At 37.6% G+C, this 1,153,433-nt stretch overlaps 1 protein-coding gene and 2 pseudogenes across 3 annotated transcripts; 2 read left to right on the top strand and 1 right to left on the bottom strand.

The window, feature by feature from the left end:
• Positions 1-426,207: 426,207 nt before the first annotated feature.
• On the top strand, positions 426,208-430,002 carry LOC112913776 (hsc70-interacting protein-like; annotated as a pseudogene).
• Positions 430,003-445,889: 15,887 nt separating this feature from the next.
• Positions 445,890-449,858, bottom strand: LOC112913700 (small ubiquitin-related modifier 2-like; annotated as a pseudogene).
• A 28,189-nt stretch (positions 449,859-478,047) lies between these two features.
• On the top strand, positions 478,048-1,117,882 carry LSAMP (limbic system associated membrane protein). 3 transcript variants are annotated; one of them, XM_025990101.2, is made up of 9 exons: positions 478,049-478,415; positions 814,663-814,895; positions 889,380-889,505; positions 1,071,180-1,071,314; positions 1,080,906-1,081,026; positions 1,081,491-1,081,639; positions 1,088,745-1,088,780; positions 1,107,831-1,107,863; positions 1,113,709-1,117,882. In XM_025990101.2, the coding sequence occupies exons 1-9, from the start codon at positions 478,261-478,263 to the stop codon at positions 1,113,804-1,113,806; spliced, it is 1,086 nt and encodes a 361-aa protein (XP_025845886.1). In that variant the 5' UTR covers positions 478,049-478,260; the 3' UTR covers positions 1,113,807-1,117,882. The 3 variants fall into 3 exon arrangements, with proteins under 3 accessions (XP_072580186.1, XP_025845886.1, XP_025845887.1); XM_072724085.1 differs by lacking the exons at positions 1,107,831-1,107,863; positions 1,113,709-1,117,882 and adding an exon at positions 1,090,558-1,090,715 and having other exon boundaries at positions 478,048-478,415; XM_025990102.2 differs by lacking the exons at positions 1,088,745-1,088,780; positions 1,107,831-1,107,863.
• Positions 1,117,883-1,153,433: the final 35,551 nt, after the last annotated feature.

Raw genomic sequence — 1,153,433 nt, 5'->3', positions numbered from 1 at the left:
CTGCCTCTCTCTTTCTGTGTCTCTCATGAATAAATAAATAAAATCTTTAAAAGAAACATATATTCTTCTCATAAAAATTCTAACATTTGTAAAAGAAGACAAGGCATTAAACTATTTTGTGAAGTCCAATGCCCTGATGAATTCAGAAAATCCACATTTTAGAAATATGTTGAGCTTGTAGTAAAAGTAAAGTAAAGTAAAGTAAAATATACTTCAGTAAATGAATATCTTAGATTTGGAAAGACAATTTACTATAAGTTATTTGGATCAATGCTAATTGACTTTGTGCCAAGTATGTATCAGGTGACAAAACTATTTTTACTGTTCATAGTAATTTACAGAAATATAATATGTGAAATGAAAATAGAACTCTAGTGGGAGTCAGAAGGCCTTGGTTCTAGCCATAGGCCATATCACTAACTGTGTGATGTTAAACAAGTTACTCAGGTCTTTATTTCATATATAACTTGCAAAAGTTGAAATAAATAATATCTAAGGCCTTTTTTAGACATTAGGAGATGAAATTCCCAAGCTGTATTCTACAGGACATAAGTTAGATGAGATATTAGAATTTGTTTTTCAAAAAGTTAATGCTCCAACAAATCCAAGGAACACTGTACAGTATCACCTTCCTTAGATAATTCACAATCCATAGTGATATATTAAAGGCTCTGAAATGTCCTGTACTAAAGTCATTCTGATTAACAACTCTAGAAATAATTAGAGTTATCATTAATTCATTAAGGTCAGCATTCCCTGATCTATTTGAGCCATAGAACTTCTTTTGGGGGATGGCAGGATTATGGGTAAGAACTGCAAAAAAAGTAATCTTTCAGAGAGTAGTTATCAGTAGGACAGATAGCCTACTATTTAAAGAATATTGACTTTTATAATTTTCCCGAGTTTTCTTTTTGTTTTTTAAAGATTTTACTTATTCATGAAAGACACACAGAGAGAGAAAGGCAGAGACTCTCATAGGCAGAGAAAGAAGCAGGCTCCAGGCAGGAAGCCTGATGTGAGACTTGATCCTGAGGCTGTAGGATCACGCCCTGAGCCAGGGGCAGGCGCTCAACCGCTGAGCCACCCAGACATCCTTTTCCCGAGTTTTCTAAAAGCAAAACCGCACTTTGAAATATAATGAAAATATAAGCTTGTTTATGTAGAAAAATTCACCCAAGTGGGCTTAACTATATGCACATGTGTAGATTTGGGCTTCCATTTCTCCTAGTCTCCTACTCCTCAGTCAAGAGAATTCTGAAATTATTTGGAAGGATGAGTAAGTACTTCTTAAATCCGACACAATCTGCTTCAAAGAATTTCTTCATTTACAGTAGTGGATAACTTGGATAATGGAGCAGACTTTGGCTGAGGACATTTAGCCTTGAGTCATGTCTGTCCTTTGATCCTTTGTAATCTTCGGCAAGTTGCTTCTTGGAGTGTATATTCCCTCATCTATAAAATGGAGATATAATTACCTATCTCACAGATTCATTGTGGGTGTTAATTGAGTATGGAATTTAAAAAATAAACTTATAAAAGCATAAATGGAAATGGAAAAAGTTATTAATATAGTCTGTGTTCAATATATCTCTAAAAATACTAAATATATTTTGTAGAGTAACAAGCCTGAGAAAACAAGAATTGCCAGAGAATTATAGGACTGGAAGGACAACAGTCGATTATCCCCATGGCTTAAGTTTTCAACTAAAATATGGAGGCACAGGGACGCCCGGGTGGTTCAGTGGTTGAGCATCTGCCTTTGGCTCAGGGTGTGGTCCCGCGATCCTGGGATCGAGTCCCACATTGGGCTCCTGCATGGAACCTGCTTCTCCCTCTGCCTCTGTCTCTGTCTCTGCCTCTCTCTCTCTCTCTCTCTGTCTCTTTCTCTATGAGTGTTTCTCATGAATAAATAAATAATATTTTTTTAAAAAAGTATGGAGACACAGAGAAACTGAGTGTCCTCATGCCACCCAGCTGAGAGAGAACCATTGCTCTGGCTGATTCCTCTGAGTTCCTTTCTTCCCAGTACAAACATATTAGCTCAGTATACCTTCCCTTTCATTATGCTCATATTGAGTCAAATAATTCAACTCTTAAAAAAAATCTGTATTCTAAGAAAGTCAAACCAATTATTGCTCTTGAAATTTACTGCTTTATTTTATTTTAAAATTTAGTTTTCTTGTCTTTGTTATTAAATAATTTTTTCTCATTTATATCATTTCCTTTAGAAAAAAAAAAATCTTGACCAGCTCTTTCTTTTATTTTCTGTTATTTCTCTACTCTTTTTGGTGCTAAGCTATGATTTTATACTCTGCACATGTTTATTTATTACATTTTTTTTTCAATTTATGATAAAGCCAGAATGTGATGGCCTCTGAAACTAGAATCTATCTGGGCTATTTATCAGCTGTGCATATTGTGTTTTCCTAATCTAGTTAGCTCTTTGGAATATAAGATGAACAACTTGTAGCCAGTAGATAATTTGGTTATAAATAAGTCATATAGAATTTCCATTTTGTAACTATAATTCAAAGAATGCACTGATAATGTCTCAGGATTATTCTGGACCACTACAAAGAATAGAAGATGTTGCAATGAACATAAATTGAATCTCAAAAGAGTTGGGGTGATTTTAGGATATTTACCTGATGGTGAGGCTGTGATATTGAAATATGTTAGTATCAGAAATTCTTTCTTCTAGAATCTAAATAAAAAGTCTTCTTGATTTTTTGAAATATTTTTATTTCCATGGAAATTTGGAATCAGAAGGGTTCTCCCATCTTTTTTTTTTTTTTTGACCTATTTAAAGTGGATTTGAAGATGAATCCTTCCATTTCTCTTACCCAGCAAAAATTAACCAAATTACAGCTCTCCTTTTCCCGTGTGGAAATATGAGCATCATATAATGCTATTCTGAGAAACACACAGTATTTTAGCAAATAGTTTTTTAGAAATAGGTGGGATATCCCCATTAAAGTGATCTATTTTATTTAGACTTTAATAGGTTTCAAAGACTTGGAAGGGTAACATATTAATAGAAAGAAACACTGTACTAAATATTGCTAGATCCATTTTCTGATTGCTTCTTCAGCGCTAACCTAGCTATACAGTTTAAGCAAGGCAACTAATCTCTTTCAATTTCACATTTATAATGTACAAAATGAGGCATTATCACTTGCTTGAAGCACTCTGGTAGGCTATACGTGTATGTGGGGTCCATACTAAGACCTAATTCTATGACTTTCTAAGTCATGACAGAGACAATGAGTCACTTCAATAGAATGTAAATAAAATCATTTCTGTCTTCAAATTATTGCTAACCCACCCTTGAGCAAAAAGAAAAATTCTTATTTTAAGAAAGAAGTAATACTATTTTACTGAATTTTCAGATGTGGAAAAAATAACCACTGATATTCATGTTCTCTTCTGAAGGTAATTACTTTCATCAAAGGGGAAGTCCTAGACCTTATCACCTACCTTAGATTGAATTACCTGGGAAACAGACTATGAGACAGTAAATTGTTTGCAGGAGTTTTATTGGACAGCATCATCTCTGAGGGATGAGGAAAATAGGATTGGGCAGAGGGAGAAGCTAAATTATAAAGTAGTTCAGCCCATTCTGTAGGGAGCTCAGGAGCTGAGAGGGCACTTCAAGCTTATCCCAACTGAGGCAAAAGGTAGAAAAGGCCCACTGTAACCAAATTCTACCAAGTGACCTGTTGCTGTCTTTGAGGCACGGTGACATCTCACCAACTCAGCATTGGTGTCTCTGGCTGGTAGTCTGGACATTCGGCAGTAACAATATCTGGATCTGACTTGGTGAGTGATCCAGATATTGGACTTGGACTCCTAGATAACCTCCATTTCTGCCACCATGGCAACTCCATTCATGTATGCATTGTGATGATGACAGAGGGTAGCAGATGTCAAATGACGGCCTTAATCTCTCTGTTTGATTTTTATTGGTGCCTCTTCCTTGGTAATTGCCCTTCAGGTAGTGTCAATATGTGTTTCAAAGCTCTTAAATTTCATCAACTTCCAGAAGCCCATCCTCAAGCTTCTTTTCTATATACCCTTTAACACAGTCTCTCATTAATTTTCCTTGTGGGTCCTTGGACAACCAGCTAAGGCATTCCCTGGTGTCTTTGTATCCCAATGTATTTTCATCTCAGGATAGGTATAGTTTGCAAAAAATACATATGATCAAGCATACCACTCACATCTCTGCCCAGTGAGAGAATTTTCCCTCAGCACTTGAATGGGACCGTAAGGGAGCAGCAGTCCCTCTTTAGCTTCTTTACGTGTATTGCAGTGTCCTCTCCATGAGCCAAACTGAGGCCTTTTCCTTCTCTGTCAGCTGGTTATAAGACTCTCCTTCTGCCCTATCCCCCACAGATCAGATTTATCCATAGGTATAAACTGAGGAAGAAGTGCTGACGCAACATATTAGATGGCGTGAGGCCTGAACTCCCTGTTCATGCAGCCTCTTTGTACTCCTGGCCTTGTTTATGTCTGATCCTAGATTTCTCACATCTAGCTTATGATGAGGTACCTCTGTCTTATGACCTAGTGGTTCAGACAGACCTCAACTTACCATGGCATTGTGGTCATTTGATTTTTCTAGCAGATTAGAAGTTCTTTTTTCACATGGTGTGTAATTCTTTGCAGTAGACATCGTGGGTTTGCTTTACAACCCTAGGTGTCTATTTTCTACTCCTATTGGGCTTGTCATAACTGCAGAAGCTCTTTTCTCATGACCAATCCCTGTGATAGCATAGAGTCTGTGAGTCACATGGTCCAAGTGGCAGAGCCGCAAGGACTATAGCCTAGACCTGCTACAGAGCTCTTTCTTACTCCAGGCTCCTCTCGTAGCTGTCAGCTTTCCATATCATTCAGTAAATGGGACAGAACAAACTTTTCAAGTGTAAAATATTCTTCTGCCTGAAACCAAAGAGGCTAAGCTGGCATTATGCCTCATGGCAAGGGATTTAAGATGCTAAAATGTCTCTTTTCCTTTGGAGGGCATGTCCTGGCATGGTCAACATGATAGGACCCCTAAAAAGTCACTGATACGGCACTTTCCTGAAATTTTATAGCTCACGTGTTTTGCCAAATCTTCTTAACAATTTTTGTTTATTGAGAGTCCATTTTAAATAATGTTCTCAAAATAGGGGACAAATGTGATCCATGAAATGTCTCAACAATCCAAATCCTTTTGGAGTATATTATGATGAAGGGTATAAGATTTAACCAGCCCTTTGGAAGGTTATAATACTCTATTTTTTCCTAAGTGAATGTGAACTACTTCTGGTTCTCCTTCCTGGTAGAGATGAAAAAGAACACATATACTAGGCCAATGTCTATGTATCATGTACCTGAGACTATATTAATGCGTTCTAATGAAGATACCACATCTGGCCCAATAGCTGCAATTGGGTATCACTAGGTTGTTTTGATGATTCACTGTCATACTTCAGAATCCTTCTGGTTTGGGGGGTGGGGACTGGGAAATAAATGAAGATATGATGGCAACCATCACCTCTCTGTACTTTTGGAGGGGCTCTAAGTCTACCATTCTTCCATGAATGGCACGCCCGCACTATTATAGCTCCTAACTTTAGGTCAGGAACCTATATGGAGATGTTGTCAGCTACCAAGTATGTACATTTCAAACATGCAGTGAGTGAACCCAACACAGGTTGACCTGGATCAGGACTCTCATTGATATCTAGCTCACATGTGTCCTCCATTCTACTGTGAGGACCACTATGAAATATTACGTCAATGGGTAGTATTGCCAACTTGAATCTTTGTCCAAAAAGCCTTAAAATCTCTGTGTATCCTCATTTCCTAAGGCTATGATTATTTAAATTAATGACTATGAGCCATAGACAGGACCAAGGCTGCAGGATCCTTCCAACCTCTTCTTTTTTAGTCAGAGAGCTCCAGGTCTGAGAACGAGGTAAAATCTGAAATTTGGACTTGAGATAGGGACTTTTATTTAAGCATTTGCTCTCAGACTCTTGATCATAGATCCTTGGTTTGTTTTTTGGGTTTTGCTTTTTGGCTGTATAAATTTATTGACTACCCATTTATGTTGATCATGGAAAAATTATATTCTATTAACTATTTTCATAACTTTCTATGGGTTAGTCCCACTTGCCTCCCATGCCACCATCTCCTGGTTTGGCTGCTACTCTGACAATGGCATTCATTACAAAAATTGCACATACTACTTTGCTCCTAATGCTTAAGTACTTCTATATGCCTCTATTATTCTGGAATCCAAACATCTTTATTGCTGTTGGAATGATGAGTTCTTTAATATCATCTTTCACTATCAGCCTGGCCTTCAGAAAATGGCCACCACTGTGATTATTGGGTCTAGCGCCTTTCTTACCAAAAAACTCCATATTACTTTAGTTAAAGAAACTATCTTCCATGGAATAGAGGCATCTGGTAGACTTTATGACTTCTGGTAGGATATCCACTCTAGTACTATGCCCATTTCTCTGAGCCTTTCCATCATTTTCTGTGAAAGATTTAACACTGCTACTCAGTTGTTATGGGCCATCACTTTATTCAGGCTTCCAGAGTTGTCCTGAGAGCATTATCTCCCAGTGTCCTTTCTAGAGTGTTAAGTCTTGTATCATGGGAGAATACTGATGTATTAATAAACTCTTTCTTATATAACTTCATATTTCTTTGCTATTGATCTGTTTCCTTAGGATCCAGTTCCATATATATTATTTCATAGGATCCAGGCCCATATATACAAGCCCAGCTCTTGGCAGTTCATGTTAGTTAGATCCTGAAGCTCCTTCATAGTATTATCTCTTTGTTTCCTTTAATAGGTTCAATACTTCTCTGGCCAGGTTATATTAAAACTTGATCATAGTTACTTGGCTAATATCTAGAAGGAGAAGTGATGCTGAGTCTCAGAAGGCTCGTTGTCTTGCGATATAGACTCCTCTGTGTTATCTTCAAAGAAAGAGCACTACCTTTTCGCAGGTAAAAAGAAGGATTCTTTTGCAGTCTGAGAGTGCTTAGGGGATCCTGCAGGTTCATAATATTTGAGACTTCAATGCAGATGTCCCCATTCTCAGTTTCTGGGTCCCACTTTTGATCTTGGTAATCAACTTGCTAGGGTTGGAAATTTGACTCTCTGTGGAGCTCTACTCTTATAATTTAAGTCCTGGGTCTGATCTTCAGGGGGTTTTGCCCTCTGCCTGTTAGAGAAGAGAGTCTACATGTTGTCAAGAAAGTCTTCTGGAACTTACACTTTGCCTATGCTGGTGATTAATCACCTTTAGCCTTTTTTTTTTTGTCTTTATTCAAGGCATTAATGTTCCCCAGCAATAGTTAGCAGATTCTGCAGCCATTATTATTTCCCCCAGACTTCTTGAACATTTGAGATATCGCATCTGCACTGATACAAGTTATGATAATTATGCTACAACCACATTTCTGGAGCTATCAGTACTCCACCTGTCACTAGAGATGCCAGCAGCAAGCTGGTAAGTAATATAGCTCAGTATACTATTTTAAAGTCATCCATAGGCTCATTTCTGGTATCAACACTCTTAGATCGGCTTCTTGAGAAAGAGACTCTGGGACAGAGAATCACTTACAGGGGTTTTGGGGAGCACTCTTAGAAGCATCACCTGTGAGGAGTAGGGACACAGGATTGGGCAGATGATAAAGTTGAATGGCAAAGCAGTTACAACAAGGGCCTCAGGCAATACTATAGAGAGCTCTGGAGCCAGGAGAACCCCCACATCCCAACTGAAGCAAGAGGACCAGGCCTTTGTATCACCACATTGATAAGATATTGGATGCAGGTTGTCACCAGAAAAAGAATGTGACCTTAGATGAAGCACGTTAGCTAACTGCAGTTATTGGCAAGGGACCTAGCTACAAGCCATGGGCAGCCAAAACTCCAGACAACCGGGTAATGAGTGACGGAAGGGTCATGTAGAAAATGTATTGCAGTGTCCCTTACATCATACCCTATATGTTACTTTATGTATTTTTATCTGCTATGAATGTATTTTTATATATGTTTCATAATACCTAATTAGTAACCAAGCCAAGGAACTACTAAAAATAGACACATTTCTAAATAAAACCACTCATTCTGCCCTGCCCAACACATATGTGTGTACTTTTTTTTTTTAACCTATTACAGCTTTTCAGTCATTTCCCTAGCGTTTTGACATTACCCAAATAACAGTCTCCAGGAATTAAACAGCGTGGCTCAAAGAGAATGAATGTAGTTGTGCACTGTAGGAATTTTGCTGGCTTGCAGCTCCCTGATGGTTCAGAAGTGCTTTAGTGCACTACTGCGCTACAAAATATTGACTCTAAAACACCTCTGTCCTGGAATAGATCCACCCAGGAAAAAGCTTTTGAATTTGTTCTTCCTTAACAACTGAACAGATGTTATACTATTAAGAGTTTTTGTTTTGTTGATTGTGTTTGTTGGGGTGCATTCAAGGAGGTGATGCATAGGAGTAATATTTAAGGAGAAAATAAAATACTTTCAGAATGAAGGAAAATTCGATAGAAAAAGCATTTCTCTAATATTCAATTGGTAAAAGTATGAAACTATTGTAAGGAATATTTGTAGGAATCCTGGGGTGCCTGGATGGCTCAGTTGGTTAAGCAGCTCTTGTTTCTAGCTCAGGTCATGATTTCAAGGTCCTGGGATTGAGCTCTGTGTTGGGCTTTGCACTGAGTGTGGAGTCTGCTTGAAGATTCTCTCTCTCTCCCTGTGCCTTTGCTCCTTCCCTACTCACACACTCGCTCTCTCTCAAATAAATAAATGAATCTTAAAAAAAAAAAAAAAGAAATGTTTGTAGGAAACCTGCTTTATCACATAACATTATGTGGAAATGGAAATGGTATCACGTTAATCAGCAATTTTTAGATTCTAGTCAAAATTTCCTTCTTCTCATATGGACCAGGTAACACAAACAAACAAATCCCCACATACTCAATTCTAAGGGTTTAGTCTGAAATGGACAGTGAGTTCTCTTTTCTGATGTCTCTACATTTTTGTGCATAATTTATTAAAGTTATTAACAGAAAATATGGGTCAACTTTTCTAATTGGAGTCCCCTTGCTCTAATCTCCCTTACCACTCAACAATTAATTGAACAAACCAGGTCCAAGCCTTCAGTATTTGTTCATTTGCTATAGATTACCATCTAAATCCTCAGAGCTAAAATGAAGGAGCCTAAAAGTCACACTCAGAACTTGGTGTTTGCCTCTGGTTCATGTTCCCTCTAGACTTTTTCTTCCTTCACTATGCTAGATGACTATTCCTCATAAACAGTATATCATGACTCTTGAATACGTGTAAAGAATGTTCTGCTGTTATAATCAAATACTATAACATACGTAATATGAAATTTTCAAATATAATGAGTTATTGTTCTGCAAAATTATGTTTTTACACTTTTTATCTGTCATTCTGAAGTTAACATTGGTGTGAAAATTATCCAGTGCCATGTGTGATTTATTATATACACATTAAATGACCGAGGAACTGAATGATATTCTAAACATTTAGGGTTTGCAGACCTTCCCCTCTCCTCTCCTCTCCACACTATGCTGTTTGGCCGAAGTCCACTCTCTTCCTTGATATCCATTCACATGCTATTTTTTTCATCCCTTGTCTCCCTACTTTCCCCTCATTCATGCTGACTTATCTAAGAACAAGGTCCTTAACAATGACTTCTTGTCCTGTCCTCCACGATGAGGTATCCTGGAATCTGGAGGCTTGAGCTAATTCAGTCTTCTAATTTGCCAACTGTAAATAAGAGCCTAGAGATCCTGTCATTCCCTTGCAGGAGTAGAAGGAGCAGTGTGAGGGAGAGTGGTGCAGAGAAAGGATAGCGTGATGGGAATGATTCCCAAATTAGAAATAGTAAGGTCATGCTTTTATGTACCCTTTTACTCCAAAAACACAGCATTATCAGACAGATATGACACAAATAACATACTTGCGCCTAAAAATTAGATAAATATTTCTGGAGGGAAAATTCAGAAAGTAAAGCAGTATAACAGATGAAGTTCCTGAGCACAGGTAGAGTGTATCTAAGAGAGCTTCACCTGAGGTTAGGGAGTCATATCTTGACACAGGGTTGGGCTCCTGGACTTGCCAAAGAAGGAAGTAGGAGCTAACTATTGCATGAAGACACGAAGACATGGTTCATCTAAAACTGCTTGCGCAGGGGGCCAAGAGAACATAGGAAATCTCTCAACACCTAAATGAGGGTCTTTACCAAAGAAGTGCAAAAATCATACTGAAACTTGAGAAACATTTTCTTTAAAACGATGAAAAGAATGAAGCTACACACTATTTGCCACTTTTATTCAGCATGGTTCCAGAGGTTAGTTAGACAGTAAGGCGAGAAAAAAAAAAAAAATAGAAGCTCTAAAAATTGCAGGGTTAATTTAATACAACAAAACAAAAAACTCTGACATTTTGCGTGCACCTATATGGAAAAAAATAGAATTGGTAAGAAAGTTCAGTAAGTGTCCTAAATAGAAAAATCAATATAAAAAAATCAACAGCATTCCTGTACAGACACAGAAAATGCAATGATTTTTAAGGCAATATTTATAATAAGTGTAAAATATAAATTACCTGGAGAAAAAAATCAGACAAAGGTTGTGTAAACCGTTATGGAAAAAAATTTTAATTTAAAAAAAAATCCTAAATACTTGTTGAAAGGCAGGAGAGAAGCATAAATAAATGGAGCTGTACAGTGTATCCATTAATAGAAAGACTGAATAATATAAATATGATGAACTAAGATCAATACAATCCCTATCAAATCCCGAGGTTTTTACAATATTTAAAAATATATATATTTCTAAAATGTATTTTAAAGTCCAAAGGTCCAAGAATCACTGATACAATTTTGAAAAAGAGTAAAATGACATTTTGGGGGAGAGAGTTTGCTTTTCCAAATGTCAAGGTTTATTATAAAGTTGTAGTTATTACGATAGAGTGGCAATGCCTCAGTGGTACACAAATAGGTGACTGGATTAGTATTTTTAAGACATACTCAACTGTATGTAGAAATTTAGTAGATAAGGTGGTATTTAGTAGATTAGGTAGCAATCAGAGAAGTAATGAGGATTTTAATAAATGGTGTGGAAACAATTGGCTACATAGAAAATGGTAAAATTAGACCTTTCTGTATCATACAGTAAAATAAATTCCAGATGGTTAAAGGACAAGATCTAAAAGGCTATATTTAAAAGCTTTTAGAAAAAAAATGTGTATTTTTATTCTGATATAAGAAAAGATTTCTGAAACGGGACACACCAATTCCAAACCATAAAGATATTTTTTATTACATTTTATTATCCTCAGTTTAGAAATACCATTCACAAAGTTAAATTACAAGTCACAACCTTCGAGATTTTTATAGTTGCGCATAATTTACAAAAGATTGATTGCCAGAGTATATAAACAAATCAGACAAATTAGAAAACAAACAAAAGAATGCTAAATGAATCCAACTAAAAATGAGCAACTGTTATAATTAGACAGTGTTGGGGCAAGAAGCTGGAATGTTTAATAAACATGAGAAGTTGGTCAAACTTAAACATAATCAGAGAAATTCAAGGTAAATATTGAGATATGTATCATTTCGTATCCATCATATTAGAAAAATCACTTAAAAGTCTAATACTACTGAGTCTTGATGAGGATGTAAAGAAGCAGAAACAATAATTGCAGAGAGGAGGGTTTTTGGTTACAGTCACCTTGGATCTTGATTTGACAAGATCTGAAACTATGGAAGTTAGCTTCTCCTATCAAACAGAGGAATTTATTTCTAGTTAGAGCTGTATAGGTAGAGCAACACTCTCAGGTGTGCTCAAGGAAACGTGTAGATCATGTTCATTTCAAACATTGCTTACTTTAGCAGAGATTTGAGCCTGATAAAAATATCCACCAGAAAGGGAGTGGATAAATCAGTTGTGTCACAAGAACGCAATGGAATCCTGTGCATCTGTTAAAATAAGTGAACTAGATAAACATTTATCAACATAGGGAAAAAAGAAATGAAGGTGGTCATATTAGTGTGCCAGGATGATCATATCAAAGTGCCGGAGTTCAGGTGACTTAACAACAGACATTTACTTTCCCACAGTTGTGGAGGAAGTCCAGGATCAAAGTGTTGGCAGGTTTGGTTTCTTCTGAGGCCTCCCTCCTTGGCTTACAGAAGGCCACTTTCTCTGTGTCCTCATCTGATTTTTTTCTCAGTTTACTTCCCTGGTACTTCCCTTTTCTTACAGGATCATCAGTCAGATTGGATTAAGGCACATCATAATAGTCTCTTGATTTTAATCACCTCTAAGTGCCCTGTCTTCAAGCATAGTCACATTAGAAGGTCCTGGGAATTAGCTTCCACATAGGACTTGGGGTGAGACTGGAGGGCACAATTTAGCTCATAACAGGAGTAATATCACTTATAAAATTAAAAACGTGAAAAAATCAGCTACAGGTTACTTACTAGTAAAAGCACTTTACCAATAGTAAAACTTTCCTGCCTTAGGATGGAGGAGAAGAAATACCACCTGTACCCGTAACATTTTCTTTCTTCAAAGAAAAAAAGATCAGGAGCTAATGTGGCAAAACATTAAGATAAGTAAAACCACACGAAACCTGATGTATTTCTAATGCTATTATCTGTGTTTTTGTAGCTTTATTTTTTTTCATTAAGAAACTAAAAGTGACCAGTGAGATCCCCAGATTAAAATAATGGAGTTATGGCTGAAAGGAGAAAGGGGAAAAAAAATCCAGTTAGACCCCTCACTGACTTCCTGATGCTACTCTCCAGTGCCTGTGTGCAGTTCCAGACATCAGTAAAGCAATTTTGCAGTGAGGGTCTGCAGGCAGCCTCTTGGGGACAAGTGGCAACATTTCTTCACTTTCTCCCATCTTGAATCCCCATCTTCCAACGAAAGTGGGATGGTGATTTGAGCAAGATCTTAATCTAGTGAACTTCTAGTGTTCTGAACCTTATAAAACAGAAAAAAAAATACATTAAAATTTTCTTATTTTTAATGAGAAATAAAAATATTTCCTATCCCCCCCCCTTTTTTTAAAGGAGGTGTAGACATGTCGATACATAAGATTTAAACTCTAATGTGATGGAAAGTTGCTCCAAGTTTAAAAGTTGAAATCGGTGTTTTTGTATTATGATCAGGTGAGGGAGGACATTGAAAACCAGGAAGGCATGTTGTGTCTATCGGTAAACAAGATTGAAAGTGTTGCACGTGGAAAGAGGGACAAAAAGGGAAGACTGGAGACATTGAAGTTAAACGATCCACTTGGCAAGAATTGCCAGTTTCTCTGTTTATATGAACCTGTACCTGGGAAAATAGATGCTGTGTGCAAATGTATTTTATGTCCAGCACAGTTACATAAGCAAATATCTTCTAGGGGAACCTGACTCAGGGCTGACCTGAACCCTTGACAAACTGTGCCCTCTGGCCGGCTACCACAGAGAGTACTCTTCAAGGTCATCCTGGGCCCGTCCTGAGCCCTGGGGAAAACCCCAGGCTGGCACAGTTAATTACACTAACAGCCAAGGTAATTATATTGGCCCACTGTGGCCTAGTAAGATGAATATTTCTCTTCCTTAGTCACAGGGGGACGTTAATGGTATTTTTATTAACTTGTGACCTGTTGAGTGCTATTAGAATATAGATTGTGTGCATAAACCAGGTCGGATATTACAGATGCGATTATGGAACAATTACGTGGCTCCTAATCAGTGTTGGCAAAGAGAATTTGCAAGACCTGAAACTGCTTTTTGGAGTTCTACAAGAAGAAACACTTGGGGTCAGAGTTTATATTGTCTCTTTGTGTCTTCTTGAAATTGCAATTTGTCATTTTGATGATGAGACTGCAAACAAAGGCAGACTTTAAAAGAAGAAAACTAGAAAGGATAGACAGTAATTAGAGTAATCTTAGATTTTGGAAGCTCAAGGTTGCATACTTTCTTTGCTGAAATCGTTTTCATTGAAAAATACGTGCAGTTTGCTAGCAACTATATTTGTGCAGGTATTCCCTGATAATCGTGACCAGATTGTATTCCGATCTATTATTTTAGTGATGTGAAAATTCACTTCTGTAGTTTTGTGCCATGTGATGAAACACAGCGTTAAGTACCTTAGTCATCCTCTTTAGAGTCACATACTAATGGTGATGCCATCAAGGTTGCCAAAATGTCTTCAGAGTCGATATCTAAGGATGCTGATTTATATTCCGCAAAGTGCATTATTTATTCTGCAAAGTGCATTATTTATTCTGCAAAGTGCATTATTTATAATCACAAACCTCCCCCCCCCCGCCCCGCCTTCATTGGAGCAGAGTTTATGCAACCCCTTTTAAACTGCTGCCTCTGCATGTGGAGTGAGATCAGAAGGGACAAATGGTACCATTAACACGGCAAATTACAGTATTAACTGACTGGACTGGAAGTAGAAAATACTATATCTAAAATCTCACCATCGTAATTTAGAAGTCATAAGTGGTTTCGATAAAAAAGAAAAAATAATAATAATAATATGCCCTTCCAGGTTCTTAGCTCAACTAAATGTTTGAACTCTCTGAGCTAGAGTCAGCTCTACGTGAACTTTCGACAGTCTGCTTTCAACAGGACTATTCAGGAGCAGAGAGAAAGGAGGCATTGAAAGCAGAATGGGATTGCAGTCGAGTCCCTGGGGTTCTGGGCAAGGAGAACTCACAATGCATACAATTGATCTTCTGTCCCAGGAATGACACTTCCCCTGATCTCTCCATGATCACCATTGTAACCTTTCCTCTTCTGTACACTGCATTTGAAACAGCATCATCTCAGAGATAAAGCCACTTATTTGGAGTAGTTTGCATTAGAAATGAAGCTAAATTCTTTTAGTAGCATCTTGCCAGGGTCAACTTTTTCAAGTTTTTACAATAAAATATTGATTTTAGTTTCAGGAAAGTTTATTTTCATGACAGCATAAAATACAACACAAAAATATGGAATAATGTCGGGTAATAATGCACATACATTTTGCAGTTAAGTGTATGGGCGACCTCATGGGCTTTTGAATCAGAAGCCAGGTTACTGTTCTAACTTTGCTACCTATTAACAACACGGGGTGCATTATTTAACCTTTCTGAGGCTCAGTAAAAAGTATCCTTCTCCTAGAAAATTATCCTGAACATTAAATAAATGATACCTTACATAGAACCCACCTGTTATAGTTTCTAGGACACAGGATACCCTCAACTGTGTAAATATTCTTTCCCTTCCCTCTTGCTAAACTTTAAAGCTTTAGGTGCATAGGATGGCACATTTTAAGTGACTACTGCAGGTTAGAATGAGGTCAAATGGATTTTGGCAGGATTTTTCAGATGCAGTAGAAAAACACATTTGCAGGTTAGAAACAATAATTCAAGTTTAACTCTTTAACACCATCTTTTTCTAGCTGATTATTTTCTCCTTTCTCTAATTTCACCACAGAAAGTTATTCCCATCTCTTGAACTTTTCTTATAATAGGGACAGAGATAGTGCAGGTACCTGACTGCACTATTTTAAAAAAAAATCCTAATATTTGAATAAATATTTTCTTGACTGCTCTGGCTTCACTTCCTTTACTTCACTTTGGTGCCTACTATCAAGCAAAATGCATGGTCATAAAGAAGAGGCCAGCCTGGGTGGCTGAGTCAGTTAAAGTTCTGACTTTTGATTTCAGCTCAGATCATGATCTCAGGGTCATCAGATCGAGTCCTTTGTTGGGCTCCACGCTAAGCATGGAGCCTGCTTGGGAATCACTTCCCACTTGCTCCCTTACTCTCTCTCTCAAAAGAAGAAGGAAAAGGAGAAGAAGGAGAAGGTGAAGAAGAAGAGGAGGAGAAGGAGGAGGAGGAGGAAGAGGAGGAGGAGGAGGAGGAGGAAGAAGAAGAAGAAGAAGAAGAAGAAGAAGAAGAAGAAGAAGAAGAAGAAGAAGAAGAAGAAAAGAAGAAGAAGAAAAAGAAAAAGAAAAAAAGAAAGAAAAGAAAAAGAAAAAGAAAAAGAAAAAGAAAAAAAAGAAGAAAGAAAGAAAGAAGAAGAAGAAGCCGCTGCCAGAGGACATACAGCCCTCTAATATACAGATTCCAGGAAGCCCTAGAAGAGGGAAGTAAATTTTATACCAAAATTGTGGCATGAATAGGAACAGTCATCTCATAATTATTTTAGAGTCTCTATTAACATAGTTAAGTAGGATATGATACCATTTACAGACACAATTTACTCTCTCATGCTTCTTTTTATTTACCCAGCTTGTCTACAGCCCTGCAGGAAGCCTCTTAAAACAAAACAGTCAATTAATTCCCTCAGTATTGGGAAGGTGAAAATTAGGAGGGCTCGCACATCTCTGGTAGGTTTTCTTCATCAAACTGGGAAGGGATACAAATGAGATTAAAGAATTAGCAAGGATGTGATTGGGCAAAGAATCCAATTTGTTTCAGCTTTCATAGGGCAGATCTTTCTTCAGGGGTTGTGTTTTGTGCGTTATGTTTATATTATGTTAGCAAAATATCAAACATACCAAAATTCTAAATATATCAATGTGTTCTATGACTTGGGGTTTGTCTATGCCTTTACTCCCTTCTGTCAGTGTGGACATCTGCATTGAAATGCACATTGTATTGAATTGAACATATCACGAGTTGGCTAGTGATTCGTAGTAAGGGACCCTTCTGATTCAGCAGAAATCGCTTTCCCATTCCAGAAAAAAATAGATTAGTGCCATAGCACTTTAATCATACCCTGGATGTCAAGCCTGTTGTATTAATGGTTTTTGCATTTAAATAGTCAAAGTGGATTCAATATAGGGAAAATGAGTAGCAGCTAACCCAGAAGAATGGCATCTTCTATCCACAATGAAGGTGTGACATTCCCTGGAGTGAAAACTTGCTGCAAGTCTGTCCTTTCAGTCTTGAAGGACCTGCCTTTGAGGGAGTTATCCATTGTAACAAGAAGAAACTTAATTCCTTTTTCTGACTGTTAGTCTTTGGTTTCTGCTGAAAATTCAGATACACTGATGCATGTAAAGGGCAATCTATTTGGACTCATCTCTCAGACCCTGTCCACCAAAAATCAGCTCAAGGGTGACAGTTCATTAGCATCGATTCCAAATAGTCTGCAAATAACAAATCAGAGCCAAGGCTAAAGAAAAATAATGAATCTGTAGTTCAATTTAAAGCTCTAATATTTCATTGTGATTCAAACTGCTCCTATGTCTGTCAAATTTTATTAAAATTTTTAGTTTTATTCCTTTCACCTTTACTTATTAAATACGTTTACCCCTTGATCATTATCATGTGAATGCAGTTATACTTGACATATAAAACAAGGCCTGACTGGACTTCAGGGCTCTGACTCGTCAACTATCCAGCAAGGCTTATGTAGATTGTTTTAATAACCAAATTAATAACCATTATGTTTATCTGTAATGAAAATGACAATAGCATAACATGACAGCACATAGTTTAACGAAGCAAATGTTTGGAATGTTTGCCATCAGACTATTGGTTTCTTTGTCCCTCTTTGAGACCCCCACCTCAGAGAAAGACATAACAAAAACAAAAACTTGCTGAAATAGCTAGGAAAACTAATTCGATGCATGATGTTCATGCTGTTACAAATTACCCCATAAGAAAATGTATGTGAGAGAGAGCAGAAGGTAATTCTACATTTCTTATTCATCCTATCCGTCTTCCCGAGTGATTTCTGGTTCTCATAAGGTTGAAGTGCCAGATGTTTGGCCACACCACACTATCCTAAATGAGATAGAGACCTTTAAACATCTTGAAGGCTTCACTTCCGGTTTACATCTGCATCATCTGTACTTGTCTGTATCCCATTTCCCACTTTTTTTTTTTTAACTTGGCAAACCTTTTTGTTAAAGTATAAAAATAGGAAAGTGTACAAATCACAAGTGGACACCGTGATGAATTTTCACAAGAGTATCCCCATGTGACTACCACTCAGACCAAGACAAATTACTCACAGCATTTCAGGAACCTTTGCTTGACCTTCAAATTATCACCACTCATCCTCCCCACAAACTACTACTATTCTGGTTTCTGACACACTAGATTAGTTTGGCCTGTTTTTTATCTTTATTTGACTAGAATAATATGTAGTGTGTTCTTTTGTGTCCAGCTTCTTTTGGTTAGTGTTGTGTGTAGTGGCAGTTCATTCACATCCATTGCTCTATAGTATTCCATTATGGAGTATACCACAACCTATTTATCCGTTTTCTTATTTTTGCCCAATTGTGTTACATGAAAACAATGAAACATAAGTGCTGTGAACACTCTAATATCATGTTTTCACTTTAGGTATAGATTTGGAGGGGGCGCATACCAAGGAGAGATGTTGTTGGGTATAAGTATATTCGGATTTATTAGGTAACCAGTTTTCAGAATGGTGTTACCAACTTATACCTCCACAGTCAATGTTTGAAAATTCTAGTTTCTCACCCAAAATTGGCACAAATCATTTGCAGGCCATTTTTTCCTTTCTTCTTAATAAATAAAAGCAAATGCAAGTTCACCTGGCTGGTTCATTCCGTTAAGCATCTGTCTCCTGATTTCAGCTCACGCCCTGAACTCAGGGCCGTGGGATCGAGTGTGGAGTCTAGCATTGGGCTCTTCCCTTAGTGCAAAGTCAGCTTGGGAATGTCTCTCTCCCACTCCCTTTTTCCTCCCCACACTCACTGTGTCTCTCTCACTCTCTAAAATAAGTAAGTAAATAAACAGATCTTTAAAAAATGTCGATTTGTTCAGTTTCCACTGTAACATAGTAGTTCCACAGATTACTATATAGAAACACCTACTGTCTCTCAGCAGCATGGTCCCTTCATTTCATGCTGTTGATATTTCGTAATCTCCAACTTTTTCTCCTCACTTACTGTCTTTTCCCCTCTAATCCAAATAACTACACATTTTCACCCAATTTTTATTTCTAACATGCATTTCTCAACATACTAATCTCTTCTTCAAAATCCTTAAGGTTTCCAGTTATCTTCAAATAATAACGCTATGATATTACCAACTCCGTCCCACACCTCGCAAGCGTGCCAAAAACTTTCCCATAGCCAATTGTATGTACTATCAATCTTTTTATCGAGTCCTTTCCTTTCCCCAATTCCCATTTTACCTCAAATGCCACTTCTTTCAGAAAATAGACGTGCTTTCTTTCCTTCATGTAATCCTTCTGGCATTGTGTCCTGATGCCACTTATTTCACCCTCTTTCAAGTTATCTTTCTTTAATTATTAAGTTCTGAGGCTGTCCTATTAGATTGTAGGTAGCTTCATTCCTGGAAGAAAGAGGCAAAACTTAGCACAATGCTTTGCATTTAGAAGAAGCCTGCTAATATTTGTATAATTGAAATGAGCATGCAAAGTGTATATATATATATTTTTTTTTTTAACTGAAATTCACGGATTGTTGGAACATACATTAATTTGGTTGAAGAGTGCCAGATTTTTCTGAGCCAAATAATGACAGCAGTCTCTGGGTGTGAGAGATGAAACAAAGTTCGCCAAAGAATCTGTTCAAAATCTGTTTAAGCGACACAATCCACTCTGTCCCAGATTGCTGCTGCTTATTGCACCTAAGGGATTCATATTTTCTATGTAAGTTGGTTTCTGCAAGGAGGGAGAAGGATTTGGATCAATTTACCAATTTGTATTCATCTAAAATAATACTGATTTATGTTGGATTATCTTGAAAATTCCCTTGGCACAAATAGTCTTCATCAGACAATGTCAACCAAATGACTATTACTATACTTAGGAGCCCTATAGTTTTAGGGAGTAAGTGCAGTGTGATTGGTCAGACTCTGAGGCATTGTTAGGGGCAGTGTGGTGTAGTAGGAGTAGGAGTTTAAGAATCTGATAGACATGGATTGAAATATTAATTATGCCTCATATTAGCAGTTTAAACTAATTACTTCATCTTTCTAACTCTCAGTTTTATCACCTACAAAATGGGGGTAATAGTACATAATTGTCAAAACTGATGTGAGAATAAAATAAGATCATATGCCCAAAGTAGTTAACAAATCCATGAGAGAGACTCATGGATTCCAGAGACTCTTCCCTAACCTTCCAAATGTGTTAGGCCCCCCTATATTCTGCTTTCATGTATTTTTACTGTATTTTTTTTTGTATTTTTACTTCAATACCTTTATTGTAGTTAGTTTATACAGTCGTTGTTGTAATCGTTTGTTCTCCATAAGTGTGAGAGTGCTCTCGTGGTAAACAACCATCCGCTATATTTTCATATAAATCAACCATCCGCTATATTTTGCATATTTTCATATGCATATACCATAATGCATGACACACAGCTCATGATCCAAAAATATTTATCAAAAATGAATATATTAGCAAGTGAATGGCGCTTTCCTTTCTTTCACCTGTATACACCATGAGAATATAAGGTAGCATGGCTGAGTCTTTCTTTTTTAAAACACAAAACAAAATTTATATATTCTAATGAGTTCTACCCTTTCAAGGAAGTTATGTTTGGAAGCTCTATACATATTTCTATGGTTTTGAAATAGCTCAAACAATTGGTAAACAGTCTCTTAGGGTCATACCATAGCACCACAATCCCCATTAAACCCATACCGTCAAAAGTGGTAAATCTTTCTTCTAGGAGTTTCCTTTTTGAGAACAGTTAAGTATCATTTGAAATCGACTGTGATAAATTATAGAGTTTGTTTTGTTTTTCACCGGAAACAAAGTTTGATGAAGCATTAATAAAACTGCTTTTCTTCTGTGACCATAAACTTAAAGACTCATTCCAAAAAATCACTTTCACAGATGAGGAAGGAAAGACTCTGTGATTTCTCAAAATGTATGTTGAGAAGGGAAATGTTCATTAAAATGAGTATTCGGTTTATTTGTGAAATATGCACACACACAGATAAATACACAGTTAGTCAAGCACACACACAAACAGACACACACAACAACAATGCTTCTGCCTCCTCTGAAAATTACATTTCTTTAAAGTCATGCCTGATATAAATTCCATTTAAAACTCATTTCCCACAGGTTCTTCTAAGGAGTATGACGAGAATAGTAAACATCTCCCACTGAATAAGGCACAATACACATTTAATAACATTATAGTTAGCATCGCCCACCCTCCTGCTGGTCCTATGTAGCTTCCCGAAGAAGTGAATTTTCCACAATATTGTTATTATAGGGATTTTATGTTAGAAATGATCTAAACAGCCTTTAGCCTCAAATTAATTCTGTTTAAGCATATAATAAGAAAAAGGAAATACTAGGGAAAATCATCTAACCAATACCAATATAAATATAATTTTTATAGTCTCTAACAGTGAATTCCTGTGATACTGTGTTATTAGGACTATAATTTATATTTTGAAGATGGCTGCCATAAATTGAAAGTCAAAGAAATGTCAACAGTATATCTGGAACCTCTTGAGTATTTTTTGTTTTGTATGTCGATTAGGAACGTTTCTGTGGTACAAATGCACTATGTTCTCAGTTCAGTTGCTTCACTGACTACAAAGGTACCAACTCTGAACAAAACAAAGTGTGCTAAAAGGGTGAGATCAAAGACAAAGAAAGTGGAAGAAAGAAGCTGGCAATTGGGGCTAATGGGAGAATTGTGTGCAGCCTGACATAAAGTTCTTTATTCTTCTCAAATAAGCCTATTTACTTGATAAAGACATTGTCAACACCTGGGAGTATTGGGTTTTATTTGAAAAGTGACTTCCAAGTAATTGAGTGTCCCACCCAGTTGAACGTCTTGGCAACTGGAGTTAGGGTGAGGGCTGAACTATTACTTGTGGTAGTCAATCCTCAAAAGAAGAAATCACTGAAAAAGGTAATTTGTGCATTTGAGCAGTTAACCGCGATCCTTGAAAGAACCATAAGTTTCGCCTATGCTTCCTCCACCAGGTGAAGTCTGGAGAAAAATTGCATTCTACTTGGTTTTCTTTCTTTTTTGTTTACCTGAACTTATTTATTTAACTTTTTTTTTTAAGAGACTGCATTGGCTGAGACATTTGAAATACAAAATGGTAATTAAGAGTTTTTGAGGCAGCTCCAGCTGGCTTTGGAATAGCTCCCAATAGGTAGGCTGACATTTCCACCCTCTAAGAATCCCTGCTTGGATGCAGTTTAGAGCAGCCAACCTTGATTCCACCCACCATTTGATTAAACAACAGAGAAACTGCAAATAGGAAAAGTCACTTCTCTGGGGCCAGCTTAAAGTGACAGAAAATGCAAGAAAAGAGAGTGATGGAAAAGGAGATTATGAGTTAGTATCAAATGTCACTCTTCAAAGTGAGCATCTAATTGGTCAATGAGCCTTCTAAATGTAGACATAGCATCAGCAACTCCATAGCAGAGTATCTTCTGGACTATTTGAAACAGTTTAATTTTCATTTAGAATCACACCCAGCTCAGGATTGAGATAAACAGCTACTGTCTGTCAAGCTTTGGGTAGGACAGTTTACATGGTGACTGCAAGCCTGTGAGGTTGATGTGGCAAGATGACAAAAATCTATGTAAGACATAGTTCCTGTCCCCAAGGAGCTTATAGGTATTTAAGGAGACAAAAGTTGTTCTCCTGGAACAACCAGGTAAAAATGCCAGGTGATGTATGATTAAATATCAAAACATATAATATGTATCAAAATGAGTACACATACACAAACACACATGCCATCGCATATCAGTGTTGGGAAATGAGAGGAATTGGATCATAATCGGGGGAGAAATATTTTGTTAATTTTGCCATTAGTCAGCAAAGTGTAGGACAAATAGCAACTTCCAGAATCTGGTTTTTTTTTTTTTTTTTTTTTTTTCTATTTGGTGATTGGTTGGCTTGTTCTGTGAGTCATCAGGTCCATTTCAGGTCTTCTACTTTATGTTAACAGGCATGTGAACCATTACATTTGGGGTTGAGAGGTTGTTAGTGAATTTGAAGAGGTCATTGGGAAAGTGTGTAGATTGTATGGGGTAAAGGAGAGTGATCTCTACTGGGTATTTACCTTGGATTAGGCATCAAGAGTCCTGAGATTTATCTCCAGTTTTCCATCAAGATGGTCTAATGACGATAGAATATCATTTTCCCTCTCTGGATTTCAGTTTCCCATTTGAAAAGTGTGGGTGTTCGTTGGACTAGGCAATCTCTTACATGTGTTCCATTTTCCAGGAGGCTTTGACTATGCATCAGTTCCCATTTATGGCATCTGCACACCCTCCAATACAGAGGAAGACTCTAGCAGGGACTGCTGTTCACTAGATTTGACCAGGATAACACCAGTTTCAGGGACCTTTATCGCACAGGAGGTTTTTCAGGCATCAAGAGCCAATCTTGTCCATTCCTCGTTACCTAGTGATTTATCACCTGTCCTCTATTTCCCATTGCCAACACTTATCTTTCCTTCTTGTTATTTCTCTATAATTAATCTCATCTCCGTTAGACCTATTTTTCTTACATACTATTTTTTACCTCTAAAATATTCCCAAGGGACTAAACGATATACAAAAATATTTTAAAATATTAATTAGAAGGCTCTGTAATGATAGTAACTTCTTTTTCATCTTTTTTTTTCATTTTGGAAAATATCTTAATGTGCATTGCTGAATGCTGTACATTAGATGTAAACTACTAGAAAAATATTCCCCCATACCCATGAACAACCTTTCTAACTGTGCCAAGCAAAGGTCAATATTTAAAAATACTACATGGTATTTAATTAACTTGTATTTGAAATTGGCACATTCCATAAAAACTTGGCTATCTTGGAACAGACGCTTAGGGAGGTTTGTGCTAGTTATATTGCATACTTATGAAGGCTAAAGTGACTGAAAACTTTGCCTTTACATTTAATATCCTTCCTTTGTTACATGATAATTATACTCTAATTATGTAGAAAATTAAGTTTGGTCTTACTGTTCTTTCCATTGTGGAGAGGAACTTAACCATTTTAGGTTAAACTATAACTTTTATGTTGGCAGTTCCCAAATCCTCATTTTAATCCTTGGGTCTTCCCTTCTCCAGAAGATGTAATTACTGAGAAGCTTCTCTAGTTTTTAAATCTTAACATGCCTTAAACCATTTTTTCACATTTTAAGAAATTAATCAGGTACTGATTGCACAATATTTTTTAAAAAAGGATTTGAGATGGTTTTCAGAAACATATGCAATACCATTGTAGTTGCCTTTGGGAGCATAAATTGGTCAACCTGAAAGGAAAGTAATTTGGTAATATCTATCAAAACAGCAAAACCAGCAAGTGTACATGTCTATCAGTCATAAATACCACTTCTAGGAATCTGTTCTATGACTATATTTGCACACATGCTAAATGATGTAGGAATAAATGCACTCATTGTGGTATTGTTTATAATTGACATTGTTTTGTTTATAATTACAAACATTGAAAACATACATTAGAAGGGGATTGGTTATACTTTTTTTTTCATTAAAAATGAAGTTCTGAGGCACCTGAGTGGCTCAATGGTTGAACATCTGCCTTTGGCTCAGGTCGTGATCCTGGGGTCCTGGGATCGAGTCCCGCATCAGGCTCCCCACAGGGAGCCTGCTTCTCCCTTTGCCTATGTTTCTGCCTCCCTCTCTGTGTCTATCATGAATAAATAAATAAAATCTTTAGAAAACAATGAAGTTATCAGTCAGCCATAGGAAATATTGAATAAGCCATATACTGATATGGAATAGCCTTCTACATAGATTAAGTGAATATATAATCATATATAATCAGTAGTTTTGGAGAAGGTGAAAATGGCTACCTGATTAGGTAGATATATCATAAATAATTTTAAGATATAAGAGTTTACCTTTATGTATCCTGAGATATCATAAATCTCTGTAAGCATACACAGGAGAATTATTATATTGGTTGATTCCAAAAAGGGGGCCTGGATGGCTGCAAGGCAGAGATGAGAGGGAGACTTTTTACTATACACCCTCTGAACCTGTTAGATTTTGAACCATGAAGATACAGCATCTCTTCAAAACTAACATGAAAAAATAAATGAATTACCTATGATACAATGGAAATAAAATAAGGAAAAAATTGGGACAAAAGAAAATAAGTCAATAAAAAATATTAAGATAAAAGCAGTGGAAAAAAAAAGATAAAAGCAGTGGAAAGGCCAATACACAAAATGTCTACCTTTTTTCTTATTTTTGCTTTATTATCTCTTAGGAAGGTTAGATATTTTTATTTTGATGTCTTGTGCAATCCATAGTTTCTGTTAAAGAGAAAGAACAAGTAAGGTTTAGACATACAAGTCCTCTTATAATTGAGCCCTCAAAGAATCCCTCAAACTCTCAAAAAATGCCTACAATTCTAAATTTCACAAGGCTGATTCTAATAAAGCCTCTCAAAGTAGTCCAAAAGCATAATGCCTACGTTCAATTCAATAAAAACAAATCTTTGAGATGCAGACAGTAGGATACAGACTCACAACTCTGTAATAGTCTTGATTAGCCCAAGGAGAAATCTGGAAATGTTTTTGAAACTGTGGATTGACACCCATTAGTGAGTCATAAAGTCAATTTAGTGAGTCACAACCAGCATTAAAAAAAAAAAGAAAGAAAGAAAGAAACAGGAGAGAATACAATGTAAGAGAATATCAGTTTTTATGGCATTTAATAAGGGTTATTTTCATGAAATGTGTGTACGTACATGTGCACATACATGATCGTTTCATATGGTTATTTTTCATTGTGAGCTACAAAATCATTTGAAAGTGACTGAATTCTCAGAAGGAAGTGTAGATGGTGTATTTTCCAGGCTTTTATATATAGAAGGAATAGAGAATTTGAGGTTAGGTATGCCAATAATAGCTGACATTTATTAAACACACATTATCTTAATCAGGCCTTATGTTATGCATTTTATATGCAATATCTGATTTAATTTTTACAACAGTATGATGGAATAAGAAACTATTAATGATAACAGCTATTTTCCAGTTAGACAACTCAGGATAAGACAAGCTCAGTAACTTGCTAAAGATCTTACAGTTTACACTTGTAAAGGTAAAAACTCAAGCCTCGGTAAACTGACTTCTGAACCTGTGTTTTTACCTATTATACTCCAAAATTTTTAGCTCAAACATATTCTGTACGTTGGGATAAGGACCAGTTTATAAGCTTTAACTGTTGCCTACCCTACTGATTTCTGCCCTGCAATGCTCAGATCTCCCCTTCCAACACAATTCAGAACTCTCATGTAATGTTTAAGCTACCAGAACATCCTTTTCTCAAGCCTCTCTCTTTTTAATCTAGCCCAGTTTGACAACAGAGTGTCTTCCTCTAGAGTCATTGTAATGTTGTCATTCTGTGGTAATAGCATTGAACTGCCTCCTTTATCAAATCAAAGTGCCATGGGAAAGTTACTTAATTTCCCTGAATGCAGTCTGCTCATCTATAAATAAGGATACCACTATATCACAGTGGTGAAATGGTCAAAAGAGATAATATATGCAAAACACCACACTGCCCAGGAGGTGGTATTGACCCAGTAAACAGGAACTGGTTTTACACAGAATCAAATAGAATGTATATTTAATAATAGTTTATTCAACAAGTATTTTGAATACCCATTATGAGTGATTTATTAGCAGAATTAAGCTTCAAGGCAAGCCCTCTACTAATTTCTCCTTCTTTTTACCTCTTTTGGTTTTCATTGCCAAATCTATGAGTTGATCCCCAAATCTGTCATTCTTGACTTTGACCTTTGACAAGTCTAATTCCTCCAGTTTGGTATGTTCTCTTCACTGTGGCATGCTCAACCTTCACAAAAACTTCGTAGTTAATAACAATTTCTCCAATAATTTTAGTAATTCTACTGCATCTGGACTTAGGTCTCATTATATCCCCATATGCATGAAAAATATTTTATATGGTATAAAATCAGCCTAAAGTGTGTCCAGGTCCTATGGTAGATTTGAAGTTCCCTGATAAATGGTTATGTTAATTAGTTAGTTATACCTTTCATGAGATTCTATCCAATTTTGTGAACATTAGAGCTATCCCTCCTAATCTTAAGCCCTTTGGTATTTTTGTAGTGTTCCTTCTTGAGAAGGATATAACTGGTATCATAAAAATCCCATATATCTTAACGGCCACCAACAAAGACTCTGATTTCATTCTTAGCGTTTTCTTATATTCTTCCTTGAACTCCTTTCTCTCTTTACCATCCTAAAAATCATGCTCATGTCCCCTTCTTCAGCAAGGTAATGATGTATAAAATGGCATGGCATTTTCATCGATTGTGTTGATATTATCGATTGCATGGTCTTATTTCATTATTAGGTATTTTGTGATTATTTTAAGAAGCCGTGTCAACAGGTAGTATGGGTAGCATGAATCTCAAGTGTTTTAGTAATATTATCTTGGCTCAGAAATAATATCATGTTTATTGACTATCTCTCTAAGCAATAGAAGCTCTTTATTGAATACTAAGTACTATCAATGTTGCATTTCATGTTTATAGGATTAAAAAGGTTATATGCAAAATAAATCTGGCAATATCAGCTTGGTTAGGTCCCATTCCATAAACCTCAGCTCATGTAAAGCTACAAGATTGATTTCTCAATATTCAATTTCTTAGTGGAGCAAATAGTCAAGACACACATTAGACTCTGCTCTTTTTTAAAAAGGCATCAGCATTTGCTCCTTCATGCATAATGATATTGGTAGGATCCTCAATTTGCTTTGGATTTTTCCCCATCTTTTCCATGTCCTGCATGATCTCCAAAGTCAGTGAGAGTTTAGTGCATGGAAGAGTCACAGTGGTCTAGAACAGAACACAAATGTATTTGATTAAAAAAAAAAAAGAAGAAGTCCAAGGCACTTTATAAAATATGAGGCTTAATTTTACCACCTTCCTCAGGCAACACTCCCATTGAGATCGGTGGGAGGCTGGCTCAATTGGAGAGAGTAAAATCCAATGTAACCAGCATCTAGAAATAACTTTACCTGTAATCCCTGCACTAACACTGAAATCTAGCTACTTCTGACTTGGACGAAGACACATACCAATACGGCACAACAGGTGAAGGGAGAAACAAAACAAAACAAAACAAAACAAAACAAAACACAATACTATTTTCAGTGGTTTTCCGGTATGTTTTGTACTTTGGGCTATAAAGTGCCCAGAGAGGTTTGTTCTGTCTCCACACAGTATAAAATCAGAAATAAACACGTCAGAATGCAATTTGCTAAAGGCAAAATGCACTGTTAGAACACATTATTCTAGTATTATCATTTATATGTAGCTTAAATGTAATACCTTCAGCTATTTTAGGTACAGCTTATTTGCACATTTAAGTTCAAAAGCAATCATTGTTCTCTGTTAAAGATTAAGAAACTGGGCATTTTGGGCATTAACTACTGATGACTTCACTATTTTTGTATATTTGTATTTATATATATATACATGTATATTTGTATTTATATTTTAAAGGGGCTGTGGCCTAACAGTGAGAGAACACCCCAGCAGGCAGGAAGGATCCAGTGATCACAGCTGTCTTGTCGCTCCTCTAGGGGTTTCACCTCTGTCTGTTTCAGCCTCTGCTTCATCAGCTGCCAGGGAAGGAGAAGGAGGGGAGGGGATGTTATCCAGCTGAGATGGCAGCTGCCACCACCTCGCCTGTGCCCTCCAGCTTTCTCATCACAAGGTGGAAAATTTTCAAGGAGAAGTTTACTAGAAAAGTAAAAGGAAAACAAAACAAAGCCTCCAGTGAAAGAAACAAACATAACAAAGCAGCTACATTTCCAGAGAATGGCTCTTTTAAGTCTTGAAATCTGTCCCCAGTCTGGCACTGCTGGCAGTGATCTGGGTGCTGCAACCTCCACTGGCTTAGGCACCAAAGCTTCTATCTGACCAAGCTAGATGGCCCTTAGCTTTGAATCCATTTGTTTTGGCCTCAGTATTTAGTCTGGAATTATTTTCGGCACCTTCCTTATTTTATGCTCCCTGCCCCCTACTCCTACACAGGGACTTGGACTGTTCTCCCCTAACACAGAGAATCATTGCTCTACTTAAATTTGTTTTCACGTTCTATTTAGACTTCCACACTTTTCTGGGTCCTGGCCCAGAAAGGGGAGAGAGTGGCCCCGTCTAGCCTACAGTGTGTTCTTTCTAGGCCCTGGAACTGAGTGTGGCACCAACCTTTATTTTGCCAGATAATCTCAAAGTGTCTAAAATCCCTGTTCTGTTTTTGACCCATTTAGGATTTCCTGTCCAGTTCTTCTTTTTTTTTTTTTATATATAAGTTTATTTTTTATTGGTGTTCAATTTGCCAACATATAGAATAACACCCAGTGCTCATCCCGTCAAGTGCCCCCGTCAGTGCCCGTCACCCAGTCACCCCCAGCCCCCGCCCACCTCCCCTTCCACCACCCCTAGTTCATTTCCCATAGTTAGGAGACTCTCATGTTCTGTCTCCCTTTCTGATATTTCCCACTCATTTTTTCTCCTTTCCCTTTTATTCCCTGTCACTATTTTTTATATTCCCCAAATGAATGAGACCATATAATGTCTGTCCTTCTCCAATTGACTTATTTTCTTACTTCACTCAGCATAATACCCTCCAGTTCCATCCACATCGAAGCAATTGGTGGGTATTTGTCGTTTCTAATGGCTGAGGAATATTCCATTGTATACATAAACCACATCTTCTTTATCCATTCATCTTTCGATGGACACCGAGGCTCCTTCCACAGTTTGGCTATTGTCTGTCCAGTTCTTCTGAAGCAAATTAATAATCCAGTAGGCAAACTCGGTTAGATTATAGCTTAGATTGGCCTTCTTCATCTGGACTTGTTAGCAGTCACCCGGACTTGTCAGAAATCACATTCCCAGCTTCTACAATAGCTTCTCCCTGTATCAGATTTTGTACCAAATGTTGGACCATCAATGAAGGTCTTTATTCTCGCCTGAGAAAAGCTTCTAACTGTGACCATTTCTGCATGTTCTCTCAGGTGACCCATTTATGCCTCTCTACTATATTTGACTTACCATAATTCCATAATTCATAGCTTTGAAAAAATAATGAAAATTCTCCCCCTCAAAATCATTTTCTCTTTTCAGATTTAATTGTAACCTGGTGGGACATGAGATTTAGAAAGTAGAACACTCGGGACACCTGGGTGGCTCAGCGGTTAAGCCTCTGCCTTTGGCTCAGGGTGTGATCCTGGGGACCTGGGATCAAGTCCCTCATTGGGCTCCCTGCATGGAGTCTGCTTCTCTCTCTACCTGTGTCTCTGCCCCTCTCTCTGTGTGTGTCTCTCATGATTAAATAAATAAAATTTAAAAAAAAAAGTAGAACACTCAACGCAAGTGCAAACTCGTTAAGATTTCATAACAGAATTAGTTACAGACAGAGACAAATTTTAATTTAGGATAGAATTTCACCTTTAGTATATGGATCCTTCATCTGTAAGACTGATTCATTGTTTTACTTCTAGAATGAGTCCTTGTCTCAACTCCTTATTTTTGTCCACATATAAAGTTGGGCAGAAGTTAGACTTGACCTGGGAATGATATTTGAATTAATCCAGTTCTTCATAATCTATATCCAATCACTCATGAATTTTTTATTATCATGTTGACATCATCATCATCATCATCATCATTATCATTATTCTTCTTAAAGTCTTTCTTTATTGGGATGCCTGGGTGGCTCAGTTGGTTAAGTGTCTGCCTTCGGCTCAGGTCATGATCTCAGGGTCCTAGGATTGTCCCCTCATGGGGCTCCCTGCTTGGCAGAAGTCTGCTTCACCCCATCTCCCTCTCCTTCTCCCTCCCACTTGTGTCCTCTCTCTCTCTCTCAACTAAATACATAAAAATCTTTAAAAAATTCTTCCTTTTTCAATCCTTTTAACTTCAGTCCACCTACCATGACATCATTCCTAGTGTTCCTGGATGCTGCCTGGACATTTGTCCTGACTTCACTTTATCCCTCATTTTATTCCTTACAAGTCTCTAGTGAAAGCTTTAAAATCACCATTTTTGTATTGTTTCTTTAGTTATCTTCATACCATAAAGAATTGTTTCCCAATTATTATTACTGAATTTCACCTTCTATTCCTTGCTTTCATTATGTTTCTCAATATACAACATAATGTCCACGTATTGGTGTCTGTGACTACACACAACCTCAAACCAAATACCTTTCCAATTTTATTTCCTAGGTTTCTTTCATCAGATACCTTCTATATTTCTTTCCACAATCACCATTCCTCATTCATACTATGAATTTTTCTACTTTTGCTACCACTTTTCCTCCTAAGATAAATGTCATCCCCATTCTCAGCATACATAAATCCTACCCCAGCTAAAAGTAAACTCTTTATCTTCAGATGGTAAGGATAAAGACTTGTTTTACTCTTTGTATTCCAAATGCTTACCAGAGTGTATACATATGACAGATTTTCAGAATGAGAGTAAAAGAACGCATGAACAAACAAATTCATATGAGTATTATGCTGGTTCCTTAACTGATCCCTGAAAATACCACTTTTGTCCCTCGATCTTTTCTCAGTTTCTCATTTTACTCCCTAAAAGCGGAACCTCCCTTTTCCTCTGTTAACCTTAAAGGTTAACTCAAGACCCATTACTTTATAAAGCTTTTCCTCACTGTGGGTCATCATAGTCTTTCCCTGCTTTGTCAAACTGACTGAGCCATATCACACAGTCTGGCCCTTGATTATGTACTGCCTTTTATGGTTCTTTAACTGTTTCCAAGTACGTAAATCTCATCTTCCCAAATTGACAACTCTATACCTTCTCAAGGCCAAAGACTGTGTCTCCTGTATGCCACACAAATCTATCACAGTACTAGGGCTTCAGAGGCAAACAGTTGTTGAGATGACCCTCCAGCTGAATGAAGTCAACCTTCACAACTTTTAAAAATAGAATGTTGACCTTGCCAACTGAGAGCGTGGTAGCCAAGGCATATGGATCCTCCTCTCCTCAGCAAGAGAAGAGCAGCACTTCAGGCTCTAGTGAGAGTGTGTCCTTGAAGTGACTGCTGTTTGCCACATTCCAAAACTCAACTATAGTTGAGTGATATCATACTCAGAGAAGAAAGTCTAAGGAAACTGTTCCCTGCTTTGGACTTTATCCTAGCTATATCAAATCACTTGGAGAACCTTTTAAATGCAAATTCCATGCCTGTATTGGCTCATGAGCAAGTTTCTCACCATGACCTCTGATTCCTGGACACCAGACTTTCCTGAATTACTTCTTAAATGGACTTCCCTAGGTTTTTATTGCTGGACCAGTAGTGGCACAGTTGTATGATGGTCAAGAGTGTTGCCTCTGGATACCCACCACCTTTCAGCTTTCATTTCCTTCACTTAATAACTGTATTCCTTTGGTCGAATTACCAAACTATTAAGCTTGTGTGTGTGAAGGGGATATTGAGAGCCTCTTTGTTGTGTAGATACAATTTAGAAAAACACTTAACACTGCCTGGCTCGTGGTGAGACTTAAATACATATTAGCTACTTTGATTCCCTAAAATGGGCAAATGGCTATTTTAGGTAGTCAGAATAGCTTAATATATATTTAATATGGGCTGTGCCCCTGCATATTCTGTAGAATGATTGCTGAAATTATTACAGGATAATTTTTCAAAGACAAAGAAGGGCCTTCTTAAAATTTTATCAAAATAATGTTTCCATCTCTAGAAAATATAGTGGTAGAGTATCAAATTGTAGTAGAGCACGAAAAATATGATAGGCTGTGCTTTACCAGATGGTAAGAATTGCATAACTTGATTTTTTTCACTTTTTATTTGATTACTTGAAAATTCAGAATTTAATTCATGATTGCTCACTTTATCCACATTTACTGGACAGGTTGATATATTTAACTTCTTATCCACCTACATGGATTTATGGTTTTATTATTTTTAATATAACAATCTTACTGTTTTCAAGCTTTTTAAAAAAGAAATAGGCTTAAATTAGCAAAAAGGAAATAGTTGTTGAATCTTTTCAGCTTATCAGAAACTGCTCATTTAATTAATTTTTCACATTTATTTTTGAAAAAGTGATCAGCGGTTACAGATCCATGTGATTACACAAAATTAAAGTAATACAATAAAATAAGTTCCTCTCCATCCCTGTCCTACTTGCCCAGTTGTTCTTACCCAATCACATACAATTTCTATTAGTTTGTGTATATATGTACAATTTTAAATGATCTTTACGTATACAAAATAAACATGAATGCATATTATTTTATTTGATAAATTTGCATATTTGATAAATGCATGTTTATTTATTTGATAAATTTTACATAAAAAATAGAATATTCTACTCTTCTGTATAATAATTTCCATTTTGCTTTTTTATCTAAAAGATTTTCTAGAGATCAATGCATGTAAGGCTATAGCCTTCATCTTTACAGCTACATATTACTTATTATTTCATATAGCTATATGGATTTCCATAGTTTACTTGGCCAGTCCATTTAGGTTGTTAACAGTTTTGTGTTATTTTGAACAAAAATATAGTGAATAATCTCATAGATAAGCATTTTTGTATCACATGAATATAGGATAAATCCTCTCAATTAGGATTGCTGTATCAAAGAATATATTCTTCTATAATTTTGATAAGTACTATCAAGGAGTCCTCAATGGAAGAACATACAAGAATGTATGAGAATGTCTATTTACATAGCCCCACCAGCCCCACCAAGGTACCACTATTAAACTTTTGGATTTTGCCAATTTGAGAGTCTTCTTAAAAAGTGAGGTTTGGCATCTTTTTATATTTAAATGTGATTTATACTTCCTTTTTTTATGTGTATGTGGCCTTTGCCCATTTTTCTCTTGGGTTGTGAGCTTTTTTTTGACATTGTCTTGGGGCCTTTTATTATTAGAGAGCTTAACCTTTTGTGATGAATTTCAGTTATTTTTTTTCCTCTGGTTTGTCATTTGTCTTTGGAGAAATGTTTATTTTAAAAAGTTTTGAAAGTTTGGTTTTCTTGGCTACCATACACGTAGGAATTGTTCAAATAAATTTAGTTAAAGGCAGTATATTCGGTAGCAGCAAATGTTTATGTAAGTTGTGTGAAGCCTCAGGGTTCGACAAGGCATGTCTATGGAGCTTCTTGAAATAAGTATGATAATGGCTTAAATGTCAAACACATATGCATTCCATCTCCATCAGGCCTTGCCACAAAGCTATATATCTTAGTGGTGGAATATCAAGACATAAAGATGTATAGATATTTACATTAGTTGAAAAACCATCAATCTTGTAAATAAACCTCTGAACTACTGGAAGAAAGATTTCAGATTTGTTTCATTTCAAATCCTCTACTTCTGTATTTGAATATTCCTCTAGAACAGGAGTGAGCTTGCTTGCTTGCTTGCTTGCTTTCTTTCTTTCCTTCTTTCTTCTTTCTTTCTTTTTTTTTTATTTGAGCTTTTTTATTCCGTAATGGGAAATCTATGCAGAGCCCTAAAGGGGAGCTAAAGGGATTCAAAGCAGGATATAAGGCAACAGTAGGCTCTAACTTCTCTGCTTCCCCCTTATGCATACTCTTTCTCTTTTCCCTCATCTTCCCATGCCTAGCAGCAACTGACTCACTCAGAAGGACCCTAGGATGCCACTGATGCAGTTTCAAAGTCAAGGCTCAATCTATCTCATAATCCTAATAAAAATAATGTAATGACAACTGTTTTTTTTTAAGTATCAAGAACTTTTTTTGCTTGCAAATCCATAAGCCTGTCTATTCTTGCTTAATGGAAGTATAACCTAAATCACACATTCTCTATAATTATCTTTTTTTTTCCAGGAATGTAAATGATATCTTTATAGTAATCAGATTCATAGCATTTCTGGAGGTTTAGTGGTCAGAAGAATCTCTAAGACCACCATGTAAATATCCCATCAAATGGGGACGCCTGGGTGACTCTGTGCTTGAGTGTCTGCCTTTGGTTCAGAGTATGGTCCCGTGATCTTGGGATTGAGTCCCACATCGGACTCTCTGCACGGAGCCTACTTCTCCCTCCTCTGCCTATGTCTCTGCCTCTCTCTGTGTCTCTCATGAATAAATAAATAAAATCTTAAAAAAAAAAGATCCCACCAAATGGAGGAACAGTCACATAGTCTAATCATATAGAATTAGTTGCCCCACAAGTAGCTGTTTCCATTTTGCCCACATTATTATTGTTGGAAAGTTTCTTTTCATATTGAATTCTTGTTCCTTCCGCTCATTAATATACCATTGGTTCTCTGCAGCTACACATGATAAGATCTAACTTTATTCAATAAAGACAAATATTTAAAGACAGTTATCATATCTCCTTTTCTATCCTATTCTCCAACTTTCTGTTCCCTAAAATTAAGTTGTGTTATTACTTCCCCTATATTTCAAATTGGGAAGACTCTCACATTCTTGGTTACTGGCTCACTTCAAGGTCCTTTACAAAGCAGCAGTGCCTGGGGTGCCTGGGTTGTTCAGTCAGTTAATCCTCCAACTCTTGGTTTTGGCTCAGGCCATGATCTTCAGTCATAAGGGCAAGCCAAGCCCCCTGTTGGAGTCTGCATTCAGCATGCAGTCAGCTTGAGATTGCCTCCCTCTGCCCCTCCCCCTGCTTGTCGTGTGTGTGTGTGTGTGTGTGTGTGTGTGTGTGTGTGTGTGTGTGTCTCTCTCTCTCTCTCTCTCTCTCTCTCTCTTTAAAATAAAAATTAAAAAGAACACGAAAAAGAAGCAGTGCCTAAGGAACACAATTCTGTATGTGGGGACTAGCCAGTGCAGAGATCATGTGGTCTAGATAGTACTTTTTTTGTTCTTTGCTGTTTCATCCTTTCTGAATCTTTAATTTGCCTTGAAATCTGAATCCTCTAAATTTATCAAAGAGCAGTATGTATGTGCTTATGTATACATAAAGTTTAGTCCATATGGCCTTAAGGCTTCCCAGCCTTTGAAACTAGAAGGGCACCTAGTGATCATTTTGTCCAACTGGTTCACTTTACAGATGGAGGAAAAGGTTGAGAGGACATATATAGTAGTAGAGCTTCCTGAAAAGTTCAGATCTTCCTTAATGGCTACATAATGGAGCTTTCAGAAGACCTACAGCCATGTGTTTTAACAGTATCTGTAATAGGCCAGTCATCCAATGCCATATGCGGTAGGTAGAATAATGACCTCCTAAAGGTGTCTACGTCCTGAATTTTAGAATTTGTCAATATGTTACTTTACATGGCAAAAGGGACTTTACAGATGTAAGTGAAGTTCAAAATTTTGAGACAGATCGCTTATCCTAGATTATCCAGGTGTGCCCAGTCTAACCACATGAGTCACTAAAAGGGGAGAACCTTTCCTGGCTGCAGTCAGAGAACAAAAGAAGCATCAGAGTTCTACAACATTGTTTGCTCTGAAGGTGCAGCAAGGGGACCAGGAGCCAAGGAATGAGGACTAACATCTAGAGGTTAAAAAAAAGGCAAGGAAATAGATTTTCCCTGGAGTTCCCATTAAGGTATGCAGCCCTATGAACAACTTCATCTTAACCCAGTCAGACCCATGTTAAACTTCTGACTTACAGAACCCCAAGGTAATAAATGCTTGTTGTACTAAGCCACCAAGTTTGCAATAATTCGTTACAGCAATAATAGAAAACTAATATACCAGAAAAGCCCAAATACTAAGCCAAATGCATTCACAGTTTTTTAAGCCCCAAGCATTAAAGACACGCAGTATGTGCAAAGTATTATGAAGCCAAATTTGCTTTGTTTGATAGCCATATTCTCATAACGAGCTAGGCCTTTTTAGAAATTGCATTAATAACTCAGGGTACCATTTAGTCATTATTGCTTCACTGTGTTAGCCGTTATCCTTTTGATGAGAGCCTAAATCTCCTGAGTCACAGGGAATGGCTCCTGTACTGGGAAAAGTACCAGTGTAGATGAATCTTTCATATTATCATTTTTAGAAGCATGTTTGTAGGGTATTTGGGAGCTCTGTCCTGTTTTACACCTGGGTTCACATGGCATTCACTTCCATAATGAAGGCCAACTTATACTAAGTAAATACGTTTCTACACCAAGTTAGAATTCTGTTAATTTAGTAAATGCTTGGAGAGAGCATGATTTTTTTCTGAGAAGTTGAGAACAATGAAGACTGCTTTGGGGCCTTTTGTTAAACACTTGGCTTCAGAAATGCACTGCCACCTGAGTACTCACTCCTCCATGAGCAGGGATGTGGTTATATTTCATGACCTTGAGGTACCTTTCAAAGAAGAAAATACTTCTTAGCACATATTGCATAATTATTTTCTACTAGGTAATGGGCTGGTCTCATCCTTCCACATTCTTTAGAACATGGTGGGAATTCAGCAAAGTTTATTGAATGGATAGATGCATGAATTAGTAAATTCCTAAAGCACAGAAAGAAACAATCAAAAAAAAAAAAAACACAAACTTGTGCTTAGATCTTCACAACAGCATCTGGGAAAGTTGGGGTTTAAGTGGAATCATTATGAAGATCAAATCAAACTAAAGGAGAACTAAAGCAACACCCCCTCAAACTTTATGTAATACATATATTTTTTTTGCGTGTAGTTTTTAATACCTAAATTTTACCCTGTCTTCTCAAGTCCTGTAAACACACATGCATGTGCATACACACATAGCAATCTGTTTTAAAGTGCCGTGTATTCCTCTGTAAGATGGCCAGTTCTTTGTATTGTATGTATTCTGTTCAGAATACATAAATAAGAAGTTTCCTACAACAAGACAGAGAAAATCTGTGCTATAGAATGGATAGGATTTAGCATTGACTTTGGAGTAGTCCTTGACACAATGCTGAAACATTAAGCTGCTGTAAATTTTGTGTGACAGGTAAGCTTTGGAAATGTTAAAGAAAAAAGTCCCTGGACTGAACTTCCTTAATGCTACGGTTTTCAAAATGTTTATTTCTTTGACTGATTTCTATTAGCAGAAAACTCTTCTTTTTAGACAGTCTATTCAGATTATATTCTATATAACCTACTTATATAAAATGGATAAAAGAGGAGGAACTGCTTTGAATGAAGTGCAGATGAGGGACACAGGCCTCCCATGCTCAATTCCAATGCCCAAGTCACCCCTACTGAAGTCTGAGTCCTATGAAAATTCTAATGTAAAACTGCTATACTAAGAATTTCATTCTTTTGCAAAGTTCTTCCAACTGCAGTGAATAGTTAGAAAGTATTGGGCAGAATTTGCTATAGCCTAGCTTTTATAATTAGAATTGTATAAATGTACATATATTGTACTAGGATTGATGTTTGATATTTCTAATGTTTATTTTATTAAAATATATACATTGTTTTTTTTTTTTCTGGGCATCCCAGGAATCAAAGTAAGATTGGCTGCTCACAAGTAGCTGCATTCTAGTACACACGGAGAGTTTTAGAATTGAGTTCTCTTCTTTATGTAGTATGTCTAATGCTTGGAACGGGTGAGCACACAGGAGAAGGGATCCTATCAGTTTGTCTCATAAGCAGGAAGTTCTCATTGCCGATTTGTTGGATGGATGGTTGAAGTTAGACTCATTTTCATTGTAGAATGAAAAACATCAAGAATCAAGGTCCATAGTGAGTAAATGTCTTTTTAAGAAATTATAATTAACATGGTTTTCCACCCCCTTCATTATTTGTTCAATATTGCAATAAAATGATAGGGTTTAAGGTAGATTTTTAGCTATAGCTTTTAGGGATATTGGCTGAATACTAAAAATATGAGACAGCTTTTAGGTAATTTCAAATACTATTTATTGAGCAGTTCCTAAATGTCAAAGAACCATGCAAAGGCTTATTAGGCATTGTATCACTTGGGCGTCACAATAACCTTCATAGGAATCATAATCATCATTCCTATTTAGAAAAGAGAAAAGAGACTAAGAAGTTAAGTAACATATCCAAAGTCACCAAGTTTATAAATGTTGAGGCTGGGATTTGAGGTCAATTCTTCTTGGCTCTGGAACCTTATGTTCTACAGCTTCCCTGCTGAGTTAATGAATAATTTGTAAAGAATTCAGTGTTCTATTTTGACTTGAGCCTGCTTGGAATTACAATTATGCCAAACAACAGTGAAAGCAAACTCCAGTCAGCTCAAAGAATTCATCTAGTCCTTTGTTACAATGCAAACTTTTTCTGCATTTTTCCAACCATGGGGAAAGACCTACATCTCGGTAAGCCAATTGCTCTTACCTTTTCTCTCTCTGACATTACACATTCTTTCTAGAACCCAGAACTATTTCCACTGGATTTTAATGCAAATTCTGATGCTTCTTTATGACCTCAAAATTAGACTACTTAACAAAGGAGATGGTTTGAAAACCTAGATCTATCACTTGGGTTCACTTCCATTTATTTAATCCCATCGCAGGTAGGAAATCTATGACATGTTTTTAGCAGTCTTCCTGCTGTTTCCATGATGAAACTGCCCCCAAATTGTGCAGAAACACAGAAAACTCTGTAACTACTGTTGCAGCAGGACTATGATGGCAGTGGAGCGCACTTTCAGGAGACGGTTGTGTGTGCAGAAGAGAAATGGCAGCACTACAAAAGAGGTCCCTAAAGTGGCAGCTGCCTGTTGTGCTCTGTGATGCCTGCATCGAAGGTCAGGGGAACATTATTTAAACAAGCGAACTCAGGAGACTAGTACATTCCCACTGCCTTACATCATTGTGGAAGTAAACTGTGCCCGCTGGAGCCAAACAAAGCCAGATAAAGCCTTTCAGATTTCATGTTGATACTTAATACCGTGAAATTGGGGCAAAGTTTATCAAGCTAATCGAATAATGAGAACGGTGCCGTTCACATTATTTAAAACTATCACACTCACAGAGCCATCAAACAAAGGAAAGAGAAACCGTACATGTGTACAAGCTAATCCCAGTAAGCATGGCCTTCTTATTTTTCCCTCCTCTTCACCTCTGCAAGAGTCACCACATTTCTCTCCTCTGCCTTCATGTATTGAAGAAAGCGTGGGTGGTGAGCAATCTGTTGTGGTGCCCAAGGACTGAAGCTCCATCAGATCGGACCATGAGAGTAGTGGGAAGAGGCCACAATTGGAGATGTGGCAGGAGCATTTCATAGGCCGTTTGAAGTCTCGAGCTTTTATTGTCCTTTGCAAAAAGAATGAAAGGTTTCATCTCTGCAGGCATCTTGAGCTGTTCTCACATAAAATCTAAATCCAAGTTTGAAGGCAAACTCTCCTTGTCTCTCTCCTGCCCCAACCTATCCTCCGTTTTATTTTGCCACGCTTTATAAAATCTCTTGTTCATCTTGTTTTATAGACTTCCTCCTAACCACAGACATTGAACCAAACAAGTATTTCCAGTGCTTCACCAATTCAGTCGCCTGGCCTGGCTCTGAGCAGCACAAACACTGCCTGTAGCTATTGTAAGCTTCCTGGATCCCTGGCTTCTCACTCATGCCAGGATGAAGAGACAGGGTAGAAAGAGCTCCTTTTAAATAAAAATTATTTATTCGAGATGGAGAAAGACAAAGCATGAGCAGGGGCAGGGGCAGGGGCAGACAGAGAAGGAGAACAACCCCCAAGCAGACTCACTGAGTGTGGAGTCTGATGTGGGGATGGATCCCATGACCCTGAGATCATGACGTGAACTGAAATCAAGAGTCAGACACTTAAGCAACTGAGCCACTCAGGTACCCCAGAAAGAGTTCCTTTAACTGAGAAACCCGCCAGGCTAAAAATAAAGCAACTAATATGTACTGACATTCTCCACGGAGATCTGCAACAGGCTGATGATGGACAGCCTGTTTTCATGTTATTTTCTTTTAACTTTGTGTTTTCCAATCCCTGAAATTGTTGCACCTTTTGAAAATTAGTCTATACTCTGTCCTTGCTAGGGCCAAGCAGACGTGTTGCTTGAGGCCCTGGAGTTATATGGAATCACATTTTCAACATGTTTTTAAAAAGAAAATGAAACAGAAGACAAAGGAGAGATAAACTCTCTTAAGATACAATGCATGCTTTGGTTCTTTAGAAAAATCACTTTAGCAATGATTAGGACAGAAATTACTAGAATAACATGAATAGCAAGCAAGAGGCACTTACCTATTTTGGGATTCATGAAAACAAAACAGAACAAAACAAAACAAAAAACATCATGGAAACACCTGTCCTGGCATATCCTTTTAAGAAGCCTCATTTTAAATGTAGCTTTATAAGTAACTATGAAATTCCTCACAGAATCAATTCTTTAATAATTATTAAGATGTGGACATTGGCATAGAGACTCTATAGAAAACAGCTGTGTTTTTGAAGCAGACCATCTTAAATCACAAAAAGAAGAGGCCAAGAAAATAGAACCATGGCAAGAATTGAAAAGAGCCCACTTTTTGTTTTTGCCAGAGATATCCAGAGAGTAAAAAAAGAAAACAAAAACAACCCCCTCATAAAAACCAAAAAAAAAAAAAGAAAAAAAAAAGAAAAAAAAAACAAAAAACAAACAAAAAAAGCAAAACATTAACAAACAATAAAGTAAGTAGAACAAACAAAAACACTAGAAGAGGCAAAGATAATGGACAAAGATAGTGGATCCTTCTTCTACTACTTTTGCTTGTTCCAACACTAAAATAACATCAGATAGCTGGTAGAAGGAGACAGCTCTACTGAGACATGGTGATGTAACAAAGGTAGTTTATTGCTTTGACTGGATGCACTTACAGTGTTGGATTGGTGAAGTGTCTTTTTAAATTATTTTAATTTAATAATCATTTAATTTATAATTAGTTAAGATCATTCTTATACTCTTTTCAGTTTCCTGAATCTTTCAGATTTGGGGACCTACCTGTTTTTGAAGGGAAGAAAAGGATTATGTGAAGAGAATAATGATGACCCAGTCTTTCCCTCTGCAGAGAAAAGTCCAGGTTCCCTGCAATATGATATTAAGGGACAGCTTGTTGGCAAAAAGAGGAATTAGACACCGGTGCAGGTGACTGATGAAGGCAATCATGGGACCTTTCTCCATGGAGTTCGTTACCAATAGGAACAAGAAGAAAACTGCTAGGACACCCGATGATGTCAGCTCCCTGCTGACTAGAGCACCTTTGACTCTCAGGCCGGGTGCTGGTCAGGTGTTCTCTTGGTGGGGTGGACTGACCAGAGGTCCCTCCTCTTGTGTACTGATTGAACATCCGATTGAAGATCTTCAAAGAGAAAATATTTCTGGAACTATCGTGTGTCCTTTATAGTTCTATTTTTGCTTTTCTTCAGTAAAGGAGAGTGAATTTCTGGGCCACCATTATTTACCTGGTAACTTTGCATATCTTTGCTAAAGGGGAGCTGGGAAAGGCTGGCTTTCTGAAGGGCTTTCAATCAACCATTGAATGGATGCATTCTGCTACTGTGTATCCCCTCTAGCACTTGGCTTTTAATTTTTACATCTGAATTATGAAATGATACCTCTACCAGCTACTGCCAGGAGCTGGGAGCATTAATATCGATGTCCAGAAAGGTTGGAAGCACAGCCACAAGATGGTTTATAGATGAGAATTATCAGAAATAGTATCAGAGTAAATAAATCCACTATCCAATGTGCCTACCTTTTCACCCCAAATTTTGAAAGGGGTTATTTTTTAAAGGAGAAAAAATCAACATATGATCTGAGCCTACTAAGTCTAACATAGAAATGTTTCCCTCTTCTCTTCCCACCCACACTCATCTCTCATTATAAACATGGTGATTGGCCCGGGGCTGACCGCAGCAAGGTGTGTCTTGGAGCAGCAACTGATAGAAAATATAGAGGAAAGAGAGAGGGAGGGAAGGGCAGATTTGGACAGTAAGTGAATTCCCTTGCAGTTTTGTACTCCGTTATAACCACATCAATGTACAGAAGGCAAACTGATGCCTGTGATGTTTGGGAACCATCTGCTGAGCCTAAGGCAAATTTCACATTAAAACCCAATTTCAGTTGTGACCTAAAAATGAGGAGAAACGCTATGGTTCTGAGTGAATTCCACTTTGAAAGTCTCATCTCTACTCCTAGCACTGTGAAGCGAAACTCATAAGGTGAGAACCTAAATGAAACAAAGGCCTTGGGAAGCGAACACTGAGCTCCTAGTCCCCCGCTGCCGCTCCAGGATTTACACAGCTGTGGTCATGTCCACAAACCAGGCTCAAGTGCTGATGTGAGGAGTGATTATTTTCTTTCAGGAGCAAAGGTTAGGAATCTTCATGCAATTATGGGAAATCCAAGAATACTCCCCCCACCCCGAGAAAACAAAAACAAACACCAAGAAATGAGGGCCAATGTGCACTTGGTTCTAAATTCTCTTTTAATCCTTATTTTTCTTTAGGCCACCTCTCTTCTCCTTTCTGGACAAAATAAAGGTAGATTGCAATGTTCCTGACTTGGAAGCATTTTATCATGTCAAGGAGATAAACACAAAGCAATGGAAACTATATAAACATACTGTAACATTATAGCTTGAATTGGTGCTTAGATGTAAACATGCAAAAGTCTTGTAAACAGGTTGAATCAGGAATACCTTCCTAGAGAAGATGGGCATTTTGTTGTTGTTGTTTTCTTTGTGGGGGAGGGGCAAAGGGAGAGGGAAACAGAGAATCTTAAGCAGGCTCCGTGCCCAGTGCAGAGCCTGATGCAGGGCTTGATCTCACAACCCTGAGATCATGACCTGAGCCAAAATCAGAGAGCAAGACACTTAGCTTCCTGAGCCACCCAGGCACCCCAAGAAAGTGAGCATCTTAAAGAACGCAATGGACATGATTTAATGACACATAATGGGATACTTGATTGTCATGTGTGAATCTACCATCCTTACCAAAACTTCTTGACACTTGGATCATGGCAGTGCATGAAAGAAGGTTACAGAGCCCTAGCTCAGTCTCCTTCACCTAGATTGCAGACCAGCAGCAGCAGCAGCAAAATCAGGTGGTTGAAATGATTGTAGATCTTCCTGTTAGTAGCTCATTGCAATCTACTTTAGTACCTGCAGGAAGAAGCTTGCCAGATCCCCCTGTAAATCATCACTTTCCAAACTTGACTGACTGCAAATCATGGGGGAATCATGTTAAAAAGCAGCTTCTAATTCAATAAATTTGGGGTAGCAGCTGAGCATCTGTATTTCCAATAAGCTGCCAGGTGATACTGATACTGCTGGTCTATAGACCACACTTTGAAAAGCAAAAGTATAGAACAGTGAACCCTTTTTGATAGCTCTGAAAATTTCCACATCAAAGTGAGGTGTGTTCTGTGTGTTTGTGTGCACACGCATGTGTATATGCATGTGTTAAGCGGGTGACGGTGATGGGAGTATTAAAACTGTTGAGCCAGATGTCTTCTGAAAATATGATCTGGCTTGAGAGCACTGTACATAGAGTCTATAGCATTTGGCATCCCACTTCCCCTATTAAACAATGTCATTTCATTTTGGTCAAAGCCTAGAAGTCTTCGATAGGGGTATCTGTGACACTTTCATTATTATTTCCCCCTAAAATCTCAGTAGAGAAAAGCTGGGATTGCATGATTAGATGAATTATGACTAAGAATTCTATTTCCTCTTCTGTAGCAATAAAAATGTGTTCAAAACCCCTTCAGAATTCACGGCTGTGTGTTTGGTGTGGTTTCCACAAAGTTACTTCAGGCCTAATCGCAAGGGATTCTATTTTAACAGCTCTTTCAGTCTGGCTGCTAAGCTTTTATAGTTTATTTCACGTATAGCATTTTTGTTGCTTTTCTACTGGTTCAGCATTCCGAGGTCAAACAAGACTTTTTGAACACCTATTTTGTGCAAAAAAGCTCCTAGGGACTAGAAAGATGCGTAAAACCTCGTCAGGCAACCCCAGGTTCACATTCCAGCTCAATCATGTACAAACCACGTGAGTTTGGACGCATTAATAGAGCCTAAGCCTCAATGGCCTCATCTGTAAAGTGGGGATAATAATGCTGATTTTGAATGGAGGTTGCATTAAATAGGAGATGGAGATTAAATAAAGAGCGCACTTGTGATGAGCACAGAGTAATGTCCAGAACTGTTGACTTCCGGTATTGTACACCTGAAACTAATATAACTGTTAACTAATTGGATTTAAGAACTTCAAAAAAGAAAAAAAATAATGATGCCTATTTATTTATAAGAATCACACATGATAATTTATATTAAGTCTTTAGCATGGGATCTGTAAGAACTAAAAAACAAAAATAGTGGTAATAACAATGATGTTATGTACCCACACTGAAGAATATCAAAAACCTAGCACTAGATCCTGAATTCTATGTGTTCTCATTGTATAAAACATATTCTGAGATGTAAATAATCTGCTTCATAGAGTGTATGTGTGTGTGTTTTCTATGGTCTATAGAAACTGAGTCATCGGGTTACAACTTTGGTTAATATGCAGAATAATTTACTTCAGAAGAAAAAGGATGGGAAAGAATCAGGCTTAGATTTAGGAAATAATGTGCTTAAAGGAGCTTCTAGAAACTTGGAACACAAATTACTGTAGTCTTACGTCATTCTTTTTTTTTTTTTCATTCTATAACCAGACCAAAAAAAAAATAATGTTGATATTCAAGTAGTAAATATTTATTTTGGTCTTATTAACTTAAACTAATTAAAGGAAAGCAAATTCCCAAGGTGAGGTGTGAAACCCAGTGAACCAGCCTAAAAGAACAGGGACCGTGTTGTTTGTTCAGCCTTATTATCCCTAACATCTAGCATATGGCGCCAGAACCGTATTTATTGAAATGAGTTAAACTAGATTTTTCGCTCATGGTTAAAACATTTATTTTATGTGTGTGTGTGGAGGAGAGAGGGGGTGCCTGTATTTCTCCATATAACCTTCAAAATGATTTAAAGCTTGAATAAATCTTAAGACCCAGTTGAGAAAGCTTACTTGGGCTTTATGACATACCAGCATGTTTTCCAAGGGAGAGATGGATTAAAATGGGGCAAATGAGTGGACCAGGGCTGTTTGAAACTGCTTTTTATGATTACAGCATGAAAGAACATTTGTGCACTAAATGAGCACGGTCAGAAACTGCTTATGAGACAAAAGCAATAATATAGTCTTCTAGAAATGCTCCTCCACTGGATGGGTGCACTGGGACAAACTAGTTCACCTTTGCAGCCTTCAGTTTTTCTACATATTAAATGAGAGGATTGTACTAAAATATATACAATTTGGGGCACCAGGGTGACTCAGTTGAGCATCTGATTCTTGATTTTGGCTTAGGTCATGATCTCAGAGTCGTGAGATGGAGCCCTGATTTGGGCTCCACATCGAGTGGGAAGTCTGCTTGAGATTCTCGCTTCCCCTCTCCCTCTCCCTCCACAACAAATAATGAAATAAAGAATATGCAATTTAATTCTATCTCTACCATTATCTCCTATCGAGCAAGGCAATTTGATGTTTAAAATTTCTGTCCTTAATATCAGAAAGGGAGACAGAACATGAGAGACCCTAACTCTGGGAAACGAACTAGGGGTGGTGGAAGGGGAGGTGGGCAGGGGGTGGGGGTGACTGGGTGACGGGCACTGAGGGGGGGCACTTGACGGGATGAGCACTGGGTGTTATTCTATATGTTGGCAAATTGAACACCAATAAAAAATAAATTTATAAAAATTAAAAAATAAAATTTCTGTCCTTGAACTATTTTTTTGAACCGTCAATGTAATACCTGTTAAAGATAGTTAAGGACACGTGTGGATACTATTATTTTTTTAAAAAATTTTGCAGAGGAGGAAACACAAATAGATAAGGTAAATTGTCCAAGATCATATATGTATAAAGAGATGAAGTCAAACTTTGAAAGCTTTAGACACTATGCTTTGAATCTGTGTGCAGGGTTACCTTCTAAGTTTTTCATGGTGATGAGTGGACAAGCCAAGACATGAAAACATGCTTTAATCCAATGTGTTCCACAGATGCCAAGTAGATCCGTTTGGTCTCCATGCAATAGAGGTATTAGGACATAAGAAGCAACGGTAGAGTGATGCCAAAGAGAATGACAACTACTGGAGTGGGAACATGATGGAAAGAGTCAAAGTTTATCATGAGGCAGAACTGAGGTCTAAATACTAGCTTTGCTCCTTCCCAGATGTTGGGTCTTGCAATGGTCATTTAACTGCATCTCACTTCTTATTCTGTAAGATAATCAGAATATTATAAACTTCTCAGGATTCTCACGAGGGTTAAATGAGATTTTAGACATGTAGTGTCTAGTGCCTCTACACTGGGGACAGAGAGAGGTCATGGGAGAATCATGAAAATTCATGAGGGTAGAAATTAGATGTTCGAAATAGTTATTACCACAGTATCTTGGAACACATTTGTTGTTGTTATTCTTTGGATGCGTGACCTAAGAGAGCTCCCTCTCCCCATCTTTATTATAAATCTCTTGAAGACAAAGGCAGGTCTTTCATGGTCTGTATCCCCACAAGAGCCAGGTGGTACCAGGTGCGAGGGAGCAAGAACTTCATGAATGCTTCGTGAGTGATATTTGGAGGGTATCCTCATAGCTCTGTGTATCAGAATAGAATGGAGAGAGAGTGGGAAAAGGGAGATTAGCTGGGAGGCTGCTGGGAACGAAAGAAACATTTCCATTTTAAACCTACCAAGTCAGCAGTTCGCAGTGTGTATTGATCTGCTTTTTAAAAAAGAATATTAACTTCCCTTTTAAAATGTGGGTGAAAGACTAAACAAATTGGGCCTTGGATTTATTTACTAAGATGCAGTCCCTGATTATTCTTCCCTTTAAATCATCCTACTGCCATACTGCAGGCCCTCCAAACATTAATATTAATGTTGCCTTGCTTCTGGTAGAGGCTGGCAAATGTGGCATTTCATAATTCAGAGGTAGAAGTGAAAAGGTTCTCTCACAACTTCAACTCCAGTGTCTGCACTGTGCCAAGAGAAGGAAAGGAAAATTGGAATATACAACAAGGATTTGAAAATTAATGTTTTTAAGATGATTAATCTCCTGTGAGAATGTTCTAGATTTCTACCTGTCAAAAGGATGCTCAATGCTCAGTTTCAGTTCTGATCACACTTGTGTTACGTGTGGGCTTACCAGTTTTGGTTGAATGTATCCTTTTGTTCATTCATTCAACAAATATTTATTGAGTGCCTGGTATTTACCAAACTGATGATAGTCATGAACCCCTGTCCTCGGGGACAATTTGGAATCTGTTTCTCGAAGTCCCATAGATACCAGCAATACAAGGTCAAACTGTAATTAATTCATCCAACTAATGATCGTTGAGCATCGACATATATCAGTTACCATGCTGAGTGCCGGAATTATCTGCCAATGAACGACACTGGATCTGTCTGAGGGACCTATCAGTCTCATGGAGTCTCATGGAGACTCATGGAGATACACAGAAAAACAGAGAGGGTGACAAAGAGTGTACTGGAGAGGATCAGCAGTTAGCTAGGGCAATGGAAGGGAAGAGTGGGAAAGGGAAGGGCTGATGGGAGAGGAAAGAGAGTGTGGAGCCAACAGAATGAAGATAGAAATGATTGTAGGAGTCTGAGAGTGGAATGTGAAAGCCAAAGACAAATGATGCAGGAGGTTGGAAAGATGAGCAAGATTCTGGAATGTGCAAACCTGGTATGCCACATCAAGAGATTTGGTCTTGATCCCTAACTGCACGATGAGGTCCTCCTTGAGTGCAAATGGAGGGGTCAAGCTCATCCTGCTTTCTTTCTGTACCCTCAGTGCCCAGTGGAGACTAAATAAGTACTCAGGGAGGGAATGGATAAGCTGGCTTGGGAGGGAGTGGGATGGTGAGGACCTGAGCTGGTTTTTCATTCAGAAAAAGTACTCTGTCTGGCTCATAGGGAACAAGGCTGGGGCCAGTGAGCTTGTTAGTGGACCAGGGCATTAATCCCAACAAGAAAATATGGTGGTGTGAGCTAGAATGCTGGCAGTGAAAATGGGATTTTCTGCCAGTTGGGAAGAGGAAAACTTTTTTTGTAAGCTTCTGTGTAGTTCTCATATTTTTAGATTTTTTTAGTTTTGATTTTTGTTTGCTTGTTGGTTGGTTGGTCTTTTGTATTTCTTTTTTTTTTCTCCTTTCTCCACAAAGAGCTCCCCCACCTCCAAAATGTACTTGCTCGGTCCCAATATTGATGCCAGGCACCCAGTGTACAAGTTGAGTTTTAGTAATTGAGCATTATCTTGAAGTGTTTACTATTCAATTCCACAGACATTCCCCTCTTAATGTATCTCGTTTAGGTAATCACTATTAGCTCGATATTGAGTGTGTTTCAGAAGTACTTGCTAACACTACGATCTTTAAGTCCCAAATCTATATGAGCAAAACTCTTCATTAGGCCCTGCTTTTCTCCGATATGGTCTGTTTCCTAGCTGCAGAACCAATTGAGTGGCAGGACACCTCCCTACATTCCTAATGTCCTGCCTCTGTCTGCTTTTGTTGACTTATTTCCCATCAATAAAATCAGGGATCCCTGGGTGGCGCAGTGGTTTAGCGCCTGCCTTTGGCCCAGGGCGCGATCCTGGAGACCCGGGATCGAATCCCACGTTGGGCTCCCGATGCATGGAGCCTGCTTCTCCCTCTGCCTATGTCTCTGCCTCTCTCTCTCTCTGTGACTATCATAAATAAATAAAAAAAAAAAATCAGGATTCTTGATACTCTCAAGTAACGACAGGGGAGTTTCAAACCCCTTGCAATGGGAAGTATTTCCAAGCTGACAAACGATTTCAACATCTCAGATCACCATGAAGTTTCCTATGTGAACCTATTACAAAATGTTCCTAGGGGCACCTGCGTGGCTCAGTAGGTTAAGCTTCTGCCTTAGGCTCAGGTCATGATCTCAGGGTCCTGAGATGGAGCCCTACTTCTGGCTTCCTGCTCAGAGGGGAGTCTGCTTCTCCCTCTCCCTCTCCCTCTTCTCTGCCCCTCCTTGTGCTCTCTCTCTCCCTCACTCTCACTCTCACTCTCGCTCTCTTTCTCTCAAATAATTAAAAAAAAATTTCTTGGAGGCAGTTGAAGCAAACTATTAGTGCCATAAAGGGGGAAAAAATTCTATAGGGGCTTAAAGGAGAGTCTTAAAGTATCTCCCTCAAATAACTTTTAATCTCTCCCCAAAATGAAATGTTTATGCAGATGTGTCTCTAATGAGAGCATGGTAATTCGGGCTGTGAGCTTATAAGTGTTCTTTAGCATGGAGAGAGGTCTTAAGACACCACAAAGTAGTGTTTCTTTCTTCCCTCGGCAGTTGCTCTAGAGGTCTGACCAATTCCCTCTCCCCCTGTCATCGGATGGCTTCCCAAGATGAAAGGCCAGGTCTGTGTCTGGGTTATAGGCAGGAGGAGGGCGGAAGAAATGGGAAAGACCGAGGATGAGAGCAGGACCAGTGAGCAGTGCCACTCAGCCTATTGAGATGCCATCCACCTTGTCACTGGGTGGCAGAGGCCAACAATTTGCACCACATGATTAGTACAAGAAAGCAAATTAAGCAGTTATTAAAGGGAGGCAATGAATTGGTACCTGGCAGTAGGCTGTGAGAAGATCTGTCAGTCTTCCTTATTAATTGAAAAAAATGCCTTCAGGGAAGCCCTTTCCAAGCATGTTTACTTAGTTACACTGAAGGCCCAGTGTCTTAGCAAACAACCTATCATTATTATTAGTGGTAACTTAATAATAAGATTAATAGCAAATATTATTTTCTCTGGAATGGTAAATCTTGGAAGGTATTATTATTATTACTGTTATTGCTATTAGTGGGAGAAATGTGTCTCTCTCAGGCTAGGCTCTAATTACCATTTTTATGAGTACTATATATTCTTATACATAGGCAAACAGGTTTGTTTATGAAGGGCCTTTCTCCCTCCCTGCATCACTACTCCAAAGCTTAACCGTTTATGAGGCAAGCACACCAGACTGAGAAGAAGGTGACACATGTCATCAGTGGAGTTTTACTTTCTCAAATAATGAGCAAGGTAGCTGCAATGTCACTGAATGCTCAGTAGCACGTAAGCATGGACTTTGAGTTTTCTTTCATGGATTTCATCCAAGCATAAGCTGGACAGTGATTAGCTGTATAGTGGCAGGCATGTCAGTGTCAGGTAAGAAAATGGACTGTCCTGTGTGGTTCCTTCTAGTCCTGAAAAGTCAACAATTCTGTTGGATGATGCCACATGAAGGATGCCCAAACGATCAAGAGAAACAGATGCCACTTCTGGAAAAATGGCACTGCTGGATTCCAGCTTCAAATAATTATAAGGAGAACTTCTTTTACTGAGCTTCGTGACCCTTGGTCAGTGAGGGCAGTATCAGGAACACTTTATCAAGCCTAATGTTTAGGTTAATGAAAGTTAAGGATTATTTTCTTGCTGCTTAGGACATTCTGGGATTATTCCAGGTAGAATATAGACATGAGATATGCCCATTAGTCAACTAAGAGTAACTCCTAGCAGCTGAGGTCCAGAGTGGACTGAAAAGTCAGGGTTGTTCCTTGTGTCTGTCTTTTTATATCATCTCCTTTTTCTCTTTTATGCGCATGCAGATGTCTTTCTTTTCTATGCTTTTCTCCCTGTTTGTTCCCAAGGGAGAGTCTCTTGACCCCCTAATTTGTACACCACTTCCTTTGTTGCCCTTTGTCAATAGAAGGAAGCATCTACAAGGCCATTGCTTCTCAGTTTTATTTCAACATTAGTGTGTCTGTGAATCGCTGGGGGTTTTGCTAAAATGCAGGTTCTAATGCAATACATCTTGAGTGGGACTTGACATTGTGAATTTCTAGCAAACCCTTAGGTGATGGAGATGTTGTATCAGTGGAGCGCGTTTGGAGTAGGAATGCTCTAAACCAGCCTACTTGTATTGTTTACTTTGTCCTTTCTAAAAAGTGACTAAGGAATAACATAATCTTTTTCCTCTCTCTCCTGGCCTCCACCAGAAGTGGAGTAAGAGGAGCAGCTACATGGGTGAGTATAAATGATGCACAACGGACCAAGGCAACAGCGAACCAGGGCACCGTCTCTCTTCTCTTGCCCGAGAGGTTCACGGACTTGCATTGTCCAGAGGCAGAGAACAATTCAGAACAATTTGGTCCAGTAACCAAAACTGCTGGTGAAAGTAGATTAAAGCTCTAAAGACTTTAGGTCCTATAAAGCCACATCCCTAAAAAGCTATATTGCTAAAAGATCTCAAAGCATATGTTTCCTTATGTAATTAAGAAGCAATCCAATCCTTTGTAAAACCCCTACTACCAGCTTATAGGAACTTTGACAGTGATTGGTATGTTCTGCCCTATAATTTTATTTTTATATCATCTTAAAGTTCTTCTTTGGAAAGCACAGTAAAGAACTATGCAAAAATGAAGAAATAAAGATGGAAAGAGAGGAGAAAAATTGTGCCACTTTGATTTAAATGACCACTCTCAGTGTTGAGAAGGAGGGGTGAGGGGTACAGTGTTAGACTCCAGAAACTCAGGGATGGCAATTCTATGATTTATAGTGAAAAACTATCAAGGGGTAGCTCGGGAAAAAGAAGATGGAAATAAGGAACATGGAAGGTTGAAGAAAGTTCAGAGAGGTAGAATTAGAAGCATATTCTAAGGGGATGATGGGGAAAGGAGCAAGCCAAAGCAGAGTACCAGGTGCTTTGCCTGATGGTGGTCAATTTGATTGACTCATTTCTGGCTAAAGAAATGAGTTTCTATTTTGAGTGGTATCTTTGTACACTTGAAATTCTGTTTGGGTAAAATATGTTGAGGGCGAGAACTTCATCTTATATTTATTTCTGAGTCTTTCTCTCTGACTTTAAGAGACAGAGCCTACCATGGAACTAGAGCCTAGTGTGGTACTTAACATGTAAATAAATGCTGAATCAATGTTTCTTCAATGTAAGGAGGGATAAATGAAGGTAAGATATCATTAATATTCTTAGCTGTGATCAAATCTCAATGTATCGAGTATTATTTAAAAGAGATTTTGAGCTGGTACTTACTGGTATTTAGATAGATGATAGATAAATAGATAAATAGATGATAGATAGATAGAATTACTCTATATAATGCAAGATAAATTAATCTATACCTTGACTTAATAAGAGTGATGTGGTTTAAAGAAAACATATTCATATTTTCATATTAAATGTTCCTACACAAACAGCAACAACAATGATGAAACGGTCAGCAGGAAGCTTTGGGAGGTGATGGGCATTTTATTACCTTAATTGTGGTTATGGTTTCACAGGTATATGCATATCTCCAAACTCCTCACATTGTATACATTAAATACACATGATTTTTTTCATATATCAACTATACTTCAATAAAGCTTTAAAAAATGATAATAAGAAGGGACATGTCTGAAGAATTTAAACCAGGAAAATGAAGAGTACCTGTCTTTCCCCCACCAAAAGAAACTCCCCAAAACTAATCCCTTTAATAGCAGTACTTTATGAATGACCACACCATTGAGGTAGTAAAAAAAGATGATTCTTATGTTCCTATGGAAATAGCAAGGAAGGGGGCAACATTTGGCTGTCAACTTCTCCATTTTCAAAGAAGATGAAACTGTAGTTGTCTACTATTCAGCCCTTCAAAGACCATTTGACATTCTAAGATCCTGACATAGGATTGTGGGACAGGAAAATTTCATGAACATTGTTTGAATAAAGGTGGAGAAATCAGTCCAGAAAGCAAAGATTCTTGCTGTTTCTCTCCTGTCCATCCTCCCATCCCAAATAAGAACAAGGAGGCACCAAAGGCACCACTCAATGAAGAACAGGTGGACAAAGCTCATCAGTGTATCCCTATTTACTGGGAACCCTCATATTGCCCCCCTTGCATTTCAGCCACAAAAATACAATGCACTTCTGCATAAACCTGTAATGGAGATCAATCATTATCAACCAAATAACAGCTGTGAGAGGGACTGAGGGAGGGGGCTGAGGGAGATATTCCAGATCTCCCTTGACACATTAAATTTAGGTTTTTATCCTGAAAGAAGTTGTAGGTGCTTTTCTTTATGACCAAAATAATCTTTGTAGTATTCCACGTGCTATTATCTTTATCTAAGTTTCTATCTGTTCATATTCCTTTGCATCTCATACTAAGAAAACTTATTGAATACCATTTTAATAATCCCTCCAACAACCTTGTTTTTCTAATCTGTCCAATTAGGAAGGTACATAAAGATATTTTTGAGAAGAAAGCCCAGATCTTCCTGACTGCCGCCCTTCCTACATCAACGTTAGAGCAGTATAGGTCATCAACACAGTGCCCCCTCTGAGGTGGCTTTGAGTGAGGTCTCAGCAAACACATTGCACAAGGGAATGGGGTTAATTGCCAAACTCGATGCTTGCACACAGAGACAGACAAGCGTGCCTTGCCAGCTTACAAATACATGAAAATCAGATTACCAGCTAAACAGTTAGATGTGGCTTGGGTTTGTATCCTCCTTTTCTAATGCACACCCACAGATGGAAGGGTTAAAGATGTGACAGTTGGCTCACACTGAACATATACTCTTTGATTCTGTAAAATGTGTTGTTTATTTCATTTTCTTTGTTTGCAGGCTTGGGAAATTAGTCATTTTCTCAGAGAAAATCAGATAATGAACATAAATCATTTAATCTCTAGTTCATTCATTTTAACCATCTCAAGGTTCTCACTTCCCAAAGTTCTTATCGCCCACTGACTGAGGAAAGAATAGATAGCTACATTCTTCTTGCAGATAGACAGTTATTCACATAATTTAAAACCCTACCTATACATCATCTCCCCCTTGATGCTTTCTACCAAGAAGGCAGAGACACAGGATGTTTCAGATAATATGGTGAAAGGGACCAGAGTCCTACACTGAGGGCTGTGTCCTGCTTTCTTTACTTATAAAGGAAAAAAAGTGTTTTTATCAGAGATTTTACCTAGTAAATGGGCAGTATATATGAACAGAAGGGATAAATAATATATTCATTTCTCCTTAAAACACAGTTCTAGCAAAGTGGCAAAAAGCATAAAATAGTAGGAATGTACATCAACTACCTGAAAAATTGTAATTTAGATTACCATGGCATCTACTAAAGTCACATAACCTCTTTAGGCCAAATATTAAGTCTTTTTCATTAGTAGGGTGGAGAAAATAATAATTCTGTTCTCCAAGTTTGGTGTTTTGTTTTGTTTTGTTTTTTGAGGCAGGGGGAATTAAATGAAATTAGCTCAGTGAATTGAATGTAGCAAGTACTTGCTAAATCCTTAATCATTGTTTTATTTTTGTAAAGTTTTGAACGAAAAATGGATTTAACCTTTCATTACCAAGTATTTGTGTTGTTGTTTTTTTGTTTTGTTTTGTTTTTTAAGATTGTATTTATTTATTCATGAGATACAGAAAGAGAGAGAGAGAGAGAGAGAGAGGCAGAGACACAGGCAGAGGGAGAAGCAAGCTCCATGCAGGGATCTGATGTGAGACTCCATCCCAGGACTCCAGGATCACGTCCTGAGCTGAAGGCAGACGCTTAACCACTGAGCCACCCAGGTGTCCCTGTTGTTTTTTAATTGAGGCTTGATGTTTGGGGCTATTTTCATACTAGACATACTATACTAGTCAAGTAATAATTAAATTGCCTCCTATTTTTAACTATTTGAAGACAGAGCTACAAATTACAGCTTCCGATGTTTGTGATAATGAGTATTAACAGAGTTCATATTCCAGTTCAAAATAAAGAGGATGATATTTTAATTAAAACATGTTAAACTATGTAGTCTCATCTTAGATGAACATGAACTTATTAGTAAAATGTGTGTGTGTGTGTGTGTGTGTGTGTGTGTGTGTGTGTGTGTGTTTAGAGTCCCTGGTCAAGAACACATGTCTGCAAAGTCATTTTATAACTAAAGCTCTATGATCCTGTATTTGAAGATTCCTTGCTGCTATGTAGAGCCAAGCTAAAGATACATGATGTAATTTCAAGAACTTTGGAGGGTTTTTATATCCCGTCCAAAATCCTATCAATTGAAAGACATCTGGATTTTAGCTATGATTTCAGAAATAGGATCACAATTAATGCAAGAATAATAGGAGAAGTGATATTTTAATCGGCTATTCAGTTAACATTTATTGTAGGTCAACTATGTGCATCCATTAACATGTACTAGAAGTGAAATATTTGAGGTAGGGCAGAAAAATATGAGGGGAAAGATCTTTGGGCAGTGCATGCCTGAGTGATAAAGGACAATGAAGAAAGACAGAAAATGAGAATGGCAAACTGAACCAATTTCCTTGCAAGTGACCAAGTTTCAAGACCTAGAGATCATAATCAGGGATTTAAGAGTCGAAATTTGTACCTGGGGCTGATTTTGTCAAAATGTCTTTTTCTAATCTGTGTAGATAGGACGTTTTAAGAAGAGTCCTCATCTGCTTTTCAAAACACTACAAGCTGCTTCAACATAACCAGGCCACCTAGGTGCAGCAGAGTTCCTGTAACCAGTTGATGGGACAGGGTGATGTGACTGACTCCAGCCATCTTCTCTACTTCAAAAATGCAAAAGGTCTAGAGATAATGCAGCTCTGTAGCACTGGGAATATAAGCAAAGAGGAAGTAGCCCCTAATTCTTGTCTCTGTTCACAACAGGAGCTATGAGTAGATTGATGGAACACAGAGTTTATTCTTTCACTTGTCACTGATGGCAGGGACAGCTCTTCTTGTGTCTTAGGTGCCTACCATAGGAGGAAAAGGTGAGCCTCAAACCCCAACTCCTATGCAGTGGAGCTATCAGCAGGGCTGGTGCACAAGATGATGGATCAAGAGTTTTAAGTCTAGTCAAAATATGTTCTTGAAAGTGTCCAGACACATAGATAACCTGTGTTTGAGAGCAAAAGCTTCCATACACCTATCTATCTATTATGCTTTTTGTAGGTTCTCAAGGACAGGTTTGTGTGTTTCTGGTTTTTGCTTTTAAAAAATCAATCCTTCCTTCCTTCCAGCTATTGAGTGCTTTATTTCCAAGCATACAGAAAACACTTCAAAGCTCTGTGCATGGAGTTAAATATGGGTGATGGAGGCAAGAATAAGAATGCAAGCCCGCCTTTCAGCACTTCTCTGCTTTCACCGTTCCCTGGGAGAAATACACGTGCATCAGCATACGATTAGACCAATGTGAAGCACTCCAATAAGCTGTGTGCAAAGTACAGAGGAGGAGAGGAGTATTACATCTACCAGAGGGGGCCAGTGGTCAGGAACTATGTCAGAGAGGAGGTGTTCTCTGAAAAGAGGCTGAGCAGAAATTCTAAGGAAGATGAAGAGAGGTGGCAAAGGTAGGGGATCTAGATGCATGGAGTATTTGCAGAACTTCTAGTAATCTGATGTGTTTCCACTGTCTGCTGGTTATACTGAGACTTCCGAAGGCCAATTCTATAAAAGAGGTGGAGATCTGGTTAGGAAAGACTCTGTATACAGTGTTGTCTAATTGTGTCATCCAAATGATAAAGTCAGACAGGTACAGGCTGAGATGTGTCTCCCTCAACTTCTACGTTGAAACCTTAACCCCCAGTACCTCAGAATGTGACTGTAATTGGGGTGAATGAATGGAAATGAGGTGAATAAGTAGAAATGAGGTGAATAAGTGGAAATGAGGCTGTTAGGGTGCGTCCTAATCCAATCCAACTGGTAATCTTATGAGAAAAGGAAGTCAGAACACCCAAGGAGAAATGTGTGTGCACAAAAGAAAGACCATACGAAGACACAAGGAGAAGGCAATGGGCTGCAAGTCCAGGAGAGAGGCCATAGAAGAAATCAGACCTTTGTCCTAGACTTGTATCCTCCAGGACTTGAGGAAGTGACTCTGTTAAGTCACCCAGTCTGTGTGTGACTATAGTTTGGCTATTACAGCCCTAGAGAATTCATAAAGGGCCTTCATCAGCAAGACAGGCATTTTCAAAAAGAGGATCGGTGTGTTCAAATAGAGCCTATAGAAGTCTAAATATGTTGCTCCTGCAATCCTTTAATTATCTTAATAATCTGAAGTTGTTTTGTTTAACAATGTCTCTTTGGGACTGGCACAAGAAACTTATTTTTCTACTTTAACCAAGAAATCAAGGGGTCCAGAAACTGACACCCAGCATACTCAAACCAGTTAGAGCCACATTTATTCATTAGATCACGCAATATTCCCAAAGGGGGAGAGATGTGATTTTCCTCTGGTAAGAGGAATAGAACTATCAAATCTGTAATAAATAGAAATCCTTTTACCTTTCACACATTTTCATAATTTCCCCTGCTGCTTCAGCTAATTAATTATCAATGCTATTTGTGTTTAGACAAGAGGGTTTGTCTCCTTCACAGCCCATCTGCTTCCTGGTAACCTTGCTGTGAAGTCATTGCAAAGCAGAGTTGCTGATAAAGCTATCATCTCCATGGCAACCTGCTGCTATGTCACAAACACAGGAGTGTGACCTCACTGAAGTTAAAAGGAGAAATCAAACTGGTGTCTGTTGTGTGAAGCGATAAGAGGTTTTAATCAGACACACAGTTATTTATTTATTTTCCAGAAATGCGGGAGAGAAGGATCCTTCTAGAGGAATGTACCTGCAATAACCTTGCTGCCAATTACTAATATTAAATAAGTGCTTTAATAGAAGGAGCACAATATAAATGCGCAGCTGCTTATACTTGGGTGGAATGTTCTACCTAAATATGATACTGATTCATAGAGGTCTTTTCTGGTCCCTAAAATACAGATTTCTCCTTTCTCCAGTTGCCTTAGCACTTATTTCTGTCAGATTCTTAATAATGGCAACAACTAACATTTACTGTTTACAACTTGCCTGATCCAACAACCCATGAGATAGGGGCCACTGTCTCCATTTTATACATGATGGACCTGAGGTTGGCAAGGTGGAGGGATCTGTCCAAGGGCCTACACCCAGGTGGAGTGGATATAGGTGTGGAGCCCCGAACTATGCCTGCTAAGTCAGGCTCTTCCCCACTGTGCTGGATGCCTGGCAGGACTTTTACCCAAAGCGACTCAAGGATTATCTGATGGTGCTTTGATCATTTTGACTAAAAGTCATAAGCTTTTCAAGTGAAAGTCTGTGTCCATCCCCCTTTCTCTAGCATGTGGAAATGACTATGGTAGTGCCAAGGAGTGGCTACTTGGGCTCTCCATCAGAATGTTTCCCAATAGGACACCCCGAATGCCAAACAAGGGCGCTTGTTTTCAGAAATCTGCAAGATTAAAACCTCAGTTCTAACCAGATGGCCTCTTGAAATCCCTTCCTATTTAGACAATCTGGAGCCTGCAACAGGAAAAGCAAGACAAATAACAAAAGACCAGCAGCAGAAAAGTATAGATGTGGTTTTAAGGACCAGTTTTGTGATTCCCTTTACTTCCTTGATATAGGAATTTACAAGGAGTCAGAGTTCCTTAAAAAATCAACTCAAACTTTTTCCTTATGGAAAAATAGTACTTCATCTGTTTTGCTAACTGGGGCTAACTGAGTATAAATTAAATTAAGTATGGGCCTAATTCAGTGATTTTTATTGTGTTAACCTCCATGGCTCTAAACAGGTTAGTTTCTCTAACATCCAACTAATGAGACCTTTATTTATTCTGCAAATGTCCTATGGCTGTTTTGTTATACCAGAGATGACACTCCTTGTATGATTTTTACCAAGTTGAGAAAGTAAGCAGCTTCTTCCTTGCTTACTGCATCCATTTGTAGCACAGCCCGTATCCTGAAAGGGAATTATGACATGTATCCACCGAGTGTATCTCCTAAGAGAAAGAGCTAACACACTAGTGAGAAGGTGAATCCTGAAATCGACCCACAGGAACTGTTTCCATAAGTTCTGATCAGCCTGTTATTTTCTTCCTTGGATGGCTGGTTAACTAGGTCCTCAGTTGTGTAACGTAGGCAGTAAATATCGTAACCTCGAAGTGCTGCATCTCTCCAGCTGTCAGAGAGCTAAAGCAACAACATTCGTCGGGCATTTTGCGTGTGTGCATGTACTAAACACGGGTAAGGGGAAACCAGGAGAAGAGTGTGGACAGCCAGTACATTGTAATTTCTTACAATATTATGGGAGATAAGCAGGACCCACAGAATCCTAACAGCGCAAAGGGGCACAGAGTCAAAGTTTATGCCAACTGGTATTTTTTGGTGTTGATAGAAGTGCCAGGTGTAGTAATAAAAGACATCAAGCAAACCCTGTATTAGGTAGCAATTTTTAAACAGATGATTGGTGGTGGGGGGAGGGGTGGTTGCTGGGTGGCTCAGTTTGTTGAGCATCCAATTCTTTGTTGTTGTTGTTGTTGTTGAAGCATCCAATTCTTGCTTTTAGCTAAGAATCTTGGGGTCCTGGGACATAGCCATGGCCGGTGGGGAGTCTGCTTGAGATTCTCTCTCTCTCTCTCTCTCATCTCTCTGCCCCTCCCCCCATGCTCTTACTCTCTCTCAAATGAATAAATGAATCTTTAAAAAAAAATAAACATGATTGGAAAGAACAAATATTTAAAAATAACATGTTCTGAGCATTTAGTACAGATGACCACACTAAGCATGTTACATTCTTCTATCATTTAATCCCTTTGACAAACCTAGGACATAGGCTGTACAGTTTACCCATGAGAGGATTGAGGTTTGAGGGGTTAGGTGACTTGTGCAGACCAGTAGGCAACAAACTGGTGAATTTCAGAACCTGTGTATTTCAAAACCTACAAGTTTATGACAAATTTATGTCTCCTGGAAAGATCCAATAGGAAAATGGCAAAGATGCGGCCCAGAGATGAGTATAAGTAGCATCTTATAGAGGATGCTTCAAATCCCTTTAGTGCATCCTCCCCATTTGGATTGACCTAGATGTAGTAGGATGGACTGACCACTACAGCTTTCCCATGATTCTTTCTTTCTCCCTTGTAACACTAGAGAAAGATCCCAGCACAGGTTGCTTGGAAGTATTATCTCTCTTGGAATCTTTCACCTTTGACACATTTGCCTTTTAGGAATTAACTGAGCCGTATAGAAAAACTCAGCAGGATTACTATATTGATAGAATTGATAGATTTTTATTTTTTACCTACATACTTGGGTACTTAAGGCTGCAGATATTTATAAGCTGTTGTTTAGACAGCTTTGCTATTATATAACATTTATCGATCTCCAACACTCATGTTTTCTGATATAAAAAATTCACTCAGTCTACTTTGCTTGTACTATTGTGTTCTCACTTATCTCTGGCAACATTAAAGAAGGAAGTAAAAAAAAAAAAAAAAAAAAGACAGGAGATTTCAATCAGGTATCCCTGTAGCAGAGTAAGTTAGATTTGGAAAAATGGGAGTAGAAATTACTGGTTAGCCTTAAAGTTTAGATTATAAATTGGAGGCAACTGGAAGTTCCCAAACATTACTTATCAAGGATATTATATGAACTAAAAGAAGTAGTGTTTAGCTTTCCTTTAACTGCAAGAACTCATAAATAGTTTCTAAGAGAAAAAAAGGAGAAATAGATTGAAATATATATATATATATACACACACACACAGTATTATGTAATTTGGTCTTTTTCACAAAACACTGAAACTAAGACATTAAGTATACACTATAAATAAATTTGTTTCATTCATTTTAATCATAGCATAGTGATTTATTCGCTTTATTTTTATGGATATAGATTGTTTCTAGGTTTTGTTTTGCTTTGTTGATATGGTTTGTTTTGTTTTGCTACTGTAAACAATATTACAATGGACCTCTATATACATATATTTTGCCAAATTTGTGAATACCTCTGGAGAATAAATATCTAGAAGTCCAATTGTCAGGTCAAAGGATAGATATTTTCAAAAGCTATACAAAGTATATCAATTTAAACCTTCACTGAGATGTACTTAATGTTTCAATATATTTCTCTTCAATATTTTAAATTCAAGGTTTTAAATTTTTACCGTTTTGATGCATAAAAAAAGCCAAGCATTTAGGTTAAATTTCTTTAATTGTGAGTGAGTGTGAACACTTTTTTATGTTATTTGAGCATCGGTGTTTTATGTTTCTGTGCATTGTTTGTTCGTGTCATTTTCTCATTTTCCTGTCAAATAGTTTGAAGATTTTATCTCTACAATTGTGTTAATGTCAAAATATTAGTCCTGAGAATATCATATAGGTTAGATGTAGTTTTCCCAATTATCATTTGTCCTTTGACTTGGGTTAAGCCAGTTTGGGGAGTGGGTAGCAGTTTAAAATTTTTATAGAAATTTATCATGTTTAAAACTTTTTTTGGTTTTAATTTTCAACCTCAGGAATTTAAGGCAAAAAAAATCACATATTTTCCTTTTGTCCTTATGTAATATCATTCTTCTTCTGTTTATATATTTATTAATCCTTCTATTTGGGATTTATTTTCATGTGAAATATAAGAAGGTGATCTAACTTTTTAAAAAAAAATTTTTTTTAATTTTTATTTATTTATGATAGTAACACAGAGAGAGAGAGGCAGAGGCACAGGCAGAGGGAGAAGCAGGCTCCATGCACCGGGAGCCCGATGTGGGATTCGATCCCAGGTCTCCAGGATCGCGCCCTAGGCCAAAGGCAGGCGCCAAACCGCTGCGCCACCCAGGGATCCCAACTTTTTTTTTTTTTAGACACTACCCAGTTGTTCCAACAACATTACTATATAATTTACCTTTTGTTCTCCTTTATCATGTACTAAAACCATAGGAACTTATCTCTGTATATAATTTCTCTTTGCATTGTTCTTCTGATAATCTGGGCCTGTACAAACTATTTTAAATATTATAGCTTAATACGTTTTATTATTTAGTACTGTCAGTTTCCCTTCATTGTTATTTTTCATAGTTATCCTAACATTTCTAGATGTTTTCATTTTCCATAGAAAATCTGAGATCATCTTGGTACTTGGTTTGAGATTGTGCTAATTTTATAGATTAATTCAGTGGGAGATGCTAACATTTCAATGTTGAATCTTTACATAATTATATATTTCCATTTATTCATCTTTAATTGTGTGAGGTAATTAAATACTCTTTTTAATATATTCCTTTCCTATTGTCTTCAGAACATCTTAGAGAAAACTATGTTGTTCACCGAATGTCTAACATGTTTGCTTTTCATTACTCATTCCATCTTCCTGATATCCATGTTTTATCTTCTCATTTAACCTTGGAAATTTCAAAACTTCCAGGGGTGAATTAATTCTTCCTAATTCTGGAGACTAGCCTTTTAGCTGTGGAAGGTGAATGGCACCATATTTGAATAATGGCTAATATTATAAACAGCGTAGAGCAGCTGCCTCTTATTGCTTTTTACTAGTGTACAATCATTACTAGTGCAGGATTGAGTGATTTGGGTGAAGTTTACTTAAGGATCACTGTCATTATATATTTATGAATAACTGCAAACACTATTTAGGATAAGCCATTCCCTGAGAATTGACATGCCACATCAGGGACTGGATGATGGAATTCCTGGGCCTGTGTTTATGGCACTAACAATCTGTTTCATAAGCCAGCTTGTGCAAGCTAATGATCACAGTCACTAACCATTCTATTCTCATTTTAATAAAAATTGCAAAGAGAGGAAAGAATAATAAGAGAAAAAAAGTGATGGATGTACTATGTAGGCTATCTGTAAACAAATAAAACCCATTTAGCCTTGTTTGGAGGAACAGAAAAAAACCTCTAGTAGTAGCAGCAAGACATTGCCATTTATACTCATATGGTCCCGTTTTCTAGCCCTTTTTTTTCCCAGAAGAGGCGAAAAGGGTATCCCTGCACAGAATAACCAAATCCTCTATTTTTGCAGTGGAGTGGTGTTGTGTTTGAAGGAGGAGGGTGGGGTGTTGATATGGGAGAGCTTGGTTCTTATCCCATTTAACCGAAGAATGAATCTCCGGGACAATGGAGAGTGAGTAAAGCGACAGAAGTTTATTAAGCAAAGATAAATACAGAGAAAGCTCTCAGAAGTGAGAGGGGTCCCGACAAGGTAGCCTCTGAGGGCCGGTTGTGGCAGTCTTTTATTGAGAGCTGACTGGGAAGCTTGTGGCCTTGAGATTCTTGTGCTGTCCTGGTTTGAGTTAGGACTGGTGATAACATCTTTAATGGCTTACTTCTTCTTTAGGGTCTGGTTATTCTTTGTTGGTCATAGATGACTGTCATAAAAAGACACCCTCTCCGCCCACACCTAGGGCAGGGTGGTCTGGCTTGCTCCCTTATCTCTGGTTTCCTTACATCTTAGCATTTTAGGGGTTTTTGTGAGCCTGCTTCCATGACTCCCTAAATAGCCCCGCCTAGCCCCTTTGGTCCCTAACTCATAATCACTGTAGCCTTCTGAAGCTATACAAATAGTCTAGTGTTCTTTTCCATTACGAGACTGTTTATCTTGTCAGGTAACAATTTTAGTTACAGTGGAAGGTACTCTGATTTTGTGGGGCACAAAGAGAAACAAAGGACTAACTTAAAACTATTGTCATTGGCCAGGCCAGATAGCTTTCTAAGGGTCGGAAACCAACAATCTATCTGGTCTCCTGACCCCATCTTACTCTTCCTCAATCTTATCTTCTCTTCCTGTGCCTTTTCCCTACTATCAAGTTCAACTTTGCCAACCTGGGCGTGTTACAGTATTGTAATTTATAAGAAATATATATTTGGTCATTATGACCAAATATGTATTTCTCTTACATATATGATCCTTTCCAAGGTTCCTAGCCCACAGCTCCTAAAATCCTTGGAATTTCCTGTGATCAGGGCACTAAAGGTATTTTTGATATGTTAATGAAGGTGGCTTTTGGGCCCACTTAAGTGCTAAGGCTGGTTGCCAGGAGGACCGATAGCATTTAAAGGGTCTGAGATGGGCTGGAGGTTGAATTAGCCAATGGCCAATGACTTGTCAATTTTGACTCTACAATGAAACCTCCATAAAGCCCCAAGTACTGGGCATGGAGAACTTCTGGGTATGGTGAACTTGGGAGATTACAGAGGGGCTTGGCCTTTTCCTGTTACCTATGTATCTCTTCTGACTATTCAATTCATATCCTTTATCCTGTGCTTTAATAAGCTGATAAACCCAAGTAGTTTCCTGAGTTATATAAGCCACTCTAGCAAATTAAAAGAGTCTAAGGAGGAGGTTGATGGAACCTCAGGTCTATAGCCACTTGGTCAGAGGTACAGTTAACAATCTGGGACTTGCAACTGGCATCTGTAGTTGAGGTAGGGAGCTGAACCCTTAATATTTGGAATCTGATGCTATGTCCAACTAGATAGTGTCAGATTTGAGTTGAATTCTGGGACACCAGAAGGGTGTCCAAGAATTGCTTGGTGTTGTTTGAGGAGTGAGGGCACATATTTGGATTGGATCTGAGAACCCTTAAAAGACAGGCCAATAAGTGGGTTTAGTCACAGAACAAGGTGAAAGTAATTCTTTTTGGATATTTACTGGGAGTCTGATGTGTCTTAAATATATTTCCACTAAACAAAGCCAGAGCGGGTTAAAAGTCTGGTGACTTTTATTATCTGAAACGTTATGCTGTTATATTGCCTACTAAATGGTTCTGTTGGTGTTGTTTAGGAAGCAGGGATTGGGAAGCCTGAAGAGATAAGTATCAATGGATATGTCCCATCCAGACCTTCCTTATTTTGCTAATTTTGGATCACCACAATGTTAGGGTGGGAGGAAGGTGTGGGGCCAAGGACACTGATAAGATTTTCTGCTTAATAACACTACATGAGAACAATGGCATTCTAAACCAGAGTGTTTGCGGGCTTTCTGGTGCTCAGTGTGGTAAGGAATCATTTCTTAAATGATGGCTATGTGGTTGTCAGATGCTAGTTAGCAGGAATGGGAATCTCTCATGGAATTTGTATGGGAATGAAGAACAGACATGCATTTAATTAAAAATGGGAGAAAATACAGATCTATCAAAGGGCCCGGGATGAATTATCAGAATGATTTGAGAGTTTCCAGTTCTCTCTGTTGGACATATGGGCAGATATTATCAAATTTTATCAAAGAATGCTTCTGGAGAACTTACAGCTGTCTTTCCTCTCACCTGGCAGAGCTGTGAGTCTGCCTTCTCAGAATTTTGTAGGACCTAAGACTGTCCTTCAGGTGTCTAAATCTATTTCAATGAAGAAATAATGCAGAAATAAACAATCAGAACAATAGCTTCTGATTGCCCCCAGTACTGTCTCAGCTAAGTCCCATGATGATATTCTACAGAAATGAAACATTCAAAGAAAGTTAGGTTTAGCAGTCCAGAGCAGAATTTAGAATGACAATAAAGCTATTACATTACTTTTTAATTCTCCACACAGACTGACTCTAGACAAATATGCTTCATCTCTTTCCTTTCTCACATGAAAGGTGATTGGTAAGTAAATCTAATCATGTTCCTAAGGTCCCATCCATGATTTTCTTGGCTCTTAGTATAATGGAACTTCTTCTTCTTCTTCATTTTTTTTTTTTTAAATAATGGAACTTCTTAACTGGGCCAAAGGAGTCTTGCATTGTCAAGTCTCATCAGTACCTGCAACCTTATCTCCTACAGGCTCTTTTTTACTTTTTAGTATCCAGCCAAACTTGCCTTCTTTAGCTTCATAAATCCATGCTACTTCTTGTCATCACAAGGCATTTTCATGTGACATGTCCTTTACCTTTCTTTCTTTTGCTTTTTACTCTAAAACACCATTTAGATCTTGGGCTAAGCACTGATTTTTGGAGAAGTTCCCTGAATGTGGCTGAACAAGTCAAATAACATCTGAAGCACCAAATAGTTTTCTATGGTGGCACTTCTCACTGTTGCATTTCCCCATTTATTTGTATGATTTGATCCTTGTCTACTTACCCCTAGACTCTAAACAAACTTGAGAAAATATGGTGTGTTAGTCACTGTTGTATCCTTAGTGTCTATGATGGTTGATAGAAAGTAGTAGGTGTCTCCAAAAGGTGTCAAATGAACATTTACTTTAAACTCATGTCTGTATCTCCATCAAAAATGCTTAAGGTATTTAGGAAAAAGAAAAAAAAAAACTCCTGCATAAATGTTTCACTGGCTTGGCTCCAGAGATAATATAGTATGTGGGTGTTCCCTGTTGCCCTTCATGTACACATCCCCTGTGCTGAATGAGAGATGCTGAATTCAAGAGTGGTGACTTTGCACAAAATGAAGCAATATAATCTAACAATTGCTTAGATAACACTTGAAAATCATCAAGAAAAGAGCAACAATATAAACTTATCAAAGAATCACAGAATGTTAAATCTGGAAGGAATGTTCGGTATTATTTAAGAATAGTCTGCCTCTTTTAAGGAGAAAGCAGAAGCCTAGCAGTGGAGAATTAGGACAAGAATCAAAGGTTCTTTACATGTAATGCATACTTTCTTTGTCACGCCACTCTGTGACAAAAAATAGTCACTCTGTGAGATACTTAATCTTTAAAAAAGAAATTGGGGGAAAAAGTCAATGGAATTCATACTCTGTAAAAAGATAATCTGTAGCCCTGTTTTTCTCTTGCCATACAAATGCAAAAAATAATAATAATAACTGAATATTATCTCTGAAACATATTATGTGGAGAATGACAGTATGGCAGTCACCCAAAAAAGCTTTTACTGTTTCTGGAGTATTTGTTTGGATACATTAAAACTATTTTTTTTTATATAAAAGGCAGTTCCTCTTCCTGCTGCCTTTAAATGAGAGAGGATGAATGACAGGGATGGAAATTATAAATCAGGACCCCATTCAGAAGCCAGCCAGTCACATAGTCAGGGATTCCCTGGGCCTTATGGAAAGTTTCAGTTTTGCAGCAAGCCAGTTTCAGGAGCTGATTTCTGCCAAGGTTTTCAGCATACACATCTAGATATAGTTCTTGAAGCTATAATGACCTGATGTCCCAAACTTTAAAGCTGTATTGTTTCCATAATAAAGCCCAAAATATTAACATTGAACTTGATTATAGAATAAAGTCCCTCCTAGAACACCAAAAATAATTTTAAATACATATGTAAACAATATAAAGAGAGAGAAAGAGAAGAAAAAAAATCAACCACCTAAATCTTCTATAAGAATAAGGCAACGGCTGATAAAGTCACTGTGTTACGTATACAATATGGATGATTTGGGTTAAATGGACCCAAAGTCACTGTGTTACGTATACAATATGGATGATTTGGGTTAAATGGACCCAAATCACACACACATGCAAACACACATCTTTGAGAAAGACTAGAAGGAAAAACAGTAGCATGATTCTTGTGGATGTTCTTTCTATCTCTGTATTCTCCAAATTTATTTCTTATTATTTATAATTAAAATTACTTTTTTCAATGTCATTTAACATGGCAAAATAAACTAGAATAAAATCTCTTTCCCATATCAAACTTTCCATTGCCAATCTACTAATCCAGGTTTGACAAATTTGTTCTTAGCTAAACCCCAATTCAACCAGGGAAGTTACAGTAAGATATTTCAGGGATAATGCCCAGAAAAAAATATTCAAAAAGCAAAGTATGTTTGTCATAAATTACTCTTAACCAGAGGCAGATTTATTGTTAGAGTAAGGATGCATAAGCTCCTCATTTTCATGAGCTTCTTCCTACCCCCTGGAAGGGATGTTAGTAATGTTGTATTCCTAATATAGAATTAATTTTCCAAAGGAGCCTCTTCCCCCCCTCCATGTATAAGTGTTATGTTCCACAAAATTGCATTCTGATCCTGCTTTTAATCAAGGAAAGAAATATAGGAAACTCCATCCGGTAATTCCTTTTAGCCATTAACATGATCTCAGTGAATGAATGTCCTCTGTCTCATACTTTTGACACATTCAGTTTTGAATATCTTGAACAAAGTCCATATCTGAGTGTTCTCTTAGGTTATCTGTTAAGCACCATCCACATCTGGTCCAAACAGGGATGGATTAGGCGGTAATGAATTGATTTAGCCATAAAAATATCTTTCTTGGACTTTCACTTATTTCTCCCAAGTAGTTGATATGTTTATGTCTCATTTTTTAAGGTAAAATGTATTAATTCTTGCTTATGTTTACCTACAAAGGTATGTTCTCTTTCCATATCTGTGGCTTCTGGCTTTAAACAATCATCTGCTCAATTTACCAATGCTGCCCTCAATGATAATAAATCTGAGGACAATATCTCAGTATGAAAGGGAGTGGGTAACCTCTCTACCCTCATGTTTCATAATGGCTTTCCAGAAGACAAAATAAAAAAAAATCAATTTCTGACTCCTAATGGGAGGTCCTTTTATCTTTCTCTTGTCCTCATTCTCTGTTTCTTTTGTCAAAGCTTAAGAGGGGTAGCAGCAGATGAGGAGAAGTTCTGTATTACATTGAATCTCTGGCTCTGTCTTAGGTCAACTTCAAAGGTGCCATATCTCTAGGGAAACATGAAAAGAATTCTCTATTTATAAAAAAAGAGAGAGAGAGAGAGAGAGAGAGACCTTTACAAAGGCAGCCTTTAGAGGAGATGGCAAATGGTCCTTGGAAGAGTCTCCAAAGGTTAATTCTTAAATTGAACTTGACATCGACTTGACACTGAAAGATGAAAATGGAGCTAGTGAGACACTTTCTTGCCAGGGAGATGCCACTGCCTTGGCACAGCTTCTAATGAGAGGCCACATATAAAGCAGAAATTTCTGTCTATACTAACTGGCAAGACAAAATGGTTCATGTAGCAACATGGCCAGTGGAAGCCATTCTCCCAAGGGAGCCAGACCTCTCTCTCCAAGGGGCTAGAAATTAGTAGGATGCGTTTTTTGAATACATTCTTCCTTTATTGTTATTCCCTAAATTCAAAGAGAAAGGACTTGAAGTTCTTTATTATTCTGAATCTTCCTATACTTTCCTGCCAGGCATAGTAATTCTGCAATAATAGCTCAACATAAATGGATCTAACAACAAAGCTACTCTCTGATAAAGGTATGTATTAGATCTTGAATACTTATTATGTGTCTCTGGTCCTGTTTCTGTGGAGATTATATATATATATAATTTCCATTTACTTTTTACACTAACTCCATGAGGCAATTATTGTCCTTTCCAATGTTTCCAGCTGAAAAAACTGAAGCTTAGGGAAGTTATGCAACTTATTTAAGATTTATTTAGAAAGTGGTATTTTGATTCTGGGATCAAAATATGACCCAAGCACATGTCCCATGATGCAAGTGAGATCTGTTTTCTTTGCCATCAGATACTACCAATTTTCAGAGTATGACTATTGGTAGAGAAAATATGTCATATTATGTCCATACTACACTCACAGAAATCATTTAACAGAAGTAAACCATGACAGTCATGCAAGACTGTATGAGAACCATGCTGGAGAACTGGACACTCCAAATATTAGTGCAGTGTTAGCACACAGAAAGATCGAGGTTCGTAATTAGAGCGCTCCTATGCAAAGAAGCCATCTTCTCATTGCAACCGATATCTACCTTTGCTATTGAGAATTTCTGTTATTGCTAATGGAAGTAATTTATAGGGCTTCTGTAAGAAAAGGAGAGGGAAGGAGAGAGATGGGATATTCTATCTAGATTCAAAACCAGAGTGGAAAACAAAACAAAACCAAAGTGGACTGTGGCAGGAATTGACCTGAAGGCATTGTACCAGTTAGTGACAATAAGTAAGAGTGACTAGGGACAAAGTTAAAGCCCACTAGGTTGCATTTTACATGCTGTGTGGGGAACCTAAGAAAGACAGGTATGAGCAAATTATGGCTGGCTCAGCAGGTTCTCAGAAGATGGTAGATTCAGAAAACTTTCAGACTTGCAGTTATGCCTTGAGCTGTATCTAATGAACACTGCATTTGCAGTCTTTGGGCTGAGCAGATAAAAAAACTGTGGGTGTTAGATATGGGCTCAGTATTTGCTTTCATGCCTCATTGCATAGCTCTTAACCTGTTGCAGATCGTGTTTGAAAATGAAGGACAAAAGTGTAACAGCAGCTTCCTAACAGATGAGAATATTTGTTTCTGTATGCATTTTCAACTCCAAGTTCATTTCTCTGACAAATTCCCTAAAATGCAGTAAATAATTTACAGTGTTAGTATCACAGCAACAGCAGGTCTGTGTGGGCTGGTTGTCGATTTGTATCTAAAATAAATGGCATCTTTCAGAATGAAGGATGGGTGCAGCAAGATGTGTGATTCCACGTGCTCAGTGTTATCAGGCTGTGTTTCTGTGCCAGCGTGTCTGTGCAGGCACACCTGACTGTGCCTACAGCTAGCACAATATGTGTCCGTGCCTGGTCTCTTCATGAAATCATTTAAAAAGAGTGCATGCAATGTAACCTTATTCACCACACAAACCTACTCACATCTCACAGAAAGGTAGGAAAGACTTATTCCAGGATAGCATTTCTAGAATATAAATCCTCTGTTCTATCCCTTCCAGAGAATAAGCCGGCTGTTTGTCTTCTTTTGTTCTTGTTTGATGTTGCTGTTTTTGTTGGGGGGAGAGGGGGCGGTGTACAGGCATTCCCTAAACATAACTGGGGAGGGAATTGGAAGTTATAGCTACTTCTTAAACAGCAATTTTTTAAAATTCTCGTTTCAGTTCTATTTTTTGCCTCCCTTCTTGTGGATCCCAAATACTTTCCTTGAAGCAAGGGGGCTTTGTTTCTACGGGACAAGTTTGGGGTCACTTAGATTTCTGCTCTTTTAGTTAGAATTTGGCTTTCTCAGCTCAGTTTGTATCAATTACCACTAGACATTCTGCTTTACAGTTTCCAAAGTTTTGCCAAACTCATTGCCTCTTTTATATTTTGTGACCTTTATGTCTTTATTTGTCATTTTTAAAAATATTGCATTTATTTATTCGAGAGCGAGAAAGAGAGCATGCGAGGATGTGTAAAAGCCAGTTGGGGGAGGTGATGGTGGGCAGAGGACAAGCAGATTCCCCTCTGGGCAGGGATCCTGACATGGGGTTCCCAATCCCAGGACTCTGAGATCATGACCTGAGCCCAAGTCAGTTGCTTTACCAACTAAGCCACCAGGTGCCCCACCTTCATGCCTTTAAAGTATATTTTTTTCTCCTTCTATCATTTTAGTGAAGTTTTGGACATAGCAGAGGTAATTTTGTGTTCAACTCGCCATATTTAACAATCAGGAGCGTGCTTTATTCTTTAGCTTGTATTCCTTAAATATTATTTTTTTAGGAAGACCCTCCTATTGCACTATAATAAAAAGTGCCCTAAATTTTGGTGATACAGAGAGAGATAGATTAGACAAGTTTTTAAAAATGCATTTAATTCCTCACTGGCCAGCTAGGTATAGCCACTGAAAAGCTGCTGATGAAATAGAAACTGCTGGTTACCTTACCCTTCATTAGACCAAAATTTCTGGAGCTGCATCTGGGACTAGGAATTATCTTTAATCTCAAAAATATATGCATCCTTTGTTACTAGGCTAGGAAATGTAGTAGCTCATTTTAAAAATGATTGTTCTCATTCAGTTTGCTGCCCAGGTCTTCAACTGAAAGAAAGTATTGATGTCATTGCTTTGATCCTAAGGATAGTTTAATTGTATAGTATGCCTAGATCTTTTGCTTGTTATATAAGGAACACTTGTTGGTAAATTTAAAGAAGTACAGCTGACTCCCCAAAAATTAAAGTTGTAGAAATAATGTAAACCAAATTAGACATAGTAGAGTTTGTGATAGACACTGACTCAAGGATAATATCTTACGGGAGGACTGAAAACTGCAAAAAAATTGATCTGAGAAAAATTAGACATATGAGAAACAAATGGGACAAAGTATAACTGAGGGCAGCTAAAACTGCATATGGTAATATCTCTTACTGACTAAAAATTGATAGAAAAATAAAATATGCTTGACAAAATTTAGATCTGCAAAGATGACAAAAAATTGGATTTGGTAGAATTAATAAACACACGTCCAACACAAAAACGATACATGTAAAATGCAGAAACTATAATTGATGAAATTCAATATGAACCAAAGACCTTGATCTTTCAATTATTCATTGTACAATTTACACAGAAAAACATTGATCACAATAAACACAATCTTAACAAAGTGAAAATGAGAATGAAAAAAGATGGAAAAGTTTTAAAGGCATCATATAAAATATTGATCAAAAAACATAATTGGTAAATGGAGTTTTGTTCAGAAAATACTATCTCTATAAAAAGTCAAGTGTTCATAGAGTCTCGATTTGAAATGTTTGTTTGTATAACAAGGTTTTAAATGTCCTTCTTATCAAAATCTCACTTGTCCTTAACACATTCTTAAGCTTGCATTCATGGCTAGAATAGTTTTTTCTGTAAATAATGTGGTATAGAGGCACAAGTAGAAAAATATAAGAGTATGTGGTCAAATTCAGTGCCTGGCATTGAAGCTCACCATAGGCAAGACATCGTGCCAGGTCCAGCCAAGATCCTGGCTCTCTCAGCAAATCTGACTCTGTTTGAGAGAGACATGGCTGAGATAATGTTTGACATACAAGAGGACTTCAGTAGTGTTTGGTGAATTATGTTTTACTGAATTATCTCGAAAGAGTATGTTCAGTACTTGAGCACAGTTTGTTTGTGGCCAAGATCATTGTTCTCTGTTTCTTGACATGTTTATTCCCAGTTCTAATTACTTCTACCCTCAGCCTATGCTGATGTTCCTTCCCCTGTGATCTGACCCATGGATATCTCCTGATTCCCAGCAGAACCCTAGACCAGATGAAGTCTGTCCCATTTAAGTCCCTTGTTTAACTTGTTCAACAAATATGCATCAAGGCTTGTGTTACTTTTTATCTTTTTTTTTTTTTCCGTCCATCAGCCATTGTATAGTATCCAACTTTGTGCTAGATTCTAGACAGGCTAACAGTTGCATGCAAATATATAATGAGATAAATCCTAAATCTATAAGTAAATATAAATAAAATAAAAGCAGTTTCATAGTCCTAAAGGGAAATTAAGAGGTGAATATCGTCAAAGCAAATCACAGTGAGATGTGTTGTCTATGCTCAAGAGTGAAATGGCCTGCACGAAGTCCATGTTGGGCAGTGAAACCAAGTTTCTTGGGCCAGCTTTCAACTTGGCTTCACTTTTTGTTTGAGATACAATCCCAAGACACAAAGGACACCTGTGTGCAAAAGCAATATAAACATATTCTATGCCAAATATCAGTTATTTGAATGCTGTCATTGTGGATTATACTCATTGCTCTGTCCTTCCATTCATGTGAATCTTTAAAGATTGGGCTCTTTTTAAAATGTCTTTAATCTTGGTGTAAATAGGTACATATTATGGAAAGAGAAGGCATTCCTAATATGGATATTTATGACTGCTTTGTAAAGAAGTGTGGTTTAAAAAAAAAAAAGTTGTTTGTGAGAATGTTTCCACTGTGCTGTTAGCAGAAGGAAGTTAAAAAAAAAAAAACTGCAATATTTTTAAACAGTCGGTTCACAGTTCAAGAATAATACAATACATAAAATAAATTAAAAAGCACTAAATTCTATCAGATAGAGATACTTATAAGAAAACAGAACTTATGACTTAAAAGAGCATGAGAAATCATTTAGAATAATTTTCCTATGTTAAAATGAACAAATTGAGACCCAAATAGGCAAGAGGGCTTACTCAAGCCTAGGAAGCTAATGAATAGTTGTATATTTTCTGGGACAAATATGTTGTACATAATAATCATTTTCACCTAAAATAACTGTCATTGGTAATTTACCTTCTGTTACCTATAGCAACGCAAAGTATATAGTTGATGAATCATCTCGGGAGCAGGATGAATTAGGAAGACAAAGGAAGGCAGGCATTCAAATTGAATGAGCGTACAATATATGCTAGGCACTTCCATGTCTTCGGAGCCACTGGAAGGACTTTTGCTTTACAAACAACTTTGGAAGCTAGAGTTCGTATCTCTTTAAACAAAGAGACATTCAAAGATAGTAAAGTCCCCCAACCTTCCCCAGGGAATATTTGCTTACTTTCAAGGGGGAAAAATCAAATCAAATCAAAACAAAATAAAACAAAACAAAACAAACAAAACCTAGTATTTCTCTTCAGAGGGAAGATGGGCAGGTTTGCCAACATCCCCTTCTAAGACTAGCAATTTCCTGAACTCAGTGTTTCTAGGCTGTGAAACCGCCCTGAGTGTGCAACACCTGCCTGGGATCATTCCACATATTCCCCAGGGAACGTGGTGGGGCAAGGGAAACTGATGTGAACATACTGTGTCATGAGTAAGAAATTGTCCGAATTCATGTTGGTTCATTGTTTTCTTACCAAACAAATTTATGGAAATGTAGTGAGCAAATTTTAGGAGCTGCTTGACCACTTGACACACACTACTCTAAACCATAAATCTGCCTGCCAAATTTGAGTATAAAGATCCCATTTATTACTTGACAAAGTCTGCTCACACAAATGATTTAATTGTCAAAAAAGCATAGGGCATTTCTTAGACCCATTGGTTATAGCTTAGAATCCATGATACTCATTAAAAGCCAAGGGAGACAAAATAACAAGCATTAATGAGATACACTAACAAGAGAACAGCAGTTATTTGCTAATTTAATTTAGTTAATTTGCAATTTAGTTAATTTCTAAAAAGCTCTAATTTTCTTTGTGATTTGGTGTCATTTGTTATCATATAAGAAATTATTTCTTAAGCATTTCTCTTATGCTCCCAATCAGGAAGGTGGCTACCATTTCTAATCAAGTGCCCACTTTTTGCCAACTTTGTTTTTTTATGCTACCACTTTCTAGCATTCTTCACACACACACACACACACACACACACACATTCCACTTCTATTTATATTTTCAATTATTGGTAAAGTGTAGTTGTCTCTACTACATGACCCAGCTGACAGCTAGCTAAGATTAATATATTAAAAATTATTTAATCTTTCCTCATTAACAAAATAATTCCATTTTCATAATTGTTATAGTTGTCTTGGTGAATTCCTTTTTACTGAATGGAATCTTCCAGCATTACAGCCTCTAAATCTGAAAATATAAATAATAGAAGCATTGTCACATTAACATGGTCCCCAACTAACCTGTGAAATGATGAATACATATGCTGCTCAGAGTAAGCCTTGGCCCTTTTGGCTGCCAGCTCACATGGTTCTATTGAGCGCTGTCTGTTCCTCTCCATGAGTATGTGTCTACTCTGCCCAAACCTGTCACTCCCCCGCTGCTACCTGGATCTGATGAGTATGTGCCCCCTACTTGCCTGACCTGTCCTTGGTCAGCTGTACCCTCTGGAGCAATGGTTTTTGAGGAGAATGGAGAGAAAAGACATATGTTTAAACAGCTGAGTGAAATGCATTTCTCCAGTCTTTTCAGTAACAACTTTGATAAAAGTAAGATGAATATGAGGGGCAGGGAGAACTGTTTATGTGTGAACAAGATTCTGTGGTTAATTTTTGTCTCATTGATAAAGTCTCTGACATGAATCAGAGCATGGCAAACTGAAGCACTCTATTTCTACTCTGTGTCAAGATAAGCAACTAGTTTTTCATTGTGGTGAAATTAAAACAAAACAAAAAGTCAAGACCTGGGCAATGGAACAGCCAGTTACTCTTTCTTTGTACTCCGTTTATGCCTTTATGCCAAGGGGAAGCAAATTAAAGATATTAGGTCCTTGATGTCCACGGTATCCTTGCAAGGGATGACAATGGGAATTATTTATTTGTTTGTTTCTTTGTTTGCTTATTTATTTATTGTTTATTTATTTATTGTGTGTGTGTGTGAGAGAGAGAGCCCTCACGTGACAGGGGCAGAGGGTGAGGGAGAAAGAGAATCTTAAGTAGACCCCACACCTAGCACAGAGCTTGATGTGGGGCTTGATTTCATGACCCTGAGATCATGACCTGAGCCAAAATCAAGAGTTGAACACCTAACCAACTGAGCCACCCAGATGCCCTGGAAACTAATTATTTTATAGATTTTGTTGTGGAGGAAAATTGTTCTCTATCCTTTAAGTTTCTCTGGCTGGTCTAAGAATTAAATTGACATGGGACAGACTAATTGGAGAAAATAAAACTTAATTTCTTGTCCAAAATGAGGTGTATTGTCATCTTGAACTAAGAAAAGGGTAAAAATAAGGGACTTCAAAGGGAAGGGAAGCAATTCACAGGAAGATGAAAAAAACAGTCAGTGTTTGGTAAACAAGTGTTTGCTGAGCCATACAGAAACAATGGCATATAAGGAAGAATTTTAATAAACAGACTTTGCTAAAGTTCCTCCCTGTGTACCCTAACTAGTGCAAATTATACTATAGTTATCTATGGGATTAACTCCTTCCTGGATGGAACAGGTCATCTATCTAAATTATTTTAGGCAGTTAAAAGGAAAGTCAAAGTTTCTTCCTCACTCTTTTGGGACTGGATTGAGTGAATAGCTCAAAATAATCTATATACCAAAATAATCTATAATTATAGATTATAGGTAGGTAAGTGATAAAATAGTTCAAAATAATCTATATACCAAAATAATAATAATAATAATAATAATAATAATAATAATAATAATAATAAATCTATATACCAAAGGTGCACATCTTGGGACAACTTGTTCTGAACCCCTACAATATTGAGAGAAGTTAAAACACCTCTCTGTAGCTTAATTCAATGGTAGTGGAGCCCCGAACCTCAATTTAATTTTACAATTTTTCATAGGTTTAGGTCAAGTCTTCTAGAAAATCCACTTCAGGAAGGGAGCATAACATTCAGCACCCTTTGAGGCATTGGTGTTTTTTTTGGTGTTTTGCAATCCTTTCTTGTTTTCACCAAGATTTCCAAAGAGGAATGGCAAGTTTTAAGCAAACAAACAAAGCAAAACAAAAAAGTACTCACTAGAATAAATGCTATTGTCAGTGCCTGATATTTTCAAGGTTTTAGAAATATCACAAAAAATATCCTTTCCAAACCCATCAGTTTCTTGTTTGATAAAGTGGAAAGTGCCCTGCAGTGCCTATTAGAACTATTAAGCTTGTCAATCACCCCACCAAATTCTGTGAATCCTCTCCTGAAACCTTCCTTGGAATGCAGTTCCCTGTCAGGATCAGGGGAGAGAAGAGGCAAGGAAATTGGACATAAAGCTGTAAATAAAACTAAGAATCATGCTACGTGATTTTACAATTGTGGAAGTGAATTTTAATTTTACTTCATAGAGTTCCAGAAATAGGTGCACAGTACAGCAGGATACATCAAGTAAATCTCAAAGAGCATATCAGTGGATACAACAGTTGACGTTAAGCAATATGCCAAAAATAAATTTTAAAAAATCATCTTTCCCTTCCAAAGATAAAATGGTCAGAAGAATTGAAGAATTGAAGTGGAAAAACAACAAACAAACAAACAAACAAACAAAAACTTGAGCCAAAAATACTAAAGGAAGTCTTAGTTCTAGTATTGCTATCTACTATGCTTTGATGTAGTCTGGGCATGTATACTAGAACTCCTTCTGGGTCAAACACACACACACACACACACACACACACACACACAGTATATATATAAAATTCTGTCCTTGCCAAGTTCATCCAAAAAGTACATGGAAAAACATCTGGTTATGAGCACATGAAACCTTCTTAGGTTGGCGCATTCATCAAGCCCTGCATCAGGGCTAGCAGAGAAGTCAGCAGCAAGACCTCAGGTAATGAGAACTGGAGAGTAGAAAACCCTTGGCACCAAGGGCTCAATAATTAATCAAAGCAAAAAATTCTGAAGAAGGCTATAGCCATAGCAGAACACAGAAGAAGCATTTATGGAGCTAGGTTAAATGTAAGACAGAAAGGAAAGAGGAAAGAAGATCAGAAGCCATATTGTCTGTGAATGAGAATGTCAGATGGCTAAATATTTGACTTTTCAAGGGTCCTGAGAGTTCAGTGGAGCAGAAATTCATGCTACACATGAACTATGTTAACCTTCTCTTCTCTTCAATACACATATAGAGAGAGCTTAGGTGTGTGATGTGGTGGGGATTTAATGCTCCACGCTCCCAAGGCCTAGATGCTTTAATGAGAGCTGGCGTGACAGCCCAGCCAAGAGCCAGCCTAAGGTGGGCTTTTTATCACTTACCTCCTGTCACCTAGTGATTCTTGGTTTTCTATGTAACCATACAAACAAGGCACAGGTGTATTTATATTGTAATTGTATATTACTCATTTATTAATAATTATTGAGCAACTATTATGTGTGAAACCAAGGCCAGCATTGTATAGACAAGAGATATTAGTGTACATCAGAGTCTCAGTTCCTAAAGAAGACATATAATATTAGATTGAGTTTAATGCCATGAGAGAATTGGACACAGAGTGACATGGAAATTCAGAAGAAGGCAAAATCAATTCTTGTTCGGGAGAAACCAAAAAAAGTCTCAAGGGAGGATGTGGCATTGAAGTTGAAGCTCAAAGAATGTTTGGAATTCTCTAAGGAAGCTCTGATAACCTCAACAAAACACAACAGAAAAAAAGAGGAGTTAAGCACGGTTGTGTTGTCTTCAGTCATGTGAGGCTGTTCTCCTCTAATTTATCTATTCCGTAGAGCCACATTTATTCTCCACAGCATTGTAAAATAATCCGAAGCCACAGAACAACTAACAGTGCATGAAGTGAATGTTTCAACAGAGAATGACTGCTGGGAAAAGCAAATGGGAAAACTGGGGAGCACTTCTATTTATTTTGTTAGAGTGTTTTTTGGCAAACTCTGAGTTTGTCACTGAGCAGGCAAAGAAGCGGAAGACCCCTTTTGATGGACGCGTAGTTACTTAAATGGCCCCAAACCCCTTGAACCATCTTTGGGGGAGCTATCCTGAAGTGCAATTCTTCACAGATGACATAAAATAATAATCTGTCCTCTAGAAGAACTTGCATCTCGAGGGAACACATCTATGTATATCTATCTATCTACTGATAGATCTAGATCTAGATCAAGAGTTCCAGAAATAGAACTGGATCTAGATCTAGATAGATATATAGATATCTGTATATATAGATAGATAGATCTAGATCTAGATATCTAGATATATCTAGATATAGATATAAATAGTCATTTGTTTGTATGTATATTCACATATAAATTGACACCAAATATATTCAACTGGTGGATATCACTTTATAGTTTGTAAAGGGTTTTCACAACATCTTATTCAAGTCTCGTAATAGTTCTATGAAATGGACTGGGCAAATATTCCCACCATCTTTATTTTACATAAGGTCAGGCAGCTAGAAATGTGACCACTCCAAATATATTCATATTGGTTTGGGGTGTTTTTAGCAATAACCAGTAGGAGTTATCCAGCTTGCATTTCATTTCAGCATATATTTCCAACCATGTGATCTAACCATTTCAAAGTGTCTTGTCTTTGACCAGATCTTGGCCTGGCTGATGTGTACAATAAGATCTACTTTCTGATTAGGCAGTGGTTGCCTTTCAGGTTTTTATTCTCGAAAGTCTTAATAATGCTTCACACCCAGATATGCTTTCTAGAGGTGGTGAATGAATTCTTCAATGGTAACATGATCTACATAGCCCAAAGTCTTCCTTTCCAACTTTTTATCCCCGCCCAGTCAAGGCTGTAGAAGAAACAATTTGAGATGTCCATAGGAGGGTTTTGGAAGATATTGCACACATACATTAAAGTGTTGGCTGTTTTCTATATGTGTGTCCAGACCATACTTTAACCTGCTAGTATGTATTCCAATTATATTTAGCATGTAGCCTGAGAAAGAAATCAAACCAGAGTGTCTTCACCGCCAATTCCATCAAAGTCCCCTTGAAGTTATTGGTGACAGTTGTGCATCCTTGGTCTTGGATTCTCAAAACCCATGCAGAATGTGTAACCACATGTACTTTCAGGGCCTACTGACTTACAGTAGCCAACACACATGTTCAACAGAACCTCTGGCTCTGTATCGTGAAAATCTATCTGTTGGGGTATATCTAAATTGCCACAGGCATGTTATGATGCTCTCTGACGTGGCTTTTCTTCTCTAGTTGTGAAGAGACAGACAGATGTGCTTTTTTTTTTTTTTACCCCCATGGCTGCCTCCATTTCTTCCAGAGGCCCAGGGAAGTTCCAAAGGCCTTTGAGGACTTGCGGAGGTTCTGGGGTGAAAGCTTAGTGAGTGCTTTTCCTTTCATGAACTAATCAGAGGGTAAAGGGCTGGCATGGGTCTCTCTCCCTGTGCTGGATGCCTGTGGGGATTTATTCTGGCAGTAGGATCACCCAGTGGGCAGTTCGGCCAGTCATTTTTCTTGGGCTATTGAATGGGTTGGTAGCTGCAAAAGTGCAACCCATGAGAGTAACAATTTCTGAAGAGGAAAAGAAAAATGTGTTTCTCAGGAACCTTGAAAAAGATTTTGAATCCTATCCCAATCCTAGAAAAAAACCCTCCCACTTTCAACACATGCTGTGAAAATTTAGTAGAAGTTAGGGTCACAGGAATTATTTGAATGGTTATGCAAAACTTCTCTAAGAAAACATTTAAAAGGTTGCAGAGAGGAGTTTCCTTCCTGCTAAGAATGATAAACCTACTCTCCAATTATGAAAATCACACATCCTTCTCTACCCTATCACAAAGGATTAGTCTCAAACTGGAGAAGGATTAAAAAACAATAACAACAATAACAAAAACAAAACATTTTTCTCTCCATCAGTCAGCCTCTTCCACATATTTATTTATTTATTTTTTCCTAACTCAAGATCAAATTTTGAACCTGGGGTATGCCTTGTGAGGTAATGGAGCCTCCCTACAGGGTGCAATTGGGGACCCATCTCACTGCCCTGCTGTCTTCCATTTTTCTTTCCTGGTCATCTCTAGACTATGAATTACACATCAGAGATCATTTATCATAATAAAATTTTCTCTAGGGCAGCTTATCTTTTACCCCTTTCCCTTAAAATTCTATGGTTGATTGTGCTTCTGATGGAAAATATTCAAGCTGTTAGCTTTTCAAAAGATGAATTTAAGAGATTAAATTAGAAAGAGGAGGAAGGAAGATACAGTGTAATTGATAATTAGGTGAACTTCACTCTAGCTTCCTCAGGATAACTCTCTGGGCTTTGAGGTAGATTTTGGAGAGTAATGAGTTTTTATCCGAAACCCACTTTGTAGCCAGTCGGAGGCCTGTTCTCTCCTCTCAGTGTGAGGTGTCTTTGGTAAAAGGCTTAGCAGTGGTAATGGGCCAGCCATTCACCCCTACTCCCCACACTGCTGCTGTCTGCTGACCCAGGCCATGCACTGCCATTGAATAATGAGGCACAGATCAAATAGAATCTGGTCTCATCAACCCACATAAAGCCAAGAATGGGAATATTTTCACAAATTATTCACGGACATCACCTGAATTGCTGTCAGCTAACTGGATAAATTAGGGGAAGGAGAAGGATAATGTCCCCTCCCTTCAATTATTCAGGTGGTCTCTTCTCGTCTTAACTCCTTTCACAGAGATAGAGCCTAAAATCCTATATAACCTTAATTAAATGTACGATAATACTTTGGCTTATTTTGAATGCAGAGCAGGGATCCTCTTGATTATATCATTACACAATCAGGCCACATCTCCTGTGGCCAAATACAGTGAGTGAGAGATGACAACCTTAAAGACCTTGGTGCCATATAAGGAAAGATCTTAAGTGTGTTTTACCATTTTGCCCATGATTTTCCTTGAATCACAACGACATCCATGACTACATAGATTTCAACAATGACGTGACCTGCTATTTAGCCAGTATTTTAAAAGCATAGGTTCTGTAGCTAGATCATTTGGCCTCAAAAGCTGCCCTGACCATTTTTGGTTAAGTAATAACAAGTTACTTTACCTCCTAGAGCTTCAGTTCTCTCATTTACAAAATGAACATAATAATAATAATAATACTTCCTTAGGTTGGTTAATATGAGATGGAATGAAATAGGACTGAAGTGGCCAGATCTGGTTCACTCGCTAGATTTTGCTGTCAATATGGTTTTTAATTAAAGAGTCATGCATGGCCTTGTGTTCTGTTGCCAAGTACTTGATTGAAAATTTCACAGCACAAACTTACTGATACTAAAAGTGTCATTCCTCGTTAAGGCAGAGTGATTTTTTTTTTTTATTCCAAGGGTGCATCACAGGAAGAGGGCATCATGTGCTTTTGCTATTAATATAAACATCAGTTATATAGTTTTCAATTCAAGACTGGGATGTGTCTCTAGGTAGCAGTTCTGGGGAAACTTTCAGCTAGGAAACACTAGGACCACTGAGCTCTTGAGCAGAAGATAGGGAAAACTGCTCACATTAATGCATTCTCTCGTGGCTCTCTTGTACTACGCTAATAGTATCTTCTAAGTCCCAGTACTCTTAGGATTCATAATCATTAGTACTGAATCCCTTACTCTGAGCCATACTGAAATCGAATTCCTTCCCTACTTCTGCTCATCCTCATCTCTTGAGATCCAGTATTTACTTTCACATCCCCACTTCCCCCCATCTCTCAGACTTCCATAGATAGGAACAACTCTTTTTTTTTTCCCCAAATGCTCTATAAAATCTCTTTGTAGAGTCACTATCTTAAACACAATTCATACACTAATTATTCACATCTGGCCTAAACCCTGGAACACCTTGCTGCAATATTTTTCTATGTGAACATTATTTATTTTGAGTTTGCCCTGACACCTTTACGCATATAATACTTAACGTTGTTATAGAGACTTTGTGGAAGTGCTTGCTTCTTGTTCATTCATGTTCTTATAGGGCAAATCATTGTTTGCTTGCCTGCTTATTTGTGGGAGAGTGGCTTCTCTTTCAGCTTGGTTCCTCTAAGTATCCCAACGTTAATACTTGTATCAGTTATGAGAAAGTAGGCTATCCTATATTAACAAATGACTCCCTCAATCCTAATTTGATAGAGTAATAAATGTACTACTTCAACTCACTCAGCATGTCTAACGTGAGTTTGTGGTAATTCTGTTCCACATCACCCTCGCCTTAGGACTTTGGCTGATGGAAGAGCCTCTCTCTGGAACATTGCCAACTCTTGGTTGAGAAAACCAAATCAGGTGGCCATGTCTTCCTTTAACAAGAGGGGGGTGTACAATCCCCTCACAAAGCGGGGGCATTGTAGACAGGTCACCAAAGATGAATGAGCAGTAATACGAGTTGCCACTGTACTGAAGCAGGTTGCTGTAACTATAGGAAAGACTCTCCTGCAGACTTGAAATTCTATACATTCCTAACACTGGAAGCTCAAATTCTGGCTTTCTGGATTTCCAAATGACACAAAAAATGGCAAAATCCAGTGATACATAAATTATAGTTTTTAAGTTAATAGTGAAGTAAGCTTACACTTTATTTTTAAAAGAATCTTTATTTTAGAATTTCCTTGAAAAAGGATAGTCACTATTAGAGGAAAATTATACACAATTATCCCTCATTTTACCTTCTGCTTCATCCAACTACAAAAGATTAGAAAAAGCAAATCAAGGTCATTCTCCAAATTGTGGATCTTTTTGATATTATATGAAAAGCGGATGTAAATACACCATCAAAAGCTGAGCTTGGTAATAAAGAGAAAGCACATATCCAATGAATTTATTCAGATCAGATGAGTCTGGTGAAAGCTTTAAATAAATAACTGATAAGAAGGAAATACCTTGTAATAAAGAAGCTAAAACAATGAGAGTAAAATCGCATGTGAACCCATGGGAAATATAATGGTATAGTAGGAGAGCCGACAACAAAATTAAACTAATAAATGAGAAGTACATAGTATATCAATTCAGTAACTGCACTGAATGTACTACTTTACTTTCGCAATAAAGTGGCTTATGTGTTATCATTTTTTTAATAAATAGGAATAAATATTGAGTTTTTTAAGAGCCAGAGCATTTTCAAATTTTTTTGAAGAAATGAGAATGTAACTGACTTTTCAGGGACCATAGAATATTTGTTTATTTTAGGTTTTATAGAAACGAAGGTGCTCCCAGCCTAGATACTGGCTTAGTTTCTGTGAACTGCAAGAACACTGAATAATTTGGGCCTTGGTGAGACAAGACTGTATTCCAGTGACAAAGAAAAATAATCAATTTCTATCTCTAAACCTCTTTAGACATTCAAAGACTTTGTTATTATGTCATATTTTTAGTTTAGTATGCATGAGAGATTAGTACTTAGTGTATAATTTGCCATTGCAAATAAAATACGATATAATAAATAGTTCACAAATTGCGTAAGTCAATGGCAAATGGTTTACATAAGGAATCACAAGTCTCTGAGTTCAAATAGTAGACAAGGGAAGTAGGAAAATCATCAAAATAGATGATGGGATGTGTGAATTCACTTGCATTTGTGCTTTACCCTTGCCCAGCAAGGTGAAATGCCACCTCTAATTAATTATCCATCAAATATTCTTAGGAGCAAGTTGCTATGACAGATGTTTCTAAAACTCTATTTTGCATAGGGGGAAAATGAAGAAGTAAGTTAGGAAGAAGTTAAGATATAAAAAGAGGTTGACTAACAAAAAGTCTATAAAGCTCATCTCTTTAACTCTGGCATAATCCACGCAGCAGTCAAAATTCACCTCCGTTAAACATAAACCAAGCGTGACTTGTAAAGTCTACCCCTACTTATCTACAGTCTCCAAACTGAATCATCTTAATAAAGCAATTGGTGATGGAGGATTAACACCCTAAATCTCTTGAAGTTGGTGAGCTGTCATGTGGCAAAAGGCTAATTAGAAGGGCCTTGATAGACTTCAGAGGGAAATATGGCCACACTTATAATACCTCTGTGGCAGATCTTGAGTTCCAAGTACCTTAGAGATATTCTGAAATGTTTTGCCATTTGGGAAATTAAAATTTACAGTGACAAAATTGCATATGTTAAAAAAAAAAAGCAAAACAAAACCAAAAGAATGACTTCAATTAATGGGTCAGCCTAGGGAAATGGATTTTTTATTTGTTAAGAACCAAGGGACTGAAAAAAGATCCATCAATATACAGTACCAGGTAATTCTAATTAACTACTGTAAGCAAAGAGTTTGTTTCACTTAGTTTAGGAGCCACATGGGAAAATAGCACTTCCTTCTTAATGCATAGGCATTATCTAACATTCTGCGAAGGAGAGAATCTTGTCTTCCCTGGAAATCTTTGGTTGTTTTTCTCCAGCTAATATTTTCATTTATCAGTATTTGAGTAGGTATTTTCATTTTCAAAGTACTTTATAATCTTAGATTTCATTAAAAAAAACTTTCTTGATCATTATCACTTAAAAAGCATGAAAAACATAAAAGGGGAAAAAAATATAGAAGGAAGCCAGAACTTGGGAGGGTAAAGGAGTTGGCATGAGATCAATTTGGAGCTTCACATTGTGTGGGAATGAAAAAAAAAAAAAAAAAAACCTGTATGACCTGATGGTCAGTTTCATCTACCTCCTTTGTATCTTTTGCCAGCTTTGGGTCTTTTTATTGAATTGGCAATTAATTGAAAGCTAAGTTTTAAAAATCTAATAAATTAATCATTTAATTAAGTTTAAAAACTGTCCTCTAGGGGATCCTTGGGTGGCTCAGCAGTTTAGTTCCTGCCTTCGGCCCAGGGCGTGATCCTGGAGACCCAGGATCAAGTCCCACATCAAGCTCCCTACATGGAGCCTGCTTCTCCCTCTGCCTGTGTCTCTGCCTCTCTCTCTCTCTGTCTCTGTGTGAGTGTGTGTGTGTGTGTGTGTGTCTCATGAATAAATAAAATCTGTAAAAAAATAAAAATAAATAAAAACTACCCTCTACATTTCATTCCTAGACATATTTTACATACCCCAAAAGAAGACTGTTAGCATCTGTTTTGTAAGCTTCACTTAACATACCAAATATTTTACCATTTGTCTAAATACTGATTCATTTATTGGCTAAGTCACTTTTCGTTGTGTTAACAGGCTGTAATTTATTGAACTCTTAATTAGTGTGAAATACTCAGTTTCTAGTTTATTTTTCTTTTCAGTATTATCAATAACACAGCATCGGCCATCTTTATTTGCATGCTAAATTACTTCCTTAAAATACATTCTAGGAGTGAAATTATTGAGTTAGAATATATGACTGTCCCTGTAGCCCCTGTAGCATTTTGCTACATATTTTGATTTTTTTAATATAAGAATTGACCAATTTATAATGCCAATGACAACGAATTAGTGTATCATCATCACCAAAACCTTGCTAACAATGGGAGTTCTGTCAAAAACATGATACTTCCTTAAATGAAATGTAATGTTTCAAGTTCACTTAAATTTCCATTTCTCTGGCAATTAAAGAGTGATAGTGATAGTAAAGCTAATTAAAGTCACTGGAATCATTAGAGTTGTATGGGTCATCATTCAGTTTTGATTCTTAAAGTTTAAATTCTAGTTATAGATGGATGGGTATAAAATTTAGTTTCAGGAAATCCACAAATAAAACTTGTTATACAGTGACATATCACTAAATAAAATTATTTATAAGGTTGAACTGCCTCAGTCTCATATAAAAAGTACCAAAAGAACCTTGTTAAAAGAATGATCTCATTTTAAAGAGGCTTGAAATGAATCCATTATAACAAGGCATAGACCTCGAGGGCATGACTGCAGTATTTTAAATTTTATTTGCCTTTGATTGAAAACTTGATTTATTAATAGCATTTCACTGATTAATTTATCCACGTACATGGGGTAATTCATTTTCATTTTTCTTTCCAAAAGGCCACTGGAATAAAAGCTTGTTTATTTGTTTGATTTTTCCCTGGTTTCAGAAACTATTATTGGTCTTTATATAAGAAATTAAAGAAAAAAATTAAATACTAGGTTAACTCTGTTACAGGCACTTCAGGCAGAGCATGAAACGAAGAGTTGGGTCACTTATTTTCTACCAGTGATGTTTCACAGTTTTAAGGGGACCGTTAGATCATTAATGAGACCGAGGATTGAATCCCCTCTGAAGTATTTTTGCTCAGTGATCACAGAACCCATGCAGAAACATCTCTGTTAAGTAGAGCTCACTGTCCTTTGGTAGTTTTTACCTATTTATTCTTTGCACATTCAACTTCCCTTCATCTATCCAATCACTCTCATTTAAAAAAAATAAATGATAGTCAGAAATGTGCATTACCACACCACAGATATGTATTCATATTAACATGGTTTTTATTTTTTTTTGGTAATATCTGACCCCTAATGCCTAATCAGTTGAATCTATGTGATATTGCTTTTTGTCTTTGACAGCATAGGTTACAAATTAAAACGTGCTTTCTCATGACAAATTCTCATTTATCAAAGACACCCATGCTGTCTCCCATGAACCTCATCACCTGTAAGGTGAAATATTACCATACCATACTGCCTCATCTGACATTTTTTCAGATTTCTTTTCCACCTTGATTTCACATCAGTTTGCTAATTTTCCTTTTAAGTAATATATAATATAATAATAGCAGGTTTACTAATTGCAAACTATGTGGAGTGTTAAATGCTTTCCTATGCTAAATATTTTATATACATTTTACAGACTAAGAAACGAGGTATAAGGATTTAAAACACACAATATTACAGAACCAGGAATTGACGGGTGTGGGATTCTGGCCTGGGTCTATCTAGTTTCAAAGCTCAAGTGTTTACTGTCTATTTTGAAAATTTGGGATCTGGTGTTAGCGTTGCAGAGTAAAGTGAGGCAATCAACGTTTCATTCTTGGTCCTACTATTGTATTGTGCCATCTGAAATTTCCTTCAGAATTTTTTACAGTTCCATTATTTGTAGGTTCATGTTAGGCTTACTATTGCCTGAATTTGCCAAATCCTATTTGTTTGGTGTTATTTTCTACATTTTTTTCCATTAAACTAAATTATCTACACTTGGTATCTAATATAAAGGAAAGATTTCTCCTTTATCTCATTTTCTATATGAGGGTATCTAGGATTAATACAATTAGAGACACCCAGAGCATTTCACTAAGCTTGGAATCAGATGCAAAAATCTCGGGACACTCCTGTCACGGAGGGGATGAGCAGTTTTAAATATGTTCTCCAATAAATTGAAATTCTTGGCTAAAATCAAAGGATGAATAAATAAATATGCATTTTCCCTTATCAGCAATTGAAACTGATTAGTTGACTACTTTCTTAGATACTGTGATGATGGGTATTGAAAAATAGAGTATTAAACAGAGGATTTTATAGTATAAAAGTACAAATCAAAATTTTAAGATGATGCTTTATGTATATTAAGGAAGATCTGGTGTTTATAAATGGTCTAAGTTTTATTAATTGTTCAAAATTTTGCTTTGTGTACTTGGGTCTTCCCTTCACCTTACATTTTTCTAAATCATTTGATAGCAATAGTAATGTAATGTTTCTCATGTGCAACTCCTTCACAAGTTGGGAGAATAAATGAAACAGTTTGTCATATACCAGCATAAACACCAGTGTCAGTACTAGTTCAGTAATACTACAAGAAGTAATAATAGTAGTGAGTATCTTGTGACTCCATTGGTAATTCACAGCAGTTCTGGTTCATACCTTTCAAGAGTCCCGAAGCAGAAGAAGATCCTGTCACTGTATTTACCATCTTGTCATCTCTCCCTTAACCTTTGGGCCAAAGCATTTTTTTAAAACCACAGCACCTTAATTCTATATGTAAATGAGTTTATATTGCCTTGTTTTTATGTCTATTTGTATTTATTTTGTAAAATTTTTGCTGAGAGTGAGAAGGGTATGAGCTGGATTTGAGGTAAACAAAAGCTATGAAAAAAATTTTAAAATGCACTAGGGTATGTCAGTCAGGGTTGTATAGTATAATTGGGAATTAACAAGGGATTACAGTTTATACTGAAAGCCAAAATACACAGTGGCACACATCTGTATGGCTACATAGTTTTCTCTAGCAGGATTTAGCAGTCCTGGTGTAGAAATTGATATGTTTTTGTGGAATTGGTATATAAAAAATAATTTACATAGAAGTAAAAACTGGGGGGCGAGGCATATACAATGCACTAAAGGAATGAATCCAGGTAGTAGAAGGGATTGAAATTGAGAGAAAGCCGACAGCAAGAAAATTGAGGTGTCAAAAGATAAGGAGTCTCAGTGAGATCAAATAGTAGATTTAGAGAGGCTAAGGGAAAGACTGGGGAGGAAGGGGTAAAGAACAGAAGCATGTGATTGGAGCAAGACAGTGAGATGTGTAGCTTTGAAGTGGAGTAAGAGAATGGATGGAGATCATGAGAAAGCCCAGAGTAAAGCCCTAAGAGTATTTTGTTAAGAGGACTGGAAGACACTAAGAGACCACAGAGGTCATGCATGCAATTGAACAAAATGGGAAGTAGAGTGTTGCCTGAGTAGGGAATGACATGCTCTAAATTAGAAGGCAGGGAAATGAAAGGATTTGGGGATGGCCAGAAAACAGAAGACACATATATTAACTTAATGGGAACAGACAGCTTTTATAAATAAATTTTGTACAATCCTATCCTCCTCATCTTCCTTCCTCCTCCTCCTTTCTCTTTTCTTCTGAATCTTTTGATTGTAAATTGTATGAAAAAATAGCACTTCTGATTTTGAGGCTAGATAAGGCTCATGAATTTACAACACAGCTTCCTAAACAAAGGCAAGGCAGATTAAAATACAGGGCTGAGTATTGCTATTATTGCTCAAAAAATGACATTGTGTGATTGGTTATTCAATTGTATACAGTCCCCAAAGTCACTTTGTACAGAGATTACTTAATGGAAAAATGATACCCACTTTCAAAGAATAGCTTATCAATTACCTTTCTTCCCATTTGGTCAATATAGTAGAGTTCAAGAATCGTAATTTTATTATCTTATGAAGAAAATTATTATAATTTCTAATATGCTAATCTAATAAGCTCTTCCCATGATGTTTCTGAATGAATATAAATTTATCAAGTGACAACTGATATTTGTTCTCCATGGACACAGAAAAGAACAACATTTAGAGAATTCTCCAGATACCCTTTCTTGTTTTATTCTCATATCTATACATTTGTATGTCTATACGGCAACCTATAATTTATAAAATATAATTATATTTATGTATAACCAAATATAATATAAATAGCAATTACATGGAATATAGAATATATCTGTTATACAAAATGCCTATAATATATATACAATTGATGTAAATTTGCCTGGGTTTAGTCTACTAGCATTATTGTATCTTCCCAGAATAACAAAATCTGCCAATGTACCATTAGATTTTCTTTTAGATATTATTTTCTTGAAGTTTCATATGATTAATTTTGTTCTGTCCTTTAGTTTTCTTCAGGATTAGCATAACACATTTATTTCCTTAGAAACAGAATAAGCTATAGAAATGTTCAAATCAACACCCTCCCACCCACATACATGCGTATATACATACATGTGTACATATATCCATACATACATGCTGCATATAAAATTTGGGGTTCCAGTTCACCACTGGAGGCCCATAAGAATGGCTCTCCAAAATATGAATTGGCATTTCAATTTGGCCCAGTTTCACCCTAAAGTTAACAATTCTGTGCTCACATTTCAGAAAGGTTTAAGGGACTGCTGAAGATGGAGTCTGATAAGCAAATTTTAGTATGGCTCTGCTTGCTGTCTCATTTTTCTTTTTCTCTTTCCATTTTAAATAATGAAGGAGATAAGGCTGGAAAGGTCAAATGCTTTAGGTTTTGTCAGACAGTTTGGGATTTCTCCAGTGAAGAATACATCCCAATTCCCTGGAATGTCAAATCAGCAGCTGAGTCGGTCACTAGAACCAGGACAGATGGGACCCCCCAAGAGGGTTGGCCCACTTCCCTTCTTAGCTCAGACAATTAAAACTTGAAATCATAGATTTCTTTGACCTCACATTTGTTTAAAAACAAAACAAAACAAAAAACCCCACAACTATTCTTGTTCACCTTCAAGAGAGAGTTCAAGCCAAAGATTTGAAAACTATTCCTCTAGAGAAAGATCAGGAAGGGAAGCAGATGAAGCAGAGGTAGAACATTATATTTTTATACAGGTTACTTAATTTAGAAATGTAAGTGTCCATTGTGTAGAAGATTGCACGTGGAAAAAAGAAATTGTGTGTTGTTGATCAATAATTCCATTACTCCGATTGGGGTCTAATGATTGTCCTGAAAAATGTGACTTGGATGCCTTAAGCTAATACCCTGACTTGCTATAGGATTTTTTTTTTTTTTTTTGCATTGAAAAGCTTCACAAGCCTTAGTGTTTTTTTCTTCTATAAAATGTGGAGATAGATGGGAGCATAACATGATTTTAGAAATAGCTTATTAAGACAGGGTTCTCATCTAATTGGCATATGACAGTGTCCAGCATCATACTTGATACCTAATAGGTTCCCAGTAAGTGCTTATTAAACAAAGGAATGGATGAATAGTTGATTTTTGGTTAGAAGTCTCCAGTTTTGCCATAGACAAGCCAAATGGTTTTGTGGAAAGTATTTAATTCCTTTTGTGTAGCTTCTTCTTCTTAGAGTTTCTGTGGATATTAGGAAGATTAATAAGGTATTGACCCAAATAATGTTATTAATTCACTTAAGAACAGAGTATTTTAATCGTGTTAATATTATTTGTGTGAATTACAATTATTGGTTATTTTTAGAGTTCTGACTGTCATTGCTATCTCCAATTTCAACCAAGACATCTCTACACAGAATTTTTTGAAAAACGTTCTAATAATAGTATCATTTGTAGCACTGTTGCTGTTGTATTATGACATAAAGTCATGATATACATATATTTCTATCAAAATAAAAATTATTTAAGTTCCAAGTTTGTGTTAAATACCTATAGCATCTTAATTACTGTTTGAATCACTGTGGATATAACAATAAACCATAGACAAATCTCTGAATTTACATTCTAGTTGGGATGGCGGTGTGTAAAAAGATAAGGAAGTGAAAAAAAAGAAAAATATAAAAAATTCTTAGAAAAGATATATAGGGTAAATGTGACAGAAAGTGAATGAAGGGGTGAGTGATTTTATTTATTTATTTATTTATTTTTTTTTTTTTTTGGGGGGGTGAGTGATTTTAGATTGGGTGTTCAGAAAGAACTTTCAGAAGAGATGGTATTTGAGCTGAGCCTGGAGGTATGTGAAGGAACCAGGGCAAACATCCTAATAGAAAATGAGTCTGGAAGGATATAAGGACAGCCATAAATTTATTATCACCGAACACAGACAACAGATGTATAATAATATATTTATATTCAAATTGATGCACAAAGGAAAAGCTAATGACTTTTTCCTGTGTCCTTTTGTAAAGCTGTTATTTCCTTTAGTACCAGAAGAAGGAAAAAAAAAAAACTAAAATAAAATCTGAGTTTCAACATTTGTTTCCAGGGACACTTGGGCGGTTCAGTGGTTGAGTGTCTGCCTTTGGCTTAGGGCGTGATCTCCAGATCTGGGGATCAAGTCCCGGGATCAAGTCCCTATAGGGGACTTGCTTCTCCCTCTGCCTCTCTCTCTGTGTCTCTCATGAATAAATAAATAAAATCTTTTAAAAAATAAAAATTAAAAAAAATCAAAATTTCTTTCCAATACATTGTTCCAGTCTAGTTCTTGGATGTGCTGGGGCCTCAATAGGTCACTCCCACTGGGCAGTGGTAAGTAATCCAACCGCATATAAGCATGTGAACATACTTGACTTTATAATTAGAAAGTGTTCTGAGAGAGGATTGAGCGCTGCTTGTCTTTCGTGCTCTTTGTCTCAAAGTAAAAGGAAGGTGAGGCTGTAGCAGGAGGTGTTAAGAATGGGAAAGTGGACTGTGAATACCTTAGTATATCCTAAAGATGAAAACATGTTGTTATATATGGTTGATTGTCTTAAAATACTGTTAGGGGTAAAAATAAATGTGTTTCCCACAAAAGAAAGCGAAATGCAGTTTGGATTCAAATATATCATTAAATGCTAGCTCAAATATTAAGAAGAAAATATAAATTTACATCTTTCATCATGGAAATTTCAAAACATAAAATTGGAAAGAAAAAAGAGTGATGAGCTTGTAGGTGCCCACCAACTACTTCAACATTCATCAGACCTTCTCCTATGTCCTTTTACTTAACCCTCACTCCAGTTTTTATCAGAATAATGGGAAGCAAATCATAGATTGACAATATTTCACACAGATACTCCATTATGCTTCAACATGCTTTAACACACAAGGTCATACTTTTAAAAATATCACCACAATGACATTATCACACCTAACAAACATAAAGACATTTTGTTCATGACGTTTCATAATCAAACCATATTCAACTCCCTGATCACTTTAGGTGTGTCTTTTTGTAGCCGGTTTCTTCAAACCAGCATCCAAAAAATAAAACAACAACAACAACAACAACAACAACAAAAAAACCCACACACGGTCCACACCTTGAATCCGGGTGTAAGTCTCTTAAATCTCAAGTCTATAATAGCCCTTCTTCTCTAAATTTTCATTTGTTTGGGAAATTGGGCTATTTGTCTTGTGAAATAGCCTATACTCTGGATTTGTTTGATTGTTTCTTTATGCTATTGTTTAAATTGTTTCTCTGTTCTACATATTTCCCCTCATTAGAGCTTGATTAGACTCAGAATCAATGATTTTTTTTTTCAAGAATATTCGGTAGCAGTGATTAGTGTATCTGTATCACATGTGAAAGCAGGCACTAAATAGTTGGTCATCACAATTTTACTAATGTTAAGATCAGTCGAGGAGTTAACATACTGCTGGCCTGGCCTGGCCTGACCCCATCTATTATAAGGGTTCACATCAATATTATACCTAATATTCTTAGTATCTGTTGATGAGCATTGTCTACGCCATTATTTCATTAAAGGTTGTAAGGTAGTTTTTTTCAACATATGATTCTATTTTCCATCTAGAATTTTCCTATAAAGAGAATTTTTGGGGCACCTGAATGGCTCAGTTGGTTAAGCTTATGCCTTTTTGGCTCAGGCCATCATCTCAGGGTCTTGGGATCATGCCCCGTGTAGGACTCACTGTTTAGCAAGGAGTCTGTTTCCCCATCTTCCTCTCCTTATCCAACCACTTGTGCTCTCTCTCTCTCAAATAAATAAACAAAATCTTAAAAGAAGAAGAAGAAATTTTCCTCATCCATTATTTGGTTACTATGAATTGTTCTATAGTATTTTAAACTATTGTTCATGGATTGAGACAACCAGATGAGCAATACAGTAGATACAGAGTAGTGATCTATTTATTTTAAGATGCAATCTCTGGCTGAGAACTTAAGGAGGCTTTACAGAGAAGCTGGTGTTTGAATTGACTTTCTTTCTTTCATTCATTTGTTCTTCTCTCTTTCTCTGCCCCCCATCCCCCCCTTTCCTGTCTTCCTCCCTTCCTCTCTCACCAGTATTTAGAATGGTCAGATTTTTTTTGTGATGATGGTGGTGGTTTTTAAATTTTGGCATTTCTTATGTTTGTATAGGGGATACCTTTTTTTTTTTTTTTTTTTTTTTTTTAATTTTTGCTTCTCCGGTAGCTAATGATGTTAAGCATCATTTCATGTGCCATTAGCCATTCATATCTTTTTAAATCTTTTATTTCATTTTCTTGTTGAATTGTTTGCCTTCTTATAATTATATTCAAAAAGTTACTATATTCTAGTTACAAGCTCTTTGATATATATGAATATATCCTACCAATCTGTGGCTTGCCTTTTGTTACGTAATGGTATCTTTGGAGATCAGAAGCCTTTAAAGTTGAAATTTATTATTTTCTTGTATGGCTCATGCTCTTTTGTTCTGAGAAATTTTGCCTACCCCACAGTCACAAAATTTTTCTCCTAGGAATTTTATAGCTTTAGGTTTTTCACTGAAGACTGTAATCCACTTTGAGATAATTTTTGTGTATGGTGTGAAGTAAGAGTAGATATTCACATTTTTTTCTGTACAGGTATTTGTTTATTGGAAAGTCTTTTCTTTTCTCATTGAATTACCTGGCATCTTTGTAAAAAATCTATTCACACATTTGTTTGTCTGTTTCTGAACTATCTCTTCTGTTCCATTGATCTATGTTTATCTTTTTTTTTCTATTTTTTTTTAAGATTTTATTTATTTATTCATGAGATACATACAGAGAGAGAGGCAGAGACACAGGCAGAGGGAGAAGCAGGCTCCACGCAGGGAGCTCGATGTGGAACTCAATCCCGGGACTCCAGGCTCACACCCTGGGCTGAAGGCAGATGCTCACACCCTGGGCTGAAGGCAGATCCCCACCCAGGGATCCCTATGTCTATCTTTTTGAAAAAGGCCAAATTATCTTGATTACTATATTTTTATATTTTATAGTAAGTCTTCAAATAAGGTGGAGTAAATCTTTCTACCTTTGTTCTTCTTTTCAAAAATGGCTTTGAGGGGTGCCTGGGTGGCTCAGCAGTTGAGTGTCTACCTTTGTCCCAGGATGTGATCCTGGCGTCCCTGGATCGAGTCCCACATTGGGCTCCCTGCATGGAGCCTGCTTCTCCCTTTGCCTGTGTCTCTGCCTCTCTCTCTCTGTCTCTCATGAATAAATAAATAAAATCTTAAAAAAAAACTGGCTTTGATTATTCTAGATTATTTGCATTTCTAGATTTTAAAATCAGCTTATCTGTTTATACAAAAAAAAAATGAAGAAGAAGAAGAGCAAGCCTCCTGGAATCTTGATAAGAATTATGTTGAATCCATACAAAAATTGCTATATTTAATAATAATATTGACTCTGGTCAATTAGTTATTAGCAAGGGCACTATGTTAATTAAATGGGAGAAAGAAAGTATTTTTAGCCAATGGTTCTGGGACAACTATATACACACATTAGAGGGAGGGGGAGAATGACTTCTATATCTACCTCATTCCATGCCCCCAAATTAATTTGAAATGATAATACTTTTAGACATGAAACCAAGAACTGTAAAGCTCTTGAATAAAAGCAAATAAATGCGTTACCTTGTAGAAAGTAAAGATTTCTTGCATACAACCCACAAAGTACAAACTATAATAGAGAAAAAATCTTGATAAATTAGAGATCATCAAAATTAAAAAACATCGGCTCATCAAAAGACATCATTAAGAAAATGAATAAGCAAGCCACAGCCTAGAAGAAAATATTCAAAATGCATTTCACACAAATAAATTATATCAAGAATACAGAAAGGATTCCTAAAAATCAATAATAAAAAGACAAACAATCTAATTAAAAATGAGCAAAAGTATTGAATAGACAATTTACAAAGGAAGATATATGAATGACCAGTAAGCATGTGGATAGGTGCTTAACATCATTAGTCATCCTGGAAATGCAAATTGAAAACTCAATGAAGAATGCAAATTGAAACTCCAATGAGATACCATTTCACACCTGCTTAGAATAGTTGAAATCATAGAAATATAAGACACTATAAAATGATACTGAGGATGTGGAGCAACTTTACTATTTGCTGGGAATGTGTAAAATGGGACAAACATTTCTTGAGAACCGTTTGGGTATGTCTTATAAAGTGAAATATAGCTCTATCCTCGAGTGCCACTTTAATTCTTATCTCTGCCTCCTATTGGTAAGAGAGACAGCCCAGGGCCTTGACATTGTTCAGGGCTCCGCATACACCTGGCTGTGTCTTTTACTACCAGGAGCTGATTAATGTGCCTCTCTTTATTACACAGTTCTGGGCCTCAGTTAAGATTGGGGAGTGGGAGACATTAGTACCCATCTAGACAACTATGGTAAAATATGCTCAGCTTCTACCTAATTGAGCCTCCTGGGACAGAGAAGTTTCTCAATATGTGATGTAGACTGAATCCTAGGTCTTTTTTTTTTTTTTACCTTTAGTTCAGAATAACTCTCATTCTTTCTTTATTTAACACTTCCATGAGGCTGAGGACTAAGCAGTTGACCGCTGTAGGCAGCAGAAGGCCTGAAACAAGTTGAAGAAAACAGAAGTTGAAAAAGGAAAATGATGAGAGAAAGGAATAAGGGCTAAAAGAAAGAGAGGACAATGTTGTCCTGATAGGCTTGAGTTCATGCATTTTAAATAATTAAAGAATAAAATAAAAGGAAAAAAATACCCACCTCGGTTTAATTAGTGCATGACCTAATTTATGCGATAGTGTGAGCTGTGTAGTTGAGTACAGGGCACTTTCCTATTGAATTCCCATTTCTGCAATTGTGCCACTTACTTTTTTTTTTTTTTTTTAATATCATGATTTCCACTGGTTCCTGTTAAGCTTCATTTTGTTGATTTCTGATTACTTCTTCAATTTAACAATGTCATTTTGAATTCTAATACCATCCTCCAGAGCGCTGCCCTCCCTGAACCTTCCTAGGTTTCATTTGCAAGTTTGGGAATAAACTCTATTACCATTTCATGGTTGAAAATATTAAATATGCAGTTTGAAATGCATAATAAAATTCCCTAAACTATTTCAAGGCTTCACAAACATTAAGAATGATCAAATCCATGGTGTCCTCATGATTTAAGGCTTAGAATTTTTATTTTGCTCTAAAACATCAGCCCCTGATATTATATAAATTGTTATTTACACACAGCTAGAAGGAATTTTGGAATTCAGTGTCATTCCAGTCTAAAACTCACATCAGGGAGCCAGCATCACTTGCTAATTAGGGAATATGAGTAGAGCTATACCTCCAAATCAAATTTACACAGAGATGTTTGTTAAATAACAAATCAAAACTGCCAAGCTAAAGATTTTACCTTATTGCAACATGTAAACAGTTTTTTATGAATTATGCTCTATTTGAAATATGTGAAACATTTTAATTCACATCTGATGTTTAAAATATTTTCTCAGTAAGGAACAGGTGTCCATTGCACTTAATCTAGCAGCTCCATTTGTTAAATCTGACAAAAGTTTTAAATAAAAAGAAAGATTGTCTCATTCACCTCAAATTTTATAATGATATGCTGAGAGTCTTCTCCCAGTCTTGCTTCATCTGCTATTAAGACACATAATGCTTTCCCACTCTTCTCCTCCAGTATAATTTGGAGTCTTTTCAAGGGCTGCTTTGCCACATGAAGCTCCACTGTCTCCTGGTGGAAAAAGCAAGTTATGAGATGCCAGGATTCCTGGTTATTTTCAGTTGGCTGAAAACTGAATGCATAACTTGTTCACATTGAGATCCCTGAACACCCTTGTAAAAAATAATTTGTGCTAAACATTTTCTAAATTTTCTTCTCATGAACTGGGATCCTTGATTCATTAATCATCATCCTGCTTCTCAAAAATGCAATGAAGTATTACTTCTTAATACACAAAGCACTACTAGAATATTACTCATTGCCAGTAAAGAAGATACATACAGGGTCTGACACTCTTCCTGATGATGATGATGATGATGATGATGGTGATTATGATGATGGTGATGGTGATGATGATGATGATTTAATTGCTAAGATTTATTGAATGTTATATGCTTGGTACTACTCTAAGTGCCATGCATATTCATGTAATCTCACACTAAATCTTATTTACAGAACAGTAAGCTGAGCAGAGAGAGGTGAAGTATCTAAGTAAGTAGGTAATAGAATTGAGCACTAAACCTCACCATCTGAAGCTGGCGTTCATGTACCTACCATTACACAACTTGCCTCCGGGTGATATGAACTGTGGGTCCTAAACTGGGGAAGGCACTTTCTGGTATCTGAAGTTGAGAGAACATGGAGCCAAGTTATGGAGCCAAGTTAAATAAAAATCTTTCATATCACTTGAGTCTAAAAGTTGTAGGCACCACAGATTGGCATTTGTGAGGGAAGTTAGGTGGATTGGAGGAAGGACAGACTGAAAGTATGTAGGAAGGACCTTTTATACCTATTTCCTTATGAGGCATACAATCATCAAGTGGCAAAATGGAAGTAAATATGAAGTTAGATTTCATGATTCCAGTAAATTACATCTGGATTTTGTAAATACCTATATGATCTCTTAGCTACAGTTGAAGAGTGCATAAAATGAGAGAAAGTGAAAGAAAAGTAGATGCTCTTTATATAAATGTAGGAGCATGGACTCTTCTGTTATTTTTGTTAAATATAATTTTAATTACCTTATGTTATTCCATTGAACGGATATACCATAACTAAGCAATTGTCTTTTTGTAGGATGTTTAGGTCCTTCTAATTTTTCACTATTATAAATAATGGGGATAATGAACATCTTTGTATATGGATATTAATCCCTAGGTCCTTTGTTTGAATCCATAGAAATGGATTTGCTTGATAAAAGTTTATAGTACTTCCTAAGGCTCTTGATAAATTTTATAAGATGCACTTTGTTTTCCTACTGGAAATAAAATAGCTGCAATGAGTAAAGCATTAGTTAGCAGGCTGGGTTCAGGAGTCCTATGATGCCTTTCAGATGTTACTGAGCATAAGAAAGTTATCTCCCACTGTCCTTTCAAAGTGAGATACAATGACTAGGTTCCTTATATTTTTGCCAGGAAAGATTACCTGGGGAAATACAATACAAAACCTTAAACAAACATCTGAGAAACCTATTATTCCTGTCTAGCCACTGCCATTGTATCTTCTCATAGATAGTTGGATATAATAATTACTTATGCTCTTTCTTCAGGTATCTATTTGAAATTTGTCCAAGAATTGCACAGCTTCTGGGTAAATATAAAAAGTAATTTGTGTCAATACTGCCCAAAATTCCTTTTGACCCTTATAGGAGCTTCAGCTATTGAAAATAATATTGTATTACATGACGTCAGTTTTTATAATTGTATAAAGTTATATCACTTTATAGGTTAGACATAAATGAGTTAGATTAATATAAATCTTATTTATTTATAATTTATTATAACAATAGATTTTGAAAGTATTTTATAAGTTAAAAATAATTTTTTTAAAAAGTTTGTTTTATTTTTTATTTTTATTTATTTATTTTTTTTAGTTTGATTGTTTTATATCCCTTCTTCTATTGATATGTGGGACTGAGTTTTCCATGACTAAGAGACTTCCCCAAAGGGCACCAAGTTCTACCAGACTTCAGCATTTGGTTTGACTGATTTTTAAACCTACTCATTTACCTCAGAATCTTCCTTATTTTATGACTACATGTGAGTAGCTAAATTAAATTTCATACTCCAAAGGGAAGTACAGTGTTTCTTGAACCTAAGAAACCCTTTTAAGAGAGATGATAGTTAAGTTTCTTTGAGTCATCTTTATGTTGTTGCAAAGAAGGAAGTTAAGCTTGCCGTAAGAGCCAAAACAAGTCTTCCTTTCCAAATTTAAATACAGCGCTGGCATAAAAATGAGTTCAGAGACCAAAGAGAAGTCACATTATTAGATATAGAATTGAACTTTCAGGGTTTATAAAGTAGGGCACCTTGGTTTTATGGAACTTGAAAATAAACATATATGAAAAGTTGAGAATAACAAATATTGGTAAAATGATATTTGCAAAGTAGATCTATAAGATGTTATGAACTGAATGTCCTCAAAAAGTTCCCATGCTGAAGCCCTTACCCCAGGGTGCATGTGTTTTGGAAATGGTATCCCTAAAAAAATGTATTAAGGTTAAATGAAGTCATGAGGATGAGGTCCCAATCAGTTAGGGTTAGTGTCCTTATAGGAAGAGACACCAGAAAGTTTACACTCTCTTCTGTTTTATAAATGTTCTGATGCATTGCAAAGCCATGGTCCAAAGAAAGTACATTTATTTAGTAAAAGTTAAATAGCAAGTAAATAGCAAAGCCAGAACCAGATCCAATCATTCTGAAACCAAGTCCAGTTTCTTCCCATTAACCAAAAAGTGCTTAATAAGTACTCACCAAGTTGGATTGAACTGAATGGATTCAACTGATGTACTTATGGTAAAAGAGAAATCACAGACGTCCAAAAGCACAGCCATGTGTTGCCAGTACAGTACTATAAAGACACTGTACAGATAAAGAATATTCCTGAGAAACCATTATATTAAACCTTTCTTTCCTTAAATTACTGCTCATCTTTTTGGTATTTTTTTCTATATAGAGTTTTAATCTTGTTTTCCCATCAATGGAAACACAATATTATCTTTATTTTTCTTCCAGCTTGATTTACTTAAACAAACCTACTCTGCAGTTGGTGACCCCTAAAAGTATTAATATAAAATGGGAGACTCTCCAGAAATCAACGACATGTAGGCAACATTGCTTTTTTGTTCATTTTTCTTAAATGAATACAATTTGAGCATTGTCCTTAGCTAATCACATGAGACTAAACTCCCCTTTTCCCCAGCTTCCCAAAACTTAGAGATAGTAACACCCCCCAAAAAGTCCCTTTAACCCAAAGGATAAATATGTTTATTTTGCCTCATATAAATTCATAGCCATTTCTTCTCAGCACTCTTACTATATTTCTCAGTAAACACGGAAGAGAGAGGGTTATATTTGTTTTCTCAGAACTGGCTATGGCAAAGGAAAAGAAAAATTAAAGTTTATTTTGTACCCTTTCTTTGTGTGCTCCTAGCCCACTAGCCCACAATTTTCCAAATCACAGACCATTAGTTGTCTCAGTTATGGAACTCTAAATGGTTTTTCTGTGCGTGTGTACTACAACTGATATATTGAAATAACCCCCAATCTAGGACTTCCTCTCCCTCTCTTCTTCTCTGCTGAGAGAACACCCATATATTGCTATCAATTCTGTCCTCAAATTATAGCTTGGAATATGGATAATCTTGATGAATAGTCATGCTAAGTCTGGTGGGTATCTTTGCAATAGTTCATTCAGAACTATTCACAGGGATCCCTGGGTGGCGCAGCGGTTTGGCGCCTGCCTTTGGCCCAGGGCGCGATCCTGGAGACCCGGGATCGAATCCCATGTCAGGCTCCCGGTGCATGGAGCCTGCTTCTCCCTCTGCCTATGTCTCTGCCTCTCTCTCTGTATGACTATCATAAATAAATAATAAAAAAAAAAATTTAAAAAAAAAAAAGCTTTAAAAAAAAATTAAAAGAAAAAAAAAAAAAAAAGAACTATTCACAGTGGTAGGCATTGTCCTGCCTTTCAACCTGCCTTTCCAAGAAATTAAGACTGAAAGGATTATTTGGCTATATGGGCCTGCCACAATTTAAGGGAGGTGCCTAGGTCTCAGGGTCATGAGCTCAAGTCCCGCATTGGGCATGGAGCCTGCTAAAAAACAAAACAGAAGCAAGAAACAACAACAACAAACCAGGTCTACTTAGGAAACCTACTCACCTCTGGTATCTAATCTGCCTGCTAACAACGATCTGTTGAAGTGTCCTACCAGTGGTATAACTTTTTAGTCCTTGAGCAACACTTGCAGCATTCTGTATGAATCTCCATATAGAATATTTTTTTACGGTCTATCCTATAAACATTTTACTTTGTGGTTGGACACTAATACTATCTTAGATGTTTTCATCTTTTCTTCTAGCATCTTTATGATAAGCTTCGTTTTCATGGTTTTGCTTTTGAAGGAATGAGGAAAGAAAGTGAGATCACTTTCATAATGAAGTAATTTCTTTTTTTAAGACTTTTAGGGGAACAATTAAGGGGGGTACAATAAAGATGTTGGGCAGTCAGCTAGGTTTACTCACTGACCATGCAATTTACTACTAGTGATCAGTTTATGTCACAGTTCTATTATCCAGCAATATTAAAACATTTTATACATCAGAGAATTTCAAGTTCATTTGTGAATTGCCAGAACTGCAAATGTTAAACTCCTAAATGCCTAAAGTTTATTGGTTTTGAGCAGGTTTCAAATATATCTGGTATTTACCTGAAATGACCACATCTAACCTTTTCTCTATTACCTTCTTAGTGTCTCTAAGGCAAGTAACTCCAGGCTTATGTTCTACTCGTGCCATTTATGACCTAGAACAACAGGAGGAAAATTCTCCCCTCTCAGCAATAGCTGTTCTTCCTTGTTCTGGGGTTCTTAAAGCAAAAACAAAAGCAAAAACCAGGAAGGAAAAAAAGCAAAAAAAAAAAAAAAAAAAAAAAAAAGGAAAAAAACCTACCGTGGGGAAGCCTGAAGCTGCAACACAAATAATGATTATTCCTGTCAAGGTTTAGCTGTGGTTGCTAAGTTACTGGCCTGTTCTGAAAAACCTTGAAGTATGGGACACATTAGGAGCTCGTTAGGTCCTGGTGACTTACAGTAAATGTACAATTTGTCTCTGTGCTAAACACACTTCAAAAATAACAATAAAGTAACGCACATGACTTAAATTTGTGACCTTTTTTTTTCTTATTTCATTTCTCCTCCTCCTCACCCAACATCTTATACTCTAGTGTTCTTACAAAAGCAACATTATTGGAAAAAATAAACAGAAGGATTTTGCAATGGATGGGAGCAAGATATATTAGCTTAAAGCCTTTGGCATTTAATGAAGGTGTTCACAGAAAGAATCTTATAAAGGGTTGAGAAAAACTAAACATAGATTCCATAATAACTGTTTACAATACAGGCTGCAAGGCCATCAGCTCACTTTGGTAGAGTGCCTATAGTGGGTCTATACCAGGCTGCAAATCCTCTTGGGGATATGAAGCACTTTAATGTATTATCTTATACTTGTATCCATTTTCTGCTTATCCCATTAACATTGTTTTTCCAATTCATAGATCTTGGAGTAAACCTAGAGATTTCTATTTGCAATTCAAAATCATATGTGGGGAATATCACATTCTTTGCAGCCCAAGCTTGATGGTAGTTTTAGTTTACTAAATCATTTCCATGGGTGGTTGGGTTTCCTTTTCTCCCTTTACCGCATCCAGGTTTCCACTCTCACTATTAGTGTTCTTTGCTGCAAGATGCAACTTCTCATGTTTTGACAAGATAGTGTTAGGGTAAACGAACAGAAAGAGTGCAATTGGAGGAAATGGGTAGGAGAGAACAGGGTAAGCAGGGATAACATGTGGGGCCAGAAAAGATGGGGAAGAGCAAGAAGAGAGGAGGTGCCCAAGGATCTTTGGGCATTCTCTAGCTGTTGCAAAGCTGGAAAATTGCAAAAATAGGAAGTAGCCATTGTGGATTTTCTTGTGAACACCCAAATAATTTAAATAATAGCTGACTAGCATTTGGGAATTGGGCTCAAAGAGCTGAAGGTAAGCCTTATGAAGGAGAATCCATCACATTTCCTGTGCTAACTTTACAAACCTACTTTAATCTTTAGTTGTGTTCATCTGCAGTCAAGGATTTTATTTGGCTCTGAGAAAACTTTATAAGATGTTTAAATCTGGGCAGCCTGAGTGGCTCAGCGGTTTATTACCACCTTTGGCCCAGAGCGTGATCCTGGAGACCCAAGATCAAGTCCCACGTTGGGCTCCCTGCACAGAGCCTGTTTCTCTGTCTGCCTGTGTCTCTGCCTCTCTCTCTCTCTCTTTCTGTCTCTCATAAATAAATAAATAAAATCTTAAAAATAAACAGCACAAATCAAAGGTAACACTAGTTGAAATTCTTGCCTCATCACACTCATGTATATATATATATATATATATATACACTCATATATATATACTCATGTATATATATATATGCATATATATGCATTTTTCCTTTCTGAATAATTTTTATAAGAGATTGCCACACATAGCCATTAAAACCACTTTACTTTTCTCTTTTTGGCCCCAAATAATGATCTAGATTCTCTCAAAGCATCCATGCTATTCCTTCAGATAGTCACATTCTGAAATAACTCTCCCGTTGCCCCACGGTTCTTTGAAAATCATGCCTTCTGGGATCCCTGGGTGGCGCAGCAGTTTGGCACCTACCTGCCTTTGGCCCAGGGTGCGATCCTGGAGACCCGGGATCCAATCCCACGTCGGGCTCCCGGTTCATGGAGCCTGCTTCTCCCTCTGCCTGTGTCTCTGTCTCTCTCTCTCTCTCTGTATGACTATCATAAATAAATAATAATAGAAAAAAAATTAAGAAAAAAGAAAATCATGCCTTCATCTGTGAATGTCCTTACGTTAAACAAAGTTTCCAATGAAAAAAGAATTTCCACATCAACTCCCATTCCCCTTAGTGAGAAAAACAAAACAAACAGAATGGATGCTCTGGAAGGTGAAAAATTCCATGGACCATCAAAAACAGACCCTAATTCCTTTTTCAGTTTTCCCAGCTATAATCTGTTTATATATACATATATATAATCTGTAATAACAGATTTAATACAACATGATATTTTCATAATTAGTTGATGATTGTTTTCTTTGTTGACTTTAGAAACTCTTCATGATTGTAGTGGACTGGATTAATTTATTGATTATATTTGTCTGTCCAGCACACAATATGTTATATCATTGACTAGCCACAGGTATAGACGTGAAATGTAGGTATAATGGCTAGTATTCGAACAGAACCCTACAGAATTCTTTCATGAGTTAATATGCAAATGTTGAGAGAAGAAATTTCTCTGTCTTTCCACTGGATCTGCTAAATTGGGAGGTTGTGAGTCTAGTTAATAGTCACCGTCTTGGGGAAAGCCTTCTACTGCAACATAAAGCCCAACAGAGATGAGCAGTAATGAAAGGCAGGCAGTGTGACCCCTGGCAGCGCAGGATCAAGATTCTAGTACCTGAAGCTCTGATGCCACCAACTCTCTATCCTGCTTCATCAGTTTCCCCACTTTACATTCCCACCAGCATAGAGATAATCATATAATAAGGGCCCAAAAAATAAAGACTAATTTTATAACACCTCCAATCACTATCTCACTTCCCTACATACTCTTCAAAAAAGTTGTCTATAATCACTGACTCCAATTCTAACTATCCCCTTTCTTCTTTTTAATTTTAATTATGTTATCTTTGGTTCATTCAGAAGACTATATGCAACACATCTTACATTATGAAGCAGAATAATCCAACTTAAGAAATATAACATTGCCCATTTTGTTTCATATGCCCCTGTGTTCCTTTATATCCCATTCCATTGCCTTCCCTAGAGAAAAAGTTACTATTTTAAATTTTGTGTATGTCTCTCATTTTTTAATTATTGTTTTAAGATTATTTATTTATTCATGAGAGACACACAGAGAGAGGCAGAGACACAGGTAGAGGGAGAAGGAGGCTCCCTGAGGGGAGCTGATGTGGACTCGATCCCAGGACCCCGGGATCATGACCTGAACCAAAGGCAGATGCTCAACCACTGAGCCACCCAGGTGCCCCTCATTTTAACAGCTTTATCCAAATAGTTTTCCACAAACAACATGTCATCATCTCCCTTGAAATATTGGTCAGACTCTTGTATTTATTGCTTCACTGACACTGCTGTTGGCCTGGTCACCAGACATCTTTACATTGCCAAATTCAAAAGAAAGCCCCCAATCATCATTATCTTGATCTATCAAGAGTTCTTGACATGCATCATTATTCCCTCTTTTTGAATATTTGTTTTGATTTCTCAGGAAGCACCATGTATGGTTTTCTACTTCCTCAGTGAGTGATCCTTCTCAGTCTCTTTTGCTGGATGCTCCCCATTTTTCTAACCTCTCTGTTAGAATCCTAGGGCTTAGACTTTTATTTTTCTATACTCACTTCCTGGGTGATCTCATCTAGGCCATAGCTATAGAGTTGATGACTTCAAAATATATGTCTTCAGTTGTAAACTCTTTCCTAAATTATAGGTTTGTTTATCCAACTGACAACTCTGTCTCACTGGGAAGTTCAGTACCATATCATACTTATTATGTGTAAAATCAAGCTCTTTATCTCCTCATTCTTCCTCTGTCATTCCATTTCAGTAGATGGTAACTTCATTTTTTTTTTTCAGTTGCTCAATAAAATCTCTGAAATGAACTTAACCCCTCTCTTTCCTTCACACACCACACTTTCTAACCATTAGCAAATCCTATTTTCTCTGCCTCCAATATATCCAGAATTCAACCTCCTTCTACCACTCTACTGTTACCATTCTGGTGGAAATTACCATCTTCTTCTGTATTACGCAGTGTTCTCCATAGAGACAGAAGCAATTGAATGTAGCTGTAGAAACATAGATAGAGACATAGACATAGATGTATACATGAGATTTACTATTAGAATTGCTCCTTGCAGTTATAGAGCTTGAGAATTCCTGTGACCTGCCATCTGCAAACTGAAGAAACAGGAGAGCCAGTATTGTAATTCAATCTTGAGTCCAAAGGCCTGGAGGGAGTGGGAGAGAGGGGGGAGTGGAAGAAGATGATGTTAAGTCCCAATGCGAGTCCAAAAGCCAGAGAACCAGGAACACTGATATCCAATGGCAGAGGGTGAGTGTCTCGGCTCAAGCAAAAGAGTCATTCTTAAAAAATAAAAAATAAAAAAATAAAAATAAAAAGATTTTATTCATTTATTCATGAGAGACAGAGAGAGAGAGAGGCAGGGACACAGGCAGAGAGAGAAGCAGGCTCCATGCAGGGAACCTGACATGGGACTCATCCCAGGACTCCAGGATCATGCCCTGGGCCAAAGGCAGGTGCCAAACCACTGAGCTACCCAGGGATCCCAAGAGCGATTCTTCATTCTCTTTCTGTCTTACATTACTTACATTATAGCACTTATCAACTTGGAATATTTCTGTTTCTGTCTCTATCTCTCTATAAACTTATTTGTTATTGTTTAACACAAGGTTCTCAGTCAAGGCACTATTGGCATATTGGCTGGAATAAATTGTCAAATGGCCTTGCTTGTACATTATGGATGTTTAGCAGTGTCCCTGGCGATACTCACGAGATACCAGTAGCAACAGATGTCCAGACAATCATCTGGACATTGTCATCTGGACATTGCCAGATATCCTTTGGAGGATAAAATCACCCCACTGTTCAAAACCCATGTGAATATAAGCTTCAAAAAAGCAAAGACTTTGTATTATTGGTTGCTGTATGACCAATTTATAAGGGCTCAAAAATATTCCTAAAATGAATGAATGAAAGCATGGATTCTATGAGTTATCTCAATATTCTTTCCATTAATATGAGCTTACAAGTACCTTTTTGCTTATTTTTAATATTATTTAAATGCAATAAATAAACATATAGTGTATTATTAGTTTCAGGGGTAGAGTTCTGTGAGTCATTGGTTGCGTATAACACCCAGTGCTCATTACATCAAGTGCCCTTCTTAGTGCCTATCATAGTAACCCATCCCCTCTCCACTCCAGCACCCCTGTTTGTTTCCTATGGTTAAGAGTCTTATGGTTTGTCTCCCTCTCTGATTTTGTATTATTTTTTCCCCTCCCTTCCTCTATGATCCTCTGTTTTACTTTATTTGAAATGGCTTTTTGTTTTGTACAACTGAAAGACTTGTCAGAATGTTTGGAAAATATAGAAAGAAAATACATGGTAGTAAAAAGGAGTAAATTTTCAGGATGGCAAAGATCACTTGTTTAAACTAGCCAGATTAAAAAAAAACAACAACAAAAACAAAAAAAAAAAAAAAAAAAAAAAAACTAGCCAGATTTGTATGCTATGTATTAATGCACTGGGGTAAAAGTGGATATGGGCAATAAAAAAAAAAAAAAAATCTTCAAAAGGGCAAATTTTCTATAGTTAAAGTAATTGGTACTTCAATGTATACTGTGCAGAAACTCAGGCATGCCAGTCATTACACTTCTCTTAGTAAATATCTTTTGGCAACCTAAAAATCAGACGCTTCCCTGGGCATCACCATGTTGGAAAACAGTGCATCTTCCACCCATTCTCTAATCCCGTGTTTAAACACTGTTATAGTATGTTTTTTTCTAAAGTATCCCTGGAATACATACGTGACTAAGTCAGCAACTTTGCTTTTGAGATGTTCATAGTTGAGTAATAGAGACACAAGGACACAAATAGTTAAAATCAACTGCGGGAGATATTTTACTCAAGATGTGTATCTATACCCATAGATCTCTATCTGTACATGTATCTGTATTCCTATCTATAAATGCAAGCTCACAGAACAAAGCTGTTAACTACACCTGGGAAGATGAACAGGCATGTTCAGAGAGGAGACATTGCCCTGGGGTTTTTCACAATGAATAGGTAAGTGATGAAAAGATGTCCATCTGGTGAATAAAGGAAGTAGACTATTCCTTACAGAGAGAATGACACGTATAAAGGATTGGAAGTGTGATGGGATTTGATATTAAAAGGGAATTCTCAGTGATGATGTGTAGCTAAAGCATACAATGTATAAGGAGGAGGCCTGAGAGAAGAAGAAGGTGAGATGAAGGAGGCCAGTTCATAAAGGGCCTTACAAGTTCCATCCACATGCATGGACTTTATCCTTTAGATGAGCTGCATCCACCCCACATTTGTGCGGGAGAGAAATCATATACTAAGATACGTATTTCTGGAAGACCACTCTTCATCTCTGTGGTTGGTATATGGTGGGGGGATATGTGACAAGAAGGATGTCCAATTAAAATCTTCCCTCTAAGGAGAGAAAATAAACTAACCAGGAGCAATGGGGATTGAGAGGTGAGGGTGGATTTGAATAATATTTATATGTGTGAATCCAGGAGTCTGGGTGATTGACTGAGAATGTGCGACAGAGAAGAGAAAAAGATGTCCCTGAGCATTCTCTCTTGGGCACTTTGAGACTGAAGATATTGTGGCAGCGATCACATGGAGAAAAAAAGGAAGGCAACCTTCCCATGATCCCTCCATGATTAGGGCAATGCTTGGTGTTCAGATATTTCCTAGTTTCTATGAATACTGATCACTCCTATTCAGATGGTAAATTCAGATGGAGCAGGAAAAACATATTAAACATCTGGGGCATCTCTGTACCAGAGTCATATTTTAAAAGCCAGTATGGCTCTGAAATCTTGATGCTGAAATCACAAGGCAGACTCTTAAAATATCAACTGCCTTTGGCTGAACCCTTTTAAAGGAATGACTCCCAGCTTTCCATGTTTATGAACTCCTTCATGGACAGTCACGGCAACTTATTTTCTTGGCTTCAGCCCTTCGCTTTGAGTTCACCACTTTTATGTGCGTCTCACTCAAGCTACATTATACATGTGACTTGGCAAGGCTTGGGTATGCGACTGTTAGTGAGTTAACACTGCCACCTAGCATCCGAAAGGCATCTCTGTCTTCTAACAAGAGGATCCCAGTCTCTCCTCTGGCATCATTGCCAGGATTCCTACCTTGAAAAGAGCTTGTTTACGATTAATTAGCATTGCAGGTGAAGAGCGTCCAGTTTTTATATCGACATTTCTGCGTGCTGTGCTAAATGTCTGGAGTGTCCATCACTGGAAAGTGCCAGAGAGAAGCCAGGACAGCTGTGTGTTTGTGTGTATGCTGTGAATGCGAGTATGTTCTACTTCAGGATGGAAAGCAGAGGGAGGAAGGAAGCCTGCAGAGGGAAGAAAGACGCACAGCGGGGCCTGTGCAGGAGACAACACCAAATCACTAAAGTCTAGGTGTCAGGAACCAAGGTGGTGGGGGCAAGAGAGGGTGTTGGGAAATGGATGGAAGGGGCAGGAGGGGAAATGGCATAGGCAGGAAGAGGAGAGGGAAATATAAACATTTTGAGTCCTCGAAGAAGGAAGAACATTTTCCAGATCTTTCCTTTTTCTCTCTTCTCTCCTCCCTCCTCCTCCTCCTTTTTCGGTACCTCCTCTTTTCCTCATCATTCCTTTTTGGCTGAATGCAAAGGACTCATTGCAGACTTGCCGGTCATCCTACCTAGAACCACCATTTCTTGGTCACGACCTGGCCTTTTTTATTCCACCCTGACATATATTTCTTGGATCTGAATACAGTGTTTTGTGTGCTTCATTAATTTCTATGTGGGTAATGCATGAATGGAAGATAGTTGTTCCGGTCAGTAATTATTAAATATGTCTAAAGGTACCTGGATGTTCTGAAATCCAAGCAGAAAGTATATGTTGTTAGGATTTTACAGAGATCACAGAGACGTGTCCCTTCTGCATGTAGGTGCCTCGCAAAGACATTTCAGAAAGAAGATCCTTCACGTACTCTGATCTGGGTTAAAGCACATTATTTCTCCCTGCTGCCCTCTGCCGTGACAGCTTGATGTTCAAAGTCTTTAAAGGTTTGCTTTAGGAAAATGTTTATACCTCTGAAAGAGAGTACCCAGGTCCTGATTTCTACAGTGTTTTCTTACCAGCAACAAATCCACACCAAACTCACAATATGTCACTGTCTGGCTTACTTCCTGGGTGGCCGCCTTTTTTCCTTTTCTTGCTTTTCTCCTCTTTTACACTCTCTCCAGGGTAAACAACCTATTACTTCACTCACCTACCATTTATATTCCCTGTTTCTCATAACATATACATTTGTAAGTAGATGTCTGTGTGTGTGTCTTGGGCCACCATGAAGGAAGAAATGAGTCTACTCCAAAACCTGGCAAGCTCCCATAGTAAGCGACCAGTCAGGGACAGCTTTCAGGTAAGTGTGGTCACCTGGCTGTTACTACTTCCTGCACTTTTTCCTTCTGTCACTGTCCTTGGGCCTTTCAACCTATCCCCATGGCATACTGTTTTCATTTTCCCATGAAACTAGCTCAGCACTTGACCCTCCTAATTCTTGAGAGAGCCATTAATAAAATCAAGTCTAGAACATTCCTCTTCATCAAGTCATCCTGTATTATTCCACACACGTTTTTTTTTCTTAAATAATCTCCTAGATGTATATTAGGTTTTTTTTTTTTTTTTAAATAGCATTCAATCAGGCTTCTGCTCTTGGGCTAGCAGCAACCCCCTTATCATCTTGTGGTCATGGAATACTCAGAAGTCAAACTGTATGTGCCATGCTTATTGCCTTATGGTGTTACCTTAATCTTATTCCATGAGTAGCAAGCCTTTTCTCACACTGGCCTTCCCTCCTTCATCCCTGTAATCTCCATATGAAAATTTCACATGGGCCCAAGCTCCTATAACCAGGGATGCAGCAAAACCAGCTTGCAGCCAAGTTGTACTGGGCAGTGTAGCAATAAGAATTAAAATCATTCATCTTCTTTCCATTGGCAGCCAGAAGAGAGCTTGGGGAGTGGGTTATGAATTATAGCATTTCCAAGGCAACCACAGAGAAAAGTAGAAGGTTCAGGATTTAGGAAGGTAGTGATACAGGTTAAGATAGGGGTCAGGGGTCTCTACCTATTTCGCATGGCAATTCTGCACTTGAATAATTCATACTTCATTCAGATAAATGTATTCCATGCTTTTGGTTTGGGATTGTAGTGATTAGTTTGCTTTACGATAGTGCTACATAGATTTAGCCCTTTATGATACCACTTGGACTCCTCTGTTTTGATCGAATCTAGTGACATATTGATTAATTTAAGAAACATCTTCTTTTAATGGTGCGTGGGGAAAATCCACTAATTCTGATTCAGATTTTCAAATAGATTTTTAGCATTGTCGATTTGGGGTAGAGGGTGTGACAACAACTCATCTTCTCTCTTTTCTTCCCCCCTACCCCCTATTAATACTGTGAGAATTCAAAACACTGTATGTCTCAGGGCCTACAAATTGCTTAGACAATAAAATTTGTATAGTTGAATTCCACTCAGTGGAGTGTGTCTGTTATGAAAAAAGATTGCTAGTTGGAGCTGGAAATTTACAACAGACACCCACAGGAAGGCATCCCGGTGCAAAACACACGAGGGCATACAGCTCTTCATACTGAATAATTGCAAGGAGCCATTTAGAATGATCAGGACCTGAAGCCTACGGAATTCACAGAGAGAGGCCTTCAAAGATTATTTTGTACCTGATACTAAAGCCAAAGGTTAATTTTTCTCCTAGCTTCATCTAGACATCAAGGTCTATCCTGAAGCATGAAAATGCAGAGGCTTCGCTGTGTTTATTTTATAATGCCTTTTTTTTTCTTATTTATTTGTTATACACCCTTAAAGAAGAAAGCTGTAAGTATAGAACATAAAATTGGGTATAATTTAAACATCAGGGGTTAATAGTGGGTTTCTTCTTTATTTAAGCTTCTTAATGCTCCCAAGATTCCTTTTCCTAATCTATGAAATGGAATAAGGGTGCTTTCAAATCTTTAGTTACAAATGAAATTATAGATAGTTATGCTCTTTTCTGCGGTTTAGTTATGTTTCTCACATCACCCTTATCCTCTACAGCACATGCATATATAGCATTTTTAAAATGCAGATGGCACAGTCTCTAGAGCTATAGAATGAAGGTAGTATTTATCTCAGAATTTCTATAGCTCTGATTACCTAAATATACTAATAGAAAAATTAGGCTAAGAAAACCAGTAACTAAGCAAGATGTTCTCCTAGTCATAGAGGGTATTGAAACTTCAGAACACGTATCAACCAACCTACAATTACTTGAGGAAAGGCAAAAGGAAACTGGGTGTAAACGATTCTATTTACATATTTTAGTCTTTTGCCATGACATTTGCAAATGGTGAGTTTCTGAAAACAGGAAGATATACCAGACTCGGTTTATAAACCAGTCTCAGTTTATAAATGTCTATCAAGATATGCACTTTCCCTGTTTTGGGGCTGAGGTGGAATTGAAGGACATTATCCACAGGTCTCTCACAATTCTCAAGTTTCATGGGCAGAGGTACCTTGATTCCACAAATAAAGATAGTGTCTCCCTTCAGAGCAAAGAGCAGGTTTGCTTAAATGTCTCTCATAATGAAAGACCATGACTCTCTCCAGGGCAAAAGTCAGCAGGCTTACTGTCCATTATAGAAGATTTGAGTTCACTAAGTTTTGAGTTATGCTCCTAAAATTCGACCTACTGTGTATTCAAGTGTAACCTGATTTCCTAACTGACCCTGCGGGAATTGAGGCCCAGGGAAATGTGGGAATGCTACGGTCTGGCTAATGATATTATTGCCAGTAATAAAGTTTTTCCTCTCTTGCCCAGTGGTCCCATGTTTTCTGCCAACATTTATGAAACTGAGGCAAGCTAACTTGTTACCTGGCAAGGAGAGTAAAATCTCAGATCCTTCATAGTTCCTGATAGGCAGCTTCTTTTCCCTTAGCCCAGGTCTCTACAGCTGCTAACCTCGCCATGATGGACGATGAGCTCTATGTGATGCTGGCTCAGAGCCCAAACTTTGGCAGCTTGCTGGTGAGACTGGACCTGCAGAGGCACCAGATAGGAGAGACCAGGTGACACAGTTTAGAAATGCAGGAAAGTTAGTGCTCCTTGAGGTGAACTTTGCTGGAAGGGAGAGAGGAAACAGGGAGGGAGCCTACGGATCAATATATCTCCCTATCTCCTCTTATAGAGACTTTCCTGAGATGTATTCTTCTCTTATGACCTTTCTAAGGGTAGTTCATGTGGCCAGCTCACTAATGTCCCTCTTTATATTTGTCCTTCCTTCCTTCTCTTGCTCGTCCCCCCTCGTTTCTGCTTCCTTGGGATTAGATTCTTTAACAAACAGTAGCATTTAATTTTTGCCACAGGTTTTGTTTTCTAGTTTTTCTAGTTTGTTTTCTGGTTAAGAGAGAAATTTAGGATATTTGTACTTCAAGGCCTAAATTTTTGCAATTAAAGTAGCTATGAAACTAAATTATATTAACAGAATGCAAATATATGTGCAAATTGACTAGATGTCCATGTGAGCTCTTTGAACATGAAAATATGGCAGAGATCCGCCCAGAAGATGGCCTTCTCTCAGGCACAGCACCAGGGCCAAGCAGCTTAAAGACTGTGTTGTTGATCTTCCTATGATTAAGAACAGCTTAAAGACTGTGTTGTTGATCTTCCTATGAGTAAGAATACTGCCAAATAATATTCTTAGTTGATCACTCTCTGCAGCTTTAGCAATCAAGACTTGCTGTGGTCCATTATTATTATGATCATTATCGTTGTGTTTTACAATGACTGTGACCAATAAGAAAGTATGAACTTCTGACTTATTTGGCGGAAATCTTCAATTCTGGATTCCAAGAAGATCCAGATCTCTTGGTTTTAGGACTGTATTCATATTGTATTTGACATGGATTAGATTTGAAAATTGATGCCCAAGAGGGAGATCACCAGAAGAGGAAGGAGGACCTATATAGATCAGGGATTAAAAGATGAACTTCATGTTCGCTAAGCTTGAGTTCAAATGTACTTTCACCACCTCCTACCTGTCAATATTCATCAAACCCCTTCATGTGCTGTTATGTGTTTATTATATCCCCCCCAAATTTCATATGTTGAAGTTTTAACTCTCAGTAACTTAGAATATGATCATATTTAGAAATCGGGTCATTGAAGATATAGTAAGTTAAATTACGATGAGGTCATTAAGGTGAGCCCTAATCCAACATGATGGGTATCCTTGTACAAAGAAAACACTCCAAGGGCACCTGGGTGGCTCAATTAGTTGAACGTCTAACTTCTAATTTCAGCTCAGGTCATGATCTCTGGGTTCTGGTATTGAGCCCTGAGTCTGGCTCTGCACTTAGCAGGAGTCTACTTGAAGATTCTCTTTTTCCCTCAGGCCCTGCCCCTGCTCACATGTGCGCTCGCTCTCTCTCTCTCTCTCTCTCTCTCTCAAATTAAAAATGAATAAATATATCTTTAAAAAATAAAAGAAAACACTCCAACATGCTATGTACAGAGGGGGAATGTCGTATGAAGATGAAGGCAGGGGGACGCCTGGGTGGCTCAGCGGTTGAGCATCTATCTTTGGCTCAGGACATGATCCCAGGGCCCCAGGATTGAGTCCCACTTCGGGCTTCCCTGCATGGAGCCTGCTTCTCCCTCTGCCTGTGTCTCTGCCTCTCTCTCTCTCTCTCTCTCTCTCTCTCTTTCATGAATAAACAAAGAAAATCTTAAAAAAAGAAGAAGAAGAAGAAGATGGCAGGGATCAGGTGATGCTTCTACAAGCCAAGGAATGAAAACTTGCAAGAAAACTACCAGAAGCTAGTAGAGAGGCATAGAACAGATCTTCCTCACAGCTCTCAGAAGGAACCAACCCTGCTAATACCTTGATCTCAGATTTTTAGCCTCCGGAACTTTGAGACAGTAGATGTCTGATATTTAAGCCCCTAACTTTGTGGTACTTTGCTATATCATCTCTAGCAAACAAATACATGGGCTTTCCACCATGCTCAAAATGACACGTATAGAAGTGAACAAAATATAGCACAGTTCCTGCTCTCATGAAACTTATAATCTAGTATTATATAATAAACAGATAAAAAAATATAAGTATAAATCACGATATATTAGGAGAGAAAGAAAAGGAATGCTAGTGGAGGGGGGAAATTGGTGCTAGGGACCAGTGGTGACTACCTCAGATGGGAAAGTCAGTAAAGATTTTTCTTAGGATGTAACCTCTAGGTGGAGACCTTCTATTTAAAAAGATTGGGGATTGAAGAGGTTGAAGTAGGAGAGGGAGCCACATATGAAAGCCTGGAGAATACACCAGAAACTTTAAAAAAATTATATTCTCTCTCCTAGTGTGTGAGGGAAGAAGGGCAAGAAATAAAGTAGAAGTATACCAAGGTCGCATCACTGAGGTGACCCAGTTGGAGACCATTTGAAGACTTTAAACAAGGAAGTGGCAGGATCCATTGCACTTGTAAGGCCTCACTCTGGCTTTTATGCAGTGGACAGGTGGGGAAGACAAGAAGGAAAGTGGGTAGGTCAGTTGAAAATCCAACAGTCTAAATGAGAAATCAGGGTGCCCTTCGCTAAGGTGAGGGTGTGGGAGATGGAGCAAAATGGGCAGGTGGCAGAATTTAAGTGTGAAAGAAGAACCAAGAGTAGTTGGTAATTATTTGGGTTAGGGGAGTGAAGGAGAAGGAAAAACCAAGATGATGTCTAGGTATGTGCCTTGAGCAGATGGTTGGACAAATGGCAATGTTATTTGCTGAGGGAGGAAACGGAGAAAGAAACAGGTTTGTACTTTTGTGTGTAAATGAAATTGAGATAAGACAGTGGAGAAAAATCAGGAGTTAGGTATTATAGAGTTGAGGTTCCTTGGGACAACAAGTAGAAATGCCAAGTGGGCAGATGGTATGCAAGTTTTGCCTTTAACATAAAGGTCTGGGCTAGAGATAATAATTTGTTTTCATCAGCATGTAAATGGCACTTAACAAATGGGAATGGCTAGGAAGAAAGTGTAGAGGTAGAAGACAGAATGTACACTTAAGCCTTGAAGTAGATGTTAGGCAAATTATTTACGCCCTCTGAAACTTAGTTATGTCACCTATAAATGGGAATAACGTTACATACTCTTAAAGATATGTAAAGGTTAAGTGAAATGATATTTATCTGAAAATGCAGTGCAAATCAGAAGAACTGAATGCATGGAATCACATTATCATTTCTGTTTGGTACTAAAAAGATAGAAAAGGAGAAAGTAGGAGAGTAAAAACAGGGGAAAAAAGTGTCTTTTGGTCATTTTCAGTAAATAAGAGGAGTTAAACTCATTTAACTCTAAAATTCATATCAGAAGCAACTGGAGATGGGCCTTACATGTGACACACCGTATGTGGCCATAAGGCCATTCCAGAGAACTACTTTGCCACCGTGGCAGAAATCAAACACGTACAGAGAGAATCTGAGTAGTTCTTGGAGCAGAGGGCAGTTCAAGTGAAGACTTTTTCAAGTGAAAGGCTTGTGTGTATTATGAAAGGGGACCAAAAAAAAAAGTAATTTAAAAGGGAAATTGAAGATGTTAAATGATGTATTTGAGGTCTGATTTAATTGCTGCAAAAGACATCATTGACATAAGAGTCAGAGCCCCTCCCCCGGGACTGAACTCTACTCATATCCTGAGAGGCAATTGGTCTTCAGCTCTGATGGTTACAACTGGCCACGTTGAGGAGAGAGTCATTTGAGCTCAAGCACAGACTAGCCAATCCCCCGTCCCACACTGCAGAGGGAATTTAAATGTCAGATGAAAGACAGAACAGTGGGGCCTCTAAATCCATTCAACAGTGGGCTACAACTCTGAGATACTCTGAATCTAAGAATTAGTAGATCAAGGCCAACCTAGGAGTATATTTTACCTGTCACAAAGACCCCAGGTATTAAAAACCATGTCCAGACCCAAATGAATGTGTCCTTTACTTCATTCCAAAACTTACCTAGGAAAAAGCAAGTTTTCCATTTTAAACTAAAGCATTTACTTAAGAAAGTTTTGCTTTCTTGGGGAATATCTTTTTTTTTTTTTTTTTTTTTTTTACTTAAAAGGATTATCTTTTCTAGAGCTTTCCATGAGAGAACACTTTTTTAAAAAGAGTTGAAAAAAATCTAGAATTCTATTTATATCGGAGGTATTTTCTTGAAATATGCTTTACAGCATACATATCTCTTTTGAAAGGAGCAGGAAACTCAGGTATAAAAACATTAAGAAAACTCTTCTCTGCCTAAAGAGCATTTCCTAAATAACATATCTTTTTTTTTTTTTTTTTTTCCCCAAGCGACCATTGCAATGCTGAGCATTCATGGCACTGCTCCAGACCCAGGAAGTTAGTGATATTTTCCTGGCGAAATGTTAAATTTGCCACATCAGTCTGTTTTATAGAAAAACACATTAAGTGTATTATTTAAGTTCAATGAAATGAGTTAGGATCTTATATTCTTGTACGGCAACGTTTTCTCTGCCAACTCCTGCTTTCCATGGTCTCCTAGCTATAACACAAGTGTTATATTAATAGCAGTAGCCAACATTTGTATTGTACTTTATAGCTATCAAGTTATATGCTCACATCTCACTTATTAGCTATTTTGTGAGCCACTATTACCATTTTCATTTTCATTTTACCTTATGGAGGCTCAGAAAGTTCAGAGTTGCGAGAAGTATATACTAGGTCAAAAACCTGGGACTAGGTACTTTTCTAGCTATAGTTTTTTTTTTTTTTTAATATTTCCCCCGTAACTGTTTATAATTATACTTCAAAATTGGGTACCTTTGGTCCTTTCTCTACGGTGCTCACACAGAAAACAATTTCTCCTTATCTGAGCTATAAAGCGTCACCAGAAGAAAAGGTCCTTGAATCTCTGGTCACACTGTAACCCTTTGTTTGGGGGATGCATTGGGGTATACAGAGGGCTAGACAGATTTTGATTCTTTCAAAACCTTTAAGCAGAGGTATTGGTAAGAGATCACCACGCGGCATCAAACGTATTCATTTGGTCAATCCTGCAGGGTCTTCTGCTTCCAGGAAACAGAGCTTGGCAATACTGTCCTTTCTGGGGCACTGTGAACAGTGAAATGAGTGCAAGCTTAGCAAACAGACAAAACTGAGTTCGTATCCCCGTTCGTGCATTTATGAGCTGCATCGCCTTGGGGAAATTCTATCACTGAATCTCAACTACTCATGTGTGTAATGGATGATGGAATTTCCTTGAATTAGAGACTTCCTATTCGATTACAGGGAGTATATGTAAAGAGACCATCACAGGGACCTCCTAGACTACCGTTCAGAACATAGTTATTGCTGGCATTTCTGCCACAGGAATTGAAAATCACCCTTTTGTTGTTACTGGCTTCTTAAAAGCCAGCTCTAAAGGTGGGTGGATATTAGCCCTAGAGACAGCATTCCACAGGCTCCAGGAAGGTTCCCTTCATTATCCTAGTTGTGCAAGGCCTGAACCCTCTCCCCTCCACCACAGGAACAGTAACCCTTATGTGTATCACTATAAGTGCTTTTATGTGATCTGGTAATTCCTTATTAGTGTAAGAGCATCCCCCAGAAATTTCAGGACCATCAGCAGGCTCACGTGCTACCGTAAATGCCTTTTTTTCATGTCTGGTAACTCCAGTGATCAGATTTTTCTGATGTGCTGAAATCAAATGAATGTAACTTGGAACTACCCGAACCAAAAAGTAAGTAATTCTTTGTGTGCGTTGTTTGCAGCACCATGGCATCAAAAAGCAGAAAGAGAAGAAATGAGGCTTGGGATCATTTGTATTGTTGCTGGGTCTTTTCCATTCATGAGGTACCTGTGATCATCAGCTGTGCCTGAGAGACACAGGCAGTCCTCCGAGCGCAGGGCATGGGTGCCACACTGCATAGTGAAAAGAGGATCCTAGCAACAGCATCAAAGCAGACGTGTTTTTGATTTACTTTAAAAAATGTTTTTACTGTAGTTTTTTTTTCATAAAGATGGAGTCTAATAGATTGGCTCCCCCCAAATACATATATTAATGGAACTAATCAGCACCCTGAATTTTAACATGCATTTTATCCTGAATTTGTTAAAACATTGGATATCACAGAAACCAGTGTTAAGGTGGGCCCAGAGTTTCTCTGTAGCAGCTTTATTAATTGTGAGGAGGAGGAATTTGGTAGATCAGAGTCTGGCTTTGGGAGTAGACTGTGTGCGTTGTGCTGGCTGTGTAACCATGGGCCAGTCACAGCCCTCCCCCAGTCTCCGTTTCTATATGTGCAAAATGGGGATAATTATGGAGCTGCTGTCTGAATTCAATGAGATAATGTATGTAAATAGCTTAATATAAAGACAGACATATTGTAAGGGGCTCAGTTAGCAAATGTCAGCTGCTATTATCTCAGTCATTTATTTCCTCAAAACGATATTTATTGTATTCAACTTATGAATAAAATTCGAAACAAAAATAAGACAGTACGCCCTTGACCTCGAGGATCTCACCTTCGTATCCTAGACACTCAAATAGAGGAAGGCTTACCCAGAGTTTGGAGGCAAAATAAGGGAAAGCTAGCAGCCCCAGGGTGGCAGGAGAGGCTTTTAATTATCCAGTATTTTCTTAGTAGGGAGAGAGAGAAGGAATCACCTATAGCAGGGGTTGGCAAACCTTTTTTTGCAAAGGGCCAAATAGCAAATATTTTCAGTCTTGTGAGTCATTTGATGACTCTGTTGCCAGTGCTCAACTCTGCCACCATAGTGAGAAAGCAGCCGTAGAACACACATAAATGAATGGAAGTGGCTGTATTCCAATAAAATTCTCTTTGCAAAACAGGTCTTTATTAGTCAGGGTTCCCCAGAGAAACCGAATCACTTTATTTTAAAGTAGAGACTCATGCCTTTATGGAGCCTGGCAAATCCAAAGTCTGTGGGGTAGATGGACAGCCTGAAGGCCCAGGAAACGCTGAGTTCAATGCTGCAGTTGCAATCCAAGAGCTGACAGCTGGAGACCCTAGGAAAAGAGCTGATGTGCAGTTCAAGTACAAAGGTCACGTGCTAGAAAATCTTCCTCTTGCCTTTTGTTCTCTTCACATTGGGGAAGGCAGTCTGCTTTACTCAGTCTACCAGTCTAAATGCACATCTCACCCAAAAACATCCTCCAAGCTGACACATAAAATTAACCATTATCCAACCAAAATTGGTTAACCATCAGCTGACACTTAAAAGTAACCATCACAAGGCCTCAGCCAGACCTGACCCACTATAGTTTACCTACCCATGATCTAGAGAGAGAATTTTTCCTCCTCAGACTAAAATGGGAGGAGATCTTTTCCCCCAAAGCAATGGGATCTGTCCCCAGTTACTATTAATTAGTCACCGAGTGCTTCACTAAACTCTAAGGATTAAGAAACAGAACAGGGTGGCTAAAAGGATCTGAAATGGGGTTTGGCTATCGGTAGACAACCTCTTCCTCCCATCGTTGAGAATGGAAGGGCCACATGGCCTGAGCTTCATATCCAAACAGAAGACAATGGGGGGAGGGGAGAAGAAGCTAGAACTCGTAACAGGGCCCTGCTTTCTCCTCTGGTTAATGGGGCTTCGGGCAGAGAAGGGAGGCTAGCAGAAGGAAAGGATGATGTAGCACCTTCCCAACTGGAGTAAAGAAAGTCGTGTGGGAAAAGGATCTCCTCTCTTCAGTTCCAACCTCACATTGATTTGTTGAGATTCATACAGAAAGACTTCCATCATGTCTGGGTGGGAGTCTGAGAAGTTGAGAGCGTTGGTGGGGTAAGAAAATGAAAAGATAACAGAGAAAGCAGAAAGGAGGGCAAGGGTGGTGAGAGGAGGGATGTAGACTAAGGTGGGACACACCACAGATAATAAGAGAAAGGGGAGAAAAGGTGATTTTTTACTTCACTTTTTAAACTTAAAACCGACTCTATATCTATCTTTCTTGGATTTTCTGTTTCAAAAACAAGACTTCTCTAGCTCAAAGGGTGTTATAGGGCTTAATTCATTTAAATTGCAAAGCATTTCAAGACTCTCGGATGAAAAATATTATTGAAGTACAAAGCTCAGGTTCATTATTAATGAAAGCAGTCCTTCACAGCACAGTCTGCTTCAAACTCACGGGCTCCCTGAGAATGCCTAAGGTAAGTGGTAGATGGTCCTCATCTAATAAAAGAATCAGACAAATGGAGGTATGGATCTATTATAACCCCTGTATGAGAGCTTTGTCAGAATTGCGTCCAACACTGGCTTGAAGAAAATATCTTGGTATGGGGGTAGTTGCTGTGTGTTTTCAGAATTGTCCTGAAAAGTTGAATGAGTGGAAATGGTATAGCACATATTCAAAGCAAAGCATATATTCAATACCCTATAGAAGTTTATGTTATCCAGCCCTATGTCAATCAAAACCTGTGGAGATTGGGATTTCTGATATTTTTCTAAGTAAATGTAATGAGAAGGGAAATTTCGTGTCACTGTGTTTTCACAAAGATGATTTACATCACTGCCCTTTCATTCATTTTTAATAAATTTACTGAAGAAATTAAGGAAAGTTAATAGTAAATTTGAAGTTAAACTGTAACCTGTCTGTTGACTTATGGTTGAAGTATTTTTTTCTTTATACTGGTTTTCCTTCTGTCCTGCCCATCTTTATTGTATAAGTGTTATTTGTACCAAACATTTCTATGAGTTATTTGCATGAAATTGTAGAATAATGTGAGATGCAAGTAAGCATAATATAGATAATATTTATGTAGGAAATAAGAAGAAAACCTGCAGCTGCCAATCTATAGGAGCAAACTGTGATGAATATTTGTGTCAATATCAAAACAACAACAACAAAACAAAACAAAATCAAAAAGCAACAACTCACTGTCTTTAATCTTTCTGGGAAATTCCCTTCATATTATCTATGAATGTTTAGTGTTCCTTTGTGAGCTCTGATTATTCCTTTCTTTCTTTTTTTTTTTTTATTATTCCTTTCTTAGAGCATCTTGATCATACTTCCTAGACTCAATAACCTAATTTACATCTATGGTGACACTAAGCATTTTTTTTTCTTCTTATTGCCCTTGGTATCCTTCAAGTTTCTGTTTTCTTAGTCTTTCTTTTTGTTTTGTTTTGTTTTGGTCTAACTATATCTTTCAGGTCAAAGTCTTCCTCAATATCTACTGATCCATTGCTATTCATTCATATTTAAGAACAAGGTATCACAATTCTGATAAGAAACTATAATCTGTACCTTAGGGTTGTCAACTGAAGGAGACTCCTGCTGTTGGAATCTATAGGTCTTTTCTCCCAGACAACGTCTTCCCTGGGGGGAAGGCCCTGATTTCCTGCCTGGAGGGTATAAAGCAAAATGTCAGGTTTCTCAGAGTTGAGCTGGGTGAGCAAAGAAGGAAAGTATGGACAAAGATGAGCAAAGAGGACAAAGAGATTCTCATAATTCGAGATGTAGAGCTCACAGTTCAGTGTCCAGATACTCATTTAATTCTTCTGACTTAGTTGTCTCTCCCACCTTCAACTTTTTTTGATATCCTACTGCAGGGTTTCTCAATTTCTGCCTTATTGATGCTTAGGGATCAGATAATACTTTGTTGTTTAGGCCATCCTATGAATTGTAAGATATTAGCAGCATCCCTGACCTCTACCCACTAGACATCAGTAACACTACCCCCTCCCCCAGACCTCCAATTTTGGACAAACAGAAATGTTCTCTGAGAGGCAAACTGAACCTAGTTGAGAACCACTATTCTAAAAGAAGCCTTCTTCAAACACTCTGGATAATAAGTGCTTGTCTTTTTCTAGTATGTGTCTGTGTTTGAGTGAATGACTGGGCTAAGGGTGTAATGACCATAGTTAGTAGGGATCTAACCATATGTAGGCTTTCAATCAACCCTTAATGTCTTACCCAAGTTGAATCTTGAGAGATATCTGCTGCCTATAATTCCAGAAACACTCCTGGGTTCTGGGACAGGAATCATCTTGTTTCTAGGCTTCCATCTTAAAGACACTCTTCTTCCATCTGCTAAGTCAGTAAATATTGTCCATTTCCTTCTAGCTTCCAATTTTTAAAAAATATATCTTAACTGTGGACATTCCTCTCCTGTTACTCTCTTTGACTTTGATGGTTGAGAGGGGTTTTTCCTTCCTTTAAATCCCCTTTTTCCTTTAATTCTTTAAGTTTGAAGAAGGAAACATTATAAATGTGTGCTCACTATCATGCTTCTGCATGAATTTTCAATATTCAAATACAGACCATAAAATGTTTGTGTTTAAAGCAGTCCACTTTAGTATATACCCACAGAGCCCGCAAAGTGCATTTTATTTTTCTCTGGGCATTATTATTAATACAGGAACAAGAATCCATTGTATGTGTATGAGCAGTGGTGCTATAGACTGAATGTTGTATGTATCCCAAATTCATGTTAAAACCTAATCCCCTATGAGGTGGTATTTGGAAGCCTTTGGGAGGTGATTAGATCACAAGGGCAAAGTCCTTATAAATGGGATTAGTGTCCTACTATAAAAGAGACCCCAGAGAGATACTTCAGGCCTTCCACCGTGTGGAGACACAGGGAAAAGGAGGACATCTATGAACTAGGAAGTGGGCTCTCTCCAGACTCTGAATCTCCTGCACCTTGATCATGGACTTATCCTCTGGAACTGTGAGAAATAATCTTGTTTACAAGCCACCAGTCTGTGGTAGTCAGTTAGAGCACCCTGAATGGAAAAACAAAGAATATAGCTTATAAAGGTCAGCCTGGCAGTAATTTATTCCTAAATTTTTAGGATAACTAACGCATTACCAATGCCATCATTTGTGCTCAGTTCATCTGTTTGATTGATTAATTGCTTGATTAACTGATTGGTCATTTGACCCTTTCAATTGATCTGTGAAGCAGAACAAACAAGTATCAGGACCCATGGAAAGTGAAGCCTAGAGAGGTTAAGTGACTTATTTAAATTTATGAAGCTAGTTTGCAGCAGATTTAGGACTAGAAGCCTAGTTCACTTCTTTTTCAACTACTCTATTCTTTGAATAATTAGTGTGACACAGGGAAGCTGTCAAAACAAGGGTGAAACAAGAGCACTGTCTCTTTTGGAAAGTCAAAGAAAGAGGTGCTATCCTGGGATTATGCACAAGGCTCAAGGCACTCCTAAGACTTCCACAGTAGGAGTAGCCTGTGGCTTTCTGGGCGAGGATGAGCCCTCGGTTGTGTGAAGCTCTGTGAAGAGAGGATAATAACAGACAACACTTGGTTATTTTACTTGGTATCTAATTAATACTGTATCTCACTGTATTCTCATAACAACTTCTTGAGGTAGGGCTCTGAGCTAGATGACAGAGGCTGGAACTAGAATCTATATTGTAAAAGAGTACATTTTTTTTCTGAAAGCATTCGATTCACCCTTGCATGAGAGAGAAATTATAATTAAGTCTTTAGGAGTAGGAAAATCTCAAAGTTCTGTGCTGTTCCCATTGGGTGGTGAGCATGGTGCTACTAATATGAATTCATATTACAGAAATCAAATTCATACATTTTTCTTATTAGCTTAAAATGCAATTAGTTGATCTTAAATGTCTAGCTCAAGTCAAGATCCGTAATTTTAAATGCCAATTTGGTCACCTGGATGACTCCACAATTTCCTCACACAGAAATTTAGAAAATTGATTTTTTTTTTGCCTGTATTAGTAGCAGCTTAAAACAGTAAATATATTTTACTATATAAATATATAATATATTTAATATATAATATATATTATATATTATATATTTTAAAATATAAAATTATATATAATTTATTTACTGTATAAATATATAATATATATTATATATTTTAAAATATAAAATATATTTACTGTTTTAAGCTGCTACTAATACATCCTCATACCTCAGAATGCTAACCACTTACTCCCAGGCCTGTTTCTGTGTCAGCTGAAGAGCTTGAACTCAGACTCAAAGATGAGAGGGCCTACTGAGAGGACTCTTTGGTTTGAGGACCATTGCTCAACCTTCTTGCCTTTTGACCTATCAGCCCCCCAACACCCTCTTCGTGGATTAGCAGATTGTCAATCCTTGTCAAAGAGAGGGACACTGTAGAAAGAGCTGAAGAAGCCGCCTTCTGTTCCCAACTCACTTTACCCATATCTTATGTAACACAAACTCTGTCTTTTTTGGTCCTTTTCTTACAGATGGACCTCTTTTGAGAAGAATTATTATATTCCAAACTTTTTTAGCCCTCAGGTTACTAAGATAAATATATGTATATCTAACCTTTATTATTTCATATACCTTTCTGGATAATACATTCACGTGGTGCTGGGTGATTATTATAATCTGAACCTAGGTGTATCCTTTGGTCTTCCATGATCATGTTGAGGTGGACTACTTGGCCTGGTAAAAAGCCAGATTATCAGTTAACTTGATCCTGGCCTTTACATTGAACCCTTGAGAGCAGATACACTCTTTTAAAGTCTAACCCCAGTATAAGGGAATATAAATTCCCTGCTCTCTAGATTCCCCATTTTTATCGTTAAGAAGATCAGAGATAATAATGTCAACCTGGGATTAGAGAGGGCACATCATGAACTGAGCCCTGCAGCTCCCTAGGTACAGAGAACCCAGGCCTTATGTTAAAGGCATGCACTTAGAAAGCAAACCTTCATATGCTAAAATGGCAACTTCTGGATGCTGGGTGCTCAGCAGAAGTGTTGTACTCTAATCTCTAATGATCCCCCTGGATTATCTTTTTGGTTTAAGTCAAGCCTGAGGCTGGTGAACAGTAGCTATACACCCACATTGTATGGGTGTGTGTGTGTATATATATATATATATACACACACACACACAATATCCTGCTGGTTGATAATTTAGCCTAAACTGTGCAGTTCTTATCTGGGAGCATGCAACTGATTTTACTCTTGTGGCTAAAATTATATGGGGGTGACTAGTTTAGAATGAATTTTGTTGGTGTGGTCAACTAAATAATGTCTCCCATTTATAATAATGTGAGGATGTCCACATCCTGGTTCCTAGAACCTGTGAATATATTATATAGGCCTTAGGACTTTATAGATGTGATCAAATTAAAGATCTAGAGAAGGGGAGATTATCCCGGGTTCCAGGCAGCCCAATGATGCAATAACAGGGGGGGGGGGGGGAGGCAAAGGGAATGGCTACTATAGAAGAGAAGGGGACACGATGATAAAGCAGAGATTTCAGTGATGAGCTTTGGAGACAGAGGAAAAGGCTATAAGCTATGGCATACAGGCAGACAGTAGAAACTGAAAAAGGTAAACAGATTGTCCTCTGAGAGCTTCAAGAAGAAATTAGACTTGCTGATACCTTGACTCTAGCTCGGTGATTCTGATTTTAAACTTCTGACCTTCAGAGCTATGAGAATAAATTTATATTGTTCTAAGCTACTATATTTGTAGAAATTTGTTACAGCAGCAAAAGGAAACTAATATAGCTGAGATGGCTGGAATGACCAGGGCCTCTCTTCAGATACATGTCCTTCCTTCCCTCCTTCTCTCCTTCCTTCTTTCCATCCATCCATCTATCCTTCCATTCTTCCTCATTTCTTTCCTCCATCATTCTCTTTTCAATATACATCCTATCCTCTAGCCCTCCTGAACTACTAACAGATCCAATAGCATTGCCATAAAATCTAGAAACTTAGATAAGACTTTTTTCATTATTTATATTTATTTCTGAACACACTGGCTTATTTTTTTACAGGTTATGTTAAATGTGATTTATTCAGTGGAAATCAGAGGTATAATTCATCTAAGGCAATGATCATAGATGCATATGCAAGGATTGATAGAAACATTTCATTAATGCAGTGCATTCACTGCAATTTTGTACAGCCCATTTAACTGCACCATTAATAAGGTGTATCATGTTGAACATTCTATGTGGTTTTTTCAAATATGCATGTATTTTAATGTAATATCAAGAATCCATTTGTAAACATTTATATGTATATTCATTTATGTTTAAAAATTTTATAAATACTATGTAAAATGTGCATGATGTTTCATGCCTCCATGCTTCCCTGTGCGAGATGCCCTATTCCTTCTGGATAGTTTTTCTATATCCTAGTTATTCTTCAGGACTCAGATCAAACACTAATTTCTTTGAAACACTTTCTTAGCACTCAATCTCAGTGACTATAGCATCATCATCTTCCCCTTATCCCCCTTGACCTCTTGAATTTCAGCAAAGGGAAATGGAAACCTCTTCTATGAAGGATTAATAGCTCATAATACATATATTTAACAAAAGTTAACTTCAGCATCACAGATGCTAATGTCTCAGGGAAGATAGAGTCTAATTGGAAGTAAATAAGCAGGAAAGCTAGTCCTCTGAGAGTTAAATTGTCCACACCAGGCAGATAACTTACTCTCAGAGAATAGAGAACTGCAGAAGTTAAATCATGTACTTGAAAGAAGCAGTCAGTTAAGGCCATCACCTGGTTAAAAATAAGCCTAGGGATGCCATCATTATACATTCATTTCATCTGGGATTTTTCCTTTCCCGTTCAAAATCATTCTCTAAATCTTACAATTCCTATGAATTCTTCACTTACTAAAATGTATCTCTGTTCAATGTTCACAATTATCTGTACTTTACCCATCTTTTCTTTTTATTCATAATCATGTGGGGGCAGAGACCTACTTTATGATATATTCAGATAGTGCAGGGTGCTTCCACAAAGCTTCATATATAATCATAATAACAATAATCTGTATTACAGATGACAGATACAGAATTGCTGTTCCAGACCTCAACATTTCAAATCAGAATAAATAAAGCTCTATGCATTTCATTAGAGCATTTCTCTCAAATCTGGTTTGTGGAACACAGATAACAATCTGCCTATTTCTGCAGTGATTATTTTCATTGAAAGTATGTCTAGCAATTTCTAATACATGCTCACACAAACTTAGTTTGCATTTAGTAAATAAAGCCAGATGTTTTATAAAACCAGTGAATTAGTTTTATGGTACATGAGCTTGATGGAATATTACATAGCCATTAAAATGATGAAAGTGCAGACCAGCCAGATATATGGAAAACTATATACTGTGAGAAAAGTAATACACAGAATGATGATATGATCATCTCTATTGTGTATATTATTTGTTATAAGTACAATTTGGAAGAGGACACAGCAATATAAATGGTTTTCTTAGGAAGCTATTATATTTTTTACATATGGATTTCTTTTTAAAGCAAGAGGATTTAAGCAGTATTTATTGAAATAGGCTCTAATCTTCCTGGTTATATAGACAATTATAATCTATGTTATGTCCATAGAAGTAAAAAGATAAGTTTTTGGTTTGTGTGTTGGTTTTTTTGTTGGTAAGTGGCTTCAGTTTAGGGCTTGAACTTATGACCCTGAGATCAAGATCTGAGCTGAGATCAAGAGTCAGACACTTAACCAACCGAGCCACCCAGGTGCCTCTAAAATGAGAGGTTTAAAGGCATTTTTTCACCTATATGACAAGGACATTGGTTAAGATCATCTCTGAGGTTTCTTTGATCATTCTGTATCAGACAGACATTCATTGCAGTATTACCAGGAAGGAAGTTTTCCTATTTTCATGACTGCAAGAGGGAATTATAAACACTATCTTTGGAGTCAGACCTCTGGTGTTATATTATTCTCTACCACCACATAGTCATTGAATATCTGATCTGGGACAAGTTCCTTGCCATTCTTAAATCTTGGTTTCCTCACCTAAACGTGGGGGTAATAAAACTTTACCTTAAAATATTGTTGAAAGGAGGGCAGCCCAGGTGGCTCAGCGGTTTAGTGCCGCCTTCAGCGCAGGGTATGATCTTGGAGACCCGAGATCGAGTCCCCAATCAGGCTCCCTGTGTGGAGCCTGCCTCTCTCTCTCTCTCTCTCTTTCTTTCTCTCTCTCTCCCTCTCTCTCTCTCTCTCTGTCTCTCATGAATAAATAAATAAAATATTTAAAAAATAGTTGAAAGGAATAAATTTTTTAAAAAGCTTATAAAGTGAGAGTTTTACATAAAACCTGGTACATATTAAGTTTTTAATAAAAGGTAGTTATATACACATATCTCAAGGCCACAACTAATTTACCAGTATTTTTTTTCCCAAAGAGAAGCCAAAGAAACACTATCCCTACTCTGCAATATTTAGGCCATTCTAGGTGAAATCTCAACCACGTTTCTTTAATTTCTTCAAAGGAGTTGTTTTCATGTGTTCAAACTTAATTCATAATGAAGGCAGATTTTTGCATGATGGCTATAGTTGGTGACTTTTCTGATGGCAGGGCTTTGTGTTAAAGTTGCAGACATTCTGAGAACTAATTGAATATTCTGTGAATTGATTCCTTTTCGCAAAAGGCACTAGAATTTGGGATTAAATGTCTTCAGATGTAATGCCAATCATAATGCATCCAGTATTTAAATATTTGAATGGATCATCCATTGGAGTTTGTCATTCTATACTCCATCTTTCTTCTATAAAGCACATCTAAAATACTGGGCCTATATTTTGAATATGTTTTATGTCCACATTCTGACTATAAGATTTAGTAGGAGTATATGGTAAAGGGAAACAAACAGGACATTAAAAGACCACTTACAATATGGCCATATTTCTACACAATTATATGTCTTACACATCTATCTTACTATCCTCATTGTCTATGTATTTAGAAAAATCCTCCAACTGCCTAAGAGGATGCAATTAAGGGCCTTCTGAAACCATGTAAGAGAAAGACTGTTTTCTCTGTCTTATTGTGAAGGTTTCCAACTCCATGTCTTCTGGAGCAAGATTTGATCTATCCCTACCTCTGTAAGGCCCAGTTAGAGAATAGGCAAGCAGTCCAAATGGAAACTCTGACTCTCTGGAGCTGGCATTCTCAGTCAGCTATGTGGGGGATAATTAAAAAGCCTAGGAAAATTGAATAGGAAAAAATCACTTTGGCTTATTAAATAATGAGGGCTTTACCTAGAGAGAACTAGACAGGTCCAGACCAACCCATGCTGGAAATATCTTCTTGAAGTTTATAACAGGTGAATTTAGCAGAAATGAAACTGCAGTTTTTTCTAATCAGCCCCCTCTCTTCAGGTTGGGTTCCTGCCCTCTTCAACTCTCACCATTCACTATATTACAAGAATCTGTCTCCAGACCACAGAATGAATTTCTTGATATTAAGGACCTAAGGCTTTTTATTCATCTTTGTTCAGCTAGTATCTACTTCCTAGATACTTGATAAACACTTGAATACCTCCAAAGTGGAGTCAAAAATTTAAGTAGTTTAAACTATGGTGATTTATTTGTAATGGCTTGAGAACATAGCCCTTTAGAGGTTGGTGGCTTTTTGAACTGCTACCATGATTCGCAAAAAAAAAAAAATATATATATATATATATATATATATATATATATACACACATATATATATATGTATATATATATATTCATTTTGTTTCTATCAGAAACAGAAATGGGCTGAATAGTGTTCTTTGGTGCCCCAGTACCCTCTTCTGATCTAATTCTTTGAGTAGTTGTTTCGGTTGATTTCCAGTAGCTTGGGATATTTGTGTAATACACAGCACTTACCTAGCTAGCACTTACCTAGCCTGCGTAATTAGCATATCCCTAATTTTTCTGGATATCAATTCAGTCACCTATAAATTGAGGCCCTGGGACCAGATTGTGGTTTTTTTAAGATTTTATTTATTTATTCGTGAGAGACACACAGAGAGGCAGAGACATGAACAGAGTAAGAAACAGGATCCCTCCAGAGAGCATGATGCAGGACTCGATCCTAGGACCCCGAGATCATGACCTGAGCCATAGGCAGGTGCTCAACCACTAAGCCACCCAGGCACCTGACCAGATTGTCTTAAAGATAGGATTCCACTCTATAAATGTTTTTACCTGGTGATTCATAGATTAGATTTTTAGGGCCATGTGTTGTTTTTTGTTTTTAATAATAGTAGGTTCCCCTGCCTCACTCACATCATAGCACCTTGACTTTAGCATCCAGCTCAAAACAAAAATAGAGAGCGAAAAAAGAAGCTATTTTCTAACTCAGTACTAAAATAACAGGAGCAAGGCTGAAAATAAGTATCTAAGAAAATTGCTTTTTGTGTTTGTATAATTTTTTTCAAGTTTGCCTATTGTAACTCTTTCATTTTTAAGAAAATGTTATCACATTAGAAGGCCTTCTATTTCCTGCTTGCTGCCTTTCTTTTCCCTCCCATCTCATGTCAGAAACTGTATTGAAAGCAATTTTAACAGATGTAACTAATGAAGGGCTAAATATGTGCGAGTGATGTATTGTTATTTTATAACCAGGAATTCTTCTGGATCTCTAGTCCGCTCGATCCTGGATTGCTATAGGGTTTGATCCCTCTGTATTATATTGGTCTTCCCATGTGTGAAATGGACAAGAATGTATACATACCTCTGGATGGTGGTCTGATGTATACCATAAGTAATAAATACTTATCCAACATTGTAAGATCCCTTTACGAAGGCACAGCAAGGTACAGTTCTGTTGCATTCCCTATATGTGTCCTCATGGCTGATTTGTCTTAATTCTGAATTGCTTGGCTGTGGACAGGTGGACCTCATTTTTCTTACTTTGCTTGAACTTGACTGCCCTCTCGGGAACTGTTTCTTTGTCTTTGAAAATCCCCAAACCTCAGATTTTACCACTGACAACAAAATAAGCAAGCAAACAAAAAGGCTTAATTTAAAAGACGAAATCAATAATAGCTTATCAATGTGAACAGATTACGTTATTTGGCGATGTTACCTGTCAGAACAACGTGTAAAGCATAAACTATACATTTACTACCGTGTCAGTAACACCATCTACTTACCTTCTCTGAAATGCAGGTAACAATTGAGTAGTAACAACACCGCATCCCAATAGGGTAGACCTTATGGAGCAAATCAGTTCTCCCCGTCATCTAATTCTGTCCATTATTGTAGCCTCTTCTTGTGCAAGGTGTTTAACAGGCTTACAGAAGGAAATAAAAATGAATGACATGGATTCCTCATTCTTTAACTTTTATTTAATTCTTCTTGAATGTATGATAGGCCAGGAATAGTCCCAATAGAATATTGGGATCTTTAAGGAACTTTGGGGAAAAGGATGACATAGCTTATTTTCTTCCTATCTTTATAAAAGTGGAAAATCTTGGTGGGCAGATTTTCTTTTTTTTTTATAAATTTTTTTTTAATTTTATTTATTTATGATAGTCACAGAGAGAGAGGCAGAGACACAGGCAGAGGGAGAAGCAGGCTCCATGCACCGGGAGCCCGATGTGGGATTCGATCCCGGGTCTCCAGGATCGCGCCCTGGGCCAAAGGCAGGCGCCAAACCGCTGCGCCACCCAGGGATCCCGGTGGGCAGATTTTCATCACAAGTTTCATAGAACATGAAACTTAGATGTGGAGTAATTTAAAAACATGGGATTTTTTAAAAAATCAGATAGACCAAGGTCTGAACTCTTCCCATGATTTTACCAGGTAACTTTGGATTAAGTTATATAATCTCTTGAAACTTCATTGTCTTCATTTGTGCATAAAATTCCACTTAGTGGTTTAAAATTAGTTAAATGTTGACATGTTCACATATGCCTCAACTAATAAAAGCATTTTTAGAGGGTGGTGTGGAAAAGGCATGATTGAATGCCCAGTATGGAGTACTTGCTGCTGCCACTGTTGAAACTGTTTTTGCTTCTGTTATTACTACTACCACTATCATTACTACCACCATCACTACTACTACTGTTAATACAACCGCCACTACTTCTATCACGACCACCACCACCACTACTACCACTACTTCTGCTACCCCTATCATCTCTACCACCATTACTGCTACTACCATCATCACTACTACTATGATTACCACTACCTGCATCATTATCACCAACACCACCACTGCTTCTACTATTACTACCACTACCACTACCTCCATCACCACCACCACTACCACTATTACTAACACCATCACCACTACTTCTACTATTTTTACCACCACTACTACTATTCCTACCACCACCATCACTACTACTACTACCACCACCACCATCACTACTACTACTACTATCTTTATGATTATCATCATTACCAACCACCGTTGTCATCATTATTGTCATGGTCATCATTTTAATTTAGTGAGATGAAATAATGGGTTCCTCAAATATGGGAGAACAGTTGTTTCTAAGAACTTTTGAAAGTTTTCCTATTCTTCAACTTCAACTTTATAGGATAATATCAGTGTGAGTCAGGAAAGAGGCTCAAGACAGAAACTACCTATGTTAGAGTCATAATACATCCAAAGCTCATTTTTTAATTAATATTAATAATGAAAATCAAATACAAATATAGGCAGGAAGCTGAAAGATAATTAAAGAAAAATACATATTTAGGTCAAATAGAAATAAAGGGAACAGAAGCCATCCAAGAAATAAGAAGTGAGGGGATCCCTGGGTGGCGCAGTGGTTTGGCGCTTGCCTTTGGCCCAGGGCGCGATCCTGGAGACCCGGGATCGAATCCCACGTCGGGCTCCTGGTGCATGGAGCCTGCTTCTCCCTCTGCCTGTGTCTCTGCCTCTCTCTCTCTCTCTGTGACTATCATAAATAAATAAAAATTAAAAAAAAAAAAAAAAAGAAAAGAAATAAGAAGTGAGTGTTTGGAAAGAACAGACTTCTATTTTATTTATTTTTTTAAATTCCAGTGTAATTAATATACAGTGTTATTAGTTTCAGGTATACAATAAAATAACTCAACAATTCTATATGTAACTCAGTGCTCATTATGATGTGTGTACTCTTAATCCCCCTCACCTACTTCACCTATCCTCCCATACAGTTCCCCTTGGTAACTATCAGTTTGTTTTCTATATTTAAGAATCTGGTTTTTTGTTTGTCTCTTTTTTCCTTCATTCATCTGTTTTGTTGCTTAAATTCTACATATGAGTGAAATCATATGGTATTTGTCTTTCTCTGATTGGCGTATTTAACTTAGCATTATACCTTCTTTTTTTTTAGATTTTTCTTTATTTATTCATGAGAGACACAGAGAGAGAGAGAGAGAGGCAGAGGCATAGGCAGAGGGAGAAGCAGGCTCCATTCAGGGAGCCCAATGTGGGACCTGATCCCGAGACTCCAGGATCACCCCTGGGCTGAAGGCAGGCGCTAAACCGCTGAGCCACCCAGGCATCCAGCATTATACCCTCTTGATCCATCTATGTTGTTGCAGATGGCAAGATTTTATTCCTTTTATGGCTGAGTAATATTCCATTATATATATATATATATATATATATATATATGTGCTTATAATATAACATGTATATATATATATGATATCCCATTATACACACACACACGCACACACACATACACACATACACACACTAGATCTTCTTTATCCATTTATTTATCAATTGCATGGGTTGATTTCATATCATGGCTATTAAAAATAATGCTGCAATAAACATAGAGATGCATTTAAATTTTCAAATTAGTGTATTCATATCCTTTAGGTAAATACCCAGTATTACTGGATCATAAGGTAATTCTATTTTTAATTTTTCTTAGAGAAGTATCCTAAAGATTCCTGCCCCTCCAGCCCATGTTCTGAGATCAAATGTGGTGTTGTTACCACTCCTCATTTACCCTAGATGTTTTTCAAATTGATGCTCTTATACTCTATCTCAGTGTGGTTGTTAGTTTCGCTATCTCCTTAAAGCAGGTACTTAGTTTCCTATTACTCTCTGGCTCTCCTAGAATCAAACCACTAATTCTTAAAGTTAAGCCCTACTGATTGTAGGAACTTGCAAAGTTAAGCCCCTCTGGTTTTCAAAGTCAAATGTTATGGGGATCTGTCTTCCCACTGCAGGTCCTCTGTTCCTGGGGTGCCTGGTGTGGTGTCTGCTTCTCTTCTTACTCAGTTTGTGTCCCTCCAGCGGACAGTCTTGTGGGCTGGTTTGTTTTCCATCCATGTCTATGCCCCTCCTACCATTTTCTATGTGGCCTCTTCTCTATAATTAGCTGTGGAGAGTGTGTTTTTTCCAGTCTTGGGTCATTTTCTGAGTAATTTACTCTGATCTGGGTGCTATTTAGGTTGATCCCTGAGAGGAGGTCAGTTAGGATCCTTCTACTCCACCATCTTCCCCAGAAGTCTCTGTGGGGAACACATTAGAAAGATCAAGAATATGTAATATTGTTATATTTATTCTAGTTGCCTTCTGGGGCCCAATATGAGCCATAGATGACTATATTAAATATTAATACTTCCTCAAACACTGGATAATTCTGATTGCAGAAAGATAATCTGGTATTCTATTGGGCTGCAAGGGAGTTTCAAATCAGTTGTGAGACAGCATTGTTTAGTGGTTGGGGATGGAAGATGGAGTACAGAGGTGGTGGTATGTGATGTGTGAGAGTGTGCTTGTGTCTGTATGATGGAGTCAACTATGAAGAAATTATGTTTTAGAACTTAATGCTTGGCATTTTCACTGCCTTCCTTCCCTACTATTTTCTAAGACATCTAGGAAGATGGGTTTCCTCTCCCTCTGCCTCTCGTCCCTGCTTGCAAGTGCTCTCTCTCACTCTGAAAAAAAAAAAAAAAAGAAGTATATTAAATAACGCGTTCTACCAATTTCTTGTACAAAATGTTAAAATAACTTCCCTAACATACAGCTCTTTCTAATCTTACTTAAAGAAACATTGCATCATTTTCTCCCTACATTTAGTATAACAGACTTTAATTATTTAATATTTATTTCAATTTATTGTTGTCTTCTAAATGACTCATATGTTTAGTTTGAAAATTGAAATAATACTTTAAAGTTAATGATAAAAAAAAACACACACCCTGTCTTTTCCCCAAACTCCCTCCATTTACATTCCTCAGAAGCAGCCACTTGCAACACTTTTAGTTGTACAGTTTCATATTAACTCCATATCTCTAAATGACTCATATTACTATTTATTTTTTAATTTTTTATATTGTTTATTGACTCCCTACAATTAATAATGCCTCAAATCATACACAGTTCCCTTTTACCCATGTAAGTATAACATAATTTGGGGTTAGATAAATAAATATTGAATTGATGCAATATTTCATGTTTGTATAATTTCGACTATGTAACTATTCACTGTTGAGCCATATAGTCTACTTAAATTTCATTTCCTGTGTTGGTCTATTAGAAAGCTTGCTGCCTCTCTTTTCCCATTGCTAGCATCAGTTTCAGCTTTCTCTCACCTGCTGAGTAACCTACCACTGCTCCCCCTGCTTTCTAGCTTTTGTTTTTAATATTTTTTATTTTTTATTCATGAATGACACAGATTGAGAGAGAAAGACAGAGACACAGGCAGAGGGAAAAGCAGGCTCCATGCAGGGAGCCAGATGCGGGACTTGATCCCAGTAATCCAGGATCACACCCTGGACTGAAGGCAGGCCCTAAACCGCTGAGCCACCCAGGAATTCCCTGCTTTCTAGCTTTAAAATGCTATTACTCTCATTAATAATAAGTAATATTATTAATACTTATTTTATAATTTCTGTTTATGTATTAATAATATGTATATTTATATTGTATTAATTATGTAGTAATAGTAATATGACATTTGTTCATAATATTAATTCATTTATATAATTTATAATTAAATTATTGCATATTAATTATCAACATCATTGATTAACAACAATAACTATCATTATCTGTGCTTCCTATTCCATACTTTTTCTGTTGCTTACATTTGTTGCTAAAAAAAATTATCTATTTTCTCTCTGTCTCTCTCTCTTTTCTTTAATTACTCTTTATCCCCAACATGGGACTTGAACTCACAACTGGAGATCAAAAGTTGTGTGCTCTGCTGACTGCCCTAGCCAGGTGCCCCTCTACTTACTCTTGTTGTTGTGTTTCTAGAACAAAAGTGGCAACATGAAGTTCATATTCCATGTCTAAACAGAAACTCTTATGATTTTCTATGTCAGTTTTTCAGTCCTACATTTGGTGCTCCCTAGTTTATTGTGCCGTGCTTTGGCTTCTGTTTACTCCCTTAAAGAAAACACAGTGAGTGCTTGGAACACGCTTGCATTTGTAGGTTAACTATATACTATTAGTTGGTAAGATAATATAATGTTTATTTTAGCTAATGAAAATGAAAAGTCATCCCTATTGTTGCAAATGGCAAGATTTCATTCTTTTTTATGGCTGAATAATATTCCAGTGTGTGTATGTGTGTGTGTATGGAGTTTTTGTGTGAATCAAAATTTAAGAATCTCTTTAGCCAGAGGCCAGCTAAATGAAGGCTTAAGACATTATTTACCTAACAGAAGTTTGTAGGTTTTGGTGAGAGGTCCTGACAATTCCTAGTAAAATGTGCTTAGAAACCCTAAAAAAAAATATTTGTGTGTGTGTGTGTGTGTGTGTGTGTGTGTGTACACCATATCTAACACTGTATGTTAACCATACTGGAATTAAAATACTTAATAAAACAACAAAAACAAAGAAAGAAAATGAAAAATCATATAGAGTGTAGTTCTTTACTTTTTATAAAAGTAAGCAAATTAAGAAAAAAAGGAAGAAGAATGATTGTTTCTATTTATTTGGCATTAACTACATGGCACATACTGTATCAACATTTTATATAATGACCTTATCTAATTCTTTTCCTAAAAATTGTATTTATTTGAGAAAGAAAGAGAGAGAGAGCACAAGTAGGGGTGGGGGCGAGGAGCAGAGGGAGAGGGAGAAGCAGACTCCCTGCTGAGCAGAGAGCCCGATGGTGGTCTCCATCCCAGGACCCTGAGAATATGACCTGAGCCATCCAGGTGCCCCCTTATCTATTTCTTATAATACTTTTTCTATGTACTTTATTTTATAGATGAGAAAACTAAAATGTAAAGAAGTAACTTACCCAATAGCAGAATTGGTTAAAATCCAAATGTAGTGATCTTTCTACTATACCATGTTATAATAGGATGATAATGGTCAAGTAAAAGAAAGGTTTTTTATACATTGCTGGAAAAACTATGAATTGATATTATCTCTATAGAAAATTTTGGCAAGATTTATTAATATTAAAAATTCATGTATTTGTTGACTCAATCAGACATTCCACTTTTGAAAATTTATCCTACGAATCTAGATATACACATATGAAATGATGTAATATCATTTGTAATAACAATGGACAACCATATGATGGCCTATTATGCAGATGAAAAAAAATAAAAACACTTTGTATACTAATACGTAAAGATCTTTTGTTAACTTAGCAAGATGTGTAGAGCAATGGAAGCAATGGGAATGGAATGCTATTTTTATCATTTTGTTAACAGGGGGTTATGAATTTATTCAAATGCAATAATGTTTCTCTAGATGAGCTCTGGCAGGATACTTAGGGAATCAGTAATAATGGACACATTTAGGTGTTAGGACTGAGAAATGGTTGGATGTGTGACAGGTATAAAAAAAAACGTGACCTTATAAAATGTAGTTTTGTAAATGTCAAAAAATTTAGCCAGGTGAATATGTTTTATGTTCAAAATGTATTAAAGACACTGTTTCAGTTTTTGATGGGTTATGTAAGTGTATTCTCATGGAAATAATAACTTATGGTGCCATATAAAAATATGCCAAGAATATATATATACATGTTGGAGGATGTATGTAAGTCATGTGTTTTATAAAATTATTTCTGAATATCACTGATATTAAAGTATTTATCTTAGGAAGCCTTAGGGAAATCCCACTAAGAGAAAGAAGGAGGTAAATAATATGAATTGGGAAATGGGTGATAGGGATAGTTATTTTTCCTTTTTTGGGAGGGGGGGTATAGTTCTTTTTCCTAACTTTGTCTATATCCAAGCTGCTCTCACAGCATGTTTAGATATACCCTGCTGAGTTTCAGTACTCCAGCAGAAAAAGGAGTGCTCTAAACTAGTGCCTACATAGCTAACATGGGACCAATTTAAAGTGTTCAGCACCCCATCAGCTAAGATTTAAAGCTACCATTAATGAATTTACTGACCATATGTGTGTCCAAAGGTTGGGGCTTCTTGGACAAATGAGGTGCAACAGCAGACACATCAAACTGGGAAGTGGTATGTCTACTATTCTGACATTTCCTACCCCTGCCTTCATCACCTCACCCCCTGTTAGCTTCATTCGGACACATACTTCTGCAGTATCAGACTGACTTGCATAATCCACCTGTAGGTTTCACATAAAATATGAAACTCAAGACTGTAGAATCTATAAGCATTCAAGTAGGTTTTTCACACTTGCTATCCTACAATAAAATATATCACACCAGAGGCAGCTCGTTATTATTTTGACTGTGATTATTGATAAATGTAATATCAATTCCAGATTGTGCTTCATATGAAGTCTCTGAAGCCTTTTGATTCTAGTTTAGAGTCTTGATTCTGTAACAAAATTCTCTAAGTGCCTATTGGACTTACTCATTTTTAGATCATCCTGATCAAAACTGCACCTATGACTAAAAAAATACAATGTTATTAATCCTTTGGTGTTCTTATTCTTACATAAGCTACTTTCCCTTCCAGGTAATTAAAGAGAAATACAGTGGAGTAGAATTATATGTACAGTTTTTCTTAAGTTGTTCAGATTTTGGTGTCTGTATTCTTATAAGGTAGAGTTTTGTGTTTCATTTATTCCTAATAGCAACAAATATATCTATTAAAATGTATTAAAGTTAAGGAAGCATACTATTGTAAAATATATATGTAATATATATTATATATATTATTATATATATACATATTTATATGTATGCAGTAAATATTCCAGAAATCTCTCTACTATCTAGTCCTAGAGATGTGATAGTATCTTACTGGCACAGTGTCTAGAGATCTGGCTAGACTTCCATCCTCTCCCTTCACAAGAAAGACCATACTAGATAGTATTCCCTCAACCATACATCTACTCTATGAATGGATTAATTTTAACTTTATGAGAATTTTTCTGCCTACTTTAGAGCATGACCTGCATAAAAGAAGTGATCCTGTTGTATACAATGTGGCATCTTGATAGATTCAGGCATATTTATCAGAGACCATATGCCAGGATGACCTATCCATCATTAGAGGGCATCCATGTCCCAACCCAGCCACTGCTGCCAATGTCATAACTCAACAACTTTGTGTCATATGGTGTTTTAAGACTTGTATAAGCAATTAGAAGAAATAAAGTTTCTCTTCAGTATTTTGTGGACATATGTGTTTGTATGTTGCTTAAAATGTTACACAAAGGCAATGACTCAAAAAAATAAACTACATATTAAAATACTCAAAACTGCTATATGGCACCTCTTTTATGAATTGGGAAATGGGTGACCTGCAGATGACCTGCAGATGAAATTCTGCAGCATATGAACTTTGATACAACTGTAGTCAACATTGCAGTTTGCACCTATAGAATTCCACCCTAAAGACAAAAAAAAAAAGCTAAATGGCACCTATGTATATTTTTATGATCATAAAGACAGAAGTCATTAGCTCATTTAGATGTTTAATTTCATGATACCTAGATTTTTACCAAGCCATGAGTAGTTATGTGTCCCAGTTGGTTGATTTTCACAGAAACTTTCTTGTTCAAGGGCAGATATTGCTTATTTTTGCCTACTTATTTGAATGTACAGCTCACAGTACCATGTGCTCTTCCCTTGAAGAGTCTCCACTACTACAGGATGATTATTGCTTAGTCAGCTATTCAGACTCTCCTGGAATCCGTTGTTATGGGAAAAGGAGTAGGTGGAAGATGGATAGACCCTAAGGAACTCTTTAAGGAAAGGTTGAAGTAATTTTCAGTGGGAAAAGGAGGAAATAATTACAAATAAGTTCTTTCTGGAAAAGATCAATAACCAGAAAATTACCCTTTGAACCTATTGTCATAGGAAATCTATTTAATAATACTTTCTCTCCAGAAGAGTAATTTTTAAATTGACTTATATTATCTAGTGCAACTCTTTCACACAAGTAAAAACAAACCCACCAAACATCCTGCCAAAGAAAAGAGGAAACAATGGTTTTCTTGCTTTTAGGAAGAACAAAATACACACATACACACATATACTTTATAGAAAAAAATTGAAATCCCCTCTATTTATTATATTTAGAGTTATTAAGGTTTAATCTTATGTACTACACTTATATTTACATAAATGGAAGATGAATTAAGGAAAAGATAATATGAAATAGAGGAAATTATAAAGTATCAAAAAATTACTATACACTACTAACATTTAATAGCAAGAGTTAAGAAATCTAGCAATAGGGATCCCTGGGTGGCGCAGCGGTTCAGCGCGTGCCTTTGGCCCAGGGCGCGATCCTGGAGACCCGGAATCGAATCCCACATCGGGCTCCCAGTGCATGGAGCCTGCTTCTCCCTCTGCCTGTGTCTCTGCCTCTCTCTCTATCTCTCTCTGTGACTATCATAAATAAATAATAATAAAAAAAATTTAAGAAAAAAAGAAATCTAGCAATAATGTAGTTACCAGAGAGTGTATTTTTTGGCAATTTCAGACATCTAAATATATCTGTTTTAAAAACATAGCTTTATTTTTTAGTGTCTTTAAACTCAGCCTTATTGAGATTTGCTTTACATATAATAAAATTCACTGATCTTAACTGTATTAGTTTTGAGAAATGTATACAACTGTGTATTCTCAACTGAAATCATGATATAGACCATTTCCATTAAGAGTGGCCTTATACCCTTTTGTACACAAAACCCTTTCCTCCCCTTAGTTCCTGGCAACCATAGATCTTTCTCTCACTATGTAGTTTGTTTGTTTGTTGTTTGTTTGTTTGTTTTTGCCTTCTCTAGAATTTCATATAAATGGAATAATCAACATTTTTGGCAATCCTCTTTAACATAGCATAATGCTTCATAGAATCAACTATATTGTTCCATGTTGTCAGTAGTAGAACATTTACTTCCTGAAAGATATTCCACTGTGTGGATATACCACAAACTGTTTATCAATTCATCAGTTGATAGACATTTGGGTTTTTTCTAGTACTTTGGCTACTATAAATAAAGCATTTATGAACATTCAAAACCAAATATTTTTGTGATCATATGTTTTCATTTTTCTTGTGTAAGTACTTAGAAATGGAATTACTGGATCATATGGTAAGTATATGTTTATAGGAAACTAGTTTTTGCCAAAGTGGCTAAACCATTTTGCATTTCTACCAGCAGTGTCTGAGCATCCCTGTGGCTCTGCATTCTCACCAATATCTTGCGTGGTTCTTGATCAGTGCACTCTTTTAACCATGAACCATGGTAAGAATTCTATTTTACGTAATAAATCATGATGCACACACATAACAAAAACATGTTTTAGGAAACAGTATTTGGTTTACTACAAAAAAGGCAATCTGAATTTTATTTACTATTTTATTGTTGCTTGCTAAAAAATAAAAATCCACGTCTTAAATATTAAACTAATTGCACAGATTACTAATAGTTTGACCAATAGTTTAAATAACATACCTCATAATTTTGACACACTAATACATAACCACATAAATATCTAATTTTAGGTTGTTGGTTTATTTTTATAATGAGACTATAGATAGTAGAAATGGTTTTCTCCTCCAATAATCCATTGCTTGATATTAGAAGGGAAACCTGACTGAAGGCTTAGTCTGGGTTTGGGTTTTTTCCAAATAGATGAAATTGTCTTAAAACAAGGCAGGAGATTGACAGAAGGTGGTTGAACTTTAAATTGAATCAGGGCTGGTGTGTTAGTGGTAACAAGCCTGTACCACAAGATGAACCACACTGGCCACAGTTTAGAGCCAGTATCCAGCCATCACCCTCAGCCACCAAAATGACTGTCTTTTCTTTTCACCTTTTAAAACTACTTTGCATCAGAGCCTGTATCAATAAAAGGATGAATTTGTTGGGGGAGGGGAGTTATAGTAGTTAAATATTTATTTAGAAAAAAGACTGAGATTATTACCTAAAACTGTTAGATTTAGTCATTTTAGTTATTTATACATTGTCCTTAACCTGTTTTTCATGTTTGTTCAAAAATTAGTTATAGTAAGGTGATCAGTAACTAAAACTCAAGAGGCTAAAGATATTAAATGGTTGTACTAGAATAATATTCAGTTTTAAGACAATAGATTCATGAAAGGAAAAAATATTTTTCCGTGTAACTCATGAATTTTGTTTCATTTTTAAGAATTTTGCGCTGGCATCTGCTTTTCCTCTTAAGATTTACCAACATTCTGTCTTCTACTGATGAGTATTCAGCTAAAAACTGAGCTTATTAAGGTCTTATGTTAAAGGAAACTGTAAAGTTGCAGAAATCATTAGTATACTGATTCAACATTTCAGATTAGGAAAGGAACATGGTCCAAGGTCACTGAATAAATTACACTGTATCAGAAAATGAAAATTACACCCTGACATAGTATGATTTTAATAAAAAATGAAAATGGGATTTACGACCCCCTTTCTTCAGGCTACTAATGTTCATTGCCAAAAGATGAATCCCTTCTGTGACATTAAATGTGAGATGGGCTTCAGAAAACGTTGTGGACTAATTCACTTGCCAAGAAAAGAAACAAAGTGTATACATGCATGTATTTTTATACCCATCTGCTATCACGGTGGAGCCAAATATATTTGAGGCAAACAAATCAGACCAAATAAGTTCATTTTTCTTCAGTACAATAATGGAAACCTAATGAATAAATGAGATGCAGGTCTAACAAAATTAACAGAAGGAGAGTAACAAAGCTGGTTGGGGGGAATTGACATCCTAGTGAACTGTACCATGAAAAAATAACTTAACATAGCCCTTCTAGGAACCAGTGATAGGGCATGGTCAGTCTGGAGGGACATATAATGAGTCTCTAATAAGATACCTCCAAATATAATATTAATAAACACTGTCACTAACAACTCATAGAATCAAATAAAGGAATATGAAAAGCACAATTTAAAGACGGAACAAGTATAAGGGCCGTGTAACATGATATAAGTTTGGATCAGCATACATTATACCTTGATTAAATTTGAGAAATCAGTTAAAACCAACATGATGAAATCCATTTAATACAAATGTAAAGTAGCTCAGTGATGGCAGATATTAACAACAGATGCCCTCATTCAGAATAAAAACTGAGACAGACTCTGTAGGACGGTTGGATGCATAGATTAATGAAGCTCTTAATAAGATAAATTTTACTGAATATGTCATAGAAAAATATGCCCTCTGGCAGTTAATAATTTTATTTTGGCCCAAAGAGAAAACATTAGTTTACAAACTCTAAAATGCCTAGATGCTGCTCGTCAATTGTTTTATTAAAACCCTTATTGACAAAAATAAGACACTGCAAAGCACAATTAATGAAGAACATCCTCTACCAAAGCATCCTTTGCATTTTATAAAATAACCTTTTTTTAATATAATGCTTTCTTGGCACTGCTTCATCTTTAGAACTCCTGTTTATAAAGATGGTCTTTTTTGCTGACAACCCATTGAACTTCCCATCTATGCCTCCTTTCCAGCCTACCAACTTTCTAAGGCCCCTATACCCAATCTCCTATGTCTACATTTTGCTCAAATATCTCACTTGCAATATATTAAAAACATCCCTCCTGTCTATGCAGTGCCCTTTCCCCACTTTATTTTCCTTTTAGTGTGAGGCATCAGTGACCCTCCACTTCTCCTATAAAATGCTTTCCTCTTTTATGTTCTGTGGCATATCCATTCTCCAATCTCTTCCCAACTCTGACCCTTCCTTCTTGGTCTTTATCAAGAGTCTCTTCTTTCCTTCTACCTACCAACAATGATGTTTCCCAGATTTGTGTCCTCAAATATCCTCTTTCCTCTATCCATTCTATCGATGTATTTATTCTTCAGGAATACAATTAGCATGTCGTCACATTATCTAATTTTCCAATCTACATGTCCAACCTTGAACTTTCATCATAGTCCTCATTCTGCAACTTATTCCACTAGCTTAAAATATATATTTATTTGAATTCCCATAGTTCAAATTTAATACTTTCCCTGGAACAGGATTCCATTTGTAATCATGTTCTTACTTGTTTATATGCTTCCTCTCTGCTAGATTTTGATTCTTTCATTTTCCTTTCTCCTCATTTATTTCTATCATGTTCCTCAGATTAGAACCTCACTGTCCAGGTTCTATGAGGCCCCTGTGCTCCACGCACTTCCTATACAGCAGCCACTTCCTGGAAGGCCTTTCTGTGTGGTTCAATGCCTTAGCTATGTCCAGCCCCCATCTAGACTTCACTCTGCTGCTCATATAAATCTCCTTAATATACAACTTCCACTATATCACTTTTCTGATTAAGAACTTTCCATGGTTTCCTAAAACCCAGTGCATCAAATCAAAGCTCCTCTGACTATAATTCAGTCTTTCACGGTTTGTCCTATTGCGACCAGAATGATGTAATTCCCCACTCATTTCCAATGTAGAGTGTCTGCTTTAGTTATGCCATCTTCATGTTTATCCCCACCTTATGCTTTAGTTGTGATGCTTTTCACATCTGACATAACTATACTTGAATTTCAGACCAAGATTTACTTATAATTGATACTTATAATTACTTATAATTATTTGTGATTTATCCCCAAAGTGTAAGCTCTTTTTTTGTTTCAAAAGAAACAAAGGGTAAACAATGCCCAGTTCCATAGACACTTTTTCTTTAATTTTCAGCTTATTAAAGTCACTACAAAGTGGTCAAGTTATTCAAGGTTACTATAATTTTAATTACTTAAAAAATGAAAATCTAGTTTTCTGTAAATACATATTATTTTGTATTATTTTAATATGGTTTTTATTAAGAATGCTACATGTGTCAACATTATAAAGTTCCTACTTCACATGAGACAGAGGGTTGGTGTGCTTAGAACATTACAGAATGATTTGGTGGTGGTTGTTATAAGTACAACATCAATGTTATTTTTTCATTTTTAGGTACAGAAAGTTTTGCTTTTACTTCTAAATCAGTGTTAATTTAGCTCCATCGTGTATCACTTCATTTGTTGTGAGTGGATTCCTCCATCCTATAGTACGTATTGATGTATATGTTATAAAAAAAATATTCTTACAATTGTTGAATCACAAGACTTTAAGACTTACAATAAGTTGCAGTTAAAATATGGATCCACACACCCCTATTTCCAAGCGCATACAAAATTTTAAAAATTATACATTGATACATCATTGTTTTCCTCCACAAAAGTGGTAACAGGCTGAGTAGATTTTCTGCCCTGCCTAAAAATAATTTTAGAAGTATTGATTTAAAAGATCTAATCAGGTTTTCTTGTTTAATAGCTCCTTCTGCCCCAAAGCTTGTTCGCGGCTTTCTTATAAAGTGTATGTTTGGATCCAAGAATTCTCTCTAGGCTAAATTGTTCTCCCTTTCATTAAATCTAGTTCTTGCTTATTATTTAGTCTTTTAGATTTGATGAAGGCAATAGAGCATACTAGCAAAAGCGATGGCTTGTAGCCTAACCTAGCATGACATTAGGCTCTTCTATTATCTAGTGTAAAATTGAGAACGTTATTTATGTTCCTTAAGCGTCAGTTTTCTCATATCTAATATGGGATATTGCTTACATGTGTGATCATTTGGGAGCACAAAATGAAACAGTGTGTGGCATAAAGTAAGTCCTCAATAAACATTGCTATCAATGTGCTTTTCCTATTGAGCCCACCAGTGCTTGGGACTAAATATTCTGATCACCTTTGTTCTCACATTAGTCAACTTTATTTGGTCTGTAGGTTCAGAAACTCAGTAAAACAGGGATGATTTTTTAGAGGTATACAACAATTATTCACACAGGTAGGAAAATATGCTTTGATGAAGAGGGAAAAAATGGACCCAGGGATTTGATAGCTCTTAATTTTCTTTTCCTGTCTTTCAATTTTTTTTTTTGCTTTATTATTTGCATTTACTTCCTTATTCTTCCTGTTTTCAGGCTGAGTTTCTTTGCTTCTGAGTCTACAGAGTGAAAAATATAGTCTGATAATAGATTGAGTTTTCTGGTTCCCACTCTGCTCCACAGACAAAGAAAGATGACATACAAACCCAGTACAGAATACCCCGTTGGTCCAACTAGACGGAGACAGGTGTGTCCTAGTTTGAATACTGAGCACACTCTGAATCTATCATTTAGAGTAGAGGAGAATACTTTTACATGGACACGGCTGTTTCTGCTATAACCATACATATGGAACATTTCCCAGAAAATGGGGACTTTTCAGAAAGAGGAAATCATAAAAGCTGGTTAAATGAGTTAATAGGTATCCTTTACTGTTATCAATACTTGCTCAATCTTCATTCCCAAGCCCAGATCATAGCAGCAAAGGCCCATCTTTTCCTGGGAAGATAGGTTAGGTATTAAATTATTTTCCTTTTTCTACCTATCCAAATTCTATACATTCTTCAGATCCAACTCACTTAATAATCATCCCCCATTAACACGTTAAAGTTATTTATTGTCTAATATCTTTGCAAAAACCTCTCAATATAGAAGTAGGTTAATAGAGTTCATTGAACATATAACACTTATTTACTCTCTTATAATTTCAAGTCTTTGAGCTATTTTCTTTCTATTGTATTGTCTGCCTTTGTCATAATGATAAACAAGGTGCATTTTGTGTGTTCTGTATGAGTTTGGGGTAGTTTAAATAAATGACCACAACATTGATACTGGGTGAGCCTGTAATTGCTTTGACCAGTAAGATATGGTAAAACTAACACCATGTGGCTTCTGATGCTTGGTTATAAATGACAATATAGCTTCCATTTTGTCTCTTGGAACTTTTGAGCTGAAGTCTTGAGCCACCATGTAGGAAGTTCTACTACCTTCACTGTGCTGCAGAGGACATCTAGAAGCACAGAGAGGTCATATTTAAGTGGTACAGTCCCAATCCATGCACTAGGCACATGAGTAAAGCAATCTCCAGGTGATTCCATCTCTGCCATCAAGTCGCTCTCTGCTTTGGTGCCTGCTCCCATATGGGCCACACTCTGAGGATCAGGAACAAGCTAACCCTTTCATAGGGGTCACTTGCAGATTTCTAACAACTGAATGCATTAGTATATTAAAATGATTGGGAATCCCTGGGTGGCTTAGTGGTTTAGCGCCTGCCCTTGGCCCAGAGCATGATCCTGGAGTCCCGGGATCAAGTCCCACATTGAGGCCCCTGCATGGAGCCTGCTTCTCCCTCTGCCAGTGTCTCTGCCTCTCTCCCTCTCTCTCTCTCTCTCATGAATAAATAAATAAAATCTTTAAAAATAAAATAAAATGATTGTTTTTTGCATTAAATTATGGGATAATTTGTTACACAGCAATAGCAACTGCAACAGTGTACTTTGTCAGTTACATAAACTGCCCCACCTTGTAGCTTGCTTTTTTGGTTTTAAAAGTGTTTATATTTGACATACAATATTATGGGCTTAAGGTGTACAGCAGATTGATTTGGTACATTTGTATGGCAATCTAATTGCCATAATAGTATTAGCTAACACCTCTAATACCACTTTATTCTTTTACTGATAGCTCTTGATGTAAACAAGTCTAATATTCAATATTATTATTATGAAGATTAATGTTATAGTAGTTCTGTGTGAGAAATGCTTTCCTACCCTAAGGTCAAGAAGATATTTTCTTATATTAACTGTTAGATGATTTATTGTCTTATTTTTAATCTGCAATCTAGTTGAAATTAATTTTTATATATTTTATTAGACCTAAGACTAATTTCTTTTTGCTTATGAACATCCAATGACCCAATATTTATTTTAAAAAATAATCTTTTTCATTTATGGTTGGGTTTATTTCTGAAATACCGATTTTCTTCTAGTGGTATACTTATCTTTCCATCTTACTGTATCTTTATGTCTTTATATATGATTGCATAGTTTCTTTGACTTTTTTTCTGAGAAATTATAGTTCTTGACTATTTTGGGCTTTATATTTCATATGAAATTTTAGATCAGCTTTTGTCTTTGCACAAACATACACATACACACACTTGTTAGGATTTTTATTGCAGTTGCATCAAAACTATAGATCAACTTTATGCGATCCCTATCAAAATACCAACTGCATTTTTCACAGAACTAGAAGGAATAATCCTACAGTTTGTATGAAACCACAAAAGACCCCAAATAGCCAAAGCAATCTTCAAATTGAAGAACAAAACAGGAGGCATTTTCATTTTATTCTAGAGCATTGCATTTTTGTTTTGTGTATGTATGCATGTATTGATCTTGTACAGTGAGTTTGCTAAATAATATATGTCTAAAGTAATTTTATTCCAACGTACTTTTAGATTTTTTCATATACAATTGCATTGCCTAAAAATCGTAATGCTTTTATTTTTTTTCTAATTTTCAAAGTTTATTACAGTACAATAATTGTTTTTATTTTTTGCTTTTTAGATATACGTTGTTATATTAAGTAAATTCCCTTTACTTCCTAGTTTGGGAAATGTTATTTGTTTTTGTTTTTGTTTTAATCATGAGTGAAGTAAGGTTTTATTGCATGCTTTTGTTCTTTCCTTATTGACAACTATATGCTCAACCTCCTTATTTTGTTAAAATGGTGAATTAGAATAATTGATTCTCAAATGTTAAATGTTAATGTTAAATGTTGAACTGGCTTATCCTCAGAATAAGTAGAATTTGGTTATGATGTATTATTCTCTTTATATATTGCTGAATTCCATTTGTTCTTTTTTTTAATTTGCATCTTTGTGGATGAAGGAAATTGGCCCGTAATTTTCCTTTCTTGAAATCACCTTGTCATGTATATGTATTTAGTGACCATGTCTCTCCTGAGGCTATTCGTGTTGTGACAGGTTCCCTGATTTTTCTTGTTTTTGATGACTCTTACAGTTTTGAGTATTATAGATTAGTTATTTTGGAGAACTACTTCACCCTTGTGTGAGGGTGTTTTGGTGTTTTTTCAATGATTGGACTGAGATATGTTTGGGGAACGAATACCACAGAGGTAAAGTGCTATTCTCCTTACATCATGTGAAAGGTACATACTTACCAATGTGATTTATCATTGTTGATGGTAACCTTGATCACCTGGCCTGAGGCAGTGTTTGTCAGGTGTATTCTTGGTAAACCTTTTATTTTCCTCCCTTTACATGCTTTACACTAAGTGCAGCCCGTACTTAAGAACTATAGATTTAGACTCCTTAAGATGGAATATATACATAAGTTGGAATTGTTCTACACAGGAGACCTGTCTATTCCTCCCATTTATTTATTTGTTTAATAATTTATTTATTTCCATTATGACCCCATGCATATGTATTTTATACTTTGAGTTATAGTACAATAATTATTTATTTTTTGCTCAAATATTTCCATCTTTGACTCTTGGGAACTCTTTCATTTGGATCCTATATGACTTTGACACACTAACATCATTGTGAGAGTTTTTGTTGTTTATTGTGTTCTGAGCGTTTTCTTATTTTTTGGCAACACAACATGGTCCAGGTTCATCTTGTATATTCCCTGACCCTGTCCTATTCCTTTTTTTTAAGATTTTTTTTTTTATTAATTTACTCATGAGAGACACAGAGAAGAGAGGCAGAGACACAGGCAGAGGAGAAGCAGGCTCCATGCAGGGAGCCTGACATGGGACTCGATTCTGGGTCTCCAGGATCATGCCCTGGGCTGAAGGCAGGTGCTAAACTGCTGAGCCACCGAGGGATTCCCCCCCACCATCCCGCCCATCCTGTTCCTAAGAAGATTTTCCAAGGAATCTTGCCTTCTTTTATCAGAGAATGGTATTAGAAACCAAGATCAGGTTGTTAGGTGTGTTCTTTCATATAATTTTTGATAAATTATGTTTTTCTAGGTGTTTTACGTTTTGTCCATGTTATCAAATTACTGGAACAAACTTGTTTATAATATGTTCATAAAATGTCATGTGATCTGTAGTGATGCCACTTTAATGATTTGATATTATTTGTACAATTTTCTTTTCCTTGCATAGCGTTCATAAGGTATATAAATCTTATTCATGCCAAAGAAACACATTTTGGCTTTGTTGAATCCCTCAATTATATGTCTATTTTCTTTTTTTTTTCTTAAACTTTTGGTTATTACCTTCTTCCTGTTTCTTTCAGTTTAATTTTCTATTCCTTTTAAATAACTTTTTGAGACCGATAAGTATATAATTAGTATTTACTTTTTCTGCTTCTAATAAGTGGGCTTAATTTAAGTTTATACATTTTTCGCAGAGCAGAATTTTAGCTGTACTTCACAAGGTTTGATGTTAAACTTTCATTATTTGTTAATTTAAAATGTTCTCTAAATTTCACTGGTTTTTTTTTGATCCATGAATTATTTATAAATGCATTGATAAATATCCAAACATATGAAGATTTTTTAATTATTTTCTTGTTGATTTGTAGCCTAAGTTCAATATAATCACAGACAGTACTTTCTATGATTTTAATAATTTGATATTGGGTTTGTGTGGCCCATTTGCTATATAGCCCAGGATATGGCCCATGTGGTTAATATACCATATTTATATAAAATATGTATTGTGCAGTTTGGTACAGTGTTGTATATATGTCAGATTAAATTTATTAACTGAGGTAAGATTGACAAAATCATTTTAGAAAAATCATAGTTAAAAAAAAGAAAAATCATAGTTATATCACATCAGAAATATAGCAATACCACGTGCTTTCTACATTTTGTAACATATAACTTTAACCTCTTCAGGGAACTGTTAAGCATTTCTAGGCTTGCTGTGGAAATTTGGCAAAGTGCTATTAAGACAGTAACTTTAGTCATTGTATACAATATAACTTAGACTCTAGGAGAGCCAAGCAAAGTGGGGAAATTAGAAATAATTCTTCTAAATTGACAATACTTCCTTTTCATGCATGTTTTTTTATATCTCATTGTCAAAATGTTGCTTACAGGCTTATTGTGACTTCTATTAAAAATATCATTGCAACATAGAGGCTAACTAACCACCATCAAAAAGGAATGAGAACTAATATTAAGTGATTATAGATGTCACAAATTTCATCGTGTTGTTCTATTTTAATCATTCTAGCAATCATGGAAGTATGTATAATTATTTCCAAATATAGCTAAGGAAACAAGTATAGGGACTTTAGTTTCTTTTCTTTTTTTGGGGGGTGGGGGGACTTTAATTTCTTGTTCAAGATAATAGAGTTAGTCAATGATAGAGCTGAGATTTTAACTTAGGGCTCTGTTTCCAGAACTTTTACTCTTTGGACTATATTTTATCTGTATTAAAAAAGGCATGAAGAAAACATACAACCCAATTAGTATGGAAATAATTCAAATAGAAGGAAGCAATCCTGGAAAGATGTGTTGATCTCACGCACTTTATTTGTTTTATCTCATTTATTTCCCCTGTTCTTCTAATCATAAAATTATAAAAATATTAAGTCAGGCTTGAAGATAAACTTATCAAGGAGTATTTTGTCAACACTTTAACACTTAGGGTGAGTTAAGAATATTAATAATATAAGCAGTACTTAAAATTTGTTGAGAAAGATACATGCATGTAACTTCAAAATTTTTTTTCTTAATTTCATGCTCTACTTACCAAAAAGGATATAAATTTAGTTATTCAATTTTAAGAATGAAATCTATCTCTCCAAGAATGGATATATAATGGAAAGCCATACTTTTAAATGCCCTTGCTTCTCCATTAAATGATAAGGGAACTTCATCCTACAAATTCCTGAAACACAGACCAATGAAGAGAACTGAATGAAAAGTGAGACATAGTGAAAGCAAATTCAAAGCACAGGATAGACACATTAAGGATTAAAAATGAATAAATAAATAAAAATTAAAAATCTACCCAAATAACAAAAAGGAGAAAGGAAAGAAGAAATTAAGAAAAAGAGAATAAGGAAAGAAAGAAGAGAAACAGAGAGCTAGGATAAAAAGTTCCAACCCTCAGTGAACCGTCTTCCCTTCCCTTCACTCTGTTACTCTTTGCCCACTTTCATAGTTACCGAGAGCTATTTTTTAAAGGATAGATATTGTGCCGTTATTTGGACTAATTATACTGGTTCTGTCCCTTGTCCTCCTGGGGTTGCCACGCCAAATAGCATGTTTTAAATATTCCTGCATTTTATGTAGGTGACTGTTCAAATGCAATTCAGATGTAAATCCTAAGTCTATTATGACCTACTGGCATATGAAGTGCAATTAGTCGGCTTAAAAAAAAAGAATAGAAGAAATGTAAAAAGTGGAGTAGGGGTGGACATGAAGTAACATTAATACCATGAGATGAAGTTTGGAGGTAAGAAATGGGAGAGAGCTGAATACATTTGCTGGAAATTAAATAAGTTAGCTTAAAATCAAGTTAGGAGTCTGGAGAGTCCAGGGAAACCCCAGTCATTACCTACCTGTCAGGAGAGGAAAATGAGAAGGAACATTGTAATTCAATGCAAGGGTAAGGGAGAGTGATGTGTAAGGTCCCCTACAGGAGGGAGTAAGAGTTGTGAGTCAGGAAGAGGGGAAAAGGGTGAAAAAAAATTGTGAAAATACAAGTAACTAAACTTAAAAAAAAAATAGTATAGTCCTTAAGCCTGTGATTTTCTGAATAATTGCTAAAATCAAGGAAAATCATATAGGGGAGATCAGAAGAATTTGCTTTCTCCTCAGGCTATTTCCTGTTTTATTTTCAGTTTACTGATCTTTCACTTGAAGAACTTATAAAGCCAAAAGTTCCTTTTGAGCACAGAGTGTGTGAAAATGTGCTACAGTCAGAAAGAAGAAGGACAATACACATGCTTTGAATGTGCCCCTGAATGGTGTTCAAAAGCAATTTCTTTACTCAACTACAAGATCAGAACAATTTCTGACTTTAAAAAGTCAAACAGCTGGGAGAGACAGCATGAATGTGCTGACACATCCTTAGCATCTACTTAATGAATGATTCAGGTATTTCAAGAACAAAGATGGTGCTTCCAGTGGTTGTTCTAAGAGAAATTATTTTTAACAGGAACATGATATTTTAGTTGTATTTAATCTCTTGACTTTTCAGTTCTATGTATTTATGATTGCACCCTCTATCCATACACGGTAATCAATAATTTGTCAGATAGGATCTTTATCCTTTGAGATGAGTTTCTGTGTTGGAATTTTGAAGTATATGTTGTGGGGGTGGGTGTATGTGTGTGCATTTGTGCACTTTTGCATCCAATCTAGGAGCTGAAGCTGTGACATCTTTATTTTCTTGTTTTGCAAAGCTGTCCTTATGCAGGCAAAAGCCTAATGACTTTTATGCTATTCTTGTTTTCAATTAATTAGAAATATCCCCCACCCCCTGTCCATTGCAATGTTTCTCACTCTTATTCCCTGGAGATTAATGGGGACAGATCAGCAAACGCAGATGATTCTGCAGCAGGGATGCCAGATTCATTTTCAGGATTCAGTTTTGAGCCAGCATATTGGTTCTACCTGCTGCTTGGTGTTACAGTCATTATTGAATTTAGCAGATGGAGGGGGAGAGTTTTAAACTTGAGAACACAGATGGAGAGCAGACTTTAGAGAGAGGATTATTCTAGAGTTTAGTGAAAGGTTGTCTCACTCCAAAACAAATCCTTAGAACTGGAGTGATTAAGGTCCTATGCCTAGGCATGGAGAAAATGTACACAATTAAAAACAGTCAACCAAAAAAAATAAATAAATAAATAAATAAAAAAAATAAAAAAAATAAAAAAAAAATAAAAATAAAATAAAAAAAAATAAAAAAAAAAAAAACAGTCAACCATCTGAGAAACATGTTCCAGGCAATGGTTTCAGGTTATCCACCAAGAATTAATCAAACCTAAAAAACTGAAGTCTAGCTTTTTTTTTTTTTTTTTTTTAGATAAAAAAAAAAGTGTCTTTAAATCTTTACCTACTAGTAAAATTACAAATAATTTTAGTTTTTACAGATAATGGGGATTGAGAGGTGCAATGTAACATGGGAAAAGGTACTGGCTACTTCTTAAAGGCCTGTAGGCTGGTATGCCTTAGGGAGTTTACAACTATTTATAATATGGCTAAAAGTCCAACATATCCAGAAACCTTACCTCCCAGGAAATGAGTCATATTAATCAAACTCGTAAGAGAATGAAATATCAAGCCAAAATGACAGTTTATAAGCATGGGATTATTTTTCCTACACAGAGAAATTTTGTCCCTGGAAAAATCTCTTGGAAGTTTGTGGAGTAAATTTTATAGTTATTTCTATAATAAGGATGACCTTGCTGATAGAATTGGACTGTTAAAATCTGTCTGAACTGTGGAGTAGAGCAGCCATGTAGCTAGTGGATTCTAGTGAGCCAGCCTGGGTTTGAGTTCAGCTCTGCCATTTACTAGCTACATGGACTTGGGCAAGTTTTTTAACCTATCTATATATCAGTATTAGTTATTTCATTTATAAGATGAAGATAATAATAGGACATATGTTTTTTTTAAATTTTTTTTATTATTTATTTATGATAGTCATATATATAGAGAGAGGCAGAGACAAGGCAGAGATAAAGGCAGAGGGAGAAGCAGGCTCCATGCACCGGGAGCCCAACATGGGATTCGATCCCGGGTCTCCAGGATCGCGCCCTGGGCCAAAGGCAGGCACCAAACCGCTGCTCCACCCAGGGATCCCAGGACATATGTTTATTATAAATATTAGATGGATTAATAGCTTTCTTAAAGACTAGAAGAGAGCCTATTTAAACAATGTTATTTATATATCAAGTTACATCATATATATTAAGTGTTATATAATAACATATATGATATATGTAATATCATATATAACATAATATATCCTATAATGACATATAACATATATGTGATATATAATATATGGTATGTATGATCATGATATATGACATATATTACATATACCATATAACATATATATGACTATATCATTATTATAATTATGTATACAATACATTATGTATTATAATTATATAATATGATATATGTTACAATATTATAATGTGTTTAAATATCTCTATGTATACTCTAAAGTTATTGCCTGCATTCAAGATTTAAAACTTTGCTCTACCTTTTATTGGACAAGACCTTGAAAAAGATCTATCTAATCCACTTTCACCCTTCTAAGAATATGTGCAAGAGTACCTACCTCAGAGAGTTATTTTGAAGGTTGAATGACTTATACATGTGAAGCACTAGGAAAGTGTCTGGCACGTAGTAGCTCTTCAAAAAATATGAATAACTATTATTGTTCTTCCCCTAGATTATACCCAGAAATACCATATCCATTTTTTCCTAAGTTCTAGGTTTTCAGAAGGCATGCACCAATTCTATCTACTTCTTTTGCTCTTTCAATAGATATCCTATAGACCTTGAAAACATTTAGACTTCAGATTTTCCTCTCATTTATTGCTTGCTCATATGCACTAGGTTCTAACATTTATAGAGCTTTATCTGAATGTGTGCATGCCATTGTTTTAAAGTTTCCTCATCCATCAACTCATTTCATCAGCACATATCTTTGTGATAGAAGTACTGCCTCATACTTACTTAATGGATAGGAGTTTAAGGAGTGAAGGAGATAAGTAACTTGACCAAACATTTCCAGCTAGAATTCAAGCCCATGACTTTCAGACCCAGGCATATTTGTTGGTCCCTACCACACTGGCAGGAAGGCTCACAGGACCACCAGTGTACTGGTAATAGGAACATGCAGTAAAAATTACTCCAAAATGAAAAAAAAGATTACTCTAAAATGTAAAAGAATTAAATGGTAATGCATTTAAATCAAGAATCGCAGATAAAATAAACTTCATATAAAAGCAAGATGAGGTTCAAATAAGTAAAAAGTCCAAATTGGAAAAAAAAAATTAAAATTCCAGTTAAATCAATGTCTACCATTACAAGTGTCTCAATCTAATATATGAACTAGCACACATTATGAAAATGTGACCCGTTCATGAATAAAAGTATACCATTCACAGCAGACCTACATAGCTTCATGAACAATAAGCATAAATGAGTTTTTTTTCCACACAGGTAATTATATTTTAGTATTCAAGATAGTTATAATTCATTACAAAAAGTTAAAGTATCTTGCATTATTATAGATTTTAAATTAGTCCAGTCTATTCATTTCATTTCAGTTCAATTGAATTTATCAGTTTTATCTGATTCAATTATATTTGATTCAATTAAAATCAGTATGCATTTATGGAATACTATTACATATAGTTATTGTGCATGGGCTAAACATATGTGTTAAAGTAGGGCACATGCAGAAGAAGAGAATAAAGCATTTTACTTTGTTGGTTTTGTTTTATAAAAAATATTAAAAACTTTAGTCGTGCCCTTTTTTTTTCCAATTTAAAATGTAAAGCCTTCTAAAATAAAGTATCTTATAAATATGCTTCTGTTTTATATTACCACCTCCTACAGGAGACAGCAGGCAAGGATGAGGAAAGAAGGTGAAGACACATGGAGTTAGGCACACATTACTGCAAACAGTGGTGGGCTAGTAACCAGCTGTCCCTGATGGGGGGGAAAAAGTCCTGGTTTTGTAATGTTTACTGATTTCCCTCTCATCATGGCTAATTTCAGTCAACTAAAGGTCTAACGACCAGCTTCCAACGTACCTGAATATTTAATAAATGGCTTGCAGGAGCCATTTCAAGTAAGAGTAGGCTCCAGCGCACCACTACTGCATGATATGTCTCCTTGGTGGAAGCAGATTTGGCCATTATCTTATAATGCCAAGACTCCATTAGACTTAAAATGCCAAGGACAATATTTGAGTCTCCATGCATAGGTTGCAGTTCCCCACACCTGGCCCAATGCCTGTGATAGATGAGGCTCGGCAAATATTTTTTAAATAAATTGTGTCTATACTGTGGCCGCCTACACCACAGAATTCCCACCACAGTCTTCCTCGGGAAGAAGCCTAACTACATTAATCCTTCATTCTCTGGATATCTGGCATTAAAAAGAATCCTGATGATCATTGCTACTAATTTCCACCTATTTTTATTTATTCAACACACTTTAATTTAGATACCTCCCCAATGTGGCAAGAATAATGGTAAATTATACATACAGAGAGGACAGCTATCAAGATCTCATGAGAATTCACAGTCCAGCCAGAAGGAAAGACAGTGATATAGGCTGGTGACAGGTAGGGCCATGCCCATGAGAGAAGCTTGCACACAGGGCTGCGGAAACAGCCGGCTGTAGCTCAGCCTCTGCAGGATGATACCAACTTGTTTCTTTTAGTTATTTTATGTCCTTTCATCCCTAGTACTGTGCTTTCCTCTGATGTGTGCTGGGTTAATATTCACAGATTAAATGACTTTTCACCCAATTTATCTCAACAAGGATTCCTCCCTTTCAAAAATGTATTTTAAAACAACATAAAGACTTGGGATGCCTGGGTGGCTCAGTGGTTAAGCATCTGCCTTTGGGTCAGGGTGTGATCCCGGGGTCCAGGGATCAAGTCCCACATTGGGCTCCTTCATGGGAGCCTGCTTCTTCCTCTGCCTGTGTCTTTGTCTCTCTCTCTCTGTGTCTATCATGAATAAATAAAAAATATTTTTTAAAAACCCTCTAATATCAGAGAGTCAAAAATATACTTTCTTATATCTATGGACTTAGTTCTTATTGGAAAATTAAAGTCCTGAAAAAAAAAATGGTTAGCCTAATCACACCAACTAGCTTCACCAAGTACTCGAGCTGATCCCCAAACAGAATGATTGCCATTCTTGAAGAACGAGGCACTGTTCCGGTTATCAAATAAAAAGGACTTTATTAGCATCTAAATGTGTGGCTGTTAGCGCCATAATTTAGAACTAAAAGAAAAGCTTGGCATGTTTTTCTCCTGTCTCACAAGCAAGTTTAGGGAAATGTCAAGCCCATCCTCGAATAAATTTTTATAAGCAGAGCATTTATAATGCTGCCGGTATTTGCAACAATATCAGTTCTCTTGTCCACGTCTCATTCCACGGTTAGCACCTGTAAAACAGGGCTTAAATTTTATTTAATTAATGCCTTTTTTTGTCTAGCTGCAGGCAAAATGATTTTTAACTTTCAACCGGAGATATATTAATTATGCTCCCACCTGCTGGTGGAATTGTGCTAAGTGAAGTACCAGCTAGGCTGAGGGTAGCTCTTACTCTTCGAAGAAATGGAGCCTCCTTTCCATTCCTGCCTGCACTCCCCCCCCCCACCCCTGCTGTTTAGATCAGCATCCACTGAGGCACCTAGTTAGCCGTGTGCATGCCATATTCCAACCTAACTTCATTGACTTTCCCACCTGCAGCACGTGGCCAGATGCAAGAACAGTTTCATTCCCACTTGCTTAAAAACAGGATTTTGATTGTAGCTGCTAGTCAGATATAATGTGTACCTGATCCCTATTCTGCTCTAAAATTCTACTCAACCTCGCAGGATTTATAGAAGATGGACAGAGGAAAAGGGGAACTTGACAGATACCAACCAAATTGGAGAGGCAAAAAGGCCTGGATCCTATAGCTACTACGGTTAGGGAGATAACCAAAGATAGGAAGCTCCTTTTAAACCAGGCGTTGGGGCTAATGGCTTAACTGCGAACTCTCAGCCCATGGATGAGGATCAAGCTGACTCATAAAATGCATTCTGTTCAGTTTGCAGTCCTGTTGTTTCTCAAATGGCCTTCCCTGGCAAGAACTGAGCCTGGGAAGGGAAGCCACATGTGAACACTGGGCGGGGCCCACAGAAAAAGGCTTCATGTGAGCAGCTGCAAACAATCCATTTTAATTCCAAGTCAGTGTTTAAGGACCCTGGGTGTTATGGTTAGAGAGGTGGAAGGGGGGGCGGTTTGAAGTAAAAGTGGAATTGGATTTGGCAGGCCTGTATTTTCCTACGGACTGTGCTCAATTCTTCTAATCATAGTTATTATGAATGTTTCTCTCCAATTTATTCCTCATGTCACTTTGTGCTTTCATGTTCTCCCCACCATCTGCTAGTTGTGGGTATGGAGAGTACTTTTTGATCCTACAAATAATAAGTTGGAAAGGTGGTTACTCTTAAGCCATATAAACATTTGCACTTGAATATCCCTGGCTTCTGCCCACAGGGCTAAACAACTGGGGACATCTGAGAGAGGTTAGGATTATCTGAAGTGTGCGTTGACCTTGATCATAATCATGTAATTTTCCAAACACAAATGTCTGAGGGTATCATGGAATTATCTACAGTTACGTGACCCTGGGGACTTGCCTCCTTTCTCTGGTCTCACTGTCTCCTTCAACAAACCAGGCATGATTCCTAAAGTGTTTTCCGGGTATGCCATTATCATTTGCATGGTTAACTTTTTTTTTTTTAAGATTTTATTTATTTATTCATGAGAGAGGCAGAGACACAGGCAGAGGGAGAAGTAGGATCCCTCCAGGGAGCCCGGTGCAGGATTGGATCCCAGGACCCCAGGATCACACCCTGAGCCAAAGGCAGATGCTCAACCGCCGAACCACCCACGCGTCCCTGCATAGTTACCTTGTTAGCAAGCCATTTTTACAATGGGGATAAAGTACAGAAATACAGAAGGATATTTGATTAACTTAATTTGGACCATTTTCCTTCCACCTCTATTCTGTGTTAATCCACTAATCCTACCCACCTTTCCTTGCTTCATTCTTTACTTCACTGCCCATAGTCCAGTCTCTCTGTTCTCTCCCATTCTTAACCTCTGGAAGCATGTGTGTGTTTTCAACTGGGGTATAGATTGCACCATGATTACAATTGATGTGGTCACAGGAACCTTTCTATTTGTCTTTCATTCTCTGAAAACTCTGTTTTAGCTGAGATAATAAAATGCAATTCTGATATGAATGAGTTTTTAAAGCTTTAGAAAAAGTTTCCCAATGTGAGGGATATTAGTTCTGGTATCCTGGCCAAAATCCAAATGAATAATTGCATCGCTCCCTGCTAAATCTTTCCTGTAGTTTTAATTGGAGATGACATTCTTTATTTCTTTACCTCAACTGGTGTCTATTGTTCTTGAGCATTTGTTAAAACTTTGCTGCATTTCATTCCAGTGGAGAATTCTTTGCAGTAGTTATCCTAGTATTAAATAGCCTCTTTAAATACACCCTATTTGCAGTTTCTGTGTGGGCGTGAGCAGGTGTGAGTAGAGACTTAAATACAATGATTTATAAAGTGCCTTTGGATCCTGGATAGAAAGGGCAATTTAGACCTGGGTTATCAGCATTATGTGAAAAACATGCTTCTGTAAACCAGTTACTAATTACACAATTACCTTTGGTGGCACAAGTAAAAAATGATGTGATGCTTTTCAGCAAATTCTAGTTTTAAGTAAGTAATTCTTGGTGACAAATGATTAATTGTATTAAGTAGTCTTTACTAGATGCAATTTAGAGTAACTCATTTTCTAAAACACACACACACATACACACACAAACCAAAACATGATAAAGTAATTGTGATCTATAATAAATTTGTCTCCCTAGAAGGAATTTTATACGGGGGAAAAAAAACAAAACAAAACAAAAAACACCTTGATTTTCTTTTTTTAGAAAAGCATTAGAGTATTTTAGCTGTATAGGGAAAGATGTTACATTCCAATGGGGTCGAGTGAAGTGATATTTTCCTGAATCTTATAAACAAAGATACTCCTGATAGGGGATAATTTGGGAATTGATACTAGTTCTGATTTGAAAACAGTTGCATCTAAGGGACAAATGCATATTCCTCTATTATCATAAAACAGTTCTTCCTGGCATGATAAAAACCAATCTATAACTTCAGTTTGGGATTCTAAATTTGTACAGTGATACCCCAACTCATAAATCTACTAATTAATCCTCATACGTGTCCAAACTGTCCTTCAAAATAGGGACCCAGTAGAGGCCATGGAGAATGCAGTTGACTCTGCTAAGTTTAAGGGATTCGGGGGTTGTGATTTTTCCCCCCTAGCTCTCAATTAAGGGATATAGGAGAAAGGAATCACTTGCTCCCTCCCTCCAATGGGAGAAATGAATATCGGTGCTTATTTTCTGGTACCAAAGAGACAATAATATGTTTCTGTGGGGAACATTTTATTCGGGTTTTAAAAGAGACTTGAAAATGCCCTATAAGATCATTCTTCTCTGGCAGAATGAGGTATCTATTCGCCTTAGTGAGCCCAAATGACAATTAGACGATCTGGTGAAATAAATCCCCCAGTCCTTTCCTCTGTGGAGATTGTCATAGTCATAGTTTACATAGACCAAACAGGGAGCCTGTGGCTCTGACTACTTTTAAAAAATGGATGATGCCTACCTCATCTTACCAATCAATACATATCATAAGATGATGAATTGGACTGTAGTGACCAGAACTGATTGTGGAAAGAACTGAAATTAATGGATTAGCTGTATCCTAGCTCAATGTATTCTTCAGTGTAAGGTCTAATATAATGTCCAGAACACTGTGAACATTCCTAGTAGCATCATTTTAACACTAAAATAGAAAATCCGAGCAGCAAGTGGGGAGGGAGAGTAGACAGTATCTTTGGTAGACTTATATGCACCCTCACTAGGCATCTAGTAAAAATAAATCCAATTCAAGTATTTATCCATTGACTTTCTACAAGATGTCAAGGTGTTGAAAGCCCCAGCTAAATGGCCTATCCCATGAAAAACATTTTTGTATTTGCATAATATTTTCAGAGATGCTCAACTCATCCTGAGCCTGAAGGGATATGGATGTTCTCTGAATATTTTATGTTGCTTTCATTTTCTACAAAGACTTGATCTAAATTGCAAGATGGAAATAGATGTGCAGTGGATGTTTGTCATGGGCAGTTAGCAGATCTTTCTCTGATGAATAAAGTAGGAAAATCCCAAATGTAACTTGTCTTGTTTGAATTATAATGATCTTGAAAATGATCAATGTTTGAATTGCAGAAGGAATTTTCTTTTCCTTATTTGTGTTCCTTCTAGACCATTTGACTTATTCTTTATAATTACAGATAATTGAATATAAAGAGATTCTTCATATTTCATACATAGTTTTATTCTAAAATTTTTGTTCTTGAGTTGATGGTTAATAGGTCAGTCAATATTAAGTTTTAAGTTACTTCTATGGTCTCTTCAAATCCCGCTTGTCCTCTTACTACTGATTTATTCATTTATTCATTCGGCAAATATCCTATGCTTAAAAAGTACCAGGGACTAATGGTACTAAGAAAAATAAAGCATAATCTGTAATCTCAATTGTGTTTCTGTTCACAACCTGTTTGGTATCAGTACTTTAGAAGGCCATCACTTTATAAAACAAACTTTCCCTGTAAATGTTAAAGTAATTCAATTAACAATTCTTTTCATGAATTATTTCTGAACTAGGGCTCATATACAGCATTAGGAGGTAGCTTAAGGTATTTTTCCTTCAAATGAAACGTAAAATCAAGGTAATAACTTATGGCCATTTACGATTCCATTATATTTGGCTTTGGACTGATAGTTTCCTACCAGTTTTCTGTGGGAAATTACATTTCACTTTTCTATATTTCCTTGCAGATTCTATTTATGAGACAACCTTGAATTTCTACTCTTCCCTACTGTTCAGATGCTGCTGTTGACTGTTGTTATTATAATGTATCCATAGTCTCTACATTTCGGTTACCAGCAAAGGATCCTGGTGGTATATTAATTATGATGAACTGAGGGCTTAACTCTCTGCTTGTGAATAAATTCAGAATAGTTCATTCTCCTGATTTCAGAAACAAAATATGAGATTTATGTATTAAATCTTCTAACACTGACATCAATACACCAGTTTCTCGTGGGGTATCTATTCCAGATCAATGTAAATTCCTCAACCCAACAGTGAAGTTATTTACTCATAATTACTCTTGATCCTGTACATCCCCTGGGGAAGTTAATATGCCCTCTTTGCCCTTCACAACGCTGTATCCATTTATATATTTTAGCCTAAAATGCTTTCTTTAATTTTCTCTACCTATTTAATTTCTTTTTTTTTTTTTTTTTTTTTGTAAAATCCAGCTTGAATCTCATCTATTATAAGTCTTTCCTTAATTATCTTATGCCACAGTGATCGTTCCCTTATGGTCAATTCTGTCAGTAGTCTGACCCCATAAGCCGAGAAAAACAAAACAAAAACCTCCTTTATACTTGGACCTTTGGAATATTCTCTAGCTACTTTATATTTACTTTCATCCATCCAGTCATCCATCCATCCATCCATCCATCCATCCATCCGACATCCAATGAATGCTTAGCATGTGCCAGACTTTCTGCTAGGTTGTGGGAAAGCAGGGCAAGGGGGGAAACTAGCCTATATATAAAGAACTACATAGTCTAATAGGAAACATAGAAAGCAAATATTCACACCCTGCCCCTGTCCCAGTCCCCAACTCACCCAAAAGAAAACAATTCTATCAGTAACACTAACTCTCCATGGTAAAGAACCTCAGGGATGATTAAATGTATTGGGGTTTAGAAATGAACAAATTATATTCTCTCTTGTCCCATAGTCCTGAAATTATATGATAATGGGGAAGTTACCAAGAGCCATTACTCTGGGGTATATGTGGCTTAAACTAGTTCCTCATATTATTCTGAATGGTTGTGGAAGTTGGATGGGACTTGTTACTAAAGAGGGGGACATGCACAAAGGAAGGTATGTATTAATAGAGTTACATATGATTTTCTTTTTATCTGTATTGGAACAAAAGAAAAATGATACTGGGATATTCATAGAGTTCTTTGGAAACATATAGAAGCAGCACTTCTTTCAACCTGAGGGAATGATGTGGCTTGATATTGGGGAGGAGTGAGCATTTGAGCTGACTCCTGAAGAATGAATAAGAGCTTAGCAAGTAGCTAAGAGGAAGGAAGAGGGCTTAAGTGGAAACCGTTACAGGTAGAGGTATTGTCATTAGTAGAAGCTTTATTGCTGGCACATTAAAGAGATTGTAAATCATTGCTTATGATCTGAGAACAGAATGGAAGTTAAAAAGTGACAGAAGAGCCAAATTTGGCAATAATTATGAAAGGCTTAAATGTTAGGCAAAGGATTTGGGGTATTATTTAGAAAGTCACTGAGAATTTCTGAACATGGGTCAACCATGAGTTTTGGAGAGATCCTCTGGTAGCAGACTAGAGCATGGGTTAAGAGTGAGCACAGGAAAACCAAGTGGGATGCTTTTACAGTTACCCCATTATTTCCTGCTGAGCTAAACTAAGTAGGAAGTCTTGGAGTAGGGAGAAGGGCATGCGTTTGGAAGATAACTGATGCTTGGTAACTCATTGGGCATGAGCATGAGGTGAGAAAGGAGTGTGGGATAATTCGCAGGGGATTCCTCTTGGTCCTCACAGGTCTGTGAGTGGTGCCATTAAGTAAGACAGGCAGTTCACCAAAAGGAGCATGTTTGGGTGATTTTGGGAGCAAGTAGTCTTTCCCCAACTAGAATATACTATTCTCAAGGTCAAGGACCTTTTCTTTCATTTCTTTTATTCTAGCCTTTGTGTAGTACCGACAAGTTATATTAACAATTATTTGCTGAATAGAATAAAGAAGCACAGATGAACCATTAGCATTTTACTAAGGGGCACAGTGAAGCATAGGAAATAGTTAAGAAAACCACATGTACATTTGCATTAAATATGCATTACATTTGCATACAATTTGAGTAAATCTGTCAAAATAGTTTCATTTTTCATGTGCATTTTAAATATTCAAAATATATTATTGATGTCTTTTAAAGGAGCGGATGTTCATACTAGACAAAACTTCAGTAGCAGGTTTTGGACAAGAAGGGGCAAACCTACCACCTATTTATTCATAACTCAGATGCCCCAAAAGGGCTATTTTCACTCTTCTTCCTAATGGTTGCTTGTTACACTTGTGATTAACACAAGGTTAGTTGAAATTTAGCAATGATCTGGCAAAGTCAGAGATTTATGTTAGGGTTAGGGTTAGGGTTAGGGTTAGGATCAGACAACTGCAGTTATATGGAAAAGTAGCAGTTAGTACAGGGCAGTTACCGGCAACTTACTCATGGAAGGACCTGAAGAGAGCTTATTTTGCAAGAATATAAGATGCCTCCCTCCTCTCAAACTGTGGATATCTTATTCTTTCGTTGTTGTTTGAATCTCTTTAGAAGGAGCCGGACAGCTATTAGGAGAATTCTTTGCACCAAGTGGAAGATAAAATAGATGGGTGGTCCCCAACAGCAAGTTCTCCAACTGCTCACCAGTCTGGCTACACTAGCGTCTCCTAAAGAGCTTGCCAAAAGACAGATTCACACTCCCCATCCCTGGAGATCATTTCTCGGTTGAGCTGCTGTAGGATTTTGACATATGTACTTTAAATGTTCTTCAGATAATTCTGAGGCAGACCTAGAATTGTGAATCATTAAAAATAGATGAATTTAGAGGGCTCTTCAGATTCAGTGGTTTCAGGATTCTTCTCAACACCTGCCTCCAACAGAGCAGTAAAGAGACCCGGCTGTGTCTCCCACTCCTCCTGAAACCTGAGAAAGGCTCCAAGGCAGAAATATGTTGAGGTATATAATCTAGGCCACTCATTGAGCCACGTGATTCAGAGAGGGTCATCCCAGGTTCCATAAACTCAAGGACCCTCTCATCTGACCATAATAACTAGTTAGATATCTGGGGCCTTATCTCTGACCAGCCCACTATATACAATATACTTAATACTCATCTGATCATGTTTGAGCTCTTTTCATATAACTGCCAAATTTTTCCTCAATTCCTTTCCTCCTTCCGTCCTCCCTACCTCTTTTTTCTCTTCTTCCTACTTCCTTTTCTCTTCTTCCTTCTTTCCTTTCTTCTGTCAGAAGAAAATTAAGAGAGCTTCACCTGATATGAATAGTCTATGGAGCAAAAAACAAACTACTGGAGAACAGGGAGGCTTTCAACCAAATGTGGTTGAGAAGCTTGGCTCTCAGTAGTTACAGCTCGGTTTATAAAGTATGAATGAGTAAGTACATTGTTTTTGTTTCTGTTTTCTTTTAATCATGATTGATTACTAGGACCTTATATTTCTTGTCATTGAATAAGCTTACTTGCTGGTAGTTGATTGGCTACAAAGCTGTAGGATCACAGTGACATGAAGAAAGCGTGTTTTGTTTGAGGTCAGAGTCGGTATTTCAGGGCAATCAAGGCAGTTTAAGTTTTGGTTACTTGACTATGAGTGTTTGGTCTAAGGATATATCCAAACTGTGGCCACCATTTTGTTTCTTCTTGAATACTTAACAATGGGGAACAAAATATTGAGTTAATCATATATTTCATGTGTGGCCCACTTTCAACTTTGATGTGGGCATGTCCTCTCTTTTACTTATATTTTCCCTCTCTCTGTTCCCTCCTATCCAGGCATAATCACCCATGCTAATATGTTAGATATTTATTCTAAAATATATGTCTTTGTAGAATAAATAATGTTGTTTCTGTGAATCATGTTACTAAATTATACTGTGCTGTGAAGTCTCTGTTTCTTATTTTTCCCCTTAGTACAGTTTTTAGGATCTATTCATCCCAGTATATTTACATTTATTTTTTATCTCATAACTACATGCTATTCTACTGGATAATTCCAACACATTTTCCTTATCTGTTGTCATATTGATGAACATATAGATCAGCTTCAATTTTTTACTAACATAAGCAGTCTTGAGACAAACATTTTTGTTCAGATCTCATCCTAGATTTTTGAAAATGTTTCTTCAGCTATATATATGTCCAGGAGTTGCTCTATTGGAGGTGGCAGGACTAATGAATCTTTAAGTACTGCCAAGTAGTTTTCTACTACATTGTCAAGTTTTTACTCCTACCATAAATGCTGGGGATTCCCTATTTCCCACCTCCTTCCTGACACTGGGAACCATCCAAACTTATATTTTTCCAATCTTATCAGTGCTAATTGGTAGTTCAAGACTTCAGTTTTCATTTTTCTCATTATGATGGAGTTTGAATATTTTTTTAACCATTTGGTATTCATCCCTCATTCATTTGTTTTTTTTGGCTCCCTGACTTCTCATCGATTTTAATGATTTCCTTGGGTAACCAAACTATTAATAGGTGCCATTTTGTATAGAACAACTGTCTTCTAGTTTTTCACTCTTTGTTAAGTAAAATTTAAAAATTGTTGTACTCAAGACCATTCATTTTCTATTTTATAGTTTTGCTTTTTGGATCTTATTGGGAAGTCTTTCTCCATCCTAAAGACACAGACATTCCACTCCATTTTCTTCCTTTAGCTTTATATTTTTAACTTTTTCTATTTAGACCTATAACTCATTTTAAGTTCACTTTACAACATGATTGGAGGAAGGGCTTAAGGTTTATTTTTCTCTATTATTGTGGACTAGTTTTCTCAATACTATCTACTCAAATGAGTTCTCTTCTAGTTGATATATAGTGCCACCTTTATAATACTTCACATTATCATACTTAGAAACTTACTTTTCAAAAAAAAAAAAAGAAACTTACTTTTTCATTGCAGAGATTTATTTGTTTCTTCATTAGTGTAGTATTGTCTTTTCATTGTTCTTTATTATCTGATGGAATAATGTCCCTCCTGCTCTTTGTTGTCAAAATTGACCTTATTTGTCTTGTTTATATGTATTTATTTGCATGTATTTTTACCCTGGGTTTATGTGTATGAATGTTTGTTAGGTCCTGCAAAATATCATGTTGGGATTTTTGTCGGAATTTCATTTAATTTACAGATGTTTTCCCTCTATCCTATGTCTGTCTGCCTCTGTCTCTCTTGCTGTCCATGGAACTTGCTCCTTGCTAGTGCTGGTGCTCAAGCGCGCGCTCTCTCTCTCTCTCTCTAGCTCTCTCTCTCACCTGTTTGTGAAGTTTCTCTATTTTATTAATTTTCTCAGAAAATCAGCTTTTTGTTTTTATTAACTAAATCTCTTTTTACTTCAATAATTTCTGATCTTACAGTTATTTGTTCATTTTTGTGTTTTTGGATTCACTAAATTCTTGAGTTTAAATGTTCAGCTTATTGTGTTTTTCAGTTTGTTTTTGTTTTCAGATAAAAGCACTTTAAGCAACAAATTCCTTTCTAAGCTACAAATTATCTTTGCCTGCCCATCTTTGAACATACTGTTTCAAACCCCACTTAAATATTTCCTGTTTTGTCTTAAGATTTTCTCTTTAGCCAAAGAGCTGTTTAGAAATAGGTTTTTTGTTTGCTTGTTTGTTTTGGTAATTTCCAAATTATAGCATCTTAGTTCTCCTTTTATGAATAATTTTTTTACTTTATTTATGTCAGAGAATATTGTCTGAATAATGATGAATCTTTGCAATTTATGCTTTCTTTAGTTAATATATAATCAATTTTTATGAATGTCTTATGTGTACTTAAAAAAGTATGTATATACTGGTTATAGGAGGTAAAGTTAAAGTTCTATATCTGCTAAATCAAACTATTTATATTATGTTTTAATATATTCCATATCTTTCTTTCTTTTTCTTTTTGGTCTTTTAATTCTATTGATTTCTAGAAGTGTGTTTAAATCTCCAAATACATAGCTGATTTATATCATTCTGCTTTTAGTTCTGTTAGCTATTGTTTTATATATTTGGGGGCTGTGTGGTTAGATGCATGTATGTTTATGTTTGTTTTATATTTCTAGAGTGCTTTATATGATATTTATTTTTGTTTGTAATTATATCTTTGATCAGCTTATATGTTCTTTGGCATAGAATCCCTGCATCTCCAAAGTCAGGAGACTTTACTGCCCTTTTGTCTCTTCTCAGCCCTACTGCAATCATAGTTTCATAGCCAGATATTAACAAAGCCAAAGTTAAAAGCACCTCCATGAATAACTCTTCCTTACTTTTCTTCCCCTATTGCCCAGTGTTCATGTGCTTCCTAAGTCAGGGAATAAATTATGCATATGTATATGGAGAAATGAATAGTGAATTGCTCCTGCTAATAAGCACCTCACTCCTACATTCTGAGTGTAAAAGAACTTTTTTTCCCCAATGGTAAATGGCAAAAGATGCTAACACCTAAAATGTCTCATTGTTTGCAGGGGAACGTAGAACATGGGCTGATGGATATGAAGGATAAACTCAGGCATATGGCATGTTACCTAATTTTTGTACACCTTTTCCAAAGTAGATGTTATTTTTCTCCATTTTACAAATAAAGGAAAAGGTTCTGTAAGGAAACATTATTTACCCAATGCCACAGAGCCAGTAAGTGATGGAAGTGAAAGAGGAGCATAGGTCATCTTGAATCTGAATTTTACATTCTTTGAACTAGGCCAAACTGCCATTTTCTCTCCTGTATCAAGGGAATTTGAGGTAGGGGAGTCCCTTTCATCTCAGGATTTTTGAGGGGTTGGAAGTCAGGGTGAAAAGATTCTGTTTTTACCCTTTGGTTAGTAAGTGGCTAGGGTAACCCTATACAAAGAAATACAGAGGAGATAGGATTGCCTAAAAGCCAGAATTGATGACTAGCCTCACACTGCATTACTGAACGCCTTTCAAAGGTTTTTCTTTAAAAAATGCAACAGAGAAATTCAAATTGTTAAAGTTAATTGCAGGATTAAATTGCCATTTGTCAATAGCAATGTAATTTGTATTATAAATTACAGGACTGTAGCTTTCAGGCATATTTTATCAATATGTTTCCAATGATTTAATAACAATATTTCTCAAAAATAAGCCAAGCCACTTTTTTCCTCTTTTTAAATGAACATGTTCAGAGGGTTTTCATCAGTGTGCTAGCCAGCTCTGCAAAATTTCTAGTAAATAAATTATCACCAGGAGGCTCAAAATCCATTACCATAAAAAAAGCCATTTTTCCCTCCCTAATCGATTGCCCACTGTGCGACTGCTAATGGGACCATACACACATGTTGTGCAGAGGGAATTCATTTTCAGGTTCTCTCTCTTTTTTAGAATTTATTTTACAAAGAATTCTCACTAAACTCATAAATTAGTCAATGCATAATATGAACACTTCAGCTTCCAGCAAGAGAAATGTTAAGGTTGTGCACCTAGAGAAATTTCTAAGCCGGTTCCCAAAGAAATTGAGGTTTCACTGGATGTTTTGCAAACACCGGGGCACCTGCCTGGGAGAGCAGGCCCTTTTCCTTCTCCCAACACTATAGCTTACCTGCTTATATGTCCCTGCAGGCACACACTTTTCTTATATGTGCTGCTCTTTTACCTGACAAGTGCTTTGAGCCATGCTGACCTTTGAACTTGGAAGTTTTAAAGTGATCTTGGGACAGATAGATCCATTTTACCAGGTTATTCTATTGACTTCCACAGTCTCCTCTTTTGCCTCCACACCCACTCTTGTATCTTTCATACAAGATATTTTTTTAAAGACTTTTTTTAAATTTATTTATTCATTCATGAAAGACACAGAGAAAGAGAGAGAGGCAGAGACACAGGCAGAGGGAGAAGCAGGCTCCATGCAGGCAGCCCGACGTGGGACTCGATCCTGGGACTCCAGGATCAGGCCCTGGGCTGAAGGCAGCACTAAACTGCTGAGCCACCTGGGCTGCCCGTGATATTATAGTTGACTAAATCCCAGTTTATTGCCCTCTATAAACCGAGAGCTTTGGCTCTCAAATCAGCCTTGCCCCTGCACAGAATAGCCAATCTTAGGGACTAAAATTAGGTGAGTAGCATGGAAAGAGCCTATCTCCCAAATTTATTCCAACTGAGAGAGCTGTTAAATCTGATATTTTATTTATAAGTTATTTCTTTTGGCCACTCGACTTGCCTTCTCTTAACAACTTAGATTTCTGAAGCTAGAAGCAGGCGTAAATTCAATTATTTAATCACCTTTAGTTCACAGATGGTTTGTCTTGATAAAGGTGGCACTCTAATAAGAGGTAGAGTCTGGAATTTAGTCTGCATTTATTAATTCTTTATTTTTGGATGAAATTAAGCATTTAAGCATTAGTAGAGTGAAGCCAGCCTAAGAAGGAGATGCCTACAAAAATGGGTGTGATGTGAAGATAAATAAGAGAAAGCAGGCCAGGGACAGGACAAGAAACATTTAAAGAGATTTAGGGAATGGAAAACTATAGTGGGGCAAATAGTAGACTTAAGCAATTTCTTTCGTGTGTGTTTTTTTTTTTAAGATTTATTTATTTATTCATGAGAGACACAGAGAGAGGCAGAGACACAGGCAGAGAGAGAAGCAGGCTCCATGCGGGAAGCCTGATGCAGGACTTGATTCCAGGACCCTGGGTCACACCCTGAGCCAGAGGCAGATGCTCAACCACTGAGCCACCCAGGCACCCTGGCAGTTTCTCTGTGTGTACATACCTGGCTCTGCTTGTCAACACATGCCTTGCTTCTCTTAAAATGTTTGAATAATTCACATATAATAACCTATTTTTTTCTCCTTTTCTCCTTAGGTAAGTTGCTGTTCCTGCTTTTAAAAACAATGTTGTCCCAGAAAAAGTCATGTATATGGGCCAGGTAACTACTATATTATGGCTTCTCTACTCTCTTTGGGTAACTGCTTCTGTCTATTTTTTTCTTAGTTGCTTATACTTAATTGCACAGAGTTTGTGCACTCTACTTAAGAGTGTAGAGGTCCGATGGCATAATCCTTATATGAGCTACATGGTCATTTATAGACTGCTATCCAAGGACTACAATGTTTGCTTGCATATTTATGTTTACTATCCAGAAACTCTTGTGAGTTTCTCGGTGGGTATTGTCTGACATCTTGATGACCAGATGAGACATCTTGAGACATCTTGAAAACCAGATGACACTCCTTCTAACACTTAGCCATACAAAATGGTGGTATTCAGATTTTACAGTGGACTAAGACAGTTTACTTCTCTTTACCAAAGTTACACAGCTATTGTGATTTTCATTTATGAGAGTAATGTCTTAGATGTATGTTGATTAATCAAGAATTCTTTGTGCAGCTATGGTTTGGCTTAAATACTCGTGACATATTTGAGAAATTCTTTTGCCTTTTGTTTGCAGTTCTTTAGTTACGTTATCCTTTCTGATAGCCTCTTGTTTATTTCACTGTTCTCCTAGACATAAGATTCAATGATAGACAGATGATAGATAGATGATAGATAGATGATAGATAGATGATAGATAGATACAGAAAGAACACATGTTACTTGAATGACTACTAAGGAATAAAACTGTGACTATTATTGAAATATCACAAGATATCATAATGATTGAAGGATAGAGATTTATAATTGGTAGAGGTTTTTTTTTTTTCTTGTTTTGTTTGTTTTTGTTTTTTTTAAAGCAATGGAGATGTTTTATGTCTTGTGATTCTGTTCTGATGTGTCATACCCTAAACAAACTAAAACATTCACCGCAGCTTTTCTAAGTACAGAAATCCCCCCACTAAACATATTTTTTTACCAGTGTGTGTGTGTGCCTGTGTGTGTATTTATTGAGACTGGATCCAATCAAATCAGAATTTTAAATGGAGTTAACTGAACAATTTCTAGATTGCCAAAATGGTTGGCCTAAAACAGGAAATACAAATGTAAATCACTGAGTCCTGAAAATAGCCACAGATCTTTAACAGTTTGAAAATAAATAGCTGTAGTGGGATTTATGGTATTAAAGCTTTGGTCTAATTACAAACATTAATTTTCTTTAGTAGCATTGCTATAGCAACTCTATAGCTAGAGGGTCTCAGGCAAGACCCAAATTATATATCTTAGAAATTCTTTCCTCAGTTATTAACACCTTGCATTATTGAAACTTTAAGGTATTTTACATTTAAATGGACTTTCATCAACTATATAATTTGTTTTCTCTTTTAAAAAGTTTCTAACCATTTAAATAGAAAATATTTCCATGTTTAGATTTTTACTTTATTCCCTATTTTTCAAATACTACCTCAAGTTTCCTTTGTATTTGGCTTTTAACACCACAGGAGAACAAATTTTAAAATATATATTTCATTGATATTTTCAGAAAAAAGAATTATGGTTTCTTTGGGAACTTTAACAGAGAGTTTTCTGACTCCTGTGTAATTATAATCTCAGTCTTAATGATACATTAGCATATTTTTGCATCTAATTGTATAAACAAATGCAAAACTGTATAATAACACAATCTTAAATGGCAAATCTGAAACCATGTAAGTTAGGTAACCCCTAAACATAAGAAAAAAGAGTGACATATATATGTATATTTACATATATAACACACACATATGAAGAATAGCTAAAATTGTCAATGACTAACATTATTTCAAGTTGCTAAATAAACAAATATAATTATTCCTCTTTACATAGTACTAGTGAAGTTGGACATTAAAAACAAACTTCACTGTAGACTATCTTTTTATCAGTAATACCCAATTCAACAATTATTTAATAAGCAGCTCTTTATTACTGGGAGCTATGCTAAACACTCTTGAGAATAGATAGATGTAAAAAATAAAGATATAAAGATGTTGTTCCCAAGTAGCTCTTAACAGAGTGGTATAAATGAAGACTTTACATAAAAATAATGTAATATATGTAGATATAACATATTAATTATATACTATATGCATATATAATATATAATGTAACATATTACAAAATATATACATATATGTTTATAACATACATATAATGTATATATAAACAATAAGCAAAATGGTATAAGTACAAAGAGAAAAATAATATTTTGTACTGGAAAATAGGAGAAAATTTATTAAATGATTATTTGTGAGCCAGAGTTGGAAGATGGATAGAAATTTAAGGTAGTAAAATAAAAAAAAAGAAAGAAAGAAATTTAAGGTAGTTTAGATTCATACTAGATAGAAAACCCCATAAGCAAGACCCAGAAGAAGAAAGAACATTTGAGCAACCTAATTCTGAAAAGAGATTGTTAGGAGATGTAATTGTCCATACAAGATGAAAAGGAAGAGAGAGAGAGAGAGAGAGAGAGAGAGAGAGAGAAAGAGAGAGAGAGAAATTAGATGCATAATTCTTAAATTCCAATAAATAATTTGGTATTTCTGATGCATATGGCTTTAAGATTGTAAGAAACTTGATTTCATGGCATTCTCCTCTTTTTGATTTAATACTTTACCCTTCATAGGAATCAATACACATTTGCAAGTGAGTTAATTATCCCTTCTAGAATATAGGTTCCTCCACTGGTTTATAAATTCATTGAGAAAGAGATTGTACAGTTGAGGAAAACTCCATTCATCTTTGTATATCTGTTTTTAGCTAAATTCTTCATAGGTAGCTCACCTTAAATAACATTGCTTCATTATCTTACTAAGACTTGTTTTCATTGTCTTGACTTCTTATTCCACCAAGCCACCCCTTACACTTTCCTCTCTGGGTTTCCAAACTATTGGACCATGTGCCCTAGATCAGACCACCAGAACCTCTCAAGTTCCTGCCCCAAAGCAATGGTGCAAAGATCAAAAACTCTGGAATTAGCCTGTCATTGAAACACTTCACCACTACCCCACAGCATAACTCTGAACACGTACTGTAATACCTCTGTGCTTCAGTTTCCTTGTATATAAAATGGGGATGAAAAATTTAGAGTTGTTTTGAAAACAGAAATTAATATATCTAAATAGATTGAAATAAGCCTGGCTCATAATAGTTATATAAGTGCTTGCTGTTTTCTTCTTTGAATGCTAATGTGTTCAAAACTCAGCTTTTGTTCAAATATAGTAAAGGGTCTTTTTAAACATCAAATATAATTAAATATATATTATAATTATTCCTTGGGATTGGTTAATAAATGAAACTAATAGCATTATTAGTTAATAAATGTGTTAGTTTATAATACATACCATGTTCCTGTCTTAATCATTTAGTCTATGTGTATATAAAACCATTTCATTTTATGTAAGACTGTGTCTGAAGTAGTTTTTAAAGAATAAAGCTGAAACTGGAGAAATTTTAGATGTTATACCTTATGCAGCAGGTCTTTGCCTACAGTGCAGTGTTTTATTCTTAGCTAATGTGCTGTATATTTGTTCTTCTGACCAGAAATTTTACTAAGAAGGTCAGACTTATCTTTAATTCTCTTCCAGTGCCTCTCATTTATACTTATATTGCCGTTCCTAACAAACAATCCTGTGTCACTCAGCTTTTTTAGGATTTCATTCTGCAATGATAACTGAAAAGTATATTTGGTAATAACAGGTATTGCTGTTTTCATTTGTCTCAAGTGCTGTTTTCATTGTCATCTATTGCAGTTTAATGACCCAAACCTTCATAGTACTCTAGGATGAGCTGTGCGGTAGGCAACACTTGAGTGAAAAGAAGAGACTGATCAGCAGGCAGTGGCTCAATGAGAGAACATGGAGGTGGGAGTTCCTTTAGAGCAAGCTTTTCCAGAAGAAATGAGTACTCTAATGGGAATGTTTTCAATATTGTTTCCCTGTTCTACTACAAATAGCAGGAAAATATTGAATAATACAGTTGACTATAAGTTCATATATTTTATAAGCAATTTTATCAGAAGTGATGTTATTTTTCTAGATAGCATTCTTATTAGTCTTTGGATTGTGCCAGAAAATCATGAATATGTCAAAAATGACACAATCACTTTCATTTATAGTGCAGGGTGCACCAAATCAAATACCGAACCAGAGGTAAAGTACACAGAGTGATTGCATTTAATGAAGTTCAGCTGCCTTTCCCTTTACTTTGGAAAGTGAGAGAAGAATGGTATTGAAGCAGCATTTGCTTGAAGAAGAAAAATAGCAGAATATAATTTAGAATCAAGAGTAAGGGTCACCATAGAAAAATGCTAGGTGTCAATATGGATGAGATGACTGCTGGAGAAGCCTTGTAGCAAACAGTAAACATAGACTTCGACACCCCCCACCCCCAAGTTCCTAATTGAATAATGTATGGAGGTAGAGTTTCATTATGATACTTCAAACCTCAAGGAAAATAGCTGTAAAAACCTTTCTGGGTTATAAAGAATTTTGCATACATACATAAGAATATTTTCTGGAATTTGTTACTTGAATTTAATAGTGACATTTGCCAAAATTTTGCAATTCACGATATGTTACAGTCCTTTTGAGACTATACCCTGACTACATTTCAAAGTGCATAGTGTATATATGTATGCATTTATTTACAGTAGATAGATAGATGATAGATGATAGATAGATAGATGATAGATAGATAGATAGATAGATAGATAGATAGATAGATGATAGTATATAAATCAATTGGTTCTTTTGTCTCAAATTCATTCCCTATACTTCCCCCTGCTCCACTCTGTATCTCTGGTACCTGACCCTACAAGATACATTTTTTCTGCTTGGCTTCCACTGGGTTTGGCCAATGGAAGGTGCTGGAGAAAGATTGGCAGTGAGAACAAATGATCCAGGCTACTTCTATCCATCTTGGTGGCTCAGCATCTCTTCCTTAGTCCCAGCTCTCATAGGACAGCCTCTGCTATGGTTTCAGTTTTCACCGGATAGTCTGACTCTCAGGCCATGGTGAAAAGTCCTCCTCCCTTGGATTCTGGAGATGGCAATATCTTTCTGCTATTGCCCATCTCTCATCTATTTTATCATCTTCTATTTAGTTTTTAGCTCTTCCATCAACATTTTAACTTTCCTGGATTAAATTTCCTTTAGTGAACTATGTGCAGAAAGATATTGCCATCCATTTTCTGGCTTATGCTTGTACAGATTCTATATGTTGATCTTGGAGGCTCTGTATAAGGTTAATCCATAGGCATTTCACAGTTTAAATGAATATTCAGGCATCATACGGTACAGCACATCCATCTCACTTCCCTAGATCTTTCTTTTATAAGGCACAACTTCACCTGTGATACCTCCACATTAGCCTTACACCTTTTCAAGCATACCCAGTAGTGTTCTTGCTCTATTATTTCTCATTGCAGAAGACAACATGATAGGAGAAAGCAGTTTGCTAATGTGCTTTAACCAATTAAAGGAAAAAAAATGTTCCAAAGAATGTGATACTAAGAAAGCAACAGTAGTTTAAAGAGGAAAAATGATTTGGGGGACAAAAAGAGGATTTGGCATTATTATTTTTTTTTATGGAGAAGAATAGGCTTCAGTTATACCTGAAAGGTTGATAGGGCATGGATGAATGGATGGGAAATGGCCTTGATAGAAAAAGAACATGAGAAAATGAGTACGTAAGAAACACAGGGAGCCATAAAGGTCTGAAACTGAGTAAAACAGACTGTGAGTGTCGGAGCTTAAGGGAATAATGGCTAACCAGAAGGAAGCACCATGAAATGTACCTAAAAAGCTCAAAATGTCAGGTCTCCAACTTCCATTGAAAAAGTAGAGCAGTTCCAATGGAGTGAAAATGGCTGGAATGCAGAATGACTGGAAATCCATGGAGTGAGGAGTAAGTTTTTAGTTATTGTTGAGGTATTGAGTAATCATTAGGTAATGAACCACAGAATTGACATCTGGAAAGATAAGGTGAGGATGGTCAGAATTAACCTCTGTTGGGGCAGGTAGAGAACATTTTCCTCTAAAAACCCACTCTTCGAAGTATTATACAATTTCTTATGGTCTTGTGAACACCACAACAACTAATATAGGTTTTGGAAAATGGACTCAATGGCATGTTTTAGTTTATTGAAATATGAACTAAGACATTTTTTTCAGATTTTTAACATAACATATCCAATACATTTTATTTATTTTAAATGAAAGACATAATATTCTGATACCAAAACATCTATTTAAATACTGCACAGCCAATAGTAGAGATTATTGTTCTTTTTAAATAACAACTATTTGCAGTCTGATTTACCTTACATTTTCATATAAACTCTCCATCTCTTTGAGGTTTCTGATTATAAAATAACATTTGGTAGAAGTATCCTGAAAGCATTAAGTCAAGATCGGAAAGATTTGCATGAACCTGACACTTCTGATCACTTGTGAATAATAATATGAGGTAAATTCCAATTTAAAATGAGTAATAGACTCAATGCATTTTTCTTCAAGTTGCATCATTAGTACATACCAAAATTTAGAAAAGCTTATGAGCTGATGTTAGGACTAATATATTTATTACTTTTTTATAATTCTATTTTATTTTTGTTTTCATCATGTGTACTCTTTAGTCCCCACTCCTTATTTTCCCCATCCCTTCACTCACTTCCCCCCTGGTATTTGTTTGCTCTATTGTTAAGAGTGTTTCTTGATTTCTCTCTCTCTCTCTCTCTCTCTCTCTTTTTTCTTTGTTCATTTGTTAAGTTTCTTAAATTCCACACGAGTGAAATCATGTGGTATTTGTCTTTTTCTGACTGACTTATTCCACTTAGCATTATACCCTCTAGTTCCATCCATGTTATTGCAAATGACAAGATTTCATTGTTTTATGGATGAATAAAAATCCATAATATTATATATTTATATCCATATCAATATAGATATAGATATAGATCTCATATCTTTTTTATCCATTTTTTACCCTTTTTTTATCAATAGATACTTGGGCTGCTTCCATAATTTGGCTATTGTAAATAATACTGGAATAAATATAGGGGGTGCATATATCCCTTTGAATTAGTGTTTTTGTGTTTTGGGGGTAAATACCCAATAATGCAATTTCTGGATCTTGGGTAGTTCTATTTTTAACTTTCTGAGAAACCCCCAGATTGTTTTCCAGAGTGCACCAATTTGCATTCTCACCAATAGTATCAGAGAGTTCCTTTTCATCCACATTCTCACCAGCACTTATGATTTCTTGTGTTGTTGATTTTAGCCTTTCTGACAGGTGTGAGGTGATATCTCATTGTGGTTTTGATTTGCATTTCCCTGATGCTGAGTGGTATTGAGCATCTTTTCATGGACCTATTGGCCATCTCTTTGAAGAAATGTCTATTAATGTCTTCTGCCCATTTTTTAATCAGATTTAAAAATGGGGTATTGAACTGTACCAATTATTTAAATATTTTGGACAATAATGCTTTATCAGATTACTCCTCTTAGAAATTCACAATGAATGTTAGAGGCCAAGCAAAGGGCTAATTTCTTTTAAAGATCACTTAAGTTATTTAATTTTAGATGCCAGGGGTTTTTGGTGGTCTGTTAAGTCATTACGTTTATGAATTTGATGGTCTCCATTACTTCCTTTGGCTTCTTTAGATTGGTCTTCAAGCTATTAGTTTCAAGACTAGAATCTCTTCAAGTGATAGATGTTAGAGATTTTTCATCCTTCTGTCTTCCTTCCTTCATACAACAAAAAATTGCCTTTGAATAGTAATAGGAAAACTTTAGCCCTAACAAAGTGTCTTGTTTTATCCAACAAAAATAAAAATTCAAATCTCAGCAGTTCCACTTATCAGCTGTGCGACTCTAAGCAGATCATGACTTGGGAACCAAAGTCTCCTCAAATGTAAAATATGTAAAGTGTTGTCTAGTTTTTAGGATTGCAGGAGGATTAAATGAATATTGCAGATGACAATTTTTTTTGGATTTTAGGGGAATATATAAATATTAAGGTTTGTCTTTTTTTTTTAATTAGCATCTACTATATGAAAAGTATGGGTTAAGCTCTGTTGGAGAAGGTAGAAAATAGGACATGACCTCTCACCTCAAAAAGTTGGTGATACAGTTAAGTTGAGCTAGTCAGTTTGCTTTATTTGGTTTATAAAGCCAAATGAATCCCTGAAAAGTAGTTCTTTTTCTGACGCTAGCACTTGTCTTAAAAACTAGGGTTGCTCTTTGATTGTGCAACAGGTACAGTTTGAATATTATAGGAATTAAATAATATCAGAGTTGAAACAAATTCTAGTCATCTTTAATCCAATATCTTCATTATAACAGATGATAAAATTACAAATAAGTACATGTGTCCACAGCCACTCAGTAAAATAGTGGGTGAGTCAGGAGTAGAATTCAGTTCTCTTAATTTTAAGCACAGAAAAATAGGATTAATCATTTTACTTTTTCTCATCCCAAATTCTGTTGATCTGTAATTTTTATACTCTCTTATGTAGAAACTTTAAAGATAATGTATTAAGGGAAAAATGTATAGAAGAAAAAAAGACTGATAAGCCTAAAGGTCCTTTGTAGTGGAACTTTCTGAGAAACATATTCCCTTCTCAAAATTAACCATTAAAAAAAAAAGGTCAAATATACTGAATTGAAAATATTCAATTTTTACGAAAGCTCAAAATAAACAATTAGTATTATATGATTATTGCGTGCAGACCTTGAGTGAATTTAAGGATAGGTAAAATATGTGACTTTTAATTATAAATAGTCATTCCATTGACCTGAGAATCCTAGGAATTGTATACTTGTGGGTACCATACCTGTAGAGAAATTAGGATAATAGAATATAGAAGGGCATATCCAAAGTAAGTATGTCATCCTAATTTCCAAATGATCCCTACTTCTGTATTTCCAGTTATCTATAAGATATTGCCAAGTTTATATCAAAAATTTCCACCACCACATAGAATTAATAAATGTTAAACAGGTCGTATTTACTTTTAGTTGTTTTTCTAAATAAAACATTACAAATTGTGTAATGCTCTTTTTTCAATTCCCTTTTTTTTTAACAATTTATTTGTAGCCCCATGTGTGTTTCTATAAGCCTAAATATTTATAGTTTCTACTATTTGCTGGACACACAACAGATGCTGAACAAGCTTCTTGATTCCAATTTGAGAGAACATGCTACTTTTCTGGTGCCTTTTAAAAATTTTTATTTCTGATTTGTGTTTTATTTTACATTTTATCTGATTTTTAATATCCAAGATTCTACATAATATTGAGAAAAAAAAACAAAAAAAATACCCATAAAATTAGAGACACTGGAAAACAAGGTATTTTTCACATTTTACATATTCTTACTTAAATAGACCCATTTTTCCCTTTGTCTCATACTTTATTATGACTATTCTTTATACAACCCTTACTTGAAGATTGATGATGATGATGATAATGATGATTATGGTTGTCATGCTTGGAATATTTCTGGGAATTTGAGGAGAAACTAGAAGAGGAGAATCACACTTGAATGGCTTTGTTGGTGTCTTATCCACACCGTAATCCACACAGGTAATTCTTAAATTTTAAGTTTTTCTGAAGCAAGGAAGATGTGTCCTTAATAATGAATTTCCTAAACTTTTGGGGATAATTAAACAGAAAAATATCAGGAATCAGAGTGAACTATGTATAAGAGAATCCTTCTTAACATATTTTTGGTCATTGTTGAAATAGTCAGACAAGAGTTCTGATTTTTTTAAGGTCACAGCAGGCAGAAAAAAAATATGATACAATGACTTCTTTCTCCTAGATGTTGAAAGATGGAAAAGAGTCTAGTCTTTTTGACATGAAATGTAGATCCAGTTCTTGAATATAGGTTGTGCCCTAGCTATCTATATATATATATATATTATTTTTTTTTTTTTAGTCTAATGGCTATATTGGGTCACTGCATGACATCTTCAAAGACCAGTAGGAAACTAAGGAGCCAGAGCAAGATAGAAGCATTTGGACTAGTCTGTAATAAAGGTCAAGTAGCACATGTGTTTACATGTGCTTCTCTACTAAATCCCAAGTTAGTATATAACTCAAGGTATTGACAGATCAGAAAATGCACCCATGGTATGCATCAACAGAGCCTGAGAAGAACACAAGTCACAGACAGCATCCCATGGCTCTATTATTTCAGTTTTCCTTAAATCTATGTTAACTAGTTGCTTTGATTTTGTTCCTGCAGGTACTCTGTTCTATTAACCCAATGCAATGCAATTATAAGAACCGAACCTAAAACTAGCCTATAGTGTTACCATTGCACTATCTGCTCACTCACTCAGGTAATGGAATACTTGGTTCTGTTAGGACATGCTCTTATTAAGGAGTCGCACTGCTCTTTACAAATATTAACTCATTAATTTGTTTAGGCATCCCTCTGTGGCTCCTAGAAAGTGTAATTTTTCTCAGTTTTTAAGGGGAAAAGGAGAAACACAAGCACATTTTCCTAAATTTGCACTGAGGAGATAGAGACAGTGAGAAGAAAAGAACAATTATATATTCCTCTGAGGTTCCCCAGAGATTCATCATTTTTTCTTCTTTTGAGCATGTCACAAGCTAAAAAGATTACCCAGATCTTTTTAAAAGATCTTAAAATTCTTAAAATTCACTAATGTAGATATCAGATGAATGATTTTAATCTCCAAGCCTCAGTTTCCTTATATGTAAAATAATGGAAATGATAATTCAGTTAGGCTTTTTGAGAGGACTGCATTAGATCCTATTTGTAAATGGCTTCATAGCATCCTTTCTTAATATATAGTAAGGGTAAGGGAATGAAAGTATTTCTTAATAAATTGAATTACATTGAGCCTCTTTCCAATATTTATAAAGCATCTAATGGAAGTGCTATTTGCAAAGTGGTGGATCACTTGTCACTGAACAGTGTCTATAGAGAGGCAGAGATCCATTGCTCATCCATGTTGGGGGAGGGACCACTCATTGGTGTGCATTGCTAGATGATTTCTGAGATCCCCTCCAACTCTACAGTCCACATAGTAGTAGGTGGTGAGTCAATGTATTTAGATATGAGGAAAATTCTGGACACTTGCACAGCTCTTTATAGTTTGAATGTACTATGATTATGTATAATCCCATTTACTTCTCATAATAACCCTATGAGGAAGACAGGAAAAGTCGTGTCATTTTCTTCATTTTACGTATGAGAAAATATTGAGCATCAGAGAAGTTAAATTACTTTTTCAAGGATATGTATTTAGAAAAACAGAAAGCTGGAACTCACCCCATTTTTCTGACTCTGTCAGAAATGATGACCTTGCATCATGTGTAGTCACTCATGTTTCTGTTCTTGGATGAGAACCATTGAAACACACTTGTAAAGGCCCCTCTCCTTCTTTTTCAGCATCTCTCCTCTGTGCTCTCCACATCCACTCAATTCCTCCTGCATCCACTAAGCACAATGTTGCAATGCCTACATGCACTGGTTGATGGCCAAGAGTGAGATTGAAAATTGGAAAGAACATTGCCACTCCACCCCCAACCTCTCCTTCCTCCAAATTTTGCCCTGATATCCAGAGTAAGATGAATGCCCAGGGCAGGTACCATCCTGTTATTCTCTGTGTACCAATGGCATTCTGAAAAGTCACAGAGTAAGAGGAAGAATATTTCTTGCTGTGAATTACTCTTGAGATGAAAACTGCTTTTTAACCTAAATCTGCCATTGTATAGCCTTTCAGTTGGTGACTACTTGGGGTGGCTTTGACTGGGGTGGTAGTGGGAAGCCAATTCTGTGAGTCTGAGAATGGGCTCCTATCTTGCTGTAATTTACTGCCATAAAGAGAGGAGGGAGAAAAATACCACAAGTGTTTAATAGCTAAGCAAAGTGCTTTCAGATCTGCTTTTTTTTTCCCCCATCAAACATGAGATATACACGTGCTAGGAAATATATTAGTTGCCATTCAGCTCAGATCACTTCAGCCAATTTTTTTTTTCATTTTTCAAGCTTAATTCATGCTGTATTTTTCCCATTTACTACAACAAATACTTTATCTGCTTTCTTTAAAATATGGTAACCATCATCAGCTGATGGAGGCATTGGATTTGTTCTTCATTACATCTCCCCAAGGCAGAAAAAAATAATATTTTTAGGTAGATGGGAGTGCTAGTTACAAGGTTAACAGATGCTGAAACTGTCTTTCCATTTGTCCTCCTGGGAAATAGAGGGTTGAACTTAATCCATCTGAGGGGATCCTCCTCAGTCCTGTGTTTGGATATTCACCACGTACTATTGTCTTTCTCTGCCATTATGCAATAAGGCAGGCAGAGCACTTGTGGGAACATTAGCTCCAGTTTATATATGTTTGGGTAGGCTGTAAACAACATAGTCACATCAGAATGACTCGTGGAAAAGACCACATCAAGTGAGTGTAATCAGCGAATTTCAAAAGCAGAGTTTTATTCCTTGTTCCATTCCATCTTTCATTTTTGTACTCAATAAACACTGAACACCATAGTGAATATAAAGAAAAATTATAAAACTTTGAGCCCTTCTAGTAACTGTCAGCCTTTCACGGGAGACATGTGAGAAATAAAGCAGTAAACTATGTGTAGCAATCAATGAGAATTCATGTTTTAAAGGCAAAGAAGAGGGGACCCTGACTATGTCTGAGGAGAGCTGAATGATTTCCTCACAGGTAGAAACACGTGTATAAAGTCTCAAAGGATGAACTCATGAGGTAGACTAAGAGAAAGGAATCCTTCTAGGCAGCAGGATATACAAATTCATGGATGCGTAAAGGAGCATGCTGTGTCTCAGGCAAATAGCTTGGTGTGAGTGTGATTAAAACAATATGTACACCTGAGACAGTGGCAAAAAAGTGTAGCTTGAGAGCCATAGAGGTAAATTTTTAAAATCCTCCAATGTCTTGTGATGGAGTTTGGCTTTCAGTTGTGATGAGAGGTGATCTGGAGAAGTGTTTAGGTTGAGACAATTTCAAAAGCTATGATGCTCTAGCATCTGACAGATGTGAGTAGCAGCTGGTAAATGTTCTTCTTCAACATGCTTTTCTTTATGCTGAGGTTGAGACACCCCATTTCCAGAACCTAGTTAGGATGGTTATAATTCATCTGCATCACTGTGTTGAAGGTGTAGGCTCAACCAAATGGCAGATTGTTAAAAAGCACTTCATAATCCGTAAACCTTGTAAGCTGGGCAGGGGCTATCACAGTGGGGCTGGAGAAGAGAGACAAAGAGGGGAATGGTGGGGAAAGAAGTCGTAGTAAGCCATGCAGATTTGACCACCACTCAGTAAACCATGCAGATTCAACAGAGAATAAGTAGATGATTATTCTGAGAAATGTAAGTTGGGATACAGAAAATAACATTTCCCACTCTGGAAAAGAGCAGACATACAGAAAAACTGCAGTAGGAGAGAAACAGCTTAGAATCCCACATTCAACCGAAGTTGATGGCTCATACAGAGTCCAAAGTACCTAATTGTCCTTGATGTTTCTTTTTTTAAAAAAATATTTTATTTATTTATTTAAGAGAGAGCAGGGGAGAGCACAAGTGGGGGCAGCAGAGATAGAGGCAGAGGGAGAAGGAGAAGCAGCTCCTCGCTGAGCAGGGAGCCAGACATGGGGCTTGATCCTGTGCCCCTGGGATCATGACCTGAGCCAAAGGCAGATGCTTAATCTACTGAGCCACCCAGGCACCCCTTCCTTGATGCTTCTATAGCAGCATTCATGATGGGTTTTAAGTGACTGTTTCTTCAGTAATAATATTAAATGGGTAACTCAAGTAATTCTTCAGTTCCTTAGAATTATGTGTAAGACAGCATATAGGAACAAGAGCAAAGGGGCTCTAAGCTTATGCTAATAATAAATATAATTTATAAGGCACCTGGGTAGCTCAGTGGTTGATAGTCTGCCTTTGGCTTAGGATGTGGTCCCAGGGTCCTGGGATCGAGTCCTGCATCAGGCTCCCTGAGTGGAGCCTGCTTCTCCCTCTGCCTATGTCTGCCTCTCTCTCTCTCTCATGAATAAATAAATAAAATATTTTTTAAAAAACAAATAAATACAATTTATAAATAAATATTAATATAAATAATGTAATGAAATATAATAAGCTTGTGTTAAGCATATTGCAAATATTATTGCCTTTAATCCTTCAATGATAGGAGGGCGGTAGTCTCATAATGATCATTTTATAGAAAAAATATCTAAGAATCATTAAGGTGGCTTGATTGCCTGGGGTTTCAGACTATCAAGTAGAATAAACAGTATTTAGACCCAGGCTTGGTAAAAAAATAATAAATAAAACAATTAATAATTTTTAAAAAGCCAAATGGAGTGGAGATGTGTGAGACTGACTTGGGTATCTGTAATAACCCACAGAGCATCAAGCACTCTATCATCATGAGGCTCCCAAATTAAAAGGTTTTTTTTTTATTATTATTGTTATCTAAATTTTTTCTTTAAGCAGTCTAAACTCATTAGACCAGAGACAAAGAGAGTGAGACAGAGAGATCAAGAGGGAGGAGACACAAGGAATTTGCTTAGTCTATAAAGACTTCAAAAACTACCACCCGATTAGAGTGTATCCCATCATTCTATCGCAGGTTATAAGGGGAGTATTAATTAGTAGTTTGGAAGATAGAGCCACCCTTGAAGCAACCTTTAAGAAAATAGCTCAGGTGATTCTCCTGGAACTTCTACAAATAAACTGTCTTTGCTCACTGAAGATGTGCCCAAAAGTGGCCTCCAGGCTACTCCCATAGGTGTGGTCATGGACATCCTGGGGCCAAACAGCAAAGCTGGCTGTAAACTGCTGCATGAACTTTCCTCACTAAGGAAAGCTGGGGGATAGTACCTGCTATCTCTCTGTCTGTCCATCTATCTGTCTGTACACATAAGTTTTGGTATCTTGGTTTCACTAATAGTAGACAGTGAATTTTTTAAGGTAACTTGACATTGAGTTTTCAGGTATGATGTCAAAGTCCACCCTGTCTTCTTCTTCCCAGCGGTTCTTTTCCTAATACTTATGGTGAAAAAAAAAAGAAATGTGTTCTAATATCTTGGCTTATATCCAAGCTGGGAAATTCTGTTAGGCTTTGAAACTTAATTTTTCCCACAGTTTCAATTACGTAAGAAATTCTTCTTCCTTCTCTTCTTTAGGAAAGTGTAAGTGCCTGTCCTACTATTTTCCTTTGGATTCAGAGGCAAAAATGCACTTGTTGAGAAATACATTTGGCAGTGAGGGGATTGAAAGATTCTGTGGAGATGCAAGGTTACTGCCGTATTTCTGTGAATATCTATAGCCCAACCTCTGGCCTTTTAGGGGGAAAATAACATGCTCTTTCCACAATCAAAATATCCAGTGGTGCCGTTACTCCCAATACAAGGAAGTAAACACATAAATAAAATATTAGTGGTGATTATAACAGCATGTTCTATTTATTTTAAGTCTTCTATCACTTTCAGTAGCTTGAACAAGGCATCCTGAAATTCATGGAAGGCATTTGTGCATACTTTTTTTCTGCAGGAGATTTGTACTCATTAGTCTTAAGTGAGACTTTAAAAAAAAAAAAGGCTTTGAATCCTACTTAGCTATCATTATGGAATATCTGCCTCATGTTACATAGAATAAATTTACTTTACTGACTTTCCTACCCCTGTTTTCCTTTTTCTCACCCTGAAATGGGGATATTTGTGAAAAGAAATGTGTTTTGAGAGAAATTAGAAGTGATAATAGGAAGAAAGGATACCTAGTACCAGAGCAGGAAAGACATACAGGAAGGAAGCTGAAATGGAGGAGTGTGAGAAAATTAAACAGATTAATTTACAGAAACACCAAATAATTCTATGAATTTATCTCTTCTCATTATTCTCTGTGAAGAGCATGAGCTTTGTAGCTCTTCTTTGTCTTTCTTGTCCGCCACTGAATCTCCAGGACTTCTAAGACAAATTAAATCAAGAATTAACCATTTGAGCATGAGCTATATGTCTTTGCTGTGCCATACATGTCCTCTATAAGTCATCCTGTGGAAGCAGTCTGAGAGTTCAGCCCAGCTTCAATCCTCACGGGCCAACTCCACTCACGAAGTGCTAACAGTGGCCCCCTCATTTACCATGATGGCCTTTCTCTGGCTGAAATACTGTTTTCCTACAGCCTCAGGTAGGAACAAGTGCTTCAAATAGCTTCCTCATGCATTGTACAGCAACGCCACAATTATAAAGCGAGCACAGTGGCAAGGTTGTAGGCCCAGAGGAAAGAATGGTAAAACATAATTATTGGTCAGTAACAGAGTGACCTAAAGCTGTTGAATTATGCAAAAACCAAATCATAGGGAAAATATCAAGGAGGCAAGGCAATCCTGAGTTCTTAGAACCTTTCCCATCTAGCTTTGCCCAAGGCTCCCCTACAGAACTCGGAGCTGCTGGTTTCTTGCCATCTCACCACCCCTGGCCACAACACTCATGAAAACAATGACGACCATTTTCTGCATGCCTAGTCTATGCCAGCCTGGGGACACAATTCCCACTAATCCTTCCCTTAGCCCTGCAGAGTTGGTATAGTGATAGTTGGTATCATTGTACAGAGGCTTTTAATAGCATGTCCAAGGTCACAAAGGGAGAGGTTGGAAGACTCAGGAATCAAACAGGACAGCCTCACTCAAATTCTGCTCTTGCCTTGACTCAAAAGCAGAGTGCAGCCAACCCATAGGTCTTTGATATCTTTCCATTCTCTGTAAGTAGCATGTGCTTCTAGAAAAGGAGGATCCTAAAGCAGGGGAAAGAGGATTTTCCTCTACATTGATATGCTCTGTGTGTGTGTGTGTGTGTGTGTGTGTGTGTGTGTGTGTAATGTACTACGACCCATTAGAAGACTGCAAATCATTATGAGAGCTAAGATTATTTTTACCCCTTTGGGGTTGACAATGCCCCTGCTGAGAATATAAGTGCTAAAGTGACAGAGCACGTGGTCAAAGCTCTCCTTTTATTCAGAGCACCCAACAGTGACCACAAAGGTCCTCTTCCTTCTCCTCACCTGGTAGATGAAATGAATTATGAGAGAATCTCATTGGTGAACTCCCACAGGGGACGGACTTAACAAAGAAAGGGAATGCTTCAGAGAACCCTGAGCACTTGCAGGGCCCTCGGTTCCGAACATTTAATAGCAGAGAAAGCAGAGCAAGCAATGATACAATTGTATAATCAAACCCATTCCCATACATTAATTGGTTTTTTTTGTAATTGTCAATTGATCTATAATTTGATAGTAGAATCCAGGATTTTATAATAGACCTTGGACTGAACTATCTAATTAAGAATATAGAGGCTCAAAGGAATGCAAACACATGACTGGATTTACGGAGAGACCAAGATGATTTTTAGCAGAGGGACCAATTAAAATCTCCTGGAAAGTGGAAAGAGATTTAGATGTAGATTGAATTAGCCTTTATTAAGCACTCACAATACACCAGGTATTGGTCTGGATGTTTTTACATTATCATATACCTAAGCTTCACAACAACTCTCTGAGGCAAATGGAATCTCTCACCTTTTACAGCCCAGGAGCTTGAAACTCAACACAGATATTCAAAGCCTACTTGTACAAGATCATGCAACTGTCAAGCAGCAGGATAAAGAGCCAGGGCCGGAAAGGCTTCAACAAAATCCCAAGTCTTACTTTGTTTTTGGTTATGGTTATTCTCCATCTTATACAAATCTGATATGTGAAAAAGTACTTTTATACAAACAAGACATTGTATAAACCATCAAATCACAAAATATTGGCATAGTTATATATTTAAGAATTATATCACACTTATTTAGAAGATTTGACATTGGCTTTGTATTGTTGATACTTTTTAAATGAAGAACTTTAGAAAACCATACATTTTAAAGGTATCTGTGAACTGATGACTGGCAAGGAAAGATGAGTTTTTATTCTCTTGCCAAGCCTCTTCTATTCTCTTAATTTCTTTTTCCTTTATCTGAAACTGTCACAGATCAAAACTCAGAACAAAGGAGCAGAATATAAATTACTGTGCTTGGGTGTGGGATCTAAGCTAATAAGAATCTGTCTTAAATTGACTATAACATGCAAAATTTGGGAAGAATAATCCTAAGCATCTCTGCTCATTGCTCATTCCGGGGAGAGCAGTACACTATGCTTGGTTTTTCTTAACTCTTTGTATCCTGACTAAACATCATGAACAACAGCTGATTATAAAAGCAGAGTTGATTTATTTGGCAAATAATTAAGAAGTAACTAAGATGCACCAGGCTTGTGCTAGACTCTGGCTAGGCAGAAATATGTTAGACAAGAATCGCTTGCCCTCAAGGAACTATAGCATAGGTCAAATTAAATAAGCAGTACAATCAAACAAAAAGTTCATGAATATCTACATTTATCATGAGTTCTAGGGAGGTGAGCCCTGATGGTGGATAGAGACTTGGCCATGAAGAAAACAGGAAGATGGGTTGAAGCCTAATGTAGGCTCTGGGGAAGAATGGGCTTGACATATTTGAGGAAAGAAATGAGGCAAAAGTTTCTGGAGAGCAAAGGAGAGCAGCATGAGAGATGCTTGAGAATCCAGGAGGGCTGAGTCAGGCCACCTCTATGGTGGTCTCATATGGTTCCCTATGGGGAAGCTTTAAAGGAGTCTAAGCCAGAGAATAGCAGGGTCTGCTTTATATATTTGGAAGATGACTTTGGCTGATTAAATCTGGAAATAAGACAATATGGATATCCATAAATGGTCTGTCATATTGTAGCATCCAGACACAATAGGTTGGTTGGCTATAGTAGCAGCCAAGGCAAATGGAAATGACTCAAGCCCCAATTTTCAATAGTGTGAGGGGGCAACTCCTGAAAGCTGTAGATGGTGAGGGAGAAAATATCGAGGGCTACTGTAATCATTCTAAGGCCAACCTATAATTGAGCAGAGCCCACCTTTACCAGGACAAAATTAGTGTGTAACTGCCCATCTCCTGGTTCTTTCTGACTGCATGTACTCTTTGTGATTTTCTTTCCCTTAAAAGTAGACTTAAGTGTTTTTGTTGTTGTTTTTTCAGGAAAAAAAAACAAACTCCTGTATTTAAGTTTCTAGGATAAAATTGGAAAAGAATAATATAGATGTTGATTCGCCCTGTGGCTATTTCTTTTTACACATTATTCCTAAGTTATAGGATATAGGATGATTTTTCAAAACAAAACAAAACAATTTACTTAATTTCTCCCACCACAGAATCTTAACTGGGAAAATAAGAAACCCTGCCCTACTAAACCAGGAAACATAATGGGGGAGATGAATGCTACAGCTTCTCCAACTGAAAGATAAACACTGGTGTGCTCTATGTGGTTTTGCTTACACGTGCACATAGTGTGTTTGCTAACAGGTGCATTTGACAGAACTATACTGTGAAAGCAAAAGGATGAGATAGATGATTACCCTTGGGACAGAATATTTCCTGCTTCTTTTGGGATCTCAAACCGAATGTACTCTCTGGGCAACAGCCTGTGGTCTAGTCTTCACCTTGACCCATCTCCAATGTGACAACTTCTGCATCCCACTCTAGCTAAGTGGTGGTCATTGGAAAACAACCTGATATGTCTCCATTTTAAAGCACTAAGGGGTATTTTCAGCCTACAGTGCGATTCCTGGAGGAATCTACAGGAATTCCTATAAATTCTGCATTATGACAGAAGACGCCTAGAGCCTCGGTCCTTAACCTAAGAAATAGAAACTTCTATTTGTTGAAGGGATAGGCTGGCGAGAATGTTATTTGGGGGCAGCTGTCTTGTGAGCTGCTCTCCTCTGATCAGATTGCAAAGCCAAACGGCTGTTCTATATGCCTGGGAGGCCAGTCCTGCTGCTCAGGGTTCTAGATGGTTTGTTTTCTGCTCTTGCTTGTATGCTCAGAGATGACAAGCAGCCCCTCAGCACTGGAAACAGGCCAGTAGTCAGTCAACTGGCAAGTATTTATTAAACACCCTAGTGTGCATTGCCCTCTTGAGGCCTGGTCTGGTTGCAGCTTCTGTACTTTTCTGTGAGCCATACTTTTCCTGACATGACTTAGCTCAGGGAGGTTTTCCATTCTGAATGCAAATGTTTATGGGTTAAAAGCTTATTTGAGTGTCCCCTGGGTAAGATGGGTGGGAGACCAGCATTGCCTTCTTGTCACACATACTCTATCTGGAGCCAGTTAAAGACCGGAAAAATTGCTTGAGGAAGCATATGGAAATTTAAGAGGTAGAAAGCAATCAAGGCAACATTTTCAGAGAATAGTGTTAAAATCATGATTGGGGATAGAAATAAATATGAATCAGTCTCTTTTTCCCTTATAAAATCATCAATATGATTTCCTGTCTATCCGGGATGGTTTGGGGGATGGGTTGGATAAATTACCATGTTAAGAGTCACATGTTTTATATTTTTTTCAAATATAAAATGACATTTTTTCAAGTGTCATGGAATTGTTCTTCTCACAGTGAGTGGATCTAGCTGACGCCTGACATCTGAAGTATAGTAGGAACAGAGAAGACCTGAAATAAATATATATATATATTGCTGAAGAGTCCATGGTGATATTGGCCTTCCTGAACCACACACTAAACTTGTGGATTTAGGACTGACGGCTGAACATCATAGTGCGTTGCCCCCTTGGAGGCAGAGAGCTCCCTGGCACTGCTGCTATGAGAGGAGAGGAGATGACATTTCTTGGCAAAGATACTGACCTGAGGTGCTGTAACACTAGGGTCTTCCTGGCTCAAAGGAGAGAAGGCATTCCATGATTGATTGGGTAAACACCTGTGTGTGTGTGTGCATGTGTGCATGTGTGTACTTTGGGTATGTGTTTCCTGGTAGCTAGAAAGAGTCTGAGTAGACATCTAACCAAAGATGTGCCGGGGCAAAGAAGTGCTGCCAAAGATGTTCCTCCACTGCCTTGATTAAGTTTTATTCAACATTGCCCATGTTTTTCCTTATGTTAAAGTTGCCTGCAAAAATAATTGTAGGATGTGTAAATGTCTCTCATATTTACTTTCTCTTCCATTCATTCAGGTCCACGTACTGAAGAATTTTTACCTTAATATCTTCCAATCTGTTATTGTCTCTCAGTCCCTGATGCTTTAGCTTAGCCCTTGTAGTTTCTTATCTAGACAATTTTAATAGCCTTCCAACTAATTTCCTTACCACCTGTGTCGCCTCTCTCTACTTATCCTTCTACTACTGCCCAAGTGATTATTCTAAATTCCAGATCTTGTTGAATCACTTTCTGCTTAAAATCACTAAATGGTTCCTAATAGCTTTCGCTATTATCTAATAGCTAACAATAATATCCTTTTCTGGAGCCTGACCCATGTAGTAAGACATTATGCTAAACATTTTCACAGGAATTCTTGTATTGAAACCCACCATTTCCTTGTTTTAGATGCTAGGACTGATTTGCAAACTTTAACAGAAGGAGTGAGTGATAAGATTCAGAATACTAGGAGAGAAAATTCAATCAAATGGCATTCCAGTACCTTTACTTTCAATCCAAAACAATATTAAACAATATTAAGGGCATTACCCGTGATAGGCTGAGACCTATGTCTTTTACCACGTATCTGAGTCTATGTACGGAATCTAGACTCATGTACGGCATGAGTTCCTTTATTTTATTTTATTTTATTTTTTTGGCATGAGTTCCTAAGGGGAATTACTCAATAAAAGGGTCTGTGTGATTTTACAAATCAGAACCGTATATCCAGATTACCTCCCCTAGAGTTGTCCAATTTATATTCATGCCAGCCATGTGTAAGTACCCCTTTACTCCTCTCCTAATGCACATAAACTACTTGATTTTTGCCTCTCTGATAAATGAAAAATAGCATCACCTTGTAGTTTTAATTTATGTTTCTCATTACCTGAGGGAGGTTATAAAAAGGGGGAACGTGGCCAATGACCTCTCCACACAGTTGTGAGAGAGGTTCTGCTATTATTTAGCTTTTTATAGGGAGGAAACTGAATCAAGACACCCTGTAGCTTAATTCTTTAATCTGCTGTCATTAATTTATTTAGTGAAATCTCAGTGCTGACCTATTATATTCAGAATTGTATTCAATACTGAGACATGTGGGCTTCAATATTACCTACCTCCACATCTTGACACTTGCTATCCTATCTGAAATGGGTCCTCCATTCCCCAATCAGCTAACTCCTCCTTATACTCTGAATCCTTGTGTAAGCACCACTTGCTCCAGGAAAGACGTCTCTGACTTGCATCCTTCGCCTCAGTGCCCCCACAACACCCTTTTCTGGCCTGAAGTCTACCCCTGCATTATTGTCTTGTTTTATTATAAGATCCTTGGTGGCAAGACCATTATTTGGCTTTCCTTCCCTAATCCCTGGCTCACCGTCTGGCACATAGTAAGTTCTAAATATGTGTTTGTAGAATCAGCTGAAAGAATGGATGAGAAAAAAAAAAAGAATGGATGAGAAACTAATCGAAAGCTCAAAGAATGAAAAACAAAACAGAAATTTTAAATATTACCTTTTCCCCCCTCAAGATGATGCAGCACTGCTTAGTTGTTAACACAATTTGATTTCATCAAGGCTTTATACTTTTTAGAAGCTGTCCCTTAAGGTACCCTGGCTTATTCTTCATTTGAACAGAAGACAGAGAGTCTTGTATTTCAAGGGCTTTCAATTGTCTTAGGGATTTGGGGAGCCCCCTGAAGGACCCTGAAAGAGGCAGTGGAGTTGAGGGGTTACTACTTCCCCTCCACAGCCCCCAGCCCTTCATACTCACCTCATCTGTTTAAAAATAGCATCATCTGTTTTCCATCTTGGATTCCTTTGGAAGCTTTTTAATACAAAGACTTCTGTGTTTCTAAAATGCTTAATACTCTTCAGAGAAGAAACCCCAGGTCTTTAAAACAGGAAATTTAGGTGATAGTCTTGCCTCTGTCTTTGGCTAGCTTTGTGGACACACTAGCCATTTACTCATCTGAGGCCTGGTATCTTAATCTGTGAGTCGAATCCTTTGGGCTAGTGGAAGCCAAAGTCCCTTGTAGCTCTAGAGCAATGTGCCTGTTTATATCCATATAGTAAACCTAAAGATCTGAACCTTCTCTTGTTTTGAATGCTCTAGTTAAAATTGTCTTTTATATTTACCACTTTGATTGTAAAACTCTGCAGCTGTCTCTATCCTTTAAAACACTGTTAGTTTCCAGTGCTTCACATATTAAGTACAGATTTTTGGGTGTGTTTTTGTTTTATATTTTGTCCTCACCTTCAAAACCCCTAACAGGACACTCTGTACCAAGCAACACCACTTATTCCCTTAGTTCTCTTATGTCCCTGCTCATCATGCTGGTGTTCAGTCACTCATACTTCCTCCTTTCTTTTCTCACTTGCTTCACTAAACCTGGAAATTCTTTGCTTTCACTTCATGTATTTTTTTTATTTTAAAATACTCTACCAATTAGGCATGGGCCATGAAATAACTTCACCTGACTAGTTAAAGGACAATGCGTATCACTTCATTTTTGTTTTACTTACAAGTCAAAACACCCTATCATGATAGATCTCCTTAAGATAAAATATATATATATCTGTTGTTAGCATTTGCCTTTCATGGAAAAGCCTCTTTATTGTGTAGATCATATTGATCATAGAGTACAAGCTCCATGAGGACTAAATTTATGTCTAACTACTGCATAAAGCACACAGAAGACACTCGTGTGACTGTGTGCATTTATGGATTTCTGTGTCCATAATGAATCAGATATAATCTACAAGGGGTAGAGGATTCCTGGTTTGGAATTAGGGATACATAAAAGGTAAATACAGTTTAAAAATTATTCTCAAATACAGGTTTCGTAGTTCTTTTCTATTATATCTCTTCCCCTGTAAAGGAAGAACATCTGTAATTTTGTGAATATCGGTAATGCATTTTGAAAAGAAGTTCCCTCTACATAGTGATTATATCCTGGAAAGGGGAAGTAGTTTGTGGAGTAGAAGGAAAACCCACTTCTGGCATTTCCTTTCTGTCATCTGACATTGTTTTAAAAAAAAAAAATCTGTCCCAAGGACACTTTTCACTACTCCTTCCCCAAATTCTAACCTTTTTGCTATACTTGAATAACACTGACCTAAGTTCCGAAACAGTCCTGGATGGTCAAGTTTCTGAGGTGACATGTCCCTATTAATAAGTCAAGGTGGCCCCAAGAGGCAGCCTGGCTTCCTCTCTGGGGGCCCAAGTACTTCCACAGTGGTTCAAGTAGCTCTTCATCTGTCCCTCACCTCCATCTAATGAGCTGGCTCTTCTCTTTATCTGGGCTTCACTTCACAAAGGCTTCACTTCCCCTGGGCCACCGTGGGGAATGGCTTTTTTTGCTATCATTTTTTCCAATGAGGATGACACCTTTACCTCCTGTGGGGCAAATTACTCTCTGAACTACAGTGTCTATCAGTTTCTATGGCTCCCTTTCTATGTCTCAGAGAGCAGCAGCTGTTCCTTAGACACTGGGATCCATACTGTGTGTGTCACCACCTCTCACAAAGCCAAGAATCCCTCCTCTTGTCTTACTACTCACCAGCAGGTTAACTCTCTGTCCTGGAAAATTTCAGTAGCACATCAGCTGTGAGTAGGCTAGACAGCATAGTCTGGCAATGCAGCAAAAAGCAACTTTTTCAGTTAAAAAAAAAATCACCCTCTTTAATCATGTAGTCCTAAGAGTTTTTAGCCCAATGCAAAATGACCCAGTAGACAAAATAAACACCCAGAGCACTGTTTACTTGCCCATGGAAATCTCTACTCCACTTGACATTGAATCACCAATAGATAGAATGAGCCCTAAGGTCCTGAGGTCCTGGGCCCAACATCCTGAATGCTGAATGGAGCAACAGGAGGCCGAATGTCAGTAACCTTGCCTCCCACTCACCACCATCCCTTCACTGTCCTCATGTGAAGGAGCCCAAGGATTCTCTGGCTTCTTTTATTCTACAACTTTCTTTTCACTGATAACTCAGAAGAAGCAATACTATTCCACACACATTTCCTAAGTAACAGTATTAATTGAGCCAGATTCTTGATGCCATTATGTGGGTCTGCAGAGTTCTGATGGCACAGATGATGTGAAATGTGGAGGAGAAGTGGACAGAAAAGGAGAGGGAGGAGAGTGGAGACACAGACACACAGAGATGCATGCCTATACCAGACACACGTAGAGACCTGTGTCACTGCCGACCTTAGAAAGCCTAGGGAGTGTAGAGGCAGAGGTATCACTGGGAAGTGATTTGGATTTTAATACTGTCACTTGTGGGTGCTAGGGGGGCTCAGTGGCTTAAGCGTCTGCCTTCAGCTCAGGTCATGATCCCAGAGTCCTGGAATCGAGTCCCTCATTGGGCTCCTTGCCCAGTGGGGATCCTGCTTCTCCCTCTGCCCCTCCCCTCTGCTCATGTGTGCTTTCTCTATCTCACTCTCTCAAATAAATAAAATATTTTTTAAAAATAATCCTGTCACTTGCTTGAAATGTGTTTGCATAGAGACAAAACACAAGACAGGAAGAAAAATAAAATTACCTTTTATAATTTCTTACCTGTTATGGATGGGAGATTGACCTATATCACAGGCACAGGGTATAGTTTTCATTTGTTTATTTTTCTTCTCTTTATAGCATTCAGTCTACTTACTTTGGTCTGCTTCAATAAGCCATCATATTATATATAGTCATCAGCTATAGGGTTTAGCCCTGCTCCCTTCCTCCTGCGTGCCATATTTTATTTTGTCCGAATTGCGATCAAGACAAAATTCAGGAAGACTTTCTGTGTTTCATGCAGAATCAGGCTGAATTTGTTTCTGGCTATTGCACTTACTCACACATATCTCTCCATATTTCTTATGTACTAGAAACATCCTGTGAAATGTTGTTTGATACATGCAAGGAAACATTTAAGGATGCTTCTTCAATATTCACTGTGACACTGAGGGTCCCAACGGGCCTATGTGTGATAAATTCTTAAGATACTGAGGTTTATATTACCTATAGGCAGTGAAGTATCAAAGCCTTGGGTTGTTTTTTTTTTTTTTTTTTTTTTCCAAATCAGAAAATGTCCAGAAGCTCCTCATTACTAATATTTGGTTGAGGTTTTAAGATGTTAATTATAAACAAAAGCACATATAAGTCATAATTTGGGTCCCTAGGCCACTCGAATCATAATAGTGCAATTTTAATTCTTAATATTCAGAACACTTAAATGGAAGTCAGCAAGTCACTCTACAAAATGTTTTCTACCCTAATTGCCTCCCATGTCCCACTGGCCCTTGGCAAAGAACCATGAACCATAATGGCAAACATATACAGAATTAAGAGCAAATAAAGTTGGGGCACTTATCACTTGAGTTAATACTCAAAATTACATGCAAAATACAGTCAGTTCTCATTATTTGCATTTGTTACATCCTGTAAAATTGCCGTGAACAATGAATTAGCAAATACTGAACTGTCTCTCATGGAGTAAATATAGGATTAGGTTCCTACAAGCCTTAGATCTCTACAGTTTCATCAAATGACAAATAGATAACTTTGTTTTATGTGTGTTTCTGTTTAAAGACCCCTTACTAAATATATGCTGTTGACTCACTAACACTGAACTTACACCAAGAGCACTGTAACTCACGCATGAGTGAAGTTTATCTAACTCACATTCTGAAGGCAGATCACACCTTCTTGCACTTAGGAACAATAGCTGGCCCTTCATCACTACACTTGGGGACCATTGTAAACAGCAAAATCACCAAGAAAAACACAAAAATGTGAAAAATGCAGCACTAAGCAGACTATAAAAAAGACTTGTTTATAGCATGAGTGCTGAATCAAAAAGACAGCTCAGCTGGGAACACTGTGTGTTGGTCATCTTACATTGTTCATTATTCAGGGCATTTGGGTGGCTCAGGGGTTGTCTACCTTTGGCTCAGGGCGTGATCCCAGGGTTCTGGGGTTGAGTCCCACATTGGGCTCATCATAAGGAGCCTGCTTCTCCCTCTGCCTATGTCTCTGCCTCTCTCTCTCTCTCTCTCTCTCTCTCTCTCTTTCTGTCTCTCATGAATAAATAAATAAAATCTTTAGAAAAATTGTTTACTATTCTCCACATGTCTACAAATAATCATACAAGTACAGTGAGTGTTGAGTTGGGGATAACAAATAAACACTAATGAGTAGGCCAATTCATGAACAATGGAATCCCCAAATAATGAGGATCAACTATAGCTTACAATGGAGACTCAGGCAGTGCAGACTCCTAGAGAATAGATGATTTCCACCCCTAGAGACCTCCGTGATCTGGTCAATCTTCATCTTCCAGAAAACCCTTCCTTGGAACAGAGGCTTCTCCAGATAACTCTGGGCTAATAAATAAAATTCATCGAGTACTACAGATAGCAGTATACCTATAACAACCCATCGTTCTGTAGATGCTTTCAATTCAACCCAATGCTTATAACATTTAACTTTCAGCTTTTTAAAATTCTCTCTTTTTTTCTACTTGTCTAAAATTTTGCTTATCATTGCATTTCAGACATTGCCTATTTTTGTCTTACACCTGCTTTTCCTTCCTACCTGAAATCATCAATAACCACCTTATCCTTTATGGTTCTCTAGAAGGGTGCCTTTTCCAGCCACCTGAGCCAAATGCAGAGCTTCACTTTTTCTCAAAGTATTTTAAAGTGAAGAATGCTTTACAAACACACACACACACACACGTACAACTTACAAGCATATATGTGCATACATGTACACGTAATGAAGAGAGGAGTTGTAGTTATAGTAAATAGCTATGAGATTTGAATTTACCTTAATATTTAATTTTAAAATAAGAAAACATATAAAATCTAGGTTGTGTAATGTAAGTTCTTTTTCCTTATGTTAGCTGAAATTGATATTTAAAAATCCAGAACACTAAAAAAGATGATAGACTCCAATAGTTCTTAGGGAAAATGCAGAGTTCTTGGCTCCTGAATGAAACTCTAGAGAAGGGGAAGAGAACAGAGAGGAGAAATTAGATAGGTGGCTCGCTGAAGCTTCATTAAGAAAAGTGACTCATTTTTTTTTTCTCAAAAGATAGAATTGTTTCATTAAACTTGTCTCTGTTTCTTAGTAGCTGTGTGCTTAAGGGGACTTTTATAAAGATTTCAGACATCCCAATAATTCTTTTCATACTTTTAACCTCTGCTGATATTTCCTCTGTGATTCAGTGATCTGAACAAAATAAACATCACTTTCTTGATGCCCCTGGTCTTATTAAACTCTATTTGTGACTTCCTGTTTCTAATACATCTACTACTTGGAATTCTAGGTCTTATTCCACTTGATCAGGGTTATTTCCTCTAACAGAGCAATTTGCCAACTCGAGTGAGTATCAGGATCACCTGGGAGGTTTGTTAAATGCAGATTCCTAGGCCCTGACCCCAGATTTTCTCAGTAAGTGGTTCTGAAGTGAGACCTGAGAATTTGCATTTGTAATGATTCCCAGATCCTTCCCCTGCTGCTGGCCTAGGGGCACCAGACTCTAAGGACCACTAACCCTGGGGCACCTGGGTGGCTCAATGGTTGGGCACCACCCTTCAGCCCAGGGCCTGATCCTGGGAGTCAGGATCGAGTCCTGCTTCGGGCTCCCTGCGTGGAACCTGCTTCTCCCTTTGCCTGTGTCTCTTCTTCTTCTTCTCTCTCTCTCTCTCTCTCTCATAAATAAATAAAATCTTAAAGGAGGATCCCATTAAGCTTAGCGATTTAGCACCTGCCTTTGGCCCAAGGCATGATCCTGGGGTCCTGGAATCCAGTCCCACATCAGGCTCCCTAGGTGGAGCCTGCTTCTCCCTCTGCCTGTGTCTCTGCCTCCCTCTCTCTCTCTCATGAATAAATAAATAAAATCCTAAAAAAAAAAAAAAAAGAACTGCTAACCCTAATACACCCTGTTCACTCATGTTATAGTACAATGCTTACCACACTTTCAATACTCAATAAATGCTTGTCAATATACTAGTTTAAGTTTCCTACTATCCAATAAATATGCAATTTTTAGTCCTGTTTTTGTTTAGTTGCCCACACTTTATAAATACCCTATTTTCACCAAATCTTTGCCTGCCGGTTGGGATCCATCAGGATCTATCCCAATCAGTTTTGTTTTTTTTTCTTTTTTTTTTTAAAGATTTATTTATTTATTCATGAGAGACACAGAGAGGATGAGAGAGAGGCAGAGACCCAGGTAGAGGGAGAAGCAGGCTCCTCTCAGGGAGGACTCGGAGGAGGACTCAATCCCGGAACCTGAGATGATGACCTGAGCCAAAGGCTGATGCTTAACCTCTGAGCCACCCAGGCGTCCCCCAATCAATTTTCTTAAAAACTTGAAGTCATCACTCTCCTTTTATTTCCTAAATATACATTGATTCATGCCATTTGTTCAGTTTTTTTTATTATACATTGGCATAAATGTGTCCTAACTTGTGTACTTGGTAAAATATTTTTTTCATCTAAATGAGGAGGCTGAGGCCATAATTGGCACATGTTCGACTCTATCAGAGTATCCAAAAGAACTATTGAATGGGTGGCATGGATTTTTTTGCTTTTCAGTGCTGGAATATGCATCTACTTTAAAGATTGTCAAGAAACTGGTAAAACTATATATTTGTCTAATGAGAAAATAGAGGGTGATAGTAAAATAAACAAAAACAACAACAAAAAAAAAACAAAATATGCAATGTCTCTTAAAGTACCAAAGAAAGACTTAAAAAAAAAAACTTCAAAACACAATTATCTATACAATTAAGATCTGCTTTTTACTTGTTTCTTATTGTAAAGTTTTAGTGTTTTGAATCTCAAATCCTATAGCATAGCTGAACCTCTTGTCTTTATTGTAAATGTCTAGCGCACATATATCCTGCATGTAATGCAAGGGTAGTGATACACGTGCATATATGACTTACATGTTATGGAGGCTCAGTTTGCTTCCCTTGATTTCTGTATTCATGTCTCACTAACAAAATCAAGCAAAGGATGTGGAGAAAGACAATTTCAAGGAAGCAACTATTGCTGCTTCCATGACCAAGGATTGAAGTTTTAGATTTTGTACTGTTAGGATTTGTGGGCACCAAGCAGTTTTTACACAGTTCTCCATAGTTTTCTTCAAGAAGACTGAGAGTTTCTAGACAAGTTTCTCAACCTTTTTCTCATGTTTTGAACCCTCTCCTTTTAAAAGAGCCACGCAAACAATTATACTTTGAGGTAAGCAATCGGTCTTCAGCAAAGAGCTAACTCCTATGCATTTAGATGGTTGACCAGTAGTTAATTTTGTATAGAAGGGAATTACTTAAACAACATTAAGCTTATCAGATACCTCTCTAAAAAGTAACTTTAGTTTCGCAGAAACTGTAAATTAATTCATTTATGAATTCATTCAGTAAGCATTTACTGAGTGCCCATTGGTGCTGGGTGTTGTGTGAAATGTTTTAGAGGATAAAAAGATGAATCAGATATGAATTCTACTTTCAGCCAGATTAGAGCTGGTTGAAAATATATGTTCATGAAGACCTACATTTTAAGGTAGAAAGACATTAAGTGTCACAAGAGGACTAGATGTGATGCATGTCAAAAAAGAGGACAGAGTCTGTAGAGGATATTACGGAAACTTGACAACAGAAACTGTCTTTAGCTTGGGTCAGCAAGGATGCACATAGACGTGTGTGGAGTTAGGGAGATGAGCTGCTTTACTAAAACCTGGACACTCTTCATCCTAGTTGAATTCTAGAGAGAGGAATCTGCCCATGAGTCAAGTGGAAGGACGGGAATATGGAAAACCCCTGGTTCAGTTTCCCTGGAGTTCAGGGAGGAGCAGGAAAAGGGTTGGAAGAGCTGGCTGGTGCCAGTTCAAAGAGGGCTGTCAACATTAGGCCAGGAGAATGGGGTTATGCTATGCATAATGGGAGGAAGTAAGTGAAATGTATCCATCTGTGCTTTAATGAGATTAGTCTAGCAATGAGTATAAATGGAATTGTCTATGATCTCACTTGTGGTCTCACATCTATAATTTGACTAATCAATCTCTTTATGGACCTTTACTCTTTCTGGATCTTGAGACTTGCAGGGATTTCTTGGGCAGTGTTGCTTTCCTCAGTAAGAGAGGGTCCAAGGATCCATGACCACCTTAGCAAACAGATTTTTCTAGAAAGTTACAAAGTAAATTGAATCGACAAACCTCCTATAAGAAATAGATGAACCCCCTGTGACTCAGTTGTATGTATACTTTATGACTCAAAGGGTATACCGCAGACTTTCAAAAAACATTGAAAGAGAAAACTCAAGAGAAAAGTCAAGCACATCATTTCCAGTAGCAGAGGTGATACTTTTATCGGGCCCGAGTTGTTCCAGATTGTAGCCTGGAACAGAATTTGAGAATGGAGGAATTCATACATGCGCTAGGTAAAGTCTGACATCCTGCAAATGTAGGGAAGGAGTAGGGAAGGAGTCCAGCAAATACATATTTTAGGTGTTTTACATTATAAAGTTATTAGTGAAATCTGACAAATTGTTGTTTTCGTTTTATATTAATGAATTATGAGCGGTCAGGGTAAACATTCAAGACATCATGATTTTCCTTTCAGCATCATTTCCACCTAAAATAAGATGAGAAATTAATCACGAAACTAATACAGTTGCGTCAATGCATCGCTAGGCTGAGAAACTCAAAATCAGCATTCTAGTTTTGTTTTGTTTTGCTTTTTAATTGATGCAGATTTTTGGAAGTTAGGTAGGTATTACAAATTATAGAAAATAAATGTTTATTAAACCTACCCACCACACACATTAACAAAATGGAAAAGTTGTCCTGTTTGTTCTATAAACCTAATACACTTCACCAAACAAAAACTCTCGAGTCTTATTCATAAAATATCTTTTTTTTTCTGTGCTTCTCAAAACTCTTTGGTGCTGTGTCGCAGCATTAAGATTTTCTTGTCTTCTCGCCCCTGCCCCCAGATCTTTTTATCTGAATACCCCCCTTTGCAGTTGGCTTAGTGGACTCCTTTTTTCCAAAGACATTAGGAGGGCTGTAGCTGCAAAAGCAGAGCAATTGCACCCTCAGCTGGCTGGAGAGGTGGTTACATTTTGAGATTCCCTGAGCTTGAGCATAGCAGACAGGCGAGGCTACAAGTGAAAGAATCTATTTTGAGATATGCTTTCTTTGAGATGTGCTTTCTTGTGAATTCTAAAGTTTAGCAATTTCCCAAGGCACACTCATTACTGTAGATATTATTACCCCTTCCCTGGTATTTCTGGAATTATCAAGGAAGAGACGACGGATACATGCTGAGCTCCCCAAGGAATACAACTTATCACTGGCATTTTCCACGTTGCCCGCTAAATGGAGTCAACAAAGGTTTAAGTTCCTAATAGGCATGTTCCAGGCCCATGATAAAAATCTCTGGAAAGGATAAGTGAGTAATTCAACTATTTCTCATCTGTCTCTCTAATTCACCTGTCTGCTTTTGGGGGCTGGAAATCAGCATTAAACTGATTTAGTACTTTCTAAATCTAAAGACAGAAATAAGCGTGATGCTTACTGACATCCCCTGACTGAATGGAAAGAAAGGAAATAATTTCCCACTGCCCAAGAGGCATGCTAAGCACACTGACCATGGGTAAGAAGGGTGGGGGTTCTCCCTGCAGCCTAAGGCACTCCAAGAAACCAAGCCAGCCCCTCCACTAAGGGAAGAGCAACATTATTCCTGAAAGGACTCAGAATGTGCACATACCACTGTCAGTGAACTGTCATTAAGAGCAGCCAAATAACAGAGAATCATAGGGGAAGAGAGGAAAAACTAAAACAGGATGAAATCAGAGAGGGAGACAAACCATAATGACTCTTAACCAGCTGAGGGTTGCTGGAGTGGAGGTGGTGGGGGGATAGAGTAACTGGGTGATGGACAGTAAGGAGGGCATGTGATGTAATGAGCTCTGGGTATACGACTGATGAATGACTGACCTCTACCTCTGAAACCCATAATATATTATCTGTGAATTAATTGAATTAAAACACAAAGAGCAGTCCAATATTCAGAGTCTCAATTACTCGCATCAAGTAGCCTACCATTTTCTAATTTTGTTTTCCAAAAGCCATTCACAATTTTAGCTTTCAGATGCTGCACTTTTTACCTTAATTCGAACTGCTGCATTTTGATGCTGATTTCAACAATTAAGGCAAAAATCTAGTGACCAAAGGAGAAATTTGGTGGTAAAGAGAGATAGGCCCCCAATTAGAGACGTTTCCCTAGCAAGACAACATATTTGTGTTGGCACTGTATAATCCATCAGTCCTGAGGCTTTGATAACAAGCATGTTGTCAGGAATCTCTTAAGAGTTAGGACAACCAGCCCTGACCTTGGTTCAAATTCACAACCTCCACCCGGCCATTTTTTTTATTATTATTATTTTTAATTGACCCTCTGACCTGCAATTCAACACTTTAAAAATAAAAATATTTTTTAAATGAAAAACATAGCCTTAACCCTTTTCCCTCATCATCTTCCTAGCAAATTAACGTTCCCTTGCTGACTTGGCTTTTCTCTCTGTGACAGCATCATTTTCTCCCATTCATTTTTCTCTACTCTCTTCTAGCATCCTTTTCCACATACTATTTCAGTATGCTACATTGATTCTTCTCAAATTTTAGTCCTTTCATCTTTCTTCCATTCATACCCCACCACCCAAATTCCATCCAGGCTCAACTAGGTATGTAACAGCATTGCAGCTCATTTTCCAGCTCTGGTCTCTGCATTTGAGCTTCATGTTCACTCTGTACTGAAAGAGAATCAGGACTCTTAATAGGGCTTTCAGCACGTCCCAGATTTGTAACCCTGCTCTTTGCTGCTGAAGCCCCTACTCCGTAATCCCATCTTTCTGTGAACCTGTCCCTCATGCAGGTTCTGTGTTACCTGGACTCTAGGCTTTTTGCCATGCAGTTCTCTCTACCAGAAATGTCTTCCCCTTCCTTTCATTTCCTGAAACTATATCCCTCTGAAGAATGAGCTTACATCCTACCTCTTTTCTTTTTCTTTTTTTTAAATATTTATTTATTTATGAGACACACACAGAGAGAGGAGGAGACATAGGCAAAGGGAGAAGCAGGCCTGCAGGGAGCCTGATATGGAGCTTGATCCCAGGATCCCAGAATCATGACCAGAGCCAAAGGCAGGTGCTCCACCACTGAGCCATCCAGGTGGCCCCCTACATCTTTTTCTGATAACTTCTATGCCAAGAAAGAGATCCCATACTCACTTCTTCTAGCCTTCTATATATATAAAAAAATAAAAGGAAAGAAAAAATGTCTCTGCCAACCACACACCACACATATGGTACATGTTATCCCTTGAGCCTAACTCTCATTTATTTTCCTAGGTTTTATGCTATTCGAGGTCAGAGGCGATGACTCATTCATCTTCATATTCTATCAGACATCTAAACATTTAGTGTTCTGTGAATCTGACAGAACTATTTCCATTAGTAATTTGAATATATGTTCTTGGGAGAAAAATGCACTTATAAAGAAGATGTTGTACTTTAATGTTTCCTTTCTGTAAATCAAGAGTTTCGAGAAAATACCTTGCTGAAAGAAAAACATATACTGGCATCTTATACAGAAACAGGTTTTAGAGAGTGCTCCCCTGCAGTTCTTTTCAGGTGATTGCTTCAGCGAACATGTTAAAATCAAACATAGTTTGATTGATATATATTGATCACTTGTATGTACATATGCAAATAGGTACTTTTTAACATAACAGTCAGAATTTTCTTTCCTTGATTGCTCTTCAACTTGCATTCTAAAACTCATTAAGAGTAGCCAAGTAGGCTTAGCAAATCCTTTCTTTATAAACACTCCTCTCGGCCTATTTCCAAACACATATTTTGAAATATTGCAAAACAAATTAATGAAATTCTTCTATATTACTTATCCCAACTGAGCTGAGGTCTCCTTGATACATTTGAAGAGAATTGTGGTAAAATACTTTTCATCCAATAAATATTTACTGAGCAACCAATACGTGTCTGGCACTAAGGAAGTGGTGGTTAGTGAAGCAGACAAGGTCCTTGTCCTTATTTTAAGCTTTATGATAGGAATATGCCTGTTTTATTTTCTGTCAGAAATATCATTTTAGAAATCTAAATAATTGTATAAGAAAAAAATGGGGGAATGTAAGCTGGTTAGCAAAATTTCCCTCCTCTATCTCCTTTCTAACTTAAAAAATGACCAAGACCATGTAATGAAGATTTAGTTTTATTTTTGCTTCACAGCAGGAAAAAATAACTGAAAAGAAAAAGCTTATTATTATTATTATTATTATTATTAATATTATTATTATTATTATTATTATTACCAAAGAACATTGCTGGGTATCTTCTGGTTGAGTACATGTAATTCAATTTTCTTCTTCTTCCTTCTCTCTTCGAATCATATAACACACCAATAATGCATATCCTAGATAGTTGGAGAAACTAAGCAGAAAGCTTTATAAAAATTGAAATTTAGAGTTGAGAGGGGCCTCTGAGAGCATCTAGTCCAATCATGTCATTTTTCCATAAAGGAAAAGAAAACTCTGAAAAAAAAATGACTTCTCAAGAGTTTACAGTGATTTAGTAGCAGATCCCAGAACAGAAAAAGTCTTCAGATAACCAGTTCAGTTCATCGTCCTATAAACTACATTGTTCCTGACAGCTGTCTATTTTTTTTCATTTATTCATTCCACAAAAGCATTGTTTTTTCTACTGTGTCTAGCATACCTTTGAAGTCAGTGCAGATTAAGTAACAAAAATCCAGTCCATTCTATTAAGAACCTCACAGCACGCAGAGGGAGGCTGGTGTAATAGGGCATTTTGATGAGTATTATAATAGAAGATTCAATAGGTTTATTTGGAGGCCAAATAGAAGAGCATTCGACACATTGTGAGGGGCAGCCAGAGAAGGCTCCATGAAAGAGGTGAAACCCAAGCTGTCTTAGAAAAGGTAGATAAATTATATGTATTTACATGGGAATAAAGCCATAGGTAGGTATTCGAGGCAGAGGTAACAAATATACAAAGGCTTAGAGTATGAGATTGCCTGGCAAAGTAGAGGACATTGGGTCTGATAGGCATAGTGAAAGAAAAACACAAAAGATAAGTGGGGGCTCTATCACCAAGGGTCTTACATGCTTTTATAATTTTTATATTTTTTATAATTTTTATAATTTTGTTTATTTTTTTAAATAGTGAGAAAAAGTTCTTAATTTTCAGTAGGGAGTGGTGAGTATTAAATGATTAAATCTGTTTTTAAGAGATCATTACTGAGGCAGTGTAGAATATAGGGATTGGTGGAACTGCAGCCAGGGAGAAAACATAGGAGCTTTTTTATAATTCAAACAAATGATGATAAACATTCCATCTAAATCTCATCTTTATTACTTGTGTTGACTTAAAGAAAATGTGGGCATTGGGTATGCAATCCACCACAGTGTAAAGCCACAGATCCTTAGTTTATGAATGAGCTTCAGAAATACAGAAGTCCCTGAAAGTCAAGACCCATTTGGTGCATATGGATAGGTACATTTTTCTGAGAAGATAACTGTAGCATATTCTCAGATACAGCCTGAGACGCCCCCCCCCCCCCGCCCCAATTTTTACAGCTACTACACTAAGAAGACTGAAAGACTTGAGGTAGTTTCTTTCATGCCTGACACTCCGCTTACGGAAACCTAGTCTTCCTGGGTAATTAAATCAGGGTGTTACATAGAAGAGAAATATTTTTTGGAGATATGGATTTTTTTTTTTTTGGCTAAAATCGATGTAGTAGATTTGTATCTGCAGAAGCAATGGTAATTATCATGACTCTCCCAGAAGAATTTGAGCAACTATTTATAAAATTTTAGAGATAGAATTGGTGGAGGTGAGGAAGCATTGAAAAAATGCACATTTGGTTAGCATCTCTTGGTATAATGGGAATAGCTGGAATTTTGGAGACATAAATAGCAGCAGAGTCCGTTTATCTTAACTCTTAATTTAGGTTATTGGGACGTATTCTATACACACACAGAGAGAGAGAGAGAGAGAGAGAGATCGATCTATTTTTTTTTACTTGTGAGGAACCAGAATGTTTTGTGTTTTAGAAAACAGTAAAGAAAAAAAAAGAAAAGAAAAAGAAAACAATAAAGAAAGTCCACAATCTCTAACCAGTATGATAGCTTAACCTGGAGTATGTAATGATGTTGCATAAATGATTTTTAATATAAACTGATAGGAATATGTTATGTCAACATCTAGATTGCCTGATCCTTAATCAGGAAAAAAACAGAGAAGGGACTATATCTTTGATATTGTACTAAGGGTTTCATATTGCATACTATAGACATTTAGGAAAAGGTATCAACCGACTGATATGAAACACAGATTGTGGCAAAAATGCTACCTTCCAGATGCATGTGCTTATTGGTTGATTGATTACTTCCTATAACGTAAGTTCTCAGCTACTGGAAATTATGACCATAGTATTTTAAACATACTTCATTTTAATATGTTGGAGACATAACTTATTTTAAGGCTGAAACTTTTGTTTTAATTTTTATTTTAATGACATTTTATGGATATATGCACACACACACACACATATAATGTGTGCATGTATATCTACATATAATGACAAGGTAAAAATTTACAATGAATAACCAACCTAAGGACTGGGATATTGCCCAAATTTACATCTACCAATATATTCCTTTCCAATTTCATCCCCTTTTCTCTCCCCAGAGGGAAGTAACCATTATTCTAAATTTTGAATTTACTTTTTGATAAAATGGTTATGTGTATACCATATATACATATAAAATATGCCATATGTGTGTATGTATACATATATATACTGAACTAATTAATTACTTTGTTTTACTTTTTCCTAAGCTTTATAAAATAATGTGAAATACATGTTGTTTTATAGGACTTTCTCTTTTCACTCAACATTATATTTGTTTATTCCTTATCAGTATATAATATTCCATTGAGCAAATAATTAACAATCTGTTTATCCTTTTTTTCTGTCATTGGACATTAAAATTCCAATGTTTCCAGTATAAATGCTATAAAAATGTCTTAATCCCATGTTTGTAGACAATTCATTATTATCATTTCTTCCTCTAAAATGGCAATGTCTAGACTCTGAGTCTACTATCTATAGGTGTAGATATCGACATTGTTTATCTCAGGACTGATTCTAAGTTTTGACATGTTATTTTCCTCCCTGTAAATATTTCTGTTGTCAACTGACTTTTCTGTCGTTCACTTATTTCCCATATTTGCACAATAAAGAAAGACCAGCTGTAGTACACCCTTGGTGGTACATAGGGCAGCCTTTCTAGAGAATGATGTATTAAATCAAAGGCCAAAGCATCTTTCTTTCAAGAGATGTTTTTGTGATGTAGAAAAAATATCCTTTACTGGTTGAGCATTGATAGTCCTTTGTCAGCAGTAGAGATATATTTTACTCTCTATAAATCTACAGAGCAGAAGGAAGGGAGTCCCCTCCTGCTTCTGCTTCATTGGCTTGGAGAGTGTAGATTGGATGTGCCCTTCAGTACACTGGTCATTTTTATGAGTATTTGGAAAAAGTGTTTATTCTGAGCTTATATCATATTTATAATCATCACTAACAATAAATCTTCAGCAGCATCACTATTACCCCCTCATCAAAAGAATTATCTGTAAACTTAAAACCTAGATAAGTTTTCTATTCCTAAGCTGATCCTTATTGTTCAACTTTAAATAGAATTCTAGACAATAAGCAACACTCAGAGTTGAATCTTCAATGTCAGCTTCAAGGACATCACAACTCTTGCATTGTGAAATTTTATTTATAAAAATATCAGATATTTTGAGCAATACCTTGGTCCTCTAGTTTAAGGTGATGATATTGTCAAACATAAAAATGTAAAAACTTTGACAGTGACCAACTCCATTACCACACTGTGTTACAAGCAATAGCATGACTTTGTTCTTTTTGAGTAAATTGATGGTAATCACAAGTTAAGAAAAATTGAGCAAACCTGTTAAAAAAGGTATTAATTCATGCATGAATACACCCTATAAGTAGAAATTACGTTATGATTGCATTTTCTAGGTACTGAAATTTTGTTTTCTGAAATATCAGCACATGATTATATATATATATATATATATAATTGCATTTTTATATATACATATATATACATGATTTTATACATAAACACACACACACACACATAGTATGATATCATTTTGCTTAAACCAAGGGGCAGTATGGTTAACTGGAACCTATTTGAAATTGAATCTAATAATACTACTGAAAGAGACCCTGACATAGTGCTGGGAAATTGCTCAGGGGATGGACTGAACTCAAAGATAAATATCCTAAAAAGCTCAGAAAACTTTTCTGCATTGTAGCTGCTAAATATTTCATCATATTTATCATATATATTTTTTTTTCTTTTTAATGCTCTATCTTTTGATAACGTGCTAAAACCGGAGTTCTGAAATGACACACATCCCAGACACTTAACATTTCCAGTACGTTTATTTTGCTTATCTGCATGACATTGAATCTATATATATTGGACATACTGGTATGTGCTTTCATGGGAAAATACAGTGCTATCCCACGCAGCATTCTCCGGAAGTGTAACAGACTACAAGGGAGCTTGCTCCTTGCTGAGTTACAGGTAGAGACCACACCAGGTAGAGTTGTCAAACAAAGGGAGCTTTATTTGCAGCCAAAAAGGAGACCACAGAGACTAATTTCCAAAGCCATGACTCCTCTAGTGGGGGTGAGTGAGTTTCTTTTATTTAGGGTTAGGATGAATACTCAGAAAGGGGAGTTCTGTAGTGGCATGTAGAGGTGAGCACAGGGTCACACAGATTACACAAGCATACCTAGGAGATGTGCCTGTATGTGCCTGGCATGATATGTTGATGAAGGATGATATGTTGATGAGCTCTTCCAACTGTTTGCCTCTAAAGGATAGTATTAACATCCTGGTGAAGAAGAGGGGTTCGTGGGAGTCTTTCTGGTGAAAGTTTTAACCTCATTAACCCTCTGGGGCACAGTTTAGATGCTGCAAAAACCACTCAAGAATGTGTCAATCTTTACTTTTGAAACAGCCCTGGGAATTTTACCATTGATTTATTGTCTCTGATATGATTAGGCTATCTCCCCAGCCTTGTAGAGACTGTTAGTTTTTGCATTCCCTTTGTTCCCTTAAAATCCTTAACTACTGACATTTTTGCATTTCTTTGTTCTAACTCCTGCTAGGAAATTCTGTAAAAAGTGTACTTAGGCAATCAGGCACAGATTAGAGAAAATGTCTGGTGGCCTACAATGTCTTATCTTGTGTTAAGAAAGGTGTCTTACAGGGGCCCCTGGGTGGCTCAGTGGTTGAGCCTCTACCTTCTGGCTCAGGTTGTGATCCCAGAGTCCTGGGATCAAGTCCTGTATTGGGTGTCCCACAGGGATCCTGTTCTCCCTCTGCCTATGTCTCTGCCTCTCTGTGTGTATGTGTGTTGCTCATAAATAAAATCTTTTTTAAAGAGAGAGAGAGAGAGAGAGAGAGAGAGAGAGGTGTCTTTCTTTCCCCCCTGCCACCCCAAACCCCTCACTCTTTTTGCTTACATAAGGAAAATATAAACTAGTGAATGGACCAGCATTCCTTGCCTGCCTTCCCATTACCTGCCTTCCCATTACCTCATCAACTTGCCTTCACCTACAGTTAGATTATTTCTTTCCTCTCTGGTTATTACTGAGGAAGCCTCCTTCCCTCCTACCAAAAGTGCATCTCTCCAAATTTTTCGAATGTTTACCCACTTGTCTTTCTGAGAGACACAATTCTATCAGTTATTATACACACACATGCTCACAATCCCCTAAGTCTCCTTTTTACTATACGTTTATTTTCTTCTCAGTATTTTATTTCATTAGTACTTAAAGGAACTCTAACAAGGTACACAAACACAAAGCCTTGATACTGCAACGCTATGCCCTCACTCCCACTTATTTATTGTCCTTCACAGATGTCCATGCTGTCCCCCTCTCTCATCCTATTCCCTATCGTCAATGGGTCTTTTATATCACTTTCAGTTTAAATTATGAGTGATTTTCTCCCATCTCTCCTGTGTCCCTCTCCAACCTGACTTATACTCACCGCCATTCCATTGACGTGTTTCTGCTAAATTCACCAGTGACCGACATATTGCCAAATTCAACACTTTGCAAACCTCATTTTGTTTTACTTCCAGTTTTCAGCACCGTTACTTCTTCCTTTCTTCTTGTGATATTGTCTTTCATGGATTGTATTCCACTGGATTCCACGACACTAGCTAGGTTCTCGTGTTTTTATTCCTGCATTTCTGTTTGCATCTCAGTTTCCTTTGCTGGCTCCTTTGTCCCCTCCTAAATTCTACATGTTGGAGTGCTTCAGACCTCAATATAGGATCCTCTTTCCTTTTCGTACTATCTTGTGTTATCAAGCCATCTCACCCACTTGTCTGGTTTTATGGACCTCGTGTAAGACTAGACATTGCATTTTCTCTTTCAGCTCCCTTTTCTGACTCAAAATTTGTACTTCCAGTTCTTATGTGACTTATCTGCTTGGATAAAGCAGCTCAGTCGTATTATCATGTAAAACCCTTTTAATATCTACCCCATCACAAAGAACATGAGTTTTAGTGCTCAGAACTGGTGGATGATGAGAGAGTTCCACCATAGTTAGATGGCTAGAGGTTCTGTGTAATTCTAAGAGTAAGTAACAATGATTTTGAGAGGAAATAAAGGGAGAATGTTTCTTCCTTGGTATAACTCTACCATTTTCCTTCTTCCTTTTCATAATACTTAGTAATGATGCTTATGGAATCTCATATTAATAAAGAACCAATAATAATGGTGTCTCTCTTATATGTTCATACTCTTTCTTTTCTGATTAGCAGAGGTTGTTGTCTAAGAGTTCTTATTTTTTTATTCAAGAATGTTCACACAGATGCATGAGAGACAGACAGACATAAAATAAAGAAAATAATGAAAAAAAAAAAAGAAAATAATGAATGAAGTTGGGAGGGCAAAACCCTGAGAAGCAAAGTAGCCTAACAGTTAAAAGACCAATATAAAATCAATAGGAGTCAAAACTGGATGTGAGATGCCAACCTTTTTATTCTATTCTCTGTACCCCAGCTTACAACCAATCTTTTTTTTCTCTTTTCTTTCTTTTTTTTAAGATTTTGTTATTTTAAACTTACAACCCCAAATCAAGAGTTACATGTGCCACCAACTAAGCCAGCCACACCCCCGAACCAGTTTTTTCAAATCATTGCTATGTGGTGGGCATTACATCCTGCCTTGTCAGTACCAACCTTGGGCCGTGGCATCGCTCTTAGACTGGATTTGGGTTCTCAGCTTTGCTACGTTAGCCGTGTCCTTCATCCTGCCCAGATCTTTGAAATATTCATAATTTCTCATGGCAGATATTCTTGTGAGGTGCCTGGCCCCTTCCTAGATTCCCTGGGACCCAAATCTTATCCTTGTTAGGGTGAGAAGAAGTGAGGAAGATACTTTGTGACTTCTGTGCAGTGATAAAATGCCAGAAAATATAATAGTTTCTGGCCAAGCAAGGTTACTAGGAAGATACATCAGAAGAGACACATAGTCAATCTACAGAAGTACAGCTAGGTGAAGACTTAGATGGATATTAATAGTGACTGTGGGCTTGAATCCTTTTCCTCTTTATCGGGACCCATATAGAAGGCATGTCTGTGCTGAAATTCTAAAGTGGCAGATGTCTGTCTCAATTGTTCTCTTTTAGTTATTACATGTGACTCAGAAAAATAAATATAAAAACACAATGAGCTGTGAGAAGAAAGATATTAGGGAATGAATGGCAGAAAATCATTACAATGGTCAATCCATTCCCCTACCCCCACCTCCAGTGCCACCATTTTTAAACCCAAACTTAGTAACTTATATTCATTCAAATTATCTTGATACCCTGGGGGCCTCTACTGGTTTGTTTCAGGATCTTGCTTCTAACACAATCTTGTACTTGTACCTTGGTTAAAAAATATTTTGAGGAAAAATGCTCTGTTGAGTTCAATTAAATTCAATAAATATGGATTGCGTGCCTGCTGTACATCCGGCATTGTAATAAGTACCTGGGATGTCTTAGAGATGAGAACTAATACCATCCCCACCTTTATGAAACTTGTGGTCCAATCTGCAAGATAGCATTTAACATGTAATTTCTAGAGAGATTTATGTTAGCAAGAGAGAAAATCCAACTCAAGTGAGATGAACTGTAAAATAAAAATGGCTCTGGGATTTATTAAATTAATAACTATTATATACTTTGACCTCTCCTGGAGAGTCATAATTCATATGATCATGATTGAAGCTCCAAGGAAAGAAACTGTCTTAGTCTATCCAGGCTGCTATAGCAAAACTACCGCAGGCTGGGTGGCTTAAACAACGAACATTTATTTCTCACATTTCTGGAAACTGGGAATTCCACTATCAAGGTGCTGGCCGAGTTAGTGTCTGGTGAGAACTTATTTCTGGCTCATAAGGCTACCTTCTTGCTATGTTCTTGTGGGTTAAAAGTGGTAAGGGAGCTCTCTGAGGTCTTTTTTCTAAGGGTACCGATCCCATTCCTGAGAGCTCCACTCTCACGACCTAATCATCTCTCAAAGACCTCACCTCCTAATTTCATTTCATTGGGGGTTAGGATGTCAATATACAAATTTTGGGGGGACATAAACATTGAACGCATAGCAAAAAACCTATTTGACTTGTTAAAGGCTTCTGTAGATAAAGAGTTATTCAGAGTCTGCATCTTAAGTTTTATTTAGTTTGTTTTATTTTTACAGTTTATTGATAAAGGGCACATTTCTAAGGTGTGTCTCATGTTATATCATACAGAAAATTATACTAGGAATGAAATGTGTATCATACTTACATGCCATGCTTTTGATTACTCCAAACATTACAAATCTCCAAGTCCCAGTGGCAACATACTAATCCAGAGATTTCTTGTTTCTCTCTCATGGATTTAGTTGTATTTGGTGCTATTTGTTCAAGGCAGGTAAAAAGAATGAACTGTGTTCTCTAGGTTCAAGTGAGTCTTAGTCTCACATATTTACTTCTCAGTGTTGGTACGTAATGGTGTTTGTTGTGGAATAAGATACTCCAACAGAGAGAAACATTAACAACAAAGTATATGGATTCACAATAGTATACGTTGAACTCTCAGCATGAAAGGTAAAAAAATGAGAAAGTAGCACCATTATAGTATATTCAAAAGGTTGAGAGAAGGGAGTGGGGAAAAAAAAAAAAGAAGTGGCGTAAAAAAATAAGCATGTGTTCAACGGCAGGCTGTCCTGGATGGGAAGTACATGTATTTTATACTTCACAAAGAGGAAAGTGGAGACCGAGAGAGATGGCTAAAGATTATTTCAATAACCATCTATTGAGCGACTACAGTGAGCATTGCTAAGGATGCCTCAGAGCAGGAACAGAGACAGTGGCAGGAAAGAGACCTTTTCTCCTCCGTGTGTCCCTGCAGGAAAGAAGCCTGCATGTATCGTCTCATTCATTTTTACAGCCTGTGTTCCCAGCATATTGCCTTGTCAGAGAAGCTACCAAATAGATAGTTATTCATTTGGGCAGACATTATCACTATTAAGACAAATTCAACTCTGTTTTAATTACTATGAGTCACATGTTTCTAGTTAAATCCATGTGACTCAGCCACTAGAGGAAGTCAGAGAATGAACACGAAATTAGCATTTATTAACTACTTAGAGAATCTTGTTTTGCCATGCCAAAAAAAAAAAAATCCGTATATATTGACGTAAATTTCTTTTTCATTCTCACAAACCCAGGAAAGCCTATTATTTTCTAACACTGAGAAACCAAGGCTCTAAGAAGTTAATTAGTTTACCTAAAATAATGCAAATGGCAAGCGTACAAACCATGCTTTCAATGTAGTAGGTGGAAATTGTACTTTGAACCTGGGTCAAAATAACCCAATCCTTAAATTTTACAATCTGGTTAGAGAAATAGGAAACAAAACAGAACTAACCTAGACATCTACAGGGAGCAAGCCCAAAGGTGGAGAATAAATACTATTCGTAATAGAGTGTTGCGTTCTAGGCTTTCAGAGAAGAAGGATGTGTGTGCGTGTTAATTAGCCATTATCCTTGGTGCTCACTTCATTAGCCATAATCATACCCTCCTCTCAAGGAATCAGCTCTACCCAAAGCAGGTTAGAATTCACATCCGCAATTAACCGTAGGTCCAGTAGAGGGAGCCTCCATCTCACAATTAAGTCTCCAACCACAGAAGATGCAGAATCCTCTTAAGGGAACCCAGTGAGGGCCAGGAAAAACAAATTATCTTTAAGTGTATTGGGGAGAAGAATTGCTCCTGCTTTAAAGCAGTTTGCTGACTAGATGCAAAGAGGGATGCATAACATTATTTGCTCGTTACCTAAATTAAAGTTACTGAAATCCGATGGAGTGTTAGATGTTGCCTCTGATTCACTGTATTTTTTTCAAAGGCTAGAAATGGCTAGTGTGGTCCTGGCCATTACTGAGGCCTTTTATTCCCTGAGGCTGCGCTGTAGCATCTCCTGGCCTCATTAATATAGTGACTAATGGTACCAACTAACCTTCAATGGGTCTTCTCCTCCCGTATTTTCATCTCATTGGATTCCTGAAGGAGACAGATCGGGAGAAAGGATACAAAAAGTAATAAATATGTATGTTTATGCGGTTACATCCCTATTGTACGGAAATTTGGAAATAAAGAAATATCCTAAGGTCAGGTAGAAAAAGCAAACCTTAGTTTATTATTTCTTTTTTCGTTGCTTATTATCTAACAAATTCTCTGCCTAGTGAAAGAAGGGAATAGAACAGAACAGGGTAAGGGGGCAACATGTGTTCTTTTTAGCCTGTATATTAAGAGAATGTTATTATGTTATTATCATTATTATTTAGCTGTTTTCAAAGGATTTATTTCCATTGTGATATGATCCCATTTTGCCTCTGATTTTGTTTTTGTTTTCTCGCTGTTCCTTTATCCCATGCATCTTTTCCGTTTTCTTTTCTCCTCCAAGACCCCTATTATTTCTTATTTTCTTTTTTCTTTCCAGCTGCCTCGTGTTCCTTAAGACATCCAGACACTTCACATGCAAATTAACTTATATTTTTTATACCAGCGGTCAGTCTTCTGAAAGCACGCCCTTGTGCTACATTCAGTTCCTTATGGTTTGAAATACTGCGAGGAAGAGCACACCGGAATCCCACTTCTCCTTCCAAAGGAGAGGGTGATCTCTAAGGGGGCATAGTAGCCTCTGAGTTCAGGTAGGACACCAAATGCGGGCTGTGGCATTTGTCTTGCCTCTGATTGGGTAAAGTGAAAAGTAGGCACAGTGGTGCTGCGATTTTATATACATGAGTTGCCTCTTCCAGAACAGGAAGAAAGACTAAAACAGTTAAGGTAGAAAGACGCAAAGAATGTAGGATATGGTATTTAGTGAAAAAATTTTTCTAGTAGTAGGGGTAAAGCTGGTATAGGAATGCTAACTCTCTCCGTCTAGCTGTGCTGTTGGGTTATGTGTCTCTTAGAAATTCGCTAAACCTCAGTTTCCTTTTCTATATAGTGGGAATAATTCTTCACCCACCCCTCACCACCACCACTATCACAGATTTGCTATGAAGACAAAGTGAGCAATGCATAAAGACATGCTCGCCAAGGACTTGGATATAACCAAGCATGTGGTTTTGAAAGACAACGCGGTTATGTGGTGAGTGCACAGGCCTTGGAATCTGAGGCTCTGGTCCCCACTGCAGCACTTTCCAGACATGTAACTTCCAGCAGAAGTTTAGGGACAGATACAAAGCTTTCAGACTGAAGTTCTGCTGTGACCCGCTATGTGATCTTAGAGGAGCCACACCAACTTTTGAGTTTCTATTTCTGTATCTGGAAGATGAGCACAAATAGTGCCTATTCTAAAGTTGACAAGATTGAATATGATGATCCATGTGGAAAAGAGCTGCAGTCAGAAAGGCAGGCTGCTTGTCACCTCTTCTGTTCTCCAGCACGGCAAAGCCCTTTCAGTCCTCCTGCAGGGATCTTAGTTACTTGACCCCGGCACATGGGCTGCTCTTTATTGTCCTGAGAGCTCTTCAGAATCTCCTGTCTCTCCTAGCCACTGTTCTGCTTGAACGCTCCTTCCTTGATCTTCTGCTGTCCACAGTACCCATGCCCAAGCTCAGAACACAATCACCGGCCACCAATCGCTCTCCTGGTTCTAAATCACAGTATATCCTGGAAGAAGATGCAAACACTATTATACTCCTGGCTCACCACAAAATTACTCTGGCCCTACTGCCAGGGAGGAACCCTTACTGTATCTCTCTCTCTCTCTCTCTTTTTTTTTAAGATTTTATTTATTTATTCATGAGAGAGAAAAAGAGAGAAAAAGAGAGAGAGGCAAAGACACAGGCAGAGGGAGAAGCAGGCTCCATGCAGGGAGCCCGACGCGGGACTCGATCCCGGGACTCCAGGATCATGCCCTCAGCCAAAGGCAGGTGCCAAACCATTGAGCCACCCAGGGATCCCCCCCTTACTGTATCTCTTATAGATGTTCTAGAACACTGACTGCAAAGACGGTTGCAGAACTTTCTTGTCAGTGTTCCAATAAGCGCCACTTTTAACTGATTTAGCTTCCTGCTTCACTGAAATGACGGGGGCGGTCTGGTGCCACTACCTTCTCTTTCTAAAAATCATCTACCTTTGTTTCACGTGTGTATACTTTTCTGTTTGCAGCCTAAGATTTCACCATTTCTTCCCTGTCTCCTTAATTCTCTCTCTCTTATTTTCCCATTGCTGAAATGTGAACACTCCTAAAGACTTATTCGTAAGTGCTTCCATTCTCCTAGCTTTACTCAAATGTTTTAGTAAGTGCATCTATTTTTATACAGTTGACAATTGCTTTTGTCTAGATGACTTAAAGTCAGTATCTCCAGCTTTGTTCTCTCTTATAGGCTCCAGTTTTTTTCTCACATCCAGTGCCCTGTGGACGTTTCAAGATTACTCTATATTGGTTACAAGATGGTTTAGGAAAACAAGAAATGCATTATTCTGTTCTTAGAGAGTGCATTATTTTTCTGTTGCTGCTGTAACAAACTTAGCAGCTTAAAATTACACAAATTTATTACCTCACAGTTCCGTAGGTAAGAACTTCTGCACAGCATGGCTGAGAGTGTACTGCTTCAGAGTAATATCGTGCTGTAATCAAGGTATCTGCTGGGCTGTGGCTCTCCTCTGGGGCTTAGGGACTTCTTTCAAGCTCACTGGCTGTGGAAAATTCTTTTTGTTCTATGCTTTGCGAGTGGCCTTCTTCATCTTTAAGGTAGCAATGGCAGGTAGAGTCCTTACCATGCTTCTGATCTCTTTCTCTTCTGCTATTAAAGGTTCGAGGGATTACATTGGGCCTAACTGGACAATTCAGGATATTTACCCTGTTTTAAGGTCAAATTGTTAGTGTACATTGGGCCTAACTGGACAATCCAGGATATTTATCCTGTTTTTTTTTTTTTTTTTAAGATTTTACTTATTTATTCATGAGAGACACAGAGCAAAAGAGAGGCAGAGAGGAGAAGGCAGAGGGAGAAGCAGGCTCCATGCAGGAGCCTGACGCAGGACTCGATCCCAGGTCTCCAGGATCACACCCTGGGCCAAAGGCAGGCACTAAACCGCTGAGCCACCCAGGGATCCCATTTACCCTGTTTTAAGGTCATATTGTTAGTGACGTTAATTACATTTTCAAAGTTCTTTTTGCCATGTAAGGTATCATAGTTGTACAACCCCCGGCATTAGAGTATAGATTGTTATCAGGACCAAAACTTCTTTGGAAAACACAACTGAAGACACATCCCTCACTTTTTACATAGGAGATTGGAGTCAAAAAGAATATTAGGCATCACCTGGCCCAACCTCTACTTTCTAGGTAAGGAAAGTGGATAAATAGACCTGCCAAGGTTATACAGCGCTCACCGACAACACCGGTGCTGTTTCCAAGTGGAGCCTTTCCATCCATTAACTTAATCTCTTAGAAGCCTCATCATTTTTTATACTTTTGAAATGATATTCAATCATGAGTTTTCGTCTATTAAAATAACTATTAATTTCAGTTTTGAGTTTTGGTTGAGTGAAACTTCTAATAAAAATACTACCAAAATAGTTTTTTGAAAGATTCACAAAGACCTGAATGAAGCAACTAGAGGGAAATAGTAATGCACCATGTAATTAGGAGTATGCTCACACCCACAGGGGATGCAGGGGGCCGGAGTGTTTAGCTGACACAAAAGGAGTCAGGAAAGTCTTCCTGCAGATGGGTTTTGAAGGCAGATAAAAACATATTGTCAGAAAGTGAAGAAGGTGTTGTTATGAAGGAAGATGGCACAGATGTGGGAGTTAACAAGTTAAGAGCATCAAGCAGATTGGATTTCGTTTCCTGGAATGGAAAGAGTCTTTTGAGGAATAAGGCAGGGGTGATTCTGGGTAGATAAGAAGGAGGCACTTGCTAGAAGGCTTCAGATCTGGGTCCATGGAAGGCATGCAGATTGGTTTTTGGAAAAGCAAATTGAACAATGTGTTCCAGCTGGCCATCTGTCATCTCTGGATAGGATGGAGAGATCCCAGGGAGAACAAGCCAGGAAATGGTTGCAGAAATCCAGACGTGAATTAAGAAATGTGGGAATGCTGTGGAAATGAAAAGAATGGACAAATTGCGGGAGCATAGGGGAAAGCCTGGAAGGATTTGTGTACCGATTTAGTGTGGTGCCCAAAGGAAAGAAAAGATTTCAAGTACAGAATTCTGAACTCTGAAGGGTTCTAGAGGATGGGGATCCCATCATCAGAGATGGGGGAATTTGAAAGATGACTTGTCTTCCTTTAGTATATGTAAGACCTCATTCCAAAGCTATCCTATGTACACTTGAAAGACATTATAAAGGTATCATTTTTATTCTCTCCTTTCCATTTTGTTTCCCACAGTAAAACAACCATTTACATACATACATACATAAATGAATAAATAAATATTAAAGAATAAAAGGATTATTTGGACTCTGTATAGGTAAGGAGGTTTCTAATATATATGGAATAAGAATTTGAAAATATTTTACAGGAAAATGGAAAATGCTTTCTATTTTTTTAAAGATTTATTTATTTATTAGAGAGAGAGCACACATGAATGTGTGAGTGGGGGGAGGGGAAGAGGGAGAGGGAGAGAGAATCTCAAGCAGACTCCCCACTTTGTACAGAGCCCACACTCAGGGCTCTATCTCAGGACCCTGGGAACATAACCTGAGCCCAAATCAAGAGTCGGTTAACCAACTGAGCCACCCAGGTTTCCCATAAAATACTTCTTAAAAGGCAGAAACTAAGATTTGACCTTGTAGATGCATTACTGCATTCGAATTTGTAGAAATTTCTCCTAAATCTTCTTTTTTAAAGATTTCATTTATTCATGAGAGAGAGAGGCAGAGACACAGGCAGAGGGAGAAGCAGGCTCCACGCAGGGATCCCGACGTGGGACTCGATCCCAGGTCTCCAGGATCATGCCCTGGGCTGAAGGCAGCACTAAACCGCTGAGCCACCAGGGCTGCCCCTCCTAAATTCTTCTTAAATTGCTGCTTTACAACTTTCACATTTCCACTCCCAAAATGCTTATGCCTCTCTTCCTCATCAGTATCACAATTGCATTTCCATAGCTTTGGCTAGTGTATCTCATCAAAGTTCCAGAGAAATAGGACCAATATTTATGCATTCATGTATTTATGTTTGTTTATCTATTTATTTATATTTATTATGAGGAATCGGCTCATATGGCTATGGAGGCTAATGGTCTGCTGTCTGTATGCTGGAGAACTGGGAAAGCCAGTCCCAAGGCCTAAGAACTAGGGGACCCAATCAATGACTTAAATCCTCATCTGGGGGCAGAAGAAGATAAGATGAGATGTCTCTGCTCAAACAGTAAGGCAAAAAAAAAAAAAAAAAATAGGACAAACTCTGCCTTCCACTGCCTCTCATTCCATTTATGCCCTCAATGGATTGGATAGTGCCACCCCAAGCTGCGTAGAATCATCTACCCTACAGGGTGCACTGATTCAAACGCTGACCTCACCTGGAATTATCTACATAGACACACTCAGATATGTCTAATCTGGGCACTTCATGGCCAGTCAACTTGACATAAAATTAACCATCACAGTCAACGAATTGGGATAAACTGGCTTTCTCTGTAATTTTTAATAATCTGACAAAAGCTGCAAAAATTGTGGATGACTGGAGACAAAAAATGTTCATAAGGTAGGAATAAAGTTGGAAAATCCCTATTCATGTTTATGTTCACTGGTTTGTTATAAAATACTAATCTTCTCACTCCTGGTTTTCAACTCTTCCTTTCTTTTAAATAAATTTTCCTAAAATCCCACTTCCATAATATCACTTTGTTAAAAATCAAACAACCAACTTCTTAATTCCTCATTATCTGAAGTACCTAACTCCAATTCTTGATGGGCCCTACTTTCTGAGATGTTATTTTTGTTTTTATCTTCCCAGAATGTTCTTACCATTCCATTTATTCTTCAAAGCAAGTAGTCAGGCTCTATACTTTCTTGACTCCAAGGAGGTCTATGGCAGTGAGATCAGAAGTTGCCCTCAAGGTATGTCTTCCTCTGGCTTTTGTTTTCTGAAAGTCAGAGAAGTTTAGGATGAACATCTGGAGGAAGGAAAGAAAAAGTTAACAAATATCAGGCGTGGATAGCATTTAGGGATTATAGTTGATGTTGAAATTAGTGTGAAGTTGGGTTTATCATGTAATGCATTTATTCTCATGTATTTAAAAATCACTTCTGCCCAGATGACTCTGGGTCAGTATCTTTCATTTTGTTTTCTTTTCTAGGCTCCAGTTCTTCATATCTAACTGCCCACTGGACATTTTGGGGGTGTAGGGAAGGGGAGTAGATACCATTGAAGGAATTTAAGAAGTTTCCCTCTATCACTAACTGGCTAAAAATTTTTGTTATGGAATATTTAATTTTATTATAATGCTTTTTCTGTGTTTATTGAGATAATTACATATTTGTTGTCCCTTGGTCTGTGAATGGAGCAAATTAAATTTATAGATTTTCTTATAATGTATTACCCTTTTACACCTATGATAAAATCAACTAGGCTAAAATTATTATCTTTATCACATACTTCTGAATTTTTTTAGTAGTATTTGGCTTAGAAGTTTTAAGTCTAAGTTTTTTGAGATTGGTTTATAGGTTTCCTTTCTAATAGGATCCTTGCTTGCTTTTGGTATGAATGTTATCCTATGCTCATGAAATCAGGCAAATTTCCTCTTTTTCTATTCTCCAGGAAAACAAAAAATATATGAGGTTAGAATGACCTTTTTCTTGAAAGCATGATAGAATCTTCTGTGAAATTATCTAAACTAAATTTTCCCTTTGTAGGATGATTTTTCTAACTACTCAGTCTGTGAGTAGTATTTTAATTATCAGATATAGGACTTTCCAAATTGTCTAGTTTTTCTTGAATCACTTTTGATATGCTGTATTGGTGCCAACTGTCTCTGATTTTCTTAAATTTTCAAATTTACTGGCATAAAAGTGCTCACATACTTTGCTATTATAATTTTAAACCCTGAACACCTATTTTCTCTATTTTTCTTGATTAGTTCTGACAAAGTTTTATTTATTTCTATAGTCTTTTCACAGGAATATATTTTACCTGTTGAATGTCTTTATTTCAGCATTATTTTCTATTTTTATTAATTAATTCTACTCTATTTTAAATCTTTTTTCTATTTTGGGGGTGTTTATTCTGATGCTATTTTTCTATACTTTGAGCATTTAGCTCACATTTTAAAAAGTACCCTTGTAATTTATCTAATACAGTTCTATTATAATAAATGCATCTCTCAAAGTATCTTTTTTGCCATACCACCCTAAATGGAAGTCCTGGAAGTAATTTCTTTTTTTTTTTTAGATTTTATTTATTCATGAGTGAATAAATTTATTCATTATTTATTCTCATTTATTCAGAGAGTGGCAGAGACACAGGCAGAGGGAGAAGCAGGCTCCCTGGGGGGAGCCTGATGCAGGACTCGATCCCAAGACCCAGGGATCATGACCTGAGCCAAAAGCAGATGCTCAGCCACTGAGCCACGCAGGTGCCCCAAAAGTTCTTAAGCAATTGAAGCAAGAGAATAGCTGTACTAAAGCTACTATGACCACACCTGAAGTATTATATTTAGTTCTCTTTACATAATTAAAAGAGATAGTAGGATACACAAATGTAATGTAGGATGCGCAATGATAAAAGTAAGCAGAATGATGGGATGTCTGAAATTCATGGCATATGAGGAAATACTAAAATAACTATTGATTGCTTAACCTACATTAGAATGGAGGAGGAAATGAGGAAATCTTCAAAATCTTGAAGTGCTGTAGCATGAAACAGAGACTGAACACATTTAAAAAAAAAAATCTGAATGACAAAAATTCATTTACCAGATAAAATTCAGAAGCTTTTTGAATCAAGAAATAAATAGCTATCAATAACTACCTGATGGTAAAGAATCCATTATCACAGGAATTGTTCAGAGGCTAGTCTACCACATACCTGAATATTTTAGTAGAATAATATGCATGATTTAGAGAGTTAGATTTGATTACCTGTAAAGTTCCTTTCCAAACTTGAGATTTTATGATTTTAAGCTCCGTGATCATCAAAAAGAAATTCTGTATCACCCTTTGTTCTACTATAGTCTCTAAAACTCCCTAAGTGAGTTTCTGGATACTGAAAATGAATGTATAAATAAATGAATGATTGAATGAGTTAAGCAGTCATAACAGCAGCAAATAGGTTAGTGGTCTCTTGCCTTTACCACATTGTCTATAGTTACTGGCCGTACACTTAAAAGGATATGCACGTACATGTACGTGTGTGCGTGTGTATTTGTGTGTTAGACAAGTGGGAGAAGATCATCTGTTAAAATCGAAGTACTAGAAGTGATTTCTTATTCAGGGTGAGTAAAACCTTCCAATGCTTCAATTCATTGACACCCTGGGAATGTTTTATGAATCAGATTTCATTACCTGTTAGGAATGGGACTGAAAGGCTGAGCTACTTTTGATGGATCACCCTTCAGAGTCTGTCTTTGAGACGGTATCCTTGGCTCACCCCTTCTTAACTACCCCCTTTGTGCAGTATTCTCATAATCTCCCATATCCTTAGCATAGACCTAGAGTGGCCACAAAATCTGTATCCTACCTACCACGCCCAGGCCTTTGTTCACCAGACCCTATCTGCACAGACTATAAAGCCTATGCTTCTTTGATACCAACGATGTTCTCTGTCTGTTATCTAGGTCATTACATAAGTCATTGCCTTTACTGGAACCTTCAGTGATACTGCCAAATGAGTCTGATTTGGCAAAAAGAATTTGAAATAGTAGAGAAATGTATGGCAAGGGTAAATTGTAGTCAACAAAGCTTACAAAAGATGACTCCTTTTTTTCCCACTTCATTAAAAGAACTTAATCTCCACTCCAGACCATAATCTTCATCAGAATCCTTTTCAGTACCCCAGCCATCCTGCTAGCTGGCTTCTCTGATTCCATTATACTATATAATACATTCTCTATATTTCTCCAAGAACACTTTTTTTCTGGGTTTCAAATTTGGTTAAAACACTTCCATGTTTAGATCCCTTGATAACTATCTATAGTCAATAGGATAAAATATGATGTAGACTTCCTGCTGTGCTCTTAAGATCCATCTTTCCTTTGTTCCTAGAACACTACTTAGCTATGCTACTTTTCCCAGCATCCCTTGAAGCTACATCTAGCCCTTTGACTAAATTCGAAGTAGTGGGATGATGAATGGAAGAGACGTCTACAAGTCAAAGTCATCTCCAAGTGCAGAGATTTTCCTCTGTCGTCTGGTCTGTTTACCTGTCTGTTCTCATATTTTATACTTTCTGAAACTTTACTGTGATTCCCAGTTGTGCTGTGTTATTACATGCTTATAAATTTTTACTCCTTCTGCTAACCTAATATAAAATACATTTTATGCCTGTCATCATCTTCAACATTTAGAATTTCATCTTCTTCAAGAAGTCTTCCTTTGTCTTCCTCTACGATCTCTTTTCTGGTGTAGGTCAGATGCCACCCTTATGAGCTTCCACCATACCATGTATGTGGTAGGCTTCGTATTTCTTATTTCTATATGTAGGCTTTTAAGTAGGCTAGAAGTTCCTCGAGAGAGCTGCTGTGTTGTATCCATGTCTACACCCTTAATGCCTAGCAAGGGGAGTGATACTCCAATGCTTACCTGAACTGCTTCTTTTATTAACCTTGATATTACAAGTATTCTGGTGACGAAAGGCACAGAAACATCATGATTGGTTGAATGTATGCAGTAAGGAGCTGGGAAAAAGTAACACTCTTCAAGAGGTACTGATGTCTGTTTAACTTGGAGATCTACAAGAAATCCTTTTCCATTGCAAAAGAAAAGAATCTTTGATTATGTATCTCCAGGTATTTCTGCACTGGACTTCTCCAGTTGCATTTTGTCATTCACATTCCTTGCCTCTGTTTTGCTTTTGACCCACCTTATCTTCATTCAGGCTTTTTCATAGCATGCTGCCCTCACACTTCAAATTTTGGTGATCCCATTTCACAAAATGCCATAATCCCATTGGACCAGAGAAAGCAATGTGAGTCTTTTTTGTTTTTTTAAGATTTTATTCGTTTATTTATGAGAGACACACAGAGAGAGGCAGAGACATCAGCAGAGGGAGAAGCAGGCTGCTCTCAGGAAGCCTGATGTGGAACTCGATCCTTGGACCAGAGGATCACGCCCTGAGCCAAAGGGAGACACTCAACCACTAGGTCACCCAGGCGTCTCAAGCAATGTGATTCTAATATTTTATTTGCCTCAAGTACAGAGGAGTGACCAGATTGATGAGAAGAGGCCTGAGTGAGAACAGGGGGGACAAGTTTTTTGGAGGAAAGATTCCTTTAATGGCACAGTGCCACAATGTTATATGTCCGAATCGTCGCATAACCATTGTCATTTGCTTTTATATCATCTATTGATGAATCAGAATTTCTGACTAAATAAGTGACTCAGATTGTTAGTAATTCATCAATCCTCCTGGGCCACTGAGTTAAGATTAGTCTAAAATTTGTCCTCCGTGTTGCCTCCCAGAGACCAGGGGAGTTTTAACCCTTAGTTTTTCATCTCCTCAAATATGGAGAATGATTTTAGTGATTGTTACCATGCCTCTAGTAGTTTTGGAATCTAAGGCCCTTCTGTTTCTTCACACTATAGAGACTGCACAAACCTAACTCCTATATGTATATTTTAGCAAGAAAGCTATTCAATCATGCAAACTCAGTTGACCCTCAAACAGCAAAGGTTTAAACCACAGGAGTTTACTTATATGTGGATTGTTTTGGATAAATACAGTACAGGACTATAAATGTATTTTCTCTTCTTTGTGATTTTCTTAGTAACATTTTCTTATCTCTAGCTTGCTTTATTGTAAGAATACAATAGACGATATCTAAAACAGACGAAATATGTATTAATCAACTGTGTATGTTATCAGTAAGGCTTTGGGTCAACAGTAGGCTCCTAGTAAAGTTTTTGAGGACTCAAAACGTATAAGGAGATTTTCATCTGTGTAGGGACCAGCATCCCCATCCCCGCATAGTCACAAAGCAACTATGTGATTATTAAGAAAATAATCTCCATCCCCATCCCCGCATTGTCAAAGGATCAACTATATCTCTGCTGAGTACCTTCTAAATTTGTGCCTTAATCAATGTCTTAATTTCTTATTTTTCTCTCCCCAGTTTCCCTATTGTTTTGACATTCTTGCCTGGAAGTTTCCAGCCATCCCCGGAGTTCTTCTTAAACTCTGTAGAGCTCTCTTTCCTTTTACTCATAAGGAGGTTCTTGGTTTTTTCACTTTTACATGCAGGTCTAACTTACTATGAAGATACTCCCTAGCCAGGTTTCAGGGCATAACCCTTGTCTTAGTGGAGACTACAGAGGATTATTCCTTCCATTCAAGATTTGATTTAACTCTCCGGGTCTGAGGTTTGCCTTTCAAAGACACGAGGCCTAACAGGGCCTCCAATGCCGACCAGGCTCCGAGCCTACAGAGAACATTTCCCTGTTTCCTGCATGCCTTGAGATAAAACTCCCTCTGTCCTTTTATTCCATTGCCTTCTCTCTTGTGTGGATCTGTAATAATTGCTGGAGTGCTGGGAATTCATGCTAATAATGAGTTCTCAAGAGCGACTTTCCTTTTTTTTTCCTTCTCTTTTTTTTTTTCTCAAGTGGTTAGCTCTGAAAAGAATAATTTATCAAATCATTTTTATTCAACTTTGGAGGAAGAAGAAAGAGGGAAAGAGGTGGGGGGAGAAGCCCTTTTGCAGTTTTAATTGCTTTGCAGTGTCTGCAGGAGGCTCTGCTCTGCTTATCAAAGCCCACACAGCCGAAGCCCTGCGCTTCTGGCTCAGCACTGCCTCGGTGGAGCGGCTGGGCTCCACTGATGGACCAGATAGCGCCTTAGCTATCTGATGGCTTCAGTGCTTAGGAGGTTAATTCAAGTGATGAATTGGAAATTTGGGGAGGATGCAAGGAAGGCGATAGGCTGCTTTTCAGAATTTTAAAAATTAAGATAAAAAAGTGAAGTCTTATTTCTTCCTTCCTGCTTCCCAGGACTTGATGAATTTGTGTATTTAAGGGAGAAAATAACTTCTTTAGTGCTAAGATAATACTATGAATTGGAATATACTGTTTGATTTACCATCACCTTTTTCTAATGCCCTGGAACATCTCTGCAATATATGTCTCACCGAGGAAGCAAGAAATCCATGGGGGCATTTAAACTTGCAGAAGAGAAGGTGGAAAGGTACAAGGAAGTATTCCAATTAAGACATGTAGTGGGTTGTTTTAACGGTGTGTTGGCAGGATGGTCACAATCTTTAAGAAAGTGGAGTCGAAAAATATACAGTCGGGTTCACTGTGGGAGAAATAGATGAGCTGTTAGATGGACTTATAAAAACAAATGTTTTATGAAAGTAGCTTGGGAACAGCCTAGGGAATCACTATCAGTACAAAGACTCAAAATTTGATATTTTAAACACTGATCTTTACAGGTGGGAACGAAAGTCAAAATTAGCTCACAATTTTTTTTTTCCTTTCAAGATCTTATGTTATCTTGAGGCAGTACCAAAGTGCTTTGTGGGGAGATATGTAACTTATCAAGCACCAACAAAGAGGACCTACACTTGTCCTCTCACCGTGCTTCACAACCACTCTCGTCTTCCTCCGTAGTGGTTGAGAGCACCCACTTTGAAGCCAAGCAGCCTGCTTCACAATTTATCCTACCACTTAATAGCTGTGGGAGCTTCAGTATGTTACATAACCTCTCTGTGCTTCGGGTTTCTAATTTGTGAAATTGGGATAATTATAATCACCGTATCATACTGTTGTCATGGGAATTAGATGGGTTAATGTTGTAAAGTCCTTGGAATGGCACCTGGCACATAGGAAGCCCACTGTGATTCAAGCTATGTCCATGCCATGACAATCCACTGTCATAGTACAAAGTAGACCGGTTCTTCCTCATTTAACTCTGCTACAATGTAGGTATTAGGCCCTCAAACTTCCTACCTTCCTGCATCCTGCTGCCACACCAGTAATACTGTTGTCGGGATTACTAAGGCTTTTGCATATCATGACGATCATCATCATTATTACTATCATCTGCCCTTAGTGGATATAGATTCTTGAATCGAGTCAATACAGGAAGGCAGGCCAGGAGCTATAGGGTGTTATAGAAAATGCGTGGATTTTAGGATCACTCAACCTGGCTAGGTTCAATCTCAGTTTTCTTCTCTACTGTGAGTGATTTATTTAAGCTTTGTAAGCCCCAGTTTCCTCAACGTAGAAAAACTATTTTGAGGATAAAGAGGACGATGGAGATGATTGGAAATGCAATCACAGCCATATCAGACTCCCTTTCAGAGGAAAATCAGACGATGCTACTTATTACTGCAGAGTCTGGTATTAGAGGTAGCCATTAAGGGCCAGGGTTTGTGTGAAAAAAATTGTTAATATGTTTAAATATCTTTTGAATAACATTATTTATAGGCTGTATGTCTGTCAACCAACTTTATGTATGTTTCGCAATTTAAAAATTAATAACCTTTTAACTACTATTTCGATTAAATTGTTTAATTGGAGGCAGAATGCAGGCTTATTGCTTGTCACTTTTATTTGATAAAGAACCTGTGTTTTTTGGTTAATTCAATTTAAAATAAATCCCATCACTTTAAATATATTAGAAGAAGAGGAAAAAAGCCTTTTTCTCTTGAAAGCAACAATGGAGCAATCTATTATTAAATGTAGAAAACGATGCTAATGCAACCTGATGGCTGAGATTTTACAACACAAAAATCAGGAAATTCAGAGTTCTGTTTCCCACAGCAACCATAACTTTTCTCCCTCTGAGCATATGTAACATTTCATATTACCAAATATGCACTTAACTCTAAATTATTATATATGCACAATGGGGCCAAATTATAGTCACCATAGGTACCAGAAATGTTGAATTCCTTATATTTGTGTACTTATGAATTTAAGTTTTAGTAGTGCTCTTTTTCCTTCTTTTTTATTTTATATTGGTTTTTTGTTTTGTTTTTTAAGGATCCTCTTTTGAAATACTGAAAATGTTGTCACTGCCTCCCTTTAGCCTTGATCTTCTTATGTGATTCAATAGATACATCAGAGAAACTATACTAATTAATTCTTTTTGTGCGTGAATTGGGGACATATAGGCGAAACACCATTCTGTGCTCTTCATTTGAAAATTTATGTTCGTTGCTCAAGTCCTACAGTTTGCAACTTCCTTCTTAGTCCTTAAAAACCATCCATCAACATTTTTTCTGTTTGAAAGTGGTATTTGGAGGAACTCATTTTAAAGTTTGTCATTAATATTCCTTCACTCTCCATGTCCTATCTTAATGTATTTGATTAAGAAAGGCACAACTAGCCCTTTTACATTAAATTAGTTTAAGACATATGTTTCAGCCCCTCTAATCTCTCTTCATTCCATGTAATTAAAATCCAAAACAAAACAAGAACAAAAACAGAACCATAATAAACCGTATTAGTCACTATAAAAACCTACATAATTCCAGTTTTTTAATGGCGCTATTTTGGATTAGTTATATGGTAAAATAATCCACAGGGACATCTGGCCATAGTCTTTTGCCATCAGTGACCCAGAGGGAGAGGAAGTTACTAAAGTAGTCAGACACTTAGATTATAAAAACCTTATGGATCATTGGATTAGAAATTGTGTTTCATGAAATTTGTGCAAAGCATCTAATCAGACAAGGGCACCAAGATACACTGTGCACAGGCAAGCATCACAGCATAGACTATAATGTAAAAAAAAAAAAAAAAAAAAAAAGAAAGAAAGAAAAAAAAGGGGGGGGGGAATGAACAAAATACCTATAATAAAATAATAAAGATGGTTAACCAAATACTGACATAACACTATAATAACTAGCATTTAACAAGAATAATGCATACACATGCATACATACACACAAATATATGTGTGTGTACAAAATTTGTCATGAGAAGAGTTCCATAATATATTGTTAATTAAGAAGTACAAATTTTGAAGCCTAAATACATCATATAATCTAATTCTTGAATATGGGTGCATATATAATCATATGTATATTCTCACATTTGTATAGATCTTGAAAAATATCTGGAAAAATGTCTATAAAATGCTGACAGTGATTATCTCTGGATGGTGAAATTTCAGATATTTATTTTTCCCATTATACTTTATCTGTGTAGTGTGAATTTTTTCTAATAACCATTCTTGCTTTCATTATCAGAAAAAGTTAAATCTATGTGTATATATAATACATAAGGTATGTATGCTTAATTTGATGTCTTTCAGTATACTAGAACAGATACACAGCAACCACAAACCATGAGATGGTCAGAGTTCACACAATTCAACACTTGAGCCTTTGTTTTCTGACCAGACTGTGACAGTTAATTGATCTCAAATAAAAATAGAGTCCTAAGTCACTCAGGTAGGTATCCAGGGATCATGTACTTAAAACCCACATTTTCAAGCTGTTACACTTTCTTTTTTTAAAAGATTTTATTTATTTGTTCATGAGAGACAGAGACAGGCAGAGGGAGAAGCAGGCTCCATGCAGGGAGCCCGATGTGAGACTCAACCCGGGGTCTCCAGGATCAGGCCCTGGGCTGAAGGCGGTGCTAAACCTCTGAGCTCCCCCGGCTGCCCAAGATGTAACACTTTCAAAGAGGGTGGGTAGAGAGGATAGTGGAAGAGCCTGAGCATTTATTCACAACTTGAATAAAAAGGCATTGGGAGCATGTAGGGTGGGAGGATGTGGTAATGGGTGCTCATAATAAAGGTGGCATAAGTGGATGAGAGAGATATGAGCTGAGGGGAGCATTTTAGAGGGACTTGCATATGGTGGAAGATAAGCATAGATTTTGAAGATACAATTCAGATTGATTAGCAGGAAGAGTGACTGTCAAAAGCCTAAACTTATAGTTCAGTCAAACTTTATTGAATGCTTGTTTACCGAAAAGGCAGCCAAGCACTGAAGCAGAAATTTAGCAATCAAAAGTGAGAAAAGGAAGACATTTTGATAAAATGAAGAGATAGAGTATAATGAATGAGCATCGAGCCCATGCCTAAAACACCAAGAGGCAAGACTAACCCACCTCAACAGAAAATCTTCCATTGAAATTTTGCATTCTGGGCAGCCCAGGTGGCTCAGTGGTTTAGCACCTGCCTTCAGCCCAGGGCCTGATCCTGGAGACCTGGGATCAAGTCCCACATCAGGCTCCCTGCATGGAGCCTGCTTCTGCCTCTGCCTGTGTCTCTGCCTCTCTCTGTGTGTCTCTCATGAATAAATAAATAAAATCTTAAAAAAAAAAGAAATTTTGCATTCTGTCTTTCTTTCTTTACTACCGCCATTACCCTAATCTGAGCTGTTATTTTTCTTCTTAACTCAGACATGCAAAAGTTTTGCGTATCTACCATTCATTAGACGTTGTGGCAAGTAATTGCATTATGGCAACAATACACAGCTCTGACCTTGGAGGCTCACGATCTGATGGGAGAGTTAGAGAAGTAAACAGGTGCTTTTTAAGCATTTTAGATGTTATGATGTGGAAAGATGCAAAGGTAGCAATTAATTCAAACTGGCAGATTGAGATACGTTTTGTTTTGTTTTTTTCTATCTTATTTCTAAATTCCTCCAGTGGCTTCCTAGTTGTTGGACTTTGCCTTCATTCCATTTGAAGTATCTTAAGGCTAATAATAGATTCAAATGTTCGAAAAGAGAAATTTAAGTCCGTCACTTCCTTGTTCATGAACTTATAATAACTACATTCCCCTATATATTTTTAAATGTTAAGTTCCTTCCATATCCTCACCGTTTCATATGTCTGCCAAAACTCATTGTTGTTCATTCATTCATTTATTTAGCTAAGGTATTTGTGCCTTACCCCTGCATTACAAGGAACACTGAGGTTGCAAAGATGAGTAAGATATAGCCCCTGTTATCTAAGAACTTATGGTCTTGGATAGATAAAAATACATAAAAATAAGTGCCATAAATGTATGATTCTATGATAGAGTGTATATGGGACACAGGATAAGGGAAGGAATTTCAAATTCTCTCTGAGAATTAAACTAACAGAAAAGTCAGAGTTTAGGCTAAATTTTAAAATCAAGCTGGAGCTTACAAATTAAAGAATAGCTTTCTTTGCTAAAGGATGAACACAAGTAAGAGTTTGGATAAATGGGGACACCTGGGTGGCTCTGTGGTTGAGCATCTGCCTTCGTCTCAGGGCATGATCCCAGGATCCTGGGATCAAGTCCTGCATCAGGCTCCCCACAGGGAGCCTGCTTCTCCCTCTTCCTATGTCTCTGCCTCTCTCTCTCTGTCTCTCATAAATAAATAAATAAAATATTTTCTTTAAAAAATGTTTGGATAAATGAAGCAACCTGTAAATTGAAGGAAAGACTGACATTGAAATTGAGCCCAAGATAACATGGAAAGATTAGGCAGTGGAGATGAGTAGAGGCTAAATCATGGCAGAGTTGCTTTATGATACTAAGTAGTTTGTAGTCAATGATCTCCATTAAATGTTTCTAAAAGAGAGAGTGACATGGTCAGATTTGAATTTATTTGGCAGTGTGCAACAGAGATCACTGAGAAGTGAGACCAGAAACAAGAAGACCAGTTAAGAGCCTATTGTATTAATTTGGACAATGGTACAGGGTGCAAAGGTGCTAAGACAAGCAGTAAAGGCAGGACACAGATGCAAGAGCAATTAAGGATTAGCAAGAAGAATCTGTGGGATAATTTCAATATTTTTCATTTGGTATCTAGATGGATGGTAGATAATCACCATAGAAGAGATTACATAAGATAATAGGAGGCAGAGGGGATGATGCAGAGATGTGAGGGGGTAAGATAATGAATTCAGTCTTAGGTATGCCGAGTTTGAAATGTTTTGGGATGATTCAAACAGACAGTTGAATATATAAATTTTAAACATAGAAAAAAGTCCTAGGTTAGAGAAACAAATTGGAAACCATATAAAAATTGCAATTGAAATCATGGAAGTTAATCCATTTACTCAAGAAATATTTAGTGGAAGTCAATTATAGGCCATAGAGTCTTCTAGATGCTGGGGATGTAGAACTGAGCAAAATACAAAACAATTCTAACCTCTTGTAGAACTGGCTCTTTTGCAGGAGCCAGATAGTAATAAATAGGTAAAATGTAGAATTTATCATTGGGTGTTCAATGGAGCATGGGAGAGGGGAGTAGAGAGTGCAGAGGTGGTAAACATTAAAGGTGTACAATTTCTGAAAGGTCAGTCAAGAAGGACCTCACTGAGAGGGTGACGTTTATGCAGAGACAAAAAGAGAGGCAGTAGTTGCCATAGTCATGGGTAGAAAGAATAAGGAAAACCTAATGATGTAAGTTTTCAGATGTCTTTTGAACTTAAAAAATATTTGAAGATATTTTTATGCAGTTGCAATATATGTTTGGTGATGGTTTAATATGGACATACCATCTGAAAAAATTATGCCTTAAATGGAAATTATAGATTAATTGCTGAAATAAAGGAAATTACCAGAAATTGGGGAGGTTTACTTAAACAGTGAGAAAAGATGTTTGAAAGTGAGGCATTTTAGAAAACCATTCTTATTTGTGGTTTCTGTCTATATATCTAAATACAGATCTTTCTATCTGTATATATCTTCAAGTAACTGGATCATGTCTTGAAGTTCTTATGTTTGGTCTCTAAACAAATCTGCAATGGCCCTTTACCATGGTTAGGCTGTAATATTAGGAAACTTTATATTTTACAAGAGCTGAGATGGAAAGATCACAGAAGAGATGCCTAGAAACTTATAAAACATACATCTCCAATGCCTTAATGGTTTGTGTGTGTGTGTGTGTGTATTGTCACAAACCTTGATTTTAGCTATTTAAATTTAATAAAAACTGTGCAGGTGTAGTTTAATATTTTCTTCCCTGTAACAAAAAAAAATTTGTGGTCATTTGTGATTAATTTCCAAAGAACTGGAGAAAAGTGTTAACTTTTTCTATTTATTTACGTGATTATGTTGCATTTTTCTAATGAAAACAGTAAGATTATGAGTGCCAGGTTGATATTATTTTAATATGCCCACATGCTATATCTCCTGTCCTAACTGGACAATTTAATTTCTAGGTGTTAAGAGTTGTTCCAGGTATCTTTTTCATTCTTGCCTTCAAAGCATTAATTATATGTTATTTATTCTTGTTGACTAAATTGTTCTCTTCCTAATTTCTAGGTATTTATTATCATTTAATTTGGAAGCCATAATTTCCTCAAAATATTTGCAATGCATAACCTTTGAGTGTGAGCACAATTATAAACCTTATATTCCCATATAAAGAAAAGATTAGGGGGTTATCATCATTATGACTCCTGGAGATAATACCAAATATCCCCAAGTTGCTCCAGGCCAAATGTGCTCCCTAAAGCCCAACTTACCCTACCCACTTACACTTTTTCTCATTAGGACTACCATTATAATAGAAAATCAGAACTCTCAAAATGTCTATTACCATCAGATATAAATTTCTAACTTAACTATCTTTCTTTCTGTTAATTGGATTACTTGCATGTGGATTTCAGTTATTACTGTTCCTTATTAAGAAAATAATTCTCAACTACTCATCTGAAGCTATCCTTATGTTTAAGCTAAATTTCCTTTTGCTGTTTCTCTCTTTCTTTTTCACATAGCATTTTTGGTGTTTTTTTTTTTTCCTCTCTCTCTTTCTACTTAGTGGAAGTGGACAATTGGACACATTACATAACAACCAATTTCATAGGCATAAATAAACCTATTCATTATACTTATAGAGTATAGAGAAATTTTTAATTTAAAAAAAACTTTTTCATTTTTCCCTGTCAGCTTTTCCCTTCAGCTCAACTCTGCATTATTATCCACGTGGGGGGTACATATGTATTTTCCATATGTATATTTCCAGTGTATAGAGGGCATAGGTGTTTTTTTTTTTTCCTTTTCACTACAAAGTCATATTAGATAGACACTCCTGGAGTCCACAAAATGAGTTCATTGTGGGCCATGACCTGAGTTAAGCTGCACAGAATTTTTGAGCTACACTGTTAACTACACCAATGCTATCTTTCAATGGTGTGGAAAAACCAAGTGTTAACTGTATTTGCTTTTTGAATATTGTTATCATAAATCTCTCCATGTTCCTGGCCTTCTCACATAGGATAGGGTGCTTCAACAGGCAAAGTAACTGTGGCTTTACTCTTTATTAAAGACTTCTTGATTTCAGGCATGAGGGAATCAAAGATACTTGGTGGCCTGCAAGCTCAGGATAAACTACACCATAAATGCTCAGCAAATATCTCACAAAGATACAGTAATTACCCAACAAATACCTCTTTGCTAAGCAATGAATTATAGAGCCCAATATCCTATAATTACAAACCATTTATATATCTGTTTAAATTACTGTGGATGCCACTTAGCGTAATCACTTTGGTGATTAATCAAACATTATGTGCGGTATGGAATACTTCAGAGTTCACAGGTGTGCATGTTTTTCAAACGCTTGCCCTAAAGTATCAAACCATAAAGTTGCTAGCATTTTCTTCACTCCATATTTTGCAAACATTTCTATAATCTCACATTTTTCTTAAGCCGTTATATTGGCTTTGGAGACGTTTAGGAATATACCACCTGGGCTTCAGTGGTTTTAAAGTTCTGTTTTAATAACGACAGTTTTCAGAGCCCTGACATGCACACACTTTGGGAGGTTAAACCAGATATAAACTCCCCTTGCCAAATATTTGTTTTGAAGTGAAGCTTTAGTGGCATATTCAGCTTCTGCTCTCTTGAGTGAGACCTTTAACAGCACTGTCACGGTGCATTCAAGAAATTGGGCCAAGGGCCTACAAAGGTGTTCCTTGGGCAGGGTACAGATCTGCCCTAAGGCCGTGAATGACAGGGATTAGTCCAGGACTATTGGTCTGAGCTCTTGCATTTTTGGCTGCCAAAGACTTTAGTTTAATCTTCCTGGCAACAGTAAAGTAAGGGTCAAATCGGATTATTCTAAGCCAATATGAGAATAATTTGAGAACAATAGCTGGCTAGGGAGAGAACGTCATGCAACTGAATTATAGTAAATTAGACAGAGTCTTGCCTTGGAAGGAATAATTTGATCACGAGACCTGCAAGTGACAATTATTACTGATTGCTGCAGGCACCTCAGAGGTTCATATGGAAGTCTCCTTAGACAATAAGCTACCTGATTCCCTTGGTTTGCACATGATTCAAATACGTGGATCTGCTGATGTTTACATTATGTAAGAACAATAACTAGCATTTGCTATGTAGCCAGCTTTATCGTAAGTGTTTTACTTTGATTAACTCAATCGATCTTCACAATAACTTCATAAGACACATATTTCCATTGTCCCATGTCACAGATGAGGAAACTGAGCATGGATCTTTTAAGTAACTGGCGCATGTCTACTAGGTGGCAGACTGGCTTTTCAACCCAGGCAGCCTGACTTCTAACTCTATGCTCCTAAGCACCATGCTATCTATAGAAGTCTCTCTTTAAAGTCTAAAGTGAGCCCTGCTTGAAGTTATGCTGTCGATTATAATGGTAAGCTGCATCTCAACTGTATTCGATCTCAGAAGTCACATTCTTCCTGCCAAAGCTTTTGCATAGCTCTCATTTGTGCAAGTGTGCAGGAGTGTCTTAGGGGCCCTAAATTTTATTACCTAGTGGTTTGGACCCAACTAACACCACTGTGTGCTATGACAAAATAGATTAGGGGATAAATAATGGCAGTGCAAGTCGCTGGTAATTTACTGCCTGGGCTATCAGGTAATTTCCTGGCTGTATGACTCTGTGTAGCTGAATCTATCAAATTTCTCACTTCCTCTTTTATCTTCTCTTTTTCCTTCTTCTTCATTTTTTTAATCCAGAAAAAAAAGCATCACCCTTAGACTGTCAAAACTATAAAGCTGAACTTCAGAATTAGGACTTTTCTTCCCCAACCTTAGAAAGAAAGGAATCCAAAACTGAAAAGCAACGAATTATTTGGGGGAGGTATTTGATATGGAAATGTCACAGAAATCCTGGCACATAAAAATAACTCATGGGGCAGAGGAGGGTAAACTGTGGGGACAGAGGCACTAGAAATAAAATTTAAAAACAAAAATAACTTTATCGGCACCAGGAAAAGAAAACCTTTGTTTTCTTTGTTCAAATGAATTTGCTCTTGCATGTCTGCTTTTGGCAAGTATAATAGTAAAACACATTTGAGTTTAGGAATATAAACATATGTACTGGGTCGTGGTGGACTGGCTTTTTATCCAAGGCTGAGGTGACCAGTACAGAAGTGTGCTGAGGGGGTGAAAGTAAATGGAAGGGATTTTAAAAGTACTAATTACTAGAAAATCAGAACATTAGGAAGCGTGGGAAATCTACAGAGAGATAATGGAATTATTTTATTATTTTTTAGAAAGCAAGAAAGGAAGAAATTAACTGGTAAATTGATATATCTTGAAAGTGGAGAGAAGCCTCTTATAGGGACTTTTTATCAGGTCAGACAGGTCCTAGAAAATAGACTGAATAAATTGATTAAAAGGTTTGCCAGGAAACTCTTGACACCAATTTGAAGCTTGAGGTGTACAGATGAAGTAATCCAACTCATTCCTACATTCACTCAAACATGTTTATTGAGAATTAATACCACATAAGATACTATGCTAAGCATAACTCCTACACTCCATAGATCAGGATTTAGTGAAGGCAAGAGATAGACCTTCAAGTAGTAGGGTTTTAAAATCACTGTTAGTGCACACACACACACACACACTCCCAAGAAGATACTGTAGTGGAAGAGATAAAAGATGGCTGCGAAAGACTTAATGACAGAGGTAACATTGCATTGGTGCAATGTTGGTGCAACTTGGCCTGGTAAGTGTAATTTTACAGGGGAAAGGGAAGAGTCTGGTGCAACCTACTGAGGACCAGATGTGACCCTCTGGATATGTACAGGATCAGCAGGGCTTAGTACCTCTTCCTTTCTGTCAATAAACATGGAGTCCATGGAGTCATTCAAGATGTTTTTCATAATTAGTAATAAAAGAGCTTGTGCAGGCCCCTCAGGACACCAAGGAGTTGCCACCTCTGTTATAAAGGGTTATGAGCCTAGGTGGGGTATGATAATAGACCCGTAAACAGATAAATTATGATACATCCAGATAAAACTGATAAACGTGGTCAGAGCATGAGGGAGTAAAACTTTGCCTAGGGATGACATTTAAACAAGCCTTAAACTGATGATGGGAGGGTTTGGCAAGTTAAGGAAAACAATCTAGGGTGAGAGAACAGTATGTGGAGAAAGCCTGGCATTTTACTTTGTAAACCACAGTAACATGTGGATCTCACATCCAACTGCCACTGTTGGCTTTCCTTGCATGGGCTGGATTCCAACACTGAAGGTCTCTGAGGAGAAATTATGCCCATTTGTCCTAACTTCTGTTGATTTCTTTTCCTCTAAATTAGAAAGTGGTACTCCATGTAGGAGATCTATTATCAGAATCTTCATTTTTTGTAGAATTATGTTGCACTGCACCTCACATTAAACTATAATTTTACATTATTTAAGACAATAATTTTGAAGTCAACACAAGGCATCCTATGTCATACACTTCATCCCTTTAGCACTACTTGAAAATTTTTGCCTCCTTTCTTTGAGCTGTAAGCCAGCATCTTATTGCATGTGTGTCTGTGTGTGTGTGTGTGTGTGAGAGAGAGAGAGAGGGAGGGAGAGAGAGAAAAAAGAGAGAAAGGGAGAGAGAGATTCAGCATTATGTATTTTTATACCTCAAACATTTTGCTATAGAAAATTTCAAACATATTAAAAAGTAGGTAGGATGTTATAAAGAACACTGTATTGTTATCAGCAATTTCAATAATTATCAATTCATGAGTAATTTTGTTTCATCTATATTCCCACTCCATCTGTCTTCTAATAATTTTGAAGTAAATCTTCATCATACATTTCATCTAAAAATAGTTTAGTACATATCTCTAAAAGATAGGAACATTTTTATTTATTTGTTTGTTTAATTTTTTTAGAGAGGGGAGGGGCAGATAGGGAGGGTGAGAGAATCTTCAGCAGGCTCCATGACCAATGTGGAACCCAACATGGGGCTCAAACTCACAGTCCTGAGATCATGAACTGGGCCAAAATCACGAGTCAAAAACAACCAACTGAGCCACCCAGGCACCCCTAAATGATACAAATGTTTTAAAACATAATCACAATACTACTGTCAGTCTGTAAATTAACAATAATTCCTTAATATTAAATATTCCATTATTCACATTCCTCTAATTTGTACATGGGTAGGTAGGTAGGTAGGTAGGTAGATGATAGATGATAGATAGATAGATGATAGATAGATAGATAGATAGATAGATAGATAGATAGATAGATAGATGATAGATAGATAACTGCAGTTGATTTGTCTGAATCAAGTTCCAGGTCATTTTAGTTTCCATTGTGTTCAGTTAATGACACTTCTTCATTTCTTTTAATCATCATTGGGGTCAATAAATGATAGCCTGTGAACCAAGGGCAGTTTACAACTTGCTTTAATAAATAAAGTTTTATTGACACACAACCATGCTCATTACTTACATGTATTCTGTGCCTGATTTCATGATAAGACTTCAGTGTTGCGTAGTTGTGACCAAGATTTTGTTGCCCACAATGCTCAAAATATTCACTTATTTATCGTTGGATGGAAAGTTTGCTGACTCTTAATCTGTGGTTCTCCTCAACTCATCTTCATCTCACTTGAAATGAAAAATTATTCAAAATAAGTGTCATATATGCTTTGAGTACCAAGCCTGGCTTGGAATGTGCCCCGCCCTTTAAAAACAAAATGGCATCCTACAAACTACATATTCTTTTGAAGGGATATAGAAGAGAAACAGATAAAAGAAGGAGTCAGTTTGGCTGAGGTCTTCACAAAGTGAAAGTAATTTGCAAGGGTTACTCTCTCAGGTCCTCAACATTCTTCATACTTGGCTTTGCCAGTCTACTCAAAGGTGATCACGTCCTGGAGTAAACTCCTACATCTTTAACTCAGCTTCTTATCCCATAATTATTTATAAGAACAATGATAAGATTTAACATTCAATTTGGAATCCAAGTGTATTTATAGCACTGCTCTAAATACTTTACATGTATTAATTAATTAATTAAATTCACTCACACACTATTATTAACTCCATTTTATTGAAGTGAAGATTAAGGAGTAGAGAAGTTAATGGAAGTACCAGGATGACCAAAAATTCCTACCAGCTTGCCACTGAATTTCCTTTCTTGTTAGAAAATCTACTTGGGGAACCAGGTATTTTAGTCAGAAGGTTGCTTGTTGAGCATGGATCAAGAACAATGCAATTTAGGTAGATTTTCTTAGTGGTGAAATATATCAAGATACACTGATATAATCTGCACTCCATTCCATCAATATACATAAATGTGCCAATAACAGATCCATATTTGCTCATCAAGGAACTCTCTGGCCTGGATACTGCTGAAGATACACTCATTTCCTTGCCCTTTGACTTCCTTTATGAACCTATGCAAACCGTTCGCTTCTGTTCTTCAGGTTGGTTAAATAATATGATTGAGTTTCACCTTTCATTTTCCAGTCCTGCTTCTGTAAGCTTCTGCCCAAGTCATCTTACTTAAACCTGGGCATTTCCAAATCTGCTTAGCTTCACATTTTACAAACTCTCTCTGGCACTTCTACAGATGACTAATCTCTTCCAGTCTGTGTTGCTTCTTGCTAATTTCACTCTCAGTGGGTAAACCAATTTCCATATTCTTGGAAGCACTTTACATTACCTCTATCTACTTACTAAACTCTTGAGAGGATCAACTCTGTCAGAAGGGTTTTTAAAGAAAGTTTATTTAATTTCTGAGTCCATAATAGTGTACATGAGCATAGTCAGAATTGGCCTTTTATTATCTACTCCAGCAAAAAAGGGCAAGAGTTATTTTAAAAGTTCATAGATACTCTTAAGTCTGAGTGCCAAATTTCCAAGAGAGTACAGATCAAGAATGCGGAAAGACAACTTGTACTTCCACTTTTGGTATGAGGCCTGACATGGACAATTTCTACCCCCACGCCTTCCAGACCTCCTTGTCTTCAGCAGGTGCAGCTAAAATGTAAACTATAGGACCATGCTGGCACCACATGGTCACCCAGACAGGTATTAGCAACTTTGTAGTCATTGCTACTTTCCTATTTTACTTCTCTTTGGACATGGAACCGAAATATATGAGGGAAATTTGAAAGGTAGGTTTAAGAACTCAGTCACATGGTAAGGTCAAATGAGTTTTAAATCAACCAGTGAGAAATTCAATGTAGTGGTTATTACCTAAGAAGCATTTTAGAAAGAATTAAGTTATGTGAATTAAGCTATGTGCTGTAATGTATAGCAAAAGTGACATCTTGTCCCGTCTCAACTGCCACCACTGGGTCTAATATCTTACTATCTTGTGAAAGTTAAGTCTTGAGTGTCATGGAAAAGGGTCTATGTTCCACAGTTAAGCCTATGTGAGACAAAGATGACTCAAAGGAAACAAGACAGTCAAAAGAGAGAGCAAGACATAGGGGTAGAGGGTTCTGACCATGATAATAGAAGATCTGTGGATTCATGGGAATGTTGGAGAATATCAATGGAACTTTCCACATAGGATAGGTTCTGAACCAATGTTTTTGGATTGTAAATTCAATGCTGGATTATATGAAGCCTAAAATATGAAAATTTGGCAGTAGGTTTACCAAAGTTGGAAGGAGGACTATTCATTAGCCTACCCAAAAGGATGATCTAATCCAGTCCAACATGAAGTCTTCTGATACCCTCGTATATGTCCTGTTTTGCCCTATATTTATGTACTGGGATGGAATCATTCGACTTAAGGAGCTTCTTTTAATGATTCGAAGAAAATTCTTAACCATTGTGTCTTCAAATGCTAAAAGTTCAAGTGGAATTGTTTTCTATCAATTCTTATGGATGTTTGCACCGTCCAATATTCTGTAAAATATTCTGCAAAGTGCTGATTGTCTGCACACTTAACATCTCAGGAAAAACTTGTTTTTGCTTACTTCTCCCTAAAGACTCCAGCAACCTTTGTCATTCCTTCTTATCCATATACCTACCTTGCAAAAAACCCCCTTAATTTCTTAACTGGAATGCAAAATAAATACAAATCCCTCCCTTGTCCCCTCTAGCCCATCCCCACAGAGTAGAAATATGGATGCCGTGATACTTCCCATGCTAAATTTTTAAATGTCATTCTTCCATCAAGGTTGAGAGATTTATAATTTCATGCTCAATTCTGAGTTTTTATTTTCATTTTGACTGCTGGGTATTCGGTTCTTTTGAGAACTGCTTTGTATAGGGAAAAAGATGATCACAGCTTTTACTTATTTCTAAAATGTTCTTACCCATTTATTATATAGCTGTCAGATACTACAATAAGACTTCTATTTTTGCAGTTGAAACAAAAATGACCACTTCCTTTTAGTGAGACTATTTTAACCACATAAAGTGGGTGGGAAATGTGTCTTATTATGGATAGGTTTGATAACACAATTACTCTGAAGGCACAGCTACATGAGCAAAATGCTTGGATTTTTTTTTTTTTTTTTTTTTTTTTTTTGTATATTAGGATGAGAAGCCAGGCTATAAAGGCAGGACAGGGCAGGAAGCTCCATGGAGGTTTCTATATTGTGCTTTCTTCCAGTGGAGAGCTGGAGAAAAATAGACCGTTGCCTGTTGCCTTAACGACCAGCATTGCTTGTGACCTTCGTTGAATGTCTCTGCATTTTTTAGCAACATTGCTGAGTAGGAGGAAGGCATGGATTGGAGAAGCATATTCTTGGAGACTATTGTGCACAGCCTAAATAACCATCATAATACATAAGTGTAAAAAAACACAAAGCCGCCTAATTGTACGACTTGAGTTGAAAGAGAAATCTGGTGGTATCAACTGGGGCCTTTGGCTTTGGGGTTGTTGAAAAGGTTTTGTGTAGGAAGCACTGATTGGCATGATTATGGGTCCAGAAACCAAGCTGCCAGCTGTGGCTATGGATGTGAAGTGTTCCCGCCATCTTACCTGGGTTCTCAGAGTGGGGGTCAAATGAATGCTGGGGACTGAGAAATGCATTCAGTTTCATAGACTTTGGAACAGAATAGGAAAATATCTAGATCAAACAAAAAACAAAACAAAACAAAACAGTGGCTGAAACATTGCCTAAATATAGCTTCCCAGGGTCCTGCTGCTTCACCAAGTCACACAGCACTGAAATGGTTGAGGAACAGGTGTGGTGTCTCTGTATACTTGGTCTGACACTGGCCAGGGACATGTGGCAAGACAGTTATCCTTTCATTCTTTTACTCTCCCTCTCTTCCATTTGGCAGTGCTTAGCCTGTGTCTGGATGACATGAAAGAATGATTTCTAAGCGAAACCAGAGAATCCTGTGACTTAGAAGTAACGGAAGTGAACACTAGGCAGTATCATCATACGGTTTTCCTCACCCATGCAGTGAACACTTGATATATTTCTTGGAAAATTGTGACAAAATTATTACAAAAGATGACCCTACTTATATTACTACTCTAAGCTTAGGTGCTCGACTGTTTTAAGGCACCCTTTTACAGAAACAATCCCAATGTGCCCAAAACTACTGCCTTTCTGCTTTAAAGGAGAACTCATACTCATAAAACACTGTGGCTAGGGACGCCTGGGTGGCTCAGTGGTTGAGCACCTGCCTTCAGCCCAGGGCGTGATCCTGGAGTCCTGGGATCGAGTCCCACGTCGGGCTCCCTGCATGGAGCCTGCTTCTCCCTCTGCCTGTGTCTCTGCCTCTCTCTCTATGTTTCTCTCATGAATAAATAAATAAAATCCTTAAAAATAATAATAAATAAATAAATAATAAAACACTGTGGCTTGCAGACAGAAATATTTCCATTTTTTAGGAGTAAATACATCAACATATGGGCACATTCAGTTGAAAATGGAGCCTGAAATTGGTAGAAATAAATATGCAGCAGAAACAGGACACTGGAACCAAGCTTCACACATGGGGGAGCCGAATAAGTCACAAGCTTCCTTATGATCCGACTGAACCTGCATTTCCTCTGAGCCCCCATGGGCCTGGAACTCTTGGTCAGCTATAGATCTTGGGGGGCAGAAACTTTGTCAGGACGCTAAGTTTGCTATTTTGATGCCTTTTGATAATCACCAACTTTCATAGATTCTGGTGAAGAAGCTAACGGTCAACACTGTTCAATGTGGAGTTTTTTCATACTCATTTATTTAATAAATAACTGTTTGTGATAGAAAGAAGGTTACAAACTGGTTAGAAAGAAGACATGATTCCTACCCTCTTGGGGTTTAGAGTCTAGTCAAACAGGTAGATATTAAGCAAATGAGCACATGATGTGAGTACAGAATTGTCAATTATACTAACTGTACAAAATATACCTTTGTATCAATTGCACAATAATACGGTTTTTGCAAGATACTACAGGAGAAATCCAAGCATTCTTTAAAGGAAAAAATGGATATATGTAGCTTTAACTGCTAATTGTTTTTTGATATCTATTCTCCCTGTCTTTTGCGGTAATAGAGTTTTTCACTGGGCACATGGCCACCCAGATAATGAATACATTTCCAAGCCTTTCTTTCAGAGAAGTATGGCCCAGTGGATAAGTTCTGGCTCACAGAATGTGAGTAAGAGTGTTGAGTTCAAGTGCTGGGCTGTTTCCTTAAGAGAAAGAGACCATGCTCTTCTCCTCTCCTTCTTCCTGACTGTAATGTGTTCGTAATGATGGGACATAAAGAACATCTTGGACTGTGAGATGGAAGCCACATCTTGAGAATTGCAGACTGACAAGACGCAAGACCATCAAACCACCATACCAGACCCGAATCTTCTCCCTGACGTCATATGTGAGACAGAAACAAATGCTGCTGTATCTATCAATGTATAACCTGTATCCGAACTAATAGAATATTCCTCTTCTCCTAGTGCACTGGTATCAGTTTTCATTTGAAAACAATCTTCATTGCAAGAAAACAAAATGTCCATTTGAGGGACATTTTTCCTAGTGAAATTGTCTAGGATATTCTTGCATTCCTAAATTTATATTTCTCACCAAAAATGTAATTCTCAATAATGTGAATAAAATTCGAATGATTCCATGTGAACAGATTTCAAAAACAGGCAAAACAAATCAATGGTGTTAGGGCCATAATAAAGGAAGTTAACCATCCAAAGACAGCTCAATCTTCTAAAGATCTTGGAGAGCAGGGAATCATATGGTGGGAAAGAGCTGAGATATCAAAAGATAGAGGGTTACATGCTAGAGAGCTGAGCTTAGACATCACGTAACCAAATGACTTTGGCTTGTGAGATGGTGAATAAACTTTAAGTAATGGCGCCCAAGAAGAAATCTCAGAAGCCTCTACATGATATCAAAATGTTTCATCTCTTATTCCTATCTAGAGAGGATTAACTCACTCAATATACTTAGAAGCATTAACTCAATTTAATCTTCATAAAATTAGATTCTCAAATAAATTCTAAGAATTTTCAGCTTTTCATTTGAAAGGTATTTTGTGTCTTCCAATCAATTGCATAAATGCTTAATTGTGTTTTTACATTGATTATTTAAAAGGAAATGATATGGGGATAGGAGTGAGAATTTCTTGAAATAATAATATGCATTTACCAAAGCAGTTTGAATGATACTCCAGATGACAAATAATGGATCAAGTGTCACAAATGCTATACACATATCTTTTTCCATCTATAGTTCCCATGAGTTTATTTGACTACTAATATCACGGGATATATCATGTCCACTAAGGAAAATAAACTGAGAATAGAATCTACTACATCTACCCCATGTACTTATTCTTTAAAATCTTTTATAAAGTACAGTAAGAAAATAGATTGATGACACAAATTTCATTGCTGAGGTCTGAACACCGTAGTCACACGGCCATTAGAAAGTCCTATACCTACATCAGAGGAGACAGTAAATTTAAAGCTCCATTTGTAAACTTTAAATGAATTTAATGTACTTTGTTTCATAGCCTTGCCATCTTTAATCAAGGATGGCCAAGTAAGTCCTTATGTCATCTGCTTTCTCCCACCCATACTTCTTATTCTGAACATCTAATTCCTCTCATTGAATTTTTCTATTGCTGTCAACCTTTTCTTCTTCCAATTCTGGGATGTTTAACCAATGTAAACTTAATTCCCAAACATCCTCAACTCCCTCCTGCCACCACTTGCTCTAATTAAAGCCTGATTCACTCCCAAAGATATTGCTTATTGAGGAAACCCTATAAAAAGTAGAGAATGGTCATTTTGCCAGTGAATTCAGATTATCCTTCATCACTGTTATTTATTCTCAACCAATATTCTCTGGTATCAAAATAAAACAAAATAAGAGATATCCCTTCAGTTCTCATGCCATCTATTTATTTTCTACCATTCTTGCTCTCTATTCTACTATTAATTCTAATATTCTTGAATATTAGAATATTTTCTACCATTCTTGCTCTCTATTCTAATATTAATTCTATTATTCTTGCTAATTTATTTCCCATTGTTCCACCTAAATCCTGCCATCACCCAATATTTTTTTAGGTTCCATGTGGTCAGTGCAACATTCTAATTTCCTAATTATTTGGCATTTTTGACTCTTAAAAGTTTCAACTGAACCTCCCTGCCATTCTCAGTACTCACATTAATAATAGATTCAACTGTAATCTCTTAAAATGTTCATTTCTTACATATTAAATTCCAAAATTCCACTTCCTAACCACAACCACAACCCTCAACTTTCTCATTCCTTTACTCCAGCTGTATTATCTTAGATCTCATTTTACCCTCTGGTTCCTTAACTTCTCCATTTTTCTCCATAGATCTCCTATTTTAAAGATGGAATGAGGAATTAACTCCAATGTAAGCATATTAAGACTAAGGACTCCTGGTAAAAAATCCAAGTATAGATATATAGAAACAGTTCAGAGCTCACAGGATAAATCTGGGTTGGAGTTATAATTCAGGAATATTCAGCATGGAGATGACATTTAAAGACATAAGTCTGGATGAGATCAGCAGGGAGAAGTGTTGATAGAAAATGGGCTTGTAAGGAATACTGAAATACTTCATATTTTTAAGTCTGAAGGAGGAGAAGCCAGCCCAGATGTCTGAGAATAAAAGAACAATGATCTGGGGAGACACCAGGAGGGTGTATAGCATCATGGAAGTCGAGAAAAGAGTATTTGAGGAGGGAGAGTGTAATCTATTGTGTGGAATGCTGAATATGATAGAATAAGAACTTCTACTTAGAATATAGAACGTGGAAATTATTAGAAGGAAAAAAAAGTCTTTTGGAATCTGAAGTTGGAAACCAGATTAAAGTGAGCAATAAGATGAGTAAAAGATGAGGAAGTTAGGGTATGAAGGAAAACAGAAAAATTGTGAGAGAGCCAGTGAGATGGTAGGTTAGGGAAGCTTGCTGGCTTCCTTCCTTCCTTCCACCCTTCTCTCTCTCTCTCTCTCCTCTCTCCTTTCCCTCTTTCATCTTCTCTTTCTTTCTTTCTTTCTTTCTTTCTTTTTCTTCTTTCTTCTTTTCCTCTCCTTCCTTCCTTCCTTCCTTCCTTCCTTCCTTCCTTCCTTCCTTCCTTCCTTTCTCCCTTCTCCTTACATATGAGAGATGCTGACAATGTTTGAATATGACTATGTTTGAATTCCCTATTGGAATATTCTAGTGGTAAAGGAAGGGTTTATCAAGCTCTTGAGAAAGAATCAATGAAGGAGCAAAGTCCTTGAAAAATTATTTGAAGATGGAACTCAGTCTGAAGGTGGAGAGATTTTCCCTTTTCTAGGCTAAATCATGTTTGTTTATTTATTTATTTATTTATTTATTTATTTTTAAATTATTTTTTTATTTTTTTTTTTATTTATTCATGAGAGAGAGAGAGAGAGAGAGAGAGAGAGGCAGAGACACAGGCAGAGGGAGAAGCAGGCTCCATGCCAGGAGCCCGACGCAGGACTTGATCCCGGGACTCCAGGACTGTGCCCTGGGCCAAAGGCAGGCACTAAACTGCTGAGCCACCCAGGGATCCCCGAGAAATGATGTTTTTACAATGAATTGGAAAAGCTAAAGACGCAAGTTGTTTTTTCTAGTGTGTTAACGAGAGTGTAAAAAAAAATTTCCTCCAATAGTTAACTTTATTAATGAAGCATAAGTCAGGTCATCAACTTAGAGTTACGAGGGGAATGGGAGGTTTGAGAAAAGTTAAGAGTTATGAAATAATATACTTGGGGGGAAAGCATATTTCTTGAAGAAATTAATAGGATTTTGGCAGCGATCAAGGTCCAAATGAGTTTATGGTCATGAATTAAAGTGAAGCCAGTTAGACTGGTTTACTTTCTTGTTTCTCCCCTCCTTATTGTTGTTTGTGGTGGTGGTGGTGATGTTTTTGTTTGTTTGTTTTTACTGTTTTTAGAACTTTTTCATGACTTTCAGATTTATTTCTTTAATACAACAGTACTCCTTGAGGAAAGGTACCATATCCTATTTTACTTTTGTTTCATCATACTGTAGGTGCTCAATAAAGTATAGTAAATCAGTGAATAGAGCATAGGGGCCCAACTCATCAAAAGTTTTACATTAAAATTATTATCCCACTGCCAGAGACTTACCACAAGAAATATTTGTTTAGCGTGAGTATTTACAGATACAGTACAGTAATTTTAGTGGGATTTTAATTTAGGTTTCATGTAGTATTCCCAATCCATCTGTTAATTGCACTGATTACATCCTCTGGCTGATTACACTGAAAATTGCTATCCATGCCTCAGGTCAGGCAATGAGAAAGTTGTGGGTTGAGTTGTGAGGGAGGATAAATCGGTGTGAATTGAAGTAACAAGCAACTGAAAATAAAGGCAGGGGATGTTTGGAGAGAGTGTGCTGATTAGTTACCATGCTGAGCGTTTTGCCTTCAACAAAATCTAACTCTGTGAGCTGATTGAAAGCCTAAATTGCTGACTTACTGCAGCAACACATTGTTTCTTATAGTAAACTTACCAACTCTCTAAATTTTATTTTATTCTATTCGAGTGTAAGGAACACACGCCTAAGTCCATCCATGGGGACTGTTTCTTACTGCAGTAGCTGGTTGCCAGTTGTTTAAATTCCCCAATTGAGTCACTTAACTCTCTATCCTGACCTCCTTGGATGTCCTGTGAACTTGTCTGAATTTTGTGAATCAGTGTAGTGTAGTCCAAGACAGGCGAGGGTAAGAGCGAGTCCTAGTTAGGCTTGAGGATTATCTTATTTGAGTATTTTCTCTTGAGTCATGAGTATTAATCTTATCTTTAGGAAGGAGGAAATTGGAAGAAGGGTGAGAAACCAAGAGTAAAAGTGAGGATTCTTTTAGGTCTGGTGTGTTCTCCCAAATACAAGAGCCTTGCTTAAGGCCAGTAAATGGAACAATAAAGAGAGAAAGAGAGAGAGAGAGAGAGAGAGAGAAAGGAAGAAGGTGGGGATGTTCAAGCTAATCTGCATTTGGCTGATGAAATATGCTGAAAGTCTCTATCAACCTGCATTTATATCTGCTTTGGGCCTTTTTGTATCTGATATTTTTAGCAGTGACTTGGATAACAAAATAGAGGGCCTGCTTATTAAATTTTCAAAAGTCTAATTTGTGAGGGATATCTCACATTCTGAATAAAAAATAAAACTTCAAGTTTGTCAGCTTAAACAGTGAGCTAAAACTAACAAGCTGAAAATCAGAGGGAATAAATGGGAAGTCCAACACTTAGATTAAAACTTCCATTGCACAAAACAGGTTGGGGGATATGTGACTTAATATCAGTTTATATAAAAACAGACACGGACTTTTGACACAATTTATGATACGGAGTAGAGACTGAGCATGCATGCATGAAGGCAGGGCCCGGCAGAGGGTGAGTGAGAGAGAGAAAGAGAGAGAGAATGAATGTTAAGCAGGCTCCATGCCCAGCATGGTACCCAATGCCAGGCTCTTACGCTGAGTTCATAGAAGTATGACATCCAGATTGTGGGAGGCAAAAATCGAAACTTACTCTGTACTAATTTGGTTAATTCTGTAGCCAATATATTTTAAAGGACCTATTGAAAACTGGACAGAACATGAGAGACTCCTAACTCTGGGAAATGAACTGGGGTGGTGGAAGGGGAGGCGGGAGGGGAGTGGGGGTGACTGGGTGGCGGGCACTGAGGGGGGCACTTGATGGGATGAGCACTGGGTGTTATTCTATATGTTGGCAAACTGAACACCAATAAAAAATAAATTTATAAAAAAAAAGAAAGAAAACTGGATAGTAATTGGATGGTTAAAAAAATAAATCTGTATACCACCATATGAGTTGTCTAAAGAGAAGGATATTTCATGGGGGCATGAGAGCCATCCTTTTATTTGAAGAGTTTCTGAGTAGAAGTGAAATTCTCCAGAGGCCAAAACTTTTTTTTTCATAAATGAGACTTAAACTTTGGCTTCAATTTAAGGAAGTTTTATTTGTTTGTTTTTTTGTGTTTCCCCAGTAATTCAGGCTTGTTTGAGAATTAAAACTGTTTTGTGAAAGATGGAGCCTGGAAGGCAGGCTGGTGGGATGGACAAGGAAAGGCACACTGGCATGGTGGGGTGTGGTTTGGCCTGAATGTGGGTGATCCTTAACCTCCCTATGATTCCAGGAGAGGATGTTGGATTTAGAAAGTTAAATCTTGATAGTGAAAGTGCGTTCCTTGGTAGTAGCCATCCAGGCTGCTGAGTGGTGCACATAGACGCTGTTTGCTGTTCCATTAGCTCAGCCTTGCCTGATGGACAGGTGCTGTTCCCAGTGAAGCTGGCTCAGCTCTCTTTATTTTGGTTACTTTGAAGCAGAGGGACTAATCCCCTCTGGAGATATTTGCTTGTTTTTGCTGTCAAAGCAATCACACTTTTCCCTTTGTATCTCTTGGCTTGTTTTTTGAAGTTTAGCTTCACAGAAAAATAGGCCTCATGTTTCCTTGGTGATTCACTGGGTCTGGATGGCCCCTCCTCCACCCCTCCAGAACAGCAGCCGATAGGTTCTTCATCTGGGTTTGTGTCTTAGCCTCCAGGAGGAAGAATGAAAGACCACTTTTGGGGTCAAAACTTAAAAATTCCTTGCAAAACATATCTCTTAGATGTCAAGATAGGCTGGAGCCACTGTTGTTGTTTTTGTTGTTGTTGTTATTCTTTTTCTTTTCTTCCTCTCTTTCTTAATGTATATTTTCCTTCCTTCCTTCCTTCCTTCCTTCCTTCCTTCCTTCCTTCCTTTTTTACTTCCTTATTTCCTTCCTCCCTTCCTTCTTTACTTCCGTTTTCCTTTCCACCTTTTTTTGAGGTGTCTTCTATATGAAAAAAAGAAGGAAATGTTAGATGTTGTCACTTTATATTATAGAAATTAATACCTTTATCAGAAAAAATATAGCAACTCCATATTAACCCTATTTGGCAAAAGCATCAATGGTCTACATGTGAGGCTTTTGTTGTTAGGATTATGGAAAATTAACACTTCTGGCTATTCTTCTACAGGACTCTTTTCCAAAATAGGATTTTTTTATCAGGACATAGACCTAGAAATGTATTTGTAAAAATTGAGCTAGAATTAAAAGAAGGAAAATGTTATAAAATATTAATGTAAATACAAATACACCTGCCTGCTTTTTTCTTTCCTTTTTTTTTTTTTTTTGTTTTGTTTTGTTTCTTTTAGATTGAGAGAGAGAGATTGAGCAGGCATGCATGAAGGCAGGGCAGGGAAGAGGGAGAGTGAGAGAGAGAATCTTAAGCAGGCCCCATGCCCAGCATGGTGCCCAATGCCAGACTCAATCTCACTACCTTGAGATCGTGACCTGAGCCAAAATCAAGAGTCCTACCCATAACTGACTGAGCCACCCAGGACCCCCTATGTCTGTTTTATGACCTGAATGCATTGTTTATACCACATGAAATGAAAAAATTAAATAAAATGTAAATTTTCTCTGAAATATACATGGCTAGTCTGCAGTATTTTTTTTTTTACTGTTATGTCATACGGCTAGAATGGAATGGAAAATGCCCTATAGAATCTTGCTATTCTAAATGTAGTACGTGGACCAATAGCAATAGCATCATCTGGGAACTTACTAGAAATTCAACATCTTAGGCCCTAGTTCAGATTAATTATATCAAAACCTGAACTTTAACAAGATTCCCAGTGATTCATATATCCATTAAAGTTTGAGGCATACTGCTCTAGAACATATATACTCAAAAACTTGAAGTCATCCAACATCTAACAGGCAGAGCTGGCTTTACAGTAGATGTCACTATTTTAATGAGAGCATCTCAGAAGGGTTGTCATGGCAAGACCATCTCTTGCTAAACTCTTCTTTGTATTTGGGATAAATCCTGTAGTTTTTAGAGTGAAGGCCAGTGTTTCCCCACCCCCAATTTCCTTATACTCCCCTAGGGGATTTTGTATGTTCTAGATCAAGGGCACACATTTGTGCAAAGGTCCACACATTTCAGGATGACGAGAAGAATTTCTAAGAGCTCTTAGTTCTACAAGGGAGATTCTCCTGATTTGGGGGAGATCTTTTGTTTTCACTGGATTATTTACTTTGGGATTGATTCTTTCACTTCTTCCCCAATAGATATTATGGTATAGGTACTTTGGGTTTCCTAATGGGTAAGAAATGTGTCCTTCTTTCCTTTCCAGCAATAAGCTAGAGAAGGCTAATAGGAAACCATTATGTGGACCAGGGAAAGAAAGCATAACACGAGAATATCATTCAGACTCTTACCTATGCCGAAGTGTCTTCATAACTCATACATATTCCAGACCAGTTCATCAATGAGGTTTTGGACCCAAAGCTCTAGTTAGAAACAATAATGTTCATACCTGGATTATTCTCTAAGTAGATCTCCATCAGACACCTCACATGTGGTAGGTGGTTGAAAGGATTCACAACCTGGAACCAATCAACAAAACACAAATGACATCTGTTAGCACGTTTGAACTACATCTCCTTAAAAAATTTGGTTCACGAAGTACAACTAATATTCTTGCAAGGTGTAGGGGTATCATGTTAAGTGAATCTCAACATTTTTGCATTAATGAATGATCTGAGGGCTGCAGCTGACAGAATGAGGGGCTAAAGGCATGATGGAGCCCATTACCCAAGGGAAGAAAGTAACCAAACAGGAATCATTTTACCCTGGGTCATCTAGAGCATTTAGAGAATACTTACACAGTTTTGCTCAGGTAACTACTTTATAACCAATCTATTCGAGCAAAGAACAGCAAGAGAACAGGCAGGTTGAGGACTGTTGGTTTAAACATAACCCTAAATACTTTTTCTAGATTGTAAGCATGGTCTAACATTGTATGGGAATCCTGGAAGATAGAGTGTTGTAAGAGCAAACAGATGGTCAGCTCAGAGTTATCTAGGTTTTGCATGCGAATTTCCTGTTTGCCTCAACACCTTTGGAGAAGAAAACTTCCTTTTTTTCTTAAAGTTAACAGGTAATGGCATAAGGCCGTTTTGTTAATTTAATGAGAAGGTGAATGTGGAAGCACTTGGTAAGCTGGAAAAGCACAGATAGTATATGTGTACATGCAAACAGATTGCCATTTTCTCGAGGTAGGTCAATCTTGATTGCAACCTAAAAGCGTGAGAGACGTGTTGTTCTCTTTAAATTTCGTTTTGCTGTTTATCAGAATCTGCAACTGATGAGCAAACCCCCCTCTTAGGAAATCTCTCCCATTTCTTCAATTCTATTTTTTTGCTCTGCTTATTCTGTAGACCATCCTAAAAAGTGCCCTCTCCTCTCCTGGTGTTTATATTTCTTCAAACACTTGTAGACAGTTATCACACAGCGCCTCAGTCATTGCTTCGCCAAGCTAGACAGATTTTGTCCTTTCATCTTTCCTCATAATTCAGTGCCTCCATCTCTTTAATCATTTTTCTGGCTGTTCTTGGAATTCCATCCAATTTGTTGATATCTTTCGGGCATGGAGGTGCCAAGAACGGAGAGTACGGTGTGCTTAAGGAGCCGTGTCCATCACTTCTCAGCCAGATGGGACAGTTGTTACTTCTGAGGACATGTTGACTGTACATCAGGGCTTGAGATAAAGGGAAAGGAAGCAGTAAATCTTGAGAAAGCAATTCTACAATCCATTGTCCCTAGGGAAAATAAAATAAGCATTTAATTAAAAGATGTGTTTCCAGTTTTGTGACTAGCAGATGCTGTTTTGGGTGAGAAAGGCAGAAAATGGCATCATTTAATAAGATAAGGAAATACTGTAGCATAATGCCATAAATTAGACCCTTTCTCACATTTGGGGGAAACAATGGTAAACTATGAACAATATTATCTTGAGAAATGCTTTTCGTTATTTGACTCAATATGAAAGCAGAAGGGAAATTTGAATCAAGTCATTTAAAATATTTAACATACTTCTTGTACCATGCTAATGCAGATTAATATCCGAGTCATAAAATGCACCCCACAAAAGAGATGAATTCTTTAAATTTATATAGAGTTTTTATTAAGGGTTTTAGGTATATTTTAAGATTTAGGTTTTGGTTTACTTGCAGGAGAGATAAAAGTGTGAATATTTGTTCTGTAGAAGGCCTATAGTTAATACTCAACAGCCAGTATTTTCTAGTGTATTAGACTGAAGCCGAATATAGATATTTCAGCCAGATGCTTTATTGAAGCCGAGTTTCACAGCAGCCCTAATTTATCTTTAGCGTTTTGCTTTATGCTTATGTTTTAAGATTTTACTGTACTCATTGAACTGTGCTTGATCATTAATAATGGCAACTATCTTTAATGAGATGCATGTCCCCCTATAGCAGGTGGTATGGTCTAATAGTCTGAGCATTGAGTTATGAGTCAGAAAGGAAATACTTCTTACACAGGACAATGTTGTAGAAGGAGAAAAATACATGTGTCTTAAGGATGGAATAACATTTGAAATGTCAGCATGAAAAAAACAAGTTTTCGTGAATAATAATTATGCCCCCTTAGTTCCTGAAAAGAGAAGTTGTAATTCACATATTGCTATTATGACATCCAATAGAAGCTTGGTCAATAAAGTGCTGACATTTTTAGTTGAGATATCCCATCTGTTACTTCGTGCTGTAAGGAAGAGGGGGAGAGAGATGGTTACTCCATAGCACATACATTGTCTAGCATTAAAGCTGCCAGAGAAAAGTAAGTTTGCATGTTCTTACTCCTTAGAATTCTTAGGATGTTTCTGAGGTTGTGTTGTCCTACATACTACCCAATTTTAACCAGTAGCGATCTTTGATATGGGTCTTGTTAGAGTGATTATTCTTTTTTTTTTTAGAGTGATTATTCTTAATTATTAATTCATACCTTATCTTTGATACCTTTATCCTAAAATAAGGGTTTGAGAGATGGGAATGTAAAATCAAGATTTATAGGCAAATTAACAAAGCTCCATAACTGGATTCATAGGAATCAAGGTCTGGGTTCAGTTCGCCCAGCAACGGGACCTTAGGAAATGCCTTTGAGGCTTTAGATGAAATAATTATGTTCTCTTTAATCTCAAGGTAGATGAGAATACAGGAATACCAAGGGGATTATAGCCTGGGGTGATAGTAAGGAAAGTGCTATACAGAAAAGCATAATACCTTCCTATTGTTTCTCATTGTGTGGTAAAGATAATCATATCTCCTTTCATTTCTTTCATCCTCAAGGTTCATTCCTAAAATATGTTGCTTTAGAAATAAAGTTCAATTCTGCAAGCATGCCAGTATTGCTAGTAGGATTCAGAGGAGATAATGGGAAAATTGCTCATATTGCGTGAAAAGTAATACTTATATTTAGAATCTCCTGTGAAAAATATAATATTTGTAATTTTTAAAATTTAGTGGATAAATAAGGGCCAGAAAATTAATCTAACCCCAGCTGGGTCTCTGTTACTCAGCTGTACCCCAACTGTATGGTTACAGCCATCACTCTTCTGATCACTTTTTTTTTTTTTTCTGATCACTTCTCAATCTATCTGGGACAGGAGGGATTTGTGCTACCTCCTCTCCTGTTTCTTCATCTCAACCGTCTCTTCTATTTAGTGTCTTCTCTCTTCTGTCATATTTTGTTGCACCATGGCCCGCTGGACCCTTGTTACCAGTGCATCAAAGAGGCCTGGGTGGCAGACACTTTTGTGTAAATCTGGGACCTGTTCTCCTACAGAGAGGGAAGAGAAAGCAGGGTAGGTCTTTTTGTTGTTGTTGTTATGCCCTTGTCAATTACTTCTTCTGACAATAGTATTTGAAAAAAATATATATGAGCATATATAACATACCACTAAAACACTGGGAAACTATTTTAAAATTAAAAACGTCTAGAAAATTTTAACTTGTACACTGGAATGTTCACTGTTTGAGAGAAATGTGCTCAAGAAGTTAGTGTTGGCTTGGGGATATATCTGTGTGTGCAGGCTGTTTTATAACATCACTGTCTTAGTCCTTGATCTTTCTACTTTTAAGAAGGGCTTTTCTTGTTTAAACCATTGGCACACATCTCAACCACATTTCAGGGCACTTCATCCTCTGTTCACAGGAGCTAATCTTAGCCATCTTCTTACTCCTAGCAGGATATTTCCCTAAGTCTTCAATGTGGAATCTATTTCTAGAGAAACAGCTCAGAATAGACTTGAGTAGCTTTTGTCTAACGGAACAATCTAGGGTGTCATGAGAACTCCATTTTGCTTCCCATGCGGTCACAGATTATTTCATCAGTATGTTCCTCCCACTCCTTTTTTAGTGTCTAAAAGTTACTTGCCAAATCAGGTGTGAACTAACATGTATACACACAGATACATACTCTGCTTGCTCAAGAATGAAGCACTAGTTCTCAGAAACAGATCTTTCTAAATCAGAGCATTCAAACTAGTATTCCCTTATTTAAATTCATCCCACAACTATATATTTTATTTGGCCTATACAGTTTTTGTTCACTTTTAGAAATAGAGCTAATATTAAAAACCAGAACATTTCGTATAAAGTTCAAGATTTATGGCTTTGCTTAAAAAGCATAATATGATTTAGGTACCCTAGACCAATAAGTATACATGGCAAAATTTGGCTAAACTCGGGATGGCCTGCCTCCCCCAGACAGGAGCTGTGGTCTTCATTCAGCCACAGTCTCTATTAGTTCCTATTACCATTCCCAACATGAAGGCCATGCTACTTGTATTTCATCACTTCATTGTTGTTGTTTTTTCCTGATCCACTTCACTTGACACTTACTAATAATAATTTTATAAATAAGGAAGGGGTAAAGATGTAGAAAAATGTATCTAATGAACAGGGAATCACCCCTGAAAACAATCCTAAACTGTTCATGTGACTAGGCAAGGAAAAACATATTTCATGTTTTCCCGCAATTCACAATGCCCTTGAGTAGGCTCTACAGACAAATATGGAACAATGCTAAAAATGCATGAGATTCCTTGAGGAGAGAGAAAGAAAAGTAAAATTCACATTTTCTCAATTCTTAAAATGTGAGCTGCCTGGTTGTGGTTGAGGGAGAAGAAATCATAGAATATTAGCACTGGAATGATCCTTAGTAACATTTCTCTTCTTCCACACCTCAGCAACTACAGATGAAGAAAACAAGAGTCAGAAATGTTGAATGACTGACTCATGGTCACACTACCCATCTTTTGCAAGATCTGGAACACAAGATCTTTGGCCAAGCCATTGTGCTGCCCAGGATTATTAGAAATTATCTCAGCACATACAATTGACTGAGATATTTTATGATCTTTTATGTCTGCAGGCTGCAAGATGTACCTTCCCCGCCCCCCCCCCCCCCAATAAGACTTAAGTTATTCAAAGGGCAGGGAAGATGGTCACATCATGGACTGGGGAGAATCAAATTAACATATTTTTGATTTGTACAGAATGCCTCACCTCTGAACCTATTAAGCCACGAGACTGATGAACTGAGTATAATTCACTGCTCCTTGTACCGGTGCAACACAGTAGAGAGAGTGGAAACCTGGTAACAGCTCAGATTTAAGTTCAGGCTCTACCTAGTGTTTAAAACCATGTCCAGGAAATTTAATCTTTCTAAGGTTTGGCCACTTTAATAGTACAATGAAGGGAATGCTACCCAGGTTGGTGGACAGCTCATTTATTCATTGAACAGGTATGTATTAAACCCCCACTATGGGTCAGGCATTCCTCTTAGGTGCTAGTTGTGAGCCAGGAAACAAATTCTCTACCTTGCCTTACCTTCCAGAGGGCAAGATAGGTGTATGAATTATAAATATCAAGTGGTTCCTGACACAAAGGGCATGCTCAATAATACGCATTTTTTATTCTCTACCCTATTTTCTCCAGAACTAATGCCTAAAACCAGGAGATTCTTCGCTCCTGAGCTTCAGTATAGATTGGGAAAGAAAAGTGTATACAAATTGCCAGAGATGGGACTTTGTGAAAGCCACCCAGAATTTAAAATATTTTTTTTCCTACGTGTTATAACACAATCAGCGCTAAGTGCACAAGGACCTCTGACTACATACTTCCTCATGACAGCATGTGAAGTCTCTTCCTTATAAAATATAGAAGCAACCCCAATACGACTTCTATTTCAGAAATTTTCTGTTGTTTTTAAAGGAATATTACAGATACTTTGCTTTGTCATCATTTCTTTGCAAAACCGTTATAAGGCAGAGTAAGTGTCTCACACCTCTAAGATTGGGCGTGGGTGATTAAGAAAAAAACCTTAAACCTTCTTTGGATCATCATCTGTGAAAAAGAGAATAGAGTTTAAACAGAATTAGGATGTTGGGAGGAGATCTTGAAGGTGTCCAGGAAGACTAATGAGACAATCATTTATATATTTTTCCCCCAAAGAAAATGATCTGTTGATAATTGGGGAAAGAAATGAGAATCAGTTCTTTGCTAGGCCTCTTACATATGTTGTTTCATTTAATTCTTACAACCTGCAATCCATAAAATGCAAATATATTACAGGTGGTGTGAAAAAAAACAATTTTAGTATAATTTTGAGCTATATGTGTTTTGCCTGTGTTTGATTAGGAAGCCCATAAGTGTGATTCACTGTAGCCCATTAGCCATTGTTATATAGGTCTGAAAGTGAGCTCTGTTTAACTTCACTCCAAAGTATACTTTTTTTTAATGTTATGTAGAGCTGTATGGTGAGTAATGTTGAGGATATTGGGTGAATGTCACCAGACATCTATTTCAGGTGTGCTGCTAACTGCCGCGTGGCATGGCTTGAGCAAGCCAGTTGATCTCTGGGTCTTGATTTCCCCACCTATGAGATGAGATGAGATGAGATGAGATGAGATGAGATGAGATGAGATGAGATGAGATGAGAGTAGATTACCTGTAACAGCTGTGCAACTCAACAAAGCCAGATCCTCAAGGAGTGTGCATATGTGTGTTTAAATTAGTTTTACTTGGGACGCCTGGGTGGCTCAGTGATTAAGCATCTGCTTTTGGCGCAGGACGTGATCCCAGGATCCTGGGAGGAGTCCTGCATTGGGCTTCCCGCGGGAGGCCTGCTTCCCCCTCTGCCTTTGTCTCTGCCTCTGTGTGTGTGAGTGTGTGTCTCATGAATGAATAAATGAAATAAAAATTCCTTAACTAATTAATTATACTTGAAGATATCTGGCTGCCCCACTCTTTTAGAATACTGGAAATATTCTGAATTATGACAAAAGCAGAGTTCCAATCTCTCTTCAGAGATATATATTTATTACTAATTCTAAAATTCCCTCCATTCATATCTATCATTGGCACCAGCTCCAGGTAAAATAATGGACTAGGAAGCAGGTGCCTATAGTTCTGCGTCTCCTGTTTCAGAACCCCACATCCTCAATTACAAGAAAGCTGTCAATCCCCCAGTATCTTCTTTGTTCCTATCTCCTCTTCCTCACTAACCTTACCTTCTCTCAGCTCTCTGATGGCTAGCCCGGGCTAAATTATTTCTGAAAAATGTACCATTATACTTTACATTCCTAGACTGTAATAGTAGAAATCAAGGACTCACTTTCAATCGCAATTTCAAGCTATAGCAAAAGTGAGGGCTGTGGTGGGGATGGAGAAGAAATTTCAGTGGATTTGAGCTTTCAGAGTGGCCTCCATCAGATGACGGCAACAAACATTCACAGATTTAACTAATGTAAAGCCCCAAGAGAATGCCTGACACATAGGAGTTTAACAAATAGTAGATCTTCTTATTCCTACTCCCAAGCCAGCTTTACATATTATATAATCTACCCAGATTCCTGGTAGGTTTGTCCCCTTTTAAAATCCCCTTGATGTCTTTGAAACCTGGGACAATATTTCAGAGTTTAATTTGATAGATCAGTTCTACAAATGAACCACTTTTCTCTTGCGCTTTCTTTTATCTTTCTCTGGCTCTTGCTAATCTTTTATTTTATTCTTCATTCCCGTGTTTTCTTTCATTTCTTCTTTTGAATTTGTGCCTTTTACGTCTCCAGAATTGCCCTCCTCTAATATTCTTATTATCCAGCCCACCTTGCTTGTGGCCAGGGGGTAAAGTATATTCTCTTGCTCCGGAGAAAGGCTGATAATGTGCAAAAGCACCATACCTGAGGCTAGGGGAGAGCTTAATACATTTTCTAATCTCTTCTTCCACTGTGCCCCTCCTCTGTCTTCCCTTGTATTCAGGTACTGAGAGTCAGGCTTTTTTTTTTTTTTTTTTTTTTTTCCTGTTTTCTTTTCTCCTGCCTTGTTTTATTGTGTTTTGCTTTCTGTCAGCTTGTAGAAGACAGAGAACCAGGGATGTATGATGAGCAAGCCTGATAATATGAGAGCAGGAAAAGCGCCAAAGGGGGGTGGGGGACAAGGGGCTGAGGAATCCTGGTGCTGCATCCACGCAGACTACCTGCATTCACCCACTTAAATGAAATGCATTCGCTTCTTTAAAAATGCAGGCAGCTGCCTGTGATTTCATTGCCCTCCTCCCCAGGTTTTTGGCTTTCTCCTGCACAGTGCTTTCCCCCCCTCTGTTTTTCTTCCATTCCCCTTTCCCTAGATAATTGTCTTCCCTCTGGATAGGTGGCACTTGTAACCATGGCGGTGACAATACTTCACTTGTTCACAAACTCCATCATCTTAATTCCCACATGGGAGCTATGCAGGCTTTTCCGGGGAGGAGTCCCATCCGACCAGGAAGCAGGTGGTGGCAAACCACCTCTCTGTGTACTGCCCTTGTCAAAGTGATGAAGACTGAGGCCCTCAGGATTGCATGTCACGCTCTCTTTTGCAAATGTGGCCTCCTTGTGCAATCCACAGCAGCATTTACCCAGGAGTCAATGTCAAATGTTTAGAACATCACTCTGCACGTGGTAAGCTGACTGCTATGGTGTTATATGACTCTTGCCTTTTGTACAATATGATATTTAATTCCTTTACTTAAAAAAAAAACAACCTCTTCCTTTTTCTCTGGCAGAAATAATATAAGGAGAAAGTAAAGAGCTGGTTTGGATGTTTTCCTTCTAGTAGGAGTATCTCTTAAGAGAGGAAACAGGTGTTGAAGTGCCTCTTCTCTTCCTTACCCTTACCCTTACCCTACTCCTTATTTTTCCTCTGTCTTCCTAGTTGGCAAGAGAGTCTGGCTTTTATGCATAAGATTTACAGGAAATGTTTCTTCCTCAGCTGAAGAAATATTTAGACAGCAGCAGAGGCAGACTTGAATGCCCCACCAGTGGCAGACCTTCTGGCCCCATCCAGTCTTTCTCGTGGGAAAACTGAAGCATGAAGGATGTAACTCAGAAATTTTAAAATTACTTTTAATAATCACAGTACTCTCCTTCTTGGAGGCTTGCAGTCTTGGGGCTTTTTGGTTGGTTTGTTTTGGGTTTCTTTCCGCTCCCTTCACTGGCTTAATATCTCCAGAATCCTGCAAATATTACTCTTCTTTTTCTCTTTTTCCAAGGTAGGTAGGAAGTCCTACTCTAGGTTATCAGGCAAGTGGCAAAAGATGCAATGCCTGCTTCATAGTCTAATCGGGAAACAGTGGTAAAAGAAGAGATGGTTTTGGGACATTGTTCATTCTTTGTCCAAAAACCAGGCCAGTGGATAAGGTAGCCCATATAATAAGGGACTTAAAAAAAAAAAAGAATAAGTGAAATGATATTACAGAGAAACAGAACTATTTTCCATAAAAGAGACCATGAAGGAAACATTGGAGGCATGTGTGCAGTCCAGGTATTTATCAGGGGGGTTTGAGTGTCTCAGACACCAGGAAGGTGCTACTCTTGGTACTTCGAGCGCATTCCTCGGATAAGCAGCGTATCCCAGGAGCTTGTTAGAAAGCCTCTCCTCAGATCTTCTGAATCAGATTCAGAATTTGACAAAGAAAAAAAAAAAAAAAAGGCAGGGTAACTTTAGGGCACTGCTAAAAGCAATTGGTACTTCTTATTCCTGTTTCTGCCTTTTTTGTGCCTGGCCTTTTTGCCTCTACCTGCCCCCCCTTTATTTCAGCACGTCCTTACTGAGGATTTTCATCTGGCTTCTTAGCTGCTGGATCAAACAGTCTCTTTGAAATAAATTGCATAATACCAAGAGGGAATCACATTTCTGATGTCAGGCTAAGCATCTCTGGGGGTGCTGGTTGTGTATGCTGCTGGGTGCTCTGCGGTTAATATATACTTTCATTCTTGAAAGGCAGAAATTAGATCAATGTTTCTTCATTTCCTTGGGTTTAAGAGTAGCACACACCAGGATTAATAGGTCTCAATTTTTTTTCAAAACATTAAAATTTGTTCTATGTTGTCAGAACAATAAATCATTTACCCTCTGAGTTCTTCACGCTCAAGGAATAGTGAAACAATTACTGACTCTGTTCATAAGATTAAATCTTCGAAACAATATTTGCTGCTGCGTTCTTCGCCAGGAAGCATCACCATTTTCTTTGCTGGTTACCATGGGTTAATGATGAACTCCTACAACTCGACCTATTGTTTGTTATTGCTTTATGCCGGGGAAAACACAACAAAAGCATCCAGAAAATTCTCACTAGCTGTTTTCCCAAGTGCCATGATACCATGTTTGTTCTGCATATTACCATATAATTAAGACTCTAACCTGCTTTGGCCTCTGACTGTGTTGCTGTGCTTTGACCTCTAACTGTGTTGCTTTCTAGCACATTATACTCAGTATTTGGTCCTTGGGGCCATTTGTTGAAGGTCTTATTCCCATTTGATATTACAATAAGAAAAATGTAAGATGCTTTTCCCTCCATAGTTGAATACAGAGCCAAAATACACTGGTATGTTAACTGGTGAATTGGGATAATATACAATTGAAATCAAAATAAAAATTGAATCAAAATAAAAATTGAATCAAAATAAAAATCCATTTGGCTAGGGAGGGTCAACTCTGGGAGAATTAAAAGTTCTTTCATTTTGGGTTGTCTACCGCTGTGACTGGATTAGCTGTGGTGTTTGTAGTTCAGTATTTTAAACTTTTAGCCATTAATTGTACAGCTGAGGATTTGACTGACCTAGCAGAAATTTGATTTTTTAAAAAAAAATACCTCTTTCCCTTATGTCAGGGGAACTCCACGAACACAGTAGGTACCCAAAAATACTTGTTCTATTTCTTGGATTAGTGATAAAGATCTTGAAAATCCACCCTGCTCAATAGTCATGCCCAAAATCAAAGTAACAGAATACAAGGGGAATTGTTTCTTTTCCTTAATATTAAAGATAATGCATCATGCTAGAAGAAAAATTCTAGCATCAATAGTTCATTAATCCATTTCTAAGAGATATGCCTTTGCCTGGAGCTACGTTGATTGACCTTCGGGGTAATTTTAAACCCCAAGCACCACATCTGAATTGGATTCAAAACACACATCTTTCTTGCTGAGCACAATATTCTTTTCAAATCGACAAGAATTTATCATGTGCCTAGCATTATGGTAGGCAAGGGAAATGCTAAAGATAGAAAATATGGTCCCTTCTCTCAAGACAATATATATATATATTATTTCATAAAGTAATTAGAGAGAATCTGAAAGAATATATAAAAGAGACTTATAAATAGAGATTAAGTCATTTTTCCAGTTAGCTGGCTCTCCTGCCACATGTCTTTTTTACAAAGCAGTACTCAAGCTACACAAGCCTCAAATTCAGAATTCACCTGAACTCCACCTTTCTCTTCTCACTATATCCCACCAGTCATCAAGTCCAGCTGAATCTATCTTCTTAATATTTCTTGATTCGATATAATTCTCATCATCTCTTAAAGCTGCTACTTTGAACTGCTCTGCATTACCTTTGCTTTGGACAAAAGCCTTTTAATTTTTTAATTTGTCTCTCTGACTCTGGCTTACCACCCAAGCCTGTTCTCCTAAAACATAGATCTAAAGTGGATGCTGTTGTTATTATTACCTATCATCCACAAGGTAAAAACCAGACCTTGTGTTCTGGACTTAAGACCTTCACTTTTGTCTCTATAAACATGGATTCTAACACCCTATGTTCCCACCAAAACTTATCTAGCTGTTTCAGCATCTGAATTTTTCTCATCCTCCTCCCCTGCTGGTAGTTGATCTTTCTTCTCATGCTTTTTTTGTTTTTTTTTTTTTCCTGCTGGACAATAACAAAACATCTTTCATATTTCCATTTGAGAAAGTATCTGTCAATCATTTTGTTGAGCAGAATTGACCTTCCTGTCTTTTGGACCCCACTCATAGGCTGGCCACAGTTCTATCCTAATCCCTATTATGTCTTCTCATTCAGTTTTTTTTTTTTTTCTCATTCAGTTTTAAGACAGGATTCAGATGTATGTCTTACCAGCTCCAAGGAGAGTATAAGAGTTGTCACCACAAGGCAAATGAGAGAATGAATGACAAAAGGGTGCCAAGAAAATGAATGTTCCAAATATGATAGTCTTGTGGAAGAATTATCTGAGAAGAGGCTCACCTAGTGGATTATTATATTTTTAAAGGTTTTATTTATATATTTGAGAGAGAGGGGAGAGAAAGAGAGCACAGAGGGAGAGGGAGAAGCAGACTCCCCACTGAGCAGGGAGCCTGATATGGGGCTCTATCCCAGGACCCTGAGATCATGACCTGAGCCCAAGGCTGACACTTAACTGACTGAGCCACCCAGACACCCCTTACCTAGTGTATGAGTTTCCTATTGCTGCTATAACAAATTGCCATAAACTCTGTGGCTTAAAACACTGTGAACATATTATGTTTCTGGAGGTGAGAAGTCTTAAATGGTTCAAGGAGGCTGCATCTCTCTTAGAGGCTCCAGGGAAGAATCTTTCCTTGCCTTTTACAGCTTCCAGGGGCTACATGCTTTCACTGGCTTTTGGCACAACATCTTGCTGACCTCAACTTCTGTTGCTACATCTCCTTCTCTAACTGGTATACCATCCTCTTCTACCTTTTGTGGAATTTGTGATTATATTGGGCCAATATAATCACCAATGTAGTTCATGATAATCTCCCCATCTCAAGGTTTTTAATTAATCACGCCTACTAAATTGCCATGCGAAGTAACATATTCAGATTCCAGGGATTCGGGTGTGGACATTTGGGAGTGGAGTTGCATTCTGTCTACCAGACCCAGGATTAAGCCATTTCTTGGATGTTGCAAATATTTTCTAGGCCCATTGCACTGAAAGATGGAAAGTAACCTTGCAGTTAGAAGATAGCTGGTGTAAAAGAAATTATAAATAAAACAAACAAAAAAACAAAGACCACCTGGGGTTCCCAGGTGAAGTTATGGGCTGATACCCATGACCACATATGCCCCGAGTCCCAGTGGGCATGGATATATGCCTGCTGACACCCACACATACAATCATTCCTGATCCATTTCCAAGGCAAGGCCTTTCACTATCCTCCCCGGATTCTGCTTTGTCTTTGCACTTTTTCTAAATCTTTTTCTGAAGATGAACTTTAGCTTGATCTGTGTTATGGTGTCCGGTGGAGGTCATTTTCCCCAGAGGCCTCCACCTGAAAAGGGTTTGGGCTGGTAAAATTTTCTATTTCTGCAAGCTCACTTCAGTCTTCTCGACACAGCAAGGGACACTCAGCTCTCTCCTATTCAAAAGTACCTTCAGAAATCGGTTGGAACACTTGAGGGAAGAATGTGACTCTCTTTAGTTTGAGGTGGTTATGATTTCCAAAGAGTTACTTGCTTTGTTATTCCTTTGAAAAGCCTCAGGAAAACTGTCAGATTGAATTCAAGCATCCTCATGGCCTGAAATTCAATTTGCTCATTGATATCTGTCTACCTTTAAGAATCTTCATCTCTCCTCTAAGGTCACAAGTTGTTTGGCCTAACTTTATTTATTTATTTTTGCCTAACTTTAAATATAATTTTGTTTGTGCATGGCTGAAAGTTCCTTCGATGCTACTGTACACCTTCATCTCCTTGGCTGACAGATAATTGTGAGTCAGTCAGACAATTGTATAATTTCTCTACTTTTCCCTTGAGGCCTGATGGCCCTCTCTGTTCCTATCATCAGCCCTCTCTATACTCCCTGCATGGAGCCTGCTTCTCCCTCTGCCTGTGTCTCTGCCCCTCTCTCTCTCTCTCTCTCTCTCTCTGTTTCTCATGAATAAATAAAATCTTTAAAAAAAAAGTATATGGCATAGGTTTAAATTTATTTTTCTATATAAATTCATCTAGAAACACCCTTGACTTTTCATTGAATAGAATCAATGCCATTTAAAAAGGAATATTAAAAACTGGGCAGCCTGGGTGGCTCAGTGGGTTAGAGCTGTCTTCAGCCCAGGGCATGATCCTGACAACCCAGGATCGAGTCCCACGTCGGGCTCCCTGCATGGAGCCTGCTTCTCCCTTTGCCTGTGTCTCTGCCTCTCTTTCTGTGTGTCTCTCATGAATAAATAAATAAAATCTTTTTTTTAAAAAAAAAGGAATATTAAAAACTTCTCTTACAAATTTCTATTGTTCTCAAGAAATGTTTATTATTTGCTAAGTGCTATATGCTAAAAAAAAATTCTGAATTCTCTAAGTTTGTGTCTGTGCACTCGTATGTGTGTGTGTGTGTGTGTGTGTGTGTGTATGTGTTGGTATACTGACAGCCAAATGTTGTTTTTTTCTTTTTCCACCTAATAACTGGATTCAGAATATAATAAGACCATGTTCTAAAATATCAGCCCCAATCCTCTTATCCTGAAGGAAATAGTGTTTGGAATCTTGAAAGTCCTTTATCAGACTAAACTCTATTTCTCTATAATCAGGAATCTCCTTATATCATAAATACTCGCCATGCGCATGTCTTCAACTGACAAGACAATGCTAATCATCACAAAATTTCCAAGTTATGCAGGTGTCTCCTTCTACTCTGTTTGTACTGTCATGTGGATGGTGCACAAAAGGTTGGAAGCATAGAAATGAGAAACCTGACTGGGTCGCTCCCCCTATATGCTCACTGTTTTTAAGTAACAGATTGTTACTCATGCAAAATCACTTAATAGTCATTAGACACTGCATTATGGGACACTGGGTGAGTGGAGAATGTGGCATCCGGTAACTTTCTAGCAAACTCAAGTTCTGAAGCATTGACTGAATTTGATTTCTGTAGAATGGCTAACAACCCGAGGGCATTATCCAGAGCTGCCAGTTATATATCAAGAAGCTCTCTGAATTTGGCTAAGCTTATTAAGGATAGCATTATCATTTATAAGAAAATTCTGTGAGGTTTTTTAAGTACATGAAGTCCTCAAGCAATGTGAAAAACACACACAGTGAACTAAGAGATAGGGAGTGCTCGATCTCTGGAGAATGACAGGTTGTCTTGACCCAGGCTGGGTTTGAAGCTGAGGTTCGAGATATTGCAGAGCTGAGTTTTAGATCACTAAGTAATCCCCTCTGGCTCATCTTTCTGCTTAGCCTGTGTCAATTTTTTTTAAAGTATCTGAATTACATTTTTATGTTGCTCTATAAATAAAGTGATCGTGGCACTTTTAATACATTTACAGTTCCTGTAAGTCACTGCTCCTTTCACTTAATTGAAAGGTGGGTTGGATCATTTGAATTTGGTAATATGGTATCAAATTGTGTTCAAATCCAACTCAGAAATAAACAAGCTCCTTCAAATTTGAGTACAAATGAAGCATTAGGGCTGTTCAAGTCTTAATTCAAAAGCATCTTTATTCCAAGAACTTACATCATTATATAAACTATCAGAGAAATCCACAACCAAATATAATAAACTTAATTTTTTGAAAGTAGTCACCCCATTTTTTCTTTGTTATTCAGGAGCCATATAGATTGTCTAGCATGTATTTAATTATGTATTCAGCAAACATTAATTTATGGCTGTTATATGCCAGGACTATTCCAGGGCTTGGAGATTAATAAATATCATAGTTCCCTTCTTATGATGAGCTATGTAGAAAAAGCTGTGGGACAATGTAGGATAGTCCCGTTGCCTAGTCTGGGGAATAACAAAAGATTGCCTAGAAGAGTCGATGCCTGAGCTGAGCCTTGAAAGGGAAGAGAAGGTAGCCAAACCAATGACTGGGCATTAGAGTGGGTCACTCTGAGAATGGGAAAACTTAACAAGATGGAGTTTTCGGTGTGTGGAATAGGAATGGCGAGAGATGATTTTTAAGAGGTGGCAACAGGACTGCCATGAAGAGCCTGGTGTAGCACACTGGCAGTTTGGGTTCTGAGCTGACATTCACAGGTAGGTTTTAGAGAATTTAAAGAAGTAACAAAACATGATGTGACTTGGGTTTTAGGAAGAGGACTCTGACAACATTATGGAAAGCAGATTGGTGTTGGAAGATAGTGCAGAACTGGATGTTTCAGAATCCAGAAAGTGGCTATCTAATGTAGAGAAGGAAAGGTAGGAATGTGGGATGCAAGGAAAGGGACAAGTCAAATATCAGGAAGGGAGACAGAACATAAAGACTCCTAACCCTGGGAAACGAACTAGGGATGGTGGAAGGGGAGGAGGGCGGGGGGTGGGGGTGAGTGGGTGACGGGCACTGAGGGGGGCACTTGATGGGATGAGCACTGGGTGTTATTCTGTATGTTGGTAAATTGAACACCAATAAAAATACATTTATTATAAAAAAATAAAAAATAAAAAATTGTAAAAAAAAAAAAGGAAAGGGACAAGTCAAGGATAACTTTATTTTAATTAATTTGTTTATTTTTTATTTTGCTTGAGCAGTTGAGTGGGTAGCAACAGTATTAGCCAAGAGAGGGAACAGTGGAAAAGCAGTAGCGCTTAGAGAAGGCAAAGAGGTTAAGAGAAGAGGAATGCCTTAGAGGTTAGGATGATGACACGCAATAACATGATAAATAGAATGTTCTTGAATGGTAGTGCGTTGCCTTTTTCTTTTAGTAGCCCATACCACTCAACTCCTTCTAAATGAAATATGCTTTAACTATACCATATTAACATGATGAACTCCTGTGCCTTGGTCAGTTATGTCCCTCTAATCACGTTTCCTCTTTTTTGTAATGTCCACACTTTTACCTTCTTTCTGATATAACTCTGACATGCCACTTCCTCTCATGTCTTACTGTCTCCACCTATGTTATGAGGCTAAATAGTAACATTAGATAGAGATTGACCTGCAGTCTTTTACCACCTCTGTCTCTTATTTTATGGGTCTTTGGTGCAGCTTATCCATACAGACCTTCTTTTTGGAAAATAATCTGATAAGCCTCCGTCAGTATCATGCTGACTGTAGGAAGCATCCAACAGGGGTGGGAGCATCTAAGCCTGAACAGGTTGCCCAGAGCTAATAACTACCCTTCGATTCTGTTTATGTATTTCCTTTAAGAAGTTTAAGAGAAGGAACCAAATGAGCCTTGGGGCAGAAAGAACAGTGAATATTCAAACTTTCCAACTTGTTTCTGCATCATGAACAATGCAAGCATCTTGGATTGTGCTAAAAATCATGGTGCTCTAATAATTATGCAACACATGTCTTGATCATTACACAGTGGAATCAATCCCATGACAGATCTACCCAAATATTTTTAATATCCTCATTATGAAAAAATAAAAAAGTAATAGAGATACGGTGAGGAAAAATGAATTGTTCAGAAAGAAAAGAGGGGAACTACAGGTTTGAAAAGAGAAGGTAGACTGAAAACGAAACTTGTGTTCCTCACCAAAAACTCTCTGCTATCAGTAACATAGCATGCACAAAGATGGGCTCTTTACGTGCACAGATGAAATCAAAGATGAGATACGGTATCTGAGTCTTTTCTCCACCTAATCCACTTGGCTGATCCCCTTACCTCCATGCACTCTTTACTTAGATAATATCTTAGTGAGGTTTTCCTGGCCCTTTATTTAAAATAAACAAACTAACCCATTCAACCTCCCCATTTCCTTTTCTTGCTTCATTTGGCTGCATAGCACATCTGTTTAACAAACTACATATTTAACTTTTTAAAATTGTTGTATGCCCACATCCCCCTGCCCAACTAGAAGGTAAGCGCCTTGAGGCATGAATATGTGTCTCTTGTTCACTGCTATATCACAGCCCCTAGGACACCTGACATTTGGTACACAATAAATATTTGCTGAATGAATGGTCAGTTGAGAAAATAGAGTTGTTTGTATCTCTTAACCTTTTTTCTAAGAAATTTGTGATCATTTTTTTCTTATATTTAAAAAAAATGAACTAAAATTAATATATAACCAGGGCGCCTGTGTGGCTCAGTTGGTTAAGCTTCTGACTCTTGATTTCTGCTCTGGTCCTGACCTCAGGGAAGTGAGAGATCAAGCTCCCTGTTGGGCTCTTCACTCAGTGAGGAGGCTTCTGAAGATTCTCTCCTCCCCCCCTGCTCATGCTTGGTGCTCTCTCTCAGGAAAATAAATAAATAAAATCTTAAAAAAAAAAAAGATTTATTGATGAGAGAGAGAGCATGAGTGGGTGAGCATGAAAGAGGGTAGGGGCAGAGGGAGAGAGAGAGGCAGACTCCCCGCTGAGCAGAGAGCCTGATGCAGGGCTTGATCCCAGGATCCAGAGATCATGGCCTGAGCCCAAGGCAGGTGCTGAGCCACCCAGGACCCCTCCCCATAAATAAATCTTTAAAAAATAAAGTAAAATAGAATTCCTATATAACCATAAAACTGGGAATAGAAGGGCTATTGTAGTGAGAAGGATGAGAAATACCTTAAGTAATGGATATTAGAGGATCTCCATCAATTTTTTTAAAAAGAGAAAAATCTTTTTCAAAGAGGTTACATTGAATGTACCTCTCATGATTCTTGGCATCAGAAAAATGGATTGTTAAAGGATTCTCAACAAAATTCTTTAGGTTTCTTGTGAAGTGTGTTCTGCAAATATGCATATAATGGCTTAGTTCAGTGGAGAGGGAGCGTGGATCTTGTGAATATTTTGCTTCTGTTTTTGGAAGCTTTTAATTCTCATTTAAATCGTTTGGATAATAGTCTCACAGTTTTTCCCCACTGTCTGTTAGATTTAGAGCTTTTGGAGGAAGCCCAGAAAGAAATGAATGAGTAGGCAGGCTGCTAATTGATTACACATATAAGCAGGATATTGTCAATTTATTAATTCCTGGTCCATGCCAGTTTTCCAAGGAGTGAGGAGTAAGGGCATTCGGTGACCCGGATGGGCTGGTTATGTAGGCAGCAGAGCCCTATGCCTTCTTCTAATGTGTCTTGCTCAACCTGAACATTCACACAGACTTTATCATTAACAGCAAAATCAGAAGGCTGAATGAGGGAGAGGAGGAGATTCAGTCTTAAGTTACCTCAGACATATTTTCAGTTTTGATATGTCCATATGTTCATTCATTATTCAAGGAATATTTTTTGGATTGCTTGCTCTGTATCAGGCGCTGTGCTCTACCTAGGTAGTAGAGGAATTCATTCATTATTGGAAAAATTTGTTTTGAGCCCCTATTAGTGTGAGGCCCTGTTCCAAGCACTAATGACAGAGAAGTGAATACATCAAAGTCTCTGCTTCTGCTGAGCTCACGTAATATGACCAGAGAATGACAATAAGCAAGCAAATTAAAATAAAAAATACACAAATATCATCAGATGTTGGCAAGTGCTACAGCAGAAAACAAAGCCAGGAAAGTGGAATGGAGTGAGGGTATGGAGATGAACCTGAGAGGAAGCAAATGATGATATTATATTGGGGGTGGCTTTGTGTTTGACAAAGACAGCTCTACTGACAAATGTGAGGGCCAGTTTGGATAGTGGTGAGATTGGGGCTGGTGGTGGTTGGGTATAATTACAGCAGGCTGAGGTGGCAGTGGCTGTGACGGGGATGGCTGTGAGATACAGAATAGTCTATATAAATATATAGACCTGTATATGAGTATATGTATCCGTGTATATTTACCTACATGTCATATACATGTACATATATAGATCAATATAGAAGATAGATAAAGGATAGGTAGATAAAAATAGATATAAAGAGAATGAGTATATAGAGAGAGGGCATGAGTTTTAAAAGTAAAAGTAAACTAGTTAGGCCTCAGTCATTCTTTAAATCTCCTAACTCTGGGAAACGAACTAGGGGTGGTGGAAGGGGAGGTGGGTGGGAGGTGGGGGTGACTGGGTGACGGGCACTGAGGGGGGCACTTGATGGTATGAACACTGGGTGTTATTCTGTATGTTGGCAAATTGAACACCAATAAAAAAATAAATTTATTATAAAAAAATAAATCTTTATTGAGCAGCTGCTTGATTTGACGCATACACTAGGCACTCAGATATGTGGTACATGTGTGTAGATACACGAGGTTTTATGCAGGAAGGTCTGTTACGTATGAAACGACATGGACTGTGTTTGCCGCAGAGAATACTTAGCAAATTCATGAATTGGGCCTGTCAGGTTTTCTGTGTCTTCTGAAAAAAAAAAAGATAATTACTTTTTACAGTGTGTTAGTAAAGGAAAATGTATTTTCATTTTAGAGTCCTGTTTGTATAACATAAGCAAGTTTTCTTTTCCTGGCAGGACACTAAACCTGGTCAGCCCTACCTTTACTCATAAAGCCATCAGACTTCCAGTAAAGAAATCGCCTTATGGATGAGAAGTATTAGCTTATATATAATTCAAAAATTTACTAATTGTTTCCCACCCACACTACCCTGTCAACAATTTAGGCACCAAATCCATCCATACACACACACGAAATAATTTTTTTAAAGGGTTCTTTAGTACTGATGAGTTTCACTTCAAAATACTTTCTCTCCCCATTAGATTGAATTACTGAGCCGAAGAGTAGAGAGTTTGTCCCTTTCTGACCAGGACATTGATGAGCCTCATAAATTAAAATTTATGTCTTCCCTTGTTACTGATGTGCCACCTGGCTCTTTTGAATTATCACAGCCACCAAATGAATTTTATAGTCCATTGGGGGCTGTCCATGCTTGTTAAGGTGATATTTCCATCTCTGGCGTAGCATGGAATCTCATCTCCTCCTTGGTGAATAATCACAGTGCCCCATCAGCTATCTTTTGCTTCTTGTAGTGGTCCCTAAGTTTTGATCCTCTACTTCTTAGAAGGCCAGGCAAAAGATGGCACTACAATCAAACCCTATAGCCCTGTCTAATGTGTATTATCTTCAGACGACACCAGCCTCTGATTTAGTGACATATAATCCCTAGATGAGTTCTCTTTCCACTTGTGTTTTTCCTACTTCTGTTCTTTTTTTTTTTTTTTTACTAGTTTCTATTCTTGTCTGTTTCTCTTTTTGCCTTTATTCTATTAAAATTACTTAGGGTCATTCTGCTGGGATATTTACTTATATCATCACATTTAATTCTTTCAAGATAGGTATTTCTATTCCTAGATTGTAGATGCAAGAAGGTTGTTCAAGGTCATGCAGGTAATAGGAGAAAGGGCCAGAATTCAACTTGTATTATAGGATTCCAAAGGCCATGCTTTTCTGTATCTGATACTGCTTCCTAGGAAACCCCTCATTCCCCCTCATTCTTCTAAACCTCCCTGTAGCATCTAAGCATCTCACAGCAAACTCTCCTGGGAGAAGAGAACACACCATAATATTCACTTCAGTGTCTTTCCAGCAAGTTTTCTTCTAAGTCAGGAAAGCAATATGAGAAGATAAAGAACATAAAATTTTGTCTTAGGAAATTTGGTTTTGAGTATTAAGTTTTGAGTATGTTTTGGGTGTAGTTCTGACACTAAATAGGTGAGGCAAATTCCTCTCAATAAAATGACATAATACCCACAGTGTCTTGGAGTTGTGAAAGGATTGACATGAGACTACTTAGAGATGTCCATGACAGTCTGACTGACTGACCCAAAGACATAAAATGACTAAAGATCTATGGTTTGAAATCTCCTGGAAGTTTCTGCAAACCAAATCCTGGGAAATACCAAGGCCCCTGTCTTCCCCAATCCACGTTTATACAAACCACTCATTATAACATTCTAAAGTAGGTGTTCCCCCCTAAAATTTAACAAGGCCAAGTTTTGTTGTTTACAACCCAGGGGATCTGATGAATACAATACCAAACTTACAGTTTCCCATGAGTCTGATTCCCATGGTATCTCAGTGAGACAAGATTCAAGCTAGACTCTGAAGCCAAAATGGCTAAACAGAGAAGATCACAGTTAAGGTGTTTGCTTGTGAAACTGTATGGTTGTCTCATCTCGTTGGGTTCCAGAAATATCATATTCTGTCCTTCTCTTGTGGCCTGACCTTCCTAGATTGGTCATAAAGCCCAGGAGAGGGAACCCTGGGGCCAGCAGGAAATCAGACCAGGAGCAGATTCTGAGGAACAGCTCTACATAATAAGCATTCCCTGAGCTTTCCTAGCTCCATGGGATGCCCACACTCAAGGAACTGAGGATGCTCTAAGACAGGTTGCTAACTGAAAGCCACGTTGATCCTCAGCAGTGCTGCCTTTGTCGAAAAGAAGAAATAGAGGTACATGTCCTAACTACTGGGTATTAGGCAAGGCTGGTTGGCAGAAGTAAAGTGTACCTCATTTTAATGCAACAGTTACTCCAGATTTGTGACTAAAAGCTGTAAATCTCTACCCTTAAAGAGCATCAAGCTCTAGCAACTGAGTAAAATGGAAGAAAGAGGTGGTAAAGATTCTCCAAGAAATTTACCTTTTATCTTTAGCACAATTTGCCTCATGAGGAATTCTTTAAAATATTTGCTATAAATATTTTCTTAATATAAGCCTCAAATTTTGGAGGTTTTTTGTTTTGTTTGAAAAAAAAGGAGAGGGGTGTGTGTGTGTGTGTGTGTGATGACTTTGGTTCTGGTTTGTGATTACAGTAAAATTGAAATGCTTCTGAATTTGATTGGGAGATCGACTAGAAGTTATCTATCTGATTTCCTAGCAATCGATGTCACGATTAAACTATTTTCTGAATGGATCTCTTTTTTATTATTTTATGCAGCATAAGCAGTAAACTTGAGGCTGTACCATATGCGAAGAAATGAATATACCCTTCATTTACAGAGATATTTGGTCTACTAAGGGTGCAATGATTTTTGGATAATACATAAAGTCAAGATCCAGATGGCTTACTAATATTAAAGATCTATTTTAGGCATATAATTTTCAGGTCTTAATTCATGGCCCCTTAGCCAAATTCAAATGCAAGATAATTATTATCTGTTTCTCTAAATTCTCTCAAATAATTTCACTTTGATACAGCACTCTTCCCTGTTGCTGAGTGGGAGTTCTGTTACTGCTATTAAACATTTGCTAGGGCCTGTCTGAAGGGTGAGTTAATGGATCCAAACCATTACTCACATACCTCATCAGTTATGTGAGACTTGAGTAATTCATACTTTGAAAAAAAAAAAAGTAAGTGAAAGATGTTTATGTCATTCAGTTAAAAAATGGCATGAGTCTTGCATTTTAGGGGCACTTGGGTGGCTCAGTGGTTAAGCATCTGCCTTTGGCTCAGGTCATGATCCCGGGGTGCTGGGATCGAGTCCCACATCAGACTTCCCATAGGGAGCCTGCTTCTCCCTCTGCCTATATCTCTGCCTCTCTTCTGTGTCTCTCATGAATAAACGAATAAAATCCTTTAAAAAAAAGAGTCTAGCATTTCATAGTTTGCTTGAAGAAAAAATAAATATAAATATAAATATAAATATAAATATAAATATAAATATAAATAAATATAAGAAGGAAGTTAAATGGAGAAAGGGAAAAGTGAATCCATTCAGGTCCATTGACAACATAGCTCTCATTTATGGCTGCAGAGTAGAATCACCTTCAGTGCTTTTAAAAAGATCAATACCCTGGTCACCATCTAGACTGTTTAAATGAGAATCTCTGCTGGTGGGATCTGAGCATTGATATTTAAAATAGCTTCTTAGGTGATTCTAGTCCATAATAAGAACTGAATACCCTCATAGAATTCCTATCTCAAGTGACTCAATGATTGGTATCACATCTGCCCCCCATTTTTACATCATTAGCTGTGGAGGAGATAATGCCTAAATTACACATGCAAAATGTGCGAGTCAGCCTAACCTAAAAATTCATAACCCTGCAATAATGTTACGTTTCCTCCAAAACATTTTTACCTTCTTTTCATACAAAAAATAATCAGTACTCTTAGGTTGTTTCTATGCTGCATTTCCTTTCTTTTGTAAGAACTAATATAATTCCCAGCTATTTTAAATCTTGTCATAACAGTTAATCCTACTTTTAGTTCTTTTGGATGACTGCACAGCCACCTGGAAAGAAAACAACATATTAATTGATGAGACAAATCAGAGCTCAAAATGTCTCTTGAGTCAAGAGCTTCTGAGGACTTTGAAAGAGAGAAAATGCATGTGAGTTTGTCCAGTGACATTAGGATTAGGGGACACATCCAATGCATGTCTCCCATGTCCCCGTGGTGGCAATGTCTGTGTAATTCTGTTTTTCACCGAGCAAGCCCTTCCTCTTCTGATCCTTATTATAACTCTCTAAAGTAGGACAGAATGGGGATCATTGTACCCATTTTATTGATAAGGAAACTGAACCCTGAAGGTGGCTAGTGGCTTTTCAAGTATAATCCTATTGCATGCTATCTGCCACACAATGCTGCTAGAAATGGGATGCTTCCTTTCTTTATATTTACCCTGGCATTTGCTTATATGTAGAAAAGCTATTGGTTATATATCTATTTATAGTGATCTCTAATTACAGAACAGTGTTAAATATTTGCGATACTAAATATTCTTTTCTTGGTACTAGCTTTAATAGGAATGCAATAGAAAGAAACTGTATGTATGTGTTTATTATATATATATATGAGTTTGTAAGATATATGCATGTATAAGGTGCAATATTAGCAAGAATCCAAATCTTATAACTCAACAACTAAGACACAAACTACCCAATTAAAAAAATGGGCAAAGGACTTGAGTAGACACTTCTCAAAAGATATACAAATGGCTAATAAGCAAATAAAAAGATTCCTAACATTATTAGGAAAATGCATGAGGGAAATAGAAATCTAAACTACGATGAGATACTGCTTCCTACCTACTAGAATGACTATAATTTTTTTTAAATGGAAAATAAGAAGTGTTGGTGAGGATATGGAGAAATGGGAACCCTCATATATTGCTGGTGGAAATGTCAGATGGTGCAGCCACTATGGAAAATACTTTGGTGGTTCCTCAAAAAGTTAAATATATAATTAACATAGTCCCCAGCAATTCTGTTCTTAGGTATATACCTCAACCTGAAGATGTTGTTAAGGACTGTACTGCCCCACCTCCCTCCACTCCAGCAAATTTGTATATGGAAGCCCTAACTCCTGATGTAACTACACTATAACTACATTGCAAGATAGGGAATTTAAAGAGGTAATCCAAGTTAACTGAGGTCGTAAGGGTAGGGCCCTAATCCAAAATTACTGATATCCTTATAAGAAAGAGATTCCAAGATTATATGCTCCCAGAGAAAAGGCTATGCGAGGACACAGTGAGAAGGCAGCTATCTGCAAATCAAGGACAAAAACTACAGAAAAACCATCCCTGCTGCCACCTTGATCCTGGTCTTCCAGCTTCCAGAACCATAAGGAAGAAAAAACTATCTTGTTCATGCCACCCAACCTATGATATTTTTGTTATGACAGTCTTAGTAGCCTAATACGATAGTTAAATAATAAAGACTCGTACGTGACATATACAGCAGCGGTAGTCACCATAGCCAAAGTGTAGAAACAGCGCAAATATCCAACAGCTAATAAATGGGTAAACAACATGTGGTATCTCCATACAATAGAATATTATTTAGCCATAAAAAGGAACAAAGTACTACATACCACAACATGGACAAACCTTGAAAACATTACGCTAAGTGAAAAAAATCAGAAAAAAAGGGTCACATACTGTGTGATTCCATTTACATACAAAACCCACAATAGACAAATCCATAGAAACAGCAGAAAAACAAAAACAAAAATATTATCTATCTATTTATTCAGATTTATTTGCCTAATGAGAAAGGTGTGTGTTTTTGGAATGTATGTTTAACAATTTTTCAACATACTTTAATAAGTGATCTCTTTTTCTTTTAAATATTTTTTATAGAAAAATCTTTTATAAAGATTTACAAATAATTTATGTATTTGTGAGACATCATGCCTGGGGGGCGGGGCAGAGGGAGAGGAAGTAGCAGATTCCTTGCTAAGCAGGGAGCCCAATGCAGGGCTTGATATCAGGACCCTGAGATCATGATCCAGGCTGAGAGCAGATGTTTAACCAACTGGGCCACCAAGGTGCCTCTGTACTTGATCTCTTAACACAGCAAAAAATATTAATAGATTTACTCATTGGGACCTCCCTTGCAATCCTGCCGTGGATGCCAGTTCATGGTGTGCTGCATGCTGTTGGTAACATTTTATTTAGTATTTCGCACCTGTATCCATAAAAATATATCTATGATTTCTGTCTTTTATGGTACTAGTTTGACATGTCTTATTTTTTTAAGATTTATGTATGTATGCATGTATGTATTCCTGAAAGACACACAGAAAGAGTCAGACACATAGTCAGAGGGAGAAGTAGGCTTCCACAGAGAGCCTAATGTGGGACTCGATCCAGGGATCTGGGATCACACCCTGAGCCCGAAGGCCAACACAACCCCTGAGCCACCCAGGTGTCCCTGACATGTCTTAATATCAATTATTTGCTAGCTTTGTAAACAGAATTTGAAAGTGCCTCCCCCCATCATTTATGCTCAAAAGTAATTAAATATTACTAGAAAGATTTTTCCCTAAGTAGCAATGACTGGATGTTTTTTGGTTTTGTTTTGCTTTTTATTTTTGTTTTTGTTTTGGTAGTGGTGAGGGTGGTTCATGAGAAAAGAGGGCAGTTTTTTTTTTAAACAAATTTTCTATTTTTTTTATAAAGATTTGTTTATTTTAGAGAGAAAGAGCATGAGAGCAGGGGAAGAGGCAGAGGGAGAGGAGAGAATCTCAGACTCCCTGCTGAGTGCAGAGCTTGATGAAACCTCTGGAACTCATGACCCCGAGACCATGACCGAGCCAAAATGAAGAACCTGTCACTCAATTGACTGAGCCACCTAGGTGCCTCCAATTTTTTTTTTAATAGTGCACATCTAGCTAGGTTCTCCAGCTCTTCTGGGGCCTTTTTTTTTTAATTTAGGGAACCACTCAATTATTTTTCACTGAACATAACTGTGTAACGAGCATACAGATATTGAACAGAATTTTACCAATGTCCAGAAGCCCTTTGGTACCCATTCCAGTTGCTACCCTACTCCCATGGGGAAACTCTTTTCTTATTTCTCTCCTCATATATTAGTTCTGCCTATTTTTGTTCTTCAAATACCTTTTGCCTGAGCTCTTTCTCTTGACGTTATAGTTGTGAGAGTCATTCATATTACTAAGCTTTATTTATTCTTATTACTGTATAGTATTCCATTATGTGAATTGTGAACATCCCACAATATACTTTTCATCCTTCTGTTGATAAACATTTTGGGTAGTTTTCAGTTAGATGTTTTATGAATATTTCTGTTCTTCGTGTTCTAGTATATGTCTTTCTTTAAATTATGGCTGTATATCTATAGAATATATATCTAGAAATAGAATTACTGAGTGGTGGAATGTGTGTGCTCAGGTATAGTAGATATTGCAGAACAGTCTTCCACGTGGCTATACAAATTTACATTTCTAACAGCAGCGTATGGGGCTTTTAATTGCTCTAATTCACTACTAACCCTTGGTAATTTCTATCTACTCATTCTGTTATGTGGATATTGCTATATGTTGTGTTTTCAATTTGCATTTTTGTAAAGACTGATAAAATTGAACACCTTTAATGTATTTATTGGCCATTTGGATACCTTTTCTGTTAAGTTTTGTCAAATCATTTGGTTAAATCTTCTATTGGGTTGCCTTTTTCTTATTGATTTTTGAGTTATTTATGTATTATGACTATGGTCTCTGAGCTTTTTGTTATAAATATATTACAAATATCCTCTCCCAGTCCCTGGGTTGCTATTTTATCCTCTTTTTTGGTGGCACTACATATATATATTTTTTTCCTTTATGTTACCACTTTACTATGGCTCAATTTTGCTTTGCACTCAAGTTTTGTAAGTATCAGTATACATTTGAGAAAAAAGTCTCTTATGAGGCTTCTTGTGCATTTTTCAGTGTTTTATTTTTTTTTTCAGTGTTTTATATGTATGTAACTAGTTCCCCAGTCTTATTTCTAATTTTGAGTTTCTGTGGGGCTTTTTTCCTCTTTTTTTTTATTGACTAGGTTCACTAGTGTTTTATTAACCCATATTTTCTTCTCAAAAAATTACATTCAGATTTATTTACTGGTTTTGTAGTTTTTAATTTGTTAATTTTTATTTGGTTTTTATCTTCATTAATACATTCCTTTCATTTCTGTTAATTGTATTTTGTTCTAATTTCTTGAGTTGGATAATTAATCCATGTATTTCTGTTCTTTCTTTTTAAGAGATACGAGAATTTAATTATATAAATGTTCTTTCAAGCACAGCTTTCTTTATATCCCTTGCATAGGGTACGCAATGTTTTCATCATTATTATTTTATAAAGTAACTATATGTTTAAAATAGTGACCAGAATAATTTAGGAAAGCAAAATCTTCAGCTCCGGTAAGAGTCACAGAATATTTTTCTCTTCAAATTCATCAAAATCTCTACCATTGTGAGATGCCTTCACTCTTTTAGTTTCTGCCTTCCTGATCAGCTAGTGTTACACATGCTCCCAATCAGCTGGGCAAATGTATGGCCTTCTGTGGTGGTTTAGCATTTATCTCCCGATTTGTACCTGCTTCTTATCCATCTTTTCTTTCCCCACCTTCCACCCTGAACCCCATTCTACCTACCTCCTAAAGAGATGGCGTTACCAACCCCCTCGGTGCTGGCTGCCTTCTTTTTGCTCTCTCCTGTGGCTCATGTGTGAGGGATTCTTGGGAGACATTGCTTTGGATCTATGCGTTAATGAAGCATTCTCCCTAAGTTTCGAGCTAACATTTTTGGTATCTGCTACTTACACAGAAGATAGGGTTTCCTTCTCCACTTTTCAGTTGCCTGCCAGCAATCTGTGGCAGATAATGGTCCCTATCCTGCCATCTTCACCCAGACTTCTGCAAGTGCTAATTTTACAGATACATTTTATAAATACTGTTTTTCTCATAAAACACAGCGTAATTATTTTAAGTGAGCAGTTTTAAAAGATGTTTTCTGTCTCTATTATTTAATGAGGTGCGCGAGCTCTCTTTCTCTCTCTCTCTGATTGTACCTCTTTTTTGTAAAGCAAGGTGAAAACAATAAATACATGTGTTCTTGTGAGTACTTTTAATAAGGTGACAAAGTAAATTTTGATTAGACAAATGCTTCCTGACAGATCCGATTTTAAGCAAAGTGCATTTATTTAAATATTCCCCAAATCACCTAATACAAGTCTGGTTCTTATAACAAGTCCTTCCTGACACCTTCTTACTAAGACACTCCACAGTTCCTCATGGCTTTATTCTTTTGTTGCAATGAATTAGAAAACCTATTTTTTCCTTTTGGTATAGGTGTTTCTGGTGGGTTTTGGCAGTGGGATGTTGACAAGTAATGTATTTCTTTTTAATTCATAAATCTCTTCAAGACTATTGAGCACTTATTATTTAATATAAAATAAATTAATCGTAGCTAATATTGTTACATATTATACATTTTAACAATAAGAGCTAATTTTAATAATATGTGAAATTTATAGAACACTTTTACATATGTGTTTTAATCCTCAACTATTCTTTAAAGTAACATTGTCTTTCATTTACAGGTACAAAGATTGAAGCTCAGCAATATTAATTAGAAGTTATATTAAATTGTTAATCTACAGATTTTATGCCATAATATAGATACTACTAAAATAGTTACTAATCATCCTAAGAAACCAGTGAGTAAACTGAGGTTTAGAAATCCCAGGGGTATTTCTAGTGGTTGTATACTTAGTGAGGGGCAAAGTCAAGGCTCATCTCTAAACCGAATTGTTCCCCACTCTCCAGCTTTACTGAGGTATAGTTGACTATAACATTGTGTAAGGTTAAGGTGTACAGTACAACCTGTTGATTTAATATATCTGTATTTTGCAAAATGACTAGCATCACAGCTTTAGTTAACACCTGCAAAATGACTAATATCATAACTTTAGTTAACATATAATTACAATTTCTTATGGTGAGAACATTTAGGTTTTACTCTTAGTAACTTTCAAGTATTTAATACAGTATTATCAACTGTAATCACTATGTTGTGCATTAGATCCCCAGAACTTACTGATCTTCTAACTGGAAGTTTGTACTCTTTGACCAGCATCTCCCTTCCCCCACCCCCAGCACCTGGTATAGTCTCTAGGAGTTCAGCGTTTTTAGATTCCACACATAATTGATATCATACAGTATTTATCTTTCTATGTCTGACTTATGTATTTAGCATAATGCCTTCAGGTTCCACCCATGTTGTTGCAAATGGCAGGATGTTTTTCTTTCTCATGGCTGAATATTTTATATATATATATATATATATATATATATATATATATATCTCACACCTTCTTTATCCATTTACCGAGTGATGACACTTAGGTTATTCCCATGACTTGACTATCGTGAGAAGGGCTACAATGAATTGGGGAGTTCAGATATTTCTACAGGATCCTGTTTCCATTTCCTTTGGATATATATCCAAAAGTGGGATTGGTAGATCATATGGTAGTTCCATTTTTAATTTTTTGAGGAACAAGTTTCTGTTTTATATAGTGACTCTTTTCCATCAACAGTGCACAAGGATTTTTTTTCTTCCTCACATCCTCACAAACATTAGTTATATCTTGTCTTTTGGTGATGGCCATTCTAGCAGATATGAGGTGATATCACATTGTGTTCTTGATTTGCATTTCCCTAATAATTAGTGATGTTGAGCACGTTTCATGTGCCTGTTGACCATTTGTATGTCTTCTTTGGATAAACATCATCATTTTCAGTGGCACACTAGTAGTCAGATGCTGAGGGAGGAAGAGTGTTTCAAGCAAAAAGAGAGAGATTACATGGTGTTTTTGAGGATATGGGATACATTTATCACTGTGTGAGTATGTGGTTTGTGAAAGAGAAGCTAGGGAGGGGGCTAGAAAAGTAAGCAGAGCAGAACTGTGTGTGTATATTGTGGAGGGTGGGGGGATATTGGATTACATTTGAAATAAAGTGAGAAGTTATTGAAGACTCAAAAAGAATTTCATGTGGAATTGTGTATTTTTGGAACACTGCTCTGACTGCAAAGTAGAAAATATCCTTGAGGAGAGTAACACCAGTGATAAGGAGAACAATTAGTGTTTTAGTGCTCTGTGAGAATTATGATGTTGCCTTGAATGACAGTGGTGGCAGTGATGATGGAGAGAAATAGGAAAATTTGAGAGGCTTATGAGCTAGATTTCATGAGATTCAGTTATTGATTGAATTGAGGAGGTGGCATAGTGAACGGAGTCAAGAATAACAACTAAATATCAGACTTAAACAACTACTGGGATATGATAAGTAGAAGTAAATTTGTTGGGGGAGAGAATTTTAGCTTTGACATGCTGATTTTCAGAACTGTCTGTGTATAAGCACTTAATTACATAGTTGGATATTCATGTGTAGAGCTCAGGAAACATCTGGGGTGTGTGTGTGTGTGTGTGTGTGTGTGTGTGTGTGTGGTTAGTCATCTGTATATATTTGGCAATCGATGCTAGATTAGAAAGAACTATCCTGTGAAGTTTCTAAGGGTGAGGAAGACAGAGGAACCAGGAGCACACTTTGAGAAGCACCAACATTTATACAGTAAGTACAGGAAGCAGAGCATGCAAAGATTGACAAAGAGCACCCATAAAGGGTGATGCCACGGTAAGCAGGAATTAGGAGTAGTTCAAGCTAAGACATGGTGCCAGATAAGAAAGCAAAGTGTCACTGGATCTGGTAGAGAGACTCAAGGATGTTGAAAAATCTTCCTTTTCTATTTCTTTTAATGGTTCCATTGAGACAAAGGACATCTGCAGTATCTTCTTGGATCTCCCCCTTTTTAAAAATACTTTTTCATGTTTTTCCTGGTCGTTTGATTTTGTTTCTGATTCTGCCATGGATTCTGGCTCCATCCAACAAAACATACCCCATGGTTTTTGTGGTCATAAGATTGTCCTGGAAGGGGATATCAAGTGTTTATTATGCAACTTCAGTAGATATTTCTGAAAGATTTAATCATCAGAGCAGTGCATCTATGACCAAAAGCACCTTTCTCTTGGTGATATTGGTCATCTCACATAGCATTGCTTTCATGAATTATTAGGAAGAAAAATGTCTGGTTTCTACTCTTACCAAAGACCCCTGTTCCTCAAGGAGTGAAGAGGAAGGACATAAGAAAATAAAGAGAAAAGAAAATTCTATATTGTCATGCTGAACATATATACAGAGACTAGAGGAAATGGACCTTGCGGCTAGATGTACCTATTCTACTGGTTATTCAAATAGAGAGCTCATGGATGTTATCACACTCACATCTAATTCCATTATATTTTCAGATACTTGCTTGAAATTGTGCTTTTAAATAAATATCATCTGTTATATATTAAGTTAAAAGGAAATATTTGTTGTTATCGTTGTTGATAATAGCAGTAGAAGTAGTAGTAGTAGTAGTAATAGTGGTAGTAGTGGTAATAGTAAAACGAGTAATAGTAGTGGTAGTAGTAGTTGTTGTCATTACATCGGACGTTTTTGCTCCCACCAGGTACATTGAAGACAGTTCCATGTAATTTTCTAACTTCTAGTTTAATTCTATAGACATTCAAATTTAAAATTTTATCCCAAAATGATGATTTTTAATAAAGTAGCTGGACTATTGTTTATTTTGTTCTCTCTCCTAATCTTTGTCCCACCTCACTTAATTTTTCTTTTTTTCTTCCTCTCATCTTCTATTTCTAAGTCATTCTGATAGTTTGCATATATGAAGAAGAAAAGTGGGGGTGGATGGAATTGCTACTTTTTCCTTCTCTGGGTCCTGATTATTTCTCATTTTATTTTTTCACTTCATTATCATGTTTTTCCTCCTCCTACTCCATCTCAAAAAAGAGAGAGGGAGAGAGGGAGAGAGAGAGAGCAAGAGCTTTTTAATGTGTTAAAAAAAGAAAAACCTTTGAAATGATACCGTCTCTGTCACTTCACTCTCACTTTTTAAATTATAAACTAAAATAAAATTTGGCATATTGATAAAAGCTTCCAACGCTGCTGCCGGCTGCTTCCTGGTGATTAGGTGTGAGAAGGTTGCCTTTCTCAGTTCAGATAAAAAATATGCAAATGATGATATTTAAACCAAAATGACAGTGTAATAGAAGGGGGGCCACATTTTCCCCCCTTTCTTCCTCACTCTCTTTTGTATGGCTATCTAGGGAATGGTTTATAACTTTTTGTATGAGGAGTTGACAATTAAGGAAAAGTTCACACGCTACTGCACGCAGCTCTCCAACTTGGAAAGAAAACATTCCTGACCTTGACTCATCTATTCTAAAGTGTTCCTTTTTTTATTCAGATGATGCCTTAGGCCTGTGACTTTTCTACATGGACAAGAATCTAGCATGTTTTTAGCACTTGTAGCTCAACACCCTGGATGTTGAGCATTTATATATAACTTTTCATTCAATCCATACAATAGTGCTCTGAAGTAGGCATCCTTATCCTCATTTTCACACATGCAGACACTAAAACATAGTGATATGATGTATCTAACATTAACATACCAAGATTACTCACTAGTCAGTGAGAGATGAAGGATTGGGTCTGTTTGACTTTCAGTTATATAATATGGTCTTCTTAAAAAAAATTATTTATTTATTTACTTACTTACTTACTTATTTATTTATTTGAGAGAGAGAGAGAGAGCACAAGCAGGGGGAGAAAGAGGCGGAAAGAATCTCTAGCCGACTCCCTGCTAAGCACAGAGTCTGATGCGGGGCTCCATCCCATGACCCTGGGATCACAACCTAAGCTGAAACCCAGAGTTAGAAACTCAACCAACTGAGCCACCTAGGCACCTCTGTACTATTTTCATTATACAAGAGAAGAGATAGATATGCTCATGGTGGAAACTAAGGAATGGTCAATGTCTTGTACATTGGCTTAGCTTCAGCAAAGGTGAAGACTAAAAACAGATGTCATATCTATTTGAATGACTCCCAGCATCAACAAGTAGGCTATCCAGAGAAGATGGCACACATCTCATAGAGAGACTGGAGGGGATGTAAAGATAATTTCTAACTACCCTGTGTAGACACTCTGTGGCCATTGTCTATAATCTGAATCTGAAATCTGAATATCTATCATATACTCTTATGCATTTATAATCACAGTCAATTCAATTTGTCACCAAATAAACTGATGCAGTCGTACGTTTTAATATATTTATACAGGCCAGGGATTGGGGGTTTCTAGTATAAACAAGAATCTAGGAACTGGGACTTCACAAATATTGTGAATGTTTTGAAACTTAATGGGTAAAGAGTAGAGTGTGAATGTAGTTTATTACACCTTGGCTGGATATGATGTGTGAACTTGTCTGCATGTATCTAACAGTGTATTTCTCTGCATGAAAAACCTGAAAGAAGAACTGGAAAACTGGAATGGGTACATTTTCCAAACAATAGCTGTACTTGTTGAGTGAAAGGCCCTCAGACTGCTCAAATTCTAAATTTCTATTTTTAGGATGCATTTAATCATAAGGTAACACTAACTGAAATTCCATGGGAAACTCAGCCCTTAGGATATAAGCAATTTCCCTGTGAAATAGTGAGTTTACATGCAATCCCTGATGGATCCAAAAGCAGGCAGAGAAACTCATTTTCACACTGAAAAAAGTAAAGCTAACTGACCAAAGATTAAATTTTCTCGTATTCCTGATATCACTTAGATATCATATATTTAATTAAAACTTTAGAGGAAGAGGGAGAAAGAAAGAACCCAGTATAGCTAAAGGATCTGGTGTCTGCTCCTTTGGGCAAATGGCTGAATGATTACAGCACTGATACTTCTGATGATGTTTAAAGGGCCACATGTCCTGTTCATATCTCATGGCCTCATTATTCAGCAGCTTCTAACAAAACTGTCTTTTTTTGTAATTTCTTTTCTCGCAAAGGTTCAGTCCTTCAAATGGAGGGAGGTAGCAGTCTTTCTCTGTAGGTTAAAAGAAAATATTTGAGTAGAATTGGACATCTGTGTCTTTCATGTTAGTATGTGGAAGAGACAAAACAAGGAAGAGACAGGAGGTATGGATAGCTGGCACTTTGCCTGTTGTGAAGACCATGGGAACCCCAGCAGCTTCCTCTAGAGACAATGCATCTCTTTATTCTTTTATCAAAGAGAATTCATCATGTTGAAAGTCTAAACTCCTTTATGAAAGAGAGAGACCTGATGGCGCTTTTTTTTGTCTCATCACTCACCACTGTTTGATGTATGAGCCTTTTGAGAAGTAGGTAGCATGAGACCAGGAACCTAAAACCATGACCACCCCTGTCCCCACCCCTTTCTCTTCCTCCACCCACATGCTATGGGCAGAATGAGAATGAAGTCTTGTGAACTTGGAATATGATTCCGCAGGTTTTATATGAGAGAGAATATGTAAGTGGTCATCAGGTATCAAGTATGGTTTCATGTTACAAGCTTCAGATTCTCTGCGAGATACAAATGAGATGCTTTATTAGAGAAACTTGACTCAGAATCTACTCAACATGTTTCTGATGCTTGTCCTTAAGTAATCATTTTTGAGGATTCAAAGAGCAACAAGGTTACAAGGGTGCCATCATACATTCTTTTTCCTTACGATTCACTTAAGGTCAGAAAAACCACTGGATTCATCAGTAGTCATGTTTTTAACCCAAATTTGTGAGGATTTACCAGTTCTATTATCAATCACGCCTCTTTCTTCAACATCGGTGCTAAAAGTTACATGAAAGAATGGTTCTCCATTCCATTCAGCACTAGTCATTTATGATCTCACACAAGCAAATAATGTCTATTCTGACCTCGGCTGGTATACTGCAATTCAATTCTGGCACTAAAGAGTCAAAGTTAGTGTGAAACCCCACATGTTTAGGATGTGGTTCCCACCAGCATGTGCCCTTACTTCACATGCCAGCTACAGTCTCCAGACCACGGATGCTTCCAACTGAGTGGCTTTAAATTCAGGGGCTCTTATGACCTCCTTGGGTTCAATAATTTGCTGTAATACCACACAGAACTCGGGAAAGTGCTGTACTTAGAATTTCATTGTAAAGGATAAAAATCAGGGCCAATCAAATGAAGAGATACATAGGGTGAGGTTTGGGAGGGTTCAAACCTCAGAGCTTCCATGCCTCCTCCTCATGAAACTGGAGTGGGTCACCCTCCTGGCACATCACTAACCAGGATGCTCCATCAAGCCTGTGTCCAGCGGCTGTTTTAATGTTTCATTACACAGGCATAACTGATTAATCATTGGCCACATGTTGGACTCAGTCTCTAGCTTCATTCCCCTCTCCAGAGTTCAGGCTGGCTCAAAGTCCCAATTCTGATCAGGGGGCTGGTCTGTCTGGTGACCAGGCCCCAAGCTATCACTATCTGGAGTCCTACTATCAGTCTCATTAGTGTAGTGCCATTTGTGAGCTAAGGGGTTCATGAATAACAAACACTTGACTACTCAGGAATTCCGAGGGTTTCAGAAGCTCTGTGCTGGGAACCTGGGACAAAGACCAAACAATTTTTTTTTTATTACACAACAATGTTAGATCTAGATAGATCTTAAATATTATGCAATTATAAGAGTGTTGACTTTTGATTATAAAAATCTATGTGGCAGAAACAGAATGAGCCCTAGAACTGGGCTTTGTGGCTTCCTGACACATCCTCTGTACCTCATGTCTTTCATTTCATTAGCTTATAATAAAATGCCCTCCTAGAACTGTCTTTATCATGTGCATATTGAAATGGCTTATTTGAAATTAAGGACAAAGTAACTCAACATGCAATAGGGTTTTCTCTCTTCCCCTCTCCCTTACTATTACTATACTACAGCCAGAAACCCCTTTATCTCATCAAAATGGAAAGATGGTTTCTTAAAGGTAAATGTTTTGAGGGGAACAAAGCTATTGAAACATAGGTATTACATATTTTTTGGAAAAGGTAGCCCAATTTTCTAGACAGGTAGCCAACTTTTCTGAGAAGTTAAGTTTTTGAAAGACTCTTGACAGTTTCTGCCATTTTCCATTTTGTGATGTTCTCATTCAAACCAGTAATCCCTACATAAAATCCTAAATATGATTTCATTTTCAAGAGGCTATAGAGAAAATGGATTATCATTGATGACACACTATTCAGATCCATTTTATCTTACCCATCATTCTTCGACAGAGCTAAACCAATACTTTCCATTTTTTGAGAACCCATCAATCTCATCCAAACTCCTAGGTGGAAATGGTACTTAACTTGTTCCTTCTGAACTTCTCTCTCTTGTCCCAAATGAGAAGAAAATTCTTGTTCTCTCTCTGCTGATCCAACCACAGAAGACACTTATGAACCAGCCTTGGTGTTTGCTTTCACAACCATGTGTGGCCATATTACACATTAGCAGGATTATGAAGTTCCTACTGATCATTTGTGCTTGTAGAAAATTATGGTTTTATTCAAGATATATTTCTCTTTTGGCTTGGTTTCAATTGTTTCTACTTGCCTGCTCTCATTGAGATGCCAAGCTTTCTTCCTACTTCTCTTTACCACCCATTCATCTTTCCTTTTCCTTCAACTTTCCAATCATCCCAAATATTTAAAGTATAGTGAGAGACTGTAGTTTTCAATATTATTAAAACATCAAAATCTTCACTCATATTCTACATAAAACTGCTACTTACTTTTTAAATCAAAATATAATTGACATACAATATTGCATTAATATTAGGATACAACATAATGATTCAACCTTTGTACATGCTGCAAAATGGTCACTTCAATAACACTAGTTACAATCCATTGCCGTACAAAATTAAGACAATATTATTGACTATATTCCCCATACTGTATAGTACATCTAATGACTTATTTATTTTGTAATTGGAAGTTTGTACTTCTTGATTCTCTTTGCTCATTTTGCACCCCTCCTCCCATGCCATGCAAATAACAATCTTTTTCCTGTATCTATGAGTCTGGGTTTTGTTTTGTTTTTTAGATTCCACCTTAAGTGAAATGATGTGGTATTTATCAATTTAGTCCCACCAACAGTGCACAAAGTATCCTTTTTCTCTACATCTTCACCAGCACTTGTTATTACTTGTCTTTCTGGTAACAGCCATTCTGACAAGTATTAGGTGGTATCCAACTGTGGTTTTTGTTTTGCATTTTCCTGATGATTAGTGATGTTCAGCATCTTTTCATGTCCCTTTTATTTTTTAATCAAATTGTTTTTTTCTGTTGTTGTTATTGAGTTGATTGGGTTTTTAAACATATTTTGGATAGCATCCCTTACCAGATAATATTTGCAAATACCTTTTCCCACTGAGAAGGTTGCTTTTCCATTTGGTTGATGGTTTCTTTCACTGTGCAAAAGCTTTTCAGTTTGAGTAGTCTCATTTGTTTATTTTTGCTTTTGTTGCCCTTGCCTTTGGAGTCAGATCCAACAAAACAAAACCCTCAAATAAACAAACAAACAAACAAAAAAAGCCACTGCTAAGACTGATGTCAAGGAGCGTACTGTCTGTGTTCTTCCAGGAGTTTTATGATTTCAGGTCTTACATTCAGGTCTTTAATCCATTTTCAGTTATTTTTTTGTGTAAGATAGTGGTCGAGTTCTATTCTTTTGCATGTAGCCATACAGTTTTACTGACACCCTTATTGAAGAGAGTAGCCTTTCCCCTTTGTATATTCTCACCTCCTTTTATCATTGATTAATTGACCACATATGCATGGTTTGATTTCTGAGCTCTTCTGCTTTACCTGTCTGTTGTTACACTAACACCATACTGTTTGATTACTATAGTTTTGTGGTGCAGTTTAAAATCCAAGAATGTGATACCTTCAACTTTTTTATTCATTCTTAAGATTGCTTCAGGTCTTTGGGGTCTTTTCTGATTCCATAAATTATTCATTCTAGTTGTTTGAAAAATGACATTGGCATTTCGATAAAAATCGCATTTATTTATTTATTTATTTATTTATTTATTTATTTATTTATTATTGGAGTTCAATTTGCCAACATATAACATCTCACCCAGTGCTCATCCTCTCAAGTGCTCCCCTCAGTGCCTGTCACCCAAAAATTTACATTGAATCTGTAGATTGCTTTGGATAGTATGGACTTTTGAACAATATTAATTTGTCCAATCCATGAACACAAAATATATTTCCATTTATTTGTCATCTCTTCAATTCCTTTCATTGATGTTTTATAGTTTTCAGTATTGAGGTCTTTCATTTCTTTGGTTAAATTTATTTCTACATATTTTGTTACTTTTGATGCAATTATAAATGGAATTGCTGTGTTAATTTCACTTTCTGATAGTGTATAGAAACACAACACTTTTTGTATATTAATTTTGTATCATGCAACTTCACTGAATTCATTTGTTCTAACAGTTTTTGATGGGGTTTCAGGGTTTTATTTACATATGGTTTTTTTTTTTTTTTTTTTTTTTTTTTACATATAGTATTATACCACCTGCAAATAGGGACAATTTTACCTCATCATTTCCAATTTGTATACCTTTTATTTTCCTTGCCTAATTGCTGTGGCTAGGACTAAAATACTGTGCTGAATAGAAATAAAGAGAGTGGACATCCTTATTTTGTTCCTAATCTTAGAGGAAAAGCTTTCCGTTTTTCACCATTGAATATGACTGTGGATTTCTCATATATAATCTTTATTATATATTGAGGCATGTTCCCTCCTCTTCCACTTTGTTGGGAGTTTTTATTCTAAATTAATATTGAATTTTATCCAAAGCACATTCTGCATGTATTGAGATGATCATTTTATTTCTATCTTTAATTTTGTTTAATGTAGTATATCATGTTGGTTGATTTGCAGATGTCGAACCATCAATGGTTCGTGGATAAAGGCCACTTGATCTTGGTGGGTGTATGATCCCTTTAATGTATTGTTGAATTTGGTTTGCTACTGGTTTGCTGAGAATTTTTGCACTTATGTTCATAAAGGATACTGGCCCATAATTTTCTGGTGTCATCAAATTTAGAACTCTCTAGGATTCCTGGACCTGGATATCTGTTTCCTTCTCTGAGCTAGAGGATTTTACAGTCATTATTCCTTCAAAAATTTTTCTGCCCCTTTATATCTCTCTCTTCCTTCTAGGACAATGTGAATGTTATCCTAAGTTATTTCCACTTTTTCAAAATTCTTTGTTTCATTATTGCTGCTCTGTCTGGGTAAGTTCCACTGCTTTGTCTTCCAGCTCCTTGATCTGTCCTGTGTCATCAGTCTGCTGTTGAACCCCTGTAGCGCATTTTTCAGTTCAGTTATTGTAGTCCTCAGTTCTTTGACTTCTGTTTGGTACATTATTAAAGTTTCTAGGTTTTGTTTGTTTGTTTTTGTTTTGTTTTGTTATCCAGTGGCTGATTTTTTTATAGAAATATAAATTTATTTTTTATTGGTGTTCAATTAAAGAAGATGTGGTCTATGTATACAATGGAATATTACTCAGCCATTAGAAATGACAAATACCTACTGTTTGCTTTGACGTGGATGGAACTGTTTGTTTGTTTTTTGAAGTCCTCACTGTGTTCATCTTTTTTTTTTCCTGAGTTCAGTGAGCATCTTTATAATCACTACTTTGAATTCTTTATCAAGTAGATTAGTTACCTCCATATCATTAAGGTTTTTTTCCCGAGGGCTTTTTTCCCTTCATTTGGATGCTATTTCTGTTTGCTCATTTTTGCTTGACTCTCTGTATTTGTTTGCATTTATTAGGTGCAACAGTTACTTCTTGCAGTCTTGAAGGAGTGGCCTTCTGTAGGTGTAGGCCTTCATTCATTCATTCTTGTCTTAGTTCTTGTTTGTCTATTGAACATTTAAGATTGTCTGAAAAGCTGATTTATGTTTGATATGTCTCCATCATTGAGGGTGTGCCAAGACCTATCAGCATTCTGAGGGTAAGAGTCTCATTTAACACATGGTTTCAAGCTGATTGGAAGCCAGACCCTCAAGTATCAGCTTCTAAAATATGGAAATACGTAAAGTCCTGTGGTGCTTCAGTCAAACCCTCCTGGCTTCTAACTTGGGGATTCTGATAGAATCTCTTGGGAAACCATTGCAAAAATTGGGACTGTAGAATAGTGTAAAAGCTCATTTCTGGGAGGCCTTCTTGGGATGTAGTAAAGCCATGCGAGTGTGCAAGGGTGGTGTGTCCCTGATTACATTCTCTAGGAATGCCTCCATAACATCTAGAAGTATGGGAAACCTGAAGCCTGTCCCTCAGGCTGAAGCTCTATGACAGATAAATAGGCCTTTTTCACAGGAAGACTAGGGCTAAGTCTGTGCTATCTGTGCAGTGCCCCAGGAGAGTTGGCCTGCCAAGAACTAACTTTCTGTTTGTTATAGTCCCTTGGGGCTCAGTAATACCAGCCCCTTTGGCCATCATAGCCAGGCAAATAAGAGGTGTTCCTTAAGTGGCTTTCACACACTCATTGACTTTGGCAGGGCCTCTGTAGAATGTATGGGACAGAGCACATCCATTGGCTTGTGAAAGGCAACCAGAAAATGTCTTGTCTGAGTGCACTCGTAATCTTCAGTGATGCTGCAGGAGAGTGCCCTCTCTTTGCATGCCCAACAGACCCATGTTGGGGCAGGAAGATGCTATGACTACGTGTACTTGCTAGTCCCAGGCAGGGTGCTAGGGAGTTTGAAACTGCTCTTGCTGATTTGAGCAAGGGAGTAAAAAATGCCATGACCATTCATAACTCCCCTGTCTCACCTAGGGAGCAGGAGATCACTGCAACTGCATGCATTCTCCAGCCTCAGCAAGCCAGAGGGAGGATCCCATGCTGAAGCATGCCTGTCTGTGCATCACATCTACAGAGAGCCCCACTTGTCCCCTGCCCCTCCAGCAGATGCCCCTAAATTAGCAAATGAATCTCTTTCACATACATTCCAGATGCTTTTCTAATTGGTGCTTTTGTGCTCTATCCAAGAGCAAGTAAGATATCATGCAAACCCTTTAAAAAAGAGAATCTCAATTTTTTATAGCACTTTGGCTATCAATTTTATTAGTTTTCTAAGTCAGGAGCTTTTCTTTCTGGTGCAGAGAGACACTTTGGTGCACTCCAAAGGTTGAGGTGCCTGATGTGGTATTCTTACTCCTTGCTCCTCCGGAGAACTTCCACAATGGTAGGATCCCTTCCTATTGTGTGTCACTGTACCAGGGATATGGATTTTGGTAAGACTGTCTCTCCATCTCTCCCACCACTTTTGATGTAGTCCTTTTATCCTGTGTTATGGAGAACCTGTTCACCCAGTTTTCGGATCTATTTCAGAAGGAAATGATCCATATGTAGCTGTAGATTCATTGTGTCCATAGGAGTCCTGCAATGCCATCTTGGGCCCCTCTTCCTGATACTTACTTTTTCCCAAAAATATCACCAATCATGTCACTCCTCAAAAATCTTTTATGTTATCCTCCATTAACTTTAAAATGAAGTACAGATTTAGCCTGGCATTCAAGGTCTTTCATAACAAGATTTCTCTCTAATCCTATACTTTCATATATATAATCTGCCTCTAAACTGGCCTATAAAGTGTTTCCTGGATCCCTGTCAGTGCTTTGCGGATTGCTTTTATTTCCACTGTCTAAAATAACATCTTCTCAACTGATAAAATTTCATCATCTCTCAAGATCCAGCACAAATGCCATCTCTGCCAGAAAATCATTTATTGTGTCCATCTGAACTTCTTTTCTTCTTTTCATGGATAATAGACTTCTATCAATGGCCCACTATGTTAAGAAGAACATTAGTTACTAGAAATATAATTGTGATTAATTTAGCGATAGGATTTTTTTTTCTTTGCCTTCAGTATTTTTGAGGCTAAGGAGAGGCAAAAGAGAAGCATAGCAGTGTGCAAAGATGGAAGATCCACAGGGTTCTGTGGGGATACATAAAAAGGGAACTTGGCCCAGTCTTGGGCCATGAAAGAAGGATTCTATGAAAAAGTGACATCTTTGCCAAGGCTGGAATCAGAATTCACCACATGTAGGGATGATGAATAAGGATGAGGAAAGAAGGTTCCATGCAGATGGAAAACATGTATTAAGGCGCAAACATTAAAAAAAAAAAAAAGAAGAAGAAGAAGAAGAAGGCACAGAATATTTGAGGAATGGAGAGAATTTCCAAATAATCTGAGCATGAAACAATCAAAAAAGTGATGAAAGCTGACATGAGGAAGTAGAGGTTTATAACAGTTGTTTCAAACTACAATAGGAAATGTAGCCAGTGAGAAAGTGGCTGTACAGAATAAGAGAAGAGAGAGCTTTATTTTGAAAAAAATTAGGTCTGAGAATGTTCAGTATACTGATGGTCCTCAAGAGCAGAGTATGATATGACTCAAGATTAGCATCGAGGAGTGTGAACTTAAAGCATGAAGTTGAAGGCTACCAATATTTAAGGAAGGGTCAGGGGTTCTAAGCAGAAATGGCCAGAAAAGCAAGAGGAGAAACAGAGGGTGTGATGACACATCAGGAAGAACTAAGGCTAATCAGTGGAGTTAAATGTGCCTAAGGAGTTGTGATAAAGAATGAGAAGTGCTTGGTAAACTTGCCCAGAAAAGAATCAATGGGAGCTCTGGAAAAAGCATCTTCCGTGGAACTATGGTGGCAGAGCCAGACTGCCCTGGGTTGAGGCGTGAGTGGGAATGAGATGGTGACACTGCAGTTGAGAGCTGTTATAGGAAGACTGGCAGTGAAGAAGTGAAAGGAAGACACTGGCAACTACAGGTAAATATGGGTTGAACAAAGGATGTTTTAAATTATGAAAGAGATAATATGTTTACATACTACAGAGAAAGGTCCAGTAGAAAGTTGAAATTCAAAATACAAAAGAGAAGGAAAATTCTTATGCATAAATCTCAGAAAAGAAGGTAAAGCAAGGAAAGCATTAGCCTTAAACAGGAAGCTAGTTATTTGCAGCAACAGCAAGTTGGGTGTTAATTCCCAGTGATATGCAGGTTTGGGGGGGCAAGGAATGGGGGAAAGTCTCTTTCTCATGGCTTATACTCTCTCCAAATTCCCATTATATTTCACGTGAAGTCCTTTCTAGCACTTGATACCTGTCCCATAAGGTTTGGGTTTACTTGTTCTATATCAAGCAGTTTATAGACCAGTGCTGTCCAAAACATACATTACGCAAACCACTAATGTGAGCATATATATGTGATTTTAAATTTTCTAGTAACCAGGTTAAGAAATGTTAAGAAAAGGAAATTATTATTATTTTTTTAAAATGCAGTTTTTTAAAGCAGTTTTGTATTTACAGAAAAATTGAGGAGACTGACATGGATTTCCCATATATCCCCTGCCCCCCAAACATGCATAGCCTCCCCATTATCAACACCCTCTATCAGAATGGTACATATGCTAGAATTAATGAACCTACATTGATATATCATTATTACCCAGAGTCCATGGCATTTACATTAGGGTTCAAGGAGGTAATTAATTTTAATATGTTATATTTAACTCAACATATACAAAATATTCAACATATAATCTACATAAAAATTAATGACATATTTCACATTCTATTTTTCGTACCAAATATTTGAAACCTGATGTGTATTTAACATTATATTAAATCTCAATATAGACCAGCCACCTTTCAAATGTTTAGTAGCCACACGTGGCTAGTGACTACTGGATTGGGTGGTATAGACAAAGATGATAAGTACCAGGAGATCAGATACTATTACTTCCTCTACTTTTAATCTCTTTTGTTCACTCAATGGTTGTTAAATTGAAACTTCATAAAATGAGAACATCTATCAAAGTAGTCATAGGACATTCAAGAATTTCTTAAAGAAAACTTAATTGATCCAGTAAATAAAAATCAGCAGTGCCTATGTAATCAGCTTTGCTGCCAGAAGTCTTCTGTTTTTTTTCTCTTCAAAGACATTTGGAAAACTAAGTTTATCTTCATGATGGGAAATGATGCTATGTGCATTTGTGCAATATAGATGGGATTAGGAAGCTTTGTGACTAAATCAGGCTCAGTTGCTCTACTCGAGGCTTTCCAACTCCTGCCTTTCCAGAAGAGATTATGATTCAGTGAGTGTACATTAATACAGAATTCATCTGATTTGATATTAGAGCAGTTTTTTCTTCTTTCCAATAAACTATCATCTCCCTCACAGGTGGATGGTGTGGATTAGTGGAGGTTGTGGGGATTGCAGGCTCCTTGCTACTTGCTAACCACTCTCAGGAAGCAAATGAGCATTGAAGTTTTCTCTTCTCCAAATAGTCCTTGTGCAGATGGAAGACGACTTTCCTTGGAGATACAGCCTCTGGTACTGCCAATGTGCTACATGAATGAATGAGTGATAGAATCATAAAACGTTGGAGTTAGAAGTGACCTTAAAGACCATTTTATTGACACTTCTACACCCTCTTTTCCCAAGTTCTTATTTTATTCTTCTGATACTGAAAGCAGATTAAGGACTTGCATTGAGACTTTCCCTAGAAACACATTTTGTTTAAAAGTGTGTTCAGAGCAGACTGAATGCATGCTATACCCTGCGGAATAATTCTTGGACATGTGGCATATATATTTGCAACTGACAAAAAAAAAATCACTCTGACAGATTCTCTCCCTCTAAATAGTTAAGCTTTGTGTATTCTGGAAGCATCAAATGTGTCCCTTTAAATGGATTCTCCCATTTATTTTAAATTTCCTAAAATAAAAAAAGATCCCCGCTATGTATGGACTTCTTTGTCAGTTCCTGCCACTGTACTCCCAGCTGTGGCTACTGAAGAGCTCCCAACAGATTGCTCAGCTTTGCCTAATTCCTGAATCATTAAGATTCAGGCCTGGTGGTATATTAGAAACTAATTCTCTACCAGCAGGAATAAGAAAATTAGTCTGTAGCCCTATGCCAGGTGTCCCTTTTCTCCCAAAGACTGCATCAGCACCAAGCTGAGCTTTCTTCTTCTAATCACTGTCCCTCCCCTTCCCTGTGCATTTCCACCCCATTCTCCTGAGCTGCCTGCCCTTCTGGGCCTCTTGCAACAAAGTCCAAGTCCAGTCAAGCAAGCCTCTAGCCCCCTTCTCATTCCTGCAGATATCTTCCTTTGGGGTCTACATCCTATTCCCAGCATCATCAGTCACTGTTGCTGTTCTGCTTAAACCCTGGTAGCGCTCTCTGACAGCAGGGCTCAGTATCCTCACCTACTGCTAGGTATCAAGCCATTGCCTCCTTGTTCCCCCTTATTTCTCTTTCCTTTAATCAGACCTTTTGGAAAACCCACCCTAAACCTAGAGGATTCACTGTTTTGTGTTTTTGTGGGTTTTTTTTTTTTTTTTGTACTTAACAATTTGGCCTTCAGACTCTCTTCCCTCGGAGTTATCACATTGATCCTAGGATAACTCCTCAGAACCTCGATTTCCTTCTTTCCAGATAGCTTCCTCCTTCCTGATCCTTTGCTGCAAGATCCTAGCATGGCTCAGGCTGAAAGTATGCAGAGTATCAAATCCTGGCCAGTTCTTAGAAACAAAATCATAAATGCTTGTTTGTGTTTTAATATCTCATTTTCACTGGGTACTAGGGGTCTTCTGCAGGATTATTATATTCAGAGTTTTTGATGGCTGCCTCACCAAGAAAAATCAATCATCTATCTAATCTTAAACATCTAGTTTAAAAGGGACTATGAAAACTTTGACTTTGGTATAGGGTCCCATAAAGATGAGAAAAGAGGTTTTAATACTGTGAGCTCTGTTTATGCAGAAAATTACAGATACTCGGGTTAGTTGAGTAAGAATGGAAACACATGTGTGGTACTATTCTTGATTGTTTTCTTGATTTTCTTCTGCTTTCACTTTTTCCTTTTTCTTTTGGGATGTTAAGAAGAAATCCACTGTACAAAGTCAGGATAGATTTTTTTTAAGTATAGGAATCTCAGTTGTCAGGACTATGCACACTAGAACACACCCTGACTCCATATATTAGCCTGCAGAGACTTCATCATATATTAGGCTGCAGCAAAGATTGTGTTTATATAGCCATCTTGAAAATTGTCAGACAATATATCACTTGAAGGCTGTCATATAAAGTAAAACATTAAGAAGAATATTTATGGGGTTTTTTGTGCTGTCCTAGCATTACAACTCCAATAAATCATTTTGCAGCATGTACCCCTCTTTCCTTTCTGTCTTTGTAAAACTTGTGCAGTTGAACAGTTGGTTGGAACTTGGAAAGTCACAAGCCTCACAGAGGCTCTTTAAGTCTTCCAACAGTTTATTAGAAAGGATGTAGACATTTTTAAAAAAAATCCCCACTGTCATGAACATAAATTGAGGTTTTCAGCCTGGGACAAGCTGAATCAAAAAAAAAAAAATCAATAGTATATTAACATTTTTTCCACTCATTTGCCATTCTGACAGTGCAAATAAAATTTGGTCTAAATGTACAGACTCTCAAGCAACAATGTACAGCCTTTCTTCGTCCTCCATGCTAAGAGATGTAAAAGTTTAAGGGTCAAAAATACCAAATGTACAGGCTTCAAAACCATCTAAGTTAGGGCATTTACTAGTTTTAGCTAAGATACATCTAGAACACTGACAAGTGATCACTCACAATAATGTGAAGTAAATTTTTTGAAAAATAAAACTTTAGTGGGATAATTCTGGAGGATATACCAGAGGAACACCCTGAATTGGAGGGTGGTGATTAAAATGCCATCCTGTGGGATGTTACTCCCCAGCCTGTGAGCACCAAACTGCACATTTCCCCTGTGTACACTTTGCACGCTCATTGCATGAAATTAAAACTAGTTTGTTATGGAGAGATGGCGGCATAATATAAAAATCACTCCAATTCCCAAATAGCACTAGAAAACTGCAAATTAAAAAGATATCAAGTGGTACCAGTCATTTTGACAACATACTGACACAGAACAGAGACATCACTCTAGTAGTTTGGGTTTGACGAGTGCTGTTAAGTAAGTAAAGAGTTTATCTTAGAGCAACTATGAAGCGCTCTTGCCCTTTTGGGTGTTTTCTAGGACTGGTTGATTCCTGTGTCAGGCTCCATGCTGCCCTCGCTGAGTGGTAGAAAGTCTAAGTAAAAGTCAGCAGCTTTCATTCTGACAGACACCACTTTTTCAGGAGAAATAAAATCGGGAATAGTATTCCTAGGTGCGATTGCTGACATTCCATCCATGTGAGCAATGTTGTTAACTTGGCATTCAAAAGTAGCTTTTTTTATGTTTTATGTTTTATGTTTTATGTTTTATGTTTTACCTTAGATATATTGTGAGGTTGCTGGGGGGTACTATTCCAGCCAGAGATGTTAATGTTTTCACAACTTAGAAGGAAGAGAGAAGGAAATAGAGTTGGGTTTTGCGCACCATTAATATTCAATCCAGAACTTTCACAATAGGGACCCCTGGCCTACATGACAGGCAGGTATGAGGGGCAGCCACAAATTCTGGAGGGGAGGGTGCTACTCAGATCCCCATCTTCATCTGCATTTTGTCTCTGTACAGTAAGCTTTACCAAAAGGATACCAGTAAGTACCTCTAGGCTTTCATTTTCTTTCTCATGTGTAGTTGTTTATGTGTAGTTGTTTATTTTTACAGGAATGAGAACTAATGTCCTTCTCTCATTTGAAAATCTCATATCTTTTCATCAAGGCTGCAAGTATAGCAAGTGCAAAATGCAAAATGCTACTACAGGACTAAAAGAAAGAAATTAGTACCATGTGTAAAAGCTGGCTAAATATGACACAAATTTCCATATCTTATATTTTACTCTATTGTTTAAGAAACCATACATAAATAAACAGATTTTTTTTTTCTGGAATGTCATGAATGAACATTGTGAAATTCAAGCTGCAGGCTTTCAATAAAGACTTAGTATAACTAATCCATAATTCAGTAGTGAGCGTGATCCATGTTGCTATGATCCTACATGAAAATTGTGCACATACTTTTAATTACTGACTAATATGCTTCTTTTAATTCTTTTAATGCTTACTTCCTTTAATTTACCCAAGAAATTAAAACACATTCCTTAGATTTCCAAATCTTCCCTAACTAAAGGTTGTTCCTAAAAAAATAAAAGAATAAAAAAATTACCATGTGTTTCAAGCCAACTTCCTTAGATCAACTTGTAAATTTAGGTAAGTTAATAATATTGATAACAATTGTCAACTTTCACCATGAAAACCAAATCAGTACAACACAACTTGCATGTGAAATATAAAACTGTTCATAAAATCAGGGTTTACATGCTTTTAGTAATTTGTTTATTACTCACAAATGGCATAGAAATGAAGAGAGTGGGTATGTTACCTAGGAATAGAACTGAAGATTCAAGGTAATTTATTGAGGGTCTCCCAACCCACAGGCCAAATTTGTGATCTCAGAGAAGTTTTGTTTTCATTTTTGTTTACTGAGTTTGTGTTTGTAAAATAAATATCCAGTAACAACACAAATATTATTATAAAATTGTGTAATGTAGTGATTGACATATAGTATATACTCACTAAGGTTTATACAAGTAAGAATGCAAGCTCCATGGCTTTGGATTCATACAGACCTAAAATCAGAAATGGGTTATGACGTATGACTCAGATGACCTTGAGCAATTTATTCATTGTGCATTGAAAAAAAAAAGGGAAGAAAAAGGGCTACTTCTTAAGGTAATTTTAAACTTTAAGTAAAAATAATTTACATTAAAAGAGCTGGGACGTTTTCAGGGCTCAAAACACGTAACTTATTTCTATCCTCCCAGCCCTCTTCATTAATATGGTTGGAATTGGGATTCAAGTGTAAAACAAGTCTAAAACAAGAGAAACTTGTTGATACAATTTACCCTTGAACAACACAGGTTTGGACTGTGTGGGTCTACTTGTATGTGGATATTTTTTGATGACTATTTTGGGAAATGTTTGGAGATTTGTGACAGCTTGAACAAACTCATAGTCAAACTATGTAGCCTGAAATATCAAAAGAAAGAAGAAAGAAGAAAGAAGAAAGAAGAAGAAGAGGAGGAGGAGGAGGAGGAGGAGGAGAAGGAGGAGGAGGAGGAAGAGGAAGAGGAGGAAGAGGAAAAGAAAAGTTTAGGTATTACTGTAAGAATATCATATATATATACAAAATATATAATATTGATCAACTATTTATATTATCAGTAAGATATTTAGTCAAGAGTAGACCATTAGTAGTTAAGATTTTGAGAAATCAAAAGTTATATGCAGATATTTCACTCTTGGGCGGTGGAGGGGGGTTGGCATCCCTAATCCCTACATTTTTCAAGTGTCAACTGTACAAGGCTCTCCAATCTTTCCAGCAAATAAATGGCTTTTCTTTATATATATATATAATATATAGATATATATATCTTTATAAAGTATATGATCTTATATGTATAAGATTTATATGATTTATATGTATAAATTTATATGTATTTATATGTATAAGAGTATATGATTTATAAATATGTATTTATATGTATAAGAGTATATGATTTATAAAGTATAAAGTATATGATACTTTATAAAGTATATGATCACTTTATATATATATATATATATATATATAGTGTATAAAGAGAATCTGCCTGGAATCAAGAAAAGCGAGTAGGCAGAGAAAGGAAAGAAATAAGAAAAAATTGTTTATTTGGACTTTGGAAATTTGTTGGTTGTTGGGCATGTGTATTTTAATGCCAATGATAAGCACCGTGGATATCAGGCACAGCTGTGAAACAGGTTGGTTATGTGTCCCTGCACTACTCACAACTTTGCCTCTTCATAATTGAATCTTGACAGTGGTGGGTGGATGCTATTCTAGCTATTTGGGACTTTGAGGAGCTAAAAACTCCAAAAACAGTATTCTTTCTCATTTAAAATGAAAATAGCCAGGTACCTGGCTGGCTCAGTTGGAAGAGCATGTGACTCCTCAATTTAGGGTTGTGAATTTAAGATGCATGTTGGGTGTGGAGATTACTAAAAAATAAAAAATAAAGTTGAAAAAATAAAAAGTAAATACATAATCCAAGGGTAAAAAAGGTAAAAGTATTTTTAAAAAATAAATAAATAAAATGAAAACAGATTTATTTACTTTTTCTGGTCATTAAGGCAATCCATACATATACAAGTATGGATTAGGTATAGGGGCTGGTGGGGGAGATAAAACAATCTCTTATAAGACTCTTCTTCTGGGACAGCTGGTGGCTCAGTCGTTGGGCATCTGCCTTTGGCTCAGGTCGTGATCCTAGGGTTCTGGGATCAAGTCCCACGTCGGGCTCCCTGCATAGAGCCTGCTTCTCCCTCTGCCTGTGTCTCTGCCTCTCTCTGTGTCTTTCATGAATATGTAAATAAAATTAAAACAAAGACTCTTGAGACAACCACTTTTAACCTTTTGATTTAGGGGATCCCTGGGTGGCTCAGTGGTTGAGCATCTGCCTTGGCCAAGGGATCCCCAGAGTCCTGGGATCGAGTCCCATGTCGAGCTCCCTGCATGGAGCCCGCTTCTCCCTCTGCCTGTGTCTCTGCCTCTCTCTCTTTCTCTCTCATGAATAAATTTTTTAAAAATCTTAAAAAAAAACACTTTGGTTTATATAATATTTCAATATTTTTCTTTGCTAATATAGAAGAATTTTATCCCACATTTTACTCTCCCTTTTCAATAAATATGGAGAGAATAGACCTACATAAATATTTTTAATGGTTACATAGAATTCTATTGCATGCTAAAATCATTGTTTGATCATTTCCTTTTTAATGAGCATTTTGGTTATTTCAAGTTTTACATTCATGTAAACAACGCTTATAAATCTTAAAAATACAATTTTGATATTAATCTGATTTTATTTTGTCATATAATTTTGGATTACATTCTCAGTTGAATTGTTGGGTATGAGAGAGTATACATTTTGGGGGGCACCTGGGTGGCTCAGTCAGTTAAGCACCTAACTCTTGATTTTGACTTAGGTTATGATCTCAGGGTCATAAGAATAAGCCGCATGTCCAGCTCCACACTGGGCCTGCTTAAATTCTCCCTCTCCCTTTGCTCCTTCCCCACACCCTGGTTGTTCTCACTCTCTCTCTTAAAAAAAAGGGGGAGGTACGAATTTTAAATTATGAATTATGATTGATTTTGCTAGACTACCTGCTGTTTGAGACATTTCTCCTTTCCACTAGGGGAATGCTTAATAGATCCACATGCTAACATACCTACATGGTTATAATGAAACAGTCTTTGGTGTTTGTAAAATGTTTTCATATTCAGTGAATCGTTTGGCCCTTATAATTATCCTGTGAAGAAGGCAGGGCAGCTATAATATACACTTCAGTAAATCGAGACAAGCTAGTACATGTAATTCCTTGATGGTCCAACACATGCTGCTTGAAGTTCGTCTTTCATTATCTTTTATATTTCATGGAAGTAGAATGATAGTTTCGCATATTTACAGTTCAAATCTATTATTTAAAAATCTGTGATTTCTGCTAAAATAGCAGATGCCAATCGGCCTTTCATTTGCATGTCATTTGCATTGGATATCATTTTATAGATACCCTCTTAGTCCTTAATTTACAGAATTCCTCTTAGTCTTTATTAAAAAAACAAACACACACTTTTTGGGGGTAAAAGCAACACTCAAACTTTAAGGCTCATGCTGTTGAGGTACTTAATTACGAGAAAGAGGCTGCATCTTCTTGGTGAAATTTATTCCTAGTTATGTTATTCTAACTGACGCAATTGTAAATAGGATTGCTTTCTTAATTTTTTTTTTGCTACTTTGTTATTAGTGTATAGAAATGCAACAGATTTTTGTATATCAAGTTTTTCTCCTGCAACTTTACTGAATTCATTTATTCTAAAAAAGTCACAGAGATGAAAAGTACAGCATAGGGAATATAGTCAATAAAATTGTAATAATGTTGTCTGGTGACAGATGGTAACTATACTTATCCTGGTGAACACTGTGTAATGTATAGAATTGTCAAATCACTACGTTGTGCAACTGAAACTAATATAACATTGTATAGCAACTATACTTGAATAATAGAAAAGAAAAGGAAAGGAGGAAATGAAAAGCTGAACCATGCAATGCCACTTTGCCTCTGTAGGCCATCTTTCCCATGGATCTTCTCATTAATAAGGTCACCATTTCAAAATTGCTTAGAAGACTTGATTTCCCTGTAAATACCCTGGCTTTAACCTGGATAAATAATCCTTCACTTAATATCATAGCTGAGACAAGTCTGGAATATTCAAACAACATATTAGAGAAAGTCAAAAGAAGATACGTTTTGTTGTTGTGCTGTTATAGACATTTGAGAATCCAATATAAATCATGGGTTCTCTTACTGATTAAGCTACACATAAATACTCATGCAGGAATTCTGTATTTTAATAAAATTCATGGGTTTTTTAGTGTCCATGTATGGGCCACAAATAATAATCTCAGAAACTTATTTGGAGATAATCTGATTTGAAAAACCATATCTTACTTTCTTGGGTTACTGCTTTCTTCATAAAAGTTCTTTCTTGAGTGTTTCTTCACAGCCCGCACCCAACATTATATTCTTATACACCTAGACTCTCTAAAGTACAGATCACGAGAGGCCAACATGTATCAGTAATTAAATTCAGGTCCCCTTTCCAACATTTGACAGTTTCTTCCCTGACCTCACCTATCCAATGTCCTGGTTCTACACAGACATCAGAAGAATAGCCATGTTTCTATGTAATACAGGCAACATAACACACATACAACAAAAAGAGATAAATCCATACAGAGCTTAGGTGGGGAAGACCTTCCAAGCCTGCTCTGGTTTTCAGTTTCCCTCAACCTCTTTCTAATGTTTGATGTTGTTTCCTTTTTATTTGCTGAAAGAATTTAAAGTTCTATATTATTGTGTGTTAAGGGATTCTAGGACTTAAAAACTCTTCCTCTCTGTATCTTAAACAGTTGCTAGAAGACACCAGCTAAACAACCTATAAATCAATAAACCTGCTGCCCTATGTTCATGGAAGTAAAGGGATAGTGTGTCCCTGGGCAGGAGAGAATATACTAGAGATTGCTAGGCAAACTACTCAGAGACAAGATCTCCTAGTTCTTAGTAGAGGATGAAAAAAACAGAGTAACATAGATGATTTTCTAAAGAAGGAACCTCTGAGATGAGATAGAAAATTGGGATTTGAGGCAGAACTTAAGATGAGAGTTGGTATTAAAAGAAAGAAATTGCTTTCTGTAAAGTCATGTAAAATTTCACAAGGGGATGAGTGAGGTTTGCAATTTAGAGCATCTTACCAAGATGCTTTGCAGTCCAGATTGTGGCACTGTGAAGAAAGGAGTGTCTCTGTCTCATTTGGAAGTTTAGCAGAACAGCTTTCCCCATTTTATTATGCTTAAGTCCCATGAAAGTTTGTTTGTGGTCTACCCCTCAAAAAATAAGTCATGTTCACTGGGGCTTATAGCATGGGTTCCCTTTCTATTGCTTCATAGTTCTAGGGCAAAACTACAGTAGCGTTTTGCTTTATTGTGTGATTTGAGTAGCAATAAAAAAAAAATTATACTGCGCCTGTTTTGTGTGTGTGTGTTCACTCATCCTGTCTATGCCTGAGTTTTCTTAATGACAGATTTATTTCCTTGCCTATTAAAAGACTGTGACATATTAAGCAGACACTATTGAAGGAAAGAAGGAAGGAAGGAAGGAAGGAAGGAAGGAAGGAAGGAAGGAAGGAAGGAAGGAAGGAAGGACCCACTAAATGATAATAGTTCAATTTTATCAGCAAACCCCATATAGAAATTAGTTGCTATAGTTGAGCAGGAGCCTCAGCAAGATGAATGTTTGGATGAGGGTTGAGACCCTGAGAGGGGAAATAGGTTACTTACTTCAGCAGTTTTGCCAGAGGTCAATGGGGCCAGACCTCTAAGGATCATACAAATTCAGAGAGGCCAGAAAGGAAATTAAAATATCCAACTTGGGAGGCCAATTTGTGCTGTTCACTTATTCCAGTACAGAATTAGTGCTCTGTAGCTCTGGTCTCCACAGGCACATTCCACCTCAGTGACTCCCTAGTTACTAACGTTTTTAAAACTATGCTTTTTCACTAGTTTAGGCTCTTGAATAGCATCTTTTCCAAAACTACACTGTAGAAATCCCCAATACCATACAAACAGTAATGACCATAGCATTTTTTTTTCACCATCACCTTGATACAAAAGGTGACTGCTCTGTATTTCATAAAGTTTTAGCATAAGTTCATAGAAGCCTGCCTGGGCTTACTGATTCCCATTGACCTCAGCTCCAGGACTTACTTAACCCTCAGCCCCAGGAAATCTCCATATTGCTCTCCAGAGTTAGGTATCAGAATATAGTGTTAAATGTTGCAGCCTTGGGAGAGAGCTGTGTTCCAACTGCGATGATATTTTAACTTTGGCAGGTAACTTCCCTGGTCTGGGACTAAGTTGCTCCATTTGTACATGGAGGATTCAGTCATTCTTATTACTAAGAACCTGCTGCATGTATGTTGGGCACTATGATTCCAGATAACCTTTAACTTCCTTTTTGATCTATAGTCCTCACACTTTGTCTTTCAGCTCATAGCAGGTCTCATCACTGAGTCCAATTTGCTGTTGCTGATCATGATATGATCTTTCTATCAGGTTAAAATATCCCCTGTTCCCCAATGAATATTTGAAGTTCCGTGTTCAACTTTCTCAAAGACCAGATATTCTCTATTTAATTTCTAGTCCTCCCATGATCATTACTGCCATGCTCCTACCTTCCAGCCCTTGCTTATTAGCTACTATTGGAAACTCTAATCCTATTGCCCGTTTTCCATTTAAAAAAAAGATACTTTGGCCTCTGGCCCAAGGTTCTTGAGATTTGCACCTTCCCCCCTCCCCACCCCACCTCGTTGATTGGTCAGAGTCTTGATCTCTGAATGACCATCCTTCTAGTAATCCACCCAGGCTTACTTTCATGTCACAGACTGGCTCCAAAGGGGGCATACTTGGTGCTGGCTTTCCCTCAATGGAATGATTATGCCACATTCTAATCCCCGTTCTGACAGCATTCTGATTAAATATACCAACCAAAAAATGGAAAATGCTTATGGCAAATCTTCAGGCAAATACAGCATACTTGGGTTGGTTTGTTCTTGCTGCTTATCTAAGTAAAAATGCCAAACAACAAGCTCTTCCCATTCTAGCTGGTAACAGACCAAAAGGGAAGTGCCACATTTCTATTGTCTCGTTGTGCCCTGTATCTTTCTTTTCTTTATTTTTATTTTTGATTCTGTGTCAAATATCTGTCTGTGCATAGCCTTTTTGCCTCCTAAGTACTGACTCTCTTTGGAGCTGTGGTTTTAGAAACATGCACACATATATATGCAATTAAATGCAGGCTTTGACTTTTCGCCTGGGAAACTGGAAGGATAAGGTGAGCTAAGCTTTTAATTACAAGTACCCATTCTGGGAGGCAGGGAGTTTGAGCTTCCGACAGCTACTGCTGCTTAGCCTAATCCCATCTTTCAGGGAAGAAAAAGAAAAAGCCCACACGTATCTATCTACAAAAATGTTGACTTAATATATTCAACATTTTTTATGTTTGCTAAAGTAAACTCTGCTTGAAAACCAGAGGAAAAAAAATACTACTGTTGTTGTTAAGGTGAAGGCTTAATGTACCAATGATTCTTTGATTCATCTTAGATTATTGCATTATTCTATTCCGTTTTGTTTAAGATTGTCTCATGATATACAGACATGCTAGTCTTCTGCACTTTTATAACTGCTTTCATCCAGAATCCCAAATCTCTTTACAAATACTAATTACTGTGATCTAATGTCACTGGAAATTGTTAAATATGCTCCAAAGAGGTTAAACACTTTAAATCCCGATTTACAAATTAAAAACTAGAATGTGGAAAAGCTAAGCTGCATTTGGGGATTTAAATAGGGTTTTGTTTGAAACAACTGGAAATGACAGCTGTCAACCCAATCCCCTAGTCCTTGAACTCATTTGATATCCTACACTTCTTGAATTATTATACATGGAGGAAGACAGGTTGCCATTGTGAATTCAGACACTGAAGATCTTTTTTTTTTTAACCTTCCAAATAATATATATCACCTAAAAATATCATCATGGAGTTGTGGCATCTTTCCAGGCCAGATTTTAAGGTATTCCTTTCTTATGGAAGTTATATTTTTTTTAAAACATGAACTGTAATCAGTAAAATTATTCCTTACTTCTTTAGTGATTTCTAGAGATCTACTAAGTGGATTCAGTTTTGTAAGTTTAAAAAAAATAGAGATAAACAGACCATATATGTGTATATGTATGGTTATGTACATGAACATGCATATGTCATATGCATTCATATATATCATATAAATATATGCACACAGAGAATAAGACAAGCAAAAATATTCCCACTTAATATCTTACTGTAAGGGACAAGTAGATGAGAATTTCTTGTGTGTTATACAACCACGTGTCAATATATTTCTAGCATTGCCTTATCTCTAAAGACTTAAGAGTTTTAGTGAAACAGGAAGATATAACGTCTGTATACCTGAGCCCATAGTCTAACTTCATCTTAGTGTTACCTTATTATATTTTCCTTTTAGCAATGGGTGCTTCGGAGGCCAAACTGTAAGTAAACATAGAGAAACTAGAAAGTGTGTCTAAAGAATAAGACTGATCTGAGAATAGGTAAGAGGTGACAAGAATTTTTTTTAAGACTTTCATAGGCTTGAAGTAAATAGATATGCCATTAGGAGATGTCCGAGTAGATATTTGGAGAATGAGAGTAAGAATGTCAGATATGTTTGGCTGTGTATAGATAGGGAAATTAAAAGACTGCCATTGGCACAAATATTGTGTGAGATTGCAAAGAAATCTTGCCAATGCAGCATGCAAGTGGTGTCTCGTTTCCTCCTGAGCCATAACCTAGAGCATTAGATCTTTTGTGCCTAAATCCAAGGGACATGTTTTCCTACCTGGATATGAATCAAACTCCATTTTTAGTTGGAAGTGTGTGGCATTAGGTAGAAGAGATATCGGTTGGTCACTGCTTAAGAGGCTGATAAAATAATTTATTTAGCTGCTAGGACACTTTTCGTGCTAGTCATATAATTGGAACAATTTATTTCCTATTCATAAACACCTATTTATTAGAATTTCTTTTATTAACTTTTAAGTCTAATGTTAGGAAAATCCTAAAATTTTGTTCCAATTCTATGCTAGGTTTTGTCACATGATTTTAGGCATAAACATCCCCAAACTTGGGATGTGTGGACTCCAGTGTTCAGGTTTTCTAGATTGTATCTGATAATTGGATGTTTTGGACATAGGTTATATGTAAGAATTAACATGACTTCAAGTTATATATGGCTTATGTCTATACTTATATATACATAGCTCTCTATATTATAGGAGTTAACAAAAGTAAAGAGTCCCTGACCCATGGTAACTTGTCAGTAACTGTCACTGTCACTGCTTTTGTTGTTACTGTTGTTTGATTTGTCATTTTGTTGTAGTCATTATGTGACATAGAAACCTTCACGGGAGGTATGTACCATAATTTGAAGAATACCTGCATGATTAGCAACCTCAGATTGGCATATCACACACCGACAGCCATCCTAACTAACTCTCCCCCGGACAACAGTGCTTCATCTCACTTCAAACTCTGGCATCTTCCACTCTAGAAGATCCCTTTATGATTGACAGCTCTATTTCTCTGTGTGTCTCCTGGTAAGGAGCTGTAGGCCATTCAGAATGTGAGCCAGTATGTATGGCCCTCTAGTGATCTTTGAATAACCACTCTCCGTGGAAGGTGCATTTTCAGTCTGGCCAGTTTTTAGCAGGACTCAGAGAGTCCAGGCTACCAATGACTCTCATTAGAGGCTTTCTTTACCTTTGGCTTGATGAAGCCCAAAGGACTCTGAGAAGCTCACCCTGGAGATTCTTGTTACTGTCTCCTAGCTGCAGATCCATGGGAAACCAGGCCCATATCTTGAGTTACCCACTTTCTGAATGATGCCTAGAGAAAGTGAAATTATATCTAGTGTGGATCTAAGCTTTGTACCAGAATGAAGTCTGAGTCATATTCCGTAAGCCCAGGGTTGTTATCTGTTATCATACATGGGAATAACTTTTCCGTCTTGTCACTGCCTATGTAGCATCTTTTCTAGTTTTTCTCATAATTACAATTCATCTCTCCAGTCTCCAAGCTAGCTGAAGATCTGCTACCATCATCATCTGTCCTAAGAGCAAATACTGTTAACAGATTACATCTGCCAGATCCCTTAGCTCTCTACCAATTAATAGTGTTTCACTGCTATTTAGATCCCAGCTCTGGAATCAGTCCAACTTGGCTTCATGTCCCTTCTCTAATTTACTGGTTGGTTGACACTGGACAGATTATTTAACCTCTTTGAGTCTTCCTTTCATTGCTTGTAAAATGGTGATATTAATAACTACAATTTAAGGAGTTTCTGTGAGGACTGAAAACAATGGTATATGTAAAGTGCTTGGCACTAGCTGGCAATTGTTTGTTTATATGAAATGAATATGCAAGACACTTAATGCAATATTTTGGCATCTATGGGCACTCGATATCTCTGAGCTATCACTGAATATGTGCTTTTTAAGCTTTTTTCTTTTAGTCCCTTCTTCAACCTCTCTCTCCCTCTTCTAGGCTCTTTGGGATAGAGTAATAGAATAAAGGATCATCTCTTCCTTTCAGCTGTTGGGGGCAGGAAAGTATCAGAGGTAGAAAGAAGAGAAATATAAACAAATTATAATAGGAATTCTGAGGAGGGAGAAACTGATTCTGACAAGGGAAGGAAGGTGTCAGAGAGGCCTCACACAGCAGGTAACACTTGAGCTGACTCTTGAATGACTAAATGCGATTGCTTAATTATATAGAATAAAGTAAAGAAAGGAAGACAGGAAATGTGATCACAGTCAAACACATTTGACATGTTATAACTTGTCAGGTAACAAGAGTGAGGTCAGCAGAGCAGCTACTGTGTGCTGAGACTGTGGATATAAGGGAAGCATTTGTTCAGAAGGATTTGGTTAAATATTCATTTATTGTTCCTGTCTTGACTCTGGAAGAGACCTCAAAATCAACAAGCAGAAGGCTAGCAGTTAAATTCATATTTTTGTTGTTGTTTTAGGGCATTTATAAAATCTGTAATGAAATGGATTTTTTTCTCAAGAGGCACATTTTTCTAAGCCAGAGATAAGGTAGTTTGCAGTCTTATTTTCAAGGCACCCCACCCCAGTCCCTCACCACACAAACAAATCTATCCACATTCAGTATATTTGTTGAATCATAAATAAAAATAACAATGAAAGCATAAACATTCGTCTTTCCAAGTATTAATCATGACTAAGCAAATGTTGTCCTGGTTTTTTTAAAGATGTAAATAAGAAAAAAAAAATCCTTCTTGACAATACACTTGCTTGTGCTTGCACAAATAGCATTTCAAAGAGCATTATAAGAGCCACAGCAGTTGGTGTGAGAGAGGAGAGATTAGCAAGACTCCATTCCAGGAAAATCGTTATGGTGATCACTTATCACTTGTCATTACATATAAATCCTATTGGTCTTTTTGCCTCAGTTTCAGCTTGGACTTAACTTACACTTGAGAAATCACTTTTTATCTTCTCCTCTTCTAGAATTTACTTCATTCATCTGACTGGCTGCCAATTTACCCTGACTATTCTATCACCCACCTTTGGTCTCTCTCTCATTCCCTTCCCTACAGCTAAAAGAAATAATATTTTTGCACTTCTATGTTTGACGGCACATATACTGTTATGTTGAACAGGAGAGCTTATATGATGCAAGGCATAGATAAGGAGAGCCTGCAGTAAACAAAAGGTCATTGGATCACTCCTAAAAATGTTGTATTGATAGAATATTTAGAAATTCTGTAATCAATCATGGCAAAATCCATCCAACCCAAAATTTGCACTTTGATTTTGGAATAAAACTCTAACTTGGATATTAGGAAACAGATGTTGTCCCTTTCCTTTTTCATTATGTCCTTGCTCCCATGTATATCTTTTAAAGTGTGTATATATATTCTTGCCATACTCTAAAATGATTCATTTTTTACGTATCATGTACAAGTTCTTCTCCCTATATACTATACTATTCCCCCTATATAGTATATTATTCTCCTCTAGAGTATACTATACTCCCTATATACTATTCCACCCCTTACATACGTCAATTTCTTAATGGAACTTCGGCCTGTAGAATAGCTCTAGGAGAAAAATTTCCATATTCAACATCAAGCTCAACATTGGACTTATAATGAGATCTCGTTGTTGACTGACCGAATGAATGAATGAATGAATGAATGAAAATTAATGGCTAGGGATGCTGGGACCTACGAAAAGTGGAATTATAATAGAACAGTAAAATCTCTACTCTTGTTATATCCTTTCTATATACTACATAGCAATAACCTTTTTTTTAACAGTGTCTTGAAGATACTGCTAAATTATTTTCATTAATGCATTAGTAAGCTTACCAATACAGCCATAGGAATAAACCCACAATTTCAGGACAAAATGAATAAACTGCTAAAGACCATTGAATTTACTTTCAAAATGGCTATGGAATACAGCTTTATATTTGAAACACAACTACCATTGCCTTCGTTACTATATATATTATATATATTTTATTTAAATTATAAATATAAATATATATCCCTTTGAGATGATCCCCAGATTTCTAGGTACTCTCTTGACAAAGACTGTATCTTTCATAAAGTTCTGCGGGAGAAAGTTCCCTGTACTAATTTGCCACAGAGAACTGTAATTCCACCTTTCAGTTAAGGAATTATCCCCTGATCAAAATATTAAGAGGAGCGGCACTAGTTCCTATGATCAGGTCTTAACAGCTTAGCCTGGATCTGTTCAGAATAACCTGGGATTTCCTTCCAGAAAGGGGATTTGTCTCCCCTTTCTTCCAGGAGAGACAGGAGACAAACTTTAATGGGTAATGTATGAAAAGACAGGTTAGGAGTTTTGTATTTAAGTACAAATAGGCCAGAGTATCAGACTTGAAGGCAGGCCTGGATGTGGAAGTGCATACTCAGAATTGGTTAGAACCGTGGATGGTGGGTTTGGTGACCCAAAGGGTGAAGAAGGCGTGGAATGGGAGTCCAAACAGGAGGAGGGAGCTGTGAGGATACCCATTTTGTCTAGGGCTGAACATAAGCACTTCAGTCGGGTGAATTTCACTTGTACTGTACATATTAATAAGATAAATACATTCTCACCTGCAAATGATAGCTTGTTGAAAATGAATAATATCTTCTTCTAGGCAGTAATTTCTACTGATTTACTATTAAGACAGCATTCCTGAGTAAGCATGATTTGTATCCTACATGACAGATAATCTTCCCTTTCTGTCTCTAAGAATATGCATAGCAGTCTTTATGAAAATAGAGTCAAATAGAGCAGAACTTCTGAAATCTTTGAGATCTCTGCTAATATTTAATGCTTCCTTAAATGAAATAAACTTAGAACTCTTTTCCAATTCTGGTGATTTTTCTTAATACTTTCTATCCACCTAAAATAAAGAAGCCTTTTAAGCCATGTTAGTAAGAATAATTTTGCTATAAGACTTTTGCCATAACCTAGATATCAAATGACAGGTATTTATTGAGCATCTAATGTACACCTGGGCTTTGGCTAAAAACACAATACTTAAAAAAAAACACACACACACACACAATACTTTGTAATTTACCAGCTTTAGGTAGGCAAAAAGTAAAGACCAGAGAATAGTCTATTTATTTTATAATAAATATAGGATGACTACAGAGGAGAAGAACTCAAACAATTCATCATTACAGCACCAAAAATGGCCATTGTAATGGTGTAATATTTATATGTGTAGGTTACTTCTGTTTTTTGGTGGGTTCTGCAATCACATTCCACTTTTGCCATAAGAGTTGCCATATCTTTAAGTATCCGAATGTACACACTGTTTTCAACACAATCAGAGCATTATTGCTCAGACTTTCCATGACCCATCCTCTCTCCTTAAGCCACCCTCCAACCCTCCACCCTCTGCTCAGTAATATTTTATGTCCCACATGCCCAAACACATGTTTTCTCCTTACACTTATTTAGGTCTTTCTCGGCTTATGTCCCCAGGAGCCCTAAGGCTCTATCATTTCTCTTTCTTTCTTTCTTCTTTCTTTCTTTCTTTCTTTCTTTCTTTCTTTCTTTCTTTCTTTCTTTTTCTTTCTTTCTATCTATCTTTCTTTCTTTCTTTCTTTTCTTTCTCTCTCTCTCTCTCTCTCTTTTTCTTTTTTAAGATTTTATTTATTTGAGAGAGAGGGAGAGAGCATGAGCAGGGTCGAAGGGTGGTAGAGGCAGAAGGAAAAGCAAACCCCTCACCCCTGCTCAACTCAGCAGGGAGCCTGATGTGGGGATCAATCCCAGGACCCTGAGATCATGACCTAAGCCAAAGCCAGATGTTTAACCTACCCAACTGAGCCACTCAGGTGCCCCTATTATTTCATTAATGACATCCAATCTCTAGACTAAGTCCATAAGGTTAGAAGTTCCTATTTTAATTTTTTTTTCCCATCCCTTTGTCTTCAGACTGGGCTGTGCTCTTTTTTCTTCATTTATTCTAAATTAAACTCTTCAGGCATGGATTTTACAAGAATTCCTCTGCTTCCTAAATCCCTAAATCTACTTTCTTTCCCAAATCCATAAGCCAAGTGTTACTTGTCAGTTCATTGATTCTGGCTTGAGAGTAGAGAAAGGAAAAGCCACCCACCAGATAACTTTCTGTTCTACTTTCTCACTTTGTGAAAAAAAAGACATAGCTTTGTCAAAATTTTTTTTAAAGAGTAGAACTGTTCCTAAGGATAAAGACTTGGAAAGAATGTGAACTTCTTAGAAAAATTATGCCACATAAGAAGATGCCTTCAAGTGCATTTTTGAGGTGCTTATAATGTATGTGCTGGAATTTTTCATTACAGTTCACAATGAAAATAATTTGGCATTAAAAATCAAATCTGTGATTCTAGCTAAAGTAGATTCATTCTTATAAAAATCCATTTAAGGAAGTAAGACCATGCCTATAAGGAATTTTCGTGGCCAGGATCCCAGGCATAGAGTTAGGCTTATCATTACATTCATCAAATTAAATAATGGGAGTACAACTCAAATCAGTGCTGGACACATAGAAAACACTCATTAAATATTAGTTTTCCTTCTTGTTTTTGTATGTGTGGTTTTTCTACACCCTCAGTGTCCTCCGTGTGTGTGTGTGTCTATTTAAAATAAACATATTTGTTTGTGAGGTATCATAATTTTTCTTGAAATCTGAGGATTTTAATGACCAGCATATGGCATATGATATGACTTTATGAACCTCTTCAAACTTAGAGGTCCAGATCAGTACATTATGACCTAGATTGCATGATGAAATACGTAATAAGTAGCAATAAGGTTCATACGTTCAGTTCCTATACTGTACAATAATTTCCAGTAACAATTCTGACTTAGAAGCTCGTAGATATAGACCTTTCTTCTACATAATTTTTGACTTTAGAATTAAGGACAGCCACGGATAGAACCTACATTAGCGTAGCACTTGGCAAGTCACTCAACCCAGCCCTCTTTTTGGTATGCTTCCTTCTAATTTTAACTGTTCAAAATTGTGTGTTTTAGCGACTACTTCTTGCCTCCTACTATTTTTACAGAGTTTCTAATTCAATCCTTACAACTTCTAGGCTAGCATTTATTTTTGGTTGTTGAATAAACTAGAAGGCTATGAAATAATTGCTTTTGTTTAGATGCTTTCACAGCATTTCTATAAAATAGTTTCATAATATCCTTTACCTTTTTTCTCAATCCCAGTTTCATTTCTTTATCTTTCGTATCTATCATCTTCCTAAGAGCCCTTTCCTTTATTTTAATCTCTATATTTGTTTTGCCATTTATTTTTCTCATTATGAAATAAAACTAAGGTTACAGTAGCACACTTCTTGCTCAGTTCTCAAAGAAAAAAGATGGATTAGCTACACTCTAACAGTCAGAATTTAATTTAGAGAATTGAAATAATACATAATTATTTGTAAAAGAAAGCTGTAAATAGACTTCAATATACTTTCTATTAAGATTCAAAATGTTTTATTTCACTAAAATTGCCATTATATTTACTCTTTTATGGACATAAATACAACTTGGGTGAATTAAAAAATAAAACACCTTTTCTCAGCAGCCCCACATGTTTCACAACTTCCTAATTCATTAGAACACAATGAACAGGTCTCTTACAACACTGAATACCACCATCACATGCAAAGGTTTGAGGAAGCAAGGTGTTTCTCTAACTAGAATAGTTGAAAATGTGCATGAGTTTAGCTTCTCAAACTTGTGGACTGTGATGGCTACTTGACTCAAACTTTTACAAAACTCTAGGTGTCCCGTTACTACTTCCACATTTATAGAGTTACTTATATTTTCATTTATCCCTTCTGCTCCTTGGCCATGCATTCTGTCTTTTTCAGATTTCATATCTTATTTAATGTTTAAAAGAAAGTATTTATGTGAAGTAACATTTACTCAACAAATATATTTCAATAGTTTATTATATACAACACTGTTCTAGATACTGGGAATGAAGAAGTATAAATAAAAAGTCCCTGTTGTCACTGACATGCACTTATTCTACTATTCTACCGAGGGGAGATAATTGGTAAAAAAAAAAAAATAGGTAAATTTTATAAGTAGGAAGGTGTTAACAGCTGCAGAGACAAATAAAGCAGTTAAGAGGAATGCGGATTCTAATGGTAGTGGTGGTGTGTGTATAGGAGTGTGTGTGTGTGTGTGTGTGTGTAGTGTATGTGTGTCAAGTCATTTTTACTAGGGTTGGCAGGAAAGGCTTTATGATAAGATGACATTTGGACAGACACTAAAAGAAGCAGTGGAAGAAACTGTGATGCTCTGGAGAAGGGTTTCCTACAAGAAGAGAACAGCAGGTGTAAAGCCCTTGGGGGGACTCTGGATGGTATGTTCAAAGAACAGTAAGGAGGCCAGAGTTTCTGAAACAGAGTGAAAGAAGGGAGTGTCATAAGAAATGAGGTCTGAAAGTAACAGGGTGCATCTGAGGGAAGGAAGGTTATGTTCAGACCTCTAAGGCCTTTGTAAAAATGCTGATTTTCTTATAGGACTACATGATGTCCTTTGTTGTTTTTTACTTTTTTTAATTTTTTTTAATTTATTTATGATAGTCACAGAGAGAGAGAGAGGCAGAGACACAGGCAGAGGGAGAAGCAGGCTCCATGCACTGGGAGCCCGACGTGGGATTCGATCCCGGGTCTCCAGGATCGCGCCCCGGGCCAAAGGCAGGCGCCAAACCGCTGCACCACCCAGGGATCCCTCTTTGTTGTTTTTTAATTTTTATTATTTTCCTTTTAACTTAATGAAACAAAATTACATATACATACTAGTCTTAAATTTTCAGCACAAGAGTCTTGACAATTATATATCTGTATATATCCACATAAAAATTGCCCCTTATAAAATAGAGAACATTCATATCACACGAGAAAGTTCCCTCATACCCTTTCCATTAAATTCTTCCTTTTTCTGTTCTTGAACTTACATAAATGGAACCGTATAGTATGTACTCTTTTATGTCTGGCATCTCGTGCTCAACATAATGTCTATGAGAGTCAACCTTGTTGTTACATAAATTAATAGTCCATTTCTTTTTATTGCTGTATAGAATCCTAATGTTTATTTTTTTAAATATTTGTTATGTATCCCCTTTCCCACTGATAGATATTTGGGCTGTTTCCAGTTTGTGCTTATTATGAATAAAGTTGCTAATGATGTCTTTCTGAGGACATATGTTTTTATTTATTTGAAATATGTACCCAGTTGTGGAGCTGGGCCATAGCTGAACAACATAGATGTATGTTCAACTTTATAGTAAACTTCCAAACAGTTTTCCAAAGTGTTTATCATTTTATACTCCCACCAGTGTTGTGTAAGGGCTGTGGTTGTTCTCCATTGATATTGCTAGTATTTTTAAAAATCTTATTCATACAAGTGGGTGTGAAATGGTCCTTGTTTTTTTAATATGCATTTCTGTTTGGTCTAATGAGGATGAACCCCATTCCTGCATTTATTGGTCATTCCTATATCTTCCTTGTGACATGCTGGTTCATGGGCTTTGTCTATCTTGTAAATGAGTCTCTTGTCTTTGTATTGATGATTTGTGGAAATCCTTTATATTCTCACAAAACTGCATTTCTTCAGATATACACATTCTAAATATTTTTCTTGGTATGTAGTTTGCCTACTTCATTTTCTTAATGGGATCTTTGGATGAACATACAATTTTACTTTTGATAAAATCTAATTAATGTTTTTTGTTCTTTGCAGATTAGTATTTCATGTGTTGTATTTAATATGTTTTCAAAAGTTCACAAAGCTATTTTCTATTTTCTTCTAGAAGTTTTATAATATTTTACATTTAGTTTATGATGTATCTCATATAAATTTTTATAAATAAAGTAGGGATTGAGGGTTTTTGCTTTTGTTTTCCATAGAGATTGTATCTTTCTAGATGTTCCTTTCCCCATTTTGTTAGCTCAGTGGTTTGGTTGAACATCAATTGATCATATATGCCTTAGCATTTTAAAAGGATCACTGGTTCCTACATTGACAATATACCATGGGAGATACAGAAAGGGAAGAAGCAAAGTTAACTCTTGAGTAATAGGCTTGGGCCACAATAGCAGCAGGTCTAATTTTGGACATGTTTTGAAGGCAAAACAACGAGATTTGTTAGTAGATTGGATGTGGTTTGTGAGAGAAGGGAAAACATTAGTGACAGCTGCAAGTTTTTTGACCTGAAAAACCAGTAACAATATGGAGAGATAAAGTTGCTTTTTATTAAAATGAGGAAGACTCTAGAGTGGCAAAATCTAGAGATATACATATGCCTGGGCACATTCATAGATACGAACACTAATCACTACAATTTTTTGAAACCATTTGTGATTTGACCATTAGGTCATTTTTATTCTTTTTTACATTTCTTCCGAGATCTTTATGGTAATCTAGATTTTTTTTTTGGTAATCTAGATTCTTATATCCAACTGCCTAGTAGATATTTTTAACTGGAATGCATTTAAGTACCTTGAGTTTGCTATGTTTAAAACTAGACTTAACAATTAACCCCACCCTTGCTCTCTAGAATTTTCTTTAATGACTGGGTGATGTTTAAGTTAAACAAAAACTGGAGTGATTCTGGATGCTTCCCTCTCCCTTACTATTATATCTGCTTTATCATTTACCAAGCTCTAGAAAAAAAAAGAAAAATTAAAAATACATGAGAAAAAATCTTCATTTATATTTCCTTTATAAATCTTGCCCAAGAATTTTTTAGACACATTCGTAAAAATCCCCACTAACTTCTACCCCCATGGTTCTGCTCACTAAGGAAGTCTGGCTCTGCTGAAGAGTAGTAAATGGAGCACATTATTTGGATGGCCTGAGTTAGAATCAGACGTTGGTTAGAATTATTGTTCTACTTCTTCCTAGTTGTAGGAGCCTAAGACAAATTAGGATCTGTCTTTGTAAAGTGAAGACAACATTGACAATGACCTCAGATTAAGTTAGGAGCTATGCTTCCCAACGTAGGGCAATATTCCTCCCAGGGGTATTAGGCAATATTGAACCACATTTAATTGCACAGCTGCAGGAATGAGCAGAGGGGAGAATACTGGCATCTAGTGGAGGTAGAGACCAGGGCTGCTACTGAATATTTTATAATATACAAAAAATTACTAAGCTCAGAATGCCAATAGTGTCAAAGTTATGAAACCCTGGTTTAGATCTATAATTATATTTATTTTATGTACATATCTTGCACTAGACTTGCACTAGGCTATACCCTCCATAAGGAAAGAATGAGTCAATTTTGTTCACCAATACATACTCACTGACTAGTGAGTATGTATTCACTCAAGACTAGTGCTTGTACATAGTAGATGCTCAATGGAAAAGTTGATTGATTTCCATATATTTGGTTATTTATGTATCTGTTTCTCCTTTGAATTGCACTCTCACTGAGGGCAGACCATCTTTCCATAAGTGGGCAACAGCATGAAGCACAGTGCCTGACTTATGGCAGATGGGCCATACTACTTTTTCAGATAATGAAAAACTATGCAGATTCTCTGTAATTTTAAAGGGGATGAAATGTGAAGTTAACACATACTTTCTTTTCTCTTCCAAAATCTTCTCCTGATCCAACTTTTTTTCTACATTCTTAGGCTAAACAAACAGCCACAGGAGTAATTTGTGTGTTGTATAATTAGTTCCAGATGAAAATATTTTGTTTGAGGCAGAAAAGAAAAATAATTTTATTTCTCTAAAAAATAATAGTTCTCAGTCTAATCATTCACCTCTAAATAATAGAAGGAGGTGGTATTTTAAGTGTCAGAGAAGAAGCTATCTTCCTCGGTGATCTTTTGCATGCTAAGAATTCATAATTTAGCAGAAAGGATAAACATATGGATAATCATAATACAATGAGAAAGAAAAGAGACTATGCCATTGAGTTCTCGTTGCCTGGTTTATAGTAGGTACTGATTGGATGAAATTAAAAGAACCTAAAATAAGCCTGACAATGATGTTCAGTGAATGGACACTTTCACTTTTGTCCTAATGGGTAAGAATTCAATGTGTGTCAGCTTTTTGTATATATATTCTTAGCGTTTCTACCCAGTCTTTCATGAAGGACCTGGTTATGTTTACTGGGGGATTAAGGGATCACAATGTTTTAAAGCTTTGCTGAGGCTCAATATGAATTCTGGGGAGGAAAGACAATGAAAGGAAATATACTTTCATCGGTTTTATCCCCATATTCTCATAGATAAATACTATTCTTGTCCAAACTAGACCAACTTGAATTGCCAGACCCAATCTCTTGGGACTTCAGCTCCATGTGTTCTCTCCTCATGAGACTTTCCTCTCTCCTCACCTATCAAAATCCCTCTTGCCTCTTAATATCCAACTCAAAAGTGACTTCTGCCATGCAGCCCAGTAGATGTCTCCCTCCTTGAACATCAATATCATTCAAATATAATTCAAACTTTTTGAAGGAAGTCACAATGTATAGCCCACACTTAAAAAGTGATGAGTTATACTACAACTCCTTAAGGAGTCCTTAAGGGTAGAGTATCTAAATATTATTTGAAATTGTTCTACATGGGAGATTTCAGAGCTCCATCAGAGAAGCAGTAGGAGATAGATAGATGATAGATAGATGATAGATAGATAGATGATAGATAGATAGATAGATGATAGATATGACTTACATGCTCTGGAGGCCGGCAAATCTGAAATCTGTGTGGGGTAGGTTCACACAATAGAAATTCTAGAGCTGATGGTCCAGTCCAGAGAATCCAGGTGGAACTTGTTCTTCTTCCAAGAAATGCTAGTTTTGTTCTCAAGGCACTTCAACTGACGAGATTATTATCATCCAACCCATTATTATCATTGGTTCATAGTATCAATAATAATCTCTTTTACTTAAAGCAAATTGATTGTAGATGTTAATCATATCCATAAAATATCTGCATAGCAGCACCTAGATTAGTGTTTAATTAAATACCTAGGCACTACGGTTTGGCCAAGTTGACATATAAAATTTACCATCAAAATCTCATCTCTCTTAATGATTGATTGATTCATTGATTGAACTACTTATTTATATCAGCATGGACATTTATCTTATACATCTAGTTATAATCCAACAATATTTTGTTTATGATTTTGCTCAAATTGTTCCAGCTTTGGCCATTGGTAGTTTTTTTCAGTTTGATACTGTGTGTCTTTGACATAATCCCACCATTTTCTGTGTGCATGTATATGTGTGTGTGTGTTCATATGTATGTGTATTTAGCACCTTCTACTTTCAGGCACTGCAAGATGCTTATCTTACCTATTTCCTGTCCTAGTTCTAGGATTAGTGGTTTATCCAAGGAGCCCCAATTCCTTTTATTGGAGAATGGTATTAAAAACCAGATTTAGATATCAGATGTGCCTGTTGTTATCAGAATGTATTGTTTCTAATGCTCTCAACTCACAGAGCAAGGAACTATATTTATATCTACTAACCCATATATATACACATATGCCTATAGGTATTTTTTTAAAAGATTTTATTTATTCATGAGAGACACACACAGAGAGAGAGGCAGAGACACAGGCAGAGGGAGAAGCAGGGCCCACGCAGGGAGCCCGATGTGGAACTCGATCCCAGGATCATGCCCTGGGCTAAAGGCAGCACTAAACTGCTGAGCCACCCAGGGATCCCCTTATAGTTATTTTTATATGATTCTAACTTAATCCATTATTACATGGATCATCCTAACTTCTGACCCTAGCTTATCTGGAGACCCCCACCCCCCAACTCCAACAGTAAGAAAGCTGGCTTCTACGATCTACCGTCAACTTACTAATTTCAATTCCATTATACTTATATAGTGGTTTGATAATTGTTAACCTGTAACCCCATGGGAAGCAACTTTATCAACTTCCAAAGTGAGGTCATCACCTTTTCCCCAACTCTCTTCAATAGTTATATTTTTTTTCTCATTCTGTATTCCATCTGGGATCCTTAACCTTATAAATGATTTTTTTGAATTACATGCATTAAGGCTCACTATTTGTGCTATAAAGTTCTGTGAGTTTTAATAAATTAATAGTGTAATGTATCCATTATTACACTATCATAGAGAATAATTTCATCACCCTAAAACAAAACAAAACAAACAAACAAAACAAAACAAAAAAAACACGCTTCACCTATTTACCTCTCTGTCCTATCCTGGAATCCCTGGAAAGCACTGATCTTTTTATACTTTCTGTAATTTTACCTTTTCCAGAATGTTACATAACTGGAATGATACATTATGTAACCTTTCAGTTACACTTCTTTCACTTAGCAATGTGCATTTAACATTCATCCGTTTCTATTTGTGCCTTGATCATGCATTCTTTTTTATTGCTGAAAATATTCCTTTATATGATTATAGCACAGTTTTGTTTGTTTTATCCTATTCACTTGTTGAAGGAATATCTTGTTGGTTCTAATTTTGGGCACAGTAATATTTGATCAGTAACAGAATGAATTATGGGATCAAATGATCAAAACAATGTCTTTAGATTTAAAGTTTTAGAAAAGGGGAAGAACCTAATTCCTTTTTATTTATTTCAGCCTCAACTTCCTTCATGCCAATTCCTTCTTTTCCATTACTATGCCTACTTAACTAAGAATTCGTTTCCAACTGCTTATCAGTGACGAGTGTAGCTTTTGAAGCTAAAAGAAAATTTTGTAGAATTAATATACATAGCCCAAAATTAATCTGAAATTCAAGAACAAGGAAGGATGCGTTATCATGCCCTTTGCACTGAAGAATGTATGGACACAGCACATTACCATAAAAGGGAAAAACAAACCAAACATATAGCCATCATGAATAATTGCAAGAAGATTATAATTACTATATTTTCAGATGCTGCAATTAAAGTTCCCCATTTCCTGCCTATCATGGACCAGGACTTGAAAATATGAAAGTTGATGTAGATGGACAGGAGATAAAATACCTTAAGATGACAATTATATCTAAACATTTATCTTTAACAGGAAATTGATGGAAAATGCATATACTACACTTGTTTGTTTATTTGTTGCTTTTAATTCTGTGCTCAGAGAGCCTTAAAATCTCTCCAGGTTGGAAGGCAATACCCCTTGTGTATTGGAAACAGAATTTGTATCAGGGCCCATCTCTAAAGCAGGAAAGAAAACACACCATCCTCACTGAAGCATGCCAATTCCAAGGCTGATTCACATTCCAAATTGAGTTGTTTTGCCTTTCTTAGCCTTCCTTTGAATATGTTTCCAAGCTATAATCTGTAGACAACTGTTCGCCCACATACCTGTGGTTAGGCATTGTGAGACAGCTTTACCTTTATTCCATATTAAATGTAAAAATTACTTTAATGTAGCACTGAAGTAAAAATGCTGTAGGCACTCCAGAAAGTAAAAGCCAGAAATTTCTAACTTAATGGTCCTGCAGAACAAAAACCTCAGCTTCATTGTGTACCCTATGCATGTCAAAATGTACATTTGACATAAAGCTGAAGGATAAATAAGATAAACCACTTTCATCTTACTACTTATTATGAAGGATTTGAAAAAATATATCAAGGGCAAGCCAGGGTCTTACTCTTTCCGCGATTTTGCTCTTGTGTATCTCTCTGGGCAGGGAGTTCTTAAGTCAGATTTCAGAAATGAGCACAGGAGGAGGACAGAGAAGAGAACTTTGCTCAAATATACAGTCTGGCTGAATATGTCTTTTTCAGCTATATAAACTATCAATATATTTTTATAATAAAGTGGTTTAATAATATTTTTTTTAATTATGGAAGGTACTTTCATTGATCAACAGTTATTTATTGAAAAACTGCTTTGTGGTGTCTGACTGGCTCAGTCACCAGAGCATGCAACTCTTTATCTTGGGGTTGTGAGTTCAACCCCCCAAGTGGGAGTACTTAACAAAATAAATTACTTAACAAAATAAAATCCTAAAAAGTGAAATTAAAAAAAAGCCTACTTTTTAAAAATGTTGTCCATCGAAAGATGAATGGATAAAGAAGATGTGGTTTATGTATACAATGGAATATTACTCAGCCATTAGAAACGACAAATACCCACCATTTGCTTCGACGTGGATGGAACTGGAGGGTATTATGCTGAGTGAAATGAGTCAATCGGAAAAGGACAAACATTATATGGTCTCATTCATTTGGGGAATATAAATAATAGTGAAAGGGAATAGAAGGGAAGGGAGAAGAAAGGGGTAGGAAATATCAGAAAGGGAGACAGAACATGAAGACTCCTAACTCTGGGAAACGAACTAGGGGTGGTGGAAGGGGAGGAGGGCAGGGGTGGGGGTGAATGGGTGACGGGCACTGAGGGGGGCACTTGACGGGATGAGCACTGGGTGTTATTCTGTATGTTGGCAAATTGAACACCAATAAAAAATAAATTTATTATTTAAAAAAATTAAAAAAATAAAAATGTTTTGTATCTTTTCAAATATTTTTATTTATTTATTCATGAGAGACACAAAGAGAGGCAGAGAGAGAGAGGCAGGAGACAGGAGAAGCAGGCTCCATGCAAGGGAACCTGATATGAGATTCGATCCTGGGACTCCAGGATCACGCCCTGAGCTGAAGGCAGATGCTCAACCACTGAGCCACCCAGGCATCCCAAGAAAGCCTACTGTGGCCATGCAATGCTGACAAATTCTAGACACACACCAACATTCTAGGTAGATAGGCCAAATGTAGTACCTACTTAGAGAAAATAGATTTATAAGAAATTAAAAATAAGATATGATTAAGTATCTGATAAGTGGTAGAAACCGATTGTTCCCATGAAAAGGACTGTGGTAAAATAACTGATTTCCTAGAACTCTTGGTACAGTCAGAATGTCATTAAGAACTCAGAAAAAAACAAAAACCTCAGGAAAGTGAGAGAGCACATCATGGAGAGTATTTAAGACATCAAAAGAACACAACTAAACCAAAGAATTGATTAGATTATGGTATATAACAAAGCCCACCAAAACTTAGTAGTTTAAAACAACTAATGTATTTAGTTTATGATTTTGTGGATGGCAGATGATTGTTCCAGTCCAGGCTGGTTTTGCTGATTTCTATAGGGATTCTGTGAGCAGCTAGTGGGTTGGCTGATGGCTGATAATTCAGGATGGCCTCATTCCCATGTCCATTGATTTTATACTGTCAGCCAACGTTTTCCCCCATCACACTAGCATAGGCTCATTAATATGGTAAACTCAAGATTCCCAATGCAACAAGAGTGAGCAAACCCTAAGGCAAAACCACTTTTCAAGTTGGTTCAAGTCATGTGTGCTCTTGTCCCTTTGGCCAAAGCAAGTCAAGACAAACTGGACAAATAAGTGACTTATTTTGACTGAAAGAACTGCAATTTCACTTTACAAAGTCGTATTCATGAGAGGATGGGTAGAGTCTATGGCCATTTTTTTTCAATACACCACAGTATAAAGCAGGGTTCAAAGATAGAGCTTCAGTGGAGTAGAGTTAATGTTGAGAAGTGAAGAAACATAGTTGTTTGCCCTTGAATGAGCCACTGCAGGTTTTTGCTAGAGGAAAGAAGAGATGACTAAATTAACATTTTATGAATATTAATCGAAAAGTTGGGTTGATGATAGTCTGGAGGAGAGAGAATTTAAAGAAACAGTCAACGTTTGAGAAAGCAGCTAGCAGTATCTGGCACCTATCAGTTGCTTACTAAATGATCCCTGTATCTTAATCTGAATCCAGATGTGAAGTAATTAGGACATGCACTCTGGTAATGGTATGAATGTAATGCAAGTGCCAGATGTGAGAAGCAATTTTGAGTGAATTATTAGCATGTCTTGATTACTGGTGGATTTGGGGGTTAGGGGAGAGAAGTAGAAGGAAATTAAGAAGAAAAAGATAGCTTCAAAGTTTCAATCCTTGATGACATAGAAAGATTGGTAATATACTGACAGATACAGAGAAGGAAGGAAGCATCTATTGGAACAAATTTTTGTTTAGACACATTAAATGTTAGTGGACGGCAGCATATTCCATTGATCATGTTCAGTGGGGCATTGGGAATATGAGTGCAAAGCTTGAAAAAGAGTCAGGAATATATGACTACATGGGTATTATAGATATTATTGTCCATCTTCCACATTAGGATGATTAGAAAATGTAATAGTTGGATGAAATTTCCGACAGAATACAGAGAGGGAAACAGAGCATGGAGATACTCATTGGAGGAAAAAAGAAATCAGAAAAGGATTATTAAAAAAAAAAAGCAGAGGGAGGAATGGTCAAAGGATTAGGGGTATTGGGGTTGGGGATGGGGAACAATATCATATAATGTCAGAGAGGCCAAAATAAGGAAAAGTTCGAAACAATTTCCTTCGTTTTTATCAAAAGTATTAGTAAGGGGATTAGATTTTGTTGTTTCAATAGGAACAACAATAGCAGACAAAAGAAGTTGGCATGAGGTTGTCCGCAATGCCAAAGAATGGTCTAGAAAGATAACTGAGGCCAAACTCCCACTTGCAAGATACTTCTCCTGGATCAAGGAGAAGATCTAATCAATAAACTGTGTTTCAGCTCATCAACTTAGCTTACAATTGCACCATTTAAAACAGAGCAATTTGACATGGTAATAAGAAAATTTCCTGACCCAGGCAGATAACATGGGTAGCGTCAATAATTTCTCCATTCATTTTGTTCGCATTTTCTGCTTTTTAAAATGATACAAAAGTTTGTTAGTTCCTAATGCTGCATATGCCCAATGTCTGGTCAGCTGCTTGTTAATTATGAGTTACAAAGTCAGTGAAAGCAGACAGATCGTTAGGGCTCACTGTTTACGTTGTGGTCAGCGTGGACAGGGTCCCTTAGAGTTGCACAACACAAAATGTGTGTGACCATTTATGACAGCTTAGGATGGGAGGAAATTGCCTTTGAATGATTTATACTCTATTGTGCAGGAAGGGCATGCAGGAAGAAATGCACACAAACACGCACACACACACACTACACAGAGCCACTAGAAAATCCCAAAATATTGATTTCACAGAAAGACCAGGCAAAGGAATCAATGACAGAGAATTGTGCAAGAGATTCTGGGATGTTTTTGTTTGGAGGAGAGTAAGTAGACAAGATATCTTGAAAGAAAACTCATGTTAGAGAGAAGTAGGTACAAGGTCAGAAAACCAAATATGTGGGTCTCCCAATGCCAGATTCATAGGCTATATGGAAACTTGAGGGATAGGAACATTTTCACAAGGATTCACAGTGAAGGGAAGCAGTTAGGGGATGATTTCAGACAGAATAATTACTTTTTTAAAAATCTTAGTTATATACATATACATATGCATGTATACACATAGATAAATACATATACATGCATGTGTATAGACATATACATATATTCAGAGTTTTTACATATATACACATATAGAGAGTTGTATCATCTGCTAGCCTGGGTAAGTATCCTGCGATGAAGTACATCTATGTGATTCGCCCTTCACATTTATTTTACAATTTATTTCTGGATTTCTAGGGACATCTTGTAAATTGAATATTTTTCACAGACATCCTGGTTTTTCATCTTCATAATATAAGAAAACTTATATATATACATTGAATAAAACTCAACAGTTATTAAAAATGAATTGACAGTGATCAGTGCCCGACATATTGTCCTAGCATGTTCTTATTCTTCTACTTCAGATTAAATGATGTGAGTTGAGACTGTCATAATCTTGTTGACTTGTTTAATTTGAAAAGCAGAGTTGTCATTGAATTGATATGAGTGAATCGATGGCTAATCAGTTTAAGTAGCAATCATTACTGAACATATTTATGGGAACTTAATTACTGTACAGTAGCACCATGTCAAGTGTGAAAAAGCATTAAAATATACTAGAATGTGTCAACAGGCAATGTCAGAAAGTGCAATGGACCCTGAACCCATTAAACTTTTATATTTTTATGCACTTTACTTGGACAAATCATCAAATCTTAGTGATAACTTGCAAAATATGTAAATAAGTAATATTGCACTTCCAAGCAACCCACGACACATTCTTGGCCTATTTGTACATTCACTGTATTTAACACAACTTACCATCAGGATTGCTATTGTTGAGTACAGATTCCAGAGTATTTCATCTAAAATTCTGGTGATGATCTAGGCAGGTGGTGAAAACTGTACCTATTTAAGCAATTCCATCTACATCAATCTTACTTCTTTCAATATTTTATACTCTATAATCTAGTTTATTTTATTGGACAAGCTTGCCTTAGAAAATAGGAACAACACACATGAGACAATGGAAAGACACATGTTCATACAAAGGTTCAGACCTCTTTAGAGGGTTCAGCATGGCTGGGAAAAAAGATTGGATCTGAGTTAGAAGCTGAGCATTGGTCTGTGAGCAATGAGGAGGAGAAGAAAGTGCCTGTAGTAAAGATTATGAGAGTAATACAAGGAGAAATATCCCTACTTCAGATTTCTGAAATGATTTTAGAATTAGAAAGCATAGTCATGGCAGGAAGATGACACTTATTTAGAGATGTTTTTACAGCTTTCAGTTTTCTCTCTCTCTCTCTCTCTCTCTCGTCTTAGATGCCGACAGACACACATACCCCAAACACTGTGAACATGCACACACTCCCAGGCATACCCACGTACAGAAAAGTACACATCCTCTTCCTTTGTAATTAGAGACGAGAAAAAAAAAAAACCTCATTGCTACTCTTATCTTTTCACTACCCCTTTCCCTAGAGTCTTTGGTTGACCTTTTATTAAAAACTCCATTCCAAAAGCCAGATCCATCAGTTAGGAGAGAAAATATTCTTCTATCAAATGGAGTCTTTGTCTCCTATTTTGAATCAAAGGTGAAATAGGAAATAAAAGCAATGTGTTTCTTGAAATCATATTTTTATCTTATAGTCTTGAAAGCTTATTGACAAGAACACTTGTTTCTTGAGGGCTTTTATTTTGCATCCATTCTCTCATAGTTTCTATAAGCGGTATATTTTATCTATTTCCACCCTAATTAAAACAGTGCTTAGAAAATAGGAGGAGTATGGAAAAGGTAAGGAAAGTTCATTTTAATCAGAAAATAAATTTTTAAAAGAGAAACAAATTGGCTTGGCAAGAGAGGCAAAAATTAAAACTCATGGTTATTGGGAAAACCAAAAGGAAAGAAAATAAGGTATATAGGTTTTGGCCAAAAGCTTAGGAAAACTCTAACTGATGCAGGACAAATCTGACTGTACATGTCTCAGCTGCTCCTATGTTCTCTTAAAGGTTTCATATCTTTTTTTATTTCTCTAAAGTAAAAGAACAACCTCTTGATGAATTGATTTCTGGGACAATTGCACAGGTAATACAGAATGCTTCTTTCCCAAGTTTAAGCATTTAGGACTATGAAGACGCAAATGGTTGGGGATTACAGGCTCACAGTCAAAATTAAATACCCCCCGCCCCAGACTCCTGAAAAATGGAAATTTACAACATCTGATCTGTACACATAGTTTTTGAGAAAAGATATACAATCCTGTGTCTTTATGCTCACATGATCTATAACCTAAGAGTTTAGCTTATCGTGTATTTCCCCTTAGCTCAAACATTTCCAAGATTCAGGCTTATAGTAACACTGTAGGGACAAGGATGTATTAGTCAGTTCTACTAATGTACTTACACACACACACACACACACACACACAGGAAGGTTTGGTGAGAGAGTGCAATCACAAGCTAGCAATGCTCAGAGTCTTAACCTTTAGAGGTACTGGACAAATGCAAAGTTTTCTTCAAAATTTTCTTCCATCAAAAATACATGTAACAATATCCATATGAATATTAGTGTTGAAATACGTGATCAGATAGGTGAAGAAAAAAGAAAAGCATTCTGCTAAGTTCAAAGAAAATGTGTTCCTGAGATTGAAGGTATAATGAGTAACACGTCTTCTAATATTTTTGCATTGACTAAGTGAAGAGAGGATCTGAAGTAGCTGGATATTGAAAGTTGTTGATGAAAAAGCTCTGAATTGTCCATGCTAACTCTCTAATGAATCAGATTCCCTTGAAAATCGTTCTTTTCTTTCTTCCACTTTACCCTAAAGATCTGATTCTTGTGTTTTGTCCATTTAATAAGATAAGCATCTCATTCAAAGGGAAACAAGCTGACCTTAAAAATTTCAGGCTTATTGGAATCAATCTCCACTGAAAGGAGCTACTGCTGTCTCTGGGATCAAAAGTAGAACATGAAATCCATACTGGCTCATTAAAATCCTAGACTTCTTCAGGCCCGTCTGTAATGATGACAAGTAGTAATCAATGTGATTGCAATGTGTACTTAATGTTTTCCTATATCAACACATGCATACATGTAGCATGGTTTAGAGAGGTTGGAAGTATTTCAAGATTGCTTTGCTCTCAAAATTTTAGACTCTATCATGGTTTCTATTACACACATAATTGAAACAGGTGATGATCTAAGTAGGAGAGGAGAAGCTGCTATTGTGACTTTTTCCCCATTGTGAGCTTTTTGGGTTTCAGCAGCCCAACACTCTCAGGCCCCAATGTGAAACCCAAAGATACTAAACATAAGCCAAACTACTATCTCGTGCTAACACCCAGAGATGATACACCAGCAAATGTTTCCTCTGGGAAGCCTCTGAGGATCCCAATTACTCTGAATCAAGAGAGAAGTCAGTCAGGCTTGAAGTAAGGGGCTTGCATTTAAAATCAGCAGAGAGGGAAAAATGTGATGAACAGATGAAGTTTCTTGGCTTGTCAGAGCTGCTGAAAACTATTACTGTCAAACTTACCACCTCCTTTCTACCTAGCTTTCTTTAAGGTATTGATAGGAAATGCGATCAGATCCATTCTTCATCTTCCTCCAGGAGCATGGAGTTGTTTATTGACAGTCTCTAAATTTCAACCTGAGATGTTATTTTTCAGGCCAGACTTCTGGAGAAGCCCCTATGTCCCTCCTTATTCAGAATTAAAACCCAGAAGGTAGTTTCCAGGGAAAATTAAAAAAAAAAAAAAAAAAAAAGAATGTCTATAGCCCTGTTTGCTGCCAAGGTACTTAATGAAAGATTGCAGGCACCACATCCTCTTTAATTGAATTTCAGCTTGTTTCACACATGGGAGTCCAGTTGTCACTAGGGAATTCTAAACGAACACATTGTCCTTCATGGCTATGGAGGCCAGTGTAGTGGAGGATGAGAAGAGCATTATTCACAGAGATTGTCCAGGCCTCCTTAGAAGGGGTCAGACGGCTGCAGTCCTTGAGCAGTGAGACACTGGAGCTGTGCTTCCAGGATGAGATCCTAGCCCGCCAAATGTTATTCATTCTTTAAACACAAGGCACTCCCTCCTAGTGGCTATAGTAAGAAAGCGTATGGACATTCTGAGTAAGTAATTTTTTCCCCTGGCTTCTAAAACCAGCTGTCCATCAGTATCTTTAACATATTTAGATATCTTGGATCAAGTAACTATTATAGACCGTTTTTATTTTTAATAATTAAAAATTGTTATATAAAACACATAACATGGAATTTGCCATTGTGCCCATTTTTTAAAGGTACAGCTCAGTAATGTTAAATGTGTTCACACTGCTGTATAACAGATCTCTAGAACTTTCTTTGTCTACCAAAATTGAGACTCTGTACCTATTGAACAACTTCCCACATCCCTCTGCCTCCAGTCCCTGGCAACAACTATTATATTTTGTACGAGTTTGATTATTTTTAGTACCTCAGGTAAGTTGAATCATGTATTTGTCCATGTGTTGTGTTTTTATTCAAGTAGTTCATATACAGTTAACACTGGCTTGGCATTAACTCCACGAAAATTGAGTTATACGGTTCTTGCAACTATAGTAAGTCCTAAGAAATAAGTTCCAGCCTTCATGAAACTCACAGTCTAGTGGGGCAAACTAATATTTGAACAGTCACTACAGTGCAGTGTAAAGTATAACGTAACAGTGACGCGCACATATAATCATAGCACTTCAGTTAATAATCTTAATTGTTTTTGCCAAGATACTTTCCACGATGACTCCAGATCAGAAAATTTTTCTTGCATTTTAATATTCTCACCATAGGTCTTATTCCCTGAAAACTAAGATCATATTTATATCTTTCTATTGCAAGTCCAAGACTGCTTTTAATTTTCTACCCTTTATGTATTGATCGATAGTCATAAGTATTATTTTTCATTTTTTAGTGTTGGAGAATCACAGTGAAAAGCACTCCTCCTCCCCCGCAAATCTACTTTCTCTATCAACTCTGCAGTTCTCTATTCTGGCTGATGTTGTATGAGCACTTTTCTTCATTCTCTTAAGATTTTGTGTCTTCGGCCAAGCATTCTTCTCCACTCTTTTTGAGAAGTACTGTATAGTTTCTAGAAATCCCTCTTTTTAGTATTAAAAGTTGCTTCTTGACATTTTTTTTCCTTTGAAACACCCATAGGCTCATCTTCACTTTGAAGAGCTCCATTCAAAAAATCTCTTCCAAAATACTAACCTTTAAATGTAGATGGAGATCCATGTGTACTCATAATTGGTACTCAGATTTTTAAATCATAGAACTGAAAATCTTGAAGGGACATTCAATATTATTGGCAGCAATGCTCTTATTTTGAAAATGAGGACAATGGAGCTAAGACATAGGAAATGACTTGCCCAAGGTCAAAGTCTCTAAAGATATATTCCAGGTTTCTTCTGGATCAACCATTTGTTCCCACTTGTATCAACAGAGTGGGTAGCAAATGGTGGATTTGATGAGTCTTGGGAGGCATAGCATCACCCCTTGTGTAAGTGCTCTGGGAAAATAATAAACCTCTCAATCAGCCTTGGCAACGTACATAAAGACAGTTCTATAAGTGATTGTGCTCATATCTTCCTCCTAAGGTCTGTGATAAGATGCCTGAATTTATTAGCGCCAATAAATCCTCTTTAATAAAATGTGGCTCGTGGGAAGTAGCTGCTTTTTCAATCACTATGAGAAGAGACATATAATAGCTTTATTTTAGGTAATACAGATTTTTTTTTCCTATTGTCTGTATCATGTCCTTCCTCTAAAACACTCTGAATCTCCTTTACCCATTCATTCATCATTCCACAAGAGATCATTGAGCTCCTAATGCATTTCTGCCATTTCATTTGGCATTGGGCATAAAACAGTGAATAAGATAGACTTGGTCTCTGCCTTTATGTCTCTGCTTTCAGAACTGTCTAGCAAAATTATTTGTGTTTTCAACCTGTATTGTTTCGTCTAGGAAGCCTTAGGGATTCCTTGTTTTTGTTTTTGTTTTTTAAATAAATGTGAGGGTAGAGGAATATTCCTCAAGCTTTTTTACTGTGTCCATGTGTAATTAGGCCAACACATGTAAGAAAAACAATGTGACAGAGACCTGCTAAGTCTCTGAAATGATAAATTCCTTGTCCATTGCCTGAGACTGCATATTAAGCCAAAGTTCTCAGCTCTAGAAATTATCAGTGTAATTATAAGAGTCAATTGTTTGTTTGTTTTCCTCTAGACCTGTTCATTTGTGGGGTGCTTGTTCATTTAATAATCCATAAGCTAGTTACTTGGGCTGTAGGTAGTAACATGTCTATCTAGTTAAACACTATGTATCCTTAGTGCCTAAAACAGTGCCTGGAACATAGTAAATACTTGACAAACAAATATTGTTGAATAAGTGAAATGAGCTTCAGAAAAGTGCTGGTTGTATGTGGACTGGTCATTTTTCTTTCTCGCTCCTAGAACTGCCATTAACCTGAAAAGCTGTAGGTAATTTGTACTAATTTGCATGAACCTTGCTGTAGTTATAGTCTTGTTAAGGGAAAATTATTTTCTAGGGTTTTTTTTTTTTTCCTACAACATTCAATAATGTTCCTTCCACATCTTGCTGCTTCCTTTCCTCAACCTCTTTTCCTAGAGGTGGTTGCCATCCTAGAAGCCTGGATGTGTGCCCCAATTGAGCGAGACCACCTCAAGGCATCTCAGGAAGACATGCCTTCAGGCAGTGGTTGAAATTAGCAAGAGGGGGTAGGGCTTTCCTAGTATAGCAATGACCCACAATCTAGTACATATTCCCACTTTGTGTTTTATTTTTTTGCCTGGGTGATGGACTAGTTTAGAAAAGATATGAGGCAGCGAATAAAAAAAATGCATTGAATTAATTTTTTTTCATTTAGTAATTACTGCACTGCAGCAAACAGAGCTGGGTCTGAGTGAACGCTGACATCTAATTTTCAGGTTTTGAATTACTTAGTGAAAAGCAGGTCTCTCTGTTTTCATCTACTAACTTTTCACTGTGAGGTAATTATGCAGAACAGAGTACGGTTCTGGGCAATGTTTAACATAGGTAGGTCATAACTAGACAGAAAATGGACACTTGCTTTTAGAATAGGAATAATTAAAGGCTCATAATTTTGGAAGATCAGTGATGATGTCATTTAATAGACACACACTTGCAAGGAATTGCATGCTTGTAAGGCATGTGTTTTTCAACTTTAAATCATTCATAAACTGTCAACGTAATTTGGAAGCAAAGCTTATTTTTCCTCTTCATCCTATTGTTGGTGGTGCATTTCTATCTCCAAGAGAAAGATTGTGGTTTATGCCATTCTATTGATTTTGTTTAGTTGTAAATGCATATAGATATATATTTCAATTGATTATTCCTCAGGTTCCAAATGAACCAAGAAATTGGGAAAATGAGAATCTAAATGGAAAATGGCATGGAATCGTGGACTTGGAATTTTAGGGGTATAAAGAAGTTTAAAGCTCATATCTTAACTCCTCTTTTATACAAACTATACATTGCAAGAGTCAGGCAAACTTCACAGTATGAGGAAACAGTCTTCATGATACTACTACCAGCCACAGTTCAAGGGTCTTCAAGGTGACTCTCATTTCAAATCAGCTGTCTACAAGTTCAGGGGTTCCCATGACCAACCTCAAATTTGTCAACTTGCTAGAATGACTCACAGAATTCAAGGAGGTGTTATGACTACAGTGTTGTTGTTATTATAATGCAAGAATATAAGCTACAACCACCCAAAGGAAGAGAGGCATAGGGAGTAACCTGGGAGGTTTCAAAACATGAAGTTTTCATCATCTTTATCCTCCCAGCACAGCATCAATGTATAGCAATACATGGAGTACTTCCCACCAGGGATGTTCACTTGAGTTCTAACGTCCAGAGTTTTTATTAAGGTTTTATTGCATAGCATGGTTAATTAAATTATTGCACTCTGTCTGTAGCCTCCCAACCCCACCTTCTGAGCACCCACCATTTAATCACATGGTTGGCCTTGCTGGAGTGGCAGCCTTCATCCTGAGTCATCTTCTTAGCTATAAAGTATCTAGGAACCCACATGAGTCACCTCGCTAGCATAAACTCTCAGGTGTGGTTGAGAGGCCCACCATTAATAACAAAACAAACATATCACTCAGAAAATTCCATAGGTTTAGAGGTTGCCCTCCCCGCCCCCCCCCCCCAGGGGCTATGACAATGGCTGAATCTTTCTTTAGGTGAAGACAAATACCTAACCACAAATGTACACATCCCAGATCACTGTTTGGATTTAAGGAAGTTCAAATACATTAGAGAAAAGAACTGAGTATCATGGAGAGATCTCCTGGCTCCTTGTCCAGAATTTTCTTCCCTACTACTCAAAATGTTTAGTAGAACATGAAATCTACTCTATAGCAGCTTTTGCAGGTAAATATCTTGAAAAAATGCTAATTATATAAGGCAATGGAGGGGGGATTATTGATTTTAGACTGGAAGGTTTAATTTGCATACTGTGACCTCCAAGTGAGAAAGGGAGCCTAATAAATCAAGACAAATCTGTTAGTAAAGAGAAAGGAGTGAAGAATGGAAAGAAGGTTCTATAGAAGGTAGCTGGCTTTCTGCTCTGGGACTCAAGAGGAACGAATGAGAATAGCATTATTTGGGTAAAGGTTAAAAAAGGGTGGTTGCGGAAATTGGGGAAGACCATTGCTTTAATGAAACTAGGGGGATTTTGAGCAAGTGCAGTTAAAGATGAAACTAAAGAGTAATATACAGTCTGTTTATTTAATTATTAAGAAAAGAATCTACAAATACACTAGAGTGGAGTAACTGGATAGAAGACTTCAGAATTAAAGAAGAGATTCATAAGAGCCCTCTTCATCTTCTGTTTTCATCCATTTAATGCAGACAGTGGGTACAGTGTAAAAATACTTGCATGATCTTAGGACCTCTTCTTTCTTATTCATGAGTTGGTTACTGTAAAAGCATGTATATCACATGCTAAATTTTGTGTAAGAAAAGGAAAATAATAAAATATGCATGTACTTGTTTACTTTTACAAGGGAAGTATAGTAGATATAAACCAAATAATTAAAGGTTTTGTTTATAATTAAAAGGCATTGGCAGGGGAAACAAAGCAGAAGGGGTAGAGAAGAATGTGAAGCCTCTCTGAATATATTTCTTTTGGTACAATTTAGACTTTGAAAGTTTTTTGGTGTTCTTTATATTCAAAATGTTAGAATAGGGAGAAGATAACCAGTAACTGGCAACAGTCAGAAATAAACAATCCCAGTTGCCTTTTGAATAAAGAGCCTAGTCACACTTAAAGGAAAAAAACTAAGAACTAATCCAAATATTTTAATATAGTTATTAAGATATAACCTACATTCAATAAAGTTCCCAAGTTTTAAGTGTCCGCAACTTTCTGTCTTTGGATCACAGTACCTTGAGTGCATGCCCTCAATCTAGAGGGAAAAACTGCAAACAAATCTTAAACTCTTATTTATCCTTTTATTTGTTTGGTTTTGGTTGTGGTGTAGGCATAGAAATTTTGAAAGTACTTTGTGTGGATTATAGGACTGAACAAAGGAGGAAATGTGGTGATGTTGGGGAAGCCAGAGAATTCAGAATACGGAATGAGGAAAGGCAAAGAACTTTGCAGAGTTAGATTGGAGTCGGAGATAAAGATTTCCTGTGTTCATTGAAAGTGCAAGAAGCAATGACTCCTCAAGAATCGCAAGCATACTTAAAGCCTAGATATTTGTTTTTGCATGTAATTGTTCACTTAAAAGGAGCCAGGGCTAATGAAAGATAGAGTTGAGTCCAGGACCAGGGCGGGGAAGGTACAAGAAGAACGCATATCATTTTATTGTTTAGGAGGTGCTAAAAAAAGAAAAAGAAAAAAAAAACATGTTAAAAGGACAGAGAAGCCAGCTTAAAGGGACTTCTGTTGTATGCATCTGGGGCAATTTCAATATTAAGAAGCATAATGAATTATAACATACTGATTAAAATAAGACTCTATAAGGAGGAAAGGAAAGCTCTTCCTAACTGATGCCAATTGATCAATGTGAAGAGAATAGTGAATCAGGGAAAACACTATTTGCAACAATCACAGAAAAAAATTTTCTTAGGCAAGAATTATCAATGGATACTAAATTTAGGGGAAAAAAGTTGGTGAGAAACAGAAGATTTACATAATCCCAAACTGTTTCCCCATAGATTGCTTTTTAGTTGCAAGGGGAAAAATAGTTCTTATACAGTGCAGAAACTGGACAACACTTTGACCTCGTAATCAAAATTAACATCACCAATGAGAGGCAGATGGATAAGGTAGCTTCAGGTAGGATACCTAAGAAGGACACATCCCTTATATAATACTCCAACTGGGCATATATTACCTAAAATGAAATTAAGAGGAAATATTAGATGTGACAACTAAATGTAATAAATAACCATGAACTGCTGGATCTTCACTGAAGGAGAAAAATGCTATAAAGGGCATAAATGAGTCATTTAATAAAATTGGGATATAGGCTATAGATTAGATAAGTATTGTATTATTGTTAAGTTTTGTCAATTTAAAATATACATATATACATTTATGTACATATATATAACAACATGCATATATATGTCAACATTAAATTACTTAATTTAATGAGAAAGAGAACAAAAGTGGCAAAGTAGTACAAACTGGTAAAACTGGGAAAAGACATACAGACACTCTGCTAATTTTGCAAACTTCTGTAAGTTTGAAATTATTTTTAAAATAAGATTTGATTTGCTTTTAAAATATTTTATTTATCTATTTGAGAAAGACAGGGAGAACAAGTGAGAGAGAGAGTGCATAAGTGAGGGGAGGAGCAGAGGGAGAGGGAGAAGCAGACTCCCTACTGACCAGGTAGCCCAATGAGGGGCTGGATCCCAGGACGCTGAGATAATGACCCAAGCCAAAGGCAAATGCTTAATAGACTGGCGCCCCTAAAATAAAATTTTAGAAAGGAATAGAAAGGCTAAATTTCCAAGGAATGAGCCCTTAAATTCTTGGCTCTGGCAAAGTAGGAAGGAAGTTTCTTATTTCATTACTGTAAGATCCCTTTTTGAATAAATCCCTTTAGTTTTTTTTTTCCTTTTCAGATCAGACCAGCTGCCTTTCATGAATCTTATCTGTTAATTTGTTCTTTCCTTCTAGTATAGTGTTCCCATGGGTAATGCATGTGCTTCTTCTTTTGCTTCCCTTGCATTGTTATAATCCAAGGGAGGCTCCCATAAGAGCACAAGTGGGCATATGTACAAATGCCTCAAGAGACTTGCGCAGGTTCCCAGGTCATTCCTTCCACCAGGGACCCTTTTCTCTTTCAGTTCCAAGTCCAACTTTTCACTCAAGGTAAGCAACCAGATGGCTCTTTCAGCCTCCAACAGGTCCATGTAACATGAACTTACTTTATATCTTGTATAGCTGTTGAGAGTTAACAATCCTGCCTGGCCAAATTACGTACCACCTCACATTTGTGATGCTGCCAGCAGCTATGAGAACTTTATGGACATCATTTCATTTACTCTCCTGTGGTCTTTGAGCAGTAGGTAAGGAACAAGTATCACATGCCCCGTCCTTCAGGAGAAAGAAAGGATGCCCAGATCTATTATGTACACTATTCATAGGCCCAGCAAAGCCTTCTTTTTAGAAAAGAAACATGTTTCCTGTTTGACAACAGTGTTTTGCTTTGGAAAATCCTTTTGAAATTATATGATAAAATAAAAATTAAAAGGAAACAAACATATTATTATAATGCATCCAATTCAGGTCACTATGGATGGAATATCCTTATAGTATGTATCAGAGTCTTCATTTGTATACATGTGTTCATATGACCTCCAGGATGTGATGTTGTGTGTGTGTCATTCTAGCAGTATCCTTTTTACACGAATATTATGTTCCTCCCTATTATACTAGAGATCAAAGGGACAGTGGGAATGCAATGTAGAGAGGGGGTCCATCAGCATGTTTAGCAATAACAAATTATGTTTTTCTATGTACATCACTGGAGATCCTGAGCATTGTTAACTCAATTTTTTTGATTCTTCTTTTTATTCATGACTTATTAATAGTGTTGATTTTCTGTCTGCCCTCTTGACTTCACTTCCTTCCTTCACCCCTTCTCCAGCTTGATCCAGCTGCCACACAGTTTTCTTCTAAAATCCTTTGAGCGTTGTTTGAGCCTCTTTTCTTCCTGAGTTTTCCTCTGTATCTGCCTTTCTTCCTTCAGACTTAAGACTGAATATTTGAATCTGACCCTCAGGTCTAGTCTTTCTTCCTCAACTAACAGCTACTACATAAAACAAGGATGATGTGATCTCAGAGTGACTTCAGGGTTTTTTCCAAGTTGTTTAGAGTGGTTATTTTAACAGGGCTTTAACAGGTGGTCGTTAAACAGTTTTCCCCGTAGGATATATTGTGAATTCATTTCTTATTTTGTGGTTCACAATTTTTGTGTGTGTGTGGTTCACAATTTTTACATTGAAATGTATTAAAGAAGTGATTATGAGATAGTTGTTAATCGTGCTTAAAAGCTAATCTCCCTTTCATGCAGCACATAGCCACCAGGTGAATGCTGAAGTTTTGGTAGGCAGAAATAACTGAAACAGGTTTTGGTACAATGTCCCCCTTAACTTTACTTCACAGAGGGGCTCCTGGGTAGTTCAGTCAGTTAGGCATCTGCCTTTGGTTAAGGTCATGATCCCAGGGTCCTGGGATTGAACCCATATTAGGCTCCCTGCTCAGGGGGAGTCTGCTTCTCTCTCTGCCCCTCCACAGACTCTCTCTCTCTCAAATAAATAAATAAATAAATAAATAAATAAATAAATAAATAAATAACATCTTTAAACAAAACAAAACTTTACTCCACATACAGCCAACCTCATACAACAGTAATTCAAGGAAATTATTGATCTTTCAGTGCTAGACAAACTAATCGTGTCAAACAGTTTGTTACTTTATTTGACAAATATTTATTGAGCACTAAAATTAAGAGGTGTTGTATTAGCTAGAAACTAGATGTGGAGGATACAGTGGTTAATGAAACACTGCTCTTAAGAAGCTTGGATCTCATAAGAAAAGACAAATAATATACTGAACAATGAATAGGGCAGCTTCAGGTAGTAATAAATCCTATGAAGAAAAACAATGTGAACAGGGTAATTTTGCATGAGAAAGCGAGGGACTAGGGGGCTAAAAGGGGAGTATTAGATTGGGTATTCAAGGAAGATCTCTCAGAGAAAGTACTCTCTGAATCGAGACTTGGATATTACGGGGACTGCCATGGAGTATAGAGATACAAAAGTCCTAAAACTGAAAAGAAGTTGGTTCATTTGAGGAACAGAAAGTAAGTCAGGGTACCAAAGGCAGCGATGAGAGACAGGTGCAAGATAATGTCAGAAAGGTTGATAGGGCCAGTGGGTTTAAGACATGGTAGACTGACATGAGCACTCCTGCCATTTGTGATTTCATGCTTATTTTGCAACTATGACAAGCAGATACATTGGAAGAAAGTAAGTAATTGTATAAGAGGGGATGAGGCAAAGTAAGATATTGACCTAAGAACATAGCTGTGCTGTTTAGTCTTGGGGCAACATGAATTTTTACTTAGGCCCTTTAGCTGAAACCTCTAGAGCCACTAATTATGGGATTATTTGGGGGAAAGTTCAGACTGTGTTTGAAGATGTTGTATCACCACTTCCAGCTCTAGATGGCCTTTCAACAGGCTAAGGTCCAACAGACTACCATACCCTTCCTCCCAAGGAGCATACGCTGGTAGTGGGTAGATTCCAATTTTACACAAAGACCAGAAAATGGATCTGTTCTCCTTTTTTAAATTGGCATAGAATGAATTTTCCTGAGTGTAACAACAGTTTACTTAAATAAAATTCCATTCACCATGCTTTTGGAGGGGAGCAGTGGTAGAGTGTTGGAATGGAAAAATTCTTCTTCTACCCTTCAAGTTCTCCCAGCAGGACTAAGAATTCAATTTATATGAGGCAGATTAATAGGAAAACAAACAAACAAACAAACAAATAAACAAAAACGTGTTATTACATGCTCTCTCAGTATACCAAAATAAATTAAATTAAATTATTTTAAATTAAAATAATCAGTATGCCAAATTGGCACCTTTGAAATGGTGGACCTTGGCTCCTACAGTAGTGATAATCCCAAACAGCAACTAATGAGCAATTTCATCTATATTTGATTCCTAACTGGATATATTGATTATATTGATTTCTGCCCATCATCATCTAGTAGCTGTATCACTACTAGCTGTGTCACTTTACCTCCCCAAGTCTCATTTTCCTCTTCTGTATAACTAGAGGAATAACAGTACTTACCTGATAGGATTGTTGTGAGAATTATAGTAAGTGAGGTAATTTTTGAAGGGTCTTCAACACAATGCCTTTTACCTAATGACCACGCCACACAGTTAAAGAAGTTAGCAATGAAAATAACCGTTGACATTTGCATAATGCTTACATTTTACAAGACATCTTCCCATGCATGATGCCATTGGATGCTCACAATAAGTCTGTGAGGTTATGGTTCCTGTTCAAGTTCATGCAGCTTTAAGTGGTGCAAAGCTGATTTTAAAATAAATCCCATTCCTGAAAGGCATGTATTAGGAGGAAGGAGACAAGGGAAGGCAGAAATATGTAATGACCGAAGCCCAACTCAGCATAGGATTCACAATTTTTTGTAGATAAGATACAAAATCATGTTTCATGCATTGGTAATAAAATGATCAATCTATTTTGTGCGTTAACTAAATGTCATTAATGCAATACCTTCTATTCCATTGGGAAAAAAACATGTTAAATTTTCATAGCCAAATTGTGTTCCAAATTAGATTCACACACCATTCATTAAGTGATGCAGATGATCTGGTATATTTCTATTTTAGACTTATTTTTCTGACACCCAGCCAGTTCTAGGAAACAACATGGCTCCTCTTCAACAGATATACAGCTACTTAAATGCTTCACACAGGATTGGAAGAAGGATCTAATGCCCACTTCAAATGGCACAGAGATTTGGAATGACATCACCAACAGAAATGTATAATTAATGTGCTACTGTGTAGTGCTTGGAGTACTCTTAATAAACCCTGTGAGTTGTTAAGCATTCAAACTGGGATTTGGCTAATGCTCTGGAACACTCCTCCTCCAGCACAACTGCTTTCTCTCTTAGGATAGGAATAGAGCCAAGTGGACCAGAAGTGGTGCTAAATAGATTGATAGAGAAATGTCTGGCAGGGATATTTTCCTATGTTACAGTTATGTTGTCTTCATTCTCATCACCCTACCTTCAGGCATTTTCTCTCTTTTATTCAAGGAACAGGAGAGACACCATCCTAACAGCCTTGTTATGCCTTCAGGTCAATGCCAGACATTCAAGGGTCACTGACTTAACAAAGGGGAAGAACCATATCTTGCTCTGCTTCGGGCAAAATACAGGCCTGGAATGGCTCTGTGAGCTACCTTTGTATTTTTTTCTTAGCCCGAGTTAACCTTAGGCAAAACTGCAAAATAGTTGAAGTCTGAAGTTGATCTTTGGTTTCTACCTTTCTATACCCCATTCCTCTTGTTTAGGGTTTCTCCTGTTACTTAGGGCCTCCTCTGCAAGACACTATGGATTAAGGATATAGAAGATACAGAAAGTTATAAAGCACAGTCCTTTTCCAAGGAAACTTTTGTGATGGAAATAGCTAATGGTACTACTGATGCAGGCTAATGGGGTCCAAGAACCTAGAGGGCGTCCTGCAAGACCAGCCAAGAGGATCCTTGGCTTTGTACAGGTAGAAATCAAACACAAGCCTAGAGGAAGTGGGAGCAAGAGTTCATTAAAGATCTAGAGAGATTATAGATATGGACAGAATGTCCAAGAACCTCAGAAAGGAAAGGAGAATAAGTTTCGTCTTTGCTTGGGGCCTGGGGTTTTTATTGAGGATGGTGGTCTAGTAATCCAGGGACAAGGACAAGTGTTTAGGTGTTCTCCATAAGTTACTTTTGCCCTGGAGCCATGGGTATTGATGAGTCAGTGGTCTTGGGGATCATGACCACCCCACCCAGTCACTCCTTAGATGTTTATTTATTGTGGCAGAAGACTCTGAAGAAATTGTTAATTCCTTAAACTTTACAAGGAGGACATTCATTATCGGTTCTATAAGGTGTGTGTAGGGAGGTATAGGTCCTAGCAAGAACAGAACAGGAAAAGGAGAGGAAAAAAACAGTTTTTCATGGGGTCCCGTTAGTTTCCCTGTCTTATTATCATTTCTGGCATGGAGAAGGAGGGTCTGTTTACAATAGGAGAGTATTTTCCAAATTACATGCAACCGAGGACCACCAAGACTGCCAATGAGATAAGGAAATGACCATAAATGGCAGGGCCTATGGTGATTTGTCTTTAGAAGAGCCACTGGGTTGGGATGCCTGGGTGGCTCAGGGGTTGAATGGTATGCCTTTGGCTCAGGGTGTGATCCCGGTTCAGGGATCGAGTTCCCTATCAGGTTCCCTGATGGGAAGGAGCCTGCTTCTCTCTCTGCCTATGTCTCTGCCTCTCTGGAAATAATAATCTTTAATAAATAAATAAAAATCTTAAAAAAAAAAAAAGAGCCACTGGGTTGACACATCATACCGGATGTCCTTGAACCATTACTTACTTGTCTCTGGGGTAACGCACACGTATTATAAATCAAGAATCATGACTTAAAAACCCTCTGAGCATTACTAGCTTATAGCACCTGAGTGTTGCTCAAAATAAATGCTCCCTAATACCTGTTTATGATTTTGGTCACAAATATTAGAAAATTCTAGCATCATTTGCTGTACCTCAGTTTGATTTATTTATACATTTATGTAAACTGGCTCTCTGAGCTGCTTCCCAGAATTCAATAATGTAGTTAACTTCCCCAATAGCAAATAATGGCCAGAAAGAAAGGAAACTGAGAAATATGGAGCATATTTTTCAGCTCAAGTAATAAATGAGATATAGAGTCAATAGAGTTTTTGGTACTGCTCCAATGAGTAACAGGTTCACATATAGAAGAGGTCACACTGCTGAAAAGTAAGAGCATAAAACCACTAGGACTCATAGACAGTGACATCCCAGAGCTTAAACTTAAGAACCACACACACATACACACACACACACACAAACACACACGTATCCCTGTACCCCCCCCCCCAAAAAAAAAAAAGATTCAACTGTCTTATTTCAGTCTATCTTACATGCAATTTGCATTACCTACAGGTTTGGAAAAGGCTAAATTTTCCTCAACTGGTATTGAAGTCTGGACTACGTTTTTGTTTCCATTCCTCTTTGACCCAGGTGCGGTGCGCTCTAGAGAAAAACCAAACCTGGAGTCAGAAAACGAGCTTTAGTCTTGACTTAGCCATTCATTAGCTCTGTGTCCTTTAAAACATTCCTTGTCGCCTCTGACCCTTAGTCACTTTTACTCAGAAAAAGAGGTTAATTGTGGCTTGCAAATATTATTAAATAAATAATCTGCAAGTGTATAATGCATATCAGAATACTCCCGGTGAACTGCAACTCAAATGTTTATGTCACGTAATGAGTTTAAGTTGAATGGAATTCAGAGGCTATTTTTGGGACTATCTTGGCTGGTGTTAAATCTTTTCACCTGGTGATTATAATGATTGAATGGTAGGAGAGAAAATGAAGTCCATGTGTCAGTTTAGTGTTCAGTTGCAAGTAACAAAAAATATTTTGTAGTGATTTTTAAAAAAGATTTTTCTCATAAATCAAGAAAGCTGGATGAAGGGGGCTGTAGCTTTTAGTGCGGTATCTTATTGTCGCTACAACTTATGTATCAGCAATATTCTTGGGCTTTCCTTTATGATTATAGCATGATAGCCTCAAGTACAGATACTGGGTTTTATTCAAGGCGGAAAGAAGAGTGGAGGTATGCCAGCCACAAATATTTCCTTTTATCAGTAAAACAAAGGTTTTCCCAGGACTCTCCAGGAGATATCCCCTTCAACCTCATTGACTAGAAGGTACTGTGGCTACCTCTTTGTACAAAGGGGACTGAAGGGGGTAAGTTTTCACCTATGCACAATGCTGCTCTGACCCTAATGTGGGTTTTCTAACAAGGAAAGGATAGGAAAAAGAAATCGGACAGTTAACTCATAGTAACTGTCACAAACTAAACTTCAATGAAATCATTTAAAATTGAACTATTTTCCCCAACCAGGCACCAGTATTGTCTTTACATGAAGACTTCAATCACCAACATCCAATGATCCAAATATGCCAATTCTCAAAGAGGATGACTGCATTTGGTGTTAAACTTGCTTTTTTCTAATTATTTACTCTAATTGAAGAACATTGAGCTTCTTGGAACAGAAACCATCTAAGCCATGTTGTTTTCTGATATGTTTGTAACTACAGAAATCAGCAAATAGGAGGAACCAGATCAGCAAGGCATTGACTTGTGCACACATCTAAGTTTACCAACAGTAGCTAATTATTAGTTGTATCTGGATAAATGATAAATGGTGAAAACATGGCAAATTAGAAACTGTGACTCCCCATGCAGGCAGCCGATTTTAGTTCCATCTGTAAATATGGCAAGAACCAGTAATGTGCTTCATACGAGTTTGGAGATAAAGATGCATGCTAATGTGTGCATAAAAACTTGCTGAACATTTGATGAAGGTCTTAGAGTTATGACCTTCATATCTCACCGTATTTACCCATGAGTTCGATAGTGCCTCTCTGTATACATAAATGCAACAGCGTCTATGTGGTCAGTTTATAGTACTCATGTGCTAAGGATTCTGTTCTAGTCACATGCTTTATTTTTTTTAATTTTTTTTTATTGGAGTTCAATTTGCCGACATATAGCATATCACCCAGTGCCCATCCAATCAGGTGCCCCCCTCAGTGCCCATCACTCAGACCCCCCAACCCTCTGCCCACCTCCCCTTCCACCACCCTTTGCTCGTTTCCCAGAGTTAGGAGTCTTGTGTTCTGTCACCCTCTCTGATATTTCCTACTCATTTTCTCTCCTTTCCCCTTTATTCCCTTTCACTATTTTTTATATTCCCCAAATGAATGAGACCATATAATGTTTGTCCTTCTCCGATTGACTTACTTCACTCAGCATAATACCCTCCAGTTCCATCCACGTTGAAGTAAATGGTGGGTGTTCATCGTTTCTAATGGCTGAGGAATATTCCATAGAATACATAGACCACAGCTTCTCTCGATGGACACCGAGGCTCCTTCCACGGTTTGGCTATTGTGGACATTGCTGCTATAAACATTGGGGTGTTCCGGAGGAGGAAGGGGAACCCTCTTCCCCTGTTGGTGGGAACGTGAACTGGTGCAGCCACTCTGGAAAACTGTGTGGAGGTTCCTCAAAGAGTTCTAAATAGAACTGCCCTACGACCCAGCAATTGCACTGCTGGGGATTTACCCCAAAGATATAGTCACATGCTTTAAAAGGTGATGGGCAGCCTGGGTGGCTCAGCAGTTTAGCACCACCTTCAGCCCAGGCGTGATCCTAGGGTCCTGGGATCAAGTCCCACATCAGGCTCCCTGCATGGAGCCTACTTCTCCCTCTGCCTGTGTCTCTGCCTCTCTCTCTGTGTCTCTCATGAATAAAGAAATTAAATCTTGATAGATAGATAGATAGATAGATGATAGATAGATAGATAGATAGATAGATAGATAGATAGATAGATAAAAGGTGATTTCAAGAAAGAGCTAGTATTCAAAAGGGAGGGTGCCTGGGAGGAAAAAGAAAGTGTAGCAAGGAGTTTGGAACAGGAGAAATCATCTCTCTATATTACCCAAAGGACTAGAATGTATTTCTTTAGTTCCCTTCATCAGTCTTCTACTCAGGTACAGAAATATGAATAACACTGAATGCAGCTTGAGCTTTGAAATTACAAAGAAATTAGACTATGATATGCACATTTGTAGAGTTCTTAGTAAGGAGTGTAGATGAGCATGGTCCTACTTATCTCAAAATATTTAGATATTTATCCTCCTGAAAACTAAACTATCTCTTAGCAATTTGATTTATAAGTGAGAAACATGTCAAAATTTTCTCAAAGCTGAAGACACGAAATATTGAACAGCTTTCATTTTAATCACTAGCATCAAAGAAACATCTGGCTGGCTTAGTCTAGTGCATTGATTTGATTGAAATCATGCCCTGTATTGGATATTGTAGAAAATCCTGGTTAGCATCCTTATAGACTTCTATAGGATATCATCAATCAGAAACCCCTGGAATAATAGAATGGTTTTGGCTGCAGTTTACTCTGTGATTTCATTCCTAAATTCCAAACTGCAGGAAAATAGGACTAATCCACTTTGCTAATTCACTTAAAAAAAAAAAATCCAGAGATTTTTAGAAGATCTGAAAAGCTACAGCTCCTCCATAAGCTCAGTTGCCTCAAGAAACTCACCAAGGCTACTTGATAGGTTTTTGGGTAGCCCAACCTGTCTCTTCCCCCTAATTAGTAAAGTGGAACACTGACACAATGGACCCATTAGTATGCTACTACTCATACCACTGTACTGCAAGCCACAAGAAGCTCTGAGGACACCACCAGAACACATACCCTGTGCAGTTAGAAACCTTTTTAGCTCAGTAAGATAATGAAAAGCATTATAAACCTTGGAGACATTTCCCCCCAGGGACTCTGTAGATTAAAACAAAACAAACAAAAAAACCCACCACTTTAGTAGTGTCTATGCACCATAACATGAAAACAAGCCAACTGCTTCAATGCTTAAGAAAATAGAGGTTATATACTCACCTGCATAGGAGAAAACCAATACAAAGCATAGTTTCTATTTAAGATACAAAACCAGCCTGAGTGCTAGACAGTGATAAATTGATTGACCATGACCAGTAAAGTGAAATATAATTTATTTTTTTTGCCTTTCAACCATCCTTTTATTTGAGTAATCATTACGTCCTGTTCCCTTGTAACCAGGAGAAGTATCCGACTCAGAACTGGCCAATTAGAACTCCTCACCCCCCACTGTGACCATGGAGATTGCTTCAGGAGTAGTCATGTGACCCAGCCTGATGCCTCAGGCCAGGCCATTCCTTTCTGGAAAGCTCACCAGGCCATTTATGAAAGCTACAGGGCTGAAATGCATCTTAGAGCTGCATGTGACAAACTTCCTCTCTATCTGGAAAGACAATGTGCCTGAGAGTTGAAACCCCTAGAGAGAAGAACAAAGCTGAGAGATGAAGGAAGGGAGAGAGAGAGAAACAGAGACAAGGAGAGGGATTGATACTAATGATTTGTGGAACTGGACCCAACTGTAGTAGGTACAAAGTCTATTTTTGGACTTCTATTGCCAAGATTTTTTCTTTTCCTCAAGCTAGTTTGAATTGAGATTCTCTCACTTGAAATTTTGAGTATATAGGGTCAAATACACAAAATTGAAATTACAATGAGTCCCAGGAAGCAGCTTATAGATTTAAGAGGTTTTTAGAATACTAAAATGTCATTACGTAGCAAGTTTGGCTTAACTGTGGCCTGGCTAAGTGGGATATGGAATCTGGACTTGTTGATCCTATCCCACCTGGCTCTTTCAATGATCCCATCACTATTATTCCTAGTCAGACCTGCAGCAGTCTCTGACCTCATTGGCATCATGATCTAAAATCACTTGTTTTGGTGATTTGAACTCAGAGCCCAGAACAGCGGTAACATCTACCAGGTGAATAGGAATATTCAATAGGAATGAGCAGTACTACCCTGTAGCTAAAGGATGGAATCATTTTGGCTAGAAATGGTGGGAACTGAAGTTAACAGTTATTAAAAAAAAATAAATCTATGAACATGAGTTTAGTGCTGTCGATTTAGTGCTGCACTAAAATTTTGTGTCATCTCCTGCTTTAAGGCAGGAAATGGTCTGATGTTTATCCTGAGGACTACAGATTGCAGGGAGGAGGTCTTTTGCAGAATTTTGCTTAAGGGCCGAAAGTTTAAGGGCATGTTGCTTCTCTACTCCCAACCATTTAACCATAAGCAGTCCTGGGTGTAAGGGTTTCTATATAAGTAGCATAAGATAAATGGGAATCCTGAATTGTTAATATAAAACAAAACCTAAGGAGGGACAAAACTATCTACTTAGTTGAAAAAAAAAAAAAAAAGATGACTTTTAGTGCTTATCTGCAAAGCTTTTAACTAAAAAAGCCACAGGACAAAAAGGAAGGAACACTGCAGACCAGAGGATAAAATCCTTTCCAGATCAGTTTCCCTTTGTACCTGGCCACTTGATATACATTAGTCCGGTGGCTTTTCTACTTAATAAGCGTGTTGTGGGGCTCATCTGGAAACCAGAGTCTTGTACACATTGGCTTTTTAACAGCTCCATGAGGGAATTGATCACAGATACTCTCTGGTTTTAACCTCAGAGCATGGGGTGGACTTAGTTAAGTGCACTCACTGTCAATATTTCTCCTCCATACATAATGCAGAGCACATGCTCCAAGTGCTAACTGGGTAATTTGGAGTTCAATACTTAGGAGAGTGAGAGAAGGGAAATCTCACGTTATGCTTTATAACTGTTGCTGTTTAACACTTAGATCAAAAGCTTTATGGCAATCACACCTTTGGTGCATTTTACTTTCGCAGGAGTTGCTAGGAGTGTTTTGTTTTTATTATAACTTATTCCCTATGGAAACTGTAGTGGGTGTCATTGGTGAATGCATGAGGAAGTGTCATACTCTATATGATTGTTGTGGGGCTAGTGGGAGTGGGGGACAGAGGGTGCCTGTTGGTCTGTGGCATTCCTAGTCACAAACTGCTAGAGTGTTTATACATTCAGATTTGGCATCCGCAGATTATTTTGTCACTTTTTCTTCTTTTAATCATTATATGTATACACATATATTCTCTGCATACGTAGCAGAAGGGACTTAGACTATTTAGCAAGCTATGTTGATAGCTGAGCCATGTTCAACACTGCACAAGTACTTAGGGGATTAATTAGGAGACTACAAATCTAGCAGTCCTTTACCTAAAGTGAGTCTCACGCTTTAGGGCATCATCTAATTGTCTCCCAAGTCAAAGCTTTGTCTACCTTATTTTGGGGGAAGGAAGGTTCTCTCCAAAGGTAAGCAGATGTTGCTACAGGTGAAGCAACGGGTGGCCACATCTGTGGCTCCTGGGGGCCTCTTAGGGCAGCTCCCAGGAAACAGAAAACCAGGGATTCAGGCATCAGCACAGATCCAAGCCCTAGAGGTGTAAGGGGAACTCATTCTCTGCTTTGAATATATTCAGTTTGACCTTTTCAGGATCTCTGAGCACTTCATTGAGTGTAGTAATTCTCAAGGATTAATCTGAAATCTTGCATTTAGAACAACAATTGCAAAGTACCACAGAGCTGGGTGTTTTGCCAACTCTGTGAGTCAGAATTATTTGAACATATTTCAGACAGTCTGCTAGTCCACTTTCTCAGAGGCCTTTGTCACAATAAGGCAGGTATAAATTATAAATACTTTGTAAAGCAACTGTGAAGTAAGTGAGGTCTTCATTTCTTGATTTCCACCTTGTCCTTTTGAAGAAAGAGAGTGTAGAAGAGTCGGGATGTGGCATTAGAAGCCAGAAGCACCGCATTCAGTCCCTGTGCGCTTAATCACTGGGTATAATGACCCAGTTATTAATATTCTAAGTCTTAGTTTCCTTTCAGATGAAAAATAAGGAAAGTTTACATTTGATCTCGGGCTAGATGTCAGACACTGTGATGACTAAATCTCCTTTTACCTTATTTTGTAACAGCCCCATAAGATAGGCACTGTTGTTCCTACTACACAGATGAGGGCACTGGGACACAGAGGTTAAATTTTCTGTCTGAATTCACAATGTACCAAATGGTGGAAGAGAGATTTCAACCCAGGAAAATCTGACTGTAGAGACATTTCTCCTAATTATTATACTCTACTTCTAATACTACTAATTTCTTGACGAGGATGGGCATAAACTTAAAAGTGTTCATGAGAATATTTTGAAAACTGGAAAGTCATTCATAGAAATAGCCAACATATTATTCTTAATCAAACCTAGAAGTCTCTCCTCCTGCTCCTCACTCATCTCCTGCTTTTCCCTAGCATGCTAAAGCTCCTATTGTAATGACTCATTCCAGATGTTTCTGCTGCCCATTAGTTCTTCCTTATTCCAGTCTCTCAGAATTCTGTTCCTGTTTGCAGTCTAAGTGTTTTCTATCCTCAGTATACTGACAGTCCCTGATATATTAAGTATATTTATTTTTCAGATTAATATATTCATATATTAATAGATCCCTTCAATACCTCAGTGAAAATGGTTATCTATCAGATATTTAAGTTATCAGATATTTAAGTTAGTGGGGTTCTTCAATAAACTTCCTATAGAGAAGTCAACTGGGTAAGTCAGGACTTCCCAGGATCTAGCCTACAGATCACTTACATCTGAATCATCTGGCAATTATAATAAAAAATCAGACTCCCAGGACCACTTAGGGAATTGGATTTAGTTGCTCTAACAATATTCTCCATTGACTCTTAAACATATTATGGTTTGATGCTCATTGCTCTACAGTTAATTATAGATCCTGTTCTATACTAATGTACAGATAGTTTTGTATACTAGTAGGCATTTCCCATGAGGGGTGTCAGGGACAATTTGTGCAGAAGAATGTTGACTATCAAGGGTCAGCATAACATCAACTTGAAAAAGTCTGTATGCAACATGCATGAAGGAGTAGATAACTTGTAAGACATATAAAGTGATTTATTCATTAAGAGAGATCTTTTCCTAGTCAAGGGTCAAACAACATTTTCTTGTCTTGGTTTACAGAACACCTTTCCTGGCATCAACCAGTAATGCATACAAACCCAGCTGATCAATTTAGCTTTGTTCGTGTGTTTGTTTGTTTGATGGGTAGTGGATTCACTTGTGACTTCTTTTTCAAATTATTTTCATTTTCCCTGAAAAAAAAATTTAATAACTATGCAGAGATATTTATTTTATTTTTTTTAAAGATTTATTTATTTGAGGTGGGGAGGGGCAGAGGAAGAAGGAGAGAGAGTCTTAAGCAGAATCTGTTCTGAGCCTAACACCGGGTTCAATCTCATGATCCTGAAATCACAACCTGAGCTGAAACCAAGAATCGGTCACTTAACCAACTGTGCCACCCAGGCAGCCCCAGAGATATTTATTTTGAAAAGTAGACTTTTCCAATGTTCCTCCTGCGTACCATATGAGAGAAAAGAAAGATGAAGGAAACCTTGTTCTAGGTCTGACTAGATTCCAGCCAGTCAGCAAGAGGGAAGGGGTCACTGAAGCAGTATCTCTCTGACATGGCACTGAATTATAACACACAAGAACTTTTCCTGTGACTGAAAGGACAGGAGAAAAAAAAAATCAGCTGTCCTAGGAACATTGAGGTCTACCAAACCATGTACTCTAAGCAGCTAGAAAAATCTGAAGCCTCTCACTTCAAAGGTCTTGAAAATTTTTCAAATACAAGTGCCAGAAAGCTAGGACCCAGAGCTGAAAGAGAGGAGCATGGTTTTTGTTTGTATTTTCAAAGGAGAATTAGTGTCTTCTGGAATCACTGCGAATACATTATTTTAAATGGAGCTAGTTTCTATTTAAGGGTCTGTGAAGCCAAGACAAAATATATAAGGTTGATTGTGACACTCGAAAGCGCTCTCATTCCCGAGGGCCTGCCAGTCATCATATTCCATGCCCATTCTCTCCCAGCTGTAAAAATTGGCCCCAGGGTACAGTATTTGACACAGAAAGCTTCAGTCTCAGAATATTTCTCTCAACCCAATTTTCCTTAAAATTGGTCTGGCCATTAAGTTAGAAGACAGAAAATATAACCTTAGTGAGGGAGATACATTCACAGGGACATCTGCCACTCAAAGCCACTATATTTCCACAGGCAAGTCTGTCGTCCATAAAGCACTGAAATGCTCATGTCCATAGAAGAACATACGAAACATCAGATTTCGGCAACTATGGGAAGATAAGTTCATGGAATTTGCTATAGATTTCTTGGTTTGAACAAATTGGGAGCTGCTCCCCTGAGACCCCACTCGTAGCATTTTAAGGTTGTCACTGAGTTACAAAAACAAAGGGAATGATCTGGTGGTTCACAGGCTACACTACTAAATCATTTATTTATGGAAGCTTGCTACAAAAGAAAACCTTTAAAACCCATAAAATATAAATAGCATAAAATATTTCACACCTTTTGGAAATCTGTGCATACACTTGATTCTCTCCTAATGGATGCAGTTGGGCAGCTTTGAGGTTTTAGCAGCTCTTCCTCCCTCTTGGTAGATGTTGACACCAGAGGAGCTGTCTGGTACTGGAGCTGGTGTTCTCAGTAGAGACCGGAAGTCTTCAGGAACGTGCTGATAATGGAAATCAGTTATTCAATTGAAATTGTTTTTCACATTTCTGATTGAATGACCTTAGGAACGGTTCTAGAAAAACACTTTCTAGGATCTGACAGGGCTCCTTGTCTAGCCCAAGCTCATCAACTAATTGTGTTATTAGGATGTTTGATGTTTACTCTTTTGCCCATTTGAGCCATAGAGGTATTTTAAGATTTTACTATTTTTAAGATACGTCTATAGATATTCACTGGATAGTTAGTGTTTTGTTTCTAGATTCCATGCAGATGGCTTTAGCAGAGACTACAGCCCTTGTTACTATCTACAACAATCTGGCACCTTCCTATTAGCTACCCCTTAATGCTAGGGAAATGGTGGTAATGGGGAGGGTGCCCGGGCTCATATCTGAATAAAATATCAGAGAGAACCTTTCATTTGACAAGGATTTTATGAGTGTCTAACAGGTGCCAAGGACAGTTCTGGATGTGGGGGTACAATTGTGACCCAAAGCAGCAAAACTCCTCCTCCAAGGGAGCTTACATTCTCTGTTGAAGTAGAAAAATAATGAGCAGTTAAACTAATAAACATAGGGTATACCACAGGGCTATATGGAGGACAACCAAACTGGACATAAAAAGTGAGGATATGAAGGAGAACAGGGCAAGTTATATTACTAGAATTGTCAAAGACGATGAGCAATCGCAAATCCGCACCTATGTTTACTTACCAATAAAAAGAAAAGAGCGCTTCCAATCATAACTGTAAGATGCCATCAGGTGTAAGATGAATCCAATTCTCAGAGATGAGAATTGGATTAAAACGGAAAACAGAAAACAAAAAACAGAAAGGTTATCTTAAAGAAATAATGTGCGTAGTGGGCTGGCAGGAAAGGCTCTACTGATAAAGTGGTATTTAAGGTGAGAACCCAAGGCCATGGAGGCTGAGTGATGTATGACTATTAGAGGGAGAGCATTTAAACAGAGACCAGCAGGTGCAAAGTCCCTGAGGTGAGGCCATGCTGTGAATACTCATGTTTGAGGTATAACAGCAGGCTGCTGTGGCTGGCTGCAGGGAAATAGGCAAAGAGTGGAGCCTGTAGGGCTTTCTAGGCCATTGTGAGAAATTTAGATTTTACACTGAGTGAGAAGGAAAGCCAGGGGAGGTTTTGAGCAGATGAGGATGCAATCTGGTTTAGGACACCAAAGCATTACTCTAGCCGCTCTCCACTCTCTGTGGAGAATAGGCAATAGGGAAGAAATAGTGAAAGCAGAGCAACACGGTGGGAAGCTTTTGAAATCATCCATACACAAGGCGGCTTTGACTAATGGCTACGGTGTTGCCATGAAGCTATAAGCGATCAGATTCTTGGTGTATTTCAGAGTTACAAATTGTGAGAGCAGGAAGCTATGTATGGCCCAAGTTTTATTTTTTTTTCCAAGTTTTAAAAGGCTATATTCTTCTCCAGGGATGCCAATCATGCTTGTTATACAGTTGAAACAATATCTAAGGGCATTTCTTGGAAAGATAACATTGATGGAGGTCCTTGAAGTAGTAGAATTTAGAAACTAGAAGATGATGTCCATGACATCTGGTGGAGTTCTGAGAGAGTCCCCATCTGGGCATAGCTGCTAGCTTAAAACTAGGGATTAAGAAGCAGAATTTCTCTGGAGAGTGAGAACAGCCTGTGTGCCTAAGTAGTGAATGCACTGCAGAAAAAAAAAAAAAATAGAACCAGTTGAGATTGGATGAGGAAAAGTCCTGAGATTCTACAAACTAGTATTTTTATCCAGCCTCCTTGGTGATCCCAGTCCATATTGTTTTATGAACTCTATGCCAGGCAAATCAATCTTTTTAATCTATTTTTATGTTTGCTTTAAAGAGTACAGTGCTTAGTAAAATCCCACTTTTTAATCACTGAAAAGTAAGGGGCAACGGGGGTTGAGTGAAACAAATTTAACATTGTCGTCCACATACCTGGACCTGAATGTCAGGCCGCAACCTCTTGTGCACGTGGGCTTGGGAAATGTACTTACCCTCTCTGAACTCTCAGGGCCAACCTCTGGAAAATGATGCTAATAATAACACCTTCCTCATGAGATCACTGTTAGGATTAAAGGAGATCACATAGCTTTGGCACCTCGCTCAATTAGTGGAACATAGTAAGTTTTTAGTAAATAGCCATCAGCATTTGTACCAACCATAAAAGCATAAGAATAGGGACGCCTGGATGGCTCAGCGGTTGAGCATCTGCCTTTGGCCCAGGGTATGATCCCAGACCCGGGATTGAGTCTCACATCGGGCTCCCTGCGTGGAGCCTGTTTCTCCCCCTGCCTGTGTCTCTGCCTCTCTCTCTCTCAATCTGTGTCTCTCATGAATAAATGAATAAAATCTTTAAAAAAAAAGCATAAGATTATAAAGAATAACATAATGGCAAGGAGACCAACATGGTGGCAGCAGTCATCCCCTCAGTTGGAGAAACGAGAGGAAATCTGCTGGTCTCTTACAGAGACACACATCTAACTCAAAAGGGAAGAGACAAGGATGAATTTGAATTGTGGTTCTTCTCCTGCCTGGGTTTTCTTAACCTCTCACAACGCTGTGATTTACATGGCACCCTTGGTTCTCCTTAATTTAGTGTTTCTCTGAGTTCCTTGTCTCGTTGGAATCTCAGTGTTAGCTGGTGAGAGTCCCTGAGTTAGTTACGGAGGCAAGTGGGAAACCTAGAGAAATAGTAGCAGACTTGCTACTGTGGGGCCCTTGGAGAGTCTCGTAGGGGTCACCTGGGGATCCTCCTTTGGAAGGCAGCTCTGCTCACCACTAAACCACCAACGCCTGGGATCGTCCTTTGTTGTCATCGTGCACAGTTGGTGACATCTCAGAGAATCCTTGCTGAATTTGGCTGTGTTGACTTTGTTGAATTAAACTCTTTGAATTCAGTTTGGTGTCTGTCCTGTTCTGCCTTTGACTCTTGCTTTCTTCCTTCTGTTGCCTGCCTGAAGCATCATCTGGTTCCTCTCTTACCTCTCTCCCTTTCATTCTCCATCTGTTTGTCTCTCACTTTTGCCCATATTGGTTGTCTCTACACATTCCTAGGGCACCTTTCACCAAAGATCTGCAGAGTTCAGCATAATTGTTACTTGGTAGGTTCTGTAGAGCATTCCTCATCATTTTCATCATAGGACCAATTAACTCCCTGCTGCCCTTCACCAACCTGTAGCAGGGGGCATGCTGTTCCCGGTTAGTTTAAGGCAGCAGGGAGCTAATTGTTCCCTTAGTCGGTGTGGTGGTAAACTCTTTTTATGATGTTCACAGGTTCACACCCTGCTCTTAAAAGAACCTATTTTTACTAACTTCTTGGCTGATTACCACCCTGCCTGTAATCCACTCTTATGGCAGGAAAGGTACTGTCAAGGCAGCTCCAGGCAAAGTGGGATAATACAGTGTTTTTTGACACCTTTCACTGTGAGCTCTGGCTCCTTTAAGTAACAGAGACAGCCTGCATCATTATTTTTAAGGAGAAAGATGTCACTGTGTGTGAGTTTGTGTTCACTAATGTGCAGATTTGGGAGGCCATCATTTTCTATTTTCCTTGGATGCATTGTCAAGAGAGGGATGGAGCAGAGTGGGCCCTCCTCACATTTAATGCTACAGGGCCTTGAAAAAATGTAGGCATTCCACAAAGGCTACAATTTACAAACAGTGCGTGCATACCCCCCTGTGCATTTGTTAGTCTGTGGTTAACACCTGTATGCCTTGTGCATGAGTATTAGAAATATTCACGAGAAATGCTAAGTGTAGGCAAGGCAACACGTATTTCCAGAAACTCTCCGCAATACGCGTGGGGGAAAAAATCCCCATGTTCTCGATGGAAGCAAAGAGGCACAGTAAAACTGTTGTCTTGTCCATGAAGCCCAATTATTGATTAGCACCTGCTTGCTGTGCCTGCACAACCTACATCCTAAGATACTGCCTGCAGTGAGAAAGACAGACTGGCCTAGCAGTACCCAGTGTCCTGTGAAGGTACAACACGTGTTAAGCCGCTACTACTGCAGTAATGGAGATATGAAAGGAAATGTAATAGAATTGATTTGCTGACACTATTGATGAGCACGTTGATTCTTTTAGGCGAATCAACACACACAGACGTGCACACACACAGTCCTTCCCTTTTCTACCTAACCCTCCTCTTCTACCTCCTCATCCTCTCCCTTCTCCTTCTAACCTACCTTCACGTCCATTTCGGTCTTCTCCCTTGGCCCTTTAATGTTTCTCTTACATTAAGTTATTTGAAATAGCAAATTTGGGATTGTCTATAATAACTTCCAGTCTGCCCCTGGCTTCGGTTCTCTTTCCGTCTCTCAAATTCATCACCATCTCTAACCCCACAGCCTGTACCTTAGGGCTCTGTTCACTTGGGGTTGCTGACCTCAGGCTCCCCTACAAACCGTTCATTCTTCATAAGCTTCTAGACAGCCTTTCCTTTGCCTCTCTACCCCACCCCACCAGTAGGGTTCCTGAGCGCCTGAGTCACATTTTTGCTCCAAGCCTAGGACTCAGGACCCTCTGTCATCTGCCCACGCCATTCTTCCTGAGTGCCATCACTTGTTACCCTTGCTTTTGGTCTGTCTCTTTTCAAGCCAATACCCCTCCACATACCCCTCCATACTGACACGTATTTCATGGTGTTTTGGAGCAGTTGCACAGGTTGTCCTGCCAGCACCCTGCAATACATGGGCTTCATTTCCTTACGGGTGGCTCAAAGCTCTCACTTCCTGTAAGTGTTTCTGGAGATTGTCCTGTATCTTTATGTATGTTCTTCTAGTTTGCATCATTGTGCTTTAGGTATTAACATTGCTGGCAGCCAGTTTTCATTTGTTGTACTGTTACCTAGCAGCCTTTCTCAAGGAATTCTAAATGTGCATTTTCTTTTTTCCTGTGAAATTACAAATAATGCTTATCACTGACCTTGTTTACAAAACGTTTTGCATCCTGTCTTGCCTGGTATAGAATCACATGCATAATAGGAACTAGATGAGTGTTTCTTAACAAATTCTTCTCTTACTTCCTTAATGATATATGCTTTGTGCTGCTGATTCTTTTCATGTTGGTATAAAAAAAAAAACCTCCCTAGCTAGGTTATGAATCCCCTAAAATTGTACATTTTGACTCTTATAGAGCATTCCACTTGATGAGTAATCAAAATTGTCTTGACCTACTAAATAATTAAATTAATGATTTCTTCCATTATTTATGAAGAGGTGTATCTTTTTTTTCTTCTTCTTCTTCTTGCTACTACTTTCCAAGGATTTTGGCTACTAATGTTATTTTTAAAAGACAGTTGTTAGCTCCACAAGGCGGGGGCGGGGCGGGGGGGATTGATTTCTGTGCCTGTGTCTTCATCGTGCACAACACTAAAAAAGTTGAGCTGAAAAAGTAGGAGGTACTAAGTAATAACTTGTGGATTAGACCTTAAAAGAGGTGAGACTCTGTTCTATTCTGAAAACAGCCTAACATCGTCAGCAGTTAGGAACATGGACTTTGGAGCCAAACTGCTTGGGTGTGAATCTGAATTCTACTCATATAAGCTGTACGACATGGCCAAGGTACTAAACTTCTCTGTGCCTCGGTATATGCATTTGTAAATGGAAATTATAGCACATCCCATTTCACTGGGATATTGTGAAGATTGTATTGAGCTAATGCATATAAAATACTTAGGAAAAAGCTTGGTGTGTAATAATTGCAAAAAGTTATTTGCTATTATATCTTGCCCTCAAGCACAACAGTCCAATGGACAGTTCTCAGCTTCAATCTTTGATGCCTAGGATAATCAGACTCTGCTGTGGAGCTTTTCTTATAAATAAATATTGTAAAGAAATAATAGTACTAATAGTCTCAAGATCCTTTTTCTGTATGATGGTATTAATGGTTGATCCTATTTATATAAGCAGCTCCAGGAATGCTAGTCTAGAAAATAACAAAAAAATGAACAATAAGGCCATATAAGATCTTCAAAGAATATACATCTTCAAAATGCAAGTGAAACTAGTGCTTAAATTGCCATGCAGTATTCAGAGCTTTTGATGAGAAAGATGTATTTAAGCAGGCATTGGTATTTTCGGGATACTGGCTTTGAAGAGAGTGCTTTTCTAGAGCTCTCCTTGGGAAATCGCAATTTGAATTTATGCCCAGGGTAGCTGGGTCACTCACCATATAACTGTCCTCTACTCCAAATTCCTTCCTCCTCCTATAACCATATCAGGCCTCCACCCATCAGCCAAACCCTTTTGCATATTTCAAAACTTAACTCATGTGTCATTTGCTGATTCTTAGTCCCTCCACCTGCATAAAATCAGTTCTCAAAGCTTCTTCCACAACTTACTCATGTGCCTATCATTATATTTATTACCTGTATTCTGATGTATTTGTTTACATGAGTGTCTCCTTTTAGCTTAGTTACTTTATGGACGGGGCTTTAGAAAGTCCTCTATCCTGAGTTGCCAGCCTCATTTCTACTACACTTCAACTATCCAAACAAAGTTTTTCCTTGTGTATTGGTTTTATGAAATTTTAAAACCCTGTATAAAAATGTTGTGGAGTTGTTGAATGGGAAATCAAGACAGAGAAACAGGAGCAGAAACCCTCTATTAATAAGAAAGGAAAAAAAAAAAAAAAAAACCTCTCACAGTAAATTAGAAAAGGAAAAAAAAAAAAACACATAAAGCAAAGATCCTTCAATGAAGAAAGTCTCCTAGAAGAGACATATAAAACTCTTTAGTAAAGGTCTATTCTCTATAAAAGAGTTGGAATGGCACAAAGCAGAAAAATCTTCAGTGCTCACAGAAAACTGGAGACTAAAAGGCATAAGTCACAGAGCATTAAATTGGAAGAGTATCTAGGGAAGGGAGCAGTACAGGAATGAGCTTTAGTGGTCAGATGGACTTGGTTTTGAACTCCAGGTCAGCAACTCATCATGTGACTTCAGGAAACTAATCCTAAATCCTAAATTAATCCTAAATTTCTTAGTCTTTTTACATAAAAAATGAAACCTACCTCTGAGGTCTGCTGTGAGGCTTAAGAATTCCAAGCTCAGGGGACGCCTGGGTGGCTCAATGGTTGAGCGTCTGCCTTCGGCCCAGAGCGTGATCCTGGAGACCTGGAATTGAGTCCCACGTCGGGCTCCCTGCATGGAGTCTGCTTCTCCCTCTGCCTGTGTCTCTGCCTCTCTCTATCTCTATGTCTCTCATGAATAAATAAATAAAATCTTAAAAAAAAAAAAAATCCCAAGCTCAAATGCTTGGCTTCTGTAACTGCCAAATAAATGTTAGCTCTTATCATCATTAGTGTAGATAAGATTCAAGTTTATCAGTGGAAGAAATCTAACATGACTATTACCTTACTTCTATTTAGCATAATTCTTGAGTAATACATCCACAGAACTTTGTTCAAAAAAAAAAGAGACTCACATAGAGGTACTCCTAGAAATGTTAGTACCTGCTGTTCGTATACTTAGACACTCAGTGTTCATATATGTATACCTTTATTTTCAGGCCAATTTATTATTTTATACAATTTGTGAATTTGTGGGGTTTTTTTTTAAAGTAGCATTTTTAGTACAGAAAAAAATAAGGCACAGTGACTTAATGGTACAATAAATGATGAACCGTCTTTTCAATGGAATGAGATATAAGAAGTAGATGCTTAAAAAAAGAAGTAGATACTTTCTGTTTTAAGTTTTATTGATTTTTAAAAGGTCTGATTGATTGATTGATTGATTGATTGATTTGAGAAAGAATGAGCACAGGCATGGGGAGGGGCGGAGGGAGAGGGAGAAGCAGACTCCTCACTGAGCAGGGAGCCCAATATAGGGCTTGATCCCAGGACCCTGGGATCATGACCTGAGCAGAGGGCACATACTTAACCAACTGAGCCACCCAGGCTCCCCATAACATGGTTATTTCTAAGGGAAGAAAATTTAGTTTTAACATGGTTTCATTAGCAATCTTATCAGTAAGTTCAAGGGACTGGCAGCCTAGCAAAAACAGAATAAAGCGCTTACCTCTTTCATTATTACAAATGTACACTAGAGGGACGCCTGGGTGGCTCAGTGGTTGGGCACCTACCTTCTGCCCAGGGCATGATCCTGAGGTCCTGGGATCGAGTCCCACATCGGACTCCCTGCATGGAGCCTGCTTCTCCCTTTGCCTGTGCCTCTGCCTCTCTCCGTGTCTCTCATGAATAAATAAATACAATCTTTAAAAAAAATAAACAAATGTACACTAGACCAAGAAGGTTGGGCCAACTCAGCCTCATGTATTGTGAGGAACTAATTGGAACAGTCTGTATCTATTTTGGAGCTCTTCCTCCACATAATATGAGAATAAAATTTCACATAGCCCCCACTTTAGCACGACTGCATATTATTTTTACATCAGATTATTGTTGTGTGTTTCTTCAGAGTACCCCTTCTGAGATAGGTTTCACTTCCATTTTCAGAAAAATCAGAATATAGCAAACTCAGTAACTTTCCCAAAGTCACAAGAGATCCAAGGCAGAGAAAAATTCAATGGACAAGGGTCCAAATGTAACCTGACACATTGTAAATTTTCTAGTAATTAGTTGAGAGGTAATCCTTAAAAGATTCCAGAAATGTGTGCCTACATGTATAAGGATTAGAGGATATTTGGAATCTTGAAACCTCCTTATAATATATGTCTTTCTGGACACATTTATTTTTACATTATATCTCCTTCTTCATCTCCCCCCCCCCTTTATTACAAAGGGGCTCAAAACAAAATATCCCCATAAAAACATAGCCTGTGTTTCTCTCGCTCTTCTCCCGCTTATATACACACTGCCTTAGTTTGACTGCTAAATCAATTAATCATTACCAGGCTCCTCCTGGCACTGACATAGAGGCCCTTTCAGTTGGCAGAAGACAAAAAAAAAAAAAAAATAGACAAAAAAGAGTGAAAAAATTATAAATAACTGTTTCAGTAGATTAATGCTTCATTTGCATTTACTCTTCCCTCCCCTACTTGTGAATAGAATAAGCTCAGATTTCTAGCTAACTAAAATTTCCCACTGCCATAAAAAATAATAAAACGTTCTTAAAATGTTATAATATAGTAATGCCTTTTATTTCTATCTAATACAGTGTCTATGTTGAAACAATTCAAAGCAGTTTAATAGATTTAAAGGATAAATACTATTTCTCACTTGTCCTTTTCTATATAACCTTCATTATATAAGATAATCACTACTAGGATTCTGAAATAGAGATAGCTCTTATGTTTCCTATTATGGTTTTCTTAAGATTGGTCCTCCCTCCCTTTATATCTCATCAGAGACTATTTCCCCTTCCTGGGAGCAAAAAATAGATTTTCCCAGGAGAACTTATGAAAGACATCTGCTAAGTTTCCATCTTTCTCCAATATCTATGGAGGTCTTGAAAGCCCCACATAGTCACAGGTCCTGGATATCTTGGAGCTGGATGTAATCTGCCAGAGATGTCCCAAACTAAAGACCATAAAAAAAGACGGCCTTTATGATAGGTGGAGTTCTGGACAGAGGGGTTCTTACAGCATAGGATTTGGGTGGGCCATTGGATTTAGCATGAACTGCACTTTCAGATCCAGCAAGAAGTAAATAGTAATATTAATAACTCCTCTAAGTTCATAATGTGTGTCTCTATATCCTTGGTGGACCAAAATAGATATCAGAGTTCTTAGAATAGCCTGGTTCATTTTGAGGTTGTTTTCATATAGTCTTTACTTCTGAGTAGCAGAGATTTCAAGGATGAGGAAAAAACTGGGGCACTGCTCACTTCATTTTGTCACAATGCCAAACCTTCACCAGCACGGAAGCCCTTCTGAGGATTCTCACTGTCCTGAATACCTGGGTATGAGAGCTTTGTATCTCCCCCCTCGGTCCTGAAGCAAAAATAGTCCTATACCACATGCAAAAAAGTTGGTGATTGCATATTTTATAACAGAGTGTGATTTTTTTTTTCTATTTAGTTTAGAGATGCCTAACAGAATGGGAAAGAAAAGTAGACAAAAATGCAATAGAAGTTGATTTAGAAGATTGACTTGACCTACACTTAAAGCAGGTGCTCAGATACACTAGTGTTAGTTTCTACAGTTAGAAAAGTTTTCTTAAAGTGAAAAAGGTAACAAGTAGTGCAAATATTACCTAAGTCTCTAAATATTCAAGATATAATCATAATCATTGGAAAATCAGATAAGTTTACTCACTGACGTGTACAGATTTTACTTTATCAGTTTGAATTCAGAGCTAACGAAAAGAGAAGAATTGATATTTTATAATTGCATCCACGACGTTAAATAACAGTGGGATTATGAAACTTAATCCCAAGGTATCCCAAACTTAATATCAAGGTATTCAAGTGATCACACCTACCGTACCAGTGGTAGGGATTCATTGCCTTGGCCTTAGAAATGTTTAATGTATCAGTTTAAATCAGTTCTCTCCTTTATAGGAAGGGGAAATAGAACAGTCTCCCAGGCACCGCTAAAGAGAAACATGCACTCGTCCACCCCCATCAGGTATAGTGATGAAGCTGAGATTGTACCTGCTTGGTCTTTAATTGACCCAGGGCGTCCCCATTGTAAGACTTTCCAAGACATCTCTCTAAATTCATCTCCTTCTCTTCCCTTGAAACCCATTTTCTGCTCTTTCTCTTGGTTTATCAGAGAATAAATGTAGCCAAATACACAGGAAGCACCTATGTCAGAACAGGGAAGGTGGTGAATGCCCCTCTAGGAATTTTCTCAATTAAAAAAATAATAATAATAATACTTATTCCTCCTTCTGAACCACAGCCCTTTTATTAGCTTCAAAGCTAAAGGGGATTTAAGCACCAGGTTTCTCAACATCACTAAAGCTCATTGCCAGGGTCATAAAGGAAGAATCGTCCCAGACACTCTCTGGCCATATCGAAAATCTTCTGCCCTCCCAGGATATCATAGCATTTTCTGAAGAATCCCCAAAAGAAAAAAAATGAATACATCACCTAAGAACAGCTGGGGGACATTGACATTATTTAAATAGATCTATAGAGAAATATTAATATTATGTGACTTGTTTGAGAATTTCAGGACATTGAAGTCATTATTTGCCTTGTGTCTCAGAGAACTGTACATATGCTTTATATATTCAGGGTTTAACAAGAAACTCACCTTTTTTTTTTTTTTTTTTTGCAACAAAATTAGTCTGGGCGGTTTGCATTCTATCCTTTCTCCTTTGGGTTTTTGTGCTTAAACATTTCAAACATAAATAGGAGAGAAGTGCTTCTTAAAATTGCGTTTTTATGCAGTTAGTTCACGAAACACTTTTTTTCAGTGGTGTTATCTCTTTGATGACTTGTGATCAATTTTATTCTACTGTATAATAATTTCAAAATAACCGCAGTACTGCTCTTATTAGTCGTTATTGAAATTTGAGTTATTTTGACATCTTTTTCAACCCACGATGTCTAATCTGCTGATCAACTGCTGCCGTTTCTATGCCTCCTCCATCCTTTCTGTTTCTCTCTCTATAAAGGACACCCTCTCCAGAGATCTGAGTTATCACAAAGGCTCCAAACCCATCTCTTTCTCTTTTCTGTGTGATTTTCAATCTGTCCTGCTCTCCACAGTTAAATGGCATTTTAAAAAGACATTTTGATGATAATTCACCCTCTTTTAAAGCTTTTCAGGAGATCCTTTCTTTTGGTGGAATGCTTTAACTTGACAGTTAAGGCCAAAATTTATTGACCATAGCCAGTTTTTCCAACCTTACATCCTATTAATTTTCCACATGAGTCCTTCTTTCTGGATAGAGTGTGGAGTGAACTGTCTATTCAAAAGCCCATCTTCACCCCCTGAATTTTGGATTCTGCTCATCATGTGCTCAAAGTCTAAATTCCCTGCCTCTTCCCCTTTGCTATAAACATTGGACATAAGCCCCTCTTCCTCTTCCATGAAGCCTTCTCTACCAGAACTTCTCAGAGTAATCCCATAACTTATGCCTTTATCATTCACTCTGTCCGTTAATTTTCTCTCAGATTATTATGTCAATATTTCCCCTGTATATATGTAAACTAAAAGCTAAAAACTCTCAGCATTTCCCTTTCCTTTGAATTCCCAAATCACCTAGCAAAATTCTAAGGGGTAATGGAGCGAATGCATAAATGAAACATATTATTAAAAAATATTTGATAATGAGATAACCAGATTTCCATTAAAACTGTAGTTTAGTCCCAATAAACTATATTCATCATTAAGATGTCAAGCATTCAAAACAATGCATCAGTATCAGGGGTAGGCATTTGGTCATTTGTAGTTTATTTGGTGTTTTTTAAGATTTTATTTGAGAGAGAGAGGGGGAAAATGAGTGGGGCAGAGGGGGCTGAGAGGAATGAAGAAGATTTCCCTGCTGAGCATGTGATCATGATCTGAGCCAAAGGCAGACACTTAAACTGACTTAGCCACTCAGGTGGCCCTGGTCATTTGTAGTTTTAAGGTAACAAAAAAGTGATATTGGTTCAGATCTGTTGCATTTTTCTTGTTAAATGTATCATTTAATAAACTGTGACACTATGTTTCAATGCACCATTTTCATACCTCTGTGATTCCTGTTTTCTATCATTTCTTTCCTTTGCATGATTTCTGGGTCATTTCAAGGTATATTGGTAGTAAATTACTTTGGGCTGATCACTTTGTTTTCCCCATCCATAACTATTGTAGCCCTATTTTCCATTTCATTGCATAGCCTGCAAATCTTAGACCCTTCCTTGGTCCTCAAACATATAACTTGACCTTTTTATGTAAAGCTAAATATTTTCCTTGTCAGAGAAGACAATAGAATCCATGTAAACCACTTGCTTACTAATGCCTATACTGGAAAAGTGAAAAGCCAATTATTTTAAACCTACCTGTATTAATAAGAATAAAGACTAATATTCCAGTTTTAAAATGGAGCTTAAGGTTGGAACTTAAAATGGAATTTATGGTTGGAACATAGGATGGTACAGCCATAGTGGAAAACAGTGTAGTGGTTCCTCAAAAAGTAAACCAGAATTATGGATGATCTAATAATTCCACGCCTAGGTATGTACCCTAAAGAATTAAAAATGAATATTCAAATAAAAACTTGTACATGAATTTTTATAGCACAATTTTAATATACAAAATGTGGAAACAACCCAAAACATTATCAATGGACAAATAGCTAAAGAAATGTAATTTATCCATACAATAAATATGATTGGTCCATATAAAGGAATGAAGTACTGATTGATATATGTTATAATGTGGATGAACTTTGTGAACATGCTAACTGATAAAAAAGCCAGTCACAAAATAACACATACTGTGTGATTCCATTTGTATGGAATATCCACAATAGGCAATACTATGAATACAGAAAGTTGATTAGTGATTGCTTAATGCTTGGGGTAGGAATTTGGAGAGAGAAGCGTGATAGCTGAAGGTTACCGGATTTCTCTTTGTGGTGATGAAAGTTCTAAAATTGTGGTGATGGTTACATACATCTATGCATATACTAAAATCTATAAATTTTGCATTTTAAGTGAGTGGATTATACGGTATATATTGTATGCTATATAAAAAATTCTTTTACAATGGAACTTAGAACAAATTGTTTTCTGTTTAGATAAATAGCTATAAACATCGAGTCATTTACCCACAAATAATGGAGGAGTGAAAAAACACAAGCAAGTTTCAGTGCTGCCTCCTGATATCCTAAGCCCATTGGAAAGGAAGTAGAAGAATTTTTCCCTTAATTCACATTAAATGTTATAGTTTCTTTACAGTCTAGGGAAACACATGTAAGGAAGCCAAGAGTCCTCAGGGAGTTATATCCCTTGACCACAAGTCAGAAGAAAGACAGGAAGCCTGTAAGTTCCCAAGCAGATGGAGTAGCTATAGCATGGTACAAGCATGCATCTATTTATCTCAGGTTGTATTGGAGAGAATCCATCAAATCTCCCTTAAAAAAAAAAAAAAAAGAATGTTAACAGGGCATAGTCTGATGTTTATTGCCATAGGACAGCACTTCAGTGTCATACAGCCTAGTCACTTGGAGGGTGACCAGCGGTTTAGAGGCGCTGGATGCTCAGAACTCTGAAGATCATAATAGCATCCTAAGTAAAACAAAACAAAACAAAACAGAACACCTCATTAATCTTTTTAAAATACACGTTAGTGACTAAATCCAAGTTATTGCATTCCAAAAAAAAAATTTTACTCCTCCATATGATATTCCATCAGGCATATCTAGGATTCATAGCCTTTATTTCACAGAATGACCTATCATCAACAAAGAAAGTCACATTACACATGGTATTTACTTAGTGAGGAAGAAGCCTTAGATTGGCCCAGTTCGAGGGACTAATGACCAAAGCATTGAAGTATTGCATCCACCCTTCTAGTTTCTAACCCTGAATGATCTCATTTCACCAAAGAGCAAGATGATTTTTCTCCAATTATATTTCGCATATTCAAGGATGATGCCATAAATGATATCGGGGGTGCAACTGTTCCTGATCCTTTTCCCTTTGATTCCATTCCCAAACATGAAAAATAAGGAAATTATAAATGTAAACACTGTCTGTCATTAGTTGCAAACTGTTCCTTCCCACAAGAGACTTTTCTCTGAAAACACGAATTCTCCATTTTGCACTTTTTTTAGTTAAAAGAAATAGAGTAATATTAAAAAGCTCTAGATCCTTATTCCCTTTGTTGATTTCCCACTATTAACATGGTAAGATTGTTAATATAAAGACTAATGAAGCTTTCTGATGACTTTCATAGTATATAGCCCACAAGTGACATGACTTTCCTTTCCCTTTCACTCACCCAAATTAGAGTAAAATATGGTACAAAACACTGCCCTACTCAGAAATGTAGTTTGTAGCAGAAATTTAAAGCCATATGCACATATATACACGGCACAGTATAAATTTTCAAATCTCTCTCTCAATCTCATCTCTAAGTTTCCGCCACCCCTTCCACTCATGGTATATTTAATGTAATGTTGATGTTCTAGTGTAAATGTAAGTGTTGTGCTGGTGAGTGCTTGTGATTAGCCACAGTTGTTCAATCACACCCCTCCTGATACTCCTACAGAGTCTAGTATGGAATATTTCTGTGTGTGTGTGTGTGTGTGTGTGTCTGTTTCTTGGCAGTCATAGCTTATGACAATGCAAAATCGCTGGTCTAACAAATGACTTTATATTTCCCTTGGGCAAAATTAAAAAAGCAAAACAAAACAAATGTGCTCACATTCATGCTTCTTCCATCTTCTGTCTCCTTCTCTACACATCGTGCACTATTGAATGGTGTCTTTGATTAGAGTACATGAACCAGAAAAGAAGAATGGGCTCTTGCTGGAGAGAAGAAAATCTCATTGATAACTCATGGGTTGTTTGCTCACTTACCTGGAAATGGCTCAAAGTACATCAATATTAAAGGGAATGTGGAATCTTTCTCCTGTGCTTCCCAAGTTAGGAGTTAGGGAAGACAAGGTTTCTGTAATCCTAATACATAAAACTGTTGAAGTTTGCCCAAACTGAGAGTAGGTCAAGAGTAAAAAGCATAATTATCTGTAGTCAGCTCACTGAGAAATATGCCAACAGGCTGAGAGTTACTTGGTTTCCTCTTTATATTGAATCTTTTCTCATTTTATCCTTTTTCTTTATTAGCTTTTAAACGTTTATATATTTGCTAGTCCTCTGCTAATTTTTTCAAGGGATGAACTATTACTATTCCCTTATAATGAAAGAAATTCATATTTTAGTTTTATTTCACCAAATCTCCCAACCCCACAAAAGTCCCAAAGAATGAATGAATCCTTCATCCCTCTTCATTGTAAAAGAAAAGAAAAGAAAAGGCAATATAGCATTCCACTGTGTCTTTTTAAAATAGAACAAAATCTTTCTCTATGGTGGTAACCATTAGAGCACTGTCCATCATTTTGTCCTACAAAGAGGGTGTCTTAGGATCAGGAAAGGGTCAGAAAGGCATGAATGACGCTACCATATTGGGCATACAAATTAGGTCTTTATTATAGATTCGGAGGGCACCTTCCTAGAGAGGTTATATAAGTACTTGAATGTATTTTATTCAATTTTCTGGACTTAGAGGATTGAGTTAAATGTAGGAAATGTTGGTATAGATCAGATTTGATATTCATAAAAGAAATATCCCAAGACTTCATATTATGGACATATTGCTCAACACTTCTCTCATTGGCCTCTGCCCCTCTCCCTTATCAAGAGTAACAGCTACAGAATACTTAGATATGAGGGTGAATTCTTGGGTTGCAGACATTCATATGGTGTTATTAATTCTGGTTGGAGCTAAACCCCTTCCGAGTAGACCACATCAGGGGTATGGATTCCCACTACACATAACTCCTGGAGAGCAGAGAACTATCTTTTCCTTCTCATCATGCAGAACAGAAACCAATTTTTTAAACTTAAAGTGATTTGCTGGAATTTAAGGGAATTTAAAAGGTTTTTTCATTTCCCTTCCTTACCCTGACTTTTCCTCCCACCTCAGGGTAAAATTGTATTGCCATTTTGGGATGGAAATGTGATTGGATGTTATGTAAACTTTAATGTGTCCCTTATCTGGGAAGACTGAGTTAGTGTCGGCCATAAACACATTAGTTCGCAAAAGTGGATTAGATTTCTGATAAAAGGAAAATCCCCAAAGAGTGGAGAAAAAAGGATAATGATCTTGGGCTACTGCAGTGGTAGCTGAGGCAGCTGGCAGACAAAGGGGTTGGGGAAAGAAAGAGAAAGTATGAAGGCCTTGGATGCCCATTGGTACAAAGCCTGGCTGCAAAGGGAGCAGGGAAAACAGATGTGACCTACTTTTTAATTATACCTCAGGCAGACATCCTTGGGACTTAGTTCTGAGAAATTTAGAAACTTGAAACTTTTTTTTAAGATTTTATTTATTCATTTGAGAGAGACAGAGAAAGAGAGTACATGGGGGGAAACAGAGGAAGAGGCACAAGCACACTTTGCCCTGAGTGCGGAGCCCACGCAGGGTTCCATCCCCTGACTGTGAAATCATGACCTGAATTGAAATCAAGAGTCAAATACTTAATCATCTGAGCCACCCAAGTGCCCCCAAATTTGAAACTTTTATTATAAAACTTTTAATAGTAAGTACTGAGAAAACATGAGTCAAAGAAATACTTTTATAAGTAAATATATATGCATATATACGTCACATATATGTATATATACACACTATATGCATACATGCATAGGTATTGGGTGGGTCAAAAATACTTCTCTTTGTATAGGTCTGGTTTTGACTAAAAATAAGTGATACTATGAAGAGAAACAATTCTTGATTAAATAAAGTTTTTCTATAGAGAAGCAAAGTGACTCACAGTCAAAATCAGCCATTTCAGGCCAGGTACTACATAAACATAGATAAACAAGTGAATCAATTAACCAAACAACTATATTTCATCCTTAAAGTTTGGAGTTTTCAAAAGACCTCTTGACTTTCATTGGGGGAAAAAAGTCATGTTTGAGTTCTGATGCCAGTTACTTGGGATTCTACTCTCAGAATAAGAGCCCAAACCTATTTTTACATTATTCATTAGGAACCATGTTTGGTGATATATCTGTTCCAAAAGCATTTGTTGCAAGCCTACCGTGGGTAAGGCAATGAATGCTACTAATGTACACATGAATTGCACAAATTTCCTGCCTTCCAAACCTCATCGTATTAGAAGGCAGATGTGTAAACACATATAAAAAAAGAAATAATAGCTATAAACATCTATGTCTTGCTTGCTTTGTGCCAGATCCTGTTTTATGCATTATATATCTCCTTCCCCCCTTCTATATATATATATATGTCCTTAACATCCTAGAGCAGCTTTATGAGGAAAGCAATAAGAGTATCCCATTTCACAGGTAAGAAATTTAGGCATAGGGAGATGAAGTTCATTTTTCCAAGGTCACATAGCTATTAAATGGTAGAGTCAAAATTTGCACGTAGGCAGTTTAGCTCCCGAGTTCATATTTGTAACTACCGTGCTATGATGGAAAAAACATAAGGGATATAAATGTGAAAAGTTGTTGATGGGGATAAAGGGTGTCCTAGAGAGAGATAAACTTAAACTGATTCTTTAAAAAAATATGTAAAAATGAGGGTGAGGAAGTGAGGGAAAAGTCAGGGATTTACTCTCCTTGTAGAGTCGTTTTTGTTAACGATTTCTCATTTCGCTAAACAAGGCTACATTCAGTCAACTGCATTTCAATTAAGAATAAGGAGAAAAGTTGGTTTTGCTGATATACCATGATTTAATAGATCCAGTAGTGTGATGGAGTGAAAAGAGTAGATATCCTGATTGATCAATTACATGAGGTGGAGTGAGGTAGGGCATCATTTGATTCGATGTAACATAGAAGTGATAAGAAAACATCTACCTGAGCTAAAATATTTCCACAACTTATGCTTTGGTGATACAGCATTTAAGGCAGCAGATGCTACCTGGAAGGGATAAGCCCTTTGGTGGTCATTAACACATCAGCTAACATTATGTTTACCAGCTCCCTGGCAGAGAGCAGAAAGCCTGAATAGTAGGCAACTGAGGCAGAGGACAAATAGGATATGGATGCTGGGATTCAATAATTCAAAGAGAGGAAGAAAAATGGGAAAAAAAGGTCTAGGCCTTATGGGCTCTAACAAACCCAGGTAGACAATGAAGACCAAGCCAGGGGAGTGTGGGCAAGGGTGACACAGAAGCCTCAGTTGTGTGGACAAATGTTGCACTCACATGCCCATAGTTCCAGGAGGAAACAGAAAAAAGTTTTTTTTCTTTTTTCCCCCCTTTCCCATACATGGGGAGCTGGAACATTCATTTGAAGGGATGGAATATGAGTAAACAAAGCAGTCTTTGGATACGAATTTCTTCCTTGACTGGTTATACGTATAGTAGAGAAGGTAAGAAAACACTTAGACAACATCCAATTCTCTGGAGTGAATGGCAGGTTTGAACTGAATTCCAGCGTTATTCTTGTCAGTTCGGTCATTCCCCAGTTCATGGTGTAACTGCCACACTTTGGCTATTCTTGATGCCAGACATTATTTTGAAAACTGATAATTTTCCCAAGAGTACAATGCACCTTGCAGGACCATGCTGACACTGAGTGGGACGGTACCTCAATACCCCCTCTTCTCTTTCATGAAGAATGGCTTTCCCTCTCATGGCTTCATTCCCTCTCAGGGATAGACAGGTGGATCCAGAGAATATATATGACAGGGGTTGCCAGGTTTACCAAACAAAAAAACAGAATATCCAGGTAAATTTGAATGTTGGACAATGATATGTTTTTGATATAAGTATATCCCATGCCATATGTGGGATATACTTATACTAAAAATATGTAGCATCTGAAATTCAAGTTTGATGGGATGACCTGTATGTTATCTGGCAACCCTATATATTGCAGATTACATATATCACAGGCCTTGGTGTTTAACAGAAGAGTAAATCAAGCCCCAATGCTGCTACCTAGCAGATGTGTCCCTTTGGGGAATTTACTTAGTCTCTGTGAACCTGTTGCTTCCTTTGAGCAACAGAGATAATACTAAATCTATCAAAGGGTTGGTGAGAAAATTAAATAAGCTAATATATAGACTTTGGTAGAAGCCTGTAAATTGAAGTCTCAACAAATGATGGATCAATCTAGGGCATAACAGCATTTAGAGGGTACTATAAAAACTAGTTATAGTTATTACGATGGAGTTCAATTTTTTCACCCTTCTGAAAGTGTTTTTGCTATCTAGATGCATAATCAATATATAATTTCCACATAAATTTAGTATTTTTAAAAAATTTCTGAAGGATTTTAGGGAGGTTTTTTTAGGTAAAATATTTCAAACTCTAACTGAAAGCAATTAGTACCAACTTTCCCTTGCAAATCCATCCTCTAAAAATGTGCTTGTTGCATAACTGATCCCCAACGTTGCACAGTCGCTCTAACAATTACCACTCTCCATTAATATCCTATCAGTGCATGTGAATTCTGCAGTACTGCAACTTCTGCTTCATTATCTGCCTCTATGTCAGTCTGTGTCAGTCTCTGTTTATCTCTTTCTCTTTGTCTCATAAACACACACACACACACACACACACACACACACACACACACACCCGCCCTTGCCTGGGGAAAAAAAAGAGCCCATTTGTCTGTCTCCGAGAGAATGGGGTAGGTGTTCTAGAGATTTTTCTAAAATGCATTTTCTATTTAAAGACGAGAGAGAGAGAGAAAGAAGGAAGAAGAGAGATAACCCCCAAGAAAGTCAAACTATCTATTTATTTAGTTATGTGTTTTGGGTTGCATTTTGCATTAATCGTCACCACACACAGGAGCCCTGCAATTTATTATTGGTGATAAGTGTGGACAGTAGCTATTATTTTCTCTCCCTGTTCTAAAATGTGGCATAGTGGGACACTTAGATTTATGGAACATGCATTATTCAAAACTCTAGTTCTGGGATGGCTCAGCAGGAAGACTTCCAGTTATTTCCATATCCTTTCTTCAAAATTCTTCTTTACTTGCTTTCTTTGTTTCCATATCAGGGTGTTAGAAATCACTCAAAACTCAGAAGTGGGAGAATTCATCATGGAAATCTCTCAGTACAGTATCTTTCACAAACAGGAATGACTACAAACTCCCTATTCTAAAAAATCCACAGAAAAGCCCTGGAGGAAGAAAGTAGATTTTCATTGGAAGTAATGAGATGAGCACCTAATTCTCTAGAAAGTTCCTTAAGCGTTAAAGACCCAAATGATATAGTATCATTTTTTGTTTTGAGCCCCCCACCAGCCCCTAACTTGAGTGTGTTAGTGGGAGGAATTATTCACCATCAATCATTTAAAGGTACATTTTTCACTCAGTATCCTAGTCTTTCACACTTATGCAAGATGCTTGAAGAAAAATAAATCAGGAATCTAAGAAGCATATATAATATAAAAATAACTTAAAAATGGAAAATCTCTAAGAAATGAAGTGTCCATATATAATATGTTGTATATAGTAACACTGATATATGTAATTAATGAATTTAAAGTGAATTTATAAATATAAACCATTTGAAATTTTCAGAGTTCAAAGCTTATAATTGCTACTAGTAGTAATTATCACTGGATTGTATAATTTCATGAGGGGCTCCACATAAATGAAAATAAAGCATGATTAAAAGATATTCAGCTTTTTTGGGCATAAGAAATCCATTTAAAATGACTTGGGCTAATGCAAGAGGTGGAAGCTCTCACAAGGATGAGTTGAAACACCCACCAATGGGACAAGTCTGAAAATGTCATTTGGATGTCATGGTAACCTATGAAGAATCAATAGGATAATGTAATCCTTGGCTATAAACAATACAGAAGAGAGATAATAGAGAGGCATGGTTAGTAGCCTGAGCACCAGATAGCTGCTGTGTAGTTCTGATTCTATTTGATTCTATTTGACAATTATTTCTGTAGCTTTCAAAAGGCTAGTTCTCTGTGAGACTGAGCTCCTTAAGGGCAGAAGCCATACTTCTCATTCTGTGGCTCCTAAATGCTCAACTTTGTGCCATCACTCATACTCACCTGTGTATGTCTATACCAAATAACCATTTAAAGACACTTTATTATATATCAGCCACCTGATCATCTATCTATCATCTATCTATCTATCTATCTATCTATCTATCTATCTATTGATCTATCTGCAAGATCTCAGTGAATTCTCACAACGCCTTGAAAAAAATGTTTTGATTACTATTAATATCCCCATTTTTATAGATGTTGAAAAGGTGGAGAAAGTTTTGGTTGCTGAATACTTACGGTATTTCTCAATATTGAAATAAGAGAGAATGAGGCTTTGGTTCATTGGAACTAGCAATTACTTGAGAGTATTACATGCTTTACTACAGTTCTCCTGATGAGAGGCTTCTGGGAACAACCCAGCAATGAAAGGACTATCCAATCAGGCTGGATCCAAGTTGTGCCATGTGAGCTGGCCCCCTTCCCGTGCCCACTTCAGTATAGCATAGTGGTTAAAGACTTGGTCCAGACTGTTTCAGGCTAAATTCCAGTTATGCCATTAAAATATAGCCTTGAGAAAGCTACTCCGGTAGGAAGAGAGACAGTAGCCATGTCATGGGTTTGTTGTGAGGATTAAATGAGTGAATAACTATGTGGCACTTAAAGCATAGTGAATGCTTTGTAAGTGTTATTTTCACTATCTTCATTCTTGTTGTATCTGGGTGAATTGAGACTTCAAGATTTTCTCCTTTGGGAATAAGCAAGCACCTTTAAACAGTGCAAGGGAGGATCCTGAGCTCTGTTATATAGGATAGAGAGATAAGATGCAACCTTCCCTCTCCATTCCTGTCTTCTCAGGTCAGTTCACAGTTTTCTAGGGAAAACAAGGGTGACAATTCAGACTATTTGAATATATATGATTCTAATTGGAGAGAATGAGAACGTGCTACCAGTCAGATATAAAACGGAATCCAAGGTGACCTCTTAAGTGGTAATCTTCTGAAAAGAGCCTCTTCCAAGAGTTGCAATTTTGTCTTTCTATGGCTTATCACATTGTGAAATATTTTGCTCATCAAGATACGAAGCGGCTATAAAACAGAACCCCTTCTTTTATGTCCTTCTTGAGTGGAGTGTATGGATGGGTGATTTGGGAAAAGTAAGGATTGGTAGCGAAAGAGAGAAAACAGGACAATTAAAAGCATTATAAAAAAGTCACCTCGACTGTTCCATGTTTGTGTTAGAATTCCTCTGAGGTCAGTATTGGGTTAAGGAAGGTGGCAAATTAGTGGGTCGAAGCACCTGTTTACAAAAAAAAAAAAAAAACTCAAGAAAAGTTATTGTCTGACCTGTGAGCTGCTTAAGAATAAGCTTAAATTAACATGAAAGCATAAATGAGTTTTTAGTTATTGGAAAAAAAAGAATTGATAGGCTAGATTGAAGCAGCATTTTAAAAATATAACTTGTATTTTTTTCTGCTTACGCTAGTCATTCATGTTCATTGATGCATACATAAAATATGCATCTAATCTCAACAACCAGATATAACCAATCTTAACATTATGGTGCAGAGTTTCCAACCTCCTTTTTGGAATATATGCATCAGTGATATTAATATGATTTAACAATCACTGTGGCAATATAAATTAATATATAAATCAATAAATCCCAAAATTTTAAATCCCACCTTATTTACTATACATATTTAGTTGCATATATCACAGACTTGTTTACAAAGTGATACAAGCTGTGGTGTATTTTTTTTCATTAACTCATTCTAATAATTTCCAAATCAGTTTCTTTTTAGAGATAACTGGTGCCCTCTGTTCTCCCAGGTGTGGTCTTTTACTTGATAGTATTGCCAACAAGGAAGTAATGCTCCAATGTGCATCATGACTTGACATAGCAAACCCTATCAAACTCTCCTAGTAATACGATCATTGAAGTGATAATCATTGGATGATTGGGGTTCCAATAATTGGAGAGTCCTTAACATCAATTATGTTGTCAATGGTACTTAATCTACCTGCAGTTTCTGGCAACTAATAGAAATAACAATAAAAATATTCTAGCCCCCAACATATTGCTTGCTATATTAAAATATAGTAAATAGCTCTATTATTGGACTCAATCATAAGCCTCAGTTGTTGGAAAGTTATATTTGAATAGATGGAGCCTGTTCTTTAGGTCCAGATAGGTAGTGCAGGGGAATAAGAACTGAGATCTGTTGCTAGGTTTCTTGCACTAGAATTCTTGCTGTGCTCTTTTAGTTTTAAAAAATTTTCTCCAGGGCAGCCTGGGTGGCTCAGCGGTTTAGCGCTGCCTTCAGCCCAGGGTGTGATCCTGGAGACCAGGGATCGAGTCCCACATCAGGCTCCCTACATGGAGCCTGCTTCTCCCTCTGCCTGTGTCTCTGCCTCTCTCTCTCTCTGTCTCTCATGAATAAATAAATAAAAATTTAAAAAATTTCTCCATCTCAGTTTCCTTATCTGTAAAATGGATATCATATTCAACAGAGATGATGAAACGGATACTCCCATATGAGGCTTCCACTGGTCCCCAGTGGAATAGATTCTCACTGGTACCATCTATCCCTTAAGTTTCCCTTCTGTCTTCGGAGCGTTGCCCACCACTGTCCAAGACACCAGGTCAGTGCCTATCACAGCTCCAGGTGGTTTTTAAATTTACTTGTGTTTTTTGTTTGTTTTGTTTTGTTTTACCTCTTCTCCTTATTTCTTGGCTTTCTCAAAGCCCAAATCCTTCAGAGATGAACCAGAGGAGCATCGTCTTGCCCACCAGGACACTTAGCCACTCAAAAGAGTGCTGTTGCTCCCCATTACCTGGCTGGCAGGAAGGATTAATAAGCAACAGTGTGGATCACAGAAAGTGTACACATAAGATTCCTGGGCTGGGATATGGCATTTACCCTCCATAGGGAAATGTCGTGGTATTTTAGCAACTGCTAGGACTACGTTGACGTTCTTATTGAATAACTGCCCTGTATACATGTGTATGTAAGTGCCCATACCTCTGTTAATATTTAACACTATGTAGTTAACCTTTTGCATAAAGCTATATTATCTTGAATTATAAAATACCCTGAATAAAATTTGGACATTCTTTAATTTTCTCAGTCTTTTCAGTCCTCTTCAGAGATACGGATTTGGTCTTTTGAATTCTGGTGTCAAAGGAATGAGTCATCAAAAAATATTTTGGGAAAAAAACAAAAACAAAAACAAAAACAAATTATTCTCCAGTTTATCAGGGACTTTTTTTTTTTTTTAAGACATGAAGACTAGTTAGAAGTCAGTATGTACTTGGAGGGAAGTATGAACAACTGACATTGCAGAAAACACCATTATAACCAAAAAAAGAACAGCAAACACAGAAGAAAAGATGCTCTGAGTGTTGCGCTTTTCATAGTTCCCTTGGTTTATATTTGTGTTTTAAATAGAAAGATATTGTCATGGCCTGGACTTATGGTATGCAAATGTTGTACTATATCATTCATTTGCTTTCTACTTATTGGTCATGAATATGGATGCCACTTACCCTGTAATTAAAATATAGTCTAGTAATTTACACCTGAATTCAATTACAGCCTTAAAATAGTTTCTCCACTGAGATCTTACGAAGTAAATCTGAGTTATATTGCTCTTTTTCTCATGCTGAGTAATAATATTGGCAAAGTCTTGTCCTACCAGCCATCCAATTCTCTTGCTATTGCACACAGGCACTCCTAGAAGATCCTTTCCACGTTTCAGGCTCGTTAGCCCTAGTTTGATTACACATTGTGCTTGGAGAATATCTATTCTACTTCCAAACTCATTAAAAAAAAAGACAAAGTAAATATATATTTATATTTATATACTATATTTTGCCACTTCTCTTGATATTTATCAACCTGTTTTATGGCTTCTCTTCCCCTATAATATATAGGACTCTAGCAAACAGTAATTTGCCCAATTCATATTGGCATCACTGTGGCAAGTATGGTGGCTTATGCATAGTAGGAATTTTAAAAATGGGTTAATGTGTGAATGGAGTGAATGAGCAAGGAATGCAATATAACAAATGCCACAGTGGATAGAATTATCATCTCAGTGTGTATTGTGAATGGTTGTTTTAGCAAAGATAGGAGGTATGTACTTAGGTAGAAGTATATAATTATTGTCTTTACTTATGTTTGCTTCGAAGTGTGAAAAATGTAGTCTAAATGTCTAACTCCCTCTTAAATACGCTTTATGACTCTGTCATTCATTATTTATCTAAACTTTTTCTCCATCCTATGTCTTGTGGGAAAATATGTTAGGATGTTTACTAATACCTTTGTAAAATAGCACTTCCTTTGACTAGTTCAAAGACAAACTACTTCAAGCCTCAAAGGAGATGTTCTGTTTTATTATTCTAGAATTTTGTGGATAAGGTCACTTTCATCTTATCTACAGCTTTCATTGGTTTAGGGCTCACATTCCTCAGCAACCTCCTCTTGGCAGTGAGAAGCATATTTAGAGTATATGTCTACAATCACAACACATGCTCATCACCACTTGCTTCCATTTCCGTGGTAATTTTAAGCACCCAGGTGTGTGTTTTATGTTTTGAAAAAAAGAAAACAAAAATTACATATGCCATTTTAAGTGGGAAGAAGTATTATTCTTTTATAAGTACAATTTTAATTTATTATTATTATTTTTAAAGATTTTATTTAGTCATGAGAGACACAAAGAGAGAGGCAGAGACACAGGCAGAGGGAGAAGCCTGCCCCCTGTGAGGACTCCATCCCAGGACCCCGGGACCACGCCCTGAGCCAAAGCAGATGCTCAACCACTGAGCCACCGAGGTGCCTGAGTACAATTACACTTTAGATTTTATTTCTAATCCCCTTCTTAACAAAGAATAGTCTCCTAATACTTACCTTTTTATCCTACAGGAGCACTGACCCAGATTTTTCGAGGATTAATCAAGACAGGTTCTAATATCCCTTTTTAGGTTATATCTGTTAGGCCTGCTTTTAATGAAAGGGCCATAGTGTCTGTCCGAACATTTTTTTTTGAACATTTTTTTAAAGGCATTTGAACATGGTCAAGTAGAAGTTATTTATCAGCTACTGTGAAATCAACAGAGGCCTTAAGGTCTTTTTGCATTCTATTTTTTTTAATTTTTAATTTAATTTTATATAAATTCAATTAACATAATATATTATTGGTTTCAGAGGTAGAGGTCACTTATTCATCGTGTGTGTGTGTGTGTGTGTGTGTGTGTGTGTATTGTACATTGAAGAAGTTAGAGTAACCTAAAAATTTTCCCATGTTCCAGAATTTATAATAACAGTAATTTAAAACAACAAACAACAAAGATACCTGGTATGCCCACTACACTTTTTTTACCCAAATGTATGCTGATTGGCTTGTTTCCTGTTATTTTTACCTATACCTGCCTCCTTTCATCATTTTCCATTTGTTATTGTTGTTGTTGTTGGTTAACAGCCCTCCATTAACTAACAGTTGTTACAAGAGGCTTTAAGAAAATCTGTAGAAATAATTGTTACCGATTTTTCTTTAATCACATAATATTTACCTTCTTTTGGGAACCCTAGCTAATTAATGAGCACACGCTTACACTTCAGCAGTTACTATATTTGGGACATGTCTTTAGTTTCCTTTGTCTCTTTTTAATTTGAACTAAAAGGACTATTTTAGAATGAAGAATAGTAATATGACCCCTAACAAAGAAAATACTTTTAAAAGAACAACAACAGCTGGCATCTATTGTGTGTTTCCTGTTTCCTATGTGTTACTTTAAGTGTTTCCTAAGGGCTTTAAATATTTTAAATCATATTATCCTCTTAACAAACTTCACTGAAACCCAGAAAGTTTGAATAACTTTCCTAGGTTCTCACAGCTAGTTAATGGTAGAGCCAGAGTTCAACCCCTCCTCCCCCTGCTTTTTTTTTTTTTTTTTTTTTTTTTTTTTTTTTTGAGAGACAGAGAGATGGCAAGGAGGAGAAGAGAGAGGTAGAAAGAGAGAGAATCTTAAGCAAGCTCCACACCCAGCACAGACCCAATGAAGGATCACATGGGCCCACATGGGGCCCCACAGGGCTCTATGTCATGACTCTAAGATCATGACCTTAGCCAAAATCAAGAGTTGGAGGTTCACTAACTGAGCCACCCAGGTGCCCCTAGAGCCTGGCTTTTAACCATTTGATGACCCAGCTTCAACTCATTTTCTTGTGGTGAAATTGAGACTATACCCTTCATGTATATATCTTTGAGTGATATAAGAAGAATCCATTTTTTTTCCACTAAGGAAGAAGTGAATGCCTTATTACTGTTTCTAACTTTATTGCTAGGTTATTGAGTTCCAGAGAAATGTTTCTGTGTAATAAATTTCCAAGGGTCCCCTTTATAAAGTACTTATCATCAGGCAATAGTTATAATATTTGCCATGACAGATTATTTTTTCAGGGAACAACACATAGCAAAACCAAAATACTTTAATATGAAGAATATTTTGATTAGGCCTTCTCTTGGGTGTTCATTGTTACTCTTGGATTTGTTTTCTAATTCAGAGGTGCCTTTCAAGGTCTTTGTATACAGTAGGTATTCAAGAGTATTGTCAGGAATCAATGAATTGCATAAGTGACCTATAAATTCTTGTATTTTTTCGGTGAAATTCAGTTTTAGAAACCTATCTCCTTTGCCCCTTCAGATAATACAACCGTTGTTGCAATATTAATTTTATCCAGTGTGTACAGTTAGCTCAGCACAATTTTTAAAAACATCCTTTGTAATCAAACAGATGTAGATTTAAACCTCCAGCTGGCCTAGTGGTTACTTCAAATGGTCATAGTAGTTGCTTCAAAGAGTTCGAGAATTAGAGACAGCTGGGTGGCTCAGCGGTTGGGGCATCTGCCTTCAGCTCAGGGCCTGATCCCCGGATCTGGGATCCAGTCCCGCATCCGGCTTCCTGCGAGAAGACTGCTTCTCCCTCTGCCTGTGTCTCTGCCTCTCTCTCTATCTCTCAGGCTGTATCTCTCATGAATAAATAAATAAAACTTTAAAAACAAAGAGTTGAGAATTAAATGAGGTAATCTGCCTGAGGTACTCAATAGACTACCCACACATAGTAGGCGTGACATTAATGGCATATAACTACTCTTTAGCAATAGTGACAATAACTGCTTTCAGATATTGTTGCTTAATTTTTTCCCCTCACAGTTAGTATGCTCTTAAAATATATTTCTATTAACTAAATTTCCCTAATGTTAACTGTAAATATTTTCTCTGGTACAGCCTTTTGTTACACATCAGTTCATTGACCAGAGTGTCCTGCAGGGAATATAGTTCTGGGTACCATTCAGCTTATGATGTATGTGTTTATTTTCTATGATTAAGAGTAGAAACTAGTAGGATACATAGTGTGAGAATAAATAGTGTGGGAAAATGAATGTTTTCCCACGAAGGATCTGTTGCCATGGGGGATCTATCTGTCCCCATTCAGTCCCACACTGTCTTTACAGACCCCACCAATTCTTCCTTGCTCCTCTGAGATTGAAAGGCTGTCATCATCATTCTAAACTTGCATAATTACATACAATGCATGTCCAATCTGCCAGTCCAAATGTGGAGAGCTGACATTCTGGCATGTTCATGTGTGTATTCCAGCCAGTCCTCTAAACCCTGCAGGCACTCTCAGCACAGGTATTGAGGAATCCATAAAGAGTCAAAATTACACGGGCAAAGGAAGTAGGGGTATGGGACAAAGGAACACTGGGGTCTGAACTCTAATACCTAGGCTTCAGTTTCAGGGAATTACAAGAAACGCCTGAATCGAGATTATGCTTTTTCTATTCCCAAACATATTACTAATTTGGGGGTCAAAATAATTATAAGAAGGTTGAGGTAGTATTGGGCACAAAACAAATGGAAATGGAAGCAAGGATTGAACATTTGTTAAAGTCCTATAACAATCCAGATAATGAGCAAAGTATTTCTATATACATTATAGCATTTAAATCCCACACTAGTTCTACAAGGCAAAGAGCATTTAATCCATTTTGGAGATAAGAATCCTGGCCCACAGATGTTAAGTAGTTGTTCATGTAGCTGAAACCAAAAAAAAAAAAAAAAAGAATATTTCTGATTCTAAAGCCCACAAGTGCTTTTAATGCATAGTACTGCTTCTACAGGAACTTTGTGGATAAGGATATATGTCAACAGCTAAGGACATAATTAAAGTCTTCAGGGAAGACACAGTGAGAGATTCTAAATTTCTATTATTTAGATGGCTCTAGGATCTCAGCTAAATGAGCTTACATTTCCCACTGCAATCTTTAGGAAAGAGGGGTGTATCTTTGAGTCATGATGAAAGGGAAAGGAAATGGTTGAGCAGTGGATAGGAAAGAAATTTGGTCCACTTGACCTTGTATTGAAAGTTCTTACCTTGAAGTTGTCCCAAGTCTGCCTGAATAACGAGGGCTGTCATGAAGGAGACTGATAAAGACTGAATGTCTGACACTGACAACAATAACATTTCATCATTGGTAAAAATGTTCCACACGGGGCTGATAATATACCTAGGGATCATGCATGACTTATTCACATAATGGCAGTGGCTCCCATTTAGAATAGCCTCTGAGAACAATGGGATGTGGGCTTGCGAAACGTTTCTGCTCCATCAGCAAAGACTTTGTCCAGCAGAGAAACTGATGAAATAACACTACTTGAATCCTCTTTTGTGTGTGTCAGAAGGTGGAAGAATGAAAGTTTAAGGCAAGATTTAATGGTCCTGTGTACTATATGTTAGTACATGAAATAGACTTTAAGAACCAAGAAGATAAAGGTCATTTGGTATTCTAGAACTGATTGTACTGAGGAGATCTATTTACACCTCAGGCCATGTGTGGTATCCTTTGAAAATTAGCATAACCACCTGTGGACTTTGGAGAGTTCAAGGATGCAATGCAGTAGACATTTTTATTCGAAGATTTGCTTTACTTTAAACTTTGTCTAAAAGACATAAAGGAAGACAGTGACTTAGATTTATTTGATTGTCCAGTGCATTCATAAACGTGAAATGGAGAAATGGGCATTTCTTTTATATGGGTGGAAATGTAAATTGGTATAATCATTTTTGAAAGCAAATTAAATATACTTATTAAAATTTAAATTTTTTTCATTGATTCAGCAATTCCTATTATACAACATCTACACAGAAATAGTCATACAAGTACACAAAGATACAGACACATATTCATTCCAGTGTTCATCATGATGGCAAAAATATTGTAAATGATCTCAATTAATAAGGGATTAATTAAATTTTGAAAGATGCATACACTACACTACTAAAGAGTTAATATAAAGAATAAGATAAATCTATGTCTAGATATAAATATCCATGACATATTGTCAAGTGGAAAAAAGCAAACTAAGAACAAGAGGTATACTCTTATCTCATCTTAAAAAATTAAAAAAAATATATTGTGCCTGTGTGTTTATGTTATCTTACAAAAGCAGGAAATGGAGGTTAAATAAAAAACAAAGAAGTATATACCAAATAATTATTAGTGAATAATAATTATTATAGGGGTTTTATATTTGTCCCATTATACATTTCTGTATCATCCTATTTTTCATAATAAACAAGTACATATATATATAACATACATTATATATATATATGACTTTTATAATCAGAAAAATATATATGTATTTGTGGACAACTACAGAGCAAACAAAGAAAAAAGAGTGGAACCCCAGGCCTGGGAAAGCTTTTAAAGCTATTGGCTGTAGCAGAAGTACATGAGTAATACCATTAGGGTCTCCAGTGTGTACTAAAGAAAACACCATAAAACCTCAAAAGCACAAGTAAAAAATACCTAAGATTTACAGTTCTTTGACATTTCCTTGTTCTTCCTAAATAATTTTCTAAGCATCTTCATATTTCTCTATCCTCTATGTTTCTTGCTGACTGATGTTCTTACCTGGCTCTTAATGGATCAGAGGATAAGTAGAAAAATCCCTATAAGAAGAAATAAAACTCAAGAGACAGTAGAGAAGCATTTGAGGTTTTGATGTCTGTAATCTTGAAGTTGAGAGAGGTAGGGCTCGATGTCACTGCACATTTCTAGATAAATCATTAAGTATAGTATAGCTGAAAATACTAAATGATTTTTGAGCTGAGGTATGGCCAACATTAAAAGAAATTTTTAAGAATTAGTAAGAAGAGGGACACTTGGGTGGCTCAATCAGTTAAGTGCCCAACTCTCTGTTTTGGCTCAGGTCACGATCACAGGGTGGTGAGATCGCACCCCACATCGGGCTCTGTGCTGGGTGGGGAACCTGCTGAAGATTCTCTCTCTGCCCCTCCTCCCTCTGCTTGCGTGCACTCTCTGTCTCTCTAAAAAAAAAAAAAAATTAAATGTGTAAAAATAAATACATATTTGTATCATTAGTCTTTTTAAGAGCTTAGTTATAAAGAATTATCAATTTGGAAATTATGTTGGGCTTCCATTTTTATTTTTTAATAAAATATATATTTAGTATCTAAAAATGGAAATGATGCCACAACATTTGGGTGAGCTGCTATAGAAATTATTTCTTGAGAACCTAGAAATACACTGTGACCATTTCCAGAGAATCTGGAACTTCATACAGTACTTGTCTTTCTCTAAATTATCTTGCTTAGTATAATGTTTTCAAGATCCATCCATATTGTCACAAATGGGAGGATAGTTTCCTTTCTCATGGCTGAATAATATTCATTGTAGATATGTACAACATCCTTTTTATCCATTCATCCATCAGGGGATATTTGGGTTGTTCTGTATCTTCACTATTGTGAATAATATTGCAATACACATAGGAGTGCACATATCTCATAGAAATCTTTTTTTTTTTTCATTTCCTTTGGGTGCATGCACAGAAGAGGAATTGCTGGATTGTGGGATTTAATTTTTTGAGGATCCTCCATATTTTTTGGACCAGTTTATATTTCTGTCAACAAAATACATAATTTCCCTTTTTACCCATCCTCACCAGCACCTATTTTCTCTTGACTTCTTGATGATAGCCATTCTAAGAGTTGTGAAGTGATATCTCACTATGATTTTGATTTGCATTTCCCTGATGATTAGCGATGTTGAGCATCTTTTCATGGTTGACCATTTTAATGTCTTCTTTGAAGAAATCTTTATACAGTTCTTCCACTAAGTTTTTTCATTGGATTGTTGTTTTTTTTTTTTTTTTTTGCTATTGGGTTGACTGGATTATTTATATATTTTGGATATTACCCCCTTATCTGATTTATGATTTTGAATTTTTTTTTCCCATTCCTTAGTTTGTCTTTTCATTCGGTTACTGTTTCTTTTGCTCTGGAGAAGCTTTTGAATTTGATGTGGTCCCATTTATTTTCCTTTGGTTGTTTGTGCTTTTGACATCATCTCCCCAAAATTATCACCAAGAACAGTATTGATGAGCTTCTTCCCTACATCTTCTTCTAGAAGTCTTATGGCATCAGGTCTTATGTTTATGTCTTTGATTAATTATGAGTTAATTTGTATACAACATGTGTTTCTGTAGTTTCCCCAGAACCGTTTGTTGAAGAGACTATCCTTTTCCCAGTGTGTATTCTTGACTCCCTTGTCAAGTTTCAGTTGACAGTGTATGCTGGGGTGTAATTCTGGGATCTCTATTCTGTACCATTGGTTGATGTGTCCATTTTTTGTGCCAGTACTGTACTGATTTTATTACTATGGCTTTGCAGTATAGTTTGAAATCTGGAGATGTGTTACCTCCAGTTGTTTATTCTCAGGATTGCTCTGACTACTTGGGATCTTTTGCATTCTACAGAAGTTTCAGGATTGTTTCTTCTATTTCTGTAAATAACTTAGACATTTTGAAGAGGACTGTATTGAATCTGTAGATGGCTTTGGGCAGTATGGCCATTTTAACAATATTAATTTCTCATGGGTTGTCTTTCCGTTTGTTTGCATCATCTTCAGTTTCTTCCAGGAAAGTTTTGTAGTTTTCATTGTATAAATCTTTCACTCTTTGACTAGATACTTTCTTAAGTATTTTATTATTTTTGATGTTATTGTGAATATGATGGTTCCATTTCTTTTTTAGATGTTTCATCATTAGTGTAAAGAAATGCAATTGATTGCTGTATGTTGATATCCTATATTTTGTATGTTTTGTATCCTGCTACTTTACTGAAGTTGTTTTTAATTCCAACAGGATTTTTTTTTTTACTAATTCCTTGAGATTTTCTATGTATGGGGTCATATCATATACAAATAATAATTTTACTTCTTCCTTTGTGATTTGAATGCCTTTTACTTCTTTGCCTTGCTTAACTGTTCTAGCTAGAACTTCCTGTACTATACCAAATAAGAATGATGAGAGTGGGTATCCTTGCCTTGTTCCTGCTCTTAGGGGAAACACTTTTCTCCCCACTGAGTGTAATGTTGGGTATATATCTCATATATGGCCTTTATTATATTGAGGTATGTTCCTTCTATTCCACTCTATTAAGGGTTTTCACCATGAAAGAATGTTGTCAAATGCCTTTTCTGCATCTTTTAAGATATGATTTTTATCTTTAATTTTATTGATGGGATGCATTACATTTATTAATTTGTATTTTTAAGCTTTTATTTATTTATTCATGAGAGACACAGAGAGAGAGGCAGAGACATAGGCAGAGAGAGAAGCAGGCTCCCTGTGGGGAGCCCGATGTAGAACTCGATCCCAGGACCTAAGCAAAAGGCAGACGCTCAACCACTGAGCCACCCAGGTGCCCCAATTTGTATACCTGCAGGCCAGAGATAAATCCCACTTGATCATGATGTATAATCTTATTTGTACTTGAATTGGGTTTAATAATGTTTTCTTGAGAATTTTTGCACCTATATTCATCAGGGATATTGGTCTATAGTTTTCTTCTGGTATCTTTATCTGGTTTTGATATCAAAGTAATGCTGGTCTTACAGAGAGTTTGGAAGTGCTCCCTCCTCTTTGACATTTTGGAAGAGTTTGAAGAGAATTGGTGCTACTTCTTTAAAATGTTTGGTAAAATTCTCCATTGAAGCAGACTGGTTCTAGAGTTTCCTGTGTTGATAGTTTTTTGGTTTTGGTTTTGTTTTAATTATGAATTCAGGGATGCCTGGCTGGTTCAGTGGTTGAGCGTCTGTCTTTGGCTCAGGTCGTGATCCCGGGGTCATGGGATCAAGTCCCGTATCAGGCTCCCCGCGGGGAGCCTGCTTCTCCCTCTGCTTGTGTCTCTGCCTCTCTCTGTGTGTCTCTCATGAATAAATAAATCTTTTTTAAAAATTATGAATTCATTATCTTTACTTGTTAATGGTCTATTTGGGTCTTATGTTTCTTCTTGATTCAGTCTTGGTAGGTTGTGCATTTCTAGACATGTATCCATTTCTTCCAGGTTGTATAATTTATTGACCTAAAATTATTCATAGTAGTCTCATGATTTTATGTATTTCTACAGTATCAGTTATAATGTCTCCTTTTCATTTCTAATTTTGTCTTTTTTTAGTCTAGTAAACATTTGTTAATCTTATTTGTTTCAAAATGAGCCCTTAGTTTCACTGATCCTTTCTATTGTTTTTCTGGTCTCTATTTCATTTATTTCCGCAAAAAATCCTCATTTTCTTCCTTCTGCTAAATTTGGGTTTATTTTTTAGTTCCTTGGGGGTATAAAGTGAGGTTATTTGAGATTTCTAATTTCTTAATTAGTTTATTGCTATAAACTTTCCTCTCAATACTGTTTTTTTTTTTTTGCTGCATTGTACAGTATTTGTAAGTTGTGTTTTCATTTGTTTTGAGATCATTTTTTAAAATTTCCCTTTTGATTTTTTTTCTTTGACTCAATGGTTGTTTAGAAGTGTGCAGTTTAGTTTCAACATACTTGTAGAACTTCTTTTTTTTTCTTTTTTTTAATTCATGAAAGATGCAGAAGCAGAAAGAGAGAATGGCAGCGACATAGGCAGAGGGAGAAGCAGGCTCCCCACAGGGAGCGTGATATGGAACTTGATCCTGGGACTCCAGGATCATACCCTGAGCCAAAGGCAGATACGCAATCGCTGAGCCATCCAGGCATCCCTAGAACTTCTCACTTATGATTGATTTCTACTTTCATATCATTGTAGTTAAAGATGATAGTTGATATGATTTCAAAAAATTTTTAAGAGAAGTAGAGAGAGTGCAAGTGGGGGCGGAGGAGTGGCAAAAGGAGAGGGAGAGAGAGAATCCCAAGCAGGCTCCACACCCAGTAAGGAGCTTGATCTCACAACCCTGAGATCATGACCTGAGCCAAAATCAAAAGTCTGCTGCTCAATGGACTGAGCCACCCAGGCACTCTGATATGATTTCAATTTTTAAATTTGCTACAATTAATTTTGTGGCCCAGCATATGATCTATCCTGGAGGATGTTCTTTATGCACATGAGAAGAATGTGTATTTTGCTGATATTGAATGGAATGTTCTGCATATGTCAATTAAATTTATTTGTTCTAAAGTGTGGTTTGTTCTTACAATCCCTTGTTGATTTTGTCTAAATGATCTATTCATTCATTGCTTATAGTGGAGTACTGAAATCCCTTACGATTATTGTATTGTTACTTTTCCCTTAAGATCCATTATTAATTGCTTAATATATTTCAGCGCTCAGTTGGGAGTGTATATATCTATAAGTGTTATATTTTTCTGATGCATTTACCTAAGGCTGGGACCCTGTGCTTGAAGTCTGTTTTGTATAAGTATGGCTACAAACACCTCTTTTCGATTTCTTTTTGCTTTAAATAACATCTTGCATCCAATCACTTTAAGCCTACGTGTGTCTTGTAAGCAGCATATAGTTGATTTTTTTTCAATCCATCCATTCACTCTATGTCTCTTGATTGGTGATTTCAAATCATTCATATTTTGAGTGATTACTGGTATGTAAGGATTTACTACTGCCATTTTGCCTTTCGCCTTCTGGTTGTTTTGTCTCCCCATTGTTTCTTTGCCCTTCCGTTTCTGTCTACCTTTCTAACATGATGACTTTCCATGGTGATTTGCTCAGTCTTTTGGGTTTTTTTATTTTTTTGTTTTTATGTTTTGTGTCTCTATTCTAGATTTTTGCTTTGTGGTTACCAGAAGGTTTACATCAAACATCTCATAGATATAATAGTCCTTTTTCTGCTGATATCAGCTTATCTTCATTTTCCTGGAAAGATTCCATTCTTTTACTCTTCCCCTTTAATATTTTTGGTGTCACAAATGACTTCTTTTTATGCTGTGATTTTTACTAAGGTTAGAAGATGTAACCTTTATACCATAGTTAAGAGTTTAATATAGTATTCTTTAAAAATTACAATATTCTTTTTTCAAATATTATTTATTCACGAGAGACATACACAGAGAGAGAGGCAGAGACTTAGACAGAGGGAGAAGCAGGTTCCATGCAGGGGTGCTGATGTGAGACTCCATCCCGGGACTCTGGGATCATGCTCTGGGCTGAAGGCAGACACTCAACCACTGAGCCACGCAGGCATCCCAAATTACAATATTCTATCACCTAATCACAGTTGTATGTACTCTCATCTTTTCATTTCATCTTGAAGAGCTCCTTTCAACATTTCTTGTGAGGCAGGTCCAGTGATGATGAATTCCCTCAAATTTTGTTTGGGAAAGCCTTTATTTCTCCCTCATATCTGAAAGATAACTGCTGGATTGAGTATTCTAGCAATGTTTATCTTTCAATATTTGAATATGTCATTCCACTCTCTCTTGGCCTGTAGAGTTTCTGCTAAGAAATCTGCTGATTAGCCTAATGGGTGGTGTAGGTTTGTAGGTTATTGTATCCCCCACCCCCAGCTGTTTTTAAGATTCTTTATTGTTGACTTTGATAGCTTTATGATAATGTGTCTTGGAGAAGGTGATTTGGCATTGAGATAATGAGGTGTTCTATGACCTTCATGGACGTGTATATCTAGTTCCTTCCCCAGGTTTGGGAAGTTCTCCACTTTTATTTCCTCAAATCTGCCCTCCCCCCCTTCTCCTTCTGGGACATCCATTATTATGTTGACTTTTCTAACAGAGTCAGACAGTTTTCATAGGGTTTTATCACTTTTTAAAAATCTCAGTTCGTTTTCTTCTTTCTCCTTAAGAATTTTGATGTTTCTATCCCTGAGCTGGTTAATTCTCTCTTCCATATGATCTGCTCTATTCCCAATGCATTCTAATGCATTTTTATCTCATTTATTGAGTTCTTCAGCTTCAGAATTTGATTGGTTCCTTTTTAGAATTTCAATTTCTTTGGTAAAATACTCCTTCCGTTCATTAATTTTTTTCCTAGGCTTATTGTATTGCCTGTGTTTTCTTGTAGCTCATTGGTTTTCTTCATAATGGCTATTTTAAACTCTTTATCAGTCAGATTGCATTCTCCCACACCTTTGGGTTCAGTTGCTGGAAAATTGTCATTTTCTTATTGTTATACCATTTACCATGATTTTTCATGGGGTTTGATAAGCAGTACCTCCACATTTGAAGTAGCAAAAACCTTTCTTGTTGAGGCAATACTTTGTTTATTTTGATTCTAACAGTTCAACAGGTTGGTAGTAGGAACCTTCCTTTTGTCTTCCAGAAGGTGATGCTATAGCACAAGTTTTTGGTTTCCCTTAACTGAGCTGACCTACCCCCTCAGGATGGGACTCTGTTAAAAAAAAAAATGTGGCAGAGTGAGGGCCAGTGTGTACTCAGCATTGGGGCTCTAGCTACGCCCATAGCCTGGTGGGGAAATCCTCCAGTAAGTGGAAGAGAAACCCAGAGGTCCATGGACAGTTCCCAGTACTTCCCAGGGAGACACTTTCTCTTGCCTACTTCTCTTTACCTTTCCCCTCAAGCTCTGGAGTTTCTCCTCAGAGGGAGGAACTGGTCCCTCCAGTTGCAGGACACTCGGCTGGGCATGTCTCCACTCACCACCTTCACCCTCCACCTCTTTAGAAAGGTCATGCTGGCTTGCTGATGAGCCCGTCATACTGTCTTCTCTGTGGTCACCAACTCTACTGCCACGGCTCCACTGCCCCTTCCCTTGCTCTTCCATCTCTGCAGTCTAGTCCATCCTCTTTCAGATGCACAGAAGGGTAGATATCTAAGGCATCCTTGTATGCTGTGCAAGGCTTTTTAATTTGTTATTGTTGGTTTGGGATGTCCAACTAGCTGCAAATCAAAAAGGAGAGAAAAAGGAAACAACTCATGCTGCCATGACGCTGACATCACTCTGAGCAATTTCTCCTTATTACTCTAACTCCTTTGTTTGAAAACTAGTATTTATTTACTTATTTTGACATCTTAAAGGAGGTAACCATCTCTACTTCAGACCATATAAATATTAGGAACTCTTAAATTTTATCCAGGAACCCCAGAAGTAAACAAATGTGACAAACCCAGGGTAAGTGTTCTGCCCAATGTGTATATCCAGTAATTAGCCAAATAGTTCCTGAAAATAGTTCTAAAAATTGACCTCATGTCTATTTTGAAATAAAATGGTTTTAGAATATATATTTAACTTTCTGAAACACAGAAAACCCTATTTTTGTGGGGAGGGTATGATCCTTTCATAGATATCCAGAAATGACATTGATGGAGCACAGTTTCTTCTAATCAAAATGTGTGCTATGGTTTGAGTTCCTGACACTATCAGTCTTGGACCCCAAGTAAGACTCTCTAAATGAAGATTATAATGTGGTTTTGGCTGAATGTGTAATAGACAGCTTTACCCAATCTTTCTACGTCTAAGTGCCATGTCAGAAACTTGTTAGGGAGAATGATTTGTTGTAAGGCTGCAGGGCTTGTGGTAGTTTTGAATTCATTTTTGTACAAACAGGGTGGGACAAGTTGTTATATCTGTACTAGCCAGATAGATTTTGAAAGGGAGTTATCAATTATTATACTGACAGGACCATATCATTTTGAGCACAGTCATAGCTAGCCCAGCTCAACCACAGTTAACGTAGTAAATATTTCTGTTTAAAATATCGCATCCCCAAACTTTGGGCTGACAGAAATAACACTTGATGCCATATAAATAACAACGTAGGTCCTATACCATTTTACTACACATCCCACCTCTGGCCCTACTCTTGTTATTCTTGTCTCTTTGCTTGTCATTCTCCCAGATGGTTTCTAAGCGTCTTGAGGGTAGAGATCATGGAGATCATGTACTGTCCATCTTTGTATCCTCAGAGTGTAACTTAATGCCAGGCACAAAGTAGGTTCTTACATTTTTTGAATGATTTAAAAAACTGAATTAAGAGGCGATAACTAAAGACACAATTAGCCAGTACTTCCCACAGTAAGTAGGGATGGACTGTGGATATATGATTTCTTCTTGTTGTTTAAAATCTCTACATAATTTTATGTAGTAACTGGTTAGAACTACCAAGGAGGAAATGAAAGTAGTCTTTCTTAGAAGATTATGTAGATCTTTCCTAGATTTCATTTTATTGAGTTATGTTACCTCCTCTAGTCTCTCTGAGGGGCACTCCAAATAAATGGTAACCTCAGTAAAGGTAGATACCATACATAGTTTGCCAACCAATCTATTTGCAGTGCCAACAGTGGTGCCTGACATATTATAGATATTTAACATATAATTGTTGAATTATCAGTGAGCATTTTTGTCAATTTATACCTAGTCTCATTCTAAAAAATGATTGGGGAAACCTTACATAGATAGATACAAGTAGAAAATAAATCTATAAAAATTGGAGTAAGGGGATTGGGTACAAAGAATAAATTGAAGGAGTAAGAGAGATATATGGAAATACATGAGATTATTATGATTATTATGAGATTATTACAAGACTATTGTCTTGTACAGTTGTTAAATATAAGCCTTTTATTTTTTTTACCTTATGAATGACAAAAAAAAAAAAATACCCAAACCAGTAACACTATAGCAGATACCGTCCGTGTTCTGCTTCATATGTTGCCTAAACCTTTCAGTGTGTTCTAGGTAATATTCAGGTGACCATTCCCACATATGTGCCTAGGACTCTTTACCCCAAAACTTTAGGAAACAGATGAAAGTGCTAACCACTTAATACCCTGGGGCAGCCTCAACTGAACACTAGCAAGAGGTGGTAAACAAATATCTTTATCTCCATATCACTTAGGAGTGACCCTTCTAAGGCGCAAGTTTTCTGGTTGTTGTTGTTTTAAATCATTTCCCACAGTCTCTCTGTGGGATTAAGCTTCAGTAGCCCACTCTGGTGGCTTTTTCATTTCCTTCCATATTTGGTAATATCTCACCACTTTTTTCCAGCATTCCCTGCTTTTTCTAAATAAACTACTTTTAATCTGATCTTTGTCACAGAGTGTGTTTCCACAGCAAAAGAAGATATAAATAAAAATTATATTCCAAGGGTAACAAGAACAAAATAAGCCATATTAACAGGCAGAATACTTTTCTGAAGAAAAGCTGCTTCATGGACACTCCTAGAGGGGGCAATGGCTGATGGGTAAAACAACATCTCTGATAATATCGATCAGGCAATGTCTCTGTCTCCTATGATCATGAGACTTCTCACTATGAGAAGAATTTAAAGAAGAAAAAAGAACATTTAGTCCAGCTGCAGAAAACAGAAATCTTTATTCTGGATTCTCTATAAACTAGTTTAGGATTAGTCTATCTTTGCTCACTTGACTACCATTCCATTTTCAGCCCATTCCTCATCTACTTTTGCCACTTTGGCTTTACTCATTTGAAGGCTGGTATTCATTAGCTACTTGTTATAGTTTTGGCTGACATACTGCTCACTTTGCAAGTCTCCACACACATCTGGTGTCACATGTTTTCCTTATAAATTTACCTTCCAGAATAAAAGTTGTCATGCATGATCTCTATGGAGATGAGCAGCCTTTCCTTTGTTTTCTCCTGGGGAAAGAAAAAGGAAAAGATGATGTGCTGACACACCAAATATTTAAACCAAATACTTCATTAATGTACCTATAAATTTTTTATTTGCAGTCCGATGGGCAGTGTAGTTCATTGCATGCATGCTGGTCTTGGACACAAGTAGTTGTCATGTCTCCTAAAGCATCTGCCATATAATTCTAGCAAGTAACTCTGGCTGACTTTTCTAATACTCCTGTTTCTTTTGCCATCCCTTAATTCAACAAAAGCCAGAAAACAAAATTCCAGGAAAACAAGTGTTAACAAAGAATTGGATGAAGTGAGAGATTCAGGCCATGGGTAGATAACTGAAAATTAGCAGATTGTGCCATAGTTGGTCTAGTTATTTTAGCTTCTTTGACAGCTTGTTCAGAGCACCATAGTCTAGCTGTGATTAATTGTTTGGCTATCACTTGTTAATATGGCAGGGTAAAAAAAAAGGAAGAAAAAAACAAGAAAAAACAATTATGCTACTGAAGGTTAGGCATGTTCTATAGACATAGCAAAAAAACTTCAAAATGAAATATATTGGTGAATAATTAAGTGGTGACTAATCAGTGCAAACTACCAGTATGGAAAATTCAGCATTTCTCAACACCTGCCACCCTCCCTGCTCTCCCTTTCCCAGCAATCCTCCTTTTCACACATCTGAATATGTGCTATCTTCAGTAGGTACCAGAACTGTCAGTTTGTTTATATATGGTAAACACTATAGCTAAATGTTAATGGAGAAACAACACTTGCCTCAGTCTAATTTAGGTAAGGCAATATCACTCTGGATCTTAGAAAACAGATTAAAATAATATAGGTCCCTGGGGGGGCGGAGGTCAGCACATAGTTGGAGAGTAGAAGAACTATTATAGGGGATTTTATTAATAATAAACATTTGCTGAAAACACTTTTAGTGCTAAACTCACTACTAAACTGCCTTTATGCTGTTCCATATTTAATCCTGACAATAATATTGAGTTAAGAACTATAATGATTCCTCCTTAACAAATAAGGTAATTGAGGCAGGGAGATTAGTTGTCTGAGAGTAAATAGTAGAGTTAGAATTTTTATTCAGACTGATTCCAAAACCAACAGTCTCAAAGGAACCCAATACTCAGGGAACCAGGTGAATATAGCTGATGGATAGCTCATTACAAAGTGAAAGGAAAAAGAAATGAGAGAAGAGCAAGAGGAATCTAGAAATCTTCAGTAGCTAAGCATGAGAAGAGAAAGGTGTTAGGTTCCAGCCCTTCCCAGAAATTCCAGCAATACCAAAGAAGAGATTTCCCAGGAACACAAGAACAATGAACACTGGATCAGAAATGGCTTGAGTCTGAGCATTGACGACATATACCATATTACCTTTATTTCTAAGGTAATAAGCATTTCTAAGGTAATAGTATTATCAACTAAGTAAAAAAAAATAATAATAATGTCTGTACAAACTTGTTTAGTGTCACATAGATTTCCTAGATGTCATTAGCAATTTAAGAATAGCTGCTTCATTGAGACCAAGTGTGTTGTCTTCCTCAACACTTGTTTCTGAGTTGCAGACTCACTTCTATGTGGATAAGAAAACAGAAGAGCAGGGCTAGCCATCCAGACCATGCTTACACAACACGGGCAGCTAGCCAATTGCTTTTTACCAAGTTTTACATTAAATTTACTTCAAAGCGTGTTTCAAGTCTCAACTTATTTGCCTATGTTGTTAAGAACAGAACAATAAAAATAACAAAATTTTATTTTGCTACATAATCCAGGTCCTGTAGAAGAGGTGAGGAAGAATAGGAATAGTATTTTTGAAAGGAGTAATACTGAATAATGAGCAGAGACCATTACTATAAGTTAATGGAGAGGGATAAAATTGGTTAATTTATATATTGTAACTTTTACAGATGCATTATATGGAAAGGAAGGTTTGAGAAATGCTACCTGTGTTTTTCTTCTCTTAGTTATTTTCATTGTATATTTAAATATAAAAGTCCTGCAAACTCCTTCAGTGAAAAGAAATCCTACTAAATTTGCTTAACTTTCTGTTTTCTAAACATAATTCACCCATAGAATCTTTTTTTTTTCTTTTCAGAGAATGCCTTTTAATATCTACCTGGTGAATCTTAGATCCAATTTGGGGAAATTTTTCTATAGTCAAGTCACTTCATCTTAGTAAGAAATTATAAGGTAATTCATATCGATATAGATATAAATATAAACATTTATATAGTCCTCACCATATGGCAAGCAAGTATTGTAGGTTGTCGGTAATGACAAAAATTCCTACCCTTATAGAGTATGATGTTGCCTCTGACAAGTTAGCTTCTCTAGAATAGAACAGTCTCATTGATAACAGACTTCAGTTGGTGATTTTCAGAGCATTCCCAAGAATCAAACTGATATTTTAAAAACATTAAAAACTGAAGGAGAGATGCCTGGGTGGCTCAGTGGTTAAGCCTCGGCCTTCAGCTAAGCACGTGATCCTGGATACCCAGGATCAAGTCCCATGTCAGGCTCCCTGCATGGAGCCTGCTTCTCCCTCTGCCTAGGTCTCTGCCTCTCTCTCTCTCTGTCTCTGTGTCTCTCATGAATAAATAAATAAAATCTTTTAAGCAGTAAAAAAATAAAAAAAAAAACTGAAGGAAACATATGATATTCTCTCAAACCTGAGATTTCAGACTTAATGAAGGCTGTATCAAGAGGAGATATAATTCACATATTGACTTACATCGATGTAATCCAATATAGCCTTATAAATCAGTCACATTTAATAAATATATATCTTGTTTTAATTGCTACTTTGGGTGTTTCAGTGGTCTCAACTCTAGTGCACTTCAATATTTATTAGATATGATTTTTATTTCTAAGGTAATCTGTACATTTTTATTTTATTTTTACAATTCAAATTTACTTTGCCTACTTCTACAAGATTTAAAGATTACATTTGATCCCTGATCTTGAAATATTAATTCCTGCATTTTCACAAATCATTACTAAGTGACATTATTCTCTTCACCTTCCTATGACCCACAGTCCATATACCCAGATATGTTCACTCTCCATCTAACTTGCTAACATTGTGTACCCTGCCCCCACATTCTCCTGCAGATCTGCCCTATGCAACCTGCCCACTCAGCAGGAGTTCCTCCACAGTGGTTCCTGACACATCTCATTCTACAAGCAGCCCAGATAGGGACTTGTGCCAATCTTGTAGAGAGGGGGAGATAACCATATACACGAGTTAAAATGCAGCCCCAGCAGTAGGCTGGCAGCACACATTTGCTCTAATTGCTAGTCCATCCACCAAAAAAAATCTCACAGAAGGCAGCATAAGTAGAGATCCCTATACGTCATGGTCACTGCAACCCCAGTAGATGGACTGGGTACAGACATCTGGGCTGTGGTGGTGTTCACCAACAAAAGCCTCTCAAGGGACAATGAAAGGAGAGTGCCCTGCAGTTTGCCCTGACTACAGCCCCAGCAAATGGGCGGAAGATACGGTCTGATATAACCACACAAGGCAGCCCCAGAATGGCCCTTTCATGGCACAGGGACCAAACCCTATCCTCATTAAGCAAAGTGGGCCATTGCAGTTTATTGGACTAACAGCAAATGCAGCTCAGCCACAATAACAGAACAAAATATGACACAAATAGGAGATACCCCCAAAGTGCTTGGTTCTGGTGAATAGAGTGTATTGCACTGCAGGGCACCACAGGACCTCTTCTTCTTAAGACTATCATTTTCAGGATCAGGAACCATAGATGACATTCCTACTACATAGAAATAAACACAGAAGTTACACAAAGTGAGGAAACGGAGGATTATGTCCCAAATGAAAGAACAGAGCATCATCACAGCAAAAGAGCTAAATAAAATGGAGATAAGCAACATGCCTAATAGAGAATTCAAAGTAATAGTCATAAACCTATTAGTGGACTTCAGAAAAGAGTGGAGGATTTCAATGAGACCTTTAACAGAGGCGTTTTTGTTAAAAAAAAATAAGTCAAAGATGAAGAACTTAAAACTAAAATTAAAAATACACTAGAGGGAATCAGTAGTAGATTAGAGGAAGCAGAAGAACAGATCACCAAGCTGCAAGACAAAGTAATGGAAATCAATCAAGGTGAACAGCAAAAGAATGATAAAAATAAAAAAGAATAGATTAAGGGAACTCAACAACACCATCAAGTGTAATAGCTTTTGCTTTATATGGGTCTCGGAGGAGAGAGAGAACAGAGGGCAGAAATTTTATTTGAATAATAACTGAAAACTTCCCATATCTAGTGAAAGAAACAGACATCTAAATCCAAGATGTACAGAGAGCCCCTGGCAGAATCAACCCAAGGAGGTCCACACCAAAGTACACAATAATTAATATGGCAAAAAGTAATGGTGAGAATTTTAAAAACAGCAAAACAGTTACATACAAGGGAAACCTCATAAGGCTATCAGCTGGTTTTTCAGCAAAAACTGTGGGTGAGGAGGGAGTGGCATGATGTATTCAAGGTGCTTAAAGGGGAAAAAAAGCAAAAAACAAATAAGCAAAAAAACCTTCACCAAGAATACTCTAACCAACAAGGTTAACATTCAGAAAGGAGAGATAAAGAGTTCATTTTGTAAAACAGAATAATAACAACAAAAACTTATTTATTTTTTTAAAAGATTTTATTTATTTATTCATGACAGACACACAGAGAGGGAGAGACAGAGGCAGAGACACAGGCAGAGGGAGAAGCAGGCTCCATGCAGGGAGCCCAATGTGGGACTGGATCCTGGGTATCCAGGATCCGGCCCTGGGCTGAAGGTGGCGCTAAACCGCTAAGCCACCCGGGCTCCCCAACAAAAAAAATTTAAAGTTCATTACCACTAAGAAGCCTTACAAGAAACATTATAGAGAATTCTTTGGTGGAATGTAAAGGCCATAATCAGAAGTAAGAAAATTAGGAAAGGAAAAAAAAATCACAGGTAAATACAAACATAATAAGAGTAGATTAATCACTTAAAAAACCAGTACAGGGGTTAAAGCACAAAAGCAGTAAAATCAATTGTATCTATAAAAATCAGCCCAGGGATTTACAAATAAAGAATGTGAAGCATGATATGCACATAAACATGGGGGAGGGGTAAAAATCCAGCACTTTTAGAATGGGTACAAACATTTGCAGCCATCAACTTAATATAGACTGCTATATGTATAGGTGTTACATATCAACCTAATAGTAACCACAAGTAAGAAACCTGTAATAGATATACAAAAAATAAAAAGAAAAGAATCTAAGCATTTTACTAAAAAAAGCCTTCAAACCAAAGGGGAAGACAGAGAAGAAAGGAACAGAGAAGAACTACAAATACAACTGTAAAACAAGTAACAAAATGGCAATATATGCATAGCTATCAATAACAACTTTGAATGTAAATGGACTAAATGCTTCAATCAAAAGACATAGGGTGATGGAATGGATAAAAAGCAATGCCTATGTAGAAGAAACTCACTTGAGCCCTAAAGACACTTGCAGAATGAAAATGAAGTGAAATGAAGTGATGGAAAAACATTTGTCATGTGAACAGACACATGACAAAAAGGTGGGGTGGCACTGCTTGTATTGGACAAAATAAAATTTAAAATAAAGACTATTACAGGAGACAAAGAAGGATCCTACATAGTCATAAAGGGAACAATCCAATGAGATGATATAATCATTGTAAATATTTATGCATCCAAACATAAGAGCACCGAAATACATAAAGCAGCTATTGAGAAATCAATAGTAATAAAATAGTAGTAGGGACCTTTAACATCCACTTATATCAATGGGTACATCATCCAGACAGAGAATCAACAAGGAAACAGCAGTCTTGTTTTTTGTTTTTGTTTTTGTTTGTTTTGAAACAGCGGCTTTGAAAAACACACTGGACCAGATAGATCTAAAAGATATATTTAGAACATTCCATTCTAAAACAGTAGAACACATTATTTTTAAGTTTACATGCAACATTCTCTAGAGTAGAGCACAAAACAAGCTTCAATGGCTTCAAAAAGACTGAAGTCACACCATGCATCTTTTCTGACCACAGTGTTATGAAACTAGAAATTACAAGAAAAAAATCTGCAACACAAATACACAGAGGCTAAATAACATACTTCTAAACAATGAATGGGTCAACCAAGAAATCAGAGGAAATTTAAAAACATACATAGAGTCAAATGAAGGTGAAAATATGATGGTCCAAAATTTTTTGAATGCAGCAAAAGCTATTCTAAGAGGAAAGATTATAGAAATACAGGCCAACCTAAAGAAGCAAGAAAAAAATCACAAACTACATAACCTTAAAGCAGAAATAAGTGAATAAGAGAACTAAGCAAATAAGAGAACAGATCAATTAAACCTAGGAGCAGTTTTTTTGAAAAGATAAAGTTGGTAAACCTTTAGCCAGACTCATCAAAAAACAAAATAATAACAGAAGACTCAAAATCAGAAATGGAGAATAACAAATGACAACACAGAAATACAAAGGATCATAAGACAATATTATGAAAAATTATATACCAGGAAATTGAACAACCTAGAAGTGGGTAAAATTCCCACTTTGGAAACATAACTTTCCAAAACTGAATCAGGAAAAAATAGAAAATTTGAACAGACTGACTGCCAGAAATGAAATTAAATCAGTAATCAAAAAATGCCCAACCAACAAAAGTCCAGGACCAGATGGCTTCACAGATCAATTTCCACCAAATATTTGAAGAAATATTAATACTAAGTCTTCTCAAAGGATTCCAAAAGATAGAAGAGGAAGGAAAGCTTCCTAAAATTGATTCTATGAGGCCAATATTACCCTGGTACCAAAACTAGATAAACTTCAAAAAAAATTTTTTTAAAGAAAGAAAGAAACCAACCATAGGCCAATATCTCTGATAAACTTCAATGTAAAAATCTTCAACAAAATATTAGCAAATAAAATCCAATGATACATTAAAAAAATCATTCACCATGATCAAGTGGAATTTATTCCAGCGATGCAAGTGTGGTTCAAATCAATCAGCATGATACATCACATTAACAAGAGAAAGGATAAAAGCCATATGATCATCTCAATAGATCCAGAAAAAGCATTCAACAAAGTACAACATTCATTCATAATAAAAACTCTAACAAAGTAGATTTAGAGGGAACATAACTGTATATAATAAAGGCTATGTATGAAAAACCCACAGTAACATCATAATGACTGGTCAAAAACAGATCAGAAATAAAACAAAGATGCTCATTCTCATCAATTTTATTCAACATAGTACTGTAAGTCCTAGTCACAGCAATCAGATAAAAGCAATCAAATAAAAGGCATCCAAATTGGAAAAGAAGAAGTGAAACTTTCACTATTTGCAGATGACATGATACTATTTTATAAAACCCTGAAGACTACACTAAAAAGCTACTAGAACTGATAAATGAATTCAGGAAAGTCACAGGACATAAAATTAATATACAGAGATATGTAACAGCTCTATACACTAATCGTGAATTAGCAAAAAGAGAAATTAAGAAAACAATCCTGTTTACTCTTGTGAATAGTAATTTAGAATTACTAGGACTTGTAAGAATAAAATTAACCAAGGAGGTAAAAGACCTATACTCTGAAAACTGTAAAACATTGAGGAAAGCAATTGAAGATAACACAAACAAATGGAAAGAAATCCCATGTTCATGGATTCAGAGAAACAATATTGTTAAAGTGACCATACTACCCATAGCAATCTACAGTTTTAAAGTAATCCCTATCAAAATACCAACCATATTTTTTACAGACCTAAAAAAAATACAAAAATTTTTATGGAACCATTGAAGACCCTGAATAGCCAAAATAATCTTGAAAAAGAAGAGCAAAATTGGGGGTTATCAAAATCTGAGATTACAAAGCGTTATTAATCAGAACATTATGGTACTAGATCAAAAATTGACACAAATATCAATGGAATATAATAGAGTCCAGAAATAAATGCATACATTTATGATCAATTAATCTCTGACAAAGGAGGCAAGAATATACAATAGAAAAAAGTATCTTTGACAAATGACGTTGGGAAAACTGGACAGCTACATGCAAAAGAATGAAACTTGACCACTTTATTACAACATACACAAAAATAATCTCAAAATGGATTAAAGACCTAAATGTGAGATCTGAAACTGTGAAATTCCTAGAAGAAAACATAGGCAGTATTTTCTTTGACATTGGCTATAGAAACATTTTTTTCGAGATATGTCTCCTCTGGCAAGGGAAACAAAAGCAAAATTAAACTGTTGGGATTACACCAAAATAAAATGCTTTTGCAAAGGAAACAAACAACAACAACAACAAAAACATAAAAAGCAACCTACTGAGTGGGAGAAGATATTTGCAAAAGATATAGCCAATAAGAGTTTAAAATCCAAAAATATATAAGGAACTTATACAACTTGACATCCCCCCCAAATAAAAATAATCTGATTAAAAATGGACAGAGGTCATGAACAGACATTTTTCCAAGGAAGACATACAGATAGCCAATAGACACATGAAAAGATGCTCAACATCATTAATCAGGGGAGTGCAAATCAAAATAAATATCACCTCACATCTGTCAGAATGGCTAAAATAGAAAAATTAAAAACACAGGAAGTAGTTAAGTGTTGGCAAGGGTATGGAGAAAAAGAGACTCTCAGGTACCGTTGGTGGGAATGTGAACTGGTACAACCACTGTGGAAAACAGTATAGAGATTCCTCAAAAAAAAAATTAAAAATGGAACTATCCTACAATCCAGTAATCACATAATTAGGTATTTACCCAAGGAATATGAAAACACTAATTGGAAAAGATGTATGCACCCCTAGGTTTATTGCAGCATTATGTATAATAGCCATGATATAGCAAAAATTCAAGTATCCATCCATAGATGAATGAATAAAGAAGATGTGGCATATACATACAAGCTATAATAAAGAATGAAATCTTGCCATCTGCAACATGGATGTATCTAGAGGGTATAATGTTAAATGAAATAAGTCAGAGAAAGACAAATACCATACATCTCACTCATTTATGGAATTTAAGAAGCAAAACAAATGAACAACAACAAAAATAGACTCTTAAATGTAGAGAACACACTGGTGGTTGCCTGGATGAGGTGTATACAGGGGATGGGTGAAATAGGTGAGGGGGATTGAGAGTACATTTAACATGATGAGCACTGATTAATATACAGAATTGTTAAATTTGCTATATAGTATACCTGAATAATATAACACTGTCTATTAATTATACTTGAATTAAAAAAAGTTTTCAAAGATGAAATGATTTTGTGGGAGTTAAGCCTCCCAATATAAAAAATTATGTAACATAATCATTTAGAAAGAGATGTAATCAACAGAGCATTTTTCTATTATGTTTCTGATACAATTCTCAGGTTTTAATTAGTAATTGAAAATACTGAATCTCAAAGAGTGTAGTCATTCTAGGAGTCTAAGTAAAAAGAACATTTAAGGTTCGGATGGTGGGACACTTTTGAATTCCATTCTGGTTGAAAATTTTGTTATTTTGTAATGAAATGTGTTGGGTTCTCATTTTTCTGGAGCAGTGATATGTTAGGAACATTAGAAAATGAGTAGTCATTGTGAAGTGAAACCAGATTATTCTGAACCATACCGTTTGCATGATATGAATAAGCTCTCTGAGGACAAATTCTGAATCAACTTTACATTCTTCCAAAGCCAGGCAATTTGTAAGAATGGATTTAATAAATATTTGTCAAATGAGTGAATGAATAAATGAATTATTTAACCGATAAATGTAATAGCAAATCCTGGCCACCTTTAATAGCACTTTTCCAAAGTGCCAGAATTACAAGTTTACAAAGTTTGGAAGTAAGTTTAAAATAAAGAATTGATTTCAGTACTTGAATTGCCTGGTATAAAGAAAAGTAGCTAATGATGTGAAGGAACACTTTGTTATAACTGTAGCCCAGAATATAGCCATTTCCATTCCGGAGACAATGTCACAGGTCATACAAATACCATTTCATTTGTTCAGACATTGTTCTAGGTATTGTGGATGCAATAAACAAAATTCCTTCCTCAAAGAGTTTGTGGAGTTTAAGTAAAATCTCATGTGGCAAAAATTTTATGGATAAAAAAAGTGGAATAAGAGAAATAGTGAGGCATATTTCAAATATGGTCTTAAATTATTATATTTAATTGATATTTGATTATATTTAAAATAAGCTGCTTCAGAAAACTCATTTTTATAGATTATATGAATTGAGATCTGATGTAAAGAAGTAAGCCATTCCAGATGCCTAGGAAAAGTTTTCCAGGGAGAAGAAATAGTACATAATAGGTAGAATTGCCTTGAGCTAGAAGCTAAAGACTAGCAAAGAGGCAGTGTGTCTGGAAGGCAGTAAGTGAAAATAATAATAATAATAATAATAATAATAATAATAATAATAATAATATAGGAAATGAGGGCAGAGAAAAGTAGCAGGTAGTGGAAAATGTGGGACATTGAAATGGGAAACCATTTTAAAAAGTGAGTAGTTTTAAACAGTGGTGAGACCTGACATATTTTGAAAGAATTACTCTTGTTATTGAGTGGAGAATAGTGTCTATGCCAGAGAATATCATGTGGAAGGAGAAATGCCAGTTGGAATTATTGCAGTAATCCAGAAAATAATCCAAATAAAATAATGTCTGGGACCAGATTTGTTGGTTATAAGGTCATTTTTAGGATATATTTTGAGAGAAAAGATCTGTGCATGGGTTCGGTGTAGGTATAAAAGAAAGATATGACTCTAGAATCACTTCATGATTTTTGACATAAACCACTAGGAGAATGGGAATGTTGAAACCATGATGGGAAAAACTAGGGAAATATCAGATTGAATGGTAGCAGGGGTTGAAACGGAGAGTTCTGTTTGGAACATGGTACTTTTGAAATGCCTGTTAGACAAAAAGACGTAGAGATGTCAGTAAGGCAGCTATAGGCTTCTGGATAAAGGAAGTGGTATTGTGGGGACATATACATTTGGGATCCATTAGGTAGCATTTAAAGCCTGAAGACTACATGAGATTACTTGAGGATTAAGAATATATATATATATATATATATATATATATATATATATTTATATATATATATACACACACACACACACACACACTGGAATATTACCCAGCCATTAGAAAGGACGAATCCCCACCATTTGCTTTGATGTGGATGAAACTAGAGGGTATTATAAGCTGAGTGAAGTAAGTCAATTGGAGAAAGACAATCATCATATGGTTTCACTCATATGGGGAATATAAGAAATAGTCAAAGGGATTATAAGGAGAAGGAGGGGAACTGAGTGGGAAAAAATAGAGAGGGAGACAAACCATGAGAGACTCCTAACTCTGGGAAACAAACAAGGGGTAGTGGAAGGTGAAGTGGGTGGGCGGATGGGGTAACTAACTGGGTGATGGGCCCTGAAGGGGGCCGTTGATGGGATGAGCACTGATATTATCATATCAGTTATATTATATGTTGGAAAATCAAACTCCAGTAAAAACAAATGAAAAAATAAAAGAATAGATAAAAGAGAGAAGTAGTGCAACACTATTAGGCCCTAAGTCGTGTAGATGATGAAACAATTAGAATGAACAATTAGATACATGAAACAATTAGAACCATAATAAAAGCAATTAATACCAGGGAAGCAAAATACAAATTTTTATATTTTAAGAACCAAGGTACAATCCATTCAGTGATAAAATTTTCCCCCCGAAGGAAGGCATTGGGATTACCTTTCGAGGTCTGACCCACACAATTAGGCTATAACTCTATTTCCTTGAAATTTCTACCTATACGGTGTCCTTTTAATATTTCCCTTGCATTTGAGTCCTAAGAATTGTTAAGAACTAAAATATCAGCTCTTTTTTGAGATAGTGAAGCTAAGTAGAACAGTGGATCCAAAATCAGACAGGAGGTCATCCTTAATGCAGCTTATTGATCATTGTGAAGTTTGGGGATCACAACTCTTGACTGTTAAGCCTCCTAAGGAACTAATGGTCTTGCTTGGTGGCAGAGTCAAGGATCCCCGGGCTCAACTACATTTTCCTAAAGCAGTATGTGCCTTCCTTCATATACCCAAAGGGAGAAACAAGCGTCTCTGACTTTTCTCCTCTCCTCCTACAGGATAAGAGACACTTGAAAATCACACCTAGCCCAAAGTATTAATTCTAACTCTACGCTGGCTTTACTAAGAAAGAACATGAAAAAAACAGCTGTCAGGATTGAGTTGAACATAAGGAAGAGTGCTCGACAACAAGGGTTGTTACCCTGCTGAAATACATTATCATTTTCCAAAAATGTTAAACATTTGAAGAGGTTGTAGCCCTCCATTTTTCTTTCTAGGAGACTTTTAAAATCACAAAGTATTTCCAGTCTAGAAATGTTTTAGGTGTAATTTGAGTTGAAGGGCAGTGGCCGTTCTAAATTAATATCTTCCAAGGTCTCATCTAGTACATGATTTCATTATTTTGTTTCCTTGGGCAGTTTAACCTCATTTACCTTTGATGTGGCACAAGCTTTTCCCCTCTTTCATCGTATTTTCCAGATGACCGTGCAACCATTAGAGAGATGCATGGTATAAAGAATAAGAAGGAAAAAAAAAAAACATAGCAAAGAAAGTCCACAAGTGAATAAACCAACTTAAACAAACAGATTTTGTTTCGTCTTATGAAAATCAAAACACTGTCTCTTTATCATGGTAGGTGGGGCAGCTAGGGATTTCTGTGGAAAATTACCTGTCCCCTGATCTTCTAAATCTAGATACAATTAGTCTTTTTTTTTTTTCTGGTTTGTTACAATATAAAAGGAAAATAAAATTACAGTTGCTAAAGTACTTAGGACCCAAAGTATGCAAATATTACAGATTAAAACCTTGGAAATATACTTAGAATGTAGAACAACTCACAGTGCATCACTGATGAGATAACAGTGCTGCTTTTATGATTACGAATCATAAAATCATGGCTAGTCAAGGAAAGCTCTATATTTTGGAGAAAGTTATTTCATTACTTGAGACAAATGGAAATGGCTAAACAAGGATGGTCTTCCAGGATTTCAGATACTCTGAACTCAACTCAAATTTGTGAAATTTAGTTTTAAAAGAAACATTTACTAGGTTAGCAGATTGCCACTGCTGCTCACCCTCATTGTATATGGCTTTGTTAAAAATAAGAGCTATTCGAACCTTGTGGTTTTTGCCTTTTCTTTTAAAGAAGACTCTTTCTGCCAGAGTCTCTAAGGTTTATTTTTCTGCCTCATTACTTACTGCACCCAAGCTTTCCTAAGAACTTACAAATAACAAATGTTTACTATGTTTGGTGTACCCCATTCCAATTTTAGTTTTCATTTAATTTTCTTGGTGTATCATCCTACTCTTCAATTGTCAAGAACAGCATCTCAGAATTTGCAAAATTTGCCAAGGGATTCTGTGCTTGTCTTAAAATTAATCATTGGCATTAACTGACACAAGGAAATAGGCATTATCTTCTCTGTGTATATGCAGCATAGTCAGAGAGTATTCTGGACATATAGTGGAACTGTTTAAAGTATAAGCTATAGATTAGCTTTCTAGATCCATCTATCCACTCTTCCATAAGCCCTGTACTACTAAATTTGAAGCAGCAGAGTATCTTGGAAACATAGAAGAGTCATCACAGAGAGGCTGCTATTTGTGCAAGATCATGGGTAGTAGAGGTTTAGTACCCAAAAAGTTTTTTGCCAGTTTCTTTTACCTTCCCTGTTTTCCATCTATTTTATTCTATTTCCTTTCTTTCTAGGATCTATTTATATATCTGGGTATAATCTATTTATCCTGTGTAGTGTGCATTGTGTAAGCAAGCCTGGGAACCCAACAAATTCAGCATTATCTTTGGTACAGGATCTATAGAGGTAAAGCAATCGAATCCCTGGAGATTCTTCTACAGAACCTTGTGTGTTTGAGTGTGTGTTTGTGTGTGTGGGAGGGGGAGAGAGAGAGAGAGAGAGAGAGAGAGAAGAGAGAGAGAAGAGAGGAAAGCAAGTGGAGAGAGGACAGCAAGAGCTGAGAGATTACTTTGGCTCTTTTTCAGCCTTTTTTCTTCATGTAAAGCCTCAAGGATATGAATTTCGAAGATATTTCACATAACTCTGAGGTGTAGGCCTCCCTAGAAGTCATTAGGAGGTTTCATTTTACAGATAAAGAATTCAGGGCCTGGCCAGTTCAGGTGACACTACCCATTAATAGCCGAGCTTGCATCTTATACGCACACTCCCTGATCTTTCAATCAATCACAATCCTTTCCGTCCACCCTAGCTTAAATCTAAAAAGTTCTTCCTCTATTAAGAGAAACATAAATCAAATATGAATGACTATAAAGTGCAGAAATATTAAAAGGGAGGAAAGATGAAGGGCAAGTACAAGTACAATTTAAAAGTTACCAAGTTTTCCTTATTTTTTCCATGTTTAACATTTTTAACTCTTTTATGAAGAAAAGCAAGATAAAAAAGCACATTGGTATGGTTAATGAATTGAACCTATTAACAACAATTATAAGATATACTGCCTATAACAATAGAATATTTTCAAAACAAATTGATAGTCCTTTAAAAACCAGTTGAGAAAGTCACCTAATAAGCTAAGATTAATGTGGTAATACCTATAATTTTGTGACTACTATCAATGTGTAGGCCTTAGAATAACCACAGGAGGATGTGATGGATTTTCCTCAACACTGAATAAATGCTGTTTACATTAACTTGTACCAAATAAAGTTTCCTGATCCTAAACTACTGTCACCATTTTTTCATCCACATATATCACTTTATAGCCAAGGTTAAAATGCCTTCCGAGGTGCCCAATAGAGTATCTGACATTCAGCCAATCTTAGGGTCATGACTGTGGCATGGTTATTTTTTTATAAAACAACAAGAAGATTCATTCCTAGTTCCCAAAATATATTAGCTTGGGAACCTCTAAGGAGCCATATCCAAGTGTGCCCATGATTCCTTATGGGCCTGTGGAGCAAGTACTTTTGCATGAATCAAGCAAACATACAGCCTCAATAGTCCCAGGTTACTGGGAGGTACTTGAGGCACACATGCGCCCACCCCTCTGTACATAAAAGAAAATAAACTTTGATGAAGGTAGTTGTAGAAAAGGGACCTCTAGATAAGGTGTCTTAGTTTCCTTTATAAGGACACTTGCGACCTTGTAGTTCCAGGATATGTGCATTATATAAACCCACTAAAGATAACAGCTTCTCCTTCCACCAATTTTGAAGTTTTAAACCTAAAATTTTGCTATTTTGGGGGTTCCTGGGTGGCTCAGTCAGTTCAGCATCTGCCTTTGGCTCAGGTCATGAACCCAGAGTCCTGGGATCAAGCCCTTGTCAGGCTCCTTGCTCAGTGGAGAGTCTGCTTCTTCCACTCCTTCTACCTCTCTACCTCTCTCCCCAGCTTGTACTCACTCTCTCTCAAAAAAAAAAAAAAAAAAAAAAAAAAAAACTCTTAAAAAAGACTTTCCTATTTTTCACAAACTAGTCAACACCATCATCTATCATTATTTATAATCTCACAGTCTTGGCCTTGTACAATGTTTGATGGATAGTAAAGCCTGTTATGTCATAAATGAATACACTTTAGTTTACTATTTTCTTGAGTCTTATAAACTAATTTTTAAAAATTTTAATTCCAGTACAGTTATTATATAGTGTTAAATTAGTTTCAGGTAAACAATATAGTGATACAATAATTCTATATGTTACTCAGTGCTCATCATGATAAGTGTAATCTTCATCGCCTTCACCCACCTCACCCATTCTCCACCTGCCTCCCCTCTGGTGACCATCTGTTCTCTACAGTTAAGAATTTGTTATTTGGACTTCTTTTTCCCCTTTATTTGTTTATTTTGTTTCTTAAATTCTACATCTGGATAAAATCATATGGCATTTGTCTTTTTCTATTTGACTTACTTTGCTTAGCATTATAGTCTAGATCCATCCATATTGATGCAAATGGCAAGTTTTCACTTTTTAATGGCTGAATAATATTCCTGTGTGTGTGTGTCTGTGTGTGTGTACCACATCTTCTTTATCCATTCATCTACCAGTGGACACTTGGGCTGCTTTGGTAGTTTGGCAGTGGTAAATAATGCTGCAATAAACATAAGGGTACATTACGTCTTTTCAAAGTAGTGTTTTCATATTCTTTGGGTAAATACCCAGTAGTGCAATTACTGAATCATATGGTAAATCTATTTTTAATTTTCTCAGGAACCTCCATGGAGTTTTCTATAGTGGTTGCACCAGTTTGCATTCCCACCAACACTACATGAAGGTTCCTTTTTCTCCACATCCTTGTCAACACTTGTTTAATATAAATTAATTTTATCATTAATTCCCAAAAAGTGAAATGTTCAAATATCTTTAGGAAATAGCATTCATGATTGCTTTCCTTGCCAAGGTTTTTAAAGTTAGCCAACAATTTCATGACCATGGGTCATTTAAACTGATTTCTTTCAGATGAGCCATAAAACCAATTACCGTATTTCTTTATGTAAAATAAGTTTGTCTGAACTAAATTATTCATTGTGCTAAAAAATAGAGGGTTCATTTTCTTGGTTCCTTTTTTAAACAAAAAAATCAGGTAATGTATGACATTATTATTAAAATCTCATCCACTATTATTTGCTTTAGACAGGAGAAGGAAAGCAACAGCCCTTGGGCCAAATCCAGCCTGCCACCTGTTTTTGTAAATAAAGTTTTATTGGAATACAGCTATGCTCATCCATTTATGTATCCTACATGGCTAATTATGCACTCCTACAACCAAGCAGAGTAACTGGGATGAAGATCTCATGTCCTGCAAAGTCAAAAATGTTTACTTTCTGAAATTTTACAAAAAAGTTTTCCCAGCTTAGCCTCAAGCTGTGGTTTGATGGGGAGATAGCTTCTATAAATCCTCTAGGAGTTTCCGGTTATATATCCTGGTCAAAAAATGTCATTCTTGGTATTTCAAAAACAGAGGGATCTGAAATCCTAACCAAACTCTCAAAGGCCATGTTATATGTGGAGAAGTAGTCTCTCTTAAATCCAACATTATTATGCAGAGTCAGCTTGCCCATCTTTAGAAAAAAGATTTAATGTGATTTTATCTTCAATTCCATGAGGATATGTCATTTACTTGTAGTTGGTTTTTCCACCACCCTTTCTGTTCCTGCCATAGTATTTATACAGTTACCTATGGTCTATGTGAGAGACACTGTGTCTGTTAAATGAAAAACACTTTTTTTCTGTTTAATTTTTAATATATCAGTTTCTTTGATTACCCTGAAAACTATCCCTACTTTCAATCCATAACTTTAATAGGACATTACTCAAGGTTTCACTGTTATTTCTATGTTTATCTTCTATTTTACTCTTCAATTCACACTTTTTTTTTCATGTCAAACATGGTCTTCCCCAATACAATGATGTTTATCCTTTGCATAGTTAATTCCATCTGAGTAGAAGAGATAAAACATAGCAGTCCTGGTCTGTGAGCAAGTTGTCTTGGAGTTCTCATGGACTTCAGAAAACAAAAAAATCTCTTAATTGGTCTCTGGATCTTTGATTTTTATTAACTATTTTAAACAAACCTTTTCTATTGAAAAGAGACCCAGAAACAAAGTACAATATTGGTTATTTTGATAATATTAATAATTGTAAATATCAGGCCAGTTCCACCTGGACTTGTCAATAATGATAAGGTAAGGGATGATGTAGGTAAAAAGGGAACAATCACCTACATCAAAGAAATCTTGCTGAATCTGATACAGGTAAAAGAGGTATCAAAGTCTATGACAGTGATTAGGGAGACACACTTACAAATGTCCCAAATACAGGATTATAAGCTTCTTAAGGGAATGAAGCTAATATATCAATCCCTTCTAGTTCTCTTAGTAGTGAACTAATTTCACTTACTAAGAATGCAGTAAATGCTAAGAGTTGACTGACAGAAATCCTGTAGGACAGTAAGTCTTTCTCAGGAGCTGAACAACAAAAATTAAAAGTGCTATTTTAAGTCCTTTATAAGTATCACTGAACACTCATTCTTTTTTCTAGCACTGAGAATACCTTGCGTGTTTAATTTTAAGAAAAAATAAATGATCATTGATTTTTCTAATCTCTAATGATGCAAACGTAGAGAAATTGAACAATCATAAATTCACTTTTTATAGAAGAGTATACCATTTTAGGTAAAAGTAAGGTAGTGTCAGATTACAGAGGACCTTGAACGACAGGCTTAGGTGTTTGGTCTTCCAAAGGCAGTGGAAGCATTTTAAGCAAGGCATTTAATTTCATAAATTAATTTGGCAACACTTTTTAGGAGAGAAAACAAGGGGGAAAGAGATGCCATGAGGAGGCCTGGCTGCTATGTTAACAGAGTAGTGAAGAACCGAGCTTATAATATCAAGCCAACACAGTGGATAGAGTAAGTGAAAGATACTCAAAAAAGAAGTTGGTTCAAGTAAGTAAATCTAAAAGCCCTCATTTTATCCATCTTATATTCATTTAAATGTGCTGACAAGTGTGAGGAGAGGTAGAAAAAATGTGTTAAGAGAGCTCATGAGATAAGAAAGAATTTATCCAAGGATGACAGTGAATTTTTGGTTGGCTACAAAATGTTTTGCCAAGAAGAAATCATCATTTTTCTAAATTTCAAAATGGGTTTTGATATATTTATTGAATTCAATATTATATATGCAGATATACATTACATACATATAGTATATGTATATTATATATATATATATTATACCACACACATATAATCTGGGAGTATAATAAAGTTGCCTATATACTAAAATTTTTATATTAAGTTAGTGTCTTATTTTAGGGTGCTATAAAAATATGAAAAGATGATTGGCTTATAAACAACCAAAATTTATTTCTTATAGTTCTGGATGGTAGAAATTCTAGATTAGGGTGCTAGCATGGTTGGAGTCTGGTGAGAACCTTTTGAGCTGCAGACTCTCCACGTATCCTTACATGAAAGAAAGGAGACCAGAGAGCTAATCACCTAATTATTTCCCAAAGGCCCCATCTCTTAATGCCATCACATTGGAGATTAGGATTTTCAACATATGAATTTGAGGGGGACACAAACATTTATTCCATAACAGTTAAAAAAAAGGAAGTACTTGTTTTCTATAACCAACTGTGTTTGGTTAATACTTATTATCTATTGCCTATGACAGTGACCTGATTATCAATTTAAATGAGATGATTGAATGTGTATAGTCCTCTTTTGTTATAGGTGTTTAAAATTCACTAAGTAGCTTCCAAATCAGCCTTGTTTGCAACACACTAGTTCTTCAATAAAATGGCACAGTTCTAGGTGAAGTTCGTGAATCACCAACTTTACAGTCTTAATGAATCTCTCCTCCTTAGGGCATTATCTCTCTGTTTCATCTTCTTAAATACCATCAGTTTATTTGCAGCAGATTCTAATGCATAATATAAACAAAAAGTGTCAGTCTACAGTGCCCAGGGTTTAACTGCAGAAAAGGGGGATTGCTTCTTTTTCTTGGGGCCTTGCTCTCAGCAATGTCTTACTTCTGCCCTCATGCAGAAGTGACCCAGTATCCCAGTGACCCTTCATCCTTCTTCTGAGTGACTTTTGTCTTCAGTAAGTTTTTGGAAATATTCAGGAACACCTCCCTTCCTTGATTCTTCGGGTACTCTCTGCCCAGATCACATTTCCCTTCCTTCCTGTGGATCATACCATATCTGACTTTAGGGGACCCAATGAACCCCTTACATATCATAAATAGTGTGTAGAAAAATAAAGCTTTCTCAGCATTTAAATAAATTTTATTAGGCTTTATTTGAATAGAAAAATATGTTTATTTTTATTTTTTAAAGATTTTATTTATTGGGATCCCTGGGTGGTGCAGCGGTTTGGCGCCTGCCTTTGGACCAGGGCGCGATCCTGGAGACCCAGGATCGAATCCCACGACGGGCTCCCGGTGCATGGAGCCTGCTTCTCCCTCTGCCTATGTCTCTGTCTCTGTCTCTGTCTCTCTCTCTCTCTCTTTGTGACTATCATAAATAAATAAAAATTTAAAAAAAAGATTTTATTTATTCATGAGAGACACGGAACAAGAGAGAGAGGCAGAGACACAGGCAGAGGGAGAAGCAGGGTCCATGCAGGGAGCCCGACGTGGGACTCAATCCCAGGACCCCAGGATCATGCCCTGGGCCAAAGGCAGACACCGCTGAGTCACCCAGGCATCCCTGAAAAATATGTTTCAATAAAAACAAAATATAAGGGCAATAAATGGATTTTAAGATTTCAGATCTGAATAATTACCTAAAAAGGGACTTAGCTTGGCTAAAGAAGTTGTTGGTTTTGCTCATCTCAAAGATTTTAATGTAGAGGAATACACAGTTGGCCAAAACACTCAAATAGCAGCTCCAAAGTTTGTTTTGGTTTAACAATGAGGATTTGGGTCTTCAGGCCATCTCTCATAACCTATGTTAGATTTTCATCTATAGGCAGAGATCCTACAGTTGTTCCTTTCTATCCAGGTTAGGTGGAAGTTTGTACTTTGCATGGCCTTGACCTTAGTGATCTCTATTTCTCTAAAACCAAACTATCTCCTCTTCTGTGTTTCTCTATACTTGGAATCCTGACTCATTGTTCTTTTTCCTATTTAATTTACCTAACCACTGATGGGACTGGTCCTACTCTATAGAATAGCCAGGGGCAAATACTTCTATTTTGAAAGAGCCTTGTCACCTGCAAGATGGAGCAACTTCCGTTCTTGAGGGTAAATCCACCTCACATCATCTTCTTATATTTCCACCCTTTCTTCTGTTACTGAGTCTCTATCCAATGCAAAAACTTGAGTCCTACGAACTAGATACTAAGACCATGTGCATAAACTAATGTGTGGCACCTGTCCTCAAGGTATTTATAATACAATGAGAAGAATCACTGAATACTTAAAATTGCTGGTTGGTTTAATATCTTTCTGACCACCATGTTTTAGTGTCCTATCTGAATAGCCCCTATTATCCATCTTTGCCTACAAAGCAGAAATGATTGACATTTTTGTCCAATTAATCATTAGGTCTTTCTTGGCCCAGGTTACCTGCTCCTAATGTTTCTCAGCAAGGATTTCCTTCGCTGAATCTGCTCTCAATCATCTCTAGTGGTGTGACTGTCCAGTATCCCATCACCATATATGTACAGTATCAAGGTTATTTTGATAATTTGAATAAGGTTAACTTAACTTCACTTAAATTCTAGATTCTAGAGGAATGAGTGTCAAAATTTTTCATATGAAGAAAACTAAGGTCATAAAACCAAGGATCCTAGAATTACTGACCAAACTTTAATATGCTTATATTTGAAAGTAAATATTAGCCACCTTTGCACAGGGAGAAGAAAAATGCTATAATATGAAATTAAACCAAAAGCAAAAAGGCATTATTATTCCTGATAGTTTTAAAATAGTGTTCACTTTCTGCAACAGTCAAAACTTTAACTTATTGCCTATCAAAGAAGTCTTAAAGCTATGAGATTTTATGTCATTTATGCCCAGAGGTTGATTGTCCTCTGTGCTATCCTTTCAAGGACTGCTTTTATTTTCTGTTTTAATCTCAATATTATATTTCCATTCCATACATATTCTGAGAGGTCATAAGTCACCAACACCTTTTATGCAAATCAAATAAAAATGTACAGGATGTTTGGTTTTTATTTTTAAAAGTTGATTCACATCTGCTCCTTGCTGCAGTCTGCACATGCAGATGCTTGAAAAGTCCAGTTCTTTGGCCTTGGCATCCTAACTCCAGTAGGCATTTTTTTTTCTTTAGAAGGCAGAGGTCACGCTATCTTTCTTTATTGTGTTTAACAGTAAGTAACCACAGGATAGTGTTCTCTCAGAACCTAGTATTGCTCCTACATTTTGGCATGTATTATGAAGATTTGGTATGTCTTTAGTTATATTAAGGAAGCAACACAAAAGTTTTTTGTTATTGTCCATTTGGACATCTTACTGAATTTCACAGTTCTCATATGCAGATGCTGTAGCACCAACATTTTATTACTATTTAAGATACATTCATCAGATTTAAGATACTGTAGCTAAGTTCCCTACCCCTTTTCCTACCCATAATTAATGTTTCTCTATGCTCAAAGTATTTAAAAGGCTTATTTTTAATCCTAAAACCTAGAAAATAACTCCTACATAGTTTACCCACAGAATATACAATAAAGTATGGTGGTCAAGAGCATGGTTTTGGGAGACAGATTGACTGCATTGAAAACTTATCAGTGTTCTCTACAAAATATGTGATCTTGGGCAAGCCACTTGACCTCTCCAGTTTCTTCCTTGATAGCACCATCTCGCATGTTTATTATTTACATTAACCAAGGTGATGATTATAAAATCACTTAGGGCTTGGTACTTGCTAGGTGCTCCATACATAATAACTATACTTATTACTAATCATAGCCAGGATCATGATCTCAAAACATGATCCCCACAGCTCTCCTTACCACCTAAAGTAACTCCTTTATAATAACTCTTAGTATTAAGACACTGTCTTGAGAAAGGCACTGAACAATAGTACAACATCACCCAACTAGTTTGGTTATAACTGATTTTGCCTCACTTTAAAATGTGGCCACAGTAGCCACCCCCTTCTACACGGTCACGCTGACCTAGTACCTTTGCCTGGAATTGGGCTGCAACCTCAACCACACCTGCCACCTGCCAGCGCCCCTGGACCATGGACCCCTGCAAAGTGAGTGAGCTTCAGACCTTCGTGAAAATGTGTAAGCAGGGTCTGAGTGTTGTGCACACCGAGGAAATGCACTTTCTGCGGGAGTGGTGGAGAGCATGAGGAGAGGGGGGGTAAAATACCACCTGATAAAACTCAATCAGAAGACAGTATCAAGGAAGAAAACACAGTAAGAAGGTGGAAGAAAACATAAAGACAGACGAACCATCAAGTGAGGAAAGTGATCTAGAAATTGACAATGAAGGTATAATTGAACCAGATACTGATGCCCCTCAAGAAATGAGAAAGGAAAATGTAGAGATAACCAGAGAAATGATGGATCAGGCAAATGATAAAAAAAAAAGTGGCTGCCATTGATGCCCTAAATGATGGTGAACTACAGAAAGCCATTGACTTGTTCACAAATGCCATCAAACTGAATCCTCGCTTAGCCATTTTGTACGCCAAGAGGGCCAGCATCTTCATCAAATTACAGAAGCCAAATGCTGCCATTCAAGACTGTGACAGAGCTATTGAAATAAATCCTGATTCACCGATTCAGCTCAGCCTTACAAGTGGCGGGGGAAAGCACACAGACTTCTGGGTCATTGGGAAGAAGCAGCACATGATCTTGCCCTTGCTTGTAAACTGGATTATGTTGAAGATGCTAGTGCAATGCTGAAAGAAGTTCAACTGAGGGCCCAGAAAATTGCTGAACATCGGAGGAAGTATGAATGAAAAGGTGAAGAGTAAGAGGTCAAAGAAAGAATAGAAAGGGTTAAGAAGGCCCAGGAAGAACATGAAAGAGCCCAGAGGGAAGAAGAAGCCAGAGGACAATCAGGAGCTCAGTATGGCTCTTTGCCAGCTTTTCCCAGGTGGCTTTGGGTGGAGGTGAGGGGTTGGGGGGGTGCCTAGTAATTTTCCTGGAGGAATTCCTGGAATGGCAGGAGTGCCTGGGCTCAATGAAATTCTTAGTGACCCAGAGGTTCTTGCAGCCATGCAGGAACCAGAAGTTATGGTGGCCTTCCAGGATGTAGCCCAGAACCCAGCAAATATGTCAAAATATCAGGGCAACCCAAAGGTTATGAATCTCATCAGTAAATTGTCAGCTAAATTTGGAGGTCAAGCATAATGCCCTTCTGACAAATAAAGCCCTTGCTGAAGGAAAAGCAACTTGGATGTCACAATAATACAATGGATGTCACAATAATACAAACCAGGGTACCTCTGACCTTCTCAAGAAGAAAGCTGGGGTGCTGTGAAGAGAATCCCTACCCCTCTGCCCCGCATGCAACTGAAACATGCTACAGTGGTTTGCCATTAGGGTATTCATTCAGATAATGTTTTCCTACTAGGAATTATAAACTTTAAACACTTTTTAAACCTTAAAAATATTTAAAAACATTAAAAGGGTGTGTTAGTCCCTACATTTTTCTTTACTAATCATTTCAGTTTTTTTCTCTTTGGATTAATTGGGCAAGGAAGCTACTTCAGTGTGGAAGGTTTATTATTGCTCAGTTTGAGTGAAATAAAGGTTTATTAACGAGAGGCAAATATAACATTTAAATAGATGAAGTTTGAGTTGGAGATATGGTTACTGAGGTATTTTGACTTGTCTTTCTCAATGTTTTACTTTTTAAACACGATTTATTTGGATAAAACCATTGGGACCACCAGTATTGCAGTAGGACCTGAGTAGGGGCCAGAAGTGCTTGGCAGGGCAGCAACCTTACTCCTTTTATATGGTGCACACCCTTGTGCAGATGCATTTAAATCTTACACTGTGGTGAAGGGATGGTTTTTATAATGCTTCAGTAGAGTTGGATTCTTTTGCTGTGTTCTTGTCTGATACAGAAAATAAATGTTTTGCATTATTTCCACATAAAATAAATAAAATAAAATAAAAAAGTGTAGCCACAGAATCGTGAAAAAGAAAAAAGCACAGAAACATTTCTGATTACGAGATGAAGTTGAAGGATATTGAAAATTGAGAACATGGAGTCATGTTAACATTGATAGATGTTATTATTTTCATGATATAGATAAGTTCAAAGGATTACCTACCAAATTGCCATAAGCAGTAAAATTTGGATGATATATGCCCCCAAATGAGAAATACTTAACTGTAATCCTGGCTCAGTGTAATACTTGCAGTATAACCCGAGGATGGGGAAACAGCCTGAGTAGTTCCTCACTGTAAAAAGTCAATAGCATAGCTTTTCCTGTGCAGGGTTTTAGGAAACCACACATATGCAAGTACAAGACTGTGGAAATGTGTGAGACAGTGCATGACATATTGTGCTTGTTCAACAAGTGCCAGTTTCCATCTAACACTAAACTCCATACTCTTCTTGCTATCCCATGGGAAGACATACCATTACTGCATCATTTGTACTTCTAAGTTGAATAAAGAGCTGGTCTTCTTGCTTTTTCCCCTAAATCTGGGACTTTTTTCCTTTCTCTGTTTATCCATTCATTCATCTGTCCTACCCATTCTTCATCCATTTATGAATGTCCTGTTTACAAAACTGCATTACATTCCTCTCTCTTCAGCTTTTTCTTTTCAGTCAAAATACCTAGTAGTTAAAAAAGTTGTTATGAAAAAAATAACAAAAAAATTAAAAAGTGGCTGTGGACGTAAAGATTGATTTTCAAAGTCTGGGGCTTCTAATTACTACCAGAATGTTTGGCTGCTACTACAACTCCCTAGAGAAAGCTGGCTCTTCTTGAAAATGTTAGAACAAACAGTCAACCCACCAATCGATTCTAAAATGCTTTCTGCATTTATGAAATATAATCCAACTAAAGTGGCATATGTAATAGATAGGACTGGTTAGACTGTAAGAGCAGATACCTAAGTTTCAACAGCTTAAAACAGTAGACATACTTGGGCAGGTATTCTGGGGAGCAGAAAAATTCTACTCCTAGTGGTTATTAAGGATGGACAGTGGTTCGTGCCCACCCAGAGATGCCAAAAACAAACAAACAAACAAACAAAACAAAACAAACAAAAAAAAGGATGGACAGGTGCCATCTTGTTGTTCCACCATCCCACAGAGCCATGTCATAATGAATATCCAGCCAGAGAAATAGCAAGTCGCAATCATGGAGGAGTCACACAATATTTCACCATAGCCTTGGTCTAACAGTAAGCGCAACCCATTTGCTCATAATGATTGGCAAGACACAGTCATAGACACACGTAGCTACAAGGGAGGTGCCTAGTGCCAATTTACTGGAGGATAAAGCAGGATGGACTTCAGTGAACAGTGAGCGATCACTGCCACGCGTATCAAAGAGAAGCTATAGTTCAACTGTATTTTTGTTTACTCTAAAACAACAACTTGCTAGTCTACTGATACTTATCCCATTTTGTTGAAGAATCCCTCAAGGAATAGTAATTTATTTTGCCTCTTCCCCAATGGATAACATGTTATTTGGCAGAGTGGGTGGCATTAGTTGTAGAAGGGGGATGATCTTTCTTAATGTAATTTTAAATAACAGACCCAATTTAGTGCAGCACCAGCAAAGTATTCAATTAAAAACACATTATTAAAATAAAAATTAATGTTCTGTTGCCGAACTGCTTGGCTGAATGCACCAATTAAAAGTTTTCTTATCTTCCTGACCTCTTCTCCAATCTCTTTGGGAAAGAGAAAAGACATACACATAAACACACACAACTTTCTGACCAAATAAATTGAGGTTAATGATGAACTTTGTCCCCGAAATACTATAATCTTAATATTACCTACAGCATTTGACACATGTTGTATGGCAAATAATTGTTAAAAAAAAAAAAAACACATAATACAAATCCCCAGAAGAAATCCTCACACAGGTAGCAATTATTTTGGCTTAAGAGCTCTGTGGATTGAGGCTTAGGCTCACCTAGGCCTGCGGGTCACCTGAGCCTTCCGCAGTGCCTGCTTCCCAAAGGCTTTGTCCTTCCATTTCTGGATCTTTCTCATCTGCGAGGAGTACCCACATGCTCAAGAGGGACGGCTAGAACCTTATCCTGAGGTGGTCGTCTACTGGTCCCAGTGTTACGCATCCTTCCTAGGGCTGCAGACCTTAATGCACAGAAGATGATCCAGGAGCCAGTCGACTGGCTTGTCCATATAGAACATGAGAATGAGCTCCATAATTGGACTCAGGTCCAGCTACTTGACTCTCTTCTCAGTGAAGCCTACCTGGGAGAACTCCAGAATCATCCAGAATCATTGTGACCATGAGGATATTTGTTTCACCTAAATTTTAAGATTATGGAGACTGCTGTCATTTTCATCTTCTTTAAAATCCTATGTTTATGGAAAGTAAAATTGATGAACTATAGAATACACTTTGCTACAGTAGGGGTCTTTAATGCTTTTTAAAGTTAGAGCTTAATTGATTTGGAATCCTCAGAAATCGAGCGATAACATATAAATATGAGAACAAGCAAAAAGATACTTTTTTTTTTTACAACTTTAAACTGAATAATAAAAATTATTCAGTTGGACCGTGGTTGAAACCAGCCCCAAGATGCTAACACACCTCTGAGGTGATACTGTCCCTTGGGTCTGGGTACAATCATTGGAATTGCCTGGAGCAAGTTTAAATACTTGTCACAAAAGCTTCTGAGCTTCATCACTTTGTATCCAGCTGCATCCAGGCCTGAGGTGGTGGCCACTTGACACCAGGAGCCACTTAGTGCCCCTTTGGATCTTGAGCAAGGAAGCAAGGCTTGGGGGAGGAGGGGGTTGGGAGCTGATACTGAGTGCCTGCAGCATCTACTCTGTCTTCACTATTCAGAACTTGTAACTAAAATATTTAAAGAAACTGATTTTAAATGCAAATTAAAGGGCAAATGTTCTCAAAAGGTTTCTGCTTCCACGCTCCTTTTAGTTCCCACTGTACCCATCCTTGCTGCTGGGTCCATCCCAAGCCTTGGAAGCCACAGTGTGTCCTGGTGGCTATCCTGTGAGATCCCAGACTTCTGAGGCTCCCGCTGTGTTAACTTGACAGCAGGTGGAACCCTAGCTGTGCGCTGCCAGGAATGTGCCTGGCTTCCTTCGGCTGGGCCCCTCCAGCCTGACAGGCCACACCCTTGAAGAGACTTGGTGATTTCACAAAGGTTACCAACATCTGGCAATTAAAAAAAAATAAAAAAATAAAAAAAAATCATCCGGTCGTCTGAGGGCTATTTGAGTACAGAGTCCTCCATGGAACTCAAGTGGGCCTGCGATGTCGTCCTTCGGCTATGCATGATGCATCCTCGAGACTGTGCAGGCATCATGGGGAAGCAGTAATTAAGGGTCTGTTGCATTTTCTCCTATATAGACATTCTCTTCTTCACTTTTTGCTTGCAGGATATTTCATATCTAGGGTCCGCTGATACCACCTGCATATAAATTTGCTCTACCAAATTCCCTTTCACCTCTTGGGAACACTACTAGAGTGTGTGTTTTAGCATTCATCCACCTTCAGGCAGTTTCTTTCTCCTCAAGATCTATTTGTGGATGTAGGAAATCTAGGATTTTGTGAAGCAACAAGTTTTTCAGGTAGATCCAGCTCCCATTTCCCTTCTTCCTTTAATATTTTATCTTGCAGTGAGTTAGCCTTTCTATTCTAGTGGAACACTCTGTCAAGCTCATCTGTAAAGGTTTATATTCAGATGAACAGTGATTGTACCCTCAGTGTTGTACAGCATTGAGAATACACAGACGATCACGGCAATGGCTGTGGAGTTGCAAACCAGCTTTCTCATCTGTGTGTATTTGCACATGTTGATCGATACATGTTTTGTGAATGCACTGAAGTCAAGTCTCCCTTGCTTTCCAAGAACTCTAGGCCCTCCAAAAACCCAAATGGCCAGAGTGATACCTCTTTGAACTAGATTTAAAATGCGGCAAGTGGAGTCATAACCTCAATTTTTAAATTAATCCTATATGATATGCTTTGTGATGGGGAATCAGGAGGTGAGAAGACGTTAAATTTTTTTAAAACGGCAGATGCGGACAGCTATCAGGAATGGTCTCTTGTCACATCACAGTTTAGAAATTAAAAGCCATAGGTTCATAGGAGATTTTGTCTGGAAAGAGCCAATGATATTACACATAAACGCAGGTGCGTACACAAACATACACACCATGTGTACAAACCCAACATATACACACCTGGATACAAAGACACCTGAGTACTAAAACACAGTGTGCATCTATATAGTCCAATTAGAAAGAAACTGGGACAAAAACTAGATGAAGAGGTCGTCATGGGTAATCTAGAGGCTGTATTCTGAAGCTCCTTCATTTTTCCAGACTTAAAACTGGGCAGATGTCTCCTGGACAGTAATTTTCATTGAAGCCACAGCCTAGAGAACATAGTCTTTCATTCTAGGAAACTTCCACATGTGGTGCAGAAGTAGCATTCTGTTACAGGTAGCTGCTGTGCCACCAGAGGCCAGGAATGCTTCCTGGTGAGTCTCCCTGGCACCACAGGACACCTTTCAGTCCCTAAACAAACCTACCCAGCCTGGACCAATGGTTTCAACAGCATTCCGTTTCTCTATTTGCCCATTTGGAAAGAGTTAAAGTATACCTTTCTCAGGGGGTGGCTCGATGATGTAACTCAACATTGAATTGCCTTAAGTGAATGCACCTTCCTCCTAATACTTATTGAAATATAAAAATAAAAACTCCGTATAAAGGTTTTATTTATGAAGAGTTTATTTTTGAATATGGTTTCTATCAGACTGTGGATAAACAATGACTCTTTAAAAAAAAAAAAAAAGAGCTGTATGAACAGATTGCTCTCCCAGTGGGAATGAACTCCAAATATCAGGGAGAGGGATGACCTAGAATCTTGAAAAGCTGAAACATTCCCAGGAGGAGGCAACCTCTCAGGTATTTTTCCTTCTAGTCTTTGCATAGCTTCTCATCCCTGAGAAGTGCACAGTAATGAAATAGGTCAGCATGTGGAGAGATATTAAAGAGGTGTTATCTGCCCTGTGAATCATGTCATTCACTGCTTTATGTTCCCCTAGAAATGGAGGAGAAGCAAGAACTCATTAGAGCAAATCAGGCCCAAATTTACAAGCATGTTTTGACTCTCTTGTGATGGATTCAGCCTGGAGCTCTGCTTTAGGTTGGCAGGATGATAGAGGTCAGGGCTGTGGAATGGCAAAGGGGAATCAGCATGCACCTGCTCTTTTTTAAATATTGTTTATAATTCACCCATGCTTCAGATGTCTGTCTTTTCATTACACATAATATTGGGTAAGTGTTGTCTGGGATAAAATCAAGCCCGAGTTGCAGGTACTGCTTTCAGGGAGCTGGCAGGCAGGAAGGGACAAGGAGAAATGTTAATGTTCACATTTAATTTGAAGGCGTATGTGAGTTATAGTTGTGTGTATATCTGACTCAGCCTCTGACATTTATCCAAGGGCTTGCTATATGAGGCACAGTACATGGATTATCTCATTTCATTCTCACAAAAATCCAATGAAATGATTATATACTTGGTTCCATTTTGCAGATAAGGAAGCTAAAGTAATGAGCTCAAGGTCACATACATTCTGCATGTAATCACTTCAGACTTTTATGTGTTTTGGGCACAATTGCCAGAGAAACAATTCTTAATGCTGCTTTGATCTGTATTTCACTCCTTATTGACTTTTCCCAGTGATTCCCACTGTCTACATAACAAAGCTGTGACGGACTGGAGACCCTAGTATCAGAGCCCTATCTGTTGCTTTTACCTCTACTCTAACAGGAACCAGCTGTTTTTGCCTTCTTCTCTTGCTGTTTCTCCACATAAATTAAACTTTCCAGTGTCTGAGCTTGCTCTCACCTTGTGAATTCCTTGCCTTCTGGGTACTTGGGATCTAATTTTCCCCTGACACAGGGAAGAAAGGTCAGTCAGCATGGCTGTGTCTCTGCCATGGCACTTACCATTTGTTCAGCTTTTATACTGGGCTGTCCTCCTCTGACATCTGTACCTGCACCAGTTGTCTACAAGCCATCTTTCCAAGTTGGCTGCCCCTATTCGTTTTCTAGGGGCACCATAACAAGGTACCACAAACTGAGTGGCTTAAACAACAGCAATATATATCTAACAGATTTGGAGGCTAGAATTATGAGATCAATCAGCAGGGTTGGTTCCTTCTAATGGCTGTAAGGGAGAAGCTGCCCCATGCTTCTCCCATAGCTTCTGGTGATTTGCTGGAAGTCTCTGGCATTCCTTGACTTGTGGAAGCATCACCTCAATCACATGAGGATACCCTTGCGTGTATGTGTGAATCAAATCCCCCCTTTTTATAAGGATACCTGTGTAGAAGAGCTGAAAACAATGACTCTGCCTCTGCCTCTCCATCTTGTTCATGTCTAAAGAATGACTTTCCTTGAAGCTACATGTTCCAGGCTCCTAGGAGGTTAATGTATGCCTGAATCTGAATATAGGATGGCTTGTTCTGATCTTCCCTAAAGTGGCACACAGAAGGCTGTACTTTAGATAAGCTGTAGAGATGACTGGTGCACAGAAGGCCCCATTTAGATACCAGTAGAGAGCCTCTGGCTCACAGATGGTGCCACTTTAGATAACTACCCTTTGACCTTGCTATCATGCAGCTCGTTCTATAAAAGCTGGGGATTAATGTCTGGACTGGGAGAGAATGGGGGCAGAAAGGAACTATGCAGTTGCCATGAATAGTCCTCTGCTCAGTTCTCCCTGTGAGTAAGTTACCCTGAATAAAACTCTGTAAATGGTATGGAGTGGCTTGTGTCATTTTTCAATCTCAAAGTGACTTCTTGGTCTGGAGTATACTTTCCTGTCCCTCCTCTACCCTCTAACATCTGTCATGTTGGATTAGGGTGATGACCTCATCCAACTAATTATATCTGCAAAGACCCCATTCACAAATAAGGTTATATCTAAAGTACTAGGGGTTAGACCTTGAACATACAAATTTGGGTGGGGGGACATATTTCCACTCATAATACTGGCTGTTATGGCTCCCTTTGATTTACTCTGCAACTACTGAGTCCTACATTTTTATACATTGCTTGCAACATCTGGTAAACTCTGAATCATGATAGGCATTTGGGAGATGAAAGCACTTAGAAAAAGTGTGAGTCAAGTCTGATAGTCCCCATCCAAGCAACTGCTTCACAACTCAAAGCTCAATAGAAAACAGAGAGCATTTTAAGCCACAATTATTGGGGAAGGGGTGCTTTGCAAAATTATTTTTTGTTGTGGTGGTGGGGTTTTTGGCATCTTAATTATGAACTTGATGCATTGGGCCCTATAACTGTCTGCAGAGTTATAGCTTAATCATATATGATGAAGTATGGCTCAATAGTAGAGCTGGAACCAAGGAAAATGTCATTAAATCTTTCCAAATGTCATCAAGACAGTTTTTTTTGGATCAAATTAGATGGATTAAATGTTTCCTTCCTGCATCTGGAACAAAAGTGCAAATATAGCTTATCAGCGTCTCTTTGAATTACCATGTAATTCTACAAACACATCACTTTACCCATGTAACCCATCATAGGGCATTCACAATAACATTAGGACTTCGTAGTGACTACAAATTTGGCCTGTTAAACCAATGAGATATTTTTAGCTTTTGGCGGATGTCATTGTGACTGTGTGTAAGAATTGCTTTGTCCTTCTACATTTCAAACCATTTTTAAAGGTTAAATAGAGACAAACCTATTTTTGAGCCAAGGTTCAGAAAACATTTTAAAAGATTGTTTTGAGGTTTTGTATCTAAGTTGTACAAATGTGCTCTGATCCTTATTCCAAAAGGAAATCCATTCAGTACTTACTAGCAATTAAAAAGAAAGAGAATATTTTAAAATGCCAAAGGAATAAAAAACAGAGGAAAGAATGAGAGTTTTGTCTTTAGAGTAAGTATGTTCAGATTAGAAAGTAGAAGTTAAAAATTTGTAGGTAATTGGTAGAGAATAAGGACTAAGTAGCCTTTTAACTACTTCTTAAATTCTAACCTTTTCTATTTATTTCCCTGCTCTATTACTTGCTATGGAACTATGGAAAATACTTGAACTTTTAGGAGAGCCAACTCAAGCCAGTCCTTCATTTACCTGTAGAAACTCACTAAAACTGTTGGCTAAAATCCTAAAAAGAACTAGCTAACTTGTTTTGAACATAATATAATACTCAAAATACATTTTGAAAATTGCCAGTATCTTGGATTTAGACCCCATTTTCCCCCCATGAGTACCAGTTGTTTTATTCAGAGCTGCCCAATACTTTATTAAATTTAGCTGAAGTTGGTCTACAGTGCAGTTTGGGAGATTTTGACATTTGCTGTCAGAGATTTAAGGTGTCACTATGACAGGGACATGAAAAGTTGGCAACACAGACAGAAATAGGCAGTGGCTTTTAAGCTTTTGTGTCAAAAGAAACCAGGCTAATAATATTGGAATATAATGGGTATGAGAAGAGGATTAGGAGAAAGGAGCTCATAGCATAAGTATATAAGGACACCATGGAAAAATGACAAAGGGCACAGGAATCTCCACAGAACAAGACAGGATGCAAGTCTTAGAGGAATACATAAAGGAGATAGCATGGGACTTTATGGAAAAATGGCTGAGACTTATAATTTTAAAACTTTTCATACATTCAATTTATAATGAAAAGATTAGGGTGTCTGGGTGGCTCAGTAGGTTAAGCATCTGTCTTCAGCTCAGATCAATATCCCTGGACCCTGGGATTGATCAAATCCCACAGTGGGCTCCCTGCTCAGCAAGGAATCTGCTCCTCCTTCTCCCTCCTCTAAATTTCCCCCTGCTTGTGCTCTCTCTCGCTCATGCTCTCAAATAAATAAAATCTTTGGGAAAAAATGAAAAGATTAGATGACTGTTTACAATTATAAGAAAGTAATCAAGTAGTATATGTCTCTCAAGGGGCAAAGAGTCTTTTTAGAATATAGAGAGATGGGCTGCTTAGAGGTCATTTAAAGCTTTTCAATCACAGAGGAGAAGGGAGAAAACAAGGAGAAATTCGGGATTGGTAAATGCCAAGAGAAAGATGAAGAAAAGGAGATAAAAATTTCCCAAAGGCATGTTTTAGTCAGGGAAAAAGGTCATTTTCTTAAGCAACTTTTCATAACTTTGTACTACAATTTAGGATTTTTAAAATAATTGTTAATTATTGAAGATTCTTTGGGGCAGGTTTTGTGTCCTTTCTATCAAATTTTATTATCTTGTATTATATTTTGTACTAAATATTTAATAAGTCAAGTTCTTTAATATTGATTTTTCCTTAGATTTCTCACCTATAAATGTAGACAATACTAATAACTAGCTCTTAGTGTTGACGGAATGGGTTGTTAAAGAAGCTTCAACACAATAAATACTCATTGAGGAATAGGAATAGCTGTTACTCTCTGTTACAATGAAATAACTTTTATATGAATTAAATAAACAAAACATATTGCCTCCATCTTCCAAACTGAATGTGTGTGTGTGTGTGTGTGTGTGTGTGTGTGTGTGTGTGTGTGTTGGCATCATTTGTATTTTGGGTTTCCTGAGGATGCAATGAAAACATTTTAAATCTGTACTTTAAAATTTTTATGCAGTATCTTGTCTAAAAATGATTTTCTAACTGTCATCTTTTGTGTATGTTAAAGGCTATTTTAGAATGCAGTTTATATAAAAGTAGTTTGAAAAGGCCTCTGTAGGAATATGATTCTAAGAAATGTAAGGCAATAGACACACATGTCCACATGCAGGTGCTCATGCACACACACAGAGCAGAAACTATTTAGTAAAATATCTCACCACTAGAAAAATCTTTTTACCTTTAAATATTTTTTAATCTATTTTTAAAACATCTATTTGAACAGTGGGAAAAATCCACTTTTTCGATTGGCAAAGGCAGTCATGTTTGTTGTGCCAAAACAGTTTGAAATAGAATTTTTGATTCTGAGCTTCTCTAAGATAAGGATTAGGTGTTACTCATCTAGCATACTCCCTGGCTCATAGTAGGCACTAAATACATATTTATAAATCAATGAATGAAGCAATCAATACATGAACAGAAGAATTAAAAGCAAAAAGCTCAAAGTAGAGAACCACAAAAAGAACAGAACAGTGACCAGACATATCCTAATTTTCCCCCAGTTGTTTTTCTGTTTAGTACTTTGACAGGGAGATCCTGGGGAGATATATTTTTAGAATGCTGAGAAACTGTTTCTTAAGCAAGAAGCATGTCACTCCGAAGACTGTAGTGATAGTTGTCAGTTTAGAAGCTTCACCTGCTTTCATAACCTGAATCAAGAGGCACTGAAAAGCAAATCTAAGCCCACACTCACAGACCAAATCAAAAGGTTGTAAGAGGACTTAAAAAAAAACAAAAAATAATAATAATAATTATCTAAAAAATATTAGACTATATATTTAAAAATATAGACTATATATGTGAATCTTAGAATATAAACCCCAGAATGGCAGGGACATTCTTCATCTTTCTGTTCTTGGCACCTACATAGAATCTTGCATGTTTCTTTTATTCTTGTCCTTTTCATATTTGTTTATTTTTGCTTCAGTAAGTTTTTGTGGAATGAGTTAATGAATAAGTTAATGACATTGCAAAAAAGTTAAGGAGTTATGAGTGTGGGCTGATCGAAAAAAGGATTGATATAAGTACATTGAAGACTGTGTGCACGAGAAGAAAGGGAAGGCATTAGACGGATATGAAGAAAGAGTTAAAAGAAGAGGTTATGGATTCCAAGAGAAAGTGAGCAGCATGGGGTGTGGAAAAGGGGTAAAGGTTTGGCCATATTGAGGCTTATTTTTTCTAACCAAAAAGTATTTAAGCAATTTGGGAGAAAGGCAAAATTTAAAAATCCGAATGAAAGCAAGTTATGTATTATGTTCCTCTGCAGACCTCATAAAAGAGCAATTTACTCTTGTATGTTCTCTAAATGTTTGTTAGAGAGAATGTTTTATGGGCGTACAGATTTTAGATTCTGTTCCATCTCTGAATCTTAACTAATCCACTTAAAAAACAAGATAGCTTTGTGCACCTGGCAAACTAAAAAGGCTTTTCTACAATGGGAGTCTTTTGAGTTGGAGACCTGAGTTCTGGGTTGGTCATTCTCAAAATTAACATGACTCGAAAGGCCATTTGAAGAAAGCAATTAGAATTCCAGTAAAGTCCAGACCAGTCAGATCTCAGTTTCTCTAAACTCTCAGCTTAACTCACTCCAAAATGGCTCAGTGGCAATGCCACACACTGGAAGTGAGGACAGTTCCCACACTATGGTCAAGAACTTGGGGTCTCTTTCCAGGATGCAGTTTTTCCCTCAAGTTTACAGCTTCATGGTAAATAGATGATATCATCATGTAATAAGAATAAAAAACAATAAAGATGTAGGGCTTAAGACGATATTGGGCCAACACTTTCATTTTGTAGTTGAGTATAATAAGGATAAATGTCTTACTCAAGGTCACAAAGCTAGTTGAGGACAAAACGTGCATAAAACTCAGGACTCTTGATTTCTTTCTGTAGCACACTTTCACTGTATTATGTACATAAAAATAGTTGATTATATGGACAATAAAGAGAAAGATGTATTTGAGGTAAGTCCTTGAATAGCCTAAAGTAGGCCATTTATTGGATATTCTAATTTTATGAGAACAGACTTGATGGGGGAACACAGGGCTAGCTGGGGACAAGGCACAAGCCTGGGGCAGCACATTGACAAGTCCTTGAAACAGGCAGAGGGACATTCCTCTATGGACTCAACTGCCTCGATGTTCATACTTTGCTAAGGGCAAAAGGCAATCTTAGCCCAACCCCAGGAGCCTATAAACCTACTTTAACATATAAAAATTCCTTTAGAAATTTCCCTTTATCTCTAAACCCCCAAGATACATGTTGGCAATCATCCCCAAGCACATGGCCCACCAATACACATCTGAAGGGTCTCATGACTCAGGTTTTATTAGACGGTAACAAGTGACCTTTTCCCAACAGTAGCCAGACCCCTCAAGGTCCTGGACACCTTGCTTCCAAAATTCCTTAGAGAGTGTGCTATCCCCAAACCCCTCCCAACTGCCAGGTATATCATCAACCACCCCTTGCAGGTCAGGGGCAGCAGCTCTTCCTGCCCATGGGTCCTGTCCCTGGGCTTTAATAAGACCACCATTTTGCACCAAAGACATTTCAAGAATTCTTTCTTGGTCGTCAGCTCCGGACCTCATCTATATTCCAAAACTTCATCAGACTTGATCATCACTATCTCCAGTGAGTTGTACAGAATCTGGCACTGGTCAATATATATACATTGAGATGTAATTTATATAGAATAATTTTGTATAGATCTTAAGCATTTGGTTTAATAAATTTTAACTTTAATTTAATGATGTACAGAATTTAACTATGTACAGAATACAAATATTCTGTATATGAGCCCTGTGTCAGATATATGTATTATGAAAACTTTTTCCCAGTCTGTGTCTTGCCTATTCTTTTTTTTAATAATGTCAATTACACTACCCCAGAAAATTCCCTCTTGTCATTTTATGGCCAATCGCCCCTTCATTTTCTCTACCCACAGAAGTGACCACTTTCTGATTTCTATCACCATAGATTAGTTTTATCTATTCTTGGAAATAATATAAATAAAGTAATGAGTCATGTTTTTGTGGCTGGTTTTTCACTCCTCATAATGTTTTTGAAGTTTATTTATGTTTTTGCCTATATCAGTAGTTTCTCTTTTTATATAGTAGCATTTTATTGCCTGTATAATGCATTTTGCTTATTCATTCTGTTGTCATATATTTGTGTAATTATGAATATGAAAGTTGCTATGAAGATTATTTTACAGGATTTCTTGGACTTTTTTTGGACATTCTGAACACATTCGTATGTACTTGTTGGCCGTTTGTATTTCTTTGTGATGTATTCAAGTCATTAACCATTTTGTAATTGGTCCTTTAACTTTCTTTAAAAGATTGTTTTGGCTATTCTATTTTATTTATTTATTTATTTATTATTTATTTATTTAAAAGATTTTATTTATTTATTCAATGAGAGACACAGAGAGAGAGGCAGAGACATAGGCAGAGGGAGAAGCAGGCTCGCTGCCAGGAACCTGATGTGGGACTCGATCCCGGGACTCTGGGATCAGGCTCTGAGCCGAAGCCAGATGCTTAATCACTGAACCACCAGGCATCCCTATTTTGGCTATTTTTTTTTTTAAGATTTTATTTTTTATTCATGAGAGACACACAGAGAGAGAGAGGCAGAGACACAGGCAGAGGGAGAACTATTTTGGCTATTTTAAATCCTCGTTATTTCTACTCAAATTTTAGGATCATTGTGTCAATATCTACCAATAGCCTGTTGGAAATTTGATAGATAATTACATCTATAGATTAATTAAGAGAGAAAACATATCCTTAAAATATTAAATTTTGTCATTGAGCATAAGCCTAGCTCTTCATTTATTTGAGTTTTTTAAATTTCTCATGTTTTATAGTTTCAGTGTGGACAGCTTGCATATTTTTAGTAGATTGTTTATATATTCAATATTTTAATGATATTATAAACAATTTTACTTTTTTTTCAAGTGTTTGCTTGTATAAAGAAACACTCAATTTTTTGTGTGTGTGAATTTGAATTCTGCAGTTTCACTGAATTTATTTAGGCCTAGTCTTTTTGTAGAGTCTATGAAGGTTTTCTGTATATACAATTATTTTACCTGCAAATAGCACAGTTTTAATTCTTCTTTTAGATTGTTAGGCTTTTACATTTATTTTCCCTGCACCATTGTACAGAAGGGAAACTCCAGGAAAATATAAATGATGAGAGAGAGCATTGTTCTTTGGGAAAGTATTAGGAAACCCATATTTCTATATCTATTGAGATGATGATATGGAACTTTTTGTTGTTGTTTTCTCTTTATTCTGTTAGTATGAATAATATATATAGATATATATTATATATGTTTTAATATATTAATATTTAATATTTTATATAAGTATATAATACATATATATGTATTTTTTAATGTTGAACCACTTTTGCATACCTAGGATAAAATCCATCTGTTCATGATGCATCACTGTGTGTGAGTCTGCTTGCTGTACTCAGTTTCTATGTTTTTAAGATTTTGCGTCTATGAACATAATAGGTATTAGTTATAATTTTCTTCTCATATTTGCCAAGTTTCAGTATCAGACCATATTAGTTGAATAGTGTCTCTTCCTCTTTCCATTTTTGGAAGAACTTATGTAGAATTGGCACTATACCTTACTTAAATACTTGATAAAATTTCAGTGAAGCCATTTGAGCCTGGAATAATTTTGGGGAAAGTTCTTTATTATGAACTCAATTTATTTCATAGTCATGAGACTAGTTAGAATCCTGATTTCTTATCATATCAGTTTAAATAAGTGTATTGTTCAAGGAATGTGCCCATTTCATCAAACTTGTAGGATTTACTAGCATAAAGTTTTTTTTAATCCTTTTTTGCACAGTGTCTAGTAATGTCCTCTTTTCATTCTTGATATAATTTTATTTTCTCTTTTTTCTTGATAAATCTTACTAAAACTTGTTAGGTTTATTAATTTTTTTAATGATTTCATTTCCAACATTTTGATTATCTGTTGTTTGTTTTATATTTCACTGATTTATATTTTCATCTCCATCATTTCTCTTTTACTTTGGGATTAATTTGCTCTGTTTTGTCTAGCTTCTAAAGTAGGAGTTTTCATTTTTTATATTTAAGTTATTCCTCTTTACAGCTGTAAACTTTTAAACTTTAAATGTCCTTCTAGTGCAGCTTTAGCTGAATCACACAGATTTTTTATATACTATGTTTTTATTATCACTCATTTTGTAGTCTAATTTTCCCTTTGATTTCTTCTTGACCTATGGGCTATTTAGAAATAACAAGTACTTTAGAAGTTTTTATATAGCTTTAAAAAACGAATTTCTAATTTGATACCATTGTATCCAGAGACTATATTCATATTATTTTAATTCTTTAGTATTTTTGTTACTTTTTATAGCCTCGTTGGTAGTCTGTTGTGGTGCATAATCCATGTGCACAGGTAAAGGCTTTGTATAGTAGTTGGGGTGGAATTATACATAAATAGTTGTTGGGGGGTGACTATATAAAATCTCTGACCACAAACGTGGGCTTATCTACTTCTCCATTTAATCTGTCAAGTTTTGCTTCATGTATTTTGAAATATTGTTATTGGGTACATTTTTAGAATCATAACTTCTTGATGAATCAACCCCTCTATAATTATGAAATGTTTCTTTATTTCTCCAGTAATATTCTTTCCCTTGAAATCACCTTAGTCTGATATTAAGGTGTCCAACCAATCTTTTAATCTTAGTGTTTAAAAAGTGTCTTTAACACCACAAATCTTAATCAGTCAATTAAAATTTCTTAATCTTAATGTTTCAGTGTTTTTTTAAATACATTTACTTTCAACTGCTCTGCCTATACACATAAAATATAGATTATGTCTTTTTTATATAACCTTATCTCTGACTTTGACATGGAATGTTTTGTTTATTAACATTTAATGTGTTTAATGTAACTATCAACATAGTTCTAATTTTAGTATCCTATCTTCATATTTGGTTTTTATTTATCTTATTTATTAAACGTTTCTCCTTTTTTCCCTTCTACTTTGAAGTAAATTGCATGTTTTTTGTATTCCATTTTTACTTCCCCTTTTAGTATATAGATTTATATCTTTGTGTTGTATTTTTATGCTTTATCTAGAGGAGTGATGAATGAAATAACTTAAATGATGGAAATCTTCTATATCTGTTCAATTCAATATGGTGGCCACTATAGATATGTAGTTACTTACCACTTGAAATGTGGCTAGTATAACATAGGAACTGAATTTTTAATTTTATTTAATTTTGATTAATTTTTACCTGAATTTAAATATCAACATGTAGCTACTGATTACCCTATTGGACAGTAGAGGTTTAGAGTTTATAATATGAATCTTACACTCATTATGGCCTAAGTTCAAATAATATTATGCTAAATTAAAAACAGTTTAGTGGGGTTTTTTTACCATCTTCTTGTCCTTTATGTACTTTATTTCTTATATTTTAGTTCTAGATACGCTAAAAATCTCTACATTTGCTATATTATTATTTTCTTTTAAATACTCTGCAGTCTTTTAAAAATACACATAGATACGAGATAGATATATATTGAAAGGTCTTTTATATATTCCCAGATATTGACTTTATTTTATGCCTTTCATTTATTCCTACAGATCTGGGGTTCCACTTGGTATCATTTCCCTTCCACTGAAGAACTACTTTTAGCATTAGTACAGGGCTGCTGGAGACAGATTCCCTGAAGTTTAGTTCTCTAAAATGGCGTTACTTGCCCTCTTTAAAAAAAAAAAAAAAAGAGAGAGAGAGAGAGAGAGATAGCTAGACCTATATATAATACTCTTAGGTTGACTTTTGTTTTTTTTATCACTTTATATTATGCTTTGTCCATTAATATATTATCCAATAATTTTTAGTGATAAATCAACCATCATGCATACTGTACCATTAAAGATAATGTGTCTGGGATCCCTGGGTGGCGCAGCGGTTTGGCGCCTGCCTTTGGCCCAGGGCGCGATCCTGAAGACCCGGGATCGAATCCCACGTCAGGCTCCCGGTGCATGGAGCCTGCTTCTCCCTCCGCCTGTGTCTCTGCCTCTCTCTCTCTCTCTGTGACTATCATAAATAAATAAAAAATTAAAAAAAAAAAAAAGACAATGTGTCTATTTTTTGCTGCCTGGTTTTAAATTATTAAATTTTGTTTTTGGCAGTTAAGCTATGAAAAGTTTATGCATGTTTTGTTTTGTAGCAATCTTCACGGAGTCCATTGAGTATCAAGATGTGTATTAATGTCTTTCAATCATTTGGAATCATTCTCTGCTATGTTTCTTTAAATATTTTTTCTACCCTATTCTCTATCTTCTTTTTCTACACTCAAGGTGGGTTTGATAATGCCCTACGGATCTCAAACACTTCTATTTCATTTTTTTAATTATTATTGTATTTTGGCTTTAGTTTGGATACCTTCTATTGATCTGTTTATTTTTTTTTTATTTTAAACAAGGAGTTTATTTAAACAAAAAGACATGACATTTGACTTGAAGGGAAAAATATCTAGGATTCATTTTTTATATTAATTTATTTCTACTTAAGACAGATTGCCCTGTATGTTATTATTGCTATGTTCAAAAAAGTTATAAAATTGTCCTTGGTTTGATAGTGATAGATGTAAAGCTTTAAAGTTCTCCAATCAAATAAAGTACGAAAGGATTTTTATGTGTCTCTTTTTGTTTTGTTTTGAGAGCAAAATAATTTACTGAGATAAAAAGATAGGAATTGAATAACACGAATGGATAAAGGGGTATTTTCATAAAATCGATATTTCCCCCATATTATCTCCACTTGGTATTGATCAGAACATATCATTGGCCATTTAGTTTAAAAAAATATAATATGCTTGTGTATATACATCAGTTACTTTATGTGCAATGAAAGAATGGGGAAGAGAAAATTAAAGAATAGGAAAAAAACTATAGTTGGGATGTTGTGGAAGCAAATTGCAGTTTTCTAATTGAGGTTGTCCTCTTGGTCTGGAGGAAAAAGATTTCTGGAGTAAAAAGTAGCTGGTTCTCTTTTTAGTAAACACCTCCTGTTTGCTGCTGGAACACATCAATTGTATCATCATCCTCCATCTCCACCTATACAGGAATGTCTGTTTCATTGATTGGCTGTTCATCCCTTTGGCATCTGATCGGTCTCATTGACAAACCTCATTGACAAGCCTATTGTTCACAATAGGCTTTCATTAGTTTACTAAGTGCTCTGTGCCTCTCAATCATAAATGGCACCACGGAACTATTCAGAGCCAACACCTTCAAATTAACATGATTGTTGTTCCCAATCTTAACTCCTTCCTTGGACTTTTCATCTGCCTTGGTGTGTGCCAAATTCTCCTCAGCTGCTGCTTCACAAAGAGGTACCAGGCTCTCACTTGAACCAGCACCAGGAGCTCTATTGACCTGTCTTCTGGTCTGCTGTTAAATCAATCTAATGAACATTTCATTTATGATACTGCTTTTTTTTTCTGGAATTTTCAATAGATTTCTATTTAACATCATGCTTCTGCTAAAATCCTCCATCTCTTTACTCACATTGCTTACTTTTTCTATTTGCTCCTTTAGATTTTTTATTGTACATATTTTGCTTAAAATCTCTGATAATTCCAACATCTGGGCCATCTGGGTCTGCTCCTCTTTTGGCTGTGATTTACAGATCTTATTTGTTGTGGAAATTTTATGGCACTAAGGATGCTTTGTGTAAGGAAACAATAGAAATGGATGTAATCATTTTTATTTCTAGAAAAGATCTAGAGTGGAGAGCTAAATAAATCTGGTCTCTAGTTGAGATATGTTTGGGCTTTGTTGCAGCTTTAGTTTGACCAAAGGTTTTAAAGGTTTTGGAAGTGGAATTAGAATGAAACCCTGCAGACTACTAGGGGTCTGAGCACTAGTGAGATCCGTAGATTTCTATGCTCCTCTGCCCAAGTGCTAGCTTTTTAAAACATGAAGATCTTTTATAGTACTTCCAGCTCTTCCTGTTTCTAGGGAGTTTTCTTTGCTCTCCTCCAGTCCTACTAAGACTTTGTATGCCCAGGAAGATCTTTCTCTTCCCAGAATGCCTCAGAGCAGTCCCTCTCAGAACAGTGTGGGTCTCCAGCTCTTAGAAGCTGAAATCTTGAGTTGAAATTAATCCCTCTCAATTCTCCTCCCCTGCCTTCAAGCCTGTGGAGAAATGCCCCTGAAGCAGTCAGTAAAGACCCAGGCAGTAGAATTGGTGAGTGCAGATTTACTCTATGACTACACTAGAGTCTCAGGATCCCAATCTTTCTTGGCAGCCCACATACAGGCCTTGAAATTTTGTTAGAGATTCTGCTAATTTTCTATCTGTGGAGAAAGTTTTCTTTTCCTGCTTGTCAGCCAAGGAGAGTAGCTTTCTTTGTCTTTTCTCCTATGAAGTATTCGTCACTGGAATTTAGCTTATTTAAAGTTTCTTTCGCTGTCACTTTTTTCAGGGGTTTGGGAAAACTAATTTGTACGTCATGTGATATGTTTTGCTTGTTATGGTGAGAGTTACGTTCTCTTACAACTTCCTACTTCATAATCGGAGGTGGAACCATCAATACATTTGTTGATGGAAAGAAGGAATGCAGAAGAGCAGATTCTCTTGCATTAAGTTCTCAAATTCTAGGTCAGTTCCTAATTTGCTGCTTTGTGTTATCTTTTTTTTAAGATTTTATTTATTTATTCATGAGACACACACGGAGAGAAGCAGAGACATAAGCGAAGGGAGAAGCAGGCTCCCTGTGGGGAGCCCCATGTGGACTCAATCCCCAGGATCACGACCTGAGCTGAAGGCAGATGCTCAACCACTGAGCCCCCCAGGCATCCCTCCTTTCTATATTCTTAAGCAAGTTTTGTGTTTTTTAAACCTCTGTTTCCTCACATGTAAGAAGGGGATAGTAATGATACCCAGTTTGTAAATTTTTTGAGGATTATAGGAGTTGTATAAAGTACTTAGGGTGATGTCTGAAACATAGTAAAAATCATATGAATGTCTGTTACTTTTATTTTTTTATTTGTAATAGAGTTTTCTTCAGAAAGTGTAGAAGGTGTTCAAAAATCTTAGCAAGATAGAGGATCAAGATAATTACCCCCCCACACACACACACACACTTAGTAGAGGGTGGAATTAAAAACCACTACCAATTATTAAAACAAAAGGTATTTCCATAAATAAAGAGTGTTTAATTAACCTGAATAACACTTTCAAAGTTACTGATGAGTTAGGTGCTTCATCAGTGGGATCAGGTACTTAGTTGAGTGGGGGAGAAAATATGCTGTTACATAAATTTAAACAATTGAAGGGTAATCAGCGCCTCTGGCACTGAGATACACGCTATCGTTGCTGGCCTGTATACCTCCCAGAATTGACAGAATCTGCTACAGGGCAATGCACAGCTGATTCTCTTACCTTTCTTTCACCAGCCCTCAAACGGCATGGGCCAACTGTGCTTTGTTCTCAGGTCCTGAGATTGTCTATAAATGAAAGAAAGAAGCTGCAGAAACCAGATGGAACATCTTTTTTAGCCTCCAGTTTTTTTTTTCTCTTCTTAATCTCTCTCTCTAAAGTCTTTCCCTCTTCAAAATCTGTCCTCTTACATTTTATTACCATATGATATCTTCCAGTTATCTTCCCATTTTCCCCTCTCCCTTCGTCTCATGTACCTCAAGTCAAAATAGCAATAAATAACAATAATTATACTAGTAAGCTATATAGATTAGGGAGAGGAATGCATGATATGCTTCAATAGGTGTATCTTTTTATTAACAATTATTCAAAACTCCAAAGTGTCGGAAAAAACTAGATGTGGGAAAGGGTCTTCAAAAATTAAAAACAAAACCAGGAGGCCTGGTTGGCTCAGCGGTTGAGCGTCTGCCTTTGGCTCAGGGCATGATCCTGGGGTCAAGGATCGAGTTCCCCATCAGACTTTTTACGGGGAGCCTGCTTCTCCCTCTGCCTGTGTCTATGCCTCTCTCTCTTCCTCTTTCTCTCTCTCTCTCTCTCTCTCTGTCTCTCATGAATAAATAAATACAATATTTTTAAAAAATTAAAAACAAAAACCAAGCTCAAACCCCAGAATCATCTAAGTCAGGTGTAGCCTGTCAAAATTGCAATCTGGAAAAACTGTGACTCTGATCCACAAATTCTGAGAGAAATTCTCAGCTATGTTTTCTTAGGTTTTCTCAGGCTATCCTGGGTCTCTCCAATTACTAAAAATGTGGTCAGCGGCAAGGTTAGCTGGTTTCCAACCACTGGAAGTATTGAAATACTCCATTTCTCTGAGCTTCATTCTCCTCTAACACCTCCAAACAATATATAACTCTCAATCTCTTTCACATACACATAAACACACACACACACACACACACACACCACTGAAATAATACATCTATTCTGATGCACTTTCAGATCCTGTGACTGCTGGTTCAGGGAGGCATTCTTACACAAGGGGCTCTTCTAGTATAAACAACAACTTACATGTAAACAACAATTTATATGTAATCTGGCTCCATTCCTAATGAATTTGCTGAGAAACAAGGGTTTGTAGGGTACTGTATGTACACTTTCTGAAGGAAAAATTGAAAGTGGACAACCTGTACTCCCTCCCATCTGCTCCTGTGCACTCTGCTAGGCAAGCAACCAGTATCGGTCACAAGGTCTGCTCCACCTACTCCGCTGATTGATTGTTTTCTCTTTGCCTTGTTTTCAAGGTTGATACTCTCTGAGCCAAACAGGCAGGCAGCTGCAGAGGACAGGAGCACAAATCTCAAATCCTGTAGATAATTGCTAAAGGCAGCTGAGTTCAGGAGCCCCACCTGTTAATGAGCAGCCAATTATTTATATGCTTATAAATCATCTTTTAAATACTAACAAGCACTAATAAAGTTTGGCTACCGGTTACCATGGTAACCGACTATGTCGCAAAGGAGACTACTCACATATGGACAATGGGTCAATGGTCCAGTATCTCCTGGGACTGCCATTCGTACTCCTTCACATGAAACAGTTATGTCTAAGAACTACTTAAAATCACATGACTAAGGAGGCACAGGACATGATGAAATGCCTGTTTTTTCCTTACAGCCCAGAGAGTTTAAAGGGAATAGAATGTGTTCAACTCCCCACAAGCTATGGGAACAAGCTGCCCTAACTTGTTAAGTGGCAGTTCCTATGTATAGCCATACAGCTGGTCTACTTAGGCCACCTGCTGTCAGATATTTTATTCCCCAAAGCTTCCTGGACTGCTGGGTTCCACCAGTCTGAAGAGGTTTTCCCAACACATTCAGTTTACTATTGCAAATAGGTAAGATAATAGGCTACTTGTGGGATGCTCAGTAATATTTAGTGAGATGCAAGGAACGGTTTCAGATGAAAAAGAACATAGTTTTGCTCCCAGCAAACTGACGGTACTTTCTCTTTTCTTTCAAAAGCACAGTGAGAAGGCAACCACCCATGACCCAAAACTCTTTTTATAGTAGAGAAAGAAAACCACCTTCTGCCTTGAACTGGCTTTCCAAACTAGATATAGGGAAGCTCACCACAAGTGGTATGGGGTACAAAATGACAGCTCAAAGAATCTGATGGTTTCAGGGCATTAGTGAATAGTGACCTAATCAAGCAATAGAGGAATGTGATTGTAATCATTTTGCCATGACTGACCCAGAAATGGCTTTTACCATGATTTCTAAAAAGATACTAGTTTTCAATAGAAAATTGAATTGCTCATACTATAGAGGAGTTCCTTATCCTTCAGCAGGTATTCAAACTGATACCTTTAACCTCTCAGCTGCCTACTCTAGGGCAAAGAGCATGAGCTTTAGATTAGGATTTATTAGTATCACTACCATTTATGTGCCTCCCTCAGCTGGAGGATCAAGGAAATGAATGTAGTTCTTCACAAAGATATTGTTCCTTCTACCTTGGGGTGTCCTCTGTTCTCTGCATGCTTTATATTATGCAGGGCGTAGGGGTTCAGAGGCTGCATGAGATTTATTTTCTATACCTAGGTATCTTTTATATGTCTAACTGAATGCGTGTACATGTTGTATTGGAGTTATACATATGCCACTGCTAGGAAATTTGCCTTCTCCTGCCATTGTTATTTTCTGTGAAGAACAACTACCTCATGTTTGGCTATACCAGTCCTTTCAATCTCCTATGCTTGCTAGACTGAATATTCAGATAAGGATTTAGAGTTTTTACAAAAGGGCAAACATACTACAGAGAGTTGTTCACCAAATGAAATATTCTGGTATGAGTAGAGTGACTATGTGAATAAAAATCCAGGGGAAGAGAAATTACAGGACTGATAAAGGGTCAAGAGAGGATTAGTGTAGAAAATGTTGTCAAAGTATAAACAATGCCTAGATGAAAGGGCAATTAACCCTGTGGATTGTAGGGAAAGGTTTATGAAGGAACTTCCAGTCCTTCGGTCTTATTCCAGCAGGTTGGTGGTGAGGTTGGCAAGGTGAAGTAGTAATTTGTAAGTGTTTGCACGACTGATTTAGTAATAACTGAGTCATTTGAAATGGCCAAGGGAAAGCAGGTTAATCGCCCAAGCAGATAGGAATTTAACACCACCACCACCCTCGCCCCAATCCTTTTCTTCATTTGGAATACTCAAGTGGAAAGATTGGAAACTGGAAAATAGGACTTCAGCCATACTTCCACTTCTGAATAGCTATGAGCCAATGGGCAAGTTGTTTCTGGGTCTTAGTTTCTGTACCCCTTTCTGTATACTTTATGAGGGCATATGAGTTCATACCAATATAATTAATGCGTAAAGTTATTAAAGGTGAATGTCTCTAAATTAAATATTGTTCATGTGGAAGACAATAATATTGCTAATGATAATAATGACCCATCCTGTTCTTTGGCAATGTGCTAATATTCTCAGAATTGATGAGAAAAAGATATTCAATAAAATACATAGAGAAACTAAAACAAGATGCTCTAGATAAAGCTATAAAGTGTCAGAGGAAGAAAGTGGGGAGATTTTTTAAAGAGAATAAATAGATGCGAACAGGATAGAAAGAAGAATTAGAAGAGTCAGATTTTGAGTGGCAGAAATACTTACTAGAGGAAGGTTCTGGAGACCTGGTTATAAGCCTGGTTCTGTCATTAGCTGAGTGATCAGAAACAAGTTGCCGAATCTCTCTCAGACTAGAATTTCTCATCCACTAACAAAAAGATCTTTTATCACATGAAATTGAAAGTGGAACCTCAGTATCTAAAAGCAGCTTAAAGTCTTGTTTCTTTTGTTGAAATCTTTCTTGACATTTTCTTGGCCCCATTCCTCACTGTGGCCGTGGATCACCTGTTTAAAAAATCAAAGATTTTTGAGGATCATACTCTGAAAACCAAGGATGTGGATAGCATCTGATGGGTTACTTCTGAGATTAAAACAGTCCTAGAAAAGTTTGAAATCTCTTGAGAATGGAATTGAAATGGGTGTTAAAGATCAACTGGAAAAGGTGGCTAATTTTTGACTAAGATTATTGTTGACTGACAGGCGTGTGAACAAACATCTAGAAATAGTATTCACCATAAAAGAAAGATGAATTCATGGGGAAGTAATGTCCCCCAAATCAATATTTTTCTAAGAAACATATAAGCATACAGTTGACTCTTGAACAACATGGGCTTGAACTGTGCATGTACACTTACACATGACTTATTTTGATAAATATAGTACAGTGCTATAAATGTATTTTTTTCTTGTGATTTTCTTAGTAACACTTTTTCTTTAGCTTAATTTATTGTAGGAATACAGTATATAATACATATAATATAAAAATATGTGTTAATTGACTGTTTATGTTATTGGTAAGGCTTCTGTTCAACAGTAGTAGGCTGTTAGTAAAGTTTTCAGGGAGACAAAGTTATATACAGATTTTCAACTATTTAGGGGGTTGCCCCTAACGCCAGTATTGTTAAGGGATCAACCGTAGTAGGAAGAAGAACCATGAAAATAACTTGGATCAGAAGACTGAACTCTGCACATTAATTAATATCCAATGCAGTCCGATGCAATTTGTAATTCAAGGAGTAAAATGACCCAGTACATCCCAACAAAATGTTGTTAGGGATATAATCTCTGCCAGTTCTTGTTCACTAAGGCTCCTTTGTTCCATTCTTTCCCCCTTTGCCTAATAATTCAGTGAAGTTCTCATAAGGAAATATTGAAGGCAGTGGCCCACTCCTAGCAAGAGGAAGCTGGACAGACCTCTAACCAGGTCCATTCAGTCTTTTGCAACCATGAGTAAAAGAGGATTTGGAGGACGAGTGGGGAAGGAGCTGCCTGCCTTTCCAATGAAGTCATCATTGTTTCCCAAAGATTTTGCAAAATGCCAATCAACAGTACATTAGAGAAAAGGTTCACACAGCTCTTTCCTGAATTTCAGAATAGGATTGAACTGTTTGGGGGATTCTGAACATTAATCACCTTTTATTCAAATCTGAATTTCAATTTCCAAGTTTGAAATCAGCCAGTGGTCTATACACTTCAGATGGGCTACAGAGTTGAGGGGAAATGAAGAAATAGAGCTGTGGATGGGAAAACACATTTATATGATACTCTTCTGACAGCTCTCACCTGTATGTTGTTGATGCAGTAACAAGCCCATGAACCTAGATGTTAAAATACATGTATTTTTAATCTTGAGAAGTATTTTAAATATTCTGAATTTTGTTAAGTCTACTCAAATATTTCAAGTTTCTGTTACCACCCAGTCTTGTTGGTTTTCAGATCAGATGCTTTCACTAAGGATTATAAATCAGACATTTGGCTGAAATCTCACTTGGTATGCCTCATGATGTTAGGAAGTCAGGTTATTTTATGGCTAATATCTGAAGGGGCAAATGACGAGTAAAAGGAACTGGCATTCTTTCTTTTTATTGTGGTATAATTGACATACAATATTATACTAGTTTCAGGGACACAACATAGTGATTCAACATTTGTATACATTGTGAAATGATCACCAGAGTAAGTCTAGGTACCATCTGGCACTATACAAAGTTAATACAATATTATTGACTGTATTCTTCATGCTGTTCATAACATTCCCATGATTTACTAATTTTATAATTGGCAGTATGTACTTCTTGATCCGCTTCACCCATTTCACCTCCCACCCCCCCTTCCTTCTGGCAACCACCGATCTGTTCTCTGTGTCTTATGAATGTGGGTTTTATTTTGTTTGTTTTGGTTTTTACATTCCACATATAAGTGAAATCATGCAGTCTTTGTCTTTCTCTGACTTATTTCACTTAGTGTAATACCCTCTAGGTCCATCCCTGTTGTCATAAATGTCAAGATTTCATTCTTTTTGTATGGCTAAGTAGGATGGATAGATAGATGATATGTAAATTTACTTTTTATTTTTTTAAGATTTTATTTATTTATTTATGAGAGACACAGAGAGAGAGGCAGAGATATGGCAGAGGGACAAGCAAGCTCCCCGCAGGGAGCCTGATGTGGGACTCGATCCCAGGACCCTGGGATCACCACCTGAGCCAAAGGCAGCGCACTGCTCCACCACTGAGCCACCCAGGTGCCCTAGATAGATCAGTTTATAGGTGATCTATCTATTTATCTATCTCACCACATTTTCTTTATCCATTCACCCATCATTAGACACTTAGGTTATTTCCTTATCTTAGCTATTATAAATAATGTACAGTTAACACAGGGACACATATACCTTTTCAAATTAGTGTTTTCATTTTCTTCCGATACATACCCAGTGGTGGAATTGCTTAATCATATGATAATTCTATCTATTTTCAGCTCTTTTTGAGGAAACTCCATACTGTTTTCCGTAGTGGCTACACCAATTGACAATACTACCAACAGTTCACAAGGGTTCCCTTTTTTTCCACATTCTTACCAACACTTATTATTTCTTCTTCTTTTTTTTTTTTTGATAATAGCCATTTTGGCAAGTTTAAGGTGATATCTTATTGTAGTTTTGATTTGCTTTTGACTAGTGATTTCTAATGGCTAATGATGTTGAGAATCTTTTCATTTGCCTGCCGTGCTATGTCTTCTTTGGACAAAACGTCTGTTCCTGTACTCTGGCCATTTTAAATTGGAATATTTTTGTTACTGTTGTTGAGTTCTGGGAGTTTTTTTACATATTTTAGATATTAACTCCTTATTGGATATATGATTTGCAGATATCTTCTATCCAGAGATTGCCTTTTCATTTTGTTGTTGGTTTCCTTCACTGTGCAAAAGCTTTTTAGTTTGATGTAGTCACATATTTTTTTAATGTTTGCTTTTGTGGTCCTTGCCTTTGGAATCAGATGCAAAAAGAAAAATTGTTAACACTAATGTTAAGGAGCCTACCACCTATGTTTTTTCTATGATTTTTATGGTTTCAGGTTTTACATTCAAGTGTTTAATCTATTTTGAGTTTTTTGGTATGTGGTGTAAGATAGTGGTGCAAGTTCATTCTTTTGCATGTGGCTATCCAGGATTTCCAACACTGTTTATTGAAGAGACTGTCCTTTCTCCATTGTATGTTCTTACTTCCTTTGTCATAAATTAATTGACCATATATGCATAAGTTTATTTCTGGGCTATATTTTTCTTGATTTATGTGTCTGTTTTTATGCCAATACTATACTGTTTGGATTACTATGGCTTTGTAGCCAAGTTTGAAATCAGGTAGTATAATACCTCTGGGCTTTGTTCTTCTTTCTCAAGATTGTTGTGGCTAATTGAGGTCTTTGTGGTTCCTTATAAATATTATAATTACTTGCTCTAGTAAGTAATTTGAAAACTACCATTGGAATTTTAATTAAAATTTCATTGAATCTATAGATTCCTTTGGGCACTTTAACAATATTAATTCTTTTGACCCATGAACAAAAAATATTTTTGCATTTATTTGTGTGTCTTCTTCAATTTCTTTCATCAGTGTCTTGTAGTTTTCAGTGCATAGGTCTTTCTCTATAACTGGTGGCAGGTTCACTCCTTTCTTTCTAATTTTTTAACCCCTTTATTTCTTTTTCTTGCCTAATTGCTGTGGCTAGAACTTCCAATACTATGTTGAGTAAAAGTGACGAGGGGGCATCCTTGTCTTCTTCCTTTTCTTGCAGAAAATATTTTATCTTCTTATCATTGATTGATTATTTCAATGACCCAGTTGTTGTTTATAACATGTTCTTTAATCTCCATATATTTGTAGTTTACCCAGTTTTCTTCTTATAATATCTGATTTCACATCAGTGTGGTTGGAAAAGATGCTTGATATGATTTCAAACTCCTTGAATTTATTGAGATTTGTTTTATGGCCTAACTGGTGATCTATCTTGGAGAATGCTGCATGTGCATCTGAGAATACTGTGTTCTGCCTTTGGATGGAATGTCCAGTCTATATCTATTTAATTCATCTGGTCTAATGTGTTGGCTAAAGCCAGTGTTTTCTTCTTGATTTTCTGTTTGGATGATCTTTCCATTGATATAAATGGAAAGTGTTAAGGTCTTGAACTGTTATATTGCTATCAATAACTTTTTTATGCCATTAATATTTGTTTTTTTATATTTTGGTGCTTTTATACTGTGTGCATATATATTTATAAATGTTATATCTTCTTGCTGACTTGGTCCCTTTATCACTATGTAATGCTGCTCTTTGTCTTTTATTTTGATCTTTGTTTTAAAATATATTTTGTCTGATGTGAGTATAGCTCTACCACCTTTAATATTTGTTTCCATATTCATGGCCTATCTTTTTTCATCTTTTCACTTTCAGTTTGTGTGTGCCCTTACTTCTGAAATGAATCTCCTATAGTGAACAGTATATAGATGTGTTTGGCTTTTGTTTTTGTTTTTTTGATTCATTCAACCACTCTATGTCTTTTGACTGAGGAATTTAATCCACTTATAGTAAAGTAATCATTGATAGGAATGTGTTTATTGCCATTTTGTTAATTGTTTGCTGGTTGTTTTTATAGTTTTTATAGTTTCTCTTTATTCCTTTGTTATTACATAAACTTCCCCTTTGCATATTTGCTCTGAGTTTTTGCTTTGGGTTACCATGAAGTTTACATATATCATCCTATATATAAAATAGTCTATTTTAAGTTGATTGCAACTTACATTTTGAAGACATTATAAAACTAAATTTTTACTCCCCCAGTTTTATATTTTGATATCATATTTTATGTCTTTTTATTTTATGTTTCCCTCAACTATTTTATTTTTAATTATAACACTTTTCTTTTTCAATCTTCATAGTAGCTTTATAATTGAGTAATCCACTACTTTTACTACATATTTACCTTTTCTAGTGAGATTTTTACTTTTGCATGTTTTTCTTTTCATTAATTAGTGCCTTTCCTTTTCAATTAAAAAAAAAACTTTAACTTTTCTTGTATGGCCATTTTAGTAGTAGTTTCTTTTCTGGAAAACTATCTCTCCTTCAGTTTAGAATGATAACTTTGCTGGGTAGAGTATTCTTCATTGGAAGTTTGTTTATTTGCTTATTTTGTGTTTTTCTTTCAGCATTTTGAATATGTCATGCCATTTTCTTCTTTCTGCTAAGAAATCTACTCATAGCCCTATGGGGTTTCCCTCATATGTACCAACCACTTTTCTTTTGTGTATTTAAGATTCTCTTTTTTATCATTAACTTTTGACGTTTTAATTATTGTCTTGATGTGGATCTCTTTGGATTCATCTTATTCGGAACTCTTCAGGCTTCCTGGACCTGAATGTCTGATTTTCCCTTTATAGGTTTGGTAAGTTTTTAGCCATTATTCTGTCAAATAATTTTCTGTCCCTTTTTCTATCTCTTCTTCTTCTGAGATCCTTATATTGAGATTGTTTTTCGCACTTGATGATGTCCCATAGGTCCCTTACATAATCTTCATGTTTTAATATGCTTGTTTCTTTTTGCTGCTCTGGGTGCATTTTATGCTTTGTCTTCTAGCTTGCTGATCTATTCTTCTGCTTCACCTAGTCTGCTGTTGAACATCTCAAGTGTATTTTTTAGTTCAGTCACTGTAATCTTTGGCTCTGTGACTTATGATTGGTACTTTATAGTTTCTATCTCTTTGTTGAAGTTCTCACTATTCATTCATTCTTCTCCTGAGTTTGGTGACTCTGATAAGATTACTTTTCTCCATGTCATTAAGGTCTTTTTCTAAGATTTTGCCTTGTTTTTGTTTTGTTGTTGTTGTTGTTGTTTTTTGAAACATATTCTTCATTTCCTGATTTTGCTTGACTCTCTGTGGTTGTTTCTGCATATTAGTCAGAACTGCTACATCTCTCAGTCTTGGAGAAGTGGCTTTCTGAAGGTGATGAAACTTCCTATTCAATCTTGCCCTAGCTATTTGTTTTCTCTCAAAGCTTTGTAATTGTCTGAACAGCCTACTTTATTTTTGATATATCACCATTGTTGAGGGGTGTGTCAAGACATGTCAGTGTCCCAAAGCAGGAAGGGAGAGATCTCATTTAGCACCTGGTTTTGGCTGATTGGAAACTAGACCCTCAGGCAGCAGTTTTTAAAATGTGCAAATATATCCTATGGGATCACAATCATAATCCCTGCTCGTCCCCAGACCAGAAGTTCTGCAAGTGTTCTTTGGACAACAGTTGCAAATACCAGGACTCCAAATAAGTATATAAGCTACTTTCTGGGAGGTTTTGTAGAGCTATAGCAAGACCAAGGTTGTGTGCAAGCATGGTCTCTCCCTGCTTACATTCCCTATTAGCTTGTCCTTAGCCTCTGGATATGTGGGAAATCTGAAGTCTGTCCCTTGGGCTGGAGCTCCCGGACAAGTAAATAGGTTTTCTTCCCGCCCCACCCCCCCAGGAAGACTGGCTTGTGTTTCCATCTGTTTGCTCTGCAGTCCCCTGGGAGTGGTGGCCCCAAAACTATCTTCTCATTTGTTACATTTCTGTGGAGCTCGGGAACCCCAGCCCCTTAGCCACCAGGGCCAAGTAATCAAAGAGTGTCCCCTGTGTGAATTGCATATCTTCATTGGCTTTATCAAGGCAGAAGCAAAATGGGGTGGATGGACCATGCTTGCTGGCTTCAGAAAGGCAAATGGCAGGAAATGTCTGACTGGGAGTGCCCATAGGTGTGAGGAGTACAGCAAGAAACTGTCAAACTGTCTTATCCGTGCATGTATGCCATCTTTAGGCTAGGAGCAGGAAAATGCCATGAGTGTTCATGTTCTCCAGCCCCAACCAGGGAGTCAGGGAATATTGAAACCACTGTACTCCTGCTTAAGTAAGGCAGCAATAGACTGCCACAACCACTTGCTCCCATCTATCTTTGCTAGGTGGCAGGAGGGTGCTGGCTCAGAGCCTGCCCACCTGTGCTAGTTGGGTGGGTGGAGAGTTTAAAAATGGCCTCCACCAGTGCCTTCATCTCTGGGGAGTTACAACTGTCCCCAACTTCTCTAGAATTTGCTTTTAAATTCGCAAACGCATCCCTCACATATAGTCCAGGTGTTTTTCGAACTGCTTTTCCCAGCCCCCACCCCTACCCCCACTGGCCTACTGGGCCCTGAGGCAAGTGGGAGCATACACAAGCTATTTAAAAGGGAATGTCAGTTTCCTATAGCACTTTGGGTCCCTTGGATATCAGTCCCATTGGTTTTTTAGGCCAGACATAAGAAGCTCGTCACTCTAGTGCAGATCCTATGGGTTGGGGTACTTGATGTGGCATATCCATCCCTTGTTCCTCCAAGAAAAGTGCCAGAGTAGTACAATCTTTTTCTATTATGTGTCACTATACCAGGTATAGGTTTTTTAGCAAGACCGTGTCTCTGTCTCTCCTATCTCTCTTGTTATGGTCTTTTATTTGTTGTTGTGGAGGAGAAGTTCATTTGTTTTCAGATATTTTTTCAGAGATATATGATAGATATGTAACTGTATATTTGGCATGTCCATGGGAGGAGGTGAGTTTGGGATCTTACCACACTGCCATCTTGGGGATCTCTAAGACCAACATTCTAATATGTTCCATTCTTTCTTGTCTAAGTAGTTGAAGACCTAACTTCTAGTCCCTTCCTATTTTTTCTGGTCCTCATTTTTTTTTTTTTTTGGTCTCATTCTAACTTTCCTAATTCTCCCTATATATGTGTATATGTGAGTATGCACATATCTATGCACATGTGAATGGTATGAAAAGGAATAGGAGAAAAAAATAGGTATGAGGCTTAGCAATTTGGGGAGAGAATAGAAGGAAACATTTAAATTTTTTTTTTCATTATTTCAGGTACTTCTTGTAGACAGAACTGAGCCAGATTCTAAAATGAATATTTAATTTGGACAGATAAGTTATATTATACCTCACTAATCTAAAAAGAAAATGAGGTGTGTAATATGTGTAGAGTGTGTGCAATAAATCAGTGTGAAGTTACAGAGAAAGTGTGGCCAAATGATGCATATGTTGTCCTCTAACATCTTCACTCTCTTCCTATTAGGTTGCTGGTAAGAGTCAGTGTAAGTCCTCTGTGACTTTGCTTCTGTATGCCTCTCTAGAACTCCTACGATAGTCTTCTTCTAGACATACTAAACAGCTTGCAATACCAATTGAGTGGTATAATATGTGATTTTCTTCCCACTCATCCTTCTTCTCAATTGAAAGAAATGTATTTAGCTTTGGCATCCCTTTAATCATAGAACTTTCCTTGAAATTATTTGCTCTGTTCCAGAATCTTGAAAACAATTAATCAATCTCACCTTTGTGCCTGTACTCTTCCTCTTGCAAATGTCTCTTCTAACATCTCAAATTTCTGGTATGCTAACGTGCTAGTTTGGATGATATTTCCTGTTCTACTAAACTATGGAGGTACAGTGTATATAATTCTTCCTTGTATTCCCAGTATCTGACAAAGCATCTGGCACCTAGAAGTTATATATAATTATATATATACATTAATATTATATATAATATTATAGTAATATTGCTTAATATACTATCTATATTACATGACATCATAATACTTCATGATTAATATCTATTATATCATAACCAGTATATAATTATATAATAACTAAAACATAATTAATATATATTTTGTAGAATATTATATATAGTATATTTTAGCAATATACCTATGTATACTATACACACATATAAAATATCGTGAAAAATCTTATTCTTGCAGAGGCTCAGAGCATCTAGTTACTTGCCAATTATTTGGGTTCTGCCTTGATATGTTGGATTTTAGGACTGACTTGCTATGAAGGCTACTTCTGGAAGAACTAAGCTAGGAAAATGTAGAGATGTTATAGGAGACCAGAACCTGTGACTGGGGTACTGAGTTTAGAGGGTGAAGGAATGGCAGTAAAGACCACTGATCAAACAAACAAACAAACAAACAAAAAAAAGCCACTGATCACATCCTGCCTTTGTTGAGATAGTGTCAGGAATGAAGCAAGCCTAGAATTCTACAAGGGGGCTTGACAGGATTGAAATATCTGGGCTGATTAAAGCAGTGTCAAGGAAATGAAGTTGTGGTGACATTCATGGTTTGAAAACATTAACTTTATGGAACTATTTTCATACGACCTTTGGGTAGATTCTAATTTGATCCAGCAACAATATCTGCTTGGCTCCAAACTGTTTGGCATCTGCTAATTTTTCTAACCGTTTTAATCATTTTGGGGGCTCTGCTTTAGAACCTCTCCAAATCTCCTCCTTCTCACTAAAGTCTCAAGTCTTCAAAGTCTATGCCAATTTTAATAAAGTTCTAAAAAGACTACCATATGTTTCCAATTTGGTATTTCTGTTTAATATCCCATTATTTGTCTCACTTAATATATCAAAATGCAGTGAAAATCCTTGAATTTCTGTGAGCCAATGACTTACAGAACAAAAAGTTGAAATTCAATCTCAGGTCACACATAAGCAGGAAGTAATTTGTGTGTCTGCCTTACTCACTACAGTATGATGTTCTTGAGGACAAGGACTTTGTCTTTTTAAAACATTTTCCCCAGTACTTTGTATAGTACCTATCTCCTTTTTTGTTTTTTTTTTGTCAAATATAAATATTCAGGGTGAGTTTAGTATTTTCATTTTCAAACACTCCTAATCAAGAGTGCTTGGTAACTGAAAACCAAGTAGGAAATTAAGAACAGAAATACAAAATGTTGTCAGTATATATATTAGATCGTCTTTAAACTTGTGACTCCCTTTTATATGGCCCAGTGTGGAACACGGGGTAAACGAAGTTAAAGTGAAAAAAAAAAGATAGTTTTAGAAAAGATAAAGAGGTAGGGAAGGTGATAAAAAGTAAAAACAGAAACAGAGGGCAAAGACAAAGATGTTACATGCTAAAACAAATAAAACAGGGCAAACACTGTGTGAATGACCCCTCCCTAATTTCCCCACTGATCAAAAGCTGTCATATTTCAGCCTGGCAAGGGCTCGACATATAGTCGAGGTTAAACAATCTTCCACAATCTGTCATTGCAGGCATAGCTGAAGTAGGTGACTGGCCCTTCTTTGTCTTGTCCTCAAAGGTCTCATTCACACAATCTGAAATTGTAGCCTTCTCTAAATAATCTATTTTTAGTCTTATAGGAATAGATGTGATAGTTCAGATATTCCCCCAATAGCAAATCTCCAGGCTAGTGAACAAGATCATTAACTGAAGCATCACCCACAAAAGATGAGGCCTGAAATTTTAGGTTGTCTCTGATGACTTTAACCAAATAGCTATAAATGGCTGAGAAATATCACACAGGGCGATAGCAGAAGATTTCTAGATTTTGAGAAGTAATCTAGGTAATATTTCCTTAGAATAAGACTTAACAAGAAATGTAGGTACCAGTGTTGTTTCTGTCTTATCAAGATTGTGGGCATAGACTAGCATTGCTTCTGAAAAAGAAATACCTGGTCCCCACCCCCTGCATCCCAAAAAGTACTCGATAAAGTTAGGTCCTTATTATACATCCTAAACATTTCAGAGGAATTAAAATGAAGTGGAATGCGATGCCTACACAGTACAGGTACAATTCTCACACTAATTATTGTGAAGAGTAAGATTTTTGCTCATTTGTTCTAAATGAAATCGAGCCATTTCAACAAATCCCTTTTAGCACTCACCATCACCAAACACCATGCATACCATGCATTCAAAGGCAGGAAGACCATGGTTCCTATCCCCTAAGGAGTTTATGATGCAGCAATACTATTGTATAATCTACTCCAGTGAAATAGACAGAAACATTAGCAAAGAACTCTGATATGTTTGACAGTTATGCTACCAGAACAATCCAAGTGCTTTCTAGGAGGTTAAAACAGTAGGTATTGCCTGAGATAAGCAGAAAGACAGGAAGAGATGGTATTTGAACTGGGTTTTGATTAAGGAGTAAGAATGCTGCTTAAAGAAAAGTTGGAGTGACAGAGTTGGGGGGGAAGGTAGGGATATCCTACCCAAGAAAACAGACCAAGCAAGGGGACACACACTTATACACAAATACACATTTGTGCACATACTCATGTATCCTAGAAGTCAGCATATTTCAATAAGAGTTCTGAACAGCATATAAGAAGAAATGCTTTCTGAGCCTGGCTTTGCTAGGATCCATTGTATGACCTTGAGCTAGACTTTTAAAGTCTTTGGATCTCAGTTATTCCATATGTAAAACAAAAAGAGTAGATTCTACGATGACTAGAGCTCCATCTGATGAAAAAAGCTGGGAGATAGAGTTAAAACCTATTTGATCTGAAATTCATGATTTAAGGTATACAAGAATAGCTTATGAGAAGGGATCCAAGCTAGCTGATTTCATATAAGGGAAAACATTTTTGACTCTCATTAGTAGGAAAGTTCATTGCAAATTTAATATTTCTTCAATCTAAATTTCTTTACTATTTGGTAACACAGATATCGTAGGGTATAAATTTAATATTTTTCCTTAAAAATTAAGGACTTCTCCCCCACACTCTAAACTTCAGATAAGAAAAGGCACTGCTGAGACTTAGGACATTGACATATAGTACATTATAACACTCTGTCTGGCTCTGCCTAGGCAAGTGGAGATGATAAAGAATCAGTGCCGTGCACAGCTTCAAGTTCCAGGTGACAGTGAGAATTGAACGGCTGGAAATACAGGGGGGATGTACCAAATCTTCTGCTCCTATCTGAATATCTGTAGGATTTGCATTTGTCAAATATGAAAACTTGAGCTCAGAAACTACATATAATACCAAAGATAGCACCAGACATATTATCCTTCCTCTGCAAACATCTCTCCAAGATTTGGAGCTCAAGGTTTCAACTTCAGCTCTCTGGTACTTCATTTACCCCATCTGGAAGCAGCATGAACACAATTAAGAAGAAAACTTGAAATTTAAACTCTGCCAATTACATAGATTTTAGATGAATTAATAATAAGTTAATGAATAAAAACCAATTGGTAAATCACCAACTGTCCAGTTTTCCAAATATGTCCATATTTTTGCACATGTGCCTCTGTGTGTGTGGGGGTGGTGGTGTATAATGTTCTATGACATTTCAAATTAGATTTAAAATGTTTCTTGGGAAAACGATGCAAATTTAGTGCTGGTTACCAAAGGTAATTCTTTTCACTTATAAAATGCTCAGGTAACATCAGAATCTCAAACTGTATTTACAAATTGGAATAACTTGTAAAATGGCATTTTAGAGAAAGGATTCCATTTCAGTTGTTTACAAGAAAAACACATTAAACGTGTTTAAGCCATTCTCTTCTTAAAGCTCCGTCGTGTGCTAATGATGAAGTTATGGCCTGTTGTGTTATAATTTCTCTTGGAAACATGGAAGTCCCATTGTACATGTAGCAATCATCTCTCTATTCATCTATTGATGAATCTCTCTAATCATCTGTTGAATTAGTGACAGTCCTAATGGAACTTTGGATAAGGCAGAAAAGGCACATTTGGAGAGGAGACCATGCCTCTCCTTCAGCGAGTTCATCACTCTGTTGCATACATAGGGATGTCCTGAGTTTTCTCTACCCTGGGTTCTCATTGCCCTGTGATATTGATCCAAACCACTTAGTGATGAATACAGTCAGCACTCTCTTTCTATTTAAAGATCTTGAGTATCTATTATTGTTTTTATGTTTATTATCTTAATACCTGACACTTATAACATCTTTTTCCAAAGAGCTCTCTGGAGTGCAATAGGATGCCAAGTGAAGACAAGTGAATGCTGAAGCACTTTGTGTTCTACAGATGAAAGGATATTTACAAAAAAAAAAAAAAGAAGAAGAAGAAGAAGAAGAAAGGAGATTCACTCTGGATCTGCTGCTTTCTAGGAACAATTTCTCTTGCTTCTTGTTTTCTTGCTCCAACATGGCAAGCTCTTCCCATGGTGCAGTTTTTAGACTCAGCTCTTCTTTTTCTTCTTTTACTCTTTCAAACATACACATGCAGACACAGACACACACGCACACACACACACACTTCAACTCTCATCTTTATCCTGATGACTCCCCAATCTGTATTTCACTACTGGATCCTTTCTTAAAACCCTGCTTCATATTTATAACTATCTTTTGTAAATTTCTTCTTTAATATTTAAACAAATCTAAGATTCCCAGCGTAAAGCTCATTATTTATTTATCATTAGAAAAACTATCTTATAACTTTATTTGATATTCCAAATGCATTTTGAAATGTACAGAATTTAAAAAAATGACCTGGCCCCAGTTAGAAATAAATTATAATAAAGAAAGGCATAAGAAACTCAAGGGTAGAAGATTATGATAAACAAACAAGCTCAGTGAGCATAGCCTGGAATATTTTGGGCTCTTAAGAGTTTGAGGTTGAGATCTAGTGAGAACCAGTTAAAAACATCTAGGGTTATATTAAATAGAAATTTAGAATAATCAACCTTTAGTGAGTAAGGCTCACTGCAGCCCAGGTGTTACATATATTTTAGATTATTCTTTTATGTACATCACATTTTTAGAGAGTGGATATTAGAGAATAACTAATGTTATCTTATTTATGAGCAATTATAAATATAAGCACGAATACTGAAAGGATCATATGGTTTCTTTTTGGAATTTTTTTCTTTCTTAATTATGCACATCTGGGAAATTCATACCAATTGAGCTAATGCAGCCAAATCCATTAACAAGCACACTCCCTCCAGTAAGTGTAGCTAACCAAATGGCAGTGCTGCTGCTTAGCAGCAATTAGTTCCTCATCTTCCCCTATCCCGGTATACTACACTCTGCTTTTTCAGCTCCCTGATCTCTAGCAGATCTCTAGCAGTGATGATCCCATTCTCCAGAAATCCAGGGGGGAATTCACAGGACTCGTTTTGGATACCTTCCTCTTACCCATTTCATGTATTCAGTTAGTCGACAATTCTTTTTGACCCTTCCTTTATATCTCTGATATTTATTCTCCTTCTTCACCCTCACTGTAAAATCATTACCTTTCAAGCCTGAGTTACTGAGGTAGTATCCTAATTGGGCCCTCTGTTTTATGCAACTGTTATACCAATGGCTACTTTCAAGTCTTCGCCCAAGAAGATAAAACACTTTAAAAGGGGTCTTTCCCTGTGCTTCTTTGTGATCTCAGTGTCTACAATCTTGCCTAGCATGTAAAAGGTTGAAGTGAACTCCACGTTTGAATTTCTGTGCATTTAGAGCACTTTTCTCAAAATTTCAAACTTATTTTCTACTGGTTTTGAGTCATTCACCAATCCATTTGTTGATCTTCTTTTCCTGACAAGGTTGATTTTTTTCCCCCTCATCATAGAGCCCATAGTGAATGGTTCCCACAGTCTTGCAGAATATCTACTTACACAAAGTGATCATTAAATTCTTATTACTTAATGAAATAACTGAACTATTGTTACTAATATCATAACCCAAAAATAACATAAACCAAATTGGTAGGAGTGAAAAGAAGTTGCAAACCACCATTCAGTATTGTTTCTTAATAACAAGGTGGTCATTTTTGTCCCAAGAAAAATGATTTTACTCATTTGCTACATGCATTAAAATAGGTACCAGCATTACACTGTCTCACATTAGCTGATGACTAAATTGTTTTTATTTTAAGAGATAACTGATCACAATACAAGTTTCCCTTCATTTATTATCTTCCTCTCTCCTTGCTCCTGTTGTCTTGTACTCCTTCTTGTTCACTTACTGCTATCAGATCCATATCTGCACACCTGCTTATCGTTTTCTCTATCCTGCTACTTCCCAAAACTGTCTGGTCCTTATATCCAAGCTAGATATTTTCTACATCAAAGCTCTAACTATAACCTATTTCTCCTGAAACAGCGAGTATTCCTTGTATCAGCTCATTCTCATTGCTTCCAAACATCACAAAAGGCTTCTAAAGCCACTTACCAACCTGATTCTAGCCTAAGATCAATACTCTGTCATGCTTTCTTGCAAGAGAAAAAGAGAACACCACTGAAGAAAAGGACTCTAATTTTGATTTCACTACTGGAAAAAAAGTTTGTGTGAAAAGTTTACCTGATAAATTGTTGTTGGATATGGGTATTGGAAATATTTGCCGAGTGCATTGGATGTAGTCTATGTTTTGGAACTATCTATATTGTCTGTATTTGTTCTTAGCTCTGTGTGTGTATTATATACAGTTTCACTGGTATCTCTATTCCTGACCTGTATCTATCATCTGTATAAAATTTTTTTAATAGGTGCAATATATTGAATTAATGGTCTAAGCTGAGTTTTCTTCTGTGTGAGGGGATTTTATGATTTAATGGGTTAAGATGATGTAATTTTTTTAAATTTTAATTTTAGATCTCTTAAATTACTTTCACAGTTGTTGACTCAAATGATCTTATCTCTTGTCAGTAAAAAACAAGTTACTAAAGGACTCTCCCATTTGAAAACAAACAAACAAAAAACCTTCTCTATTTATTTTACCAGGTAGAGATTTACTGGGTTTAGGAAATTTCCCTTGTATAATATTCACATCCCTGCAAAAATTGGAATTTACCACTCACACACAAGTATTAATTATTTTAACTGGCATTTTTTTCTTCTGCCGAAAGAAAATGGGAATATCCATTAAGAATGGAGATGACTTTGGAGAATAGGATATCTGAGAGGTGTAGTACATTGTCTACAGAGAGCATATAGGGAAGAAGAGAGTGCTCCAAGCCTTTAGAGGGTGAGGAATTGTACTCCAATTCTTCTGCTGACACAATCTATAATGCCCTAGCATCTCTGAAAGCCATCTCAAGCCTTGCCTATGGTTCTAGAGCCCCAAGGCTGGGCAGACCACAACCTATTCAAGCAAGTAATTTGGGATTGGTCTTTGCCTTATTGTCTATTTTTTCAGCTGATGTACCTTCCTTTGTTTGTTTGTTTGTTTCTTACTTGCTTTTAAGTTTAACATAGCTATGGACTGTTCCGTTGCTGTATAGATCTAGCCTCAGAGAAATGGGCATTTCTAATCTATAGTCCAGCCTTTTTGTGTAAATATTTCATTTGTGGTGTGAAGGATTAATCTCCTGACAGCATTAGGCAGACAGCATGGTACAACAGAAATAGTACTGTTTTGAGAGTTTTACTCTTTGAATATTATCAGTGATCCTAAATAACTGTAAACTCTAGGCTTCCATGTTTCAGTTATTAAAATGGAGAGATTGAGCAATGAGATCTTCTGGGCCTTTACCAGCTTCAACAGTATGCAATTTTTAAAATTACATATGCTTCCTGATTTTCCTCTGATTTCTTTAATTTCTTAATGAGAGCTTAATGGGTTGGAGTCAAAGTGTTTTTCTGACAAGTGGAGTGATAATACTTGCACTGTTTATCTCAAAGTGTTACAGAGAAGATAAAATATAAAATTATGTGTGTCATTATCCATTATGAACTGCAAAGTCCCAACCTTGTGCATAACAAATTATTATTGTACGTTTCTATTTCTTGTATTCTGGTTTAAAAGACCCATGATACTTCAGTGTGCAACCAGCAGAGGGAGACAAGTTCAGATTATATTTCTTCTTCAAACATAGAAGTAGTTAATTGCTATGTGCACATGCGTTTTTAAAAATTAAAATGAGGCTTGTATGATTGGTAAATATGTCACCAGCTTGAAGCGCTATTTGTATATTAAAGTTACAAAAACACATGAGAGAAAGAAAGATAAAGCACAAGAAAAATTGGGGGGGGGGATGTTTGATTTCTGGGCTTACTTTATTACAGAACTCAGAGATAGCTCTCCTATGAAGCATGTCATATTCCTGTGACAACTTCCTAAGCATGTCCATCTGGAGGTACAGACTATTTGAGTACCAATTTAGGAACCAATTCAGAATTCTAAAAGTAGAATTTCCAAATTTCCTCTGAAACTAGTTTCTTAACTTTCTCATTTTACCAGCCTGGATTTGAAGAAGGAAAAAAAAAATACACTTACACAGACACACACAGGGGGGTGGGGTGAGGGAGAGAATGAAATCTTCTGTATCTAATTAGTTAACAAATCCTATCAGTCCCTCCACGAAATTCCTCCAAGTCTTCACCCCTTTTCTCTTTACACTGTCTTTGTCCTGTGATCTACTTTTGTCATCTCTTGCCTGTGCTATTTCAGAAAGGTTATAACTGGTCTTTCCTGCCTTTGACTTGCCCCAGTCCATCTTCCACTCCAATGCCAGTTAGTTATCATCTTAAAACATAAGTCTGATTATGTCACTTGCTTAAGGCCTTAAAAAAATTCTTTATTTATTTGAGAGACAGACAGAGAGAGAGAAAGAGAGAGAGAGCAGAAGCAGAGGTGGGGGAAGGGAGCAGTGGACAGAGGCAGAGGGAGGGGGAAAAACAGGCTGAACAGGAAGCCTGACACGGGGCTCCATCCCAAGACTCTGGGATCATGACCTGGGTGAAAGCTGGATGCTTGACTGATTGAGCCACCCAGGGGCCCTCCCAGGCTTCCTTTAATGGCTCCCTTTTGCATAAAATAAAGACATACTTGCTAACTTACCTGCAAAAACCCTTACAGACCCCAACTTATAAAAAAACACTTATTTTCCTTTCTAACTTTTCCATTTCTACCTCCATATCCTTTCCTACAACTTATCTTCCCCACGAACCTAAAGTCTCTGAAGGAAGGTCTTCATTCCTCATCATTATTAGAAGCAATAATGTATATAATGAACAATGCTGATTTCCTTTCTCATTTGTCCCCAGCAGCTTGACTAGTCTTCTGAGTAGTTTCTCTACTTCATCTTCCTTCTTTTTTTTTTTTAGATTTTTTAAAATTTATTTTTCGAAGATACAGAGAGGCAGAATCATAGGCAGAGGGAGAAGCAGGCTCCACACAGGGAGCCTGACATGGGACTCGATCCCAGGACTCCAGGATCATGCCCTGGGATGAAGGCGGGACTAAACCTAGCTGAGCCACCAGGGCTGCCCCTTCATCTTCCTTCTGACCTCTAATTTCCCATAGCCAGAACAATCTCCTTAAGATGTCCATATCTCATCTCACTCCTCCATAATTTATTTATTTATTTTTTAAAAGATTTTATTTATTTATTCATGAGAGATACACACACACACACACACACACAGAGAGAGAGAGAGAGAGAGAGAGAGAGAGAGAGGCAGAGACACAGGTAGAGGGAGAAGCAGGTTCCATGCAGGGAGCCTGATGTGGGACTCGATCCCAGGTCTCCAGGATCACGCCCTGGGCTGCCGGGGGTGCTAAACCTCTGAGCCACCCGGGCTGCCCATTGATCCTCCATAATTTAAAGTAGCCTTCCAAATAGGAGATGAGGAGGGAAGTGTGAGTCTTCATTCAGGCCTCCAGGATTCTCCATGATGCAGCTTCTCTCTTCAGCCTTCTCTCTCCCTTCCCTGCTGCTAGTCATTTAAGCCTTCCTCCAGGTCCAATCTTCCTTCAGGATGGTTCTCATGGCCATCTTTTGCCTACTTTGCATAACATATTACCTTCCTCCAGTCCCCTCTTACACATCTTCCAAGGGTTATGTAAAATACCATTTTCTCCAAGAAGTTTCTTTCTCAATTACTTTTTCTGAACTACCATTGTGCTTTGATTTCACTTCCTTTGAATTTAGTACTTAACTGTTCCCTGGTTATCTTATGCTCTGCTTCATATGTGTATACCTAACTTCTTCATCTGAGGTGCAAATCCCAGAATTTTATAATTTCTCAGTACTTCTCAGTACTAGAGAGGAATGGGCATATACGTTGATTAATTTTGGTCCTGCTCTGTAATAGAGAACAGCTGTGAGAGGCTTGCCTTATAATTGTACAAAGATGATGTTTGGCCCCTCTCCAGGAGGGGCTTTGAAGGGCATCCCCCTCATTAGATTTCATGAGGGCATGGTGTCAGGTGCATACATTATTATTTCTCCAGAATTTAGTATAGTGCCTGTTGTACTGTAGTTCTCGAAAAAAAAATTGCTTATTTTTGTGAATTGTTTTTTTGCATACTGACACCACTGAAGAGACACATCTCGTGAATCCTCTTCCTCTCACATAGGCAGTGCTCCCACATTCATTGCCAGCAGTAGAGAGGGATGAGATTGTGATTTACAGATAGGAAAGGAAGATACTTTTAAGCAGAATAAGTTCTGGAACCTTTTGAATAAGATAATGACCTAACACTGGACCTGCCCTGCAGCTCAATATTGTCAGTAAACTCTTGAGAAAACATATTAGTGTTATTTACATGATTTACAGCCTCGAGATATTTAACTAGGCATTCCGTTTAGATTTAGTGGGATTACTCTTGTCTGCTAAATACATATATATACATAAGAAAATATTTAGTAAAGTTTAGCAATTAGATGGCATCTGTCATCTTGTTAGGTACTTCTTCCTCTGTAGCAAAGCACTTTCTTATACTGACATTTAGTTAACGTGTAATAACCATATTAAGGGTAAGCAAAGTTTGCACCTGAAAAAGAGCACCAACTGGGACACAGTTTTGTTTTTGTTTTTGTTTTCTTGACTAGCTGGTATAAATTACAGTCTACTTGGCGGTCTGTCAGTTCTTATTTGATGAGTGATGATTTCCTACAAGGCAACACCAGAATCGAACTAGTACAGTAAGGGAGAATGCTGGTATGTGGGAAATATTGATCATTTGTGAGAGAACATGGCCTTTGGGCAGGGGGAGGTCTTCTCATAATGAGCAGGTGTAGTTAACTCAATCTTTCCTCCATTTCTGTTGTTACTCCCCAGTCCAACCCAGCTGCCACTGGATGACAAAGATTTCCTTTTATTTGTCTCCTTGCTTTCACTATTGCTCTTCTACAAGTCATTCTCCATATGATATTTGGAGCAATCTTCCTAAAATATAAATCAAATTATCTAAATCCCTAAAATCTTGCATTGATCATTCAAGTCAGTAGAATAAAATCTAAATGCTTACCTTGGAATCTCTTCATTATGACCCCTCCTCAATCTCTAATCTCATCTGCTTTTTCTAGCTACCTCCCACAGCATACACATAAACCACACTCCTGGTTTACTCTTCTTGTTTTGCTTTCTGTGTTTGGTGTATCCGTCCCTGCCTCAGAACCTCTGCATATGCCATTTCTTTTATCTGGGAAATGTCTTGCAGATATTTGCATGTCTGCTTCCTTAGATTTTAGGAGGTATCATACCTAATACCAGGCCATACCTCTAGGCCGTTTTCTTTGCATCACACATATGTTTCTCCATTGCATTTAGTCTCCAACATAATCTTAATGTGTATTTACTTGTTTAGTGTCTATTTCTCCATCGAGGATGTAAGTTCTATGAGATAGAGTCTTGGTCTGTCTTATATAGCTATCATATCAATAAACACTGAATGAATGAATGACTCATAAACCTACTGGGAATGTCAGAGTACAGAACGACACACCTGCCTCTACTCTTTCTCATTTCTCCTCGGCCTATTTTCTGAGTATAGGTATCCAAGTCACTACGGTAACCACAAATAGGGGATATAATTGTCTGATTACCTGCTTGTACTGATATCTTGCTATACTGAAGATGCTGCTACCACCATCTTTCCAGATGTTCCAACATTCTTCCCATACGGGAAGGAGAGATAAAAGAACAGTAGCAATGCAGATGCAGCATTACTTGACAGTTGCCACCTCCTTGTACATGGTGACAGACTGGACAATCTAGAGAAAAGGAAAGCCTAAGGGATAGTATGTACATGTCTGTGAAATACTAAAACATATATATGAAGGTAAGTTTGCTGGTGTAGGAGGACCCAAGCAGCAGCTCAAGAACCTCAGAGACCTTATGAGAACTTAGATCCAAGTACTGATACTTCCCAAAACAGAATGAATGAGCGAAGAAGCAGAAGACCAATATGATAACAATATACCACAAAAGCATGAGCGAAAAGCAAACCACGAAAGAGCAGTTTTAACTGTGCAGAGTACAGATTGAGTGCTTTACATCACTGAGGGTTCTGTAGTAAGGATTTGAACATTTTTTTATTATTTATGATAGTCACAGAGAGAGAGAGAGAGAGAGAGAGAGGCAGAGACACAGGAGAGGGAGAAGCAGGCTCCATGCACCGGGAGCCCGACCTGGGACTCGATCCCGGGGCTCCAGGATTGCGCCCTGGACCGAAGGCAGGCGCCAAACCGCTGCGCCACCCAGGGATCCCCTTGAACAACATTTAACTGACTTGAAGCTGATTGATTCTGTTAGGCAGTGAGACACATGTGGATGAAGCTACCGTATTCAAAGGAGCCAGATTCGAAGGGAAATTCACATGAGACAGTGCCATGCTTATGAACATAAACTGAGATACTTGAATATTGCTAAATTATGATGAAATCATTGAAAATGTCATAGCGGGAATCCTAAGGAGAAGTATTAACAGTTCTGCATTTCTAGTTCATATGGAAATGCTAATTCCACTTATGAAAGTAAAGTACAGGCATGGCGTTATTATGATTAAGATCCTACAACTGTAGAAATGTAGAGTGGTATATTAATAATATTATAGACATGTTTAGCATAAAATGTAAGCAATGTAACTAAATTAGTTGTACATTCCAGGCTGCATCTGGATTTCCTGTGAGCCTGTTACATTACAAAGCTAAACAGAAGAATAAACCTTTCATGCTTCTTAGGGTGCTCAGACGTTAGCCAGTTTTTGTTTTTCCTGCAGCATTTGTCCCTGGAGAGTGCCAGAATCTTCTAAAGCCTCTTTTAGAAGGCAGTATGTTATTTTAAAGTAGTAGTTAAGATCATCTTACTTGGGTGATGATGGCTGTTTCACATGGCTAACAGCCATACTTGCCTCACAAATAACCTGAAAGTATGTTCGTTTTTGCCAGCCCTCTTGGAAGAATGCATATAGTGGTGTCCAAAAAAAAAAAAAAAAAAGAATAGCTTGTATAAATTTCAGGAACTTGTCTATTTGTTTCCTTCTTTGCATTTCTTAGGAAAGCCAGCAGAGGAGTTCATACTGGAATAGTTTTGGAGGAGTGACCATTAGGATGAGATAACTTACTCACGAGATATACATATATACATATATTGACCATTGGATTTATTAGTCCTCAGTGAGAGCTCCTGGAGGCGAGAAAACCAGAAGGAGTCCACAAGTGAGTGAAAAGGGGAAAAAAGACCCCTAGAGAACATAAAGTTTAAACGGAAGTCAACGGTACACTCCCAAATAGATTTATTATTTTATAAATGATAGGCATTTAGCCATTCCTCTGTTCTCACATTCATCAATTGTAGAGTGTTGCCCCTGTGCCAAGAATTGGGTTAGGAAGTTGCATTTGAAGTGCCTGCTGGACATGACATAAATGATAAATACTAAAGAATTAACTTATATAATAAACTTCATTTTTTGGAAATTCTTCAGAAATCCAGTATAAATTATCAATCTGAATTAGAGAATTCTTAAAAGGTAGTCTTTTTATAAAAAATAAAATAAATACAGTCTTCTTTTTGTGTTTTGCTTCCAAGGAACATAGTAAGTCAATTTAGTTCAACAAAAGTGGCCAATAAATGGATTTTAATGAAAACATTTCTTAAAAAAAACTTTTAATCACATTATATCATTTCTTCCTATATACATATGTATTCAAGATTTTATCCTCTTGGTTAGGTTAGGCATGTCTATTCCATTTCTGATTACAATCTTGATTAATTTAATACATTCTTTTCTCAGAGTGACTGGCACTACAGATTTGATAGATTTTCTACAAATTCCACATTCCTGTTACTTTGGTGTGAATTATCTTGAGCCCCAGTATTTTAATTTTTATGTTTCACCTTAGGACCAGACAAGTCCTACTGGTAATTTGAGGTGAATTGTATAGACATTAGTGAGCAACCCTTATACAGCATCTCCTGCAAATCATATGGTACCGCCCCACCAAACTTCCTTCTTGCCCTGGAAAAACCTCTTTGTTCATTTGAAGTGTCGCCCACTGATACGAGAGGATACTGATACTCTTGATATATCTGATCCTCCTCAGAGTTTCTAGTTCCCGTGGTGGGGGGTGGTGTCTTATCATACATCTGGCCCCATGAATGCAAATAGATGTTCTAGTGGCCCCAGTCTTTTGGGTCTTTCTTTTCTTCCTCCTGACATTGGAGAAACACTACTCACCCAAAGAAGATGTTCTAAGACTATCCTTCATCTCTGAAAGCTCAGAAGAAGCCTCCTGGGAGATTGTCAAGCCTACTGGCAGGGGTGGGTGGGGTGGGTGTCCTTTCCTGCAGTCTTTGCATACAGTTATGTAATCCATGCATCTCCATTTGGAACTTGATGTTCATCTTCCCATTGATACTGGGAACCACAGGATTATGGGTTTTGTAGTTCACCTAACCACTTGACTTATCTTTTGTGTGTGTGTGGCAAAGTGGGTTCCAAGTTTTAAACAGCCGAGTTACAAATTAGAGGTGGAACATCACTGGTTTATTATCTGGGTGCAACTTATCAGCACCAACGTAGGATAAAACACTTTTAAAAAACCCACAGTTTTTTCCTTACATTTCTCACATAATCTGTAAGAGTGTACCTACCTTTCAAATTGATAAAATTCAGCAGGTAAATTCTTTGAACTTGGGGGACAAGGCAGGTGTCAGCACAGTGAGTGCCTCCTAAGGGCTTGTACTCTGGTGGGCGTACTTGAGAAGAATTCCGCCCCCCCATGCCTTTGGCCAAGCATTTGTGTAACTAAGAGGGGTGGACATGATATGTGTGTGTATTTGCTTGTATATACTTGGATATTTAGGGCGAGTTGTGTAAGAAACAGGAAATACTTGTTGCTCCCAAACAGGAGAAATGGTTGCCCAAAGACAGGAGTAGGAAAGATAACTACAGGTTGCTCTGCAGCACTCCTTACCGCTTGATCTTTGCACTGTGAATGCCTTAACTATTCAAAAAAGTACAATTTAAAAAGAAAAAAAAAAAAAAACCAACAATGATGTCCTCGGCTAGTTCACCCCTATCTCTTATCCTCAGCATCAGCACTGAGGGAGACATCTAATAGTGGGGGCTGTCACATGGGTGACTAACAGTGTTAGGCCCTATGGGTCTTATCACTTGGCTTGACTCATGGAGTAGAAGGAATGACGCATGATGGCACGCTGTGTGCGGTCCCAGGACCCCATCCGGAGCCTCAGTGCAGTCCTGTGAATGCCCACCTTTCCCATATGCAAATCTCTTCCTTGCATGGGAACATTTCGAGGAGCAAGTGCCAGCAGCAGCCTAGGCAGCAGCCACAGGCCCAAGGACATTCCCCGCCCAGCCTCACTTAGGACCCCTCCTCGGGTGTGGGGCTGAGTGCGGGGGGCGGGGGGGTTCCTGGAGAGCGAGGTTGACTTAGGGATGGGGGGATCAGCTGCTGAGGCTGGCACTTGCAAAAAAGACAAACCAGGCATTCACACTCCAGACCACTCAATGCCAGCATTGTCTCCAATCCATCCTTCATTAAGGTGGGGGCGCCCGCGGGGGAGGGGGAGGGGGGCTCCAGGAGGGGGGAGGCGATAAAGGAAGGAGGGAAAAGCAACCTTTTTTTAAATTTAAATTTAAATTTTTTTATTTTTACATCCTGCACAAGAAAACGCAGGAGAGAGGAAAGAGTGAGCAGGACGGGAGGCCAGGGAGAGTTGGTGTCGAAGTGAACTTTGGCTTTTGATGGGGGCCCCCTCCCGCCCAGTGGCTTCTGTTTCGCATCCTTGGGCGCCGGTCCCCTCCAGGGGCAGGCTTCTGGGGCTTCTCCGGCTCACCGGGGTGCCCTCTCCCGGCCCCCTGCTGTCCTGGGGCTCCTTCTCCCACTCACACCCCCACCCCGGCCTCTCCCACACTTTTCCTCCCCGGGTCCCCGCGCTCTTGCACCGCACAGCGGAGCTGCGCCCCCTCCCAGGGCAGGCGGCCGGGGCCAGGGGGTGGTGGTGCCCGGGGCTCCCCGAGGCCGGGCCCTGCAGGGGGCAGCTCGCCGAGGGTCCGGGCTGGGGGGGGGTGCGCCCGGGGCTCCCCGAGGCCGGGCCTGCAGGGGGCGGCTCGCCGAGGGTCCGGGCTGCGGGGGGTGGTGGTGCCCGGGGCTCCCCGAGGCCGGGCCTGCAGGGGGCAGCTCGCCGAGGGTCCGGGCTGGGGGGGGGGGTGCGCCCGGGGCTCCCCGAGGCCGGGCCTGCAGGGGGCAGCTCGCCGAGGGTCCGGGCTGGGGGGGGGGTGCGCCCGGGGCTCCCCGAGGCCGGGCCTGCAGGGGGCAGCTCGCCGAGGGTCCGGGCTGGGGGGGGGTGCGCCCGGGGCTCCCCGAGGCCGGGCCTGCAGGGGGCAGCTCGCCGAGGGTCCGGGCTGGGGGGTGGTGGTGCCCGGGGCTCCCCGAGGCCGGGCCTGCAGGGGGCAGCTCGCCGAGGGTCCGGGCTGGGGGGGGGGGGTGCGCCCGGGGCTCCCCGAGGCCGGGCCTGCAGGGGGCAGCTCGCCGAGGGTCCGGGCTGGGGGGGGGGTGCGCCCGGGGCTCCCCGAGGCCGGGCCTGCAGGGGGCGGCTCGCCGAGGGGGCCGGGCCGGGGGGGCGGTGCGCCCGGGGCTCCCCGAGGCCGGGCCTGCAGGGGGCAGCTCGCCGAGGGGGCCGGGCCGGGGGCGGGCGGGGGGATGACGTGCCGGGGCGGGGGGCCCCGCGGGGGGCGGGGGCGGCGCGGGGGCGGGGCGGGGCGGGGCGGGGCGGGCGGGGCGCGCGGCCGCCGAGTGGCTGTGCGCTCGGGCGCTGGCAGCTGGGCGCCGGCTCCGGGCCGCCCGCGCGGGAACTGGGTCGGCGAGGGCGGGAGCGCGGGCCGCAGACGCACCGGGAGCCGCCCAGCCGCGCGTCCTCGGGGCCCGGCGCACCCCCGCAGCCCGGCTGCGAGCCGCTGTCGAGTGCCCGAGGGAGGCCCGGAGCAGCCCGGGAAGCCCGCGCGCCGCCCGCACCGCGGCGAGGCCACCATGCTCGGCGCCCGCCGGCCGGCCCGCAGCCAGTTGCCGCTCGTCCTGCTCAGGCTGCTCTGCCTTCTCCCCACAGGACTGCCCGTTCGCAGCGTGGACTTTAACCGAGGCACGGACAACATCACCGTGAGGCAGGGCGACACGGCCATCCTCAGGTAGGGCTCCCGGCAACTTTTCTGCTGAGCGCGACGGCGGGGCTGCGTGTGCGCGCGCGTGGGTCTGTGGTCTGTGTGTGCCCAACTCCGGCCTGAGCTGCAGGCTCGAGTGTGTGCGTGTGTGTGAGTGTGTGTGTGTGCGCGTGTGTGCCCGACTCCGGCTTCCGAGGCTGCAGGCTCGAGTGTGTGCATGTGTGTGTGTGTGTGTGTACTCAACTTCAGCTTCTGAGGCTGCAGGCTCGTGTGTGCATGTGTGTGTGTGTGTGTGTGTGTGTGTGTGTGTGTGTGGTGCGCGCTCAACTCCAGCGTCTGAGGCTGCAGGCTCGTGTGTGTGCATGTGTGTGCTCAACTTCAGCTTCTGAGGCTGCAGGCTCGTGTGTGCATGTGTGTGTGTGTGTGTGTGCACGCTCAACTCCAGCTTCTGAGGCTGCAGACTCCCCTGTGTGCATGTGCCTGTACATCTGCTCAACTTCAGCTTCTGAGGCTGCAGGCTCGTGTGTGTGCATGTGTGTGTGTGTGCGTGTGTGTTCAACTCCAGCTTCTGAGGCTGCAGGCTCGTGTGTGCATGTGTGTGTGTGTGTGTTTGCTCAACTCCAGCTTCTGAGGCTGCAGGCTTGTGTGTGCGTGTGTGTGTGTGTTTGCTCAACTCCAGCTTCTGAGGCTGCAGGCTCGTGTGTGTGCGTGTGTCCTGAGCGTGTACATGCACCTCTTACGAGTGGCCCACTGATCTGGCCACAGATTTCAAGGGAATTCTGTTTCCCGTGGAGGACCAGCGGTGTTGACCAAATGTGGTTTGGTTTCTTAGGACCAGGAAAGCCCAACTTTGCCGATGGTGTGATGGTGTTCGTGACACTTGGGCCAGTGTTCCTGCTTTTGTGATTTCAGATGCTTTGCACTTAAGAGTTTTGTTGGGCTTCTCTAATGGGAGAAAGACGAGTTGTTGAATTACGGCTCTCAGAGAGTGGTACACAGTACTGCATTCTCTATGCTGTGTGTGTGTGTGTGTGTGTGTGAGCGAGAGAGAGAGAGAGAGAGAGAGAGAGAGAGAGAGCAAGGAATACATGCACATCAAGGCTCTCGCTCTGCCCCAGCAGTAGTTGGGACTGGAGACTTTCTGTAAGGATCCTCTAATTGACATCGAGGGCAATAAATCAATCTTAGAACTTTGGTTGGTTACTGAGCCTTTTCTGGAATGCGGATAGACATCGACACATGAAAGTGGAAAAGGAAAAAAAAAATAGGAACTTGCCAAATTGCTGATATTTAAGAATAGGAGCGTTAAGCACAAAGGTTAGGCAAGAATTAACCTGGCGTAAAATGGATATTTCAAATTGATTATTGACCTTAAAGTCCTATCTCTGTGTGGCTCTGCCAAACTCTGAAATATAATTTGGGATTGAAATTTGGAAAGGAAGAGTCCCAGTCCTTGGGAGTTTGACCCCTGTAAGGGACAGTGAGCAGGAGAAACTCAGATCGAACCTAGCCATAATTTTATTTCTAAAAAAGCATCAAGCTTCTTTTCCCATGTTTCTCTTCTCTCTCCCCCTCCTCCACCTACTGCATATACCCTTGTCCTTTTTTCTAGCTTTCTTAAATTTCTGTCAGATAGGAAAGAGAGGAAGAAAGGAAAGAAAGAGAAAGAAAGAAAGAAAGAGAGAGAGAGAGAGAGAGAGAGAAAGAAAGAGAAAGGAAGGAAGGAAGGAAGGAAGGAAGAAAGAAGAAAGAAAGAAAGAAAGAAAGAAAGAAAGAAAGAAAGAAAAGAAAGAAAGAAAGAAAGAAAGAAAGAAAGAAAGAAAGAAAAGAAAGAAAATGTTTTCCAATTGTGTCCAAATAAAATGACCCAGTGTCAGTCTGTCCATACAGTTAATACGGCTTGTTGTGGCAATAAAAAACAGGATGCGAGAGAAAGTAAACCTCTAATCTGTGTGCAAGGAGCTGATAGTGCATAAACCCTGGGGCATCAGGGAGCAGTTCTCTAGCAGAGCTGCCTACAGCAGCAAAGTTTTCTTTCCTTTTCTCAGAAATAAATTTGGTTGGCTGTCACAGTGTCCTGCTTGGGGATCTCTAGCCTTGTTAGAGAGGAATGTGTACGTGTGGTTTGGTGTGTGTGTGTGTGTGTGTGTGTTGCTGCAGGTTGTAAAAAGGAAGAAAATCCTTACGTGTAAGTGCTCCTTTCTTCGTTTCCTGAGCATTGAGAGATTATGAATCCCAAAGATCCTACTATCCAAAGCAGATTTTCCCTACCAGCTTTCCAGCCCTGTAAACCTGCATGTGTGATTTATCCACATGGAGTAATAAGATTTATAGAGTAATTTATCTGTTTGCAAAGGGATTTGGATATGATGCAGAAAATGTTTTTTGCAAACACATAAGCATGCCATCTCAACTGCTAACATTCATACTCCCTAACATCATTAACCCTTTGCTAGTGAAGCACTCTATATAGATTTATGGTATCCCCAGAAAGACTTGTTTTCGCTGAGTGTGAGACTGAATATGGGGAAAACGACTACCCTGGATGTGTATGTTTTTATTTAAAGGTCCATGAACTTTGTAAGTCAGCATCACCTGTATCTTAAGCTATAGTTATTAAGGAGTTAGGGAAACATCTAGATGGTAACTCAAAAGAAAGAGGATATTCTTCTGTTTTTGTATAGCATGTGCATAGAGTCTATGTCTATGAGAGGTGTCTAACTGCATAAATGTCTACATAGGATATCGATGTGCTTCTGTGTGTCTCTGGCTTAAAGGAAATGGAGTTTTTAAGCTTTACACTTTGGGAGGCATTATGGGGTGGAAATGGGGGTAGTGAGAAAAGAGAATAAATATAGAAGCAGTTATTCACTAGGAAAGAGAAGATAGACAAACAGAACCATGCAGAGAAGTCACCTGTGAGAGTCCATTGCTTTTTCAGACCTCACCTAATGTGCCCTCTTTTTTTTTTTTTTTATTTCCTTTGCCCTGGACAAGGCTTTTATTTCTGGGTGGTGGAGCTCTATCAGAAGTAACTATGGAGAGAGTTCCCTTTGTTTTCGTAGCTGACCTTCTTCTCAATCTCCTTAACTGAGCCCAGTAAGCTTTGTGGGTCAGTTTCCCAGTGAAGAATGGTTTTCTTGCTTTCTGTTTACAAGTCTAGCCCGGGAAAGGCTTGCTTCTACTTTATTTGTGACAATTTACTGGGAGCATGAGCTTCCAGGGGAGGAGAGGAAAAAGAGAACTCGATTCATTGGAAGCCACAGTAGATGTTTGGCACTGAGAAAGTGAAATGGCAAGAAGAAAAAAAAAAAAACCCTCTCAGTGATTCTGTGGCCCTGAATACTCTGAAATAGCAACAGGAGACAAGGAAGGTTTGTAATTGTGGTGGTCCAGTGGCAGGAGTTTGGTTGACTGTCCTCCAGACATTTTCCTTTACTGCCTTGAAGAAAAAAGGTGTATCTTTTGGGAACTGATGCTTCTTTTTGTAAAATTATGATATACTAGTCTTGGGGTCTTGTTTGGTACTTTCTATCTTTTTTGGGGGAAAACAATAAAAGACTGTAGAATGAAAGTGACAGAACTAGATGGAGAAATACTCTCCTTTATATGAACCTAACCCTGTTATTTCCCAGACAAAAATCTAGATCTTCAGAGGTTGTCTATGAGATCCTTTAAAGGCTAAAGGAAACCACACACCATCTGCTATCTTATTTTTTTTTAAGATTTTGTTTTCCATCTTCTATCTTAAAGACATAGAATCAAGGTATGATCCACAGACAAGTGGCAGCAGCAGCAGTTACATGGGTTCCTTCCTAGATATTAAACCAGAAACTGCATTTATATTTGTGTGTGCAGTAAAGTGTAAGACATACTCATAGGACTTGACTTATGGAATGTCTCAGGTATTTTTCTGAACAGAGCCCACCTGCCTGTCACCCCCAAGAAGTGTAGGAGTTCATCAGTTACTAGACACATTTCTAACACTGGTTTTCCTAACTTTCTACTCTTGCACACATGCTCCCAACGAGATTCACCTCCTGGTTATGCTTGGCAGGTTGAAATCATATGGCTCTTTTGATAAGTCAAAGAAAAAATGGAAATAGGTAGTATTCTAATCTAGCCTGCAAAATTTCATTTTTACCAGTCCCATTGACGAGATCTTTAATATCAACATATGTATAGAAAGATAATGATAAAGTAATTGATCCTGATGTATCTGTTCAAAAGGTAACTTTGTAAAAATTACATTTTATGCATATTTGTACATATTGTATAAGTGCATATATGATAAAATGCTGGGGTTTCATTCTATTGTGATTTTAAATATTTTAAATTTGAGGTATTGCAATTTTATTTATTTATTTATTTATTTATTTATTTATTTATTTATGCAATTTTATTATTTTACAATGCTGACCCTACTTGATGTTTGCAAGATATTATAATACTTTTTATGGTGATAACATTTTCCCCATTTAAATGTAAATATACTTGATAAGTGGTAGGTGTAAGAAATTAAGTGTCTAAATTTATTTATTTATTTTTTAAAGAAAGGTTTCTTTTTTTTTAAGATTTTATTTATTTATTCATGAGAGACACACACACAGAGAGAGAGAGAGAGAGAGAGAGAGAGGCAGAGACACAGGCAGAAGGAGAAGCAGGCTCCATGCAGGGAGCCAGATGCGGGACTTGATCCCGGGACTCAAGGATCATGCCCTGGGCCCAAGGCAGGTGCTAAACCGCTGAGCCACCCAGGGATCCCCTAGGTGTCTAAATTTAACATGGCCCTAAGCTTTTAATTTTTTAGAATTCTAGGTCCTCATTGCCTTGTTTTTACACTAGGGGAAAAAGTGGAAACATCACAAGAGATTTGAGTATTTGACAGTGCAATGTGAAAATGTTGCGCAAATTTCAAGGGAAAAATGGCTCCTCTTCTATAAGGCATCTGGAACGCCTACATTTACAAAGAAAGTGTCAACACTCAAACATACTCCTGACACAATATGTGATTTTTCTACCACTTGTAAATCACTATTTGAAAACAAACTTTGTGGGCATGGGTCTTTGGGGAACGTCTGTGGCAATTATGACGTTTTCTTTCCCTGGCTAAGTCACTAATCAACATTTATTGGTTATTACTGATACTTAAAGGACCCTGTATTTCACATTGAATCCTTTATCAAACATATTAGTAAATGGTCGAGTATAGCACACTGTATATTGTCCAGGAATATGGCATATTAGATACACTTTTTAATGTTGATGTACCTGTGCATTGTACAGGTACAATGTTGTTGTTACTTATGGACAGAAGAGTGCAGCCCAGTCTCATGTGACAAATACAAATTGTGATAATTTGTGTTTTTCTAAGTACGAAACACCTAAGTATATATACACACACTCCACATATTGGGGTCATTTTTCTGTTCTGTGTCATCTGACTTTAATGAATTATCTGCAGAATTGTGGAGTGAACAAGCAAAGGTGACTGACTTATCTACTAAATCAGTTGGTGAAGGTTAAACATTTGTGTTTCTTGAAGCTGGTTCTACATAATAGCAAACTCAGGCAAAAAGAGGATTAGTGCATATTTTGCTGTGGTCTTTGAGAGCCCCAGGTACAAATGTATATAACTCCCGTGATAGGAAGTTACCTAACCATGTGCTGGTCCCCCTTGCTGTCATCACTTGCACCTTAGAGAGCCCTTCTCTTCAGGCTGTTACTTAGGCTTACAGCCATTTGCCCTGTTTTTGGAATGTCCTGCTTGTTAGTTTATAAGACTTAGAAGACCTAGACTCTAATTTTGGATCTATCCTTGCATGCTACATGACTTTGAACAAATCCCTTAAATATTTGAGCTTCAGTTTAATTTATAAAATGCTGAAACTGCCTATTTTAGTTACTCTAGTTACTTTACAGGGTTGTTTTAAGAAGCTCAGAAGAGGTAAAGTAGGGAAGTTTGTCCAATTGTAAACTGCTACATAAGCATAAATATATTAGTCATTTTCCAACCACATTCAGCCAGTTGTTCGGACTTCGGGCAGCTCTTTTGCTTAGACCAGTGTTTCTCAAACTTGAAGGTGTATTGGAAGGTATATCAGGAGTGCTTATCAGAACATGAATTGGTTGGCTTCTACCTTCAGAGTTTCTGATTCAGTAGGTCTCCGGTGGGGTCTGAGATACGCATTTCTAGCAAGTTCTTGATGTTGCTAATGCTGCAGGACGAGGCCACACTTTTGAGAATTGACTCTTGCTATAACAAGTGTGTTCTGCAGATGAGTATTTTAGATATCACACAGTCTCTTTTTAAAATCCCAAATCTCAGGGATTTTACAAGATCCTCAAATGATTCATAAACATCTGAAAGGTAGAGAAGCACTGCTTTAGATGGATCACAACCGTGGCTGCCTATTACAGTCAAGGGGAGACCTTTCAAAAAATACTGAAGCCACATAATCTCTGCTTTCAGAAATTCTTATTTAATTAGTTTAGAGTAGGGCTGGGCATAGGTTTCTTTTTTTTTTTTTTTTTTAATGATTCTGATGTGTACATAGAGTTAGAACCATTATTTTACTAGTTGAGGAATCTCTTTTATAAAACACCTTTGGGTCAGTACTTAATAGATATGGTAAAAAATTAAAGTCATATTGTATGGCTTGGGAACTATGTCAACAGCAAAGATGTACAAGTTCAATTGAGACAAAAGAATGTATGTCCCAATTGAGTATATGTTTGAGTGTTGACACTTTCTTTGTAAATGTAGGCGTTCCAGATGCCTTATAGAAGAGAAGCCATTTTTCCCTTGAAATTTGCACAGCATTTTCACATTGCACTGTCAAATACTCAAATCTCTTGTGTTGTTTCCACTTTTTCCCCTAGTGTAAAAACAAGGGAATGAGGACCTAGAATTCTAAAAAATTAAAAGCTTAGGGCCATGTTAAATTTAGACACTTAGGGGATCCCTGGGTGGCTCAGCGGTTTAGCGCTCATCATAGATCTATTTCTTTACCACACAATCCCATAGCACAATGTCATGGAAAATGTAGTGACTTTATCTTAATATGGATCCAATTTATATACTATCTATTGAAAGATCATTAAAGCTTGGGTTTTTAAAAGATTATTGTCTTGTGTTCTCATTTTCATTGGTATTAGGCAAGACACAAAACAGTTTTAGTATGGTTTTTTTCAGTTCCATCTCTAAGAGTTAAAAGAGATAATATTTAGGCAAGAAAATGTCTTCAGTGATAACTTATTCAAACAGGCTTAATTGTGTGCGTTTATGTTGCCATATACACAGATATATGATTTACAAGATGAAAGTTACATATTTGTGGGCTTCATCTCTATTTTACATGGTGATCAATCTTAAGCTGAAACGTAGGAACAAGTCTTTGTGCATAGGTAAAGACTGTCAAGGGTATAATATGTTTAGAATGCTTAACAAGTAGTCAGAAGACTTAGATCTAAATATCATGAAATAATCCAATCTATTAAATGAGAATAATCATCAATTACTTGGCCTACTACACAAACTATTTTTGTGATGATCAAGTGACCCAGTATATATTGGAGTGCTGTATAAATTATAAGATGGCATAAAATATAAGCTCTTAGTAAGATTATTGTCATCATATTCACAGTAAGAAAAACATTTTAGGACATTAGGAAATTTGATAAAATGAGCTTTTTTTAAAAATTTCTTGGTCAAGGATAGTCATTGGCTCTATGTTTGTATCATTTTTTCCCCCTAAGGTCATTTAAAGTTACATGTATCTTAGAATATAGTTGAGTTTCTTATCAGGAGTGCAGGGTGAGTGAACACTTTTGGAGCCACTTGTAATCAAAACATAATCTCAAGTTAATGAGTGATTAACCTTAACAAAAGAAAACACTTTGCTTCAGATTTTGTTAATTACTGTAGGATAAACGTGTAGAAGTCTCAGGTAGGAAAGGCTCTGGAGATTGGGTGGTCTATATTAATTAATTAATTAATTAATTAATTAATGAGAGAGTGTGTACAGGTCGGGGTGTGGGACAGAAGGAGGGGGATAGGTGATGCAGATTCTTCACTGAGATCATGACCTAAGATCATGACTGAAGTCCTGTGCTGAACAGATTGATGGTAGGTGCCTCCTACCATCTCATTTTAAAGTGATACAACTGAGGGGGTGTCTAGGTGGCTCAGTTGGTTGAGGGGTTAAACATTTGCCTTTAGCTCAGGTCGTGATCCCCGGGTCCTGGGATCAAGTTCCACATTGGGCTCCCTGCAGGGAGCCCGCTTCTCCCTCTGCCTATATTTCTGCCTCTCTCTCTGTGTCTCTCATGAATAAATAAAATCTTTAAAAAAAACAATATTAAAGTCATGTAACTGAGGAAAGAAAAATTTAGTTGGTTGTCTAAATATTTGAGTGATTTTTAGAACTCGAATCCATGTCTTCTGTTTCTCATTCAGCAATCCTTATTCCATGGTAGCACTCAAGTTATCTTCCTGGTTTTCATGCAGTCTCATTCTGTGCTGTTTAAAATTATGCCAGAAGTGTCCTTGTCCTTCCCTTTTTTCCCTATCTTCTCTTCTTTTTCTCCTCCAGTCCCTATCCTTCCCCCTCCCTCCACTCGCCTCCTCCTTTGTCCTCTTCCTTTTTCTACCCTTCTCTTCCATCCTTTCTCTCTCTCTTATCCCTTCTCCTTTCCTCTCTTCTTCCTCTTCTCTTTTCTCTTTCATCCCTGAAAATCAAAGTTGAGCTTTGCTATGAATGATCCTCCAGCTAGTGCTGGTCAAGGAAGTTTTCAGTAAATACGTTATTGTTTACATGTCTGCTATCACCTGTCTTAAGCAGATACGCTTTTTTTCTTTACTTGAAGCTTCAATCTTATCATATTGGCAAATCCAGTCTTGTTCTTGGCAGAACCTACATAACTTTTTTTTTTAAGTTTTGTTTTGTTTTCCTTTTTGCTTCTGGTGCTCTGCCTGTTACTTATATTTCTTATCTGAATTCTTGACTCTTTACTCCAGTACTTCACTTGGGTTCCTCAACCCTACTACCACCTTATTGTTCCTTATAACTTTCTACCTGGTTAAGTTTCCTATTGATTGTCCCTCGTAGAGACCCCGATCAGGATGACTGTACAATGAGATCATGGTCCAAAGGCTCTGCTTTCAGTTTGTAGACTATCCTTTATATAACCCCAAGCAGTACTCTAAACATTGTAGTCATTTTAAATTATACTTAAAATTCTTTGAGGAAGATAGAATTTATTTTCTAATTTGTACAGAATTTATTTTGGGCTAACAGGAGGGCTGATGATAGTCACTGGGAGGAACTGGACATAGATATAGACCAGTCTCCTGGGATGGTGGAAGCACTGGATGGTAGGTTCTGCTACCAGTGCCTAGGGGGGTGCTTGTGTGTCACGAAGAACAAGGTTTCATGAAGCTTTCTTAGCAGATGAGCCAAGGGAGGTCCAAATTACACCAAAAGGACAGAGCACAGTAAGGGGAAGATAACAGGTTAGCAACTCCCAGTGAGCCCTATAGGTAGGTAAGCAGTTGACACAGGGAGGTCTGTAGCTCGTATAGAGACTATGTCACAAGGCAGAGCCAAGTCAGAGAAGAACAGAGTCCATGGGATAAGGACTGGCTTATACAGATACTGAGGGCTCTGCCCTCAGTAATAAGGGACTTACAGCCCAGACATACTACTAAGAATAGCTAACTTGGTCAAGGATACAAGTAAATCTCTATATCAAAGCTTTTATAACCAAGGGGTAACACAAAGATAACTCTCAGAGCGCTGAACTCCGTCTTTTAAAACTTGTTCAGGATCATGAAACCTGGTCTAGATAGGCAGGGAAAAGATAGAGACAGAGGTCTGAAATGAGGTAAGAATTGACACTACTTGCTTCTCCCTGACTTAGGCAACTTTGCTAGATTACATCTTTGTTCTACTTAGTTCTTTGAGACCCCATGTAGTTGGTAGAATTATGGACCTGACCTCATCTGACCATCCCAGGCCTATTGTTTTCTTTCTTTTTTTCCCCAGGTCTGTTGTTTTCCAATATCAATCTAGAAGTATTCCCAGATCCTTCAAAGCCTTCCCATCTACAACATAAAAGTCAAAGGTCCTTACCTTGGATAGCTCCCCATGCCCTGCTACTTCATTGTATCTACTAATTCAGAATCACTTAAATTCTCTGTTCATGAGCATGTGAATGTGTGTACACACATGGTGCTGTTTCTTACCTTTGACCATGAAACTCTCTCTGTCTGGAACCTTCTCTTTCTCCCCTCCACCCTTTCCCATCGCATTTCTTTGCTAAGTTACATCTGTGTTGCTTCCTCCAGGCTCAAGTCTAGTTTTGGTGATGTCTCATTCAGGAATCTTCTCTTGTTCTCTCAGACTGGGCTAAGTACTCTATTTATTATTGGTGATAGACTTTCTGCATATCTTTGTTCCCTTCTAGCTTTATTGAGGTATAATTGATAAATAAAATTTTATATATTTAATCTGTACAGTGTGATGATTTGATATACATATACATTATAAAATAATGACTACAATGAAGTTAATTAACACGTTTATCACTTGACTTAGCTACCTTCCTTTTTGTGTGATAAGAACACCCAGGATCCACTCTCCATGCAAATTTCACATGTACAATGCAGCATTATGAACCATTGTCACCATGAAGTTTATTATCTCTCTGGAATATATTCATCTTATAACTGAAAGTCTACCCTTTGACCAACATTTCTCCATTTCCACCACCCTCCAGCCTCTACCACTCTATTCTGTTTTTATGACTTAGACCTTTTTTAGGCCCCATATATAATTGAGATTATACAATGTTTGTCTTTATCTAGCTTTTTTTCATTTAGCATGATACCCCCCAGGTTCACTCAGGCTGTTGCAAATGGCAAGATTTAAAAAAAATTTTATGACTAAGTAATACTCCATTGTGTGTGGGAGGAAGGGATAGAATGAGAAAGAGAGAGAGAAAGAGATATGATATATAGATATATAGATATAGCTAGATATAGATACATCACATGTTTTCTTTATCGATTCATTCATCAGTGAATGCTTGGGTTGTTTCTGTATCTTGGCTATTGTGAATAATGCTGCAGTGAACATGGGAGTACAGATACCTCTTTAAGATACTGATTTCCTTCTAATATATGTCCGGAAGTGGGATTGCTGGGTTTATACCTACCTCATTTGAGCATTTAGTACACTTTAGAGTCGCTCTTGTCTTGCCTCAAATGTATTATCAGTCCTTCAAAGACAGGCATCTCATCTACTTTAACTTTCCATCTAAAAAATTAGCTTAACACCTATAGGTGCTCAGATAAATATTCACTTACCGAATTAAACAGAAAGAGGTAGTCTTACTGTAAAGCAAGCATATGAGAAATTGGTTTATGGAAGAGGAAATAAGTTTGAAGGAGACAGGGATGAAGCAAGATATATTAATGGTAAAACCAACCACTACTAGAGAAATTATAAATGTGTGGTTGAAGAAGGTAAAGTAGCAAAATCAGAGTTAGATTATTTTCTGATCGGTGGTTGAGGGGATAAGGGGTTTGGCTAAAACATTCAACATTTCCCATTGCAGATACTCTTTTTAAGCACAGCTTTCTAGGGCATGAGGAAGGCATATGAGAGCATTTTAGGAGAACTCAAAACTTTAGTCACACGTGCCCAAAGTGTGCTCCATTCACTGATGGATGAGCTTTTGACAAAATTAGGAGTTACTCAGTGCTTCTGGTGTCTCATGTCCAATGTCTGTGAAGAACTCAGAATCGCAGGTAGCTCAAGAGAAGGAATAAACCTTCTGAGAGCTGCTGAGGCTTTCTCCCTGAAAGATGGCTGTGAACTTTCCGGAACTAAGTTGAGGATTTGAGAGTTATTTATGGTTGGCAGGATTGTTGTGCATCAGGTAGTTTCACCTCATCTGTTCTACTTCTTTGTGAAATGAGACAAAGTACAGATCATTTGCACTCATTTGACTTGAAATAATTATTCACACTGAACAATGATGCCTACTTGGGTTTTGCAGTATTGAGCTCTTTACTTGCTGCTGGAGAAATTCAAACTTGAATGTACAGTGGACTTTTTAATAATCTCAGATTCTCTGTATATTTTGTCATAATGCACAAAGGCATTATTTAGATGAGGTCAGAGGAAAAGCCTGTAACTCTGAGGAAAATGAAACACAGCTTCTCATACAGTAATGCATTATTATATTTATTCCATTATAATTTTTAGCGATGCATTTCTCTATTGAATTTCTATATTTTGAAGTTATCAGAAGTTACTAATATCTTTTCTCACATAATGCTTTAGTCATGCTACTACTTGCCACACTTCTCTGCTAGGAACAGTATAGCTAAAATGAAAGTCATGTAGTTCAGCACTAAAAACCATGCATAGCCAATGTATACATGTGAAGATGCTGATTGGGAAAATTACTTGGTTTACTATTTTCTAATTTTTGTGCTGCTTCAGTTATATTTCACTCTAGGACATATATGAGACTTGTTTGTTTTATGGGACTTGAGTCACATATGATTGTCAATTTGTGGCTGATCTTTGTCTTGAGATAACCAAGATTGCTGTCATCTTAACGCATGTTCATGCTGTAATTAGCATGAACATGTGTTCATGTATAAGCGTATCTCAAGATCAGCATTTTATATTGCAGAATCATTAACTTAGCAGATGTATCTTTTTTTGACTTTCTTTCTGACCCTTATGCCTCTACCATTTTTAAAAGCATTTTAAAAATATTTATTTATTTATTTGAGAGAGAGAAAGAGAGCAGGTGAGTGGGGAGAGGAAGTGAGAGAGAGAAGCTCAAGCAGATTCTCCACTGAGCACAGAGCCCAGCAGAGCATGATTCTGAGATAGTGGCTTGAGCCCAAACCGAGACGCGGGTGTTCAAACCATGGAGCCACCCTGGTGCCCCTCTTCTGTCTTTCTTTTGTGACTTGGATACAGTGAGCTAATATCTAATATCATTAGCACCTTAAGGAACTGCCTAAAGTCTACAGAATATCACTAGATCAGATAAATTTCTAGATTGAATGCCAAGGGACTTAGGCTTTAGTTCCACAAAACCTTAACTGTAGAAAGTTGGGAATTAATTTTTATTGTTTTAACTCCGAGAGAGTAATTCCTACTTACCTCTTAAAGATGTTGATCTGTCGTTGAATATGGTTGAGTTCATTAAAAGAAATGTGTGATGTCATAAGTGGAATGGTGATATGCTCAAATTAAAAAAAAAAAACAACTCCTACATTATGTTATAAATGTCATGGTATAGGGAACTTAAAAACATTTTTGCTTTAATACCTTGATACTTGTATAGAAATAAAGTGACTCCAAACTTATTCTGAAAATAAAAGTATATACTTAATAGAATCTGTTATGATAAACAAATTACATCACAAATATGCTTAATTACATTGTGCAGATCTATTTGCACACAAGACTTAAATTTTTTAGTTTCTTTTGCATATATCAACAATAATATATAAAAATCAAAAGCATATATATGCTTTTTATATGTACAATAAATATACATATACTCAATATGAATCAGAATATTATTGTGAACTTGGGTTATAGTATATACTTTAATAGGAATCTAATTTAATTTGATGCACCAATATGGAGAAGCTTATTGCAGAAAACTAAATTTTCCAGGTTATGAAGGATACGAGTAGGTACAATATATAGGAAGCATCATATGATGTCTTTCTTAATTTTTGATTAGTTTTATTTTTAATCAATCATTATGCAAGTGCCAAAATTACTCTGTTGAGTGAATTATAAAAAAAAAAGGTCAGACTTAATGTTTCTGTCCCCCCCCCGATTTAATTTTTTTTTTTTTGCAGATTTATATACTATTTGTTGAATCATGAAATTAGACTTAATGTTTCTTGTTTCTATTCTATCTTGGTTAACATACATAATAATCCCTAAGGAGTAAAATAAGATTGTATACCATTGCTTCTATTTGGATTATAGGATAGACACTCATGGCGTATTAGTTAAGTGAGAAATGACTTTTAAAAATGTAAAATTAATTCTTCATATTTCTGAACTCAGTTCTAAGCTAGACTTACATTTTCTTTCATCCTAAATCATCAAGAGATATTGTCATCTGGTAAAAAGCATGCTTGCTGCAAATGAGAGACTGGCCACTGAAGGAGAAGAATAAGAATTTTAATTAAATTTCAATTTGTTTATCAAGTAAAAATACCATAATTATGCTTTTATGCCCTTTTCAATATTAAAGAAGATTCAAGACAAGTAAAGAAATGATTAGAATAATAGAAATAAGTTCAGGTGTAAGACTCAGATGCACTAAAACAACTTGGTAGTATGATTATAGACCTACTCTTGCTAACATTTGAAGCCCTGTAGAAAACAGAAACCATTTCACAGTATTGGTGACATACAATATTGTCCAGGTTAAAAGGAGAAAATGATACTAAATCAATAACAGCAACAAAAGCCTAAGTACTAGAACATTTTAAAAAGGAAGCAATGACCACTAAGAGCCAACATAGGTTCCCTGGGAACAAACTGTTACATGGTAAATAGGCATCTTTCTTTTCTTTTCTTTCTTTCTTTCTTTCTTTCTTTCTTTCTTTCTTTCTTTCTTTCTTTCTTTCTTTCTTCTTTTCTTAAAGATTTTGTTTTTAATTAGAAATAGATTTCTTTAAAACAAACAAAAATCTGGGCCGGTAGATTAGGGAAATGCCATTTACTCTGAGTATCTGTATTTTGACAAGTTTCTCCTGATAGACATATGAACAGATTATCAGTCTATTAATGAGATAGATTTTTTTTTGGTTAATTGGATGATCATGCCAGAGAAATACTGATTGACAGCATTGAAGGATCTCTCAGTCTGTCTTCGGCCATGTTCAATATTTGGATAAAAATATGGGAAGCAAACCTACTACCATGTGTATGACACAAAAATAAGAGAATGGTTTGTGTCATACCATGTGTATGGCACAAAGATAAGAGGATTTTGTCTTTTCACAGAATTATAAGGTAGAAATGGATGAGAGCTTATACAGAGGTAAGTTATCACTCTCTGTATAAAAGAATGATATTCATATGTATATGTCTTTATACCATACTTCATTCCTCCCCATCCACTCCCAAAACAAAGGAGAGAAAAGGAAAGAATTTAGGGTAGTTTGTAATTTAAGTAGAACATAATTTAAATAAGTAAATCAGGTTGAAGTCTTTTATAAATGATCTTTCAAATAGTTTTATGATGTGATGGGAATAACACAGCCTCTGAGCTAGGAGACCTAGCTCCAAGTATTGCTTCTACCAATCCCTAACTTTGCAAGCAAGGGCAAAGAAGGACAAATTACTTACCCTTGCTGCGCCTCAAGTCCTCTATTTGAAAAGTTAAAGTGATAATAATAGTTACCCTTTTACCCCAGAAGGCTAGTATAAGAATGAAATAAGAAGGATCTGTAGTTATAGGTAAGATAGATAGATCGACCTATACATCTGGGTGTATGTATATTTATTTTATAAATGTCACTTGCTTTTCTGCCAAGTGGAATAGGTTTCCTTGTAAAGAAGTAAATTTTTAATCATCTTCATATTTAAGCAGAGACCAGGTAACCACAATTAAGAAATGTTATTTAAAAAGGACCAACATCCCAAAATTTTTATGTAGTAGAAGGTTGAAATGGATCATTCCTCATATGCTACCATTAATCTGTATTTCTACACCAATGCATTTTGTGTGTGTTTATTTATTTATTATTTTGCTGGCATCCATTATAACTTTGATTATTTGTGAAGAGCTTCATTCAGAAATATGTTTTCTAATCATTTTTCAGTGGGTTGTAATATTCATACCTCTACTACTTTCTTCCCACTGGAGAGTTTGTGAACATGTTAAGAGAGAAAGGGACTGTGTTTCATTAAAATGGAAGATCTATTTAGGTCTTTCATCTTTCTATGTATATCAATATTAAGACAAATCTGGTCTTAGAAAGATGCTTTTATATTCATGCAGCTTCACAGAGATAGGTAAGATTGATCAGGTCAAATGGGGATCTCATTTTTTACATTGTTCAACATGGCTCAAGATGTTATTTCATTTACTTCCCCAAAGAGTGAAACATGGTACCACCTCCAAATCCATGCTTCTTGGTTCTCTTTCTACTCTGAGGACTTAAGTATTCTAGGCCTTGAACCTCTCCAGTCCTGACTCCCTCTGAACCCTGACAGGACTAAGCATCCCTAGCTATTTGATACAAGAATCTTCTCTCTGTTGGCTACCTCAGTATCATCATCAGAAGTCATCTCCAGTAAAATGGGAGTAGAAGAGCAGTATCCATGGTTTTTATTCATTTGTGGGTAAATCTGCTATTTCTAAATTGAGGAGTGCTTTGTATGTAGCACTCCCTTACTTTTTATATCACTTACCTTTCCCAGAAAAAATGAAGCAAAAAAAAAAAAAAAAAGGCAAAAAGAAAAAAAGAAAAAAAAAAAGAAAAAGTGGAGCAAAAGAACTTGAACGTCTGATTTGCTGTGCTTACAATTCAGATAACCTCTGCTACCACTAAATATTAGGTTAAATAACGAATGCCATGCATCAATATATCTAGGTAAATCATATTTCCAACTCTTGATGAACCTGGTCTCTTTCACCAACTTCAACATTTTTGCTTTATTTTTGTATGTATATTTCCTTATTTTATTTCTTCTTGTAAAATGACTCTAATTTGCCTGAAAGTTCAACTGTTAAAATTTGTAAACGGTAGTTATCAGAGTATTAAACCAGTCTCTTTCCTGTTGAGTTGACAAGTTTTTAGCCAATTACCTCTTCATTAACTTAGCCATGTTCATAGTGAAAGAAGCATTGATGCACATCTTTGCCTGTGGAATCAGTTAACTTTCAAATTTATAATGTAGCATTTTGCAGATGAGTTAACAGGGCACAGAAAAACCAATACCTTATATTTTATATATTAACTAAATTTCATATGTCATTGGTTCAGAGGGAGTCAGGACTGGAGCATTTTGGGTCATAGTTTTGAAAGCGCTCAGAAAGTTTGAGCTAACCAAAATGAGGATTTGAAGGGAGAAATGAGGAGACAGAGACAAGTTAGGGTCAAGCAGATTAGGAAAGGACCAGATGTCAGGATGTCAGTAAAAGACACATAGCTTCCTTCCAAAGTGGGTTATTGCGTGTACAGCTGAAAATATTCCCACAGATGTCAATTTCCCAATGGAAAATTTGTGGATGCTCAAGTAAAAATAGAACTTGTTAAAAGATAATGACAAGGAATCCTAAGAATTATCTAACAAAGTCCTAAATATGTCAGAGTTAATTTCTTGTAGATAATGTCTCAGTTTCATTCAATATTAGTCCCAAAAGAAAAGGGGTAGGCAATCAGTTCCCAAGCCCTAGCCTCTTGGGCAACTACAGAATTATTGCAAAGTTTCCAAACTTCCATAGGAACCTTAAGCATTATCTATGGACATTATGTATCTCACATATAAATAAATAATTGTTTTTCAAACTTAGAACATAAGTTCATTTAAAATATTGATTAGAAATGGAAATGAGAAGGCTGGCAGAATGATAGAGAAAGAGGGAGAGTCCTAAGTAAATAAAATAAAGTATTACTGGAAATGCAGATGTGGCAGCCTAGGACCAAATATGAAAGGACATGTGGAATTAAATAGATTTTCAAACTAAGATTGATTTGGTTGGTTAAATGGAGTTTGAAGGGCTGTTGGATATTCAGGTAGAGTAGCCCATTGACAAGTGAATCTGAGAACTCTGGCATTGAGGGAAAAAAAACTGCATGACTGAGGATCATTGAATGTTTCCCCATTAAGGGATAGTTTTATCTATAGTTTAGATGAAATGGCTAAGGGAAAGAATGTAACATGGGTAGTTAGTATGCATAGCCCTGTGCTGGACATTCTAGGGGGATTAAATAAATGTCTAACAGAAGTAGATTTACGGTGCAGCTTAAGCTTTGGGGCTCTTCACTTGCGTGGACCAACTATTCTGAAGCATTCTCTCTGATTTTTAATTTACGATTTTGTATCTTTTAAAAGAAAGACTCCACACTGCATAAATGTCAGGCTCCACAAAAATCTGGATCCATACTTGTTCTAGTTCCTCAGGAACTTGTACAAATGGAAAATTAAATGACAGTGAAAGCAATATATTCCTAATAGTGACTTTTCCAAAACTGCTGTGAGCTGATGTGTTACTGTGGGCATTTTTTAAATGAACGAACTGAGTCTTAAGGGTTGTGGTGAAACTTGATTGGGGATAGAGAGAAAAAGTAGAAATCCAGACATTTCAGTAAACAAGTGAGGGCATGGTACATAGAATGAACCAATCTCAGATTGTGTGCTATCAGAAAAATATCAGGAGATGTCTGTCTCAAACTTCTCGACATACCTCTTCACCTCGAGGCAGATTAGTAATTATAATTACACCCCACCAATCTGTAGACTACTTTGGCTCATCATTCTTTACCATGAAATACAGCCTCACTCTGCTGTGGACAGCTCTGTGTTGCTTCAAAGTTAGGAAATATGGTGATGACGGCTCCAGGGTTCAGGACAAAGAGAAAAAGACACAGGGCAGTCACAGAAGATACATAGTCCCATTTCAGATTTGATTTCCCAGTTGTGCTACAGTGCTGTTACAGTTTTTATTATTGATATTATTATTATTTTGCTTTTATTTTTCTTTACACTTAGTAATTATAATGAGCTGTCACTGAGTAATGGAACTCCTTTATTCCCACTGCTCTTCCTGTACTCCAAACCCTTATCAGTGCATGGCTGCCTTTAGTCTTTCCATGTACTGAATACTTAACTTTACGCTAGGCACTGGGCTGAGTACTGGCAATGAACAGTGAGCAACGTGGAGATCATAGTCTAAACTTCTAGATTTTCACCACAGTTTAGATTCTTCTGCAAACACAGCGTTTCATCAGTTCCTTTCCTCGCTTAATAAACTATAATTGGCCTCCAGTCTGTGCCCCATCAGCCTCAATTTCTAAGCACCATCAGGCTTTTCATATGTTTCTCTGTAATATCCATCCCCTCTTTTTGTCGGGAATGTTTCCTGATACCCCAGGCCTACATTTCCTTTTTAAAATATTCATGTTTTATCTTCCTTCAGAATTAATCATTCAACCCTCAGTTTATTATTTTTCCTTACTTGTTTGTTTATTTATCTATTTTTTATTTTTGGACTTCTAGGCAATACCAAACAATTCAGTGCTTAAGTGTTTGCTAATGGTTTCATGCGTTTTAGCCTTGTATCCTCAACTAGAATGCAAACTCCCTAAATTATTGTATCAAGGAATGTTGGAGAGCACAAAATACCGTGGTCTGGGTTATCTCTCCATCAATAGTTGTATTAATATACTTACTCAAGTATGTCATATTAACTGCCTTTTAAAGAGGAAGAAAAAAACTCTAGGGAAAATAAATGACTTCTCTATGGTCCACTAGTTATTAGTGGATCCTAGTCTAGATCACTACCGTTTCCATGAAACCATGTTTTCTCTGCCCTACATATTGCCCAGAACAGAGCTAGATGAATGGCAAGTGCTCAATAATTTCTTTTAATGGTGGTCACAGAGTGAATTGTGTTTGTTGCTATGTTCCATTCATCCATATATGGATCATATATGGCCAGAGGTATAGAGTGACAATAGGACATTGATTTTCCTTTGTCAGAATTAAATATGGGGTGATGAAATCTTTAGGGATAGTGAAAATGCCAAAGGCAAACAATTCTTTTGAAATTATTTTCATGCTGATTTTGTATGATAATCCCAGAGTGGATGACTTGGGGAAAGCTTTATGACTTAGACATCTAGTGTTGCCATCAGATCTAAATGCCCAGCCCCCTCACGGTAGGCAATGTATTTGGCTTGGCATACTCCTCTCTCTCTCTCTCTCTCTCTCTCTCTCTCTCTCTGTGTGTGTTTTTTATTAGTGAAGTTGTCCTCTTTGGAATGGCATTTTTAAGAGTAATGCAAATACCTCCTTTCCTATCAATAAAGCTGTGATTTACAGTATTTAATCTAGTTGAAGGGCAAGAAAAATGGAATTCTGCATACAGAAGAAATGAAATTATAATAAAATGGCACACTCCCCAAAGTTTTCTTAATATCTAGAGTATTAACCTGGCACCCAGCCTTATTTGCTGCATACAGAGCTCCATCAATCAGAAGAATGGAAAGCCTGGCTCTCCAAGACTCTTATTAAAGCATTTGACTTACTAGGTTCTGTAGATTTTCTTGGGTAAATAACATGATATTTAATCCACAATATCTCCTCTATCATCTTGTGTAAGACTGTCTCTAAAACCTAGAGATATTCCTTATAATTTCTGCCCTATCGTTATCTGAGTTCTACCTTTTATCCGTATGCTGCTATACTCTGGATCATCCTGTGACCCTCACTTGATTATAAAACACTCAGCTTTCATTAGTAAGAGCTTTCTCTGATTTTTTTTTCCCCCACTAATTGCCCCTTGGAGAAGGTAGGGCTATGGAAAATTAGTAGTGTTTTGTCACTAACTTAGAAATGCTGGAATGAAATTTAAATCTTTCCCCAATGAACTATAAACTGCTCTCTCTTGCTCAGCCTCAAAACTTGAGTGTGATTTAATGTTTATTCAGCATCAACAATATACAGGCACTTCAAAAAAAAGCATTCTGTTTATATAGCACTCTAAAGTTCTAAAGACATGTCACATACTTTGCCTAATTAGTACTCACCAGACCCTATGATGAAGGAAAGGAGGATGTGCACATTATCCCCACCACATACACTGGAAGTAAAGCTCAGACTTTTAAGCAAGATAATTGAAGTCAGTGGCCACAGGACATGAGTGAGTGGAACACAGCTCCCTCATTCATTTTGAACTAACCAATAAAGATATTACTTATTTTTCTCCTTTTTCCATTTTTAAATCACCTATTTCTACTACCTGTTTTAGAATCTAGTTCATTCTTGTCTTAAATTTGTAAGCAAACAGATATTTTTCATCTCGCTATATTCTCCCCTTTTGTGCATTGTTATCAGTCCATTCCCTTTTCCCTTCTTCTTTCACTTATGATTGCATTTAAACTCATTATTGTGAGAGACATCACCAGAGGGATAGATGGGGAGGACATTAAGATGTTCTCTCCCTCCCTCCCTCCCTCCCTCCCTCTTCTCTTGTTCTTGGTGCTGTGTTCAGTGCAGGCTCTCTGTTCTCATTGAGGCTGCAGTTTCTTTGCTGAATCACTGCTTTGTATTCAGCCAGGGACCATGGAGTATTCCCAGTGTATTTATTTTCTGTTCCTGAGCTGAATGCTGGGTGCTTCTTTGTCCTGATGCTTTCTGCAACGGAGTTTAGGAGGTGGGGGGGGGGGGGGTAAGGGGGGAAGAGGAGGAGGGGTAAGAATGCCAATAAAGCTTTCTCTATCCCCTAGAGGAATGTGTGCAAGCGTCTTTAACATTGCTTCACTCAATGTTCTCCTCTCTGCTGCCCTTGCTCTTAATTGGATCTAGACCCTGGAGAAAATCACTTTGTTAATGGGATGGTTAAAGAAAAAGAGAGGTGGAAGTTGGCTGTGCTCAGTTCTGGCAACTGGTCCTCTCCGGGAATAAAAGTCTCAGATGCCTAATCTGGGGAAGGGGTTCTGCTTTCTTGATCATGAGGAAATACCATTTCCCTTCTGTTTCATTTTTCCCCCCACTCAAAATGGATTATTTTCTTTGTCTTCTAAAAATGCATAAAACTCGTTGCTTAGAAAATATGAGTCATCCATTTCCACAGCCGTTTATGTATTTATCCATTTATTTATTTATTCATATATTTGACAAATGGCTGTTAAACGTACTCTTGTGCCTGCTATTGTTCTAAATTGTGAGAGTAAAATGGTAAGTGAGAGAAATAAAGTACCTGCCCTCATGGGGCTTACATTCCAATTGAGAAAGAAAATAAGCAAGTATTCCAACACATGTATAACAGTTATTGCTTGGGGGTAGTGCTATATTTGGAAATCAACAGGATGTAATAATAGCAACTATGAAGGGAGTACTTTGGTTGAAATTTCCAGATATTCCCCCTCTGAAGGGATGACATTGAAGCTGAGACATAATGGCATTTATGTAAGCTTATCAGCACTTTTTATTTATTTCTAGCAGCTTTAATGACGTATAACTTAGATATCATAAAATCTACCCATATAAAGTGTTCAGTTCAATGATTATTAGTAAATGTACACCGTTGTGCAACTATTATCACAATCCAGTAGAAGATTTTCAAAATCCCTAAAAGATTCCTTAAGCACATTTTAGTTAATCCCCATTCCCACCCCATACACTGGTCACTTACCAATCTGTCTCTTTATATTTGCTTCTCCTAGACATTTTATATAAATGGAATTTATATAAATGGAATATGTGGTCTTTTACATCTCTCTTACTTAGCATAATGTTTTTGAAGGTTCATCCATAGTGTAGCATACAGCAGGGTTTTTTTTTCTTTTTTTAGAGAGAGAGACACAGACAGAGAGAAAGACATTTTGGGGGTGGGGGAAAGGCAGAGGGAGAGAAACAATCTTAAGTAGGCTCCATGCCCAGTGTAGAGCATGATGTGGGGCTCAATCTTGAGATTATGACCTGAGTCAAAATCAAAAGTCAGATGGTTAACCTACTTATCCAAGTACCCCAGTTTTTTCTTTTTTATGACAGAATAATATTCTTTTCTATGAATATGCCATATTATGTTTAATCATTTACCAGTTGATGAACACTTTGGTGCTATTATGGACAATGTTGCTATGAACATTTGTGACAGCATACTTTTTCATTTATTTTCTGTAGCTCCCTAGGATTGCAATTTCTAGATTGTATGGAAAATTTATTTTTAACTTTTAAGAAGTCACCACATTGTTTTTCAGTGTACCTACACCATTTTACATTCTCATCAGCAGTGTGTGCAAGGTTGCTTCTCCATATTCTTGCCAACCTTTACTGATGTTTTCCTTTTGGCAGAGCCATTTGAGTGGGTATGTAGTGGTGTTTTACTGTGGTTTTAATTTGTACTTACCTAATGCCTAATGTTGAATATCTTTTCCAGTGTCTATAAGTCACTTGAATATCTTTTTTGATAATACATTATTCATATATTTTGCCCATTTTTAGTTAGTGTGTTTGTCTTATTGAATTGTAAGAATTAAAACAATTTTTTGTATATAACTTCTTTATCAGTTATATAAATTTACAAATATTTTCTTAGAGTCAATGGCTCATCTTTTCATTTTATTTTGAAGTATAAAAGTTTTTAATTTTGATAAAGCAAATTTATCAAGTTTTTCTCTCATGAGAACTTACGATTTTGGTATAAGAACTAAGAACTTTTCGTTTAGCCCAAAGTTACAAAGATTAATCTAAGTGTTTTTCCTAAACATTTTATAGTTTTAGCTCTTATGTTTGGGTTTCTGATTCACTTTTCACTCATTTCTGTGTATGGTGTGAAGTAGATTCTGAATTCTTTTTTTTTTTCTATCTGCATATCCAATTGGTTCAGAACTATTTGTTGAAAAGACTATCTTAACTCTGATTGATTTGCCAATATATTTATTTTTAAATTGCCTTATTTCAGGAGGATCATGGCCCATAAACCTGAAATCTGTTATCTTGTCCTTAGATCAGTCATTGCCATAAGATACCTGAAATTTATAGTACTCCTTTTCTGTTACTGCCTGGTTTTCTAAAAAATATATAAGATATGGTCCTTACATCACATATCTACTGTGTTAGGCATAGTGAGATATGAAGCCTTTTTTTTTCTCAAAAAGGCTTTAATGAATATACATACATATCAACAAGAGTAGGCACAGTATCACTTTTACATGTTATAAAGAACAAAATGAAGCAGTTACAATTTTCAAGTCAAAAGAAGCTGACATCTGAAAGTCATTTTAATGAAAGGCACTATAATAAATATATGACTGGTTGTTTACTTGTGTATCCAGAATGGTTGGCTGTATGTTTCTAAATGGTGCAAGTAGATGAATATCAAGAATTATATCCTTCCCCATGTTAAATCCAGTTACCCTACCTTTTCTGGTCCACAGTGTCTATTTTGCCTTTGTGTTGATTGTCTACACCCTTTTAATTTGCACACCTGTGTTTCCACCTATCTGCTTTGCTTCTGTTGATGTTTGTTTTGCATTCTTTAAAGATTACTGTTTTATTCCTGAAAAATTGTCTTTGAAATCTCACTTGTCTTCATATTTGGAATCTTGCCCCGCTTTACTCCTATTATTTTTTTTCTGGGACCATTGTCTTGACTTAAACTCCAGTACACCAATTTTCTAGAAAGGAAATTTGAATAATCCCGAAACCAGTATTCTTTTAAACCTTATTAACTTATGCCTCAAACTTTCCAGAAACAAAATAAATGATCTAATTACTATAAATTCCAAGTAGAAGCAGTAAATGATTTGTTGAATAAGAATTTAGAGAATTTAGAAAGCGAGAAATCACGCATAATGGTCAAGGAAAGCTTTGAAGATATGAAGATCCTTGAAAGATGTTAAGATTAAGTTTGTACAGATGTGGGAAGAATAAAGAAGTAGACAACTCCAGACAGTATAGTTTCATTTGTTTATTCATTCATCCATTCATTCATCATCAAGTTACCCTAGATATATAATGTTGGAGAATAAGCATTCTATAATGCTAGAGAAAAAGAAAGCATAGGATGCTTTTGGAGTGTATGTAGAAGTCATCTATAGAGGGTGGGTGGGAGAGAAGGGGAAACACATCTAGAAGATGACATCAATATTGACTACTTAATATTCAAGTAAAAGTTAATCTATAATGGTTAGAAGGAAGAAGAACTGGTGTTTCAGGGTGAGGAAATAACATGTGCAAAGGTAGAGACACTTAAAGTTGTATGGAGAACTCAGGGAATTGAGAGTGGGTTGGTATGGTTGAAGCACAGCATGCATGTAAGCATGAGCAATTGAGGTACAACTGAGGAAACTCAAAGTGATTTTTAGAAAATGGTGTATCTTTACTGGGCAAGTATGAAGACTGGAAAGAGAACTAAAGTAGATATATCTGGAAATGTAGAATGTATCAGTTATAAGTGACCTTAAATACCAGGTTGAGGAGTCTGAATTTAGTTCTTTATTTTTATTTATGTTTTTTTCTCAGGCAAGGAGAGACATGATTTAGTAACTCATATTGCTATAGTTGTGGCCTTTGAGATAGTTTGAAGGTGAGGAAAGGCTGACAACAGGGGCATCATCTAGAAGATTATTGGCGATAGAATGTGTTTGATGTTAAAGAGATAAGCTACAGTGGTGAGATGGAACTGAAATAAATAAAAAGATACGAAACAAATATCTTGAAAAAATAATCAACAGGCACTTGTTGACTTACATGGCAAGGATGAGTGAGGAGTCAAGGATGGCATAAATAATAGAAAATTAGAGAAAGACAGCATTTTTGGTGAAGCATAAATGATGAATTCATATTTAAGTCTGCTGATTTTGAGATGGCATTAAAATATCTGAAACTTCTCGGCTATCCAACTAAGATAAATGACTAAATCTCATGAGTGACATCAGCACTGAAGATTGGGTTGGGAAGTATTACAGGATAGAAAAAAGAGTAGTACTTTAAAATAAACATAAATGGCATAAAAATGCATCCACTATGGTTGTGCAGGAAAATGACCATGTGAAAGTCCAAGTACCAGTAAGATAGTGAGAAAGAATAAATGCATATTAGTGAAACAAATGCCCTAAAGATGGTACAGCTTTTAAAAACTGTTATCAGTGATATATCAAGGGATATATAACCTAAACTTAGGTTATTAAAGTAACTGTGATTAGACTCCACCCTGTCACTTCTGTCTCTCTAGGAGGTAATTTTTTCCTCTCCAACATACAGAAGTGCCATGGAGCCTTGCTGTGTCCTCTCCAGCAGGAAATTCATAAGATCCACAGGACTTGGGTCCTGGTACTTAGAGAAAAAAAGCAAAACTTGTTATTGTTGTTGTTGTTGTTGTTTTAACTAATAGAATCTCAAAGAAATACAAGAGAGTTGTGTTGACCTGTTATTACTGATCATAATCAGGACTGACAAGTGAAACAAAGTCTCATTCCCTTAAAGCGACAGTGAATTAAACCAGTTGATTAAACAAAACACACACAAAACCCATAAAAAAAAAAAAAAGACCAGAACATAAGCCAAACTCTCTTTCCCTTCCTTTCTCGTCCCCTTGTCCTATTTCTGATTTGTTTTCCTGTCAGCATTTTCTCCACAGATCGATTCCTCTTCAGTTAGTCCCAGTGATTTTTAAGCAGAGAGAAGCTTACTCTTTGCAGGTGAGAGATAATCAAATTGAATATTACACAGCCCCTGAAGTGCAGGCAGCTGATAACAAGAGCCAAACTCAATATCCTGACAGATGTTGTCTTGGATTGATTAATCTCTGCTCTCACCAGTGTAGCCATCCTCCAGCATGGACAGCACAGCCTCTTGGCCCCATCCCAAATGGGTTTTCACGTGGCTGGGGCTGGCTGAGAGAAATAACCCTGTTAAGAGTGCAATAGAATCCCTTCCTTTTGAGGAGGAAGAAATTAAACTCCAGCATACACCTCTGTTTTAAAATCCATTGTAGTGGAAGGCGGCCGGTTTCTGGGCTTACTTAATGGTACTCACAATAAAGGAATATTGTGAATTTTTAGTTGAGTTTTTAGGTTAGCCAAAAAAAAAAAAAAAAAAAGAAAAAAGAAAAAAAGAAAAGAAAAAGGTTGCTGCCTCTTGATCTTTAAGAATTGAGGCATGTGCATTTTTGTGATGGAAAGAAACAGGAGATTAGAACAAATAAAAGTAAAACATGAAAGTAGAAAAGCAAATAATTACAAGACTGCTTCTAAATGTGAGAGAAGAAAAAAGAGATTTATACATTCTTTCATTTCTGTTCTTGCCTTATTTTTTCCCTTCCTTTTGCCTTTTCCCTCCGTACCATTGCCTTTCTTTCCTGCCTGCCTCTTTCCCCTTTTTTCTAATCTCCTTCTTTGATTTTGTTTATTATGAAGATACTCTCTAAATGCTAAGAACACAAAGAGGACCAAAAAAAAAAAAAAAAAAGTCTCCATCATCATGGACATGCCTTCAACTTAGGAGGAGCCAGGAAGTAGATAAGTCACAAAACAGCAATGTAAGAAGCCTGTAACAAAGTACCACGTGCTATGGGAGCAAGAGGAAATTGAGGGAGGCTTCATGTAAGAGAACAGATTTGCCCTGGGTCTTGAAAGATGGCTAGGGATTCATCAAAAGGATAAGGAAAGGAGTGTTTCAAAGAGAAGTAAGCATGTGCAGAAAGCACATGATGGATTTCAGGTGGCGTGTCACCAATATAGCAGCCCCACTAAATAGCAGTCTCAAAGTAAGCATGTATTCCACTCTGAAAGCTGCAGCAGATTTACCACCACCTGCCTTGATACAGCCATTTAACTTCATTGTTTTCTTATCCCCATTTTGCTTCTATACCTCATTCTTATTCCAAATGTAGTATCTCAAACTTGTGAGCTAGTGTTTAGTTCCTCCAGCTCTAATCCTGGTGTTCTCTTAAAGCCCTCTATGTAGCAGTTGCAGGTCAATACATCTGTAAGTAATAATGTCTCTTTTCCAGGCCTGGTACAAAACACATGTCGGTACCTAGTAGGGAGGGGCTCTGTGTGGTTTGTTTGGAGAGTGAGCAGTTAGGTGGCTTGACACTGGAAAAAGTAGTGACAGTAGCCCAGGATGGATCTTGAGAAGGAGATGAACTCGGAAATATGTTAGGGCTTGGAGTAGAAAATGCTAGAAGTAGGGCAGCCTGGGTGGCTCAGCGGTTTAAGCACTGCCTTCAGCCCAGGGAGGGATCCTGGAGACCCAGGATCGAGTCCCACATCAGGTTCCCTGCATGGAGCCTGCTTCTCCCTCTGCCTCTCTCTCTCTCTGTCTCTCATGAATAAATAAATAAAAATCTTTAAAAAAAAAGAAAATGCTAGAAGTAGATAAGATAAATAGAACAACTAAGAATATGAGTTCCTTGAGACTTGTCTTGTCCAGTCTTGTGGTCCTAGCACTGGCACAGTTCCTGTCATATAGAAGGGCTCAATTGGTGAATCATTTATTTCCGTAATGCTGACTAAAGGCAAATGGCCCAGAATCATTTCCCCCTCCAGCTTGATTTTATAGAATAAAGTAATGTTTTAATCTGTGGAAATAAGCCCCATGTGAATGATAACTCTGCTTCTTTGAATTTATGTATGATTTCTATGCTTAGAATTGTAAGGAATGTACAGTGAAGCCTTTGTGAATATCATCACTTTAAGGAAAGTGTTTGAATTGAAATAGACATTTTACTTTAAAATTTATAAAATTTCCAGAATACATTTGCCCCAGCCCTGTTCCTTGCATTCCCATCCCCCATTAGACCACCTGTCTTTCCCCTTCTGACTGCTTCTCACTCCATTCTTTGCCCAAAGCCCTGTTGACATATTACAGAGCTTTCATTTGCATTCTCTGCAAGGGCCTATGTTAATTTGACATCAACAGCATTACAATGCACATAAAGGGTAAAGCATTATTATTATTTATTATGATGCTTTGAGTTTACACTTTACCTATGGGAAGTTTGAAATGCCTGCATCATTCCAGTCTGCAGTAATCATCTAAACATACAATTTGAGGATATGCCAGCTCTCTCTCCAAGAGAAAAGAAGAAAATGAAGACAGTCTGGGCAACTCTTCCTGCCACAGTTCCAGGAAACAGTCTCCTCCTACCTTAATCATTTTGTTGTGCATATTGAAAAGTACCAAGGAACCTGTTTCTTGGTCTCAAGCTCATTGACCTACCTATATGACCTACCTATATTTATTATAGCAGATTTAACTTGGTCCTCTGACCTTTGTCCGGTTGGACTGTTGTATGTACAGCCCACCTTCAGCAATATTGTGAAGAAGGAAATGTTTGTCTTTATTTTGTCAGGTAAGTACTTTTTTAGACACATCTCTCTTATCCACCATTACTCCTATAATTTATTACCTCAGTTGACCTCAGGTGGCCTCATGCCACCTCTGTGAGCCTCACTTTCTTCATCTGTAAAAAGGGTCATAATAATAACAACTGTCAAATAAATATAAATCTGGCTTTAGGTAGGAGAGATTTTAATTAGAAAGCAAGACTATCATAGTAGGGAGAGAACTGTGATCTTACGGATCTTCAAGTTTCTTAAAATCAAACAAAAACGTTTTATTTGATAGGGTAAAGGAGAGGTAAGTAAGCAGAATCTTTGAAGGGGAAGTTAGACAAGCAAGGGGAAATGACCATTGGGGTCTGTCTGGTACGGAAGTATTTCTCTGGGGTCAGATGATTCCCAGGAGAAACTGAGAAGGGGGCGCAGTTCACTTTTTAAGTGCTTGTTCAAACTTGGGGTAAGTGGAGTTCAGGGCCCTATAGAAAGGACAGAAGCTTGGCGAAAGTCTGGTCAGAAAAAGACAAAGCAAAGGTTAAAAAAATGGGTCTTTATGAACTATGAAAACTTGATCACTGCTGCTCAGGATTTTTGTGGAAATTAAGTGAGAGTGCATATGCAAAGGGTTGAGCATGGTGATTCCAGCAGATCACAGAGTAGAACTCAAGGAACTCATTGAAGCTCCGTGATCCAGTAAAGATAAGATCCAACAATAGTAGGGTGATTTCTCTCAGACTCCAATTCCTTCTAGTACCTCAAGGCACATTAAAGAGTCTGCTTAGGCTTTCTTATGAATTAGGTGATTTTTAGCTGAAATATAATTCCCACCAAGATGAGAAGGACAAAGATTAAATAGTTGCTCTGTCTGCTCCAGACTGTTGAGATGTACGATTGTGTAGGTCAGGCATATGTTAATACACGCCCAATGAATGAATGAGTAAATGAATGAATGAACTAACTATCTTGATGCCACAGGGCATGCAGCATCATGATACGCTGGAGGAATTGTGCAGTAAACGATAGAGGATAGGTGTATTATTGAAATCCAAATGGAATTTAAATAAAATACTTTAAAAAATAAATCCACTGTACAGGATGGTAGAGCATTTTGAGAAACCTGCTACTGAAGGAATGGGGGAATATTTTAGGGAAAAATAAAGATTCTAATGCCTTTTTTTCTGTAGCAAATACTTCTGTCATTTATGCTTCCTTAGTGCCCATTGAACAGTGATAATAGTTTCTAGATCAGCTCTAAAATTCACTCCCCCAAAATATAAATTCTCTAAAATGAAAACTGGTATGATCTGACAGTGTACAATGGCTACTTTAAAATGAAGGAGGGAAGTAATGACACCAAGACAGACACAAAGGTTGTTACTGACTTTACTTCTAGTCATAAGAAAAATTCACAGCTATTTAAGGAACAAGATACCTCTGAGAGAATACTAATCCTAGTGAGGCTGAAAGCACCCCTCACCATCATAGAGCCCAAGACAGATTGCATTAGAAGAATAAAAGAAGAGGCTACATGTTGACTGAATTGCCCTTTCCCCATGCTAACATAGCACCATGCAGAACGATCTCTGAGCCTCTGGTTCTTCCACTGGGAACAGGGAATCCAGGAGAGAGAGCCAGCTGTCCCCCAGCATTTTGGGCCATTTTGTGGGAGCCGCTAATATGGTCTCATACCAAAGGGATTGCAGTGGTATCTGTGGATCTCAACCACTGGGAATCTGACTGAGACAGAAGGCCGATAACTTGCAACAACCAGCACACAGATCTTGGCAAACGAAGTTCATGTCTGCAGTGCCCAAGGGTTAATCACAATCAGCAGCTTTGCTCGTCTATGGAACCAAGTAGAAGACTTATTTTGACCAGAAAACTCAGTAGGTTGCAGATCTACCTGATTTTATGGGCCCTACAGCCTGTTTTCCCTTGCCCAAGCAAGAAGCTAAGTCATAGCTCCACCTACTGTTTAGTGTCTTCTGGCTCCATTGGACTAGAAGAGCTATGGAAGACTCCTGGAAGAAGTGTGGCCCAGTGGCACTGGAACCAAGAGGTGAACAGACAGAGATAATCACAACCATAAGATTTCAGGATTTATTTTCCTTTAGTGCCTGTGGTTCTTGGTCACACCACTTCGAACAGTGGAGAGGTAGACCAGACAGAATGGTGGACAACAAAGCAAAGTTTACTGAATGATAGTACAAAGCTCCCGAAGAGGGAGGAGGCCTGAGAGGATTGCCATTAGAGTTTCTAAGTCTGGGGGTTTTCTGAGAATGTTTGTGGATTGTTTTAACCTGATTAATCCTTCATGCACCTGTCACACAATCAGGCTTTTGTCCACACACTTATCTACCTATCAGGTAGCTGTTCATGTGGGTGGAGGGCTCCTTCCAGGGTAGTGTAGAATAACAAGATGGGGTACAGGTACAAGGTATGGAGAGTTGCTATGTTGCACACAGGCAGGGAGGATTCTATCATAGACAGGGCTTAGAATCCTGGCCTAGTAGCCAGAGAGCCTATTTGGGGAATTGGGATTAGCCCAAAATGGACCCTCTCCCTTCTTCCCAGGTAAGGGAGCTGAGACCACCCTGTCCATTGTGGAGAGTGTCTTTCAGCCCCATCTGGCCAGGGAGAACTTTTGGAAGCTGTACAGTTCACCAACATTTGAGCTAGAGGCAGATAGGCAGAGCTGATAGTTTGCAGAACAAAGCCAATGGTCCTCTTTAGTCAGGGCACCTGGGTTGTGGGTCAACTCGACCTAATACAACAAATAGCTTTACTGACTTTAGAGCCACTTCTCTCATTGCATCTGGGTAGGGAATCCAAATCATAGTCCCACTAATTGTTGAATGCAGCCTTCAGCCTGTTGGACCAGGGAACCTAACCAGAGCACATGGGAAGCTGCATAATCTATTTAACAATCCTATGTACAGTGGCACTTGAACAGAGAATATAGCCTGTGGGTTCCCTAATCTGCATAGCAAAACCAATGGTCTCACCTGACCAGGGAATTCAGTGTACACTCTGGCCTGATTTGGGTCCCCAAACAATGGGCTGTATAGGCTCTGGGTCCCATCCTGATGCCCTGCCAGGTCAGGGAAGCTAATTCATAGCTCCATCTACTACTGAATATGGTACCCAGTCTCTACCATTTAGTAAGTCTGACTGGAGAATCCAGGCAACAATGGAGCCAATCCTCCAGCCTCACTTGGGTAAGGAAGCAAACCAGCAATCCTATCCAACTGCTCTCAGCCAGTGACGCACCCACCCATTCCTCTCCTCAGAGCTTGAACAATCACCTCATCCCAGAATAGACTATAATAGCAGGCCCCACCTGCCCAAGAACATTGCCAGCAGAAACCAAACTGAGCTTTTTGGTTAAGAATTGTCTCTGCTAAGACAAATTTGTCAAGTCTAGAAGAGGATCCCAATAACTCAAATGCTTGGAGTCAATTGTAAGAAATCAAAAATCACAAAAAATCATGTCAATATGATACCACCAAAGGAAACTAATAAAGCTCTAGTAACTGACCCTAAGGAAATGGAGATATATGACTGTCAAAGAATTCATTAAAAAAAAGAAGAAGCAGCTTAGCAAACTATAGGAAAACCCCAGACAGACAACTAAACAAAATTAGAAAAACAATACATCAATGAGAAAACAAGTTTATCAAGGAAATAGTAAACATAAAACAACAAGAACAGCAATAGCAAAAGCACCACCACCAACAAAAAACCCACGCAACCAACCCAATCAAAAAAACCCCAGAAATCCTATGGTTGAAAAGATACAATAACTGAACTGAAGAATTCAATAGAGCATTTTCAAAAGTAGTCTCAATCATGCATAAGAAAGAATCAGTGACCTGGATGATAGGAGTTAGAAATTACCCAGTGAGAAGAGTAAAAACTGAAAAGGAATGAAGAAAGCCTAAAGGAATTATGGGACACAATGAAAAGAAGCAATATTTACATTATGGGAATTTCAGAAGGAAAAGATAAGGAGAAAGTATTTAAAGAGCGTATTTAAAGCAATAATGGCAGAAAACATTCTGAACCTGGGAAGAAAAATGGACATCTAAATCCGTAAGTCCAAAGAGACCCAGATAAGTTAAATCAGAATAGGGCTACAGAGAGACACATTTTAATAAATTGTCAAAATTCAATATCAAAGAAAACTCAAAAGTCAAAAACAAAGAATTTCAAGAGCAGCAAAAGAAAACAGAGAAGTTACACACAAGGGAACCTCCATAACCTGTGGGCAGATTTTTCAACAAAGACTTTTTAGGCCAGGAGAGAATGAAATGACATATTCCAAATATTAAAAGAAAATACTTGTCAACCAGTGACTAACCCATTGAAGCTGCCTTTCAGAAGCAATGAAAGTATAAAGACTTTTCTGAACAAATAAAAACTAAGGGAGCTCATTACCACCAGACCTACCTTATAAGAAATGGGAAAGGGAGCGTTTTTTTTTTTAGTTGGAGCTAAAGAATGCTAATTAGCACCATAAAAACATAAAAAGATAGTATAAATGTCACTAACAATGGCAAATATATAGTCACAGACTCTGCAATATGGTAATAATAGTGCATGATTCACTTAACTCTATTTTGAAATTAAAAAAAATTGAATGTAGCAAAAATAATCATAAATATAACCTGTCATTGATTAAACAATATAAAAACACGTACATTTTAATAGAAATAACTTAAAATGTGAGAAGTAGAATTACAAAGTTTACAAATTCTACTGAAATTAAGTTATCAGCTGACAAATCTAAAATATTTTAGGTTCATAGTAACCACAAAGGAAAATCTTGTAGTAACTACAGAAAAGAATATAATAAAGAAGTAGAAGATACCAATACCAAAGGACATTAAATCATAACAAAAGGCAGTAAATAGCATAAGAAACACAGGACAAGGGAGCTACAGTACAATCAGAAAACAATTAACAAAATGACAATAGTAAGCCCTTACCTATCAATAATTACTTTAAATGTATATAGATTAAATTCTCTAATTAAAAGACATAAGAATGGCTGAATGGATTAAAACTAACAAACCAACCAACCTAAATCCAACAATGTGCCGCCCAGAAGAGACTCACTTTAGCTTTAAAGACACACCCACAGACTGGGAGTAAGGAGATGGAAAAAGACATTTCAAGCAAACAGAAACGAAATAAATGCAGGGGTAGTTATATCAGGCAAAACAGACGTTAAACTAAAATTGGTAAAAAAGGAACAGAAAAGGTCATCATTTAATGATGAAGGAGTCAATAAATCAAGAAAATATAATTATTTTAAATATGCACTCAACATTGGAGTACCAAAATATATAAAAGAAAAATTAACAGAGATAAAAAGAAAAGCAAACAGTAATACAATAATAGTTAAGTTGGGGCACCTGGGTGACTCAGTGGTTGAGCATCTGCCTTTGGCTCAGGTCCTGATCCTGGGGTCCTGGGATTGAGTCTGTATCAGGCTCCCCCAGGGAGCCTGCTTCTCCCTCTGCCTATGTCTCCTCCTGCCTCTTTCTCTCTCTCTCTCTCTCTGCCTCTCATGAATAAATAAGATCTTTAAAAAAATAAATAATAGTTAGGTTTTAAAGTGCAAAACTGAAAAAAAAATAAAGTGCAAAACTGTAGACTTATGGACCAAACAGACATAAACAAAATACTCTCCAACACAGCAGAATATAGATTCTTCTCAAGTGCACATGGAGAATTTTTTTAGGATAGATCATATATTAGGCCACAGAAAAAAAGCCATAGTAAATTCAAGGAGGTTGAAATTATATCCATTATCTTCTCTGACCACATTAGCATGAAAGTAGAAATTAATAATAGTAAGAAAATTGGAAAATTGATGAACACATGGAACACATTTTCTTGAACAACCATTGAGTCAAAGAAGAAATGAAAGGAGAAATAAAAAATAATTTCTTGATACAGATGAAAATGGAGACATAATGTACCAGAACTTATGAGATGCAACAACAGCAGTTTTAAGAGGGAAGTTCATAGCAATAAACATTTACATTAAGAAGCAAGAAAGATCCCAAATAAGCAACCTAACCCTATGCCTTAAGAAACTGGAAAAAGAAGAATAAACTGAGCCCAAAGTTAGCAGAAGAGGGGAAATAATAAAGATTAGAGCAGAAATAAATGAGATAAAGAACAGAAAAGCAATAGAAAAGATTAACCAAACTAAGAAATACTTCTATGAAAAGATAAACAAAATTGACAAACCCTTAACCAAGGAAAAAGGGAAAGTACCCAAATCAACAAAATTATAAATGGGAAAGTAAACACTCCAGTAGATATCACAGAAATTCAAAGGACCATAGGAGACTACTATGAACAACTAACTCTATGCCAACAAACTGGACAATCTAAAAGAAACAGAAAAAAATTCTTTTTTAAAAAAATATTTTGTTTATTTGAGAGAGAGAGAGAGAGAGCACAAGCTGGAGATAGAGGCAAAGGGAGAGGGAGAAGCAAACTCCCCACTGAGCAGGGAGGCTGATACAGGGCTTGATTACAGGCCCCTGGGATTATGACTTTAGTCAAAGAAGATGCTCAACTGACTGAGCCACCCAGGTGGCTTGAAATAGAAAAAAAAAATCTTATAAAAGTATGGGTTACCCAGACTAAATAAGGAAGAAATAGAAAATCTGAATAGATCAATTACTAGTAAGGAGACTGAATCAGTAATCAAAAATCTGCCATGGCTCTCTTCCCCTGAGCTGCCTGAGGTGACCTCTGGAAATGGTTCGCTACTTGCAGGATACAGAAAACCCTATAAAATCATGTAAGTCAGGAGGTTCAAATCTTTTGTTCACTTTAAGAACATGCATGAAACTGCCCAGGCCATCAAGGGTATGCAAAGCCTCCAAGTATCTGAAAGATACCACTTTGCAGAAGCAGTGTGTGCCATTCTGTCGCTACAATGGTGGAGTTGGTAGGTGTGCACAGGCCAAACAGTGGGACTGGACACAGGGTTGGTGGCCCAATAAGAGTGCTGAATTTTTACTGCACATGCTTAAAAATGCAGAGTAATGCTGAACTTAAGGGTTTAGATGTCGATTCTCTGGTTATTGAGCACATCCAGGTAAACAAAGCCCCCAAGATGTGACGTAGAACCTATAGGGCTCATGTCCGGAATAACCCATACATGAGCTTTCCCTGCCACATTGAGATGATTCTTACTGAAAAAGAGCAGATTGTTCTTAAACCCGAAGAGGAGATTGCACAGAAGAAAAAGATATCCCAGAAGAAACTGAGAAACAAAAACTTACGGCCCAGGAGTAAATTCTGCATAGAATAAATGCAAATAAAAAAAAATCTGCCATGGAAGAAAAGCCCAGGAGCAGATGGCTTACTGGTGAATTTTACCAAACATAAAAAATTAACACCAATCCTCAAACTATTCCAAAGATCTAACAGAAGAGAACACTCCCAAATTCAGTTTACAGTGCCAGCAGTATTCTGATACCAAAACCAGGAAAAGAAACTACTATAAGAGAAAACTACATGCCAATATCTCTGATGACTGTAGATGCAAAATTTCTCAAAAAGATACTAGCAGACCAAATTCAGCAGCTCAATAAAAGGATCTTACACCATGATCAAGTCAGATTTATCCCCAGGATGCAAGATGCTTCAACAAATTTGCAAATCAATTAATGTGATACATCACATTAAAAGAATGAAAGAAAAGAATCCTATGATCATCTCCATAGGCACACAGAAAGCATTTGACAAAATTCAACATCCATTCATGATAAAAATTTTTAACAAATTATTCATAGAAGGTACATATCTCAACATAATAAAGGCCATATATTTTAAGCCCACAGCTAACATCATACTCAGTGTTGAAAGATAGACAGCCTTCCTTAAGATCAGGAACAAAACAAGGGTGCCTATTCCACTCCTATTCAACATAGTACTAGAAATCCTAGCTAGAACAATCAAAGAAAAGGTACAAGAGGTATCAGGCATCTAAAGAAAGAAGTAAAATTGTTTCTGTTTACAGATGACATGATTTCATATATAGAAAATCCTAGAGACTCAAGTAAAAAAACGGTTAAATCTAATTATTGAATTTAGTAAATTTGCAGGATACAAAATTAACATGCAAAATCAGCAGTGTTTCTGTACACTCAGTAAGTGAAGAGGTATTTCTTTGTTTTTAAATGAACTTTTATTAAGCATGAAAGCAGTTGCCAGGACTTCTGAGTAAGCTGTCAATTTTTTTAGAAGGACTTAATTGTTTGTAATGAAATGTAGAAATATGATTTTTCTCTCATATTGTATGATGTTATATATATATGTTATATAACAGGTGTGTGGGCAGCCCCAGTGGCGCAGTGGTTTAGCGCCGCCTGCAGCCCAGGGCGTAATCCTGGAGACCTGGGGTCGAGTCCCATGTCGGGCTCCCTGCATGGGGCCTGCTTTTCCCTCTGCCTGTGTCTCTGCCTCTCTCTCTCTCTCTCTCTCTCTCTCTGTGCCTCTATGAATAAATAAATAAAATCTTTAAATATATATATATATATATATATATATATATATATATATATATATAACGTGTGTGTGTATGCATGACACTGAAAGAATGTTTTTTTCCTTAAAACACAATTAATTTGAGACCTTTTGTAATTTTTCTAGTAATTAGTTGTTATAATGGGATAGTGCTAGAGTCACTGAAACTACAGCAGACCAGGATTCTTCAACTTTAGACTGCATCAGAATCACTTGGAGGGGGACACCTGGGTGGTTCAGTGGTTTTAGCGCCTGCCTTTGGCCCAGGGTGTGATCCTGGAGACCCAGGATCGAGTCCCACATGAGTCTCCCTCATGGAGCCTGCTTCTCCCTCTGCCTGTGTCTCTGCCTCTCTCTCTTTCTGTGTCTCATGAATAAATAGATAAACCTTTAAAAAAAAAAAAAAGAATCACTTGGAAGGTGTGTTAAAACACAGAGTGCTGGGCTACACCACCAGTATTTCTGATTCAGTAACCTTGGGTAAAGTCCAATAATTTGGTTTTCTCATAACTTCCTTGGTGAAGCTGAAAAGGTGAAGCTGAGAATGCAACCACGTTTTGAGAATCACTGCTTTAGTCAAATACTGGGACAACCCCTAAGTAATCAGCTATTTTTATTTTTCAAACCTGGTTCATTGCAAAAATTTTAGTATTAACGTCAAGGAGTGAATTTCTACTTTCTCACCAACACGTTATTAGTGCTTGCACTTCAGATTTATTCCCAGGTTTGTTTCTTTATGTCAAGAATAATAGACTCATTTTCCCCTGATTCTTAGATTTATTTCCTTTTTTGTAATGTTTAGAAAGTTACCAACTCATGATAATGTTAAATACTAATGCTATATGTTAGTTATATATCAATAAAACTGGGGGCACCTGGGTGGCTCAGTGGCTGAGCATCTGCCTCTGGCTTGGGTCATGATCCCAGGGTCCTGGTAGCAAGTCCCGTATCCGGCTCCCGGCAAGGAGCCTGCTTCTCCTTCTGCCTATGTCTCTTCCTCTCTTTCTGTTTCTCTTATGAATAAATAAATAAATCTTTAAAAAATAAAAAATAATAAAACTGGACAGTAATAATATTAATGATAAAATTCTCTATTTTAAAAAATATGGACATTAGTTATCCCTTAGATTCCTAATGATATGACTGCTTCTTTTGATCCAAGCCAAAATTGTGATGTAATTAATGATTTCTAAAGATGCTGGTAAACTAAGAACTAATCGGTGCTTGTTTAAGTCTTGCTTGGTGGTAGGTTATGCTGTCATTAAAAACCTGTTTCTTGAGGCTTTTGCATAGCTCAATCAGTTAAGCATCTAACTCTTGTTTCGGCTTGGGTCTTGATCTCATGGCTGGTGAGATCGAGCCAATGTCCAGCTCTGTGCTGAGAGGGGAGTCACTTGAAAATCTTCTCCCTCTGCCCCTCCCATTACTCGAATGTTCTCTCTCTCTCAAATAAATAAATAAACCTTTAAAAAATTTCTTAGAAACCTGTTTCTTATTGAGACAGGTCCTTGATTTCTCAGAACATTTCCTATAAAGGAGGGCGAGAGTTCAAGTGACTTGCCAGAGATGTAGAAACAGACATCAGTAAAGCAGGTATTTGCTATGCCCTTAATGTGTGAGACTACAATATTAGGACTATATATCCTAAGGGAGTTCTAAGCAGGCAGAGCCAAGAGAATTTTCTTTGACTTTTCTTAGAGAGTGGATCTTTTCAAGTTAATATAATCTATCATGTAGCTTCCCTGTTCATTTCATGATTTCATCCCCATTCTGACTGTTGGGTAGTACAATCATGCATGAACAATTAGGACTTCTAGCTGTGTCCCTCTGAAGGAATATTCCAGGGGAGCAGATTTAGTGGGAATAACAGTTTCAGTAAAAATTTACAGCCAGACACCAATAGCCTGGAAGGATAAAGCTACTATAGGGGAGGGTGAACTACTGCAAGAAGGAAGGTAATGAATTGAGAAAGTCATTATAAAACATTTGCTGCTCACATTTCAGAAGTATAGGTTAGACCAGAGAGAGAAGGCTTGAGAAAACTCCATCTCTCCCGGCAGGGTGACAAACATTGGAGGATATGGAGTACAAAGAGGAGAGCTGATGTGGATAGGGAATTGGCACAGAATTCCTCCGATGGACCAGACGACAACTTGTGTTGTTCACTTGTCTGATCACATTTTATTTTGCTGTGACGTGAATTTTACTCTAAGTTTTGATATGAAAAGCAGCTAAGGAGAGTGTTTTAAAAACAGAAGCTAGAAATAGAAGAAAGCAAAGGAAGTTTGTGCCAGGATTAGAAAGACTAATTCAGTAATCCTACAAAGATTTTACACACCAGCAGTTTCAGAGGTGAATTCCAGCAGGTGATGGAAGAGGGTTCAAGGAGCTTCCTCTAACACGAATTCTTCTGCTCTGCAGTGTCCTTCAGCTTTACCAGAGTCCACTGGAATAAAGTGACACTGGAAGTCTTTGTGTGAAACTTCCTTTTATAATCTCCTCTTGGTAATTCAGTATTTAAGTTAGCCTCTGTTGTTGGGGGCTAAGAATTAGGGTCTTATTTAGAAAAAAAAAAGATCTATTGTTGCTTTTCAATATAACAGTCTATGAAGAGGGCTAAGAATCCCTATTATTTACAGGTATGATTTTGGTGTTATATGGAGATTTAGTGGCAGAAGCTGAAGAAATTGTCTCAATGTGATGAAAATTATATAATAATGAATACTCAGGAAGGAATGGAAAGTGAGATTCATCTGAGGTCCACTCAGTATCCTTGAAAGAGATCATTTCCTTGAGGGACGCCAGGGTGGCTCACTGGTTGAGCATCTGCCTTTGGCTCAGGTCATGATCCTGGGGTCCTGGGATTGAGTCCTGTGTCAGGCTCCACAGGGAGCCTGCTTCTCCCTCTGCCTATGTCTCTGCCTCTCTCTGTGTGTCTCTCATGAATAAATAAATAAAATCTTAAAAAAAAAAAAAAGAATCCATGAGCCCTCTTTGCCTTGGCACCAGCCTCTCAGTGAGAAATTCCCTGGCAGAGAAGGCAGAGAGACCTGGGGATCTGAGCAGATTCGTACATGAGAGCTGGCTTTAAACACACCAATAACTCTCTCTTTTATTCAGAATAGGTCTGTAAATAAGTGTCATTCTCCTTCCATTCAGCTCCTCCAAAGCATTTACAGCTCCTTAATTAGACATATGTCTGCCATTTATTACCATTTAAAAGGCCAAGATGTTAATGTCCCATTGTTGAAAATTCTAAGTAATTAATAATTAACTAAATAAGCGCAGCTTTTTCTCTACCTACCTCATCTTTGGTTGTCTCCCTGTATTTATATATTAATACGGAGTAATTAAATGATGGCAGGAAAAGTGTTTCAGAGCTGGCATCAGCATAACAATGGATCTATTCTCACCCTTCCAGTCTTAATTAGTGCTATTTCTAAAGGATAGAATGGAGAGGGCTGATTCTACTTGTTGCCTTTACTTTTCCAGGTTACCAGGGTAGTTTCCCACAGGTATAATTTGGAGCAGATGACTTTAACTTTCATCTTTAAAAGGCGGGCATGGTGAATGAAAACTACAGACCCCGGCATGCAGAGCAGCTTCCTGGTGCTGATTTAAAAAAGAGGAGGAGGAAGAAGGCTACATAATGAGTTGTTGTTTCATTTCCCTGAGATATTGCTCATCAGCAAAGAGGAAGATGACCAAGGTCACTGTAAAGCGTCCTTACACCAAATTTGGCCTGAAAACTATGCTTTGTCCACCACACCTGTCTTACGTTGTGCCTGAAGGATCCGGAGGGAAAATGTTTAAACAAACAGCTGGTGGTTAAGCTTTTACTGTGTGTCGTAACAATGTCGATGATAACCTAAAGCTCTGTACTTAAAAGCATCTCTCATCCAAGAAACCTGAAGTGCTTTACACATGATAACTCATTAGAGCTCCCAACATATCTCCAAGGGAACTAGGAGGCACATATGATCTCCGGTGGGCAGATGGAGAAACCAATGTAGAAGAATGGCAAAATACTTTGATTTTTCCCATTTCTGCAATGGGAAATGACTCAGCAGCAGTCTGGGAATAGAATATATGTTTCCCGACTGTGGTCTGTCTGGGTAGTCCCTGGACCACATACTGAAAGAGGAATGCTCTATGGAAAAGACTACAACTAAAGCAAGGAAGGATTTATGCTTTTATAGGCATTATGTATCTGAGAATCAGTAAGCTAACTTACTTTCAAACTGCCCATTGTTATGCTTTTATATAGTTATGCTCCTGGTGTGATGGACAGACCGTTGACTTTGGATTCAGATTGATGCAGCCATTGAGCTAGCTGTGAGATGTTGTGCAATTTCTCTACCTCTCTAAACCCATAACCCGGGGAAAATAATATCTATCATGCGTCATGGCCATGAGGATTACACGCCTGTTTTTGCCACACCTATTTTTGCAATGCCCATAATCAAGCTAGGGTGCTTCTCATTATGTTGAACATTGATGTAAAGCCTGGATTCAGGTATGATTAAATTCATAGGGAAAAAAAAAAACTCAATACTCACTGCTTTTTTCTCAACATAAAATGCAACAACAACACAAAAAGATACAAAATATACTTCCCCATTCTGATTTCATTTTTGGAAGTTACACATTGTAGGTTTGTGTTAAATTAATTTCTAGTTTAGTGAATTTCTCCAAAGGAAAAAAATCAAACATTCTGCATTTGTAGAACAGACACATAATATTGATGTTTTATCCATCCATTTATTGACTTACATTATCATTTACCATTTTACAAGTGTAACTTTTTATATAAATCACATTTTCCAACTATAAACATATATACTCATTATGTAAAATTTAAATGACACAGATATGTGTAAAGAAGGAAAACATGAATATTATTTGGTGTTTTTTCTTGAAGATTTCTTCCAAGAACATATTTCTAGAGTGCATGTTTTGTCTCTAATAAGAAATATGTCTTATATAAGAAGTTTTACGAAAAGAAATTTCTATAATGGTTACCTCAAAGGCTATTCCTCAATAAATTCAGTTATTAGGCTCTGATATTTACCTTCCTATCTATCATGGGCCATATGTTTTAATACTACATATAACATTTTCTTTACAAAAAAAAAAAGAGACTTGTTTATAGTCTAATTGTGTTTATTGAAGTTTATAGTTTAAGAGAGTGTCACCAGAATGGGTTTCCCTGTTAAGGGAGAGTTGAATCTGGAGTTAGGAACAAATACCATCCGTGGCCACCTGGGAAGCTGGTTTTAGTAGGCACTGGCCTCTGATTGCTCCTGTCATGCTCAATTTATAGATCCTAGCATGCAAATTCATCAAATTATATGACAGGGCAAATCAAGCATGCAAATCATGTACCACAGTAATAAGAGTACTACATGAACAATAAATAACAGTATCCTAAGATTGAATGGGCCAGACTTGCCTTCACAAGTCACCATTTGTTTTCCTGCAAATACTTAGGCTATACTTACACCTTTGTCACAATGTAAGCATCTGTTGCAAAAGCCTGAATATAGGGAATATAATCTTGTTGTATCCTTGCTGGGAAAACAAAACAAAACAACTAAATAGCATGGGGGTTCCTCAAAGCCTTGCTACCCTTGAAAATCAATATTATTTAAGATTTGCAATATTCAATATTGAAATTCACCTGGGGGTAATCAGTTGTTGGTCTTTTAAATTTGACATTAATTTTAATTACCTTCATGTTTCTACATCAAATAGCAAAGCTATTTCTGCTTCATTCGAAATAGTCTCCCTCTGTATCTGCTTCTCATAGGTGTTTGATGGATGTATGGTTGGAAAGACACATACATAAATAATGCACCGGTATAGACAAGTTAGATGGAAGATGAATAGGGAGAGGGATACATGAATGGATGATGAACTGATGGGAATGTACTGTGTGTTCCCTTTACAGACAAATATGCTAGGCTGTTTTTTTTATGTCTTTTTAAAGAACTTGAAATTTAAATAAAAAAATCAATTAGTGAAGGCAGAAAGTTAATTTTTTTTCATACTCTTACAGCAGATGCTTTGAGAATCAAAGACAGGTGGCTTAAGAATTGCTAAAAAGAGCCATCACTTGTCTTTTTCTTTCTGTATAGCACCACCAAAACAATTTCTCATAACTGTTTTTCCCCTTTTTACCTCTTTCTAATCTTCATCTTGCTTTTCTTTACACTTACACGTTTTACTGTTCTAATTGCTAATCTTTTTTCTCCATCTCCCTGATTTTCTCCTTTTTTCTACCTAATGTCTATAAAACATGATCATTTATTTTAGTTTTTGCTTTTTATTATAGGGGTGCAGAGTAGAAGGAAGCAAGAAGAGTTGGGCCTTTAGAGAAGAAAAAGGAATGTTTTTTTTTAATTTCCCATTTTTCCTCTCTCTTGTGGTGGACATTTTCTACCCAACTCCTAATTAAAGACCAGGAAGAAGATGCAGAGAAATGGGAAGATGAAGTGGAATGATTTGATTTAAATATCAATAAAAAAACAGGAAAGGCAGGAAGTGAATGTATGCCAGTAGAGTAATAGAAGGGGTTTAAGTGAGGCATAATCAAGAAGGAAATAGCAAAAAAGGATTCATAATGATATCATTTGTCCTGAAAGGAAGCCATGCCTACATGAATTTAAAGCTAATAACTCTTTGATACCATTTACTCATTCTAGGCTATACTTTATATTATTTACTTTAACCTGGGCGTATAGTGAGTTTCCAAGGCATAGAAGGAATTGAGTGTTTGCATACATCTCTTTGTATGGTAATTTATTCATCATTGGTATTTATGGCCTCTATACCTTCATTCATGCAATACATCTCCAAAATCCCCTAAACCTTAAGTAAATGATAATTCCAAGAAGGAAAGAATTTTGGATAACATGTCCTTTGTTGACCTTTCAATTTTTTGGTAGATGTGTATTTCCGGATTTTAGCCAGAACTAAAAGAAAGTATAAAAAGAGATGGAAATTTAACTGCCGTGGGAAAATCATATTTGAATTTGCAGCAAAGTGAATGTAGGGAAAATCCAGAAGTTTCATAAAGTTTTTGCCTGAGAATTCAGATAATTTTCTAGGCTAGAATACCAATAATAAATCTAAAATTTTAGTTGATTCTGGTTTATCCAACTTTATGTAGTTCTTTCTGTTCTTCACACTATGGTTCACATACATCCCTGTTGACAGATCAGAAGGGTGGGTTCTACTCCTTTTCAGTTATTAAATCACTACATGATCTTGTATAGGTTTCAACATCTATGGATCTAGCATCTTCACCTGAGGGGAACAGAAATGATTAATCTATGCCTCTTCTTATGAGCCTTATAGATCTAAATGTTTGAGACTCATTAAAAATGTTCCTCTTTCTTATACTTAGCACCATTGGGTTTTTTTAATTTATTTTTTTATTGGAGTTCAATTTGCCAACATAGCTTAACACCCAGTGTTCATCCCGCCAGGTGCCCCCCTCAGTGCCCATCACCCAGTCACCCCAACCACCTGCCACCTCTCCTTCCACTACCCCTTGTTCATTTCCCAGAGTTATTAGCACCATTGTTGATCACAAAAAGTGCTCATTTTAATGGAGTTTTACATGTTCCTTACTTGGTCATTTAAAGTCAGGATGTGATACTTCCAATTATTTATCATATTGGAAACACTGCATATTGCTGATGTGTTTCGTAATCAGTGTGGCAGTCTGATAAAACATAAAGAGTGGCACTTTTGCAATCTAGACAGAGAAGTCCCCACCACTGTCTCTCTCCCAGACAGTCCCCACCTATCATCTGCCCATATCAGGAAAATAAGTAAATGACTCATCTTTTCCATACAAATAATTTAGTAGCTTGTCTGTCTAGAAGGTAATGGCATAGCATCTGCAATTCTTGCAATTTTGATAGTGTAACATAATAAGATATAAGACACCCCAAACTGCAACCCAGACAGCCCTGTTACTAAGAATGGGAAATTACTCTGGCCTCCCATTCACAGAAATACTGTGGTTAGCACCACTTGCCTATGCTTGTTCTTTGAGCTGCCTACCTCTTGGAAGTTAATTCAACTTTTTTCTACTACCTATCTCATTGATAGTATAATTTGAATAAAAACTCCTGGCTCTGGACAAAATGATCTGAATCTGTTTTTATTACTATTTCCCATTGATTCATCTCTTTGTAATAAATCTTTGTGTGTGTACAATGTTATTTTGGAGTTGCATTATTACACCAACCTTGGATTTCTAGAGGACGAGACATTTAAAGGGAGAGAAATAGATTTTGCCATATGTTTGAATACTATATAAGACAACAAGAAGAAAATTGCAAGGAGAAAGAATGACCTATATTTCTCCTTTTATTTTAAGCATGGCTTTTGATATTTAATCCAACAAAAAAAATTTTGTTTCATCCTTGGAATGATATGATCTGTCTGAGGTCAGCTGATGAGAAGGAAAAAACGTATATTTTATCCACTTAGAGTATTTCTTTTGTGATCTACAGAGAAACAGTGTGGTTGTCATCATAGTCATTATCATCATTATTGTTATCTTTGTAATAATAATGAAAGCATGTCTTCTTTCACCTGCATAACTTATTTGTATTTACCCATCCATTATTCATCCATCCCTGCATTCATCCATCAATTAATATCATGTTTTTTATGCATATGTTTTGTGAGGCACAATGCAAGGAACCAGAAACTGTCCTCAAGGAGTTTAAAATAACCATCTATTCAAGCCAGTTAAGCCTAGTAATAATTGGACATATTTTTGCTTTATTAGAAACTCCAGTATGGCAGGCAGAAATTAATATTGTCTGAGACGTTAAAAATTGGATTTCAGCTTTCACTATTACATCATAAGAATGAGATACTTAAATTTGATTTTGTAGGAACTGAATCTGAAACTTATAAGCAGGGGTGCCTGGGTGGCTCAGTGGTTGGGAGTCTGCTTTTGGCTCAGATCATGATCCTGGGGTCCTAGGATTGAGTCCCACATCAGACTCCCCACAGGGAGCCTGCTTCTCTCCCTACTTTGTCTCTGCCTCTCTCTCTCTGTGTCTCTCATGAATAAATAAATTAAATCTTTAGAAATAAATAAATAAATACATACATACATAAACACAATCACATAGAGACCTCTTTCTGGATCTGGAGGCTTGATACACTTGTGATTTAGCCTGCTCTATCACCCAGTTTCTTTGTGCAGCTATCCCCCAAGAAATGGAAAAAGACAGCAAAAACAAAACAAAACAAACAAACAAAAAAACAAACAAAAAATCCCCCTTAGAGGTAATATAATCATGGAACTCATAGAATATTCATATCCATTCTTGCTATTAAAAATCTACAGTAATATTTCAAATTGTGAACTCTTTACCATTTGTTTGTTTATTGAACTGTGAATTAAAACATTAGAGGGAAAACTTTTTTTTCATAAATATCTTATTTTTAATATGTAAAGGTTTCTAAGCCAAACTTAAATTTTGACATTTTTCATGTTGTTAACTAATCATGTGTGAGAGACATTCACCATGTCAATCTTTAGCAAATATGTAAAATAATAACCTTATATGTATTCAACACATAATTTTTTTAGAGCACATGGGATTATTTCAATTAAACTTTTAGCTAAATTGTATCAATGTGGACTTAGTTAATGCATGTTCTCCAGGTTGTAAATTGATTAGATTTGTACCAAGGAATTTTTTTAAAAAGGTTGGTTGGTTGGTTGGTTGGTTGGTTTATTATTTATTTATTTATTTATTTATTTATTTATTTATTTATGAGAGTGCACATGAGTAGGAGGGACGAGGAGGGAGAGGGAGAGTCTCAAGCAGGCTCCACACTGAACACGGAGTCCCCCTGTGTGGAGTTCGATCTAATGACCCTGAGGTCATTACCTGAGCCAAAACCAGGAGCCATTTGCTTAACCAACTGAGCCCTACAGGCTCCCCCCCAAGGAATTTTTTAAATAGCCTTTGAAAATGAACAGTATTTCCCAGATTAATCTAACATTACTGGTAGATATTTCTTCAAAAAAATATGTATTATAAAAGCAAATACTAGGGTGCCTAACTAGGTGTCTCAATGTATTTTTAATGGATGTAAAATTCATTATTCGTTGTTTCCAACTTCTAATCATCTTTTTTTTACCAATTCTCCATCTCAACCCCACTGCTCTGTGGCTCTTAAGTTGCTGCCCTTTTTTAGGTATAGACTCCCTTTTTAAAAAGACTTTGCCCCCCATGTTTGACCCACCTGGCTTCCTTCCCCTGTTATTCCGTTCATGCAAGGATAGTTGTTCAGTCCTTATTTCTACCTTTTCTGACAGCAGTTATTAAGATGGGAATGGTGCTATCATCATGAAGATTTCCTTCTATTAGATGCTGTATGTCTCTAAAACCTTCCTAAAATGCTATTCTTTAGATGAAATGTGTTTCATCTTTCAAATGAGCATTATTACCCCTAGGAGACTGGTTATTCCTGTTATAATTTTATAATAATTCATATATGCACATAGTTAATGCCTGCAGAAGTATCGGTATTCAGGGGCATTAAAGTTTTACAATGAAAATTTACCCATTGGAATACATGTATAGAAATTATTGGGTTCTTGTTCATTTTTGCCATTACAATGGAAACTCATTAAAGGCAAACCATAAAGTGCTGAATTGCATTTATTTATCCATTATTAATTTTAGAAAAATTTATTGAATTTTCATTGGATGAGGGATATAGTAAGTATATCAAATTTTCTTTACAGGAGGTATACAGGGATGCCTGGGTGGCTCAGTGGTTGGGCTCATGTCTTCGGCTCAGGTCGTGATCCCGGGATCCAGGATCAAGTCCCACATCGGGCTCCCTGCATGGAGCCTGCTTCTCTCTCTGCCTGTGTCTCTGCCTCTCTCTCTGTCTGTGTCTCTTGTGAATAAATAAATAAATCTTTAAAAAAAATAAAGGAGGTATACATTTCTCTTAGAATGAGTATATGAAAAATATGAAAGAATAAAATTATAATTTAGAGTAATATAGATGCTATATATATAAGGAGAAATGGAAGGAAAGACAATAACCTGAGTTATTGGCCTACTTGTCAATATTTTGGACCCTTGGATACATAATTTAACCTGTGTGAGTCTCAATCTCCACACCTATAAAATAAGGAACTTGAGCTAGATGTCCTATAATCCATCATTTATTCAGAGATATGCAGGTAAGAAAATCCATCTCTTACTAGCTTGAGAAAAAAATAATTGTCTCTGCAGATATGAATGAAAATGGCTTCAGGATACAGTTGAATCTACCTTTCTAACTTGTGTACACACAGTTTTCCCCTATCCATCCCCTATTTCCACCTTTTCTCATTTCTGCCTTCTTTCTTCTCTGCTGTTTATTGGTTTTTCCCACATATTAGAGGACTACAGGGTTGCTGGCAGTGCTGGGCTTATACCCATAATTATAGAGTTATAACCATAAAGGAGAGGAAACTTTTCATGCCAACACCATCTAGAAAATCTCTGGGAAGGTTATCATTAGTCTTTGTTTATTGTCCAGGGAATTGTAAACCTCTTATCTCTGTGTAACTATTAATAACACTCTTTCACACTCAGAAGTCTAGTTTGGGCAATAAATTATTTAATAACTCTATCTTGGAGAAGACTGATTAACTTAGTTTAGGTTTTCTGCCATTTTTGGAGTAATCCCTGTGATTAAAGGAATGAGATACAGTGGTTGTCCGTATCTGGATCATAGGCTAACAGTTAAGGCAGGAGATTTGGGGTAATGGAATTGGCAGCTTCCACTCAAAACATGATGAGGAGGGGTGCCTGGGTGGCATAGTCAGTTGAGTGTCCAAGTCTTGGTCAGCTCAGGTTGTGACCTCAGGGTCATGAGATCAAGCCCTGTGTCAGGCTCCATGATCAGTGTGGAGTTTGCTTAAGACTCTCTCTCTTCCTCTGCCTGCTCCCCCACCCAACACTCTTTCTCTCTCTCTCTCCTCTCTCTCTCTCTCTCTCTCTCTCAAGTAAAATAAATAAATCTTAAAACAAAACCAAAACAAAACATAACAAAAAAACAAGTGGATAAGGGACTAGTCCTAGCGGGTAAGAGTGGTTTGGGCCAGTTGAAAAGCATGAAGATGTACTTACTGCATAAGTGAAGCACACATATGTCTTCTTTGCCATGATACACAGCAACATATATACAAGGAATGCTGAATAGAGGCACAATCAGCATTAGATGGGGCTTTGTGGCATCTGATATTACACATAGTAGATTTATTTTTTTTAATCGAGGGTAATTGTAGTGCATACTGTAAATAAATCATCTCAGTTTTATGTATATTTGTCTAATGACATATATATACGCATACACACAAATATGTACATGTGCATACATATATATTCACATGTATATATATATATTCACTTTTAATTTGGTTTAATGCCTATGAATAATAATTTAATTATTAGAAAACTAGTATTATGATCATGTTGATATTTCTCTAAACAACTAAAATGACTTTTATATTTAAACAAATATCTTGAAGTATTTGTGTTTGTGTGTTATTTCTTCTAATCATTGAGATATTGAGATAAGGTGATTTTAAATTAAAGTTGTATAAGTGACGTGCATATGTTTTGCCTTTCCTAGTCAGGCCTAACCTCAGTCAGCAGTTTCATAGGATGACAGTTTTCAGGGACAGTTGAGATCTTTCTTAAATGAGAAGTGATTATGCTTCATAATGGTGTTGCAGCCAGTCCTTAATGAATGGATGTACTGATGTCTATTTGTTCTTTGGACATATTAGCCTAAATTTATTTTTTAGCCCTAACATATGAAATCACAAATAAAATACATAATTATCTCCTCAAAATAGCAGCATATCAGCTGTTTTTACAGTATATTTAGGCTTTGAGTCACCAAATGTTTTCCACAATGAAGGGAGTGAAGTGTATTATTGAAAAATGACAGTGGTTGAATTTTCCATTTTGGGTTTCTATATTGGGCAATGGAAGCATGAAATAAGATTCTTCATGCAGTAGCAAGTGGTTTAGTTCTTCTCATAAAAAATATTAACTACCTAACTGTACATCAGGCATAGTATTAGGCAGTAAGACTGCAAAAAATAATAAGACCAAGCCTCTCTGATCTTAAGATTACAATCTATAAAGTGAACAGACTTGCACAACTTACACATGTATAATAAATGTATATATGCACACATACATATACACACATGTATATAAACACATATATATGGTATTATATGATAGTACATATGTAGCCTTTATTTGGTCTATTTTTCATAAATAGTGAATTAATTATTAGTATGAACTGCTGTGCTCTGAGCTGTTCAGAGGAAGAAAAACCTAATTCTGCATAAAGGAAGAGTGAGGGCCTGGTTAGGTAGACTTTGCAAAAAAAGATTATCCATAAATCTTGACTGATTAGAAGAGATGGTCAAGTCAGCAAGGGAAGGTATAGTGTGATATAAAGAAATCACTCTAGATATAGAGTAAAGCCTACAAGATTTTTACCTAACCGGTCTTTCCTGGATGTTATAAGGAAGCTCTGAGATACTCAAAGTACAAAATACAGAGGGATAGTAAGTAACCAGTAATTTCTTAGAAGTCCTTACCTTTTTTATGGCTTCATGTCCTGACAGCCAGAGTTGGCCCAGGAAAATACAAGGCTAGAGCAGAACTATATAGCATTACCATCAGTGAGCCTTCTCTTGAGAGATCTGTACTTATTCCTTTCTAAAGGTGAAGTTGAAGAGGTAGGACACTGTTTGTTTGTAGGCCCACCCCATGGCCCTTACTGCCTATACACTGATTACTAAACAGTAGGATTAAACCATTATTATAGAGACCTAAAGAAAAGTTAATAAAATTACTAAAGAAGGAGCCAAAGTGGAATATGAAAAAAAAAAATGCACTCAGAAAAAAAAAAAAAGTGGTGTCTACAAGGAACAAGGTCCGAAGTGGCTGGAAGTGTTACTGATGTTGGCAAGCCAGGGATGGAAGAGCACCTGACTTTTGGGAAGCTTAGTGAGAATGCCATCACATTTCTTATGAGTCACTGCTCTTTTTCCCTCCACAATGACAAAGCCTCTGTTTTATCACCAGTCCTCAACTGGAGTTTTGCTAGATTGCCAATTTCTCTGATTCTAACCAATTTGCCTCATTACATTTTTTTTTCTTTTTTCCAGAGTTTTCTGCAGTGAGTTTCTGCCAATTGCACTTCTTCAAAATCTCTCAGTCTTATCCCTTTATTTTCCTCCCCTGTCATCACTACCCATACTCAGGCCTATATTATTTCTTGCTTGTGTCATTGTAAGAACCTCCTCCTGGCTTCGGTGCTCTGTGTTGCACCTCAATCTAGTCTACAGACTGTAGGCAGAGCTTTCTAAATATGATTTTACTTTAATTATGTCATTGCTTTTCTTACGCTACTTCAGTTGCTCTCCATTATTGTTAGAATAAAATAAAATTTCTTCCAAAAGTAAACAAACTCTTTATAATCTTGCCCCTACTTATTGACTTCCCAATCTCATTTAAAATTATTTTCTGCCTACCTTTTCCCACCTCTACCTTCCTCTGGCTTTTCAGTCCACTTGAAATCAAAGTGGACTTTGATTCTGTGTCTTCCAATGAACCATTTTCTCTTTCACAGTTGTTTTTAAAGCGCTTCTTCTAGCTACAACTTTTCCTTCCGTCTTTATTTCAATTTTCACTCCTTCTGGGAAGCCTCCCCTGATCTGCCAGTGGTCTTGGCTAGGTAACCCTTATACACCCAACACTGTCTGTTGGATTTATTTCATTGTGTTTCCCCCTTCCAGAGATTGTCAACTTCTTGAGAACAGTGATGTTTTATTTATTTCCAGAATCTAGTGCGCAGGCTGGTACATACAGGTATTTAGAACATGAGTAGTACCTTTTATACTGAGATAATATTCAACATGCTTACCTTCTAAATTACCAAATATTCTTCATTCTCTTAAAATACACATTTTTATAGTTTCTCCAAACACATTCAGTTTTGGGGTAATTTTTCCATATAGTCTAAATATCACATGGTTCAAGGACCATCTCTTAAAAAAAAAGAGATTCATTAAAATAAACAAAAGTGAATTATTAAAATAAACAAGAATTCTTAAAAGTCTGTATATCTCATGGAGTTTTATGAGATAATGAATCAAACCAATAAGAAAAACTATGTTCTTAATCACGCAAGGTCATCTCATAACGTCTTCTTTCTCATTTCTTCTCTCAGTGAGCACGCACTCTCAACAGTAAGTTACATATATATTTTTAGACTATCTTTTTGCTCTGTGATCAGTTATTGAGCAAATACTATTAACTAGGCAGTATTACTATATTGAGAATGTAATTGTCACACTCAAGATTATAATGCAGTATTATAAAGGCTAATTATGTCTTTATTTTATGTTTTAAATTTATGTTTCATAGTTCATTACTTATTTTTCACATCAGAATGTAACCTTTGGGATGATAAATATTATTTTATTTACTGACTCTTTATCATAAGTCTGGTCCTGGATGTAGAATGCTATGTAAAAGAGATACCTAACTCTATTTTAGAAGTTAAATATTCACAGAGAAGATGGCATGAGAAAAATTTATAAAACAGTATATAAAGCACTCAGGTCAAAGGCAGGCATCATAACAAATTTACTCTCTAAGGCAAGGAGAATATCAATCCTTTCCTGGGGCTATGTAGGTAACCAGTGGCTGAGTTTGGCCTGGAGTCTACTACTTGTAGCCATGGTGGAAACATGTAACTATCCATGCGAGAGGAGAAACGTGCTTTGACTACTGCCTGTCTCTGAGATTTTGTTCAGAGCCCTTCCCATTTATGTTAAACTGTACTCGATTGGTAAGAACTCAGGACTGTATTGCCTGCCTGTTTACTCATTCATTCATATATCATCAGAATCATTACTGAGCATCTACTTCTTGTCTAGTGATATTCTAGCACTGGGCAATAGAGCAGTGAACAAAACATACAAAAATCCCTGCCCACAAGAAGTTAATATATTCTAGTGGAGGGAGATAGATAAATATAGAAATAAATAAGTAAACATTTTAGTATGTTAGATTGTGATAGGTACATGGAGAACAAAACTTAGTTGGAAGGGGTATCCAAAGCTGTTTTGCCAAAGATATGTATGGATGCAGTTTAAATAGAGCAAAACACTCCAGGCTGAAGGAATGACAAGTGCAAAGGCCCTTAGCCAGGCCTTACATGGAAGAGACCAGGAATAGGCAGGAAGCTTGTGTGCAGAAATGGAGTGAATGGTGGAAAGAGAAGGAGACAAGGTCAAAGAAATAGCAGAATGTCTCTAGGGTTTTGTAGGTCACTTTTAAGATGTTAACATTACCCTATTAAGACTTTTTTAATGAGATTTTTACAATTTATTTGACAGAGAGCAAGCACAAGCAGGGGAAGCGGCAGAGGGAGATGGAGAAGCAGATTCCCTACTAAGCAGGGAGCCCGACGACTTGGTGCTCAATTTCAGGACCCTGAGATCATGACCTGAGCCAAAGGCAGATGCTTACCTGACTGAGCCATCCAGGCATCCACCCCTACCCTATTAAGACTTAACACTAAATCTGAGGGCCATTGTAGGGATTTGGGAAGATAAGTGATATGATCTGACTTATGTTTTCAAGGGACCTCTTGGCTCGTATGTCGAAACTGGATTGCAGGGTGCAGTATGGAAGCAAGGAGACTGATTAGAATATTTAATACTTAATAGTATTATAATAGGAGAGAGATGTTGATGGCTTGGTGTAAGTGATAGCAATGGAAGTAGAAGTAGTGATCCTATTTTGGATTTGTTCTGGTGATAGAAATGAGATAATTTCAAGATAAATGAGACATGGAACATGACAGAAAGACGAATCCAAGGTATTTTGGCATGAACAACTAGGAGGATGAAACTTCCAAGATTGAAATAGCGAAAACAATGTGCAGGGCAGATTGTAGAGGGAAAAGATTTGGCGGTAGCAAGTTTAATTGCCTATTAGACTTCTAAGGGCTGATGTTAAGTAGACAGATGGATAAGGAAGTCGAGAGTCCAAGAGAAATGTCCATGATGGAGATATGTTGGATGTAATGATAAATCCTACAGGAGATAGATGGTAACTCTAAAGTACCATCTGTGCTTTTTAGAAGTCTGTAATCTACTGGCTGGACATGAGAGATATATAAAAATAATAAGCAGTGCAAAGCAGTAGATGTAGTGTATTTACAAAGTATTTGAGTACCAAAATGAATGCTGGAGACCACAGGTGCAGTGACACTTCAGAGAAGGGAGATGTACATCCAGGAAAGGGTCCAAAGAGAAGACAGGATTTGAAATAGCCTAGCAGCAAGTGTTGGATTACGGTAGTTGCAAAAGGGAGAGGTATCCCAGGCTTAGGAGGCAGGGAATGAGAACACAAAACTCTTGAAACACAGATGAGATCTTCCCATTTGTCTAGGAATATATGCATGGAAGTCCCAAATTAGATGATAAAAGACAGAATTGCTTAAGAAATGATGTGAATTGATCTGGTTAAAAAGTATCTTTAGAGTTTTTGAGTTAGTGAATAACATGTGGAATGCCTTGTTTTCCCTAAATTAATCCGATGGCCACATTGAATTTTTACTCAGTGGTGCAAATCCAGCTTTAGTACTCCTTCCAAAACATGGTCCATCAGAGCGCTGAAGTCTAATTGATAAAGGAACAAAAATGTCTAATTCCATAGCTTTGAAATACTTGTACTATTTTTTTTTCTTTTTGAAATACTTGTACTATTTTAAAATATAATTAGATGTAACAGAGTCATATAAAAACTGTTTATATAAAATTATAATCATGTTCTCAAGGTCATACTTGTGACCGTTAGGTAACAGCCATACTAACGTTGTAAATTGGATAGGCCGGGGCAGTATATATCCTTTTGCTCTAGGCAGACTGTCTTTGGCAACTTTCCAGTGACCAGTAAAAACCATCCTACAAAAGAAGAAAGTAACAATAGGAACTAAAGAGGTCGAAATACTTTAAACCTCAGAATATGTTTGCCTTCCATGAAGTGGCTGTACTTGCCCTGTTTCCAGTCACACCTTAAGTTTTCCAAGCAGACTGTATAATCTGAGTCTTTCTCTGGAGATAATACAGGGTGAAAGCCCCTTCAAAGAAGGGATTTGTGCTTGCTGGCAGCTCCCAGAGCACTGTACTCTCTAGTAGTTAAGATCTCCAGAGTGGCTTATGGGCTTTGTGTAATTTCTATCTGCACCCAGACAGCCGGACTTCATTTCATTTTATTTGCATTTAATAATAAGCTGCCTTTCCTTAGCTGTTAAATTGTGAATTATCAAACACTATCAAATCCTCCTTCCCATATTCTGAATACACTTACTTTGAAACAGACCCATTGGTAACATGCTGGTTCCAGGGAAAAGCTGGGCTTCGTGCCATGTATTTCAGGGTGGGAACTACTCTGATATATTTCTTTTGGGGCTAAAAAATGCCATTTCTGATCTAATGTGAACACTGGGAATGGCAGAGCGAGCTTCGTGGTGGATTCATCTTTAATTATTAAAACAGGAGAGATCATTCGTGCCTCTTTGAAGTTCTTATTTTATTTTCAGGAAAGGAAATGAATGTACTAGTCACTACGTGTGAAGCAGGGTAGATAGTGGTGGTAAAAAGGGGGAAAAAAAAGGAACAGAATAACAGAAGGAATAGAAAATAGAGGGGAATAGTGATTACAAAGGGGAAAGGAACTGTAGAAATGAGAACAAAGGACAGAGTTGGCCTGGCTGGTAAGAAGCTAGTGCAGAGCTCTCAAACATATTTGGATGGTAGATTTGAGCTCTTTGCTGAGTCTTTGTCAGTCAATATAAATACAACTGTATGTTGGCAGCAAACGGGTTTATAAGGGCTAGAGATGAAGAAAAGGATGGGGATGAGGGGAAAAGATTTTATTTATTAAAACCTCCTGAGGAATTCTTTCCTCTTGCTATGGATTTGAGAGAAATACCATATATTAGTTCAAAAAAAGAAAAAACAACAACAAACAACTGGGCAAACTAGAACAGGGTGAGGAGTTGTGAGGAAGAAAGAGACAACCACGATAAAAAGTCACTGGACACTGAGCATCAGAGATCCCAGTGTGTGGTTTTTCTTCCTGTCTAAAATTGTCCAGTCCTAGTAATTAGAAATTGAGCATAATGAGAGGGCAGGTCTGAGTCACGCTTTAATGAATCAAAATTACAGCAAGCTGGCACTCATTACATGGAAGCACTTATATGTGTGGTGGGGGTTGGGGGAGCAAGGTGTCATTTTTTAGGAGAAAAGATTACTAAAGCTCAAGGTATGTTGTAAGAATTTGTCATGGGCCTGGGGTAGGAGTGGCAGAGGGAGCATGGGATTTAGGTGCATCAATGGACCCTTGGATTCTTATTCTCAATGTTGTGATAATCATGGATAATGTTGTATACATATATCAAAAACTATTATCATTTAGTTGCTTCTCATGCTTGAGGAATTTGAGCCTTTTCTGGCTTACAATGAAATAACCATAAGATAAAGAAAGGGTTGGGACTAGGAACGATGTTGCTGATGTACATAGAACCTGGATATTTGTCACCGTAATAAAGTTCCTCCTTATTTGATTGTCCTCTAACCTGACATATGTGGAATTGAAATGAATTTTCTCTAATCAAGAGAGAAATAGGGAAAAGAAAAAATTTGCATAATGGATGCCTTAGATGCAGAGAGCCCTATATGCACCTGGAGTCAGACACCAGATTCACTGATCTTCCAGCCATAATATCATCAGTTCCAACCCAGGGCATGCCCATGAAATGGTCAAATGAAACAACTAAAGCCTTGCTTCTTTACTATTCCACATAAATGGATAAATGTATAATTTCATCTATTCTTAATGCCACCAACCTTGCAATACACCATAGCCTAATTAGAACCATTTCTCATTTCGTCATGGCTTTCTATTTAGTTTATGAATGAAACATTTTCTCCATAGATTCACTTTATTAGCTCACAGCTTTATGTTTGAAGGATATCTTAGATTGGACTCCCCCATAAAAGTAGACCTGAAATGAGAAGTTTTGTCTAACTGATTTATCAGGAACCATTCTAAGGAAAAACCATAGATGAGTAGGAAAGTGGGTATTGAAGGGAAAAAATCACAAGTAAAAAAATCACAAGTGAGAGTAAAGTATCAGATACCACAGAGGTTAAGGCATACGTCACAGTTGTCCTAACTTAAGAAAGAGGGCCTGAGTATTCCGGTACCCTGAATCATTGACTAAAGGCTTTATTAGAGGAAAATTTAAGGGCACTTCTACATTTGGGCCAAACAAACTCTAACAGCCTGAGGACAGCCCACTGACAAAGAGCCTCACTTGCTAGCTTTCTGCTGAACCTCATTGGGAGACAATGTACATACATGAAAATGGCAGAGGATTTGAGGGGTTGGGGGAGGAGCACTGACCAAATCTACTGCAGAGGGTATGGCACTTCCTAGTCCATACTGCTTACAAAATATGGATATTGTCATTGCTTCTTAGTATAACTCTTGCTTTTTTTCCCATGCACCACCCTCTCTACCCCCCGCAACAGCCACTCATTCCTTCCAAACACACCATGTTGTTATGTGTTTCCTTGCTTTTGTACATGGCTTTTCTTCTCTGGAATGCCCTTAGCTAATCTCTTCCCTTTGATTGGCTGATGCACTCTTGCCCCATCCTTGATGTCCTACTCAAGCTTTACCTTCTACATGGAATTTTCTTTAACTGAATCTGGAATAATTGACACTCACTCCATCATCAAACAATAGCACCTTTAGTCGCTAGCATAGGACATATCACACTAGATCGTAATTTTTCATTTCTATGACTGCTTACTTTGGCTATAGCGGCTATGTTTTTATTTACCTTTGAGAACTTAGAACCCTTGATTCATGTCTAGCACATAGTCAGTGTCAGTGAATCTTGCTGAATATAAATGAATGTATAAAAAAGAATTTGAATGTAGGAGACATTGAGATTTTTTACTTGGAGGATCATTTGACTAATTTCCCATCCAGAGTAGAAATCTCTGTCCATTTCATCCACAATCAGTGGGATATTTGGTCTGTTTATTTTATTTTATATTGTATTTATTTTTAAAAATATTTTATTTATTCATGAGAGACATAGGCAGAGGGAGAAGCAGGTTCTCCGCGGGGAGCCTGATGTGGGACTTGATCCCAGGACCTTGGGATCACGACCTGAGGCAAAGGCAGATGCTTAATCACAGAGCCACGCAGGTGCCCCTGCATTTATTTTAAATAATTTTATTTATTTTAAATAATTTTCCAGCCCAAACTGTCACCTTTTATTTAACTATGTGTCCTGCAAGCAGTAACAGTGGTGGGAGTGTTTGCTCCTTGGATCCCACACCTTCAACACTTTTTCCACAGTAATTAGAATCTATATTGTGCCTAAAATTACTTTTTAGTATTTTAAATAAAATTTTCACAGAAATAGTAATGGCGTATTCACAGTCAACACTTTTTACATTGAGAAGTTAGTAGAGAATATCAAGATGGATTATATATTAATATCATCTTCAAAACTGACATTGTACCATCCTTGGATATTTCATGGACGTTCAGTTTTTTTTGTGTGTGTTTTCCCCTGATTATGTCAAGGGAAGAGTCTCCCCATGCTGAGCCTTTTCCTATGGCCCTTTGTAAATCAAGTGACCAAACTTTAGCAATGCAGTTTATGGCTTTCAAGATGTTCGATGTGAAGAGGAAATAAAATCTAATAATAATTGAGCAATGTTTTGTTATCATCAGAGGGATAAAGAATGCAGAATTTAGACAAGGTACAGACCTGTTACAGAGGTAGAAGTCATGGGTGATCCAGGAGAGTTATGAGATATAACTGATATAAAAGTGATCTCAATGTGAATTTATCCAGCATCACTGTAACCAAAGAAATCCCTCTCTGCCTGTTATTTTTCACTGTTAGAAAGTATATTTTATTCTCTTTCCACAACTTTCCCATACCCACTAGGACCTTTATCATCCCTTGCCTATCCTACCACAGCTGGAAGTTGGCTAGCTTTTGGAATAGACACTAGAGAGCCTGTGTTTGCATTTTTTCCTCCACACCATCTGTTCACAGAATGGATTACAGTTGCCTCCAGTTAAAAAGCAGATTGTCTTGGCCCAAGGTCAGGAGAGAAGTCTCAGCATCCTGTTTGATTGTTGAAAACCTCTTCCCCATCCCTGCAAGACAGGAATGGAACATCTGCAATTAGAACTTGGGTCCCTTGACTGTTTCCTCTGGCTATTGCTTAGCAACTCTTAACTGAAAATTCACAAAAGTACCTCCTCCTTCTCTGGCCTGGCCTTCTATTTCTTCATTTCAATGTGTTTTCTGTTAGGCTCTTTTTAAAAATTTTCAGATAGCTGCTGTCAGCCTTGATTTACCTTCAAATGTGCTTATGCTCGGAACTTTCAGAGCTGTGGTCCCAATCTACATTGGGGGTGGTAAAAAGACCTACAGTTGTCTTTTGCCAAATCACTTTGGCATCATGTTCAAAAGAAAATTTATTAAGTTTCTGTCTCTTTGTTTATTGGAGATCAAGATCAGAGAAAGAGAAGGTAGTAAAGCTGAATATTAAAACTTTCTCCAGAATGCTCGGCCACCACTTTGGAAGAGAGGTAAAAAGATGCTTCATATATGTGTGTGTATATATGTGTATATATATATATATATATATATATACACTCTGCCTCTTTCAGAGCTTTCTATTGGCATCTAGTAAAAATTTTCCATATCTCAGAGCCCTTATTTTTTTCATTTTATTTCATTATATTTTATTTAATTTAAATATTTTATTTCTTTGAGAAAGAGAGAGAGTGCATGTGAGTGTGTTTGGTGGGGAGGAAAATAGGGGGAGGGAGAGAGAGAGAAGCAGACTTCCTTTGAGTTGAGTGTGGAGCTGAAGGTGAGGCTTGATCTCAGGATCTTGAGATCAGTAAATTAAGAGTCAGAAGCCCAACCAACTGAGCCACCCAGGAGCGCCTTCCCCCCTCTTAGTTTCATTTTTAAAAATATTTCTGAACGTAGAAAAGTCCTTTTGTTAGCTAATTGCAGATTATATGCCTTTTGGTCCATAGAGAAGGCTATTGGTATAAATTTTCCAGAGTTATAAAATGGCAAGAGTAAAGGAGAATGAAGAGGTAAATGAAAAAAATACCCAGTATCTGTCCCTTCACCTTTACCTTCAGGTGCATAGAATTTACTTGAAATCCTAAAAAGTAGGATCAGTGTATGCACCTTCCTAAGGATTTCCTGATTTCTTAGTCAAGTGGCCTATCTCCTTAGTACTTCTGCAACATTCTCTCTGTCCTTTTTCAGACCCATCCTTCTCAGATATTCACCTCCCTTCTTCCAAAGGTCCAACTTCTACCTGCCAATGTTCAAGTTATCCTTCAAAATCCAGTAAAAATGTTATTTTTTTTTCCATTAAGTCTTCTGCAATTGCATTAGCTAGAGGCTCCAGGGTGGAAGAGGGCATTTTAGATAAATGGAAAAGAATATGAGTCATATGATTTACTAACTCAATAATTGGTATCAATTTGTAGTAGTATTAGTATTAACATCAACAATAATAACTATTCCTTGCTTGAGTTCTTCAATTTACATTTCAACAAGATTATTGTACATATACCTACTAAAATCACTCATGGCTAAGGCTCTCTTCACATTTATAAAATGCTCCTTGTTCTGGGGTAAGTTGTGCCCTAATGCTCCCACCCCTCCAAAAAAAAAAAAAAAAAAACCAACCAAAACTCTGTGAAGTCCTAACCCCCAGTACTTTAGGACGGAATCTTATTTAGATACAGAGTTTTTACAGAGATAATCAAGTTATAATGTGGTCATTAGGGTGGGCCCTAACCCAACATAAAAGGTATCCTTCTAAGAGGAGGAAATTTGGATACAGATATGTACAGAGGGAAGATGATGTGAAAACATAAGGAGAAGATGACCATTTACAAGCCAAGGAGAAGGACACAGAATAGATCCTCCCCCCTCCCCCACAGCCCTCAGAGGGACCAACAGTGCTGGCACCTTAATCTCAGACGTTTAGTCTCAAAAACTGTGAGAAAGAAAATTTTTGTTGTTTAAGTCAAATGGTTTGTGGTACTCTGTTACAGCAGCCCTAGTAAACTAATTTTTACCCTTAAACAGTCCCCAGGGCATTCATTATCTTTTAAATCACTTGCTCCATTCAGTGTCCCAAATGATAACCAGACAGGGTAGATATTTTAAAATAGGCAACACCATATTAAGTAAAGACATTCCTATAAAATGTAGAGAGACTTATAAAGAGTCTCTTAGCAATCAGGGAGACAGACTCTGAGACCTTGTGAATCCTTAGTTTCTAAAGATGACTAAAGAAGGGAAATGCCCCAGTGATGCTCAGGTGGATAGATTCATGGTTTGCCTAGAGTGCAGCCTCTTTGGACTTAACATTCAACTTGGCTCTGGCCAAATTGCATTTTATTGTATTCTTTGCACCTTTGGGAGTAATCTCAAGTAATGGGAACTATAAAAATAAACATTTGAACGCCAAAGATCTACCTGACATTGCTGAAGTCTGCTTATGTGTACCCTGCTATTTGGGACTCTAAGAAGGTATTTTCATAGAATCATAACATCTTACTGCTTGCTGATAATTGAAAGAATTTTAATCAGCTTTCTCTCTCTCTTTTTTTAAAAGTTTTTATTTTTTATCTACTTATTCATGAGAGACACAGAGAGAGCGAGAGAGGGGCAGAGATACAGGCAGAGGGAGAAGTAGGCTCCATGCAGGGAGCCCGCCGTGGGACTCGATCCCGGGTCTCCAGGCTCACGCCCTGGGCTAAACCCCTGAGCCACCCGGGCTGCCCTCAGCTTTCTCTTATGACAGATGTGGAAACTGAATCCAGAGAATGGGAAGTATCTAGGTCAGGGTGGTGGAGCTAATTTCGGTTTTCCCTAATTTCAGTCTTCGATTTTAAACTCTTGGAGAGTGAGGCATATAACACAGTATTTCCCCCTCACCTTCCTTCTCTTTGGTTTTGTCTTTTATTTCATCCTCCTTGAGGTTCCTGTAGAAATAAAAGAAGCTAGATTCTGACCCTGTGGCTGAGCGGAGCTCAATGACTTACATGCACCTCTGCTTGTCCTATAATCCAACCAGCCTCAGAGACTGCTTAGCTCCTAGCATCTCAATAATTCATTTCACACATTCTAGTCAGTGTTGTTTTGACATATAGCTTTTGAAAGTGAAGGGAAAGAGAGGGAGGGTGAAGGGAACTTTGCTCTGGGTATCCATGCTGGACTTCTTTGAATTAGGAAAACATAATCACTCATAAAATAGTGTGAGAGAATTGTACCTTCTAAAATATATTACTCAAAATTAAATGTTTTCTGTGTAGGAGGACAGGTGGTGATATGCAAGAAAAGGGAAAAAAAATCACAAAACACCCCCTCAAAATTACCTTTTCTCTGCCTAGGATTTTTAGATTGTTCACATGTACTGAGAACAATGCACCATCTGTCATCAATATTGGGAATGATCCAACTAATTTGTTAACTTTATCACTCTATATACCCCACATTACCTAATATTCTAAATTAATGGGTCTAGATATATATTTGAAGATGAGTGACTCCCAACCCCCACTGTGCATCAGTCTCCTCTTGTCAGCTTAACCCAAATAAATTAACATAGATGCCCATGTCCCACTTTCAGAAATTCTGAGTCATTTGGGCTGGGATGTGGATCATATGGCAGTTATGTCTTTGAAATCTTTCCAGGTGATTCTAATGTACAGACTGTTGAGGACAACTGATTTAGTGGTTCCATAAGCCAAGGCAATTGATGTGTGAAATGGATGAAATACAAGAATATTACTCAGAATAAAGACAATAAAGTGAGAGACATCCTCTTCCTGAGTTGAAATCTGAGATGGCAGAAGCCTAGGAAGTGACCAGAGGAAGTCTGGAGGATGCTGCTATAATCTTTTGTTCTACCCCAAAACACATGACATGTCATTTTAATCAGAGAAAGATGATAGTTTACTGTGCATTGCCTAGCAGAGATAGGCTAAATAATTCTCTGTCTTGATGAATGAATTTCTTCCTAAATAAGTGAAACATATTTGTATTTTATTTAATTTAACAAAGTCTTTTTATATGGCTTGGTCTAAGGTTAGTAGGTTTATATCTCAGATGAAGGAGGAAAGTGCTAGTTAGAATGCAGCTGTTAGACACCAGTATACTAATGAGCGAACTATGGCATGTCATCAATGTGTGAAAAATGGGTAATCGTCACTAATGCCCTGCTAATGTTTTCATAATGATCTGTCAAAGTACTAGAGCTAATTATTGTCATGGCAATTTGGCCCAGCTTCACTGGGATAATCCTGGCATTGGTGAACAAGAACATACATTGCCAATTTGTTACCCACTTTGAGTCTTTTTTCCTGTTTCTCTTCATATAAAGATCATATATGTCATTTTCTATATACTTTTAAACATGTCTTTACAGATATCATTTTCCTTTTATTTTCTTGTTTTCCAAGCTCTGTGTTTCATCTTTTCCTCCCTACTTCCTTTTACTTTTCATCACAGACTCAGCCCTTCAATTGCATTTTGCTTCTTTTATAAGGGCAAGTCATTTTATCTCCCTGAGCTTTTTTCCTTTAGTATAAGAATAAGGTAACTAGATAAGCAGTAATGTCCTTCTTTCTTTAAAATAATAGACTTCTAGCTTTCTCTTGCATGTCTGCTCTATGTCTGCATCCATAGAATCATTTTTATCAAGTTTATTTGTCATCATGATTCATTTTGGACCATAGTTTGTACAGCAAGCAAGTTGCCTACTATGGGTAGTCAGTGGCACAGGAAATGAAGTTCATTGTCTACAGAGAGATGTAGAGGGAGGAGAAGAAAATAACCTTTAAATATGAAAACATACTTCCAAGTATATTGAAGGGTGACATTGGCACCTCCAAATTTTTTCCTAGGATAGTTATTTTTATGGACTAATTTTTCATTAATAATCTTTCAAATAATTATTGTGATAATGCCTAGGATCTGTACAGCATCTAGTGAAGGGATCAGATTTCTTATCATTTCAGTTTATAACATCCTTGAGAGATAGTTGGGGCAGGTAATAATTATCCCTTCCTTTTTGGTAGGAAGCAATATTTGGCCCTTGAGCCATATTTGCCAACCCCTGCCTTAGAGTCATGCCCAAGTTGTGTGGTCCTCAGACACTTAGGCCAGTAGATACACTGATGTTCACATTCAGGTGCTCATAACAAAGGATATTAATGTTTTCTGATCTATTAAATTGACATTTAAGAGGTGATCCCTGTGCTATTCAACTTGACGACCACTGAAAGCAAGACTCATTTCTTGGAAGGGCTAAATTTTCCAATAAGTAACACAAAATCTTGAATAGCAGATTTCCCAATTCTGTCCAAGACTCACTGGGCTCCAGATAAAGGTTATTGTCCAGGCTATCTCTAGCTTATACAACTGATGTGTTTCTGAAAAATAATGGGATCCCTGGGTGGCGCAGCGGTTTAGCGCCTGCCTTTGGCCCAGGGCACGATCCTGGAGACCCGGGATCGAATCCCACGTTGGGCTCCCGGTGCATGGAGCCTGCTTCTCCCTCTGCCTGTGTCTCTGCCTCTCTCGCTCTCTGTGTGTGACTATCATAAATAAATTTAAAAAAAAAAATTAAAAAAAAATAATGCTAAAGTTGAAAATCTGTGAAATGATTTTTTTCCCTTTTCTTTCCCAGATAACTTCATCTATGACTTTCCCTGGGGGGGAAGTATTGTGAGACATAATGAAGACTTTATCTTTTATAATAATACTCCCTTCATTTTTGATAATGAACAATTTATATTTACTTCATTCTCCTATACAGTCCTCACTGAGAAAAGTTAATCAAGAAATAACCAATATGCATGATCTTTTATACACTTATAATGTACACATGCTTATGCCTACATGCCACACAGTGCTGTAACATATCTAGATATGTTAATTAGTTAATACATGTTTCACTGGCCATTCCAAATTATCCTTAGAACTTATTTTTTTAAATATTTTATTTATTTATTTATGAGAGATACAGAGAAAGAGAGGCAGAGACACAGGCAGAGGGAGAAGCAGGCTCTACGCAGGGACCCCGATGTGGGACTCAAATCTCGGGCCCCTGGGATCACACTTTGAGCTGAAGGCAGATGCTCAACCGCTGAGCCACCTGGGCATCCCACCCTTAGAACTTATGTATCTTCAGTAGAGTCCTTAGTTGAAAAAGACAAGATAAATTCTTTCTAGAAAAGAATGCACCAGTTTATTACTATCCTTCACTTGTTTGGATCTGATGCAATAAAAAGGAATAACAAAAGGAGTAAATAACTCTTAAAGCATTTCTTCCTTTATGAGTGCCAATATAAACTGAAAACCTAAGTACATTTTTAAGTTAAAAAGTTATTTATTTTTGAGGGAGCACAAACAAGGGGAGGGGCAGAGGGAGAAGCAAATTCCCTGAAGATCTGGGAGCCTGACAGGCTTGATCCCAGGACCGTGCCATCATGACCTGAGCTGAAGGCAGACGCTTAACTGACTGAGCCACCAAGGCGCCTTAACCGAACTACATTTTGTCAGAATTCAGTTCAATGTGCATAATTTTGCCCTGTACAATAAAGAATATAAGGTAACAAGCAGCCTTTGATTTAGCATTCTGACTTTACTGAATTAATCCTATTAGTAATAAGATTATAAGTCCACAATGTTTCTTACTATAACAATAGTTGTAATAGAAACAAAAAGCAAAAATTATAATCAATCCAAATATTCATCAATTAGAAAATGCTTAAAGATATCATGGTATATTCATATTATGAAATAGCTTGCAATCATTGCATGAGTTAGATCTGAATCTATTAATGTAGAAGAATGTCCATGACTCGTTAAATCATGGAATCATTTATAGAGTGTGGCCCCCACTTTATAAAAACAATCCCCACAATACATGTATAGGTTTGGATGAGCATGGAGAAATACGAAAACACATATACATACATCCAGGCTGTTAAAACTGGTGCTTCAGGAAAGCGCCAAAGGGGGAGACAGACAAAGATCTGTAGAGACTGTGAAACTTTTCTTATTCCTCAAGTTAACAAAGAAAATAAAGACAGAGGAAAGCACATAGCCAAAGGATATCTTTAGGTATAGTTACATAAATGTATCCTTAATCTTAAACAGATAATACCAGTAAATGGGGTATATATCAATTATATGCCAACCAAAATATAAGAACACATTAATTAATTTTAATAATCATAGATTATATGACTTTAACCTGACATCTAATAATACTAGCTAGGGATGTCTGGGTGGTTCACTTGGTTAGGCTTCTGACTCTTGATTTTGGTTCAGATCATGATCTTAAGGTTGTGAGATTGAGCCCATATCAGGCTCTGCACTCAGCGTGGAGCCTGCTTGAGATCCTCTCTCTCCCTCTGCCCCTGCCCATGCCCCCAACTCAGGTGTGTGCTCTCTTTCTCTCTCTCTCATTCTCTCTCTCAAAAATAAATAAAACTAAAATCTTAAAAAAATAATAGAATAAAAAATAAAAACCATAATTTTAAATATACTATCCAAGTACTGTGCTCAGCACTTTATATGGACTCTTTTTTTTGCCACCAATGGCTGCTATTGAAAACCCCATTTTACAAATGAGAAGACCATGATTGAATCACTTATTCATACTCATATGGTCTAAAGATGTTGCATTGGATTTTATTTTATTTGTTTTAATATTTTATTTATTTATTCACGATAGAGAGAGAGAGAGAGAGAGAGAGAGAGAGAGAGAGAGAGGCAGAGAGGCAGAGACACAGGCAGAGGGAGAAGCAGGCTCCATGCCAGGAGCCCAACATGGGACTCCATCCTGGGACTCCAGGATCGTGCCCTGGGCCAAAGGCAGGCGCCAAACCACTGAGCCACCCAGGGATCCCCTGCATTGGATTTTAAATCCTAGTTTGCTAAATCTAAAGCCATTTTTCTCAGCAATGTGTTACAATCACACAAAATGTGTGGTAGTGTCCTAGAAAGGCTCCAGGTATATAGAGTTTTACATATGGGAAAGCCAGTGATTATAGAAGGCTAACTCAGAAATTCTGAACCCAGAAAGGAATTTGGGCAAGATCTACAGTTTATGAAAATGATTAAGTTTCCATCCTTCGATTCTACATTTGCCAGTGGGTGTTTTCCATTATGACATTATCCATGGTTATCCATGATAGCCTAATTTCCTTTCTGGTCAAAATGTTTATTCTTATCCTGCTTCCTCTGCTTACCACAAATCTTTTTTGATTATGCTGATTTATATGGCTTCTACCTCAGGTCAGACAATTATTTTTTCCCTTCAAAACCCACTAATTTCCTATAAACAATTATTCAATATCATTTCCAGTTAGACCAACTTTTACTTCAATACAACATGCTCACATGAACCCAAAAGATTTTAATTTGAACAGTTTTCTAAAAATATAAGTTACATCACCTCACCAATCTGCTTAGAATTCTTAAGGATCTTTTCAGAGCTTTATAAACAATATCTAAATCCCTGTCCCATCCTCCAAAGGCCCCACATGGTCTGGCCTTTTTCTAACTTCCTATAGCATGTACTAGACTTTCCATGACTCAGACTAGCTCTGCTATTTGTTGAAATGCCCAGCCCTGGATCGCTGAGTCTGGGTCCTTGTTGTCTTTTCACCTCAAAGAAGTTTCTTCGGTTACCCAATTACTTGCTATACCAGCAGACTGTTTTAATTCTCAGCATAATTCTGGAAAACTATAAGGATATATTCTCGGGTATATCAGTGAAAAATGATCATCTTTGTTTATTTGTAGTTCCTGTTGCAATAAAATTGTCAATAATACAATTAAGTTCTTCACTGATGCTTTTATATCTTTAAAATCCACCTGAAAGCAACATTCAGGATGCCTACAAACACACAAATGCTTTTAATAAGAATGAACTTGTTTATATCATTATAGGACTCATGATTTTTGGTCTAAGCAGTTACGCATAATGAAAGAACAGACCAAGTATAAGTCTTCTTACATGTGTTACTTCTGCCACCTAGGACTATCTGACCTTGGCCAAGGTTAATGTAACTTTGCCAAGTTCAATTCAATCAGCTAGAAACTTAAAATGATAGTATTTATTGTATAGCCACATCTAAAATACAAACTAGGTGAGGTGGTTCTCTAATTGAGGGGTAGGGGGTGGGGTGGGGTTCTTATGTCAACCTTATTGCAATGTTTACAGTTGTAACTGACATTTATTTGTATAATTAGTTTATTTCTTGTCTGCACCACTGGACTGTAAATCTCATAATGTCAGGGATAGTATCTCTCTTGTAAGTCTGTGAGTCTTCAGCATCTAATTCAGTGCCAAAACAGAGAAGACCCTCAATAAATATTTATTGCACTAATTAATTAAGTTCTTATGAGGATCAAATAAGATGATATGTGCAGAGGCTTTTTATGAATTGTAAAATACACTACAAATGTATAATAGTAAATCATTCTCTTTACTACTATAATGTCTTCTTATTCTTCATACCACAGAAGAAAGGCCACTCCTAGGGTAAGTGGGTTTCTGGAAAATATTTTTTTGTAGAGGCCTCTATCTATGTGAATTCAAAAAGTTCCCCAAATTAGTATTCTGATAGCCCATCTCATATGTTCCCTTGAAAGAAATGCCACATCAGCCATCAGGAGCAATCCACTAACTAGGCCAACCATTGGAACTGGGCCTGGCTATGGGACTTCAGATTGACTCCATAGTCATAAACCTTGGCAAACTCTTAAGGACATCTAAAGCTCTTCCACACAGAGAAGAGATTTAGAGTGCACTGTAAAGAGGAGAAATAGCTGTGCCTGGTTTTAGGCCCGAGAGGGAAACAGAAATTTTGAGAAAGACATTCCAAAGTTTAGGCCCCCTCGAGGCACAGGAACAAGGTCATGGCTTTTCTTTCTTGTGTCTGGGGTAGAAGAGGTGTGCTGACACATGGGGCATTGCATGCTCAGAAACATATGCTGATTTGCTGGCTCTAATCCTGGCTCCCAATTAACTGGTTATTTTCAAACCAGCTGCATTTTCTGTTTCCTTATTGGTTAAAGAGGACTAATAATGTTTTTCTATTCACTCTCAATAGTTTATGTGTGTATTTTTGTGTGTCATAACACACATATTCTTTGTGAAAAAAGAAAGGGTTTTGTGGAATTTAAATGTTATTAACAGTCATGGAAATGAAAGGTGAATAGTCTGACTTTGAAAAAAAGTGTAGGATATCGGTCAATAAATTCAATAGTGAGGTTTTGTGTGATAGGGGAAATAGTATTTGGACTGGTAGAGTGAAAAAAGGAGGGAATACAAAGTAAAAGATTTGAAATTGTTTGTCCTGGAAATAGTAAAAGAGATAAGACAAATTCTATTGATGACTATCTTAAAATAGGGAGCTAAAGGGTTGAATTTTATTTAATATCTGTGAGGAGGTTATTGAACATAGAACTGATTGACAGAAAGGTTTTAGAAATATTATTTGGCATTAAGTAATGGATTATATAAATATTTATAGATGCTAATTGACCCCACAGGGGCACCTTTGAAATGTGTTCTACTTCTTCAACTTCCTTTAAATTTTGTTTTGGCATCAGTAAAAATACCCAGTTTGTGAATATCCAATATGTGAATCAAAATAGTGCTCCTACTAATTAGACATAAAAACTGTTCTAAGGAAAAATGCTTTAAAGACAGATTGGCAAATATTACAGAAATGTTCTTTTGCTGAATCCAAAGATCCCGAACGACAAAAATTAAACTATGGCTTTCATGAAGTGTTTGTGTAGTTTCAAGGATAGAACTACAATCCCACTATAATTGCCTGATATAAAAGATGTTGTTGTTATTGTTTTGTCTTTTGTTTTGAAAACATCAGGTCAAGCTGTAGTTTGGCTTGTGAAAATAAAACATTTTGTTTCTGTAATAAGAAGAAATTATTTTTCATCATGCATTTTATCCAAAATGAGAGACACAAGATTTTTCTATTTGAGGATTAGGTAATTAGATGCAAGAATGCCTCATCATCAGTATTTAAAATTAATTCACCCACTGGGTGTCTTACCTTATTATGATTGTATTTATCAGAATTCAAAGAGTCTTCCTTGTAAGGAATTGATAAGACATACAACATTTAATTGCAGTACCTTTCCAACTTACAGATTATGTTCCAAAATTTCTTGGCAAGTATTATTCTAACTAATTATTTTAAAGTTCTGAAAAGTAAATCCTGCTATATTAATAGCAAAATGCCCTTAATTTTAATGAATTTAGTGTATTGTTTGAGTCAAGTAAAAATTATAAAAAATTATGTACAGAGTAAAAATATGCACAGTAGTTATTATCCTACAAAAAAGTCATCATAAATGATAAATTCACATAACTGTTTACATTTTGATGTATTTTTATATAAAATGAGATTTTAGTATATCTAAAAGTATGTTAGGATTTTAGTCCTGAAATACTAGCAGATTCAATGACCTGAGTGATAATCTAGAATGCTTTTTAAAGTGAATGGGTTGATTACCACCAAGTTCTTTATAATGCTTAATTTCAGGATGATCATTTGAAGCTCAACTATGAAAGTCAAGACAATCCCTTATAGATATTACAAATGAAATCTGCCATTAAGCGCAATTGTTACTATAAATTACAAAAAAAAATTTACGTTGAAAAATGAAGATAAAGAAGGAAAGCTACAGCAGTTTTTGTCTACAATGATATTCACAATATAAAACAAAATCAAATTAGTCCATTAAAAAAATCTTACAGGAAAAATACTGAATGTTAGTGTTTATCATTAGATGGGAGGAGTAAGGGAGTTTATTTTTTTATTCTTATATGTATTGTGAATTTCCTTAAAAAAGTCTTTAAACTATTTTTAATGATGAAAGTATTTATTTATTCATTCATTCATTCATTCATTCATTCATTCATTCATGCAGTCATTCAAATACTGTCCCAGCAACAAACAGGAGCTCAAAACCATTTAGCATGGACCACAGTTTAAAGTCCTTTTCCCCAGCAGTGGTTGAAATAGCCTCTTTTTCTTCTCTCACTAATAATATCATGATGATCATAATAGTGATGATAGACAAAGAAGACAAAGCATGTTTTTGAAAAGTGTAACATGCATTTCCAAGCAATCTTGACATAGATTTACTCACTTGTTTCTCATGATACCAACTCTGTGAAGTCATTGACTTATTTACCAAAGGGAATCAGTCCTTTTTTTGGCCTGGTCCAAGGCAGAAGGATTAAAGGAGCTATACAATTGGCAGGGGAAGCATCCTGCATCTTGGCTGAGCTGTTATTCAATCACCCTGGGAGTGTATTCATCACTACTTTCTTGTTCTCAGAACCTACATTGGTAGGAATTCATACTCTGGAGTCCTGGAAGAATTTGTGACATCCAATTCCCAAATCTGGATTCAGTTTCATAGCTTGTAGAAAATTTTGTAGGCTGATTGTAGTTTGGGTGATAGCAAAAATGCACCAAGAAAGAAGTATTAACAGTTACAGTGACTTCAAAAAGCAAGAAGTGATTGTCAACAGCAGGGATTTTTCTGATCATCCTGTTTTACGTTTTGTTGTTCTTGTTGAAATTCAGTGCGTTTCATAAATAATAGAGCAAGATATAACCAAAAATAATAACTAAGATGTAGACGACCAGATGCTTGGTTTTTATCACTATAGTTGACTTGTTTAGTGACATGGGGTCAGACATTTCATTCCTCATTTCATTTCTAGTAAAATATATTTAATGTTGTTATAACACTTGTCAAGCATATTGAAACTTTTAGAAGGTACGTAGTGTCAAGTGTCATTATACCCGTAAAATGGCCAATACTTTCCAGTTTTCCAGAGCTTTTTATGAAAATCAAATGCCTCCATGCAAAAAAATAAGTAACTTCTTGAATACATTACAAATCAGATTCTTATTTTATTACAACTTTATGTAGTTTTATTGAAAATGACTAGGGAACCCATTACTCTCCTTAGCAGAATAGAGAAATTTTCATTGGCCTGCAAGGAAGTAATCATTTTTTTCCCCTTATGTGATCATAAATGAATACAGTCAAATCTCTTTACTGTTGATTTGTCTCACCATATAATTTGAGTACTATGTAGATGACACTTCCTTTCCTGTATGATATTAATGATGGGATATTGAACTAGACATTAAATGGAGGAAATTGAAGAGGTTACTATAATACAGTATGAGAATCCTTGTTTGTGTTGTGGCATCAAACTAGGATTTTTAAGTTTTGTACATTATTGTCTTTGATCATGTTGGTCTACTCAACCTAGAATATTCTTTTTTTAAGATTTTATTTATTTATTTATTTATTTATTTATTTATTTATTTATTTATTCATGAGAGATAGAGAGAGAGTCAGGCAGAGACACAGGCAGAGGGGAAGCAGGCTCCCTGCAGGGAGCCCCATGTAGGACTTGATCCTGGAACTCTGGGATCACACCCTCAGCCAAAGGCAGATGCTTAACCACTGAGCCACCCAGGAGTCCTGACCTAGAATATTCTTCATCCCTTTTGATATGTGAGAAGCCAGTTGTTGGTTTGTAAACTTCCCTGGTATAAACTGAAACCGGTCCCTGTATGTGGAGGGCATGAATAGACTGAGGAAAGTGGCAGACCACTTCAGATTGGTAGGTGGCAGTTTTAATGAGCAAGGGAATTAACATGGGGGAATTGCCTTGGGCAGCTGCTAAGAGGGGTAGGCCTCTGCACTTACCCACCAAATCTTAAGTTTATAGGAAGGCTTTAACTGAGTTCAGTCATGTATAGTGCTAGGTGACCTTAGCACCACATCGTTATCTCAAGATTGTGTCCTTGGAGCAGCCTCTGGAGGTCAGGGAGGCAAGTAGAATGCACCTTCCAAGGATGGGAAGGGGGTAAGGAGCCTCTGATTGTTGAGGTTGAGCTGATGGGTCAACTGGCAATAATGACCTCCCCTAACATCAATCCAAAGTCATCTGCCCCATGAGACATCATTATTGACTATAGAATCTCATTTTACAGGATGCGATAATTTAGATGCTCCCTATTTATCTAGGTTATTGGAGCGCCTTTTTCTTCGATACACAAAATTGTTCCGCACAAATTCCATTTCATGAAAGAAATTCAGAAGTCTTCCTCACATTTCTGAAAATATCTAGGGTGTTATTTGGGGAAGGTTTGGTTAGAGGGAAGTTGGGGAGATTATGTGAACTTCTGGTAACTTTTGTTGCAATTTTTATTGTAGTAAAATACACATAACATAAAATGTAATGTCTCCACCTTTTTTAAGTGTACAGTTGAGTGATACTAAGTACACTCATATTGTTGTACAACCATCACCATCATCCATCTCCAGAACTCTTTTATTTTGCAAAACTGAAACTTTGTATACATTAAGCAAGAACTCCACATTCCTTCTCTCCCAGCTCCAACAACCCACCATTCTATGTTCTGTCTCCATGATTTTGACTACTCTCAGTACCTCATGTGAGTGGAATCACACAATATCTGTCTTTTTGTGACTGGCTTATTTCACTTAGCATAATGGCTTCAGGGCTCATCTGTATTTTAAGATATGCCAGACCTTACTTCCATGGAATAATATTTCATTGTATGTGTATATCACATTTTGCTTATCCACTCATCTGTCAATAGACACTTGGGTTTCTCCACATTTTAGCTATTGTGAATAATGCTGCCAGGACCATGAGTATGCAAATACCTATTCAAGACCCTCCTTTCAATTCTTTTGGAGATATATTCAGAAGTGAAATTGCTGGACCATATAGCAATTCTATTTTTGATATTTTGATGAACTGCCATACTGTTTTCCAAAGTGGCTGCACCATTTTAGATTCGCACCAACAGTGTGCAAGGGCTTCAATTTCTCCGTATCTCACCAACACTTGGTATTTTCTCTACTTTTAATAATAATCATTCTAATGGGCATGAAATGATGACTCATTGTAGTTTTGATTGTATTCCTGTAATGATTAATGATCTTAAGCGTCTTTTCATATGCTTATTGGTCATTTGTATATCTGGAAAAATATCTATTTTTTAAAATAATTTATTTATTAATGAGAGACACACACAGAGAGGCAGAGACATAGATAGAGAAGCAGGCTCCATGTACGAAACCCAATGCAAGACTCGATCCTGGGTCTCCAGGATCATGCCCTGGGCTAAAGCCAGGCACCCAACCGCTGAGCTACCCAGGCATCCCAAAAACTATCTATTTAACTCCTTTGCCCATTTTTGAATTTAGTTTTAGGAATGTGCTACATATTCTGCATATTTATTCCTTACGAGATATATGATTTAGAAATATTTTATCTCAGTCTGGGGATTGTTTTTTTACTCTGTTCATGGTACCTTTTGATGCATGAATCTTTAAAATTTTCATAAAGTTCAATTTGTCTATTTTTTCTTTTACCTATGCCTTTGTTGTCAAATCTAAGAAATTATTACCAAATCCAATATGGTGAAGCTTTTGCCCTGTTTTCTTTGAAGAGTTTTATAATTTTTTGTCTTACATTTAGGTCATAGATCTACTTTAAGTTAACTATTGTAGATGATGTTAGGTAAAGACCCAACTTAATACTTTTGCTTGTGAATATCCAGTTTTTCCAGCACCTCTTTTTTTTTTTTTTTTTTTTTTGGAGAGAGCGAGTGAGGGAGAGAATGAGAGCATGCATGTGCATGTGAGGTGGGGGCAGAGGGAGAGGGAGAGATAGACTCTTAAGCAGGCACCACACCCAGCACAAGCCCAACATGGGGCTTGATCCCACGACCCTGAGATCATGACGTTAACCAAAACCAAGATCAGAGGCTTAACTAACTGAGCCACTGAGGTGCTCCCCCAACTCCCAGGATCCTTTAAAAAAAAAAAAAACAACTGTCATTTCTCCATTGAATGGTCTTGGTACTTTGTCAAAAATAATTTGATCATGCATGTAAGGACTTATTTCTAGACTCTCTATTCTGTTGAGCTCTATGTCTGTCTTTATGCTAGTACCATACTCTTTTGATTACTCTTTGTAGCAGGTTTTGAAATCAGGAAGTTTGAATGCTTCAGCTTTATTCTTCCTTTTCAGAATTGTTTTTTCTCTGACTACTCATGGTCTCTTGAGATTCCATCTGCATTTTAGGATGGGATTTACTATATCTGCAAAAACTGTATTTGGGATTTTGATAGGGATTGCATAAAGGTGTTAGTTGTTTTGGGGGGTATTGATATCTTAATATTAAGGTGTCTAATCCCTGAACCAAAATGTCCTCCCGTTGACTTTTGTCTTTTTAAATATCTTTCAGAAATGTTTTGTAGTTTTCATCGCACAAGTCTTTTATCTCCTTGGTTTATTCCTAAGCATTTAACTTTTTTTTTTTTTTTTTGATGCAGCTGTGAATGGATTTATTTTTATTTTTATTTTTTATTTTTTATTTTTGGATTTATTTTTAAATTTCCTTTTTGGACTATTCATTGTTAGGGTATAGAAATGCAATAATTTTTTGTTGACTTTGTGTCCTCCTATTTTGCTGAATTCATGTATTAGAATTTTTAGAATTTTTCACATATAAGATCATATCAGATTATACAAATAGAGATAATTATATGTCTTTTGTTTTGGATGTCTTTTATCTATTTTTTCTTGATAATTTCTTTGTCTACAACTTCCAATACTATGTTGAAGGGAAGTGTGAAAGCAGGTATGTTGGCTGTCTTCTTGATTTTAGAAGAAACACTTTCAGTCTTTTACCTTTGAGTATGTTTGCAGTGGACTTTTCATATATGGCTTTATTATGTTTAGGTAGTTTCCTCCTATTCCTAGTTTGTTGAGTGTCTTTACCGTGAACGTGTTGTAGTGTTGTATTTTCTCTCTCTTTTTTTCTGTATCAATTAAGATTTCATGGGTTTTTTTTTTTCCTCTCTTTTTCCTTCATTCTGTTAATGTAGTGATTAACTTTTTTTATGTTGAACCACTCTTGGATTTCAGGGATAAATCATACATGTGCCATTGCATTGTGTATAATCTTTTTAGTGTGATACTGAATTTGATATTTTGTTGAGGATTTTTGCATCATTGTTTTCCTGTAGCATCTTTGACTTTGGTATCAGGGTAATGCTACCCTCATAGAGTTAGAGAATGCATCTTTCTCTGTATATTTTGGGAAAAGTTGGAGAAGGGTTAGTGTCAGTTCTTCCTGAAATGTTTAGTAGAATTTACTGGTGAAACTATCAGGTCCAGGGCTTTTCTTTGGTGAGAGATTCTGCTTACTGATTAAATCTTTTACATTTTCTGTTTTTCATTGTTTGGTCTTGGTAGGTTTTTTTTAAAGAAATTATTCATCACACACACACACACACACACACACACAGAGGCAGAGACATAGGCAGAGGGAGAAGCAGGTTCCATGCAGAAAGCCCAATGTGGGACTTGATCCCAGGACTCTGGGATCACGCCCTGAGCCAAATGCAGGCACTCAATCGCTGAGCCACCCAGGTGTCCCAAGTCTTGGTAGATTTTGTGTTTTTAGGAATGTGTTCATTTCATCTAGGTTATCAAATTTGTTCATGTATAGTTGCTCACAATACTTTCTTATAATCCTTTTTCCCCATAGAATTGGTAGTTATATTCCCATTTCCATTTCTAGTTTTAATAATTTGAGTCTTCTTTCTTTTTTTCACAGTTCATCTAGCTAAAGGTTTGTCAATTCTGTTGATCTTTCTGATAACCATCTTCTGGGTTTTTTTTAAATTTTCTCTTTTATTTTTCTAGTTTTTACTTATCGCTGTACAAATCTTTATTATTTCCTTCCTTTGATAGCTTTGGCTTCTTCTTTTTCTAGTTCTGTAAGTGATAAAATTAGATTGATGATTTGAGATTTCTTTTGTTTGTTTTTTTATGTAACATATTTTAGCTCTAATTTTCCCCCTTAGTGCTACTTTCACTGTATTTTATAAGTATTGATATGTTGTGTTTTCATTTTCATTCATCTCTCCATATTCTCTAATGTCTCTTGTGATTTCTTCTTTGATCTATTCATTAAGGATATGTTCTTTAATTTCCACACATTTGTGAATTTTTTAGTTTTACTTCTGTTAATTGATTTCTGACTTCATCCTGTTTGTCATCCTTTGTAGGACATCTAACTATTGAGACTTAATTTGTGACCTAATTTATCATCCTTCCTGGGAAATGTTCCATGTGCACTTGAAAGGAATGTATTCTCTTGTTGGTGGGCAAAGTGCTCTATATATGCCTGCTATATCTAGTTGCTTTATTGTGTTGTTCATGATCTCTACTCCATTATTTATCTCCTGTATGGTTTCTCTACCTCATTAAGAGTGAGAGATTAAAGTCTCCAACTGTTATTGTAGAACTGGCTTTCTCCTCTCCAAATCTGTCAATTTTTGCTTCATATTTTGATGGTCTATTATTAGGTGTGTAAATGTTTATAAATGTTATATCTTCTTGCTATACTGACCTTTTTATTAATATATAATTTATTTTTAATTTTTTTTGTCTTACAGACTTTCTGAGTTCAATTCTATTTTGTTGATGTTAGCATAGCTCCCCTGCTCTATTTGCATGGAATATGGCTTTCCATCCTTTTACTCAAACCTATGTGTGTATTTTAATCTAAGATGAGTCTGTTGTAGACAGCTTATAGTTGGACTGTGTGTGTGTGTGTGTGTGTGTGTGTGTGTTTACCCATTCTACTAATCTTTATCTTTTGATTAGAGAGTTTTTTTGATTAATAGAAACTGCCTCTGTGCCTAGGTATGAGCTGGAGGGGAAAAATTTACATTGTCCTTAGATCTTTTCTGAGCCTGTGTCTTCCGTTGAGTTTGTGCCTTCATTCTCTAATTTCCCCGTATATGTGGTTGCTTTTACATATCTTAGTCTTCAATATCTGGCTCCCAAAAGAGGAATAAAAATGAGGGGAAGAAGTTGTTGCCAACCCTTTAATCCTCTGGAATTTACCTCACTCAAGGGACAGGTGTTTGCAGTTGTGAGAGGAGGTGCAAAAACAATGGCCTCCTCCTCTTTCTCTTCACATCTCTGAGTGTTAGCAGCAAAGCACAGATCTCTGATATGTGGAGGACAAGATCTTTTTGCCCACACTGGCTTCCACAAACTGTGTGCAGGGTGCTCCATGAACATGCATACAGCTGCCTGCCATGAGGCTAAGAGGAGGGGAATGGGTAGCTGGTGCTGTGCAAAGAGGGGAAATTGACCAAAATTTATCATCCAGGCCTTCCTTGGGAAATTGCAAGTTTTTCAACAGACTCCAGAACTTCAGAAGAGTTACATCAGCTATATTCTGTCAGGACAAATGTTGTTTAGGTTAGAAAGACGAATTTCTGATGTTTCCTACTCCACCACCTTCCCAGAATCCTCCTGGTTTCCGATAACTTTTATGTTAAATTCCTGCTCTTGTTAAATTCTTAGTTGTGTATTTATAGACTCTGTTATTTTAGCTGATGTCTTGTCTATGCCTCAAATCCCCTCCTACACAACTTCTCTTCTATTCCCCAAAACACTACAACCATAAAATTGTTATGTGAATAGTTTCTTGATATAATAAAGGGACATGGTATATAGCACATAATGAAACCATTCAAATTATAGTTAATTTCTTTTTTAATACTATTTCTTCCTGACTTCACCAGACCTATGTATTAGTTTGCTAGAGCCACCATAACAAAATACCGTAGACTTAGGCATCTTAAGCAATTGAAAGTCATGATCTAACAATTCTAGAACCCGTGATCAAGGTGCTGGCCTTTCCCTTATATAAGGGTGCTAGTCACATGAGTTTAGGGACCTGCTCTAAATGTCCTATTTTGAAATGTTCATCTGTTTAAAGGCCGTATCTCCAAAAAAATTATCACATTCTGATGCCTTGGATTAACCTGTGGATTTTGGATGGACAAAATTTAACCCGTAACAACAACCCAAGACTGCAGATTACCTTTATGTTCCTCGGGTAACTCTTCTCTTTCTCTTCTCCAGATTCCTATGCCAATCCATAAAACAATTTGTCATTCTTGAGCTGTAAGAGGGCAAACCCACCTTCCTGTTCTTTATTATTTCTTGGTCCCTGTTTTCTTTAATAGACCTACCAGGGTGGGGAGAGGGAACCCAACCAAAGAGCTCCAAAAACATGTTTTCTAGAAGATAAGAGTAATTCTCTTCTTGGAATGAACGCTTCCATCATTGTGACTCAGATTACAGCCAGTGTTGTAAATAACATTTTTCTTCTGACTACTCTATGTGTATCCCATTCAGTCTTTTATTAAAACTATTTGCTGCATCTATCTGCCTCAACCTGTAGGTTGTGAGGTCTTTGTAGGCAGAGACATGTCTTATTTATTACTGTATTGCTCATAACCTCTGTCTGAAGACCTTTATATCATAGGATCTTTCTTCTTTTTTCTAGCTTTCCTCTTTATGCTGTTGGAAAAACTGTGAATTCCGTTCAGTGTTATTCATGTAATAAAACTATTTCTTTAAAATTTCAGGCTAAATTTTCATACATTCAGTCTTAGGGTTTGTTTCTTAATTTGTCCTTATTCTCTTCTTATGTACTTCCATTAGCTCAAATTACCTTATACCAGCTTCAGAAAGTTTTTTAATCTCATAGCTATCTCCATTTTTTAAAAATAAGCATTCTTTTCTGATGATGTAAAATTCTAGTTTATTGGCCATGAATTTATGTTTCCCCTCTTAAAAGGCTGCCTGTTTTTGAAATTTTATATAGGGAAGATTTACAGCCAATTTTGGATTTTCGTTCAGTTAAATTGTGTATATTCACACACACATATACATATATACACACATTCATGTGTACACATATCTGTATATACATGTGTGTATGTATGTATGTATACACGCACATATAATTATACATTTGTATTATGTTGGCCTTGAAAATATGAATATTTTTCCTAGGAATAATTGGAATTTTTATATTCTGAATCGGTGATGATAGAGGCATTTCTCACTGCTCTGAAAAATAATTCCACAATTAATAAAATTGCTGACTTTTTTTTTTAATCTTTTTAAAAATATTTTATTTATTTAATCATGAGAGACACACACAGAGAGAGGCAGAGACATAGGCAGAGGGAGAAGCAGGCTCCATGCAGGGAGCCCGATGAGGGACTCAGTCCCAGGATTCCGAGATCACATCCTCTGCCAAAGTCAGACCCTCAACCGCTGAGCCACCCAAGTGTCCCTAGAAGTACTGACTTCTGTTATAACCTGTCTTGGTGGAACATTCAGTCACTATTTCCTCCTTTTCCATGTCATATCCAACAAACGTGTTCAGTATGATTGTAGACATTATTTTTCCTTTGGATGTGGGAGCTAAGAATCCTATTTGGCTAGGGTCAACTTTTTCAAGCTAGCCATCTTTTAGGAGGCTTATAAAGTAGATTCAGAGCCAGGCTTCTCCAAATACTATTCACTTAACCTTGAACAAGTTTTTTTGAACAAATCTACATTCTTTTTCCTTCAGTTGATCCTTTACTTTGTTTAGAATCTGAATAATCACTGTTAGTAATGGAGATTTGTTATAACTTTTCACTTGATCTTTTTCTACATTGAAAAATATGTATGTCTTCTGACATACAAGTGGACTACATAGGTATTAACAAAAGTGTTTTGGAGGGCATTCAGAAGCCTCATCATGACTCCTGCTCTACTCTTGGCAATCATCTGTTTTGACTTATGAGTGCAAGATGATTTTCAATCTTATTTCACTGTATATTATATGCATGATTTTAACCTGTCAGGGGATGTTCTCCACCTCCTCTGTGCACAGCTGCTTAAGAACACTATGGGCATCCTTCTGAGCCTTTACTAGTGCTCTTCTCACACTATTAATTAAATGAGAAATATTATTACAGCATTTAAAAAAACCTATCAGACAGCTAACATTTTCCACCCACCTGCATTTACCAGAAGCAATTTTGCTCCCACTCACTCACCTGCCACTCATGTCCGTAGGTTAGGAGAATATTTGTTTGTGTTTGCTGACCAGCATATTCAGAGACCACATATAGTCACAGTCATTACGCCTGCAAGGAATGTGTGGGGAAACAAAGATAAGAGAACCAGTGAATAATTACTCTTGCTTGTAAGCAGTGGGTTTCATATGAAATAAAAAGAAAGGCAAGAAAATGAATAAATGAAAAAGAGAAAGAAATACCCTGTTCAGAGATGAAGAAACTTAGGTCAGAAAGAAGTCATTTAATAAGAAGTGAGGAAATAACAGGGATACATATCATGAGATATACTTGCATCCTAATGTCTTTAGAATGGATGGCTGCCTGGTCCTTCTCTTTATGCTTTATGAAGTATTTAGCACACTTAAGAAATCAATGCCCAGCTTAAGAAATCAATCAGTGACACTGTTTTGAAGATGGCAGTCGCTTGTGGTTTCTCTAGCTTAAGGCCTCAGATACGCATATTCAGAAAAATATAGGCTATATCCATACATTGACTCTTCCTAATGAAAGGATCCAGTTATCTTATTATTAATCCAATCAACTGCTATTGTACAGGTTGTTAGCGTCTAATGTGCCAACTGAGATTATTTAGCAAGTTGTAGTAATCGCTTCAGGTACAAGATATGCCAGCTACCTTAGTCCCAAAGTCGGGCAAATCGAATCAGTCCACCCCTCTCCCATCATTCATATTTTGTGAAGGGCTAGGCAATACACATAGCAGGAAGGCAACTCAGAAAGACAGGTAGCGTGTGTGTGTGTGTGTGTGCATGTATCTGTGTACACTGTGTGTGCATGTGCAAGCATATGTGTATGTGTGTGTGTGTGTTTGATATGGAAATTAAAAAAAGATTACCATGTGCAAAATAAACAGGTCTTTGATTTTGGTACCTAGAATCATTCCCTAACCCCTTTTAAAGGCAAAGTAGAAAGAAGAACTCTGGGTAGCACAGGATGGATCTACCATTTCTGAATTCCCATCCCTTAACGCCAGATAGTTATTCAGTAAAATGATTTTCTGAATCAAAAATGAACAAAACACATTATTTCTCAGGCACTTCCTCCATATCTCCTTGGGAACTACATACCTGGACTTCTTTGAACCTTTGAAACTTTTCTCCATGCTCCTTGACTTTATATTCACTTATAAAAATATGTGTGGGGAGAATCTTGAGTGACAGGTTTTTTTTCTTTGCATGGTCATGTGAAGACCAGACAGTGAGTACTTAGTACCAAAAACTATTGCTGTGGGTATAAAAACACACTGATTCTCATTGCTTATCAATCCTGGTCTTCACTTTTATGGATGAGTCTTGGAAGGAGATGCTTTTGATGGAAGTAGGATATTGGCTTCAAGGAAATGTAGTCTCTCCTGGCCCATTTCACTAGAAAATGAAAAAAAAAAAGTTTACTTCAAGTACACTGCAGTTTATTGTCCAGGATATTGTTTTGGAACTCATCATCCTAAGGATTAAACCTAAGGACATTCTTGTTGAGCTCCTACCTTCCAGCTCTTTTCCCTGGTGTTTTATTTTAGTAAGGGCTGAGGAGTAAAGTCCCCTCACTGCACCCCCTTCTCAGGTAAAAAGCTGCTGAAGGGCATTAGGCTATGCAACATCTATACAATATAGGTACTTGGAGCTAGGCTGACCTTTGTCACCTATTCTGTGTTACCAGGACAGGAATGGTCTGATATGGTGTGATGGCACACTGCTGTGTTAAAGACAGGTCAAGTCTATGTCTTTATTTAATTTTTGCCATTTTAAAACCTTCAGTATCTTGAGCCTATTTGTTTGAATCACACCAAAACATTTTATTCTTTCGTTGACTACTGATTCAAGGGGAAATGATCTTTTCTTTTTTTTTTTTTAAGGTTTGTTTATTTATGTATTTGAGAGAGTGTGTGAGAAAGAGAGAGAGAAAGAGAGAAAGAGTGCATGAGGGTCCAATGGGAAAGGTAGAAGCAGGCCCCTTACTGAGCAGGGAGCTTGACTAGGGGATGGGGAGTTTGATCCCAGGACCCCAGGATCCCAGGACCCCAGGATCATGACCTGAGCCAAAGGCAGCCTCTTAACCAACTGAGCTACCGAAATGCCCCAAGTGGAAATGATCTTAATACCTTGATAGATGGATTAATTAATGAATTTAAAATATACACATAGTACCTCAGCTTTGAAGAGAACTGAACTCTAATATATATCACAGAATATGTTATCAATAAGTTTAAAAGATAATCCGAATTATGAAATTTAATAGTGATCAAAATTCAGAGGTTCAAAGAAATCAAAATTTCTTTCATGGAAGCTAGGTTTTCCTTCCTTTAGCATGGCAAAAGCAATTTTATACATGGTAAAAATCTCAAAGATAGGCAGATATTTAAATGCAGTCCAGAGTTTATAATTGGACTATTTACTTATTTACATCCTACATAACTTCAGAAATGCTCTTTGGTGGAGAAGAATAATGACCAAATACATTATTCAAATCCATATTTGTTCTCTTAATAATTCTTAGCTTTTTATTTGTGCATATTACTATTTTTAAATCATTAAAACCAGTTAGCTCCTTTCATTAAAGAATAATGTTTGAACATCTCACATTTTTATTTCATAGGAGGGACTTTGATTTAGTCAACATTTTTATATAAAAAACAGGTGTGCGTATAGACAGAATGTCTTTCATCTAATACATCACTCATATCAAAGTTTAAAAAACGCATTCCAACTGGTGAATTTATTATTGTATTCCAGTAATGAGCAAGCATATCTAATGAGCTTTTTTTTTTTTAATTCTCTCATTAGATGTAACTTGGCATAACAAAGCTTTCCTTCCTCCCTGAATGTGAGCAAGCTCTTAGGTTTTTGTGCTAGTCCCTCTGTGTGTCCTTGCAGTCGAGGTTAGTGCCTTCTTCCCAAGGTATCTAGACTGTTGTCATACAACAACTTTCCTATATTCATATATCCTTACACATCAACTCACTGCTGAAGTCCATGGAATGAAGGTCTACATTGAATGAAGGGGTCTGGCCCACCAAAACCCTTTTCCGTTGTTCTTGAAAGAGCAACTAGCTCTTCCTTTGGAGAACTGCCACTCTTGCATTCCACCTGGTGCTATTTGAGTTTGTCAACCATGAAGCCTTCTCTACCTTGATGAGGGCAACTAGACTGAACAGCTCAGTCGTTTTTTTTTTTTTTTAAGATTTTATTTATTTATTCATGAGAGACAGAGAGAGAGGTAGAGACACAGGCAGAGGGAGAAGCAGGCTCTATGCAGGGAGCCTGATGTGGGACTCTACCCCAGGACCTGAGCCCTGAGCCCTGAGCCCAAGGCAGGGGCTATGCTGCTGAGCCACCCAGGGGTCCCCTTTTCTCAGTAGTTTTAATATGGATTATGCTCATGGGAGGATGGAAAGCAATTGGAACTCTTCCTGAAGATGAAACCTAAGGAGATTCGTAGTTGGTTCTTGCCTCCAAGCTCTCTGAAGTTTCCATGGTGTTTTACTTTCTTAGGCTCTGTGTATTTCATTCTTTTTTTTTTTTTTAATTGTCTTACCATGTGAAGCCAGTCAATTCATTTTTTTGTCCTTCTGTTAGTCTCAGTGGAAACTTTCTGTTACTTTCAATGAAGGACATGAACTGATGTAACTTTTTCGTAAACTGTTTTCAGGGTTTATTTATTATTTAGTATTATTAGCTTTGGAACAAGATAATTAGGCCCAATGCTTGTAAACCTTATCTAAAATCCATGAAGAATATATATAAAATTGGCCTTAAAACAAACCATTCAGCTTGTATGCTTGACCATCACTTTGAGGATTATACTCTATATGTAAATATTTCTTTTTATTGTATTATAATGTACTGGGTGAATTATGGTTTCAAATCTCTCAGACCCAGTCTTCTAGGAATCATTTAGTTACCACTCTGCAGGATTTGGGATTATCTACTTTAATCTTTAAACCTATAGATATCATCCATTGTCAATATTTGGGATAATCCCAGCAGGATACTCATTGTCTTTTTTGAACTTGAAGAGACTTTGGTTCCATAAACTCTCCAGTGATTCAAAAGATTCATATTTGTCAAAGAAAATTCTGGTAATTTACTTCTCAGGGCAAATGTTGAAAATGACTACTTTTATATGAATATAACATTTTTTGCATTTAGTTACATAGAGATTAATTAAATGAGTAAAATCTGCTTTCATCTTATTATAAAATTATAGTTCTCAGCATTGGCTTTAAAAAGTAATATTGGGGTAGGCAGACCTAGTGATCTTGTTTGGCAATTTGCTGATCTTGCTATAAGGTTAAACAAAGGACTAACTCCTGATTAGGTCTATCATCACAAGAGACTGACTTCTTATGGAAAAAAAAAAGTTAAAAAAATATTTCCATATAGTAATTCCTAATCAGCAGGAATGCTCATTTTTTTAAAAAAAGAATTATCTTAAAAGAAAATTCGGGACACCTGGGTGGCTCAGAGGTTGACCATCAGCCTTTGGCTCAGGGTGTGATCCCAGGGTCCAAGGATCAAGTCCTACAGCCAGCTCCCCACAGGGAGCCTGCTTCTCTCTCTGCCTATGTCTTTGCCTCTCACTCTGTATCTCTCATGAATAAATCAATAAAATCTTTTTTTAAAAAAAATAAAATTTATAGCAGACTAGGTGAATTTGCTTATTTTCTCCTTATTGCAGTTATTACTCAAATCTTCAAAGTATGTACATACATATAAATGTGGAAAAGAAATATATGTTCTGAACCAAACTTATCTTTATATAGTGAATTCCATTTTATAGAATCAGTGGTTTAATAGAGTCAGCTACTTATTTGAGTTAATATAAAAGCCAATTGTATATATTATATAAGAAATCTATAGTGGGATGCCAGAGAATTAGTCATGCCATCTAATGTAAGTGTTGTGTGCATTTGCCCAGTGTTCTAAATCCCCCTCTTCCTCAAGGAAATAGAACACACACACACACACACACACTTTTTTTTTTTTTTCTGTAGCCTTAGAAGTCTTTGATGGCTTTCTCCATCTTCCTGGGTGGAACTACAAAACTTTGGTGATGCCCCCAGTATCTATCCTGATTTATACTTTCTTTGAGAATACACAGGTAGTAGATATATGTTGGTCTTTCCCCTGACAGACTTAAGGCAACTTAACATAAAATGTTGCATTTACATGTGATGCCCAATTCAGCCTTAAAATTGAAGGATCTCTTCAGTTCCCTCTGAGCTCTAAAATTTTTATGATTCTGTGATTCTGGGTACAAGAAAATACTTGAGCTCCCTCATTGCCAAGGAAAAGCCACAGGAGCTGTGAGGCTACAAATTCAGCAAAGACAAAGCAAGGTTTTTGGTAATTGCAAAAGCCATGGCTTAAATAGAATTGGAAACAGTCAAGTCTGGAATGGCTGGCATGATGGCCACGATATTCCCAAGAAGGCGGTTTAAATAGGATACAGGCAGAGAAGTAGAGAGCATCAGTAAGGTCTGCAGTTTGCATCAAAGTATCTGATCTTGGAAATGCCTGCTTTGGATTTTGATTCAGGGGTGGTCTTAGAAAGGATCAGGAATATATGACTGGAAGGGATAGGATGAATTCAGGATTTTTGAAGATAAAGCAAAAGTAAAAATTTTATTTATTTAAATGTTCCCTCATCAGGGTTAAATGTATATGTCGGTGGTAAGTGGCTCTAGCTTCAAAGGTTAAAAGAAAAGGGCAAGAAGAGTTGTAGCCGATCCTGATAATATATTCTTTCCAGCCAAACTCTGTTAGTGATACTCTAGCTGTCAAGTACCAAAAACAAACAAAAACAACAACAAAAACATATTGAATGGCATTGAATGGATATGCAGTTATCCTAGAAACTCTTCTACAATGATTTTCACAAAATTTATCTTAATTAAATCATTTAGTTAATATATTCAAGTGATTCTTTCCTGAAGTGGGTCTAATAATGTATAATCAAGTGTTTGTGTGAATATGCTTATACCTGTACACTTTAAGTGTACATAACTAAGGCATTCCATTATATTAAAATATGGGATAGAGAATAAATGGTGTGACTTTTATTAGATGATTTCCCAATACTCACACCTATACACTTTTCATCTTTTCCCATTTTTGTTTTGTCACTGTGTTAGATAGTAGCAGAAAGAAATTTATACTATCCTAATTTCAGCTTGATTTGTAAAGATTCATATATAACAATTCAATTCAGTACAGAATTATGGAATGTTCTCTACATGCACTGGATTATCTGGGGAGCTGTGGAGAAATCAAATTAGATGGAAAGACTTGATCCCTGCCTTCAAGGCGTGTACAGTCCTGTTAAGGAAATAAAACTTGTGAACATGAAGCAATTAAATAACAATACCAAGACAGTTTATAATAAAGTGTTAAATTAAATATCATCAAGCACCATAATTATATGGTTTGAACTGTAATTCTTATAGGCAGAACTTGCCAGAGTTAATTGATCATTTTGAATAATTCAGCAAGAGTAGAGGGCTATAATTTATCTTAGTCTTAATTTTCCCAGTAGGTCACCCAACCCTTTTTATAACTTAGTCACATTCCTAGGCATGTGGTATTATTAACCCTTGTTGCCTCTTGATTTGCCTAGAGCTGTATCTCTGTCCCATGATCTTTATCTTTTGCTTAAGTATAATTCCCAGATTAACTAGCGATTAGACTATAGCTAATCACTACCATCCAGAATATATTCTGAACACAAGAACAAGCAGAGATGACTCTGAGTTTACAAATTCCAACTGAATGAGTTTTAGAAGAAAGTGAACTGTGCTTGTGATCTTACCCAGATTGGATATGAAATTGAAATCCTACATAAAGAAGTAAGCACTTCTGTGTACAAGCAACTAATGACAAAGGGGAAAAACTAAACAGCTATAAACTTAGGACAGGATCTGAGCTATTCCACATTGGGGCAAATAACCTAAGTACATACACCATGAGATCCCCCAAAAAAGTATTTTACTGCATTATACAATGTAGTAAAATAATTGATGCTTGTTGGAATGGAATACATGTAAATTAAATAAATGGTTGATATATTTTATAATTAGTTACAAGAAAGACGGTTAAAATGGAAGCATGTATTAGAGATGAAGGGAGACACCTTTCAGTTATTTTAATGTTTTACTTTGAGGCATACCACATTTTCTGGAGAGAATGATATAAAGGAACTATTACCGCATCTTTAATAGAATATTTCCATATTAGAGCTCAAAACTTGATAGGAGATTTATTTAATGGCCCATCATTAGTCTTAGAGCCGTCTCTAGCTGACAGTGTAAACAAGACTACTTTGCCTTTTCTCACCTGTATCTCCACCTGTAACTTCTTTCCTCTTCTTCTGATGGTCTTTTTACTGTTCTCCATTTGAGGTCCCTAGCTCTCTACTAAAATGCTCCCATTCCCATTGGCCTCCACTGGCGAGTTCCGTGTTTTGGATCTGTCTCATTTTTTCCTTTCCCATCCCAGCTCTCTAATCACATACATTTCGAGCCCTATTCTCTTCTAGATACCTTGATAACCAGCTCCACATTAATGTTAAGTGGGTATTAATGAGTGATGTGTGGTTTTTTAAAGGATCCCTCCTGTTGACAACTTACCTTATAATGGCAATGTCAGAGAACTCAGGCAGTATTTTTAAGACAGGTGGAACTTCCTGTTTAAATACCTAGAGTAGATGCCTGCTTCTTCTGTTTCTACATATGGTGAAGCCTGATTAACCTTTTAACCAAATGACAGAGCTGACAAAGAATCATGTCACAACAGCTGAAGGATTTAGCCAAAATTACCTCTGACATCATGGCCGACATTTTCACACTGTTACCTGAAAAATTACCTGGAAAAAGGTAATATTCACATGTTGCTGATATCGATTTATTTAAATAAGGAACTAGTTGGTGTTTGTCCCTGAAAAGAAATGAGGTAACATTTTTGTTTCACTTCTAGTTACTACTGTTCTTGAACATTTCAAGAGCTTCAAATATATTTACCCAAAGCATGTGTGAGCCAGAGCAGCCAGTTTGAAGGGAATGATAGTGGAGAGCACTAAGATCTTTCCCATTTTCTGCAGCAATTCAGATAAAGAGACAATGGCTTTTGGGACCGTGCTTTTACTTAGGTCATCACTGCCATTTATTATGTAGTTAGTCTTCTAATCATTAGAAAGAGGGTTTAGTCCAGGCTAACAAGTTCAGACTTTAGTCAGTTAAGAAAGAACATAATCACATGTAATGTGAGAGCTAAGGGTGGGTGGCTATCCATGTGAATATGCTGCTGACTCTGGAAAATTCTTCAGAATCCTTTCCTGACATAGCAAGGGCCAACCCTCTCTGCAATTTCCCTGTCAGGTGCTGAAGCCACCTTTCCATTATTCAGGGATTAATGCTGCTGAGGTGTTCTCATTCTGTTTCTTCTCCCTTCAGATGTTTAGCTTTTGATCATTTTGTTTGTTTGTTTGTTTAACAGCACCTCCAATGGAAAGTAGGGTGTAGGGAAGAGACAAAGGCAAAATTCAAACAAATCAGTTGTATTGTGTGCAAGACACAGCAGGTGTACTGCCGTTACTGTCAACCATGCAGTCCTTACAGTTTTCTCCCCAGACCCAAACTCCCAAATCCCTCCTTTCTTTATGCAAACTGTTCGAACAGACTCTCAGGCAGTCTTCAGGGTTATAAGAGGAAGCTTGTATATAAAAAGTACTGAGGTAAACCTATATGTATATCCCCTGAGATAAGTCCACATATTTTTAAAAATTTTTTTTAATTTTATTTATTTATTCATGAGAGATACACAGAGAGAGGCAGAGACACAGGCAGAGGGAGAAGCAGGCTCCATGCAGGGAGCCTGATGTGGGACTCGATCCTGGGTCTCCAGGATCACGCCCTGGGCTGAAGGCAGGTGCTCAACCACTGAGCCACCCAGCTGTCCCGATATATATGCTTTAAAATCTACCTGGAAAAGCACGGAAAAAGTGATGGACAGTGATTTGTTCCATCTCATTTACTTCATGTCTGCCATTTTCTGTCCCTCTTTCTTTTTCTCATTTGTTATTTTCCCATCTTTCCATATTGTGATATTCCTCCATTGTACAGAAGAAGAAATACAATATTTCTTCTTCTAATTGTTAAAGCTATAAACAGGAGACAAAGACCTGAAGCCTGCTGTGAGTTTCTTGGGTTCTAGTATGGATGGATCATGAAGCAGTAGTCTTGTTCTCTTGGTTTGGACTCTGCTTGCCCTTTTTTGTACTGTCTCACTACCTGTAATTTCCCTTTAAAAAAATCCATGTGGTAGGTTATTTCTAGAATAGGAAGTCTTGCAATCCAGGAAAACAAACATATCCAAATATTTTAAAGGTGGAGAGGAAGAGAGAGGTAGAGAGGGAGAGATTGAAATGGGCATGGGAGGGGGCAGTTGGGGAGAAAAAGACTGAAATAATAGTGAAGAGAAGAAGGGGTGAAAAGGTATCCTTATACAAGGGATCAAATCTTTCAACTATAGTTAGTGTCAGCACTTTAAAAAAATGATTTTATTTATCTATTCATGAGAGACACAAAGAGAGAGAGGCAGAGACACAGGCAGAGAGAGAAGCAGGCTCCCTCTGGGGAGCCCAATGTGTGATTCGATCCCAGGACCCCAGGGTCATGACCTGAACCAAAGGCAGATACTCAACCACTGAGCCACCCAGGTGCCCTTAGTGTCAGTTATTTACACACATGTCATTACTGCCTGACCATATTAAACTAGGCCTAAATGAATTTGCTTATAAGTCTAAAGAGAACCAGTATTTGTTTTCTGAAACAATTATTTGGCTGACCTACCAACTGTGAAAATGTTTTAAGGGCAAGCTAGGGAAGGAAAGGCAAGTTCTGTATACAGTATCCGAAGATTGACCTTCATCATCAAAGCTTATTTCGTGAAGAGTGAATAGAAAGAATAACTGTTCATATTATGACTCTGTTCTATCTTGTATGCATAAAATTATCAGTACTTTAGTGCTCAGTGCAATGCTCTAAGCAAAATTAGAAAATGTACTTGTCCTGTAATTCTTCTAGAAGTACTCTGGAATACCCAAACCTTTATGGGAAGTTGATTTTCTGTGTTATTATTTCAACATAAATTAAGAGCACCACTTGGCTATTTTTCAAAATTGTACATAAGTAAATCATTTTTACTTGTTTCTTCATCAAGTTTGGGAACTGATCTTAGGTATAGAGGGATCTGTTGTATAATTTGATCTACTTCAGTGAGTAAAATGAACATATAGATTTAAAAGTATTGGGAAAGGGAACGAGACACTTGGGAATATGTTAGGAGACTACTGTTGTAGGATATGCGTACAACCAAAACCAACACATAGTAGGTACTCAATGAATGTTTGTTGAATGAATAAATTCCCAGACATGCCTGAAATACTTGAATGACATGTGCTAACACTCCTCTCTGGTGGTTCTCACCATCCTCCTCTGCAAAATGAAAGTGTTGAACAGTAATCTGTAAGGATAATTTCATCTCTAAAATTGTGTGATTCATAATTTTTGTTATAACAATCAAAATAATAGTGGGAACTATCTTCAAAGACCTATAGATACTCATGCAAACTATAGACAGTCATTAGAACTCTAATAAGATGTAACTAACCCTTAAGAAATAAATAATCTGTTCTGGTTTGGGGGGAACTTACTGGACATACATGTGCACATAAGGTTTAAAAATCTCATTAATAGGAATATCTAACAATGCAGAGTATTACTGACCTGTATGAAATCCTTATCTGTGGACATATGGTTATTTGCAATTAAAAAGCAATTTTCTTTTTCAGAATTTTTGCCTAAGGTTCCAGAGTCTAACCCTTCTAGGAAGTGTGTTAATTTTAGTAATGTACACTCAGACCTTTTAATTCATAGAATACTTCTGGTTTCTCGCTTCATTTCCTGTCAAAACTCATTCTTCTTTAGATTATGTGCATGGCATATCATATTTATTTATTTACCAAGATGGCATTCATAATAAGGGAACACCCCAGTAGGAAGCAATCAGTAGTTATTAGTATCCCCAATTTTGTTTTTCTTTCTCTGTTGTATTTTGCTTTTTGTTTTTTCATTATATAGTTACACCAGCTCCTGTAGGCCTGGTAATAGACCGGCAACTGACAACAGCCATACCAAAGTTTCGGGAACACTTGCTGGTCTTCCTGGGCTAGGTACCCATGTATTAACAAAACATTTTTTTCTCCCTTAGATCAATCAAAAGAGAGAGAGAGAGAACAAAACAAAACAGAAATTATAAAAAAAAAATAACATTTAATAATGCAGGGTGGATTAAAGGTCTAAAAACTAAAATGATGGAAATTAATGAAATTGTGAGCACAGTTTTTATTTAGTGTAACTAAATATCCATCCCAGTTTGCCTGTTCCTGGAAGTCACTGGAGACATCCCATTTCAATGATTGTCATTCACATAAGGTAGTTATTTCTCTGTTCATTTACAGAAAAGAGAAGATTGACGTACCCTGAGTCTTGAACCTTGGGGCAGGTGTCTAGTTATTCTCATTTCTCCAGGTGACCCCTGCTCTGAGGGTTGATAGTCCTGCAGAATTCTAATTCCTTTAATTTTACAATAATAAAAAATACTTCATAACTATAGCAATAATGATGATGACAATGATAGTATTGAAAGGTTGATCTCTCACAAATGGTTGATCCTTTACATTAGGTATGTATTTCTCTTTATAAATCCCAGCCTTCTCAATACTTTAGTGCATTGTATTTTGTTTGTTTGGCTTTGGCTGCTATTTGGCTTTAAATAACCTTGCGTATCAAACAAAGCAGGCAGATAGATGGTAATCTCTGTGAGAGGAGAGGCCATGCAATGACTATGGTTTTCTCCATAGTACTTAGCATAGTGCCTAGCACAGAATTATGCATATGGTAGACATCTGTTGAACAGACAAAATGCATATATGCGTGTGTGGGCACACACACACCTGGATACAGGTATCACAATCTATTTGCTTGTAGCCTCAAAGAAAGTATTAAGGAATGACTATAGTGAATGATAAAGAAATCAGAGATTGAGTCCTAAATAATTTTAAGGAAATCTATTTATCTCTTGTCATTGTTTGTTTGGGAAACTTTAGAGTTAGCTAGACTTGGCTTTGAACCTTGAGTGCTAAATTGACCATATAAATATTTATTCTTCCAGTTTCTTCTTCTTTAACACCAGAATAATAACACATCTCTTAGAGTTGTGTATAGATTAAATATACTTATGAAGCCCTTGACACATTTTGTATGTAGGTAAATAGTTATTATTCAATTGCAAGAAATTTAGATTTGGGGTCATCTGGGGTGGGTTTCCTAGTGTAAGCATTACATGTGTTTCAGATATGACAATTGTAGGGGGTGGAATGGAAGAGGCTGGAAGCAGAGATTTCTTTAGTAAATATGATAAGGTTAATTTAGATTTATAGGTGAAATAAAATCTTCTCTGATGAAGGGTTTCTCAAATCTCGCTGCAAGTCTACATTGAGTCATACTGTTTCCCCCCTTTACTCCACACTGGCTATCAACCAGTTACTGTACTTTGCATTTGGACTTATCTTGTCCTACAAGCCACATGTGACTAGGCGATTTCTGGGTTATTTGCTTTTCCTTTTACACTCTTTCACTCAAATCTTTATGTATGTCTCTTGTTTGTATCTATGAAATAACAGCTGATTTGGACTAAAAGAAAAAGTTCACTGTACTTTTGGCCTAAAACTTGTAGCCAATCCATATGGCAAAGCTACCTGGTATTGAATAAGGGATGGTGGTACCATGACTCAGATGTGGTCACAGGATCCTCTTAATTTTTTGTTAGCTTGTTTTTGGTATCTACATCACGAGATTGTCATTCAGGGTTCAAATCCTTATATTTCTTGAAATGTTACATTTTTGCACAAATATTACCTTGAAATTGTGGCAAAGAGATTTTTTACATATTACAGATTTTTTTCTTACTCATGAATAATAAATTTACATTCTCACAGTGTCTGTATAGTGATGCTGTAATTAAGAGCTACTCAGGTTTATGTGGAGCTATCAGATGGCTGAAGAATCTCGACCCATACATGATTGACACAAAACAGATTGCAGGCTGGCTAATTTTGCCTATCTCTATATTTCAGAGTGACCTGCATCCTGTCTTTGACTTCTGTGGTTTTGACCCAGGCTGTGCCTCTTGGAAACTAAGCTAACTTATGAGACATGACTAAAGTAGTTTTTGTGTTTGGCTACTAATAATCAACACAGAAAGCCACGCTATCAGTAAACCCTGAGTGACCTGAATCCATCATAAAAACTGCCTTTGGCCAACAGTACAGGCCATTTTCTACACAGCACAATACATTTTACTGACTGTGTTTGGGCTAAACTGGCTGCCTTAGGTGACTATCTTTGTTTCCATTAAAGTACTTGTATTAGGAAATTACCTGAAACCTAAGAAGCTATTTTCTTTACTATTAGAATATAAATAACAAGTGGACCCTGGTGATTATTACATTGCTTTCACATTCCCCATCAATCCCTTCAGGCCAGTCAGTGACAGATCTAGAGTGGGTGTTTGCTCTGCCTGCATTGCCTACTTTCAGGGTCACAAACCTGTCCTTCCCGTAACTTAGGGGCTCTTTAGTGACCCATGTTTCACTGTGTTTGCTCTACAGCAGATGTCTGACTCTTTAAAGTTTCCCCTGAGCAAGATATCCTGTCTTTCCAAATACATCACAAGTAGGTGCAAGAATTTCACATTTTCCTCCCTTCCACTCCAGGGATCAGTGATGAATGGTCACTGCAGTCTCTTTTTTTCCCCCCTTTTGTTTGCTAACCCTATATACTTTATCACTCACTTTGTTCTCGAGTTCTATCTCCCTGGTATTCTAAATACTTAACATATAATGGAACAACTTTTCATCTTTCTTTTACCTTCTTTCTTACATTTTCATTTTGGAAAGAATTCATTAATATTGACTCTTGAATCATGAAAATGATCCTCAGTCGTTGAATTATAGAGTCATAGAATGTTGGAGTTAGAAGGGAGCTAAGTTATATTTCTCTTACATCCATGCTTCCAATAGAGCATGTCCTGGCTTGTAGCTGCATGAAAATTTCCCCCACATAGCTTCATATGTCATAAAGCATGTCACATGCACTTGATGTTTGGGGTTTTAATGCAAAACCCCAAACATCTATTAAATCGAGCCCATTCAATCTCTAAGACTGCTGCAGCTTTTTTAGCAGCTTGAAATGGTGCAGGGGGCAATTCCAAATACAAGCATTTGCCACTTGAAAGCTTAGAGAATGTGATTTGAAGGGCTCAGGGATGGTCCATATCAAAACATATTTCTCATCTATGGGACAGATAGATACCTTTTTTTGTGGAAAAAATGTCATGCATAAATTTTAGAAATATATTAAGCTGTTCTCTCACAGACTAGCATCTTAGTATAAATTGGTTCAGATCCTCCATTCTCTTTATTGTTTGACTGAAGAGAGAGTTCCTAGAGATGGACAAGCAAAAGCAATATTTGATGTGGATTCTGGAAACAAGGCTAATAAGCAGATTAAATTTGAATGAAGAATAGGGTAATGTAGGCTAGTGTTAAGAAAAGCACTAAAACGATGTACACAAAATTTGATTGTTCCCAGTAACAACTCCCAGTGGTTCAAGTTTCTCTACCCTGAGATTGGGAAGAGGGAACATGTCCAGTGCTTTCCATCAATTTTGTAACAATTGAACTATGCAGTCTAGTGATGTCAGGAAGTGATCTCAAATATTAACCATGTACTAAGGCCATGCCATCCCCTCTTATGTACTTTCCCATGGCATTTTAATATTGTTCCTATTATTTTACATTTATATAGCCCTTTCTCCTGAGGAAAATTATAACTTTCAAATGCTGACTTAGTGCTACATTAGCCCTGTTTGTCATTGCTTATCCAGGCAATACATATTTACCTCCTTTAATCTTTTTCCATAATATACATCATTCCATTTCTTTAATCATTTCGGTGCTATCCTCTGTATTCAGTTCCATTTCTCAACACATTTCAAGTATCGGGAAGCCTGACAGTAGTTTAGCCTAAACAGAGTCGAGGAAGGTGGGAGTCATTTCTCTATATTTCTGCTCTGTCCCAACATAATGGATCGTTGTATTCAGTTCAAAATAGCATCAGCCCCTTTGGCAGCCATATTACATTGCAAACTGATATCTAATTTGTCCTCCATTATCAGCTCTGGTTTTGTCAGTGTTACTAGTCCCCAGGTTTCTCCTGCCCACTGAATTATTTTGCTGAAGATGTATTGGTTTTCATTTTTCTAAGCTGAATCTCATTTTGTTATTTTTGACTCATATCACTACCCTCTCTGGGTCCATTTATATAGCATCTTAGGAGCTTTGCTGGTGCCTGCCATACATCTTAACTTATCACCTGGAAGTTCCATTAATGAGCTACTTTCACTCTTTTCTTACCTAAGGGATCATTAACATAATGAAAATAACCCTTCTTCTAGGTCATTTTTAGACAGATTTATTAGGATCTGAGCTAACAATACTCCCAGAAGAAAAATATTGTTTAGCGCTATTTTCATACGTAACAAAAGTATCATTTTTACACCTTTACATTTGAATTAGGTGAATTAACTGGAATTATTCTCGAATAGATATTTTTGAACATTTTCTAATACTTAACATATTGTCAGAGAGACTACATCTTACCTATGTCTGATTTGGAGTTGTTAAAACAAAAATCACGGTTGAAAGTGTTTAAATGTCATTATCTCAGTTACTTGGAGGCCATCTGGATCCCTAAAAGGATCATTTAACTTCTTTTTTCTCCATATGCCACACAGATAATCATACCAGCTTCTCTTATAGGAGTACTGATGATGGGGTGTACAGAGCTTATCAGAATTATTTCCCTTCTATTAAGAGCCAAAGAAGACTACAAAACATGCTTCTAATTGGGTGTGGCTATATAGTATGACTTTTGGAAAGTCTAGATGTGGCAAGTGGGAAGAGACACTGACTTGTCATAAGAATTCCAAGGTTGTGAGGTTTATTGAGCAATGAAGACATTTGTTCTAATGGAGCTTTGGATCTGTATTTGCAGAGTATTGTCTATAGGCTGTATGACAGGTACACATTGCAATTTTTAATATGTTTGTAGAAGTTACGGGTTAGTAACAGAATGTGTATTTTTTCCTAAAGTAAATACTATCATATGGGTGTCCAGTGGTTTTGTTTGCTTTCTTAACATTAAAGAAATTCCTCACTGTACTGGAAAAAAAAATATTTAACTTAGTATCTCATCTGTATATGGAGTATGTTGGGAAGGGCAGATTCTGAAATCCCTTTTGTCATAAGATTTATTTGCCATGACTTGAACGTGTTCTGTTTCCTTCCCTCAGTCATAAGGAGTAATGGCTTTGATCACTACTGAGATATCTAGGGACCTTTGATAATTAGTTATAATAATGTCAACTATAATAATAACAAAGATAACACTGATAATTATTAAATTCCCACTGTGTTACAGGCACTGTGTCAGGCACTTTCTTAATACATTGCCTCTTTTAATCTCTACTACAACCCTGAGATACACTTTTCTCTGTAGGTTACATATTAGGAATCTGATCTTCTGAGAGCATGAGTTAATTACCCAAAGTCACACAGGTTTTAATTGAGTGACAAGGATAATTGAATGACAAAGCTAGGACTATTAGATTCTATAATCCTTACTCTGCCCATAGTACCTTGAATGATTTCTGGCCCTGACGTATGTTCTGCTCTACAACCTGTCACCGTGAAACAACCATTATGCCCAAGACACTGTGGGTCAGGAATTTGGGAAGTGCCTAATAACGATAGCTTGTTTTCGCTTTACAATATCTGGGACTTCAATTGGGAAGACCCAAAGCTGGGGGTGATTTGATGGCTTCGAGTGACTCAACAGTACAGAGCTAGTGATATCCAGGGGCATATTTGCTTGGATATCTGGCCATTAATGATGGCTGTTGACCGGTTCCTCAGCCGGGGCAGTTAGCCAAAACACCTATAGTTAGCTCCTTTATGTGGAGCCTGGCAGCCTAAGACTTCTCATGTGTTGGATCAAGGCTCTGAAGACAAATGTCTTAAGAAAATCAGGTAGAAGCTGTATCATCCTTTATGACCTATACTTGGAAATCACTTAGTGTTACTTCCTCTGTACTCTATTTGGTCTGCTATCCCCTAAGTTTAGCCAGGTTCAAGGGGAAGGGGATGTAGATCCCACTTCTTCATGGAAAAATGTCAATTTTCAGACATGCTTAGAACCTCTGTAATTCAAGTATTGATGTGGGTTCTTGAACTCTGATATGGCTTTGATTTATTTACTATAGTTCTCAATCATGACTACAGTTCATCACCACTGGGGAACATGATAAGCTTATCAAGTTCCAGACTCCACTCCAAATATTCTTGAAGCAAAATTACTAGGAAGGAATCTTGGGAATTTGTAGTTTCATCAAGCTCCTGGTGATTCTTAGATAGCTAGACTAACCTAAACACCCAAGTTTTACTTATACTGATTCTATAGGTAGAGATATTCCAAAAAACCTATAGCCAGGTCCACTCTTTTTTTTTCTAAATTTTTTTCTAAATTTTTTTCTTGGTCTAGGCAGATCTACTCTTGGTAGGATTGCCTCAATATGGTAAACTCCTTGGCATCTGTTATTACGGCTGATTGTCTGTCATCTCTACTTCTTCTCCCTGCCTTGGAGAGGCACTGGAAGCTTTACAAAATACCACCTCTACATCTGCAAGAGGAATACTGGGATCTCCTTCCCCATCTCATCGTGGATGGATGACAGGACTTTAAGCAAAATATCTGCTGAAGCTATCACAGCAGGAGGTGTACCAGCTTAAAGCTGTCAGTTGATAATCACTCTCCTGTGAATGGTTGGGCTAGTGGCACCCAGTGATTCAATTTGCATATTTATAACTTGATGTGTGCACAGAAGTGCCACTTTGGGGTGCCACTGCAGCAGCTCCACTCCAATGAAAATATCTTCAAAGAGCCTTGTCAGCTTCCTTCAGCATTTTTTTCTGAGGTTTAGAACCAGAGGAGGGTGGTGGTCCACACCTCAGGAGGAATGGCTAATAAAATCTATTAACTCTTTTCTCCTTTTGGGCATCATCTCTCACATCTGCATCAGCAACCAGTCCCGTTAGTGGGAATTAGAACACTACTTAAATTAAACATAAAAGAGAAAAGAAGCTTCTATTTTATCTGCCTGGTTTCCAGTCTTTGGATTATCAGGAGTTTCACAAGTCCTAGTATCCATGCATGGAGCAGGAGAGAAGAGACTATAAAGGATCATCTGGGGAGGATGAAAGGGGTTGGAGGAAAATGCTTATAGGAAGAGCTTTCTGTAGCTGGTGACCAAGGGACAAGTTACTAAGGAGATTCTCCTGCAATTTAGAAAAAGAGGCTATAAAGAGAACCTTACTGCATTCATCCACTGGGCAGGAAAGTCAGACTCTACTTACTAAACTAACTCCACTACAGTCTTCTGAAATCTCAGCCACTGTTCCATCAGTCTATATGTTGGAGACTAGAGAGATGACAATCAGTAAGATTATGTTTTCCATATGCTCTACAAAGGTAAGAGTCTTTGCGGAAAGTACATAGAAACAAGCAAAACTCAATGAAAACCATGCCATTTTCTTTGTAGGACTGGAGTTAGGTTGTGTAGGGCAAGAAAGCAAGGTAACATTCTCTCTTCCCTTCTCTCCTCTTTGGTGATTTCAGATTGGGTCCAGCTATGTGTATTTTTAAGAGTAAGAGGAAAAGATAAAACAAGATGAAATCAGAGAGAGAGAGAGAGACAAATCGTAAGAGACTCTTAATCATAAATAACAAACTGAGGGTTCCTGGAGGGGAGAAGGTGGAGGGAAGGGGCAACCGGATGATGGATATTAAGGAGGGCATGTGATATAATGAGCACTGGGTGTTGTATAAGACTAATGAATCACTGACCTCCACCTCTGAAACTAATAATACATTATATGTTAATTAATTGAATTTAAATTTTAAAAATTAAGTGTATTTCTTGAACAGTCTGCATCAGAATCTTGTAGGAGTTTTATGAAAAATGAAGATGTCTAGAAACCACTTTAGATCTACTTAATCAGCAACTCTGGAGATGGATCCATAGAATCAAAGTTAGTGAGGAGTTGCCCAGTGACTGGGAAACACACTCTAATTGAAGAAGCATTAACTCAGATGCTGCCATTACTAGCATTAGGGGTGCCAGGAAGAGTGCCTTTAAAGGTTTCTATTAGCAAGCGCACACTCTTCTTGGGTCCTTGTCCCTCAGGGGGACTCATGGGCACTAGGAGGGTCTTTTGAAGTTTGATGGTGTTAAGTAGTTGACCTTTATGAAGTAGGTAAAGTCTTCTTTGATATTAATTAGCCATTAGGTCAGCAAACATTATAAAGGGCTACCTACAGTGGAGAATACAGTAAAAATGACTCTTTGGTTTTTGAATAAAAGTTTATTTTCTGTATTTGAATCCAGTAAAATTGCTTGTCCAAATGACTACTAATTTGCCCCAGCCCTAGAAGAGCCACTAGAGGCTGTATAACGTTCAAATAAAAGTCCCAACAGATATCAAATTAACAATAAAATATGCTTTAATAAATGGACACTCTACAAAGTCATACGAGTTAATTGCCCTATCTGACTAAATTTCTTGGAAGAGTGATGTAGAAAAGAGAAATGGGAAGTAGTAATTATTCAGCAACTTATATATGCCAATGTTTTGTCTTTGATATCCAAAATTTCAGGGACCCCTGGGTGGCTCACCTGGTCTGCCTTTGGCTCAGGGCATGATCCTGGAGTCCCAGGATGGGGTCCCACGTGGGGCTCCCTGTATGGAGCCTATTTCTCTGCCTTTCTCTGTGTCTCTCATGAATAAATAAATAAAAATTCAAAAAAAAGAAAAACAATTTCATTGACTTCAGTGCAAGTGAGCTTGTATATAGATATCAAAAAGTATCATTTTAAATAAGTTAAGATTATTTCTTTTTTAATAAGTTAAGATTCTTATTGTTTATTTATTATGCATGACGCTAATTCCCCCCCCCCCACTGATGATAAATCACTAAAAATAAAATGGATTGGAAGTACAATAAACTTGAAAAAACAAGATTCAGATGTAATGCCATCTAATATTTGAGGTGAAGTTAAATGGTACATTTGTTCTAGTCCAGTTAAATGGTACATTTGTTCTAGTCCAGTCTTTACTGTTATATAATGAAGTCCTCTTCCATAATATTTGGAAAATGAATGAACACCTGATGTTGGCAGAATTACTTTGAATTTTGAAAATTTAGACATCCTTCCATTTATGGCTTTTTTGATAGCTAAGGATTTGCATATGTAGCATCAAAGAATTTTAGATTTGGCGAAAACATTTACTCTTTAGCTGAAGAAGCCAAAGTACAAAAATCATGATTTTTAAATTGTTTTTCTTTTTCCTGCTAACGATTTTCAGTCGTCTTCTTAATAGGGAAATCTACTTTAATTTGAAAGATTCTCATAAAATCAGAAACAAATAACTAGAAAGAATTCTTTTGGTTGAACAATTTTAATAGAAAATAATTTAACTGAATGTTAAAAGACCTTATGTGTGGATTTCTTCACATATAGCTGATATGCCTTGGATGACTGGACTTTAGTTTCTTTAACCCTAAAATGGGAACAAAAGATGGATCAAGTTCATTGGGCTGTTGTAAGAACTAAATTAGAAAATGTACATTTAGTGCTTAGCATAGAGCTTATTAAAGTTTGATGCATGTTTCCAATTATTATTTTAAAAGGTAAGTTTATAACATATATTAAATTCCATCTACATGCAATAGTGTATTCTTATTAGAAACTACCCTATAATTCATACATTGTAGTAAGCCAAAAGTGTCTTACCCTGCATTACTCTAAATTGGGTGACATTTTACCTTGTTCATAATTATGAAACATTCTTGATGACAATGAAATTCTGCATTATAAAGATCTGAAATTCAAACTCATTTGTTTTTATTTCTACATACATCAAGCTGTATTCTTATATTGTAGAGTCATGAAGGTTTATTTCAATGTTAAATAGTAAAAATTATATACCCTTAATTTTCTACAATAAGCATACAGAAAAATATACATGTTTTTAAATAACATAATCAGATAAAATTGATCCATCCTTGAAGAAAGATAATTACTTTATTTTCATTGGCCATGTATAACAGCATCATCCCTTTCCCATTTTGTGTTGGTAAATGTCAGTGTACAGAAGGGCCTTCTTTGTTGACAAGGTAGTAATGATGATGCCCCTATCACTCTTCAGCTGTTCTCATTAGCGCCTAACCACCTTCATTTATTACTACCGATTCCCTCATGTTCAGTATATTAAATGTTAACAAATGGTTCTCATTTTACATGACAATTCTAATAATTAATGGTTATAGAAGCATGTTAGACACATAATGCTAAAATATATTACCTGTAATGTTAATCTCTAATTTGAGTTCCTTTCATATGTTGGGAATAGAATATGCTTTTTAGAGGTCAGAGCAGGAACACAGATGTACCTCTACACCTCTTCTTCACAATCTTGTGCCTGTTAATTGAAGTCAGTGAAGAATTCTAAATCTAATTTTCCATTAGCAGTGTCAGGCTTGCCCGAGAGATCTCTGAGGGCCCGAGAAGACTAGCTGAAATTCATGATGGAAAGAGATTGAATATGATGAAGGAAAATAATTCTTGGCCTGACATCTCTTTACTGCCCAAGAGACTATGGGAGACCATTTCCTTTGCATGATGGATTACCACTCTTCCTCCTCTCCAGTGTTGGGAAGGGAGAGTGAAAGCAAAGGAGCAAGCCTAGACCCCAGGGTACTCAGCTAATGAGCACCAAGAGGACTGTAGACAAAACATTGGAAAGGAAAATACAAGAGGAAGGGAGGTGAGGGAATCAGTGCCTCAGAAGTAGGGAACAGAACTGAGTTAACTGATGGACGATGGTTGCACAGCCATACCTCAAGTGTCCTGACCTTTGCAGTGTCTCAGCACAAATTAGGATGGGTGTGAGAGAGACTCACTGATGTCCTCAAGGCACATGGCACACAGACTCCAACCTAATTCATTCTGCCTGTTATAATTTTTTTTAAAGATTTATCCTCTCGTTATTTTTATTTTTATTTATTTATTTTTTAAACATCTATCACGGTCGCACTCTTTGCCAACTGAGTGTTGTTTCAGAGTCAGAACCATAATAAGCTGTTATTAGGGACTGACATTGTTCCTGATCCTGAACTACCAGATCAGCCAGGTATGAGTCTAAAATTCTGTGTGTTCTTTATATATTACTTAGTTGAACAAATATTTACAAAGTGCTCTTCCATGCCAAGAAGAGTGTTAGAAGTGGGGAAAATAGAAAATCAGATGGTGGTTTTGTCCTTGATAACTTCAGGGTCTAATGAGAGGAAATAGCCACATCAACTTAAACCTTGATATGAAGGAATCATAGAAAGGACAATAGTGCAAGTAAGATTAGAAGTTTCCAGGATAAAATCCTGGAGAAAATAATCTTTTGTTGGAGGCCAAAAAAGATGTAAAAAAGAATATTCTAAACATAGAAAATAGCATGAGCTAAAGTATAGAGTAAGAAAACTGCTAGAGTGTCCCTGGACACAGCAGTTTGGTCTTACTAGAAGGGAAGTTGCAGGAGCACTGGAAGGGCATATGGTAGGAGAGGAAGGCAACGAATCATAGAGGGTCATGTAGGACCTTGTTACTCAAAGTGCTATCCCCAGCCCTCAGCATTGTCCTTGGCTGGAACTTTTTGGAAATGCAGTTCCTTTGGCCAGATATTCTACATCAGAATTTGGATTTTAACAAGATCCCCAGGTGATTTGTTTGCACAATAAAGCACGAGTAGCACTGGTATAGTGGTGTTGGACAGATCTGAGGAAGACTTAATTGGAAGCTGAGGGACCAGAAGTTTTTCTCAGCCAGTCTCTATATTTCTCTTCCTTCCTCACCAAGAATGGACTCCTCAGGGTAGCTTCAAGTTTAATTTGGGCCTTGAACTCCTGCTTTCTGCTGCTTGATTTCAGTGACACTTAACCCACACCCCCAATCCATGCAAACCTCACATGAAAAGCCTTGGGTATATGAAGATAAAAGGAAGGTATCAGGGACACTTTGAAAAATCTTGAAGTTGTGTTAACACAACTTAATATACTTCAACTGTGTAATGGTTGTCAGTTTTTCACATCTATTTTCCTCACTTCAGCCGTGTGAGATCATGATCAATCTCCTCATTGTGTAGATGAAATAATTGAGACAAGTAATATCAAAAGTTGAAAGTCACATGGCTGAGGGAGAAGTAAAAAAAAAAAGAAAGAAGAAAGAAAGAAAGAAAGAAAGAAAGAAAGAAAGAAAGAAAGAAACTAAATTGGCTTTTCTAATACAGAGTTCAATGATGCTTCCTCTTCTCTAAGTTGCCTTCCTAGCTCATGAGCTTATGGAACTCTGATCTGTTGCTGTATTGTATTATAACATCATTTTTCTCAATATTTTATTAAGTAATCTTTACACCCAACTTGAACCCGTAACCCCAAGATCAAGAGTCACCTGCTCCCCCGAATGAGCCAGCTAGGCACCCCAATCATCACTCTGGAACAGAGGATTTGAGGACACTGGGAGTTGGGAGACCCTCAGAGGTCCACTGGAGGATGACCATGTTTACCTGTTCAAGGAGTTGGGATTCAGTGAATTGTTAAAGCAATGCAATTCTTTTAACTCTTTCAGCAGTAACAAAGGGAGGCAGAACAGAGCCAGGACAAAAGTTTAAGTCAATTTTAGATTAACTCTAAATAAGAATAGGGATCAAATTCTGATATGAGTAGCCTTGCTTTCCTTTTTCACTGCTCGAGAGTATTGAAGACCATGACTTCAGACCACTACATTATGGCCAGTCTAACGTTTAGAGCTCATCTTAATGGTTGAATTAAAATGAGCCTTTGGCTCAGGGCATGATCCCGTGGTCCTGGGATCAAGTCCCACATCGGGCTCCCTGTGGGAAGCCTGCTTCTCCCTCGCCTGTGTCTCTGTCTCTGTCTCTCTCTGTCTCTCATGAATAAATAAATAAAATCTTTAAAAAAAGTCTACATAGATAATTTGATTTATCAAATTGAAACTGGTCATTGCTTATATAGTTAAGTTGGAAATAAAGATTGTCCAATGTCCAAGTTGGATATGGATAGAGTAAAATGTCCCACTCCTCAATTATTCAGCTTTTGATAATGGTTGAAAATGGTGATAAGGGACATGTAGAAAAATCACGAATGTCTTTAGGTATGTTTGTGCTCTCTTCACTATTTTCTGTGAGGGTTTGGGATCTTAATCCTTTCTTTTGGCTTGTGGAGAGAAAGTGGAACTTTCTCATCATCAAAATAGGAGTGCTTCTCTGCTCTGGTGGTTCCCAAATAATACTTTGGTCATCCAAGGCTCAAAATAGCTCTATATTCAGTTCTTTGGCAACTTTAGCTCAGAGGGAAATAGTGTTGCTTAAAACCTACACCCTGAAACTCTGCATACTGTTAAAAGTTCAGAGAACAGAAATCACAGAGAGAAAAGGTAATATTTAAGAGATGAGGTTAAGAAAGTAGAAGTATGATTCTTGATCTTCTGTTTGTTCTTGTTGTATAAGAGATATTTTTTTTCTAGCTTTGGAAATTCCACCTCTTATTGGAAATAAAAATCCGGATTTATCTGAAGATTTGAGGGACCTCTATGCCTTCACTAAAATCAAAGATGTTAGCTTTTAACATGGGACTTTTCCTTGTCATTTACTTCATAAGAATAGGAACACAGAGGTATGTGAGTAGGGGTATGTGAGTAGAGGGAGATTCGATTAGAGTAGAGGGCAGCTGGAAGAGAGAATTACTGACTTTTTGTTAAATAAATATGTGTGTATATGTATTTAAATATGTATAGTTTAATTTTTTAAAATATAGAAAAATATTTAATTTTAAAATATATATTATTATATTATTAATATTATATAAACATAATATATATTAATCATCTGGTGTATATACACATGTGTATGATGATTAATATGGTAATAGATCTGTGGTCAGATCTTCCACAGATGACCAAGAAACATTAAAAAAAAAAAAGTTACCATCTTGTATTTTCTAGTGTGTGAGAGGGATTCTAGAGGCTAAGGAGCCCAATCTAATCCTGGAAGGGCAAAAAAAGGAAATCATAGTCCATATAGCCTGTGAAAAAAAGAGGCAGTTAAGATGGAATGAAAATGACTATAAAGACTTAAATACTATAGATACTGCCAGGGCACACTGTTTGTTGTGGGCCAGGTTAGAGAAGATAAACTGCAGAAAAGAAAAAATAACTTCTCTCAACTCAAGAGGAAATGCTTTCACACAGGTGCTATGGGCACCAAATATGACTTGCAAAAAAGGTGAATTTAAGGAAATCAAGAGAAGAGCATACAAGGAGAAAATAAAGCATTGTTTGTTGTGGCTCAGGTGTCTGAGAGCTTAGAATGAATAGACTGTGACACTAGTATTATTAGTGAAAAGAAAAATTTTATTGACTACATACTGTGTAGATGTCTGTTTAGATCTGGCTATGTAATCTAAAATAGCCAAACTTCTGGGGTCTGAGTCTGAAGTAAAAACAAAGATGGGTAATTTGTGGAATACTTCTGTCTGCCTAATTCCAGAGGCAAAACTCAAGGTTTAGAAAGAGCTTTTATAGCCTAAAGATCACAGAGACAGAATTAAGGAGGAAATGCTATTTCAGCTCAGAGTTATGAATGTCTGGTGAGATGTCTGCCCATCCCAACTTTAGCAGATAAATAGAATAAATCAGTTGAATACTATACTTTTATTTGACTCATGTGTAACCATTACACAAAGAAAGAGAAAGCTCTGCAATGTGAACTTCGGCATGAGTTTGTTGACCACTGCCTTTATTCATTTGTTTATTCATTAATTTATTCATTCATATGTTCACTCATTCTATAAATAATACTTGAATGCCTAGGAAAGGATCAGGGAATATTCTGAGCCCTAAAGCTACAGTTGTCACCACATAGACTTTATCCTCTGGCTCACAGAGTTTATAGACTAGTAGAGAAATAGGTAAAAACAAAAAACAAGATGATTTCAAATGACAAAATTACTATGAAGAAAGAGAATAAGATGGCATTATAGAGATCCGTTGCTTTATTTTTAATAAAATAAAGAGGATAGACTGCTTATGTACAGTAGTCTGGGAAGTCCTCTTTTAGGTGTCCTTTAAATTGAGACCCATGGTAAGAAGAAGCCAGGCTACATTAGTGATATACATATATTTAACAGAATACAAAGGAAATCTAATTTATTTCAGAATATGTAGATTGGAGATTAAAGAATAATTTGCTAGGATGTAAAGTCCTTATATTTTTTAAGGAAAAGAATCTCTCTCCCTCTTTCTCTCTAATTATTTCTCTTTATGTCTCTCAAATGTGGAAACTAGCAATTCTTTGTGTCCATGAAGTTCATACATCTCTGTCTTCTTTTCTTTTTAAAAGATTTTATTTATTTATTCATGAGAGAGAGAGAGAGAGAAAGAGAGAGAGGCAGAGACACAGGCAGAGGGAGAAGCAGGTTCCCCACAAGGAGCCCGATGTGGGACTTGACCTCAGATCCTGGGATCACGCCCTGAGCCGAAGGCAGATGTTCAACTGCTGAGCCACCCAGACATCCCTCATCTCCGTCTTAAGCACAACAGAAAGCACATCTAGACTTTTATAGTTCTTAAAAGGAAAAAAAATAGTTTCAGTCCATCAGAGTTCAAAGAGTTGTCTTTGATACAGTATTGTGTGCATGGTAGTTGCTCAATAAAGACTAATTTAGAGAATGGAATTTTGTTTAGAGAATGGAATTTTGTTTAAAGATGGTAGTTGCTGGGGATTCCTGGGTGGCTCAGCGGTTTGGCACCTGCCTTTGCCTGGCATCATCCTGGAGTTCCGGGATCGAGTCCCACATCAGGCTTCCTGCATGGAGTCTGCTTACTCTCTGCCTGTGTCTCTGCTTCTCTCTCTCTCTCTCTCTCTCTCTCTCTCTCTCTGTCTCACATGAATAAATAAATAAAATCTTTAAAAAAAAAAAAAAGATGGTAGTTGCCAAATATATACTTTTTGGTTAAAGAGGAGGTTAAATTTAATGAGATCATATCATGTTTTTATGATTCTTTTCTAAATACTCTAAAATGCTTTATTACTCATTCCACAGGTAATTGCCATTCACTTGACTAGATAACATATAAGAGTATTAATCCTGAGAACAGTAACACTGAGTCGTGATTCATAGTGTTGGTTCAAAGATGGGATTCGACTGAGAGGAAGGCTTCTGTCTCTATCACTCAAATGTTACTTAGATAAATAACAGGATAAGGGAAAACACACAATGAGAGATCACCTTATACCTGTCAGAAAGGATAAAATTTAAAAAAAGATAAATAAAAAATTGTTTGTGAGAATGTGGAGAAAAAGGAACCTTCATGTAACTGTTGGTGGGAATGTAAATTGGTATGGCCCTTAAAGAAAACTGAATGGAGTTTCCTCCAAAAATTAAAATGAGAAATACTTTATGATCCAATAATATCATATAGTACTGAGTCTTTTAGTACTAAGTCTCATTTTCATGCTGAGTCTTTACCCAAGGAAAACAAAAACATTAATTTGAAAAGATGAACATACCCCTATGTTTATTGCAGCTCTATGTACAGTAGCCAAGATATTGAAGCAACCTAAGTGTCCTTCCAGAGAGGAATGGATAAGGAAGATGTGGTACATATACATAGTGGATTATTATACAACCATGAAAAAGAATGAGGTCTTGCCATTTGTGACAACATGGATGAACCTGTAAGGTATAATGCTAAGTGAAATAAGTCAGAATGAGAGAGGCAAATACCATTTAATTTCATTCATATATGGAACTAAAAACAAAACAAATGAATAAAATAATAAAGAAGCAGAATTCGATCTGTAAATATAGATAACAAATTGATGGTTTGGGAAAGGTGGTAGAGGGATAAACAAAATGGATGAGTGAGAGATACAGGCCTCCCATTATGGAATGAACAGGTCATGAGAGTAAAAGGCACAGCCTAGGGAATATAGTCAATGGTATTGTCATAGGGTTGTATGGTGAGTAGACCTCTGGATGGTAGCTGCACTTGTGAGGGGGCATAGCACAGCATATAGAGAAGTTGAATTACTATGCTGTACACCTGAAACTAATGTGACATCATGTGTCAACTATACTTAGATAAAACATAAATAAAATAAATGATGGACTTTGAAGATTCTGAGCTAAGAAAAAAGAGAGAACATATTTTTATATATGCTGTTTGTTTTCTGACTAGATTGTAAAGTACATGAAGATAGAAGACAATGATTTATGCCTTAGAACTCTAATTTCTAGCATAGACAAATCACGGATATTACCTAATCTTTAAGACTGTGTGGTGAACTGCAAAAACTGTTTTTAAAGCCAGACAAACTGTTTTGAATCCTGGTCTGCAGCTTGCCAGCTCTTTGAGGTTGAGCTAATTGATATGTCAACTGAGCCTCACTTTTTTCACCTATAGAACAGAAATCCTGCTACCTTTATGGTGGATTTTGAGATTAGTGATACTTTAGGCAAAGTAACTATGGAATAGCTATTAATATTAAAAACAAGAAGAAAAATGGGCAGACTGTGCTATTGAGTTCTGTAAGGGCAGGAAGAGGAACTGGATCTTTCTGTATCCACAAGTCTTGGTTCTTAGGAGTAGATACTCAACAGGTATTTGCTGAATGAGGAAATAAATGAATATTATGCTTCATGATTTGAGATGGATAGGAAGTTAAGAAATACAGAGAACTGAAGAATTTAAAGACTGCATTAGATATCACTGTATCCACAAATTTCCTATTGCTTCTAGGAGGAATACTGTTACATTATCTCCAGAAAGAAAGCTATCCCTTTTATTCATAAAGCACTTCAAAAGAAGCACTTTCAATTATTCTTATTTTCCCAGAGCAATTTCCCACAAGTCAAACCTACAAAAAAATTAATCAAATAAACAATACCAAAACACTTCCTCAAATGTTACTTGTAGGAGTTACCATGCAATGATTCTTTGAACAGTTGCAGTTGGGCCCAGGGAGGAAGCGCTGAAGATTACTTGGGGTCTTTAGTTCTTAAATCTTGCTGTGCAATAAGTGAAGAAGTCTGATGAAGCTTAGAGAATGTTCTAAATAAGGCAATTGAATGGCCTCTGTGCTTAGAAAAAAGGACAGTAAGTTCTAAGAATTTCTGAGGGCTATGATCAAAATCTGCAAGTTAGTCTACACACCTGTTGGAAGGATTAATATTGACATAACGGGAAGGTAGACTTAGACCTTAAGTAGAAAAAGACTCAGCTTTTCCGAAGACCTGAGAATCTGAGATAAAAAGCCTATTGTATTCTGATGGTAGAAATAAGGGGAGTTACCAAGGAGCAAGGGAATTTATCTAGATACAGAAATATCTACACCAGATAATCTGAAGAATAGGGTCGTGGAAAGAATACTACTTATAGGGGCGCCTGGGTGGCTCAGTTGGTTAAACATCTACCTTTGGATGTTTGTAATGCTCCAGTCATTACCTCAGGGTCCTGGGATGTAGCCCTGTGTCTGGTACTCTGCTTAGTGGGAAATCTGCTTCTGTCTCTCCCTCTGCCCCTGCCACCCACCCCCCATTGTTCCTGGCTCATGCTCTTCCTCAAATAAAAATTTTAAAAAAGGCTACTGCTTATAATGTCTCAATTAGACATTTCTATTTTGGTGCTTGCAATGAACACAGCCCTGTTCTTGGAAAGAAATTGTCCCATCCTTCACCTATAGCCTCTTCTGGAAAACTCTCTGTGTGACCACGCTTTTGCCACCCTGCCTCCTCCTGCCCTAATTGTGTTCACTTCAGCCCTACCACTATATACTGCAGGGGGTGTCTGCTAACTGGGCATTGAATCTATATACTGACCAATGCAAATTGATAAAAATGGACTAAGGTAATTTGTTCTGGACTTTGAGGTGGAGGTATTACTACAATATGGCTTAGTTAGCAAAGGAAATTGAAGCTGAGTCATGCAGCAAACCCATGAGTTAAGGGGTCTTAAGAAACCTGAGTTGTGAGAAAGCAGGCTGTGACTAACCAGAAGTTATGAAGCTGAAAAAGGGATGCAAAGCTAAGAGGAAGGGATTCATAGTGCAGGCAGCACCAGGAAGAGAAGTGCATATCCAGAGATGGAGATTGCTAGAGAGTAGCTGAGTCATATTTATGGTTGACAGATATTAACCATCTCCTGTTTTTCCTGCAGCTTTGCTCTTTTATAATTTCTACTCTTACTGAGTTTGGAGTTTTCAGGGTTTTTTTCCTGGCTCACTGAACAATATATGTTCACAGTACGACCCTATTCTTTGTGGTAAACCTACTTCATAACCAAACTATCCCAATTAAAATGTGTATGATGACTAAGCAGCCAGTTTTCCTTCACACATCCTCAGTTTTATGTATTCCGTCCCAGTGTTCACAGATGACCAGCAAGGTTGGATCTGTTAATGGTTTGAAAAAATATGATTGTTGTATTCTTTGCTGGCCTAATATAGTTTGCAGAGAAGTAAAGAGGGGAGAGAGAAGGAAGGAGTAAAGAAAGTTGGGGAGCAGAAGAGGAGGGTAGGAGGGATAGACGAAGAAAAGGAAGGAAAAAAGAAGACTGAAAGAAATAAGGAATAAAAAGATCGAAAGATTTGCATAGGAAGAATATGATCCAATAAGTGGTGGGCAAATCCACTTAAGTGCGTTTGGAGTTTAGGGAGATTTGTTCACCGAGGAACCTGGGTAGCTCAGTCAGTTGAGCATCTCACTCTTGGTTTCAGCTCAGATCATGCTCTCAGAGTCCTAGAGTTGAGCCCCTCTTGTTGGGCTCTGGGCTCAATGGGGTTCTGCTTGAGGACTCTCCCTCCCCCTCTCCCTTCCCTGACCCGGGCTTGCACTCTCTTTCTCTAAAATAAATAAATAAATAAATTTTAAGAAAAGGTCTGTTCACCTATAATAAGTCTTTTAAAGTTACCATCTGTCAAAAGGAATAAGACAGTCAATTTTGAAAAATTTTGCATGCCCAAATACACAGGTCCTAAATCTGGGTAAATAATATGCCTCCAAGTATAATGTAAAATAAGCAGTCTCAAACACTATTAAGAGAGAGGTGGTGTTTGCATGTGACTTGTGTACCAAGAATCCATCTACTATTAATATTGTCTAAAAAAAATGCATTAAGCCTCCTTATAGAGCCCAGAAAAATATTAAGGCAAAAAATGTCTGGATGTCCCTGGTTGAGTTCACATAAAGGAGGCAGGCATATTTCCATATAACAACTCAATGGAATAGTTATAGCCACTTCAATAATACAATACAATAAAATTTATTTTTATATTGGGTCATAAAATTACTATACCAGAAGTGGTCAACAGTTTATCAGTTCTCAAAATGGCTAGTGTAGGATGTGGCTGGGAAAGGTGTAAAATCCCTCAAATGTGTCTAATTATCCCAAACCGTAGGCCCAAGGGAAATATTCTCCTAACCCTTTCTGTTGATCAGTTTATGTTATAAAACATATGGGTTGATGACCCTTACAACAGAGTTTTGCTTCAGTGGATAATGTAACTACAGATCTCTTTTATTGTACTATAAATACTCTGTCTTCCCTTGAAAGAGTATTGCATTCATCCCGTGTCTTTCTCAAATTGTTTTCTTGTGTCATTATTTCACATATTAACTGAACATCACTAAGCCCTATTTAGAATGAATGAGTTCTGGGAAAGAACTGTTGAAAATGCCTTCGGCTTCAGAGCATGGAAGTTTGTTGAAAATAACTGGGACCAAATTTAAATTCCAAACCCTGTCTCACCAACAGTCCCAGATTAGAGGAAAAGGAAAGGTTTAGAAGCCATTTATGCCTTTTTTCTTCAGGCTTTAAGAATAAGTGTGTGTGAGAGAGAGAGAGAGAGAAAGAGAGCAGCTCTGAAACATTAACACTGAGATGAAAGAATGAAAATCAGGGTACTTAAACTTGAACCCAAGTTCCATCACTTACCAATTGTGTGGGCTTAGCTAATCCTTCAATTCCATTTTCTCGCAGTAAAGTATCAATAATAGCACCTTCCTAATAGAGTTGTCATGAAGATCAGTGAGCAAGAGCCTGAAATGCCCCTCACGTGGTACTTGGCACCTAGCAAGCAACTAGTAGACGTCAACTGCTAAAAATGACCATAGCTGTTCTTTTTCTTTTTTTTTTTGTAAGATTTTATTTATTTATTCATGAGAGACACAGAGAGAGGCAGAGACACAGGCAGAGGGATAAGTAGGCTCCCTGCAAGGAGCCCAATGTGGGACTCAGTCGCAGGACCCCGGGATCACAACCTAAGCTAAAGGCAGATGCTCAACCACTGAGCCATCCAGGAGTCCCCAGACCATAGCTATTCTTGATGTAACTGGATTTTGTATGTAGAGAGAGTGATTTCCTTTTTTAATGTCCCCTATGGAAATCATTGAGAGAGGTAAGGGGCAGCCTTGGGTCAGAAGAGTCTTACATTAAATAAGGTTGAGGGATGCCTGGGTGGCTCAGTTGGTTAAGCGTCTGCCTTTGGCTCAAGTCATGATCTCAGGGTCCTGAGGAGCCCCATGTCAGGCTCCCTGCTGAATGGGGAACCTGCCTCTCCCTCTCCCTGCCACTCCTCCTGCATGTGCTCCCTTGCACTCTCTCTCTCTGTCAAATAAATTAATAGAAACTTTTTTAAAAAAGAACAAAAAGAAGAAAAAGAAGGTTGGAAAAAAACTGCATAGCCCAGATGCCCTCATAATGATCCTAAAGGCCGGAGGAGAAAACTCTGAAGGCAGATGAAGGAACAAACGTAGAGTAAATTTATCCAAGTGTAGTATTCCATGCACTGCTGGCTTATGATACTCCTGTCACTTGCTCCTGCTCCCACTGCATTGAAGGCTGGGTTTGGGGTGGCAAACGGTGAAAGGAAGAGAAAAAACATCCTTTTCTTTTTTTCATTGAAATATAATTGACGTATAGTATTCTCTTAAGTATAGGGCATAATGATTTGATATATGTATATATTGCAAAACACATTAAGCCTAGTTAATATTATTAATAGATTACCACATTAAGCTTAGTTAATATTCAGTATCAAGAGGACAGTAGACAAAAGATGCAGAAAACAGAGTGGAGAGAAGCAGGTGAGAGTGAGGATAAATGACATTCAAGCTTTGTCTCAATATTTGATTCCTGACCCATCATGACCATGATTTCTGAGCAATACAATCAGCTAGATGCCACGGCACCCTCAGAGAATCTAGTACTTCTGGCTTGTGCCAACTGTCCTGTGTGCTGACACAGCTGTACAAAGGGAGAAACGGAGGAACGTCTAACTGGTGGTAGGGATTGATGCCTCTCCAGTGCTATTAATTACTGCCATTGTTTCCAAGGGCTGCCACGCTGGAAACACAATAGCAGTTTTCTTACACATTTACCTGAAAGACTGGTGTCTGACATCATTTCAGAGGAGTAGAGGTTGGGGTTATAAGCATAATGTATTGTTTTGCTGACATATGCCAATGTTTGGAAAGTCTTCCAATTTTAAAGGAGAAAAAAAAAAAACAACATAAATTGTAGTCAAAGGAAAAGAAAAAAAACCACAAACCGTTGTTTGGTTTTCCATCTTCCCTGGGGAGCAGCTGCTGATTTCACTCTAATTTTAGCTGCTATTGCTTTGAGCTAAACTTTCCATTTTTATTAAAAAAAAAAAAACTTTGAGTCTAGAGGATTACAAGCTCCTGTGCTTTTGATTTTTAATAAAAAGCGAGCATTTACCTCTGAACAGTAGCAGCAAGAAAGGGAATTAAACCGGAGGCTAGTGAGCTGACCTTTAGAGGGGTGCCGATCCAGAGGGAGATGAGAAATTTAACACACATCCCTTTTCTTTCTCATGTACACACTCTCCAGCTAATATTCTTCTTTTTATATTTATTTAAATGGGGGAAATCATTTGATTTTTTTTTTAATCTGTGTGCACTAATGTTTGCGTTGCATGAATTGCCTGAGTGGATGAAAGTCCTTCCAAGTGCTATGCCTACTGGTATGGTTGGATTTTCATATGTAATATGAAATGAATGTTGATGGTGCTGATAAGATATAGAATAGAAAGAGAAATCACATATCCATCTCTATACAAGACTACTGAATGGGGAATCTGGGGTGATGCATGACACAGTGAAACTAATCGCTCCAGCACGGCTGACAAAATACTACTTGCAACTGGGAATATGTATACCCAAATTGCAGGGAAATCTCATTCTTGAATCTGTTCACTTTTTTATAGGAGAAAGGAAGCATAGTAAATTTAGTCTAATTTGCATATCACTTTTCTGTAAAACAAGTATATTCCTGTGACATTAAATGAATACCACTGTTTAAAGAAAAATGGGCTATGATCCATGAATTCAGTTTACAAATTACTGTTTGCTACTCCCCAGTCCTCCCCCACCACCAATTCTAGGCAACAATATTTTGTTTCTGTCAAGGAGCTCACCTGTAACTAGCTTAGGATACAAAATGTTGAGCCTCAAACTCGGCCTTCTACTTCTTTTGCTTTCCTTGTTCTCCGTTTCTCCTACCTCTTGTGAAAAGAGTCCCAGCCCGGGAGAGTAAAGGTTGGGAGTTTGCATTTCTATTTGAATTCATCGATAGCTTTACTTCTCTCTGTCAAATGGATCACTACTCTTACAGAATTTAGTTCTCTTTATCATCGAAAAACGCTTCACTTGCAGAGAAAATATTTAAAGAAATACTTGTTAGAGTATCCAAACATAATGTATTGCATGAGTTTTGTTTTCATGACTTTTACCTTCACATGGTTATTGGCATTAGTTAGATGTGTACATTGAATCCTATCTGAGTTGTGTTTAATTACTTTTGTTATTTAATTTATAATTTCAAGTTAGCTAAAATTATACTATGGGATAATGGAAACCTCTCATGGAGCTAATTAGACGACTAAGGATCATTTATAAAGGTCAGGCTGGCAGCTGGCTTGGGAGAAGGAAGTTCACTGGCTAGAGAATAGCAGTGAAAGGACAGTCTATACAGAGTTAAAGAATCTCAGACTGGAAGAGCTTCAGAGATGGTCATGCCCAAACCTTTCCTTCTCTGGGGATAGAGATTAAATGGAAACAAAGTTCTACATCTTCCTGTGACTTGCTATGAATCTTTAGATGAGTCATTTAATTTCCCAATGTCTGGTTCATATAATCTATCATTAAAACCCTAGCTTTTGATTAGTGCCATGTAGGTTGTCCAAAGAGTTGATGCAACTTTGCTGCCATAAGTGGTAAGTGTGTTTTCTTAAAATGATGTATGTATGTATGTATGTATGTATGTATGTGAGAGAGAGAGCGAGCACGCACCTGAGTGAGTGCACGGGAGGAGGGTGGGCAGAGAGAGAAGAAGAGAGAATCCAAAGCAGACTCCCCATTAAGTGCAGAGCCTGACTTGTGGCTCGATCTCATGACCTTGAGACCATGACCCCAGCTGAAATCAAGAATCAGACACTGAACCAACTGAGCCACCCAGACACCCTATGAGTATTTTATTACTGAATTTATGGAAGACACTTATCTTCACAATTTAAATGAAGAAATTTGTGACTTCTTACATGGATTCTTGATCCAGTTGCTCACTTATAAAACCTCTTTTCCTGCTACTAATTAAAGATGAAAATCATGGACTGTATCTGTTTCCTTCATTTTCTCTTTCAACATCATGCAGACTAGATTGCATTCTTCTCATCACAAGAACAGTACTCATGAAAATCACTCAAGCATCCCTCCAGTCAATGTTCCTCTTCTCTACTTTCATTCTCCTTCACTTCATTTTGATATTAACTCTTATAGTTACCACCTCATATTTGAAGCACACCTATTTTATTTGCTTTCCTATAGTGCCCCACCCTATTTTCTCCCAGATATCTTTCCCTACATTCATTTATTCCACAGCCATTTATGATCACCTACAATTTGCCAGGGATTTTGCTGGGCATGGAGGGTATATAATGAATAATAAATGATTCCTGAAACAACCTAAAAAATATAAGAGGGGGAGAATTTTGTAGGAAATATAGGACTGTGTGATACAGTATGAAATCCTGCTCACAAGTAAATCCCAGTGATCAGTAGTTTCAATCCAGCATCTTAACTGCTTCGCTAGGACCAATGATGGCTCCATCTTACTCGAATGATCACATCTCAACTCTTTAACCTATGGTCAAGGTCCTGTATCAAGTGTCCCTTTTTCATCCATTAGTCTGTATTTTTCCTTAGGTCTCCCCGCAGAGACATAGTTGCTGTCGTCTCTATGACTTGGTTGAAGTTTATCTATCCCAGATTACACTTGATTTTCTCCAACTGCTCAAACAGTACTTTCTTTCCTAACCCTTTTCCCTTCAAACACTTGGGATTTTTATTTGACTACATTGACTTTCCTCCCCTCTCTGAACACTGTTAGCTTCTGAACATGCCTTTGTAGTCCAAAATTTAGCTATTTATCATATACCAAAGACGCATCAAGGACATGAGCTCTGGGGTCATCATTTACTAATCGAGTGATGGCTCCATGTTTCTATTTTCTCCTCTGTAAAATAAAGATAATAATAGTTTCTACGTCCTGGAGTTCTGGACAGGATCAAAGGAGGAAATAGGTAGGTAGGTAAATGACAGAAAAATAGAGATATTCCTTCATCACTTAGAACAGTTCTTGAAACAGCAAACACTCAGCAAAATGTCAGATGCTATTATTATTGTATATTTACATTTGTAAATTACTGTCCTCTGGGTATATGTCTTATACCTTTAAACATAAATTTTTAAAGATAGTCTCTATATTTTATTTCTTCTGTAGCCAATAGAGAGCTGTCTATGGTGCTTGTCATATATCAGACAATAAAATTGACTGATTGTGGTGTTTAACAGCTATTTTTTTTCCCCCTTTGGCTCTGTCTCTGCCCCAATATAGATTCATAGATTTCCCTCCTCTACATTTTAAAAACATATGCTATGTGCTATGGGTCTCAGTTTGAGAGGCTGTCTAAAACTAGGTATAGAACTAGAAAAAGAAAGCAGAGATGAGACTGCGCCCCTGATATATCAGGGGAAATATTTGATCCTTAAAGTGACTTAAGGAAGAAGTGGGCATCTGAATGAATTTTGGAGGCTTGCTAAATAGAACTTGAGACGTAGACATTAGGATATGGGTTGAGTCATTCCAGATGGATGGGCTGAAATGAGCAAAGTCTGAAAGGCCAGAAAGCATCGAGATAGGTTTGGGAAAATTACAAATCATTCAGTTTAGTGGGTAAAACATAGTGCTGGAGAAAAAACAATAGAAAATTTGGATGAAATACTGAATTTTAGGGTCAGTCTTTTTAAGCTTGAGTGATATTTTTATCTGATTTATATTTTTTAAATATCATCGTTTGGTAGATTAAACAAAAACCTAGAACTCAATTTTTCTTTCTGAGAATTATGAGACTCTTTTTTTTGTTGTTTTGTTTTTAAGGGAAAATGATTCATTCTTAGGCCTTATATATGGCATGTTTGAATAAGAGGAGTTCAGCTTTATATAAATGTTGACAGCTCTAAAAACAGCAGTACTAATGGTCAAGCTAAGCTCTCCATACAGCAACCCCAGAGGGCTTCCAGAAGCAGGCAGGGGAGTTCTGAGTAAGAAATGGCCCCTGGAACTACCTTATCTGTCTTTACCAGTTAAACCCACAACTATTTTCTAGCACAGCTAGTTTCCATAGATACCATTGTGAGTTTTATTTTCCTTTTATTAAGGTGGACTCATTTCACATTTTACAGGATGGAAAGTGCTAGGTAGGGATTCTCCTCTGAGCTCCCACTGCATTTCCTTTTTAACTTTATTTTAGTATTTGGCATCTTGTGGTGTAATTTATCTGTTTATGTGTCTTTCTTCCCCACCAGCCTGTGAGCTCTATCAGGAGTTTCTTGAAATCTTTGCCGTGTTTCCGGCATTGTACTAACGGTTTCACGTAGATAATTTATTCACGTTCATAACAGTTTTATGAGGTGGATACTATTGTTAATCTCATTCTATATATAAAGAACTGATGTATAGGGAAGATAAGAAAATTATCCAGCTTGTATAATTAGTAGATGTTAGACCTAGGATTTGAAATCAATGTAATTCCAGAGCTTTGGCTCTCAAGTATCATATCATATCATGCAGAAATGACTGTCAATTGAATGTGTGAATAAATGGAACAAATGTCATTAAGTGCATTTTTGGTAGAAAGAGCATTGAATAGGGAACTAGGAAACATGACCTCTAGTCCCAGTTCTGCTTCATACTTAGCTGGGTGACCTTGGGCAATTATCCTAACTTCTTTGAACCTCATTTCTTTACTTGGTTATTGTGAAAATACAGTAATATGACATGTGTGAAAGCACAAGGCCTGGTACATTCTAAGTTTTTATAAATGCTAGTTTTTCTTTCTTTCTCATCCTTCTTTGCCCTGAGAGGCCTGTGAACCAACCTTGACTTTTCTATAGCATATGACATCCTGTCTCAGTCTATGCCCACCCCCCAGGGGCCAGAAGGTCCTTGCCTGCACTTGAAGGAGGGGGAACATGGGCAGCAGCAGATGATTATTGAGAGAGCAGAACTCACTGAGGTTATTGCAGCTGCCACTTCAATGACCGATGATGGCAAGGGGCCACCACATCAGGGCAGGGCTCCACGTGTCCATGCTGGGTGCACCCGCTTCAAGTCACTCTGTATCTCTAATGTGAGTTACACATGTAATTATCCAGGCAGCAGGCTAAAATATCTCCACAGATAGCAAAGTTTCATCAGCAGAAGGGCATATTTTGTTTCATGTGACTCCAGCAGAGCACTGCCAAGTGTGATAAAGCTGTGGTGATTAATTGAAGGACAAGTTAGAAAGTCATGGAATAATATGTTGTCCCTATGGCCAGGCCTCCATGGGTTAAGCAAAGCAGAAGGTTAAGGAACACACCTGAATCTTTCAGAAAAAAAGATATTCCACAAATCATTTTTAGCTAGGAGTCCTCACTAGAAGGCTTTTCCAAAGAGCTCAGAGTCCATATTTTTGTGACTAAGTCCTTAATATTGACTAAAACTATCACTGCAAAATAAATCACGTTTTATTATTTCTTTTATTTTTTTTAAGTTATTTATTTGAGAGAGTGAGAGAGGGAATGTCTGGGGGGCAGAGGGAGAGATTAGCACAGAGCCTGATGTTGGCAGACCTCATGACCCTGAGACCACTACTACTCAAGCTGAAACCAAGAGCTGGATGCCCAACTGACTGTGCCATCCAGGTGCCCCAGAAATCATATTGCAGATAAAATTTTGTTGGGGAGCAATGGAATGAGTGAAATGCGCATATTCTGTGAGTTAGGTGCATGCCTATAGAGCAAAAGAAACACATATACATGTTTGCAAAGACACTTAAAAAATCATTTCAATAAAAACTTTATTATTCTCTTATTTCGTTATTGTTCTTACTTCCGTTAGGTTGACCTCAGGTTCCTGACAGGAATCCTCTTTTGTATATATGAGGCTAGAGACCATACTTCTTGTAAGGAGTATAGACAGCTGCTATGCCCTGTGTAATCTTGTGCACTCAAGAACTCGTGAGAATTGTGGATAGTTTAAAAGGCATAGAACATGGAAGAAAAAAAAAACAAGGAAAAGGAAAAATGAAATAGATTATGAAAAAAATGTGAGGAAGAAGGAAGACTGGAAATAAAGAATTCCAAATGGAAAAGAGGGAAGGAAAGGAAGGAGGTGAGCATGGTCAGGAGGGGTATATGCCGCCAGCAGTCATCTATGGTGCCACATAGTGACTGACTCTGTCAAGGATTCTTAGACTGACTCTTGGGATATTAATGATCATATTCGACTTAGGATATATACATCATATTCTCTAAATAGGTCAAAGGAAATTCCAGAGACCATCAGGGTTGCTGAGCCAACATTTTTTTTAAGATTTATTTTTTAGAGAGAGAGACAGACGAAGAGAGAGGGAAAGAGAGGGAGAGAGAGGGAGAGAGAGAGAACCCTCAAGTGAATGGAGGGGACAGAGGGAGAGAGAGAGAGAGAGAGAGAGAGAGAGAGAGAGAGAGAGAATCTCAAGCAGACTCCTTGCTGAGTGAGGAGCCTGATGTGAGATCTGAGCCAAGGCTCATGACCGAAGCTAAAACCATGAGTTGGATGCTCAAACAAGTGAGCTACCCAGGTGCCCACTGAGCCAACATTTTTAAGGAGGACTTTATGCCTGACCTGCTACTTCTTTTACTGCCATCTATACCCAGTGCCCATATAAATACATTGTTCATGATCTGGCACAGTGTTATTATTTTTGTTTTAATTTTTGCCTTTCTTGGGGGGAACTGGTAAGAAGAGAGAATTGGGAATGTACTGGGGCGTTTTGAGTGGTGAAACCAAAGGGTTGAGATGCACAGATCTAGACCATCTTTTACCTGCTTATTGATGAGAATGCAACTGAATCAGAGTTATCATTTGTTGATAGATTGCATCTTTTGCTTCCCTTTCCTACATGGCCACTCTATCTCAGATGAAGATTAGATCACTTGGTACCATTTACTCCTCATACAAGCATTAGTTGTTGCTCAGGGCTTTATTTTTTTAGATTAAGTAGATTGTTTTAGTTTGTTCCTTCATTCAGTCAAAAGGTATTTATTGAATACTGCTAATACAACCACTACCACAACTACAGCCCTGAGTTACCATTTATTAAAAATGGATATTATTATGGTTTACCTGCTTGACACATCATCTTATTTACAGTTTATAACAAACCTTTGATGTATATATAATTACGTAAGCAACCAGGGCTCACATAAGTTTTATAATTTGCTAAAGTCATGGTGTTTGTAGTGGTGGGGCTAGAATTCAAACTGAGATATATCTGGATCTAGAGCACTATGTACATCACCATGCAAGAAATAGGGTTGGGCCCATACAAAAAAAAAATGCAAATAAATAAAATAAAGCACTATCCTCTAATTTAAAATTTATTGTATGAAAAGACAGATCTATAAATAACTCTAATTCATTGTAAGTGGTGTTGAATGTTCTGAGCAGTGATTTTTCAAATGATGCATCAGGATCACTTGGGGGCATTTATTAAAAATGTAGATTCCAGATTGCAACCAAAAACCCTGGGTTGGGGCCCAGGAATCTATTATTTAAAAAGAAAAATGTGTGAAAATCTCCACTGATTCCAAAGCCCAGCCAACTTTGAGAACTGAAGTTAATCCTTAATAGTCAAGGCAAGGGGCGCCTGGGTGGCTCAGCGGTTGGGGCCTGCCTTCAGCTCAGATCCTGATCCCGGGATCCGGGATCCAGTCTCGCATCAGGCTCCCTGTGGGGAGCCTACTTCTCCCTCTGCCTGTGTCTCTACCTCTCTCACTCAGTCTGTTTCTCTCATGAATAAATAAATAAGTCTTTTTTAAAAAAATAGTCCAGGCCATATATTATCCCTTCTAATAAGAAGGGGTAAAGGGTAAAATAGATTCAACAAGAAGTGGAGGTTGTGGAAGGCTGTTTGAGGTTGTTTAGTTAATAATTTCAGGGTTATTTAAGCCTTCAAAATCACATCATGATTTTTGGAAAATAGTTGTCAGTAACTTTAGACTAGCATCTACCAATTCTATAAATGACTATCCTTAACCTTTGCTGGCTTGAATAGATCTCCTGTGTTAAGGTACACTTAAATTGTTGTACTTTGTAAAAGGAGGGCACGTGGTGTGATGAGCATTGGGGTATTATACCATATATTGGCAAATTGAATTTAAGTAAAAAAAAAAATTTGCACTTTGCTATCATAATTAGATGTTCTAACCTTTCAATTTACTTGGGATAGTAATCTAGTTACTAGATTGTATGAAATCTACATTTTGTATGAAAACAAAACAATATATAATCATTATCATCATTATTATCAAGTTATAACTGTCAACATTTTTGCTTAGACAGTATTTGTATATGATCAAGGCACTTCACCTCTCTGGGCCTAGACTTTTCATCTGTGTAATGAGGAAGTTGGACTAAATAACTTAAAGTTGTGAAAATACATGTAGCTAAGATCTTGGGCTGTCATCCCTCAGTACGCTATTACCCTAAGACATTTTTCTTTCCAGTTGGGAAACTTCTTCATAATTCAGTAAATATAGAATGACTATTTCAAAGGCCAGCTCTGGAATAACTAGGAATCATTCTGGGCAGACTTGAGGCTTGTGTCTGAAAAGCTATATATACAGAAAGCCTAGAGGATCGAAATAGTCCAGAACATTTCAGGACTGGACAGCTGATGAGTGGGTAAAGGTTGCCTGTGCCTCACTCTGTCAGCTTGTCATTTTAATGAATATCAGAATCACCCACACACCAAATCGAGAAGCCAAGGACCTCATCTTAGCTGAGAGTGAGCCCTCTCAGAACCTGGTTCTTGAAACAGTTTCAGTAGCTAAAAAGTTCCACTCCCGCCAGCCGCTGCGAGGACTCCTATTGCAGGAATTCTGCGACCTCTCTTGTCCTTGATTATAATATAGGCGAAAAACTGCCTCGAAAAGATAAAGATACGTTACATGATTTACAGTCTGACCTTAAGATGCTCTTGACGGTATGTCTGAAGGAAAAGAAGGAACGACTGTTCCCAGACAGGTTGAGTTCTTTCCTTATCAGAAGGGTTAAAATAAATATTCTTTCTCTTCTGTGCCTTCCTAGTATTTCTCTGGCTGATAAAAGGGGAGATCTGTGTTTTGGACTGAGAGTTATGGGGAAGCAAATCTGAAGAGATGGAACAAACTTTTTTTCTTTGCCAGTGCACATGAAGTGTGAGTTTGCAGAAAAAGAAGGACTTGTCGATTAGAAAGGGGGTTGGCCTGGAAACGGAGAGTCACTAAAGCAAGGGCAGTAATGCCCACCAAAGCAATAGTGAAGGAAAGTCTTGGCTGGCAGGCTAAGCATTCTAGCAATAAGACAAGTTTGTATTGTTGGCCAGATTATCATAACCAGATGCCATGAAACGTTTGACTCATCCAGTCATTCTCCTTGTTCTGATTTTGTGCCCTCTAAACCAAACTCAGATCTAATGTTTTTCCAATGAGGAAAAGACGCTCACCATGCTGGAAGCCTATGTGAGAATTTTCTTTTCCATTATAAAATAATAAACCGTCATTCTTTTTTGAGTGCTTAAGTGTTCATTTGGCTAATGAGCAAATGCTCATGCTAAAAACAGTGACTGGTTAAAACTGTACTGTTTAGTACAGGAAGTAGTCACTAACCAAATATAGCTATTTAAGTTTAAATTAATTAAAATTAAGTCAAAACTTAAACTCCTTTAGTCAATACAAACCATGTTTCGAGTGCTGAAAGCCACATGTAGCTAGTGACTACCATACTGAATAGTGCAGATTATCAAACATTTCCATTATCCCAGAAAGTTCTGTTGGGCAGTTTTGGATTAGAAAACTTAGATTAGATTAGAATTAGATTAGAATTCTCAATTCCTTTGTCAGATCATTCTTGGTAATATGCTGTGCCTCAGTTTGCCTTTGAAATAGAAGAAGGATGCTGTCAACCAAACAGGAATTATGTGGGTATTTTTAATGTAATTGCTAATTGATGCTTTATAAATAGAACAAAGAAGAGTGTTTGTATATTTAAATATTAATGTGAATAACACTCCTCATTTTCATCGTGTTCCATAGGAACTCTATTTAATAGTTTTAAACCTCTCCATCATTCCAACAACTTCTTTGTAAAATGAGGTGGAGGGAAACACTGAAAGTCCTTGATCTTGTCAAAGAATTATAGGCTACTGTAAATTTGTAAAATGTCTAATATTAAACATGAACTTCTGTGGGGTGCCTGGGTGGTTCAATTGGTTAAGCGTCTGTCTCTGGTTCAGGTCATGATCTCAAGGTCCTGGGATCAAGCCCCATGTCTGGCTGCTTCTCCCTCTGCTTCTCTCCCTCTCCTCTCGGCCCCACCCCACGCTCTCTCTCTCTCTCTCTCTCTCTCTCTCAAACAGATAAATAAAATCCCTAAAAAAAATGTGAACTTCTGAATGAGCCAAGCTTTACTCATAAAAGTACTAATGATGATACTTTATATTTGTGTGCTACCTTTCCAAAATGCCCTCATGTGCATTCTTTAATTGGTACTTAAAATAACCCTCTGGAGTAGACTCCAGGGCGCAAGAGGGGGGAGCAGGGTGTGTATTTTCATCCCTATTTTACAAGTTCAAAGAAGTTAAGTTACTTTCTCAAGGTCATATGGTTTGAGTGTCAGCAATAGAACTTTTGACTTCTTTTTTTTTTTTTTTTTAGAACTTTTGACTTCTAAGTTCATTTTTGGTTCTGTTTTACCACGCTGTTCAGTTATCAGGACAAGTACTATATTTTAGAAAGGTCAACAATAGAAAGAGAATGGGAATGTTGAGGATTTGGAGTCATGAAATATGGGCTGAAAATATTCCCCCTTCTTCCTCCGGCCCAAAGAAGCACTCTTGAACCTTTGGAAGTCACAGGAGAAAAACTACTTTGCATCTTTCCTTCCTACCTGCTTGACTCATAGAACATAGCTTGCGTTCATTTCATTCATTAATCCAATGGGAATGAGCATTTTTCCTATGCCAAGCATTTGCCCAGCTGTGGGAGATGTAAAGCGGAACAAAACAAACCACTAATACTGAGGGAGCTACATTTTGATGGGAAAAGGGATAAACCTTGATTACCATCCTGTAGCATCGATGCTAGCATAGTGCTTGTTACAAAATGCTCTGACAGTGCAAGGGAAAGGGTGATTCTTTTTCTTTTTTTTTTTTTTTAAGATTTATTTAGTTGAGAGAGAAAGAGCAGAACTAATGAAAGAGAATATGAGTGGGGCCAAGAGTGGCAGAGAGAGAGGGAGAAGCAGGCTAAGCACAGAGCTCAATGTGGGGCTCCATCCCAGGACTCTGAGATCATGACCTGAGCCGAACATAGATGCTTAACTGACTGAACCACACAGGTACCGCAGGGTGATTAGTTCTGTCTAGAGGGGGTGGTCATGAAAAACCTCCATATTCTTTTTAGGTGACATGTGAGCTGGACCTTAGAGGGTAAGTGGGAGCTCACAGGTAAAATTTAAAAGGAGAAGCATTTGGGTACCTGGGTGGCTCAGTCGGTTGGGCATCTGCCTTTGGCTCACATCATGATCCCAGGGTTCTGGAATCGAAGCCTGCGTGGGGCTCCTTGCTCAGCAGGAAGCCTGCTTCTCCCTTTCCCCCTGCCTGTAGCTTCCCTTGCCTTCTGTGTCAAATAAATAAAATTTAAAAAATAAATAAAAGGAGAAGCATTTCTAAGTAGAATAAATACCATGAGCAAAATTATGTTGATTCAGAACAAATTAAAACAGTAGTCTGTATTGTACTAACTGTAATCCTGGCATTTTGTAAATATATTAAAAATCTCTTCATCCTTATAACAACACTAGGAGATAGTTACTGTTCTTATCTGCATTTTGGAAATAAAAGAAACTGTGGCTCAGAAAGGTGAACTAATTTACTCTAGGTTCAAATATCTCATAACTGTTATAATCAGGAATCAAATGTGCTCAGCCAAATTCTAGCAATAGTGCTCTTAACAACGTAGTGGTGATAATAATGTATAGTCAGTTTTATAACCTGATTTTTCTTCCTTTTTATGGTATATCATAAGCTCTTTCCCAAGTCATTAGAATTCTTTATAAATGCTGTTTTAATAGTATAAGGACCCATCTTGCTGATGTATTATAATTTGTTTAACTAGTCCTTTATTGTTGGACATTAAGTTGTCTCCAATTTTTTACTATTTTGAATAAGAGTGCATGACTATTTTTGTGATTCAGAATTTTCTTCCACAGTCTCAACCTTCACAGCCTCACAGAAAGCCCCAGAGATTTCCTTGGTTCTAGCACCAGACTGAACATGCTCTATTTTGGATTATTCTTTTTGGAATTATCTTTAGTGTATTGAACAACACTAACTTGCTACTTCTAAAGACCCAGATATTTCCAGGCCTCTGCTGCTTGGTTAGAATATTCTGAATGATTACAAATTAGTTTTAATATTAACCTAAGAAAAATATAATTAAGAAAGCAAATCAACTGAAAATGTTATTACAAACCCAAATAGAGGTGATTTCTGGATTATCTGCTCTTCTGAATTACTTATTACATCGCTCTGTCCATTTGAGTGCTGGCAGTTTTTGATTGCTCTGCCCTATGTCAAATTTGGCAGAGAGAAATGTGAAGGTTTAGGTTAAGATGTGAGGTGTTTTTTTTTTCCCCCTAAATTAATGCAATTAAAATTACTAAGCTTCGCTTGACCCATACTGATTGTATATCTCTTTTCTTGCTTGGCGATGGCATCCATTTTAAAGGAAAAACCTAGAAATGCTGAGCGAGGAACACACACCCTTCATTTCCAAAGTGGGTTCATTTCCCACTTCTGCTTTAGATTGACAATGAGTTGTAGTTCAAAGGCTGCCCTGCAGGAAAGCTCATATACCCTATAATTTAGAGGGCCTGAGACGCCTCATGGGAAACTTGGTAAAACATTCTATTTAGAGACATGCCTGCTGATATGACACATATTTTTATAGTTATACCTCTTTATTGCTGGGACATAAAACCTGTTTTCACTCAAAATGTGCCTGCTTTCAGAAAATAGAATAAGAGACATGCAGAAAACAGCGATTCTATTATCGTGTATTATAACTTTTGTTTTATAGTTCTCTTCTGCAACTCATCTCTTTGCCTTGTAGCTATGGAGTCTGGACAGGAAAATCTACACATTTCTTCCACCAAGCCCAGAGATGAGCCCCAAGTTAAAGACTAGTAATACCTGCTTTGAAGGACAGTTCTATAGCCCTCATGAGCTTTCAACCACTTAGGCCTTCCGAGTACAAGTTCAACAGAATCATTCATTCAGTTCTTCATTCCTTCATTCCCATGAGAAAGTCATCTATACAACCAACATTTCAGAAGTACTGGGTCTGTGCTAAGAATTGTTCCACTTGTTGCCAAGAATACGCACATGAATAGAAGATTCTGACACTACCCATTCCATGTCTCTCAGCAAATGATCACCCCTTGTAGATCTTTATATATGGAAACATTCCTCACTTTCTGACTAAACATTCTAATCTGACTATACTTTCACCCATCACTTCAGTGACCCACCTGTTACAATGGAGGGAGGGGAAGGAGGTGTGGCTGCTGCCTTCTATCTAAGGATAATCCCTTCACTTCTCCCTTCCCACCCGCTAGCATTTCAACTTCTTTAGAGGGTACGGGGTTGCACCTGCATTTATGTACCATTGTTTTTTTCAGGGTCAGGCACAATTCTAGGTACATATAATAGTTTTTCAATAAGTATTCGTTGAATAAGTAAGTGAATTTTACCTGAAAAGACTGAGAGCCTAATGTGGAAAATTAGATGTGTACTGGGCACAGAATAAAACCTCAAAATATTAGCTGAAGAAAAATAAATATATGATTAAAAACACTGAAGAAATATGTTCAATATCAGAGACAGAGGGAAAATACTCTTCAGAAGCTCAGATTCCCTCAAGCTGAGATATGGGAGCAGTTTTTTATTTGTGATCATATTTCAAAATATACTAACTTTGGTTTCTCCTGGAAAGCCATTTTCTTGTATTATATTCACTAGATTAGATAATTTTACTTTTCAGTATCCTATTAGAAAATGAGTCCTAGGAGGACACTCAGAATACACACAAAACTGTGATGAATATAAATGATATAATTATTTTTGTGAAATTAAACACTTTTTCACTGTTTTTAAAAAATACTTTTTTGGATTTTATTTATTTGAAGGAGAGTGAGAAAGAGAGCATGAGTGTGGGGGAGAGGCAGAAGCAGGCTGCCTACTGAGCAAGGAGCCTGATGCTGTGCTGGATCCCAGGACCCTGAGACCATAACCTTAGCTGAAGGCAGTTGCTTAACCTACTGAGCCACCCAGGTGCCCCCACTGGGTTTTGATGTTTGTACTTTCATATCAATGTTATGTATTTCTTCACCCTTCCCCTGTTTTTTTTTTTTTTTTTGAGCTAGCCCATACATTATTTTACCTAAAGAAGATGAAGGATAAGAAGGAAATGGAAATGAGACTAGAGGTAGTAGATTCTGCTTGAGTCAGATTCTTTTTTATAAGTTTTCAATTTTAATTTCAGTATAGTTAACATAAAGTATTATAATAGTTTCAAGTGTGCAATACAGTGATTTGACAATTCATACATTTCTCATTGACTATCATGGTAAGTGTACTCTTAACTCCTCTTCACGTATTTTACTCATTCTCCCACCTACTACTCCTCTGTCAACCATTAGTTTGTTCTCTATAGTTAAGAGTCTCCTTTTTTTCCTTTGCTCATTTGTTTCTTAAATTCCATGTGTAAGTGAAATCATATGTTATTTGTTTTTCCCTGACAGACTTATTTCATTTAGCATTATACTCTTTAAATCCATCCATGTTAATATTCCTCAGCCATTAGAAAAGACAAATACCCACCATTTGTTTCGACGTGGATGGACCTGGAGCGTATTATGCTGAGTGAAATAAGTCAATCAGAGAAGAACAAACATTATATGGTCTCATTCATTTGGGGAATATAAAAAATAGTGAAAGGGAATAAAGGGGAAAGGAGAGAAATTGAGTGGGAAATATCAGTGAGGGTGACAGATCATGAGAGACTCCTAACTCTGGGAATCGACCAATGGGTACTGGAAGGGAGGTGGGCGGGGGGTTGGGGTGAAGACTGGCTGATGGGCACTGAGGGGGTCACTTGACATGATGAGCACCAGGTGTTATGCTATATGTTGGCAATTTCAACTCCAATAAAATATAACTTAAAAAAAATAAATCCATCCATGTTGTTGCAAATGGCAAGATTTTTTTTATGACTGAATAATATTACACACTACACACACACACACACATACATATACATACATACACAACATGTCTTTATCCATTCATCTATCAGTGGACACTTGGGCTGCTTCCATAGTTTGGCTATTGTAAATAATGCTGCAAAAAAATAGTGGTGCACGTATCCCTTTGAATCAGTGTTTTTGTATTGTGGGAGTAATTACCCAGTTGTATGATTACCGGATTGTAGGGTAGTTCTATTTTTAATTTTTGTGGAACCTCCTTACTGTTTTCCAGAGTGGCTGTATCAGTTTGCATTCCCACCAACAATGTACAAGGGTTCCCTTTCCTCTGCATCCTCATCAATACCTGTTGTTTCTTGACTTTTTGGTTTTAGCTATTCTGATAGGTATGAGTTTGTATCTCATTATAGTTTTAATTTGTATTTCCCTGTTGGTGAGGATGTTGAGCATCTTTTCATGTGTCTGTTGGTCATCTGCGTGTCTTCTTTGGAAAGTTGTCTGTTTGTGTCTTCTGCCTATTTTTAATTGGCTTATTTGGCTTTTGGGTGTGAGTTGTATCAGTCCTTTATATATTTTGGATACTAATCCTTTATCAGACATGTCATTTGCAAATATCTTCTACCATTTGAGTAAGTTGCTTTTTTTGTTTTCTTGATTGTTTTCTTTGCTGTGCACAAGCTTTTCATTTTGATGTAGCACTCCCTAGTTTATTTTTGCTTTTATTTCTCTTGCCTCAGAAGATATATCTAGAAAAGTCATTTGCTATGGTCAATGTCAGAGAAATTAATGCCACGATCTCTTCTAGGTTTTTTTTTTGTTTTTTGTTTGTTTGTTTTTTTGTTTGTTTGTTTTTTTACAATTTCAGGTCTCACATTTAGGCCTTTAATCCATTGTGCATTTATTTTTGTGTATAATATAAGATGTGGTCCAATTTCATTCTTTTGCATGTAGCTATCCAATTTTCTCAACACCATTTGTTGAAGAGACTTTTTTCATCATATATTTTTCCTTTTTATTACATTTTTTTAAAATTTTTTAAAAATTTTTATTTACTTTTGATAGTCACAGAGAGAGAGAGAGGCAGAGACACAGGCAGAGGGAGAAGCAGGCTCCATGCACCGGGAGCCTGATGTGGGATTCGATCCCGGGTCTCCAGGATCGCGCCGTAGGCCAAGGGCAGGCGCCAGACCGCTATGCCACCCAGGGATCCCTACTTTTCCTTTTTAAAAGATCAATTGACCATGTAACTGTGGACTATTTCTAGGCTTTCTGTTTTGTTCTATTTATCTATGCGTCTATACTGTTTTGATTACTATAGCTCCATAATATAACTTGAAGTCTGCAATTGTGATACCTCCAGTTTTCTTTTTTTTTAAAGATTTTATTTATTTATTCATGAGAGACACACAGAGAGAGGCAGAGACACAGGCAGAGGGAGAAGCAGGCTCCCTGTAGGGAACCCAATGTGGGACTCGATCCCTGAACTCACAGATCATGCCCTGAGCCAAAGGCAGATGCTCAACCACTGAGCCACCCAGGAATCCTGGTTTTTTGTTTGTTTGCTTTTTGTTTTATTTATGTATTTATTTTTTAAGATTGCTTTAGCTATTCGGAGTCTTTCGTGGTTCCATACAAATTTTGAGATTGTTTGTTCCAGTTCTGTGAAAAAATGCTATTGGTATTTTGATAGGGGTTGCACTAAATCTATAGATTACTTTGAGTAATATAGAGATTTTAACAACAGTTGTTCTTCTAATCCATGAGCATGGAATACATTTCCTTTTTTAAAGATTTTATTTATTTATTCATGAGAGACAAGGAGAGAGAGAGACAGAGACAAAGGCAGAGGGAGAAGCAGGTTCCATGCAGGGAGCCTGATGCAGGTCTCGATCCCGGGACTCCAGGATCACACCCTGGGCCGAAGGCAGGCTCTAGACCACTGAGCCACCCAGGGATCGCCTACATTTCCTTTTTTTGTGTCATCCCCAATTTATTTATCAGTGTTTTATAGTTCTCAGAGTACAGGTCTTCCACCTACTTGATTAAATAAGATTCTTTTTATTCATAATAATATTTAATAATATTAATCTTGGCTCAGGCTTTGGGGTTTTCTAGGACTTACTTATTCAAGATGAATGAGTTGGTATAGGGTAGACCATGTAGTGCCTTGGTCCATTATGGTTTTCTCTTCCTCTTATTCTTTTCTTAACCCAATAATTCTATTTTCTTTTATTCACCTATTTGTGTAAAAGAACTCATCCTAAAACGAAATCTTTTTGCTGTTACAAAAATACTGTGAACTATAATTGGGATATATTATGATTTTGAGTGAACGATAATATAATTTTGTACAGGCTGTATCACCATCTGTAATTCGTTGGCCTTTTCATTGAAGTAGGGAAGGACATTGGAACTATGTACTTAAGCAAAAGGATGCTGCTGTGTCCTTGATCTTTATTTAAAAGACAAACTTGTTATACAAAATTAGCTCTAGATGTCTGGTACCATCTTGAAATGTTAACACCTGAAGTCGAGTACTTTTACTTCTTCCCTCATCTTCATCTTGGATTCTTTAGCTCAGCTTGTGACTTTCTTTCCCTTCTCCATAAGGAAATTTTTTCAGAAACATAAACAGTAACATTCTTGCATAAATTTCTGTTCATTCTACTTCTGCACCACATGCACATCCCCTTTAGGTACCATCCACACCATTGCCTTAGTATAAGTCCTTATCAGCAATCACCAGGACTATAGGGTCCCTAATACTGTCCATACCCTAGACTCCCACCATAATTTATTTCCCCTAACTGCTGCTAGAGAACTCCTCGGAAAATCTACATCCGACCTTCTCATTCACCTGCTAAAATTCCTTTGTTTTTTTTTCTATATTTTAGATGATTACAAACATGTCATACAGACCCATGCCGGCTCAGTTTCCTCTCCCATAGCTCCCTTCCCCACACTCATCCCTCATGCTTTGAACTTCAACAAATGTGTCTTGTTTGTTTCCTAATGGGCTCCATGTGGTTTCACAGCATTGACCCTGTAGTTTCTTTTGTCTGTAACAACTTCTTCATGTCTGAATGCCCAACTGTCGTCCACCTACTAAAAGAAACTTCCCTGATTATAAATGTTCCTTTCAATTTTTAACCCCAGGTCCCATGTTATCACTTACTCCTTTCTTTATGTATTCCTGTATCTTACCTAGTTTTCTATGATTATATATAGGAATGAACTCTTTGGATGTATCCTTTCTTCCAATTAACTCTCACTCTTTGAGGCAGAGATTGTCCCTTACTGGTTCTCAGGTCCTCAGGATGTGGTACATAGCAGTGTAGTTTAGAATATCTGTAGAAATGCGTAGAACATTCTACCAAATACTCAGAGATTAGTTAGCACAGCCAATGAGAGAAAATACATATTATTAACCATGCTCCATTTAGTAAGGTAAAGTTGTTTATGATCGGTTCATGATTATCCTTGAGAGGTTTTATAATGCTTTGCCCCTAATCTCACTTGTCCATGAGTATTAACCCAGCCCTGTCATTTAATACCCTTTTATCTACCTTTAAGTGATGGTGTCCCTTAAATTTGTTTGACTGTTCTAACACTTTCATCAGTTCACACTTGCTTTTCACAATGATATAAGAGATAGCAACCCAAATATCACACACCATATAAAAGATTGCTCTGTGCATCCAGTTGTTAAATCTGTTGTGCTCTAGGTATGCTCGTGCCAGTCTGTACATACAGATTATTCGCTCGCAGGGTTAGTGACTGTAACATTTTTGATTAACCTCTCTGTACACTTCACAAGCACTTACTCTGGGCCATGTTTAGATCATGAAGATACCCTGAGTCACTGAGATGTTACCTGATATCTGTTGACATAGTTTTTATGAGTGTGGAATAATTCAGTGTTCCTCAAATTTAAGAAGAGTTAAAAACAGCATATTTTTCTAGTTTTATTCATTTCCATCTCAGACATAATGGACATTGAATTACAAATTAAAAAGAAGAAGAGAAAGAAGAAGGAGAAAAGAAAGAGACAAAAATATATTACAGGTTACTTACATTATGCCTCCGTACCAAAATTTATCCATTCATAGACATTCAAATCTTCAATGTTTTTACCTTGAAATAAGCAGAACTTATCTATCAAATATTTTCTAAGCTTTAATGACATATGGCAATTTTCTCAAAATCTTTATTTCTCCCAAATATCTTCTACAGGACATAAGACTGCTGTAGTTTGCTTAATTCAACTCAGAGACAACTTGACATTTCAGTTACTATTTACTCTCCTCAAGATGAAACTAGGCATTTGCAAGAGATTGAGAAGTCCTCTCTATTTGTTTCATTTTCCAGTGTTCATGGGCACACATTAATTTCAGAGTTCATGAAAAAATAAAAACAAAAACAAATCAAGGTATATGTAATTTAGAACTATAAGCCACTTACAACCAAATGCTAGAATAGTTTAGAATCCTAGATTCTTTAATTTAGAAAAATTATGTATTTACTTGATAGAATGACAAATACATATGACTAAACTAATGTAAGATGAGTTTTTGCATCTAGTGTACCATAATAGAAAAAGTTATTTAAAAAAAAAGTTATTTGGGGGCTGAGGACTAGGTAATAGAAGGAGGAGCTAGTAAGTTGAGCATACTTACAAAGGGATAGGGAATTATAGGGGGAAAAATTACTCACATACAATTTTGCCTAGGACTGTCCTAGGTATATGTATCTAGAAAGGAATATTTTTTTTCTGGAAAAGCGCTATGGTAAACAAAATGAGCATATTATATAGAATGCCACTGGGAATTACATAACATGTAGATGCTTTCTGATGCATTGTGGGGCCCAATTATTACTGCTTTCATTTTGGAACACATACTTCCTTCTTGACAGATTGCCATGATCACTATAGTAAATGAATAGAGTTTAATATCTGGAGCCATTAAACAGTAGTATTTGTGACAAAGAAGAGACCTCAGCTGGAGAATTTATCTTTCTTTACCAAGAATTGCTCTGAATGGTGGGAATCTGAGTGAATTTTGTCCATGTTCACACAGTTGCAACTGACCATTTTTCTTTAGGAGGTCTTTTCATTGGGATTGGAAAGAACCAACAATTAGGATCAAATTGCCAGTCCTATCTTGATGGCTTTGTGTCAAGGAAATATTTTCCTTGCTATCTGTCTTTATAATACCTAAAATCATAATTTTATACTTTCATTAATTTTTTTCATTTACCTTATAAAAACTTAATTTCATGGTTTGGTAGGAATACTTTTTATTATGAATATGTATGAAATATGAGGTTCATTCATTTCTCCAGTGACTCATCCAATGAAATACATAAATCTCAAGCCAATATTGGAAATACTTCTCCATCCTTTCAGGGTGGACAGGTTTCTCATGAAACCATTTTAAGGAAGAGATATAGTCTTGGAAATCAGCAATTTACCTCTTTCTAGGACAAGAGAATATTAAAAAAATGTTATTGACAAAATCTTCTATCATCTTCTTTCATCTGCATCACTGAATTGTGTTTGTTATTGGTCTCCCTCGTTGGTTGTATTTTATTTCTTTTTGTTTGTTTGTTTTGACCTCAGGTACAGGAGGTTGAGTTAATCTTCTCTTGAGTTCCGTGTCAGTTGTCATCAAAATCAGTTTGGTTGTCAGAGGGTCATATTTTCAGCTGTAGCCTACAAGTAATTTGATAGTCTGTCTTTCGGCCTTGGTGAAATACTTTAAGTCTTAGGCACATAAGTGTGGCTTTTTAATTGAGTATTTCCATTCCTGGATTTTCATTTTAATAGAAGTATTTAAACTGATAAGATCCTGGTTATGGATGATACCAATTTTTTTTTTTAATTTCCACTTGCAAATATTAAAGATATTGTTTTAATTCCCCAAATATGTAAAAAAGTGTACTCAATATATTAACTTTTATTAGAGTGAAATAATATTCTAAGGCATTATTAGGTCAGTAACCACATATTAAAAGATTATTTATTGTTTTGTTTGTTTTTGCTAAGACAGGTACAAATGACCTAAAAGAGTTAAATCATTTCCCCAAAATGAGCACCCTGTTTCCAGAAGTTATATTAGTCTTATCAATATCACCTGCAGTCTTACGTAATGATATAGACGAGCCCGATCATTGCTATAAGTTTAAGTGCCTCTCTGTTATGAATCAAGTCAATGGGAGAGCAGAGAATAAACTCTAGTAAGACTCCCAAGTGGTTGCCCAGAGTTCCCGCCATGTGATTGTGTGGTTTCTCATGTCCTCTGTGCCCTGGGTTTGAACCTTTGGGAACTGAGGTCCAGCTCTTTTCTCTCCTTTCTCATATGGCTTTGCCTGAGCAAGGGGGTGGATGACTGAGTGCTGTTGCACAGCCAGCCTGCTTTCTTCACCTCTCTGCTAAATGGATGTGATCAAAATGTGCCTTAGACACGGGAGCCTAAATAATGGGGCTGCGTTTCCTTGTGGAGCTCAGTAATATTTACTGAGCCCAACAGCTTCATTTTCCTTGGTTTCTGCTGCATTAATGGCTGGCTTTGGGGTGGGAGGTGAGAAGGGAGGGAGTGAAGAATTGCTGAGAGGGACTCAGGCGACGTGGTTAACGGATGGCCTTATTAGAGACACTTTCCCTAGGCCTAAGTGAAGCCTTTTTGTCTGAGTCGGCAAGAAGTGGGTCATTTTCCTGAGCTGTCAGGCTCAGTGCTTACTTGACTTGTGGCTGTAGCTGCAGCAAGCTGTGGGTTTCCCCACTGGTTTTCAGTTTCCTGAGATGTGCTATGAAGGCCCTGTCTCTTTAGATCTTCCCAGAGCAGGACAGGACTTCTACACAGACCATTTGTTTTCTGGACCATAGGCTGCCTCATAACTCTGCATGCCTCATGCACAACCAGCCACAGGTGGGGATCTCTGAATCTCTATCCCTAAGGCTGGGTCCTGTTCTGAGCTGATGCAATGGTCCAGTGGTTCCAGACACCTGGAGAGGAAGGAAACTACTGTAGAGTCTCAAAATCGTATAAGCATCAAGAAGCATCTGTATGTAGGATAAAGAGCAATCCTAACTCATTACTATTATTTCCCAATGTAAATGCATGTTATGATGAGTAACATTCAAATTCATTTGAAATATTTCTGAATCTATAGCAACATCCCATCACCACACAATTTTCAATCCAAAGGATATTCAAAGAATGAGCATGGTTCTAAACCATTCTTTTACAGTGTTTTCATAATATTTGCTAAGAATTTGCTCTCCATCAATACTGTTTCCAGTATGTGACATGCTGTCTCCTGTAGGCTCTATCTGTCACAGATTATACATCAATGACCTTTTAGCAAGTCAATAGTAATCCTTCCCCACCCACAGCTGCTGTTTTAGAAGAATTCGGTCACTGTGTTTCTACCTCTCCCACTCCACAGTTTAGGGCCTTATGGGTGGTCATTCCCTAGGGATATTAAAAGGACAGAATACTTAGATGGTCAAAACAAAAGGCAATCTATAGTCTATTACTTAGCAAGACTCTGTACTCTGCATCATTTGCATTGGTCTGCATTACCCTGTCACTCCTGCTGTGTTTTGGGTTTTGGTTTTTGAGGGTTTCTTTTTTTTTTTTTTAACTTTTGGTTTCATTGTCTCCCCACTCCCTACACACCTTTCTTCCAAAGTCCTTAAGTGATTGACATATATGTGTATGCCATATATCAGGATAGGCACTGCTCAATTTTAAAAAAACCTCTTCAAAGGGAGGTTGTACCTGTTTCTGAGTCTTGCAGCAAGAATATGGGACAGGAAGGGAAACTATGATGTACCAGGAAATAAACCAGTATCACTAGACGGTCTCTTGCATACTTAAAAGTGTTAAGTGCTTAGTTTAGCTTGACTTGAGAATCATTTCCATCTCCAGCATGAAGAAGAATAGAAAATAAAGTGAAACTATGCCTTGAAATTAGTTCTTAAAACGTATATAACATACTTAAATTGATAGATAAGGAAATAACTTTATGGAGTTATTTTTTCCCAAAAGCCACAGATTAATGACTGGATCTTTACACATTAAGAAGAGGACACTTAAATACATTTTCTGTTGAACAATACTGCCCAGTTTTATTTGTGTCTCTGTGCGCTCCCCTTACTCCCTGTCTTCTCTAACAAACTCCAGAAGTCAGAGAAAAGCTTCCTAACTTCCAGGTTTCTTTCTTTCTTTCTTTTTTTTTTTTTTTTTTTCATTTCTGAACACATACATCTTTCAAACACATTTAAACATGTTGGAGCCAGAAGATATAAAGCTGCTGGTTTTAAGTCCATGATTTATTTGCTAAAACCGGGCATGATTTTGGGCAGAAAATTAGAAAAGGGAACAGAAGGAGGGTTTCTCCCTTCTGTCCATGGCTCTGCAGGGATTTCTGTTGGAACCAGAAGAGAAGAATCAGACAGAAGGTTTCTTTAGCTTCCAAGAGTTAGTAAGTCAATTGTTGCATTATATTTTAGGTATCTGTGTCTGCAACAAAAGCACAATGGATAGCTAGATGGATTTATAGATAGATACCTAGATGGATGATAAAGAGAAATAGAACATGCGTTGAAGAATTGTGTCACAGAATGCCTTTTGGAAGATTATTTGGCTGCCAGAGATGCCACACATAAAGAAGATAAAGGAGAGCCAATAAGCAGGAAATCTATTATGACTACAGAGTTGGTGAATTCTGGAAGAAGAGAAGGGGTGGTCGTAGGAGTATCACTGAAGAAGAATAATGAAGATAAAATTAGAAAACATGAGCAAAACCAAAATACTATGTTTTTTTTTCTCCTCCTGTGTGCTCCAAGGATAAACAATTACTTTTTCTAAAAAAGATAATTTTTAGCTAGTTTATTCTCATCCTATATGAAGAAGCCAATGTACAGAGAAGTTAGTGGACTTTATCAGTTTGCTTAGTGTGTCTTACAATAATCTTGAGATTTGTACTCTTAGTCTATCCAGAAAGACAATTCTGAAGACAAGAATGAAGGTAAAGGTATTGAAATGTAGGATACTCAATGATTGTTGTCAAACTTAGCATTTAGATTTTAGGTAAATCAATAGATAGTATGATATTGTGTATCACTACCTATACAAGAAACATCCTTGTTTTTGTCCCCTCCAGGGAAAAACATAAAGGTTTCATTTGTCAAATAGAATGTATAGAAATTTTTTTTTTTTTTTTAGTATCAGGCAGTATTTTCTTTAGCACACAGAATATTATATCATGACTCTGCTCTCAGCCAGAGATCTCATTGCCCTTTATTATCTAGAGCAAATTGCTTGGACCACACCAATGATGTTGGATCCTTGGGAAGTTCAGTGGTCTCCCCAAGATTTTAGTGATTCTGGTTAGAAGAGTATTAATAACCCCTGTGGATGTCAGTCTTCCAGTTTCCTTTGCCTCTGTATCTTCTGTGTATCTTGTCACTCAGCTATTTTCAATTTAGATACAGAATTCAGTCTCTTCATTAGGATAAAAAAATATCCAGTGACATTTTGTTTTGTTTATAGACCTTGCAGAATATTGGAAAGAACATACTATGTGATGCTTAGAATCCTTGCTGTACTTTTTGCCTCCACAAACAGAGGCAACAGATACTAGGAAAAGAATTATTTGACGGCATTCAGTCACATGTGGCGTTCAGTTCGAGTCAGCCCCTACTGACTACGTGATAGGGAGCTGAAATTTAAATTTTTGGACTCTTGTCATTTGAGTTTCTTATCTGTAAAATAAGGAGCTTGAACTATTTTTTCCGGTATTTTCACAGTTATAGATTCCATGGGCCTCCATGGCATAACGGCTGTGTCTTCAACTTCTTTGAATCCTCCACAATAATTGGTTTGATGTATTACCCATGGGAATGGATTCTCAGTAGATATTTAGAATTTTTTCAAAAAAAGAAAAGAAAGAAAAAAAGAAAAAAAAATCCTTATTTTGGGATAGGCTTAACACCTGAAGAACTCAAATGGACATGTAACTGGACATGAAACTACCTCGGTTAGATAAAGCAAACACTGCTCCAGTCAGACCATAGTTCTTGGCTATTCTCACAAAATCTTTAACTGCAAATTGTCTGTAGGGTATTTCTTAAAGTAACTAAAGGTCTTATGATTTAAATAATCCACAAAATGTATCAGCTTTGCCTTGTCCAATACTTAAGAAAAAAGTCTTTTTTTTTTTATATTCAAAGTTTAGTAGGGAATTAACAAAGAGAGTAGATTAGCAGCTGCAATATATTTTCATCTCATTCTCTTTAGCAATTGAGTCGGTTTGTCTGTATGTGATTTGGCTGCAGTGACCATACTGATGCTGATACTTATACTGATATTCATACTCATTGCGTTATGTGGCCAGATGATTCAGTTCATCCAGCACACACAGAGAGGGATCTTTTATATTCAGTGGAAATGGGTGCTTTATTCTAAATTATATCTTAATGTCCCTTCCAACTTTATGTAAGCAAGTATGTAAGTTTTCTAACATCCTATTCTAAAGGCATGAAAAATGCTTTACCCCCTTATTTTTTGGGGGACAGAAGGGTTTAAAGATTTTATTTATTTACTCACGAGGGACACACAGAGAGAGAGAGAGGCAGAGACATAGGCAGAGGGAAAAGCAGGCTCCATGCAGGGAGCCGGATATGGGACGCGATCCTGGGACTCCAGGATCATGCTCTGAGCCGAAGGCAGATGCTTAACCGCTGAACCACCCAGTGTCCCTACTCCCCCTTGTTAATCTGAGATCTGTAACTTTAGGAGTGTATTTCCTCATATAGTGTCTCATGAATGCAACTGTATCGTAGCAAAATAATCCCAGAATCTTTCCTTCTGGGCTTAAGGCGGGGAGGGCATCAATATAGAATACCTATTTATTGCCTTTCTAAGTTCTATTCAGTTAAGGAATAAGACACAGAAGACAGTATCTCTTCTGATACGATGAGATGGTGACTTCTCTATTATTGATAATCATAACTGGAGCTAAAGCTATAGAACTGTGACTAAAATGATGTGCTAACACTTTCTATCCCCTCTCCCTCCAACTTCCTTTGTGCCTGGTTGTAGACCTTGGGACTGACCACAAAATAGAAAGTTTAACTCTACAAAATAGGCGCACTTAGAATTATATAGCTTTATGTTTCTCAAGGTGGAGAAAGAATAAATTCCTGTAGCATGCAACTGGTAAATGGAGGTCAGCTCCAGCTCGTCAAAAAATGTGGATCCATGGATGTCACATGATATCTAAATAACTAAGTCTTGGAGAGTCAGAAGGTCAAGGTATTATTGTACTGAAAATCCTTCAAGGTGGAAAATAGAAACCAGAGAAAGGATGCTCCCCGTCAGCATTAATTTTGCTCAGAATTCAAAAGTTCTGGGACACCTGGGTTGCTCAGTGGTTTCGTGTCTGCCTTTAGTTCAGGTCGTGATCCCAGGGTCCTAGTATCGAGTCCCACATCAGGCTCCCTGTAGGAAGCCTGCTTCTCCCTTTGCCTATGTCTCTGCTTCTGTGTCTCTCATGAATAAATAAAATTTCTTTAGTGTCGGTCAGATGTGTTTGACTCTCCAGGCGTAGGACAACTGTGTGATGTCAGTTCTGGACACTTTTTATTTCTCCCTCAACTCTTAAGGTACGGTTTTCATGTCCTCTTTTATCACTCTCTTCCCTGTAGTATTTCATCAATCCTGGGTGTTCCACACAGGGCCATTCTTACATCCCTAAGGCCAGGAGATAAAATTTGTCCTATTAATTTCCTATTTCCTGCTCCCTTGCCAATGAATCTTAATTGAGCTTCAGGAAGAGATTACAGGAAGAACTGGGCAACTTATAGCTCCTCCAATCTGGCCTGTTGTCAGCATAAATGCTGTAAGTTCTATTGGCAACAAATTGAATTACTATGCCCTCTGTCACCCTCCCTCACTACCCCCTATGCCCAGTCACTGCAGGCTTGAAAGTTAAGTGCAGGTTACTTTTGTTATTTGATGTTAGTGGTGAAATGGCTGACCCTATAATATCCCACATCAGGTATTATCCACACAACATATAAATTAACCTTTGATTCATAACATTTCTTAATATTTAAATTTAAATAGCAATTTAAGCTTGTAACATTGTATGTTGCTTTTAATACCTTGAAGCACAATAGGAAATGCTGATTACTATAATGCTGAATCTGTATGAATAGTATTTAAAAATCACTGCCGCTATGGTAACCAAAGGAAAAAAATTCTTACTCTTTATTATAGTCTCTTAAATGTTCTTTTTTACTTCAGATTGATTTCCACGTGTTTTTATTCATTTCATGTAAAATAACTTTTCTGAAATAGAAGTGATTATTTGTTTTGCTTCTTATTTCTGAATCTTAGAATATTCAAACACTTTAGTAGACTATAGTAAGATTTAGCAATCAGCGTTTGAAATAATTGTAGTAAAATCAGGACTCAAAATCACATAGAAACATTGTTCCCAAAACATTGTCCTCCCAGCCTATTTTATGAAATTCAACCATTAATAGCTGATAATCTTCACTGAAGAATCTACTGTATGGACTCATTATAACCAGCGTTCAATGTTAAATGGGTTTCCTTCAACTACCTGCAGTGGGTCTGGATTCTTACACTCTAGTGTTAGTAAGTACATGTGCAGGATGTATAGAATCAAGATGATGGCAATGATAATGATTCTTCTTTCTTTCGTGTATTCGGTTATTCATTCATTCAACCCCTCAGCTAGACAACTAAACAACCAAAGAAGTAATCAACTAGTATCTACTAAGAACATTGTACATAGCACGGTTTTTATCTTGTAGATCACCTGGAAAGATGAAAAATAGGTTTTCTAGTATATGTTTAAAATAATACATGCACATGGCTGAAAACATTAAAATATAGAGTAGTCTCCTACCTTACCTACCCCCAAACCCTACTTCACAATTTATTGTTTGCTTTGTTATATTGATTAGCTCTATATATTTCACTGTAACACTTATAATGATATTATGAGATTTATCAGTTTTAGATATTGTCTGTTAACTTTGTGTTACGATAATAATTTTACCCATTGAAACCATCTGGTCATTTTCCCAACCTGATATAACTGTAAACATATTCTCAATTTTCTTATTCGCTATTTCCATTTTTTTCCATGAACCATAGACAATATTCTTAATCCCTATGTTGTAAGTTAAGAACATTTACGTTTCTTCTTATTCCTCTAACTTGTTTTTCACCTTTTAAAAAATATTTTAATGGAAATTTGAAATAAAATGTAATTATTCTAAATTTCTTTTTTTTTAAAGATTTTATTTATTTATTCATGAGAGACACACAGAGAGAGAGAGGCAGAGACACAGGCAGAGGGAGAAGCAGGCTCCATGCAGGGAGCCCGATGCGGGACTTGATCCTGGGTCTCCAGGATCACTCATGCCCTGGGCTGAAGGCAGCGCTAAACCACTGAGCTACCCAGGCTGCCCTTATTCTAAATTTCTATACCCTTCCTAGTTTATAAAATTTTCAAGTTTGGAAGGTAATCTTCAGGGCTACTGATAGCCTCTATTAGAATTTAAAATGAAGACATATCCAGATATGGATATTAGCCATATCCTTCATAAGATTCCCTGATGTGATTGTAATCTAGATATGGTACTGTGTATTGACTCCTGTGAAAGAGAAATCATCTTGGTGGCAGCACCAGTAACAAAGGACATCCAGAAGAAGTATTGCGGCCTCGCAGGAAAAAGCAAAAAGATGTAAGATGAACAATCTTTGAAGAAAATGGTGGTAGGTATAAGAAAATGAAGGTGGTTCAAGTGAAGGCCTTTGGGTTGGTATTCATTCATAACAAAAAAAAAAAAAAAGAAAGAAAGAAAATACATGGAGAAAGAAATAGTTTTTGCTTCCTTCTGTTAAGGTTGACACAAGAATGTTCAAGAGGTAATTCTCCATAGGATTTAGACTTAAAAAGGTTAATGTGATAGCCTTTAGGTTATTGTACATTGATATTATTCTGAGCTTTACCCTTACTTGCTCTTAGGTTCACTGTCTTGTAAATGAACACTTTCAGGACAACAGAAACAGTATGTGAGCAAACCATTTAACCTTGTGAGCTTCAGTTATCTTCCCTGGAAAATGAAGGTGGGGAACAGGATCATTTATGAAGTCATTTTTTGGTGTTAAGTTTTATATTGTGGATCAGAAGTCAGAAGGCTAGACCAAGATACACTGAGGTTGAGTAAAAGATCTATGAATAATATCTTACATTTGTAAAGCACACTGCAAATTATAAACTTAAATGTTCACTTTGCCCTATTGATTTCTCAAGACAACTCTGGGATATGCATTGGGTGCACTTGCCTAAGACCTTACAATTAAATAATGGCTGAGTTGAGATTACAGACCTGATTTCCTTTTTCTTTAGTAGAATTTTTTCTCACTTGTCTTGTGAGGTAGACAATACAAAAGCACACAAGGTCTTTTATCCATACACGGTATAAGTCCATCACATCATCATCATCATCATCATCATCATCATCATAATAATTGTCAGTGTGATGTTATTTACTACTTGCATTTAATTATAAAATGTACATTCAATCCAAACTGCAGAAATGAAAGGAGTACAGGAGATTGTAAAAGGTAAATTTTAAATTAACTCATTTTGGTCAGGAAAGAAAATGCCTTCTGTACGTCTTTTGTGAGGGGTGTCATTTTACATGGTTGGTGTTCTCAGAAAGAGTATGTCTCAAAAGGTGACAAACTATAAGTCTTTCTAGGATTTGATTTTGGGGGGAGGGGTGAGAATTGTTGTTACACAATTTACTTTGAAAATGATTGCTGAGTGGTGACCTTAGAGCTGGAGAAATTTGTAGGGCTACAGGGCTATGGAAGACAGTAAGAAGAGAGATAAAGAGAAAAAACCCAAAGAGTTGTTGCCTGGCAGATTGTTCCATAACAATGGGAGATCTGCCAGGCACTTTTATGTGTGAGTCGAGGACTGTTTTTCCCAAGAAAACTGTAGATTAAATGCAACTTCTGAAGTCTGGTCTGTAAGCGGATGTGTCTATTTCATAACTGGGGAACTCTGCCAAAGTTTCATGTACCAGGAGTTTGTCTGAAGCTCTAGTGAGCACAGGAAGTTGCAGTGGAGCATGAGAAATACCTGGACTTTGGGGAAAGAAGGAAAGGAACCACCAAAGCTTGATTGTATATCTGAACTGAGCCTTGCATAAATCCTATCCTCCAATTCTAACTCAAGTCATTTCCCAACCTAATATTAGTTGTGGCAAACCACTGAAGCCAACTCCTATTAGAATGAAAACATTCATCATGGCATCATGGAATGTAAGGAATAGAAAACACTCCAGATATCATCTAGGTCAAAGCACTCATTTTGCAGATGAAGAAACTGAAATCCAAGGAGGTTAAGTGTTTTGCCCAAGTTAAATAGCTTGTTAGTACTGTATTTGAGATTAGGGCCCAGATCTCATGACTCCTTGGCCAGTGCTTTTGGTTAGATCCAATAGAGTCTGTCCATAAGGCCAAGTCTTTCAAGCCCATATGACAGAGTCCTCAAAGATCTAGTTCTGCCACAGAAAATCTAAGCTGGTCATTGTTGTCTTCATAATTCTGTTTCCAATTCACCAACCCATATGTGTCAATGCTAATTAGTAAGGCACAGGCTTAAAATTTAGAGCATTTATGTGCAGACAAATAGGTTAGATTAGGGTAAGGAAGCAAAGATGAATATGTCCAGCAGAGAGAACAACTTGAGAAAATACCGAAATATGAGAATTTGGTTGGTATCCTTAGCAACCAGTGCAAAGACTAACAATTTCCTGTTGGACAGAAGGGGTACATAAATTTAAAGATAGAGTTCAGGGTCAATATATGTAGAGTCTTCAGTAAAATTTCAAGGTTTGGGTGGGATCTTTGGTGCAAGAAAGAATACTGGAGATTTTCTTTAAAACAGTGGCTTGCCCTAACTGTTCTCAATTAGACTAATGCAATAACAAAAATCTAGAATTGATTATATCAAGAATTTAGAGTCATAATGACCAACTAAGAAAGTATTTTTATATTTAGATTATTTTTACCTGTTTCTCGGGGAAGGTGGGAGGAAATTCTTCAATATACAGATTCTAATTTTAATGTCCACTTATTCTTGAATATAGTACAGCACAGATAGTGAAATTTAATATTTCTCCCACATCAGTGTGGTGGAGGCCAGTGTACAGGGTCACGCCATGTAAGGATACTGCCACTTATAATGTCTCTTATGAACTAAAATGCCACTAATCCATTACCTTCTTATGGAAGTCATTATAGGCTGCTCAAACAAAGACCTTTTTTGGTTTTTGGTTTTTGTTTGCTTGTTTGTTTTTAAAGATTTTATTTATTTATTCATGAAAGACACAGAGAGAGAGAGGCAGAGACACAGGCAGAGGGAGAAGCAGGCTCCCTGCAGGGAGCCCAATGCTGAACTCCATCCTGGATCACGTCCTGAGCCAAAGGCAGATGCTCAACTGCTGAGCCACCCAGGTGTCCCCAAAGACCTTTTTGAATACAAGAGGGAGCTGTACTTCCAACCTTAAATTGCCATTCTAGAGTCCACAAGATCAATTGATACAAAGAGCTCTGCACAATAGGGTAATTAATGATTTGCTAATCCATCAGAGTAGCTGCCTCTCGTATTTGTCCTAGGAAATATGAGAGGATGGACCGGCAGGTAATGAAAAGAAAAGACAAAAGAAATGCAGAGAGAGAGAGAGAAATGGGGAAAGTAACTAGTTGATATGGTTGCCTTGTGCTGTGATAGATTTTTAGTCCAGGTTTAGCTGTAGGCCATACGTCTTCACAATAAATCCTGTTTTCTTAAGGTGGCCTAAGTAAGTCTCCATTCTTTGCAGCAAACTGATAAATACCTTGAGCTAATTTTTGGTGTTGCCAGTTGATAGTTAGAAAACTTAATAAGCGAGTTTTGTGTTAGAGACAGTAGACTAAGATTTCCATTAGACTGTGCCACCGAGTGACTACCAGATGGTAGGACTTCAAAGGATATTGTCATTGAGCTACTTTGAATTAAAAAAAGTCAACTAGAGGATTTTTTTCTGAATCTGCATTTGGGAAGTGACATGTATAAAAGGAACAGAGTAAAAGAAAGGAGAAATTGACTATAAAGTCAATTGATCTTCAGTAGCCTTTGCTGCATCATTTGGCTATTGACCTAACCGATCATTTCCTTAAATCAGTTGTGACAAACTAAGGAATCCTGTAATTGTTGGTATTCCATTTTTCTGGAAAAAAGTCTGTTCTGAGTTAAATACAGGCAGGGATTGCTGTTCAAACACTTTAACCAAATTAAACAGGTTTTGGGAAACAGACTTTTCAGAGCCTTCTATGTTATGGTGGATTGTGAATAGCTAAAAAGTGCTACAATATGCAGTTGTTTTCAAATGTTTGACAGGAAAAGTCCCTACCATCAATTTTTGAGAACTGTTTATTCATAGAGTAGGAGAATACCTGTCTTGATTAGCCCCTCTCTCTTATAAATTGGTATGTTCTCTCTTGTGTTAGGCCTTCTCTGATTGCTGTCGATGCTACTGATTGTTTCTTTGATGGAATTTTATAAAACAGATAAATAGAAACTCTAGGTTCTTTCTGTGAGTTTAGTTTCCACCTCCAAGCATGCACTGTATAGAGTAAATCATTTCAAGTCAACCTAATAAACCCATGGGTACATTTAAGACTTAAAAAGCACAGATCTGTTTTTACTGTGTGTGAAATGGCTTAAACATTTATATGTTTTGAACTGAACTTCATTTATTCTCAAATGAATTCACCAATTGTTTGCTTGTTTATATCTTCTTGGTCTTGACATATCTTAAATACGAAGGTAGTTAATGCAGGAGCCCAGCTCTTGTTTGAGGCCCCCTTATGAAAAATATTCTATGGGGTGATTTGAGAGCAAAAGAAATTTCTCATCGCCTTATGCCAGGAAAATGAATAGTGCAGCGTTGAAGACCCAAGAGATCAGAGTGGGTTGAAAAAAAATTCAGCTAGTGCATGTTATGAGGAAGTCAGCAAATTGAAACCCTCGGTACTTTTAGGGGCTTATCACAGAAAACCTTCAGACTTTGTGAGAGAGAGCGCAACAAAATGAAGTGAAGTTTTCAATTGGCTTTTTAAAGTTTAAAGAGTTAGAAATTTCACAAACCTTCACTCTACAGGTCCCCAGTGAAGAATCAACAATGTGAGAATAATCCCACCTGCACCAATGAACATATATTTTAACTCCATGCTTGTGTTGGTCTTTGGTGAGGAGGAGGGCACAGGCTCAATGACAGTTCTGCTTTGGTTTGCATTTTTTTCTAACTCCTTCCCTTATTGCCTCCACCTCTTTTAAACAACAGCACAGGGCAGCCCGGGTGGCTCAGCGGTTAAGCATCGCCTTCAGCCCAGGGCCTGATCCTGGAGACCATGATCGAGTCCCATGTCAGGCTCCCTGCATAGAGCCTGCTTCTCCCTCTGCCTGTGTCTCTGTCTCTCTGTCTCTCTCTCTCTCTCTCTCTCTCTGTCTCTCATAAAAAAAAAAAAAAAGATTTTAATAAAAAAAAAAAGACACCAGGATGGTAAGCTCTGCTTTCTTCCCCCTAAAATAAAAAAAAAAGAAACATACCTTGTCCTCTTTTACATGGTCATAGTATCCTACAAAATTTTTTTCTGCCTCACTTCTCTCTGTTCTCTTTCAAGGTCAAAGTTATTACAGATGAAGAGGAAGTATCATGCTTCCTGAGTCCGAGCCAGCTGGTTTGGAATTACAGAAAGTTGGAGGCTTGTGCAGTGTTCTTAGCCAGGGATGCAGCAGCCCCTTAATGCTTGTGGTTGAGGGTAAACTAAGAGCTTTCTTGAATAATAGCAGGCAGACAAATCTGCATTTTGGGGTTAGCGATTGGAGCATGAAGCGATCAGACTGGAGGTGGGGCTTTGGGACACGCTGGTGATGAGAATGGTAAAGTTAGATAAATGGTCATTGCTTTTGGTTTCATCTTTTTTATCTGATAAGAAAGAAAAATCTTAAAATATATTCCCTTTCCAACATTCATTATTTTTTTTCAGGTTTATTGTTCTAGTGCATTTTGCTTTCAGAGTCCTTAATATTTTACGTCTTTAGCTTAGTCTTTGGAAAATGCTAAATCCATCAAGCGACAGCAAGTTATGGAGCCAGATACAATACACACAAAAGGAAATAAACATTTCCCAGGCAGCCTCTCTCCACCAATGTGCATAAGCACACAGGTACTGTACCAGAGCCTGATGATTATGCCCTCAACCCACTTTGACAGAGGGATTTGTGTGGATTACAAATTAAGGCTTCGTGCTTGGGAGTGCATCTTCTCATAATACAGGGTCACGTTGTGAGAGCTCTAGGTGAGAAAATCACAGAGGAGTGCTCAACAGTTCTGACCTCACCTCCACAAGGCAAACACCACACCAGTATCTTATCTGCAACAGAGAATTTATGGCTCTGCATGTGACACCATCCCCATTTTCCCTCTTTGTGCTTGCACACACAGACACGCACAAACACACTCACATCAATCCATAAACAGTTAACTTTTTACAAACAAATTACACATCGACATCTAAGAAAATGCTACAAACCTCAGCCAATTCTGATTATATCTGTAAGTGTCCATTATGAGGCAAGCAATGGAGACTGGAGCGGAATATTCTGTTCTTTATCTAGATGGGCATCAACAGAAAGAAATAAGGTAGTGATGACGGTGTCTTTTTGTACACCTATTAGGCCCTAGTTTTCCTTAATTTTTTAACTGACAGACATGGTATCAAAGTAAGAAATGCAGACCAGGGAACTGGGAACTGCCAGTCCCTAGCATTAATATTTAGCATTAGGTCCTTGTGCTGATAAAGACCAGCTAGATGCACACTTTCTTTCACCCCAGATCCTGTTTTTTGAATGATACAGATGATTTATGTAACTTTTGGCCTAAATAGTATAAAAATCACTAGCCTTCACTGAAAAATGTGGTAGCAATTCCTGTGCTAATCAAGGTAAATGAGCCATAGTCAGATAGATGGGAAGATAGACCGAAAAATGAAAGGGGGAGAAAAAAAGGAGCTGAAGGGGGTGAGTTAGAGGAAGAGAAGTGATGAAAACCATGGACGCTTTGTCTGAGGACATGAGCCTTAAAGAGAACAGCATTGCTATGAGCCTGAGTTACTGTGAGAGCTGTGCCTTTCTGTCATTTTTAATGGAATGTTATTAAAGACAAATCTCGAGTAGTGAACCCTTCCATGCTTTCTTTTAATTTATTTATTTCTGCAGAAGGAAACCCTGTTAACCCCAGCAGATAATGTATTCAACAGCTTGTATCCATGGCAAGGTTGTTCCCTAAAAATTTTATGGGATAAATTTAGTTCAACATTTGCACATATTTACACATGAGGTCTCCGTTTCAAGGTCTTTGGCTTAAGTAAGAAAGTCATCCCGAGGCAGGATGGCTGCCAGGGCTTCAGAGGATACTCCACATGCATTGCAAAGCTCCCCTGTTTCCTAGGACATGAAGAGGACATTGCCTCCAGTGACCCCTTCTCCTCTTGGAATTTCAAAGTGCAGGCTAGGGCTGCTGCGGATCCCACAGGACACTTCCTACCGCGAAGCCCTTTAGGTCATGTCTCAGGCCTAGGCTGGCTTCCCCACAGTCTTTGCCCTGCTTTTTGTAAGCCCTAGAGATGAAGCCTGCTTTCTTTTTCTCTGTAGAAGGGCTCTACCCCCACTGTATGTTAACTAACTGGAATTAAAACAAAAACTTAAAAGAGCTCTGCCCCTTCCAGCTCTTTTCCCTAAAGGAACTACTCTGGAGTGGCACAAAACCATCCTGTTTCTCAGATTGCCACTGAATCTGCACAAGCCTTTTCTCTTGTAAGGCTTTTATAGCTAATATTAGTGTAGAGAGGGGAGTGGTAGCAAGAGAGGACATTCATTGTCACCTTCTATAGACATCTAAGGAGCACCACACTTGAGCCTATTTTAGGTACAGGGGATGCCATGGTCTAGAAGCAAAGTCACCATGTTTATGGCTCTTACATTCTAGTGAGAGAAAACAATAAATGCCATGACCTGATTTTTCTATACATTCTAGGGAAAAAAAAAAACTGAAGCAGGTTAGGGCTTTTGGAATGGGGGATATTTTGGAAAGTATATTTTATTTTTTTAAAAACATACATTTCTCAGGAGTAGTTACATTATAATGGGGTCCTAAAGAAGGCAAAATGTGGAATGCTGGGGTGGCCGAGTGGTTGAGTGTCTGCCTTCAGCTTGGGCGTGATCCTGGAGTCCCAGGATCAAGTCCCACACTGGGCTCCTTGCGTGGAGTCTGCTTCTCCTCCCACTGCTTCTGTCTCTGCCTCTCTCTGTCTCTCATGAATAAATAAATATTATCTTTAAAAAAAAAAAAAAAGACGACGACGAAATGAGTCACACAGTATGGAGGCAAAGCATTCCAGGGAGAAGAAATGGGAATGGCACCAATAAGTTTGGACTCCTTGAGAATTGACAGGGTTGCCAATGTATCTACAGGGGCAAGAGTAAAGCAGAGATTGGTAGTAGAGGAGGATCACCTCCTGCAGAGTCAGTGAAAAATTGGGATTTTTATTTCCTATGTGATAGGAAGACACTTCAGGATATTGACATGAGATAATTTACATTTTAAAAAGTCACATGGGGGATCCCTGGGTGGCGCAGCGGTTTTGCGCCTGCCTTTGGCCCAGGGTGCGGTCCTGGAGACCCGGGATCGAGTCCCACGTCAGGCTTCTGGCATGGAGCCTGCTTCTCCCTCTGCCTGTGTCTCTGCCTCTCTCTCTCTCTCTGTGACTATCATAAATAAATAAAAATTAAAAAAAAAAAAAAGATTTTAAAAGTCACATGGTACAACTAAGGATCAGGAAATTGAAGGGAGCTCTCCAAACACTTAGTTGATTTGGGGCTGAGCCAACCCTAAAGCTCAAGTTTGAAACAAGCCCTGCTCAGGGATCAAGCTGAGACTAAAGTCTCAGCTTGGTGATCAAGACCTTTACTTTCTTTGTTCCTTTGAGTTTTTATCCTTGAAAGTGCAAGATCATTCGACTATTTACTAAACAAAGATGCTTTACTACAGTGTGAGGGATTCTTGGGATATATACATGTCCTGGTTTATTTTGTTTCCGTAATTATATCATATTTTATGTTTCTTCAAATAGGATTGATGAGCAGATGATTTAGAATGATGGGTGAAGTTGGTCATTTCAGAAATCAAGTATTTTAATTTCATTTTAGGGGGATTCTGAAGTCTGGAAACTATCCTATGCGTTCTTTGGATTGGAAGGCCATGAGGAAGTATCATTGCTGATGGGCTGTTCTATATACAGCAGGGTGGCAGCCATGGAGGAGTTAACCTCAGTAGCTGTCCTTTCTTCAGTACCAAAGTAGCAGTGCCCTGTGCTGGAGTCAATAGTGAAATAAAAAGATCTTACTTGGTGGTAGGAAGGAAAATATCTCAGAAACGGTCCACAGCTTCTGTAATGTATTAGCCTTAGATAAAAATTTAATTTTAAATTTGAACAGAAACATGCAAATGCATTATTAGCAAATTACATGCTTTCTAGGTCCTTTTGAGTGTTAAGTAACATATATGTCTTCTCCTAGGAAAAATATTTTTAAAAAATTCTTACAACTTATATAGTTCTGATACTCTGTACGATCAATACATTACAAATGATCATTTGGGGGGCACAGAACTCTGAGTTACAGAACTTAGGTAGTGATTTACTCTACAAGAAGAAACAACAGTAGAGAAGTAATTTCAGGCATGAGATAAAATGATCAAAAAAAAATAAAATGATCTTTGCAGTGATTTTTCCATGTTTATTTTTAGAAGACATGAGGAATGTAGGTGTTTCCCCCACACTTGTCCCATTATTCAAACTGCCTTTGACTAGATGTAAAATCACAAACCTATATATAAATAAATATCTTGAGTAAGTTGGGACCATCCTAATAGGAAGAGAGGTAAGAACTATAGAAGATTGAGAAGAGGGAAATGTGATTTTTTTTTTTTTTTTTTTTTTGGGTAGACGCCTCAGACCATCACACCCTCTATCTGGACTTTGACAAAGCAAGTCTTATGGGTTTCATTATAAATCATCTTTATTATTTTTATACTCCATATCTTTTTAAAATTTATTCAATGCGATATTTTTCCCCTGTCTTTGACCGGGACTTTGCTGATCACTCAGATAATACAAAGTCCTAAGCTTTAAGTGTAAAGCATAGATTTGTTTTAAAAGTAAACTGTTAAGCCCTGTTAATCAACAATTTTGTCTTATTCCAAGGTTCTTCCGCCATCTCAAGATACGGTTTACTTCAGTTGTGAAAAGAGGATACCAGTTTCTTTTCTCTTTCCTTACTCTTATTAAGGATTTTTTTTTTTTTAATTTGTGTAGAGCTGGGGCTCTGAGAAAGAAGAAAAGATAAGGAGAACTGGAACATCTTACCTTATTGGTAATATCATAAGACAATTTTACATCCTCTAATCCTGGAAAAAGGTTTAAGCTGACTTTTTCCCTAGTGGACACCTTCAAGGATTCTTAGGAGACCCATTCATCTCGTGGAAAGCACTCACCTGTAGCTCTTTTGATCACAATGAATGCCTCCCTCTTTCAGTGATGACTGGCTCTTCTAAAGCCCTATAGGAATCGAGTTATAGAACTTCAGTTGATCTTTGCTGAACCCTCCTTTTCTCTATAGTTTGCCCTGTTGAAAAGGACCTAAGAGGACTTCATCCTGGCTCTCTGCCATGCGGGGCATATATCTACTGCACAGGAAATACCCAAAGATTGTTGGAGATACTGGGGAGTGAAGACTATAATCATTTCATCCTAGCTCCACTTTCAACCCATCTCTTGCCCTTCTGAATGCTCAGGTGGAAGTCAGATACAAGTCCACTGTAACCCTCACTACCTATAAAGCTCTGGGAGAGTCTTGTTGAAACCTCTCTTGAGGTGATTGGCAAGCTGTCAATCAATTGGGAAAAGGGCCCTAGCACAGCTTATTCCAAAGACTTTCTTTTTTTATATATATCTTTTAGCTTTGAAACCTTTTATGTTTTTTTTTCTATGTTGGTGAGAAGTTTAAAAGTCTTCTAACCTACTACTCTTTTTTTCTCTAACATGAATCTCACAACTCTCTTTGATATTTGATATTTCTCTCCACCAAAGCTTACACTGTAACATTCTCAGTACCTTGTATAATATGGGGAAGGCCGTATGTTCATTAAAATCACCTAGGTAATTGTTTTTCTTATTGCTTCATTTATTGAAGAACCTTTCAGATGGTCTAATTTAGACTTAAGTTTTACCAAAGTATATAATTAAAATTTATTTCGCCCAGTCTCCTGGATGAGTAACCTGAGTGTGCATGGCTTTATCGATAGGCAGGTTGTCTCTACAGTATAATTTAATGGCTCAGAAGCCCTTTATGCCTTTTATGCTATCTAGAAGATAGCAACTATCTTCTTCCATCTCCATCTGTATCATAAGGTTTTTGAGATTCCAATGGAAGAGAGCATTTGCTTTGAGTAAGAGTCAGAAAACCTGAGTTTAAACCATTTCCATTTCCCTACTCAACACCTGTAGGATTTTATCGTTGGTAGTACTAGATAGAACTCTCTGCATTTTAATTTACTCATTTGTGAAATGTGGTCAGAAATATCCTCTTACCCAGCCCTGTCATATTGATTAAATAAGATGGTGAACATTTAAGGATAATGCAGGGTTAAAGTAGTCACCAAATGTGATTTGTCATGACTGCTGCTGCTTCTGCTGTTGCTACTACTACAACTGCTACTACTGCACTTCACTCATGAGAGTGGGGAGCAGAGAGATGCATCCAAAGGGGGCCGACTGTCAAGGAAGGGCATATTGTTAGAGAATATTGATGGGGCCAAGATGGTCAAAAGCAGGATGAGGGCAATAAGCAGCTTGTTAGAAGATAAGAAGTAGAAGAGAGAGTAAGAGGCATTGAAAAGGAAACTAGCAAGGGATCCAAACCAAATATTTCCATGTGTTTGCCTCAGGTTTATCTTGCCTAGAAGAAAAGTCGGCTTCATCTTAGGTCTCAATGTCAGCTGTGAAGTGGACCATGCATATATACTTCTCATATTTCCTTCATAAGAATACCTTTGCAATTCCTGAGTTAGTGGAAGAACTTCTGTTTGGAAAAAAAAAGAAAGATATATTGCAACATCCTTGGCTTAGTTACATTCCAGAACATTTTTGTTGTTGTTCTATGCAGTCTGGTTAGGGTATAGGTGAGATTCATATACCAGAAAATGTAAGTTTCAGAGACTGGAGGCATACATATATACACAGATTAAGGAATATGGGGACAGGGTTTCAGAGCATAGCTTTGAACTTCCAACATATCTATATGATATATGTATGATATATGTAAGATGTAACTCGCATCCCTGCTATACTGAAGCCATTTAAGGAAGTTATATTGTAACTTCCTATTTCATAAGGAAATACCCATAAAAAAGCACATATTAAGAGAAAAAAATATTACAATGACATACAGATGCCAATTAAATTACTTTTAAGAAAAGTTTATCTACCACTGGCTAAAACAATAGAGATTGTGTGTGTGCACACACGCACAAATACCCAAACTCTAGGTTGTTTCCAGGGGCTGATTCTCCAAGAAATATTTTGTATATTACACGGTGTTCTTGCTCTTCTAAGTTGGGGATGAGAAAAACCAGAGGCAACTGTCTCTGACCTTCACCTCTGAGCCCTCCCCTTTTTATCTTATCCTCTGTCCCTACTTACATCAAACCACATTGTCACTGTTTCAATTAAGTCCTGCCCAGCATGAGCCTAGTCCATGTTCTGAGTGGAGATTTATCAAAGTTATCCTCATTTTTAGTAAAGACTGAAGATGTTTTTAAAGAGCATCTCGATTTTCTTATAGAAAATAAACAAAGCAGCAGCACATGCATAATCACTTACATAGCATCCCTTTCCATAATAACAACTTACACAGCATCCCTTTCCATATTGGCAGTGTCAGAAGGTTAATTAAGGAGGCTGTTAATCTGAAGAAGGATGTTTTCATTTCAGATCAACACCTCTCAAGACACAAGTATAAATAACGTCTATTGATTAGAATGAAAAGATGACATAGACAATGTGAGGAAACACCCAATAGCCATAGAAAATTCGAAGTCAAATCCTAGGGGGAAATATGCTCTAGATTGTTGTGTTACTCTAAATGAAATCATCTTCCTCTCAAAAGATGTAACTAGTATCTTTAGATTTAACAGTGCACCTATCCAACATAAAAAGACAGGTGCTTGGATTTGCATTCATGTTAAAAGTAATGTAGTAATAGCATCTTATTATTTGTGTAGTGTTTTATATATTACGAAATGGTCTCATGTTCATGTTTAGTCCTCGCAAGAGTCCTATATGGTAGTGTAATGTGCCTGTTTTTTTCAGATGGCAGTTTAATGCAGGCTCTAACTGCCATGTGTGAATCTGGCCATCGTAGAGATAAAATATGACTCTTTTGCTTGTATTTATCAATTATGATAGCTGTCATGCTTTATCATCTGATTACAAAATGAGTAATTGTCATGAACACTAAAGGAAGTGGACTATCTCACCAGCTTTGCTAATAAGTACTTTTCTTTGAAACCAGCAAGATGTCAGTTCATGTGAAGCTTGAAAACTAGATTGTAAGCGTTCCAAAAGAAGTACCCCTGCCTCACCTCTGTTCCACTACCATGCATCTTTAATGCCTTTCTTTTTCCCTCATTCAAATCTCCTCAAAATTCTCCACAAAGCTCTTCAGTCTGATTTCCTGTACTTCTGGTCTTCCCTGGGTTCAAGAATAATCCCACACATCTCGGGCCTGTATGGTTTCAAAACTTGTAGCTGCTGGGTTTTCTTTCATATTTATTCCACCACCTGCACTTCCCTTACCCTGCCCTTTCATTTTCACTTGTGTGTTCAATGTCTTCCACGTTCTTGAGGATGAAATAATGTAATTAACTTATTAGATGGGTATTTGTCAGGAAAAAAAATTACATTTCTTGGGTTTTCACAAGAGGCAGCCTGTCATTCTCATTCTACTCTTTACATTTGTACTGAGTGATCACTTCCCCTGGCTAGAGGGAAAGAAACAGAATCATGAAGGAGGGAAGCAAGACTATTGGAAAGAAAGAGAAGCTACAGGATAAAAGCCTAAGGAATGCTGTCAGTCATCCCCTCCTGTAAGTGAACCACTCTCAGAAGATGCTTATTTTCCCATCTATACAAGCCTGTGTAGAAGCCCCAGATGCTATGCATCATCTGATAACCCAGCATTTTTAAAACTACCTGGCCAGCACCATGGAAATGGATGCCAGTGCTAGGTCTTGATCCTTAGTCAATTGAAACCCGACCTGCAGCCAACCTATTTTAGGAAAGGAGAACAATATAGCATATACAAATTGGAAGTTCCAGTCACCAAGTCCCAGAAATTCCTCCTCTTCCCTGTTTAGAACAGAGAATGGAGCAGAAGACTGGGGCCCAGGAACCTAGGTGCAGTTCCCTTTAGGTCCACTCACTGGTCATGTGACCCTGAGATGCTTCACTTCTCAGAGCATCTCTGTAATGAGTGTCTTCTTTCCTAAAGTGAAAATATCTGCCACACTTTCCTCACTCAGTTGTCATGCCAGGGAGCCAATGTGATTTAGGTGAAATACATCAAGGTTAAAAAGTTATTATATATTGATTTAATACCATTATCTTTTTTTTATTGTTTTGTCTTCTGTGGTGTAAATATTTCTGGTCAGATTTTTGTTTTGTCTTAAGTCACACTGGAACAAAAAGTCACAAAAACTGTCTAAAATTGGAACTACTAGTAATTGGAACCACCATTTTGTTCTTTAAATATAAAGGTTCCCCTCTAAGTGCATATATTACAGAGTCCATATTTTGCCCAAACTCAGATTTCTGAATTATTGTTTTCCTAACCAAGACCGACCATAGATAATGGTAAATGTTTGGACCGTGTGCCTAAAATTTCTGACATGTACCAGAACCAATAATATTGGAAAAACGGGTAAATTCAGCTAATCTATTGTATCATATGCAAGACTCATTTACAGCAGGGTGCAATAATCATTAACTTATAGAGTTTGGGGAAAATGTGTCTCCAGAAATGCTTCATTTTAGATGAAATTTTCATGTACTGTACAACGGATTTCCAAAATTCAATACATATAATATATGCTCAGTAGTCAGCAATATACAAGTAACAGTGTTATTGAACATAATTTTATTTCTTCAATAATTACAAGCAATAAAATACAATAACCAAGAATATCTTTTCTTTAGGCAAGCACATAATTCTTCTTAAAAATGTGAAACATTTATATTCCTTTCCAAGATTTGAGACTAACATGAGCAAAAATCAACACAGAGAATCCTTCACATAATACAGCCACAGTTACTAATGAACTAGTTTTAGGCAGAGACTATAGTTAAAAGAAGAGATATTTATCTGGGAGCAGAAGTATACTTTCTGGGCAGCCAAGGAAACTAGTATCAGGGATGCCTTTGTTGTGGAAAGACTCTCCTAGAAATCAGGCCTTTTGTGAGAAAGAGCATTAGGCAGTCCTCGGTGTGGTTCTTTCTCCTCTGGGAGATAAACTTCTTGTGACTATTCATTACTAAAGGATGATATGTGTAGGCTTAGAGAACAATGCAGAAAGCTCTCCTGCCTTCTCTAGGTTGCCTGTATACCTCTTTTTCCACAGGAACACATAAAATTTAATATAGTTAAAAAATATAGGACAGGGGAACCTGAGTGGCTTAGTCAGTTAAATGTCTGATTCTTAATTTCGACTCAGCTCAGGATCTCAGGGTCATGACACTAAGCTCAATGTCAAGCTCCCCGCTGGGTGTGGAGCCTGCTTGGGATTCTTTCTGTACCCCTTCCCCTCTGCTTTCTCTCTCTATATAAAAAATAATAAAATAAATGAAAATAAAATGTAGGACACAAAATGGTGAATGCATTCCTGTGACTCGTGTGCAAGGTTTATTTATTCAAGTGGCAAATAGTAGCAAAAATACTCTTTATGAAAACTCCCCTATGATAAAAGCAAACTCCAGATACAAAGACTTTCTGGGGCAGCCCAGGTGGCTCAGCGGTTTAGAGCCGCCTTCAGCCCAGGGTCTGATCCTGGAGGCCCAGGATCGAGTCCCACGTCGGGCTCCCTGCATGGAGCCTGCTTCTTCCTCTGCCTGTGTCTCTGTCTCTCTCAGTGTCTCTCATGAATAAATAAATAAAATCTTAAAAAAAAAGACTTTCTGACAGTTTTATAGATGGAAGCATCCCATACATTGTCCCTTGGCCCTAACAGGGTAAGAGTTTTCTCTGTTGTCCCTGAAGGCAGACCATAGGCCAGAAGAGCCCCACGTCTTACGTGAGGCAGATGATTTAATACAGAAGGATTAACAAAGCATCCAGTTTGGGAGATATACATTCTAATTCAATAAAAATATATTTTTCAAATATCTATTCAACAAAAATATATTGAGCCACAACCATGAGCTAGGCTAGGTGTTGGGTGTTGAGTTATAAACTGATTTGCATCATGGACAACTTTGTCATCCCAGGAGGTAATTTTGGTAGATATGTGTCAGTTTTTTACTTTATCCATGGCCACAATTATGTCACAGTAGAAGCAATTCTCAGTTACTTCAAACATAGGTAAAGTTAAATCATCAACCTAGGGATGAAAAGAGCCATACATGTGCCCATGTCTCCCCAGAGACTCCTCTCTTCCTGGCTTTTCATGCTTTACAAATCCTTGCATTCCTCTTGTTTATTTCCCCCCTCTGAATCCATGTTCCTGTTTAGTTGCTTTGCAGATGAGTATGATATGAATTAAGTATAATAACTTCAGGTGGAGAATAAGCAGTAAAAAAAAAAATCAGCTAATAGTTTCATTTAAATGTCCTCAGTAGTAAAGAGCAGGAAGAGGAAACCTAGACAATATATAATCTAGGAGCTGAATTATTTTCAAATGGAATAATTTTCAGAGTTCCACAGAGTGACAATAGCTCTTAAATCACATGAAGGGAAAAGCTTATTTCAGCTTCTGAGTATGTGTGTGACTTTCTTTTTGCTCCCCAAAGCTAGAATTGCTCTGATAATCAGCACACAGAAGGGTGGTCCTGCTGGGACTAAATTATAAATAAGAGAAACATTCAGTGCCCTCAAAGGATTTTTACCTGTGGTAATAGTGCTTTCCATCTTTAATACACTTCACTTTTATTATAGGATTATTACTTTCAGCCCCAATCCTAAATGTGTCGTTTTGTCAGTACAATATCTCATACAGATAAATACCATTAAATAGGGTTAAAGTAATTATGAAACATTAAAGTGACATCTTGTATATCACAGTACTAATATCAGGTAAGTGTCCAAAAGATAGGACGATTTCTTACAATAAGCAACACGCATGACTTTCTTCTTTTATATGATGAAGATAAGAATAGGCTAAGTCCATGATGTCTTTCTAAACATTTGGTGTATTTATTCTGGAGCATTTACAACCCACATACCAGGTAACTGTTAAAGTTTTGACATATGTAGACATGGGTGGACAGAGTGTGATCTGCCCTCTTTTGCAGATGTGCAAAAACCGGCACAAGAGGAAGAAATGAATTGTCATGCTAAAAGCAAATGTTGAACAAGTATCAGGAAAAAATAGCCCTGGAAATTCTTGTATCTAGAGTGATGCTATATACTTGCAAAGTTCAGTGTAGTATCTGGATTAATAAGAATTAACTGTTAATATCAGCCACATGAATATTAGCCACATGCTGAAGACGTATAACTTCCTACCAGAGTATTATGATTCACTTCTGTTTATAGACCTAATGTTGCTTGATCTCTCTTGTCAGGGACCGTGTTCTATTGCATGTTGTTTGATGATCATTCAAGTGTTCACTGATGTGTAGACTAAGTGTTCAAAACTGCAAGCCCTACTGCTACTACTGCCTTTCCTTTCAATTCATTTGTCAACTGCTCTATGTGTACTAACCTGTGAGTGTCAGCATCTCCAACAACCGTGACTGTGAACCAATGTGAAGAACAAGAGTGCACTGGAGTCCTTTTCATCCCAGAGTTGATCCTTGGTGACCATTGGTGGTCAGCTCATTCAATAATGGACACTGCTTGGCTGCTTCTCTCAGCAGATTATGTAGAATGTTCTCAGTAAGAATTGCTCCACTGGGCTGGCTCTATTTGTTTGTTCTTATATTCTGTTTCTCAAGGGATTTTTTTTTAATAGACTTCAGTCTTTAAGCTGAGTATCTACCACAAAGACCCTCTTTGCTTAATAATACCTTGTCTATCTGTTACCCATGAAACTTCTTTATTCTTTTTTTGAACTGCACTTATTTTCAGCCTAAACTAACTCTTAAAATAATCCTTACATCCCATGTTGATTAATCATGCATAAAGTAATATTTTTATTTCAAATATATCTTTTTGAGAGCTTTAAGAGGTGCATCCAACCCTAACATGAAGGAAGCAGGTGTATGCATTTACTTTCTTTCTAATCCAAATATTTCCTCATTATAGATAAAACTTTTTTGCACTACAGTCTCTCAGGATTTAAAAAAAAAAGTGTTAAACTATAGAGCACTCAGTATATTTAAAGAAATATTTTCCTGGGGGCATCCATCATTTATATTTGCAAGGAAAATCTTTTTGAATCCATCAAATCAATTAGGCTTAATATTAAAGCACAGCCCATTCTAAGTCTGATTGCTCTTAAAATCTATAGTCTTGAGGGTTTTTGTTTTGTTTTGTTTTGTTTTATTTTCTTGTGTGAATGCTTATCTATAGTTCAAGAACTTAATGATCACATACTTTTCACCTTTGTGCTTTTCCCTGGTTTGGTCTTCTTCAGTTAAGTGTAGAATGATGCTACCATTTGTTATAGCTTTCTTCTGTTTGTCCTTAAGGGAATAAAATTAATTGTTACATAGGTCTTACTTTGGGAGAATGCAGGGAGTAAAAGATGTAAATATAGGGGGATTGAGGGGGAAAAGGTGGCAACCTCATACAAACTCATATTACTAGTGATGTTTAATCTTCTTAAGAAGCAAATTTTGAACTTTTACCACCAATCCGGGTTTCAAAAATCAGGGAAGACTATTAATTTTCCTTGATGATATTTCTACATTAGTCTGAAAACCTAAAAATGGGGCTAAAAAAGGAAAATTCAGTTATACCCTGTATGATTTTTTTTTTCTTTTGTTGTCAGGCTTGAGTTAGATAAAGAACATTTATTTAAGTTGTAGATCCCCCAACCCCATCACCACCACCTACAGACACACATTGGATTTTTCCACAAAAATGACTGAGGTGATTAAATATAAATTTCTTTTCAGATCTTATTTTATGAAGAAGAGAGGGAACAAAAATTACTCTGCGACCATGTTTATAAGATAGCCAACAAATGTTTTAAGCAGTTCAAAAATAAAAGCCTGTGCTATGGGTATCAGTTTTTTTGAATATTACTACTTGGTACCATTCTTATCAATCATGGAAATACTATATGGACATTGTTCCCTTTATATTCCCAGTTTTCAATAGCCCCTGACATCTATTTGTTCTTCTATTACATAAATCCTAGTAATAGGAACAGCAAGATAACATGAAAAAAACAAAAGTAAAGAATACAATAACAACGTATTTCTCTTAATATTCCAATACAAACTATGTGTTTTCCAAATTGTAATGCATGGACTCTAATATATGGAAACTCTGACAGGAAAGTTCAGAAGCTAACAGAAGAGGAAATGCAGATTTTTAAAATAATATACTAAGTGTGAGGCAGACCAGGAAGGCAAACCTCTACTTAGGTGATACACAAGGAAGAAGAACAGTTTAGTGGGAAAATAGAAAGGATGTAGATAGAAAATAATAGATTGGAGCCAGAGAAGAAACTTAAACTTAAGGAGGAATCTTAGTGGTCACCTGGGGCTAGTGTTCTGGCCTATGGTAAAACACCTTTTACAGAGATGATAGGTGATCATCCAGGCTCTTCAGACACACGCGCATACACACAGAGTCAGAGACAGACACAAAAAGAGACAGAAAAGCACATATTACACACATATGTAATTCAGAATGATTGCAATTCTGAAATAGATTCCTCTAAGAGAGCAGTAATTAATTTCTACGTGAGATTGAAACTACAAACCCAAAAGAATTTTTAGAGTTAATGTTTCCTCTATTATAGTGCCTGTTATCACTCCTGGAATATATTTTATAAGAATATTCCACTTCTGTCAGTTGCCTTTGTATATTAAGATGGGCTAGGTTTCTTTCTGTTACTGGAGGTCAGAGGTTACAGAGCAAATCAATTTAGAAGCCAGGATGAGAATGGAAAATCAAGGAGTCCTTATCCAGTGCCGTGTTAGTCAAGGATAGGGTGAGGTAGAGATAGGATTGATAGGGACAGAAGTTTGGCTGGTGTAGCAGGTCACACATGAACTCACATTTGATATACAGATAAGGTCTTCTGTCCTGCTTATCTCTTTCTGAAATTATTAAGTGCTTTGATGACCTTTTGGGGAACAGTGAGCAATTCTAAGTAGTGTTCAAACAATGAATGACAGCACTTAATAACACAAGAAGGACTCAGGAAATCCAAGGGAACACATTAGCATGTCATAAAGTCCTAGAAATAATTTACCTGATTCTGAGAGGTTATTTATACTCAAAGTGCTGCTTCCATGAAAGAATAGAAAATTAAACAACAAAAAAGTTAGTTTGTTATAGTTAAGACATTTAAGTCAAATAGCAAACCCAAATTTCTGGATTGTTTTTTCATGTTAATAGGCTTTTCTACCACGTATTTAGAGTAGGTTCCTACACATAACATGACATTATTTGTATGTGCCCTGATTCCGTGGAAGCCAAAATCATGCAAAAAATAATGGATTTGGGGCACCTAGGTGGTTCAGTTGGTTAAGCATCAGCCTTTGGCTCAGGTCCTGATCCTAGAATCCTGGGATCAAGCCCACATCGAGTTCTCTGGTCAGTGGAGGGCCTGCTTCTCCCTCTCCCTCTGCCTGCTGCTCTGCCAACTTGTGCTCCCTCTCTGTCAACTAAATAAATAAATAAATCTTAAAAAAAAAAGAATTCTCCAGGAGATGAAGTTATTTCTATTGTCTTTGAATCAAAACAAGGCAAAAACAAGAAAATACCATGGCCAACAGAAATAGAACATCAATGTAGTCCAAAGTCTTTGCTTCAAAATATAGAATCAAGATAAATTTGGTTAATTCTTTATCAAGAAAATGTATTTCCTCATTAGACAGCGTGCTACCATATCACAGATTTGAAGATATGTACTGAACTGCTACCTCTGGCCATTATCAAATAGTTAACTTGAAGATAATCATTTAAAGAGGGCAAAAAGACCATTCTAATTGGTCTTTGTATCAAACAATCAGACATACCTTGTTAAGTGAAAGAATCCTAATGCAAAGTCTTGGTGTTGTAGGTTTTTGTTTTCTGTTTTCTAATGTAATTTTTGCCTTTCTTCAGATACTTAATTGGTGGCTTCAGTTCCATGATATAACAGGACTCATAAGTTTTGTCCATGCACCACTAAACAGAAGTTTTTTAACATATGTGGTCCTTGTCTTAATTATATTATATCCACGTTTAGTTGTTTATGGTTCTGTGACTCATAAGACATATACTTAAATAAGTGGTCAGTGCTATCATACATGAAGACAGAAAAAGTGCTTCACTAACTCCTCTCATTTTTACATCCATCTCCTCTTTCACTCTGCTTGCTTTTCTAAAATACTATTTCCATTTCATCACTTTTTAATTGTTTTCTATTTTCACGATCGCATTTTGCTTGTGTTCTCTTCCCCATACACAATTCAGATAGATTATATAGGCATATACTCGTTGTACTTTCTTACTTCTCTTCTTAGTGTTTCTGGCTTTCCTTCCCTATAGCAGAAAAAAGCCCAAGAATGAGTTGGAGTATCATTATTGGATTACTACAAAACAGCAATAAAAGTCCAACTTCTCTTTTAGATTAACTAACTTGGCTCATTATCCCCCAGCACATTATATTTTATGCTCTAATCACAAAGTAGGTTATACTTCTATGATATAAAATGGGAAATTTAAAAGAAAGATGTTTCAGTTTTTTCATAATGTTAGTAAAGTAGGATATTCTTGTTCAGTAATCCTAGAACACCTAGCGCCAGCTGGGTTTACTAGCACAATCCAGTTTTGTTATCATGTCCACCTGGAGGAACTTAAAATATGAAATTAGTTAACTGAGAGTATGTAAAACTGGATTATTTCAAGTTTTGCAAACTCAGGGAAGAAACTTAACTTTTCTAGGTCTGTTTCCTCTTCTACGGAAGAGGAAACAGATGAGTACAATTAAGTTATGTATTAGAAATTAATTTTCATGCTGAAAAACATACGATGGGTAGTAATCACATGATACCGTGTGTATGGATACTGAAAATAATCTTTATCATATCAGAAAGGCTGAATTCTGTTTTTATTAGCTGAACTCTTAGTTAATACTCTTCTTGGCCATCACTCTTTATAGTGGAACCATGGAACATCATTATATCACCCTATAACATCCTAGGTTTCTATCTATTTAAAGCTTCCAAGAATCACTTCTAAAATGCTCGTTGTGAAAGGAATCTATAGTATATATGGTCCAATTCTCTACTTTTACATATGAAGTAATTTAAGTCTGGAGAAGTAAACAGGCTTTATCAAGGTCTCAGAGATAATGCCTAAGACAACCAGGGCTGCACTTTAAGTTTTCCTGACTTTATATGGTATTGTTACTGCTTATTATATATAGTTATTCAAGTGGGATGTTTGGGTGGGCATGGAAGGGCTAAGAAACATGTTAAGATATTACTTAACATCTTCTGTAAAGTGACATTCTGTGATCACAGCTCAACCAGGGCAAACAGGGAGCCCTCACAAGTCACAGCTGAAAGTTTTTCTGAAACCTTCCAACATATATTAAACATGAAGACTCCCTGGCCAAAAGGGAGTCTTTGGCCAAAGCCAAAGTTATTCAGGGTTTAGCAATTACAGTGCCCCAGTGCTTTCAGAAATGCATTTTCTTGGACCTAATTGAGAGCAGCTTAACCATTGTTTCATTTCAGGATCAGTCCTTGTTGGCCACTGAAGGACCAAGGCCGCTGCTGATGGCATTCTGACAGAGTCAGCTACTAAGACAATCACAATGTAGATCTCAAACACAGCAAAGAACCTTTGTGGTTCATCTAACCCCACAACTTCAATTGCAGACAACTCTGCTTGAGTTTTATGGGTCAAAAGGATGTTAATTCTTTGGCCATCCATGGAAATGGAGTGCCAACTTAAGGAGAAATTGTCCTTTCACACTGCTTAATGATAGTCCTCTACCATTTTTGTCTATCATCCCAATAAGGTGACAACTTTCATCATAGTAAGGTTCTTGTATGTCTGAAAGGATCCTAGAGGAGAAATTGATCACTCACATATTATTAGGACATGTTTCATATAAGACTCTGGTGTAAAGTTGTATCATGCTTTGGAAAACTCAATATAAAACTAAACAAAGCAAGCTTTAATTTATAAGCAAGTAAATTGGATATCAATGTTCATGGTGGGACAGTTGATTATTCAAATTTTAGAATTTATCCCTTTAATGATAGTTCAGTGCCAAAATTCTTTTATAGAGTGCCCTCATGGAAATGTGTATGTACTTTTTTTTTTATTAAAATCCAGTAAACATAGTTGTTAGGGCAGCAATCTATTGTACAGAGGAAGGCATATTTCCACAATGTTTGGGCAGTTCTCTTGGCATCAACATTGAAAGTAATGAACCTCTTCCTGCTTTTATAATTACAAATTCATCTGTAATCCTGACCCAAGGGATCAAGCAAAGAGTCATGTGCTACTTAAGAAGGTGATTTATATATATGTCCCTTTTTGCCCAGGACAGTTCCAGTTTATACCAGTTGTCCTATGGTAATTATTAATAGTGCCCCCCCCCCCCTTAGTTCTCAAAAGTGCCCTGGTTTGAATTATGTGGTTGCCTTATTGATAGGGTTGCTGCATAATGGAATAAGCTCAGTGTTAGCTTGGAAATAAAATAGTATTACACAAATAAAATTTGGCAAGGACCCAGAGCACTGCCATTGGGACATTCATTCGTTAGTTTATTATATATTATTCAAACTTTACTGAATATTTATTGATCATTGTGTGTCAATAAGTATTTTAGAGCAATTTATTGAGCATTGTGTGTGGGATGCTAGAGATTCAAACATGAGCTGTAAATGGACAAAGTATGTATGTGTTGTATATCTCATTTAACATTTAACAAGAGGTTGCAATTCATATTGTATAAATGAGAAAACAGGGTTGCAGAGGTTTCATATCTTATTATCCCACAGTTCATACATAGAAAAGTTGAAATTTATAGCTACTCATTATTAAAATTTTGTACTTGTCCTTCCATCATTTCACCTTAATTGAGAGATGCATTAAAGAACTTTGTGCTTAGTTTATGGGAGGAAATGGACAGAGATAATGATGAAGAAAGAATGGGTAGAGCTCTATTCAACACAGCAGATTTCTGAGCTATAGGGACCATTCAACAGGAAGGCTTATCTAGTCCCTACCAAGGCAACTCATGACCCATGTGTCTACACTGACAAGGACAGTGTGGCTATCCAGCCCACTGAATGATCTGATGTTACATAGATTCTCTCATCTGGTTGGGCTGTCATTTCATTTGCTATTAAAATCCCAAGAAAAGTTACTTCTTTTTTTTTTTTTCACTCCGCAGAATTTTCTGCCCTCTTACCTGCCCTGTCTTTGCTGCCTTCATCCTTCAAAAGAATAATATTTCTTTAAATGTACAACAGTTTCTAAAATTAAGAGTAAAGTCCAAAAGAAACAAAAGTAAAAGAAATGAAACAGGATAGAGAGAGAAAGTGAGAGTGTTTGAGAGAGAAGAAATGAGAACTTTAGAAATCCTGAAACACACAAAAAAATATTAAGGTCAAATAAAAAATGGAAGGATTCTACACTTAAGTTTTTTCAAAAAGTGATGATTTTTTTCTGATGCCCTCACAGACTGCAGTGCCTTAAGGATGTTAAAGAGGTGCCATGACCCTCTAGGCTCCCATCCTGCAGCAACATCTAAAGAAGCTCATCCTCCACTTCCAAACATCCTCAACTTACATGAACTCTTCAGACAGCTCAGAAAGAAGAGGAAGGGGGAAAAAAGTCACACCTTATATAAAGGATAGAGCACAGAATTAAAACTAATCTTTGAATTATAGCAAGGAAAAGGGGTTTTGGTCAGCCAGGCATGGGAGACACTCATAGCTGACATGACGACTATGCTTACCAAAAGGAGTACCCCTTAATATAAACAGAAAGGGGTGTTTGTGTTTTATTTACCACAAGGAAAAAAAAAATAAAGTAGCCATTCTTACTAGTCTAGGAATACTAAGAAGAAATTGGGAAAAGGATGTATTAGTTGAAGTTAGATTTAGTTGCTTATTACAAAAAGCCCAAATAAAGTGGTTTGAATGAATGAGGGCTTTTAGTTTTCTTTTTTCTTTCTTTCTTTTTTTTTTTTTTTTTTTTTAGTTTTCTTTAATGTAAGATAGTACAGAAGAGATATCCAAAAATGAAATGATGTCACAACTGCCCTGAGCCTATATTTTGACTCTGTCATCTTTAATGTGTGACTTCCATCCTCAAGGTTCAAGGAAGTTTTTGGAGGTCCAGCCTTTATATTTTTATCTCTCCTTCAGAGAACATTCCTGAAGCCTCTGTCCATTGACATTCATACGTTTCATGGCCAACTCCATCTACAAGAGAGCTGAAAAGTGGAGGTTTTTAGCTGGGCTCATTGCCAATGATATAGATATTCTCTTATGAATGGATAAAGAAAGAATAAATATTGGGGCAAACAGATGGAGATTGCACTTTATATTGAAATGCACATGATGGAAGGAAAACAGGTTCCTAACCTAATAAGCAGCTGCTATTCCTTTTTTTTTTTTAAGATTTTATTTATTTACTCATGAGATGCAGAGAGAGAGAGAGGGGCAGAGACACAGGCAGAGGGAGAAGCAGGCTCCATGCAGGGAGCCCGACGTGGGACTCGATCCTGGGTCTCCAAGATCACACCCTGGGCTGAAGGCGGCGCTAAACTGTGCCACCGGGGCTGCCCAGCAGCTCCTATTCTAGTGTCAATATCTCTGCCAACTGAACTCTAGGATTCCAACTCTAGAGACTATATTTATTCCCCCAGAGATGGGCATTGTCTCGTACCCTTTGAAAGTAAGGAACTTTCCTATAAATTCTGACTGCTGCTCTTCTTCTTTCAGTTGATAATAAGACTTAAGGATAAAGGGAGTAGTTCTTCCTGACTTAAGGGAAACACCAGCAGAAGGACATCAAGAAGTGTTGTGCAAACACATTGGGGGACAGCAAAATAAAGTTATTTGCTATGCTAATTTTATTGCTTCAAAATGTGTTTCTTAACATAGTCTAATAATAGATGTGAAATACATGGTGCTGGCACCATCAACTCAGGAAAGGGATGGATCTCTTCAAAGTGCATTTACATTGCTCACATTCCGTTGTTAATTTCCACTTAAATGAGTACCTGTTATATTCTGGATGAAGGGGACACCGGACACTCAAAAATGAAGCATTTGCCTTGCATTCCAGTTCATTGGGCACTGTGGGAATTCATTCTTCCTGGTGTATTGCAAAAGTTCTTAGTTTTGAATCTCTATTTTGAGATAATGGTCAGAGACGCTACCTCAGAGCCCTACACTGACCTTATCATTCTCTTCTCTGGGATGGGGTATCTGTAAAAGAATGCATGTAAAGTGCTTAGCAGCTGCGTGCCTCCCAGAAAAGGAACACCCAGTAAGTGTTGGTCATCATTATTGTTAACATTAGTGTTACAGTCTTCTTGCTCCTTGCTAACTTCTCTGCTTATTCCATTTGCAGTGTTTTTCTCACAGTCAGACAAAAGTGGTTATTTATATTCTTTCCATTTTTCCTTTCTCATCATATCCTCTTTTGTTCCTCTATCCACTTCCCTGCATGCCCAAGACCTCACTCTGCATGAAATACCAAACTTTTTAGGCTGTTTTGGGGGACTTTTAAACGACTGTACTCAAATCTGTGGACAGATGGCACACATACAAGTAGCTAATCAATAGTTCACTTTCAATATGCTCATCTTCCATCACTGGGTCCACCAGAAAAAATAATGAGACTTCCCTATTTATTGAACACTCTTTGCCATGTGCTCTACACATCCCACAGTTTCCTATAAACCTTATCCTCAGATTTGTCTCTTGATTTCAGCTCAGGTGTTGCTTCCTCTGAGTGATTTTGTTTCTTAACCTTTCTGCCCTCTCCCAAAGTTCTTGGCTTGTAAGCAGCATAATAAATTCCCATCTCATCATCATTAACTGTCAACTGGAAATCCACAGCCAGGTGAAGGGTAGAATAGGAACCCATGTCTTGTCACTAAAGCATGCTGGATCTCTAATAGCTCATTAGCATACCATATACAAGCATCCTGCTTTTAATTAGTTACGTGGTGTGATAATTAAGTAGTCTTTCTCTGCAATTTTCCCTCATGTGGGGAAAAAAGGGGGAGGGAAGAGGTTGGCTAGTGATGGAAAGGGGTGTGAAAGCTAAGTATAAAGTTTTAAATAATTGTGACCCTGGAGACGAAACAGCTAGCAAACTCTCAAGGGGAGAAAATAAAATACTTGCCTTACGTTTAAAAAAAATGGAGTAATAAAAACCTCCCTTGCTGGTAGTAATTTGAAGGAAAAATCTTTTTTAAAATTTTAAACCAAAGATGAAGACATATATTGATCTTGATATGAGAGCACAACATGTGTCTTGTGCTAGCCCAGGTCAGGAGAAAAGGACAAGGGGAAGACAACTGCCTAGAAAGGAACTCTAATGAGGCCTTGATTGTTCAGCCTCAGAAACATTTCAGGAAGCCTGTACCTGAGCTCTAAAGAATGACCAAGGTAATTACACTGTACATAATTTCCTCTCACCTGTAGGAAAGAGGATGCATCATTTCCCTGTATGGTTGTCATGACGTTGGTCTGAGGCAAGGCATTGGGAGGAGAAATTTCTCCTCTTAAAAATTCCATCACTTTGGGGATCCCTGGGTGGCTCACCAGTTTAGCGCCTGCCTTCGGCCCAGGGCGTGATCCTGGAGTCCCGGGATCAAGTCCCACGTTGGGCTCCCGGTACGGAGCCTGCTTCTCCCTCTGCTTCTCCCTCTGCCTGTGTCTCTGCCTCTCTCTCTCTCTCTCTCTCTCTCTCTCTCTCTCTCTCCCTATCATGAATAAATAAATAAGATCTCTTTAAAAAAAATTCCATCACTTTGTGTGTGTCTAGGTGGTTGAGTCAGTTAAGCATCTGACTTTGGCTCAGGTCATGATCTTGGAGTTCTAGGATGGAGACCTGTGTTGGACTCTGCCCTCAGCAGGGGAGTCTGCTTCTCCCTCTGCCCCTCCCTCTACTCATGCTTGCTCGCTTGATCTCTCTCTCTCAAATAAATAATAAATCTTTTTAAAAATGCAAAACAACTCCATCATTTTGGAATAATTGTTTAGGTTACTAAATGGCCAGCGCAGCAGGATATATAAACTAAAGCCATATTCTGGCAGAGTATAAACTATTGGGTTTCCTCTGGTGAGGAAACAGATGGCAGGTCTATGAGTCCTCTATATGTGGATTTGAAAAGTTACCATATCATCTAAAGGACAGATGTAAACCTGTTATGATATAAAGTACCAAATGCAATTCCACATTGAACCTTAATAGTAATATAGTCCTATAATCTCTTGGAAATTATGTCCACCTCAAACAAGTGCCAAATTTCCAATTAAAAAAAATTCCAGCATGAACTTTAGCTTTTCTCCAGGTGATTCTTCCTCAGGAAGAGAAGAATTGACAACTCTTGATGCTCTTAAGGGTATACTTTTCTTTTTTTTTTAAACAGTTCTTTTTTTTTTTTAATTTTTATTTATTTGTGATAGGCACACAGTGAGAGAGAGAGAGAGGCAGAGACATAGGCAGAGGGAGAAGCAGGTTCCATGCACCGGGAGCCTGATGTGGGATTCAATCCCGAGTCTCCAGGATCGCGCCCTGGGCCAAAGGCAGGCGCCAAACCGCTGCGCCACCCAGGGATCCCAAGAGTATACTTTTCCATGCCAAAGATTATTGTCAGTAAAATATGTGCAGCATTATAAGTCTGTATCAAATTAGAGACTAATCTCTAACCAACCTCTTTCAACTAAAAGTTAATATAAAGGCAATAATACAGAGTAATGCATGGACATAAGAAAACAGTTGCCAAATCACTAAGAATATATATATATTTTTATTTATTTATGATAGTCACACACACACACACACACACACACACACACACACAGAGGCAGAGACACAGGCAGAGGGAGAAGCAGGCTCCATGCACCGGGAGCCCGACGTGGGACTCGATGCCAGGTCTCCAGGATCGCACCCTGGGCCAAAGGCAGGTGCCAAACCACTGCGCCACCCAGGGATCCTACTAAGAATATTGTCAAAGAAAAAAGATGACTCTGATATAGAGATTTGGAAAATGAGTAGATTACAAATGGAATAGGGCTGATAAATGTAGTGTTTACCCATCCCTGCCACCATGTTCTCTCTCTTCTTTATTCCTTCCTTCTCTTGTTCCCTTGATATTCACTGCAAAGCAGAAACACTGAACAATCTCCCTTAGCTCCTGGGAGTCTCCCAGAGGATCTGACCTCAGAAGCTGAGCTGTGCCAGTATTCACCTGGCCTGCACTAAAGCCACAGTTTGATGTCTTGGAAGCCACTCTTTTCCAGTATATGGGAAATATCACAAGACCATTTCATTGCCCAAGCTTGGCAGGCAGTCAACCCCAGAGAACTCTACCTTGCTCCAACATGAAGTCCAGACTAAGAATGTAATCTGAAAGAAGAACAGAGGGAGAACTTTCTTATCTCTCATCCCGGAAGAGTGATTTTTTTAGGGTTCTACTAGCTACCAAGGAAGAGACCAAGGAGGTAGCAGAAAGTGTTCTGCAGAACTAGCGGGTGACTTAATATTAAAAGGTGATATTTTCCTTTAATGAGACAGGCATGTGGTAACAGCAAAGCATAAGCTAACATGTAGACATGTCCCACTACTGTCCTGCCTGGTAGAACTACACCATCATTTTTAGAAGGAGCTTCTCAGAACTTATCCGTACTTTCCTCTATTCTCCCAAGGGGCTGAGTACGTCCCATTGCCATCTGAGTGAAGAAGGCACAAGTGACTTTTTTCCACTCTGAGTTAAAATCTTGGCCTCAAAACCATGCTGCCATAGTTCCCTTAGAAGTCACAGGGTGCAATAAAAAGAATACTTTTTATGCAGATTAATATTAGTGATATTAGTGGATCTAGTCATTAATTGTTAGAATGGAGTCTTATAAATACAAAGTCATATCTCTAGAACTCTAGAACTTGAAGACATAAAACTGTTGATCTTATAAGAGACAATATAAAAACAGTAATCTTAGTATGTGCTTATGGAAGCACGCCTCACTTTAGAGAAGCGAAGCTGAAAATGTTACTTAAAAATGGCACTTAATATAGTTTCTTACCAAATATATAACTATAAAAATATTCGTCCTTTTATATAATAGTTTAATTACTGCAGTCGAAAGTATACATAGTTCATTATGACCACCCTCCATCTCTGCCCTGATCATATTCTTTGTTATCTTTGCCATTCATAAATTAAACAGATGGCCTTTTACTAATTTTTTATCTTCCTCTCCTGCCGAGTGTTATCTTCCCTATGTCTGCTGAAGAGCAGACAGGTTTCCCTGGTGACAATGGGTGGAATGACGGAGCCCAAACCATAGAATATCTCTCTAACCAAACCATTAAGAGCCTACAAAACAAGGTCACTGCCCTTTCTATTCACTGGGCACCCAGAAAACTTGTTTCTGTGAGTCCATCTGAACCTCTTAGTCCCCGCACCTACTTCATGAAGGATGTAGAAGAGGGTTGGAAGCGCAGAAACTGTATGCAATAGGACTTACTTTGACTCTGACGATTCATGCTTCCCCAGTAAATGTCTTTTTCCTTCTTCTTGCTGTCCTTTAAGAACATGGTATCCTTTTGAACATTTTCCCTGTTCCCTTAGGCAAGATGTGCTAAGTGATTTATGCCTAGAAATGTACTGCATTATTTTCTGTGCAGTGGTAGCTTTACCAATACAGCAGTCTGTAGGCTAAAGAAGCTTTAGTAGTTCTATTTTACATGCACCAAAAAGTTCCTGCCATCTATCTGGCACTCCTAGAGAACATCAGAGTATATAGAGCTCTAGTCACATACCTGCAGCCCAAAAGCTCAGAATCTCAGAGAAGACCTTGCACATTTTGACAAGTCAAAAGTGTTCAAAATATCAGTGATACCAAAAAAAATGCACTTATGGGTGTATTCAAGATGTTAATACAGAGCCAGGGAAGAAAATTTATTATCATTTGTATCACTTATCTCCTAAAATGTAAGCCCAAGAAGACTAAAATCTCACAGCATGATCTAGGATCTATGGTTTATGATTTCTACTTCCCAGATAGTTAAAATTAAATTTTAGGCTTCATATTAAGTCAAAGACTCAACAGTAGGTCATAACTATTAATTGTGTTTGTATAGCCCATGGGAGAAATGCTTCTCTCTCTCTCTTTTAAAATATTTATCTATTTATTTTAGAGGGAGGGAGGGCAGGGTTAGGGGAAAAAAGAGAGGGAGAGAAAGTCCCAAGCAGACTACATGCTGAGAGCAAAGCCTGACTTGGGTCTAGATCTCACTACGCTCAGATCACAACTTGAGCCTAAGTTGGACACTAACCAGCTGTGCCATCCAGGTGCTCGAGATGTTTCTCTACACTTAGGTGAAAAATATATAGAACCAACTGTGCCACCCAGGTGCTCAAGTGTTTCTTTCACTGAGGTGAAAAATATTCATGCAAACTATGAATAGTGTATTTCTACCTTCATTTGGGTCAGAAAGATAATAAGAAAATGATAAGGAATAGGATCCATTAGGCTTACTAGGGAAGTAATTTAGTATTTATTACATTCTCAATTATTCTTCTATTGTATACATCAATCACATAGAGTATTAAATATTTGCTCAATCCTGTCTTACTTTAATTTAGAAAAAAGATGGGAATGTAGATATGAATACCCAAATGGAGAAATGCAACATATTCTAGTGGCAAACAGACTTATGAAAATTAGAGCATTCAGAAAAGGAGATTCCCAAGATCAGTACATTCTGCAAACCTGCCCACAGTTGGCTAAGAGTTTTCTGAGGAACCTAGTCTTCAGAAAGCTTGGATGCTAATTGACTGTGCTAATTTCCTAGAGAGGCAATTGTTACCTAAACAGGAAATGGTGCAAGCCACAGATCGCTTCAAGCAAAGCAAAACTGGAGGAAAAAAAAAATTCAAAGCTATGAGAAAGACTGAGCTAAAGTGGAAGGATGCCATGAAGAAGAAAGAGTCAGATGACAGCTTTCTAAATAGCAAGGTGACATGCTGATAATTCAGTGTGATGCTAAGATAATAAAAATGCATGAGAACATTGGCTTCATAAACAGACACACGCTATCACAGGACAGGAAAGCTGTAGCCTATAGCTTCTATTTATTCGGTAAGGTGAGACTATATCTGGCATTCCCCTCCTAAGCCTGAGCGCCCCGGGATCAGAAAGATACTGATAACTGGAAATGAAAGAGGAAACCAACAACAAAAATGATTAAAGAACTTTAGGACGAATGGAGAAAGATTACAAGAATAAAATAGCTCTAGTTTCACTGTGATAACTAGGAAGGAATATGCATGATCACTATCTACAAGTGCTATATCAGAAAGTTGTAAACACTAAGGAGGCAAAGAAATAATTTATAATACTGTGATGCCAAGGTGTATGTGGCTAAGGGTAATAGGATAGAATTACACTATGCAAAACATAATTTGAAAGCTCTGGAATATACTTCAGAAAAGTTAATTGTGCACAAACTGTTTTACATGCTCAGAATGTTAATCAACTGCATAGTTCCCCAGGTGATGCTCTATCTTTGCCTCCACCTCTACCCCCATCAACACACACTCAAGGAGAAGCACTTCACTGAAGGCCAGATCTCCCACGGGAAATGCTGCCTTGGACTTTGGGCCTTGGGCCCAGGTTCTCCCTCCCTAAGGCACAGATGCATACTAATTGGCTTCTATTTCCCTAAGCCTCACAAATATTGATCTGGCTCAGGCCAGAGAAAATGGGACTGGAGATTGGAACCTAGAAGTTATGCTCTTCTAGCAATACAAATATTCTACCCCAACCCCAACTGGGAGCCTCCGCAGGTGATCACTACTCCCTCCAGGTGTCCAAGTTCAATTGCCAATAACGTTGTAGATCATACAATGGTCTCAAAGAGGATCCTATGAGTATGTACTGAGGTCTTGAAGAAGATTAGAAACTCTGTATTTGTATCTCATTTTTACTTTTATATAAATTACATTTGTAATATATTAATATGGCTTCTAGTATATTAATAAAGCAGTCCATGCATATTATTTAAAAATAAACACATATACATAGAGATACTGTGTTTTAATACTTTTTTTTTTAAAATCTATGTATTACTGGATAGGACGGAGACTCCTAGATGTGAGAGTCCTACCTACCACCAGAGGCCTCGGTAATATCAAATGAAATAAAATGTGTTTGTTTAAGCCCTTTGGAAACTTAAATTGATTATACAAATGTAAAAAGGGATCTTTATTAAAAAATTAAAAGGAAGAAGAGTTTAGGATCCCTTTCCTTAGAGAAAGATTCAGGAATATCTTCCTGAATGCAAACCACAGATTTGACCCTACTTGTGAGACAAATACTTAAGCTTGGAAATGTACCCTTTCGAGCAACAACCCATACCTGGGAAATTGCACATAGAAGATTGTAGAGAAAAGCTATAGGAAAAAGGGATGTATTTTGAGATTAAGTAAAATGAGAACAAAGAAGAGTGAGTGCAAAAAACAAAAAAAAGAGTGAGTGCATAGTAATGCTATTGTAGAGGGTAAGGCTGGTTGTTTTGATGGCAGGGAGTGAAGAAGTGGGAGAGCCACTCTTATACTTGAGAGTATTTGTTATCAAAAGAATTCTCCAGTCATCCTCACACTCAACCAATAGGAGATTGTAAGCAACCCTACCACACCATTGCATATCCCAGCACCACAACTACACTTATTTATGTACTGCTTCCTAAATAGAAACTAGTTCCATTCTCTTTACATCATCTTGGCTTCTTGTTTTGTGATATAGTAATAATCTATCAAAGTGTTTATAAGCCTTAAAATAGGAAAACACAGGGGTGCCTGGGTAGCTCAGTAAGTTGAGCATCTGACTCTTCATTTTGGCTAGGGTCATGATGTTGGGGTGCTGGGAGCCACCCCTGCATCTTGGCTCCCTGCTCAGCAGGGAGTCTGCTTCTCTCCCTCTGCTTCTCCCTCATCTCATGCTCTCTTTTGCATGCGTGCATGTGTTCTCTCCCTCTAAAATAAATAAATAAATCTTTTTTTAAAAAAAATAGGAAAACACATAGATAAGAAACAGTGAAATAAGAAAAAGCTTTTGGCAAAATTTTCCAGTTTTCATTTATGTGTCGTAGAGTGTCAGGACTGAAAATGAACTAGTCTAAATTCTTCACCATTTGTGAGCAAAATATAACAACTGAATACTGTCTTATATCCATAGAGCAATATTAGACCATGCAAACCATATTTTGTTTTGGTGTTTCTAATACTCCCTGTGGCCCAATGTGTCATAAGTAAGCTAAGACAAATATTTTTGAGTACATGCCATTAATTGATTGAGGCCCTTACGTTGTTGGCAAGAGATCATTGACATTTTAAGATTGACGTGTTATTGGATAGCTAAATGTATATTGTGAAAACTTATCAACTAAATGTATAACAAATGAACAATCCTGTAGAACTCTGAATTTCTTTTGTCCTAATTACCAAATATGTTGACAGTGTTAGAGCACCAATGAACTAATATTTGTTTTGGTAAAATAATAATAATAATAATAATAATAATAATAATAAAATTTAAAAAACAATCCTTGTGTAGGATTAAGCCAAATTCAAAAGTCTATAGATTCAGTGAAGTAAGGACATGTGTGGGATATTTTTTAAAAGAAATTTTTATTGATCTCTCTACTAGGAGCAGCTCTCCTGCCATACCCCTCTTCTCCTGAAAATGTATACCTGCTCAAAGTTCATCTCCATCCCCTTGGTCAGTAGTGCCTCTTAGCTGTTGAGCAATTACTGTCCACAGTGGTGTAAACCATAGACAGTGACAGATGAGAGTGTCAGCAGCTTGGTAGCCCCATCCCTTGATCTCACTTATTCCTAGCTGCAGCTTCCATCTCAAGGGAGCTTTCAATGGACATCAATATAGCAGCCAAGTTCCCTGGTGCTGGGGCTGCCACAAGTAGAGGTGGCTGGCACTGGGACTGGAATTGGGATTGTGTTTGGAGCCTCATCATTGGTTATGGCAGGAACCCTTCACTGAAGCAACAGCTCTTCTCCTCTGCCATTCTGGGGCTTTGCCCTCTTGGAGGCCAGGGAGCTCTTTGTGGTGTTGGTGTCCTTTTTCATCCTCTGCCATGTGAAGGAACCATCTCCATCTCCCATACATAGGTCTTTATCCCATGTCTCATCTGCCTTATTATGTTGCTTTTCCTATACTTCCTCAGGCAGCCTCAGTAGTTGACTCAGGGTTTGACAGAAGACAAATACTATATTAATAAGATTTTTTTAATGAAATTTTTATTGATGGAAAATATCACTCCAATAATTTTCAAGAGTGTTACATATAAACCATTTGCTAAGAAATTGCAGATTTATGCATAAATGTGTTTATCCCTTTCTCTTTCATGTTCCTATTGAGTAGTCACTTTATAGTATTATGCATGCAAAAAGCGATCACTCCAGAAGCATATGCTCACCTGAAAGTAACAACTCTGTTTTACTCTTAAGCAGTTGTGTTCATCTTCAGGAAGTGGAATTAATAGATGATGTCATTTTCCTATTGGCAATCGTGCCTTCCTTAATTCAAACTTTGGATGTCGGGTTACTTAGAATATAATACATTTCTATAAAAGATTTCCATCACCTAATTATACTATGAGACTTTTTTTTTAAGTATTGCTTTTTTCTAGAATTCTGTTAAATTTTAGTAAAAAGGAAATCCTTGGAAAAAAATGTCCCTGGGATGCCTGGTGGCTCAACAGTTGAGCATCTGCCTTTGGCTCAGGCTGTGATCCCAGAGTCCCAAGATCAAGTACCACATTGGGCTCCCTGCATGGAGCCTGCTTTTGTCTCTGCCTGTGTCTCTGCCTCTCTCTGTGTCTCTTATTAAATAAATAAATAAATAAATAAATAAATTTTTAAAAAAAATTGTTCCTGACACTCTGTTTAGTACTTTTAAAGATTAAAATTTTCAAATATACTACTCTTTAAAATGGAGAGGACTCTTAATTTAAAAAAAAAAATGAAGCAAAGCTTCCATATTTAACTAAGTTATTGGTAATGCTCAGCTAATAAAAGGTATTTTAAAAGCTACTGAAAATTCAGAAGAGACCTATACAAATGGTAAGAAAAATTATAATGAGGGTTGGAAAACAATTTGGGAGAAGATAGATTCATCCTTAGATTACTCATTAACTTTGTAGAAAGGCAACCATATTAAATTTAGTTCAGGAGGCCACGGAATTGCACATTCTTTACTCTTTTATGAGAATGAGATTAAGAACAAGAAAACAAGCTGGAATCAAAAAATCAGTCAAAAGCAAAGTGGGGTGACAATTAGGGGCAATGAGAATCAGCTTTTATTCTTCCCATTTTACCTGGTAATTGTCAGGTTATTAATTTGATAGTGCTAATTAATATTACTTAATGAGGCACTGCGAAATTCTGAGCCATTAAGGAAAGTCCAAATATGTTTCTGTGTTTACTGAGGAAGCAAAGAAATAATTTTTAAAAATCAATAAAAGAGTTGGAACAAGAAAAAAACGCAACAAATAATATTTACTTAACTATTCATTGATTTTACTAATATTTTTTTAAAGATTTTATTTATTTATTCATGAGAGACACACAGAGAGGCAGAAACACAGACGGGGGAGAAGCAGGCTTCATGTAGGGAGCCCGATATGGGACTTGATCCGGGGACTCCAGGATCATGCCCTGGGGTAAAGGCAGGTGCTAAACCACTAAGCCACCCAGGCATCCCAATTTTACTATTCATGAAATACCTATTCTGTATCAGAAATTATAGGTAATAAGGTTACAGTGATAGTAAGCAAGACTTAAAAATGCCCTTAGAGGGACGCCTGGGTGGCTCAGTGGTTGAACATCTGCCTTCAGCCCAGGGCCTGATCCTGGAGTCCTGGGATCAAGTCCAACATTGGACTCCCTGTGGTGACCCTGCTTCTCTCTCTGCCTGTGTCTCTGCCTCTCTGTGTGTATCTCTCATGAATGAATAAATAAAATCTTTAAAAAAAATGCCCTTAGAGGTTATGGAACTTAAATTCAAACAATCAGAAAAATTACATTGCTCAGTACAATTCTCAACCATATATGTAAGCTGATCCCATGTTCTGTTATTGCCTTTTGTGTATTTTATAATTAGCAGCAGATACTTAGAACAAATCTATAATTTTATATAGGATGTGCAATGACACATTTTATATAATACAAATTTGTTACACAAAATAGTCATATTGTACTACTCTTTAAATACTTACAAACTGAATCTTGTATGATTACTCAACAAATTATCCAAAGAATTTTGGAAAACAGAAAAGATAGATGAGAAAAAGAAAAACGAAAAGAAAAACGAACAGTAAGAAAATAGAAGAAGAGAGTGAGCATCTGTTTTGGACTGGATGTTTGTATCCTCAAATTGATGTAGTGATCCCAATTCTCAATCTGATGATATTATGAGGTGCGACCTTTATGAGGTGATTAGGTCATGAGGGTGGAACCCTTCTGAATGGGATTGGTGTCCTTATAAAAGAGACCTTGGAGAGCTCTCTTGATTCTTCTGTCCTATGAGGACACAGTGAGAAGATGGCCATCTATGAACCAGGAAGCAGGGTTCTCATCAGATACCATATCTGCTGGTGCCTTGATCTTGAACTTCCAAGCCACTAAGACTATGAGAAATAAATGTTCATTGTTTAAGGCACCCAGTCTGTTGTCTTTTTTATAGCTGCTCAGCACCAGTGATAGAAGAAAAATACATATTGTGTGTTTAGAACCTACCACTCCTCCCCCACCTCCAGGTTTCTGAAGGATAGAGTATGTATGCATAGATTGGATCTGCTCCAGTTGTAAACATGTACCAGTGTTATTAGTCTACACAAGTCGCTGTAACTCCGATGCTTGGTTCTCTGCTGTAGAGGACATTAGAGAACATGACTCTGGAGCTGAAGGGCAGCCTTTGGCTTCTCATCTTAAATTTAGAACTTAGGTCCTACACCCTGTGGCTGTCTTCTTTGAAGAGCACAGCTTTGCTATGGAAACCATGCCTCGGGCAAAGCCGAAGGGGCCTCAGCAGTGGGATTAGAAACAGATGGCCCAAGGTATGGCAGCCCCAAATGTGGAAGAGCAGGCAAGAAGTGCTTTCTGCACCTGAGTACAAGCAGTTGAAGAAAGGTTAAAGGAGGTTTGTGTCCTGCTACTGAAGAAGAGCCATTTGTACCACTCATAAAAAGTGACCTAATGAATGTCAGGATCTAATCCATCAGATTCATATTTTCTCTCCTTCCTCTTCATTTGGAGAAAGTGAGGATATGAAATAGGTCAAATTACTCTACTTCATAAGAAAATGAGGTGATGAGGGCATAAAAGAGAGAAGAAAGAAAGTACCAGGCACAGAAGATGTGGATAAATTATATTAGAGATTTAGGTAAGATGAGGTATTTTGAACAGCTTTTACATACTAACCTGTGTAGGTGAGTTATATATAATTATAGGTGAAGGCGTATTATATATCAATCATGTCATCAGTGTACTGTTATTCCCTCCAACCAATTCTTCACCCTCACTCAAGCTGAAATCATGCTATCAAAAATTAAAGATGGAAAAACACCTGTGAGGTCATAGCTTGTCCCTTCTCTTGAGCAGTGTAAGGAAAACCAGTGTTTTCTTCAGTATTTTGTAAAAGTGATTTTCTATCTTCCCATGCTGGCGTGCACAGAGAGGTCTGCCCGAATGTACATGCCTTGCTGGTTGGTTTGCACAGACAGGTTTTAAACACACTGGGGGAAAGCAGCTCTTGCTAAATGTTTTATAACGTGTCAGGAAACCTTTATCGAACATTTAATCCAAAACCTGGCTTTGAACCAGGGAGGCATACAATTCCGTAATTAATTTTTTTTTACCTTCTTTTGCTAATCGCTGATAAAAAGCTTAATTCTATTAACAACTCGACTTGACAAATTGCACCGCTCAACGGAAGCGTTTAGAAATTAATTATGCATTTTATTGCATTAGATTGGATAAACAGGGAAGCACCAGCAAGAAAAAGGAAAACCGGGACAGAACAAAAATGGTCACAATATAAACAATCCATTGGTGTCTGACCCTTTCCATTGTGACTCAGTGTGTCACTTAAAAAATAAATAAAATAAACACACAACCTTCTCGGATGACACCTCCTATTTAAGTATGGCTTCTCCTCTAGGCCATGTTAGTAATACAGATTTCTTCTACTTTTTCCTGAAAGCATACATTTTCCTCCCTATAGCCCAAGCTGATTTGGATTCCTAAAGGGACTTCTCATCTAATTGTCATGGAAGCTCAAGTCTTCCCCTTTCTTAGATCCTTCAGCTTCAAGTCTTAGGAATCTCAGAGCATGGCCTTCAGGGATTTAACTAAGTAAGAGTAGCAGATTGTAACAGTAGGTGTAATATTGTAGCACCAAAGTATTAAAAAACTAGGAGAAAGATTAAGTTGGCTTCCACTTCACTTCTCTAGTTAAAGTTAAGTGCTCAAGCAGTCAAAAGACCAAATGCAATTTTTATGGCTCTCTTTGTCTATAAATATACATGTTTCAAGGTGGCTGTTGAAAGAGACTTCTGGCAGGTAATCAAATTGTGCTAGCATGTGGACTTCTACACTGTGCCTGCTCTAACCAAAGAGTTTTACCCAGTAGCAAACTTGTCAATAAATTCATGTTTAAAGCATCATACTCTTTCGCATCTCTCTGGCCAATCTTCCTTTTCTTAATTTATGCTAAGATATAATGAGGCTTTGAGATTTTTCTTCTAAAATCTGATGCACTCAACTATTCATTTCTTTCATTTCAGTTTCATAATTGTTATGTCAGTACATAAGCATGTTATTGAAATGAATATCACCATTAGCAATGGTGGGAAGATCAGGAGAAGAGGGTCTTGTCTATAAAAATCTGGAATTGTTCCTTAAAATGAGATGGAAATGGAGATAAAATGTCATATCACACAGAGCGCCAGAGAAAGGTGCTTCTTTTCTAATATCCAGCTTCAGTAATTGGTAAAGAGCCCCCTCCAATCCGAAGAAAGATGAGAGTAAATTTCTTATCAGAAATCCTCTCCAAGAAAACAGAAGAGAGATTGAGAGAGATTGGCCAATATCCAATGCAAAAGCGAAATATTATTGGCAAATCTGTAAGTTTTTAACCGGGGAGATTTGTGGGAAAATATATTATGGGGCGATTTGGGGGTTCTGGGAAATTTCTTGGGAAACAGTTTCAATCATTAGATCTTTTTTTCCAAAGAGTTTTAAAATAAATTCAACTACTACACAGATTATAGTCAGAGTTTCATATAAAGCCACGTGCTAGCTTTTCTCCTAGTCCTGGTGAAGTCAGTGGCACTTGCTTCAAGTTTGAGTCTCAGCAGTATCTGTCTCAACATTGTTGAGAGGAGAAAGTGTTAACAGAGGAACTGGTTTTGTTTATTCATGAGAGGCAGAAATGGAGTAAACCAGGCTAACAGTCATATTTACCATGGCATGTTGGGCCCCCCTTTCAATCTCTCTCTAGTGTATATAGTCTATACCCTTCTCATTCTTGGTCTGCCCACATCATGCCATTGTCTTTTTCTGAAACACAAGTAGGCAGTGGTGAGTGAAATCTGTATGAATCTATTTGTTGCATGAATGAATATAACAACTGTCAAATCCAAATCTAATTTTTGGACAGACTCCTGGTTATAAAGTGGATAAAGTGGATAAAGTGGAAACTTTGATCACCAACAGATAATTTTTTACCTTGTTCTCTGTGTGGGAGGGCAAAGGAGTTTCGGATACGATGAGATATAGCATGGTCTCCATCCTTAGAGAATATTCCATGTATAGACAGGGCATGTTAACAGAGAAACCACTCTATAGGCTATCATATTAAATGTCCCCTGTGAAGGATGTGTACAGTCAGTGCTGCCAGACTTTAGAGGATTTTGGCCCATCATGGAACTCTAGGGGAAGGCGGTAATGGGAAGAAGCACATGGTGTTTAAATTGGTAAGAACTTGATTTTAAAATGTGTATGCACTTACAAAATGTTATGATGATTGGAGGATGAGAATGATCTTGCTGGGCCCTTTTGAGAAAGAAAAGTTATTACTGTGACCCTTACAGCAACTTGAACCCTCCCCACTCCATTCTAGTTTCTTGACATCGACCTCTGCTCTTAAATTTCAAACTGTTTGTTTTATCTATTTATTTTCCTTTTCCACTTTAAAATTTAATGTTCACTGAAGCACAACAGCTGCTAATGTCCAATGTACAGCAACAAATGAGAAATTTCCATACTTCTAAAAGGAATCCACATAGGTCTTCCTGCAGACTAGCTTCAGCTATATGAACAACAAAGAAAAATCTTAAAGTTTATTACATTTAATGTTATCTAGTGCTCTCTCTTTCCCTTGCCTCTGCAGTCTTATTTTGGGCTGCTGTGAACTGTTATCTGCAAAGATAGGTGAAAGATAAAAGACAAATAATAATGATAAAAACATATATGTATTACGTATATGCAATGTTCTAGAAAAATGTGTTTCTCCAGAGAGTTTAGCTGACGTTTACAACCACTACAGAAACTCTTTGTTCAGAGATTGGATCTTGCTAATGGAAAATACCACGTCCCGTTTTCTGTCTTTCCATGGATGGCATCTGATTACTGAAAATCATGTTATATGGCTGGTCAGTATGTACAGATGGTGAAGGGCGTTTTATTTCTCTATTTATTCAATTTGCAAAATGTATCCATTTTTTTAAGATTCCTTTGCAGTAGTAATATATCAAGAAGATCCCTAACTTTCTCTTCAGGAAGAAAGAAGAGCGGAAGGGGAAGGCCATTTGCTGAGCTCCATAGCTCTGATAATTCTCCAAATATGGAATAGTTCTGGGACAACAGGCTTAGCTGAAGATTGTATTGACCACAAAGCTCTAGAAAGGGATAGGCTTATTCAAAATTTAGCGGATTATTTCCCCCATTGGCTAGGGCACTGTAGACCAAAGAGCCCTCGTCTTTGATCAAGACTTAACGTCTCCAACTCATTGGAGTCATCTCCTAATTCTTAATGATGGATGTTATGGAATCGGCCTTCTTAGAAGCTGTTACACATCAGAAAGAAGTCCCTTAAGGTTACCTTTATGGTGACATTTGTGAAGGCAAGTAGACATTTCTTGCTGCAAAGTTTTCCTTGAATTATTCACATTCATGATGCTAGAATATTTTCTTTTCAGTGAAAAATCCAAGGTGTGTATCACAAATATTTAGCTACCTAGAGTCTCAGGGAATCATGATTACAAGTATCTCTAGAGATTTTTCAAATGAACCAAACACCTACTACCCCTAGAGTGTGCCCTCTGGTTTCCCCCACAAATTATTGAGGGAAGCAGTATGGAAAAACAACAATGGTGTTGAAATCCTCTAATTACTCCAAAGGCTGAATAAGAGTCTTCATCTTGCAGGTCGCAAGTTACCTAGCCACATCCCTTATGGCTAACTTTTAAATGGATGACTTGCAAAGTCTCATTTTGTCTCTGTTGATTTCATCAGGATTTCTTCTTGTTGTGAGACTACCGGGTTCTTTCTCTGGCACATGCAAATTGTCGCCACTGGAGGCAGAGCATGCTGGGCATTGCCCTAACCTCTAAGTGTGTACTCTTGGTGTGGCCCTCACATCTGCCTCTTTGTGCTTATATACTGGGTGTACGTTTGTAGACACTTGGCACAGGATTAGCTGTGTATAGAGAGGCTCCCTAAACCCCCCACCTGTTTAAGAACAACGAATGTTAATGTTGTTCCTAGCCAGCAGGGAGAGGAGCAGGACACTCCTAACAAGAGCTGACACGAGGAGAAATACTGGCTTTTTGTCTCTCTTGTATGTTAAACAATTCATGAGATTTGGGGTTGAGTGAGACATTTAATAAACATTGGCCGCTTGGGCTGCCTACAGCTGGTGATTTGTCACTATTGGTCAAATGTATGAGAAGCAGAATGAGTTTTTCAGCTCTGAGGACTTAAGGCTTAACAAATAGTGCTCTTTACCATTCATTTAAATTTGAAGGCACAACATGATTCAAGTGATAAGCACTGAGTTTTGGTCTATCTAAAAAAGTAAGGCTTCCATAAGATGAAATTACGGTATTTGCAAATCAAAATCTTTCATGGAATCTTAGCACTGGAATTGTTTTTGGATGTCATTCAACACAAGCTCCTATCCCATTATAGCAATCCCTCCTGAGGAATGTCAGTTGTCTGTTCTTGGTGAAATACTTTGCTTGGCCTTGTTCAGTTTCTTTAAAGGAGCTGCTCTCTACAGTCTTGATATGAAAGACGTGACCCGCCAGACTTGAACCATCTTACCTCACCTGCCTATATATGTATTGGTGACCTCTCTTTTGCTAATGAATTCACCTGCTTTCAGTGTGATTAACCTTATGGGTAAAGCACCCGCTGGGTGGTCTTGGCCCCCATGACCGACTTCTGTTAGAAAGGTTTTCTTGATATTACGGTGCTCGCTGCTTCTTTCCCATCTCTACCTTCTATACTAACCATGCCGTTTGCTAAATATTAAAGCTAAGTTTTGTAGCTGAATTAGTAATGTTAAATTACCGAGTTTATGAAATTCTAATGAGGATTTCATCAGAAAAAATCATAAGTCAAATAGAGGCTCAAATCAGGTGTTTCTACCTTAATTTAACAGTAATTTGCTCCAGCAGAATATTATTGCAACTGATCTGTGTAAATGGCAGGGATATGTCTTATAAAAACAAACTGTTGCTTGGGGCTACATGTTTTTGCAAAGGGGCAGCATGTCTTAGCATATAGGGGTATGAACACGGAGCAACAAGATGAAGTTGGGCATCTGAATAGCTAATCTTCTGTTCATTGAAGGAATCTCACATAAACAGTGATCCAATTACCCCTTCTCTGCTTGCATATTTTGTTCCACCTCTAAGAAGGAGGTGGGCACATGGACAGCAGTAGGTTCCTTTTCCTTTTCTTTCCTTTTATAGCTTTCTTTTTTTTTTCTTTTTTCCCATCACAATTTTGAACATCTGAAGGGGGAGGTAGGAAATAGGTGCTCCATTGTGGGTAATAATTTATGTTTAATTTTTATACAGATATGATTCTTTCTTGGATTCTTTTTGTAAGGATGAATTGAAAAATGAATGGATGGAGTGCCTGAGTGGCTCAGTTGGTTAAGAGTGTGACTTTAGCCCAGGTTTTGATCTCAAGGTCGTGGGATCGAGCCTCTTATTGGGCTCCCTGCTCAACAGGGAGTCTGCTTCTCCCTTTCCGAATGCAGCAGACCCCCCTCCAGTTCTGCATGCGCTGTCTCCCAAATAAATAAATAAGATCTTAAAAAACGAAAAATTAGTGGAAATTAGGGTGAAGGAAACAGTTCTCTAAAAATGGAACTGTAGGGCGATGCCTGAGTGGCTCAGCGGTTGGGCATCTGCCTTTGGCCCAGGGCATGATCCTGGAGTCCCAGGATCCAGTCCCACATTGGGCTCCTTGCATGGAGACCTGCTTCTTTCTCTGCCTATGTTTCTGCCTCTCTTTGTGTGTCTCTCATGAATAAATAAATAAAGTCTTTAAATAAAAAAAAATAAAAATTGAAATAAAAATGGAAGTGTAGGGCCACCTGGGTGGTTTGGTGGGTTAAGCGTCCAACTCTTGATTTCGGCTCAGGTCATGATCTCAGGGTTGTGAGATTGAGCCCCCTCTCAGGTGCTGTACTGGGTGTAGAGCCTACCTAGAATTCTCTCTCCTTCTCCCTCTACCTCTCCCCTTTACCCTCCTCACACACTCTTTCTCTAAAATTAAATTAATTAAAAAAATAATACAAAGAGAAGTGTTATCAAATTCAGAATCAATGGTAGTGAGCATTTCTTTAGATGAGATAGTCAGTTCCTGAAATTCCTGATATTGTGGATTTGACATTGTGTCTCAGGCAACAAAGAAGGTATCCTGTCACTTGAACCAAGTATTCATAGGGAAAATAACAATACCATCTTTAAACTAAAATTGTGAAGGAAATGCAGTCTGAGTATTACTGTCAAGCACTCTGTTACTCATTTTACTGAATCTGAGTCTGTTTGGCTTAGATCATCATTCTGGGGCAATAAAAAGGCAGAAGATTCAGAAGATCTGGGTTTTTCTGTGGCACTGCTATCAAATACCTGAATGATCCAGAGCAAGGCAGTTATTTCTCTGGATCTTGAAAGCTCCTTATTTATAAAATGGGGTACATGATGTTTATTTTAGGGCTCATGGGAGGTTTAAATGAGATAGTACACTCAGAAACACTTTGTAAATTATAAATGACCATTTTAGTAACCTGGTTTTTGACAATATGATATTATCATTGGTGAAACTATAAAAATAATAATAACAATAAATTTGTGTTACAGAGTACTACTGGCTTGTGACTTTGGCTAAGTATTATCTAAAGGGGCTTACTCGAGCAGTATTTTTTGGGACTTTCCTGGGTATACAGTTCCCAAAAGACTAGATATTAAAAGATCTTCCCTAGTTTCCAGAAGCATCTGAGAACTACTGGCTTCAGGATAAGGCAGGCAAATTTGTCAGGGCATCAAAGCAAAAAGAATATCAGATAAAGTGACTAGATGACTTACTAATCCTGAAATCAGGGGATATTATTTTGGATACACCTTAGATCAACACATACCCTGAGTCTCACAACCTCAAAAGTGTTACTAAACTTTAGTGCATTTTAAAGATTCTTCGGATGGGGATTTTTATCAGCCTGAAGAACAAATTCCAGTTTTTCACACATAAGGCCATATAGACATGCGGATGTATTCATGTCTACATATACTCACAAGCATCTTTGGCCTGGTGTCCTGCTCAAGAAAACTCAATGAAGCATGAGCAGGGTAGGGTAGAGAGTTCAAGGCCAAGAGGGTTCAAAGGAGCTGATCTGAAAATGTGGCAGCTTGGCCATTTCATAGAAGAGAGACTTGTTTCCTTTGCCTGACTTTTTGCCAAGTCAAGGTGATGTTTGCAGAATGGAGGATACTAAATGGTTTATTTTGCCCTATAGGTCTTGTCCAAACATCACAGTTGCTTGGAATAGCCCTTTCTCTCTTTCTAGGTATCAAGATCCCACTCATCTTTCCAGGCTCCAGAGCTAAAATCCCATTTCCTTTTTTTTTTTTTTAATTTTTTTTAAATTTATGATAGTCACAGAGAGAGAGAGAGAGGCAGAGACACAGGCAGAGGGAGAAGCAGGCTCCATGCACCGGAAGCCCGATGTGGGATTCGATCCCGGGTCTCCAGGATCGCGCCCTGGGCCAAAGGCAGGCGCCAAACCGTTGCGCCACCCAGGGATCCCTAAAATCCCATTTCCTTTCTGGAGTCATTTCTAACTCACCCCAGCAGGCAGGCCTACCTACTTGCTCCAATGTAATTAGTTTCCTTCTAATATTTGAACTTCTAGAGATAGGATCCCCATCTGCTTCATCATTGTATCTCCAAAACCAAGCACATTACCTGGCACAGAATTTGGTAACTGTCAATACCCAGGTGATTAATAATATCACTTTTAAAGAATATTTCCAAAAAAAAAAAAGAATATTTTCTTGAGAATATGTCTTCAAGGTCACCCACCTTTTTGTTACTCTTGTGATTTTTCTACTATAGTATGTGGACATAAAGCCACCATGCTCCATAGTTCTCTAGGTGCAAATACACTCATTATCATTTGAGGGAAGTGATAAGTAATTGCAAAAACTCTCTCAGATGGGTCAATTTGGCCTGGCAAAGATTCCTATTGGTTGGTTTAGGTTTAATTACATATTTCACCTGTACTTTAAGAAGTCACAGACCAGAGATAGACCTCAGTTGCTAAAAGTCTCTGATCTTTAGATTATATGCTTGACTCAAGGCCACAATTTAGCTTGATATTCCCTCCTTTCTGCCCACAGAAACTCTTCTGCCTTGAGTGTGCCCATAAACTTACCCTAGTCCTAAAACTTCTTCCTTTCCAAAACGTTATTATATACATTGCTCCCATAATTTCCCCAAAAATGTCTCCAGGTATCTCCATAATTTTACTTTTCTATGTCATATTTATGGAATTTTTATTCTTCTCAAATCAGCAAAATATATCTTGACATGTTAACGTTCTTAAATACTTATCCAACTTGTGTATTAGGGCCTTAGAGGATAACATTGATGCCGTATAATGATTTGTTTTATTTATAAAATAAAAAACTGTGTGACAGATACATACCAAAAACATCTACAACTTCTGAAATATATATAGAAAGGCCTTTGTGTGATAGAACAAGGTAATGAGTTTCCTATCACTGATTATGAACAAACAGAAGCCAGCATAATGCAGAGGCAGGAAAATTAGAGGAATAACTTAAATATTAGATAATCATCACTCCCAAACTTGTAATTCTTTCAACTTTCACATCGCTTTATTGAGATTGGAGTTCCATGACCTCACTTCTATGTCTTACTAAAAATGGTATATAAACCCTGAATGAATTGTTTATACCACACATTTCTATATAATTTTACCAGCTTGCTTCCTAAATACGTATCCATTTTCTGACCATGTATTCATTAGTGAGAAGATGACCACAGTCACTAAAAAGATAAATGAGCTTACTGATTTCAGATGTTCTAAAATGAACATCACCCCTGGCCATCCCCATTCCACCTCTCCTCTGCCCTATCATCACTATTACCAGGACATTTTCAAAGTAGGAAAGAATCTGTCCTGTTACTGTTTTGGAGTTTCTAGGACTGCCCTCCCATTCTTTATTTCAAGTGTTCTCTTCCTGACTCTCCCTTCCCCCACCCTGATATATGCATTGCTTTGGATGTGACAAAGGGGGACCATATCCCCTCCCCTCTCCTGCCCTGAGGTGCTAGAGGAGCTCAGAGAATAATGTGCAGTAGGGTTGTTTATCACCATGCTGAAAAATGGAAGGATGGCATCGCTACAGGAGCAGATGGCACTGCATGCTTGGCATAATTTTCTCAGACAAACTAGGACTAGGGCTGCGAATACTGGCATTTGCCTGCTATAGTCATTCATATCAAAACATAACAATGAAAATAAGGTACTTTTGCAGAAAAAGGTATAGAGATTTATTTTTTTCAGAGATTTAAAATTACATGTGTTTAAGTGTCATAGACTCCTTTGTGTGTATATATATTTGTACACCTAACTTTTTTTTTATCCTGTGAAATTTTATATATGATGTTTTTAGGGTTTATTTTGTATTTATCTTTCTGTGTATTCTCCTAAATTTACTTAGGCAGTGATATATCAGAAAATTGAATTTGAGCTTGTAGAATGTGTTTGGAACGTAGAAATAAAAATGGTAGTAGAAAGAATAAGAATGCACTTTAATTCTGGGAACTAGCAAATGTCTAAAAGAAAAATTTGATGTGTGAAGGAATCGTTAGTCTTTGTTTTAGAAAACTCAAATTAAAGTTCTACTTATTAAAAAGCAAATCAAACCTATTGGCATACAATTTCTCTCATTGGCAAAGTGAAGAGTTTGGACTGGATGACTGCTAAGATTTCTTCTAATTTTCTTTGATTTGGTATTTCTGTGAGGACTAATGAAATGGTAATGCAGACCACCTACCTTTTGGTCAGGGTGTGTGTGTTGTGTGTGTGTGTGTGTGTGTGTGTATTCTCTTTTTCCTCCCTTCCTCCTCCAACTTTTTCTCTTTAATAACCCTGGAGTGAAATAATGCATTTCATTTCTGAAGTATATTCCACCTTTTTAAAAAAGATTTTATTTATTCATAGAGACAGAGAGAGAGAGAGAGGCAGAGACACAGGCTGAGGGAGAAGCAGGCATCATACAGAGAACCTGATGTGGGACTTGATCCAGTGTCTCCAGGATCATGCCCTGGGCTGCAGGCAGCACTAAACCGCTGTGCCACCGGGGCTGCCCTATATTCCACCTTTTTTACCCCTTTCTTTCTTCTCTCTTCCTTTAGAATCAGTGCTTCCCTGTCTCAATTTTTATTTCCTTTGAGAAACCAAGAAACTCCCAAGAAAATGGCTATAGTCTCCCATGTGTTTGAATTAACAAATATATGTATTCATCCATTCAGCAAATTCAGTTGCAGGCAGATGTTAGTCTACAGAGATACAGTGATGGTTAAGATTTGTTCACTGCCTTATAGGAATTGACCATCCAGCGGGAGGCATACTGCCTACATATAAATGTAGCATGATGTAGTAAGTGCTAAAGTAAGACACAAGGGACAGAACTGATTTTGTTAAGATATGAGGAAAATGTCACAAAAGAGGTTAAAACATTGGGTTTTAGAGGAATTCTTATGATGAAGAAAGAAAAAAAAACACTCTATGAAGAGGGAACTGTATATACTAGAAATAATGGTCTGATATATTTGGACAAAAGTGAGAAGTTTTATACATCTTGAATATAGGGTATAGATGAAAAAGGTAGGAATTAAAGGCTAAGAAGAAAATATGGGCCATTTTGAAGGGCTTTGTTTTCCTAAGACATTAGGATTTTACCTTTTAAGGAGAAAAGAGAACAGCAGAGATTTGGGTTTTTGTTTTGTTTTGTTTTGTTTTATTGAAGGATAATTGACATACAATATTGCATTAGTTTCAGGTGTAAAACAAGTGATTCAATATGTATATTGCAAAATGGTCATCACAATAAGTCTAGTTATCTATCATCTGTCACCATACAAAGTTGTTAGAGTAATTGTTGACTGTATTCCCTATGCTATACATTGCATCCCATGTCTTATTTGTTTTATAACTAGAAGATTGTGCCTCTTAATCCCCTTCATTTATTTTGTCTATTCCCTCAACCCCCCTCTCTGGTAACCATCAGTTTGTTCTCTGTATCTGTGAATCTGTTTCTGTTTTGTTTTGTTTGTTTGTTTTAGATTTCACAGATAAGTATTTTCTTTGTCTGACTTATTTCACATAGTGTGATATCCTCTAGGTCCATCCATGTTGTCACAAATGACAAGATCCTACTCTTTTTATGGCTGAATACTCTTTTTATGGTATATATATATGCACACACATATATATATACCACATTTTCTTTACCTGTTCCTCTATCAATATCATAACTTGGCTGTTGTAAATAATGCCAGAATGAACATAGGGTCTGGTCTTTTCTAATTAGTATTTTCATTTTCTTTGGATAAATACCTAGAAGAGGAACTGCTGGATCGTATTATAGTTCTATTTTTCATTTTTTGAGGTACCTCCATACTGTTTTCCATAATGGCTTCACCAATTTACGTTCCCATCAGTAGTACACAAGGATCTCTACATCCTTCCAAGGAAAGGATCTCTACATCCTTCCAAACATTTGTTATTTCTTGTTTGTTTCTTTGTTTTTATTTTTTATTATAGCCATTCTGACAGGTGTTAGGTGATAGTTCATTGTGGTTTTGATTTGCATTTCACCAATAATTAGTGATGTTGAGCATCTTTTAATGAGTCTCTTGGCCATTTGTATGACTTCTGCCCCATTTTTTAAAAGATTTTATTTATTTATTTGAGAGAGCACATGCACAAGTGAAGGGGAGGGACAGAGGGAGAAGCAGACTCCCTCCCAAATGGGGTGCCCAACGGTTGGGGGGCACTCAATCCCAGGACCCCAGGATTATAACCTGTGCCAGATGCAGTTGCTTAACTGACTGAGGCACCCAGGCACCCTGTCTTCTGCTCATTTTTAATTAGGTTATTTGTATCTCTTTTGGTGTTGAGTTGTATAAAAATTCTTTATATGTTTTAGATATTAAACCCTTATCAGATATATCATTTGCAAATCTTTTCCCATTTGGTGCGTTATCTTTTTGTTTTGTTGATGGTTTCCTTCACTGTGAAAATACTTTTTTATTTTAGTGCAGTCTCAATGGTTTGATTTTGCTTTTGTTTCTCTTGCCCCAGGGCAGCTGTTTTTAGTTGGTGCGGCTAAGTAAATCTTACTGAGGCAAACAGGAAAATGATAGCAAAAAACCAGACACTCAAAGATTAGTAGGAAGAAGACTATTCTAGGCACACAGATGGATTCTTGTTTTCGAATTTTAATAGATTAAAATGAAGGGAACAGAGAATGTTTAGAAGAGAAGATAACGACACGTTAGGTATGAGAACATGGATTTGCCTGGCAGGGAGTTGGAAATATATCTGGCTACATGATAAGAGATTAGATCAATGGAAATGAATTGGGGAATAAACAAAGTTAGAGGAAATTTGAAGTTAAATGATTGTGGTTGAGAAAGAGATAAAATAGCAAATTCCAAAGAAGAACCTAACTGATACAATTGCAAGAGAAGTTGAGAGATAGATAATACTCAGGGTAGCATAGGACTCCAGTGAGAAGAACAGAGTGTTTCCTCTGTGATAGGGATTAAGTCAAGGTCACTAAACCCGGAAGTGTTTAGTAGGAGAGGGAATTGAGGAAGATCTTAACTAGAGGACTTTATTTTTAATGTATTTGGAATGTGGACTTTAAAGCAGAGTAGTAAGAGTTAAGGCCATCTACCATAGTGAGTTCACAAGAGAAAGTATTGAGGGCAAATAAAAGATTTGCCAAGCAACATAGAACATTCTGCTGAAATCAGACTACCCTATTCTGTTCCTTCTGCTACTCATCAGATTTATAGTACAGAAATACAAATTTCATAATTGTAAGTCTTCAGATCATTTATAATAGATTAAGTATAGTCTTCAAATAAAAAAGTACTTGTCATAAATTTCATTTCCATTTACTCCTCCATATCTTCTTATTACATCACTATACATATTTGGTTTGGTAGCAGCAAATGGTCTATGAAATAAATAAGTCATGACTGCAGACACAGTATCCTTTCCTAGTCCTGATTCTTCCCAAATTGTATGGATACAGAGAGAAAACTTTGTCTGGAAGCATAAGAGTTCTTGAAACTTCACTGTTCCAGGGTAGTTAGTTCAAAGTTAAAAAATGCATTGAGTAGTTAAGACTTTGAAAACTTAGAAATTTCAAAACAGTTCAGATTTTAGGTCTCTTATAGATATTCAAATTCTGTTTTGACCTAGGCATTGACAATTTGCTAACATATGGGAGATGAAAAATGAAAAAATAGAATAATCTATTTCCTTGCTATGCTAAAGAGCTAGAGTGTGCTGGTCTTATGGCCATTGCTTCTTAGATCTAGTCCTCATACTCTCACACTGTTCTGTTTCTTTGTAGCAGGAGTCTGACCTCCAAGGCTACCCTGTTAATTAAGCTCACCTTCTTCCTGGGCTCAGGCAGTGGGAGGTATGGTGAGAAACTGGACAGCAGGAAAAAGTGAGCAACTAGAGTATATGTCTTTTCCAATTGGTGTCTTGTACAGACTACTGAGGTTTTTTTGTGACTCCAAATCCCCAGGACAGATCTGCATACTTCCAGTTTTTGCTTCTGTGTTCAAGCAATACCATTGCCTCTGTTTAGTATAGGGAAGGAGTAGCTTTCTGCTGCTGCTAATCACTTTTTGCTCTCAGTATCCCCTGGATGGTTTCCCATCCTCTTCTATCATCTGTTTGTCAAGTTCCTATAGTAATTTCCTTTTAAAGACTCATGGAAGATTGTATTTTTTGCTTATACCTTGACTAACATAGCAAAATTAGTAACTTACTTCAGGGTAAGAGATTCTGATATTTTAATTCACAATGGAATAGAATTCAATAACTATTTGAAGGTTTTTTCCTAACTATAATACAGAATAGAGCAAAGTGCTGGAAATATTCCTTAGAAGCCAAATCTTAATAGATTTTTTTTCATGTTAAAATTCAAGTTAGATAGGTTGAACATGTTTGGGCTACAAAGATTAGTACACAAGGAAAGCATATTAAAAAGTAGAACCAAAGCAGAAAAAGAAAAAGTAGTTGGGAAAACATTATAGAAATAATAATGGGGCAGCATAGAGGAAAAAAAAAAGTCCAAAAGGCAGAAGGAAAAGTGGGGAACCAGAGGATCTGGAGAAGAAAAAAGACAGTCTTTTACGGAAGAAAAGAGATGAAGCTGACACAGAACATGCCCACAATGATGCTGTCCCACTTCTTCTGGATCACTGGGCCTGCCTGGAGTATCTAAGAAGCTTTTTTAATTTCAGTACATGACCATCCCTTTCCTTCCCCTACCATCAACCTGCTAATGCTTTTCTAATAATTACCATTTTTGAAACTATTTTGGCTGTTAAAAATGTTTCTTTTTAATAAGCTGATTAAAAGAGGCTGCTTATTAGCATAAGCTCTTTGCTGTTCAGCCCTCTTCCTAATTAAAAGCACTCATCTGTGGAGACCTCGATTTTTCCTTTTCTCTGTGATGAGTTTTTCGATATTTTTCCTTGGAAATTTGTTTTATTTTACTTTTCTTTCTTTTCGTAGTCTTCCGCTCCTATGTTCCACAGAGATAGAAGCTACTGAGTAAAAATAACACAGGGGAGGTGGTGTGCAGTCTAAATATCTAAGAGAGGGCTGGAAGAAGCAGCTAATATAGTTAAGTTGGATCTAAGGAAAAAGTCCGATTTTTATGGTGGTTGTGTAGTTGTGTCAAATTTCTAGGACCATGAGTTGCCAAAAGTCATATGTAAAGCTGAAGGGTGGTGAATCCAAATATATTGTTCCTTGCAAAGGATTATATCCACAGTATCAGTAAATATGCCCTTGAAAATATTCCTTTTCTCACAGTGATAGTGTTGAGAGCACATATTTGAAAGCTTCCTCAGGGTGACCCTAGAACATAGGGATATACAATGGATGACAGTCATTGGTTATAGATGCACCCACCCCTCAGAAATGGTCCTTAAATATGTGATTAGGGAACTTGGGAAATGATTGGACCCCAAATGATGAGATTAGCATCATAATTTTACATATTTTTATGAGCAGAAGCTTTTAATATAAAGAAAAGTATACATTTAGAAATTGTCTGCATAAAGAATAAATTAACAGAGTGCTCTGTAAGAAACCTGGAACAAAGGGGGTGAAAGAGAAAAATGTGTATGTCTCAAGTTGTTGAAGGAAGAGGAATTTCTATACAGATACATGCGATTTTTTTGTTCACTTTGCATAGCATATTATTTAATGTTTAGCATTGTTTGCTTTTGGGCCCTCTTGAGAATCTGATGAAACTGTTGCTTTCTCACCCCTGAAAAACAAACATTTGCATATAAATACAGTTTTATTTTTTTTTGCAATATCTTGAGTTTCACAGATGCCTTAAGCCCAAGAATCCATAGATATGAGTTAAAAATACTTGATGCAAAAAAAAAAAAAAAAAAATACTTGATGCAACTTCTGTAATTGGTGCTGCTAGCTATATAGATCATTTTTCATTTTGGCTTTACTATAATCTCATCCTCATCAAGTGAACTTCTAATTTCAACTTTTTTCCTAGTGTTTTCTGTAGCAGAGAGATTGTGCCAACTAGATCTAGTATAAATGTTTTGCATAAATTGGCAGACATATTCATCAATGAAAATTAATAATATAGCATTTTAGATTAACATATATACTTTCTGAATCTTGCTACTGTGGATTGCCTTTCTGAGCCTTTTAACTCTAAGCTGTGTGGCAAGGTTTTCCTTTGATACTCAAAAAACAGCAGATCCAGGTTCAGTGATGTGATTTTCTTAATAAAATCTTATGGAAGACGTTATGGACTTTTATGGGTTTTATGGAAGCTCCAAGGGACCTGACCTCCACATATCTTATAAATAGCATTATGAGAAGTATTATGTCCAATCAAGTATTCATATCATGAATATTTTCTTTGTAAAAGGAAGATTAAAGGATATTTGTTTTTGTAAAGCCTCTTGACTTATTCTCAGAACCACACTTCCTTATAACATCCATTAATTATGCAATTTGGGGATATTTTCTATATTATGAAGATTTTGTAAATCTATGAAGAAATAATCCCATCAAGTTATTTTATGGATATGAGCAAACTGATTATACTTTATATATATATATATATAAAAATACACACATTTTATATATATATATACATACACACACATATATATATATATACACACACACACACATTGCTATATGTAGAAAGCTACATGAAGAAGGAAAAGATCCTAGAATAGCCAGTACACTATTGAAGGAGAAGATCAGATTTGGAGAAGTGACACAACTCAACTTGAAGACTTACTATAAAGCTACAGTAATCAAGACAAAGTGATATTGGCAAAAGAACAGACAAATATACCAATGGAAAAAACTGGTAACAGGCCCACATAAATAAAGTCAACAAATCTTTGACTGAGGAACAAAGACAATACAATAGAGCAAAAGCAGTCCTTTCAACCAAAGATCCTGAAGCAACTGTATATCCACATGCAAGAAAATGAATCTATATATAGGCTTTACATGCCTCACAAAAATTAACTCAAGATAAATTGTGGATCTAAGTGTAAAATGAAAACTATAAAACTCCTAGAAGAAAACATAGAAGAAAACCTAGATGGACTTGGGTATGGTGATGCCTTTTTACACTAAAGACATAGTCCATGAAAAAAAATTGAAAATTAAAATTAAAAACTTAGGGGCACCCAGGTAGCTCAACCAGTTAAGCGCTCTCTCTCTCTCTCTCTCTCTCTCTCTTTCTCAAATAAATAAATAAATAAATAAAATCTTTTTTAAAAAATGAAAAACTTAGGGGCACCTGGGTAGCACAGTTGGGTGAGCCTCCAATTCTTGGGTTTTGGCTCGGGTCGTGATCTTGGTGTTGTGAGATCAGCCTCACTTTGGGCTCCATAGTCAGCACTGAGTCTGCTTTAAAAAAAGACTTTTTCTCTCTCTCTTTCTGCGCCTCTATCCTCTCTCTAATGAATAAATAAATCTTTAAAAAATAGTTAAGATTTAAAAAAAAAGTTAAATGCTTCTGCTCTGCTAAACACAATGCCAAGATACTTAGAGCATAAGCCACAGACTGGGAGAAAATATTTGCAAAAGACACTTCAGATAAGGGACTTCTATCCTTATATACCAAAAACTCTAAGAACTCAACAATAATAAAACAGCCCAATTAAAAGATGGCCCAAAGATCTTAACATGAACATCACGAAAGAAGATATACAGATAGCACATAAGCATGTAGAAGCTGCTCCACATAAAATGTCATCAGAGAAATGCAAATTAAAACAATGAGATATCACTGTACCTCAACTAGAATGAACAAAGTCCAGAAGATGGACAACATCAAATGCTGCTGAGGATGTGAAGGAACATTTTTATATGTTGCTGGTGGGAATGCAAAATGCTACACCCATTTTGGAAAACAGTTTGGCACTTTTTTATAAAAACAAACATCAAATCCAGCTATTGCACTCCTTGATATTTACTGAAGGGAGCTGAAAACTCATGCCCGCACAAAAACCTTACACAGATATTTTTATAACACCTTTCTTCATAACTGTCAAAACCTGGAAACAACTAAGATATCCTTCAGCAGGTTTATGGTTAAATAAACTTTGGTACAGCCAGACAATGGAATATTATTCAGTGCTAAAAAGAAATGAGCTATTATTGTCCTCCATGAAAAGACATGGAGGAACCTTAAATGTGAATGGCTAAAGGAAAGAAGCCAATCTGAGAAGGCTACATACTGTGTGATTCCAACTCTATGACATTCTAGAAAAGGCAAAACTATGGGAACAATAAAAAAAAATTAATTGTTGTCAGAAGGGGTGGGGAGAGGAATAGGCAGAGGAGGAAGGATGGTTAGGGATGTAAAAGTACTCTGCATGGTAATATAATGATGGATATCTGTCATTATACGTTAGTCCCAGCCCATAGAAAGTGTAACACCAAGAGTGAACCTTCAGGCAAACCATGAGCTTTGAGTGATTATGATATGTCAATGTAGGTTTCTCCTGGTTTAAAAAGTTAAATTAAAAAGTACCATTCTGGTGAGTGATGTTGACAATGGAAGATGCCATGCATGTGTGGGAGCTGGGCAGCACATATGGGACATCTCTTTACTTCCTCTCAATTTTGTTCTTAACCAAAATTGCTCTAAAAAAGAAGACTTTAAAAAATGAAGAAATGAAGAAATATATATATATATATATATATATATATATATATATATATTTAGTACACACACACAATGTCACAAAAGTGAAAAAAAAAGGAAAAGAGCAATAGCAGCTAGGTTATGTTCACTTGAGGGCACTTCAAATGTTAGAATTTATAGATCATAAACTTTTAATGTGAGGAAGCATGGAAAGTAACCTAACGGATTAAATCTAACCTAGAGAAGAGAATGCAGACATGACTGTCTCCAAATTCATGAGCAAACTGACATAGGAAGGAGTACAGTTATTCTGAATTGATCCCAGCATAAGAACTAGGCTAGTGAGTATGAGATATGAAGAGTGGATGAGGTAGAAAGAAACCAGATTGATATCAGGATGACTTAAAGCAAATAGATCCATCCAACAGAAGAATATTGGATTTTTTAAAATAGTGGATTCTCTATCCCTGGAAGAGTTCAAGCAGAGCCTAGATAACCACTAATCAGGAAGCCTGTTATAAGTATTCTAAGAATTATGTTTTTAAAATTATTCTAAATCTAAAATCTGTGACTCTTCTATAACTGTTATATACTTCTATTCCATGACTACTTGAAAGGTCTATTTTTTTTTTTAATACTTAGGTGTTTCTTATTGTTTTGCAAGTTAGCTTATCTTCTCTGCTTCAATCATTTAACAATTTAAATCATTTTTATTTAGGTACTGTTAATTTATTCAATAAATTGAATAACATATTTCTTAATATAGTATCTTGTCTTAAATTTAATTAGGATTTTAAGAATAGGATTACTGGCTTTCAATAGATCTTGATTTCACCAATCTTTTTTTTTTTTTTTCCTTTTTCTTTAAACATATGTTCTGGATCCTGTATTCTAGGATTTGTGGAACTCAAGTTATAATCCAAAGCTTAGTACGCCAGGAAGTCACTTCAGTTTTCTATAGTTTAGCAAGTGAACTTCATCAAGACAGAGACATATGGCTGTGTGTGCATGTGTGTTTCCACTTGAACATTCATTCGGTAGTATGCCATGATTGGGACCCCAAGTCATCCACTTTATTCTCCCAATGGAGAACTATATATCTATTTCATAGTCCTGTGGTGAGGTCAGCAACCCTCACAGAAGAAGAGCTGGAATAGATTCCCTTTATTCTAGACTTAGACTGTTGCAGGTGACATTACACAAACGCAAGTCTACTACTCACAGTCTCTAAAAGCATAGCTATCCTCCACCACATGGGGAGAACTAAGCTGAATTCACTCTCACCTTGTGAATCATCAAAACCCTGTCAGTTGGGTTACGGTTATAGGATGTGGTGTTGATGATGCATGGGGTGAGGGGGAAAATAAAAGCATAAAACCCCATCTGTTTTTAAGACTGCAGGCAGACTGGCTTAGCATTGCTACCCTCCAAAATAAAAACAAAAGATAACCATATCATAATTTCATTTTTATATCGAGTGTATTTTCTGCTGAAGTCAGCAAGTGCCAATACATATGACTGCCTTGATATCAGGTTTATATTTTATTAGCTAATTTTAGAGGAGAGGCAGATGGACTGGAACCTCATAGGCTGATTTTACTGGGCACAATCAGAAGACATGACTGGCATGACATGAAACTGACAATGAAATTGATATGATGACATAGGGAAGGGTCTCTAGTACCATCCATTATATAGGTTTTGAAGAAAGACATAAGACACAGTTATCTTCTACCTCTTTTTTATTCCTCCCATTTCTGGATATCTTGCAGCTGAGCTTTGAGCCACTCTAAAAGATAGGCTTAGAAGTGTTGTCTACTTAGTTATGGTCCCATATATGAGTAACCCCCTGCAGCAGTCAGAATGGGTACAAATTTTTCTCAACTTACTATGGGATTACATTCTATAAAGTCATCATAAATTGAAAATATTGTAGGTCAAAAATGCATATAATGCACCAAAGCTACTGAATGTCATAGCATAGCCTCACTTACCTTAAATGTGCTCAGAACAACACTTCCATTATCTATTTGGCACAACCATCTAAACAAAGCCCATTTTATGATCAAGTATTGATTATCTCCTGTAGTTTATTGAACACTGTACTGAAAATGAAAAATAGAATGGCGATATGGGTACAGAATGGTTGTAAGTGTATCAGTTGTTCACCCTCATGATCACCTCTCTGACTGGGAGCTGCAGCTCACTGCTGATGCCCAGCATCATGAAAGTATCCTATCACATATCACTAGCCCATGGAAAGATCAAAATTCAAACTTCAAAGTATGGTTTTTACTAAATGTGTACTGCTTTTGCAGCATCATAAAGTCAAAAAATCATAAGTCGAACCATCTTAAGTCAGGGCCCATCTGTGTTTAAGCAGATCACAGTTATGCAGGAATAGTAAAAAGTTCAGAAAATGTTTCCAAAATGACAGCTATTTTATGCTTCTGTTCTAGAATTTTAACTATTTTTTCAAAAATGTCAGGCAGGATCAAAATAATGCTGCCATGATCAAAAGAGCTTGATTAGCTTAGTGGCGGCCAAAAGGATTATGTTGTTTAATGAAACTTTACGAGAGCCAATCCCATAGTAAGAGAGAACTGAAAGATCCAGGCCTCAGACCCTTGCAGGGATCACTTAATCAGGTGGTCATGATAAAGACATCAATCCTCTAGAACCTGGGCTATTTTGCCCCCCAGGAAACCGTTGGTGATGTCTAGAGCTAATTTTATTTGTTACATCTTGGTAAGGGAAAGGCTGGATGATAAGACATCTAGTGAGTAGAAGCTAGAGATGCTGCTAATTATTCTACAATGTACAGGTCTGTCCTTCACAAGAAAGTATTGTTCATTCTAAAATGCCAATAGTGCCAACACTGAGAAACCCTCCTTGAGGAATTTGTTTGGACTGGTCTTTTAATGTCAGCCCCCTGATACCCCTGCCCCTCCATTAATTCTAAGACATACATGAGAACTTGGTCTAGTATGTTGTCAAATTATTCAGTGCTAAAAGCATGGGTTTCTCAGTTAAACAGTCTAAGTTTGAGTCCTAGTCAGTGAGTTGTATGACTTCTGGCCACTTATTATCCTCTCTGAACCTCGGTCATAAAATAGGCTAATAATGTCCTTAGGTTTTTCGTGAGGACTAAATCCCAGGGTATTTAATAAATAATGGTGGAAGTAAATGAAGGGAATGGGAGTAGATATCTTGTAATTACAATGCCTGTGTATTAATTGGGTCAGGAGACATGCACAAAGCTCATGTACTTGGCACTGTGCTAAGTGTTCCATTCCAGTACTTCATTACCTTGTGTAAATGACAAGCTTCTTGCTCTCCTTTTATCTTTCCCACTTTGCTCTACAGTTATCAGCAATTATTAGCATTGGCACCACAGAGGCTAAGCAAAAGAGAAGAGAAAATAAAGAGTAAAATTTACGAAACCACTAGTGATTTGAATGTATGTACTTTCCAGTACATTGAACAAAGAGTTAAACATGTTAAGATAAAAGGAACATGCTACTGATAGGGTCTATATGTTGTTACTGATACTACTGTTAAGTTCACCTTTACTTGAGTCTTTGTGAGAAAGAGTGGAGAGTGGATTTAATAATGTTAAGATAGGACTAGGCCTTGTATTCCTCCTAAATTTTATGTATATAGGCATGTTTTTGATGTTACCATCAGAAAGTAGTTTTAGTGTCTTCAGTTTTCATGTTCCAGATTTTGAAATGGCAAATGTGATGTCTGAAAAATATATATTATTTAAATTGTAGAGGCATAGCATTTTCAAAGTAGGAAATGACCTTGTAAATCATCTAGTACAGCTCTTTTGTTTTACAAATAAAGAATCTAAGGCTCATGTAGGTGAGATAACAGTCTCAAAGTGTAGCTCAAAGGAAAATTTTTCTGAATATTTCTTGAATTCATATATTGTTTCTCATTCAAATATATAAAGATAAATAAACTTTAAATAATGGACCTTTTCCAAATAGTATAACATTAAAGGCAATGTACGAGCCCAAAAGGTGTTAACTAAGCATTTAAAGAGCATTCAGTAGGTTGTTCTATTATCATCATGCATTTGTTATCATCTTATGATCTTGGGGGATGCTTTTTATCTTACCCGTTTAATAACTGGAGGCTATAAAAAAGCCATTATTTAATGTTGTGTGGTTTAGCATTTCATAAATGAAATCAAGGTGGGCTCCAACACTGAAGTGAGGGTCAAGATGAAAGGTCAGCATTGGGAATAAGTGACATGGGGAATCTTTTTTTTTTTTCCCATTTTTTTCTTTTAGCATATAGTATCCTTTTCTTTTAGATTTAATATGAATCTCAAAATATAGATACAGGAAACAATAAAGTTTAGTCTTTATACTATACGTTAATAATTTGGGAATGAATCTTTCGCCCAGCCTTCTGACTAGTACAACTTGGGTTATTTTTATTTTTATTTTTATTTTTTTATTTTTATTTTTTTATTTTAAAGAAAATGCACAACAGATTTAAAATCATAAATTAATAACGTTGAAAAACCTAATTCTAAGTCAAATATAGAAAAATAAAAGTATTTTTAAAGGGAAATAAAATGGAAAAAAGTAATATTTCACTACAAAGAAAGCCTTTGCTTTTTCTAGTTACCAGTGAATTGGGCTCCACTTGTCCTTAGTTTTTTGATGATGATCAGTACAGAGTGGAGAAACACAAGTGGTGTACAGATATACTAATAATTTTAATAGTAAAAAGGACCACAGACATTTACTGAGCACCTACTATGTCCCTGTTAGTGTTTTCACATATGTTGACTTATGTAAAAGAGTGGCGCTTGGAGGTGAGATCTAAAAGCTTGAAAGAAAGACACATTTCAGTCTAAATCTAATCATAGTATCTGAATTAAATAATCATACAGGATTTATTCTTCAGTCCTTTATTTAATTTAAATGTAAAAACAGAATATCAAAGTCACAGAGAATATGGAGGTATACTACTGTCTTGGATTTAGTCTGAACTCTTCCGAGATAAAGATGATTTTGTAATAAATATTCTAGTACCTTCATGAAATAACATATATATATATATATATATATATATATATGGTACCTTTTAAAAGTGAGTAATGCATAGTAGATCTTTAAATATGATATCCTTTTTCATCACCAATACACAACATTACCATTGTATACAACAACAAAGATTTGGAGACTAAGTTATTTGAGGCTTAGGACAAAATCAATCTTTATCTACATCTCTCCTTCTATCTCTGTCTCTGTCTCTGTCCCTGAGTCTCTTTCTTTTCCTCACTCCCATTCTCCCTCTCCCTTTCTCTTTCTATCTTTTCCTCTCTGTGCATTTATGATTTTTAAAGTTTAATAAGGACACACTTTGGCAGGAAAACAAAAACTTGAATATTGGCCTACTTGAGTGGTTAGTCTGTTTACTTTGCACTATACTGGCATGTCCCAAGTCATGTCCTTAGAATATTTGTTCTGCAGAAACATAATTATATTACATTTATACTTATATAAATGACCAAATATATAAATATATATATATAGTTATATAGTTATATATATATATATGGTCCAAAAGTTTGGTGGATACCAATTTTTTTTAATTAATTTTTATTGGTGTTCAATTTACCAACATACAGAAAAACACCCAGTGCTCATCCCGTCAAGTGTCCACCTCAGTGCCCGTCACCCATTCCCCTCCAACACCCGCCCTCCTCCCCTTCCACCATCCCTAGTTCGTTTCCCCGAGTTAGGAGTCTTTATGTTCTGTCTCCCTTCCTGATATTTCCCAACATTTCTTTTCCCTTCCTTTATATTCCCTTTCACTATTATTCATATTCCCCAAATGAATGAGAACGTACACTGTTTGTCCTTCTCCGATTGACTTATTTCACTCAGCATAATACCCTCCAGTTCCATCCACGTTGAAGCAAATGGTGAGTATTTGTCGTTTCTAATTGCTGAGTAATGCAGTCAGCTCTGATGTTAATTCTGTAGTTGAGTTTTGAACAAGAAACCATTTTCTTTTCATGGAATGGGATTTCTTATTTAAATGAATGGATGAATGAAGTCTTGAAGCTGGCCAGAGTGTCCTTAGCCATGTTTGCTTTTTCTACAAGTTCCACCTTTTTATCTTATCGGACAACATTTGGTCATTTCATGTATTATTCTCTGTGTATGCCTTTTTGTTCTTTCTTCTTTCTCCTAACATTCGTGTCCCAAGAGAAGTTCAAGTGAAAAATGAATGAGCCAATATTCTCCAATCCATGGGATCTGTGATCAGACCAGTAAACACCTAAGAAAAACTCCTCTTCAATATACACAACAGAACAACTATCACGGGAAGGGTGTTCATAGAGATGGTTTATGTCCAATGCATCCAGCTCCTGAATCTCTGATCTCACTGTATTTGTTTCTATGAGCCAAGCCTTAAAAAAGTATCCCAGCCAGGAGTTGTGCAGGTGCCAGCTGCCAGTCAGCAGTTCTTTGCTCAAACCAGATTGTAAGTCCAGCACTTCAAGTGGAGAATCTACAAAGAGTCAGCAGGAGAATTTTCTGCTGCTCACAGAGCATGTTGCTGTGCCTTCTGGAACTATGAAGGGAGAATTAAGTAAACCATGTGACCATTACAAATTGAACTGCAACATAGAATTCATAGAGGTCACAGAATATCAATAATTCACCTTAAACTAAGTAATATATTATAATTTCTATTCTGGTTCATTTTTTCACCACACCACATCATTACGTCAAGGCTCATCTTTTTTTGTCACAAATATAATCTAGTCCATAATTTCTTAATTAAAATGTGGCTGCACATTTTTTTGCAAGCTCTCAGATGTTCTAAATGACACTTTTCTTTTCTACAAGGTTCTAAGAAAGCTAGAAAAAGAACCAACTATGTACTTTACCTTTGTCAATGCCACACAAGTTGACGGTGGTCCATATATCATAAAGGCAGGTGGGCTAAATAAATGTCCCTTGTTTTTTAATTTTTTGCTAATGTACGAAAAGGATGCTCCAAGTTGGTACAAGCTCCCCCTACTAGTTCAACAGGTGCTCTGAGGCCATCTGACATCCATCAAAGGCCTAGATAGTTTCATTTAACTTAATAACTCTACATTCTTGGTGTTTAAGACCTGTGCTCATCTGAGACTCAGGACCTTCCTTGCCTCAGGTAGCACATCTATACTGCTGCTGAAGAAAAAAAAAAAAGAAAGAATAAGAATAAGAATAAGAAAGAAGGAAGAAGGAAGAAGGAAGAAGAAGAAGAAGAAGAAGAAGAAGAAGAAGAAGAAGAAGAAGAAAGAAGAAAGAAGAGAAAAAGAGAGGGAAAAAAAAAGCTCTTCAGACCATCTCTTTCTGTAGCTAAACTAGCTGGTGCTATGATTGATTTTCTTAACTTGGAAATTAGATGTTCTACCAAGCTAAGGCCTTTATAAAGCATCTGGACAGCTTCGATAGGACTCAATAGATTGTCAGCAGCCTTTCCATCTAGATCGTGAATGGACCAAGTGAATATTTTTTCTCTAAACATCTTTGGTTGAAGGGACTTTTACAAACTCCCTTTGCACAAATACAGATGGCTTCACTAAGAGAATGTCAACTTTGTTCTTAAGTCTGAGGAATCTAATTTTACAATCTGTAACATCTGAGAACAGACGTTGAAGAAGTAAGTCATATGGTCACGCTTACTACCAATTTCTTGGAAAGCTGCTACCTGGCAATGCTAGTGAAGTGGGCCCAAACATGGGATGACTGTGGAATTGGAGGACTATATGTAGTAGTACTTATAAGAGAAAGGCTCTCCAGCAGCTCTTCTTGTACTAATTTCAAAATTCATATAGAGAGCTGTTGATTCAATGTATATTTCTCTAAATGTGCTTAGTTCATACGCCAGGACTAGGACCCTAACCTTGAAAGGTGAGCCATATAATGATTTCCATCTACAAACTGTCTTTCTGGCTGAAAGTGTAAGGAAGGCAAATCAGAGACCAAAGACTAAAGGCTTAAAAGGTTAGAATATTCAAAGTGTGACAATCTTTGAACAAGGAACAGAACCAGAGGAGTCTTTTACATGTTGCTAAAATACAAAAGCCTCTCAGCGTGCTTGAGGAATTCCATGATTATTTACCTGCTGACATGTTTTTCCCCCTCATGACTGATGACTGAGATACATACAAAGTATATGTTCTGAGCTGTGATTAAAGTTCTTTCCTTCTTAACTATGTCGTTTTTTTTTTTCCTTTTGGTTCATTCTCTCCAGAAGTCACTACTGATTTCTCTAGACCAATGTGCCTGTTCTCTTTAGATAGACTTGCATTTCACTCAGAGTGTCAGGGCATAAGTAGTTTATGCAACTTAGTTTTTGGTTTTCTAGTGGGTGTATCAGTTCTTGGAAGACAAGGGTTATGTTTTTCACTCTTTCTGCATGCCCTGTATCAGGAGCATGGAAGATGCAGATCCTTTCTCTCACCAGGCCTATGTTTCAGAATGGGAATGAGTGTTTCCTCACTCATGCTCTGCAATTATCAGTGATTGAGTTTGTCAGGACTTTGTCCTGTAAAAAGAACCAGACCTTTTCACTGCATCAAATGTCAAAAAAAAATCAGGCACCAGATCTAATTAATAATAATATAAAAGCCAATTTCACAGCCCATTACCTCCAACAGACCAATATGAGGACATTAAAGGGGGACTTGAACAAACATGGGCGTTTGTATTTGTGGTCTTCATAGTGACCCACAGTCAAGTCAAGGAAAAGCAGAACTTCCTTATATTCCCTCCCCAGCTGATAGTTTTTGGCTCTATTAACCCAGACTGTAATGCAAAAGAAAAAGAATCAGGAGAAAATTTCAAGCCCAACCTCCTCAGTTTGCTTCATTAATAAGGCTACAAACTCTTTGTCAGGTTCCTCCTCCCTTTACCCCTCCCTTTCACTTTCCGTTTCGTTTAACTGAAGGCAATTCATCTCATTTTAATTAATTTTTACTTGAAGCATTATCACCCTGAGTATAAAGGCAAAACGTTTTTTTTTTTTTTAATTACAAAGCTAACGGCATTAATTACTAGTACAGTGAATGCACCGGCGCACGCAAGCCGAGTGAGTTCCAAGGAGCTGAGGCAGCAATTGGTGAACATCTCAACAGCTGGAAAAGGCTTAGTCACAAAGGAGAAACCTTTCTATGGTAACAATATGAAGGCTGTCTTCACACTGATTGAGCTACTGTTTAATTGAAGGTGACATCGCTACAGACTAGGGACAGCACTATTGCATTACAGAGAAAAGGTTATTCATAGAGTCTCTCTGGACTTTCCACTAGGTCTACTGTCTAGGAACCTGTAGGGAACTCAGAAATCAAACAAATTTTGAAATATATGAAAGGAGGTGCAATAGCATAGCACTATAGTGTGTGCGAATATGATATCAAGTGTCATTTTCCCCACCTATTTTGTTTTGGTCCTATTAATCAAGAAGCAATCTCATCATGTGTTAAGCTAAAGCCCAATACCTAATTCATGGCTAGAGAGAACTGGCTAATGCTGAGTGTTAGTAACATCAGAAGGTTTGCATATTAACCTGGTCAAGATAAGCAAGTGTTTACCCACAAGCTTGAAAGGCTCAAAAAGTATTCTAGAGCAGAGCCTTCGAAGTATTTTTCTTCATATAGTGTGTGTGCATTCTGTTTGTCAACCAAAATGTCATGAGGAAACATCCCAGCCACTTTGTAGACAGCTCGTAGAATGAGTAGGCCCATATTTCTGCCCCAACACTTCCTTAATCTTCTGCCAAAGGATTATACACAATCCTGCATCTCTGTCATTCTCTGCATGCAGCTCAAAAATCTCCTCCTAGGCAGTCTCCTTTGATTCCAGACATTTTTCCCTGCTTATTTAAAATCTCACCGTACCACACCCCCATTTCCTTGTAAATCACCCTCTCTTTTTCTCTCTCCATTACATTTTTTAGTCAGTAGCTGATAGTATTTAAATTTGGTTCTGAAAACCTATCTGTACCACCTGTAAGATATGAAATTATTTAGGGAAAGAGAGAATCTTGCCTAATAACCTCTAAAGTCCTCAAAGATGCCCTTACACTTTCTTCAGAAACTACCAACAATATCACACCTCTCTTCCAAGTTTTACGATCATTTCTCTAATACATAAAATTTTAAATAGATATAAAATAATACTTCTATTCCAGTTTTCTTTAAAGATTTATTTACTCATGAGAGATAGAGAGGCAGAGACGTATGCAGAGAGAGAAGCAGGGCTCCCCACGGGAAGCCTGATGCGGAACTCGATCCCAGGACCTCAGGATTACTCCCTGAGCCAAAGGCAGAAATCAATGGAGCCATCCAGGTGCCCTATAAAAGTGTTTCTATGGGATAAATGAACTTCTGGAACGTGTGCTTTGTATATTGCCAATTGCTGGTAGTTATAAGGTACAGGAGTGTAACTTAGTGATATCCCTATAACAATTTATCTCTAGCCCAACAAAATTTAAAATAAGCAGGAATTTCCAGCTAATTTTACCTCTGTGGTGTTAATATTGATCCAAATTTAGATTTTTATTTGTAACTACTCAGAATATGTTATAACTTTTAGATTTCCTTTTATTTTCCTTAAATAAGTAAATGAATCTTGTGTTCTTATTTGAGGATGATTCTGCTGGTTTTTCTCTGAATATCTTAATCTTGCAGAAGAAGGCTATAATTGCCCCCAAGAAAATACTTTCAAAAGAAGGTTTAATATCCTTTGTTTGTGGAATTTCCATGAGAAAGCTTACAAAGCATAATAAAAAATTTAGAGAAAATCAATTGCTAAATTTATTCAAATTGTTATGAAACATGACATTTCTTTGGATTTGAATTTGTCAAACATTTTTATTACTTTCTTAATCTAGATGGTTTCTCTAATCCCTGAAGCAACATGATGGAGCTGATACTTCCCAAGTGGTTCCTCAAGTTATCATTTGAAAGAGCCTGTAGCAAACACTAAATGGGCTATTGAATTGCTGCTTGCCCAATGCCCCCAGCTTCCTTCAGGAATAAAGAGGGAATTAATGTTAATCTCCTTTTGAGAGTTCAGACTAGTTTTCTTATGGTACCACACTTGCTTTACTTGATATATTTTCCATTTGACAGCACTTAGAATTGACCTCTCTTATTTTGCCACACTCAGCAAGAACAAAACAATCACCGCTGCTACCACAACAACATAGCAATACATATGAGAATCATAGTGACAGTAGTAGATATCATTCCATCGAATACTCACTCTTTATATTATGTTGGACTAATCAGTTTTTAGGCCCATTCAATCCCCCTGTCAGGTAGATAGAATCATTACCCTCATTTTACATGAAAGGAAAGTGAGACTTGGAGTCTTTGCCCAAAGTGACACGATTAGTACGGAAAAAACTTCACTCAACCCAGATCCATCTGGTTCGATGCCTGAGTCGTAACTATTCTAATAATACCAATGAATAATGTATTATTAGCCTTGGCAACACTGTTTTGTCACCAGATATTGTGATAAGTGCTTTTCTGAAGGGATGTCTTCTCTAGGACTTTGCAACCTCTTGAAGAGTTTTTGTTGACTAGGATAAACTATGGCCCACGCGAAATAAAGAAGATTTAAAAAACAACAACCAAATTTAAAGAAACTGAGAAGATTGATGTTCTCTCCTGTTTGAAGGCAGGCTGTACTGAACTTGTGCATCCCATATTTTATATTTTAGGACTGGCTTGCACCACTTTTAAAATTAGCTTGTACTTACTATGTACAAACATAATTACACCATTGTATATAATTAATACATATTAATAGAATACAGAATGCTTTTTCTACAATCTCCTTTGAAACAGTACCAGCATGGCTGAATTTTGGTAAGACTTTCAAAATCACAGTTATTGGGATGCTAGGCAAAAACTTTGTGGTTGAAAGTTATGACCCTTTAAAATGTGAATTGACTCTCAGTTTCATATTGTTCAATATTTAATAGATTGATAGATTTGGGGCTGTCTCTTACAAATGTGAGCTGTCTCCCATAAAATTCATAAATAAGGTGACAGGAAAGGGATAAGAAAAGAAGGGAGGGGCAAGATGATAAAACAAGAGAAATAAGAGGAGAGATAGGAGAAGAGAAACAGAGAAGAAAAGGAATGGAAATGAAAGGAAAGTAGCTTGGGCCTAAAATATATAGACCAGACATTAGTTAAGCAGGGTAAAGCTGGGCTTTGAATGTATGCTATACTCATTTATTTAGCACATACTTATTAACCATATGTATGTGGTGTATCTGGTGCTGTTGCTAGGTTTATGGTAATGAAGAAAATAGTCATGGAGCTTTGAGCCAAGCAAAGAAAGTAAATTTTAACCCAAAATACTGTATAAGTGCAGAATCTGGTTAGTGCTATGATGAAAATATGCCTGGGAGATGTGCCTTAGATGGTGTGGTCAGGTAAGACCACAGTAAGAAGTGGTTAAATTGAGACAAGAAGGATGAGAAGACTCTACCTGTGTGAAGAGCAGTGCAAGAGATGCTATATAAGTATAATTTACAAACAAGTGTATAGATTATACTGGAAGACATTCATAATATAAAGTAGCTTCATGAATCCTAAACAAGTGATTCTGAATGATTTATATACCGCACTATGAAGGGGGATTGGTTTTATTTATTTTTATTTATTTTTATTTATTTATTCATGAGAGACACAGAGAAAGAGAGAGAGAGAGGCAGAGACACAGGAGGAGGGAGAAGCAGGCTCCATGCAGGGAGCCCGACGTGGGACTCCATCCTGGGTCTCCAGGATCACGCCCTGGGCCGAAGGCGGCATTAAACCGCTGAGCCACCCTGGCTACCCAGGGGATTGATTTTAGATGAACTTGAAGCAGAATGGCAAACCCAAGTTTCATTCTCAAGGAGGACCTTTTAATTCCTTTATAATAGTGATAAAATGTATCAGGATATAACATTGTTTGCATATTTCTTGAAGAAAATAATCCATGACTTAAATTTGTTACAGAACAGAAGGAGAAGGAAGGAATGGCTGCAAAAGACAAATCAGTGGTGATGTGATATGAAGGGATAGGGTGGGAGGGGAATTTGCAGAGCCAGATTCCTCAGCATCTACTGCAGAACAGGTTAGAAGAAGTCTTCTTATTATAATAATACCAGCCATACATTTTAAGAAGCCCATCTGTGATATGTCTACATTACATACACAAAACAGAGAGAATAACCGTTAAAGGGTTTAAGCCATCTAATACATAATTCTGCAAGGATATGGGCCATAAAAATCTGAGGAACAGCTGATACTAGATGTCGCTCTCTCTAGATAAGGGAGTGCCCATGATGGTACTAGGGCCTTGAGTGCTCAAAAGAGATGTTCTGTTGGGCAGAGGGTGGTGTCACTGAAAGACAATTATGAGAACAGTTTCTACTGATAAAATAGAGCAAATGGACTGCTCTGTTGTTCCTCGAGCAAAGATCAGCAACAGCATGAGAGAGAACCAGGGAATACCAGAACGAAAATTCCATTTGCTGGGATCACTTTCTAGTAGAAGTGAAGTAAATGTCAATTTATCAGACTTTGATCTCATCCCCGTGGGTTAGACAATCAGCTCTATTCAGAAGCTGAGGCGACAGGTTATCATCAGAGGAGAGGACTTGACCCTGAAGCTTGAGAACGAATATCAGCTTAGCACCTAATATTTAGGGAAAGGGGGAGGGGTGTGGAGATTAGTAGTGGCTGTTCTGTACAGCAGTTCGTGAAGTTTTGGGGGGAGAATTAGAGATAGAATTTAGGAGACGCCTGTTGATTGTTCACTGGTTAAATCAATGATTTTTAACTCGAGAAAAAGAAAAATTTGAAGAGGTACCATGAAGAGCATTCAATTTGATTTTGAAAGCTGGACAGCTAGATGCTAGAGCAGAATTGTGAAAGGATTTTTTAAGTCAGTCACACAGCACAGAAGGAAAAAATTATGGAGATTAGAGCTTTTCTTTTAGACATTGGTAGATGATTTGTAAAATTGAGTGTCTATTTTGGAGAACTGATTGTTATTTTAAAGAACTAAACATCCTGAAATAAGACAGCTTGAGGAAGTGTTTATTTTCAGCATTTTATTTATTTTTTTTAAATGCACAGGAAATAATAGAATAATACAGCAAATACTCAAATATTCAATTCGTAGATTCGACGTTTATTATCATTTTGTCACATCACCTATATTTAGATGATGTATTTTAAAGCCAATTAAAGGTAACATATATTTCATCCCTAAAAAATGAAGTTTTTTAACTTCAAAATCTGTCCCTACATAGCCTCAGTACCATTATTACACCTAACACAAATAACAATAATTCCTTTCTTTCTTAATACCATCTATTATAAGGCCTTTATTAGTTTTTTAGAGCTGCCACAAAACTTTTTAGAGCTTTATTAAGCTAACATAAACTAGGTAGCTTAAGACAATTCTGGAGGCCAGAAGTCCAAAATCAAGGTGTGGCAGGGATGCACTTCCTCATCTTCCAGCTTCTGGTACCTCGAGGAGTCCCTTGGCTTGTGGCAGCGCAGCTCCAATCTCTGTTTCTGTCTGTGAGGGCCTTCTCAACTGTCTGGTTTATTTGTCTCTCTCTGTCTTCTCTTGTAAGAACACTAGTCACTAAATTTAGGGGCCACCTAAAGGATGTTCTCATCTTGAGATTCTTATTTATCTGCAAAGAACCCATTTTCATATAATTCATAGGAACTAGAAATTAGGACTTGGACGTATCTTTTGGGGGGCCATTAGTATATTCACTACATATACATATTCAGGTTTACCCCAAATACTTTTCTAAAATACTCTTTATAGCTGATTTGTTCAAATTACTATCAAAGTCCATCCATTGAGCAAAGTATTTAAATGACAAGCTGAGAAAAGCCTGTTTTATTTTTTTTTATTTTTTTTATTTATGATAGTCACAGAGAGAGAGAGAGAGAGGCAGAGACACAGGCAGAGGGAGAAGCAGGCTCCATGCACCAGGAGTCCGATGTGGGATTCGATCCTGGGTCTCCAGGATCGCGCCCTGGGCCAAAGGCAGGCGCCAAACCTCTGCGCCACCCAGGGATCCCCAGAAAAGCCTGTTTTTGATCCATAAATCAAAAGTTCTGTAGATTCATTCATTTTACTAATATGGGTTATCACTAAGCACTTACTATCGGCAAGACATTCTATCATAGGGGCTGGGTATACGGTGGGTAAACAAAATAGGTGGTGAGTTACTAGGAATCAATCATTCTAGGGCTGGCAGCGCTAACACGGAGCCACAGGACCTCACAAGTGTTGCTTCAAGCCAGATAGACTGAAGAAGTATGGCTCTCACACAGGGATATAAGGTTGCCTTTTCTTTTGTGCCTTTTGACTTTTGTAAGGTTGACAAGGCTTTTTCTTAGGTCTCAGAATTTCCATCATATGTTGCTTCATTGGTTACATGTTTGTAGGTACTTTATAGATCAGGATAGGATGATCAATGAGACACAGGAAAGTGTATAAGCTGTGAAGATTTTTAGAAGAAAAGAAACAGCTTTAGATGCAGAAAAATATATCCTCTTCATCTTTGTGTCTTTTTTTCCCCCTTAAATCAAATATTCATTGTGTTATCTAGCTCTGGATTCTGCATCCCTTTGTCAGGTTCCTTTAGAATCTGCAAATAAGTTGAAAAGTTATAAGAACAAAAGGAAGGATCCAAAGATGAGTCTACACTATTTTTTTTTAAGATTTTATTTATTTATTTATTCTTGAGAGTCACACACAGAGAGAGAGAGAGAGAGAGAGGCAGAGACACAGACAGGGAGAAGCAGGTTCCATGGAGGGACCCCAATGTGGGACTCGATCCCAGGTATCTGGGACCAGGCCCTGGACTGAAGGTGGTGCTAAACCACTGAGCCACCTGGGCTTTCCTAGACTATTGTTTTTTTTTTGAAGAAGCCCTTAGAAGTATGATCTTTACTATTGCTCACTTGTTTCCTGGATGTGTTATGCAAATAACTGATAAAGAAATCTTGTAAAATGCTTGGATATCCTCAGGTGAAGGGTCTAATTAAGTGAGCATTACTATTTTTATTATTTTCTGGGTATGGTTTAAAATAATTATGATGGGATAACATGAATAGTTGTTCCTTGAAATAGCTAACTCGGCAGCCTAGTAGAGAGGCTATGATCTTGGACTTGTAAGTCTAGGTGAGTCATTAAGTAACAGAGAGAACAATCTAATTAAATTTGACATCCTCACATGGGGAATCGTACCCACGGGTAGTACTACAGCATGAAACTTCAGGAAGGATTTTTTTCTTTTTTTTTTTAAGAAAGTTCATTAGAAAGAGACTGAGGGGAAAAGTTTGAAAATGAAAATTTATGAAATCAGCAAAGGAGCCACTTTCAAATATTCCCCTGGAGAAAGAATTAGAGCTGAAAGTATCAGCAGTTTCCAAAGGGTTATGCAGCTGGTACGCACAAAGGGTCAGACCTCAGGCAGCCACATTGTGGGACTGGAATCACCGTGAACCTTAAGAAGCTTCTTATGTAGTTAAATGCCATCACGTTCACACAAAGTGTAATTAGAGAATGAGGCCCCTTTTATTGTTGAACAAAGGTACTATACTATCAGTGTTAAACACCATCTTCAAAAGGATCATGTACAATATCACCACTTTAATAAAAATTGTTTCACTCTCTAAGATATTTCCTTCAAATCAATGTCCATGTGAACATATATTACACAGTTGAGATGCTAGTGGGCAAGTTTTCTTTCTTTTTTTTTTTTTCTTTTTCTAAGTAATCTCTACACCTAGTATGGGGCTCAAACTCACAGCCCTAAGATCAAGGGTCAGATTCTCTACTGACTGAGCCAGCCAGGCATCCCTATGATTTGCTTTTTTATTTAACATGTTTGCCTAAACACTTTCAATAGTTTTCATCTCTTTATATGTTTTAATGTAAGGTGCCTTCGTACTATTTGAATAAATTGATGTATCACACTAGATCAGTCTTCTATTTTTTGACATTTAGATTGATTCTAAATTTTGATGGTTATAGATGGTTTGACTGATTTAAACCGTTCTTGATACAATGAAAGTACTTAACAAATATTTGGTGAAGGTATGAATATAATTATTTTATCCTTTCTTGGCTAGTATTACTAGGGGTGTCATTCTGATTTTGGAACTTCTATTACTTGTCCAAAGAGTGGTATATTTTACAGTATCACCAAATTATATAAATACCCTTTATTCTCAATCTATTTGTTCTCTGCTATGTATTTAAAGACAAATCTAGGAGCACCTCAGTGGCTCAATCGGTTAAGCATCTAACTCTTGATTTCAGCTCAGGTCATTATCTCAATGTTGTGAGATTGATAGGTCTCTGTGCTAGGTATGGAACCTACTTCAGATGCTCTCTCTCCTGCTCCCTCTGCCTCTTCCCCCATGTGCATGCATTCTCCCTCTCTCTCAAGAAATAAAGAAGTAAAAAATAAAAATAAATCTAGGCTAATAGTTCCTTTAGTTTGTGTGCATTGCATTGAGTCTATTACACTAAAGAAAACTGTGCTACCCATTATACAGTTTATGTATTTTGAAAAGAGGGTTTTTATCTATAGAAGTCTATTAAAAAATGGGTCAGAGGATGAAAGGTGAGAAAAAAGAAAGAGGAACAGAAGTAAGAAAGATGTTAAATTCCCCCACAGAAAGATGTTAAATTCCTCCCCTGGCTTCTATTAAATGATGCACAGTGGCTTTTCTTCTCCTCCTTGACACATACCCCAATGCATGCTAGTCCCAGCACAGAAGTCTCAAATACAGCTCTTATTACAGAGGCTTCACACTCAGACCTGAAGTCCAACCAATAAAATTAGAATGGAAAATTATGAGCTTAAGCCCTTTCCTCCCTCACATTTATTCAAATAGCTAGATATAGAAATGGGTTTATTCTTCAAAGGAGCTACTTTAAACATTTAAAACAAACGCCAAGCAAGTAATTATTAAAAAGTAACTTCATCCATGGCAGGCAACTGTCAGTCCATAGGATGCAGCGCTATGGAAATAGAAAAGTATCTAATTGTTTTTTTTTAACTCATCAAATAGGCATAACATCATAGAATGTCAGAGCTGGAAGGGGTCTCAAGGATCACCTTTATTTTATAAATGACAAGAGTGACAAGGATTCCAAAATTCCACTTAGTGTGGGAGCCGGGACTAGAACTCAGATCAGTGAGTTTGTGCAACCCCATCTTTATGGATCTTTCTTCCAGAAAGAGGAGCAGTCTCTAATTCCAAGTGATGGAGGTGAGCCCAGTGAGGTGATACTGGCTCCTCAGACACCCCTCATGATAGATGCTTAATAATTGTCTTTAAATGAGTTCCCACACTGTGAAACGGTGAACAAATTGTCATTTGAGGAAGAACAATAAAAAAGGCATCATTCACTGTGTTTACCACCCACCCCCATGCAGACACGTAAACACAAACACATACTTGTCTACCCAGTGTTGCATAGAGGTCTTCAGACTGTTTTCTGCAAAGTAACAAGTGGCCCTTAGCATCTCTTCAGGGTCACAGTGAGGATGGAGGGGTGAGACGCCAGGACCTTTGTTGGCAGCTTAATCAGCATAATTCTATCAGCGTCTGTTACATAAAGCAAAGATCTGTCCTGTTTTGTGATGATGATGCTTCTGCCTCCACACACAGGTACACACACACATTTGGAAAGCCCTGGTCTAGATGAATGATCTCATTTTATAGGCAAACCCGTGGAGGTTTAAATAGGTGGAATGGCTGAGTGACCTCCCGAGGAGGTAAGGTGGGAGAGCAGAGAGGGCTAGGATTTCCCTGTGGGAGAGTCTGCTTTGTGTGAATGGAGCTCTCGGTTTTCTGTTCTTGGATTCCCCATGAAAGGTTTGCATGAGGGTCTGCTCTCAAATAGAGACAGTCGGAAGGAAGGTAGCAGGCACAGAGCAGTCTCAAGGTCCGGGGAGAGGGCGGGCCCAGGGGTGGCAACTGCACTGGGGTTAGGGGTGTCTTTGCTTTTTATGTTTGCAGAGGTTATGAGTCATTGCTGGGGTGGTCTCCCACTGAGGTTGTTTGCAATCATCTGAGAGACTACTCCCAACCGTTTGGGAGGGGGAGTTTTTGGCATCAGAAGGTTCTGGCAGGAACTGTCACACCATCTCGGTGGGGGTTGTCAAAATCACAATGTAAATATTTTATTTATTTATTTATTTATTTATTTATTTATTTATTTATTTAGATTATTTATTTATTCATGATTATTTATTTATTTATTTATTCATGAGAGACACAGAAAGAGAAGGGAGGCAGAGACACAGGCAGAGGGAGAAGCAGGCTCCAAGCAGGGAGCCTGACGTGGGACTCGATCCTGGGTCTCCAGGATCACACCCCAGGCTGAAGGTGGTGCTAAACCACTGAGCCACCTGGGCTGCCCATGTAAATATATTTTAATAAAGCTATAGGTTGCGAGCAGGGGCCAGAGATTGTAGAGGAGTGTGCTTGTTTTGCACCTGTGGCTCTTGGTCTGTCAGTCAAGGGGTGTTGAAGCCTTAAGGCTGGGGTGTTAAAAGCCACAAAATCAGTATGTTGTGCCCTGAGGCTTCTGATGTGTCACCTATTTATCACTGCCTTCACCTCTAGCTCTTGTCTAAGGAACTGCCTACTCCATCAGAATCCTGAGGTTCCTGGTCCAAAACCTGCCTCTGCTATTTTATTGGATTTGTTAACTTGGCCAAGTTATCTTGCTGAGCCTCCATTTTCTTACTTATCAAATAGGATTATTACATTTTTATATAGGCCAATTTTAAGGTAAAATGAAGCAGTTTGCATAAAGAGGCAGTTTTCAGTATTTTAAAAAAATGTTTAGTGTTTGTGTTTTGTTTTGTTTCGTTTTTTTGCTTGTTTCACTTTTTCTTCATCTCAGGGTCAGGACTGGGACCATGCTTCCTGAATCCCACTGAACACACTTTCGAGTACAGAATGGCTGCTTATTTTGCTCGTGTCAGAATTGTTTTCCTATCCATTGTACTTGATTACAGCTGTAGATAAGTGGCCCCCAAATCCCTTATCTCATTCTTCAGTTCCAGTTTGATAAATACAGATCCTGAAACTCCTAAAGATATGATGCCTGAGATTCTGTAATGGTTGCTCCATGACACAACAAATCCTGATACCTGATATGAATAAGAAATTGGTGTTTCGAACTGTCCACCCTCTCTAATGCTTGGCAGCACAAATGTCCCAAAGCCCCAATACTGTCTTTTCCAGTCACTGATAAATTATGCTTTATTATACATTTCCCCACATTTAGCTTTTGTTCCAGTATCTGTTGCATCTCATATCATTGTCCCTCTTTCTCTGGTTCTTTGTTCCTTTTATTATTTTTTTAAATATATTTTTTAATTTATTTACTCATTAGAGACACACAGAGAGAGAGGCAGAGACACAGGCAGAGGGAGAAGCAGGCTCCCTTCAGGGAGCCCGACGTGGGACTCGATCCCGGGTCTCCAGGATCACACCCTGGGCTGAAGGCGGCGCTAAACCGCTGAGCCACCCGGGCTGCCCATCTTGGTTACTTTTAGAACTATCTTTTGTGTGTATGTGTGTACATGTGTGTGTGTGTGTATATAGTCTGTATATAGTGTGTATATAGTCATATATGTATATATATGTCATATGCATAATATATATTGTGCATACACCTATACACATATACACACATGTATATATGCAAATGACAGAGCAAAATGACAAGACACTTTATTAAAATGTATGTGGTTTTTTTGCTACTACTGCTCCAGGGCAACAGCATAAAGTATTACCAATAAAAAATTTGAGCCCACTCAGAATAAAGTTAAAAAGCAGAGGACTGATTACACGGTAGTGAAAATGAAAGCAGAAGCGGGGGCTGGGGGGTGGACTGAAGCCATCTGGGAGAGAAGCTCCTGGTAGCCAGAAGCTATCAACCAACTCCATGCAAGTACTGCTGGGCACGGAGAAGACCTCAGTGCTGTGACATTGCTTGGCAGACTGTTGGCGGGTAGGGCGTGGTGATGGGATAAGGGAAGTGCAGTGCAGCAAGTTAAACAGTAAAATTGTGACTAATAACTAGGAGAAACTTACTGTTTCTGTACCATCTAAAGCAGAGTTCATCAGATACAGCCTACTATGATCTACTGTACTCCATAGGTACTCTGTTGACATCTGATCCCTGTTGTTTTATTCGGGGATCCATTAGATCAGTAATCTGCACTTCTTTCTCCTAAATCCAGTCTATGCCTCTGCCTTTTCTAGTATCTATAGGTCCTACTACTCTTGGAAGGTGACACATGAAAGGAAGGATTTCCACTCCTGTTGCTCTTTTCCTTCCCAACCCTCCCGCTCCTGAGTACCAAGACCACATGATCCCCATTCCCTATTCTTTCTCACATTGTTAGGTTGCTCAGTAGCATCTTCCCATGCTCAAAGAGTTCAAGACTAGACATTCTATGCAACCAGTTTTAGAATGTGCTCTCCTTTCACCTGAACCGCTATGGAAATAAAAGCATCTCCTCAACCCTACGAACTAAATATTATTCTCTGGGTTATGGCCTAGTGTGGGAGCCCCTCAAGTTCCTCCAGTTCCTTCTTATTCCCCACCTGGCACCAAGGCAGGTATAAGTAATGTATAGAGGCTGGGAACAGGAGCACCGGAATTAGAAATACCTGATTTCAAGTATCAACCTGAGCATATTACTTAAACCTTCTAATCCTCACTTTTCTCATTTGCTTTTTTTTTAAAGATTTATTTATTTATTCATGAGAATACACAGAGAGGAGAGAAAAAGAGAGGCAGAGACACAGGCAGAGGGAGAAGCAGGCTCCATGGAGGGAGCCCGACGTGGGACTCGATCCCGGGTCTCCAGGATCACGCCCTGGGCTGAAGGCGGCGCTAAACTGCTGAGCCACTTTTCTCATTTGTAATCAGAGATGCTACTGTCTTCATAGAGCTTTAGTGCCACATAAATAAGCAAATACTGTGTAAAATGTTTAGCACAGTACTTGGCACATGGAAGCACTTTGAAACAAGTAAGGAGAAAACTGTGATCCTTTGGGCTTCTTCCTACTAGACTGTAAACTCTCTGGAGCAGAGACGTGTCTTATTCGCTGTGCTGAGCATAGTAAGCACTTAATTAATTTGAAAATAACGAGTTCAAGAATGCATGCTTTTATGAACAAATTATAAAATGAGAGCTCAGGAGATTAAATAACTTGCCCAAAGTCATCCATTGTTAGAAGAGCTGGAATTTGGGATGCCTGGGTAGCTCAGCGGTTAGCCTTGCCTTTGCCTCTGGAATTCCGGGATCGAGTCGCGCATCAGGCTCCTGCATGGAGCCTGCTTCTCCTCCCTCTGCCTGTGTCTCTGCCTGTCTCTGTGTCTCTCTTGAAAGAATAAATAAAATCTTTTAAAAAATCAAATAAAATCAAAAAGAAGAGCTGGAATTTGAAGTCAGATATATTTTATTATATGCTGCCACTCGGTCTTCTGTAACATAAACACTTTCTTTAGGTTCTTCACTTTGTGGAGGGTTAACTCTTGCTTTTTCAAGCACAGTTCCTTGAACTGTATAGTCGTGGTGATGAAAACAGCCATAAATCCTTGAGACTCCATATTAAAATGTTTTGGCTCAATTACCTGCGTGAATTTATCTGTTTGGTGAAGGTGTGGGCTCATACCATAACAGCCACCAGCAGTGAGAATTAATCTCCTGAGTCTTAATTAAAACAGTCTTTGGAGAATACAACTGCCTCAGGAAGTGCCAGAAATCTCATTTGAAAGCTTCCTGATTGTGATATTTCCAATGTCATAGCACAGATTCAAGAAATTTGGGTGTTTGGAATGAGCTTCGGATAAGAACAGCCTCACTTTAAGTGCTTATCTGAACCACCATACCATCTGTTCTTCTCCCATCATGGTTCTGAACAGTACAGAGAAACAAACGTTCCTCTCTCTGTCCCACTTTGCATCTGAACATGATCTCCTTCCAAAGTAGTTTATTTCTCTCCTTTCCCCATCAAGTAAAGCAGAAACTAGCTATGAACATCTCAACAGCACTGAAAAAATCTCTTATCTTTTCCTAATACCTCCTCCCCAACACTCCTTCCCAAATCTTCTGTTTTAAACTCAGAGTTATTTCAGTGAAGTTTTTTATTTTTTTCAAATTTATTTTTTTTTTTACATCCAATTCATTACTACGCCTATTTTTTTTTCCTAAACAGTTTCTTAAATCTCTCCCTTCCTCTTCACTTCATGCATTAGATCATTACCAAAACTTTTTTTTCCCCGTTTCTCTGTTTCTAGACTCTCTCATGCTCACACCATCTCAGACAAGATGTAAGGGTAATTGGTTTTAGATAATAGAGGAGGGCCACCAGATAAAAGAAACAAAAAGTCTAAAAAAAATTATTTTGATCTCATTCTCTATTATACAGTGCCCAGAACAAGGACAGTGGATGACACTTTTCTTCTCTGTCCTCATCAGAGCATACCTGTGATGGCACATTCAATTCTGGGCACATTCAGAGCATATTAACAAACTGAAGAAAAGCACTACAGAGTGATCTAGACAACAGTGGGCATAGAAGTCCTGGGAGGTAAGGGGCAAGTTAAAAACCCCTAAGGAAATTTATTTAGAAATAAAGGGAGACCTGATAAACTAAGATTTAAAGGGATTTTATATAAGAGGATTACATTTATTTATTTTTGTCACTTTTAAGGATAAAACTTGAGCCACTGATTAGAGACTAAGGAGAGGTAGCTTTTAGATCGATCTAAAGAAGAATTTTCTAATGTTTGATATTCATAAAAGAGGTAAGCACCTTTGTGAGGTAGTGACATCCCTGTACAAGAAGCTGTTGCATGGCTACTTATTGGAAATTTTGCAGGGAATACACATGTATAGAGAAGGGAAATCGACCACATGACCTCTTTAGCTATCAGCAATGCTTCTTCAATCATTTGAGCCTTGCTCTTCACCATTTTCTTTTCTTTTTCATTTGTTTTTGTTGTTTTAAACAGCTTTCTTGAAGCATAACTTATATATAGAAGTCACTCAATCTAAATGAACATTTTGAGCTTTTTGACACCTTATTTTTTTAGAGCAGTTTTAGTCACATCAAGATTGAGAGGAAGGTGCAGAGATTTCCCATATAACCACTGCCCCTACTCATGCATGGCCTACCTCATTATCAGCATCCCTCATCAGAGTGATATATTTGTTACAGTTGATGAATCTACACCGACACATCATTATCACCCAAAGTCCTTAGTTTACTTTAGGGTTCACTCTCGGGCGGTGTACTTTCAATGCATTTAGACAAATGTATAATGACTTGTCCAGCATTACAGTATCATAGCATTTTCAGTGCTTTAAAAATCCTCTGTGCTCTGTCTGTCCATTCTTACCTGCCAGTCATGGCAACAACTAATCTTTTTGCCATATCCATAGTTTTGCCTTTTCCGGAATGTCATATAGTTGGACTCACAGTAGTAGGCTTTTCTTATTTGCTTCTTTCACTTAATAATACTCCTTAAAGGTTCCTTTTTGTCTTTTCATGGCTTGATAGCTAATTTTTCTAGATGCTGATTAATATTCCATTGTCTTGATGTGCCTTAGTTTATCCATTCATCTACTGAGGAAAATCTTGGTTGCTATTTAATCACTTTCTTGTTGAACTACTCTTTCTTTAATCAAGCTAATTACCCATTTATTACGGATTATCCTGATCACTGTATATATCTATATCTGTATTTGTAGATATAGAGGTATATCTCCAGCTTCTAGACAATTCATGCCCATCGTCTTCCTCTAAACCCATTTAAGGACATTTCTCTAATTAAACACCACTTTCTGAGTGCTTGGCAGGTGAATTAGTTAGGGGTCAGGCTAAAAGTCTTTCACAAATTAACCAGGAAAAAAACAAAGCAAAAAAGACAGGGCAGAAATGCAATAGATCATTTCTCTGTCAAGTTATAGCTCAAAAGGAAGCAGTCTTGATGAGGGTGGTTTTGCATCTTCAGTAAGTGGCCTCCATCTCTCTGACTCAAGCATTTTTCCCCCTTCTCACCTTCTTGCAGCAGCAGGCTCCTGGGAAGGTGCCAAGGCAGTGCATGTTCAATAATTTAAAGTGCAGACTTGGAAGTGGCATGTATCACCTTCACTCACATTGCATTAACCAGAATTTGGTCTCATGGTTGCATCCAACTATAGGAAGATTGAGGAATAAAGTTTTCCTTGAGTGACCAGAGTCCAGCTAAAACTTGATTATAGATGAAAGCGAGAATGGATGTAACATCTCACAGTTAACCAATGCATCTCCTCAGCAATTTTTTACATTGGGGTTTGTTGTTTTATATGCTTTTTTCCCTTTTTCTGACAGTTAGTTTTGCTTTTCAGAAAGCAAACAACTTTATTTTGAATCATAATTTTCTGTTAAATTCCACTGAAATTTCAAAGATGAGTTCATAGGTTTAAAATTTGTAGTCCTGGGCAGCCCCGGTGGCCCAGCGGTTTAGCGCTGCCTTCAGCCTGGGGTGTGGTTCTGGAGACCCGGGATCGAGTCCCGAGTCCCACGTCGGGTTCCCTGCATGGAGCCTGCTTCTCCCTCTGCCTGTGTCTCTGCCTCTCCCTCTCTCTCTCTGTCTGTCATGAATAGATAAATAAAATCTTAAATAAATAAATAAATAAATAAATAAATAAATAAATAAATAAATAAAATTTGTAGCCCTTGATCTATCAATAATTTTAACATTGTCTCTTTTGAGTATAAAGTCTTTGGGCTTTAAAATAAATGTCCCACAGTTCTACCCAAAAGGAGAATTAATGATAGTGAAGTTTATGAATCTTTGAATGTGATTTTTAAATACACAAATTACAACATGATACTGTGAAAATTCTCATATTACTAGATCTTTTCACTTACTAATGAGACCTAAAGTCTTTATATTTTCACACAGTGTACGCTAGTGCAATACAACTTGGTGCTTAATGAGACAAATGAGTCAGGTTCCCTGCAACCTGCTGCTCACTTGTATATGTACACAGGCTTGCACTCACCCACCTGATGAAGAGGAAAGAATGCTACAAGGAACTAGCAGTTGCATAAACTTAAAACTCGAAAGCCTGTTTCCATGATTCTTGTAAGCTTTAAACACTAGTTAGAGAGTCATTAAATGCTTAAATAAACATCTGTTATATCTAGTCAACTCAGAAGGGTGTCTTTGAAGTTCATTTTACTTCCGTAGTTTCTTTGAAGTTTTATTTTGTCTCTTTAAAAAATTCTCTAAATTAAATCTCTGCCTTAATAGGATAAATGCTAAAAGTGAGATTGCATAGTAAATAATCTCAGAAGAATGTCTATATGGATTAGTTCCTCAATTACTTCCATCTCGATTCTGTTTAAAATTGGCTTTTGCTTTGATTCTGTTGCTTATCGGGAAATATTATGGTATTGCCATAAATGGAAAAACCATCACCTTTAGCATCTTTAAAATTTGCTCAGAAGGTAACTTTTTCATCACTACTGGGTCATTTTGCACCTAGAACTACATTTTGTGAACTTTTTTTCAACTGGTTGATCATAAGCAGTCTCTCAATTCCAACTTCCATTTATTTAATGTCACAGTACACATGGTTCATTATTTTTCAGAAGTACCAGACTGTGAATTGCCTCATGACTGCTCAACAAACTGTGTCAAGAAATAAAATCCTGTGTCACTGGATTTGGTAAAAGCTTTCTTCCTTTAGCATTCTTTTCATAGCCTTTATCACAGTCAGAATCCAATTGTAACCTGACTTCTCTCTTCTATTACATATGAGGAAGCACAATCAGAGTACTGACACAAGCTGTAACCCATAACACCAAAATCTCCTGCCGTGATCTCTTTCCTGGGCATCCCTCATTTTTTGTGTATATCTGAAAATAAAGGCTGAGTAGATGGCAGAGTCCTCATTAAACAAGAAGTATTTTGGCCTCTTCCTGGGACGTGTAATAAGAACTCAGTCATCTCCACAGAAATTCAGCATATCCCTCCCCACCACTGTGTTTAAGGTGTGGAGGATGGGTCAGTCTTCTTTATCCTCTCTTTAGATTCTCAGCATTTATGTTAGATACCCTAAAAACCTTTGGCTTCCCCATATTTCTAGGTTGGCAATGCATAAAGTCAGCCTACCTTAGTACAATCTTGGTTATTGCTTTTTGATCAAATGTCTCTTTTTATTTAGTCATTCAGTATTGGAAGTTTTCTCTACTACTGGCCTATATAATGTGTTTATGTTTCCAAATCATCTTTATCATCATCACACAAGAATACCTGGGACACTAAAGCCAGGTAGATCCATATTTTTAATTTCTAAACAGTTTCCCCTTAAGTGAGCAGCCAAAAAGAATCCAAAATCTGTTTCTTCAATTTGAAACTCTAAACTAAGGACTAAATACTAGCTGACTAATCACTGTTTGCAATTCTTTACTTCTTTTTTAAAGACTTTTTTGTTAGTTTGTTTATCTGGGGGAGAGAGAGAAAGAGAGAATGTGCATGAGCCAGGGGAAGGGCAGAGGGAGAGGGAAAAGCAGCCCGATGCAGGCTCCATCCTATGACCCCAAGAGCATGATCCTAGGACCAGAGATGGTGACCTGAGCTGAAGGCAGATGCTTAACAGATTGAGCCAGCCAGGTGCTCCTAGTGTTTGCATTTCTTTGGACTCTACCTTAATTCTTCTTAGTTCTCCAAAATCAGAGGTCCCCCTCCCCACCAAACACATATGAACATATTTACATTGAAACCAAAGTATATGCAAGAGATATTTCAGTTTGAGCCTTTTTGGCTTTAAATCATCATGCATCTATAAAAAAATAGAAAAACTATATACATGGGGGAAAGACAAAAATATACATATTTCTAAAAGCAAATTGGAATTTGAGGAGGATATTCATGTAAATAATAACTGAGAAAAACCATTTGATAAAATATTGTGTACATTCATGATAAACACATTTAGTAAATTAGGATGGAAGGGAACTTTTTTACCTCACAAAGGAAATCTAAAAAATATAACAAAATACGTACTGGTTAAATTAAATATCGCTTTGAAAATTAGTAATGAGACAAAGATGCTCAATATCACAAAATCACACCTGAAAGCCTCATAGCCAGTGCAGCAAAGATAAGAAAGGGAATAAAAGGCACAAAGATCGGAACGCAAGAAATAAAGCTCTTATTATTTGTAGAAAATATGATTGTCAACATAAAACAAGAGGATCTATACACTATTAGAACTATAAAATAGTTTAGGAAAGTGGTTGGATACAAAATCAATATACACAAATCAATTGCGTTTTGTATACTTTAGCAACAAAGAATACATTTCTATATTTCCCTTTAAAGGTAACTTTAGTGCTACCTGCATACAGTGATTTGGGCCTGGATGCTTCACCTGCAAAGAGATGGATACTTCCAGGGGAAAAGGAAAAACAGAAGTAACAGCATCCTAGGAGAGTTTATTTAGGAGTAGGAAAGGCTTTCTGGAGCAAGAGTTACTGGAACTAGTATTTGACCTCAATAGGGATGAGGAAAGGATGTGGATGAGTGGGACCAGGTAGTCATGGCTGAAAAGAAACACAATATAGAGATGGAAGCTACAGCAAACACAGAATTGCGGGTTCCGAGAATAAATCAAAGGCCTCAGGGGAGGAGGTGAGTTTATTATCTTTCCAGGCAATACCAGTAAAGAAATTCATTGAGTAGTTCACTGAAGGGGAACTGCTAGGGGTTTCCAAGTGGTGGAAGGTGGGAATTTTTCATGTTGATGCCAATTGAGGATGAAAAGCTAGCATCCTGGATAGGTTAGAATGAGTCAATTGGTGTCAAGACAGTTGGTTCAAGTAAGTCCCACCTCTCATTGGGCAGGAAAGAGTCTTCAGTAAAGGTCTGGGGAATGGGGAATGGGGAAAGGCGTCCCTCAAAATTCATGGTACTTTAACAGCTTCCACTGGTTAGAGGAGCTGCAATGAAACAGCATTTAGTTTCTGTATCTCCGGGGCAAATGCCTTAGTAAATGGAACATTTTCCTTTTACAAAAGTAATGTGGGATGACTGGATATAGATTAGAGGCCATTTTAAGGGATCTGTGAACCTGTAGGCAACAGGAAGCCACCGGAGGAATCCAAGAACAGAATGGCACAGACAGGTTTCTGCCCTGGGGGCTGGGGGCAGCCTGGCAGCCACACACAGGAGGGTCGTGATGGGAAACACAGAGAGGAGTTGACTGCCCGTGACTCTTCCAAAGAGAGATCAGTTTGGTTTTATGAAAAGACACTAAAGCTCAAAGATGAGGAAGGCACCGTCCCTGCCTTCCCCCAAAGTGTTAACGTTTTGGGTGTTTGGATGAGCTTGGTGTAAAGAGGCAAGGCTGTTTTAAAGTCTGTACTGGCTGGTGCCGCCTGCGCTTTACCAGGGCCTGAAGGAGGCTCTGCTAGGAATGGCCATTAACAGTCTAGGCACAGGCCAGGAGCCAATGCATGCAAATGAGAAACAAACAAACCTGAAGGTGGGATGGAGAGAAGGAGGTGCAGGGGGGAGGGACAGAGAGTAGATGAAACAGCGAACCCACCCATCCGATGAATTCTTCTCTGCTCTCGTTTCCAAACTGCACAGGCTTGGCTGAGCGTGCACCTCACTTGTTAATCTCCTTTTTGCATCCCTGTTTTTGTGGCTGTCAGAACTCCATATTATGCAAATTGGGTTTAAGCAATTAAGGCAATAATGTTTCCCTTGAAGAGTTTGACAAGGTGGTGGGAGCTAGGAGTGAATTTTGCAGAAGGGAGCTTGGATGCTTATTTACCTACAAATAGAAGAGGAACAAGAAAAGGGAAAACACTGCAGCATCAGGCTTACCTGAGCTGAGCTGCTGATTTTCTTGCTTTGCCTTGGTGTTTCATAGGAGAACAAAGGGTCACTCCACGGAATTAGTGGGTGGTAAATTTAAAACAAATGAACACTTTTCAGAAGATGCAGCTTTAACCTGTTGAATTGAATTCACTGTTGCAGAAGGACACCGAATCGAATAAAGTGTTCTGGCAGGATTTTAAAGAAGACTGGGCAATCTCAAGACCAATAACATTTGAAGCCACTGGGGTTGTGTCACCTCTGTTTGGGGCCATGAGCCAGTTGTCTTGCATCTGGAGAAAAGCAAGTCCAGAAAGCCGGACTTTGTCTTCAAATTGCACAATAGTTGAGAATGTCACATTTACCTTCCTTTGAAAAATCCACTGTCATTAGGAAGCTTGATATAATATATCAGACTCTTAATTGGGGATGGCACATTCCACATTTCTATACTTAGGGGAACAATACCCAAATGACGCTGTTCTCAACTTGTGCATGTGGCCAAACAAACAAACAAAACCTCTTAGAGTTTGCCAGAAATAGTTTTTAGAATATTTACTAAAGTTCCAAAATACGATTGTGAATATTCCTCTTCCTCCAATATCATGGTTGAAGCTTCCAGAAATGTCAGAGTATCAGTAGAAAACGGTGCCCTCTCTCCTGCCCGGCATTTATTAACTCTTCAACAGGTAGTTAGAAAATGCCTGCTAGGCATTTAGCCCTGTGTGTGTTTGTGTGTGCGAGAGACAGACAGACAGGCAGACAGACAGAGATATGAAAAGTGAGACTATAAACAACAGTAAAATTATAAAGTGTCTTTCTCCTTATTCCTAAGTATTCTATCACTATATTCCTCACTCCTGGTCTCTTATACACACCTTTTCAGTTTACATCCTATGCAAACCTTTATCATTTGCCAAGCTTCTCCTTTCCAAAACTATAATCCCTGTCACCCAAAATCAACATCTATACTCTCTCTTTTTCTTAACTCTTTTTCTGATGTAGTGGATGGTTGGTGGAACGATTTCTTCTCTCTCATAAATTCATCAAAATACTGAATTCTGACCTCTGTTCCCTGGGATAATTTTCTTTTTAGGAAATCCAATTAAATAATCATTTCCTTAATCTAATCAAGTCTTTCTGACCTTACTTTACTTGATTGCTCTACAGCATTTCACAGCTAGCCTCCTTGAAATTTTGACTTGTCTTCAAGCTATTTTTTTCGATAAGTCTCTGTGTCACTGTTCTTCCTTCTATTTATTAATTCATCCACTCATTCCTTCCTTCATTTATTCGAGTAGTCATGCAATAAAGTTTTCTGTGCTAAGAACATGATATGTTGAGGTTCTCATTTTTCTCCTTTAACCTATTGGACACATTGGTTCCCAATGTCTGCAGATTCCACCTCCCAAAAGAGCATCAGATATACTTTGTCCCTTCTAGTTCTGTAGCCACGATCTCCATTATATCTCATTATGAATAGTGACAACTTCCTGATCTCCCTGAATTTAGACTCACAGAAATGCTTACAAAAGAAAGTCCATGCATTTTTTAAAATATTTTATTTCATACTCTTACCTTTTCAATACTATCTTGCCATATTCTTGTATTCTTGCCTTGTACTTCACCCGAACCAGACTGTTCCTGCTTACCTGAGTAAGTGATTTTTGTCTATATCTGTGTGCTTTTTCTCACAGTGTTCCTTATTGTTTGGCAACCTCCCCCCTATCTCTGACTAGTGATATTTAATTTATTCTTCCCATCTCTGTTTAAATGCCACCTTCCTGTAATTCTCTGGGAAGAATTAGTTACTTTCTAGGCAGATGGGTAGGTAGGTAGGTATATCTATTATATATCTATTATATATGTACAGGTATACCTACCTATATCTATTATGTATCTATTATACATATAGATATATCTGTTTATATGTATATAGAAATAATCACATGCATCATGTTATAATAAAGCCAGCTCTACATGTGTCTGCCCACTAGACTATATCTCCTTGGGAACGAGGACTGGGTCTTGTACTAGCATTCAGTAGATGCCCAGAAAACATCTACAGAGTTAAAGTATGGTTCCCTGGACTCAGTTTCCCAGTATTCTTCTGAAGAGACAGAGGTTCTTATTATTAAGAATAATGGAAAACAGATGACTTAATAGTGGAAGAGAGAAATTAAGACTGTATTGGGAGCAAAAGAGAACAATCCAAATGATTGGGTTAAAAAATCTGCTGTCCTGCCTTGAAAGTTAAGTAGGGAAGGCTTTGAAGAGTTGGCACAGAGCTTTAAGCAATCTTTAACTTAATACGCTGAGTCTGTAGAGTTGTAACTTATCCAATCTAGCTGAGTAAGGTGAGTTTGTATACTTCATACTAGTTTGTAAACCATGATTGCCTGGCACTGTAGTTTAAAAAAAATGATGTTGTCTGCATCTTGAAGCAGCTGGCTCTATGTGAATATTTGAAGGTGAGACGTTTGGAAGGAGGAGTGACAAGGACATAGTTATAAATTCCATACCTAGAGTCTGCATTCGTGCAGTCCTTTTGCATCTTTCCCAAACCCATTCCAGTCTTTCCAGGATAAAAAGGGCAAACAGGGACAAAGGTAGCAGCATTGGGAGGTGGGAGATGGAAACCAGAAAAAGTGTGTGTGTGTGTGTGTGTGTGTGTGTGTGAGAGAGAGAGAGAAGGGTAGTTACTTTTGTTTCAGGGCTGGTCAGAGGAGCTATTTTATCAGCAACTACCAGTTAAAAACTCTTTTATTTGGAAGAGCGAGATTTTGAATGGCCTCTAATCTCCCCTTAATTTGGTAGACCTTTTAGGAGATGCTGAACACTTGGCCCCCAGATGAAGACAGTAACAGATTAAGAGAAAATGGCTATAAAAACCCTGGCCATGGAGGCAATGGGAGGCTTTCAGGAGTTAATCAGCATTAGCAGCAGGAATATGGCCACAAAGAATGTGGGAATACCAGAAAGAGGTGATTTTTGAATGAAGGAGTGCGTGGAAAGAAGGTGATCAGAGAAGATTGCTGGAAAGAAGGAAGGGAGAGGATGGTGAGACTGTAAAAGAAAGATGCACTTCATCCCTTTCCAGTTTTCCCCAAGGCAAGCTCTGGCTTGATATTTTGTCTATACAGAAGAAAGCAGATTTCTAAGAGGGAAAAATCCCTGCTATTTTTTCCCCCTGAATTTTCCCTTTCTTGCAAGATGATTTTCACAGAAATTGAAATTTTATCTTGGCAACAATAGCTGAAATAAAAATCCCTGTAAATGAATATGATGGCTTAGGGTAGTATATTGGGGAGAAGTAAAATCAATACCATTATTAATTACGATCTACTTGAGATAGGACTCAAATGTTTTCACCTCCCCACTGGTAAAGTGGCATGAAATGAATGGGTTTAGTGAAATTGTTGTTAATTCAATTCATTTCAACAAATACCGATAGTCAGACACTGTATTAGGTTCTGTGAATAAGTAGATGATAAGATAGTACCATAACCAAATATTTAGAGAACTAACTAGAGCCAAAAACTGTGCTAGTTGCTGTAATAAGATGGAGCCTAGCACCACCGTAACTATAGACCGGACTTTGTCTTTTTGACTACTTAATTGTAGTCTTAGTCAAAATCAGAACACAATTCAGTTAAAGATCCCTGCATTTCAAAATTCAGCTGAACATCACCAGCAGTCCTGAGATCAGTAACCCAACTATTATCTCTATGTTTGTTATGAAAAAAACAACAACAAGTTTTTGCATTTTTGAAATAGGGGCATTGTTCCAACTATCAAATTATTACTTCCTCAGTCATTTCTGATCACCAATAGTATTCTATTTTCCTTTTAGGGCAGTGGCCTTCAAATTTTAATGTGCACGGGCTCCCTGCATGGAGCCTGCTTCTCCCTCTGCCTGTGTCTCTGCCTCTCTCTCTCTCTCTTTCTCTCTCTCTCATGAATAAATAAATAAAATCTTAAAAGAAAAAAAGTCTGCTAGAAAGAACATTTAAAAAAAATGTAATGCATATTAAAAAAATCACCAAATGTGTTTTTTGGGTGTTTGTTTGTTTCACTAAATATGTTTTTAAAACAGATTTCTGGATTCCAGCCACCTTTGAAAGATTCCAGTCAGTAGATCCAGGAAGTGACCAGGAACAGTTTATTGTTAACAAGCAACCTGAATGATTCTGATATTGTTGGTCTATGAACAATACTTTAAGAAACATTGCTTCATAGATAGACCTTTCTCTGAAAAATTGTCCCCATTTTTTTTCCCTAAAAAATCTTTCTCCTGGAACAGTTTTTAAAGAAATCCATTCATTTATTTTTAGACTTCCATCTATACCAAAAGGTCCTACTAGATAGTATACTATTACAGCTTTCTTTCTGCTCATTTATTTTGCTCCTTTTCCATGGTCCAGATGATAGTGATTGTAGTAGATTACATACTGATGTTGATTCATTGTCATACCAATTTAGGAGAAAATTTAGCCAAACTGTTTAGAGACATGGTTAGATTGTATATATTGGCCACCTTAATTATATTTGTGTTATATTAATGAATATGAATATGACATGATTTAATCAGAAATATTAAAATAGATTTTAATACTAGAAAGTCTGAAAAAATGATCATTGAGTCATGAAGGTACAACAAGGAAAATATAAATTACACACTATTTAAAAAAAATAAATTTAATAAAAAAAATGTACACAGGAAATAGAATTGTGAGAAACCAATCAGAGGGCATCCAGGCAACCCCAAGATTAGCACCAACTACAGAGACAGTGGGAAGTATTAGGGTTACCAGAGCCAAGGAATTGATCTCCAGATGCAATAAATCCATAGCCAAAGATGGTGACAAGGAACAAGGGGAGAGAAATGCCCTGGCTTTTCTCATGCTCCTGTCCTCAAATTTTCTGCCATTTCTTCTTACGAGATGAACTCAGTTGACAGGGGAGCCTGTGAAATGCAATGTGTACCAGTCAGTTCCACAGTGATTCAAAAGAAAGAGGCAGTGAGGAATGGTTCCTAGGATTGTTAAAAGATAAACTGAGGCATATTAAAAACTTAAGAATTTATTTGAGCAAAAATCAGTTGGAATTGGGCAATGGCAAACCAGAAGTAGGTAGAAGCATTCTGTCTAATGCAGCTGTGAAAAACTTAGAAAGGGTAAGCAAAGCGAAATTATTGGTTGGCTATACTTTATTTTGTTCGGCTGTTTGTGATTGGTTGTCCTTAGTTTTCAGTTTTGTAACCTTGAGATATTTACAGGCTTGCTGGCATGCTCTACTGTCAGGGCATTAGAGCCACCTCAGTCTAATGGCCTCCTTGTTTAATTAATAAGACAAAGTAGTAGAGCCCAGGACCAGCAGAGAGGTGAATATATCCCCAAATTTAACTTAATGATTCTCCTCGATCTACTTTAATGCCAAGAATTTAGTCTCTGATATTCCTTGTAAGTCCCTTTTTGCATTGTACCCAACCTGAACCTTAAACCCTGATTTATGTGGGCATGGGGCAAAGTGGAAAGGGTCACCACTACAGTTTGCTGCCTTGAGAGTGTAGTGCTTGAGATCCACACAAGCTGAAAAAGAAAACAGCTTTTCTCTCCGTGTCTCTTCCACCACTGACATTGTTTCTAGATTGCTCTCTGCATTCCTCTCTAGGGTCTCGCGTGGCAGCCATGTGCATTTGGCCATCTTCAGCTTGATATATTTTGATTTGTGCAGAGAGATCTTGTATCCATTTCCTGACAGCTATCATCACTCCTCACTTGCTTCCTCCACTTCTTCCCAGTGTGATGTATTTTTTATGTTGAGTTCTCTTTCCTGGGAGAGGGGGCTTGCTTCAGCTGGTAAGCTTTAGGAATGGCCAGGGCCAATTGCAGCTTGAATGCAGCTACAAAGGGTTTTCAGCTCTCTGTCTGAAACTCAGCGTGACTTAGCTATAAAAGGAAACACTGCACAAGGACTAAAAGAGCGGATGTAGGACTGAACTGGGGTCAGCAAAGAGAAGACTGGAGCCGGGGATAGTGTGGCATTTGATTTAGTTCCTGAAGAATATTACAGTTAATATTTTATTGTTTAGCCAGGGTTCTGCTTGCATGGTTTTGTCTTCTTCATTTTACCTCAATGTTTAGTTGGTGGGTGTGGGCCAAAGGGTGGGAACGTTCACGTGTATTTTCCAACATTCTGGTGGCCAGGCTTTCAAGTTTTCTCCAGCTTCTATTAAGTGAATTTGAGGTGGTTCCAACCCCCAAATGATATGTTGTTGCAAAATGGGATTAGACTTTGTGTAAATCAGTGTCCGGCTTGCAGTAGCATTATTTTCTTTTGTTTTTGCAAATATTTTTTTTTCTTTTTACAAAGTGCAATTCTTTTTTTTTTTTTTCAAGGTGTAATTCTTTTAGATGAGGAGCATTTCATCTAAATCTGAGCAATCATCACATTACAAGACAAATGATACCTTGTTTTTCCAAAAACAAATGCCATAATGAGCTCCTTCTCTGCCATGAATTAACGATTCCTAGGGCTATAGGCCATGCTTATTGTGACAAATAACACTGTGGATGGGAACTTTGAGAAGACTGTCTGAGTTCAAATCTTCCAGTTATTTGAACAACAGAGGAAAAACTGAGACAATCAAAACTCAATTTGCCTTCTTTTAGGGAAATAGGAGACAGCCTTATATAGTTCCTGGCCAACCTTGAACAAATCAAATGATTTTCAGATCAGCACTCTTTATTTGTAAAATATTATAACAATGCCTATAGTGAGGACTTAATGAGTTCATGTGTTTGAAAGTGTTCTATAAACACTAAAGCATTATAAAAGTAAAAGATATTGATTAATATTGCCCTCATCCTCATTTCTAATTGCACAAGGAACTAATCATCTACCATGGGGTTGTTCTGTCACAGTGCAGTGGTTAGCATATCATTACAAAAGTTATCTAATTAAATGGTTGTGAAAGCACCTCCGGTACCAGTGTAATCCAATTACATTTACCAGGTAAAAGAAATTAGAATGAAAATTTAATCTCTGGCTTGGACAGCTCCCTGTTTGTCAGTCCGCCTTTCAGAGCTGGAAAGCTTTAGTGATCATCTATTCCAGTATCTTAATTGATTCATAAGAGAAGCCACTGAAAACCAGGGGAAAAAATCCACTAATCATCACCAAAGTTGTAGCAGTAATGGAGGGACTGGCAGTCAGAAACTCTATCCATTTGCCTATATTTGCTGACTCGTCCACCTAATTCTTTAATTTTCCATTTGCCAGATGTCAGTTACTGATAATATTTTGATATGCCTTCCTATTCTACCACTCATGCTCTCTAATGCCATTCCCCTAGTACTTTGGAAAATAAAGGGGAAAAGAGTTGGATTGGGAAAGAAAAAGATAAATGCAGAGAAGGAAAATAAAAAAAGGAAAGGTTTACTGGAGAAATTTAGGGAACAATGGAACGCAAAAGGTGATGGGGATGGTTGGACAGACAGGCAAGCAATTAAAAATAAGTAAATGGAGTGCTAGGGTTTAGAACTGATGTCTAATATTTCCTGCTCTTGTTCCATTCCCTTTCAGATCACATTTACTTCTGTGTCGCCACCACAGCATATGGTGGTTCTTAAGCCACTTCTCACTGATAGGAACAATCAGAAAGTCTCTGTTTAGCCCATGAATTATTATATTAATACCTGGTACAATGGTCATCTGTTCTCATGTGTTTAACAATCATCAGGCCATACAAACCATACTAACTTGTATGCAAAAATAATACCTTGCTGTAATAGGATATTTTTAAATTTTAAAGAATTTGTAAAAGTTAGTTTGTGTCTGTTATCTCATTTTTCCTCACAGTAATTCAGAAATTTAGACAGATACTTTTAACTGTGTTTCACAGATGAAAAAACTGGTATCTGTGGATATTAAATTACCTACTGGCTATTACACATTGAGTCAATAAATATATATCTAAGTGATGCAAGATCTGATTCCTGAATCAAATAATCAGGATATGGTTGAACAGGAGCTAAATATGTTATTCGGACATTTTTTAACATTTACCATTCTTTCTAAAAACTTCCCATAGTTTAGAAGACATGGCTTTAGAAGACATGGCTCAATAGCCCAGAAATATGTCAATGGCTAATTAAGAGTATTTGGGGTCAATAAGACAGCACAGAAAACCAGATTCAGACCAGAGTAGCTAAAGCAAGAAATCAGACCAGCAGAGGAAATGAGTTAGTTCCATTTCTCCAGACAAGCTTCCAGGTTGACTGAGGAACTCAGTGAGGCTGGTTGAGATCCAGAAGTTGAGTGGAATCTCCAGCTGTTCAAAATCATCTTGTCTCCCCAAAGTTCTTATCCTTCTCTGACTTGCAGACCCATATGGGAATCCTGAGAAAAGCACACAGTTAGTTGTAAGAACTCACAAATGACAATTCCATTCAGTATCAGACATTCACAGATTTCCCAAACCTGTCTATAGACTGTTTCTCAGTGTCTGCCCTTCGGACCAGTGCAACAGAATCTCCTAGAATGCTTGTTTCTTAAAATGCAAATTCCTGATTCTCATCCCGAAACATCAAAGCAGTCTCCCCTGTATAGTGGAGGCTAGGAATTTGTGTTTTTAACAAGCCCTATAGCTGATTCTTATCCAGTCTAACAATTGAGAACCTATATTACAAGTGCCCATTGACCCACAAAACCCATCTGTCTTAGAAAAAATGAATTTGAGACTGCTCCACAAACTCAGCCATTCCTGTTCCAAAATTTTAAAAAAATTGCCATGTAGCCTATGTTAATGCTAAGAGCAACACTGCCTCTAGGAAGTCCAGTGGCCCTTGTTTCTTATGCTATTCTCCACTGAAGGTGCCCAACATAGGAGGTCATCTAACTTAGCGTAGGAGCCTCAGAAGGCATCTAAGTGAGTGCTTCCCTGTTGCTTCACACCATCCAAAACAATATTCTAAGCTGCTAAATTCTGTTTACAAAACGTTACGATCTCATTTATGCCAAAACTCCACCCATAATAACAGCAAATATTACTTCCTTGTGGTTTTCCACTGCCCGTGACACATGTACCTTTTACTGTATCCCTCTGGTTTGGAAATATGAAGCCAGTGTAGTAAAAAAGTGAATGAGCCGGTCTGTTTATTTCCATTAAAATGCAGGTACACACTGTTTGTTTATCTCCCTCTGGGAACAAGCTGAGAAACTGTTAGTGTTGGGGAAAATAATAATAAAAAAAAAAGTCTTAAGTGTTGACTCCACATTTTCAGGGTTTGATAAGTCCTTCTGAGTGTGGCACTCCATCACTTTTCTCAGCAGGGTATAATTACTCATAACTTGAAGGTTTTATCTCTGGGCTGCTTCTAATAAAAAGGGGGGAAGAAGGCATATCTGTCACTCACTGGAAGTATAGATGTTTAATTAAGTATCACATATAATTGTTTCAGTCTCTTGTGTGACAATTGCACAGTCCAGGAGTTTGGGATGGGGGTAGGGAGATCATCTAGCAGATTTATGAGGATTTATAAAGTAGGGATTTTTTAATGTATCTTGTGTGCGTGCGCATGCATGTGTGCACGAGTATGCTCCTCCTATTCCTGCATCTGAATCTCAACCTGGTGTTTGGTCTGTGAGTCTCATGTTCCTTGAATCTCATTTGCATTCTCTCTGGGTATCCTTCTCAGTATTTTTAAACTGTGAAGTAATTATTTCCTACCCCTGTTCCACTTCTTTATGTCCCTTCTCTTGTATTGACCAGGGTCTCTTGTATTTAATGTTTACATGTGGTATATCTGATGTAACCCCACAGGACAAAAAGTACAGCAGGCAAAGTGGGGTTCTGCATTGATAAAAAGGTGGTGAGGTAGGATTCATGGCTCCTTAGAAGACAGTACAGACCATTTGAAGCCTAAGTAGACCTTCTCTGTTGGTTCCTTACACCCTGGACCTAAACAGCTTTAGAAGTTTCCAGACACTGTGGTTACAGGTTTGAAGCCCTACAGTTGTCCATCACTGTTGGAAATCTTTGGCACAAAGGTGATTTTGAAGGTTTGAGAAAGGCTTTTTCTCTGGATACGTGGAAATGCCCAAACAGCATATTTCCTGAATCCAGACCAGGGAAACCCTGATTTGTTAGTGTGTGCTAATTGCCATGATGTAAAGGGTCCCGTTATGGCCAGCTAAGGGGCTCTGCTATATCTGTTCAGGGTTTCTTCATGCTTCTCAAACTGTCAGCATCATTCTCACGTCAACTTTTGCTATCGTTACTCCTTATACCAAGAGAATTCTTTTTTCTTAGACCATCCATTAGCTTTCTCTGTCTTACTTTATTTAGGCCTCTATTGTTATGTCCCCTCCTCAGAGAGACCTTCATTGATCACACATTAATTTTTATCTATCGTTAATTCATAACACTTCCATGACCTGAAATTCTATGTTTACATGTTTATTATCCGTTTTCTCAGTTGGTTTTCTTCATTACTGTATTTCTAATACCTGGACTAAATAAAGCTGGCATGTAGTAGATACTCAGAAATAATTATTGAATCAAAAAATAAAATATGTGATTAATCAGTAGCCGTGAGATGAAGACTGCAGAGATTTTGTACAATTTGGGAATATTTTCAACTCTCAGTATAATGGAAACTGTCCTTTCTACCGTGCTTTCCACAGTCCCCATTCATCTTCCTATGATAGTATTTATTGAGTAGATAGTGATTTTTTTTTCTGTTAGACTAAGAGCCTCTTGGAGGAAAGCATCATTTCTCATTTACTCTTAAATTCCTCATATCTGGAATATAGTAGAAGCTCAATAAATACAGGGAGACTGAGGATGAATTTGCCGCATTTTCTGTTTTTCTTATTTTTTATGTTTCAGGGTTGGTTAGCAATAAATCCATAGGTTATAATAAAAGGGGCCTGTGTGCATCTATCATGGCCAGCAAGAAATTAAGAGTCAACAAAGAGACTGTATTTTGCATCACAAACAGGCTGGAAGGAAGCAAGGATGTCACAGGATGGAGTAAGTTTTGGCAGCTACCAGTGGGAAGCATCTAAAATCCCCAGGATTTCAGAGCAAGAAGTTCTGAGGCTAATCAGATAAATGGCTTCCACGGAGCCCCAGGAAATGTACAGATACAAGACATTTATAAATGTGTTATAAGATGTTGTATTAGACCTCTAACCAACTGAACAACTCGATGATAGTCTCAAAGTTGTATGTTCCTGAGAAGTCTACCAGAAAAAAGCATGACGGGAGACTCTACTGAGGCAATGGATTTTCCACGTCAGCTTTTCCTTGTACCTAACTGGATCACTATATGAGGCAAAGAACTCTCCCAGCAAGTGCTCAGGATAGGGAGAGCATTTAAGGACATGTAGGTGTAGTGTTTGCCATCAGCAAGGAGATCCAACAAATTTATAACAAGCCTATTATTTTTATGGGTTAGGATGGTTTGCATAGAATGATGTGCACAAAGGTAAAATACACCTTCTGTAACTTTGTAAAAACAATTCAAGTGTGATGTCCCTGTGGTGAGGGTGAGTGAGTATGGAGGAGAAGCTGTGTCCTGGGAAAGGAAGGATGCTAAATGAGTCAGAGTGAAGTTTTATAACTCAGTAACTCCACTGTACAATAACTATGAAGGAAGAGATCTCGTCTCAAGAGGGAAAGAAATAGGTAAAATACAAAGCTTTTGTGTTGTGCTGAGTACTTGATACTTCGAAGACTATGCAGCTGACTTTCTGAGACAATAGATCACAGCAGTTGGGAAAGGGGACTGGGGACTCGGAAGCTGGAGTAGAAGGAAGGGAAGGCTGCTCCCCGCTCTACCCAGGTTCTTAGAGAAAGTAGTACTGAATATCCCTTTAAAAGTTCTGAAATTTAACCTTTTCATTTTATGTCATTTGGTCCAGATTTCCCATCTGTAATTTGCTTAAAGCTGCGCAGATGGACATTGGCAGAGATTGAATCCAGGAAGTTTTCAGTTTCCCCTTAAGACAGTCCACTTTTGGACCATACTTCAGCAGAATGCCCAGTTACACCAACATGGTACTACTTACATACCAAGTGCAATATGGAAAAAAATGCAAAATGAGTTGATGTAGATCTAGAAGAAAAGAGAGCTTGAAATTATGGAGAACTATGGAAACCAGAGGGCAGGTTAAGGGCCCGATGCACTGTCTGTTGTGGCTTTTTTGGTCCCAGAGAACATGGTCATTATTACCTATAATCCTGACCACCAGGATGCCCCTCACCCCCAGAAATAGTCTTGTGGATAGCAGGTTCCTTCTCTGATGCTAACCCAGCTCTGTTTAAAGCCATAGGCTTGAATATACTCAGAGGCATATCCAGCTGAAGCAAACCCTTCTGGTTGAATGGTTTTTCGGGAGGGATGGAGTCAAATACCAAGAAAGAAAAAGCCGGGGTAGAGATGGTAATTGGGGTCCTCTGAGAGTCAAGAGAGAGATTATATGGTATACAAAGCAAGAGTGTGGAGAAATGGATTGTGGACCTGTAATTTCATTGGACTAATTGTGAGTCCTTGAAGCTCCATTTCCTCTTTCTAAGATGAGGGGATTTGTCATGATATCCTAATGGTGCCAATGTGATCTAATTAAGCGTATTCAAGAAATAATTCTTATCTTGATTAGGTAAATAAGACTTGATTAATTCCACTCTGATTAACCACTGCTTCTCAAAATGTCCTACAGGCTTCTACCCATTCTACGCAGCAACTCACCGTGTTCTCCTAGCAGAAATGAAAAATGCCCCAGTATCCCTCATGACAGAGATCAAGCCAAGAACCAAATGCTTTAAAACATGAAACACTTCTACAGATGGTTGTGGTTTGCCTTGCAAGCAGGATGGCATTGGTGGAGATAAGATGATGAGGGAAAAAAAGGAGGGGGGTATAAAGGAGAGGTCCTTTAAAACATCAAAAAGACTTGATACATCCTTTCTGCCCTTTCATAAAGACTTCATCTGGCAGCCAGATTGCCTTAATGGTCTCCCTAAAAAGGCCCACCCTGGCCTGACGGAGCCAGGCACATACTCTCTAGCTTTGCTTTGCTTCTTTGATGCTGTCACATCTCCTTCATTTTCTACATTTCATTCATTCTTTGCCTTTAAGCTATGAGGATAAAAGTGCCTGGCATTAAAAAAATCAGCTTACATTTTTTAAAGGGGTAGACATTTCATGCAGCCTTTGATTTTTTTCTAGGAGAAAAATGTTACTTTAAGGAGAAACTAGAAAAAAAATTTTTAAAAAAAGAGAAACTAGAGAGATTTTTCTGCTTTCTTTTCCCCCTTTGCACCCTTCACCCCGAATCTCCCATTTTGAGCAGTAAGACACAGCAGTAGGTATAGTACAGGAAAGGGTATGGGAATGATTGTCTCTGAGAAAGCATTTAAACCACTACAGTGAATAAAAAAGCCTGAACATTCATTTACTGCTAAACAATGACAAAAGATAATTAGAATGTTTGAAAGCACTGCACTATATTCAACATCTGTTAAACATTGGTTGAGATAGCTGTTTTTAAAATTAGGCAGTGTTGAGGAGGAAAGGTAACCAGTAGAGTATAATGCTTATAGCCTTCAGAATCTTTGTGAAGGGTACATAGAGATATCTGAAGCATTGTATATGAAGGAGGGCATAAAAAGTAAAAACCTTATAGCTAAAGGAAACTCTGTGATAGAATTCCTGTGTGTGGAAATACTCAAATAATAAAATGTGGCCATGGGGATACAGTCTAGATTATCTCTCCAAAATAATGAGTATAATCTTAAAATATGGAGAGACACAGAGAATCTGTGAGAAAAGGACAAGTAGCAATCCTAGGGGATGAGAGTTGGTTAGAAATGAAGTGAATTCACACATGGAAGAAAGAATAGGAAATAGTAAGATTTCCAGATAGGATAAATGTCTCCTTCTACAACAGGTGTTTAGAGCCCAAATGAAAAGGAAATGTGGATGTGATACTTAGATTTGAATAAGAACTTATGCTAAAGATATGTATAAATGTGTTCAAACCAAATCGCACAATTCTTTTTTTTTGTATATCTTTTTAATTTTTTTTAATTTATTTATGATAGAGAGAGAGAGAGGGAGAGAGAGAGAGAGAGAGAGAGAGAGAGAGGCAGAGACACAGCAGAGGGAGAAGCAGGCTCCATGCACCGGGAGCCCGATGTGGGATTTGATCCCAGGTCTCCAGGATCGCGCCCTGGGCCAAAGGCAGGCGCCAAACCGCTGCGCTACCCAGGGATCCCTTTTTTGTATATTTTTTTATTGGAGTTCGATTTGCCAACATATAGTATAAAAATTCTAAAGGGAGATGAAATAATGAAGAAATCTATCACCTAGCTATTAAACTCCAGGAGAGAAAACTATGCCAAAATGTGTGTGTGGTGGTGGGGTTGGGGGGGTGAGGATTAAGAAGACCTGTAAATAACTTTACAGTAAACCACAAGGAACCTGGCAAGATTTAAGATATTTCATTGGAAATTCAGAGTAAATGCATTCTGAGGATCAAACACACCGAGGGCTGGTGAAAGAAAACAAAACTGTCTGAATAACCAGCAAAGTCAAAGAATCTTTCACTGGAAAAAACAAACAAAAAAGACATCTTTGGGAGAGAGGAAAACAATTCAGAACTAAAAAATCAACCAACCAGAGCAAGCACCAAGCCCATAAGAAAGCCACATTGGAGGATCCCATGAGAGGTACTTAAAATATAATACGAAAAGTGGCTTTCACTCAGGTAGCCAAGTCTTCCTTAGGAGCCTGCATGAAGCTCAACTAGGCCCACACTTCGAGGAACAGAACTTTGGGGGGAATTTGCAGCACCATTTGATGGTCAGTGTATGGAAGAGTGGACTTAGAGATAAAAGGAAAATCAAAGAAGCTTATTTAAATGTTGACTTCCTTTATTAATAAAATAGGTCATTAAGTTTCTGTTAGCCAATATTCCATTCAGAATAATTTGGTAAAATAATGACAAAAATCATTGACTGTCTTACTTACGGTTTTTCTGGTGGCATGCATGATGGAAAGACTCAATCAATGCTTATAAATCCTCCTTTGTTGAGAGAAAGCACAGCTTCTATAAGTAGAAATAATATAATAAAACTATTAAGACTCTAAATTTACATTTAAAAATTATTTTTTTTAAAAGCCATATTGGGAAGGGGCCCTTGGGTAGCTCCCTCAGTTAGTTTGGCTTAGGTCATGATCTCAGGGTCATGAGATGAAACCCCGAGTTGGGCTCCACGCTGGGTGTAGAGCCTGCTTAAGATTCTCATCTCTTCCTCTCTCTCTCTCTCTGTCCCTCCCCACCAAAGAAAACCCCAAAAAATCCATATTGGGAAATATTTTGCTTTTTTAATATGAGCCAGGATGTTAACTTAAAAATAGGAAATCAAACATAAAGATAACACACAAAATATTGGCCCAATACAAATATATCCACATTATACTTTTGTGAAAAAGCCAAACAGGGGATAATTAGTAATGTCTCCCAAATGGTGCTAGCATTTTTGGGGTTATAAAATGTCAGCTCAATGGGAATAAACTGAAATAAGCTCCTAAAAGAGACTGTAACTTATCAGAGGAGGGGTAGGTTAGGCCTAATACAGGCAAGCCCAAGAGGTCAACAACAGTATAACGAAGGATCTGGAAGCTGTTATATGTCATTTTATGCTGATACCAACTGGATTTGATATCAGTTAGGTTTTCTAAATTTGGGCATCATCAGATGGGAATTCATAACTAAATACAGCAGGGGAGCCCGGGTGGCTCAGTTGCTTAAAGTGACTGACTCTTGGTTTCAGCTCAGGTCATGATCTCAGGGTTGTGGATACAAGCCCTGCATCAGACTCTGCACTCAGCATTGAGTCTGCTTGTCCCTCTCCCTCTGCTCCTCCCCTACCTGCTCTCTCTCTCTTTCTCAAATAAATAAATAAAATCTTTAAAAAAGACAAAACCACAAAAACTAAACACAACCATAACCTTGCTCTTGTTCAGCTGGACTGTATGTGAAAAAATAGGCTATACAGAAAATGGAGAGTAAAGGACAAAGGGATGGGGCCTAGCTGTGTGGAGACCAACCACGTGGAAAGAATGGGACTTATTGGTTAGAATAGGAGAAAGCTGAGCTGAGACCAAACCATGACGGAAGTGTTCGGTGAGAATACCACTTTCAACAGAGCATGGTTTACTGGCATTACGGGGCACCACCTAAAATATGAAAAAAATAATATTAGGACAAGTAAAAAGAAGCTACATTGTGCATGATATATTTTAAATTTGTGTAACTTTTAATTCTACAAATAGTAAATGCTAAATAGATGAACAGTGTAGTGAAAGATGTGTATGATTTCAAGGATGCTAGTTCCAAAATGAGTTTTTACTGGTAGAAAGTGGGAAAATGTGATTGTTCAAACTTTAAGGTTGAAAACTATTCCCTTTCACATCTGATTCTTTGGCACCTCTGTCAACTAAAGAATATTCTCTACTAGGTTAGGATTTTACTTTTGGTTTGTTGTTTCAGGGCTTGAATTCCCAGAAGGAGTAGGGGGAAAATATCAAGAGGTCAGATGACACTGTGACGCTTCAAATACACTATTTGGTGAAGGTGTTGAGGGATTCTGTTAACAAATAAGAATGTTTTATGTACTTCCTCCTCTCCTATGGAAGCCTTCTCTAGTCTCCAGCTTTTAACTTATGCTACATCTCATTACACAATAATTTTGTATATCGCCCTAGCTGCTTAGTGATTGGAAAAACATGAAAAATGATACAATTTTTGCATAACTTAATAAATGTGATGTTGTAATATATATTTGATAAAACAGAAGAAAGAAGAAAAAAAAAGAAAAGAAGAAGAGGAAGAAAGGGAGATGATCGATGGATCTATCATAAGGTTATATGGTTAAAAGCTGGCATTCCAGGTAGTATACAGGGCTAACAGGAAAAGGAATTTGGGAACCGAAAGGCTATTGATTCAGCTCTGTATGATTGTTTTTGGATTGGTATGTTCATAGCCCATATTTCTAATCAATTTCTCTCTCTCCCACCACGTTTCTGCCTCTGTCCTTAACTTCCTCCCTGTTTGCTTCCACATAGATCCATATTTCATGATACTTCCAAATGCTGCACATTAACATGTACATGGATGCCTCTGCACATACCTACAACACATTTTTTCAAACCTTCCTGCTTATTGGCAATAAACTCTATTGCTCCAAATCCAGTTTCACCAGTTCAGAACATCTGGGATATTTTTGATTTTCTGTTTTTCCTAGTTTCCATATCTCATTCAGTTACCTGCTCATCTTGATTCTATCATCTTGAAACTACCCTTTGTGTCTCTTCTCCACTTTCCCCTCAGATTCCATGTAATGTAGTGATTACAAGTGCAATCTCTAGAGTTGACTGCCTACATATCCCTGTGTTTGATAGCCTGGTCTACCCACTTACTGCATCTGTCAGGCAAGTTGTAAACCTTATGCCTCAGTTCTACAAATATAAAGTAGAAATATAGTGGTAAACCATATCATAGGATTGTATTCAAGTTTAAATTAGTTAATATAAGCAATGCTTCTTAAATTTAGTTATAATCATGTTAGCATTGGTTGTGGTCGTGATGATGATGATAATGATGAAGATAGTGATGATTTCAGAGCCATCTCTCATCTTTCGTAAGCCCCAGTTTTCTAATACATATCATACATCCCAAAATTCCACTTTTTGTTCTCTCAAGTTCAGCCTTCGTGCTTCTACCAGAGTTGGAACTCTATAGCACATATGTTAATGTTTTTCCTCCTGCTCAAGCCTTATTTTTTATAGGATGGTTCCCATGCCTATTAACATGGTATTTACGGTCCTATTTTACTGGGACTCAGTAACCTACTACACTTTCCTTTTGTTCATATGGCTATTTTCTTCCCCATCTCACATGCCCTACTTGTTCTTTTCCAAATGTGGCCTAAGTAATGATACCTATTTATTTTTCTTCTTATTAGGGATATCTTTCTATCCATTTTTTGCATGTTATTATAATACTTTCCAAGCCTTCCGATCAAAGATGTTGTCTATTCCTAACATCTAAATAGTAATACTAAATATAACTAAGTTTTAATACTAAAATCAACAACTGCCATGTATTAATCAAATGTTAACAGTGTACCAAGAATTTTGTACAGTATCATGTCCATTTTAGAGATAAGGAAACTTATATTCTACAGTGTAAAGTAACTTAGTCAAAATTCACCAACCAGAAAGTTGATAGACCTGATTCTTTCTGAGTACAGAGCCAATATACTCTTTCTTACTAACCCATTACACTACCCTGACACCTGTTCATGTGTTTATTTCCCATTCAATATTCTTCTCTGTTTCCCCAAATTAAAAATCTCTCTAAGCTCAGTGTTTTGTCTGGACATAGCTCCAGCACTTCATGCTGTGCCCTCAGCACAATAAACAAGCAATGATGGTGAGTTGAACTGACTTTCCCTGGTGCAGCCAAAAGTGTGTATGGTCATGATAGAGATGTGAGATGCTATGTTAGCTTTACCTCCATGCCTCATTCATTCTGTCCCTAAAGGTCACATATAGATGGTCCCTAGCTGCAGAATATATCGAAACAAACAGCCCTCATTTACCTTAGTCTTAAGTTCAGTCATATCAAGGAAGATACTGAAAAGTAGTATAATATTTTATGCAGGTATAAACATTCAGAGACCAATTATCAGACAATAGCTACTATTAACTCACCCCAGTTACCTGTTACAAATCTCTTTCATTAAACACTCAAAAATCATTGTGATGATAAGGTCTAAGTCTCTTTGTCTTTGTCTTAACAATGTACAATGCAATGCCTGGTGTATAGTTAAACACTTTTAAAATTAGAATATATAGGGATGCCTGGGTGGCTCAGTCAGTTAATCTTCCAACTCTTGGTTTCAACGAAGATCATGATCTCATGGGTCATGAGGTTGATCCTTTGCATTGGACTCTGCACTCAGTGGGGAGTCTGCTTGAAAGATTCTCTCCCTCTGTCCCTCCCCCCAATTTTTCTCTCTCTCCCTCTCTCTCTCTAAAATAGATAAATCTTCTTAAAAATTTAAAATATATAAAAATCTACATTACTATGGTCAACTCCCCCTTCCCAAACTTAGATTCAGTAGGTCTAGCATAGGGTTCAAGCATCTCTATTAAAAGGAACAAACAACAACAAAAACCCAGTTGACTCCTTAGTACCTTTTATCTTCATTCTATTTAGAAATGATATTAGGCAAGATTACTCTAGACGGTCTTCTTTTCTTCTCTAACCTTTCCTTTACTCCCTCTTCACACACATGCAAACACCTACATTGAAGCAATCAGGTTTCATCCATAGGCATTTCCATAGCATCCTATCATAGCAATCAGTACTTTCTTCTAATTGCTTATTTTAATTGGCATAGTCTTCCATTAGACTATAGGGTTCATGAGGGCAAAAACTATTTCTAATTTTTTCAAAGTCTTCTCTTTGGTGCCCTGCACAGTGCCTAACTATACGTGAAGTCCAGTATATATTCAATATAAAATAGAATGGTTTAACAAAAAAAATTTTTTAACAAAAAAAAAATGGATAGAACGTGGTATCTATTTTCCTATAGAAAATATATTTTATGAAAAGAACCATAAGAATGGCTGAAGTAGTAACTCATGGCACTGGTTATTTGGCTGCATCATTGGCTACAGAAGTTTCATGAATGTTGTTGGAACTGACCAGTATCTACCATGTTATTTCCATGGGAAAATGATTTCTAGCTCTTTTAATTTAAAAGAACTTTCAAACATGACACATTCAGGGCCTACTTGTACAGAGCAGGTTGGCAATTCTCACTGAAGCTGAAATATAACATGTTCTACTCATTTTTAATAAAGTTTGTATCTCATCATCTTTGAATTTCTTTCCATGAGTATTCTGTAACAAAGGCTCCTAAAGACAGTCATTGTATCCTGAAATGCAGTTGCCTGGAGAAACCTTACACAAATACAGATTCCTGAGTTGCACAGGAGGCAATTTTCACTTGGAAAGTCTGTGGCAGGATTTGTAAAGACTAAATTTTTAGACATCCTTTCAAGGAAATCAGATGCACAGATAGGCAATCACAGTCTTGGGTCACAGTGGTTGCAAGGTTGGGGGTCTGGTGTTTGAATAACATGGCTCTCTACCTCAGGATATTGTGATGAATGGTAAAAAACAATTGAAAGTGCTTTGGGAAAGGAAGGGGGCATACAAATACCAAATATTTAGGAGTATGGCATGTTTTTACTTTGTATCAGTTAATACTGATGTCATTATACAATATTTGGAAGGGCTTTTGATACTGTGAGTGATGGGCAGCTTAGGGAACTGAGGTGCATTTGGGATGTCCTAAGTCATCACGGACATAAACTTTCTCTGTAGATATGAAAGCAAATATTTTTGCAACTATTACACCAGTTCAAAACTCATTATCAATGTCCTTTTTATCAACTTTTATGTTTGAGCTGAACAACTGGTGAACTATGTATTGAATAGCACATTCCCTGTGGTTGGAAATCTATCTTTTGTTACTATGTTAGTACAGCCCTAGTAAAGAGAAGGATCAGAAAATTAAATAATGACCCAGACAAGACTACCTGAATTATTGTGCAGTGTTTTAATTTTAAAGATAAATTATAACTGAATGCAGTAGCCTAATTAGGAACTTCTGTGTAAATGACAGTCTAAGGACCTAAAAAACTATTTAAAGTATGAGACACTATAAAAATCACCTTAATGGGACACCGGGGTGGCTCAGAGGTTGAGGGTCTGCCTTTTTTTTTTAATAAATTAATTTTTATTGGTGTTCAATTTACCAACATACAGAATAACACCCAGTGCTCATCCCGTCAAGTGTCCCCCTCAGTGCCCGTCACCCATTCACCCCCACCCCCCAGCCTCCTCCCCTTCCACCACCCCTAGTTCGTTTCCCAGAGTTAGGAGTCTTTATGTTCTGTCTCCCTTCCTGATATTTCCCACTCATTTCTTCTCCCTTCCTTTATATTCCCTTTCACTATTATTTATATTCCCCAAATGAATGAGACCATATAATGTTTGTCCTTCTCTGATTGACTTACTTCACTCAGGATAATACCCTCCAGTTCCATCCACATTGAAGCAAATGGTGGGGATTTGTCGTTTCTAATGGCTGAGTAATATTCCATTGTATACATAGACCACAGCTTCTTTATCCATTCATCTTTCGATGGACACCGAGGCTCCTTCCACAGTTTGGCTATTGTGGCCATTGCTGATAGAAACATCGGGGTGCAGGTGTCCCGGCGTTTCATTGCATCTGAATCTTTGGGGTAAATCCCCAACAGTGCAACTGCTGGGTCGTAGGGCAGGTCTATTTTTAACTCTTTGAGGAACCTCCACACAGTTTTCCAGAGTGGCTGCACCAGTTCACATTCCCACCAACAGTGTAAGAGGGTTCCCTTTTCTCCGCATCCTCTCCAACATTTGTTGTTTTCTGCCTTGTTAATTTTCCCCATTCTCACTGGTGTGAGGTGGTATCTCATTGTGAGCGTCTGCCTTTGACTCAGGTCATGATCCCGGGATCCTGGGAGACTCCTAGGGAGCCTGCTTCTCCCTCTGCCTATGTCTCTGCTTCTCTGTGTGTGTGTGTCTCATGAATAAATAAATAAAATCTTAAAAAAAATTCATCGTGGATTATTCTTGGTTCATCTTAAGCAGCACCCATTTGCTGTCTTTATTATTTTATCTTATTTTTTTAGATTTTTTTGCTTACTTGAGAGAGAGAGTGTGCCAGTGTACAAGGGGAGGGGGGCAGGAGCAGAGAATCCCAAGCACCTTCCCCCTGAGTGCAGCTCAATGGGGCTCGATGTTATGACCCCATATCAGGACCTTAGCTGAAACCAAGTGTCTGTCGCTCAACCAACTAAGCAACCCAGGCACCCCAGCTATCTTTTTCTGGAGCAGATCTCTCAGTAGTCTACAAACCATATTCATGGATCACTTCACTCACCTTCAGATGCAGCCACGTTCAGGGTAAAGATTATTATGCTGTTGTTTTGCCCTACTTACAGACCAGAGGTGTGATTCAGTAACAAAAACATAACTTTTTTTAAGTATGAAAAGAATTAGCTCATAAAAACTATTGATCATCAAATCCAGCCATATCTCATATTTATTCCTTCTGAGTAATTTATTACATCCTAAAGGGATGTTGTGATCATTGTCCTTCTATAACAGCCAAAAGCAGTCTCAAGTGACACTGTCCATGGTTCTTTATCTTCCCAGAAGTCTTCTTGATGGAACAGCACTTCTCAGCCACGACAGATACTTACCTAATTTAGCACAAGTCTAATGCTTTGGGTCATAAGAAAAAAAAATCTGATAATACAAAACATCTGGAACAAGAAATTTAAATCTTCAAACCATATCTTCAGGTTCTGGTAATGCACTCTCATAGCATTGTGTATTTTGCCTGTCTTTTCCTTATCACAATTGTAATCATGTGTTCATTTGAGCAGTTAACTTGTTCAATATCTGTCAGCCGCTTCAAGTGAGCTTTAAGTTCCTTGACGGCAGGGACTAGGTCTATCTAATCCAAGGATATGTCCCCAGTGCAAAGTATGGTACCTGCCATCTGTTCATTTATGAACATGTCCCCTCTGATGTCCTGGGGACTACATATGTGGTTATAATCTTTAAAATATTTTTCATGTGAAAAAATTATTGGCTGAAAATGAATAAACATCTCCAGATCTATTTGCATCCCAAGCTATTTGCTATGTGGCTATTATAAATATGCTATATATACTTAGAACAAGTACTAATTATTTGGCCGAACACAAGCATACTATTAAAAAAAATTCCAATAAAGAGACGGAGAGGTCAAAAGTATTTCTTTCTAGCAGCAACTGGTTAGGTATAATTTTATTACATTTTTCTGACATTAATATCCTTGGGGAGTGTTAATAAGCATGCTCATTAATCATTTGTCCCCTTTCTAACCACCTTCATCTATTGAAATTCATCTTTCAATGCTCAGGTATCAAGCATAGACAGGTTTCTCATGGAAGGTGCTTGATACAGAAGTCATGCATCCCAGGGATGTTACTAGTATATCTTTTTGTGCAGCTAAGGAACTGGTTTTAAGTGACTAGATGAAAGTCCTTGCAGGAAATGTCTGTAGAGGTTTATGTGGTCATAGCCTAGGGCAGCAGGAACAGGTAGGAAGTAGCCTTGGTCTGTAGGTCCTGATTTTCAACGTGTTTGACTATATTCTTGAAGAAATGTAAACTATGATGCAAACAAAGGGTCATTGCTCAGGAAATGGGAGGAGGCCACTGCTGTCGAGGCTTTTTTTTTTTTTTGTATCAAAAAAGTTGGGTATCTGAGTCCCTTGCACATAAACGCCAGAGTACAGCATCTTTTCATGAACTAGAAAGTGATTAAAACTTGACTTGATAGACCCCCAAGGATTCAGACTGCTTCAGGAGAGGGGCAGGGAGTGGGAAGAAAAGACCAGGAGACCAGATAGCACTTACAGGATCTTCAGGTAGGAAGTTTTTACCAAGAAAGAACTGATTGTTTTGTCCAAAAATGCCCCCTTAGCATCTTCTTTATCTGTTTAATTTTAAAGTTTAACTGTTTTGTCATTATTTTGGAGATTAAAATAGTCAGGTGAGAAATAGATTTGGTTTATGTTGGGCTCCCAAGTGCCAAGAATGTGTTCCTGTTTCACTGGTAGCCTTTTTTAGGGGAGGAAAATATCTGTTACCCACATGTTTTAATTCATCCTACTTCTTAGCATTTATAGCAAGCACCCCCTCATCCATCCTGCCCTTCCCACTCTCTCTACCATCTCTCTGGTTTATGTAATAAGGCTAAAATTATAATCGCCCCCAATGGATCTGTCTGCTTTAAGTCTCTTCCTTTTTTCATGCATGTGTGTGCACGTGCAAGCATGTCCCAGTATGCGTGCCCACATACACACACACATATATGCAGGACGGTCTGTATGACTGCCCTTAAAGACACATGTTATTATGTACAAATCCTGCTTTCAGTGTTTTCTCATTTTCTCATTTAAAATCTAAACTTCTCTCCTACTTTTAAGACTCTGTATTGATTTTGCTTCCAGTATAGAGTAAACTCTAATAGAATTTAACATGATCCGCCACATATCCTAGCAGCTTGTTATGGAAGCATTATCCTCTCCATCTAGACTGTGAAATTCCCACAAGTCAGAGACAATGTTTTATTGATTTCTGCATCTCTATAATAACTAGGATGTGATATTCACATAGTAGGTGCTCAATAGATAGGTGACTGTTTTCAGCGATATTGAGGGTGATCTCATCCAAGCCATTAGAAGAACCTGATAAAATTATCCTCCTTTTCTTCCCTGTGAGATGAATTCTCACAAAAACCTTCAACAAGATTTATTACAGTTCTCATCGCTGGACCATTCTTAAGGAACTGTTTTTATTTATTACAATTTTTTTTCTATTTACACTCTCCCCTGATCTTGCTCACATTGTGACATTTCACATTGTAAAATGCACACAAAACCCCTTTTCTCTACATTATAAAAACTTCCAGACCCACTTTATAATTACTGAATCTCAAGAGAGCTCTATCATGCCTGCCTTGTGGGAGATTTCTTATGTATTCATACCCTCTATACAACATGGATTCTTATTTACTTTGATCAGAGTGAAGTGTTTCTCCCTTTGATTCTGGACTAGTTTCTCTTGTCACTTATAAAATGCGGGATCCAAACATTCCTTATTCTAAATCTCTGAGACATACTACAATTCAGAAATGTCAGCCTTGGGAATTACTGTTCCTTTCTCCAGTCAGTGTTGCATACAAAGCTGCCATCCAAGTACACAAACACTGCACCTTAGAATTGCATGCACCTCTTGACTCTCCCAGAGTAGTGGTTTTAAACTATATCCCCATCACTGTTAGCATTCTTAAAAGACTTCTCAAGAGGTTACCTCTGAGAAGAGCTGCAACTTTTGCCAGCTTTGCTTTTATCTATCTTGTGTAACTCGGGTTTCAAATAAGATTTTACTTTGGAAAACAGCATCCACAGCCACATTTCAAAGGTTAAATTTTTAAAAAAGTGAAATCAACTATATTAGAGGATAAATGCAAAAGTATAGAAATCTAATACTAACTGTAAACAGTCCTTCGAATATTTGAAGCTTTTTAACACCCATTTCTAATTTTTCGTAACACCCATCCCACCTGAAAATCTCTCATTGAGGCAGAATGTTATTGCTTTCTTTCATACCACTTTCCCCCATAAAATGGTTCGAGATTCCATGAGTATTTACTGAATACCTCTATGTGCCAGACATTAGATATATTACTAGCTATAACTAGTTCTAACAAACAAACAGAAATTAGATATGGTCCCTGCTATAGCCAGGATATTTTGCCTTCGCCAAAAATTTGTATGTGAAATTCGAATTCACAGAGGTATTAGTAGACAGGGTTTGGGAGGTGATTAGGTCACGGGAAGAGAAGCCTCATGAATGAGATTAGTGCCCTTATAAAAGAGGCCTCAGACACACTGGGTGTTATTCTGTATGTTGGTAAATTGAACACCACTAAAAAATAAATTTATTAAAAATAATAATAAAAAAAATAAAAGAGGCCTCAGACAGATTTCCTTTCTCTTCCACACTATGGGGACAGAAGAAGTCTGGAAGCTGGTAGCAGGCCCTCACCTGACCATTCTGGCGACCTGATCTTAGAATTTAAGCCCCCAGGACAATGAGAAATAAATTTCTGTTGTTTATACGCCACCCAGTTTCTGACATTTTGTTATAGCAGCCTGAACCTGGTCAGACTAAGACAGTTCCCTAACGACATATACCTAATTATTTAGTACTACTTTTTGATATCTGTTATTTCTGATACTAAGGAAGAGCCTTCAATTGCTTGTTTGCTTGGTTAGTTGTTTGCTTGTTCGGTTGGTTGGTACATCTGTTTATTAATTTGACAAGTAAGATTATATCAGTTACGTTGAGAGTGGGCAAGATGATGAAATGCTGTTAATTGTTCCTAGAGATTCACACTCTGTCAATGATGTACCGTGCTCCAATTTTAACATGGGATGGTAACTTCCACATTAGTCCCACACTTAGCATTTCCTTTTCATTTTTCTTTTGTGTCTTGTTTTTCTACCTTCCTGCCTCTTTTGAGGGCCAAAGTTATTTCTCATCCTTCTGTGAATTGCTCTATTCCCTACTGTTTCTAGTGCAATTATTTGCACATATAGGGTACTCAATGATATGTCTGAAAATACTAGTTATTATATGTCTACATTTCTGACTCTACCAGTGAGGAAAATGATTGAAATATTGCAGGTTTTTTTGTGCCTCATGCCGAGCTCTGTCAAGGTGGAGAATTATTTTTAGCAAGAATATTATATCATGAATTTCTGCATCAAACAAAGGGTTAAACTGAATGACCTCCAAAGCTTCTTCCACCTCTTAATTTTTATGATTCTGTGTTAATTGCACAAGGGTGCAATTTTATAAACAGAAAAATAAGCTTGCCTTTGGGTGTTAGACTTTCACATCCTTCAATTTGAGTTTTCATTGGATTTACTATATCCATTAGCACAATGTTCTTTACATTGTCTTGAAAGTCAGGAAACTTGGCTCTGCTTCTTAGCCCTGTAATGCCCTCATTATGAGCCACCCCGCAAAGATGTCTGGTTGCACCCCTATGACATCCACTTTGACCTAGTCTTTTTTTTGTGTTTGCTTTCTCCAGAAAAAGGCAATCATCCTAAGGTGTGTATATGTGATTGTTTATGTACATGTGCTGCTACAGGTATTTTTCCTCTTCATATTCCTTGGGCGTATACCTTTTATATAGTCATTTAATCAATATTTTAGTACTTCCTGAATTCCTATATTGTTTTAGATGCTTTGGTAAAGTCAAAGAAATAAAAGGACATGCCCTAAGCTTTGTAGAGCATAGTCTAATTAGGGAGACCTTAAAATACTAGAGAATGATAATCTTAGATGTTTTGAGACAAATTTGATATACCATGAGAAAAGATCACCACATAGGCTAAAAGATGGCTCCAGGGGTGAATTATTATTTATTAAGGGAGAGCTCTTGGGAGTCTAGAATTGTCATATTGATGGAGAGGCCATTTATGAATGTGGGTAGTAGAGGAATGGCAATAACTAACACAAAAAAATGGGATACCAAAATAATAAGGCCAGGTGATGCCAAATGGGTTGAACCAAGGGATAACCCACATTGTCAAGTTCAAAGACAAGAATGGAATAGAGAATGGAGAAGGGCAAGGTAAAGGTGATTATTATTAAAGAATTTATTTATTTATTTTCATGAGAGACACAGAAACATAGGCAGAGGGAGAAGCAGGCTCCCTGCAGGGGGCCTGATGTGGGACTTGATCCTAGGACCCCGGAATCATGACCTGAGCCAAAGGCAGATAGATGCTCAACCACTGAGCCACCCAGGCATTCCAGTGAAGGTGATTCTGAAAGGAAATTAGTAGAGCCTGTATATAATGTGACAGACAACAGGAAACCTTTCTACATGATCTGGGTTAAGTACATATTGTATTTGAGATGGACTTAGCTATATAGAGAGGAGGAGCATAAAGATAAGAAAGCCATCTGAAAGTGGGGTACAAAAATCTCCCTGTGATATAATAAGTTGCTCATCATCATGGTTGTGGAAGTGAAGGAGAAGGGATACATATGAGATATGACTAGATTTGATGACCAATAATTTTATAAGGTAATTTTTTTGGTGCTTTTTAGTGGTTATGTTTTCATACTGAACACTGCCTCTGGTCTATGAGTAGGGCAAAAGAATGAGCATAATAAAAGACATAGCTATTATGATTGCTATTATTATAAAATCCCCTTGAAGATTTGAAGAGAGAATAATAGTCTTAATGTGGTGTTTTGTGGGCCAGTGCTATGTTAAACAGCTATTACTTTTTACCCTAAGGTGGCTGCATACTAAAGATGGGTGAAGTGATACCCAAGAATATGGCTTGTAGAATATGTAGGGATCAGCTCAAATTAAAGACACCATATAAATGCTGGGTGTCATTACCAATAGTCCTAACAGTGTTGGTTGTTATTGTTGTCTTGGGGAGTTTATAAGAACTCATTGCAATGGTTGCTCATACTGTAGCCATAAGCTGTGAGAAATAATCTTTTGAGTCATAATATTAAATATGTCCAAAGGCAGCTAAACAGCCTTTGGAAATAAATGAGACTGCTTTGATTTTTACCTGTGACAATGCACAAATCTGGCATTTTCTGATTTGGAAAAGTTCTGAGTCTGGAAATTAAACTGTCAGAGTTGAAAAGTATGGGAATGTGAGGACCAAAAACTGTTTAATCAAAGTGCCAGATACTTTTTCAAAAGGGGTAGGAAATAGATTGTCCAATAACAATGTAACCATGTGAAATGCATCTTCTGAACACGGAAAGATGGAAGAAGAGGGAGAAGGGTAGAGAAACAGGAGATTGCTTTTCCAATGGTTAAGAAAGAGAAAATGTTTCTTTCTTTTTGTCATCTATTATGCCAGACATAATATCAACTGTTAAATACTCTAGCTTTACCTTCAATTAAAACACTTGCCTTTAAAATTCTTTTATAACCCAATAATACAAGTTTCTGGGTTTTAAAAATATTTGATGACAGATCAAGAACATATTATATACATCATAAAAAAGATAGAGACAGATTTCATCTATGAGTTTAAATGGTTCTATTCCTGCCATAAAGAAAGTAATGACAGAAAGTGATGGTGAATATGTATCTTTTAGGTCTTGAACTCCTAGTGGACATATGGCACTGGATTATAAGTTCTAGAGTTACTATCAATGTTTTTCTAATAGATCTTTGTTATCCACAGGTTGATCAGTGTGTAGCCACTTAATCGACAGACTGAAAAAGTCACAGTGTATATCATGCTCTATTATTTCAAGGTTTGGGAAGAACAAGTAAGAGAAATGCAGTAGGATTTACTGCAAATTCAGGGGCTTCCTCTACTTAACCAGTGTTTAGGACAAGTAATCCCACTTTTTTAACTAACAAAATTCATTCATGTCGAAATAAGTAGATATTAAGTTTTGGGGAATTTAGTAAATGGCATTATTGACAATTTACTTGACTCTTTAGGTCTTACGTGAGAAGATAGAACTCTTTTATCTCCTTTCAATCATCCCTCTTCCTATTTTCCAGTAGTCACTTGAGTGTGGAGACTTTATTCTGTCTCCTTTATGGGAGATGGGAGGAGACACGTCACTCAGCAGGCCAATATAAGGAAACTGATCCTCACTTTTAGGTTATGGAGCAAATCTTCAATCATGACCCACTACGCTGATAACACTGATGATTCTGGAAGCAAGTCTTCTTGAGAGGATATTTGAGAGCAACTAGATGCTTGCATTTCTATCCTATATCCCCCTTACAATACTGCTAGCATCTTCCTTGGGAGTTTTCAAATGCTCTCAAACATTTGAGGTTTGTAGTTGTCTTTATCGTCACTAGATTTTCTCTTCTCTAGTACAAGTTTAAACAAAAAAATATCAGTTGTTTGATAAGCCCCAGTACCAAATTCCAGGTATTTGTATCTGGTTCCTGTGGATATTTTTATCTCTATGGAAGTCAGAGATGCTGATAATTGAGGTAGAAGAATTTAAAAGCTTTTGACAAAATTTGATAGAAAAACCTTGAAACAATGGCATTGCTAAGTACACACTTTGACTTCTCATCTTTTCTTACCCGATGAAATTTTAACCCTTTTTCCCACGAAGTTATGTAAGATTGTGAATATACGAATAGGCAGCTACAATCACTATATCCTCAGAGGTTCTGTGTTTAAATATGTTTCTGTATTTACCAACTTGTAACTAGATACTTGTCCAGTTCCTGACAGGATATAGATCAATTAATACTTATAGAATAAATTTGAAGGGAAGGTGTGATGTGACTATTCTGCATCTTTAATGTGTTGACGGTCACATAACTGAAGGAATTTGTCAAAATTAGTAGAACTGTATGTTGTATTAATTTCTGTTATTATATGCAACTGTTTTTGAATGAGTAGCTGTTCGTCTCTTAAAGGATCCATGCTTGTTCATTCACTCTCCTTTATTTATCAGACATTTTTTTGAGAACCCACGATGCACTGGGCACTGTGTTCAATTCTAAGGAGATACAGATAAATAATCTCTTCCCTTCCACCTTAGGAGTTTGACCTCTTCTCCACTTAGTTTTTATATTCCTACCTCTCGTAGTTCCATTTTGTTGTTTACCTTACCTAACCAAGTCCATGGATCTTGGTTCCTTAAAGGACAAGAGGGCTCAAATGTTCTGGATCCTTGGGCTCAGGTAGCTACATCAGACTTAAAATGACTCAAAACTAGAATTCAGTCCTATTTCAGTGATATCAAGGGTGACAAGTAGTTCAGTGACAAGCACATATATTTAAAAAATACTTGTTGACAAAAGTATGTTTCATATTCAAAATAATAGGTAAAATATAAAATCATCAGGTAGGGCTTACCTATGGTTCAGTCAGTAGATCTTCATTTTGGGAGAAAGGTAATGTGGTGATGTTATTAAATAAAGTAAAAATAGTGTGAGCGTTAGTGCTTTGAGTGTGATGATTAGATGAGGTTGTCTACCTAATGTAATTCAATTTTGTTAAAATTTCCATTCACCCACATGATTCAGCAAAAAGTGACCTTTCCTCCAGCTCATAAACTGTGTTTAATTTAACCAATTTCTCTTCTCAGTGATTGGTTTAGAATTTAAAATAGCAAATACTTATTAAACATTCGTTATGTGCTAGGTACTGTTCTTATTGTTCGCTTTGTATTAACCCATGTGATCATCACAACAATCCAATGAGGAAGGCAATATTGACATCCTCGTTTTATAAACAAGGAATCTGAGGCACAGAGAAATGAAGGGATTGCCCAGAGATAAACAGCTATGAATTGCAACACTGAATTCAAACTTACGCCCCCTTATCCCATTTTTCATGTTCTGAACCACTATTTTATTCTGCATATGACCCAATTTCAGCCAATGAGATGTGAGAAAAATTTGCTGGGAAGTTTTTAGAGAGTATTCTTACGCTCGAGTATTGAACTAACACAGAAAGGAGGAAATTACCGGGAACCACAGAGAAGCAAAGCCAACAATCTAACATGCCCCTCTGGAGTCTGCCCCACCTCTGTACGTCTTGTTATATGAGATAATAAACATCCTTTTTATCTAAATCCTATGTCAGGATTTTCTCGTGTTTTACAGTCAAAAGCATCCAAGCACTTATTGATGTATTGAATGCTAATCCCACCCCTCATCACATAGCAGGTGTGGTACATATATTATTTTATGTAACCCTCATAACTTAAAATAGGTTTTATAATACCCCTATCCAGACTGAAGGTTAGAGAGATTAGCTAATTTGCCACAGTCATATAGCACATAAGAGGCAGAGGCCTGTATACTGGACTCTGGAGGCCGTCTTCTTAAAACATCCTGCATGACTGTCCTTTCCCAATCACAAAATCATTCCAGAATAATAACCTGTCTATCCAATATCTGTAACATAAAGCAAGTTCTACCATTATAATATGGAAAACCATATATAGAGAGAGGTAAATAGTTCTATCTCTATCAAGCTTTAAGGAAAGAGCGACCATACAGCAAGTGCATTACACTATCTTATGGCACTAAGCAATTAGATTGAATCAAAAATGCTGGTCTCCTCTGATTGATTTATACAACAAGTTAAGGCAATTAGCAAAAATTTTAACATTTTTCTTACTTTTTCTTGCTTTTAATGCAGGTCGAAAATTATTTCAAAATTGAATTTTACTTAGTTATGTTTACTCATATGGCTTGTCATATATATAGAGAGAAATATATATGTATATACATATGTTTTTATGAATTTGCCTTATTGAAAAGGGACATGAAACATTTTAGTGTCTGAAAAATGTAAATATTATGGTTAAAGCCCACATGCAAACACAAGAAACATAAGAAATGGATTAAAGTCTAACAGGAGAGCTGGCTGTATGGTCATGATTTCTCATAGATGAGCTGTAAGCCCATCAATTATCAATAGCTGTGGGCTTAGGCTACGTAAATTGTCGGTGCCCACCATCGGTGTTTATAGCCTATAAGAAGAGACACAAGCTTTACTCAAACTCATACCCATTTATTTTAAAAATGTACTGTGTGGCAAGCATTAAAAATAGATGAGTCTAGTTTCACAAGACCCATTGACAGTAATCAACAGCACACGTAGGGAGAAAAACAAATTAGATTTTTAAAACCTTTCAGCTGAAATCATCAATGATTCTTCTGATCCTACAAATAGTGGAATGAGTTTAAAGAAATAGAGTTATCATTTGGGGGTTTGCTTTTAAAGTGAAGAACAAAGCTATAAAAATAACTTTCATTTCTGGAGGGCTTTCCTCCTCATCAGTGATGGTGTTCTCTGCAGGGAGTGGAGAGCATTCTCTTGGCATTGCTGGGCTCCAGCCTTCCTGGAAACACGCAAAAGGACTGTGTTGTTCACTGCTCCACCTCTCAATGGGAGGCAGAGGAAGAGGAGGGTGTGCATTGGGAGAGAAGAGGACTCGGGAAGGTTAATATATGGCAAACCCCTCAGGCCCTGTGTTCAGCCCTTGCCTGAGCCTGTCTTTCTCATTCTGTGTTTTGGTTGGGATGTAAACTGGAAAATAGAAAAGTCTTTAAGAACAATCGTTCCACTACTAGATTCACTACAAGTAGTTTAGGGGATAAAAGCAATTCAAGTTTGAGTGTTTCTTGCCTTTCCTATTTTTCTTCTATGCCTTTTCCTGACTGGTAAGTGTAGGGAGTAAAACTATTTGATCAACAAATCAGTTTTAAAGTCTTCTATATCTGTTCCTTTTAAGAGATTTCCATTTTAGAAAAAGATACCAGTAAGACAGCAGAATTAGATTTAGTGTTTAGAAGTCTGTAATGAATCGTACTGTGCTTTTTGGTTATTAGATCAAGAAATGAACAAACGAACGAACAAATATCTTAGCTAATCCATAATGGCTCCTCGATTTCCGCTAAGCATGAATCACTAATGCTGGAATTTTAGGCATCAGTGGGGGAGATGTTCAGGTCATCCAGGCTGTCCTCTGCCCTGTCAACTCACACCACAGGGGTGAGAACATATTGCATCGCCAGGGGTATTCCAATCAGTCCTGTCAGGATTCAGTAAGTTAATGCTCAGGGCTCAGGTATATGCAGAAGGAAAGAGTAGAAAAAAATGCCTCCATCCACATGACTTGGGGAACCTTCTTAGAGGTGGTAAACATCAAAATAATCTCATTAAGATTTTACATCCTATTTCTGGGATGAATTTCTATCAAAGGTCTACTTGGCAGCAATGGTGAGGGGTGGATTGATTGGAACAAAACTGACAATAAAATGATGGATTTTTTTCTTTCATATCAAATGTTAATTAATATCCTTTGATTCTTGGGAAATGTAGCCATAGTTCTGTCACTCCCATGGCACAGAGAGAGCTGCCCTCTGAGGATATCATCTCCTGTACCCTCACAGACCCATTAGTCAATAAAGAAGAAAAGCTTTTTTTTGGGGGGGGGGGTTTCCCCAGAACAGGCACAGAGGTAATGGGTTAGTGGAGTCTTTGTATTCCTTAGAAAAAGAAATACTTTGAACACCTTGTTTATTTCTACGAATATATCTTAAAAATCTTTAAAAAATACTCTAAGATGAACAGTCCCACTTGTCCTGGGCACATGGGATCAACCTGCTGAGTCTGTTGGGACAAAGTCATCATTCTGTCCTTGATGGTACCTGTTCCCCAGGTTCCCGTACTTTCCCTCCTGGCTTCATACCTCCACTTTCCCCTCACTGCTCCTTTGGCCATTACCCTGTGCTTCTCTGCCTGATAGCTGTGTCTCCATTCCTGCTCCCTGTCTTTGGTCTTCACACTCACACACAGATTTTTCTCTGTCCTGTTTACAAATTGGCACTGCGTAAAAACTCTACATAAGGGATGAAGGCCAGGGATTGTTGAGAACAATACATGCCAGAATGTATCTCCATGGGAGCAGGGACAGTAGCTGCCTCGGTCACTGCTTACATCACTTACACAGTGATGGGCTTATAGCAGACATTTGATGAATGGATGGGCGGAAAGATAGAGAGACATTTGGACCAGGTACAAAGGTTATCCGTGCTTCACAAGATCCTAAAACCATTCTCATTCCAATTTACTTGCATAGTTTTACACACGCAGACACACACACATACACAGACACACAAACACACACCTTTCCACCTTTTTGAAGAGTGGATTTGTGTAACAATCTCTCAGGCCAAATGATGCTGTGAAGAAATACGTCTTCACTTATACACAGTACAAGTGCATAGATTAAGCTGAATATAATTGATGATGAAACTTCAAGTACAGGACTCTACAGATGGACTCTGAGTATCTACATTAGATTTTTTTTTTCTAAAAATGGCAGCAATCATGTGTTCTAGTAGCCTGTGGTCCAGTGCATTTATAAAATACACACACAGACACACACTGGGCCTTTTGACACGTTATCGTTGTCTCATTTGTGCTGAGTGCCTGCAGTTTCGTATGATAATGATCTAAGTAGAGAGTTGATATAGTACCGTCCCTAGGAGCATAGACTCTGGAGTCATTCTGTCAGGAGTCTAAATACTACTTCTGCCTCTTGGTAACTCTGTGAACATGGGAAAGTCACTGAAGTGCTCTGTGTTCCCTCTGTTTCAGTTTTCTCATCTAAAAAATAGGGATAATAATAGTGCTTTCCTCCTAAGGTTTTTGTAAGGATTAAATATGTTAGTACGTAAAGAACTTAGAACAGGACCTGGCAGGTGGCAAGTGCTATATAAAGGGCAGCTGTGATAAGATCCACTGGGGTATTGTTACAATAGCAAAAACTGCTGGAAATAAATATTTTTTTTCTAAGTAACTATTACCTCAATATATCATTCATTAATTGATTCAGCATGTCGTTGAGCAATGACATGTGATGGGTATTATGGTAGTCACTGGGACTGCATAAGGAATAAAATAGACAAATTCCCTGCTCCTGCTGAACTTACCTCATAGTGGGAGAAATACTTTTTTAAAAAAGGAAAGACATACATACATATATATAGATATAGCTATAGATAGGTAAAGATGTCTCTATCTATCTGTCCATCTATCTATGTAGCCACAAGATGACTTCAGATGATAAAGGCTCTAGAGATCATGCAACAGGGCTAAAAGGTTCAGGAGAGCCTGGGTGGGTTGGGAAGGCAACAGTGGTGGGAAGCTAATCATGCACGCAGTGGGGAAAGACATTCAGGGGATCAGCAGTGCAGAGCCTCTAGTGATAAGGAACTTGGCATCCTTGCTGCATCGAAGCTAGACCAGGGGGAGGGGGTCACAGCAGATGAGGCCTGTGGGGTCAAGTAGAGCTAGCCTGTTCTGCTCACATTTCCCTCATAATTAAAAATAACCTATCTGGACCACTCTGAAATTTCCAAGGCACAGTTAGAGCCCAAATTTTTCCTTAATTATCATTTCCTGTCTGGTGGATTTTTCCCTGGGTGGCGGTGTGGGGGAGTGGGGAAGGTGGGGGGTGGGGGTGGGGAGTGAATACACACACACACACACACACACACACAAGCATGCACCCAGACAAAAGGCATCTGCCTATCTTTATTCAGGCTTCTGATTAATCCAGTTTTAATCCATCTACCCAATTGTGCTTTGCTATTTTCTCTTTCTTTATCCTCCAATTGGTCCACTGGGTGGGGGGTCTGGAGGGCAAACACATTCATTATGTTGCCAGCAAACAAGATAGGAATCGCACTGCAGGGGACAAAATTAAATTTACAGCTTTCCCTTGTACATGTCATAAACTATTGATTTAACACAAGAGGAGAGAGCTGCAATGATGGGGCACAGTGGCAGTGTGGGGCCAGGTTCTGGCCAAGAAGATGTTAGTGGTGACTGCAGATAAGGCTCTAGCTTCTGAGATCACCCCCTGTCCCCAGCCAAAGGGCTAAAAGTAGGCAGGTTTATATGCCTTGGTTTATATGCTGAATGTACAAAATTTCAACCCAGGACCATTCCCTGCTCAGAAACACCAGCTTTATGCCCAGGCGAAGCATTAATGTTCAGTATGGGAAAGCGAGATTCAGTGAATATTTCCATCTACCATCCCTGGTATAGTAGAGCTGCATGGAATATTTTTTTAAAGTTATAAGTGAAGAGTCAGGTTCAGAGAGGCAAAGTAGATAAAGACCACCCACTTTTAAGTAATAGAATTAGTTCTTTTCCTGCAGGAAGTCTTCATGAGACCTCAGTACTAGTCAGGGACAGTTTCATGTTCCTCTAATACCATGTCCATGGCGATTATATTGTTCCTGTTCCTGTCTTCACTAAGCTGGAGGCTCCAGGGCAGAGAATGCCTTATGTGCATGCTTACACCTGAGGTGATGAGATCTGAAACATAAAGGTATTCTGTATCTATTAGTTGAATTAGCAACCCCATGTTGATTTCAAATGAGACAAAATTAATTACAATAAAACATATTCTCTATATGGAGATCTTCCAAAATGTCTTCCTGGTCCTCATTTTCTTTACTATTTGGCATAATTCTCAGGAGATGGAATAATGAATGAAAGGGAAGGAGAAGGGGCTAGAATTTCAAAGTATTTAACTACACTGTCTTGCTCTATCCATCCTAATAGGGCACTTTTGGGTGTTAAATCTGACAATGGAAACCAGATGCTTGTTGTTAACTGCCTTTTGCGTAAGCAAATAGAAAAGGAATTCAAGAAGCAAGATGAGTGATTGAGTTAAAAAAGCACAATTATCCAACATTTGTACAAATAGTCAGCATATTCAAAGGACCCAACTCAAGCTGAGAATTTAGCGGGGAACAATGTTTAAATGCAAAACAAAAGTCAGTAATACTTAAAAACCTCTTCTGGCAAGCTTTAGCCTCAACTATGAATCTGTCTAGACAATTCGGACTCCCCGGGATGCATGTGTGAGTCTTATTTCCAAATGGAAAGCATTTGAAAACTGTAAACTATATATGTGTGGCCTTCTTCCTTTTTCTTTCCATTTTGTTTTCCCTCTCGTCCAAGCTCCTTCCTTTTTTCCACAGACCCAGAAACTTCCAAATACCTGTTGATCCCAGTGAGGTCAGTGAGCCAGAAGTCCAGGCATAGGGAACAAGTAGGCTGACAGCCAAGCCGTGGCTTCCATAACAAAACTTGTGCAGGGAGTATCATGAGAGAGAGAGCAAAGCCTATGTCAGAACAGTAGGTCACAGAGATTAATCAAGGCTAAGACATCTTGCAAAATTAAAGCTTTAGAATGCAAAGTATATGTACACACATACACACCTACACATTTGTGTAGACAAAAAGACAAAATTGTCAGTGCAAAAGTAACACGCACAGTCAGGTAATGCCAATCTTTTATTATTATTATTATTATTATTATTATTATTATTATTATTATTTCTTTTAAACCACATCTGTAAACTTCTTTTGCCAAATTCTTTAGAAACATAGTTTTAAGAAAGGGGGTAGTGCAAGTATTATAGAATGTGCCTGAGATTAAGCATCAGAAATCCAGAATTTAAATCCCAAATGAACCACTGACTTTTATCGTATGACCTTACTGTGTGAGCATCCCCTTTTGCATGTATAAAATTGTGACAGAATGGTTGAGCCCACAAAGCGTTACTCACAAAAGGAAGCTGAGATGTGCCATATAGAGGAGAGCTTTTTAAAACATTATACTAGGGAATCATTTCTCGACTCTGATTACACAGAAAGTCTTAAAGAACTTATGAACTGAGCCCTCACCATATCCTGACTTCACTGGGGAAAGATTTAGAGACATTGGCTACAGAATCCATCCCTCTCTCTGTTTTCTGGTCGGTACCAATTTTCTAGGAGAGATTCCCCCAGGAGCCAGGCCACTTCACCACATTGCCCAGGCCCTGAAATATTGCCAAGACCTGTACCACAAAATATGTGTACTGTCAGTCACCAAATTTCTGGAAACAATTCTCTAAGATCACTTATTGCCAGCTACATGAAGATGTCTAAGATTTTAGTTAGGAGAGCAGTAATTTGTTATAGACTAGCATCAGAATTCATTTTCATATGCCAAAATGCTAATGTGAATGGTGCAGAAAGAACCTTTGTCTCTGGGGGCAAAGGAGGTGGATCCGTTAATGTTCTTTTTTTCTGCCCTACTTCCCTTTTATTTTATTCTCTGCTTGGGGGTGAGTTATTTTGACATGATTATGCACTCTCATTCCAGCATCCAAATCCACTATTCCCCACCCTCGCCTGCCAAACTCCATCTATTTAGCTAATGTGTGTGTGTACATTTTTTTAGCCTTTTTTTTTAACCTAATGCTGTTCTTAGAACAGGCCCAATATAAAGATAAAGTTTCACATCTGTGCTAAGTCTGGCATAGGAATTCAAGCAATATTTGAAGGAGAATCTGCTCTATTGTCTCTTTTAGTTGCATGAATACTAGACCCTGATGCTCTATGATTTAGAATATTTTTTGGCACTAAACCCATCAATAAGATAGCTTGGAATCTCCCTTTGTTCCATTGTGACTTTCTTGGCAGTCGGCATTGCTAGTGTTTGCTTGGGAAGGAGAGATCTATGGATTTGGATAGTTTCTCAAGCCCATGGGGTAGCCCTTTCTAACATCTAATCAAGGCCTAGCTGCCTGACCTGATTAGCCACAGGCATTATAGTCATGAAACTAACTGGTGGGATTGCCGCAAGGTGCGACAACATACCCACGGTTCAGTGCGCATTCATTTTAAGTACAAATAAATGGAGATACCCATAGATCGTTCATTTAGCTCACCCTATGAATATGGCATAGCTTGCTATTTACAGACTAGGAAAGGAATAAAAATGTTTATTCTGATAATATACAATCACACTGCTATGTGCACTAGTGGATTGAATGGAAGCATCCTGCAGAAAATGTTATTTCATGCTATTCCTACTGAGATCTAGAATCTCTTGCTTCCTTACTGTGGTGGGTACAATACAAAAGAAAAGGGATGGCTCCTTGTCCCTAAACAAAGTGTATTCTAAAGCTCAGCTCTCTAGTGTGGCAGCCACTAGCCATATGTGGCTATTTAAATTAAAAATAATTAAGTAAAATTGAAAATTCAGTTCCTTATCTACACTAGCTACTTTTTAAGTACTCAACAACCACAAGCAGCTAGGGGCTATCTCATTGAAAAGCACATATACAGAGCATTTCCCTCACTGTGGAAAGTTCTATCAGAGAGCACTGTAATTTCTCCAAATGCAGTCTGTACAATTGTTCCTTCTGCTTATTAAAAACACAAATTTCTGGCACCATTCAGGGCCTACTAAATCAGAATCTCTGGGGCACAGTCTTCAAATGTGCATATTAACAAACTTCTCGAATATTCTGTATCTGCAGTGAACTTTGAGAACACTTCATAGTATATGTCCTCACAACCATTACACATTCAGTTACCAGTCACCAAAATGTTGCCAGATATATTTTATCTAAAATAGTTCTCCCGCTCATTTCCTCATTTCTATTTTTCTTCTCTCTCCCTCCTCTCTCTCTCTCTCTCTCTTTCATTGAGTATGTTTTCCCCATATATTTGGGGTGATAATGTAATTCCTTTTGTGAAAGTAATTACTAAATGGCTTTACTGAATTGACGACCAAGAATCTTTACATCTTCTCTTTGCCAGTAACTACATTGGCAAACATAAGCAGAGAATAAAGTAGAACATCGGGTCACCTAAGGAAACAAAAAATTCTTACAGAAAACCTCATAAATCATAAAGTTTTCCACATCTTCAATGACACCTTTCTCTTTTTGCCAGTTTTTTGATTATTACTTCTGTAGCATTTATGCAGAAACGTAGAATCAGGATCTCAGGGATGAATCTCACCACTGATTTTATATACTTACATATCAGATGAGATAAAATAAGGATAAGGAGAACCAGCATTCCTTTTTCCCACCCCAACCCAAATTAAAAGGGTGCTATGTGACCTCATGAGTTCTTTTACTCAACGTTTAGGTTTTCAAGCAGTCATATCTGTCTCCTTCTGTGACAGGTAGTACAAACTGATCTGATCAGTTCTAATACAAGTCAGTCCTAGAGGTCTCTTTTCCCTTCTTTCATTTTCTTTCCTGCAGTGTAGGATTATAGGTTTGCCACCCCCTGCCTGAGAATTCTGAATGAGACCTAAAGAGAACTGGAATTTTCACCAGTGTCCTAAATCACCATTATTAAGTCCAAAGAGCACATCCTGTACAGGAAAATTGCAGCAGCATATGGGCAGCCCTCTGCACTTCATATGTCATCCATCACGTTACAGAGCCCTGCCACATGTTCCTGAAGCGGCCAGGGAAGAACTTGGCTCAGTGCTTGCTGAGTGGGGCCTCTTAATCTGTTTTACAGCAAACAGTTTTGCAATTACTGTGGGCATCATGGACCCAGCTGATATTTGAGCTTTGTCCTGACAAGTCTATAGCAAATAAACATATGACACAAAAATAATCCACTGAAATCAATGGAAAAAGGAGCTAGAGAAATGGAGGAAGGGTATATTAGTTACAGATAGAGAAGGGAAAAAATCCAGCTCTCCCTTTGAAGAACTTTAATTTTGACTTTATATGTGTACACACATACATACATGTTTCAAATACATATATGTAGATGTAGATGTTTCAAACGTAGTGTATACTTCAAATATGCATACATTTATATGCTCCATACACACACACTCACACACACCCCTCTGTGTTCATTAAATATTTATGAAGCACTTACTGTAAGGCAGACAACAGGTTAGGCGTTATGAAAGAAAAAAGGTGATCAAAAATGGACCTCAGTGCTTGCCCTCATTAGAGTGTCTAGTGAATGAAAACAGGCATTAATTAAATAGTCTCAGAGATAAATTAAAATTGTAACTACTAGTATGCTTCACGGAAGTGTATTGTGATATGAGTCTACAGGGAGTCTGATTGTCTTAGTCTGATTGGTAAAGGAAGGCATTCATAATGAGGTAAACAGTTGAGCAACTGGAATATTCATGGTGAGGTCACATGAAGAGGTAACAGTGAGGCAGTGGCCTGCAAACAGTTACTTTGTATGATATGTTCCAAATATGGAATTTATTATATATAAGTTACCTATATGTGTTCCTGCCTGTGGATATATCAATATTTGAAAACTCAATTTACCTTTAAGCTTAGGTCAAAGTAAATAGAAATAAAAGCTTCCCCCCTGCCCTTCCCAGGCTCCATAGGACTGTCTTGCATTCCCCACAGGGTACATACATTCTACTTTGGAGATCTCTTTGAGGATGCCATTAGTGGACTAAACGAAACGAGTAGGGAGGGGCCTTCAAGAAGGAAGAAGCAACATATGCCTCAAGAGCTGAAAGAGGCCCAGTATGGTTGGGAGGAAGAAGGGACAGTTAGGTAAACCTCAAAAAGACCTTGGCTTCCAGACCAAACATGGCTTTGCCAAACCCAATGATGTCTTAGGTCATCAACCTAAAACCAACGGGAAGCTGTGAACTGTTTCATCATTGAGTGAGAAGATTCCATTCGAATTTAGAAACAATTATTTTAAGCAATTGTGGAGAATGAGATTTACCAGAGCATATTAAACCTTGAGCAAGTGATTTTTATCAGTGAATGGGTCGCTTAAGACAAATTAAAGTTTATGAGAACACTCTTTGTGTTCCAAGCTTTGTTATTAAAAATGCCTTTCTAAATTAGTCAAGGTACATAATACACCAAGTGGCATAACAAATATAATTGAATCTTTGGTCTTGTAGTTCCTCAAGGTAGGCCAATATATATTTGTGATTGATAATTATCACAACAGTACTCATCATCATCATTCTGAATCACATTTTCCTTTGGCATATTGCTTTATTGTGTGAAAATATTTAACAGAACAGCAAGTAAGTGCTTTTATTTGCATCAACTTTGTTAATCCTCACAAACACACTATGTGGTGAATAGCCCAGGAAAACTACTAGGCTGCTTATGTTACAGGTTATCATTCCAGTCTATTCCATGATATTAGCTATTTTGGGAGATTTGTCAAATTTTTGAATCAGTAAAGACAGATTTAGAATGTTTACTTTCTTAGAGTTCTGGTTGTTTGGTTGGTTTTGATGCTCTAAAAACAAGGATTGGACAATAATTTTGTATAAAATTTATCTTGGGTTTCCTTTCTCTTACCTACAGAGTCAATCACCAGATTTTAGTAGCCAGTATAATGAATGAATAGTTGTTAACCACTGTAAATGTCACTATTTAGACTAGATTTTAGTTAAAGACAAATTGTTTAAACTATTCCTAAAGAAATCTCATGACATTGAATGAAGAGGTTTCTAGGTCAAGTGCCCCTTTGCCCCTTGAACTTGTCCTGAGCCTTAAGCAAAGGCTGAGCAATACATCTAATTGACCCAATGCTAATTCTCCTCTAAATAATGACAGTTCATCCATACTTTTCTAAGAATTTGTAGCAACCTTATGATTATCATCTTATAAAAAGCTCTTATTGTTCTGAATTAAATCCACTATTGGTTTATATGCTACCATAACTCTATACAAAAACAAAAAAATAATTTTATACAAACTGTTGCACTAAAGTTGGAATAATGGTCGATAGTCCATTTAGTAAAATGGGACAATTTGAGAGTTCTAGGTTGATCTTATTTTTTCCCTTAATTCTGGAATCATTATTGGAAATATGTGTGGTCTTTCCAGCACCAAAGCTGTTTTCATTTTTGTAGAGTTCTTTTGCGTAGTCAATTTAGTAAAGAGATAGCACAGTTTGATAAGTCATCTCTTCTTAGAAGAAAGCAAGCCCTCCATAGCATGTGGCATAATTTACAGCCATTATTCAGGGGAAACCCTGCAGGGCTTAGCTCCTAAATATGGAATTGCTTTCATTTTCCTGTAGTTGAGTTGAGTCATTAGCTAAGTCATGTAGGTACAGTCTGAGAAATCCCTTTGTGTTCTCAGATGGTCTGGAGTGGCCAAAAGATAACAGAGGGTCTTCAGCTTCACAGGAACTGGAATAGAGTCTGAAATCAAACTCCAAGGAATTTTGGAACAGTGCGTGCAGTGGTTCGAAACATTCAAAAACATTTTTTTTTTTGGGGGGGGAAGAGGATTCTTTTTCAATTTAAACACTTTGACTATTTGTGTATCTTTAAAAATAGGTCTTTTTTTAAGCAAAAGAGACAAAATTTTACAAAATTATTCACAATATCATGGAAAACACTGATAATATTTTGGCAAATTTACTTCCAATTGTTTTTCAAGCATTTATTTATTTGTAGAACTGAGACCATGCTCAGAAGCTCTTCTTTAATAGAGGAATGTCGGGATGCCTGGGTGGCTCAGCAGTTGAGTGTCTCCCTTTGGCTGAGGGCATGATCCCGGGGTCCTGGGATCAAATCCCACATCTGGCTCCCTGTGTGGAGCCTGCTACTCCCTCTGCCTATGTTTCTGCCTCTCTCTTTGTGTCTCTCATGAATAAATAAAATCTTCTTAAAAATTAAAGGAATGTTTATGTGCTTCTTAGTGTATAATTTACAAAACCAGTAGAATGGACTATGGGTACTGGATTCTAGTCCACACTTTTCTAACGATATGTTTATAACTTTTAAGTAAGTTGTGTGTGTGTGTGTGTGTGTGTGTGTGTGTGTGCTTACAATGAATTTTATTTTGGGTCTTTTTTTTGTTTTTGTTTTGCTAAATAAATAAATTAGTCTTGATCTCTGGATCTCCTACAGGTTCTGTTTCACATGATTTTTTGTAATTTCCATTATACCACTAGAATTCAATCTATATAAGAATATCTACGACATGATTTCTCTGCCTGTGTATCTAGATGCCCAAAACAGTGAGCCTGGTGCATAGATGTTGCTCATTCAATATTTGTTGATCAATTAATTGTTACAATAAAGGACCTAAGTGGAGATGCAATCAATAGCTTTTCTAAGTGATACAAATTCAATTTAGTACAACTGAGGCACAATACAACAAAGTGGTTGAGCAGTGCAGTGTCATGGCTAAAAAGGCAAACTTTGAAGGTAGATTGCCTGGATGTATACACCAGCTCCTCCATTTACCAGCTATGACCTTCTACACATTCCTTAGCTTTAACGTTATTGATTGAATCATAGAATGTGGGTAACTGCAGATAAATTATAGTGTGATTATTAGGAATAAATTAGTTTATGTATGGAAAGCAGTTAGAAGGATATCTGTCATATAGTAAAGCCCTCAATAGATGTTTGCTACTATTGATAGGGTGTATTGCCAGTCTAGGGAATGAGAATAAGCCAATAACTTTTGTACCTAGAGCTTATATCAGACCTGATCTGGGGTAGAAACTAAACAAGCTTGGTGAGGAATAACAGTTCAAGAATTTTGTTTAGACTAGAGGTAAGAGATAGGTAGGCCTGAGATCAGATCCAGAATAGTCAGGTAATCTAAAAAGAAGAAAACACTGAACAGAAATATAAGAAATTCCTAATCCTGTGTTCCCTAATAATTGCTGGTCTTAATGGCTAGAGTTTTGGGTCAGTTCTGGGTGCCTCATTTTTTTTAAAGATTTTATTTATTTATTCATGACACACACACACACACACACACACACACACAGAGGCAGAGACACCGACAGAGGGAGAAGCAGGCTCCCTGCAGGGAGCCCGATGTTGGACTCGATCCCAGGTCTCCAGGATCACGCCCTGGGCTGAAGGTGGCACTAATCCTCTGAGCCACTCAGGCTGTCCTGGGTGCCTTATTTAAAAAGAAACATGCATCTTTTCAGGCCTCTCTGTGTATCTAGAATCCAGTGGTAGCAGAGTTTGCAGTGTGGGAAGGAGAAGGGAGTTCTTTGTTCTGTGTTTTAAAGAACAGGTGAAGTTGAGTGACCTGCTCCTTCTCGGCAGAGTTAATCAAGTTCCTGGAGTTTGGTCTCCATGGGCAGGCCCTGGCATATGGCAGGTACTGTGTCCAATCTGTGGTTCAACAGCAAAGCCAGATTTTTCTGTCTCTCCCCTCCACCTTAACTAAACAACTTGAGGGAAGAAATTGAACTGATATACAGAAGAGGCATAATAGATATTTTTGTATTTTTTTTAAAAAAAGAGATAAAGATGGAGTAGAACACTGACTTCTCTATTTAGGGTTACAGTGAATTTTATATGGTCCCCAATCAAACCAGTCTCCCTGGGAAGATACCATTACCTTCCCTTGAAATGCTCCTTCCTGCTACTTCTAATTGTTTAACTCCCACACATCCTTAAGAATTCAACTGGCATGTGACTATCCTTAGGAAACCCATTCTTGTTATGTCCCCTCCACCTCAGTTCAGGCTGAGATAAATAAATGCCCTCCTTTGTAACCCAGTAGCACTCTATACATATGCATGTTTCTCTCCTAATCTAATGCAACACTCATAAATTCTATTACTTTTCTGTCTCCTTCATTAAATTACAAGGTTCTTGATGTCGATGACTTTGGATTTCAGCTCAGTATTCTCAGGGCCTAACTTTGCTCAGTGTAAGGAAGGAGTTTTGAAATAGTAGGGTTTAAAATGGGCTGTCTCAAGCAGAAGCTCTTTACTAGTTAAGGATGGAATAAAGGCTATGGCTATATGCCCTCAGTCATCCAAGATTCTAGGGGATGACTCTCCCAATCCTTACAATGGGTCCAGTAGGATACTACCTGGAAATACTTTATGAGCCAAAAATAGTTTACATATGCTGAAGTAGTGAAATTGCATTTCTTTAGTACATTTAGCAATTTAGATTTTTACCTGTTCAGCAGGTTTCTCTTCTCCAAATTAGTAGTGTGTATTATGCCAATAAATCCTCATATTTTTCTTTATATTTTAAAACTTGCTTTTTTAGGTCAAATTAAAAACTGATTTTTTCCCTCTCTAGACAGTTTCTAGTCCTTGAGATAGATAGCTATGTGCCTTTTTTTTTAATAAAGGTTTTATTCATTCATGAGAGACACACAGAGAGAGAGGCAGAGACATAGGCAGAGGCAGAGGGAGAAGCAGGCTCCATGCAGGAAGCCGGATGTGGGACTCCATCCTGGGTGTCCAGGATCACACCCTGGTCTAAAGGCAGACAGACGCTCAACTGCTGAGCCACCCAGGCATCCCTATGTGCCTCTTTTCATCACATTCGTAACCATTATGACTCCTGTAAGCTTGCATCACTCGGCATCAAACTCCTTTCCTTGGCCCTCAGCCCCATGAGGTCTTCCACCTTTTCTCTCCATCTCCATCTCTAGCTTTTCTAGAGATGTTTGTTTTTAAGAGAAAAAGAAAGAGTACAAGGGGAGAGGCAGAGAAAGAGGGAGAGAGAGAATCTTAAAAAACAGGCTCCATGCCCAGTACAGAGCCTGACGTGGGGCTCAGTCTCAGGACTCTGAGATTATGATCTGAGTGGAAACCAAAAGTTGGACATTTAAGGGACTGAGCCACCCATACATCCTTGGCCAGTCTTTTTCTTTGGTAATAGAAATGCCATTTTTCATGTTTCTTTCTGCTACCATGTAGTTGGTATTTGAATTCTTTCAACTAAAGCATCCATTTGCAATTTTATAAAAGTCATAATAGTCCTGCTAAAAAATGCCTCCTTATTCTTGAGGCTTTCAAAAGGTTCTTTAAACTAAAAGTCTGGGGATATTTAAGTTGACAGGTGCAGACATTAGACTCCATTATCAAACAATAGCTAGAGTCCACAATAAGGGAGAATAATTAGCTATTTTATGAATTAGAGATATATTTATACATTGGGAATTTAAAAATATAATTTGTTGACTTAAATAACCTCCAGGCCTTGATTTCTTGTGTTAGTTTAATTGAAAGTGATGACTGAGCTCAGGCCTCTGCTGTGAAAAGCAAGTGTGTGAAATTCTAACACACTCATGAGGTCAGGAGAGTATAATTTACTAATTAAACATGCTAAATGACGTTTTAATAAAGTCCATATACTTTTAAATCAGCTTTATAATTCAGTTCAACATTGTTTAAGTCATCTAATAATTGAACATGTTAATTGCAATCAGATTAATGAAGGTCATTATTGCTTTTTTCATATAGACTGTGAGTAATATTCAGTGCTATAGTTAGAATGATATTTGCTGTTTCAACAATATATATAGTTTTTGGTAGACTTGTATATATACAAGGCATTTTCATGTATCTCCCAGCTGCTGAAGTCAGTATGTGTATAGGAAATGCTTCCAGTCACTCAGAGCCCCCCTTTTTAAAAAATGATATTTATTCAGGAGCTCCATCAAAAAAGAAGTGCATCACCATCACAACAAAGTCTCCTTCCCTGAGATCTTGCGGAGTAACAGTACATATTCAGATAAATGAACCATTGAATGCTGTCTGTAATAGCAACAGCTGGCACCTCTCAGATAACGCTGAGCTGCCCAGCCCCCATAGATGAGAAAATAGGCAACGACTAAGTCGAATTTTTATAGATCTGAAGTCTGCTGAATGCCCATTGAAAGAGAGCAAAATGTGCATTAGACCTCACTGACAAGTGCCCAAGGTTCAATCTCTCAAACAGTTTTGCAAACCAACAAAAAACAGGAGTGAAAGGGATTATCTCCATCCTCAAATTTTCAACATGGTCAGAGGGACTGTAAAATCCTTCTGGTGAGCAAGCCAGGTTTAATGGTCGGGAACAAATGCTTCTTTAGTCACAGTCCAAGCCTTTTGGATTTGTTGTAATTTCCTGTTAGGGGCAGCAAGGCCTCCACTCCTACCCCCACCCTGCTCTCCAAGCCCCTTCACCATACTGTCTTCTCTTCTTCCTTCCTTTCTCTTTCTTCAGCACAATTCTAGCTGTACCGCAGGTTCTCCTGGAGTCTGCACTTGGAGGGCGTCAGGCCTATATTATGATCCATTCACCACAATTCTGCACATAAACCCACTCTCCAGAGAAGTAAATATGTACCCGAACTGCTAGCAGTAAACATAATTGGTGCCTAGTGGAAGGTTGAACAGAGCGCTAACAACACATCATTAGGGGCTGAATAGATGATCTTATGCAATCGGTTGCTCTGTGACTGTGCCTTAGCATAGCAGTGGGCCCCTATTATAACTAGTCTTTTCATAGCCTCTGCCATTTTCTCTATTGACGTCTGTGATTGCAGATAGTGGAAAGTAGGTACTGTTGTCCAAAATCAGTAGTTTGCTATATGCATATACTACTGCAAACTACTGCCATTCTTTTGAAACATACTGAGGACTATTGTTCAGTATCAGTTACTCATTTTTTCTGAGTCTGGAATAGACCTCTTTCTGTTTACCAGTCGCATGTTAAATTACTCTGACAGATGCATTTTTTAAAGGCAAGTAAATTCAGTCTCTGAGATTAAATGGGACAAAGATGTTGGATGGCTTGTCATTATCTTCTGGTGTCATTAACTCTCTAGGACTTACATATCCATGAATTTCCCACACGGCAAGAAACTGCCTTGACTTACTAGGGGCTCCATATCTATTTCTGTAACACTGGTTTGTGCTCCAAACAACTTCTTTTATTTGGAATTAGGTATAACTACAAAGGTAAAATGACCAAAGTCATTATATTGTAGCAACACATAGGTTTTTGCTTAAAAATAGAGGAGAAGAGGAAAACAGGGTAAATTTCTTTCCTTTCTCCTCATTGGACTAACTTGAGGTCTTCCTAATAATCATAATCCAGATAAGGTGAGCAGGAACTACCTATGTGACATTTTCTAAGCATTAATCCAGGTCTGCAAAGTGATTCTGTTCCATATGAAAGAATATTGGCTAAAGGGTCACTTTGTGTGAGTAAATAATCAATGAATCAAATGCAATTCCTTATTTGTTGTTACTGATGTTCTGTTAGCTCTGAGGGTACACATACAAACTGCACACCATTATTCATGAATAGAAGAAGCATACACTTCTGTAGAAGAAAATCAAGGATTAGGACTGATGAAGGAAAAAAATGCTTTAAAAAATGCCGTAAAACTCCAAGAACAGTCTTTGGAAATCTTAAAATTAGAATTAGATGAACTGTGCTGTGGGAAAAATGTATAAGGACAAAAATGTATAGATTAGTTTCATTCAAATTAAGAAAAAAGAATAAAGAAGAGCTAGAGTCAGATAAAAAGGAAAGAATAGAACCACTCTTTTTCAATTTTGAAATTGTCATTTAAGTAATGAAGAAATATTTTTAAACTGGAAAAGATGGCACTCAAAAATATGCAGAAATATGGAGAGCATCTAACTTAAGTGAGTTCCGTTGTCTTTGATCAAATGAAATATGTCCCAGTGCCTGCTGATAAAATCAATAAAACTGATTTGGGATTTTTGAAAAAATCGAAGATAACGGACCAGAAGACCAGAGATGGGAAAAACTGGGTCCCACTTTTTTTTAAAAAGTGAGTAGTAGATGTCTTCAACCATATAATATAGGACCTGCTACCAATTCTTGAAAAATATTATAGACACATTATTAATTTAATTGTGGGAGAAGAAAATGGTGATTACTCTGAGTTGGGATGGGGTCACTGAAAATCAGATGATATCAGACTTGAACTCATGTGCTTTCCTGACCATCTTACAAAACTGTTTATTAGAAGATTGGAGAATATGTGGCATGCAATGCCAGATTTCAGGTTGTACTACAAAGCTGTGGTCATCAAGACAGTGTGGTACTGGCACAAAAACAGACACATAGATCAATGGAACAGAATAGAGAACCCAGAAGTGGACCCTGAAATGTATGGTCATCTAATATTCGATAAAGGAGGAAAGACTATCCATTGGAAGAAAGACAGTCTCTTCAATAAATGGTGCTGGGAAAATTGGACATCCACATGCAGAAGAATGAAACTGGACCACTCTCTTTCACCATACACAAAGATAAACTCAAAATGGATGAGAGATCTAAATGTGAGACAAGATTCCATCAAAATCCTAGAGGAGAACACAGGCAACACCCTTTTTGAACTTGGCCACAGTAACTTCTTGCAAGATACATCCACAAAGGCAAAAGAAACAAAAGCAAAAATGAACTATTGGGACTTCATCAAGATAAGAAGCTTTTGCACAGCAAAGGATACAGTCAACAAAACTAAAAGACAACCTACAGAATGGGAGAAGATATTTGCAAATGACATATCAGATAAAGGGCTAGTTTCCAAAATCTATAAAGAACTTCTTAAACTCAACACCAAAGAAACAAACAATCCAATCATGAAATGGGCAAAAGACATGAAGAGAAATCTCACAGAGGAAGACATGGACATGGCCAACATGCACATGAGAAAATGCTCTGCATCACTTGCCATCAGGGAAATACAAATCAAAACCACAATGAGATACCACCTCACACCAGTGAGAATGGGGAAAATTAACAAGGCAGGAAACAACAAATGTTGGAGAGGATGCGGAGAAAAGGGAACCCTCTTACACTGTTGGTGGGAATGTGAACTGGTGCAGCCACTCTGGAAAACTGTGTGGAGGTTCCTCAAAGAGTTAAAAGTAGACCTGCCCTACGACCCAGCAATTGCACTGTTGGGGATTTACCCCAAAGATTCAGATGCAATGAAACGTCGGGACACCTGCACCCCGATGTTTCTATCAGCAATGGCCACAATAGCCAAACTGTGGAAGGAGCCTCGGTGTCCATCGAAAGATGAATGGATAAAGAAGATGTGGTTTATGTATACAATGGAATATTACTCAGCAATTAGAAACGACAAATACCCACCATTTGCTTCAACGTGGATGGAACTGGAGGGTATTATGCTGAGTGAAATAAGTCAATCGGAGAAGGACAAACAGTGTATGTTCTCATTCATTTGGGGAATATGAATATTAGTGAAAGGGAATATAAAGGAAGGGAAAAGAAATGTTGGGAAATATCAGGAAGGGAGACAGAACATAAAGACTCCTAACTCGGGGAAACGAACTAGGGGTGGTGGAAGGGGAGGAGGGCGGGTGTTGGAGGGGAATGGGTGACGGGCACTGAGGTGGACACTTGATGGGATGAGCACTGGGTGTTTTTCTGTATGTTGGTAAATTGAACACCAATAAAAATTAATTAAAAAAAAAAAAAAAAAGAATATGTGGCATGGATGAATGTTGGCAAAACATGAGTGAATATATGCTCTGAATACCACTGGTGACAGAATGGAGAAAAATGAGTAGAATTTTTAAAAAGCTGAGTTCACCTAGCAGGAATTTCTTAAGGTAAGGATCAACATTTCTTTTAAAGGATTCTATAAGGAGATGAAGCTCAGAGGTTGGACATGTAATAGGAATGTAGACAAACATATAACATGCTGATGAGCAGATCTGGAAATTTAAAAGTTTCCAGGAATTTGGAATAAGGATACAAATCTCAGAAAATCCAACTGTAAGAATGTGATATGTGAAATCGATAGTGAAATCGAACATTTAGATACATGAAAAAACAAACAAACAAACAAACACCTAAACTGTCAAATTGACTGCAGTTCCAATTCAAATCAATAGTCTGCCGAAGTTATACCAAAAATAAATAGCTTAGATTACATTAGAATCAAGAAAAATTAATTAGAATTATTTTACTTCTAACCATGAGATACTAATCCATAGTTTTGTAGGACTTTGAAAAATCATCTTGCTCAGTTTTCTTTTTTATGATTCTTATTAATTCCTTCAACAGTACTTCTCATAAGTTGTGTTTCAGCCTCCTCATACCCCAAAACAGGGCATTCTATCTTTATATAGTTAAAATTGTCATAAATGTCTTTTTTAGGCCCAAATTGATTTGCCTGTACCTTTTATCAAGTAGATATAATTCTGTTCACTTGAATCACACAGAACAGTCTTAATCCATCTTCTATCTGACAACTCTTTAGGTATCTAAGAATTTCTTTCATTACCCTTGTCAGACTGTATTTCCTTTTTGAAATATACACTATCATGTCAGCATCTCCTCTTTTGTTAGTGTTGCCATTCATTCATACAACACATAGTTACTGTTCCAATTGATGTGCTAGTATTGGTGATGGAAAGAAAAATAAGACTTTTTCTTTGCATTCAAGGAGGCATTTTGTCTAAAAGGGAACAACATACTATTGACTTATATTAGGCTCTTTGTCAGCTAAAATCTCTAAGGCTTCTTTTGTTTCTACAGATCATTGCAGCTATTAAGTCATGTCTTACCTATTTTACCATGCACATAACACAGCGCCAAGCCCACTGAAAAAGAGATACTTTGTGATCTGACAATATTAGATTTTCTTAAATTTGTAAATTCAGAGCAACCAGCTTATATTAGGGATCAGTTATCTTCCAAGTACAACTCCTACTCTTAAGATCACCAGTCTAGTGGTAGATGGAGGAATATAAACCAAGAATCGCATTATAATGTTCTATGTTTTAGAACAGAAGTATGTAATGAATGGTACTGGAATACAGAATAAAAAGCATAAACTATTTTACTGTTTGCTATTTCGGTGAAAAAGATTCATTCACAATTGCCCATATGGCACTTTTTTTAAAAGACAATTGGCATATGGGATTTTATTTTTTAAGAACTGGAGCTATTTACCTGGGGAAGACTCGAGGAAAATCTGAATGTGATCATTCAGATAATTGAAAGGCTAATATATAAAGATAGATACAGATTTTGGCTCTGGTTCTCTGAAGAACCCTAACTCGTACATAATGAGAATTTCAAAATAGGCCTAATAGGAGTTTCAGAAAAAGAGAGTACAGAGATGATACCTCAAAGATATTGCAGATTTGGTTTCAGACTACCACAATAAAGCAAATGTCACAAAAAAGCAAATCAAAGGAATTTTTTTTGTTTCTCATTAAAAGTTGTTTTTAATATACTGTAATTTATCAAGTGTGCAATAGCATCATGTCTAAAATGTATATATATACACCTTAACTACAAATATTAATTACATTTTACCACTAAAAATGCTAGCCATCCTCTGAGCTTTCAGTGAGTTATCTTTTTGTTGATGGAGGTTCTTGCCTCTATGTTGATAGCTGCTGATTGATCCGGGTGGTGGCTGCTGAAGATTGGGGTGGCTGTGGCAATTTCTTAAGACAACAATGAAGGTTGTCATTGAACGATGAAGGAAGGAGAGATTCCTCCTTTCATGAAAGATTTCTTTGTAACATGAGATTCTCTTTGGTAGCGTTTTGTATACCAACCTCTTTCAGAATTGGAGTCAATCCTCTCAAGCCCTGCCACTGCTTTATCAAGTATGTTTCTGTCACATTCTAAATCCTCTGTTGTCATTTTAACAGTCTTCGCAGCATCTTCACCAGAAGTAGATTCCATTTCAAGAAACCACTTTGCTGATCCATTGAGACACAACTGCTTATCCATTAACATTTTATCATGAGGGCTGGCAGTTAACATTTTATCAAGGATGGCTTAGCAGTTGAGCTCTGCTTTTGGTTCAGGGTGTGATCCTGGAGTTCAGGGCTCTAGTCCCACATCGGGCTCCCTGAGGGAAGCCTGCTTCTCCCTCTGCCTGTATCTCTGCCTCTCTCTGTGTGTGTCTCTCATGTATAAATAAATATAATCTTAAAGAACCCCAACATTTTATCATGAGATTACAGCCATCCAGTCACACCTTTGGGCTCCTCTTCTAATTCTAGTTCTCTTGCTATTTCCACCACATCTGCAGTTACTTATTGCACTCAAGTCTTGAAGCCTCAAAGTCATCAGTGGTGCTTGGAATCAGCTTCTTTCAAACTGCTGTTAATGTTGATTATTTGGCCTCTTCCCATGAATCATGAAAGTTTTTAATGGTATCTAGAATGGTGAATCCTTTCCACGAGTTTTTCAATTTCCTTTACCTAGATCTATCAGAAATATTATATCCGTGGCAGTTAAAACCTTAAACACACAAAAATGTGTTTCTTCAATAATGAGACTTAAAAGTTGAAAGCACTCCTCACTCTATAGGCCACAGAATGGATGTTGTGTTAGCAAGGATGAAAACAACATTAATCTCATTATGTATCTCCATCAGAGCTCCTGGATGACCAGTTGCATTATCAATGAGCAGTAATGTTTTAAAATAAAGCTTGTTTTTTTTTTTTTCTTCTAAGCAGTATGTCTCAACAGTGGGCTTAAAATATTCAGTAAACCATGTTGTAAACAGATGTGCTTGCTGTCATCCAGGCTTCATTGTTCCATTTATAGAGCACAGGCAGAGTAGATTGGGCATAATTCCTAAGGGCCCTGATTCTTGGAATGGTATATGAGCACTGGCTTCAACTTTAAGTCACCAGCTGCCTTAGTCCCTAATAAGAGAGCCAGCCTGTCCTTGGAAACTTTGAGGTTAGGTGTTGACTTTTCCTCTACGAAAGTCCTAGCTGCATCTTCTTCCAATTGAAGACTGCTTCATCTACATTGAAAAATCTCTTGTTGGGGCAGCCCAGGTGGCTCAGCGGTTTAGTGCTGCCTTCAGTCCAGGGCGTGATCCTGGAGACCCGGGATCAAGTCCCATGTCGGGCTCCCTGCATGGAGCCTGCTTCTCTCCCTCTGCCTGTGTCTCTGCCTCTCTCTGTCCCTCTGTCTCTGTCTCTGTCTCTCTCTCTCTCTCTCTGTCTCATGAATGAATGAATAAAATCTTTTAAAAAAAGAAAAAAGAGGGCAGCCCCGGTGGCTCAGCAGTTTAGCGCTGCCTTCAGCCCAGGGCCTGATCCTGGAGACCTGGGATTGAGTCCCATGTTGGGCTCCCTGCGTGGAGTCTGCTTGTGTCTCTGTCTCTCTGTCTCATGAATAAATAAATAAAATTTTAAAAAAGAAAAAGAAAAAAGAAAATCTCCTGTTGAGTGTAGCCACCTTTATTAATTATCTGAGCTAGGTCTTCTGGATAACTTGATACAGCTTCTACACCAGCACCTGCAGCTTCCCCTTGCACCTGTGTGTTATGAAGATAGTTTTTTACCTTAAACTTCATGAACCAACCTCTGCTAGCTTCCAACTTTCCTTCTGCAGTTTCCTCACCTCTCAGCCTTCATGGAATTGAAGGGAATTAGGACCTTCTTATAGATTAGGTTTTGGCTTAAGAGAATGTTGTGGTTGATTTGATGTATCCAGACCACTGAAACTTTCTTCACATCAGCAATAAGGCTGTTTCACTTTTTTATCATCTGTGTGCTTATTGAGGTAGTACTTTTAATTTCCTTCAAGCACTTTTTCTTTGGCATTCACAACTTGGCTAAACATTTAGTGTAAGAGGCCTAGCTTTCGGCCTATCCCAGCATTTGAAGTGCCTTTCTCACTAACTTAATCATTTCTAGCTTTTGATTTGAAGCAGAGATGTGTGACTCTTCCTTTCACTTGGACACTTAGAGGCAATTATAGAGTTCTTAAATGGCCACATTTTAATACTGTTTTGCCTCAGGGAATAGGAGACCACAGGAGGGGGAGAGGGATGGGGAACAACCAGTTGTAGGAGCACTCAAAATACACACATTATTCATTAAGCTCACCACCTTATATGGTGTAGCTGTGGCACACCAAAACAACTAGCATAGAAACATCAAAGATCAAAGATCACTGACCATAGGTCACAATAACAAATGTAATGATAATGAAAAGTCTCAAATACTGTGAGAACTACCAAGATGTTATAAAGAGACATAAAGTGAGCAAATGCTGTTAGGAAAAGTGAGGAAATACACCAATAGATTTGCTCGTTGCAGGGTTACCGCAAACCTTAATTTGTACAAAATGCAATCTGTGAGGTGCAATAAAGCAAAGTGGGATAAAATAAGGTATGCCTACATATAAAATGAAGAAGAAGAAATATTCAGAGGTGAATAAATTAAAGGTGAATAAATTAAAAAGCTAATTATTTTGTAAAGGCTAATAAAGTCTGTGCAATGATTGATCAAGTAAAAAAAGAGAAGGGAGAAAAATCAGTGATATGTATAAAAGGGGGCATAATTATAATATAGTGGAAGTGTTTATATCATGAGTAATAAACACCTTTAAGCCAACACATTGGAAAACTTAGATAAAATGCATATTTTGAAAAAATAAATGATAAACTTATTTAAGAGGAAGTGAAAGATTAATTTTTAACCTTTTTTTTCATTATTCACTTTGGTGAGGAGAACTAATATATGTTCTGATGAGAATGACTAAGTTGATAAGCAATGTTAGGGAGTCATTCCTTTGCCTGCCTAGGTCCGTAATTTAACTTGGGATTTGGGGAAGTTATTAGTGAAAATAGGAAGGTATAGAAGTAGTAATGAAAATAGAAGGTATAATGGAAACAGAGGAAGGGAAGAGAAGGCGAGACAGAAGGCTGAGAGTGTGCTACTTCTTTTTCCAGCTAGAATTTTTTTTCACCTTTCTTTACTAACACACAATGTTCTGAAGCACCCTCCCTCCAGTTCTTCTCACTCTTCTCCTAACCCCTTCTATTCATCTATCTTCCACTTTCCCGTAAGTAGAAACAGTAGTTAAATGTATGTATCAAGGAGAATTCTGTTTATAATGAGAGGGTCTAGACATATGTCATAGTTCTGCCACTTACTTTAAGTACATTTCAATATAAAGTATATATAAAATATATATAGTTTCAGGATGCCTGAGTAGCTCAGCAGTTGAGTGTCTGCCTTTGGCTCAGAGTGTGACCCCAGGGTCCTGTAATCAAGTCCTACATCAGGCTCCCTGCATGGAGCCTGTTTCACCCTCTGCCTGTGTCTCTGCCTCTCTCTCTCTTTGTGTCTCTCATGAATAAATAAATAAAATCATATATATATCAAATAAACTATAAATAAAATTGCAATCACCTTGGCAGTGAGTGTATTTGAAACATTTTAGTAGAAATGAATGGAACTTAAGCCACCAACTTTAACCAGTTGGGCAATGGCATGCTCCTAATTATAACAATAGCTTCCTGATTGATCAAACCTCACTGGATTTTATTTTTGTGACTATTCCATTCAGGCCAAGGTCAATCCCTTTTAGTTATCAAACTCCAAGCCTACAGAAAAAAAACATTGATCATTTTTCCCTCTTCCCTCTTCTTTTCTTCCTACCCTTCTTTTCCAGTAACCTGAATTTCCCATTCTATTTGAATTAGTTTAAACATTCCCCCTCTATAGTTTTACTTTCTTAAACTTAAGACCATTTCAGCAAATGAATCCCAAATATTCATTTTATCTACATTAGTTAATATAAGCCCTTTCTGCTTTCTTTAGTTTAATGTAGCTGATCTGTTCTTTAGAGGAATTGCTGAAAATTAGCTTTTCAAACTGCTTACAACTTTTCTAAGATGATCCAGTCATTCTGGACTATTCAGCACTAGAGTAACCTTGCAAAATACAAAATCATATGATTGTTTTTAAATAGTGAGTCAAACCACTAACTGAATTCCTTTTCCTAATTACAATTATTTAGATGTGATGAGATCACACACCCACAATCATGTGATTTTGCATTCACCTGTTTGTTAAAATGTGGTCCCGTCTACAAAAACAGAACCGGATGCTCTAGAATCAGATTAATTTTAGAAACACTGTCACCTGGTGGCATATTCAAGTGATTACACTTGGCTTTTCCTCAAGTTTTTTCAGTGTCCATCTACAGGAGAAATGAATCAATCTCTAAAAAACTAAACAAAACATCTTAAGTTACCAAGTGTAGTTCAAAGGGAGAACTATACAGACCCTTTCCATCATGCTATAAGACTAAATTCAAAGACTGAAGACCTTCCTCATTCTGAAAAGTCCAACCTAGTGTTCAGGGATCATTTGTGTCTCCCCTTCCTATGTCTTTAATCACATGTATTTGCAGCTTGGAGAAACGAGGAGAAATCTTGGTAACATTTTTAACTGATAAAACCATCTCTATTTTATTGTTCTTATTTGCTTATTTGTGAAAAATAGGATATTCCATAAGAACCACAGGCAAGATACTATAACCCAAAGAAAACTCTGTCTGCAGTCACAATGCTCCTCTCTATATACTGAAATGAATCATACAATTCATGGATGGTGAGAGAACAGAAAACAGTGTTGTCTCTTGCTACATCTTTCCCATTCTTCTAAATATAGGAACCATGCAAAGCATTATAGGTCTAAAAGTATGTCTTATATGTGCTGTAATACACTGGTCTGGATTGACCTTTAAGAAGGAATATAAAGGTACATAGGTTGATAGTGAATGACTTAAGCAAATAAAGCTGTACATAAGATCCTGTAGCATACATTTGGCAATTAGCTAATTTGTTTGATCAATGAAAACAGCAAAGCTAAATATTTCATCTATTATGTCTACTTTGGGGGTGAAGAAATAGTTGAACTTATGGAAGACAGAACTTATCTTTACCTTATGCTGTGAGATCTGGTTATTGCAGTTGAAGTAGCCATTTGCCATCTTTTTTGATATCATGATGAAGGACTCCAGGTTGGCCTCAGAACTCTCAGTCCCCAAATTGGAGAAGAATCGTGGGTGTTTTTCTGTGTGTTGGTAAATTGAACACCAATAAAAATTAATTTATTTAAAAAAATAATATCAGAACTAATTATTTTTGTGGTCTTGAATGCTTCTGATCAAAAGAAGTTTAAATGTGAACAGTTATCCTTTGAAAATTGGCTCCGGATATCAGGCCATGTTTGTGTTGGTGGCAGCATAATAGTTGGACTTTTTGTGAGAATTTATGGAGTGAAATTCAAGATACTGCAACTTCCTTTGAGTTTTCAGCCCTGAAGAAGATCGGGAAGTCATTACTACCTTCAACAGCAGGTGTATGCGGAGGAAGACATAGACATGGCCAACAAGCACATGAGAAAATGCTCCGCGTCACTTGCCATCAGGGAAATACAAATCAAAACCACAATGAGATACCACCTCACACCAGTGAGAATGGGGAAAATTAACAAGGCAGGAAACCACAAGTGTTGGAGAGGATGCGGAGAAAAGGGAACCCTCTTACACTGTTGGTGGGAATGTGAACTGGTGCAGCCACTCTGGAAACTGTGTGGAGGTTCCTCAAAGAGTTAAAAATAGACCTGCCCTACGACCCAGCAGTTGCACTGTTGGGGATTTACCCCAAAGATACAGATGCAATGAAATGCTGGGACACCTGCACCCCAATGTCTATAGCAGCAATGTCCAAAATAGCCAAACTGTGGAAGGAGCCTCGGTGTCCATCAAAAGATGAATGGATAAAGAAGATGTGGTTTATGTATACAGTGGAATATTCCTCAGCCATTAGAAACGACAAATCCCCACCATTTGCTTCCACGTGGATGGAACTGGAGGGTATTATGCTGAGTGAAGTAAGTCAATCGGAGAAGGACAAACATTATATTCTCATTCATTTGGGGAATATGAATAATAGTGAAAGGGAATAGAAGGGAAGGGAGAAGAAATGGGTAGGAAATATCACAAAGGGACACAGAACATGAAGACTCCTAACTCTGGGAAACTAACTAGGGGTGGTGGAAAGGGAGGTGGGCAGGGGGTGGGGGTGAATGGGTGACGGGCACTGAGGGGAGCACTTGATGGGATGAGCACTGGGTGTTATTCTGTATGTTGGCAAATTGAACACCAAAAAAAATAAATTTATTATTTAAAAAAAAAACAGGTGTATGAAGAGATTCTTCATAGGGCGAGTTTCCCAGGACATTTAAAGACCCTCCTGAAAATGTATAATACACACACACACACACACATGCATATGATCAATATATACTTTCAGCTGACAGGGCAAACCGCTAAACTACTTTTAGGATCAGAATAGTCTTTGGTGGATTCTCAAACTGACTGAGAAATTCCCATGGCTGCTACCTGCCCATGAAATCCCCAATTTTAACCCAAATCAACATGAAAAAAGAGGCAATTGCATAATTTTAGTCTTCAGCAGCCAGAGCCATTACACTCTAGCACATCTCTTTAGCAAGGCATAGAAGTAAATTAAACAAAACACAAGAACTTATTGATTTTTCTATAAATTAAATACTTTCTTCTGTGAATGTTTTATTATCTCTTTGTGAGTCATTCCTGCTCATTGCTGCATCTGCTCACAGCCTGGGACCCACAGCACAGTGCTGACTGCTGCTCCCAAAATCTGAGCAAGTTATTATGCTACCTCCTGAATATAGTCCTTAGGGAAGACGCTGCCCTCACTGCTAATGGGCTGTATGTTTTAGAACAAAGACCAATTGCATCAATTTTTATAAAATTAGTAAAAGTAGGTTAACTTTTTTGCCCATTTAAAAAATATTTTATTTCCATTATTTCCCTGATATTTTTTGAAAATGAAAGTAGGTACCAAATATTATAGCTGAAAAAAATCACAACTGGCTGCAAAAGAAACTCTTAATGATTTGGATTATAGTTCATTTATCTTTGTATTTACCAAAAATGACTGCTACAGAATAGGGGTCCAGTAAATGTCTGTCAAATGACTTAGAGCCTCGTAATCTTTAACCTATGTGGCATCATAATTTGCCAGCCCTGTTAGAATAACTTGATCCTCTATAACCTTGGTACTCAAAGTGTGGTCCTTGATCATTATCAGAAGTTGTTAGAAATACAGACCCGCAAGACCTACTCCTGGAATCTGCATTCCAACACGAGCCCCAGGTTTTTCATATGTGAAAATACTGCTTCTCTATGTATCTATTCCTGTATTAGGATGGTCAGGCTTTGTTTTCCTAAGTTGTTTCTCTATGAATGTATCTCTCAATTCTATGTTGATTCCTGTGGGATTTTTCATTGAAAAAGGCAGAAAGGGGGCACTTGGGTGGCTCAGTTGAGTGTGTCTGCCTTTGGTTGAGTGTCTGCCTTTGGCTCGGGTCATGATCCCAGGGTTCTGGGATCGAGTCCTGCATTGGGCTCCTTGCAGGGAGCCTGCTTCTCCCTCTGCCTATGTCTCTGCCTCTCTCTGTGTGTCTCTCATTAATAAATAAATAAAATTGTTTTTAAGAAAGGGGGACAGAAAGGACCTGTTTATATCTACTACCTGTAGACACAAACATACCTATTCTTTATCCTTTATGTAATGACCTTTTTTTTTTTCAAGTTTTATTTACTTACTTGAGAGAGAGAGAGAGAGAGAAGGAGAGAAAGAGATTGAGAGAGCAGGGTGGGAGAGAGGGAAAGAGGGAGAGAGTCTTAAGCTGAGTGCAGAGTCCAAGGTGGGGCTCAATCTCAAAGATTGGGACCTGAGTCAAAACCAAGAGGTGTGTACACCTTTGACTGCACCAGCAAGGCACCTCTAGGACCGACTTTTCTTAAAGGATGTGTATTTACCTCATTGGAAGGATAAGAAAAGTAATTAGTGCCCATAGTTTCTTGATTCTCATGTCATTAGCTGAATTTTTATACTTGTGGGTAGTTTTAGAATATGTATTATTGCTAAATAAAATGTGTATTACTTGTTTTAAAAAAAGAGATACCTTTAGTATATTTTAACAAATTAAATTGAATATCTATTTATGATTGTAGTGAGTTCAGTGGTGACCTATCCAGACATATGTCTAAAATACTCAAAATGTAACTTGTTTGGAAATACGTAGATATATTTAGGATAAGAATCTCCAGATGAGATTATTTTAGATTAGACAGGGTGCTGAGTCTAATGAGGAATGCGTTTGTAAAAGAAAACAGCGAGAGACAAAGGGAAGAAGGTCATGTAAAGAAGGAAGCAGAGATTAAAATGATGTCTCTGTAAAACCAAAGAATACAAGTAATTACCAGCAAGCACCAGAGTTGGAAGAAGCTGGAAAGGATTCTCCTAGGGCCTTTGGAGCTTTGCTGGCACCTGGATTTTCGACTTCTGACCTTCAGAACTATGAAAAAATAACTTTCTGTTGTTTTAGCTACTAAGTTTTGTGATAAACAATTACAGGAACTATGGGAAGTTGATATAATAGGCTAAATTAATTATTTGGTGATATACTGACTGAGTGGCTTTGACATTACAACCCCCCACCCAGTGTATAACACCTCTACTTCTATATCATCTTCTGATTCTATTTCTGCACTTGCGGAGGCACACATGTATGCACAGGAAGCAGGATACATGCACAGGTGGATAAATATGGATGAAACAATAATAGTGGACAAGAAATGATACTGACAAGAATGGGAAAATTGGCAGGGAAAGAGAAAGGCAAAGTAAGATTTTTAAGCATCTTCTGAAACTGTAAGGCAGAAATGTAAAAGAAACAAAGATCTAGAACAACTGAGTTTATTAAGGGCCATAACCTTTGGGTGGTGATATTCCTATTATATAAAGAAATTATTAAATAGCCTTTACGCTCTAATTCAACAATCACAGTTTAACAGGGGGTGCAGGGGTGAGGTTTGGGGTTCTTACAGTTGTAACATTGTGTTCTGTTATCTCTGGATTGACAGTGGTGTGTGTGAGTGCATTGCATGGGTGTGTGTGGCTAATAGGCAGGGTTTAGAAACACACTCTTACCTTCTAGGGAGTGTGCCCTGCTCTCTTTCACAACTAGTGTGGCTAGGACAATAGTCATTGCCCTGGTTGACTGAATACCTGTGCAGTTCATTCTATACATGCTCCAATCCCTTGCCAAAGCTGCACGATCCAAAAGGGTGTTAAAACTATTGATATATTAGGTGTGTGAAAGAAATGGGTGGTTTTTAAATAGTTTGCTCCATCTGTGTCACTAATGTGGGTCTTGCCACCTTGTAGACTCACAAATCAATATCCAAATTCAATGACAAACTCTTTCAAAAACATAAGTCATTAAGCTTTAGTGCTACTTAAGACAAGGACCTTGCCTGTGTGAGGCCGTCAAACATCGATATTGACTCTCTAGGACATTTTTAAGGCTATTTATATCACAATAAAGGCGCTTTATTAGCCTCATCAATCAGAAGAGTGCAAATTCCACCCTGGAATCATCTCTGCCTGAGCCTGTGGAATGGGGAAGGGTGAGAAATTATGGGATGCATTATCTTCAATCTCATTTGAAACATCTTAATTGAAACAACGAACAAGCACAGTTTATTGCTTATAAAATAAATGAAGGAGGTACCACTATTGTAATAATGAAAGTTTAGGCTTGTGGTTGTTTTTCCTCTTCTTGACAGAGAGTTGGTGATTAGCCAGCAGAGTGATTCCTGGTTTCTGTAGTTAGAGACATGGGGCATCTGTCATTTGACCAAGATGAATGCCCTGGCCATGCAGAGGGCTGCACGTGGCTTGCAGCACAGGCCTAGACTGGTGGTTCCTGTCATCCATGAGTTGGCAAGTAACACCACCTTTCACTGCATTGGGGAAATTCTATCCCAGAATAGTTAACAGTCCAGTGCCAGGAGTCAGACAAGATTGGGTTCAAATTCTGTTTGACCTAGTTTAGTTGAATTTTGCTCATGAAAAACAAGAGACCTGCATCTTAGGGTTGCTGTAAGAATTAACGTAGATAATACCCTGTGCATAGGAAGCACAGGAAATGCTCTCCAGTAATGATATTTGATGTGACAGGTCCTCACCTCTGTTTGGGTAGCTAGGACAGGTAGGAAAAGATATAAATGGTGGTGATGTTTGTGAGATGAAAGGCACCAGTTTTAATGTCATTCAGAGTTGGATTTGAATCCTAGCTCTGCCATACATGCACTGTGAATTCTTGGCTTGTAAACTTACTTTCTCTGGATTTTAGTTCCCTAAGTTGTAAATGGGTTATGAAAATAATAATGCCGCCCTGTCAAAGTTGTTGTGAAGACCAAATGAAAAATGCATGTTGGTAATAATGTATGTTGAGTGCTTTCTATATGCCTTTAGTGCCATAAATGTTCCATAAATAACCTTTGGTTATGATTTATGGTTCCATGCACCATAAATGTTCCATAAATAACCTTTTTATATGATTATTGAGAGTCTGGAAAAATTTTAGAAAGAAATATCTATGTGCATGCCCAGAGAATTATTTAATTTCATAGATTTTATACATTTACTTAACAAATATTTACTGAGTGATTCTTACGGCTGGAAGATGGATACAGAGGAGAACAAGACAGTAAATTCTCTGCTTATGGATCTTATAATCTGCATGGGGAAGATGGACTTGTACCCTTATGAAATAACTAACAGAGGGTGATGTGAAGGAGAGTGATGGGGAATGGGAAAAGGTGATTGGTCATCACTGTCCCCTCTCCAGTTATGCATTTGGACTACAAAAGAGTAAGCAATGAAAATATAGGAGGGAAAGATGAATACATTTTAAGCCAAAGTTGAAGTTAACATTACAGGATAACTCACGAAAGTATATTTGGAGAGGCATGTACCCTAGGGCCTAAATGAACCATGAAATAGTTCACTGAATCACACCAAGGCGTTAATTATTACTTAATTGAAATTTTTGTTGTTGTTTTCTGGTTGAAGAGAAATAAAAGTGCTAAACTACTGTAGGAGATGTAGGGGAGACAACTGAGGGAGTAAAGGAAAGAGGAAGAAAAGGGGGCAATTGTAGAAATACCAAATGATAGAAAATATGGCCTGTGGGCTTTTTTCTCTTAAAAATTTAGGGACCTTTTTTAAGTCATTAGATGTTCATGAGAAACACATTATGCACTGGAAGATTATATTCTTCTTTTTTGTTCAAGTCTTTATAGTCCCTATTTCACAAAAGAAATATGAACAACTGTGTCTTATTACAAATAATCCATCAGGTGTGTAGCAGTGAGGTGAAAACAGTGTGACCTTTTGCATTCGTTTCATCCTGATCCTTATTGCCAAGTGGTGCTGGTTAGGGCTTATCACAGCTACTGGGTGTCCTGTGAGGAATGATATGTGTTAGCAGGTTAAAGATGCTTGCCTGTCAAAGCCCCTAGGGACATTAATACTGAGGCATTTGGACTATTTTTTTTATTATTATTATATAGTTCTATTGGTAACTTGCTATTGAGCTGCAAAGGATTAGAGCAGCAGTTCTTGATGTATGAGCAACAGTTGTTCAAAGGGATTCTTGGGCTTGAAAATGTAGGAGCTACTTGTATAGGACTCAATCTCTGTCTGCCTGTTTGACGTTGTTTATAGGGTGGGTTTATACTTACGGATAGAATACTCGACTTAAACTGGCTTCAGCAATGAGGGAGTTTATTGGTTCACAAAAGTGAAAAACACAGGGGAAGGCCTAGCCGCAATTATCGGTTGACTACTTTTTCTATGCCTTGCTTCACTTATTTCCCTATTAGCTGGATTCCTGAATGGGTTTTCTTCTCATGGTCATAAGATGTAGAGCACCAGACTTTGTATCCCCTCTTCATGTTGAATCTCTTGGGGGAAGAGCAAACCTCTCCTTCCCAGAAATCGATTAAAATCTTAAACCACCTCATTCTATTTTACCGGTTCTAACTGGCTCACATTTCTATCTCTGAACCAATAACAGATCCAGTGCTTGATTTAGCCCTTAGTACCATCCCTACTGTTAGCAAGAGGGTCTCAGCTAACCTACGAAGGTGGAAAGATGAACGTGTGTATCTTTAAATGGATCCTTAAGTAAAGTGAGTGAAGCCTGAGTGGCTAAAGAACAATACGTGCTCGTTAAAACAAGATCGACTGAAAGAAGTAGAGGGATTTGAAGAGAAAAAGAGAAGGATGATGGAGAAGAGGAAAGGAGAGAGAGTATTTATGCAGATATGATCTGCACTTAGAAATATGTTTAGAATTTCTAGGTAGGTAAGTAATTTTTTAATTCATGTGGAGGAATCTGTGACTATACTGTATTTTGTTTAAAAATTTATATTAACAGGGATCCCTGGGTGGCTCAGCGGTTTAGCGCCTGCCTTTGGCCCAGGGCACGATCCTGGAGCCCCGGGATCGAGTCCCACGTCAGGCTCCTGACATGGAGCCTGCTTCTCCCTCCTCCTGTGTCTCTGCTTCTCTCTCTCTCTCTCTCTCTCTCTCTCTCTCTATGTCTATCATAAATATATAAATAAATAAATCTTTAAAAACTTATATTAACAAAATGTTTTAAAAAGAGGGACAGTGAAAATAAAAAAAGTAAGGATAAGAATAAAATATATTTGAGTTTCATCATTATCATGAAAAAGATGCCCCTGTTCAAATTGTATTCTCAACATACTCAACAATGCATAGAAAAAATACAAATGTCTCTTTTCACAGCTCTGAAGCCTTATCTTTAAAATGACACCATTTGTAGTCCATGTTTTAGGCTTACTTTTGTTTTCAATCAGGCATTAGATGAATCAACTGTTGGAAAGGACAAACCAGCTCATGTTAGAACTTTTGCTACCTACATTTGTACCTGCTTAGTTGAGCTTTAGTCAGCCCAAGTAGTCTATGCATATGCTGATAACGTTGGCTTTCACGTACTAAGTCACCCTACCAGCTTGTAGACTCTTGATCAGCCAAATAGCCTTCCAAGGGATTCCGTGGAACTAGACAACAGTTTTATAAATAAGAGAAACAGGAAGCAAGGTGGGGAGGCGGCCGTGGCAGATGTATGAAATCAAGGAAAAAAGAAAGTGGGTAGATAGAGCAGCCATGAGATGGGCTAGAAAGCATGTTTTTTGGCAGAGTTACTCAGAGCATTTGTCTCCTTAAAGTATTGTCCTTGAAACCACTGAGAGTGTCCCCTGTTGTGCTTGGGAAAGCTTGTTCATCTTTATGTTTGGACTCGGCAAAAAAGAATATTGGGCTGCTGTTTTGGGGTCGGTGTCCAGAAAACAGTGAATATTGAAAGTGAGATTGATATCCCAATTCCTCTAATCACCCCCCACATGAACACATCGAATCTAGAGTCCAGAGCATCTCTCAAGGCTTTACTTTCTACTAGGCTGACCTCATGAAAGAGATATCATATCCCTGCAGGGCTATATGCATCCCTAGGGCCATTCAGGCAGAAAAAGTAGCATCTCCATGGAAACCTTGCATATGCTCACGTGTGCACATCCCCACCTGGCTTTTATCCTTCTAGTGACCAAGCCAAATGAGGCAATTTGTGTTGTGGCCACTGGACGGATGCAGGGCTTGCTTCGTTAACACCATATCGTGTTAGCAGAATAATAGGGAGAGGGGTTTTGGCTTCCTTTAGGGAAAGTGATTTTCTACTGGGCCCTCGCCAAAGGTCGTACTGACTATGTTTGGAGACAAGCTGGGCCATACCCTTCACATAGCTGCTGTGTGCTTTGTGGCCAGAGTTCCTTTTTGTAAATAAAATCCAATATATCAGAGACCTACTTACCTTGGGAAAGGGGGATGCTATTTACCCAAGGTAGGAAATTGGCACTATATTATCAGAGGGTATTTTCTGAGCAAATATTTAATCAGAACCTCTCTTGTTTGTCTTTTTTGGCCTGAGGATGTTCTGTGAAGTGCAATGCAGTTCCACTCTTATGTTCATGATTTACTCAGAGCTTTGCCATAAGCTGTTGTGTATGCAAAAGGAAAGTTCAGTATTTTTAATTATATTGTGTGACAAGGCTGTTATCTGACACTCCTCTGTGTTGCCAAATAAATTTTTATCAGTATTTCTCATTGCCAACTATCAAGGTCTTGTGAATCCATATTTTGTTAAGTTTTTTTTTTTCAAGGGATATCATGGATGTAATATAATCACATAGTCTTACACACTCTTGCTGTACCTTGGACACCTATGAACCTATTGAATCCATTCTCTTTATGATTTTTTAAAATTATTTTTCAGTAGCCTGAACATTTGTTTTTGACAAATACCCAGGAATGTTGTCACATTGCTGAAAGGTTTTTAGTTAACTCAGGTGACACATGATTGGCATTGAGCAAAAGTATTAGTGACTTGTTTTAATGTTCTTTTTCTTTGTGGAGGTCACATGAAAGTGTGAATTAAAAATGTCCCTCTTTTCTGCATTGTGTTCTTATTCTACTTCTTAATCTTAGTTAATGAAGTACATAGCCTGGATCATTTCTCTAACTCTTCTAACCAAACAGTGTGAGTAGTATCTTATTCAATTATAGTGATGGGACAGACCTCACATATAGTGATAATGATCACTTAAATGAGGTTGTTTTTTGTAATATTGAAATGATGTCCCACTGTGCAATCCACATAGTGGCAGCACAGCTGTTTCCTAAATTTTGTCTATTATATCATGTGATACAGACCACAGTACAATTATGGGAGGTATGGCTGTGAGAATGTGCTCTGAGGGTAAATAATATGAATAAATCCAGTTAATGTCTCATCCATGGACATGGTGGAAATGTGTGTATTCACTAAAGGACAGTGGGGAGAAACTGCTCTACCGATTTCCAGAAACATCATGTAGTGGGAAAGAAGTAAGGCTTTGAAGCCAGAAACTCAGGTATATGAATTTCACTATATCTTCTATCCAGCTACATGAAATTGGCCAAGTTCTCTGAGCATCTGCATAGTTTTCATGGGAGAAATAAATGAAGGAATGTCTATAAAAAGGGGTCTGATTGGCCATAATTATTCAATCAATAGGATGCTTCTTCCACTATGCTATAATCTTGTCAGGGCATCCATTATATCTTTACTCCTGATATCCACCAAACTTAGGGCATTCCCTGAAACATAAAGAACATTCCACAAATGTTTATTAAATGACTGTTAACCTTTGATAGATGCAGACGATCACACCAGAGATTCTAATTAAAAACTAAAATGAGCCAATTAAATACCCCAAGGACCTGGATCTCCTTGTACCCCAAGGACCTGGTAAGAGCAACTGCCCTAATTGTGATCATGAAAATAAAATTAAGATTTGAGGAACCTGTTGAACAATCGACAGTAAATCTTTGAAACTTCTATTAGAGATTGTAAACAGGGGATCCCTGGGTGGCGCAGCGGTTTGGCGCCTGCCTTTGGCCCAGGGCACAATCCTGGAGACCTGGGATCGAATCCCACATCGGGCTCCCAGCACATGGAGCCTCTTCTCCCTCTGCCTGTGTCTCTGCCTCTCTCTCTCTCTCTCTCTGTGTGACTATCATAAATAAATAAAAATTTAAAAAAAGAGATGGTAAACAGTATGATGTATGAATTTGATCCTTAACAATATAGTTTTAGAGGAAATACATGTTGTTTAAAATCAATCATCCTAATAAATAAAAAACAACAATAAAGAAATATTTCATTTTTTAGTTTGTTTCCATCATAAAGTCAAAGGGTTTCACTATTTGCCTCATGAGCTGCTGTCTCTACAAAAAAATATTCACAAACACTGAAAAGAAAATATTTGCCTATTCAGCATTTAGACTGTCTAGAGACACTAATTCCCACTTAGTGAGAAGGTGTATTAAAGGAACTTTTTCCCCTCAAGTTTTATTTTTAAATATGATTATTTTTGTGCTTGTGAATTTGCACATCTCCTGAAAATGGTTTTAAGACTTGCAAATGTATCCTGATAGTATTAATTTGAACATGTGTTTCTCTTCTTTTTCCGCCTTTTTTCCACCTGTTGAAAAAAAGAACATTAGTTGAATCCTACTTGACTAAGGTGGAGTTCATAGATGCAAAGGAATGAGAAGGATATATCTATCTCTTCTGACCAGTGCACACATGTCACTTGGATGTGATTATCCACAGCCACAGGAAATAGTTCAAACAATCATAACAGCCACTATATGATTCAACATAAAAATCAAACATGTTTGATATCCAAATTAATTGAATTTTCATGTGGTAAATTAAATAATAAAAGCATATGAATTTTTCATTTTATTAGCAGGCAGTTCCTAGCAAATATTGGAGATGCCTGCTATATCATTTTAGTTATTCCTGATCAATGAATCAAAATACATGAATCCAGACATCTGAGAAGTTTACAGAAGTGACTAGTTAAGGCCTAAACCAGCAATTCTCATTCTACCTAGATTTCTATTTCACCGAATGCCTTGAATGTCCCCAAAGCAAGAATAAGGATCCAGAAAAATCTCAGGTATAAGTAGTAGGATTTATTGACAGATTTTTATCATCTCTCCAGCTAAATTCTTAACCTCTTAAGGGATAGATCAAAATCCTATTCATATCTGCAAGCACCCAACATAGTGCTCTGACTCTTGACTTGAATGCTTGACAAGTATAAATGAAGACATAATCCATGATACTATTTTCTATTATTCAATAGAACTTGAATCAACCCTGCCTTATTTCCAAGAGAAATTTTGCAGAGGGATTGATGTCCTTTGGGCATGTCCCAATGATAATGCTCTTGAGAGGGACTTGTCTTGAATGTTCTGCCTCCATAGGTCCTCAGATTTCACCAGTTACATTGAGGCAACTAGAAAGGTCATGATTCATATTGATTGGCTAAGATTCAAGTTGGCTTTTCACATTGCCAAACAGAAAATCTGGATGTGTTAGCTGTATGTTTGAGTTTCCTTTTTTTTTTTTGTTAGATTTTTCATTTCAAATAGAAGCTTCAGATCAATATATTCAAAGTTCAGAGCCATGTTTACTTCAGTTTCTCAATCCTCCAACCCCTCAATCCAAAAGACAAAACAAAACAACAAAACAAAAACAAAACCCACAAAAATTTCCTTTCTCTTCATCCATGGTATCTACAGAAGAAACCTGCCTGCAAATGGATAGAAAATGCTGTAACATGGAGTTAGAGAGTCAGGGTACAGATTCTATTATCCATATTCTCCCCGCAGTTGTAAATCTCTTAGTGTATGAAAGAATATCGTTTAGTGTGTGAAATAGTGTGTGAAAGAAGAACAATGGGTTCACACACAATAGTGTGTGAAAGAAGAACAATGAGTTCAGGTACAACCATAGATCCTAATTCCTTCTTACTGTCTTTTCTCTTTTGGTTACTAATTATAAATCATTTCCAGTTTTCATTGTTGCCAGAAAAAATACCATCAAGTACACTCTTCCAAGTTTTGTTATTGTTGTTGCTATTGTTATTGTTGTTTTTCTTAGACTGCCCTAGTTTATAAAGCTTATTATGAGTAGTGGATTGAAGGTGAGTTCAAAGCATAACTCCTAGGAACTAATGTACACAATACTTCTCCATTTCATTGTTTTCCCAACTAAAATAGAGCAACAAATAAATATGGTCAGTCTGTGGGAAGCCAATTCTATTGAGTATAGGATAGTCTCGTTGAGAGGAGTGAAAGAAAAGGTTCGTGGAGGGTATTTGAAAAGCAGAGAAGAGAATCAAGGCAGTGAAGGAGGATAAATGAAGGGGAGAATGCCCCTGGTTGAAAATTCAACCAAGAAATTAGGATAACAAGAAAGGAACATAGACACCAAGAAAAAAAAGAAAAGAAAAAAGAAAAGGAAAGAACCTGCTAAAAGAGAGAGAGAGAGAGGGAGAGGGAGAGAGAGGGAGGGAGGGAGGGAGAAAAAATAGGAGGAAAAAAGGAAACTGCAGTAAGTAATTAATAACTATGAAAGGGAGGGAAGTAAAGAAAGGAAACGCAAATAGAATATCCCAAAAGATAGGTATCTCTCAATTATTGTTGGGGAAAAATACATAGGAAACAAATGAAGTCTCATTTTGTTCTCATAAAAGCTTCATTATATGATGATATTTCAGAGCTGGCTTTAGATATGGAAATGAGTTTGTCACTGTCTTGCTCCCTATAACAGAAGCCATTCTCTGCTTTCAAGTGGGAAAGAGACAACAGGAGCTAGGACATCATACACAATGGGAGCACATCAGGCTAAGCCAGAGGTCCCTGGGAAATAAATGACCCTGAAGTGCTACAGGGAGGAATTTCTTTTTCTAACTCTCTCCTTTTGAAACTCAAAATATCAGCATCCTTGCAGACACTGCTATCTGATTTGCACTCCCCAAATTAGCAAAAGCCAGTCAGTTTTTTTGCTGTGCAAAATTCAGAATGGAGTTTTCAAATGAAAACAATAATGGTTCATATGTGTAAACTGAATGTTTTTGTAAAACTTCCTAATATTTATGAACCCAATTGTATTTTCTTCTTTGAGTATGTGCATGACTATCTGCATGTCTTCAAGCAGTCTCTAACTGCTATAAACAACTCTGTGTCTTTACTTATTAGCTCCTAACTCCACGCATTCTGTAGTTTGAATGGAGAATGTAGTTTGAAAGTTGAATGGAGAATGTTTACTATCTGTTTTATTTTCCTCACGTTTTTACATTCCATTTTTGTGTTTTCAGATCTCTCTTGTCCAGAAACTTGTACACAAGTGTAATATGCTTTTATAAATATGGTTAGTGGTAAATAGACTCTAAAATGTTTTCAGAGTTATTTACATCTTAATTAACTTAAAATGCTTAAATGTTAAGGATATATATTTAGATTTGTTTTTTTTCCCAAATGATTTAATCTGAATAAGCTTTTCAAGGCTTGAGACAAAGACTGCACCTGAATGGCTTCCTAAAAACTGGATTGGTTTGAGAATATAATACTCTGGTATAACTCTAGAGCAACTCAGAGGCTTTAGAACTCATAAATAATGATCATGAGTGAGAAACAATGATGTCTTTGATTATCTTAGGGTATGAAAGTGCTGGTTGGGCAGCCCGGCTGGCTCAGCAGTTTAGTACCACCTTGAGCCCAGGTCCTGATCCTGGAGACCTGGGATTGAGTCCCACGTGGGGCTCCCTGCATGGATCCTGCTTCTCCCTCTGCCTGGGTCTCTGCCTCTCTCCCTCTCCCTCTCCCTCTCCCTCTCCCTCTCCGTCTCCCTCTCCTTCTCCCTCTCCCTCCCTCTCTCCCTCCCTCTCTCTCTCTCTTTCTCTCATGAATAAATAAATAGAATCTTAAAAAAAAAAAAAAGTGGTAGGTCTTCTATTCAAACCGTAAAAGTTTCAGTGATAAGGAAGCTTTTAGGGTCTTTCTTCATTCAAGTTGCTCATATACTTCTCATTTTTGAACATCAGTGGGCAATACTGAGTAATAGGATTATTCTTTCTGGATGAAAAGTTAGTCTTCCACCAAACGTTTGAAAAAATTTCGTATTTGTCTATTTTATACATGGTGGTCTAACTGTGTTAGGTAGTAAGGAATCTTTGCCCTATAGTTATATCCTTTTTAAAAATCAGTTTTTATTTTAATTCCGTTATTGTTAAAATACAGTATTATGTTAGTTTCAGGTATACAATATAGTGGTTCAACACTTCTATGCATTATTCAGTGATCATCATGGTAATTGTGTTTAATCTCCATCACTTATATCACCCATCTCCACTCTCACTTCTCTGGTAACAAAACCCATAGTTTTATTCTTACAGTTTCTAAGTGTGTAGGTCTTGTTCTCATATCCTTCTAAGAAAGAAGGCATGTGACCCCTTAATGAGTAGACGTTTTCTCAAATCACACTTTATATTATCTGACTTAAGTCGTCTCAAAATTTATGGGACTGTTGTCCAGCATCGGAGTTAAGGTGTTTAGGACATACTCCAAAGATGGGTGGGGTAAACTAGACTAATATCTGCTATGCTAACAAAGTTTCAGGGCAAATTGAGATTTTTCTTCTTTTTTCCATTAATCAGACCTACTATCCTGGGTACACGTATTCATTTAAAATAAAAACATAATCCAGTAAAACACTTTTGATTCACAGTGGTTTTAATGAGAGGTGAAGAAGAGAGTGTAGCAATTAAAGCAGAATGGCTTTTGTTCTTCAAGTTCCATGGTAAATTAATAATTGTTATTACTCTTTCAATTTTCCTCCACATCATAATATTTCCCATGTGTTATAGCTTTGCCTATTATTGGAATGTCATTGAAGTTCAAAAAATGTAGACTTTCCTTGCTATTTCTATATGCTTTGTCAGAGTGGCAAGCTAAATTTAGAATATATGCAGAGGGTAAATATACTATATCTCTGAGAAAAATGCTTCAGCTATGGCCTATGTCGGAAGGAGGTGTCATGAGCTACTTTCTTAAAGCATCTGTTAAGACACAATCACTCATACCCAAATGAAGGCAGCTCACTTTACCTTTTGTTATAACTATGTATAAATGGTCTGATGAGACCTGATCAAACACTAATAATTAACTGCTATTTTCCCGTTATTGATTTTAGCATGGGAATTGCTTTTGTAATTTTTTACTAAATTTTCACAACAAGTGAGCTATTTTGGCTTCTCTGCTTTGGAAAGTAACCCAGGAAAAGTCAGTCTTTCTTCAGAGTGCCTACAGTTGATATTAGTTGTTAAGTATCCTTTATTATAATAGAGTTGTCTGTTTAAAAGTCTATCAGACCCACCAGATGCAACATTCTAAGGTCAGGGAACGTCTCCTCCATGACTCTCATGGCTACAATAGGTCAACAGGAACCAATTATATGTGGGGATGAGTAGAAGGGAAAAAAAAAATCAGTGACCTTCCTTTGGTTAAATTTGAGACTGAGATTTGCTGTAGTAAAATGACATATTTTTAGAGTATGTTAAATGGTAGATATATCATTTATTCATTTGTTATCTGTTCATTCATTATTCAGTAAATAAAGAGCACTCAAAAAAAAAAAGCACTCACAAAACTTTTTTAAATCACAGGAATGTGTGGAATTCATACTTGAAGATTACTTATAGCAGAAATGACAGAAAATAAAAACATATAAATTATTAATAAAATGTAATAAATATTGAAGTGTGTAATATAGTATAGTTCTTATCATATAGAAATATAAAGAGAATACCTAAATGTCTCTTTCAGATTAGGGCATCAGGGAAGACGAAGACCTCTCTGTTAGGGTGACATTTGAACTAAGCTCTAAAAAACAAAAGGAGCCAGCTGTATGAAGATCAGAAGAGCATTCTTGAAAAAAATAAATGAAAACTATCCATTTACCCACTACTTGGTAATCATCAAAATTAATATTTTAATAAACCCTTTGTATGTGTGAGTGTCTCTGTAGGTATGTATGTGTATGCATAAATGGGTTTTTCTATAGAGCATATTTGCTTTATTCATTCAAGAATATATTATGAATATTTTTCCAGCCCACTAAATTTATTTCTACAATCTACATCTGAATGACAGCATAGAATTCAAGTAGTAGCATTTAATCTGCTATTTCCACATTTATCTTATTTCTAATGTTTTGATATTTTAATTTTTATATTTGCACAGGGGGTATATCGAAATCATGAAAAGTTCAGGCTTTGAAAGCAGCCTGTCTGAATTTTGACCTGGCAGTGCCATTTAAGGTCATACAGCTTAGGCAAATTGCTTCCCCTATCAGTTTTGTCATCTCTAATGCCATCCTAATAATGGGACCTACTCCATAGCATTGCTGGCAAAAGTTTTATTGAGATTATACTCATATTGTATTGACTACTTAGCACCACCCGAGACTACCATTTATAGGTATTAGAGAACAGGGCAGAGAATGAAGTATGCCGTGCGAACCAAACATTGTCGATTATTATCCTAATTGTGGATTCATTTTTAAAAAATCTGTAAGAAAGTTTAGATAAAGTCAAAATTGTGTGGATTAAAAAAAAGTGCATGATACCCCCCAGGAACTGACTCAAGAATAAATAAACTTTCATGACTGGTGAAGTTTACAGTTGTTTTTCCTTGGAAGGTCAGAAAAGTGGCAGACTTGTTTTTGGGTCCAATATTTGTACATTGACAAAGTACTTATCTTTTACTCACTGAGGTCTCAATGCTAAACAAGAATGCAATATTTCAGTTTTTAGCTCTAGGTCTTACAGTAAGCAACTATTATTGGGTGAAAAGGTCTGCAGAGAGGCCAGTGAGTTCAAGTAATGAGGAAAGTGCACACAAATGAAACGTGATTGGGATGAAAAATTTGAAGATGTTGTGACCTTCATGACTCTAGGTCATCACATTGCCCCTAGCTCGAGGGTTCTTAACCTAAATTCCCATAATGGGCTTCATGGAATCTTTCATCCACCTGAAATTGTTGATATTCTGTAATCAGAAGGTCACTTGATGAGCATACAATTAAAGTAAAGGGAGTTAGCAAGAATATCTAAATGGCTCCCAACCTCAAGTTATGATGATAGCCTGATACATCCATCACATTTAGCTTTTGTTTTGTTTGTTTTTGTTTTCTGTTTTCTAATCTCAGGGTCCAGGGAAAGCTTAAAGAAGTCTGTGATAATCTTAAAAACCCTGAGCCCAAAAGAAAACTTTGCATGTATGTATATTTGGATCTTTTCTAAGTAGAAGTTAAATAGCCTTGGTCAAATTTTCAAAAGTGTCTGGGAACCAAAACTGGTTACCAAGGGCCATTCATCTAGCCTGCTGGATTGCTCCAGAAGCTGGCCTCAGCCTCGTGAACCTCGCTTTGGTGACTGTCCTTACACTTTTAGGAAGCTTGTGTCCCTGACTTCTGCTCCAAGTAAAGAGTTACTAAGCTTCTGTGTTGTTTCAGAGTCTCACTCAGGAACATCTGTCTCCTAGAGACTGGTTTCCCCACATTTGCTGCTAGAATTTCCTACCTGCAAAAATGTTCTTCTCCTTCATTCTTTTCTTTTTTCTCTCTTATTTTCTGTTCTGCTTGTTTTCACTTCTATTGACCACATTGAAGAACCTACTTAGATTGAGATTGTGTATTCTTAGAGATTTTGCCAACATGTAATATACATTTGTTCAGGCATGTTTTTATTTCTTACTCCATAAAACAGTCCACACCATCCACTATTCCTCTGGCTGAGTTAATTTCTTTCTCATTTAGGCTACTAGCATACCCTGTTCTTCTATTATAACACAGATTTATTTGAAAGTTCTTAATCTATGCAGAGGATTTGTAAGCTCCTTTAAAGAGTGTGTCATTTTGTTTCTCCATCCTGAGCACCCCAAAGTCATACCTAAAATACTGTATTATCTGGGTTGCCTTCTTTTTTTTAAGATTTTATTTATTTATTCATGGGAGACACAGAAAGAAAAGCAGAGATATAGGCAGAGGGAGAAGCAGGATCCCTTTGGAAAGCCCAATGTGGACTCAATCCCAGGACCCCGGGACCACGACCTGAGCTGAAGGCAGATGCTCAACCACTGAGCCACCCAAGTTCTCCTATCTAGGTTGCCTTCTGAGACAGCTTTATAAGGGTGTCTTTGACAGTGTTGTATGAAACATTACATGGGGGATCCCTGGGTGGCTCAGCGGTTTAGCACCTGCCTTTGGCCCAGGGCGCGATCCTGGAGTCCCGGGATCAAGTCCCACATCAGGCTCCCGGCATGGAGCCTGCTTCTCCCTCCTCCTGTGTTTCTGCCTCTCTCTCTCTCTCTCTCTCTCTCTCTCACTCTCTCTGTCTATCATAAATAAATAAATAAATCTTTAAAAAAAAGAAACATTACATGGCCTCCTTTTTGTAAAGGTAAAGAAACTGTTCTTAGCCAACATGACTTATGTAAATGATTGTGTATCTATCCATTTTTTGCACTAACTACCAAGAGCCACATTTATGATACCCCTATCATTAATGTGCAGAAGTCACAGTACGTATTGTGTTCTAACTCAACATTTGTTTTATTTTATCTTTCTTGTCATTTTCCCTTTGCTTTGATTCCCTTGCCTCTTTTAGTAAATATAACTTTCATGCATAGTTAAACCATTTTAAACCAGTTTGGTGTAGTTTATAAGATATGATGCACATACACACAAGAATGGAGTTATATAACAATTTCTAGTCCCGGCCATTTATCTTATGGATGGAATCTATTTCCCACTGAAATGAATGCATGCAGGTACATATTACACACACTTTGTTTTGTTTTGTTTTCTTAAAAGCTGGCCATCCTCTCACATTATATCCTATGTTTTTATTCAACTGGTAGGTTGACCTGAGCTCCTAGCTCTTTCTTTACGTAGGATAACTCAACTTATTGCTACCAAGCCGTGACTTTGACAAAATTGTTATGCAAATAGTACCTCTACAATAGAAGTAAAATGTGAAATAGCATTTTACAATGCCAGAATATATAGTGCTATAATCCATTACTAAACATCCTTGCTATACAAGTTTGTGGTCCTTATACCAGCCAAGACTCAGCCCTACCCAGACTTACTGAATCAGAATCTACATTTTAAGAGATCCCTAGGGCATCTGTATGCACATAAAATTTTGAAACGCATGGATCTGTATGATCTTATGGATGAAAAAAATTCCATTTTTTAAAAAATTCCATTTTAAATGTTGAAAGTACCAACTTTATAATTGATGTAGGATGGAAGTTTAGTGTAATGTAAAAAATAAAAATTAACTTGGATTTAGATTTGAGTCCTGACTCTGTTTCCTATTTTCATTTATAGAAACTCAAATTAACTCCTACTCTCTATCAAGCATGTGTGTGGGTGATGGGGATACGAAGATAAGTAAGACAGAGCCTCTGGTCTCACAGAGCTAACTCTGTAATCCTAAACAAATCTGTGAAAAAATAATGGATTGAACACACACATACTTTTTGCTCTCCCCAATTATGTGATACCTACTGGTAAAGGAACTTTTTTCCCCAAAGATATACATACAAGGGGAGGTGGGGAGAACAAGACAAGAGAGCACAGCAAAAGCAATTTTGGAAGCTGTAAAACACATGGATGAGTAAAACTGATTTAGCAAACATGGAAATGCTGAAGCCCAAGCCAGTAACAAGGAGAGCTGAAAACCAAACTAGTTCTTCCTACCAACTGTTCAGGAATTGGCAGTACCACATAACTTTGGAAGTTGGGGAAAGATCAAGATTGGGGTGGGGAGCAACTAAAATAAGAGAATCTGTTTGAATGATGCTTACAAGTGAATTAAATCTCTAAATCTATTCTCTCCATGCCCCTGGTTGATTTTTCTTAGCTAAACCGAGCAACATAATTTAGATTCATTCTCCTGGAGAAAGTGAGAGTGTTTCTGTACAGGGAATACCAGTCACAGTTAAGAGTGGGGTACATGACATTTGTATAGTAAATGTGAAGTCCCCCACCCCAGCAATAATTTTCCACTGAGATTCCCAACTATTGGCAGCCAGAGTTTACCTTTTATACAGAATATTGTACGACTTTCCTGAGGACCGTCATTAATTCAAAAGAAAGAATCTAGGGAAAGGAGGGAAGGCATCATAAAATAAATATCTCTGGGTCCATACTGATATAAACAAGTGATTAAGCAAAAGAAAAAATGTGGTAAGAGACAAATCTTCCATGCAGAAGAATTCCAAATAATCTATGTAGATATTGTTCCTTCCAGAACAAGGAGCATAACTCCCCACTCTTTAAATGTAGGCTATTCATAGTGATTCCCTTTCAAAGAGGACAGTATGAAAAAGCAGGAGAATATGAGTAACCATACAGGAGAGAAACCTGACAAATGTTTCAGGCAGATGATCAAGGTCTGTGTCAACAATAACAAGTCATATTCATAGTGGTGATGAATATGGCACTTACCTCTGTGGTTTCCTCCCTAAGACTCCTAACTCCAGTCTAATTATAAGAAAAACATCAGACAAATTGTATTAGAGGATCCTGTAAAATACCAGACCACTATTCCTCAAAACTATCAAAGTCATCAAAAACAAGGAAAATCTGAAAAAAAAAGTCACAACCAAGAGGAACCTAAGGACATGTGACAACTAATGTAGAATCCTGGATGTGATCCTGGGAGAGAAAAGGGACATTAGGCAAAAATTAAGGAAATATGAATAATGTATGAACTTCAGTTAATAATAATAATGTATTAATGTCAGCTCATAAATTGTGACAAATGTACCACACTAACATAAGATGTTAATAATAGGGGGAAATTGTGTAGGGTTTATGGGAACTTCACACTACTGTTTTTGCAATTTTTCTATAAATCTAAAACTATTCTAAAAATAAAGGGTTTTTGTTGTTTTTTTAATAGATAAGTGGGGGGTGGGGGTGAAAGGTGGAAAGATTCAGACTGCACAAAACGAAGTTAAAATCTGACCAGGTCGCTATGGTCTTTAGTAGATCAGTAGACCTTGAGCAAACCCGCACTTACTCCAAAGCCTCTGATGAATATAGGCTTCGGGGGCATCTGCAGAGGCGCCCTCCGCCCTCAGCATTTGCTCGTGGTCTAATCCTTGGATGACTTGCCTGCCGGCCTCCATCTGCGAGGCAGGTCCACACAAAGCCCACCGCAGACATCAGGCCCGGTCCCTTCCCGGCCCCCCACTCTCCCACTGTGCACCTGTCTGGGTCGAATTCATGACTCTCGCTGGGCTGGAGATGTGTGCCAGGGCCTCCCAGCAAGCCCCCGAGCAGGGGCCAGGAGGTGGGGGGGAAGCTGTGCTGTTCCTCTAAGCACAGCACAGCCAGATTGTTCTGAGAGTCAAGCTCCCAGTCAAAGAGTCTCATCCATACATTAGTTTTGGGTCACCCTTTTTTTTGACTATTATAACAAGTTGCATTTATTTTAATTTACCAGTATTTTTGGATATCACTTTTCCATGTTAGTACATAAAAATCTAATGTTTTGATTATCCCTTGATGCACTAAAAAATTACCCGGAACTTAGTGACTTAAACAACCACCATTTTTTTTTCTCAACATCCAGGAATTTAGACTTTAGGCTTGACTAGCTGATGTGGTGTTGACAAGAGTTGTTCCATGGTAATCGGCCCACAGTTGGGCTTCACTTGATTGTTTGTCATCTTGACAGGATGGTTGGGCAAATGGGCTTAGCTAGAATTTTTGGCCAGAGTACTTAATATACGTGGGCTTTCCAGCATAGTAACCTCATGGTGGTCAAACTTCTGACATGGCTCCTTGAGACAGTCTTCCATTAACTCACCTCTTAGTCACCACCTTAAGTATGAATAGTACGTGAAGATTACCAGATACCTAAAGAATGGCTGAAAGCAAAAAACCAAAATAAACAGATAATAGCAACTTGAAGAAAAGAGAGAAAACTTTTGGATGTCATTAATATTCTTGACAAGAGAAGATATTTGAAATTGAAAAGAGGTCTTGGAAATTTAAAACATGAGATAGAAAGGAAAACTCAGTAGATATTTTGAGAAAATCTCTTAGGAAGTGTAGCTAAAAAAACAAAAAAGGTGACAAACAGAAAAAGAAAAAAAAAATATTGTATGACAGGACAAATCTAGGAGACCTACCATCCAAATACTAGTAATTACAAAAACAGAAAGTTGAGGCAAAGGGAGGAAATCACTAAGGAAATCATTCAATAAAAACTTCCTAAACTGAAAAATACAAATTTCAAGATTGAAATGATTGAAAGCCCATGGGAAGTAGACCTACCTCAAGGCGCTTCACCTTGAAATTTCATAACACTGGGACAAACACAAGAACCAATGAACATCCAAATGGGGGGAAAAAAAGAAAGAAAGAAAAAAGAAAAAGTAAGTCACATTAAAAGGATTAGACGTTAAGTGATTTTGGACTTTTCAATAACAAAACTGAAGTTTAGAATTCAATGGAAAATATCAAAATTTGGGAAGAAAGTGATTTCCAATCTAGTATTCTCTACTCAACAAAGTTGATTTTTTTTTATCCTCACACTTGGCTGACAGATATCCAATTCATCAAATAATTTACATGTTACATATCTTAATCAAGAAGTTATCAAAGGATGTGTTCCACCAAAATGACTAAATAAATAGAAAAAAAAAGATATAAACTAGAGAATATAAGAAAGTGAATTCAGGACAGTGGCAAAGAGAAGTAACAACCTTATAGCTCTGCAAGAAATGTAGGAAGCAAACAGTTGAGTGGACCAGATTCTATTCCCAGCTCCACCAATTATGAACTAAGATTCCTGGAGCACAGACCTATCTGTGTGACTCACTTTCCTTTTCTGTAAAATGGGGTTGGAGTATCTACTCTATGTAGGTTGTTGTGAGAGTTAAGTCATATATAAATATATTTGACCAATACCTGGCACGTAATAGATGCTCAACAAATATTGGCCTTTTCCATTTATTACTAAGGCCCTCCTTGCTTTATCCCCCATTCAATCCCTATTAAAAGTAACATAAATGTATACGCTTGTTTTAAGAAAAAAATAAGTCCCCCCCATGAATGCCACATTATTTCCATTTTCTCAGGCCATAAAATCTGAGCTAGACTAAAGATTCCATTTAAAGTGTTTCCAAAAACCTTTAAAACCTGCAAACAATTATGAAGAGATGAATAATAAGCAAAACAATTCCTTCCACTTCATAAAATACTATTGAAAAGCATCTACATTTGCAAGTTGTCCTGGATACTAAAAGTGGTGATATTCAACTATTAACCCAGTGGCATAAAATAAAAGGAAAACATAATAAAATGTAGGGACTCGGCACCCTGCTGCCATAATAACTAAACTGAATAGACAAAGAATGCCAAATTCCTAACTTTATGACCTACATGGAGGGATGTTCCAAAGCATATGCAGATCATCCGAGTCTAAAATCTACCTGAGGGGTTCACTTTCAGTATTTTCACTATATGGCTTATTTGGTGGGTATCACAAGATTATAAATGCTGAGAGTATTACTGTTAATGTTTTGTAAAGGCAAAGTTACTGTTTCTTTTAAATATGTGAATGTAAAAAGTGGTACTACTGCTTGCTTAAGTGTCTGATTTTATTACAATTCAGGATTTCATTATACCCAGGGATCTCTGGTTTTCTAATAGCAGACCCTTAGGCACCAGGAAAAAAAATGCATTTCTGGAATGCATATATTTTGTGAAATAAGGGATAATATAATGAACAAGTTCACACTCAAATAGGAATAACAACTTCCCTTTCTACCATCATCCTGCCATCCCATGCGCTGTCCAGGATTGCTCTGGGCACTCCTCCCAGCCCATGTTTTCAAAGGGCAACCCAGCGCAGACAACACTGTGACACATGTGAAAAACAAAGGCACCAGACCATTTACCGATATGTTATTCAGGCTTGTGCAGTAAGAAGGAAGAAAGCCTGGGGTTTGATAGGGGTGGGGAGTTATCAGACTCTTGTGGAAGTAATGAGGAAAGATGAGGACGAGTCTTACCTCATACTATGTGAGGGCACTGGGGTCCCTTGCAGTTCACCATTTCCTGGAACACAGACCGTGGAGATTTCCTAACCATTCCTCCTTTCTGGGGATGCAGGGTCTAAATAAGGTTTATTGTTTTCCACATGGTCTTCTATTATTTCCTTGACTTTCATCTCAACTTTCTTCATTCCATTTTTTGTAACTTGTAAATAATAGCAATAGTGATGATAAAACAACAGTGACAGTATCAGCAGTTCCATGTAACAATATTGATCATTTTCCCATATACTGTTACAGGTGCTACTGTAAGGTCTTTACATGTAGTGATTAAGTCCAAACACAATCCAGTGAAAAAATAGAGACTTAAGAGAGGTGAAATAATTCGCCTAAATTATTGTAGCTGATGTGTTGCGGAGCTGAGATCTGAACTTCCTCAATCTGCTCACTCCAATTACACTACTCTGATATCAGAATCCCACACCACACAGCCACAAATGCACTTGGAGACACAGCCTGGTGTTAGATACACTGTAGGAATCACTTACAAATCCTGAGAGTGTCGGTAAGGGAGAGCCTTCGTAGCTTAGGGAAACAACTTCTCCAGCTAAGGTTTATTGTAATGAGCGCAATGAGGTACCATTAAAGTCTACTCTCCTACCTGCCATACAACACAGGTATTAATGTTGATTTTCCTAGAATTTCTATTCTATGGGAACACCTTCTAGAACTACTGGCAGGTAAGTAAGAGGAAAGTATATTATTATTCAATGAGTAGCACACTCTGCTTGTCTAGTAGAATCGTTTTTAAAAGCAGAATTCAAAGTTATGTAGATTTATATAAGGGTGTAATTTATAAATTATAAGCTCAGTATAATTCCAATCAAGCGTAAGTGTGACTGTATGACTTTAAATATAAATCACCAGAGATAAGCATTGTTAATATTCTGATGGTTTTTGTTTTATCTATATTTTTCCAACGTTTCTGAGTTTTTGATGCAGAACAGGTACTTTTTATAATCATAAAACATACAGTGAAAACATTTCTAAATTTCTAGACTTCTCTACATCATTTACTGATCTTTCAGGTTTGCAGTTTTATAGGGACGTAGGAGAAAGGGTGTGGGACTTGAGATGAAGAGAGAGAGAGCGTGACCTAACATTTCTGAATGCAAATATTGTTATTTCTCTTTTCTGTACCTTCCACTTAAAGAAAAGTCATTCTGAACATCTATTCTAGAATTTCCTTTGGCTTTTCCTATCAGCTTTTTATTTGATTTTCCAATAGTTCTGCAACATCTCTCCTCCTCTCTTTCTCTCTCCCTCTTCACTTTCTCACTTTGTTTCTCACACTGTCTCACACTGAGTTTGTGTTTGAATCTCTCTCTGCCTCACACTCATACTTCCCTTATTTATTATTTTTTGTAGATACTTTTCTGTTCTTTTCCATCTACCCGAATATACTAAAACAAAACAAAAAGTATGTGAACACTGGAATTCCAGAAGTTTGAACTCACTAGTGCTTAAGAAAATATTTCAGAATTTCCTCTCACAGCCACATAATTGTCAAGAATATATATGTAACACGGAAACTCATATTTAAAATGTCAATGGCTAAAGTCATGGTAGCTTTTAGGTAATGGTTGATTAAAATGTAGAAATATTATTTTACTTAAATCAGTTATTGGTAAATCCAATAGATTCCAAATCCCTATTATTGAAATAGCCTCATGTGGGTAGAAGAGAAATAAAGATATAGATATTGAAGTAGATATTGTGGGGTGAGTTAGCTCAGGAAGTTGAAAGAAGATTCCCTGGAGAGACAACATAATTAACTCCCCCTTCAGATCTCCTTTCAAAGCAAACTCTTTCCTGCCTTTCTTCTCAAAGTACTAACAATTACCAGGAGTTTCCAATTTTGCAGATTCCACCAAATCCAGTCCTTCCAGCTGCAGACTACCTAGGGCTGGTTCCTATGTTTCAAAAAAATATCAAGATATTAGAATCTAAGGATCAAAAGATCCATCCATTAAAATGCTAAAGAGTAGAGATTGTAATATTTAATTGTTAAAGAAATAACTATTTTATAGATTGTGAGCCATTCTAATTCCTAGAATTTTTCTTAGTTTTCTTGTCATAGTCATTTGGAAGCTCATGTCCATCCTTACAGCTCTCCTTTGAGTTTGAGTTCTAAGGAAAGAATGTACTGGCTGTTTTAGAATGGGTAGTCTGGCTGAATTCTGTTCTCTCCCATCCTGCTCTCCAGCATACACTGAGCCCTTCCATTAAGTGCACAGATCTGCATTCTCACTATCATCAAAGGAGTGATTGCTTTTGATCAGTTGTGATCCCAGGATCCACGTTTCTTAGGGGTATCCCTGTCCTGTTCTTGAACCCTCTTGTTAAAAACACGTACAGAGATCCAGTTTCTCTGTCAGAGCTATTCAGCCTTCCAGATTAGAATGCAACTTTCTGTTTTGTAATCCAGCTAGGAAGTCTTATCCTTGCAAGAAAGCAGGCCTCATCAAGAGCACATGGCTTCTCTCCAGGTAAATCCCACTGATTAATTATCTTTCACATACTGGAGGGGAGGCTGTCTTATGCCATCCAAACCCTTCTTTTCATCTCCCTATCTTTGCCTTTGAAAATTCAGGGCTAGGTAGCAGAAACAGAATGGCTTTCACATGCTGCCAACCTGTTGCTAGGGTCCTCTTTATATTGCACACATTTTAAAATAGGCAGCCAACGTATCTCCTTCATTGGAAGACTCATATCAGGAGAGTAGTTAAAAGGGAGTGAATTAATTGATAAATTAGCAGAATTAATAAAACAGAATTAAAAAACCAATAGCTGGGCAGCCCGGGTGGTTCAGCAGTTTAGCACCATCTTCAGTCCAGGGCATGATCCTGGAGACCCGGGATCGAGTCCCACGTCAGGCTCCCTGCATGGAGCCTGCTTCTCCCTCTGCCTCTCTCTCTCTCTCTCTCTCTCTCTCTCTCTCTGTGTGTGTCACTCATGAATAAATAAATAAAATCTTTTTAAAAATAAATTAATTAAAAAAATTTTAAAAATTAAATAAATAAATAAATAAATAAATAAATAAATATTTAAAAATAGCCTTACAAATCTGTGTGAATAGCACACTTAACACATTTTTCATAACCTGTGGCAAAAAAAAGGAGGTGTTAGAGGGGGAGAATGAAGAAAAAGAGAAAGAACTATATTACTTTGAGAAGTTCTCCTTTTACACAGGGTGTTATAGGTCCAAGCTTCAAAGTGGGGACATTTTGAAATCAACATTTACTAAGTGATTCTGAATAAGCTCTTTGGACACTCTAATGCCATTGATGAACATGAAGAATTAACTCCTGTCTCAATATAAATTCATGAACCCACACATGTCAGAAATTGCTTTCTCTTAGGCACCAATGAAAGGGAATAAACTTCTTATTAGTCCAAGGAAGGCATTTAATTGCCTATGCAACCTTTTCTCAACGGTTGACTGCACATAGTCCACACCCAACTGTCCTACAGTTGGCTCCTACACTCTTTCTATTCAGAGATATGCCTGACAGTCCATAGTTTGCATGAGAAGCTGGGAGGTCTTTGGGTCAGTTAGCCCACTCACATTATAGTTCTGTGGCTGGAAGAGAGTCTCAAAGGATTAGCTGGCAATGCTTATTTCCTTATTCTGTACTGTGTATCACCAGCTGTGGAAAAAAAAATATCTACTAACCAAGAGCCCTGTAAATGCCTTCAATATGCTGATTATCCCATACTCCAAACTTTCAAAAGGCTTTTAGAGAGTAGATGGCTCATCTAGGTTTGTGTGTATTGATGCTGAAGCCCATGTCTTGCACTGTTTATAATATTGGAATCTGCAATGAAAGCACCTGAGATATCCAAGGAACAGCTCTAATTCTAAGTTCCCACTATAGCTGCAGTATGTTTCAGGAGGTTGGCAAGTAAAAGAGTGCTAAGTCAAGTATGGTTCTGGCCTATAGCATATTCTTACTAGCTTTTCATCTGATATTGGGAAGGAATGGTATAACTGTGAGGTCTTTGGGGAAGATTTTGGTGTGATCTCATACCCCAGCATCAACAACTTGAGCAGGTTTAGGCTTTTAAAATAGGATAAAAAAGTCAATTGTGTGTTCTGATTTTAGAGAAATTTGCCTTAGTTCCTTTGTGGGTGGTCTGCAAAGGATCATATTGTAACAAACATATTATTTTCTATATCTTCATTTTGTGCAACTCCAGTGTCTGATCTCCTATGCTATTTACAAAATAAAGAATTTAGGCAAAAATAATATAAAACAAAAGGCTAATAGCGGATATAAGATTGTTAATCTCTTCTAATGTTACTTGTAAAATAATAACTTGATATCCTACATGATGGACAAAGACTGGGATGAACTATATGGAAGAACAAAAAAATGCAGGTTTGATTTGCTTTTGTTGTTGGCTTGTTGATTTTTTTTAACATTGCCTCTGGCGTATTTGCATCTAGCATTAGCCTCCCAGAAACATACTTTACTACACCATGGAGAATGTTCTCTACTTATTTGTTGCTTGGGGCTAACAGGCTGAGTAGTTTTGCATTGAATATGTATCTTTTGATCTTGCTTTATTTTCCTCTTGCTATTTTGTTGCTGCTAAGAGCAGATGATTAGGAGAAATCTGTAAGTGAAAACTGCCAAAGGGTTTTGAATTGATGAGATTGGACTCACTGGCCAGTGCTCACACTGAGTTCTATGGGGACCACAGAGGGCCTGTGTAGAACTCAGTGATTGGGAAAGAAAATCAGCCTTAGACTCACTTAAAGGAAGCATCTACTTAATGAACAGTACAATCTTTGCTCTTTTGTGCTCTGATTCTGGCCTCTAAGTGCAGATTTTCTGAAGTTCCTATTTTGTTACCCTCAATCACAGTATTCTGTGATTAGATGTTATACAGAGGCAGAGTAATCCATAAGAAATTGTATATTTGAAATTCTCTTCATTGTTAGAGAGTTTTTTATTGAATACCCACAGATTTTCATGTACTCTGATCATTTCTGCACTGATATACTTTGAGAAATTAGGGACTCTGACTTCCTTAATTTTTAGTTTAACAGATGTATAATTTTAATGTGAAGCATCAGGTGACATAGTAGTAAGTCTTATCTAGACAAAAGAATGTTCATAAAGATTAAGGGACTCATAGTGCATAAGAGCAAAAGGTAAAGACATATAAGTAAGCCATTTTCTTTGATTCATGGCATCAGTTGTAAAGAGTATAGCAGAAAGGAGATGGAATGAGAGGAGGAGTCACATAAGACATGAACAAAAATATATGATTTATACCATAGCTATTAGATCTCCATATTCTAATCTCAAGACAGAATATAGTGATTAACACTTAATAATTAATAAAGAAATTAAATATTCCACTTCTGAATAAGACTATCCACACTACCATTCCTGAAGGTTGAATATAAGGACATATCTTGACTATCATAGTTCCTTTAATAGAAGTCTTTGGGAGAATACTGTGATTCAGGGTAACACAATAAGAACTATAGGAAATCTTCCCTTAGAGAACAAAAAAGAGCAATATAAATCATTAAAAATATTTTGTAATGCTTATTCTGCTCTCATTCTGTATTTTGGAGAAGTTTTGCATGATTCTAATGACTTATTTGGAGGCTGACATCCAAAATGAAAAGATTATATCTTGTAATAATAAGAGTAAAGAAATATACTGAATTTACTAATTACTAATTACTAAGTGCTAATTGTACAATACAATATAGTGGGGAAAGAAAAATTTTTGAAGTTTTGTGAGATCAAATTAACCTATTTCACAGAAATAAACAGTGAAATTATTGGGTACGAGTTAGTCAGAGACACACTCTAAGACATTACATTATGTAGCTAGAGGTGGTTTGTCCTCGGTGTGACATCTGAATACTGATAAAAAAAAAATGTTAATTTCTATGCTTAAATATGAACCTCTAGGGCAGGAAATACCAGTAGTATAATATCAAGGACAGTATTCAAGTCCACCAGACAAGAATAGGGGCCCAGGTGATTTTGAACACATCTTATGTTTTTACTATACAGCATACTTTTAGAATTTTTTTGAGTTAAGTTAGCACCACACATTTTATTTATTTATTTATTTATTTATTTATTTATTTATTTATTTTAAGATTTATGTATTCATGAGAGACACAGAGAGAAAGAGAGAGAGAGGCAGAGAGAGGGGCAGGCTCCGCGCAGGGAGCCTGGTACGGGACTCGTTCCGGGGACTCCAGGATCACACCCTGGGCCAAAGGCAGGCGCTCAACTGCTGAGCCACCCAGGTGTCCCTATTTCTCTTTAAAAATTTTTTTTTTACATATATATTATAGTGCATCATAGATATATCATTAAAAAGATAATATCAGGGCACCTGGGTGGCTCAGTCAGTTGAGCATCCAACTCTTGATTTCAGATCAAGTCACGATTTCAGGGTCATGATATCAAGCCTTGCATCAGGCTTCACACTCAAGGCAGAGCCTGTTTGAGATTCTCTCTCTCCCTCTGCCCCTACACCTGCTTGTGTGTTGTCTCTCTCTCTCAAATTAATCAATCAATAAATATTTGTGTAAATTAGTTAATTAACTAATTTTAAAAAAAGGTAGTATTATCTCTTCCAGGCAAAGAGAGAGAGAAGAAATGGTAGCATTAAGTGAAGGGAAATAAAATGCCTAGATTAGAATAGACAAAAGGGCTCTGTCCTGCCACAGCTGTCTTTCTAAACCATTAGGAATAGTAGGATTCTTTCCCCTTCAAGATAGTATTAGGAAACAGAAATCTCTAAGAATGTGAAATGAAAAAGATTTTAGGTATATTCATTCATTCATTGAATAAATTATTAAGGAATTTTGTGTCAGGCATTTTTGAGACAATAGAGATGCAAAGATTGAGAAGACATGGTTGTTCTTCACTCTTAAAATAGTGATGTGAGGCAGAAAAAGAATGCTAGCCCGAGCAGGAAAGCAACTACAGAATTAGAGAATGCATCACAAGAGAAGGCACACCTGAGATGACTTGTGTAGCAAATAGGAACTTGCCGAATGAAAGAATAAGGTTCATAGCAGAGAGGGAGTGTGATGTCAAGAGATCAGCTGGAAAGGTAGGTTGAGCTGACATATGTTTTGCTAATCTATTTGAGCTGTTAAAAGTAAAAAAGAACAAGTACATTTAAACAAGAGGATTACATGATCAGCTTCTTGTGTGTTCTGCATGAAGGATGAATGGTAGAACATGGTAGAACTATGGGTGAGGGATGCAACATTGGAGCCCAGAACACCAGTTAGAAAGCTAGGACACCAGTTGGAGGTGATGCCGACAATAGAAGAGAAGGTTCTGAACAATGGTAGTAATAGTATGGATGGAGATTAGAGGTCAATCTTAGGGGAAAAAATGTAAAAAATATATCTGGTTACCTAAATGACATGAAGGAGAAGGAAACAAGGACAGCTCTGTAGCTACTAGTTTTCATTAATAGATGGATCATGGTTATATTAACCAAAACTGGAAATTTAGAAAGAGGACAAGAATAAGATGGAAGATAATAAGTTTAGGTTCAAACAATGCTAAATTTGAGGTGCCTTCAGATATTTATGTGGAACAGCTGAGTATGCTGTTTTAGATTTCAGTATGTTGGAGTATAATTAAAGCCAAAAAATCTGATGAAATGTATGAGGACTATTCCATGAAGCCAAGACGTGAGTGGAGAAAGAGGGGCCGATTATGGAAATTGAGAAATAGTGGGAGTTAGGAAGAGAGACAAGAAAATGAAGAATGAGTGGTGAATTGTGTTGAAAGCTATAAAAAGATGAAGTAGGACAAATACTTAAAATAAATCCACTGGATTGGGCTATTAGTGGATTACGAACATCCTTCTAAAAGTGGTCTTGATAGAGCCAGGTGAAGGTGCCTTGTCCTGGGGCGAGAGTAGATATTAATTAGTCAATATAATATTGACTACTACTCTCAGCATTATGATTAATACCACAGTATTGACATTATGTTGACTATTAGTTAGTCGACGTAATTCTTGCTGCTGCTCAGATCAGGTTCCTGAGCACATTTAGAGAATTCAACAGAGTCCCTGGTGATATAAGTAACCCAGAAGAAAGAAAGGAATGATTTCAAAACAATGCCTGATTAATCTCCACTTCGATTTAGCTCTTTCTCTCTCTTCTTATCTTTTCATTCAACATTTTTAACTAAGGCGGGTATGAAATTTTAGAAATTATTTATAAATTGAGTTTTTATCTCAAACTCACAAGGTCTTGCCTTCATGCCCATTCTCTCAGTAACTTCTTCTTTTTTTTAAAAAAAAAAAAGATTTTATTTATTTATTCATAAGGGACGCACACAGAGAGAGGCAGAGACATAGGCAGAGGGAAAAGCAGGCTCACCACGGGGAGCCCCATGCGGGACTCAATCCCAGGACCCTGGGATCACGTCCTGAGCCAAAGGCAGATGCTCAACCACTAAGCCACCCAAATGTCCCCCTCTCATTAATTTCTGAAGCTCTGTTTGATTACTTAATCTCGAGTCCCATTCACATCCTGATTGTTGATATGGTGAAGACAGGCAGGCCTCCGAGGAAGGATTTAGGTAAGGGGGAGAAAAAAAGATGGGGAGAGAGAGAAGAACCACAGGAACCGACTATCACATGAGGATGAAGACCTCTTCACATCATTGTCCTTTAGAAGAAAGTGCTGAGGGAAAAAATAACTTTTGGGGCTAGGAAACAAAGCGAAATGGGGTAGAATGTGGGTGATGGAAAAGCAAACGTGGAAGTCAGAAAAATCCCTATGATTATAATTCTCCATGTGAGAACTGTCCTTGTGATTTATAAGCAATCGTCAGTGATCTATTGGCTTCATGTCAGCAGGGGGAGGGGACCACTACATTTCCTTCAGCTAAGATGGATCTCTTTGATAATATGTGCTCCTTCAATTTGCAGCTACCAGAGTGCCCTATTTCACATCTGTATCCACGAAGTACATTTAAAAAAATAGACTTCTTTTTACTCTTTATATTTATCTGCCTTTATTTCTGTTCCCTCTACCAGGGAAGGCAAACTAGATAGCAGGGCCCTTTTCTAATGGTAGCTCCGATGGTCTCATTACTCATTTATTTACTTAGATGCTTACTGTATGTTAACTGTGTTATATCATACACTCTGTATTTATTAATTGCCATGTCTTAGAGGGCATAATTTGATCTAAATTTTATCTAAATGCATGTAATGAGGAGTCGTATTATAACGTAGCTCTGCTCCAATGGTAACATTTACATAATGCTGTATATGATAAGATTATAAAGTAAGGGGCTGGGTTTTCAAGTGAGACTTATGGAAAATAGTCTCCTGACTTTCCAGCCATGTCTCATACCACAGAATGTTCATCCTAAGTGCATTATAATTTATTGCGAGCACTTTTTATTTCTCCCTACTGCTGGAATGAGGTAAAGAGTAAACTCTACATAGTATAGAGCACATTTTTTTTTCTTTCTAGAACTTAGCATACTTTGGATATTTACTTTGTAATGACTCAGAAGATAACAAAATTTTCTTTAAATAACTGTGGAATTGTTTTTAATTGCATAGTGAATAAAAATTTCAACTAGAAATCTGAGCCAGGATTCTAAGACTAATTTTATTCTTTCAAAGATACAACTAAAGGCAGCTTGTTTTCCCCCCCTCTAATTGAGAGAGATTTTTCACAGAGAACAGAGACTTATAGCAAGAATCAAAACAAAAGCAAGATTTAAAATTGCTTCTCATTCTCACTCAAGCAAGTGGTGAGGGAAGAGGAGAATCTGTAGTTTATAGGAGAGGAAAGGAGCTACAGATACTTGCTGTTTTGGTGAGAGGATAATTGCCACTCACATATTGAGAAGAAGAAAAGATAAACCTTGTTCTTATAGCCTGAGGGCCCATAAAGCATAGGCTGTGACTCACCCAGTCCAGGAGGAATCCCAATTTTGCCAAGAAGATTTTTAGTAGATCACAAAGTACAGCATGGGCCAGTTGTCCTCTGTTCGGGCTGCCCTGAAGAGAGAGCCATGCATGTGTGGGCTCTGACTGGATCTGATTGAAAGTGGTAAGGCATTTAAGACCTAAGCTGCCCATGCATTGGTATGCCAGAAAACCTTTTAAAATGTTCAGAGATGACATTAGAATCTCAATTTACACTGTGGTACCATGATCGTACTGCATCGTCCTGCTTTCATTTGAACACCTGTGGGCTTTAGGGAACTACTGACTAGAGGGGCCAGAGGGGCATCAAATACAAGAGAATCCAGGCCTGCAGAAGGAGTTGTCCCTGGAAATGCCTTTTAATAAGTAAGGAATTGGATTAAACAGTTTCTGGTGGTTACTGGGTTTAGCCCAACAATGGGACTTATGCAGAATGAAATGCCCAAGATTCAAATTATGAAAAGCAATGGGGACAAGATTTTATTAGGCTTTTCCAAAGCTTACTGGGTATTCTAAATACTTTAGCGCATTTAACAATTACAATCATATGAGAAGATAGTCGTTATCCATGTTTTGCTAAAGGAAAACACTGAAGCTCTTTGGTTATTATGAACCTTTTTAGGGCCAGACACTGCTCTGTATGTTTATTTTTTTTAATTTTTTTATTATTATTTATTTATGATAGTCACAGAGAGAGAGAGAGAGAGAGAGAGGCAGAGACACAGGCAGAGGGAGAAGCAGGCTCCATGCACCAGGAGCCCGATGTGGGATTCAATCCCGGGTCTCCAGGATCGCGCCCTGGGCCAAAGGCAGGCGCCGAACCGCTGTGCCACCCAGGGATCCCTGCTCTGTATGTTTAAAATTAACCCATTTAAATATTACAACTGGCCATTAAGTAGACACTATTACAGTCTTCATTTTATAGATGAAGAAACTTAGGCATAGAGAAGTTAAGCAAATATCCTGAGAGCACAGAGCAAGAATGTGATGGTGCTAGAATGCAGAGCAGGAAACTGGCTCCTGCTCCTAACTTGAACCCATAAACATGCCCCGTGCTGCCTTTCTCTGCTAAGTAACTTGCCAAAAGCTACTAAACTATGAAACCCATGACTTTTCCACTTCACTTCTGACATGAAAATGGAGAATCTTGAGTTATGTTGTGACTAAGAAAATAATGATTTGTTTTCTAAACTGATCGAAGACTCTTGGAAAGAACCTAGGAGAGCTGTTTCCAGCCACTTATAAACGTTCCTGGGATTGATCTTAGCTGTGACTGTGGTAGAACTCCATTCTCTCCTGGCCTCAGCCTCAATTTTGATCTCTTTATAGAATTTCTTTTTTTTTTCTGTTTTCCATTCATTTCTTCTACGTGAATGCAGAGATGACACAATTGATGTGAAAAGCAGAGGAACACACAGACCCTCCGAGAATTGAGAGGTTTTGCAACATACTCAGTACCTAATTTTGTGAATAACTTCTACTCCTTCTCTACTTCCTTTCCTAACTTGTACCACCTGCATGGATATATCTTAATGCTTCTTCTATAAGAAAATGAGCCTGAAAATATAGCAATGCATGTGTCATATACATGCTTATATAAGGATGCATGGACAAGTCCTCCCTACTGATAGTAAGAGATAAAAAGCATTTCTAGGGAGGACTTTTCATTGCTTCAGAAATGACACAAACTGTCCTGGCTTTACCAGTTGCCACTGTAGTTTCTTTTTTGCTCTTATAGGTGATGAATCATCTGAGTAGATAGTAAGCCTATCACAGGAAGAGTGCTTTGTCAGCATAGCACATGCAAATACCTAGTGCAAATTGAGTATTTAAAGAAATATGTGATTGATCAGAGAATCTAGGTAATAACACATATTTAGTGGGTGTCATCACATTCTGTGAAGGGATAAACTTTTTGAATGGCCTGCGAAAGTCAATGTTTTTCCTTCATAGCCACCCCTATATATAACGATGTTCTTATCTATCATACTCTACCATGAGAGAGTATGAAGATGAGCATGTTGTTTTACATCTTATACAGTGTTTCCATGTACATCATCTCATTTTATTTATGGAACTACCCTATAAGTAGTTCTAAGAGGTTGGATAAAGTATCATCAGCTTCATTTTAGTTATGAAAAACTAAGATACGGAGAGGCTAAGTGACCTACCTGTGTTCTGAAGGCCAGAACTAAAATTGGTTTTCTTGTATGAACTAAATAGTGTATATTTTACCCTAACATTCCATCAGAAGTGTACAAATTCTTAAATTGTTGTGACAATTTAAATAGATTCACATGAATCTGGTTCCTGTGGTTCCTGTGGTTTGCTACCTCTCCATTTTCACCCTCTCCGGAACATCTGTCACTCCTTCTGTATGTATACTTATCTGCATTTGTGCATGCAGTCACTTGTACATGAATGTGTACAAAGCAGCTGGGCTGCGGGATGATAATCATACCATGTAGATACTGTAATGGTGTTAATTGAACTAAAATTCAGTAGGAATCTAGAAAAATAAATTATCATCAAACTAAGATCAGTTTAAGAGGTTCAAGAGGATCAAGATTAAGAGAGCATACATGCATAAGAACAACAGAATGAGGCCACGAGAGTAGGCAGGGTTCAAAGCCATAAATCAAGTCTAGAAGGTGGTAGAAATGGGAGCAAGACAGAGAGCTAAAGCTTCTTGTTGCAGACAAGGCTAGCAGGAACACCTAAGGGTCACTAGTGAAGCCTCACAGTTCTCTTTTTTTCTGAGTTTAATCTTATAACATGATAATAAAACAAGAGATGTCACAAAATGATTAATAATTTAAAAATATTTAAATTTGTTTTTTCACTAATTGGGCATTTATTGCTTTTAATGTGTTTTCATAGTTCTGTTGGAATTCATCATACTTAAAATAATATGATAAAATCAGACTAAGGACCTCTGACTTAAGAGAGCCTGGTAATCCCATCGTCTGCTTTTCCTGATTTTACACACTAATGCTGGGAATGTACAGCCTTCCCTCTCAGACAGAGACTCTTTCCTTTTTTTTTTTTTTTTTTTATTCATGAGAGACACAGAGAGAGAGAGAGGCAGAGAGGCAGAGACACAGGCAGAGGGAGAAGCAGGCTCCATTCAGGGAGCCCAACGTGGGACTTGATCCCGGGTCTCCAGGATCTGAAGGCAGGTGCTCAACCGCTGAGCCATCCAGGCATCCCGAGTCTTTTTCCCCTCTACATTCTATGATTGTTTTGATGATTCATAAGGATTTTGTTTCTAGGGTTAAAGTTATAATGCAAGCAACATCAAGATAAAGGGGAAACACATTCTTGAAGACTTCCCTTCAATCCACATCTTGAATCATTCATTACACACCTTACAAAAGAGGGAAAGTCACAAATGTGAAAAATAATAAAAGTTTAAAAATAGCTTTCCCAAGAATAAAGATTAACAATTTCCCTAAAACTCAAATTGCCCCAATTGAGTTGATTCTTTCTTATCTGTTCTAGATGTTATGGACCCATCTTATACAGAGAAAGAAAGTAAAAGACCAAAGTTTTTTTTTAAAGATTTTATTTACTGATTCATGAGAGATACAAAGGGAAAGAGGGAGAGAGAGAGAGAGAGAGGCAGAGACACAGGCAGAGGGAGAAGCAGGCTCCATGGAAGCCTGATGTGGGACTTGATCCTGGGACTCCAGGATGACTCCCTGAGCCAAAGGCAGACGCTCAACTGCTGAGCCACCCAGGCGTCCTGAAAAAAGACGAAACTTAAATAATGTCTCCAGCATTAAATTAGGAAGCAGTGAAGTTCTAGATTTCCTATTCACCATCAGTAGTGTACAGATCTTCCTTGACTCATGATTATTGGGTTACATCCCAATAAACCCTTCCTAAGTTGGAAACATAAATCAAAAATGCCTAACATACTGAACATCATAACTTAGCCTAGCCTACTTTCAATGTGCTCAGAACACTTACAGTAGCCTACAGTTGGGCAAAATCATCTAACACAAAACCTATTTTATAATAAAGTAGTGAATGTCTCCTGTAAGTTATTGACCACTGAAAGTGAAAAAAAGGAATGGTTGTAGGTATATCAGTCATTCACCCTCGTGATGGCAAGGCTGACTAGGAGCTGTGGTTCGCTGCTGCTGCCCCACATCACAAAAGAGTATCTTACCATGTATTAGTAGCTTGAGGAAAGATCGATACTCAAAATTCACGATGCGATTTCTACTAAAATTGCTTTCACCGTCTTGTAAGGTTGAGAAATTATCAGTCGAATCATTGTAAGCTGGGGACTGTCTATACAAAACTATATTGATGTATAATTATGATGCTAAAATAAAACAGCAAAGGAGTAATGTTTCATTTACCACTAACCATAACTAAAGTATGACTAGACTTCATTGTAGTGATTCTATCATGAACATGACTTATAATTCAGGGACTTTGCTGGAGGTGATTAAGTGTCTATAAATTAAGAAGCATATGCTTATTAAAAAACACCATTGTTGGTGTTTGCCCTATGCTTCCAGATATTTAAAGCAAGAGACCAAAGTCTGACTCAGAGTTTTTCAGCTCAGCCCTGTCAACATTTGTGAGGTCTTTATTATGGAGGTTGTCTTTTATGTTGTAGGATGTTTAGCAGCATCCTTGGCCTCTACCCATAGATGCCAGTAGCAACCTCCCCACTTCAGGTTGTGACAACCAAAACAATATCTCCAGATATTGCCAAATATCATCTGCAAGTACGAATTGCCCCCACTTGAGAACCACTGGTCTCACATTCTTAATTTTAAAAACAAATCTCTTACTTATGCATTCCACTGCCCTGGTCCTTTCATATAAGTATGAGGATAGATAATTGATGAGAGTTTGAGTAAAATACACTTACTTGTGATAAATGAATAAATACCAGATTATATTCCTGAGAAAGAAAGGAAAGTTTGGATAAAATTTTTTTAAAGATTTTATTTATTTATTCATGAGAATACAGAGAGAGAGAGAGAGAGAGAGAGAGAGAGAGAGAGAGAAACAGAGACACAGCCAGAGGGAGAAGCAGGCTCCATGCAGGGACCCGATGCGGGACTCGATCCCGGGTCTCCAGAATCACGCCCTGGGCTGAAGGCAAGCACTAAACTGCCGAGCCACCCAAGTTTGGATAAATTCTAATGCCAAATTGAAACATTTTTAGCAGCAAGTAATGTTTGTTAAATATGAAGAGATATGTCTAGTAGCAATTGAATAGGTTTAATATCTGATAGATCTGTATCACTTATATCTTGGATGTACTGTCAGCAAATATGCTATTAAGCAATTTATTGCTACAGACCAAATTTAGCATGTCTGTTCTGCCTCCAATTATACTCATCATTTTAGAAGCAGACTTAGGCAGTATGAGTAGAATTGTCGATGTACCTGTTTGTATAAATGTGCATAATATGCTTGGTGTAAAGTGTTTGCAGAGATCCAATGCTTGAGATTTTTATGGGTGCATTGATTTTTTGTGACAGTTTTATGGCTGCAGATATACTGAACAGGGAAGATAAAAATTTGTTTGCTTGCCTTTCCTGTAATTTTTTTTAAGCTGATTAAAAAAAAAAATCATAGGCCCACAGTTAAGGTAAGTAACCCACCTGATATTTGTGGGTTCATGGCTAAAGTGGGCAACCCACTAAACATTTATCTATTGCTTTATGTTTCTCTCACTTTTTCACATGTGACATAGATTATGTAATTCTCAGGGATGAAGTTTCTTTATAATGAAAGCACTGAGCACATATTTTTCTCTCCTTTACTTTCATGCTACTACCACACTCAATAATTCTCTTTTAAAATTCCACCTTGTATCTAATACTTTTAATTATTTCTTAAGAAATGTTAAAATAGTTACCCATCTATTCTGCACCTCTTAGATAATTAACTAATATTTGATGTTTGACCTAATGTCAATGTGTTAAATTCAGTTTACTTATTCCACATTTCAGTGAGTGCCTACTGTGTGCATGGTGGGTATCTGCTAGGACCTGTGAGGGCTCCGCAGGCAAGTTTCAGGAGGGTCACTGTCATTAATAAGCTCAAAGGAAAGATAAATGCAGATAACTTTAATGCAGTGTGGTGTATAACGAGGTCATAAGAAAGATCCATGAAAAAGGACGGAATACTAATAACTGAGGATTTCCTAGAGAAGCTGGTACTCTGTATTATAACATCATGTTCTCAGCTACCTGCCAAAAAATCCCAGCTGAAGAGGAGGGATTCTCTCTCCCTCTCTTCTTGACACCAACACCCACTCTCTTTAAGGAGCAGTCCTTTCTAAATCCAGGAATGGTTTGCAACATCATGAACTCCTGGAGGAAACATTCTGTTACATCTAAACAATACGTAACACTTACAGATTTTTAAAATACATCTCACTAACCACCTCTTACTGGTCAGAATGACTAAAATTAACAACTCAGGAAATAGCAGACGTTGGCAAGGATGGGAAGAAAGGGCTAACCCTCTTACACGGTTGGTGCAAATGCAAACTGGTGCAGTCACTCTGGAAAACAGTATGGCAGCTACTCAGAAAGTTAAAAATAAAACTACCCTATGACCCACCAATTGTACTACTAGGTATTTATTCAAAAGATACAAACAGGGATCCCTGGGTGGCGCAGCGGTTTGGCGCCTGCCTTTGGCCCAGGGCGCGATCCTGGAGACCCTGGATCGAGTCCCACGTCGGGCTCCCGGTGCATGGAGCCTGCTTCTCCCTCTGCCTGTGTCTCTGCCTCTCTCTCTCTCTCTCTGTGACTATCATAAATAAATAAAAATTAAAAAAAAAGATACAAACATAGGATTCAAAGGGGCACCTGCACCCCAACGTTTATAGCAGCAGTATCCATAATAGCAAAACTATGGGAAGAGCCCAGATATCCATCGACAAATGACAGATGAATGGATGAAGAAGATGTGTGTATGTGTGTGTGTGTGTGTGTGTGTATATATAGTATGTATATATATATGATTTGTGTGTATATATATATATAATGGAATATTACTCAGCCATCAAAAAATGAAATCTTGCCATTTGCAACAACGTGGATAGAACTAGAGGGTATTATGCTAAGTGAAATAAGTCAGTCAGAGAAAGACAAATACCGTATGATTTCACTCATATGTGGAATTTAAGAAACAAAACAGATGAATGTAGGGGAAGAAAAAGAAAATAAGACAATAAAAATAAGATAAATAAGATAAAAACAGAGAAAGAGGAAACCATGAGGAAACAAAGTGAGGTTTGCTGGAGGGGAGGTTGGTGGGGGGTTGGGGTAATTGGGTGATGGGGATAAAGGAGGGTACTTGATATAGTGAACACTGGGTGTTATAGGCAACTGATCAATCACTAAATTCTACCCGTGGAACTAATTATATTACATTAACTAAATTGAATTTAAATAAAAAATTTAAAAAAATATTTTATTAATAAAATACACATCTTCACACTTCTCCAGCTTTAGCCACATCTGATATTGAAGATGAAGTCATTAGATATCCAGTTCTGAACTAGATTGTCTGGTATTGAAGTAGCATTCTGGGTAGGGGATAATTCATTATTATATTATGATGGCCTGGCATGAGAAGTCTCATTTACTCTACAGGAATGCCTAATGCACAATTAAGCTAACTTAACTCATAGATGGAAGCTCATGATGCTTGCTGGTCAGTCAGTGCATGTTGGGAAACAGGATCAGCATTAAATTGACATTTCCTCATTTTTTAATAACTAGGTGTTCTGTAACTGGCTATTTTCACTGAACCACCAAAAGTTCTACAAATTGAGATTATTTTGACTCTTACCATCTTTTTCTTATGTGTAGTTCTTATGGTTTGAAATAGTTGCCACCTTAAATCAAGATATTAAAATTTTAAAAACGAAATTAGTTCTAAAATTGTAATATTTTTGCCCTTTTTTCAGTATAAAAGTTTTAGTCATGTTGTAGAAAGATGATTTTCTAGTTTATAGAGTCAATATATTTACTTTGGAACGACTGGCTACATAAAAAGAACCCCTAAATATCTGGAGGAGTTGTTTTCCTTTTAAAAATACTACATCATCGGGGCACCTGGCTGGCTCAGTGAGAGGGGCATGTGACTCTTGATCTCAGAGTTGTGAGTTCAAGCTCCATGTCGGGTGTAGAGGTTACTGAAAGTAAAATTAAAAAACAAACAGAAATACTGCACTGTGCTCTGTTTGGCTTCCTGGCTAACTATACTAAGTTAGTAAAAAGTGTGAGTGTATATGTGTATGTATTCTATGCCTTTCATCTATTTGTAAGTAAAAGATAAACTTTAAAAATAAATATAAGTGAAACACAATGTAAGAATAAGATGTTATATAGATTGTCATAGCAAAATTTCCACATAATGTATTGTTTCAGTTAATACATTTTTATGGGTCTGGCAGTTTTGCTGAAATAGTCCATTACTTCTTTAGGTAAGATAAATCTGAACACTCTCAGAGAATAATTTGGAATAATGATCTGTGTGATAATTTTAACTTGTGTATGGACAAAAATTGCTAAAATTTCGAAAGGGCCCTAAACACCTGATTTAGAAACTGTACCTTGTGCTGATAAGGAAATTTGTCTGATTCATTTGTTGATTTTATAGGGTTTAGGATGGGAGAGTGGAAAATAGGTAACTATATGTCTTCTACTCTGTATGTGTGACACTATCAATTTAACAACAGGTATTTACCAAGTACCTAATATATAAGATTAATTTTTGGAGGTACCTAAATGAACAGGGCAAAATATATCTGTCTTTAATTGATTTGTAGGCCATATTTATGTGAAATGTTACATGGTATTTTTTTCCCAAAATGAACATATTAGGAACATATTTTAGGCTATACATTATTCAGAATAATCTCTATGATGTAGCATATCTGTTTGCTGCTGTGTTGAGCTGCATGGATGAGAAAAGTGCAAGGAGGTACATGATACAAGATTTAAAATGCATTTACAGAAGCAAATTGCCATTCTTCTCTATAGAAGAGAAAAACACGGTAAATCTACGTCAGTAGTTTCATTTATGTTCTAGAAAGCAGAAAACAGCCTATTAATTCATAAATGATTCTCAGTTGACAAGTGTCACAAATACCATGAAGAACAGAGAAACAATGCCACATAATAATAAAACAGGAAGAGTCAAATCATGTCTGGAAAGAAACAGCAAGAATCCATGAAGTTAGCTTTGTACTCTCTCATGGAGAAGTTCTAAATTATCAAACACATACAGCTAATCCCAACAATATATCTATGGAAGAGAGATACATATTGGGTAATAGAGACATTAAATGTTGACTTCATCTACTTATGTTCTTGAAAATAAATAGGTAGAGAAGAAAAGAGAGACCTGCGTATTATAGAACTCAAGTAATTAAATAAAATTCTCATGTTAAATAAGATATTCAATACACTTAAAAATAATAGGAGGTCTTTTGAACCATAGGTGAGGTATTTTAAAAGATTTCAGCTTTTCTCTTTTTCGAAAATGAGGTGGCCTCTGTATGCCTACTATAGACAGCCTGTAGATGATACATCAATTTCCTGTCTATGTGTAGATCCAGAATCTTTATGACTGACTCTTTTGACCTAAAAGGAAACCTGGATTTGACTTAGTTTGGAAAACACAGAACATGGTATTTTAATTGTTCTGCTGTCATGCTCCTGGCTTCTTCTCTCCATCCCTCATGCCCCAGAGTGCTGAGCAGATGGCTCTACAGTTGTGAACAGGGTCTGGGACAATCTCCCTGTGGGGCAGACATAAATCTTGCCAAAGGGATGCAGAGAGAAGTTTGTTTGTTTGTTTTTGCCCAATTTTTCCATTTCCAGATTCTTACAGGAATTGAAGGAGAAAACAACATTAGCTACAAAGTATTTGCTCCTTCTACATTAATCTGCATTCTTTGCCTCTTTCTTACAAGTTTCAGAAAGAGATCCTTTTAGATTTTTTAAAAAATATTTATTTATTTATTCATGAGAGACAGACAGAGAGAGAGAGAGGGAGAGGCAGAGACACAGGCAGAGGGAGAAGCAGGCTCCATGCAGAAAGCTGGATGTGGGACTCGATCCTGGGTCTCCAGGATCATGCCCTTGGGCTGAAGGCAGTGCTAAACCGCTGAGCCACCTGGGCTGCCCCCTTTTAGGTTTTTTAAAATAAGTCACCATTCAAATAAAGATTTCCCCATCATCTTTCTTGGAAAATAAACTACAAAATTGGTTATTTCATCTCCCATAAAATAATTGAATCTGTTTTGATGCGCCAGAAATGCTGGTTGTAAGCCGTTTTGCCAGCACCCAACCTGCTGCCCTTAGCAGCTGGAAGCAGACTTAGGCAAGATGATATTAAGTTTGATTTCCTTGACACCATACTTATCTACTTACCTTTGGATTGACTTAGACGCTTCTTGCTCCTGGGAGAGGGCATTCCAAACTTATAAGAATCTGAAGCAAATTCTGAAATCTAGTCCAATTCCTACAGCAGTGGGGCATAAATTGTATCTATCATCACACAGGACTTTAGGAAGTACTTATGAAAGAATTAAGACAATTCAAAACTCAGTAAACGTGCCACATTATCACTTGTCAAATTCTCAGTTACTGAAACAGATGGAGTTCTGTATGAATGACCTTTTCCTAGACAAGAAGAAGATAATCCAGTGGGAAGTCAATATCTATTTTATTTGCCTGCATTTTTCATATTCATTGTTTATTGCCGAATTGAGTCCAATATAATGACATCCATCCATTGGATGGTAATTAGATCTTAGGAGAAATAGTGGCAATAGCTAGGACTCTAAGAAATGGCATGGCAATTATTCATCCTGCATATAATTATTGTTCTTGATTGGTCTTGTTGAGGAGAATGAATGCAGATGCAGGCATGGCTAAGGTGCTAATGTTGTTATTCTGCTCTACCAGGTGTGTTGTAGAAGACAAGAACTCGAAGGTGGCCTGGTTGAACCGTTCTGGCATCATTTTTGCTGGACATGACAAGTGGTCTCTGGACCCTCGGGTTGAGCTGGAGAAACGCCATTCTCTGGAATACAGCCTCCGAATCCAGAAGGTGGATGTCTATGATGAGGGTTCCTATACTTGCTCGGTTCAGACACAGCATGAGCCCAAGACCTCCCAAGTTTACTTGATCGTGCAAGGTAAGAAAAGATGGGATAAGTGGATGTTAAGGGAGATGTGAGAAGCAGAAAATGAACATGATGTACAAAATATTTGCAAAATCCTTTCTGAAAAAAAAAACAACTTTCAAATGCCTTATTGCATTTAAGTGTTATTTTTTTCTCTGAAAGGATAGATTTAGAATAAGAGGAACAAGGAGAATATAGAAGGTGGAATCTTGCCATTGTGAGCCAGTACCCTTGATAAGAATATTCTCTCCTAGTCCCAAATTTAAAAGCACACAGCAAAGGCCACAGCGATTGAAATAAGTTGGAACAGGGTAACAAGAACAAACAGAATGCTTAGAACCATGTGAGGTGCACTTTATCAGCTGTTGGGTACTGGATGCTTTGCTGAAGGCTTGATTTTTATCTTCAGCATAAAGAGTGTTACTAATTATCTGTTTTTATGATGGTAAATGTTATTTGGAAAAATAAAAATTTCCAGAGGCCTTGACATCATCTCAGCTGGCCAGCTTTCTTTTTAAATTATATCTCCATTTAATGGTAAATTATTTGTGAACAAATCCAGTGTCAAGGATCTGCAAAGTCACTGGGGACAATCTGCTCCTAGATTGGGGTTTCCAAGGGCACACCTGAGTCATGGTTTTATAGGATGAAAACCCTAAGTGGCATACGCATGCCCCCAAACAATAGCTCTCATGGGTCCCTTTCCCCATAATTGCAGAAAGAGAACAAAGCTGATCAGCTGCAAATTTTATTGCAAGCAAAGTCAAACCACCAGCAGTTTCAATCCATCTATCAGGAAAGATCTAAGCACTAACAAATATTAGGGCTGTGTTCATGTATTCTTGATTTACAATTTTATGTAAATTTAATGCAAATTAAGCATGGCCCTAGGGCTCCTGTCAGGATTCCAATGTAGTCAGTGGTGTGGGAAAGTTTGACTGTAGTTTCTATTAATGTGTTATGGAATTGATTATTGCAGCGTTTAAATTATTGCTCTCTCAACTCCTCTGATTAATAGATTGAAACTGGAGTAAAATACATCAGAGACTGCCTGGTCCAGAGGTGGTTTAGTCATGTGACCTCTATCTTGGTCCATTTGCAATGGCTGACAGCTTCATTTTATTGCTTGTAAAAGGCATGTCTACTGACTTGCAAAGTTCCTCTCACAGTCAAGGCATAGAATGTTTTCCTTGTAGTTTATGAAGCTAGAGCTTCATAACACGATGCTGCAGGGCTTGGATCCGAGGCAGTCCATTTAAATGTGTAAACATAACCAGAGATGTGTAAATATACAAATAGGTTAATTTACCAGCTCCCTCAAAAACACAAGTAGGACATATATTTTCTTTCCTCTCTCTCTCCCTCTATCTCTGTCTCACACATACACCCTCCTCAAAACAGAAGTTCTACCCCATGCCATGGCAGAAGGAGTGGAGTTAACTGGTTTTCTTAAAGCTCCTTAGAAAGATTTTATTGAATGACCAGGTCCATATTATATTATGAGATTCCTACACAATTTTAACACCTTTACAGCCTTTAATGTCATCGGAAAGCCACTAGAGACCACAACTAGAAAATTTGTATTGTACCATACTAAATAAAATTACGCAATTTGAGTATATTATAGTCCTTTGTTTCTAGATGAGGAAACAGAAATTCATTAAATTTAAGTTACTTGCTCAAGATTACATTAAGAGTTCAACGAGTGAGTAGTTTGGAGCCAAGCAGACCAGGAATCAAATTTTCTACTGGAAGGGACATTTATTGTTATGACTTTTAAAACTGCCATATTTATATTTAAGTCAGATCTTAGCACCAGATGCCTCTTCCTCTTTTTTTTTAATTTTTTGGTTATTTATCTATGTGCATTTTAGGTATGAACTAAATGTACTAATCCTAAAGGGATTAGAGGTAGAAATAAGTTCGACCATACTTGCATGTACCTTCATACCATGTTGGCATAAGTTAAATTTAATAAATTAATATTAAGTAATGGAGAAGAGCCTATCGAGTGCCAGGTACTATTTAGTCCATTGGGAAACCTTTAAGGTTCCTCTAACTGGCCTATGAATTAAATTGACATGAAATAGATTAATAGGAGAATATCAAATTGAATTTCATATGTATGGGGATCCATATAGACTTGAGATTCCAAGGACAGGCAAAATGAGATATATATATATATATATATTTGGTATATATATATATTTGGTGTATATATATATATATATATATATATGTATGTATATATACCATCCTGAATTAACAGAAGGGGCTATTCATCTGGGTCTTCAAAGGAAAAGAAAGCAATTCACAGAAGAAAAAAAAATGAGTAAATGCTGGCCCATCCAGAAACAATGGGACATAGGGAGGACTTTGACCAATTAGTGCTTGGTTCCTCCTTATCTACCACACATAGTTCATATTAGAATATAGTTATTTATGGTGCTAGCTCTCTTGCTGGAGCAGGTACTCTATCTAAATTCCTTTTTTTTTTTTTTTCTACCTAAATTCTTTAAAGCAGTTAGGGGGAAGGTCAACATTTCTTCCTGAGTCTTTGAGCCTTGATTATTTTTAGCTCTAAATAATCTGCATGCCAAAGGTACAAATCCTGGGGCAACTCTTTCTGAACCCCTACAGTTTTTCCCATTTGTTTTTAATAATATTATTATTAAGTAGGTATTAATTACTTTATTATAAATATGCAAAAGCTTAAAGTTCAGACACAATAAGGAGCCAGCCCAAGGCTGCCTGTTGGTTTAGCACAGGATTTCAAACCCATATCTGTGTGATTCAAGATACTAGTGTGGTGTTTTGTTTTGTTTTGTTTTAATCACATTGCTGTGGAAGAAAAAAAGAGCAACAAAGTTTATACTTGTAAAAGAGATGAGAAAGGATCGTCTCCTCCTTGAGCCTGAGTCAGGGGGGATTTTTTTTTGACAATTATATGGATGTTGGCATTTTATATCTAGCACCAGATGGCTGATCCACTCCCCATTAGGATATTAAACCTTGCAATTATATCAGTGATTCCATCCCATCATCCTGTTTTGTTCATACTATTCCCACTCCATGCCTCAACCCTACATTTTCACATCAAAGATCCTGTTTCTGGGAATGGCTGCCATTCTTCTTCCCTCCAACCCCATAGCACCTTCCTTCGAAATGAGAGTCTTTTGAGTTTTTCAGATTCTGCCTTGTGCACCCTCTGTGGTTTCTGTTAATCCAGTTTAACTAGTCATTAAATAAATATTTTTTTTCCTTACCTAATGGTGAGGCTATCTTTAGTTACCAGATGCTAATGAGATACCAAGAAAATATAGCAATTAACAATGTGGGCCTTGAAGTCACACTGCCTGCTTTAAATCTCAGTTTTCTTTCTTATTATTTAAATAAGTTTGGTGGGGGATCCCTGGGTGGCGCAGCGGTATGGAGCCTCCTTTCCCTCTGCCTATGTCTCTGCCTTTCTCTCTCTCTCTCTCTGTGTGACTATCATAAATAAATAAAAATTAAAAAAAATATTTAAATAAGTTTGGTGATAAACTGCTTAATTTCTCTAAAGCTCAGGTTTGACATATATAAAATAGAGATAAAATTTAAATTTTAAATCTTCCCAAATTTATTGTAAGGATTAAATTAGATGATCTATGTAAGGCCTTAATCCAGTGTCTGGATATCATGTGTTTTCACCCAATAAGATGCTAATAATGGTGATGATGAGGATGGTGATGATGATGATGTTGGTGATGATGATGGTGATGATGATGATGGTGATATGATGACGATGACAGCAACCATGCTGTTTCTACTGTTTCTGATTCTGTCATAAGACTTACTTTGGCTGTAGGGCTGTTGCCCAGAGTCTAACACCTGCTTCCACTTATTGCCTATTAACCCTTGTGTTGGACTCTTTCAGCTTTTATTTTAGATCCTTCCTGTCCATTTTCTCAGTTGTCACTTTCCTTAGCATCCAGTCTTCAGCTTTACTTCTTTAGGATTCTAATGGGCTTCTTAGACTAGCATCTTCTTAAAGTCCTTAGAGAGCTTTATTAAGAATATTTAAGGGGGATATGCAGCATGCTCCACCAACACTTAGAGAGTTTGTTAAATTTTAGATTGGAGGGACCTTTCCAGAGTTTCTGATTAAGCAGTTCTGGGGTCAGGGGCTGAGAATATGCATTTCCAACACATTACAGGTGATAATAATGCCACTGATACAAAGACCATACTTTGAGAACCACTGCTCCAGAAGAATTGTGTACCTTAAGATTATTGGCAGAAATGTTCTTGCATAATGTCATTCAATTTCAGATAGTGTTACACTTTCAAATACTCCTAAAACTAATCTCATTGGACATGAGACCGAGAACAGGTTGATTGAAAAATACCTTAAATTTCATGGTAACATCCTAGGCCCTCTGAGACTGCTTACCTAGCCTAGTTCTGTGGAAAGAAAAAAATCTCTCTTCCAAAACTGTCCATTTTCAGGTATCAAAGCTGAGGAGGGGGAATGGTTGAAACATAAAAACTGGGGATCTCTGGGTGGCTCAGTGATTTAGTGCCTGCATTCAGTATAGGGCCTGATCCTGGAGACCCGGGATTGAGCCCCACGTCGGGCTCCCTGCATGGAGCCTGCTTTCCCTCTGGCTGTGTCTCTGTCTCTGTCTCTGTCTCTGTCTCTCTCTCTCTCTGTCTCTCATGAATAAATAAATAAAATCTTTAAAAAAAAAAGAAAAAGGAAACATAAAAACTGCTCTAGGTTTCAAAAATCTCACCTGTATAAATTTTTAAGTATTTGTACCCCCTTATGTTTTTCATGTTTCATTTTCCCTGGAAACCTCCTTTCCTTTTGTATGTATTCCCATCACATTAGTGACTATTTAACATTTCCAACATTTTCTAAGTTTTTGTCAGTTCATGAGGGTCATTACACATAAAATATCCTGTGTGAAATAAATATGCTACATGGTTCACTAAACTCAGTCTTTAGCTAAATGGCATCTCTACACACCTTTCTCATGAGGTACACAAGTGACAGTTTTGCATCAGCAAATGTACAAATCAGTAATGATCTCTGGTTGACTTGTGATTAATGGTATTAAATGTTGCATCTGTGGAACCCAAAGCTATTCAAACATAAACATGCATCTGAGATACTTAATGAATGGTAGGACTCATTTCTAAAGCCAGATATTTTGGTTCCCACACCACCTTCTTTAAAGATTCTGTGACAAAAGATTTAAAAAACATTAACTTTAATAAACAGAGTACTTTGACATCTTTCCTATTAATAATGTCCATATTTTTCTCTAAATGTTATCCTCCTATGGTCTGTTTTTCCTGATCATGACACAAATGGAGGTATTTGAATTATGACTATGTTTCTCTTTATGTGATCCTTGTCTAACCTCCAACAAAATCAACATTTTGGTTTATTATACTTGTCAAAATGTAGATTCCTGAAAACCACTCCCAGAACAATTGAACCAGAATCCCTGGGAATACAGCCAAAATTTGCAAATACTCTGTGTTCTGCATGTGATTCAGATCCATGTGGAAAACTGAGAACTACTGTTCTAGGGACCTAAACAACTAGTGAGAAGAATTTGCTGCTGTTGGCTGCTCATTTTGCTGTATGGTGCAGCATCGAATTGTATATAAAGCTCTGTGGAGCAAGTACTAGAGCCTTATAATAGAAAAAATATAAATAAATAAATAAACAAACAAACAAACAAATAAATAAATAAATAAACCTGTGTCCTTGTTAAAAACAGATATTCTTGAGTGCTAGGAATAGTGGCCCCCCAAATGACTTCTTTTTTTCTTTTGACTATAGCATTAGGAATCTCCACATGTATGTGAATGCAAATGACACCCTAACATGATAGGATTTTAAAAATGTGAATCTTGTTTTTAAATATCTCATTCAGGGGCACCTGGGTGGTTCAGTCATTAAGCATCAGACTCTGGGTTTCAGCTCAGGTCATGATCTCCAGGTCGTGAGATCAAACCCCAAGTCAGGTTCCACACTGAGTGCAAAGTCTGCTTGAGATTCTTTCCCTCTCCTTTTCCCTCCTCTGCTCATCCCCTTGCTCACTCTCTCTCTCTTTCTCTCAAATAAATAAATAAAATCTTTATAAATAAACATCTTATTCACCATCCTTGCTACATTTATTATATTTTCACATTTTTATTCATTATACTTCCCCCAGTACCTATACTAGAATGGTCATTTCCATGTTGAGTCTTTTTTCTCTTTTTAAGCTGTTCTAATTTGGTTTCCATTGTTATAAAAATAGCCTATTCTGCATAAAGCATTGGAGTTTTTTTTAAAACATTTTTGGTTTTTGAAATGTATTTCTAAATCAATATTTAAATTTCACTATAATATTTTTTTCACTATAATATTAAATAGAATCCCAGACATTTTTCTCAACTTCTGTGATGCAAATCATATACATGATTTACTGAGAATTTATTACATGTAAGGAAATTTATTAAATAATTACCTTAACTAAACCAATGTAATTATAGAAAAAAATACAAAAGTGGGACTCCTTCCTTGTAAGATTGTATTTGGCCTTTATTCCCCCTCAAATCCACATGCTTAAAAAGCCAGATTTCCTGTACCTCATTCACTTTAGAATATTCATTTTGACTTACAATTGTAATGTCTGTAGATTCGTTTTTATTTTGTATTACTTAAAAAAAATTAAATATTCTATTTAAATTCAATTTGCCAACATGTAGATTCCTTTTTAATTTAAGAATTGAAAAGTCAAAAAAAAAAAAAGAATTGAAAGGTCAAGTCTTAGGAAACAATTTTTTTTTTCATGAATACTAGTCTAGCACTAATTGTTTCTAGGATTTAAATTCTTAGAAGCATTTAAATCCAAAAAAAAAAAAAAGAAGCATTTAAATCCTATTAAACATTCCTAATTTTCACCTGGAATGTGTTACCTAGAGTTGAATGTATTACCCAGAACTCCAAGTAAATGTCCCCCTTATATCTCATAATCTCTCTTTTCTTACCTTCTTTCATTACTGTAGTCCCCTTTTATCCCATTTTGTTTTCCACAGTTTTAGTTAGCCACATTCATCTGTGGTTTGAAAACACATGATCTTCCTTCTGACATTTTTTTTTTTTAGATTTTATCTATTTATTAATGAGAGACAGAGGGAGAGAGAGGAAGAGATGTAGACAGAGGGAGAAGCAGGCTCCATGCAGGGAGCCCGATGTGGGACTCAATCCCGGGACTCCAGGATCACGCCCTGGGCCAAAGGCTGGAGCTTAACCGCTAAGCCACCCAGGAATGCCCCCTTCTGACATTTCTGGCAGAGTCAGAGGTCAATAGTAGCCTAACATCACAATGTCTATGTCATTCACCTCACTATGTCATCTCATCACATAGGCATTTCATCATCTCATATTATCACAAGAAAAAGGGTGACTACAATACAATAGAATACTTTGAGAGAGAGGGAAACCACATTCACATAACTTTTATTACAATATACTGTTATAACTGTTTTTTATTATTTCTAATGTCTTACTATGCCAAATTTACATATTAACCTTAATCATAAGTATGTATGTATATATAAAAGAAAACACAATGCATATTAGGTTTGGAACTATGCATGGTTTCAGGCATGCACTGGGGGGTCTTGATATTTATCTCTTTCAGGTAAAGAAAGTGACTGTTGTACTTCCTTTATTCCCCTTTCCTTTCCACCTTTCTCCTTTCCCTTCTCTAATCAGCATCATGTTGCAGTGATTATTTTTTCAGTAACTTAACATTGTCTACAAAATTTCATATAAAATGTTTGCCACTGCATTCTAATTGAACTTAGCCTGGAGCTCTTTACATTTTTAACACAACCTAGTAAAATAAAGAATTTTAAATCTTCTTTAGTTGGATTTGATCTGGGGTTAATTCTGTTGATTATTGAGAATTTTAGTGATTAACTGGAATTCTCATTTGGAGTTTATATGCTGAAATCTAATTTTCCTACTCTTCAGCTTAATTTTTCAGACAATAGCCTCTTGATTAGCTATTAAAAGACCAGGTTCTGACTTTAAGGACATCACTATCCACATCAGCAATCAGACAGCTCTTGTAATGGGAAGAAGTGACTCTTTGGGGCTAAAACATTTGAGAAGATTACTTTGTTGGGGAGGAAAAAGTTTTATGTATCCTTCAGAGTTCTTCCAGTTATTCTAAGAATCACATTGACATGAGACAAAACAGCAGGAGAAAAACAAACAAAAGTTTAATAACATGTATACCTTCTGTATACATGCAAGAGACCCAAGAATACCAAGGAACTCCCCAAAATGGCCAAAGCTATCACCTTACATGCCAACTTCAGCTAAAGACAAAACGCGTTGGAAGTGGTGAGTCAGTTGTGGTAGCTTACCAGGAAAAACACAGTAAACAAGAGTTAAGGTTATTGTACAGAGCTAACTCATTGCCTTCTTCACTGATAGTGTTTCTAGAGATGGAGAATCAACCCCCTCTTCCTGGTACAGCAAGGGAGATACCCTTACAAGTGGAGATTTCCCTTAAAATTATAATTGTCTCTTACAAAATGATAAATTCTTAGTTTTCAGAGCTTCTGTTATGTTTGGAGTTTTAAGCTGATATTCCACCTGTGGTAAGGACTCCAAATTTTATATAAACCAAGCTCATCCACCTAAAATTAATTATGATCTCCAAGCTTTCCATATGTATCTGCAGCCCACTTTTAGCCATCAAAATAAATCAACTATTTACATCCACATACTTTCTATTCTAACTTGCATTTGTCCTTCTTGAGGATGACAAAAAATAGGAGAGTTATTTTAGAATCCAGAGTTGGCTCAGTGTAAAAATCCAGACTCCATGAAAAGAAGAAAGCTACCGGAAGACAGGTAGCTTGAATCAGTATATGAATCTTGAATCATTATGCCAGTCTTAATGCATTATGGTCAGAATTCTTGTGGTACTCAGGAAGACTTTGGGAGTGGGCATTTATTCTACTTTGGAACTGCATACACTAGATGCTTTAGCTATATCCAGTGTGCACTACAGATTATTTTTCTTACATTTATATAATATTATATGTAACAGCTGACAGATGGACCAGTTTTTACACAGATATTTTACCTATTAAGATAAGGATAGCTACCCTTTCTAATATTTTTAATTTTTTTAAAGATTGTATTTATTTATTATGAGAGACAGACAGAGAGAGAGACAGAGACACAGGCAGAGGAAGAAGCAGGCTCCCTGCAGGGAGCCCAGTGCAGGACTCATTTGATCCTAGGACCCCGGTGCCCTGAGCTAAAGGCAGATGCTCAACCACTGAGCTACCCAGGTGTCCCTCCTTTCTAATATCTTTAAATAACCCTGTAAGCTACCCTGAATTGCCGTCATCTGTAGCATTTATGTTTTCTATACATTACCAAAAACAAATAAATAACCTTCTCCCAAAAGGACCTGTATATTCTTAAAAATATTAAACTTATATATATTTTTAATATACTTTAATTGTTGTCAGTTTGCTCTAAATAGGTAACATTTATTTTTGGACAATGAGATGATTTGCCTTTAAATTTGTCAAATCTTAGGTCTGTTTCAGTGACAAAGCATACGGAACACAATTATTCCTTATTCTCAATCAAAAAGCTAATAGGCAAGTTCAAGTGTAGTGGGAAAGCAACTCAACCTGTGCCAGGGCCTACTGAAGTGGAGTGTCAACACTACAGGGTTCAGGGCTCAAAAAAAAAAAAAGGACATTGAAGTGAGGAGACAGTCATGGAAGATTAGGACCTTAGCTACATTCAAGAAAATTGAGAAAATAAATATATTGAGGATAATAATAACCATTTTTTCATTGTTGAAGAAGAGAGTATAAATATGGAAAAGGGAAAGCTAAAATAAACTGAATGGTATTGGATCAAAATTAGAATTACTAGTGTTTATTCATGAGTTTTAACAAAAGATAAATAGATGTATACATATGTGTATATTTTCTAGCCTCCCACTGAGAGGGCCTCAGAACAATTAAAGCTCAGTAGCAGTCAACATACCTAGCATCCAGATGTTGGTTTTAGAATATCGGTCTTAACAAAGGCAGTGATTTCTTTGACATCAGCCATAGCTACATTTTTCTAGATATATCTCTAAGACAAGGGAACAAAAACAAAAATTAAAAAATAAAATAAAATTAAAATAAAATAAAAAGCTTTTACACAGCATAGGAAACCATCAACAAATCAAAAAAGTAGCCTACTGAATGAGAGAAGATATTTGCAAATGATATGCAAAATATATGAAGAATATATACAATACAACACCCAAAAAACAAACAATCTGATTAAAAATAGGCAGGGAAACAGAATAGACATTTTTCTAAAGAAGATAGCCAACAGACACATGAAAAGATGTTTAACATCACTCACCATCAGGGAAATGCAAATCAGAATCACAGTGAGATATGATTTTACATGTGTCAGAAGGGCTATTATCAAAAAGACAAGAAATAACAAGTGTTGGTGACAATACAGAGACATAGGACCCTTCACATACTGTTAGTACAGTACATTATAAATTGAAATGTAAATTGGTACAGCCACTGTGGAAAACAATATGGAAGTTCTTCAAAAAATTTAAAATAGAAATACCATATGACCCAATAATTCTAGTACTGGGTATTTAACCAAAGAAAATGAAAACACTAATTTGAAAAGATGTATGCAGCCTTATGTTTATCACAGCATTGTTTACAATAGCTAAGATAGTTGCAGGGAAATGGGCAAAACAGGTAAATTAGAGTGAAAGATAAGGCTTCCAGTCATGGAATGAGTAAGTCACAAGTATAAAAAGCACAATATGGGGAATATAGTCAATAATATTGTAATATTGTTGTATGGCAGCAAGGGGTAGTTACACTTGTGATGAGCATAGAATAAAGTATAGAGATCTTGATTCATTTGTTGTACACCTGAAACTAGTGAAAATTGCATATCAACCATACTCAATTTAAAAAAAATTGAAAATAAAATATCACTCCCCAGTAAACAAAGTTTACTTAGAGAAATAGATGATTCCAGGACTGGGACAAGGAAGGAACAAAATGAACTTGGAACACTTTTGTGTCGTTAAGCAAGGAAGATCTCAAAGAAAAATTCAACATACCAAATGTATACAGAAGCCAGCTTAAAAGAGATTTCCACTAGCCAATTCTGGGACAATTTGGTAATCAAAATAAGCGATAGCCACATATAATAATGCTGATATAAACTAGATAATGGCTGTTCAATAAAGAGACTATAAAGCTCTTTCTTACAATAATAGAATGTCAACTAATAAATGCAGAAGGAATGATGGTATTTGAAAATATCATTTGCCACCATTGCAGAAATAATCAGTTCAGGCAAGAAAGATCAATGCATTCTAAAACTAGTAGATAAAAGTGAAATAAGGACAGAGATTTTTGCATAATCTCAAAGTAGCTCCCCACAAACTATTAAGTACTATTTATTAAGGGAAGAAAAATTTTAAAAGGTATAAAAATCTAGTTGATACCATTCAGAGTTAATACTACCAGTAATAGGACAAATTGGTATCATGTGCCGAATGATAACATGCTATGAGCAGAATATAGCATCATTTCTGCGATATTTCTATCAAAACCTGCCTCTAGTCATAAGAAGACATTAGGCACATCCAAATGAAGGACATTCTATAGAAAAATTGGCCTGTAATTTACATGTGTCAAGGTTCTATAAGTAAGGACAGACAGTGGAACTTCCCCAGACTGGAGGAAGCTCGAGATGTGATATATCTGGGTATAATATGTGAGCTTACATTAGACCATTTTGCTTTTAAAGACATTGTTTTAATAAGTGATAAAACTTGAATAGAGTCTCTATGTGAAGAATATGTGGGAGTCCTTTGTATTATTTGTGCAATTTTTCTGTGAAGTTGAAATTATTTCAAAATAAAGGTAAACCAGGTTTAATAACACTTAAGGTAGGTGTCAGGGTTAAATATTAGTGAGTTAAATCCAAAATTGTATTAAATGCTAAATGTAGCATAATCAAGCAGGATTTTTTAAGCATAATCTATTATAAAGAAATATAAATATTCACATTTTAAGTGAACCGAGGTTGTAGTTGATATCTTTTTTTAAAAAAGATAGTTTCAACAGTAATTAATTCAGTAATAAGGCAAGAAAACCAACAATCTTTTTTTTTTTAACATTCATTTATTTGTTTCAGAGAGTAAGAGAGAGAGCACACAAGAGGTGAGGGGCAGAGGGAGGGTGTAGCAGCAGACTCCCCACTGAGCATGGAGCCCAACACGGGGCTCAGTGTCATGAAACTGAGATCACAGTATGAGCTGAAATCAAGAGCCCGATGCTCAACCAACTGAGGTGCCCAGGCATCCCACCAACAATCATTATTTAACATTATTCTGGAGGTTGTAGTCAGTGCAGTGGGATAAGAAAATAAATTTAAAATATTTAATTGTAGGAAAGGAAGAGAATAACTTAACAATATTTTTAGGTAAAATAATTACTAACTGAAAACACAAAAATAACCCTCATAAATTAATGACCAAAAACATTAGCACCAATAACCATTTGATAAATTGTCCAATTATCTGAAGAAGTATATAAAATTAATAGTTTCTACATTGGGTTATTAGAAACTCATAAAATATACCATAAGATGGCCATTCACGAAGCTTCAATAATATAAAAACATTTAAGAATGAATTAAATAAGCAATGCAGAGAACTTAAATGCAGAAATCAATATCAGTACCTGGGAGAATGAAAGAAAAAGACTTTTGTGTGTGTCTGGTTTTTGTCTGTTTTTTCATGGAAGGGAAATACTTAATTCTTGAATGGACACACACAAATGATGTAAGGTGGCAGTTGTCCCCAAGGTAAATATAGAATATTTTTATGTATCTAAAAATTACTTGGAGGGATTTTTTTATTGAAATTATACTAAATTTATCAAGATGATTATGAATAAGTTGGCACAGCTAGCAGTGATTTTTAAAATTGCTTTATCGGGGCAGGAAAACTCTTGTACTGCAAGATGCTAACATATTTTGTAAAGATAAAATTATCAAAAGACCATATTTTTGGTTTAAGAATGACCAAGTCTATGGATATAAATGAAATGTGTAAAACACTACCATGTGTAATTAGAACGCACATGATCTACATTTATTTAAAATCATGGAAAAGTTATGATCATTCAACAGATGGTTTTGAATAGCTAATTAAAGAAAAAAATAGAATTGTATTTTTACTGATCACTTATGAGAATTAATACTCTTAAAGACTTAAAAGTAGAAAACAAAGGAAAAGGCTGGAGGAAACATCAATAAATATGTACCTTAAGAGAGTGAGGAAGGCTTTCTTAATAGCAAGTGAAAAGAGCACAAAGAAAAAAAGAGTACATTTGACTATGTATATATAAAGGTATATAATTAAGGAAGTGATAAAGTGATTTAAAAACAAAATATGTAAAAAATAAAGCTTTAATGTCACTGGTATATGAATACATTTTACCAGGTCAATAAAGAGAGAAAGAATATCAACACAGTAAATATGATTAAAATTTGCTTAAGGGCATAAAATCACCAGTTTACAAAAGGACCCGAGAAAATAGCAAACATAAAAAACTGTGAAAACCTTACTAGTAATCATGGAAATGCAAAGTAAAACAGCAATAAATTGTTATTTTTTAGACCAATAATGCTGCGAAAGGGTTAACAAAATGTGGCTAGCCTGAATTGGCAAGTCAGTATGAAAACTGACACTTTTATATCTTCCTGTTGAGAGTGTAAATTAGTGGAAACTTTGCTAGGGTATTGTATGGATGTCTGTCAAAGTTTTAAAGCATATTTGTATCATTTGACCCAGTAATTCTCCTTCCATGAAAATCCTTTGAAACGCAAACAGATTTCTGTATAAAGTGATCATCACCGAATTATTTTTAATGAAAACACCCCAAATATTCAGAATAAGGAATGAGGAAGTTAAATGAAGGTCATTTCCTAAGCAGAAATAGCACTAAAATGGACATGAGAGTAGCTGCCAGCACTCAAACCTCTCCCCTATGTTTATTTATTTTTTTTCCATTTGAAAGTAGTCATTTATTTACTGACCAGAATACAAAAATAATCATGGTAGATACCTTAGTTCATCTTTGGAGTAATCCTATTGATCTGGTCTTCCCTGTTGCCAGCATCTCCACCTCCTACAAAATGGGTGGTCTTTTTCTTCATTCCCCCTCGTAGAGAACATAATTTGAAAGGCCATAAAAAAGTTGGTTTACTTCTTTGAAATGTTTTCTAAAAATAGATATTGTGAATCAGGTCCTCCATGCAGGTGATGCCATATTTACGTAGAGATTGGGCAATCAGTGTGTTACCTGTCAGGGCAGTTCGCTTCTTGTTGATCTTGCCACAACCACACTTGTAGATCAGTTCATTCACGGCTTCAGGTTTGGGTACCCCCATGCTATATATGGTTCCACAATCCTTAGCATGTTAACTGAAGCCTTGTTGAGTTTAACAAAAGCACTCTCCCCTATGTTTGGAACTTTCATCCTTTCAGTACTGGGATGTAGACAAACTCACCCAGTGTTAAAGCAGAAATAAAATCCAAACAACCTTCAAAACTGTGGCTTGGACATGAGATCCAGGGCTTGAAACTTGAAACAAAGACTTAGAATTATTAACAGATATTATTGGATACAAGAAACTTAAGACCAAAAGAATCTATTTGGGTAATTGGTGGCATCTGTAAAAGTCAGTTCATATATGGCAATACCTGTATCACTGAGGTTTCACTGCCTGGATGGAGAGTCATATTGTTAATGGTGAAAACTATGGCATCTCATGTTCAGATTCACTGGCATTCATGCTCCCATCATGATTTTTTGGCTCTATCCTGGCTTTGCAGGTTTCCCTGTGATATTGTGAGTTACAGTGAATTCCTCCTCTGCACAAGACAGCCAGAGATGTTTTCTCTTTCTTCCAACTAAAAACTCTGAGTCACACAACTAAGTAGCCTTTGACTATCATGCTTTGTAAAACATTTTATTACATATTAAGCATTTGCTAACTATGCTTAAGTGAAATGGCAGGTGACAAAAAAAGTATGAACCACAACCTGAATTTTGTGAACTATAATAAATATATACATCACATGCACTCATACATCCATTGGGGGAAAAAAAAGATAGAATGAAGTATATCAAAATTGTTTTTACAGTAGGTTTTTGAGTATTGTCTTTATAGGTAAATTTTTATGTTATTTGGTTCCCAAATGTGTGTGTGTATGCATGTGTATTATCTTTGGAGAGTAGCTTAAAAATTGTTAAATAATGATTGAATAATAATTATTGAAAGGACAGATTTTAGAAAAATTTTCAGAGAACAAAATTTCTCTTTGGTGACTTCGACCTCCATTTTTTTTTTCTCCACCATTCCCTTGCTTGGGTGTTTTCCTGTTTTTTTCTTTTTTTCCATAGTGGGAGCAAGCTTGTAAAATCATCTATTTTAAAAAATGATAAGGCCTTAATTGCTTATGTCTTGCAAAGATACATTCTTTCTAAACGAGATATTATAAAGATAATGCTAAACACACACACACACACAAACACACACACACACACACACATTACAATGTCTTGGAGAGGAGGAATAAAAACAGATTTCATGTGAAAAGACCTTGTCAGTCCCCTCAAATCCAGTACAACTGTAGAATAAACAATTTTTTGCATAAATTTCTAAGTCCCATCCTGATTTCAAAACAAAAGAAACAAAACACAATAAAAACCTTCTGTCAGATTTTTTCAGATAATGCTTTAATATTGGATTCATTTGCCTGTCTACCCAAGCTGGAGCCCACAAGCTGACATTTCAGTGGTCTCTTTCCTGACGCCCTAAATTCAAGTCCATTTGATTTTATCTTGATTTGACTTCTTCAATGTCTAGCCATGGGGAACTCCATATTCTCTTTCTCCATCTTATCTAAAAGTTGCTAGGAAATGGGATATCATAATATTTTACTGAGTACCCTACAGAGTTGTGCTAATCTCAGCTGAGTCCTCATACTTTCTAGAAATCTCCTTTCATCACTGGCTGATTTTCAACTCAATTGCCTAAGACATTTTTTCCTAGTCTTCCTTATTCTATGTTTATGAATTTCCATTGTTCCTTTCTTTTTAAAATGCCCATCTTTTTAGAATTTTTTCTATTTATGCTTTAAAAAAATATATTAGATACGCTGCTAATAATTCTCTTTTTTCTTGCAGTCTCTTTTCTTCTTATGTCCTGAAATAATGCCCTTAGTGTTCTGTATCTCAGACTATGTCAACTTGAAATTTTTTGGTTGTATGGTCTTTTTTTCTGTATGTTTCATCAGAACTATCTGTATTCCTTTGCCTTTTCAAATTCTGTCCATTGATGACCTCATCTTTACTGTAACATCTGTATAGTTTTATTGCGAGTCTTTGTGCCAGCCTTTCCTTTGGGGGAAGAGGATGTAGGAGTAGAGAATCCTAGTACAGAAATATTTCACGAGCATTCTTTTCTATCTACTAGCTACTACATGATTATTGTGCTCACGTCAAAATTAAAAAAAATAAAACCCTCCAAAGCATCTCTGTCTCTTCCTCCTGATTTCCTTTTTTTTCAATAATGACACAATTGCTCTCCCTAAAAGGAGAGCTACTTCTAACTCTTCTTGCCCATCTGTCTCAATGTATCTCTTCCATTCAATCAGTCACACATTTTTGTGAATCACCTTTTCTACATTCTCTCATTTAGTCCCTCATTACGTCTTTCTCATATTTTTTCAAGAAAAAGTGTCTCTTTCTCTTATCTTTCTATATTCTAAGTTGGCCTGAATATCACTTCTATATATTTATGAAATATAGATGTGATATTAACATTCTTTGTATCAAAACTTTCAACTTCTCACAACTATGCACAGAATAGTTTAGTTCTGAGTGATTTTTCCTCAACATATTGTTCAAAGCTAACTTCTTCTTATGTGCATACTCTATATCCTAGATAATTAAACTCTTCCCCAAAATTGTGAAAGTAGAGTTAGTCAGGCATGGAGTGTGAGAAAGAGGGTTCTAGGTAGAATTGGGACATGTAGCCAGGAAGCTGGGATGTGGTGAGCAGGAGGGATGGAAGACAATAAGAGGCTGCAAAGATACATAAGTCCTAGAAAGGTACGTTAGGGTTTTATTCTGCTTTGGTTTTTGAAGAGTATTTCAATACTTTGGGTATTCCAAGTGTGATGGAAATCAATTGAAAATTTTAAGTGGGGGAATAACATGTTCACATTGAAGTTTTAAAAAATCACCCTACACACTCTATGTAGAGTAGTTTTTCTATCATGACTTATTTACTTGTACCATCCACTAGCAAGCTCTCTCTTCTCTAGCACTAGAAGCACTTTATCTCTCTCTAACACATATCATTTTCTACTTTATAACATAGCTATTGGAACACATATCTTTGTTTTAAAAAGATTTATTTATTTATTTATTTATTTATTATTTATTTATTTATTCATTTATGAGAAACATGGAGAGAAAGGCAGAGACATAGGCAGAGGGAGAAGCAGGCTCCCTGCAGGGAGCCCGATGCAGGACTCAATCTCAGGACCCTGGGATCATGCCCTGAGCCAAAGGCAGACGCTCAACCACTGAGCCACCCAGGCACCCCCTTGAAATACATATCTTAATCTCTTCTACTAGTATAATTCCCAGCATGCACAGACTGTCTTGTTTCTCTTTGAAACCACACAGAACCTTAGAAAATAGTGAGTTCATCAAATACTTGATAAAGGATCAATTAAGACAATTGATTACTTATTACTTACTAATAATAAGTAGTAAAGTAATAATAAATTATTACTTTCTAATAGTAATACCCAGGTTCTTAATGGAGGGTGAAATTGTATAAGGAATATTCACAGTTGGTGAAAATCTTAGTCTTTATTTATTGTGATTCATCATCACCCTACCTTTGTATGGAAGGAGCAAATCTTTCTAATTATCTGTATCCTATTCCCTCTATCTTTCAAACAGCAATAAATATCATCAACTTCTTTACAATGGTATAGCAAACATCACTCAACTAATAATTATCAAATAAGTTTTCCCAATAAAAAATGTTTTCTCTTTTAATATTTGCTACAATGAGAAAATATTAAATCTGAAAGATAAATTACAATTTTCTACTCAATATCCAGTCACAAGAGCTGTACCAGGCCTATGAGTTAACAAAAATGAGAGCATTTCAGAAGGCTCCAAAGCAGAAAAGAGGAGTAGATATCCCTTTCTTGAATGCTGATTGGTTGCTGAAGAGATAATGATTTGTGGCAATTTTTTTAAGTTTTTTTTTAAAGATTTTATTTATTTATTCGAGAGAGAGAGAGAGGGAGAGAAAGAGAGAGCACACAAACAGGGGGAGGGGCACAGGGAGACGCAAACTCCCCACCAAGCAGGGAGTCCAATGCGGGACTTGGGACTGGGTCCTGGGAACCCAGGATCAGGTCCTGAGCCAAAGGCAGATGCTTAACGAACTGAGCCACCCAGGTGCTCAGTAATTTTGCATTACTCTTCTGGATGGAATGGTTCATGGAAGAGGGGAATGGGATTGTTCTTTAACATCCTGAAACAAGAAAAAAAAAAAGCAAAATATCCTGAAGCATCTAAAAACCTATGCAACTTTCATTTATCTACTCTCTGCTGGATAATACTGCTATTCAAAATTGATGACATATTAACTTCTCTGAGAATGCCTCTATGGTTGTAAACCATTCTTTGTTTTTTGTCAAGAAGTAAATTTTTTATTCACCCCCCTATTAAATGAGTTTCCATAGACTTGGGGATACCAGTTTGTCAGTATCATTCTTATATTTCATCCTCCCAGTTTCACTTCCATTTCATAATCACATATGATAACATGAGAGTATAGAGTTTTCTGGGACAACAGTCTTCAAGAGTCTCTGAGGAATCTTTCCTAAAAGTTCTTTAATAAAGAGAAACAAAACATTAGCTTGATGTTTCTGATTGTTTTGTTTGACAGAGGATGAAGGGAAGAGTCTAGATTTTTTAAATAGCAAGATACAGGAAAGGGTATGTCCAGAGAACAATAAACTCCCTGTATCTCTGTTTCAGATCAAATTTCATAGCAGCTTATTTTATCACCTTAAAAGAAAAGTTATTTGAGTTACACTGCATTAAGAGAGGGAGGAAAACCTGTTCAAGAATGCAGCCTGGCCAAATGGCCCTTGATTGATGGGGCAGCAACAACCAGGGGGGTATTTGCCAACTCACCATTGCCAAGTCCTCAGAGTGATTTTGCTGCCTGTGACAGCTGGTGTTCTCTATTGGAAGGCTGTGTCTGTATACATCTATGATTTGCATATTTATATACCTCGGCTGCTGTATGAGGTCTGCATTTCACAGCAGTGTGCATAAGCTGTGCAGCCTTGCTGCTTGAGTGCCTCTGGGCATGGGATGCTAGAATCGGTTTGGGTAAAATTAGAATTTTAAGGTTTTGTGTTTTGCAGGTTTGCCAGTAAAACCACATTTTTGTTCATCTCCCTCTTCATCAACTTTCAGTAATGTTTTCAAAGCATCTCTGCATGGGCTACCATTTGAGGCAGACACATTATATGCTCTCTAGGAGGGTGCAAGCTCAGATATTAAGACATCATACACAGATAGAAAGGATGACATCAAAAGAATATATTTAGTCAAGTTGAATCCTAAAGAGGGAATTGTGGGATCTATACACTGAAGAAAGTTACTGATATTTTTCTCTAAGTTGATTTAAGAAGGTAAGACTAGCTCTATAAGGCAGATATGAACCCAGTTAAGGCTTCTCTTTCTAAATAGTGATACCATAGAGCTCCTGGAATAGGTGGGATTTCCCTGGTTATTTGGAAGGTCAGTTATGGTATGCAGAAAAAAATGGGAGAGGCTCTGGAGGAAAAGAATACAATAGCTTGAAGAAAGCAGGAGTTGTATAAAACAAGCAATGACTATGTGGAAATGAAGTATTTTTTTTAAAGAATGTATTTATGTATTCATGAGATACACACAGAGAGGCAGAGACATAGGCAGAGGGAGAAACAGGCTTCCTACAGGGACTCCATTCCAGGACCCCAGGATTAGGACTGGAGCCAAAGCAGATGCTAAACCACTGAGCCACCCAGGTACTCTGGAAATGAAGTAATTTTAAGAACAGAGAGAGTGTTCGGTCATCAGAAAGAAATATAGTAGAGTAGAGGAAGTGTCATACGAAGAGTTTTGAAGGAAGCTGATGTGAATTATTGACCTTTGCTCCCCTTGAGATTGAAAGTCTCTTAAAGGTATTCTTTGGGTAAAAATGATGTGTGGAATCTTCAATCATGGAAAGATAATCTGAAGTAGGATAATCTGAAGTAAGGTATAGTCAGTTTCTGGAAAATAGTAAAATCAGAAAGAAGGTATCCAGATTATAATTCTGGATGAAGAGAATGGGGCAATGTTTTTAAACAGGTGAAGACTATAATATCTGACAAAAATATTCAAATTTTGACAGAAAAACAATACCGAGTTTAAAAGTTAATTTAAGCTTTCTCCTAAACATGTTTCCACTTGAGAAGCATGGAGTGTCACCGTAAGGCAATAGTTCCCATTTTGAAGAACCTACCATAGATGGCAGACACTCATACACCTACAAACCTCATACAAACCCTCTCGAGTATTATGAGCCCCAGTAAAGATGAGATAATGGAGGCAGAAAAGATTAAATAACTCCCCGGGTTTCACACAGTTAATATGTGGTAGTCCTATGATTCAGATTTGCGTGTTTGACTCCAGAAGGCATTTTGCTTATTTGTTTGTTTGCTTGTTTTCCTAACATGCTGCTTCCTTGGACGCAGAGGAAGGATATAAAGAAAAGAGAGTGAATAGTTCTCTTGGGAATATTTAATTTGAGTTAGCAGGGAAATGGCCATCTGGAGATGTTGCTTATACGAAGTACTTGCAGGATTTGCTCTGTGCATACCTGTGAAATATGACATGTTGGGTACTATGGCCCCTATTTGAGGAATAGATTGGATTAATGACTTGATTATGCTGAGAAAACTAGTTCTTGTCAAATATGTTGCTGACAGTGAGTGTGATCCACAGGCCCTATCTGCATTTATTCCAAGTTACCATCTACTACTACAATACAGGTCATCGGAACAGCATTTTGATTGCTTACAGAGCTACAACAAACAACTATCATAATTATCAACAAAATACAGAATACAAAACTGAATATATAATTCTAAAAAACCTAGAGATATAACCTTTTTGAGATATCACTATGTCATGAAATAATAAATATCATTTTTTTAAGTTTTTATTTAAATTCCATTTGGTTAACATGCAGTGTAATATTAGTTTCAGGTGTATTTATCTAATTGTTTTTTAATCATCATTATTTCTCTTCTTATTTGGCTTGGCATGGGCACAGTTTGGGCCCACTTTCAGCATACCGGTCATATAGTCCAAGTGAACAGCTGTTCACAGAATCCTTTGCTGGCTCAGTCACAAGTTGCAAACTGAATGTTATCCACCCATCTATAGGAGATTTTTTTTTTCTGGATGTGTTGTCTTTTAAAAAATATCTATCAAAGTACTCTGCTGAATCTTGTTCTTATATGGTAACATCTTCCAAAATATTTTATTTTTTAAATTATTTTATATTATCTTAAAGCTGACATTTAGAATATTAGACTAAGGACCTGTCAAAATACCAAAGGTAGCCATAAAGATTGAATATGTAGTGGCTTAAAAGCCTAGGTTCTAAAGTCAGAACGTATGAATGGTATTCCAGACTGATTCATTTGCTAGCTATGTGATTTGGTGCAAATTATGTTCTCTTTTGTGATTGTGTTCTCTTTTCTGTAAAAAGTGAACGTAACAGTAGCACTCTTATATTTGTGTGTATGTGTGTGTGCATATGAAGATATTGAGAGAAAGTGTAACAAAAATCTTTTTCACATTACCTGACATATAGTAGATGCTTAATTAATATTAATTTCTTATTTTATTTACTTTACAAACAAGTTAGCTATATCTAGGCTATTCTGTACTAGTTTTTTAATATTAAGAAAAATATTTTAAATAACTCATTAGCCTGGATTTCCATAGGGGAAAAAGATACAAATTCATATTCTGTGTTTCTGAAAATTTTTGTGTTTATCTACTATAAGAAATGCCGAATGCCAAATGCATTGAAGCAGAAGAAATTATCCCTTTAGGAATTATGAATGAAGTTTGATTTACCAAATTATTGATTTTTATTAGAACCCTTTTATTCTGAGGCCAAACCTTAAAAAAGAATAAAATATGACTATAATCCACTGGCCTCTTCTTCTACATCAGCATTCATTTATTGCATTTGTCTAGAACTTGGCCAAGGAAACAGCAAAAAGCAAAACAAATAACATCAGATTAAAGGATGTTTCAGATTATAAGGGAAAAATTATATGCTTGGAGGGAAGGGGAAATTAGAAGAAACATAAGCATTTTGATAGGATGCCATGCCTTTTGAAGAAAAATTTATTTTTTTTTGCAACAGACACTCATAGAAGGTCTGTATTAAAATTAATCTTTGTTTGATAATTTTCATATGCTAATGTTATTTAAAATTTCCTAATTGATCTTTGATTTCATATTTGTATCTTTGGTGTAATGCTGGGCTTTTATAGAGTAGGATACACAACTATACTGTTTATTTTTCCTGTGGGATCAATGAGTCAATCCTTTGGAAACATGATATAAATTAAGTTGCTTTTGACAATGGGTGAGAATAATCTTTTTTTCCAATTTAAAAAACGAGTGACTTAGGCTGGGTTTTGTTTGTTTTGCCACTTTATTGTGTTCTAGTGGCTTAATTGATTAAAAAAAAAAAAAAGGACTATGTCGTTTAGAAGGAGTACTAGAAACTGTGTGGCAATTTCAGTTGTGAAATGCTTAATGAGGTTTGTCAAATCCAAAGATCAGGACGCTATAAACAGATACCCAGATTTAGTGTTTAGATTAGACCAATTTACTCTCATTTCTAGGTGGCTATTTGTACACACACACACACACACACACACACACAGCAAACAAACATGTACAGACACAAAGAGTGTTTGTTATGAAAATATAAAAAGATTAATTTATACACAATATAGGGGATCCGTGGGTGGCTCCTGCCTTCGGCCCAGGGCATGATCCTGGAGACCTGGGATCAAGTCCCACGTCAGGCTCCCTGCATGGAACCGACTTCTCCCTCTGCCTGTGTCTCTGCCTCTCTCTTTGTCTCTCTCTGTGTCTCTCGTAAATAAATAAAATCTTAAAAAAAAAAAAAAAAAAGAAAAATAGTCCACTCTACTTGAAGGGGTATACTCTTCTTTGAAAGTTGTAATGCATTCACCTTTTTGGAAAATTTCTTGTCTACTGACAAATTTATGAACAATAAGAAGAATTTTTGTTGGGGGCGCCTGGCTGACTCAGTTGGTAGAACATGAGCTTCTTGATCTCAGGGTCATGAGTTCGAGCCCCATGTTGGGTGTAGAGATTTACTTTTTTAAAAATTTAAATAAAAAAAGAATTTTTGCTATTTATGAATGCTTTTTAAAAAAAATTCTTTACTGAGCACAGTATTACCCAGCTCAATCACGCACTTTAATTATTAATGTTAGAATTTAGTCTTGGTAAATAAGTATTTGTTGCCTTAGTAGCAGGGTATCAAAATCTTAGGAATCACTTTCAAAAATAATTTCTAGAAATAATGTTAATAATAATTACATTATTGAGGGGATCCCTGGGTGGCGCAGCGGTTTGGCACCTGCCTTTGGCCCAGGGCGCGATCCTGGAGACCCGGGATCGAATCCCACTTCGGGCTCCCGGTGCATGGAGCCTGCTTCTCCCTCTGCCTGTGTCTCTGCCTCTCTCTCTCTCTCTCTCTATCATGAATAAATAAATAAAATCTTTAAAAAAAAATTACATTATTGAAGTAAGGATATGTTTTTCAAAAATAAAATTCCTGAAAAGCTCATGGATAACTCTGCTATACTTATATTTTATTAAAAAATAAAAGTAGGGCGCAGCCCGGGTGGCTTAGCGGTTTAGCACCGCCTTCAGCCCAGGGCGTGACCCTGGAGACCTGGGATCGAGTCCCACCTCGGGCTCCCTGCATGGAGCCTGCTTCTCCCTCTGCCTGTGTCTCTGCCTCTCTCTCTCTCTCTCTCTCTCTCTCCCTCTCTCTCTCTCTGTCTCTAATAAATAAAATCTTTTTAAAAAATAAAATAAAAGTAGCTAAAAGAAGAAAGTAGTTTTGTTGGCCTAATCTAAATACAGTAGATATGTCTGTGTCTACTTCCAGTCACACAAACACTCAAATTATATCCACGTACTGTAATGGAATAAATCCCATTTTATGATCTCTGTATTTTAAAAAAGATAACATTGTTGATATTCTACCAAGGTACTTTTTCAAAGTAATCCAACCATTCATCAGGTAAAGATATGTTTGAGTCATTCCAGGGTAATCTCCAGATGCCAGAAATTCAGGGAAAACACACTTAGGCGAACAGAGGTTAAAAGTAGACATTCACAGTAGTAGCAGAACTGCTCAGGGGCCAAGACACCACTGAAGAGTGAAGCTGACAGGACTGGTCTCCATGCCTAAAGCTGGAAGCTGGGAACGATGTGTCACTAAGAGAACTGGCTATGGAGTAACTACCTTTCCTGTTCAAGGACCTAGAGTAGAAATAGTTCTGAGTCACACCTGGAGCTGAAAGTAGAAATCTACCCATACTGCATAGATATTTCTTACTTTCAAACACAGGAATAATTTAAAAGTAAATAGATACTGGGTTCAGGATTACCACATTTTGTTATTATTTATTCAAGTACACATAACAAATATACATTCAAGGCTAGTGATTAATATATATCTCCAGCAAAAACAATCATGAGACTACCCCATAGATACCCCAATCATATCCCCATAAGGGATATTGTTGACCTAGTACTTCTTCTTTCAAGTAATAATTTCCATTCAAAATAAGTTTACAGATTTATTATTATTTTTTATAAATTTATTTTTTATTGGTGTTCACTTTGTCAACATATAGAATAACACCCGGTGCTCAACCCGTCAAGTGCCCACCTCAGTGCCCGTCACCAGGTCACCCCCACCCCCCGCCCACCTCCCCTTCCACCACCCCTAGTTCGTTTCCCAGAGTTAGGAGTCTTTCATGTTCTGTCTCCCTTTCTGATATTTCCCACTTATTTTTTCTCCTTTCCCCTTTATTCCCTTTCACTATTTTTTATATTCCCCAAATGAATGAGACCATATAATGTTTGTCCTTCTCTGATTGACTTATTTCACTCAGCATAATACAGCAAAGAAACAAACAATCCAATCATGAAATGGGCAAAAGACATGAACAGAAATCTCACAGAGGAAGACATAGACATGGCCAACAAGCACATGAGAAAATGCTCCGCATCACTTGCCATCAGGGAAATACAAATCAAAACCACAATGAGATCCCACCTCACACCAGTGAGAATGGGGAAAATTAACAAGGCAGGAAACCACAAATGTTGGAGAGGATGTGGAGAAAGGATGTGGAGAAAGAGGATGTTGCACTGTTGGTGGGAATGTGAACTGGTGCAGCCACTCTGGAAAACTGTGTGGAGGTTCCTCAAAGTGTTAAAAATAGACCTGCCCTACGACCCAGCAATTGGACTGTTGGGGATTTACCCCAAAGATTCAGATGCAATGAAACGCCGGGACACCTGCACCCCGATGTTTCTAGCAGCAATGTCCACAATAGCCAAACTGTGGAAGGAGCCTCGGTCCATCAAAAAATGAATGGATAAAGAAGATGTGGTTTATGCATACAATGGAATATTACTCAGCCATTAGAAATTGACAAATACTCACTATTTGCTTCGACATGGATGGAACTGGAGGGTATTATGCTGAGTTTACAGATTTAAATGCATAAAGCTCATTAGAAAATTTAATGCCATTAAATATATTATCGAAGTCCAATATATTGGCATATTATACTGGCTGATTGTAGGTTGATCTAAAAAGGACTTTAAAATTACTATGGTTGGGATGCCCAGGTGGCTCAGCAATTGAGCATCTGCCTTCCACCCAGGGTGTGATCCTGGAGTCCCGAGATCGAGTCCCACATTGGGCTCTCTGCATGGAGCCTGCTTCTCCCTCTGCCTGTGTCTCTGCCTCTCTCTCTTTCTGTGTCTCTCATGAATAAGTAAATAAAATCTTAAAAAAATAAATAAAATAAAATTACTGTGGTTAAATTTTTAAACAAGTTATCTATTAGGCATGAACAGGGTATCATGAGAAAAGAACAGGTACATTAAAAAAAAAAAACCTTCCATGGAAGACTTAAGTTCTAGGTTATACACAGCAAGAGTGTTAAGAAATTGGAAGCTAGATCAAAATGAATCACCCAGGATGATCCCATGTTGATAAACATATGGAATTTCTGAAAAAAAAAATGTATGAGACATGAAAAATTGAACAAATTTAAAAATACATCAAATAGGAATTTGGGGGAGAATAGAAAGAATTGAGAAGAGATATTAATTGAGTTGGGTTTGAAGAAAATTTCCAGAACTTAAAATATAAATCATTAAAGAAATCATATTGAGGCAATACAAAGAATAAAAATATTTACAAACTGAAGCATGTTATAATGCAACTGAAACACATGGAAGACTAAGAAGAAAAATCTCAAAACATTCATAACAAAAGCAGATTGCCTATAAAGGAAAAACAGACTGATTGAAAACCATCCTTTGGTAACAGTACATTCCAGGAAATAATAGAATAATTATTTTAAAGAGTTGAGGGAAAATAACTGTAAGCTACCTAAAAATAGACCCAGGCAAAACCATTATTCAAGACTGAGGGCAAAATAAAAATACTTTTAAACCAATAGGAAAAAACAAACAATAGACTATAAGAATATAACATTCAAAGACCTTACTAATACATCTCCTTAGGGGTGAAAATGTTTTTCAATCAGAGAAGAGGTGAATGTAGAAAGAATGAGTAAAGTAGAAGAAGAAATAGTGAACAAAGAGATTAGCAAACATTTTGGTAATTATTTATAGGTATTGAATTAAAAATAATGGATAATTTGCAGTCAGATCACCAGAGACATTTAAACTGCAAACTAGGATAATCTGTGAGATTGCCACTGCCTGCCCTCACTCTATTTGAAAAAGCTTTGTGCCTGCCATCCAGAAATCTTCTTAACTGGCTGCCCTTAGAATTCAAAAATCGAGATTATAGTCCACTCCAATCATTAATTGTATTTTTATTGTTTCCATAGATATGCTTTATTAAATACTTGCTTCCTTGTACAATATCTGCCTAACTGTGGGGGCCCATCTGCACCACTACCTCCTGAAATGAGGTGCAGCTGTTTAACTGCACTGACCTATTCCAAGACTGAGACTGGCCCAATGAGATACGGAGCAATCTATCAATTTAGGTGCTGGATTGTGAAACTTCTTATTCTAAGTTTCAAAAGTGGAACTGAAGGGGAACAGATTATGCCACCACAAAATATGTTTCTTAGCAAGAGTATTATTTTGAGCTAAAGCAATCAAAACCCAGCAGATTTAAGAAAAGCTCTTACCTCCCCCTCAGCGGCCTAAATTTACATTGGAGAGGGGACCTGTACCAGGAAGAGAGCTATTAGCAGAGATAACTTTTTACCTAAGAAACTTATCTGTATAATAGGGTAACCTTATTTTCCAAACCTCTCCTCTGTCTTCCTGTGAATGGCTTTCCTCCCCTTTTCCTCCCTAGACTTCAACCCCTTCCCTTAGCTCAAGGTGTTATATAAACTTCAGTTACCTGGCTGCCTTTTGAGTCTTCATATCTTTATTGGGCTCCACTACATACATAATTTTGCTTGCTTTTCTCCTGCTAATCTGTCTTATGTCAATTTGATTATTAGACTGGCCGAAAACCCAGAAGGGTAAAAGGAAACTTTTTCTGCCGTTATAGCAGAATTTCTCTTTTTCCAGACTTCCTGCACATTTGAAGAGGGGTGAAAAGGAGCATCAATGTCACCTTGCTGGTGTTAACTTAGCTTTGCCTTGTGAATGGATATAAAGCTGTAATTCTTGGCAGAAAATGACCCCAAAGAGAAAATGAACTGCTGTGAGGATTATGGCAAGGAGGAAGATGTGAAACAGTCTAAGAAAGAAAATAAAAACATCATGAGAAAACCTGTATTTGTATTCAACCTCGAGTCAGTACCCAAAGAATTAAGAGCAGAGATTCAAATATTAGCAAACCCATGTTCATAGCAGCATTGTTCACAATAGCCAAAGATGCTAACAGCCCAAGTATCCATCAGCAGATGAATGAATAAACAAAATGCAGTATATTTTTACAATGGAATATTATCCAGCCTTAAAAGGGATGGATGTAGCAGATGCTACAACTAGGGTTGAACATTGAAGATGCTATGGTTATGCTAAATGAACTAAGCCAGTCACAAAAAGACCACATAGTATAATTCCACTTACATGTAGTACCTGGATAGTCAAAGTCCTACAGACAATGTAGAATAGTGGTTACCAGAAGTTGGGGGCAGGGAGGAATGGGGAGTCATTTTGTAATGGCTACAGAGTTTCAGTGTGGGATGAGGGAAAAGATCTGGAAATGGATAGTGGTAGGGGTTGCTTCCATAGCACTGTGAATGTACTTAATGTCACTAAATTGTACACCTAAAAATAAAATAGTAAATGTTATGTATATTTTACCACTTTTTTAAGAGTTGAAAAAAAAATCTTGAGATTCACAAGAATAAGTAAATAAATAAAAATGAAAATGATGGCTAATTTGAGAATTAAAAGTAAGAGAGAAGTACAGTATAACACAATATCAAAGGAGATAAAAGGATGAGGATATGTTTGTTAAACCAATCTAAGGTCCTCAAGTTGTTTGGGAGGAAGCATTTCAGGCTTCATACCATACACCAGACAGCTATAGCCTACCCCTGAGGAAGGAGCAGCAGCAAAAGATTCAGTCCCTTGCACAGGACCAGTCTGTGTCTGAGGATGAAGCCAAACAAACTAACAAAACTTTCTACACTTTACAGTTTGTAAATTATTGGCCATCCACAATTAAGGAAAGGAGAAGGACACCAAAATCCATACCTCTACTCCAAGAAGAAAGTATAGGAGTCCTGCCTAAGTATGGCCAGGACAGAAGTGAGAAAATCTCTCTTGCAGTTCAGATCTTAAATTAAGACAAGGCATGCCAGTCTATCATTGGGAGAATTTATACTTAGTGTAGTACGACACAGGTAACTAAAACAACATAGCCAAAATTCATCAACTATACGTTGACCCAATCCTCAACATTAACAGTCCAGGAATAGGAAAAATGGGCCCTTGTCTAAGTGGAAATACATTATTTATCTCTATACTATTATGCAGAATTTTTGTCATGTGATAAAATATTATGGTGCTATATAAGGAAGAAAATAGAATCCATCATTAAGAAATAATATAATCAATAGAAACAGATTCAGACATGACCCTAATAATAGAAATATCCAAAAAAGACATCAATACTATGATAAATATGTTAAAGGATTTAATGAGAAAGATCAGCAACATGCATATAGAGATGGAAAACTTCAACAGAGAGATGGAACCTATAAAAAATACCTGAAGAGAAATATTGGAAATGGAAAACATAGGGCACCTGAGTGGCTCAGTGGTTGAACATCTGTGTTTGCCTCAGGTCATGATGCTGAGATCCTAGAATAGAGTCCTACATCAGGCTCCCTACAGAGAGCCTGCTTCTCCCTCTGCATGTCTCTGCCCCTTTCTCTGTGTTTCTAATGAATAAATACATAAAATCTTAAAAAAGAAAGAGAGAAAAAAGAAAAAAAATGGAAAACACATCAGGATAAAGAATTAATTTGATGATTTTATCAACAGACCAGACACAAGAGACAAAAGAATCGGTGAATATTAAGACAGATCATAGGAATTCTCCAAAACGAACATATGCAAAATAAAAAGTTGAGAAACATGGAACAAAGCACCCTAATTCTGTGTGAGACCATGAAATGGTAAAATCCCAGAAGGAAAAGAGAAGAAAATAAGACAAGAAATATATGAAGTGAAAATAATCAAAAATGTTCCAAAATTAGTGAAGTACACAAGTCTCAGATCCAAGAAATCTAGAATCATTTGAGATCACATTAAAACAATAAATGATAGCTATAGACACACACACACACACACACACATATATATATATATACATGTATATATATATATGCTTCATATGGTACATGTGTTTTTAGCTATCAGTACAGTTGACCCTCGGACAACACAGGTTTGAACTGTGCAGGTCCACTTATATGCAGATTTTTTTTCAATAAGTACAGTACTAAAAATGTATTTTCTCTTCCTTACAATTTTCTTAATAACATCTCCTTTTCTCTAACTTATTTTATTGTAAGAATACAGAGAATAATACATATAATATACAAAATATGTGTTAATTGGCTATTTGTTATGGGTAAGGCTTCTTCTGGTCAACAGTAAGCTATTAGTAGTTAAGTTTCTGGGAGTTGGGATACCTGGGTGGCTCAATGGTTGAGCGTCTGCCTTCAGCTCAGGGTGTGATCCTGGATTCCCCGGATCAAGTCCCACGGCAGGCTCCCTGCATGGAGCCTGCTTCTCCCTCTGCCTGTGTCTGCCTCTCTTTCTGTGTCTCTCATGAATAAATAAATAAAATCTTTTAAAAAAAGTTTCTGGGAGTCAAAGTGATAGGTGGATTATTAACTGTGTGTGTATTGGAGGGGGTCGGTGCCCTTACCCCTCTATATTGTTCAATGGTTAACTGTGCTTAGCACCATCTGACTCTGCCTCTTATCACACAGATTGGGCTGGGTCACATAAGCACCTTAGCTATGCATAGAAGAAAATTAAGACCTGGCCATGGCAGGCTGCTTCCTCAAACCCCTGAGGAAAAGGGACCTAAGCAGTTTATCATAGTTAATTAGATAATTTTCATTTTATAACATATTGCATTAAGTGATTTATGCATGGTTCTCTTTTCTGTGTGACATGCTAGAAAGAGCATGGGCTTTGGAACCAAGAAACAGGATTCAAATCCTGACTGCTACTTAGTAGCTACATACTTAACACAGGACAGTTTCTGTTTACTCATCTGCAAAGTAGAAATATTAATATTAAAAATTATTGTGAGAGTATAATAAGCATCATTACTACAATGAAGTGTGTTAAGGGCCCTGCCATCCCCCTAGTCCCTAGCTCTACTCTATTCTCTTAACATTTCCTTACAACTGAGTAGTCTCATGTCCTCTATATATCTCTGTCTACTAGAAAAAGTAAACTTCTGAATGGTAGAAATTTATTATTTTAAAATTTTTCATTGTGGTATTTTATTTATTTATTTTGCTATCTCTCATAGTCCTGTGCTTTGGATATCAAAGGCATTAAAATTTTATGAAATGAATGTTTTTTGTTTGTTTTGGTTTTGTTTTTATTTTTGTTTTTTAGGAAGAGTGCAGGTTGAGGGTAGGGGAGTGGCAGAGGGAGGAGAGAGAGAATCCTAGGCAGGCTCCATACCCAGCCCAGTGTGGCCTATGCTAGCCAGCCAGTCTTAGGACCCTGAGATCATTCCTGATGTGAGCCAAAAGCCAGAGGCAGAGGCTTAATTGATTGAGCCACCCAGGTGCCCCTGAATGTTGTTATTTTTTTTTTAAGATTTATTTATTCATAACCGACACAGACTGAGAGAGAGAGGCAAAGGGAAAAGCAGACTCCTCACAGGGAGCCCTATGCAGGACTTGATCCCCGATCCCAGAATCATGACCTGAGCCAAAGGCAGGCACCCAACCGCTGAGCCATCCAGGCATCCCTTGTTATTTTTTTTTAACTACTTTTTCGACTTCCCATCTCTCAGCGTTTGAAATAACTCATTAACACTTGAGTTTTTTTAGCTATGAAAATGTAGGAGTATTTGCATTACCTTTTTAAAGCAGAGTCGATGTATTTGTGTGTTTTTCCACCTTTGTACTTTGATTTGAAAGGAAGAAAAAGAGAAGAATTCACAATCAGCTTTTATTTTGCTACCTTCATGGCTCTGCTAGTACAGAAAGGAGTGTATTGCTGGAAAGAGTTAGGCAAGAGAGACACGGACAGGGGAAAGACGGAAGGTGGTGAAAGCAGAGGGAAGAAGCAAACAGAAAAGAGGCAGAGAAAAACCCAAAGAAAGCCTTTGCATTTTCCCAGTCCCCCATCTCAGTATATATTGGCAGCATTTTCTGCCTGGAGGCATTGCTTTGTCACGTAAATCACAGAATGGCTGTGCTCAGCCAGGAATAGAGGACTCAGGGAGAACTCCAAGTAGCGTGGTGAGCCAGCCATTCCTCCAGCAGGGGGGCTGCATGCTCAGTTGAATCAGTGAGGGCTCCTTATTACCCTTCCTCATGATTCACACAACCCCCCATATGCCAGGACAAGGGATTTCATCAGACAGGTTTCAGGTGATTTTTCATCCTCTAAAACTGAAATGCAGCCAAGTCAACCAATGGAAATCCAGACACCTAATTAAAAGACCTCATTTACGTCTGTTTGGCTACTTGTATGTACAAGACCTTTAGGTTATCATAGCTGAGATTTGAATGAAAATTTCTATGTTAGAAGACAACTGGCTCAGCCCACTGACTCCTCTGGAACTATGCTGTGCCTTTCCCCAGGTGAACTACAATGTTTAATAAGAAATGCTGGAAGAAGGAGGAAAATAGCTCAGAAAAGTAGAACAAAGGTGCTAACTGTCAGAATTCTTAGGAGCTAGATGTCTTCTCCCACAACTCTTTAACTTTGATAAGAAAAATACCAAGAGGGATCCAATAAGTATAACTGAAGAAATGTCTATTTTCCAAATTGCATTTTTCTTACTTTTAGTCCCTTTAAAAACGTGAGTAGCTGAAGGGAGTGGGGGGAGGCAAAAGGCTACTACTTCTTTAGATGCTTTATGTCTGCAGGATGCTAACCATCCTCTAATGAAAATAATTTACCTCTTGAATCCAGAAAAAAAAAAAGTAAAATAAGATTTTAGGGTGAAACCTAAATCATTTAAAATTTCAGCTAACCAGATGCTAAATGAGCTGCATTGTTGTTCAGACATAGCAAATTTAATCACTGGAACTTTGCATTTGCAGCTGTATTTGTGTTTAAGTTCATGTCTGTTCTTAACTAGATGGGGAGCATATACAGTGGTTTGCCATGGTGCGAAGGACAGAGGAGACCTAGAGCCATTGTTTGTTGGTAATGACAGAAATAAAATAAACAAAAACATTTTTGCTAGTTTATGAACACCATTCATCTGTATTTGGTTTCTTTCCTAGTGGCTAAGAGGCTGAAGATTTGTGTGTGTCTTAGGAACAACATAAATCATTGATCTTTAGACATCTTTACCAAGCTTCTTAGTTTAGCTTTCATGTTATAGTGCTATAAGTTGGGTTTGTGCATTCTCTATTCCTTAAGGGTTCTGAATCTGAGTATCTAAAACACTAACTTGAACTCTTAAACTAAGTTTTCTTTTTTAACTGTTACATACCATGCTTCACAAAGGTGAAGTATTCAAATGTGACCAATGACTTGGATTAAATAAAAGCAATTACAGAAGATGGTTATATTCTGTGAGTAGCAATATTGCATTTCTGGTAGAAAATTTAATTTGGAGATTAGCTTCAAAGATTGTTTTTTAAAAAAAGGGACTTAGGGATCATTAAGCCCAATGGTTTTATAATTTTTCCCCAAAATTTTAAATGACAGAAATGCTTTTAACTTTTTTCCCCAAAATTTTAAATGACAGAAATGCTTTAGTTAAAAGCTGACATTCAAGCTTAGTAGATGAGAGATATGCTTAAAGCTCTTCTGTTTAGATAGCAGGGTGGAAGAGTATACGAGTCCACTTTTTGGCCCCATCTCACATTCTGTCCCTCAATATACTCCATAAAAGCCCTAGGGATTTATAAAGTATAGTGTGAAAGCACTGCTCCAGCTCTCTCCTTTTACAAAGGAGGAAACTGTAATCCAAGTGCTAGCTTACGGCAGAATTGAAACTAGAACCCAGGTCTTCCTTGGTTCACTTCAGAAATGGAGCTGTCTCTTTAGTTTTCTGATTTTAAAAGTAAAACATATTCACATTAGGTAATTCAACAGACTTGTCCCTTCTAAATCCCAGTAGAACATTCTCCCCACTGTACCATGCCACCTTGTTACAGTTTCATTAGAATAAATGCCATTCATTTTCAAATACCCATGTTAACCCATGACATGAAAGGCATAGGCACATTACATACACACAACGGTCCTTTTCACCAAAACAGACTCATTTTGCTAAATCAATTCTATTTTATTTAATTCAGCTCCTATGTGCATGTGTGCATGTATATGCACATGTATGCCTGTGCACGTTCAAACCACACCCATAATTTTAATTTTTTAGCGTGAATAAATCAACAGCAAAACTCACAATAGGTTAAGTAGAAAGGAGAAGGTATGGCTTATGTAACTGGAAAATACAAGGGTGGTTTAATTTCAGGCATGATTTGATCCAGTAGTTCAAATGATGTCCTAAGCATTCCGTTTTTCCCTGTGTGTCTTGGTTATGATTTCTTCTATGTTAACCTTATTCTCAGTCAGGATTTCTACAACAATGGGAAAGGTGACCCTGAAGGAGAACAAATCAGTCTATCTTGAATCAACCTCTTCTCATTCTCTCTCTTCCACTCGCCCCCTTCTCTTTCTCTGGCCATTAGAGCCCATGAAAAGAAACACTCTGATTGGCCCTGCCTCGGTCACATGCTCATTCATTAATCAACCATACCTTCTAAGGGGAGCAGTATTCTGACTGGCTAGCATGAGTCAGGGGACCAGCACTGTATCAGTAGAGCTTGCGTCAGCTCATCAGCTGTGTACCAGTTGTATGATGACCCCACCAGGTGGGTGTAACTCTTTAAAGAAAAGATGCCTGGCAGATAAAACGTAAACAACTCTACATGAAGACAAATCACCTGTGCGTGTACAGTGAAAAATGCCGAAAGAGACTTTTATATACTGAGGTTCTCTTACCTATAATCTAGTTACCTGGTTGATTTGTTTCTTATCTGTTTCTTCTATGCTTTATTGGTAAAGGCACCAATAACAAAGCAGAGTTCAAAGTGAGGGTTTCTAGGAACCAGTGAGTCCGCAGCATCCACAAATAAAATAGTATGTCAATGGACCTTGACTTTCAGTGGGAAATCTCTTCAGAAGAGATCTCAGCAGGGTAAGCTTTAGTGTGAATGATGCGTGCTAACTTTATAGAGGCTGCACCCAGAATTCTTCATAGCTCATTTTTATTATGCATTCCTTTATTTCGTACATCAGCCTATGTCTCTGTCATTCACTTTATGAATGCAAACTTGGCAAACTACTCAGTACATAGTAAGTTCTCACTGAAGATTTATTTAGGAAATACACAAATCAGTGAATAAAAACTTCTCAAGGGGTAGTGTATCTAGATCCCTAATGCCTTGGTGTGAATATTTGTTTCTTGGTTATCTTTCTTCTAATAATAGCAAAGAAGTTTCTGTTGTAAGTACTTGGGATCTCTGGCAGATAAGGGAGATGTTGATAACAAAGAAAATACAGAAAATGGAGGCAAGAGCATGGAAATCATATTTTTTGAGTTGCCTCTATGAATTTGAAGATGAATTTGCTTATTAAAAAATAATAGTTAATGCTCGGAGAGTTAATTAGACCTATTCCTCCAAGAATTCTTATTTCTAATACAATTATATGATATGTGTGCTCTTAGCTTTCTGTTAATAAGTACACTTAGGATACATCTGGGTTAGTTAGGTCAGCTTATCTGTTAGAATCATATTTTTAGTTATAGGTTATAGTCCTACATGAACTAATTAGCTGTATACCAGATTTCACTATTGCCCAAACTAGTTCAACATGTGTATTTGGTCATGGATGAGAATGGGCAGAAATATGAGTGATCAATTTGATCCATACCCTATCAGAAAAAGACACTCTAATGACTATCATTCATTCAAGTAGATGATCTATGTTAATATGCAAAACATTATACTCTTATCACATGATAATTCTACCCCCTATTTTGAACTCATTTTTTGTAGCGGGTATACATCCTAGACATGAAAATAAATAAAATCAACATCAGAGTAGGAATTGAGAACTAGTCTAATCATGGAATAAGAAATATTATTGTATAAAAGGCAGGTCTCCAAGCTTGATGTAGCTGCTGCCTCATAGTCCTGTGAAATCAAAAGAGCTGTGAAAACACACACACAGACACACACACACATAAAACAGAAGCCCTTTTCCATCTTTTAGTTCAACTGCAAACTCTTTGAAAATAGTGATGATGTAAGAAAAGGCAGAGTTTCAGAACCTATATGGAATTTGCAGCCTTAGCTTGAAAAATCCTCTCTTAACATGTAGACTAAGGGGATTTGCTACATAAGTGATTTTAAAAAGAAGCATATGGAATTCACCGTCACTTTTCTTCAGTCACTCATTACATCTCCCACATACTTTTGAGAAAAAACACATATATGATTGATCCTGGAATAGGTCCCAGGATGAGCCAGGACTAAGAAACATGGTCTCCCGTGAACTCCAAAGAGCCCTGTCCTTCTCCATTAGGTTACCTATGAGCTGAAGGCATTGCCAATTGCAGTCGTGTTCGTTTACATGTGAGGCAGATCGGTATCTTTCAAGGATTGAGGAAGAGAACCTCACCCCTGATGAACCTTGACTTCCAGAGAATGCTTGTCTACATCCTTCTAAATAGACTTCTCTAATCGTCATTCAACTGCCAAATAAGATAAGTGAGTGCACAATGTCTGTACCTCTTATGGCAACGATCCGAGTAATTCTCACCCACTCTTGGCTTCAGGCCACGTGTTATTTTCACTGTATCCCCAGTACAGCACCACACATGACAAATAGCACTTGGATGGATAGTAACCTCCATTATTTTTGAACTCTATTCAAAGGACTTTCTCATACACTATCTCTTTTTATCCCACATCTCCATGGCATACCTAACACCAATATTTTTTTAACACTTCAGTAATACACAGGAAAATTAAGGCAGCATAGTATTATTAACTTGGTCCTAATCATATAACAAATTAGGGATGATCATGGTGTTTCTCTGAATTCAAGGCTAAGAATCTTTGTACTATATTCTTATACTTCAGAATATATTTTCATGTACCTAGAGCATGAAAAATATAATAGAGAGTAAGAAAAAAATAACTAAACCTTTCAAAGCCTTAAACCCTAGAAAGGAATACCCTAAACACAAGGCACTATTCTGCGATCTTGCGTTGGGACATTACCACATGGTGGTAAATGTGACTATAAATGTCAGGCTCTTTGTTGCTGACTTTTCAGGCAAAAGCAAAAGAATGATCTCAGTTTTCCTAACGTGTAATCCATTTTTTTTCTTGCAAAAATCATGTTTCTTCTTTTCCCTTGACATTAAGCGGATATAATCTTTTGTATTCTTGACAAATCTTTATTCGGTGTTGATCAGCAGTGTTTATGCAAACAGTTTGAATGTGTATGTGAGGCAGTAAAGTCCTAACTGAAGCCCTTCCCTCCTACACTATTTTGATTTGCCTACGAGAAACTCCAAATAGGGCCAGTTTCACTGGTTGAAATCCAGGACAGGTCTTTAGGAGTTTGTGCTTGGAGCATCACACTCTGCCCTCTCCTTTTAAACTGTACCCTCTGACCTAAGTATGTCTGTGGTAGACAGAATAAGGCCTCAACTCCGATGATGTTCACATTTTGATCCTGGGATCCTGGGATATGTTATCTTTATATGGGAAAAAGGACTTTTCAGATATGATTAAGTTAGGGGCTTTGAGATAAGACTATCCTGGATTATCCAAGCCAGTCCAGTGTAATCACAAGGGTCCTTAAATAAGCTCAAGAAGATGTGATAGTGAAAGCAGAAGGTCAGAGAAGAGAGATTTGATGATGCTATGCTGCTGGCATTGAAGATGGAGGGGAACCTGGAGCCAGGAATGTGGGCAGCCTCTAGAAACTGGAAAAGGCAAGCAGTGGATTCTCCCCTAGAGCCTCCTAAAGGACCACAACCTTTCCAACACCTTCATTTTAGCCCAGTGAGAACCATTTTGGACTTCTGAACTGTAAGATAATACTTCCGTGTTATTTTAAGCCACTAAATCTGTGGTAATTTGTTATAGCAGCAATAGGAAACCAACACAATATAAAATGGAACATTAAGTGTATAGGATGGGGAAAAAAGGCAGATTTAGCAGTTGTTGCCAATCTAAAACCCTCCATTATTTGAGTTGCCTTTCAAAAAACACACCAGTGTCTATTACTCTACTGTGAAAAATCACTTGAATGGCCGCACATTGTGTACTAATACCTATTAATAAAGTACCACACTTTAGCCTGACATTCATCTTTCCCATAAATATTGTATATCCTTACATTCAAACCATGTATCTTTTTACATTGCCTTACATTTCCCGTGTTTCAGTCATATCAGATTACTTGTCAATTCCTGGAAAACTTAAGGATTTCATGATCTTTAAACCTTTAAACATAATCTTCCTCAGACTAGAATTTCCTCTTTATCCCTTCAATCTTCTGAATTATTCCTATTAAAAGCTATCACCTCAAAGAGACTTTTCCAGCATTCATAAATGGTCTCTCCTTCCTCAAAACTCTTTTGCTGTTTTTATTCCGCAGTGTCACCCAAATCATTGTGCTGTCGTTGTCCATATGCCTATCTCCTCCTCTGGATTATAAGAACACTATGGGTAGGAAAAAATTATTAGTAAATTTCTGGTTGTTCTCTGCAAAAATGCCTTGAGAGAGGAGCTCAATAACCTGATCTAATTGAATTGAGCATCTGATATTTGCAGTTGGGACTATAGGACTGGAATATATAGGTCTTACAGAAAAATGGAGATCAGTACTTGACGTTATAAATTAAGAATTGTTATTTTTGGTAACAGTGAACAATAGACGATGGACCATGCCACTGGGCTTCAGGGTCCTCCTTTCCTTTCTACTAACTCAGAGACAGGCTGACTTGTAAATAGAGATGCTTTACCCTGATCTCATTTCCAGTCTTTTCACTCTGCATTCCACTCTGCTTCCTGTAATGAAAAGGAAGTTTTGCTTTAGAACTGGTTGATTCTCCCTACCAGGTTAGAGAGGCCAAAGAGCATGTACAATCACATCCCATCCAGCTAAGCAATGAGATGTGAAATAGGTTTGGGAGCACATGAGCACCCTGAACAACACCACACTGACTTGTTTGCTACCAGAATGCATGAGGGCGGGAAGTGTCCTGGGTAATGGAGCCCAAATGCCTGGAAAGTAGTAGCAGGTGAATAATTTCTTCTTAATGGGAGTTTAAACACTAGAACTCTTTTGCAAAACGTCTTGCCTTGTTGCCTCTCATCCTTTAACATTGAAGTTCTTGGCCTCACTGGCACGGTGTCCACCTATCAAGAACCTAGAAGCATAATGCCACCCAGGAGTTTTCTGTGCAAATCTTGGAAGGAAGCAATTCTTATACTAAATTTATACAGAAAATATACATTCTGTATGATTGTTTTCTTAACTTAAAATAAGTATTTGTCGGAATTACAACCTGAGATGTTTAATGGATTAAAAGGGGGAATAAAAGCCACTTACAACACTTCTTTTCTTTTCCTTCAAGTTCTTTCTATCCCTACCCTTTTTCCCTGTCTTTCTCCCTCTCTTGCTCTTCTCTTTGTCTTCTCCTTCTTCTTTCACCATCCTTCTTCTTCCTCTCCTTTCTCTTCTTTGCAGACTCTAGACACAGATGATTTTGTCCACAATCATAACCTATCAGAGAGGGTACCCTTGTGAAGCATCCATTGTCCACCTGCTATCCACAGTCCTAAAGAATTTGGATCGCTGACCATCCTGGCATGGCAATCCTTCACCCCATGGCCCCTTTCCCTACCACTTTTTTCTTCTTCTAAATCCAGCCATTCTCTCTTTATCTTACTTTCACTTCTTAGCACTTCTTGTTTTTATGTGCTTTGTTCAACATTTAAAGATTAAATGGGTGCAAGGAAGTTCTGAAGCAGTTGGTGGTAGGATGACAGCTGTTCCACTTGTATTCCCCCAGGGAGCAATTTTACTCCATCAGGAGAGGAAAATTGAATTACCCCCTTCTCCAACCCCCTGCACCATTCTAGCTATCAGCACCTGCCAGTGCCTCTCAACTGGCAGCCCTGATATGAACGGGGCCTTCATCCAGTTCAAAGTAGGCACCCAAACCAGAAATGACATCCCTGTGACTCTGCTGGCAGCCAGGGCTGGTCAAGAAGCCATTGTTCACAATTTTCTATGAAGAAGAGACTGAATTCTTTGCGAAAGTCCAGTGGGAAAGAAGACCGGGTTAGTGGCTTTAGTGAGAAATTGTCCTTTGAATTTTCTTTTCTTCCTCAAGTAAAGACTGTTGAAGCTAGAAGGTGATCTTCATTAAAAAAAAAAAAAAAAAAAAAAAAAGGATTCCCAAGCAAATTTCAGTCATTTGAAGGGGAGAATGCTGCTGCCTTTCCCAGCAAGTTACGCATTTTCAAAGGGAGATTTGTGCTGCAAGAAGCAGCTTTTGGAAGTCATCTCAGGAGAAGATCCTCTTTTTTTTTGCCTCACTAATCAGCCCTTTTGTGCTGCCTGGGTCCAGTGACAAGTCACATGGAACCTGCAGGAAAGCTATTTTAAACCCTCGTTCCCCTTGCCAAATGTATAGGAGGCTAAAACCCGACAAGGGAGGTCACCGTCATTCACCTTGCTGCTCCTGGGCTGGCCTTGATGATTCACAGCCCTTAGCTGTGCCAGGTGCCAGAGCTCTTTCATTTTCTTTTCACTTGCAGATTCCATACCTCCAGAGGGGAAAATGAGGTTCCCAAATATGTCCCTTGCTGCTACTGCCACCAGGTTTCGGCTGGAGGCAGTCCTGGAAGATTTCATTATATTACCATTTCAAATATTTTGTGCTTCTTTTATTATTGTTGTTGTTATTTGACCATTTCCTGGAATTTCTGGAATTATTGCAAGCGGTCATGTTGGAATTTCGGACTCTAATGTGCCCTGTACTGTGTCCTTCTAAGGCATAATTTATCTTTCACAAGATGTCATTGATCACACTGCTGATACAAGTGAATTTTATGGCTGTTAGAAAAAAAAAAAACATTTCATAGCAACTCATTTTTTTTTGGATCTTTTAAAAAAGAAGTCGTTTAGAAGTAACTGGGAAATATGCCTTTGGCCTGGGGAGAGCGTAGCTGACTCCAAACCTTTTATTTTGCTATTAAAACCTTGGCTGGGAAGCATGTTTCAGTGGGTGAATGTGAGCCACATCATAACGGCCAGTATCTGGCATGGGAGATTCATCCGGTTTCCTGGTGCTTTTCTAGGCTAAACCACCCATTTTTGACTCTGTGATTTAGTGGATGCGTTTTTTTTTTTTTTTTTTTTTTTTTTTTTTTCTTAATTTCCCTGAGAACCGTATTCAGGCTTCATACTAAAGGTAAATCTGAGTTACAGGGCTTCATCAGTCAGGGTCCCTGCAGGAAACAGATGGCACACTCAAATTGGATAATTTCAAAGGAGTTTAATAGAGAATTTTTTTTAAACATTTGGACAAAAGGCAAGGGGTTAGGAAATCACAGGGGATAGTGTACTTCCTTGGGGCTAGTAACTCTAGGAAGCTGTTATCACCTCTGGGTCTGAAGAGGGTAATGGGAGGGAACAGGGACTAGAAGCCAGAAAAGGAGAGAGCTGTCTGACAGGAGCTGGGTCGTGTAGCAGGAGACACTGGTGCAGGAGCCAGGGCAATAAATGCCTAGACCACACTCTGGCCTGTCCTTGCAATCTCTCCACAATGTTCTCACTGGCGGAAGCCAGTACCTCAACTGGAAGCCAGAGGCAAAGATGCTGTTGACATAATTCATATGGTCAGCCTTCCAGGACACAGAGCTGGGGGCGGGGCGGGGGGGGGTGTCTGAGAAGGGAGGCAGTGTACAAATGGAAGCTATCCAGCAAAAGAGTAATCCCTGGGCTGCGTGCAGCACTTTACCTTTTCTTTAAAAGAGACAGATTCTCTGTTCACTAAGGTAAGTTAGCAAGATCTTTGACTTTTCCAAAACAAAACAGACAAACCAAACATGGGTAGAACCTACCTCTACCTTGCTGTCTGTTTTGGTTCAGCAACTAATGTTGGTTAAAATATACATGAAATAGAAATATAGGGATCCCTGGGTGGCGCAGCGGTTTGGCGCCTGCCTTTGGTCCAGGGCGCGATCCTGGAGACCCGGGATCGAATCCCACGTCGGGCTCCCGGTGCATGGAGCCTGCTTCTCCCTCTGCCTGTGTCTCTGCCTCTCTCTCTCTCTCTCTCTCTATCTCTCTGTGACTATCATAAATAAATTTAAAAAAAAAAGAAATATAAAATGAAAACCCTGGTATTTTTATATCTAATTTCTGAAGGCTGATCAGTGATGTTAAAAATGTAGTTTTATGCATTCAGAATTACCCTTCTCCAGAAAAAAATAGTTAAATGATTCATGAAAATGCAAGTCAGGAAATGCATGAAGCACCCAGAGCCCCTCAAATCCAATCAAAAAACTGGGGAAAAGGCAGCTATTGAGTAGTCAGCAAAGGTGGTTATATCAGAAACCATCCTATCATACTTCTGATGTAGGTGCTGTACAGTCATAGAACTTGAGACAGAGTTTAAAAGGGAAATACCTTTTTCTAGAAGCAGGTGGAGGAGAGATAGGTGGCAGATGCCACCAACACCTTGCTATAAATTACCGGAATGTTTCAGATACTTTCTTTCCCCGCTAATGGTCACTGGGAAGAATGGAACACTTAGGAACATAGAGAAGATGAACTGCGTACTTCCTGGTCTTGCTGCAGGCTGGCCCTGAATCGAGCTTTGCTGTCCATAAATTCTACTAACAGCCACTTAGGTAGCCAAAAACTGCTCCCAAATTACTAACACTGATGCCTTCTGATTCTGTTTGGCAGAAAGCAGAGATAGCAAAGCCTGATCAATCCCATTAAAGCTAGGACAGATGGACACCCCTGGCTTCAAGCTCTAGTAGGGCACTGCAAGCCTCTATCACACAAACACTGTGTTTATTGTCTATTAATCATCATCTGAGAATGAACCAAGGAGAGGTTCTATGATCAGCTGAACTTCTACAGCATCAGCTCTCATAAGAGTTAAAGCAGTGAACCCCAGCGTAGTCATTTCTGCACTGCCTTTGCCCTCTTCTATTTCAGTAGTGCCCAAGTCCTCTTTATTTTCAATTCCTGTGTCCTCTCTGCATTATATTTTATTTTGTCTCATGCCGAATGGAGAAAGAAAGCAGACATTTATTACATAGGAAAGGAGAAAGGAGAGAAAGGAGTCATGGCCTTGAAACAGGAGCTCGTTTGATTTTGGTACTACAGCTTCAGATCTGTGACATGGATGAGTTATATAATTTCATTAAACTTGCAGTTCCTATCCTCTTAAATGAAGATAAAAATATTTTGTCTAAAAACACATAAAAGGATGTGATATGGTGTATAATATATAATAAGTGCTAAATAAATACTTCAGTTTGATTCTCCCCTCTCCGGTCATTAAGGTAGTATAGAAGAAAAAGAAGCTCATAGGAAAGATTGTTGTTACATTTCTATTGGTTTATCTATTCATAGTGAAGTTATGCGACTGTTTATATTTCTTCTGGTGCACCTAATTCATAGTCCATAGACAAATCACACTATTCCGAGGTATGCTTTTATGGGTAGCTTTTGCATTATCTTTTGTCACCCCACTTTACTTCATAATTTTTCAAGGTCTTGGATATAATTCACCATAACTTAGCCCTCAGAACAGTATTGCACAAAATATTCCTTCTGTGATAGACTGGTGACATTACAGAACATTGTGTTTGGTGATTCTTTTTCTTTGCCATTTTACGTAAAGAATGTGCAGGCATGACCAAGTTTTTCAGGATGAATACATTTGTCAACTCTACCAAGGGAGAGATACCTGGTTATTCAGAAGTCCTATCATTGATACTGTTCTCTAACAAAACAGCACTCCATCACCTGCTACCAAGACAGTATATTCAGTGGCAAAGTTTATTCATAAAATTCATCCCTTTGACAAACATTTATTAAGGGCCCATCATATGCCAAGCACTGTGTCTGATAGTGGAAATTCAAAGATGACTAAAAATAATAATAATAATAATAATAATAATAATAATAATAATAATCAAGGTCTGAATGTGTTTGGATGCCGAGGAGGTAAGTTAGGAAGGAAGAACAGAAATGCAAAAATATATATACATATGTTTTACAAAATCTGTGGAAATATGAATAAAGTCTAATTGGCACACACAGAAGGAATGATTCTCTGGAATATGAGAAATTTTTTACTGATGAGGAAAGGCAGGCAAGGCTTTGAAAGATAAGTCAGAGTTGTTCAGGTAGTCAAAGGGAGATAGGTAGTCAAAAAAAAAAAAAAAAAACATGGAGAGACGGGGGATTGGCTAGGTTGTTCAGGAAGTAGTAAGTAGCCTGTTTTAAATGGAGTAAAAGGAATTTGAGGAGATGAAGCTGAAATAATCACTTGACACCAGGATATGATGGACTTTAAACACCTCGCAAAGGATATTTGACTTTACCTTGTGGGGTTGGGTAAGTAAGCATTTTTGGAAGGGAGTGAAACGATTAGAGGCATATTTTATAAAGGATGCCAGGCACAGTGAGGAAAGATTGAGTCTGTATCACCGATAGAAATATTTGCCTGTGTGTAAGATTTTTCTCTTTTGGACTGAGATGCAGCCTTTTCTTTCTCCAGTATATTTGTGATGCATAACATTGCACTGCTTCTGAAAGAGGATCATAATCTTTTAAATGTATTCGTTGGGAGAGTAGTCATCGGTATAGACCAGCTTGTAGAGGATTTCCTTGAGGGCATCAGATGATTTTTTTGACTTGCTCAACTGCAAAACATGTCCCAAAGGAGAGGAACTGCATTCTGGTATCAGTTGAGCATCTGAGAATGGCTGCATAAGAAAGAATGAACAAATCGGGACTTACTTCTCAGCCCTTTGCAATGGGAGGTTATTTGGACAACTCTGACCTGACCCACACTCTGTCACCTGCCTGATAATGTCTGAAATACAAGAAGGAATGAGACCTGGGGAGAGAGAGAAGGAGCATCAACAGTGCTTGTCTTTATTTCATGCGTGTTTTGGCTGTATTCATGTCTGGAGCACCCTTGTTTTGCCCTTGGAAGTTCAGACAACACTTATGTGGGCAAACGCCTGAAAGGACCAGAATATTATGCACAACTTTCATGGCTTCCCAGCCATTACCATTTCTTTTCAGGGTTGCTGCAGCAGAAGTATCTGACGTTGCTGGGGTGCTGCAGACTCTATCTGTTGTCATTCCTCCGTCTGCTCCTGTCTCCCAAACCAGGGCCTTTGAGCTCTGCTCCCCATCTAATCTGCGCCTCCCTACCTAACGACATCCACTAATGTGTGCTAACAGATGTCTGAGGGAAAATTAGCCGTGGTGTCCAAATCAATTAGACCAGAGTTGCTGTGCAGGAACAATTGCTCTGTAGGCTGTGTGGGCTGTACTTTTTTTCCCTGTTTCTTTTTTCCAAAGGTGAAGTCATGTAGCCCAAGCTGAGCTTCCCCGCTCCATATTTTCCACTTCCAGGCAGTCTACCTCAGTGCTTAATGGGTTCTGATTGGACCACCAGATGGAGATGCCTCTACCAGGTGCAGGCTCCCAGCAACCACGTTAAGAACAGGAGGGCTGTGTTCGCCCCAAAGGCAATGCAGCCCAGAATAAGAGCCATGTGAGCTTCAAAAATACAGCTTTGGTATGTGTTTTAAATTCTAAGACATGTTATGTTAATGGAGTGGCCTTATATGACTCTTTAGAGAAAGACTGACAATTACATGGATGGAGAATGGCTTGAGGAGCAAACACATCTATTTTAGCGCATCCAAAGGGATTTCTGTTTCCCATCTCCTAATGCAGGGCCAAATCCATCAAGAGTATGAATAAATGGAGAAAAAGAGCTTCTACTCTGAAGTTAGGCAGGCCTGGACTCTGACTCTGTAGGCTGTGAAACTTTAGGAAGCCCTCAACTTGAGCCTTGGTTTTTGTCTTCTGACATCGGTGCTGTTTGGTTTGCAGCATGGTTAATCTCTGAACCTCAGTTAAATTATGTGTAAAGTGGGTATAATAATAATCTACATTGCAAGCACAACATGGTAATTAAATAAGACATTCTTAGAACAAGGCCTGCTATTATATACTTGCTCGATACATGATAGCTATGTAAGCATCAATCTTTCCATTCCACTTCTCAAAAACACACAAAGAATATCCAATCTGTGAAGAATTCCCACCTTTTGTACTTTTTTAGAAAAACCTCCTCCCCAAGAACAAGCATTCTGAACTGTCTGTGGTTTTACACTTTTTTCTTTTGTTTTATTCTATCATCATATTCTCTGGCGTGTGCCGTCTCTTACCGAACTGTGGTCACCAAACCTCTACCACCACAACACTCCATCCCCACTTGTTTCCCCGCCAGTATCCTCCTCAGAGGCACTCATTGTGATTGTCTGTGTACTTTTGTGTTGTGAAAATAGACACTGGTTCCCAAAATAGAATCAAATCTCATGATAAAAATTAATAAAGAAGAACTAAAGAGAATGAAGGGCAATACTTGGAGGCAGTTGTAGAGAAAAGGTCAATTTTCTCTCTTTCATTCTATGTGCTCATATTTGGAGTTTCATCTTGCTTAGGCTAGAAAATTCTTTAGCATAATTAATAACTGTCTTTATGCTGCTCATAATCTTCCTATATTACATCACTTATTTATGTATTCCATTTTAAAACTAGCAAGCTTTGTGAAGCCCTCTTCAGGCAACCTATGTATACGGAATGATCCTATATCCAAGAATCTCTGACATTTACTCTAAAGCTTTTTCAGAATTGGCAGCCTGCCTTCCCCCTCTCCCCCTTTCCATCTGGGAATGTAATCACCACAAGGCATTTAGCCTTTCAGGGGCGATTTCCAGTGTTGGGGGGAAGCAGAGAGAAATGCGGTCTGAGCCCAGCAGGCTCACCTCCTCTCCTATACACACAGATTTTCTTCTCATTACCCTTCCATGCATCTTTCTGGATCTGACCAACCAGGGTTACGAGGGCTGAGGATTCTGATAAGTGAATAACCTCCTGATCAGAAAGTACTGGCGTTTTTTGTACTGCTTGTTTTGTTTTTATTTTGAATTAAGATTTGTTGTTGTTGTTGTTTTAAGTGCAATTACATTTCTACTTTAGGTTACTAGCTGTGGCTCAGAAATAGAGACCTGCCAAACTCCTCATCTCAGCCTGTCCCCATTTTGTGCATGAAGCAGTTCCCCATGAACACACAAATATCACACTCAGCTTTGTCAGATCAGCTTCATGGCCACATTTATCAAAATTATCCCAGAGTCCCTTGCAGAGGCGAATATTAATAGGGTTCATTTAAAACCAAGAGTGTTACTAATGCTTTTTTCTATGTGCTAAATGGGAGGAAACAAGAATTACACAAACAACAAAAAAAAAGGCAGGGTTGTTAGAATAGTTAATAAGGCGAGGTGAAATCTTTGGGCAAGGGGAAATAACGCTGAGCTTTCAGAAATCTTGATACATCAATTTACATATTATTATTCCCATTGCTTTCCATCCAGAAAGCAGGGCAGCATTTCTCTCTGTACACAACACACTGCCAGGTAGTCGGCCCTGAGCATTTCCCTTGAAAACATTGTCCGTCCACGTATCTAAAGAATTCTTACTTTGCAATCTTGAATTATAAGGAGAATAATGTTACGTTTGCCTTAAGTTAGTAAAGAAGGATCAGGGAAGAAAAGTAGGGGAACCCATAAAAGGGTAAGTGAAAAGACATGAAGAATGGATTATTTCCATTTTCTCTCCAATCATACAGTGCCATTTGCACACAGGCCAGGTGTTATTGGCAAGCCTGCTTCACATAGCAGCAAGCTAACGTGGTGGTGTTCCTGGTAAGTTTTGTTGGAGAGTATTTCACACTGTGATGCTGCTTCGGTGCCCAGGAAATGCCATTTTGTTTTCTTGTGCTGAGGTGACATCTGCTCTGAGTTAGGTAGATAGTGGCATTACTCCTCCCTCAAGCAGAGTAGAAGCAACCTTTTCATGTCTATTGGCATTAAACTGACTCTAATAATTATGTGTATTAGCCTGCCAGAACCATCATAGTTCACATTCTACATGGAAAAAAGTAAATAGGGTGCTGTCATAGAACCTTCTGCAAACACCTAAATTAGAAGGTTTTTAATTAATTAATTAATTAATTAATTAGTTTTTAAAAAGGGATGCAGTATCTAGATATGAATGTTTAAAAAGTAATGGTAATGGGTTAAACCATCCTTTATCACTTTTTAATTAGCTAGAGCAACATTCCAAGGAATGAAATTAATATGTTTTTTAGAACTGCTTAAGAACCGGATTCCGTAGTTAATTTTACTCTCAGACAGAGACGGAAGAGTAATTTGTTTCACGGTCAAACTCTCTATTGTGGAAACTGCCATTGTTTTTGAGAAGAATGGGTCATGCTGTCCATATGTACCAGTAACCTGGTAAGTCATTGTCCTTCATTAGTCTATCCAACAGAACGCTCTAGAGCAGTCATTCTCAACCAGGGCTGGTTCTGCCCCCTAGGGATATTTGGTAATCTCTGAAGATTTTTTTTTTTGGTTGTTGCAACTGGCCAAAGGATTGGGGAGGAAAGAGCTACTAATGTCTGCTGCTGGAGAGTAACCAGGGCTGTTGCTTAGCATTATATATATATAAATATATTATATATTTATTATATTATATATATATATATGTAATTCCCACAAAAAGATTTATCTAGCCCATAATGTCATTAGTGCCAAGGTTGAGATGCCCTGCACTAGAAAGATATGTAGAAAGGTATACAATTTCCAAACAAATCAGGGATAGATAGAGAAAAAAGACATTGGATCATTACTCTCCTGTTGCTTCTAGCAGGAGATCGTAGCTATTTCTACAACTCTAACTGAAGGATTATCTTCCTTGTTCTGTAAGATCATCCTTTGGTACCAAGCATGCATCGTTGAGAGATACACACAGAGTGAGTGAGAAAGAAAGAGAACATATTGTCAGGTTAATTGATTCAGAGTTTATTAATAGATTGACAGATACCTATAGATAATATGGAGTAAAGGTTAAGAGCAAAGTCTTAAAATAAATAGAAATTAGCAGACCTAGACTAGAGTCTATCCCAGGCTAACTATGTAGCACACTTTCCTCATCTATAAAATGGAAATATTAATGGTACTTTTCTCCTAGAATGGTAAAGATTATTCAGTGAATTAATGTACACAAAATACTTAGCAAGTTATTGCTAAATGTTACATATTGTTATCATATCCCTTAACATTTTCTCATAGTGAAAACATAAGAATAAGTAATCCTATTGAGACCTGAAACCATTAAAGCCCTAGAAGAAAACACAAGCAGTAATTTCTCTGAGATCACCCATAGCAATATTTTTCTAGATATGTCTCCTAAGGCAAAAGAAACAAAAGCAGAAACAAACTATTGAGATCACATCATAATAAAAGCTTTTGCACAGCAAAGGAAATCATCAAGAAAACAAAAAGACAATCTACTGAATGGGAAGAAGTTATGCAAAAATTAATATACAATTAACTTCAATGAGTCTAAGTAAATTGTGTATACATATGTGCATATGTTGCTCTACTGTAGCAGCATGTTAGAGACCTATGGCAAGGAAAAGCAGTAAACTGTAGTTTACTTCCAGTATAAATTAATACTCTAAGTATATTCAAGTGCAATAACCATAGAGAAAATGCACCTATATTCAAGAAGTTTCCAAAACAGGTTGTATATAGAATGATGTATTCAATTTGGAAGTCAAGATTTACTTTTGTGGTGTTTAAAGCATATGCATGAATTTGTTTCCTCCTTGCTGAATTAAAATGAAATGATACCTAAGGAGCTGTATCTGTTGAGAATAGGAAAGGTTTTATGTTGAGAATAGGAAAGGTTTTATGTTGGTATCAAAGGTATGTTGGCTTCTACTGTCATTTCTAGTGCTTCATTCTTTATGGTACACACCTCTATAGCATGATGAATGCCATTTGAAAAATGAAAATATCTAAGTTTTACCCCCTCTTCTTCCACTGCACAAACAGGCAGAAGAGGCCCTATTCCAGGGAAACCCAAAATTTAGTCACTCATTTGCAAACCAACTGAATTTTGAATAGGAATTAGACTCACTTGCCTAAACTCAGAGCCTTTGATTTCACAAAAGGGAGAGATGATTTTGAGAAGAGGTGTTTCACCGATTTTTAGCTAAACCTAGGGCAAACATGTTTGATACCAGACAACAGTACAATTTCAAAAATCACTTATTGTTATACATTCTACTTTTGAAGTTTCTTTTTTTTTTTTTTAAGATTTTCTTTATTTATTCATGAGAGACACAGAGAGAGAGAGAGTCAGAGACACAGGCAAAGGGAGAAGCAGGCTCCATGCAGGGATCCCATCGTGGGACTCAATCCCGGGTCTCCGGGATCACGCCCTGGGCTGAAGGCAGCGCTAAACCACTGAGCCACCCAGGCTGCCCTACATTCTACGTTTGATTGTTTTTGTAAGATTAGTTTACTGCTTTGTTGACTAGAGAAGGCCTTAAAAACCACGTAACCCTCAGGGTGCCTGGGTGGCTCAGTCGGTTCAGACATCTGACTGGATTTCTTCTCAGGTGGTGATCTCTGGGCCATGAGATAGAGCCCCATGTTGAGCTCTGTGCCCAGTGCAGTCTGCTTGAAATTCTCTCCTCTCTCTTCCCCTCCCTCCACTCATGCATGTGCTCTCTCTCTTAAGTAAGTAAATAAGTAAATAAGTAAGTAAATAAATAAATAAATAAATAAATAAATAAATAAATCTTTAAAGAAAACATGTTACCAGCAAAAAGACAAGAAATAAGTGCTGGCCATGTGGGGAATGGAAAACCACGTGCACTGTTGGTGAGATTGTAAATGGTGCACTTACTATAGGAAACAGTATAGAAGTTCCTCAAATAATTAAAAATAGAACTCTCATCTCTTTTGCTATGAACTGCATAGGACAGGGCTAGACACTGAATAAATTCATTAAAATGCTAGAAACAAAATTCATTAAAATTGTAGATTTTAATGAATTCTAAAATTCATTAAAATGCTAGAAACAAAAACCAAAACACCATGTGACCTACTTCACTTCAGACACTATAGAGTCCCTAAAATGAAGTCTCATAGAAGATCCCGATATATGATCTTTTCCATCTGCACCAAAGGTATTCAAAAGAGTATTATGATTATGATTATTAGCTGACTGGAACACCCTCATGGCCTTTTGAGGAATTCCTAAGATAGATAATAATGAAAGAAACACAGGGTAAGTAAAGAACCAATCAATATAATAAGAATGGTGGATACTAAAACAAGTGTTGGCATGTAAGGTTATGTGTGCTTTTCTGCGAGGGGGAAATGAATGGATGGTTTTTCGGCCAGATGAGCTGTACCCGGAAAGCAGTCATTTCTCCTTGCTTATCTGAAGCAGAGAGTTGGAAGACAGATTGCTCTCATCAGCCTCTCTCTTCTGAATTCTCTTCCTCTAATCTGCATCTCTAAGTCCCATCCTGGCAGTGGGGGAAAAGGCTTTGAATTCTCCGCTATCTGTAGAAATGCTAGAGTGAGGTCAGAATCACTGGGCTCTGCTAGCGCTCCCCTCCCCTCGGTTTGAATTTCCAAAGGTAAGGCTAAACCATCCGTACCCAACACACATTTGCTTTCTCTTCGGGCATGTTGTTCCACTGTGCTAGCTTCAGTGTTTTCCATTGCTTTCTTTTTAACTCCACTACCCACAACCGGAGAAGGGGATCAGGACGTTTTTTCCAAAAAGAAATAGGGTAAAGAGTTGCTGTTACGTGGAGCAAAGGGACTCAAGATGGGGGAGAGCTTTGGCGGTGTACATTGAGGGCAAAAGGGAAGACTTTGAAAGGTGAACCTTACAGAGACAAGCTGGTCATTGAAAACTAAATTGCCAACTTGCCTCCAGTGAACAAATGCACCTGCCATTCGTACTGTAGCCAATTTGCTGTTTCTACTTTTATCTCTCTCATGCAGCAGGCTCCAAACTCTCAAAGGTTTTCTTGTGCCTCTTTTTGCGATGCCCAAACCAGCAGGACTGTTAGATAGAGGCTTCTGTGTATGCATTTTATTCCCACCTTCTCTCCCACTCGTTGCGTTAAAATAAATTGAGACAGTAATATTCATAAAAGAAGTAAAGTTCTAAGGAGCAACTGCTCTTCCTCCAAACCCTAATGCTACTGGAAACTGTCCAGCTTTTCAGGATGGTACATGGCGTCTACATAAAATGCAGGCACTGGAACCTAGCCACCAAGGGAGAGATGCTCTGTGCTGTGAACACTTTACTTAGGCATGAAGTAATGCTTTTAATCCCATTCTCCAATAGTGAATAATAGCTTCTGGAGAAAGACCTCCTTTGAAGGATGAAATTTCACAAGCGAGGTCTCAGCCTCAAAACATTTTTTTTCCATGTGCAGAAATGTTTGATAATGAATGATCATCAGGTGACTATTTTTAATTACCTAAACAGGAGGGAGAAACACCGTCTTTCCATAAAAAGAATTCAGAATGACAAATGTAGATTTGCTTATTTGAAAACATCCAGTTCAATCATTTCCAAAAGGATTTAATTATTTCAACATGTATTGTCAAGCTTCCACAATAGCTTACATTGCTCAACCCCAAAAGATGCTTCCAGTTACAGTCTTCTAATTTTCTATGACGGCTTCTCTGAAGGCACCTCTATACATTTAAATGTAGGCCATTTCAAGCCCTGGCAGGAAAGAAAGAAAGACCTTGGGACTGCATCAATTAAGTATTTTTTTTCCCCTCTTTCATGAAAACCTGAAGTAATATGTGAAATATTCTAATGTTGCCTTAAGGTTGGTATTTTAATTGCATGAAAGAGAAATTATTCAATTATGGTTTTCCAATCAGCTGTAATTCTAACCCAGTGTAAGAGAAGATCTCAGTCATTAGTCTTATGATCTAGAGAAAAAATGATAAGCTTTGGGTAAAAGTTCCGTTCTGGTGCCCTGCTCTCCCCTGACTTTCTCTGTATCGTACTTTATTTTTATTTTTTTTTTAACCAACATCATTTTTTTTAAGATTTTATTCATTTATTCACAGAGAGAGAGAGAGAGAGAGAGAGGCAGAGACACAGGCAGAGGGAGAAGCAGGCTCCACACAGGGAGCCTGATGTGGTACTCGATCCTGGGTCTCCAGGATCAGGCCATGGGCTGAAGGCAGGGGCTTAAACCACTGAGCCACCCGGGCTGCCCCTGTATCTTACTTTAGACCAACCAAATGAATTGCCTTCAATTAAAAGTGTCAGTGCCTAACAGTTGTAGTATGCATCTCAGAAGGGGAGCTGGCCTTCAACTCACCTGAGGGCAAAGACATTAGAAATAGAAAGAAAGCATCTAGCGTTATCACACTGTTGGAAAAATAAATATTATGTCGATGCTTTAGTCTACTCTTCAGAAAAATCACAGAGTAAAGTAGACAGAGGTTACTGGTCATAATTACCTCCCAAAAGTATATTTTCAAAGGGTAGTCTTTTGTCCTTCACTGATTCATTCATTCATTCATTATTTAATTTATTCATTCATTTGCTTGTTCCCTCTTGTGTTCCAAAAATATTTTAAACCGCTGTCCCCAACCTCCCAGTTAGATGGCGCTAACATGTTCCAGGATCAGCAACATTTATTATAAGCACATACTTCATAGTCCAGGCGTCCAGTTAAATATTTTGCACAACTGTCGTGTTTAATACTTAACAATCTGATGAGACAGGTTAAGTCTCTCATTCTGCGGATGAGAAAACGGAGTAAAAGTTTTCTCCAAAATTTAACAGCTAGTACATTGAGGAACTGAAATTAGAGCCTTGCCTGGGTCAGAACCCAGTGTCTAGCCACTAAGTCATACTCTATAAATATATACTGAAAGAGGTAGTTTCTACCCTTGTATGTCTTCGGACATTTCTGAGTTATTCCTTTCATCAGAGCATTTATCACACTACACCTTTGATTTTAGACCATTGACCTTTATATTCATGGATACAGGGAAGCATTAGCTATAGGGCTGTGTTGCTCAACTCAAGGAGACTTCCAAAGCTGTTTTCTCAATAGAATAAGCTTAAACCACTGAGGTTGGGAATCTTTTTATATAGGATATTGTTGACCTACACACAAAGTATAAAGATTAATCCGTAAGTCTCTAGTGTTATAACATGCGCTAGAGCAAAAATAATCATGAAGGCATGGGACGTATTCTAGAGCCCCATGTGAAAATCAGTGATGTTACCATACAATCCTGAATCAATTTTATCTTCCTTTTTTTGCTTTCTGCAAAAAATTACTTAAAAGAAAATATCCTAAGCATTTATACCCAATGTACTTTCCCTAAATGATTTAGTTAGTCCTTAGATTTATCCTGGAATCTAGAGAATTGGCATCTGTTATTTTTAGAGATGAATACACTGAGGTATAGGAGATTTCTGTGGCCTGAAGGAGCCCTACTGGGAGTGAGAGAAAGTATGGGGCTCAAAATCTAGGTCCCCTTGAAGCCCTGTATTTAGTGAATGGGGCTGCTTTTAGATAACTCTGTTTACTTAAATGGGTCAGATCTTATTTTCTATTCAGAGTCACACATTTTCAGTATGTTCCTCTCACTATTATCCTGAAATTCTCCCTGGTTGGCCTTAAAAATAACTCGTGTACTAGAAATAAATTCAGTGAAATTTCTTTATGTTTTTCTTATGAAGGAATGATTGTGTAAAAATGAGGCCTGCAGAATGCCAAATATAGAAAACCCTTTCACTATAGGAAAGCTAAGGACAGACTCCACCCTCGTTAGAAACCTTATTTGTTCTGATAAAGTATGATTTTGTATTTAAGTAAGGGAATAATACAGAGGTCTCTGAGTCCTTGGATTGATTATGTAACACAGTTCCTTAAATATATCCTGAGGCATTGTCCTCCTCCCTCTTCCTCTAGCTGGGGAGGCAGGTTGGGGTGTGGGGGAGGAGGAACAACCCTGCAGGTATAAAAGACACAGAGGGAAAGCCAAAAATATAACCTAAGACTCATGTATTTCCAGGCAGCTGTGCTGTTTACTAGCAAGCATATGCAAATGGAGAGAAATTTGGTTATAGTACCTGGAGTACAAAATAAGCATTTTTAGTACAATATTTCCTCAGGCAATTTCTAGAAATATCTTGTACTGTTTTATTATCTCTGTAGTTGTGAATAGAGGTTGTGACTCCCTTGATGGGAAATGCCATTTTGCTAATTCAAATAATATTCCTTTACACTGTATTTGCTTAGATTTTACAGGGCATTTGCTTTTCACACTATGAATCTTATATAAGATTATAAAATTCAAACTTGAGAATGCCAAATTTCTAGGATATATGACTTACAGGTCAAGGATCTGGAAGCAGCTATGTCCCGGTTCTTAACACCAAGGGCTGATAATCAGAAGTAGGTGTGCAGGTAGGAGAGTTCTGATAGGTGACCAAGACAAAAGCAAGGCAGAGAATTAGGCAGATATCCCTTTCTGACTGCACCGTGGGTTTTCCTGCATGGTCTTACAGATGAGCGCGGATGAGGCAGGAGGCTATAGTTGGTCAGAAACTAAAAATGAGGGGCAGCCGGGGTGGCTCAGCGTTTAGCGCCACCTTCGGTCCAGGGTGTGATCCTGGACCCCCGGGATCAAGTCCCACGACAGGCTCCCTGCATGGAGCCTGCTTCTTTTTCTGCCTGGGTCTCTGCCTCTCTCTCTCTCTCTCTCAAAATCTGTCTCTCATGAATAAATAAATAAAATCTTCAAAAAAAAAAAAAAAAAGAAAAGGAAAGGAAAAGGAAATGGATGGGTAGGCTGTAAGATTAATTGTGTAGTCATTAGCCACAGCTAATCTAAGCCTTCGCTGAATGGAGGAGAAAAGAATTTTCATTCAACAGCTATGATTCACAAACTATGAATGACCTTGAGAGAACATCACATCATTTCCAGCTTTAGGCCAGTTCACTTCTAAATAAAGGTTGTATAGTTTGTTCTTCTTAATGATGTTTTGATTAGAGTAATCCATGCTAGCCACCACTGTGGATACTGCTGAACTCTTGTGGCTTCTTTCTTTCTTTTTTTTTTTTTTTTAAGATTTTATTTATTTATTCATGAGAAACAGAGAGAGAGAAAGAGGCAGAGACACAGGCAGAGGGAGAAGCAGGCTCCATGTAGGGACCCCGATGTGGGACTCAATCCCGGGTCTCTGGGATCACGCCCTGGGCAGGAGGCGGCGCTAAACCCGCTGAGCCACCAGGGCTGCCCTTGTGGCTTATTTTTACTAATGAAGCCCAGCTCAGGTCATGCAGCCCCCTGCTACATAGCAGCTATGCCTTCTGGACTCAAGGCCGCACAGTTGCCATCACAAGGTAGGAAAGGGCTGGAGCGACATGCTGACATTTTTTAAGGGTCATGCCTAGATGTGGCTTACCTCACTTTCCTTAACATTTTATTGGTGCAAGCCCAGTTTTATGGTCCCAAACTAACCACAGCAGGTTGGAAAAGGTAGAAAAGCACAGCTACTCGGTGAGCAGTAATAGCCACCTCTGCAATCTGTAAAGAATTACTAGACAATGATTGGGGAATGCCATTCTGAAGAGCTCGGAACACTACCAGCACACTCATCCATCCCTCCAGGAGGTGGATGGTCTAAAGGATGAGCTCCATGAGCCCTGACAGCATGCAAATACACTAATATAAGACATTTCTGGGCAGACAAGGAGTTTGGAAGCCAAGGATTAAATGTTAATGTGTTTGTCTTTTAGTTTTGCCTTGTGATATGGAGAATGTGTGGCATTTCAAATATTTTTAAAGAGGATGTTAAATAGAAGAGGATAAATCTGCACTGGGAAATACACACATCCATATAAAGTATCTCTTCATTTTCCCATCGCCTTTTTCTTCCTTTGACTAATTGTGACCATTCCAAAGAAGCAGTTTGAAGTTCCCTTCACTCTAGTACAAGTGAAATGTTCCTATTACTCTCATTAGGATCCATAAACTAAGGTGTACTTTGAGTCGAACAGTTTAGCATCTGATTGAATGAGAAAGAAAGGTTATAAAGTTTTTAATGTGAGAATGCTAGATTAAGGTGTCGGAAATAGAGTATATGACGGTGGTACACGTGAATGTCCTAGTCCCTAACGATGCTATCAACTACCAGCAGAGCAGATTTCTGTTTGGTTGATAATTTTTCTTTTTTACAGTGTTTTAAGACACTGCTAAAAACATTTGTAATAATTTACTCTACTTTGTAATTAGATTTAGTGATTAGAATCTTGCTCACTTACATAGCTGTTTTCCTTTAAATGAATGGCACCAGCTGGCTTATAGCTGAAACCTGATCTGATTCTCAAAACTATCAGAGGGGCCGGCATAAGGCAAAGCCCGGTGTGTTCTGGAGCTTCATGAAAAGTTAACGGAGGGAGATGGTTTACGTTCTCTTATCTATGCTTTATGTTCTTTTATATTTCTAACAACACATATATAAATATGTGTATGTTAAATATATCGGAGATTTTCTTTTAAACATAAATCTTAGCTACTCTGGGAAGACATTCAACTTACGGGACATGGAAAGCAGCCGACTTTACCTTCTCTCATACAGCCTCTAATCATTAGAGGAAGGAAGCTAAAAATTTGCAGTTTGGACTTGAGCTGCTGGGGCTATTTTACCATCAAGAGAGATGTGATAGCTGTATAATTAATGGAAGAAAGCATTATCGAAAGGCTAAGAGAACAGAGTAATCACAAGTGGCTCTGAGTATTAATTGTTTCCATGTAATTTTACACCTGATATTGAAGATTCATTTAAGTTATTCATTCAGTCCCTTTATTGTTAGTGAGAAGCCACGTCGTGCTGGGTACTGTGTTTTCATGCCAGTGTGGCAGGCATGAGTGAGTCTGACTCGTGGAAGTCAGCCGCAATGGCCAGTCACTCAGGTGCAAGTCATTTGCCAAATGAGGCTAAGTGACTTGCCCAAGGCCGGAGGAAGGACAGGTAGCGTGACAGAGAGCGTACTCGCCTTTTCCCCAGGGATTGAAAATGGAGCATTGGGGACTGAGAATCAAGAATACTTCTAGTGGCCAACAGGCCTGGTTCTCGGTCCATCTGGAGCTGTTTGGAAAGAGTAAAAATCCAAGAATCCCACTCACTCCTACAGCATGGTACCACCAAGGGACCACCTACAGCAGGAGTCTGCCTGCATGTCCTGAGGTTTGTTGAGAACAAAACAGCCATCGTGTCAGCAGCCTTCAGACAGTTGAATGACGGTGGACAAGAGGACTGACCCGGCCAGCGTGCCTCCAATTGCAGGACCACTGTGACCAGCCCATCCTAATTCCTGCTCTGCAACCTGCCTCTTGTGCTTCTGATGGACATAGGTGAAGAACAAGCTATGAGTGCTTCTCACTTTCCCCTCCAGTGCCCACTCACACTTTCCATAGAGTCTATAGAAACTTGAATGAATTTCCATAGTGTTCTCTGGCCTAGGCCCTAAGCATAAGCCACTAGCCCTGCTGGCCAACCCGGGCAGTATGAAATTCAGAGCTGATGAGGAGCCAAACAGAAGAGCTTCCTCCCACTCCCCTTGCTGACATGCAGCTGACTCGCACCTGTTCTCAGTCATGTGTGCATGATTCTCACCCCCAGCCTTGCCCTCTTTTCCCAGCAGTTTTTCTTGATAGAAACCCAGAGTTTAACTCATAGTTCAAACCACCCCATGATGGAAGACAGGGTCAGGGGATGGAGTGTGTTATATAAGCACAAGCATTGTGAGAGGGAGACAGACAACAGTCCCAGGGGGCGGCGCTGCCTCAGAAATCCTGGGCCTGAGCACTCCAGCCTCCCAGCATGTTACCTGGAGACTGCTCTTGGCCAGAATTGATCCGCTCTCCTAAACACAGGTGTTGTGCATGTTTATGTGTGAGACCAGGAGCCAGGTGGAGGATTTTGATCGCCAGTGTTTATTTCCTTAGGATGTGGAAGTTTGAATAAAACATCATGGCAGGGTACAGAAGCAAGAGAAGAGAAATCTTTGACATTTTTCTCCGTAACATGCCTAGGGCTCTGAACAAACAGTGGGGACCCGAGGTGCCTCCATGTCTAACTTCACATTTAGCTCCAGATTAATGAGACTCGCCCCATTCGAGATTCATTTATGGAAGCCGGGACAGAACATTACTTCTCTCTCTCTTTTTTTTTTAAGATTTTATTTATTCATTCATGAGAGACACAGAGAGAAAGAGAAGCAGAGACACAGGCAGAGGGAGAAGCAGGCTCCATGCAGGGAGCCCAACGTGGGACTCGATCTCGGGTCTCCAGGATCACACCCTGGCTGAAGGCGGCACTAACAGCTGAGCCCCCCCGGGCTGCCCAAACCATTTCTTCTCACCACCACCACCTGCCCCGTCTTGAGTTTCAAGAAGAGGAGGGAGAGTGAAGACAAACCCCAATTTGCATTGGCCAAATCGAGGGAGAGGAAATGTGATATAGGTGATAAATAAGGACTGTGAGGATGTCTCTAGTTTCCACTGTGAAATTGTTCAAGCTTTTCAAATTACAGATAAGAATATTATCAGCATTATTTTTAAAAATACCTTGAAACCAGAAAGACAAATTCTCAACCATGTCATATTAATTGAACTAAAAAATTGAACTGAATAATGCAGAGGAAACAGACTTTAGTAAACCAAATTCCCAGGACCTCTACACAATCAGTGGCATTTCCTTCACTGTACTGAGCACAAGTACCCAACTGCCCAGACTCTTCTATCTCTAGTTGTGTCCTGGTTATCTTTGCAGCTCTTTAATTCAACCAACACGGTAGCATCTCATATCTTAATAGTAGATATCCAGTCTTGAAATACCAGTGTCTTCCTAGATTTTCTCAACACAATCGGACAAGCTAGTTATGAGCTTTGTACTTTCATTTTCTACCTTTGTGACCTTGGCCAAGAAAATGAACCTCACTGAGCTTCAGTTTTTCAATATATGGGTGGGAGATAGCAGGAATAAAAGTTGTCCAAGCCATCATACCAGGATAGGGTATAGATCAAATAAGGCAAAGCACCTATCAGCATTTCATAAATTATATAATGTGGAACGCCTGGGTGGCTCAGTGGTTGAGCATCTGCCTTCGGCTTGGGGCGTGATCCTGGGTCCAGGGATTGAGTCCCACATCGGGCTCCCTGTGAGGAGCCTGCTTCTCTCTCTGTCTATGTCTCTGCCACTCTCTGTCTCTCCCATGAATAAATAAATAAAATTAAAAAAAAATATAAGTTGCATAATGTTATACTATCTCAGACATTATTATTATCTTTATCATTTTTATTATTTCTCCTGTCTGCTTATGTCTTTTTTCATTGTTTAATGTTCCTTCGTCCCTCTTACAGAGGGCAAGGAAAGATAAATGGAGATCTAACTCATACATCAACTCCAGGCTTTGTTTTTTATATTTCCTTCCTCCCACAAATGCTGCATACCTACTTACCTCTCTGGAATTTTTAAGCCAACTTGGAATGGCAGAAAGTATTCCCTTTCTCCTAGTTATATTTAACATTTGTAATAATTACTGTATTTTCTACCAGTACATATAATTTTTGAAAAATTATAATTGGCATGAATGTATTAATTAATTCACAGTGGTGACTCTGTTTGTTTAGGAGGAAATAATGTGAATACTCCACATTCAGTTCATAATGGTTCATAGTAAGCTTTGAACAAGGGCATGCAAAGAAAGAAATTCTAAAAACCTCCTGTCAATCCTATTCTTTGTCTAGATACTCTAGCTTCTGGGCCCTTGAGCAGTGGCAGGAAACAGCTTTTATTATTTTCATTGTATTCCAGGCATGCTTTAGTTCACCCTAGTTGATTTCTATTAGAATCTACCTCCTTCCCTACACGCAGAGAACACTATATGCCTTAAGCAACTAAAAAAATAGAATTTAGGCTACTAATGTGGGCATGAAATCTTTAAATTTAAGGGATTCTTACAAGCACCATAGGTATTTCTACACATACCTGATTCCCAAAATGGAACGAAGAAATGAGATGAATGAAAAACCTCTTAAAAAATGTTAGGGTAAGTATTATTATTTTTGTGATGACCTTTTATTGGCACTTTTGTTGAAACAATTAAAACTGGCTGATCTAAAGGTCATAATTTTCTTTTTTTTAAGATTTTCTTTATTCATGAGAGACACAGAGAGGCAGAGGGAGAAGCAGGCTCCACGCAGGGAGCCTGATGTGGGACTCGAACCCAGGTCTCCAGGATCATGCCCTGGGCCGAAGGCACGCGCTAAACTGCTGAGCCACCCGGGCTGCCCTAGGTCATAATTTTCATTGTTTTATCTCCTCTTCACTTCTGGCCATGCCTAGCACAGTGCCTGTATGTGTTACAGGCTCTCAATAAATTTGTATTATTTCTAAACATAATAGATGGAAGATTAGTCTCTGAACCCTTTATACTTACGTTCTATTAACTTATGGTTTATTTCCCTCTGATTTATTTTTTAATTTTTATTTATTTATGATAGTCACAGAGAGAGAGAGAGAGAGAGAGAGAGGCAGAGACATAGGCAGAGGGAGAAGCAGGCTCCATGCACCGGGAGCCTGACGTGGGATTCAATCCCGGGTCTCCAGGATCGCGCCCTGGGCCAAAGGCAGGCGCTAAACCGCTGCACCACCCAGGGATCCCTTCCCTCTGATTTAAAGTCCTATCCTCTTTTGGGGCACCTGGCTGGTTCAGTCGTATGAGCATGCAACTCTAGATCTCAGGGTTGTGAGTTCAAGTCCCATGTTGGCTGTAGAGATTACTAAAAATATAAACTTTAAAATTCTATCTCTTTTAATATAAAGACTAGTGTATAATATTCTCTTAATAACTAAAGAATTCATCCATGGGGTACAGGTCATTTTCCTCACTTTTTTTAAAAAAAACAACTAATGGAACACAGAAAAAAAAATTTGGCTATCTATAATATATTTTGTAACTCTTAGGATAAGTCATGATTTAGGGTTAAATCTTCACAGGCTTTTCATGGAATAAGGAGTAAGGAGTGGCTTTATAGTAGATTCCAGGAATATGGGCTGAGTTTTCCTATATTCTAAGAATTATACTGAACAACTCCCTTAAATGTAGAAAAATTCAGTTTTGAGTGCAAAGAGAGAAAAGATGCACCTCTCTTCTTTCTGCTAAAGTCTGTGGGTACCATTTCTGAGCCTTTGGAATTCACCCAGTTGCTATTTGCTTCCTATCCTAGGTAGCCCGATATTTTTGGGCTTCCCTCTGCTCGATACCCCATTTCTGCCAGATAACAAAACCATCTGCTGCTTTAGGCAGTATCTAAAGACTATTATATTCTGTAAGTACCAGAAATGATAAAGCTATTTTGTCTAGGGAAAGGGAAGATAGCAGACTTATTCCTCTCATCTGTATCAGCTTCTGGATGTTTTCCCAGATTAGCAAAAACAAATATCCCAACAGCTGGAATAAGGTCTGGGAATATCAGATTTCGGAGAAGCTGCTGACTTGTTGAGTAACTGCAGCCTCAGTGAATAGAGTCAGGATAGTTCCATTTGCTCTTATTTAGGAAGGCAATGACCCGTGCATGAGAACAGCCATTTGACATCCCACAGAGTATACATATTGCTGAAACAGCAATAACGGATGCCCTTCACTGGTCATGAGTGTAAATGCTGGTACCCGAATTATTTGTCCCCTTTCTAAACCAGCCCACACACTTAGATTCCAGGGTAATTCTGAATATTTAATAAACATAGAAAAATTCCAATTTAAGGTACTTTCTTTTTTAGGTAGACTGGGGGCCTCAATCAGATGCAGATATCCATACCACACATGGATCACCCTAAGTATACATCCACCATGGCATGGTGTAGACGTGAGCTCATGACATTTCTTTGTACCATGGCTACTGTGTTTGAGTTATTTAGAGCAGTCTGACCCAAATTAACCCTCCTTTGTGATGTTGGCTACTGTCTGGATGAGTCTGTTGGGACTCATTCTGGTGTAAGTCTGACTGAGACAGAGCCAGGAACTCATAGGGCCACTTGAGAATGTGATAATGTAGGGTTCAAAGGCCAAAGAGGATGTCTTACCCAGCTTACACCTTTGGCCAACACAATAAAATGCCCAACGCATCTCAGAGGATTGTGGTAAGTGAGGCTTCAGGCACTTTTCGTTACATGTATAATTCGGAAATTATTCCTGACTGATTAGAAAAGGATGGCTTTTTCTTGACTGCACGTTGTTTCAATATGTCATTTTCACAGGCTTTCACGCTCCTGTTTCTGACTTCACCACATTACCACTCATATGGCACTTGGCTTTGTTTTCTATATACATTTTCTCTTTTCCTCTGAATTGTTAGCATATTATCGCTCTTTCCTTAAGTTACTTTGTTCATCATCTAATGCATGCATAAGCAGAGCATTTGTAATCACTCCTAGCAAAGAAATGTGAGTAACTGATATGTATAATGAGTTTCTTCTACTTTCAGATTCATCTGACACTCGAGGAATCTATAGTTTCCGTATTTTCCCTACTCACCCATGAAATCTATGCTTAAAAGGAATCATGTTCCTGTAGAGTGCTCCTTTTCACACACCTACTTCACAGGCTGATGTTTCTTCTTTATAAATGGATTCTAGTAAGAGTGAGAACTAATACTAGCCGAAAAGAAATTATCATTGCTGGTTGTTTTATTCTGCTAGTTAAGGCAGCAGAGACTGAAATTACAGACACAAAACACCTGGCAACCTCTGTTGTCTATGAAAATAATAAAGGAAGACCTCTCTTTTTCTGAGACTTACATTTAAAATTATGTAATGATGATAAAAATTTATTTGGAAAGCTTTTCCTTAGAAACCTAAGAGTTCTAAGTTCTAAAACTTATTTATGATTGTACATTCTCACATCTTTGTGTCACTTTTTATTTATTTTTTGAAAGAATTTATATATTTATTCATGAGAGACAGAGAGAGGGGCAGAGGGAGAAGCAGGCTCCATGCAGATAGTCTGATGCGGGACTAGATCCCAGGACTCTGGGATCAAGCCCTGAGCCAAAGGCTCAACCACTGAGCAACCCAGGCATCCCGTGTCACTTTTTAATACTGGTATAAAATGTCTAGACATTGACTAAAGGGCTGAACATATTGGCATCTGCCCATGAGTAGATAAGAACTGGATACGTATCTCTGGGGCAATTTTTTGTTAATGCCAATATTAATGATTAATTATGAATTATAATAATTACTCATACCTTCTGGCAATAATGGTGTCTATAAAAATATAACTAGAATGCCATTAGCCATAGAAATATGCATGAACTGTTTTATCATGTTATCTTAGGAGGAGTTAAGCCAGCACTGCTTTATTAGCTAGTTTCAGCATGTAATAAATAATAGCTACGCTTATAGAACCCCTTCTAGTTTACAAAACAAGTTTACATGAATTATTTTATTTGGCTCTAATTGCAATCCTGTAATACCGATTACTATCAACTTGACACATTACTTCCAATTACCAGATGAGGAAACTAAGTCTCAGGGAGATTTAAACAATTTGTCATTAATTTGTTTATTCATTCAAAATTTGTTAAACTCCCACAATGTGCCTGAGAGGAAGATTCAAAAGCAAATTTCGGAGAATATATGGTTGCCTTCTGAGCCAGTGTCAGGGCTGGATCAAAATCCCTGGCTTTCAAACTAGTATATGGTGCTATATTCTCCAGTCCTATCACCCATCCCATAAACTACCACACCATGTAGCAAAATACGCTTTATTAGCATTTTGAAGCAAAATGCCAGATTAGATGGATGTTTGATGTTTCATAAGATGGCAGCAATGTGTCATATTGTATGTTTTTATTGTTAAATTCTTTGATCATGCTTATTAAAGCCAGGTGTTGCCCCAAAAACATCCTGTAGATTTCTGAACCCAACTCTTACATAGACATGCCAAACTTTTTCCGGTCTGTTACATATGCAAAAGATAAGAGTTTAAACTTCTCTAGCCACACCAAGGAACAGTTAGAAATCCACAAGTGATAGTGTTGTGGTTTTAACACCCCCTCACCACCACGCACACAGTAATACCTGCACCTTACCCAAATTTCAAAAAAACAATAACTGATGAGACCAATTTGTTAATGATTTGCACAATTAGGAATACCATTTTGAACTGAATACCAGTTATAACTGCTAAGTATTTGAGGTTACAGAAATGAACCACCTGACTACTTTTCTGCCTTGCTCTGGAACTGATTTATTGTCCTTCTGATGGCTGGTCAGTTCAGGACTATGAATAAAGGTATTTAAACATTCACAGCTAGAATTAGATGGTCCTGCAGATGTAGAATTATTTTTTTTTAGATTTTTTTTTAAATTTATTCATGATAGACAGAGAGGCAGAGACACAGGAGGAGGGAAAAACAGGCTCTCTGCCGGGGGCCCGACGCGGGACTCGATCCTGGGACTCCAGGATCACACCCTGGGCCAAAGGCAGGCACTAAACCGCTGAACCACCCAGGGATCCCCAACGTAGAATTATTTTTAAAGCAATGTGTACTGACATATAAGAACCAATGCTAGACCTGCAACTAAGTTGGTTTTGTGGAAACCCAAAGAGTAAGTACCTAAGCACAGGTGACAATTTACCTGTGTGAAAAAGTTCCTCTTCAGATTTTTCCCTTATGATGACTACTTCCCAATTTGTAACCATTAGGATTCTTTGGTAATTTAAGCAACAGAAATTGACTGGCTAATTTGATTTAAAAAAAAAAAGAAAAGAGGGCAGTTCTTTGGAAGAATATGGAATAGCTCACAGAACCAAAGGAAAAACAGAAAATATTGCCTTGGAAAGCACAGAAGCCATGCATCCCTAGGCATCCAAGTTGCAGACAGTCCTTTCGGGTGGCTGCCCACTCACGATATGTATTAGCTAACTATTGCTGCTGAACAAACCACTCCAAAATTCAGGGGCATGAAATAATGGTTATTTTTAATTTCTCACAAGTATGCAAGTCAGCAGATCCAGGCTGGGCTTCGCTACAGGTGGCTCTCTGTTCTTTGGATTGTCAGATTTACCAAATAAAAATATGGGGTGCCCAGTTAAATTTGTAGTTTACATAACAAATAATTTTTAATATACATATGTCTCATGGAGTATTTGGAACATGCTATACTAAAAAAAGTATTTGTTGTTTATCTGAAATTCACATTTGACAGGATGCCTTTTTGTTTGGCAATCCTATTTGCCATCTCTCATCCTCCTCCTGGGACCAGCAGGCTCAGCTGGGCTTATTCTTCTCATGCAAATGGCAGAGGCACAAGACCAAGTGAGTCCAACTGTGCCAACACTATCAAGACTCTGCTTGTATTCCTTATGCTTATATTCTTGGCCAAAACAAGTAACATGGTCCATGGATGGAAAAGTGCACACCACCCACTAAAGGAGGGAATAGGCATGGCAAATGTGTGGATCAGGAGAGAGTGGAGAATTGGAGCCATTAACACAGTCTACTGCTGGCTGAATCAATTACAACCTCTCTTGAGTTATTGGGAGGGGAAGTCCAAGTAGCCCCGCTTAGGTCACATACCCACTCCTTGGCCAAGGAAGAATAGGTCACTTGACTGACGGTCCCAAAAACCAGTGGCAGTTGGTGAGAGGTGTTTTCTCCAAAGGAAAACCAAGGTTGTCTTTCCAGATAGAAGATAGCATGGATTTGGACAGGGAAAATAATGTATGTCCACTCCATTTATGTCCCTGACTTTGGCTGCATTTCCACTTTTCGTCAAACGTAAGAGATGTTACCCTTATGCAAAAGAGAAGGAAGGTGTAGTAACCTAGACAACTGCACAAACATGTGCAGTCAGGTCTAGGTTCCCACAAGCCAGGGCAGCTTCTGCAGATCTGATGGAGAGAGTAGGTAAAGGAATTACAAGAATGGTGAGGAGGGGCAATAAAAGCATGAGTGGCAGAGGTAGATTGTGACTGTGTCATAATCCTACTTACTGCTGCTTCATTGCACAGCTGAAGAAATCCGTGATTACAAGTGTACCTAGATGTTAGCATCATTTTAGAAACTGTCATTGAATGTGCACTGCATGGACAAAATGTACATTCTTTAACACAGAATTTGTGTAGATTTCAGTGAAAGAATAGCACCTACTTAGTAATTCAGATGTAAAAATTACAACTGTTAGGTGTGGCTTATTAATTTTGTAATTTATTTTTGCAGTGGAAACCTTGAGAATTCTGTGGCATAGTGAATTTCACTAGTATCCTGAAAGAGGGATGTACATTATATTTTCACTCAACATTTTAGGAAGTGTTCATCTAATAATTGATTTTGGGACTAGCAACACATAATAATAGTATGGTGTCCAAAAGATTAATGACATATTTTAAAGTATTTTGATACAATTACTTGGCATAGTAAGTATGGTTTATTTTTATGTATTTCCCAGAAATATTGCTCTGACTAGATTGGTACCACGATAGGGTAATTCTAAAAACCAAAACAGTGTATACATTTTATATAATTTAACCAGTCATATTGGGGAAATTGACTAAAACATCATGAAGGGAAAAAAAATCTGACTTATAGATGACACCATAAATAAATTCTAGATGATTTGAAGAGTGCAATAAAAAAAAAAGAAACCATTGAAAGAAAAAGAAGAAATAGACATAAGCATTTAACTGATTTTATGTTAAGAAAGTAACATCTATGCACAAATCATTAAAAAGTTCAACAAATAAATTTAAAACTTCTACAAAACAAATGTGGTCACACAATTAAGAAGCTAAGATTGAATTGGGGATATTGCAAATAATATGACAACAAAAGGTCAATTCCCTCAGGTATAAGAAACTCTCATTAATCAGAAAGAACATCAAAATAATCCAGACAACTTGGAGAGATCGCTGAAACTGAGTATGTTGAAAACATGAAATAAATGGTTCATGGCATTACATTTAGGAAAATATAATAACACACACTAATCTCCTGTGAGTAAAAATTGTTAGGCAATATTTCAGAAGAAAACAAAATATGCAGAATATGTGATGACCAATGAGCACGAATCAGTATTACAGTGGTTTTGATAAATAAACAACTTATGTTTACTGATGCAAATAAGATTATCTTGTTGAAAGTATTTCCTATAGTCATCTTTACTGAGAATTAAAATAGAGCAAGAAATCCTATTTGGAACCATTATTGCAAAAGTAAATATGTTCTAGAAGAAGAGTTAATTCTGGAAAATCTATAAATCTTAGGTTTTATTTATTTATCTGTTTATTTATTTTTAAATCTTAGGTTTTAATACTGGCTTCATAATTACTTAAGTGTGTGATTTTATCCATTTTGTCCCTATGCCCACATTGAAAATGGCGATAATGAGAATACTTTTTAGTTTCCAGAATATTTATAAAGATTTTATGAGGTTATAAAATAAAAACCTCACATTGCCACTTTCATGTTATTATCTGTGATGGTGTAAATGTAGACTGCATGAATTGCTGTGGGAAGCTAGGAAGGAAATATTAAGTTATATATATTTATATATGTTATTTATATACATGCATACAAATATGTATGAATGACTCTTTGTAGAAAAGAAAAAAACAAAGTTAATCTCTGAAAGTGTCTATAATTTAGGAATTTGGACATCAAGTTTATCTTGATTCTTATTTTCCTAACCTACACAAACATTTCTCAGCCCCATGGCTAATTTAGTAGTAGTAGTAATAGTAGTAGTAGTAGTAGTAATAGCAGTTGAAAAAGTCAGTCATGAACAAGATGGCTAAAGGGATAGCTAAAGAAATATTGATAAAAGCTGTATTTTATAGGTTCGAAATAAAAGGTTGTTCCTTTCTGACAAAAAATTATGGGATGACTTCGTTGAGCTATGAAAAGAGTTGGCTCAGGGTGGGGATTTTCATTAACTTCTTTTTTTTTTTTATAACATTCTGTGAATACCTGCCATGTTCCAAGCACTATGGTTTGTAAGATTCATTAGTCAAGAGACACCTGGGTGACTCAGTGGTTGAGCATCTGCCTTCAATTTAGGTCGTGATCCCGGCATCCTGGGATTGAGTCCTGCATCAGGCTCTCTCCACAGGGAGCCTTCTTCTCCCTCTGCCTGTGTCTCTGCCTCTCTCTCTCTCTCTCATGAATAAGAAAAAAAATCTTAAAAAAAAAAAAAAAAAGAAAGTAAAAGATTCATTGGTCAAGAAAACAAAGGCCTTCTCCTCTACCTTTTTCCATTTAAGGATAGGCACAGGTAAGTAATCAAGCAATGATGATTCAGGGCAGTGGTGGAGAAATAGAGGGCTCAGTGTAAGAACATAGGAGGGATGCTTCACCCAATATGAAATCAGGAGTAGGGTGGGGTTAGGGATGAGGGTGGTAAAAGGTGGGTGACAGGATAGTCTTCCTAGAAAAAGTGAGAAAACAGGCTGACAAGTTGAAACCTGAAGGGAGAAAGGGGCTGACCACATGAAGGGTTGGAAGAAGAATATTCCATGTAGAAAAAATTGAATGTTAAACGCCTGGGAGTAAACAAGCACAGTATCTTCCAGGAACCAAAACTTATTTGATCTGACTAGATGATACAATGAAAAGGGAGTAGGACATATGGCTAGAGAGATATAACCAGGGGCCATGAAGGCATATTAGTTCATATTAGGAAGTTTGAATTTTATCTTGAGGGCAGTGAGATTAATCAGGGGATATTATACTCACGTTTGCAATTTAGGGAAAAAAGGAAACTTCTTATTGCAGTGTGATGAATGAATGACGGTGAGCCTGAGGAAAAGGCTAGAGGCAAAGAAATTCATTATAATGCTCTTGCAGAATTCAGGCAAAAAAAGAAATGCTTCTGGCTGGTGGGAGTGAGGCTTGGGAATAATGAATGAATCTGAGAGAGATTTAAAAGGCATAAGTCACAGAATTGGGGATCCTTTTTACATGGGGGGCAGTAAAGGAGAGGGAGCAGTCAAGGGAGAGAACTTTCTTTTTTTGCTTGGGCAACTGTTTGCATGATGACACCATTCCCTGAGATGGTGAGTAAGACCACAAGTGTTCTGTAGGAAGGAAGATGATGAATCAGTTCTGAGTATGTTGAATCTTGAGTATCTGTGAAGTATCTGATGAAAATGTAGAATAGTCAATTGGAAAGTGGGTGTAAAAGCCATGAGAAAAATCTGGGCTGCAGATACTGGATTTAGGAGTTATCATTAATATGGCCTTAGCTTCTGAAGCTAGAAAGTAAATGAGATCATTCACAGTGGATGATATGAAAGAAGAGGACAGTGATCAACCTTTCAGAAATATAGATATTTAAGGAATAGGTCAAAGTAAGTCCAAAAGTTAAACTGGAAAGGCTACCCGGAGGGGTAGGACAAGAAACAGTTGAGTTTGGCATCTTAGAAACCAAGAGAAAAAAGGACTGGAAGAAGGAAGGTACAGTCAACAAAGTCAAATACTTCAGAGAAAAATGGGATAATAACAAAACTGTTCATAGGACCTATAAATAATATGGTTCAAATTGGTGATTTTCCTGAGAGCAGTTTCTTTGGAGATTGAGGAGAGAATCCAAATTGCACCAAAGGTTAAAGTGTGAATGGGAGAAGAAGATGTGATGTGGAACAATTCCTTCAGGAAAGTTGGAGACAGAGAGTTTGGAAGTAAGAGGGTAACCTGGAATTTTATTTCTGGAGGGATTTATTTCTAGACCAAATGACTGCATCAGATATAAATGCTATGGGAAGAAACTGGTACAAAGTACAAAGATGTAGAAGATAGGCAGTGGAATGGAACCCAATGGTATTGACCCAAAGGAGGGTGAGATACAATGACTACATGAGTACATTTCTGACTATTGAACACAAACACCTTCTGAATCTCCAGTATCTGAGACCCAAGGACTTGAGTATATTGTCCTTAATTAAAAGAAATGATATGGTTCAGTGGCCAAAACATAGCTCTGCAGTTAGTTATTCTAGGTTTTATTCTTAACTTTACCATCCCCTGTCTATGTAACATGGAACAAGTAGTTCAACTTGCATGCCATACAAAAGCAAAGTCCTTAGATATTTATTTCTCTTATAAAGAGAGGTAATTATGAGTAAATTTTACTGTAAGTAATAATTCTCTGGGAGCTCGACCACTGGAGATCATTTCTGTTTTGTAAATTTGCATATTTTTATATTAGGGATATGAAGTCTCCCGCTCTACACTTTAAAAAAAAAATCCAAAACACATCTATATTTCTTCTTTCTATTCTGTGGCCTGTCTTGCAATTCAGAATTAACTACGAATGGAATAATATAAGCTCTTATAATTATTACATAGCTTCCTGTTGCAGATTTTAGATTGTTGAGGAAGATGCCTAGGATATCTAAATCTTTTTTTTTTTTTTTTTTTTTTTTTATGATAGTCACAGAGAGATAGAGAGAGAGGCAGAGACACAGGCAGAGGGAGAAGCAGGCTCCATGCACCGGGAGCCCGACGTGGGACTCGATCCCGGGTCTCCAGGATCGCGCCCTGGGCCAAAGGCAGGCGCCAAACCGCTGCGCCACCCAGGGATCCCGGATATCTAAATCTTATTCTTGAACACCGTCATTGATTTATAGTTTATTGTAGTTTTTTTGGAGATTTTCAGAACACTGGCTTGTTTAGCTAGGAATTAAAAATGGTGAATGTTAGACAACAGAACAACTGGTCATTCAAGAGCCCTGAATTCTAAGCTCAGCCATATTTCTTGATGGGATTGTCTTTGACAAGCCATTATTTCTTTCTGTGCCTCATCTTCTTCCTTAAAATATGGGTATAACTTTTTAGGTCCTCAAGAAGCGTAAGAGGGTATATTGCAAGTCAATGTGTGAATATGAGAAAAAGACCCTTTACCCCAGTAGACAAAAGGGAAATAAAAACCCTATAGATAGATACTGCTAAATAATGGGAATTGACGCTATTCCATTTCTGCCATTAGCTTTGATGTAGTTACTGGTTTCTACCCACATCCCCTGTAAGATGTCATTGTAGGAGAAATGCTAAGGTCAGGAGTCCTCCTCCTACCTCTTCCTTGCAGCACTCTGACCTGGTCAGTTGCCCAACTACCATCAGTGTCTCCTAACAGAGATCTGCAGAGATCATGGGGTTGGCAGACAGCTGTCTCTACAAGCAGAAAATGTTCCTGTTTTATTCGTCACTAAAGGGCAGAAAGAGTGAGAAAAAATAAGAGTCTTTTATTATTGAATTCGTTTATGCTGGCTTGTTCTCCTCCCTGCTTCTGACACATACTTTCTCAGGAACAGCATAAGCAACTAAGATTTAAAAAAAAAAAAAAAAAAAAAAGGAAAATCACAGTCAAACCATAAACTCTGCTATTTGTAATCAGTGCATAACCTCTGTGATGAAATTTGTGAGTAATTCACTTTCCACTTAAGCCTACCAATATGAGATCTAATGTTGCCGCCCTGAACACTAATGAAGGAAGTCAGACAGCAGTACAGCTAGCCCTCAGGGACTCATTTCTCACACTACCAAAAAGTAATTTCCGTCATTTTCAGCCATCTGGTAGCCTGGATTGTGAAGATGAAGTTTCATTCAAGTATCGCTGAGAGTGTGGGCCCTGGGGTCTTCTTGGATTCAAATCTGTTTTCTGCTTCTCACCTAGCTCCATCTATACCTCAGTTTCCCACCTGTAAATACAATTCTCATTGGACATTTCTTTATTTTTTTTTTAAGATTTATTTAATTATTTATGATAGAGACAGAGAGAGAGAGAGAGAGAGGCAGAGACACAGGCAGAGGGAGAAGCTCCATGCAGGGAGCCCTACGTGGGACTTGATCCCGGGACGCCAGGATCACACCCTGGGCCAAAGGCAGGCACTAAACCGCTGAGCCACCCAGGGATCCCCTGGACATTTCTTTATTATAAGGAGTTACTGATATAAGCTTATAAAGTACTCTATCTAGGATCTTACTTATAGTAGGTACCTACAGTTAACCATCATTAAATTGTTAATAATAGTGGTGGTGAGGGCCACGTGGGTGGCTCTGTAGGCTAAGCAACCAATTCTTGGTTTCAGCTTCAAGTCATGATCTCAGGGTCATGATACTGAGCCTCACATGGGACTTCCTACTCAATAGAAAGTCTACATGAGATTCTTTTTCCCCTTCTTCCTCACCCCATCTTGCCCATTCACACTGTCTCTCTCATAAATAAATAAATAAACAAACAAACAAACAAACTTAAAAAATAATAGTGGTGGCTAATGTATTAGGAGTAATAGTATTATGCTTGTGATGTCTGTGACATAGACCTTAGCAATTCAGTTTTTAATCTTTAAGGAGCACCGTCCAGTCTGTCACATAGCAAGGTGATATTTAGAGGCTTTCTGTTATGAATAACTGATGTTTGCCTTATGTGGCCAGATTTAAGTAAACAGGTATTACCACACCTTAAGAACAAAACTGTAAAATTCATACAAACTAACACTGGCTTTTCCTAACATTTGGAGGAAAGATTGAACTATATTCATTTTATATACTTAAGAAAATAAATGTAGGAACCATGTATTGATAAGAAAGTTTTGTTAATATATATAAATGTGTGTGTTCTCAAATATCTATATAAGGTCTATTCTAATGAGGAAAGAGCTGAGACATTTTTTATCATACTCCTCTGTGAACTTCCTGTACTCTTTGGTCATAGTGGAGAGATTCTCCTTATAGTAAGACCCGTGCTTTTCATCTGCTAAGTCTATAGGGACATCCTAAAGCACCCTGGATTCTTAACACAAAAAATCAAACGATTTAAGTCATAAAAGCATTTAGTTCAAATCTGTCATTTTCAATGGCATGGACCCAAGCCGCAAAGCTGGGCATGGTGACATATTCCATTTGCTTTTCTTTACAGTTCCACCAAAGATCTCCAACATCTCTTCAGATGTCACTGTGAATGAGGGCAGCAATGTAACCCTGGTCTGCATGGCCAATGGCCGTCCTGAACCCGTGATCACCTGGAGACACCTTACACCAACTGGTAAGCAACAATCTAGCCTACAAGATAGTACACATCATTTAAGGCATTCTTATGCTTCTGAGATTCCATCGGATCAGAAATGCAAGCAGGTCTCTGGCTATTAAAAATTAATACAGTTGCAACATAGGACTTACTTAGGGTCCTCCCCGGTCTTTGTTAATGTGTTCATCTCTATAAAGTCTACAACTATTTCTTATTTCATTTTCAATAGAACATCACCTCAAGGCACATATACAGAAGAATTAACTGCATTAAATGACCTAGAAGTATGTCTAAACTGTATGACAGTTTTGCACTTGAGTGTCTTGGGGCAATGTTTTGTATGATTTAAATTTGCCTAGTTCTTTGTATTTTTTGTTGTTGTTTTGCTTCGCTTTTTAACTATAGTTTCCTAATATGTAGCATCTTGTGAAGAAACTTTTCAGGAACAATACAAAATTGTTAGTGATTTTGATGTCTCGGGCTTGATATCTGGCTCTGTGGAGGGGTATCAGGCAGGGACTAAGCTGCATGAGCTCATTATGAGTCCCTAGCTATTGATGCAAATTCAGTAAAAGTCAGAAAATCATTTCCCAGGAATGCCTTCTGCAGCCTCCCCTCCCCCTTTCCAGCACCATCGCCATAACTAAATTCTCAGGCCCTGTTCCCTTTTGAATTTCACTTAAATATTATATCAAATTACTTGGATCAACTGCCTGCACTTTCTACTGCTCTACAGATTTTGTTTTCTTATGTGTAATGCCATGCATTTACAAATGACACAGTCTTTGTAGAATAGGGCTTGCTATTTAATTTCTCAGGAAGAGGAGCTATGGGTGAATTATTCTTATAAAATGTAATTTATTTTGGTAGGTAGCCCTCAAATTTTAATGGACTTATTTCAGATATTATCTTAAAATTTCCTTATGTAAGTATTTAGAGATTTAATTGACAACATAGTTATTTTGGAACGAATGCCATAAAAAATTGTGCAAAGTGAGACACACATGAAAACTATCCTGAGGTATTTCTAAAAAGCCAGGGTAGTGTTTGCTTAAAGCATCTTTAAAATCTGTATTTTGTGATTGAGAATATGGGCTTTCATGTCGTGTTAGCTCTCAAAATAATTTTTCAGGTGAATCTGGACCAATCTATGGAATGGTGTCTTATTTTACCAGCCACTCTTATTAAAAGCTTCTATTTTCTTAAGACAATGTCGCTCAGAACCCCATCCTAATTGTTAATGCATGCAACTTGTCATTTATTGACAATATATAAGAGCAACAAATGAGGCACTTATTTGGAAGATCAATCTCAAACTCATTTTCTCTCAGACCCGTTTTATACTTCACATAGTAAAAAAAAAAAAAATGCATATGGAAGATTGTCTGAAGTGTGAACCTCTGGATATCACACAGCTTTCCCATGGGTTAAATTAAACATCCAGAGCACATTTTGCCTGGATGGAATTATATTATCCCTCAATCTCACACCACCTACTCCTTTCCAATGTAGAATTGTTTTTACTGAATGACTCTTTGGTCTGAAAGCTATTGGCCCACATTTAAAGATGTTATAAAAGATATCCTTTAAAACCATTGCATTTACTATAATGTTGTTTTGAGAGATTGTTAATTTTATTAGTTTCCTTTAGAAAATACCCTTCAAGGAAAGTCCTCTTTGTTTTCAGTATTTCTCTTGCCCTTTTTCTAAGCAATGGTTTGCTTTTTTTATGAATGAACTCAGCGAAGTTCTATAAATGATTATGAGTCCATGGAATTGACTATTACTAACCTTAGAGCCAAATTTATTGCCCATTTGTAAAAGAATATAGGAAATCATATATAAAATACACATTAATAAAATGGATTTTAAACAAACTATGTGGGATTTTATGGCATCAAATTCATATACAAACTACGCTCTTGCTTTCCTCTTGTTTCTTACCATTATATTTTATATTGCCTCACCTTTTCTAATTAATTTAAATATCTATATAAAAATATTATTTATAATCTCTTATTTTGTGGAACAAGTGGTAGAGAAAAGAAGGGAAGAAGAAAGGAAGATTATATTTAATTTATAAACAAAGAATGAAATTAGTAAAAAGACTTTCTTTTGGTGTACTACTATTAAGTTGTTGGGTTTTTTAAATTTTTATTATTATTATTATTTTTTATTTTCAGGGAGAAATGCTATTTATGACCTGAACCCAAAGATACATTCTTTTTTATCCTTTGAGTTCAGAAAAATAATGAGAGAGCATCAGAGTTTCAAGTTTTTTTCAGGCTGGGCCTAGGAGTTTAGGTCTTCATAGCTAACTCTAATAAACTTGTTTATGATAATGAATATCTGATTTGAATCCTGAATAACCTGGTATCCATGGTGTTTTAAAGTCAACAAAAGACCATATATTCCAGACCAAAGGTAGCATTTACAAACACTCAGAGAACCCTAGAGACTTCAAAATCAACTAGAAAAATCAGTATAATCACAGGGATTTCCACTAGTAAGGCCAGGAGGTCAGCAAACTATAGTCTTTGGGCCAAATCTAGCCTGCCCCGCTTTAGTACTGCCCATTAGCTCAAAGTGGTTTTTAAGTGATTAAGTGGTTGGAAAATATCAAAAGAAGAATTTTATTTTTTGGCATGCCAAAAAGTTTGACATTCATATTTGAGTGTCCACAAATAAAGTTTTACTGAAACACACTCAATACTTAATCATTTTCATGTTGTCTATGGCTGCTTTAGTTCTAAAACAGGAGAGTTTAGTAGTTGCAACAAAGATAGCTTGGCTCACAGGGCCTAAAATATTTCCTATCCGGCCCCTTAGAAAAGTTTGCAGACTGTTGTTCAAGACTATGACTTGGGGTACAGGACGAGGATTTTCCGCACCCGTCTATGATCCCATGAAGCTCTGGGGATCCTCCATTAAGTTCCTAAGTACATCTCAAGGGAAAGAACTTTATTCTTCTATAATCCTCTATCTAGGCCCTCTCAGTGGGTCAAATTTTATTGTGTCACATGTAAAACTTGCTCTATGCTGCATTTACAGACTCAAGGGCAAACTCCAATTTCCTTTCTAAAGGGTATTAATTCTCAGGCCCACTCTTTCATCTCTTTCATGTCTGACCTAAATAACCACCTGATCATAATCATATTCTTGGTAACAGGAGAGAAAATTTGCCTTTACTGTTCTATAAGGGAAACTAGGTTTCTCGTGGGGGTTTGGGTGGGGTTTTTTTTTGGTTTTATGTGGGGTTTTTTTCCTTCTTTTCCAAATTTGGAAACAGGCAGTGATCCTTTTCAGTCTATAACATGAAACCTTTCTTGGAGACACTCAAGGAAGAAGCTCTGCTCCCTGTGTGACAGCAAAACTGCCTGTAACCCGTGGCCGTGTGAGCAAAAAAATCCAGCTAGCTTTGTTCAATTATTAATTGTGCCTTCAACAGTATAGAGTGTGACTGCCTTGCAGAGGAAATGTACCTGTAATTAGCTCGACCCCACAGGGGCATCGAGCCATGAAAGGGGGAAGATTCTATGCAGGGTTCACACATACCTGATTACCTGTCATTTGATGGCACAGGGGGGAAAAAGGAAAGAGGGTGCAAGGTGTATTTTTATGAGGAGAAGAATATTCTCTCTTAATTTAGAATTTTTAAAAAAAAATTGGATGTGCCATTTTGTTTCTCTTTATTTTGACATTTTAAATTTATTTTTCAAATATACTGCAAGAGTTTTTAAAGAGGGAAGTTTTAAGAATGGTAAGTCTTTTCATATATACATAATCAAAACATATACCTGACTTAGAAGGAGAAAAAGAGGTTGATGAATTCCATGGTTGCTTTTCTTATATTTCTGATTTCTTAACTTTTCTCTTCTCTCCAGTTATTCGGTATAGTCAAAATGATATGTCACGTATGTGGTTGTTAAATGTGACCTATTTTCTCCCTTAATTAAGTTAGACTTTCATAATCCTGTAAATCCCAGAGGGCAATTGCACCGTAACATGTATTTTCTATGGAGTGTTTGATCTCTCTTCTGTGAGCAATGCTGCTCCCATCTTCATTTAACTTTGTTTCTCCATCTTCCTTTTCACATTCCAGAGGAAGTCCCTTTCTCAAGTGTGCCTCACATGGTATCAGGACTGCCCAGGGTTACAGGAGTTCCTATGCATTTCATTTCTACAAAGGTTTTCTGCATCCTCAGTAGCTTTCTATACCTGAAAAACTCAGGCATACTAAGGAATTAGCCCTTTAGGCTGAGAAAAACTTAGCAGGTGCTGTAAAATTCTCTTGTCCAAGGAAAAAGCTAGATTTGATATCAATATAGATTTTTAAAATATCTCTTGAGAAATATTTTATGTTTTGATAGGGTAGGTGGGAGAACATTATGCTGGAAGGAGCTAAGAGGACTGCAAAGAGTCTGGAATCCCATTTTTCATGGGGTGTTGGGTTTTAATCATTTGGTCAGAGATTCCCTTTCAATTATTTTCCAGATTTGAATCCTTGCCTAATGATTCTCATAAGTTTCATTAATGCTGTAGCCCTATCTGTCTTACTTCTAATATTATAGGTCAACAAATTTTTAATATATGTAGCCTAGATCCTGCCCTCATGGGTTTGGGAAAAATATGTAATGTTAAACTAAACTCATTTCCTTAAGTTGATTTCCAGAGGTTGCGTGTTGCAAGTAACTAACATCAGCTTTTTTTAGTTAGCACGTAAAAATTAGTATGACTTCATATTTCACACAGAGAACATATGATCTACAATTCAAGTTTGAGGAAATTCTTTCTCTAGGATTTTCTTGTATGGACCTTCCAGAAGGTTCTTTGAGTTTAATCTTAGATGTATATAGGTTTGGAAGAATCAAACCAGTAACTTTACAGGTGAAGGCTTTTGACGACATAATAATAATTTCAATGAGAATAATGAATCAAACTGTTATGTTGATTGTTTCTATTTGTTTCTTCCATTTAAAAAAATCCTTTTTCCCTTTATAAAGAGCAGAAAAGTAAATAAAAAAATCTTGCTCTGTTTTCTTTTCAGTAGCTTACTATTGATTTTAAAATATGTCATCCATGAATACACAATAATATTCAGATTAATCTTGATCTCCATCTCACAGTTTGTTCTTTTGGCAAAAAAAAAAAAATATTCATAAATACTCACTTTGTAAAAGAACAAAATGAAAAGAACAATAGACGTAGTCCCTGCACAAATGGAGTTTATAGTTCAACAAGAAAGCAGAGCATTGAACTAGTAATCACATGAATAACCACTTAATTAGATTTATGCAGCATAAAGAAAAATTACAGCATTCAATAAGATCATAAAACAGGGCCATATAGCAAAATCTGCAAGGCCAGCAAAGCTCCCCTGAGAGGAGCTTATGTTGAAACCTTAAGGATGAATACAACCTGGCCAAGAAAAGAGGAGAGTGAAAAGTATCCTAGGCAGAGAAGAGAGCATATGTAATAATGCATTTAGGAATACAAGCAAGTATCTTTTTGTGAAACCGTGATGTTAGTGTTTTTTTTTTATACTAACCTTTTATTCTTTAAGCACATTTTTTTTTACTTTTTAAAATATCCCTATCTTTCCTTCCAAAGAGTGGAAAAAAATTAAGAGAAATCTTGCTATATTTTCTTCTCAGTACTTTATGTGTGCATTGGTTTTAAATATACTTAGTATATATACTGGTGTATACACCATAATACATACAGGGTATGTGCATGCTCGCAGTGTAGCAGGTATATAGACAGCTACTTATGTGTGTGAATATCTTAAATTTAGGTCAGAAACATATTCTTTGCCCACACAGGTGATTCCATAATAGTCTAATCAAGTAAATACAAATTCTTTTTCAGTAGCCTTATTATTAAAACAATTGAGAAAATTAGAAAATGAACACTATAAAATTTAAACACAGGACCACTGGCCTCCAAACCTTAAAATCCTGGAGAGACTCACAGTAACTGACATAGGCAACCTTTAAGCCATGGGAAGAGCTCCACATCCAGATGTGCTAGCCATTGTGATAGTGTTGAACAAATGCTCTCCTGCCACCTGAGCACCCCACTCCTACCCTACCCAGATTTGTCATCAGATGCCCAGAATACTCTTCCTGAAGAGAAATGGACCATTCTGGATGGTCCTTGGGGGACTAGCTTGGACTTGAGTGCTCCAGGATATTTTAGAAGCTTGGGTCAAAAAAGAACAAAATAGCTTAATTACAAACTTTGCCCATGAGCTAGGAGAACAGAAATACAGAGTCCACATCTCTTGGAATCTTACCATTTCAAATATTTGTTGCCTTTATTCCAAATAGTCTGTGTTTTACAATTTAACAGATAAAAAATATATAATTTGTTAAAAGTTATCATGAGAATCAAGAGAATATGTAGGTAAAGTTCTTACTATAGTATTAGTATTAATACTATATTATTTATTTATTTTATTTTAAATATTAGTTATCCATATATTAGCTTTATATAGTGATAATTTTGGGGGAGACTGATAAGTTGATTGAGAACAACCCAATGTCGTCTTTATCCCTTCCAACATAACAACCAGGGAGATTTTTAAAATGCTCCCTCATCACAACTAACCTTTTATGTCTCATATTGTGTTACATTATATTGCATCAACATACCCACTTAAGGTGTTCCTTTTTTCAAAAGGGCATGACAACAACATCTTATTAGGGAAAGATTTTCTAGCATGGCTTATCAATGTGTTCATTCTCCTAGAGGACAGTTTCCCAGAGTCTGGCTGTATAATAGCAAATACCTTATTTACTGTAGCTATATAGAACCTATAGGCTGTAAATTACCATGCTTATTATTTTTTAACAAAACTGGTGTTCTAGGTGACGATTATACTATAATATCAAAAAAATGATCTGCAATGTTCAGGAGCAGACCATTGGACAGTAACAGAGGGGCTGTACAATAAAAACAAAACAAAAAAATGGTAAATTATAGAGGTTTTTGGAGAAGCATATTAAAAAGACCAAAGTAATCATAGAATTGTTGAAATTGTTGAAATCATAGAATCATAGAATTGTTGAAATATTAGCACAATATTAGCACAATGAAATTCATCAAGATAAGTACAGTTGATTTACCTGGGAGCCAAAGAAATTGCTCTAGAAGAGGAGACAGTAGGACTTGCATTGTATTTGATAAGGCTTCTTTATACAAGAAAAAGTCAGGGTAGGTGTATAACTCCGTGGACCACCCACAATTAACTTCAAAATCTTGACTGTGGATCTCAGCTATAGTCTATCCTAAGATCCCTCAGGAGACGTCAGAGTAGAACTGATTTAGGTCCTTGCCAAGAAGGGCAATCCTGGGTCCAGTGAATCAAGGCATTTACCCAAGGTGGTCAGAAGCAAAAGGGTCGGTCAGAGGATATGTTCAAAGAGATTCTAAAAGTAGTAGATACAAATTTTATAAGCCAGAAACTTGAGAGGGACACTAGCTTTGTTCTCTTTCTCTTCCCCAGCAATATTCATTTGACACATTGTCTAGATTCTACATCCTTACTGGTTTTCAATCTATTACTCTTTCCCCATTGTCATTGTCACAATGACAGCATTTTTCTCACCTGTATTTCAATAGCTTTCCAGTTGGACCCCTTGCTGCTAGATATTTCCTCCTCCTACAAAAACACTATTTTTTAATTTAAAATTGGTCAAGTGAATTTTCGTAATTTCCCAATTTACCAGTGCTTTGGGGGTAAAGTTCAAACTACTTTGCATGGCCTTAAAGCCCTTCATTCAGCTTCTTCTATGTTGAAACCCCTAACCCCTGAGCTTCATGCATTAAGTAAAATATACTACTTATATTTCAAGAATATGCCGTGTCCTCTTCCTTTTGAGACTTACCACATCTTGTTTTTTGTCTTTAAACATGATTTTCGTCTCACCTATATCATTTTGCCAGCATAACTTCTTTCAAAATCTTCAAAATGATACTCCCCCAAGATGCTATAAAACAGAACTAACAAAATTACATTTTAATTATGTGTAATCTCTAGATTGTGAGATCTGTAAAAATGCAGAAACTATGTCTTACTCATATGGATATTCTCAGCACACTGTACTCAACCAATCAGTCAATCAGTTAATTGAGTTATTTAGGTAAGGGCTTTTTAAAAATAGTATTATTGGGAAATAACTCACAGCATGAAGTGTAAACTGAACAGACATTAATAAGTGATTAAAGCATGAATGAATGGAAAGCAAACAGCAAAGACTACAATAGAATTATAGAAGTAGAGCTATCTAATAGTTTTATTAATTTCTTACTGAGAAGGTTTGGGAAATTTCAGGCCCTATTCAGATCCTTTTCTCCTTGTGTTGCCTTGATGTTCTGATCTGCTTCTGACTCTTGTTATTTACTAGGCTCCATAGAATGCTCTGAAATCTTCACATTTTGGTATCAGATCCTTGAATAGTCTCTATGACACCCAATTATCATCAGTGATTGTTCCCATCCTTCTGAGCAGTTATCACACAGAGTAATTACCTTAAATATTTATTTACTTTTTTACTATCTATTTTCCTCATGAAATCAGACATCTACCTATCCTTAGTTCTCATTATGGTGCCTGGCACAATAAGTACTCAATAAATATTTATTGAATGAATTAATGAATTACTTATTTCAGGTATTCAAGCTCTGTGCTGCTTACCGTTTAGACTTTGAGAACAGAATCTTCATAAACTAAAGTTTTGCTTTACTATATCATATGCATCTCAAATACATGGGCAGTTTCTTTCCAGAAGATACTCTGTGAAATGTCTACTGACTATTTCTGTATCTGGAAATATATATATAACTATATATAAAGATATATATAGAGAGAGATATAGATAGATATATAGATAGATAGATATAGATAGATATAGATATAGATATAGATATAGATATAGATATATAACTTGTGCTGTGGTGGGGGTTCGGAGTCTGGTGATAGGAGTTCAGGCCTATCCTGGTTTTTGATAGTAGAAAACAGTAGAGGACAGGTTGAGTCCACCTGAACACTTATCCTCCATTGCACAGCTGTAAGTTTTATAATACCTCCTATAATTCACTATTATAAACTATCCTTTGCAGGTGTAGCCTGTGGCATAATTTTCATCTCCACTATTAGAAAGTCAACTGGATTTCCAAATCTGGTTGATCGTCAGAATTACCTAGAGGCAAAAGTTTTTTAAAATACAGATTGCCTGGCTCAACCCACACATGAAGCATCTCTTTTGGTGAAATTCTGGGATTCTGTGGGAGTAAAGCCGCCCAGTGAGTCCGGTGACCAGCCAGGTGAACAGAATGATGACTGTGTAAGCACAGGAGGGCAAGATCTAAAGGAGTGATTCTCCAACTTTATTGTGCTGGAAAGTCATCTGGAGGATTTTGTTGAAATGTAAATTCTGATTCATCAGGCCTGGGATGGGGCCTGAAAATCTGCCTTTCTAACGAAACCCAGGTGTAATATAGGTGCTGCAAGTCCATGGACCACATTTCAAGCATCATCTTGAATCTTGAAATCAGAGTAGGTTGGAAGATAGCAGGTTGTATAAATAACCTAGCACAGAGAAACACCTAGGTAAGTCCTACTTAGGACTTAGGTTATTATATACCTAATGTATATAGTAGTTTCTCTATAATAGTTTTGAGAAAAAATGATTAATCTTTGCCTGTCAAGGTTGGACTATGAACAACAGAATTGGCATCACCTTGGAACTTTATAGAAATGCAGGATAATGGGTCCTATTTCAGATCCACTGAATCAGAATCTGCATTTTATGAAGAACCTCTGGAGGTTTGTATGCATATTCAACTTTGAGAAGCCCTGGATTAGCGGTGAAGAGTCTCTTTGCATGCAGAGAAGACCACTTTCCTAAGAACTTAAAGTATAGAAATGAAAGAATTTTTTTTCACTTTCCTACTAACTAGTATTCCTAAACTTCACCCCTTTTTCCCTTCCCCCCAAATGTATTTCTTCCAAGAAACCAAGAAAAAAATGGCATGGGGGGAGGTCAGGGTTACAATACTGAACCATTGCATATTTATTACTTGGAAAGGAGAGCATCTGATGCTTTACCTACTCTATCAGATGCTGTAAATATTGCAGGAAAATTTAGCCTCGTATATGAAGAAATACTGCCTGAATGACAGGAACCACTTTTCTCATCATCTTTTATAATGGCTTTATCTGCAAAATGTAGACAATATTATGTGCCCTACCTGCATCACGCTGTAGCTCTGAGGGATCAAATGAGATAATGAACAGGCAAATAGTTTAAAAAATGTAAGGCTCTCCACAAATGTAAGCAATTAAGAGAAAGTACGTTGGTAGAAAGAGTACAGAATTTAGAGGCAGAAAACCCAGGGGGTAAAGTCTCTTCTCTCTACCATTTGCCTTTTTGGGGGGTTTGGAGTAAGTCCTTTAAGCTCTCTGCTTTTCATCCATAAAATATGAATATAATGCCTTCTCACTTGCCAGGATTCCTGTGTTGTCTCCAGTGATAGAATGTATATGAGAATGATTTATTAATGATACAGCATGATTCAAGTGCTGTTATTACTATTATCTTAGATCCTGCAAGGCAAAAAGACTGACTTAAATTACAGTAGTCATTTTTGTTACTATTTGGATAGTAGAAAGGACTAACTGCAAAACTATAAAGCACTCCATTTGACCAAAATAAGTATAAAGCCAGAGTCTCTAGATTTTGTAAAGCAGTGGTTCTTGGAGTGTGGTCCCTAAACCAGCAGCATCAGCATCACCTAGGAACTTGTTAGAATTGCACATTATCAGACCCCAACACCAGACCTACATGAATCAGAAACTCTAGGCCCAGTGACTTTCAGTTTAACAAGCCCTCCAGGTGATTCTGCTGCACAATAAATTTAGAGAACCCCTACACTAAAAATACATCTTCTTGAGATAGGATTGTGTGCTATTTTTACCAAGCATGAGTATAGGAACCCCCAAGATTCTTTCTGTGTAATAATAAGTCAATAGGAAATGTTTTGATGACCTGGGGTGTGTAGGTGTGGTGTGTGTGGTGTGTATATTTAAAACTATTTGATATATAAATGCATTATCACATCTCTGTGGTTAGAATTTTTATCACTTTAGATGAAGAGGTTTAGAAGTAACAACTGCACAGAAATTCTCACTTTATCTTTTCCCGTCTACAGTCTAATGATGTTTGAGCCTAACATATCACTTAAAGTGTGCACACATTTCTGAAATCCTCATCCTTCTCTAGGAATATTCATTTTCAAGTCTCCCAGTACACTGAGGCTGCAGTTAATTCTAAAAAAACCCCAGAGACCTCAATAGGTAACTGAAATAGGGTGGCACTGCCTACAGAAGACATACCAATAAAACTACCCCATGTCATATAAGAAACATTAATGAGAAGCAGACTCCTGTACATAAACTATGTGGCTATTTCCTTTATATGTCACCACCTACCTTCATTCTATGAATCAAATCAAATCTCAAGTTGGTCAACAATTCAAAAGCCCAGATCACTCTGTGAAATCACATGCGTGTTAAATTGTGACTTAGTCTGCAGTTGACTAAAGTGTTAAAATCTGATGAAGGGAAGAGAAAAGGAAAAAAAAAACAACTTTAATAATTCAGTTGGCAAATATCAATGCAAATCAGGTCTAATTCTTCAAGGTATTCTAGTAATAAAAACGGAAATGTCAGTCTTTGAATGACATCAGTTCTTTTTTTTTTTTTTAATTTTTTGGGCCTGGTCACTGAGGCTTTATGCTGTTTTGACTGTGGAAAGACAGATCCAGATCGGGGAATGAGGGATTTGAAAGGCAGACAGGAAAATAGTTACTGAAAGTTAGTCTTCATAAAACAATCCAGGAGATACTTTACATTTTAAAAAATTCCTACCACTGGATAGATAGGGGAGAAAGCGAGAGAGAGAGAGAGAGAGAGAGAGAGAGAACCTTGGAAAATTGCTTCAAATTGCAACAAATTATAAATTCTGAAATTTCCTCTTAGAGCAAAAGTCATTTCAGATATAACATATGGTAGTGAGAACCTGGTTGCCCATAGCTTAGGGTTACTTGGTATGGATACAGAGATGGGCACTTCTTTGGATAACTCTGGAATTTAGGCAGCATACTTTAGTAATTGTCCCGGAGAAGATAGGTGAATTCACCTTGTTTCTTGAAAAGAAAGGAGGTGGGCATCTTTTATTTTCTAGCAAAATCATTAATTTTGTTGACTGTGACTATAGTGTATTAGCTTAGGCTGCCATAACTAAATGCCATAGACTAAGAATGCTTAAACATCAGAGATTTAGTTTCTCACAATGCTGGATGCTAGAAGTCCATGATTAGAGGACAGCATGGTCAGGTTGTAGTGAGAGCTCTCTTCCCAGCTAGTAGGTGGCCAGTGTCTCCCTGTGTGCTCACCAGATCTCTTCCCACAGAGAGACAGAGTGCAAACAGACTCTGGTGTCTCTTATTATAAAGCCCCACCATGGGGGCCACACCCTCATGACCTCATCTAAACCTAATTACTTCCCAAAGGCCCCATTTCCAAATATCATCACTTTGGGCATTAGGGCTTCAAATAAGAATTTGGGGGGAACACTAGTCAGTTCATAGCATGTAGTATCTGATCTCACGAGGCTGACCACCTGGACTCCTGGCTTATCTGTCTTTTTTTGAGCTCTTGAGCACTTGAGACTTGCAATGGTTCTGTTCTCACATTTCTTTAAGACTTGGTAGACCCAAAGTTAAATAGTCTCTTAAACTCAGGATATGCAGCCACAATCCAGAGACCAAATGGGAATGGCATTACCACTCTATTGCTTGCTCACCTCCCTGAATTCAAATGTCCTGTTGATAGACGAAACCCCAGGTGTCTTCTCTGTAATGCCAAAGAACCAGTAGAAGACCCCAAGCATGCTCCATTCGGTTATTCATATAACACTCCCAGGCCAGGCTGAAAGGAACATTTGTTTTAATAGTGTGAGTAGCTGTAACTGTTTCAGGGTGTCTCAGCTCTCCCTTTCCATTCTCTTATAAGGTTATCAGTCACTGGATTTAAGTGTCATCCTAAATCCATGATGATCTCATTTCAAGATCCTTAAATACCTCTGCAAAGATTTCTTTTTCCAAATGAGTTCATGCTCACTAGTCCTGGGGGTTAGGATTTGGACAAATTTTGTTTGGGGCTACCATTCAACCTACTACAATCTGCTCTGCAAAAGAAAAAAAAAAAAAACCTAGAGAATAATGAGATTCTAGTGGAACAAACCCAAATGATTTTTGAAAGGCAAAGTGTGGGAAGTTCCAGGTATTGCAATATTCAAATCAAATGTAATTAGATCTTGCCATATTATCAAGTGAGCTGAGAAGAGATTTTATATACTGCACAGTTCTCTGAGTTTGCCTATAAAACCAAGATCTTTATAGAAAAACATAAAGGAAGTACACGTTGTTGCTAAGAGGATAAAATTAGGAAGTAGGCCAACCTGGTTTGGAGTTTTAGATATGACTTGCTAGCTGTGTAACCACAGCAAAATGTCTTCCTTCAGTTACATGATGATCTACAAATGGGGTGGGGGGAGATAGAACTTTCTTATTATTATTGTGGGAATTAAAGAGACAGTGTTCATGAACCACTTCCCAGAGTACCTGACCTGTTAAGCTCTTAATAAAAATAGTTTCTGTTATTGTTGTTCCATTAAAATTTCTGATGGGAAAAGGTGTGGTCTATGTGCAAAGGCACCAATCTGCAAGTGACCCTGCTGTACAAAGGACCAAACCAAACCAAACCAAACAAAGGGCACAAAACAGCCAGCTAACAATGACACATTTTCATCTTTCCCTCACCTTAGTGCTTTAGCTGTAGAGGAATTTTTTCCATGTCTTAACTGGGCTTGAACACAGTGAAATGATGGATCTTGTTCCTTCAAACATTGCTTATAATAGATCTGTCAGGTGTCCTATTTAAACCCTAATGGTTTTGCAAATAGCAAGGCTTATGAAGCACCCAAATTTGAGGTAAAAATGAAATATCCAACATAATTCCAAGGCAAGCAGTCAATGTAGGTTTAGGGTAAAAGGTTAGCAGAGAAGACATCTGTCTACAGCTGAGAAACAGAAGCCCCATCTGGCTCAACCTGTGTGAACTTTCTTCCTGGCTGAACATCTTGTCCACACAGGGGGAACCTCCAGGAGCTCTAACCTTTGTCATACTTTCCCTTATTCTCTAGGTGCACAGGGATGCTTTTTCCAAGGGATACTTTCCTGTTTCTGTAGCAAAGCACAGAGGGTTGTAGGGTGCATGGTGTAGCTGGGCGGGCAGCCAAACTTGCACGTTCAAAAGGCCTGTCAGATGGCATCCAGAGTTTCTTTTGGCCTGGCTTTCTGCCTCCTTGTTTCTCCTTCCTAATCTCCTTTTGTGTTCTCCACTGTCTGGCACCAGGAAAATATTCTCCATCATTTTCTTTCTTCCTTTTATGTTCTAACTTCAAGTTCTAGTATTTTAAGTCAAGGCTTTAAGAAACAGAAGTTTACGTAACTCCCATCACATGGTATAAGTACACATGGTATGGTGGGCAATTGCCAGCTTAGCCCTTTTCTTGCTGGCTTGGACTCCTTGGTTCAAGAGAGGCTCTGCATGAGATTACTTCCTTCAAGCTCATGAACTTCAGTAGTTTTAATTTCAGGATCACCCTACACATTATATATGAACAGAGACTATTGCTTCCAAAAATTTTAAGGCAACAAGAAGAGTCGGAGAAGGAGAACATTACGATGAATGAGTTATTGTTAAGGGAGTGTGGTAGACAGACTAATGTTCCCATGAGATGTTTACATTCTGATCTCCAGAATGTGTGAATATGTTCCCTTATATGGCAAAAGGGACTTTGCAGTTGTGATTAAGATTTTGAGATGGGGAGAATCTTCTGGATTGCTTGGGTGAGCCCAATATAATCACAAGGGTCCTTATCAGTGAAAGGTGAGAGGATCAGAGTGAGGAAAAGAGATATGATCACAAAAGCAGGGGTTACAATCCAAAAGAGACTTGGAAATGCCACACTGCCAGCATGAAGATAGAGGAGGGGCCCCAAGCCAGCGACTGCAGGCAGCTTCTAGAAGCTGGAAAAAGGCAAGGAAACAGATTCTCACCTAACGCCTCCAGAAGGAATGCAGCTCTGCTGCCAGTTCAATTTTAAGCCCCCTGAGACCCATTTTGGCTTTTCCACCTTCAGAACTGTACATGGATTATTGTTTTAAGCCACTAAATTTGTAGCAGCTAGTTATAGTAGTAATAGCAAATTGTATACTGAGTGACCCCTTACCATTGTTTATAGCCAGACACACAGTTATGTAAAATGTTTGAGCTGTCTTGAGGCAAAAAAAAGATACTGAACACGTCTGTATAGAATTACTTGTTTTGGCATAATAGGTAATCGAAATGCTCTGATCAATGGTATCATCACATAGTTTATTCCTGGTGGCTAATATTCAAAGAATTGATTTTGATAAGCTATAATACAAAAATATACTAAAGGAAACTTCTTTTTCCTTTTTTTTTTTTTAATGAGCACTCAAGATAATCTTTGTGATCATCAATTATCTTTGTACCATCGAAGCACAGAACCACCTGCTAGTGGTGACATTTCCAGGTGATGAACACTAGATAAACTACCGTTTATTATGATCCAGTGCCTTGACTATTTCTGTTAAACTACAACTTGGGGGATATTGCCTGTGTCAGAATTAAAATTTACTCATTTTCAGTATATCCCTTGAAATTTCCTAGAGAGTGATAGGATGAGAGATAAAAGGAGGTCCTGTGGTTACTATTAAGTGCAAGTTTTAAAATACTGATACTAGAAATTACCATCTGCTAGAACAGGGGTTAGGTGAGCAGTTGTTTTGTGTTAGTCTTGGTTACTGACCATGTGAGATGTCCTCAATTCCCGGTGTTATGAACCTGCTGTATAAATACAATAATTTTTTTTTCCTAACACTTGATAAAATATGAGTTACTTGAGGGAAGAGTCAATATCTTCTTGTTTCCCCTCCCATTTCTCCATATGTTTACCTAATGACATTTTATACAATAAAACCAAGTTCTCAAGAAGTACGCAATGAATAAATAAGTTAATGCCAAATTCCTTAAATAACAGAAGCTACCATTGGAGCAGCCCTCAATACAATGTGCTTTCCCATCCTTACTCTAATTGGCTATCCAGACACAGCATTTGAGGAGGCACAGCGCTACTGAATGAGCTCCCCCCCCACCTTGAGGAGTTAGACACCCTGGGTGGAATCTGAACTCCATCACCCCTCATTTGGGGGTTTGTGGAGGAAATCTATGTCAGCTTGTCAAACCTCAGTTTCCTTGTCTGAAAAAAAAAAAAAAAGGTAAGAATAGTTCCTATCTTACTGGGTTATTGGGTTATTGTGAAGATTAAGTTAGGTAGTACAGCATGCTCTAGCCAGCATACACTAAGGATTCTAGAAATCATAGATTGTTGCTACTCTCAGTTGGTGGAGAAGTTAAATGAAGACCAAAGGCATAGAATGACTTATCCAAAGTTCCTAATAACAAAATGGAAGTTCTGACTCAAATCCTACTTTCTTCCATCTATAATGTATCAATATCTGAGAGTTCATATATTTAACTCTCTTATTTTTTCTTTGTTGTCTCTTCCCAGCACGCACACATTCTCTTCTCCCCCCCCTACCTCCCCCCCACACACACACACCTGCATCACTGCCCAGCTTCGATTTCTGTGAAGAAGCACTGAGGAACTCCACATGTCCCTGTCAGGAACCTGCTAATGGCAGATGACAGCTGTGCAATGACAGAAGCTGTGTGCTTTAGGGGCCAGCCCCTGCAGAGAGGAACGGTTTCACATCCAGCCCTAAAAAAGGCATTCGGCTTTGTCCTCCTTCCCGTGTGAGCCTCATGAGCCTCTGGCCATCTTCCTGCCCACCAACCACTGTGCTCATACAGCGGTTGGTTTACCTGCCCTTTATAAACCCTGCTAACTCCAGGAAATCAGAAAGCCCCCTTGGCATGGCTCGCCAAATTACTCCTGGGAACGAAGGAGGTGAGGCTGCCCCATGCTTCCAAGCCTTAGAGACAGAGATCAGTATCTTGTCAAATGAAAGGCAGCCTTGAGGATTTGAATCACTTTTCTTATCCTTCTCTCCCCTCAAGCTCATCCTCCAAAGCAGGCTCTCTAATTTATGATATGATGGGGACCACATATTGGGATAAGCACAGCATATTAGCTCTGCAGGAGCTGCCAAATAGGACAGTAGCTATTTCGCGACTTAGGTTTTGAGGAGAAGAGAATTTGACAAATGGTCCATCTCCCTGGAGGATGAGAAAGCAGCAAGTCAGCTAGCCAGAGAAGAGGATGATAAAGACAAGGGGAGCACAGACTGATGCTCGGTTTTCCAAAATCTCTCTTTACATGGTGGGAAAAGAAACATGGTTCAAGTTGCAAATCCTGCTGCCTGTGACCTGGAAGATTCCTGTCACTGAATGTGCAGCCAAATAGCTCTCTACGCAGAGGCTGATCTCAAAGCCTCCTCATCATTGCCCACACCCCAATCCTGGCATCACTTTGCAAGGGATTTGTTTTGTATTTGCAGTGTTAACACTCTGAGCAGGGGAAAGATGCCAGCCCTGTGAGCAACAACAACACAGCTTGGTAATTGGTTTTTAAACGCTTTTTTGCTTTAAATTGATACCATGGATCGTTCATTCTTCCTCCCTGGAGAAATTTCAATCTTTTATTTTTTGAAGGGTGACTTTTCCTTGTCCTGTGAGAATTAAGGGACAAACTTGCCATTTCTGTTTCAGAAAGGACTCTAACAGGAGATACACATTATCCTACCAAGCCTGCTGCTGGGAAGGATCTAGAACCAGGGCACGGAATATTGAGTTCCAACTCTGATTGCCCCTGACTCTCTGTGACCTCAAATGACCAGTCTTCCTCTCAGAGCCTCTCAGACTTTTACATACATAGCAATCACCTGGGGAATTTTATTAAAATGCAGATTCTGATTCAACATGTCTGGGGTGGAGCCTGGGGTGTGGCATCTATGCTGCTCTCTGGTGATAACCATGCTGCTGGTCCATGGATCCCATTTTGAGTAGCAAGGGTGGAGAATGTTGTTCCTCCAACTGTTGTCTACTGACCACTGGAAATCCTGCCAAAGTGCCTTCCAAAATATATTTTGACTCCAGCATCTTCTCACTGAATACTTTCAATCTCATTATGTCTCTACTGGACCACTGCAGTTGTCCCTACTTCTACTTTCCACCCACTCTGTTCCCTACCCAGCTATCAGAGTGTTCTTCTAAAAACAAAAATCAGATCATATCACTCCCTCAGCCCCACTTAAAACCCTCCAATGATTTTCAGAATCTCTTAGAATAAAATACAAGGATCATTACGGCCCTACATGATTTATCCCTCTCTATCACCGCCATCTCCTACTGTTCTCCTCCTTCCACTAGCTCTATCCTAGTAGTTCTCAACGAGGGGCAGTTATGCTCCCCAGGGGACATTTGGCATGGTTGGAGACCTTTTTGGTCATCACAACTGTGTGGGTGTAACTAGCATCTAGTGGGTAGAGGCCAGGGAAGCTACTGAAATCCTGCAATGTACAGGAAAGCTCCATACAACAAATAATTATTTAGCCAGAATTATCAATAGTTCTACTGCAGAGAAATCCTGCTCTGACCACACTGCCCTGCAAGCATTACTCAAGATCACCAAGCTTCTTCTTACTTCAGGGCCTTTGCACTTGCTGTACATTTTGTGCCGCAGACTATATGTATATATACACATATATATGTATACATATATATACACACACACATGCACATATACCTATATACATCTATACACACACATGCACACGCACTCACACACACATACACACAATCATTTTTATCATTAAAGCCTTAGTTTGAATACAGCGTCCTAAGGAAATACATTCCAGATATCCTTAGCTAAATAGTACACACTCCCACTACTTTTTTTGTCACTGTGCTATTTTATTTCCTTGTAGTGCTGTCACTATTTGAAAGTTTATTATTTACTTATTTATGAGAATTTTTTTATCTGTAGTCCCAGAGTAGAATATAAGTCCCATGACAGTATACACTTTGTTCACCTTATTCACTACCAAATCCTTGGTGACACGGCTGTACCCTACAAGGGTGTCCAGGGCATATTTTCTGCTCAAAAACATATGTAGAATTAACATTAACAAATGAATAAATATACAACTAAATCGACGTGGGTGTCTATTTTTAAAAACATAGAATTCTAGGCCCTACTGCAGACATACCGAAAAATAATCTCATAGGTATAGAGTCCAGGAATCTACATTTTAACAAACTTTCCTTATGATTTCTATACACACTGGAGTATAAGTTCCACTGGGCTAGACAGTAACAAAAAGCTGACTTTTATGACTTGCAGAGAGGTGCTCACTTGGCAGCCTGCACATGGATCTTGCCAGGAGACTCACTTCTCTTCTATATTGCTTGAAAAAAAAGCCAGGAATCCTGTCTTTGGTTTTATTTCTGTGGATGGAAAATCAAAAGGAAACTCCAGAGCATAACTGACCTGGAACCCCATCCATCCTGACCTCGAGATTGACTAAACCTCTTTTATTTTTCTTGAAAGTTAAAGGGACAGTAAGGGAAGGGAAGGAAATAATCCTTCCCGAGAAAATAGTGATAAAGTGAGAAATGAATAAAAGATAAGCAAAAAAATATGAAATTATACCTGAGATAATGAGTATCATGAGGACTTTCAAAAACTGGTGGGAATGTTTTTGCCCACAGTCCTACCAGTGGCTGTGAGATCACAGTCAATCAAAAGGCTTGTGAGTGATCTTACACACGAGGCTAATGAGCCATCTATTTCCCATCTCGACTCTACATCATCTTTTTTAATGGAAGGAAAAAACTGCATTTTTCCCCGTTACATGCAATTTTAGTAGATTTGCTCTATTGTTGAAGGTTTATAACAAGCAGTGATCTTGAAATTCTGTAACAATAGTCTAAACAAAACATCAACTCCCTGAAGACTGTGCTTCAAAAAAAGGTGATGGGAGATTAGCTGCATATGTCAGTTCAGAAGTGGAGCTTACCCTTCAGATACTATTACACCATTTAACTACCTCAAACATGTAGTCAAATTCAATGTATGATTATTAGTAGTATTGTTATTCTGTAGTTTAGCTATTTTATTCTGTTTAACCGGTTATAATTAGTAAAGTTGACTATCCGTTCTTTCCTAGATCCTTCAAAGTGACATCAACCCTTTATTTTTTTTTAATTTTTTTAAAATTTATTTATGATAGTCACACACAGAGAGAGAGAGAGAGAGAGAGAGAGAGAGAGAGAGGCAGAGACACAGGCAGAGGGAGAAGCAGGCTCCATGCAGGGAGCCCGATGTGGGACTTGATCCCAGGTCTCCAGGATCACACCCTGGGCCAAAGGCAGGCACCAAACCACTGAGCCACCCAGGGATCCCGACATCAACCCTTTAATTCTTTGGGAAAATTTTTCAACCAGTTATGAATCCACTTTACCATAATCTGGTCTACACATTCCATGTTGCTTACAAAAATAAGTCCTAACAAATGTTTTATTTACATTCTAATATTTCTCATAGTATTTCTTTAACCAATTGTTTGGTAATCATAACCTAGGTATTTATTCCATCTAGAGTTTTGATTGTTAATATATTGTATCTCAAGCTAAGCTTTCTGTGATGACCACTCCTATGTCCCCAGAGACAAATCATCAGTGTTGCCCAGAAAATTTAAAAATATACAGGTTTCTCCACCCAGATCCTAATCAATGCTCATTAATTTTATGGGAAAATTTGATCTTGGGGTAAGTCAATGGCGATTGACTGTAACATTTATTGCTTTTTTCAATTTTGCATTGAATGACTCTTCTGCCCTAAAAATAACATGTAAAGTCAAGTGAACTAATACGCCTTCCTATTTTATTACTTTCTCCTCACTTCCATCAACCTAGTATAACATTGGTCACTAAATAGGTGATTGGAAAAAAAATGTCTGAATCTGTTCCTAAAACTATCTATCTTCAGAACACCCTCAATAATATATATAATTCTTTTAATTCACTAACAACGAAAACATAAAACCAATGATTAAGAATTTTGGTGTCTTTTAATTAGAGAAAGCACTCATGGTCTGTGATATGGAGTAATTATCACCGTCACCATTAACAAATATTCCGAGCAGCCTGTATCATGGGCCACGCAGTCAACTAGGTCCTGATTACTGTGTGGAAGACAGGCAGTAAATTAAATAAAAGGAACAAGTCCCCTTTATCTGGGATCAGCACTGAACTCCATGAACAGGCACTTTTGGGTGAAAAAGCTCTGGAAGAGGCAAGAGGAAAGTAATGTGTACCATTAATTACCTGGGTATTGAAAGGAATAATGGTGGAATCACACAGAAAATGGATAGTTCTGAGAGGGCAGAGCTTCTTCCCTTATTTTTTAAAAACAGTTTATGGAAAAGTCCTTTAATGAATTCTATTTGGGGAAAGTTAACAAGCTTAAACCAGCAAGACTAACAATAGTAGGTATACAAAGGAAGTTTCTAGGATTGCTTTACATAAACTTTTATTTGTACCTGTCTCTGGAAATATGGGCATCATTCCACGCCCAGGCATCCGCTTTCTCACTTACACCTGTATCACACTTGGTACCTCTGTTTTGAGAAGGAGTGAAGGGAAAGATTTTCTCTATTTCAGCCTCTCCATGAAAATGCCTAGTATTAACCAAATTCCAATCAGTGTAGAATGCAAAGATTTAATAGCTAAAGTTGACTGCAGTTCCCTTCAGGACTATGGTTTGAAGCTAAAGGAAGTCTGGTGTCACCTCTGGCCAAATTTCATTTAAAATTCTAGTATAAAGACTTTCGAAAGGAGAATTCAGTCTTAATGACTAAGTTGATGTCATTTCTCTTCTCCATAGAAATTCCCAAGGTATTTCACTACCAGAATGCACGAATCACTTATACTGTCCTGAAATGAAGCTGCCTTTTAGCAATTAAATCTGGCCACTGTGATTATTATTCAACAGCACAACATACCAGTTACAGACAAGGACTAAAAAATATTAAGAAATGGTAAGCCTTATGAAAGGGTCACAAGATCCGGACAGTTTTTTTAATTAAAGAATTTTATAACTCATTGATATGATATGACTCATTCCTAAATTGGGTTACCAAATAAAGATGCATTTTAGGTGGTGGCAGTTAGTTGTTTTATCATAATGACTAGCACTCCCTTCTTTCCTGCATTAAACATACCTTTTATCCTCTTTAGAGTCACTTCTTTCAAATCCCTAGATGGGAAACTTGTGAAATTTCACCTGGTTCCTCCCCCTTGCCCTGAAACTGTTTGTTTTTCTGAATATGCCACCATTAAGAGCAGGATTTCTCATATTCCAGATTGCCTATCTCCACTTTGCTATTGCTACCACTGTAATGCTGAGTTGTCACTTGTCATTTCCAAAGGCCAGGTTCAAATCACAGGGGTCAGGGAGAAAATAAAGGTTTTTCATCCCAACTTCCACCATTTGGAAGCTCCAGGACCTATACTCCTAATTCTTAGACTCTCAGAACAGAACTCAAACCAGGAAAGCAATCTTTGCTTTTTTTTTCCCCCCCAAGAGTATCCACTTATAAGGATCCATTAGCACTGATCTGTTCCTGTGTAACATGCCTATGCTGAGATAAATCAGCATTTGCATGTTGAGTCTTTCATCTGTCAGGAGTAAAAATATTGCATGCCAATAATAAAGGTAAAGGATGGGAGAAACATGATCATTTTACAGAAGTACCTCATTTTTTACATTAAAAATGTAAAAATACTACCATTGCAGAAGTGTCACAATTTTCAGGGCAAAATGTGAAAAGTGTATGTTCATATCTACAGTGAAAAATAAAACCTGTCCCTTTAAGAACATAGAGGAAACAATCATGAAAATAAAAAATCAAATTAGCATCAAGTGTCATGACTTAGAAAACTTTCAAGAGACAAGTTATTAACAAATTTCAAAAAGAGAAATAGGCGCATTTAGTTTACATAATCATTAAATGTTAATAAGATTATCTGAACCTGTGTAATATAGTCAGAAATTTAGAGGAATTGATACCTTTATGGAATACTAAATTCCCTACATCTCCTAGGTGCGCTACAGATCAGAGGAAGCCATGGCTATAGGTAACACAGCGGTTGGAATTACAACCAAAAGATGAGTTTTTCCTAACATCTTCAAGGCTGTCAAAAGAAAGTGTTGGATTTTTACAGTGGAGCTGAGCCCAGGTTTATGTCATATTCAGACTGGTGCTGGAAAACTTTAAGGGGTTGGTCTTTGTTTCTTTTTCTAAGCATTTATTTATCACCCTGTCTCAAGAACCTTTGTGCTTTACAAATAATGACTTATAAATAATAAAAATAACCCTATATGGTACATAAAGGAAATTTAAAAATTATTCCCTGCCTACAGGGTAAAACACTGAGGCTTAGATAGCTTTGAGGCCAGATATTTGCATGTTCTTTCAAGCTTTAGACACCTGAAAACAAGGGCTGGATAAATTGCCATCATCCATCTACCAGTATCAGCCAGGTAAAGAGGAAGGAGAAGCAGAAAAGATGGCTCTAGCTTCTCAAAGTCCTGTGACTGAGGGGACAGGGAGCCCTGAGGGAGGTCAGTGTTATCCCAACACCTAGCATTAATCTGCATCAGATAAATTGATGAATAGTCACGTCAGGGCAACTTCCTAATGATCCATCTCAAGATAGCTTTGACTTGTTGTAAATTTACTTTGACTTCAATGTATTCCATTGTTACACTTTAGTCATTTTTATGAACTATGTCAACATCACGTCATAGACCTCTGCAAAGGAAGGCCATCAATTCAAAGAGTAAATGTGGTTTTGAAAAGTTTTTATATTAAAAAAAAAAAGAAAAGTTTTTATAAAGAAAATAATTTATAAAATAAATCTTTCTTTTATATTTATTTGCATTATATGAGAGGGCTCATCTCTGAAGTTTCAAATGATGGAAGTCAGCAGTATCATCTGATTTGCATGGTGACTGTAATCCTGATAAATAGAGGAGGTAGGTGACCAGTTCACTTACCTGTAGGACCCCAAATGTGTATTTTTTTAACCATAAAGTGAAAAGACCAGCAGCTGCAGCAGCAAAAAGAGTTCTGCCCCAGGAGAGAGTTGCAATTCTGTGAATCATCACTACATCGCCATCACCCCCCCTCTGGCCCTCATTAACTACTGCTGTCATTGCAAATGAGGGCTTAGGCAGCCATTCTGATTGGGTCCCCATCTGTGTGTGTCACACAGGCTGATCCTGGTGCAAAGGTAGAGATAGAGACTGAGGATATCTAATCTGGGAAAAACAACTTGAAATGTTATTCTTCAGCTAACATATATACTTTGTAAAGTATGTCATAGCAAAATTGTGTGTGTTGCGCATTTTCTTCTCAGTCTATACCAAGCAAAGAAAATAACTTAGTTCCTGCAGCCATGCTATCCACCTGTTCCCTTTCAGAACAAGACAATGGGCAACATGTGGGTGGGTGGATGGGGGTGTGAGAGAATCGTAGCATATGCACAAGCAAACACGAGTGGGGAAAAGGAGTCAGTTCCAGATGATCTGCTTTACCCCAGAGCATGGCATTGCCTTATTCCTGCCATCTGAGCTTGCAAAGGTATTGCTAGGCATGGGCCAACATCAGCACATTTAGCCACCTGCAGTGTAGTCCCATGGCTTTCTTTCCAGTGCTTCAGCCTGTCTATCTGTATATGGCATTCTCTCTTTGTCTGATTCAATTCTACTTTTACTCTATCTATAAGGAAAACTAGGTTAGAGACAGTAGATAAAGGCATTTTCCTTTTCCAAGATAGACAAAGATAATTGGAGCTATTAAGGTCTCTCTGTAGTCCTTTGATGATTACAACAAAAATATAAGATCACTCTGTGTCAAGTTCCCCCCTCCTCTATATATGTATATATACCTGTAAATAATTGTGTTTAATTTTAACGGTGTCCTATAAGATATATTACTATCCCTATTTTACAGAGGCTACTGAACATTAGAGGGTTAAATAACTAAGATCTCATAAGGGCTATAGACAGTAATTGACCCCACATCACATGATCAAACCACTACTTTGTGAGTTATGACCTTGGCAAAGCTTTCCAAAGTCTAATCTCTCTCCATTTTTAAAATCATGCTATGCAAACACAAAACTAATTTTTTTTACTTTTTTTTTTCTCAAGGAAATAAATGCACTCAGACATTCATTTACAAAATACTTTAGAAAAGCAATTGTTTACTTTAGGGGAAACGGAAGCGTAGGCAAAAGAAAACCATTCTATCAATGCTTTTAGGTAAAATGGGGAGATGTCTTTACCTATAGTAGCCAATCTACCAGTAATTGGCCTTAAATAATATTTCTCAACACGTGATCCAGGGCTACTTATATCAAAATCAGTAGGATTCTTGTTAAATGGAGTTTCCTGGAACCACCTAAGACATAATAAGGAACAGCCTCTGTGGATAAGCCCCAACAATCTACAGTAAAAGCATACCTTCTTGGTGGTCCTGATGTTCACCAAAGACTGAGAACAAACGCCCTAAGACCTTTTTGTTGTTTTTCATCATGTTATTGTGACAAGCTAGTGAGTTAATGAGAATGTTGTCGATGATAGGTGACCAGTAAGTTTTAGTTGGACTAGCTCATGACTCTCCCAGCATCACTTAATGTAGGGGTGGGGCTTGTCTTGGAAGTTCTAGTGCGTTATCACCAGCTGGATAGATCGAACCTACATTTGGAATTACCGAGGAATTGGAAGCCTATTGGTGTGCTCAGGCTGTTATAATGGATGACTATGAAGAGAATAAGCATTTTGGAAGAAATTTCTCTCACATGGTGACCTTGTTTTCAAGCCAATGTGCCTACTACTAGGTCACAGAGTTTATTTAAAAGAAATGAACATTTCACCAAAGGTTTTGCAACGTGTACTAATCAGAAGCTGCCTGTCAAGTTGAAGTAGCATCAAGAGGCTCAGAATAAGGGCTCTTGGGCGTTAAATGGTTCCTACCAAATACCAAACCTATTATCATGATTGGCTGTTATAGCCCTCTAAACGGCAAAGTGATTAAATTGGTCATTATGAAACCCTAAAGATGCATAATTATGACAAATAAGACTCAAGTGCAAAGGAGATTTTTATCTCACTGACTGGATTACATTTCAAGGAGGAATCAATGAAGAATGTTTTTTTTAAAAAATGTCTGTGGCATGGAAGCTGGTTAGTTAGGAACTGGATTCTCTTGATCTTCAGGGAAACCTCTTTGTGAGTCATCTTCACACACTCAGTTCAGAAGCCTTTCCAGATCTTAACACTGACCCTAGATGCCCATTCTGTACAACAACTGGTCTCCATTTACCTTATAACCCTGAATTATAGATGGAATGCTCTTTTTGATAATTTTGCTGAGTATCAGATGCCTCTGACAGGATCTTAGATTTATTCGGAGTCGCTCTAACTTGCTCTAAGTCAAGTCCTCAGCCTAGGTTTGACCCACTTATCATTACCAAACGTAATGGCTAAAAACTAGGACCACAAAATAAGGTAGTTCTGTGCAGTCTAAAAATCACAGAAAAAAAACTGGTGACAAAATACCTCACAAAAAAAAATGATCCCGTTCTGGAAATGGACATACTACAAACTCTTAAAACACATGTCTGGGCCATATATCAGGTTATACCCAGAAACTCTAGCACACACAAGTTTTTTTTTTTCTTTTTCCTTAGCACTATAGAGAAGACTGAGCACATGATCCCAGTGTCTTGACAGAGTAGTTTTTAATTATTGACAGATGGACAGAGAGAACATGGAAAAAGAACTCAGACAAGAAGATTTACACGAACCTTTGGATTTGGCAGCCAGAAATAATACTATCTAGTAACAGGCTACATTTACAGTAAGATTTGTCATCAGTACAAATGAAAAATACTCTTTATCGAATAGTGATATTTGTCACTTCTTGGGAAGAAGTCCCTTCTAAATACCAAACTATAATTGTGACGGTTGATGTTTTCTTGAAATAGAAAATCACCAGGAGTGTAACCAAGATTTATTCTCTGTTCATTATATTGTATACAGAAAATAAACTATTCACTCCCCCTTTTCTCTTGTCTTCTCTACCTATGAATTTCTTTCACTTTCTTCAGTTCTATTTACCACATACCTTGAACTGTAGTCTCATCCTCAGAACAACTCATTTAGTGTGAAAATTGAATGCCCTTTAAGAAATGAATTGTCAGTATTTGATATCACTGTGCTCCTCTCATTTAAAGAAATGCTAGTTTTTTGGAGAGAAGGGAACATGGCAAGAGAAAGGGAATCAAAACATCCTGAAGGGTGAAAGAGTTTTAATTGTTTTCAGATACATTTTGTAGACAGTCGTAACAACACAGGACACAGAACAAAATAGATGGTGATGATGAAAATAAGCAAGGGCATCTGGATGACTTTTTTGTAACTCAACTGCAAGAACCTTTATCAACTCAGAACTTACAAAATATCAACCATGCTGATAATTGAAAGCATTTTTTCTTAATAAAAAATTAAGGAAATCAGAAAAGTATATAAAGAAGTCAATAGTGTTTAAATTTGTATTTCTGTAATTTTCAAGATTGTACTGTTTCTAAAGGCTTCATGCTAAATCCACTCACAATTAGACATTATCAAGGATACCTAGCCCTATAACCATTCTATTCTCTGCTTTGATGCCAACTTTAACTTGTCCAAGAAGCACCTTTGGGAAGGCACTCATGCCTTGCTACTACTCTTTTAGGTGCAAATGGAACCAAATTAAATTCAATTCTATCAAAAGAAAATCAAGTATGTAATTTAAAGTGAAATTTAATAGTTTATAATGAAAATAAGTTATCCATACAATATTTGGGGTCATTTGAAGTGAAGATTTTTATGTGATTTTTGTTGTCACTAAATTATTTTTTAAAGATTTTATTTATTCATGAGAGACACAGAGAGAGGCAGAGACACAGGAAGAGGGAGAAGCAGGCTCCATGCAGGGAGCCTGACATGGGTCTCGATCCCGGATCTCCAGAATCACGTCCTGGGCTGAAGGTGGCGCAACCACTAAGCCACTGGGGCTGCCCTGTTATCACTAAATTAAGGAATAAAGAAGTCACCCATTTATGGTGGTTTATGTTTATTTGGTTTCCATGTTGTTAGAAAGCTTTTGGATGAGATGGATCTTCTCATATTTGTAAAGGGACATTATCAGAGTAGAAAACCATCCATATAGAGAGTGATTACAGAGGAAATACATATTTCACTTAAGAAAAATTACAGACATATAATTTCTTATTGCCCTTATGTGCAGAAAAGCTTAGAAGGAAAGAAGTTCTGGCATGCTGGAAGAATTTAAAGAGTTTGAATATTTTCATGTATACAGAGATAGGGAAGCCATTCCATACAATGGTTTAAATAAAAGAAGCTGTGTATTTAAGCATTTTCTCTTGGCTGCAAAATATACCTGTACTAAAGGTCCCAAATCAGAAGTATCATTTGTAAGTATGGTGCATAACTCAGTATATACCTAAAGTAAGTCCTAATACATAATCATTATCATAGCATAAACATGAATTCACAAATCATTTAGGAAACCTCTTTATAAATGAAACATTGTAAAATTATTCTGATGTTTCCCAAACTTGGAGGATATTAATCCTAATAGTGTTTATTTCTTTAGTAGATATTTTTCTTTACTCTTTTTATGTAAGGCAGAGAAGATAAGGGAAGGCAATCTAAGGGAGTCAGGAGAAATAACCCTACCCACCACCCAATTCCTGGAATCTCCGGGGCTTAACAAAGTAAAAATGTCTTCTTCCTTCTCGTTATAGCCTTATGTGTATCATTCTCCACTTTGTAGCTCTGCCATCCTAAAAAAATGACCTTCAAGCTCACCATGAAGTGGGAAGAGGGAGAGTACCGAGAAGGCCACCAGCTTATAATTACCTCAACCCAGAAGAAGCACACTTCACTTAAACTCACACCTCATTGGCCAGAACTCACTCTGCAGGAAAAACTAATGAAGAAATGAAATGAGATATAATAAACAAAAGGCATTTCTTGTGCTTTCGTCAGCTTGTCTAGCCTCCAGATGGTCGTATATTTGTTTTATCACACATAGTACCATCACCCCCTTCCTAGGGCAGGCAACCCAGACACCACTACATGCACCTCAAATTCCAGTCTTACTCCATGAGATCCAGATATTGTTCCTCCCTGTCCATAAAATAAGGAAGTAAAAAAGATAACTTGTCTGTCCCATCACATATACACCTAGTACACAATGATGGAACAGGGAAGATAAAATCTCAGTAAACTCAATGGAGAGAGGAATGAATGGGAGATACATATTGGTCACAGGTCCAGAGTGATTCCCAAACTGCACTTCTGTGTTTTGCTCTAAAAGCACCTCTGCCCCAAACTGGTGATCATGGAGTCTCTGATTTTGTGTTCTTGCTCACTTTTTTTCTCAGTGGCTCCTAGATCTTCCCTTTGTAAGGGAAAAGGAGGCCATCGTTCACCCACTATTTTCTTAATGTCATCTAAAGTGGGCATTTGGAAATATGCTCACACCTTGGAGACTGTGCAACTTTTGCAGCTCAGCATCCTCTCATGGCAGCCCAAAGTTTTTAAAAACATCTAACTTAAATTCTTCATCCAATTTCTCAATCACATACAAATTTAATAATCACTTTTTCTAAAAATTCTTGCATTTTTGGTCTGGGCTTTTGATTTATTTGGTGATATACTTTCTTTGACATCTTTGTGGGCTTCTGATCTATTGGCTTCTAGTCAGCAACATGTGCTAATAACTATGTTTAGTGTTCTTTTGGGCACAGTACTCAAACATGTTTTGCTTCTTTTCCTTTCTGAGCTCTACCTCCTTCCCCCAACAACATGATGGTAGCTACCTTGAGGCCACACCCTTAGATTTTTCCCCTAAATCTTTTCAATCAAATGAAAGGTTTTATTGGTGCTTAGTTTATTGGTTACTCTTTTAAAATCCCATCTCCGGGATCCCTGGGTGGCGCAGCGGTTTAGCGCCTGCCTTTGGCCCAGGGTGCAATCCTAGAGACCCGGGATCGAATCCCACATCGGGCTCCCGGTGCATGGAGCCTGCTTCTCCCTCTGCCTGTGTCTCTGCGCCTCTCTCTCTCTCTCTCTCTCTCTGACTATCATAAATTAAAAAAAAAAAAAATTAAATCCCATCTCCATGGGGCAGCCCGTACAGTGGTTTAGTTTAGCACCACCTACAGCCCGCAGCATGCTCCTGGGCACCTGGGTTTGAGTCCCACATTGGGCTCCCTGCTCGGGCTCCCTGCGTGGAGCCTGCTTCTCCCACTGCCTGTGTTTCTGCCTCTCTCTCTCTCTGTGTCTCTATGAATGAATAAATAAAATTTAAAAAATGTTTAAAAATAAAATAAAATCCCATCTCCTACTATTGAGGATCAAGAAGCATTTGGATTTTCTAACCCTTCAAAGCTCCAAATTTCTGGACTCTCTTCTTTCGTTTCTGCTTACAAACTTGCCTATTCTCTCCTTTGCTCATCCCTTCCAAAGACTACTGTATTAGTTACATATTGCTGAATAAAATATTGGCCTAAAATCAATTTTTTATTTTACTAGCTGGCAATAGCAAACATTTATCATCTCATAGTTTCTGTGGATTTGGAATCCAGGACCAGCTTAATGGGGTGCTTCTCCCCACGTTCTCCCATGAGATTGTAGCAAAACCGTCCACTTGAGGCTGTAGTCTCCAAAGGATTGACTGGGACTGGAGAGTTGACTTTTAAATTCATCTACAAGGCTGTTTGGCAGGAAACTTGTTTTTCACTATTTGGGCCTTTCCATTGGGCTACTCATGACATAGCATCCTCATGCGTGGGGACAAAAGCGAAAAAGAATGAGTAAAAAAGAGAGCACCCAAGACTTAATCCAGTCTTTTATAATCTAATCTTAGAAGTGACATGCAGTCACTTTTTCTATATGCTATTGGCCACACATACCAGCATGAGTATGTCATGGGTATAAGACAAGAATACCAGGAGATAGGGATCATTAAGGACCTTGTTAGAGGTTGGGTATCACAAGCAACCAATTGTAACAAACACAAAGATTTTGAACATCTTTTCGATCTGCTCATTCCATAAGCATGTAAACTCACCAGTTAATAGTTTTACTAACTATTTTGTTCACATCTCATTTCAGAGATCACATATCTAGTCCTTAACTGGCCACCAAACTTTCAGTTTGTTCACTAATTAACCACGAAGCCAAAATTACATTTCGCATTCTTTGTTACAGCAGCACTTTACTCTTGGTCCTGATTTATTTAAAGCCAGGATATTTAAATAATAGCTAGCAAAACAAAGCAAAACCAACACCACCAAACAACAAAGAAAAAACCCCTAAATCATCTTAAATGTTTCTTGTTTCCAGGTTCCGTTACAATCATTCTCCCTGAAGTGACCAGAATTTCTTCTGTGAAGACACGTGTTTGAACATATTAGTGTATTAGTGAAAACTCTTTGGCTCCAGAGCCTTCAAGACAAGTTTCATTCCCCTACTATTGTTTCATATTCATATTCCAATCTTAGTCTATATTTCCACCTTATTCTCCAATTAACCTCCATATATATTTGACACTTAAGTCACAAGATTGGTCACTATCTATAGAATATCATAAGCAGTTTTATTCCTCTGTGTTTTGTACTTGCCAAGTACTTTACCTGAGATTACCTGCCTTCCTGCAGAACCTGTATAGATCCCTCAAGTCACTCTTCCTTTATGCTACTATTGCAATACCGCTACCAGAGCACTCTTAACATGTTTTATTTCATTGTCTCTTGAACTACAATACTTATTCCTCAAAGGAGCTACATTAGAAATTACTTTTCATTACCATAGAGGCTTGCTAACTTTTTGGAATCTGATTAATGATCGTATTGTAAATGTTTATTAAATGCATAAGCAAATATATGAATGAATTGGCAAAGATCATTCCTTCTTCTTTCTATCCTTGTCATAAAGCTAAGCTCCCTAATCTCATACATGTAGTAGACAATCAATAAATATTTAACAATTGTAAAATGGATAAAAATGGCTGATTTTTCTACTTGTACCTATTCTCCCTGAAAGATAAATTTATTTACATCTCTATTTATATTCTATGTCTTCTAAAAATTTAACTCCAGTCCAGATACCTACCCTGAGTGTTAGGCCCATATAGCCATTTCTCGTGTTCCTTTCCTCATCTTCACTGCCCCTTGAGCTAGGTGGATTTTCTCTTCTTGACAAATGAGAGTATATGGTAGGGAAGGCAGGTTAAAAAAATAATAAAACCCACCCCCTGCCCCTTGTTCCCCCTCCCCTCTATCAGTCTGGTAAAAGGAAGAAACCACACCATCAACACCAACAAGTTTCCATGTTCCTTTTACAACAAAAGGGACTTGAGTTTTTATATAACCAAATGTGGTGTTTTAGTGACTTTTTGATAATGTACAGTTTTTTGTGAATTTAAATTTATTTCTTTCTATATTTTTAGGACCAATCTCATTTTTAATAAGGTTTAAAAAAGAAAAAAAAAAAGGTCTAGAGAAAAATCTCCTGTTTTTGCCATGTGATGTTCCACAAGTGCAGCTGTAGAAAAGTGCTTGTCAGTTGAAATAAAAACCACATTTGATAGAGATTCAAAAAAAAAAAAAGATAAAATTCCCAAAATTGAATTGAAATTCCCAAAATTAATTTGAATTCAGTAGGTACAAAATTAAAATCATGTTTCCCATTGATACCAATTTTTACTCTTGAATTTTCTTTCTTTGTGAATGGCACCACCATTCACCCAAGACAGAAGCTTGAGTGTCATCCCAGACTCTTCCTAAATAGGAAATATTCCCCACACTCAATTTGTCACTAAGTTTGTGACTCAAATATCTTATTCTTATTTCTCAGATTTTTCAACTTCTCATCCTGTTTTGTGCAGGATGCCACAAGAGCCTCCTAACTGATTTCCCTATTTCCTGTCTTACATTCCTTCAGTTTATTTTCCACACTGATGTAAAAATGATTATTTTACAACATAAATTAGGCTTGTACCATTTTTCTTTAAACACCATCAAAGTTCTCCTTACTTTTATATTAATATTATTACTTTTTTGGTGTTCAAAATATATATACTTTAAAAAATTATTTAAATTAAATTTAATTAACACATAGTATATTATCAATGGTAGAATTTAGTGATTCCTTAGTTGCATATAACACCCAGGGTTCATTACATCAAATGCCTCCTTAAAGTCCATCACCCTGCTACCCCATGCCTCCTCTTACCTCCCCTCCAGCAACTCTCACTTTGTTTCCTATAGTTAAGAGTCTTTCATGGTTTGTGTCCCTCTGATTTTGTCTCACTTTATTTTTCCCTCCCTTCCCCTATCATCCTCTGTTTTGTTTTTTAATTCTACACATGAATAAAATCATATAACTGTCTTTCCCTGACTTATTTCACTCAGATAATATCCTCTAGTTTCATCCACGTTGTTGCAAATGGCAAGATTTCATTCTTTTTGATGACTAATATTCCTGTGTGTGTGTGTGTGTGTGTGTGTGTGTGTGTCACATCTTTATCCATTCACCTGTTGAACATCTGGGCTCCTTCTCTAGTTTGGCTATTGTGGACATTGCTGCTGTAAACATTGGGGTACCTATGCCTCTTTGACTCACTATATTTGTATCCTTTGGATAAATCCCTAGTATTGCAATTACTGGATTGTAAGATAGTTCTTTTTTTTTTTTTTTTTTTTAAGATTTTATGTATTTATTCATGAGAGACAGAGAGACAGAGAGGCAGAGACATAGGCAGAGAAAGAAGCAGGCTTCATGCAGGGAGCCCAACCTGGGACTCAATCCCAGAACTCCAGGATCACGCCCTGGGCCGAAGGCAGATGCTCAACCACTGAGCCACCGATGTGTCCCCTATTTTTAACTTCTTGAGGAAATTCCATACTGTTTTCCAGAGTGACTACACCAGTTTGCATTCCCACCAACAGTGCACAAGGGTTAGCTCTTTCTCCACATGTTTGCCAACATCTGTTGTTTCCTGAGTTGTTAATTTTAGCCATTCTGGCTGTTAATATTACTACTTTTGTGCTGACACAGAAAATACTCTGTGGCTCTACCCTTGACTATCTGGAGACACACATCTTGCCTGTCTTTTTTCTCTGTGCCGGCCACAAATGTGGGAGCCATACCTAACTAACCTAATAAATTATTATCCCTAGAAGATACTATCTTCTCTTGGGGAATGCTGTTCACTTTCCAGGACTCTTTCTCTGACTAAATGCTAAGTACTTATTCTGGACAGTCCTACCTATAGGCAGCCCTGTCTATAAATATGTGCTGTCTGAATGCATGGTTATCGAAAATCTTAACACTAAAAAGCACAAAACCTAAAATTAGAATGTATTTTGTAATTTATCTATTAATTAACTCACTTATACTGCTAAATATCACCTTACATGTTGGGATTGCCCTGAGCAATCTCTGTTTTCCTTTTTGTGTCTTAGAACAAGGTTTTTGATTTGGTTTTAGCAAGAGCAGCAAGAAAATGATATTAAAAAGTTTGTTTTTCAATAGCTTCATTTTAAAATAGAATCTCAAATGACCTTCCTGGATACTACTATTCATATTCTGTCTTAGACTAGATTAAAAAAATGCCTCCACGAGCAATGATTGGTTAAGACAGAGAAAAGAGATAACGATTCGCCCACAGGAGGCTGAGGCAAGCAAAGACAGTGACAAGCAGATAAACAGAAAAAAAAAAAAAAAGGAAGCCATTAAAAAAAATCTTGAGCACTTGAAAAGCCTTGGCTAAGACAGTGGGGAAGATAAAAAGAGAAAAGGAGAAATACAATCAGCCCTGCTAGTAATTGTAGAGGCTCGAGGAATGGGAGGTGGAGGCTCAGAGGGGGAGGGAAGAGCAATGAGAGAAAATGAACAATAATGGGGCAGGGGATTGGGGAGGAACATAGGAAGAGGTTGGAAAAATGAGAAACCAGTCAAAGAGGATAGAAAAGGGAACCTCTGGAGTCTCACTTCTCAGTTGTTTCATTAACTTCTTCCTATAAGAATCATGTATAATTGGGGGATTTCCCCCCTTTCATTTTAAACAAATAAATAAATACTTAAATACTTAAATAAGGAACTTCTGCCTTCTGATTCAGAGTTCAAAAGCAGGGTGAACTAACAGTATGCATTCATGGTTTTGAAGCTCAGTTCCGAAAATAGGAAGTTAGAGAACTTGGTGAGTGCACCTCTGAACACGAGTCATACTGTCTGCCTTTCCTGCATTTGCTTCCCATCCCTGACATCCGGTCTATAAATGTTTTCCTCTTTATGCAGTTCATCCTTGCACATCCACCAGTTGCATTAGATGTTGCTACCTCTCATTCACCAATAACAAGGGATGAAAGCCTGAGAATGTTCCAACTCTCTCCCTCCTCTATCTGGATAATGGATAGAGTGATGATTCAGTTTTATTCTAGAGCTCCTCTTTCCTTCAAAGATGAATACAATGTGAAGGCATTGATGTTTCCAAATTGCCTTTATTTGCTAGAGAAAAAAATTTTACCAAGAGCCTACAAGTGGTTGAGATGGGTACACATTAGACCTCCAGTTCACACTTTTCCACTGTTAGTGACATCCTCACCAATAGACACCTCATCACACATAGGTTTCCTTAGCTATCTGTGTGAAGGTTTTCTTGTGTGACTATTTAAAGGAAGGTGCCATAGAAAGTAGAATGCACTCTACATAGTTGGAGTTCTGCTTTGGAGATTGGGAGGAAACAAAGGCTCTTGGTTAGAATTCCAATGTGCAGATTTGAGGGTTTTTTTGTTGTTAAATAATGCTCTCAAAAATCAGGTCTGCAAGAGAACAAGGGACAATATTGACTAAAGTACAAAACAATCAGCAAGTGACCTTCATGCTTCTAAGCAACTAGCCAATCAGAATTCATGGCAAGCAGATATCATCCAATCAGTATTCATTTCACATAATTAGTAACAAGCCAATGTGAGAAAATGGATGAAAGGCAGCATTCAAGTATCTAATGATTATAAAATAATGGATCAGAATGTAATTCTACAAAGCTACAGGGTTAACAGGCTTGGAAAATGTGTTTTGCAGCTTTGAAAAGGATGCCATTTTTTAAAATAAGATCTTACTATCAATAGTAGAAAAGAATAGAACCCCCCCCCAAAAAAAACAAAAAGACATTTATAACATAATACCTGTTGCTTTCTATTTATTGCCAAAAATCTCAACTTTAGGTAAATAGCTAATGACTTGTCTAAGAAAAAATACTTCGGTCAGGCTCTGGTGGGTGTTAATTTCCCAATAATCCTTCTAAGAATTCAGCTTTGGAGGCCAGAATCTCTTAGTCCTATTCTAATTTCCATTCCCTTTGATCTGTGAGCTCACTTCTTTTCTTCTTTCTAAATATTTTCTGTGATGAAAAAATTTCATATGGAACAACTTTCACTTCTCCCCAGGAATACCATGCCATTGTTGGGTTATAGTTTATGGAGTTAAAATGGGAAGAGAACTCAGTCTAGGACAATGGCATCTTGACCCAGGGTTGAAAACAACTCTCAGAGGTACTCCCCAAAGCTCTGGTTATCACCAGTGAAATAACAATTCACCTCTCTGTTTTCTTTTACTGAAACTGACACTGTAAGTAACAAAATGTAGTGAGGTTTCAAAGAAAGGAAAATGACCTTTAAATTTTCTGAAGCATAAAGGCCACTTCATGCAACAGAGAACAGCAAGAGATACGTGGCCTTAGGAGGTGAGTGAGATGACTCAGATTAGGGAATAAAAGGGGAACGCAGCTGGGACCTTTGGGCTTGTCCTTTCTGAAGGCACAAGGACCAAGGTCTCCTTTAGATGGAAATAGAGGTGGATGAACCTCAAAAGACTTGGTACAGATAATAACCAAAGGTCTCAATAATTATTCAAGGTATCTAAGAGTTCCAAAATGGGTTAACTTGCTGTATTCCAGTATTTTCCATTATGCTTTTATAAAAACAGGATTGAAGGGAATATATGTGAAAATTAATGTGGAAATGTTTCCTACTGTCTATAGTCTCAAAGTAAAAATTAACACATTTTTTTTTACACTGACTGAAAGACAAACTCAAACTGCAGGATATCTATAGGACTTACTTTTCTTTGATACAGAGAGAAAAATGGAAGGATTGCAAACATTATCTATTCAGAAGGTCAGAGAACTGTGGCAATTTTCCAAATTATAAAGACATGATTTTAGCAGCTAAATTCAATAGAAAAATAGTTACACTACTTTTTTTAGTATCATTATGAAACTCCAAATAATAACAAATGTAGGGTTTAAATGAAATGATTATTTCTCAAGAGGGAAGTGAATTGGCAAAAGATGAATAATGTGAAAACCTAAAAGAATGTTTTCCTACATAGCGAAATCTCTCCCAATTCTAGGATAAAGTCTAAGTCTTTGGCTGTAACATGGACTCATATATTTTGTATGATAAGCTTAACTTAAAATAAGGTGCAGTGAGTTGCAGGTACTAAATCTTACTGAAGTTGAAATACAAGTTTTACAGCCAAAGAATACGTGAATTTAACTTAATAGACTATGTAAGAAAAATAGTGAAACAAATATGCTAATGATGAAAGGGCAGCCTTAAGCAGAAAGATCATAAACCTCACTAAAGGTCCTTCAATCTCTCCAAAGCTATTTGCACCTAGAATTATTTAGCAAACATTTATGAAACACCTATTTTATGCAGAGATTAATATCTGAACTAATGGAAAATATACTGTGATTGAAAGGAGTAATCTCTGTCCTTTGTCTGTTTAGAGGAGAGTAATCTGATAAATGGTGATCAAAATTTTTCATGGAATCACAGTACTCAAAGAAACTTCATTGTTCATTCTATCCTTGGGGATTTTAGGATGTGGAGATTTGTAATCTCCCTTGGAAGCTCATTCCAAGATATGTCAAAAAACTATGTACTAAACCTCTAATGAGGATAATAGCCACTGTCTGATTCCTGTTTATATTCCCACGCCACAAAGTACTTGTAAAGAAAAGCGTAGAAAAATCAAAGCCATGCTTTCTAATATCAACTTAATCCTTACGGCTGCTGTGAAATACCTGTATCTAACTATTTCTGAATAACTCATATACATTCCATAATAAATATAACAAGAGTTTTCCATTCCTTTGAAATTTTTAAATCTCACGTTATTTTTAGCTTCTTCTCACTTTCTTCTGCCAGATAAGCTAGAACCTTGGGCACCAGCATTTTCATCTTCCCTTTACTCTTCTTCAAACTATCCTTCCTAAAACAAATACTAGTACAAGCTAAATATTCTTCTAAAATCAGTGGAGAAGCTCCAGTAGACCAAATACTCTAGTCTTTGCTTTCCTCCCTCTCCATCTGTGTGCTCTTTTCCCTAGCTTCCAAATATTCTACTTCATCAACCCTCAACCCTCATATATTGATCTTATTTTGCCTTTTCACTATCTCTCTGTTCCTTAGTTCTCTGCCTTACCTGAGTAAGACTTCATTTTATTGATTTTTTCCTATTTTACAATGCTGTCCCTCTTTAACAACAAATAAATTTCTTCTTCATTTCAGCTAAATTTATGAAAATAGTAAAACTCATCTTTGCAGTCACCTCCTTTCCTTTCAATTAAATTTGACCATCATCAATTTCTTCCCAATTGCAAAATCATATGGTCTTGCCATCATCTTAATGCTCCTTGTTTCACAGTAGCACTCTGTCTCTCAACAATTACTTTCTTTCAAAACCTAAGCCTCCATCACTAAGGCCACTGCTAGGCCTTATTTCTTTTTGTATTTCCTTTCCTTTTCTTTTTATATTTTTTTTTTTATCCTTTCTGACCTCTCCTCTTTTTTCATTGCAAACTTATTTTCATTTTCCCATGTGTGAGATGGGATGATATTTGTTTGTTTCCTTGGATGAGATCATCAATGAACAGAGTTTGTTTACTTAGTAGTAATACTATTAATAATACTCTATTTCTATGCTTATTTCTACGTTGTAATTTGTCACTATCATAAAAAGAAAAAATGTGGTTGGTGACTTGCTCTTCAAAAATTCATAGTAAATTACTGATGAGTCATTTTTGATATGGTAGGAAGACTATTGAATTAGACTGTTAAAGACTGAACTAACTTAGCCTCATTGACTTTGATTTTCTTATCTGTAAATGAGGATTACATGTCTACGTCACTGTTGTGATAATCAGATGACACATTGTACATAAAATCATCTTGTAAATATTAAAGCACTATTTTGATCCATCATATATTCTTACTGGGAACCAATGTTAAATATTTATTTATTTATTTATTTATTTATTTATTTATTTATTTATGTCATCTCTGCACCCAATGCGGGGCTCCAACTTATGACCCCAAGATCAAGAATCACATGTTCTGACTGAGCCAGCCAAGTGTCCCCCTGATATTTGATGTTAAATAGATCCATATATTGCCACAGTTGTCCTCTAGCTTCTCTTGTATGGGGGACATCACTTTTGCTTCTGCCATATGATGGAAATGACTACATTCCTTACCCTCAGAAATGTTTATACCCCTTCAAATTCCTTCTGACTCCTAGAGCTATGTCCTTGGGGATTTTACCTTCCATGACCATTCAAAAATAGCTATTGAGTCTGTCTTGGCATAAGAGAAATATCAATTTCTTAAATAACTGCGATGAATTTAATTCACTCACCTTTTCAAGGCTATAAAATAGTATCTTCTTTCTATTTTAGTTTGAGCCTCTTTTCTTCCTTCATAACCAAAGCCACTGGAACTTGCCCCAGTCAACTATTCATATTTAAACTTGAAAGGAAGTGGGGTGTGGGCAGGGTAGCGGGGAGGGAAGAAGGGAAACGGAGAGGGAAGGGGGAAGGAGGGTGGGAGGAAAGGAGGAAAGAGGAAAGGAAAAAAAGAGAAGGAAAAGAAAGAAAAGATGAGAGAAAGAGAGAAAGAAAAGTTATAAGACAAAGGTTTTCAGTGTACTGTTACGTTCACTGGTACTCTGTTATTTTAAAGACATACCTAGTAGCACCTCCATGGCTCAGGTGGTTGACATGGGACTCCCGGTTTTGTCTCAAGTCTTGATCTCAAGGTCGTGAGACTGAGCCCTGTGTGGTAGGCTCTGGGCTCAGTGGGGAGTCTGCTGGATATTCTCTCTCCCTCTGCCCCTACCTCCTGCTCAAGAGTGCCTATGTGTGAGTGTGTGCTCTCTCTGTCTCTGTCTCTCTCTCTCTCTCTCTGAAAACATCATACCTTGTTTGGATATAAGAAGATATTTAAGTTAAGAGACATTCAGTAAGGAGGAGTAATTAAGGTTGGTTCTTTAATAGTAGGTACAATTCCAGCTGGTGGAGTATGTCAGACAAAAAGCATTTTGGGAAAAGGACAAAATCGCAGATAGAAATTGAGTTGGTAAGGTGTAAAAATACGAGATTCTGAGTAATCATGTCTGGCAGGAACCCAACGGTAACATTAGAGGGATTGGGCTGAATCTGCATTAGAATGATAGAATCCTGGATACCAAGGTTTGGAAGAAACTCCAGATATCATGTGGCTTAGCACTTTTCTTGATGTTTGAATTAATCGTATAATATTCCTTCTGAGTGGCTACTTAGAATAAATCTAAAAATTACAATGACAGAAATCCTACTCTTCTCAGAAGCGACCTAATCGACCTTTTGACAGCACCGACTATAAGAAGCTTCTTTCATCACTGAGCATATATCTATCTTCTTTTCATCCATAGTTCCTAATGTGCTTGTCTGGGCCATACTATACAAGTTAAATTACCTGTCTTCTTCATCATCCCTTATACATTTAAAGATATCTCAGGTCCTGCTAAATCTTTTCATTTCCAAGGAAAACTTTAACAGCTCCTTCACTAAAACCTCGAATAATGTGAAATAATATTTCATATAGGGATGCCTGGGTGGCTCAGTGATTTAGCACCTGCCTTCAGCTCAGGGCGTGATCCTCAAGCCCCAGGATCAAGTCCCACGTCAGGCTCCCTGTGAGGAGCCTGTTTCTCCCTCTGCCTATGTCTCTGCCATTCTCTGTGTGTGTCTCTCATGAATAAATAAATAAAGTCTTTAAAAAATAATAATAATAATAATATTTCATATAACAGTGAAATGTAGCATGGACTTTAATAGCATGAAATCCATATCCTTTACTGAATATTATGCTCACTCTCCTAAGTATGTTCTCTAATTTTTCTATCTTCATCCTATAGGGTCATACCTAGTACTGAAATTTTCACTATGAATCCTAATCAAATAGGATAAAATAATACTATACTATACATCTCCTAGAGATCATCTTTTTCTAGTATCTTCTGAAATCTTTTTCTTCAAAGAGAAGTCTCCTTGATGGCAATCACTTTTTTCGTTTGCTGATTTTGCTCAGTCACTTTTGATCAGATTTTCTTTTTCTTGTATAGATTTTGTCTTCAGTAAAATTAATTGACTTAGTTTTACAGCTGCTAAACCAGTTTCTTCCTTCAACTCCCTTCCCCTTACCATTTCCCCTTATCTTGTCCTTGTGTACTTAATTGTTTTGAACCAAAATAAAGGAGTTTTATTCCCTCTGATAAACTGGAGCTATTTTATGAAGGATATTTATTGAAAACCTAATAAATTTGCATTTAATTAAATAGAAACCATTGAAGTTTTTTGATACACACACACAAAAAAACAATTTAGTAGGCTAATATGGCACACACAAGTAGAGCTGATTGAAATAAGGAGAAACAGGAGTATAGTTTGGAGAAGACTACATTATTGCTCCCTAGAGTGGTGTCAAAGGAAATAGAAAAGGGTATTAGGCATGGTGACAGGAGCTGCAGAACTCACTACTGATTAATATGAAAGAGGGGAGAATCAAAGTTCCCTGTAAGATTTCAAACAGTGGCGAGTGCGTATGTCAGTTAGGGTTCTCCAGCAAAACAGAACCAAAGAATTGCATTTATATAAAGAATTGACTTATATAGTTATGGAGGCTAAGTCCCAAAATCTGCAGTCAGCAAGACTGGACATCCAGAAAAACCAGCGATATAGTTCCAGTCTGAGTCTGAAGGCCTGATACACCAAGCGAACTGATGTTGTAAATCTCATTCAGACAAAAGGAGAAAACTGATGTTCCAGTGCCGCAGAACAAGTTCCCCCTTCTCCATCTTTTTGTTCTATTGAGGTCTTCAATTTGAGGTCCATCCATCTTCATTAGGCAGGATGAACTGCTTTACACAGTCAGCCAATTTAAATGTTAATCTCATCCAGACACACCCTTACAGAGACACCAAGAATAACGTTTGATCAAAAGTCTGGCACCATGTTGCCCAAATTGACACATAAAATTAACATTGAGAGAAAAGTGAAACGATGAAGCCAAAAGAGGAGTTCCTTTGGCAAGAAGGTGCTATTGGTACATGCTGAGTTTGAGTTTTTGAAGACATGTGAATATAGATGCTTATAAATGCTATGGAACGAGATAAGGATTTGAAATATAGATTTGTGCTTTATTTACATAAAAGGTATTAGTGAAGACTTTTAAAAAGTTAAGAGCATAGGATACTGCTAAGAGATTACTTAGGACGATGACCAAGAAAAAGTCAACCATTGACATGGTCAGAAAGGTGGGAGGGTAACTGGATGGGCACAGAAGTACAGAAGCCAAGCAAATAGCTATTCTTGAATAAGTTACCTCTCTTCACTGTCTCTAAACTATCACCTCCCTTCTCTTTTACTTTCTTGAACTTTCATCAATCAAGCTCCTGACTTAGTAGATTTACTGAAGTTGATTTCTCAGGTACATTAAATTCTGTGTCCTATTAGGTTTCTCATTTTGTCCTGTAAATGCAAGAATCCTCCAAAACTCTAGTCTCTACTTTAGTCATCTCTGTAACTCAGAAAAAATGCAAAACTATATCCCAATTGCTTTCATTAGTTTCAGACCTGTATTTACAATTAACTGGCCAAAAATCCCATCAGGATATCCTTCATGTTTGTATCTCAAACACATCGTAAATTAGACAAAGCATCCTAAATAGAACCTGTAATGGCTCAGGAATACTCCAAGATGCTCAAGTTCTAAACCTCAAAAATAACTTTGATTTGTTTCTCTATTTTGCCCCTTGCTATCCTCCATTCCAAGGCCAAATCCTATCAGTTTTACTTGAAAACATCCTCCATATTCATATATTTTGTATTATAACTGTTACTACCACGACAATTCTAATTCAAGACCTCATTGTCACTTGCATGTGGTATTAGTCTCCTACACGAGCTTTCCATATCTAGCCGTTCTCACCTCTACTCTGTCCTTATCGATTGCTGCCAAATTAATCTTCCTAAAGTACCACTTAAATCATGTCATTCTACTAATCCAAAATGTTTAAGTGTTTTTTATTACTCGTTGAATAAAATCCAAACTCCTTAAAATAACATTTAACACCACCCACTGTCTGGTAATATCCCACATTTCTAGATGTATCTTCCTTCTTCTCCCTTTCAGATTCAGTATTGCACTCAAACCACATGTCCTTTTCCTGTCTGTCCCAGTCACTTTGCTCATTCTATTTTTCTTGCCAGTAATGCTCTTTTTACTCATTCTTGTCTGTGAAGCCTTTTTAATTGCCACAGAAGGTAATGTATGATTCAAATGTTTGGGGCTACATGTTAAGTCTATTATAGACATTATCCTCACAAATTCTCATAACAACCCTATGATATATTTACTCTTTTCTAAATTTTACCATTGAATAAGCTGGTATTTATATGGGTTTTTAAAGTTAGCCCGAAGTAACATAAAATACTCAGTTTTCCATATTTGTCTGATACCAAAATCAGCTTAATTCAAATATTTTTAATTTTAGCATCACTTCTTCTGATACAGTTATTAGTCCCATGGCTTCACGAAAGCCACAGTAATGGGAGAAAAATTTTAATAATGACATATTATATGCTTATAAAAACGCCTTTTTCCTAGTGTGGCTTATAGAAGCATGATTTATATACTGTGCAATTTACCCTTTTTTAGTGTATAGTTCTACGAATTTGGCATTTCTACCTTTATTTTTCCAAAGTTCTCCCTTTCGAATCAGGTGATTTAGTTTTGCAGTTAGCATAGTAGTTTGATTTAGTTTCAACAACTTTTGGCTTCCCTTTTGTCCTACATTTCTTCGGAAATGCTAGACATTGTCAACATCGTTTCTAGTAACTCTTCAAGCACTTCTTTATGAACTTGAAGAACTTGTTCATAAAATGAGAAGCTAAGTAGTATATAATCACAGCCAGAATTCATGGACATTCTCCCATTAGATCTTTCCTATTACTGTCCTACACCTAATAGATTTGTACTCTTGAAAGTTACTTTCTTCATCTTTATCTAATGAATATATAGAATTTATATTGTTAAATAGCCACAGAATATCTAGAAAACTTACTTTTCAAATGATAGTTGAATGCACTTTAGAAAGAAATCATGGAGGAAAATGTGGACTTAGAATCCATTTTTTTCAAAAGCTACATTTCTGTTAAACTATGCTAAAATATATTCTTTTATCCAGTAAACATTATTGAGCACCTCTATGTGAAAATCATGAAATTTTCCCTTACACAGTCTACCATCTAATAGATATTCTAATAGACTGATTTCATATACAGTATGTAAGGGAAATTCCCCAGAGTGATAATGACTGACAGGAATTAATGCCTACATTATTTAAGTGTTGTAGTCACCAAAGGAGTAGGGAAACTATATTTTTTTATTAACTTGTAAGAAGAGTTAAGAAGATAATATCTAGCATATTATTAATGCTCAGCAGCAATGAAATAATAATAATTAGGAAAAGAAGGTTCATAAATGGTTTTAAAGCTTCGTAGTATTAGGTCAATCAGTGCATCAGAAATAAGAGAACTAGTCCTTGTTATAAAAACAAGAGTCTCTTTAGTAATGTAAAGGCAAATGAGAAAGTATTCCCCTGTAGGGCTTCTGAAGATAAGATAAAGCCCTTTTAAAGACTTTTTCACCAAGTTCTAACAATAGTTTTCTGGACGTTATAATCTAAAAAGATCATTGCCCTAGTTTGGAAAAATCATCTTGGGTTTTGACCTCTCTGTTTATTATTAAATTTTTGAAAAAACAAACAAAAACATGTGCGGGCATAATTCATCATGATATACTTCTCATTGACATTGTGCAGGCATAATTTTGAACTTCCATTTCTCAGGAGCACAGGTGCACCAGTGGGGGTGCCAGGTGGGTGGAGGGCAGGGGAGAGAGAGAATCCTAAGCACGCTACATGCCCAGCAGGGAGCCTGAGCCAGGCCTGATCTCAGGACTCTGAGATCATGACCAGACCTGAAATCAAGAGTTAGCCATTTAATTGTCTGAGCCACATGGTGCTCCAAATTTTGAACTTTTAAAATGAAGAGTTAAGAAACCTATTTTGCAGCCGTTTTCTGACTCCAGACCCGCTGCTCCACAGCTCCCCTTCCGGTGATATTCCCTGCCTATCCATCATGGAATTAATTCTCATGCCTCAGAATTATCTGAACACAACCTTTGATTTCCTAGTCCTGGCATGCCTTGGAGAGGGTGAATGAACTACTTCCATTACTCTAATCTGCATCCTTTCTGTCTCCTATTCACAACTTCCATAACATCATTAAAATTAAAATATTGATTAAATGAAGTATAATGTACAGTGTTTGCTATAAAAACCACATAATAAATATATATAGTAGAGCTCATGACAACACATATATCACAGAATTTAGAGGAGGAAGGGTTCTCTTGCATACCCCACCTGCTAACCAGCAGTACCAAAATTATCTCTTTTAATAAGTAGGTAAATACCCTATTTTTAAAGAATTTTTGCAAGTACAAAGTGTTGTATTCCCACCCTAACAATCTGAGTTTTCACACCCCATAGAAATTTCTACATGGATTTGTGATATATACATTCAAATGCACAGCTAAAATATTCAAATACACAAAATAAGTAAAGCAAGAACTTTTTTGTTCTGACCTAAAAGTACCTCATTAGCACGGATGTCCAAGAGAGACAGCCCCAAATACACTGAGGTCCAAGGGCATGAAAGAGCCCTTACTTCCGTAGACTAACAAATGGATTCATGCAAATTAGTGTGTGAACTTGAAGATATTATTGTGACAAACTGATGGGTATACACACGCTGCCAAGGGGAAAACACCAACTAGGCAGCGTTATTATTGCCCCTGCCATAATTATTGCCAAAACCAGGAGACCTTAAAGCTTTCTGGATGAAAGGTTTTTGAGGAAAAAACAATCTATCCTAGGGTTTGCTCTGTGGACATGAAATTACTTTTCAACCTTTTCTTCTTATTTATCCAACTCATTTCAGAAGATGAAACACCTATTCCAAGGTGAGGAAAGAGGCTTCTGGGGAAAAGAAAAAACAAATTCTTTAGGATGGTCTTATTATTTTCTGTTCATTCTCCTGATCCTTTTTTTGTTCCTTGCCTATCTTCCTGATTTTAATTTGTCTTACTCCTTTTCTATCCTTTTGTCCTCAATCTTTCAGAATGTCCTGCGTCTTTTCTCTCATCTCATCTTCCAAACTCTCAGACGTATTGTCAGTAATCAGTCATATGTTCACTTCATCCTTTCTTTTTTGTTACATCTTTAAAGCACCTCTATGAATATTGCTTCAGAGAAACTGTGGTAGCCATTATTGTGCCTGAAGCGGTGACAGTAGAAGTAGACATATTTGAAATGAGTGTTGTTCAGAAGCAGTGTGGTGGTTAAGATTACACATTTTGGAAACAGGTGGGTTTGCATTTGAACCCACGCACAGCCACTTACTATGACAAAGCCAGTTTATTCATTCACTACTCTGAACTGAACTTCAAGAAGACCTTGTAAAGAGTTAGTAATATCTAGTTCATGGGATTGCTAAAGATTGTTGAGATAATAATATAAAGCATTTGGTAAACTGTCAGGAACCTAAGAGACAACACAAAATAATGACACTGGGATGATGGTGACAATGATAGCTATGGTTGAGACCATTGTGATGTGGTGATTATAAAAGGGGCAGTCACCTTTGTCCATTTGAATTGAGTTATGGTCAAGCTTAAATCTCTTCGTGTTTCTAGAAGTAGATTTACTTCACACACACCTGAAAATCCAAGCACTACTTTGTCCTCCCCACTGTTTTTCCCACTGTTACTATAAAAATTTTTACACTGGTTCAAAAGAACATTTACCTACACGTAAGTTTTAAAATAAAAATAATAAAATTAATATCCTTGTACTTAGGGATCCCTGGGTGGCGCAGCGGTTTGGCGCCTGCCTTTGGCCCAGGGCGCGATTCTGGAGATCCGGGATCGAATCCCACGTCGGGCTTCCGGTGCATGGAGCCTGCTTCTCCCTCTGCCTGTGTCTCTGCCTCTCTCTCTCTCTCTCTCTCTGTGACTATCATAAATAAATAAAAATTAAAAAAAAAAAAATATCCTTGTACTTAGCATCAAACATAAAAAAGTATGGAAGCTTATGCACATTCCGAAGTTCCTCATATAGCTCTCTCTTATTGCAGCCTCTAATTCCCACACCAGAGGTAATGACTATCCTAAATATGAATTTATGATTCTATTCATTAACTTACAAATTGTATAGATGGATATATCCTTAAATAATATATTGTTTCCTTATTGTTGAATTTTTATAAATTATATCATGCTGGTAGATTCTTTAAAGATTAAGGTTATCATTAGCCATTCTCCTATCTATGGGCTTTGGGTTATCTCTAGCATTTAGTCTTAGAACCATGTTGTTATGAATATTTTTGTACATGCTTCCCGGGACACATAAAAATGTAGTACTTCAAAGCATATACTTAGAAAAATGTAGGGGGACGCCTGGGTGGCTCAGCGGTTTAGCGCCTGCCTTTGGTGTGAACTTGGAGTCCTGAGATCGAGTCCCTGCATGGAGCCTGCTTCTCCCTCTGCCTGTGTCTCTCCCTCTGTCTCTGTCTCTCTCATGAATAAATAAATAAAATCTTTTTAAAAAAATGTAGGTTATGCACATCTTCAACCTTATGGGATAGTGCAAATTTTTTTCCTAATGAGGTTGTATTGGTTAGGATTAGGTTAGGATGCCATGAATAAAAAAAAAAAAAAAATCAAGAATCATAATAGTTTAAAGTCATGCATTTCTGTCTCAGATTCCAGAAGTTTAGAAGTGGCCAGTCCAGAGATGGTAAGACACTTCAAAGTTTCAAAGATGTAGGGTTCTTCTCTTGTGTAGAACACCTCATATGTATACTTTTCATCCACAAGTTCATCCAAAGTCCAAAATGGTTTCTGAAGCTTCAGCCAATATATATGCTGGCAAGAAAAAGAAAAGAAAAGAAGAAGAAGAAGTGTATAACCCCTTCTCAAAAAATGCACATAGTACTTTTTTCTTGTATCCATTTGGCCAGAACTTACATGGTCCTGGATCCAGTTAAAAATAAAATTACTGATGAGAAAGAAAAGAAATATAAATATTGGGAGATAACTAGCAGTCTCTACCCATATTAAGTTATACATTCACCTGAAGACTAAGACACATTTTGTTTCCCTGCATATTTGCCACACTTAAAATTATTAGACTTTAAAATTTTTAAAGATTATATTAAATATTATGCCATTTAAAAATGTACCTGATTAACCCTAAGTTTCATTTTTTCATATATTAGTCATTTGTATTTCCTTGTCTGTTCCTTTCTGTTCATATCTTTCCCATATTTGTGTGGTTTATTTGTTTCTTTCTTTGTTTATTTGAGAGAGAGAGAGAAAGAGCATGAGAAAGGGGGTAGGTAGAGAGAGAAGCAAACTCCCCACTGAGCAGGGAGCCCAGTGCAGGACTCTATCCCAGGACCCTGAGATCATGACCTGAACTGAAGGCAGACACGTAATCAACTGAGCCACACAGGCAGTTTATCTTATTCATAGTGATTTTATGAGTTTCGAATTTACTCTGAATAGCAACCCTTTATCAGTTATATAAATTGCAATTGCAAGAAAAATTTCTCATTAATGTCTTAGCTTTTTATTTCTTCAAAATGTTTTATGAAAAGTTATTTCTTAAAGCTTAATACAGTTGAATTTATCAGTCTTTTCCACTATCATTTAACCTTTCTATATATATCATGTTTGAAAAATCTTTCTTCACTTCATGGTAATCAGAAATTCCTACATTTTGTTCTAAAAGTTTTGAAATTTTTACCTTTGCATATGTGCATTTCAATGGATTAGAACTGAACTGAGTAGAATTATAATTTCATTTATTTCCCTGGGGATAAATAATATAGTCTTGGAATGATTATAAGATGTTAACTTTTTCTCACTAATCGGAAATGCCAGCTTGATCAAATGCCAGGTCTCTTATAAGCAAAAATCTGTTTCTAATAACTAGTTCTCTGTTCCTATGTCTAGTAATACTTTCTTTGTATATTTAAATATCTGTATCTATATTTGCCTAATATTTATAAATAGACTTGCTATTGAATAAATAAGGACCCTGTCTACATCTTATTTTTTTATGTTTAGGAATTTATTTTTTATTTTTTTTATTTTTTATTAAGTAAACTCTGTGCCCATTGTGGGACTCAAACTCACGATTCTGAGATCAAGAGTTTTGTCCTCTGCTGACGGAGCCAGCCAGGTACCTTCGTTTAGGTATCTCTTAATTGCCCTAGGCTCTTGGCACATAAATTTGAGAACCAGTTTGTCAAATTCAACAACAGAAAATACAGTTCACAATTGATAGTCTTACATTAAATCTCATTTCTCAGTTTGAGAAATGATATCTTTATAATACTGGGCATTCTTATGCATGAATATGGCGTGATTTTCATTTTTCTATTTATCTTTTTAGAAACATCCTTTTTCAGGGTGCCTTGGTGGCTCCAACTCTTGGTTTCAGTTCAAGTCATGATCTCAGTCCGGGTCATGAGATAGAGCCACACACGAACTCCTGCGATCAGTGCAGAGTCCGCTTGGGATTCTCTGTCCTTCTCCCTTTGTCCCTCCCTCAGCTCATGCTCTTGCTTGCTTGCTATCTATCTCAAATAAAATAAGTAAATAAAATATTTTTAAAAAAGGAATATCCTTTTTTTGAATGGTATCTAGAAATGCAGTTGACTTTTTTTGTCATTCTATAGCCATAGAATTTTCTCAATTCTCTTAATTCCAAAATTGTATAAATTTTATTTTCTATATCAATTTTTCCAGTTTTATTGTGAAATAATTGATATATATTATTGTATAAGTTTCAGATGTACAGAAGATAATTTGATTTACATATATTGTGTAATGATTATCAGATTAAGTTCAGTTACTATCTGTCTTCTCGTATAGGTACAATAAAAAGAAAAGAAAGAAAAAAGGAAAAATTCTTGTGATAAAAACTCTCAGAATTTACTGTCTTAAAACTTTGTTATATGTCCTACAGCAGTGTTAGCTATAGTCATTACGTTTGACATTATATCACTAGTACTTAATTTTTTTTTAACAGAAAGTTTGTACCTTTTGATCACCTTCCTCCAATCCCCCCTCCCTCTCTCCTTTTCGTCAAGTAACCACAAGTTATCTCTTTTTCTATGAGGTTTTTTTTTTTTTTTTAATGCTTTTTTGGAGGGGATTTCTGCTTTTGTTATTCTTAGAAATCCCACATATAGGTGAAATAATATAGAATTCATCTTTTTCTGTCTGACGTATTTCACTTAACAGAATGCATTCAAGGTCCATCCATGGTGTCACAAATGGTAGGATTTCTTCATTTCTTATGGCTGAATAATATTCCTTTGTGTGTGTATTTATGTGTGTATATCACAAATTCTTTTTACATTCATCTATTGATGGACACTTTGATTGTTTTCATGACTTGGCTATTGTAAATAATGCTTCTATGAACATGAAGGTACAGATATCTTTTCAAGTTAGTATTTTTATTTCCTTTGGATATCTTCCCAGAAGTAGAATTTCTTGATCATATGGTAGTTATGTTTTAACTTTTTGATGACCTTCCATACCGTTTTCCATAGTTACTGTATGAATTTACAATCCCATCAATAGTGCACAAGGGTTCCCTTTTCTTCACATCCATACCAGCATTTGTTATCCCTTGACTTTTTGATGGTGGCCATTGTAACAACCAGAGGTGGAATCTCATTGAAATTTTCATTTTCATTTTCCTAATGACTAGTGATGTTGAGCATCTGTTCATATACCTGTTGGCCTTTCTGATATCTGCTTTGGAGAAATGTCTATTTAGCTACTTCACCTATTTTTAAATTGAGTCATTTGTTTTTGTGTGTGAGTGTTTTTTATTGTTGTTTGATGGAGATTTTTTGTTTTGTTTCTTTGGAGGAGTTGGGGGGATTTTTTTTTTTTTTTTTTTTGCTATTCATGTTTCTTTATATTTTGGATATTAACTCCTCATCAGATACATGATTAGCAAATATTATTTTCCCATTTTGCAAATTGTAGGTTGTGTTTTCACCTTGTTGGCTTCTTTTGCTGTGAAAAAGCTGTTCTGTTCTGTTTTGTTTTGTGTTTTAGTTTGATGTAGCCCCAATTGTTTATTTTTTATTTTGTTACTTGTGCTATAGATGTCATATCCAAAAAATCCTTACAAAGACCCATGTCAAGAAGTTTTACTCCTGTGTTTTCTTCTAGGAGTTTCATGGTTTCAAGTCTTACATTTAAGTCTTTGATCTATTTTTGTTAATTTTTGGAGTGATGTAAGAAATGGGTCCAGTTTTATCCCTTGACATGTGAATTGTCATTTATCCCAGCACCATTTATTAAAAAGACTCTTTCTCCATTGAGTATTTTTAGCTCCCTCGTCAAGTATCAATAATCTGTATATGTTTGTATTTACTTCTGGGGCTCTCAATTCTGTTCCGTTGGTCTATTTTTCTGTTTTTATGCCAGTACCATAGTGTTTTGATGACTGTATAGTATAGCTTGAAATCAGGAGTGTGATACCTTCTGCTTTGTTCCTCTTTCTCAAAATTTCTTTTACTATTTGGGGTCTTTTATGGTTCCATACAAATTTTAGCAAGCATTTTCTCTACATCTTTAAAAAATGGATTAGAGGGGCACTTGGGTGGCTCAGTGGTTGAGCATCTGCCTTTGACACAGGTCGTGATCCCAGGGTCCTGGCATCAAGTCCCGCATTAGGCTCCCCACAGGGAGCCTGCTTTTCCCTCTGCCTATGTCTCTGCCTCTCTCTCTGTCTGTCATGAATAAATAAATATATATATATATTTTTAGATCCATTGAAATCTTGAAAGGTATTGCATTGAATCTATGGAAGGTTTTTGATAATATTGACATTTTAACAATATTAATTCTTCTAATCTATGAACACAGTACACCTTTCCATTTATTTGTTTCTTTTTGATTTCCTTCATCAGTGTCTTATCATTTTAAGAGTAAATATGTTTTACATTCTTAGTTAAATTTATCCCTAAATATTTTATTGTTTTGATGTTATTATAAATGGGATAGTTTTCTTTATTTCTTTTTTTTAGAAAATTTGTTGTTACTGTATAGTAATGCTTCTGGGTTTTGCATGCTAATTTTGTATCCTGCAACTTTACTGAATTCCTTGACTAAATCTGAAAGGTTTTTGGTTGTCTAGGATTTTCTACATATAAAATCATGTCATCTGCAAATAGAGACAATTTTACATCTTCCTTTTCAATTCTGATACTTTTTTATTTCTTTTTTTTTTTTTTTTACCTGATTGCTGTAACAAGAACTTCCATTTCTGTGTTGAATAGGAGTGGGGAGAGTGGGCACCCTTGTCTTGCTCCTGATCTAGAGAAAAAACCTTCAATCTTCCACCATTGGTATAATGTTAGTTATGGGCTTAAAGTATATGGCCTTTATTATGTTGATATATGTTCTTTCTAGCCTAATTTGTTTTTATTGTGAATGGATGTCAAATTGTGTTAAATGCTTTTTCTGCATCTAGTGAAATGATCATATGATTCTTTTATTTTATTAATGTGATCTATCATATTGACTTTCATATGTTGGACCATCCCCATATCCCAGGAATAAATTCCACTTAATCATGTGTAGGTGATCCTTCCAATGTACTGCTGAATTCAGTTTGCTGGTTGTTATTAAAAATTTTTGCATCTATATTCATCAGGAATATTGCCTTATAGTTTTCTTTTTTCTAGTAGTGTCCTTTTTTGAGTTTTATTTCCGGATTATGCTGGGTTCATAAAATGAGTTTGAGAGTATGCCATCCTCATTGTTTTTTTTTTTTTTTTTTTTTTTTTTTTTTTTTTTTTTTTATGACTTTGAGAAGGATTGGTGTTAATTTTTCTTTAACTGTTTTGTAAAATTCTTCAGTGAAACTATCTGGTCCTGGGTTTTTCTTCATTGGGAAATTTTTGATTACTGATTCAATCTCCTCATCTGTAACTGCTCTTCAGATTTTCTAGTTCTTCTTATTCTATTTTAGTAAGTTATATGTTTTTAAGAGTTTTTTTTTTTTTTCATTTCTTCTAGGGTATCCAGTTTGTTGGCATTTAGTTGTTCATGGTAGCCTCTTATGATCCTTTGAATTTCTGTTTATCCATCGTAATGTTTCCTTTTCCATTTAAAATTTTGTTGAGTTTTACTGTTTCTTCTTTCCTTGATTAGTCTAGCTTTATAAGAAATTGTCAAGTTTGCTTCTTTAAAAAGAACCAGTTCTTAGTTTGGTTAATCTTTGCTACTGTTTTTTCGTTCTATGTTTCTTTTTTTTCTGCAATAATATTATTTCCTTTCTTCTGCTAACTTTGGGCTCAGTTTGTGATCTGATTCCTTAAGGAAAAGAGTTAGATTGTTTATTTGGAATATTTTTTTCATTCTAAATGTAGGCATTCATTGCTATGAACTTCCCTCTTATAACTGCTTTTGCTATACCCCATAAGTTCTGGTATGTTGTGTTTCCATTTTCATTGATCTCAAGAAACTTTTATATTTCCTCTTTAATTAATTGTTGTTTCAATAGTTGTTGGGAGAGTATTGTTTAATTTCCATGTGTTCATGAATTTCCAACTTTCCTCTTGCTGATTCTACTTTCATATAATTGTAGTCAAAGAAGATATTTGGAATTATTTCTGTCTTTTTGAATTTTCTAAGACTTGTTTTGTTGCCTAACATATGGCCTATCTTGCAAATGTTCTATGTGTGTTTTAGAAAAATGTGTATTCTGCTATTAGATAGAATGTTCTTCATGTATTTGTTAGTTTCATTTGATCCATAGTATTCAAATCTGCTGTTTCCTTATTGATTCTGTGTGGATGATCTGTTTATTGTTAAGAGTGGGATATAAAAGTCCCCAACTGTTCTTGTATTACTACTTATTTCTCCTTTTAGCTCTCTTAGTTTTTGTTTTATACATTTATGCGCTTCAATATTGGGTGCATAAATGCTTACAACTGTTATAATTTCTTGATTTTATATATCCCTATAATCATATATCCCTTTATCATTATATAATAATCTTCTTTGTCTCTTTTTATCAGTTTTAAGGTTTGTTGTGTCTGATAGAAATATAGTTATTCCTGATTTGGTTTTTTGTTACCATTTGCTTGAAATGTCTTTCCTTCACTCTCAGTCTATGTGTCTTTAAGGCTAAAGTGAGTCTCTTGTAGGTAGTATATTGTTGGATCTTGTGTAGTTTTTGTGTTCTTTTTAATCCATTCAATATTCTTTTAATTAGATAATTTAATCCATTTATATTTAAAGTAATCATTGATAGGGATCCCTGGGTGGCGCAGCGGTTTGGCGCCTGCCTTTGGCCCAGGGCGCGATCCTGGAGACCCGGGATCGAGTCCCACGTCAGGCTCCCGGTGCATGGAGCCTGCTTCTCCCTCTGCCTGTATCTCTGCCTCTCTCTCTCTCTCTGTGACTATCATAAATAAATAAAAATTAAAAAAAATAAAAAATAAAAAATAAAAATAAAAATAAAAATAAAGTAATCATTGATAGGTAAGGATTTACTGTTGTCATTTTAATTGTTTTCTCATTTTGTAGACCTATTTTTCCTTGTTTCTTATCTGCAGTCTTTTATGTTTTGACATCTTCTGGTATCAGTATACTTTAACTCTTCATCATGTTCTATGTAATTACTACAAGATTCTCCCTTGTGCACTGAGGGGGGCACTTGGCAGGATGAGCACTGGGTGTTATGCTAAATGTTGGCAAATTGAACTCCAATAAAAAAAAATTAAAAAAAAAAAAAAAGGATTCTCCCTTATGGTTACCATGAGGCTTACAGAGGTATCTTAAACTTGTGACATCCTATTTTAAACTGATAACAACTTAATCTCAATAGAATTTGTAAACTTTACAATTTTATTTCTCTGCACAACCCCCAACCTCACATTTTAGGCTATTGCTGCTGCAATTTACATTTTGTATATTGTGTAATAACAGATTGTTGTAGTTATGGTTGGTTTTGCTACATTTGTTCTTTTTTAACTTTTAAATTAGAGTTGTAAATGAATTAAGTACCCCTGTTACTATATTGTAGAATCTAACTATGACTATATATTTACCATTTCTTGTGAGATTTATGCTAAGTTTTTATGTTTTTATAATGTTAATTAGCATTCTTTTACTTTCAGTCAAAGAACTCCCTTTAACATTTCTCATAAGGCACTTCCAATGGTAATGAACGCCCTTAGCCTTTGTTTGTATGGGAAAGTCTTTATTCCTCCTTTGTCTCTAAAGGACAGCTTCACCAGGTATAAATTTCTCACTTGACAGGTATTTTCTTTCAGTATTTTGAATATGACATCCTATTCTTTCCCGGCCTGAAATGTCTGTTGAAAAATCCACTGATGGCCCCTTGTATATGACCTCTTTTTCTCTTGCTGCTCTGAAAATTCTTTCTTCATTTTTTGACTCTTGACAATTTAATTAATTGTGGGTTCAATCTACTTTGGATTCTCTGGGCCTCATGGATATGCATGCCCATTTCTCTTCCCAGGTTTGGGAAATTCTCAGCCATTATTGCATTAAAGGTACTTTCTATCCCATTCTCTACCTCTTCTTCTGGAATTCTCATAGTATAATATTTTTTTTAATATTCTCATAATTCCTATAAACGTTCTTCAGTTTTCTTCATTCTATTTTCTTTTTGCTCCTTTGTAACTTCTAATATCCTATCCTCTAGGTTACTTATTCTTTCTTCTATACAGTTGAATCTACTTTTAAAACTCCATGTTGCATTATTTAGTCCAGTTACTGTATTTCAAACTCTAAGATATTTTTTTTGGATGGCTGCCATTTTCTTGTCAAACCTCTCATTTTTGTTCATGGATTGTTTTAGTAATTTTGTTTAGTTGTCTGTCTGGGTTTTCTTACCCACTAAACTTATTTGAAAGGATTAGTCTGAATTATTTGTCTGACGTTTTGTAGATCTTCAGTTCCTTAAGGTCAATTATTGAAGATTTATTAGTTTCTTTTGGTAGTGTCATATGTACTGAATTATTTTGTGATCCTTGATTCCTTACATTACTATCTGCACATCAATTGATTGGGCTCCTCTTCCAGACTTTAGAGGTTTGCTTAGTCAGAAACAGTTCTTCACCAGTCAGCTCAGTTTGGGTTTCTGGATGTGTTTGCTGGTAATCTCTTTGGACAGATGGGGCCTGCCATGATGCTCTGTTTTGAGGTGAGGTAACTGTTTGGCCTTTGAGGATGGGGATGAAGGGTTGTGGCTTTGGCTGAGAAGAGTTGGTTAGGACTGCTGGCTTATTAGTTCCTTAGCCAAGTGAGGTTGTAAGATGGTCCCCATGGTTGTCTGGATTCTTGGGTGAGGCTGACTAGATAGTTGGGGCTAGGTACTAGATTCAGTAATAGTTTAGGCTATTAACTAGCTTCCCTGCCCTAACAAGGCAGCAGGATGGGGCCCAGGGCCTATCCACCTAGTTTGAGGACCCGAATCAGGATAAATTGTGCACTGAATTCCCTGGTCAGGTGAGGCCACCAGGTTTGCCCTACAGACAAAGGAAGCCATGGCTGTGCTCTCTACTCAAGTGTCATTGCACGTAGAGTTGTTGAATGTGCTATAAAGCTTTCTGTGTGCTCTCGTTAGGTTCTCTAGTTGGACAGGCTGAACACTGTATTCAGCTATGAGTGAGGCTACAAATTAGATTCCCTGCCTGGGCACTGTGGAAAAGGCAGCTGTAAAGCCATCAAAGCCTTTTGTTTCTTGTCTTAATTCAAACCAAACCACTCCCTAAGTTCCCTAGCCAAACAGGGACAGTAGCTTTGCTTTACAAACTATCACCTCTGCCTACTTTTCTCTCAGCTCAAGCACCACTGAGCTGTACAGTGTCCAGAAGTTGTTGCCAGCCCTTCTGGTCAGATGGAACCAGAAGATACTTCACAATAGGTGGGGGCTATGTCACAGCTCCTTTGCTTGAGAAGGTGGTCTAGAGGGGCCATTCCACACTACCTTATTTCTCAAACAGGCTCTTCAGTTGGGAGATCCCCAGCACTACCTTCACTGTTAGCTTTGAATTTAACCCCCTGCCTGTGGGTAAAACTGGAAGTCTCCATGCCTGATACTGGCTTTGCTTTGGGAGCAATCAGCACTGTCCACCCCTTTCTACTCTCCAGGGCCACTGGGCTACTCAGCTTCCTATAGTTGTTACCAGCCCTTCTGGTCAGATAGGGTCAGAAGACATTCTGCACAATGGATGGGGCTGTTACTCCTCCTTTCCTGGTCATGGGCAGACTGGGCTTTTGGGGCTGGCAAAACTTTTCATTTGAGGATCTGAATCAGGCAAATCTGCACCCCACCAAATTCCCTTTTCAGAGTGTGCCCTTCAACCTAGTTCTTTGGATAAGAAAGGCTACTAGTTGAAATTACCACTTGTACACTACAGGTATGAACTCAATCTGTGAAGATCTGTGTGCCTTCTTCTCCATTATAGTCAGGTGGTTGAGCCCTGCAGATTCCCCTGCAGTCTGTGTGGTATGAGATCAAGTGGGGCTCCAGCAAAGAAACTCCCAATTCTGGGTTCTCTTTTCCTGGGGGCTCAGAGGAGACCTTTCCATGTTGTGGTGCTCTGGCATGGGAGAAGGGTAATGTGGTCATTATATAGCCACTTTTCTTACCTTTCTAATGCCATCTGTCTTGGTCTCTGTAATACAGAGGTTGCTTCAGCCTCACACTCATACTCTAGGATTCTCAGTGGTGTCTTGTTCTTTAATAGTTGTTGTTCTTCTCATGAGGAGCAAAGTCAGAACCTTTAACATTATCTGGGTGCATCAATATACAGACAATTTTGTCATCTGTGCATAACAGATACTTATGTTCCATTCCTTCTAGTGTTTATGCTTCTTGTCCTGTGGGCCTAGCTGGGATCTCCATCATAGTGGTGAACAGAAGTCGTGATAGAAGCCATTTTTGTATTGTTCTAATTTTAAAGGAAATACTTTTTAATCTTTTTTCTTTTTTATTTTAATTTCAGTATCGTTAACATATAGTGTTATATTAGTTTCAGATATACAATGTATGATTCAGTCATTCCATATATCACCCTGTGCCCATCATGATAAGTGCACTCCTTAATCACTCTTTCCTACTTTGACCATCCCCCCATCACCAGTTTCTTCACTATAATTAAGAGTCTTTTTCTTGAATTCTATCTCTCTTTTTTCCTTTTGCTCATTTGTTTTTGTTTATGATTTATTTCAGTTAGCATTATATTCTCTAGCTCCACCCATCTCATTGCAAATGGCGAGATTTCACTCATTTTTATAGCTAATATTTCATTGTCTATTATGTGTACGTATATATATATGCTATACATATATATGTGATATATTATATCTTTATTAAATAAGGAAATGCTTTTTAGTATATGTGCTGCTGTAGCAAGCACAGGAAATACTTTTTAACATTTCACCATTAAGAGTGATATTTTATGTACATAAACTAGTACTTACTTGGATGTCTTTCTGTATGTACAGTTAGTTATTGCATATGTGTGTATATACATATATGTGTGTGCATACTGCTTATACTATATATAGATACTTCATAATTCATATTTGTCAAATATGAAATGTACAAACCTTAATTTAGTTATGTGAGATTCAAAGAAGACTCAGACACAAATCCTACCCTCCAAAAGTTTACTACCTATGAGAAGTAATAAGAAGTATATAAAACCAAACACAAAACACAGAAAGCAATAGGTTCCGTAAGAAAGGTTCAAGTCAGGTATAATGAAAGCTCAAAGAGCATAGTAAAAACCACCAGTTGGAGACTTATCAGGAAAACCTTTTTAATTGAGATGGTGTATAAGGTGAACATTAAAGAATAGGTAGGCTTTGAATTGGAAAAAAAAAAAACATTCTAGGTAAATGAACAGCAGGAGCAAAGGCCTCCATCTCTTGCACCTATGCTTTGAGTGAAATTAAAAACCAAATGCCTTTTAAGGAGATTTAAACTAGATGCTTCCAGTATATCCTCAAGCCAATCTGATCTTATACTGGAACTCAAATCTAATGCCTCGAGTTTTGTTCTAGCGCTATCAGGCCTCTCCTACAAGTGTATAGGTGATGAGACGGGTCCTTCAAGTCCTGACAAATATGATTATTCTGTTTGATCACCTACCTTCATAACCAGAGAAGATCCAAACATCTTTTAGTTGCCTCCAAATTCAAATCTACCCTCAGATGATAATTTGCTACCCCTGGGAAGGTTCAAATGAATATATGAATAGGTGAGAGCAATTCTCGGAGGATTCCCTAATATTTAGCAATTTTGGTTTTATTAAACAAGTGCAAAAATCCACAAAGTGTTTTAAAGCAAGCAGCCGTTTGGATGAATTATGCATTTGTTAAAATTCCAATCACATTACTTAACAGTTGCATTTATGTATTATTTCTGGATCCCTTGTTACACTGAACCAGGGGAATCTATAGCCCTTCACAACCAAGGTGTTCAGAATCCTTTTAAGATGGAAAACAATAAGAAAATTAAGATGGGAAACCTTTAAATACAGAGATAACCTGAGTCCTCCTCTTATCATATCACTTGGTAGCAATTTAGTCCCTGGCTAATGTATTACTCATAATTTATTGCAAATTTATTAAACCTTGGTAGCTCAGAAACCTAGTAGCTTATGGATGATTCTCTAATTAGTGGAATTAGAGGATGATACTGTTTCTTTTGATTAATTGGCACATGTGGAGACTGTGTGCCCTTTGAGGCCTTTCATTTGCATATTAAGTTACCACATATCCATGTGCTGAAATCCGAAGGGCTGGGGTCTCCATCTACCCATGTGAAGCCAATGTCCTGCGGATCTAATTAAATCACTGTGTGCTTGCCCTTTTCCCTTTTTTACCCACTTTATCATAATTTTCCAAGGAGTAACCTAAAAGTCTTAAAAAAAAAAAAAAAGAAGAAAAAACAATTTATGTGTATATAACAATTTACCATTTACAAATTCCTTTCATATACTATCCCATTGAACCCTCTTAGCAACCCCCTTGAGAACATACAGCTTGACTTCCATTTTAAAAACAGTGAGAGTAATAGGCCTCCTAATTTATAGGGTAGTAATTGAGCAAGCTGGGACTCACACCTGTATCTTCTTAATCCAAGGTCAGAGCTATTTTCATTAAGCCAAGTTGCGTCATTAGAGAATTATCCCAAATTGTATAATAAATGACGTGAAGAAAATGCCACTCTTCAAAAACTGGTCATGTTCAGTACAAACTACCATTATACTCATGGTCTTTGGGGAAAGGGATAAGCTAAATGGAATTAATAAAAGAGAGTTTCAACATACTAAAGGGGAAAATGGTGTTCACTTTTAACCATTGTGCAGAAGGTAGTAACTTCTACATTCTTCATCCCAGGATTTCAAGCCAAGACTGGATGGCCACTTGGTTGCAACTCTAATTCAAATGTCAGCTGTGTGGTTGAGCAAGTAGATCATTAAGGTCACTTTGCTGAGTTTCTTTGGTCTTAAAAAAATATAATACACCAAATTACTAGGTCAAAGAAGTTTGCAGGCCATTACCTTTGCTAGGCATTTGTCAGAGCCTGGACACAAATAAGGGAGTTATTTTAGACAGTGGGTAGTTCCAGTAGCCAAAAGCTATGCAGCCATCTTCTGGGCACATGTCACAAAGCATATTTTCTTTGCTGGAGAGAAGCAAGAGAGTATATTTGGAAAGATTTAATAAAGGTTCTGAAGGACCCTATTGGTATAAATGCCTATTATTGTTGTCAGTGTTATTTAAGAACAGCAGGAAGGAGGCATTTCAAATAGAAGTTCAGCTTCTATTCCAAGAAGGCCCTCCAGATTCGGCGCTGTTGCAGTCTGTAAGCAATCTGTGAAACTGGCCCCAGGAAGGGAGTGAAGAAGGCTGAGCTGCCCCACGTGATATTCCCCTTGCTCGCACAGAGAATTGGTTAGGGGGCTGTTTCTGTGTGTAATTACTGAGTCACTCCTCCTTTTGGTCACACTGCCAGAGGTGAGGCCCCCTTTAAAGGCAGCTTGGGGGAGAAAGCTAGATCAGCTCCCCTAGTGGTGATATGCACTGTGAACGTGCTTCAAACCAGACTGGTCTCTGAGAGCAAAAGGAAAATGTGCACTTTTCTCAGTGTTTCTTGCTGTGAATTCTAAAGGAAGCCCCAAACCTGAATCTATAGTCCATCTTGGGAGGAGCCAGATCTCCAGTCTCAAAGAGGTGCATGGAGAGAAACTGGCATAGTGTCCCCCAGTTCCTCCAGAGGATGCAGTTATGTGAGGGTGGCCAGCTTGCTGTGATCTGGTGCTTCCTAACTCATCTTCCACTGCCTATTCTGACAGTAGGAGATTTGAAAACCACATATCTGCATAGAAATGACACTATGGGAAGATCTTGGGAAAAAAACTCTGTTGCTTAATGGCCTATATCCAGCTTTTCTCCACGGCAGCTCCTCCCTCAGTTCCTCTCTGTCCTCCTAAAACAGCGTTTGCCTCTTGGTGATGCCAGCTTCCTCACCTCGTTAAGCTGCTGCTGCAAAGGAGACCGGGGATTGATGGCAGACAAGTCTAATGTGGCTCACACAGAGCAGTCAAGTTTGGCATGTGGGAGGCTGCTGTGGAGATATTCCCGCAGGCTCGGGCACACCAGCTGATTGGAGTTGCTGTGAACTGACAGCTAATGGGGGAACTTCATTTTATTTTTTTTGATGGCTGTTTCATTTTGGGTGCAGCTGGATTTAAAAATCCTTTTTTTTTTTTTTTTTTTTTTGATGGGGAAAAATTCAATGATTTTTTTGTTTGTTTGCCTTTTGTTAACAGTTGATTTCAGGATATTCTAGAGGCATTATCTTAGCAGGCATTATATTGCCTGATTCAAACCTCCATTGGTAAACTCCTTTAAGCCCTAACTCTAGGTAGTGAATATGCCAGGCCCCAGGGTGCAGCTGAGGTGCCAGCCACGTGCTAGAGATGCCATTATAATGACTCTGAAAAGATAAAAGTGGCAGAGGATATGAGATAAAAAGCTGGCTGAAAAATGTTGGCTGGAAAAAAATGCTGATTGGGGGTGGGGGTGTGTCTTAAAGATCCTGATATGTACAAGTAGCATTTTAGGAAAAAGGAAGAGTAGAACTGGAATTCCAGGGGCATACTAGTCCCCAGCTTGTTTTCCCTACATTTGGATTGGTAAAGGAAAGCTACCTTTCCAAATTAAACTAAGATATAAAATCTCCAATATTTATTAGGGCTGCCAAAGCAAAGTACCACAGCAGAGGTTAATTCTCGCAGTTCTAAAGGTTAGACATCTGAGATCAAGGTGTCAGGAGTGCTGGTTCCTTCTGAGGGCTGTGAGGGATGGATCTGCTCCAGGCTTCTCTCCTTGGCTTTAGCATCATCTTCTCCCTGTGTCTTCACCTTGTCTTCCCTCTGTATACTTTGTGTCCAAATTTTCTCTTCCTATAAAGACACCAGTCATATTGGATTAGGGCCCACCTTAATGACCTCGTTTTAACTGAATTAGGTCTGTAAATACCCTATTTCCAAACATAGTCACATTTTGAGGCATTAGGCATTAGAGCTTCAACATATGAATTTGGTGGTGATGGCAGCGACACAACACAATTCAGCCCCTAACAAGGGACATAAGTAAGAGACACAAATCTTCAGTTTGTCATGGGGCATGTCCAGCCAGTCCACATGGCTGAGACCTGAAATACTGTCTACTCCTAGAGTTTCTTTCTGTTGCCACCAGAACATTCATGCTCTCTTTTCAGTAGTAGGGGACCTATCATTCACTGTTGGATCATTAAAGTCCCACCACATTCTCCCTAACTTCCAGCTCAGATAAGTCAATGAATCCAATTTGTTTGGATAGATCTAATAATAACTGCAAAAGTAATGGTAATATCAATGATAAAGTTGTAACAGCTGCTACCTCTTAGTGAGTGTTTAATGTGTGCTAGTCTCAATGCTAAGTACTTCCACGTATTATCTCATTTGGCCTCATTACAAACCTGTGAGGTAGACAGAATTATTACCTCATTATTACAGATAAGGAATCTAAGGCATGGGAGGGCTAAGCAGCTGGTCCAAGTTCAAAGGCTTAGTTAGAGGCAGAGCCATATTTGACTCCTAAGCCAATGTCCATACTCCTAAGTACTATAAATTATTATATAGAACCAACCATTTCCTAAATCAGCTTTTAAAACTATTTTTCATTACAAAATCCTCTGTTTTTCTAACTAAAGTCTTTTTTTAAGATATTTTTATTTATTTATGATAGACATAGAGAGAGAGGCAGAGACACAGGAGGAGTGAGAAACAGGCTCCATGCCGGGAGCCTGACGTGGGATTCGATCCCGGGACTCCAGGATCGTGCCCTGGGCCAAACGCAGGCACCAAACCGCCAAGCCACCCAGGGACTCCTTTCCAAATAAACTCTTCCATGAAATTTCTATTATACAGCACAGACATATAGCATATAAATTGGGAAGAAACATACAGGATCCTGTCCATGCCATCTCCCCAATTCCTCTCATAGATTATCCACCAATTTAAAAACCACAGCCCTAAATTATGCCTAAAGTCCTTGCACTTTTGGACACTCTGCTTTGGAAGCCGTGGACCGTGAGCCCACTGCTCTGATTTCCTTCTCCTCCCTGCAATCCCTATATTTCTGTCTCCTGCTCAAGAAATAATCTGGGGTTAAAATCTACAATTACAATAAAATCTACAAAATTACAATTACAAGTAGTTCAGTGTTTTGTATGAAACCTTTGAATTAGATTGTTAGTGGCATCTACTCATTTATATTGAGAAAGAAATAGATAGGTCATATTAAGAGTATAAAATATACATTATTGCTAAGGAGAATAGAAGCATCTAGACCAGGAGACATTTCTAGAACCTGTGTCCTAAATACAGGATGTGGTTTGCTGAGGAAGGAGAGGGAACGGCAATTATAGGCACCCCTCCAGGTATAATGCCGAGTGCTCTGCATGGGACTTATCATTATTCCTCGTCACAGCCTGTGGGGAGATCTGCACACCTCCTGACCTCACTTCTACTAGCTTCCCCTGACAATAGGAACACCCAGAAATTGATCTCATTCAAGGGGAAAAGTTGTATCATTTGGAGACAAAAATAAGAAAAGTGCTTAACGCTTCACTTACTGAATCCTCTGGAAAAAAAAAAAAAGAAAGAAAGAAAAAAGAAAAAACAGCCTTTGCAGCCACTCGTCTGCAGGAATGAATCCTGCCATGGAATATTATCTTCTCATCCTCTCTGCCATATGTTCAGGCAATCTGTGTTTCACAGTCTATATTAATGCACTGAGTCAGAGACAGTGAGGTTCAGTGGGCTAAGCAACAGCCTGGAAAATAGAGGGGTGTGAGTTCTAATTCTGTCCTTCCCCCAGCTTGCTGGCTGACCTTCAGGGAAGTTATATTGACCTCACATTGTCCTCCATTTTCTCCTCACATATCACACGTGGTTTACAATTCCTGAGCAAGTTGAAGAGGATTACTAACAGCGTCAGCATTGAATTTCACAAACATCTTCAAGGCTTTTAAATGCCTACCCTTTGAAAATACTGTTCTGGGACCCCTGAGTGGCTCAGTCGGTTAAGTGGCTGACTCTTGATTTCAGCTCAGGTCGTGATCTCAGGGTCCTGGGATTGAGCCCTTCATCAGGCTCCCCACTCAGTGGGGAGTCTACTTCTCTCCCTCCCCTCATTACTCCTCCCCCTGCTCTCTCATTCTCTCTCAAAAATAAATCTTAAAAAAAAAAAATACTGTTCTGAGCTTATCAGAGATCCTTAAAGAAATGATTTCCTATCCCTCAGTCATTTCTAATCTAGTTGGAAAATAAAACATGTATTTATAAGATACGTTAATGTCAACATCTCAATACTTACACTCGTTTTCCCTCTCAAAAATTAAAGTTCTGTTAAGACATTGCATAACATCGTATTTATGCAACACCTCAAATCCTTCATAAAATGAGTCAGAATATGTGTGTACACATATATATGAATAAATAAACAAAAAAGTAATTCTTTTCATCTCAAAAAATATAATAGGCTCAGAAATGGTTAATACTATAATCCTGGCAATCAGAATTTTTCTTACTCCCTTCAGGGACCAGAAGAGCTTCCTTCCTCTCTCAGTTCCTGGGAACTTGTGAGCAGTACATGCCTGGAAATGTTGGACAAAAGATGGAGGAGACAGAGGTTGTAGGCAAGGACCTCCCATAATGAGGAGATGATTCAGTTACAATTGGAAATCATATGGTTTAGGAGAGTATGCTTTTGAAAGCTGTTCTGCATAAGAGGGTTACCATGCCTTCCAGAAAAGGGTTCAGAATGGCCTAGCTGTATACACCAAAAGTACAAGGATGATATCAGGGCTTTGAAATAGAAGCAAATGAATCATTGTCCATTGAAATTACACCAAACAGGCATTTGAGACTGACATGGAAAATGCAAATTTCCCAGCTCTTTGTCCTGGCACAGAACTCACAGTGATGACATATTTGTTATGTAATATTAAGAAAGCTGGTGAATTAGTCATTGTCCAATGGCTCTTTGAGGGTTAGGTGGTTCTATCCAGTTACCACAGATGTATTGGGTTTTGGGTCTTCCCAAAGAAGAGATTGAAAATAAAAAGTAAATATATTGGTGATTAGGTATCTTTACCCCACATAAATTATTCAACTAATTTAAGCTAAACCTCTCTAAGATATTCACAGTTAGGAACAGAAATAGCACCAGGGTATTCTCAAAACAAAATCAGGCAAATGTAAATATTTGAGGCATTAATTTTGACCATAGGCGTGCCTGGGTGGCCCAGTGGCTAAGCATCTGCCTTTGGCTCAGGTCATGATCCAGGGGTTCTGGGATCAAGTCCTGCATCAGGCTACCCGCAGGGAGCCTGCTTCTCCCTCTGCCTATGTCTCTGCCTCTTTCTGTGTGTCTCTCAGGAATAAATAAAATTTTTTAAAAAATATTTTTGACCATAAATGGTTGTGAGGGTACATTTGGACTGGGCTTCTCAAAATGCTGAATAAAAAGTAGGCTTTCAAACTCTAGAAGGCTTATGACATTTGAAGAATAGTAGACCGACCTTTAAGAACTCTGTAAGAGGAGATTAGGGTTAAAGGAATGAATATCTTAAATCCAAGAACCTCTGAGTATTCTGAATATGCTAGTGTTGAATCTAGGCTTATATCTTTTATAGGGAAGTAGTTAAAAAAAATTGTAAAGGTTTTAACTATAAGTCCCCAACTTTTTCTTTCCCATCTTGACTTTTGGATTTGTTCCATCTTGGAAGCAAACTGACATGGACCTAAATCCAAATCTTTAGTGAATTATTTTCTGCATGATAAGTATACTTGTCTCCACTTTCATGGAGGCTATCTTTAGAACATGGCTATCTTCCACTAAAAAAAATAAGCCCTATCTAGGAATAGAGGTGGGCAACCAGCTGAATGTCAAGAGTCAATTGAAGTTCATGGTTCAGAAGTAGTGGATTTAATGGGGGTACATATACAGTTGTGTCCATCTGGCAAGCTTGAGTATTTCTCCTCTGTGTATTAAGATCATTTGGAAGTGACTAGTAAAACTACAATAGTTGAACTCCTATTTAGGCTGTTTTTCCAAAATGATGCAGATTGACTCATATTTGGATGGGCGGCCTACTAGATTAGGTCTGTTCTACAGAACTCTATGTGCAGGTTCAGACCTCAATCCCCTGATTGAATACTCACCTCAGTGTTTTGCCAAGTCTTCCCCTCTAGTCAGATTATAAGTTTTCCAATATAACTATAATGGAGGTAATACTCACGGGAGAAGTCACAAGCTCTTCCTAAAACTTATCGTAGAGGGTAGTGTGTCTCCAGGAGAAGTTCGGGGCAAGAAGGTGTACCATGATAGCCTACATTTGAACTGGGTAATACCCATTGTTTGTAGCCCTGTTATATGGCTCAGTTTGTTTTTCTCTTTGATAGTAGCTTGAATTTTTTAATAAAATGCTTGGAGAAAAGATCTGATACTGGCCTAATGAGAGCTTTAAGATTATTTATGTACAGAACCTCACTCCCTTCACCTGCCCAAATAATTGAGGCAGGAAGGAAACTACTGACCTTCCGAGAATCAGTTGCATTCTTGTTAACTGCAACTCCAGAGACACATGAGCTCCCTAGCCAGCCAAATAGGCAGGATGTGGATGCCATGAGAGCAGCAAGCGGGGAGAGGTGGGATTTTTTGTTGTTAGTGGTGGTGGTGTTCATTCAAAGCGCCTGGCTAATTCTGTTTCTCAGATTCCAACTTGGATTGCATTTCAGCCAGAAGGTTTTTATCCAGTAACACACACATACATGCTACCTGCTGGGTTAGCACCCCTTCTTTTCCCATTGGTAGTTATTACAATGACTTGTTTTAATACCTGCCTCCCATACCCAACTGTAAGATCTTTGAGAGCAAGTACCATGCTGATTTTATTTACTGTTGTATCCTTAGCACTGAGTATAGTGTCTAGTATACAGTAGTGTCAATTACAAATATTGGTAAATATTTGTAAATGAATGAATTAAAGAAAAGAAGTCCGATTCCACCTCCATTTTCATTGGATGTGAGTATGATCTTCTGAGATATTTTAATAAAGAAGATATCAGGACTAAACCAGGAGCATGGGGATCCCTGGGTGGTGTAGCGGTTTAGCGCCTGCCTTTGGCCCAGGGCACGATCCTGGAGACCTGGGATCGAATCCCACTTCGGGCTCCCACTGCATGGAGCCTGCTTCTCCCTCTGCCTATGTCTCTGCCTCTCTCTCTCTCTCTCTCTCTCTCACTATGTGCCTATCATAAATAAATAAAATAAAATAAAATAAAAAATAAACCAGGAGCATGGGTAGAATAATTGTAAATTTTAGAGAAACAATAAGAAAACAGAGACATCCTATTCAGTATATAGAGGTTGTGCATGAGGTCAAGATGTACAAGTTATAAGATAAAATATCAGAAATATTAGGAAGCAAACAGGTAGAAGGGTGATGCCAAAGTACATAAGGCCTAGCATAGATTATCATGCATGAGATAGACCCACGGGATCAGGAACCAGCAGAAACCAATATGGTAACAGGATATGGTGAATTTAAGAGTAAATAATTATGGAGCTACCTTAAGAGACTGGCCCAGTATCTTACTCTTTGATCAGAGCCTATCCTAAAGGTAGAGCTACTAAATGCTGGGTTCTGGAAAGAGAATGACTTTTTCTTTGCCAGCCATCTAAAAGCATATGTTTGGTTAAAAACCCTTTTATTCTAGTCTATATTTGGCCCTGACATAGAGCTCAGCCATACACAACTCAGTGGTCTATGTCAGTGTCGCAGTTGATGCATCCAAGAGAAATGTGTTAGACCTTTGCATTTTCCCAGTCATTTTCTCTCTGTGTTTGTCATGTTCATGTCACTCCTCTGGCCTCTCACTAAAATAATAACTTGGTTACTTTTGCACATTCAGAACTTGGTTTTTCTTGCTCATCATGGTGGTATCCCCATACCTATATACCTGGTGGAGCAGGCAGGTCAATTTCATCCCATCAGCATGAGCTCAAAGAGCCAAGTACATGAATGCCTGAAGGTGGGGGAGTGGAGGCAGGGCACTGATTTTTGGCACAGCCAAATGTGGACTGTCTGCAAAAAAGGGTGCTCCTTTCTGGCAGCCCAGATGCCAGAGATGGATGTGGGAAAGTTGCAGATCCTACAAATAGGCAGGCTCGGAAAATAAATTAAGTAAACAAGCAAAAAAACAAGCCTTCAACAAATATTCATCAAGCACCTTATGAATATAGCATGCCAGTTGGTAATAAGAAAAAAGTAGTAGAGGATAAGACAGAAAATAAACAATTAAAAATTGAAAGATACATTCTTTGATTATTATATCTGATACAAAAGAAGGAAAATGAGTAGGTGATATAAGAGAAGATTAAGGCCTCAGGGGCAATTGCTTTAGCGAAGGAGCTCAGGAATGGCCTGTCACATAAGGAGCCATTTCACCTGAGACCTAAGAAGTTACGAAGGAACCAACTAAGGGAAGAAGTGGGAAAGGGCATTCCAGACAGAGGACCAAAGGCCCTAACACAGGCAAGGACTCAAGGAATAGAAATCTGGACAGTGTGGGCAAAGGACAGTAGGAGAAAGACACCTTGTCATATGATATTGGAGAGGTGGACAGAGGCTAGATTCTGCAGTGATTTGATGGCCAAGGTAAGGAAATTTGCATATTTCTATTTTATTAGGATTTCTTAAAACCTTACTCTTTTATTTTCTAATTTTTCTTCAGATCATGTTTATGGTATCTATTCTTTTGAAATGAGAGTATTGCTAGCTAGATTGCTGAGCTGGGTTATCCTGATAAGGGAAAAATTGGGGAAAGGGAAAGCATGACTGGAGATTATATTTCAGAAAATTCAAAAACTGCTGATCCAAAAGAAATTTATATTTGGCCTATTACAGATTCATGTATAATATATAAAAATGACTATATTATTGTTTCACTCCATTAAGTTTGTATCACTGATCAGTTTTGCTAATTAACATTGGTCTGATCCCACTACATATATACATAAGTGGCTGGGATGTTCAGAAAATGGCTCAGGATGAAAATTTGTCATGGAAAATCAATCCAGTAATCAAAATTTGATTGCAATACTTTATCCAAAAATAAAATAAAACAAAACACATGTTTATAAAGAAGAAAAAAGGTCAAGAATTGGATGACAGGTTTTGAGATGCAATCACGAAGCACATGCACCAAGGACCATCTCTATTGGAGGATGGGTGAAATGTAATGGGTGAGAAGTGGCTCTGACTCAGACTGAAAGAAGACCAAATCCCAGCTCTACAAATTGCTGGCTATTTCTATGACTTTGTATAACCTCTAAATTCACTTTCCTCACCTGTAACATGGACCTAACAATGACTTTTGAATGGTGTTTTTGTCAAGAATAAATTTAAAAAGCACATGGAGACAGTATATGATAAGCATTCAGTAGTGGCTTTTACTATTAAAATAATTTTCTTTAAAAAAAATTAATTTTCTTTATAACTCAAATTTATGTTACCTGTTGTTCTTTGGTTTTATATATCTTGTTGTCACCTTAACTTCTTCCTAAATCTGGTCCACAGAGATCAGGCCCTAAACGAGTTTACTGAGCCTGAGAGAACACCAGGTCTTTTTTGCATAAGCAAGTATGAAGGGAGGCAGAAGTGAACTGGAAACCAAATGAATGAAATCTACTTTCAATAACGTCTTGTCTTAATACCATATGATTTCACTCCTATGTGGAATTTAAGAAACAAAACAGATGAACGTAGGGGAAGGAGGAAAGAGGGGGAAAAGGAGAGAGAGAAAGGGAGGGACACAAACCATAAAAGACTTAACTATAGGGATGTTATATGTAAGTGATGAATCATTAAATTCTACTCCTGAAACCAATACTACACTGCTGACTAGCTAGAATTTAAATAAAAAACTTGAAATGAAACAAAACCAAAATCTTGTCTTTGTAAGATGATTTCTTACTTATGACGATAAGTGTATTTAGAAATTCACGTTTCAACTACAGCATTTTTACTGTTAAGTCCTGATACAGAAGAGATTGAAATTCTCTTGGACTTCACTATCTGTCCCCAAGATTTTCTCTACTTCATACTCAAGTGCTACAGTAAAATGGATATCACTTTTCTGCATAGCTCAGTCAAGACTCCACTTATACATAGATGTGCCTTCTATCTGAGCTTTCTATCCTTAGCATTCTCCTAAATGTGCAGTCTTGGAACAGATTGCTGAAGTGGCCCTCCTGTCAGCCAGTAAGATGCCTAAGTAAGCTGTTACATGACAAGAATGCACAGAATCATAGCTGGTAATATGTCACCTGTAAGGCTGGCTCATTCCAAGCTTATTACTTTCTCAAATTATTCTGTTCTCCCACCAGTTAATTCACAAACTTGTATCACACTTAATCACCAACTTATTGATTTGCATCTAAGCCAATTATAGGCATGGGTTACTGGGCAATTATTTTTGTAAACTTTTAAATTAAATTGTAAGTGAATACAGAAGAGATTAAAAATTTCATACATTTTGATGACTTTCCACAAAGTGAACATACTAGTATTACTATATACCATGTTAAGAAATGAAGCATTACCAGAAACCTAGATGACTCCCTGTGCCTTTCCTCGTATTACCTTTCTCAAAAGTAACCACTATCATGACTACTTCTTTTATTGCAGATAAGTTTTCCTTCTTTGTTTGTTTTTTTTGTTTTATTTTGTTTTTAATATAAATGGGATCCCATAGTATGTACTCTTTCATGTTTGGCATCTCTTACTTACTATTATGTGTATATGCCATCTGTACCATCGTGTCATTTGCAAATAATAATTTTATCCCTTCTTGACAGTTCTCATAACTTTCATTCTTTTTCTTGCCTTATCACATTACTTTAAATGTTTATACAAACTCATCAATAAAACACCTGCAGTTTACTCTGTGGAAAGATTTTAATTGAGAATTAAATCTATTCAATAGTTATCAAACCACCTAGATTTTCAATACATCTTGTACCAATTGTGGTAAACTGTTTTTTAAGGGGTATAATATTTTCATCCAAGTTTTCAAATTTATTGCTACAAATTTGTTTACATCTAGTTTATAATGCCTATAAATTCTGGTATTGTACACCTTTCATTCCTGATATATTCAGAAGTTGGAATGGATTCCTTTTTGCTAATAATCTCACATAGGGTTTATCAATTTTATTAATCTCTTCAAAAACCTATTATCTTTAATTTTTAATAGTATATCTGCCTTCTGTTTTATTAATTTCTATTTTTATTATTTATTTATTTATTTCATTGAATTATTTCATTATTTCATTTTATTATTATTTATTTCATTATTTAATTTGTCACTGATTTTAAATAAATTCTTATACCATAATTTTCAGCCTTTTTTTATTTTCTACTATATTTAAATATATAACTTTACTTCAAATATTAATTTAACTAGATCCCTCAAGTTTGGTATGTCTTGTTTTCATTGTTACACTGTTATATGTGTTTCTAATTTCCATTGTAAATTATTTTTTTGGCCTGTGACTTATTTATAAATGTGTTAATTTGACATATCTGGGCTTTTCTGGTTGTTTTTCTATTCTTGGTTCTTAGTTTAATTTCACTTTGGTCAGAAAACATACTCTGAAAGATTTCAATCCTTTGAAAGTTAATGAGGATATGGTAAATTTTTGTAAATATCTAGTGCACTTGAGGAAAAAAACAAACATGTTTTATGCTGTGGTTGTGTGGAGTGTTTTATGTAAATCAATTATGTCACCTTTAAGCTTTTCGAATTTTCCATATACTTATTTTTTTTTGTCCATTTTTCAGCTACCAAGAAAACATCTGTTGAAATATTGTACTTGTGGGTTTTTTTTCTATGTTTCCTTTTGGATCTGATGATTTTTGCTTTATATGTTTTGAGACTTTGCAGTTAGATATATCCAAAATACAGGCTTATATATATTCTATTACTTTATTATTATAAATTGTCCTTCCTTATCTCTAGTAGTAATTTCTGCCTTATAATTTCTTCTTCAATTCCGATATGGCTAGATGAAGTTTTTACCTCTATTTAGAGTTTACATGGAAAGACTTTCATTCAGACATTTTTATTTCTATATTTAAGGTATATCTATTTGAAGCAGTATATAATTTGTTATTCAGTCTGACAATGTATATTTTTAATTGCAATCTTCCATGTATTTATAATTAATATAATTATATCATTTTATTATTATTTTCCTCTTGGTCCCATCTATTCTGTACCTTTTTTTTTCATCCCTACCTTCATTTGGATTAATCATGAATTTTAAAAAGTATTCCACATTTGTTAGCTTGTTCATTATTCACTTTTAAATATTATTCTTTGCATAGTTACCATGAAGACAACAACTTGCATCTTTAACTTATTAGAGTCTAAATCAGTACTTTCACCACTTTCCAGGTAAAGCAACTCTTCAAATCTATTTACCTGCCTCTCATTTTTAATCTATAGTATATTTTAATGCAACATATGTCTGAAACACTACAAGTTGTTATTATTGTTTTACACTGTAGTCAGTTAGATTGACCACACATTTGTCCTCTAGGCTACTAATTTCTTCTGTTTCTGTGCTTTTATATGGAATCATTTGCTTTCTGACTGAAGAACTCCTCTTGGTGTTTCTTTTTGAGTCTAGTGTAGTTCTCTTACTAATAAATTTTCTCTGTTTCATTTGAGGGGAAAATGGTATTTTGCCTTCATTTTTTAATAGATTGCTTTACTGCTATAGAATTCCAAATTGATGGATATTTTTATTGGTGTTTTAAAGGTGCCAGTCCATTTTATTTTGCTTCCACATTTTCTATTTAAAATTCATCTGTCAGTCTTACTCCATTGAAGGTAGTATGTCTTTCCCTACAAGGTGTTTTCAAACTTTCAATTTCCCTTTGATTTTCAGTATGTATAACATGATAAACTTAGGTGTGGTTTTCTTAAATACACCCTTCTTAGTGTTAAATCCAAGAAGCTTGGATTTGTAGTTCAGTATCTTTTGTTAATTTGGGGAATTTCTGGTTATATTTCTCTTTAAATATTGCTTCCACCCAATTTTGCCTCTCTTCTCTGCTTCTAAAATTCCAATTACACTTGAGGCAAACTTTCTGTATGTTCCATATATCTGATTCACCCATTGCTGCATTTCCTTTTATTGAGAAAAAAACTCTATGCTTAAATCTGGGTGGATCAAACTGTCTTCTGATGACCATACTTACTGTTAAATAGATCTTTTGAGTATTATTTCAAATTCTGAGACTTCTAGTATATTGTTTTTAGTGATTTCGTTTATTTTTAAAGTTGTCCAAATTGTCCTCTATTTTCTTATACATATTAATTATGAGATGTTAAAGTCTGCATTTAATAACATCAATACCTGGATCACTTATGAGTGTGTGTGTGTGTGTGTGTATATATATATATTTTCTTTTAGTCTCTAGGTATTGAATCCTGTTTCTGGGCAGGTCAGGTAATGTTTTATTGAATACCAGAAATTGTATTAAACAATATTAGTTAGAGACCAGGGTGATACTATCTTTTTCCAAGATTTGTTTCCTCATTCTTGGGCAGTTAGAGCATGTGCAGATCAACTTGACCCAGTCAAAGCTGGTCTATTTTAGTTGTATTAAACTTGGGCCTTCAAAGGTCTCAGTTGAAAGCCTATGCTATTTACCCAGGACCCTGAGCAAATTTAACTTTATTTTTTATCGCTCAGCACTATGAGAATGACAACATTTCTGCTTAGGTTTTCTAGCCTCCTAGCAGCTGTTTTCTTCCTGGTTTCTTGGCATCTTGCCTCCCCCCCCCCCCAACCTCCATGCATATACATCTTGGAATTTGACATACAGCTTTAAGGGAAATTTCTTATAGATCCCCGGGTTGTGGCCCCTTTGGTCCTAGCTGCATCGGTAGCTCATTGTATGCATGTATGCCTGTCTGTCTGTATGTCTGTCTCTTGAGTTCAAGGACTGCTGCCTTCTTTTGGCCTCTTCACCCCACACTTTGAATCAGTAAGTGTTCCAAAGGAAAGCAAAACAAAACAGCTGCAAATATGAGCCGCCTTACTCAGTGGTTACCCTCCCTTTTGGGATCTTGGCCTCCCAATTCCGGCTGTCTTAGTTGCTTTCTGATGAATCTGAAGAGTTTTGTGGGGTTTTTAAAATCCAACTTTTATAATTTTTCTCAACAGAAGAGTTAATATAATACCAATTACTTTGTCATATTTAGAAATGGGAAGTTTCATGACATTAATTTTTATATTGACTGTGATGATTTGTTCAATCAAATTATTAAATATGTAAGTAGAGTTTTCAGAGAATGTTCTATTTAAAAGTTCAACTTTAAAACAGTCTTTCTTAAAACTCTTTTTGTATTTAAAAACTTGAGAAGAATACACTAAAAGTGCCTTAACAAAGGATTTAACTGACTTGAGTAGGTGATAATGTCAATAATAACTCAAAAGCAAAATTTGTTCTTGATGATCCATCTGTGAATAATTGAGAGGTGTCTACTTGAGCAAAGAGTTTCTATGACAGTATAGACTATTAAATTGAAACTGTTTTTAAAAAGCTATTAAACAATTTTATTTCTTAAAGCTAAGATCTGCTTTCTTCTAACATTTCCAGTTACAGTGTAAGGGAAAAGTCATTGGACTTTAAGACCAGAAACAATTGATGGCAAGGTATTTGAAATGTCACTGATAGTTCTGTTTGTGTCAGCATGATGTAGTAAAAAGAATGTTGCACTAGTATGAAGGTAATATGAGTCACAGTTCAGTAGCTCTCAAGTTTCAAAGTTGTGTGACCTTTGGTAAGTATTTCCTTCTGCTTCTCATCCCTTACACTTTTATAATTTCTGAATCCCAGCATAGCCTACAAACTTATATCACAACCTTTAGTCTTCTACTTGGGAGACAGAGATCCATGATCCCTGAACCCCATTTCGTAAATGTTTTATAGAGGACTTCCCATATGGAAAATATGTGATTACAACTTTTCAAGATGTGCGTGAGCCATAATCTGAGAGTTTATAGTTAAATATCCAAGCAGACAAGACAAAATAAGAATCATAGCAGTTATAAGGAAGCTGCTGAGAATACTAAAAAATGGAGCTCATATCTGGTTAAAGGAGTGTAGTAAGGAGGAAAGGATAATTAGGATAGGCTTCATAGAGAAGATAATATTTGGATCAGCATTGAAGAAATATATAGACTTTTAATAGTTACACATAGAGAAGGAAGGGAATGCAGATAGGGAAACAATTCAAGTAGCACAAATCATCTGAGCAAATGCATGGTGGGAGGGAACATGGATGGCTCCAGTAGACTGGAGAGAGGCCCTATAGTATGGAGGTTAAAAAGCCCTGGCTATGAAGTCAGATAGTCTTGAGTTAAAATTCTGGCACTTGGAAGATACATGACCTTGAACAATATCTTAAGCCTAGGTCTCAAGTTCCTTAATTGCAAGATGTGGATATTGATAGTAACATATATAGAGCTGTTGCAATTACTAACTGAGATAATGTGTGAAGTATCTTACCACAGTGTCAAACACTCTATACGTGATAGCTAAGATTACTTCGGTATTGGCAGAACAAGGCACACTGGGGTCTCAGGGCCTTTGGAACCTATCATTTTTTTATTTGTGCATTTGCATCAGGAACAATTGAACTATATGGAGGTGGAGTTTCAGGTTGCTGTAACTTAGCTGATGAAGTCCTCTTTAAAGTTTTGAATTGACAGTCACCCAAGGGTTCAGTGTGAAACATAGGGCTGAATTTCAAATAGGCAAAACTGTCATGTTATTGATAACAATGCACGTATCCTAAGAGATTGTCTTTAATAGCCTAGGGTCGATATGTTCTTGCTTTCAATGAGAGCTAATACCTCACCTTCAGTTCTTCATCTCCTCAGCAGCACTAGCAAGGACGTTCCTACTGGAAAGGGTTTAGCACAAATTCTAAATGCCTCATCCAGCAGCAGCTTCCTTCCTGAGAAAGCCCGTGGCAAAAGTATACAGGCAGAAATTTACCATTACCACCAGCCATCATCCTCATTAAGTACTGTGGGAAAACTACATTAATGATTGTTTTTAATACTGGACTGGAAATCTGTGGATTTGGTTATGTATCATTTTCTTCTTTAGGAATCCCTAGGTTTTGAGCCACCAGAAGGATAGCTTCAGGGAACTTGTTCCTAAATAAGCCTGTTACAAAGAGATACATCCTCCCTTAGGGAGAGAGAGAAGCAGTTGCAAGCAGTGGGGAATTTCCCCAAAGGCTTGTTTGAGGACTGGTTCAGACATTCTTGGCCAAGTAGGATCCTCTAAAGATCCTATTAAAGGCCTTCTGAGGGCAGCAATGAGGGCAGATGAAGAAACTCTTACCTCCATGTGTGTAGTTTGGTTCCTGCTTCCGATTAGACTTGAGAAGGTAAAGTAGCATCTCTCTGGCAAATGCCTGTTGAAGTGCGAACAGCTTTATCAAGATATGCAGCTGTCTCCTCCTTAAGGAAAATCTCCTCAGTGCAAGCTTAAGGAGATACAATCCCAGGGAGTTAAGAGCACACAGCTTGTCTCCTGATTTTAGGGGATAATAATCAGTCTAACCCTAGGAGCAGGAAAGAAAGACACCAGCATTCAACACAGTCTTTCTTTGAGGGTGGACGCCCCTGTTGCCGGAAGCGCAACTCATGTTGACTTCCAGTGAAAACAGGAGGAACTGCCAACTCCCAAACTTTATAGACAGGTGGGTACTTCTGGCCTACGAAGACCACTTAGAGCCAGTCTGAATGACACATTCTGAAGAGAAGTCAGAGCCAGATCAAGGAAGAATGAGCTTGAGCCCATAATCTAAGTCTTAGCCCAGTGGACATCCCCGAACTCTCTTCCCAGGATACTCTGACATGCATCTGGTGTTCCTGCCTCACTGGCTCACTTGCTGCACCACAAATGGAACCTTCTTCCAAGTGTTTTTTCATGAGTTGCTCCATTACTGAAATGCTTTTCTCCCTTATATAAATGCTCACCTTTCAAATCTCATTTCAAATCATCTCTTGAGCCTTGCAACTGAAAATGATATTTTCTTCCTCTGAGCTCTTCTTACGTTGTTCATCCACGCAATTCACTGTGTACTTTTTTATTGCTTTGTATTATGCTTATTTGAGTTTATGTTCATCTCCTTTCACTAGGCTATGAAATCAATCTGTGAAAGTACTAATGTTGACAACTTTATACAGGAAGACTGTTAAAGCCATGGGTGCTAGTTTGGTTCTCTTTTCACTTTTAACATAAACCCAAAAGTTCAAGATAGGTCTTTATCCGGTGTTTGCAAAATGTGGTTACAGATCACTTACATGAAAATTTACTGGAGTGCCTTAAAAACACTCATTCCTAGGGTTCCCCACAGATCTACTGAATCAGAATCTTTGGGGAGGGGATCTGGAAATACACATTTTAACAAGCACATCAAGAGGTTTTAGTATATACTAAAACTTGAGGGAATCATCGTGTTTATGGTTATTAGATGAAGCAAAAACAAATTATATGAGTGAAACTAGAAACATTGTAGTTCAAATTGTATACAAGAAATTAGAACACTTTTCTGCCTTTCACTTTTTTAAAGTACATGTTCTCCAGTGCCCAATTGTTTTTAATAGTGTGAGATCATTATCAGCTTACAGAGGAGAAACGGACTCAGTCACCATGGTTTAGCTTTGTCTGAGTTTTTACAAGCAGACCATTTTACTCCTTCATATGCTGATCGAATTATTACCCTTGATGATGGGAAATATGTGTACTATTATAAGGAAGTCAGGTTTTCATATAAAAAAGAAAGTAATAACACACACTTGATGCTGGACAACCATTGATGGAATATGATGGAATTCAAAAGAGACACTAAATTTGTTCGCAAACTTATTTCCTTATTTGTTTTCTTTCCTTAACCTAGCCTTCCTTTTCTGTCTTTGTATAGCATGACTCGACTATTTCTTCCTTTATCAACTAGCCAGGGTACTGGTTCTCTTTTGCAATATATCCATTTTAGTAGACTTTATTAAATAGCATCAAGTTATTATAAACCAATAGGGAAAATGTAATGGAAAAATAACAATAATTTTTAGAAAGAAATAAAACATTATTCGAAAGTAAGCAATTTGATATAGTGAAAGAAGCATGATGCTAAATCCTGAGATGGGGTCAATGCCTACTTGTTTTGTTCTATATAAGGTTATATATTTCCCCCTCATTTTTTTTATTAAGAAGACACATCTTCTTAAGATGGAGAATCTTAAGACCTCAATGCTAAATTTATTTTATTACTTGTGAGAACCCAGATTTTCATTAATGGAACACTTCTATTCATATATAAAACTAAATTTGAGACCAGCAGTAAGTCATTTTGTGACCTCCAATACTTGCTTTTAAGGTCAAAGAGCACTCCCTTTGTTATTTTGTTCCTATAGATACAAAAAATCATAGATTCAAAATCCAAAAGTCGATGAAACAGGAAGAACAGAAGCTATCAAGTTCTGTGTTCTGAAATTAATATTTATTGAGTACCTGCTATCCTGGTACTATGAGTTCAAAAATAATTAGACAAAGTATTGAAATGGATGAATTCAATGTTTCATAAGGAAGATATTCACAGAAACAAAAAAATATATATTTAAGTTTGCAAGTTGGCACGGATGTTTGTTTTGGTAGCCTTATATGGCTGTAGTTGTTCATATATTGAAAATCACTATAATCATTCATATTGACATGTCACCATTTAATAAGATGTACCTAAGCAATTAAGTTTTTGTGTTTTATGAGTCATCTTTTGTATATACATTTTATGTAAGTACTTCTTAAAACCTTCTATAATTCAAAACTGACATTATTCAGGACTAAACTATACCAAGGAAGGTGTGGATTGATATTTTGTTTAGCTAAGGTGGTGCCAACATTTTGTAAGAGCATAAATCTAGTTTACAGTTTATTCGACATGCCATCTCTGGTAAAATATTGTTCTTGACTTTCTGTTAAATATTTTGGGAGATACTCACTTCAGAAGGAAACTGATATAATAGGAAACCTAAATAGTTAGGTACCGAAAAAGTCAGTTCAAACTTGAAAATCAAAAGCATTTCAATATTTCAGTGTACATAAGTGAGTATACATTCATATCATCATCTCTTGACTTAGGATTATAGTAATTTTTGTGAGTCTGCTCTTTAGGTCTGCGCATTAGAGTTCAGTGTCATTTTTCTCTCATAAACTATGCCCATAGTAATTATCTTTAATTGCCTGTTTTAGATTCTTTTAAGTTCAATGAAAATCTAAAGACTTTTGTAAAATAACCTGAATGAAGTATTTTTGCAATTGCTTTCTTCTTTTACAGTTGTCTTATACGCATCTAGTACAATAGTACTGCTTAAGCAACTTTAATGAAGATTTCCAATATATTGAATATAGTTCAAGTAAAAACTTTTTCTTTCACACATATATTGCAGCAAGGTACACAATAGTAAGTTAAATTACTTAATTACAAACAATAGTACAACTGTGAGAAACAGACTTGATAATAAACAACCATATCATAGTAAGCAACTGTGGAAGAAGTGCATAGCCACACAGAATGAGCCAATACCATTCAGCACGCTGCGGACACCCATTTTAACAGAGGAACAGGGTGTTAAGACAGATGTGGTAAAGTGAAAGCTGATTAAGAGATTCTTCTCTGTGTTTAAAAATTTGTATATAACACAAGACATTACATTTTTATGCCACCATATATAGTTTTTTTTTTTAAATTACAGTTTACATAAAGTGCTATTGCACTGAGCTATATTCCCTGTACATTGTTGCCTAAAATTCTAGAAACTGACATCAGGTGCTGCTACCAATGATTTAGCCAATAGAGTGGTAGGTTATCCTCAAAGAAAAATTTTAAATAAAACCCTAAAAGTAAGTAGACCAATAGATAGGATACATGTTTTCAAGTTAAATTATGCTTTGTGATCTAAAAATTCTCAAAGATGAATATTATCTTAATGGCATACTTAGTATAATTCATGAATATATGAAAGAGAGACAATGTGGAGAAAAGTTAAAATTAATTAAAATATCTGAGCATAGTTTATGTACTTAACTAAATAACAACTATTGATTGCAGCTTAGGTAAGATAAGTCTCTCAGATTTAATTTGCACATTTCCCCAAACTTTTTCCTGGAGTCAGAATTCCCCAAATTTAGTTAACTTCAACATGGGAACTCTATATGCTCTGTTAAATGTACATCCTGCATCTAGAACTGTACCAGAATATTAAAGGACCTTAATCTAATAACTTTAAACAAATGAATTGAATAAATTAACTTTGAATATGACTTTTTCCCCTGGCTTAAAGATTCCCAAAAGCTAGTTTTTTAGATTTCTCCTTTCCATTATCACCTGGAAGTCTCACTTTTCGTCTTTAACTCCAGATGATAGTAATAGGTCTTTGTCAACTCCCTGAAAGGCCAGAGTAAAAATGACCTTCTAGCATCACTTCCAATTCTCTGTCAAGACTAAAATCAAAAAGAGTCTGTCAAACCTGTCACTTGTCATTTTTCTAACTACATGGCCTCAATCAGGAAAATATTATTATTTTGGCGATAATATTATTGTGGTCATAATATTGTCACTGTCTCAAGCAAACCAAATGTTTAAAGCACATGTGAGGGCAGCCCTGGTGGCCCAGCGGTTTAGCGCCGCCTTCAGCCTGGGGCATGATCCTAGAGACCTGGGATCAAGTCCCACGTCAGGCTCCTTGCATGGAGCCTGCTTCTCCCTCTGCCTGTGTCTCTGCCTCTATCTCTCTTTCTGTGTCTGTCACTAGTAAATACATTTTAAAATTTTTTTAAAAATTAAAAAAAATAGGGATCCCTGGGTGGCGCAGCGGTTTGGCGCCTGCCTTTGGCCCAGGGCGCGATCCTGGAGACCCGGGATCGAATCCCACATCAGGCTCCCGGTGCATGGAGCCTGCTTCTCCCTCCGCCTGTGTCTCTGCCTCTCTCTCTCTCTCTGTGACTATCATAAATAAATTAAAAAATTAAAAAAAAATTAAAAAAAATAAAACACATGTGAATAGAGAGAACAAAACAGTTGTACATTTAATGATTTTCTTTTAGTACGACAGCATTTAATGATCGATGTATACTAATTATAAGAAGGAGAATGGATCATGTAATGAGCCAGGTATGGTGTGCAGGTGATAGAGATGTTGCTGAAATAAAGAATTCAGGTAGGATCAAGTAATTTGTCCAGAGTCTCATGACCATTATATGGCCGATCCAAAATTCTCTTTCCATAACAACTCACTCTTTCTGTGTTTTAAAAATGGATTAACAAATAGTAAAGGGGGAAAAAACATCCAATTAATAAAATCATGAAGCGCTCAGACTGAAGGACTCGTCTTGTTCTGATTTCCAAAGTGCTAGTAGCGACAACTCAAATCTATACCATGCTTATCTTTACTTGCAATTTAAATCAGGGCGACACAGTCTTCGGCCGGACCCCCTCTCTTGACTGGAGTAAACATCCCCATGAAATCTAGTCTCTTAACTACCCCAGCTACCAAGTAATATTGTCTCTAAAGCAAACTTGAGGTGTTTTAAGTAGCAAAGCACTGAAAGATACTGGAAGTGTTATAAGAAAGTATTGCTCTTTCAGACTTCCAGTTCAATTTGCTTGTTTAGAGAGGTTTGGATGTGACTTATAGAGAAGGTTAAAGACCTTGCCTGGTGGGTGTTCAATAAATGTTAATTGAACTGAATTGAATTGAGACCCAAGTTCAAATCCAATTTAATGCCAAAATAGTGAAAGTTTGGTCAGATCACAAAGTCACAACTGATGGGATTGCCTGGGACAGGTATTACAGCATTTGTGGTGGGAAGAAAGGAGAGGAGACTGGCAGGACACCTCGAATTACGTTTTGAGTTCTGAAAGAGTGCTATTTACAGCCAAGATGTGTCATGACACCTTGCTAGCTTTTACAGATACTAAAACATTTTGCTATTTCTTGAAATTGTCATGATGTGAAAAATCCTTGTCTTTTCTTTTCCTACACCCCCAAAGACATCCCCCCACCCTTCCACTCTGAGATGGGAGTCCTCATAAAAATACAGCAGGTGCAGAGCTATATCTCAGAGAGAAATAAAGTGACAACTACCCAACCAGCTCCCAATAAGGTAGATCTTTTGAAATCATGTCCCAAAGTGGTAAAGAAGGGAATGATGAGATTACTTGGTAGAAAAGAGTGGAGCCAGCTGTCTTAGCCCATTCAGGCTTCTATAACAAAATACCATAGTCCAGGTCACTTATGAACAACAGAAATTTATTATTATTTATTAAAAAGGGCACTTGTGATGAGCACTAGGTAGCGTATGGAACTGTTGAATCATTATATTGTACACCTGAAGCTAATATAACATTATATGTTAACTAACTGGAATTAAAATAAAAACTTAAAAAGCCAACAAAACAAGCATTTATTTCTCCCAGTTGTAGAGGCTGGGAAATCTAAGGTTAAGGTTCTGGCACATTTAGTGTCTGATGAGGATTCATTCCGTACATGGCTGACTGTCTTTACACAACCTCACATGGCAGAGGGGCAGGGGAATTCTGTTAGGACCTTTTATAAGGGTATTAATCATATTAACTACAGATTGATGGCCTAATCACCTCCCAAAGATCCAAACCCCAAATACCATCAACTTTGAGGGGCTAGGATTTTTAACATATGAATTGGGTTGGGAGGGTTATACAAACATTCCAACCATAGCATAACCTATGCCTAATGGACTTCCATTCTGCTGGGACCAGCATCATGTGAAGTATAGCTCACACTCTCAGTAGGTCTGTCTGCCTCCCTGAGGACCATGAAAGCAAGACTGCGGTTTGCTGTAGTGTGCAATTCTTCCCACTTGACTTTCTCAAGAGGCTCTTTATCCCACATCACTTTCTCAGAAAGCAGAAAAGTCACATCTCTCGGCCTCTCATGTCTCCAGTTCATTCACCATCTTGGAGTCAAGAATTCCATCTGAAACTGAGCATGGCACAGAATCACCAGCATTGAATGAGCTTTACTTCCTTCCTCTCTTTCCTTCCTCCTTCTCTCCTCTCCTTTCTCATTTCCCAAACAGGATGCAGCCAAAGAGACTGTTAAGTGTCTGGCACAATGAGTGCCCTAGCACAGGATTTCTTTTTCATTAAACCAAAAGAAAACTTGTGTCTAGGAGTACAATATGATCACACAAAAAACTGTGCTTCCATATTTTATTTATCAAATTAACCTTTCCTTTTATGTTCTTTTTCAAGATTATATTTAACATTCCAGAAGCTATCATCCTCTTTCTTTATTCCTCATTGGTGGATTTTGTGTATTTGATCTCATTCGTGTCTTGCCTTTTTTCTAAATAAAATAATTCTGTGCTCACTTCCTGAAACGTTTTTCTTACAGCTTGACCAATTTTCTAATTCTACTCATCATATGTATGCAGTATTTTCAAAACCCTCCCAAAAATGTAGCTCAAGTAAAGAAAGGCATACATATAACATTTTCTAGTTGGAATCTGTCTAAGAGATCATCAAGCCTGGAATCTTTATTTTTAGAAAATGGTATGGAGGCCTAGACAAGCCAATTAATTTGTCTCAGGCTGCAGAGCCGGTCAGTGACACACTCAGGACCATTACAAACACAAGTCCTCTACATATGGAAGCAGAGCCAGATAGAAGTAATCTGTGCAGAAAAGAAAATACATTGTCTGACTTAATGTGAAAACACATACTTTATCTGCTTAAACCATTAGTTCATCAAGTATTGCTATTTTACATAATTACATAATCCAATTTCTCAGGGTCCAGATGTTCAAATAAAATATGGTATACTTGTATTTTATGTAGAACTTTTATTCAATTCAATAATGCTTTTAAAATACAGTACAGGGATGCCTGGGTGGCTCAGTGGTTGAGCGTCTGCCTTCGGCTCAGGGAATGATCCCGAGGTCCTGGGATTGAGTCCTGCATCAGGCTCCTCCGCAGGGAACCTGCTTCTCCCTCTGCCTGTGTCTCTGCCTCTGTGTGTGTGTGTGTGTGTGTGTGTGTGTCATGAATAAATAACTAAAATCTTAAAAAAAATACACAGTATAGACTATACACTTAAGGAAACCATTTGAGGGAACTATTTTAGGGTAAATAAATTTAAGCTCTTGAGTTCAAAGGCCATATCTAAAAGATATTCATAGAATTATGTTTTCCATTGTAAAATATTCCCTAGTTTCTCAAGCCACTGCTCTTTCTACTTTCCTTTCAGTGCCAACAAGCCAACAATGTGGGAAAATACATTAAGATTATTGCGTCTTCTACCTTGGCATATATTATTCTACTTGCTGACTTCTGTCCTAAACACTCTACTGTTTTCTCCCCAGAAAGTTAACAAGACCAAATGGCACATCGTCATTTATAGTACTGCAGCTTTTGACACCGTTGACTCTCCTCTCCATGTCCCCTAACATTTTACTAAAGTTCTGCTCTTTCGATGGCTGCTCATCTCCTTGTCACCTGAATATAGAAATACTCCTCATTTTTCTGCCACTGGTATTCTCTCTGTATACACACTTTCAGGGCTCCTCTTCTGCCTACATAGACCAGAGCTTAAAAACAGGCTGTAATGAACTCCCAGCCTGAATTCCCATGCCTGATGATCATTTTATTTGGATGTCTTAGATACTTCGATTTCAACAATAGAAATGGCCAATAGATCTTTTTAGCAACAACTAATTTCTCTTAATGTTAGTAATTCTTTCCTTATTTATCTAGCGCTATCTTTTTCTTTCTCTTTTGTTCTCTAAATTTAGTCATTCACAAAGCCTGTAACATTTTCCAGCCCATCCCATCCCATCCTTTTCATTAGCACTTATGTGAGCAAGAAATAAAGAGTTCCAACAGATATTTTCCACCTGAAGTGTCTCCTACTCCAAACCATTCAAAATTACCATTGTAGAGTCATATTCTCTAATGCTCTGCTGCTCTGCTGCTATCACTGCACTGTGAACACCCTTCAGTGGTTTCCCATTGCTATCCTAGTAGAGTCCAGACTCAGTTTGGCATGCATGACCATGACCGAGGCTGCCCATACCCATGCAGATTAGGAACACTACCTTTTGTGAGTTCTGTGCTCCAGCCCTTCTTGACTACTAGCTATCAATGTATTCACTCCAATTACCTCTCCCCCACCCCTTATTTTCTCTTTCTTCCCCTGAATCATTATCAGTTGAAAGAATGTTCAAAGACTAGTTCTGTTCCCCCTCCTTCCTCTAACAGCATCTAACATGTCACTTCCTATCTCTATCACATGCCGGCTATTCAACATGGAGAGTTATTTGTGCTAGTGCTTTATGTCTCCATTTGAATGGATTGTATCTCTTCAATTTAATATGCATTGCTTGGCCATTACTGTCTTATTTATATAGTGACTTGCACAAGATCAGTAATCAGAAGACATTTTTAACTGGATTAATATTTCCCTGGTAAATGGAGTCATGAGAGAGATAGGATTTTTTTTTTAATGATTACCATGTTAGAAAAGAATAAAAATGGATACAATAGCATACCCAGAGATGATCTCTAGAACCATTCCATGTGTCGTAATTTTTCCTCCAAATTGACCACTGTATGACTTTTCTAACGTATAAGTTGCACTGTATATACAAAACAAAATTTGGGTAATCATTTTTTGAGCTTTAGCTTTAGCAGTGAACTATCTCCCCTCTGTCTATTATTGACTATTCAGCAATTCTGGAATCTACCCTGCTATCTTATTGCACATCTGCGCTTTTGTGCACATTTTCCCCACTACTTAGGGAGACCTGAACCTGCCTTATCCCCACAAAATATATATATATATATATTTTCATATATATATAAATATATATAATAAATAATTTTAAATATATATATATATTTAAGTATCTATTTAGGCCTACCTAAAATTACAATTTCTCTCTAAAATGTTTCCCAGTCAATTAGAATTACATAGAAGTTGAGAGTTTGGTAACTGGTCAGAAGGCCCAGGCCCAAATTTTGTTTCTTTTATTTCCTCAGTGATTTAAGATAAAACGAAGTTTCATTATATAGGATATGGGAATAATCATAATATCTCCCTCACCAGTTGCTGTCACATTTTAAATAAACAATGGCTATATTATTATCACCTTACTCTAACCTTAATGTTACCAATGCATTTCCTTTGTATCCTTGTCACAGCACAACAATTCTCACAGTCTCCCTTACATTGTCTTTCTATAGTTTAAGTTCATGTCTTTTTTATCTTTGTATCCCGTACGTTGCCCAGTTTGGTGCTATGTATGTATTAGTGGCTTAGGGCTTGAACTCATAAATTTTGGAGACAGATAAAACTAGGTTAAAACCTCCACTCTACTACTTACTAGCACTCTCTTTTGGGGCAAGTTACTCAATATTTCTGAGCCTCAGTTTTTCCTTTAATAAACTTGGAGTGATAGCAGTTTCTACCTCGTGGAATTATTACTAAATAAGGTAATAATGACTGATACAATAATTTGTGTATGATAAGCTCCATGCTCAGAAGAATAGCTATATGGTAGATATTTCACAAATCTTTCTTGAAATCAGTGCAGATATTTTCATGGGAGATCTTTTCCGCAATTTTAAAGGTAGGTCATGACAAGGAGAAAGGAGAGACATGGTGTGGGGAGGGTGCTCTCAACAGGACCCTCTCTGGTCCAAGAGCTCATTTGTACCTACAGTCTGACCCTATGCCTCAGAGCATAAGATTCACTTTGATCCAAGCCCCTGACACTTGATTTCATTCTTCTCTTTGTGAAACAATCTCATTAGAGAAATCGTGCTGCTGAGAAAGCAGGTCACTCAGCTGGGGGCAGGCAAAGAAAGTTTGCTCGGCTTAGTCATGACCTCCATGAAAAGTGAAGTGTTAGTGAGGAGCCCTGGGATTTGCAGTGTGCCATGGCCAAGGTTTTCACCAGAGGCCACTGGGAGTTTGGGCGGAAGGAAAAGTAATGAAGGGGTTGACTGAACTGCTGCTGTGTGTGTTAGCATCAGTTCTCCCCTCCTGGTTAGTAATGAGCTCTTTCCCCATCTGGTGGGAAATCCCGGGTGGAAGGAGGAAGCAGGGTGCTGCCAAGGGTGATATTGGCAGTGATATATTTAGAATAAACACCCAACTGGGTTGCTTATCATCTGTAGTCAACATTGACCTTATCATATTTTTTTGTAAGAACAGAAATGTTTATTAAAGAACCTAGGGCTAGCTTCAGCTTAAGACTCTTTCTTTTTAACTAATGTATATGAATTTGTATCTTGTTATCCTTATAAAATATAATAGCAAATAGTAATAATAAAATACAACAACAAAATACGCCATTGAGAGTTTTAAGCTCACATCTTCATCTCATGTATCGGACATGGAGGACCAGATGACCTCCTCAAAACAAGCCTGGAAAAGCCTCTATGGCATCAGGGTGTTTAGAGACAGAAACTTCCAAAGACAGATATCACTGTTAATCTCCTCTCATCTTCCAAAGTGGAAAAAGCAAAGGTTAGCACCTAAGCTGCCAATGAAATACTTTGCTACACTTTAAAGCCCTGCAAACCAAAAAAGTCACAGAAGTTCATTGGATAATGGACTGCTCATTGACACAGAGTTAAAAAGTAAAGATAAAAAATTCAATCCCGTTCAGTTGGTTTTCTTCTTCCATACTTCATTCCTTTTACTCACTATAAACTGGGTTTCCCAAGTGGATCTCCCTCGGGATGTACTGACCAGGAGACGGTCCTACCCTAAGAAAACTCTACTTTTCACTGGTAGCAAATTAGCCACTTAAAAACCATATTGTTACCCTTGAATCTCTCAGTATCCCTCCTAGAGGAGGTGCTCAAATAATAAACGTGAAAACAAAACTCCCAACACTGCCAGACCCATAAGAGGTGCTAATTCTTTTCGTTTAGCTGTAGTACAACAGGGTACATAGGCTGCATTCTGATTCCCAAAAAATAAATGTTACTTTAACTGAATGAGGCCTCTTCTAAGTAAACATGCATCAGACCCAACTGTAAAAAAAATGAACAGTGCTGGTGTTGGAGTCCTACTCCAAGCCACTGATTATATAATTCACTACCTAACGGACCCTTTTCTCTGTTCTGAATTCTGTAACCCTAAGTCCCAAAACTTCACAAGACCTATTTTACATGTCACTCAAAAAAGGATCCAGTAAACTTATAGCTCTGGTGTATAAACATTCACGTGTGTACCTATTATGTGTGAGGCACTATTTCTTTCAAGAAAGCTGGTGTTTTTAAGATGCCCACTACAATAAAATATACTTAATCACTAAAGACTGAAACCAAGGATGTAATTTCAAGAATCTAGAGGACGCAGGAGTGGGAGGGAACCATTCAGCCCTTTCAAGTTATCTTGAGGCTTGGTACTTTTACTACCAAGTCATAGACACAACCCTGTATATTCTTTAGGAGGGACTCTGCTTTCATAATATTGTTTTTCTTTATACAACAAATTCTGAATTGCATAGCATTTTTGAATAGGAAAGGAATTTATAACCCACCTATTAGGTGATATTTTACTATCAAGTAAAATTTACTAATTTATGATTATACAACAGGTTAAGGGTTGAGTTTCTGCAGAACACCAAATTCTTGACTCCCTGCCAAGATATGTTATAAACTCCACCATGCTTGCAGTTTGTGCATTTTCACCTACCTGCTTAGTAGGAATATTTTCTCTCCAGATCTACTACCAGGAAACTAAAAGAGAGGATATCTTCATGTTCTCACCCACTCCACTACTAAATAGAATATATAATTTTTGAAATACCACCAATGTGATGCCTGAGGGTTGAGGTTTGAGATAATGTCACAAGTAGAGTCCCACATGACCTCTTTAGCTTTGCCCAGGTTTATAGCTCTCACCAAATCTTATAGACCCTTCTGCCTCTCAAAAGGTCTATGCCCTCTCTTCCTGACTCTTCAGGTTAAAGTGTTTGTTTTTGTTTTATTACTCTGCCATACATCCTACTCTTTATTCCTGAGTTAGTCAATCACCTTTATTTCTCCCTTTAAGGTATTGCTTTCCACGTAGGGGCTTGGACAACCTTTATCTAGTTACATTCATGGTCTACAACAATCAGCTAAGAATCCCATGAATGTTATTGTAGCTAAGGGGTACATAATAGCCATGTTCAACTTCTTATAGGGTACACCCGATAAATCATAAGTCAAATAGGAGACAGAAGGCATATTGATATGCCAGTATTTGTGATACTAGCCTTATTCCATGTAAATCTTTGCCTCTGTATTTCTCTTTCTGCCCTTAATATCTCAAATGAAAAAAACTTATCATTCTCCCAGGATTATCATTTTCTTGCCATTTCTTTTTATTGGGCTGTGACCCGAGATGCATGATTACAGAGAGTAATTTCCACGTTGGGATCAAGTATCCTGAATATTCTGGACTCATGATCTTCTTTCTGTCATTCTTCTCCTGTGTGCCTCCTCCTCACCAATACCTCCTCTAAATTCTTCCTGCCCCCAGCAATCACTCTGTTACACTCTGCCTTTCCTGCCAAGGGTCATCTCACTTGGATAAATTCAACAAAGCTCATAAAACAAATCCAATAATTCACAATAAACACTTAATATTTTATTTATTTTATTCATATTCTTTTTTCTTAAGATTTTTATTTATTTGACAGAGGGAGAAAGAATGAACATGAGAAGGGAGAGGAGCAGAGGAAGAATCAGACTCCCCACTGAGCCGGGAGCCCTACAAGGGGCTTGATCCCAGGACTCCAGGATCATGACCTGAGCTGAAGGCAGATGCTTAACCTGCTGAGCCACCCAGGTGCCCAGCACTTAGTATTTTAAAGTCAGCTCCCTATCTTCCCCACAAATCCCTGATTTCTATTAAATAATTAAAGCAATTACATTTTTTACATTTACATACTAGCAAAGGAAATGTGGTCTAGACATTTTTTATAATTCATAATCTTTGGGCAGAGGACATTTTTATCGATGTGTTCTGTTCATATCCACATTGTGAGCTACTTAGGACTGTCTTCTCTTGCTTTTGCCTCCTTCAAGAGCCTGGTGAGGTATTCTATACACAGTGATGTTAAATAAATGCTTTTTGAATAAAGTAAGCATCAAAGAAGAGAAACACATGTGAATGCAAGGTGGAATCTGAAGTCAGAAGACAGGAGTTCCCAAGTTCTTTCATTTGGAATGAGAATTGTTTAGTGAACTATTTCCTGGGTTTTAAAAAATTTTAATATATCATTCATTTATTTTGTCATTTTCTAAATATTTACTGAACAGATACTGTATGCAAAGTATTTTTCAGCTCACGGGGAATACAATTTTAAACAAAACAAATGTTCTTAACTGCCTTCACGAACACTCTGACATGAGGATATGTCATGGGAAGACAGATACTACTTAAAAATGTAATAGATAAAGTTTAAAAGTACATTATCATGTAAGAGATACACGGAACAGTGGAAATCATGGAGCAAGATATTGATTTTAGGAGTATATGGAGAGGACAAGGTTCCTGTTTTAAATAGTGTTGTCAAAATGAGACTCACTAAATGGGTGAGATTTGAGCAAAGACTTGAAGCAAGGGATGGAAGGAATCCAGTGGCCTTCTGGAGGAAGACCTTTCCAGGCAGAGTATGTGTTTAAAGAAGAGCAGGAAGGTCAGCAAGACTTAAGTAGAGTGAATAAGGGCAGATTAACAGGGGAAAGAGGGGAGGACAGAGAGTTAAGGGAAGGAAGTATGCAGATCCTTTTCTTCAGGAATGAAGTAAATGACCGTGATTAGATGGGGTGGACTTTCTGGGAGTGGATGGCCAGGCAGCAAGCTGCTGTGTGGGGGCGGCAGGTAGGAGGAGAAAGACTTAGAAAGCAGCAGATCACAAATGCTCACACAGATCCCTCAATGCACATCTGTTATTTCAGAATGTGGCAAATATTTCAACAAGTCAGCTACCATAGCCAACTTCTCAGCAAGCTGTTTCGCTCCAGTGCTCTCTAGTTCCTTCTTAATTCTGCTGTCTTTTATGCCACCTCTCCCCTCGTCTTCTTCCCCATCACCTATGTATTCTCTGTAGCTGGGAAGAAACTTTTGAGATCAATCTTCCATACAATGCATGATTTCCCCTAAGGCATCCTCAAATGTGGTCAGCTGGCCTCTGCTTGAACACCTTCCCTATATGGGGCTGAGGGCACTCAATCTGCCAATTAAACCATCAATAAATCAATAAGCACTCACTCATATATTTATCTACACATTATTTAACAAATATTTGTTGAGAATTTATGATTTCCCAGGCTTTATTTTAAGCAATGGATGTGCTGCACAGGATAAGACAAAGTCACTGTCCTTATGGAACCTATATTTTAGTAGCAAAGATATCAATAAACATATAAAGAGGATTTCAGATACGTGGTAAGTACAAAGAAAAGGAAGAAGGCAAAGCAAAAAGAAGTGATGTGAGATGGACCTAATTTAAATCAGAGTGAAGCGAGTGAACAAAACTTTCAAAAGCCTGGAGAATAATGGTCTAGGGAGAGGACAGTAAACATGAAGTCCAGAGTCAAGAAATTAATAAGCTTTCAGCATATGTGAGGCCTTGAATTTCACAGTAGGGCAATGGTACTCGAGTCCTGATGCACATCAGCATCCCTATAAAATAGTTCAGAACTCCAGAAGAGTACACCCCTCCCTGTAAAACTCCCTAAAGTCAAATCTCTAGTGATGGTAGCTAAGTTTGCCTATTTTTTTCTCAAAAGGCTCCACCAGATGCTCAGCCAAGTTTGAGAACCATTACACTAGTGAGACAGCCATGAACACAGCAAATATTTTCTCTGTCCTCATGGAACTGTGTAGGTGAGCTCACAATACTAGAAGCTTGTTTATGGATATGTTGGTTCAAAACCCATTTCCCTGTGACTTCCTCTTCTTTGCTCTATGTCCTCTGGGACTATAAAGAATTTCAGTTGAACTTGCATGTAGGAGTCTTTCAGATATTTGAAGACAGCACTTTTTCTAATGATGTTCCCTTGATCCCTCTGTATGAGTGATGTCAGACCCTTTACCATCCCAATCACTCTCATATCAATGGGCTCCAAGTGCCCACATTTCTTTTTTAGTGCAATGCCCAGAATTAACACAGAATTGTCCATGATCATGGAGGCAGCATCAGCTCATCTCCAGGCACCTGTTTTCCACATTTCCTCATACATCTCACATAATAGTTCAACACACTCTCTTAGATGTACTATGATGCTTCTCTGTTATTTTCTTTTGTATCTTATGTCTTTAATATTTATGTTGTTCTTTTCTCTTTCACAATTAGCTCTGTGGACCCAAAGTTTTCCTCAAATAACATAGCTAAATGCATCTCATTTCCTTATAAAATCCCTTCCTTAAAAAAAAAGGAAGAGAAACCTCTCTTTGATTAAACCTCTTTTCTCTGTTTTCCTGCACTATGCAAAGCAACATCTTCTATCCAATCATAAATAATATTATTCAGAAAATGTTGATTGATTCAATTAACTAGAATACTCAATCAGTGGCATTCCATTTTTAGAAGAAAAAGAGAAATTTTAAATAAATGAGCCAATGACTGAGACTTTAATTAAGAAGAAATTTCAAGTATGTTTTAGGGTCAGTTCATATTAGCTGCATTCCAAAACTGTTTGTAATGTCTCTGATCCAAATTGTTGTACAGGTTACAATAATCAAAAACAAATCTAGGTTTCTTCATAATATGTAGTATTTACTAAGTAATCAGGCCTTCCCCTAATGTATGTGGGTCCTAGAACAAAAGTGCAAGTGGAAGCCCATAACCTAATAGATATATATTTTAAAGCTATAAATCAAGATTTTAAAAATTATATCCTATAATTTACTAAATTATTTTTAAAATGCTGTAGAAGCCAAATTTGAATGAAAATCCTTGAGTACCTCAGAGTTCTGTGCCAGAATGCACTGGTGTTAAGAGCTAAATCCTGGATCCTGGCTTGTAGCCCATCCTTCTCCTCTTTCCACACTTGTTTTTTTCTCATAGCACAAGCAACTTTATGAAAATGTGTGTGGCACTCTGGCCCATGTATTTAAGATCCATCCACACTCTGTAAACAATTGTCCCTTGTCTATTCCCTGGGCCTAGGAATTCACACACATGGGATATGGCTTGCCCTTCAAAGAATGGACTGGGAAGGAATCCCAGGCAGAGCCTCAGAGCAGACCAATTGTCATTTAGGCAAGGGATTTTGGGGGTTCTGTGTACCTGGAGCATGATCTAAAAGGTCATAGAGTAGATGCTGGCCATAGGAGGGCATGACCCGTAGATTCCAGGTCTCATGAAAAGGATAATGACAGGAGAAAGGGAACAATAAGACCTACTGTGTAGCACCCATATCAGAGGATCCTTAGCTTGAGTCTAAACACAGTACAGTACTAACAAAAGAAGTAAGCTTCATGTTTTAGCAGGATTGTAGTTGCAAATGCTAAAATAAAATGAGTTTCTAATTAACATCAATTTCACCCAAGACCTATTTATGCATAATTTCTAATGTGTTTTTTAAGAAGTATTATAAAAAAGAATTTTAAAAAATAAAAGAAGTATTATATACCTTATATACCCTATAGTACCTTCCTAAGACACTCAATAAAAAATTCTGCAGGACAGCAACAACAACAAAAATGTATTCTTTTTAATCAGCCTAGATAATGTTCAATGAACAATATATTCAGTAAAATCATCATTCACAGCCATGGTTTAAATTTGCCTTTTATGCAAACCCATGTTGGGGCAATGTCTTCACTGTTTCTAAGAGGCTAAGTGGCTTTAGATAAGCTGTCTTACCACTCTAGGAAGTGAGAGGGCAATGTTTGGGCAATCTGTAAGGTTCCTTTCAATTTCAACATCGTCTCTGCTGCGCTTATGCATTCACTGTCCCAGAGCCAAACAGAGCAAACCGATTGACATTTCATTTTTCTCTGAGAATTTTAGTCAAGGCCAAAAATATTATCTTATGCTAATTTAAAACTGAATTAGGTTCTTTGGGATTCAGAGAGGGCAACATGGTTACCCTATGCAATTTAGTTGGTAAGCTTTTAATAACCACCTCATTCAAGTCACCTTGTTTAGATACTAGACAGAAAACAGAAGACAGGTTTTGAAAATAGAAACACAGGTCAATTTAAGTAGTACCCCTCACCAGAAGAAGTTTAGAGACAGATAATGCTGAAACCTAGTATAATACAATATGATATGGGTTCTAATGGAAACATGAAAAAAATGCTATAAGCATTGTAGAAGGGGAAATTTTTCTGTGATTCATAATGAACATAACACTCAGGCTTCTTCTAGAAATCTAAATAGGAGTTCACTGAGTATAAAAAGAAGGAAAGGCCATTCTAGACAGAAGAGACAATATAAGACATGGAAGCAGGCTATTTTGGGGAAATTATAATATAAATATAAATATAAAATAATATAAATTTCCAGTAAAGGAGAAGATTCTTGATAATAGCAATAGCTAATGGGATATATTGAGCATATGCTATATACTAGGAAATGTGCCCAGCACTTTACACAAATTACCTCAGTTAAGACTTCCAGAGTTCCAGAGGAATAATATCAGCAAGATGGTGGAATAAGTTCCAGACCTTGTTGCCCCATAGAAGCACCCAATTTAACAATGATCTGTGGACCAAAATACTGAGAATTCCAGAATCCAGTTAAGAAATTTCAGTGACTGAGGTGAGCATAAAACCAAGAACAATTGTGTTGAAACAGAAACAGGTAGAAGAACAATTTCACATTTTCTGCATCAGCTCTTTTCCCAAGCTGACATAGTTCAAAACTGGGAGAAATTTACCACCTCACAACTTCTCCATCAGGGAAATAAGAAGAATGGAGTGTGGGGCCATTGTTCCAGCTTTTTGGAGGGCTACCTAAGGGACTGGTTTTTGTCTTACTTCACCTGGAGTGCTGATGGAACAGACATAGTTTGGATGCCCGCAGGCAGGCTGCTAAGAACAAAGAATATTCAGGTGGATAGTTTGCTGGGGCTGGCACAATACATCATTATGAGGAGAAAGCACACAACTTGAGGCTTCTCCTACTGAAGAGGAGAGGAGTAGGTGTGGGTGTCCTGCATTTTAGCTTTTAGCTTTCAGAGGGCTCCTCATAGAACTGATGTCTATCTTTCCTGACTCTGGGTGCTAATGGAGAACCAATTGACTTTGGCCACTAAAAACAAGGAAGAACAGGACAACTTGCTGCTGTACAACCAGAGAATTTACAGTGCCACAGGGAGACACTAGAGGGAGCAAGAGATTAAGAGGTCCTGAAAAAGAAACTAGAATGCCTTCCTAATTGAGAAATTGAAGCCACAAACTCAGAAAAATATCATCATCCAAAAAAAAACTTTTCAGAAGCCTAAGAATCTCCAGCAAGGCTGATTAGTGAGGGCCTTCCCTTATAAGAAGCCAGTTCATAAAGACTGGGAGAGGTGTTTTTGTTTTTGTTTTTGTTTTCATATATGCAGCCCCCAACAGAAAGTTATGAGACCCACAAAGAAGCAGGAATACATGCCCCAAAGAAATTAACAAAATAAATATTTAGAAAATGGTCCTAAAGAAATGGGATATATTAATTATGTTGTAAAGAATTCAAAATAACCATCAGAGAGATGGCCTATAGCCTCAAGAAAATAATGCATGAGCAATATGAGAATATCATTGAAGAGATAGAAATGTAAAAAAGAAACAAACATAAATGTCAGAGCTGAAGAATGATTGAAGAGAATGATTCAGTAGAGGAGTTCAATAACAAATTTGATCAAGCAGAAGAAAGAATCAGTGAACTCATAGATCATTTGAAATTATCCAGTTTGGGGAGTGGTAATGAAAGAAAAAGAATGAAGAAAGCCTAAAGGACTTACAGCACACTTACAGGACACTATCAAGCAGACCAATATATGCATTAGGAGAATCCCAGAAGGAGAGGAGAAAAAGGATTAGAAAGCTTATTAAAGAAATACTGGCTAAAAACTTCCCAAATCCAAGGAAGAAAATGGACATTCAGATTTAAGATATCTAATAGACCCTACCTAGGAGGACTCAAAAATTCTATACTAAGACACATTATAATCAAATCATCAAAAGTCAGAAACAAAATTTTGAAAGCAACAATACAAAAGCAATTGATCATGTACAAGGGCATCCCCTCTCCCCCATAAGAATATAAGTAGATTTCTTAATATAAAATTTGCACAGCAGAAGCAAATAGGATAATATATTAAAAGTACTGAAAGCAGAAAACTGCCAACCAAGAATACTATGTCTGACAAACTAGCCATTAAAGATGAAGGAGAAATAAAGACTTTCCTAGAAAAACAAAACTGAAGGTGTTCATCACCACTAAACTTTTAAGAAATGCTAAAGGGGGGGTCATTCCAGTTGAAATGAAAGGACACCGAAAAGCAACACAAATGCATATGCAAGTACCATGTTTGCTGGTAAAGGTAAATATATACATATATAGAGAATATTATAATACTGCAACAGTAGTGCTAAATCACTTCTACTTCTAGTATAGAAGTTAAAAGGCAAATGTATAAAAATAACTATAACTATAAAAAAGTAATGGATATACAATATTAAAAGATGCTGTTTGTGACATCAGTTACATAACATGTATATGGAGGAGGAGAAGCAAAAGGGACTTATGTGCAATTGAAGTTAAATTGTTATCAATTAAAATGTATTGTTATAGGGCAGCCCGGGTGGCTCAGTGGTTTAGCACTGCCTTCAGCCCAGGGTGTGATCCTGGAGACCTGGGATCAAGTCCCACGTTGGGCTCCCTGCATGGAGCCTGCTTCTCCCCCTGCCTGTGTCTCTGCCTCTCTCTCTGTGTGTCTCTCATGAATAAATAAATTAAAAATCTTAAAAAAAAAAAAAAGTTTAAATCTTTAAAAAAATAAAATGTATTGTTATATTTTATGTAAATTTCATGGTAACCACAAAGAAAATACCCATGGAAGATACACAAAAGAAAGTGAGATAGTAATCAAAATATACTGCTATGAAAACAAATAATAAATGAAACCCAAAGGTAGACAACAAGAGAGTAACAGAGGGACAAAAAAGCTACAAGTCAGAAAACAACAAAATAGCAATAATAAGTTCTCCCCTGTCAATAATTACTTTAAAAATACAAATAAATTAAGTTCTACAATGAAAAGATGTAGAGTAGCTCAATGAATAAAAAAGCAAGATTAAACTATATGCTTTTTACAGGAGACTCACTTTAAATACAAGCACACACATAGGCTGAAAGTGAAAGTATGGGGAAGATATTTCATGCAAATGGTAACCAGAGAGCAAAAGTAGCCATATGTACATCAGAAAAAAAATAGACTTTAAGTAAAAAAAACTAACAAAGAAGAACATTCATAATGATCAAAGGTTCAGTTCTCCAGGAAGAATAATTATTATAAGTACATAAGTATCCAATATCAGAATACCCAACCATATGAAGCAAACATTGACAGAACTGAACAGAGAGATAGACATAGACAGCAACACAATAATAGTAGAGAATTTCAATACCTTTTTTTCAATAATAGATAAAATACCCAGACAAAAGATCAGTAGGGAAATGGAAGAGTTGAACAATATTGTAGACCAAGTGCTCTAGCAGACATACAGAAAACATTTCACCTAACAGCAGGAGAGTATACATTCTTTTCATTTGTACAAAGAACATTTCTCTGGATAGTTTGTGTGTTAGAGAACAAAACAAGTCTTAACAATTTTAAGGAGACTGCACTAAATAGCAATCAGTCAATCAATTATATTAAATAAATAAATGACCCAATTAAAAATGGGCATATCTCCAAAGAAGACATACAAATGGCCTACAGGTATATGAAAAGATGTCCAACATCATTAATTATCAAGGAAATGCAAATCAAAACCACAATGAGGTTATCACTTCACATTCATTAGGATGGCTAGTAGGCAAAAAATAAAACAAAACAGAAAATAACAAGTATTAGGGTGTGGATAAATTGGAAGATAACTTTTGTACACTATTGGTGCAAATGTAAAATGAGGTAGCCACTGTGGAAAACAGTTTTGAAGTTCCTTAAAAAAGTAAAAATTGAACTGCCATTTGAACCAGTAACCCTACTTCTGGGTATTTAACCAAAAGAATTGAAATCAAGATCTCTAAGAGGTATTTGTACACCTATATTCATTGCAGCAATATCCATAATAGACAAGAGAAGGAAACAACCTAAATGCAATGGAATATTATTCAGCGATAATAAAAGGAGAAAATTTTGTCATAAGCTGCAGAATGATAGCACCTTGAGGACATTATATATACTAAGTGAAATAAGCCAGTCATAGAAGGACAAATACTGTATGAATCCACTTAAATGAGGTATCAAAATAGTCAAATGCAGAGAAATAGAAAGCAGAATGATAGTTGCCAGTGGCTAGGGAAAGGAAGAAATGAGGAGTTGCTATTCAGTGAACAGAGTTTCAGTCATGCAAACTGAAAATGTTCTAGAAATCTGCTGTACAATAGTGTACTTACCCTTAATACTTTACACTTAAAATTTTAAGAAGGTAGATTTTATGTATTTTTTACCACAAAATTAAAAACAAGACTTACAATGATCCTACAAATAACTATTACTATTGAATTTTGCAGATGGGAATTCTGAGGCTTAGGCCAACTTTTTAAAAGATTTCATAGCTAGCAAATAATAAAGTTGAGATCTAAACCCAGTTAGTTTCCAGGATGCTCTAGACCACTATGCTATTTTCTTCTTTTTCCCTTAAGTGACTTTAAATAAGTATGCTATAAAGCATGTCATATTCCTTGCTAAGGGGTTTGCATTTATCAAGAATCATTCAGGTTTTAATCAAACTTAACCAAAACACATACTTTCTCCTCTCATATATATGTGTATGTGTGTATATATATATGCCGTACATTATGCATAATATATGTGAGAGATATTTTTCCTTTTCAGGGATATATGATTACAGTACATTCAGTTTTTAATCTCCAATTCGACCACTTCAGAGAATCCACCAAATTTAACGTATATCAGAGCCTATCTCTTGCAACCTGGGGTTTCTGTGGAAACTGAGCAATTAGGGAAAAAATACCAAAACATGCTTTGTAGCATCTTCAGATGTGGGAAACAAAGAAGTAAACAATGGAGATGCTAACTATTCACATCTCAAAGAGCCCATTCACACTCATTCATGGATACACACACACACCTTTAAAATTCACATTCACATTCTCACACACACCTCACATCCAGACCCAACCTAAAATGGCCCTGTAGATTTGTAGTGGAAAACAAAGTATTGGCCAGCAGAACTCTGGCCTGTTTGAGGCAGTTATAGCCTATCTTAGCTGGTCTGGTGGAGCTACTTTTACTATATGTATTTTTAAGTCTAGGAAACGCAAGAAAGAAAGGCCACCTGCAACTTTTTCCCTCAGGGCTAAACAAACCTAGATGTGTAGAAGCCGGACTCTGAATGGATCATGTTGGCATTTAATTTCTAGATTCACAAAGCTAAATTTAGAATGTCCTATTGACAACCCAGCATCCAGCAGGACAGTCAGGGGGAGAAAAAGCAGAATTTTTCAAGCATTGTGTGGATTGTCCTACAGGAAGTAGATAGGCATCAATCCTCTAACAGCAGATAATGCATCTGTCTTCACCTATCCCCGATCATGTTCAGATTATGGATTGAATGAGATAGTGCATGTGAGGAATTTAGCACAATGGTTGACATATAGGAAACACTAGATAATTGGTAGGTATTACATAATCTGGTCAAGTTTAACTCGTTCCAGACCACTTTTAAGGCAGTTAAGAGTATCTCCTATCCTTTTGAGCTATATGCACCCTGTATGTAGAAACAAAATACTGTCTTTTTGGATCTTGTCCCTAATCTAAAAATAAAGCCATCTGGTGAGCAAAGAAGCCACTGAGAGCAGCAGTTCGTCATCACCAAGCCAAAGCCACAGTCAGAAAAAAAAAAAAAAAAAAAAAAAAAAACAAAGCCACAGTCAGGTTCAGAATACTTGAGCTGACTGTGGGCCTGTGGGCTATTCTTTACCTTTCATCACAGCTGTGCCAGTAGGACACTAACATAGGTATGAGTCTTAACCACAGACAAAATAAAAAGCCCTCCCCAGCCTCACCTCAAAACTTAGCAAGCTATCCTAAGAGGTTATCATAATCTCAGAAAATGTTGCTTGAATGAGCGGATCCAGATTTGTTTTACTGAACGAATACAGTGTCATGCCAAATAACATCATTCATTTTTCAGCTTTGGGAGAAATCATTGAGCATTTGATTTCACTTGGTAATTTTTACTATAGCCGGAAGAATAATCCTTAACATTTGTATTGCTTGGATTTATTTATGATCTTATCCTAGACTTATGCTAGTAATCTTCCCACATAAGGATCCACCAATAGACCTGGAGTCTTAATGGCACTCAGAGAATAAAACCACATTTTTTTTTCCTTTGCTAAGAGTCAATAACCACTGACCTGGCCGATCAGAGAGCCAGAGAGATCAGTAGATAGAAATATACAGGTGAGCTAAGCAAAATAGGTCAATCAGAGAAAGACTATTATCATATGATTTCACTCATCTGTGGAATTTAAGAAAAAAAAGAGGATAATAGGAGAAGGGAGGGAAAAATCAGAGGAAGAAATCAGAAATCAGAGAGGGAGACAAACCATAAGAGACTGTTAATTATAGGAAACAAACTGAGGGTTGCTGGAGGGGAGGTGGGGGGGGGATACGTTAACAGAGTGATGGGCATTAAGGAGGGCATGTGATGTAATGAGCACTGGGTATTATATGCAATTGATGAATCACTAAATTCTACCCCTGAAACCAATAATACAGTATATGTTAATTAATTGAATTTAAATAAAATAAAATTTAAGAAATACACAGTTGAACCTGACACTACGCATAGTCACAGCATTGGCCCTGAGTTCTATGTTGCTTCTCTTGAAGCTTTTACTGAAAACTGCTTGCATTTTGAAAATTGCATCAACTCAGAACAGGAGGTAAACTTAAGAAATAATAATACATAATTAAAATCTCTCTGACAAACAGAGATTATTTTTTATGTTCAGGGAAGTTGCTGAGGTAGATTTTTAGTCATTAGGGTATTTGCAAGGTTAATGTACTATACTTAATAAAGTAAATAATTTTATAACTATTTAGGCAAACAGTGTTCATTAACATAAGAGGGTATTTGATGGAGTGAGGAAGAATGGAATAAATGGATAAGAGAATACCAAAAATATACAGTGATGTTTAAGGATGGTACAAAACAGAGAAAGGGGTTATACAATTCTTAAGGAAGGGAAAACAATAAAAGGAAATGCTTTTTAGAAATATCAGCGTAGAGGAGAGGGTGGTAATAACAATACTTGGAGAGCTACCTATGGAAAAGTGTTAAGAAGAAATCACCAAGAGACTAGTCCTGTTTCTATAGAGGTTCTATGATCCTTGGATTGGAACATTTTATTTCAGAAGGCAGCAACAATATATGAGCAAAGGCAAGTTATAAACAGTGAGTTAAAGTGGTGGGACCAAAGAGTTGGTTGCAAGCTAGAAGTATGGAAGCAAGTGTCCAGGGATTGCCCAAGGCTATTGAGCACTTTTTAATATCCTATTTCAACACTCACCTTAATATTTTATTTTCCCCTTAAGTTTCCCAACCTAGGAAATATCTGAAACCATCCACATAAGTTACTGTGTGCCTTGGGATGCAATCATTTTCTTCTTCCCAGCTGCAAGCCTGGGGCAAGTTTCAAGAAATCATTAGCAGAGAGGCCCTTGTTCCTCTACTCAGTATTTTGCAGAACCGTGGGTCTCTTACTTAGACTTTTTAATAATATACACATTGGGGAATCTCATTCATAGGAAAGTGTAGCTACCCTTTATAAGGAGAAAATTACTACTTCTTTTTTATCCCACTATTTTCCATCCTCCCCACATCTCCAGAAATATAAAGGCATTTATGTAATGTGTACAATGTTTTGATGACAGACAGACTTGGATATAATTTCTGACCTTGGGCAAATGACTTACAATCTCAGAGCTTTAATTTTCACATTTACAATATGAGAACAGTGTCTGTTTCATCAGATTGTCGTCATGAAAAATAAAATGAATCACATTTATCTGTTTCCTCATCCTAGAAATACTTTCAAGCTCCTACTACCAACTGAAATGCCTGGAAAACTGGATTTTAAAGGAACGAATGAATGAGAGGAATTAGTGTAAGGGAGTGAAAGTTGCTAAGACACTAGATCTTAAATGTTCTCACCATAATAGCAACAACAAAATGGGAATTACCTGAGGTGAAGTATGTGTTAACTCACCTTATCGTGGTAATCATTTCACAATATATATGTATCATATTATCACAATGTGTACTTTAAACTTATGAAATATTATACATTGATTATATCTCAGTATATAATGGGGAGGAGGGAAGGAAGGTGTAAAAAAAAAAAAAAAGGAAGATGTGTTAAAAAAAAAAAAAGAAATTAGTTTAAGAGAAGATAAAGGAGACTACCTCGGGCAGCCCGGGTGGCTCAGTGGTTTAGCGCCGCCTTCGGCCCAGGATGTGATCCTGGAGACCCGGATCGAATCCCACGTCGGGCTCCCTGCATGGAGCCTGCTTCTCCTTCTGCCTGTGTCTCTGCCTCTCTCTTTCTCTGTGTCTCTCATGAATAAATAAATAAAATCTTTAAAAAAAAAAAAAAAAAGGAGACTACCTCTAAACACAATAGAAATTTTCCTTACTTTAATACATCTTATACTCTAATAGTATACATGTGAATGGCTTTTATGCTCTTGATCTGAGCTATACAGAACAATTAAGATCTGTTAGGTAATGAGATTTTACATTTGAGAGGAAGAGTTAATATTTGACAGATATGTTATAGAAAGTTAAATTTCCTCTTGCTTATTGTATATTTCAGATATTTGGACTTTAATATCCCATAGTGTAAACATCTGTTTACTTTGTATCTTGACTGCTGAGCTCCTTGAAGCTACCCATTTTTTCCCATTCTGAATCCCTCATAGTTCACGCCCCAGCTGGTAAAGCAGTAGGCTTTGAAGAGAAGAGGCAAGCGGGAGGCATTCCCTTAAGGAAGGCCAAGTATCCTCTGTGACCTCCTGTGTCTGCTTGTGTCTACGTTCCTCTTGGATAATCAGTATTGGACCTTAAACTTCAATATTCTACATTTCAGATGTGTTTCATCCCTCCAGAAAGTGAACAAACGAACAAACGAAACAACCTCATTCGTGCTCTGCCACATGGGAATGACTGGAAACAGGGTGGTCTACCCAAGGCATTTCGGGGACCTATAGATAGATGATTTGTGGAGGTGGAGGGAGAACTATAAAGTGTCCTCCAAACTGAGATGGCACTTTGAGACTAAAAAAATGCAGCAGGCAGCTCCACACAGTTTACACAGAGTCAGAGTAACTTACTGACAGGGAGGATTGGGCAGGCAAGGATCTAGATGCTGTGCAGCTATTCTCTGCTAAGTCTGGACCTTAGTGTACAGATTATATAGAATGCGGAGACGTGCAAAGGGCATTGTGGTGAGGTCAAAGGGTCTGCATGCACCTCACTGATAGCTAACACTTAACAGACCTCATGGCAACACCGGTGTGTCAGGAGATGGAGGGGAAACTATGTTATCTGTGCTATTTATCTAAACAAATTTAGGGAAGACCAGAACAAGCCTCGCCACATTCTGTTCAGGTCATACATTAACCTCCACAGGGCCTGGAACACGCAGCCCTGGGGTAAGTCATTACACTGGCATGAATAAGGTGGAAGGCCAAAGATGGAATCAGAATTGTCACCACACCTACATTCCATCTCCAGTATTTTCATGGCCTATACATTCTTTACATGTCATTCTTCTACAATGACTCTGGAGCCAGATACTTGACAGGTGACTTTCATTCCTATGCCACGGCAGCGGTATAAGCAGCAACATGAGATTAATATACCCAGAAGACAAAAGAAAATGCTTAGAACTATAGTTTCTAAGCAACCCAATAAAGAAGTGAGCCATCTAGTGAAGGCATCAGCAAGAGATGCGCCTTCTACATATGGGACATTAAATCAGTGACATTACTGTCATAGGAAGGTATATATATGAACAGCATTCAGGTCCCTGATGGAGCAACAATTAAAATATCTAGAGCCATGCCATTTTATAAAACCACCTTTCTCATTTGAGCAGTTTCTTGATCGAGTAGAGAAATGTTTTGGTAAGAATTATTTAACACAGAGGCTCTAAATTTAGCCAAGGCCTGAATTTCTAATTTTGCATGAAGACTGACATATTGAGATAAGAAAATAGACACTGGCCATTCCTACCAGGCTAGACTTGGGCTCCATCAGGACCTTAGGGCTGTTAAGTTATGAAGCATCCCAAAAAGGGATGCCTAGTTAAGAGTGAGAAACCTAGGGTGCATTTCCCTGCCCACCCATAAGGTAGCTATGCCCATAAGTTAATTCCACATATCAAAATTCTGTTTTGGGGGAAGAGAAACCCCAGCCCTTATAGATTTATTTTCTCATCCTGTCCAGTCCGTGTCTAATATTTTATGCATCTATTGATAGGAAGAGTAGGGCAACCATCCCATATGTCAAGGGATAGCAGAAGTAAAATTAATCCTCTCAATACATAAAAGAATATGTATTAATAAGCCATGCTCTGCACATAGCCATCCCAGGCCATCCCAAATGTGGTAGTTAATAATAAGCTTGGAGTCATTAGTTCCTTGCCAAATTATTTTATAAATGTATATTATTTGTAGGGGATGTCTAACTTTTTCTCTGCAGGGCACCCAGCACATCATGGGGAAGGGAGGGAGGGGGTTTACTAGACTTAGCCACCATTCTCAATCCATGATATTAAAGGGTATCACTGCCCATGGTATCCCTCCTGAGCTGGATAGTGAACTGCATGGAACATAGATGTGGTCACAAATCCCATCATCGGAACAAATGTGAACTCCAGCATAAGTGGAGGCCCATGATAGGTATTTCCCACAACAACAGGGAGAGACAGTAGTAGTGTGAGTCTAGAGGCAGTATGACAAATGTTTTATAGGCAATAAATATGGCAAATCTCCATTTAGCAACAACACGGTAGATGTTTGGTCCTCATAAGCCAATAACCCCCTGGCTCTGGTGTTTTCCCTGGAGGAATGATATCATATATTATGTCCCTTGATATCATCGGTGTGTCTATATTGTGTATAGATATTTAGGTTACTACTCATAATAATGCCACTTCAGTACAAAACGTCAGAGGTCCAGAAGCAGTTCTGTGTGTGTGTGTGTGTGTGTGTGTGTGTGTGTGTGTGTGTGTGTTGGGCCCTGACTAATATAGAAAAATGGGTTAATGGCAATACCAGATATGAGCTCTTGGCCCCAAGGGATTAGGATGCTATGCCACTTTGGGGGGGAGCGTACTCCAAACCAGTTTCCAATGAACTAAAGTCTTACTGAGTGGGAAGACTTGTAGCAAAACAAAATGAGTCCCTTATAGGCCTCAAATCTCTTGACAGTATCTGTACCCGCAGCGCTTGAGCTGGGCGTGCTGTTTGTTATGTGTTCACGTGCTGATGTCTATTTCACTGTGAACTCACATTAAAGAGCTGAACTTAAAAAAAAATAAAATAAAATAAAGAGCTGAACTTACTGTGTTAGTTGTGCCAGCCATCCTTCGAGGGAGCTGGCTGGTGACAATGTCTTTAACCTGTTTCTTATTAGTCCATTCATTCTTTCAATTAGGCCTGCAGCAGTGGGATTATATGGCAGGTGCCAAGTCCATAACATATCCCAGGCCTCTGCCCATTCTTGGCCTTTATGGCAGGTAAAATGTGTCCCTTGATCACTATCTGAGATGGTGTTTGTACATGCCCTGTAGTTTTGTTAATCCTTTTATGGTTGTGGCCTGATTGACTCTCTTATAGGAAAAGGCTTGTACTAAGTCTCATGGAAATGCCTGCACAAGTCAGTGCATATTTGTGCCCTCTTGACACTAGCAAAGGGCCTATATATTTGGCAGTGAGAAACGGGGTGTGTAGCTCACCTAGGATGTATGCCCCAGTGTATGGCGCAACAGCCATTGCCTGAGGTGACGTTAGAGGCGTCTTTGTAAGCAACTCAGAGACCAGAATGTCTTGCTATTTCCCAAGTAGTTTGGGGATCTTTTAAGGTGGACCCATTCTGCTACATCAGACAGGTGAAGATTTCCTTTAGTGGAAGGGCTCCCACCAGGACTAGAGCATCTGCCTCCATGATTACCTGGCAATGTGAATGGGGAGTAAGCAGACACGTGCCATACGTGGATGGCTACATTAGGTTTAGTGCATACTCCCCAAATATCTTTTCCATAGTTCCACTCCCCCTCAGGGGTCTATTTAATGTAGCATCCATGTTGTTAACCCTTTCCACCTGCTCAACTGTCAGTGGCAAAATTGATAGGCGTGGTTCATACTTCAACACAATCCAACTCTGCCCAATGACTACTTTGTTTAGTTCCATTTTCAAACCAAAATACATTAGAATCCAGTTGAATGGCAGAAAAGGCCAAATAGGGGGTCTTCCTGGCAACTACCATAAGTAGTATACCATGTGTCTGCGGGAGGCAGAAATATCCTTTTCTTTACTTGGTGGGGGAGGTGAGGAGGGTGCATAATGTCAATGACTTCTGGAAGTTGGGCTGGGTAGACATAGATGACCAGCCCCAGTAACAAGTGCAGTCCATAAGACAGCAGGCTAGTATTGCAAGTGCTCCTTTGCTGTAGGTAAGCTGCCATTTCAGTAAGGTGCTCCCCTGGGCACAGGCACTCTGAGGTTTGCTGAACGTGTCTTTAATCCATCCTCATACCGACAGACAGGTTCATATCATCACAGGCAAGTCATCAGTTAATCCTTCCATCTGTTAATACAAGAATACAGCTAATAATTGTTTCTCAATGGGACTGTACCTGGTTTCTGTTCCCTTCCATCACTGGGAACAGAATCCTAACAGGATTTGTTTCCAATTATGTCATTGCTATAAGTCGCAGCCAAATCCTTCTAGATATAAATTTATATCTAATTCACAGTTCACATCTGGCATTAATTCCCCCAGGCATTTTTACATACAACAATGTACTTTGTTTTACTGCCATTATTGCCTTTAAGAACACCTCTTGTTGGTAGCATTCCGATCCCACGGACTCCCCTTCTTAAAGAAGGTATATAAAAGTCTTCGTATCTATGCTAGATCAAGAATAAAAGATCTCCAGTTCTTCAAAAAAAAACAACAAAAGCCTGCAATTCCGGGACACCTGGGTTGCTCAGCAGTTGAGCATCTGTCTTTGACTCAGGGCGTGATCTCGGGGTTCCGGGATTGAGTCTTACATCAGGTTCCCTGTGAGAGCCTGCTTCTCCCTCTGTCTGTGTCTGTGCCTGTCTCTCTGTCTCTCATGGATAAATAAATAAAATCTTTTAAAAAATTAAATAAGAAAAGCCTGTAATTTCTTTACCATTTTAGTGATTGGGAAGGCTTATATTTTATCAATGACCACCTCTGGCATCACTTTTGTCTTCCTGACTGTATGATGCTCAAGAGCTTTATTGATTGACCCAATTCTTGGGTCTTGTCAGTATTAACCACCATCCTCATGACTTTTAAGTACTCTTGTAATGACGCAGCTGCTTGAGACAGAGAGGATAAATCACCCCAAGTTAACATAATGTCATCTATATAATGATAAAGCACTATTTTATCTGGCAGTAGCAATTTTTCCAAATCTCTGGCTACCATCCCATGAGAGACTGTGGGATTATGGACATACCCTAGGGGCAATGCCTGGAAGGTCCGTTGTCTCCCATTCCATGTAAAGGCGAATTGGTCTTGGGATTCAAGCCCACAAGGAATGCTGAGAAAGGCATTAGACAGGTCTAGTACACAGTGATAGGTTTTAATGGATGCCATGATTTTTCTCAAACAATAAGGCTACATTAGGCACTGTGGATGAATGGGCAGAGTAACTTTATTGAGTTCCCTATAATTGATCATTTATCATTCACCAGGACGCATTAGATTTCTTTACAGGCCAAACCAGGCTATTGAATGAGCTTTGAGCAGGCCTGATTACCCCTGCATTTTCTAATTCTTTGATGGTGGTGTTAATCTCATTATGCCCCCCCAGGTAGTTTATATTGTTTTACGTTCACTACTCTCCGGGGTAACCGGCTGCTATATAGGTTCCCATTTTGCATGACCCACAACAACAGGTTTTACTACTTGGTCACAAAATCTGAATTCACCTGTCCTTGTAGTTAGGTGCATAGCCTATAAAACATCTATGCCCAAAATATACTAGGAATGGGGGAAATACATACTAGAAAATGGCAGAGAGGGAACCTGCCAATCTGTAGATAGAGACTAGCTTTTCTGACCTTGATGATGAGCCACCTATAACCATCAATAGCTTTTATCACTCCCCCAAATTTTGGGGGGTTACTGTATATAAGTGCATTCGGTTCTAGTGCTTATTAGAGCTGATACGGTCTGTTAGTGCAAAACCAATAAATAGTTATTTCAACCTGGGGCCTCCGGTCACCTCTTATTGCATATGCACTAGTGGGCAATGTTGGCCTGACCCCTAGTCTCTGGAGGTAGAGGGTATATACCCTTGGAATTCCTCTATTAGCGGAGGAACATGGCAATACATCTGGCTTTTGTGAGCCTTCCTTCAACGGAGCAGACTACTTTTCTTTAGGTAATGCCTGCCTTCCATAGGCTCAACAAGACTAAATTGAGTTGTTTGCCTCTATTTTCTCTTGGAGTCCCAGATAATATTAAATCGTGCCATAATTGTTTACAAAAGATCTTGATGGTCACCCTTTCCACATTCTTATTGTTGCCAGGATCCTTTGTCTTCCAACCTGTTTATTTCCTTTATGACCAGACTCTTTCAGTCTCACTTAAGTCAGCCACCATAGCAGCTATTGTAGCAATGGGTCAATTAACCATAGACGCAAAGACAAATACTAAAGTCGCATACCACACCCTGGGTGCGAAATACCATACCCTGGGTATGAAAGATGGTCTTTCATACCAACGGTAAATAATTCTTCATTTGGGCCTCTAAAATGCTGGGTGTAAATGGCATGGTTTATTCCTAGTTCACATATAATTTTTGTAATTTTTCCATAAAGGTTCAGCGTAATGGAGGGGAGGTAACATTTCTGTTGTTAGGTCGGGTCATCTTAATGCCAGCATTTATCCAATCAATCAGTTTAGCTAAGTACCCACCATTTTCACCCATGCCTGCAGCGTATTATCTTTGTCAAAAGGCAGGTTAAGCAGTGTGCCGAAGGCCATTTTTGACATCTCAGATCCATTTAACATAATACCATCTCCCCCAATATCCCACAATCATAACACCCAAGCTGCCACACCTTCTCAGCCTTTTTGCTTAAAGTGGCTTATTAGCTCTACCAATTCAGAAGCAGAATATTCCCTCACAGTTGTTTTCTTATGGTGCAAATTTCTTCTCGGTCATTCTCAGGCTCATGAGTGACCTGGGTCTTTTTGTTTGAATCAAAGGTCATGCCTGTAAATCATTTTCCTCCTCTATGATAATATGCTCCTCATCAGAGGAGTATATTATCTCAGGGATCCCATCTTTTAGGGTCCCAGTCGTCTTGAGACATAATTGTTCCTACTTTACTGCACGATAGTCTGTGCCTGCACAGCTTTGGCATCTTACATGCCATAATTTCTAAGCATTGCTCCTGCTGTTGGATTCTTTTGGACATAATGTCCTCATGAGAGGAACATGCACCTTACATCTTTTTCTGAGGTCAATACTTCTCTAGTCTATTCTAATTCTTTCCTTACTTGTAATTCCCTTTCCGTGGTATCTCGTAATGCACAGAGCAATGGCCAAGCTACAGCAGCAATAGCTTGTTCCTGACCCTTTTCCATTTCCTCCTACCTGTCATTTTGGATAGGATATCTAACAATCCCCAGGATGTTTTCAGGGCATCCCCATACTCACTCACTGGTCTGAAATGCTCAAACAACCTGGCTGTCTTCCCACATGGAGGTGGCTGACCAGCCTGGGATTCAGCTCCCCACCCCCAACCCCCACCCCTGCAAACAATGGCTTTTTTTTTTTCTAGATTTTATCTATTATCCATGAGAGACAGAGAGAGAGGCCGAGACATAGGCAGAGGGAGAAGCAGGCTTCCCACAGGGAGCCCAACACAAGACTTGATCCCCCAACCCCCCCCCATTACAACCCAAGCCAAAGACAGATGCTCAACCGCTGGGTCACCCAGGTGCCCCCATGGACAACAGGCTTTCTTCTGGCATGGTCCCTTTACTCATGCTTGTTTCATTTTCAGTCTCATCCTGGCTGGCTCGCCAATTATTTGAAGGTGGAGGGGAAACTATACAGTATCCTCCAAACTGAGAAAGCACTTTGAGACTAAAAAAATGAAGCAGGCAACTCCAAACAGTTTATACAGACAGGGAGGATTGGGCAGGCAAGGATCTGGATGCTGTGCAGCTATTCTCTGCTAAGTCTGGACCTTACTGTACAGATTGTACAGAGTGAGGAGACATGCAAAGGGCATTGTGGTGAGGTCAAAGGGTCTGCATACACCTCACTGATAGCTAACACTTAACAGACCTATGGCGCCACCGGTGTGTCAGGAGATGGAGGGGAAACTATGTTATCTGTACTAGTTATCAAAACAAATTTAGGGAAGACCAGAATAAGCCTCGCCACATTCTGTTCAGGTCATACATTAACCTCCACAGGGCCTGGAACACGCAGCCCTGGGAAATCATTACACTGGCATGAGTAAGATGGAAAGCCAAAGATGGAGTCAGTATATTCAGCGCTCCTATAGCCCTTCTTTCTGGGCTAAAGTTAGCGTAATATTATGGGGTTATATGTAGTCCAAGGTATGATCATCTCCCAAGCTCACATTTATAGCTACAGCAAGGTGAGCTCAGGGATTTTACATACAGTGATGGTAACAAAAAGCTAAAAATGAGAAAATGCAGATTCAAGAACCACCCCACTGATTAATTAGCTGGGTGATCTAAGTCAAATTGCTTCTCTTTTTTGAAATCCTTTTTCCTCATCCATAAAATAGGAGAAGTTGACCTAGTTGATCTCAAAGGTCTTTTCCAACAACAAAATTCTATAGTCAGCAAAACCTCTTACAACAGCACAAGCAGACACTAGAGAAACCCCATCTTACTTCTCCACTTCTAAATTTATCACTTCAGTCATCAACAAAACATTGTCCAATATAAGGGAACTGAGTTAGGTGCTATTTAATAGCATGAGAGTTGTCTCAGCCAAGTTAGTAATGTCAGACTTTCATTCAGGTGTTTGGTCATAGTTGTAGAAAACCAAAAAGAATAGAAGGGGTGCAGCAAATCCTGAGTGTCCCAATTTCAGTTTAACTTGCATAACAGCAGGGAAAGGGTAAAAGGGCATTTTTTTTTTCAGACAGTTTCTATATCACAGCAAGGCTCCAGCCTCTCACTGCCTTCTGGCTTTCTGGTAAATAAAAGAAGTAAACAGCCCCCATCTTCTCCACCCCTCCCCCACCCCACCCCCTTTTAAGGTGATTGTTCTCTCATCCCCTTTGGAGTCAGATCCAGGATACCATACAATCCTTTCAAGTGTAAAAATATACTTCCAAGTCCCAACTTCCCAGCAGTGCAGAAAAATCCTAAGAGTTTAAGAAGAATGAAGAAGCTTCTAAATCTGTGTGCCTGAGAGTACTTAGTGTCCCATTCTTCCTGACACAATAGATCTGGTTTTATGTGGTATACAGTCAGAAAGGACACATCTAGAAGTAGCCGTGAGCAGTTTTGTCTGCTTATAAGAGAGATGCTTATCCGTCTAGTTTCTCTAACTCTTAGAGGTAATAGAAGGAAATATAATAAGAGGAGAAGAAAAGAAGCTGCTCATCAAGTCCTCCTCTAGATCTGGATTCTGTTAAAGAAAAACTTATTCTGACATTTGTTAAAATGGTAAGGAAAACTTTATTCAGAACTGTTGCGATACATGTTGAGACCATCCCAAAAAGGGACAGAGATTTAGTTCAACTCAGAATACAAGAACAAGTGGGGATTAATATCCAAGAAGCAGGTTGGGTTCGGAGGTTGCTCTGTGGGGAGGGTGTCGGCAGATCAGAATTACTAAGAAGAGACATCAAAGGTTGAGAGGGATTTCTCACTGAACTGACCTAACAGGATTCTTGCTAAAGGCAAGCCGAGATGATTAGATATCAAGGATGAAATAGGGGATAGAGAATTTGATTAGATATTGAGGGTGATCAGGGTAGGAGGATTCTCTCTACACTGACTTAGCAAGATTTTGCTGAGAATCAGGCTCTGCAGTTTGAGCAAGAACAGAGGCTAAGATTGAGATCTATTCAAGCAGATGGCTCAGAGGACCTTAAGGTTTGGTAAAGGAGAGAGTGACAAGAATTCTCTCCTGGACCAAACTTTGGTCAAACTCTCCTGAGCTCTCTTTCTGACAAGGTCTTGACTTTAGGACTTCCGTGTTTGTCTCTGTATTGTTCAGTATGGGCAAGAATCCTGCTAAGTCAGTTTAGTCAGAATCCCTCACCCTTGCTATCTGGGCACCCTCAACAGATGGATATCCACCCCCTTCCTCAGGTGATATATGGTCTCCCTGGCCTGCCTTCAGCAAGAGTCCTGTTAGGTTGGTAGCCAGAACCCCCCTGCCCTTTACCCCTAATGCTTCCTTTTATACTTTTCCATCTACTGACACCACCCTACTTTTTCCTGGGCTATAAATTCCCATTCTTCGGGATCCCTGGGTGACTTAGCGGTTTAGCACCTGCCTTTGGCCCAGGGCACCATCCTGGAGTCCTGGGATCGAGTCCCACGTGGGGCTCCTGGCATGGAGCCTGCTTCTCCCTCCTCCTGTGTCTCTGCCTCTCTCTTTCTCTCTCTCTATCTCTCTCTCTCTCTATCATATAAATAAATAAATAAATCTTTAAAAAAAAATTCCCGCTTTTCTTTGTTGTATTCAGAGTTGAGCCCAATCTCTTCCCCCTACTGTAAAATCCTTATTGCAGTGATCTCTATACTGATCCTGATGGTCTTGAAAAAAATTGGACTTGCTGTCTAACAAATGTCATGAACAAAGTCTGCCAATTCTCTGAATATTCTATATTTTTGGGGGCTGCCTCCTCCTTCTCCTCTATCATCATCTTCCTCTTCTCGTCTTCCTCCTCCTCCTCTTCCTCCTCCTCCTCCTCCTCCTATTCTCCTCCTCCTTCTTCTTCTGCTCCTTCTCCTTCTTCTCCTTCTCCTTCTCCTCCTTCTCCTCTCCTTCTCCTCTCCTTCTCCTTCTTCTTCGCCCTGACTCTTATATTCGCAGAGCTGCCATAGTCACACAGTAATCTTATGAAATTTACTGATTTAATGGTCTTCTGTTTCTGTATATTTTTCTTTCTTCCTTAGTTTGTTCTTTCTTTTTGATATTTTTATGCTTTGGATTCGTGGAGTTCAGTTCTCTGAACATTCTCTTCTCAAGGTCCAGTTAGGGTTTTCACATGATTGTGGCTCAGTGTGATCTAGGATTTTAGAACTCTGCATCAGGAACCATGCTAGAAGACATGTGAAAAAGACAAATTCTGTCTTTATGAAAAAAAATCTCTTTCCTTATGAGAAAACCGATGTTTTATAGCAGAGCCCACATAAATGAATTATTCTGCTTTCTCTTCCGTTTCCATGTCAGAGGGTTTCTTCATCACTGGAAAGGGAATTTACTTTTTCCTCTTTTCTCAAGATAGTCCTCAAAAAGCTCTGTTGAAGAAAGGCATTTTCAGGACAGTTCTTTTTTTTTTTTTTTTAACCTAAAACACCTGTGCACCCTTCAGCTGTCTGACAGTCCTTGCCCTGGGGAAGCTGAAGGCCAAAGGACACTGGCTGCTGCTAGCCTGCTAAGCACCCAGCACAAGCTTCTGCCCCTAGGGGCATTCAGTAAATATTTGTAGACTGACAGAAGCCTGCAGGTCAGTAAGGATGTGGCTTTGTCATGTCCAGGTGAGCTGAGGATATCAGTACAACAACTGAATGGAATGGAGAGGAATCACTGGAAAATAAGTTGGTACAAGTCTAGAGGAATAATTAGTACGAAAAAAAATGGTATCAATTATATTTTCTCCCTTCCCTTGGAGGTCACCTAGTGGGCAGATTACACAATTGATGAAAATGAGATTTTTTTTCCTCTTTTTTAAAATCATCAACATGAAAATCCTGTAATTTATTGAAGCATCTGTCCTCCTTATAGCCTTGTGCTATGGACTTTGAAGAGCATATTAAAATAATACAGCTTGCCTGCCAGAATAAACATGACATATTTTCTAGACCATCAAGTTTTACTTAAAAATCAAATTGGGGAACATTCGCTTCTGGAAAGATAGAATAAGACTTATCCCTATTTTTCCAGAAAAATGCAATTATAAAACCAGCATATTACATATAAAACAAACATAGAAGACCCTGAAAGTTGGGGAGAAGAGATATTCTAGGTGAGAATCTCAGGATGTGAGGAAAAACATGGTCATAAGTTCCCTAGGTTTTGGTTTGGGGGGTTATTTTGTTTGGTTTTGCTTTTTTTGCTTGTGTCATATACCCCAGATTTGGAGTTGCAGAAGCTGGTAACTTGGAAATGCCAATGGACATAGACAAAAGTAGCCCCAACAAAAAAGCCTGTTCTCTTTAACCAAAAGACCAAAAAAGGGGAAAAATATCAAGACACAACACTTTTAGACAATAACTCTACTCTAGCTAAATACCACAGGAAAAACTGGCTCCAACCTCTCATGCCAACAAATGCCAAGTAGAGAACATAGATTTCAATAATTGTGTGGTTGTAAATGAGATGTCACAATACCCTTGCCAAGGTGTTGCCAGAGAAGGCCAGGTGAGGAGATGAGCTTTTCATTCCCACTGGCCACTAATGTGCCCCCACCCACTCCCTGGGTATAAATGGAGTCCGTGTGGAGAACCTTACCCACCCAGTAAGAATGAGACCTCCCACACCTTCACAGCTGGGTTAGTGTCAGAAAAATGAGACAGGTGGTACTGTAACTGTTGGATGTACCATCCACAGGTATAAAAGAAGAACTGAGCATCAATCTAAGTCTAACATATTGTATAAAAATTAATTCAAAATGGGTCACAGACTTAAATGTAAAATTTTAAACCATAACATTTTTAGAAAAAAGTCTTCATGATCTAGGGTCTAGGCAAAGTGTTCTTAGACTTGACAGCAAAAGCATGATCCATAAAAAGAAAAAATTGATAAATTTAGCTTTATCAAAATTAACAACTACTTTTCCTGTGAAAAAGGTTAAAAGACATATTAGAGCGTAAGAAAAACCACTTATTTAACAAAGGACTGATATCTAGAATACATATTCTAGGACTTCCATAATTCAACAGTAAAAAAATAAGTAAAAAAAAAAAATTAAAAAATGGACAAAAGAAATGAAGATACATTTCAGTGAATAGGATTTATAGATGGCAAATAAGCATGAAAAGATATTCTAGGTCATTAGCCTTTAGAGCAATCCAAGTTAAAGCCACAAGGTCCAAGTTAAAGCCACAAGAAGGTATCACTATACATCTGTCAAAACAGCTAAAATAAAAAACATTGCAACACCAAATGATGGTAAGGATTTGAAGAAACTATCCATACTGGTGGGAATGTAAAATGGTATTGCCAAAAAAGTTTGGCATTTTCTTTAAAAAAAATTAAACATATGGCTACCATATGCCCCAAGTGATTGTACTCTTGGACATTTAACCCAGAGAAGTAAAGTTATGTTCATACAAAAACCTGTTCACTAATGTTTATAGCAACTACATTCATAGTAGCCAAAAACCAGAAACAACTATTCAATGGGTAAATAGTTAAACTATGGTATATCTATTCCCTGGAATACTTGCAGCCAAGAAAGGAATAAACTACTGATACATGCAGTAAACTTAGTGCTTCTCCAGTGACTTATGCTGAGTGAAAAAGAAACAAAATCAAAAGTTGTGTCTCTGTAATTCCATTTATATAACACTCCTTAAAGAACAAAATTACAGAAATGAAGAACATGCTAGTGGAAACTAGAGCTAAAGAAGGGTGGAGATGGGAGGACAGTATTGTGGCTACATGAGAGATCATTGTAGTAATGGAAATGTTACATATTTTAACTATATCAATGTCGATATCCTGATTATGCTACTATGCCATAGTTTTACCATTGGGGGGAAATGGGTGGAAAGTTCACAAGGATTTCTATATTATTTCTTACAGCTACTTATGAATTTATAATGAACTCAAAATAAAAATTAATAATAATTTAAAAGTCAATTGGGAAGGTAGAAAAGTTAGAGGAGACACTGCTTACATTAAAATACACTTAAATAGGAGGGTGGAATGAAAATTTTCCTTGAATTTTTAATAAAACTTGAAACATCAAGGACATTTTACATTTGAAATAGAATTTTGAGTCCACAATAGCCAAACTGTGGAAGGAGCCTCGGTGTCCATCGAAAGATGAATGGATAAAGAAGATGTGGTTTATGTATACAATGGAATATTACTCAGCAATTAGAAACGACAAATACCCACCATTTGCTTCAACGTGGATGGAACTGGAGGGTATTATGCTGAGTGAAATAAGTCAATCGGAGAAGGACAAACAGTGTATGTTCTCATTCATTTGGGGAATATAAAAAATAGTGAAAGGGAATATAAAGGAAGGGAAAAGAAATGTTGGGAAATATCAGGAAGGGAGACAGAACATAAAGACTCCTAACTCTGGGAAACGAACTAGGGGTGGTGGATGGGGAGGAGGGCGGGGGGTGGAGGGGAATGGGTGACGGGCACTGAGGCGGACACATGACGGGATGAGCACTGGGTGTTTTTCTGTATGTTAGTAAATTGAACACCAATAAAAATTAATTAAAAAAAAAAAGAAATAGAATTTTGAGACTGAATGGGCAAACATGGTAAATGTATCTGTGTTAGCTTTTTAGAAGAGTGAAACACAGGTACTGTAAATTTATGTAGAATGAGCTAAGCTAAAACAAAATTATGTCTTCTCTGAAAAAACAAACATCTCATCAAAGTATATTTATTTTGACTAGTCTCACTACTTTTCACCTAAAACTGATGGAATGCAGATGATCTATGATCTCTTATTGATTTAGAACATTTAAAGTTTTATCTTTGTGGCACCATCTCCCAAAAATCAAATGTCCGAAGACAAAGGATGTCTTCAACCCATTGAACTGATACTGCTCATTCGTATAAATGATGCACTTCTTGATAAAAAAGAAAAAGTTCGGAAATAGAAACCTACAGATTGAGCCAACACATAGGAATAGGAGTGTCCTAGGTATATTTATGGGGAATGTGGGGATGGTGGGAATCCTCTATTGCTCCTAAAGAAAGGACAGGTAGTGATGTAAGCTAGGTATGTAACTATACCAAGGGAGAAGAAAAAATACCTGGGCATTTGACACCTGAATCACTCACTTAATGAGATCTGTCATCTGTTTCTTTATACTCATAAGTCATGAGAATCAAGCAAGAAAGAATCATTTGCATGATTGTGCAGACTTAGAGAAGCCAAGCTGAAGAACTCGCAGAAAGATGGGATCTGGCAGGTGGGCAGAGAATCAGAAATCTAGAACCAAACCTTGGAATTCCAGAAGGCATTTGGCATCAGAAATCTGTGCCATGAGCTGATCAAAAGGAGATGAAGACTAAGGAAGGATAAGAAGAGGAGAATGTCTACAAAAAGACCTAGACAGATATTGAACCTAGACAGGCCACTAGGACAGGAAAAGTATGTGTAGGAACAACACAGGAATCCAGTTTTTTACCAGAATTATTGTCTAAGCTGAGACTTTGAGAAAAAGGCAAAAGTTATACTGTTTAAATTTAAGTACAAAATCACAGGACATAAAGCAAACAGCAGGGATGACTTGATTTGCAATCCTAAAGAATCAATGAGCACCTTGTGTTGTTTGACTTAGGGTAGGAGGAAGTCAGTGTCTGGGGCAAGGTTGATCACCTAGGTAGGTTGGACATGAAGGCAGGCAAGTCTTAAGGGGAGGGGACTTCAGAAAGGAAGCCATAAAGGTTCTGATACAGATTTATTTCCTGCAAACTCCATGTCCAAAATGATTAAAAAAAAAAAAAAAAAAAACCTTTTTGCACTAGCGAAGATACGATATTAACAGTAATCAGAGTAAAATTACTATTTCTATTTTATTTTTACATTTCATTTTTACATTTCTTTTTTTATTTTATTTTTACATTTCTTTTTTATGCTATGGTCATTGTAGAAACAAGTTCTTTATAATACAAGAGATTGCATATCCAAAAAATCATAGGAAAAAGGTCAAGCTATGAGCAGCTTCAAAATCAGGCTGATGGAGGATCTGAACAGGAGCCTGCCCCAACCTTCACTTTCTTAAATACCAAGATAGGTTCATGCATTTGGGTTTTTGCCAATCTGGCCATCTGCAGTATTTTATTTTGAGCCTTACAGACAGACAAATTATATTAGCAAAGCAATAGTAACATAAGTGATGATAATTCTACAGTTGAATAAGTGTTTCCTTGGTGAAACATGACTTTGTAAGGTAGGTGAACTAAAATCCTTCAACTGGATGTTTGGAGGGGGGTAGGTTTATAGTGCTAGCTAGGTGATCTTTTAAGACACATACCTAAGACAATATAAGGTATGTTTTCTTATCTTCCCCTTATGGTTACATATGCTGGCCTCAAATCTCCCCATCAATTAAGTGCAGGTTCCTAACCCTCTTTTAACATTGAAGATCCATGGATAGGCAGTTGAAGTCAGCAGTGACATGAGACGAGGCTATGTTTTCTGATTTGAAACTACCCAGTAAGCGTCATGGTGATCTTCAGGATGAGAAGGCTTTGAGCAGTCTCTAAATGGTGTCCTGTCTTATTTAGCAGTAGCAGTAGCACACATCTTTCCTTTTCTTTGGCAAAATGCTTCAGATACAAATCTGATTTTTCTTTTCTTTTTTAAGACTTTATTTATTTATTCTTGAGAGACACAGAAGGAAGGCAGAGACATAGGCAGAGGGAAATTCAGGCTCCAGGTAAGGAGCCTGGTGTGGGACTCGATCCCAGAACCCCAGGGTCACGCCCTGAACCAAAGGCAGATGCTCAACCACTGAGCCACCCAGGCATCCCAAATCTGTGATTTTTCTTTGATTACAAGCTAAATCATTTCATCGAAAAACTTTTCACTGTTGAGTTTATAGTGTACTCACAAATCAGTTCCCAAGTACTGGGGAACTACCTTTTGCTATTTTACTGTTCCATAGTCAGTTTTCTTTCATGTGGTCGAGCAGATCTGACTGGGGAAGTAGACTGCAGTGAGCTTGAGGGAGATTGGAAAGTCAGAAGATAGATAAGCAAGATTGGGAATGGAAACTGGAGGCCATGTCAGAAACTAAAAAGGGACCATATGCAACAGGGAGCAACAAGACTTGAGGGTGACTCAAGTCATCATAAGTAGATGTTGGAGTTGTTTGACTGAAATAAGAAACCAACCCCTGGTGCAGTTTTTGTAGGAAAAGGAGTTTGTTTTTAATGTTCAAATTATGCTGATATTGTGCTAACATTAAATTATTAGGATTATTGTTTACTTGGGTTTTTCGATGTAGAACCTAGCTAAGAATTTAAATTAAGCCTCAAAAGTTACTTTACTCATTCTTTGAAATCAAACTAATAAAGACATAATTAGCCTCCTCTAATGCAGTTTAATATGTAATACCTGATTCTTGAACCACATCTTATGTCTGAGCTCTCTTGGAAAAGCATGTCTAAAAGAAGGAACAGAACTTAATATGCAATGAGCACCTGCTGTGTGCCAAAAACTGTGCCAAACTCTTTATACATAGTAATTTATGTAAAGCCTTCAGCAAACAAAGCTATTAGCTTTACTTTACAGATGAATACATTAAGGCTTTGATGGTTGCGGTGACTTGCTCCTGGATACACAGCTAGTAGAGGAGAGAACTGGGATTCCAAAGTTAACGTTCCTTCTGCTTTTCCGTGCTGCTCGGTCTTTGGATTACAGAGCTGTGAAGTTTACTCTTCAGATAGCTACCTGTTGCAATAACTATGATAACAAGTAATAGCAGAGTTGGTCTCCTAGCAATACCTACACCCAGACAACATCTGATTCATTTGAGTCATTTGCTCTCCAGAGCAACACTATTTTCCTCAAGACTTCTATGCAAAAACAACAAAAGAAAACCGAGAGGAAATCAAGCATCATCTCGGTACCTTGCTTAATAAATGCTGGTGTCAGATTGATGGGATGGAATAAATAAAAGTAACTTCACTTAGCCACCCCTGCCCTCCCAAAGACAAAGTGACACATGTTATAAGTGGCAGAGCTCCATCACTGAGCGCATTTCTGGTGTAATACTGAAGAAGAGGGCGGCAGAGCAAAATTCCCTGGGCTGGTAACCTCATCCGCTCTTTCTTCCTTTTGGCATTGGCAAGAGCCTGTGATCTGGATGGGAGCTCTAATTGCTTGCCATAAGGTTCCAGCACCTGTTTCCAGGGTCCAGTGGTCAGAGGAACAGCCTGAATGCCAAAAGTTGAGTTTGCTATTTCTAGTTCTGCTGTCGCCTCGTGACCTGGGCATGATGGCTCTTCCTGACCTTATCCCACCTCCCCAGAATTCTGTAAATCAAGAATGCCTGGTATTTTCCCACTCCCAGAGCTCCCTCCCAAAATACCCTTCAGGCTTTTGACCTCCTGATGCCCTGGAATGGAAGATGCTCCTGAGCAGAGGCGCCCCCAGAAGGAGACCTCTTTCCTTGGGAGCTGCAAGCGCCAATTCAAGTGAAGGCAACGAACATCTTGGCATCTTTTGCTGGGTTCTCAATGCTGAGCCTCCAATGTATTGTAAATATGTGGCTTCTCTACGTAAGGCTGTATTTTTTATAGCACATGTTCCCAAGTATGCTCTGTACAGCTGCACAGCCTGTGACTTTAATAACTCTCAAAGCTTTTTCCTAGTTTTGTGTTACTGACTCAATAGCAAAGGATCAATTTATATTAAAGACCAAATATTAAAAATTCTAGGGAGGACTCTGGGGTATCTATTTTGGAATTTAATTGAAATCAGTGTAATGTTGTTCACAGACGAAAAACCGAACAGGTATATTTTGAGGCTTGTAATGATAGCTCTGTATTGTGAAATGAAACCCAGCAGGGAGGAAAGTAAAACATTGATTTTTTTCAGGATGCCATGTGCCCGTGCACTAAAGAATGCTTCCCAATATCATCACTATCTCATATTAGAGCAACTGTGAGTTTCCTGTCTTTTGAAGTACCTAGGAGAGAAATATGATGCTTTTATTGTCTCCCCATATCCCAAACTTTTGAGATGCTTTTTAAAGCTCATAGAGATAGATCCCAACCTATAAATGGGTTGTATTCCAAAAATGCATTCTTGCTTTTTCTTTGTACCCTAGAATGTATTTTCTCACAAAAGTAAGATTCTACTCGATGATTAAATTACCAGAAAAGCTATACAACAAGCACTTCTTCCATGACGTGCCTACAGTATGGTATGTACCCACCATGTGCCAGGCATGCCCTGGGCCCTGAAAACCCACAAATAAATTTCCCCAAGGAATTCACATTAATGTGAGAAAGACACACTGTGATAGTAAGCAGAGTTCAGTATGGTGGGATGGGTGCTGTGAAGATTTGCAAGCGTGCTCTTGGAGTCCAAAGGAGGGACCAACTAAATTTAGTTTTGGAAGACAAGAATATGAAATCAGAGCCTGTGTGAGTGAAGAAGCAGAGAAGTGCAGTAGCATGCCGTCTTTGGAAAACTGCCATAGTAACACTTGGGGAGTGGTGAATGATGAGGATGGCAAGGTAGGCAGGGCAGAGATGAGATGGGCAAGGAAAGGTTTATCCTAGTGGAAATGAGGAACCACAGAAAAAGTGTCCCAAGTGGACTGGAGTGATTAGATTTGCATTTTAGAAAGATCACACTGATAATGAAGAGTAGATCTGGGAAAAATGAGAGAAGAGACCAGGACACAGATTGTAAAGTGTCTCAGAGTTTTGCTGGCTTCATAAAATGAATTATAAAGTATTTCCTGCGCAGGAAATAATATAAATATACATAATAAAAATACAAATGCGGGAGTAACATGTAAATTTGAAGCGTTTTTATTACTTTATTTCTTAAATGTTAAGTGGAACTCTCCTACAATTTTGTCTGAGCCTGGTGTTTTCTTTGTGGAAAGATTGAAATCTACCAGGTAAAATTCTAAAATGGTTACCAACTATAAATATTTTCCATTTCTTCCTGAATCGGTTTTGCAAATGTATGTTGTTTTAAGAATTTGAAATTTCCATGTAAAATGTTTAAGTATTTGACATAATGTTTTCTAATTTTCCAGTAAATAATTCCTAAAATAAGTATTATGGTTCCTAATTTTTTTTAATCTATAATGAAATCCAACTTTTGACTAGCGTCTGTAGTCATAGCCATTTTTTATTCCTATTATTTATTGGTTTCTCTTTTTTGACTACTCTTGACAGATAATTTTTAATCATTTTAGTTTTGTTGATCTTTTCTATTATTTGTCTTCCTCTTTTTCCTTGTCCAATAATTTGGGCTCTTATTTGTATTATCACTTCCTTCCTACTTTCCAAGTTTATGATATTTTCTTTCTCATAATTTCTAAATATATATGCTGAGTCCATTTTAATAGTTTATTTCTTTATAACATAAGGAGTGTTATAGGTTACCCTTTAAGAATTGTTTTAAATAAAAAAAAAAGAATTGTTTTAAATGAAACTCACTGGAGTTGCTTTGTGGTATTATTTATTATTGTTCATTCTTATTTTATTTTATTATGATTTATACCGCTGTACTGAATTTATTTAGAGTTTCTAAATGGAGAGGACTTTTTTCCTAGTTAAATTTTGTTACCAATTTCTAATTTATTTGCATTTTGATCAGAGATTGTGATCGAGAGGTGTAAGTCCTGTTTACTGAATTAGCTTTTTCATTCTTAAATGTGTTCAATTTTTTTTTAATTAATTTTTATTGGTGTTCAATTTACCAACATACAGAAAAACACCCAGTGCTCATCCCGCCAAGTGTCCACCTCAGTGCCCGTCACCCATTCCCCTCCAACACCCGCCCTCCTGCCCTTCCACCACCCCTAGTTCGTTTCCCCGAGTTAGGAGTCTTTATGTTCTGTCTCCCTTCCTGATATTTCCCAACATTTCTTTTCCCTTCCTTTATATTCCCTTTCACTATTATTCATATTCCCCAAATGAATGAGAACATACACTGTTTGTCCTTCTCCGATTGACTTATTTCACTCAGCATAATACCCTCCAGTTCCATCCACGTTGAAGCAAATGGTGGGTATTTGTCGTTTCTAATTGCTGAGTAATATTCCATTGTATACATAAACCACATCTTCTTTATCCATTCATCTTTCGATGGACACCGAGGCTCCTTCCACAGTTTGGCTATTGTGGCCATTGCTGCTAGAAACATCGGGGTGCAGGTGTCCCGACGTTTCATTGCATCTGAATCTTTGGGGTAAATCCCCAACAGTGCAATTGCTGGGTCGTAGGGCAGGTCTATTTTTAACTCTTTGAGGAACCTCCACACAGTTTGGTGTGAACTGGTGGCTGCACCAGTTCACATTCCCACCAACAGTGTAAGAGGGTTCCCTTTTCTCCGCATCCTCTCCAACATTTGTTGTTTCCTGCCTTGTTAATTTTCCCCATTCTCACTGGTGTGAGGTGGTATCTCATTGTGGTTTTGATTTGTATTTCCCTGATGGCAAGTGATGCAGAGCATTTTCTCATGTGCATGTTGGCCATGTCCATGTCTTCCTCTGTGAGATTTCTCTTCATGTCTTTTGCCCATTTCATGATTGGATTGTTTGTTTCTTTGCTGTTGAGTTTAATAAGTTCTTTATAGATTTTGGAAACTAGCCCTTTATCTGATATGTCATTTGCAAATATCTTCTCCCATTCTGTAGGTTGTCTTTTAGTTTTGTTGACTGTATCCTTTGCTGTGCAAAAGCTTCTTATCTTGATGAAGTCCCAATAGTTCATTTTTGCTTTTGTTTCTTTTGCCTTTGTGGATGTATCTTGCAAGAAGTTACTGTGGCCGAGTTCAAAAAGGGTGTTGCCTGTGTTCTCCTCTATGATTTTGATGGACTCTTGTCTCACATTTAGATCTCTCATCCATATTGAGTTTATCTTTGTGTATGGTGAAAGAGAGTGGTCCAGTTTCATTCTTCTGCATGTGGATGTCCAATTTTCCCAGCACCATTTATTGAAGAGACTGTCTTTCTTCCAGTGGATAGTCTTTCCTCCTTTATCGAATATTAGATGACCATACATTTCAGGGTCCACTTCTGGGTTCTCTATTCTGTTCCATTGATCTATGTGTCTGTTTTTGTGCCAGTACCACACTGTCTTGATGACCACAGCTTTGTAGTACAGCCTGAAATCTGGCATTGTGATGCCCCCAGCTATGGTTTTCTTTTTTAAAATTCCCCTGGCTATTCGGGGTCTTTTCTGATTCCACACAAATCTTAAAATAATTTGTTCTAACTCTCTGAAGAAAGTCCATGGTATTTTGATAGGGATTGCATTAAACGTGTAAATTGCCCTGGGTAACATTGACATTTTCACAATATTAATTCTGCCAATCCATGAGCATGGAATATTTTTCCATCTCTTTGTGTCTTCCTCAATTTGTTTCAGAAGTGTTCTATAGTTTTTAGGGTGTAGATCCTTTACCTCTTTTGTTAGGTTTATTCCTAGGTATCTTATGCTTTTAGGTGCAATTGTAAATGGGATTGACTCCTTAATTTCTCTTTCTTCAGTCTCATTGTTAGTGTATAGAAATGCCATTGATTTCTGGGCATTGATTTTGTATCCTGCCACGCTACCAAATTGCTGTATGAGTTCTAGCAATCTTGGGGTGGAGGCTTTTGGGTTTTCTATGTATAGTATCATGTCATCGGCGAAGAGGGAGAGTTTGACTTCTTCTTTGCCAATTTGAATGCCCTTAATGTCTTTTTGTTGTCTGATTGCTGAGGCGAGGACTTCCAGAACTATGTTGAACAGCAGTGGTGAGAGTGGACATCCCTGTCTTGTTCCTGATCTTAGGGGAAAGGCTCCCAGTGCTTCCCCATTGAGAATGATATTTGCTGTGAGCTTTTCGTAAATGGCTTTTAAGATGTCGAGGAAAGTTCCCTCTATCCCAACACTCTGAAGTGTTTTGATCAGGAATGGATGCTGTATTTTGTCAAATGCTTTCTCTGCATCTAATGAGAGTATCATATGGTTCTTGGTTTTTCTCTTGCTGATATGATGAATCACATTGATGGTTTTACGAGTGTTGAACCAGCCTTGTGTCCCGGGGATAAATCCTACTTGGTCATGGTGAATAATTTTCTTAATGTGTTGTTGGATCCTATTGGCTAGTATCTTGTTGAGAATTTTTGCATCCATGTTCATCAGGGATGTTGGTCTGTAATTCTCCTTTTTGGTGGGGTCTTTGTCTGGTTTCGGAATTAAGGTGATGCTGGCCTCATAGAACGAATTTGGAAGTACTCCATCTCTTTCTATCTTTCCAAATTCTTGTAACGATTTTACACTTTTAGGAGAATTTGCGTTCTCTATAGGTTAGGTAGGATATTCTGTATATGCCCAGAAATTAATTTTAGTTGTCCCTTTGAGATAAGACAATGTTGAACTAAGGCTATGATGATGGAGAAAGGGAGAGGATATATTGAGGATGTATTTAACAGATTTTATTTGGTAACTAATGGGAAGTTGATATTCTAGAAATTTAAAATCTAAGATGATTTAACAATATTTTGACTTATGTTTTCTAGTGAATTTAGATGCTATACACTGAGATGGGAAATACAAGGGGATAAGCTGGTTTTGTGGCCATGGACTGGCAATTTGGGTTTTGATATGTTGCTTTTGAAGTGCTTACATGACAAACAGTAAATATGTGTAGGAGATAATTGGAAATAGGTACCCGTGGGAGGAGTTCAGATGGTGGAGAAGTATGGGTACCCTGGACTTTCCTCGTTCCTTGAACACAGCTGTATTGATGTCAGACGACTTGAGACACCCAGGACATTGATCTGAGTATTGGAAGAAGGATCTCCACAGTGGAGGGAGGCAGTGTCATGGGTGCGAGGTGCATAGAAGTGAATTGGGGGAGAGAAAAACAGCATGTGCCCCAAAGCGGAGGGAGTCCTTTCCACAGGGAGAGAAAAGTGAAAGAGAAAGGGGTTGAGAGAGTATGGCATTGGGTCCTCAGGTAGAAAATCTCTCTGAACCATGGATTGATGAGAGATGGGATATGAGTGTCACAGGTTTTTTTTTTTACAAACAGTATGTGGAGCTCAAACATTGAAGTTTTGGAAATAGGTCCCCATAGCTCATCAGAGGGACCTGGCTTTGAAACACTATTTTGGGAGCCATCCATATCAAAGAGGGTAATTGTAGCCCAAGTAAAGTAAGTAGAATGAGAAGAAATGGCAGCCAAGGACACACTTTGAAACCCATAAAAATGCATTATTATACATATGCTTTCCTATCTAGTATTTTGCAGCTAAATTGGCTAAAGGCAGCAATTATGTAAGTTGCTGTTGGCTGCCATTATTGACAGTTCAAACCCAGACCTGGAATGTTTCTAGTGGCAGAGCCGCCAAAGGTTTGTCCAGAGCATCTAAAAGCAGTGAATGCATCAGATAAACGCTCTCCTGCTGCTTTAGCTTCCCTTACTAAGCTTGTATAGATGAGCCTGCTACTCACTCACAATTAAAGTGAAGTTGAACACAGAGGGGTGGAGAAAATATGTATGGGTTGAGAAATAGAATTTTTTTTTTGCCTTGTCAAAACTGGGAGGGGAGAAAGTAAAAATCTCAGCAAGGAAGAATTCCAAATAAATAAGAAAATAGTTTATACTACAGAAGACATTTTTGACTCCGGGATCTATAGCCATAAGCCAAAATCGACTGTTTTCATCTTGATGCAAAATCCACTGTATTAGTGTCATGGGCCCAGGAAGGCACCCAACAAGAGAATGACATTTTTCTCCAATTTACCATTGTTATTTCACTTGCAGCTGTTTTCCTCGATGCCAAACACAAAGAAGAGGAATCGAATCAATGGGGGCAGCAAGCTTCTCTTCTTTTGGCTTTGTACTTGTTCATTTACCCTTCCATCTCATATAGAAAAGTAGCAAATGTAAATGATCATCAAATCCCTGATCTTTGAGCCTTGTGGTCGAGCTTATGGGAAAACCTGGCTCTGATATCAAATAGGAATTTGAGTTTAGGTGAAGCTCTTATTCTTGTCCTGCCTCAGTTTTCTCTTCTGTAGAAAGTAACATCTCTAAGGTGACATTCCACACTGAAATTCTCTAATCCGTTGAATTCAGGGAGGACTAGTCACGAAACAGATATCCTAGGAATAAGTAGTTAAGTATAATTCTACATCCAAATTATTTATCATGCTTAGAGCACCACTGTGAGGACATAAAGAACTGTAATCTGTAGAGGTCCTTTACCTTCTTTCTGCCTTTCACATCTTACGAAAATAGGACATACCTAATGGTCATCAGGAAGACTATATTTCAGCGTGGAAGCTGGGTCTCTCCCTCTGGAGTAAATTAGATGTGAATAAATATAGACTCTGATGCCATTTTTGGAGAATTCTGTTGTCGATAGTAAGCATAACTTAAAGTGGAGCCAGATGCCATGTCCCCTTTTCAGAATGTTCTAAGAATCTAGATTCTTGCTGACTGCACAAAGTTGGCATTTGGACTATGTATAGAGATAGACACCAAATCATTCTCATCAACAGAGTAAAACATATAACATTTAGATTTCACAGTAATTTGACAAATAAGATTTAGTGGATATGCAGGAATGAGTTATTGAAATAGCTCAGTCAACACCTTTTATTGAATACTCATTGTGTTCCAAGGACGTGGTTTAAAAATAGACATCAGACAGTTATGCATGCAAGGGTAATCACGGCTCTCCTAATAATAATCTTTAAAAAATTACCTCTCTCTTATGCACTAAGGAAAGTAGACTCGGTGATTTATGGGAGCTGTGAATGCTCTGTCTCTTCTTTCCAACGTGAGGCATCCTTCCTTTATGTAATTCATTTTTCTGGAGTGTTTCCTAGGAAGGCAGTGCCCTCTGAAACAAACAGGTGTTGAAGTAAATCTGATGCAAATAAGAACTCTTGCTGTCACAGAGACACATGCTTTGTACCTATATAAATGCATTTCTCAGAAAGTTCTCACTGTTGAGAAAAACCATTTGAAAGGAAGCCGAGCTAGCTAAAAATGTTATTCTTTGTACCCTGAATACATCTGCTTCTCCTTCAGATTGACTGCCTTGGTTGTGTGTGTGTGTGTGTGTGTGTGTGTGTGTGTGTGTTTAACATATTGAAATGAGCCTTCTTTTATCCTTTTCTATGATTTCAGCACACTTCTTTCCTTTGGGTTCTAGATACTGAGCTAATTTGTCTATATTTATACTGCGGTGCCATCTGAGATGCCCATGGCTATCTGCACTGATGCAGGGCTTCAGATGACCATTACCTGGCAGCCCCTTGCCATCTACAGCCCACACTCAGAGTGACCAAAGAGAGCTTCACACATACTAGTTCCTCTCTTGCCTTGCTTAAGCTTCTTTTTTTTTAAGATTATATTTATTTATTCATGAGAGACACAGACAGAGAGAGAGAGGCAGAGACACAGGCAGAGGGAAAAGCAGGCTCCACGCAGGGAGCCCGATGTGGGACTTGATCCCTGGACTCCAGGGTCATGCCCTGGGCCGAAGGCAGGTGCCAAACCGCTAAGCCACCCAGGGATCCTATTGCTTAAGCTTCTTTTGTGCTATTTAGTGAAATGATCACCACTACAGATTTTCCACAATTTTCAAGCAAGGAAAAGCCCTGCCACGTCTTCAACTTTTCTAACAGAGATTGGCCTGATTTGGGCAGAGCAGGGAAAGATGGATCATTGTCTGGTCAGTAGCTGGGTCTCAATCTAAATGTATCTTTTTTGAATTCCTGAATGTATTCATCAACCAGCAGGCTCTGGGACACCTTCGGAGATTCATATTGGTGCTAAAATAGTCTGAGATGCAATCTAAATAGCTTCAATAGAATTTTCAACTCCATTTTCTTGGATTATCTGGGATTTCAACTCCCTCTAGGAAATCCTTAAGAAGCCCAAGAAAAAAAAAAAAAACAAATGTCTGTAGGTGGCCCAAAAGCAGTATCTCCCAAAGTGTGCCTCAAGGCTTGTCCTGCTAAATACCCTGGAAGACAGTTAGTTACATGGTCAAATAAATCAGGGGAACACAGTACCTTTTATGTTTTGGAAATTTACAGCACATGTGACATTAAATGTTTTTAGGAACTCCTTTTTTTTTAAGATTTTATTTATTTATTCATAGACACACAGAGAGAGAGAGGCAGAGACACAGGGAGAGGGGGAAGCAGGCTCCATGCAGGGAGCCCGATGTGGGACTCAATCCCGGGTCTCCAGGATCACACCCCAGGCTGCAGGCGGCACCAAACCGCTGCACCACCAGGGCTGCCCTTAGGAACTCCTACAATTAAAAATAATCTTTTAATTTTTTTAATCTGGTATTTCCCAAACTTATTTTGCCATAGAAACTTTTTTTTTTTTTGTAAAACATTTATCATCATCCAAAATTTGGGGCAGTGCTCCCTCGGGACCGTCCTAAACACTCACAGAAAGAGCCAAGAGCTCACCCTTGTTACAGGCTCTTGAATATAAGTCTTAAGCTGGTGGCCTTCCTTAGGTTTATCTAAACCCCTGGAACATCCTCAGGAGGAATATGATGGGTTAGAGATTTATATCTGGAGTGAGATTCGATCTAGGGTGGAAGGTCAAGCTGCTCAGAGTTGGACACTCACAAACTGCTCCCACGTGAAGTGGCATTTTGCCTACCAGCATCGCTTCCTGACATTATTCTTTTCGTAAACCAAATCTGTCCTCCCAATTTAATTAACATAAGAAATTGGAGGTGGAAAAGCCACTGATTTTTGCCAGAGGCACTTCGGAATCTATTCTAGCAGGCAGTGAATCAGTGCTCATCTTTTCATTTTAAAGAAAGTCCAGACACTCTTAAAATGTGTTCTATTTTTAACAAAACACTATTAAACTGTCACATACTCTTCTTTCTGTTTTCTTCTCCACTGCTTGCTGATGATGACCAAGATATTTGTATGGGAATAAAAGCTGTCTCCTTTATATTCAGCTGACATCTTTACTTCCCTGATATTATTATTTTGCATTTCTATAGACTTTATCTTTCCAAAAGGCTTTACAATCATTCATTAGTTATTCCTCACAGCCTCCCTATTAGGTAGAACACTATGATTTGCCACTTTTACATTTCATTTTCCTCTACTCAGTTCCTCCCCTCTTCTCTTCATGGAGAAAAGGGAGATGTAAATAACTCAGGGCCTACTATGTGTCATCCCATATTACCTTTTATTAGGTAATCACCTTAATCCTCTAAAAGTAATAAGATTTCTAGATGGGATTTAGTGAGACTCATGCTGCTCCATCTCCTCCCTCCATGTTTTCTGTAAAGAAATTTATATCCAATAACATGGCCAAATGAGGGGACAAATTATTGGATTGAATAACAGCTGGACAAGGGGGATCCCTGGGTGGCCCAGCGGTTTAGCGCCACCTTTGGCCCAGGGCCTGATTCTCTCTCTCTCTCTCTCTCTCTCTCTCTCTCTTTCTCTCTGTCTCTCATGAATAAATAGATAAAATCTTATTTATTTATTCATGCAAGACACACACACACAGAGAGAAGCAGAGACACAGGCAGAGGGAGAAGCAGGGAATCCGACGTGGTATTCGATTCCAGGTCTCCAGAATCAGGCCTTGGGCCAAAGGCAGCGTTAAACCGCTGGGCCACCAGGGCTGCCCCATAAATGAAATCTTAAAAAAAAATAACAGCTGGACGAGCATCTAAGGAATACCCCTCTAACCCTGTCCCTGCCACACTCACCATAGCCCAACTCTATTCAGATTAGGGTTTCTCTGGTAAGAGGCACCAGTAGGAAACTTAGGCTCAGAATCATAAATGAGTCTTTTCATTTATTCCCTCCTTACTCTATCCTCCACATCTGAAAGTCTAGGTCTGCCTTTACCCAACCAGTGGCAGAAGCAAGGAGTGGGAATAGAAGCAGACATGGAGCTCCAACCTCAAGGACAGGACTTGCTCAGAATGTCTTTCCAGGGATGTAGCACATCCCACCACCCAGGCATTAGCACAGAAGAGCCAGGTAGAGTTTAGAAACCCACCTTCAAGACATGGAAACTTTGCATTTATAAATCGTGACCATGAAAAAAATGAGGTCCTGTTCTATCAAATTAGAAAGCTCTTCCATTGAGGCTAATGAAATGTGGATTACATGGGAAAATAGTGGATGCTGCATCCTATATGACCAGTTTAGAAAAATGAAGAGGACAGCAGAAATATTCCTCACTTCCCAAAAGTGGTGCTCATTATCAACATCATTTTATAAATGAGAAAACCGAGGCATAAGGTCATTAAATGAATAGTACGAAGCTGCATAACCCAGTGAGGGGCAAACCAGATAACCTCTTTATACCATTTCTGGCAGGGCAGGATGGCCAGCATGCAGTGTTCCATGAACGCGGAACACCAGTCCTGCAGCTACTGCTCCCATTTTTTTCTGCCTTCATGTAATTTTTTATCTTAGGCACCACTATATGTATCCAGAGGGATTATATTACCTCTCACTTACCTACCTGGAAGAGATTAAGTGTCCACCTTATAACCAAGCCTGCTGGAACTAGCTAGCGGTCAATTTGAGTATAATATCTATGTGGCAACTGTTTTGATGGCTTACGACCATTTTTTAAAGCTATAATGCACTTTCTTTGTAGGAGACCTCATTAGGACTTTAATATGGAGCTTTTTAAAAAATTTCGCAGTCCTAAAAACTGAACTTAATGCTTTTTCTCTTATTTTTAAACCTTAGGAGATAAGGAGAAACACTTTCAGGGGGAGAAAGAATTTTGGAAAAATTAGAAAAGAGAAAGAATAACAGTTAATAGCCTGACCAGGAGAACACAGAGAAACAATTAAAGCAGATGTGAAAATTTAAAACTGAGAGCAGAATAGATTTTTTTTTTCAGAATAGATATTTAGTGAAAGGGCAAATAGCTCAACAGATCCATCCATGAATTTTGAAGACGTCAAAAGCTATTACAATAATAAGTAGATGGCCATACTTATAACATTGGCTATTTGTGGAGAGAAGTTGAATTAATAGCAATGTTTTCTTTTTAAAATGGCAAGAATATATGTGTGACACATTTAAGAAAGATTTCCATTCAAAGAAGTTAAAATGTAAAATGTTTTACTGCTTAAAGATGGAACCCCTCAGCTATTAAGAAACAAACAAACAAAAAACTTGGCTCTCCAGGATGAATCATTTCCAAAGAGTCTTGGATAAATGTGGTCTTACAGATATATTTTTATTCTGCTAGGAATAAATATACTGAAAGGGAGTTACAAATTTGTCATATGTCCTTTTATGTATTAAACACATGCCTCCCTCCTCAAACTATTCCCATTCACCTGCTCTTCTCACATTTCAGGGATCCATTCAAAGAAATGCATTCCATCTTGATGCACTCCCAGAAAAGGGTTTTATATTAAAAATAATCTGTTGTTTATCTGGAATTCACATTTAGCTGGGCATCCTGTATTTTTATTTGCTAAATCTGGAAGCTGCACTCAAGGAGTTCTAATGATCAGCCAGTTTGTGTAACCAGTGAAGGTCTTACTATCTCTGCAGAGACACCTTACGCCCAGTACCAGAACTTTCTGGGAGTCATCTGACACCATCTGCCCAGTCCTTTGATGAGCATTTGGTCTCTCAACTATCTGTAGAAGAGCTTTGACTGACAACATCAAAATGATGCATGCTAGATGTTCTTAGCATACATCATTTAGCATGTTCTTAGCATGTTCTTGCTTTGAGAGAGAGAGAAATAGCATGAGCTGAAGGGGAGAGGCAGAGGGAAAGGGAGATGCAGACTCTCCACTGAGTTCAGAGCTGCCCCACAGGACTCGATCCCAGGATCCCGAGGATCATGACTTAAGCCGAAGGCAGACGCTTAACCCACTGAGCCACCCAGGCGCCCCTCAAATCATTTTTTTTTAAAAATGTCAATCAGATCATGTCATTCCTTTGCTAAAACCAGTAGTTTCCTGTCCTGTTCAAAACAACATCTAAATGTCTCGCCCTGGTTTCTGAGCCCTTCTATGATCTGCCCCTTCCCATACCACTGACCTCAGCTCCTCCTTTTCTCTCCGTTCACTACATCCCAGCCACCAAGGCCTCCTTGCCCTCACTCCAACCTGCCAGGCATACATCAGCCACGTGCTGTTCCACCTGTCTACAATGCTTGTCCCCACATGGTTGGTCTACCCGGCCCCTAGGACCTTGTAATTCACAGTCAAGAGATTAAACTGTTCCGATGTCAAGAGTTGTGGTTTGTGAAGTAGGAAAAAAAAAAGGGCATAGAAGTACAATCTGATAGTTAAAGAACAAAAGCCTGTATTTATACCTGATGATTCTGGTAATTGTCATTGAGAAGGAAGCATAGCACAGATTTTTTTTTTTTTTAAGGCCATGAATAAACACAGTACTCCATTTTTCTTTTTACATTTGTCTGAATTTAGCAAGGTGTATTAACCCTTAATTTGCCCTCTTTCTCATTCTTTTTTTTTAAAATTCATCTGCATTTAGTTCTCTTGATAATAATGAAAGGAAATCAAAGTGCCTTTGTGAATTTTGACAGCCAAGTGCAAATAGATTGATTAGAAACATGGTGTTTCTTTTTAAAATTTAAATAGAGGAAAGATTTGTGGGTAATATGCATAATGTGTGTTCATTGGCAACAAGCTAGCAGAGAGAGAGAAAGAGAATATGGAGGCACCATTAATGTTCTGCTTTTAAGCAGGAGATTGATTTAAAATTTTTCCTGCATGTCAGTTTCATTAAAGGCAAATTAATCCTTCTTTCAGTGGCCTGAGACTTTTATCTGAACTCCTTGTAGGAAAAAAAGTAGATGTCACTGGATTTCATTTTTCATGAACCATTGACTTAAATTTGAATGCTGAGTTAGTGGTCCTAACTCAGAATATGGTAGTTTCAAATAAGATGATCTGAAAGAAGATCTTCTTCTTTTCAAAGAAGCCTTTTATTTTTACCTTATTGTGTTCTCCATCTCCCAAATTTCTAGCATAAAGATAGAAAGCTCAGAATGAGCTCATTCTCTCTCTTTAATCATACAGAATTTCAATATGAAGATACTCCTTCTTTCAGGGAACAGTGAGGGTCTTGGACAAGCTCATGTATGGTTGACACATGCTTCATTTCTCCACTTCTCACCTCTTCCCTTAGGTGCTGCATGAAAATAGGGACAAAGTAGAAGGATGGTAGGAGGTAGTAAGGTACAGATAATATCCAAAGGCAAGAAGTTGTAGATAGTGAGGGAAATGTTTAGGGCTCTGCTGGCTGAATCAAAGATCTGGGCAAGATTGGCCCAGATGAAGTAGGTATATCTTAGACCGTTGTCCAATTACACTAGAAGAGAGATGTCTAAATTCTTGGGCAAGGGCTGTTGCAATGAAGAGGTGTCCACTCATACTTCTTTAATTCAGATTATAGTGTAGAATGGGACTGTCAAAATTAAGAGTAAGAAAGAATAAAAAGGAGAAAGTGGAGGTAGAAAAGGAAAAAAGAAAGCCTGCTATATAGCATAAGAAGAATTTGAAGGAGGGAATCCCAGTGGCTCAGCAGTTTAGTGCCTACCTTCGGCTCAGGGTGTGATCCTGGATTCCCTGGATCCAGTCCCTGGATCGAGTACCTGCATGGAGCCTGCTTCTCCCTCTTCCTATGTCTCTGCCTCTCTCTCTCTCTCTCTCTCTCTCTCTCATAAATAAATAAAATCTTAAAAAAAAAATAAGAATCAGAAGGTGGAAGGATGTTTGAATGGCAGGAAATAGCCCTGCAATTAGGGCACATTCTAGCTGTGGAATATATGCATAGTGATTCTCAGCATCGACAACTGGGTTGTTTGGGGCCCGAAACTTCTATAATTTGGGAGTCCTCTTGAAAAAGAGAATTTGAGTATAGTTTGGGTATAAAACTCAATTTTTATTTAAAGTAAAAATAGAAGGCACAATAAATGAAACTGTAAAAGCTGGCACATACCATACACAACAAAATTGAAAGAGTATCATTTATGAATTAATTGCTGATATACATCTAATACTTTTATCTATGCTTTTTTGGTTTTATATATTTTTCTGGCTTCTTTATGAGCATACTTTTGTAACATTTTCCATAGAACAAAAAAAAAAGAGTTCAATATTTCCCCTGCTGCAGACATTTAGTTTTTATTATATCACTGATGGTTTTAAAAGGTGTTTTTTGAGGTTCACAACTGTTATTGGCAATATCATGCAAATATTTAGGAATATTGTCAGTTCAAGGAAAAGATAATCTGTGTTAGGATTCTTTGATCTTTGAACTATAAGATATAAGGACCTTTCAAGTTTTCTCATATACAGTGACACTCTGAGTTGACAACAATCTTTAACTAGAGTGTTGCCAATGTTTTCATTCTAGTGAAAAACTAAAAACTTTATATATTATCCTTGTTGCTTTTAGCATTTTGTGTAAAGTTGGCAACAAATTTAAGTATTTCTTGTTTCAATGATATGAAACAAGGGATTTTAATACAAATTCCTATACTGCCATAACCAATATTTGTTAATGTGACAGATTACTTCCCCAAAAAAAGAATGTCATTTCACACAGTTTATAAAATATATAAATGGTATATAGAGTTTATATATAATTTATAATTATATACACTGTGTCATCAAATATATTCATGATATAAAAGGTTTTATCATTTTAATAATAGCTAAATCCTGTTTATAACTTTTCAAATATTTTATTGAAGGATATATATGCTGAAAAGTGCACATTTCATATTTCTATGGCTCAATGAACTCTTGTGAGTATACATCCATGTAATAGGTATTCAGACCAAGAAATAGAGCACTATTAGCCACATGTGGCCCCCCTCTGGCCTTCTTCCAGCCACTACCTCCCACAAGAGTAGCCACTGTTTGCCTACTTTTATGCTTTACATAAATGGAATTTAGTAAATCTACCTGTGGTTCCCAGACTTCCACACATACAACTAGGAGTATCTTCTGGAGTAAGCTAAATTTGATTGAGTAAAGTCTACAGAGGGCACACCTGTGGTATAGCTTGTGTCACGATAGAAACACCTCTTCCTCATCCAAAAAAGTCTACCTTCTTCCTAACTGAGCTTTCCACAAACTCTTTTCACATCAAAGGATGCATGGAAAGATGATGACATCTTTATAGCATGATGGACTAGGATGCTCATGATGAGGGGAAAATTATTAGATCCTCTAAGGGCTGAGGAGCTAAGTATCTCTGCACATGTGAAACCAATTCCTGTCACTTCTGTGTGATCCACTACGCTAGTTGGGAAAGTTTTCATTGGAGGACTGAAGCTGCTCAGGCTTTCACCTTAGATACCCATCCTTTTGTTGTGTGAAACTGTTTCCATATGGAAGCACCTACGGGAGGATATAATACAATAAGCCTCATCAGTCATTTACACATGAGTACATAAAAGCTTAATCACTATGTCTTTTACTGCGATTTCATTTTTGTTTTCTGGAAAATAGAAAAACCTAGACATGTGAGGCTTTACATAAGAAAGAACAGGAGGTAGGCTTTGGAAATGTAGAAAAGAAGGCATAGATAGTAAATGAGAAAGCTTAGCAATGCAAGTTTCTCTCATAATCCAGATTCAACCTCCACCACCTGCGAAGATATCTTATCCTTGACTGGAAAAGTGAAGAGTATCCTCACGTCTCATGCGCCCTGGAAGAGACACCTAACCTGAACTGTTAGTGCCAAATTGTTTCATAGAGAGTTTAGGTATAGTAGGGAAGTAAATTGTTCTTGTTGGATTACCATGTAGAATTATATGACTATTAGTCTGTAAAGTCATTAAAAATTTTAGATGGCTGTTGCTCCAGTACCCACCCTGTAAGTTCAGGGACTTATTTGTGAAATTTCCCAGAGATAGCACATTAACATTTTCTGTATTGAATAGAGCTATGAATACTTTTGAGGTTTAGAGATTCAGGTACTCCTGGGTGGCTCAGTGGTTGGGCATCTACCTTCAGCTCAGGGCACGATGCTGGTCTGGGAATCAAGTCCCACGTTGGGCTCCCTGTAGAGAGCCTGCTTCTCCCTCTGCGTATGTCTCCACCTCTCTCTGTGTGTGTTTCTCATGAATAAATAAATAAAATCTTTTTTAAAAAAAAGGAATTCAGGTAAAATCTTATTTTAACCAACTTGAAGAAAAATCAAAATTGCGTGTGTTAGATCTAGATCTCATTAAAATGGAAGTTTATTACTACAGAATAGGAAGGGATATACTGTTTATTGAATTTTTATTTGTTTACATAAAACAAGTGTTAGGTATGCACTGTGTCTACAAACAATAACAAATGGGAGAGATGAAAAAGAGGATGTTCTTGCCAGTTCTGAAGGAGGGAGTACCTAAAATTATCTCTTCCACTATAACTATATTTAATGGCAATATAACATGCTTTTAATATGATTTGTTTTTCACATTGTTTTAGAAGTGATAGAAGCACAGACAGGGTTTCTTTTATACTATTCAAATTTTAGGGCTCCATGTTATAGGCAATAGCCTCGTAGAGATGCCTAAATAGAATTACTAGTGTGATACTATTTGGAAGCAGTTCAAATGTAATAAGGAAGTAAATTTTTGTAGGATTATCATATAGAATTATAGAATATTAATCTGTAAAGCCTTGCCAGTTTTTTTAAGGCTCCATGCTGGGCTTGAACTCGCAACCCTGAGATCAAGCCTGAGCTGAGATCAAGAGTTGGACGCTTATCTGACTGAGGAACCCAGGTGCACCTAACACCATTTCATTGAAACTTGAATGCCACCTTCTCTATTTATGAGTTACACCTAATTGGAGTGCAAATCAAAGCTGAAAACTAGGCCTTCAGGGGCTTAATTCAATTATGTGTTCACATTTGAAATACCATTTATTTTTGGAGTTATATCTACCTCCAGATATAGCTTGCATTCTTCCAAAGTTCCTAGACATCATCTAAATATAACCCTGGTTTGAGTATCAGATTTCAAGCTTCATTCCTCACTGATCCTTCCCACCACCTCCTTGCGACACACACCCCTAGTAGTGCACATGATTCTGAAAGTTCACCAAGACAACATCTGGCATTAAGAATAGTTATATTAGGGGTTCCCTGGGTGGCTCAGCGGTTTAGCACCTGCTTTTAGCACAGGGCGTGATCCCGGAGTCCCGGAGTGGAGTCCCACAGCAGGCTTCCTGCATGGAGCCTGCTTCTCCCTCTGCCTGTGTCTCTGCCTGTGTGTGTGTGTGTGTGTGTGTGTCTCATGAGTAAATAAATAAAATCTTAAAAAGAAAAAGAATAGTTATATTATACAGATATCCAAGCTCAGATTTTACACTCAGTTCTAAGAAAGCAATATTACCATTAATTAGAATGATAGCTAACTACATTCAGTTTCCAACACAAGGAACCTTGCTCATCCTCAGGCTCAACCTTTCAATTCCAGCTTGCTGTACCCAGAATGGAAAGTAAGACCCTAACAAAACTCAACTGGAACATGAGTGCTGTGAGAGTGCTTTAGGAAGAGTGAAAACGTTCAGAGACTCACAGGATGTAAACAGGCCTAGTGTTACTTTGTTGCCTTCTTTTCTCTCCCTGTTTATTCCCTCTGTGTGCTACATGGTAGAGGCTAGCCCTGAGAGAAACCCAGCTTGTTAGTGCTCAGAAGGCTGGTATATGGTAGCTGTCTCTTATTCTTCTGAATTTACTTCTTCCAGCCACAGACTTAGCATATGTGGGCCTTCCATTCTAAATGTCAGCAATCCCATTTTGCCACATAGTTGATGTCCATTTTTTCCAAACGTATCATACTTCCAAACAGTCTACAATAAGGGTGGTAGAGAGGGAAGGGACTGTAGAGAGATAGAAATCTGTTCAACCTATTCATTCTTTGTCTGAATTTTTCAAAATGCTAACAAGAAAGATTGTGAGCTTTAAGAGACCAGGCAGTAAGCATGGAAGTCTAGTTGTAAAGGAGGGTAGAGTTTCAATGACACAGTGGACTATGGATTGGATTGGATTGGATTGGATTGGATTGGATTGGATTGGATTAGGGTCAGTTTATATTCTCCTCTCCTCTTTAAGTGTATTAGGAAGAAACTGATTTGAGAGAGAAAATGGGGGGACTTGGAACTCTGAACAACAGAAGGAGTGATTTATACCAGAAGACAGTGTGATGTGGGGTCCGATGAAGTATAGAGTAGCAGAAAGGTGTTAAAGAGGTAATTAACAACTATATTCTAAAGAAAAGCTAGGTATGGGAACAGATGGGACCAGAAGCTGCAGCAAAGGCCTGGGGTGATAATATGAAGATAAACACAAATGTATTCGAAGTAGCTTTTAGTACAGCTAAGTCAATGACAGGATAATTAACTGGCACTTAAGAGCTTTTACTTCTTTTAAATCTTGCTGTGTTTTTTTATGGTTTATGAGGGGAAAAAATGGAATAGCAACTTTTATGCTGCTTTCTAAATCAACCAAATTGTGTGTATAAATAGCCATACAGAGATCCTACATACACATGTATTCTAAATGAGAATATGAAAGGATAAACTTTTCCTTTCTTATTCATCTTTGCCTGATCTAAATCCAATCAAATGACAGAGTGAATGTCACTGTACTTTCCTAAAAGAATGTCTGTTTAGCCAATGATTGCTTCAGGCTCTTCAGGCTTAATACTTGTATTAGTCAGTTCTTGTCAAAATCATGCTGTGTAAGAAATCACCTTCAAACTATACTTTCAAAAATAAGCATTCACCCTCCTATTTATAGGTTTTCAAGTTAACTGTGTCTCAACTGATCTAGGCCAGGCTCGTCTGTGTGACTATCCCTTGGGCTACAAGTCAGTTGGGCTTGGCTTCAGGCTGCTATTTGGGTTCAGGTTGACTTCATATATGTTCATGCTGGAGCCCAGGCTTCAAGAGCAATACATGTTATTCTCATGGCAAGATGAAGGAACGCAGGAGAGTCAGCTGAAATATGTAAGACTACATGAATAAAGGTGCTTAGAGTTCTGCACAGCATAGCTTAGTCAGAGCAAAGACTCTTTATTTGTGTTTGGTACTTAGTTTGAGTTCTCAATAGGATTGACTATATGTTTTTCATATTTACACTTTTAATCTGAATATAGGAGTACAGAATTTCTTTAATCCAGCAAACTACTACTCACCATACTGATTTCTAATCTGCTATCATGATTTTTCTCTGAGTTTGGTATAGTCAGCTCACAAACCATGAGGATTCATGGCCCTTCATTTCATCTCAGATAAAATGTTCAGCAAGTGGTCAATATCTTTTATGTCATCACAGCCCCTTTAGCATCAGATGGCTGCAGCTGTAAGCAAAAGGGATTCCAGCAAAAGTCTGATCCATGGGACCTTGAGGCCTCAGGTATTTCCTCCTCAAAAAGTAAAGACCCTTGAGACTCGGGAGATAAGTCTTCCCTTACTGGCCATGATATGGGACAATATTTTAGAATCAGTGGCAAAAGCAAATCTTAAGATACTTATTATCAATTGAAATATCTATCAATACTTCATTCTGTGGTTTCTGAGCATGATTATGTGTACTGTAGCCAGGTGAAGCAGATCCTACTTTACCTATAATTCACAAAGACAGTATGTAATTCACTGAGGTCACCCACTCTAAATTCCTATCTCTTTCCTACCCACTCTCTCCTTCATCACTTAAAATATCATGGATATGTGTAGATATCAGCTGAACTGATAATTCATTAAAGGACAAGGTGATCCCAGCTTCTTCTTGTTGCTCAAAAAAACCCAACCCATCTTATCCCTGTCCCCCCAAATTAACTGCAATTTGGAGAAATGGGTTAAAATATTTAAAATATTCAACTTCCTACATGAATTCATTTAATATAATTGTTCTATTTCATAAAAAACCAAAACAGCAACATATGAGTTGAATGAAATTATTAAATTGCAGATACGTGTTAAGGCGTTTCATTCATTTTATCAAGAGCAGTGAAGTGATCTTAATATTTGCTGAACTTTTTTTTTTGCTATTTGTTAAAATAAAATCCATCTCTACCTTTATTTGTATTATTTTATTACTTTGATTTCTATTCTAAGATAAAAATCAGCAAGCTTTTCTTATAGTTTCTGATACTTGCATAAATATATGGGCATAATAAAATTATACCAATAATATACACAAAAGTAAGGAGAAAGGCAACTCTCATATAGGCATTCCTCTAAGCATAGTTAGATCCACCTTAAATAAATAATATTAGAAAGTATTAACAACCACTTAAAAATTAATTGAATTAGCTGAAGTTTTATAAAAAAGTTATTTGGTTTCCTACAAAAGCCATGCCTGTTTATGTAGGCTATTACTTTGCCCCATGTTTTAAGGTCAGGATGGTTCAAAGAAAATCTGTTGTTCTAATATCAAGAACATATAAAATTCCTTGTATGTTAATTATTGCTGATGCTGGCTTGGCATTTGTATTAGGCCTCTGTCACAGGAGAATGGTTTTTAAAAAATGATTAAAGTTGAGCATATTTATCCGAGGGAACATTATTGCTGAACTCTGTTTACATAGGCAGCAATGAAACATTCAGCAGTTTGAGCAGAAAAGTTGACTTACTATCTAAAGGTGGTTTCCAATTTCCAAAATACATAAGAAAGGACAACACATTGTTAACCTGCAAATGACATCCCATCCTCAGAGACAACTGCTCCATTTCATCTTGGGTCACAAGTGAGGTAAGTTTGTGGAGATGAAGCTTTAGCCAATTCAGCCAGCCCCATTTGCCCACTTTGTTTCTGACAACCACTCAAGAAGGGATTAGGAATAGATTAACTAGAAACACTAAAAGTCAGAACTGAAAGCAGCATTTACAAATTTGTCTAGGGAATATCCAGAAACAAAATGCCACTAGTCTTTCAAGTCAGAGGGGAAAAATGCAGAATTTAGAGTTGAATTTTTGGCCTTTATTCCTTGGGCACAGCATTTTTCCATTCTATAACTATCTCTGTTCAAATTTCGAATGGTGCATGTTGTCCGTTATATCACTGCTACTCAAAGTATTCTCTATAGACTGGTGCTAGTTGGTAAAATGCTAACTCTTTATGAATATGTATTATACATAAATGTGTATATATTTATGACATAAATACAGAAATTGATCTAGAAATTGATAGTTCATATTTAAATAAGCATACTTACCTGATGAACCAGTAAAAAAGTTCACAGACCATATTTGGAATAGTAGTGATAATTAGCATGTAATATAAGAAAAGACTGTAAAGCAATAGGTGTCAGAAGATTTAAATTTTAATTGGAGCCACTGTCAACTACTAACTTCACCTTTCTGGTCTCAGTTACCTCAAATGTAAAATGAGGAATTAAATTAAATCTCTAAGGTTCCTTTCATAATTAACATTCTATGATTCTATTAAATATGCTTTTGACTTTTGAATATACTTTTGTAATATTTCACTTTAACTTTTCCTCATTCATTTATCCTTACTAACCTTTAAAATTAATGCCTGCAAGAAATTGCAAAATATCATATCATAGACAGCAAACATCTGAATCATCAACATTTTGCCTAGAATTTGTTAAAATGAGTCCCCCTCCTTAGCTTTTATTTTGTCTTATAGGTTAGAAATTGGCAAATTACTTTATAGTTTTTATTTTAATATTTTTATATATGGGCACAATAAAATTATAAAATTTGCAATAAAAATAGGGAAGGAATGGACAGATCTTATATATTTGCCCTGCTGTTCGTGTTCAACAGTAACTTCGTAGTGTTCTTAAATAGTTCCTCTACCAAGAGGGACTGACTCAAAGAAGATTTAGAGAGAATCTGTGCTCTCAAAGAATAAATCTTTACCAAAGACTCACAGACTTAAAGAATAAATCTCTGACAAAGATTTAAAGAAACCAATCCTCCATTAAAAGCCATGTTTTGGGTAGAAAAAGCCCTGTTACTGATGAAAACTCCAAAGTTACTCTTCATTGGGAGCTTTAAGAATTCAAGTGCTTACTTTATACTTGATAGGGAAGTATAGGGGGATGACAGGGCGACGTTGTCTTCCCATCTTCGGGCATACAGGGAGCTCTCCATGGTACTGCTTCAGATCCTGACAGTAGCATCAGCCTGCATGATTCTTGGTCCTAACTTCAGTCTTGCTTTTCTAAGTTGCCTCCAATATCCTGTTTGATAAAAAGTATCCAAATGAGATGCATTAAGGGGCAGATAGTTGCCCCTTCCCCCAAAATGTTTTACCTTCCAAATTTGATCTGCACTGGTCACAGCACGACTCCTTTATGAGTCCAGCCTTGATTTTGACCAATGCTCATGTCTATAGCTGATATTAAATCTATCTCCTTTAACTCACCTTCATTCTTTTCTTACTTGATACAGCCTCACTTTCCCTCTAGTCTTCTAGTCTTTTCCTCAGAAATGAAAATCATAGAATTATACAGAAGAAAATTGAAAACATCCTACCTACCCACTTAATCTCATAATCATAATGGATCTTGAATCATTGCTCACTCCACTGTCCTTTTCATAGTACCACACTTAACAACTCTCAAAATTCTTTTTTTTTAAGATTAATTAATTTATTTGGCAGAGAGGGCAAAAACAAGGGGGGGGTGGTAGGCAGAGGGAGAAGCAGACTCCCCAGTGATCAGGGAGGGATCCCAATATGGGGTTTGATCTAGGACCCTGGGATCATGACCTGAACTGAAGACAGATGCCTAACTGACTGAGGCATGCAGGTACCCCACACCTCTCAAAATTCTTAAATACAGGTCAGGTTCTGTTGTATAGAAATCTTTTTCCTGAAGAAGGATAAAACACTGTGGGACAGGAAAAGACAAATGCAAATCCTGCCTTTTTTCCCCCAGAACACCAAGCACACTGTATCATACATAGATATTAAATTTGAGTACTTGTTGAATTCTTACAGCTTCTCTATCTTATTAGTTTTTGCCTTTCTTTTATGTAAGCTTCCTCAATTTTTTATATTTGGGTCATGAAGATATTCAATTCAATTTTGCATGTTTAATATACTTTCTTCTATGAGAATCTTGCTTAGTATTTTGCACATACTAGGTATTAAATAACACTTCATTTTTATCCAATTTGTCTTTGTTGTATCTACAGGCATCTCTCTGACCTTTGAAGAGTGCTTCTTTACATTCAGCATCTAATGGAACAGTTCTTTTGTTTATATTTGCTGTACTCAGAATATGCTTGTGTTTCGTATAATCACTCATGCTTGTTCTTTTCTCAATGTTGCTGATTTCCAGGTTCATCGTCTTATTGAATATGTGTGCCTGTTAGATTGTTTTCTCTTCTGCTAGAGCATTCATGTTTTCAAGCTCAATCTTATTTTAGATGCTTTGCGTTCATATCTGTAAATGTGTTGGCATTCCTTCATTATTTTCTGTTCTCTGACATTTGCAATGTCTTTAAGTCAAGTTCCACCTGCAACTTCTTCATGGTCATTCTAGTAAACAATGATGAACCTTATAATACTCCCAACTAAAGAGATCACCAGAACTAGTTCTCTAGTCATTCATGATAAATTTTTATTAATTAACAACCTAATAGGATTAATTTCAGATTGAATTTTAATCTAAATAGAATATTTATTATCTATTTCATATTTATTGAAACTCAATGATATGAGTTATCCTACGTTGACTTTCATTACTTGTTTATAATTATGTCTACCATAAAGCTATCAGAAATGATATCCACCATTTGTTCTTCTCAAGATATTATTGCTTACCTGTCACCTTGATATTTAAGATTGTTCTGTATGAACATCTGTTCCTTTTTAAAACTGCTTTAGTCAGCCTCCAAAATCATTCTCTTTACCTAATATGAAGATTATTTCCATTTATCCATTATTACTACATCTTTTGGATATACATAGAGCTCTCTTCTTTGTTCATAACTTTTCAAAAATCAAATTCAATCACTATGACATCCAACTATCAAGTCAATGGTAAGCATCACATACTCAGAGTCACTGATTTGTTAATGTCCAAATTTTCCAATTACTCCATTCTCTGCTTTTAGGAGCCATTTTTCCAGAAACTTAATTATATCCTAATCATACACAGTAATTGTTTTCTTATTAAAACAAGATTTAAGAAATTAGTTGAGTCTCTCAGCCATTTGGACTTATCATTAATGTCATGTCCCTCATTTATTTTTTACTTCATTCATTCAGTTATGTTCTCTCCTCCTCATATCCCCTCATGAGGTTTTAAAAATATATTTCATTTACAGTTTTAACCATTTGTGCCAACCCTAACTCATTCTTCTTTTGTAGATTTCTTTTTTTTCCACTTCTTTTTTTAAGATTTATTTATTTATTTATTTACTTATTTATTTACTTATTTATTTATTTATTTATGATAGACAGAGAGAGAGAGAGAGAGAGAGAGAGAGGCAGAGAGAGGCAGAGACACAGGCAGAGGGAGAAGCCAGAGGCCCGACACAGGACTCGATCCCGGGACTCCAGGATCGCGCCCTGGGCCAAAGGCAGGCGCCAAACCACTGAGCCATCCAGGGATCCCCTTTTTTTCCACTTCTAAGTTAACATACCTTACCATTTCTTTATGGAAACAGTGGCTTAATAGTGAATAAATAGAAAATAGTCAGGATTGCTGCCCCATATTTGATTCAGATCCAAGATTTCTACAGGGCTACAAATGAGGATTCAGTGCTTGCTCAGGAACCCCATCAGCTATACTTGGGGTCAATTTCCATGTGCTCACTATCTGTGTACGCTGCCTATGTGCTGCACACTGTAGACTCAATTATACACCCACCCCCTCCAACCCATGGAGTACCAACATAGCCTCTTTCTTCTTAAAGATTTATTTATTTATTAGAGAGAGAGAGAGAGAATGAGAGAAAGAGAGAGAGAGCATGGGGGGAGAACTCAGAGGGAGATGGAGAGAGAAACTCAAGCAAAGTTCATGTTGAATGCAGAGCCTGATTCGGAACTTGATCTCATGACCCTGAGATCACAACCTGAACCAAAACCAAGAATGAGATGTTTAACTGACTGATCCAAGGTGACTGGGCCACCCCCTGTCACAGTCTTGTTATTGTGTATTTCCAAGCTCTTGTCCCACCAAAGCACAGACATACCAGGAATTTCTTATCCCAACTACTCTTTCTTCTATTTGCCTTTCTACTGACTTTGTCTCTTGACCTTCAAATTCCTGATCCTTCTAAATCACTCCCTCTTTTCTATTTTTCTATTTTTCTATTTTCTATTTTTCTATTAGAACCCAATTGTGTTCTAATAGACCACAGTATAACAAAATCTTCTATTTATCCAAGATATTTCCAAGTCATACTCAGTGGTCAACTTTTTCCAGAAGCAACTGATGAAAGGACTTTCAGAACTGAATAAAAGTAAATAATCCTTTGGAATTTAGTGTACAATAGGAGTTGACTTCTGTTTCTCATTCAGTCTTATCTGCTTTATTCTCCTTATATCACAAATTCATTCATACAGCCATCCACCCACATGCCCAGCATGAGGAAAGAAGGAAACAGAACTGGATATGATCAGCATAAGGTAAACTCAGCAGGATAAGAGCACTGGGGCCAGAATATCACAACCATAGAAACAAAAATGGGAGTCCAAAAGTAAGAATAGTGAGGGAAGGAGGGCAGGGGGTAGGAGAGAAGCCACCAGCAAATTCTTTTGGTATTAAAACTACCCAGTAAAGTAGTACCTACTTTAAGTTAATATGATATGTGAAAATTAAAATTTCAAAGTAGATAACTTCGTGATTATTCAATTTATAAAAAGATTAACAATAATATCTTTACCAGCATGCTCCTCTGTGCTATTTCAAATATGACTCAACTTACAGAAACTTTATTATATAACTTTCTAGGAACATGGCTCTGGAATAAAGTAAGATGTATCAAAAATGTGTAGATTTAGGAGAAAAAAACACAGGAAATTGTGAATCAAGAAAATCATTTGTTGGGTCAGCAGTTATTGGACCAGAATGTGTCTGGAGAAATCCAGAGAAAAATAAAAATAAACCTCAAGAACTTGAGGGGAAGAGATAATATCTTACTCAAGTTTTTACTCCTAGTACCTGGCACAAAGCAGATGATTGTTTTAAGGCAGGTTCCTTAGACACAAAGCCTGAGACAGGGATATAGGGGTTTGTGATTTGTTGAGAAGTGTCCCTCAAGAAACACTTGTAAGTGGGAGAGAAGTAAAGCTAACTGTAGTTTTCATGTAAGTTAGGAAATGAGTGTACCTTCTGGAAAGGGATCCAGACTAGCTGCCTAAAGCATCAACTGCAGTTACCCATAAATATTTATTAGATGAGTGAAGAGATAAGTATGGCCTAATCTGACTCTTAACCAACTTCACATTTTATGGGACTTGGGTATTTTCTGATTTTTTAAAAGATTTATGTATTTACTTTAGAAAGAAAAATAGCACAAGTGAGGAGTTGGGGGGGTGGGGAAGGGCAGAGGGATAAGGAGATTCCTTGAGCTGATTCCCTGCAGAATGGAGCCTAAAACAAGGGCCCAATCCCAGGATCCTGAGATCATGACTTGAGTTGTAATCAAGAGTCTGCTGCTTACCCCACTGAGCCACCCAGGTGTTCCTATTTTCTGATTTTTTGTTATGACCATGAATTTTATGCAGCATACTACATATATCCTATCTGACTTAATCAGTGTCATTTTGGAAAGCACACTTAAATAGCAAGTGAATATAAACAATAACCAAATCCAAGAACACAACCAGTCAAGAAGCAATAAAAAAATGTTTGCTCTTACTATAGCTCTCATTGGCCGGGTAAAAGCAAAAAGGCTCATAAGCAACTGCATACATAAGACCATAAGTAAAATGAGCAGAACATACACTAGCAGAGCACATTAAAGCAAGGACCCAAATAATGCAGAATGGCTCTATAATCCTGGGCAAAATGAGTAATTAGAAATACAGAGTAGGCAAGTGACACTCAAACATGAATTGCTCTTTCTAAATAGGCTTACCATAGGTCCTCAAATGGTAGAAGGCACAGGGATAACTTAATTTACTAATCCTGGGGCAGTTTTCAAGGATGCACAGACTACCAAAGAGCAATGGTTAATGCATTGACTCTTTACCTGAACACAGGTATACAGCCACTTTTAGCAGCAACATCTGTGAATGCAAATGGTGAGACTATTAAAATATTACTTGTTAATTTAGGACATTAATGACTTTAACTATAAGGATGATATAATCTCCCTGTAAATGACTTTTAAAGCACTGTGCACATTATTTTGACACAGCAGATTTCAAATGTTTAGGTTTCAATCTAACTAGCATCTTTTAATCTGATTTTCTAACTCATTAAAAATATTCTCCACTTGCTACAAAGTGATTACATAAATTTTGCTCATAATACTGACCTTAGAGTTTCTGAAAGATTTAGAAGTCTTGGTAAGTAAACAGAATTTTCAGTGTGGCCCTTTATTTTGTAGAGACTTTGACTGTCTCAAGAGGAAAAGTTTGGTTGTCAAGTATATATCTCTATTAATATCCTTTGGTGGAAAGCAACAGAAGCTAACTGACCTAGCATAGGGAAAAGCAAAGAATTTATTAGAAATTTGCAGGAAAAAATCATAGACTTGAAGGAAACACTGAAGAATATGTCTTTGTTAAGACAAAAATAAGGCAACTGGTAAGCTGGAGACATTTGGGGTCTGTAGCATGATTCTATTAACGAAACTCATCTAAATCTGGGACTTTCCCTTCAAGTTTCACATTTTCAAGAGACAGTTTTATTAGTATAGCTTAAGTTGTTTTTCCCCTGGAATCAGCTAGCCTGTCCAGAGGTTAGTAACACAGAAATGGTCACCAGAGAAATCACCGATTTCCAAGCATCCATTCATTTTATGTTGACTTAGGCATTAGAATTTGTCCCTTGATGTCTATGATCACCAGTGTGTTCAAATCTGTGAGAGTTTTTTAATTTTATTTATGTGTTTCTATAATGGGTCTTAATGTTTACACATAATTAGAACATTTTTACTGTGGAATTAAATGAATTTAGATTCACAGGTACCAAGATTATATTTAATGCTAGCATTTTTAAATCGAATTAAGCATTTGATCTGTGATATAAGAGTTGCCATAAAAACATTTTTTAGGGAACCTGGGTGGCTAAGCAGCAAAGTGTCTGCCTTTGGTTTGGGTCGTGATCCCAGGGTTCTGGGATCAATTCCTGCATTGGGCTTCCTGATATGCAGGGAGCCTGCTTTCTCTCTCTCTCTCTCTCTCTCTCTCTCTCTCATAAATAAAAAATCTTAAAAAAAAACTTTTTTTAAATGAAGGGTTGAAAAAGATAGGCTGTTTTTTGGTACCCAGTATATCATATGCATGGCTCTTAGTTTTATCTGGGTTTCCTTTTTGAAAATCTTTATCAGATGACATTATTTCTCATCTATACATTGGCTTACACAATCAGGCAATCCTCAATTTTCAAGGATTACTGTCTAATTTTAAAATTGTCACTCAGATGTGAGCCCCTGAAGTGCCTTCCATCATGTAGCCCTATGCTTAGTTGAGTATATTACAGGCACTAATGACATGTATGTTGAATGGGTAAGAGAATGAATGACTGTATCTCCTATTCCTACATTCTAATGTCAGCTTCTTAATTATTATCAACAATATAAACTAGTGTATACCAACCCTAAAGAGATACATAAAACCCAGATTGGCCAGAGTTTATACCCGATAGTTACTAATAAATGCTTCATGAAGGTAGAATTTGAAGTTCTTCAGCAGTATAAAGTTTGAGCTTTATCTTTGGGTTCCATTTACTCATTTATGATTAAGTATCCAGTGGCTTAGGTAATTTAAAATTGACAATTTCCATTAATTTTATTAAATCCACACACTTATGGACCTGTGTCGTGGGTAGAGTGTGCATCTTCACAATAAATCTGAACCCATTTACCTGCTTGGCTGGATTTGTACTTCTTGGATCATAAAATTTGCCCTCTGTAAGCCAAAGCAATGGTAATAATGATGCAAACTTGACTGAACTTGCAGCCCCAGAGGCATGAAAGTGGTTATTTAGGACGTATCATAAATTCACTGTCATGTAGCTTTCATCAAAATGTTGAGATATGGATACTACAAGATTTGGAGTAATGTATTCAACTTGCAGATAGTGTAAATAACAGGGCTTCAGAAGCATCAGTATCCAGTACTTGACCCCGTAATTCACCAAAACTAATTAGATTCATCAAAATCCTTTTCAGCTGCCACATATGGAGATCCATTCCCAAGTAATTCTCACTTATTTCTGGAGTTGTTGACATGTGCTATCATTGTTATTATTATTACACTTCTATTATAGAATAGCACATCCTCAAAATACCAAGTAAATCTCTTATTGGTTAATGTCTAAGGCAGATGCATTCTTTTACCTTGTTTGCCACTCTTTATAACTGAAATAAAAATGTTTCATCCTTTTTTGTTTTTAATACAAAATTGTATCCTATGACCAGTGGTAATAGGTTTGGTACAAAGTACTCTCCATCACCTTTCCCTTACTCCTCTTCCATCTAGATTTTCTCATGCTGAAACACACTACTTGTTTGGAAAGGACATTGAGGACATTTCACTTCCCTGTGAAAAGCTCCCTTCTAAGTCATGATTTCAGCTCTCCATGACTCTGTGGATGCTGAGAACTGTCATTTTAGTCACTGGCAGCCACACATGTCATATGTGTGGTTGAGCAGTTGTGCCTCTGGGTATGGCTCAGGGAGATGGAGTTCATTGGCATGATGGCACACATCCTACCCCACTGTATTTAAATTACCTGAATTGTTGTAAAAGATCAAAACATCAGTTTCAGCACTTATTACTGCATGTCATCATCATTTGTTTGCTTAACTACCTCTCCAGGCACTGTGATCTGCCTAAGAGTAGAAGCCACATTTTATTTATGTTTGTAGCCCTCTCCCCAAAATAACACAGTGCCTGGTAATAGTTAGTGATGATTCAGCTGACCAAAGGATTCCCTCGCTGAAGTACGCACGGAGCAGGACCATGTGATTGGGAGCCTTAACCACAAAGTCATGCGTTTGTGGCGGCAAAGTAAACATAAAACAAAACTTCAAAATGAGAGAGAGGAGAAGGATGTGTTAAAAATCTAAGATCTTCCTCTCCTGCCAGTCAGGAATTGATGCCTTTTATGGAATGAAATACTACACTCTAGGCTTGTGTTCTTGATGAGATCGGCCCATAATACTGATAAGATCTGAGCTACATTGTCATTCATTTCTTATTTTTATAGACATTGCATTCATGTATAAATGTTTGAAAAAAAACTACTCATTTTGAAATGTTATGTCTGTGAATAAAATATGTACATGTATTTGAGACTCAGTTTGACACTACAACAGTATATTTAAGATAAACTATTTATCTTCCACAAACACATTTCAGTGTTTTAACACATCCATTTGTTTCTGGAATGAAGGCAGAGGCATGAGGATGGGAGGAAGGGAGGAAGGGAGGGTGAGAGGGAGGCAGGAAGGAGAAGGAAACAGTCAGGGAGCTTTGTGTTTTGATATTTCAGCTTTCCTCTTGATGGCAAAATCCTAAATGGAATATGGTTTTGTTATCCTGGATGTCAGTTCACAAATCATGAATTAAGCAGCTCAAGCCAAGTGGCACCTAGCAGTAAAACTGGCATTTCTCAAAATATTGGCAGATCGAGCAAGCAACTGTTGATTTTAAATGTTTAATGAGCAATATGTTACTTATTCCGGTAATATTGTTGTGTTTGCCTAACCTTTCTCAGACTGCCTCCTTCTGCTTTATTGCTGGCAGGCTTCCAAAAAGGAAAGGTTGAGTTAGAGAGAGGAGAGAGTACGGACAAAATGAGGAAAATGGTAAGAAGAGAGAGCTAATTAAAACCACTCCCCTGATAATAGGGAATTAGCCATGTCTTGTCGGAATCATAACTCAAGGACTTATATGGTGTTATGGAATCCTAACATGTTGTTCTTCACATGTTTATGATCACAGTGGGAAAAAAAAAAGAATAGGAGAGGGAAAAATGGACTGGAAAGAGGATAAAACTACTAGCTGGTGGTTGAAATGAGCAGTACAGGGTAACTGGGAAATCCTGGGTGAGATCTTAAAAGTAAGATTGTGATGACAGCAATCTGGGTGGAGTTGCTCTGCTCACGATTATGATGATGAAGTCTGGGTCCAAAGATTGAACCTGTGGCAGGATTACAACAGAAATAAATCAACATAGTAAGGGGGTAAGGAGAAATCAATAGTAACTTCATGCTTTGTGGCAGAAAGCACTTGGTTTCTTGGTTCCTCTTACAGATAACACTACAGACACATGCTGTCATTCCTTAACGGTGCTGATTGGTGAATCTGAATACATTATTGATCAGTATGTATAAAATACCTGCTAGAAATTAAAACTTCATCAAGGTTAAGTTAATGACTGCTATATGCAAACTATGGGAGTGATTTGTTGCTCCAAGAAACAATTCATTTTCTTTATCAGAACCATTTTTTTTCTTTTTTTCTTTTTTTTTTTTTAGCAAATATGAATGTAGAACTCAAGGCATTACTGAATAAGTTTGAAATCCTCTACAGGTCTAATGCAGATAATTCATGCAGAAGATCTGGATCAGTAGGGGCATGAAAGTGGAGATAACCATATGACTGATTAGCATAAAAAATTAGCTACAGAGACAAATCTCCTGAACAGAGCCCTCATTATAGTTTGGAACAGAAAAGAATTCCTCAGTGCTCTAAGAATTAAAACGAAAGGGGAAAAAAATTCAATTCCCTGTTTGTGGAAGTTAGGAGAGGATTTTACCGTAATATAAATACACCATCGACCTGCTGTTATGCTACTTACAGAATTAGGAATATTCTTCCTAAACTTGAGAAGAAAAATATGGTACAGAAGCTCATCCACGGTCGGATTTTGTAAAGTTACTTCAAAATATAGGCCTGTTTGCACTCTTCTGTGATTATGCTCCCGTAGAAAGGAACTGTGATTTTCCTTAATGCAGTCATAAGGCCTGTTTTTGGTATCGGGTTTAAGAACCCTGGGAGTGATGCTAATGAGGTCAGAAAAACAAGGACAGTCTCCATAATCTAGTGAGCTTTGCTTTGTCCTTTGACCACAGTCTTTAACCCTGGCAGTGACCCCTCAAATGAATATTCAGTCGCAATAGCAGTGGCTTGTCAAAAAAAAAATCATTTCAGAATCATCATTAAGAAGTCATCATTTATTGAGTATCTACTATGTGACAGGCACAGTGCATAGTGGTATTTGGGATAATATAATTATTCTGTATCCGGTAGTAATAGGTTTCTATTTATAGAGATATGGCTACAGTACAGCAATTTTGATAATCCATCACATTTGTTACAATGAAATACAGTAGCCACTTATAAAACCCTACTCTAATCTCTCACTCAATTAAATATTTCAGTACAGAAATGAGTGAGGGTATTAAAAATTCTAATTTAGGAAGTGAAGATAAGGAATACAATTGAAATAAATAAATTCAAAGGATAGATTAAGGTTCCTTGGTTTGCTTCCTTTGATAGAAATAAAAGATGCTATCACTTCTGAAAAAAATATTTGGGTGAGGATCTCTAGCATAATTTGTGATTTGGACTGAAAGTAAACAATGTGTGTTACATTTCACTCACTAATTATTAATGTTTTTTTTGAAACTGTTACATTACAAAAAATAAGAAACAATATTCTCTCATGGTTGGTTGTAAGAATTACAAAATTATATAGATGTTTATAGAAAGTCCCATATAAATAATAGCTATTTCTGTTAACATTTTTCTCCTCTATTTGAGGAAACCCATTTATTTTGTTTTGTTTTATTTAAGCACCTACTGTGTTCTGTGAACTCCTTCCTTGTTAATAAAATATTTATCCTTGAAATCTCGATTTACATGGGTTTTTCTTAGGTGATCTTGCCTTCTTAGCATTGAACACGGTTGTAACTTAGACTTAACCAAACTTTCTCACACACACACACACACACACACACACACACACACCTCCAACCTCTACACACACATACACATTTGAGATGGCGAGTTTCGTAAATGTAAATGATTTTGATTACTGCTGTGTCTTTAGCACGTGGCACAGTGTCTAGCATATAGTAGACAAGCAATCATATATTTTGTTGAATGTATTTTTAAATAAATATGCAATTCAATAAATGAACAGGGGAATACAAAGGTAAATAGGCCTAGAGATTTAACTTCATGTATTTCATAGTCTAGTTGGGAGACAAAAACGTGTATGAATGATGTCAGTGCGACTTGACTTAGGCCACTATAATTACATGAACAAAAGTAATGGAGCACAGGGAAGATAAAATAAAAAAAAAAAAATACTGGAGGCTAACAATAGGGGTAGTTTCAAGCAGGGATTAGGGGAAGGAGCAGAAGGGAACATGCTGAGAAAGACTTCATAAAAGAGATGTTACTTGGACTGGTTATTGAAGGTTGAGTAGAAAAAAACCCAGAGGGCAGCCTAGGTGGCTCAGTGGTTGAGCATCTGCCTTCGGCCCAGGGCATGATCCCAGGGTCCTGGGACTGAATCCTGCATCGGGCTCCCTGCATGGACCCTGCTTCTCTTACCACCTGTGTCTCTGCCTATCTCCGTGTGTGTCTCTCATGAATGAATAAATAAAATCTTAAAAAAAAAAAAAACAGAAAGAAGAATGTCTTTCTGTAGGAAGATGGACAGCAAGTATTGTTTGCATGAATCTGTACACTAAAATCTAAAAGCTCCAAATCCATTATGTCAAACAAAACAAATTGATGTTTTGCAATAGTCATAGGCAATATTCAAGGCTTGATTAGATTTAAATATGCAATAAAATTCTGCAAAGGCTCCAAGAGGGAAGAATAAAGCTACGAGATAGCAGAAGCTCAGCATGTAAAATACTCCTAAGTGCTTGGGTACCCTGGCATCCTGCAAATGGGTAGTGGCCAGTTCCTTTGTGCACTTCCATCGACTGACTCCTAGGGAAGACCCTGGGGGTGGTCTGCAGAGGAGACAAAGGAGGAGCAAGCAGAGGTTCTCTAGCAGTCTCAGACAAGAGTGCTATGACGTTTAACTGTGTGCATTTACTTACAAATATGTAGTGCTTGATAATTGGCACAAATTATCTATCTAGAACTTCTTACCCATCTTATAAGGCCATCAAGAGGGGTATCATAACCTCTATTTTATAGATAAAGTGGATTTTGGAGATTCTTAATGACTTGCCTAAAGTTAATGGCAAAACTATAAGCTCAGGTTCCCTAAACCCAGTTTCAAGACTGCCATACTATTCTAGCTTACTTATTTGGTAAAATAAATGAAAAAAAAAAAAAACAGTAAAAATAAGGTAGCATGACCAGAAAAATCTAATGTAAATGCTAGAGTAAATTTTCTGAATCTTTTGCCGCATGAAAAAATTTTCAAATCTAATCTAGTTAACCTTTAATCACCAAGTATCTCCTACTTTAGGTTATATACCTCCCTTTCGTTCCATATTTCTTCCGTCTCAAGCTATATATCTCCTTTCATTCTAGTCCCTTTTCCATATTTCTGAAATAGTCCTTCTACACTAATTTTAAAAGCCTGGACTTTGAGGCCAGACCAAGGAGAATGCAAATCCTGATTCTGCCACTAACTAGCTTTATTTTTTTTAATTTTTTTTAAGATTTTATTTGAGAGAGAGAGAAATTTTATTTATTTATTTGAGAGAGCGTGCATGTGAGAAAGAGAGTGAGAGAGAGAGAGAGACAGAGCATGCACGCTGGAGCCCATGTGTGGGGAGAGACAGAGAAGGGGGTTGGGCAGGGGGAGAAGCAGACTTCCCGCAGAGCAGGGAGCCCAACCTGGGCCTTCATCCCAGGACCTGGAGATCCACGACCTCAGCCAAAGGCAGACCTTACACGACTGAGCCACCCAGGTGCCCCTACTACTTACTAACTTTACAATCTTGAAAAAACAAATTCAAGTCTCTCTCTGGTCCTCACCCACACTATAACTACATTGTAATGGAATATTTCCTGAGTTAACGAGTTTGTGTGGAATTGCTTAGCACATGTCTGATTTACAGTAAGCTCTCAATAAATATTTATTTGGTGAAGCAGAGTTCAGATCTCTTCTCCTTCCCCACTATCTGTGCTAATCTAGGCTACATATTTAATAACTGAGTTTCATTTTCCTCATCTTTAGGAATGATAATGCTTGTATTCCAGAGTTTGCAAGAAGCTTTCAAGAAGAATGTTTGAATTACGGAGCTTTCAGGAAGTAATATAATTCATGCAACATTCTTAGCGCATAGTTTTTACTCAATAAATGCTGATGGTTCTTTCTCTTCCTTTTCTTATTTTCATTCTATACACCATTTAAACTCTTCTCTCCATTTTTCCATCTTCAAGAATCTCAGGTCTGGGGCAGCCCGGGTGGCTCAGCGGTTTGGCGCTGCCTTCAGCCCAGGGCCTAATCCTGGAGACCTGGGATCGGGTCCCACGTCGGGCTCCCTGCATGGAGCCCACTTCTCCCTCTGCCTGTGTCTCTGCCTCTCTCTCTGTCTCTGTGTCTCTCATGAATAAATAAATAAAATATTTTTTTAAAAAAGAATCTCAGGTCTGTTTTCTTCTCCACCTTCTCTTGTTCTTCTTCTTCTGGCATTCATACCCCTTCTCTTTTCCAGATTCTACTTCTGATTTTCTCCTGTACACCCCTCATTGGTACCCTCTTCTTCATCTGTGTTGCCCTTCCTCTTGTCTTTGCCAACTCGTCAAGAACTAAAGTATAAACCAGGTGATGGCTAAAGGTGACAGATGAAAAAATCCCACCTGCCTAGAGGACTTTTCAAGCTGATCCAAACATTGAAGGATAAATGATTTAGAAATCTTTGATTTGGGAGCATAGAGACAACAAAATGTATTGAACAATAGAGATCTTCTGGACTCCTGCCTTCCCCATTTGCATGTACCCCCCTCACACACACACACACACACACACACACACACACACACACACACAAAGCCTGCCCCCAAAATTTTGCATGTGATCACTTCCTCACTCATTCTTGTGAGTCTTTTTATCTTTGTCTTTGTATTTACTTTTTCTTCACTCATTTTCAGAACTTCAGAAATAAGGGAGTATGTAAATCAATACAAATCTGCGAAGAAAGAAAAAAGGACATAAAAAGGGAGATAGGGAGATGCTGAGATATGAATGACAACTTGGCATGAATGTTTTAATTCTTTTAGAACCAGCAGCATCCTCTTAACACTACTAGACAAGCTGTACATTTGTTCTGAGCAGCTTGTAACTTTCTTCCTTGTCACAAGACACTCTGCTACATGGTATAGGGATGTTTCTGAGTCCAGCTGGTGATCACTTTATGTCCTGAGGCAAAGGCTTGATGGTATGTGCCATACTTTTTCTAGCTTGTATAAAACAGATGCTATTCCTGCCCTGCTCATTCACGTAAATGTTTAAATTTTCGTAGACTCTTACAAAACTTCAACAGTTCGCCTGTAAAGTCAGGCAACAGGGCACCTTCAGTGAGATATAGAAAGAAAAATATAAGGTAGTAGGAACTTGGAGATACTTTCTCTCTCTCTTTCAGTCTTTCCCTCCCTCTCTCGATCTCTTTCTCTCTCACATACACACTACTTTCATGCTGGGTTTTTTTTTTTTTTTGAATTGCTTTTTGTACACTGGAATCATTCAAGTAGGGGTATCCTGTGTTTGGCATCTTTTGTATTCCAGCACTGCATGGCTAATATCGTTTTCCTTTAAGTCTCTTCCTTTCCTGAGACCTTCCAGGGCCTTTGGAATCTTCGATGGTGAGGTTGATTTCCGAGGGCTACACCTTTCTTTTTTTTTTTTTTTTTTTAAAGATTTTCTTTATTTATTCATGATAGTCACAGAGAGAGAGACAGGAAGGCAGAGACACAGACAGAGGGAGAAGCAGGCTCCATGCAGAGAGCCCGACATGGGATTCGATCCCAGGTCTCCAGGATCGCGCCCCGGGCCAAAGGCAGGCGCCAAACCGCTGCGCCACCCAGGGATCCCGGGCTACACCTTTCTAAGGATGATTGTCTTCTGATTCCCTGTAGCCATTTTTTTCTGACTCTGCTGAATAGACTTGCTCTTAGTCTTGAGTATTGACCCAGGGCAAAGAAGAAAATTTAAAATAAGTTAAATGGAGGGGACATCTCTGTGTGTCAGAGTTTAAACTGTGTGGCCATTCCAAGCTGCCGGTCCCTATGAGAATGTCATGCCATTTTTTCCTATGGTCAATCAATTTTAAGAACTCCCAGTCAGCATAACATAAGAAAGAGTTTTAATGTGAATTTGGGATACTACTTCTCTCAGAGGGGAAAACTTTTCAGCTCTTGGAAATATGGTTTTTAGTTTCATAATTTGAAAGCTCCACGAATGATTCTTTTTGCATCTCTCTCCCATCTTGTTGGTTAGTGTTTGCGTGTGATTTCATATAATGGTTTTTCTCTGCTGTGGGAACCTAATGCTGTGCACCTTACAAGGTTTGTGATTACTGTCTTTCCAGTAGGCAAAAGAAATGCCTGGGGCCTTTTGAGGTTTTTTAGAAAGAAACAAGTATAAGGCTATTAGTCTGATTCTAACTTTTACTGCATTTCTCCTGGGAGCAACTCCACAGCAAGTGCAACAATCTCTTCCCTAGAAAAATAGTCCAGTTCATACCCAATAGCCAGAGCTTTGAAAGCTGTTTTTATATGGTGGCTGGTTTGTTGAGGCTGCAGCAGAGGAACTGGTGAATTAGGGTGCCTTTGTGAAGCTTCTGTACTCAAAATGTACATCAGCATCACCCCCATAGTGGTAAAATGCAGATCCCTAAGGCTCACCATAAACCTACTAGACTAGAACTTCTGGAGCTCAGCCTAAGACTCTTCCTTTTTAGGACATTCTCTAAATAATTTTTCCTAGTTTGGGAGCCATTGCTTTAGAATGATATTTAGGATGACCCAAAATGAAAGTTGACTCTTAAGTATTGACACCATAAGTATTTGAAAATAATTACTTAGATCTTATTATAGAATGCTATCTCTGAAATAGAATTCCATTGTTATTTACTGTATTACCTGATTTGAACACAACAGCCCAATGAAAAATGCAAGTCTTTGGACTTGCACATTAAGAGTCTACTCCTTTATACCACAGATTGCTAGATTTTTTTCATAAAGGACCAAGTAGAAAATGTTTTAACTTTGCAGGCTATACATTTTATGTTGCAACTAAACTCTGAAAATACTCTTAGACAATAAGTAAATACATGTGTATGGCTGTATCCCAATGAAACTTTATTTATGAATGCTGGACTTTGAATTTCATATAATTTTCATGTGCCACAAAATATTGTTCTTGTTTTAGTTTTTTTAATCATTTATAAGTGCAAAAAACACATTCTTAGCTATGGGCTGTACAAAAAAACAGACAGCAGGCCAAATTTGGCCCATGGGCCATAGTTTACTGGCCCCTTCTCTGATCTTCTGTTGGTTTCAACTTTTTTGTTGTTGGTTTCAACTTAAGACAAATTTGGAGGAGAATAAATCACAGTTTTAGGAAAATTTTTTTTTCAAAGCATTTTTGGTTATCAGTAAAATAATAGGATATTTATAATCTGTATCTGTATGTTCAGCAATAAAAAGGTTTTGCTTAGAAAAGACATCTATGTTAATAAATTTCCAAATCTTACATCTTAAAAGTGGTTCACCAGATACAGAGCAGGTTATTAAGAATCTAAGAGATAAAAAATACATAAATTAAAAAAAAAGAATCTAAGAGATAAGAACTCTTTGAGACAGTTGCAGCAGAAAGAAAGAGGTTAAAAATAAACTAACATTGAATGAGTGTTTGTTGTCTGGGCGCTGTTCATCATATTCAAAAGTAATGACTATTGACAGGAAAAGCAAGTTCAAGTTATTGATGACATGTTATCAATAAAATGATTTCCTAAACAGTTATGCCCCCTTTCCGTTTTAGTGTTGTCTTATTATGCTTAATTGTATCTTCGCAGCACAGTGCCAAGTATGTAATAATTGTCAAACTGGATTCTCTAGGGATCCCTGGGTGGCGCAGCGGTTTAGCACCTGCCTTTGGCCCAGGGCACGATCCTGGAGACCCGGGATCGAATCCCACGTCGGGCTCCCGGTGCATGGAGCCTGCTTCTCCCTCTGCCTGTGTCTCTGCCTCTCTCTCTCTCTCTCTCTCTCTCTCTCTCTGTGTGTGTGTGTGTGTGTGTGACTATCATAAATAAATAAAAAATTAAAAAAAACTGGATTCTCTAATATCCTTTCTACTCTGAGGAGCTAGTACTCTTCAAAGATTTCAAAGGGAGAGCTATATTCCCTGTATTTCTCTCTCAGTACCTCTCATTCTCTCTCTCTCTCTCTCTCTCTCTCTCCCTGTCTAGCATGAGAGGGAGGGTTCATCTTTATGAGGAACCCGTGAATGTCAAACAATCTCTTGATCATTTTTGGTTTTTCACTTACAGCTATCAAAGTTTGGACAATCAGCAAATGATCTATCATCCCTTTTCAATTGCTTGATTTTAGTTTATTCCTTGAGTGTAATCGCATTTATGTGTCCCTTGGAAACTATTTCAATGATTTTCAAACTATTTGCTAAGGAAAGCTGGTGTTCCAGGAACCAAACTTAGTAGTTCTGCTGATAAATTGGAATATTGGCGTTCATCCTAAAATTCTGCTAAAGAGAATTTTATTGACTGAAAGTTGTCCCAAGAAATGTTCCTAAGTTTTTTGATGTCTACAACATTTTTTCTGTATTAAAATCTAACAGTCTAATTTAGATAAACACAAAATCACATAATCAATATTTAGTTTTTTGTATTTGGATTTGTTGTTAGACAAAGAGTACTATAATTTTTGGGGTGCTCTGCTACCTGAAAAATGTTGACAACCTATATTCTGAATTGTATTTTGGAAAAAATACAAAAAAGTATCTTTTCCAGCAAATGGAGATTAAATCTGGGTGATTAAATTTTGCAAAATTACTTTTAAACTTTCCTCCTACCAAACTTCATTTTAAGTATGTCTCCAGTTTCATATTTTAGACTCCTTAGTCAAGACTAGTTTCTTGCTAATTTAGAAAATAACTCCACATTCCTGCTAACCCAGATTCAGTCACTTACCTTTCTCCAGCTTTCCCTGAACATATTTTACTCTCTCTCTCTCTCTCTCTCTCTCTCTCTCTTATTTTTCTTCCAAATATCTCTCATCCTTAGGTTGCTTTATGATATTCCAACTTTGACTTCTTGATAGAGAGGTGAAGAGATTTCTCAATGGCCAGTGCTTGGATGGGGAAAGGAAGAGGTCAAGCATCTGACTGTTGGGAATTGCATTTTCTTTTGGTTCATATGGACCAACCTAGATATGCTCTACCTAAAGTTTAACTAGCACTACCAGAACCCATGCAGTTCATAGGTAACCAACACCCCCATTTCCCATCCCATAGCAATGACCAATAGCTCTCATCCATAACAGCATTCGATAGCTCTTTAGGTAGACATTCCATTAGATTTGAATTAAACATAGGAACAGAACTTTTTCATCATCTCTGATGTGCAGAAAAAGCCTTCCCAAACCTAAGCAAAGCCCTTGGACCACCTAGAATATATCAGGGCAAGGGATATTGGTTTTAAAAAATTATCTGGACCACTAGTCCTGTCAAGAGGACTAGAGGAATGTTGTCAGGAATGACCACTCTAAACTTTTTTTGACTCTTAAGCTTTCCTAACCCAGCTACCTTTGCAATCATGTGCTCATGAATTCTCTTACTCTCACATGTGTAGAATGACAGGTAGTCACTTCGTAACATGGTTATATTATGTCATATCCAGATGAAGTCTTTTGTGAATAGACCTAGGCTCAACCAACCTGTCAACAAACGTCTCTCTGCCTTGACTGCCAACAGGCTGATTTTGTCGGTTTCTGTAAGTCTACTCTAGGCTGTTACAGTCTGGTAGAATTTTCTCCCTGCTCTTATGCTTCCCCGTGGTCTGCTTTGCTTGATTTCTCTCTATGACCTCTCTGTACCTCCTTGTTTGCTGCAGGACCTTCCCCTCCCACTTGTCTGCCTTCACATCTTCCCTGTGGTCTCCAATGCAGCTGACCACAGCAAGTCATCAGTGGCCCGAAAGCCACTGCTCAGTTGCTTTCAGGTTAAACCATCTGTCCAGAGAGGGTGATTTGAAGTGCCTAACTTTTTTCACCTTGAAATTGTTCCTGGCTTTTGGGGCCAGGAACCTAAAATTTCAGCAGTAAACGTTGTGTTGAGATACTGATATAATCAGGTTTAGCCTTTAGGAAACCAACAGTATTTTGGAATAGTATACAAGGAAGGGAACACTGAGGAAATTTGAAAGCCTAGGATTTATTTTAGGTATTCCAAGACCTTCTACTGAGAATTTACCCAGTTATCTTCTGAAGAACTGGCTGTTATTGTTCTCATCAAGATATGAATTGGCAAGTTTAAAAAACTTGGCCTTGAATAGACCTAAAGATTTTTAATGTGTTTTATATCTAATCTAGGACTGACTTATATGTGTGTGTGTATGATATATATAGACACGTCCTCTTTAATCATATCTGCAACTAATTTCCTATTAAGACTTAGATATTAATAAGAATGATTTTCTGTCTCAGTATTTCCTATTTCTTTCTCGGTTATCTCAAACATTTAGATCGGCTAAACCCGATTTGTATAAAATGTGATATCTGAACTGTGACCCCCTCATCCCTAGCACTGTCCTCTTCTTCCATCCTCTTCCTTGTATTTCCCCAGAACCTAGTCCCTATCCTGATAGCAAGTACTATCCTGATTGCCTGCAGGCTGATGAGTCCCTTAGGTGTTAATTGAGAATTAAGATGTTAACTGATAAAAGGTATAACCACTTGCATTAATATTTGCATTGCAAAAAGAGTCTTAATGGGAAAATAATTAAGCTTTAAAGTTTGATTTCTTTGAGGCAATTTATCCTGCCTGGCAACCTGTCAAATCTCTCCAGGCAGGCAGCCCCGGTTTTGCATCACCTTATCTGCCTGCACCTCATGCTGGCCGCGTGTAATTTCAGTGTAACTCTGCAACCAGACTATTAGAGTGTGGAGTGGGATAGCTCAGAATCCTATGTAACATGATCCAAAGAAATTAAATCTCTCCTCTGTTTATAAGTTAATTTGCTTTTAGAGGATCTTCCAATACTTGAAAAGATCAGTAGCCATCCATCTGCAAATTCAGTTTATCCACTGATCAAAGAAGATTTTGTAAAAAAATTCACACATAATGGAGGTAGGAAAGGAATTTGCTGCGATTTCTTGCCCAACTTTGCATATAAATGCCCTATTCTTGGTTACTTTTACAATTTGAAAATCTAGTGGCAGGGGACACCTCCGTGGCTCAGCGGTTGAGTACCTGCCTTTGGCCCAGGCCATGATCCTGGAGTCCCGGGATCGAATCCCACATTGGGCTCCCTACAGGGAGCCTGCTTCTCTCTGTGCCTGTGTCTCTACCTCTCTCTGTGTGTCTCTCATGAATAATAAATAAAATGTTAAAAAAAAAAAGAAAGAAAGAAAATCTAGTGGCTTTGCTGAGCAAAACACAGTGAATTGCAGGACAGAAAGGAAAGGACAGCAGACAATTGAGAATTGGGTCCCAGGTTTTTTTTTAGAATTCTAGGCAGGCCAGCAGGTAGTCAGCATTGGCTTTTGTTAGGAAGCTAGTGTCTACACCTGGTAGGCAAGATGGAGATTAGTACCAGGATGAGAGCTGAAATTTTTAAAATATGGAATAATGGTTACAACACTGGACTCACACAGACATCGTGGCTTTGTCATTTACTGTGTGATTTTGGGAAAATTCTTTAACTTTGTTAAACTTAAGCGACATCAGTTGTAAAGAAAGAGAAAATAATATGCCTATAGAGATAAATGAATTAGCATGTGTAAGCAGCTCTGTGTGGCACAAAGTGGTACCAACAAATGGAGGTTTGAATTGTTAGCTCAGGACAGAGAACTGAGTGTCACGTTCAATGCAGAGTGTTGATTCTTCTTATGAGAATTTAACTTTTCTCCTTCAGTCTCCCCTGACCTAAAAATTGGATTGATCCCTGATCACGAGCCAAGGTTAAACTTGTCAGCTAAAGTTAATTGAAGTCCCTTGAGAAAAGAAAAGGGATGTGTTCCTAAATGACAGACTACTAAAATCAGGTGGATAATTCCCAAATGTAGGTGTGCCCAGGGATCAGCTTGGGAGCTTTATAAACACATGGATTCCTGAGCCTTACTCCTGCTGGTTCTGATTGAGTAAGTCTGTGAAAGGTCCCAATGATCCACAATGTATAATAAGCTCCCAATGGGATTCTTATAAAGGTGGTCCATGGATCACATTTTGAGGAACAATGGAGTAGATGCTGACAGGAACCTGGGATAAACTGATTACTACATCTGGGCACGATATTTGCATAATCTTTCTAAAGTGAAAGCAAAAGAAAAAAATACATTGATTCACAGAGTTATTTGTTATTTTAAAAACAGTGGCAAGAGTTTAAAAAAGGAAATATTTTCTGCAAATATCTGATGCAGGGAGGGCATTTATAAAGAGTACTGAGTAATGTATTAGACAATATATTTGACTGAAGTTTATGAAATACATAGAAAATGTGTTCAAAAGGGTAATTTTTTATAGTCTTTATAGTAAAGCCTGTGGTCTCACTTCAGTGAAGCCATTTCTAGGAAGTGCATAAATAATCATGGTCCAAGTGGCTTGCTTTCTAAATACGTGATCCTTGGATAGACTCCAGAGACTCTTAAATAAATGGATGGTAGCGTGCTGAGTAGATATGCTGTCTCAGTCACTTTAGGCTGTCATAACAAAGTACCATAGACTGGGTGGCTTACCCAACAAACATTTATTTCTCACAGTTCTGGGGGCTGAAAAGTCCAAGATGAAAGCCCTAGCAGGTTCAGTATCTGGTGAGAACTCCCTTGTTGGTTCATAGATGAGTATCTTCTTCCTGTGTCCTCTCACATAGTAGAAGGAGCAAGAGAGCTTTCTGGAGTCCTTTCATAAAGGGCAAAACTCAAAAAGAAAAAAATAATAATAATAAAGGGCACTACTCCCATTCATGAGAACTTCACCCTCATGACTTAATTACTTCCCCAAGGCCCCACATCTTAATACTATCACTTTGCGGGTGGGATTTCAATACAATTTGTAATTATCAAGAGTCTTAAACAAGCATTTGACAGATCTTAGGTTGAAATCCGTTAAAGCAATTGAATCTATGAATAGTTATTCTGTGTGGTTGCAGTGATCAGCTTCCTAGAGCAAGGCAAAATGACTTCAACGCAGGGCTGGGAAGTCATCAGTTATGAACAAATGCTTGAGTACATTTCGGTGCTTGGATGAGATACCAAGTCTATGGTATATAATGTGGAAAAAAGGACTGAGCCTGTTATTTCTGTACGATCGGCATTTGTTATCACCTGCTCTCTCTACCCATAAAAGTTCTCCATATAAATGTTATACTTTTAAGAAAATAATTGTAATTTTTGCCTGTTAGGTGCTGTAGGACCTAACCACTAGCAAACTTAACTTAAAAGTTCCCAGTGAGAAAGGAAGATGGGGAAACGAACTAGGGGTGGTGGAAGGGGTGGAACTAGGGGTGGGGTGAATGGGTGACGGGCACTGAGGGGGGCACTTGACGGGATGAGCACTGGGTGTTATTCTGTATGTTGGCAAATTGAACACCAAAAAAAAAAATAAATTTATTTAAAAAAAAAGAGAAAGGAAGATGGTTGAGTTTTGCTTGGGCTAAAGGAGTATAAAAGAAGAAACAAACTAGGACAAAGGATGGGTTCTTTCCACCCACATCTCAGACCTATAGTTCATATCATTAAGGAAACTCAGGTTGGGATCATTCTCAGAATATTCAAGTCCAAGGTCTATGACTGTAGCAGGGCACAGAGATTTATGGGTAATGGTGCTGCAACTAGGCCAGCAGGCGATTAGTCAGTGACAGAAATACAATAAGAAGCATCTAGACTTAGAGGAAAGGAGACATCGACAACTAGATTATGGTGGGCCGAGTTTATGGTTTGGCCCCACGGTAGTCCCAGCTGGGGACTGGAGTGCAATCTGAGCACCAGTGACAAGGGCAGAAAAGCAATTAAGCAAACTGGTGCGTGGAGTGGAAAATTGCTAAGGAAAAGGTATCTGAATGTGCATATAGGTACCTGCTGCTTTCAGGATCAACACTGAGGTCCAAATCCCTTTTATTTATTTTATTTTTTTATTTTTTCAAATCCCTTTTAATAGTGAGGAAAGAACTTCTAAGGAAGGCCAAGCTTGCATCTCAATGTTTCAGGGGTAAGTGGGCAGGGCCTACAGGTCACAATTCCTTAATAGCACCAAACAGTACAGATAGAGTAGAACCCACAGTGCTCACATATAGTCACTAAAACTCTTTATTGTCCACCTAATTAGAGAATTGTTCTGTTTTTATATAAATCAATTTCCTTGCTGATTTTCCTCCTGTCATTCGGTATCAGTGTCTTATTTCCATATTAATTCTTCTCTCCTTAAGCCAGAAATAGAAAAATCTCAGAGATTTTCTTTTTCATTATGAGAAACCTACCCTGAGGAGACAGCCAAAAGGGTGAATATGTCTTTCTCCTATACCGGAATTATTAAATCCAATTCCATTTTTAAACAACTTTTAATATAAAAGTAACATATGATTTATGTCACAAACTCAAGCAATATAGAAGGGCATAAAATGAAGAGAAATTCCCTGATTACACACTTCTGGCCCACAGTCCAGAAGACTATCACTAATAGTATGTAGACATTGTATATATACAAGCAAATGTGTTAAAAAGTATATATATGAATGTATGTATTTATGTGTAAATACAAGTTTTCTAACACAAAGGAGATAAACTGTAACTGCTATTCTATAATCAATATATCTTTTTAGTGACTAGATAGCATTACATGAATTAAATTTTCTTAATTAAGGGAATACATTTATATAAAAAGCATGACACAAGTAAACACTTGATAAATACTAGATATAATAATGTAAATATTTTGTGATAATCCTTTCCTCACTTAGTTTCATAATTTTACAACTATACAGCATTTTAGAAAAACAGATTAGTTTTGCTTGTCTGCAGTTTTCATACGAGGAGATTTATGCTGTATTTATTCAGTTTTATTTATTTCACATAACATTATGTTTGGGAGATTATCCATATTGCCACTTACAGCTGTCATCTATTCATTTTCTTTGTTGTATGGTATTTTATTTTATGAATATAAAACAACGTATTTACTTTTTACGCAAAGTGGGTGTTTCCAATGCTGCAGGGAACATTGGGGAACATGGTAATGGAACTGCTGGATCATATGCATGTCCTCAGCTGTAGTAGATATTGTCAAACTGTCTCCCCAAATAGTCAAACCAGCCTACTGACTTTGAACATTCAACTTTTGAAGAAATGTAGCCTTTTTATGTCATTTTTATTATAAATACAAAAAGGACTCTAATCATTATACGTAAGAAAATATAAAATAGAATAAGCTTAATACAAAATTCTTACGACCTAGGAAGAAAAACAATTGATGGATGAATAAAGAAGACTTAAATATGATATCAGATTCTTAGATAGACCAAATCAAGATTATAAACCTGTATCTCTGTTAATGAACCTATAAATCTGATACAAACCCAATCAGAAAGCTGAATATTTGTTTTTTGTTTAACCTAGAAGATAATTCTAAAGTTCATAAAAAAAAAGATATATAGAACCAATCATGAAAATTCTGACAAGTGACTATTCATATCTTTAATTAAAATGTGTTAAAAGTGGGGATCCCTGAGTGGCTCAGTGGTTTAGCTCCTGCCTTAGGCCCAGGGCCTGATCCTGGAGTCTCCGGATGGAGTCCCGCGTCAGGCTCCCTGCATGGAGCCTGCTTCTCCCTCTGCCTGTCTCTGCTTCTCTCTCTCTGTATCTCTCATGAATAAATAAATACAATCTTTAAAAAAAAAATGTGTTAAAAGCTATGGTGGGGGGTGTTCCTGGGGTTCATTCAGGAGAACAATTCTTGATCTCAGGGTTGTGAGTTCAATCCTCATGTTGTGCATAGAGTTTACTTTAAAACAAAAAAGTATTGGTAATTCAAAAGGTATAAATCCAACAAGTATGAAAGCTCATTTTATTACCCACTCCACCGAACAGAGATTAAAAATTAAAAAATAAAAACAGTAGGAGACTAGTCCAAGAAAAGACAGAGTCAAGAAACAACAGAATCATGAAATAAGCCAAATTGTAAATAGGAGTAGCATTTAACATCATTGATGAAAACATGATTTGAATAGTTTTTAACAGAACGTAGTTCACATATAATTTCCAAAGCCTTTAATCCATTTCTTAGTCATGTGAAATAAAGTCAAGACCTTCCAGAACTGTTTAATCATATTTATCCTTGATGATAATATAAACTCCATAAGAGTTAGAATAATATCTTCTTTTTACTTCCTATTTCTTATAATTACTGTTTATAATTGTACTTCAGAATCCGTGCTCTGCTGTTCAGATCGTACCCCACTTGCATATATATTTTTAAGTATTGGGTCCAATATACTAAAAATGTATATTTTAAATTATCAATCTTATTCAGCATTTAGAGGTACCCATCTCTATCCTCTTTGCCCTCTAGATGCTTAGTTCCTTATTTTTGCCTATAGCTGTCCTTGGTTTATAAAGACCTCAGAAAACAAATGAATAAAGAAAGGAAGTGTAAACAAAATAAGTAGTTTTATTCTTCATTAATATCCAGTTGTTTAGAAGGGACCTCCACTTGAATATCCTTTAAGGATTCAAATTCAACAGGTATAAAAAGTAAATTTTATTCCCCATTCCCCCCCCCCAACTTAAAAAATATCTGGTCCACAAATCAGTCAAACCAAGAAATTTGGGGTCATCCCTTTCCTTCATTTGCCACTTTAATTAAGGGGATTTTGTGAAAGTAGCACCTTCCCATCAGGCTAGGACAGTCTTGTGGACTTCCTTCATTTCATCCCTTTAAACCTCTGGGGTGGCCTTTTCCTCAGCCTTTGTTTTTATTTAAAAAGAAGTGGAGGAAATCTCCTCATGCAGTGCTTTTTAAATGAAGTGACTTGTCGAGTCTGAGACGATGGCAGTAATCTGAAAGGCAGTAAATTTAGCGACCCTCACTGGCATAGACAGCCTGTCACGGCTTGAAACATAAATAGCAGTGGAGACAAATCGCTGCTGTTTTCCTATTAAGCTTTGGCCCACTAGCCCCCGTAGCCTTCCAGGAGCGCATGGGCCCAGCCTGTGAGAGCCACTGCCTTCCAGAGAGGCTGGGCTCCCCCCCACCCCACTCCACCTCTAGGCCTGTGCTCCCAACACTGCAGCTGGGCCCCTCGTTCCCCGTGTGATCCATCTGCTTCACAGAAAGGCCAAAAAACCCGGGCCAGGATTGAGGGGGTGCTGGTACACACAGGGCTGCAACCCAAGCAGAGTGTTGATGGAGGGGGGCGGTATTTCCTCGTTCCTACATTTGGGGCTAACAGCAAGAAGCAAATCGTCAGACTCCTTAAGGATTAATTGTGTGGAACCTGGAGCTGCCTGCCTGACGTTCAATGGGAACATTCTAAGAACATCAATTTGGTTCATGCTTACCATTTCCTTTTCTGACCTACCCCCACCCCTTACTCCACTTTTCTCTTCATTACTTATTTATTGACTTTAAGCAAGAACAGTTCTCTAAATTGGATCGAACAGCTCATTCAGCAGTGAGGCAGTCGGAGAAGTGAGGTCAGGATTTGGGGGTGAGCCCAAATGAGGTCACTGCAACATAGGGGCTAGAATGGAAGGGCAGAGGACCAGATGGGGTTATTCCTGCTTTGTTTTAATTACCTTTCAAAGGCTTCTGTGGCCATCACAAAACTATGCCTAGCGATCCTTCTTCCATAGTGCAATTGCCCTGCTGAGTTTAACACATTCACTTACAAAATGCCAATTGATTTATGTGACTCTTGAAAACAGCAACTGCTGTTCTCATCTCTCTAGATATTTAATCCTCAGCCAAGGCAGAAGCACTAATGACAGGTCGCATGACACCCCGACAGTTTTGATGGAGCGGTGAGAGATGTTGGTTGTTGCTACCTCTGACCACCAGTTCTAATCTCGTCCTTACCCCCTTCTTATGAAATCATCTGGAAAATAGACACCTGCTGGAATTTTTATTTTTCTTTTATTACAAAGGACTCTCCTAGTTTGGGGGTTTTTTTTCCGTTTTATCTCTTTGCCTCTTCTTCCCCACACCCTTAGGAAAATAAAAATGAAGACAGTGAATCCCCCCCTTTATGACATCATGCTATACCGTACAAATGTTCTTCAGTCTCTACTACAGTGGTGTGAATTACGACCAATGTATACATCACACATTGAATCCACACGTAGCTCCAGTCTCTTAGCAACTCTGTATTTCTGGGTGCCTGGGGAACGTACTCTCCAGGATGTTCCAAGAAAACCTGATACCAGCCATGTGTAAAGAATGGAACTCATTATCTTCACTCAGATTAAGCTCTCCTTCCTAACTTCCTGAGTGGTGCCAACTGCATTCAAACCAAGGAAGTCCTTAGCTTTGAACATACACACTGCATTAGAATACACTTCATACTTCAGAAAACTCAAATGGACTACGGGAGACCCCAAGGCAAGCGAATGTCCAAGTACGTGGCACACATTCCTTTCTTCTGCCCTCGCACACACACACAGCTTATTACAATACAATGAGTACAAGAAGCTGGTACTGAGTGTAAGTGGTATTGATATAAAAAGGAATATTTTACGATTATTCATTTTTTAAAAAGATTATTTATTTATTTAAAGAGCTACAGCAGGGAGAGGGGCAGAGGTAGCAGGAGAAAGAATCTCAAGCAGACTCCATACTCAGCGTGGAGCCTGATGTGGGACTGGATCTCACTGCCCTGAGATTATGACCTGAGCTGAAATCTAGAGTTAGACTCTTAACTGAGTGTGCCACCCAGGCACTCAAAAAGGACTTTAAACCAATCGAATCTCCATGGCATTCCAAAATGAAAGAAAGAAGGAGTGGGGGGTAAAGAAAGAAGGAAAGAAGGGAGAGAGGGAAAGGGAGAGGAAGGAAGGAAAGAAGAAAGGGAGTGAAGGAGGGAGAAAGGGAAGAAGGAAGGAAGAAGAAAAGGAAGGAAGGAGCAAATTATTAAAAAATGCCATTTTACTCAGTACCTTGTAGGTTCTGGAAGGTTCCATTGTACCTTCAGAGTACAGAGTTACATGCAGAGTTACCAAACACAGTAAATCCAGAGTCTTCACACCACCCCTCACATCATGCTGCTCATTTCTCCTTCATAGAAAAGTCTGTTTCAAGCAGGCTAACAAGATTGCCACACCCTTTCACAATTTGCCAGCTCTGATTTTCTGCACTTGTGTTTTTCTACTTCCTGAAAACTCACTCCTCCCAGTAAGTCTTTCCTAATATAAGAAGTCTATTCTAGGGGATCCCTGGGTGGCTCAGTGGTTTAGCGCCTGCCTTCAGCCCAGAGTGTGATCCTGGAGACCCGGGATCGAGTCCCACATCGGGCTCCCTGCATGGAGCCTGCATCTCTCTCTGCCTGTGCCTCTGCCTCTCTCTCTCTCTCTCTCTCTCTCTCTGTGTGTGTGTGTGTGTGTCTCTCATGAATAAATAAATAAAATCTTAAAAAAAAAAAGTCTATTCTATACTGTTCCTATACCTCCTTTCCTTCCTGTTAGCATATGTGTGCACTAGGGGCCTTGGTGGGGCCTCTATAAATAAGTAGGTACTGCTATACATCCAAGTTATCGGCTTTTTCTCTTTTTTTTTTCAAATAAATTGCTTCATTTGATTCTTTCAATAAAGAAGGTAAGTGGACAATCCTTATAAAAACTGAAGGCAGGACTCCTGGGTGGCTCAGTGATTGAGCGTCTGCCTTTGGCTCAGGTTTTGATCCTGGGGTCCTGGGATCGAGTCCTGTATTGGGCTCCCCGCAGGGAGCCTGCTTCTCCCTTTGCCTATGTCTCTGCCTCTCTCTGTGTCTCTCATGAATGAATAAATAAAATATTTTTTAAAAATTAAATTAAATTAAAAAATAAAAACTGAGGGCTGTCTTTTACTGTCTTTATCTGTAACTGAGCTGCATTGCTTTGGAAATTCCCTGTTTCCCATTCTCAAACTCGCATTTTATACTCCGTAGACAGAAATAGAGCAGATTCTGAGAGCTAAGAGACCAGCTAACTATCGCATCTCATGGCACTATAATGATCAAAGCAGACATGCCTAGTTGGGAACATGAGCTCCAGAAGCCCACAGACTGGTTCAAACCTCAGCTGTCCTTAATAGCATTACATACCTGGGCAATTTCCTTCAGGGTCTTCTCTAAACCTGGATTCCCATGTTTCCTCATCTGTGGGCACTTGGACACAGTATTGTGAATTAAATGGGGTAATATCTGAGTTACCTAGCGCAGTGCCTAGTCTGTAGCTCTGCCAACGATCACCCTGCAATATTCCTGGAGCACTCCAGTCATCCAGCATCGTATCGTGCTGCACATCCTGATGGAGAGGACTACAATGATGAGCAAAACCAGATGTGGTCCCTACAATGGAAGACTCACCGTTATCAATACAATTCCCCTTGTGGAAAACAGAGCATAGGGAATCCTGATTTCAAGCCTAGCATTTAGAAGGGCAGAACGGTTTCTAAAAACTGACACCAAATAAGAGGTAATGGTTAAATATGAGTACAACAACAGAATGTCATGCCCCAGGAATAAAAAGGATGTGTAGACAGGCAGCTTCCGGTTGGATGCTGAGCTCAAACTGTCAACTAGCTGACTTTTTGTATGTGAAAGCAAAAAATGCAAACCATAATGAATTGGATCTCTCTGCATGCCAAGAAAAATAATGCCAGGGCGTTCTTCTTCATTTGGCTCATGCTCATTCATAGAGCCAAAGCCAGTTGTGAATCTCTCCTGGCATTGTGCTTGCCTCTGGTTTCTGGGTACTAACTACACCCTTTGGGGCTGCAGAAGGCATGGGGCCAATTTGCATAATCCACACCCTGTTGTGTCTTCCTATTCAAATGGGGAACATTTCTACAGCAGAGTAACCAACCTCTTCCCTTCCATGTAACTCAAATATCTCAATAGTCAAATGCCTCATTCTCTAGAGAACTCTCTCTTCTTTCATTTCCATCCCTTGAACTCTTCCTTAAAATCATCCCTATTGTATCACCATTGTATGTCTTCAATGCAGTGTTCCTCCCTGTGTCTCCTTATTGTCCTATGATTGTTGCTTCTGACAACTGTGTCCGCCCCCACACCTGTCTTCTTTCCATCATGATCACTTACTACTCCCTTCAACCTTCTCATGATGGGTGGTGAGAGGTGGGGATGAGAAGTGGTTTCACCCTTTGGACAGAAACACTGTCAAATGCTAAAGAATCTCTCAGGTGGGATGTGAAGCTGAAAAACAAAACTTCAAAGGATCTAGAGAGAGAGACATGGCTGGAAATATAAACAGAACCCCATTGCAGGCATATTTCTTTTTGGATTTCGTGTGTTTCTTTCTCTCCTCCATTTTTTTTAGCATATTTGCATAGAACGCAATGTGCAAAAAAAAAAAAAAAAAAAGGTCAGGAAGGAAGCAAACACAGGAACAGGTGAATATGTCCTTAGGAAAAAAAAAGAAAACATGAAAACGTACTGTAAGAACAGAAACTTGTTACAGTATTTGAAGTTAGCACAGAAAACTTCAAATGGCATCAATGATTTGCAATCCTTTTTTCTTTTATTTTTAGAGGTAGAAGCTCATAGCTTGCTTTTGTGTACCCTGTTCACTCTCCTTTCTAACCACAGGCCCACACAAACACATGCATACGAGCACACGTACATACCTTGCAAGAAAAGTTCTACTTCTTTGCTTTTCATTAATCTGTATGTGTGTTTGTGTTGAAGCTAATGTGTTTACAGCCATTTGTAAATATTCAAATTTAGTAGAGCAAAGAGAACATCAATCCCACTTCAAACCCATTTTCCTTTCTGTGAAAAAATGATCTACCGAGATATTATACTGAGACTCTTCTTAGAAGAATGGAGAAAAAAATGATTTCTCCATTTCCTAACATGTATGAATCCTTGGAATCCTACATATTTAAAGTCAGAAAACACTCAAATTTTAACAAGACTTCTAAATTTTATTTCTTATATCTCATATAAAGAAAAAGAAAGATATCATAGTGATAATTAGGATAGTAGTCTTTTTTTTTTTTTTTAATTTCAAATAGGGCACTTGTCATCTCTGGGGAATTTGCAAGAATAAGCCTATTCTATTTAGTAAGCAAATATTTGGGTGTTAGTGAGTTTGTATGTTGTTTCCTGAAAGTTCAAGTAAATAGTTACATGTAGGTAAATAGCTATTTGTCTATATGCATGTATGTGGGGGAAAGTGAAGGATGGATATGGGGGAGAGAGAGAGGAAGGAGGGAAAGGGAGAAAAAGAGAGCAGTGCCACAGAAATGTATTTAATTTCAAATGGCTGCTCGCCTCCAAATGCCTGGTTGACCTCGGAAATCTAAATAAATCAACATTTTGGATGTGAATTCCTCCAGTTTCACCAAAGCACAGTATTCTGAAGCTGCTAAGACTGTGGCACCTGGCATACTTTAATTGGCGTTATTCCTGCCTGATTTGCCTCTACATTAGGGAACACGAAGAGATCGCTTTCCTCTTGCCGTTAGCTTTAGGCCATTCCTTCTGACTTATGAAGAAATATTAAGAAGAACTAATATGTACAATTTGAGTAAACAATGACTACGAGGGGATATGCTAATTATGTGCAAGAGTCTGAAAGGTGCATCCACTGAGGAGGACGAGAAGTTATTTAGCCTCGTAGCTGAATATTGCCAGGAGACACAAAAGCACATTAAGCAAAGGGAGATTTAAACTAAACACCAGATCCCAGAATAAATATAACACTCGGCGACATGAGCAGGCTTGTGGAAATAGGTTGAGATGTTTAAAATACCAAAATATTGAAATTTGCATTTCAAGTAAACATTTATACTAGGGCAGAAAATAATAGGAACAAGAGAAAGGCCCACATTGTAGCCAGAGGGCTTTATTCCTCCAGAGAACTTGACAAAGGCTAAGTATTACACTCTGGCCTGAGAGCCTTCTTAAGGTTGTGAGGGTGTAGGGAACCGGTGACAGGACCCTTGGGTTGAGAGCAGCCAGTCAGAGTGAACTGAAAGGGTGGAGGGGAAAGATGCCCTGAGGGGGACAGATATACTGGAGCAAAGGAAGAAAAGCAAGAGAATCTGAGCACATTTTAGAATTCTGATTCAAGGTTAACAACATGTACTGCATGCTTTGAACAAAAAGCTGCGCTTGATCTGATAAAAGCTGTGTCATGGTGACTGTTTCTACCTGGGGGCTGTGTTGGTGTGGCCACACCTTTTTTTGAAACCATAACCCCGCATAGCAAATGCATCCTCGGGGACACAGCCAGAGAGGCTCTGTCCAGCTTTTCAGCAGCGTAGGACTCAGTCTACCCTTTCTTCCCCAATGAAAATGCACTCTGTGAGGATCATCAAAAAGAGGAGACTGATACACCAGCTTCTCATAGAGAATTACTGAGCCATCTTTCAGTATTTCGTTCTCTTAAGCTTTATGATGTATTGAATCTGGCTCTAGTTTCTACTTGTGTTTCTTTCTCTTTTTTTCAAGATTTTCTTTTTTTTATTTATTCATGAGAGACACAGAGGGAGAAGCAGGCTCCCCACGGGGAGCATGATGCGGAACTCGATCCCAGGACCCCGGGATCACGACCCAACCAAAGGCAGACGCTCAACCACTGAGCCCCCCAGGCGTCCCATCTACTTGTGTTTCTTAATTCAGTTCAGCTAACTCAACAAACTAATCTGTGCCAAATCCTGTCCAACAGAAAAGCTCCCATTTCCTCTCAGATCACTGTGGATTAATAAGAAATGCTCAAGTGAAGTAGGACAGATAATGTGCTGTGGGTAAAGTCTCCTACGGGTGTAAGAAATAGCAAGAGGTGCCATGGGGGCACCTGGGTGGCTCAGTCAATTAAGCATGGGACTCTTGATTTCGGCTCCGGTCATGATTTCAGGGTCACGGGATACAGCCCCCAGTCAGGTTCTATGCTGGGTTTGGGACTTGCTTATGATTATCTCTCTCCCTCTCTCTCCGCCTTCCCCCTGCTTCTTTCTGCTCTCTTAATAATAATAATAATAAGTGCCAGGAAGTATAAGAATTTCAACTGAAGGATCCAAGGGGCAAAGGAAGAATGACAAGAAGGGCCCAGAGGTGTTGTTTAATATTTTAAATTCTTATCAAGCTTGTTGGATAGAGGAAGACCATCTAGCTTCTGTCATCTGTATTTGGTTTGTACACTGAGACTGCCCACTCCAGTGAAACAGCTCCATACACATGTGCTGGGGATCAAGGCAGCCATCAGAGAGGAGGAGAGCCGCCATGGGAGAAGCAAAATGATTTTCCTGCCTTACAGGATGGGGCATGTAAGAGAAACTCCCCTTCATCTTCAGTGGTATTGGGGTAAATTCTTCCTGGACATGTGGGATTGAAAACTCATTATTATCTGCTTACCAGAAAAAGTGAGATTATTAATACCTACATTATTGTGTAAGAATCCCAGGTCCAAAAACACAGTAAATACCACTTTATTTTCTCTAGTTCATCTTACCCTCATAGGTGCTATCTTTCCCAAACTGGTAGGGCCTTAGTTGGTATGCTAAAAGTCGCCTTTTGCTCTCCTAGAACAGGTTTATATCTTTTAAAAATTCAGAATGCAAGGTAGGAATTCACTACCCACCATTTCTAGGTATTTCATGGGAATCGAAAAGAATTCAGTGTTGTTGGCTGTCTCTAAGAAGACTGCACTTGTTCTCTCTTTCACTGACAGCTCATACCTACCCAGGAATGAGGTTGAGGGGTGTGGGAGCCCAGCACAGCAGAAATCCTAAACTGTTCAGAAATCATTTGAACCCTTCTTTCTTTTTTTTAAAGATTGATTGATTGATTGATTTTAGAGAGAGAGTGCACAAACAAGGGAAGGGGCAGAGGGGTGCTCAGTGTGGAGCCCACTGTGGAGCTCCATCTCACGACCCTGAGATGGTGACCTAAGCTGAAACCAAGAGTCAGACACTTAACTGACTGAACCAGCCTGGCATCCCAAACTCTTCTTTTACTACAATCCGTCATTCTCAAAATCAGTAATGCTGTCTGTCAATTCCACCTCTGTATTCTAGATTTTTTAATGAGTTTACACCTATTTTGGCCTGCAGTTGTCAACATTTGTCTTCAGGGTATTTATATTTAGCTACAAGATTTTAGCATCAATTAGTTGTCATGACTCTCAGTCCACAGTTGCAAGTATGTAGGAAAGAATTTTTTTCCTCCAAGCCTAAATTCTTCCCAGTTCATCCAATACAGTGGACTCTTACCCCTCCACAAGTTTCTGTTTTCTTTCCTACCACATTCTACTTCTGTGGCATGTGAAGTCAGGTCTGTCTGCTTCCCTGAATGTGAAGAAGAAAAAAGGCGAAAACACAAATAGGGGGGAAAATTAATCTTTCATAGATGATATGCAGCTATTTACTTAATAGCCTAACTCTAAAGCATTTTCAGTAGAAACATGTGCTAGTTAAAGTGCAGGGCTCCAGAACCAGATGATTCTGTAAAACTACTGCCTTTTCTTGTTGGGATTGCATAGTTTCCTCAACACTGGTGATAGTGACCATTGACAAAGACTTGAAGCTTGGAATAGTCCTGACAGTTGTGTTACAGGATGTTATCAAACAGGCCCCGTGTTCTATTGGGAGCCAAGTTAACAGGCTTGGCTGACATGTTTAGACAGTGAATTTGTCTCTATGGTAGCTGTCTGTTACGTTGATTTGGCCATTAGGGAATTTCCAGAAAAGGAAAACAGCTTGTGGCATTTGAGCAAAGCTATTAATTGGTATCATTTAGTGTGGGATGACCAAGAGCAAGATTTCTTCACAGGGCAGGACTGTGTCCTTTTGCACCCTCCTCAGCTGCTTTATCCTAACCCAACAGAAATTGGGTTTAGTAATTTGGGATAAAGAGGGTTTAATTTAGCTGGAGTTCAAGTCCATACGCCTTTCTGGCCAAGCAACTCCCCTGCTCAATCCCCTTTCCATTTCAGCTTCTTTTCCTTCCATTCCTTTTCCTCCCCTTCCACTTCCTATTCCCTCTCTCCCTGCCGTGACTCCTTTCCAGGAAGAAAGTCATTTAATCAGTTATACTTCACAGGAGGAGAATTAAACAAGTCTGCTTGGCTTGAAATTTCATTACCAAATGGACACATCCAACTTTGTGGAACTTTCCAAAAAGGACCTCCGGACCCCTAATCCTAACTGACTAAACCGATGGTATTGAGCTTCCTACCACCCACCTCCATGTGACACCATCTGTCACAAAGCACAGCATCAGCAGCACATTCTCATGGATCTGGTCTGTAGTCTGAAAGCCTCAATGATGAAGTGGTTTGACACCGAGCAAGGAAACCATAACTACAAGACGGAGTTTTGAACATGACCTTTGTAAACAGAATTCCACATAATTTGAGGGAGAAGAGTGACAGTTTCTCATAAGGAAACCTCATGTCATAATAACAACTCTGGTTGGAAGTGTGTTTGGCCACAAGGTGTAATTGATGGCAACAGTGCTTAGACAAGTAGCCCCCCTGAGCCCTTACAACCGTATGCCCAATTCCCACTCTGTCCTGAGCCCTTCACCAATGACTGGTGGGTGCAGATGCCTAAATACTGCAGTTTCTTGACTTTTAGTCAGGACAACTTTAAGTGGGACCTGTGCTTTCCCCACAGCTCCCTGACAGATTAAACCACATTACCCTCTGTGGGATGTGACCAGCACCCTCTCTTGGCTTCTTTCTCTTCCAGGTCCCATTTTCCCACTGCCATGCTGGTTTTTCCTGAGAACTCTCCTTCCATGATCACTTTCATGTGACTTTTTGTCATGGGGTCTGCTTCTGTGGAAACTGACCTCAGACAAATACATGGTCAAATTATGAAAAAGCCATTTGCATTTACTGAAAACATAAGTGCTCTGCTGCATATTTTAAACCTAAAAAACAATCATGCAAATTTCTGTTTTTCAGGGAGAGAATTTGAAGGAGAAGAAGAATATCTAGAGATCCTTGGCATCACCAGGGAGCAGTCAGGCAAATATGAGTGCAAAGCTGCCAATGAAGTCTCCTCGGCGGATGTCAGACAAGTGAAGGTCACTGTGAACTGTGAGTATGGCAAAAGCCAGCGGGTGCTGTGTGCCCAGGGCCCACCTCCACCACGAGCAAGCTCTAAAGATCCCATTAGCAAAAGAACATTGCATTTCAAGCAGATGCTCCTCTGGTCAGGGATGCACATTTATACATTGGACACATCCAAGGGCAGGCCTTGGCCTTTGGATTAGATAAATCAACTCTACCAACTCTAAATATAACCCATAATGCATTTAACAATACAGTCTGTCTTTTACTAAGACTACAGAATTAAGAAAATATGACTGAACAGCACTAGCATTTCTAGCAATCACTATTCTGGTCTTTGTGAAGAACAAGGTCATACCACTTTGGAAAAGGAGACAATTCATTTGTGCTTAAACTGGAATTTCTAGCTTTTGCACTGCTTATCAGAAGGGAATAACCTGGCTTCTGCTATTTAACTAATTGGCCTTCGGAACAAATTCAAGTCACTGTGGTCAGGTATCATGTGTCCCCAGTGGCTACCAGGAATACCTGATAAATTAGTTTGGTTATCTATTTGTCCCAAAGTATGGGCATTAGAAACAAAGATTTCACTAAGATGCATAGGTAATGGGCATACTTTGAACTTCTCAGATGAAAGGATCCTTAGATGTAGTTCAAAAGACAGGGGGAGGGGGCGGATCCATATGATGTGTGTCACCCAGCAAAAGAATAAAGAGAATTCGTTTATCTTGTTCAGTTAGGAGTGACTTTTCACATCATTCAAATTCAAGTGCCCACATCACACAATTGTGGCGAGTGACAGGGACAAAGGGACGTCCTGACAGTTCCTTCTTCCTATGCGTTTAGAGTGCTCGCACACACTCGCACACAAATATATGCCCTATACACCCATATCTACATGTGCACATATAACACACATACATGCATGTGCAGACACACATGCACAAACACATTAACCCATATTTGAAAATATACTGTAGACCATGATGAGTTACTTTCCATTATCTTAAGCCCTCCATGCAGTTACCTATGTACCACTGATTCGATATAAAGTCTCTGTCATGGTACGTATAACTGACTCATTTTAGGGTTTTATATACCGAAGCTCAAGTAGGAAAAATTGCCTTTCCAATGTGGAAGCAAGTGTAAGAAAAGGGATTCAGACTCTGGCCCATTTGATTCTAAAGCCCGTGCTTTCAGTAAAAGAGAAAAAAGAAGGCATTTTCAATCCTTAGTACCTACTATGTGCAGCACTGGACTAATGGATTTTCATTTAATTCTCACAGTAAACTTATGAGATAAGCATCACTAGTTTGACTTTAAAAACTTGGAAACTGAGGCATAGGGATTTGAAGAAGCTTGCTTGAGGTGACCTGGTCTATGCTGGGCTGTACCATTTCCCGTCGCCCTGCTTTAGCCTTGCAGTTTCTGAGACGGACAGTGAAATCTCCTTCACACCATACCTAGAAGAATCCAGTACATAGGACTCTGCCGTAGACACTGATGGCAATCATTTCCAAGAAGCAAGAGGTACATTTGATGAGCTCTGAAGTGCTTTTATCCTGTAGCTGTCTGCAATTTTTTTTTTTTTTTTTTTTTTTTTAGTAATAGAGTTTTGAAATGCCAGTATTACTATTCTTTTTCAGTGCTGGGTGTGTTTCAAAGACACATTAATGATCTCAATGTTATAAAATGCTTTAGGACCTTTTTTTTACATGAAAGGCAATTTCTCTGGGTGTTTATATAAGTTTATAATTAGGTTAGTTAGGTTCTTTTATGTACACACAGCCATGCCATCATCTTCCACCTCTTCTCTGACTTTTAGAGTTAAGATTTCATTTTCTCTTAATTGACCTTCATCTTAATTAGATTTCTGAAGGTCCAATCATGGAGTACATAGAAAATATTTATGCTTCCATTGTGTGAAACATCAAAGTGGTCTGCATTGCAGATGGTTCCCAAGATCAAAGCCAGCCGTCTGGGCTCTATTATTATTAGCGCAATTAGTCTGACATTGCTCCTTCTTGACTGTCCCCATAGTGTAACTTAGAGCAGAAGAAAATACTGATAATTTTTAAGAAAAAAGGCTTTTATGAAGATGTGAGCTTCTCCTACTGATGAGTGAAATACAAAAGAATATAGACAGAACCTTGAGATTCTGAAATGATACCTAATAACAAATTACATGAAGATTTATAATGAGCTTAGTTAAACATACAGAAGGTATATCCTAACCAGCAGTACCTAGCCCAGGCCTGACCTTATAAAAATTGCTCAGTGAATGTTTGCTGAATGAGTAGGTAAAGCACTCACAGGTAAAGTCCACCCTCTTGACATTTCTTCAAACTTTGCAAATGATATCAGTCACAAATCAGGAAATATGTTCTAATATCAATTTCTTTTGTAATCACCCTTTTTACCAAAACCTCATCTGCTATGTTTATATGACATTAAAACAACTAGCCATTGTGCCTGTTGTACTGTTGTACAATTTGTCCTATTTAAATGTAGTTGTATTAAGTAGACAAAGTCTCCAAGATTGAATTACAGAACCAGGGAAAGTAGGGAAAATTGCCTTTCCAATGTAGAAGCAAGTGTAAGAAAAGGGATTCAGACTCTGGCCCATTTGATTCTAAAGCCCGTGCTTTCAGTAAAAGAGAAAAAAGAAGGCATTTTCAATCCTTAGTACCTACTATGTGCAGCACTGGACTAATGGATTTTCATTTAATTCTCACAGTAAACTTATGAGATAAACATCACTAGTTTGACTTTAAAACCTTGGAAACTGAGGCATAGGGAGTTGAGGAAACTTGCTTGAGGTGACCTGGTCTACGCTGGGCTGTACCATTTCCCATCGCCCTGCTTTAGCCTTGCAGTTTCTGAGACAGACAGTGAAATCTCTGGCTAGCAAAACTTGTTCCTACTGAGAAATATCCAGTATTACTTCATCACTTCATCCAAGCCTACACACTGTGAAAGTGTCCCATTATTTAAACTGATTCCTCTTCCTTTTCAAATCGCAGGGTTTGGAATTAGTTCAGGCGATCAGGATGGCTAAGATAAATAATGGCTAAATAACTTACTGTAATGAAACAGACCCTGAGTACCACTGGGGGGAAAAAACCCCAATGCTGGTAATTTTCTCCTACGAGCATTTCATTGATTCATTTACTCAGTTGCCAACAGATATTTGTTGCAGGACACTGAGAAGCTAGAGCAGTAAATAAAAGATGGAGACACAACAGCTTCTCCTGTTTACTTCATAAGCTGGATTCTACGGTCTCTCCTTTTTACTTCTCTTGGATAATCCTTCTCCACAGTTGGTTTATAGCATTGCATACAGCCATTTGACGAGCAAAATCTATTTTCTATGTAGTAAGAGGTCCTGGAGTTTACAGAAGCTAAATTATTGACCTGAAATCTCTTCAACTAAATAAGCTTATTACTAGCACAATAAATAGGACTTCTGGTTTCTTGTATCTTACAATACAGCTAATTTCTTCCAGATACCATCCCTAAGGACAACTGTCTCTCTCTCTCTCTCTCTTTTTTTTTTTTTTTTTTTTTTTTTTTTTACAGAGTCCCTCTATTTCAGTTCTCACAGTACTTTAAAACTAGCCGCTTATGGGTTTACCTCATCCTAGTGCCCAGTATCCTGAGGATAATATCTAGTGCATAGTCAGTGTTCAATAAATGCAGACTGTTAAGTTTGTTTGAATTCTTCTTATGCTGAACTCTTTTCCTAATTCTGCAGAATTTTTTCTCCAAAACTGCCCCCACCTATCAAGTCTTCCCTCCATCCCATTAACCAGCTAATATTCCTACTTCCCACAACTATGTCTCTAGCTAGTTCACACCACCGTGCTGTAACGTCTTTTCCCTCTACTTGTCTCCCTTTGAGGTCAGCTCTGCCTCCACATCGATGTTCAGAGCTAACCGACCCAACACAGCTGCAGGGGGACTTGGATACTGGCATTTCTAAAACTCGCCCTTGGAATCCCTGGGTGGCTCAGCAGTTTAGCACCTGCCTTCGGCCTGGGGTGTGATCCTGGAGTCCCGGGATCAAGTCCCACATTGGGCTCCCTGTATGGAGCCTGTTTCTCCCTCTGCCTGTGTCTCTGCCTCTGTGTGTGTGTGTCTCTCAGGAATAAATAAGTAAAATCTTTTAAAAAAATAAATAAAAAATAAATAAAACTCGCCCTTATATTTGATAGTCATTTATGAGACATAGATTACCTACGATGGAATCTACAATTGGGACTGGAAACATCTGTTGTTTCCAGATAATATATATGCATTTTAACTGAAATCTTCAATGCTTTGATTCAAAAATCACCTAATGATGAGGCTTTAGGAAAATAAATGCTCATTATGGAACCAGACTGGCTACTTTCTCACGATATTCATAGCTATAGCAACGCATTCTCCATGCCAACCTTTAGTTTATTCTTATATTTGGGCCAGTTTTAGTAAAGACATGTCCTAATGCTCATGGATCCTTCAGAGGAAACATTCAATACAAATCCAGAGTACTGCCAGCCTTCTACCATAACTTTGCAATGTGAACAAGAACTATAATTTTCTGAATTCCTTCAGAGTACCAAGACTGTGCTAGAGATTTTGTATGAATCGCTGTAATCATCACATGGGCAGTGGCTAACCAAGGAGGGAGGTGTATTGGGCCTGAACTGCCCCAGCAAGGAGGTATTTATTTTATCACTGACATTATTTAGTATGTTTAGTTTAGTATTGCTAAGACATGGTGATTTGTTTTTAAAGTTAACTTTGAATTAGTTCTGTTATTGTTTCTCAATTCTCTAAAGGTAGTGCCATTCTTATTGCCTCCATCCTCTGCCCCTTTTATGTTGATTGGTCCACCACTGTACACTCACCCTGGAAGATAGTCAAATCATCCCTCTGCAGAAAGGACATAAACAGAGCTCAGAGAATATAAGCATTCTTGGCCATAAAATCAAAGAACTTGTGTGTGGTAGATAGAGTTGGGATTTTAACCCAGTTCTAACTCCAGTGCCTCTTTCCTTCCAAAACACTATGTAAATAATAGCAGCAAAATAATCAATGTAAAAATAAAAATAATAATAATAAATATAATCACCTCAGGTGTTAAACATGCTCCCTTATACATGATTTCATTGGATCTATACATCAAACCTGTGAGATAGGTCACAGGGATCATCATCTCCATTTAGGTGGAGGGCCTCAGAGGTCAACACATGGCCCCTAGGAGGTAACAACCCAAATGGCACAGGCAGAAAGTGAGCCCACAGCTCCTGATTTCTAATGCGGGTTTATACCCCCTAGAACACTGTATGCTGTGCCATTCTTGTTACCCTTTAATAGCAGAAATAGAACATTTACTTTTTACGCTACTAACATGTTCCCCTAAATGGTATTTTTCCTTATTAGGAATTCATTTCTCTTTAAAAGAACTCATACAAATGGAAGCCCAAAGAATTTCAGAGCATGGGCTTTAAAACATGGGTTCAATCTAGACTCCATCAAATGCTGGCCATGTAGATCCCTCCGTAGATCTCTCTTCTCATTCATAAACTAGGGTTAATAAGCCCTACCTTTGACAGCTATTATTTGGATGAAAAGAATACCTAAAGCCTAGTAGAGTGCTGACACATGGTAAATGCCCACAAATTGAGACCTTTATTAAGATTTTTGTTCTTTTCTATTATTATTCCAAAAAATTAGAATGACTGAATGATACTCTGTTTGTTAGGTCACTTTCATTGTTACCTATTCATTCTAATTGAAAGACTTTTGTTACTGGTGATATAAGAAGAAAGCCCTTATTAATATTTTCAGAACCAGAATTTTGAAGTAATAAAGACCAAAAGAGTCCTTTGAAAATGGTAGGCTATTCCAAAGTCACTTAAAGAATAACAATGAACTCTGTGCAGCATTTTTATTAAGCCACATTTTTATTATGATGATATTTTGAGCATGGACATCTATTATTTTAAGTACACTAGGCATGCTGCAATGTGATTTGTAATAATTTTTCTCAGCCTCACCTATACAGAATTCATTATAAATGAATTTTGAAATGTTCATTCCAATAAGCCATGAGTGAACAGACTTACACCATTGTGTCATCTAAAAACTATTAGGAACAATGACTTCTTTGTGTGTTTATCACTATCTGTGAATTTACCTTGGTAGGAAAAACTTCATAGATTTTCAAGGAGAGAAGCAAGTGTTTGGCCTTTATAATTTACCAGTGTCATCCTATCCCAAAATTAACGCACCTAAAATTGTTCAACCCTAATTCACTGCCACTGTTCCCATATTTGCATCTCTGAGGAGCTAATAAATAACTTACTGCTTAGTTATTCAGGTTCTGAACAAATTCAGAAATAAGTAAAGGATGTATTTGGGAAACCCAATTGCCCCCATTATTAGAGATCAAGATGGTTAGAGGTAGTACTTAGTGTGGAGGATTTATCTCCCCAATCATGGCAGCCCTGGAATGGGGCAGGCCTACTCACCTGAAAGTGGGAAGAAAAGAGCCCAAATAAGACTATCGTGTGGAGAAGCAGAGGAGAACCTCTGTTCCCTGCCAGAAGGTTGGTCCCAAAATGAAGCAAGGACAGAGATGAGCCAAAGAAACCTCATTTATTCTTCCCAGATTTTTCAGCCAGAACCATTCATTCCTTCTGGGTCTCAGAGCAAGGAGATATACTGACTAAGCCCCCACTATATAGAAGGAAACATCCAGAGTAAGGAAGAACTCTTCCACAAAACTGTCCCATGGGGCCTGTGTTCCTGGTCCCACAGTGAAGGGGCAGGAAGCCATTTACTGTAGCATTATTATATTGAGGTGCCACAGCAATGAGCACCGGAGGTGGAGGTGATGGAAAGTGTGCAATCAGCCCCAGGTTAGAGTTGGTTTAGTAAAAAGGTGGTCATCATTAACGGTTTGTCACACCACGTGGCTCCAGAGATTCATAAACACTGGCTAAAACTCATTTTATAAACTGAGAAACTAAACAAGTCAATAGAATCACAAGGAAGATTATCTCTCTGGCCAACATGCTACAAATTGTGGAGTCACTGGCGGCTTCAGAACCTACGATAGTGATGAAGTGAGGATGAGGAAGTAATAATTGTTTGTGGTCATCTATTTCTCTTCTTACGTTCTCAGTGTGCATCTCAGGGCATCACTTAGATGCCCAAGCCAAAAACTTGGGTGTTACCTTTGACATCCCCCCTCCTTCCCCCGCCCTTCACATCTATTCATGTCAATCCTGAAGCTTCCTATCTCTCAATCTCAAATCTGTCCATTCCTTTCCAGCCTCTTTTTCACAAACCTCATGCAAGCTCTCTTGGGTTCATTCAGTACTCTCAAAGAAGACCTCCCTGCTTCTGGTTCCAGCATTTTATACATGAGGAAGTTGAGGCAATGTGACTCTAGACAAAGCACTATTTTCTGTAATGAGGAAGGACAGTGAGGTATAGAGCCTGGTTTTGAGCTCCTGTCTATCAAACTTTAAATCCAAACTCTTAACCTCGATTCAGTGCCCCATCTCTATACAAATATCTCCCTCACCAACACCACTACCACCAATTATTCCTAATTATTCCTAATTATTACCAATTATTACTAATGTGCTATGATGGTACATATAGTGAATCACAAAATGGAAGAATTTTAAGTGGAACTTTGGTGATCATTTTAAGCTAACTCCTTTTTTTAAGAGAAAAAGCTCAAACTGGTGGAGACACTTGTGCAAGCCACAGTTCTGGTTAAGGTAAGAGTCGGAATCAGACCTCAGGTTTCCTGTTTGTGACTGCTAACCCTGATTCATAACTCATGGAAAAGATAAATGAGTTATAGTTTTGAAAGTTAGTAACTTAAGTGTTAAGTGAGTTATGGGTATGAACATACACGTGAGTCACGATGATACCAACTGCCCATTTGTGAAGGGTGGACAGTTTTGACTAGAATTGGTTTGTTTTCTTTAAAGCTGGAAGGGTTACTATAGGTCATTTGTGGTTCCCTCATATTATAGGTTTTAAAACCAAGGCTCCATAAGAGAAACTGTGTGATGAGAGGTCCACATAACCAAACAAATTAAATTCCAGGATTCCTAGTTTCCAATCCAGGGGTTTTTCTATTCATCTGGCTTTTTTGTATCTATACAAAGATGAGTAGATAAGTCGAAAACAAAACAGCCGCAACCACCACCCTCTTTGGCACACCTGCCTACACATGGGCCGGTGATGCTTATCCAAACAAGCCTTAACTCCTCCTCTCTTTGGCAATGATTTAAAGTGTCCAAGCTGATGTGAAAATGAAATGGGAGAGAAAACTTCAGACTAACCTCATGGCTTCGTGCATCCTTTTCAACTAAGAAGATCAGAGTCTTCTATAAGCAGGAAACTTGGAAAATAGTTCTGAATATGAAGACAAAAATCAAAAACGAGTACCTGAACCAAGGGCTGAAGAGCAGAGATTTAAATGAATTTTGTGTACTAGTTTACTTTGCTAATTTCCCTAAGTAAGCTTTCTTCTCTACAAAATCGAAACAGATTGTTTGGGTCTATTTTTGACTTGTGCACAGAGCCAACCTGCCACTTTCAGGCAAATGGCCTTTGGACAGAAAAGCCCTTTTCTCCTTGAAGGTCCATAACCTGTACAAATACAGAATCATCAAGCCAGGAGCTTGAGCCTACAATCCGACCTCAGTCGCATGGACCTGTAAACACTTGTTCCACCCTCTGTAGGATTATTTGAAAGAATCATGGCAAATTAGAATATCAGATGTGTTTCTGAGCTCATTTCATGCCTGCTATAGTTTTGCAGGCCCAATTCTCAGCAGAGCATATCAAGTATACAACTGCCAGAGAACGCAGAAAACTGACACACCAGCAAGGCATCTGTGTGGCTGGGTAGATTCAACTGCACTCTCACACACAAAAGCACAATTTACTTGGGTCACAGCAATAAGGGAACACTTAGAAGGAAAAAAAAAAAAAAAGAAAGAAAAGCTAAGCATCTAACACCGGTTTGTTTTTCTGAATTCCTGCAGCAATATCAGGCTGAGCTTAGCTTATCAGGGAGGAGAACTTTAGTCCTTCATTACTTTCACCAGACTTCTTACTGCCATCTCAAACTGTGACAATAATGATGATGATGATGAAAAAGAAAAATGTTCATATTATACGTTTAAAATCCCAAGTCCTTTGGTATCACCACGTAATTTATGAAAAGAAAAAATTGTGTGACTGTTATAATCTATGGTTGAAATGATTGACAGTCTATCGGAGTAAGGAAAAAGAAATCCTAGATTCCATTGCCATAAAACCCTGTGAAGTGTCCCATTTAAGTGAAGCAAGTCTTCGGTTTCATTAATCTTCTCTTATTTTTATTTAGTTTTCTAGTGATCAGCTGAATGGTTCTGCTGATCACCATTGGTACTAATGGTACTAATGAATCAGTACCATTCAGCTGATCACAAAGTTCATGTAAATGAAGCTTGAAGACTATTCCTTTCATGCAGTTCTTCGATCAGATCATCCTTTCTGAGTCATTCTTGCATGGAAACTCTGACTCTCATGTAAACTGTGTGCCTGTCTTTTCTACAGATCCCCCCACTATCACAGAATCCAAGAGCAATGAAGCCACCACAGGGCGGAAGGCTTCACTCAAATGTGAGGCCTCAGCAGTGCCTGCACCTGACTTTGAGTGGTACCGGGATGACACCAGGTATGTGCCAAATGCACTGTGCCCCCATTGTTCCACTAGGTGGTCCTCAGGACAGAACCAAGCTCTGCTATAATTATGTGGGTTTATACAGTTAAACTCTTTGTTTTCTAAATTCTTTATCAAGTACTTTGGGGCCTTAGTTCTTAACCCAAAGCCCCAAAGCATTCAGGTTACATGCAAAGAGGGAGGGAAGGGGCTTCATGGGTAGTTTTCACTTGCATATCTTTCTTGCCTGTAGCAGAAACCAAAGCTCAATGAAACTCATCCATTCCTGAGTCTCCTTTGTCAATGGACCTTGATTCTGATAATGTGGGGTTCACAATTAAAACGAGGAGTTGAACATGGAACCACAAGCTCTAACTACTCCATTCCTTTCCATGCCCTCCAATACCATGGTGAAAAGGGGTCGCTACACCAAGTCTTCATCCATGTTCCTTTGTACTCTTCTGTTTTTGAACTCTTAGGATAAACAGTGCTAATGGCCTTGAGATTAAGAGCACGGAGGGCCAATCCTCCCTGACGGTGACCAACGTCACTGAGGAGCACTATGGCAACTATACCTGCGTGGCTGCCAACAATCTGGGAGTCACCAACGCCAGCCTAGTCCTTTTCAGTAAGTATGCCAAAACAGGGACTCAGGAGAATTACTAAGTTCTCCAGTAGAGAACTTAAAAATCATTTCCGTACCTCATCATTTACCTTACCTCTGAAAGATGAACTCACACAAAAATAAGAATACAGTCACTGAAACAAAAACACAGGCCCTCAGTCCATATTGTAGGGCAAGATTTACAAATGAAATAATTTCTCTCTCTATTTACTGACTGACTTTTGATAACTGCCTTGTTGTGGATTTTGTTGTTGCTGGGTTGTTTTTTGTCTTTCTTTCTTTCTTTTTCTTTTTCTTTTTTTTTTTTTTTTTTTTTTTGGTTTTGTTTTGTTTTTCCTGATAGATTTAACTGTAAGAATATTCAGAGAACAGAAATCTCTTTAAGGAACAGAGGTGATGTAAGATCCTGGAAATGGACAGCAGTTTAAAAATGGCCCCGGTGAGAGTGATTGAGGAAGAAATATTCCATGAGATAAGGTACTGGGAGAAGAGAGAGGCTGGGAAAAGAAAGTGTATTTTTAACAACAGAAGAGAAAGGATAGAATGAATGATTAAAACATGATATAAAATCTAAAGGAAGAAAAATGGTCACAGAAAGGTTTCCATATGACAGCAGGAAACATTAGTTATCTGACATATTTTTGGAGGAGATAAAATGGTAGGAGAGAGAAACATTTCCAGGGACCAGAGACGATCCTAAGGCAGACAGAGGAGGACTCAGTTGTTTCAGCTTCCTGGTGTTAGCAGGAGAGCCCATCTCAGAGCTTGCTCTACAGCAGCTATTACTGTAGGCTCTCTGACCCCCTGCCTAGCTGGCCCTGAGCTGAACATAGACACAAATACCCCTCAGAAGTACGATGGATGAAATTCCTATACATTCCAAATAGGAAAGCAAGTCTATGGTTTCATTAACCATCCCTATTTTTATGTCGTTTTCTAGTGATCAGTCTCATTCAGCTGATCACAAAATTCAGAATAGGAAAATGGAATTTAGAATAGGCAAATATTAGGAATAGGAATATGTTTACCAGAATAAGTAAAACAAACAAAAGAGTTAGCACATGCTGGGCCAGAAAGTTCATTTGGGTTAAAAGAGAAAGTCCAAAAACTTTACTATTATTATTTTGGAATAACAAGCCACTAGGAGTTTTTTCTGCATGGGTTCAGTGGGAAAAGCTAGAAATACCATGACTAGGAGAGATGTCTCCATCTTGCTTTATCTGACTTAGATGAGCCTACAAGAAATATATTTTTTAGGATAAAAGTCGATTTAAATGAGAGCTTTCTTGAGATGCAGTATTAAAGCCATTTTATGACTGTTCAAGATCCAACTCTGCTTGTAAAAAACAACAGCAACAAACTATTCTAAATTTGGCCTTCAGCTTTCGCCCATAACCCCCCTTGACTTCAACCTATAATAGTTTGATGGGATATAGTCATACAAATGCTTGAAGTTTAAAATTCATATGAATTGTAATATGAAGTTTAAAATTCATATCTCGGTTTACTTGTCTCCAAAGACTAAACATCAGTGTTCTTTACTTCGTCTAGAGACACCAATATCTCAACACACTCGAGAAGGTACTTATTAAGAAATGTAGTTACCTGACATCAGGGATTCCATAACTGGAGGGAGGGGGAATAGCCTCAACTCTAAATTTGAGACTCTGACATATCTAAGGTAACCTGGTTAAGTAAAACCACATGCAGCTAATAAGAGGTTCTATAGGGACAATAAGAGGTTTTGTAGAGAAAGTAGGACAGTTGGATTAGAGAAAATGAGCAACTATAATTTGCATTAAAGTATCTTTTCTTTGTACCCCACCCAGAAGAAGAAATGTGCTAATATATTTCAAATAATAAAACAAAATGACACTTATAGACTGAGAGGAAGGTGAAGGAGGATGGAAGTATAGGAAACTTGAGGAGAAGAAAGCAGGGTGGGCTAGGTCAGAGATAATGGAGATACTGCTAGTCTGCTGGTGGTGATGACAGGTAATCTCAACCCTGTAATACCATTCCCCTATTCATAAAAACCCATTGAAAGGACTCGATCCAGTACAATTAAGAAATGCCAAGAATGTTATAGAATTTCTGCTTGCAAACTGAGAATCACAGACTTGGGCAAGTGGATCATAATCATATGGTCCTGATGACTTCACAGAAGTCACCTGTATACACTTGAGAAGTGCACCGCGGGGTGATTAATGGTGCATGACATCCCTGTGCCCCCACACTGCCCTCTGCAGGACAGCCTTCCCAGGCACCAGCCCTGCATTCGGCCGCACGTACATCAGCATTGAGTTTAGAACCGATTTCCCACCTTATGGGAAAGTTAGGAAGCATAGTGATGAAAATTAGTAGAACTGTTGCCCTCTTCCTTAGATCCATGGCTCAAGTGTGGACATTCTAAGGGGGGAAGCTGTGCTTATTACCGAACAGGAAGGGCACTTCCACCACACCCACCCCTCTATGACTTTTTAGGGTTAGGAGGCCCTTGTTACAGCCACTATAGCCGGATCCATGGGATTACAGCTGTATGGAGCCCTACTTCACAAAGGGAAGAGATAAAGAGAGAAGAAGAGGGAGGAAGGAGATGGAGAAAGAGAAAAGGGGGGGGAAAGGAAGTACTTGTGTGAACAGATTGCCCATTACTTGGACTCAAAGTAGATGGGTTTAATGGGAAGAAGGAAGACACTGGTAGTGGTATTTTTCCACAGAACAGGGTCAGGAGGGGAGAGATGCTTGGGAGGGGTGGCTACAGCCGCTCTGATAGAGAGCACTGTGTGGGCAGTGGGGTGCTGTGCTGACCCAGCCAGTCCAGAGCAGACAAGGCAGCTGGTTAGCTGCTGCCAGCCAGCAAGAGGAAGCAAGTAGAACCAGAGATCCAGAGCCCCTGAAGAGCTCACGATTATCCATCTTCACTGGTGTGTCAGCACATTTTCAGTGTCTACCACAGTGACAAGTGCTGACTCTTTGCAGTGTCAGTTTGCGGTCACTGATACATCTTGTCCTCCACCACATACATACATATACTTCTCCACTCTCCACTCAAATATTGATCTCCAAAGGGGTCAAAATAATTGAATGAAAGTACAAGAATGCATTGTATTTGTAGTAATTTTTTCCTAAGCCAATGGAAGCATTCCTTTCTCATTTGTCTCCTTCTCCACACATTCTAGCATTGTTTATCAAGGATCTGCACTACCTCAGGCTATATTATATCCAACTTTATATGTTTTTCTCCATCCTGGGCAAAGCATTGCATTGTATAATTTTTCTGAACACATTAATCCAGTGGTACAGTGAGTACAGGCAAAGATTCAGCTTTGTCCTCATCAGCTGTGGATCCGGATAGTCACCACATGGAGGAAGACCTCTGTTGACACGAAGAGAAGGTCCATCCTTAACACTGTAACGTAGCAGCCTGTGTTTCCACACTGATGACTGTAATGCACTCACAAAGGAAACCTACCTTGTTTCCATGCTTATGTTGAGTTACTTTTAAAGCAATGGATAGGGAGGAAGGAGAAGTTAGGGATAATTTTAAAGTGGTCACTTCTGATCAAGTGAGTGTTTACAAGATACTCTGTACATGTGCTAAATACTTAACCTACATGATCTCATTTAATTGCCTAAATCCTAGGAGGGACTCCTACTTCTCCATTATACAAAGAGGTGAAGTAACTAGAGCCACTAAGTAAAGCTGCTGGGGTTTAAATTTGGGTAATTTCCAGAATCCAGGCTCTAGATCAATATGTCACCTAGATTTGTGTATGTGGAGAACATGTTAGGAGATATATCTTTTGTAGTTTGGAAGTGAGAAGACATTTAATTTCCCCTACGATCACCATATGGTTTCACTCATATGTGGAATATAAAAAATAGTAAAAGGGACTATAAGGGAAAGGAGGGGAACTGAGTGGGGAAAAAGTAGAGAGGAAGACAAACCATGAGAGACTCCTAACTTTAGGAAACAAGCAAAGGGTTGCAGAAGGGGAGGTATGTGGGGGGATGGGGTAACTGGGTGACGGGCACTGAGGAGGGCACTTGATGGGATGAGCACTGGGTGTTATATTTTGGCAAATTGAATTTAAATAAAATACTTAAAAATAATAGTAGTAATAATTTCTTTCTCTTTTTTTTCACTCAGTAAAGTCTTTCCATGACTAAATATCGTTACATCCCTTCCCACCTGAGAGCACTGTAGCTGCCACCTCCCATTTCCATTAACCACCCCACCCCCAATATGGTTAGTTAGATCCTTGGCTTTATCTTTGGCACATTGAGATTCCTAATATTCCAGCCTAATGATCAGCATTTGACCCTAGGAGTCAAACGAATATTACCACATGTTAAAGGACACTCCTATCTTCCACTTTAGAGAAATGTGTGGATTGGTAAGATATTTTGAAGCAATTGAGTACAAAAAAAAAATAAAATGCAAAGGAATCTACACTGAGCCATACCATATCAGTGTGTAGGAGCTTTTCAGATTTTCTTTTTAATTTTAAAAGATCATTAACTTGTAAACCTATACTTGATTATATTTCAAGTACTACCTAAGCAACCGAGCACCAGAGAGAGCCCTTAAAAGGAAAGCCTCCCCGATTTGTTTAGCAACCAATTTAAGTTATTATCTTGGGGGGCCCAGGGTTTAGATATATATATCACTTGATGATGCTAGTTAAGCCTTGGCCAAGCCTCTTAACTAGCTACTTCTTGATGTCACATAATAAAACAGTGTGAGCAGCTAAGGAACACTACCCACGTGTAGTTTGAAAGACTGGCTGCAAACTCTTGTATTTACAAGGGCTTTCTGTGGCTACAACAAGAAATGGATGAGCGTTGGGACCTGATTTAGTTTCAAGAATAGGTGTGGAATATGCTGAGTTCCAGGAGGTTTGCAAAACATCCACAATACCCATTGAAAAATAAAAGAAAATCACATCTGAGTTAATAAATTACCTTTATATATACACCTTGTAGTCAACTCTAGCCTTTGTCACTTAAGTGCTTTTAATTCAGAAGTTTTTCTTGTTAAGTGTTAATGCCTCATTTATCTCATGGCATCCCAGCAGAATTAACCAATCACACACACACACACACACACACACACTTAGCAGATAAGAACCTGATGACCTTATTAAGAGCCACAGCATTTATATCCGGGGTCAACTTTAAGGCTCTGTTCCTAAAACCTTCCAGTCAGCTGCTAGGCTCTGCTGACTTCCCCAAATGTAAGCAGCCAAAAGACAAAGAGTATAGCACCAAAGCTCCTGTTCTTCCCTACTTTTGAATGTCAAACATTGAAAAATTTTTCATTTTAAGTGATATCACTTCACTTTACACTCTTAAAAGAGCCGACAAATCCTGGCATAAATTATAAAATGAAGCAAACTGATGGTAAAGGAATAAGGACAAAAAGCTGGGATGGGAAAGCATCTAAGGAATAAGTCAATAGGATGGAATTAGAGAATGAGAGTAAGTAGCAGGGCACGGTAGGGCTAAGATGATGATAACAGGGTGGAGCTAAGATGATAACAAGCTGGGAAACGGTTGCAAAGGCAATGAGAGGAGGGCGACTGAAATGATTTTAGCAATATAAATGGTCTTGTGGAAATGAGGGCAGAGTGCATTTACCCAGCTGTGAACAGTGTGATGAGAAAATATTAAGCTGAGTCATTTAAACCGTCTGAATAATAATAGTAATAATAAAAATAAAATACGGTAGATAGAGTATTGTATGGGACAGTAGTCTCCAACTGCTACATAAATGCTGAAAGCAGTTTAGCTATTTATTTTCAAAGCTGGAAACTTAATACCAAATAACCAATGGAGGTTTAAACCATTTTTCTACTTGACACTTGTGTAACTAAGACACAATTGTTCACTGTGCTATTATTGACCTGTTCCATCTTAATGCACTTAGGAAACTTTGGCATTTAAGCTAGAACTTTCAGCCAAGCTAGAGAAAATCTCACTCTGCAAGGGTTTTCTTGGCATCCAGATGTATTGAGTGCCCAAATTCCAGGCAAAATCCACTCTTTCTAAATTTGTGGTACAAGATGGCAGGCAGATCAAATTTGAATATGATTTTGATTTTGATTTATTTCAATTTATTAATACTTATTTAACCAAAAAGCTAGGGGGGATATAAAGTATGTGCTAATTATATTGCCCTATAGGGTTTCAGGGCAGTAGGTAATACCACCTATCCATAATACACCATTCTGCCTCTCTGAAAGAGCCTCAGAGGAGGATTTAGAGTTAAACCTGGGGTTTTGATAAGATAAATAGAGGATACCTTAAAGCCTGAGCTCTGCGTGCACATTCAATTTATGATCGGTAGCTAGGGGATGGGAATGTGAGGGACACATAAGCTAAAACCCAAGGGTTCAAAAGAACACTTCTTACTCAACAGGATGTATTATCAAGTAAATTTGATTGGTTGATCAAATTTCAGGTGAGATTGTATTATCACAAGAGGGTGGTATGAAAGAAAAGACAAAATAAAATTATATCATGCCAATTTACTTATTTCCTTGGCATTACTCTTACACTGGTATTCGTAATATGGAAGTAAAGACCTGAGGGAAAAGTTGAATTAGTATTTCCCAAAATAAATTTTCCACATACTTGGATAAAGCCGATATGAGCTGTAGGGCTCAGGGAAAGGAAAGGCATCCTTAGCTATCATGGGTCCATCTGTCATGAGTTAAAGAGACCAGAACCAGGACTAAGTCGCATGACTGAATGTGATCACTACTAATTTAAATATCTTCAACCTAGCCCTGCAAAAAATCTGTACTTTTGGTACTCAGTTTTGTCCATGTAGGGTAGGATCCTGTTTGAGGGTTACCACAATAAAATGTTGTTTCCTACTCTAGCTAAATTTTTTTAAAAGGCTTTAGATTTAAAATTTTACTAATAGCTTTCTGATACTTTAGTGTTCGCTGAAAGAACAGACAAATGCCTTACGGGAGATATAATCTTATAAGCATGGAAATTCGTCTGTTTTATAATTATCTGAATAGTTATTATATATACATATAGGTAGATATAAATATAGAAAGAGATCATGATGCTTACTATTTTTCCCCTTTAGAGCGTGTTTCACCCACAATCCCCCATCCAATTCAAGGTCAGTATGATTTTTATGACTGTAGTTCTGTTGCGGGGTCATTCTCCATCATCTATAATGTGCAAGACACACAACAAGGGATACATATTCCCAAAATTCACATACAATAGATATCTTTTTTTTTTCTTTAAACCTTCAAAAGAAAGTCAATCAATTATCCGCTACAGGTTGATAGGCATGTAACAGATCTGTCATCTGACTTAAGTTGGTCAGTTGCTGGAGAGATGATACCAAGCTCAGAAAGCAATTTTCTCTTCAATTAATATGTATGACAGGTAACTGTGAACTCACATGTTTGGAACACAGCCAGTTATTTTCTGTAGCTCATAAAAATATGAATCCTCTAACTGACCACCCTCACGTTTGGAGGCTTATACAATTTGAATCTGAAGTCATTGATATTATAAAAATGAATCTATCTATTGCTGTCAAAGTTTAAACTCAACCAGATTATGACATTAATATTTCTTAAAATCTTGGCCAATTCAAGGGCTTTTCCTTTTAAATATAAGTATTTTAGAAAACACAAATGAAAAAATAGTCTGTGTTCCTTTATACAAAACTTTCTACACACTCAAATTAAATTTCGCCTCCTACATCACATTTAGATGCAAGTTGCAGCCCCAGCCTTCCAGCTTAAGGCTATTTAAAGGCAAATTGGCAAATAAAATTAAAACAATACAAAAAATCTGAAATGAAACCAACCTACCATTGAAATTAAATTCCAGAAAAGTGATTTGCAAATAACACTCAAAGACCTGAGAAAAAATGGAAAGTAGGCCATGCGGGGCCTAGTGTGGAAAAAATAAATCCAATTAAACGAGATTATTGTATACACCATAAAAGAAGTGTGCTCAGAATTAAAGGTAGAAAGCTGCTGTTTTATAAGTTTGAAGATAGATCATGTATCATTAATACTCGTCCAAACTAAAAATTAGGCCAGAATTGGGTGAGGATATTCAGTGTCAATAATGTGATATTTTGCGTATGTATGTATTCACATATATGCAAACTTATTTTAATTATATTTGCAATGAGGATTGCAGGGTTTCAAGGATCAACTAGACAGCTTAATAAAAAAGTTATTCTTAAATTTTAAGAAGGGTCCAAACTATTTTTAAAGAACTCTGTTAAATAAAATTGTTCCTTAAAACATTAATGAAATCTGTTTTTCATCTCAGCTACTAAAAATAAGACTTAAAATGTGCCTGTTTTTTAGACTTGACATGAGACTTAGTGTTCATGGAAAATATCCCATTTTGAATTCCTGACATGCCACAATTATTTTAAGACATTTATCTTCTAGTGTTGCTGCAGAGATTGACACCATTTTATCATGCTGCCATCTTGCAAATATCTTGATGTGACAAACGCATACATACACATTTGTCCCAACGGACAACATTTTCAAAGAGGTCATGCTCCACCCAAGATGAGCTTTGTACCTTGTCATATGCTTCTGTGTAGAGCAGTTCTGCAGCCCCAAACTCAAATATTTATCTGATCATGCTTTATGATGTATATAACATGGAACAAAATGAAGTCAGTCACGATTCACAAAGGACAGCTGTTGAATATAGAAAAACACCCTGGACAAGAAAAGGAGCATGTTGGATTTTGTTGAACTTGATATTTTCCCACAAACTGAATTGTTGATTGGAGAATGACCCTAGTTTGATGTTATGTTGTAGATAGACTGTAGATAGCTTCTTTAGATCCAATAGTTCTAGAGAATATAATTTATCTGACTACTAATACTTTGGGCTTCTGCTGGTAGAAATTGGAAAGCTGTTCATGGAGACTTGGGAGAGCCGATGTGTGAGGTTGGTAGAGAAAGATAATGCCCTCTTAAGTTCCCTGCTTCTTATGAAAACTTTAACTTTGTCGAAATCAAATCCTTTTTTTTCCTCTTCTGCCTAATACAGAGGGTAACCCATGTGAAATGCAGTTTTCTGTTAGAACAAATATTAACATACACGATCCTTAACTCTTTTTTAGTGCTACTGGAGTAGCAGAATATCTATGAAAAGCATGCTTACCTTACTTTGGGCATATTTCTAGCACAAAACACCTTCATTTAATTAAATACTGTATATTGTCATCATCTAGGTAGAACCCTACATTTCAATCCTGAAATGCCAACGTGCCTATGAGCAGCTAGTTGATGCAAATGGCCTGAAGGATTTTGAACCTATTAATTTCCTTAAGGTGTTTTGAAAATACAAGAAAGTTCCAAAGATCCTTTGCCGTCCACCCATCATAAAAAAGAGAACTTTTCTTCCTGTGTTCCAGTAATAGAAATACATGTTTAATTTCAGCTGCTTTATTGTTAATATCTTTCATTGGAGGGTCTCCCCGCCCCCACCCCCACGCTACATGGCTCATCAAGCTGACTGGGGATAAACATCAGAGTCGCAGCAGGAATGCAGTCCTAAACCCCTTCAAGCTGTGATTAAACAAAAACAAGGCTCAATAAATCAAATGTATTTCTCCTGGGTTTCCTTCATCATATTGCTTGATTTTCTGCAATGATAATAATAATACTGGAATTACACCAAAGGATAATTCGTATTGTCTGTGGCCAATCAGAAATTTTCAAATGTCCTTTCCTATTCGGCCAAAAACAAGACAAAAAAAAAAAAAAATCAATGTGCTTCCCTGCTTCTTAATCTAAAAGATATACATAAATAAATAAAATAGTGTTACATCCTTGATCTGTTTCTGATAGGTGTTTTTCTCCATTAATTTTAATTTAGGTTTATTTATTCTGAAATGAGTCCTGAATTGCATATATTTGCATAAGTACCCCTGACTATATCACTGCAGAAAATCCACTGAATTGTAAAATGAGGAAAGAGTCAGCTCTAAGTGATTGAGGGAACTTTTTTCCTGAGGCCTCTGAGTCCTGGGAAGTGATAATACTGCTCTTGTCTCCTCCCCATAAGTTTACTTTTGCATAGCTTTTCATAGGGAGGGCACCTAGAGATGCTTTCACATTTAGAAGGACTGAAGGTTCAAAATGAGGTGATAAAACCAGCATCCAAAAGTTAAAATGAAGTAAAAGAAGAGAAAGGACAAGGACAAACTACCATTGTGTTGTTTTTATCACCCTCAAGTGAGGAATCCCCTTGAGTGTGGGACTCTCTGGGCTCAATCAGCCCATCCTTCTTCCACCACTGCAACTTTAAAAAAAAATTAATAACCCCGGAATGTGTCTCACTTGCTTGCCTCCCATCTGATTATTTATCCCAAGTGAACAGCCTTTCCATTCACTAACCCCGTGTGGCGAGTGGGTTTGGGAAATGTTGAGATTATCTTCCAGGTTCAGGCTTTGCACTGGGTTTGTTCACAGCTGCTTGCCATTCAATTCCTGTTTTTCCATTGATAAAACACATTGCACATGGCTGGGTTTGCATGATTAATACAGCTGTCTAAAGCTTTCTCAGAAAACAAAACAAAACCTCCCAAAATTAAAGTTTAAAAAAAAATTAAAATCCAACCCACAAACAAACCAAGCTTGCAGAAATCTGAAGTCCACCTGGCATGTTTCCTCCTGAAGGGAGACCAGTGTCAGAACAGCTAGCTAGCTTCCATCTCCAGTAGGAGGAGGCCATATACCTGCCCTCACCAGGCACTCTCAGATCAGACTCCATTGGGATGGAAGGAAACTGGCAGAAAAATCCTAAAATCAATGCTTTCTGTAGAAAGATAACTAGGTAATCTCTACAGCTTAATTTATTTTCTGTAGGATGTTATCCCAGGTATCAATGAGAAAATGCCTCTTTTCAGCTCCTTATTATAACAGCGGTTCCATCTCATATAATAATAACAATAGTAAATAACAATAGCTGACATAGAGAGTGGGCTTCTCATGTACAGAGTTCTGAGGGGTTTTGTATGTATTAACTCAATTAATCCCCACAATCCTAAGAAACTAACATGCACCTTCTTCCACACTTTTTAATCATCAAAGTACACCCAAATTCCAGTCTACACCTCTTGGCATCCAGACACAAATATAAATCTATAGTGCATTATAAATAACCATTATGTATGCATTTGTGTTCATTAGATAGCTCTAGTGAATTTTAAACACTCATCTAATTTTTTATGTATTATAATGTTTATAGTACATAATACTTTTACCTTAATGTCCATACACTCTTACAAAGTCTGTTTCCAGGCATATCAACACAGAGATGCATGCCCAGCTCACACAGAGATTTATATGAAAGCATTCATCTTTAAAAACATGAGCAGAGCTATCTGGCATCTGCACATCTAATTTCACACACTTATTCAGGCTGATTTACATACACACCTCTATTAATCATGGATAATTACTAGCATTGTTCTCTTTAATTCAGTTTTTCCAACTGTGAAATGGGAAAGAAATTATATTTTTCATGCCTACAAGCTCAGAGTGGTTTTTCAAATAATATACAAAAGAGAGCTTCAAGTTCCTAGAAAGAAAGCACATTGAATTTAAAATAATCATACTCTGATACACATACTTCTCATAATTTTTAAAACTGTTAATACTTAGAGACATACTTGTATCAGATTGCCTGGATATTAGGTAGCTACAAGTTCAGTGTTGGCTTCATTATAGTTTGACGTATTACAGCTCCTCGGAATATCTGAAATGCCCACTGCTAGCAAATTTAAATACAGAAGTATCCCAAGCCCAAATAAAACACATCGTTTATTGTTTTTCGTCGGTATCATCATAGTAAGCTTACAGAATTTAATGTAAATTGTGCATTCTAAGTAAATATATAAATAAATAGTAGAAAAATCTATTCACTTTACTATTTCGTTTCTGTATCACTAAACCATTAAATTGTAGTCCAGCAAAAATTACATTAAATGCCCGAAAGTTCGTCCACACTAAGGAATTGGGGGAGCATCCATACCTCAGCTTAAAAATGACCCCATCTCCATTGGAGGAGACTCCCTGCCTCATCCTGCATGAATGCAGTTGTTTCAAGTGGGGTGTGGACAAGAGTTGGCTCTCCTTGCCTCCTGTGGTCACCCCAGCAGACCCATTGCCCCCAGGCCTGATGACAGCTATTCCACCCCAGCTTTGGTACATGAATCCCCCATTAGAGATATTCACCCCCGCACCATAATGCAAGAAACCCTATTGCTACCCGGGCCTCTCTTCCAAACTCCCTTGGCTCCAGCAGCACCTGGAGACAATGCCCCTGCTCCCTCCACAGTGCTGCTCTCCATATCCACCCAGCTTTGTTCTGGAAACTCTTGAGAGGGCTGGAGCTTGACTCATCTCAGGGAATGTTGCCCCTGGGCCCTGGCTTAAGGCTATACTCCTGATCTCTTTGCTCACCCCAAGGGCCCTCTCAAAGCCCACTGCCCCCTCTACAACTCCTAGGAGATATCATTCTTCTCACTCTGGGTCCTGCCCCTACCTAGCAGTGTCCTAGCTCTCAACAGCTTAGGGAAGCTCTACACAGAGTAACCTGGAACCAGGCACAGGGAAATTTGGTATAACTCAATCAGTGTCTCTAACTACGTAAGCAATAAGGTCTTAATAAAGTATTCTGGGGTGCAGGTTGTTCTGCAAAAACAAAAAAAAATCACGATGTTCTCTATTGTGTGACATGTGTGCACACCACACACACACACACACTCATACTTCCAGTGAATGTTCATCATGCACACCTCCACCTGTCAGATTGATCCAAAATCATCACTCTAAAGAACTTGCCCTTTTTTCTGGTCAAAGGTGTAAAGCACATCCCGGAAAAGGTTTTCATTTTCAAACACATCTCTCCTTTCCCACTAGTAGGTAGGGGGGGGGAAAGAGGGGCTTTGCTTTTACTGATAGTACTTGGAAAGTAGTGTTAATACAAGTTTACAGCAAAATCATAAGCCCTAACACACATGAAGATCATTAAGAGCTGACATTAATACCTGATGACCATCTCTGATTCCCTTATGGGGAACAACAGGCTGACTTCCTCCTGATTTTCTTCAGTGGCTGGGAACCAAGTAGGATGGCTGTGTCAGTACTTCACCTAGAATCAATACTTCACCTGCCAACACAGTGATTCAGACCCAACTGTAACAGGCATATCTCACTGTTGAATCCATTTCTGTGCCTTACTCTTCTCGGCTCTGCACTCTCTCTTCTGCTGTGTTTCCTGAACGATTCTGGTTCTCTCCCTGTTAAGATTTGCCAGCAAGAATAAACCTGAAATTTATTCACGCTATTATTTAAATGTCCAGCAGCGGCTTGGAAGTGTTACCTCTCTCAGAATTTACATTTAGCTTCAAGCTAAATGGCTAAAAATCTTACAGCATCAATTTAAAGGTAGGAGAATTTTTTGTACAGGGACCCTTTGCTAATGCTTTTTCCTATTTTCCTAGTCTGTTTCTGCCTATACTAGTCAGATTTTCCTGGTGATCTCCCTGTACTTAGGCTTTGCTGTGCTATGTAGATTTCTAGAGCCAGCAGGGATTTGAAGATGAATATTTTTTTTTAAATCCCAGCTCCCACTAAATTTTAATTTGATGGAAATATTTCTCTTCTATGAGCTTTATGGGAAAAAAGAATCTTTCGAAGTAACAATTACATTTGGGGATTAAGTTTAAGTAATTGACAGTCTTGTCTTTTTAATTAAAAGGAATAAAGCTGCCTAAGAAGAGCTCAGTGAGATTTGCAGCAGAAAATGTTGGCATGATGCCCCCAAAGGGTAAGAAGACCAGGATCAGGAATGGACAGAGAATGCTGATGCACGTCCCTCTGGTCTTTAGAGTGCACCCCCAGCAGAGCTTGCCCTGGTGCTACATCAGTGTGCCATTTAGCCGGAGGGTAGCATTGTGCTGTGAGGAGCATTGCTGGGTGTAGACAGGAAGGAGGTCCTTTCTTTGGGAGCTGTGCTCTAGGTTCACAGACATCGTATGGAGCAAGAGCCCTTGAAGGAAGTGGCACTACTTAGAGTAAAAAAGAATATATACTCTTCCAGGAATCGACGGTCTCAGCTCCTGACAAATGTCCTTTTATAGCCCCTCAAAGTATAAACTTGAATTTTAGCCTGGCCTGTGGCTCTCTTTCTTTTTTACCTGAAATTCGTATTCCTGCTCTCTGTACTTCTTGATTTTCTTTTTCTGTGTATTTTACACCATATATACTTTTCTCGTTGACATCCTTCAAATAAAACCAAAGAAAAGGTTTTGATAGTATTAGCATTCACTTCTAAACACTGGTTAGCAGCCACGTAAGCAAAGCCATTATCCCATCTATCTGGAGGACGCATCTACTTCTGAAGAGGCAAGATACAAATTAACCTTAGTAACAACTTCCCTTACAGTCACTCCAGCCTCACAGTGGTCTTTCATCATCACAAGTCATTTGTAGGTATTAAATTAAAGGAGCACCTCCATCAGGGGGAAAAAAATCAGCTTAAGTGCTCCCACCTTACATCTCCCCTTGTACACTGCTGTGAGGAAACACACCTGCCAAGGAAGAACACAGCATGACATAATGAGTTTGGAATTCCAATTTAAGGTGTTCATACGTACCCAGATGTATGATGGGAGTACGCAGGCCACTCGCTAGGACTCCACTGAGAATTGTCAGCTTATATCCACCGCAAATCAGTGGGGGGAGAGACTTTACAAGTCATTTCTCACGCTTCCTAATTGGACCCTGGGGAGCCAAGCATCGCTGTAGTTTACTACACTGTTTTGCTTATTACTATGCTGATTGTAGAGGAAAACACTTCCCACACCTCTGTAACACATATGTACGTTTTAACCCCTAGACATCACCACTGAGTATCTACTATAAATCATAGCTGTCCATCCCTTCTACTTTATCTGTCCTACGCTTGTAACAATGGTTCTAAATTAACCACTCACCTTGCAAACCTGGCAGTTCCAGGATGACTTTTTAAACTGCCTAAGAGACATTGTTCGGGGCAACAGTAGCATCCTGTGGATTAAAAAAAAAAAAAAAAAAAAAGGAAATAGCTGTGTCTTGGCCAACTGTTCATTCTGTGTACCATCCCATCCTCTATAGGCCACAAAACACCAAGCATGCCCAGCCATGTTCTATGTTGGAAAATTGCTTGGCCATTCTAAAATGTTTTCTTGATTATATGTGCAGAGTTCTATAACTTGGAAGCAGGGAATGTTTGGAGAACAGAAACAGCCATAGAAAGAAGAAAGGGGGGAGGGAGTGAGAAAGGAAGGAAGGAAGCAGAGAAAAAAGTAAATAATAAGGAAGGGAGGAGAGAAGTGGGAAAGGAAGGAAGAAATCAAGAGGTATCTTGCATGTTGAATCATAAGTTAGAAAGCAACTTGGGAGATTTGTTCTATTTTCCTCGGTGGAGTTCCAGAACACAGGTAAGTTCATCATTGAAAGCTGCTCATTGTTGCCCTGCTGAAAAAGAGCAATCTCATTCACTGGAGGTTGGTCCTCCCTTAGAGAATCAACCCTCCCCTGCTAAGTCGTTCCATTAATACTGTGACTCCTTGCTCTGTGTTAAATGTACTCTCCACTTGCTTTTGCTTTGTAGAGTTTCTTTTAGAGTTCACGTTTTCTTTTTCTCGAGATTTCTAACCATTAGGAACACCAGAAAGAGACTTCATTCTCGATGGGCAGTGCAAGGAATTTCTGGCCCAGCAATGCACAATATTTTGATTACACCATTCATTCACTCAAAAAAATAACTATCCTAGTGCTTGCTATGTGCCAATCTCTGAAGCATCGTCTTGGGAGTGACTGTGGAGAACAAGCAAGACACAGCCTCTGCACTAATAGAACTTACAGACCAGGTGGAGCAAATGGACTGCTGTGTTAAGCAGTCACAAAAAAAGTCTGCTAAGCTTAACATACCTGTGTAGTATTCGGGGAGCACGGGACAGGGACACCTTAGCTAGCCTGGACTCATCAGGGAAGGCTTCCAGGTGAAAGGGAACTTAACTTTATGGTAGGTAGCAATATGCTGGATGAGTTTTCTGGAAAAATGCTGAAAGCCTCTTATCTGGGAGAACATCTAGAGGAAACTTTCAGCCTCTCAACAGGGAGGTTTGATGGTAAATTTTAATTTTAGTTGTAGGAATGGTCAGGCTGTAAGGAGCCATCAGTATTTTCAAGGAGCTGCTCCAGAACCTGGTGGTGATGTTATATTTGGAGTCAATGACACAGCAGGAGTATGAATCACTGAGGCATCCTGGCACTTTAAGTAATGAAGTCACTTGGGAAGGGTCCAAAACATAACTCCCTTTATCAAGTTCTGGACTGTGGTGGTTAGGGCCATAGAGGTAGGTCCAAGGGTAACTCCGAGCATACCACCTTTTTAAATCCCTTATCTTCTAATTTCCAAAAGCCTTAAAACCCCCTAGGAAATATCACAAATTCATTTGTTATCTCTGCATTCAAATTCTGCAGGCCAGTTACCTTGTTTTATGATACTTGAATATTTTTTTTTTATTTTGAAACATACAAAATAAAAAAATGCATTACATGGATTAAAGACACTCTTGAATCCCTTAGAATTTAAATCTGAAATGTATTCTAAAAAGGATCTGCAATTCACAGTTTAGGGCCGGGAAATGAAAAGAGAGGCAGAAAACCAGAAAGGATGAAAATCTCCAGAGACCTACCCAAACCTGTGCTTTTAATCCTTTTTAGCAAGTCAAATAAATGAAGGCACAAAAGGCTTTAAAATATACATAAAATATATGTTTTTAAACATGGAAAATATAATCTATTTTGTACCGACAGCTAAGTAGATTCGGGGCTGGGAGGTAATTCTTTATTAAGTGAGATGGTCTTTAATTCCACAAGGGCAAAAGGCCAGAATTGTACCCACAGGGGTGAAGGGTGCATTCTAGATACAAGGACAGAAGCACTTGTTTCTTCTCTAAGACCGACTACTTTACTGACAGCTGATTCAAATAAATTCTGGAGTTTTTCTAATATGTGGTTTTAGGTGGAGTGGCCCAGGGAAACTCCTTTATTAAACTTAGATCCTTGGGCATTCTCTAACATTTTAATTCATTGATTATTAAAAATTAAATTTCTCAGGCTAAATAAGAAAACTGTAGGATTTGAGAAAGCTGACTTACTGTAAGAGACTTACTGAAGCCCTCTCTTTATGGTGGGAGTGCTCAGCGAATCTGCACTTTCTGTAACAACCCCTATCACCACTGAGCAGAGCCCATAGCGGTTAAAGTCAAATCACACACCTACACTTACTCTACAGTGCAATTACATCGAGCCTACAGTCAGGAGGACCTCATAAACCCATTTAATACATTTTTTATTGCATTGCCATTTCATGTTGTTTAAGACCATGTTCCTTTCAGAAACTCAGCCTTACCCATCTTAGCTTTTGTTTGGTTTTGCTCTATGATACCAGCCAACTAAAAAAGGGAGGGAAAAAAATTCAATAACCTTGAAACGATGTCAACCCAAAGCCAAATATTATTTTCTTTTCCCTAGATTTAGAGGGTTTAAAAAAAATTCATTGATATACTTTTATAAATACCTTTCTATTCTGATCACGAATGTTATACATCCTCATTATGGAAGAATTTGAAAATATCTGAAACTATAGGGAAGAAAACAAAGGTCATCCATAATGTCTCTCCTCAGAGGTAACATCAACAAAGGTGTCATCTGAAGGTCTGAGATGTCAGTGTGCTATAAAATATTTAAGTTCAAACACCTAAGCCATTCTGCTTTCTGCCCTTTTCGAGGCTGGGTGTCTTTCTGTGACTTGCCCAAGCTCATAGCTGTCTCCACAGCTACAGACAAACCCACAGCACTTCCAGTTCTGAATCAAACCTGACCCATCCTACCAGAGGTTTCCCCCCCGTGTCACCTCCAGGATTTCCAGTGACAGTTCCCCCTTGCAGATGTGGGAGTGCCTACATTCCCTTTCTAAATTGGTGTATTATTTCCCCATTTATAAATTTGTCTTTTTTTTAATGAAACGAGAATTAAGTGCTTTTTGTTTTTCTTTCTGGGTTTTTTTTTTTTTCTGATTCTCTTTACTGTAGAATATTTGGTTTATAGGAGATTGGTCCACAAATTCATGAGGATAAATATTTTATTTCATATTATGCAATAAGAAATTATGTCAGCATTAATTTTGGTTTGGGTTTATTCTTTCATTCAATAAGAAGTTATCACCCAGGGTGACAAATATTCGGCTAAATAATTCATGGCTCCAACTCACTCCTAAATAGCATCAAACATGTGAAGTCCACTTTGGGCTGACTGTTAAGGGGAAAAACCTTTAGAAGTATTTGAAAGTAAAGCTAGGATTCCTTTTATGATCCAAAGTGAGCTAAGGGAGGCCAACTTCCTTTCTCAAATATTGATGACATACTAACACTTCTTAGTTTTCCCAGCCAGTTTGAAATATTCTCTTAGTAGTTAGGATAATGGTCCACCTATGAACTAACTAAGAAAACAGGAATCAGGGTATCTGACTGGCTTAGTCACTAAAGCATGTGACTCTTGATCTCGGGGTTGTGAGTTCAAACCCCATGCTGGGTGTAGAGCTTACTTTTAAAAAACCAGCCACAGGTTTTTTTGTTTGAAAAAAACAAACAACAACAACAACAACAAAAACAGGAATAGCTTAAGGTTGAGGTTTAGACCTATTTCTCTATTTTGGCTCCCCCCATTGCTGAACTACACCCAGAATGGTTACTGTGATTCTCAGAGAACGTTACTCCAGGTATTAGGCATTGGGGTTTGTACAACATGAATATAGTACATGGGAGAAAATTAAAACAAAAACACTAAACAAAACAAACCCCCAAACTTCAACAATCTAAACAGAAATCACAGGCATATCTTTTTCTATGTCAAAAAACCAATAATAATAATACTTGTAAGTATAAGTTGCTGTTGCCTAAAGCCTCTGAGTGGGGAAATCTGAAAGAAAGAAATTAATAACTTTCTAAGCTTGAAAGCAGCTTTGAAAATTGAATTAATAAATATCCTGCTTTAAGCCACTGTAATAATAAGGGTTTTGTTTTTCAAAACTGTGACCAAAAAAAAAAAAAAGTTGGAGCACATAAAACATAAATTCCCATCAAGAAACCTCACAAATGTTATGCTTCAGGTCTTCATCATCAGCAAAGGAGGAAGAGGCAGCGCGTAGAATCTTCATTTCTTTTATTAAGGATAAAAGGATTTTAACCCCATGCCTCTCTTACTTGTTCCAGGCAACTAGAAGGTAACATCCCCATTGAAGCCAGACTTGCCGTCTCCTCTGAACACACAGTCTTAGTATTACTATTGCCCAGAAAGGGGCGGGGGGGGAACGAAACAAAACAGTGCAATTAGTCATTTTAACTCCTCAAACTTACATGTCATTTTAAAAACCTAAGGCACAAAAAAAATAAATAAATAAAAATAAAAAATAAATAAATAAAAACCTAAGGCACATCAGATGACCAGTCTTATACAAAGAGTTGTGTCATACACGACGGGAGTGAGGCTGTTTCCTTGTGGCAGATTAAAAAGTGAGCCATTCATGTTCAAGTTAACATGGAACTAGAACAACCACACAAACAATAGAGACCCCAAAGCTCTGTGCATCCTACACGCGGCGGGAACGAGGGCTTAGACGCAGAGACTTTGAGGTAAGTAGCTAAGAGCCAAGAGTCAAAGCACTGACAATCAATTCTTCTCTTTATGGACTTACTGTACATATCTCCTCTACAGATAGAACTCAAAGAAGGCAAAATGCCAAAGTTCTTCATAAAACCTAGACTTGAACATTCCCTAGGACAATAAGGCATTTTCCAAACTGTAAACTCTAGAGTTTCCAGGGATGCATCTCTCTCACTTTCATATCACTAACTTCAATTTCCGGGCAGAGAAAGAGAGAGAGACAGAGAGAATGAATCACACCACATCATGGAAGGTGAGAGGTAAGAAGTCTTCTGGCCTTAGAACAATAAAAGAAGCTTGAATTTCTACCTTCTAAGGTTTCAATTTTCATTAGTCCAGAGGATATTCTCTTTTTTATTTCTTTTTTCTTTTAGAGAGGGAGAGATGGGGGGGGGGAGGGTAGGAGGGGCCAGAGAATCTTTTTTTTTTTTTAATTTATTTTGTATTTCTTTTAAAGATTTTATTTATTCATGAGAGACACACAGAGAGAGGGCAGAGACACAGGCAGAGGGAAGTAAGCTCCTTGCAAGGAGCCTGTTATGGGACTTGATCCCAGGACCCCAGGATCATGACCTAAGCCAAAGGCTCAACCACTGAGCCACTCGGGCATCCTGGCAGAGAGAGGATCTTAAGCAGGCTCTATGCCCAGTGCCTAGCCCAATTTAGGGCTCAATCTCATGACCCTGAGATCATGACCTGAGCTGCAGTCAAGAGTCAGACATTTAACCAACTAAGCTACCCAGGAGACCTAGTCTAGGGGTTATTATTTTCTTTTTTAAAAATATTTTATTCATTTATTCATCAGAGAGAGAGAGAGAGGCAGAGACACAGGCAGAGGGAGAAGCAGGCTCCATGCAGGGAGCCCGATGTGGGACTCTATCGCGGGTCTCCAGGATCAGGCCCTGGGCTGAAGGCGGCGCTAAACCGCTGAGCCACCTGGGCTGCCCTCTAGGGGTTATTCTTAAGCAAAGCTCAACCATCCAGAAAATTTTCTACCTGACCAAATTTGGGGACTGATGAAAGGACGTCCTAGTCCCATTTGGCTCTTTCAGTACCTGATTTCCCAACAATAATTTTGCCTTTCCAGTAGAGCATGATGGTTCCAAAAGAAGAATAGAATCTCCCTCTACCTAGAATCCTAGCTAGGATAGATCTTGAGGTACTAATGATTCAATCACTAATTTGTGATTCATCCACTCATTTGCTTCACCCATTCATCTGTGCATGGGCATCTATTCAGCAAATCTATTGGTCACTTACTCCGTGCTAGAGAAATAGTGAGCTGAGACTACACGACTACACTAGTAAACAAGGAAAACGTGGTCTGTGCCAAATAGAGAGGCTGAATCAGCTCTTTCTGATGCTACAGGTTTGTCTAACACAGCTGAGTATAAAGAATCTGAAAGTTAAAAGTCGAAAGCAGATTAACAAATAAATATTTCATGACACTTGCCTTTTCTAATATTAAATTCTTTCCCCCATTGCCTCCTTGGACCCCATCAGCAGGAACTAAAGTCTAAGATATGGCAATAATGCTTCCAGAGAATTCTAGGGCTTTCTCTGTACTAAAGCCCCCCAAAGTTTTATACTGAATTGTACAATTGAATTGCTGCAATAGATTTATCTTTTTATTCTTCGCTTACTTTGTTAAGTGTACTTGCTAAAGCAAGCTTGATATGTGGTGAGATGTTTTCCTGAAAGGTATAAAAAATCATAGGCTTCAAGTGTATTCTATTGAGTGTGTCCAGGGAATCCTTGCATAAATAATATCCTTGGCAAGTCAGCTTTACTCAAGAATTTGGAATCACCTTAGCACTATGAAAAGAAGAATAGTTTTCAGTTGTTAAGGACCACAATTTTCCCCCCTTTTCTGTAAGAAGAGGACTCTTTTTGGAAATGTAAGGTTTCAAGCTAACTGAAAAGTTTTTATTTTTCCCACTATTGCCACCTGCTGGACAAAGGCAAGTCCTTTAGACAGCACATAGGAACATGTCTTCGTTTTACCACAAGATGGTAGCACACAACCAAGTTTTCAAAGTGCCAGGCTCAAAACATTCAGGGTTTTGCTTCTCAAAACAGAATGTTCTATTCCAACAGAAGAGGATGAATAGGAAATGATAGTACGAAATAAGCACTCTGTTTTCCTAGAGATTCATGTAATTCCCACTCAAGATCATTAACTAGTGTTTCAATCAAAAAGAAGGAAATCTTGCTATTTTCAATGACCTGGATGGAACGAGAGGCTATTATTCTAAGCGTAATATGTCAGTCAGAAAAAGACAGATATCATATGACTTCACTCATATGTGGAATTTATGAAACAAAACAGATGAACATAGGGGAAGGGGAGGAAAAAATAAAATAAAATAAGATAAAAACAGAGGGAGGCAAACCATAAGAGACTTTTAACTCCAGAGAACAAACTGACGGTTACTAAAAGAGAGGGGATGGGGCGATAGGCTAGCTGGGTGATGGGCACGAAGGAGGACACTTGTTGGGATGAGCACTGGGTGTTGTATGTGAGTCATGAATCATTGGATTCTGCTCCTGAGACCAGTGCTGCGCTGTGTGTTAACTAACCTGAATTAAAAAAAAGAAAAACAATGATCGGTAGGGTTTCATAAGCCAGTTTATTTATTGCAATAGGAAGTGCTACCTAAAATCTAACTGGTAAGCTAGTTTGCTTTTTATTATTTTTTTTAAGTTTTTTTTTTTTTTTTTACTTATTCACGAGAGACACAGATTGAGAGAGAGAGGCAGAGACACAGGCAGAGGGAGAAACAGGCTCCATGCAGGGAGCCTGATGTGGGACTCGATCCCAGGTCTCCAGGATCACACCCCAGGCTGAAGGCAGCGCTAAACCGCTGAGCCACCCGGGTTGCCCCTAGTTTGCTTTTTTTTTTTTTTTCCCTAGTTTGCTTTTTAAAGGTATTTCAAGCAGATGCATAATTTTTATCTAATATCTGGTGATATTCTCTTCAAAGAGCATAATATTTGGGCAATGTGTTTAAATCCTTCTTTTCATGAACTCTTTAGTTAGTAGGGGAGTTTCTGTTCCCTAAGAGAAATATTTAGAGCATGTAGACTTTTATCCAAACCTGTGTCACTGACTGGTTAACCCAGGTGTATGGCTGGTTTTCTCCTGACCAAAAAGCTGTCTGGTCAGTCTATTTCCCTATCACTTCAGCATGCTAGCATCGCTAAATGTTTTATTCATCCTTACTGATGCAGTAGAATTATTTATTTATTTATTTTTCATTCTTTGGCTCTGCTCTGCTATAGTTTAGCTGTTGATATATTTTCCTTTTTTTTTAAGATTTTATTTATTTATTCATGAGAGACGCAGAGAGAGACAGAGAGAGAGAGGCAGAGACACAGGCAGAGGGAGAAGCAAGCTCCATGCAGGGAGCCCAACGTGAGACTCGATCCCAGGTCTCCAGGATTAAGCTCACTGAGCCACCCGGGCGTCCCCCAAGTGTTCTTTACATAAAGATGGTCCTGTTAGGGATCTATGGCTCTTTGAGTGAAAAGCAATCACTCTATGATCTTGCAGCATCCTTATATATTCCAAAGAATGATAAACTAAAAAGCTTGACCAAAGAGAGAAGGGCAGTTGCCCTTTGCACAAGAGCAAAGCCAAACTGTCTCCAGTTGATACTGAATCAGTTAAATATGCCAGCAAGAACCCTAGAGTTATATAGGCTATTCCATGGCCTTACTTTCATAAAAATACCTGAGGGGTATTGTAGGATAGTGGACAGGGTTCTAACTGGGAGAAGTGAAAGCCCTAAATTTCAGTCTCAGCTTTACTCTGCGTGACCCTGGGTATCTGATTAGCCTCTCTGGGCCTCAGTTTTCTCATATTATGATAAATACATTCTCTACAGTGCCTTTTCAACAATTTTTAAGGCAACATGTTTATTTCAAAGAAGAGTAGTCAGAGCAGGTATTATGAAAGAAAAGAAGTGGCAATGTGTTTAATATACAATTGAAAAATCAGTGGTCAGATGATCAGCGTGGTCAATAGGTAGAGTTGTTTTATGAATGAAACAGTATTTTATATCTTGATGGCATCTGGCTTCACTTCCAGAGTAAGAGTGACATTGGTTCCTGGCTTTTGCTAGGAGAGGAGCAGAATTCTCACTACATCCTTCTGTAAGGGCTCCCACACAGAAGACTTGAATTCCTTGTGCAAGTAAGACTAACTCTTCAAAGACAGAAGGATGAAGGACAGATGTCAGTGGCTTGGAGCATCTTCAGAAGTGCATCTAGAGGTCCACCAGCAATCATAATACAAAGCAACATTCACGGGAGGATCCCCCCACCCCACATCTGACCAGTTTAGGAAAGCTGTCCTTATGTGTAGATACAGCTCGCTCTTAGGAACAGCCTGGCTTACGCTAGTTTTGCTAATGCTGAATTGTAGCCAAACATTTTCAAAACTTCAGACACTAGGGGAATTGTGCCCTTCTTATGGCCATCATAAAAATATAGGAAAACAGCATGCTGTTTGAGGGCTTCTCCTTGTGGCCTCCTTTGGATAGACAAATGGAAAATCTGCGAAGGAAATAGACTGCACTGAACCTCAGAAATTTTGCAGACCTAATCCTGAAGGTCTGAACCCTTTGTACTAAATTAGATAATAATTTAGCTACTCAGGCGCTCTGTTTTTTTTTTTTTTTTTTAACAGTCTTAGCCCCTCTGTTAGGAGATTGCTTGACATATATTTATTTTTCCCGTATTTCAGTGATTCTAAATCTATTTTGGCCCATTGTAAGTCAGAGTGCCCTCATGCATGGACTGTACTATCATAAGGAACAGAGCAGAGACAGCCCCTGCTTCCATGGAACTCACAGGCCAGTAGTGAAGACAAGCGTTAATCAAAACCTCAGCCAAAAGTATTTAAATTTTAAGCTGAGATGAATGTCATGAAGGAGAGCAGAGCTTATATAATAAAGGGACTTAATTTTATTAAGGAGGCTAAGAAAGACATCCCTGAATTCTGAAGGATGAGTAGGGTTCCTAGTAGTGAAAACATTGTGCCATCGGCCCTACAACAACAACAAAAAAACATGATACCACGGAGAATGAAGGAGGACTTGTGATGAGGCTGGAGAGATGAGAGAGTAGAGTCATGGATGCCATGCTAAGGATTTGGGTCCTTATCCTGGAAGACACGAGAAAGCATGAGCAAGTTTCAAGCAGGACAATGAGGTAACCAGATGTCCAATTCAAAAAGCTGTCTTCAGCCTCAGAGTTCAGTCACTTTACTTCCTTAGTGAAAGCATGTTATTGAGGGGTGCAAGGCTATGCCCTGATCCTCACGGAGAAGACAATCCATATCCCACAGCCATGGTTTGGGCTCCTATATCTAACTATCCACTCAGTTGGTCCTGAAAGTCAAAGTGGTATCCCATGGAAAATGTCCACATTTACTTCTAAAGATCTAACAGTATCGATAAAGACACAAAAGGGAATTCAGGTATTTACTGGTATGAGCTCTTCCAACCCTGAGACTTAAACATTCAACAAGTTTTTACTTGTTTCCTGAACACATATTTACTGAACACATATTGCATGTCAGACTCTAATCTAGGCACAGGGATACATCATTTGACCCGATAGACACTGTTGCTGCCCTCACAGAACATATATTCTAATGGAGGGAGATAAACTTTAACCAAGCAAATAAGTAAATGTATAAAAGGATACCAAGTACTGATAAATGCTAATAATACTAATAAATAAAAAAAATACTAAGAAATCAGGGTATAGGAATAGAAAGTGACAGAGGGTACCATTTTGACAAAGTGATGGGAGAACTCCTTCCTGAGTTGGTGTCATGTCAGCACAAATCTGAATGAAGTCATTGAGTGGGCCATGCAGAGATGTGGGTGAGAAACATCACAAGCACATAATACAGCAGGTGCACAACTTGTAAAGCTGGAGTGGATTTAGTGTGTTAGGAGAAAAACAAGGTCAAATAGCTTGAGTGGAGTAAACCAAGGGCAAGATGGCAGGATGGTGTTGGAGGCCAGACACATTCTATCATTCCATTAAGTTTCAGTCAAGAGTCCTTCTACGTGCCATTCTCAGGGTCCTTGTTCTTGTCTATACACAGAACAGGTAACATCAATTATTTGTAGTTGTAAATTATTTTTACCACTCCCAAGTGCACATTTGTTCCAACAAAACAATATCTTTCCAACTGCCTTTCTTTCAATCTCTGCTAGTGTGTGTTTCTATTAGAATGTTCTTTTCACCTTTTGTCCCATTCTCCTTTCAATGGAGAGTATCAGATTACCTTTGTGCTTATTCTCAATTAATACAAAAAAAAATTTTGATCTGTTTTTTTTTGTTTGTTTTGCTAAATGTTTCTTTTTTAGAAATTGGCACCACCGTGCACTTCAAGCAAAAAGGTATGGTTCTTATTTCTGATTACCTACTGTATGTTAGAATTAAGATTTCTTAGCCATGTATTGAGGTCTTATACACTTGAGTTTATTTCATCTCAATAATTTGTGATAAGAATTCCCATAATGGTTTTGCCACTATGTTTCCCAGATTGTGAACTTTCTCAGTCACACACACACACACACACAAAGCCCAGATCTAACCCATGACCCCTATATGCCTTTTGACAGCTATTTATTTTTAAATCTCTGGAACTGAATAAGTTATTTCCCCTCCCACTCTCCATGTCCTAAATGGCCATAGTTAATTCTTGCAGAGCTGCACTTTTGGCAGTGTTCACTGCCCAGTGACCAGTCTCTCAGAAGAGACAGAGAGCCTACTTACTGTCCCTTGCTGGCTATTAAAGAAGATACACTGCTAAAGGAAATAAAGTAGCATCTCCTAAAATGAAGCACTTGGACAGTTAATATTCTCCCTGCCTCAGTGCTTTCCCATGTCTTTGTAGGCCCTCTCCCTTCTGCGTACACCCAGGCTGCTGGTGTCTCCCAGGATCTGTGCCACCTACCTCCATCAGCCATGTGACACAATAATCCCCCTACATAATAAATCCTACGAAGACAATGCAGTCAGGTTAACATTTCATAAACCAGAACCTATGATGCAAACAATTACCAATTCCCTAGATGCCCTCTTTACAAGTCCAACAGAAATCTCTGATTGTGTCTGTCCCCAAACCAAAGCCACAGAGGAACCTGCATGGCCAGATAGCACCCTCCTTAAGTCCTCATGGCTACCCACCTGGATTGGTAATTGTCTTATATGAAGATGTTTTCTTCTCTGAGCCTCAAAGGGGATGAGCCAACCAAGGTCATTCTCAATTGTGAAAACCTATTCTTGTGGGACTTGGACCCTACCAGTGACTAACAGCCACAGAGATTATGGACACTTTGTTGTTTACTCCCGGGAAAGGGTCAGCACCTTGTTTATAACCAGCTCTAAGAGGTCTTCACAGAAGGCAGTAAGGACAAAGCCATCAGGAATACATACATTGAACCAAGATCATCTGGGGCAAGAAGGTGTAAACTCCTGTCCCCTTCACCCCTTCTTCTCTCCCCAATGCCATGATTATCAATTACATGTGAATTTTAAATGGCTAGTGTTAGTGGAACATATGATACCTAGTGTTTTGAAATGGATGGAGAAATAGGGGATAGGGTTTTATTTCAATGACCTAGTGTCACCCAAAGGAATTCTAAGTAATGACCTAAAATTTCAAAATTTTGTATGCTAAACTATTTGATGCTGTTTTGATGGAAAAGATGTGATGGACTTTACCATGAGAATACTTCAGGTTTATCCAAGACTCACTTTATAGAGAGGAGAGATAATGCAAAGAGGAGGCCAAGTTTAATTCTGACATATTGCTCACATTAAACATCAACATATCCCCTCTTCTGTGCTCCAGCCTAGAGAATATAAGCTTTAATCTCCGATTCATTTCCCCTGAGGAAGCTGTCCTGGCTGAACATAGAAAGCAGGTGGCGCCAAAGTCAATCTTATCAGGCTTCCCTTTCACTATGGCTTCCTAGGAGAGGGCAGTGCCTTAGCTTGCACATCCAGCTAATAACTAAGAGAGATTTTAGAAGATTGTTGTTCTCTTTTGCTGAACAATTGTTTTGTATTTTGAGTTTTTCTTTTATTTTCAGACACTCGGTCAGCACTTAATGATTCTAAGAATTCAAACTTAAACTCACCTGGTCTTTCTTTTTTTTCTTGTATGACTCAACTGCATACAGGAATAAAATTATTATTGACCTTGATTCCTTAGTGGCTGAAAGGAATGCCCGAGGATCATTGAGGCTGTGATTAATGATATTCTTTAAGAATGATCATTTTGAATAAATCTAGTCCAGGGAAAGAGCCCTAAGTATTCAGGAGAAGCTACAGAAATGCATGGGCTAGATTTGAATGAAGCACAAAGTGTTTCCAAGTGCATGCTCTCTAAAGCAGGTGTTGGGAAATCACCTTGTACTTTCTTCAAGATTTTCTTGAAAGACAGTCAATTGGCTGAGCATCCTGCACCGAATTTACTGTGTAGAGACTTGCCGAAAATTCTCATATCTCACAATTTCAGGATGTTTTATCAACCTTGTCCTTAATCACAAATTCCCTTGTAAAAGCATTGTCGTGGCAAAGTGCAGTCCAGCAATCACCGTGATACAGAGTCTCACTTATCATCCTGTCCTGAGGTTGAGAATCGTGACCTGGTGTGTTGACTCAAGATTCTCAATCTTGCTCCAGCTGAATTTTGCCTCTTCAGGTCAAACTTTAAAAGCCTTGACCAGATTCACAAGCCAATACCTTTGATTCAGGGGTATTTCATGGCTTTCTGTAATCTAAGCTTCTATAGTTAATAGTAGTATGATGGTGCTACCATTTATTGAATGTTTACTAGATACCACACATATAAGTGTGCGCACATACACGTAAACACATATAGAATGTGGCTAAATGCCAAGATATGATTTTTGTCTGTTGTATGAAAACCGTGTAGCAATTTTTGAATTGTGGTTCTATTTGCCCATCTATTCTTAAGGCTAATTTATGTTTACAGACTCTTGCTTTCATTATATCTGTCAGTATATAAAAGCACTTGCTGAGCCTGGCCATCTGGTGTGGGAAATAAGATTTATCATTTGCATTTCCACAAATAAGCAGAAATTTCATAACTATGAACTAAAACATAATTAATGATTTTGCTGATTATTCTTCCCTGAAATAGCCATTAACTGAAGTAGTCTCCTATGCAGTCATATATATCTATAATTGCATACACACTTGTGATGATTCTCCAACTATCATTCATTTACCCTTGCATTTTTTCAAGCTATTTATTTACTCTCAAAACCAATTATGAAAAGAGCAAGTCATATAAGCACATCAAATAGCTATATGAGAGCACTTAATAAATAATAATTGATACAAATGAAGATATCTTTAATAGATCCACAAAATGCATTTCAAATATATAATAATAATTCTACAAGAATGAAATTATTAGCACAGTCATACTGGGATTTCCTATATATATCATAGACTAGCATGTGAAAGTAACAGTTAATTCTCAATTATGTCTATTAAAAGACCAATAGAATATATGTACAGTATATCGTATGTGTATATATGAGTATGCATATACCATCTATACTTCTCTTTGTATCTGTGAATATATATGTGTACGTACATTAGCAAGAATGTTATACCTGAACATGTAGGCTCATCTATGTATGTATTATATTTTTCAATGATGCAATTTTGGCTTTCTCAAATATTTACTGCCCTTCAAATAAAATGATCAGACTAGACTTTTTAGACGTCCCCAGGTACACTCAACTCCAAGACGTCTGAAAGATACTGTAGCCTGTCCCAGCACTAAAAGTGAGATTAAGGAAACAGGCAAAATTAGACTCTTACTAAAACCCTTCTGTTTCACACCATCCCTAGGGAAAAACAAAAATCATTTTTGCTTAGTCCGGTCAGGCCTCAGTTTGTGTGTAGTCTTTCTGTTTTGGAAGCTGTCCTGACCCGCTAATCCAAACAAATGTGCCGCAGAGTTATGCCATTTAAAGCATAAAGAGGAACTAAAATGATAGGGAAATGCATTACCATCTGGCCAGAAGCTCTAGAGAGTTGCCATTGAGAGAGCTTAAAGGTCACAAAGGCCAAAAAAAAAAAAAAAAGGTGGTGAAGGGTGTGGGGGGTGGGCTACAAAAAGCATTGAACTGAGACTCTGAACACTGTATTCTAGTGCCCAGTCAACAATTACCATCAGGTGCTTTATGTAGGATACATGATCTTCTTGAACCTGAATTCCCCATGAAAAGCATGAACCCAAAGGTAGTCAGAAAGTGTCTTTTATTAACACAACCCTAGAACCATTCAGAAATGTAAAGAATTGACTGATTAAATATTTAAATTGTTTACTCTGTATTTCCATAGCTTTCCAAGTAATAAAGCTCATTTTTATACTATAACTACACTGTTCAAAGTTTTACATATTCGCATTTTTATAGTAATATTTTTTATGTTCTCAAAAAGACGCGCTAGTAAAAATGTTCTATTGAAAATCTTTTTTTTTTTCTTTTTTTTTTTTCAAAGATAATGATTGCCTCCATGTTGTGTTTTGTTTGTTCTGGCTATTGTTTTCCACAAACACAAAATTCATTTGCTGAACGTTTGACAGGAGACTTACTGGCAGTCCTTCACTGTGTAACTTCACTGTGTGGTGGTGACAGGCAGAGACTGCAGCCAGCCGCCTGGGTAAAAACCCCAGCTCCCCTGCTTACTAGCTGTGTAAATTTTTGCAACAGATTTAACCTCTTTCTGCCTCTTACTATCTCACTGTAAAAAAAGGGTTCATTCTAATGCCTGCCTCAAAGCATGGTTATATGCTTACATGTGTAAAGCATTTGTAACAGTACCTTCTCGTAAGTGCTGCGTAATTGTTGGTTTTATTGGGTGGTTGTTGCCATTGTTTATGTAAAACACGGATTAGGAAAACATTCTTGAATTCAACATCTTCTCTGTTGTTTGGCCTCTGACCAGATATGTTTGTAGACAATCCTGGAAACATTTGCATACCAGAGGATGCTTCCGTTGCACATGCAAACCATCGTAGGTTTCAACACACGTGCGTATGCACACACGTGCACATTCATTCACACACATTGATCTGTATATGTGCCCTCAAAACTGCAAAGTGACCCATAATTAGTCACATTGATTTCTCTTTTAAATATCATTGTCTAAGCATGCAGTCTTAAATCTAAAAATCCTTGTTGTGAAAAGTACTAACATTTTCTTCCTGTGATGGATCTATATGAACAGAACTATGCAAAAGGAGAAAATGGAACAAGCAAAGCGTCAGAGACGAGCTCTTGGGGCCTACATTTTCTGCCCCAGTTCTCTCCTTTCTGTCAACACACAAATCCTTTCTCCACTTTCCTTTCCATTCCAGTCTCCCTCTTAGATCCACACTCCCATATACCCCACATCGTGTCCATGTTGGGAAAACTAAGGTGGCAGTGGGAATACACGGGGGCCACCCCTCCAGGGTGAATTCTGGACAAGTCCAAGTCTCGGTTCTGCCTCTGGCTTGGACCTACCTCTTAACGTCTCTAGGTTTGGTGGTCCCTGTTGTGGTTTTCCTGTTGCCTTTGCTTTTGACCTTTAAAGTGTCACATGAAGAGTTTGGACCAGATGATCCCGGGCTGCCTCTTAAGACCCTACAAGGAGTTCACTTACTCTCTACCTTGCAGCAAGGTGACATTCAGCCACAAATGTTCCTTGGAAACAATTCCCCTTCCCATTAACAAATAAATAATGACTGCTTCCCCCTGAGAAATGAGAGTTTCAGATTGGTCCCATGTTTTATTGATGGAGACACTGTGATGAATCAGCTGGAGGAGCCGGTGTCTGGCTGCTGAAAGACCCCGTCAATGCTTGGAATCTTAACGAGTGCTGGCATCACAGCGCTATGCCGAGCAGAGCGTGCGAGAGGAGGCTGGGTGAAGAGGAAGGAGCCCGTTGCACCAGCAGACACGCCAGTGAGCCTTCTCCAGCAGGAGAGCTCTGTGTACAGAAGTGTTCAATCACGGAAACCCCTTGAGATACTTAAAACTCAAGGAGAAGGATTTAGGGAAGATGGTGAGCCCTTCTTGGGCTGTACCTAAGCGCACTGGCTTTGAGGTGCTGCTCCCTGGCCCTTCGTACCTCCGACACCCGCTGTCAGCTGTCACCTGGAGTGGGCTGGCTCTAACTCTTCTCCTGTCTTTCTCTTTTGCATCGCAGGGCCCGGGTCGGTGAGAGGAATCAATGGATCCATCAGTCTGGCCGTACCACTGTGGCTGCTGGCAGCATCTCTGCTCTGCCTTCTCAGCAAATGTTAATAGAATAAAAATTTAAAAATAATTTTAAAAAACACACAAAAATGCGTCACACAGGATACAGAGAGAGAGAGAGTGCGCGAGATGGGGGGAGCCTGTTTATTTTACAACGTTGTGTGTTTATAGATGAAGGGGGAAATAAGAAAACGAAGAAGAAAATGCACTTGAGACCATTTTAAAGTCCATCAATAAAAGTCTAACTATGAATCAGGGTGGGAAAAGCTCTACGAGGCTATGTGTATATCGAAGCAAATGTATTCTCTATAAAGATGACATCATGCTAAGGACACCCGGATGTTGTAAAAATAAGTCAAGAGAAGAAGTGTCAGATGGGTATTAACCCCCCCACACACACACACTTTATCCTTCCTTCATTCTTTTTCATCCGTGGGGAAAGAAAAAATAAGGTCTTGCCTTTGGTGTTTCTATTTCCATCATCTTTTTATTTTGTTTTTCATTTGAGCTGACTCCTAGCCATTTCAGACTATCAGTGGAACCCACGCTGGAATCCTGTGTCGAGCCTTTAGCTGGCTTTCCTGCCTCCACTATCTCCCCAACTTTTAAGACCATCTCCTCCCCCTCCAGTGTGTTCTATCGCCCCTACATCCATCCCAATTACTCCCCCTTCAGCCCCCCTGCACAAGGCCCCCAGCTGCTGCTTCTCTTCACCCCCTCCCACACCCCCAGCACCAGTCATGCCGCAGACACTAGGAAGTGCCATTTTAATTTTCTCCACTGTATGCGCGTGCTCAAGTCTCTCGCTCTCACGTGGGTGTACGTGTGTGAGCGTGTGTGTCTCTCTCTAAAGCATGCCAAGGGAATGGTCCATGTGTACATAGACTCATTGTGCTGTAGATACTGTCCCGCATTGTAATTGTGAGACGCGGCTGTGACAAGTTGCTGGGGGACATGGTGGGGAAGGAGGCATGGAGCAGAGTCCCCCAACCTCCCCCCCCATGGCTGTCACATGACATCAGCGTGTATCCACACCAAGCCGTGCCCCTTCTAAGGGCAGAGCCTCATATTCCTCTTAGTCCAATCATCAGAACCCAGTCGAGAGTCACTCAGAATATCACTGTAAATGAAAGTGCCTACTATTGATGGGGTGAGCGAACAGTAGAAAGAATCAGTGACGTCAATGAGGTGACCTAGGAGAGCAGGTTTCTGATTTCACTCTTGTTTCATGAGTCTGAGGAATTGATAGATTTCCTGGCTTTCTGCAGGCTTAGATCTGCTCTGCTGCAGGAGTGAGTAGCATGTGTTGAGTAAATCCCAAGAAGCAGGAAGGTCTCCAAGTGTCAATTTCCAACAAAAGGATGATGAGCCACGTGGAGATCTAAGCAGCCCTGTTTTGCCCCTTCCCTGATCTTCGAATACCATTGCATTTGGCCCATGGATTCCCTTGAGCAGAGATTATTTCCTATCTCAGATACAATATAGTGAGAGTGAGCAAGGCAGGAAAAGCAGACAGATGCACCGGTCCCTACTCATCTTGTAGAGATAATGGCAGAACTGTGTACAAAGCATTGACCATAACAAGAAGGAATCCATCCCTTGTGCTCCTTTGCAGATTTCTGTCCTGGTGGTGTAAGCTAAGACTTTATTTGGTGGCCTCCTTTATGCTCCACTGGTAATGTTTGCAGTGTTCACGGTAGTCCATCATTATCCTAGGCCAGGCCACTAAGATCTATGTCACCTTCCCTGCTCATTTTTGGCTTCTGGTTCCTGAAAAAGATACTGTGGGGAATGTGGTGCCTAAGTTCACATCAACAAGAGTCCTCTGAAATGTGAATTCGGTCCTTAATCAAAAGAACCGGGAAAATAATTTAGGCAGAAGTTGTATGCATACCACAAAGCTTGGTTATCACCGCAGCACCAGAATTTTCTTAGGAAAGGTCTTGCGGAGAGAGCTGGCTCTCTGCCTGTAGATATCTTTGTCAGGAAACCAACCATTGCTTTCACTTAGACTATAGGAGGCATCAGAAGTGGCTCAGTTTATGAAAAGACAGAGGATTATTATTGAGGTCCTAATTGAATGTAAAGCCAAATATGGTACCTCATCTAGTTTTGGAACTTGAAAAATAGCTGTCACAGGATATAAGACAGGAAACCTCCTAACTGCAAATAGAAAAAGGAAGGAAGAGAGCAAGAAAGGAAGAGAGGAAGCCAGGGAAAAAAGAAAAGGGGAAAGGAAGGAAGAAAGGAAAGAAGGAAGGAAGAACGGAAGGATCTGAAATTTCTACTGATAGTTTTTTTTTAATTGAAGGCAATGAGCCTTGCCTTTGAAGGTAATGATCTCTTTGATAAGCAACATTTTAAGTCTGTTCTAGGGGATTCTATTGTTTGTTTTAGAAAGCTTATCACCAGCCTTCTTTTATGATTTTGCAGTTTAGACAGGAGACAGAAGGACAAATTGGGCTTGGGGATGGATAAGAGTATTTGTGGCAGATCCTCACAGAGAAGAGAAATCCTTATCCAAGAAAGTAGCTACTAAAATATAGGGAAGGTGAGCCATATTCCTATCCAGCATCAATTTATTGACAATCGGGGTTTCTCTAACATTGTGGTTGTAGTACAGGAATAAAAGTTTATCATCATTGGTGATAAATGTTCCTCATATATTGAAGAGCCAGTCACATCCTTAAGTGGAAGCTTTAGAGGAATGCATGCTAATTTAAAGATATATAAGAAAAGAAAAGTAGCAGGTGTTAATTCGGTTTAGTATCAGTTTCGGGAACAGATCCTTGTGGCATGTGACACATTTTAATCATACGCCTACATTTCATATTATCTCCACCCTATCATAAGGACAAGGTCTTGGTTTTATGGAAGAAGATTCTCCACTGAAAGGAATGTCTGCCTTGTCAGCACCATTTGTTCCCTGAGTTTTAATATAATTGACCATATATTAAACATAATTAAACATATATTGAATATTGTGGTGTTTGCATATATCTCCGGCAGGATCTGGGAATTTAAAAAATTGGTCCTGGCTCCTGTTTCAGAGCAAACATTGACCCCAGAAATCTCATAGGTTTGAGAATGTCTCTAAGCAGTGTGAAGAATGGAGGAGAACATAATTTGGAGAAAGGTCAGGAAAAAGGTAGCAGCCAGAGGACTACACCAAGAAATTGAGTCCGAACATGGAACTTCTTGGAATTTAGTTCATCATATTGCTCTAAATCCCTTCAAGAATCTTGTCCATTGGTACTCAAAACTTGAAACTCTGCACTGAAAAGAACCAACTGGTTGGAAATAATACCTGAGAGAAGTGAAATTCATCAATTAATCTGAATGGCTAATATATTTAATGTCCTCTGTATGCAAAACGAAACTCCACTATTCATAAAATGAAATCCTTAGAACTGACCTTCCGTTAACGAAAGCAGAAATGACCTTGACCAAGGGCACTTCCTGAAGAATGAGAACTATCCTAGGTTTTACAACTGCAGAATTATATCTTCTGTGCAATTGTTCATCAGAAGGTGTTGCCTTGTTGGAGGAACAGTCTTACTTGTTTTGAGACATAAAATCCCTCTGCCCTAAAAGAACTAAGGCTTAGGGAAAATTTGTATTTTCTGTTGGGGAAGAATTGTCCTATTGACCTTTGCCTTCTCTTCCAAGTCAGACAGACTTCTCCCTTGCCATGGGCATTTTTTTTACCACATATTCAGTCAACTGGGGCTATTCATAGAGACCTTGTAAAAGTACTCGTGATTTTCATGTTCTTGGAGACAGAAACAAAAATCTGTTTCTCCTCCAAAAATGGACTTACCTCCTTTGCACACAAAAACTAAACTCCTCAGCATGAGATTATTTCTGAGTTATTACCTACCGGGTGGTTAGCTTCTTAACTACTCCAGAGTCACAGTTTCCATCCCCAGGTTGGTTGTGGTTTGATTGTTTCTATTGGCTTGTCTCCCAGAATCTCTCCTTTTGTTTTTTGCAGGCCTTGAATTATTTGTGGAAAAATAATATATATGTGTATGTATTTTTTTTAATCTTATCTTTACAGATGCTATATTTACAATATTGTATGTATTATAAGACAAATCTAGAATAACGGTTTAAACGTAAAAGGAAGAAAAGTACCGAATTTGGTTTAAAAAAAAAAAAAAGAGCTATGCTTCATTTAGAAAGATACGGAGCCCCATCTTTTTCCACTTTGTAATTATTTGTTTGAGAGGAATTTGTTTGTAGACCAAGTTCCGTGGATTAACCATGGCCTTATTTTTCTCATCTTCATAACTTTTTAGCCTGGATTTAGTCTCAGTTACCAGTAACTTTTTTTTTTTTAATATAGAAATAGAAGTGCAGTGCTATATCTGACCTATAAAAACTATTAATATTTTGAAGACAAATGTTAAACATACCACAAAAATGATGAGATAGGACCCTAAATTAAGAAACACAAATTCAGTTCAGGAAGTCTTCTTCTTTCTTACGTTCTTAAAATATTTCTCTTCCAAAGACTACATTTGCCCCAGTGATGTAAATTTTCCATCATGGTTGGCATAGTATCTGTAAACATCTCACTAAATGCAAAATGGAGTTTACATTTATGTGCATACTAGTGGAAGAGAAGTAAACTATTCTCATTTGCATGTAGCTGTGTTGTCAAATGCGGCCAACTGAAATTCAAGAGAGAATTTGTTTTCACCCAGCAATGTACATCACTTTCTTCTTGGCAAAGAAGCTGGTGTTAACATTAGGTTTAGGTTTAACATTTACACCAGCGCAAATGTTTATGGATATTATGGAAAACTTATTTTAAAATCTTGATTTCTTTTCAGTGCATTTACATACTGTGTGCTGATTAATAAATTAGGCACCAATCATGTGTAAATCAATGTAAATCACTAGTTTATGTACGTGATATAAACTATGTAAACTTCATTTTTCAGGCGGTGCCCAGGTTCAGCTAAATCTATGAATCTTAAAGAAACCCCCCCCCCCCACAAAAATAAATAAAAACTGAAGCATTTCACAGGTCAGAATGGGAAGGAGGATGACTAATGTCTCGAACAAGAAAGTTGCCTCAGCAAAAGGAAGCAGACCCACAGGAATTCCTAAAGGTCGACGTCCTGCTCATGTCACAGGAGGCCACCTCTTAGTTCCTGTGGGACCTAAGTGGAGTTTTTCCCAATTGTTGCCACAGTTGGCTCACCTGACCCCAAAACAAGGGAAATGAGAAGACAGGGAGGAAGGAGTTTTAAGGGCTCATGTGTCTGTTGCATCAACTCCCAGCGTCTTCTTGATACTTCTTACCTACCATCTAAGATGGCTTATTTAAATAGGTCCAAGGAAGTCACCTACAGCTCGAGGAGTACAATATTACTCCATTTTTATTTTCCATCCAAAAAATGACATTGGGAAAGCTTCTTTGTCATCTTGATTCTAAGAAATTGTAGATTTCTTAGAAATATGTTATATTCTTGAGAACTATCTTGCCAAGTTACCCTAGGAAATTATTACTTTTACTTAAGCTGACAAACCTATATTTCTACATACCTATCCCGAATATTGCAACTGAGGACAGAATAACTTTAACTGGGAGTATTTCTCTCAGGCACCTTCTCTTGGAGTCTTTTTGAAGGGTCTGATGTGTTTATATAGAGTGACATATATACATTTTCTACAATCTGAACAGCCACAAAGAGGCATCAAAGAGATGACTTTGGGACTCACGAGAACTTTCTGCATGGACTGTTATAGAAAGAGATTTAGGTCAAATTAACATTACACTTAAAGTACATTCCTCCACCCAAGATAAATGGCAAGTTTAAGGTGAAGCAGAAAGTCAAGAGAATTGGAATCTGGCTAGGGTCTAGCCACACAGACAAGTGAGGTGACCTTAAGCAAGTCACTTAAACTTCCTGAGACCAGGTTTTCTTATCCCAAAAATAAGGTATTTGGATCACATCTCTAAGACTTCTGGCAACTCTAACCTCTGATTTCAAGTAAGAATTTAATGCTCGTGTAGGATGTGGTCAGCTGATCATTCCATGTCACCTCCAGTTTGGCCCCTCTCCCACCTTGGTTCCTCCGAACCATCATTCCATCATCTCCATTTCCAAAGCGAAAACTTCTAGAATACAGGGTCCCTGGACAGGTTCTAAAATTCTCTTTTGAACAAAACTTCTTAGCAAGGTAGAGAAGGGACACATTCAGATGAGACTGAAGGCACTGAAATAACTGGAGTTGTTTCCTTATAATATAAAATCTAACTGTTGAACTGTATTCTAATAGCCTTTCATAGGAAGGAAAGTAGCCAGGCTAATATTATGCATGTTGTGTGTATGAAAGGAAACATCAGTTTTGTTTTGTTTTTGTTTTTGTTTTCTCATTCTGGGCCAAGTGCCTCATTACAGTAAATGTGTGTCCTTGAAAACTCTTTGCTTTTGCTGATGGCAGTAAGCAAGTGGTCCCAGGCAGGTTCAAAAGGCTGTTCTGTGAGAAACAGACAAGACAAGACATTTTGTTTTGTAAGGATTTTCTCATGGCATAGTTGCCCTAAAATTGACTAAGAGGCTGTGAAGTCAAGCAAGTGGACTGAGAGAAAACAAGCCTCATTTTGAAAAAGTACAGGTCGAGATCATTTAAAGAAGACAAGCTAAAAATAGGACAAAAGTAAACAGAAGGTGACAGAGTCGAACACAGGGAGAGTTGTTGTGAAAGGCCCAAATCAAATGTGGAAGCTCAGTTCTCTGAGGGAAGGGTACGCAGAAATGCTATTTCTCAGGCAGTTCGTGAGGAATTACTTTCTTGTGCCATATGCTGAATGGATTGAGCACAGGCCCACTTGTTTCAACCCATCAAAGTGTAGCCCCACACCATCCTGGAGGCTCAATTTAGCTTTTCATTCATTGCCTAAGAGAACAGAAACAATCTGAGTCTCCCGTGTCCCGAAGAGCAGGGATTATTCATAACTTCCCAGCACTTGTATTGGGTGATGTAGATAAGGATGTGCGATGTGTTTAGAGCACTTTCAAAGCTCTCTTTAAATGGGAGAATGACCCACCCCTCCCTGAGGACAACTCTCCATTTGCATGGTTATTTCAGAGGTGTCTCATTGAGTGGTGCTCCTGGATCTACTCTACAGCTATGTTTTCCTCTGCACAAGCCTTCTGTATGTAAAAGCCAGGCACAGAGTAAAATCTGCTTCTTGCAAATGAAGAAAATACGTGGAACTACTAGCTTCATGGCACGCAGCAGTAATTCTAAGCTATCTGCAGCCTTTTTGGGACCCACTTCCCCAAGTCTTTGCTCTTCACCAGAGAATGTAAATGGTTCTTTCTGGTGATCATGGCCAAGTGCTGCTCCCTAAGTATTCACTGGGATGGGGGGAAGGTTAAAGGGGAAAAAAAAAAAACCGCAGGGGGAGAGAAGCATGGAACAAAACCTCCACCTTCTTTTCCCCCACACTGCTTCACCCCTTCCTTCTCACTGCTCTATTGAAGGGTGTATAAATCCTGCTCTTGGTTAGAATTCTCCTTATTAACAGTGTTATATACATATAAATATATATATATATATAAATATATTCCTTTTTTTTCCACCCCTATAGACTTTTCCTTGATGATACAACACATGGCCATTTTTTGTTTTTTGTTTTTTTTTGTTGTTGTTCAAAGTTTATTTTTGTTTATTGGATGGATTTTTTTTTTCCCTGGATACTAGCTCTGTGGAGGAAAATAAAAAGCGCAGTGTGTGTTAAAAAAAAAAAAATTAAAATTAAAAAAAAAGCTTTTTTTCTTTTCTTTTAAAATGTATTTAAATTCTGTTTCTCTCTTCTGTTACTTTACACGTATGAATGCTCTGCTCTTCTGTGATCTTAAAACAAAAATGAAATAAACGTGAAAAGGAGATGTGTCTTCATTGACCTGAGTCGGTGATCTTGTGGTTGACTGCCCTGCCTCTTGGAGGTTTTCATGAATAAGATAGGAAATGAAGCCAATGATGACAATAACGTGAGGAGTGGGTGGACAAAATACTGAAGAATCCCTTGAAGGCTCTATCAATATCTCTCCTATCACAGAAGGGAATGTGGTATTTACAATAATTGTCTTCATCTAAGCAAAGAGGTTCTCTGCAAGTTTTTCTTTTTTGCCCTTAAGGGGCGATAAGAAAGAGCATTAATTACCATTGGGAAGCTATAGATGGAGCATTAAGAAGTTCCAGATTGTTAGATTTGAGTAAGACCTTAGGACATGATCCCAAAAAACATTAGGGAGTATACTCTTTCTTTAAACTCTCCATAGTAGAAGTATCTTTAAGGATTAGTTTTAATAAGATCCTACCTGCTAGCAGTAGAAGGAACAAAATGGCTTTCTAAAGCCACCTATTTTTTTTTCTACTGATGAAATGGAGAGTTTGTTTTGTTTTCTTTTCTTACTGAGAGCCATTACCTTCACAAAATGTGTCCAGAATCTCTCTACGATTCCTATAGCGTTGCACAGGACAGACAGGAGATAGAGAAAGAAAAGGAGAAATAAGCAATTCACAGTCCAAAGGGGTTAAAGTGGGTTCATTGTACATGGGAAATGATTGGGAGGGTCTGAAGTTTGAGTCATAGGAGTCAAATTAGGTCAAGAAAAAAAACAAGAGAACTATATTGAATCAGAGTGGGTGGCTGGGGGAGAGGGTGAGGAAGTAAGTACTGGTTTGCTATCAGCTTCAATAATTGGCAAAAAGTCTTAAACAGAAGCAAAACCCTTGGTCTCCTTCTGGTTTAAAGAGAAAGTTTAAGGTCTGAGTCTCCCCAAATTTGAATTTTATACAAAATTCTGAAAATGCTTTTCTTCAATGATTTTTACCAAACTCAAAGTTAAAGACACTGTTCTCAAACAAAATTGCCCTCACGCCAGACAAGAGCCACACATGCAGGGACCCCCAGGCCACCATCATTTCTGATCAGCTCGCTACAATTCAGAGGTTCCCACTACCCTCTCAGATGTAATAATTTCTAGAATGACCCAGAACTCAGGAAAGTGTTTTCCTTATGATTACAGTTTTATTACAGCAAAAGGATGCAAATCAGACAAAGGTAAAGACATGTAGGGCAAAGTCTGTGAGAATCCCAAATGTGAAATTTCCTTTGTTTTCTCCCCATGGAGTCAGGACATGCTACCCTCCCAGTACATTGATGTGTGACAATATCCAGAATTTGGCCAACAGGAGGCTCACGCAGTCTTTGGGGCACAAAGTTGTTTTTTTGTTTTTTTTTTGTTTTTTTTTAAAAAGACTTTACTTATTTATTCATGAGAGGCACACAGAGAGAGAGGAAGAGACACAGGCAGAGGGCGAAGCAGCCTCCATGCAGGGAGCCTGACATGGGACTCCATCCCGGGTCTCCAGGATCACCCCCTGGGCTGAAGGCGGAGTTAAACCGCTGAGCAACCCGGGGCTGCCTGCACAAAGTTTTTATTAAGAGTTTGATCACTTAGGCATGATTGATTAAATCACAGGCCGAACAGCTAAATTCCCATCTCCACATCAGACTGATGGTATCACCACAAGACTCAATGCCGCATCTACCCTAACTTCATGGCTGGTATTTCTGGCATGACCAGTCCCCATCCTGAGTCATCTTGTTGTCATAAACTCTCTAGGGGCCCAAGGGGCCCAACATGAATAACAAGGAAACTCCTACCACTTGGAAAATTCCAGGGACCTAAAGGTTACCCAAGAACCTAGGGTAAAATGTAGCCAGTCTTTATTATATACCTCCCATTTCCAACCTTATATTAAAAAAAAAAAAAAAAACAAAAAACAAAACCACTTGGAATCTCTAATAGCATTGTCCCCAAGTGGCTTGAGACTTTATTTCCTTTTAGCCACAAAAGCTACAGGGTTAGAAAGTTAATACCAACTCGAGGCTTTGCCTTCTGAGTGCCTCAGAAGAAATTCCTTGTTGTATACCCTACTTTCTACTGTCTTTATATCCATGTATTTAAAAGTATGTTCAAAGCAGCAGCTGAGAGCTGGGAAGAAGGTGAGTCTGTAATCTAACGTCTTAGTGAAAGGTCTTTTTCACCTTGGTGATCCTTTCAGACCCAGCATGGTGAACGGCTAGTAATTTGGCAAACGTTTATCAAAATAGAATTGAGTTGTGTTCAATGCAACCAACAAATAGACTTCATGCAGAATCTGTCTCTACCAATCACTGTAACCTCACCACAGTGGTGGAAGTCTATGGAACAAAAGGCAGATCCCCCCTCACACGCACATACCAAATTTGTTACACAAACATGGTACATTGGCTGCCTGTAAGCCCAAGACTGGAGACTTAATGGTCTTTGGTGTGAAGAGGAAAAGGCCCTTTCTCCACTCTCCCTGTCAACTTCATTCTCTTCGACTCCACAGAGTGGCCCATTAGGTTACTCTTTCCTCAGTCAAGCTGCTTCCTGGCCCAAAAATTTCAAATTGTTGAGGATCTTTAGCAAACCCTGAGAATTATGTTTGAGAATACTAGGGAGGGGAGGTCTTCTAACTCAATCACCTCTCATAGACCCAACCATTCTCAATGAGAAGGTGCTGACTGACTTGTCATGTCTTTAAAACAGGACCGTTTTTACTACATAAGGTTGTGTGAAATTGGGACTGGCCATGTTATCTTTGCTTTGCGTTATTACCTGCTTGCCCTGCCCCCGTCTGACCTCCCAGATCAAAATCAAGATCTATCAGTCCAAAGTACTTCTACCTTGGGTCTGTGTGCGTGGAAAAGATGCTCCTACTAGCAGGAGCGGACACCAGAGGTGGACCTGAAAGCAGAAGGAGTAGGGGTCCCTGGAAAAAGAAACACAAGACATAACTTTTACAACACAAGAGAAATCATTTTCTTCCCCCAGCTATTTTTGTGTTCTATGCCCTCCCAGCTCTTCTAGCCCAAGCACACTTCTTGCAGAATTTCCTACGAAGTGTTAGGATTACAAACAAATGCAAAAACCTCAGTAGTTAAAGATTTAAGGGAACAAGTGGAATGTAAAAACTAACAGCCTCTATCAAGCCAGGAAATAGCCTAACTATATCAGAGACAATAAATCAATGGTAAAACTCCCAGGGCTATTTCAAAAGTAAAGTTTGACCCAACGCACATTCTTGAATTGTTTTTGTGGAATTGAAACTGTGCCCCATAGGGTTAATGAAGTTAAAACTAGCAGAAAACTTAAACCCTATTTTTTCAGAGAACTGCAGCCAAATGTACCATGTTTGTGTAACAAATTTCGTGAACTAATCAGCTATTGTGTCTTTTCAGACCCTTACTAACAAATCCACCAGCTGTTTTTACAGAAGCCTGGACTCAAGGCCAACCGAAATGATTCCAGCCTCTGAACAAGCAAAACCCTGCCTTCCTTACCCAAGATAATAAGCCAAAGACCCAATCCAGTTTGTATGGGCTCTCAGAGCCTCCCCATAGCTGTGTCTTTTCCAGGGGTTACCTGGAATGTCAAAGTCAAAGCCCTAGGAGCACAAGCTCATTAACACAACATAGGATCCCTGTATAGGCATGCTTCCTAAATATTACCTGTGCAACCTTTTGCCTGCCTTCATGTGGGATGACAAAGCTCCCTTTTTTGACTATCCATCCTTAAACCCTAAATAAAAAGAACCCACTCATCCCTGCTCAGGGAGCCACCATTTGGAAGTTATTCTCCATGATCTCCTTATTTACTGCAAATAAAGATTACTTTGTGCAACAATGCCCCCCACCCCCCCATGTAGTCTCTACCTGTAACTCTAGGATGAGGGAACTTCTGGTTACAGACCCTGATCAAAAGCTCAGGAATGGAGAAGGACTCTGATCAGGCCAAGAGAAATGATGTGGTTGTGGTCCCAAGCAACTTCAGCTGAAGAGTCTTGAGAAGCTCTTAGGCAGTTGTCAATGAAAAAGGACCCGCCCCACGTTCTCTGCTGTGGCAGCCCACAGAGGTTCCACCCACAGACCTCTACTAAATTAACATTTTGACTCCAAATCCGTGGACTTTGAATCCCTGTCCTTTTATTCTTTCCAGGCTCTTAGATAATTAGTGTAACCTGCACTGCTGGGTTTTTGCCTTATCCTTAATAGGTAAATTCCCAGGCCCTCTACCAGCAGTCATGAGATGGAAGAACCTTCAAGTAGCATCGATTCACCCAGATACATTAACATTTCAGCAAATTCTGAAAGAAGAAAGAAAACAAAATCACCCAGAACCGAGAGGATTGACCAAGGAAAGGACTGAGAATCCCTTCTGAACACTTGCACTTACACTTCCTACTTGCAATGCAGCTGGGTTGTAGACTTGAAAAAGCTCCTCATACATGTGGCCCCTAGGTCTGGCCAATCTTTTCCCACTTCACCAGCCTGGACCAGCTGTGGTACACTGCCCTGAAAACCTGAGCAGGCCTGGAGAGTTATGTTGCCTGGCCAAGAAAGAAATGAGCCCAAAAGAGGCCTGGTTCATGCCCATTAAATACACATGGGCTTCCCCAAGACACACACTTCCCCCGCCCTACACGCACTCATCATGCAGCCACATTCCAGGACCTGGAGTATCTGTCTCAGGGCATACACGACCTCTGGCAAAATGTGAAAAGATACACAGCTCTCCCTCTGCATCTATTAATCCTTGTTTTTACAGACTCCATCTTTCAATGAAAAAAGCCCGGCTCAGGCTTTCTCTTGTTGTTCTAGAGGAATCGTAGCCTTCTTTCTAAATAACAACATTGATATTTTTCCCTTTTTACTCCTAACTTGTGATAAAATAATGCTACTTTCAGGATGATGAGATATTTGGATATTAAGGAGTTGGATTAGCAAGGACCCCAATTACTCTCACATTCTAATTTTTTTCTTTTCTTATGAATTCTTTTTAAATAATATTTATGAAATGTATTAATATATGCCTATCCTTCTTTGTCAAAATAGCACCCATATAAATAGTCCTGATATTATGTCTCTCTACTTTAACAATATAATGATGCGATATTTATGTATGAAATGTTTGCAGTCGCTGTTCAGATTATTATCCGGTATTGATTATCTTATATTGATTCACATTCTAAATTAATACTGAGAAGAAACAAGAGATGAAAACACAGGAGAGTTTTTTTCCCCAGTGTGATTAGTGTTAACGACACAGGCCTGCACACCAGGGCCACCGTGAATTGTCACGCTAGATCTTAATGGGAATGAACTGAACTTTTCTTTCGTTTTTTTTCTCCCTCTCTCTCTCTAGTTTTTTTTCTTCTGTTTAAAGTACCCTAAATAGGCACTAAGGTTTTCATCTCCCCAAAGTCCCTTTGAAAATAAAGAAGTAATAAAGCAGAGGTTAAAACAAAAGTTCCTGTGGATACAGTCACTGTTTTCATTAACATTTTAAATGGTTATTTTTAATGGTACATTTAACTAAAGCTAACTTATCCATGGAAAGAGAATATGGCCATTAAGATCGGCATCTGTTGAACAAACTGAGGCCCACGTTCAGTGATGCATGATTATAACACCAAGAATATTACATGCTAACAGCAGCCTCATTAGCATTAATTGCTGCATTTTGTCTCACTTAAAGCCTCCTGTATATATATAACATTTGCTAAATACGTTATTGTTTTTGAAATAAATACACCCTAAAATATTATCACATAAATAACAATGGAGCCAAGATTGGCACGGGGTGGTGCAATGAGAAGAAAAGAGAGCCAGTGATACCTCTGTGGCCTGACAGTGACGACAGGGCCTGACAATGGTAACCTGAAAAATGTTCACACAGAGGGGAGCAGCACTACAAATACAAGGTTACTTCTCTCTGTTTAACAAGTCGTTCAATGGGAGTGGTGGGAAAAACCTCTGGAGAGGTGTGAATACACAGACGCCAATTACCGTGCGCTCATTCATTCATTCATTCATTCACTTGTTTGTCCACTTACAAATCTCCTGAAGACACCAGTGTGGGCCATGCATCATGCTTAATTATTCACCTGCTCCCTGAGGACAAGCTTTTGTCCTCTGGACGTTATGTCTGGCTGGGAAGACAGACTTTTTTTTTTTTTTTTTAAGATTTATTTATTTTAGAGAAAGAGAGAAAGAGTACACAAGCAGGGGTGGGGAGGAGCAGAAGAGAGAGAAAGAGAATCCTCAAGCCGACTCCCCACTGAGTGCGCAGCCTGACCAGGGACTCAAAGCAGAGCTGTGAGGGATCCAAAATCAAGAGTCAGCTGCTTACCTGACTGAGCCACCAGGCACCTTGTTCTCTTTAAGATCTCATTTTTTAAATAAACTTGATATCCAATGTGGGGCTCAAACCCACAGCCACAAGATCAAGAGTCGCACACTCTACCAACTGAGCCAGCCAGGTGACGCAGGAAGACAGATGTTTAACAAAAAAGTATAAGTCAATCCTTTCATGATGCAAATAAAGTATTTTAACAACCCTCGCATCGTCCTGCCATTTGGCCAAAAGGACCACATATGTATGCCTAAAGCTGTGTGTAGGTGAAATTGGGATCACTAAAAATGGGGCTGTGAACACTCTTTACGAATGGAGGGGGCAACTTTTCAGAACTCTCTACCACATGCATTGTCCTAATTCGTCCATTTCCTTTTCCATTTGACTCCAAATGGTACTTCTGCCCTTCTCTCAGAATGTCACACACACATACACACACACATATACACATATCTGTGTCCGTAGCAATACTTTCTCCACTTTAAGCTTCACAGCTGTCCTGCATCATTATCCCTTCTGGACTTTCCCCCTTTATGATCTGTCACTGAAAAATACACATTTATTGTTTTGGCTATACTCTTGTCAACGCACCATTCATTTGTTCATTCATTATCCAGTTATTCGTGGGTCTTGTGGGTCTTTACTCTTCCTTTTTTTTTTTTTTTTAAGATTTTATTTATTTATTTGAGAGAGAGACAGAGAGACAGAGAAAGAATAAACAGGGGAGGGGCAGAGGCAGAAACAAGCTTGCCACTGAGCAGGGAGCCCGAGGTAGGGTTCAATCCCAGGATCCCAGGATCATGACCTGAGCTGAAGGCAGACTTAACCCACTGAGCCACCCAGACACCCCTGTGGGTCCTTACTTCTCCCGGGCTCTGTGCTAGGGCCTGGGATGCCCTTGCAAGTGGAGGTGAATGCTATTTTTTGATCCTTATCTTTCCCTGTTTACTCAAGCTTCTGGTTGAGAAGAATGTTTTGAAAGAGTGATAAGTGATAGGCAATAGACTGGAATCCAAATTCAGATCTACACGCTTCCAGCCATTGCCCTCAACCACAGCACTATCTTCTAGCACCAAGAAGAATCAGCAGTCTGAAGAGGCACCATAAAAATGCTACGTATTACACGCAGTAAAAACGCTGGGGAACTAACAGGCCACGTTTCATAGATAAGGAAACTGAGCCTGATGGGTTTATTGGTGGGCTGTTTTAATCTGATGAACCCTCCCCCTGCCTGTCATCTAATCAGGTTTTTGTCCTCTATCTATCACTTGGAAAAGGGTGGAGGACTCCTTCCAGGGTGGTGAAAAATCCTTCTAAGGGTAGTTTCCTCTTAGGGTGGGGCGCTTTGTCCCTGCCTGCCTCTCTTCCAGTTATCCTTCATCAGATATGCTGAGAGAGGGTTATGAGCTGAACTGTGTTCCCTCAAAAAATTCACAATTGAATTTTTAAGCCCTTAGTACCTTAGAATGTGATTGAATTTGGAGATGGAGTCTAGAAAGAGATAACTAAGGTTAAACGAAGTCACCAGTAGGGTCCTTATCCAATATGACTGGCATCCTTATGTGAAGGGGAAGAGACACCAGGTAGGCTCTCGCACAGGGAAGAGATGATGTGAGGACACAGCAAGAAGGCCCCTGTGATATTGTGATTGATTACAAATATGTATTTGCTCACTCAGATGACTACAGTATATTTCCTATACATTTATATTTGGCCTTCGTTCATGGTTCTGGTCTCACAGCTCTCAAAATCCTTGGAATTTACTGAGTGATAGGAGAAACAGGGCACATCTTTTGCCATAACATTCGGTTTCTTGCCCTCAATTCCTAACATGGCTTTAGGACCATAAAGGAGAAATGGGTGTCTTATTATTCACAAGTCCCTTTATTTTATTTAAAAAAAATTTTTTTTTATTGGAGTTCAATCTGCCAACATATAGCATAACACCCAGTGCTCATCCCACCAAGTGCCCCCCTCAGTGCTCATCCCCCAGTCACCCCAACCCCCTGCCCACCTCTCCTTCCACTACCCCTTGTTCATTTCCCAGAGTTAGGTGTCTCTCATATTTTGTCACCCTCACTGATATTTTCACTCATTTTCTCTCCATTCCCTTTATTCCCTTTCACTAATTTTTATATTCCCAACAAGTCCCTTTATATCACAACTGGGTTTTTTTTTTTTTTTTTTTTTTAACAAGGTAACTTTTGGAAAGCACCTAAAGTTGGAGGCTGGCTGCCAGGAGGGGATCCACCATGAATAGAGGGTGGAACTTTTACTCACATCTCCCGATCTCTGGGCATGGGAAAGGGGCTGGAGGTTGAATTGATCACCAATGACCAATGATTTAATCAATTATGCTGATGTAATGAGGCTTCCATTAAACCCCTACAGGACTGGTTTCAGAGAGCTTTGGGGTTGGTGAGCATACGGAGGTTTGTGTCCTCACAGAGAAGCTCTGTGCCCTTTCCCCCACACCTTGCCCTGTGCACCTCTTCCATCTGGCTCTTCCTGAGTTATATCCTTTTATAATAAACTGGTGATCTAGCAAGTGATATGTTTCTCTGAGTTCTGTGAGCTGCTGTAGCAAATTAATTGAACCCAAGGACACGGATTGCTCATTAAGAGCTTCCGATCTGTAGCTTGTTGCTCAGAAACAGGAGCAATAACCTGGGCTTGTGACTGGCATCTGAAGGGGAGGGGTGGTTGTGTGGACCTGTGCCTTTAACCTGTGAGATCTGATGCTATCTCCAGGTAGATCCCGTTGGAACTGAATTGAATTATAGAACATCCAGCTGGTGTGTGAGAATTGCTTGTTGGTGTGGGAACCCCCTCCAAACACACACACACATACACACACACAGAAACTTTGCAAATTGGGTCCTAGAATCCCATGTAGTGGTCATCTGCAAGACAAAGAGACAGACCTCAGGAGAAGCCAACCCTGCCAGCATCTTGACCTTGCACCTCCAGCCTCCAGAACTGTGAGAAAATAAATTTCTTTTAATTGAGTCACCAGTGTGTGCTGTTTTATGGCAGTCCCAACAATCTAATACCGAGAGCAAATTCATTCGTCCAGGTGAAGTTTTGCTAAATGTTTTAACTTTTCAACCTTAGGGTGAAGTTACTATATGAGGATGTGTATTTCTACTCTCACTCTAAATCTAAAGGCAAATCACTGAGTCCCATAAAGTAATAAATCGTGTGGATAGGGGTAAAAAAAGAAAAGTTAGCTGTGTGTATGTGTGTTGGGGTGGAGGGTAATGTGCAAAAATATTAGATTTTATATATATATATATATAGAGAGAGAGAGAAAGATGCATTTCAATTTATTTCTAGCACTAGAAAATAGATTTAGAGAGGTTCCCACTCCACTCTGTAGTACAGATTCACAGATTCATCTGAATTCTTTGCCATGAACTCTCCTTGGCACAGAAGCTGAGCATGGAAGCGAGCAAGCTCAGTGACCACTATGGGAGACTAACCTTGCCGCATGGGAGCAAGCTTTGGTAAAGCCCAATTAACAGTACGGGTCTTTGGATGAATCCTGATGGAGGATCATAAGAAAATGTACTAAACAGATTTAAGCAGGAAGAGGTATCAAGAAAGAGTGAAAAGGAAACAGGAGATAGTAAATGTTTGAACGTTAGAGGATTAATTAAAACAATTATTTAATGATTTGGTGTCATAGCGTTAATTGGTTTGGAAAACCCCACGCCTGGCTCTGGGGAGCATCTTTTGACTTTGCAAAGCACGCCACATACACAATCTTTTCAACCCCACAACTTATGGAGACAAGAGTAACCTTACTCTCCCTATTTAATGATAACCATGTTACAGAAAGGCTGTGCATTCGGAGGAACCAATGCTTTTTTCTCTTCCTATTACTTACCCGCATCACAGTCCATTAACCACAATGAGAAATGGCTTCTCTCCAAACCGCATTCCTTGAATGTCCCTGGCAAGTCCCAGAATAAGGGTGCAACACCAAGGATGTCCACCGAGTGACCCATCACAAGCCCATCCCCTCCACTCATCATACAGATAGGCCCTCACTTCTCCTGTGGCAAAATACACTGTATTGGCCAAAAACATGTTCATAAAACCATTTGTTGTGGTTAAGTGAGTTGGGGCATTGCTGCCCACGCCCGTATGCACTGATCCATCTCCTGCCAAAACAGTTTTTATCATCTTGTCCAGGCTTCTTAAACGTGACCCCTCCGCGCCCCCCCGCCCCCCAAATTTGGAACAAGATTGGGCCCTGGTGGCCAAACAGCGACCGAGATCTCCAGCGACCTTGCAAGATCTCCAGTCTTCTGTGCTTCCAGAGATGGAAGAGCTTAGGTCCGGGGCTACAAAAGTGGGTCAAAAGAGCCCATTTTCCAGGCTCCGTGTGGCCTGGGCTTTGCTTTGTGTGCTGATGGGCAGGTCGCGGAAGGCTTTGTGTCACACACATCGGGATTCTGGGCGCTACGGTCGGTTTCCCAAAGCCCAGGCCGGCCCACGGGGTCGCTGCGGGGTCGCCGAGCGCACGAGCCTGCCGAGACCAGAAAGGAGAATGGGAACCCCCTTCCCGCGGCCCCAACACGGTGGGACGCCAAACAGCGGAGAGAGGTGATGCGGCGGTTCACAAGGTCACCTCGCGGGGGTGTGACGCCCCTGCCCCCCGCCAGGCCTCCCCGGCCCAGCGCACCGCGGCTCCCCGCCTCCCCGCGGCCGCCGCCGACTCCCGCCTCGCGGTCACGGTCACGGTCACGGTCACGGTCACGCGGCCTCTCTTGCTTCTGCATTTCCTGCATTTTCCGTACTCCTTTCCCTCCTCTCCATTGTCCTGTCGCAGACAGGCTCTTGGAGCTCTTCCCCCCTCCACCCCATGCACCCCTCATTCATTAGTCATTAACCCGAGAGCCACGTCTGCCCCCGGCAGGTGAACGGAGCTGCAGAAACGCTGCTCGAAGAACACCCGGAGGGGACGCTGCGGGGGCGGGGCGGGGACTGCGGGGCGGGACCTGCGGGGGCGGGGCGGGGCCTGCGGGGCCTGCGGGGGCGGGGCTGCGGGGAGGGACCTGCGGGGCTGCGGGGGCGGGGCCTGCGGGGCTGCGGGGGCGGGGCCTGCGGGGCTGCGGGGGCGGGGCCTGCGGGGCTGCGGGGGCGGGGCCTGCGGGGCGGGACCTGCGGGGGCGGGGCGGGGCCTGCGGGGCCTGCGGGGGCGGGGCTGCGGGGAGGGACCTGCGGGGACTGCGGGGGCGGGGCCTGCGGGGCTGCGGCGGCGGCGCGGGGCGGGGCCTGCGGGGCTGCGGGGGCGGGGCCTGCGGGGCTGCGGGGGCGGGGCCTGCGGGGCTGCGGGGGCGGGGCCTGCGGGGCTGCAGGGGCGGGGCCTGCGGGGCTGCGGGGGCGGGGGCTGCGGGGGCTGCGGGCCGGAGCTCCGGCGCCGCCGAGATGCCCGCACCGGCCGCGCGGGGGCAGAGTGAGCGCAGGCGGGCAGGCGCCCCCGCAAAGCGCGCCCCCAAAGCGCCCACCCGGAAAGCGCGGCCCCTGCAAAGCGCAGCCCCGAAAAGCGCAGCCCCCCCAAAGCGCGCCCCCCAAAGCGCCCACCCCCACCCGGAAAGCGCCCCCACTACAAAGCGCGCCCCCCAGATTGCGTCCCCCCAAAGCACGCCCCCCGCAAAGCGCGGCCCCGCAAAACGCGCCCCCCGCAAAGCGCCCCCCCCCCGCATACCACGCCCCCTGCAAAGCGCAACCCCCCAGGCGCGCCCCCGCAAAGCGCAGCCCCCGCTCTCCCCCTCCCCCCCCCGCCCCCTCCGCAAGGCGCGCCCCGGAGCGCTTGCAGGGCGGCGGCGGGTCGGGGTGGGTGTGGCCGCGGGAGCGGAGGGCGGCGGGCCGGGGCCTGTGTCCGCGGCGGGGCGGCCGCGGGGAGCCGGGAGCGCGAATCCCGCCTGGGCGAGGACAGACCCAGCTTTTCCCGAGACAAAGGAGGGTGTGCGGCTGCCTGCGACGGGACCGCGAGGCCAGGCTGGGCGAGCCGGGGTCCCCCAGCCACCCCGGTCACCGGTCCGCGGCCGGGGAACCTCACGGGCAGCGTGGTTGGCCACTTGGGGGACCGGCAGGGATGGAGCCGCGCCCCGCAGCCTGGGGTGCTGGGGGCAAGGTTGATTTGCAGCGCAGGGGGGCGTCCTGCGAGCAGCCCCCAGGGGGCGGGGGTTAGCGCACCCTCGGCCTGCGGCGCCCTGGGAGCTGCAATCGGAGCTGCTGCACGACTGCCTGCCCGGGGTCAGCCCTTGGGCCCCCCACACCTGCACCCCGCGCGCAGCGGGGCCTGGGGGGCCTCTAGGGCTCCGCTCTCTGACATATCCCCTACTCGTGTGGCCGGGCTAAGAACACTCATAAAATAGCAATAACACACGCGTATTGCGTGCTGTGTGCCAGGCCTGCGCTGCTCTTACGTGGCCGGTGGTCCCTGATAGTCATGAACGGCAACAGGCCGCAGCAGGGGCACTTGAGAAAGTCACTGTATCAGATTTCCTTGGTTTCAGGTTGAGAGCAGGAGAGGGATTTTTTTTTTTCCCCTTCCAAGAAGGGCGCTGGGTCTGGGGGTCCCTCAACCTTCAGATGGGCAAGAAGCCCTGTTCATTTATTATTATTATTTTTAGAAAAGGTAGGGGGGTTACTTGGCTACCTCGAGGGAGGATTCAGCTTCCAGATTGTTTTCCCCCACAATGTATTTTTTAAGGAATTTTCTTGTAATCCTCCAGAGTTCTAGCTTCCCTCGAACAAGTAGAGACAAGTAGAGACGCTGGACCTAAAAGGCAACGATTGGTAGATTGGTAGGAAGGAGCCGAGGAGCTGTTAGCACTGTGAGAAGGGGGGAGCTCGCCCCAGGACCCACGTCCCCTGTTGTCTTCCTTTTAGCTTGGGAGGCACGTGAGCATGGACTTCCTGGGGAGCAGGGGCTTGTGGAGATAGAGGAATAAACTGTCAGAGAAGAAGGATTCTCCATAGGGACTAGCTGATCTGAGGAAAGAGTTGAATTCTGGAGCCTGGCAAGAATGGCCTGATTAAGGGGTCACCAGTAGACTTGGGCTCTGCTGACACACAGTGCCCCCCCCCGGGGGGCCAAACCTTGTGACAGAAGAGTGTTGTGATTATCTGGGGCCCCAGGGATGGGAGCTGTGGTGATGGTCCCATGGCCTCCTGTGAGAGTGTTGGAAGGGGGAACACCAGCAGAGCCCCTGCCTTGGGGCCAACCATGTGGGCTTGACTAAGGAGACAAACAGGGATCACCCACAAGAAACTTCTTTAGAGATGCTCCTGAGCCCCTGGGATTCTTGTGTGATCCCAAGAGAGGTGGAAAAGACCACCTTTCCCCCCCTTACCGGGGGGAAGGTAGGTGCTGGAGGTAGGTTTACCTGTCAATCTTGATATGTAGGAGCTAGACCATCATTCACTTTGCCATAGACAAAAAAAATGCAATTTCTTGTTTTAGCATCCAAATATTTGTGACACTAATATTTATAGATGGGTTCTCAAGCTAAAAGTGGACACCATTGTTCTCTCTACTGTATATTTGAGGAAAGTAAGACTTAGAGGAGATGATCACAGTCATACACCTGGCAAATGGTGGAGCCAAGGCTCAAATGCAAGTATGTGTGACTCCTGTTCAGGGATCACTGAACTTTTTTTCTGGAAAGGGCCAAGTGGTAGTCTCTGTGGCACCCCTTCAACTCCTATTGTATAAAACAACACATAAATAAATGAGCATATCTGTGTCCAAATGAAATTTTATTTATGAACCCCCAAAGGTGACATTTTTGTAATTTCTACTTGTCACAAAGTATTATTCTTTGCATTTTTTTTTCAACATGAAATGTAAACACCATTCTTAACCTGACTGGCAGACTGTACAAAAACAGGCAGAAAAAAAAAAGAAAAGAAAAGAAAACAAGTACATATGGGGGACCCGATTTGACTTGTGGGCTGTAGTTTGTCAACTCTTGCTCTAGTGTCGACCTAATCTGTATTTGCAGGCACTTCCTGCCTCTGGACCTAAACTAGCCAGCCCTAGTTTAGGGCTGATTTTGAGAAAAATCAAAGACATTTGCCTACTCACATTTCAAGAGCTTTAAAAAGTGTCCACTTCCTAAAGAAGCAGCTCTTCAACCTCAAGCCATGATTACATCAAGGTTGCATTCTCTGAGGGAGTAGGACATATTAGAAAGGGCAGTGGGCTTGACATTAGAAAAACGCTTCAAATTCCAAACTGTGTAACTTTGAGCAAATGAGCCAGGTTGTCAGAGGTTCAGTGTCTTCATCTGTCAATGGCAATGCTTGCCTCAGAGGTTAACTATGGCTTCATATTAGATCAGACAAAGCACATAAACTACAGGACAGACAGGCACATTCAGAATTTGAGATGCTAAATTTTATTCAACTTGGGACCTTATCTAAGAAAAAGATTACGAAATTTTCATTAAAGAACCGCTAAAAGAAAAGATTTATTTAGGATGAGAAAAAAAAAAACAAAACACCCAACAAATATCGAAGTCTTAGAGATTCAAGTAGTTTTCTTTTTTTCCTTCTTTTTCTTCAGATTTTATTTATTTATTTGAGGGAGAGTGAAAGCAAGAGAGATCACAGAGGGAGAGGGAGAAGCAGACTCCCCACTGAGCAGAGAGCCAGATGCAGGGCTCAATCCCAGGACCTTGGGACCATGACCTGAGCCAAACAAAGGCGTCGACGCCTAACTGACTGACCTACCCTGGTGCCCCTCAAGTAGTTTTCTTATATTTCTCCCAGCAATATACCAAAAATACTTACATGCAGAATTGTCTTGTTTATGACCTGGCTTTTCCTCCTCATCAAGGACATGCTGGAACTCCTCGCAATGCACAGCATTCGTATAGGTCCTGAAGCTTAGTGTAACACTGTGTGGCAGCAGTGGGAAGGCGGTAACACAGAAGGGAATTGACCAAATAAATACACATATTAAAGAAAATGGGGGGCAGCCCCGGTGGCTCAGCGGTTTAGCACTGCCTACAGCCTAGGGCGTGATCCTGGAGACCCAGGATCGAGTCCCACGTCAGGCTCCCTGCATGGAGCCTGCTTCTCCCTCTGCCTGTGTCTTTGCCTCTATCTCTCTCTGTGTCTCTCATGAATAAATAAATAAAATCTTAAAAAAAAATAAAAAATAAAAAAATAAAGAAAATGGGAGCTTAATTTCTCATTATCAGAGAAGGGAGGTAGAAATATTGAAAACAGAATGAACTCTTTGGTGCTGGGATAAAAATCAGAAGTATTGGTGTGAACTCGTAATTTTCAATACAGATGGATACGGAGATGATCGATGATAGTGGGTTTATGTAGACGTCAATGTACGCACATGTATGCGTGTGCACACGTACATAACCTAGCGCTATCCACTAAGAGCAGCAACAACCCAAAAGTAATGAGGTCACTTAGTTCGCAGGCCTTGTTTCCTAAATACCTAACTTGTTTTATTTCCTCTAAAAAGAGGGACCAAGGTTATTGGACAAATGGCAGGGTTAGGAAAAGAAAGTCCACATAAACCTGGAATATTTTATTGTATCAAAAAGTAAACAAAAAATAAAAGAAAAAGTTCAGAGAATGAGAGACATACATTAAAAGGACACAGAAGCCAGCTTTATAAGGGCTTTCACTGGCCAAATCTGGGATAATTTGAGCATTAAGCTAGATCATAATAGCAAGAGAATACAAATTGTTGAATACAATAGGTGAGCTGATACTGATATAAATGGATGGATGAATGGAAAGTTTAATGAAAAAAGTGATATTTACATGGTTTCAGAACAACCCTCACCTCACCCCTACGACAGACAGACACACACACACACAGACACACACACAGTGAATACTCAGTAGATACAGGGGGGAAGAGAGGAATATGCAGTGGAGAAGTCTAGAAGACACGATTTTAATCCAGGGATCAAAGTGAACATTGTAAGAAACAGCACAAATCAAGATCGTGGGCAGAGAGGGAAGCACAGCATTACTTCTGTAATGAACTATTCCAGATTGAAGGAAACTTGAAGGGACATGGCCACTAAATGCAATTCATGTTCTGAAACGAAATCTTTTTGCTGTAAAAACGATTATTGGGATAATTAGTGAAATGATGGAAATTGGGAAACAGAATAGAAGTACATTATCAATGTGAATTCCTGATTTTGATGATTGTTGTGACTTTTTTTTTTTAAATACAGCACACAATAAAGCACTCAGGGATGATGAAGCATTGTGTTGGTAACTTATTCTCAAATGGCTCAGGGGAAAAATATCTCTATGATATACTCTGAAACTTTCTGGAAACCTAAAATTATTTAAAAATTGAACATGCATAACATGAAAAGTAATAGATTATAAATTTCATAAGAACAAGAATCATGCCTTATGTTTCTTTTGAATCCCTCATAAGAAATTCATAGATCTAGACATATGTGTAGGTATTCGGTAAATATTGTTGAATAGAAACTTACTGAGTGAAATGGGCAATGGGATAACACTTCAAGTGTCCCTATTATTTTTTAAAGTTTAAGAAAACATTTATACATGGCGTACCATCTCTGTTATCCGTGCATGCATGCATTAACAGAATCTGATGCTGAAAGCAAATAAAACAATCAAGATTAATGTATGGGCACTTAATTATAAAACTATTTGGTTCATTGGTAATAAGACATAGTAATAATCTGCAAAATACTAAAAGGCAACTGAGATACCCTTTTCATAATTATTTCAATCCATAGGAAATTTTAGGCCTAACCATAGAGCTAAAAGAAATGTGATCTGATAATAGTAATATTATAATTAGTAATAGTAATAGTAATATATATATTTTTTTTCTCTCTGGCTCCCCTACCTCTACATGGTGGTGGCACCAAAGAGCAGCACAGGGACCAGGCTTTCCTTCCACTTCCTGCCCTCCCTGCTCTGCACGCACAGCAGGCTCACCAGCCTCACACCTGATATCACACAGCTTGAGCCTCCAGAAGTCCCCTCAGGAAGGATATGTCCCTCGTCCCTCTCCAGGCTCCTAAAGCCTTTGGCTCACCTGTGCTGCTCACGTGCCGAATCTGGCAAAGTCCGGCCTCTGGACCCCAGCCTCACATCCTGATTTTTTTGTCACTTTGTCTAGAAACGGTTTAGACCGTTCATGGACCGCAGCTTCGGACTTCTGCAGGTGCAGGTAGCACAACGCATGGAAAGGGCTTAGGTTTGGAATTTGGGTGGAGCTCTTTGGGATCCTGCATGACGAGCCTTAGTTATTAACCTGTAGGCCTCATTCTTCCCATCCATGCGGTGGTGATAGCAAGACCTAGCAGGAGTTTTTTATTGAGATGTAACTGATACACTTGACGTGTCACATTATATTGGTGTTGGGTTTACAGCGTAATGATTCAATATTTGTTGATATTGTGGGATGATCACCACAGGAGGTCCATCCATCACCAACACAGTTACAGTAATAATAATGGTAGTGAAAAAAATTAATATTTTTTGTACATGTAGAAGCCCTATGCGGTACTGCACTGCATATTTGTAAGTCACAGTTGTATCAAAGAAGGAGAACTACTGTGAATGACACAGAATCAGGAAGTTATTTTAGGAGTGATTGCTATTTCTCCCATATATGCAATTATGGGAATGGGTTAAGCGATGTACATAAGGTCACTGCCTTTGTGCGTGCTCTTGGTCCTGAGTCAACAGGGCCAGTAAGTCAAGAAGGGTTGAAATGGGTAGGCCAAGAACAAACTGAGACCCTTGCCTGTTTCTTATGGCTTCCATGGGAGTGACTTACAGGGGAAGCCGATTGTTCACCCCAGAGCTGCCCACACACTAAGCTCCGGTTTAGAGAAGCTAGCAGGAGCTGACGGAGCCCTAGGCCAGCAAGGGAGCCAGCAGGTCAGCAGCAACCTGGGTAAGCCACAGCTGCATTTGTTTCCATACCCAACTTCAAAGCATAAGGAGAGCTGGTGCTTCTCTTCTGCTTTCCAAATCTCATGCACGTTTCTCTGCTGCCCAGCCCTAGCCTAGAAACAACGGGAATTCCTGGAAGGTGGTTCCAGCTCGGCCAAGTAGATGTAGCAGAAAGCCACTACATGTATACGGAACTCTGTGAATGTAACATAAAGGTCATGACATTATATAAGAGAAAGCAGTGTATTTTGAATATCAAAAAAATAAATTCAGTTCTTTAGGCCCCAGTAATATACTTTTGTAAATTTTTAAAAAAGATTTTATTCATTTATTCATGAGAGACACACAGAGGGAGAAGCAGGGTCCCCACAGGAAGCCCGATGCGGGACTTGATCCCCAGACCGGATCACATCCTGAGCCAAAGGCAGATGCTCAATCGCTGAGCCACCCAGGAGTCCCAATAATATATTTTTATTTTTATTTTTAAAAATTTTTTTATTTATTTATTCATGAAAGACACAGAGAGAGAGGCAGAGACACAGGCAGAGGGAGAAGCAGGCTCCATGTAGGGAGCCCGATGTGGGACTTGATCCGGGGTCCCCGGGATCACGCCCTGAGCTGAAGGCAGCACCAAACCGCTGAGCCACCCAGGCTGCCCCCAATAATATATTTTTAGATGTTTATCAGATTACTTTACTCTCCCAATTTGGGGGCTATGGAAATTCAGTGGGACTGTGATTAGGAAGGAGGAAAGTGCTGTAGGTGATTCTAGAGCATAGACTCCAGGGAACATAATAGGCCACTGGATAGAGCCACATAGTTCTGGCCTTTTGACAGAAATTAAGACAAGGGGGATTCAGCAAGGTCCTACAAGATGAATAGAAAAGCAGCTTCAGGAGTTACAAAGAAAAATAAGACGTGAAGAAAAACTGCCTCTTCTCATCTGTCTGGCAAAGTGGCAAATTAGAAAAGTAGCAAATACAGAAGTAGCAAATTCAGAACAGGCCAGCCACCAACAGTGATGATGGATGGTGCTTAACATACGGGAAATTGTACTTTCAGTTCTGCCCCTCACAGCCTGCCTAGGAATCAACCCTGACTCCTTTCTTTCCCTCAACCCATCAACTGGCTTTGTCAACTCTGTCACCAAAATCCATTGTGAATATTTTCAACTCGACTGCCGCCACCGTAACACAAGCCTGATCTACTGCTATAACTTTCTCTGGTTTCCTGCTTACTTTTTTCCTATTCTAATCCATTCTCCATACAACATACAAAATGCTAATAAAAACAAATGAATCAGGGACACGTGGGTGGCTCAGTCGGTTAAGTGACCAACTCCTGATTTTGGCTCAGGTCATAATCTCAGGGTCATGGGATCAAACCCTGTATTGGCTCCACACTAGACATGGAGCCTGCATGAGATTCTCTCTCTCTCTTTCCCTCTCTCCCTCCACTCATGCTCTCTCTTAAAAAAAATAAAGATGAATCGTACTACATATTAAATTTACAATATCTATATTTATTATATTTATTATCCTGGATGTCAACATGAGGTTTCTGGGGTAGAGATTAATTATCAGAGAGGAAAGGTGCCATAGTGGGAAGTGCATGAGTTTTGCAGTTAGAGAGTCATGGGTTCAAATCTTGGCTCTCCCACTTACCTACAAAGTGACCTTTTAGGGACAAGAAATCTACGGCTCTTAGTGATAACTTGTCTAATGTGGGCAATAACATCTTATAGGATCTTTGTAAGAATAAAATGCAAAGTACTCACCTAAATATCAGTGCCCTGCCCTTCCCATCCCCATCTCCTCACTAACCAGAGGAAGAGTCATCCTTGAGTCCTCTTTGATATCCAGCTCCACCCAGTTCAACAATCACTGACCATCTACATATTAGGAACTGCAATACACATGGAGGATACATACACTACAGGGCATGTGACGATGCATGATGATACATATTATCCGAAGGAGCAGTCCCAGGGAACAGATGTCTGCCTGCATTTCTGGTTCCCTGGTCAGAATTTCACTGTTTTGACAAGGATTCCAGAGAACTCTAAGCTGATGCTCACCCTGTGGTGATTGGTGATCACGGACTTGTTGTTTCAAACTTGCTGGTTCAAAATTAAACACATAAATAAAATACCATAATCCAATCTGTCTCCTAAGTTTCATACTAAATAAATAATTAAATAACGAGTGAGTGGTTTGAAAGCACAACATGCTGAATAATGTAATGTGTTAGGCGACCAGATCCTCATGAGGAAGTTAGAGTCGGAATTGGCCACAGGCCCAAAATGGGAACTGTTAATCTTTACATAGATATAAAAACTACGAAGCCCATTCATTCAGACTCAATACCAATGGGCTCCAAACTTCAGATCATGTACCCAGTCTTGAAAAAATCATTTGAGCATGTATCCTCAAACATGTACATCTATTAAGTATGCAGTTGCATTTCTGTATGAATGTATTACATATAATTAAATATTTTTAGAGGGTGAAATAAAAACACACACATAGAAATCCAGTATTTTTTTTGTGTGCTCTGTTGAATCAACTTACATGTGGCCTACTTTAGAGGCCACTGATTAAATGAATAGATCTATTTATTTCTTAAACATTTTAACAGATAAAAAGGTTAATCCTAAATGTTACAAAATATGCAATTAAACAAGTAAATGATCTTGGATTTTGGTGTCACCAAGGAGAAAGGAAGAGAAAGGAACAGTGGATGTGTGACCTTTCACCACATTCCCGCCCCTCTTGTCCATTGCAGTTAATGGAGGGTGGAGGGGGGAAGGAATCCCGCAAAAAGGTAAGATAAGCAAAAACTGAACAAAAATTCCCTTTGGATATAGGCTCTTCTTTATATAACTAGACAATGAAAAGGGACTCCCAGTTTGGAAAAATGGGCTCAGGACTGAGTTATGATAAAAGTCTGGATCAGTTAGACTGTGGCTACTCCCACTGCTTTTGGATTTTGTGAAACTAAGGAGTGTGGGGTGTGCCTTCCAGCAGCTGCTAAGCACCGAGTAGCATGCATGGGAAATGGGAGGTAATTTTTACTCTATGGAGCTAATTTTGACGAAGGACAGACAGAAGATGGAAGGTGCCAACAGATAAATCGCTCTTCTTCCCTCCAAGAGACTACTCTGAATTAGTTTGAGCCATGTCTAGAAGCCATCCCACATGACCAAGCCATGGTCTCTTTCTTTAACAAGTGTGGCTAGCTCAGTCACATGCCAGTTTGGAGTCATGATCTGGTCACATTTGGAACTTCCCCTCACTTATAGCTCTTATGCTGAAGTGTCCCACCTAAGATCTGCATCAAGGGTCCCCACAACTCTAGCCATATTCTTTGGACCAAAGGACACTTAAAAAAAAATTCATTTATTTATTTATTTTAGAAACAGAGAGACAGCACAAACGGGGGAGGGACGGAAGGGGAGGAAGAACTTCTCAAGCATCCTTCCCTCTGAGCATGGAGCCTGACACAGGCAGGCCCAATTTCGTGACCCTGAGATTGTGACCCTTGCCCAAACCAAGAGTTGGACACTCAATCAATTTAGCCACCCAGGTACAGGCCCAATTTCGTGACCCTGAGACTGTGACCCTTACCCAAACCAAGAGTTGGACACTCAGTCAACCAAGCCACCCAGGTGCTCCCCAAAAGGACACTTGGACTCAAGGGCCATGTCTCCAACACTGGCCAGCTGCTTATGGTAGGTCAAAAGGAAAAGCCGGGTCGGGTTCCTTTCCTGGGAATTTGGTTTTGGGCAATTCAAGTGAGTGAGGTATTGTGGGTGCTGAGTTGTTAATCCTGAGGGCTAAAGTGGATGTCATGGTGCCAAAGCCTCCCTAGAGGGAAGAAAATAGCAGACACAAAATGACAGAGGTGTGGAGATGCCAGAGTGAGTCCAGAGAAAGACAGATAAATCAGCTGCCTTTGCCTTTTTGCAGTTACCAGACACATTTTTCCAAAAGCCCAGCTATTCTTTATTTCTCATATTAAAATTATGGGAGTCCTCTCTGTACATCTTTTTCTTGTACCACTATATATGCAGTTCTCTGTTCCCTTCAATTAACAATGTCCCTGACTGAAGCATGATCGCTACCCAGTATCTGTCATAAGCTTAGCTCAGAGAGCAAGTGAAGCCTTGCTCCATTTCTCCAGATACTGTAAAAATCTGCCTCTGGATTAAGTCAAGCCAACAGAGAGATGCTAACTGGATGAATTTTGTATTGCCAAACCCTTTCCAAGCCCCACAGGATAGCATTTTCTGATTTGTGTCTAGGGTGATACCAGCAGTCTTTTTTGAGGGGCTCTTCAATGCTTTTTTAGGAAATGCTTTACTTCAAACATAAGAGTGTTGTTGAGGAATTTGTTCATGATTGTGTATCTTCTTTACAAAAACCTTCAGGAAAAATGTCTTTATAGTCTAAGAAATAAACCTATTTCTTGCTGAGAAAAGCTTGTTTGCTAAGACCTTATAGCCTTAGAATTTATATAAATTGTTGCTAGAAAGCTTGGAATAGGAATCTATTTTTGCATTAATTTCATTTCTGATTCTAAGTTATGTCTTGACCCATTGCTTAACTTTTTTCTTTCCCATTTGCTTCTTATTTATGTTATCTTGATGTATGGCATGTATCCATGAAGCCATTTTAAATCTTTTTTGGAGTAATGCATATATAAAATAAAATAGCCACAATATTGATAACACAGAAAGCAAAACCTGTGATATGATTTATGATACTGCACTGGACAAAATTAGAATGCTTAACATCACACAAACTTAAATAATTCTTAATATGAGCTGAGCATTCTAAGGCAATAAGTCCCATGAGTTGGCGAGGATTCAAAATTTTATATTTCTACATTAGGGAGCTATCAAAGGCACCATCCAGTACACAGAGAGTCATTACAGAATAAGCTCATGAAGAACAGCAAGAAACCAGTGACAATCCATCATAGTTTGTGTCTCATTGATCTGCAATCTTAACATTGGTCTGAGGCTCTCTTAAAAAGCATGGTGGCATTCAGTAATAAAAAGAAGACAATGTAAAATTATCTTTATCAATATGGTCTGCTGCAAAGCTATGCTCGCTAATACAATTGAGTGAATTTAGGAAGCCCTGTTAACTGCTAATCTGAGTACCCTTTTATTTCCCTTTCCAATGCCGAAGGGAAGGATCAAGGTGACCTTTCTGAAGGCTCTGTACCTTCATGGCAGAGCCAATGCTTTTTATATTTCCTATCAATTTATTAAAATCCTTCCCTGCTTTTCCAATTTTCCTCTCTGCATTTTTCTCTTCTTTCTGCCTACAACTATCTTTGAGCTATTTCAATTCGTGGCACAAAGAAGAGGAAGCTGTTCCTGGCCTCTTGTTTTATTGCCACCTACCCATGGCAGACTGTACAGTAAAGTGATGGATCCTGATGAATCCTGTATTTTGCATCTGATTAAAGAACAAACCTTGTTATTCCTTAGTGCAGCTATGTCCAAATTTGAGCCCATCATTTTCCCTGATACACCAACTCCCTTAGTTCTCTTCCCTTATTTTTGATCCGAGACAATGAGGGAGGAAGGAGGGCTTGGCTCATAAATTCCTGCATTCTTCTTCAGCGGAGGAAACTCAGAGTATGAGTATGATTTCATGAGAGGAAAGAGGAAGTGGTATCGTGGGATAGATTTTTTTTTAAAAAAACCACTACGCTATGAATGTTGGAATCTTCTATGTACGAGGGCATGGTGAAAATCCATAAAGTACCAACTCGCAGAATCATAAAGCTTCCTGAGGGAAAGAGACATTAGAAACTACCTAATGTCCTTTTAGGGATGGAGATACAGACTCTAAGAAGTATGACGATCTCTCCCACCACTGCAGTTTGTTGGAAACTGAGGGATGTGATGTGAGCCATGTGAGGAAAGGTCCAAGCACTTGAGCAGAGAATTCAAGGCGTGAATGATCTACGCCCCTGTATCTTTTAAGACTCATTACTCACTTTCTCCACACACAGTCTCAAGAATGCAACATGCATATTCAGATTTCTGAGGCTTTGCTGACTCTATTCCTTCAGCTGGGAACATTCTTATCCCTTATTTCTGCTTATTAAAATCTAGTCTTTGATTCATGTAAAATGCTTTTTTTTCAATGAACATATCCTTGATTATCCAATAAGATTATTTGAAGTGGGGAAAATATAGAATGATAGTTAAGAGCAGATCCTCTGTTGAAAGGATATTTGTACAGTCCCGAAGTATATGTCCCAGGATACTAATGAATTTATAAAGGAAAAAAATAGTAATTTTATGATAGAGAAAACTAGTAGACACCACTTTAACCGGAGGTTTAAAATGCAAGTGTTTACCAATAATAAAATATATAGACATCGTAAGCTTCCTGAAATGAGGCACCATCACTTACATGATATTCATGTCCAAAATGCTAACTTCCATCTAATTGTGAGAAAACACTAGACAGGCCAAAATCGAGAGGCGTTTTACAAAATAACTGACCAGTGCTCTTCAAAAGTGTCAAGTTCATGAAAGAAAAGTAAAGAATGAGGATCTGTCACAAACTGGGGGAAACTAAGGAAACACAAAAACTAATGCAATGTGTGATCCTGGACCAGAAAAAGGACATTAGGTTAAAACTGGAGAAATTCTAATAAAGTCTGTAGGTCAGTTAATAATACTGCACCAACATTCACGTCCTGGTTTCTCATGAGAGCACTGTCGTTATGCAAGATGTTAACATCACAGTAAGCCAAGTGAGGGGAATGTGGGAACTCTTTGTACTATTTTTGCACCTCTTCTGTAAGTCTAAAATTATTTATAAATGAAAAAGTTTTTTTTTTTTATTTTTAAGAAAAAAGCACATCCCCTGGGGCCTGTCAGCCTGGATCTAAATCCTGGTTTACCATTTATTAGTTGTATGACTTTGGGCAAATTACACTTCTATGTCTTGATTTTTCTCACTCTTAAAACAGGGATAATAATAGTATTTACTCTATCGAATAGCTATGAGGATTAAGTGAGTTAAAATGTATCAGTGCCTTAAGATAAGTGCCTGGCACTTAATAGACTCAATCAGCATTGGTTTTTATTTATCATTTTTTGTATTATATCTGCTTTCCCCCATGCTTCTATAATACTATCATTAACAGATCATTTAACACATAGTTGGCCCTACAGAGCAGAATATTTCTAGTTTTTAGAAAAAAGCTTACCTCAGTTCAGATTTATGCTTGAATATGAGTTTAGGCAAGTTACATAAAAAATGGATATTAATATAATGTCCCTATGGTTTTGTGAGAGTGTGATATAATGTACGTGAAGTGTCTAGCAAACCCCAGTGACTCACAGAAGACATTTCTGTGATGATACGTGTAGGTTATGTTTCCACTTTCCCTCCTTCTAGTAAACTATAAATATATCTTATTCATCTTGACAGGCTTCACTCACCCTAGAACCTTTACTTTCAATACACACACAAACACACAAACATACCATACACATATCATATAAATAATACACGCACAGACACCCACACATGCTGACTAGCACAATGGTATGCACATGGTAAATGTTAAATTCATGCTTTTTAAAATGAGTAAGTATACCAGTAGTTGTTTTATCTCCCTAATTCGTACACTCTTTTTTTTTTTTTTTCTGGGAATGTGGCCCACATTTAGTCCCAGAGATTTCAGCCTTACTGACAATATGATTTATACCCCCCTCCAACTTATGGTTCTACATTAATAGAGAGGAAGGCAATGCCAGAGCTAAGATGGGGCCATCAGACAAGCTCCTGCAATAATTTACAATATGGAAACAGAGATTGGATCAATCAGCTCTAGAAGCTGCATCTGAAGTATATTGTTAACCAGACTGAAAGCCCCTTTTTAGGATAGGGATTATAAATTATAAGTGGGGCAGAGCAGACCCAGTCTGCAGGGAACAGAAGAATGCAATAGAAGTGAGAGATGGAGTACCTAGAAAGAAAGAGAATGAGAATGAGAAAGAGAAAGGGAGAGAGAGAGATAGGGATAGAGATAGAGATAGAGATCGAGATCGAGATCGAGATAGAGATAGAGATAGAGATAGAGATAGAGATAGAGATATAGAGAGAGAATGCACAGTAAAGCCTGGCTGCATGCACATAGGGTATATAAGGATATAGGGACATATAAGGAAATCCTTGTTAGGATATAGGGACATATAAGGAAATCTGATGCATACTCTTCTTTTGCTTAAACCAGTTTTAGTGAGCTTCAGTTCTTTCTAACATGATATCCCAGACTAATATAAAAGCAAAAGTAATAGCTTTCCCTAAATATCCAACTTTCAGTTTGGTATAAAAATGCATTTATTTATTTCCAGACCCGTTTCACCTTTACTCCATTGCAGGAAGATCATAAACTATTTCTATAAAAATCATATAAAGATGGACAAATTCCAATTTTAAAATGTCACAGTAAATGCTTTTATAATCCACATATGAATCAGGGCCCCAAGTAGTCCAGCCTTCTGTGGAGTGGTATTCAAAAGAACCATAAATCTAACTCTACAAATCTTGAAAAATGTTGGAGATTTTTATTGTGGGTGTTCTTATAGGGCCCAGTGAAGAGATTTTATGTAAACTACTGTCCAGACTGGGATGCTTTTGAAAGAGAGAAATTTCTTTTAAAAATCATGCTGGGTCAGAGGCATAAACCAAGACTAACTCGAGCAAACCTAGATAGATGGTCATCCTAGCATTATGCCATACAACGCAGAGGCCCCTTCTCAAATATTCCATTTGGTTATGTTTTTTCTTTCCCCACATCTCCAAACTCACAGCAGCCTCTACATCACTCCCACTTACTCTGATCCAGTTGCCTCTCCCCACACTGTTCCTTTTACCCTCTTTCTTTGTCCCCTGCACTCTGCTGTCCCAGCTCCCTGTGGGAAGTCGCCACCAGGACTTCTACCCCAACCTGCCCCAAGCCAGCCTAGAGTCTGGAAGACACATCACTGCACAGACCCATTCCTCCCTTGCTTCCTGACAAGAAAAGCAACCAGTATCCTTGATACATTTAGTTTTTCTGGGTGATATTTTACAAGAAATACCTAGTGAATAAAATTCTCAACTTCATTACATTTTTCTTCTACTTAACATTTACACTTCTCTGCAAAGAGAGGTATAATATATATTTGAATCTCCTAAGAGTCTTAGATCAAATATTAGATCTTCAAAGAGTCTTTTCTTGACTACCCTTTGACTAGCAAATCAACCTGTTTTATTTACTTCATCATGTTTAATATTATCTGAAAATGTTAAAATTTGGTATGCTTATTTATTTCCTATTTCCCCTTCACTAACATATAAGCTCTATGAGGGCAAATATCTCACTTACCATATTCTTCTCTGGAACCTTGGAACAGTAGCTGTGCATCAGGTCTGAAACCAAGGCTTCTCTGGCCTTTTCCCCATATCATTAAAGGGGGAAGGGATCCCGTGCTTTTGATATTGCACTCAGCTTCCACAGAATCCTTCAATCTATTGTCAGGATTCATGACTGGCCATGTACACTCAGAGTAAAATAATCTCTCCCCAAAAGGGATCAAAGTGAATACAAACAGTAGGTCTACAACCAAAACTTTCCTATACCTTCTATCCCAGTGTCTGTAGTCCAGAGAAATGTGAATTGATACCAAACTGATGATGTCTATAGGTCTTCTAAGCCCATCATCACAGGGGAAGAGTGGACCTTGGAAGCATGTTCTTCCCTACTCCACACACACAGAGCCTTGGCATGTCTATACTCTTATACAAAGCTAATTTCTCCTTTTTGTGGGCTGGATCCTATTCATTCTTGTCTACTCAAGGACATTGATCTAGTAAGTCCTCTTTTCTCCACGAACTCATCAAATATTTGCTCTCTGCTGAATTGTTCCCATAACCATATACAGGTGATGCTCCTACTCTTGTATCTCTCAGTTCAAATTTCCAAAAGAACAAAGATAAATGGTCGAGCTTGGATTCATTGTCCAGCATTGGTGAAGGGAACAAGGTTACAGAATAGAAATCTGGCTTTCAGAAGAATAGAAAAAAAATCTGTTTGGATGCCACTAATATATGTGCTATGTGACTATTTTCAGAAAGAATTAAGCATAACAAAGTATGGGAAGTTCAGGAACAGGGTGATTAGAAGGAAGCAGAAAGGGGATAAAGAGAAGGGCTACAAAGGTAGATTCCCAAGTCTAGGAAGCCAAAGAGCAGTATTTAAGAAAGACATACTAACTCTAGACCAATTGGCAAAGGTCAGGAACAGCCCCCAAGCATAACAAGTGATAGAATCCTTAATAAGATTTTTATAAAATTAAAGACTTATCTGGAAGAGAAAGATAAAAATAAAACTTGAGTTAACAAATATATAGGTGATTTTTAAAAGTTCTAAAAAAAGTAAGTTCTAAATATAGTTTATTTTAGAATAATGCTTGCTATCAAATGAAATTTCTGGAAGAGAAAGATAAAAATAAAACTTGAGTTAACAAATATATAGGTGATTTTTAAAAGTTCTAAAAAAAGTAAGCTCTAAATATAGTTTATTTTAGAATAATGCTTGCTATCAAATGAAATTTCTTCAATGGAGTCACCTAATAAAAGAGAATTATTACAACCGTTTCGCAATTGGTCCAGATTACAACTGCAAAGCTCTCATGGCAAAGCTAGGGCCAAAGCACACAATTCAGTAGGCTTCTCTAACACGCAAAATAAAAGATACAAAGAAACTGTCCTGCAGTATAAAACAGGATCTGTGAAAATAGGAAGAAAATGAATTTCAGTTTGAATCAATGCTAACTAGATCATCTGGTGAAAATATCCAAAGCATCATATAGTGCATGATCAGGAGCACATGTAACAATGATAATGAAAGAAAAGTTGAGGTGTCAGTGTGAGGTGGCAGTCAGAAGTGGCCAGTTTGGGCCACGTAACTCCGGAGGAGAGGGAATGGAGTGGGTTAGATTAGAAGTCATTTCCTAAAATTCTGTTGGTGTTTTCAGATTGCAGAATCGCTGAAGCTTATTTTATCTTTGAGAGGAGGGTAGTTATGGAAGTGTGGATAAAAGAAATGGCATTGAAGCAAATGCTGAAGAATGTGAGGAAATGAAAAGGAGGGCCCTTCTGACAGATGGTGCAAGAGTCAGCTGAGATATATTTCAGGCCTGGCAAGAAGGCTGATCTGGCTGGCCCTAAAGCATATTTATTAGTCAGGGGCTGCTTAGTTGCAAGAAACAGAAGTTCACTCAAACTAGGTTAAGTTAATAGGGATTTCCTCAAAGATCTAGAGTACTTCATGGAACCCAAAGGCAGGAAGACCAGCTAAGCTTCCTGTTTGTATAGAACTAAGACAAGAGCTATGGATAAAGAACCAAGGCATCTACCTTTTCTTTTTAAAATTTATTTATTTATTTATTTATTTATTTATTTATTTATTTATGAATGAGAGAGACAGAGAGAGAGAGAGGAAGAGAGAGTGTGCATGGGCAGGAGCGAGGGAGGTCGAAGGGAAAGGGAGAGAGAGAATCTTAAGCAGGCTCCACACCCAACAGAAGCTGGGATCACCACCCTGAGATCAGACCTGAGCACGATCAAGAATCAAAGCTCAAACCAACTGAGTCACCCAGGAGCCCCAAGGCATCTACTTTCATCTCTCTCTCTTTCTGGGTGGGTCTCTCATTTTGTACTTTTCTGCATTCTAGTTCTATTTGCCTGCTTCTCTCTATGGAGCACTGTTTTCATCCAGCGCTCAGCATCCATGTGCCCTGAATAGCTGAGGTGAAACGACAGACACACACCCTTACACCAACTTTACCATCTAGGCCTGGTAATACTAGATAACCAACTGAGTTATTGCTACCAAATCCAAATTCCTTGAATAGAGGATGTGATTGGTCCAGTCTGCCCCTTGTCCAATCATCTGTGGTTAGATGAATGGGGCCACTGTGCTAACCTGGAACACCCAGCACAGACCTTTTATAGAAGGAAATATAGAGGGATCCCTGGGTGGCTCAGCAGTTTGGCGCCTACCTTCGGCCCAGGGCGTGATCCTGGAGTCCTGGGATCAAATCCCACATCAGGCTCCCCGCATGGAGCCTGCTTCTCCCTGCCTGTGTCTCTGCCTCTCTCTCTCTCTCTCTCTCTCTCTGTGTGTGTGTGTGTGTGTCTCTCATGAATAAATAAATAAAATATTTTTTTAAAAAAAGGAAATATAGAGGCAGGTAGGAAATGGTGAAAATAAATAAATAAATAAATAAATAAATAAATAAATAAATAAAGGTAACTTGGGCCTTTTTCAATGAAGAGCTTAAATGCTAGGCAGAAGGGCTTTTATTTTTATATGGCAAATAATTTAATCCACTTATTTAAGCCCATAATTTAAGCCGTTTAAGCAAAGAAAATTGCTTAAACAAGGGATTGCTATGTATAATAGCAATTTTACATTTTCTCCAGCAGCAGTAGAAAATGAAGAAGGGAATGACTGAAGCCACAAAGAACAGAGTAAAGATGGCAATAACCTTAGCTCGGCATAATAAGATTTTAAACTGGCTGATGGCAGTGAGAATAGAAACAGAAAGAAGGGTTTGAGAGAATCCTGATAGAATTTGTTATACCTTAGCTGTGGGAACCAAGATAATGTGTATGGATGCATGTTAAGAACAGAAAGTAACTGTATAAGTGCAGCAATAAACGTGTCTGAAAATAAAGAATGAGAAGCATGATGATGATATTTTGATACCAGACATGCATCTGAAGGAAATCCATGTGATAAAACCTGACAGACTATTGGAAAAGCAAAAAGCTAAGGGGAGAGTATAGGTCGATGACAGGGACAAAGCGTAATCTTCCCAGACTTGACGTAAAAAAAAAGGAGTGAATTTCCTTTAAAAAGGCTTGTGGGGAACACAGGAGTATCTAAGGCAGATGAAATCATGCTCACCTATTTATTTAAAATTTATAATTATAAGATTCCTTCCTCTTACTTTCTCTTCTAAAACAGCGTAGGGTACCTTTCCTAGGCTGATCATGAGAATTCGGCTAGGTCTGGGGAAAAGAACCCTGTCTTGTTGCCTTTAAAGTGACTCCTCTCCTCAGCACAAAAGGGAAGGAATGGGCATGACCTCACAGAGCTGCCTTTCATGGTCCCTTGCTAAATTTTTGATTGTGTAATTTCCCTATTGCCAGATGATTATGCATGGCAGGCTGATTCAGAGGCCATTGTCTGTTTTGAAATGAACCCCTAGAGTGCACTAATGGGATTTTATGCCATTAATGCTGAATAGAGTGGGATGAGAAATCACTTTTCTGATCTGTCTGCTGCTCGCTCTTGGGGCTCAATGAGAACACAAGTGGCTACCGTGAGAAAGAGGATTCATGGAGGCCTTGGCCCCTTCTATCCTCTCCCTAAGCCT

This window comes from Vulpes vulpes, chromosome 1, assembly GCF_048418805.1.
Source record: "Vulpes vulpes isolate BD-2025 chromosome 1, VulVul3, whole genome shotgun sequence".
Taxonomy (NCBI): domain Eukaryota; kingdom Metazoa; phylum Chordata; class Mammalia; order Carnivora; family Canidae; genus Vulpes; species Vulpes vulpes.
The sequence above is the reverse complement of the archived record's forward strand: the minus strand, read 5'-3'. Positions and strand labels throughout refer to the sequence as shown.

What these genes read in the sequence shown, in the direction of transcription:
- LSAMP (XM_072724085.1), top strand. Translation starts at nt 478,261, where the DNA reads ATGCTCGGCGCCCGCCGGCCGGCCCGCAGCCAGTTGCCGCTCGTCCTG. An exon ending in GGCGACACGGCCATCCTCAG is followed by an intron (nt 478,416 to 814,662) that starts GTAGGGCTCCCG and finishes CTGCTCTACCAG; the next exon opens with GTGTGTTGTAGAAGACAAGA. An exon ending in GAGACACCTTACACCAACTG is followed by an intron (nt 889,506 to 1,071,179) that starts GTAAGCAACAAT and finishes TCTGTTTTTCAG; the next exon opens with GGAGAGAATTTGAAGGAGAA.